Source organism: Sturnus vulgaris, chromosome W, assembly GCF_052056855.1.
Source record: "Sturnus vulgaris isolate bStuVul1 chromosome W, bStuVul1.hap1, whole genome shotgun sequence".
Taxonomy (NCBI): Eukaryota; Metazoa; Chordata; class Aves; order Passeriformes; family Sturnidae; genus Sturnus; species Sturnus vulgaris.
In genome coordinates, this window is record NC_142282.1 from 12,516,067 (window position 1) to 13,669,499 (window position 1,153,433).

Below are 1,153,433 nucleotides of genomic sequence, written 5' to 3' on the forward strand. Positions count from 1 at the left end.
ATGAGATGGAATCCCTGGGATGGGATGGGATGGGATGGGATGGGATGGGATGGGATGGGATGGGATGGGATGGGATGGGAAGGGAAGGGACGGGATGGGCTGGGAAGGGATGGGATGGGATCCCTGGGATGGGATGGGATCCCTGGGACGGCATGGGATGGGATCGGATGGGATCGGATGGGATGGAATGGGATGGGATGGAGTGGGATGGGATTGGATGGGATGGGATGCGATCCCTGGGATGGGAACAGATGGGATGGGATGGGCTGGGAATGGATGGGATGGGATCCCTGGGATGGGATGGGATGGGATCCCTGGGATGGGAACAGATGAAATGGGATCCCCGGGATGGGATGGAATCCCTGGGATGGGATAGCTGGGATGGGATGGGATCCCTGGGATGGGATGGGATCCCTGGCATGGGTTGGGATCTCTGGGATGGGATGGGATGGGATAGGATCGGATGGGATGGGATGGGATCCCTGGGATTGGATGGGATCCCTGGGATGGGATCCCTGGGATGGGTTGGGATCCCTGGGATGGGATGGGATGGGATGGGATGGGATGGGATGGGATAGGATGGGATGGAATGGGATGGGATGGGGTGGGATGGGATTGGATGGGATGGGATGCGATCCCTGGGATGGGATGGGATGGGATCCCAGGGATGGGATGGGATCCATGGGATGGGATGGGTTGGGATGGGATTGGATCCATGGGATGGGATGGGATGGGATGGGATGGGATGGGATGGGATCCCAGGGATGGGAACAGATGAAATGGGATCCCTGGGATGGGATGGAATCCCTGGGATGGGATAGCTGGGATGGGGTGGTATCCCTGGAATGGGATGGGATGGGATGGGTTGAGGTGGGATGGGATCCCTGGGATGGGATGGGATGGGATCCCTGGGATGGGAACAGATGAAATGGGATCCCCGGGATGGGATGGAATCCCTGGGATGGGATAGCTGGGATGGGATGGGATCCCTGGCATGGGTTGGGATCCCTGGGATGGGATGGGATGGGATAGGATGGGATGGGATCCCTGGGATGGGATGGGATGGGATCCCTGGATTGGGATGGGATCCCTGGGATGGGATCCCTGGGATGGGATGGGATCCCTGGGATGGGATGGGATTTCTGGGATGGGATGGGATGGGATCCCTGGGATGGGATGGGATCCCTGGGATGGGATGGGATCTCTGGTATGGGTTGGGATCCCTGGGATTGGATCACTGGGATGGGATGGGATCCTTGGAATGGGATGGGATCCATGGCAAGGGAAGGGATGGGATTCCTGGGTTGGGAATGGATGGGATCCCTTGGATGGGAGGGGATGGGATAGGATACTTGTGATGGGAACAGATGGGATGGGATCCCTGGGATGGGGTGGAATCCCTGGGATGGGATTGCTGGGATGGGATTGGATCCCTGGGATGGGATGGGATCGCTGGGATGGGATGAGATCCCTGGGATGGGATCCCTGGGATGGGATAGGATCCCTGGGATGGGATGCCTGGGATGGGATGGGATGGGTTTGGATGGGATGGGATCCCTGGGATGGGATGGGATGGGATGGGATGGCATGGCATGGGATCCCTGGGATGAGATGGGCTGGGATGGGATCCCTGGGGTGGGAAGGGATGGGATGGAATGGGATGGGATGGGATGCGTTCCATTGGATGGGATCCCAGGGATGGGATGGGATGGGATCCCTGGGATGGGATAGGATCGCGGGGATTGGATCACTGGAATGGGATGGGATCCCTGGTGTGTGATTCCTAGGATGGGATGGGATGGGATGGGATGGGATGGGATGGGATGGGATGGGATGGGATGGGATGGGATGGGATCCCTGGGATGGCATGGGATGGGATCGGATGGGATGGGATGGGATGCGAACCCTGGGATGGGATGGGATGGGATGGGATGGGATCCCTGGGATGGGATGGGATCCATGGGATGGGATGGGTTGGGATGGGATTGCATCCATGGGATGGGATGGGATGGGATGGGATGGGATGGGATGGGATCCCTGGAAAGGCAAGGGATGGGATTCCTGGGTTGGGTATGGATGGGATCCCTTGGATGGGCCGGGGTGGGATAGGATACCTGGGATGGGAACAGATGGGATAGGATCCCTGGGGTGGGATGGAATCCCTGGGATGGGATAGCTGGGATGGGATTGGATCCCTGGGATGGGATAGGATCCCTGGGATGGGATGCCTGGGATGGGATGGGATGGGTTGGGTTTGTATGGGATGGGATCCCTGGGATGGGATGGGATGGCATGGCATGGGATCCCTGGGACGAGATGGGCTGGGATGGGATCCCTGGGATGGGATGGGAATGGGATAGGATGGGATGGGTTGGCATGGGATGGGATGGGATGGGATCCCTGGGATGGGATGGGATTCCTGGGATGGGATGGGATCTCTGGTATGGGTTGGGATCCCTGGGATTGGATCCCTGGGATGGGATGGGATCCCTCGAATGGGATGGGATCCATGGCAAGGGAAAAGATGGGATTCCTGGGTTGGGAATGGATGGGTTCCCTTGGATGGGACGGGATGGGATAGGATACTTGGGATGGGAACAGATGGGATGGGATCCCTGGGATGGGACAGCTGGGATGGGATAGGATCCCTGGGATGGGATGCCTGGGTTAGGTTGGGATGGGTTTGGATGGGATTGGATCCCTGGGATGGGATGGGATGGGATGGCATGGCATGGATTCCCTGGGATGAGATGGGCTGGGATGGGATCCCTGGGGTGGGAAGGGATGGGATGGAATGGGATGGGATGGGATGGCATGGGATCCCAGGGATGGGATGGGATCCCTGGGATGGCATGGGATGGGATGGGATGGGATGGGATGGGATGGGATGGGATGCGATCCCTGGGATGGGATGGGATGGGATCCCTGGGATGGGATGGGATCCATGGGATGGGATGTGTTGGGATGGGATTGGATCCATGGGATGGGATGGGATGGGATGGGATCCCAGGGATGGGAACAGATGAAATGGGATCCCTGGGATGGGATGGGATGGGTTGGAATGGGATGGGATCCCTGGGATGGTAACAGAAGAAATGGGATCCCTGGATGGGATGGAATCCCTGGGATGGGATAGCTGGGATGGGATGGGATCCCTGGGATGGAATGGGATCCCTGGGATGGGTTGGGATCCCTGGGATGGGATGGGATCCCTGGGTTGGGATCCCAGGAATGTGATCCCTCGTATGGGATGGGATCCCTGGGATGGGATGGGATCCCTGGGAAGGGATCCCGGGGATGGGATGAGACGGGATGGGATCCCTGGGATGGCAAGGGGATCCCTGGGATGGGGGCAGATCCCTGGGATGGGATGGTATACCTGGGATGGGATCCCTGGGATGGGATGGGATGAGACCCCTGGATTGGGATGGGATCCCTGGGATGGGATCCCGGGGATGGGATGGGATGGGATGAGATGGGATGGGATCCATGGGATGGGATGGGATCCCTGGGATTGGATGGGATCCCTGGGATGGTATGGGATCCCTGGGATGGGATGCCTGGGTTGGGTTGGGATGGGTTTGGATGGGATTGGATCCCTGGGATGGGATGGGATGGGATGGCATGGCATGGATTCCCTGGTATGAGATGGGCTGGGATGGGATCCCTGGGGTGGGAAGGGATGGGATGGAATGTGATGGGATGGGATGCGTTCCATGGGATGGGATCCCTGGGATGGGATGGGATCCCTGGGATAGGATAGGTTCGCTGGGATTGGATCACTGGGATGGGATGGGATCCCTGGTGTGGGATTCCTAGGATGGGATGGCATGGGATGGGATCGGATGGGATGGCATGGGATCCCTGGGATGGGATGGGTTCCCTGGGATGGCATGGGATGGGATCGGATGGGATGGGATGGGATGCGATCCCAGGGATGGGATGGGATGGGATGGGATCCCTGGGATGGGATGGGATCCATGGGATGGGATCGGTTGGGATGGGATTGGATCCATGGGATGTGATGGGATGGGATCCCAGGGATGGGAACAGATGAAATGGGATCCCTGGGATGGGATGGAATCCCTGGGATGGGATGGCTGGGATGGGATGGGATCCCTGGGATGGGATGCGATGGGATGGGATGGGTTGGAATGGGATGGGATCCCTGGGATGGGAACAGATGAAATGGGATCCCTGGGATGAGATGGAATCCCTGGGATGGGATGGGATGGGATGGGATGGGATGGGATGGGATCCCTGGGATGGGATGGGATCCCTGGGACGGCATGGGATGGGATCGGATGGGATCGGATGGGATGGAATGGGATGGGATGGAGTGGGATGGGATTGGATGGGATGGGATGCGATCCCTGGGATGGGAACAGATGGGATGGGATGGGCTGGGAATGGATGGGATGGGATCCCTGGGATGGGATGGGATCCCTGGGATGGGAACAGATGAAATGGGATCCCCGGGATGGGATGGAATCCCTGGGATGGGATAGCTGGGATGGGATGGGATCCCTGGGATGGGATGGGATCCCTGGTATGGGTTGGGATCTCTGGGATGGGATGGGATGGGATCCCAGGGATGGGAACAGATGAAATGGGATCCCTGGGATGGGATGGAATCCCTGGGATGGGATGGCTGGGATGGGATGGGATCCCTGGGATGGGATGCGATGGGATGGGATGGGTTGGAATGGGATGGGATCCCTGGGATGGGATGGGATGGGATCCCTGGGATGGGAACAGATGAAATGGGATCCCTGGGATGAGATGGAATCCCTGGGATGGGATGGGATGGGATGGGATGGGATGGGATGGGATGGGATGGGATGGGATAGGATGGGATGGAATGGGATGGGATGGGATGGGGTGGGATGGGATTGGATGGGATGGGATGCGATCCCTGGGATGGGATGGGATGGGATCCCTGGGACGGGATGGGATCCATGGGATGGGATGGGTTGGGATGGGATTGGATCCATGGGATGGGATGGGATGGGATGGGATGGGATCCCTGGGATGGGAACAGATGAAATGGGATCCCTGGGATGGGATGGAATCCCTGGGATGGGATAGCTGGGATGGGATGGGATGGGATGGGATGGGATCCCTGGGATGGGATGGGGTGAGATGGGATGGGATCCCTGGGATGGGATGGGATGGGAACCCTGGGATGGGAACAGATGAAATGGGATCCCCGGGATGGGATGGAATCCCTGGGATGGGATAGCTGGGATGGGATGGGATCCCTGGGATGGGATGGGATCCCTGGGATGGGTTGGGATCCCTGGGATGGGATGGGATGGGATGGGATGGGATGGGATAGGATGGGATGGGATCCCTGGGATGGGATGGGATCCCTGGGATGGGATGGGATGGGATCCCTGGATTGGGATGGGATCCCTGGGATGGGATGGGATGGGATCCCTGGGATGGGATGGGATTTCTGGGATGGGATGGGATGGGATCCCTGGGATGGGATGGGATCCCTGGGATGGGATGGGATCTCTGGTATGGGTTGGGATTCCTGGGATTGGATCCCTGGGATGGGATGGGATCCCTGGAATGGGATGGGATCCATGGCAAGGGAAGGGATGGGATTCCTGGGTTGGGAATGGATGGGTTCCCTTGGATGGGAGGGGATGGGATAGGATACTTGTGATGGGGACAGATGGGATGGGATCCCTGGGATGGGGTGGAATCCCTGGGATGGGATAGCTGGGATGGGATGGGATGCGATCCCAGGGATGGGATGGGATGGGATGGGATCCCTGGGATGGGATGGGATGGGATGGCATGGATTCTCTGGGATGAGATGGGCTGGGATGGGATCCCTGGGGTGGGAAGGGATGGGATGGAATGGGATGGGATGGGATGGCATGGGATCCCTGGGATGGGATGGGATCCCTGGGATGGCATGGGATGGGATCGGATGGGATGGGATGGGATGCGATCCCTGGGATGGGATGGGATGGGATCCCTGGGATGGGATGGGATCCATGGGATGGGATGGGTTGGGATGGGATTGGATCCATGGGATGGGATGGGATGGGATGGGATGGGATGGGATCCCAGGGATGGGAACAGATGAAATGGGATCCCTGGGATGGGATGGGATGCGATCCCTGGGATGGGATGGGATCCCTGGGATGGGATGGGATCCATGGGATGGGATGGGTTGGGATGGGATTGGATCCATGGGATGGGATGGGATGGGATCCCAGGGATGGGAACAGATGAAATGGGATCCCTGGGATGGGATGGGATGGGATCCCTGGGATGGTAACAGAAGAAATGGGATCCCTGGGATGGGATGGAATCCCTGGGATGGGATAGCTGGGATGGGATGGGATCCCTGGGATGGAATAGGATCCCTGGGATGGGTTGGGATCCCTGGGATGGGATGGGATCCCTGGGTTGGGATCCCAGGAATGTGATCCCTCGTATGGGATGGGATCCCTGGGATGGGATGGGATCCCTGGGAAGGGATCCCGGGGATGGGATGAGACGGGATAGGATCCCTGGAATGGCAGGGGATCCCTGGGATGGGGGCAGATCCCTGGGATGGGATGGGATGGTATACCTGGGATGGGATCCCTGGGATGGGATGGGATGAGACCCCTGGATTGGGATGGGATCCCTGGGATGGGATCCCGGGGATGGGATGGGATGGGATGAGATGGGATGGGATCCATGGGCTGGGATGGGATCCCTGGGATTGGATGGGATCCCTGGGATGGTATGGGATCCCTGGGATGGGATGCCTGGGTTGGGTTGGGATGGGTTTGGATGGGATTGGATCCCTGGGATGGGATGGGATGGGATGGCATGGCATGGATTCCCTGGTATGAGATGGGCTGGGATGGGATCCCTGGGGTGGGAAGGGATGGGATGGAATGTGATGGGATGGGATGCGTTCCATGGGATGGGATCCCTGGGATGGGATGGGATCCCTGGGATGGGATAGGATCGCTGGGATTGGATCACTGGGATGGGATGGGATCCCTGGTGTGGGATTCCTAGGATGGGATGGCATGGGATGGGATCGGATGGGATGGCATGGGATCCCTGGGATGGGATGGGTTCCCTGGGATGGCATGGGATGGGATGGGATGGGATGGGATGGGATGGGATGGGATGGGATGGGATGGGATGCGATCCCAGGGATGGGATGGGATGGGATGGGATCCCTGGGATGGGATCCATGGGATGGGATCGGTTGGGATGGGATTGGATCCATGGGATGTGATGGGATGGGATCCCAGGGATGGGAACAGATGAAATGGGATCCCTGGGATGGGATGGAATCCCTGGGATGGGATGGCTGGGATGGGATGGGATCCCAGGGATGGGAACAGATGAAATGGGATCCCTGGGATGGGATGGAATCCCTGGGATGGGATGGCTGGGATGGGATGGGATCCCTGGGATGGGATGCGATGGGATGGGATGGGTTGGAATGGGATGGGATCCCTGGGATGGGATGGGATGGGATCCCTGGGATGGGAACAGATGAAATGGGATCCCTGGGATGAGATGGAATCCCTGGGATGGGATGGGATGGGATGGGAAGGGATGGGATGGGATGGGATGGGATGGGATCCCTGGGATGGGATGGGATCCCTGGGACGGCATGGGATGGGATCGGATGGGATCGGATGGGATGGAATGGGATGGGATGGAGTGGGATGGGATTGGATGGGATGGGATGCGATCCCTGGGATGGGAACAGATGGGATGGGATGGGCTGGGAATGGATGGGATGGGATCCCTGGGATGGGATGGGATGGGATCCCTGGGATGGGAACAGATGAAATGGGATCCCCGGGATGGGATGGAATCCCTGGGATGGGATAGCTGGGATGGGATGGGATCCCTGGGATGGGATGGGATCCCTGGTATGGGTTGGGATCTCTGGGATGTGATGGGATGGGATCCCTGGTATGGGTTGGGATCTCTGGGATGGGATGGGATGGGATGGGATGGGATAGGATGGGATGGGATGGGATGGGATCCCTGGGATTGGATGGGATCCCTGGGATGGGATGGGATCCCTGGGATGGGTTGGGATCCCTGGGATGGGATGGGATGGGATGGGATGGGATGGGATGGGATGGGATGGGATGGGATGGGATGGGATGGGATGGGATAGGATGGGATGGAATGGGATGGGATGGGGTGGGATGGGATTGGATGGGATGGGATGCGATCCCTGGGATGGGATGGGATGGGATCCCTGGGACGGGATGGGATCCATGGGATGGGATGGGTTGGGATGGGATTGGATCCATGGGATGGGATGGGATGGGATGGGATGGGATCCCAGGGATGGGAACAGATGAAATGGGATCCCTGGGATGGGATGGAATCCCTGGGATGGGATAGCTGGGATGGGATGGGATGGGATGGGATCCCTGGGATGGGATGGGGTGAGATGGGATGGGATCCCTGGGATGGGATGGGATGGGATCCCTGGGATGGGAACAGATGAAATGGGATCCCCGGGATGGGATGGAATCCCTGGGATGGGATAGCTGGGATGGGATGGGATCCCTGGGATGGGATGGGATCCCTGGGATGGGGTGGGATCCCTGGGATGGGATGGGATGGGATGGGATAGGATGGCATGGGATCCCTGGGATGGGATGGGATCCCTGGGATGGGATGGGATGGGATCCCTGGATTGGGGTGGGATCCCTGGGATGGGATGGGATGGGATCCCTGGGATGGGATGGGATCCCTGGGATGGGACGGTATGGGATCCCTGCGATGGGATGGGATTTCTGGGATGGGATGGGATGGGATCCCTGGGATGGGATGGGATCCCTGGGATGGGATGGGATCTCTGGTATGGGTTGGGATTCCTGGGATGGGATGGGATCCCTGGGATGGGAACAGATGAAATGGGATCCCTGGGATGTGGTGGAATCCCTGGGATGGGATAGCTGGGATGGGATGGGATGCGATCCCAGGGATGGGATGGGATGGGATGGGATCCCTGGGATGGGATGGGATGGGATGGGATCCCTGGGGTGGGAAGGGATGGGATGGAATGGGATGGGATGGCATGGGATCCCTGGGATGGGATGGGATCCCTGGGATGGCATGGGATGGGATCGGATGGGATGGGATCGGATGCGATCCCTGGGATGGGATGGGATGGGATCCCTGGGATGGGATGGGATCCATGGGATGGGATGGGATGGGATGGGATCCCAGGGATGGGAACAGATGAAATGGGATCCCTGGGATGGGATGGGATGGGATCCCTGGGATGGTAACAGAAGAAATGGGATCCCTGGGATGGGATGGAATCCCTGGGATGGGATAGCTGGGATGGGATGGGATCCCTGGGATGGAATGGGATCCCTGGGATGGGTTGGGATCCCTGGGATGGGATGGGATCCCTGGGTTGGAATCCCAGGAATGTGATCCCTCGTATGGGATGGGATCCCTGGGATGGGATGGGATGCCTGGGAAGGGATCCCGGGGATGGGATGAGACGGGATGGGATCCCTGGGATGGCAGGGGATGCCTGGGATGGGGGCAGATCCCTGAGATGGGATGGTATACCTGGGATGGGATCCCTGGGATGGGATGGGATGGGATGAGACCCCTGGATTGGGATGGGATCCCTGGGATGGGATCCCGGGGATGGGATGGGATGGGATGAGATGGGATGGGATCCATGGGCTGGGATGGGATCCCTGGGATTGGATGGGATCCCTGGGATGGTATGGGATCCCTGGGATGGGATGCCTGGGTTGGGTTGGGATGGGTTTGGATGGGATTGGATCCCTGGGATGGGATGGGATGGGATGGCATGGCATGGATTCCCTGGTATGAGATGGGCTGGGATGGGATCCCTGGGGTGGGAAGGGATGGGATGGAATGTGATGGGATGGGATGCGTTCCATGGGATGGGATCCCTGGGATGAGATGGGATCCCTGGGATGGGATAGGATCGCTGGGAATGGATCACTGGGATGGGATGGGATGGGATCCCTGGTGTGGGATTCCTAGGATGGGATGGCATGGGATGGGATCGGATGGGATGGGATGGGATCCCTGGGATGGGATGGGTTCCCTGGGATGGCATGGGATGGGATGGGCTGGGATGGGATGCGATCCCAGGGATGGGATGGGATGGGATGGGATCCCTGGGATGGGATGGGATCCATGGGATGGGATCGGTTGGGATGGGATTGGATCCATGGGATGTGATGGGATGGGATCCCAGGGATGGGAACAGATGAAATGGGATCCCTGGGATGGGATGGAATCCCTGGGATGGGATGGCTAGGATGGGATGGGATCCCTGGGATGGGATGGGATGGGATGGGATGGGATGGGATCCCTGGGATGGGAACAGATGAAATGGGATCCCTGGGATGAGATGGAATCCCTGGGATGGGATGGGATGGGATGGGATGGGATGGGATGGGATGGGATGGGATGGGATGGGATGGGATGGAATGGGATGGGATGGGATGAGAAGGGATGGGATGGGCTGGGAAGGGATGGGATGGGATCCCTGGGATGGGATGGGATCCCTGGGACGGTATGGGATGGGATCGGATGGGATCGGATGGGATGGAATGGGATGGGATGGAGTGGGATGGGATTGGATGGGATGGGATGCGATCCCTGGGATGGGAACAGATGGGATGGGATGGGCTGGGAATGGATGGGATGGGATCCCTGGGATGGGATGGGATGGGATCCCTGGGATGGGAACAGATGAAATGGGATCCCCGGGATGGGATGGAATCCCTGGGATGGGATAGCTGGGATGGGATGGGATCCCTGGGATGGGATGGGATCCCTGGCATGGGTTGGGATCTCTGGGATGGGATGGGATGGGATCTCTGGGATGGGATGGGATGGGATGGGATGGGATGGGATGGGATAGGATCGGATGGGATGGGATGGGATCCCTGGGATTGGATGGGATCCCTGGGATGGGATGGGATCCCTGGGATGGGTTAGGATCCCTGGGATGGGATGGGATGGGATGGGATGGGATGGGATGGGATGGGATAGGATGGGATGGAATGGGATGGGATGGGGTGGGATGGGATTGGATGGGATGGGATGCGATCCCTGGGATGGGATGGGATGGGATCCCTGGGATGGGATGGGATCCATGGGATGGGATGGGTTGGGATGGGATTGGATCCATGGGATGGGATGGGATGGGATGGGATGGGATGGGATGGGATCCCAGGGATGGGAACAGATGAAATGGGATCCCTGGGATGGGATGGAATCCCTGGGATGGGATAGCTGGGATGGGGTGGTATCCCTGGAATGGGATGGGATGGGATGGGTTGAGGTGGGATGGGATCCCTGGGATGGGATGGGATGGGATCCCTGGGATGGGAACAGATGAAATGGGATCCCCGGGATGGGATGGAAGCCCTGGGATGGGATAGCTGGGATGGGATGGGATCCCTGGCATGGGTTGGGATCCCTGGGATGGGATGGGATGGGATAGGATGGGATGGGATCCCTGGGATGGGATGGGATGGGATGGGATCCCTGGATTGGGATGGGATCCCTGGGATGGGATCCCTGGGATGGGATGGGATCCCTGGGATGGGATGGTATGGGATCCCTGGGATGGGATGGGATTTCTGGGATGGGATGGGATGGGATCCCTGGGATGGGATGGGATCCCTGGGATGGGATGGGATCTCTGGTATGGGTTGGGATCCCTGGGATTGGATCACTGGGATGGGATGGGATCCTTGGAATGGGATGGGATCCATGGCAAGGGAAGGGATGGGATTCCTGGGTTGGGAATGGATGGGATCCCTTGGATGGGAGGGGATGGGATAGGATACTTGTGATGGGAACAGATGGGATGGGATCCCTGGGATGGGGTGGAATCCCTGGGATGGGATTGCTGGGATGGGATTGGATCCCTGGGATGGGATGGGATCGCTGGGATGGGATGAGATCCCTGGGATGGGATCCCTGGGATGGGATAGGATCCCTGGGATGGGATGCCTGGGATGGGATGGGATGGGTTTGGATGGGATGGGATCCCTGGGATGGGATGGGATGGGATGGGATGGGATGGCATGGCATGGGATCCCTGGGATGAGATGGGCTGGGATGGGATCCCTGGGGTGGGAAGGGATGGGATGGAATGGGATGGGATGGGATGCGTTCCATTGGATGGGATCCCAGGGATGGGGTGGGATGGGATCCCTGGGATGGGATAGGATCGCGGGGATTGGATCACTGGAATGGGATGGGATCCCTGGTGTGTGATTCCTAGGATGGGATGGGATGGGATGGGATGGGATGGGATGGGATGGGATCCCTGGGATGGCATGGGATGGGATGGGATGGGATCCCTGGGATGGGATGGGATCCATGGGATGGGATGGGTTGGGATGGGATTGCATCCATGGGATGGGATGGGATGGGATGGGATGGGATGGGATGGGATGGGATGGGATGGGATGGGTTGGAATGGGATGGGATCCCTGGGATGGGAACAGATGAAATGGGATCCCTGGGATGAGATGGAATCCCTGGGATGGGATAGCTGGGATGGGATGGGATCCCTGGGATGGAATGGGATCCCTGGAATGGGATGGGATCCCTGGAAAGGGAAGGGATGGGATTCCTGGGTTGGGAATGGATGGGATCCCTTGGATGGGCCGGGGTGGGATAGGATACCTGGGATGGGAACAGATGGGATAGGATCCCTGGGATGGGATGGAATCCCTGGGATGGGATAGCTGGGATGGGATTGGATCCCTGGGATGGGATGGGATCCCTGGGACGGTATGAGATCCCTGGGATGGGATCCCTGGGATGGGATAGGATCCCTGGGATGGGATGCCTGGGATGGGATGGGATGGGATGGGTTTGTATGGGATGGGATCCCTGGGATGGGATGGGATGGGATGGCATGGGATCCCTGGGATGAGATGGGCTGGGATGGGATCCCTGGGATGGGATGGGATGGGATGGGAATGGGATAGGATGGGATGGGTTGGCATGGGATGGGATGGGATGGGATCCCTGGGATGGGATGGGATTCCTGGGATGGGATCTCTGGTATGGGTTGGGATCCCTGGGATTGGATCCCTGGGATGGGATGGGATCCCTGGAATGGGATGGGATCCATGGCAAGGGAAGGGATGGGATTCCTGGGCTGGGAATTGGTGGGTTCCCTTGGATGGGACGGGATGGGATAGGATACTTGGGATGGGAACAGATGGGATGGGATCCCTGGGATGGGATGGAATCCCTGGGATGGGATAGCTGGGATGGGATTGGATCCCTGGGATGGGATGGGATCCCTGGGATGGGATGACATCCCTGGGATGAGATCCCTGGGATGGGAGAGGATCCCTGGGATGGGATGCTTGGGATGGGATGGGATGGCATGGGATCCCTGGGATGAGATGGGCTGGGATGGGATCCCTGGGGTGGGAAGGGATGGGATGGAATGGGATGGGATGGGATGCGTTCCATTGGATGGGATCCCAGGGATGGGATGGGATCCCTGGGATGGGATAGGATCGCTGGGATTGGATCACTGGGATGGGATGGGATCCCTGGTGTGTGATTCCTAGGATGGGATGGGATGGGATGGGATGGGATGGGATGGGATGGGATGGGATGGGATCCCCGGGATGGGAACAGATGAAATGGGATCCCTGGGATGAGATGGAATCCCTGGGATGGGATGGCTGGGATGGGATGGGATCCCTGGGATGGGATGGGATGGGTTGGAATGGGATGGGATCCCTGGGATGGGATGGGATGGGATCCCTGGGATGGGAACATATGAAATGGGATCCCTGGGATGAGATGGAATCCCTGGGATGGGATAGCTGGGATGGGATGGGATCCCTGGGATGGAATGGGATCCCTGCAATGGGTTGGGATCCCTGGGATGGGATGGGATCCCTGGGTTGGGATCCCAGGAATGTGATCCCTGGGATGGGATGGGATCCCTGGAATGGGATGGGATCCCTGGAAAGGCAAGGGATGGGATTCCTGGGTTGGGAATGGATGGGATCCCTTGGATGGGCCGGGGTGGGATAGGATACCTGGTATGGGAACAGATGGGATAGGATCCCTGGGGTGGGATGGAATCCCTGGGATGGGATAGCTGGGATGGGATTGGATCCCTGGGATGGGATAGGATCCCTGGGATGGGATGCCTGGGATGGGATGGGATGGGTTGGGTTTGTATGGGATGGGATCCCTGGGATGGGATGGGATGGCATGGCATGGGATCCCTGGGACGAGATGGGCTGGGATGGGATCCCTGGGATGGGATGGGAATGGGATAGGATGGGATGGGTTGGCATGGGATGGGATGGGATGGGATCCCTGGGATGGGATGGGATTCCTGGGATGGGATGGGATCTCTGGTATGGGTTGGGATCCCTGGGATTGGATCCCTGGGATGGGATGGGATCCCTCGAATGGGATGGGATCCATGGCAAGGGAAAAGATGGGATTCCTGGGTTGGGAATGGATGGGTTCCCTTGGATGGGACGGGATGGGATAGGATACTTGGGATGGGAACAGATGGGATGGGATCCCTGGGATGGGACAGCTGGGATGGGATAGGATCCCTGGGATGGGATGCCTGGGTTAGGTTGGGATGGGTTTGGATGGGATTGGATCCCTGGGATGGGATGGGATGGGATGGCATGGCATGGATTCCCTGGGATGAGATGGGCTGGGATGGGATCCCTGGGGTGGGAAGGGATGGGATGGAATGGGATGGGATGGCATGGGATCCCAGGGATGGGATGGGATCCCTGGGATGGCATGGGATGGGATCGGATGGGATGGGATGGGATGGGATGGGATGGGATGGGATGGGATGCGATCCCTGGGATGGGATGGGATGGGATCCCTGGGATGGGATGGGATCCATGGGATGGGATGTGTTGGGATGGGATTGGATCCATGGGATGGGATGGGATGGGATGGGATCCCAGGGATGGGAACAGATGAAATGGGATCCCTGGGATGGGATGGGATGGGTTGGAATGGGATGGGATCCCTGGGATGGTAACAGAAGAAATGGGATCCCTGGGATGGGATGGAATCCCTGGGATGGGATAGCTGGGATGGGATGGGATCCCTGGGATGGAATGGGATCCCTGGGATGGGTTGGGATCCCTGGGATGGGATGGGATCCCTGGGTTGGGATCCCAGGAATGTGATCCCTCGTATGGGATGGGATCCCTGGGATGGGATGGGATCCCTGGGAAGGGATCCCGGGGATGGGATGAGACGGGATGGGATCCCTGGGATGGCAAGGGGATCCCTGGGATGGGGGCAGATCCCTGGGATGGGATGGTATACCTGGGATGGGATCCCTGGGATGGGATGGGATGAGACCCCTGGATTGGGATGGGATCCCTGGGATGGGATCCCGGGGATGGGATGGGATGAGATGGGATGGGATCCATGGGATGGGATGGGATCCCTGGGATTGGATGGGATCCCTGGGATGGTATGTGATCCCTGGGATGGGATGCCTGGGTTGGGTTGGGATGGGTTTGGATGGGATTGGATCCCTGGGATGGGATGGGATGGGATGGCATGGCATGGATTCCCTGGTATGAGATGGGCTGGGATGGGATCCCTGGGGTGGGAAGGGATGGGATGGAATGTGATGGGATGGGATGCGTTCCATGGGATGGGATCCCTGGGATGGGATGGGATCCCTGGGATAGGATAGGATCGCTGGGATTGGATCACTGGGATGGGATGGGATCCCTGGTGTGGGATTCCTAGGATGGGATGGCATGGGATGGGATCGGATGGGATGGCATGGGATCCCTGGGATGGGATGGGTTCCCTGGGATGGCATGGGATGGGATCGGATGGGATGGGATGGGATGCGATCCCAGGGATGGGATGGGATGGGATGGGATCCCTGGGATGGGATGGGATCCATGGGATGGGATCGGTTGGGATGGGATTGGATCCATGGGATGTGATGGGATGGGATCCCAGGGATGGGAACAGATGAAATGGGATCCCTGGGATGGGATGGAATCCCTGGGATGGGATGGCTGGGATGGGATGGGATCCCTGGGATGGAATAGGATCCCTGGGATGGGTTGGGATCCCTGGGATGGGATGGGATCCCTGGGTTGGGATCCCAGGAATGTGATCCCTCGTATGGGATGGGATCCCTGGGATGGGATGGGATCCCTGGGAAGGGATCCCGGGGATGGGATGAGACGGGATAGGATCCCTGGGATGGCAGGGGATCCCTGGGATGGGGGCAGATCCCTGGGATGGGATGGGATGGTATACCTGGGATGGGATCCCTGGGATGGGATGGGATGAGACCCCTGGATTGGGATGGGATCCCTGGGATGGGATCCCGGGGATGGGATGGGATGGGATGAAATGGGATGGGATCCATGGGCTGGGATGGGATCCCTGGGATTGGATGGGATCCCTGGGATGGTATGGGATCCCTGGGATGGGATGCCTGGGTTGGGTTGGGATGGGTTTGGATGGGATTGGATCCCTGGGATGGGATGGGATGGGATGGCATGGCATGGATTCCCTGGTATGAGATGGGCTGGGATGGGATCCCTGGGGTGGGAAGGGATGGGATGGAATGTGATGGGATGGGATGCGTTCCATGGGATGGGATCCCTGGGATGGGATGGGATCCCTGGGATGGGATAGGATCGCTGGGATTGGATCACTGGGATGGGATGGGATCCCTGGTGTGGGATTCCTAGGATGGGTTGGCATGGGATGGGATCGGATGGGATGGCATGGGATCCCTGGGATGGGATGGGTTCCCTGGGATGGCATGGGATGGGATCGGATGGGATGGGATGGGATGCGATCCCAGGGATGGGATGGGATGGGATGGGATCCCTGGGATGGGATGGGATCCCTGGGATGGGATGGGATCCATGGGATGGGATCGGTTGGGATGGGATTGGATCCATGGGATGTGATGGGATGGGATCCCAGGGATGGGAACAGATGAAATGGGATCCCTGGGATGGGATGGAATCCCTGGGATGGGATGGCTGGGATGGGATGGGATCCCTGGGATGGGATGCGATGGGATGGGATGGGTTGGAATGGGATGGGATCCCTGGGATGGGATGGGATGGGATCCCTGGGATGGGAACAGATGAAATGGGATCCCTGGGATGAGATGGAATCCCTGGGATGGGATGGGATGGGATGGGAAGGGAAGGGATGGGATGGGATGGGATGGGATGGGATCCCTGGGATGGGATGGGATCCCTGGGACGGCATGGGATGGGATCGGATGGGATCGGATGGGATGGAATGGGATGGGATGGAGTGGGATGGGATTGGATGGGATGGGATGCGATCCCTGGGATGGGAACAGATGGGATGGGATGGGCTGGGAATGGATGGGATGGGATCCCTGGGATGGGATGGGATGGGATCCCTGGGATGGGAACAGATGAAATGGGATCCCCGGGATGGGATGGAATCCCTGGGATGGGATAGCTGGGATGGGATGGGATCCCTGGGATGGGATGGGATCCCTGGTATGGGTTGGGATCTCTGGGATGTGATGGGATGGGATCCCTGGTATGGGTTGGGATCTCTGGGATGGGATGGGATGGGATGGGATGGGATGGGATGGGATGGGATGGGATGGGATGGGATGGGATAGGATGGGATGGGATGGGATGGGATCCCTGGGATTGGATGGGATCCCTGGGATGGGATGGGATCCCTGGGATGGGTTGGGATCCCTGGGATGGGATGGGATGGGATGGGATGGGATGGGATGGGCTGGGATGGGATAGGATGGGATGGAATGGGATGGGATGGGGTGGGATGGGATTGGATGGGATGGGATGCGATCCCTGGGATGGGATGGGATGGGATGGGATCCCTGGGACGGGATGGGATCCATGGGATGGGATGGGTTGGGATGGGATTGGATCCATGGGATGGGATGGGATGGGATGGGATGGGATCCCAGGGATGGGAACAGATGAAATGGGATCCCTGGGATGGGATGGAATCCCTGGGATGGGATAGCTGGGATGGGATGGGATGGGATGGGATCCCTGGGATGGGATGGGGTGAGATGGGATGGGATCCCTGGGATGGGATGGGATGGGATCCCTGGGATGGGAACAGATGAAATGGGATCCCCGGGATGGGATGGAATCCCTGGGATGGGATAGCTGGGATGGGATGGGATCCCTGGGATGGGATGGGATCCCTGGGATGGGGTGGGATCCCTGGGATGGGATGGGATGGGATGGGATGGGATGGGATGGGATAGGATGGGATGGGATCCCTGGGATGGGATGGGATCCCTGGGATGGGATGGGATGGGATCCCTGGATTGGGGTGGGATCCCTGGGATGGGATGGGATGGGATCCCTGGGATGGGATGGGATCCCTGGGATGGGACGGTATGGGATCCCTGCGATGGGATGGGATTTCTGGGATGGGATGGGATGGGATCCCTGGGATGGGATGGGATCCCTGGGATGGGATGGGATCTCTGGTATGGGTTGGGATTCCTGGGATTGGATCCCTGGGATGGGATGGGATCCCTGGAATGGGATGGGATCCATGGCAAGGGAAGGGATGGGATTCCTGGGTTGGGAATGGATGGGTTCCCTTGGATAGGAGGGGATGGGATAGGATACTTGCGATGGGAACAGATAGGATGGGATCCCTGGGATGGGGTGGAATCCCTGGGATGGGATAGCTGGGATGGGATGGGATGCGATCCCAGGGATGGGATGGGATGGGATGGGATCCCTGGGATGGGATGGGATGGGATGGGGTGGGATCCCTGGGGTGGGAAGGGATGGGATGGAATGGGATGGGATGGCATGGGATCCCTGGGATGGGATGGGATCCCTGGGATGGCATGGGATGGGATCGGATGGGATGGGATGGGATGCGATCCCTGGGATGGGATGGGATGGGATCCCTGGGATGGGATGGGATCCATGGGATGGGATGGGTTGGGATGGGATTGGATCCATGGGATGGGATGGGATGGGATGGGATGGGATGGGATGGGATCCCAGGGATGGGAACAGATGAAATGGGATCCCTGGGATGGGATGGGATGCGATCCCTGGGATGGGATGGGATGGGATCCCTGGGATGGGATGGTATCCATGGGATGGGATGGGTTGGAATGGGATTGGATCCATGGGATGGGATGGGATGGGATGGGATGGGATGTGATCCCAGGGATGGGAACAGATGAAATGGGATCCCTGGGATGGGATGGGATGGGATCCCTGGGATGGTAACAGAAGAAATGGGATCCCTGGGATGGGATGGAATCCCTGGGATGGGATAGCTGGGATGGGATGGGATCCCTGGGATGGAATAGGATCCCTGGGATGGGTTGGGATCCCTGGGATGGGATGGGATCCCTGGGTTGGGATCCCAGGAATGTGATCCCTCGTATGGGATGGGATCCCTGGGATGGGATGGGATGCCTGGGAAGGGATCCCGGGGATGGGATGAGACGGGATAGGATCCCTGGCATGGCAGGGGATCCCTGGGATGGGGGCAGATCCCTGGGATGGGATGGGATGGTATACCTGGGATGGGATCCCTGGGATGGGATGGGATGAGACCCCTGGATTGGGATGGGATCCCTGGGATGGGATCCCGGGGATGGGATGGGATGGGATGAGATGGGGTGGGATCCATGGGCTGGGATGGGATCCCTGGGATTGGATGGGATCCCTGGGATGGTATGGGATCCCTGGGATGGGATGCCTGGGTTGGGTTGGGATGGGTTTGGATGGGATTGGATCCCTGGGATGGGATGGGATGGGATGGCATGGCATGGATTCCCTGGTATGAGATGGGCTGGGATGGGATCCCTGGGGTGGGAAGGGATGGGATGGAATGTGATGGGATGGGATGCGTTCCATGGGATGGGATCCCTGGGATGGGATGGGATCCCTGGGATGGGATAGGATCGCTGGGATTGGATCACTGGGATGGGATGGGATCCCTGGTGTGGGATTCCTAGGATGGGATGGCATGGGATGGGATCGGATGGGATGGCATGGGATCCCTGGGATGGGATGGGTTCCCTGGGATGGCATGGGATGGGATCGGATGGGATGGGATGGGATGCGATCCCAGGGATGGGATGGGATGGGATGGGATCCCTGGGATGGGATGGGATCCCTGGGATGGGATGGGATCCATGGGATGGGATCGGTTGGGATGGGATTGGATCCATGGGATGTGATGGGATGGGATCCCAGGGATGGGAACAGATGAAATGGGATCCCTGGGATGGGATGGAATCCCTGGGATGGGATGGCTGGGATGGGATGGGATCCCTGGGATGGGATGCGATGGGATGGGATGGGTTGGAATGGGATGGGATCCCTGGGATGGGATGGGATCCCTGGGATGGGAACAGATGAAATGGGATCCCTGGGATGAGATGGAATCCCTGGGATGGGATGGGATGGGAAGGGATGGGATGGGATGGGATGGGATGGGATCCCTGGGATGGGATGGGATCCCTGGGACGGCATGGGATGGGATCGGATGGGATGGGATGGGATGGAATGGGATGGGATGGAGTGGGATGGGATTGGATGGGATGGGATGCGATCCCTGGGATGGGAACATATGGGATGGGATGGGCTGGGAATGGATGGGATGGGATCCCTGGGATGGGATGGGATGGGATCCCTGGGATGGGAACAGATGAAATGGGATCCCCGGGATGGGATGGAATCCCTGGGATGGGATAGCTGGGATGGGATGGGATCCCTGGGATGGGATGGGATCCCTGGTATGGGTTGGGATCTCTGGGATGGGATGGGATGGGATCCCAGGGATGGGAACAGATGAAATGGGATCCCTGGGATGGGATGGAATCCCTGGGATGGGATGGCTGGGATGGGATGGGATCCCTGGGATGGGATGCGATGGGATGGGATGGGTTGGAATGGGATGGGATCCCTGGGATGGGATGGGATGGGATCCCTGGGATGGGAACAGATGAAATGGGATCCCTGGGATGAGATGGAATCCCTGGGATGGGATGGGATGGGATGGGATGGGATGGGATGGGATAGGATGGGATGGAATGGGATGGGATGGGATGGGGTGGGATGGGATTGGATGGGATGGGATGCGATCCCTGGGATGGGATGGGATGGGATCCCTGGGACGGGATGGGATCCATGGGATGGGATGGGTTGGGATGGGATTGGATCCATGGGATGGGATGGGATGGGATGGGATGGGATCCCAGGGATGGGAACAGATGAAATGGGATCCCTGGGATGGGATGGAATCCCTGGGATGGGATAGCTGGGATGGGATGGGATGGGATGGGATCCCTGGGATGGGATGGGGTGAGATGGGATGGGATCCCTGGGATGGGATCCCTGGGATGGGATCCCTGGGATGGGAACAGATGAAATGGGATCCCCGGGATGGGATGGAATCCCTGGGATGGGATAGCTGGGATGGGATGGGATCCCTGGGATGGGATGGGATCCCTGGGATGGGTTGGGATCCCTGGGATGGGATGGGATGGGATGGGATGGGATAGGATGGGATGGGATCCCTGGGATGGGATGGGATCCCTGGGATGGGATGGGATGGGATCCCTGGATTGGGATGGGATTTCTGGGATGGGATGGGATGGGATCCCTGGGATGGGATGGGATCCCTGGGATGGGATGGGATCTCTGGTATGGGTTGGGATTCCTGGGATTGGATCCCTGGGATGGGATGGGATCCCTGGAATGGGATGGGATCCATGGCAAGGGAAGGGATGGGATTCCTGGGTTGGGAATGGATGGGTTCCCTTGGATGGGAGGGGATGGGATAGGATACTTGTGATGGGAACAGATGGGATGGGATCCCTGGGATGGGGTGGAATCCCTGGGATGGGATAGCTGGGATGGGATGGGATGCGATCCCAGGGATGGGATGGGATGGGATGGGATGGGATCCCTGGGATGGGATGGGATGGGATGGGATGGGATGGCATGGATTCTCTGGGATGAGATGGGCTGGGATGGGATCCCTGGGGTGGGAAGGGATGGGATGGAATGGGATGGGATGGGATGGCATGGGATCCCTGGGATGGGATGGGATCCCTGGGATGGCATGGGATGGGATCGGATGGGATGGGATTGGATGCGATCCCTGGGATGGGATGGGATGGGATCCCTGGGATGGGATGGGATCCATGGGATGGGATGGGTTGGGATGGGATTGGATCCATGGGATGGGATGGGATGGGATGGGATGGGATGGGATGGGATGGGATGGGATCCCAGGGATGGGAACAGATGAAATGGGATCCCTGGGATGGGATGGGATGCGATCCCTGGGATGGGATGGGATGGGATCCCTGGGATGGGATGGGATCCATGGGATGGGATGGGTTGGGATGGGATTGGATCCATGGGATGGGATGGGATGGGATGGGATCCCAGGGATGGGAACAGATGAAATGGGATCCCTGGGATGGGATGGGATGGGATCCCTGGGATGGTAACAGAAGAAATGGGATCCCTGGGATGGGATGGAATCCCTGGGATGGGATAGCTGGGATGGGATGGGATCCCTGGGATGGAATAGGATCCCTGGGATGGGTTGGGATCCCTGGGATGGGATGGGATCCCTGGGTTGGGATCCCAGGAATGTGATCCCTCGTATGGGATGGGATCCCTGGGATGGGATGGGATCCCTGGGAAGGGATCCCGGGGATGGGATGAGACGGGATAGGATCCCTGGGATGGCAGGGGATCCCTGGGATGGGGGCAGATCCCTGGGATGGGATGGGATGGTATACCTGGGATGGGATCCCTGGGATGGGATGGGATGAGACCCCTGGATTGGGATGGGATCCCTGGGATGGGATCCCGGGGATGGGATGGGATGGGATGAAATGGGATGGGATCCATGGGCTGGGATGGGATCCCTGGGATTGGATGGGATCCCTGGGATGGTATGGGATCCCTGGGATGGGATGCCTGGGTTGGGTTGGGATGGGTTTGGATGGGATTGGATCCCTGGGATGGGATGGGATGGGATGGCATGGCATGGATTCCCTGGTATGAGATGGGCTGGGATGGGATCCCTGGGGTGGGAAGGGATGGGATGGAATGTGATGGGATGGGATGCGTTCCATGGGATGGGATCCCTGGGATGGGATGGGATCCCTGGGATGGGATAGGATCGCTGGGATTGGATCACTGGGATGGGATGGGATCCCTGGTGTGGGATTCCTAGGATGGGATGGCATGGGATGGGATCGGATGGGATGGCATGGGATCCCTGGGATGGGATGGGTTCCCTGGGATGGCATGGGATGGGATCGGATGGGATGGGATGGGATGCGATCCCAGGGATGGGATGGGATGGGATGGGATCCCTGGGATGGGATGGGATCCCTGGGATGGGATGGGATCCATGGGATGGGATCGGTTGGGATGGGATTGGATCCATGGGATGTGATGGGATGGGATCCCAGGGATGGGAACAGATGAAATGGGATCCCTGGGATGGGATGGGATCCCTGGGATGGGATGCGATGGGATGGGATGGGTTGGAATGGGATGGGATCCCTGGGATGGGATGGGATGGGATCCCTGGGATGGGAACAGATGAAATGGGATCCCTGGGATGAGATGGAATCCCTGGGATGGGATGGGATGGGATGGGATGGGAAGGGATGGGATGGGATGGGATGGGATGGGATCCCTGGGATGGGATGGGATCCCTGGGACGGCATGGGATGGGATCGGATGGGATCGGATGGGATGGAATGGGATGGGATGGAGTGGGATGGGATTGGATGGGATGGGATGCGATCCCTGGGATGGGAACAGATGGGATGGGATGGGCTGGGAATGGATGGGATGGGATCCCTGGGATGGGATGGGATGGGATCCCTGGGATGGGAACAGATGAAATGGGATCCCCGGGATGGGATGGAATCCCTGGGATAGGATAGCTGGGATGGGATGGGATCCCTGGGATGGGATGGGATCCCTGGTATGGGTTGGGATCTCTGGGATGTGATGGGATGGGATCCCTGGTATGGGTTGGGATCTCTGGGATGGGATGGGATGGGATGGGATGGGATGGGATGGGATGGGATAGGATGGGATGGGATGGGATGGGATCCCTGGGATTGGATGGGATCCCTGGGATGGGATGGGATCCCTGGGATGGGTTGGGATCCCTGGGATGGGATGGGATGGGATGGGATGGGATGGGATGGGATGGGATGGGATGGGATGGGATGGGATAGGATGGGATGGAATGGGATGGGATGGGGTGGGATGGGATTGGATGGGATGGGATGCGATCCCTGGGATGGGATGGGATGGGATGGGATCCCTGGGACGGGATGGGATCCATGGGATGGGATGGGTTGGGATGGGATTGGATCCATGGGATGGGATGGGATGGGATGGGAACAGATGAAATGGGATCCCTGGGATGGGATGGAATCCCTGGGATGGGATAGCTGGGATGGGATGGGATGGGATGGGATCCCTGGGATGGGATGGGGTGAGATGGGATGGGATCCCTGGGATGGGATGGGATGGGATCCCTGGGATGGGAACAGATGAAATGGGATCCCCGGGATGGGATGGAATCCCTGGGATGGGATAGCTGGGATGGGATGGGATCCCTGGGATGGGATGGGATCCCTGGGATGGGGTGGGATCCCTGGGATGGGATGGGATGGGATGGGATGGGATGGGATGGGATGGGATGGGATGGGATGGGATAGGATGGGATGGGATCCCTGGGATGGGATGGGATGGGATCCCTGGATTGGGGTGGGATCCCTGGGATGGGATGGGATGGGATCCCTGGGATGGGATGGGATCCCTGAGATGGGACGGTATGGGATCCCTGCGATGGGATGGGATTTCTGGGATGGGATGGGATGGGATCCCTGGGATGGGATGGGATCCCTGGGATGGGATGGGATCTCTGGTATGGGTTGGGATTCCTGGGATTGGATCCCTGGGATGGGATGGGATCCCTGGAATGGGATGGGATCCATGGCAAGGGAAGGGATGGGATTCCTGGGTTGGGAATGGATGGGTTCCCTTGGATAGGAGGGGATGGGATAGGATACTTGCGATGGGAACAGATAGGATGGGATCCCTGGGATGGGGTGGAATCCCTGGGATGGGATAGCTGGGATGGGATGGGATGCGATCCCAGGGATGGGATGGGATGGGATGGGATCCCTGGGATGGGATGGGATGGGATGGGGTGGGATCCCTGGGGTGGGAAGGGATGGGATGGAATGGGATGGGATGGCATGGGATCCCTGGGATGGGATGGGATCCCTGGGATGGGATGGGATGGGATCGGATGGGATGGGATGGGATGCGATCCCTGGGATGGGATGGGATGGGATCCCTGGGATGGGATGGGATCCATGGGATGGGATGGGATGGGAAGGGATTGGATCCATGGGATGGGATGGGATGGGATGGGATCCCAGGGATGGGAACAGATGAAATGGGATCCCTGGGATGGGATGGGATGGGATCCCTGGGATGGTAACAGAAGAAATGGGATCCCTGGGATGGGATGGAATCCCTGGGATGGGATAGCTGGGATGGGATGGGATCCCTGGGATGGAATGGGATCCCTGGGATGGGTTGGGATCCCTGGGATGGGATGGGATCCCTGGGTTGGGATCCCAGGAATGTGATCCCTCGTATGGGATGGGATCCCTGGGATGGGATGGGATGCCTGGGAAGGGATCCCGGGGATGGGATGAGACGGGATAGGATCCCTGGGATGGCAGGGGATCCCTGGGATGGGGGCAGATCCCTGGGATGGGATGGGATGGTATACCTGGGATGGGATCCCTGGGATGGGATGGGATGGGATGAGACCCCTGGATTGGGATGGGATCCCTGGGATGGGATCCCGGGGATGGGATGGGATGGGATGAGATGGGATGGGATCCATGGGCTGGGATGGGATCCCTGGGATTGGATGGGATCCCTGGGATGGTATGGGATCCCTGGGATGGGATGCCTGGGTTGGGTTGGGATGGGTTTGGATGGGATTGGATCCCTGGGATGGGATGGGATGGGATGGGATGGCATGGCATGGATTCCCTGGTATGAGATGGGCTGGGATGGGATCCCTGGGGTGGGAAGGGATGGGATGGAATGTGATGGGATGGGATGCGTTCCATGGGATGGGATCCCTGGGATGGGATGGGATCCCTGGGATGGGATAGGATCGCTGGGATTGGATCACTGGGATGGGATGGGATCCCTGGTGTGGGATTCCTAGGATGGGATGGCATGGGATGGGATCGGATGGGATGGCATGGGATCCCTGGGATGGGATGGGTTCCCTGGGATGGCATGGGATGGGATCGGATGGGATGGGATGGGATGCGATCCCAGGGATGGGATGGGATGGGATGGGATCCCTGGGATGGGATTGGATCCATGGGATGGGATCGGTTGGGATGGGATTGGATCCATGGGATGTGATGGGATGGGATCCCAGGGATGGGAACAGATGAAATGGGATCCCTGGGATGGGATGGAATCCCTGGGATGGGATGGCTGGGATGGGATGGGATCCCTGGGATGGGATGCGATGGGATGGGATGGGTTGGAATGGGATGGGATCCCTGGGATGGGATGGGATGGGATCCCTGGGATGGGAACAGATGAAATGGGATCCCTGGGATGAGATGGAATCCCTGGGATGGGATGGGATGGGATGGGATGGGATGGGATGGGATCCCTGGGATGGGATGGGATCCCTGGGACGGCATGGGATGGGATCGGATGGGATGGAATGGGATGGGATGGAGTGGGATGGGATTGGATGGGATGGGATGCGATCCCTGGGATGGGAACAGATGGGATGGGATGGGCTGGGAATGGATGGGATGGGATCCCTGGGATGGGATGGGATGGGATCCCTGGCATGGGAACAGATGAAATGGGATCCCCGGGATGGGATGGAATCCCTGGGATGGGATAGCTGGGATGGGATGGGATCCCTGGGATGGGATGGGATCCCTGATATGGGTTGGGATGTCTGGGATGGGATGGGATGGGATGGGATCCCAGGGATGGGAACAGATGAAATGGGATCCCTGGGATGGGATGGAATCCCTGGGATGGGATGGCTGGGATGGGATGGGATCCCTGGGATGGGATGCGATGGGATGGGATGGGTTGGAATGGGATGGGATCCCTGGGATGGGATGGGATGGGATCCCTGGGATGGGAACAGATGAAATGGGATCCCTGGGATGAGATGGAATCCCTGGGATGGGATGGGATGGGATGGGATGGGATGGGATGGGAAGGGAAGGGATGGGATGGGCTGGGAAGGGATGGGATGGGATCCCTGGGATGGGATGGGATCCCTGGGACGGCATGGGATGGGATCGGATGGGATGGGATGGAATGGGATGGGATGGAGTGGGATGGGATTGGATGGGATGGGATGCGATCCCTGGGATGGGAACATATGGGATGGGATGGGCTGGGAATGGATGGGATGGGATCCCTGGGATGGGATGGGATGGGATCCCTGGGATGGGAACAGATGAAATGGGATCCCCGGGATGGGATGGAATCCCTGGGATGGGATAGCTGGGATGGGATGGGATCCCTGGGATGGGATGGGATCCCTGGTATGGGTTGGGATCTCTGGGATGGGATGGGATGGGATCCCAGGGATGGGAACAGATGAAATGGGATCCCTGGGATGGGATGGAATCCCTGGGATGGGATGGCTGGGATGGGATGGGATCCCTGGGATGGGATGCGATGGGATGGGATGGGTTGGAATGGGATGGGATCCCTGGGATGGGATGGGATGGGATCCCTGGGATGGGAACAGATGAAATGGGATCCCTGGGATGAGATGGAATCCCTGGGATGGGATGGGATGGGATGGGATGGGATGGGATGGGATGGGATAGGATGGGATGGAATGGGATGGGATGGGATGGGGTGGGATGGGATTGGATGGGATGGGATGCGATCCCTGGGATGGGATGGGATGGGATCCCTGGGACGGGATGGGATCCATGGGATGGGATGGGTTGGGATGGGATTGGATCCATGGGATGGGATGGGATGGGATGGGATGGGATCCCAGGGTTGGGAACAGATGAAATGGGATCCCTGGGATGGGATGGAATCCCTGGGATGGGATAGCTGGGATGGGATGGGATGGGATGGGATCCCTGGGATGGGATGGGGTGAGATGGGATGGGATCCCTGGGATGGGATCCCTGGGATGGGATCCCTGGGATGGGAACAGATGAAATGGGATCCCCGGGATGGGATGGAATCCCTGGGATGGGATAGCTGGGATGGGATGGGATCCCTGGGATGGGATGGGATCCCTGGGATGGGTTGGGATCCCTGGGATGGGATGGGATGGGATGGGATAGGATGGGATGGGATCCCTGGGATGGGATGGGATCCCTGGGATGGGATGGGATGGGATGGGATCCCTGGATTGGGATGGGATTTCTGGGATGGGATGGGATGGGATCCCTGGGATGGGATGGGATCCCTGGGATGGGATGGGATCTCTGGTATGGGTTGGGATTCCTGGGATTGGATCCCTGGGATGGGATGGGATCCCTGGAATGGGATGGGATCCATGGCAAGGGAAGGGATGGGATTCCTGGGTTGGGAATGGATGGGTTCCCTTGGATGGGAGGGGATGGGATAGGATACTTGTGATGGGAACAGATGGGATGGGATCCCTGGGATGGGGTGGAATCCCTGGGATGGGATAGCTGGGATGGGATGGGATGCGATCCCAGGGATGGGATGGGATGGGATGGGATGGGATCCCTGGGATGGGATGGGATGGGATGGGATGGGATGGGATGGCATGGATTCTCTGGGATGAGATGGGCTGGGATGGGATCCCTGGGGTGGGAAGGGATGGGATGGAATGGGATGGGATGGGATGGCATGGGATCCCTGGGATGGGATGGGATCCCTGGGATGGCATGGGATGGGATCGGATGGGATGGGATTGGATGCGATCCCTGGGATGGGATGGGATGGGATCCCTGGGATGGGATGGGATCCATGGGATGGGATGGGTTGGGATGGGATTGGATCCATGGGATGGGATGGGATGGGATGGGATGGGATGGGATGGGATGGGATCCCAGGGATGGGAACAGATGAAATGGGATCCCTGGGATGGGATGGGATGCGATCCCTGGGATGGGATGGGATGGGATCCCTGGGATGGGATGGGATCCATGGGATGGGATGGGTTGGGATGGGATTGGATCCATGGGATGGGATGGGATGGGATGGGATCCCAGGGATGGGAACAGATGAAATGGGATCCCTGGGATGGGATGGGATGGGATCCCTGGGATGGTAACAGAAGAAATGGGATCCCTGGGATGGGATGGAATCCCTGGGATGGGATAGCTGGGATGGGATGGGATCCCTGGGATGGAATAGGATCCCTGGGATGGGTTGGGATCCCTGGGATGGGATGGGATCCCTGGGTTGGGATCCCAGGAATGTGATCCCTCGTATGGGATGGGATCCCTGGGATGGGATGGGATCCCTGGGAAGGGATCCCGGGGATGGGATGAGACGGGATAGGATCCCTGGGATGGCAGGGGATCCCTGGGATGGGGGCAGATCCCTGGGATGGGATGGGATGGTATACCTGGGATGGGATCCCTGGGATGGGATGGGATGAGACCCCTGGATTGGGATGGGATCCCTGGGATGGGATCCCGGGGATGGGATGGGATGGGATGAAATGGGATGGGATCCATGGGCTGGGATGGGATCCCTGGGATTGGATGGGATCCCTGGGATGGTATGGGATCCCTGGGATGGGATGCCTGGGTTGGGTTGGGATGGGTTTGGATGGGATTGGATCCCTGGGATGGGATGGGATGGGATGGCATGGCATGGATTCCCTGGTATGAGATGGGCTGGGATGGGATCCCTGGGGTGGGAAGGGATGGGATGGAATGTGATGGGATGGGATGCGTTCCATGGGATGGGATCCCTGGGATGGGATGGGATCCCTGGGATGGGATAGGATCGCTGGGATTGGATCACTGGGATGGGATGGGATCCCTGGTGTGGGATTCCTAGGATGGGATGGCATGGGATGGGATCGGATGGGATGGCATGGGATCCCTGGGATGGGATGGGTTCCCTGGGATGGCATGGGATGGGATCGGATGGGATGGGATGGGATGCGATCCCAGGGATGGGATGGGATGGGATGGGATCCCTGGGATGGGATGGGATCCCTGGGATGGGATGGGATCCATGGGATGGGATCGGTTGGGATGGGATTGGATCCATGGGATGTGATGGGATGGGATCCCAGGGATGGGAACAGATGAAATGGGATCCCTGGGATGGGATGGGATCCCTGGGATGGGATGCGATGGGATGGGATGGGTTGGAATGGGATGGGATCCCTGGGATGGGATGGGATGGGATCCCTGGGATGGGAACAGATGAAATGGGATCCCTGGGATGAGATGGAATCCCTGGGATGGGATGGGATGGGATGGGATGGGAAGGGATGGGATGGGATGGGATGGGATGGGATCCCTGGGATGGGATGGGATCCCTGGGACGGCATGGGATGGGATCGGATGGGATGGAATGGGATGGGATGGAGTGGGATGGGATTGGATGGGATGGGATGCGATCCCTGGGATGGGAACAGATGGGATGGGATGGGCTGGGAATGGATGGGATGGGATCCCTGGGATGGGATGGGATGGGATCCCTGGGATGGGAACAGATGAAATGGGATCCCCGGGATGGGATGGAATCCCTGGGATAGGATAGCTGGGATGGGATGGGATCCCTGGGATGGGATGGGATCCCTGGTATGGGTTGGGATCTCTGGGATGTGATGGGATGGGATCCCTGGTATGGGTTGGGATCTCTGGGATGGGATGGGATGGGATGGGATGGGATGGGATGGGATGGGATGGGATGGGATAGGATGGGATGGGATGGGATGGGATCCCTGGGATTGGATGGGATCCCTGGGATGGGATGGGATCCCTGGGATGGGTTGGGATCCCTGGGATGGGATGGGATGGGATGGGATGGGATGGGATGGGATGGGATGGGATGGGATGGGATGGGATAGGATGGGATGGAATGGGATGGGATGGGGTGGGATGGGATTGGATGGGATGGGATGCGATCCCTGGGATGGGATGGGATGGGATGGGATCCCTGGGACGGGATGGGATGCATGGGATGGGATGGGTTGGGATGGGATTGGATCCATGGGATGGGATGGGATGGGATGGGATGGGATCCCAGGGATGGGAACAGATGAAATGGGATCCCTGGGATGGGATGGAATCCCTGGGATGGGATAGCTGGGATGGGATGGGATGGGATGGGATCCCTGGGATGGGATGGGGTGAGATGGGATGGGATCCCTGGGATGGGATGGGATGGGATCCCTGGGATGGGAACAGATGAAATGGGATCCCCGGGATGGGATGGAATCCCTGGGATGGGATAGCTGGGATGGGATGGGATCCCTGGGATGGGATGGGATCCCTGGGATGGGGTGGGATCCCTGGGATGGGATGGGATGGGATGGGATGGGATGGGATGGGATGGGATGGGATGGGATGGGATGGGATAGGATGGGATGGGATCCCTGGGATGGGATGGGATCCCTGGGATGGGATGGGATGGGATCCCTGGATTGGGGTGGGATCCCTGGGATGGGATGGGATGGGATCCCTGGGATGGGATGGGATCCCTGAGATGGGACGGTATGGGATCCCTGCGATGGGATGGGATTTCTGGGATGGGATGGGATGGGATCCCTGGGATGGGATGGGATCCCTGGGATGGGATGGGATCTCTGGTATGGGTTGGGATTCCTGGGATTGGATCCCTGGGATGGGATGGGATCCCTGGAATGGGATGGGATCCATGGCAAGGGAAGGGATGGGATTCCTGGGTTGGGAATGGATGGGTTCCCTTGGATAGGAGGGGATGGGATAGGATACTTGCGATGGGAACAGATAGGATGGGATCCCTGGGATGGGGTGGAATCCCTGGGATGGGATAGCTGGGATGGGATGGGATGCGATCCCAGGGATGGGATGGGATGGGATGGGATCCCTGGGATGGGATGGGATGGGATGGGGTGGGATCCCTGGGGTGGGAAGGGATGGGATGGAATGGGATGGGATGGCATGGGATCCCTGGGATGGGATGGGATCCCTGGGATGGGATGGGATGGGATCGGATGGGATGGGATGGGATGCGATCCCTGGGATGGGATGGGATGGGATCCCTGGGATGGGATGGGATCCATGGGATGGGATGGGATGGGAAGGGATTGGATCCATGGGATGGGATGGGATGGGATGGGATCCCAGGGATGGGAACAGATGAAATGGGATCCCTGGGATGGGATGGGATGGGATCCCTGGGATGGTAACAGAAGAAATGGGATCCCTGGGATGGGATGGAATCCCTGGGATGGGATAGCTGGGATGGGATGGGATCCCTGGGATGGAATGGGATCCCTGGGATGGGTTGGGATCCCTGGGATGGGATGGGATCCCTGGGTTGGGATCCCAGGAATGTGATCCCTCGTATGGGATGGGATCCCTGGGATGGGATGGGATGCCTGGGAAGGGATCCCGGGGATGGGATGAGACGGGATAGGATCCCTGGGATGGCAGGGGATCCCTGGGATGGGGGCAGATCCCTGGGATGGGATGGGATGGTATACCTGGGATGGGATCCCTGGGATGGGATGGGATGGGATGAGACCTTTGGATTGGGATGGGATCCCTGGGATGGGATCCCGGGGATGGGATGGGATGGGATGAGATGGGATGGGATCCATGGGCTGGGATGGGATCCCTGGGATTGGATGGGATCCCTGGGATGGTATGGGATCCCTGGGATGGGATGCCTGGGTTGGGTTGGGATGGGTTTGGATGGGATTGGATCCCTGGGATGGGATGGGATGGGATGGGATGGCATGGCATGGATTCCCTGGTATGAGATGGGCTGGGATGGGATCCCTGGGGTGGGAAGGGATGGGATGGAATGTGATGGGATGGGATGCGTTCCATGGGATGGGATCCCTGGGATGGGATGGGATCCCTGGGATGGGATAGGATCGCTGGGATTGGATCACTGGGATGGGATGGGATCCCTGGTGTGGGATTCCTAGGATGGGATGGCATGGGATGGGATCGGATGGGATGGCATGGGATCCCTGGGATGGGATGGGTTCCCTGGGATGGCATGGGATGGGATCGGATGGGATGGGATGGGATGCGATCCCAGGGATGGGATGGGATGGGATGGGATCCCTGGGATGGGATGGGATCCATGGGATGGGATCGGTTGGGATGGGATTGGATCCATGGGATGTGATGGGATGGGATCCCAGGGATGGGAACAGATGAAATGGGATCCCTGGGATGGGATGGAATCCCTGGGATGGGATGGCTGGGATGGGATGGGATCCCTGGGATGGGATGCGATGGGATGGGATGGGTTGGAATGGGATGGGATCCCTGGGATGGGATGGGATGGGATCCCTGGGATGGGAACAGATGAAATGGGATCCCTGGGATGAGATGGAATCCCTGGGATGGGATGGGATGGGATGGGATGGGATGGGATGGGATGGGATCCCTGGGATGGGATGGGATCCCTGGGACGGCATGGGATGGGATCGGATGGGATGGAATGGGATGGGATGGAGTGGGATGGGATTGGATGGGATGGGATGCGATCCCTGGGATGGGAACAGATGGGATGGGATGGGCTGGGAATGGATGGGATGGGATCCCTGGGATGGGATGGGATGGGATCCCTGGGATGGGAACAGATGAAATGGGATCCCCGGGATGGGATGGAATCCCTGGGATGGGATAGCTGGGATGGGATGGGATCCCTGGGATGGGATGGGATCCCTGATATGGGTTGGGATGTCTGGGATGGGATGGGATGGGATGGGATCCCAGGGATGGGAACAGATGAAATGGGATCCCTGGGATGGGATGGAATCCCTGGGATGGGATGGCTGGGATGGGATGGGATCCCTGGGATGGGATGCGATGGGATGGGATGGGTTGGAATGGGATGGGATCCCTGGGATGGGATGGGATGGGATCCCTGGGATGGGAACAGATGAAATGGGATCCCTGGGATGAGATGGAATCCCTGGGATGGGATGGGATGGGATGGGATGGGATGGGATGGGATGGGAAGGGAAGGGATGGGATGGGCTGGGAAGGGATGGGATGGGATCCCTGGGATGGGATGGGATCCCTGGGACGGCATGGGATGGGATCGGATGGGATCGGATGGGATGGAATGGGATGGGATGGAGTGGGATGGGATTGGATGGGATGGGATGCGATCCATGGGATGGGAACAGATGGGATGGGATGGGCTGGGAATGGATGGGATGGGATCCCTGGGATGGGATGGGATGGGATCCCTGGGATGGGAACAGATGAAATGGGATCCCCGGGATGGGATGGAATCCCTGGGATGGGATAGCTGGGATGGGATGGGATCCCTGGGATGGGATGGGATCCCTGGTATGGGTTGGGATCTCTGGGATGTGATGGGATGGGATCCCTGGTATGGGTTGGGATCTCTGGGATGGGATGGGATGGGATGGGATGGGATGGGATGGGATAGGATGGGATGGGATGGGATGGGATCCCTGGGATTGGATGGGATCCCTGGGATGGGATGGGATCCCTGGGATGGGTTGGGATCCCTGGGATGGGATGGGATGGGATGGGATGGGATGGGATGGGATGGGATGGGATGGGATGGGATGGGATGGGATAGGATGGGATGGAATGGGATGGGATGGGGTGGGATGGGATTGGATGGGATGGGATGCGATCCCTGGGATGGGATGGGATGGGATCCATGGAATGGGATGGGTTGGGATGGGATTGGATCCATGGGATGGGATGGGATGGGATGTGATGGGATGGGATGGGATGGGATGGGATCCCAGGGATGGGAACAGATGAAATGGGATCCCTGGGATGGGATGGAATCCCTGGGATGGGATAGCTGGGATGGGGTGGTATCCCTGGAATGGGATGGGATGGGATGGGTTGAGATGGGATGGGATCCCTGGGATGGGATGGGATGGGATCCCTGGGATGGGAACAGATGAAATGGGATCCCCGGGATGGGATGGAATCCCTGGGATGGGATATCTGGGATGGGATGGGATCCCTGGGATGGGTTGGGATCCCTGGGATGGGATGGGATGGGATGGGATAGTATGGGATGGGATCCCTGGGATGGGATCCCTGGATTGGGATGGGATCCCTGGGATGGGATGGGATCCCTGGGATGGTATGGGATCCCTGGGATGGGATGGTATGGGATCCCTGGGATGGGATGGGATTTCTGGGATGGGATGGGATGGGATCCCTGGGATTGGATCACTGGGATGGGATGGGATCCTTGGAATGGGATGGGATGCATGGCAAGGGAAGGGATGGGATTCCTGGGTTGGGAATGGATGGGATCCCTTGGATGGGAGGGGATGGGATAGGATACTTGTGATGGGAACAGATGGGATGGGATCCCTGGGATGGGGTGGAATCCCTGGGATGGGATAGCTGGGATGGGATTGGATCCCTGGGATGGGATGGGATCGCTGGGATGGGATGAGATCGCTGGGATGGGATCCCTGGGATGGGATCCCTGGGGTGGGAAGGGATGGGATGGAATGGGATGGGATGGGATGCGTTCCATTGGATGGGATCCCAGGGATGGGATGGGATGGGATCCCTGGGATGGGATAGGATCGCTGGGATTGGATCACTGGGATGGGATGGGATCCTTGGAATGGGATGGGATCCCTGGAAAGGGAAGGGATGGGATTCCTGGGTTGGGAATGGATGGGATCCCTTGGATGGGCCGGGGTGGGATAGGATACCTGGGATGGGAACAGATGGGATAGGATCCCTGGGATGGGATGGAATCCCTGGGATGGGATAGCTGGGATGGGATTGGATCCCTGGGATGGGATGGGATCCCTGGGACGGTATGAGATCCCTGGGATGGGATCCCTGGGATGGGATAGGATCCCTGGGATGGGATGCCTGGGATGGGATGGGATGGGATGGGTTTGTATGGGATGGGATCCCTGGGATGGGATGGGATGGGATGGGATGGCATGGGATCCCTGGGATGAGATGGGCTGGGATGGGATCCCTGGGATGGGATGGGATGGGAATGGGATAGGATGGGATGGGTTGGCATGGGATGGGATGGGATGGGATCCCTGGGATGGGATGGGATTCCTGGGATGGGATCTCTGGTATGGGTTGGGATCCCTGGGATTGGATCCCTGGGATGGGATGGGATCCCTCGAATGGGATGGGATCCATGGCAAGGGAAGGGATGGGATTCCTGGGCTGGGAATGGATGGGTTCCCTTGGATGGGACGGGATGGGATAGGATACTTGGGATGGGAACAGATGGGATGGGATCCCTGGGATGGGATGGAATCCCTGGGATGGGATAGCTGGGATGGGATGGGATCCCTGGGATGGAATAGGATCCCTGGGATGGGTTGGGATCCCTGGGATGGGATGGGATCCCTGGGTTGGGATCCCAGGAATGTGATCCCTCGTATGGGATGGGATCCCTGGGATGGGATGGGATCCCTGGGAAGGGATCCCGGGGATGGGATGAGACGGGATAGGATCCCTGGGATGGCAGGGGATCCCTGGGATGGGGGCAGATCCCTGGGATGGGATGGGATGGTATACCTGGGATGGGATCCCTGGGATGGGATGGGATGAGACCCCTGGATTGGGATGGGATCCCTGGGATGGGATCCCAAGGATGGGATGGGATGGGATGAAATGGGATGGGATCCATGGGCTGGGATGGGATCCCTGGGATTGGATGGGATCCCTGGGATGGTATGGGATCCCTGGGATGGGATGCCTGGGTTGGGTTGGGATGGGTTTGGATGGGATTGGATCCCTGGGATGGGATGGGATGGGATGGCATGGCATGGATTCCCTGGTATGAGATGGGCTGGGATGGGATCCCTGGGGTGGGAAGGGATGGGATGGAATGTGATGGGATGGGATGCGTTCCATGGGATGGGATCCCTGGGATGGGATGGGATCCCTGGGATGGGATAGGATCGCTGGGATTGGATCACTGGGATGGGATGGGATCCCTGGTGTGGGATTCCTAGGATGGGATGGCATGGGATGGGATCGGATGGGATGGCATGGGATCCCTGGGATGGGATGGGTTCCCTGGGATGGCATGGGATGGGATCGGATGGGATGGGATGGGATGCGATCCCAGGGATGGGATGGGATGGGATGGGATCCCTGGGATGGGATGGGATCCCTGGGATGGGATGGGATCCATGGGATGGGATCGGTTGGGATGGGATTGGATCCATGGGATGTGATGGGATGGGATCCCAGGGATGGGAACAGATGAAATGGGATCCCTGGGATGGGATGGGATCCCTGGGATGGGATGCGATGGGATGGGATGGGTTGGAATGGGATGGGATCCCTGGGATGGGATGGGATGGGATCCCTGGGATGGGAACAGATGAAATGGGATCCCTGGGATGAGATGGAATCCCTGGGATGGGATGGGATGGGATGGGATGGGAAGGGATGGGATGGGATGGGATGGGATGGGATCCCTGGGATGGGATGGGATCCCTGGGACGGCATGGGATGGGATCGGATGGGATCGGATGGGATGGAATGGGATGGGATGGAGTGGGATGGGATTGGATGGGATGGGATGCGATCCCTGGGATGGGAACAGATGGGATGGGATGGGCTGGGAATGGATGGGATGGGATCCCTGGGATGGGATGGGATGGGATCCCTGGGATGGGAACAGATGAAATGGGATCCCCGGGATGGGATGGAATCCCTGGGATAGGATAGCTGGGATGGGATGGGATCCCTGGGATGGGATGGGATCCCTGGTATGGGTTGGGATCTCTGGGATGTGATGGGATGGGATCCCTGGTATGGGTTGGGATCTCTGGGATGGGATGGGATGGGATGGGATGGGATGGGATGGGATGGGATGGGATAGGATGGGATGGGATGGGATGGGATCCCTGGGATTGGATGGGATCCCTGGGATGGGATGGGATCCCTGGGATGGGTTGGGATCCCTGGGATGGGATGGGATGGGATGGGATGGGATGGGATGGGATGGGATAGGATGGGATGGAATGGGATGGGATGGGGTGGGATGGGATTGGATGGGATGGGATGCGATCCCTGGGATGGGATGGGATGGGATGGGATCCCTGGGACGGGATGGGATCCATGGGATGGGATGGGTTGGGATGGGATTGGATCCATGGGATGGGATGGGATGGGATGGGATGGGATCCCAGGGATGGGAACAGATGAAATGGGATCCCTGGGATGGGATGGAATCCCTGGGATGGGATAGCTGGGATGGGATGGGATGGGATGGGATCCCTGGGATGGGATGGGGTGAGATGGGATGGGATCCCTTGGATGGGATGGGATGGGATCCCTGGGATGGGAACAGATGAAATGGGATCCCCGGGATGGGATGGAATCCCTGGGATGGGATAGCTGGGATGGGATGGGATCCCTGGGATGGGATGGGATCCCTGGGATGGGGTGGGATCCCTGGGATGGGATGGGATGGGATGGGATGGGATGGGATGGGATGGGATGGGATGGGATGGGATGGGATAGGATGGGATGGGATCCCTGGGATGGGATGGGATCCCTGGGATGGGAACAGATGAAATGGGATCCCTGGGATGGGATGGGATGGGATCCCTGGGATGGTAACAGAAGAAATGGGATCCCTGGGATGGGATGGAATCCCTGGGATGGGATAGCTGGGATGGGATGGGATCCCTGGGATGGAATGGGATCCCTGGGATGGGTTGGGATCCCTGGGATGGGATGGGATCCCTGGGTTGGGATCCCAGGAATGTGATCCCTCGTATGGGATGGGATCCCTGGGATGGGATGGGATGCCTGGGAAGGGATCCCGGGGATGGGATGAGACGGGATAGGATCCCTGGGATGGCAGGGGATCCCTGGGATGAGGGCAGATCCCTGGGATGGGATGGGATGGTATACCTGGGATGGGATCCCTGGGATGGGATGGGATGAGACCCCTGGATTGGGATGGGATCCCTGGGATGGGATCCCGGGGATGGGATGGGATGGGATGAGATGGGATGGGATCCATGGGCTGGGATGGGATCCCTGGGATTGGATGGGATCCCTGGGATGGTATGGGATCCCTGGGATGGGATGCCTGGGTTGGGTTGGGATGGGTTTGGATGGGATTGGATCCCTGGGATGGGATGGGATGGGATGGGATGGCATGGCATGGATTCCCTGGTATGAGATGGGCTGGGATGGGATCCCTGGGGTGGGAAGGGATGGGATGGAATGTGATGGGATGGGATGCGTTCCATGGGATGGGATCCCTGGGATGGGATGGGATCCCTGGGATGGGATAGGATCGCTGGGATTGGATCACTGGGATGGGATGGGATCCCTGGTGTGGGATTCCTAGGATGGGATGGCATGGGATGGGATCGGATGGGATGGCATGGGATCCCTGGGATGGGATGGGTTCCCTGGGATGGCATGGGATGGGATCGGATGGGATGGGATGGGATGCGATCCCAGGGATGGGATGGGATGGGATGGGATCCCTGGGATGGGATTGGATCCATGGGATGGGATCGGTTGGGATGGGATTGGATCCATGGGATGTGATGGGATGGGATCCCAGGGATGGGAACAGATGAAATGGGATCCCTGGGATGGGATGGAATCCCTGGGATGGGATGGCTGGGATGGGATGGGATCCCTGGGATGGGATGCGATGGGATGGGATGGGTTGGAATGGGATGGGATCCCTGGGATGGGATGGGATGGGATCCCTGGGATGGGAACAGATGAAATGGGATCCCTGGGATGAGATGGAATCCCTGGGATGGGATGGGATGGGATGGGATGGGATGGGATGGGATGGGATCCCTGGGATGGGATGGGATCCCTGGGACGGCATGGGATGGGATCGGATGGGATGGAATGGGATGGGATGGAGTGGGATGGGATTGGATGGGATGGGATGCGATCCCTGGGATGGGAACAGATGGGATGGGATGGGCTGGGAATGGATGGGATGGGATCCCTGGGATGGGATGGGATGGGATCCCTGGGATGGGAACAGATGAAATGGGATCCCCGGGATGGGATGGAATCCCTGGGATGGGATAGCTGGGATGGGATGGGATCCCTGGGATGGGATGGGATCCCTGATATGGGTTGGGATGTCTGGGATGGGATGGGATGGGATGGGATCCCAGGGATGGGAACAGATGAAATGGGATCCCTGGGATGGGATGGAATCCCTGGGATGGGATGGCTGGGATGGGATGGGATCCCTGGGATGGGATGCGATGGGATGGGATGGGTTGGAATGGGATGGGATCCCTGGGATGGGATGGGATGGGATCCCTGGGATGGGAACAGATGAAATGGGATCCCTGGGATGAGATGGAATCCCTGGGATGGGATGGGATGGGATGGGATGGGATGGGATGGGATGGGAAGGGAAGGGATGGGATGGGCTGGGAAGGGATGGGATGGGATCCCTGGGATGGGATGGGATCCCTGGGACGGCATGGGATGGGATCGGATGGGATCGGATGGGATGGAATGGGATGGGATGGAGTGGGATGGGATTGGATGGGATGGGATGCGATCCATGGGATGGGAACAGATGGGATGGGATGGGCTGGGAATGGATGGGATGGGATCCCTGGGATGGGATGGGATGGGATCCCTGGGATGGGAACAGATGAAATGGGATCCCCGGGATGGGATGGAATCCCTGGGATGGGATAGCTGGGATGGGATGGGATCCCTGGGATGGGATGGGATCCCTGGTATGGGTTGGGATCTCTGGGATGTGATGGGATGGGATCCCTGGTATGGGTTGGGATCTCTGGGATGGGATGGGATGGGATGGGATGGGATGGGATAGGATGGGATGGGATGGGATGGGATCCCTGGGATTGGATGGGATCCCTGGGATGGGATGGGATCCCTGGGATGGGTTGGGATCCCTGGGATGGGATGGGATGGGATGGGATGGGATGGGATGGGATGGGATGGGATGGGATAGGATGGGATGGAATGGGATGGGATGGGGTGGGATGGGATTGGATGGGATGGGATGCGATCCCTGGGATGGGATGGGATGGGATCCATGGAATGGGATGGGTTGGGATGGGATTGGATCCATGGGATGGGATGGGATGGGATGGGATGGGATGGGATCCCAGGGATGGGAACAGATGAAATGGGATCCCTGGGATGGGATGGAATCCCTGGGATGGGATAGCTGGGATGGGGTGGTATCCCTGGAATGGGATGGGATGGGATGGGTTGAGATGGGATGGGATCCCTGGGATGGGATGGGATGGGATCCCTGGGATGGGAACAGATGAAATGGGATCCCCGGGATGGGATGGAATCCCTGGGATGGGATATCTGGGATGGGATGGGATCCCTGGGATGGGTTGGGATCCCTGGGATGGGATGGGATGGGATAGTATGGGATGGGATCCCTGGGATGGGATCCCTGGATTGGGATGGGATCCCTGGGATGGGATGGGATCCCTGGGATGGTATGGGATCCCTGGGATGGGATGGTATGGGATCCCTGGGATGGGATGGGATTTCTGGGATGGGATGGGATGGGATCCCTGGGATTGGATCACTGGGATGGGATGGGATCCTTGGAATGGGATGGGATGCATGGCAAGGGAAGGGATGGGATTCCTGGGTTGGGAATGGATGGGATCCCTTGGATGGGAGGGGATGGGATAGGATACTTGTGATGGGAACAGATGGGATGGGATCCCTGGGATGGGGTGGAATCCCTGGGATGGGATAGCTGGGATGGGATTGGATCCCTGGGATGGGATGGGATCGCTGGGATGGGATGAGATCGCTGGGATGGGATCCCTGGGATGGGATCCCTGGGGTGGGAAGGGATGGGATGGAATGGGATGGGATGGGATGCGTTCCATTGGATGGGATCCCAGGGATGGGATGGGATGGGATCCCTGGGATGGGATAGGATCGCTGGGATTGGATCACTGGGATGGGATGGGATCCTTGGAATGGGATGGGATCCCTGGAAAGGGAAGGGATGGGATTCCTGGGTTGGGAATGGATGGGATCCCTTGGATGGGCCGGGGTGGGATAGGATACCTGGGATGGGAACAGATGGGATAGGATCCCTGGGATGGGATGGAATCCCTGGGATGGGATAGCTGGGATGGGATTGGATCCCTGGGATGGGATGGGATCCCTGGGACGGTATGAGATCCCTGGGATGGGATCCCTGGGATGGGATAGGATCCCTGGGATGGGATGCCTGGGATGGGATGGGATGGGATGGGTTTGTATGGGATGGGATCCCTGGGATGGGATGGGATGGGATGGGATGGCATGGGATCCCTGGGATGAGATGGGCTGGGATGGGATCCCTGGGATGGGATGGGATGGGAATGGGATAGGATGGGATGGGTTGGCATGGGATGGGATGGGATGGGATCCCTGGGATGGGATGGGATTCCTGGGATGGGATCTCTGGTATGGGTTGGGATCCCTGGGATTGGATCCCTGGGATGGGATGGGATCCCTCGAATGGGATGGGATCCATGGCAAGGGAAGGGATGGGATTCCTGGGCTGGGAATGGATGGGTTCCCTTGGATGGGACGGGATGGGATAGGATACTTGGGATGGGAACAGATGGGATGGGATCCCTGGGATGGGATGGAATCCCTGGGATGGGATAGCTGGGATGGGATTGGATCCCTGGGATGGGATGGGATCCCTGGGATGGGATGAGATCCCTGGGATGAGATCCCTGGGATGGGAGAGGATCCCTGGGATGGGATGCCTGGGATGGGATGGGATGGCATGGGATCCCTGGGATGAGATGGGCTGGGATGGGATCCCTGGGGTGGGAAGGGATGGGATGGAATGGGATGGGATGGGATGCGTTCCATTGGATGGGATCCCAGGGATGGGATGGGATCCCTGGGATGGGATAGGATCGCTGGGATTGGATCACTGGGATGGGATGGGATCCCTGGTGTGTGATTCCTAGGATGGGATGGGATGGGATGGGATCCCTGGGATGGGATGGGATGGGATCCCTGGGATGGGATGGGATCGCTGGGATGGGATGAGATCCCTGGGATGGGATCCCTGGGATGGGATAGGATCCCTGGGATGGGATCCCAGGGATGGGATGAGATGGGTTTGGATGGGATGGGATCCCTGGGATGGGATGGGATGGGATCCCAGGGAGGGGAACAGATGAAATGGGATCCCTGGGATGGGATGGAATCCCTGGGATGGGATAGCTGGGATGGGGTGGTATCCCTGGAATGGGATGGGATGGGATGGGTTGAGATGGGATGGGATCCCTGGGATGGGATGGGATCCCTGGGATGGGAACAGATGAAATGGGATGCCCGGGATGGGATGGAATCCCTGTGATGGGATAGCTGGGATGGGATGGGATCCCTGGGATGGGATGGGATCCCTGGGATGGGTCGGGATCCCTTGGATGGGATGGGATGGGATGGGATAGGATGGGATGGGATCCCTGGGATGGGATGGGATCCCTGGGATGGGATTGGATGGGATCCCTGGATTGGGATGGGATCCCTGGGATGGGATGGGATGGGATCCCTGGGATGGGATGGGATCCCTGAGATGGGATGGTATGGGATCCCTGGGATGGGATGGGATTTCTGGGATGGGATGGGATGGGATCCCTGGGATGGGATGGGATCCCTGGGATGGGATGGGATCTCTGGTATGGGTTGGGATCCCTGGGATTGGATCCCTGGGATGGGATGGGATCCCTGGAATGGGATGGGATCCATGGCAAGGCAAGGGATGGGATTCCTGGGTTGGGAATGGATGGTTTCCCTCGGATGGGAGGGGATGGGATAGGATACTTGTGATGGGAACAGATGGGATGGGATCCCTGGGATGGGGTGGAATCCCTGGGATGGGATAGCTGCGATGGGATTCGATCCCTGGGATGGGATGGGATCGCTGGGATGGGATGAGATCCCTGGGATGGGATCCCTGGGATGGGATAGGATCCCTGGGATGGGATGCCTGGGATGGGATGGGATGGGTTTGGATGGGATGGGATCCCTGGGATGGGATGGGATGGCATGGGATGGGATCCCTGGGATGAGATGGGCTGGGATGCGATCCCTGGGGTGGGAAGGGATGGGATGGAATGGGATGGGATGCGTTCCATTGGATGGGATCCCAGGGATGGGATGGGATGGGATCCCTGGGATGGGATAGGATCGCTGGGATTGGATCACTGGGATGGGATGGGATCCCTGGTGTGTGATTCCTAGGATGGGATGGGATGGGATGGGATGGGATGGGATGGGATGGGATGGGATGGGATGGGATGGGATGGGATGGGATCCCTGGGATGGGATGGGATCCCTGGGATGGCATGGGATGGGATCGGATCGGATGGGAAGGGATGGGATGGGATGCGAACCCTGGGATGGGATGGGATGGGATGGGATCCCTGGGATGGGATGGGATCCATGGGATGGGATGGGTTGGGATGGGATTGCATCCATGGGATGGGATGGGATGAAATGGGATCCCTGGGATGAGATGGAATCCCTGGGATGGGATAGCTGGGATGGGATGGGATCCCTGGGATGGAATGGGATCCCAGGAATGGGATGGGATCCCTGGAAAGGGAAGGGATGGGATTCCTGGGTTGGGAATGGATGGGATCCCTTGGATGGGCCGGGGTGGGATAGGATACCTGGGATGGGAACAGATGGGATAGGATGCCTGGGATGGGATGCAATCCGTGGGATGGGATAGCTGGGATGGGATAGGATCCCTGGGATGGGATGGGATCCCTGGGATGGTATGAGATCCCTGGGATGGGATCCCTGGGATGGGATAAGATCCCTGGGATGGGATGCCTGGGATGGGATGGGATGGGATGGGATGGGATGGGATGGGTTTGTATGGGATGGGATCCCTGGGATGGGATGGGATGGCATGGCATGGGATCCCTGGGATGAGATGGGCTGGGATGGGATCCCTGGGATGGGATGGGAATGGGATAGGATGGGATGGGTTGGCATGGGATGGGATGGGATGGGATCCCTGGGATGGGATGAGATCCCTGGGATGAGATCCCTGGGATGGGAGAGGATCCCTGGGATGGGATGCCTGGGATGGGATGGGAAGGGTTTGTATGGGATGGGATCCCTGGGATGGGATGGGATGGCATGGCATGGGATCCCTGGGATGAGATGGGCTGGGATGGGATCCCTGGGGTGGGATAGGATCGCTGGGATTGGATCACTGGGATGGGATGGGATCCCTGGTGTGTGATACCTAGGATGGGATGGGATGCGTTCCATCGGATGGGATCCCAGGGATGGGATGGGATGGGATCCCTGGGATGGGATAGGATCGCTGGGATTGGATCACTGGGATGGGATGGGATCCCTGGTGTGTGATTCCTAGGATGGGATGGGATGGGATGGGCTGGGAAGGGATGGGATGGGATCCCTGGGATGGGATGGGATCCCTGGGACGGCATGGGATGGGATGGGATGGGATGGGATGGGATGGGATGGGATGGAATGGAATGGGATGGGATGGGATGGGATGGGATGGGATGGAATGGAATGGGATGGGATGGGGTGGGATGGGATGGGATGGGATGGGCTGGGATGGGATTGGATGGGATGGGATGCGATCCCTGGGATGGGATGGGATGGTATGGGGTGGGATGGGATTGGATGGGATGGGATGCAATCCCTGGGATGGGATGGGATGGGATGGGATGGGATGGGATGGGATCCCTGGGATGGGATGTGTTCACTGGGATGGGATGGAATCCCTGGAATGGGATGGGATGGGATTCCGGGGATGGGATGGGATGGGATGGGATCCCTGGAATGGGATTCCTGGGATGGGATGGGATCCCTGAGACGGCATGGGATGGGATGGGATGGGATGGGATGAAATGGGATGGGATGGGGTGGGATGGGAAGGGGTGGGATGGGATTGGATGGGATGGGATGTGATCCCTGGGATGGGATGGGATGGGATGGGATGGGATGGGATGGGATGGGATGGGATGGGATCCCTGGGATGGGATGTGTTCACTAGGATGGGATGGAATCCCTGGAATGGGATGGGATGGGATTCCTGGGATGGGATGGGATGGGATCCCTGGAATGGGATTCCTGGGATGGGATGGGATCCCTGGGTTGGGATCGAATCCCTGGGATGGCATACGTGAGATGGGATGGGATCTCTGACATGGGGTCCCTGGCATGGGATGTGATCCCTAGAATGGGATGGGATCCCTGGAAAGGCAAGGGATGGGATTCCTGGGTTGGGAATGGATGGGATCCCTTGGATGGGCCGGGGTGGGATAGGATACCTGGGATGGGAACAGATGGGATAGGATGCCTGGGATGGGATGGAATCCGTGGGATGGGATAGCTGGGATGGGATAGGATCCCTGGGATGGGATGGGATCCCTGGGATGGTATGAGATCCCTGGGATGGGATCCCTGGGATGGGATAGGATCCCTGGGATGGGATGCCTGGGATGGGATGGGATGGGATGGGTTTGTATGGGATGGGATCCCTGGGATGGGATGGGATGGGATGGCATGGCATGGGATCCCTGGGATGAGATGGGCTGGGATGGGATCCCTGGGATGGAATGGGATCCCAGGAATGGGATGGGATCCCTGGAAAGGGAAGGGATGGGATTCCTGGGCTGGGAATGGATGGGTTCCCTTGGATGCGACGGGATGGGATAGGATACTTGGGATGGGAACAGATGGGATGGGATCCCTGGGATGGGATGGAATCCCTGGGATGGGATAGCTGGGATGGGATTGGATCCCTGGGATGGGATGGGATCCCTGGTATGGGTTGGGATCTCTGGGATGGGATGGGATGGGATCCCTGGGATGGGAACAGATGAAATGGGATCCCTGGGATGGGATGGAATCCCTGGGATGGGATGGCTGGGATGGGATGGGATCCCTGGGATGGGATGCGATGGGATGGGATGGGTTGGAATGGGATGGGATCCCTGGGATGGGATGGGATGGGATCCCTGGGATGGGAACAGATGAAATGGGATCCCTGGGATGAGATGGAATCCCTGAGATGGGATGGGATGGGATGGGATGGGAAGGGATGGGATGGGCTGGGAAGGGATGGGATGGGATCCCTGGGATGGGATGGGATCCCTGGGACGGCATGGGATGGGATCGGATGGGATCGGATGGGATGGAATGGGATGGGATGGAGTGGGATGGGATTGGATGGGATGGGATGCGATCCATGGGATGGGAACAGATGGGATGGGACGGGCTGGGAATGGATGGGATGGGATCCCTGGGATGGGATGGGATGGGATCCCTGGGATGGGAACAGATGAAATGGGATCCCTGGGATGGGATGGAATCCCTGGGATGGGATGGCTGGGATGGGATGGGATCCCTGGGATGGGATGCGATGGGATGGGATGGGAAGGGATGGGATGGGATCCCTGGGATGGGATGGGATCCCTGGGACGGCATGGGATGGGATCGGATGGGATCGGATGGGATGGAATGGGATGGGATGGAGTGGGATGGGATTGGATGGGATGGGATGCGATCCATGGGATGGGAACAGATGGGATGGGACGGGCTGGGAATGGATGGGATGGGATCCCTGGGATGGGATGGGATGGGATCCCTGGGATGGGAACAGATGAAATGGGATCCCCGGGATGGGATGGAATCCCTGGGATGGGATAGCTGGGATGGGATGGGATCCCTGGGATGGGATGGGATCCCTGGTATGGGGTGGAATCCCTGGGATGTGATGGGATGGGATCCCTGGTATGGGTTGGGATCTCTGGGATGGGATGGGATGGGATGGGATGGGATGGGATAGGATGGGATGGGATGGGATGGGATCCCTGGGATTGGATGGGATCCCTGGGATGGTATGGGATCCCTGGGATGGGATGCCTGGGTTGGGTTGGGATGGGTTTGGATGGGATTGGATCCCTGGGATGGGATGGGATGGGATGGCATGGCATGGATTCCCTGGTATGAGATGGGCTGGGATGGGATCCCTGGGGTGGGAAGGGATGGGATGGAATGTGATGGGATGGGATGCGTTCCATGGGATGGGATCCCTGGGATGGGATGGGATCCCTGGGATGGGATAGGATCGCTGGGATTGGATCACTGGGATGGGATGGGATCCCTGGTGTGGGATTCCTAGGATGGGATGGCATGGGATGGGATCGGATGGGATGGCATGGGATCCCTGGGATGGGATGGGTTCCCTGGGATGGCATGGGATGGGATCGGATGGGATGGGATGGGATGCGATCCCAGGGATGGGATGGGATGGGATGGGATCCCTGGGATGGGATGGGATCCATGGGATGGGATCGGTTGGGATGGGATTGGATCCATGGGATGTGATGGGATGGGATCCCAGGGATGGGAACAGATGAAATGGGATCCCTGGGATGGGATGGAATCCCTGGGATGGGATGCGATGGGATGGGATGGGTTGGAATGGGATGGGATCCCTGGGATGGGATGGGATGGGATCCCTGGGATGGGAACAGATGAAATGGGATCCCTGGGATGAGATGGAATCCCTGGGATGGGATGGGATGGGATGGGAAGGGATGGGATGGGATGGGATGGGATGGGATCCCTGGGATGGGATGGGATCCCTGGGACGGCATGGGATGGGATCGGATGGGATCGGATGGGATGGAATGGGATGGGATGGAGTGGGATGGGATTGGATGGGATGGGATGCGATCCCTGGGATGGGAACAGATGGGATGGGATGGGCTGGGAATGGATGGGATGGGATTCCTGGGATGGGATGGGATGGGATCCCTGGGATGGGAACAGATGAAATGGGATCCCCGGGATGGGATGGAATCCCTGGGATGGGATAGCTGGGATGGGATGGGATCCCTGGGATGGGATGGGATCCCTGGTATGGGTTGGCATCTCTGGGATGGGATGGGATGGGATCCCAGGGATGGGAACAGATGAAATGGGATCCCTGGGATGGGATGGAATCCCTGGGATGGGATGGCTGGGATGGGATGGGATCCCTGGGATGGGATGCGATGGGATGGGATGGGTTGGAATGGGATGGGATCCCTGGGATGGGATGGGATGGGATCCCTGGGATGGGAACAGATGAAATGGGATCCCTGGGATGAGATGGAATCCCTGGGATGGGATGGGATGGGATGGGATGGGATGGGATGGGAAGGGATGGGATGGGCTGGGAAGGGATGGGATGGGATCCCTGGGATGGGAAGGGATCCCTGGGACGGCATGGGATGGGATCGGATGGGATCGGATGGGATGGAATGGGATGGGATGGAGTGGGATGGGATTGGATGGGATGGGATGCGATCCATGGGATGGGAACAGATGGGATGGGATGGGCTGGGAATGGATGGGATGGGATCCCTGGGATGGGATGGGATCCCTGGGACGGCATGGGATGGGATCGGATGGGATCGGATGGGATGGAATGGGATGGGATGGAGTGGGATGGGATTGGATGGGATGGGATGCGATCCATGGGATGGGAACAGATGGGATGGGATGGGCTGGGAATGGATGGGATGGGATCCCTGGGATGGGATGGGATGGGATCCCTGGGATGGGAACAGATGAAATGGGATCCCCGGGATGGGATGGAATCCCTGGGATGGGATAGCTGGGATGGGATGGGATCCCTGGGATGGGATGGGATCCCTGGTATGGGTTGGGATCTCTGGGATGTGATGGGATGGGATCCCTGGTATGGGTTGGGATCTCTGGGATGGGATGGGTTGGGATGGGATGGGATGGGATAGGATGGGATGGGATGGGATGGGATCCCTGGGATTGGATGGGATCCCTGGGATGGGATGGGATCCCTGGGATGGTCTGGGATCCCTGGGATGGGATGGGATGGGATGGGATGGGATAGGATGGGATGGAATGGGATGGGATGGGGTGGGATGGGATTGGATGGGATGGGATGCGATCCCTGGGATGGGATGGGATGGGATCCATGGAATGGGATGGGTTGGGATGGGATTGGATCCATGGGATGGGATGGGATGGGATGTGATGTGATGGGATGGGATGGGATGGGATGGGATCCCAGGGATGGGAACAGATGAAATGGGATCCCTGGGATGGGATGGAATCCCTGGGATGGGATAGCTGGGATGGGGTGGTATCCCTGGAATGGGATGGGATGGGATGGGTTGAGATGGGATGGGATCCCTGGGATGGGATGGGATGGGATCCCTGGGATGGGAACAGATGAAATGGGATCCCCGGGATGGGATGGAATCCCTGGGATGGGATATCTGGGATGGGATGGGATCCCTGGGATGGGTTGGGATCCCTGGGATGGGATGGGATGGGATAGTATGGGACGGGATCCCTGGGATGGGATGGGATCCCTGGATTGGGATGGGTTCCCTGGGATGGGATGGGATCCCTGGGATGGGATGGGATCCCTGGGATGGGATGGTATGGGATCCCTGGGATGGGATGGGATTTCTGGGATGGGATGGGATGGGATCCCTGGGATTGGATCACTGGGATGGGATGGGATCCTTGGAATGGGATGGGATGCATGGCAAGGGAAGGGATGGGATTCCTGGGTTGGGAATGGATGGGATCCCTTGGATGGGAGGGGATGGGATAGGATACTTGTGATGGGAACAGATGGGATGGGATCCCTGGGATGGGGTGGAATCCCTGGGATGGGATAGCTGGGATGGGATTGGATCCCTGGGATGGGATGGGATCGCTGGGATGGGATGAGATCGCTGGGATGGGATCCCTGGGATGGGATCCCTGGGGTGGGAAGGGATGGGATGGAATGGGATGGGATGGGATGCGTTCCATTGGATGGGATCCCAGGGATGGGATGGGATGGGATCCCTGGGATGGGATAGGATCGCTGGGATTGGATCACTGGGATGGGATGGGATCCTTGGAATGGGATGGGATCCCTGGAAAGGGAAGGGATGGGATTCCTGGGTTGGGAATGGATGGGATCCCTTGGATGGGCCGGGGTGGGATAGGATACCTGGGATGGGAACAGATGGGATAGGATCCCTGGGATGGGATGGAATCCCTGGGATGGGATAGCTGGGATGGGATTGGATCCCTGGGATGGGATGGGATCCCTGGGACGGTATGAGATCCCTGGGATGGGATCCCTGGGATGGGATAGGATCCCTGGGATGGGATGCCTGGGATGGGATGGGATGGGATGGGTTTGTATGGGATGGGATCCCTGGGATGGGATGGGATGGGATGGGATGGGATCCCTGGGATGGGATGGGATTCCTGGGATGGGATCTCTGGTATGGGTTGGGATCCCTGGGATTGGATCCCTGGGATGGGATGGGATCCCTCGAATGGGATGGGATCCATGGCAAGGGAAGGGATGGGATTCCTGGGCTGGGAATGGATGGGTTCCCTTGGATGGGACGGGATGGGATAGGATACTTGGGATGGGAACAGATGGGATGGGATCCCTGGGATGGGATGGAATCCCTGGGATGGGATAGCTGGGATGGGATTGGATCCCTGGGATGGGATGGGATCCCTGGGATGGGATGAGATCCCTGGGATGAGATCCCTGGGATGGGAGAGGATCCCTGGGATGGGATGCCTGGGATGGGATGGGATGGCATGGGATCCCTGGGATGAGATGGGCTGGGATGGGATCCCTGGGGTGGGAAGGGATGGGATGGAATGGGATGGGATGGGATGCGTTCCATTGGATGGGATCCCAGGGATGGGATGGGATCCCTGGGATGGGATAGGATCGCTGGGATTGGATCACTGGGATGGGATGGGATCCCTGGTGTGTGATTCCTAGGATGGGATGGGATGGGATGGGATCCCTGGGATGGGATGGGATGGGATCCCTGGGATGGGATGGGATCGCTGGGATGGGACGAGATCCCTGGGATGGGATCCCTGGGATGGGATAGGATCCCTGGGATGGGATGCCTGGGATGGGATGGGATGGGATTGGATGGGATGGGATCCCTGGGATGGGATGGGATGGGATCCCAGGGAGGGGAACAGATGAAATGGGATCCCTGGGATGGGATGGAATCCCTGGGATGGGATAGCTGGGATGGGGTGGTATCCCTGGAATGGGATGGGATGGGATGGGTTGAGATGGGATGGGATCCCTGGGATGGGATGGGATGGGATGGGATCCCTGGGATGGGAACAGATGAAATGGGATGCCCGGGATGGGATGGAATCCCTGTGATGGGATAGCTGGGATGGGATGGGATCCCTGGGATGGGATGGGATCCCTGGGATGGGTTGGGATCCCTGGGATGGGATGGGATGGGATGGGATAGGATGGGATGGGATCCCTGGGATGGGATGGGATCCCTGGGATGGGATTGGATGGGATCCCTGGATTGGGATGGGATCCCTGGGATGGGATGGGATGGGATCCCTGGGATGGGATGGGATCCCTGAGATGGGATGGTATGGGATCCCTAGGATGGGATGGGATTTCTGGGATGGGATGGGATGGGATCCCTGGGATGGGATGGGATCCCTGGGATGGGATGGGATCTCTGGTATGGGTTGGGATCCCTGGGATTGGATCCCTGGGATGGGATGGGATCCCTGGAATGGGATGGGATCCATGGCAAGGGAAGGGATGGGATTCCTGGGTTGGGAATGGATGGTTTCCCTCGGATGGGAGGGGATGGGATAGGATACTTGTGATGGGAACAGATGGGATGGGATCCCTGGGATGGGGTGGAATCCCTGGGATGGGATAGCTGCGATGGGATTCGATCCCTGGGATGGGATGGGATCGCTGGGATGGGATGAGATCCCTGGGATGGGATCCCTGGGATGGGATAGGATCCCTGGGATGGGATGCCTGGGATGGGATGGGATGGGTTTGGATGGGATGGGATCCCTGGGATGGGATGGGATGGGATGGCATGGGATGGGATCCCTGGGATGAGATGGGCTGGGATGCGATCCCTGGGGTGGGAAGGGATGGGATGGAATGGGATGGGATGCGTTCCATTGGATGGGATCCCAGGGATGGGATGGGATGGGATCCCTGGGATGGGATAGGATCGCTGGGATTGGATCACTGGGATGGGATGGGATCCCTGCTGTGTGATTCCTAGGATGGGATGGGATGGGATGGGATGGGATGGGATGGGATCCCTGGGATGGGATGGGATCCCTGGGATGGCATGGGATGGGATCGGATCGGATGGGAAGGGATGGGATGGGATGCGAACCCTGGAATGGGATGGGATGGGATCCCTGGGATGGGATGGGATCCATGGGATGGGATGGGTTGGTATGGGATTGCATCCATGGGATGGGATGGGATGAAATGGGATCCCTGGGATGAGATGGAATCCCTGGGATGGGATAGCTGGGATGGGATGGGATCCCTGGGATGGAATGGGATCCCAGGAATGGGATGGAATCCCTGGAAAGGGAAGGGATGGGATTCCTGGGTTGGGAATGGATGGGATCCCTTGGATGGGACGGGGTGGGATAGGATACCTGGGATGGGAACAGATGGGATAGGATCCCTGGGATGGGATGGAATCCCTGGGATGGGATAGCTGGGATGGGATTGGATCCCTGGGATGGGATGGGATCCCTGGGATGGTATGAGATCCCTGGGATGGGATCCCTGGGATGGGATAAGATCCCTGGGATGGGATGCCTGGGATGGGATGGGATGGGATGGGATGGGTTTGTATGGGATGGGATCCCTGGGATGGGATGGGATGGCATGGCATGGGATCCCTGGGATGAGATGGGCTGGGATGGGATCCCTGGGATGGGATGGGAATGGGATAGGATGGGATGGGTTGGCATGGGATGGGATGGGATCCCTGGGATGGGATGAGATCCCTGGGATGAGATCCCTGGGATGGGAGAGGATCCCTGGGATGGGATGCCTGGGATGGGATGGGATGGGTTTGGATGGGATGGGATCCCTGGGATGGGATGGGATGGCATGGCATGGGATCCCTGGGATGAGATGGGCTGGGATGGGATCCCTGGGATGGGATGGGAATGGGATAGGATGGGATGGGTTGGCATGGGATGGGATGGGATCCCTGGGATGGGATGAGATCCCTGGGATGAGATCCCTGGGATGGGATGGGATCCCTGGGATGGGTTGGGATCCCTGGGATGGGATGGGATGGGATAGTATGGGACGGGATCCCTGGGATGGGATGGGATCCCTGGATTGGGATGGGTTCCCTGGGATGGGATGGGATCCCTGGGATGGGATGGGATCCCTGGGATGGGATGGTATGGGATCCCTGGGATGGGATGGGATTTCTGGGATGGGATGGGATGGGATCCCTGGGATTGGATCACTGGGATGGGATGGGATCCTTGGAATGGGATGGGATGCATGGCAAGGGAAGGGATGGGATTCCTGGGTTGGGAATGGATGGGATCCCTTGGATGGGAGGGGATGGGATAGGATACTTGTGATGGGAACAGATGGGATGGGATCCCTGGGATGGGGTGGAATCCCTGGGATGGGATAGCTGGGATGGGATTGGATCCCTGGGATGGGATGGGATCGCTGGGATGGGATGAGATCGCTGGGATGGGATCCCTGGGATGGGATCCCTGGGGTGGGAAGGGATGGGATGGAATGGGATGGGATGGGATGCGTTCCATTGGATGGGATCCCAGGGATGGGATGGGATGGGATCCCTGGGATGGGTTGGGATGGGATCCCTGGGATGGGATGGGATCGCTGGGATGGGACGAGATCCCTGGGATGGGATCCCTGGGATGGGATAGGATCCCTGGGATGGGATGCCTGGGATGGGATGGGATGGGTTTGGATGGGATGGGATCCCTGGGATGGGATGGGATGGGATCCCAGGGAGGGGAACAGATGAAATGGGATCCCTGGGATGGGATGGAATCCCTGGGATGGGATAGCTGGGATGGGGTGGTATCCCTGGAATGGGATGGGATGGGATGGGTTGAGATGGGATGGGATCCCTGGGATGGGATGGGATGGGATCCCTGGGATGGGAACAGATGAAATGGGATGCCCGGGATGGGATGGAATCCCTGTGATGGGATAGCTGGGATGGGATGGGATCCCTGGGATGGGATGGGATCCCTGGGATGGGTTGGGATCCCTGGGATGGGATGGGATGGGATGGGATAGGATGGGATGGGATCCCTGGGATGGGATGGGATCCCTGGGATGGGATTGGATGGGATCCCTGGATTGGGATGGGATCCCTGGGATGGGATGGGATGGGATCCCTGGGATGGGATGGGATCCCTGAGATGGGATGGTATGGGATCCCTAGGATGGGATGGGATTTCTGGGATGGGATGGGATGGGATCCCTGGGATGTGATGGGATCCCTGGGATGGGATGGGATCCCTGGGATGGGATGGTATGGGATCCCTGGGATGGGATGGGATTTCTGGGATGGGATGGGATGGGATCCCTGGGATTGGATCACTGGGATGGGATGGGATCCTTGGAATGGGATGGGATGCATGGCAAGGGAAGGGATGGGATTCCTGGGTTGGGAATGGATGGGATCCCTTGGATGGGAGGGGATGGGATAGGATACTTGTGATGGGAACAGATGGGATGGGATCCCTGGGATGGGGTGGAATCCCTGGGATGGGATAGCTGGGATGGGATTGGATCCCTGGGATGGGATGGGATCGCTGGGATGGGATGAGATCGCTGGGATGGGATCCCTGGGATGGGATCCCTGGGGTGGGAAGGGATGGGATGGAATGGGATGGGATGGGATGCGTTCCATTGGATGGGATCCCAGGGATGGGATGGGATGGGATCCCTGGGATGGGTTGGGATGGGATCCCTGGGATGGGATGGGATCGCTGGGATGGGACGAGATCCCTGGGATGGGATCCCTGGGATGGGATAGGATCCCTGGGATGGGATGCCTGGGATGGGATGGGATGGGTTTGGATGGGATGGGATCCCTGGGATGGGATGGGATGGGATCCCAGGGAGGGGAACAGATGAAATGGGATCCCTGGGATGGGATGGAATCCCTGGGATGGGATAGCTGGGATGGGGTGGTATCCCTGGAATGGGATGGGATGGGATGGGTTGAGATGGGATGGGATCCCTGGGATGGGATGGGATGGGATCCCTGGGATGGGAACAGATGAAATGGGATGCCCGGGATGGGATGGAATCCCTGTGATGGGATAGCTGGGATGGGATGGGATCCCTGGGATGGGATGGGATCCCTGGGATGGGTTGGGATCCCTGGGATGGGATGGGATGGGATGGGATAGGATGGGATGGGATCCCTGGGATGGGATGGGATCCCTGGGATGGGATTGGATGGGATCCCTGGATTGGGATGGGATCCCTGGGATGGGATGGGATGGGATCCCTGGGATGGGATGGGATCCCTGAGATGGGATGGTATGGGATCCCTAGGATGGGATGGGATTTCTGGGATGGGATGGGATGGGATCCCTGGGATGTGATGGGATCCCTGGGATGGGATGGGATCTCTGGTATGGGTTGGGATCCCTGGGATTGGATCCCTGGGATGGGATGGGATCCCTGGAATGGGATGGGATCCATGGCAAGGGAAGGGATGGGATTCCTGGGTTGGGAATGGATGGTTTCCCTCGGATGGGAGGGGATGGGATAGGATACTTGTGATGGGAACAGATGGGATGGGATCCCTGGGATGGGGTGGAATCCCTGGGATGGGATAGCTGCGATGGGATTCGATCCCTGGGATGGGATGGGATCGCTGGGATGGGATGAGATCCCTGGGATGGGATCCCTGGGATGGGATAGGATCCCTGGGATGGGATGCCTGGGATGGGATGGGATGGGTTTGGATGGGATGGGATCCCTGGGATGGGATGGGATGGCATGGCATGGGATGGGATCCCTGGGATGAGATGGGCTGGGATGCGATCCCTGGGGTGGGAAGGGATGGGATGGAATGGGATGGGATGCGTTCCATTGGATGGGATCCCAGGGATGGGATGGGATGGGATCCCTGGGATGGGATAGGATCGCTGGGATTGGATCACTGGGATGGGATGGGATCCCTGCTGTGTGATTCCTAGGATGGGATGGGATGGGATGGGATGGGATGGGATGGGATGGGATGGGATGGGATGGGATCCCTGGGATGGGATGGGATCCCTGGGATGGCATGGGATGGGATCGGATCGGATGGGAAGGGATGGGATGGGATGCGAACCCTGGAATGGGATGGGATGGGATCCCTGGGATGGGATGGGATCCATGGGATGGGATGGGTTGGTATGGGATTGCATCCATGGGATGGGATGGGATGAAATGGGATCCCTGGGATGAGATGGAATCCCTGGGATGGGATAGCTGGGATGGGATGGGATCCCTGGGATGGAATGGGATCCCAGGAATGGGATGGGATCCCTGGAAAGGGAAGGGATGGGATTCCTGGGTTGGGAATGGATGGGATCCCTTGGATGGGACGGGGTGGGATAGGATACCTGGGATGGGAACAGATGGGATAGGATCCCTGGGATGGGATGGAATCCCTGGGATGGGATAGCTGGGATGGGATTGGATCCCTGGGATGGGATGGGATCCCTGGGATGGTATGAGATCCCTGGGATGGGATCCCTGGGATGGGATAAGATCCCTGGGATGGGATGCCTGGGATGGGATGGGATGGGATGGGATGGGTTTGTATGGGATGGGATCCCTGGGATGGGATGGGATGGCATGGCATGGGATCCCTGGGATGAGATGGGCTGGGATGGGATCCCTGGGATGGGATGGGAATGGGATAGGATGGGATGGGTTGGCATGGGATGGGATGGGATCCCTGGGATGGGATGAGATCCCTGGGATGAGATCCCTGGGATGGGAGAGGATCCCTGGGATGGGATGCCTGGGATGGGATGGGATGGGTTTGGATGGGATGGGATCCCTGGGATGGGATGGGATGGCATGGCATGGGATCCCTGGGATGAGATGGGCTGGGATGGGATCCCTGGGGTGGGATAGGATCGCTGGGATTGGATCACTGGGATGGGATGGGATCCCTGGTGTGTGATACCTATGATGGGATGGGATGCGTTCCATCGGATGGGACCCCAGGGATGGGATGGGATGGGATCCCTGGGATGGGATAGGATCGCTGGGATTGGATCACTGGGATGGGATGGGATCCCTGGTGTGTGATTCCTAGGATGGGATGGGATGGGATGGGCTGGGAAGGGATGGGATGGGATCCCTGGGATGGGATGGGATCCCTGGGACGGCATGGGATGGGATGGGATGGGATGGGATGGGATGGGATGGGATGGGATGGGATGGGATGGGATGGGATGGGATGGGATGGAATGGAATGGGATGGGATGGGATGGGATGGGATGGGATGGGATGGAATGGAATGGGATGGGATGGGGTGGGATGGGATGGGATGGGATGGGATGGGGTGGGATGGGATTGGATGGGATGGGATGCGATCCCTGGGATGGGATGGGATGGTATGGGGTGGGATGGGATTGGATGGGATGGGATGCAATCCCTGGGATGGGATGGGATGGGATGGGATGGGATGGGATCCCTGGGATGGGATGTGTTCACTGGGATGGGATGGAATCCCTGGAATGGGATGGGATGGGATTCCGGGGATGGGATGGGATGGGATCCCTGGAATGGGAATCCTGGGATGGGATGGGATCCCTGAGACGGCATGGGATGGGATGGGATGGGATGGGATGGGATGGGATGGGATGGGATGGGATGAAATGGGATGGGATGGGGTGTGATTGGAAGGGGTGGGATGGGATTGGATGGGATGGGATGTGATCCCTGGGATGGGATGGGATGGGATGGGATGGGATGGGATGGGATGGGATCCCTGGGATGGGATGTGTTCACTAGGATGGGATGGAATCCCTGGAATGGGATGGGATGGGATTCCTGGGATGGGATGGGATGGGATCCCTGGAATGGGATTCCTGGGATGGGATGGGATCCCTGGGTTGGGATCGAATCCCTGGGATGGCATACGTGAGATGGGATGGGATCTCTGACATGGGGTCCCTGGCATGGGATGTGATCCCTGGAATGGGATGGGATCCCTGGAAAGGCAAGGGATGGGATTCCTGGGTTGGGAATGGATGGGATCCCTTGGATGGGCCGGGGTGGGATAGGATACCTGGGATGGGAACAGATGGGATAGGATGCCTGGGATGGGATGGAATCCGTGGGATGGGATAGCTGGGATGGGATAGGATCCCTGGGATGGGATGGGATCCCTGGGATGGTATGAGATCCCTGGGATGGGATCCCTGGGATGGGATAGGATCCCTGGGATGGGATGCCTGGGATGGGATGGGATGGGATGGGTTTGTATGGGATGGGATCCCTGGGATGGGATGGGATGGGATGGGATGGGATGGCATGGCATGGGATCCCTGGGATGAGATGGGCTGGGATGGGATCCCTGGGATGGAATGGGATCCCAGGAATGGGATGGGATCCCTGGAAAGGGAACGGATGGGATTCCTGGGTTGGGAATGGATGGGATCCCTTGGATGGGACGGGGTGGGATAGGATACCTGGGATGGGAACAGATGGGATAGGATCCCTGGGATGGGATGGAATCCCTGGGATGGGATAGCTGGGATGGGATTGGATCCCTGGGATGGGATGGGATCCCTGGGATGGTATGAGATCCCTGGGATGGGATCCCTGGGATGGGATAGGATCCCTGGGATGGGATGCCTGGGATGGGATGGGATGGGATGGGATGGGTTTGTATGGGATGGGATCCCTGGGATGGGATGGGATGGCATGGCATGGGATCCCTGGGATGAGATGGGCTGGGATGGGATCCCTGGGATGGGATGGGAATGGGATAGGATGGGATGGGTTGGCATGGGATGGGATGGGATGGGATCCCTGGGATGGGATGAGATCCCTGGGATGAGATCCCTGGGATGGGAGAGGATCCCTGGGATGGGATGCCTTGGATGGGATGGGATGGGTTTGGATGGGATGGGATCCCTGGGATGGGATGGGATGGCATGGCATGGGATCCCTGGGATGAGATGGGCTGGGATGGGATCCCTGGGGTGGGATAGGATCGCTGGGATTGGATCACTGGGATGGGATGGGATCACTGGTGTGTGATTCCTAGGATGGGATGGGATGCGTTCCATCGGATGGGATCCCAGGGATGGGATGGGATGGGATCCCTGGGATGGGATAGGATCGCTGGGATTGGATCACTGGGATGGGATGGGATCCCTGGTGTGTGATTCCTAGGATGGGATGGGATGGGATGGGCTGGGAAGGGATGGGATGGGATCCCTGGGATGGGATGGGATCCCTGGGACGGCATGGGATGGGATGGGATGGGATGGGATGGGATGGGATGGGATGGGATGGGATGGGATGGAATGGAATGGGATGGGATGGGGTGGGATGGGATGGGATGGGATGGGGTGGGATGGGATTGGATGGGATGGGATGCGATCCCTGGGGTGGGATGGGATTGGATGGGATGGGATGCGATCCCTGGGGTGGGATGGGATGGGATGGGATGGGATGGGATGGGATCCCTGGGATGGGATGTGTTCACTGGGATGGGATGGAATCCCTGGAATGGGATGGGATGGGATTCCGGGGATGGGATGGGATGGGATCCCTGGAATGGGATTCCTGGGATGGGATGGGATCCCTGAGACGGCATGGGATGGGATGGGATGGGATGGGATGGGATGGGATGGGATGAAATGGGATGAAATGGGATGGGGTGGGATGGGATGTGATCCCTGGGATGGGATGGGATGGGATGGGATGGGATCCCTGGGATGGGATGTGTTCACTAGGATGGGATGGAATCCCTGGAATGGGATGGGATGGGATTCCTGGGATGGGATGGGATGGGATCCCTGGAATGGGATTCCTGGGATGGGATGGGATCCCTGGGATGGGAACAGATGAAATGGGATCCCCGGGATGGGATGGAATCCCTGGGATGGGATATCTGGAATGGGATGGGATCCCTGGGATGGGTTGGGATCCCTGGGATGGGATGGGATGGGATAGTATGGGATGGGATCCCTGGGATGGGATGGGATCCCTGGATTGGGATGGGTTCCCTGGGATGGGATGGGATCCCTGGGATGGGATGGGATCCCTGGGATGGGATGGTATGGGATCCCTGGGATGGGATGGGATTTCTGGGATGGGATGGGATGGGATCCCTGGGATTGGATCACTGGGATGGGATGGGATCCTTGGAATGGGATGGGATGCATGGCAAGGGAAGGGATGGGATTCCTGGGTTGGGAATGGATGGGATCCCTTGGATGGGAGGGGATGGGATAGGATACTTGTGATGGGAACAGATGGGATGGGATCCCTGGGATGGGGTGGAATCCCTGGGATGGGATAGCTGGGATGGGATTGGATCCCTGGGATGGGATGGGATCCCTGGGATGGGATGAGATCGCTGGGATGGGATCCCTGGGATGGGATCCCTGGGGTGGGAAGGGATGGGATGGAATGGGATGGGATGGGATGCGTTCCATTGGATGGGATCCCAGGGATGGGATGGGATGGGATCCCTGGGATGGGATAGGATCGCTGGGATTGGATCACTGGGATGGGATGGGATCCTTGGAATGGGATGGGATCCCTGGAAAGGCAAGGGATGGGATTCCTGGGTTGGGAATGGATGGGATCCCTTGGATGGGCCGGGGTGGGATAGGATACCTGGGATGGGAACAGATGGGATAGGATCCCTGGGATGGGATGGAATCCCTGGGATGGGATAGCTGGGATGGGATTGGATCCCTGGGATGGGATGGGATCCCTGGGACGGTATGAGATCCCTGGGATGGGATCCCTGGGATGGGATAGGATCCCTGGGATGGGATGCCTGGGATGGGATGGGATGGGATGGGTTTGTATGGGATGGGATCCCTGGGATGGGATGGGATTCCTGGCATGGGATCTCTGGTATGGGTTGGGATCCCTGGGATTGGATCCCTGGGATGGGATGGGATCCCTCGAATGGGATGGGATCCATGGCAAGGGAAGGGATGGGATTCCTGGGCTGGGAATGGATGGGTTCCCTTGGATGGGACGGGATGGGATAGGATACTTGGGATGGGAACAGATGGGATGGGATCCCTGGGATGGGATGGAATCCCTGGGATGGGATAGCTGGGATGGGATTGGATCCCTGGGATGGGATGGGATCCCTGGGATGGGATGAGATCCCTGGGATGAGATCCCTGGGATGGGAGAGGATCCCTGGGATGGGATGCCTGGGATGGGATGGGATGGCATGGGATCCCTGGGATGAGATGGGCTGGGATGGGATCCCTGGGGTGGGAAGGGATGGGATGGAATGGGATGGGATGGGATGCGTTCCATTGGATGGGATCCCAGGGATGGGATGGGATCCCTGGGATGGGATAGGATCGCTGGGATTGGATCACTGGGATGGGATGGGATCCCTGGTGTGTGATTCCTAGGATGGGATGGGATGGGATGGGATCCCTGGGATGGGATGGGATGGGATCCCTGGGATGGGATGGGATCGCTGGGATGGGACGAGATCCCTGGGATGGGATCCCTGGGATCGGATAGGATCCCTGGGATGGGATGCCTGGGATGGGATGGGATGGGTTTGGATGGGATGGGATCCCTGGGATGGGATGGGATGGGATCCCAGGGAGGGGAACAGATGAAATGGGATCCCTGGGATGGGATGGAATCCCTGGGATGGGATAGCTGGGATGGGGTGGTATCCCTGGAATGGGATGGGATGGGATGGGTTGAGATGGGATGGGATCCCTGGGATGGGATGGGATGGGATCCCTGGGATGGGAACAGATGAAATGGGATGCCCGGGATGGGATGGAATCCCTGTGATGGGATAGCTGGGATGGGATGGGATCCCTGGGATGGGATGGGATCCCTGGGATGGGTTGGGATCCCTGGGATGGGATGGGATGGGATGGGATAGGATGGGATGGGATCCCTGGGATGGGATGGGATCCCTGGGATGGGATTGGATGGGATCCCTGGATTGGGATGGGATCCCTGGGATGGGATGGGATGGGATGGGATCCCTGGGATGGGATGGGATCCCTGAGATGGGATGGTATGGGATCCCTGGGATGGGATGGGATTTCTGGGATGGGATGGGATGGGATCCCTGGGATGGGATGGGATCCCTGGGATGGGATGGGATCTCTGGTATGGGTTGGGATCCCTGGGATTGGATCCCTGGGATGGGATGGGATCCCTGGAATGGGATGGGATCCATGGCAAGGGAAGGGATGGGATTCCTGGGTTGGGAATGGATGGTTTCCCTCGGATGGGAGGGGATGGGATAGGATACTTGTGATGGGAACAGATGGGATGGGATCCCTGGGATGGGGTGGAATCCCTGGGATGGGATAGCTGCGATGGGATTCGATCCCTGGGATGGGATGGGATCGCTGGGATGGGATGAGATCCCTGGGATGGGATCCCTGGGATGGGATAGGATCCCTGGGATGGGATGCCTGGGATGGGATGGGATGGGTTTGGATGGGATGGGATCCCTGGGATGGGATGGGATGGGATGGCATGGGATGGGATCCCTGGGATGAGATGGGCTGGGATGCGATCCCTGGGGTGGGAAGGGATGGGATGGAATGGGATGGGATGCGTTCCATTGGATCGGATCCCAGGGATGGGATGGGATGGGATCCCTGGGATGGGATAGGATCGCTGGGATTGGATCCCTGGGATGGGATGGGATCCCTGCTGTGTGATTCCTAGGATGGGATGGGATGGGATGGGATGGGATGGGATGGGATGGGATGGGATGGGATGGGATGGGATGGGATGGGATCCCTGGGATGGGATGGGATCCCTGGGATGGCATGGGATGGGATCCGATCGGATGGGAAGGGATGGGATGGGATGCGAACCCTGGAATGGGATGGGATGGGATCCCTGGGATGGGATGGGATCCATGGGATGGGATGGGTTGGTATGGGATTGCATCCATGGGATGGGATGGGATGAAATGGGATCCCTGGGATGAGATGGAATCCCTGGGATGGGATAGCTGGGATGGGATGGGATCCCTGGGATGGAATGGGATCCCAGGAATGGGATGGGATCCCTGGAAAGGGAACGGATGGGATTCCTGGGTTGGGAATGGATGGGATCCCTTGGATGGGACGGGGTGGGATAGGATACCTGGGATGGGAACAGATGGGATAGGATCCCTGGGTTGGGATGGAATCCCTGGGATGGGATAGCTGGGATGGGATTGGATCCCTGGGATGGGATGGGATCCCTGGGATGGTATGAGATCCCTGGGATGGGATCCCTGGGATGGGATAAGATCCCTGGGATGGGATGCCTGGGATGGGATGGGATGGGATGGGATGGGTTTGTATGGGATGGGATCCCTGGGATGGGATGGGATGGCATGGCATGGGATCCCTGGGATGAGATGGGCTGGGATGGGATCCCTGGGGTGGGATAGGATCGCTGGGATTGGATCACTGGGATGGGATGGGATCCCTGGTGTGTGATACCTAGGATGGGATGGGATGCGTTCCATCGGATGGGATCCCAGGGATGTGATGGGATGGGATCCCTGGGATGGGATAGGATCGCTGGGATTGGATCACTGGGATGGGATGGGATCCCTGGTGTGTGATTCCTAGGATGGGATGGGATGGGATGGGCTGGGAAGGGATGGGATGGGATCCCTGGGATGGGATGGGATCCCTGGGACGGCATGGGATGGGATGGGATGGGATGGGATGGGATGGGATGGGATGGGATGGGATGGGATGGGATGGAATGGAATGGGATGGGATGGGATGGGATGGGATGGGATGGGATGGGATGGGATGGGATGGAATGGAATGGGATGGGATGGGGTGGGATGGGATGGGATGGGATGGGGTGGGATGGGATTGGATGGGATGGGATGCGATCCCTGGGATGGGATGGGATGGTATGGGGTGGGATGGGATTGGATGGGATGGGATGCAATCCCTGGGATGGGATGGGATGGGATGGGATGGGATCCCTGGGATGGGATGTGTTCACTGGGATGGGATGGAATCCCTGGAATGGGATGGGATGGGATTCCGGGGATGGGATGGGATGGGATCCCTGGAATGGGATTCCTGGGATGGGATGGGATCCCTGAGACGGCATGGGATGGGATGGGATGGGATGGGATGGGATGAAATGGGATGGGATGGGGTGTGATGGGAAGGGGTGGGATGGGATTGGATGGGATGGGATGTGATCCCTGGGATGGGATGGGATGGGATGGGATGGGATCCCTGGGATGGGATGTGTTCACTAGGATGGGATGGAATCCCTGGAATGGGATGGGATGGGATTCCTGGGATGGGATGGGATGGGATCCCTGGAATGGGATTCCTGGGATGGGATGGGATCCCTGGGTTGGGATCGAATCCCTGGGATGGCATACGTGAGATGGGATGGGATCTCTGACATGGGGTCCCTGGCATGGGATGTGATCCCTGGAATGGGATGGGATCCCTGGAAAGGCAAGGGATGGGATTCCTGGGTTGGGAATGGATGGGATCCCTTGGATGGGCCGGGGTGGGATAGGATACCTGGGATGGGAACAGATGGGATAGGATGCCTGGGATGGGATGGAATCCGTGGGATGGGATAGCTGGGATGGGATAGGATCCCTGGGATGGGATGGGATCCCTGGGATGGTATGAGATCCCTGGGATGGGATCCCTGGGATGGGATAGGATCCCTGGGATGGGATGCCTGGGATGGAATGGGATGGGATGGGTTTGTATGGGATGGGATCCCTGGGATGCGATGGGATGGGATGGGATGGGATGGCATGGCATGGGATCCCTGGGATGAGATGGGCTGGGATGGGATCCCTGGGATGGAATGGGATCCCAGGAATGGGATGGGATCCCTGGAAAGGGAACGGATGGGATTCCTGGGTTGGGAATGGATGGGATCCCTTGGATGGGACGGGGTGGGATAGGATACCTGGGATGGGAACAGATGGGATAGGATCCCTGGGATGGGATGGAATCCCTGGGATGGGATAGCTGGGATGGGATTGGATCCCTGGGATGGGATGGGATCCCTGGGATGGTATGAGATCCCTGGGATGGGATCCCTGGGATGGGATAGGATCCCTGGGATGGGATGCCTGGGATGGGATGGGATGGGATGGGATGGGTTTGTATGGGATGGGATCCCTGGGATGGGATGGGATGGCATGGCATGGGATCCCTGGGATGAGATGGGCTGGGATGGGATCCCTGGGATGGGATGGGAATGGGATAGGATGGGATGGGTTGGCATGGGATGGGATGGGATGGGATCCCTGGGATGGGATGAGATCCCTGGGATGAGATCCCTGGGATGGGAGAGGATCCCTGGGATGGGATGCCTTGGATGGGATGGGATGGGTTTGGATGGGATGGGATCCCTGGGATGGGATGGGATGGCATGGCATGGGATCCCTGGGATGAGATGGGCTGGGATGGGATCCCTGGGGTGGGATAGGATCGCTGGGATTGGATCACTGGGATGGGATGGGATCCCTGGTGTGTGATTCCTAGGATGGGATGGGATGCGTTCCATCGGATGGGATCCCAGGGATGGGATGGGATGGAATCCCTGGAATGGGATGGGATGTGATCCCTGGGATGAGATGGGATGGGATGGAATGGAATTGGATCCCTGGGATGGGATGGGATCCCTGGGATGGGATGAGATCCCTGGGATGGGATAGCTGGGATGGGATGGGATATCTGGGATGGGATGGGATCCCTGGGATGGGATGAGATCCCTGGGATGAGATCCCTGGGATGGGAGAGGATCCCTGGGATGGGATGCCTGGGATGGGATGGGATGGGTTTGGATGGGATGGGATCCCTGGGATGGGATGGGATGGGATGGCATGGCATGGGATCCCTGGGATGAGATGGGCTGGGATGGGATCCCTGGGGTGGGATAGGATCGCTGGGATTGGATCACTGGGATGGGATGGGATCCCTGGTGTGAGATTCCTAGGATGGGATGGGATGCGTTCCATCGGATGGGATCCCAGGGATGGGATGGGATGGGATCCCTGGGATGGGATAGGATCGCTGGGATTGGATCACTGGGATGGGATGGGATCCCTGGTGTGTGATTCCTAGGATGGGATGGGATGGGATGGGATGGGATGGGATGGGATGGGATCCCTGGGATGGGATGGGATCCCTGGGATGGGATGGGATCCCTGGGATGGCATGGGATGGGATCGGATGGGATGCGATCCCTGGGATGGGATGGGATGGGATGGGATGGGATGGGATGGGATGGGATGGGATCCATGGGATGGGATGGGATGGGATGGGATGGGATGGGATGGGATGGGATGGAATGGAATGGGATGGGATGGGGTGGGATGGGATGGGATGGGATGGGATGGGGTGGGATGGGATTGGATGGGATGGGATGCGATCCCTGGGGTGGGATGGGATGGGATGGGATGGGATGGGATGGGATGGGATGGGATCCCTGGGATGGGATGTGTTCACTGGGATGGGATGGAATCCCTGGAATGGGATGGGATGGGATTCCGGGGATGGGATGGGATGGGATCCCTGGAATGGGATTTCTGGGATGGGATGGGATCCCTGAGACGGCATGGGATGGGATGGGATGGGATGGGATGGGATGGGATGGGATGGGATGGGATGGGATGGGATGGGATGGGATGGGATGAAATGGGATGGGATGGGGTGGGATGGGAAGGGGTGGGATGGGATTGGATGGGATGGGATGTGATCCCTGGGATGGGATGGGATGGGATGGGATGGGATGGGATGGGATGGGATGGGATGGGATCCCTGGGATGGGATGTGTTCACTAGGATGGGATGGAATCCCTGGAATGGGATGGGATGGGATTCCTGGGATGGGATGGGATGGGATCCCTGGAATGGGATTCCTGGGATGGGATGGGATCCCTGGGTTGGGATCGAATCCCTGGGATGGCATACGTGAGATGGGATGGGATCTCTGACATGGGGTCCCTGGCATGGGATGTGATCCCTGGAATGGGATGGGATCCCTGGAAAGGCAAGGGATGGGATTCCTGGGTTGGGAATGGATGGGATCCCTTGGATGGGCCGGGGTGGGATAGGATACCTGGGATGGGAACAGATGGGATAGGATGCCTGGGATGGGATGGAATCCGTGGGATGGGATAGCTGGGATGGGATAGGATCCCTGGGATGGGATGGGATCCCTGGGATGGTATCAGATCCCTGGGATGGGATCCCTGGGATGGGATAGGATCCCTGGGATGGGATGCCTGGGATGGGATGGGATGGGATGGGTTTGTATGGGATGGGATGCCTGGGATGGGATGGGATGGCATGGCATGGGATCCCTGGGATGAGATGGGCTGGGATGGGATCCCTGGGATGGGATGGGATGGGAATGGGATAGGATGGGATGGGTTGGCATGGGATGGGATGGGATCCCTGGGATGGGATGGGATTCCTGGGATGGGATGGGATCTCTGGTATGGGTTGGGATCCCTGGGATTGGATCCCTGGGATGGGATGGGATCCCTCGAATGGGATGGGATCCATGGCAAGGGAAAAGATGGGATTCCTGGGTTGGGAATGGATGGGTTCCCTTGGATGGGACGGGATGGGATAGGATACTTGGGATGGGAACAGATGGGATGGGATCCCTGGGATGGGATGGGATGGAATGGGATCCCTGGGATGGGAACAGATGGGATGGGATGGGATGGGAAGGGATGGGATGGGCTGGGAAGGGATGGGATGGGATCCCTGGGATGGGATGGGATGGGATGGGTTTGTATGGGATGGGATCCCTGGGATGGGATGGGATGGCATGGCATGGGATCCCTGGGATGAGATGGGCTGGGATGGGATCCCTGGGATGGGATGGGATGGGAATGGGATAGGATGGGATGGGTTGGCATGGGATGGGATGGGATCCCTGGGATGGGTAGGGATGGGATGGGATGGGATGGGATCCCTGGGATGGGATGTGTTCACTAGGATGGGATGGAATCCCTGGAATGGGATGGGATGGGATTCCTGGGATGGGATGGGATGGGATCCCTGGAATGGGATTCCTGGGATGGGATGGGATCCCTGGGTTGGGATCGAATCCCTGGCATGGCATACGTGAGATGGGATGGGATCTCTGACATGGGGTCCCTGGCATGGGATGTGATCCCTGGGATGAGATGGGATGGGATGGAATGGAATTGGATCCCTGGGATGGGATGGGATCCCTGGGATGTTATCCCTGCGATGGGATGGGATCCCTGGCATTGGATCCCGGGGATGAGATGGAATACCTGGCATGAGATAGCAGGGATGATTGGGATCGGATGGGATGGGATGGGTTTGTATGGGATGGGATCCCTGGGATGGGATGGGATGGGATGGGATGGGATGGGATGGGATGGGATAGGATGGGATGGAATGGGATGGGATGGGGTGGGATGGGATTGGATGGGATGGGATGGGATCCCTGGGATGGGATGGGATCCATGGGATGGGATGGGTTGGGATGGGATTGGATCCATGGGATGGGATGGGATGGGATGGGATCCCAGGGATGGGATAGCTGGGATGGGGTGGTATCCCTGAAATGGGATGGGATGGGATGGGTTGAGATGGGATGGGATCCCTGGGATGGGATGGGATGGGATCCCTGGGATGGGAACAGATGAAATGGGATCCCCGGGATGGGATGGAATCCCTGGGATTGGATCCCTGGGATGGGATGGGATCCCTTGAATGGGATGGGATCCATGGCAAGGGAAGGGATGGGTTTCCTGGGTTGGGAATGGATGGGTTCCCTTGGATGGGACGGGATGGGATAGGATACTTGGGATGGGAACAGATGGGATGGTATCCCTGGGATGGGATGGAATCCCTGGGATGGGATAGCTGGGATGGGATTGGATATCTGGGATGGGATGGGATGCCTGGGATGGGATGAGATCCCTGGGATGAGATCCCTGGGATGGGAGAGGATCCCTGGGATGGGATGCCTGGGATGGGATGGGATGGGTTTGGATGGGATGGGATCCCTGGGATGGGATGGGATGGCATGGCATGGGATCCCTGGGATGAGATGGGCTGGGATGGGATCCCTGGGGTGGGATAGGATCGCTGGGATTGGATCACTGGGATGGGATGGGATCCCTGGTGTGTGATTCCTAGGATGGGATGGGATGCGTTCCATCGGATGGGATCCCAGGGATGGGATGGGATGGGATCCCTGGGATGGGATAGGATCGCTGGGATTGGATCACTGGGATGGGATGGGATTCCTGGTGTGTGATTCCTAGGATGGGATGGGATGGGATGGGATGGGATGGGATGGGATGGGATGGGATGGGATGGGATCCCTGGGATGGGATGGGATCCCTGGGATGGCATGGGATGGGATCGGATGGGATGGGATGGGATGCGATCCCTGGGATGGGATGGGATGGGATGGGATCCATGGGATGGGATGGGATGGGATCCCAGGGATGGGAACAGATGAAATGGGATGCCTGGGATGGGATGGAATCCCTGGGATGGGATGGCTGGGATGGGACGGGATCCCTGGGATGGGATGGGATGGGTTGGAATGGGATGGGATCCCTGGGATGGGATGGGATGGGATCCCTGGGATGGGAACATATGAAATGGGATCCCTGGGATGAGATGGAATCCCTGGGATGGGATAGCTGGGATGGGATGGGATCCCTGGGATGGAATGGGATCCCTGCAATGGGTTGGGATCCCTGGGATGGGATGGGATCCCTGGGTTGGGATCCCAGGAATGTGATCCCTGGGATGGGATGGGATCCCTGGAATGGGATGGGATCCCTGGAAAGGCAAGGGATGGGATTCCTGGGTTGGGAATGGATGGGATCCCTTGGATGGGCCGGGGTGGGATAGGATACCTGGGATGGGAACAGATGGGATAGGATGCCTGGGATGGGATGGAATCCGTGGGATGGGATAGCTGGGATGGGATAGGATCCCTGGGATGGGATGGGATCCCTGGGATGGTATGAGATCCCTGGGATGGGATCCCTGGGATGGGATAGGATCCCTGGGATGGGATGCCTGGGATGGGATGGGATGGGATGGGTTTGTATGGGATGGGATGCCTGGGATGGGATGGGATGGCATGGCATGGGATCCCTGGGATGAGATGGGCTGGGATGGGATCCCTGGGATGGGATGGGATGGGAATGGGATAGGATGGGATGGGTTGGCATGGGATGGGATGGGATCCCTGGGATGGGATGGGATTCCTGGGATGGGATGGGAACTCTGGTATGGGTTGGGATCCCTGGGATTGGATCCCTGGGATGGGATGGGATCCCTCGAATGGGATGGGATCCATGGCAAGGGAAAAGATGGGATTCCTGGGTTGGGAATGGATGGGTTCCCTTGGATGGGATGGGATGGGATAGGATACTTGGGATGGGAACAGATGGGATGGGATCCCTGGGATGGGATGGAATCCCTGGGATGGGACAACTGGGATGGGATTGGATCCCTGGGATGGGATGGGATCCCTGGGATGGGATGAGATCCCTGGGATGGGATCCCTGGGATGGGATAGGATCCCTGGGATGGGATGCCTGGGTTAGGTTGGGATGGGTTTGGATGGGATTGGATCCCTGGGATTGGCTGGGATGGGATCCCTGGGGTGGGAAGGGATGGGATGGAATGGGATGGGAGGGGATGGGATGGGATCCCTGGGATGGGATGGGATGGGATCCCTGGGATGGCATGGGATGGGATCAGATGGGATGGGATGGGATGGGATGCGATCCCTGGGATGGGATGGGATGGGATCCCTGGGATGGGATGGGATCCATGGGATGGGATGTGTTGGGATGGGATTGGATCCATGGGATGGGATGGGATGGGATGGGATGGGATGGGATCCCAGGGATGGGATGGGATGGGATCCCTGGGATGGTAACAGAAGAAATGGGATCCCTGGGATGGGATGGAATCCCTGGGATGGGATAGCTGGGATGGGATGGGATCCCTGGGATGGAATGGGATCCCTGGGATGGGTTGGGATCCCTGGGATGGGATGGGATCCCTGGGTTGGGATCCCAGGAATGTGGTCCCTCGTATGGGATGGGATCCCTGGGATGGGATCCCTGGGATGGGATGGGATCCCTGGGAAGGGATCCCGGGGATGGGATGGGACGGGATGGGATCCCTGGGATGGCAGGGGATCCCTGGGATGGGGGCAGATCCCTGGGATGGGACGGGATGGTAAACCTGGGATGGGATCCCTGGGATGGGATCCCGGGGATGGGATGGGATGAGATGGGATGGGATCCATGGGATGGGATGGGATCCCTGGGATTGGATGGGATCCCTGGGATGGCATGGGATCCCTGGGATGGGATGCCTGGGTTGGGATCCCTGGGGTGGGAAGGGATGGGATGGAATGTGATGGGATGGGATGCGTTCCATGGGATGGGATCCCTGGGATGGGATGGGATCCCTGGGATGGGATAGGATCGCTGGGATTGGATCACTGGGATGGGATGGGATCCCTGGTGTGGGATTCCGAGGATGGGATGGCATGGGATGGGATCGGATGGGATGGGATCCCTGGGATGGGATGGGTTCCCTGGGATGGCATGGGATGAGATCGGATGGGATGGGATGGGATGCGATCCCTGGGATGGGATGGGATGGGATGGGATGGGATGGGATGGGATCCCTGGCATGGGATGGGATCCACGGGATGGGATGGGTTGGGATGGGATTGGATCCATGGGATGTGATGGGATGGGATCCCAGGGATGGGAACAGATGAAATGGGATCCCTGGGATGGGATGGAATCCCTGGGATGGGATGGCTGGGATGGGATGGGATCCCTGGGATGGGATGCGATGGGATGGGATGGGTTGGAATGGGATGGGATCCCTGGGATGGGATGGGATGGGATGGGATCCCTGGGATGGGAACAGATGAAATGGGATCCCTGGGATGAGATGGAATCCCTGGGATGGGATGGGATGGGATGGGATGGGATGGGATGGGATCCCTGGGATGGGATGGGATCCCTGGGACGGCATGGGATGGGATCGGATGGGATCGGATGGGATGGAATGGGATGGGATGGGGTGGGATGGGATTGGATGGGATGGGATGCGATCCCTGGGATGGGATGGGATGGAATGGGATCCCTGGGATGGGAACAGATGGGATGGGATGGGATGGGATGGGATGGGATGGGATGGGATGGGAAGGGATGGGCTGGGAAGGGATCCCTGGGACGGGATGGGATCCCTGGGACGGCATGGGATGGGATGGGATGGGATGGGATGGGATGGGATGGGATGGGATGGGAGGGGATGGGATGGGATCCCTGGGATGGGATGGGATGGGATGGAATGGGATGGGGTGGGATGGGATTGGCTGGGATGGGATGCGATCCCTGGGATGGGATGGGATGGGATGGGATGGGATGGGATCCCTGGGATGGGAACAGATGAAATGGGATCCCCGGGATGGGATGGAATCCCTGGGATGGGATAGCTGGGATGGGATGGGATCCCTGGGATGGGATGGGATCCCTGGGATGGGTTGGGATCCCTGGGATGGGATGGGATCCCTGGGATGGGATAGGATCGCTGGGATTGGATCACTGGGATGGGATGGGATCCCTGGTGTGGGATTCCTAGGATGGGATGGCATGGGATGGGATCGGATGGGATGGGATGGGATCCCTGGGATGGGATGGGTTCCCTGGGATGGCATGGGATGGGATCGGATGGGATGGGATGGGATGCGATCCCTGGGATGGGATGGGATGGGATGGGATGGGATGGGATGGGATGGGATGGGATCCCTGAGATGGGATGGGATCCATGGGATGGGATGGGTTGGGATGGGATTGGATCCATGGGATGTGATGGGATGGGATCCCCGGGGATGGGAACAGATGAAATGGGATCCCTGGGATGGGATGGAATCCCTGGGATGGGATGGCTGGGATGGGATGGGATCCCTGGGATGGGATGGGATGGGATGGGTTGGAATGGGATGGGATCCCTGGGATGGGATGGGATGGGATCCCTGGGATGGGAACAGGTGAAATGGGATCCCTGGGATGAGATGGAATCCCTGGGATGGGATGGGATGGGATGGGATGGGATCCCTGGGATGGGATGGGATCCCTGGGACGGCATGGGATGGGATCGGATGGGATCGGATGGGATGGAATGGGATGGGATGGGGTGGGATGGGACTGGATGGGATGGGATGCGATCCCTGGGATGGGATGGGATGGAATGGGATCCCTGGGATGGGAACAGATGGGATGGGATGGGATGGGATGGGATGGGATGGGATGGGAAGGGATGGGATGGGCTGGGAAGGGATGGGATGGGATCCCTGGGACGGGATGGGATCCCTGGGACGGCATGGGATGGGATGGGATGGGATGGGATGGGATGGGATGGGATGGGATCCCTGGGATGGGATGGGATGGGAAGGGATGGGGTGGGATGGCATAGGCTGGGATGGGATGCGATCCCTGGGATGGGATGGGATGGGATGGGATGGGATGGGATGGGATGGGATGGGATGGGATGGGATCCCTGGTATGGGAACAGATGAAATGGGATCCCCGGGATGGGATGGAATCCCTGGGATGGGATAGCTGGGATGGGATCCCTGGGATGGGATGGGATCCCTGGGATGGGTTGGGATCCCTGGGATTGGATGGGATCCCTGGTATGGGAACAGATGAAATGGGATCCCCGGGATGGGATGGAATCCCTGGGATGGGATAGCTGGGATGGGATGGGATCCCTGGGATGGGATGGGATCCCTGGGATGGGTTGGGATCCCTGGGATGGGATGGGATCCCTGGAAAGGCAAGGGATGGGATTCTTGGGTTGGGAATGGATGGGATCCCTTGGATGGGCCGGGGTGGGATAGGATACCTGGGATGGGAACAGATGGGATAGGATGCCTGGGATGGGATGGAATCCGTGGGATGGGATAGCTGGGATGGGATAGGATCCCTGGGATGGGATGGGATCCCTGGGATGGTATGAGATCCCTGGGATGGGATCCCTGGGATGGGATAGGATCCCTGGGATGGGATGCCTGGGATGGGATGGGATGGGTTTGTATGGGATGGGATCCCTGGGATGGGATGGGATGGCATGGCATGGGATCCCTGGGATGAGATGGGCTGGGATGGGATCCCTGGGATGGGATGGGATGGGAAAGGGATAGGATGGGATGGGTTGGCATGGGATGGGATGGGATCCCTGGGATGGGATGGGATTCCTGGGATGGGATGGGATCTCTGGTATGGGTTGGGATCCCTGGGATTGGATCCCTGGGATGGGATGGGATCCCTCGAATGGGATGGGATCCATGGCAAGGGAAAAGATGGGATTCCTGGGTTGGGAATGGATGGGTTCCCTTGGATGGGACGGGATGGGATAGGATACTTGGGATGGGAACAGATAGGATGGGATCCCTGGGATGGGATGGAATCCCTGGGATGGGACAACTGGGATGGGATTGGATCCCTGGGATGGGATGGGATCCCTGGGATGGGATGAGATGAAATGGGATCCCTGGGATGGGATGGAATCCCTGGGATGGGATGGCTGGGATGGGATGGGATCCCTGGGATGGGATGCGATGGGATGGGATGGGTTGGAATGGGATGGGATCCCTGGGATGGGATGGGATGGGATGGGATCCCTGGGATGGGAACAGATGAAATGGGATCCCTGGGATGAGATGGAATCCCTGGGATGGGATGGGATGGGATGGGATGGGATGGGATGGGATGGGATGGGATGGGATCCCTGGGATGGGATGGGATCCCTGGGACGGCATGGGATGGGATCGGATGGGATCGGATGGGATGGAATGGGATGGGATGGGGTGGGATGGGATTGGATGGGATGGGATGCGATCCCTGGGATGGGATGGGATGGAATGGGATCCCTGGGATGGGAACAGATGGGATGGGATGGGATGGGATGGGATGGGATGGGATGGGATGGGAAGGGATGGGCTGGGAAGGGATCCCTGGGACGGGATGGGATCCCTGGGACGGCATGGGATGGGATGGGATGGGATGGGATGGGATGGGATGGGAGGGGATGGGATGGGATCCCTGGGATGGGATGGGATGGGATGGAATGGGATGGGGTGGGATGGGATTGGCTGGGATGGGATGCGATCCCTGGGATGGGATGGGATGGGATGGGATGGGATGGGATCCCTGGGATGGGAACAGATGAAATGGGATCCCCGGGATGGGATGGAATCCCTGGGATGGGATAGCTGGGATGGGATGGGATCCCTGGGATGGGATGGGATCCCTGGGATGGGTTGGGATCCCTGGGATGGGATGGGATGGGATGGTATGGGATGGGATGGGATGGGATAGGATGGGATGGGATGGGATCCGTGGGATGGGATGGGATCCCTGGATTGGGATGGGATCCCTGGGATGGGATGGGATCCTTGGGATGGGATCCCTGGGATGGGATGGGATGGGATGGGATGGGATGGGATGGGATGGGATGGGATCCCTGGGATGGGATGGGATCCCTGGGATGGGATGGGATGGGATGGGATCCCTGGATTGGGATGTGATCCCTGGGATGGGATGGGATCAGTGGGATGGGATGGGATCCGTGGCATCGGATGGGATGGGTTTGGATGGGATGGGATCCCTGGGATGGGATGGGATGGGATGGCATGGCATGGCATGGCATGGCATGGGATCCCTGGGATGAGATGGGCTGGGATGGGATGGGATGGTAATGGGATAGGATGGGATGGGTTGGCATGGGATGGGATGGGAACCCTGGGATGGGATGGGATCCCTGGGATGGGATCCCTGGGATGGGATGGGTTCCCTGGGATGGGATGGGATGGGATGGGAAGGGATGGGATGGGATGGGATGGAATGGGATGGGATGGGATGGGATGGGTTCCATGGGATGGGATCCCTGGGATTGGAAGGGATGGGCTCCCTAGGATGGGAGAGGATCGCTGGGATTGGATCACTGGGATGGGATGGGATCCCTGGTGTGGGATTCCTAGGATGGGATGGGATGGGATGGGATCCCTGGGATGGGATCCCTGGGATGGCATGGGATCCCTGGGATGGGATGCCTGGGTTGGGTTGGGATGGGTTTGGATGGGATTGGATCCCTGGGATGGGATGGGATGGGATGGGATGGGATGGCATGGCATGGATTCCCTGGTATGAGATGGGCCGGGATGGGATCCCTGGGGTGGGAAGGGATGGGATGGAATGTGATGGGATGGGATGCGTTCCATGGGATGGGATCCCTGGGATGGGATGGGATCCCTGGGATGGGATAGGATCGCTGGGATTGGATCACTGGGATGGGATGGGATCCCTGGTGTGGGATTCCTAGGATGGGATGGCATGGGATGGGATCGGATGGGATGGGATGGGATCCCTGGGATGGGATGGGTTCCCTGGGATGGCATGGGATGGGATCGGATGGGATGGGATGGGATGCGATCCCTGGGATGGGATGGGATGGGATGGGATGGGATCCCTGGGATGGGATGGGATCCATGGGATGGGATGGGTTGGGATGGGATTGGATCCATGGGATGTGATGGGATGGGATCCCCGGGGATGGGAACAGATGAAATGGGATCCCTGGGATGGGATGGAATCCCTGGGATGGGATGGCTGGGATGGGATGGGATCCCTGGGATGGGATGGGATGGGATGGGTTGGAATGGGATGGGATCCCTGGGATGGGATGGGATGGGATCCCTGGGATGGGAACAGGTGAAATGGGATCCCTGGGATGAGATGGAATCCCTGGGATGGGATGGGATGGGATGGGATGGGATCCCTGGGATGGGATGGGATCCCTGGGACGGCATGGGATGGGATCGGATGGGATCGGATGGGATGGAATGGGATGGGATGGGGTGGGATGGGACTGGATGGGATGGGATGCGATCCCTGGGATGGGATGGGATGGAATGGGATCCCTGGGATGGGAACAGATGGGATGGGATGGGATGGGATGGGATGGGATGGGAAGGGATGGGATGGGCTGGGAAGGGATGGGATGGGATCCCTGGGACGGGATGGGATCCCTGGGACGGCATGGGATGGGATGGGATGGGATGGGATGGGATGGGATGGGATGGGATGGGATGGGATCCCTGGGATGGGATGGGATGGGAAGGGATGGGGTGGGATGGCATTGGCTGGGATGGGATGCGATCCCTGGGATGGGATGGGATGGGATGGGATGGGATGGGATGGGATGGGATGGGATGGGATGGGATGGGATGGGATCCCTGGTATGGGAACAGATGAAATGGGATCCCCGGGATGGGATGGAATCCCTGGGATGGGATAGCTGGGATGGGATCCCTGGGATGGGATGGGATCCCTGGGATGGGTTGGGATCCCTGGGATTGGATGGGATCCCTGGTATGGGAACAGATGAAATGGGATCCCCGGGATGGGATGGAATCCCTGGGATGGGATAGCTGGGATGGGATGGGATCCCTGGGATGGGATGGGATCCCTGGGATGGGTTGGGATCCCTGGGATGGGATGGGATCCCTGGAAAGGCAAGGGATGGGATTCTTGGGTTGGGAATGGATGGGATCCCTTGGATGGGCCGGGGTGGGATAGGATACCTGGGATGGGAACAGATGGGATAGGATGCCTGGGATGGGATGGAATCCGTGGGATGGGATAGCTGGGATGGGATAGGATCCCTGGGATGGGATGGGATCCCTGGGATGGTATGAGATCCCTGGGATGGGATCCCTGGGATGGGATAGGATCCCTGGGATGGGATGCCTGGGATGGGATGGGATGGGTTTGTATGGGATGGGATCCCTGGGATGGGATGGGATGGCATGGCATGGGATCCCTGGGATGAGATGGGCTGGGATGGGATCCCTGGGATGGGATGGGATGGGAAAGGGATAGGATGGGATGGGTTGGCATGGAATGGGATGGGATCCCTGGGATGGGATGGGATTCCTGGGATGGGATGGGATCTCTGGTATGGGTTGGGATCCCTGGGATTGGATCCCTGGGATGGGATGGGATCCCTCGAATGGGATGGGATCCATGGCAAGGGAAAAGATGGGATTCCTGGGTTGGGAATGGATGGGTTCCCTTGGATGGGACGGGATGGGATAGGATACTTGGGATGGGAACAGATAGGATGGGATCCCTGGGATGGGATGGAATCCCTGGGATGGGACAACTGGGATGGGATTGGATCCCTGGGATGGGATGGGATCCCTGGGATGGGATGAGATCCCTGGGATGGGATCCCTGGGATGGGATAGGATCCCTGGGATGGGATGCCTGGGTTAGGTTGGGATGGGTTTGGATGGGATTGGATCCCTGGGATGGGATGGGATGGGATGGCATGGCATGGATTCCCTGGGATGAGATGGGCTGGGATGGGATCCCTGGGGTGGGAAGGGATGGGATGGAATGGGATGGGATGGGATGGGATGGGATGGGATCCCTGGGATGGGATGGGATCCCTGGGATGGCATGGGATGGGATCAGATGGGATGGGATGGGATGGGATGGGATGCAATCCCTGGGATGGGATGGGATGGGATCCCTGGGATGGGATGGGATCCATGGGATGGGATGTGTTGGGATGGGATTGGATCCATGGGATGGGATGGGATGGGATGGGATGGGATGGGATCCCAGGTATGGGATGGGATGGGATCCCTGGGATGGTAACAGAAGAAATGGGATCCCTGGGATGGGATGGAATCCCTGGGATGGGATAGCTGGGATGGGATGGGATCCCTGGGATGGAATGGGATCCCTGGGATGGGTTGGGATCCCTGGGATGGGATGGGATCCCTGGGTTGGGATCCCAGGAATGTGGTCCCTCGTATGGGATGGGATCCCTGCGATGGGATCCCTGGGATGGGATGGGATCCCTGGGAAGGGATCCCGGGGATGGGATGGGACGGGATGGGATCCCTGGGATGGCAGGGGATCCCTGGGATGGGGGCAGATCCCTGAAATGGGGTGGGATGGTATACCTGGGATGGGATCCCTGGGATGGGATCCCGGGGATGGGATGGGATGGGATGGGATGAGATGGGATGGGATCCATGGGATGGGATGGGATCCCTGGGATTGGATGGGATCCCTGGGATGGCATGGGATCCCTGGGATGGGATGCCTGGGTTGGGTTGGGATGGGTTTGGATGGGATTGGATCCCTGGGATGGGATGGGATGGCATGGCATGGATTCCCTGGTATGAGATGGGCTGGGATGGGATCCCTGGGGTGGGAAGGGATGGGATGGAATGTGATGGGATGGGATGCGTTCCATGGGATGGGATCCCTGGGATGGGATGGGATCCCTGGGATGGGATAGGATCGCTGGGATTGGATCACTGGGATGGGATGGGATCCCTGGTGTGGGATTCCTAGGATGGGATGGCATGGGATGGGATCGGATGGGATGGGATGGGATGCGATCCCTGGGATGGGATGGGATGGGATGGGATGGGATGGGATGGGATGGGATGGGATGGGATCCCTGGGATGGGATGGGATCCATGGGATGGGATGGGTTGGGATGGGATTGGATCCATGGGATGTGATGGGATGGGATCCCAGGGATGGGAACAGATGAAATGGGATCCCTGGGATGGGATGGAATCCCTGGGATGGGATGGCTGGGATGGGATGGGATCCCTGGGATGGGAACAGGTGAAATGGGATCCCTGGGATGAGATGGATTCCCTGGGATGGGATGGGATGGGATGGGATGGGATGGGATCCCTGGATGGGATGGGATCCCTGGGACGGCATGGGATGGGATCGCATGGGATCGGATGGGATGGAATGGGATGGGATGGGGTGGGATGGGATTGGATGGGATGGGATGCGATCCCTGGGATGGGATGGGATGGAATGGGATCCCTGGGATGGGAACAGATGGGATGGGATGGGATGGGAAGGGATGGGCTGGGAAGGGATGGGATGGGATCCCTGGGACGGGATGGGATCCCTGGGACGGCATGGGATGGGATGGGATGGGATGGGATGGGATGGGATGGGATGGGATGGGATGGGATGGGAGGGGATGGGATGGGATCCCTGGGATGGGATGGGATGGGATGGGATGGGATGGGATGGGATGGGATGGGATGGAATGGGATGGGATGGGGTGGGATGGGATTGGCTGGGATGGGATGCGATCCCTGGGATGGGATGGGATGGGATGGGATGGGATCCCTGGTATGGGAACAGATGAAATGGGATCCCCGGGATGGGATGGAATCCCTGGGATCGGAGAGCTGGGATGGGATGGGATCCCTGGGATGGGATGGGATCCCTGGGATGGGTTGGGATCCCTGGGATGGGATGGTATGGGATGGGATGGGATGGGATAGGATGGGATGGGATGGGATCCGTGGGATGGGATGGGATCCCTGGATTGGGATGGGATCCCTGGGATGGGATGGGATCCTTGGGATGGGATCCCTGGGATGGGATGGGATGGGATGGGATGGGATGGGATGGGATGGGATCCCTGGGATGGGATGGGATCCCTGGGATGGGATGGGATGGGATGGGATCCCTGGATTGGGATGTGATCCCTGGGATGGGATGGGATCAGTGGGATGGGATGGGATCCGTGGCATCGGATGGGATGGGTTTGGATGGGATGGGATCCCTGGGATGGGATGGGATGGGATGGGATGGCATGGCATGGCATGGCATGGCATGGGATCCCTGGGATGAGATGGGCTGGGATGGGATGGGAATGGGATAGGATGGGATGGGTTGGCATGGGATGGGATGGGATCCCTGGGATGGGATGTGATCCCTGGAATGTGATCCGTGGGATGGGATGGGATCCCTGGGATGGGATGGGATCCCTGGGATGGGATCTCTGGGATGGGATCCCGGGGATGGGATGGGATGGGATGAGATGGGATAGGATCCATGGGATGGGATGGGATCCCTGGGATTGGATGGGATGGTATACCTGGGATGGGATCCCTGGGATGGGATCCCTGGGATGGGATGGGATGAGATGGGATGGGATCCATGGGATGGGATGGGATCCCTGGGATTGGATGGGATCCCTGGGATGGCATGGGATCCCTGGGATGGGATGCCTGGGTTGGGTTGGGATGGGTTTGGATGGGATTGTATCCCTGGGATGGGATGGGATGGCATGGCATGGATTCCCTGGTATGAGATGGGCTGGGATGGGATCCCTGGGGTGGGAAGGGATGGGATGGAATGTGATGGGATGGGATGCGTTCCATGGGATGGGATCCCTGGGATGGGATGGGATCCCTGGGATGGGATAGGATCGCTGGGATTGGATCACTGGGATGGGATGGGATCCCTGGTGTGGGATTCCTAGGATGGGATGGCATGGGATGGGATCGGATGGGATGGGATCCCTGGAATGGGATGGGTTCCCTGGGATGGCATGGGATGGGATCGGATGGGATGGGATGGGATGCGATCCCTGGGATGGGATGGGATGGGATGGGATGGGATCCCTGGGATGGGAACAGGTGAAATGGGATCCCTGGGATGAGATGGAATCCCTGGGATGGGATGGGATGGGATGGGATGGGATGGGATGGGATGGGATCCCTGGGACGGCATGGGATGGGATCGGATGGGATCGGATGGGATGGAATGGGATGGGATGGGGTGGGATGGGACTGGATGGGATGGGATGCGTTCCCTGGGATGGGATGGGATGGAATGGGATCCCTGGGATGGGAACAGATGGGATGGGATGGGATGGGAAGGGATGGGATGGGCTGGGAAGGGATGGGATGGGATCCCTGGGACGGGATGGGATGGGATGGGATGGAATGGGATGGGATGGGGTGGGATGGGATTGGCTGGGATGGGATGCGATCCCTGGGATGGGATGGGATGGGATGGGATCCCTGGTATGGGAACAGATGAAATGGGATCCCCGGGATGGGATGGAATCCCTGGGATGGGATAGCTGGCATGGGATGGGATCCCTGGGATGGGATGGGATCCCTGGGATGGGTTGGGATCCCTGGGATGGGATGGGATGGTATGGGATGGGATGGGATGGGATAGGATGGGATGGGATGGGATCCGTGGGATGGGAAGGGATCCCTGGATTGGGATGGGATCCCTGGGATGGGATGGGATCCTTGGGATGGGATCCCTGGGATGGGATGGGATGGGAAGGGATGGGATGCGCTGGGAAAGGATGGGATGGGATCCCTGGGACGGGATGGGATCCCTGGGACGGCATGGGATGGGATGGGATGGGATGGGATGGGATGGGATGGGATGGGATGGGATGGGGTGGGATGGGATTGGCTGGGATGGGATGCGATCCCTGGGATGGGATGGGATGGGATCCCTGGGATGGGTTGGGATCCCTGGGATGGGATGGGATGGGATGGGATGGGATGGGATGGGATCCGTGGGATGGGATGGGATCCCTGGATTGGGATGGGATCCTGGGATGGGATGGGATCCTTGGGATGGGATCCCTGGGATGGGATGGGATGGGATGGGATCCCTGGGATGGGATGGGATCCCTGGGATGGGATGGGATGGGATCCCTGGATTGGGATGGGATCCCTGGGATGGGATGGGATCCGTGGGATCGGATGGGATGGGTTTGGATGGGATGGGATCCCTGGGATGGGATGGGATGGGATGGGATGGCATGGCATGGCATGGGATCCCTGGGATGAGATGGGCTGGGATGGGATCCCTGGGATGAGATGGGATGCGATGGGATGGGATGGGAATGGGATAGGATGGGATGGGTTGGCATGGGATGGGATGGGATCCCTGGGATGGGATGTGATCCCTGGAATGTGATCCGTGGGATGGGATGGGATCCCTGGGATGGGATGGGATCCCTGGGATGGGATCCCTGGGATGGGATGGGATGGGAAGGGATGGGATGGGATGGGAAGGGATGGGATGGGTTCCATGGGATGGGATCCCTGGGATGGGATGGGATGGGATCCCTAGGATGGGAGAGGATCGATGGGATTGGATCACAGAGATGGGATGGGATCCCTGATGTGGCATTCCTAGGATGGGATGGGATGGGATGGGATCCCTGGGATGGGATCCCTTGGATGGGATGGGTTGGGATCGGATGGGATGGGATGGGATGGGATGCGATCCCTGGGATGGGATGGGATCCCTGGGATGGGATGGGATCCATGGGATGGGATGTGTTGGGATGGGATTGGATCCATGGGATGGGATGGGATGGGATGGGATGGGATGGGATCCCAGGGATGGGAACAGATGAAATGGGATCCCTGGGATGGGATGGGATGGGTTGGAATGGGATGGGATCCCTGGGATGGGATGGAATCCCTGGGATGGGACAACTGGGATGGGATTGGATCCCTGGGATGGGATGGGATCCCTGGGATGGGATGAGATCCCTGGGATGGGATCCCTGGGATGGGATAGGATCCCTGGGATGGGATGCCTGGGTTAGGTTGGGATGGGTTTGGATGGGATTGGATCCCTGGGATTGGCTGGGATGGGATCCCTGGGGTGGGAAGGGATGGGATGGAATGGGATGGGAGGGGATGGGATGGGATCCCTGGGATGGGATGGGATGGGATCCCTGGGATGGCATGGGATGGGATCAGATGGGATGGGATGGGATGGGATGCGATCCCTGGGATGGGATGGGATGGGATCCCTGGGATGGGATGGGATCCATGGGATGGGATGTGTTGGGATGGGATTGGATCCATGGGATGGGATGGGATGGGATGGGATGGGATGGGATCCCAGGGATGGGATGGGATGGGATCCCTGGGATGGTAACAGAAGAAATGGGATCCCTGGGATGGGATGGAATCCCTGGGATGGGATAGCTGGGATGGGATGGGATCCCTGGGATGGAATGGGATCCCTGGGATGGGTTGGGATCCCTGGGATGGGATGGGATCCCTGGGTTGGGATCCCAGGAATGTGGTCCCTCGTATGGGATGGGATCCCTGGGATGGGATCCCTGGGATGGGATGGGATCCCTGGGAAGGGATCCCGGGGATGGGATGGGACGGGATGGGATCCCTGGGATGGCAGGGGATCCCTGGGATGGGGGCAGATCCCTGGGATGGGACGGGATGGTAAACCTGGGATGGGATCCCTGGGATGGGATCCCGGGGATGGGATGGGATGAGATGGGATGGGATCCATGGGATGGGATGGGATCCCTGGGATTGGATGGGATCCCTGGGATGGCATGGGATCCCTGGGATGGGATGCCTGGGTTGGGATCCCTGGGGTGGGAAGGGATGGGATGGAATGTGATGGGATGGGATGCGTTCCATGGGATGGGATCCCTGGGATGGGATGGGATCCCTGGGATGGGATAGGATCGCTGGGATTGGATCACTGGGATGGGATGGGATCCCTGGTGTGGGATTCCGAGGATGGGATGGCATGGGATGGGATCGGATGGGATGGGATCCCTGGGATGGGATGGGTTCCCTGGGATGGCATGGGATGAGATCGGATGGGATGGGATGGGATGCGATCCCTGGGATGGGATGGGATGGGATGGGATGGGATGGGATGGGATCCCTGGCATGGGATGGGATCCACGGGATGGGATGGGTTGGGATGGGATTGGATCCATGGGATGTGATGGGATGGGATCCCAGGGATGGGAACAGATGAAATGGGATCCCTGGGATGGGATGGAATCCCTGGGATGGGATGGCTGGGATGGGATGGGATCCCTGGGATGGGATGCGATGGGATGGGATGGGTTGGAATGGGATGGGATCCCTGGGATGGGATGGGATGGGATGGGATCCCTGGGATGGGAACAGATGAAATGGGATCCCTGGGATGAGATGGAATCCCTGGGATGGGATGGGATGGGATGGGATGGGATGGGATGGGATGGGATCCCTGGGATGGGATGGGATCCCTGGGACGGCATGGGATGGGATCGGATGGGATCGGATGGGATGGAATGGGATGGGATGGGGTGGGATGGGATTGGATGGGATGGGATGCGATCCCTGGGATGGGATGGGATGGAATGGGATCCCTGGGATGGGAACAGATGGGATGGGATGGGATGGGATGGGATGGGATGGGATGGGATGGGATGGGAAGGGATGGGCTGGGAAGGGATCCCTGGGACGGGATGGGATCCCTGGGACGGCATGGGATGGGATGGGATGGGATGGGATGGGATGGGATGGGATGGGATGGGATGGGATGGGAGGGGATGGGATGGGATCCCTGGGATGGGATGGGATGGGATGGAATGGGATGGGGTGGGATGGGATTGGCTGGGATGGGATGCGATCCCTGGGATGGGATGGGATGGGATGGGATGGGATGGGATCCCTGGGATGGGAACAGATGAAATGGGATCCCCGGGATGGGATGGAATCCCTGGGATGGGATAGCTGGGATGGGATGGGATCCCTGGGATGGGATGGGATCCCTGGGATGGGTTGGGATCCCTGGGATGGGATGGGATGGTATGGGATGGGATGGGATGGGATAGGATGGGATGGGATGGGATCCGTGGGATGGGATGGGATCCCTGGATTGGGATGGGATCCCTGGGATGGGATGGGATCCTTGGGATGGGATCCCTGGGATGGGATGGGATGGGATGGGATGGGATGGGATGGGATGGGATCCCTGGGATGGGATGGGATCCCTGGGATGGGATGGGATGGGATGGGATCCCTGGATTGGGATGTGATCCCTGGGATGGGATGGGATCAGTGGGATGGGATGGGATCCGTGGCATCGGATGGGATGGGTTTGGATGGGATGGGATCCCTGGGATGGGATGGGATGGGATGGCATGGCATGGCATGGCATGGCATGGGATCCCTGGGATGAGATGGGCTGGGATGGGATGGGATGGGAATGGGATAGGATGGGATGGGTTGGCATGGGATGGGATGGGAACCCTGGGATGGGATGGGATCCCTGGGATGGGATCCCTGGGATGGGATGGGTTCCCTGGGATGGGATGGGATGGGATGGGATGGGATGGGATGGAATGGAATGGGATGGGATGGGGTGGGATGGGATGGGATGGGATGGGATGGGGTGGGATGGGATTGGATGGGATGGGATGCGATCCCTCGGGTGGGATGGGATGGGATGGGATGGGATGGGATGGGATGGGATGGGATCCCTGGGATGGGATGTGTTCACTGGGATGGGATGGAATCCCTGGAATGGGATGGGATGGGATTCCGGGGATGGGATGGGATGGGATCCCTGGAATGGGATTTCTGGGATGGGATGGGATCCCTGAGACGGCATGGGATGGGATGGGATGGGATGGGATGGGATGGGATGGGATGGGATGGGATGGGATGGGATGGGATGAAATGGGATGGGATGGGGTGGGATGGGAAGGGGTGGGATGGGATTGGATGGGATGGGATGTGATCCCTGGGATGGGATGGGATGGGATGGGATGGGATGGGATGGGATGGGATGGGATGGGATCCCTGGGATGGGATGTGTTCACTAGGATGGGATGGAATCCCTGGAATGGGATGGGATGGGATTCCTGGGATGGGATGGGATGGGATCCCTGGAATGGGATTCCTGGGATGGGATGGGATCCCTGGGTTGGGATCGAATCCCTGGGATGGCATACGTGAGATGGGATGGGATCTCTGACATGGGGTCCCTGGCATGGGATGTGATCCCTGGAATGGGATGGGATCCCTGGAAAGGCAAGGGATGGGATTCCTGGGTTCGGAATGGATGGGATCCCTTGGATGGGCCGGGGTGGGATAGGATACCTGGGATGGGAACAGATGGGATAGGATGCCTGGGATGGGATGGAATCCGTGGGATGGGATAGCTGGGATGGGATAGGATCCCTGGGATGGGATGGGATCCCTGGGATGGTATCAGATCCCTGGGATGGGATCCCTGGGATGGGATAGGATCCCTGGGATGGGATGCCTGGGATGGGATGGGATGGGATGGGTTTGTATGGGATGGGATGCCTGGGATGGGATGGGATGGCATGGCATGGGATCCCTGGGATGAGATGGGCTGGGATGGGATCCCTGGGATGGGATGGGATGGGAATGGGATAGGATGGGATGGGTTGGCATGGGATGGGATGGGATCCCTGGGATGGGATGGGATTCCTGGGATGGGATGGGATCTCTGGTATGGGTTGGGATCCCTGGGATTGGATCCCTGGGATGGGATGGGATCCCTCGAATGGGATGGGATCCATGGCAAGGGAAAAGATGGGATTCCTGGGTTGGGAATGGATGGGTTCCCTTGGATGGGACGGGATGGGATAGGATACTTGGGATGGGAACAGATGGGATGGGATCCCTGGGATGGGATGGGATGGAATGGGATCCCTGGGATGGGAACAGATGGGATGGGATGGGATGGGAAGGGATGGGATGGGCTGGGAAGGGATGGGATGGGATCCCTGGGATGGGATGGGATGGGATGGGTTTGTATGGGATGGGATCCCTGGGATGGGATGGGATGGCATGGCATGGGATCCCTGGGATGAGATGGGCTGGGATGGGATCCCTGGGATGGGATGGGATGGGAATGGGATAGGATGGGATGGGTTGGCATGGGATGGGATGGGATCCCTGGGATGGGTAGGGATGGGATGGGATGGGATGGGATCCCTGGGATGGGATGTGTTCACTAGGATGGGATGGAATCCCTGGAATGGGATGGGATGGGATTCCTGGGATGGGATGGGATGGGATCCCTGGAATGGGATTCCTGGGATGGGATGGGATCCCTGGGTTGGGATCGAATCCCTGGGATGGCATACGTGAGATGGGATGGGATCTCTGACATGGGGTCCCTGGCATGGGATGTGATCCCTGGGATGAGATGGGATGGGATGGAATGGAATTGGATCCCTGGGATGGGATGGGATCCCTGGGATGTTATCCCTGCGATGGGATGGGATCCCTGGCATTGGATCCCGGGGATGAGATGGAATACCTGGCATGAGATAGCAGGGATGATTGGGATCGGATGGGATGGGATGGGTTTGTATGGGATGGGATCCCTGGGATGGGATGGGATGGGATGGGATGGGATGGGATGGGATGGGATGGGATAGGATGGGATGGAATGGGATGGGATGGGGTGGGATGGGATTGGATGGGATGGGATGGGATCCCTGGGATGGGATGGGATCCATGGGATGGGATGGGTTGGGATGGGATTGGATCCATGGGATGGGATGGGATGGGATGGGATCCCAGGGATGGGATAGCTGGGATGGGGTGGTATCCCTGAAATGGGATGGGATGGGATGGGTTGAGATGGGATGGGATCCCTGGGATGGGATGGGATGGGATCCCTGGGATGGGAACAGATGAAATGGGATCCCCGGGATGGGATGGAATCCCTGGGATTGGATCCCTGGGATGGGATGGGATCCCTTGAATGGGATGGGATCCATGGCAAGGGAAGGGATGGGTTTCCTGGGTTGGGAATGGATGGGTTCCCTTGGATGGGACGGGATGGGATAGGATACTTGGGATGGGAACAGATGGGATGGTATCCCTGGGATGGGATGGAATCCCTGGGATGGGATAGCTGGGATGGGATTGGATATCTGGGATGGGATGGGATGCCTGGGATGGGATGAGATCCCTGGGATGAGATCCCTGGGATGGGAGAGGATCCCTGGGATGGGATGCCTGGGATGGGATGGGATGGGTTTGGATGGGATGGGATCCCTGGGATGGGATGGGATGGCATGGCATGGGATCCCTGGGATGAGATGGGCTGGGATGGGATCCCTGGGGTGGGATAGGATCGCTGGGATTGGATCACTGGGATGGGATGGGATCCCTGGTGTGTGATTCCTAGGATGGGATGGGATGCGTTCCATCGGATGGGATCCCAGGGATGGGATGGGATGGGATCCCTGGGATGGGATAGGATCGCTGGGATTGGATCACTGGGATGGGATGGGATTCCTGGTGTGTGATTCCTAGGATGGGATGGGATGGGATGGGATGGGATGGGATGGGATGGGATGGGATGGGATGGAATCCCTGGGATGGGATGGGATCCCTGGGATGGCATGGGATGGGATCGGATGGGATGGGATGGGATGCGATCCCTGGGATGGGATGGGATGGGATGGGATCCATGGGATGGGATGGGATGGGATCCCAGGGATGGGAACAGATGAAATGGGATGCCTGGGATGGGATGGAATCCCTGGGATGGGATGGCTGGGATGGGACGGGATCCCTGGGATGGGATGGGATGGGTTGGAATGGGATGGGATCCCTGGGATGGGATGGGATGGGATCCCTGGGATGGGAACATATGAAATGGGATCCCTGGGATGAGATGGAATCCCTGGGATGGGATAGCTGGGATGGGATGGGATCCCTGGGATGGAATGGGATCCCTGCAATGGGTTGGGATCCCTGGGATGGGATGGGATCCCTGGGTTGGGATCCCAGGAATGTGATCCCTGGGATGGGATGGGATCCCTGGAATGGGATGGGATCCCTGGAAAGGCAAGGGATGGGATTCCTGGGTTGGGAATGGATGGGATCCCTTGGATGGGCCGGGGTGGGATAGGATACCTGGGATGGGAACAGATGGGATAGGATGCCTGGGATGGGATGGAATCCGTGGGATGGGATAGCTGGGATGGGATAGGATCCCTGGGATGGGATGGGATCCCTGGGATGGTATGAGATCCCTGGGATGGGATCCCTGGGATGGGATAGGATCCCTGGGATGGGATGCCTGGGATGGGATGGGATGGGATGGGTTTGTATGGGATGGGATGCCTGGGATGGGATGGGATGGCATGGCATGGGATCCCTGGGATGAGATGGGCTGGGATGGGATCCCTGGGATGGGATGGGATGGGAATGGGATAGGATGGGATGGGTTGGCATGGGATGGGATGGGATCCCTGGGATGGGATGGGATTCCTGGGATGGGATGGGAACTCTGGTATGGGTTGGGATCCCTGGGATTGGATCCCTGGGATGGGATGGGATCCCTCGAATGGGATGGGATCCATGGCAAGGGAAAAGATGGGATTCCTGGGTTGGGAATGGATGGGTTCCCTTGGATGGGATGGGATGGGATAGGATACTTGGGATGGGAACAGATGGGATGGGATCCCTGGGATGGGATGGAATCCCTGGGATGGGACAACTGGGATGGGATTGGATCCCTGGGATGGGATGGGATCCCTGGGATGGGATGAGATCCCTGGGATGGGATCCCTGGGATGGGATAGGATCCCTGGGATGGGATGCCTGGGTTAGGTTGGGATGGGTTTGGATGGGATTGGATCCCTGGGATTGGCTGGGATGGGATCCCTGGGGTGGGAAGGGATGGGATGGAATGGGATGGGAGGGGATGGGATGGGATCCCTGGGATGGGATGGGATGGGATCCCTGGGATGGCATGGGATGGGATCAGATGGGATGGGATGGGATGGGATGCGATCCCTGGGATGGGATGGGATGGGATCCCTGGGATGGGATGGGATCCATGGGATGGGATGTGTTGGGATGGGATTGGATCCATGGGATGGGATGGGATGGGATGGGATGGGATGGGATCCCAGGGATGGGATGGGATGGGATCCCTGGGATGGTAACAGAAGAAATGGGATCCCTGGGATGGGATGGAATCCCTGGGATGGGATAGCTGGGATGGGATGGGATCCCTGGGATGGAATGGGATCCCTGGGATGGGTTGGGATCCCTGGGATGGGATGGGATCCCTGGGTTGGGATCCCAGGAATGTGGTCCCTCGTATGGGATGGGATCCCTGGGATGGGATCCCTAGGATGGGATGGGATCCCTGGGAAGGGATCCCGGGGATGGGATGGGACGGGATGGGATCCCTGGGATGGCAGGGGATCCCTGGGATGGGGGCAGATCCCTGGGATGGGACGGGATGGTAAACCTGGGATGGGATCCCTGGGATGGGATCCCGGGGATGGGATGGGATGAGATGGGATGGGATCCATGGGATGGGATGGGATCCCTGGGATTGGATGGGATCCCTGGGATGGCATGGGATCCCTGGGATGGGATGCCTGGGTTGGGATCCCTGGGGTGGGAAGGGATGGGATGGAATGTGATGGGATGGGATGCGTTCCATGGGATGGGATCCCTGGGATGGGATGGGATCCCTGGGATGGGATAGGATCGCTGGGATTGGATCACTGGGATGGGATGGGATCCCTGGTGTGGGATTCCGAGGATGGGATGGCATGGGATGGGATCGGATGGGATGGGATCCCTGGGATGGGATGGGTTCCCTGGGATGGCATGGGATGAGATCGGATGGGATGGGATGGGATGCGATCCCTGGGATGGGATGGGATGGGATGGGATGGGATGGGATGGGATGCCTGGCATGGGATGGGATCCACGGGATGGGATGGGTTGGGATGGGATTGGATCCATGGGATGTGATGGGATGGGATCCCAGGGATGGGAACAGATGAAATGGGATCCCTGGGATGGGATGGAATCCCTGGGATGGGATGGCTGGGATGGGATGGGATCCCTGGGATGGGATGCGATGGGATGGGATGGGTTGGAATGGGATGGGATCCCTGGGATGGGATGGGATGGGATGGGATCCCTGGGATGGGAACAGATGAAATGGGATCCCTGGGATGAGATGGAATCCCTGGGATGGGATGGGATGGGATGGGATGGGATGGGATGGGATCCCTGGGATGGGATGGGATCCCTGGGACGGCATGGGATGGGATCGGATGGGATCGGATGGGATGGAATGGGATGGGATGGGGTGGGATGGGATTGGATGGGATGGGATGCGATCCCTGGGATGGGATGGGATGGAATGGGATCCCTGGGATGGGAACAGATGGGATGGGATGGGATGGGATGGGATGGGATGGGATGGGATGGGAAGGGATGGGCTGGGAAGGGATCCCTGGGACGGGATGGGATCCCTGGGACGGCATGGGATGGGATGGGATGGGATGGGATGGGATGGGATGGGATGGGAGGGGATGGGATGGGATCCCTGGGATGGGATGGGATGGGATGGAATGGGATGGGGTGGGATGGGATTGGCTGGGATGGGATGCGATCCCTGGGATGGGATGGGATGGGATGGGATGGGATGGGATGGGATCCCTGGGATGGGAACAGATGAAATGGGATCCCCGGGATGGGATGGAATCCCTGGGATGGGATAGCTGGGATGGGATGGGATCCCTGGTGTGGGATTCCTAGGATGGGATGGCATGGGATGGGATCGGATGGGATGGGATGGGATCCCTGGGATGGGATGGGTTCCCTGGGATGGCATGGGATGGGATCGGATGGGATGGGATGGGATGCGATCCCTGGGATGGGATGGGATGGGATGGGATGGGATGGGATGGGATGGGATCCCTGAGATGGGATGGGATCCATGGGATGGGATGGGTTGGGATGGGATTGGATCCATGGGATGTGATGGGATGGGATCCCCGGGGATGGGAACAGATGAAATGGGATCCCTGGGATGGGATGGAATCCCTGGGATGGGATGGCTGGGATGGGATGGGATCCCTGGGATGGGATGGGATGGGATGGGTTGGAATGGGATGGGATCCCTGGGATGGGATGGGATGGGATCCCTGGGATGGGAACAGGTGAAATGGGATCCCTGGGATGAGATGGAATCCCTGGGATGGGATGGGATGGGATGGGATGGGATCCCTGGGATGGGATGGGATCCCTGGGACGGCATGGGATGGGATCGGATGGGATCGGATGGGATGGAATGGGATGGGATGGGGTGGGATGGGACTGGATGGGATGGGATGCGATCCCTGGGATGGGATGGGATGGAATGGGATCCCTGGGATGGGAACAGATGGGATGGGATGGGATGGGATGGGATGGGATGGGATGGGAAGGGATGGGATGGGCTGGGAAGGGATGGGATGGGATCCCTGGGACGGGATGGGATCCCTGGGACGGCATGGGATGGGATGGGATGGGATGGGATGGGATGGGATGGGATGGGATGGGATCCCTGGGATGGGATGGGATGGGAAGGGATGGGGTGGGATGGCATAGGCTGGGATGGGATGCGATCCCTGGGATGGGATGGGATGGGATGGGATGGGATGGGATGGGATGGGATGGGATGGGATGGGATCCCTGGTATGGGAACAGATGAAATGGGATCCCCGGGATGGGATGGAATCCCTGGGATGGGATAGCTGGGATGGGATCCCTGGGATGGGATGGGATCCCTGGGATGGGTTGGGATCCCTGGGATTGGATGGGATCCCTGGTATGGGAACAGATGAAATGGGATCCCCGGGATGGGATGGAATCCCTGGGATGGGATAGCTGGGATGGGATGGGATCCCTGGGATGGGATGGGATCCCTGGGATGGGTTGGGATCCCTGGGATGGGATGGGATCCCTGGAAAGGCAAGGGATGGGATTCTTGGGTTGGGAATGGATGGGATCCCTTGGATGGGCCGGGGTGGGATAGGATACCTGGGATGGGAACAGATGGGATAGGATGCCTGGGATGGGATGGAATCCGTGGGATGGGATAGCTGGGATGGGATAGGATCCCTGGGATGGGATGGGATCCCTGGGATGGTATGAGATCCCTGGGATGGGATCCCTGGGATGGGATAGGATCCCTGGGATGGGATGCCTGGGATGGGATGGGATGGGTTTGTATGGGATGGGATCCCTGGGATGGGATGGGATGGCATGGCATGGGATCCCTGGGATGAGATGGGCTGGGATGGGATCCCTGGGATGGGATGGGATGGGAAAGGGATAGGATGGGATGGGTTGGCATGGGATGGGATGGGATCCCTGGGATGGGATGGGATTCCTGGGATGGGATGGGATCTCTGGTATGGGTTGGGATCCCTGGGATTGGATCCCTGGGATGGGATGGGATCCCTCGAATGGGATGGGATCCATGGCAAGGGAAAAGATGGGATTCCTGGGTTGGGAATGGATGGGTTCCCTTGGATGGGACGGGATGGGATAGGATACTTGGGATGGGAACAGATAGGATGGGATCCCTGGGATGGGATGGAATCCCTGGGATGGGACAACTGGGATGGGATTGGATCCCTGGGATGGGATGGGATCCCTGGGATGGGATGAGATGAAATGGGATCCCTGGGATGGGATGGAATCCCTGGGATGGGATGGCTGGGATGGGATGGGATCCCTGGGATGGGATGCGATGGGATGGGATGGGTTGGAATGGGATGGGATCCCTGGGATGGGATGGGATGGGATGGGATCCCTGGGATGGGAACAGATGAAATGGGATCCCTGGGATGAGATGGAATCCCTGGGATGGGATGGGATGGGATGGGATGGGATGGGATGGGATGGGATGGGATCCCTGGGATGGGATGGGATCCCTGGGACGGCATGGGATGGGATCGGATGGGATCGGATGGGATGGAATGGGATGGGATGGGGTGGGATGGGATTGGATGGGATGGGATGCGATCCCTGGGATGGGATGGGATGGAATGGGATCCCTGGGATGGGAACAGATGGGATGGGATGGGATGGGATGGGATGGGATGGGAAGGGATGGGCTGGGAAGGGATCCCTGGGACGGGATGGGATCCCTGGGACGGCATGGGATGGGATGGGATGGGATGGGATGGGATGGGATGGGAGGGGATGGGATGGGATCCCTGGGATGGGATGGGATGGGATGGAATGGGATGGGGTGGGATGGGATTGGCTGGGATGGGATGCGATCCCTGGGATGGGATGGGATGGGATGGGATGGGATGGGATCCCTGGGATGGGAACAGATGAAATGGGATCCCCGGGATGGGATGGAATCCCTGGGATGGGATAGCTGGGATGGGATGGGATCCCTGGGATGGGATGGGATCCCTGGGATGGGTTGGGATCCCTGGGATGGGATGGGATGGGATGGTATGGGATGGGATGGGATGGGATAGGATGGGATGGGATGGGATCCGTGGGATGGGATGGGATCCCTGGATTGGGATGGGATCCCTGGGATGGGATGGGATCCTTGGGATGGGATCCCTGGGATGGGATGGGATGGGATGGGATGGGATGGGATGGGATGGGATGGGATGGGATGGGATCCCTGGGATGGGATGGGATCCCTGGGATGGGATGGGATGGGATGGGATCCCTGGATTGGGATGTGATCCCTGGGATGGGATGGGATCAGTGGGATGGGATGGGATCCGTGGCATCGGATGGGATGGGTTTGGATGGGATGGGATCCCTGGGATGGGATGGGATGGGATGGCATGGCATGGCATGGCATGGCATGGGATCCCTGGGATGAGATGGGCTGGGATGGGATGGGATGGTAATGGGATAGGATGGGATGGGTTGGCATGGGATGGGATGGGAACCCTGGGATGGGATGGGATCCCTGGGATGGGATCCCTGGGATGGGATGGGTTCCCTGGGATGGGATGGGATGGGATGGGAAGGGATGGGATGGGATGGGATGGAATGGGATGGGATGGGATGGGATGGGTTCCATGGGATGGGATCCCTGGGATTGGAAGGGATGGGCTCCCTAGGATGGGAGAGGATCGCTGGGATTGGATCACTGGGATGGGATGGGATCCCTGGTGTGGGATTCCTAGGATGGGATGGGATGGGATGGGATCCCTGGGATGGGATCCCTGGGATGGCATGGGATCCCTGGGATGGGATGCCTGGGTTGGGTTGGGATGGGTTTGGATGGGATTGGATCCCTGGGATGGGATGGGATGGGATGGGATGGGATGGCATGGCATGGATTCCCTGGTATGAGATGGGCCGGGATGGGATCCCTGGGGTGGGAAGGGATGGGATGGAATGTGATGGGATGGGATGCGTTCCATGGGATGGGATCCCTGGGATGGGATGGGATCCCTGGGATGGGATAGGATCGCTGGGATTGGATCACTGGGATGGGATGGGATCCCTGGTGTGGGATTCCTAGGATGGGATGGCATGGGATGGGATCGGATGGGATGGGATGGGATCCCTGGGATGGGATGGGTTCCCTGGGATGGCATGGGATGGGATCGGATGGGATGGGATGGGATGCGATCCCTGGGATGGGATGGGATGGGATGGGATGGGATCCCTGGGATGGGATGGGATCCATGGGATGGGATGGGTTGGGATGGGATTGGATCCATGGGATGTGATGGGATGGGATCCCCGGGGATGGGAACAGATGAAATGGGATCCCTGGGATGGGATGGAATCCCTGGGATGGGATGGCTGGGATGGGATGGGATCCCTGGGATGGGATGGGATGGGATGGGTTGGAATGGGATGGGATCCCTGGGATGGGATGGGATGGGATCCCTGGGATGGGAACAGGTGAAATGGGATCCCTGGGATGAGATGGAATCCCTGGGATGGGATGGGATGGGATGGGATGGGATCCCTGGGATGGGATGGGATCCCTGGGACGGCATGGGATGGGATCGGATGGGATCGGATGGGATGGAATGGGATGGGATGGGGTGGGATGGGACTGGATGGGATGGGATGCGATCCCTGGGATGGGATGGGATGGAATGGGATCCCTGGGATGGGAACAGATGGGATGGGATGGGATGGGATGGGATGGGATGGGAAGGGATGGGATGGGCTGGGAAGGGATGGGATGGGATCCCTGGGACGGGATGGGATCCCTGGGACGGCATGGGATGGGATGGGATGGGATGGGATGGGATGGGATGGGATGGGATGGGATGGGATGGGATGGGATGGGATCCCTGGGATGGGATGGGATGGGAAGGGATGGGGTGGGATGGCATTGGCTGGGATGGGATGCGATCCCTGGGATGGGATGGGATGGGATGGGATGGGATGGGATGGGATGGGATGGGATGGGATCCCTGGTATGGGAACAGATGAAATGGGATCCCCGGGATGGGATGGAATCCCTGGGATGGGATAGCTGGGATGGGATCCCTGGGATGGGATGGGATCCCTGGGATGGGTTGGGATCCCTGGGATTGGATGGGATCCCTGGTATGGGAACAGATGAAATGGGATCCCCGGGATGGGATGGAATCCCTGGGATGGGATAGCTGGGATGGGATGGGATCCCTGGGATGGGATGGGATCCCTGGGATGGGTTGGGATCCCTGGGATGGGATGGGATCCCTGGAAAGGCAAGGGATGGGATTCTTGGGTTGGGAATGGATGGGATCCCTTGGATGGGCCGGGGTGGGATAGGATACCTGGGATGGGAACAGATGGGATAGGATGCCTGGGATGGGATGGAATCCGTGGGATGGGATAGCTGGGATGGGATAGGATCCCTGGGATGGGATGGGATCCCTGGGATGGTATGAGATCCCTGGGATGGGATCCCTGGGATGGGATAGGATCCCTGGGATGGGATGCCTGGGATGGGATGGGATGGGTTTGTATGGGATGGGATCCCTGGGATGGGATGGGATGGCATGGCATGGGATCCCTGGGATGAGATGGGCTGGGATGGGATCCCTGGGATGGGATGGGATGGGAAAGGGATAGGATGGGATGGGTTGGCATGGAATGGGATGGGATCCCTGGGATGGGATGGGATTCCTGGGATGGGATGGGATCTCTGGTATGGGTTGGGATCCCTGGGATTGGATCCCTGGGATGGGATGGGATCCCTCGAATGGGATGGGATCCATGGCAAGGGAAAAGATGGGATTCCTGGGTTGGGAATGGATGGGTTCCCTTGGATGGGACGGGATGGGATAGGATACTTGGGATGGGAACAGATAGGATGGGATCCCTGGGATGGGATGGAATCCCTGGGATGGGACAACTGGGATGGGATTGGATCCCTGGGATGGGATGGGATCCCTGGGATGGGATGAGATCCCTGGGATGGGATCCCTGGGATGGGATAGGATCCCTGGGATGGGATGCCTGGGTTAGGTTGGGATGGGTTTGGATGGGATTGGATCCCTGGGATGGGATGGGATGGGATGGCATGGCATGGATTCCCTGGGATGAGATGGGCTGGGATGGGATCCCTGGGGTGGGAAGGGATGGGATGGAATGGGATGGGATGGGATGGGATGGGATGGGATCCCTGGGATGGGATGGGATCCCTGGGATGGCATGGGATGGGATCAGATGGGATGGGATGGGATGGGATGGGATGCAATCCCTGGGATGGGATGGGATGGGATCCCTGGGATGGGATGGGATCCATGGGATGGGATGTGTTGGGATGGGATTGGATCCATGGGATGGGATGGGATGGGATGGGATGGGATGGGATCCCAGGTATGGGATGGGATGGGATCCCTGGGATGGTAACAGAAGAAATGGGATCCCTGGGATGGGATGGAATCCCTGGGATGGGATAGCTGGGATGGGATGGGATCCCTGGGATGGAATGGGATCCCTGGGATGGGTTGGGATCCCTGGGATGGGATGGGATCCCTGGGTTGGGATCCCAGGAATGTGGTCCCTCGTATGGGATGGGATCCCTGCGATGGGATCCCTGGGATGGGATGGGATCCCTGGGAAGGGATCCCGGGGATGGGATGGGACGGGATGGGATCCCTGGGATGGCAGGGGATCCCTGGGATGGGGGCAGATCCCTGAAATGGGGTGGGATGGTATACCTGGGATGGGATCCCTGGGATGGGATCCCGGGGATGGGATGGGATGGGATGGGATGAGATGGGATGGGATCCATGGGATGGGATGGGATCCCTGGGATTGGATGGGATCCCTGGGATGGCATGGGATCCCTGGGATGGGATGCCTGGGTTGGGTTGGGATGGGTTTGGATGGGATTGGATCCCTGGGATGGGATGGGATGGCATGGCATGGATTCCCTGGTATGAGATGGGCTGGGATGGGATCCCTGGGGTGGGAAGGGATGGGATGGAATGTGATGGGATGGGATGCGTTCCATGGGATGGGATCCCTGGGATGGGATGGGATCCCTGGGATGGGATAGGATCGCTGGGATTGGATCACTGGGATGGGATGGGATCCCTGGTGTGGGATTCCTAGGATGGGATGGCATGGGATGGGATCGGATGGGATGGGATGGGATGCGATCCCTGGGATGGGATGGGATGGGATGGGATGGGATGGGATGGGATGGGATGGGATCCCTGGGATGGGATGGGATCCATGGGATGGGATGGGTTGGGATGGGATTGGATCCATGGGATGTGATGGGATGGGATCCCAGGGATGGGAACAGATGAAATGGGATCCCTGGGATGGGATGGAATCCCTGGGATGGGATGGCTGGGATGGGATGGGATCCCTGGGATGGGAACAGGTGAAATGGGATCCCTGGGATGAGATGGATTCCCTGGGATGGGATGGGATGGGATGGGATGGGATGGGATCCCTGGATGGGATGGGATCCCTGGGACGGCATGGGATGGGATCGCATGGGATCGGATGGGATGGAATGGGATGGGATGGGGTGGGATGGGATTGGATGGGATGGGATGCGATCCCTGGGATGGGATGGGATGGAATGGGATCCCTGGGATGGGAACAGATGGGATGGGATGGGATGGGAAGGGATGGGCTGGGAAGGGATGGGATGGGATCCCTGGGACGGGATGGGATCCCTGGGACGGCATGGGATGGGATGGGATGGGATGGGATGGGATGGGATGGGATGGGATGGGATGGGATGGGATGGGAGGGGATGGGATGGGATCCCTGGGATGGGATGGGATGGGATGGGATGGGATGGGATGGGATGGGATGGGATGGAATGGGATGGGATGGGGTGGGATGGGATTGGCTGGGATGGGATGCGATCCCTGGGATGGGATGGGATGGGATGGGATGGGATCCCTGGTATGGGAACAGATGAAATGGGATCCCCGGGATGGGATGGAATCCCTGGGATCGGAGAGCTGGGATGGGATGGGATCCCTGGGATGGGATGGGATCCCTGGGATGGGTTGGGATCCCTGGGATGGGATGGTATGGGATGGGATGGGATGGGATGGGATAGGATGGGATGGGATGGGATCCGTGGGATGGGATGGGATCCCTGGATTGGGATGGGATCCCTGGGATGGGATGGGATCCTTGGGATGGGATCCCTGGGATGGGATGGGATGGGATGGGATGGGATGGGATGGGATGGGATGGGATCCCTGGGATGGGATGGGATCCCTGGGATGGGATGGGATGGATGGGATCCCTGGATTGGGATGTGATCCCTGGGATGGGATGGGATCAGTGGGATGGGATGGGATCCGTGGCATCGGATGGGATGGGTTTGGATGGGATGGGATCCCTGGGATGGGATGGGATGGGATGGGATGGCATGGCATGGCATGGCATGGCATGGGATCCCTGGGATGAGATGGGCTGGGATGGGATGGGAATGGGATAGGATGGGATGGGTTGGCATGGGATGGGATGGGATCCCTGGGATGGGATGTGATCCCTGGAATGTGATCCGTGGGATGGGATGGGATCCCTGGGATGGGATGGGATCCCTGGGATGGGATCTCTGGGATGGGATCCCGGGGATGGGATGGGATGGGATGAGATGGGATAGGATCCATGGGATGGGATGGGATCCCTGGGATTGGATGGGATGGTATACCTGGGATGGGATCCCTGGGATGGGATCCCTGGGATGGGATGGGATGAGATGGGATGGGATCCATGGGATGGGATGGGATCCCTGGGATTGGATGGGATCCCTGGGATGGCATGGGATCCCTGGGATGGGATGCCTGGGTTGGGTTGGGATGGGTTTGGATGGGATTGTATCCCTGGGATGGGATGGGATGGCATGGCATGGATTCCCTGGTATGAGATGGGCTGGGATGGGATCCCTGGGGTGGGAAGGGATGGGATGGAATGTGATGGGATGGGATGCGTTCCATGGGATGGGATCCCTGGGATGGGATGGGATCCCTGGGATGGGATAGGATCGCTGGGATTGGATCACTGGGATGGGATGGGATCCCTGGTGTGGGATTCCTAGGATGGGATGGCATGGGATGGGATCGGATGGGATGGGATCCCTGGAATGGGATGGGTTCCCTGGGATGGCATGGGATGGGATCGGATGGGATGGGATGGGATGCGATCCCTGGGATGGGATGGGATGGGATGGGATGGGATCCCTGGGATGGGAACAGGTGAAATGGGATCCCTGGGATGAGATGGAATCCCTGGGATGGGATGGGATGGGATGGGATGGGATGGGATGGGATGGGATCCCTGGGACGGCATGGGATGGGATCGGATGGGATCGGATGGGATGGAATGGGATGGGATGGGGTGGGATGGGACTGGATGGGATGGGATGCGTTCCCTGGGATGGGATGGGATGGAATGGGATCCCTGGGATGGGAACAGATGGGATGGGATGGGATGGGAAGGGATGGGATGGGCTGGGAAGGGATGGGATGGGATCCCTGGGACGGGATGGGATGGGATGGGATGGAATGGGATGGGATGGGGTGGGATGGGATTGGCTGGGATGGGATGCGATCCCTGGGATGGGATGGGATGGGATGGGATCCCTGGTATGGGAACAGATGAAATGGGATCCCCGGGATGGGATGGAATCCCTGGGATGGGATAGCTGGCATGGGATGGGATCCCTGGGATGGGATGGGATCCCTGGGATGGGTTGGGATCCCTGGGATGGGATGGGATGGTATGGGATGGGATGGGATGGGATAGGATGGGATGGGATGGGATCCGTGGGATGGGAAGGGATCCCTGGATTGGGATGGGATCCCTGGGATGGGATGGGATCCTTGGGATGGGATCCCTGGGATGGGATGGGATGGGAAGGGATGGGATGCGCTGGGAAAGGATGGGATGGGATCCCTGGGACGGGATGGGATCCCTGGGACGGCATGGGATGGGATGGGATGGGATGGGATGGGATGGGATGGGATGGGATGGGATGGGATGGGGTGGGATGGGATTGGCTGGGATGGGATGCGATCCCTGGGATGGGATGGGATGGGATCCCTGGGATGGGTTGGGATCCCTGGGATGGGATGGGATGGGATGGGATGGGATGGGATGGGATCCGTGGGATGGGATGGGATCCCTGGATTGGTATGGGATCCTGGGATGGGATGGGATCCTTGGGATGGGATCCCTGGGATGGGATGGGATGGGATGGGATCCCTGGGATGGGATGGGATCCCTGGGATGGGATGGGATGGGATCCCTGGATTGGGATGGGATCCCTGGGATGGGATGGGATCCGTGGGATCGGATGGGATGGGTTTGGATGGGATGGGATCCCTGGGATGGGATGGGATGGGATGGGATGGCATGGCATGGCATGGGATCCCTGGGATGAGATGGGCTGGGATGGGATCCCTGGGATGAGATGGGATGCGATGGGATGGGATGGGAATGGGATAGGATGGGATGGGTTGGCATGGGATGGGATGGGATCCCTGGGATGGGATGTGATCCCTGGAATGTGATCCGTGGGATGGGATGGGATCCCTGGGATGGGATGGGATCCCTGGGATGGGATCCCTGGGATGGGATGGGATGGGAAGGGATGGGATGGGATGGGAAGGGATGGGATGGGTTCCATGGGATGGGATCCCTGGGATGGGATGGGATGGGATCCCTAGGATGGGAGAGGATCGATGGGATTGGATCACAGAGATGGGATGGGATCCCTGATGTGGCATTCCTAGGATGGGATGGGATGGGATGGGATCCCTGGGATGGGATCCCTGGGATGGGATGGGTTGGGATCGGATGGGATGGGATGGGATGGGATGCGATCCCTGGGATGGGATGGGATCCCTGGGATGGGATGGGATCCATGGGATGGGATGTGTTGGGATGGGATTGGATCCATGGGATGGGATGGGATGGGATGGGATGGGATGGGATCCCAGGGATGGGAACAGATGAAATGGGATCCCTGGGATGGGATGGGATGGGTTGGAATGGGATGGGATCCCTGGGATGGGATGGAATCCCTGGGATGGGACAACTGGGATGGGATTGGATCCCTGGGATGGGATGGGATCCCTGGGATGGGATGAGATCCCTGGGATGGGATCCCTGGGATGGGATAGGATCCCTGGGATGGGATGCCTGGGTTAGGTTGGGATGGGTTTGGATGGGATTGGATCCCTGGGATTGGCTGGGATGGGATCCCTGGGGTGGGAAGGGATGGGATGGAATGGGATGGGAGGGGATGGGATGGGATCCCTGGGATGGGATGGGATGGGATCCCTGGGATGGCATGGGATGGGATCAGATGGGATGGGATGGGATGGGATGCGATCCCTGGGATGGGATGGGATGGGATCCCTGGGATGGGATGGGATCCATGGGATGGGATGTGTTGGGATGGGATTGGATCCATGGGATGGGATGGGATGGGATGGGATGGGATGGGATCCCAGGGATGGGATGGGATGGGATCCCTGGGATGGTAACAGAAGAAATGGGATCCCTGGGATGGGATGGAATCCCTGGGATGGGATAGCTGGGATGGGATGGGATCCCTGGGATGGAATGGGATCCCTGGGATGGGTTGGGATCCCTGGGATGGGATGGGATCCCTGGGTTGGGATCCCAGGAATGTGGTCCCTCGTATGGGATGGGATCCCTGGGATGGGATCCCTGGGATGGGATGGGATCCCTGGGAAGGGATCCCGGGGATGGGATGGGACGGGATGGGATCCCTGGGATGGCAGGGGATCCCTGGGATGGGGGCAGATCCCTGGGATGGGACGGGATGGTAAACCTGGGATGGGATCCCTGGGATGGGATCCCGGGGATGGGATGGGATGAGATGGGATGGGATCCATGGGATGGGATGGGATCCCTGGGATTGGATGGGATCCCTGGGATGGCATGGGATCCCTGGGATGGGATGCCTGGGTTGGGATCCCTGGGGTGGGAAGGGATGGGATGGAATGTGATGGGATGGGATGCGTTCCATGGGATGGGATCCCTGGGATGGGATGGGATCCCTGGGATGGGATAGGATCGCTGGGATTGGATCACTGGGATGGGATGGGATCCCTGGTGTGGGATTCCGAGGATGGGATGGCATGGGATGGGATCGGATGGGATGGGATCCCTGGGATGGGATGGGTTCCCTGGGATGGCATGGGATGAGATCGGATGGGATGGGATGGGATGCGATCCCTGGGATGGGATGGGATGGGATGGGATGGGATGGGATCCCTGGCATGGGATGGGATCCACGGGATGGGATGGGTTGGGATGGGATTGGATCCATGGGATGTGATGGGATGGGATCCCAGGGATGGGAACAGATGAAATGGGATCCCTGGGATGGGATGGAATCCCTGGGATGGGATGGCTGGGATGGGATGGGATCCCTGGGATGGGATGCGATGGGATGGGATGGGTTGGAATGGGATGGGATCCCTGGGATGGGATGGGATGGGATGGGATCCCTGGGATGGGAACAGATGAAATGGGATCCCTGGGATGAGATGGAATCCCTGGGATGGGATGGGATGGGATGGGATGGGATGGGATGGGATGGGATCCCTGGGATGGGATGGGATCCGTGGGACGGCATGGGATGGGATCGGATGGGATCGGATGGGATGGAATGGGATGGGATGGGGTGGGATGGGATTGGATGGGATGGGATGCGATCCCTGGGATGGGATGGGATGGAATGGGATCCCTGGGATGGGAACAGATGGGATGGGATGGGATGGGATGGGATGGGATGGGATGGGATGGGATGGGATGGGATGGGATGGGATGGGAAGGGATGGGCTGGGAAGGGATCCCTGGGACGGGATGGGATCCCTGGGACGGCATGGGATGGGATGGGATGGGATGGGATGGGATGGGATGGGATGGGATGGGAGGGGATGGGATGGGATCCCTGGGATGGGATGGGATGGGATGGAATGGGATGGGGTGGGATGGGATTGGCTGGGATGGGATGCGATCCCTGGGATGGGATGGGATGGGATGGGATGGGATGGGATGGGATCCCTGGGATGGGAACAGATGAAATGGGATCCCCGGGATGGGATGGAATCCCTGGGATGGGATAGCTGGGATGGGATGGGATCCCTGGGATGGGATGGGATCCCTGGGATGGGTTGGGATCCCTGGGATGGGATGGGATGGTATGGGATGGGATGGGATGGGATAGGATGGGATGGGATGGGATCCGTGGGATGGGATGGGATCCCTGGATTGGGATGGGATCCCTGGGATGGGATGGGATCCTTGGGATGGGATCCCTGGGATGGGATGGGATGGGATGGGATGGGATGGGATGGGATCCCTGGGATGGGATGGGATCCCTGGGATGGGATGGGATGGGATGGGATCCCTGGATTGGGATGTGATCCCTGGGATGGGATGGGATCAGTGGGATGGGATGGGATCCGTGGCATCGGATGGGATGGGTTTGGATGGGATGGGATCCCTGGGATGGGATGGGATGGGATGGCATGGCATGGCATGGCATGGCATGGGATCCCTGGGATGAGATGGGCTGGGATGGGATGGGATGGGAATGGGATAGGATGGGATGGGTTGGCATGGGATGGGATGGGAACCCTGGGATGGGATGGGATCCCTGGGATGGGATCCCTGGGATGGGATGGGTTCCCTGGGATGGGATGGGATGGGATGGGATGGGATGGGAAGGGATCGGATGGGATGGGATGGAATGGGATGGGATGGGATGGGATGGGTTCCATGGGATGGGATCCCTGGGATTGGAAGGGATGGGCTCCCTAGGATGGGAGAGGATCGCTGGGATTGGATCACTGGGATGGGATGGGATCCCTGGTGTGGGATTCCTAGGATGGGATGGGATGGGATGGGATCCCTGGGATGGGATCCCTGGGATGGCATGGGATCCCTGGGATGGGATGCCTGGGTTGGGTTGGGATGGGTTTGGATGGGATTGGATCCCTGGGATGGGATGGGATGGGATGGGATGGGATGGCATGGCATGGATTCCCTGGTATGAGATGGGCCGGGATGGGATCCCTGGGGTGGGAAGGGATGGGATGGAATGTGATGGGATGGGATGCGTTCCATGGGATGGGATCCCTGGGATGGGATGGGATCCCTGGGATGGGATAGGATCGCTGGGATTGGATCACTGGGATGGGATGGGATCCCTGGTGTGGGATTCCTAGGATGGGATGGCATGGGATGGGATCGGATGGGATGGGATGGGATCCCTGGGATGGGATGGGTTCCCTGGGATGGCATGGGATGGGATCGGATGGGATGGGATGGGATGCGATCCCTGGGATGGGATGGGATGGGATGGGATGGGATCGGATGGGATGGGATGGGATCCCTGAGATGGGATGGGATCCATGGGATGGGATGGGTTGGGATGGGATTGGATCCATGGGATGTGATGGGATGGGATCCCCGGGGATGGGAACAGATGAAATGGGATCCCTGGGATGGGATGGAATCCCTGGGATGGGATGGCTGGGATGGGATGGGATCCCTGGGATGGGATGGGATGGGATGGGTTGGAATGGGATGGGATCCCTGGGATGGGATGGGATGGGATCCCTGGGATGGGAACAGGTGAAATGGGATCCCTGGGATGAGATGGAATCCCTGGGATGGGATGGGATGGGATGGGATGGGATGGGATCCCTGGGATGGGATGGGATCCCTGGGACGGCATGGGATGGGATCGGATGGGATGGAATGGGATGGGATGGGGTGGGATGGGACTGGATGGGATGGGATGCGATCCCTGGGATGGGATGGGATGGAATGGGATCCCTGGGATGGGAACAGATGGGATGGGATGGGATGGGATGGGATGGGATGGGAAGGGATGGGATGGGCTGGGAAGGGATGGGATGGGATCCCTGGGACGGGATGGGATCCCTGGGACGGCATGGGATGGGATGGGATGGGATGGGATGGGATGGGATGGGATGGGATGGGATGGGATGGGATGGGATGGGATCCCTGGGATGGGATGGGATGGGAAGGGATGGGGTGGGATGGCATAGGCTGGGATGGGATGCGATCCCTGGGATGGGATGGGATGGGATGGGATGGGATGGGATGGGATGGGATGGGATGGGATGGGATCCCTGGTATGGGAACAGATGAAATGGGATCCCCGGGATGGGATGGAATCCCTGGGATGGGATAGCTGGGATGGGATCCCTGGGATGGGATGGGATCCCTGGGATGGGTTGGGATCCCTGGGATTGGATGGGATCCCTGGTATGGGAACAGATGAAATGGGATCCCCGGGATGGGATGGAATCCCTGGGATGGGATAGCTGGGATGGGATGGGATCCCTGGGATGGGATGGGATCCCTGGGATGGGTTGGGATCCCTGGGATGGGATGGGATCCCTGGAAAGGCAAGGGATGGGATTCTTGGGTTGGGAATGGATGGGATCCCTTGGATGGGCCGGGGTGGGATAGGATACCTGGGATGGGAACAGATGGGATAGGATGCCTGGGATGGGATGGAATCCGTGGGATGGGATAGCTGGGATGGGATAGGATCCCTGGGATGGGATGGGATCCCTGGGATGGTATGAGATCCCTGGGATGGGATCCCTGGGATGGGATAGGATCCCTGGGATGGGATGCCTGGGATGGGATGGGATGGGTTTGTATGGGATGGGATCCCTGGGATGGGATGGGATGGCATGGCATGGGATCCCTGGGATGAGATGGGCTGGGATGGGATCCCTGGGATGGGATGGGATGGGAAAGGGATAGGATGGGATGGGTTGGCATGGGATGGGATGGGATCCCTGGGATGGGATGGGATTCCTGGGATGGGATGGGATCTCTGGTATGGGTTGGGATCCCTGGGATTGGATCCCTGGGATGGGATGGGATCCCTCGAATGGGATGGGATCCATGGCAAGGGAAAAGATGGGATTCCTGGGTTGGGAATGGATGGGTTCCCTTGGATGGGACGGGATGGGATAGGATACTTGGGATGGGAACAGATAGGATGGGATCCCTGGGATGGGATGGAATCCCTGGGATGGGACAACTGGGATGGGATTGGATCCCTGGGATGGGATGGGATCCCTGGGATGGGATGAGATGAAATGGGATCCCTGGGATGGGATGGAATCCCTGGGATGGGATGGCTGGGATGGGATGGGATCCCTGGGATGGGATGCGATGGGATGGGATGGGTTGGAATGGGATGGGATCCCTGGGATGGGATGGGATGGGATGGGATCCCTGGGATGGGAACAGATGAAATGGGATCCCTGGGATGAGATGGAATCCCTGGGATGGGATGGGATGGGATGGGATGGGATGGGATGGGATGGGATGGGATCCCTGGGATGGGATGGGATCCCTGGGACGGCATGGGATGGGATCGGATGGGATCGGATGGGATGGAATGGGATGGGATGGGGTGGGATGGGATTGGATGGGATGGGATGCGATCCCTGGGATGGGATGGGATGGAATGGGATCCCTGGGATGGGAACAGATGGGATGGGATGGGATGGGATGGGATGGGATGGGAAGGGATGGGCTGGGAAGGGATCCCTGGGACGGGATGGGATCCCTGGGACGGCATGGGATGGGATGGGATGGGATGGGATGGGATGGGATGGGAGGGGATGGGATGGGATCCCTGGGATGGGATGGGATGGGATGGAATGGGATGGGGTGGGATGGGATTGGCTGGGATGGGATGCGATCCCTGGGATGGGATGGGATGAGATGGGATGGGATGGGATCCCTGGGATGGGAACAGATGAAATGGGATCCCCGGGATGGGATGGAATCCCTGGGATGGGATAGCTGGGATGGGATGGGATCCCTGGGATGGGATGGGATCCCTGGGATGGGTTGGGATCCCTGGGATGGGATGGGATGGGATGGTATGGGATGGGATGGGATGGGATAGGATGGGATGGGATGGGATCCGTGGGATGGGATGGGATCCCTGGATTGGGATGGGATCCCTGGGATGGGATGGGATCCTTGGGATGGGATCCCTGGGATGGGATGGGATGGGATGGGATGGGATGGGATGGGATGGGATGGGATCCCTGGGATGGGATGGGATCCCTGGGATGGGATGGGATGGGATGGGATCCCTGGATTGGGATGTGATCCCTGGGATGGGATGGGATCAGTGGGATGGGATGGGATCCGTGGCATCGGATGGGATGGGTTTGGATGGGATGGGATCCCTGGGATGGGATGGGATGGGATGGCATGGCATGGCATGGCATGGCATGGGATCCCTGGGATGAGATGGGCTGGGATGGGATGGGATGGTAATGGGATAGGATGGGATGGGTTGGCATGGGATGGGATGGGAACCCTGGGATGGGATGGGATCCCTGGGATGGGATCCCTGGGATGGGATGGGTTCCCTGGGATGGGATGGGATGGGATGGGAAGGGATGGGATGGGATGGGATGGAATGGGATGGGATGGGATGGGATGGGTTCCATGGGATGGGATCCCTGGGATTGGAAGGGATGGGCTCCCTAGGATGGGAGAGGATCGCTGGGATTGGATCACTGGGATGGGATGGGATCCCTGGTGTGGGATTCCTAGGATGGGATGGGATGGGATGGGATCCCTGGGATGGGATCCCTGGGATGGCATGGGATCCCTGGGATGGGATGCCTGGGTTGGGTTGGGATGGGTTTGGATGGGATTGGATCCCTGGGATGGGATGGGATGGGATGGGATGGGATGGCATGGCATGGATTCCCTGGTATGAGATGGGCCGGGATGGGATCCCTGGGGTGGGAAGGGATGGGATGGAATGTGATGGGATGGGATGCGTTCCATGGGATGGGATCCCTGGGATGGGATGGGATCCCTGGGATGGGATAGGATCGCTGGGATTGGATCACTGGGATGGGATGGGATCCCTGGTGTGGGATTCCTAGGATGGGATGGCATGGGATGGGATCGGATGGGATGGGATGGGATCCCTGGGATGGGATGGGTTCCCTGGGATGGCATGGGATGGGATCGGATGGGATGGGATGGGATGCGATCCCTGGGATGGGATGGGATGGGATGGGATGGGATCCCTGGGATGGGATGGGATCCATGGGATGGGATGGGTTGGGATGGGATTGGATCCATGGGATGTGATGGGATGGGATCCCCGGGGATGGGAACAGATGAAATGGGATCCCTGGGATGGGATGGAATCCCTGGGATGGGATGGCTGGGATGGGATGGGATCCCTGGGATGGGATGGGATGGGATGGGTTGGAATGGGATGGGATCCCTGGGATGGGATGGGATGGGATCCCTGGGATGGGAACAGGTGAAATGGGATCCCTGGGATGAGATGGAATCCCTGGGATGGGATGGGATGGGATGGGATGGGATCCCTGGGATGGGATGGGATCCCTGGGACGGCATGGGATGGGATCGGATGGGATCGGATGGGATGGAATGGGATGGGATGGGGTGGGATGGGACTGGATGGGATGGGATGCGATCCCTGGGATGGGATGGGATGGAATGGGATCCCTGGGATGGGAACAGATGGGATGGGATGGGATGGGATGGGATGGGATGGGAAGGGATGGGATGGGCTGGGAAGGGATGGGATGGGATCCCTGGGACGGGATGGGATCCCTGGGACGGCATGGGATGGGATGGGATGGGATGGGATGGGATGGGATGGGATGGGATGGGATGGGATCCCTGGGATGGGATGGGATGGGAAGGGATGGGGTGGGATGGCATTGGCTGGGATGGGATGCGATCCCTGGGATGGGATGGGATGGGATGGGATGGGATGGGATGGGATGGGATCCCTGGTATGGGAACAGATGAAATGGGATCCCCGGGATGGGATGGAATCCCTGGGATGGGATAGCTGGGATGGGATCCCTGGGATGGGATGGGATCCCTGGGATGGGTTGGGATCCCTGGGATTGGATGGGATCCCTGGTATGGGAACAGATGAAATGGGATCCCCGGGATGGGATGGAATCCCTGGGATGGGATAGCTGGGATGGGATGGGATCCCTGGGATGGGATGGGATCCCTGGGATGGGTTGGGATCCCTGGGATGGGATGGGATCCCTGGAAAGGCAAGGGATGGGATTCTTGGGTTGGGAATGGATGGGATCCCTTGGATGGGCCGGGGTGGGATAGGATACCTGGGATGGGAACAGATGGGATAGGATGCCTGGGATGGGATGGAATCCGTGGGATGGGATAGCTGGGATGGGATAGGATCCCTGGGATGGGATGGGATCCCTGGGATGGTATGAGATCCCTGGGATGGGATCCCTGGGATGGGATAGGATCCCTGGGATGGGATGCCTGGGATGGGATGGGATGGGTTTGTATGGGATGGGATCCCTGGGATGGGATGGGATGGCATGGCATGGGATCCCTGGGATGAGATGGGCTGGGATGGGATCCCTGGGATGGGATGGGATGGGAAAGGGATAGGATGGGATGGGTTGGCATGGAATGGGATGGGATCCCTGGGATGGGATGGGATTCCTGGGATGGGATGGGATCTCTGGTATGGGTTGGGATCCCTGGGATTGGATCCCTGGGATGGGATGGGATCCCTCGAATGGGATGGGATCCATGGCAAGGGAAAAGATGGGATTCCTGGGTTGGGAATGGATGGGTTCCCTTGGATGGGACGGGATGGGATAGGATACTTGGGATGGGAACAGATAGGATGGGATCCCTGGGATGGGATGGAATCCCTGGGATGGGACAACTGGGATGGGATTGGATCCCTGGGATGGGATGGGATCCCTGGGATGGGATGAGATCCCTGGGATGGGATCCCTGGGATGGGATAGGATCCCTGGGATGGGATGCCTGGGTTAGGTTGGGATGGGTTTGGATGGGATTGGATCCCTGGGATGGGATGGGATGGGATGGCATGGCATGGATTCCCTGGGATGAGATGGGCTGGGATGGGATCCCTGGGGTGGGAAGGGATGGGATGGAATGGGATGGGATGGGATGGGATGGGATGGGATCCCTGGGATGGGATGGGATCCCTGGGATGGCATGGGATGGGATCAGATGGGATGGGATGGGATGGGATGGGATGCAATCCCTGGGATGGGATGGGATGGGATCCCTGGGATGGGATGGGATCCATGGGATGGGATGTGTTGGGATGGGATTGGATCCATGGGATGGGATGGGATGGGATGGGATGGGATGGGATCCCAGGTATGGGATGGGATGGGATCCCTGGGATGGTAACAGAAGAAATGGGATCCCTGGGATGGGATGGAATCCCTGGGATGGGATAGCTGGGATGGGATGGGATCCCTGGGATGGAATGGGATCCCTGGGATGGGTTGGGATCCCTGGGATGGGATGGGATCCCTGGGTTGGGATCCCAGGAATGTGGTCCCTCGTATGGGATGGGATCCCTGGGATGGGATCCCTGGGATGGGATGGGATCCCTGGGAAGGGATCCCGGGGATGGGATGGGACGGGATGGGATCCCTGGGATGGCAGGGGATCCCTGGGATGGGGGCAGATCCCTGAAATGGGGTGGGATGGTATACCTGGGATGGGATCCCTGGGATGGGATCCCGGGGATGGGATGGGATGGGATGGGATGAGATGGGATGGGATCCATGGGATGGGATGGGATCCCTGGGATTGGATGGGATCCCTGGGATGGCATGGGATCCCTGGGATGGGATGCCTGGGTTGGGTTGGGATGGGTTTGGATGGGATTGGATCCCTGGGATGGGATGGGATGGCATGGCATGGATTCCCTGGTATGAGATGGGCTGGGATGGGATCCCTGGGGTGGGAAGGGATGGGATGGAATGTGATGGGATGGGATGCGTTCCATGGGATGGGATCCCTGGGATGGGATGGGATCCCTGGGATGGGATAGGATCGCTGGGATTGGATCACTGGGATGGGATGGGATCCCTGGTGTGGGATTCCTAGGATGGGATGGCATGGGATGGGATCGGATGGGATGGGATGGGATGCGATCCCTGGGATGGGATGGGATGGGATGGGATGGGATGGGATGGGATGGGATGGGATCCCTGGGATGGGATGGGATCCATGGGATGGGATGGGTTGGGATGGGATTGGATCCATGGGATGTGATGGGATGGGATCCCAGGGATGGGAACAGATGAAATGGGAACCCTGGGATGGGATGGAATCCCTGGGATGGGATGGCTGGGATGGGATGGGATCCCTGGGATGGGAACAGGTGAAATGGGATCCCTGGGATGAGATGGATTCCCTGGGATGGGATGGGATGGGATGGGATGGGATGGGATGGGATGGGATGGGATCCCTGGATGGGATGGGATCCCTGGGACGGCATGGGATGGGATCGCATGGGATCGGATGGGATGGAATGGGATGGGATGGGGTGGGATGGGATTGGATGGGATGGGATGCGATCCCTGGGATGGGATGGGATGGAATGGGATCCCTGGGATGGGAACAGATGGGATGGGATGGGATGGGAAGGGATGGGCTGGGAAGGGATGGGATGGGATCCCTGGGACGGGATGGGATCCCTGGGACGGCATGGGATGGGATGGGATGGGATGGGATGGGATGGGATGGGATGGGATGGGATGGGATGGGAGGGGATGGGATGGGATCCCTGGGATGGGATGGGATGGGATGGGATGGGATGGGATGGGATGGGATGGGATGGGATGGAATGGGATGGGATGGGGTGGGATGGGATTGGCTGGGATGGGATGCGATCCCTGGGATGGGATGGGATGGGATGGGATGGGATCCCTGGTATGGGAACAGATGAAATGGGATCCCCGGGATGGGATGGAATCCCTGGGATCGGAGAGCTGGGATGGGATGGGATCCCTGGGATGGGATGGGATCCCTGGGATGGGTTGGGATCCCTGGGATGGGATGGTATGGGATGGGATGGGATGGGATAGGATGGGATGGGATGGGATCCGTGGGATGGGATGGGATCCCTGGATTGGGATGGGATCCCTGGGATGGGATGGGATCCTTGGGATGGGATCCCTGGGATGGGATGGGATGGGATGGGATGGGATGGGATGGGATGGGATCCCTGGGATGGGATGGGATCCCTGGGATGGGATGGGATGGGATGGGATCCCTGGATTGGGATGTGATCCCTGGGATGGGATGGGATCAGTGGGATGGGATGGGATCCGTGGCATCGGATGGGATGGGTTTGGATGGGATGGGATCCCTGGGATGGGATGGGATGGGATGGGATGGCATGGCATGGCATGGCATGGCATGGGATCCCTGGGATGAGATGGGCTGGGATGGGATGGGAATGGGATAGGATGGGATGGGTTGGCATGGGATGGGATGGGATCCCTGGGATGGGATGTGATCCCTGGAATGTGATCCGTGGGATGGGATGGGATCCCTGGGATGGGATGGGATCCCTGGGATGGGATCTCTGGGATGGGATCCCGGGGATGGGATGGGATGGGATGAGATGGGATAGGATCCATGGGATGGGATGGGATCCCTGGGATTGGATGGGATGGTATACCTGGGATGGGATCCCTGGGATGGGATCCCTGGGATGGGATGGGATGAGATGGGATGGGATCCATGGGATGGGATGGGATCCCTGGGATTGGATGGGATCCCTGGGATGGCATGGGATCCCTGGGATGGGATGCCTGGGTTGGGTTGGGATGGGTTTGGATGGGATTGGATCCCTGGGATGGGATGGGATGGCATGGCATGGATTCCCTGGTATGAGATGGGCTGGGATGGGATCCCTGGGGTGGGAAGGGATGGGATGGAATGTGATGGGATGGGATGCGTTCCATGGGATGGGATCCCTGGGATGGGATGGGATCCCTGGGATGGGATAGGATCGCTGGGATTGGATCACTGGGATGGGATGGGATCCCTGGTGTGGGATTCCTAGGATGGGATGGCATGGGATGGGATCGGATGGGATGGGATCCCTGGAATGGGATGGGTTCCCTGGGATGGCATGGGATGGGATCGGATGGGATGGGATGGGATGCGATCCCTGGGATGGGATGGGATGGGATGGGATGGGATCCCTGGGATGGGAACAGGTGAAATGGGATCCCTGGGATGAGATGGAATCCCTGGGATGGGATGGGATGGGATGGGATGGGATGGGATGGGATGGGATCCCTGGGACGGCATGGGATGGGATCGGATGGGATCGGATGGGATGGAATGGGATGGGATGGGGTGGGATGGGACTGGATGGGATGGGATGCGTTCCCTGGGATGGGATGGGATGGAATGGGATCCCTGGGATGGGAACAGATGGGATGGGATGGGATGGGAAGGGATGGGATGGGCTGGGAAGGGATGGGATGGGATCCCTGGGACGGGATGGGATGGGATGGGATGGAATGGGATGGGATGGGGTGGGATGGGATTGGCTGGGATGGGATGCGATCCCTGGGATGGGATGGGATGGGATGGGATCCCTGGTATGGGAACAGATGAAATGGGATCCCCGGGATGGGATGGAATCCCTGGGATGGGATAGCTGGCATGGGATGGGATCCCTGGGATGGGATGGGATCCCTGGGATGGGTTGGGATCCCTGGGATGGGATGGGATGGTATGGGATGGGATGGGATGGGATAGGATGGGATGGGATGGGATCCGTGGGATGGGAAGGGATCCCTGGATTGGGATGGGATCCCTGGGATGGGATGGGATCCTTGGGATGGGATCCCTGGGATGGGATGGGATGGGAAGGGATGGGATGCGCTGGGAAAGGATGGGATGGGATCCCTGGGACGGGATGGGATCCCTGGGACGGCATGGGATGGGATGGGATGGGATGGGATGGGATGGGATGGGATGGGATGGGATGGGATGGGATGGGGTGGGATGGGATTGGCTGGGATGGGATGCGATCCCTGGGATGGGATGGGATGGGATCCCTGGGATGGGTTGGGATCCCTGGGATGGGATGGGATGGGATGGGATGGGATGGGATGGGATCCGTGGGATGGGATGGGATCCCTGGATTGGGATGGGATCCTGGGATGGGATGGGATCCTTGGGATGGGATCCCTGGGATGGGATGGGATGGGATGGGATCCCTGGGATGGGATGGGATCCCTGGGATGGGATGGGATGGGATCCCTGGATTGGGATGGGATCCCTGGGATGGGATGGGATCCGTGGGATCGGATGGGATGGGTTTGGATGGGATGGGATCCCTGGGATGGGATGGGATGGGATGGGATGGCATGGCATGGCATGGGATCCCTGGGATGAGATGGGCTGGGATGGGATCCCTGGGATGAGATGGGATGCGATGGGATGGGATGGGAATGGGATAGGATGGGATGGGTTGGCATGGGATGGGATGGGATCCCTGGGATGGGATGTGATCCCTGGAATGTGATCCGTGGGATGGGATGGGATCCCTGGGATGGGATGGGATCCCTGGGATGGGATCCCTGGGATGGGATGGGATGGGAAGGGATGGGATGGGATGGGAAGGGATGGGATGGGTTCCATGGGATGGGATCCCTGGGATGGGATGGGATGGGATCCCTAGGATGGGAGAGGATCGATGGGATTGGATCACAGAGATGGGATGGGATCCCTGATGTGGCATTCCTAGGATGGGATGGGATGGGATGGGATCCCTGGGATGGGATCCCTGGGATGGGATGGGTTGGGATCGGATGGGATGGGATGGGATGGGATGCGATCCCTGGGATGGGATGGGATCCCTGGGATGGGATGGGATCCATGGGATGGGATGTGTTGGGATGGGATTGGATCCATGGGATGGGATGGAATGGGATGGGATGGGATGGGATCCCAGGGATGGGAACAGATGAAATGGGATCCCTGGGATGGGATGGGATGGGTTGGAATGGGATGGGATCCCTGGGATGGGATGGGATGGGATCCCTGGGATGGTAACAGAAGAAATGGGATCCCTGGGATGGGATGGAATCCCTGGGATGTGATAGCTGGGATGGGATGGGATCCCTGGGATGGAATGGGATCCCTGGGATGGGTTGGGATCCCCGGGATGGGATGGGATCCCTGGGATGGGATCCCAGGAATGTGATCCCTCGTATGGGATGGGATCCCTGGGATGGGATCCCTGGGAGGGGATGCGATCCCTGGGAAGGGATCCCGGGGATGGGATGGGATGGGATCCCTGGGATGGCAGGGGATCCATGGGATGGGGGCAGATCCCTGGGATGGGATGGGATGGGATGGTTTACCTGGGATGGGATCCCTGGGATGGGATGGGATGAGATGGGATGGGATCCATGGGATGGGATGGGATCCCTGGGATTGGATGGGATCCCTGGGATGGGATGGGATCCGTGGGATGGGATGGGATGGGATCCCTGGGATGGGATGGGATCCCTGGGATGGGATCCTTGGGATTGGATCACTCAGAACGGATGGGATCGGATGGGATCCCTGGGATGGGATGTGATCCCTGGAATGGGATGGGATGGGATGGAATGGGATGGGATGTCTGGGATGAGATGGGATCCCTGGGATGGTATCCCTAGGATGGGATGGGATCCCTGGGATGGGATGGGATGGGATGGGATGGGATGGGAAGGGATGGGATGGGATCCCTGGGATGGGATGGGATGGGATGGGATCCCTGGGATGGGATAGGATCTCTGGGATTGGATCACTGGGATGGGATGGGATCCCTGGGATGGGATGGGATCCCTGGGATGGCATGGGATGGGATCGGATGGGATGGGATGGGATGGGATGGGATGGGATGCGATCCCTGGGATGGGATGGGATGGGATGGGATGCCATGGCATGGGATCCGCGGGATGAGATGGGATGGGATGGGATACGTGGGATGGGATGGGATCCCTGGGATGGGATGGGATGAGATGGGATGCGATGGGATGGGATGGGATGGGATCCCTGGGTTGGGATTGGTGGGGATGGGATACCTGGGATGGGATGGAATCCCTGAGATGAGATCGCTGGAAAGGGATCCAGGGGATGGGATGAGATGGGATCCTAGCGATGGGATCCCTGGAATGTGATCCCTCGTATGGGATGGTGTCCCTGGGATGGGATGGGATGGGATGGGATGGGATGGGATGGGATGGGATGGGATGGGATGGGATGGGATGGGATGGGATGGGATGGGGTGGGATGGGATGGGATTGGATGGGATGGGTTGGTATGGGATGGAATCCCTGGGATGGGATCGCGGGGATGGAATGGGATGGGATGGGATCCCTGGGATGGGATCCCTGTGATGGGATCCCTGGGATCGGATGGGATGGGATGGGATGGGATGGGAAGGGATGGGATGGAATGGGATGGGGTGGAATGGGATGGGATGGGGTGGGATGCGATCCCTGGGATGGTATGGGATGGGATGGGATCCCTGGGATGGGATGGGATCCATGGGATGGGATGGGTTGGGATGGGATTGGATCCCTGGGATGGGATGGGATGGGATGGGATGGGATGGGATGGAATGGGATGGGATCCCTGGGATGGGATCGGATGGGATGGGATCCCTGGGATGGGAACAGATGAAATGGGATCCCTGGGATGGGACGGGATGGGTTGGGATGGGATCCCAGGGATGGGATGGGATGGGATCCCTGGGATGGTAACAGAAGAAATGGGATCCCTGGGATGGGATGGAATCCCTGGGATGGGATCCCTGGGATCGGATGGGATGGGATGGGATGGGATTAGATGGGATGGGATGGGAAGGGATGGGATGGAATGGGATGGGGTGGAATGGGATGGGATGGGGTGGGATGCGATCCCTGGGATGGTATGGGATGGGATGGGATCCCTGGGATGGGATGGGATCCATGGGATGGGATGGGTTGGGATGGGATTGGATCCCTGGGATGGGATGGGATGGGATGGGATGGGATCCCTGGGATGGGATCGGATGGGATGGGATCCCTGGGATGGGAACAGATGAAATGGGATCCCTGGGATGGGACGGGATGGGTTGGGATGGGATCCCAGGGATGGGATGGGATGGGATCCCTGGGATGGTAACAGAAGAAATGGGATCCCTGGGATGGGATGGAATCCCTGGGATGGGATAGCTGGGATGGGATGGGATCCCTGGGATGGAATGGGATCCCTGGGATGGGTTGGGATCCCTGGGATGGGATGGGATCCCTGGGTTGGGATCCCAGGAATGTGGTCCCTCGTATGGGATGGGATCCCTGGGATGGGATCCCTGGGATGGGATGGGATGGGATCCCTGGGAAGGGATCCCGGGGATGGGATGGGACGGGATGGGATCCCTGGGATGGCAGGGGATCCCTGGGATGGGGGCAGATCCCTGGGATGGGATGGGATGGTATACCTGGGATGGGATCCCTGGGATGGGATCCCGGGGATGGGATGGGATGGGATGAGATGGGATGGGATCCATGGGATGGGATGGGATCCCTGGGATTGGATGGGATCCCTGGGATGGCATGGGATCCCTGGGATGGGATGCCTGGGTTGGGTTGGGATGGGTTTGGATGGGATTGGATCCCTGGGATGGGATGGGATGGCATGGCATGGATTCCCTGGTATGAGATGGGCTGGGATGGGATCCCTGGGGTGGGAAGGGATGGGATGGAATGTGATGGGATGGGATGCGTTCCATGGGATGGGATCCCTGGGATGGGATGGGATCCCTGGGATGGGATAGGATCGCTGGGATTGGATCACTGGGATGGGATGGGATCCCTGGTGTGGGATTCCTAGGATGGGATGGCATGGGATGGGATCGGATGGGATGGGATGGGATGCGATCCCTGGGATGGGATGGGATGGGATGGGATGGGATCCCTGGGATGGGATGGGATCCATGGGATGGGATGGGTTGGGATGGGATTGGATCCATGGGATGTGATGGGATGGGATCCCAGGGATGGGAACAGATGAAATGGGATCCCTGGGATGGGATGGAATCCCTGGGATGGTATGGCTGGGATGGGATGGGATCCCTGGGATGGGATGGGATGGGATGGGTTGGAAAGGGATGGGATCCCTGGGATGGGATGGGATGGGATCCCTGGGATGGGAACAGGTGAAATGGGATCCCTGGGATGAGATGGATTCCCTGGGATGGGATGGGATGGGATGGGATGGGATGGGATGGGATGGGATCCCTGGATGGGATGGGATCCCTGGGACGGCATGGGATGGGATCGCATGGGATCGGATGGGATGGAATGGGATGGGATGGGGTGGGATGGGATTGGATGGGATGGGATGCGATCCCCGGGATGGGATGGGATGGAATGGGATCCCTGGGATGGGAAGAGATGGGATGGGATGGGATGGGAAGGGATGGGCTGGGAAGGGATGGGATGGGATCCCTGGGACGGGATGGGATCCCTGGGACGGCATGGGATGGGATGGGATGGGATGGGATGGGATGGGATGGGATGGGATGGGATGGGATGGGATGGGATGGGAGGGGATGGGATGGGATCCCTGGGATGGGATGGGATGGGATGGAATGGGATGGGATGGGGTGGGATGGGATTGGCTGGGATGGGATGCGATCCCTGGGATGGGATGCGATGGGATGGGATGGGATGGGATCCCTGGTATGGGAACAGATGAAATGGGATCCCCGGGATGGGATGGAATCCCTGGGATCGGATAGCTGGGATGGGATGGGATCCCTGGGATGGGATGGGATCCCTGGGATGGGTTGGGATCCCTGGGATGGGATGGGATGGTATGGGATGGGATGGGATAGGATGGGATGGGATGGGATCCGTGGGATGGGATGGGATCCCTGGATTGGGATGGGATCCCTGGGATGGGATGGGATCCTTGGGATGGGATCCCTGGGATGGGATGGGATCCCTGGGATGGGATGGGATGGGATGGGATGGGATGGGATGGGATCCCTGGATTGGGATGTGATCACTGGGATGGGATGGGATCAGTGGGATGGGATGGGATCCGTGGCATCGGATGGGATGGGTTTGGATGGGATGGGATCCCTGGGATGGGATGGGATGGGATGGGATGGCATGGCATGGCATGGCATGGGATCCCTGGGATGAGATGGGCTGGGATGGGATGGGATGGGAATGGGATAGGATGGGATGGGTTGGCATGGGATGGGATGGGATCCCTGGGATGGGATGTGATCCCTGGAATGTGATCCGTGGGATGGGATGGGATCCCTGGGATGGGATGGGATCCCTGGGATGGGATCCCTGGGATGGGATCCCGGGGATGGGATGGGATGGGATGAGATGGGATAGGATCCATGGGATGGGATGGGATCCCTGGGATTGGATGGGATGGTATACCTGGGATGGGATCCCTGGGATGGGATCCCGGGGATGGGATGGGATGGGATGAGATGGGATGGGATCCATGGGATGGGATGGGATCCCTGGGATTGGATGGGATCCCTGGGATGGCATGGGATCCCTGGGATGGGATGCCTGGATTGGGTTGGGATGGGTTTGGATGGGATTGTATCCCTGGGATGGGATGGGATGGCATGGCATGGATTCCCTGGTATGAGATGGGCTGTGATGGGATCCCTGGGGTGGGAAGGGATGGGATGGAATGTGATGGGATGGGATGCGTTCCATGGGATGGGATCCCTGGGATGGGATGGGATCCCTGGGATGGGATAGGATCGCTGGGATTGGATCACTGGGATGGGATGGGATCCCTGGTGTGGGATTCCTAGGATGGGATGGGATCCCTGGGATGGGATGGGTTCCCTGGGATGGCATGGGATGGGATCGGATGGGATGGGATGGGATGCGATCCCTGGGATGGGATGGGATGGGTTGGAATGGGATGGGATCCCTGGGATGGGATGGGATGGGATCCCTGGGATGGGAACAGGTGAAATGGGATCCCTGGGATGAGATGGAATCCCTGGGATGGGATGGGATGGGATGGGATCCCTGGGATGGGATGGGATCCCTGGGACGGCATGGGATGGGATCGGATGGGATCGGATGGGATGGAATGGGATGGGATGGGGTGGGATGGGACTGGATGGGATGGGATGCGATCCCTGGGATGGGATGGGATGGAATGGGATCCCTGGGATGGGAACAGATGGGATGGGATGGGATGGGATGGGATGGGATGGGATGGGAAGGGATGGGATGGGCTGGGAAGGGATGGGATGGGATCCCTGGGACGGGATGGGATCCCTGGGACGGCATGGGATGGGATGGGATGGGATGGGATGGGATGGGATGGGATGGGATGGGATGGGATGGGATGGGATGGGATGGGATCCCTGGGATGGGATGGGATGGGAAGGGATGGGGTGGGATGGCATTGGCTGGGATGGGATGCGATCCCTGGGATGGGATGGGATGGGATGGGATGGGATGGGATGGGATGGGATCCCTGGTATGGGAACAGATGAAATGGGATCCCCGGGATGGGATGGAATCCCTGGGATGGGATAGCTGGGATGGGATCCCTGGGATGGGATGGGATCCCTGGGATGGGTTGGGATCCCTGGGATTGGATGGGATCCCTGGTATGGGAACAGATGAAATGGGATCCCCGGGATGGGATGGAATCCCTGGGATGGGATAGCTGGGATGGGATGGGATCCCTGGGATGGGATGGGATCCCTGGGATGGGTTGGGATCCCTGGGATGGGATGGGATCCCTGGAAAGGCAAGGGATGGGATTCTTGGGTTGGGAATGGATGGGATCCCTTGGATGGGCCGGGGTGGGATAGGATACCTGGGATGGGAACAGATGGGATAGGATGCCTGGGATGGGATGGAATCCGTGGGATGGGATAGCTGGGATGGGATAGGATCCCTGGGATGGGATGGGATCCCTGGGATGGTATGAGATCCCTGGGATGGGATCCCTGGGATGGGATAGGATCCCTGGGATGGGATGCCTGGGATGGGATGGGATGGGTTTGTATGGAATGGGATCCCTGGGATGGGATGGGATGGCATGGCATGGGATCCCTGGGATGAGATGGGCTGGGATGGGATCCCTGGGATGGGATGGGATGGGAAAGGGATAGGATGGGATGGGTTGGCATGGGATGGGATGGGATCCCTGGGATGGGATGGGATTCCTGGGATGGGATGGGATCTCTGGTATGGGTTGGGATCCCTGGGATTGGATCCCTGGGATGGGATGGGATCCCTCGAATGGGATGGGATCCATGGCAAGGGAAAAGATGGGATTCCTGGGTTGGGAATGGATGGGTTCCCTTGGATGGGACGGGATGGGATAGGATACTTGGGATGGGAACAGATAGGATGGGATCCCTGGGATGGGATGGAATCCCTGGGATGGGACAACTGGGATGGGATTGGATCCCTGGGATGGGATGGGATCCCTGGGATGGGATGAGATCCCTGGGATGGGATCCCTGGGATGGGATAGGATCCCTGGGATGGGATGCCTGGGTTAGGTTGGGATGGGTTTGGATGGGATTGGATCCCTGGGATGGGATGGGATGGGATGGCATGGCATGGATTCCCTGGGATGAGATGGGCTGGGATGGGATCCCTGGGGTGGGAAGGGATGGGATGGAATGGGATGGGATGGGATGGGATGGGATCCCTGGGATGGGATGGGATCCCTGGGATGGCATGGGATGGGATCAGATGGGATGGGATGGGATGGGATGCAATCCCTGGGATGGGATGGGATGGGATCCCTGGGATGGGATGGGATCCATGGGATGGGATGTGTTGGGATGGGATTGGATCCATGGGATGGGATGGGATGGGATGGGATGGGATGGGATCCCAGGTATGGGATGGGATGGGATCCCTGGGATGGTAACAGAAGAAATGGGATCCCTGGGATGGGATGGAATCCCTGGGATGGGATAGCTGGGATGGGATGGGATCCCTGGGATGGAATGGGATCCCTGGGATGGGTTGGGATCCCTGGGATGGGATGGGATCCCTGGGTTGGGATCCCAGGAATGTGGTCCCTCGTATGGGATGGGATCCCTGGGATGGGATCCCTGGGATGGGATGGGATCCCTGGGAAGGGATCCCGGGGATGGGATGGGACAGGATGGGATCCCTGGGATGGCAGGGGATCCCTGGGATGGGGGCAGATCCCTGAAATGGGGTGGGATGGTATACCTGGGATGGGATCCCTGGGATGGGATCCCGGGGATGGGATGGGATGGGATGGGATGAGATGGGATGGGATCCATGGGATGGGATGGGATCCCTGGGATTGGATGGGATCCCTGGGATGGCATGGGATCCCTGGGATGGGATGCCTGGGTTGGGTTGGGATGGGTTTGGATGGGATTGGATCCCTGGGATGGGATGGGATGGGATGGCATGGATTCCCTGGTATGAGATGGGCTGGGATGGGATCCCTGGGGTGGGAAGGGATGGGATGGAATGTGATGGGATGGGATGCGTTCCATGGGATGGGATCCCTGGGATGGGATGGGATCCCTGGGATGGGATAGGATCGCTGGGATTGGATCACTGGGATGGGATGGGATCCCTGGTGTGGGATTCCTAGGATGGGATGGCATGGGATGGGATCGGATGGGATGGGATGGGATGCGATCCCTGGGATGGGATGGGATGGGATGGGATGGGATGGGATGGGATGGGATGGGATGGGATGGGATCCCTGGGATGGGATGGGATCCATGGGATGGGATGGGTTGGGATGGGATTGGATCCATGGGATGTGATGGGATGGGATCCCCGGGGATGGGAACAGATGAAATGGGATCCCTGGGATGGGATGGAATCCCTGGGATGGGATGGCTGGGATGGGATGGGATCCCTGGGATGGGAACAGGTGAAATGGGATCCCTGGGATGAGATGGATTCCCTGGGATGGGATGGGATGGGATGGGATGGGATCCCTGGATGGGATGGGATCCCTGGGACGGCATGGGATGGGATCGCATGGGATCGGATGGGATGGAATGGGATGGGATGGGGTGGGATGGGATTGGATGGGATGGGATGCGATCCCTGGGATGGGATGGGATGGAATGGGATCCCTGGGATGGGAACAGATGGGATGGGATGGGATGGGAAGGGATGGGCTGGGAAGGGATGGGATGGGATCCCTGGGACGGGATGGGATCCCTGGGACGGCATGGGATGGGATGGGATGGGATGGGATGGGATGGGATGGGATGGGATGGGAGGGGATGGGATGGGATCCCTGGGATGGGATGGGATGGGATGGGATGGGATGGGATGGGATGGGATGGAATGGGATGGGATGGGGTGGGATGGGATTGGCTGGGATGGGATGCGATCCCTGGGATGGGATGGGATGGGATGGGATGGGATCCCTGGTATGGGAACAGATGAAATGGGATCCCCGGGATGGGATGGAATCCCTGGGATCGGATAGCTGGGATGGGATGGGATCCGTGGGATGGGATGGGATCCCTGGATTGGGATGGGATCCCTGGGATGGGATGGGATCCTTGGGATGGGATCCCTGGGATGGGATGGTATGGGATGGGATGGGATGGGATGGGATGGGATCCCTGGGATGGGATGGGATCCCTGGGATGGGATGGGATGGGATGGGATCCCTGGATTGGGATGTGATCCCTGGGATGGGATGGGATCAGTGGGATGGGATGGGATCCGTGGCATCGGATGGGATGGGTTTGGATGGGATGGGATCCCTGGGATGGGATGGGATGGGATGGGATGGGATGGCATGGCATGGCATGGCATGGGATCCCTGGGATGAGATGGGCTGGGATGGGATGGGAATGGGATAGGATGGGATGGGTTGGCATGGGATGGGATGGGATCCCTGGGATGGGATGTGATCCCTGGAATGTGATCCGTGGGATGGGATGGGATCCCTGGAATGGGATGGGATCCCTGGGATGGGATCCCTGGGATGGGATCCCGGGGATGGGATGGGATGGGATGAGATGGGATAGGATCCATGGGATGGGATGGGATCCCTGGGATTGGATGGGATGGTATACCTGGGATGGGATCCCTGGGATGGGATCCCGGGGATGGGATGGGATGAGATGGGATGGGATCCATGGGATGGGATGGGATCCCTGGGATTGGATGGGATCCCTGGGATGGCATGGGATCCCTGGGATGGGATGCCTGGGTTGGGTTGGGATGGGTTTGGATGGGATTGTATCCCTGGGATGGGATGGGATGGCATGGCATGGATTCCCTGGTATGAGATGGGCTGGGATGGGATCCCTGGGGTGGGAAGGGATGGGATGGAATGTGATGGGATGGGATGCGTTCCATGGGATGGGATCCCTGGGATGGGATGGGATCCCTGGGATGGGATAGGATCGCTGGGATTGGATCACTGGGATGGGATGGGATCCCTGGTGTGGGATTCCTAGGATGGGATGGCATGGGATGGCATCGGATGGTATGGGATCCCTGGGATGGGATGGGTTCCCTGGGATGGCATGGGATGGGATCGGATGGGATGGGATGGGATGCGATCCCTGGGATGGGATGGGATGGGATGGGATGGGATCCCTGGGATGGGATGGGATCCCAGGGATGGGAACAGATGAAATGGGATCCCTGGGATGGGTTGGAATCCCTGGGATGGGATGGCTGGGATGGGATGGGATCCCTGGGATGGGATGGGATGGGATGGGATGGGTTGGAATGGGATGGGATCCCTGGGATGGGATGGGATGGGATCCCTGGGATGGGAACAGGTGAAATGGGATCCCTGGGATGAGATGGAATCCCTGGGATGGGATGGGATGGGATGGGATGGGATGGGATGGGATGGGATGGGATCCCTGGGACGGCATGGGATGGGATCGGATGGGATCGGATGGGATGGAATGGGATGGGATGGGGTGGGATGGGACTGGATGGGATGGGATGCGTTCCCTGGGATGGGATGGGATGGAATGGGATCCCTGGGATGGGAACAGATGGGATGGGATGGGATGGGAAGGGATGGGATGGGCTGGGAAGGGATGGGATGGGATCCCTGGGACGGGATGGGATGGGATGGGATGGAATGGGATGGGATGGGGTGGGATGGGATTGGCTGGGATGGGATGAGATCCCTGGGATGGGATGGGATGGGATGGGATGGGATCCCTGGTATGGGAACAGATGAAATGGGATCCCCGGGATGGGATGGAATCCCTGGGATGGGATAGCTGGCATGGGATGGGATCCCTGGGATGGGATGGGATCCCTGGGATGGGTTGGGATCCCTGGGATGGGATGGGATGGTATGGGATGGGATGGGATGGGATAGGATGGGATGGGATGGGATCCGTGGGATGGGAAGGGATCCCTGGATTGGGATGGGATCCCTGGGATGGGATGGGATCCTTGGGATGGGATCCCTGGGATGGGATGGGATGGGAAGGGATGGGATGCGCTGGGAAAGGATGGGATGGGATCCCTGGGACGGGATGGGATCCCTGGGACGGCATGGGATGGGATGGGATGGGATGGGATGGGATGGGATGGGATGGGATGGGATGGGATGGGATGGGGTGGGATGGGATTGCCTGGGATGGGATGCGATCCCTGGGATGGGTTGGGATGGGATCCCTGGGATGGGTTGGGATCCCTGGGATGGGATGGGATGGGATGGGATGGGATGGGATCCGTGGGATGGGATGGGATCCCTGGATTGGGATGGGATCCTGGGATGGGATGGGATCCTTGGGATGGGATCCCTGGGATGGGATGGGATGGGATGGGATCCCTGGGATGGGATGGGATCCCTGGGATGGGATGGGATCCCTGGATTGGGATGGGATCCCTGGGATGGGATGGGATCCGTGGGATCGGATGGGATGGGTTTGGATGGGATGGGATCCCTGGGATGGGATGGGATGGGATGGGATGGCATGGCATGGCATGGGATCCCTGGGATGAGATGGGCTGGGATGGGATCCCTGGGATGAGATGGGATGCGATGGGATGGGATGGGAATGGGATAGGATGGGATGGGTTGGCATGGGATGGGATGGGATCCCTGGGATGGGATGTGATCCCTGGAATGTGATCCGTGGGATGGGATGGGATCCCTGGGATGGGATGGGATCCCTGGGATGGGATCCCTGGGATGGGATGGGATGGGAAGGGATGGGATGGGATGGGAAGGGATGGGATGGGTTCCATGGGATGGGATCCCTGGGATGGGATGGGATGGGATCCCTAGGATGGGAGAGGATCGATGGGATTGGATCACAGAGATGGGATGGGATCCCTGATGTGGCATTCCTAGGATGGGATGGGATGGGATGGGATCCCTGGGATGGGATCCCTGGGATGGGATGGGTTGGGATCGGATGGGATGGGATGGGATGGGATGCGATCCCTGGGATGGGATGGGATCCCTGGGATGGGATGGGATCCATCGGATGGGATGTGTTGGGATGGGATTGGATCCATGGGATGGGATGGGATGGGATGGGATGGGATGGGATGGGATGGGATCCCAGGGATGGGAACAGATGAAATGGGATCCCTGGGATGGGATGGGATGGGTTGGAATGGGATGGGATCCCTGGGATGGGATGGGATGGGATCCCTGGGATGGTAACAGAAGAAATGGGATCCCTGGGATGGGATGGAATCCCTGGGATGTGATAGCTGGGATGGGATGGGATCCCTGGGATGGAATGGGATCCCTGGGATGGGTTGGGATCCCCGGGATGGGATGGGATCCCTGGGATGGGATCCCAGGAATGTGATCCCTCGTATGGGATGGGATCCCTGGGATGGGATCCCTGGGAGGGGATGCGATCCCTGGGAAGGGATCCCGGGGATGGGATGGGATGGGATCCCTGGGATGGCAGGGGATCCATGGGATGGGGGCAGATCCCTGGGATGGGATGGGATGGGATGGTTTACCTGGGATGGGATCCCTGGGATGGGATGGGATGAGATGGGATGGGATCCATGGGATGGGATGGGATCCCTGGGATTGGATGGGATCCCTGGGATGGGATGGGATCCGTGGGATGGGATGGGATGGGATCCCTGGGATGGGATGGGATCCCTGGGATGGGATCCTTGGGATTGGATCACTCAGAACGGATGGGATCGGATGGGATCCCTGGGATGGGATGTGATCCCTGGAATGGGATGGGATGGGATGGAATGGGATGGGATGTCTGGGATGAGATGGGATCCCTGGGATGGTATCCCTAGGATGGGATGGGATCCCTGGGATGGGATGGGATGGGATGGGATGGGAAGGGATGGGATGGGATCCCTGGGATGGGATGGGATGGGATGGGATCCCTGGGATGGGATAGGATCTCTGGGATTGGATCACTGGGATGGGATGGGATCCCTGGGATGGGATGGGATCCCTGGGATGGCATGGGATGGGATCGGATGGGATGGGATGGGATGGGATGGGATGGGATGGGATGCGATCCCTGGGATGGGATGGGATGGGATGGGATGCCATGGCATGGGATCCGCGGGATGAGATGGGATGGGATGGGATACGTGGGATGGGATGGGATCCCTGGGATGGGATGGGATGAGATGGGATGCGATGGGATGGGATGGGATGGGATCCCTGGGTTGGGATTGGTGGGGATGGGATACCTGGGATGGGATGGAATCCCTGAGATGAGATCGCTGGAAAGGGATCCAGGGGATGGGATGAGATGGGATCCTAGCGATGGGATCCCTGGAATGTGATCCCTCGTATGGGATGGTGTCCCTGGGATGGGATGGGATGGGATGGGATGGGATGGGATGGGATGGGATGGGATGGGATGGGATGGGGTGGGATGGGATGGGATTGGATGGGATGGGTTGGTATGGGATGGAATCCCTGGGATGGGATCGCGGGGATGGAATGGGATGGGATGGGATCCCTGGGATGGGATCCCTGTGATGGGATCCCTGGGATCGGATGGGATGGGATGGGATGGGATGGGAAGGGATGGGATGGAATGGGATGGGGTGGAATGGGATGGGATGGGGTGGGATGCGATCCCTGGGATGGTATGGGATGGGATGGGATCCCTGGGATGGGATGGGATCCATGGGATGGGATGGGTTGGGATGGGATTGGATCCCTGGGATGGGATGGGATGGGATGGGATGGGATGGGATCCCTGGGATGGGATCGGATGGGATGGGATCCCTGGGATGGGAACAGATGAAATGGGATCCCTGGGATGGGACGGGATGGGTTGGGATGGGATCCCAGGGATGGGATGGGATGGGATCCCTGGGATGGTAACAGAAGAAATGGGATCCCTGGGATGGGATGGAATCCCTGGGATGGGATCCCTGGGATCGGATGGGATGGGATGGGATGGGATTAGATGGGATGGGATGGGAAGGGATGGGATGGAATGGGATGGGGTGGAATGGGATGGGATGGGGTGGGATGCGATCCCTGGGATGGTATGGTATGGGATGGGATCCCTGGGATGGGATGGGATCCATGGGATGGGATGGGTTGGGATGGGATTGGATCCCTGGGATGGGATGGGATGGGATGGGATGGGATCCCTGGGATGGGATCGGATGGGATGGGATCCCTGGGATGGGAACAGATGAAATGGGATCCCTGGGATGGGACGGGATGGGTTGGGATGGGATCCCAGGGATGGGATGGGATGGGATCCCTGGGATGGTAACAGAAGAAATGGGATCCCTGGGATGGGATGGAATCCCTGGGATGGGATAGCTGGGATGGGATGGGATCCCTGGGATGGAATGGGATCCCTGGGATGGGTTGGGATCCCTGGGATGGGATGGGATCCCTGGGTTGGGATCCCAGGAATGTGGTCCCTCGTATGGGATGGGATCCCTGGGATGGGATCCCTGGGATGGGATGGGATCCCTGGGAAGGGATCCCGGGGATGGGATGGGACGGGATGGGATCCCTGGGATGGCAGGGGATCCCTGGGATGGGGGCAGATCCCTGGGATGGGATGGGATGGTATACCTGGGATGGGATCCCTGGGATGGGATCCCGGGGATGGGATGGGATGGGATGAGATGGGATGGGATCCATGGGATGGGATGGGATCCCTGGGATTGGATGGGATCCCTGGGATGGCATGGGATCCCTGGGATGGGATGCCTGGGTTGGGTTGGGATGGGTTTGGATGGGATTGGATCCCTGGGATGGGATGGGATGGCATGGCATGGATTCCCTGGTATGAGATGGGCTGGGATGGGATCCCTGGGGTGGGAAGGGATGGGATGGAATGTGATGGGATGGGATGCGTTCCATGGCATGGGATCCCTGGGATGGGATGGGATCCCTGGGATGGGATAGGATCGCTGGGATTGGATCACTGGGATGGGATGGGATCCCTGGTGTGGGATTCCTAGGATGGGATGGCATGGGATGGGATCGGATGGGATGGGATGGGATGCGATCCCTGGGATGGGATGGGATGGGATGGGATGGGATCCCTGGGATGGGATGGGATCCATGGGATGGGATGGGTTGGGATGGGATTGGATCCATGGGATGTGATGGGATGGGATCCCAGGGATGGGAACAGATGAAATGGGATCCCTGGGATGGGATGGAATCCCTGGGATGGTATGGCTGGGATGGGATGGGATCCCTGGGATGGGATGGGATGGGATGGGTTGGAAAGGGATGGGATCCCTGGGATGGGATGGGATGGGATCCCTGGGATGGGAACAGGTGAAATGGGATCCCTGGGATGAGATGGATTCCCTGGGATGGGATGGGATGGGATGGGATGGGATGGGATGGGATCCCTGGATGGGATGGGATCCCTGGGACGGCATGGGATGGGATCGCATGGGATCGGATGGGATGCAATGGGATGGGATGGGGTGGGATGGGATTGGATGGGATGGGATGCGATCCCTGGGATGGGATGGGATGGAATGGGATCCCTGGGATGGGAACAGATGGGATGGGATGGGATGGGAAGGGATGGGCTGGGAAGGGATGGGATGGGATCCCTGGGACGGGATGGGATCCCTGGGACGGCATGGGATGGGATGGGATGGGATGGGATGGGATGGGATGGGATGGGATGGGATGGGAGGGGATGGGATGGGATCCCTGGGATGGGATGGGATGGGATGGAATGGGATGGGATGGGGTGGGATGGGATTGGCTGGGATGGGATGCGATCCCTGGGATGGGATGGGATGGGATGGGATGGGATCCCTGGTATGGGAACAGATGAAATGGGATCCCCGGGATGGGATGGAATCCCTGGGATCGGATAGCTGGGATGGGATGGGATCCCTGGGATGGGATGGGATCCCTGGGATGGGTTGGGATCCCTGGGATGGGATGGAATGGTATGGGATGGGATGGGATAGGATGGGATGGGATGGGATCCGTGGGATGGGATGGGATCCCTGGATTGGGATGGGATCCCTGGGATGGGATGGGATCCTTGGGATGGGATCCCTGGGATGGGATGGGATCCCTGGGATGGGATGGGATGGGATGGGATGGGATCCCTGGATTGGGATGTGATCCCTGGGATGGGATGGGATCAGTGGGATGGGATGGGATCCGTGGCATCGGATGGGATGGGTTTGGATGGGATGGGATCCCTGGGATGGGATGGGATGGGATGGGATGGCATGGCATGGCATGGCATGGGATCCCTGGGATGAGATGGGCTGGGATGGGATGGGATGGGAATGGGATAGGATGGGATGGGTTGGCATGGGATGGGATGGGATCCCTGGGATGGGATGTGATCCCTGGAATGTGATCCGTGGGATGGGATGGGATCCCTGGGATGGGATGGGATCCCTGGGATGGGATCCCTGGGATGGGATCCCGGGGATGGGATGGGATGGGATGAGATGGGATAGGATCCATGGGATGGGATGGGATCCCTGGGATTGGATGGGATGGTATACCTGGGATGGGATCCCTGGGATGGGATCCCGGGGATGGGATGGGATGGGATGAGATGGGATGGGATCCATGGGATGGGATGGGATCCCTGGGATGGCATGGGATCCCTGGGATGGCATGGGATCCCTGGGATGGGATGCCTGGATTGGGTTGGGATGGGTTTGGATGGGATTGTATCCCTGGGATGGGATGGGTTGGCATGGCATGGATTCCCTGGTATGAGATGGGCTGTGATGGGATCCCTGGGGTGGGAAGGGATGGGATGGAATGTGATGGGATGGGATGCGTTCCATGGGATGGGATCCCTGGGATGGGATGGGATCCCTGGGATGGGATAGGATCGCTGGGATTGGATCACTGGGATGGGATGGGATCCCTGGTGTGGGATTCCTAGGATGGGATGGGATCCCTGGGATGGGATGGGTTCCCTGGGATGGCATGGGATGGGATCGGATGGGATGGGATGGGATGCGATCCCTGGGATGGGATGGGATGGGATGGGATGGGATCCCTGGGATGGGATGGGATCCATGGGATGGGATGGGTTGGGATGGGATTGGATCCATGGGATGTGATGGGATGGGATCCCAGGGATGGGAACAGATGAAATGGGATCCCTGGGATGGGATGGAATCCCTGGGATGGGATGGCTGGGATGGGATGGGATCCCTGGGATGGGATGGGATGGGATGGGTTGGAAAGGGATGGGATCCCTGGGATGGGATGGGATGGGATCCCTGGGATGGGAACAGGTGAAATGGGATCCCTGGGATGAGATGGAATCCCTGGGATGGGATGGGATGGGATGGGATGGGATGGGATGGGATGGGATCCCTGGATGGGATGGGATCCCTGGGACGGCATGGGATGGGATCGGATGGGATGGAATGGGATGGGATGGGGTGGGATGGGATTGGATGGGATGGGATGCGATCCCTGGGATGGGATGGGATGGAATGGGATCCCTGGGATGGGAACAGATGGGATGGGATGGGATGGGAAGGGATGGGCTGGGAAGGGATGGGATGGGATCCCTGGGACGGGATGGGATCCCTGGGACGGCATGGGATGGGATGGGATGGGATGGGATGCGATGGGATGGGATGGGATGGAATGGGATGGGATGGGAGGGGATGGGATGGGATCCCTGGGATGGGATGGGATGGGATGGAATGGGATGGGATGGGGTGGGATGGGATTGGCTGGGATGGGATGCGATCCCTGGGATGGGATGGGATGGGATCGGATGGGATCCCTGGTATGGGAACAGATGAAATGGGATCCCCGGGATGGGATGGAATCCCTGGGATGGGATAGCTGGGATGGGATGGGATCCCTGGGATGGGATGGGATGGTATGGGATGGGATGGGATCCGTGGGATGGGATGGGATCCCTGGATTGGGATGGGATCCCTGGGATGGGATGGGATCCTTGGGATGGGATCCCTGGGATGGGATGGGATGGGATCCCTGGGATGGGATGGGATCCCTGGGATGGGATGGGATGGGATGGGATCCCTGGATTGGGATGGGATCCCTGGGATGGGATCCCTGGGATGGGATGGGTTCCCTGGGATGGGATGGGATGGGATGGGATGGGATGGGATGGGATGGGATGGGATGGCATGGGAAGGGATGGGATGGGATGGGATGGGATGGGATGGAATGGAATGGAATGGGATGGGATGGGATGGGATGGGATGGGATCCCTGGGATGGGATGGGATGGGATGGGATCCCTGGGATGGGAAGGGATGGGCTCGCTAGGATGGGAGAGGATCGCTGGGATTGGATCACTGGGATGGGATGGGATCCCTGGTGTGGGATTCCTAGGATGGGATGGGATGGGATCCCTGGGATGGGATCCCTGGGATGGCATGGGATCCCTGGGATGGGATGCCTGGGTTGGGTTGGGATGGGTTTGGATGGCATGGCATGGCATGGATTCCCTGGTATGAGATGGGCCGGGATGGGATCCCTGGGGTGGGAAGGGATGGGATGGAATGTGATGGGATGGGATGCGTTCCATGGGATGGGATCCCTGGGATGGGATGGGATCCCTGGGATGGGATAGGATCGCTGGGATTGGATCACTGGGATGGGATGGGATCCCTGGTGTGGGATTCCTGGGATGGGATGGCATGGGATGGGATCGGATGGGATGGGATCCCTGGGATGGGATGGGTTCCCTGGGATGGCATGGGATGGGATCGGATGGGATGGGATGGGATGCGATCCCTGGGATGGGATGGGATGGGATGGGATGGGATCCCTGGGATGGGATGGGATCCATGGGATGGGATGGGTTGGGATGGGATTGGATCCATGGGATGTGATGGGATGGGATCCCAGGGATGGGAACAGATGAAATGGGATCCCTGGGATGGGATGGAATGCCTGGGATGGGATGGCTGGGATGGGATGGGATGGCTGGGATGGGATGGGATGGGATGGGATGGGATGGGTTGGAATGGGATGGGATCCCTGGGATGGGATGGGATGGGATCCCTGGGATGGGAACAGGTGAAATGGGATCCCTGGGATGAGATGGAATCCCTGGGATGGGATGGGATGGGATGGGATCCCTGGGATGGGATGGGATCCCTGGGACGGCATGGGATGGGATCGGATGGGATCGGATGGGATGGAATGGGATGGGATGGGATGGGGTGGGATGGGACTGGATGGGATGGGATGCGTTCCCTGGGATGGGATGGGATGGAATGGGATCCCTGGGATGGGAACAGATGGGATGGGATGGGATGGGAAGGGATGGGATGGGATGGGCTGGGAAGGGATGGGATGGGATCCCTGGGACGGGATGGGATGGGATGGGATGGAATGGGATGGGATGGGGTGGGATGGGATTGGCTGGGATGGGATGCGATCCCTGGGATGGGATGGGATGGGATGGGATCCCTGGTATGGGAACAGATGAAATGGGATCCCCGGGATGGGATGGAATCCCTGGGATGGGATAGCTGGGATGGGATGGGATCCCTGGGATGGGATGGGATCCCTGGGATGGGTTGGGATCCCTGGGATGGGATGGGATGGTATGGGATGGGATGGGATAGGATGGGATGGGATGGGATCCGTGGGATGGGATCCCTGGGATGGGATGGGATGGGATGGGAAGGGATGGGATGGGCTGGGAAAGGATGGGATGGGATCCCTGGGACGGGATGGGATCCCTGGGACGGCATGGGATGGGATGGGATGGGATGGGATGGGATGGGATGGGATGGGATGGGATGGGATGGGATGGAATGGGGTGGGATGGGATGGGATTGGCTGGGATGGGATGCGATCCCTGGGATGGGATGGGATGGGATCCCTGGGATGGGTTGGGATCCCTGGGATGGGATGGGATGGGATGGGATGGGATGGGATCCGTGGGATGGGATGGGATCCCTGGATTGGGATGGGATCCCTGGGATGGGATGGGATCCTTGGGATGGGATCCCTGGGATGGGATGGGATGGGATGGGATGGGATCCCTGGGATGGGATGGGATCCCTGGGATGGGATGGGATGGGATCCCTGGGATGGGATGGGATCCCTGGGATGGGATGGGATGGGATGGGATCCCTGGATTGGGATGGGATCCCTGGGATGGGATGGGATCCGTGGGATGGGATGGGATCCGTGGGATCGGATGGGATGGGGTTGGATGGGATGGGATCCCTGGGATGGGATGGGATGGGATGGGATGGCATGGCATGGCATGGGATCCCTGGGATGAGATGGGCTGGGATGGGATCCCTGGGATGAGATGGGATGCGATGGGATGGGATGGGAATGGGATAGGATGGGATGGGTTGGCATGGGATGGGATGGGATCCCTGGGATGGGATGTGATCCCTGGAATGTGATCCGTGGGATGGGATGGGATCCCTGGGATGGGATGGGATCCCTGGGATGGGATCCCTGGGATGGGATGGGATGGGATGGGATGGGATGGGATGGGAAGGGATGGGATGGGATGGGAAGGGATGGGATGGGTTCCATGGGATGGCATCCCTGGGATGGGATGGGATGGGATGGGATCCCTAGGATGGGAGAGGATCGCTGGGATTGGATCACAGGGATGGGATGGGATCCCTGGTGTGGCATTCCTAGGATGGGATGGGATGGGATGGGATCCCTGGGATGGGATCCCTGGGATGGGATGGGTTGGGATCGGATGCGATCCCTGGGATGGGATGGGATCCCTGCGATGGGATGGGATCCATGGGATTCGATGTGTTGGGATGGGATTGGATCCATGGGATGGGATGGGATGGGATGGGATGGGATGGGATGGGATGGGATGGGATGGGATCCCAGGGATGGGAACAGATGAAATGGGATCCCTGAGATGGGATGGGATGGGTTGGAATGGGATGGGATCCCTGGGATGGGTTGGGATCCCTGGGATGGGATGGGATCCATGGGATTCGATGTGTTGGGATGGGATTGGATCCATGGGATGGGATGGGATGGGATGGGATGTGATGGGATGGGATGGGATCCCAGGGATGGGAACAGATGAAATGGGATCCCTGGGATGGGATGGGATGGGTTGGAATGGGATGGGATCCCTGGGATGGGATGGGATGGGATCCCTGGGATGGTAACAGAAGAAATGGGATCCCTGGGATGGGATGGAATCCCTGGGATGTGATAGCTGGGATGGGATGGGATCCCTGGGATGGAATGGGATCCCTGGGATGGGTTGGGATCCCTGGGATGGGATGGGATCCCTGGGTTGGGATCCCAGGAATGTGATCCCTCGTATGGGATGGGATCCCTGGGATGGGATCCCTGGGATGGGATGGGATCCCTGGGAAGGGATCCCGGGGATGGGATGGGATGGGATCCCTGGGATGGCAGGGGATCCATGGGATGGGGGCAGATCCCTGGGATGGGATGGGATGGGATGGTTTACCTGGGATGGGATCCCTGGGATGGGATGGGATGAGATGGGATGGGATCCATGGGATGGGATGGGATCCCTGGGATTGGATGGGATCCCTGGGATGGGATGGGATCCGTGGGATGGGATGGGATCCCTGGGATGGGATGGGATCCCTGGGATGGGATCCTTGGGATTGGATCACTCAGAAGGGATGGGATCGGATGGGATCCCTGGGATGGGATGTGATCCCTGGAATGGGATGGGATGGGATGGGATGGAATGGGATGGGATGTCTGGGATGAGATGGGATCCCTGGGATGGTATCCCTAGGATGGGATGGGATCCCTGGGATGGGATAGGATGGGATGGGATGGGATGGGAAGGGATGGGATGGGATCCCTGGGATGGGATGGGATGGGATGGGATCCCTGGGATGGGATAGGATCTCTGGGATTGGATCACTGGGATGGGATGGGATCCCTGGGATGGGATGGGATCCCTGGGATGGCATGGGATGGGATCGGATGGGATGGGATGGGATGGGATGGGATGCGATCCCTGGGATGGGATGGGATGGGATGGGATGGGATGCCATGGCATGGGATCCGCGGGATGAGATGGGATGGGATGGGATACGTGGGATGGGATGGGATCCCTGGGATGGGATGGGATGAGATGGGATGCGATGGGATGGGATGGGATGGGATCCCTGGGTTGGGATTGGTGGGGATGGGATACCTGGGATGGGATGGAATCCCTGAGATGAGATCGCTGGAAAGGTATCCAGGGGATGGGATGAGATGGGATCCTAGCGATGGGATCCCTGGAATGTGATCCCTCGTATGGGATGGTGTCCCTGGGATGGGATGGGATGGGATGGGATGGGATGGGATGGGATGGGATGGGGTGGGATGGGATGGGATTGGATGGGATGGGTTGGTATGGGATGGAATCCCTGGGATGGGATCGCGGGGATGGAATGGGATGGGATGGGATCCCTGTGATGGGATCCCTGTGATGGGATCCCTGGGATCGGATGGGATGGGATGGGATTAGATGGGATGGGATGGGAAGGGATGGGATGGAATGGGATGGGGTGGAATGGGATGGGATGGGGTGGGATGCGATCCCTGGGATGGTATGGGATGGGATGGGATCCCAGGGATGGGATGGGATCCATGGGATGGGATGGGTTGGGATGGGATTGGATCCCTGGGATGGGATGGGATGGGATGGGATGGGATGGGATGGGATCCCTGGGATGGGATCGGATGGGATGGGATCCCTGGGATGGGAACAGATGAAATGGGATCCCTGGGATGGGACGGGATGGGTTGGGATGGGATCCCTGGGATGGGATGGGATGGGATCCCTGGGATGGGATGGAATCCCTGGGATGGGATCCCTGGGATAGGATGGGATCCCTGGGTTGGGATCGAATCCCTGGTATGGCATCCCTGGGATGGGATGGAATCTCTGGGATGGGATCCCTGGGATGGGATGGGATGGGTTGCAATGGGATGGGATCCCTGGGTTGGGATGGGTTCCATGGGATGGGGTCCCTGGGTTGGGATGGGATGGGATCCCTGGGATGGGATGGGATGGGAAGGTATGGGATGGGTTCCATGGGATGGCATCCCTGGGATGGGATGGGATGGGATGGGATCCCTAGGATGGGAGAGGATCGCTGGGATTGGATCACAGGGATGGGATGGGATCCCTGGTGTGGCATTCCTAGGATGGGATGGGATGGGATGGGATCCCTGGGATGGGATCCCTGGGATGGGATGGGTTGGGATCGGATGGGATGGGATGGGATGGGATGCGATCCCTGGGATGGGATGGGATCCCTGGGATGGGATGGGATCCATGGGATTCGATGTGTTGGGATGGGATTGGATCCATGGGATGGGATGGGATGGGATGGGATGGGATGGGATGGGATCCCAGGGATGGGAACAGATGAAATGGGATCCCTGGGATGGGATGGGATGGGTTGGAATGGGATGGGATCCCTGGGATGGGATGGGATGGGATCCCTGGGATGGTAACAGAAGAAATGGGATCCCTGGGATGGGATGGAATCCCTGGGATGTGATAGCTGGGATGGGATGGGATCCCTGGGATGGAATGGGATCCCTGGGATGGGTTGGGATCCCTGGGATGGGATGGGATCCCTGGGTTGGGATCCCAGGAATGTGATCCCTCGTATGGGATGGGATCCCTGGGATGGGATCCCTGGGATGGGATGGGATCCCTGGGAAGGGATCCCGGGGATGGGATGGGATGGGATCCCTGGGATGGCAGGGGATCCATGGGATGGGGGCAGATCCCTGGGATGGGATGGGATGGGATGGTTTACCTGGGATGGGATCCCTGGGATGGGATGGGATGAGATGGGATGGGATCCATGGGATGGGGTGGGATCCCTGGGATTGGATGGGATCCCTGGGATGGGATGGGATCCGTGGGATGGGATGGGATCCCTGGGATGGGATGGGATCCCTGGGATGGGATCCTTGGGATTGGATCACTCAGAAGGGATGGGATCGGATGGGATCCCTGGGATGGGATGTGATCCCTGGAATGGGATGGGATGGGATGGAATGGGATGGGATGTCTGGGATGAGATGGGATCCCTGGGATGGTATCCCTAGGATGGGATGGGATCCCTGGGATGGGATGGGATGAGATGGGATGGGATGGGATGCGATCCCTGGGATGGGATGGGATGGGATGGGATGCCATGGCATGGGATCCGCGGGATGAGATGGGATGGGATGGGATACGTGGGATGGGATGGGATCCCTGGGATGGGATGGGATGAGATGGGATGCGATGGGATGGGATGGGATGGGATCCCTGGGTTGGGATTGGTGGGGATGGGATACCTGGGATGGGATGGAATCCCTGAGATGAGATAGCTGGAAAGGGATCCAGGGGATGGGATGAGATGGGATCCTAGCGATGGGATCCCTGGAATGTGATCCCTCGTATGGGATGGGGTCCCTGGGATGGGATGGGATGGGATGGGATGGGATGGGATGGGGTGGGATGGGATGGGATTGGATGGGATGGGTTGGTATGGGATGGAATCCCTGGGATGGGATCGCGTGGATGGAATGGGATGGGATGGGATCCCTGTGATGGGATCCCTGTGATGGGATCCCTGGGATCGGATGGGATGGGATGGGATGGGATTAGATGGGATGGGATGGGAAGGGATGGGATGGAATGGGATGGGGTGGAATGGGATGGGATGGGGTGGGATGCGATCCCTGGGATGGTATGGGATGGGATCCCAGGGATGGGATGGGATCCATGGGATGGGATGGGTTGGGATGGGATTGGATCCCTGGGATGGGATGGGATGGGATGGGATGGGATGGGATGGGATGGGATCCCTGGGATGGGATCGGATGGGATGGGATCCCTGGGATGGGAACAGATGAAATGGGATCCCTGGGATGGGACGGGATGGGTTGGGATGGGATCCCTGGGATGGGATGGGATGGGATCCCTTGGATGGGATCCCTGGAATGTGATCCCTCGTATGGGATGGGATCCCTGGGTTGGGATCGAATCCCTGGTATGGCATCCCTGGGATGGGATGGAATCTCTGGGATGGGATCCCTGGGATGGGATGGGATGGGATGGGTTGCAATGGGATGGGATCCCTGGGTTGGGATGGGTTCCATGGGATGGGGTCCCTGGGTTGGGATGGGATGGGATCCCTGGGATGGGACGGGATGGGTTGGGATGGGATGGGATGGGATGGGATGGGATGGGATGCGATGGGATGGGGTAGGATGGGATGGGATCCCTGCGATGGGATGGGATCCCTGGGATGAGATGGGATGGGATTGGATCCCTGCGATGGGATGAGATGGGATCCCAGGGATGGGATCCCTGGATTGTGATCCCTCGTATGGGTTGGGATCCCTGGGATGGGATGGAATCTCTGGAATGGGATCCCGGGGATGGGATGGGATCCCTGGGATGGGATCCCTGGGATGGGATGGGATGGGATGCGATGGGGTAGGATGGGATGGGATGGGGTAGGATGGGATGGGATGGGTTGGGATGGGATGGGATCCCTGGGATGGGATGGGATCCCTGGGTTGGGATCTCAGGGATAGGATGGTATCCATGGGATGGGATGGTTTGGGATGGGATGCAATCCCTGGGATGGGGACCCGGGGATGGGATGGGATCCCTGGTATGGGATCCCTGGGATGGGATGGGATGGGATGGGATCCCTGGTATGGGATCCCTGGGATCGGATGGGATGGGATGGGATGGAATGGGATGGATTGGGGTGGGATGGGATTGGTTGGGATGGGATGCGATCCCTGGGATGGTATGGAATGGGATGGGATGGGATCCCTGGGATGGGATGGGATCCCTGGGATGGGATGGAATCCCTGGGATGGGATCCCTGGGATAGGATGGTATCCCTGTGTTGGGATCGAATCCCTGGGATGGCATCCCTGGGATGGGATGGAATCCCTGGGATGGGATCCCTGGGATGGATGGGATGGGTTGGAATGGGATGGGATTGGCTACAATGGGTTGGGATGGGATGGGATCGATGGGATGGGATGGGATGTGATGAAATAGGATCCCTGGGATGGTACGGAATGGGATCCCTGGGATGGGATGGGATACCTTGTATGGGATCCCTAGGATGGGATGGGACGGGATGGGATGGGATGGGATGGGATGGGATGGGATGGGATGGGATGGGATGGGACGGGATAGGATGGAATGGGATGGGGTAGGATGGGATGGGTTGGGTTGGGATGGGATCCCTGGGATGGGATGGGATCCCTGGGATGGGATCTCTGGGATGGGATGTTATCCATGGCATGGGAGGGGTTGGGATGGGATGGAATCCCTGGGATGGGGACCCGGGGATGGGATGGGATCTCTGGTGTGGGATTCCTAGGATGGGATGGCATGGGATGGGATCGGATGGGATGGGATGGGATCCCTGGGATGGGATGGGTTCCCTGGGATGGCATGGGATGGGATCGGATGGGATGGGATGGGATGGGATCCCTGGGATGGGATGGGATGGGATGGGATGGGATGGGATGGGATGGGATGGGATGGGATCCCTGGGATGGGATGGGATCCATGGGATGGGATGGGTTGGGATGGGATTGGATCCATGGGATGTGATGGGATGGGATCCCAGGGATGGGAACAGATGAAATGGGATCCCTGGGATGGGATGGAATCCCTGGGATGGGATGGCTGGGATGGGATAGAATCCCTGGGATGGGATGGGATGGGATGGGATGGGATGGGTTGGAATGGGATGGGATCCCTGGGATGGGATGGGATGGGATCCCTGGGATGGGAACAGATGAAATGGGATCCCTGGGATGAGATGGAATCCCTGGGATGGGATGGGATGGGATGGGATCCCTGGGACGGCATGGGATGGGATGGGATGGGATGGGATGGAATGGGATGGAATGGAGTGGGATGGGATTGGATGGGATGGTATGCGATCCCTGGGTTGGGATGGGATGGAAGGGGATCCCTGGGATGGGATGGGATGGGATGGGAAGGGATGGGATGGGCTGGGAAGGGATGGGATGGGATGGGATGGAATGGGATGGGATGGGGTGGGATGGGATTGGCTGGGATGGGATGCGATCCCTGGGATGGGATGGGATGGGATCCCTGGGATGGGTTGGGATCCCTGGGATGGGATGGGATGGGATGGGATGGGATGGGATCCGTGGGATGGGATGGGATCCCTGGATTGGGATGGGATCCCTGGGATGGGATGGGATCCTTGGGATGGGATCCCTGGGATGGGATGGGATGGGATGGGATGGGATCCCTGGGATGGGATGGGATCCCTGGGATGGGATGGGATGGGATCCCTGGATTGGGATGGGATCCCTGGGATGGGATGGGATCCGTGGGATGGGATGGGATCCGTGGGATCGGATGGGATGGGTTTGGATGGGATCCCTGGGATGGGATGGGATGGGATGGCATGGCATGGCATGGGATCCCTGGGATGAGATGGGCTGGTATGGGATCCCTGGGATGAGATGGGATGCGATGGGATGGGAATGGGATAGGATGGGATGGGTTGGCATGGGATGGGATGGGATCCCTGGGATGGGATGTGATCCCTGGAATGTGATCCGTGGGATGGGATGGGATCCCTGGGATGGGATCCCTGGGATGGGATGGGATCCCTGGGATGGGATGGGATCCCTGGGATGGGATGGGATGGGATGGGATGGGATGGGAAGGGATGGGATGGGTTCCATGGGATGGGATCCCTGGGATGGGATGGGATGGGATGGGATGGGATCCCTAGGATGGGAGAGGATCGCTGGGATTGGATCACTGGGATGGGATGGGATCCCTGGTGTGGCATTCCTAGGATGGGATGGGATGGGATGGGATCCCTGGGATGGGATCCCTGGGATGGGATGGGATGGGATCGGATGGGATGGGATGGGATAGGATGCGATCCCTGTGATGGGATGGGATCCCTGGGATGGGATGGGATCCATGGGATGGGATGTGTTGGGATGGGATTGGATCCATGGGATGGGATGGGATGGGATGGGATGGGATCCCAGGGATGGGAACAGATGAAATGGGATCCCTGGGATGGGATGGGATGGGTTGGAATGGGATGGGATCCCTCGGATGGTAACAGAAGAAATGGGATCCCTGGGATGGGATGGAATCCCTGGGATGTGATAGCTGGGATGGGATGGGAACCCTGGGATGGAATGGGATCCCTGGGATGGGTTGGGATCCCTGGGATGGGATGGGATCCCTGGGTTGGGATCCCAGGAATGTGATCCCTCGTATGGGATGGGATCCCTGGGATGGGATCCCTGGGATGGGATGGGATCCCAGGGAAGGGATCCCGGGGATGGGATGGGATGGGATCCCTGGGATGGCAGGGGATCCCTGGGATGGGGGCAGATCCCTGGGATGGGATGGGATGGGATGGTATACCTGTGATGGGATCCCTGGGATGGGATGGGATGAGATCCCTGGATTGGGATGGGATCCCTGGGATGGGATCCCTGGGATGGGATCCCGGGGATGGGATGGGATGAGATGGGATGGGATCCATGGGATGGGATGGGATCCCTGGGATGGGATGGTATCCTTGGATGGGATGGAATGGGATCCCTGAGATGGGATGCGATCCCTGGGATGGGATCCCTGGGCTGGGATGGGATCCCTGGAATGGGATGGGATCCCTGGGATGGGATACAAGGGATGGGATCGGATGTGATTGCATGGGATGGGATCGGATGGGATGGGAGCGGAGGGGATGGGATGCCTGGCATGGGATGGGATGGGATCCCTGGGATGGGATGGGATCCCTGGGATGGGATGGGGTGAGATGGGATGGGATGGGATGGGATCCCTGGGATTGGATGGGATGGAATGGGATCCCTGAGATGGGATGCGATCCCTGGGATGGGATGGGATTGGATGGGATGGCATGGGTTGGGATGGGTTGGGAACCCTGGGATGGGATGTTATGGGATCCCTGGGGTGAGATGGGATGGGATTGGATCCCTGGGATGGGATGAGATGGGATCCCAGGGATGGGATCCCTGGATTGTGATCCCTCGTATGGGATGGGATCCCTGGGAAGGGATGGGATCGCTGGGATGGGATCCCTGGGATGGGATGGAATGGGATGGGATGGGATGGGATGGGATGGGATGGGTTGGGATGGGATGGGATGGGATGGGATGGGATGGGTTGGGATGGGATGGGATCTCAGGGATGGGATGGGAAGGGATGGGATGGGATGGGAAGGTATGGGATGGGATCCCTGGGATGGGATGGGATCCCTGGGATGGCATGGGTTGGGATCGGATGGGATGGGATGGGATGGAATGGGATGGGATGGGGTGGGATGGGATTGGCTGGGATGGGATGCGATCCCTGGGATGGTATGGAATGGGATGGGATGGGATCCCTGGGATGGGATGGGATCCATGGGATGGGATGGGTTGGGATGGGATTGGATCCCTGGGATGGGATGCGATGGGATGGGATCCCTGGGATGGGATGGGATGGGATGGGATGGGATGGGATCCCTGGGATGGGAACAGATGAAATGGGATCCCTGGGATGGGATGGAATCCCTGGGGTGGGATAGCTGGGATGGGAAGGGATCCCTGGGATGGGATGGGATGGGATGGGATCCCTGGGATGGGTTGGGATCCCTGGGATGGGATGGGATCCCTGGGATGGGATCCATGGGATGGGTTACTTAGGATGGGATAGGATCCCTGGGATGGGAGAGGATGGGATGGGACGGGATGGGTTGGGATGGGATGGGATGGGATGCGATGCGATGCGATGGGATGGGGTAGGATGGGATGGGATCCCTGCGATGGGATGGGATCCCTGGGATGAGATGGGATGGGATTGGATCCCTGGGATGGGATGAGATGGGATCCCAGGGATGGGATCCCTGGATTGTGATCCCTCGTATGGGTTGGGATCCCTGGGATGGGATGGAATCTCTGGAATGGGATCCCGGGGATGGGATGGGATCCCAGGGATGGGATCCCTGGGATGGGATGGGATGGGATGCGATGGGGTAGGATGGGATGGGATGGGGTAGGATGGGATGGGATGGGTTGGGATGGGATGGGATCCCTGGGATGGGATGGGATCCCTGGGATGGGATGGGATCCCTGGGATGGGATCTCAGGGATAGGATGGTATCCATGGGATGGGATGGGTTGGGATGGGATGCAATCCCTGGGATGGGGACCCGGGGATGGGATGGGATCCCTGGTATGGGATCCCTGGGATGGGATGGGATGGGATGGGATCCCTGGGATGGGATCCCTGGGATGGGATCCCTGGGATGGGATGGGATCCCTGGGATGGGATGGAATCCCTGGGATGGGATCCCTGGGATGGGATGGAATCTCTGGGATGGGATCCCTGGGATGGATGGGATGGGTTGGAATGGGATGGGATTGGCTACAATGGGTTGGGATGGGATGGGATCGATGGGATGGGATGGGATGGGATGAAATAGGATCCCTGGGATGGTACGGAATGGGATCCCTGGGATGGGATGGGATACCTTGTATGGGATCCCTAGGATGGGATGGGACGGGATGGGATGGGATGGGATGGGATGGGACGGGATAGGATGGAATGGGATGGGGTAGGATGGGATGGGTTGGTTTGGGATGGGATCCCTGGGATGGGATGGGATCCCTGGGATGGGATCTCTGGGATGGGATGTTATCCATGGGATGGGATGGGTTGGGATGGGATGGAATCCCTGGGATGGGGACCCGGGCATGGGATGGGATCTCTGGTGTGGGATTCCTAGGATGGGATGGCATGGGATGGGATCGGATGGGATGGGATGGCATCCCTGGGATGGGATGGGTTCCCTGGGATGGCATGGGATGGGATCGGATGGGATGGGATGGGATGCGATCCCTGGGATGGGATGGGATGGGATGGGATGGGATGGGATGGGATGGGATCCCTGGGATGGGATGGGATCCATGGGATGGGATGGGTTGGGATGGGATTGGATCCATGGGATGTGATGGGATGGGATCCCAGGGATGGGAATAGATGAAATGGGATCCCTGGGATGGGATGGAATCCCTGGGATGGGATGGCTGGGATGGGATGGAATCCCTGGTATGGGATGGGATGGGATCCCTGGGATGGGAACAGATGAAATGGGATCCCTGGGATGAGATGGAATCCCTGGGATGGGATGGGATGGGATGGGATGGGATGGGATCCCTGGGACGGCATGGGATGGGATCGGATGGGATGGGATGGGATCCCTGGGATGGGATCCATGGGATGGGTTACTTGGGATGGGATAGGATCCCTGGGATGGGAGAGGATGGGATGGGACGGGATGGGTTGGGATGGGATGGGATGTCTGGGATGGGATGGGATCCCTGGGATGGGATCCCTGGAATGTGATCCCTCGTATGGGATGGGATCCCTGGGATGGGATGGAATCCCTGGGATGGGATCCCTGGGATAGGAAGGGATCCCTGGTTTGGGATCGAATCCCTGGGGTGGCATCCCTGGGATGGGATGGAATCTCTGGAATGGGATCCCTGGGATGGGATGGGATGGGTTGGAATGGGATGGGATCCCTGGGTTGGGATGGGTTCCATGGGATGGGATCCCTGGGATGGGATGGGATGGGCTCCCTGGGATGGGATGGGATGGGATGGGATGGGATGGGATCCCTGGGATGGGATGGGATGGGATGGGATCCCTGGGATGGGATCCCTGGGATGGGATGGGATGGGATAACTGGGATGGGATGGGATGGGATGGGATGGGATGGGATGGGATGGGATGGGATGGGATGGGATGGGATGGGATGGGATGGGTTGGGATGGGATGGGACGGGATGGGTTGGGATGGGATGGGATGGGATCCCTGGGATGTTATCCCTGGGTTGGGATGGGATCCCTGGGATGGGATGGGATGGGATGGGAAGGGATGGGATAGGATGGGATGGGATGAGATGGGATGCGATGGGATGGGATCCCTGGGATGGGATGGAATGGGATGGGATGGGATCCCTGGGATGGGATGGGATGGCATCCCTGGGATGGGATGGGATCCCTGGGATGGGATCCCTGGGATGGGATCCATGGGATGGGATGGGTTGGGAACCGTTGGATGGGATCTTCTGGGATCCCTGAGATGAGATGGGATGGGATTGGATCCCTGGGATGGGATGAGATGGGATCCTAGCGATGGGATCCCTGGAATGTGATCCCACGTATGGGATGGGATCCCTGGGATGGGATGGAATCCCTGGGATGGGATCCCGGGGATGGAATGGGATGGGATGGGATGGGATGGGATGGGATGGGATCCCTGGGATTGGATGGGATGGGATGGGATCCCTGGGTTGGGATGGGATGGGATTGTATCCCTGGGATGGTGTCCCTGGGATGGGATGGGATGGGATGGGATAGGATGGGATGGGATGGGATGGGATGGGATGGGATGGGATGGGATGGGATTGGATGGGATGCGGTGGGATGGGATGGGATTGGCTACAATGGGTTGGGATGGGATCGATGGGATGGGATGGGATGAAATGGGATCCCTGGGATGGTACGGAATGGGATCCCTGGGATGGGATGGGTTACCTGGTATGGCATCCCTAGGATGGGATGGGATGGGATGGGATGGGATGGGATGGGATGGGATGGGATGGGATGGGATGGGATGGGATGGGATGGGATGGGGTAGGATGGGATGGGATGGGATGGGTTGGGATGGGATGGGATCCCTGGGATGGGATGGGATACCTGGTATGGGATCCCTAGGATGGGATGGGATGGGATGGGATGGGATGGGATGGGATGGGATGGGATGGGATGGGATGGGATGGGATGGGATGGGATGGGATGGGATGGGATGGGATAGGATGGGATGGGATGGGGTAGGATGGGATGGGATGGGTTGGGATGGGATGGGCTCCCTGGGGTCGGATGGGATGGGATGGGATGGGATCAGATGGGATGCCTGGGATGGGATGGGATGGGATCCTTGGGATGGGATCCCTGGGATGGGATGGGGTGAGATGGGATGGGATGGGATGGGATCCCTGGGATTGGATGGGACGGGATGGGATCCCTGGGCTGGGATTGGTTGGGATGGGATACCTGGGATGGGATGGAATCCCTGGGATGAGATCGCTGGGATGGGATGGCATGGGATCCCTGCGATGGGATGGGATGGTATGATATCCCTGGGATGGTGTCCCTGGGATGGGATGGGATGGGATGGGATTGGATGGGATGGGGTGGGATGGGATTGGCTACAATGGGTTGGGATGGGATGGGATCGATGGGATGGGATGGGATGGGATGGGATGGGATGGGATGGGATGGGATGGGATGGGATGGGATGGAATGGGATCCCTGGGATGGTACGGTATGGGATCCCTGGGATGGGATGGGATACCTGGTATGGGATCCCTGGGATGGGATGGGATGGGATGGGATGGGGTAGGATGGGATGGGACGGGATGGGATGGGATCCCTTCGATGGCATGGGATCCCTGGGATGGGATGGGATGGGATGGGATGGGATTGGATGGGATGGGATGGGGTGGGATGGGATGGAATGGAATGGGATGGGATGGGATTGGATGGGATGGCACGGGTTGGGATGGGATTCGATGGGATGGGATGGGATCCCTGGGATGGCATCGGATGGGATGGGATGGGATCCCTGGGATGGAATCCCTGGGATAGGATGGGATCCCTGTGTTGGGATCGAATCCCTGGGATGGCATCCCTGGGATGGGATGGAATCTCTGGGATGGGATGCCTGGGATGGGTTGGAATGGGATGGGATCCCTGGGATGGGATGGGATCCCTGGGATGGGATGGGATGGGATGGGATAGGATCTCTGGGATTGGATCCCTGGGATGAGATGGGATCCCTTGGATGGGATCCCTGGGATGGGATGGGATCCCTGGGATGTTATGGGATCCGTGGGATGTGATGGGATGGGATTCCTAGGATGGGAATGGGTGGGATGGGATGGGATGGGATCCCTGGGATGGGATGGGATCCCTGGGATGGGATGGGATGGTATCCCAGCGATGAGATTGGTTGGGATGTGACCCCTGGGATGGGATGGAATACCTGGCATGAGATAGCAGGGATGATATGGGATGGGAAGGGATGGGATGGGATGGGATGGGATCCCTGGGATGGGATACCTGGGATGGGATCGGATGGGATCGGATGGGATGGGATGGGATGCCTGGGATGGGATGGGATGGGATGGGATGGGATCCCTGGGATGGGATGGGATGGGATGGGATGGGATGGGATCCCTGGGATGGGATGGGATCCCTGGGATGGGATGTGTTCACTGGGATGGGTTGGGATCCCTGGAATCGGATGGGATTCCTGGGATGGGATGGGATCCCTGGGATAGTATGAAATTCCTGCGTTGGGATCGAATCCCTGGGATGGCATCCGTGAGATGGGATGAGATCTCTAACATGGGATCCCTGGGATGTGATGTGATCCCTGGGATGAGAAGGGATGGGATGGAATGGGATGGGATCCCTGGGATGGGATGGGATGGGATGGGATCCCTGGAATGGGATGGGATCCCTGGAATGGGATGGGATGGGATTCCTGGGATGGGAATGGATGGGATGGGATGGGATGGGATTGGATGGGATGGGATCACTGGGATGGGATGGGATCCCTGTGATGGGATGGGATGGGATCCCTGTGATGGGATTTGTTGGGATGGGATGCCTGTGATGGGATGGAATACCTGGGATGAGATCGCTGGGATGGGATGGGATGGGATCCCTGCACTGGGATGGGATCGGATGGCATCCATGGGATGGGATACATGGGATGGGATCGGATGTGATTGCATGGGATGGGATTGGATGGGATGGGCTGGGCTAGAATGGGTTGGGATGGGATGGGATCAATGGGATGGGAGCGGAGGGGATGGGATGGGTTGGGATACCTGCGATGGGACAGGATGGTATGGTATCCCTGGGATGGTGTCCCTGGGATGGGATGGGGTGGGATGGGATGGGATTGGATGCAATGGGTTGGGATGGGACCGATGGGATGGGATGGGATGGGATGGGATGGGATGGGATGGGATGGGATGGGATGGAATGGGATCCCTGGGATGGTACGGAATGGGCTCCCTGGGATGGGATGGGATACCTGGTATGGGATCCCTGGGATGGGATGGGACGGGATGGGATGGGATGGGATGGGATGGGATCCCTGGGATGAGATGGGATGGGATTGGATCCCTGGGATGGGATGAGATGGGATCCCAGGGATGGGACCCCTGGATTGTGATCCCTCGTATGGGATGGGATCCCTGGGATGGGATGGAATCCCTGGGATGGAATCGCGGGGATGGAATGGGATGGGATGTGATCCCTGGGATGCGGTCCCTGTGATGGGATCCCTGGGATGGGATGGGATGGGATGGGGTAGGATGGGATGGGATCCCTGGGATGGGATCCCTGGGATGGCATGGGATGGGATCCGATGGGATGGGATGGGATGGGATGGGATGGAATGGGATGGGATGGGGTGGGATGGGATTGGTTGGGATGGGATGCGATCCCTGGGATGGGATGGGATCCATGGGATGGGATGGGTTGGGATGGGATTGGATCCCTGGAATGGGATGGGATGGGATGGGATGGCATCCCTGGGATGGGATGGGATGGGATGGGATGGGATGGGATCCCTGGGATGGGAACAGATGAAATGGGATCCCTGGGATGGGATGGAATCCCTGGGGTGGGATAGCCGGGATGGGATGGGATCCCTGGGATGGGATGGGATGGGATCCCTGGGATGGGTTGGGATCCCTGGGATGGGATGGGATCCCTGGGATGGCATCCATGGGATGGGTTACTTGGGATGGGATAGGATCCCTGGGATGGGAGAGGATGGGATGGGACGGGATGGGTTGGGATGGGATGGGATGTCTGGGATGGGATGGGATCCCTGGGATGGGATCCCTGGAATGTGATCCCTCGTATGGGATGGGATCCCTGGGATGGGATGGAATCCCTGGGATGGGATCCCTGGGATAGGAAGGGATCCCTGGTTTGGGATCGAATCCCTGGGGTGGCATCCCTGGGATGGGATGGAATCTCTGGAATGGGATCCCTGGGATGGGATGGGATGGGTTGGAATGGGATGGGATCCCTGGGTTGGGATGGGTTCCATGGGATGGGATCCCTGGGATGGGATGGGATGGGATGGGATGGGATGGGATGGGATCCCTGGGATGGGATCCCTGGGATGGGATGGGAAGGGCTCCCTGGGATGGGATGGGATGGGATGGGATCCCTGGGATGGGATGGGATGGGATGGGATCCCTGGGATGGGATCCCTGGGATGGGATGGGATGGGATGGGATAACTGGGATGGGATGGGATGGGATGGGATGGGATGGGATGGGATGGGATGGGATGGGATGGGATGGGATGGGATGGGATGGGATGGGTTGGGATGGGATGGGACGGGATGGGTTGGGATGGGATGGGATGGGATCCCTGGGATGTTATCCCTGGGTTGGGATGGGATCCCTGGGATGGGATGGGATGGGATGGGAAGGGATGGGATAGGATGGGATGGGATGAGATGGGATGCGATGGGATGGGATCCCTGGGATGGGATGGAATGGGATGGGATGGGATCCCTGGGATGGGATGGGATGGCATCCCTGGGATGGGATGGGATCTCTGACATGGGATCCCTGGGATGGGATGTGATCCCTGGGATGAGATGGGATGGGATGGAATGGGATGGGATCCCTGGGATGGGATGGGATCCCTGGGATGGGATGGGATGGGATGGGATGGGATGGGATGGGAAGGGATGGGATAGGATGGGATGGGATGCGATGGGATGGGATGGGATGGGATCCCTGGGATGGGATGGGATGGGATGTGAAGGGATGGGATAGGATGGGATGGTATGCGATGGGATGGGATGGGATGGGATCCCTGGGATGGGATGGAGTGGGATGGGATGGGATCCCTGGGATGGGTTGGGATGGGATGGGATGGGATGGCATCCCTGGGATGGGATGGGATCCCTGGGATTGGATCCCTGGGATGGGATCCATGGGATGGGATGGGTTGGGATGGGTTGGGAACCGTTGGATGGGATCTTATGGGATCCCTGAGATGAGATGGGATGGGATTGGATCCCTGGGATGGGATGAGATGGGATCCTAGCAATGAGATCGCTGGAATGTGATCCCTCGTATGGGATGGGATCCCTGGGATGGGATGGAATCCCTGGGATGGGATCCCGGGGATGGAATCGGATGGGATGGGATCCCTGGGATGGGATTCCTGTGATGGGATCCCTGGGATGGGTTGGGATGGGATGGGATGGGATGGGAAGGGATGGGATGGGATGGGATCCCTGGGATGGGATGGGATGGGATTCCTGGGATGGGAATGCATGGGATGGGATGGGATTGGATGGGATGGGATCACTGGGATGGGATGGGATGGGATCCCTGTGATGGGATGGGATGGGATCCCTGTGATGGGATTTGTTGGGATGGGATCCCTGGGATGGGATGGAATACCTGGGATGAGATCGCTGGGATGGGATGGGATGGGATGGGATCGGATGGTATCCCTGGGATGGGATACATGGGATGGGATCGGATGTGTTTACATGGGATGGGATCGGATCGGATGGGATGGGCTAGAATGGGTTGGGATGGGATGGGATCTATGGGATGGGAGCGGAGGGGATGGGATGGGATGGGATGGGATCCCTGGGATGGGATCCCTGGGATGGGATCCCGGGGATGGAATCGGATGGGATGGGATCCCTGGGATGGGATCCCTGTGATGGGATCCCTGGGATGGGTTGGGATGGGATGGGATGGGATGGGAAGGGATGGGATGGGATGGGATCCCTGGGATGGGATGGGATGGGATTCCTGGGATGGGAATGCATGGGATGGGATGGGATTGGATGGGATGGGATCACTGGGATGGGATGGGATGGGATCCCTGTGATGGGATGGGATGGGATCCCTGTGATGGGATTTGTTGGGATGGGATCCCTGGGATGGGATGGAATACCTGGGATGAGATCGCTGGGATGGGATGGGATGGGATGGGATCGGATGGTATCCCTGGGATGGGATACATGGGATGGGATCGGATGTGTTTACATGGGATGGGATCGGATCGGATGGGATGGGCTAGAATGGGTTGGGATGGGATGGAATCCCTGGGATGGGATCCCGGGGATGGAATCGGATGGGATGGGATCCCTGGGATGGGATCCCTGTGATGGGATCCCTGGGATGGGTTGGGATGGGATGGGATGGGATGGGATGGGATGGGATGGGAAGGGATGGGATGGGATGGGATCCCTGGGATGGGATGGGATGGGATTCCTGGGATGGGAATGCATGGGATGGGATGGGATTGGATGGGATGGGATCACTGGGATGGGATGGGATGGGATCCCTGTGATGGGATGGGATGGGATCCCTGTGATGGGATTTGTTGGGATGGGATCCCTGGGATGGGATGGAATACCTGGGATGAGATCGCTGGGATGGGATGGGATGGGATCGGATGGTATCCCTGGGATGGGATACATGGGATGGGATCGGATGTGTTTACATGGGATGGGATCGGATCGGATGGGATGGGCTAGAATGGGTTGGGATGGGATGGGATCCGTGGGATGGGATGGGATCCCTGGGATGGGATGGAGTGAGATGGGATGGGATGGGATGGGATGGGATGGGATGGGATGGGATGGGATGGGATCCCTGGGATTGGATGGGATGGGATCCCTGGGTTGGGATTGGTTGGGATGGGATACCTGGGATGGGATGGAATCCCTGGGATGAGACCGCTGGGATGGGATGTGATGTGATGGGATGGGATGGGATGGGATCCCTGCGATGGGATGGGATGGGATGGGATGGGATTGGATGGGATGGGGTGGGGTGGGATGGGATGGGATTGGCTACAATGGGTTGGGATGGGATGGGATCGATGGGATGGGATGGGATGAAATGGGATCCCTGGGATGGTACGGAATGGGATCCCTGGGATGGGATGGGATGGGATGGGATGGGATGGGTTGGGATGGGATGGAATCCCTGGGATGGGGACGAGGGGATGGGATGGTATCCCTGGTATGGGATCCCTGGGATGGGATGGGATGGGATGGGATGGGATGGGATGGGATGGGATGGGATGGGATGGGATTGGATGGGATGGGATCGGATGGGATCCCTGGGATGGGATGGGATGGGATACCTGGGATGGGATGGGATATCTGGGATGGGATATCTGGGATGGGATGTGATGGGACGGGATGGGATGGGATGGGATAGGATGGGATGGGATGGGGTAGGATGGGATGGGATGGGTTTGGATGGGATGGGATCCCTGGGATGGGATGGGATGGGATGGGATGGGATGCCATGACATGGCATGGGATCCGCGGGATGAGATGGGATGGGATGGGATACGTGGGATGGGATGGGATCCCTGGGATGGGATGAGATGGGATGGGATCCCTGGGTTGGGATTGGTGGGGATGGGATAATTGGGATGGGATGGAATCCCTGAGATGAGATCGCTGGGATGGGATGGGATGGGATGGGATGGGATGGGATGGGATGGGATGGGATGGGATGGGATGGGATGGGATGGGATGGGATGGGGTGGGGTGGGATGGGATGGGACGGGACGGGATGGGATGGGATACCTGCGATGGGACAGGATGGTATGGTATCCCTGGGATGGTGTCCCTGGGATGGGATGGGGTGGGATGGGATGGGATTGGATGCAATGGGTTGGGATGGGACCGATGGGATGGGATGGGATGGGATGGGATGGGATGGGATGGAATGGGATCCCTGGGATGGTACGGAATGGGCTCCCTGGGATGGGATGGGATACCTGGTATGGGATCCCTGGGATGGGATGGGACGGGATGGGATGGGATGGGATCCCTGGGATGAGATGGGATGGGATTGGATCCCTGGGATAGGATGAGATGGGATCCCAGGGATGGGACCCCTGGATTGTGATCCCTCGTATGGGATGGGATCCCTGGGATGGGATGGAATCCCTGGGATGGAATCGCGGGGATGGAATGGGATGGGATGTGATCCCTGGGATGCGGTCCCTGTGATGGGATCCCTGGGATGGGATGGGATGGGATGGGATGGGATGGGATGGGGTAGGATGGGTTGGGATCCCTGGAATGGGATGGGATGGGATTCCTGGGATGGGATGGGATGGGATCCCTGGGATAGTATGGGATTCCTGCGTTGGGATCGAATCCCTGGGATGGCATCCGTGAGATGGGATGAGATCTCTAACATGGGATCCCTGGGATGGGATGTGATCCCTGGGATGAGAAGGGATGGGATGGAATGGGATGGGATCCCTGGGATGGGATGGGATGGGATCCCTGGGATGTTATCCCTGGGATGGGATTGGATCCCTGGGATGGGATGGGATGGGATGGGATGGGATGGGATGGGATGGGATGGGATGGGATGGGATGGGATGGAATGGGATGGGATCCCTGGGATGGGATGGGATGGGATGGGATCCCTGGAATGGGATGGGATCCCTGGAATGGGATGGGATGGGATTCCTGGGATGGGAATGGATGGGATGGGATGGGATGGGATTGGATGGGATGGGATCACTGGGATGGGATGGGATCCCTGTGATGGGATGGGATGGGATCCCTGTGATGGGATTTGTTGGGATGGGATGCCTGTGATGGGATGGAATACCTGGGATGAGATCGCTGGGATGGGATGGGATGGGATCCCTGCACTGGGATGGGATCGGATGGCATCCATGGGATGGGATACATGGGATGGGATCGGATGTGATTGCATGGGATGGGATTGGATGGGATGGGCTGGGCTAGAATGGGTTGGGATGGGATGGGATCAATGGGATGGGAGCGGAGGGGATGGGATGGGTTGGGATACCTGCGATGGGACAGGATGGTATGGTATCCCTGGGATGGTGTCCCTGGGATGGGATGGGGTGGGATGGGATGGGATTGGATGCAATGGGTTGGGATGGGACCGATGGGATGGGATGGGATGGGATGGGATGGGATGGGATGGGATGGGATGGAATGGGATCCCTGGGATGGTACGGAATGGGCTCCCTGGGATGGGATGGGATACCTGGTATGGGATCCCTGGGATGGGATGGGACGGGATGGGATGGGATGGGATGGGATGGGATCCCTGGGATGAGATGGGATGGGATTGGATCCCTGGGATGGGATGAGATGGGATCCCAGGGATGGGACCCCTGGATTGTGATCCCTCGTATGGGATGGGATCCCTGGGATGGGATGGAATCCCTGGGATGGAATCGCGGGGATGGAATGGGATGGGATGTGATCCCTGGGATGCGGTCCCTGTGATGGGATCCCTGGGATGGGATGGGATGGGATGGGGTAGGATGGGATGGGATCCCTGGGATGGGATCCCTGGGATGGCATGGGATGGGATCCGATGGGATGGGATGGGATGGGATGGGATGGAATGGGATGGGATGGGGTGGGATGGGATTGGTTGGGATGGGATGCGATCCCTGGGATGGGATGGGATCCATGGGATGGGATGGGTTGGGATGGGATTGGATCCCTGGAATGGGATGGGATGGGATGGGATGGCATCCCTGGGATGGGATGGGATGGGATGGGATGGGATGGGATCCCTGGGATGGGAACAGATGAAATGGGATCCCTGGGATGGGATGGAATCCCTGGGGTGGGATAGCCGGGATGGGATGGGATCCCTGGGATGGGATGGGATGGGATCCCTGGGATGGGTTGGGATCCCTGGGATGGGATGGGATCCCTGGGATGGCATCCATGGGATGGGTTACTTGGGATGGGATAGGATCCCTGGGATGGGAGAGGATGGGATGGGACGGGATGGGTTGGGATGGGATGGGATGTCTGGGATGGGATGGGATCCCTGGGATGGGATCCCTGGAATGTGATCCCTCGTATGGGATGGGATCCCTGGGATGGGATGGAATCCCTGGGATGGGATCCCTGGGATAGGAAGGGATCCCTGGTTTGGGATCGAATCCCTGGGGTGGCATCCCTGGGATGGGATGGAATCTCTGGAATGGGATCCCTGGGATGGGATGGGATGGGTTGGAATGGGATGGGATCCCTGGGTTGGGATGGGTTCCATGGGATGGGATCCCTGGGATGGGATGGGATGGGATGGGATGGGATGGGATCCCTGGGATGGGATCCCTGGGATGGGATGGGAAGGGCTCCCTGGGATGGGATGGGATGGGATGGGATCCCTGGGATGGGATGGGATGGGATGGGATCCCTGGGATGGGATCCCTGGGATGGGATGGGATGGGATGGGATAACTGGGATGGGATGGGATGGGATGGGATGGGATGGGATGGGATGGGATGGGATGGGATGGGATGGGATGGGATGGGATGGGTTGGGATGGGATGGGACGGGATGGGTTGGGATGGGATGGGATGGGATCCCTGGGATGTTATCCCTGGGTTGGGATGGGATCCCTGGGATGGGATGGGATGGGATGGGAAGGGATGGGATAGGATGGGATGGGATGAGATGGGATGCGATGGGATGGGATCCCTGGGATGGGATGGAATGGGATGGGATGGGATCCCTGGGATGGGATGGGATGGCATCCCTGGGATGGGATGGGATCTCTGACATGGGATCCCTGGGATGGGATGTGATCCCTGGGATGAGATGGGATGGGATGGAATGGGATGGGATCCCTGGGATGGGATGGGATCCCTGGGATGGGATGGGATGGGATGGGATGGGATGGGATGGGAAGGGATGGGATAGGATGGGATGGGATGCGATGGGATGGGATGGGATGGGATCCCTGGGATGGGATGGGATGGGATGTGAAGGGATGGGATAGGATGGGATGGTATGCGATGGGATGGGATGGGATGGGATCCCTGGGATGGGATGGAGTGGGATGGGATGGGATCCCTGGGATGGGTTGGGATGGGATGGGATGGGATGGCATCCCTGGGATGGGATGGGATCCCTGGGATTGGATCCCTGGGATGGGATCCATGGGATGGGATGGGTTGGGATGGGTTGGGAACCGTTGGATGGGATCTTATGGGATCCCTGAGATGAGATGGGATGGGATTGGATCCCTGGGATGGGATGAGATGGGATCCTAGCAATGAGATCGCTGGAATGTGATCCCTCGTATGGGATGGGATCCCTGGGATGGGATGGAATCCCTGGGATGGGATCCCGGGGATGGAATCGGATGGGATGGGATCCCTGGGATGGGATTCCTGTGATGGGATCCCTGGGATGGGTTGGGATGGGATGGGATGGGATGGGAAGGGATGGGATGGGATGGGATCCCTGGGATGGGATGGGATGGGATTCCTGGGATGGGAATGCATGGGATGGGATGGGATTGGATGGGATGGGATCACTGGGATGGGATGGGATGGGATCCCTGTGATGGGATGGGATGGGATCCCTGTGATGGGATTTGTTGGGATGGGATCCCTGGGATGGGATGGAATACCTGGGATGAGATCGCTGGGATGGGATGGGATGGGATGGGATCGGATGGTATCCCTGGGATGGGATACATGGGATGGGATCGGATGTGTTTACATGGGATGGGATCGGATCGGATGGGATGGGCTAGAATGGGTTGGGATGGGATGGGATCTATGGGATGGGAGCGGAGGGGATGGGATGGGATGGGATGGGATCCCTGGGATGGGATCCCTGGGATGGGATCCCGGGGATGGAATCGGATGGGATGGGATCCCTGGGATGGGATCCCTGTGATGGGATCCCTGGGATGGGTTGGGATGGGATGGGATGGGATGGGAAGGGATGGGATGGGATGGGATCCCTGGGATGGGATGGGATGGGATTCCTGGGATGGGAATGCATGGGATGGGATGGGATTGGATGGGATGGGATCACTGGGATGGGATGGGATGGGATCCCTGTGATGGGATGGGATGGGATCCCTGTGATGGGATTTGTTGGGATGGGATCCCTGGGATGGGATGGAATACCTGGGATGAGATCGCTGGGATGGGATGGGATGGGATGGGATCGGATGGTATCCCTGGGATGGGATACATGGGATGGGATCGGATGTGTTTACATGGGATGGGATCGGATCGGATGGGATGGGCTAGAATGGGTTGGGATGGGATGGAATCCCTGGGATGGGATCCCGGGGATGGAATCGGATGGGATGGGATCCCTGGGATGGGATCCCTGTGATGGGATCCCTGGGATGGGTTGGGATGGGATGGGATGGGATGGGATGGGATGGGATGGGAAGGGATGGGATGGGATGGGATCCCTGGGATGGGATGGGATGGGATTCCTGGGATGGGAATGCATGGGATGGGATGGGATTGGATGGGATGGGATCACTGGGATGGGATGGGATGGGATCCCTGTGATGGGATGGGATGGGATCCCTGTGATGGGATTTGTTGGGATGGGATCCCTGGGATGGGATGGAATACCTGGGATGAGATCGCTGGGATGGGATGGGATGGGATCGGATGGTATCCCTGGGATGGGATACATGGGATGGGATCGGATGTGTTTACATGGGATGGGATCGGATCGGATGGGATGGGCTAGAATGGGTTGGGATGGGATGGGATCCGTGGGATGGGATGGGATCCCTGGGATGGGATGGAGTGAGATGGGATGGGATGGGATGGGATGGGATGGGATGGGATGGGATGGGATCCCTGGGATTGGATGGGATGGGATCCCTGGGTTGGGATTGGTTGGGATGGGATACCTGGGATGGGATGGAATCCCTGGGATGAGACCGCTGGGATGGGATGTGATGTGATGGGATGGGATGGGATGGGATCCCTGCGATGGGATGGGATGGGATGGGATGGGATTGGATGGGATGGGGTGGGGTGGGATGGGATGGGATTGGCTACAATGGGTTGGGATGGGATGGGATCGATGGGATGGGATGGGATGAAATGGGATCCCTGGGATGGTACGGAATGGGATCCCTGGGATGGGATGGGATGGGATGGGATGGGTTGGGATGGGATGGAATCCCTGGGATGGGGACGAGGGGATGGGATGGTATCCCTGGTATGGGATCCCTGGGATGGGATGGGATGGGATGGGATGGGATGGGATGGGATGGGATGGGATGGGATGGGATTGGATGGGATGGGATCGGATGGGATCCCTGGGATGGGATGGGATGGGATACCTGGGATGGGATGGGATATCTGGGATGGGATATCTGGGATGGGATGTGATGGGACGGGATGGGATGGGATGGGATAGGATGGGATGGGATGGGGTAGGATGGGATGGGATGGGTTTGGATGGGATGGGATCCCTGGGATGGGATGGGATGGGATGGGATGGGATGCCATGACATGGCATGGGATCCGCGGGATGAGATGGGATGGGATGGGATACGTGGGATGGGATGGGATCCCTGGGATGGGATGAGATGGGATGGGATCCCTGGGTTGGGATTGGTGGGGATGGGATAATTGGGATGGGATGGAATCCCTGAGATGAGATCGCTGGGATGGGATGGGATGGGATGGGATGGGATGGGATGGGATGGGATGGGATGGGATGGGATGGGGTGGGGTGGGATGGGATGGGACGGGACGGGATGGGATGGGATACCTGCGATGGGACAGGATGGTATGGTATCCCTGGGATGGTGTCCCTGGGATGGGATGGGGTGGGATGGGATGGGATTGGATGCAATGGGTTGGGATGGGACCGATGGGATGGGATGGGATGGGATGGGATGGGATGGGATGGAATGGGATCCCTGGGATGGTACGGAATGGGCTCCCTGGGATGGGATGGGATACCTGGTATGGGATCCCTGGGATGGGATGGGACGGGATGGGATGGGATGGGATCCCTGGGATGAGATGGGATGGGATTGGATCCCTGGGATAGGATGAGATGGGATCCCAGGGATGGGACCCCTGGATTGTGATCCCTCGTATGGGATGGGATCCCTGGGATGGGATGGAATCCCTGGGATGGAATCGCGGGGATGGAATGGGATGGGATGTGATCCCTGGGATGCGGTCCCTGTGATGGGATCCCTGGGATGGGATGGGATGGGATGGGATGGGATGGGATGGGATGGGATGGGGTAGGATGGGTTGGGATCCCTGGAATGGGATGGGATGGGATTCCTGGGATGGGATGGGATGGGATCCCTGGGATAGTATGGGATTCCTGCGTTGGGATCGAATCCCTGGGATGGCATCCGTGAGATGGGATGAGATCTCTAACATGGGATCCCTGGGATGGGATGTGATCCCTGGGATGAGAAGGGATGGGATGGAATGGGATGGGATCCCTGGGATGGGATGGGATGGGATCCCTGGGATGTTATCCCTGGGATGGGATTGGATCCCTGGGATGGGATGGGATGGGATGGGATGGGATGGGATGGGATGGGATGGGATGGGATGGGATGGGATGGGATGGGATGGAATGGGATGGGATGGCATGGGATGGGATCCCTGGAATGGGATGGGATGGGATTCCTGGGATGGGAATGGATGGGATGGGATGGGATTGGATGGGATGGGATCCCTGTGATGGGATGGGATCCCTGTGATGGGAGGGGATGGGATCCCTGTGATGGGATGGGATGGGATCCCTGGGAAGGGATTTGTTGGGATGGGATCCCTGGGATGGGATGGAATACCTGGGATGAGTTCGCTGGGATGGGATGGGATGGGATGGGATCCCTGCGCTGGGATGGGATCGGATGGTATCCCTGGGATGGGATACATGGGATGGGATCCGATGTGATTGCATGGGATGGGATTGGATGGGATGGGATGGGCTAGAATGGGTTGGGATGGGATGGGATCAATGGGATGGGAGCGGAGGGTATGGGATGGGATGGGTTGGGATCCCTGGGATGGGATCCCTTGGATGGGATGTGATCCCTGGGATGGGATCCCTGGGATGGGATGGGATGGGATCGATGGGATGGGATGGGTTGGGATGGGTTGGGATGGGATAGGATCGCTGGGATTGGATCCCTGGGATGAGATGGGAACCCTGTGATGGGATCCCTCGGATGGGATGGGATGGGATGGGATGGGATGGGATGGGATGGGATGGGATGGAATGGAATGGGATGGGATGGGATGGGATTGGATGGCATGGGTTGGGATGGGATTCGATGGGATGGGATCCCTGGGATGGGATCGGATGGGATGGGATGGGATCCCTGTGATGGGAAGGGATGGTATCCCTGCGATGGGATCGGTTGGGATGGGATTCCTGGGATGGGATGGAATACCTGGCATGAGATAGCAGGGATGATATGGGATGGGATGGGATGGGATCCCTGGGATGGGATACCTGGGATGGGATGGGATGGGATTGGATGGGATGGGATGGGATGGGATGTGATGGGATGGGATGGGATCCCTGGGATGGGATGGGATTCCTGGGATGGTATCCCTGGGATGGGTTAGGATGGGATTGGATGGGATGGGATGGGATCCCTGGGATGGGATGGGATCCCTGAGATGGGATGTGTTCACTGGGATGGGTTGGGATCCCTGGAATGGGATGGGATTCCTGGGATGGGATGGGATGGGATTGGATGGGTTGGGATACCTGGGATGGGCTGGGATGGCATGGGATGGGATGGGATGGTATCCTTGGATGGGATGGAATGGGATCCCTGAGATGGGATGCGATCCCTGGGATGGGATCCCTGGTCTGGGATGGGATCCCTGGAATGGGATGGGATCCCTGGAATGGGATGGGATGGGATTCCTGGGATGGGAATGGATGGGATGGGATGGGATCCCTGGGATGGGATGGGATGGGATCCCTGGGATGGGATGGGATGGGATGGGATGGGATGGGATGGGATCCCTTGGATGGGATCGGATGGGATGCCTGGAATGGGATGGGATGGGATCCGTGGGATGGGATGTGATCCCTGGGATGGGATGGGTTGAGATGGGATGGGATGGGATCCCTGGGATTGGATGGGATCCCTGGGATGAGATGGGATGGGATCCCTGGGTTGGGATGGGTTCCATGGGATGGGATCCCTGGGATGGGATGGAGTGGGATGGGATGGGATCCCTGGGATGGGTTGGGATGGGATGGGATGGGATGGCATCCCTGGGATGGGATGGGATCCCTGGGATTGGATCCCTGGGATGGGATCCATGGGATGGGATGGGTTGGGATGGGTTGGGAACCGTTGGATGGGATCTTATGGGATCCCTGAGATGAGATGGGATGGGATTGGATCCCTGGGATGGGATGAGATGGGATCCTAGCAATGAGATCGCTGGAATGTGATCCCTCGTATGGGATGGGATCCCTGGGATGGGATGGAATCCCTGGGATGGGATCCCGGGGATGGAATCGGATGGGATGGGATCCCTGGGATGGGATCCCTGTGATGGGATCCCTGGGATGGGTTGGGATGGGATGGGATGGGATGGGATGGGAAGGGATGGGATGGGATGGGATCCCTGGGATGGGATGGGATGGGATTCCTGGGATGGGAATGCATGGGATGGGATGGGATTGGATGGGATGGGATCACTGGGATGGGATGGGATGGGATCCCTGTGATGGGATGGGATGGGATCCCTGTGATGGGATTTGTTGGGATGGGATCCCTGTGATGGGATGGAATACCTGGGATGAGATCGCTGGGATGGGATGGGATGGGATGGGATCGGATGGTATCCCTGGGATGGGATACATGGGATGGGATCGGATGTGTTTACATGGGATGGGATCGGATCGGATGGGATGGGCTAGAATGGGTTGGGATGGGATGGGATCTATGGGATGGGAGCGGAGGGGATGGGATGGGATGGGATGGGATCCCTGGGATGGGATCCCTGGGATGGGATCCCGGGGATGGAATCGGATGGGATGGGATCCCTGGGATGGGATCCCTGTGATGGGATCCCTGGGATGGGTTGGGATGGGATGGGATGGGATGGGATGGGAAGGGATGGGATGGGATGGGATCCCTGGGATGGGATGGGATGGGATTCCTGGGATGGGAATGCATGGGATGGGATGGGATTGGATGGGATGGGATCACTGGGATGGGATGGTATGGGATCCCTGTGATGGGATGGGATGGGATCCCTGTGATGGGATTTGTTGGGATGGGATCCCTGGGATGGGATGGAATACCTGGGATGAGATCGCTGGGATGGGATGGGATGGGATGGGATCGGATGGTATCCCTGGGATGGGATACATGGGATGGGATCGGATGTGTTTACATGGGATGGGATCGGATCGGATGGGATGGGCTAGAATGGGTTGGGATGGGATGGAATCCCTGGGATGGGATCCCGGGGATGGAATCGGATGGGATGGGATCCCTGGGATGGGATCCCTGTGATGGGATCCCTGGGATGGGTTGGGATGGGATGGGATGGGATGGGATGGGATGGGATGGGAAGGGATGGGATGGGATGGGATCCCTGGGATGGGATGGGATGGGATTCCTGGGATGGGAATGCATGGGATGGGATGGGATTGGATGGGATGGGATCACTGGGATGGGATGGGATGGGATCCCTGTGATGGGATGGGATGGGATCCCTGTGATGGGATTTGTTGGGATGGGATCCCTGGGATGGGATGGAATACCTGGGATGAGATCGCTGGGATGGGATGGGATGGGATGGGATCGGATGGTATCCCTGGGATGGGATACATGGGATGGGATCGGATGTGTTTACATGGGATGGGATCGGATCGGATGGGATGGGCTAGAATGGGTTGGGATGGGATGGGATCCGTGGGATGGGATGGGATCCCTGGGATGGGATGGAGTGAGATGGGATGGGATGGGATGGGATGGGATGGGATGGGATGGGATGGGATGGGATGGGATGGGATCCCTGGGATTGGATGGGATGGGATCCCTGGGTTGGGATTGGTTGGGATGGGATACCTGGGATGGGATGGAATCCCTGGGATGAGACCGCTGGGATGGGATGTGATGTGATGGGATGGGATGGGATGGGATCCCTGCGATGGGATGGGATGGGATGGGATGGGATGGGATTGGATGGGATGGGGTGGGGTGGGATGGGATGGGATTGGCTACAATGGGTTGGGATGGGATGGGATCGATGGGATGGGATGGGATGAAATGGGATCCCTGGGATGGTACGGAATGGGATCCCTGGGATGGGATGGGATGGGATGGGATGGGTTGGGATGGGATGGAATCCCTGGGATGGGGACGAGGGGATGGGATGGTATCCCTGGTATGGGATCCCTGGGATGGGATGGGATGGGATGGGATGGGATGGGATGGGATGGGATGGGATTGGATGGGATGGGATCGGATGGGATCCCTGGGATGGGATGGGATGGGATGGGATACCTGGGATGGGATGGGATATCTGGGATGGGATATCTGGGATGGGATGTGATGGGACGGGATGGGATGGGATGGGATAGGATGGGATGGGATGGGGTAGGATGGGATGGGATGGGTTTGGATGGGATGGGATCCCTGGGATGGGATGGGATGGGATGGGATGGGATGGGATGCCATGACATGGCATGGGATCCGCGGGATGAGATGGGATGGGATGGGATACGTGGGATGGGATGGGATCCCTTTGATGGGATGAGATGGGATGGGATCCCTGGGTTGGGATTGGTGGGGATGGGATAATTGGGATGGGATGGAATCCCTGAGATGAGATCGCTGGGATGGGATGGGATGGGATGGGATGGGATGGGATGGGATGGGATGGGATGGGATGGGATGGGATGGGATGGGATGGGATGGGGTGGGGTGGGATGGGATGGGACGGGACGGGATGGGATGGGATACCTGCGATGGGACAGGATGGTATGGTATCCCTGGGATGGTGTCCCTGGGATGGGATGGGGTGGGATGGGATGGGATTGGATGCAATGGGTTGGGATGGGACCGATGGGATGGGATGGGATGGGATGGGATGGGATGGGATGGGATGGGATGGGATGGGATGGGATGGAATGGGATCCCTGGGATGGTACGGAATGGGCTCCCTGGGATGGGATGGGATACCTGGTATGGGATCCCTGGGATGGGATGGGACGGGATGGGATGGGATGGGATGGGATGGGATCCCTGGGATGAGATGGGATGGGATTGGATCCCTGGGATGGGATGAGATGGGATCCCAGGGATGGGACCCCTGGATTGTGATCCCTCGTATGGGATGGGATCCCTGGGATGGGATGGAATCCCTGGGATGGAATCGCGGGGATGGAATGGGATGGGATGTGATCCCTGGGATGCGGTCCCTGTGATGGGATCCCTGGGATGGGATGGGATGGGATGGGATGGGATGGGGTAGGATGGGTTGGGATCCCTGGAATGGGATGGGATGGGATTCCTGGGATGGGATGGGATGGGATCCCTGGGATAGTATGGGATTCCTGCGTTGGGATCGAATCCCTGGGATGGCATCCGTGAGATGGGATGAGATCTCTAACATGGGATCCCTGGGATGGGATGTGATCCCTGGGATGAGAAGGGATGGGATGGAATGGGATGGGATCCCTGGGATGGGATGGGATGGGATCCCTGGGATGTTATCCCTGGGATGGGATTGGATCCCTGGGATGGGATGGGATGGGATGGGATGGGATGGGATGGGATGGGATGGGATGGGATGGGATGGGATGGGATGGAATGGGATGGGATGGCATGGGATGGGATTCCTGGAATGGGATGGGATGGGATTCCTGGGATGGGAATGGATGGGATGGGATGGGATTGGATGGGATGGGATCCCTGTGATGGGATGGGATCCCTGTGATGGGATGGGATGGGATCCCTGGGAAGGGATTTGTTGGGATGGGATCCCTGGGATGGGATGGAATACCTGGGATGAGTTCGCTGGGATGGGATGGGATGGGATGGGATCCCTGCGCTGGGATGGGATCGGATGGTATCCCTGGGATGGGATACATGGGATGGGATCGGATGTGATTGCATGGGATGGGATTGGATGGGATGGGATGGGCTAGAATGGGTTGGGATGGGATGGGATCAATGGGATGGGAGCGGAGGGTATGGGATGGGATGGGTTGGGATCCCTGGGATGGGATCCCTTGGATGGGATGTGATCCCTGGGATGGGATCCCTGGGATGGGATGGGATGGGATCGATGGGATGGGATGGGTTGGGATGGGTTGGGATGGGATAGGATCGCTGGGATTGGATCCCTGGGATGAGATGGGAACCCTGTGATGGGATCCCTCGGATGGGATGGGATGGGATGGGATGGGATGGGATGGGATGGGATGGGATGGAATGGAATGGGATGGGATGGGATTGGATGGCATGGGTTGGGATGGGATTCGATGGGATGGGATCCCTGGGATGGGATCGGATGGGATGGGATGGGATCCCTGTGATGGGAAGGGATGGTATCCCTGCGATGGGATCGGTTGGGATGGGATTCCTGGGATGGGATGGAATACCTGGCATGAGATAGCAGGGATGATATGGGATGGGATGGGATGGGATCCCTGGGATGGGATACCTGGGATGGGATGGGATGGGATTGGATGGGATGGGATGGGATGGGATCCCTGGGATGGGATGGGATGGGATGTGATGGGATGGGATGGGATCCCTGGGATGGGATGGGATTCCTGGGATGGTATCCCTGGGATGGGTTAGGATGGGATTGGATGGGATGGGATGGGATCCCTGGGATGGGATGGGATCCCTGAGATGGGATGTGTTCACTGGGATGGGTTGGGATCCCTGGAATGGGATGGGATTCCTGGGATGGGATGGGATGGGATGGGATTGGATGGGTTGGGATACCTGGGATGGGCTGGGATGGCATGGGATGGGATGGGATGGTATCCTTGGATTGGATGGAATGGGATCCCTGAGATGGGATGCGATCCCTGGGATGGGATCCCTGGTCTGGGATGGGATCCCTGGAATGGGATGGGATCCCTGGAATGGGATGGGATGGGATTCCTGGGATGGGAATGGATGGGATGGGATGGGATCCCTGGGATGGGATGGGATGGGATCCCTGGGATGGGATGGGATGGGATGGGATGGGATGGGATGGGATGGGATGGGATCCCTTGGACGGGATCGGATGGGATGCCTGGAATGGGATGGGATGGGATCCGTGGGATGGGATGTGATCCCTGGGATGGGATGGGTTGAGATGGGATGGGATGGGATCCCTGGGATTGGATGGGATCCCTGGGATGAGATGGGATGGGATCCCTGGGTTGGGATGGGTTCCATGGGATGGGATCCCTGGGATGGGATGGGATGGGATGGGATGGGATGGGATGGGATGGGATGGGATGGGATGGGATGGGATGGGATGGGATGGGATGGGATGGGATGGGATGTGATGGGATGGGATGGGATGGGATCCCTGCGATGGGATGAGATGGTATGGGATGGGATCCCTGGGATGGGATTGGATGGGATGCCTGGGATGGGATGAGATGGGATCCGTGGGATGGGATGTGATCCCTGGGATGGGATGGGGTGAGATGGGATGGGATGGGATCCTTGGATGGGATGGAATGGGATCCCTGAGATGGGATGCGATCCCTGGGATGGGATCCCTGGGCTGGGCTGGGATGGGATGGGATAGGATCTCTGGGATTGAATCCCTGGGATGGGATGGGATCCCTGGGATGTTATGGGATCCGCGGGATGTGATGGGATGGGATTCCTGGGATGGGAATGGGTGGGGTGGGATGGGATGGGATGGGATGGGATGGAATGGGATCCCTGAGATGGGATGCGATCCCTGGGATGGGATCCCTGGGCTGGGATGGGATTCCTGGAATGGGATGGGATCCCTGGAATGGGATGGGATGGGATTCCTGGGATGGGAATGGATGGGATGGGATGGGATTGGATGGGATGGGATCACTGGGATAGGATGGGATCCCTGGGTTGGGATCGAATCCCTGGGATGGCATCCCTGGGATGGGATGGAATCTCTGGGTTGGGATACCTGGGGTGGGATGGGTTGGAATGGGATGGGATCCCTGGGATCGGATGGGATCCCTGGGATGGGATGGAATGGGTTTCCGGGGTTGGGATGGGTTCCATGGGATGGGATCCCTGGGATGGGATGGGATGGGATAGGATCTCTGGGATTGAATCCCTGGGATGGGATGGGATCCCTGGGATGTTATGGGATCCGCGGGATGTGATGGGATGGGATTCCTGGGATGGGAATGGGTGGGGTGGGATGGGATGGGATGGCATGGGTTGGGATGGGATTCCTGGGATGGGATGGGATGGGATCCCTGGGATAGTATGGGATTCCTGCGTTGGGATCGAATCCCTGGGATGGCATCCGTGAGATGGGATGAGATCTCTAACATGGGATCCCTGGGATGGGATGTGATCCCTGGGATGAGAAGGGATGGGATGGAATGGGCTGGGATCCCTGGGATGGGATGGGATGGGATCCCTGGGATGTTATCCCTGGGATGGGATTGGATCCCTGGGATGGGATGGGATGGGATGGGATGGGATGGGATGGGATGGGATGGGATGGCATGGGATGGGGTGGGATGGGATGGGATTGGATGGGATGGGGTGGGATGGGATGGGATTGGCTACACTGGGTTGGGATGGGATGGGATCGATGGGATGGGATGGGATGGAATGGGATCCCTGGGATGGTACGGAATGGGATCCCTGGGATGGGATGGGATACCTGGTATGGGATCCCTGGGATGGGATGGGATACCTGGTATGGGATCCCTAGGATGGGATGGGATGGGATGCGATGGGATAGGATGGGATGGGATGCGATGGGATAGGATGGGATGGGATGGGGTAGGATGGGATGGGATGGCTGGGATGGGATGGCTGGGATGGGATGGGATCCCTGGGATGGGATCTCTGGGATCGGATGGTATCCATGGGATGGGATGGGTTGGGATGGGATGGAATCCCTGGGATGGGGACCAGGGGATGGGATGGGATCGCTGGTATGGGATCCCTGGGATGGGATGGGATGGGATAGGATCCCTGGGATGGGATGGGATCCCTGGGATGGGATCCTTGGAATGTGATCCCTGAGATGGGATGTGATCCCTGGGATGGGATGGGATTGGATGGGATGGCATGGGTTGGGATGGGTTGGGAACACTGGGATGGGATCTTATGGGATCCCTGGGATGAGATGGGATGGGATTGGATCCCTGGGATGGGATGAGATGGGATCCCAGGGATGGGATACCTGGATTGTGATAGCTCGTATGAGATGGGATCCCTGGGATGGGATGGGATCGCTGGGATGGGATCCCTGGCATGGGATGGGATGGAATGGGATGGGATGGGATGGGTTGAGATGGGATGGGATGGGATGGGATCCCTGGGATTGGATGGGATCCCTGGGATGAGATGGGATGGGATCACTGGGTGGGGATGGATTCCATGGGATGGGATCCCTGGGATGGGATCCCTGGGCTGGGATGGGATCCCTGGAATGGGATGGGATCCCTGGAATGGGATGGGATTCCTGGGATGGGAAGGGATGGGATGGGATGGGATGGGTTGGGATGGGATGGGATGGGTTGGGATGGGATGGGATGGGATCTCAGGGATGGGATGGGATGGGATGGGATGGTGCGGGACGGGATGGGATGGGATGGGATCCCTCAGATGGAATGGGACCCCAAGAATGGGATCCCTGGGATGGGATCCCAGGGATGGGATGGGATGGGATTGGATGGGATGGGATACCTGGGATGGGCTGGGATGGCATGGGATGGGATGGGATGGTATCCTTGGATGGGATGGAATGGGATCCCTGAGATGGGATGCGATCCCTGGGATGGGATCCCTGGGCTGGGATGGGATCCCTGGAATGGGATGGGATCCCTGTAATGGGATGGGATGGGATTCCTGGGATGGGAATGGATGGGATGGGATGGGATGGGATCCCTGGGATGGGATGGGATGGGATCCCTGGGATGGGATGGGATGGGATGGGATCCCTGCGATGGGATGGGATGGGATGGGATCCCTTGGATGAGATCGGATGGGATGCCTGGGATGGGATGGGATGGGATCCGTGGGATGGGATGTGATCCCTGGGATGGGATGGGTTGAGATGGGATGGGATGGGATCCCTGGGATTGGATGGGATCCCTGGGATGAGATGGGATGGGATCCCTGGGTTGGGATGGGTTCCATGGGATGGGATCCCTGGGATGGGATGGGATGGGATGGGATGGGATGGGATGGGATGGGATGGGATGGGATGGGATGGGATGGGATGGGATGGGATGTGATGGGATGGGATGGGATGGGATGGGATGGGATGGGATGGGATGGGATCCCTGCGATGGGATGGGATGGTATGGGATGGGATCCCTGGGATGGGATCGGATGGGATGCCTGGGATGGGATGAGATGGGATCCGTGGGATGGGATGAGATCCCTGGGATGGGATGGGGTGAGATGGGATGGGGTGGGATGGGATCCTTGGATGGGATGGAATGGGATCCCTGAGATGGGATGCGATCGCTGGGATGGGATCCCTGGGCTGGGATGGGATCCCTGGAATGGGATGGGATCCCAAAAATGGGATGGGATGGGATTCCTGGGATGGGAATGGATGGGATGGGATGGGATTGGATGGGATGGGATCACTGGGATAGGATGGGATCCCTGGGTTGGGATCGAATCCCTGGGATGGCATCCCTGGGATGGGATGGAATCTCTGGGATGGGATACCTGGGGTGGGATGGGTTGGAATGGGATGGGATCCCTGGGATCGGATGGGATCCCTGGGATGGGATGGGATGGGATCCCTGGGTTGGGATGGGTTCCATGGGATGGGATCCCTGGGATGGGATGGGATGGGATGGGATGGGATGGGATGGGATAGGATCTCTGGGATTGAATCCCTGGGATGGTATGGGATCCCTGGGATGTTATGGGATCCGCGGGATGTGATGGGATGGGATTCCTGGGATGGGAATGGGTGGGGTGGGATGGGATGGGATGGGATGGGATGGGATCCCTGGGATGGGATGGGATCCCTGTGATGGGAAGGGATGGTATCCCTGCGATGGGATCGGTTGGGATGGGATTCCTGGGATGGGATGGAATACCTGGCATGAGATAGCAGGGATGATATGGGATGGGATGGGATGGGATGGGATGGGATGGGATGGGATCCCTGGGATGGGATACCTGGGATGGGATGGGATGGGATTGGATGGGATGGGATGGGATGGGATCCCTGGGATGGGATGGGATGCGATGGGATGGGATGGGATCCCTGGGATGGGATGGGATGGGATGGGATGGGATGGGATAGGATCTCTGGGATTGAATCCCTGGGATGGGATGGGATCCCTGGGATGTTATGGGATCCGCGGGATGTGATGGGATGGGATTCCTGGGATGGGAATGGGTGGGGTGGGATGGGATGGGATTGGATGGGATGGGATGGGATGGGTTGGGATGGGATACCTGGGATGGGATGGGATGGGATTGGATGGGATGGGATGGGATGGGATCCCTGGGATGGGATACCTGGGATGGGATGGGATGGGATTGGATGGGATGGGATGGGATCCCTGGGATGGGATGGGATGTGATGGGATGGGATGGGATCCCTGGGATGGGATGGGATTCCTGGGATGGTGTCCCTGGGATGGGTTAGGATGGGATTGGATGGGATGGGATGGGATCCCTGGGATGGGATGGGATCCCTGAGATGGGATGTGTTCACTGGGATGGGTTGGGATCCCTGGAATGGGATGGGATGGGATTCCTGGGATGGGATGGGATGGGATCCCTGGGATAGTATGGGATTCCTGCGTTGGGATCGAATCCCTGGGATGGCATCCGTGAGATGGGATGAGATCTCTAACATGGGATCCCTGGGATGTGATGTGATCCCTGGGATGAGAAGGGATGGGATGGAATGGGATGGGATCCCTGGGATGGGATGGGATGGGATCCCTGGGATGTTATCCCTGGGATGGGATTGGATCCCTGGGATGGGATGGGATGGGATGGGATGGGATGGGATGGGATGGGATGGGATCCCTGGGATGGGATGGGATGGGATCCCTGGGTTGGGATGGGTTCCATGGGATGGGATCCCTGGGATGGGATGGGATGGGATGGGATAGGATCTCTGGGATTGAATCCCTGGGATGGGATGGGATCCCTGGGATGTTATGGGATCCGCGGGATGTGATGGGATGGGATTCCTGGGATGGGAATGGGTGGGGTGGGATGGGATGGGATGGGATGGGATGGGATGGAATGGGATCCCTGAGATGCGATGCGATCCCTGGGATGGGATCCCTGGGCTGGGATGGGATTCCTGGAATGGGATGGGATCCCTGGAATGGGATGGGATGGGATTCCTGGGATGGGAATGGATGGGATGGGATGGGATTGGATGGGATGGGATCACTGGGATAGGATGGGATCCCTGGGTTGGGATCGAATCCCTGGGATGGCATCCCTGGGATGGGATGGAATCTCTGGGTTGGGATACCTGGGGTGGGATGGGTTGGAATGGGATGGGATCCCTGGGATCGGATGGGATCCCTGGGATGGGATGGAATGGGTTTCCGGGGTTGGGATGGGTTCCATGGGATGGGATCCCTGGGATGGGATGGGATGGGATAGGATCTCTGGGATTGAATCCCTGGGATGGGATGGGATCCCTGGGATGTTATGGGATCCGCGAGATGTGATGGGATGGGATTCCTGGGATGGGAATGGGTGGGGTGGGATGGGATGGGATGGCATGGGTTGGGATGGGATTCCTGGGATGGGATGGGATGGGATCCCTGGGATAGTATGGGATTCCTGCGTTGGGATCGAATCCCTGGGATGGCATCCGTGAGATGGGATGAGATCTCTAACATGGGATCCCTGGGATGGGATGTGATCCCTGGGATGAGAAGGGATGGGATGGAATGGGATCCCTGGGATGGGATGGGATGGGATCCCTGGGATGGGATGGGATGGGATGGGATGGGATGGGATGGGATGGGATGGGATGGGATGGGATGGGATGGGATGGCATGGGATGGGGTGGGATGGGATGGGATTGGATGGGATGGGGTGGGATGGGATGGGATTGGCTACACTGGGTTGGGATGGGATGGGATCGATGGGATGGGATGGGATGGAATGGGATCCCTGGGATGGTACGGAATGGGATCCCTGGGATGGGATGGGATACCTGGTATGGGATCCCTGGGATGGGATGGGATACCTGGTATGGGATCCCTAGGATGGGATGGGATGGGATGCGATGGGATAGGATGGGATGGGATGCGATGGGATAGGATGGGATGGGATGGGGTAGGATGGGATGGGATGGCTGGGATGGGATGGCTGGGATGGGATGGGATCCCTGGGATGGGATCTCTGGGATCGGATGGTATCCATGGGATGGGATGGGTTGGGATGGGATGGAATCCCTGGGATGGGGACCAGGGGATGGGATGGGATCGCTGGTATGGGATCCCTGGGATGGGATGGTGTCTCGGTTTGAAAGACAGGTATGGTCTAAGGAAAGGCAGGAGCCCCTTTTCTGCGATGCAGAGTGCAATCCCCCTCCCTTTTAATTATTTTAGGTCCAATTCAGACACCTTCAGGCAGGAGATATGGGGATGAGAATAACAGTTCTTTACTGGTATTTAACAAAAGCAGAAAAAAAACAACAACAGCTATAAAAATTGGCAACAGAAACAGTCTAGCTCCGCTCCAGTCCCTTCTGGCCGCAGGCCGTCTCCCTGTGCTGTTACCGGTGCTGTGGGGGCAGGGCAGGTCCCGCGCAGTTGAAGAGGGCTGGGTGATGGCGGCCGCGGCCCAGGGGAGAGAGAGGATGGGGAAAGTTACTCCCCCCTCACGGTGTCGGTCGTGGTGCTCAGCAGAGTGTCCGGAGGTAGTAGGGTGAGCTGGGAGAGCCGCGGAGCGATGTCCAAAGGCAGGGAGCGTGGATCTCAGCGCTGGGATGACAGGGGAAGATGCCAGAGCTGAGCCCAGGTTGTCTTCCCACTCCACGAGCCAAGCGAGAGCCAGTCCCCCCGCTCCAGACCCCCCTATCCCACCTTTCCTTTTCCGGTTCCCCCCCCACCTCCCCCTCCAGCCACCCCCCTACGAGAGAACATTATCTGTCGTTTTAAGGTGTAGCCACAATTACTTAGCATAACAATGGGAGAAATTCCACAGAAAGAAAAGCGAAGCATTCAACCCCCAACATTATCCACCCCTGAATTTCTCCCATACTAATATGCTATATCAAATTAAACTGTTACATTATATATACATACATGCAGTTAGAGACATAGGCACAGTACTATAGGTATTTCACCCTAAAACAAGGTCTCCTTGGGGTATGCATCTGGTCTCTCCATTCTTTTGCATCACCCACCAGGTGCAACCTGGTCCTTGAGCGAATACAACTCCATGGATGGGATTGTCTTTGCTGGAGGCAGGATTCACCCAAACAGTTTTTCCTAGCATACCTCTCATGTGTACCACTGGAACCTTATCTCCATTCGATATTCCCAAGGGCTCAGATTGGGCAGGGCCTGCTCGGTTAGTGGAACCTCGGGTGTTCACTAACCAGGTGGCCTTTGGTAGATTAATCTCCCAGTTCTTGTAAGTTCCCCCACCCAGTGCCTTCAAGGTGGTTTTAAGCAGGCCATTGCACCGTTCAACTTTCCCTGCAGCTGGTGCATGGTAGGGGATATGGTACACCCACTCAATGCCGTGTTCTCTAGCCCAGGTGTTTATAAGGCTGTTCTTGAAATGAGTCCCATTGTCTGACTCAATTCTCTCAGGGGTACCATGCCTCCAAAGAACTTGTTTTTCCAGGCCCAGGATGGTGTTCCGAGCAGTGGCATGAGGCACAGGGTAGGTCTCCAACCATCCAGTGGTGGCTTCCACCATGGTCAGTACATAGCGCTTGCCCTGGCGGGTTTGAGGCAGTGTGATGTAGTCAATCTGCCAGGCCTCTCCATACTTATATTTGGACCATCGCCCCCCATACCAGAGGGGCTTCACCCGCTTGGCTTGCTTGATGGCAGCGCATGTCTCACAGTCATGGATAACTTGGGAAATACTGTCCATGGTTAGATCCACCCCTCGGTCTCGTGCCCACTTATATGTGGCATCTCTGCCCTGATGACCTGAGGCATCATGGGCCCATCGAGCCAGGAACAACTCTCCCTTGTGCTGCCAGTCTAAATCTATCTGCGACACCTCTATCTGTGCAGCCTGATCTACCTGCTCATTGTGTCGGTGTTCCTCATTAGCCCGACTCTTGGGGACATGGGCATCTACGTGACGGACTTTCACAGGCAACTTCTCTACCCGGGTGGCAATGTCTTTCCATTCATTGGCAGCCCAGATTGGTTTTCCCCTACGTTGCCAGTTAGCCTTTTTCCACCTTTCCAGCCATCCCCACAGAGCATTGGCTACCATCCATGAATCAGTGTAAAGGTAGAGTTTTGGCCACTTCTCTCTTTCAGCAATGTCCAGGGCCAGCTGAACAGCTTTGAGTTCAGCAAGTTGACTCGATCCACCTTCTCCTTCGGTAGCTTGTGCAACCTGTCGTGTGGGGCTCCATACGGCTGCTTTCCACTTCCGGTTCATCCCCACGATGCGGCAGGAACCATCAGTGAAAAGAGCATAGCATGTTTCATCTGCTGGCAGTTGGTTATACGGTGGGGCTTCTTCGGCCCGGGTCACCTGTTCCTGTTCCTCTTCGTCGGCAAGGCCAAAGTCTTCCCCTTCCGGCCAGTTGGTAATAATCTCCAAAATCCCAGGGCGATTCGGGTTTCCAATACGGGCACGTTGTGTGATGAGGGCAATCCATTTACTCCATGTGGCGTCAGTGGCATGGTGGGTTGAGGGAACCTTTCCTTTAAACATCCAGCTCAGCACTGGCAGTCGGGGTGCCAGGAGGAGTTGTGTTTCTGTGCCAACCACCTCTGAGGCTGCTTGGACCCCTTCATAGGCGGCCAAGATCTCCCTCTCCGTTGGAGTGTAGTTGGCCTCGGACCCTCTGTAGCTTCAGCTCCAGAACCCCAGTGGTCGGCCTCGCGTCTCACCAGGCACCTTCTGCCAAAGGCTCCAGGACAGACCATGGTTCCCGGCTGCAGAGTAGAGCACGTTCTTCACATCTGGTCCCGTCCTGACTGGGCCAAGGGCTACAGCATGAGCAATCTCCTGCTTGATCTGGGCAAAGGCTTGCTGCTGCTCAGGGCCCCAGTGGAAATCGTTCTTCTTGCGGGTGACCAGGTAAAGAGGGCTCACAATCTGGCTGTACTCAGGAATGTGCATTCTCCAAAAGCCTATGGCACCTAGGAAGGCTTGTGTTTCCTTCTTGCTGGTTGGTGGAGACATTGCAGTGATCTTATTGATGACCTCACTGGGGATCTGGCGCCGTCCATCTTGCCACTTTACTCCCAGGAACTGGATCTCTTGGGCAGGCCCTTTGACTTTGCTCTTTTTAATGGCGAAGCCGGCTCCCAGCAGAATCTCAATGATCTTTTCTCCTTTCTGAAATACTTCCATTGCCGTATCCCCCCACACAATGATGTCATCAATGTACTGCAGATGTTCTGGAGCTCCACCCTTCTCCAGTGTAGCCTGGATCAGCCCATGACAGATGGTGGGGCTGTGTTTCCACCCCTGGGGCAGTCGGTTCCACGTGTATTGCACACCCCTCCAGGTGAAAGCGAACTGAGGCCTGCACTCTGCTGCCAGAGGAATGGAGAAGAATGCATTGGCGATGTCAATGGTGGCGTACCACTTTGCTGCCTTGGACTCCAGCTCGTACTGCAGTTCCAGCATGTCCGGCACGGCAGCGCTCAGCGGTGGAGTCACCTCATTCAGTGCACGATAGTCCACTGTCAATCTCCATTCTCCTTCCGATTTACGCACAGGCCAGATGGGGCTGTTGAAGGGTGAGTGGGTTTTGCTGACCACCCCTTGGCTCTCCAGCTCACGGATCATCTTGTGGATGGGGATCACGGCATCTCGATTCGTCCGGTACTGCCGGCGGTGCACTGTTGAGGTAGCAATTGGCACCTGTTGCTCTTTCACCCTGAGGAGTCCCACTGCAGATGGGTTTTCTGATAGCCCAGGCAGGGTGTTCAACTGCTTAATGCCCTCTGCTGCCACAGCAGCTATTCCAAAAGCCCACCTGAGTCCCTTTGGGTCTTTGTAATAGCCATTCCTGAGGAAGTCTATGCCTAGGATACATGGTGCCTCTGGGCCAGTCACAATTGGATGTTTCTGCCACTCTTTCCCAGTCAGGCTCACCTCAGCCTCCAGCAGAGTCAATTCCTGAGATCCCCCTGTAACCCCAGCAATTGAAACAGGTTCCTTTCCGACATGTCCTGATGGTATTAATGTACATTGTGAACCAGTGTCAACCAATGCTCTGTGTTCCTGTGGCTCTGATGTGCCAGGCCATCGGATCCACACCGTCCAAAAGATCCGGTTTTCCCGTGCCTCTCCCTGGCTAGAGGCAGGGCCCCTCTAGCCCTGGTTATTATTTCTCTCCTGGGCATACATACTGGAGGTTCCTTCAAGGGGATCTGACAGATCATCCTCCCTTCTGTAATACCCTGCACCTCCATGGGAGGCTGAGGCTACCCTCACTTTAGTGGAGTTCCCTCTGTTGGTGTTCCCCTCCCTGATTTGGCGCACCCGTGCTGCCAGGACGGAAGTGGGTTTCCCATCCCACCTTCTCATGTCTTCCCCGTGGTCACGTAGAAAAAACCACAGGTCAGCACGTGGGGTGTACCCTCTCTCCCTAGCTGGGGGGCGTTGGGCTCTACTTTTGGGGTCCATGACTCTCACTGGTGCTGCACTGATCTTCCTCACCTCTTCCCTTATCTCCTTCATCTCCTCCTTAAACTCCTCTCTGAGGTCCTTAGCCACAGCAGAGACATGAGCCTGCACTGGGCCAGCCATCATACTCTGATAATTCCTGAGCCTGTTGGCAACAGAACCCACTGTCACTTGGTTGGTATCAGCATCAATCATTGCAATAAAGGGGGTATATTGAGATGGGCCCAGGTTTGCCAGATTCCACAACATCTGCCCTGTGCACCTGACCTTGTCAGGGTCATTGTCATGCTGTCCATCCCTCCCAAAGAGCACCTCCAGTACTGCCACTTCTCTCAGCTTTTGGATCCCTTCCTCAAGGGTATTCCAACGTGTTCTCTGGTGGTACTCCTGCATTCTTTCCCTGTGGACAAATCTCTCTCTCACACTCATTAAAAGTCGCTCCCAGAGGGAAAGGAGACCTGTCTCCCTTACAAATACCTGGTCCACACCTGAGTCCTGGGTCAAGGCTCCCAAATTCCTTGCCTCAGTACCATCCAGTTGCACACCTGTACCCATAAGGTCCCAGACCCGCAGTAACCAGGTTGTAAAAGCCTCACGGCCCCGCCGTACAATGTCTTTTCGCAGGTTACGGAGACTCTCGTATGACAGGGACTCGGTGATGATCTCAACTTCTGGCTCCCCTGCTGGTTGTGAGGGGCCCCCTTCCTGACCCTTATTATCTAGGTGCCTTGTTTTCATCTTAGACTTCCTAGTTTCCACAGGGGCAACTGCTGCTGGCTGTGAGTGCCCTTGCAGTTCAGCTGGAACCTGGACAGATGTAACATCTGTGGGTCCCACTGCTGCACCACCAGAGTCTCCCTCTTTAAGGCAGGGGGAGGGTTTCTCACCAGCTGGGGAGAGGTACTCCTTCAGCATCTGGCCCATCTCACGTATCTCCTTTGCTAGCACCCCCACCCATTCTGGGTGGTTCCTTTCCGAGGTGGGCTGTGGAGCAGGGTCAAACTCTGGGGTAATATCCCTAGTCTCTGGGATAGGATCAGGCTCTGGGGTAACATCACTATTTCCTCGGGTAGGTATCAGGGTTGTTATCCAAGTCAATCTCCCCTTATCTCTGAATGTTAGATAGAACAGGTTTAACAGGGATATAAGCAACACTAGCCACAATATAATGTCATTAGCATTTAAAGTGGATTGGAACCCCTTGAAGACTGGTGGGGTGAACTTCAAAAACCCTGTGATGGGTTGAGAAAAAATTTCACCTGCTGCCACTTCCTCACAGTAAGTACCATTATTGAAGTAGCCCCAGAAACACACACTTAGAGTGTGATAGCTCTGAATCCATGTGGCCATCTTCCAGAGAAAATTAAAAATCCATGAATTCCTCAACTGATCAACCCACATAATAAACTGGATAATAGCCACAGTAACCTTGGTTATGAAACTCATGTTTAAAAAAGGGCTTGCAAATGGGAGAGATATAGCAGTGACCACATGGAGGCCAATCCAGGGTAAGCTGGACAGCATGGTGTCACCTACCACAAGCTTGGGTAATTTAAGAACTGTTATCCCCTTTTCTACCCCTCTCTCAATGCCCTCAGGCAATGCCCCACGTTCCGGGCGCCAAAATCTGTCTCGGTTTGAAAGACAGGTATGGTCTAAGGAAAGGCAGGAGCCCCTTTTCTGCGATGCAGAGTGCAATCCCCCTCCCTTTTAATTATTTTAGGTCCAATTCAGACACCTTCAGGCAGGAGATATGGGGATGAGAATAACAGTTCTTTACTGGTATTTAACAAAAGCAGAAAAAAAACAACAACAGCTATAAAAATTGGCAACAGAAACAGTCTAGCTCCGCTCCAGTCCCTTCTGGCCGCAGGCCGTCTCCCTGTGCTGTTACCGGTGCTGTGGGGGCAGGGCAGGTCCCGCGCAGTTGAAGAGGGCTGGGTGATGGCGGCCGCGGCCCAGGGGAGAGAGAGGATGGGGAAAGTTACTCCCCCCTCACGGTGTCGGTCGTGGTGCTCAGCAGAGTGTCCGGAGGTAGTAGGGTGAGCTGGGAGAGCCGCGGAGCGATGTCCAAAGGCAGGGAGCGTGGATCTCAGCGCTGGGATGACAGGGGAAGATGCCAGAGCAGAGCCCAGGTTGTCTTCCCACTCCACGAGCCAAGCGAGAGCCAGTCCCCCCGCTCCAGACCCCCCTATCCCACCTTTCCTTTTCCGGTTCCCCCCCCACCTCCCCCTCCAGCCACCCCCCTACGAGAGAACATTATCTGTCGTTTTAAGGTGTAGCCACAATTACTTAGCATAACAATGGGAGAAATTCCACAGAAAGAAAAGCGAAGCATTCAACCCCCAACAGATGGGATGGGATAGGATCCCTGGGATGGGATGGGATCCCTGGGATGGGATCCCTGGAATGTGATCCCTGAGATGGGATGTGATCCCTGGGATGGGATGGGATTGGATGGGATGGCATGGGTTGGGATGGGTTGGGAACACTGGGATGGGATGTTATGGGATCCCTGGGATGAGATGGGATGGGATTGGATCCCTGGGATGGGATGAGATGGGATCCCAGGGATGGGATACCTGGATTGTGATAGCTCGTATGAGATGGGATCCCTGGGATGGGATGGGATCGCTGGGATGGGATCCCTGGCATGGGATGGGATGGAATGGGATGGGATGGGATGGGTTGAGATGGGATGGGATGGGATGGGATCCCTGGGATTGGATGGGATCCCTGGGATGAGATGGGATGGGATCACTGGGTGGGGATGGATTCCATGGGATGGGATCCCTGGGATGGGATCCCTGGGCTGGGATGGGATCCCTGGAATGGGATGGGATCCCTGGAATGGGATGGGATTCCTGGGATGGGAATGGATGGGATGGGATGGGATTGGATGGGATGGGATCACTGGGATAGGATGGGATCCCTGGGTTGGGATCGAATCCCTGGGATGGCATCCCTGGGATGGGATGGAATCTCTGGGTTGGGATACCTGGGGTGGGATGGGTTGGAATGGGATGGGATCCCTGGGATGGGATGGGATCCCTGGGTTGGGATGGGTTCCATGGGATGGGATCCCTGGGATGGGATGGGATGGGATGGGATAGGATCTCTGGGATTGAATCCCTGGGATGGGATGGGATCCCTGGGATGTTATGGGATCCGCGGGATGTGATGGGATGGGATTCCTGGGATGGGAATGGGTGGGGTGGGATGGGATGGGATGGGATGGGATGGGATGGGATCCCTGGGATGGGATGGGATCCCTGTGATGGGAAGGGATGGTATCCCTGCGATGGGATCGGTTGGGATGGGATTCCTGGGATGGGATGGAATACCTGGCATGAGATAGCAGGGATGATATGGGATGGGATGGGATGGGATCCCTGGGATGGGATCCCTGGGATGGGATGGGATGGGATTGGATGGGATGGGATGGGATGGGATCCCTGGGATGGGATGGGATGTGATGGGATGGGATGGGATCCCTGGGATGGGATGGGATTCCTGGGATGGTATCCCTGGGATGGGTTAGGATGGGATTGGATGGGATGGGATGGGATCCCTGGGATGGGATGGGATCCCTGAGATGGGATGTGTTCACTGGGATGGGTTGGGATCCCTGGAATGGGATGGGATGGGATTCCTGGGATGGGATGGGATTGGATGGGTTGGGATACCTGGGATGGGCTGGGATGGCATGGGATGGGATGGTATCCTTGGATGGGATGGAATGGGATCCCTGAGATGGGATGCGATCCCTGGGATGGGATCCCTGGTCTGGGATGGGATCCCTGGAATGGGATGGGATCCCTGGAATGGGATGGGATGGGATTCCTGGGAGGGGAATGGATGGGATGGGATGGGATCCCTGGGATGGGATGGGATGGGATGCCTGGGATGGGATGGGATGGGATGGGATCCCTTGGATGGGATCGGATGGGATGCCTGGAATGGGATGGGATGGGATCCGTGGGATGGGATGGGTTGAGATGGGATGGGATGGGATGGGATCCCTGGGATTGGATGGGATCCCTGGGATGAGATGGGATGGGATCCCTGGGTTGGGATGGGTTCCATGGGATGGGATCCCTGGGATGGGATGGGATGGGATGGGATGGGATGGGATGGGATGGGATGGGATGTGATGGGATGGGATGGGATGGGATCCCTGCGATGGGATGAGATGGTATGGGATGGGATCCCTGGGATGGGATGGGATGTGATCCCTGGGATGGGATGAGATGGGATCCGTGGGATGGGATGTGATCCCTGGGATGGGATGGGGTGCGATGGGATGGGATGGGATCCTTGGATGGGATGGAATGGGATCCCTGAGATGGGATGCGATCCCTGGGATGGGATCCCTGGGCTGGGATGGGATCCCTGGAATGGGATGGGATCCCTGGAATGGGATGGGATGGGATTCCTGGGATGGGAATGGATGGGATGGGATGGGATTGGATGGGATGGGATCACTGGGATAGGATGGGATCCCTGGGATGGGATCGAATCCCTGGGATGGCATCCCTGGGATGGGATGGAATCTCTGGGTTGGGATACCTGGGGTGGGATGGGTTGGAATGGGATGGGATCCCTGGGATCGGATGGGATCCCTGGGATGGGATGGGATGGGATCCCTGGGTTGGGATGGGTTCCATGGGATGGGATCCCTGGGATGGGATGGGATGGGATGGGATGGGATGGGATAGGATCTATAGGATTGAATCCCTGGGATGGGATGGGATCCCTGGGATGTTATGGGATCCGCGGGATGTGATGGGATGGGATTCCTGGGATGGGAATGGGTGGGGTGGGATGGGATGGGATGGGATGGGATGGGTTGGGATGGGATTCCTGGGATGGGATGGAATACCTGGCATGAGATAGCAGGGATGATATGGGATGGGATGGGATGGGATCCCTGGGATGGGATACCTGGGATGGGATGGGATGGGATTGGATGGGATGGGATGGGATGGGATCCCTGGGATGGGATGGGATGTGATGGGATGGGATGGGATCCCTGGGATGGGATGGGATTCCTGGGATGGTATCCCTGGGATGGGTTAGGATGGGATGGGATGGGATGGGATGGGATGGGATGGGATCTCTGGGATGGGATGGGATCCCTGAGATGGGATGTGTTCACTGGGATGGGTTGGGATCCCTGGAATGGGATGGGATGGGATTCCTGGGATGGGATGGGATGGGATCCCTGGGATAGTATGGGATTCCTGCGTTGGGATCGAATCCCTGGGATGGCATCCGTGAGATGGGATGAGATCTCTAACATGGGATCCCTGGGATGGGATGTGATCCCTGGGATGAGAAGGGATGGGATGGAATGGGATGGGATCCCTGGGATGGGATGGGATGGGATCCCTGGGATGTTATCCCTGGGATGGGATTGGATCCCTGGGATGGGATGGGATGGGATGGGATGGAATGGGATGGGATGGGATGGGATGGGATGGGATGGGATGGGATGGAATGGGATGGGATGGCATGGGATGGGATCCCTGGAATGGGATGGGATGGGATTCCTGGGATGGGAATGGATGGGATGGGATGGGATTGGATGGGATGGGATCCCTGTGATGGGATGGGATCCCTGTGATGGGATGGGATGGGATCCCTGGGAAGGGATTTGTTGGGATGGGATCCCTGGGATGGGATGGAATACCTGGGATGAGTTCGCTGGGATGGGATGGGATGGGATGGGATCCCTGCGCTGGGATGGGATCCGATGGTATCCCTGGGATGGGATACATGGGATGGGATCGGATGTGATTGCATGGGATGGGATTGGATGGGATGGGATGGGCTAGAATGGGTTGGGATGGGATGGGATCAATGGGATGGGAGCGGAGGGTATGGGATGGGATGGGTTGGGATCCCTGGGATGGGATCCCTTGGATGGGATGTGATCCCTGGGATGGGATCCCTGGGATGGGATGGGATGGGATCGATGGGATGGGATGGGTTGGGATGGGTTGGGATGGGATAGGATCGCTGGGATTGGATCCCTGGGATGAGATGGGAACCCTGTGATGGGATCCCTGGGATGGGATGGGATGGGATGGGATGGGATGGGATGGAATGGAATGGGATGGGATGGGATTGGATGGCATGGTTTGGGATGGGATTCGATGGGATGGGATCCCTGGGATGGGATCGGATGGGATGGGATGGGATCCCTGGGATGGAATCCCTGGGATAGGATGGGATCCCTGGGTTGGGATTGAATCCCTGGGATGTTATCCCTGGGATGGGATTGGATCCCTGGGATGGGATGGGATGGGATGGGATGGGATCCCTGGAATGGGATGGGATCCCTGGAATAGGATGGGATGGGATTCCTGGGATGGGAATGGATGGGATGGGATGAGATTGGATGGGATGGGATCCCTGTGATGGGTTGGGAACACTGGGATGGGATGTTATGGGATCCCTGGGATGAGATGGGATGGGATTGGATCCCTGGGATGGGATGAGGTGGGATCCCAGGGATGGGATCCCTGGATTGTGATAGCTCGTATGAGATGGGATCCCTGGGATGGGATGGGATGGCTGGGATGGGATCCCTGGGATGGGATGGGATGGAATGGGATGGGATGGGATGGGATGGGATGGGATGGGATGGGTTGGGATGGGATGGGATGGGTTGGGATGGGATGGGATGGGATCTCAGGGATGGGATGGGATGGGATGGGATGGTGCGGGACGGGATGGGATGGGATGGGATCCCTCAGATGGAATGGGACCCCAAGAATGGGATCCCTGGGATGGGATCCCAGGGATGGGATGGGATGGGATTGGATGGGATGGGATACCTGGGATGGGCTGGGATGGCATGGGATGGGATGGGATGGTATCCTTGGATGGGATGGAATGGGATCCCTGAGATGGGATGCGATCCCTGGGATGGGATCCCTGGGCTGGGATGGGATCCCTGGAATGGGATGGGATCCCTGTAATGGGATGGGATGGGATTCCTGGGATGGGAATGGATGGGATGGGATGGGATGGGATCCCTGGGATGGGATGGGATGGGATCCCTGGGATGGGATGGGATGGGATGGGATCCCTGCGATGGGATGGGATGGGATGGGATCCCTTGGATGGGATCGGATGGGATGCCTGGGATGGGATGGGATCCGTGGGATGGGATGTGATCCCTGGGATGGGATGGGTTGAGATGGGATGGGATGGGATCCCTGGGATTGGATGGGATCCCTGGGATGAGATGGGATGGGATCCCTGGGTTGGGATGGGTTCCATGGGATGGGATCCCTGGGATGGGATGGGATGGGATGGGATGGGATGGGATGGGATGGGATGGGATGGGATGGGATGGGATGGGATGTGATGGGATGGGATGGGATGGGATGGGATGGGATGGGATCCCTGCGATGGGATGGGATGGTATGGGATGGGATCCCTGGGATGGGATCGGATGGGATGCCTGGGATGGGATGAGATGGGATCCGTGGGATGGGATGAGATCCCTGGGATGGGATGGGGTGAGATGGGATGGGGTGGGATGGGATCCTTGGATGGGATGGAATGGGATCCCTGAGATGGGATGCGATCGCTGGGATGGGATCCCTGGGCTGGGATGGGATCCCTGGAATGGGATGGGATCCCAAAAATGGGATGGGATGAGATTCCTGGGATGGGAATGGATGGGATGGGATGGGATTGGATGGGATGGGATCACTGGGATAGGATGGGATCCCTGGGTTGGGATCGAATCCCTGGGATGGCATCCCTGGGATGGGATGGAATCTCTGGGATGGGATACCTGGGGTGGGATGGGTTGGAATGGGATGGGATCCCTGGGATCGGATGGGATCCCTGGGATGGGATGGGATGGGATCCCTGGGTTGGGATGGGTTCCATGGGATGGGATCCCTGGGATGGGATGGGATGGGATGGGATGGGATGGGATGGGATAGGATCTCTGGGATTGAATCCCTGGGATGGTATGGGATCCCTGGGATGTTATGGGATCCGCGGGATGTGATGGGATGGGATTCCTGGGATGGGAATGGGTGGGGTGGGATGGGATGGGATGGGATGGGATGGGATCCCTGGGATGGGATGGGATCCCTGTGATGGGAAGGGATGGTATCCCTGCGATGGGATCGGTTGGGATGGGATTCCTGGGATGGGATGGAATACCTGGCATGAGATAGCAGGGATGATATGGGATGGGATGGGATGGGATCCCTGGGATGGGATACCTGGGATGGGATGGGATGGGATTGGATGGGATGGGATGGGATGGGATCCCTGGGATGGGATGGGATGCGATGGGATGGGATGGGATCCCTGGGATGGGATGGGATGGGATGGGATGGGATGGGATGGGATAGGATCTCTGGGATTGAATCCCTGGGATGGGATGGGATCCCTGGGATGTTATGGGATCCGCGGGATGTGATGGGATGGGATTCCTGGGATGGGAATGGGTGGGGTGGGATGGGATGGGATTGGATGGGATGGGATGGGATGGGTTGGGATGGGATTCCTGGGATGGGATGGAATACCTGGCATGAGATAGCAGGGATGATATGGGATGGGATGGGATGGGATCCCTGGGATGGGATACCTGGGATGGGATGGGATGGGATTGGATGGGATGGGATGGGATCCCTGGGATGGGATGGGATGTGATGGGATGGGATGGGATCCCTGGGATGGGATGGGATTCCTGGGATGGTGTCCCTGGGATGGGTTAGGATGGGATTGGATGGGATGGGATGGGATCCCTGGGATGGGATGGGATCCCTGAGATGGGATGTGTTCACTGGGATGGGTTGGGATCCCTGGAATGGGATGGGATGGGATTCCTGGGATGGGATGGGATGGGATCCCTGGGATAGTATGGGATTCCTGCGTTGGGATCGAATCCCTGGGATGGCATCCGTGAGATGGGATGAGATCTCTAACATGGGATCCCTGGGATGTGATGTGATCCCTGGGATGAGAAGGGATGGGATGGAATGGGATGGGATCCCTGGGATGGGATGGGATGGGATCCCTGGGATGTTATCCCTGGGATGGGATTGGATCCCTGGGATGGGATGGGATGGGATGGGATGGGATGGGATGGGATGGGATGGGATGGGATGGGATGGGATGGCATGGGATGGGATGGCATGGGATGGGATCCCTGTGATGGGATGGGATCCCTGTGATGGGATGGGATGGGATCCCTGGGATGGGATTTGTTGGGATGGGATCCCTGGGATGGGATGGAATACCTGGGATGAGTTCGCTGGGATGGGATGGGATGGGATGGGATCCCTGCGCTGGGATGGGATCGGATGGTATCCCTGGGATGGGATACATGGGATGGGATCGGATGTGATTGCATGGGATGGGATTGGATGGGATCGGATGGGCTAGAATGGGTTGGGATGGGATGGGATCAATGGGATGGGAGCGGAGGGTATGGGATGGGATGGGTTGGGATCCCTGGGATGGGATCCCTTGGATGGGATGTGATCCCTGGGATGGGATCCCTGGGATGGGATGGGATGGGATCGATGGGATGGGATGGGTTGGGATGGGTTGGGATGGGATAGGATCGCTGGGATTGGATCCCTGGGATGAGATGGGAACCCTGGGATGGGATCCCTGGGATGGGATGGGTTGGGATGGGATGGGATGGGATCTCAGGGATGGGTTGGGATGGGATGGGATCTCAGGGATGGGATGGGATGGGATGGGATGGTGCGGGACGGGATGGGATGGGATGGGATCCCTCAGATGGAATGGGACCCCAAGAATGGGATCCCTGGGATGGGATCCCAGGGATGGGATGGGATGGGATGGGATGGGATGGGATGGGATGGGATGGGATGGGATGGGATGGGATGGGATGGGATGGAATGGAATGGGATGGGATGGGATTGGATGGCATGGGTTGGGATGGGATTCGATGGGATGGGATCCCTGGGATGGGATCGGATGGGATGGGATGGGATCCCTGGGATGGAATCCCTGGGATAGGATGGGATCCCTGGGTTGGGATCGAATCCCTGGGATGTTATCCCTGGGATGGGATTGGATCCCTGGGATGGGATGGGATGGGATGGGATGGGATCCCTGGAATGGGATGGGATCCCTGGAATAGGATGGGATGGGATTCCTGGGATGGGAATGGATGGGATGGGATGGGATTGGATGGGATGGGATCCCTGTGATGGGTTGGGAACACTGGGATGGGATATTATGGGATCCCTGGGATGAGATGGGATGGGATTGGATCCCTGGGATGGGATGAGGTGGGATCCCAGGGATGGGATCCCTGGATTGTGATAGCTCGTATGAGATGGGATCCCTGGGATGGGATGAGATGGCTGGGATGGGATCCCTGGGATGGGATGGGATGGAATGGGATGGGATGGGATGGGATGGGATTGGATGGGATGGGATAGGATGGGATCCCTGGGATGGGATGGGATGGGATGGGATCCCTGGGATGGGATGGGATTCCTGGGATGGTATCCCTGGGATGGGTTAGGATGGGATTGGATGGGATGGGATGGGATCCCTGGGATGGGATGGGATCCCTGGGATGGGATGTGTTCACTGGGATGGGTTGGGATCCCTGGAATGGGATGGGATGGGATTCCTGGGATGGGATGGGATGGGATCCCTGGGATAGTATGGGATTCCTGCGTTGGGATCGAATCCCTGGGATGGCATCCGTGAGATGGGATGAGATCTCTAACATGGGATCCCTGGGATGGGATGTGATCCCTGGGATGAGAAGGGATGGGATGGAATGGGATGGGATCCCTGGGATGGGATGGGATGGGATCCCTGGGATGTTATCCCTGGGATGGGATTGGATCCCTGGGATGGGATGGGATGGGATGGGATGGGATGGGATGGGATGGGATGGGATGGGATGGAATGGGATGGGATGGGATGGCATGGGATGGGATCCCTGGAATGGGATGGGATCCCTGGAATGGGATGGGATGGGATTCCGGGGATGGGAATGGATGGGATGGGATGGGATGGGATTGGATGGGATGGGATCCCTGTGATGGGATGGGATCCCTGTGATGGGATGGGATGGGATCCCTGGGATGGGATTTGTTGGGATGGGATCCCTGAGATGGGATGGAATACCTGGGATGAGATCGCTGGGATGGGATGGGATGGGATGGGATCCCTGCGCTGGGATGGGATTGGATGGTATCCCTGGGATGGGATACATGGGATGGGATCGGATGTGATTGCATGGGATGGGACTGGATGGGATGGGATGGGCTAGAATGTGTTGGGATGGGATGGGATCAATGGGATGGGAGCGGAGGGGATGGGATGGGATGGGTTGGGATCCCTGGGATGGGATCCCTTGGATGGGATGTGATCCCTGGGATGGGATCCCTGGGATGGGATGGGATGGGATCGATGGGATGGGATGGGATGGGATGGGTTGGGATGGGTTGGGATGGGATAGGATCGCTGGGATTGGATCCCTGGGATGAGATGGGAACCCTGTGATGGGATCCCTGGGATGGGATGGGATGGGATGGGATGGGATGGGATGGGATGGGATGGGATGGAATGGGATGGGATGGAATGGAATGGGATGGGGTGGGATTGGATTGGATGGCATGGGTTGGGATGGGATTCGATGGGATGGGATGGGATCCCTGGGATGGGATCGGATGGGATGGGATGGGATCCCTGGGATGGAATCCCTGGGATAGGATGGGATCCCTGGGTTGGAATAGAATCCCTGGGATGTTATCCCTGGGATGGGATTGGATCCCTGGGATGGACTGGGATGGGATGGGATGGGATGGGATGTGATGGCATGGGATGGGATCCCTGGAATGGGATGGGATCCCTGGAATGGGATGGGATGGGATTCCTGGGATGGGAATGGATGGGATGGGATCCCTGTGATGGGATGGGATCCCTGTGATGGGATGGGATGGGATCCCTGTGATGGGATTTGTTGGGATGGGATCCCTGGGATGTTATGGGATCCGTGGGATGTGATGGGATGGGATTCCTGGGATGGGAATGGGTGGAATGGGATGGGATGGGATCCCTGGAATGGGATGGGATGGGACCCCTGGAATGGGATGGGATCCCTGTGATGGGATGGGATGGTATCCCAGCGATGGGATTGGTTGGGATGGGATCCCTGGGATGGGATGGAATACCTGGCATGAGATAGCAGGGATGATATGGGATGGGATGGGATGGGATGGGATGGGATGGGATGGGATGGGATGGGATGGGATGGGATGGGATGGGATGGGATGGGATGGGACTGGATGGGATGGGATGGGATCCCTGGGATGGGATACCTGGGATGGGATCGGATGGGATTGGATGGGATGGGATGGGATCCCTGGGATGGGATGGGGTGCGATGGGACGGGATGGGATCCCTGGGATGGGATCCCTGGGATGGGATCCCTGGGATGGGATCCCTGGGATGGGATGGGATGGGAAGGGATCCCTGGGATGGGATGGGATCCCTGGAATGGGATGGGATGGGATTCCTGGGATGGGGTCGGATGGGATGCCTGGGATGGGATGGGATGGGATCCGTGGGATGGGATGTGATCTCTGGGATGGGATGGGGTGAGATGGGATGGGATCGGATGGGATCCCTGGGATTGGATGGGATGGGATGGGATGGGATGGGATGGGATGGGATGGGATGGGATGGGTTGGGATGGGATGGGATGGGATTGGATGGGATGGGTTGGGATGGTATGGTATCCCTGGGATGGTGTCCCTGGGATGGGATGGGATGGGATGGGATGGGATGGGATGGGATGGGATGGGATGGGATGGGATGGCATGGGATGGGGTGGGATGGGATGGGATTGGATGGGATGGGGTGGGATGGGATGGGATTGGCTACACTGGGTTGGGATGGGATGGGATCGATGGGATGGGATGGGATGGAATGGGATCCCTGGGATGGTACGGAATGGGATCCCTGGGATGGGATGGGATACCTGGTATGGGATCCCTAGGATGGGATGGGATGGGATGCGATGGGATAGGATGGGATGGGATGTGATGGGATAGGATGGGATGGGATGGGGTAGGATGGGATGGGATGGCTGGGATGGGATGGCTGGGATGGGATGGGATCCCTGGGATGGGATCTCTGGGATCGGATGGTATCCATGGGATGGGATGGGTTGGGATGGGATGGAATCCCTGGGATGGGGACCAGGGGATGGGATGGGATCGCTGGTATGGGATCCCTGGGATGGGATGGGATGGGATAGGATCCCTGGGATGGGATGGGATCCCTGGGATGGGATCCCTGGAATGTGATCCCTGAGATGGGATGTGATCCCTGGGATGGGATGGGATTGGATGGGATGGCATGGGTTGGGATGGGTTGGGAACACTGGGATGGGATGTTATGGGATCCCTGGGATGAGATGGGATGGGATTGGATCCCTGGGATGGGATGAGATGGGATCCCAGGGATGGGATCCCTGGATTGTGATAGCTCGTATGAGATGGGATCCCTGGGATGGGATGGGATCGCTGGGATGGGATCCCTGGCATGGGATGGGATGGAATGGGATGGGATGGGATGGGTTGGGATGGGATGGGATGGGATGGGTTGGGATGGGATGTGATGGGATGGGATGGGATGGGATCCCTGCGATGGGATGAGATGGTATGGGATGGGATCCCTGGGATGGGATGGGATGTGATCCCTGGGATGGGATGAGATGGGATCCGTGGGATGGGATGTGATCCCTGGGATGGGATGGGGTGCGATGGGATGGGATGGGATCCTTGGATGGGATGGAATGGGATCCCTGAGATGGGATGCGATCCCTGGGATGGGATCCCTGGTCTGGGATGGGATCCCTGGAATGGGATGGGATCCCTGGAATGGGTTGGGATGGGATGGGATGGGATGGGTCGGGATGGGATGGGATCTCAGGGATGGGATGGGATGGGATGGTGCGGGACGGGATGGGATGGGATGGGATCCCTCAGATGGAATGGGATCCCAAGAATGGGATCCCTGGGATGGGATCCCAGGGATGGGATGGGATGGGATTGGATCGGTTGGGATACCTGGGATGGGCTGGGATGGCATGGGATGGGATGGGATGGGATGGTATCCTTGGATGGGATGGAATGGGATCCCTGAGATGGGATGCGATCCCTGGGATGGGATCCCTGGTCTGGGATGGGATCCCTGGAATGGGATGGGATCCCTGGAATGGGATGGGATGGGATTCCTGGGATGGGAATGGATGGGATGGGATGGGATCCCTGGGATGGGATGGGATGGGATCCCTGGGATGGGATGGGATGGGATGGGATGGGATGGGATGGGATGGGATCCCTTGGATGGGATCGGATGGGATGCCTGGGATGGGATGGGATGGGATCCGTGGGATGGGATGTGATCCCTGGGATGGGATGGGTTGAGATGGGATGGGATGGGATGGGATCCGTGGGATTGGATGGGATCCCTGGGATGAGATGGGATGGGATCCCTGGGTGGGGATGGGTTCCATGGGATGGGATCCCTGGGATGGGATGGGATGGGATGGGATGTGATGGGATGGGATGGGATGGGATCCCTGCGATGGGATGAGATGGTATGGGATGGGATCCCTGGGATGGGATCGGATGGGATGCCTGGGATGGGATGAGATGGGATCCGTGGGATGGGATGTGATCCCTGGGATGGGATGGGGTGAGATGGGATGGGATGGGATCCTTGGATGGGATGGAATGGGATCATTGAGATGGGATGCGATCCCTGGGATGGGATCCCTGGGCTGGGATGGGATCCCTGGAATGGGATGGGATCCCTGGAATGGGATGGGATGGGATTCCTGGGATGGGAATGGATGGGATGGGATGGGATTGGATGGGATGGGATCACTGGGATAGGATGGGATCCCTGGGTTGGGATCGAATCCCTGGGATGGCATCCCTGGGATGGGATGGAATCTCTGGGTTGGGATACCTGGGGTGGGATGGGTTGGAATGGGATGGGATCCCTGGGATGGGATGGGATGGGATCCCTGGGTTGGGATGGGTTCCATGGGATGGGATCCCTGGGATGGGATGGGATGGGATGGGATGATATGGGATAGGATCTCTGGGATTGAATCCCTGGGATGGGATGGGATCCCTGGGATGTTATGGGATCCGCGGGATGTGATGGGATGGGATTCCTGGGATGGGAATGGGTGGGGTGGGATGGGATGGGATGGGATGGCATGGGTTGGGATGGGATTCCTGGGATGGGATGGAATACCTGGCATGAGATAGCAGGGATGATATGGGATGGGATGGGATGGGATCCCTGGGATGGGATACCTGGGATGGGATGGGATGGGATTGGATGGGATGGGATGGGATGGGATCCCTGGGATGGGATGGGATGTGATGGGATGGGATGGGATCCCTGGGATGGGATGGGATTCCTGGGATGGTATCCCTGGGATGGGTTAGGATGGGATGGGATGGGATGGCATGGGATCCCTGGGATGGGATGGGATCCCTGAGATGGGATGTGTTCACTGGGATGGGTTGGGATCCCTGGAATGGGATGGGATGGGATTCCTGGGATGGGATGGGATGGGATCCCTGGGATAGTATGGGATTCCTGCGTTGGGATCGAATCCCTGGGATGGCATCCGTGAGATGGGATGAGATCTCTAACATGGGATCCCTGGGATGGGATGTGATCCCTGGGATGAGAAGGGATGGGATGGAATGGGATGGGATCCCTGGGATGGGATGGGATGGGATCCCTGGGATGTTATCCCTGGGATGGGATTGGATCCCTGGGATGGGATGGGATGGGATGGGATGGGATGGGATGGGATGGGATGGGATGGGATGGGATGGGATGGGATGGGATGGGATGGGATGGGATGGAATGGGATGGGATGGCATGGGATGGGATCCCTGGAATGGGATGGGATGGGATTACTGGGATGGGAATGGATGGGATGGGATGGGATGGGATTGGATGGGATGGGATCCCTGTGATGGGATGGGATCCCTGTGATGGGATGGGATGGGATCCCTGGGAAGGGATTTGTTGGGATGGGATCCCTGGGATGGGATGGAATACCTGGGATGAGTTCGCTGGGATGGGATGGGATGGGATGGGATCCCTGCGCTGGGATGGGATCGGATGGTATCCCTGGGATGGGATACATGGGATGGGATCGGATGTGATTGCATGGGATGGGATTGGATGGGATGGGATGGGCTAGAATGGGTTGGGATGGGATGGGATCAATGGGATGGGAGCGGAGGGTATGGGATGGGATGGGTTGGGATCCCTGGGATGGGATCCCTTGGATGGGTTGTGATCCCTGGGATGGGATCCCTGGGATGGGATGGGATGGGATCGATGGGATGGGATGGGTTGGGATGGGTTGGGATGGGATAGGATCGCTGGGATTGGATCCCTGGGATGAGATGGGAACCCTGTGATGGGATCCCTGGGATGGGATGGGATGGGATGGGATGGGATGGGATGGGATGGGATGGGATGGGATGGGATGGGATGGGATGGAATGGAATGGGATGGGATGGGATTGGATGGCATGGGTTGGGATGGGATTCGATGGGATGGGATCCCTGGGATGGGATCGGATGGGATGGGATGGGATCCCTGTGATGGGAAGGGATGGTATCCCTGCGATGGGATCGGTTGGGATGGGATTCCTGGGATGGGATGGAATACCTGGCATGAGATAGCAGGGATGATATGGGATGGGATGGGATGGGATCCCTGGGATGGGATACCTGGGATGGGATGGGATGGGATGGGATGGGATGGGATGGGATGTGATGGGATGGGATGGGATGGGATGGGATCCCTGCGATGGGATGAGATGGTATGGGATGGGATCCCTGGGATGGGATGTGATCCCTGGGATGGGATGGGGTGAGATGGGATGGGATGGGATCCTTGGATGGGATGGAATGGGATCATTGAGATGGGATGCGATCCCTGGGATGGGATCCCTGGGCTGGGATGGGATCCCTGGAATGGGATGGGATCCCTGGAATGGGATGGGATGGGATTCCTGGGATGGGAATGGATGGGATGGGATGGGATTGGATGGGATGGGATCACTGGGATAGGATGGGATCCCTGGGTTGGGATCGAATCCCTGGGATGGCATCCCTGGGATGGGATGGAATCTCTGGGTTGGGATACCTGGGGTGGGATGGGTTGGAATGGGATGGGATCCCTGGGATGGGATGGGATGGGATCCCTGGGTTGGGATGGGTTCCATGGGATGGGATCCCTGGGATGGGATGGGATGGGATGGGATGGGATGGGATGGGATGGGATGGGATAGGATCTCTGGGATTGAATCCCTGGGATGGGATGGGATCCCTGGGATGTTATGGGATCCGCGGGACGTGATGGGATGGGATTCCTGGGATGGGAATGGGTGGGGTGGGATGGGATGGGATGGGATGGGATGGGTTGGGATGGGATTCCTGGGATGGGATGGAATACCTGGCATGAGATAGCAGGGATGATATGGGATGGGATGGGATGGGATCCCTGGGATGGGATACCTGGGATGGGATGGGATGGGATTGGATGGGATGGGATGGGATGGGATCCCTGGGATGGGATGGGATGTGATGGGATGGGATGGGATCCCTGGGATGGGATGGGATTCCTGGGATGGTATCCCTGGGATGGGTTAGGATGGGATGGGATGGGATGGGATGGGATGGGATCCCTGGGATGGGATGGGATCCCTGAGATGGGATGTGTTCACTGGGATGGGTTGGGATCCCTGGAATGGGATGGGATGGGATTCCTGGGATGGGATGGGATGGGATCCCTGGGATAGTATGGGATTCCTGCGTTGGCATCGAATCCCTGGGATGGCATCCGTGAGATGGGATGAGATCTCTAACATGGGATCCCTGGGATGGGATGTGATCCCTGGGATGAGAAGGGATGGGATGGAATGGGATGGGATCCCTGGGATGGGATGGGATCCCTGGGATGTTATCCCTGGGATGGGATTGGATCCCTGGGATGGGATGGGATGGGATGGGATGGGATGGGATGGGATGGGATGGGATGGGATGGGATGGGATGGGATGGGATGGCATGGGATGGGATCCCTGGAATGGGATGGGATGGGATTCCTGGGATGGGAATGGATGGGATGGGATGGGATTGGATGGGATGGGATCCCTGTGATGGGATGGGATCCCTGTGATGGGATGGGATGGGATCCCTGGGAAGGGATTTGTTGGGATGGGATCCCTGGGATGGGATGGAATACCTGGGATGAATTCGCTGGGATGGGATGGGATGGGATGGGATCCCTGCGCTGGGATGGGATCGGATGGTATCCCTGGGATGGGATACATGGGATGGGATCGGATGTGATTGCATGGGATGGGATTGGATGGGATGGGATGGGCTAGAATGGGTTGGGATGGGATGGGATCAATGGGATGGGAGCGGAGGGTATGGGATGGGATGGGTTGGGATCCCTGGGATGGGATCCCTTGGATGGGATGTGATCCCTGGGATGGGATCCCTGGGATGGGATGGGATGGGATCGATGGGATGGGATGGGTTGGGATGGGTTGGGATGGGATAGGATCGCTGGGATTGGATCCCTGGGATGAGATGGGAACCCTGTGATGGGATCCCTGGGATGGGATGGGATGGGATGGGATGGGATGGGATGGAATGGAATGGGATGGGATGGGATTGGATGGCATGGGTTGGGATGGGATTCGATGGGATGGGATCCCTGGGATGGGATCGGATGGGATGGGATGGGATCCCTGTGATGGGAAGGGATGGTATCCCTGCGATGGGATCGGTTGGGATGGGATTCCTGGGATGGGATGGAATACCTGGCATGAGATAGCAGGGATGATATGGGATGGGATGGGATGGGATCCCTGGGATGGGATACCTGGGATGCGATGGGATGGGATTGGATGGGATGGGATGGGATGGGATCCCTGGGATGGGATGGGATGGGATGTGATGGGATGGGATGGGATCCCTGGGATGGGATGGGATTCCTGGGATGGTATCCCTGGGATGGGTTAGGATGGGATTGGATGGGATGGGATGGGATCCCTGGGATGGGATGGGATCCCTGAGATGGGATGTGTTCACTGGGATGGGTTGGGATCCCTGGAATGGGATGGGATTCCTGGGATGGGATGGGATGGGATTGGATGGGTTGGGATACCTGGGATGGGCTGGGATGGCATGGGATGGGATGGGATGGTATCCTTGGATGGGATGGAATGGGATCCCTGAGATGGGATGCGATCCCTGGGATGGGATCCCTGGTCTGGGATGGGATCCCTGGAATGGGATGGGATCCCTGGAATGGGATGGGATGGGATTCCTGGGATGGGAATGGATGGGATGGGATGGGATCCCTGGGATGGGATGGGATGGGATCCCTGGGATGGGATGGGATGGGATGGGATGGGATGGGATGGGATCCCTTGGATGGGATCGGATGGGATGCCTGGAATGGGATGGGATGGGATCCGTGGGATGGGATGTGATCCCTGGGATGGGATGGGTTGAGATGGGATGGGATGGGATCCCTGGGATTGGATGGGATCCCTGGGATGAGATGGGATGGGATCCCTGGGTTGGGATGGGTTCCATGGGATGGGATCCCTGGGATGGGATGGGATGGGATGGGATGGGATCCGTGGGATGGGATCCCTGCGATGGGATGAGATGGTATGGGATGGGATCCCTGGGATGGGATTGGATGGGATGCCTGGGATGGGATGAGATGGGATCCGTGGGATGGGATGTGATCCCTGGGATGGGATGGGGTGAGATGGGATGGGATGGGATCCTTGGATGGGATGGAATGGGATCCCTGAGATGGGATGCGATCCCTGGGATGGGATCCCTGGGCTGGGATGGGATCCCTGGAATGGGATGGGATCCCTGGAATGGGATGGGATGGGATTCCTGGGATGGGAATGGATGGGATGGGATGGGATTGGATGGGATGGGATCACTGGGATAGGATGGGATCCCTGGGTTGGGATCGAATCCCTGGGATGGCATCCCTGGGATGGGATGGAATCTCTGGGTTGGGATACCTGGGGTGGGATGGGTTGGAATGGGATGGGATCCCTGGGATCGGATGGGATCCCTGGGATGGGATGGAATGGGTTTCCGGGGTTGGGATGGGTTCCATGGGATGGGATCCCTGGGATGGGATGGGATGGGATAGGATCTCTGGGATTGAATCCCTGGGATGGGATGGGATCCCTGGGATGTTATGGGATCCGCGGGATGTGATGGGATGGGATTCCTGGGATGGGAATGGGTGGGGTGGGATGGGATGGGATGGCATGGGTTGGGATGGGATTCCTGGGATGGGATGGGATGGGATCCCTGGGATAGTATGGGATTCCTGCGTTGGGATCGAATCCCTGGGATGGCATCCGTGAGATGGGATGAGATCTCTAACATGGGATCCCTGGGATGGGATGTGATCCCTGGGATGAGAAGGGATGGGATGGAATGGGATGGGATCCCTGGGATGGGATGGGATGGGATCCCTGGGATGTTATCCCTGGGATGGGATTGGATCCCTGGGATGGGATGGGATGGGATGGGATGGGATGGGATGGGATGGGATGGGATGGGATGGGATGGGATGGGATGGGATGGCATGGGATGGGGTGGGATGGGATGGGATTGGATGGGATAGGGTGGGATGGGATGGGATTGGCTACACTGGGTTGGGATGGGATGGGATCGATGGGATGGGATGGGATGGAATGGGATCCCTGGGATGGTACGGAATGGGATCCCTGGGATGGGATGGGATACCTGGTATGGGATCCCTAGGATGGGATGGGATGGGATGCGATGGGATAGGATGGGATGGGATGCGATGGGATAGGATGGGATGGGATGGGGTAGGATGGGATGGGATGGCTGGGATGGGATGGCTGGGATGGGATGGGATCCCTGGGATGGGATCTCTGGGATCGGATGGTATCCATGGGATGGGATGGGTTGGGATGGGATGGAATCCCTGGGATGGGGACCAGGGGATGGGATGGGATCGCTGGTATGGGATCCCTGGGATGGGATGGGAAGGGATAGGATCCCTGGGATGGGATGGGATCCCTGGGATGGGATCCCTGGAATGTGATCCCTGAGATGGGATGTGATCCCTGGGATGGGATGGGATTGGATGGGATGGCATGGGTTGGGATGGGTTGGGAACACTGGGATGGGATGTTATGGGATCCCTGGGATGAGATGGGATGGGATTGGATCCCTGGGATGGGATGAGATGGGATCCCAGGGATGGGATCCCTGGATTGTGATAGCTCGTATGAGATGGGATCCCTGGGATGGGATGGGATCGCTGGGATGGGATCCCTGGCATGGGATGGGATCGCTGGGATGGGATGGGATGGGATGGGTTGAGATGGGATGGGATGGGATGGGATGGGATCCCTGGGATTGGATGGGATCCCTGGGATGAGATGGGATGGGATCCCTGGGTGGGGATGGGTTCCATGGGATGGGATCCCTGGGATGGGATCCCTGGGCTGGGATGGGATCCCTGGAATGGGATGGGATCCCTGGAATGGGATGGGATGGGATTCCTGGGATGGGAATGGATGGGATGGGATGGGATTGGATGGGATGGGATCACTGGGATAGGATGGGATCCCTGGGTTGGGATCGAATCCCTGGGATGGCATCCCTGGGATGGGATGGAATCTCTGGGTTGGGATACCTGGGGTGGGATGGGTTGGAATGGGATGGGATCCCTGGGATGGGATGGGATGGGATCCCTGGGTTGGGATGGGTTCCATGGGATGGGATCCCTGGGATGGGATGGGATGGGATGGGATGGGATGGGATAGGATCTCTGGGATTGAATCCCTGGGATGGGATGGGATCCCTGGGATGTTATGGGATCCGCGGGATGTGATGGGATGGGATTCCTGGGATGGGAATGGGTGGGGTGGGATGGGATGGGATGGCATGGGTTGGGATGGGATTCCTGGGATGGGATGGGATGGGATCCCTGGGATAGTATGGGATTCCTGTGTTGGGATCGAATCCCTGGGATGGCATCCGTGAGATGGGATGAGATCTCTAACATGGGATCCCTGGGATGGGATGTGATCCCTGGGATGAGAAGGGATGGGATGGAATGGGATGGGATCCCTGGGATGGGATGGGATGGGATCCCTGGGATGTTATCCCTGGGATGGGATTGGATCCCTGGGATGGGATGGGATGGGATGGGATGGGATGGGATGGGATGGGATGGGATGGGATGGGATGGGATGGGATGGGATGGGATGGGATGGGATGGGATGGCATGGGATGGGGTGGGATGGGATGGGATTGGATGGGATAGGGTGGGATGGGATGGGATTGGCTACACTGGGTTGGGATGGGATGGGATCGATGGGATGGGATGGGATGGAATGGGATCCCTGGGATGGTACGGAATGGGATCCCTGGGATGGGATGGGATACCTGGTATGGGATCCCTAGGATGGGATGGGATGGGATGCGATGGGATAGGATGGGATGGGATGCGATGGGATAGGATGGGATGGGATGGGGTAGGATGGGATGGGATGGCTGGGATGGGATGGCTGGGATGGGATGGGATCCCTGGGATGGGATCTCTGGGATCGGATGGTATCCATGGGATGGGATGGGTTGGGATGGGATGGAATCCCTGGGATGGGGACCAGGGGATGGGATGGGATCGCTGGTATGGGATCCCTGGGATGGGATGGGAAGGGATAGGATCCCTGGGATGGGATGGGATCCCTGGGATGGGATCCCTGGAATGTGATCCCTGAGATGGGATGTGATCCCTGGGATGGGATGGGTTTGGATGGGATGGCATGGGTTGGGATGGGTTGGGAACACTGGGATGGGATGTTATGGGATCCCTGGGATGAGATGGGATGGGATTGGATCCCTGGGATGGGATGAGATGGGATCCCAGGGATGGGATCCCTGGATTGTGATAGCTCGTATGAGATGGGATCCCTGGGATGGGATGGGATCGCTGGGATGGGATCCCTGGCATGGGATGGGATCGCTGGGATGGGATGGGATGGGATGGGTTGAGATGGGATGGGATGGGATGGGATCCCTGGGATTGGATGGGATCCCTGGGATGAGATGGGATGGGATCCCTGGGTGGGGATGGGTTCCATGGGATGGGATCCCTGGGATGGGATCCCTGGGCTGGGATGGGATCCCTGGAATGGGATGGGATCCCTGGAATGGGATGGGATGGGATTCCTGGGATGGGAATGGATGGGATGGGATGGGATTGGATGGGATGGGATCACTGGGATAGGATGGGATCCCTGGGTTGGGATCGAATCCCTGGGATGGCATCCCTGGGATGGGATGGAATCTCTGGGTTGGGATACCTGGGGTGGGATGGGTTGGAATGGGATGGGATCCCTGGGATGGGATGGGATGGGATCCCTGGGTTGGGATGGGTTCCATGGGATGGGATCCCTGGGATGGGATGGGATGGGATGGGATGGGATGGGATAGGATCTCTGGGATTGAATCCCTGGGATGGGATGGGATCCCTGGGATGTTATGGGATCCGCGGGATGTGATGGGATGGGATTCCTGGGATGGGAATGGGTGGGGTGGGATGGGATGGGATGGGATGGGATGGGATGGGATCCCTGGGATGGGATGGGATCCCTGTGATGGGAAGGGATGGTATCCCTGCGATGGGATCGGTTGGGATGGGATTCCTGGGATGGGATGGAATACCTGGCATGAGATAGCAGGGATGATATGGGATGGGATGGGATGGGATCCCTGGGATGGGATACCTGGGATGGGATGGGATGGGATTGGATGGGATGGGATGGGATCCCTGGGATGGGATGGGATGTGATGGGATGGGATGGGATCCCTGGGATGGGATGGGATTCCTGGGATGGTATCCCTGGGATGGGTTAGGATGGGATTGGATGGGATGGGATGGGATCCCTGGGATGGGATGGGATCCCTGAGATGGGATGTGTTCACTGGGATGGGTTGGGATCCCTGGAATGGGATGGGATGGGATTCCTGGGATGGGATGGGATGGGATTGGATGGGTTGGGATACCTGGGATGGGCTGGGATGGCATGGGATGGGATGGTATCCTTGGATGGGATGGAATGGGATCCCTGAGATGGGATGCGATCCCTGGGATGGGATCCCTGGTCTGGGATGGGATCCCTGGAATGGGATGGGATCCCTGTAATGGGATGGGATGGGATTCCTGGGATGGGAATGGATGGGATGGGATGGGATCCCTGGGATGGGATGGGATGGGATCCCTGGGATGGGATGGGATGGGATGGGATCCCTTGGATGGGATCGGATGGGATGCCTGGAATGGGATGGGATGGGATCCGTGGGATGGGATGGGTTGAGATGGGATGGGATGGGATGGGATCCCTGGGATTGGATGGGATCCCTGGGATGAGATGGGATGGGATCCCTGGGTTGGGATGGGTTCCATGGGATGGGATCCCTGGGATGGGATGGGATGTGATGGGATGGGATGGGATGGGATGGGATGGGATGTGATGGGATGGGATGGGATGGGATCCCTGCGATGGGATGAGATGGTATGGGATGGGATCCCTGGGATGGGATCGGATGGGATGCCTGGGATGGGATGAGATGGGATCCGTGGGATGGGATGTGATCCCTGGGATGGGATGGGGTGCGATGGGATGGGATGGGATCCTTGGATGGGATGGAATGGGATCCCTGAGATGGGATGCGATCCCTGGGATGGGATCCCTGGGCTGGGATGGGATCCCTGGAATGGGATGGGATCCCTGGAATGGGATGGGATGGGATTCCTGGGATGGGAATGGATGGGATGGGATGGGATTGGATGGGATGGGATCACTGGGATAGGATGGGATCCCTGGGTTGGGATCGAATCCCTGGGATGGCATCCCTGGGATGGGATGGAATCTCTGGGTTGGGATACCTGGGGTGGGATGGCTTGGAATGGGATGGGATCCCTGGGATGGGATGGGATCCCTGGGATGTTATGGGATCCGCGGGATGTGATGGGATGGGATTCCTGGGATGGGAATGGGTGGGGTGGGATGGGATGGGATGGGATGGGATGGGTTGGGATGGGATTCCTGGGATGGGATGGAATACCTGGCATGAGATAGCAGGGATGATATGGGATGGGATGGGATGGGATCCCTGGGATGGGATACCTGGGATGGGATGGGATGGGATGGGATTGGATGGGATGGGATGGGATGGGATCCCTGGGATGGGATGGGATGTGATGGGATGGGATGGGATCCCTGGGATGGGATGGGATTCCTGGGATGGTATCCCTGGGATGGGTTAGGATGGGATTGGATGGGATGGGATGGGATCCCTGGGATGGGATGGGATCCCTGAGATGGGATGTGTTCACTGGGATGGGTTGGGATCCCTGGAATGGGATGGGATGGGATTCCTGGGATGGGATGGGATGGGATGGGATGGGATTGGATGGGTTGGGATACCTGGGATGGGCTGGGATGGCATGGGATGGGATGGTATCCTTGGATGGGATGGAATGGGATCCCTGAGATGGGATGCGATCCCTGGGATGGGATCCCTGGTCTGGGATGGGATCCCTGGAATGGGATGGGATCCCTGGAATGGGATGGGATGGGATTCCTGGGATGGGAATGGATGGGATGGGATGGGATCCCTGGGATGGGATGGGATGGGATCCCTGGGATGGGATGGGATGGGATGGGATGGGATCCCTTGGATGGGATCGGATGGGATGCCTGGAATGGGATGGGATGGGATCCGTGGGATGGGATGGGTTGAGATGGGATGGGATGGGATGGGATCCCTGGGATTGGATGGGATCCCTGGGATGAGATGGGATGGGATCCCTGGGTTGGGATGGGTTCCATGGGATGGGATCCCTGGGATGGGATGGGATGGGATGGGATGGGATGGGATGGGATGGGATGGGATGGGATGGGATGTGATGGGATGGGATGGGATGGGATGGGATCCCTGCGATGGGATGAGATGGTATGGGATGGGATCCCTGGGATGGGATCGGATGGGATGCCTGGGATGGGATGAGATGGGATCCGTGGGATGGGATGTGATCCCTGGGATGGGATGGGGTGCGATGGGATGGGATGGGATCCTTGGATGGGATGGAATGGGATCCCTGAGATGGGATGCGATCCCTGGGATGGGATCCCTGGGCTGGGATGGGATCCCTGGAATGGGATGGGATCCCTGGAATGGGATGGGATGGGATTCCTGGGATGGGAATGGATGGGATGGGATGGGATTGGATGGGATGGGATCACTGGGATAGGATGGGATCCCTGGGTTGGGATCGAATCCCTGGGATGGCATCCCTGGGATGGGATGGAATCTCTGGGTTGGGATACCTGGGGTGGGATGGGTTGGAATGGGATGGGATCCCTGGGATCGGATGGGATCCCTGGGATGGGATGGGATGGGATCCCTGGGTTGGGATGGGTTCCATGGGATGGGATCCCTGGGATGGGATGGGATGGGATGGGATGGGATGGGATGGGATGGGATAGGATCTCTGGGATTGAATCCCTGGGATGGGATGGGATCCCTGGGATGTTATGGGATCCGCGGGATGTGATGGGATGGGATTCCTGGGATGGGAATGGGTGGGGTGGGATGGGATGGGATGGGATGGGATGGGATGGGTTGGGATGGGATTCCTGGGATGGGATGGAATACCTGGCATGAGATAGCAGGGATGATATGGGATGGGATGGGATGGGATCCCTGGGATGGGATACCTGGGATGGGATGGGATGGGATGGGATTGGATGGGATGGGATGGGATGGGATCCCTGGGATGGGATGGGATGTGATGGGATGGGATGGGATCCCTGGGATGGGATGGGATTCCGGGGATGGTATCCCTGGGATGGGTTAGGATGGGATGGGATGGGATGGGATGGGATCTCTGGGATGGGATGGGATCCCTGAGATGGGATGTGTTCACTGGGATGGGTTGGGATCCCTGGAATGGGATGGGATGGGATTCCTGGGATGGGATGGGATGGGATCCCTGGGATAGTGTGGGATTCCTGCGTTGGGATCGAATCCCTGGGATGGCATCCGTGAGATGGGATGAGATCTCTAACATGGGATCCCTGGGATGGGATGTGATCCCTGGGATGAGAAGGGATGGGATGGAATGGGATGGGATCCCTGGGATGGGATGGGATGGGATCCCTGGGATGTTATCCCTGGGATGGGATTGGATCCCTGGGATGGGATGGGATGGGATGGGATGGGATGGGATGGGATGGGATGGGATGGGATGGGATGGGATGGAATGGGATGGGATGGGATGGGATGGAATGGGATGGGATGGCATGGGATGGGATCCCTGGAATGGGATGGGATGGGATTCCTGGGATGGGAATGGATGGGTTGGGATGGGATTGGATGGGATGGGATCCCTGTGATGGGATGGGATGGGATGGGATGGGATCCCTGGGAAGGGATTTGTTGGGATGGGATCCCTGGGATGGGATGGAATACCTGGGATGAGTTCGCTGGGATGGGATGGGATGGGATGGGATCCCTGCGCTGGGATGGGATCGGATGGTATCCCTGGGATGGGATACATGGGATGGGATCGGATGTGATTGCATGGGATGGGATTGGATCGGATGGGATGGGCTAGAATGGGTTGGGATGGGATGGGATCAATGGGATGGGAGCGGAGGGTATGGGATGGGATGGGTTGGGATCCCTGGGATGGGATCCCTTGGATGGGATGTGATCCCTGGGATGGGATCCCTGGGATGGGATGGGATGGGATCGATGGGATGGGATGGGTTGGGATGGGTTGGGATGGGATAGGATCGCTGGGATTGGATCCCTGGGATGAGATGGGAACCCTGTGATGGGATCCCTGGGATGGGATGGGATGGGATGGGATGGGATGGGATGGGATGGGATGGGATGGGATGGGATGGAATGGAATGGGATGGGATGGGATTGGATGGCATGGTTTGGGATGGGATTCGATGGGATGGGATCCCTGGGATGGGATCGGATGGGATGGGATGGGATGGGATGGAATCCCTGGGATAGGATGGGATCCCTGGGTTGGGATCGAATCCCTGGGATGTTATCCCTGGGATGGGATTGGATCCCTGGGATGGGATGGGATGGGATGGGATGGGATGGGATCCCTGGAATGGGATGGGATCCCTGGAATAGGATGGGATGGGATTCCTGGGATGGGAATGGATGGGATGGGATGGGATGAGATTGGATGGGATGGGATCCCTGTGATGGGTTGGGAACACTGGGATGGGATGTTATGGGATCCCTGGGATGAGATGGGATGGGATTGGATCCCTGGGATGGGATGAGGTGGGATCCCAGGGATGGGATCCCTGGATTGTGATAGCTCGTATGAGATGGGATCCCTGGGATGGGATGGGATGGCTGGGATGGGATCCCTGGGATGGGATGGGATGGAATGGGATGGGATGGGATGGGATGGGATGGGATGGGATGGGTTGGGATGGGATGGGATGGGATCTCAGGGATGGGATGGGATGGGATGGGATGGTGCGGGACGGGATGGGATGGGATGGGATCCCTCAGATGGAATGGGACCCCAAGAATGGGATCCCTGGGATGGGATCCCAGGGATGGGATAGGATGGGATTGGATGGGTTGGGATACCTGGGATGGGCTGGGATGGCATGGGATGGGATGGGATGGTATCCTTGGATGGGATGGAATGGGATCCCTGAGATGGGATGCGATCCCTGGGATGGGATCCCTGGGCTGGGATGGGATCCCTGGAATGGGATGGGATCCCTGTAATGGGATGGGATGGGATTCCTGGGATGGGAATGGATGGGATGGGATGGGATCCCTGGGATGGGATGGGATGGGATCCCTGGGATGGGATGGGATGGGATGGGATGGGATGGGATGGGATGGGATCCCTTGGATGGGATCGGATGGGATGCCTGGGATGGGATGGGATGGGATCCGTGGGATGGGATGTGATCCCTGGGATGGGATGGGTTGAGATGGGATGGGATGGGATCCCTGGGATTGGATGGGATCCCTGGGATGAGATGGGATGGGATCCCTGGGTTGGGATGGGTTCCATGGGATGGGATCCCTGGGATGGGATGGGATGGGATGGGATGGGATGTGATGGGATGGGATGGGATGGGATGGGATGGGATCCCTGCGATGGGATGGGATGGTATGGGATGGGATCCCTGGGATGGGATCGGATGGGATGCCTGGGATGGGATGAGATGGGATCCGTGGGATGGGATGAGATCCCTGGGATGGGATGGGGTGAGATGGGATGGGGTGGGATGGGATCCTTGGATGGGATGGAATGGGATCCCTGAGATGGGATGCGATCGCTGGGATGGGATCCCTGGGCTGGGATGGGATCCCTGGAATGGGATGGGATCCCAAAAATGGGATGGGATGGGATTCCTGGGATGGGAATGGATGGGATGGGATGGGATTGGATGGGATGGGATCACTGGGATAGGATGGGATCCCTGGGTTGGGATCGAATCCCTGGGATGGCATCCCTGGGATGGGATGGAATCTCTGGGATGGGATACCTGGGGTGGGATGGGTTGGAATGGGATGGGATCCCTGGGATCGGATGGGATCCCTGGGATGGGATGGGATGGGATCCCTGGGTTGGGATGGGTTCCATGGGATGGGATCCCTGGGATGGGATGGGATGGGATGGGATGGGATAGGATCTCTGGGATTGAATCCCTGGGATGGGATGGGATCCCTGGGATGTTATGGGATCCGCGGGATGTGATGGGATGGGATTCCTGGGATGGGAATGGGTGGGGTGGGATGGGATGGGATGGGATGGGATGGGATCCCTGGGATGGGATGGGATCCCTGTGATGGGAAGGGATGGTATCCCTGCGATGGGATCGGTTGGGATGGGATTCCTGGGATGGGATGGAATACCTGGCATGAGATAGCAGGGATGATATGGGACGGGATGGGATGGGATGGGATGGGATGGGATGGGATCCCTGGGATGGGATACCTGGGATGGGATGGGATGGGATTGGATGGGATGGGATGGGATGGGATGGGATCCCTGGGATGGGATGGGATGCGATGGGATGGGATGGGATCCCTGGGATGGGATGGGATGGGATGGGATGGGATGGGATCTCTGGGATTGAATCCCTGGGATGGGATGGGATCCCTGGGATGTTATGGGATCCGCGGGATGTGATGGGATGGGATTCCTGGGATGGGAATGGGTGGGGTGGGATGGGATGGGATGGGATGGGATGGGATGGGTTGGGATGGGATTCCTGGGATGGGATGGAATACCTGGCATGAGATAGCAGGGATGATATGGGATGGGATGGGATGGGATCCCTGGGATGGGATACCTGGGATGGGATGGGATGGGATTGGATGGGATGGGATGGGATCCCTGGGATGGGATGGGATGTGATGGGATGGGATGGGATCCCTGGGATGGGATGGGATTCCTGGGATGGTATCCCTGGGATGGGTTAGGATGGGATTGGATGGGATGGGATGGGATCCCTGGGATGGGATGGGATCCCTGAGATGGGATGTGTTCACTGGGATGGGTTGGGATCCCTGGAATGGGATGGGATGGGATTCCTGGGATGGGATGGGATGGGATCCCTGGGATAGTATGGGATTCCTGCGTTGGGATCGAATCCCTGGGATGGCATCCGTGAGATGGGATGAGATCTCTAACATGGGATCCCTGGGATGGGATGTGATCCCTGGGATGAGAAGGGATGGGATGGAATGGGATGGGATCCCTGGGATGGGATGGGATGGGATCCCTGGGATGTTATCCCTGGGATGGGATTGGATCCCTGGGATGGGATGGGATGGGATGGGATGGGATGGGATGGGATGGGATGGAATGGGATGGGATGGGATGGCATGGGATGGGATCCCTGTGATGGGATGGGATCCCTGTGATGGGATGGGATGGGATCCCTGGGATGGGATTTGTTGGGATGGGATCCCTGGGATGGGATGGAATACCTGGGATGAGTTCGCTGGGATGGGATGGGATGGGATGGGATCCCTGCGCTGGGATGGGATCGGATGGTATCCCTGGGATGGGATACATGGGATGGGATCGGATGTGATTGCATGGGATGGGATTGGATGGGATGGGATGGGCTAGAATGGGTTGGGATGGGATGGGATCAATGGGATGGGAGCGGAGGGTATGGGATGGGATGGGTTGGGATCCCTGGGATGGGATCCCTTGGATGGGATGTGATCCCTGGGATGGGATCCCTGGGATGGGATGGGATGGGATCGATGGGATGGGATGGGTTGGGATGGGTTGGGATGGGATAGGATCGCTGGGATTGGATCCCTGGGATGAGATGGGAACCCTGTGATGGGATCCCTGGGATGGGATGGGATGGGATGGGATCCCTGGGATGGAATCCCTGGGATAGGATGGGATCCCTGGGTTGGGATCGAATCCCTGGGATGTTATCCCTGGGATGGGATTGGATCCCTGGGATGGGATGGGATGGGATGGGATGGGATGGGATGGGATGGGATCCCTGGAATGGGATGGGATCCCTGGAATAGGATGGGATGGGATTCCTGGGATGGGAATGGAAGGGATGGGATGGGATTGGATGGGATGGGATCCCTGTGATGGGTTGGGAACACTGGGATGGGATGTTATGGGATCCCTGGGATGAGATGGGATGGGATTGGATCCCTGGGATGGGATGAGATAGGATCCCAGGGATGGGATCCCTGGATTGTGATAGCTCGTATGAGATGGGATCCCTGGGATGGGATGGGATCGCTGGGATGGGATCCCTGGGATGGGATGGGATGGAATGGGATGGGATGGGATGGGATGGGATGGGTTGGGATGGGATGGGATGGGATCTCAGGGATGGGTTGGGATGGGATGGGATCTCAGGGATGGGATGGGATGGGATGGGATGGTGCGGGACGGGATGGGATGGGATGGGATCCCTCAGATGGAATGGGACCCCAAGAATGGGATCCCTGGGATGGGATCCCAGGGATGGGATGGGATGGGATGGGATGGGATGGGATGGGATGGAATGGAATGGGATGGGATGGGATTGGATGGCATGGGTTGGGATGGGATTCGATGGGATGGGATCCCTGGGATGGGATCGGATGGGATGGGATGGGATCCCTGGGATGGAATCCCTGGGATAGGATGGGATCCCTGGGTTGGGATCGAATCCCTGGGATGTTATCCCTGGGATGGGATTGGATCCCTGGGATGGGATGGGATGGGATGGGATGGGATGGGATGGGATCCCTGGAATGGGATGGGATCCCTGGAATAGGATGGGATGGGATTCCTGGGATGGGAATGGATGGGATGGGATGGGATTGGATGGGATGGGATCCCTGTGATGGGTTGGGAACACTGGGATGGGATATTATGGGATCCCTGGGATGAGATGGGATGGGATTGGATCCCTGGGATGGGATGAGGTGGGATCCCAGGGATGGGATCCCTGGATTGTGATAGCTCGTATGAGATGGGATCCCTGGGATGGGATGAGATGGCTGGGATGGGATCCCTGGGATGGGATGGGATGGAATGGGATGGGATGGGATGGGATGGGATGGGATGGGATGGGATGGGTTGGGATGGGATGGGATGGGTTGGGATACCTGGGATGGGCTGGGATGGCATGGGATCTCAGGGATGGGATGGGATGGGATGGGATGGTGCGGGACGGGATGGGATGGGATGGGATCCCTCAGATGGAATGGGACCCCAAGAATGGGATCCCTGGGATGGGATCCCAGGGATGGGATGGGATGGGATTGGATGGGTTGGGATACCTGGGATGGGCTGGGATGGCATGGGATGGGATGGGATGGTATCCTTGGATGGGATGGAATGGGATCCCTGAGATGGGATGCGATCCCTGGGATGGGATCCCTGGGCTGGGATGGGATCCCTGGAATGGGATGGGATCCCTGGAATGGGATGGGATGGGATTCCTGGGATGGGAATGGATGGGATGGGATGGGATCCCTGGGATGGGATGGGATGGGATCCCTGGGATGGGATGGGATGGGATGGGATGGGATGGGATGGGATGGGATGGGATCCCTTGGATGGGATCGGATGGGATGCCTGGGATGGGATGGGATGGGATCCGTGGGATGGGATGTGATCCCTGGGATGGGATGGGTTGAGATGGGATGGGATCCCTGGGATTGGATGGGATCCCTGGAATGGGATGGGATGGGATTCCTGGGATGGGAATGGATGGGATGGGATGGGATTGGATGGGATGGGATCACTGGGATAGGATGGGATCCCTGGGTTGGGATCGAATCCCTGGGATGGCATCCCTGGGATGGGATGGAATCTCTGGGATGGGATACCTGGGGTGGGATGGGTTGGAATGGGATGGGATCCCTGGGATCGGATGGGATCCCTGGGATGGGATGGGATGGGATGGGATCCCTGGGTTGGGATGGGTTCCATGGGATGGGATCCCTGGGATGGGATGGGATGGGATGGGATGGGATGGGACAGGATCTCTGGGATTGAATCCCTGGGATGGGATGGGATCCCTGGGATGTTATGGGATCCGCGGGATGTGATGGGATGGGATTCCTGGGATGGGAATGGGTGGGGTGGGATGGGATGGGATGGGATGGGATCCCTGGGATGGGATGGGATCCCTGTGATGGGAAGGGATGGTATCCCTGCGATGGGATCTGTTGGGATGGGATTCCTGGGATGGGATGGAATACCTGGCATGAGATAGCAGGGATGATATGGGATGGGATGGGATGGGATGGGATGGGATGGGATGGGATCCCTGGGATGGGATACCTGGGATGGGATGGGATTGGATGGGATGGGATGGGATGGGATCCCTGGGATGGGATGGGATGCGATGGGATGGGATGGGATCCCTGGGATGGGATGGGATGGGATGGGATAGGATCTCTGGGATTGAATGCCTGGGATGGGATGGGATCCCTGGGATGTTATGGGATCCGCGGGATGTGATGGGATGGGATTCCTGGGATGGGAATGGGTGGGGTGGGATGGGATGGGATGGGATGGGATGGGATGGGTTGGGATGGGATTCCTGGGATGGGATGGAATACCTGGCATGAGATAGCAGGGATGATATGGGATGGGATGGGATGGGATCCCTGGGATGGGATACCTGGGATGGGATGGGATGGGATTGGATGGGATGGGATCCCTGGGATGGGATGGGATGTGATGGGATGGGATGGGATCCCTGGGATGGGATGGGATTCCTGGGATGGTATCCCTGGGATGGGTTAGGATGGGATTGGATGGGATGGGATGGGATCCCTGGGATGGGATGGGATCCCTGAGATGGGATGTGTTCACTGGGATGGGTTGGGATCCCTGGAATGGGATGGGATGGGATTCCTGGGATGGGATGGGATGGGATCCCTGGGATAGTATGGGATTCCTGCGTTGGGATCGAATCCCTGGGATGGCATCCGTGAGATGGGATGAGATCTCTAACATGGGATCCCTGGGATGGGATGTGATCCCTGGGATGAGAAGGGATGGGATGGAATGGGATGGGATCCCTGGGATGGGATGGGATGGGATCCCTGGGATGTTATCCCTGGGATGGGATTGGATCCCTGGGATGGGATGGGATGGGATGGGATGGGATGGGATGGGATGGGATGGGATGGGATGGGATGGGATGGAATGGGATGGGATGGGATGGCATGGGATGGGATCCCTGTGATGGGATGGGATCCCTGTGATGGGATGGGATGGGATCCCTGGGATGGGATTTGTTGGGATGGGATCCCTGGGATGGGATGGAATACCTGGGATGAGTTCGCTGGGATGGGTTGGGATGGGATAGGATCGCTGGGATTGGATCCCTGGGATGAGATGGGAACCCTGTGATGGGATCCCTGGGATGGGATGGGATGGGATGGGATGGGATGGGATGGGATGGGATGGGATGGGATGGAATGGAATGGGATGGGATTGGATGGCATGGGTTGGGATGGGATTCGATGGGATGGGATCCCTGGGATGGGATCGGATGGGATGGGATGGGATCCCTGGGATGGAATCCCTGGGATAGGATGGGATCCCTGGGTTGGGATCGAATCCCTGGGATGTTATCCCTGGGATGGGATTGGATCCCTGGGATGGGATGGGATGGGATGGGATGGGATCCCTGGAATGGGATGGGATCCCTGGAATAGGATGGGATGGGATTCCTGGGATGGGAATGGATGGGATGGGATGGGATTGGATGGGATGGGATCCCTGTGATGGGTTGGGAACACTGGGATGGGATGTTATGGGATCCCTGGGATGAGATGGGATGGGATTGGATCACTGGGATGGGATGAGATGGGATCCCAGGGATGGGATCCCTGGATTGTGATAGCTCGTATGAGATGGGATCCCTGGGATGGGATGGGATCGCTGGGATGGGATCCCTGGGATGGGATGGGATGGAATGGGATGGGATGGGATGGGATGGGATGGGATGGGATGGGATGGGATGGGTTGGGATGGGATGGGATGGGATGGGTTGGGATGGGATGGGATCTCAGGGATGGGATGGGATGGGATGGGATGGGATGGTGCGGGACGGGATGGGATGGGATGGGATCCCTCAGATGGAATGGGACCCCAAGAATGGGATCCCTGGGATGGGATCCCAGGGATGGGATGGGATGGGATGGGATGGGATGGGATGGGATGGGATGGGATGGGATGGGATGGGATGGGATTGGATGGCATGGGATGGTATCCTTGGATGGGATGGAATGCGATCCCTGAGATGGGATGCGATCCCTGGGATGGGATCCCTGGGCTGGGATGGGATCCCTGGAATGGGATGGGATCCCTGGAATGGGATGGGATGGGATTCCTGGGATGGGATGGGTTGAGATGGGATGGGATGGGATCCCTGGGATGGGATGGGATGGGATCCCTGGGATGGGATGGGATGGGATGGGATCCCTTGGATGGGATCGGATGGGATGCCTGGGATGGGATGGGATGGGATGGGATCCGTGGGATGGGATGTGATCCCTGGGATGGGATGGGTTGAGATGGGATGGGATGGGATCCCTGGGATTGGATGGGATCCCTGGGATGAGATGGGATGGGATCCCTGGGTTGGGATGGGTTCCATGGGATGGGATCCCTGGGATGGGATGGGATGGGATGGGATGGGATGGGATGGGATGGGATGGGATGGGATGGGATGGGATGGGATGGGATGGGATCCCTGCGATGGGATGGGATGGTATGGGATGGGATCCCTGGGATGGGATCGGATGGGATGCCTGGGATGGGATGAGATGGGATCCGTGGGATGGGATGTGATCCCTGGGATGGGATGGGGTGAGATGGGATGGGGTGGGATGGGATCCTTGGATGGGATGGAATGGGATCCCTGAGATGGGATGCGATCGCTGGGATGGGATCCCTGGGCTGGGATGGGATCCCTGGAATGGGATGGGATCCCTGGAATGGGATGGGATGGGATTCCTGGGATGGGAATGGATGGGATGGGATGGGATTGGATGGGATGGGATCACTGGGATAGGATGGGATCCCTGGGTTGGGATCGAATCCCTGGGATGGCATCCCTGGGATGGGATGGAATCTCTGGGATGGGATACCTGGGGTGGGATGGGTTGGAATGGGATGGGATCCCTGGGATCGGATGGGATCCCTGGGATGGGATGGGATGGGATCCCTGGGTTGGGATGGGTTCCATGGGATGGGATCCCTGGGATGGGATGGGATGGGATGGGATGGGATGGGATGGGATGGGATGGGATGGGATAGGATCTCTGGGATTGAATCCCTGGGATGGGATGGGATCCCTGGGATGTTATGGGATCCGCGGGATGTGATGGGATGGGATTCCTGGGATGGGAATGGGTGGGGTGGGATGGGATGGGATGGGATGGGATGGGATCCCTGGGATGGGATGGGATCCCTGTGATGGGAAGGGATGGTATCCCTGCGATGGGATCGGTTGGGATGGGATTCCTGGGATGGGATGGAATACCTGGCATGAGATAGCAGGGATGATATGGGATGGGATGGGATGGGATGGGATCCCTGGGATGGGATACCTGGGATGCGATGGGATGGGATTGGATGGGATGGAATGGGATGGGATGGGATGGCATGGGATGGGATCCCTGTGATGGGATGGGATCCCTGTGATGGGATGGGATGGGATCCCTGGGATGGGATTTGTTGGGATGGGATCCCTGGGATGGGATGGAATACCTGGGATGAGTTCGCTGGGATGGGATGGGATGGGATGGGATCCCTGCGCTGGGATGGGATCGGATGGTATCCCTGGGATGGGATACATGGGATGGGATCGGATGTGATTGCATGGGATGGGATTGGATGGGATGGGATGGGCTAGAATGGGTTGGGATGGGATGGCATCAATGGGATGGGAGCGGAGGGTATGGGATGGGATGGGTTGGGATCCCTGGGATGGGATCCCTTGGATGGGATGTGATCCCTGGGATGGGATCCCTGGGTTGGGATGGGATGGGATCGATGGGATGGGATGGGTTGGGATGGGTTGGGATGGGATAGGATCGCTGGGATTGGATCCCTGGGATGAGATGGGAACCCTGTGATGGGATCCCTGGGATGGGATGGGATGGGATGGGATGGGATGGGATGGGATGGAATGGAATGGGATGGGATTGGATGGCATGGGTTGGGATGGGATTCGATGGGATGGGATCCCTGGGATGGGATCGGATGGGATGGGATGGGATCCCTGGGATGGAATCCCTGGGATAGGATGGGATCCCTGGGTTGGGATCGAATCCCTGGGATGTTATCCCTGGGATGGGATTGGATCCCTGGGATGGGATGGGATGGGATGGGATGGGATGGGATGGGATCCCTGGAATGGGATGGGATCCCTGGAATAGGATGGGATGGGATCCCTGGGTTGGGATGGGTTCCATGGGATGGGATCCCTGGGATGGGATGGGATGGGATGGGATGGGATGGGATGGGATGGGATGGGATGGGATGGGATGGGATGGGATGGGATGGGATGTGATGGGATGGGATGGGATGGGATGGGATGGGATCCCTGCGATGGGATGGGATGGTATGGGATGGGATCCCTGGGATGGGATCGGATGGGATGCCTGGGATGGGATGAGATGGGATCCGTGGGATGGGATGTGATCCCTGGGATGGGATGGGGTGAGATGGGATGGGGTGGGATGGGATCCTTGGATGGGATGGAATGGGATCCCTGAGATGGGATGCGATCGCTGGGATGGGATCCCTGGGCTGGGATGGGATCCCTGGAATGGGATGGGATCCCTGGAATGGGATGGGATGGGATTCCTGGGATGGGAATGGATGGGATGGGATGGGATTGGATGGGATGGGATCACTGGGATAGGATGGGATCCCTGGGTTGGGATCGAATCCCTGGGATGGCATCCCTGGGATGGGATGGAATCTCTGGGATGGGATACCTGGGGTGGGATGGGTTGGAATGGGATGGGATCCCTGGGATCGGATGGGATCCCTGGGATGGGATGGGATGGGATCCCTGGGTTGGGATGGGTTCCATGGGATGGGATCCCTGGGATGGGATGGGATGGGATGGGATGGGATGGGATGGGATGGGATGGGATGGGATAGGATCTCTGGGATTGAATCCCTGGGATGGGATGGGATCCCTGGGATGTTATGGGATCCGCGGGATGTGATGGGATTCCTGGGATGGGAATGGGTGGGGTGGGATGGGATGGGATGGGATGGGATCCCTGGGATGGGATGGGATCCCTGTGATGGGAAGGGATGGTATCCCTGCGATGGGATCGGTTGGGATGGGATTCCTGGGATGGGATGGAATACCTGGCATGAGATAGCAGGGATGATATGGGATGGGATGGGATGGGATGGGATCCCTGCGATGGGATACCTGGGATGGGATGGGATGGGATTGGATGGGATGGAATGGGATGGGATGGGATGGCATGGGATGGGATCCCTGTGATGGGATGGGATCCCTGTGATGGGATGGGATGGGATCCCTGGGATGGGATTTGTTGGGATGGGATCCCTGGGATGGGATGGAATACCTGGGATGAGTTCGCTGGGATGGGATGGGATGGGATGGGATCCCTGCGCTGGGATGGGATCGGATGGTATCCCTGGGATGGGATACATGGGATGGGATCGGATGTGATTGCATGGGATGGGATTGGATGGGATGGGATGGGCTAGAATGGGTTGGGATGGGATTGGATGGCATGGGATGGGAGCGGAGGGTATGGGATGGTTTGGGATCCCTGGGATGGGATCCCTTGGATGGGATGTGATCCCTGGGATGGGATCCCTGGGATGGGATGGGATGGGATCGATGGGATGGGATGGGTTGGGATGGGTTGGGATGGGATAGGATCGCTGGGATTGGATCCCTGGGATGAGATGGGAACCCTGTGATGGGATCCCTGGGATGGGATGGGATGGGATGGGATGGGATGGGATGGAATGGAATGGGATGGGATTGGATGGCATGGGTTGGGATGGGATTCGATGGGATGGGATCCCTGGGATGGGATCGGATGGGATGGGATGGGATCCCTGGGATGGAATCCCTGGGATAGGATGGGATCCCTGGGTTGGGATCGAATCCCTGGGATGTTATCCCTGGGATGGGATTGGATCCCTGGGATGGGATGGGATGGGATGGGATGGGATGGGATCCCTGGAATGGGATGGGATCCCTGGAATAGGATGGGATGGGATTCCTGGGATGGGAATGGATGGGATGGGATGGGATTGGATGGGATGGGATCCCTGTGATGGGTTGGGAACACTGGGATGGGATGTTATGGGATCCCTGGGATGAGATGGGATGGGATTGGATCCCTGGGATGGGATGAGATGGGATCCCAGGGATGGGATCCCTGGATTGTGATAGCTCGTATGAGATGGGATCCCTGGGATGGGATGGGATCGCTGGGATGGGATCCCTGGGATGGGATGGGATGGAATGGGATGGGATGGGATGGGATGGGATGGGATGGGATGGGATGGGATGGGATGGGATGGGTTGGGATGGGATGGGATGGGATGGGTTGGGATGGGATGGGATCTCAGGGATGGGATGGGATGGGATGGGATGGTGCGGGACGGGATGGGATGGGATGGGATCCCTCAGATGGAATGGGACCCCAAGAATGGGATCCCTGGGATGGGATCCCAGGGATGGGATGGGATGGGATGGGATGGGATGGGATGGGATGGGATGGGATGGAATGGAATGGGATGGGATGGGATTGGATGGCATGGGATGGTATCCTTGGATGGGATGGAATGGGATCCCTGAGATGGGATGCGATCCCTGGGATGGGATCCCTGGGCTGGGATGGGATCCCTGGAATGGGATGGGATCCCTGGAATGGGATGGGATGGGATTCCTGGGATGGGAATGGATGGGATGGGATGGGATCCCTGGGATGGGATGGGATGGGATCCCTGGGATGGGATGGGATGGGATGGGATGGGATCCCTTGGATGGGATCGGATGGGATGCCTGGGATGGGATGGGATGGGATCCGTGGGATGGGATGTGATCCCTGGGATGGGATGGGTTGAGATGGGATGGGATGGGATCCCTGGGATTGGATGGGATCCCTGGGATGAGATGGGATGGGATCCCTGGGTTGGGATGGGTTCCATGGGATGGGATCCCTGGGATGGGATGGGATCCCTGTGATGGGAAGGGATGGTATCCCTGCGATGGGATCGGTTGGGATGGGATTCCTGGGATGGGATGGAATACCTGGCATGAGATAGCAGGGATGATATGGGATGGGATGGGATGGGATGGGATGGGATGGGATGGGATCCCTGGGATGGGATACCGGGGATGGGATGGGATGGGATTGGATGGGATGGGATGGGATGGGATCCCTGGGATGGGATGGGATGCGATGGGATGGGATGGGATCCCTGGGATGGGATGGGATTCCTGGGATGGTATCCCTGGGATGGGATGGGATGGGATCCCTGGGTTGGGATGGGTTCCATGGGATGGGATCCCTGGGATGGGATGGGATGGGATGGGATGGGATAGGATCCCTGGGATTGAATCCCTGGGATGGGATAGGATCCCTGGGATGTTATGGGATCCGCGGGATGTGATGGGATGGGATTCCTGGGATGGGAATGGGTGGGGTGGGATGGGATTGGATGGGATGGGATGGGATCCCTGGGATGGGATGGGATCCCTGGGATGGGATGGGATCCCTGGGTTGGGATCGAATCCCTGGGATGGCATCCCTGGGATGGGATGGAATCTCTGGGATGGGATACCTGGGGTGGGATGGGTTGGAATGGGATGGGATCCCTGGGATCGGATGGGATCCCTGGGATGGGATGGAATGGGATCCCTGGGTTGGGATGGGTTCCATGGGATGGGATCCCTGGGATGGGATGGGATGGGATGGGATGGGATAGGATCTCTGGGATTGAATCCCTGGGATGGGATGGGATCCCTGGGATGTTATGGGATCCGCGGGATGTGATGGGATGGGATTCCTGGGATGGGAATGGGTGGGGTGGGATGGGATGGGATGGGATGGGATCCCTGGGATGGGATGGGATCCCTGTGATGGGAAGGGATGGTATCCCTGCGATGGGATCGGTTGGGATGGTATCCCTGGGATGGGTTAGGATGGGATTGGATGGGATGGGATGGGATCCCTGGGATGGGATGGGATCCCTGGGATGGGATGTGTTCACTGGGATGGGTTGGGATCCCTGGAATGGGATGGGATGGGATTCCTGGGATGGGATGGGATGGGATCCCTGGGATAGTATGGGATTCCTGCGTTGGGATCGAATCCCTGGGATGGCATCCGTGAGATGGGATGAGATCTCTAACATGGGATCCCTGGGATGGGATGTGATCCCTGGGATGAGAAGGGATGGGATGGAATGGGATGGGATCCCTGGGATGGGATGGGATGGGATCCCTGGGATGTTATCCCTGGGATGGGATTGGATCCCTGGGATGGGATGGGATGGGATGGGATGGGATGGGATGGGATGGAATGGGATGGGATCCCTGTGATGGGATGGGATCCCTGTGATGGGATGGGATGGGATCCCTGGGATGGGATTTGTTGGGATGGGATCCCTGGGATGGGATGGAATACCTGGGATGAGTTCGCTGGGATGGGATGGGATGGGATGGGATCCCTGCGCTGGGATGGGATCGGATGGTATCCCTGGGATGGGATACATGGGATGGGATCGGATGTGATTGCTTGGGATGGGATTGGATGGGATGGGATGGGCTAGAATGGGTTGGGATGGGATGGGATCAATGGGATGGGAGCGGAGGGTATGGGATGGGATGGGTTGGGATCCCTGGGATGGGATCCCTTGGATGGGATGTGATCCCTGGGATGGGATCCCTGGGATGGGATGGGATCGATGGGATGGGATGGGTTGGGATGGGTTGGGATGGGATAGGATCGCTGGGATTGGATCCCTGGGATGAGATGGGAACCCTGTGATGGGATCCCTGGGATGGGATGGGATGGGATGGGATGGGATGGGATGGGATGGAATGGAATGGGATGGGATTGGATGGCATGGGTTGGGATGGGATTCGATGGGATGGGATCCCTGGGATGGGATCGGATGGGATGGGATGGGATCCCTGGGATGGAATCCCTGGGATAGGATGGGATCCCTGGGTTGGGATCGAATCCCTGGGATGTTATCCCTGGGATGGGATTGGATCCCTGGGATGGGATGGGATGGGATGGGATGGGATCCCTGGAATGGGATGGGATCCCTGGAATAGGATGGGATGGGATTCCTGGGATGGGAATGGATGGGATGGGATGGGATTGGATGGGATGGGATCCCTGTGATGGGTTGGGAACACTGGGATGGGATGTTATGGGATCCCTGGGATGAGATGGGATGGGATTGGATCCCTGGGATGGGATGAGATGGGATCCCAGGGATGGGATCCCTGGATTGTGATAGCTCGTATGAGATGGGATGCCTGGGATGGGATGGGATCGCTGGGATGGGATCCCTGGGATGGGATGGGATGGAATGGGATGGGATGGGATGGGATGGGATGGGATGGGATGGGATGGGTTGGGATGGGATGGGATGGGTTGGGTTGGGATGGGATGGGATCTCAGGGATGGGATGGAATGGGATGTGATGGTGCGGGACGGGATGGGATGGGATGGGATCCCTCAGATGGAATGGGACCCCAAGAATGGGATCCCTGGGATGGGATCCCAGGGATGGGATGGGATGGGATGGGATGGGATGGGATGGGATGGGATGGGATGGAATGGAATGGGATGGGATGGGATTGGATGGCATGGGATGGTATCCTTGGATGGGATGGAATGGGATCCCTGAGATGGGATGCAATCCCTGGGATGGGATCCCTGGGCTGGGATGGGATCCCTGGAATGGGATGGGATCCCTGGAATGGGATGGGATGGGATTCCTGGGATGGGAATGGATGGGATGGGATGGGATCCCTGGGATGGGATGGGATGGGATCCCTGGGATGGGATGGGATGGGATGGGATGGGATGGGATGGGATCCCTTGGATGGGATCGGATGGGATGCCTGGGATGGGATGGGATGGGATCCGTGGGATGGGATGTGATCCCTGGGATGGGATGGGTTGAGATGGGATGGGATGGGATCCCTGGGATTGGATGGGATCCCTGGGATGAGATGGGATGGGATCCCTGGGTTGGGATGGGTTCCATGGGATGGGATCCCTGGGATGGGATGGGATGGGATGGGATGGGATGGGATGGGATGGGATGGGATGGGATGTGATGGGATGGGATGGGATGGGATGGGATGGGATGGGATGGGATGGGATGGGATCCCTGCGATGGGATGGGATGGTATGGCATGGGATCCCTGGGATGGGATGGGATGGGATGCCTGGGATGGGATGAGATGGGATCCGTGGGATGGGATGGGGTGAGATGGGATGGGGTGGGATGGGATCCTTGGATGGGATGGAATGGGATCCCTGAGATGGGATGCGATCGCTGGGATGGGATCCCTGGGCTGGGATGGGATCCCTGGAATGGGATGGGATCCCTGGAATGGGATGGGATGGGATTCCTGGGATGGGAATGGATGGGATGGGATGGGATTGGATGGGATGGGATCACTGGGATAGGATGGGATCCCTGGGTTGGGATCGAATCCCTGGGATGGCATCCCTGGGATGGGATGGAATCTCTGGGATGGGATACCTGGGGTGGGATGGGTTGGAATGGGATGGGATCCCTGGGATCGGATGGGATCCCTGGGATGGGATGGGATGGGATCCCTGGGTTGGGATGGGTTCCATGGGATGGGATCCCTGGGTTGGGATGGGTTCCATCGGATGGGATCCCTGGGATGGGATGGGATGGGATGGGATGGGATGGGATGGGATGGGATAGGATCTCTGGGATTGAATCCCTGAGATGGGATGGGATCCCTGGGATGTTATGGGATCCGCGGGATGTGATGGGATGGGATTCCTGGGATGGGAATGGGTGGGGTGGGATGGGATGGGATGGGATGGGATGGGATGGGATCCCTGGGATGGGATGGGATCCCTGTGATGGGAAGGGATGGTATCCCTGCGATGGGATCGGTTGGGATGGGATTCCTGGGATGGGATGGAATACCTGGCATGAGATAGCAGGGATGATATGGGATGGGATGGGATGGGATGGGATGGGATGGGATCCCTGGGATGGGATACCTGGGATGGGATGGGATGGGATTGGATGGGATGGGATGGGATGGGATCCCTGGGATGGGATGGGATGCGATGGGATGGGATGGGATCCCTGGGATGGGATGGGATTCCTGGGATGGTATCCCTGGGATGGGTTAGGATGGGATTGGATGGGATGGGATGGGATCCCTGGGATGGGATGGGATCCCTGGGATGGGATGTGTTCACTGGGATGGGTTGGGATCCCTGGAATGGGATGGGATGGGATTCCTGGGATGGGATGGGATGGGATCCCTGGGATAGTATGGGATTCCTGCGTTGGGATCGAATCCCTGGGATGGCATCCGTGAGATGGGATGAGATCTCTAACATGGGATCCCTGGAATGGAATGTGATCCCTGGGATGAGAAGGGATGGGATGGAATGGGATGGGATCCCTGGGATGGGATGGGATGGGTTGAGATGGGATGTTATCCCTGGGATGGGATTGGATCCCTGGGATGGGATGGGATGGGATGGGATGGGATGGGATGGGATGGGATGGCATGGGATGGGATCCCTGGAATGGGATGGGATGGGATTCCTGGGATGGGAATGGATGGGATGGGATGGGATTGGATGGGATGGGATCCCTGTGATGGGATGGGATCCCTGTGATGGGATGGGATGGGATCCCTGGGATGGGATTTGTTGGGATGGGATCCCTGGGATGGGATGGAATACCTGGGATGAGTTCGCTGGGATGGGATGGGATGGGATGGGATCCCTGCGCTGGGATGGGATCGGATGGTATCCCTGGGATGGGAGACATGGGATGGGATCGGATGTGATTGCATGGGATGGGATTGGATGGGATGGGATGGGCTAGAATGGGTTGGGATGGGATGGGATCAATGGGATGGGAGCGGAGGGTATGGGATGGGATGGGTTGGGATCCCTGGGATGGGATCCCTTGGATGGGATGTGATCCCTGGGATGGGATCCTTGGGATGGGATGGGATGGGATCGATGGGATGGGATGGGTTGGGATGGGTTGGGATGGGATAGGATCGCTGGGATTGGATCCCTGGGATGAGATGGGAACCCTGTGATGGGATCCCTGGGATGGGATGGGATGGGATGGGATGGGATGGGATGGGATGGGATGGGATGGAATGGAATGGGATGGGATGGGATTGGATGGCATGGGTTGGGATGGGATTCGATGGGATGGGATCCCTGGGATGGGATCGGATGGGATGGGATGGGATCCCTGGGATGGAATCCCTGGGATAGGATGGGATCCCTGGGTTGGGATCGAATCCCTGGGATGTTATCCCTGGGATGGGATTGGATCCCTGGGATGGGATGGGATGGGATGGGATGGGATCCCTGGAATGGGATGGGATCCCTGGAATAGGATGGGATGGGATTCCTGGGATGGGAATGGATGGGATGGGATGGGATTGGATGGGATGGGATCCCTGTGATGGGTTGGGAACACTGGGATGGGATGTTATGGGATCCCTGGGATGAGATGGGATGGGATTGGATCCCTGGGATGGGATGAGATGGGATCCCAGGGATGGGATCCCTGGATTGTGATAGCTCGTATGAGATGGGATCCCTGGGATGGGATGGGATCGCTGGGATGGGATCCCTGGGATGGGATGGGATGGAATGGGATGGGATGGGATGGGATGGGATGGGATGGGATGGGTTGGGATGGGATGGGATGGGATGGGATGGGATGGGTTGGGATGGGATGGGATGGGATCTCAGGGATGGGATGGGATGGGATGGGATGGTGCGGGACGGGATGGGATGGGATCCCTCAGATGGAATGGGACCCCAAGAATGGGATCCCTGGGATGGGATCCCAGGGATGGGATGGGATGGGATTGGATGGGTTGGGATACCTGGGATGGGCTGGGATGGCATGGGATGGGATGGGATGGTATCCTTGGATGGGATGGAATGGGATCCCTGAGATGGGATGCGATCCCTGGGATGGGATCCCTGGGCTGGGATGGGATCCCTGGAATGGGATGGGATCGCTGGAATGGGATGGGATGGGATTCCTGGGATGGGAATGGATGGGATGGGATGGGATCCCTGGGATGGGATGGGATGGGATCCCTGGGATGGGATGGGATGGGATGGGATGGGATCCCTTGGATGGGATCGGATGGGATGCCTGGGATGGGATGGGATGGGATCCGTGGGATGGGATGTGATCCCCGGGATGGGATGGGTTGAGATGGGATGGGATGGGATCCCTGGGATTGGATGGGATCCCTGGGATGAGATGGGATGGGAACCCTGGCTTGGGATGGGTTCCATGGGATGGGATCCCTGGGATGGGATGGGATGGGATGGGATGGGATGTGATGGGATGGGATGGGATGGGATGGGATGGGATGGGATGGGATGGGATGGGATCCCTGCGATGGGATGGGATGGTATGGGATGGGATCCCTGGGATGGGATCGGATGGGATGCCTGGGATGGGATGAGATGGGATCCGTGGGATGGGATGTGATCCCTGGGATGGGATGGGGTGAGATGGGATGGGGTGGGATGGGATCCTTGGATGGGATGGAATGGGATCCCTGAGATGGGATGCGATCGCTGGGATGGGATCCCTGGGCTGGGATGGGATCCCTGGAATGGGATGGGATCCCTGGAATGGGATGGGATGGGATTCCTGGGATGGGAATGGATGGGATGGGATGGGATTGGATGGGATGGGATCACTGGGATAGGATGGGATCCCTGGGTTGGGATCGAATCCCTGGGATGGCATCCCTGGGATGGGATGGAATCTCTGGGATGGGATACCTGGGGTGGGATGGGTTGGAATGGGATGGGATCCCTGGGATCGGATGGGATCCCTGGGATGGGATGGGATGGGATCCCTGGGTTGGGATGGGTTCCATGGGATGGGATCCCTGGGATGGGATGGGATGGGATGGGATGGGATAGGATCCCTGGGATTGAATCCCTGGGATGGGATAGGATCCCTGGGATGTTATGGGATCCGCGGGATGTGATGGGATGGGATTCCTGGGATGGGAATGGGTGGGGTGGGATGGGATGGGATGGGATGGGATGGGATCCCTGGGATGGGATGGGATCCCTGTGATGGGAAGGGATGGTATCCCTGCGATGGGATCGGTTGGGATGGGATTCCTGGGATGGGATGGAATACCTGGCATGAGATAGCAGGGATGATATGGGATGGGATGGGATGGGATGGGATGGGATGGGATGGGATGGGATGGGATGGGATGGGATCCCTGGGATGGGATACCTGGGATGGGATGGGATGGGATTGGATGGGATGGGATGGGATCCCTGGGATGGGATGGGATGCGATGGGATGGGATGGGATCCCTGGGATGGGATGGGATTCCTGGGATGGTATCCCTGGGATGGGTTAGGATGGGATTGGATGGGATGGGATGGGATCCCTGGGATGGGATGGGATCCCTGGGATGGGATGTGTTCACTGGGATGGGTTGGGATCCCTGGAATGGGATGGGATGGGATTCCTGGGATGGGATGGGATGGGATCCCTGGGATAGTATGGGATTCCTGCGTTGGGATCGAATCCCTGGGATGGCATCCGTGAGATGGGATGAGATCTCTAACATGGGATCCCTGGAATGGAATGTGATCCCTGGGATGAGAAGGGATGGGATGGAATGGGATGGGATCCCTGGGATGGGATGGGATGGGATCCCTGGGATGTTATCCCTGGGATGGGATTGGATCCCTGGAATGGGATGGGATGGGATGGGATGGGATGGGATGGGATGGAATGCGATGGGATGGGATGGCATGGGATGGGATCCCTGGAATGGGATGGGATGGGATTCCTGGGATGGGAATGGATGGGATGGGATGGGATTGGATGGGATGGGATCCCTGTGATGGGATGGGATCCCTGTGATGGGATGGGATGGGATCCCTGGGAAGGGATTTGTTGGGATGGGATCCCTGGGATGGGATGGAATACCTGGGATGAGTTCGCTGGGATGGGATGGGATGGGATGGGATCCCTGCGCTGGGATGGGATCGGATGGTATCCCTGGGATGGGATACATGGGATGGGATCGGATGTGATTGCATGGGATGGGATTGGATGGGATGAGATGGGCTAGAATAGGTTGGGATGGGATGGGATCAATGGGATGGGAGCGGAGGGTATGGGATGGGATGGGTTGGGATCCCTGGGATGGGATCCCTTGGATGGGATGTGATCCCTGGGATGGGATCCCTGGGATGGGATGGGATGGGATCGATGGGATGGGATGGGTTGGGATGGGTTGGGATGGGATAGGATCGCTGGGATTGGATCCCTGGGATGAGATGGGAACCCTGTGATGGGATCCCTGGGATGGGATGGGATGGGATGGGATGGGATGGGATGGGATGGGATGGGATGGGATGGGATGGGATGGAATGGGATGGGATGGGATGGGATTGGATGGCATGGGTTGGGATGGGATTCGATGGGATGGGATCCCTGGGATGGGATCGGATGGGATGGGATGGGATCCCTGGGATGGAATCCCTGGGATAGGATGGGATCCCTGGGTTGGGATCGAATCCCTGGGATGTTATCCCTGGGATGGGATTGGATCCCTGGGATGGGATGGGATGGGATGGGATCCCTGGAATGGGATGGGATCCCTGGAATAGGATGGGATGGGATTCCTGGGATGGGAATGGATGGGATGGGATGGGATTGGATGGGATGGGATCCCTGTGATGGGTTGGGAACACTGGGATGGGATGTTATGGGATCCCTGGGATGAGATGGGATGGGATTGGATCCCTGGGATGGGATGAGATGGGATCCCAGGGATGGGATCCCTGGATTGTGATAGCTCGTATGAGATGGGATCCCTGGGATGGGATGGGATCGCTGGGATGGGATCCCTGGGATGGGATGGGATGGAATGGGATGGGATGGGATGGGATGGGATGGGATGGGATGGGATGGGATGGGTTGGGATGGGATGGGATGGGATGGGATGGGTTGGGATGGGATGGGATGGGATCTCAGGGATGGGATGGGATGGGATGGTGCGGGACGGGATGGGATGGGATGGGATCCCTCAGATGGAATGGGACCCCAAGAATGGGATCCCTGGGATGGGATCCCAGGGATGGGATGGGATGGGATTGGATGGGTTGGGATACCTGGGATGGGCTGGGATGGCATGGGATGGGATGGGATGGTATCCTTGGATGGGATGGAATGGGATCCCTGAGATGGGATGCGATCCCTGGGATGGGATCCCTGGGCTGGGATGGGATCCCTGGAATGGGATGGGATCCCTGGAATGGGATGGGATGGGATTCCTGGGATGGGAATGGATGGGATGGGATGGGATCCCTGGGATGGGATGGGATGGGATCCCTGGGATGGGATGGGATGGGATGGGATGGGATCCCTTGGATGGGATCGGATGGGATGCCTGGGATGGGATGGGATGGGATGGGATGGGATGGGATCCCTGGGATGGGATGGGATGGGATCCCTGGGATGGGATGGGATGGGATGGGATGGGATGGGATCCCTTGGATGGGATCGGATGGGATGCCTGGGATGGGATGGGATGGGATCCGTGGGATGGGATGTGATCCCCGGGATGGGATGGGTTGAGATGGGATGGGATGGGATCCCTGGGATTGGATGGGATCCCTGGGATGAGATGGGATGGGATCCCTGGGTTGGGATGGGTTCCATGGGATGGGATCCCTGGGATGGGATGGGATGGGATGGGATGGGATGGGATGGGATGGGATGGGATGGGATGGGATGGGATGTGATGGGATGGGATGGGATGGGATGGGATGGGATGGGATGGGATGGGATGGGATGGGATCCCTGCGATGGGATGGGATGGTATGGGATGGGATCCCTGGGATGGGATCGGATGGGATGCCTGGGATGGGATGAGATGGGATCCGTGGGATGGGATGTGATCCCTGGGATGGGATGGGGTGAGATGGGATGGGGTGGGATGGGATCCTTGGTTTGGATGGAATGGGATCCCTGAGATGGGATGCGATCGCTGGGATGGGATCCCTGGGCTGGGATGGGATCCCTGGAATGGGATGGGATCCCTGGAATGGGATGGGATGGGATTCCTGGGATGGGAATGGATGGGATGGGATGGGATTGGATGGGATGGGATCACTGGGATAGGATGGGATCCCTGGGTTGGGATCGAATCCCTGGGATGGCATCCCTGGGATGGGATGGAATCTCTGGGATGGGATACCTGGGGTGGGATGGGTTGGAATGGGATGGGATCCCTGGGATCGGATGGGATCCCTGGGATGGGATGGGATGGGATCCTTGGGTTGGGATGGGTTCCATGGGATGGGATCCCTGGGATGGGATGGGATGGGATGGGATGGGATGGGATGGGATGGAATAGGATCTCTGGGATTGAATCCCTGGGATGGGATGGGATCCCTGGGATGTTATGGGATCCGCGGGATGTGATGGGATGGGATTCCTGGGATGGGAATGGGTGGGGTGGGATGGGATGGGATGGGATGGGATGGGATCCCTGGGATGGGATGGGATCCCTGTGATGGGAAGGGATGGTATCCCTGCGATGGGATCGGTTGGGATGGGATTCCTGGGATGGGATGGAATACCTGGCATGAGATAGCAGGGATGATATGGGATGGGATGGGATGGGATGGGATGGGATCCCTGGGATGGGATACCTGGGATGGGATGGGATGGGATTGGATGGGATGGGATGGGATGGGATCCCTGGGATGGGATGGGATGCGATGGGATGGGATGGGATCCCTGGGATGGGATGGGATTCCTGGGATGGTATCCCTGGGATGGGTTAGGATGGGATTGGATGGGATGGGATGGGATCCCTGGGACGGGATGGGATCCCTGGGATGGGATGTGTTCACTGGGATGGGTTGGGATCCCTGGAATGGGATGGGATGGGATTCCTGGGATGGGATGGGATCCCTGGGATAGTATGGGATTCCTGCGTTGGGATCGAATCCCTGGGAAGGCATCCGTGAGATGGGATGAGATCTCTAACATGGGATCCCTGGAATGGAATGTGATCCCTGGGATGAGAAGGGATGGGATGGAATGGGATGGGATCCCTGGGATGGGATGGGATGGGTTGAGATGGGATGTTATCCCTGGGATGGGATTGGATCCCTGGGATGGGATGGGATGGGATGGGATGGGATGGGATGGGATGGGATGGGATGGGATGGGATGGAATGGGATGGGATGGGATGGCATGGGATGGGATCCCTGGAATGGGATGGGATGGGATTCCTGGGATGGGAATGGATGGGATGGGATGGGATTGGATGGGATGGGATCCCTGTGATGGGATGGGATCCCTGTGATGGGATGGGATGGGATCCCTGGGATGGGATTTGTTGGGATGGGATCCCTGGGATGGGATGGAATACCTGGGATGAGTTCGCTGGGATGGGATGGGATGGGATGGGATCCCTGCGCTGGGATGGGATCGGATGGTATCCCTGGGATGGGAGACATGGGATGGGATCGGATGTGATTGCATGGGATGGGATTGGATGGGATGGGATGGGCTAGAATGGGTTGGGATGGGATGGGATCAATGGGATGGGAGCGGAGGGTATGGGATGGGATGGGTTGGGATCCCTGGGATGGGATCCCTTGGATGGGATGTGATCCCTGGGATGGGATCCCTGGGATGGGATGGGATGGGATCGATGGGATGGGATGGGTTGGGATGGGTTGGGATGGGATAGGATCGCTGGGATTGGATCCCTGGGATGAGATGGGAACCCTGTGATGGGATCCCTGGGATGGGATGGGATGGGATGGGATGGGATGGGATGGGATGGGATGGGATGGGATGGGATGGGATGGGATGGAATGGGATGGGATGGGATGGGATTGGATGGCATGGGTTGGGATGGGATTCGATGGGATGGGATCCCTGGGATGGGATCGGATGGTATGGGATGGGATCCCTGGGATGGAATCCCTGGGATAGGATGGGATCCCTGGGTTGGGATCGAATCCCTGGGATGTTATCCCTGGGATGGGATTGGATCCCTGGGATGGGATGGGATGGGATGGGATGGGATGGGATCCCTGGAATGGGATGGGATCCCTGGAATAGGATGGGATGGGATTCCTGGGATGGGAATGGATGGGATGGGATGGGATTGGATGGGATGGGATCCCTGTGATGGGTTGGGAACACTGGGATGGGATGTTATGGGATCCCTGGGATGAGATGGGATGGGATTGGATCCCTGGGATGGGATGAGATGGGATCCCAGGGATGGGATCCCTGGATTGTGATAGCTCGTATGAGATGGGATCCCTGGGATGGGATGGGATCGCTGGGATGGGATCCCTGGGATGGGATGGGATGGAATGGGATGGGATGGGATGGGATGGGTTGGGATGGGATGGGATGGGATGGGATGGGATGGGTTGGGATGGGATGGGATGGGATCTCAGGGATGGGATGGGATGGGATCCCTCAGATGGAATGGGACCCCAAGAATGGGATCCCTGGGATGGGATCCCAGGGATGGGATGGGATGGGATTGGATGGGTTGGGATACCTGGGATGGGCTGGGATGGCATGGGATGGGATGGGATGGTATCCTTGGATGGGATGGAATGGGATCCCTGAGATGGGATGCGATCCCTGGGATGGGATCCCTGGGCTGGGATGGGATCCCTGGAATGGGATGGGATCCCTGGAATGGGATGGGATGGGATTCCTGGGATGGGAATGGATGGGATGGGATGGGATCCCTGGGATGGGATGGGATGGGATCCCTGGGATGGGATGGGATGGGATGGGATGGGATGGGATCCCTTGGATGGGATCGGATGGGATGCCTGGGATGGGATGGGATGGGATCCGTGGGATGGGATGTGATCCCCGGGATGGGATGGGTTGAGATGGGATGGGATGGGATCCCTGGGATTGGATGGGATCCCTGGGATGAGATGGGATGGGATCCCTGGCTTGGGATGGGTTCCATGGGATGGGATCCCTGGGATGGGATGGGATGGGATGGGATGGGATGGGATGGGATGGGATGGGATGGGATGTGATGGGATGGGATGGGATGGGATGGGATGGGATGGGATGGGATGGGATGGGATGGGATGGGATGGGATGGGATGGGATGGGATCCCTGCGATGGGATGGGATGGTATGGGATGGGATCCCTGGGATGGGATCGGATGGGATGCCTGGGATGGGATGAGATGGGATCCGTGGGATGGGATGTGATCCCTGGGATGGGATGGGGTGAGATGGGATGGGGTGGGATGGGATCCTTGGATGGGATGGAATGGGATCCCTGAGATGGGATGCGATCGCTGGGATGGGATCCCTGGGCTGGGATGGGATCCCTGGAATGGGATGGGATCCCTGGAATGGGATGGGATGGGATTCCTGGGATGGGAATGGATGGGATGGGATGGGATTGGATGGGATGGGATCACTGGGATAGGATGGGATCCCTGGGTTGGGATCGAATCCCTGGGATGGCATCCCTGGGATGGGATGGAATCTCTGGGATGGGATACCTGGGGTGGGATGGGTTGGAATGGGATGGGATCCCTGGGATCGGATGGGATCCCTGGGATGGGATGGGATGGGATCCCTGGGTTGGGATGGGTTCCATGGGATGGGATCCCTGGGATGGGATGGGATGGGATGGGATGGGATGGGATGGGATAGGATCCCTGGGATTGAATCCCTGGGATGGGATGGGATGGGATGGGTTGGGATGGGATGGGATGGGATCTCAGGGATGGGATGGGATGGGATGGTGCGGGACGGGATGGGATGGGATGGGATCCCTCAGATGGAATGGGACCCCAAGAATGGGATCCCTGGGATGGGATCCCAGGGATGGGATGGGATGGGATTGGATGGGTTGGGATGCCTGGGATGGGCTGGGATGGCATGGGATGGGATGGGATGGTATCCTTGGATGGGATGGAATGGGATCCCTGAGATGGGATGCGATCCCTGGGATGGGATCCCTGGGCTGGGATGGGATCCCTGGAATGGGATGGGATCCCTGGAATGGGATGGGATGGGATTCCTGGGATGGGAATGGATGGGATGGGATGGGATCCCTGGGATGGGATGGGATGGGATCCCTGGGATGGGATGGGATGGGATGGGATGGGATCCCTTGGATGGGATCGGATGGGATGCCTGGGATGGGATGGGATGGGATGGGATGGGATGGGATCCCTGGGATGGGATGGGATGGGATCCCTGGGATGGGATGGGATGGGATGGGATCCCTTGGATGGGATCGGATGGGATGCCTGGGATGGGATGGGATGGGATCCGTGGGATGGGATGTGATCCCCGGGATGGGATGGGTTGAGATGGGATGGGATGGGATCCCTGGGATTGGATGGGATCCCTGGGATGAGATGGGATGGGATCCCTGGGTTGGGATGGGTTCCATGGGATGGGATCCCTGGGATGGGATGGGATGGGATGGGATGGGATGGGATGGGATGGGATGGGATGGGATGGGATGGGATGTGATGGGATGGGATGGGATGGGATGGGATGGGATGGGATCCCTGCGATGGGATGGGATGGTATGGGATGGGATCCCTGGGATGGGATCGGATGGGATGCCTGGGATGGGATGAGATGGGATCCGTGGGATGGGATGTGATCCCTGGGATGGGATGGGGTGAGATGGGATGGGGTGGGATGGGATCCTTGGATGGGATGGAATGGGATCCCTGAGATGGGATGCGATCGCTGGGATGGGATCCCTGGGCTGGGATGGGATCCCTGGAATGGGATGGGATCCCTGGAATGGGATGGGATGGGATTCCTGGGATGGGAATGGATGGGATGGGATGGGATTGGATGGGATGGGATCACTGGGATAGGATGGGATCCCTGGGTTGGGATCGAATCCCTGGGATGGCATCCCTGGGATGGGATGGAATCTCTGGGATGGGATACCTGGGGTGGGATGGGTTGGAATGGGATGGGATCCCTGGGATCGGATGGGATCCCTGGGATGGGATGGGATGGGATCCCTGGGTTGGGATGGGTTCCATGGGATGGGATCCCTGGGATGGGATGGGATGGGATGGGATGGGATGGGATGGGATGGGATGGGATGGAATAGGATCTCTGGGATTGAATCCCTGGGATGGGATGGGATCCCTGGGATGTTATGGGATCCGCGGGATGTGATGGGATGGGATTCCTGGGATGGGAATGGGTGGGGTGGGATGGGATGGGATGGGATGGGATGGGATCCCTGGGATGGGATGGGATCCCTGTGATGGGAAGGGATGGTATCCCTGCGATGGGATCGGTTGGGATGGGATTCCTGGGATGGGATGGAATACCTGGCATGAGATAGCAGGGATGATATGGGATGGGATGGGATGGGATGGGATGGGATCCCTGGGATGGGATACCTGGGATGGGATGGGATGGGATTGGATGGGATGGGATGGGATGGGATCCCTGGGATGGGATGGGATGCGATGGGATGGGATGGGATCCCTGGGATGGGATGGGATTCCTGGGATGGTATCCCTGGGATGGGTTAGGATGGGATTGGATGGGATGGGATGGGATCCCTGGGATGGGATGGGATCCCTGGGATGGGATGTGTTCACTGGGATGGGTTGGGATCCCTGGAATGGGATGGGATGGGATTCCTGGGATGGGATGGGATCCCTGGGATAGTATGGGATTCCTGCGTTGGGATCGAATCCCTGGGAAGGCATCCGTGAGATGGGATGAGATCTCTAACATGGGATCCCTGGAATGGAATGTGATCCCTGGGATGAGAAGGGATGGGATGGAATGGGATGGGATCCCTGGGATGGGATGGGATGGGTTGAGATGGGATGTTATCCCTGGGATGGGATTGGATCCCTGGGATGGGATGGGATGGGATGGGATGGGATGGGATGGGATGGGATGGGATGGGATCCCTGGAATGGGATGGGATGGGATTCCTGGGATGGGAATGGATGGGATGGGATGGGATTGGATGGGATGGGATCCCTGTGATGGGATGGGATCCCTGTGATGGGATGGGATGGGATCCCTGGGATGGGATTTGTTGGGATGGGATCCCTGGGATGGGATGGAATACCTGGGATGAGTTCGCTGGGATGGGATGGGATGGGATGGGATCCCTGCGCTGGGATGGGATCGGATGGTATCCCTGGGATGGGAGACATGGGATGGGATCGGATGTGATTGCATGGGATGGGATTGGATGGGATGGGATGGGCTAGAATGGGTTGGGATGGGATGGGATCAATGGGATGGGAGCGGAGGGTATGGGATGGGATGGGTTGGGATCCCTGGGATGGGATCCCTTGGATGGGATGTGATCCCTGGGATGGGATCCCTGGGATGGGATGGGATGGGATCGATGGGATGGGATGGGTTGGGATGGGTTGGGATGGGATAGGATCGCTGGGATTGGATCCCTGGGATGAGATGGGAACCCTGTGATGGGATCCCTGGGATGGGATGGGATGGGATGGGATGGGATGGGATGGGATGGGATGGGATGGGATGGGATGGGATGGGATGGGATGGGATGGAATGGGATGGGATGGGATGGGATTGGATGGCATGGGTTGGGATGGGATTCGATGGGATGGGATCCCTGGGATGGGATCGGATGGTATGGGATGGGATCCCTGGGATGGAATCCCTGGGATAGGATGGGATCCCTGGGTTGGGATCGAATCCCTGGGATGTTATCCCTGGGATGGGATTGGATCCCTGGGATGGGATGGGATGGGATGGGATGGGATGGGATGGGATCCCTGGAATGGGATGGGATCCCTGGAATAGGATGGGATGGGAGTCCTGGGATGGGAATGGATGGGATGGGATGGGATTGGATGGGATGGGATCCCTGTGATGGGTTGGGAACACTGGGATGGGATGTTATGGGATCCCTGGGATGAGATGGGATGGGATTGGATCCCTGGGATGGGATGAGATGGGATCCCAGGGATGGGATCCCTGGATTGTGATAGCTCGTATGAGATGGGATCCCTGGGATGGGATGGGATCGCTGGGATGGGATCCCTGGGATGGGATGGGATGGAATGGGATGGGATGGGATGGGATGGGTTGGGATGGGATGGGATGGGATGGGATGGGATGGGATGGGTTGGGATGGGATGGGATGGGATCTCAGGGATGGGATGGGATGGGATCCCTCAGATGGAATGGGACCCCAAGAATGGGATCCCTGGGATGGGATCCCAGGGATGGGATGGGATGGGATTGGATGGGTTGGGATACCTGGGATGGGCTGGGATGGCATGGGATGGGATGGGATGGTATCCTTGGATGGGATGGAATGGGATCCCTGAGATGGGATGCGATCCCTGGGATGGGATCCCTGGGCTGGGATGGGATCCCTGGAATGGGATGGGATCCCTGGAATGGGATGGGATGGGATTCCTGGGATGGGAATGGATGGGATGGGATGGGATCCCTGGGATGGGATGGGATGGGATCCCTGGGATGGGATGGGATGGGATGGGATGGGATGGGATCCCTTGGATGGGATCGGATGGGATGCCTGGGATGGGATGGGATGGGATCCGTGGGATGGGATGTGATCCCCGGGATGGGATGGGTTGAGATGGGATGGGATGGGATCCCTGGGATTGGATGGGATCCCTGGGATGAGATGGGATGGGATCCCTGGCTTGGGATGGGTTCCATGGGATGGGATCCCTGGGATGGGATGGGATGGGATGGGATGGGATGGGATGGGATGGGATGGGATGTGATGGGATGGGATGGGATGGGATGGGATGGGATGGGATGGGATGGGATGGGATGGGATCCCTGCGATGGGATGGGATGGTATGGGATGGGATCCCTGGGATGGGATCGGATGGGATGCCTGGGATGGGATGAGATGGGATCCGTGGGATGGGATGTGATCCCTGGGATGGGATGGGGTGAGATGGGATGGGGTGGGATGGGATCCTTGGATGGGATGGAATGGGATCCCTGAGATGGGATGCGATCGCTGGGATGGGATCCCTGGGCTGGGATGGGATCCCTGGAATGGGATGGGATCCCTGGAATGGGATGGGATGGGATTCCTGGGATGGGAATGGATGGGATGGGATGGGATTGGATGGGATGGGATCACTGGGATAGGATGGGATCCCTGGGTTGGGATCGAATCCCTGGGATGGCATCCCTGGGATGGGATGGAATCTCTGGGATGGGATACCTGGGGTGGGATGGGTTGGAATGGGATGGGATCCCTGGGATCGGATGGGATCCCTGGGATGGGATAGGATGGGATCCCTGGGTTGGGATGGGTTCCATGGGATGGGATCCCTGGGATGGGATGGGATGGGATGGGATGGGATGGGATAGGATCCCTGGGATTGAATCCCTGGGATGGGATGGGATCCCTGGGATGTTATGGGATCCGCGGGATGTGATGGGATGGGATTCCTGGGATGGGAATGGGTGGGGTGGGATGGGATGGGATGGGATGGGATGGGATGGGATGGGATGGGATCCCTGGGATGGGATGGGATCCCTGTGATGGGAAGGGATGGTATCCCTGCGATGGGATCGGTTGGGATGGGATTCCTGGGATGGGATGGAATACCTGGCATGAGATAGCAGGGATGATATGGGATGGGATGGGATGGGATGGGATGGGATGGGATGGGATCCCTGGGATGGGATACCTGGGATGGGATGGGATGGGATTGGATGGGATGGGATGGGATGGGATCCCTGGGATGGGATGGGATGCGATGGGATGGGATGGGATCCCTGGGATGGGATGGGATTCCTGGGATGGTATCCCTGGGATGGGTTAGGATGGGATTGGATGGGATGGGATGGGATCCCTGGGATGGGATGGGATCCCTGGGATGGGATGTGTTCACTGGGATGGGTTGGGATCCCTGGAATGGGATGGGAGGGGATTCCTGGGATGGGATGGGATGGGATCCCTGGGATAGTATGGGATTCCTGCGTTGGGATCGAATCCCTGGGATGGCATCCGTGAGATGGGATGAGATCTCTAACATGGGATCCCTGGAATGGAATGTGATCCCTGGGATGAGAAGGGATGGGATGGAATGGGATGGGATCCCTGGGATGGGATGGGATGGGATCCCTGGGATGTTATCCCTGGGATGGGATTGGATCCCTGGAATGGGATGGGATGGGATGGGATGGGATGGGATGGGATGGGATGGGATGGGATGGGATGGGATGGGATGGGATGGGATGGAATGGGATGGGATGGGATGGCATGGGATGGGATCCCTGGAATGGGATGGGATGGGATTCCTGGGATGGGAATGGATGGGATGGGATGGGATTGGATGGGATGGGATCCCTGTGATGGGATGGGATCCCTGTGATGGGATGGGATGGGATCCCTGGGATGGGATTTGTTGGGATGGGATCCCTGGGATGGGATGGAATACCTGGGATGAGTTCGCTGGGATGGGATGGGATGGGATGGGATCCCTGCGCTGGGATGGGATCGGATGGTATCCCTGGGATGGGATACATGGGATGGGATCGGATGTGATTGCATGGGATGGGATTGGATGGGATGGGATGGGCTAGAATGGGTTGGGATGGGATGGGATCAATGGGATGGGAGCGGAGGGTATGGGATGGGATGGGTTGGGATCCCTGGGATGGGATCCCTTGGATGGGATGTGATCCCTGGGATGGGATCCCTGGGATGGGATGGGATCGATGGGATGGGATGGGTTGGGATGGGTTGGGATGGGATAGGATCGCTGGGATTGGATCCCTGGGATGAGATGGGAACCCTGTGATGGGATCCCTGGGATGGGATGGGATGGGATGGGATGGGATGGGATGGGATGGGATGGGATGGGATGGGATGGGATGGGATGGGATGGGATGGAATGGGATGGGATGGGATGGGATTGGATGGCATGGGTTGGGATGGGATTCGATGGGATGGGATCCCTGGGATGGGATCGGATGGGATGGGATGGGATCCCTGGGATGGAATCCCTGGGATAGGATGGGATCCCTGGGTTGGGATCGAATCCCTGGGATGTTATCCCTGGGATGGGATTGGATCCCTGGGATGGGATGGGATGGGATGGGATGGGATCCCTGGAATGGGATGGGATCCCTGGAATAGGATGGGATGGGATTCCTGGGATGGGAATGGATGGGATGGGATGGGATTGGATGGGATGGGATCCCTGTGATGGGTTGGGAACACTGGGATGGGATGTTATGGGATCCCTGGGATGAGATGGGATGGGATTGGATCCCTGGGATGGGATGAGATGGGATCCCAGGGATGGGATCCCTGGATTGTGATAGCTCGTATGAGATGGGATCCCTGGGATGGGATGGGATCGCTGGGATGGGATCCCTGGGATGGGATGGGATGGAATGGGATGGGATGGGATGGGATGGGATGGGATGGGTTGGGATGGGATGGGATGGGATCTCAGGGATGGGATGGGATGGGATGGTGCGGGACGGGATGGGATGGGATGGGATCCCTCAGATGGAATGGGACCCCAAGAATGGGATCCCTGGGATGGGATCCCAGGAATGGGATGGGATGGGATTGGATGGGTTGGGATACCTGGGATGGGCTGGGATGGCATGGGATGGGATGGGATGGTATCCTTGGATGGGATGGAATGGGATCCCTGAGATGGGATGCGATCCCTGGGATGGGATCCCTGGGCTGGGATGGGATCCCTGGAATGGGATGGGATCCCTGGAATGGGATGGGATGGGATTCCTGGGATGGGAATGGATGGGATGGGATGGGATCCCTGGGATGGGATGGGATGGGATCCCTGGGATGGGATGGGATGGGATGGGATGGGATGGGATGGGATCCCTTGGATGGGATCGGATGGGATGCCTGGGATGGGATGGGATGGGATGGGATGGGATCCCTGGGATGGGATGGGATGGGATCCCTGGGATGGGATGGGATGGGATGGGATCCCTTGGATGGGATCGGATGGGATGCCTGGGATGGGATGGGATGGGATCCGTGGGATGGGATGTGATCCCCGGGATGGGATGGGTTGAGATGGGATGGGATGGGATCCCTGGGATTGGATGGGATCCCTGGGATGAGATGGGATGGGATCCCTGCGTTGGGATGGGTTCCATGGGATGGGATCCCTGGGATGGGATGGGATGGGATGGGATGGGATGGGATGGGATGGGATGGGATGGGATGGGATGGGATGGGATCCCTGCGATGGGATGGGATGGTATGGGATGGGATCCCTGGGATGGGATCGGATGGGATGCCTGGGATGGGATGAGATGGGATCCGTGGGATGGGATGTGATCCCTGGGATGGGATGGGGTGAGATGGGATGGGGTGGGATGGGATCCTTGGATGGGATGGAATGGGATCCCTGAGATGGGATGCGATCGCTGGGATGGGATCCCTGGGCTGGGATGGGATCCCTGGAATGGGATGGGATCCCTGGAATGGGATGGGATGGGATTCCTGGGATGGGAATGGATGGGATGGGATGGGATTGGATGGGATGGGATCACTGGGATAGGATGGGATCCCTGGGTTGGGATCGAATCCCTGGGATGGCATCCCTGGGATGGGATGGAATCTCTGGGATGGGATACCTGGGGTGGGATGGGTTGGAATGGGATGGGATCCCTGGGATCGGATGGGATCCCTGGGATGGGATGGGATGGGATCCCTGGGTTGGGATGGGTTCCATGGGATGGGATCCCTGGGATGGGATGGGATGGGATGGGATGGGATGGGATGGGATGGGATAGGATCTCTGGGATTGAATCCCTGGGATGGGATGGGATCCCTGGGATGTTATGGGATCCGCGGGATGTGATGGGATGGGATTCCTGGGATGGGAATGGGTGGGGTGGGATGGGATGGGATGGGATGGGATGGGATGGGATCCCTGGGATGGGATGGGATCCCTGGGATGGGAAGGGATGGGATCCCTGCGATGGGATCGGTTGGGATGGGATTCCTGGGATGGGATGGAATACCTGGCATGAGATAGCAGGGATGATATGGGATGGGATGGGATGGGATGGGATCCCTGGGATGGGATACCTGGGATGGGATGGGATTGGATGGGATGGGATGGGATCCCTGGGATGGGATGGGATGCGATGGGATGGGATGGGATCCCTGGGATGGGATGGGATTCCTGGGATGGTATCCCTGGGATGGGTTAGGATGGGATTGGATGGGATGGGATGGGATCCCTGGGATGGGATGGGATCCCTGGGATGGGATGTGTTCACTGGGATGGGTTGGGATCCCTGGAATGGGATGGGATGGGATTCCTGGGATGGGATGGGATGGGATCCCTGGGATAGTATGGGATTCCTGCGTTGGGATCGAATCCCTGGGATGGCATCCGTGAGATGGGATGAGATCTCTAACATGGGATCCCTGGAATGGAATGTGATCCCTGGGATGAGAAGGGATGGGATGGAATGGGATGGGATCCCTGGGATGGGATGGGATGGGATCCCTGGGATGTTATCCCTGGGATGGGATTGGATCCCTGGAATGGGATGGGATGGGATGGGATGGGATGGGATGGGATGGGATGGGATGGGATGGGATCCCTGGAATGGGATGGGATGGCATGGGATGGGATGGGATGGCATGGGATGGGATCCCTGGAATGGGATGGGATGGGATTCCTGGGATGGGAATGGATGGGATGGGATGGGATTGGATGGGATGGGATCCCTGTGATGGGATGGGATCCCTGTGATGGGATGGGATGGGATCCCTGGGATGGGATTTGTTGGGATGGGATCCCTGGGATGGGATGGAATACCTGGGATGAGTTCGCTGGGATGGGATGGGATGGGATGGGATCCCTGCGCTGGGATGGGATCGGATGGTATCCCTGGGATGGGATACATGGGATGGGATCGGATGTGATTGCATGGGATGGGATTGGATGGGATGGGATGGGCTAGAATGGGTTGGGATGGGATGGGATCAATGGGATGGGAGCGGAGGGTATGGGATGGGATGGGTTGGGATCCCTGGGATGGGATCCCTTGGATGGGATGTGATCCCTGGGATGGGATCCCTGGGATGGGATCCCTGGGATGGGATCGATGGGATGGGATGGGTTGGGATGGGTTGGGATGGGATAGGATCGCTGGGATTGGATCCCGGGGATGAGATGGGAACCCTGTGATGGGATCCCTGGGATGGGATGGGATGGGATGGGATGGGATGGGATGGGATGGAATGGGATGGGATGGGATGGGATTGGAAGGCATGGGTTGGGATGGGATTCGATGGGATGGGATCCCTGGGATGGGATCGGATGGGATGGGATGGGATCCCTGGGATGGAATCCCTGGGATAGGATGGGATCCCTGGGTTGGGATCGAATCCCTGGGATGTTATCCCTGGGATGGGATTGGATCCCTGGGATGGGATGGGATGGGATCCCTGGGCTGGGATGGGATCCCTGGAATGGGATGGGATCCCTGGTATAGGATGGGATGGGATTCCTGGGATGGGAATGGATGGGATGGGATGGGATTGGATGGGATGGGATCCCTGTGATGGTTTGGGAACACTGGGATGGGATGTTATGGGATCCCTGGGATGAGATGGGATGGGATTGGATCCCTGGGATGGGATGAGATGGGATCCCAGGGATGGGATCCCTGGATTGTGATAGCTCGTATGAGATGGGATCCCTGGGATGGGATGGGATCGCTGGGATGGGATCCCTGGGATGGGATGGGATGGAATGGGATGGGATGGGATGGGATGGGATGGGATGGGATGGGATGGGATGGGTTGGGATGGGATGGGATGGGATGGGTTGGGATGGGATGGGATGGGATGGGATGGGATGGGATGGGTTGGGATGGGATGGGATGGGATGGGATCTCAGGGATGGGATGGGATGGGATGGGATGGTGCGGGACGGGATGGGATGGGATGGGATCCCTCAGATGGAATGGGACCCCAAGAATGGGATCCCTGGGATGGGATCCCAGGGATGGGATGGGATGGGATTGGATGGGTTGGGATACCTGGGATGGGCTGGGATGGCATGGGATGGGATGGGATGGTATCCTTGGATGGGATGGAATGGGATCCCTGAGATGGGATGCGATCCCTGGGATGGGATCCCTGGGCTGGGATGGGATCCCTGGAATGGGATGGGATCCCTGGAATGGGATGGGATGGGATTCCTGGGATGGGAATGGATGGGATGGGATGGGATCCCTGGGATGGGATGGGATGGGATCCCTGGGATGGGATGGGATGGGATGGGATGGGATGGGATGGGATGGGATCCCTTGGATGGGATCGGATGGGATGCCTGGGATGGGATGCGATCGCTGGGATGGGATCCCTGGGCTGGGATGGGATCCCTGGAATGGGATGGGATCCCTGGAATGGGATGGGATGGGATTCCTGGGATGGGAATGGATGGGATGGGATGGGATTGGATGGGATGGGATCACTGGGATAGGATGGGATCCCTGGGTTGGGATCGAATCCCTGGGATGGCATCCCTGGGATGGGATGGAATCTCTGGGATGGGATACCTGGGGTGGGATGGGTTGGAATGGGATGGGATCCCTGGGATCGGATGGGATCCCTGGGATGGGATGGGATGGGATCCTTGGGTTGGGATGGGTTCCATGGGATGGGATCCCTGGGATGGGATGGGATGGGATGGGATGGGATGGGATGGGATGGGATGGAATAGGATCTCTGGGATTGAATCCCTGGGATGGGATGGGATCCCTGGGATGTTATGGGATCCGCGGGATGTGATGGGATGGGATTCCTGGGATGGGAATGGGTGGGGTGGGATGGGATGGGATGGGATGGGATCCCTGGGATGGGATGGGATCCCTGTGATGGGAAGGGATGGTATCCCTGCGATGGGATCGGTTGGGATGGGATTCCTGGGATGGGATGGAATACCTGGCATGAGATAGCAGGGATGATATGGGATGGGATGGGATGGGATGGGATGGGATCCCTGGGATGGGATACCTGGGATGGGATGGGATGGGATTGGATGGGATGGGATGGGATGGGATCCCTGGGATGGGATGGGATGCGATGGGATGGGATGGGATCCCTGGGATGGGATGGGATTCCTGGGATGGTATCCCTGGGATGGGTTAGGATGGGATTGGATGGGATGGGATGGGATCCCTGGGACGGGATGGGATCCCTGGGATGGGATGTGTTCACTGGGATGGGTTGGGATCCCTGGAATGGGATGGGATGGGATTCCTGGGATGGGATGGGATCCCTGGGATAGTATGGGATTCCTGCGTTGGGATCGAATCCCTGGGAAGGCATCCGTGAGATGGGATGAGATCTCTAACATGGGATCCCTGGAATGGAATGTGATCCCTGGGATGAGAAGGGATGGGATGGAATGGGATGGGATCCCTGGGATGGGATGGGATGGGTTGAGATGGGATGTTATCCCTGGGATGGGATTGGATCCCTGGGATGGGATGGGATGGGATGGGATGGGATGGGATGGGATGGGATGGGATGGGATGGAATGGGATGGGATGGGATGGCATGGGATGGGATCCCTGGAATGGGATGGGATGGGATTCCTGGGATGGGAATGGATGGGATGGGATGGGATTGGATGGGATGGGATCCCTGTGATGGGATGGGATCCCTGTGATGGGATGGGATGGGATCCCTGGGATGGGATTTGTTGGGATGGGATCCCTGGGATGGGATGGAATACCTGGGATGAGTTCGCTGGGATGGGATGGGATGGGATGGGATCCCTGCGCTGGGATGGGATCGGATGGTATCCCTGGGATGGGAGACATGGGATGGGATCGGATGTGATTGCATGGGATGGGATTGGATGGGATGGGATGGGCTAGAATGGGTTGGGATGGGATGGGATCAATGGGATGGGAGCGGAGGGTATGGGATGGGATGGGTTGGGATCCCTGGGATGGGATCCCTTGGATGGGATGTGATCCCTGGGATGGGATCCCTGGGATGGGATGGGATGGGATCGATGGGATGGGATGGGTTGGGATGGGTTGGGATGGGATAGGATCGCTGGGATTGGATCCCTGGGATGAGATGGGAACCCTGTGATGGGATCCCTGGGATGGGATGGGATGGGATGGGATGGGATGGGATGGGATGGGATGGGATGGGATGGGATGGGATGGGATGGAATGGGATGGGATGGGATGGGATTGGATGGCATGGGTTGGGATGGGATTCGATGGGATGGGATCCCTGGGATGGGATCGGATGGTATGGGATGGGATCCCTGGGATGGAATCCCTGGGATAGGATGGGATCCCTGGGTTGGGATCGAATCCCTGGGATGTTATCCCTGGGATGGGATTGGATCCCTGGGATGGGATGGGATGGGATGGGATGGGATGGGATCCCTGGAATGGGATGGGATCCCTGGAATAGGATGGGATGGGATTCCTGGGATGGGAATGGATGGGATGGGATGGGATTGGATGGGATGGGATCCCTGTGATGGGTTGGGAACACTGGGATGGGATGTTATGGGATCCCTGGGATGAGATGGGATGGGATTGGATCCCTGGGATGGGATGAGATGGGATCCCAGGGATGGGATCCCTGGATTGTGATAGCTCGTATGAGATGGGATCCCTGGGATGGGATGGGATCGCTGGGATGGGATCCCTGGGATGGGATGGGATGGAATGGGATGGGATGGGATGGGATGGGTTGGGATGGGATGGGATGGGATGGGATGGGATGGGTTGGGATGGGATGGGATGGGATCTCAGGGATGGGATGGGATGGGATCCCTCAGATGGAATGGGACCCCAAGAATGGGATCCCTGGGATGGGATCCCAGGGATGGGATGGGATGGGATTGGATGGGTTGGGATACCTGGGATGGGCTGGGATGGCATGGGATGGGATGGGATGGTATCCTTGGATGGGATGGAATGGGATCCCTGAGATGGGATGCGATCCCTGGGATGGGATCCCTGGGCTGGGATGGGATCCCTGGAATGGGATGGGATCCCTGGAATGGGATGGGATGGGATTCCTGGGATGGGAATGGATGGGATGGGATGGGATCCCTGGGATGGGATGGGATGGGATCCCTGGGATGGGATGGGATGGGATGGGATGGGATGGGATCCCTTGGATGGGATCGGATGGGATGCCTGGGATGGGATGGGATGTGATCCGTGGGATGGGATGTGATCCCCGGGATGGGATGGGTTGAGATGGGATGGGATGGGATCCCTGGGATTGGATGGGATCCCTGGGATGAGATGGGATGGGATCCCTGGCTTGGGATGGGTTCCATGGGATGGGATCCCTGGGATGGGATGGGATGGGATGGGATGGGATGGGATGGGATGGGATGGGATGGGATGGGATGTGATGGGATGGGATGGGATGGGATGGGATGGGATGGGATGGGATGGGATGGGATGGGATGGGATGGGATGGGATGGGATCCCTGCGATGGGATGGGATGGTATGGGATGGGATCCCTGGGATGGGATCGGATGGGATGCCTGGGATGGGATGAGATGGGATCCGTGGGATGGGATGTGATCCCTGGGATGGGATGGGGTGAGATGGGATGGGGTGGGATGGGATCCTTGGATGGGATGGAATGGGATCCCTGAGATGGGATGCGATCGCTGGGATGGGATCCCTGGGCTGGGATGGGATCCCTGGAATGGGATGGGATCCCTGGAATGGGATGGGATGGGATTCCTGGGATGGGAATGGATGGGATGGGATGGGATTGGATGGGATGGGATCACTGGGATAGGATGGGATCCCTGGGTTGGGATCGAATCCCTGGGATGGCATCCCTGGGATGGGATGGAATCTCTGGGATGGGATACCTGGGGTGGGATGGGTTGGAATGGGATGGGATCCCTGGGATCGGATGGGATCCCTGGGATGGGATGGGATGGGATCCCTGGGTTGGGATGGGTTCCATGGGATGGGATCCCTGGGATGGGATGGGATGGGATGGGATGGGATGGGATAGGATCCCTGGGATTGAATCCCTGGGATGGGATGGGATGGGATGGGTTGGGATGGGATGGGATGGGATCTCAGGGATGGGATGGGATGGGATGGTGCGGGACGGGATGGGATGGGATGGGATCCCTCAGATGGAATGGGACCCCAAGAATGGGATCCCTGGGATGGGATCCCAGGGATGGGATGGGATGGGATTGGATGGGTTGGGATGCCTGGGATGGGCTGGGATGGCATGGGATGGGATGGGATGGTATCCTTGGATGGGATGGAATGGGATCCCTGAGATGGGATGCGATCCCTGGGATGGGATCCCTGGGCTGGGATGGGATCCCTGGAATGGGATGGGATCCCTGGAATGGGATGGGATGGGATTCCTGGGATGGGAATGGATGGGATGGGATGGGATCCCTGGGATGGGATGGGATGGGATCCCTGGGATGGGATGGGATGGGATGGGATGGGATCCCTTGGATGGGATCGGATGGGATGCCTGGGATGGGATGGGATGGGATGGGATGGGATGGGATCCCTGGGATGGGATGGGATGGGATCCCTGGGATGGGATGGGATGGGATGGGATCCCTTGGATGGGATCGGATGGGATGCCTGGGATGGGATGGGATGGGATCCGTGGGATGGGATGTGATCCCCGGGATGGGATGGGTTGAGATGGGATGGGATGGGATCCCTGGGATTGGATGGGATCCCTGGGATGAGATGGGATGGGATCCCTGGGTTGGGATGGGTTCCATGGGATGGGATCCCTGGGATGGGATGGGATGGGATGGGATGGGATGGGATGGGATGGGATGGGATGGGATGGGATGGGATGGGATGGGATGTGATGGGATGGGATGGGATGGGATGGGATGGGATGGGATCCCTGCGATGGGATGGGATGGTATGGGATGGGATCCCTGGGATGGGATCGGATGGGATGCCTGGGATGGGATGAGATGGGATCCGTGGGATGGGATGTGATCCCTGGGATGGGATGGGGTGAGATGGGATGGGGTGGGATGGGATCCTTGGATGGGATGGAATGGGATCCCTGAGATGGGATGCGATCGCTGGGATGGGATCCCTGGGCTGGGATGGGATCCCTGGAATGGGATGGGATCCCTGGAATGGGATGGGATGGGATTCCTGGGATGGGAATGGATGGGATGGGATGGGATTGGATGGGATGGGATCACTGGGATAGGATGGGATCCCTGGGTTGGGATCGAATCCCTGGGATGGCATCCCTGGGATGGGATGGAATCTCTGGGATGGGATACCTGGGGTGGGATGGGTTGGAATGGGATGGGATCCCTGGGATCGGATGGGATCCCTGGGATGGGATGGGATGGGATCCCTGGGTTGGGATGGGTTCCATGGGATGGGATCCCTGGGATGGGATGGGATGGGATGGGATGGGATGGGATGGGATGGGATGGGATGGGATGGAATAGGATCTCTGGGATTGAATCCCTGGGATGGGATGGGATCCCTGGGATGTTATGGGATCCGCGGGATGTGATGGGATGGGATTCCTGGGATGGGAATGGGTGGGGTGGGATGGGATGGGATGGGATGGGATGGGATCCCTGGGATGGGATGGGATCCCTGTGATGGGAAGGGATGGTATCCCTGCGATGGGATCGGTTGGGATGGGATTCCTGGGATGGGATGGAATACCTGGCATGAGATAGCAGGGATGATATGGGATGGGATGGGATGGGATGGGATGGGATCCCTGGGATGGGATACCTGGGATGGGATGGGATGGGATTGGATGGGATGGGATGGGATGGGATCCCTGGGATGGGATGGGATGCGATGGGATGGGATGGGATCCCTGGGATGGGATGGGATTCCTGGGATGGTATCCCTGGGATGGGTTAGGATGGGATTGGATGGGATGGGATGGGATCCCTGGGATGGGATGGGATCCCTGGGATGGGATGTGTTCACTGGGATGGGTTGGGATCCCTGGAATGGGATGGGATGGGATTCCTGGGATGGGATGGGATCCCTGGGATAGTATGGGATTCCTGCGTTGGGATCGAATCCCTGGGAAGGCATCCGTGAGATGGGATGAGATCTCTAACATGGGATCCCTGGAATGGAATGTGATCCCTGGGATGAGAAGGGATGGGATGGAATGGGATGGGATCCCTGGGATGGGATGGGATGGGTTGAGATGGGATGTTATCCCTGGGATGGGATTGGATCCCTGGGATGGGATGGGATGGGATGGGATGGGATGGGATGGGATGGGATGGGATGGGATGGGATCCCTGGAATGGGATGGGATGGGATTCCTGGGATGGGAATGGATGGGATGGGATGGGATTGGATGGGATGGGATCCCTGTGATGGGATGGGATCCCTGTGATGGGATGGGATGGGATCCCTGGGATGGGATTTGTTGGGATGGGATCCCTGGGATGGGATGGAATACCTGGGATGAGTTCGCTGGGATGGGATGGGATGGGATGGGATCCCTGCGCTGGGATGGGATCGGATGGTATCCCTGGGATGGGAGACATGGGATGGGATCGGATGTGATTGCATGGGATGGGATTGGATGGGATGGGATGGGCTAGAATGGGTTGGGATGGGATGGGATCAATGGGATGGGAGCGGAGGGTATGGGATGGGATGGGTTGGGATCCCTGGGATGGGATCCCTTGGATGGGATGTGATCCCTGGGATGGGATCCCTGGGATGGGATGGGATGGGATCGATGGGATGGGATGGGTTGGGATGGGTTGGGATGGGATAGGATCGCTGGGATTGGATCCCTGGGATGAGATGGGAACCCTGTGATGGGATCCCTGGGATGGGATGGGATGGGATGGGATGGGATGGGATGGGATGGGATGGGATGGGATGGGATGGGATTGGATGGCATGGGTTGGGATGGGATTCGATGGGATGGGATCCCTGGGATGGGATCGGATGGTATGGGATGGGATCCCTGGGATGGAATCCCTGGGATAGGATGGGATCCCTGGGTTGGGATCGAATCCCTGGGATGTTATCCCTGGGATGGGATTGGATCCCTGGGATGGGATGGGATGGGATGGGATGGGATGGGATCCCTGGAATGGGATGGGATCCCTGGAATAGGATGGGATGGGATTCCTGGGATGGGAATGGATGGGATGGGATGGGATTGGATGGGATGGGATCCCTGTGATGGGTTGGGAACACTGGGATGGGATGTTATGGGATCCCTGGGATGAGATGGGATGGGATTGGATCCCTGGGATGGGATGAGATGGGATCCCAGGGATGGGATCCCTGGATTGTGATAGCTCGTATGAGATGGGATCCCTGGGATGGGATGGGATCGCTGGGATGGGATCCCTGGGATGGGATGGGATGGAATGGGATGGGATGGGATGGGATGGGTTGGGATGGGATGGGATGGGATGGGATGGGATGGGATGGGTTGGGATGGGATGGGATGGGATCTCAGGGATGGGATGGGATGGGATCCCTCAGATGGAATGGGACCCCAAGAATGGGATCCCTGGGATGGGATCCCAGGGATGGGATGGGATGGGATTGGATGGGTTGGGATACCTGGGATGGGCTGGGATGGCATGGGATGGGATGGGATGGTATCCTTGGATGGGATGGAATGGGATCCCTGAGATGGGATGCGATCCCTGGGATGGGATCCCTGGGCTGGGATGGGATCCCTGGAATGGGATGGGATCCCTGGAATGGGATGGGATGGGATTCCTGGGATGGGAATGGATGGGATGGGATGGGATCCCTGGGATGGGATGGGATGGGATCCCTGGGATGGGATGGGATGGGATGGGATGGGATGGGATCCCTTGGATGGGATCGGATGGGATGCCTGGGATGGGATGGGATGGGATCCGTGGGATGGGATGTGATCCCCGGGATGGGATGGGTTGAGATGGGATGGGATGGGATCCCTGGGATTGGATGGGATCCCTGGGATGAGATGGGATGGGATCCCTGGCTTGGGATGGGTTCCATGGGATGGGATCCCTGGGATGGGATGGGATGGGATGGGATGGGATGGGATGGGATGGGATGGGATGTGATGGGATGGGATGGGATGGGATGGGATGGGATGGGATGGGATGGGATGGGATGGGATGGGATCCCTGCGATGGGATGGGATGGTATGGGATGGGATCCCTGGGATGGGATCGGATGGGATGCCTGGGATGGGATGAGATGGGATCCGTGGGATGGGATGTGATCCCTGGGATGGGATGGGGTGAGATGGGATGGGGTGGGATGGGATCCTTGGATGGGATGGAATGGGATCCCTGAGATGGGATGCGATCGCTGGGATGGGATCCCTGGGCTGGGATGGGATCCCTGGAATGGGATGGGATCCCTGGAATGGGATGGGATGGGATTCCTGGGATGGGAATGGATGGGATGGGATGGGATTGGATGGGATGGGATCACTGGGATAGGATGGGATCCCTGGGTTGGGATCGAATCCCTGGGATGGCATCCCTGGGATGGGATGGAATCTCTGGGATGGGATACCTGGGGTGGGATGGGTTGGAATGGGATGGGATCCCTGGGATCGGATGGGATCCCTGGGATGGGATAGGATGGGATCCCTGGGTTGGGATGTGTTCCATGGGATGGGATCCCTGGGATGGGATGGGATGGGATGGGATGGGATGGGATAGGATCCCTGGGATTGAATCCCTGGGATGGGATGGGATCCCTGGGATGTTATGGGATCCGCGGGATGTGATGGGATGGGATTCCTGGGATGGGAATGGGTGGGGTGGGATGGGATGGGATGGGATGGGATGGGATGGGATGGGATGGGATCCCTGGGATGGGATGGGATCCCTGTGATGGGAAGGGATGGTATCCCTGCGATGGGATCGGTTGGGATGGGATTCCTGGGATGGGATGGAATACCTGGCATGAGATAGCAGGGATGATATGGGATGGGATGGGATGGGATGGGATGGGATGGGATGGGATGGGATCCCTGGGATGGGATACCTGGGATGGGATGGGATGGGATTGGATGGGATGGGATGGGATGGGATCCCTGGGATGGGATGGGATGCGATGGGATGGGATGGGATCCCTGGGATGGGATGGGATTCCTGGGATGGTATCCCTGGGATGGGTTAGGATGGGATTGGATGGGATGGGATGGGATCCCTGGGATGGGATGGGATCCCTGGGATGGGATGTGTTCACTGGGATGGGTTGGGATCCCTGGAATGGGATGGGAGGGGATTCCTGGGATGGGATGGGATGGGATCCCTGGGATAGTATGGGATTCCTGCGTTGGGATCGAATCCCTGGGATGGCATCCGTGAGATGGGATGAGATCTCTAACATGGGATCCCTGGAATGGAATGTGATCCCTGGGATGAGAAGGGATGGGATGGAATGGGATGGGATCCCTGGGATGGGATGGGATGGGATCCCTGGGATGTTATCCCTGGGATGGGATTGGATCCCTGGAATGGGATGGGATGGGATGGGATGGGATGGGATGGGATGGGATGGGATGGGATGGGATGGGATGGGATGGGATGGAATGGGATGGGATGGGATGGCATGGGATGGGATCCCTGGAATGGGATGGGATGGGATTCCTGGGATGGGAATGGATGGGATGGGATGGGATTGGATGGGATGGGATCCCTGTGATGGGATGGGATCCCTGTGATGGGATGGGATGGGATCCCTGGGATGGGATTTGTTGGGATGGGATCCCTGGGATGGGATGGAATACCTGGGATGAGTTCGCTGGGATGGGATGGGATGGGATGGGATCCCTGCGCTGGGATGGGATCGGATGGTATCCCTGGGATGGGATACATGGGATGGGATCGGATGTGATTGCATGGGATGGGATTGGATGGGATGGGATGGGCTAGAATGGGTTGGGATGGGATGGGATCAATGGGATGGGAGCGGAGGGTATGGGATGGGATGGGTTGGGATCCCTGGGATGGGATCCCTTGGATGGGATGTGATCCCTGGGATGGGATCCCTGGGATGGGATGGGATGGGATCGATGGGATGGGATGGGTTGGGATGGGTTGGGATGGGATAGGATCGCTGGGATTGGATCCCTGGGATGAGATGGGAACCCTGTGATGGGATCCCTGGGATGGGATGGGATGGGATGGGATGGGATGGGATGGGATGGGATGGGATGGGATGGGATGGGATGGAATGGGATGGGATGGGATGGGATGGGATGGGATGGGATGGGATGGGATGGGTTGGGATGGGATGGGATGGGATCTCAGGGATGGGATGGGATGGGATCCCTCAGATGGAATGGGACCCCAAGAATGGGATCCCTGGGATGGGATCCCAGGGATGGGATGGGATGGGATTGGATGGGTTGGGATACCTGGGATGGGCTGGGATGGCATGGGATGGGATGGGATGGTATCCTTGGATGGGATGGAATGGGATCCCTGAGATGGGATGCGATCCCTGGGATGGGATCCCTGGGCTGGGATGGGATCCCTGGAATGGGATGGGATCCCTGGAATGGGATGGGATGGGATTCCTGGGATGGGAATGGATGGGATGGGATGGGATCCCTGGGATGGGATGGGATGGGATCCCTGGGATGGGATGGGATGGGATGGGATGGGATGGGATGGGATCCCTTGGATGGGATCGGATGGGATGCCTGGGATGGGATGGGATGGGATCCGTGGGATGGGATGTGATCCCCGGGATGGGATGGGTTGAGATGGGATGGGATGGGATCCCTGGGATTGGATGGGATCCCTGGGATGAGATGGGATGGGATCCCTGGCTTGGGATGGGTTCCATGGGATGGGATCCCTGGGATGGGATGGGATGGGATGGGATGGGATGGGATGGGATGGGATGTGATGGGATGGGATGGGATGGGATGGGATGGGATGGGATGGGATGGGATGGGATGGGATCCCTGCGATGGGATGGGATGGTATGGGATGGGATCCCTGGGATGGGATCGGATGGGATGCCTGGGATGGGATGAGATGGGATCCGTGGGATGGGATGTGATCCCTGGGATGGGATGGGGTGAGATGGGATGGGGTGGGATGGGATCCTTGGATGGGATGGAATGGGATCCCTGAGATGGGATGCGATCGCTGGGATGGGATCCCTGGGCTGGGATGGGATCCCTGGAATGGGATGGGATCCCTGGAATGGGATGGGATGGGATTCCTGGGATGGGAATGGATGGGATGGGATGGGATTGGATGGGATGGGATCACTGGGATAGGATGGGATCCCTGGGTTGGGATCGAATCCCTGGGATGGCATCCCTGGGATGGGATGGAATCTCTGGGATGGGATACCTGGGGTGGGATGGGTTGGAATGGGATGGGATCCCTGGGATCGGATGGGATCCCTGGGATGGGATAGGATGGGATCCCTGGGTTGGGATGGGTTCCATGGGATGGGATCCCTGGGATGGGATGGGATGGGATGGGATGGGATGGGATAGGATCCCTGGGATTGAATCCCTGGGATGGGATGGGATCCCTGGGATGTTATGGGATCCGCGGGATGTGATGGGATGGGATTCCTGGGATGGGAATGGGTGGGGTGGGATGGGATGGGATGGGATGGGATGGGATGGGATGGGATCCCTGGGATGGGATGGGATCCCTGTGATGGGAAGGGATGGTATCCCTGCGATGGGATCGGTTGGGATGGGATTCCTGGGATGGGATGGAATACCTGGCATGAGATAGCAGGGATGATATGGGATGGGATGGGATGGGATGGGATGGGATGGGATGGGATCCCTGGGATGGGATACCTGGGATGGGATGGGATGGGATTGGATGGGATGGGATGGGATGGGATCCCTGGGATGGGATGGGATGCGATGGGATGGGATGGGATCCCTGGGATGGGATGGGATTCCTGGGATGGTATCCCTGGGATGGGTTAGGATGGGATTGGATGGGATGGGATGGGATCCCTGGGATGGGATGGGATCCCTGGGATGGGATGTGTTCACTGGGATGGGTTGGGATCCCTGGAATGGGATGGGAGGGGATTCCTGGGATGGGATGGGATGGGATCCCTGGGATAGTATGGGATTCCTGCGTTGGGATCGAATCCCTGGGATGGCATCCGTGAGATGGGATGAGATCTCTAACATGGGATCCCTGGAATGGAATGTGATCCCTGGGATGAGAAGGGATGGGATGGAATGGGATGGGATCCCTGGGATGGGATGGGATGGGATCCCTGGGATGTTATCCCTGGGATGGGATTGGATCCCTGGAATGGGATGGGATGGGATGGGATGGGATGGGATGGGATGGGATGGGATGGGATGGGATGGAATGGGATGGGATGGGATGGCATGGGATGGGATCCCTGGAATGGGATGGGATGGGATTCCTGGGATGGGAATGGATGGGATGGGATGGGATTGGATGGGATGGGATCCCTGTGATGGGATGGGATCCCTGTGATGGGATGGGATGGGATCCCTGGGATGGGATTTGTTGGGATGGGATCCCTGGGATGGGATGGAATACCTGGGATGAGTTCGCTGGGATGGGATGGGATGGGATGGGATGGGATCCCTGCGCTGGGATGGGATCGGATGGTATCCCTGGGATGGGATACATGGGATGGGATCGGATGTGATTGCATGGGATGGGATTGGATGGGATGGGATGGGCTAGAATGGGTTGGGATGGGATGGGATCAATGGGATGGGAGCGGAGGGTATGGGATGGGATGGGTTGGGATCCCTGGGATGGGATCCCTTGGATGGGATGTGATCCCTGGGATGGGATCCCTGGGATGGGATGGGATGGGATCGATGGGATGGGATGGGTTGGGATGGGTTGGGATGGGATAGGATCGCTGGGATTGGATCCCTGGGATGAGATGGGAACCCTGTGATGGGATCCCTGGGATGGGATGGGATGGGATGGGATGGGATGGGATGGGATGGGATGGGATGGGATGGGATGGGATGGGATGGGATGGGATGGAATGGGATGGGATGGGATGGGATTGGATGGCATGGGTTGGGATGGGATTCGATGGGATGGGATCCCTGGGATGGGATCGGATGGGATGGGATGGGATCCCTGGGATGGAATCCCTGGGATAGGATGGGATCCCTGGGTTGGGATCGAATCCCTGGGATGTTATCCCTGGGATGGGATTGGATCCCTGGGATGGGATGGGATGGGATGGGATGGGATCCCTGGAATGGGATGGGATCCCTGGAATAGGATGGGATGGGATTCCTGGGATGGGAATGGATGGGATGGGATGGGATTGGATGGGATGGGATCCCTGTGATGGGTTGGGAACACTGGGATGGGATGTTATGGGATCCCTGGGATGAGATGGGATGGGATTGGATCCCTGGGATGGGATGAGATGGGATCCCAGGGATGGGATCCCTGGATTGTGATAGCTCGTATGAGATGGGATCCCTGGGATGGGATGGGATCGCTGGGATGGGATCCCTGGGATGGGATGGGATGGAATGGGATGGGATGGGATGGGATGGGATGGGATGGGTTGGGATGGGATGGGATGGGATCTCAGGGATGGGATGGGATGGGATGGTGCGGGACGGGATGGGATGGGATGGGATCCCTCAGATGGAATGGGACCCCAAGAATGGGATCCCTGGGATGGGATCCCAGGAATGGGATGGGATGGGATTGGATGGGTTGGGATACCTGGGATGGGCTGGGATGGCATGGGATGGGATGGGATGGTATCCTTGGATGGGATGGAATGGGATCCCTGAGATGGGATGCGATCCCTGGGATGGGATCCCTGGGCTGGGATGGGATCCCTGGAATGGGATGGGATCCCTGGAATGGGATGGGATGGGATTCCTGGGATGGGAATGGATGGGATGGGATGGGATCCCTGGGATGGGATGGGATGGGATCCCTGGGATGGGATGGGATGGGATGGGATGGGATCCCTTGGATGGGATCGGATGGGATGCCTGGGATGGGATGGGATGGGATGGGATGGGATCCCTGGGATGGGATGGGATGGGATCCCTGGGATGGGATGGGATGGGATGGGATGGGATCCCTTGGATGGGATCGGATGGGATGCCTGGGATGGGATGGGATGGGATGGGATGGGATCCCTGGGATGGGATGGGATGGGATCCCTGGGATGGGATGGGATGGGATGGGATCCCTTGGATGGGATCGGATGGGATGCCTGGGATGGGATGGGATGGGATCCGTGGGATGGGATGTGATCCCCGGGATGGGATGGGTTGAGATGGGATGGGATGGGATCCCTGGGATTGGATGGGATCCCTGGGATGAGATGGGATGGGATCCCTGCGTTGGGATGGGTTCCATGGGATGGGATCCCTGGGATGGGATGGGATGGGATGGGATGGGATGGGATGGGATGGGATGGGATGGGATCCCTGCGATGGGATGGGATGGTATGGGATGGGATCCCTGGGATGGGATCGGATGGGATGCCTGGGATGGGATGAGATGGGATCCGTGGGATGGGATGTGATCCCTGGGATGGGATGGGGTGAGATGGGATGGGGTGGGATGGGATCCTTGGATGGGATGGAATGGGATCCCTGAGATGGGATGCGATCGCTGGGATGGGATCCCTGGGCTGGGATGGGATCCCTGGAATGGGATGGGATCCCTGGAATGGGATGGGATGGGATTCCTGGGATGGGAATGGATGGGATGGGATGGGATTGGATGGGATGGGATCACTGGGATAGGATGGGATCCCTGGGTTGGGATCGAATCCCTGGGATGGCATCCCTGGGATGGGATGGAATCTCTGGGATGGGATACCTGGGGTGGGATGGGTTGGAATGGGATGGGATCCCTGGGATCGGATGGGATCCCTGGGATGGGATGGGATGGGATCCCTGGGTTGGGATGGGTTCCATGGGATGGGATCCCTGGGATGGGATGGGATGGGATGGGATGGGATGGGATGGGATGGGATCCCTGGGATGGGATGGGATCCCTGTGATGGGAAGGGATGGTATCCCTGCGATGGGATCGGTTGGGATGGGATTCCTGGGATGGGATGGAATACCTGGCATGAGATAGCAGGGATGATATGGGATGGGATGGGATGGGATGGGATCCCTGGGATGGGATACCTGGGATGGGATGGGATTGGATGGGATGGGATGGGATCCCTGGGATGGGATGGGATGCGATGGGATGGGATGGGATCCCTGGGATGGGATGGGATTCCTGGGATGGTATCCCTGGGATGGGTTAGGATGGGATTGGATGGGATGGGATGGGATCCCTGGGATGGGATGGGATCCCTGGGATGGGATGTGTTCACTGGGATGGGTTGGGATCCCTGGAATGGGATGGGATGGGATTCCTGGGATGGGATGGGATGGGATCCCTGGGATAGTATGGGATTCCTGCGTTGGGATCGAATCCCTGGGATGGCATCCGTGAGATGGGATGAGATCTCTAACATGGGATCCCTGGAATGGAATGTGATCCCTGGGATGAGAAGGGATGGGATGGAATGGGATGGGATCCCTGGGATGGGATGGGATGGGATCCCTGGGATGTTATCCCTGGGATGGGATTGGATCCCTGGAATGGGATGGGATGGGATGGGATGGGATGGGATGGGATGGGATGGGATGGGATCCCTGGAATGGGATGGGATGGCATGGGATGGGATGGGATGGCATGGGATGGGATCCCTGGAATGGGATGGGATGGGATTCCTGGGATGGGAATGGATGGGATGGGATGGGATTGGATGGGATGGGATCCCTGTGATGGGATGGGATCCCTGTGATGGGATGGGATGGGATCCCTGGGATGGGATTTGTTGGGATGGGATCCCTGGGATGGGATGGAATACCTGGGATGAGTTCGCTGGGATGGGATGGGATGGGATGGGATCCCTGCGCTGGGATGGGATCGGATGGTATCCCTGGGATGGGATACATGGGATGGGATCGGATGTGATTGCATGGGATGGGATTGGATGGGATGGGATGGGCTAGAATGGGTTGGGATGGGATGGGATCAATGGGATGGGAGCGGAGGGTATGGGATGGGATGGGTTGGGATCCCTGGGATGGGATCCCTTGGATGGGATGTGATCCCTGTGATGGGATCCCTGGGATGGGATCCCTGGGATGGGATCGATGGGATGGGATGGGTTGGGATGGGTTGGGATGGGATAGGATCGCTGGGATTGGATCCCGGGGATGAGATGGGAACCCTGTGATGGGATCCCTGGGATGGGATGGGATGGGATGGGATGGGATGGGATGGGATGGGATGGAATGGGATGGGATGGGATGGGATTGGAAGGCATGGGTTGGGATGGGATTCGATGGGATGGGATCCCTGGGATGGGATCGGATGGGATGGGATGGGATCCCTGGGATGGAATCCCTGGGATAGGATGGGATCCCTGGGTTGGGATCGAATCCCTGGGATGTTATCCCTGGGATGGGATTGGATCCCTGGGATGGGATGGGATGGGATCCCTGGGCTGGGATGGGATCCCTGGAATGGGATGGGATCCCTGGTATAGGATGGGATGGGATTCCTGGGATGGGAATGGATGGGATGGGATGGGATTGGATGGGATGGGATCCCTGTGATGGTTTGGGAACACTGGGATGGGATGTTATGGGATCCCTGGGATGAGATGGGATGGGATTGGATCCCTGGGATGGGATGAGATGGGATCCCAGGGATGGGATCCCTGGATTGTGATAGCTCGTATGAGATGGGATCCCTGGGATGGGATGGGATCGCTGGGATGGGATCCCTGGGATGGGATGGGATGGAATGGGATGGGATGGGATGGGATGGGATGGGATGGGATGGGATGGGATGGGATGGGTTGGGATGGGATGGGATGGGATGGGTTGGGATGGGATGGGATGGGATGGGATGGGATGGGATGGGATGGGATGGGTTGGGATGGGATGGGATGGGATGGGATCTCAGGGATGGGATGGGATGGGATGGGATGGTGCGGGACGGGATGGGATGGGATGGGATCCCTCAGATGGAATGGGACCCCAAGAATGGGATCCCTGGGATGGGATCCCAGGGATGGGATGGGATGGGATTGGATGGGTTGGGATACCTGGGATGGGCTGGGATGGCATGGGATGGGATGGGATGGTATCCTTGGATGGGATGGAATGGGATCCCTGAGATGGGATGCGATCCCTGGGATGGGATCCCTGGGCTGGGATGGGATCCCTGGAATGGGATGGGATCCCTGGAATGGGATGGGATGGGATTCCTGGGATGGGAATGGATGGGATGGGATGGGATCCCTGGGATGGGATGGGATGGGATCCCTGGGATGGGATGGGATGGGATGGGATGGGATGGGATGGGATGGGATCCCTTGGATGGGATCGGATGGGATGCCTGGGATGGGATGGGATGGGATCCGTGGGATGGGATGTGATCCCTGGGATGGGATGGGTTGAGATGGGATGGGATGGGATCCCTGGGATTGGATGGGATCCCTGGGATGAGATGGGATGGGATCCCTGGGTTGGGATGGGTTCCATGGGATGGGATCCCTGGGATGGGATGGGATGGGATGGGATGGGATGGGATGGGATAGGATCTCTGGGATTGAATCCCTGGGATGGGATGGGATCCCTGGGATGTTATGGGATCCGCGGGATGTGATGGGATGGGATTCCTGGGATGGGAATGGGTGGGGTGGGATGGGATGGGATGGGATGGGATGGGATGGGATGGGATCCCTGGGATGGGATGGGATCCCTGTGATGGGAAGGGATGGTATCCCTGCGATGGGATCGGTTGGGATGGGATTCCTGGGATGGCATGGAATACCTGGCATGAGATAGCAGGGATGATATGGGATGGGATGGGATGGGATGGGATCCCTGGGATGGGATACCTGGGATGGGATGGGATTGGATGGGATGGGATGGGATGGGATCCCTGGGATGGGATGGGATGCGATGGGATGGGATGGGATCCCTGGGATGGGATGGGATTCCTGGGATGGTATCCCTGGGATGGGTTAGGATGGGATTGGATGGGATGGGATGGGATCCCTGGGATGGGATGGGATCCCTGGGATGGGATGTGTTCACTGGGATGGGTTGGGATACCTGGAATGGGATGGGATGGGATTCCTGGGATGGGATGGGGTGGGATCCCTGGGATAGTATGGGATTCCTGCGTTGGGATCGAATCCCTGGGATGGCATCCGTGAGATGGGATGAGATCTCTAACATGGGATCCCTGGAATGGGATGTGATCCCTGGGATGAGAAGGGATGGGATGGAATGGGATGGGATCCCTGGGATGGGATGGGATGGGATCCCTGGGATGTTATCCCTGGGATGGGATTGGATCCCTGGGATGGGATGGGATGGGATGGGATGGGATGGGATGGGATGGGATGGGATGGGATGGGATGGGATGGGATGGGATGGGATGGAATGGGATGGGATGGGATGGCATGGGATGGGATCCCTGGAATGGGATGGGATGGGATTCCGGGGATGGGAATGGATGGGATGGGATGGGATTGGATGGGATGGGATCCCTGTGATGGGATGGGATCCCTGTGATGGGATGGGATGGGATCCCTGGGATGGGATTTGTTGGGATGGGATCCCTGAGATGGGATGTAATACCTGGGATGAGATCGCTGGGATGGGATGGGATGGGATGGGATCCCTGCGCTGGGATGGGATCGGATGGTATCCCTGGGATGGGATACATGGGATGGGATCGGATGTGATTGCATGGGATGGGATTGGATGGGATGGGATCCCTGTGATGGGATGGGATCCCTCTGATGGGATGGGATGGGATCCCTGTGATGGGATTTGTTGGGATGGGATCCCTGGGATGTTATGGGATCCGTGGGATGTGATGGGATGTGATCCCTGGGATGGGATGGGGTGAGATGGGATGGGATGGGATCCCTGGGATTGGATGGGATGGGATGGGATGGGTTGGGATGGGATGGGATGGGATTGGATGGGATGGGTTGGGATGGTATGGTATCCCTGGGATGGTGTCCCTGGGATGGGAAGGGATGGGATGGGATGGGTTGGGATGGTATGGTATCCCTGGGATGGTGTCCCTGGGATGGGATGGGATGGGATGGGATGGGATGGGATGGGATGGGATGGGATGGGATGGGATGGGATGGGATGGGATGGCATGGGGTGGGGTGGGATGGGATGGGATTCGATGGGATGGGGTGGGATGGGATGGGATTGGCTACACTGGGTTGGGATGAGATGGGATCGATGGGATGGGATGGGATGGAATGGGATCCCTGGGATGGTACGGAATGGGATCCCTGGGATGGGATGGGATGGGATACCTTGTATGGGATCCCTAGGATGGGATGAGATGGGATGGGATGCGATGGGATAGGATGGGATGGGATGCGATGGGATAGGATGGGATGGGTAGGATGGGATGGGATCCCTGGGATGGAATGGGATCCCTGGGATGGGATCTCTGGGATCGGATGGTATCCATGGGATGGGATGGATTGGGATGGGATGGAATCCCTGGGATGGGGACCCGGGGATGGGATGGGATGGATTGGGATGGGATGGAATCCCTGGGATGGGGACCCGGGGATGGGATGGGATCCCTGGTATGGGATCCCTGGGATGGGATGGGATGGGATGGCATCCCTGGGATTGGATGGGATGGGACCCCTGGGTTAGGATTGGTTGGGATGGTATACCTGGGATGGGATGGAATCCCTGGGATGAGATCGCTGGGATGGGATGTGATGGGATGGGATGGGATGGGATCCCTGCGATGGGATGGGATGGGATGGGATGGGATGGGGTTGGATGGGATGGGATTGGCTAGGATAGGTTGGGATGGGATGGGATCGATGGGATGGGATGGGATGGGATGAAATAGGATCCCTGGGATGGTACAGAATGGGACCCCTGGGATGGGATGGGATGCCTGGTATGGGATCCCTAGGATGGGATGGGATGGGATGGGATGGGATGGGATGGGATGGGATGGGATGGGATAGGATGGGATGGGGTATGATGGGATGGGTTGGGATGGGATGGGATCCCTTGGATGGGATGTGATGGGACGGGATGTGATGGGATGGGGTGGGAAGGGATGGGATGGGCTACAATGGGATGGGATGGGATGGGATGGGATGGGATGGGATGGGATGGGATGGGATGGGATGGGATCTCTGGAATGGGATGGTATCCATGGGATGGGATGGGTTGAGATGGGATGGAATCCCTGGGATGGGGACCCGGGGATGGGATGGGATCACTGGTATGGGATCCCTCGGATGGGATGGGATGGGATGGGATGGGATGGGATGGGATGGGATTGGATGGGATGGGATGGGGTGGGATGGGATGGGATCCCTTGGATGGGATCGGATGGGATGCCTGGGATGGGATGGGATGGGATCCGTGGGATGGGATGGGATGGGATCCGTGGGATGGGATGTGATCCCTGGGATGGGATGGGTTGAGATGGGATGGGATGGGATGGGATGGGATGGGATGGGATGGGATCCCTGGGATTGGATGGGATGGGATCCCTGGGTTAGGATTGGTTGGGATGGTATACCTGGGATGGGATGGAATCCCTGGGATGAGATCGCTGGGATGGGATGTGATGGGATGGGATGGGATGGGATCCCTGCGATGGGATTGGATGGGATGCTATGGGATGGGATGGGGTTGGATGGGATGGGGAGGGATGGGATGGGATTGGCTACGATGGGTTGGGATGGGATGGGATCGATGGGATGGGATGGGATGGGATGGCATCCCTGGGATGGGATGGGATCCCTGGGATGGGATGGGTTGAGATGGGATGGGATGGGATGGGATGGGATGGGATGGGATCCCTGGGATTGGATGGGATGGGACCCCTGGGTTAGGATTGGTTGGGATGGTATACCTGGGATGGGATGGAATCCCTGGGATGAGATCGCTGGGATGGGATGTGATGGGATGGGATGGGATGGGATCCCTGCGATGGGATGGGATGGGATGGGATGGGATGGGATGGGATGGGATGGGATGGGATGGGGTTGGATGGGATGGGATTGGCTAGGATAGGTTGGGATGGGATGGGATCGATGGGATGGGATGGGATGGGATGAAATAGGATCCCTGGGATGGTACAGAATGGGACCCCTGGGATGGGATGGGATGCCTGGTATGGGATCCCTAGGATGGGATGGGATGGGATGGGATGGGATGGGATGGGATGGGATAGGATGGGATGGGGTATGATGGGATGGGATGGGTTGGGATGGGATGGGATCCCTTGGATGGGATGTGATGGGACGGGATGTGATGGGATGGGGTGGGAAGGGATGGGATGGGCTACAATGGGATGGGATGGGATGGGATGGGATGGGATGGGATGGGATGGGATGGGATGGGATCTCTGGAATGGGATGGTATCCATGGGATGGGATGGGTTGAGATGGGATGGAATCCCTCGGATGGGGACCCGGGGATGGGATGGGATCACTGGTATGGGATCCCTCGGATGGGATGGGATGGGATGGGATGGGATGGGATGGGATGGGATGGGATGGGATGGGATGGGATGGGATGGGATGGGATGGGATTGGATGGGATGGGATGGGGTGGGATGGGATGGGATCCCTTGGATGGGATCGGATGGGATGCCTGGGATGGGATGGGATGGGATCCGTGGGATGGGATGGGATGGGATCCGTGGGATGGGATGTGATCCCTGGGATGGGATGGGTTGAGATGGGATGGGATGGGATGGGATGGGATGGGATCCCTGGGATTGGATGGGATGGGATCCCTGGGTTAGGATTGGTTGGGATGGTATACCTGGGATGGGATGGAATCCCTGGGATGAGATCGCTGGGATGGGATGTGATGGGATGGGATGGGATGGGATCCCTGCGATGGGATTGGATGGGATGGGGTTGGATGGGATGGGGAGGGATGGGATGGGATTGGCTACGATGGGTTGGGATGGGATGGGATCGATGGGATGGGATGGGATGGGATGAAATAGGATCCCTGGGATGGTACAGAATGGGACCCCTGGGATGGGATGGGATGCCTGGTATGGGATCCCTAGGATGGGATGGGATGGGATGGGATGGGATGGGATGGGATGGGATGGGATGGGATGGGATGGGATGGGATAGGATGGGATGGGATGGGGTATGATGGGATGGGATGGGTTGGGATGGGATGGGATCCCTTGGATGGGATGTGATGGGACGGGATGTGATGGGATGGGGTCGGAAGGGATGGGATGGGCTACAATGGGATGGGATGGGATGGGATGGGATGGGATGGGATGGGATGGGATGGGATGGGATGGGATGGGATGCCATGGCATGGGATCCGCGGGATGAGATGGGATGGGATGGGATACGTGGGATGGGATGGGATCCCTGGGATGGGATGGGATGAGATGGGATGGAATGGGATGTGATCCCTGGGTTGGGACTGGTTGGGATGGTATACCTTGGGTGGGATGGAATCCCTGGGATGAGATCGCTGGGATGGGATGGGATGGGATGGGATGGGATGGGATGGGATGGGATGGGATGGGGTGGGATGGAATGGGATGGGATGGGATTGGATGGCATGGGGTGGGATGGGATTGGCTACAATGGGTTGGGATGGGATGGGATCGATGGGACGGGATGGGATGAAATGGGATCCCTGGGATGGTACGGAATGGGATCCCTGGGATGGGATGGGATACCTGGTATGGGATCCCTCGGATGGGATTGGAGGGGATGGGATGGGATAGGATGGGATGGGATGGGGTAGGATGGGATGGGTTGGGATGGGATCTCTGGGATGGGGTGGGATCCCTGGGATGGGATCTCTGGGATGGGATGGTATCCATGGGATGGGATGGGTTGGGATGGGATGGAATCCCTGGGATGGGGACCCGGGGATGGGATTGAATCCCTGGAATGGGATCCCGGGGATGGGATGGGATCCCTGGGATGGGATACCTGGGATGGTATCCCTGGGATGGGATGGGATGGGATGGGATGGGATGGGATCCCTGGATTGGGATGGGTTCCATGGGATGGGATGGGATGGGATCCGTGGGATGGGATGGGGTGAGATGGGATGGGATGGGATGGATGGGATCCCTGGGATTGGATGGGATGGGATGGGATCCCTGGGTTGGGATTGGTTGGGATGGGATAGGATGGGATGGGATGGGAAGGGATGGGATCCCTGCGATGGGATGGGATGGGATGGGATGGGATGGGATGGGATGGGATGGGATGGGATGGGATAGGATGGGATGGGACGGGATGGGATGGGATGGGATCCCTGGGATGGGATGAGATGGGATCCCAAGGATGGGATCCCTGGATTGTGATCCCTCGTATGGGTTGGGATCCCTGGGATGGGATGGAATCCCTGGAATGGGATCCCGGGGATGGGATGGGATCCCTGAGATGGGATCCCTGGGATGGGATCCCTGGATTGTGATCCCTCGTATGGGTTGGGATCCCTGGGATGGGATGGAATCCCTGGAATGGGATGCCGGGGATGGGATGGGATCACTGGGATGGGATCCCTGGGATGGGATCCCTGGGATGGGATGGGATGGGATGGGATGGGATGGGATCCCTGGATTGGGATGGGTTCCATGGGATGGGATCCCTGGGATGGGATGGGATGGAGTGGATCTCTGGGATTGGATCCCTGGGATGAGATGAGATCCCTGGGATGGGATGGGATGGGATGGGATGGGATGGGATGGGATCCCTGGGATGGGATCCCTGAAATGGGATGCGATGGGATGGGATCCCTGGGATGGGATCGGATGGGATGCCTGGGATGGGATGGGATCCCTTGGATGGGATGTGATCCCTGGGATGGGATGGGGTGAGATGGGATGGGATGGGATCCCTGGGATTGGATGGGATGGGATCCCTGGGATGGGATGGGTTGGGATGGGATGGAATCCCTGGGATGGGGACCCGGGGATGGGATGGGATCACTGGTATGGGATCCCTCGGATGGGATGGGATGGGATGGGATGGGATGGGATGGGATGGGATGGGATGGGATTGGATGGGATGGGATGGGGTGGGATGGGATGGGATCCCTTGGATGGGATCGGATGGGATGCCTGGGATGGGATGGGATGGGATCCGTGGGATGGGATGGGATGGGATCCGTGGGATGGGATGTGATCCCTGGGATGGGATGGGTTGAGATGGGATGTGATGGGATGGGATGGGATGGGATGGGATCCCTGCGATGGGATTGGATGGGATGCTATGGGATGGGATGGGGTTGGATGGGATGGGGAGGGATGGGATGGGATTGGCTACGATGGGTTGGGATGGGATGGGATCGATGGGATGGGATGGGATGGGATGAAATAGGATCCCTGGGATGGTACAGAATGGGACCCCTGGGATGGGATGGGATGCCTGGTATGGGATCCCTAGGATGGGATGGGATGGGATGGGATGGGATGGGATGGGATGGGATGGGATGGGATGGGATGGGATGGGATGGGATAGGATGGGATGGGATGGGGTATGATGGGATGGGATGGGTTGGGATGGGATGGGATCCCTTGGATGGGATGTGATGGGACGGGAAGTGATGGGATGGGGTCGGAAGGGATGGGATGGGCTACAATGGGATGGGATGGGATGGGATGGGATGGGATGGGATGGGATGGGATGGGATGGGATGCCATGGCATGGGATCCGCGGGATGAGATGGGATGGGATGGGATACGTGGGATGGGATGGGATCCCTGGGATGGGATGGGATGAGATGGGATGGAATGGGATGTGATCCCTGGGTTGGGACTGGTTGGGATGGTATACCTTGGGTGGGATGGAATCCCTGGGATGAGATCGTTGGGATGGGATGGGATGGGATGGGATGGGATGGGATGGGATGGGATGGGGTGGGATGGAATGGGATGGGATGGGATTGGATGGCATGGGGTGGGATGGGATTGGCTACAATGGGTTGGGATGGGATGGGATCGATGGGACGGGATGGGATGAAATGGGATCCCTGGGATGGTACGGAATGGGATCCCTGGGATGGGATGGGATACCTGGTATGGGATCCCTAGGATGGGATTGGAGGGGATGGGATGGGATAGGATGGGATGGGATGGGGTAGGATGGGATGGGTTGGGATGGGATCTCTGGGATGGGGTGGGATCCCTGGGATGGGGACCCGGGGATGGGATTGAATCCCTGGAATGGGATCCCGGGGATGGGATGGGATCCCTGGGATGGGATACCTGGGATGGTATCCCTGGGATGGGATGGGATGGGATGGGATGGGATGGGATCCCTGGATTGGGATGGGTTCCATGGGATGGGATGGGATGGGATCCGTGGGATGGGATGGGGTGAGATGGGATGGGATGGGATGGATGGGATCCCTGGGATTGGATGGGATGGGATGGGATCCCTGGGTTGGGATTGGTTGGGATGGGATAGGATGGGATGGGATGGGAAGGGATGGGATCCCTGCGATGGGATGGGATGGGATGGGATGGGATGGGATGGGATGGGATGGGATGGGATGGGATGGGATGGGATGGGATGGGATAGGATGGGATGGGACGGGATGGGATGGGATGGGATCCCTGGGATGGGATGAGCTGGGATCCCAGGGATGGGATCCCTGGATTGTGATCCCTCGTATGGGTTGGGATCCCTGGGATGGGATGGAATCCCTGGAATGGGATCCCGGGGATGGGATGGGATCCCTGAGATGGGATCCCTGGGATGGGATCCCTGGATTGTGATCCCTCGTATGGGTTGGGATCCCTGGGATGGGATGGAATCCCTGGAATGGGATGCCGGGGATGGGATGGGATCACTGGGATGGGATCCCTGGGATGGGATCCCTGGGATGGGATGGGATGGGATGGGATGGGATGGGATCCCTGGATTGGGATGGGTTCCATGGGATGGGATCCCTGGGATGGGATGGGATGGAGTGGATCTCTGGGATTGGATCCCTGGGATGAGATGAGATCCCTGGGATGGGATGGGATGGGATGGGATGGGATGGGATGGGATGGGATGGGATGGGATCCCTGGGATGGGATCCCTGAAATGGGATGCGATGGGATGGGATCCCTGGGATGGGATCGGATGGGATGCCTGGGATGGGATGGGATCCCTTGGATGGGATGTGATCCCTGGGATGGGATGGGGTGAGATGGGATGGGATGGGATCCCTGGGATTGGATGGGATGGGATCCCTGGGATGGGATGGGTTGGGATGGGATGGAATCCCTGGGATGGGGACCCGGGGATGGGATGGGATCCCTGGTATGGGATCCCTGGAATGTGATCCCTCGTATGGGATGGGATCCCTGGGATGGGATGGAATCCCTGCGATGGGATCCCTGGGATGGGATGGGACGGGATGGGATGGGATGGGATGGGATGGGATGGGATGGGATGGGACGGGACGGGACGGGATGGGATGGGATGGGATGGGATGGGATGGGATGGGATGGGATGGGACGGGACGGGACGGGATGGGATGGGATGGGATGGGATGGGATGGGATCCCTGGGATGGTGTCCCTGAGATGGGATGGGATGGGATGGGATGGGATGGGGTGGGATGGGATTGGCTACAATGGGTTGGGATGGGATGGGATCGATGGGATAGGATGGGATGGAATGGGATCCCTGGGATGGTACGGAATGGGATCCCTGGGATGGGATGGGATACCTGGTATGGGATCCCTAGGATGGGATGGGATGGGATGGGATAGGATGGGATGGGATGGGATGGGATTGGATGGGATGGGGTGGGATGGGATTGGCTACAATGGGTTGGGATGGGATGGGATCGATGGGATGGGATGGGATGAAATGGGATCCCTGGGATGGTACGGAATGGGATCCCTGGGATGGGATGGGATACCTGGTATGGGATCCCTAGGATGGGATGGGATGGGATGGGATGGGATGGGATGGGATCCCTGGATTGGGATGGGTTCCATGGGATGGGATGGGATGGGATCCGTGGGATGGGATGGGGTGAGATAGGATGGGATGGGATGGATGGGATCCCTGGGATTGGATGGGATGGGATGGGATCCCTGGGTTGGGATTGGTTGGGATGGGATAGGATGGGATGGGATGGGATGGGAAGGGATGGGATCCCTGCGATGGGATGGGATGGGATGGGATGGGATGGGATGGGATGGGATGGGATGGGATGGGATGGGATGGGATAGGATGGGATGGGACGGGATGGGATGGGATGGGATCCCTGGGATGGGATGAGATGGGATCCCAGGGATGGGATCCCTGGATTGTGATCCCTCGTATGGGTTGGGATCCCTGGGATGGGATGGAATCCCTGGAATGGGATCCCGGGGATGGGATGGGATCCCTGAGATGGGATCCCTGGGATGGGATCCCTGGATTGTGATCCCTCGTATGGGTTGGGATCCCTGGGATGGGATGGAATCCCTGGAATGGGATGCCGGGGATGGGATGGGATCACTGGGATGGGATCCCTGGGATGGGATCCCTGGGATGGGATGGGATGGGATGGGATGGGATGGGATGGGATCCCTGGATTGGGATGGGTTCCATGGGATGGGATCCCTGGGATGGGATGGGAGAGGATCTCTGGGATTGGATCCCTGGGATGAGATGAGATCCCTGGGATGGGATGGGATGGGATGGGATGGGATGGGATGGGATGGGATGGGATGGGATGGGATGGGATGGGATCCCTGGGATGGGATCCCTGAAATGGGATGCTATGGGATGGGATCCCTGGGATGGGATCGGATGGGATGCCTGGGATGGGATGGGATCCCTTGGATGGGATGTGATCCCTGGGATGGGATGGCGTGAGATGGGATGGGATGGGATCCCTGGGATTGGATGGGATGGGATCCCTGGGATGGGGACCCGGGGATGGGATGGGATCCCTGGTATGGGATCCCTGGAATGTGATCCCTCGTATGGGATGGGATCCCTGGGATGGGATGGGATGGGATGGGATGGGATGGGATGGGATGGGATGGGACGGGACGGGACGGGATGGGATGGGATGGGATGGGATGGGATGGGATGGGACGGGACGGGACGGGACGGGATGGGATGGGATGGGATGGGATGGGATGGGATCCCTGCGATGGGATGGGATGGGATGGTATGGTATCCCTGGGATGGTGTCCCTGAGATGGGATGGGATCGATGGGATGGGATGGGATGGGTTGGGATGGGTTGGGATGGGATGGGCTAGAATGGGTTGGGATGGGATGGGATCAATGGGATGGGAGCGGAGGGGATGGGATGGGATGGGATGGGATGGGTTGGGATCCCTGGGATGGGATCCCTTGGATGGGATGGGATCCCTGGGATGGGATCCCTGGGATGGGATGGGATCGATGGGATGGGATGGGATGGGTTGGGATGGGTTGGGATGGGATAGGATCCCTGGGATTGGATCCCTGGGATGAGATGGGAACCCTGTGATGGGATCCCTGGGATGGGATGGGATGGGATGGGATGGGATGGGATGGGATGGGATGGGATGGGATGGAATGGGATGGGATGGAATGGGATGGGATGGGATTGGATTGGATGGCATGGGATCCCTGGGATGGGATTCGATGGGATGGGATGGGATCCCTGGGATGGAATCCCTGGGAAAGGATGGGATCCCTGGGTTGGGATCGAATCCCTGGGATGTTATCCCTGGGATGGGATTGGATCCCTGGGATGGGATGGGATGGGATGGGATGGGATGGGATGGGATGGGATGGGATGGAATGGGATGGGATGTGATGGCATGGGATGGGATCCCTGGAATGGGATGGGATCCCTGGAATGGGATGGGATGGGATTCCTGGGATGGGAATGGATGGGATGGGATGGGATTGGATGGGATGGGATCCCTGTGATGGGATGGGATCCCTGTGATGGGATGGGATGGGATCCCTGTGATGGGATTTGTTGGGATGGGATCCCTGGGATGGGATGGAATACCTGGGATGAGATCGCTGGGATGGGATGGGATGGGATGGGATCCCTGCGCTGGGATGGGATCGGATGTGATTGCATGGGATGGGATTGGATGGGATGGGATGGGCTAGAATGTGTTGGGATGGGATGGGATCAATGGGATGGGAGCGGAGGGGATGGGATGGGATGGGATGGGTTGGGATCCCTGGGATGGGATCCCTTGGATGGGATGTGATCCCTGGTATGGGATCCCTGGGATGGGATGGGATGGGATCGATGGGATGGGATGGGATGGGTTGGGATGGGTTGGGATGGGATAGGATCGCTAGGATTGGATCCCTGGGATGAGATGGGAACCCTGTGATGGGATCCCTGGGATGGGATGGGATGGGATGGGATGGGATGGGATGGGATGGGATGGGATGGGATGGGATGGGATGGAATGGGATGGGATGGAATGGAATGGGATGGGATGGGATTGGATGGGATGGCATGGGTTGGGATGGGATTCGATGGGATGGGATGGGATCCCTGGGGTGGGATCGGATGGGATGGGATGGGATCCCTGGGATGGATTCCCTGGGATAGGATGGGATCCCTGGGTTGGGATCGAATCCCTGGGATGGCATCCCTGGGATGGGATGGAATCTCTGGGATGGGATCCCTGGGATGGGATGGGATGGGTTGGAATGGGATAGGATCCCTGGGATGGGATGGGATCCCTGGGATGGGATGGGATCCCTGGGTTTGGATGGGTTCCATGGGATGGGATCCCTGGGATGGGATGGGATGGGATGGGATCACTGGGATGGGATGGGATCCATGGGATGGGATGGGTTGGGATGGGATTGGATCCCTGGGATGGGATGGAATGTGATGGGGTGGGATGGGATGGGTTGGGATGAGATGGGATCCCTGGGATGGGATGGGATGGGATGGGATGGGATGGGATGGGATGGGATGGGATGGAATGGGATGGGATGGAATGGAATGGGATGGGATTGGATGGGATGGCATGGGTTGGGATGGGATTCGATGGGATGGGATGGGATCCCTGGGATGGGATCGGATGGGATGGGATGGGTTGGAATGGGATGGGATCCCTGGGATGGGATGGGATCCCTGGGTTGGGATGGGTTCCATGGGATGGGATCCCTGGGATGGGATGGGATGGGATGGGATGGGATCACTGGGATGGGATGGGATCCATGGGATGGGATGGGTTGGGATGGGATTGGATCCCTGGGATGGGATGGAATGTGATGGGGTGGGATGGGATGGGTTGGGATGCGATGGGATCCCTGGGATGGGATGGGATGGGATGGGATCCCTGGGATGGGAAGAGATGAAATGGGATCCCTGGGATGGGATGGAATCCCTGGGATGGGATAGCTGGGATGGGATGGGATCCCTGGGATGGGATGGGGTCCCGGGGATGGGTTGGGATCCCTGGGATGGGATGGCCTCCCTGGGATGGGATCCATGGGATGGGTTACTTGGGATGGGATAGGATCCCTGGGATGGGAGAGGATGGGATGGGATATGTTGGGATGGGATGGGATCCCTGGGATGGGATGGGATCCCTGGGATGGGATCCCTGGAATGTGATCCCTCGTATGGGATGGGATCACTGGGATGGGATGGAATCCCTGGGATGGGATCCCTGGGATGGGATGGGATGGGATAGGATCTCTGGGATTCGATCCCTGGGATGAGATGGGATCCCTGGGTTGGGATGGGATCCCTGGGATGGGATGGGATGGGATCCCTGGGATGGGATTTGTTGGGATGGGATCCCTGGGATGGGATGGAATACCTGGGATGAGATCGCTGGGATGGGATGGGATCCCTGCGCTGGGATGGGATCGGACGATATCCCTGGGATGGGATACATCGGATGGGATCGGATGTGATTGCATGGGATGGGATTGGATGGGATGGGATGGGCTAGAATGGGTTGGGATGGGATGGGATGAATGGGATGGCAGCGGAGGGGATGGGATGGGATGGGTTGGGATCCCTGGGATGGGATCCCTTGGATGGGATGTGATCCCTGGGATGGGATCCCTGGGATGGGATGGGATCGATGGGATGGGATGGGATGGGATGGGATGGGTTGGGATGGGTTGGGATGGGATAGGATCCCTGGGATTGGATCCCTGGGATGAGATGGGAACCGTGTGATGGGATCCCTGGGATGGGATGGGATGGGATGGGATGGGATGGGATGGGATGGGATGGGATGGGATGGAATGGGATGGGATGGAATGGGATGGGATGGGATGGGATCCCTGAGATGGGATCCCTGGGATGGGATCCCTGGATTGTGATCCCTCGTATGGGTTGGGATCCCTGGGATGGGATAGAATCCCTGGAATGGGATGCCGGGGATGGGATGGGATCACTGGGATGGGATCCCTGGGATGGGATCCCTGGGATGGGATGGGATGGGATGGGATGGGATGGGATGGGATCCCTGGATTGGGATGGGTTCCATGGGATGGGATCCCTGGGATGGGATGGGATGGAGTGGATCTCTGGGATTGGATCCCTGGGATGAGATGAGATCCCTGGGATGGGATGGGATGGGATGGGATGGGATGGGATGGGATGGGATGGGATGGGATCCCTGGGATGGGATCCCTGAAATGGGATGCGATGGGATGGGATCCCAGGGATGGGATCGGATGGGATGCCTGGGATGGGATGGGATCCCTTGGATGGGATGTGATCCCGGGGATGGGATCCCTGGGATTGGATGGGATGGGATCCCTGTGATGGGATGGGTTGGGATGGGATGGAATCCCTGGGATGGGGACCCGGGGATGGGATGGGATCCCTGGTATGGGATCCCTGGAATGTGATCCCTCGTATGGGATGGGATCCCTGGGATGGGATGGAATCCCTGCGATGGGATCCCTGGGATGGGATGGGATGGGATGGGATGGGATGGGATGGGATGGGATGGGATGGGATGGGATGGGACGGGACGGGATGGGATGGGATGGGATGGGATGGGATGGGATGGGACGGGACGGGACGGGATGGGATGGGATGGGATGGGATGGGATGGGATCCCTGGGATGGTGTCCCTGAGATGGGATGGGATGGGATGGGATGGGATGGGGTGGGATGGGATTGGCTACAATGGGTTGGGATGGGATGGGATCGATGGGATAGGATGGGATGGAATGGGATCCCTGGGATGGTAGGGAATGGGATCCCTGGGATGGGATGGGATACCTGGTATGGGATCCCTAGGATGGGATGGGATGGGATGGGATAGGATGGGATGGGATGGGATGGGATTGGATGGGATGGGGTGAGATGGGATTGGCTACAATGGGTTGGGATGGGATGGGATCGATGGGATGGGATGGGATGAAATGGGATCCCTGGGATGGTACGGAATGGGATCCCTGGGATGGGATGGGATACCTGGTATGGGATCCCTAGGATGGGATGGGATGGGATGGGATGGGATGGGATGGGATGGGATCCCTGGATTGGGATGGGTTCCATGGGATGGGATGGGATGGGATCCGTGGGATGGGATGGGGTGAGATAGGATGGGATGGGATGGATGGGATCCCTGGGATTGGATGGGATGGGATGGGATCCCTGGGTTGGGATTGGTTGGGATGGGATAGGATGGGATGGGATGGGATGGGAAGGGATGGGATCCCTGCGATGGGATGGGATGGGATGGGATGGGATGGGATGGGATGGGATGGGATGGGATGGGATGGGATGGGATGGGATGGGATAGGATGGGATGGGACGGGATGGGATGGGATGGGATCCCTGGGATGGGATGAGATGGGATCCCAGGGATGGGATCCCTGGATTGTGATCCCTCGTATGGGTTGGGATCCCTGGGATGGGATGGAATCCCTGGAATGGGATCCCGGGGATGGGATGGGATCCCTGAGATGGGATCCCTGGGATGGGATCCCTGGATTGTGATCCCTCGTATGGGTTGGGATCCCTGGGATGGGATGGAATCCCTGGAATGGGATGCCGGGGATGGGATGGGATCCCTGGGATGGGATCCCTGGGATGGGATGGGATGGGATGGGATGGGATCCCTGGATTGGGATGGGTTCCATGGGATGGGATCCCTGGGATGGGATGGGATGGGAGAGGATCTCTGGGATTGGATCCCTGGGATGAGATGAGATCCCTGGGATGGGATGGGATGGGATGGGATGGGATGGGATGGGATGGGATGGGATGGGATCCCTGGGATGGGATCCCTGAAATGGGATGCTATGGGATGGGATCCCTGGGACGGGATCGGATGGGATGCCTGGGATGGGATGGGATCCCTTGGATGGGATGTGATCCCTGGGATGGGATGGCGTGAGATGGGATGGGATGGGATCCCTGGGATTGGATGGGATGGGATCCCTGGGATGGGATGGGTTGGGATGGGAGGGAATCCCTGGGATGGGGACCCGGGGATGGGATGGGATCCCTGGTATGGGATCCCTGGAATGTGATCCCTCGTATGGGATGGGATCCCTGGGATGGGATGGAATCCCTGCGATGGGATCCCTGGGATGGGATGGGATGGGATGGGATGGGATGGGACGGGACGGGACGGGATGGGTTGGGATGGGATGGGATGGCATGGGATGGTACGGGACGGGACGGGACGGGATGGGATGGGATGGGATGGGATGGGATGGGATGGGATGGGATCCCTGCGATGGGATGGGATGGGATGGTATGGTATCCCTGGGATGGTGTCCCTGAGATGGGATGGGATCGATGGGATGGGATGGGATGGGTTGGGATGGGTTGGGATGGGATGGGCTAGAATGGGTTGGGATGGGATGGGATCAATGGGATGGGAGCGGAGGGGATGGGATGGGATGGGATGGGATGGGTTGGGATCCCTGGGATGGGATCCCTTGGATGGGATGGGATCCCTGGGATGGGATCCCTGGGATGGGATGGGATCGATGGGATGGGATGGGATGGGTTGGGATGGGTTGGGATGGGATAGGATCCCTGGGATTGGATCCCTGGGATGAGATGGGAACCCTGTGATGGGATCCCTGGGATGGGATGGGATGGGATGGGATGGGATGGGATGGGATGGGATGGGATGGGATGGGATGGGATGGAATGGGATGGGATGGAATGGGTTTGGATTGGATGGCATGGGATCCCTGGGATGGGATTCGATGGGATGGGATGGGATCCCTGGGATGGAATCCCTGGGAAAGGATGGGATCCCTGGGTTGGGATCGAATCCCTGGGATGTTATCCCTGGGATGGGATTGGATCCCTGGGACGGGATGGGATGGGATGGGATGGGATGGGATGGGATGGAATGGGATGGGATGTGATGGCATGGGATGGGATCCCTGGAATGGGATGGGATCCCTGGAATGGGATGGGATGGGATTCCTGGGATGGGAATGGATGGGATGGGATGGGATTGGATGGGATGGGATCCCTGTGATGGGATGGGATCCCTGTGATGGGATGGGATGGGATCCCTGTGATGGGATTTGTTGGGATGGGATCCCTGGGATGGGATGGAATACCTGGGATGAGATCGCTGGGATGGGATGGGATGGGATCCCTGCGCTGGGATGGGATCGGATGTGATTGCATGGGATGGGATTGGATGGGATGGGATGGGCTAGAATGTGTTGGGATGGGATGGGATCAATGGGATGGGAGCGGAGGGGATGGGATGGGATGGGATGGGTTGGGATCCCTGGGATGGGATCCCTTGGATGGGATGTGATCCCTGGTATGGGATCCCTGGGATGGGATGGGATGGGATCGATGGGATGGGATGGGATGGGTTGGGATGGGTTGGGATGGGATAGGATCGCTGGGATTGGATCCCTGGGATGAGATGGGAACCCTGTGATGGGATCCCTGGGATGGGATGGGATGGGATGGGATGGGATGGGATGGGATGGGATGGGATGGGATGGGATGGGATGGAATGGGATGGGATGGAATGGAATGGGATGGGATGGGATTGGATGGGATGGCATGGGTTGGGATGGGATTCGATGGGATGGGATGGGATCCCTGGGGTGGGATCGGATGGGATGGGATGGGATCCCTGGGATGGATTCCCTGGGATAGGATGGGATCCCTGGGTTGGGATCGAATCCCTGGGATGGCATCCCTGGGATGGGATGGAATCTCTGGGATGGGATCCCTGGGATGGGATGGGATGGGTTGGAATGGGATAGGATCCCTGGGATGGGATGGGATCCCTGGGATGGGATGGGATCCCTGGGTTTGGATGGGTTCCATGGGATGGGATCCCTGGGATGGGATGGGATGGGATGGGATGGGATCACTGGGATGGGATGGGATCCATGGGATGGGATGGGTTGGGATGGGATTGGATCCCTGGGATGGGATGGAATGTGATGGGGTGGGATGGGATGGGTTGGGATGAGATGGGATCCCTGGGATGGGATGGGATGGGATGGGATGGGATGGGATGGGATGGGATGGAATGGGATGGGATGGAATGGAATGGGATGGGATTGGATGGGATGGCATGGGTTGGGATGGGATTCGATGGGATGGGATGGGATCCCTGGGATGGGATCGGATGGGATGGGATGGGTTGGAATGGGATGGGATCCCTGGGATGGGATGGGATCCCTGGGTTGGGATGGGTTCCATGGGATGGGATTCCTGGGATGGGATGGGATGGGATGGGATGGGATCACTGGGATGGGATGGGATCCATGGGATGGGATGGGTTGGGATGGGATTGGATCCCTGGGATGGGATGGAATGTGATGGGGTGGGATGGGATGGGTTGGGATGCGATGGGATCCCTGGGATGGGATGGGATGGGATGGGATCCCTGGGATGGGAAGAGATGAAATGGGATCCCTGGGATGGGATGGAATCCCTGGGATGGGATAGCTGGGATGGGATGGGATCCCTGGGATGGGATCGGGTCCCGGGGATGGGTTGGGATCCCTGGGATGGGATGGCCTCCCTGGGATGGGATCCATGGGATGGGTTACTTGGGATGGGATAGGATCCCTGGGATGGGAGAGGATGGGATGGGATATGTTGGGATGGGATGGGATCCCTGGGATGGGATGGGATCCCTGGGATGGGATCCCTGGAATGTGATCCCTCGTATGGGATGGGATCACTGGGATGGGATGGAATCCCTGGGATGGGATCCCTGGGATGGGATGGGATGGGATAGGATCTCTGGGATTCGATCCCTGGGATGAGATGGGATCCCTGGGTTGGGATGGGATCCCTGGGATGGGATGGGATGGGATCCCTGGGATGGGATTTGTTGGGATGGGATCCCTGGGATGGGATGGAATACCTGGGATGAGATCGCTGGGATGGGATGGGATCCCTGCGCTGGGATGGGATCGGACGATATCCCTGGGATGGGATACATCGGATGGGATCGGATGTGATTGCATGCGATGGGATTGGATGGGATGGGATGGGCTAGAATGGGTTGGGATGGGATGGGATGAATGGGATGGCAGCGGAGGGGATGGGATGGGATGGGTTGGGATCCCTGGGATGGGATCCCTTGGATGGGATGTGATCCCTGGGATGGGATCCCTGGGATGGGATGGGATCGATGGGATGGGATGGGATGGGATGGGATGGGTTGGGATGGGTTGGGATGGGATAGGATCCCTGGGATTGGATCCCTGGGATGAGATGGGAACCGTGTGATGGGATCCCTGGGATGGGATGGGATGGGATGGGATGGGATGGGATGGGATGGAATGGGATGGGATGGAATGGGACGGGATGGGATGGGATGGGATTGGATTGGATGGCCTGGGATCCCTGGGATGGGATTCGATGGGATGGGATGGGATCCCTGGGATGGAATCCCTGGGAAAGGATGGGATCCCTGGGTTGGGATCGAATCCCTGGGATGGCATCCCTGGGATGGGATGGAATCTCTGGGATGGGATCCCTGGGATGGGATGGGATGGGTTGGAATGGGATGGGATCCCTGGGATGGGATGGGATCCCTGGGATGGGATGGGATGGGATCCCTGGGTTGGGATGGGTTCCATGGGATGGGATCCCTGGGATGGGATGGGATGGGATAGGATCTCTGGGATTGGATCCCTGGGATGAGATGGGATCCCTGGGATGGGATGGGATCCCTGTGATGGGATGGGATGGGATCCCTGGGATGGGATTGGTTGGGATGGGATCCCTGGGATGGGATGGAATACCTGGCATGAGATAGCAGGGATGATATGGGATGGGATGGGATGGGATGGGATGGGATCCCTGGGATGGGATACCTGGGATGGGATTGGATGGGATTGGATGGGATGGGATTGGATGGGATGGGATGGGATGGGCTAGAATGGGTTGGGATGGGATGGGATCAATGGGATGGGAGCGGAGGGGATGGGATGGGATGGGTTGGGTTGGGATCCCTGGGATGGGATCCCTTGGATGGGATGGGATCCCTGGGATGGGATCCCTGGGATGGGATGGGATCGATGGGATGGGATGGGATGGGTTGGGATGGGTTGGGATGGAATAGGATCCCTGGGATTGGATCCCTGGGATGAGATGGGAACCCTGTGATGGGATCCCTGGGATGGGATGGGATGGGATGGGATGGGATGGGATGGGATGGGATGGGATGGGATGGGATGGAATGGGATGGGATGGAATGGGATGGGATGGGATTGGATTGGATGGCATGGGATCCCTGGGATGGGATTCGATGGGATGGGATGGGATCCCTGGGATGGAATCCCTGGGAAAGGATGGGATCCCTGGGTTGGGATCGAATCCCTGGGATGTTATCCCTGGGATGGGATTGGATCCCTGGGATGGGATGGGATGGGATGGGATGGGATGGGATGGGATGGGATGGGATGGGATGGGATGGGATGGGATGGGATGGGATGGGATGGGATGGGATGGAATGGGATGGGATGTGATGGCATGGGATGGGATCCCTGGAATGGGATGGGATCCCTGGAATGGGATGGGATCCCTGGAATGGGATGGGATGGGATTCCTGGGATGGGAATGGATGGGATGGGATGGGATTGGATGGGATGGGATCCCTGTGATGGGATGGGATCCCTGTGATGGGATGGGATGGGATCCCTGTGATGGGATTTGTTGGGATGGGATCCCTGGGATGGGATGGAATACCTGGGATGAGATCGCTGGGATGGGATGGGATGGGATCCCTGCGCTGGGATGGGATCGGATAGTATCCCTGGGATGGGATACATGGGATGGGATTGGATGTGATTGCATGGGATGGGATTGGATGGGATGGGATGGGCTAGAATGTGTTGGGATGGGATGGGATCAATGGGATGGGAGCGGAGGGGATGGGATGGGATGGGATGGGTTGGGATCCCTGGGATGGGATCCCTTGGATGGGATGTGATCCCTGGTATGGGATCCCTGGGATGGGATGGGATGGGATGGGATGGGATCGATGGGATGGGATGGGATGGGTTGGGATGGGTTGGGATGGGATAGGATCGCTGGGATTGGATCCCTGGGATGAGATGGGAACCCTGTGATGGGATCCCTGGGATGGGATGGGATGGGATGGGATGGGATGGGATGGGATGGGATGGAATGGGATGGGATGGAATGGAATGGGATGGGATGGGATTGGATGGGATGGCATGGGTTGGGATGGGATTCGATGGGATGGGATGGGATCCCTGGGATGGGATCGGATGGGATGGGATGGGATCCCTGGGATGGAATCCCTGGGATAGGATGGGATCCCTGGGTTGGGATCGAATCCCTGGGATGGCATCCCTGGGATGGGATGGAATCTCTGGGATGGGATCCCTGGGATGGGATGGGATGGGTTGGAATGGGATGGGATCCCTGGGATGGGATGGGATCCCTGGGATGGGATGGGATGGGATCCCTGGGTTGGGATGGGTTCCATGGGATGGGATCCCTGGGATGGGATGGGATGGGATGGGATGGGATGGGATGGGATGGGATCACTGGGATGGGATGGGATCCATGGGATGGGATGGGTTGGGATGGGATTGGATCCCTGGGATGGGATGGAATGTGATGGGGTGGGATGGGATGGGTTGGGATGCGATGGGATCCCTGGGATGGGATGGGATGGGATGGGATGGGATGGGATGGGATGGGATGGGATGGGATGGGATTGGATGGGATGGCATGGGTTGGGATGGGATTCGATGGGATGGGATGGGATCCCTGGGATGGGATCGGATGGGATGGGATCCCTGGGATGGAATCCCTGGGATAGGATGGGATCCCTGGGTTGGGATCGAATCCCTGGGATGGCATCCCTGGGATGGGATGGAATCTCTGGGATGGGATCCCTGGGATGGGATGGGATGGGGTGGAATGGGATGGGATCCCTGGGATGGGATGGGATCCCTGGGTTGGGATGGGTTCCATGGGATGGGATCCCTGGGATGGGATGGGATGGAATGGGATGGGATGGGATGGGATCACTGGGATGGGATGGGATCCATGGGATGGGATGGGTTGGGATGGGATTGGATCCCTGGGATGGGATGGAATGTGATGGGGTGGGATGGGATGGGTTGGGATGCGATGGGATCCCTGGGATGGGATGGGATGGGATGGGATGGGATCCCTGGGATGGGAAGAGATGAAATGGGATCCCTGGGATGGGATGGAATCCCTGGGATGGGATAGCTGGGATGGGATGGGATCCCTGGGATGGGATCGGGTCCCGGGGATGGGTTGGGATCCCTGGGATGGGATGGCCTCCCTGGGATGGGATCCATGGGATGGGTTACTTGGGATGGGATAGGATCCCTGGGATGGGAGAGGATGGGATGGGATATGTTGGGATGGGATGGGATCCCTGGGATGGGATGGGATCCCTGGGATGGGATCCCTGGAATGTGATCCCTCGTATGGTATGGGATCACTGGGATGGGATGGAATGCCTGGGATGGGATCCCTGGGATGGGATGGGATGGGATGGGATAGGATCTCTGGGATTCGATCCCTGGGATGAGATGGGATCCCTGGGTTGGGATGGGATCCCTGTGATGGGATGGGATGGGATCCCTGGGATGGGATTTGTTGGGATGGGATCCCTGGGATGGGATGGGATCCCTGGAATGGGATGGGATGGGATTCCTGGGATGGGAATGGATGGGATGGGATGGGATTGGATGGGATGGGATCCCTGTGATGGGATGGGATCCCTGTGATGGGATGGGATGGGATCCCTGTGATGGGATTTGTTGGGATGGGATCCCTGGGATGGGATGGAATACCTGGGATGAGATCGCTGGGATGGGATGGGATGGGATCCCTGCGCTGGGATGGGATCGGATGGTATCCCTGGGATGGGATACATGGGATGGGATCGGATGTGATTGCATGGGATGGGATTGGATGGGATGGGATGGGCTAGAATGTGTTGGGATGGGATGGGATCAATGGGATGGGAGCGGAGGGGATGGGATGGGATGGGTTGGGATCCCTGGGATGGGATCCCTTGGATGGGATGTGATCCCTGGTATGGGATCCCTGGGATGGGATGGGATGGGATGGGATCGATGGGATGGGATGGGATGGGTTGGGATGGGTTGGGATGGGATAGGATCGCTGGGATTGGATCCCTGGGATGAGATGGGAACCCTGTGATGGGATCCCTGGGATGGGATGGGATGGGATGGGATGGGATGGGATGGAATGGGATGGGATGGAATGGAATGGGATGGGATGGGATTGGATGGGATGGCATGGGTTGGGATGGGATTCGATGGGATGGGATGGGATCCCTGGGATGGGATCGGATGGGATGGGATGGGATCCCTGGGATGGAATCCCTGGGATAGGATGGGATCCCAGGGTTGGGATCGAATCCCTGGGATGGCATCCCTGGGATGGGATGGAATCTCTGGGATGGGATCCCTGGGATGGGATGGGATGGGTTGGAATGGGATGGGATCCCTGGGATGGGATCCCTGGGATGGGATGGGATGGGATCCCTGGGTTGGGATGGGTTCCATGGCATGGGATCCCTGGGATGGGATGGGATGGGATGGGATGGGATGGGATTGGATCACTGGCATGGGATGGGATCCATGGGATGGGATGGGTTGGGATGGGATTGGATCCCTGGGATGGGATGGGATCCCTGGGATGGGATGGGATGGGATCCCTGGGTTGGGATGGGTTCCATGGGATGGGATCCCTGGGATGGGATGGGATAGGATCACTGGGATGGGATGGGATCCATGGGATGGGATGGGTTGGGATGGGATTGGATCCCTGGGATGGGTTGGAATGTGATGGGGTGGGATGGGATGGGTTGGGATGCGATGGGATACCTGGGATGGGATGGGATGGGATGGGATGGGATGGGATGGAATGGGATGGGATGGAATGGAATGGGATGGGATTGGATGGGATGGCATGGGTTGGGATGGGATTCGATGGGATGGGATGGGATCCCTGGGATGGGATCGGATGGGATGGGATGGGATCCCTGGGATGGAATCCCTGGGATAGGATGGGATCCCTGGGTTGGGATCGAATCCCTGGGATGGCATCCCTGGGATGGGATGGAATCTCTGGGATGGGATCCCTGGGATGGGATGGGATGGGTTGGAATGGGATGGGATCCCTGGGATGGGATGGGATCCCTGGGTTGGGATGGGTTCCATGGGATGGGATCCCTGGGATGGGATGGGATGGGATGGGATGGGATGGGATGGGATGGGATGGGATCACTGGGATGGGATGGGATCCATGGGATGGGATGGGTTGGGATGGGATTGGATCCCTGGGATGGGATGGAATGTGATGGGGTGGGATGGGATGGGTTGGGATGCGATGGGATCCCTGGGATGGGATGGGATGGGATGGGATGGGATCCCTGGGATGGGAAGAGATGAAATGGGATCCCTGGGATGGGATGGAATCCCTGGGATGGGATAGCTGGGATGGGATGGGATCCCTGGGATGGGATGGGGTCCCGGGGATGGGTTGGGATCCCTGGGATGGGATGGCCTCCCTGGGATGGGATCCATGGGATGGGTTACTTGGGATGGGATAGGATCCCTGGGATGGGAGAGGATGGGATGGGATATGTTGGGATGGGATGGGATCCCTGGGATGGGATGGGATCCCTGGGATGGGATCCCTGGAATGTGATCCCTCGTATGGGATGGGATCACTGGGATGGGATGGAATCCCTGGGATGGGATCCCTGGGATGGGATGGGATGGGATGGGATAGGATCTCTGGGATTCGATCCCTGGGATGAGATGGGATCCCTGGGATGGGATGGGATCCCTGTGATGGGATGGGATGGGATCCCTGGGATGGGATTGGTTGGGATGGGATCCCTGGGATGGGATGGAATACCTGGCATGAGATCGCTGGGATGGGATGGGATCCCTGCGCTGGGATGGGATCGGACGATATCCCTGGGATGGGATACATCGGATGGGATCGGATGTGATTGCATGGGATGGGATTGGATGGGATGGGATGGGCTAGAATGGGTTGGGATGGGATGGGATGAATGGGATGGGAGCGGAGGGGATGGGATGGGATGGGATGGGTTGGGATCCCTGGGATGGGATCCCTTGGATGGGATGTGATCCCTGGGATGGGATCCCTGGGATGGGATGGGATCGATGGGATGGGATGGGATGGGATGGGTTGGGATGGGTTGGGATGGGATAGGATCCCTGGGATTGGATCCCTGGGATGAGATGGGAACCGTGTGATGGGATCCCTGGGATGGGATGGGATGGGATGGGATGGGATGGGATGGGATGGGATGGGATGGGATGGAATGGGATGGGATGGAATGGGATGGGATGGGATGGGATTGGATTGGATGGCCTGGGATCCCTGGGATGGGATTCGATGGGATGGGATGGGATCCCTGGGATGGAATCCCTGGGAAAGGATGGGATCCCTGGGTTGGGATCGAATCCCTGGGATGGCATCCCTGGGATGGGATGGAATCTCTGGGATGGGATCCCTGGGATGGGATGGGATGGGTTGGAATGGGATGGGATCCCTGGGATGGGATGGGATCCCTGGGATGGGATGGGATGGGATCCCTGGGTTGGGATGGGTTCCATGGGATGGGATCCCTGGGATGGGATGGGATGGGATAGGATCTCTGGGATTGGATCCCTGGGATGAGATGGGATCCCTGGGATGGGATGGGATCCCTGTGATGGGATGGGATGGGATCCCTGGGATGGGATTGGTTGGGATGGGATCCCTGGGATGGGATGGAATACCTGGCATGAGATAGCAGGGATGATATGGGATGGGATGGGATGGGATGGGATGGGATGGGATGGGATGGGATCCCTGGGATGGGATACCTGGGATGGGATTGGATGGGATTGGATGGGATGGGATTGGATGGGATGGGATGGGCTAGAATGGGTTGGGATGGGATGGGATCAATGGGATGGGAGCGGAGGGGATGGGATGGGATGGGTTGGGATCCCTGGGATGGGATCCCTTGGATGGGATGGGATCCCTGGGATGGGATCCCTGGGATGGGATGGGATCGATGGGATGGGATGGGATGGGTTGGGATGGGTTGGGATGGGATAGGATCCCTGGGATTGGATCCCTGGGATGAGATGGGAACCCTGTGATGGGATCCCTGGGATGGGATGGGATGGGATGGGATGGGATGGGATGGGATGGGATGGGATGGGATGGGATGGAATGGGATGGGATGGGATGGGATGGGATGGGATTGGATTGGATGGCATGGGATCCCTGGGATGGGATTCGATGGGATGGGATGGGATCCCTGGGATGGAATCCCTGGGATGGGATTGGATCCCTGGGATGGGATGGGATGGGATGGGATGGGATGGGATGGGATGGGATGGGATGGGATGGGATGGGATGGGATGGGATGGGATGGGATGGAATGGGATGGGATGTGATGGCATGGGATGGGATCCCTGGAATGGGATGGGATCCCTGGAATGGGATGGGATGGTATTCCTGGGATGGGAATGGATGGGATGGGATGGGATTGGATGGGATGGGATCCCTGTGATGGGATGGGATCCCTGGGAAAGGATGGGATGGGATCCCTGTGATGGGATTTGTTGGGATGGGATCCCTGGGATGGGATGGAATACCTGGGATGAGATCGCTGGGATGGGATGGGATGGGATCCCTGCGCTGGGATGGGATCGGATGGTATCCCTGGGATGGGATACATGGGATGGGATCGGATGTGATTGCATGGGATGGGATTGGATGGGATGGGCTAGAATGTGTTGGGATGGGATGGGATCAATGGGATGGGAGCGGAGGGGATGGGATGGGATGGGTTGGGATCCCTGGGATGGGATCCCTTGGATGGGTTGGGATGGGTTGGGATGGGATAGGATCGCTGGGATTGGATCCCTGGGATGAGATGGGAACCCTGTGATGGGATCCCTGGGATGGGATGGGATGGGATGGGATGGGATGGGATGGGATGGGATGGAATGGGATGGGATGGAATGGAATGGGATGGGATGGGATTGGATGGGATGGCATGGGTTGGGATGGGATTCGATGGGATGGGATGGGATCCCTGGGATGGGATCGGATGGGATGGGATGGGATCCCTGGGATGGAATCCCTGGGATAGGATGGGATCCCTGGGTTGGGATCGAATCCCTGGGATGGCATCCCTGGGATGGGATGGAATCTCTGGGATGGGATCCCTGGGATGGGATGGGATGGGTTGGAATGGGATGGGATCCCTGGGATGGGATGGGATCCCTGGGATGGGATGGGATGGGATCCCTGGTTTGGGATGGGTTCCATGGGATGGGATCCCTGGGATGGGATGGGATGGGATGGGATGGGATGGGATCACTGGGATGGGATGGGATCCATGGGATGGGATGGGTTGGGATGGGATTGGATCCCTGGGATGGGATGGAATGTGATGGGGTGGGATGGGATGGGTTGGGATGCGATGGGATCCCTGGGATGGGATGGGATGGGATGGGATGGGATGGGATGGGATGGGATGGGATGGGATGGGATGGAATGGAATGGGATGGGATTGGATGGGATGGCATGGGTTGGGATGGGATTCGATGGGATGGGATGGGATCCCTGGGATGGGATGGGATGGGATGGGATGGGATGGGATGGGATGGGATGGGATCCCTGGGATGGAATCCCTGGGATAGGATGGGATCCCTGGGTTGGGATCGAATCCCTGGGATGGCATCCCTGGGATGGGATGGAATCTCTGGGATGGGATCCCTGGGATGGGATGGGATGGGTTGGAATGGGATGGGATCCCTGGGATGGGATGGAATGTGATGGGGTGGGATGGGATGGGTTGGGATGCGATGGGATCCCTGGGATGGGATGGGATGGGATGGGATCCCTGTGATGGGAAGAGATGAAATGGGATCCCTGGGATGGGATGGAATCCCTGGGATGGGATAGCTGGGATGGGATTGGATCCCTGGGATGAGATGGGAACCCTGTGATGGGATCCCTGGGATGGGATGGGATGGGATGGGATGGGATGGGATGGAATGGGATGGGATGGAATGGAATGGGATGGGATGGGATTGGATGGGATGGCATGGGTTGGGATGGGATTCGATGGGATGGGATGGGATCCCTGGGATGGGATCGGATGGGATGGGATGGGATCCCTGGGATGGAATCCCTGGGATAGGATGGGATCCCAGGGTTGGGATCGAATCCCTGGGATGGCATCCCTGGGATGGGATGGAATCTCTGGGATGGGATCCCTGGGATGGGATGGGATGGGTTGGAATGGGATGGGATCCCTGGGATGGGATCCCTGGGATGGGATGGGATGGGATCCCTGGGTTGGGATGGGTTCCATGGCATGGGATCCCTGGGATGGGATGGGATGGGATGGGATGGGATGGGATTGGATCACTGGCATGGGATGGGATCCATGGGATGGGATGGGTTGGGATGGGATTGGATCCCTGGGATGGGATGGGATCCCTGGGATGGGATGGGATGGGATCCCTGGGTTGGGATGGGTTCCATGGGATGGGATCCCTGGGATGGGATGGGATAGGATCACTGGGATGGGATGGGATCCATGGGATGGGATGGGTTGGGATGGGATTGGATCCCTGGGATGGGTTGGAATGTGATGGGGTGGGATGGGATGGGTTGGGATGCGATGGGATACCTGGGATGGGATGGGATGGGATGGGATGGGATGGGATGGAATGGGATGGGATGGAATGGAATGGGATGGGATTGGATGGGATGGCATGGGTTGGGATGGGATTCGATGGGATGGGATGGGATCCCTGGGATGGGATCGGATGGGATGGGATGGGATCCCTGGGATGGAATCCCTGGGATAGGATGGGATCCCTGGGTTGGGATCGAATCCCTGGGATGGCATCCCTGGGATGGGATGGAATCTCTGGGATGGGATCCCTGGGATGGGATGGGATGGGTTGGAATGGGATGGGATCCCTGGGATGGGATGGGATCCCTGGGTTGGGATGGGTTCCATGGGATGGGATCCCTGGGATGGGATGGGATGGGATGGGATGGGATGGGATGGGATGGGATGGGATCACTGGGATGGGATGGGATCCATGGGATGGGATGGGTTGGGATGGGATTGGATCCCTGGGATGGGATGGAATGTGATGGGGTGGGATGGGATGGGTTGGGATGCGATGGGATCCCTGGGATGGGATGGGATGGGATGGGATGGGATCCCTGGGATGGGAAGAGATGAAATGGGATCCCTGGGATGGGATGGAATCCCTGGGATGGGATAGCTGGGATGGGATGGGATCCCTGGGATGGGATGGGGTCCCGGGGATGGGTTGGGATCCCTGGGATGGGATGGCCTCCCTGGGATGGGATCCATGGGATGGGTTACTTGGGATGGGATAGGATCCCTGGGATGGGAGAGGATGGGATGGGATATGTTGGGATGGGATGGGATCCCTGGGATGGGATGGGATCCCTGGGATGGGATCCCTGGAATGTGATCCCTCGTATGGGATGGGATCACTGGGATGGGATGGAATCCCTGGGATGGGATCCCTGGGATGGGATGGGATGGGATGGGATAGGATCTCTGGGATTCGATCCCTGGGATGAGATGGGATCCCTGGGATGGGATGGGATCCCTGTGATGGGATGGGATGGGATCCCTGGGATGGGATTGGTTGGGATGGGATCCCTGGGATGGGATGGAATACCTGGCATGAGATCGCTGGGATGGGATGGGATCCCTGCGCTGGGATGGGATCGGACGATATCCCTGGGATGGGATACATCGGATGGGATCGGATGTGATTGCATGGGATGGGATTGGATGGGATGGGATGGGCTAGAATGGGTTGGGATGGGATGGGATGAATGGGATGGGAGCGGAGGGGATGGGATGGGATGGGATGGGTTGGGATCCCTGGGATGGGATCCCTTGGATGGGATGTGATCCCTGGGATGGGATCCCTGGGATGGGATGGGATCGATGGGATGGGATGGGATGGGATGGGTTGGGATGGGTTGGGATGGGATAGGATCCCTGGGATTGGATCCCTGGGATGAGATGGGAACCGTGTGATGGGATCCCTGGGATGGGATGGGATGGGATGGGATGGGATGGGATGGGATGGGATGGGATGGGATGGAATGGGATGGGATGGAATGGGATGGGATGGGATGGGATTGGATTGGATGGCCTGGGATCCCTGGGATGGGATTCGATGGGATGGGATGGGATCCCTGGGATGGAATCCCTGGGAAAGGATGGGATCCCTGGGTTGGGATCGAATCCCTGGGATGGCATCCCTGGGATGGGATGGAATCTCTGGGATGGGATCCCTGGGATGGGATGGGATGGGTTGGAATGGGATGGGATCCCTGGGATGGGATGGGATCCCTGGGATGGGATGGGATGGGATCCCTGGGTTGGGATGGGTTCCATGGGATGGGATCCCTGGGATGGGATGGGATGGGATAGGATCTCTGGGATTGGATCCCTGGGATGAGATGGGATCCCTGGGATGGGATGGGATCCCTGTGATGGGATGGGATGGGATCCCTGGGATGGGATTGGTTGGGATGGGATCCCTGGGATGGGATGGAATACCTGGCATGAGATAGCAGGGATGATATGGGATGGGATGGGATGGGATGGGATGGGATGGGATGGGATGGGATCCCTGGGATGGGATACCTGGGATGGGATTGGATGGGATTGGATGGGATGGGATTGGATGGGATGGGATGGGCTAGAATGGGTTGGGATGGGATGGGATCAATGGGATGGGAGCGGAGGGGATGGGATGGGATGGGTTGGGATCCCTGGGATGGGATCCCTTGGATGGGATGGGATCCCTGGGATGGGATCCCTGGGATGGGATGGGATCGATGGGATGGGATGGGATGGGTTGGGATGGGTTGGGATGGGATAGGATCCCTGGGATTGGATCCCTGGGATGAGATGGGAACCCTGTGATGGGATCCCTGGGATGGGATGGGATGGGATGGGATGGGATGGGATGGGATGGGATGGGATGGGATGGGATGGAATGGGATGGGATGGGATGGGATGGGATGGGATTGGATTGGATGGCATGGGATCCCTGGGATGGGATTCGATGGGATGGGATGGGATCCCTGGGATGGAATCCCTGGGATGGGATTGGATCCCTGGGATGGGATGGGATGGGATGGGATGGGATGGGATGGGATGGGATGGGATGGGATGGGATGGGATGGGATGGGATGGGATGGAATGGGATGGGATGTGATGGCATGGGATGGGATCCCTGGAATGGGATGGGATCCCTGGAATGGGATGGGATGGTATTCCTGGGATGGGAATGGATGGGATGGGATGGGATTGGATGGGATGGGATCCCTGTGATGGGATGGGATCCCTGTGATGGGATGGGATGGGATCCCTGTGATGGGATTTGTTGGGATGGGATCCCTGGGATGGGATGGAATACCTGGGATGAGATCGCTGGGATGGGATGGGATGGGATCCCTGCGCTGGGATGGGATCGGATGGTATCCCTGGGATGGGATACATGGGATGGGATCGGATGTGATTGCATGGGATGGGATTGGATGGGATGGGCTAGAATGTGTTGGGATGGGATGGGATCAATGGGATGGGAGCGGAGGGGATGGGATGGGATGGGTTGGGATCCCTGGGATGGGATCCCTTGGATGGGATGGGATGGGATGGGATGGGATGGGATCGATGGGATGGGATGGGATGGGTTGGGATGGGTTGGGATGGGTTGGGATGGGATAGGATCGCTGGGATTGGATCCCTGGGATGAGATGGGAACCCTGTGATGGGATCCCTGGGATGGGATGGGATGGGATGGGATGGGATGGGATGGGATGGGATGGAATGGGATGGGATGGAATGGAATGGGATGGGATGGGATTGGATGGGATGGCATGGGTTGGGATGGGATTCGATGGGATGGGATGGGATCCCTGGGATGGGATCGGATGGGATGGGATGGGATCCCTGGGATGGAATCCCTGGGATAGGATGGGATCCCTGGGTTGGGATCGAATCCCTGGGATGGCATCCCTGGGATGGGATGGAATCTCTGGGATGGGATCCCTGGGATGGGATGGGATGGGTTGGAATGGGATGGGATCCCTGGGATGGGATGGGATCCCTGGGATGGGATGGGATGGGATCCCTGGTTTGGGATGGGTTCCATGGGATGGGATCCCTGGGATGGGATGGGATGGGATGGGATGGGATGGGATCACTGGGATGGGATGGGATCCATGGGATGGGATGGGTTGGGATGGGATTGGATCCCTGGGATGGGATGGAATGTGATGGGGTGGGATGGGATGGGTTGGGATGCGATGGGATCCCTGGGATGGGATGGGATGGGATGGGATGGGATGGGATGGGATGGGATGGGATGGGATGGGATGGAATGGAATGGGATGGGATTGGATGGGATGGCATGGGTTGGGATGGGATTCGATGGGATGGGATGGGATCCCTGGGATGGGATGGGATGGGATGGGATGGGATGGGATGGGATGGGATGGGATCCCTGGGATGGAATCCCTGGGATAGGATGGGATCCCTGGGTTGGGATCGAATCCCTGGGATGGCATCCCTGGGATGGGATGGAATCTCTGGGATGGGATCCCTGGGATGGGATGGGATGGGTTGGAATGGGATGGGATCCCTGGGATGGGATGGAATGTGATGGGGTGGGATGGGATGGGTTGGGATGCGATGGGATCCCTGGGATGGGATGGGATGGGATGGGATCCCTGTGATGGGAAGAGATGAAATGGGATCCCTGGGATGGGATGGAATCCCTGGGATGGGATAGCTGGGATGGGATGGGATCCCTGGGATGGGATCCATGGGATGTGATCCCTCGTATGGGATGGGATCACTGGGATGGGATGGAATCCCTGGGATGGGATCGCTGGGATGGGATGGGATGGGATAGGATACCTGGGATGGGAACAGATGGGATAGGATCCCTGGGATGGGATGGAATCCCTGGGATGGGATAGCTGGGATGGGATTGGATCCCTGGGATGGGATGGGATCCCTGGGATGGTATGAGATCCCTGGGATGGGATCCCTGGGATGGGATAGGATCCCTGGGATGGGATGCCTGGGATGGGATGGGATGGGATGGGTTTGGATGGGATGGGATCCCTGGGATGGGATGGGATGGCAAGGCATGGGATCCCTGGGATGAGATGGGCTGGGATGGGATCCCTGGGATGGGATGGGAATGGGATAGGATGGGATGGGTTGGCATGGGATGGGATGGGATGGGATCCCTGGGATGGGATGAGATCCCTGGGATGAGATCCCTGGGATGGGAGAGGATCCCTGGGATGGGATGCCTGGGATGGGATGGGTTTGGATGGGATGGGATCCCTGGGATGGGATGGGATGGCATGGCATGGGATCCCTGGGATGAGATGGGCTGGGATGGGATCCCTGGTGTGGGATAGGATCGCTGGGATTGGATCACTGGGATGGGATGGGATCCCTGGTGTGTGATTCCTAGGATGGGATGGGATGCGTTCCATCGGATGGGATCCCAGGGATGGGATGGGATGGGATCCCTGGGATGGGATAGGATCGCTGGGATTGGATCACTGGGATGGGATGGGATCCCTGGTGTGTGCTTCCTAGGATGGGATGGGATGGGATGGGATGGGATGGGCTGGGAAGGGATGGGATGGGATCCCTGGGATGGGATGGGATCCCTGGGACGGCATGGGATGGGATGGGATGGGATGGGATGGGATGGGATGGGATGGGATGGAATGGAATGGAATGGGATGGGATGGGGTGGGATGGGATGGGATGGGATGGGGTGGGATGGGATTGGATGGGATGGGATGCGATCCCTGGGGTGGGATGGGATGGGATGGGATGGGATCCCTGGGATGGGAACAGATGAAATGGGATCCCCGGGATGGGATGGAATCCCTGGGATTGGATCCCTGGGATGGGATGGGATCCCTTGAATGGGATGGGATCCATGGCAAGGGAAGGGATGGGATTCCTGGGTTGGGAATGGATGGGTTCCCTTGGATGGGACGGGATGGGATAGGATACTTGGGATGGGAACAGATGGGATGGGATCCCTGGGATGGGATGGAATGTGATGGGGTGGGATGGGATGGGTTGGGATGCGATGGGATCCCTGGGATGGGATGGGATGGGATGGGATCCCTGGGATGGGAAGAGATGAAATGGGATCCCTGGGATGGGATGGAATCCCTGGGATGGGATAGCTGGGATCCCTGGGATGGGATTGGTTGGGATGGGATCCCTGGGATGGGATGGAATACCTGGCATGAGATAGCAGGGATGATATGGGATGGGATGGGATGGGATGGGATGGGATGGGATCCCTGGGATGGGATACCTGGGATGGGATTGGATGGGATTGGATGGGATGGGATTGGATGGGATGGGATGGGCTAGAATGGGTTGGGATGGGATGGGATCAATGGGATGGGAGCGGAGGGGATGGGATGGGATGGGTTGGGATCCCTGGGATGGGATCCATTGGATGGGATGGGATCCCTGGGATGGGATCCCTGGGATGGGATGGGATCGATGGGATGGGATGGGATGGGTTGGGATGGGTTGGGATGGGATAGGATCCCTGGGATTGGAACCCTGGGATGAGATGGGAACCCTGTGATGGGATCCCTGGGATGGGATGGGATGGGATGGGATGGGATGGGATGGGATGGGATGGGATGGAATGGGATGGGATGGAATGGGATGGGATTGGATTGGATGGCATGGGATCCCTGGGATGGGATTCGATGGGATGGGATGGGATCCCTGGGATGGAATCCCTGGGAAAGGATGGGATCCCTGGGATGGGATCGAATCCCTGGGATGTTATCCCTGGGATGGGATTGGATCCCATGGATGGGATGGGATGGGATGGGATGGGATGGGATGGGATGGGATGGGATGGGATGGGATGGGATGGGATGGGATGGAATGGGATGGGATGTGATGGCATGGGATGGGATCCCTGGAATGGGATGGGATCCCTGGAATGGGATGGGATGGTATTCCTGGGATGGGAATGGATGGGATGGGATGGGATTGGATGGGATGGGATCCCTGTGATGGGATGGGATCCCTGTGATGGGATGGGATGGGATCCCTGTGATGGGATTTGTTGGGATGGGATCCCTGGGATGGGATGGAATACCTGGGATGAGATCGCTGGGATGGGATGGGATGGGATCCCTGGGATGGGATCGGATGGGATGGGATGGGATCCCTGGGATGGAATCCCTGGGATAGGATGGGATCCCTGGGTTGGGATCGAATCCCTGGGATGGCATCCCTGGGATGGGATGGAATCTCTGGGATGGGATCCCTGGGATGGGATGGGATGGGTTGGAATGGGATGGGATCCCTGGGATGGGATGGGATCCCTGGGATGGGATGGGATGGGATCCCTGGGTTGGGATGGGTTCCATGGGATGGGATCCCTGGGATGGGATGGGATGGGATGGGATCACTGGGATGGGATGGGATCCATGGGATGGGATGGGTTGGGATGGGATTGGATCCCTGGGATGGGATGGAATGTGATGGGGTGGGATGGGATGGGTTGGGATGCGATGGGATCCCTGGGATGGGATGGGATGGGATGGGATGGGATGGGATGGGATGGGATGGGATGGAATGGAATGGGATGGGATTGGATGGGATGGCATGGGTTGGGATGGGATTCGATGGGATGGGATGGGATCCCTGGGATGGGATGGGATGGGATGGGATCCCTGGGATGGAATCCCTGGGATAGGATGGGATCCCTGGGTTGGGATCGAATCCCTGGGATGGCATCCCTGGGATGGGATGGAATCTCTGGGATGGGATCCCTGGGATGGGATGGGATGGGTTGGAATGGGATGGGATCCCTGGGATGGGATGGAATGTGATGGGGTGGGATGGGATGGGTTGGGATGCGATGGGATCCCTGGGATGGGATGGGATGGGATGGGATCCCTGGGATGGGAAGAGATGAAATGGGATCCCTGGGATGGGATGGAATCCCTGGGATGGGATCGCTGGGATGGGATGGGATCCCTGGGATGGGATCCCTGGAATGTGATCCCTCGTATGGGATGGGATCACTGGGATGGGATGGAATCCCTGGGATGGGATCGCTGGGATGGGATGGGATGGGATAGGATACCTGGGATGGGAACAGATGGGATAGGATCCCTGGGATGGGATGGAATCCCTGGGATGGGATAGCTGGGATGGGATTGGATCCCTGGGATGGGATGGGATCCCTGGGATGGTATGAGATCCCTGGGATGGGATCCCTGGGATGGGATAGGATCCCTGGGATGGGATGCCTGGGATGGGATGGGATGGGATGGGTTTGTATGGGATGGGATCCCTGGGATGGGATGGGATGGCAAGGCATGGGATCCCTGGGATGAGATGGGCTGGGATGGGATCCCTGGGATGGGATGGGAATGGGATAGGATGGGATGGGTTGGCATGGGATGGGATGGGATGGGATCCCTGGGATGGGATGAGATCCCTGGGATGAGATCCCTGGGATGGGAGAGGATCCCTGGGATGGGATGCCTGGGATGGGATGGGTTTGGATGGGATGGGATCCCTGGGATGGGATGGGATGGCATGGCATGGGATCCCTGGGATGAGATGGGCTGGGATGGGATCCCTGGTGTGGGATAGGATCGCTGGGATTGGATCACTGGGATGGGATGGGATCCCTGGTGTGTGATTCCTAGGATGGGATGGGATGCGTTCCATCGGATGGGATCCCAGGGATGGGATGGGATGGGATCCCTGGGATGGGATAGGATCGCTGGGATTGGATCACTGGGATGGGATGGGATCCCTGGTGTGTGATTCCTAGGATGGGATGGGATGGGATGGGCTGGGAAGGGATGGGATGGGATCCCTGGGATGGGATGGGATCCCTGGGACGGCATGGGATGGGATGGGATGGGATGGGATGGGATGGGATGGGATGGGATGGGATGGGATGGAATGGAATGGGATGGGATGGGGTGGGATGGGATGGGATGGGATGGGGTGGGATGGGATTGGATGGGATGGGATGCGATCCCTGGGGTGGGATGGGATGGGATGGGATGGGATGGGATGGGATGGGATGGGATCCCTGGGATGGGATGTGTTCACTGGGATGGGATGGAATCCCTGGAATGGGATGGGATGGGATTCCGGGGATGGGATGGGATGGGATCCCTGGAATGGGATTCCTGGGATGGGATGGGATCCCTGAGACGGCATCGGATGGGATGGGATGGGATGGGATGGGATGGGATGGGATGAAATGGGATGGGATGGGGTGGGATGGGAAGGGGTGGGATGGGATTGGATGGGATGGGATGTGATCCCAGGGATGGGATGGGATGGGATGGGATGGGATGGGATGGGATGGGATGGGATCCCTGGGATGGGATGTGTTCACTAGGATGGGATGGAATCCCTGGAATGGGATGGGATGGGATTCCTGGGATGGGATGGGATGGGATCCCTGGAATGGGATTCCTGGGATGGGATGGGATCCCTGGGTTGGGATCGAATCCCTGGGATGGCATACGTGAGATGGGATGGGATCTCTGACATGGGGTCCCTGGCATGGGATGTGATCCCTGGAATGGGATGGGATCCCTGGAATGGCAAGGGATGGGATTCCTGGGTTGGGAATGGATGGGATCCCTTGGATGGGCCGGGGTGGGATAGGATACCTGGGATGGGAACAGATGGGATAGGATGCCTCGGATGGGATGGAATCCCTGGGATGGGATAGCTGGGATGGGATTGGATCCCTGGGATGGGATGGGATCCCTGGGATGGTATGAGATCCCTGGGATGGGATCCCTGGGATGGGATAGGATCCCTGGGATGGGATGCCTGGGATGGGATGGGATGGGATGGGTTTGTATGGGATGGGATCCCTGGGATGGGATGGGATGGCAAGGCATGGGATCCCTGGGATGAGATGGGCTGGGATGGGATCCCTGGGATGGGATGGGAATGGGATAGGATGGGATGGGTTGGCATGGGATGGGATGGGATGGGATCCCTGGGATGGGATGAGATCCCTGGGATGAGATCCCTGGGATGGGAGAGGATCCCTGGGATGGGATGCCTGGGATGGGATGGGTTTGGATGGGATGGGATCCCTGGGATGGGATGGGATGGCATGGCATGGGATCCCTGGGATGAGATGGGCTGGGATGGGATCCCTGGTGTGGGATAGGATCGCTGGGATTGGATCACTGGGATGGGATGGGATCCCTGGTGTGTGATTCCTAGGATGGGATGGGATGCGTTCCATCGGATGGGATCCCAGGGATGGGATGGGATGGGATCCCTGGGATGGGATAGGATCGCTGGGATTGGATCACTGGGATGGGATGGGATCCCTGGTGTGTGATTCCTAGGATGGGATGGGATGGGATGGGCTGGGAAGGGATGGGATGGGATCCCTGGGATGGGATGGGATCCCTGGGACGGCATGGGATGGGATGGGATGGGATGGGATGGGATGGGATGGAATGGAATGGGATGGGATGGGGTGGGATGGGATGGGATGGGATGGGGTGGGATGGGATTGGATGGGATGGGATGCGATCCCTGGGGTGGGATGGGATGGGATGGGATGGGATGGGATGGGATGGGATCCCTGGGATGGGATGTGTTCACTGGGATGGGATGGAATCCCTGGAATGGGATGGGATGGGATTCCGGGGATGGGATGGGATGGGATCCCTGGAATGGGATTCCTGGGATGGGATGGGATCCCTGAGACGGCATCGGATGGGATGGGATGGGATGGGATGGGATGGGATGGGATGAAATGGGATGGGATGGGGTGGGATGGGAAGGGGTGGGATGGGATTGGATGGGATGGGATGTGATCCCAGGGATGGGATGGGATGGGATGGGATGGGATGGGATGGGATGGGATCCCTGGGATGGGATGTGTTCACTAGGATGGGATGGAATCCCTGGAATGGGATGGGATGGGATTCCTGGGATGGGATGGGATGGGATCCCTGGAATGGGATTCCTGGGATGGGATGGGATCCCTGGGTTGGGATCGAATCCCTGGGATGGCATACGTGAGATGGGATGGGATCTCTGACATGGGGTCCCTGGCATGGGATGTGATCCCTGGAATGGGATGGGATCCCTGGAATGGCAAGGGATGGGATTCCTGGGTTGGGAATGGATGGGATCCCTTGGATGGGCCGGGGTGGGATAGGATACCTGGGATGGGAACAGATGGGATAGGATGCCTGGGATGGGATGGAATCCGTGGGATGGGATAGCTGGGATGGGATAGGATCCCTGGGATGGGATGGGATCCCTGGGATGGTATGAGATCCCTGGGATGGGATCCCTGGGATGGGATAGGATCCCTGGGATGGGATGCCTGGGATGGGATGGGATGGGATGGGATGGGATGGGATGGGTTTGTATGGGATGGGATCCCTGGGATGGGATGGGATGGCATGGCATGGGATCCCTGGGATGAGATGGGCTGGGATGGGATCCCTGGGATGGGATGGGATGGGAATGGGATAGGATGGGATGGGTTGGCATGGGATGGGATGGGATCCCTGGGATGGGATGGGATTCCTGGGATGGGATGGGATCTCTGGTATGGGTTGGGATCCCTGGGATTGGATCCCTGGGATGGGATCCCTCGAATGGGATGGGATCCATGGCAAGGGAAAAGATGGGATTCCTGGGTTGGGAATGGATGGGTTCCCTTGGATGGGACGGGATGGGATAGGATACTTGGGATGGGAACAGATGGGATGGGATCCCTGGGATGGGATGGGATGGAATGGGGTCCCTGGGATGGGAACAGATGGGATGGGATGGGATGGGAAGGGATGGGATGGGCTGGGAAGGGATGGGATGGGATCCCTGGGATGGGATGGGATGGGATGGGTTTGTATGGGATGGGATCCCTGGGATGGGATGGGATGGCATGGCATGGGATCCCTGGGATGAGATGGGCTGGGATGGGATCCCTGGGATGGGATGGGATGGGAATGGGATTGGATGGGATGGGTTGGCATGGGATGGGATGGGATCCCTGGGATGGGATGGGATGGGATGGGATGGGATGGGATGGGATGGGATGGGATCCCTGGGATGGGATGTGTTCACTAGGATGGGATGGAATCCCTGGAATGGGATGGGATGGGATTCCTGGGATGGGATGGGATGGGATCCCTGGAATGGGATTCCTGGGATGGTATGGGATCCCTGGGTTGGGATCGAATCCCTGGGATGGCATACGTGAGATGGGATGGGATCTCTGACATGGGGTCCCTGGCATGGGATGTGATCCCTGGGATGAGATGGGATGGGATGGAATGGAATTGGATCCCTGGGATGGGATGGGATGGGATCCCTGGGATGTTATCCCTGCGATGGGATGGGATCCCTGGCATTGGATCCCTGGGATGAGATGGAATACCTGGCATGAGATAGCAGGGATGATTGGGATCGGATGGGATGGGATGGGTTTGTATGGGATGGGATCCCTGGGATGGGATGGGATGGGATGGGATGGGATGGGATGGGATGGGATGGGATGGGATGGGATAGGATGGGATGGAATGGGATGGGATGGGGTGGGATGGGATTGGATGGGATGGGATGGGATCCCTGGGATGGGATGGGATCCATGGGATGGGATGGGATGGGATGGGATTGGATCCATGGGATGGGATGGGATGGGATGGGATCCCAGGGATGGGATAGCTGGGATGGGGTGGTATCCCTGAAATGGGATGGGATGGGATGGGTTGAGATGGGATGGTATCCCTGGGATGGGATGGGATGGGATCCCTGGGATGGGAACAGATGAAATGGGATCCCCGGGATGGGATGGAATCCCTGGGATTGGATCCCTGGGATGGGATGGGATCCCTTGATTGGGATGGGATCCATGGCAAGGGAAGGGATGGGATTCCTGGGTTGGGAATGGATGGGTTCCCTTGGATGGGACGGGATGGGATAGGATACTTGGGATGGGAACAAATGGGATGGGATCCCTGGGATGGGATGGAATCCCTGGGATGGGATAGCTGGGATGGGATTGGATATCTGGGATGGGATGGGATCCCTGGGATGGGATGAGATCCCTGGGATGAGATCCCTGGGATGGGAGAGGATCCCTGGGATGGGATGCCTGGGATGGGATGGGATGGGTTTGGATAGGATGGGATCCCTGGGATGGGATGGGATGGCATGGCATGGGATCCCTGGGATGAGATGGGCTGGGATGGGATCCCTGGGGTGGGATAGGATCGCTGGGATTGGATCACTGGGATGGGATGGGATCCCTGGTGTGTGATTCCTAGGATGGGATGGGATGCGTTCCATCGGATGGGATCCCAGGGATGGGATGGGATGGGATCCCTGGGATGGGATAGGATCGCTGGGATTGGATCACTGGGATGGGATGGGATCCCTGGTGTGTGATTCCTAGGATGGGATGGGATGGGATGGGATGGGATGGGATGGGATGGGATGGGATGGGATGGGATCCCTGGCATGGGATGGGATCCCTGGGATGGCATGGGATGGGATCGGATGGGATGGGATGGGATGCGATCCCTGGGATGGGATGGGATGGGATGGGATCCATGGGATGGGATGGGATGGGATCCCAGGGATGGGAACAGATGAAATGGGATGCCTGGGATGGGATGGAATCCCTGGGATGGGATGGCTGAGATGGGACGGGATCCCTGGGATGGGATGGGATGGGTTGGAATGGGATGGGATCCCTGGGATGGGATGGGATGGGATCCCTGGGATGGGAACATATGAAATGGGATCCCTGGGATGAGATGGAATCCCTGGGATGGGATAGCTGGGATGGGATGGGATCCCTGGGATGGAATGGGATCCCTGCAATGGGTTGGGATCCCTGGGATGGGATGGGATCCCTGGGTTGGGATCCCAGGAATGTGATCCCTGGGATGGGATGGGATCCCTGGGATGGGATGGGATCCCTGGAAAGGCAAGGGATGGGATTCCTGGGTTGGGAATGGATGGGATCCCTTGGATGGCCCGGGGTGGGATAGGATACCTGGGATGGGAACAGATGGGATAGGATGCCTGGGATTGGATGGAATCCGTGGGATGGGATAGCTGGGATGGGATAGGATCCCTGGGATGGGATGGGATCCCTGGGATGGTATGAGATCCCTGGGATGGGATCCCTGGGATGGGATAGGATCCCTGGGATGGGATGGGATGGGATGGGTTTGTATGGGATGGGATCCCTGGGATGGGATGGGATGGCATGGCATGGGATCCCTGGGATGAGATGGGCTGGGATGGGATCCCTGGGATGGGATGGGATGGGAATGGGATAGGATGGGATGGGTTGGCATGGGATGGGATGGGATCCCTGGGATGGGATGGGATTCCTGGGATGGGATGGGAACTCTGGTATGGGTTGGGATCCCTGGGATTGGATCCCTGGGATGGGATGGGATCCCTCGAATGGGATGGGATCCATGGCAAGGGAAAAGATGGGATTCCTGGGTTGGGAATGGATGGGTTCCCTTGGATGGGACGGGATGGGATAGGATACTTGGGATGGGAACAGATGGGATGGGATCCCTGGGATGGGATGGAATCCCTGGGATGGGACAACTGGGATGGGATTGGATCCCTGGGATGGGTTGGGATCCCTGGGATGGGATGAGATCCCTGGGATGGGATCCCTGGGATGGGATAGGATCCCTGGGATGGGATGCCTGGGTTAGGTTGGGATGGGTTTGGATGGGATTGGATCACTGGGATGGGCTGGGATGGGATCCCTGGGGTGAGAAGGGATGGGATGGAATGGGATGGGATGGGATGGGATCCCTGGGATGGGATGGGATGGGATCCCTGGGATGGCATGGGATGGGATCAGATGGGATGGGATGGGATGGGATGCGATCCCTGGGATGGGATGGGATCCCTGGGATGGGATGGGATCCCTGGGATGGGATGTGTTGGGATGGGATTGGATCCATGGGATGGGATGGGATGGGATGGGATGGGATGGGATGGGATGGGATCCCAGGGATGGGATGGGATGGGATCCCTGGGATGGTAACAGAAGAAATGGGATCCCTGGGATGGGATGGAATCCCTGGGATGGGATAGCTGGGATGGGATGGAATGGAATTGGATCCCTGGGATGGGATGGGATCCCTGGGATGTTATCCCTGCGATGGGATGGGATCCCTGGCATTGGATCCCTGGGATGAGATGGAATACCTGGCATGAGATAGCAGGGATGATTGGGATCGGATGGGATGGGATGGGTTTGTATGGGATGGGATCCCTGGGATGGGATGGGATGGGATGGGATGGGATGGGATGGGATGGGATAGGATGGGATGGAATGGGATGGGATGGGGTGGGATGGGATTGGATGGGATGGGATGGGATCCCTGGGATGGGATGGGATGGGATGGGATCCCAGGGATGGGATAGCTGGGATGGGGTGGTATCCCTGAAATGGGATGGGATGGGATGGGTTGAGATGGGATGGGATCCCTGGGATGGGATGGGATGGGATCCCTGGGATGGGAACAGATGAAATGGGATCCCCGGGATGGGATGGAATCCCTGGGATTGGATCCCTGGGATGGGATGGGATCCCTTGATTGGGATGGGATCCATGGCAAGGGAAGGGATGGGATTCCTGGGTTGGGAATGGATGGGTTCCCTTGGATGGGACGGGATGGGATAGGATACTTGGGATGGGAACAGATGGGATGGGATCCCTGGGATGGGATGGAATCCCTGGGATGGGATAGCTGGGATGGGATTGGATATCTGGGATGGGATGGGATCCCTGGGATGGGATGAGATCCCTGGGATGAGATCCCTGGGATGGGATGCCTGGGATGGGATGGGATGGGTTTGGATGGGATGGGATCCCTGGGATGGGATGGGATGGCATGGCATGGGATCCCTGGGATGAGATGGGCTGGGATGGGATCCCTGGGGTGGGATAGGATCGCTGGGATTGGATCACTGGGATGGGATGGGATCCCTGGTGTGTGATTCCTAGGATGGGATGGGATGCGTTCCATCGGATGGGATCCCAGGGATGGGATGGGATGGGATCCCTGGGATGGGATAGGATCGCTGGGACTGGAACACTGGGATGGGATGGGATCCCTGGTGTGTGATTCCTAGGATGGGATGGGATGGGATGGGATGGGATGGGATGGGATCCCTGGGATGGGATGGGATCCCTGGGATGGCATGGGATGGGATCGGATGGGATGGGATGGGATGCGATCCCTGGGATGGGACGGGATGGGATGGGATGGGATGGGATGGGATCCATGGGATGGGATGGGATGGGATCCCAGGGATGGGAACAGATGAAATGGGATGCCTGGGATGGGATGGAATCCCTGGGATGGGATGGCTGGGATGGGACGGGATCCCTGGGATGGGATGGGATGGGTTGGAATGGGATGGGATCCCTGGGATGGGATGGGATGGGATCCCTGGGATGGGATGGGATCGCTGGGATGGGATGAGATCCCTGGGATGGGATCCCTGGGATGGGATAGGATCCCTGGGATGGGATGCCTGGGATGGGATGGGATGGGTTTGGATGGGATGGGATCCCTGGGATGGGATGGGATGGGATCCCAGGGAGGGGAACAGATGAAATGGGATCCCTGGGATGGGATGGAATCCCTGGGATGGGATAGCTGGGATGGGGTGGTATCCCTGGAATGGGATGGGATGGGATGGGTTGAGATGGGATGGGATCCCTGGGATGGGATGGGATGGGATCCCTGGGATGGGAACAGATGAAATGGGATCCCCGGGATGGGATGAAATCCCTGGGATGGGATAGCTGGGATGGGATGGGATCCCTGGGATGGGATGGGATCCCTGGGATGGGTTGGGATCCCTGGGATGGGATGGGATGGGATGGGATGGGATAGGATGGGATGGGATCCCTGGGATGGGATGGGATCCCTGGGATGGGATGGGATGGGATCCCTGGATTGGGATGGGATCCCTGGGATGGGATGGGATGGGATCCCTGGGATGGGATGGGATCCCTGAGATGGGATGGTATGGGATCCCTGGGATGGGATGGGATTTCTGGGATGGGATGGGATGGGATCCCTGGGATGGGATGGGATCCCTGGGATGGGATCTCTGGTATGGGTTGGGATCCCTGGGATTGGATCCCTGGGATGGGATGGGATCCCTGGAATGGGATGGGATCCATGGCAAGGGAAGGGATGGGATTCCTGGGTTGGGAATGGATGGGTTCCCTTGGATGGGAGGGGATGGGATAGGATACTTGTGATGGGAACAGATGGGATGGGATCCCTGGGATGGGGTGGAATCCCTGGGATGGGATAGCTGGGATGGGATTCGATCCCTGGGATGGGATGGGATCGCTGGGATGGGATGAGATCCCTGGGATGGGATCCCTGGGATGGGATAGGATCCCTGGGATGGGATGCCTGGGATGGGATGGGATGGGTTTGGATGGGATGGGATCCCTGGGATGGGATGGGATGGGATGGGATGGGATGGGATGGGATAGGATGGGATGGAATGGGATGGGATGGGGTGGGATGGGATTGGATGGGATGGGATGGGATCCCTGGGATGGGATGGGATGGGATGGGATGGGATCCCAGGGATGGGATAGCTGGGATGGGGTGGTATCCCTGAAATGGGATGGGATGGGATGGGTTGAGATGGGATGGGATCCCTGGGATGGGATGGGATGGGATCCCTGGGATGGGAACAGATGAAATGGGATCCCCGGGATGGGATGGAATCCCTGGGATTGGATCCCTGGGATGGGATGGGATCCCTTGATTGGGATGGGATCCATGGCAAGGGAAGGGATGGGATTCCTGGGTTGGGAATGGATGGGTTCCCTTGGATGGGACGGGATGGGATAGGATACTTGGGATGGGAACAGATGGGATGGGATCCCTGGGATGGGATGGAATCCCTGGGATGGGATAGCTGGGATGGGATTGGATATCTGGGATGGGATGGGATCCCTGGGATGGGATGAGATCCCTGGGATGGGATGGGATGGGATGGGATGGGATGGGATGGGATGGGATGGGATGGGAAGGGATGGGATGGGATGGGATGGAATGGGATGGGATGGGATGGGATGGGATGGGTTCCATGGGATGGGATCCCTGGGATTGGAAGGGATGGGCTCCCTAGGATGGGAGAGGATCGCTGGGATTGGATCACTGGGATGGGATGGGATCCCTGGTGTGGGATTCCTAGGATGGGATGGGATGGGATGGGATCCCTGGGATGGGATCCCTGGGATGGCATGGGATCCCTGGGATGGGATGCCTGGGTTGGGTTGGGATGGGTTTGGATGGGATTGGATCCCTGGGATGGGATGGGATGGGATGGGATGGGATGGGATGGCATGGCATGGATTCCCTGGTATGAGATGGGCCGGGATGGGATCCCTGGGGTGGGAAGGGATGGGATGGAATGTGATGGGATGGGATGCGTTCCATGGGATGGGATCCCTGGGATGGGATGGGATCCCTGGGATGGGATAGGATCGCTGGGATTGGATCACTGGGATGGGATGGGATCCCTGGTGTGGGATTCCTAGGATGGGATGGCATGGGATGGGATCGGATGAGATGGGATGGGATCCCTGGGATGGGATGGGTCCCCTGGGATGGCATGGGATGGGATCGGATGGGATGGGATGGGATGCGATCCCTGGGATGGGATGGGATGGGATGGGATGGGATGGGATGGGATGCGATGGGATCCCTGGGATGGGATGGGATCCATGGGATGGGATGGGTTGGGATGGGATTGGATCCATGGGATGTGATGGGATGGGATCCCAGGGATGGGAACAGATGAAATGGGATCCCTGGGATGGGATGGAATCCCTGGGATGGGATGGCTGGGATGGGATGGGATCCCTGGGATGGGATGGGATGGGAAGGGATGGGTTGGAATGGGATGGGATCCCTGGGATGGGATGGGATGGGATCCCTGGGATGGGAACAGGTGAAATGGGATCCCTGGGATGAGATGGAATCCCTGGGATGGGATGGGATGGGATGGGATGGGATGGGATGGGATCCCTGGGATGGGATGGGATCCCTGGGACGGCATGGGATGGGATCGGATGGGATGGAATGGGATGGGATGGGGTGGGATGGGACTGGATGGGATGGGATGCGATCCCTGGGATGGGATGGGATGGGATGGGATCCCTGGGATGGGAACAGATGGGATGGGATGGGATGGGATGGGATGGGAAGGGATGGGATGGGCTGGGAAGGGATGGGATGGGATCCCTGGGACGGGATGGGATCCCTGGGACGGCATGGGATGGGATGGGATGGGATGGGATGGGATGGGATGGGATGGGATCCCTGGGATGGGATGGGATGGGATGGGATGGGATGGGATGGAATGGGATGGGATGGGGTGGGATGGGATTGGCTGGGATGGGATGCGATCCCTGGGATGGGAAGGGATGGGATCCCTGGTATGGGAACAGATGAAATGGGATCCCCGGGATGGGATGGAATCCCTGGGATGGGAGAGCTGGGATGGGATGGGATCCCTGGGATGGGATGGGATCCCTGGGATGGGATGGGATCCCTGGGATGGGTTGGGATCCCTGGGATTGGATGGGATCGCTGGTATGGGTACAGATGAAATGGGATCCCCGGGATGGAATCCCTGGGATGGGATAGCTGGGATGGGATGGGATCCCTGGGATGGGATGGGATCCCTGGGATGGGTTGGGATCCCTGGGATGGGATGGGATCCCTGGAAAGGCAAGGGATGGGATTCTTGGGTTGGGAATGGATGGGATCCCTTGGATGGGCCGGGGTGGGATAGGATACCTGGGATGGGAACAGATGGGATAGGATGCCTGGGATGGGATGGAATCCGTGGGATGGGATAGCTGGGATGGGATAGGATCCCTGGGATGGGATGGGATCCCTGGGATGGTATGAGATCCCTGGGATGGGATCCCTGGGATGGGATAGGATCCCTGGGATGGGATGCCTGGGATGGGTTGGGATGGGTTTGTATGGGATGGGATCCCTGGGATGGGCTGGGATGGGATCCCTGGGGTGGGAAGGGATGGGATGGAATGGGATGGGATGGGATGGGATGGGATCCCTGGGATGGGATGGGATGGGATCCCTGGGATGGCATGGGGTGGGATCAGATGGGATGGGATGGGATGGGATGCGATCCCTGGGATGGGATGGGATGGGATCCCTGGGATGGGATGGGATCCATGGGATGGGATGTGTTGGGATGGGATTGGATCCATGGGATGGGATGGGATGGGATGGGATGGGATGGGATCCCAGGGATGGGATGGGATGGGATCCCTGGGATGGTAACAGAAGAAATGGGATCCCTGGGATGGGATGGAATCCCTGGGATGGGATAGCTGGGATGGGATGGGATCCCTGGGATGGAATGGGATCCCTGGGATGGGTTGGGATCCCTGGGATGGGATGGGATCCCTGGGTTGGGATCCCAGGAATGTGGTCCCTCGTATGGGATGGGATCCCTGGGATGGGATCCCTGGGATGGGATGGGATCCCTGGGAAGGGATCCCGGGGATGGGATGGGACGGGATGGGATCCCTGGGATGGCAGGGGATCCCTGGGATGGGGGCAGATCCCTGGGATGGGATGGGATGGTATACCTGGGATGGGATCCCTGGGATGGGATCCCGGGGATGGGATGGGATGGGATGAGATGGGATGGGATCCATGGGATGGGATGGGATCCCTGGGATTGGATGGGATCCCTGGGATGGCATGGGATCCCTGGGATGGGATGCCTGGGTTGGGATCCCTGGGGTGGGAAGGGATGGGATGGAATGTGATGGGATGGGATGCGTTCCATGGGATGGGATCCCTGGGATGGGATGGGATCCCTGGGATGGGATAGGATCGCTGGGATTTGATCACTGGGATGGGATGGGATCCCTGGTGTGGGATTCCTAGGATGGGATGGCATGGGATTGGATCGGATGGGATGGGATCCCTGGGATGGGATGGGTTCCCTGGGATGGGATGGGTTGGGATGGGATTGGATCCATGGGATGTGATGGGATGGGATCCCAGGGATGGGAACAGATGAAATGGGATCCCTGGGATGGGATGGAATCCCTGGGATGGGATGGCTGGGATGGGATGGGATCCCTGGGATGGGATGGGATGGGATGGGATGGGATGGGATGGGTTGGAAAGGGATGGGATCCCTGGGATGGGATGGGATGGGATCCCTGGGATGGGAACAGGTGAAATGGGATCCCTGGGATGAGATGGAATCCCTGGGATGGGATGGGATGGGATGGGATCCCTGGATGGGATGGGATCCCTGGATGGGATGGGATCCCTGGGACGGCATGGGATGGGATCGGATGGGATGGAATGGGATGGGATGGGGTGGGATGGGATTGGATGGGATGGGATGCGATCCCTGGGATGGGATGGGATGGAATGGGATGGGATGGGATGGGAAGGGATGGGATGGGATGGGATGGAATGGGATGGGATGGGATGGGATGGGATGGGATCCCTGGGACGGGATGGGATCCCTGGGACGGCATGGGATGGGATGGGATGGGATGGGATGGGATGGGATGGGATGGGATGGGATGGGAGGGGATGGGATGGGATCCCTGGGATGGGATGGGATGGGATGGGATGGAATGGGATGGGATGGGGTGGGATGGGATTGGCTGGGATGGGATGCGATCCCTGGGATGGGATGGGATGGGATGGGATGGGATGGGATGGGATCCCTGGTATGGGAACAGATGAAATGGGATCCCCGGGATGGGATGGAATCCCTGGGATGGGATAGCTGGGATGGGATGGGATCCCTGGGATGGGATGGGATCCCTGGGATGGGTTGGGATCCCTGGGATGGGATGGGATGGTATGGGATGGGATGGGATGGGATGGGATGGTATGGGATGGGATGGGATCCGTGGGATGGGATGGGATCCCTGGATTGGGATGGGATCCCTGGGATGGGATGGGATCCTTGGGATGGGATCCCTGGGATGGGATGGGATGGGATGGGATGGGATGGGATGGGATGGGATCCCTGGGATGGCATGGGATCCCTGGGATGGGATGGGATGGGATGGGATCCCTGGATTGGGATGTGATCCCTGGGATGGGATGGGATCAGTGGGATGGGATGGGATCCGTGGCATCGGATGGGATGGGTTTGGATGGGATGGGATCCCTGGGATGGGATGGGATGGGATGGGATGGCATGGCATGGCATGGCATGGCATGGCATGGGATCCCTGGGATGAGATGGGCTGGGATGGGATGGGATGGGAATGGGATAGGATGGGATGGGTTGGCATGGGATGGGATGGGATCCCTGGGATGGGATGTGATCCCTGGGATGGGATCCCTGGGATGGGATGGGATCCCTGGGAAGGGATCCCGGGGATGGGATGGGACGGGATGGGATCCCTGGGATGGCAGGGGATCCCTGGGATGAGGGCAGATCCCTGGGATGGGATGGGATGGTATACCTGGGATGGGATCCCTGGGATGGGATCCCGGGGATGGGATGGGATGGGATGAGATGGGATGGGATCCATGGGATGGGATGGGATCCCTGGGATTGGATGGGATCCCTGGGATGGGATAGGATCGCTGGGATTGGATCACTGGGATGGGATGGGATCCCTGGTGTGGGATTCCTAGGATGGGATGGCATGGGATGGGATCGGATGGGATGGGATCCCTGGGATGGGATGGGTTCCCTGGGATGGCATGGGATGGGATCGGATGGGATGGGATGGGATGCGATCCCTGGGATGGGATGGGATGGGATGGGATGGGATCCCTGGGATGGGATGGGATCCATGGGATGGGATGGGATGGGATGGGATGGGATGGGATGGGATGGGATGGGATGGGATGGGATGGGATGGGAGGGGATGGGATGGGATCCCTGGGATGGGATGGGATGGGATGGGATGGGATGGGATGGGATGGGATGGGATGGGATGGAATGGGATGGGGTGGGATGGGATTGGCTGGGATGGGATGCGATCCCTGGGATGGGATGGGATGGGATGGGATGGGATGGGATGGGATGGGATGGGATGGGATGGGATCCCTGGTATGGGAACAGATGAAATGGGATCCCCGGGATGGGATGGAATCCCTGGGATGGGATAGCTGGGATGGGATCCCTGGGATGGGATGGGATCCCTGGGATGGGTTGGGATCCCTGGGATGGGATGGGATGGTATGGGATGGGATGGGATGGGATAGGATGGGATGGGATGGGATCCGTGGGATGGGATGGGATCCCTGGATTGGGATGGGATCCCTGGGATGGGATGGGATCCTTGGGATGGGATCCCTGGGATGGGATGGGATGGGATGGGATGGGATGGGATGGGATCCCTGGGATGGCATGGGATCCCTGGGATGGGATGGGATGGGATCCCTGGATTGGGATGTGATCCCTGGGATGGGATGGGATCAGTGGGATGGGATGGGATCCGTGGCATCGGATGGGATGGGTTTGGATGGGATGGGATCCCTGGGATGGGATGGGATGGGATGGGATGGGATGGCATGGCATGGCATGGCATGGGATCCCTGGGATGAGATGGGCTGGGATGGGATGGGAATGGGATAGGATGGGATGGGTTGGCATGGGATGGGATGGGATCCCTGGGATGGGATGTGATCCCTGGAATGTGATCCGTGGGATGGGATGGGATCCCTGGGATGGGATGGGATCCCTGGGATGGGATCCCTGGGATGGGATGGGTTCCCTGGGATGGCATGGGATGGGATGGGATGGGATGGGAAGGGATGGGATGGGATGGGATGGGATGGGATGGGATGGGATGGGATGGGAAGGGATGGGATGGGATGGGATGGAATGGGATGGGATGGGATGGGATGGGATGGGTTCCATGGGATGGGATCCCTGGGATTGGAAGGGATGGGCTCCCTAGGATGGGAGAGGATCGCTGGGATTGGATCACTGGGATGGGATGGGATCCCTGGTGTGGGATTCCTAGGATGGGATGGGATGGGATGGGATCCCTGGGATGGGATCCCTGGGATGGCATGGGATCCCTGGGATGGGATGCCTGGGTTGGGTTGGGATGGGTTTGGATGGGATTGGATCCCTGGGATGGGATGGGATGGAATGTGATGGGATGGGATGCGTTCCATGGGATGGGATCCCTGGGATGGGATGGGATCCCTGGGATGGGATAGGATCGCTGGGATTGGATCACTGGGATGGGATGGGATCCCTGGTGTGGGATTCCTAGGATGGGATGGCATGGGATGGGATCGGATGGGATGGGATGGGATCCCTGGGATGGGATGGGTCCCCTGGGATGGCATGGGATGGGATCGGATGGGATGGGATGGGATGCGATCCCTGGGATGGGATGGGATGGGATGGGATGGGATGGGATGGGATGGGATCCCTGGGATGGGATGGGATCCATGGGATGGGATGGGTTGGGATGGGATTGGATCCATGGGATGTGATGGGATGGGATCCCAGGGATGGGAACAGATGAAATGGGATCCCTGGGATGGGATGGAATCCCTGGGATGGGATGGCTGGGATGGGATGGGATCCCTGGGATGGGATGGGATGGGATGGGAAGGGATGGGTTGGAATGGGATGGGATCCCTGGGATGGGATGGGATGGGATCCCTGGGATGGGAAGAGGTGAAATGGGATCCCTGGGATGAGATGGAATCCCTGGGATCGGATGGGATGGGATGGGATGGGATGGGATGGGATGGGATCCCTGGGATGGGATGGGATCCCTGGGACGGCATGGGATGGGATCGGATGGGATGGAATGGGATGGGATGGGGTGGGATGGGACTGGATGGGATGGGATGCGATCCCTGGGATGGGATGGGATGGAATGGGATCCCTGGGATGGGAACAGATGGGATGGGATGGGATGGGATGGGAAGGGATGGGATGGGCTGGGAAGGGATGGGATGGGATCCCTGGGACGGGATGGGATCCCTGGGACGGCATGGGATGGGATGGGATGGGATGGGATGGGATGGGATGGGATGGGATGGGATGGGATCCCTGGGATGGGATGGGATGGGATGGGATGGGATGGGATGGAATGGGATGGGATGGGGTGGGATGGGATTGGCTGGGATGGGATGCGATCCCTGGGATGGGATGGGATGGGATCCCTGGTATGGGAACAGATGAAATGGGATCCCCGGGATGGGATGGAATCCCTGGGATGGGAGAGCTGGGATGGGATGGGATCCCTGGGATGGGATGGGATCCCTGGGATGGGATGGGATCCCTGGGATGGGTTGGGATCCCTGGGATTGGATGGGATCGCTGGTATGGGTACAGATGAAATGGGATCCCCGGGATGGAATCCCTGGGATGGGATAGCTGGGATGGGATGGGATCCCTGGGATGGGATGGGATCCCTGGGATGGGTTGGGATCCCTGGGATGGGATGGGATCCCTGGAAAGGCAAGGGATGGGATTCTTGGGTTGGGAATGGATGGGATCCCTTGGATGGGCCGGGGTGGGATAGGATACCTGGGATGGGAACAGATGGGATAGGATGCCTGGGATGGGATGGAATCCGTGGGATGGGATAGCTGGGATGGGATAGGATCCCTGGGATGGGATGGGATCCCTGGGATGGTATGAGATCCCTGGGATGGGATCCCTGGGATGGGATAGGATCCCTGGGATGGGATGCCTGGGATGGGTTGGGATGGGTTTGTATGGGATGGGATCCCTGGGATGGGCTGGGATGGGATCCCTGGGGTGGGAAGGGATGGGATGGAATGGGATGGGATGGGATGGGATGGGATCCCTGGGATGGGATGGGATGGGATCCCTGGGATGGCATGGGGTGGGATCAGATGGGATGGGATGGGATGGGATGCGATCCCTGGGATGGGATGGGATGGGATCCCTGGGATGGGATGGGATCCATGGGATGGGATGTGTTGGGATGGGATTGGATCCATGGGATGGGATGGGATGGGATGGGATGGGATGGGATCCCAGGGATGGGATGGGATGGGATCCCTGGGATGGTAACAGAAGAAATGGGATCCCTGGGATGGGATGGAATCCCTGGGATGGGATAGCTGGGATGGGATGGGATCCCTGGGATGGAATGGGATCCCTGGGATGGGTTGGGATCCCTGGGATGGGATGGGTTCCCTGGGTTGGGATCCCAGGAATGTGGTCCCTCGTATGGGATGGGATCCCTGGGATGGGATCCCTGGGATGGGATGGGATCCCTGGGAAGGGATCCCGGGGATGGGATGGGACGGGATGGGATCCCTGGGATGGCAGGGGATCCCTGGGATGGGGGCAGATCCCTGGGATGGGATGGGATGGTATACCTGGGATGGGATCCCTGGGATGGGATCCCGGGGATGGGATGGGATGGGATGAGATGGGATGGGATCCATGGGATGGGATGGGATCCCTGGGATTGGATGGGATCCCTGGGATGGCATGGGATCCCTGGGATGGGATGCCTGGGTTGGGATCCCTGGGGTGGGAAGGGATGGGATGGAATGTGATGGGATGGGATGCGTTCCATGGGATGGGATCCCTGGGATGGGATGGGATCCCTGGGATGGGATAGGATCGCTGGGATTGGATCACTGGGATGGGATGGGATCCCTGGTGTGGGATTCCTAGGATGGGATGGCATGGGATTGGATCGGATGGGATGGGATCCCTGGGATGGGATGGGTTCCCTGGGATGGGATGGGTTGGGATGGGATTGGATCCATGGGATGTGATGGGATGGGATCCCAGGGATGGGAACAGATGAAATGGGATCCCTGGGATGGGATGGAATCCCTGGGATGGGATGGCTGGGATGGGATGGGATCCCTGGGATGGGATGGGATGGGATGGGATGGGTTGGAAAGGGATGGGATCCCTGGGATGGGATGGGATGGGATCCCTGGGATGGGAACAGGTGAAATGGGATCCCTGGGATGAGATGGAATCCCTGGGATGGGATGGGATGGGATGGGATCCCTGGATGGGATGGGATCCCTGGATGGGATGGGATCCCTGGGACGGCATGGGATGGGATCGGATGGGATCGGATGGGATGGAATGGGATGGGATGGGGTGGGATGGGATTGGATGGGATGGGATGCGATCCCTGGGATGGGATGGGATGGAATGGGATCCCTGGGATGGGAACAGATGGGATGGGATGGGATGGGATGGGAAGGGATGGGCTGGGAAGGGATGGGATGGGATCCCTGGGACGGGATGGGATCCCTGGGACGGCATGGGATGGGATGGGATGGGATGGGATGGGATCCCTGGGACGGGATGGGATCCCTGGGACGGCATGGGATGGGATGGGATGGGATGGGATCCCTGGGATGGGATGGGATGGGATGGGATGGAATGGGATGGGATGGGGTGGGATGGGATTGGCTGGGATGGGATGCGATCCCTGGGATGGGATGGGATGGGATGGGATGGGATGGGATCCCTGGTATGGGAACAGATGAAATGGGATCCCCGGGATGGGATGGAATCCCTGGGATGGGATAGCTGGGATGGGATGGGATCCCTGGGATGGGATGGGATCCCTGGGATGGGTTGGGATCCCTGGGATGGGATGGGATGGTATGGGATGGGATGGGATGGGATGGTATGGGATGGGATGGGATCCGTGGGATGGGATGGGATCCCTGGATTGGGATGGGATCCCTGGGATGGGATGGGATCCTTGGGATGGGATCCCTGGGATGGGATGGGATGGGATGGGATGGGATGGGATGGGATGGGATCCCTGGGATGGCATGGGATCCCTGGGATGGGATGGGATGGGATGGGATCCCTGGATTGGGATGTGATCCCTGGGATGGGATGGGATCAGTGGGATGGGATGGGATCCGTGGCATCGGATGGGATGGGTTTGGATGGGATGGGATCCCTGGGATGGGATGGGATGGGATGGGATGGCATGGCATGGCATGGCATGGCATGGCATGGGATCCCTGGGATGAGATGGGCTGGGATGGGATGGGATGGGAATGGGATAGGATGGGATGGGTTGGCATGGGATGGGATGGGATCCCTGGGATGGGATGTGATCCCTGGGATGGGATCCCTGGGATGGGATGGGATCCCTGGGAAGGGATCCCGGGGATGGGATGGGACGGGATGGGATCCCTGGGATGGCAGGGGATCCCTGGGATGAGGGCAGATCCCTGGGATGGGATGGGATGGTATACCTGGGATGGGATCCCTGGGATGGGATCCCGGGGATGGGATGGGATGGGATGAGATGGGATGGGATCCATGGGATGGGATGGGATCCCTGGGATTGGATGGGATCCCTGGGATGGGATAGGATCGCTGGGATTGGATCACTGGGATGGGATGGGATCCCTGGTGTGGGATTCCTAGGATGGGATGGCATGGGATGGGATCGGATGGGATGGGATCCCTGGGATGGGATGGGTTCCCTGGGATGGCATGGGATGGGATCGGATGGGATGGGATGGGATGCGATCCCTGGGATGGGATGGGATGGGATGGGATGGGATGGGATCCCTGGGATGGGATGGGATCCATGGGATGGGATGGGTTGGGATGGGATTGGATCCATGGGATGTGATGGGATGGGATCCCAGGGATGGGAAGAGATGAAATGGGATCCCTGGGATGGGATGGAATCCCTGGGATGGGATGGCTGGGATGGGATGGGATCCCTGGGATGGGATGGGATGGGATGGGATGGGATGGGATGGGATGGGTTGGAAAGGGATGGGATCCCTGGGATGGGATGGGATGGGATTCCTGGGATGGGAACAGGTGAAATGGGATCCCTGGGATGAGATGGAATCCCTGGGATGGGATGGGATGGGATGGGATGGGATGGGATCCCTGGATGGGATGGGATCCCTGGGACGGCATGGGATGGGATCGGATGGGATCGGATGGGATGGAATGGGATGGGATGGGGTGGGATGGGATTGGATGGGATGGGATGCGATCCCTGGGATGGGATGGGATGGAATGGGATCCCTGGGATGGGAACAGATGGGATGGGATGGGATGGGATGGGATGGGATGGGATGGGATGGGAAGGGATGGGCTGGGAAGGGATGGGATGGGATCCCTGGGACGGGATGGGATCCCTGGGACGGCATGGGATGGGATGGGATGGGATGGGATGGGATGGGATGGGATGGGATGGGATGGGATGGGATGGGATGGGAGGGGATGGGATGGGAGGGGATGGGATGGGATCCCTGGGATGGGATGGGATAGGATGGGATGGGATGGGATGGGATGGAATGGGATGGGATGGGGTGGGATGGGATTGGCCGGGATGGGATGCGATCCCTGGGATGGGATGGGATGGGATGGGATCCCTGGTATGGGAACAGATGAAATGGGATCCCCGGGATGGGATGGAATCCCTGGGATGGGATAGCTGGGATGGGATGGGATCCCTGGGATGGGATGGGATCCCTGGGATGGGTTGGGATCCCTGGGATGGGATGGGATGGTATGGGATGGGATGGGATGGGATAGGATGGGATGGGATGGGATCCGTGGGATGGGATGGGATCCCTGGATTGGGATGGGATCCCTGGGATGGGATGGGATCCTTGGGATGGGATCCCTGGGATGGGATGGGATGGGATGGGATGGGATGGGATGGGATCCCTGGGATGGCATGGGATCCCTGGGATGGGATGGGATGGGATCCCTGGATTGGGATGTGATCCCTGGGATTGGATGGGATCAATGGGATGGGATGGGATCCGTGGCATCGGATGGGATGGGTTTGGATGGGATGGGATCCCTGGGATGGGATGGGATGGGATGGGATGGCATGGCATGGCATGGCATGGCATGGCATGGCATGGCATGGGATCCCTGGGATGAGATGGGCTGGGATGGGATGGGAATGGGATAGGATGGGATGGGTTGGCATGGGATGGGATGGGATCCCTGGGATGGGATGTGATCCCTGGAATGTGATCCGTGGGATGGGATGGGATCCCTGGGATGGGATGGGATCCCTGGGATGGGATCCCTGGGATGGGATGGGTTCCCTGGGATGGGATGGGATGGGATGGGATGGGATGGGATGGGATGGGATGGGATGGGAAGGGATGGGATGGGATGGGATGGAATGGGATGGGATGGGATGGGATGGGATGGGATGGGTTCCATGGGATGGGATCCCTGGGATTGGAAGGGATGGGCTCCCTAGGATGGGAGAGGATCGCTGGGATTGGATCACTGGGATGGAATGGGATCCCTGGTGTGGGATTCCTAGGATGGGATGGGATGGGATGGGATCCCTGGGATGGGATCCCTGGGATGGCATGGGATCCCTGGGATGGGATGCCTGGGTTGGGTTGGGATGGGTTTGGATGGGATTGGATCCCTGGGATGGGATGGGATGGGATGGGATGGGATGGCATGGCATGGATTCCCTGGTATGAGATGGGCCGGGATGGGATCCCTGGGGTGGGAAGGGATGGGATGGAATGTGATGGGATGGGATGCGTTCCATGGGATGGGATCCCTGGGATGGGATGGGATCCCTGGGATGGGATAGGATCGCTGGGATTGGATCACTGGGATGGGATGGGATCCCTGGTGTGGGATTCCTAGGATGGGATGGCATGGGATGGGATCGGATGGGATGGGATGGGATCCCTGGGATGGGATGGGTTCCCTGGGATGGCATGGGATGGGATCGGATGGGATGGGATGGGATGCGATCCCTGGGATGGGATGGGATGGGATGGGATGGGATGGGATCCCTGGGATGGGATGGGATCCATGGGATGGGATGGGTTGGGATGGGATTGGATCCATGGGATGTGATGGGATGGGATGGGATCCCTGGGATGGCAGGGGATCCCTGGGATGGGGGCAGATCCCTGGGATGGGATGGGATGGTATACCTGGGATGGGATCCCTGGGATGGGATCCCGGGGATGGGATGGGATGGGATGAGATGGGATGGGATCCATGGGATGGGATGGGATCCCTGGGATTGGATGGGATCCCTGGGATGGCATGGGATCCCTGGGATGGGATGCCTGGGTTGGGATCCCTGGGGTGGGAAGGGATGGGATGGAATGTGATGGGATGGGATGCGTTCCATGGGATGGGATCCCTGGGATGGGATGGGATCCCTGGGATGGGATAGGATCGCTGGGATTGGATCACTGGGATGGGATGGGATCCCTGGTGTGGGATTCCTAGGATGGGATGGCATGGGATTGGATCGGATGGGATGGGATCCCTGGGATGGGATGGGTTCCCTGGGATGGGATGGGTTGGGATGGGATTGGATCCATGGGATGTGATGGGATGGGATCCCAGGGATGGGAACAGATGAAATGGGATCCCTGGGATGGGATGGAATCCCTGGGATGGGATGGCTGGGATGGGATGGGATCCCTGGGATGGGATGGGATGGGATGGGATGGGATGGGTTGGAAAGGGATGGGATCCCTGGGATGGGATGGGATGGGATCCCTGGGATGGGAACAGGTGAAATGGGATCCCTGGGATGAGATGGAATCCCTGGGATGGGATGGGATGGGATGGGATCCCTGGATGGGATGGGATCCCTGGATGGGATGGGATCCCTGGGACGGCATGGGATGGGATCGGATGGGATCGGATGGGATGGAATGGGATGGGATGGGGTGGGATGGGATTGGATGGGATGGGATGCGATCCCTGGGATGGGATGGGATGGAATGGGATCCCTGGGATGGGAACAGATGGGATGGGATGGGATGGGATGGGAAGGGATGGGCTGGGAAGGGATGGGATGGGATCCCTGGGACGGGATGGGATCCCTGGGACGGCATGGGATGGGATGGGATGGGATGGGATGGGATCGCTGGGACGGGATGGGATCCCTGGGACGGCATGGGATGGGATGGGATGGGATGGGATCCCTGGGATGGGATGGGATGGGATGGGATGGAATGGGATGGGATGGGGTGGGATGGGATTGGCTGGGATGGGATGCGATCCCTGGGATGGGATGGGATGGGATGGGATGGGATGGGATCCCTGGTATGGGAACAGATGAAATGGGATCCCCGGGATGGGATGGAATCCCTGGGATGGGATAGCTGGGATGGGATGGGATCCCTGGGATGGGATGGGATCCCTGGGATGGGTTGGGATCCCTGGGATGGGATGGGATGGTATGGGATGGGATGGGATGGGATGGTATGGGATGGGATGGGATCCGTGGGATGGGATGGGATCCCTGGATTGGGATGGGATCCCTGGGATGGGATGGGATCCTTGGGATGGGATCCCTGGGATGGGATGGGATGGGATGGGATGGGATGGGATGGGATGGGATGGGATGGGATCCCTGGGATGGCATGGGATCCCTGGGATGGGATGGGATGGGATGGGATCCCTGGATTGGGATGTGATCCCTGGGATGGGATGGGATCAGTGGGATGGGATGGGATCCGTGGCATCGGATGGGATGGGTTTGGATGGGATGGGATCCCTGGGATGGGATGGGATGGGATGGGATGGCATGGCATGGCATGGCATGGCATGGCATGGGATCCCTGGGATGAGATGGGCTGGGATGGGATGGGATGGGAATGGGATAGGATGGGATGGGTTGGCATGGGATGGGATGGGATCCCTGGGATGGGATGTGATCCCTGGGATGGGATCCCTGGGATGGGATGGGATCCCTGGGAAGGGATCCCGGGGATGGGATGGGACGGGATGGGATCCCTGGGATGGCAGGGGATCCCTGGGATGAGGGCAGATCCCTGGGATGGGATGGGATGGTATACCTGGGATGGGATCCCTGGGATGGGATCCCGGGGATGGGATGGGATGGGATGAGATGGGATGGGATCCATGGGATGGGATGGGATCCCTGGGATTGGATGGGATCCCTGGGATGGGATAGGATCGCTGGGATTGGATCACTGGGATGGGATGGGATCCCTGGTGTGGGATTCCTAGGATGGGATGGCATGGGATGGGATCGGATGGGATGGGATCCCTGGGATGGGATGGGTTCCCTGGGATGGCATGGGATGGGATCGGATGGGATGGGATGGGATGCGATCCCTGGGATGGGATGGGATGGGATGGGATGGGATGGGATCCCTGGGATGGGATGGGATCCATGGGATGGGATGGGTTGGGATGGGATTGGATCCATGGGATGTGATGGGATGGGATCCCAGGGATGGGAAGAGATGAAATGGGATCCCTGGGATGGGATGGAATCCCTGGGATGGGATGGCTGGGATGGGATGGGATCCCTGGGATGGGATGGGATGGGATGGGATGGGATGGGATGGGATGGGTTGGAAAGGGATGGGATCCCTGGGATGGGATGGGATGGGATTCCTGGGATGGGAACAGGTGAAATGGGATCCCTGGGATGAGATGGAATCCCTGGGATGGGATGGGATGGGATGGGATGGGATGGGATCCCTGGATGGGATGGGATCCCTGGGACGGCATGGGATGGGATCGGATGGGATCGGATGGGATGGAATGGGATGGGATGGGGTGGGATGGGATTGGATGGGATGGGATGCGATCCCTGGGATGGGATGGGATGGAATGGGATCCCTGGGATGGGAACAGATGGGATGGGATGGGATGGGATGGGATGGGATGGGATGGGATGGGATGGGAAGGGATGGGCTGGGAAGGGATGGGATGGGATCCCTGGGACGGGATGGGATCCCTGGGACGGCATGGGATGGGATGGGATGGGATGGGATGGGATGGGATGGGATGGGATGGGATGGGATGGGATGGGAGGGGATGGGATGGGATCCCTGGGATGGGATGGGATAGGATGGGATGGGATGGGATGGGATGGAATGGGATGGGATGGGGTGGGATGGGATTGGCCGGGATGGGATGCGATCCCTGGGATGGGATGGGATGGGATGGGATCCCTGGTATGGGAACAGATGAAATGGGATCCCCGGGATGGGATGGAATCCCTGGGATGGGATAGCTGGGATGGGATGGGATCCCTGGGATGGGATGGGATCCCTGGGATGGGTTGGGATCCCTGGGATGGGATGGGATGGTATGGGATGGGATGGGATGGGATAGGATGGGATGGGATGGGATCCGTGGGATGGGATGGGATCCCTGGATTGGGATGGGATCCCTGGGATGGGATGGGATCCTTGGGATGGGATCCCTGGGATGGGATGGGATGGGATGGGATGGGATGGGATGGGATCCCTGGGATGGCATGGGATCCCTGGGATGGGATGGGATGGGATCCCTGGATTGGGATGTGATCCCTGGGATTGGATGGGATCAATGGGATGGGATGGGATCCGTGGCATCGGATGGGATGGGTTTGGATGGGGTGGGATCCCTGGGATGGGATGGGATGGGATGGGATGGCATGGCATGGCATGGCATGGCATGGCATGGCATGGCATGGGATCCCTGGGATGAGATGGGCTGGGATGGGATGGGAATGGGATAGGATGGGATGGGTTGGCATGGGATGGGATGGGATCCCTGGGATGGGATGTGATCCCTGGAATGTGATCCGTGGGATGGGATGGGATCCCTGGGATGGGATGGGATCCCTGGGATGGGATCCCTGGGATGGGATGGGTTCCCTGGGATGGGATGGGATGGGATGGGATGGGATGGGATGGGATGGGATGGGATGGGAAGGGATGGGATGGGATGGGATGGAATGGGATGGGATGGGATGGGATGGGATGGGTTCCATGGGATGGGATCCCTGGGATTGGAAGGGATGGGCTCCCTAGGATGGGAGAGGATCGCTGGGATTGGATCACTGGGATGGAATGGGATCCCTGGTGTGGGATTCCTAGGATGGGATGGGATGGGATGGGATCCCTGGGATGGGATCCCTGGGATGGCATGGGATCCCTGGGATGGGATGCCTGGGTTGGGTTGGGATGGGTTTGGATGGGATTGGATCCCTGGGATGGGATGGGATGGGATGGGATGGGATGGCATGGCATGGATTCCCTGGTATGAGATGGGCCGGGATGGGATCCCTGGGGTGGGAAGGGATGGGATGGAATGTGATGGGATGGGATGCGTTCCATGGGATGGGATCCCTGGGATGGGATGGGATCCCTGGGATGGGATAGGATCGCTGGGATTGGATCACTGGGATGGGATGGGATCCCTGGTGTGGGATTCCTAGGATGGGATGGCATGGGATGGGATCGGATGGGATGGGATGGGATCCCTGGGATGGGATGGGTTCCCTGGGATGGCATGGGATGGGATCGGATGGGATGGGATGGGATGCGATCCCTGGGATGGGATGGGATGGGATGGGATGGGATGGGATGGGATCCCTGGGATGGGATGGGATCCATGGGATGGGATGGGTTGGGATGGGATTGGATCCATGGGATGTGATGGGATGGGATCCCAGGGATGGGAACAGATGAAATGGGATCCCTGGGATGGGATGGAATCCCTGGGATGGGATGGCTGGGATGGGATGGGATCCCTGGGATGGGATGGCATGGGAAGGGATGGGTTGGAATGGGATGGGATCCCTGGGATGGGATGGGATGCGATCCCTGGGATGGGAACAGGTGAAATGGGATCCCTGGGATGAGATGGAATCCCTGGGATGGGATGGGATGGGATGGGATGGGATGGGATGGGATCCCTGGGATGGGATGGGATCCCTGGGACGGCATGGGATGGGATCGGATGGGATCGGATGGGATGGAATGGGATGGGATGGGGTGGGATGGGACTGGATGGGATGGGATGCGATCCCTGGGATGGGATGGCATGGAATGGGATCCCTGGGATGGGAACAGATGGGATGGGATGGGATGGGATGGGAAGGGATGGGATGGGATGGGCTGGGAAGGGATGGGATGGGATCCCTGGGACGGGATGGGATCCCTGGGACGGCATGGGATGGGATGGGATGGGATGGGATGGGATGGGATCCCTGGGATGGGATGGGATGGGATGGGATGGGATGGAATGGGATGGGATGGGGTGGGATGGGATTGGCTGGGATGGGATGCGATCCCTGGGATGGGATGGGATGGGATCCCTGGTATGGGAACAGATGAAATGGGATCCCCGGGATGGGATGGAATCCCTGGGATGGGAGAGCTGGGATGGGATGGGATCCCTGGGATGGGATGGGATCCCTGGGATGGGATGGGATCCCTGGGATGGGTTGGGATCCCTGGGATTGGATGGGATCCCTGGTATGGGAACAGATGAAATGGGATCCCCGGGATGGGATGGAATCCCTGGGATGGGATAGCTGGGATGGGATGGGATCCCTGGGATGGGATGGGATCCCTGGGATGGGTTGGGATCCCTGGGATGGGATGGGATCCCTGGAAAGGCAAGGGATGGGATTCTTGGGTTGGGAATGGATGGGATCCCTTGGATGGGCCGGGGTGGGATAGGATACCTGGGATGGGAACAGATGGGATAGGATGCCTGGGATGGGATGGAATCCGTGGGATGGGATAGCTGGGATGGGATAGGATCCCTGGGATGGGATGGGATCCCTGGGATGGTATGAGATCCCTGGGATGGGATCCCTGGGATGGGATAGGATCCCTGGGATGGGATGCCTGGGATGGGTTGGGATGGGTTTGTATGGGATGGGATCCCTGGGATGGGATGGGATGGCATGGCATGGGATCCCTGGGATGAGATGGGCTGGGATGGGATCCCTGGGATGGGATGGGATGGGAAAGGGATAGGATGGGATGGGTTGGCATGGGATGGGATGGGATCCCTGGGATGGGATGGGATTCCTGGGATGGGATGGGATCTCTGGTATGGGTTGGGATCCCTGGGACTGGATCCCTGGGATGGGATGGGATCCCTCGAATGGGATGGGATCCATGGCAAGGGAAAAGATGGGATTCCTGGGTTGGGAATGGATGGGTTCCCTTGGATGGGACGGGATGGGATAGGATACTTGGGATGGGAACAGATAGGATGGAATCCCTGGGATGGGATGGAATCCCTGGCATGGGACAACTGGGATGGGATTGGATCCCTGGGATGGGATGGGATCCCTGGGATGGGATGAGATCCCTGGGATGGGATCCCTGGGATGGGATAGGATCCCTGGGATGGGATGCCTGGGTTAGGTTGGGATGGGTTTGGATGGGATTGGATCCCTGGGATGGGATGGGATGGCATGGCATGGATTCCCTGGGATGAGATGGGCTGGGATGGGATCCCTGGGGTGGGAAGGGATGGGATGGAATGGGATGGGATGGGATGGGATGGGATGGGATCCCTGGGATGGGATGGGATCCCTGGGATGGCATGGGATGGGATCAGATGGGATGGGATGGGATGGGATGCGATCCCTGGGATGGGATGGGATGGGATCCCTGGGATGGGATGGGATGGGATGGGATGGGATGGGATCCCAGGGATGGGATGGGATGGGATCCCTGGGATGGTAACAGAAGAAATGGGATCCCTGGGATGGGATGGAATCCCTGGGATGGGATAGCTGGGATGGGATGGGATCCCTGGGATGGAATGGGATCCCTGGGATGGGTTGGGATCCCTGGGATGGGATGGGATCCCTGGGTTGGGATCCCAGGAATGTGGTCCCTCGTATGGGATGGGATCCCTGGGATGGGATCCCTGGGATGGGATGGGATCCCTGGGAAGGGATCCCGGGGATGGGATGGGACGGGATGGGATCCCTGGGATGGCAGGGGATCCCTGGGATGGGGGCAGATCCCTGGGATGGGATGGGATGGTATACCTGGGATGGGATCCCTGGGATGGGATCCCGGGGATGGGATGGGATGGGATGAGATGGGATGGGATCCATGGGATGGGATGGGATCCCTGGGATTGGATGGGATCCCTGGGATGGCATGGGATCCCTGGGATGGGATGCCTGGGTTGGGTTGGGATGGGTTTGGATGGGATTGGATCCCTGGGATGGGACGGGATGGCATGGCATGGATTCCCTGGTATTAGATGGGCTGGGATGGGATCCCTGGGGTGGGAAGGGATGGGATGGAATGTGATGGGATGGGATGCGTTCCATGGGATGGGATCCCTGGGATGGGATGGGATCCCTGGGATGGGATAAGATCGCTGGGATTGGATCACTGGGATGGGATGGGATCCCTGGTGTGGGATTCCTAGGATGGGATGGCATGGGATGGGATCGGATGGGATGGGATGGGATGCGATCCCTGGGATGGGATGGGATGGGATGGGATGGGATGGGATCCCTGGGATGGGATGGGATCCATGGGATGGGATGGGTTGGGATGGGATTGGATCCATGGGATGGGATGGGATGGGATCCCAGGGATGGGAACAGATGAAATGGGATCCCTGGGATGGGATGGAATCCCTGGGATGGGATGGCTGGGATGGGATGGGATCCCTGGGATGGGATGGGATGGGATGGGTTGGAAAGGGATCGGATCCCTGGGATGGGATGGGATGGGATCCCTGGGATGGGAACAGGTGAAATGGGATCCCTGGGATGAGATGGATTCCCTGGGATGGGATGGGATGGGATGGGATGGGATGGGATGGGATGGGATCCCTGGATGGGATGGGATCCCTGGGACGGCATGGGATGGGATCGCATGGGATCGGATGGGATGGAATGGGATGGGATGGGGTGGGATGGGATTGGATGGGATGGGATGCGATCCCTGGGATGGGATGGGATGGAATGGGATCCCTGGGATGGGAACAGATGGGATGGGATGGGATGGGAAGGGATGGGCTGGGAAGGGATGGGATGGGATCCCTGGGACTGGATGGGATCCCTGGGACGGCATGGGATTGGATGGGATGGGATGGGATGGGATGGGATGGGATGGGATGGGATGGGATGGGATGGGAGGGGATGGGATGGGATCCATGGGATGGGATGGGATGGGATGGAATGGGATGGGATGGGGTGGGATGGGATTGGCTGGGATGGGATGCGATCCCTGGGATGGGATGGGATGGGATCCCTGGTATGGGAACAGATGAAATGGGATCCCCGGGATGGGATGGAATCCCTGGGATCGGATTGCTGGGATGGGATGGGATCCCTGGGATGGGATGGGATGGGATCCCTGGGATGGGTTGGGATCCCTGGGATGGGATGGGATGGCATGGGATGGGATGGGATAGGATGGGATGGGATGGGATCCGTGGGATGGGATGGGATCCCTGGATTGGGATGGGATCCCTGGGATGGGATGGGATCCTTGGGATGGGATCCCTGGGATGGGATGGGATGGGATGGGATGGGATGGGATGGGATGGGATCCCTGGGATGGGATGGGATCCCTGGGATGGGATGGGATGGGATCCCTGGATTGGGATGTGATCCCTGGGATGGGATGGGATCAGTGGGATGGGATGGGATCCGTGGCATCGGATGGGATGGGTTTGGATGGGATGGGATCCCTGGGATGGGATGGGATGGCATGGCATGGCATGGCATGGGATCCCTGGGATGAGATGGGCTGGGATGGGATGGGATGGGAATGGGATAGGATGGGATGGGTTGGCATGGGATGGGATGGGATCCCTGGGATGGGATGTGATCCCTGGAATGTGATCCGTGGGATGGGATGGGATCCCTGGGATGGGATGGGATCCCTGGGATGGGATCCCTGGGATGGGATGGGATCCCTGGGAAGGGATCCCGGGGATGGGATGGGACGGGATGGGATCCCTGGGATGGCAGGGGATCCCTGGGATGAGGGCAGATCCCTGGGATGGGATGGGATGGTATACCTGGGATGGGATCCCTGGGATGGGATCCCGGGGATGGGATGGGATGGGATGAGATGGGATGGGATCCATGGGATGGGATGGGATCCCTGGGATTGGATGGGATCCCTGGGATGGGATAGGATCACTGGGATTGGATCACTGGGATGGGATGGGATCCCTGGTGTGGGATTCCTAGGATGGGATGGCATGGGATGGGATCGGATGGGATGGGATCCCTGGGATGGGATGGGTTCCCTGGGATGGCATGGGATGGGATCGGATGGGATGGGATGGGATGCGATCCCTGGGATGGGATGGGATGGGATGGGATGGGATCCCTGGGATGGGATGGGATCCATGGGATGGGATGGGTTGGGATGGGATTGGATCCATGGGATGTGATGGGATGGGATCCCAGGGATGGGAACAGATGAAATGGGATCCCTGGGATGGGATGGAATCCCTGGGATGGGATGGCTGGGATGGGATGGGATGGGTTGGAAAGGGATGGGATCCCTGGGATGGGATGGGATCCCTGGGACGGCATGGGATGGGATCGGATGGGATCGGATGGGATGGAATGGGATGGGATGGGGTGGGATGGGACTGGATGGGATGGGATGCGATCCCTGGGATGGGATGGCATGGAATGGGATCCCTGGGATGGGAACAGATGGGATGGGATGGGATGGGATGGGAAGGGATGGGATGGGATGGGCTGGGAAGGGATGGGATGGGATCCCTGGGACGGGATGGGATCCCTGGGACGGCATGGGATGGGATGGGATGGGATGGGATGGGATGGGATCCCTGGGATGGGATGGGATGGGATGGGATGGGATGGAATGGGATGGGATGGGGTGGGATGGGATTGGCTGGGATGGGATGCGATCCCTGGGATGGGATGGGATGGGATCCCTGGTATGGGAACAGATGAAATGGGATCCCCGGGATGGGATGGAATCCCTGGGATGGGAGAGCTGGGATGGGATGGGATCCCTGGGATGGGATGGGATCCCTGGGATGGGATGGGATCCCTGGGATGGGATGGGATCCCTGGGATGGGTTGGGATCCCTGGGATGGGATGGGATCCCTGGAAAGGCAAGGGATGGGATTCTTGGGTTGGGAATGGATGGGATCCCTTGGATGGGCCGGGGTGGGATAGGATACCTGGGATGGGAACAGATGGGATAGGATGCCTGGGATGGGATGGAATCCGTGGGATGGGATAGCTGGGATGGGATAGGATCCCTGGGATGGGATGGGATCCCTGGGATGGTATGAGATCCCTGGGATGGGATCCCTGGGATGGGATAGGATCCCTGGGATGGGATGCCTGGGATGGGTTGGGATGGGTTTGTATGGGATGGGATCCCTGGGATGGGATGGGATGGCATGGCATGGGATCCCTGGGATGAGATGGGCTGGGATGGGATCCCTGGGATGGGATGGGATGGGAAAGGGATAGGATGGGATGGGTTGGCATGGGATGGGATGGGATCCCTGGGATGGGATGGGATTCCTGGGATGGGATGGGATCTCTGGTATGGGTTGGGATCCCTGGGATTGGATCCCTGGGATGGGATGGGATCCCTCGAATGGGATGGGATCCATGGCAAGGGAAAAGATGGGATTCCTGGGTTGGGAATGGATGGGTTCCCTTGGATGGGACGGGATGGGATAGGATACTTGGGATGGGAACAGATAGGATGGAATCCCTGGGATGGGATGGAATCCCTGGCATGGGACAACTGGGATGGGATTGGATCCCTGGGATGGGATGGGATCCCTGGGATGGGATGAGATCCCTGGGATGGGATCCCTGGGATGGGATAGGATCCCTGGGATGGGATGCCTGGGTTAGGTTGGGATGGGTTTGGATGGGATTGGATCCCTGGGATGGGATGGGATGGCATGGCATGGATTCCCTGGGATGAGATGGGCTGGGATGGGATCCCTGGGGTGGGAAGGGATGGGATGGAATGGGATGGGATGGGATGGGATGGGATGGGATCCCTGGGATGGGATGGGATCCCTGGGATGGCATGGGATGGGATCAGATGGGATGGGATGGGATGGGATGCGATCCCTGGGATGGGATGGGATGGGATCCCTGGGATGGGATGGGATGGGATGGGATGGGATGGGATCCCAGGGATGGGATGGGATGGGATCCCTGGGATGGTAACAGAAGAAATGGGATCCCTGGGATGGGATGGAATCCCTGGGATGGGATAGCTGGGATGGGATGGGATCCCTGGGATGGAATGGGATCCCTGGGATGGGTTGGGATCCCTGGGATGGGATGGGATCCCTGGGTTGGGATCCCAGGAATGTGGTCCCTCGTATGGGATGGGATCCCTGGGATGGGATCCCTGGGATGGGATGGGATCCCTGGGAAGGGATCCCGGGGATGGGATGGGACGGGATGGGATCCCTGGGATGGCAGGGGATCCCTGGGATGGGGGCAGATCCCTGGGATGGGATGGGATGGTATACCTGGGATGGGATCCCTGGGATGGGATCCCGGGGATGGGATGGGATGGGATGAGATGGGATGGGATCCATGGGATGGGATGGGATCCCTGGGATTGGATGGGATCCCTGGGATGGCATGGGATCCCTGGGATGGGATGCCTGGGTTGGGTTGGGATGGGTTTGGATGGGATTGGATCCCTGGGATGGGACGGGATGGCATGGCATGGATTCCCTGGTATGAGATGGGCTGGGATGGGATCCCTGGGGTGGGAAGGGATGGGATGGAATGTGATGGGATGGGATGCGTTCCATGGGATGGGATCCCTGGGATGGGATGGGATCCCTGGGATGGGATAAGATCGCTGGGATTGGATCACTGGGATGGGATGGGATCCCTGGTGTGGGATTCCTAGGATGGGATGGCATGGGATGGGATCGGATGGGATGGGATGGGATGCGATCCCTGGGATGGGATGGGATGGGATGGGATGGGATGGGATCCCTGGGATGGGATGGGATCCATGGGATGGGATGGGTTGGGATGGGATTGGATCCATGGGATGGGATGGGATGGGATCCCAGGGATGGGAACAGATGAAATGGGATCCCTGGGATGGGATGGAATCCCTGGGATGGGATGGCTGGGATGGGATGGGATCCCTGGGATGGGATGGGATGGGATGGGTTGGAAAGGGATCGGATCCCTGGGATGGGATGGGATGGGATCCCTGGGATGGGAACAGGTGAAATGGGATCCCTGGGATGAGATGGATTCCCTGGGATGGGATGGGATGGGATGGGATGGGATGGGATGGGATGGGATCCCTGGATGGGATGGGATCCCTGGGACGGCATGGGATGGGATCGCATGGGATCGGATGGGATGGAATGGGATGGGATGGGGTGGGATGGGATTGGATGGGATGGGATGCGATCCCTGGGATGGGATGGGATGGAATGGGATCCCTGGGATGGGAACAGATGGGATGGGATGGGATGGGAAGGGATGGGCTGGGAAGGGATGGGATGGGATCCCTGGGACTGGATGGGATCCCTGGGACGGCATGGGATTGGATGGGATGGGATGGGATGGGATGGGATGGGATGGGATGGGATGGGATGGGATGGGATGGGAGGGGATGGGATGGGATCCATGGGATGGGATGGGATGGGATGGAATGGGATGGGATGGGGTGGGATGGGATTGGCTGGGATGGGATGCGATCCCTGGGATGGGATGGGATGGGATGGGATCCCTGGTATGGGAACAGATGAAATGGGATCCCCGGGATGGGATGGAATCCCTGGGATCGGATTGCTGGGATGGGATGGGATCCCTGGGATGGGATGGGATGGGATCCCTGGGATGGGTTGGGATCCCTGGGATGGGATGGGATGGCATGGGATGGGATGGGATAGGATGGGATGGGATGGGATCCGTGGGATGGGATGGGATCCCTGGATTGGGATGGGATCCCTGGGATGGGATGGGATCCTTGGGATGGGATCCCTGGGATGGGATGGGATGGGATGGGATGGGATGGGATCCCTGGGATGGGATGGGATCCCTGGGATGGGATGGGATGGGATGGGATCCCTGGATTGGGATGTGATCCCTGGGATGGGATGGGATCAGTGGGATGGGATGGGATCCGTGGCATCGGATGGGATGGGTTTGGATGGGATGGGATCCCTGGGATGGGATGGGATGGCATGGCATGGCATGGCATGGGATCCCTGGGATGAGATGGGCTGGGATGGGATGGGATGGGAATGGGATAGGATGGGATGGGTTGGCATGGGATGGGATGGGATCCCTGGGATGGGATGTGATCCCTGGAATGTGATCCGTGGGATGGGATGGGATCCCTGGGATGGGATGGGATCCCTGGGATGGGATCCCTGGGATGGGATGGGATCCCTGGGAAGGGATCCCGGGGATGGGATGGGACGGGATGGGATCCCTGGGATGGCAGGGGATCCCTGGGATGAGGGCAGATCCCTGGGATGGGATGGGATGGTATACCTGGGATGGGATCCCTGGGATGGGATCCCGGGGATGGGATGGGATGGGATGAGATGGGATGGGATCCATGGGATGGGATGGGATCCCTGGGATTGGATGGGATCCCTGGGATGGGATAGGATCACTGGGATTGGATCACTGGGATGGGATGGGATCCCTGGTGTGGGATTCCTAGGATGGGATGGCATGGGATGGGATCGGATGGGATGGGATCCCTGGGATGGGATGGGTTCCCTGGGATGGCATGGGATGGGATCGGATGGGATGGGATGGGATGCGATCCCTGGGATGGGATGGGATGGGATGGGATGGGATCCCTGGGATGGGATGGGATCCATGGGATGGGATGGGTTGGGATGGGATTGGATCCATGGGATGTGATGGGATGGGATCCCAGGGATGGGAACAGATGAAATGGGATCCCTGGGATGGGATGGAATCCCTGGGATGGGATGGCTGGGATGGGATGGGATCCCTGGGATGGGATGGGATGGGATGGGATGGGTTGGAAAGGGATGGGATCCCTGGGATGGGATGGGATGGGATTCCTGGGATGGGAACTGGTGAAATGGGATCCCTGGGATGAGATGGAATCCCTGGGATGGGATGGGATGGGATGGGATCCCTGGATGGGATGGGATCCCTGGGACGGCATGGGATGGGATCGGATGGGATCGGATGGGATGGAATGGGATGGGATGGGGTGGGATGGGATTGGATGGGATGGGATGCGATCCCTGGGATGGGATGGGATGGAATGGGATCCCTGGGATGGGAACAGATGGGATGGGATGGGATGGGATGGGATGGGATGGGATGGGATGGGATGGGATGGGATGGGAAGGGATGGGCTGGGAAGGGATGGGATGGGATCCCTGGGACGGGATGGGATCCCTGGGACGGCATGGGATGGGATGGGATGGGATGGGATGGGATGGGATGGGATGGGATGGGATGGGATGGGATGGGATGGGATGGGAGGGGATGGGATGGGATCCCTGGGATGGGATGGGATAGGATGGGATGGGATGGGATGGGATGGAATGGGATGGGATGGGGTGGGATGGGATTGGCCGGGATGGGATGCGATCCCTGGGATGGGATGGGATGGGATGGGATGGGATCCCTGGTATGGGAACAGATGAAATGGGATCCCCGGGATGGGATGGAATCCCTGGGATGGGATAGCTGGGATGGGATGGGATCCCTGGGATGGGATGGGATCCCTGGGATGGGTTGGGATCCCTGGGATGGGATGGGATGGTATGGGATGGGATGGGATGGGATGGGATGGGATAGGATGGGATGGGATGGGATCCGTGGGATGGGATGGGATCCCTGGATTGGGATGGGATCCCTGGGATGGGATGGGATCCTTGGGATGGGATCCCTGGGATGGGATGGGATGGGATGGGATGGGATGGGATCCCTGGGATGGCATGGGATCCCTGGGATGGGATGGGATGGGATCCCTGGATTGGGATGTGATCCCTGGGATGGGATGGGATCAGTGGGATGGGATGGGATCCGTGGCATCGGATGGGATGGGTTTGGATGGGATGGGATCCCTGGGATGGGATGGGATGGGATGGCATGGCATGGCATGGCATGGCATGGCATGGCATGGGATCCCTGGGATGAGATGGGCTGGGATGGGATGGGAATGGGATAGGATGGGATGGGTTGGCATGGGATGGGATGGGATCCCTGGGATGGGATGTGATCCCTGGAATGTGATCCGTGGGATGGGATGGGATCCCTGGGATGGGATGGGATCCCTGGGATGGGATCCCTGGGATGGGATGGGTTCCCTGGGATGGGATGGGATGGGATGGGATGGGATGGGATGGGATGGGATGGGAAGGGATGGGATGGGATGGGATGGAATGGGATGGGATGGGATGGGATGGGATGGGTTCCATGGGATGGGATCCCTGGGATTGGAACAGATGAAATGGGATCCCCGGGATGGGATGGAATCCCTGGGATCGGATTGCTGGGATGGGATGGGATCCCTGGGATGGGATGGGATGGGATCCCTGGGATGGGTTGGGATCCCTGGGATGGGATGGGATGGCATGGGATGGGATGGGATAGGATGGGATGGGATGGGATCCGTGGGATGGGATGGGATCCCTGGATTGGGATGGGATCCCTGGGATGGGATGGGATCCTTGGGATGGGATCCCTGGGATGGGATGGGATGGGATGGGATGGGATGGGATCCCTGGGATGGGATGGGATCCCTGGGATGGGATGGGATGGGATGGGATCCCTGGATTGGGATGTGATCCCTGGGATGGGATGGGATCAGTGGGATGGGATGGGATCCGTGGCATCGGATGGGATGGGTTTGGATGGGATGGGATCCCTGGGATGGGATGGGATGGGATGGCATGGCATGGCATGGCATGGCATGGCATGGCATGGGATCCCTGGGATGAGATGGGCTGGGATGGGATGGGAATGGGATAGGATGGGATGGGTTGGCATGGGATGGGATGGGATCCCTGGGATGGGATGTGATCCCTGGAATGTGATCCGTGGGATGGGATGGGATCCCTGGGATGGGATGGGATCCCTGGGATGGGATCCCTGGGATGGGATGGGTTCCCTGGGATGGGATGGGATGGGATGGGATGGGATGGGATGGGATGGGATGGGAAGGGATGGGATGGGATGGGATGGAATGGGATGGGATGGGATGGGATGGGATGGGTTCCATGGGATGGGATCCCTGGTATGGGAACAGATGAAATGGGATCCCCGGGATGGGATGGAATCCCTGGGATCGGATTGCTGGGATGGGATGGGATCCCTGGGATGGGATGGGATGGGATCCCTGGGATGGGTTGGGATCCCTGGGATGGGATGGGATGGCATGGGATGGGATGGGATAGGATGGGATGGGATGGGATCCGTGGGATGGGATGGGATCCCTGGATTGGGATGGGATCCCTGGGATGGGATGGGATCCTTGGGATGGGATCCCTGGGATGGGATGGGATGGGATGGGATGGGATGGGATCCCTGGGATGGGATGGGATCCCTGGGATGGGATGGGATGGGATGGGATCCCTGGATTGGGATGTGATCCCTGGGATGGGATGGGATCAGTGGGATGGGATGGGATCCGTGGCATCGGATGGGATGGGTTTGGATGGGATGGGATCCCTGGGATGGGATGGGATGGCATGGCATGGCATGGCATGGGATCCCTGGGATGAGATGGGCTGGGATGGGATGGGATGGGAATGGGATAGGATGGGATGGGTTGGCATGGGATGGGATGGGATCCCTGGGATGGGATGTGATCCCTGGAATGTGATCCGTGGGATGGGATGGGATCCCTGGGATGGGATGGGATCCCTGGGATGGGATCCCTGGGATGGGATGGGATCCCTGGGAAGGGATCCCGGGGATGGGATGGGACGGGATGGGATCCCTGGGATGGCAGGGGATCCCTGGGATGAGGGCAGATCCCTGGGATGGGATGGGATGGTATACCTGGGATGGGATCCCTGGGATGGGATCCCGGGGATGGGATGGGATGGGATGAGATGGGATGGGATCCATGGGATGGGATGGGATCCCTGGGATTGGATGGGATCCCTGGGATGGGATAGGATCACTGGGATTGGATCACTGGGATGGGATGGGATCCCTGGTGTGGGATTCCTAGGATGGGATGGCATGGGATGGGATCGGATGGGATGGGATCCCTGGGATGGGATGGGTTCCCTGGGATGGCATGGGATGGGATCGGATGGGATGGGATGGGATGCGATCCCTGGGATGGGATGGGATGGGATGGGATGGGATCCCTGGGATGGGATGGGATCCATGGGATGGGATGGGTTGGGATGGGATTGGATCCATGGGATGTGATGGGATGGGATCCCAGGGATGGGAACAGATGAAATGGGATCCCTGGGATGGGATGGAATCCCTGGGATGGGATGGCTGGGATGGGATGGGATCCCTGGGATGGGATGGGATGGGATGGGATGGGTTGGAAAGGGATGGGATCCCTGGGATGGGATGGGATGGGATTCCTGGGATGGGAACTGGTGAAATGGGATCCCTGGGATGAGATGGAATCCCTGGGATGGGATGGGATGGGATGGGATCCCTGGATGGGATGGGATCCCTGGGACGGCATGGGATGGGATCGGATGGGATCGGATGGGATGGAATGGGATGGGATGGGGTGGGATGGGATTGGATGGGATGGGATGCGATCCCTGGGATGGGATGGGATGGAATGGGATCCCTGGGATGGGAACAGATGGGATGGGATGGGATGGGATGGGATGGGATGGGATGGGATGGGATGGGATGGGATGGGAAGGGATGGGCTGGGAAGGGATGGGATGGGATCCCAGGGACGGGATGGGATCCCTGGGACGGCATGGGATGGGATGGGATGGGATGGGATGGGATGGGATGGGATGGGATGGGATGGGATGGGATGGGATGGGATGGGATGGGATGGGAGGGGATGGGATGGGATCCCTGGGATGGGATGGGATAGGATGGGATGGGATGGGATGGGATGGGATGGAATGGGATGGGATGGGGTGGGATGGGATTGGCCGGGATGGGATGCGATCCCTGGGATGGGATGGGATGGGATGGGATGGGATCCCTGGTATGGGAACAGATGAAATGGGATCCCCGGGATGGGATGGAATCCCTGGGATGGGATAGCTGGGATGGGATGGGATCCCTGGGATGGGATGGGATCCCTGGGATGGGTTGGGATCCCTGGGATGGGATGGGATGGTATGGGATGGGATGGGATGGGATGGGATGGGATAGGATGGGATGGGATGGGATCCGTGGGATGGGATGGGATCCCTGGATTGGGATGGGATCCCTGGGATGGGATGGGATCCTTGGGATGGGATCCCTGGGATGGGATGGGATGGGATGGGATGGGATGGGATCCCTGGGATGGCATGGGATCCCTGGGATGGGATGGGATGGGATCCCTGGATTGGGATGTGATCCCTGGGATGGGATGGGATCAGTGGGATGGGATGGGATCCGTGGCATCGGATGGGATGGGTTTGGATGGGATGGGATCCCTGGGATGGGATGGGATGGGATGGCATGGCATGGCATGGCATGGCATGGCATGGGATCCCTGGGATGAGATGGGCTGGGATGGGATGGGAATGGGATAGGATGGGATGGGTTGGCATGGGATGGGATGGGATCCCTGGGATGGGATGTGATCCCTGGAATGTGATCCGTGGGATGGGATGGGATCCCTGGGATGGGATGGGATCCCTGGGATGGGATCCCTGGGATGGGATGGGTTCCCTGGGATGGGATGGGATGGGATGGGATGGGATGGGATGGGATGGGATGGGATGGGAAGGGATGGGATGGGATGGGATGGAATGGGATGGGATGGGATGGGATGGGATGGGTTCCATGGGATGGGATCCCTGGGATTGGAAGGGATGGGCTCCCTAGGATGGGAGAGGATCGCTGGGATTGGATCACTGGGATGGAATGGGATCCCTGGTGTGGGATTCCTAGGATGGGATGGGATGGGATGGGATCCCTGGGATGGGATCCCTGGGATGGCATGGGATCCCTGGGACGGGATGCCTGGGTTGGGTTGGGATGGGTTTGGATGGGATTGGATCCCTGGGATGGGATGGGATGGGATGGGATGGGATGGGATGGCATGGCATGGATTCCCTGGTATGAGATGGGCCGGGATGGGATCCCTGGCGTGGGAAGGGATGGGATGGAATGTGATGGGATGGGATGCATTCCATGGGATGGGATCCCTGGGATGGGATGGGATCCCTGGGATGGGATAGGATCGCTGGGATTGGATCACTGGGATGGGATGGGATCCCTGGTGTGGGATTCCTAGGATGGGATGGCATGGGATGGGATCGGATGGGATGGGATGGGATCCCTGGGATGGGATGGGTTCCCTGGGATGGCATGGGATGGGATCGGATGGGATGGGATGGGATGCGATCCCTGGGATGGGATGGGATGGGATGGGATGGGATGGGATCCCTGGGATGGGATGGGATCCATGGGATGGGATGGGTTGGGATGGGATTGGATCCATGGGATGTGATGGGATGGGATCCCAGGGATGGGAACAGATGAAATGGGATCCCTGGGATGGGATGGAATCCCTGGGATGGGATGGCTGGGATGGGATGGGATCCCTGGGATGGGATGGGATGGGAAGGGATGGGTTGGAATGGGATGGGATCCCTGGGATGGGATGGGATGGGATCCCTGGGATGGGAACAGGTGAAATGGGATCCCTGGGATGAGATGGAATCCCTGGGATGGGATGGGATGGGATGGGATGGGATGGGATGGGATGGGATCCCTGGGATGGGATGGGATCCCTGGGACGGCATGGGATGGGATCGGATGGGATCGGATGGGATGGAATGGGATGGGATGGGGTGGGATGGGACTGGATGGGATGGGATGCGATCCCTGGGATGGGATGGGATGGAATGGGATCCCTGGGATGGGAACAGATGGGATGGGATGGGATGGGATGGGAAGGGATGGGATGGGCTGGGAAGGGATGGGATGGGATCCCTGGGACGGGATGGGATCCCTGGGACGGCATGGGATGGGATGGGATGGGATGGGATGGGATGGGATGGGATGGGATGGGATGGGATCCCTGGGATGGGATGGGATGGGATGGGATGGGATGGAATGGGATGGGATGGGGTGGGATGGGATTGGCTGGGATGGGATGCGATCCCTGGGATGGGATGGGATGGGATCCCTGGTATGGGAACAGATGAAATGGGATCCCCGGGATGGGATGGAATCCCTGGGATGGGAGAGCTGGGATGGGATGGGATCCCTGGGATGGGATGGGATCCCTGGGATGGGATGGGATCCCTGGGATGGGTTGGGATCCCTGGGATTGGATGGGATCCCTGGTATGGGAACAGATGAAATGGGATCCCCGGGATGGGATGGAATCCCTGGGATGGGATAGCTGGGATGGGATGGGATCCCTGGGATGGGATGGGATCCCTGGGATGGGTTGGGATCCCTGGGATGGGATGGGATCCCTGGAAAGGCAAGGGATGGGATTCTTGGGTTGGGAATGGATGGGATCCCTTGGATGGGCCGGGGTGGGATAGGATACCTGGGATGGGAACAGATGGGATAGGATGCCTGGGATGGGATGGAATCCGTGGGATGGGATAGCTGGGATGGGATAGGATCCCTGGGATGGGATGGGATCCCTGGGATGGTATGAGATCCCTGGGATGGGATCCCTGGGATGGGATAGGATCCCTGGGATGGGATGCCTGGGATGGGTTGGGATGGGTTTGTATGGGATGGGATCCCTGGGATGGGATGGGATGGCATGGCATGGGATCCCTGGGATGAGATGGGCTGGGATGGGATCCCTGGGATGGGATGGGATGGGAAAGGGATAGGATGGGATGGGTTGGCATGGGATGGGATGGGATCCCTGGGATGGGATGGGATTCCTGGGATGGGATGGGATCTCTGGTATGGGTTGGGATCCCTGGGACTGGATCCCTGGGATGGGATGGGATCCCTCGAATGGGATGGGATCCATGGCAAGGGAAAAGATGGGATTCCTGGGTTGGGAATGGATGGGTTCCCTTGGATGGGACGGGATGGGATAGGATACTTGGGATGGGAACAGATAGGATGGGATCCCTGGGATGGGGTGGAATCCCTGGCATGGGACAACTGGGATGGGATTGGATCCCTGGGATGGGATGGGATCCCTGGGATGGGATGAGATCCCTGGGATGGGATCCCTGGGATGGGATAGGATCCCTGGGATGGGATGCCTGGGTTAGGTTGGGATGGGTTTGGATGGGATTGGATCCCTGGGATGGGATGGGATGGCATGGCATGGATTCCCTGGGATGAGATGGGCTGGGATGGGATCCCTGGGGTGGGAAGGGATGGGATGGAATGGGATGGGATGGGATGGGATGGGATGGGATCCCTGGGATGGGATGGGATCCCTGGGATGGCATGGGATGGGATCAGATGGGATGGGATGGGATGGGATGCGATCCCTGGGATGGGATGGGATGGGATCCCTGGGATGGGATGGGATCCATGGGATGGGATGTGTTGGGATGGGATTGGATCCATGGGATGGGATGGGATGGGATGGGATGGGATCCCAGGGATGGGATGGGATGGGATCCCTGGGATGGTAACAGAAGAAATGGGATCCCTGGGATGGGATGGAATCCCTGGGATGGGATAGCTGGGATGGGATGGGATCCCTGGGATGGAATGGGATCCCTGGGATGGGTTGGGATCCCTGGGATGGGATGGGATCCCTGGGTTGGGATCCCAGGAATGTGGTCCCTCGTATGGGATGGGATCCCTGGGATGGGATCCCTGGGATGGGATGGGATCCCTGGGAAGGGATCCCGGGGATGGGATGGGACGGGATGGGATCCCTGGGATGGCAGGGGATCCCTGGGATGGGGGCAGATCCCTGGGATGGGATGGGATGGTATACCTGGGATGGGATCCCTGGGATGGGATCCCGGGGATGGGATGGGATGGGATGAGATGGGATGGGATCCATGGGATGGGATGGGATCCCTGGGATTGGATGGGATCCCTGGGATGGCATGGGATCCCTGGGATGGGATGCCTGGGTTGGGTTGGGATGGGTTTGGATGGGATTGGATCCCTGGGATGGGACGGGATGGCATGGCATGGATTCCCTGGTATGAGATGGGCTGGGATGGGATCCCTGGGGTGGGAAGGGATGGGATGGAATGTGATGGGATGGGATGCGTTCCATGGGATGGGATCCCTGGGATGGGATGGGATCCCTGGGATGGGATAAGATCGCTGGGATTGGATCACTGGGATGGGATGGGATCCCTGGTGTGGGATTCCTAGGATGGGATGGCATGGGATGGGATCGGATGGGATGGGATGGGATGCGATCCCTGGGATGGGATGGGATGGGATGGGATCCCTGGGATGGGATGGGATCCATGGGATGGGATGGGTTGGGATGGGATTGGATCCATGGGATGGGATGGGATGGGATCCCAGGGATGGGAACAGATGAAATGGGATCCCTGGGATGGGATGGAATCCCTGGGATGGGATGGCTGGGATGGGATGGGATCCCTGGGATGGGATGGGATGGGATGGGTTGGAAAGGGATCGGATCCCTGGGATGGGATGGGATGGGATCCCTGGGATGGGAACAGGTGAAATGGGATCCCTGGGATGAGATGGATTCCCTGGGATGGGATGGGATGGGATGGGATGGGATGGGATGGGATGGGATCCCTGGATGGGATGGGATGGAATGGGATCGCATGGGATCGGATGGGATGGAATGGGATGGGATGGGGTGGGATGGGATTGGATGGGATGGGATGCGATCCCTGGGATGGGATGGGATGGAATGGGATCCCTGGGATGGGAACAGATGGGATGGGATGGGATGGGAAGGGATGGGCTGGGAAGGGATGGGATGGGATCCCTGGGACTGGATGGGATCCCTGGGACGGCATGGGATGGGATGGGATGGGATGGGATGGGATGAGATGGGATGGGATGGGATGGGAGGGGATGGGATGGGATCCATGGGATGGGATGGGATGGGATGGAATGGGATGGGATGGGGTGGGATGGGATTGGCTGGGATGGGATGCGATCCCTGGGATGGGATGGGATGGGATGGGATCCCTGGTATGGGAACAGATGAAATGGGATCCCCGGGATGGGATGGAATCCCTGGGATCGGATTGCTGGGATGGGATGGGATCCCTGGGATGGGATGGGATGGGATCCCTGGGATGGGTTGGGATCCCTGGGATGGGATGGGATGGCATGGGATGGGATGGGATAGGATGGGATGGGATGGGATCCGTGGGATGGGATGGGATCCCTGGATTGGGATGGGATCCCTGGGATGGGATGGGATCCTTGGGATGGGATCCCTGGGATGGGATGGGATGGGATGGGATGGGATGGGATGGGATGGGATGGGATCCCTGGGATGGGATGGGATCCCTGGGATGGGATGGGATGGGATGGGATGGGATCCCTGGATTGGGATGGGATCCCTGGGACGGCATGGGATGGGATGGGATGGGATGGGATGGGATGAGATGGGATGGGATGGGATGGGATGGGAGGGGATGGGATGGGATCCATGGGATGGGATGGGATGGGATGGAATGGGATGGGATGGGGTGGGATGGGATTGGCTGGGATGGGATGCGATCCCTGGGATGGGATGGGATCAGTGGGATGGGATGGGATCCGTGGCATCGGATGGGATGGGTTTGGATGGGATGGGATCCCTGGGATGGGATGGGATGGGATGGGATGGGATGGGATGGCATGGCATGGCATGGCATGGGATCCCTGGGATGAGATGGGCTGGGATGGGATGGGATGGGAATGGGATAGGATGGGATGGGTTGGCATGGGATGGGATGGGATCCCTGGGATGGGATGTGATCCCTGGAATGTGATCCGTGGGATGGGATGGGATCCCTGGGATGGGATGGGATCCCTGGGATGGGATCCCTGGGATGGGATCCCGGGGATGGGATGGGATGAGATGGGATAGGATCCATGGGATGGGATGGGATCCCTGGGATTGGATGGGATGGTATACCTGGGATGGGATCCCTGGGATGGGATCCCGGGGATGGGATGGGATGAGATGGGATGAGATGGGATGGGATCCATGGGATGGGATGGGATCCCTGGGATTGGATGGGATCCCTGGGATGGCATGGGATCACTCAGAAGGGATGGGATGCCTGGGTTGGGTTGGGATGGGTTTGGATGGGATTGTATCCCTGGGATGGGATGGGATGGCATGGCATGGATTCCCTGGTATGAGATGGGCTGTGATGGGATCCCTGGGGTGGGAAGGGATGGGATGGAATGTGATGGGATGGGATGCGTTCCAAGGGATGGGATCCCTGGGATGGGATGGGATCCCTGGGATGGGATAGGATCGCTGGGATTGGATCACTGGGATGGCATGGGATCCCTGGTGTGGGATTCCTAGGATGGGATGGCATGGGATGGGATCGGATGGGATGGGATGGGATCCCTGGGATGGGATGGGTTCCCTGGGATGGCATGGGATGGGATCGGATGGGATGGGATGGGATGCGATCGCTGGGATGGGATGGGATGGGATGGGATGGGATGGGATGGGATCCCTGGGATGGGATGGGATCCATGGGATGGGATGGGTTGGGATGGGATTGGATCCATGGGATGTGATGGGATGGGATCCCAGGGATGGGAACAGATGAAATGGGATCCCTGGGATGGGATGGAATCCCTGGGATGGGATGGCTGGGATGGGATGGGATCCCTGGGATGGGATGGGATGGGATGGGTTGGAAAGGGATGGGATCCCTGGGATGGGATGGGATGGGATCCCTGGGATGGGAACAGGTGAAATGGGATCCCTGGGATGAGATGGAATCCCTGGGATGGGATGGGATGGGATGGGATGGGATGGGATGGGATGGGATCCCTGGATGGGATGGGATCCCTGGGACGGCATGGGATGGGATCGGATGGGATGGAATGGGATGGGATGGGGTGGGATGGGATTGGATGGGATGGGATGCGATCCCTGGGATGGGATGGGATGGAATGGGATCCCTGGGATGGGAACAGATGGGATGGGATGGGAAGGGATGGGCTGGGAAGGGATGGGATGGGATCCCTGGGACGGGATGGGATCCCTGGGACGGCATGGGATGGGATGGGATGGGATGGGATGGGATGGGATGGGATGGGATGGGATGGGATGGGATGGGATGGGAGGGGATGGGATGGGATCCCTGGGATGGGATGGGATGGGATGGAATGGGATGGGATGGGGTGGGATGGGATTGGCTGGGATGGGATGCGATCCCTGGGATGGGATGGGATGGGATGGGATGGGATCCCTGGTATGGGAACAGATGAAATGGGATCCCCGGGATGGGATGGAATCCCTGGGATGGGATAGCTGGGATGGGATGGGATCCCTGGGATGGGATGGGATCCCTGGGATGGGTTGGGATCCCTGGGATGGGATGGGATGGGATGGTATGGGATGGGATGGGATGGGATAGGATGGGATGGGATGGGATCCGTGGGATGGGATGGGATCCCTGGATTGGGATGGGATCCCTGGGATGGGATGGGATCCTTGGGATGGGATCCCTGGGATGGGATGGGATGGGATGGGAAGGGATGGGATGGGCTGGGAAAGGATGGGATGGGATCCCTGGGACGGGATGGGATCCCTGGGACGGCATGGGATGGGATGGGATGGGATGGGATGGGATGGGATTGGCTGGGATGGGATGCGATCCCTGGGATGGGATGGGATGGGATCCCTGGGATGGGTTGGGATCCCTGGGATGGGATGGGATGGGATGGGATGGGATCCGTGGGATGGGATGGGATCCCTGGATTGGGATGGGATCCCTGGGATGGGATGGGATCCTTGGGATGGGATCCCTGGGATGGGATGGGATGGGATGGGATGGGATGGGATCCCTGGATTGGGATGGTATCCCTGGGATGGGATGGGATCCGTGGGATGGGATGGGATCCGTGGGATCGGATGGGATGGGTTTGGATGGGATGGGATCCCTGGGATGGGATGGGATGGGATGGGATGGGATGGCATGGCATGGGATCCCTGGGATGAGATGGGCTGGGATGGGATCCCTGGGATGAGATGGGATGCGATGGGATGGGATGGGAATGGGATAGGATGGGATGGGTTGGCATGGGATGGGATGGGATCCCTGGGATGGGATGTGATCCCTGGAATGTGATCCGTGGGATGGGATGGGATCCCTGGGATGGGATGGGATCCCTGGGATGGGATGGGATGGGATGGGATGGGATGGGATGGGATGGGAAGGGATGGGATGGGTTCCATGGGATGGCATCCCTGGGATGGGATGGGATGGGATGGGATGGGATCCCTAGGATGGGAGAGGATCGCTGGGATTGTATCACTGGGATGGGATGGGATCCCTGGTGTGGCATTCCTAGGATGGGATGGGATGGGATGGGATCCCTGGGATGGGATCCCTGGGATGGGATGGGTTGGGATCGGATGGGATGGGATGGGATGGGATGCGATCCCTGGGATGGGATGGGATCCCTGGGATGGGATGGGATCCATGGGATTCGATGTGTTGGGATGGGATTGGATCCATGGGATGGGATGGGATGGGATGGGATGGGATGGGATGGGATGGGATCCCAGGGATGGGAACAGATGAAATGGGATCCCTGGGATGGGATGGGATGGGTTGGAATGGGATGGGATCCCTGGGATGGGATGGGATGGGATCCCAGGGATGGTAACAGAAGAAATGGGATCCCTGGGATGGGATTGAATCCCTGGGATGTGATAGCTGGGATGGGATGGGATCCCTGGGCTGGAATGGGATCCCTGGGATGGGTTGGGATCCCTGGGATGGGATGGGATCCCTGGGTTGGGATCCCATGAATGTGATCCCTCGTATGGGATGGGATCCCTGGGATGGGATCCCTGGGATGGGATGGGATCCCTGGGAAGGGATCCCGGGGATGGGATGGGATGGGATCCCTGGGATGGCAGGGGATCCATGGGATGGGGGCAGATCCCTGGGATGGGATGGGATGGGATGGTTTACCTGGGATGGGATCCCTGGGATGGGATGGGATGAGATGGGATGGGATCCATGGGATGGGATGGGATCCCTGGGATTGGATGGGATCCCTGGGATTGGATGGGATCCGTGGGATGGGATGGGATGGGATCCCTGGGATGGGATGGGATCCCTGGGATGGGATCCTTGGAATTGGATCACTCAGAAGGGATGGGATCGGATGGGATCCCTGGGATGGGATGTGATCCCTGGAATGGGATGGGATGGGATGGGATGGGATGGGATCCCTGGGATGGGATGGGATCCCTGGGATGGGATGGGATGGGATGGGATCCCTGGATTGGGATGGGATCCCTGGGATGGGATGGGATCCGTGGGATGGGATGGGATCCGTGGGATCGGATGGGATGGGTTTGGATGGGATGGGATCCCTGGGATGGGAACAGATGGGATGGGATGGGATGGGAAGGGATGGGCTGGGAAGGGATGGGATGGGATCCCTGGGACTGGATGGGATCCCTGGGACGGCATGGGATTGGATGGGATGGGATGGGATGGGATGGGATGGGATGGGATGGGAGGGGATGGGATGGGATCCATGGGATGGGATGGGATGGGATGGAATGGGATGGGATGGGGTGGGATGGGATTGGCTGGGATGGGATGCGATCCCTGGGATGGGATGGGATGGGATGGGATCCCTGGTATGGGAACAGATGAAATGGGATCCCCGGGATGGGATGGAATCCCTGGGATCGGATTGCTGGGATGGGATGGGATCCCTGGGATGGGATGGGATGGGATCCCTGGGATGGGTTGGGATCCCTGGGATGGGATGGGATGGCATGGGATGGGATGGGATAGGATGGGATGGGATGGGATCCGTGGGATGGGATGGGATCCCTGGATTGGGATGGGATCCCTGGGATGGGATGGGATCCTTGGGATGGGATCCCTGGGATGGGATGGGATGGGATGGGATGGGATGGGATGGGATCCCTGGGATGGGATGGGATCCCTGGGATGGGATGGGATGGGATGGGATCCCTGGATTGGGATGTGATCCCTGGGATGGGATGGGATCAGTGGGATGGGATGGGATCCGTGGCATCGGATGGGATGGGTTTGGATGGGATGGGATCCCTGGGATGGGATGGGATGGGATGGCATGGCATGGCATGGCATGGGATCCCTGGGATGAGATGGGCTGGGATGGGATGGGATGGGAATGGGATAGGATGGGATGGGTTGGCATGGGATGGGATGGGATCCCTGGGATGGGATGTGATCCCTGGAATGTGATCCGTGGGATGGGATGGGATCCCTGGGATGGGATGGGATCCCTGGGATGGGATCCCTGGGATGGGATGGGATCCCTGGGAAGGGATCCCGGGGATGGGATGGGACGGGATGGGATCCCTGGGATGGCAGGGGATCCCTGGGATGAGGGCAGATCCCTGGGATGGGATGGGATGGTATACCTGGGATGGGATCCCTGGGATGGGATCCCGGGGATGGGATGGGATGGGATGAGATGGGATGGGATCCATGGGATGGGATGGGATCCCTGGGATTGGATGGGATCCCTGGGATGGGATAGGATCGCTGGGATTGGATCACTGGGATGGGATGGGATCCCTGGTGTGGGATTCCTAGGATGGGATGGCATGGGATGGGATCGGATGGGATGGGATCCCTGGGATGGGATGGGTTCCCTGGGATGGCATGGGATGGGATCGGATGGGATGGGATGCGATCCCTGGGATGGGATGGGATGGGATGGGATGGGATCCCTGGGATGGGATCCATGGGATGGGATGGGTTGGGATGGGATTGGATCCATGGGATGTGATGGGATGGGATCCCAGGGATGGGAACAGATGAAATGGGATCCCTGGGATGGGATGGAATCCCTGGGATGGGATGGGATGGGATGGGATGGGATGGGATGGGATGGGTTGGAAAGGGATGGGATCCCTGGGATGGGATGGGATGGGATTCCTGGGATGGGAACTGGTGAAATGGGATCCCTGGGATGAGATGGAATCCCTGGGATGGGATGGGATGGGATGGGATCCCTGGATGGGATGGGATCCCTGGGACGGCATGGGATGGGATCGGATGGGATCGGATGGGATGGAATGGGATGGGATGGGGTGGGATGGGATTGGATGGGATGGGATGCGATCCCTGGGATGGGATGGGATGGAATGGGATCCCTGGGATGGGAACAGATGGGATGGGATGGGATGGGATGGGATGGGATGGGATGGGATGGGATGGGATGGGAAGGGATGGGCTGGGAAGGGATGGGATGGGATCCCTGGGACGGGATGGGATCCCTGGGACGGCATGGGATGGGATGGGATGGGATGGGATGGGATGGGATGGGATGGGATGGGATGGGATGGGATGGGATGGGATGGGAGGGGATGGGATGGGATCCCTGGGATGGGATGGGATAGGATGGGATGGGATGGGATGGGATGGAATGGGATGGGATGGGGTGGGATGGGATTGGCCGGGATGGGATGCGATCCCTGGGATGGGATGGGATGGGATGGGATGGGATGGGATCCCTGGTATGGGAACAGATGAAATGGGATCCCCGGGATGGGATGGAATCCCTGGGATGGGATAGCTGGGATGGGATGGGATCCCTGGGATGGGATGGGATCCCTGGGATGGGTTGGGATCCCTGGGATGGGATGGGATGGTATGGGATGGGATGGGATGGGATGGGATAGGATGGGATGGGATGGGATCCGTGGGATGGGATGGGATCCCTGGATTGGGATGGGATCCCTGGGATGGGATGGGATCCTTGGGATGGGATCCCTGGGATGGGATGGGATGGGATGGGATGGGATGGGATCCCTGGGATGGCATGGGATCCCTGGGATGGGATGGGATGGGATCCCTGGATTGGGATGTGATCCCTGGGATGGGATGGGATCAGTGGGATGGGATGGGATCCGTGGCATCGGATGGGATGGGTTTGGATGGGATGGGATCCCTGGGATGGGATGGGATGGGATGGGATGGCATGGCATGGCATGGCATGGCATGGCATGGGATCCCTGGGATGAGATGGGCTGGGATGGGATGGGAATGGGATAGGATGGGATGGGTTGGCATGGGATGGGATGGGATCCCTGGGATGGGATGTGATCCCTGGAATGTGATCCGTGGGATGGGATGGGATCCCTGGGATGGGATGGGATCCCTGGGATGGGATCCCTGGGATGGGATGGGTTCCCTGGGATGGGATGGGATGGGATGGGATGGGATGGGATGGGATGGGATGGGAAGGGATGGGATGGGATGGGATGGAATGGGATGGGATGGGATGGGATGGGTTCCATGGGATGGGATCCCTGGGATTGGAAGGGATGGGCTCCCTAGGATGGGAGAGGATCGCTGGGATTGGATCACTGGGATGGAATGGGATCCCTGGTGTGGGATTCCTAGGATGGGATGGGATGGGATGGGATCCCTGGGATGGGATCCCTGGGATGGCATGGGATCCCTGGGATGGGATGCCTGGGTTGGGTTGGGATGGGTTTGGATGGGATTGGATCCCTGGGATGGGATGGGATGGGATGGGATGGGATGGGATGGGATGGGATGGCATGGCATGGATTCCCTGGTATGAGATGGGCCGGGATGGGATCCCTGGCGTGGGAAGGGATGGGATGGAATGTGATGGGATGGGATGCGTTCCATGGGATGGGATCCCTGGGATGGGATAGGATCGCTGGGATTGGATCACTGGGATGGGATGGGATCCCTGGTGTGGGATTCCTAGGATGGGATGGCATGGGATGGGATCGGATGGGATGGGATGGGATCCCTGGGATGGGATGGGTTCCCTGGGATGGCATGGGATGGGATCGGATGGGATGGGATGGGATGCGATCCCTGGGATGGGATGGGATGGGATGGGATGGGATGGGATGGGATCCCTGGGATGGGATGGGATCCATGGGATGGGATGGGTTGGGATGGGATTGGATCCATGGGATGTGATGGGATGGGATCCCAGGGATGGGAACAGATGAAATGGGATCCCTGGGATGGGATGGAATCCCTGGGATGGGATGGCTGGGATGGGATGGGATCCCTGGGATGGGATGGGATGGGAAGGGATGGGTTGGAATGGGATGGGATCCCTGGGATGGGATGGGATGGGATCCCTGGGATGGGAACAGGTGAAATGGGATCCCTGGGATGAGATGGAATCCCTGGGATGGGATGGGATGGGATGGGATGGGATGGGATGGGATCCCTGGGATGGGATGGGATCCCTGGGACGGCATGGGATGGGATCGGATGGGATCGGATGGGATGGAATGGGATGGGATGGGGTGGGATGGGACTGGATGGGATGGGATGCGATCCCTGGGATGGGATGGGATGGAATGGGATCCCTGGGATGGGAACAGATGGGATGGGATGGGATGGGATGGGAAGGGATGGGATGGGCTGGGAAGGGATGGGATGGGATCCCTGGGACGGGATGGGATCCCTGGGACGGCATGGGATGGGATGGGATGGGATGGGATGGGATGGGATGGGATGGGATCCCTGGGATGGGATGGGATGGGATGGGATGGGATGGGATGGGATGGGATGGGATGGAATGGGATGGGATGGGGTGGGATGGGATTGGCTGGGATGGGATGCGATCCCTGGGATGGGATGGGATGGGATCCCTGGTATGGGAACAGATGAAATGGGATCCCCGGGATGGGATGGAATCCCTGGGATGGGAGAGCTGGGATGGGATGGGATCCCTGGGATGGGATGGGATCCCTGGGATGGGATGGGATCCCTGGGATGGGTTGGGATCCCTGGGATTGGATGGGATCCCTGGTATGGGAACAGATGAAATGGGATCCCCGGGATGGGATGGAATCCCTGGGATGGGATAGCTGGGATGGGATGGGATCCCTGGGATGGGATGGGATCCCTGGGATGGGTTGGGATCCCTGGGATGGGATGGGATCCCTGGAAAGGCAAGGGATGGGATTCTTGGGTTGGGAATGGATGGGATCCCTTGGATGGGCCGGGGTGGGATAGGATACCTGGGATGGGAACAGATGGGATAGGATGCCTGGGATGGGATGGAATCCGTGGGATGGGATAGCTGGGATGGGATAGGATCCCTGGGATGGGATGGGATCCCTGGGATGGTATGAGATCCCTGGGATGGGATCCCTGGGATGCGATAGGATCCCTGGGATGGGATGCCTGGGATGGGTTGGGATGGGTTTGTATGGGATGGGATCCCTGGGATGGGATGGGATGGCATGGCATGGGATCCCTGGGATGAGATGGGCTGGGATGGGATCCCTGGGATGGGATGGGATGGGAAAGGGATAGGATGGGATGGGTTGGCATGGGATGGGATGGGATCCCTGGGATGGGATGGGATTCCTGGGATGGGATGGGATCTCTGGTATGGGTTGGGATCCCTGGGATTGGATCCCTGGGATGGGATGGGATCCCTCGAATGGGATGGGATCCATGGCAAGGGAAAAGATGGGATTCCTGGGTTGGGAATGGATGGGTTCCCTTGGATGGGACGGGATGGGATAGGATACTTGGGATGGGAACAGATAGGATGGGATCCCTGGGATGGGATGGAATCCCTGGCATGGGACAACTGGGATGGGATTGGATCCCTGGGATGGGATGGGATCCCTGGGATGGGATGAGATCCCTGGGATGGGATCCCTGGGATGGGATAGGATCCCTGGGATGGGATGCCTGGGTTAGGTTGGGATGGGTTTGGATGGGATTGGATCCCTGGGATGGGATGGGATGGCATGGCATGGATTCCCTGGGATGAGATGGGCTGGGATGGGATCCCTGGGGTGGGAAGGGATGGGATGGAATGGGATGGGATGGGATGGGATGGGATGGGATCCCTGGGATGGGATGGGATCCCTGGGATGGCATGGGATGGGATCAGATGGGATGGGATGGGATGGGATGCGATCCCTGGGATGGGATGGGATGGGATCCCTGGGATGGGATGGGATCCATGGGATGGGATGTGTTGGGATGGGATTGGATCCATGGGATGGGATGGGATGGGATGGGATGGGATCCCAGGGATGGGATGGGATGGGATCCCTGGGATGGTAACAGAAGAAATGGGATCCCTGGGATGGGATGGAATCCCTGGGATGGGATAGCTGGGATGGGATGGGATCCCTGGGATGGAATGGGATCCCTGGGATGGGTTGGGATCCCTGGGATGGGATGGGATCCCTGGGTTGGGATCCCAGGAATGTGGTCCCTCGTATGGGATGGGATCCCTGGGATGGGATCCCTGGGATGGGATGGGATCCCTGGGAAGGGATCCCGGGGATGGGATGGGACGGGATGGGATCCCTGGGATGGCAGGGGATCCCTGGGATGGGGGCAGATCCCTGGGATGGGATGGGATGGTATACCTGGGATGGGATCCCTGGGATGGGATCCCGGGGATGGGATGGGATGGGATGGGATGAGATGGGATGGGATCCATGGGATGGGATGGGATCCCTGGGATTGGATGGGATCCCTGGGATGGCATGGGATCCCTGGGATGGGATGCCTGGGTTGGGTTGGGATGGGTTTGGATGGGATTGGATCCCTGGGATGGGACGGGATGGCATGGCATGGATTCCCTGGTATGAGATGGGCTGGGATGGGATCCCTGGGGTGGGAAGGGATGGGATGGAATGTGATGGGATGGGATGCGTTCCATGGGATGGGATCCCTGGGATGGGATGGGATCCCTGGGATGGGATAAGATCGCTGGGATTGGATCACTGGGATGGGATGGGATCCCTGGTGTGGGATTCCTAGGATGGGATGGCATGGGATGGGATCGGATGGGATGGGATCCCTGGGATGGGATGGGTTCCCTGGGATGGCATGGGATGGGATCGGATGGGATGGGATGCGATCCCTGGGATGGGATGGGATGGGATGGGATGGGATCCCTGGGATGGGATCCATGGGATGGGATGGGTTGGGATGGGATTGGATCCATGGGATGTGATGGGATGGGATCCCAGGGATGGGAACAGATGAAATGGGATCCCTGGGATGGGATGGAATCCCTGGGATGGGATGGGATGGGATGGGATGGGATGGGATGGGATGGGTTGGAAAGGGATGGGATCCCTGGGATGGGATGGGATGGGATTCCTGGGATGGGAACTGGTGAAATGGGATCCCTGGGATGAGATGGAATCCCTGGGATGGGATGGGATGGGATGGGATCCCTGGATGGGATGGGATCCCTGGGACGGCATGGGATGGGATCGGATGGGATCGGATGGGATGGAATGGGATGGGATGGGGTGGGATGGGATTGGATGGGATGGGATGCGATCCCTGGGATGGGATGGGATGGAATGGGATCCCTGGGATGGGAACAGATGGGATGGGATGGGATGGGATGGGATGGGATGGGATGGGATGGGATGGGAAGGGATGGGCTGGGAAGGGATGGGATGGGATCCCTGGGACGGGATGGGATCCCTGGGACGGCATGGGATGGGATGGGATGGGATGGGATGGGATGGGATGGGATGGGATGGGATGGGATGGGATGGGATGGGATGGGAGGGGATGGGATGGGATCCCTGGGATGGGATGGGATAGGATGGGATGGGATGGGATGGGATGGAATGGGATGGGATGGGGTGGGATGGGATTGGCCGGGATGGGATGCGATCCCTGGGATGGGATGGGATGGGATGGGATGGGATGGGATCCCTGGTATGGGAACAGATGAAATGGGATCCCCGGGATGGGATGGAATCCCTGGGATGGGATAGCTGGGATGGGATGGGATCCCTGGGATGGGATGGGATCCCTGGGATGGGTTGGGATCCCTGGGATGGGATGGGATGGTATGGGATGGGATGGGATGGGATGGGATAGGATGGGATGGGATGGGATCCGTGGGATGGGATGGGATCCCTGGATTGGGATGGGATCCCTGGGATGGGATGGGATCCTTGGGATGGGATCCCTGGGATGGGATGGGATGGGATGGGATGGGATGGGATCCCTGGGATGGCATGGGATCCCTGGGATGGGATGGGATGGGATCCCTGGATTGGGATGTGATCCCTGGGATGGGATGGGATCAGTGGGATGGGATGGGATCCGTGGCATCGGATGGGATGGGTTTGGATGGGATGGGATCCCTGGGATGGGATGGGATGGGATGGGATGGCATGGCATGGCATGGCATGGCATGGCATGGGATCCCTGGGATGAGATGGGCTGGGATGGGATGGGAATGGGATAGGATGGGATGGGTTGGCATGGGATGGGATGGGATCCCTGGGATGGGATGTGATCCCTGGAATGTGATCCGTGGGATGGGATGGGATCCCTGGGATGGGATGGGATCCCTGGGATGGGATCCCTGGGATGGGATGGGTTCCCTGGGATGGGATGGGATGGGATGGGATGGGATGGGATGGGATGGGATGGGAAGGGATGGGATGGGATGGGATGGAATGGGATGGGATGGGATGGGATGGGTTCCATGGGATGGGATCCCTGGGATTGGAAGGGATGGGCTCCCTAGGATGGGAGAGGATCGCTGGGATTGGATCACTGGGATGGAATGGGATCCCTGGTGTGGGATTCCTAGGATGGGATGGGATGGGATGGGATCCCTGGGATGGGATCCCTGGGATGGCATGGGATCCCTGGGATGGGATGCCTGGGTTGGGTTGGGATGGGTTTGGATGGGATTGGATCCCTGGGATGGGATGGGATGGGATGGGATGGGATGGGATGGGATGGGATGGCATGGCATGGATTCCCTGGTATGAGATGGGCCGGGATGGGATCCCTGGCGTGGGAAGGGATGGGATGGAATGTGATGGGATGGGATGCGTTCCATGGGATGGGATCCCTGGGATGGGATAGGATCGCTGGGATTGGATCACTGGGATGGGATGGGATCCCTGGTGTGGGATTCCTAGGATGGGATGGCATGGGATGGGATCGGATGGGATGGGATGGGATCCCTGGGATGGGATGGGTTCCCTGGGATGGCATGGGATGGGATCGGATGGGATGGGATGGGATGCGATCCCTGGGATGGGATGGGATGGGATGGGATGGGATGGGATGGGATCCCTGGGATGGGATGGGATCCATGGGATGGGATGGGTTGGGATGGGATTGGATCCATGGGATGTGATGGGATGGGATCCCAGGGATGGGAACAGATGAAATGGGATCCCTGGGATGGGATGGAATCCCTGGGATGGGATGGCTGGGATGGGATGGGATCCCTGGGATGGGATGGGATGGGAAGGGATGGGTTGGAATGGGATGGGATCCCTGGGATGGGATGGGATGGGATCCCTGGGATGGGAACAGGTGAAATGGGATCCCTGGGATGAGATGGAATCCCTGGGATGGGATGGGATGGGATGGGATGGGATGGGATGGGATCCCTGGGATGGGATGGGATCCCTGGGACGGCATGGGATGGGATCGGATGGGATCGGATGGGATGGAATGGGATGGGATGGGGTGGGATGGGACTGGATGGGATGGGATGCGATCCCTGGGATGGGATGGGATGGAATGGGATCCCTGGGATGGGAACAGATGGGATGGGATGGGATGGGATGGGAAGGGATGGGATGGGCTGGGAAGGGATGGGATGGGATCCCTGGGACGGGATGGGATCCCTGGGACGGCATGGGATGGGATGGGATGGGATGGGATGGGATGGGATGGGATGGGATCCCTGGGATGGGATGGGATGGGATGGGATGGGATGGGATGGGATGGGATGGGATGGGATGGAATGGGATGGGATGGGGTGGGATGGGATTGGCTGGGATGGGATGCGATCCCTGGGATGGGATGGGATGGGATCCCTGGTATGGGAACAGATGAAATGGGATCCCCGGGATGGGATGGAATCCCTGGGATGGGAGAGCTGGGATGGGATGGGATCCCTGGGATGGGATGGGATCCCTGGGATGGGATGGGATCCCTGGGATGGGTTGGGATCCCTGGGATTGGATGGGATCCCTGGTATGGGAACAGATGAAATGGGATCCCCGGGATGGGATGGAATCCCTGGGATGGGATAGCTGGGATGGGATGGGATCCCTGGGATGGGATGGGATCCCTGGGATGGGTTGGGATCCCTGGGATGGGATGGGATCCCTGGAAAGGCAAGGGATGGGATTCTTGGGTTGGGAATGGATGGGATCCCTTGGATGGGCCGGGGTGGGATAGGATACCTGGGATGGGAACAGATGGGATAGGATGCCTGGGATGGGATGGAATCCGTGGGATGGGATAGCTGGGATGGGATAGGATCCCTGGGATGGGATGGGATCCCTGGGATGGTATGAGATCCCTGGGATGGGATCCCTGGGATGCGATAGGATCCCTGGGATGGGATGCCTGGGATGGGTTGGGATGGGTTTGTATGGGATGGGATCCCTGGGATGGGATGGGATGGCATGGCATGGGATCCCTGGGATGAGATGGGCTGGGATGGGATCCCTGGGATGGGATGGGATGGGAAAGGGATAGGATGGGATGGGTTGGCATGGGATGGGATGGGATCCCTGGGATGGGATGGGATTCCTGGGATGGGATGGGATCTCTGGTATGGGTTGGGATCCCTGGGATTGGATCCCTGGGATGGGATGGGATCCCTCGAATGGGATGGGATCCATGGCAAGGGAAAAGATGGGATTCCTGGGTTGGGAATGGATGGGTTCCCTTGGATGGGACGGGATGGGATAGGATACTTGGGATGGGAACAGATAGGATGGGATCCCTGGGATGGGATGGAATCCCTGGCATGGGACAACTGGGATGGGATTGGATCCCTGGGATGGGATGGGATCCCTGGGATGGGATGAGATCCCTGGGATGGGATCCCTGGGATGGGATAGGATCCCTGGGATGGGATGCCTGGGTTAGGTTGGGATGGGTTTGGATGGGATTGGATCCCTGGGATGGGATGGGATGGCATGGCATGGATTCCCTGGGATGAGATGGGCTGGGATGGGATCCCTGGGGTGGGAAGGGATGGGATGGAATGGGATGGGATGGGATGGGATGGGATGGGATCCCTGGGATGGGATGGGATCCCTGGGATGGCATGGGATGGGATCAGATGGGATGGGATGGGATGGGATGCGATCCCTGGGATGGGATGGGATGGGATCCCTGGGATGGGATGGGATCCATGGGATGGGATGTGTTGGGATGGGATTGGATCCATGGGATGGGATGGGATGGGATGGGATGGGATCCCAGGGATGGGATGGGATGGGATCCCTGGGATGGTAACAGAAGAAATGGGATCCCTGGGATGGGATGGAATCCCTGGGATGGGATAGCTGGGATGGGATGGGATCCCTGGGATGGAATGGGATCCCTGGGATGGGTTGGGATCCCTGGGATGGGATGGGATCCCTGGGTTGGGATCCCAGGAATGTGGTCCCTCGTATGGGATGGGATCCCTGGGATGGGATCCCTGGGATGGGATGGGATCCCTGGGAAGGGATCCCGGGGATGGGATGGGACGGGATGGGATCCCTGGGATGGCAGGGGATCCCTGGGATGGGGGCAGATCCCTGGGATGGGATGGGATGGTATACCTGGGATGGGATCCCTGGGATGGGATCCCGGGGATGGGATGGGATGGGATGGGATGAGATGGGATGGGATCCATGGGATGGGATGGGATCCCTGGGATTGGATGGGATCCCTGGGATGGCATGGGATCCCTGGGATGGGATGCCTGGGTTGGGTTGGGATGGGTTTGGATGGGATTGGATCCCTGGGATGGGACGGGATGGCATGGCATGGATTCCCTGGTATGAGATGGGCTGGGATGGGATCCCTGGGGTGGGAAGGGATGGGATGGAATGTGATGGGATGGGATGCGTTCCATGGGATGGGATCCCTGGGATGGGATGGGATCCCTGGGATGGGATAAGATCGCTGGGATTGGATCACTGGGATGGGATGGGATCCCTGGTGTGGGATTCCTAGGATGGGATGGCATGGGATGGGATCGGATGGGATGGGATGGGATGCGATCCCTGGGATGGGATGGGATGGGATGGGATCCCTGGGATGGGATGGGATCCATGGGATGGGATGGGTTGGGATGGGATTGGATCCATGGGATGGGATGGGATGGGATCCCAGGGATGGGAACAGATGAAATGGGATCCCTGGGATGGGATGGAATCCCTGGGATGGGATGGCTGGGATGGGATGGGATCCCTGGGATGGGATGGGATGGGATGGGTTGGAAAGGGATCGGATCCCTGGGATGGGATGGGATGGGATCCCTGGGATGGGAACAGGTGAAATGGGATCCCTGGGATGAGATGGATTCCCTGGGATGGGATGGGATGGGATGGGATGGGATGGGATGGGATCCCTGGATGGGATGGGATGGAATGGGATCGCATGGGATCGGATGGGATGGAATGGGATGGGATGGGGTGGGATGGGATTGGATGGGATGGGATGCGATCCCTGGGATGGGATGGGATGGAATGGGATCCCTGGGATGGGAACAGATGGGATGGGATGGGATGGGAAGGGATGGGCTGGGAAGGGATGGGATGGGATCCCTGGGACTGGATGGGATCCCTGGGACGGCATGGGATGGGATGGGATGGGATGGGATGGGATGAGATGGGATGGGATGGGATGGGAGGGGATGGGATGGGATCCATGGGATGGGATGGGATGGGATGGGATGGAATGGGATGGGATGGGGTGGGATGGGATTGGCTGGGATGGGATGCGATCCCTGGGATGGGATGGGATGGGATGGGATCCCTGGTATGGGAACAGATGAAATGGGATCCCCGGGATGGGATGGAATCCCTGGGATCGGATTGCTGGGATGGGATGGGATCCCTGGGATGGGATGGGATGGGATCCCTGGGATGGGTTGGGATCCCTGGGATGGGATGGGATGGCATGGGATGGGATGGGATAGGATGGGATGGGATGGGATCCGTGGGATGGGATGGGATCCCTGGATTGGGATGGGATCCCTGGGATGGGATGGGATCCTTGGGATGGGATCCCTGGGATGGGATGGGATGGGATGGGATGGGATGGGATGGGATCCCTGGGATGGGATGGGATCCCTGGGATGGGATGGGATGGGATGGGATCCCTGGATTGGGATGTGATCCCTGGGATGGGATGGGATCAGTGGGATGGGATGGGATCCGTGGCATCGGATGGGATGGGTTTGGATGGGATGGGATCCCTGGGATGGGATGGGATGGGATGGGATGGGATGGCATGGCATGGCATGGCATGGGATCCCTGGGATGAGATGGGCTGGGATGGGATGGGATGGGAATGGGATAGGATGGGATGGGTTGGCATGGGATGGGATGGGATCCCTGGGATGGGATGTGATCCCTGGAATGTGATCCGTGGGATGGGATGGGATCCCTGGGATGGGATGGGATCCCTGGGATGGGATCCCTGGGATGGGATCCCGGGGATGGGATGGGATGAGATGGGATAGGATCCATGGGATGGGATGGGATCCCTGGGATTGGATGGGATGGTATACCTGGGATGGGATCCCTGGGATGGGATCCCGGGGATGGGATGGGATGAGATGGGATGAGATGGGATGGGATCCATGGGATGGGATGGGATCCCTGGGATTGGATGGGATCCCTGGGATGGCATGGGATCACTCAGAAGGGATGGGATGCCTGGGTTGGGTTGGGATGGGTTTGGATGGGATTGTATCCCTGGGATGGGATGGGATGGCATGGCATGGATTCCCTGGTATGAGATGGGCTGTGATGGGATCCCTGGGGTGGGAAGGGATGGGATGGAATGTGATGGGATGGGATGCGTTCCAAGGGATGGGATCCCTGGGATGGGATGGGATCCCTGGGATGGGATAGGATCGCTGGGATTGGATCACTGGGATGGCATGGGATCCCTGGTGTGGGATTCCTAGGATGGGATGGCATGGGATGGGATCGGATGGGATGGGATGGGATCCCTGGGATGGGATGGGTTCCCTGGGATGGCATGGGATGGGATCGGATGGGATGGGATGGGATGCGATCGCTGGGATGGGATGGGATGGGATGGGATGGGATGGGATGGGATGGGATGGGATCCCTGGGATGGGATGGGATCCATGGGATGGGATGGGTTGGGATGGGATTGGATCAATGGGATGTGATGGGATGGGATCCCAGGGATGGGAACAGATGAAATGGGATCCCTGGGATGGGATGGAATCCCTGGGATGGGATGGCTGGGATGGGATGGGATCCCTGGGATGGGATGGGATGGGATGGGTTGGAAAGGGATGGGATCCCTGGGATGGGATGGGATGGGATCCCTGGGATGGGAACAGGTGAAATGGGATCCCTGGGATGAGATGGAATCCCTGGGATGGGATGGGATGGGATGGGATGGGATGGGATGGGATGGGATGGGATCCCTGGATGGGATGGGATCCCTGGGACGGCATGGGATGGGATCGGATGGGATGGAATGGGATGGGATGGGGTGGGATGGGATTGGATGGGATGGGATGCGATCCCTGGGATGGGATGGGATGGAATGGGATCCCTGGGATGGGAACAGATGGGATGGGATGGGATGGGAAGGGATGGGCTGGGAAGGGATGGGATGGGATCCCTGGGACGGGATGGGATCCCTGGGACGGCATGGGATGGGATGGGATGGGATGGGATGGGATGGGATGGGATGGGATGGGAGGGGATGGGATGGGATCCCTGGGATGGGATGGGATGGGATGGAATGGGATGGGATGGGGTGGGATGGGATTGGCTGGGATGGGATGCGATCCCTGGGATGGGATGGGATGGGATGGGATGGGATGGGATCCCTGGTATGGGAACAGATGAAATGGGATCCCCGGGATGGGATGGAATCCCTGGGATGGGATAGCTGGGATGGGATGGGATCCCTGGGATGGGATGGGATCCCTGGGATGGGTTGGGATCCCTGGGATGGGATGGGATGGGATGGTATGGGATGGGATGGGATGGGATAGGATGGGATGGGATGGGATCCGTGGGATGGGATGGGATCCCTGGATTGGGATGGGATCCCTGGGATGGGATGGGATCCTTGGGATGGGATCCCTGGGATGGGATGGGATGGGATGGGAAGGGATGGGATGGGCTGGGAAAGGATGGGATGGGATCCCTGGGACGGGATGGGATCCCTGGGACGGCATGGGATGGGATGGGATGGGATGGGATGGGATGGGATGGGATGGGATTGGCTGGGATGGGATGCGATCCCTGGGATGGGATGGGATGGGATCCCTGGGATGGGTTGGGATCCCTGGGATGGGATGGGATGGGATGGGATGGGATCCGTGGGATGGGATGGGATCCCTGGATTGGGATGGGATCCCTGGGATGGGATGGGATCCTTGGGATGGGATCCCTGGGATGGGATGGGATGGGATGGGATGGGATGGGATGGGATGGGATCCCTGGATTGGGATGGTATCCCTGGGATGGGATGGGATCCGTGGGATGGGATGGGATCCGTGGGATCGGATGGGATGGGTTTGGATGGGATGGGATCCCTGGGATGGGATGGGATGGGATGGGATGGGATGGCATGGCATGGGATCCCTGGGATGAGATGGGCTGGGATGGGATCCCTGGGATGAGATGGGATGCGATGGGATGGGATGGGAATGGGATAGGATGGGATGGGTTGGCATGGGACGGGATGGGATCCCTGGGATGGGATGTGATCCCTGGAATGTGATCCGTGGGATGGGATGGGATCCCTGGGATGGGATGGGATCCCTGGGATGGGATGGGATGGGATGGGATGGGATGGGATGGGAAGGGATGGGATGGGTTCCATGGGATGGCATCCCTGGGATGGGATGGGATGGGATGGGATCCCTAGGATGGGAGAGGATCGCTGGGATTGTATCACTGGGATGGGATGGGATCCCTGGTGTGGCATTCCTAGGATGGGATGGGATGGGATGGGATCCCTGGGATGGGATCCCTGGGATGGGATGGGTTGGGATCGGATGGGATGGGATGGGATGCGATCCCTGGGATGGGATGGGATCCCTGGGATGGGATGGGATCCATGGGATTCGATGTGTTGGGATGGGATTGGATCCATGGGATGGGATGGGATGGGATGGGATGGGATGGGATGGGATGGGATGGGATGGGATCCCAGGGATGGGAACAGATGAAATGGGATCCCTGGGATGGGATGGGATGGGTTGGAATGGGATGGGATCCCTGGGATGGGATGGGATGGGATCCCTGGGATGGTAACAGAAGAAATGGGATCCCTGGGATGGGATTGAATCCCTGGGATGTGATAGCTGGGATGGGATGGGATCCCTGGGCTGGAATGGGATCCCTGGGATGGGTTGGGATCCCTGGGATGGGATGGGATCCCTGGGTTGGGATCCCATGAATGTGATCCCCCGTATGGGATGGGATCCCTGGGATGGGATCCCTGGGATGGGATGGGATCCCTGGGAAGGGATCCCGGGGATGGGATGGGATGGGATCCCTGGGATGGCAGGGGATCCATGGGATGGGGGCAGATCCCTGGGATGGGATGGGATGGGATGGTTTACCTGGGATGGGATCCCTGGGATGGGATGGGATGAGATGGGATGGGATCCATGGGATGGGATGGGATCCCTGGGATTGGATGGGATCCCTGGGATTGGATGGGATCCGTGGGATGGGATGGGATGGGATCCCTGGGATGGGATGGGATCCCTGGGATGGGATCCTTGGAATTGGATCACTCAGAAGGGATGGGATCGGATGGGATCCCTGGGATGGGATGTGATCCCTGGAATGGGATTGGATGGGATGGGATGGGATGGGATCCCTGGGATGGGATGGGATCCCTGGGATGGGATGGGATGGGATGGGATCCCTGGATTGGGATGGGATCCCTGGGATGGGATGGGATCCGTGGGATGGGATGGGATCCGTGGGATCGGATGGGATGGGTTTGGATGGGATGGGATCCCTGGGATGGGATGGGATGGGATGGGATGGGATGGGATGGCATGGCATGGCATGGCATGGCATGGGATCCCTGGGATGAGATGGGCTGGGATGGGATCCCTGGGATGAGATGGGATGCGATGGGATGGGATGGGAATGGGATAGGATGGGATGGGTTGGCATGGGATGGGATGGGATCCCTGGGATGGGATGTGATCCCTGGAATGTGATCCGTGGGATGGGATGGGATCCGTGGGATGGGATGGGATCCCTGGGATGGGATCCCTGGGATGGGATGGGATCCCTGGGATGGGATGGGATGGGATGGGATGGGATGGGAAGGGATGGGATGGGTTCCATGGGATGGCATCCCTGGGATGGGATGGGATGGGATGGGATGGGATGGGATGGGATCCCTAGGATGGGAGAGGATCGCTGGGATTGGATCACAGGGATGGGATGGGATCCCTGGTGTGGCATTCCTAGGATGGGATGGGATGGGATGGGATCCCTGGGATGGGATCCCTGGGATGGGATGGGTTGGGATCGGATGGGATGGGATGGGATGGGATGCGATCCCTGGGATGGGATGGGATCCCTGGGATGGGATGGGATCCATGGGATTCGATGTGTTGGGATGGGATTGGATCCATGGGATGGGATGGGATGGGATGGGATGGGATGGGATGGGATGGGATCCCAGGGATGGGAACAGATGAAATGGGATCCCTGGGATGGGATGGGATGGGTTGGAATGGGATGGGATCCCTGGGATGGGATGGGATGGGATCCCTGGGATGGTAACAGAGGAAATGGGATCCCTGGGATGGGATGGAATCCCTGGGATGTGATAGCTGGGATGGGATGGGATCCCTGGGATGGGATGGGATCCCTGGGTTGGGATCCCTGGGATGGGATGGGATCCCTGGGAAGGGATCCCGGGGATGGGATGGGATGGGATCCCTGGGATGGCAGGGGATCCATGGGATGGGGGCAGATCCCTGGGATGGGATGGGATGGGATGGTTTACCTGGGATGGGATCCCTGGGATGGGATGGGATGAGATGGGATGGGATCCATGGGATGGGATGGGATCCCTGGGATTGGATGGGATCCCTGGGATGGGATGGGATCCCTGGGTTGGGATCCCAGGAATGTGATCCCTCGTATGGGATGGATCCCTGGGATGGGATCCCTGGGATGGGATGGGATCCCTGGGAAGGGATCCCGGGGATGGGATGGGATGGGATCCCTGGGATGGCAGGGGATCCATGGGATGGGGGCAGATCCCTGGGATGGGATGGGATGGTTTACCTGGGATGGGATCCCTGGGATGGGATGGGATGAGATGGGATGGGATCCATGGGATGGGATGGGATCCCTGGGATTGGATGGGATCCCTGGGATGGGATGGGATCCGTGGGATGGGATGGGATGGGATCCCTGGGATGGGATGGGATCCCTGGGATGGGATCCTTGGAATTGGATCACTCAGAAGGGATGGGATCGGATGGGATCCCTGGGATGGGATGTGATCCCTGGAATGGGATGGGATGGGATGGAATGGGATGGGATGTCTGGGATGAGATGGGATCCCTGGGATGGTATCCCTAGGATGGGATGGGATCCCTGGGATGGGATGGGATGGGATGGGATGGGATGGGATGGGATGGGATGGGATGGGATGGGATGGGAAGGGATGGGATGGGATCCCTGGGATGGGATGGGATGGGATGGGATCCCTGGGATGGTATAGGATCTCTGGGATTGGATCACTGGGATGGGATGGGATCCCAGGGATGGGATGGGATCCCTGGGATGGCATGGGATGGGATCGGATGGGATGGGATGGGATCGGATGGGATGGGATGGGATGGGATGGGATGCGATCCCTGGGATGGGATGGGATGGGATGGGATGCCATGGCATGGGATCCGCGGGATGAGATGGGATGGGATGGGATACGTGGGATGGGATGGGATCCCTGGGATGGGATGGGATGAGATGGGATGCGATGGGATGGGATGGGATGGGATCCCTGGGTTGGGATTGGTGGGGATGGGATACCTGGGATGGGATGGAATCCCTGAGATGAGATCGCTGGAACGGGATCCAGGGGATGGGATGAGATGGGATCCTAGCGATGGGATCCCTGGAATGTGATCCCTCGTATGGGATGGTGTCCCTGGGATGGGATGGGATGGGATGGGATGGGATGGGATGGGATGGGATGGGTTGGGGTGGGATGGGATGGGATTGGATGGGATGGGTTGGTATGGGATGGAATCCCTGGGATGGGATCGCGGGGATGGAATGGGATGGGATGGGATCCCTGGGATGGGATCCCTGTGATGGGATCCCTGGGATCGGATGGGATGGGATGGGATGGGATTAGATGGGATGGGATGGGAAGGGATGGGATGGAATGGGATGGGGTGGAATGGGATGGGATGGGGTGGGATGCGATCCCTGGGATGGTATGGGATGGGATGGGATCCCTGGGATGGGATGGGATCCATGGGATGGGATGGGTTGGGATGGGATTGGATCCCTGGGATGGGATGGGATGGGATGGGATGGGATCCCTGGGATGGGAACAGATGAAATGGGATCCCTGGGATGGGACGGGATGGGTTGGGATGGGATCCCTGGGATGGGATGGGATGGGATCCCTTGGATGGGATCCCTGGAATGTGATCCCACGTATGGGATGGGATCCCTGGGATGGGATGGAATCCCTGGGATGGGATCCCTGGGATAGGATGGGATCCCTGGGTTGGGATCGAATCCCTGGGATGGCATCCCTGGGATGGGATGGAATCTCTGGGATGGGATCCCTGGGATGGGATGGGATGGGTTGCAATGGGATGGGATCCCTGGGTTGGGATGGGTTCCATGGGATGGGGTCCCTGGGTTGGGATGGGATGGGATCCCTGGGATGGGATGGGATCCCTGGGATGGGATGGGATCCCTGTGATGGGATATCTGGGATGGGATGGGATGGGATGGGATGGGATGGGACGGGTTGGGATGGGATGGGATGGGATGGGATGGGGTGGGATGGGATGGGATGGGATGGGATGGGGTGGGATGGGATGGGCTACAATGGGATGGGATGGGATAGGATGGGATGGGATGGGATCCCTGGGATGGGATAGGATGGCTGGGATTGGTTCACTGGGATGGGATGGGATCCCTGGTGTGGGATCCCTAGGATGGGATGGGATAGGATGTGATGGGATGGGATGGGATGTGATTGGATGGGATCGCTGGGATGGGATGGGATGGGATCTCTGGGATGGGATGGGATCCCTGGGATGGGATCCCTGGGATGGGATCCCTGGGAAGGGATGGGATCCAAGGGATGAGATGGGATCCCTGGGATGGGATCCCTGGGATGGGATCCCTGGGAAGGGATGGGATCCAAGGGATGAGATGGGATCCCTGGGATGGAATCCCTGGGATGGGATTGGATCACAGGGACGGGATGGGATGGGATGGGATGGGATGGGATGGGATGGGATGGCATGGGATGGGATGGGATAGGATGGGATGGGATGGAATCCCTGGGATGGGATGGGATCCCTGGAATGGGATGGGATGGGATGGGATGGGATGGGATGGGATGGGATGGGATGGGATGGAATGGAATGGGATGGGATGGGGTGGGATGGGATGGGTTGGAATGGGATGGGATGGGATAGGATCGCTGGGATTGGATCCCTGGGATGAGATGGGAACTCCGGGATGGGATCCCTGGGATGGGATGGAATGGGATGGGATGGGATGGGATGGGATGGAATGTCATGGGATGGGATTGGATGGGATGGCATGTGTTGGGATGGGTTGGGAACCCTGGGATGGGATGTTATGGGATTCATGGGATGAGATGGGATGGAATGGGATGGGATGGGATGGGATGGGATTGGATGGGATGTGTTGGAATGGGATGGGATCTCTTGGATGGGATGGGATGGGATGGGATGGGATGGTATGGTGCGGGACGGGATGGGATACGATGGGATCCCTCTGATGGGATGGGATCCCAAGAATGGGATCCCTGGGATGGGATCCCAGGGATGGGATGGGATGGGATTGGATGGGATGGGATGGGATCCCTGGGCTGGAATGGGATGGCATGGGATGGGATGGTATCCTTGGGATGGGATACAAGGGATGGGATCGGATGTGATTGCATGGGATGGGATCGGATGGGATGGGAGCGGAGGGGATGGGATGGGATGCCTGGCATGGGATGGGATGGGATCAGTGGGATGGGATGGGATCCCTGGGATGGGATGGGATTGGATGGGATGGCATGGGTTGGGATGGGTTGGGAACCCTGGGATGGGATGTTATGGGATCCCTGGGATGAGATGGGATGGGATTGGATCCCTGGGATGGGATGAGATGGGATCCCAGGGATGGGATCCCTGGATTGTGATCCCTCGTATGGGATGGGATCCCTGGGAAGGGATGGGATCGCTGGGATGGGATCCCTGGGATGGGATGGAATGGGATGGGATGGGATGGGATGGGATGGGATGGGATGGGATGGGTTGGGATGGGATGGGATGGGATGGGTTGGGATGGGATGGGATCTCAGGGATGGGATGGGAAGGGATGGGATGGGATGGGAAGGTATGGGATGGGATCCCTGGGATGGGATGGGATCCCTGGGATGGCATGGGATGGGATCCCTGGGATGGCATGGGTTGGGATCGGATGGGATGGGATGGGATGGAATGGGATGGGATGGGGTGGGATGGGATTGGTTGGGATGGGATGCGATCCCTGGGATGGTATGGAATGGGATGGGATGGGATCCCTGGGATGGGATGGGATCCATGGGATGGGATGGGTTGGGATGGGATTGGATCCCTGGGATGGGATGCGATGGGATGGGATCCCTGGGATGGGATGGGATGGGATGGGATCCCTGGGATGGGAACAGATGAAATGGGATCCCTGGGATGGGATGGAATCCCTGGGGTGGGATAGCTGGGATGGGAAGGGATCCCTGGGATGGGATGGGATGGGATGGGATGGGATGGGATGGGATCCCTGGGATGGGTTGGGATCCCTGGGATGGGATGGGATCCCTGGGATGGGATCCATGGGATGGGTTACTTAGGATGGGATAGGATCCCTGGGATGGGAGAGGATGGGATGGGACGGGATGGGTTGGGATGGGATGGGATGGGATGGGATGGGATGCGATGGGATGGGGTAGGATGGGATGGGATCCCTGCGATGGGATGGGATCCCTGGGATGAGATGGGATGGGATTGGATCCCTGGGATGGGATGAGATGGGATCCCAGGGATGGGATCCCTGGATTGTGATCCCTCGTATGGGTTGGGATCCCTGGGATGGGATGGAATCTCTGGAATGGGATCCCGGGGATGGGATGGGATCCCTGGGATGGGATGGGATGGGATGCGATGGGCTAGGATGGGATGGGATGGGATAGGATGGGATGGGATGGGTTGGGATGGGATGGGATCCCTGGGATGGGATGGGATCCCTGGGATGGGATCTCAGGGATAGGATGGTATCCATGGGATGGGATGGGTTGGGATGGGATGCAATCCCTGGGATGGGGACCCGGGGATGGGATGGGATCCCTGGTATGGAATCCCTGGGATGGGATGGGATGGGATGGGATGGGATGGGATGGGATGGGATGGGATGGGATGGGATCCCTGGGACGGCATGGGATGGGATCGGATGGGATGGGATGGAATGGGATGGAATGGAGTGGGATGGGATTGGACGGGATGGTATGCGATCCCTGGGTTGGGATGGGATGGAATGGGATCCCTGGGATGGGATGGGATGGGATGGGATGGGAAGGGATGGGATGGGATGGGCTGGGAAGGGATGGGATGGGATCCCTGGGACGGGATGGCATCCCTGGGAGGGCATGGGATGGGATGGGATGGGATGGGATGGGATGGGATGGGATGGGATGGGATGGGATGGGCTGGGATGGAATGGGATGAGATGGGGTGGGATGGGATTGGCTGGGATGGGATGCGATCCCTGGGATGGGATGGGATGGGATGGGATCCCTGGGATGGGTTGGGATCCCTGGGATGGGATGGGATCCTTGGGATGGGATCCTTGGGATGGGATCCCTGGGATGGGATGGGATGGGATGGGATGGGATCCCTGGGATGGGATGGGATCCCTGGGATGGGATGGGATGGGATCCCTGGATTGGGATGGGATCCCTGGGATGGGATGGGATCCGTGGGATGGGATGGGATCCGTGGGATCGGATGGGATGGGTTTGGATGGGATGGGATCCCTGGGATGGGATGGGATGGGATGGCATGGCATGGCATGGGATCCCTGGGATGAGATGGGCTGGGATGGGATCCCTGGGATGAGATGGGATGCGATGGGATGGGATGGGAATGGGATAGGATGGGATGGGTTGGCATGGGATGGGATGGGATCCCTGGGATGGGATGTGATCCCTGGAATGTGATCCGTGGGATGGGATGGGATCCCTGGGATGGGATGGGATCCCTGGGATGGGATCCCTGGGATGGGATGGGATCCCTGGGATGGGATGGGATCCCTGGGATGGGATGGGATGGGATGGGATGGGATGGGATGGGATGGGAAGGGATGGGATGGGTTCCATGGGATGGGATCCCTGGGATGGGATGGGATGGGATGGGATGGGATGGGATCCCTAGGATGGGAGAGGATCGCTGGGATTGTATCACTGGGATGGGATGGGATCCCTGGTGTGGCATTCCTAGGATGGGATGGGATGGGATGGGATCCCTGGGAAGGGATCCCTGGGATGGGATGGGATGGGATCGGATGGGATGGGATGGGATGGGATGCGATCCCTGGGATGGGATGGGATCCCTGGGATGGGATGGGATCCATGGGATGGGATGTGTTGGGATGGGATTGGATCCATGGGATGGGATGGGATGGGATGGGATGGGATGGGATGGGATGGGATCCCAGGGATGGGAACAGATGAAATGGGATCCCTGGGATGGGATGGGATGGGTTGGAATGGGATGGGATCCCTGGGATGGGATGGGATGGGATCCCTCGGATGGTAACAGAAGAAATGGGATCCCTGGGATGGGATGGAATCCCTGGGATGTGATAGCTGGGATGGGATGGGATCCCTGGGATGGAATGGGATCCCTGGGATGGGTTGGGATCCCTGGGATGGGATGGGATCCCTGGGTTGGGATCCCAGGAATGTGATCCCTCGTATGGGATGGGATCCCTGGGATGGGATCCCTGGGATGGGATGGGATCCCAGGGAAGGGATCCCGGGGATGGGATGGGATGGGATCCCTGGGATGGCAGGGGATCCCTGGGATGGGGGCAGATCCCTGGGATGGGATGGGATGCGATGGTATACCTGGGATGGGATCCCTGGGATGGGATGGGATGAGATCACTGGATTGGGATGGGATCCCTGGGATGGGATCCCGGGGATGGGATGGGATGAGATGGGATGGGATCCATGGGATGGGATGGGATCCCTGGGATTGGATGGGATCCCTGGGATGGGATGGGATCCGTGGGATGGAATGGGATGGGATCCCTGGGATGGGATGGGATCCCTGGGATGGGATCCTTGGGATTGGATCACTCGGAAGGGATGGGATCGGATGGGATCCCTGGGATGGGATGTGATCCCTGGAATGGGATGGGATGGGATGGGATGGAATGGGATGGGATGTCTGGGATGAGATGGGATCCCTGGGATGGTATCCCTAGGATGGGATGGGATCCCTGGGATGGGATGGGAAGGGATGGGAAGGGATGGGATGGGATCCCTGGGATGGGATGGGATGGGATGGGATCCCTGGGATGGCAGGGGATCCCTGGGATGGGGGCAGATCCCTGGGATGGGATGGGATGGGATGGTATACCTGGGATGGGATCCCTGGGATGGGATGGGATGAGATCCCTGGATTGGGATGGAATCCCTGGGATGGGATCCCGGGGATGGGATGGGATGAGATGGGATGGGATCCATGGGATGGGATGGGATCCCTGGGATTGGATGGGATCCCTGGGACGGCATGGGATGGGATGGGATGGGATGGGATGGGATGGGATGGGATGGGCTGGGATGGAATGGGATGGGATGGGGTGGGATGGGATTGGCTGGGATGGGATGCGATCCCTGGGATGGGATGGGATGGGATGGGATCCCTGGGATGGGTTGGGATCCCTGGGATGGGATGGGATCCTTGGGATGGGATCCCTGGGATGGGATGGGATGGGATGGGATGGGATGGGATCCCTGGGATGGGATGGGATCCCTGGGATGGGATGGGATGGGATCCCTGGATTGGGATGGGATCCCTGGGATGGGATGGGATCCGTGGGATGGGATGGGATCCGTGGGATCGGATGGGATGGGTTTGGATGGGATGGGATCCCTGGGATGGGATGGGATGGCATGGCATGGCATGGCATGGGATCCCTGGGATGAGATGGGCTGGGATGGGATCCCTGGGATGAGATGGGATGCGATGGGATGGGATGGGAATGGGATAGGATGGGATGGGTTGGCATGGGATGGGATGGGATCCCTGGGATGGGATGTGATCCCTGGAATGTGATCCGTGGGATGGGATGGGATCCCTGGGATGGGATGGGATCCCTGGGATGGGATCCCTGGGATGGGATGGGATCCCTGGGATGGGATGGGATCCCTGGGATGGGATGGGATGGGATGGGATGGGAAGGGATGGGATGGGTTCCATGGGATGGGATCCCTGGGATGGGATGGGATGGGATGGGATGGGATGGGATGGGATCCCTAGGATGGGAGAGGATCGCTGGGATTGTATCACTGGGATGGGATGGGATCCCTGGTGTGGCATTCCTAGGATGGGATGGGATGGGATGGGATCCCTGGGAAGGGATCCCTGGGATGGGATGGGATGGGATCGGATGGGATGGGATGGGATGGGATGGGATGGGATGGGATCCCTGGGATGGGATGGGATCCCTGGGATGGGATGGGATCCATGGGATGGGATGTGTTGGGATGGGATTGGATCCATGGGATGGGATGGGATGGGATGGGATGGGATGGGATGGGATGGGATGGGATGGGATGGGATCCCAGGGATGGGAACAGATGAAATGGGATCCCTGGGATGGGATGGGATGGGTTGGAATGGGATGGGATCCCTGGGATGGGATGGGATGGGATCCCTCGGATGGTAACAGAAGAAATGGGATCCCTGGGATGGGATGGAATCCCTGGGATGTGATAGCTGGGATGGGATGGGATCCCTGGGATGGAATGGGATCCCTGGGATGGGTTGGGATCCCTGGGATGCGATGGGATCCCTGGGTTGGGATCCCAGGAATGTGATCCCTCGTATGGGATGGGATCCCTGGGATGGGATCCCTGGGATGGGATGGGATCCCAGGGAAGGGATCCCGAGGATGGGATGGGATGGGATCCCTGGGATGGCAGGGGATCCCTGGGATGGGGGCAGATCCCTGGGATGGGATGGGATGCGATGGTATACCTGGGATGGGATCCCTGGGATGGGATGGGATGAGATCACTGGATTGGGATGGGATCCCTGGGATGGGATCCCGGGGATGGGATGGGATGAGATGGGATGGGATCCATGGGATGGGATGGGACCCCTGGGATTGGTTGGGATCCCTGGGATGGGATGGGATCCGTGGGATGGAATGGGATGGGATCCCTGGGATGGGATGGGATCCCTGGGATGGGATCCTTGGGATTGGATCACTCAGAAGGGATGGGATCGGATGGGATCCCTGGGATGGGATGTGATACCTGGTATGGGATGGCATGGGATGGGATGGAATGGGATGGGATGTCTGGGATGAGATGGGATCCCTGGGATGGTATCCCTAGGATGGGATGGGATCCCTGGGATGGGATGGGATGGGATGGGAAGGGATGGGATGGGATCCCTGGGATGGGATGGGATGGGATGGGATCCCTGGGATGGCAGGGGATCCCTGGGATGGGGGCAGATCCCTGGGATGGGATGGGATGGGATGGTATACCTGGGATGGGATCCCTGGGATGGGATGGGATGAGATCCCTGGATTGGGATGGAATCCCTGGGATGGGATCCCGGGGATGGGATGGGATGAGATGGGATGGGATCCATGGGATGGGATGGGATCCCTGGGATTGGATGGGATCCCTGGGATGGGATGGGATCCGTGGGATGGAATGGGATGGGGTCCCTGGGATGGGATGGGATCCCTGGGATGGGATCCTTGGGATTGGATCACTCAGAAGGGATGGGATCGGATGGGATCCCTGGGATGGGATGTGATCCCTGGAATGGGATGGGATGGGATGGAATGGGATGGGATGTCTGGGATGAGATGGCATCCCTGGGATGGTATCCCTAGGATGGGATGGGATCCCTGGGATGGGATGGGATGGGATGGGAAGGGATGGGATGGGATCCCTGGGATGGGATGGGATGGGATGGGATCCCTGGGATGGGATAGGATCTCTGGGATTGGATCACTGGGATGGGATGGGATCCCTGGTGTGGGATTCCTAGGATGGGATGGGATGGGATGGGATGGGATGGGATGGGATGGAATGGGATGGGATGGGATCCCTGGGATGGGATGGGATCCCTGGGATGGCATGGGATGGGATCGGATGGGATGGGATGGGATGGGATGGGATCCCTGGGATGGGATGGGATGCGATGGGATGGGATGGGATCCCTGGGATGGAATGGGATTCCTGGGATGGTATCCCTGGGATGGGTTAGGATGGGATTGGATGGAATGGGATGGGATCCCTGGGATGGGATGGGATCCCTGGGATGGGATGTGTTCACTGGGATGGGTTGGGATCCCTGGAATGGGATGGGATGGGATTCCTGGGATGGGATGGGATGGGATCCCTGGGATGGGATGTGATCCCTGGGATGAGAAGGGATGGGATGGAATGGGATGGGATCCCTGGGATGGGATGGGATGGGATCCCTGGGATGGGATCCCTGGATTGTGATAGCTCGTATGGGATGGGATCCCTGGGATGGGATGGGATCGCTGGGATGGGATGGGATGGGATTGGATGGGTTGGGATACCTGGGATGGGCTGGGATGGCATGGGATGGGATGGGATGGTATCCTTGGATGGGATGGAATGGGATCCCTGAGATGGGATGCGATCCCTGGGATGGGATCCCTGGGCTGGGATGGGATCCCTGGAATGGGATGGGATCCCTGGAATGGGATGGGATGGGATTCCTGGGATGGGAATGGATGGGATGGGATGGGATTGGATGGGATGGGATCACTGTGATAGGATGGGATCCCTGGGTTGGGATCGAATCCCTGGGATGGCATCCCTGGGATGGGATGGAATCTCTGGGATGGGATCCCTAGGGTGGGATGGGTTGGAATGGGATGGGATCCCTGGGATCGGATGGGATCCCTGGGATGGGATGGGATGGGATCCCTGGGTTGGGATGGGTTCCATGGGATGGGATCCCCGGGATGGGATGGGATGGGATGGGATGGGATGGGATGGGATAGGATCTCTGGGATTGAATCCTTGGGATGGGATGGGATCCCTGGGATGTTATGGGATCCGCGGGATGTGATGGGATGGGATTCCTGGGATGGGAATGGGTGGGGTGGGATGGGATGGGATGGGATGGGATGGGATCCCTGGGATGGGATGGGATCCCTGTGATGGGAAGGGATGGTATCCCTGCGATGGGATCGGTTGGGATGGGATCCCTGGGATGGGATGGAATACCTGGCATGAGATAGCAGGGATGATATGGGATGGGATGGGATGGGATGGGATGGGATCCCTGGGATGGGATACCTGGGATGGGATGGGATTGGATGGGATGGGATGGGATGGGATCCCTGGGATGGGATGGGATGCGATGGGATGGGATCCCTGGGATGGGATGGGATTCCTGGGATGGTATCCCTGGGATGGGTTAGGATAGGATTGGATGGAATGGGATGGGATCCCTGGGATGGGATGGGATCCCTGGGATGGGATGTGTTCACTGGGATGGGTTGGGATCCCTGGAATGGGATGGGATGGGATTCCTGGGATGGGATGGGATGGGATCCCTGGGATAGTATGGGATTCCTGCGTTGGGATCGAATCCCTGGGATGGCATCAGTGAGATGGGATGAGATCTCTAACATGGGATCCCTGGGATGGGATGGGATGGGATCCCTGGGATGTTATCCCTGGGATGGGATTGGATCCCTGGGATGGGATGGGATGGGATGGGATGGGATGGGATGGGATGGGATGGGATGGGATGGAATGGGATGGGATGGGATGGGATGGCATGGGATGGGATTCCTGGAATGGGATGGGATCCCTGGAATGGGATGGGATGGGATTCCTGGGATGGGAATGGATGGGATGGGATGGGATTGGATGGGATGGGATCACTGGGATGGGATGGGATCCCTGGGATGGGATGGGATGGGATCCCTGGGATGGGATTTGTTGGGATGGGATCCCTGGGATGGGATGGAATACCTGGGATGAGATCGCTGGGATGGGATGGGATGGGATGGGATGGGATGGGATGGGATGGGATGGGATGGGATCCCTGGGCTGGGATGGGATCGGATGGTATCCCTGGGATGGGATACATGGGATGGGATCGGATGTGATTGCATGGGATGGGATTGGATGGGATGGGATGGGCTAGAATGGGTTGGGATGGGATGGGATCAATGGGATGGGAGCGGAGGGGATGGGATGGGATGGGATGGGATGGGATGGGATGGAATGGGATGGGATGTGATGGCATGGGATGGGATCCCTGGAATGGGATGGGATCCCTGGAATGGGATGGGATGGGATTCCTGGGATGGGAATGGATGGGATGGGATGGGATTGGATGGGATGGCATGGGTTGGGATGGGATTCGATGGGATGGGATGGGATCCCTGGGATGGGATCGGATGGGATGGGATGGGATGGGATCCCTGGGATGGAATCCCTGGGATAGGATGGGATGGGTTGGAATCGGATGGGATCCCTGGGATGGGATGGGATGGGATCCCTGGGTTGGGATGGGTTCCATGGGATGGGATCCCTGGGATGGGATGGGATGGGATGGGATGGGATGGGATGGGATGGGATGGGATAGGATCTCTGGGATTGGATCCCTGGGATGAGATGGGATCCCTGGGATGGGATCCCAGGGATGGGATGGGATGGGATTCCTGGGATGGGAATGGGTGGGATGGGATGGGACGGGATCCCTGGAATGGGATGGGATCCCTGTGATGGGATGGGATGGTATCCCAGCGATGGGATTGGTTGGGATGGGATCCCTGGGATGGGATTGAATACCTGGCATGAGATAGCAGGGATGATATGGGATGGGATGGGATGGGATGGGATGGGATTGGATCCCTGGGATGGGATGGAATGTGATGGGGTGGGATGGGATGGGATGGGTTGGGATGGGATGGGATCCCTGGGATGGGAACAGATCAAGTGGGATCCCTGGGATGGGATGGAATCCCTGGGATGCGATAGCTGGGATGGGATGGGATGGGATCCCTGGGATGGGATGGGATCCCTGGGATGGGTTGGGATCCCCGGGATGGGATGGCCTCCCTGGGATGGGATCCATGGGATGGGTTACTTGGGATGGGATAGGATCCCTGGGATGGGAGAGGATGGGATGGGATATGTTGGGATGGGATGGGATCCCTGGGATGGGATGGGATCCCTGGGATGGGAACAGATCAAGTGGGATCCCTGGGATGGGATGGAATCCCTGGGATGCGATAGCTGGGATGGGATGGGATGGGATCCCTGGGATGGGATGGGATCCCTGGGATGGGTTGGGATCCCCGGGATGGGATGGCCTCCCTGGGATGGGATCCATGGGATGGGTTACTTGGGATGGGATAGGATCCCTGGGATGGGAGAGGATGGGATGGGATATGTTGGGATGGGATGGGATCCCTGGGATGGGATGGGATCCCTGGGATGGGATACCTGGAATGTGATCCCTCGTATGGGATGGGATCACTGGGATGGGATGGAATCCCTGGGATGGGATCCCTGGGATGGGATGGGATGGGATGGGATGGGATCCCTGGGATGTTATGGGATCCGTGGGATGTGATGGGATGGGATTCCTGGGATGGGAATGGGTGGGATGGGATGGGATCACTGGGATGGGATGGAATCCCTGGGATGAGATCGCTGGGATGGGATGTGATGGGATGGGATGGGATGGAATGGGATGGGATGGGATGGGATGGGATCCCTGCGATGGGATGGGATGGTATGGGATGGGATCCCTGGGATGGGATCGGATGGGATGCCTGGGATGCGATGGGATGGGATACGTGGGATGGGATGTGATCCCTGGGATGGGATGGGGTGAGATGGGATGGGATGGGATGGGATCCCTGGGATTGCATGGGATGGGATGGGATGGGTTGGGATGGGATGGGATGGGATTGGATGGGATGGGTTGGGATGGTATGGTATCCCTGGGATGGTGTCCTGGGAAGGGATGGGATGGGATGGCATGGGATGGGGTGGGATGGGATGGGATTGGATGGGATGGGGTGGGATGGGATGGGATTGGCTACGCTGGGTTGGGATGGGATGGGGTCGATGGGATGGGATGGGATGGAATGGGATCCCTGGGATGGTACGGAATGGGATCCCTGGGATGGGATGGGATACCTGGTATGGGATCCCTAGGATGGGATGGGATGGGATGGGATGGGATGGCATGGGATGGGATCCCTGGAATGGGATGGGATCCCTGGAATGGGATGGGATGGGATGGGATCCCTGGGCTGGGATGGGATCGGATGGTATCCCTGGGATGGGATACATGGGATGGGATCGGATGTGATTGCATGGGATGGGATTGGATGGGATGGGATGGGCTAGAATGCGTTGGGATGGGATGGGATCAATGGGATGGGAGCGGAGGGGATGGGATGGGATGGGATGGGATGGGATGGGATGGGATGGAATGGGATGGGATGTGATGGCATGGGATGGGATCCCTGGAATGGGATGGGATCCCTGGAATGGGATGGGATGGGATTCCTGGGATGGGAATGGATGGGATGGGATGGGATTGGATGGGATGGCATGGGTTGGGATGGGATTCGATGGGATGGGATGGGATCCCTGGGATGGGATCGGATGGGATGGGATGGGATGGGATCCCTGGGATGGAATCCCTGGGATAGGATGGGATGGGTTGGAATCGGATGGGATCCCTGGGATGGGATGGGATCCCTGGGATGGGATGGGATGGGATCCCTGGGTTGGGATGGGTTCCATGGGATGGGATCCCTGGGATGGGATGGGATGGGATGGGATGGGATGGGATAGGATCTCTGGGATTGGATCCCTGGGATGAGATGGGATCCCTGGGATGGGATCCCAGGGATGGGATGGGATGGGATTCCTGGGATGGGAATGGGTGGGATGGGATGGGACGGGATCCCTGGAATGGGATGGGATCCCTGTGATGGGATGGGATGGTATCCCAGCGATGGGATTGGTTGGGATGGGATCCCTGGGATGGGATTGAATACCTGGCATGAGATAGCAGGGATGATATGGGATGGGATGGGATGGGATGGGATTGGATCCCTGGGATGGGATGGAATGTGATGGGGTGGGATGGGATGGGATGGGTTGGGATGGGATGGGATCCCTTGGATGGGATGGGATGGGATGGGATCCCTGGGATGGGAACAGATCAAGTGGGATCCCTGGGATGGGATGGAATCCCTGGGATGGGATAGCTGGGATGGGATGGGATGGGATCCCTGGGATGGGATGGGATCCCTGGGATGGGTTGGGATCCCCGGGATGGGATGGCCTCCCTGGGATGGGATCCATGGGATGGGTTACTTGGGATGGGATAGGATCCCTGGGATGGGAGAGGATGGGATGGGATATGTTGGGATGGGATGGGATCCCTGGGATGGGATGGGATCCCTGGGATGGGATACCTGGAATGTGATCCCTCGTATGGGATGGGATCACTGGGATGGGATGGAATCCCTGGGATGGGATCCCTGGGATGGGATGGGATGGGATGGGATGGGATGGGATCCCTGGGATGTTATGGGATCCGTGGGATGTGATGGGATGGGATTCCTGGGATGGGAATGGGTGGGATGGGATGGGATCACTGGGATGGGATGGAATCCCTGGGATGAGATCGCTGGGATGGGATGTGATGGGATGGGATGGGATGGAATGGGATGGGATGGGATGGGATGGGATCCCTGCGATGGGATGGGATGGTATGGGATGGGATCCCTGGGATGGGATCGGATGGGATGCCTGGGATGCGATGGGATGGGATACGTGGGATGGGATGTGATCCCTGGGATGGGATGGGGTGAGATGGGATGGGATGGGATGGGATCCCTGGGATTGCATGGGATGGGATGGGATGGGTTGGGATGGGATGGGATGGGATTGGATGGGATGGGTTGGGATGGTATGGTATCCCTGGGATGGTGTCCTGGGAAGGGATGGGATGGGATGGCATGGGATGGGGTGGGATGGGATGGGATTGGATGGGATGGGGTGGGATGGGATGGGATTGGCTACGCTGGGTTGGGATGGGATGGGGTCGATGGGATGGGATGGGATGGAATGGGATCCCTGGGATGGTACGGAATGGGATCCCTGGGATGGGATGGGATACCTGGTATGGGATCCCTAGGATGGGATGGGATGGGATGGGATGGGATGCGATGGGATAGGATGGGATGGGATGCGATGGGATAGGATGGGATGGGATGGGGTAGGATGTGATGGGATCCCTGGGATGGGATGGGATCCCTGGGATGGGATCTCTGGGATCGGATGGTATCCATGGGATGGGATGGGTTGGGATGGAATCCCTGGGATGGGGACCAGGGGATGGGCTGGGATCCCTGGTATGGGATCCCTGGGATGGGATGGGATGGGATCCCTGGGATGGGATGGGATCCCTGGGATGGGATCCCTGGAATGTGATCCCTGAGATGGGATGCGATCCCTGGCATGGGATGGGATTGGATGGGATGGCATGGGTTGGGATGGGTTGGGAACACTGGGATGGGATGTTATGGGATGCCTGGGATGAGATGGGATGGGATTGGATCCCTGGGATGGGATGGGATGGGATCCCTGGGATGGGATGGGATGGGATCGCTGGGATGGGATGGGATGGGATTGGATGGGTTGGGATACCTGGGATGGGCTGGGATGGCATGGGATGGAATGGGATGGTATCCTTGGATGGGATGGAATGGGATCCCTGAGATGGGATGCGATCCCTGGGATGGGATCCCTGGAATGGGATGGGATCCCTGGAATGGGATGGGATCCCTGGAATGGGATGGGATGGGATTCCTGGGATGGGAATGGATGGGATGGGATGGGATTGGATGGGATGGGATCACTGTGATAGGATGGGATCCCTGGGTTGGGATCGAATCCCTGGGATGGCATCCCTGGGATGGGATGGAATCTCTGGGATGGGATCCCTGGGGTGGGATGGGTTGGAATGGGATGGGATCCCTGGGATCGGATGGGATCCCTGGGATGGGATGGGATGGGATCCCTGGGTTGGGATGGGTTCCATGGGATGGGATCCCCGGGATGGGATGGGATGGGATGGGATGGGATGGGATGGGATAGGATCTCTGGGATTGAATCCCTGGGATGGGATGGGATCCCTGGGATGTTATGGGATCCGCGGGATGTGATGGGATGGGATTCCTGGGATGGGAATGGGTGGGGTGGGATGGGATGGGATGGGATGGGATGGGATCCCTGGGATGGGATGGGATCCCTGGGATGGGAAGGGATGGTATCCCTGCGATGGGATCGGTTGGGATGGGATCCCTGGGATGGGGTGGAATACCTGGCATGAGATAGCAGGGATGATATGGGATGGGATGGGATGGGATGGGATGGGATGGGATGGGATGGGATGGGATGGGATGGGATGGGATCCCTGGGATGGGATGGGATCCCTGGGATGGGATGTGTTCACTGGGATGGGTTGGGATCCCTGGAATGGGATGGGATGGGATTCCTGGGATGGGATGGGATGGGATCCCTGGGATAGTATGGGATTCCTGCGTTGGGATCGAATCCCTGGGATGGCATCAGTGAGATGGGATGAGATCTCTAACATGGGATCCCTGGGATGGGATGTGATCCCTGGGATGAGAAGGGATGGGATGGAATGGGATGGGATCCCTGGGATGGGATGGGATGGGATCCCTGGGATGTTATCCCTGGGATGGGATGGGATGGGATGGGATGGGATGGGATAGGATGGGATGGGATGGGATGGGATGGGATGGAATGGGATGGGATGGCATGGGATGGGATTCCTGGAATGGGATGGGATCCCTGGAATGGGATGGGATGGGATTCCTGGGATGGGAATGGATGGGATGGGATGGGATTGGATGGGATGGGATCACTGGGATGGGATGGGATCCCTGTGATGGGATGGGATGGGATCCCTGGGATGGGATTTGTTGGGATGGGATCCCTGGGATGGGATGGAATACCTGGGATGAGATCGCTGGGATGGGATGGGATGGGATGGGATCCCTGGGCTGGGATGGGATCGGATGGTATCCCTGGGATGGGATACATGGGATGGGATCAGATGTGATTGCATGGGATGGGATTGGATGGGATGGGATGGGCTAGAATGGGTTGGGATGGGATGGGATCAATGGGATGGGAGCGGAGGGGATGGGATGGGATGGGTTGGGATCCCTGGGATGGGATCCCTTGGATGGGATGTGATCCCTGGGATGGGATCCCTGGGATGGGATGGGATGGGATCGATGGGATGGGATGGGATGGGTTGGGATGGGTTGGGATGGGATAGGATCGCTGGGATTGGATCCCTGGGATGAGATGGGAACCCTGTGATGGGATCCCTGGGATGGGATGGGATGGGATGGGATGGGATGGGATGGAATGGGATGGGATGGAATGGAATGGGATCGGATGGGATGGGATTGGATTGGATGGCATGGGTTGGGATGGGATCGGATGGGATGGGATGGGATCCCTGGGATGGAATCCCTGGGATAGGATGGGATCCCTGGGTTGGGATCGAATCCCTGGGATGTTATCCCTTGGATGGGATTGGATCCCTTGGATGGGATGGGATGGGATGGGATGGGATGGGATGGAATGGGATGGGATGTGATGGCATGGGATGGGATCCCTGGAATGGGATGGGATCCCTGGAATGGCATGGGATGGGATTCCTGGGATGGGAATGGATGGGATGGGATTGGATGGGATGGCATGGGTTGGGATGGGATTCGATGGGATGGGATGGGATGGGATCCCTGGGATGGGATCGGATGGGATGGGATGGGATCCCTGGGATGGAATCCCTGGGACAGGATGGGATGGGTTGGAATGGGATTGGATCCCTGGCATGGGATGGGATCCCTGGGATGGGATGGGATGGGATCCCTGGGTTGGGATGGGTTCCATGGGATGGGATCCCTGGGATGGGATGGGATGGGATGGGATGGGATGGGATGGGATGGGATAGGATCTCTGGGCTGGGATGGGATCGGATGGTATCCCTGGGATGGGATACATGGGATGGGATCGGATGTGATTGCATGGGATGGGATTGGATGGGATGGGATGGGCTAGAATGGGTTGGGATGGGATGGGATCAATGGGATGGGAGCGGAGGGGATGGGATGGGATGGGATGGGATGGGATGTGATGGCATGGGATGGGATCCCTGGAATGGGATGGGATCCCTGGAATGGGATGGGATGGGATTCCTGGGATGGGAATGGATGGGATGGGATGGGATTGGATGGGATGGCATGGGTTGGGATGGGATTCGATGGGATGGGATGGGATCCCTGGGATGGGATCGGATGGGATGGGATGGGATGGGATCCCTGGGATGCGATGGGATCCCTGGGATGGGATGGGATCCCTGGGTTGGGATGGGTTCCATGGGATGGGATCCCTGGGATGGGATCCCAGGGATGGGATGGGCTGGGATTCCTGGGATGGGAATGGGTGGGATGGGATGGGACGGGATCCCTGGAATGGGATGGGATCCCTGTGCTGGGATGGGATGGTATCCCAGCGATGGGATTGGTTGGGATGGGATCCCTGGGATGGGATGGAATGCCTGGCATGAGATAGCAGTGATGATATGGGATGGGATGGGATGGGATGGGATGGGATGGGATGGGATGGGATGGGATTGGATCCCTGGGATGGGATGGAATGTGATGGGGTGGGATGGGATGGGATGGGTTGGGATGGGATGGGATGCCTTGGATGGGATGGGATGGGATGGGATGGGATGGGATCCCTGGGATGGGAACAGATCAAGTGGGATCCCAGGGATGGGTTGGAATCCCTGGGATGGGATAGCTGGGATGGGATGGGATGGGATCCCTGGGATGGGATGGGATCCCTGGGATGGGTTGGGATCCCCGGGATGGGATGGCCTCCCTGGGATGGGATCCATGGGATGGGTTACTTGGGATGGGATAGGATCCCTGGGATGGGAGAGGATGGGATGGGATATGTTGGGATGGGATGGGATCCCTGGGATGGGATGGGATCCCTGGGATGGGATACCTGGAATGTGATCCCTCGTATGGGATGGGATCACTGGGATGGGATGGAATCCCTGGGATGGGATCCCTGGGATGGGATGGGATGGGATGGGATGGGATGGGATGGGATCCCTGGGATGTTATGGGATCCGTGGGATGTGATGGGATGGGATTCCTGGGATGGGAATGGGTGGGATGGGATGGGATCACTGTGATGGGATGGAATCCCTGGGACGAGATCGCTGGGATGGGATGTGATGGGATGGGATGGGATGGGATGGGATGGGATGGGATGGGATGGGATCCCTGCGATGGGATGGGATGGTATGGGATGGGATCCCTGGGATGGGATCGGATGGGATGCCTGGGATGCGATGGGATGGGATCCGTGGGATGGGATGTGATCCCTGGGATGGGATGGGGTGAGATGGGATGGGATGGGATCCCTGGGATTGGATGGGATGGGATGGGATGGGTTGGGATGGGATGGGATGGGATGGGATTGGATGGGATGGGTTGGGATGGTATGGTATCCCTGGGATGGTGTCCCTGGGATGGGATGGGATGGGATGGGATGGCATGGGATGGGGTGGGATGGGATGGGATTGGATGGGATGGGGTGGGATGGGATGGGATTGGCTACGCTGGGTTGGGATGGGATGGGATCGATGGGATGGGATGGGATGGAATGGGATCCCTGGGATGGTACGGAATGGGATCCCTGGGATGGGATGGGATACCTGGTATGGGATCCCTAGGATGGGATGGGATGGGATGGGATGCGATGTGATAGGATGGGATGGGATGCGATGGGATAGGATGGGATGGGATGGGGTAGGATGTGATGGGATCCCTGGGATGGGATGGGATCCCTGGGATGGGATCTCTGGGATCGGATGGAATCCATGGGATGGGATGGGTTGGGATGGAATCCCTGGGATGGGATGGGATCCCTGGGATGGGATCCCTGGGCTGGGATGGGATCCCTGGAATGGGATGGGATCCCTGGAATGGGAAGGGATGGGATTCCTGGGATGGGAATGGATGGGATGGGATGGGATTGGATGGGATGGGATCACTGTGATAGGATGGGATCCCTGGGTTGGGATCGAATCCCTGGGATGGCATCCCTGGGATGGGATGGAATCTCTGGGATGGGATCCCTGGGGTGGGATGGGTTGCAATGGGATGGGATCCCTGGGATCGGATGGGATCCCTGGGATGGGATGGGATGGGATCCCTGGGTTGGGATGGGTTCCATGGGATGGGATCCCCGGGATGGGATGGGATGGGATGGGATGGGATGGGATGGGATGGGATGGGATAGGATCTCTGGGATTGAATCCCTGGGATGGGATGGGATCCCTGGGATGTTATGGGATCCGCGGGATGTGATGGGATGGGATTCCTGGGATGGGAATGGGTGGGGTGGGATGGGATGGGATGGGATGGGATGGGATGGGATGGGATGGGATGGGATGGGATCCCTGGGATGGGATGGGATCCCTGTGATGGGAAGGGATGGTATCCCTGCGATGGGATCGGTTGGGATGGGATCCCTGGGATGGGATGGAATACCTGGCATGAGATAGCAGGGATGATATGGGATGGGATGGGATGGGATGGGATGGGATGGGATGGGATGGGATCCCTGGGATGGGATACCTGGGATGGGATGGGATGGGATTGGATGGGATGGGATGGGATCCCTGGGATGGGATGGGATTCCTGGGATGGTATCCCTGGGATGGGTTAGGATGGGATTGGATGGAATGGGATGGGATCCCTGGGATGGGATGGGATCCCTGGGATGGGATGTGTTCACTGGGATGGGTTGGGATCCCTGGAATGGGATGGGATGGGATTCCTGGGATGGGATGGGATGGGATGGGATCCCTGGGATAGTATGGGATTCCTGCGTTGGGATCGAATCCCTGGGATGGCATCAGTGAGATGGGATGAGATCTCTAACATGGGATCCCTGGGATGGGATGTGATCCCTGGGATGAGAAGGGATGGGATGGAATGGGATGGGATCCCTGGGATGGGATGGGATGGGATCCCTGGGATGTTATCCCTGGGATGGGATGGGATGGGATGGGATGGGATGGGATAGGATGGGATGGGATGGGATGGGATGGGATGGAATGGGATGGGATGGCATGGGATGGGATTCCTGGAATGGGATGGGATCCCTGGAATGGGATGGGATGGGATTCCTGGGATGGGAATGGATGGGATGGGATGGGATTGGATGGGATGGGATCACTGGGATGGGATGGGATCCCTGTGATGGGATGGGATGGGATCCCTGGGATGGGATTTGTTGGGATGGGATCCCTGGGATGGGATGGAATACCTGGGATGAGATCGCTGGGATGGGATGGGATGGGATGGGATCCCTGGGCTGGGATGGGATCGGATGGTATCCCTGGGATGGGATACATGGGATGGGATCAGATGTGATTGCATGGGATGGGATTGGATGGGATGGGATGGGCTAGAATGGGTTGGGATGGGATGGGATCAATGGGATGGGAGCGGAGGGGATGGGATGGGATGGGTTGGGATCCCTGGGATGGGATCCCTTGGATGGGATGTGATCCCTGGGATGGGATCCCTGGGATGGGATGGGATGGGATCGATGGGATGGGATGGGATGGGTTGGGATGGGTTGGGATGGGATAGGATCGCTGGGATTGGATCCCTGGGATGAGATGGGAACCCTGTGATGGGATCCCTGGGATGGGATGGGATGGGATGGGATGGGATGGGATGGGATGGGATGGGATGGAATGGGATGGGATGGAATGGAATGGGATCGGATGGGATGGGATTGGATTGGATGGCATGGGTTGGGATGGGATCGGATGGGATGGGATGGGATCCCTGGGATGGAATCCCTGGGATAGGATGGGATCCCTGGGTTGGGATCGAATCCCTGGGATGTTATCCCTTGGATGGGATTGGATCCCTTGGATGGGATGGGATGGGATGGGATGGGATGGGATGGGATGGGATGGGATGGGATGGGATGGGATGGAATGGGATGGGATGTGATGGCATGGGATGGGATCCCTGGAATGGGATGGGATCCCTGGAATGGCATGGGATGGGATTCCTGGGATGGGAATGGATGGGATGGGATTGGATGGGATGGCATGGGTTGGGATGGGATTCGATGGGATGGGATGGGATGGGATCCCTGGGATGGGATCGGATGGGATGGGATGGGATCCCTGGGATGGAATCCCTGGGATAGGATGGGATGGGTTGGAATGGGATTGGATCCCTGGCATGGGATGGGATCCCTGGGATGGGATGGGATGGGATCCCTGGGTTGGGATGGGTTCCATGGGATGGGATCCCTGGGATGGGATGGGATGGGATGGGATGGGATGGGATGGGATGGGATAGGATCTCTGGGCTGGGATGGGATCGGATGGTATCCCTGGGATGGGATACATGGGATGGGATCGGATGTGATTGCATGGGATGGGATTGGATGGGATGGGATGGGCTAGAATGGGTTGGGATGGGATGGGATCAATGGGATGGGAGCGGAGGGGATGGGATGGGATGGGATGGGATGGGATGTGATGGCATGGGATGGGATCCCTGGAATGGGATGGGATCCCTGGAATGGGATGGGATGGGATTCCTGGGATGGGAATGGATGGGATGGGATGGGATTGGATGGGATGGCATGGGTTGGGATGGGATTCGATGGGATGGGATGGGATCCCTGGGATGGGATCGGATGGGATGGGATGGGATGGGATCCCTGGGATGGAATCCCTGGGATAGGATGGGATGGGTTGGAATGGGATGGGATCCCTGGGATGCGATGGGATCCCTGGGATGGGATGGGATCCCTGGGTTGGGATGGGTTCCATGGGATGGGATCCCTGGGATGGGATCCCAGGGATGGGATGGGCTGGGATTCCTGGGATGGGAATGGGTGGGATGGGATGGGACGGGATCCCTGGAATGGGATGGGATCCCTGTGCTGGGATGGGATGGTATCCCAGCGATGGGATTGGTTGGGATGGGATCCCTGGGATGGGATGGAATGCCTGGCATGAGATAGCAGGGATGATATGGGATGGGATGGGATGGGATGGGATGGGATGGGATGGGATGGGATGGGATGGGATTGGATCCCTGGGATGGGATGGAATGTGATGGGGTGGGATGGGATGGGATGGGTTGGGATGGGATGGGATGCCTTGGATGGGATGGGATCCCTGGGATGGGAACAGATCAAGTGGGATCCCAGGGATGGGTTGGAATCCCTGGGATGGGATAGCTGGGATGGGATGGGATGGGATCCCTGGGATGGGATGGGATCCCTGGGATGGGTTGGGATCCCCGGGATGGGATGGCCTCCCTGGGATGGGATCCATGGGATGGGTTACTTGGGATGGGATAGGATCCCTGGGATGGGAGAGGATGGGATGGGATATGTTGGGATGGGATGGGATCCCTGGGATGGGATGGGATCCCTGGGATGGGATACCTGGAATGTGATCCCTCGTATGGGATGGGATCACTGGGATGGGATGGAATCCCTGGGATGGGATCCCTGGGATGGGATGGGATGGGATGGGATGGGATGGGATGGGATCCCTGGGATGTTATGGGATCCGTGGGATGTGATGGGATGGGATTCCTGGGATGGGAATGGGTGGGATGGGATGGGATCACTGTGATGGGATGGAATCCCTGGGACGAGATCGCTGGGATGGGATGTGATGGGATGGGATGGGATGGGATGGGATGGGATGGGATGGGATCCCTGCGATGGGATGGGATGGTATGGGATGGGATCCCTGGGATGGGATCGGATGGGATGCCTGGGATGCGATGGGATGGGATCCGTGGGATGGGATGTGATCCCTGGGATGGGATGGGGTGAGATGGGATGGGATGGGATCCCTGGGATTGGATGGGATGGGATGGGATGGGTTGGGATGGGATGGGATGGGATGGGATTGGATGGGATGGGTTGGGATGGTATGGTATCCCTGGGATGGTGTCCCTGGGATGGGATGGGATGGGATGGCATGGGATGGGGTGGGATGGGATGGGATTGGATGGGATGGGGTGGGATGGGATGGGATTGGCTACGCTGGGTTGGGATGGGATGGGATCGATGGGATGGGATGGGATGGAATGGGATCCCTGGGATGGTACGGAATGGGATCCCTGGGATGGGATGGGATACCTGGTATGGGATCCCTAGGATGGGATGGGATGGGATGGGATGCGATGGGATAGGATGGGATGGGATGCGATGGGATAGGATGGGATGGGATGGGGTAGGATGTGATGGGATCCCTGGGATGGGATGGGATCCCTGGGATGGGATCTCTGGGATCGGATGGAATCCATGGGATGGGATGGGTTGGGATGGAATCCCTGGGATGGGATGGGATCCCTGGGATGGGATCCCTGGGCTGGGATGGGATCCCTGGAATGGGATGGGATCCCTGGAATGGGAAGGGATGGGATTCCTGGGATGGGAATGGATGGGATGGGATGGGATTGGATGGGATGGGATCACTGTGATAGGATGGGATCCCTGGGTTGGGATCGAATCCCTGGGATGGCATCCCTGGGATGGGATGGAATCTCTGGGATGGGATCCCTGGGGTGGGATGGGTTGCAATGGGATGGGATCCCTGGGATCGGATGGGATCCCTGGGATGGGATGGGATGGGATCCCTGGGTTGGGATGGGTTCCATGGGATGGGATCCCCGGGATGGGATGGGATGGGATGGGATGGGATGGGATGGGATGGGATGGGATAGGATCTCTGGGATTGAATCCCTGGGATGGGATGGGATCCCTGGGATGTTATGGGATCCGCGGGATGTGATGGGATGGGATTCCTGGGATGGGAATGGGTGGGGTGGGATGGGATGGGATGGGATGGGATGGGATGGGATGGGATGGGATGGGATCCCTGGGATGGGATGGGATCCCTGTGATGGGAAGGGATGGTATCCCTGCGATGGGATCGGTTGGGATGGGATCCCTGGGATGGGATGGAATACCTGGCATGAGATAGCAGGGATGATATGGGATGGGATGGGATGGGATGGGATCCCTGGGATGGGATACCTGGGATGGGATGGGATGGGATTGGATGGGATGGGATGGGATCCCTGGGATGGGATGGGATGCGATGGGATGGGATGGGATGGGATCCCTGGGATGGGATGGGATTCCTGGGATGGTATCCCTGGGATGGGTTAGGATGGGATTGGATGGAATGGGATGGGATCCCTGGGATGGGATGGGATCCCTGGGATGGGATGTGTTCACTGGGATGGGTTGGGATCCCTGGAATGGGATGGGATGGGATTCCTGGGATGGGATGGGATGGGATCCCTGGGATAGTATGGGATTCCTGCGTTGGGATCGAATCCCTGGGATGGCATCAGTGAGATGGGATGAGATCTCTAACATGGGATCCCTGGGATGGGATGTGATCCCTGGGATGAGAAGGGATGGGATGGAATGGGATGGGATCCCTGGGATGGGATGGGATGGGATCCCTGGGATGTTATCCCTGGGATGGGATGGGATGGGATGGGATGGGATGGGATGGGATAGGATGGGATGGGATGGGATGGGATGGGATGGAATGGGATGGGATGGCATGGGATGGGATTCCTGGAATGGGATGGGATCCCTGGAATGGGATGGGATGGGATTCCTGGGATGGGAATGGATGGGATGGGATGGGATTGGATGGGATGGGATCACTGGGATGGGATGGGATCCCTGTGATGGGATGGGATGGGATCCCTGGGATGGGATTTGTTGGGATGGGATCCCTGGGATGGGATGGAATACCTGGGATGAGATCGCTGGGATGGGATGGGATGGGATGGGATCCCTGGGCTGGGATGGGATCGGATGGTATCCCTGGGATGGGATACATGGGATGGGATCGGATGTGATTGCATGGGATGGGATTGGATGGGATGGGATGGGCTAGAATGGGTTGGGATGGGATGGGATCAATGGGATGGGAGCGGAGGGGATGGGATGGGATGGGTTGGGATCCCTGGGATGGGATCCCTTGGATGGGATGTGATCCCTGGGATGGGATCCCTGGGATGGGATGGGATGGGATCGATGGGATGGGATGGGATGGGTTGGGATGGGTTGGGATGGGATAGGATCGCTGGGATTGGATCCCTGGGATGAGATGGGAACCCTGTGATGGGATCCCTGGGATGGGATGGGATGGGATGGGATGGGATGGGATGGGATGGAATGGGATGGGATGGAATGGAATGGGATCGGATGGGATGGGATTGGATTGGATGGCATGGGTTGGGATGGGATTCGATGGGATGGGATCCCTGGGATGGGATCGGATGGGATGGGATGGGATCCCTGGGATGGAATCCCTGGGATAGGATGGGATCCCTGGGTTGGGATCGAATCCCTGGGATGTTATCCCTTGGATGGGATTGGATCCCTTGAATGGGATGGGATGGGATGGGATGGGATGGGATGGGATGGGATGGGATGGAATGGGATGGGATGTGATGGCATGGGATGGGATCCCTGGAATGGGATGGGATCCCTGGAATGGGATGGGATGGGATTCCTGGGAAGGGAATGGATGGGATGGGATGGGATTGGATGGGATGGCATGGGTTGGGATGGGATTCGATGGGATGGGATGGGATCCCTGGGATGGAATCCCTGGGATAGGATGGGATGGGTTGGAATGGGATGGGATCCCTGGCATGGGATGGGATCCCTGGGATGGGATGGGATGGGATCCCTGGGTTGGGATGGGTTCCATGGGATGGGATCCCTGGGATGGGATGGGATGGGATGGGATGGGATGGGATGGGATAGGATCTCTGGGCTGGGATGGGATCGGATGGTATCCCTGGGATGGGATACATGGGATGGGATCGGATGTGATTGCATGGGATGGGATTGGATGGGATGGGATGGGCTAGATTGGGTTGGGATGGGATGGGATCAATGGGATGGGAGCGGAGGGGATGGGATGGGATGGGATGGGATGGAATGGGATGGGATGTGATGGCAAGGGATGGGATCCCTGGAATGGGATGGGATCCCTGGGATGGAATCCCTGGGATAGGATGGGATGGGTTGGAATGGGATGGGATCCCTGGGATGGGATGGGATCCCTGGGATGGGATGGGATGGGATCCCTGGGTTGGGATGGGTTCCATGGGATGGGATCCCTGGGATGGGATGGGATGGGATGGGATGGGATGGGATGGGATGGGATGGGATAGGATCTCTGGGATTGGATCCCTGTGATGAGATGGGATCCCTGGGATGGGATCCCAGGGATGGGATGGGATGGGATTCCTGGGATGGGAATGGGTGGGATGGGATGGGACGGGATCCCTGGAATGGGATGGGATCCCTGGGATGGGATGGGATGGTATCCCAGCGATGGGATTGGTTGGGATGGGATCCCTGGGATGGGATGGAATACCTGGCATGAGATAGAAGGGATGATATGGGATGGGATGGGATGGGATGGGATGGGATGGGATGGGATGGGTTGGGATGGGATGGGATCCCTTGGATGGGATGGGATGGGATGGGATCCCTGGGATGGGAACAGATCAAGTGGGATCCCTGGGATGGGATGGAATCCCTGGGATGGGATAGCTGGGATGGGATGGGATGGGATGGGATCCCTGGGATGGGATGGGATCCCTGGGATGGGTTGGGATCCCCGGGATGGGATGGCCTCCCTGGGATGGGATCCATGGGATGGGTTACTTGGGATGGGATAGGATCCCTGGGATGGGAGAGGATGGGATGGGATATGTTGGGATGGGATGGGATTCCTGGGATGGGAATGGGTGGGATGGGATGGGACGGGATCCCTGGAATGGGATGGGATCCCTGTGATGGGATGGGATGGTATCCCAGCGATGGGATTGGTTGGGATGGGATCCCTGGGATGGGATGGAATACCTGGCATGAGATAGCAGGGATGATATGGGATGGGATGGGATGGGATGGGATGGGATGGGATGGGATGGGATTGGATCCCTGGGATGGGATGGAATGTGATGGGATGGGATGGGATGGGATTGGATCCCTGGGATGGGATGGAATGTGATGGGGTGGGATGGGATGGGTTGGGATGGGATGGGATCCCTTGGATGGGATGGGATGGGATGGGATCCCTGGGATGGGAACAGATCAAGTGGGATCCCTGGGATGGGATGGAATCCCTGGGATGGGATAGCTGGGATGGGATGGGATGGGATCCCTGGGATGGGATCCCTGGGATGGGTTGGGATCCCCGGGATGGGATGGCCTCCCTGGGATGGGATCCATGGGATGGGTTACTTGGGATGGGATAGGATCCCTGGGATGGGAGAGGATGGGATGGGATATGTTGGGATGGGATGGGATCCCTGGGATGGGATGGGATCCCTGGGATGGGATACCTGGAATGTGATCCCTCGTATGGGATGGGATCACTGGTATGGGATGGAATCCCTGGGATGGGATCCCTGGGATGGGATGGGCTGGGATGGGATCCCTGGGATGTTATGGGATCCGTGGGATGTGATGGGATGGGATTCCTGGGATGGGAATGGGTGGGATGGGATGGGATCACTGTGATAGGATGGAATCCCTGGGACGAGATCGCTGGGATGGGATGTGATGGGATGGGATGGGATGGGATCCCTGCGATGGGATGGGATGGTATGGGATGGGATCCCTGGGATGGGATCGGATGGGATGCCTGGGATGCGATGGGATGGGATCCGTGGGATGGGATGTGATCCCTGGGATGGGATGGGGTGAGATGGGATGGGATCCCTGGGATTGGATGGGATGGGATGGGATGGGTTGGGATGGGATGGGATGGGATTGGATGGGATGGGTTGGGATGGTATGGTATCCCTGGGATGGTGTCCCTGGGATGGGATGGGATGGGATGGCATGGGATGGGGTGGGATGGGATGGGATTGGATGGGATGGGGTGGGATGGGATGGGATTGGCTACGCTGGGTTGGGATGGGATGGGATCGATGGGATGGGATGGGATGGAATGGGATCCCTGGGATGGTACGGAATGGGATCCCTGGGATGGGATGGGATACCTGGTATGGGATCCCTAGGATGGGATGGGATGGGATGCGATGGGATAGGATGGGATGGGATGCGATGGGATAGGATGGGATGGGATGGGGTAGGATGTGATGGGATCCCTGGGATGGGATGGGATCCCTGGGATGGGATCTCTGGGATCGGATGGAATCCATGGGATGGGATGGGTTGGGATGGAATCCCTGGGATGGGATGGGATCCCTGGGATGGGATCCCTGGGCTGGGATGGGATCCCTGGAATGGGATGGGATCCCTGGAATGGGATGGGATGGGATTCCTGGGATGGGAATGGATGGGATGGGATGGGATTGGATGGGATGGGATCACTGTGATAGGATGGGATCCCTGGGTTGGGATCGAATCCCTGGGATGGCATCCCTGGGATGGGATGGAATCTCTGGGATGGGATCCCTGGGGTGGGATGGGTTGGAATGGGATGGGATCCCTGGGATCGGATGGGATCCCTGGGATGGGATGGGATGGGATCCCTGGGTTGGGATGGGTTCCATGGGATGGGATCCCCGGGATGGGATGGGATGGGATGGGATGGGATGGGATGGGATAGGATCTCTGGGATTGAATCCCTGGGATGGGATGGGATCCCTGGGATGTTATGGGATCCGCGGGATGTGATGGGATGGGATTCCTGGGATGGGAATGGGTGGGGTGGGATGGGATGGGATGGGATGGGATGGGATGGGATGGGATCCCTGGGATGGGATGGGATCCCTGTGATGGGAAGGGATGGTATCCCTGCGATGGGATCGGTTGGGATGGGATCCCTGGGATGGGATGGAATACCTGGCATGAGATAGCAGGGATGATATGGGATGGGATGGGATGGGTTGGGATGGGATGGGATCCCTTGGATGGGATGGGATGGGATGGGATCCCTGGGATGGGAACAGATCAAGTGGGATCCCTGGGATGGGATGGAATCCCTGGGATGGGATAGCTGGGATGGGATGGGATGGGATCCCTGGGATGGGATGGGATCCCTGGGATGGGTTGGGATCTCCGGGATGGGATGGCCTCCCTGGGATGGGATCCATGGGATGGGTTACTTGGGATGGGATAGGATCCCTGGGATGGGAGAGGATGGGATGGGATATGTTGGGATGGGATGGGATCCCTGGGATGGGATGGGATCCCTGGGATGGGATACCTGGAATGTGATCCCTCGTATGGGATGGGATCACTGGGATGGGATGGAATCCCTGGGATGGGATCCCTGGGATGGGATGGGCTGGGATGGGATCCCTGGGATGTTATGGGATCCGTGGGATGTGATGGGATGGGATTCCTGGGATGGGAATGGGTGGGATGGGATGGGATCACTGTGATGGGATGGAATCCCTGGGACGAGATCGCTGGGATGGGATGTGATGGGATGGGATGGGATGGTATGGGATGGGATCCCTGGGATGGGATCGGATGGGATGCCTGGGATGCGATGGGATGGGATCCGTGGGATGGGATGTGATCCCTGGGATGGGATGGGGTGAGATGGGATGGGATCCCTGGGATTGGATGGGATGGGATGGGATGGGATGGGTTGGGATGGGATGGGATGGGATTGGATGGGATGGGTTGGGATGGTATGGTATCCCTGGGATGGTGTCCCTGGGATGGGATGGGATGGGATGGCATGGGATGGGGTGGGATGGGATGGGATTGGATGGGATGGGGTGGGATGGGATGGGATTGGCTACGCTGGGTTGGGATGGGATGGGATCGATGGGATGGGATGGGATGGAATGGGATCCCTGGGATGGTACGGAATGGGATCCCTGGGATGGGATGGGATACCTGGTATGGGATCCCTAGGATGGGATGGGATGGGATGGGATGCGATGGGATAGGATGGGATGGGATGCGATGGGATAGGATGGGATGGGATGGGGTAGGATGTGATGGGATCCCTGGGATGGGATGGGATCCCTGGGATGGGATCTCTGGGATCGGATGGAATCCATGGGATGGGATGGGTTGGGATGGAATCCCTGGGATGGGATGGGATCCCTGGGATGGGATCCCTGGGCTGGGATGGGATCCCTGGAATGGGATGGGATCCCTGGAATGGGATGGGATGGGATTCCTGGGATGGGAATGGATGGGATGGGATGGGATTGGATGGGATGGGATCACTGTGATAGGATGGGATCCCTGGGTTGGGATCGAATCCCTGGGATGGCATCCCTGGGATGGGATGGAATCTCTGGGATGGGATCCCTGGGGTGGGATGGGTAGGAATGGGATGGGATCCCTGGGATCGGATGGGATCCCTGGGATGGGATGGGATGGGATCCCTGGGTTGGGATGGGTTCCATGGGATGGGATCCCCGGGATGGGATGGGATGGGATGGGATGGGATGGGATGGGATAGGATCTCTGGGATTGAATCCCTGGGATGGGATGGGATCCCTGGGATGTTATGGGATCCGCGGGATGTGATGGGATGGGATTCCTGGGATGGGAATGGGTGGGGTGGGATGGGATGGGATGGGATGGGATGGGATGGGATCCCTGGGATGGGATGGGATCCCTGTGATGGGAAGGGATGGTATCCCTGCGATGGGATCGGTTGGGATGGGATCCCTGGGATGGGATGGAATACCTGGCATGAGATAGCAGGGATGATATGGGATGGGATGGGATGGGATGGGATGGGATGGGATGGGATGGGATCCCTGGGATGGGATACCTGGGATGGGATGGGATGGGATTGGATGGGATGGGATGGGATGGGATCCCTGGGATGGGATGGGATGCGATGGGATGGGATGGGATCCCTGGGATGGGATGGGATTCCTGGGATGGTATCCCTGGGATGGGTTAGGATGGGATTGGATGGAATGGGATGGGATCCCTGGGATGGGATGGGATCCCTGGGATGGGATGTGTTCACTGGGATGGGTTGGGATCCCTGGAATGGGATGGGATGGGATTCCTGGGATGGGATGGGATGGGATCCCTGGGATAGTATGGGATTCCTGCGTTGGGATCGAATCCCTGGGATGGCATCAGTGAGATGGGATGAGATCTCTAACATGGGATCCCTGGGATGGGATGTGATCCCTGGGATGAGAAGGGATGGGATGGAATGGGATGGGATCCCTGGGATGGGATGGGATGGGATCCCTGGGATGTTATCCCTGGGATGGGATTGGATCCCTGGGATGGGATGGGATGGGATGGGATGGGATGGGATGGGATGGGATGGGATGGGATGGGATGGGATGGAATGGGATGGGATGGCATGGGATGGGATTCCTGGAATGGGATGGGATCCCTGGAATGGGATGGGATGGGATTCCTGGGATGGGAATGGATGGGATGGGATGGGATTGGATGGGATGGGATCACTGGGATGGGATGGGATCCCTGTGATGGGATGGGATGGTATGGGATGGGATCCCTGGGATGGGATCGGATGGGATGCCTGGGATGCGATGGGATGGGATCCGTGGGATGGGATGTGATCCCTGGGATGGGATGGGGTGAGATGGGATGGGATCCCTGGGATTGGATGGGATGGGATGGGATGGGTTGGGATGGGATGGGATGGGATTGGATGGGATGGGTTGGGATGGTATGGTATCCCTGGGATGGTGTCCCTGGGATGGGATGGGATGGGATGGCATGGGATGGGGTGGGATGGGATGGGATTGGATGGGATGGGGTGGGATGGGATGGGATTGGCTACGCTGGGTTGGGATGGGATGGGATCGATGGGATGGGATGGGATGGAATGGGATCCCTGGGATGGTACGGAATGGGATCCCTGGGATGGGATGGGATACCTGGTATGGGATCCCTGGGATGGGATGTGATACCTGGTATGGGATCCCTAGGATGGGATGGGATGGGATGGGATGCGATGGGATAGGATGGGATGGGATGCGATGGGATAGGATGGGATGGGATGGGGTAGGATGTGATGGGATCCCTGGGATGGGATGGGATCCCTGGGATGGAATCTCTGGGATCGGATGGAATCCATGGGATGGGATGGGTTGGGATGGAATCCCTGGGATGGGATGGGATCCCTGGGATGGGATCCCTGGGCTGGGATGGGATCCCTGGAATGGGATGGGATCCCTGGAATGGGATGGGATGGGATTCCTGGGATGGGAATGGATGGGATGGGATGGGATTGGATGGGATGGGATCACTGTGATAGGATGGGATCCCTGGGTTGGGATCGAATCCCTGGGATGGCATCCCTGGGATGGGATGGAATCTCTGGGATGGGATCCCTGGGGTGGGATGGGTAGGAATGGGATGGGATCCCTGGGATCGGATGGGATCCCTGGGATGGGATGGGATGGGATCCCTGGGTTGGGATGGGTTCCATGGGATGGGATCCCCGGGATGGGATGGGATGGGATGGGATGGGATGGGATAGGATCTCTGGGATTGAATCCCTGGGATGGGATGGGATCCCTGGGATGTTATGGGATCCGCGGGATGTGATGGGATGGGATTCCTGGGATGGGAATGGGTGGGGTGGGATGGGATGGGATGGGATGGGATGGGATGGGATCCCTGGGATGGGATGGGATCCCTGTGATGGGAAGGGATGGTATCCCTGCGATGGGATCGGTTGGGATGGGATCCCTGGGATGGGATGGAATACCTGGCATGAGATAGCAGGGATGATATGGGATGGGATGGGATGGGATGGGATGGGATGGGATGGGATGGGATGGGATCCCTGGGATGGGATACCTGGGATGGGATGGGATGGGATTGGATGGGATGGGATGGGATGGGATCCCTGGGATGGGATGGGATGCGATGGGATGGGATGGGATCCCTGGGATGGGATGGGATTCCTGGGATGGTATCCCTGGGATGGGTTAGGATGGGATTGGATGGAATGGGATGGGATCCCTGGGATGGGATGGGATCCCTGGGATGGGATGTGTTCACTGGGATGGGTTGGGATCCCTGGAATGGGATGGGATGGGATTCCTGGGATGGGATGGGATGGGATCCCTGGGATAGTATGGGATTCCTGCGTTGGGATCGAATCCCTGGGATGGCATCAGTGAGATGGGATGAGATCTCTAACATGGGATCCCTGGGATGGGATGTGATCCCTGGGATGAGAAGGGATGGGATGGAATGGGATGGGATCCCTGGGATGGGATGGGATGGGATCCCTGGGATGTTATCCCTGGGATGGGATTGGATCCCTGGGATGGGATGGGATGGGATGGGATGGGATGGGATGGGATGGGATGGGATGGGATGGGATGGGATGGGATGGGATGGGATGGGATGGGATGGGATGGAATGGGATGGGATGGCATGGGATGGGATTCCTGGAATGGGATGGGATCCCTGGAATGGGATGGGATGGGATTCCTGGGATGGGAATGGATGGGATGGGATGGGATTGGATGGGATGGGATCACTGGGATGGGATGGGATCCCTGTGATGGGATGGGATGGTATGGGATGGGATCCCTGGGATGGGATCGGATGGGATGCCTGGGATGCGATGGGATGGGATCCGTGGGATGGGATGTGATCCCTGGGATGGGATGGGGTGAGATGGGATGGGATCCCTGGGATTGGATGGGATGGGATGGGATGGGTTGGGATGGGATGGGATGGGATTGGATGGGATGGGTTGGGATGGTATGGTATCCCTGGGATGGTGTCCCTGGGATGGGATGGGATGGGATGGCATGGGATGGGGTGGGATGGGATGGGATTGGATGGGATGGGGTGGGATGGGATGGGATTGGCTACGCTGGGTTGGGATGGGATGGGATCGATGGGATGGGATGGGATGGAATGGGATCCCTGGGATGGTACGGAATGGGATCCCTGGGATGGGATGGGATACCTGGTATGGGATCCCTGGGATGGGATGTGATACCTGGTATGGGATCCCTAGGATGGGATGGGATGGGATGGGATGCGATGGGATAGGATGGGATGGGATGGGGTAGGATGTGATGGGATCCCTGGGATGGGATGGGATCCCTGGGATGGGATCTCTGGGATCGGATGGAATCCATGGGATGGGATGGGTTGGGATGGAATCCCTGGGATGGGATGGGATCCCTGGGATGGGATCCCTGGGCTGGGATGGGATCCCTGGAATGGGATGGGATCCCTGGAATGGGATGGGATGGGATTCCTGGGATGGGAATGGATGGGATGGGATGGGATTGGATGGGATGGGATCACTGTGATAGGATGGGATCCCTGGGTTGGGATCGAATCCCTGGGATGGCATCCCTGGGATGGGATGGAATCTCTGGGATGGGATCCCTGGGGTGGGATGGGTTGGAATGGGATGGGATCCCTGGGATCGGATGGGATCCCTGGGATGGGATGGGATGGGATCCCTGGGTTGGGATGGGTTCCATGGGATGGGATCCCCGGGATGGGATGGGATGGGATGGGATGGGATGGGATGGGATGGGATGGGATAGGATCTCTGGGATTGAATCCCTGGGATGGGATGGGATCCCTGGGATGTTATGGGATCCGCGGGATGTGATGGGATGGGATTCCTGGGATGGGAATGGGTGGGGTGGGATGGGATGGGATGGGATGGGATGGGATCCCTGGGATGGGATGGGATCCCTGTGATGGGAAGGGATGGTATCCCTGCGATGGGATCGGTTGGGATGGGATCCCTGGGATGGGATGGAATACCTGGCATGAGATAGCAGGGATGATATGGGATGGGATGGGATGGGATGGGATGGGATGGGATGGGATGGGATCCCTGGGATGGGATACCTGGGATGGGATGGGATGGGATTGGATGGGATGGGATGGGATGGGATCCCTGGGATGGGATGGGATGCGATGGGATGGGATGGGATCCCTGGGATGGGATGGGATTCCTGGGATGGTATCCCTGGGATGGGTTAGGATGGGATTGGATGGAATGGGATGGGATCCCTGGGATGGGATGGGATCCCTGGGATGGGATGTGTTCACTGGGATGGGTTGGGATCCCTGGAATGGGATGGGATGGGATTCCTGGGATGGGATGGGATGGGATCCCTGGGATAGTATGGGATTCCTGCGTTGGGATCGAATCCCTGGGATGGCATCAGTGAGATGGGATGAGATCTCTAACATGGGATCCCTGGGATGGGATGTGATCCCTGGGATGAGAAGGGATGGGATGGAATGGGATGGGATCCCTGGGATGGGATGGGATGGGATCCCTGGGAAGTTATCCCTGGGATGGGATTGGATCCCTGGGATGGGATGGGATGGGATGGGATGGGATGGGATGGGATGGGATGGGATGGGATGGGATGGGATGGGATGGGATGGGATGGGATGGGATGGAATGGGATGGGATGGCATGGGATGGGATTCCTGGAATGGGATGGGATCCCTGGAATGGGATGGGATGGGATTCCTGGGATGGGAATGGATGGGATGGGATGGGATTGGATGGGATGGGATCACTGGGATGGGATGGGATCCCTGTGATGGGATGGGATGGGATCCCTGGGATGGGATTTGTTGGGATGGGATCCCTGGGATGGGATGGAATACCTGGGATGAGATCGCTGGGATGGGATGGGATGGGATGGGATGGGATGGGATGGGATCCCTGGGCTGGGATGGGATCGGATGGTATCCCTGGGATGGGATACATGGGATGGGATCGGATGTGATTGCATGGGATGGGATTGGATGGGATGGGATGGGCTAGAATGGGTTGGGATGGGATGGGATCAATGGGATGGGAGCGGAGGGGATGGGATGGGATGGGTTGGGATCCCTGGGATTGGATCCCTTGGATGGGATGTGATCCCTGGGATGGGATCCCTGGGATGGGATGGGATGGGATCGATGGGATGGGATGGGATGGGTTGGGATGGGTTGGGATGGGATAGGATCGCTGGGATTGGATCCCTGGGATGAGATGGGAACCCTGTGATGGGATCCCTGGGATGGGATGGGATGGGATGGGATGGGATGGGATGGGATGGGATGGGATGGGATGGGATGGGATCGGATGGAATGGGATGGGATGGAATGGAATGGGATCGGATGGGATGGGATTGGATTGGATGGCATGGGTTGGGATGGGATTCGATGGGATGGGATGGGATCCCTGGGATGGGATCGGATGGGATGGGATGGGATCCCTGGGATGGAATCCCTGGGATAGGATGGGATCCCTGGGTTGGGATCGAATCCCTGGGATGTTATCCCTTGGATGGGATTGGATCCCTTGAATGGGATGGGATGGGATGGGATGGGATGGGATGGGATGGAATGGGATGGGATGTGATGGCATGGGATGGGATCCCTGGAATGGGATGGGATCCCTGGAATGGGATGGGATGGGATTCCTGGGAAGGGAATGGATGGGATGGGATGGGATTGGATGGGATGGCATGGGTTGGGATGGGATTCGATGGGATGGGATGGGATCCCTGGGATGGAATCCCTGGGATAGGATGGGATGGGTTGGAATGGGATGGGATCCCTGGCATGGGATGGGATCCCTGGGATGGGATGGGATGGGATCCCTGGGTTGGGATGGGTTCCATGGGATGGGATCCCTGGGATGGGATGGGATGGGATGGGATGGGATAGGATCTCTGGGCTGGGATGGGATCGGATGGTATCCCTGGGATGGGATACATGGGATGGGATCGGATGTGATTGCATGGGATGGGATTGGATGGGATGGGATGGGCTAGAATGGGTTGGGATGGGATGGGATCAATGGGATGGGAGCGGAGGGGATGGGATGGGATGGGATGGAATGGGATGGGATGTGATGGCATGGGATGGGATCCCTGGAATGGGATGGGATCCCTGGAATGGGATGGGATGGGATTCCTGGGATGGGAATGGATGGGATGGGATTGCATGGGATGGGATCGGATGGGATGGGATGGGATGGGATGGGATCCCTGGGATGGAATCCCTGGGATAGGATGGGATGGGTTGGAATGGGATGGGATCCCTGGGATGGGATGGGATCCCTGGGATGGGATGGGATGGGATCCCTGGGTTGGGATGGGTTCCATGGGATGGGATCCCTGGGATGGGATGGGATGGGATGGGATGGGATGGGATGGGATAGGATCTCTGGGATTGGATCCCTGGGATGAGATGGGATCCCTGGGATGGGATCCCAGGGATGGGATGGGATGGGATTCCTGGGATGGGAATGGGTGGGATGGGATGGGACGGGATCCCTGGAATGGGATGGGATCCCTGTGATGGGATGGGATGGTATCCCAGCGATGGGATTGGTTGGGATGGGATCCCTGGGATGGGATGGAATACCTGGCATGAGATAGAAGGGATGATATGGGATGGGATGGGATGGGATGGGATGGGATGGGATGGGATGGGATGGGATTGGATCCCTGGGATGGGATGGAATGTGATGGGGTGGGATGGGATGGGATGGGTTGGGATGGGATGGGATCCCTTGGATGGGATGGGATGGGATCCCTGGGATGGGAACAGATCAAGTGGGATCCCTGGGATGGGATGGAATCCCTGGGATGGGATAGCTGGGATGGGATGGGATCCCTGGGATGGGATGGGATCCCTGGGATGGGTTGGGATCCCCGGGATGGGATGGCCTCCCTGGGATGGGATCCATGGGATGGGTTACTTGGGATGGGATAGGATCCCTGGGATGGGAGAGGATGGGATGGGATATGTTGGGATGGGATGGGATCCCTGGGAAGGGATGGGATCCCTGGGATGGGATACCTGGAATGTGATCCCTCGTATGGGATGGGATCACTGGGATGGGATGGAATCCCTGGGATGGGATCCCTGGGATGGGATGGGCTGGGATGGGATCCCTGGGATGAGATGGGAACCCTGTGATGGGATCCCTGGGATGGGATGGGATGGGATGGGATGGGATGGGATGGGATGGGATGGGATGGAATGGAATGGGATGGGATGGAATGGAATGGGATCGGATGGGATGGGATTGGATTGGATGGCATGGGTTGGGATGGGATTCGATGGGATGGGATGGGATCCCTGGGATGGGATCGGATGGGATGGGATGGGATCCCTGGGATGGAATCCCTGGGATAGGATGGGATCCCTGGGTTGGGATCGAATCCCTGGGATGTTATCCCTTGGATGGGATTGGATCCCTTGAATGGGATGGGATGGGATGGGATGGGATGGGATGGGATGGGATGGGATGGGATGGGATGGGATGGGATGGGATGGGATGGAATGGGATGGGATGTGATGGCATGGGATGGGATCCCTGGAATGGGATGGGATCCCTGGAATGGGATGGGATGGGATTCCTGGGAAGGGAATGGATGGGATGGGATGGGATTGGATGGGATGGGATGGGATGGGATGGGATGGGATGGGATGGGATGGGATGGGATGGGATGGAATGGGATGGGATGGCATGGGATGGGATTCCTGGAATGGGATGGGATCCCTGGAATGGGATGGGATGGGATTCCTGGGATGGGAATGGATGGGATGGGATGGGATTGGATGGGATGGGATCACTGGGATGGGATGGGATCCCTGTGATGGGATGGGATGGGATCCCTGGGATGGGATTTGTTGGGATGGGATCCCTGGGATGGGATGGAATACCTGGGATGAGATCGCTGGGATGGGATGGGATGGGATGGGATCCCTGGGCTGGGATGGGATCGGATGGTATCCCTGGGATGGGATACATGGGATGGGATCAGATGTGATTGCATGGGATGGGATTGGATGGGATGGGATGGGCTAGAATGGGTTGGGATGGGATGGGATCAATGGGATGGGAGCGGAGGGGATGGGATGGGATGGGTTGGGATCCCTGGGATGGGATCCCTTGGATGGGATGTGATCCCTGGGATGGGATCCCTGGGATGGGATGGGATGGGATCGATGGGATGGGATGGGATGGGTTGGGATGGGTTGGGATGGGATAGGATCGCTGGGATTGGATCCCTGGGATGAGATGGGAACCCTGTGATGGGATCCCTGGGATGGGATGGGATGGGATGGGATGGGATGGGATGGGATGGGATGGGATGGAATGGGATGGGATGGAATGGAATGGGATCGGATGGGATGGGATTGGATTGGATGGCATGGGTTGGGATGGGATCGGATGGGATGGGATGGGATCCCTGGGATGGAATCCCTGGGATAGGATGGGATCCCTGGGTTGGGATCGAATCCCTGGGATGTTATCCCTTAAATGGGATTGGATCCCTTGGATGGGATGGGATGGGATGGGATGGGATGGGATGGGATGGGATTGGATGGGATGGAATGGGATGGGATGTGATGGCATGGGATGGGATCCCTGGAATGGGATGGGATCCCTGGAATGGCATGGGATGGGATTCCTGGGATGGGAATGGATGGGATGGGATGGGATTGGATGGGATGGCATGGGTTGGGATGGGATTCGATGTGATGGGATGGGATGGGATCCCTGGGATGGGATCGGATGGGATGGGATGGGATCCCTGGGATGGAATCCCTGGGATAGGATGGGATGGGTTGGAATGGGATTGGATCCCTGGCATGGGATGGGATCCCTGGGATGGGATGGGATGGGATCCCTGGGTTGGGATGGGTTCCATGGGATGGGATCCCTGGGATGGGATGGGATGGGATGGGATGGGATAGGATCTCTGGGCTGGGATGGGATCGGATGGTATCCCTGGGATGGGATACATGGGATGGGATCGGATGTGATTGCATGGGATGGGATTGGATGGGATGGGATGGGCTAGAATGGGTTGGGATGGGATGGGATCAATGGGATGGGAGCGGAGGGGATGGGATGGGATGGGATGGGATGGGATGGGATGTGATGGCATGGGATGGGATCCCTGGAATGGGATGGGATCCCTGGAATGGGATGGGATGGGATTCCTGGGATGGGAATGGATGGGATGGGATGGGATTGGATGGGATGGCATGGGTTGGGATGGGATTCGATGGGATGGGATGGGATCCCTGGGATGGGATCGGATGGGATGGGATGGGATGGGATCCCTGGGATGGAATCCCTGGGATAGGATGGGATGGGTTGGAATGGGATGGGATCCCTGGGATGCGATGGGATCCCTGGGATGGGATGGGATCCCTGGGTTGGGATGGGTTCCATGGGATGGGATCCCTGGGATGGGATCCCAGGGATGGGATGGGCTGGGATTCCTGGGATGGGAATGGGTGGGATGGGATGGGACGGGATCCCTGGAATGGGATGGGATCCCTGTGATGGGATGGGTTGGTATCCCAGCGATGGGATTGGTTGGGATGGGATCCCTGGGATGGGATGGAATACCTGGCATGAGATAGCAGGGATGATATGGGATGGGATGGGATGGGATGGGATGGGATGGGATGGGATTGGATCCCTGGGATGGGATGGAATGTGATGGGGTGGGATGGGATGGGATGGGTTGGGATGGGATGGGATGCCTTGGATGGGATGGGATGGGATGGGATGGGATGGGATCCCTGGGATGGGAATAGATCAAGTGGGATCCCTGGGATGGGTTGGAATCCCTGGGATGGGATAGCTGGGATGGGATGGGATGGGATCCCTGGGATGGGATGGGATCCCTGGGATGGGTTGGGATCCCCGGGATGGGATGGCCTCCCTGGGATGGGATCCATGGGATGGGTTACTTGGGATGGGATAGGATCCCTGGGATGGGAGAGGATGGGATGGGATATGTTGGGATGGGATGGGATCCCTGGGATGGGATGGGATCCCTGGGATGGGATACCTGGAATGTGATCCCTCGTATGGGATGGGATCACTGGGATGGGATGGAATCCCTGGGATGGGATCCCTGGGATGGGATGGGATGGGATGGGATGGGATGGGATGGGATGGGATGGGATGGGATCCCTGGGATGTTATGGGATCCGTGGGATGTGATGGGATGGGATTCCTGGGATGGGAATGGGTGGGATGGGATGGGATCACAGTGATGGGATGGAATCCCTGGGACGAGATCGCTGGGATGGGATGTGATGGGATGGGATGGGATGGGATGGGATGGGATCCCTGCGATGGGATGGGATGGTATGGGATGGGATCCCTGGGATGGGATCGGATGGGATGCCTGGGATGCGATGGGATGGGATCCGTGGGATGGGATGTGATCCCTGGGATGGGATGGGGTGAGATGGGATGGGATGGGATCCCTGGGATTGGATGGGATGGGATGGGATGGGTTGGGATGGGATGGGATGGGATGGGATTGGATGGGATGGGTTGGGATGGTATGGTATCCCTGGGATGGTGTCCCTGGGATGGGATGGGATGGGATGGCATGGGATGGGGTGGGATGGGATGGGATTGGATGGGATGGGGTGGGATGGGATGGGATTGGCTACGCTGGGTTGGGATGGGATGGGATCGATGGGATGGGATGGGATGGAATGGGATCCCTGGGATGGTACGGAATGGGATCCCTGGGATGGGATGGGATACCTGGTATGGGATCCCTAGGATGGGATGGGATGGGATGGGATGCGATGGGATAGGATGGGATGGGATGCGATGGGATAGGATGGGATGGGATGGGGTAGGATGTGATGGGATCCCTGGGATGGGATGGGATCCCTGGGATGGGATCTCTGGGATCGGATGGAATCCATGGGATGGGATGGGTTGGGATGGAATCCCTGGGATGGGATGGGATCCCTGGGATGGGATCCCTGGGCTGGGATGGGATCCCTGGAATGGGATGGGATCCCTGGAATGGGAAGGGATGGGATTCCTGGGATGGGAATGGATGGGATGGGATGGGATTGGATGGGATGGGATCACTGTGATAGGATGGGATCCCTGGGTTGGGATCGAATCCCTGGGATGGCATCCCTGGGATGGGATGGAATCTCTGGGATGGGATCCCTGGGGTGGGATGGGTTGGAATGGGATGGGATCCCTGGGATCGGATGGGATCCCTGGGATGGGATGGGATGGGATCCCTGGGTTGGGATGGGTTCCATGGGATGGGATCCCCGGGATGGGATGGGATGGGATGGGATGGGATGGGATGGGATGGGATGGGATAGGATCTCTGGGATTGAATCCCTGGGATGGGATGGGATCCCTGGGATGTTATGGGATCCGCGGGATGTGATGGGATGGGATTCCTGGGATGGGAATGGGTGGGGTGGGATGGGATGGGATGGGATGGGATGGGATGGGATGGGATGGGATGGGATCCCTGGGATGGGATGGGATCCCTGTGATGGGAAGGGATGGTATCCCTGCGATGGGATCGGTTGGGATGGGATCCCTGGGATGGGATGGAATACCTGGCATGAGATAGCAGGGATGATATGGGATGGGATGGGATGGGATGGGATGGGATGGGATGGGATGGGATCCCTGGGATGGGATACCTGGGATGGGATGGGATGGGATTGGATGGGATGGAATGGGATGGGATCCCTGGGATGGGATGGGATGCGATGGGATGGGATGGGATCCCTGGGATGGGATGGGATTCCTGGGATGGTATCCCTGGGATGGGTTAGGATGGGATTGGATGGAATGGGATGGGATCCCTGGGATGGGATGGGATCCCTGGGATGGGATGTGTTCACTGGGATGGGTTGGGATCCCTGGAATGGGATGGGATGGGATTCCTGGGATGGGATGGGATGGGATCCCTGGGATAGTATGGGATTCCTGCGTTGGGATTGAATCCCTGGGATGGCATCAGTGAGATGGGATGAGATCTCTAACATGGGATCCCTGGGATGGGATGTGATCCCTGGGATGAGAAGGGATGGGATGGAATGGGATGGGATCCCTGGGATGGGATGGGATGGGATCCCTGGGATGTTATCCCTGGGATGGGATTGGATCCCTGGGATGGGATGGGATGGGATGGGATGGGATGGGATGGAATGGGATGGGATGGCATGGGATGGGATTCCTGGAATGGGATGGGATCCCTGGAATGGGATGGGATGGGATTCCTGGGATGGGAATGGATGGGATGGGATGGGATGGGATTGGATGGGATGGGATCACTGGGATGGGATGGGATCCCTGGGATGGGATTTGTTGGGATGGGATCCCTGGGATGGGATGGAATACCTGGGATGAGATCGCTGGGATGGGATGGGATGGGATGGGATGGGATGGGATGGGATCCCTGGGCTGGGATGGGATCGGATGGTATCCCTGGGATGGGATACATGGGATGGGATCGGATGTGATTGCATGGGATGGGATTGGATGGGATGGGATGGGCTAGAATGGGTTGGGATGGGATGGGATCAATGGGATGGGAGCGGAGGGGATGGGATGGGATGGGTTGGGATCCCTGGGATGGGATCCCTTGGATGGGATGTGATCCCTGGGATGGGATCCCTGGGATGGGATGGGATGGGATCGATGGGATGGGATGGGATGGGTTGGGATGGGTTGGGATGGGATAGGATCGCTGGGATTGGATCCCTGGGATGAGATGGGAACCCTGTGATGGGATCCCTGGGATGGGATGGGATGGGATGGGATGGGATGGGATGGGATGGGATGGAATGGGATGGGATGGAATGGAATGGGATCGGATGGGATGGGATTGGATTGGATGGCATGGGTTGGGATGGGATTCGATGGGATGGGATGGGATCCCTGGGATGGGATCGGATGGGATGGGATGGGATCCCTGGGATGGAATCCCTGGGATAGGATGGGATCCCTGGGTTGGGATCGAATCCCTGGGATGTTATCCCTTGGATGGGATTGGATCCCTTGAATGGGATGGGATGGGATGGGATGGGATGGGATGGGATGGGATGGGATGGGATGGGATGGGATGGGATGGGATGGAATGGGATGGGATGTGATGGCATGGGATGGGATCCCTGGAATGGGATGGGATCCCTGGAATGGGATGGGATGGGATTCCTGGGAAGGGAATGGATGGGATGGGATGGGATTGGATGGGATGGCATGGGTTGGGATGGGATTCGATGGGATGGGATGGGATCCCTGGGATGGAATCCCTGGGATAGGATGGGATGGGTTGGAATGGGATGGGATCCCTGGCATGGGATGGGATCCCTGGGATGGGATGGGATGGGATCCCTGGGTTGGGATGGGTTCCATGGGATGGGGTCCCTGGGATGGGATGGGATGGGATGGGATGGGATGGGATGGGATGGGATGGGATTGGATCCCTGGGATGGGATGGAATGTGATGGGGTGGGATGGGATGGGATGGGTTGGGATGGGATGGGATCCCTTGGATGGGATGGGATGGGATGGGATCCCTGGGATGGGAACAGATCAAGTGGGATCCCTGGGATGGGATGGAATCCCTGGGATGGGATAGCTGGGATGGGATGGGATGGGATCCCTGGGATGGGATGGGATCCCTGGGATGGGTTGGGATCCCCGGGATGGGATGGCCTCCCTGGGATGGGATCCATGGGATGGGTTACTTGGGATGGGATAGGATCCCTGGGATGGGAGAGGATGGGATGGGATATGTTGGGATGGGATGGGATTCCTGGGATGGGAATGGGTGGGATGGGATGGGACGGGATCCCTGGAATGGGATGGGATCCCTGTGATGGGATGGGATGGTATCCCAGCGATGGGATTGGTTGGGATGGGATCCCTGGGATGGGATGGAATACCTGGCATGAGATAGCAGGGATGATATGGGATGGGATGGGATGGGATGGGATGGGATGGGATGGGATGGGATGGGATTGGATCCCTGGGATGGGATGGAATGTGATGGGGTGGGATGGGATTGGATGGGTTGGGATGGGATGGGATCCCTTGGATGGGATGGGATGGGATGGGATCCCTGGGATGGGAACAGATCAAGTGGGATCCCTGGGATGGGATGGAATCCCTGGGATGGGATAGCTGGGATGGGATGGGATGGGATCCCTGGGATGGGATGGGATCCCTGGGATGGGTTGGGATCCCCGGGATGGGATGGCCTCCCTGGGATGGGATCCATGGGATGGGTTACTTGGGATGGGATAGGATCCCTGGGATGGGAGAGGATGGGATGGGATATGTTGGGATGGGATGGGATCCCTGGGATGGGATGGGATCCCTGGGATGGGATACCTGGAATGTGATCCCTCGTATGGGATGGGATCACTGGGATGGGATGGAATCCCTGGGATGGGATCCCTGGGATGGGATGGGCTGGGATGGGATCCCTGGGATGTTATGGGATCCGTGGGATGTGATGGGATGGGATTCCTGGGATGGGAATGGGTGGGATGGGATGGGATCACTGTGATGGGATGGAATCCCTGGGACGAGATCGCTGGGATGGGATGTGATGGGATGGGATGGGATGGGATCCCTGCGATGGGATGGGATGGTATGGGATGGGATCCCTGGGATGGGATCGGATGGGATGCCTGGGATGCGATGGGATGGGATCCGTGGGATGGGATGTGATCCCTGGGATGGGATGGGGTGAGATGGGATGGGATCCCTGGGATTGGATGGGATGGGATGGGATGGGTTGGGATGGGATGGGATGGGATTGGATGGGATGGGTTGGGATGGTATGGTATCCCTGGGATGGTGTCCCTGGGATGGGATGGGATGGGATGGCATGGGATGGGGTGGGATGGGATGGGATTGGATGGGATGGGGTGGGATGGGGTGGGATGGGATGGGATTGGCTACGCTGGGTTGGGATGGGATGGGATCGATGGGATGGGATGGGATGGAATGGGATCCCTGGGATGGTACGGAATGGGATCCCTGGGATGGGATGGGATACCTGGTATGGGATCCCGAGGATGGGATGGGATGGGATGGGATGGGATGCGATGGGATAGGATGGGATGGGATGCGATGGGATAGGATGGGATGGGATGGGGTAGGATGTGATGGGATCCCTGGGATGGGATGGGATCCCTGGGATGGGATCTCTGGGATCGGATGGAATCCATGGGATGGGATGGGTTGGGATGGAATCCCTGGGATGGGATGGGATCCCTGGGATGGGATCCCTGGGCTGGGATGGGATCCCTGGAATGGGATGGGATCCCTGGAATGGGATGGGATGGGATTCCTGGGATGGGAATGGATGGGATGGGATGGGATTGGATGGGATGGGATCACTGTGATAGGATGGGATCCCTGGGTTGGGATCGAATCCCTGGGATGGCATCCCTGGGATGGGATGGAATCTCTGGGATGGGATCCCTGGGGTGGGATGGGTTGGAATGGGATGGGATCCCTGGGATCGGATGGGATCCCTGGGATGGGATGGGATGGGATCCCTGGGTTGGGATGGGTTCCATGGGATGGGATCCCCGGGATGGGATGGGATGGGATGGGATGGGATGGGATGGGATGGGATGGGATGGGATAGGATCTCTGGGATTGAATCCCTGGGATGGGATGGGATCCCTGGGATGTTATGGGATCCGCGGGATGTGATGGGATGGGATTCCTGGGATGGGAATGGGTGGGGTGGGATGGGATGGGATGGGATGGGATGGGATGGGATGGGATGGGATGGGATGGGATCCCTGGGATGGGATTGGATCCCTGTGATGGGAAGGGATGGTATCCCTGCGATGGGATCGGTTGGGATGGGATCCCTGGGATGGGATGGAATACCTGGCATGAGATAGCAGGGATGATATGGGATGGGATGGGATGGGATGGGATGGGATGGGATCCCTGGGATGGGATACCTGGGATGGGATGGGATGGGATTGGATGGGATGGGATGGGATCCCTGGGATGGGATGGGATGCGATGGGATGGGATGGGATCCCTGGGATGGGATGGGATTCCTGGGATGGTATCCCTGGGATGGGTTAGGATGGGATTGGATGGAATGGGATGGGATCCCTGGGATGGGATGGGATCCCTGGGATGGGATGTGTTCACTGGGATGGGTTGGGATCCCTGGAATGGGATGGGATGGGATTCCTGGGATGGGATGGGATTCCTGGGATGGGATGGGATGGGATCCCTGGGATAGTATGGGATTCCTGCGTTGGGATCGAATCCCTGGGATGGCATCAGTGAGATGGGATGAGATCTCTAACATGGGATCCCTGGGATGGGATGTGATCCCTGGGATGAGAAGGGATGGGATGGAATGGGATGGGATCCCTGGGATGGGATGGGATGGGATCCCTGGGATGTTATCCCTGGAATGGGATTGGATCCCTGGGATGGGATGGGATGGGATGGGATGGGATGGGATGGGATGGGATGGGATGGGATGGGATGGGATGGGATGGGATGGAATGGGATGGGATGGCATGGGATGGGATTCCTGGAATGGGATGGGATCCCTGGAATGGGATGGGATGGGATTCCTGGGATGGGAATGGATGGGATGGGATGGGATTGGATGGGATGGGATCACTGGGATGGGATGGGATCCCTGTGATGGGATGGGATGGGATCCCTGGGATGGGATTTGTTGCGATGGGATCCCTGGGATGGGATGGAATACCTGGGATGAGATCGCTGGGATGGGATGGGATGGGATGGGATGGGATCCCTGGGCTGGGATGGGATCGGATGGTATCCCTGGGATGGGATACATGGGATGGGATCGGATGTGATTGCATGGGATGGGATTGGATGGGATGGGATGGGCTAGAATGGGTTGGGATGGGATGGGATCAATGGGATGGGAGCGGAGGGGATGGGATGGGATGGGTTGGGATCCCTGGGATGGGATCCCTTGGATGGGATGTGATCCCTGGGATGGGATCCCTGGGATGGGATGGGATGGGATCGATGGGATGGGATGGGATGGGTTGGGATGGGTTGGGATGGGATAGGATCGCTGGGATTGGATCCCTGGGATGAGATGGGAACCCTGTGATGGGATCCCTGGGATGGGATGGGATGGGATGGGATGGGATGGGATGGGATGGGATGGGATGGGATGGAATGGGATGGGATGGAATGGAATGGGATCGGATGGGATGGGATTGGATTGGATGGCATGGGTTGGGATGGGATTCGATGGGATGGGATGGGATCCCTGGGATGGGATCGGATGGGATGGGATGGGATCCCTGGGATGGAATCCCTGGGATAGGATGGGATCCCTGGGTTGGGATCGAATCCCTGGGATGTTATCCCTTGGATGGGATTGGATCCCTTGAATGGGATGGGATGGGATGGGATGGGATGGGATGGAATGGGATGGGATGTGATGGCATGGGATGGGATCCCTGGAATGGGATGGGATCCCTGGAATGGGATGGGATGGGATTCCTGGGAAGGGAATGGATGGGATGGGATGGGATTGGATGGGATGGCATGGGTTGGGATGGGATTCGATGGGATGGGATGGGATCCCTGGGATGGAATCCCTGGGATAGGATGGGATGGGTTGGAATGGGATGGGATCCCTGGCATGGGATGGGATCCCTGGGATGGGATGGGATGGGATCCCTGGGTTGGGATGGGTTCCATGGGATGGGATCCCTGGGATGGGATGGGATGGGATGGGATGGGATGGGATGGGATGGGATGGGATAGGATCTCTGGGCTGGGATGGGATCGGATGGTATCCCTGGGATGGGATACATGGGATGGGATCGGATGTGATTGCATGGGATGGGATTGGATGGGATGGGATGGGCTAGAATGGGTTGGGATGGGATGGGATCAATGGGATGGGAGCGGAGGGGATGGGATGGGATGGGATGGGATGGAATGGGATGGGATGTGATGGCATGGGATGGGATCCCTGGAATGGGATGGGATCCCTGGAATGGGATGGGATGGGATTCCTGGGATGGGAATGGATGGGATGGGATTGCATGGGATGGGATCGGATGGGATGGGATGGGATGGGATCCCTGGGATGGAATCCCTGGGATAGGATGGGATGGGTTGGAATGGGATGGGATCCCTGGGATGGGATGGGATCCCTGGGATGGGATGGGATGGGATCCCTGGGTTGGGATGGGTTCCATGGGATGGGATCCCTGGGATGGGATGGGATGGGATGGGATGGGATAGGATCTCTGGGATTGGATCCCTGGGATGAGATGGGATCCCTGGGATGGGATCCCAGGGATGGGATGGGATGGGATTCCTGGGATGGGAATGGGTGGGATGGGATGGGACGGGATCCCTGGAATGGGATGGGATCCCTGTGATGGGATGGGATGGTATCCCAGCGATGGGATTGGTTGGGATGGGATCCCTGGGATGGGATGGAATACCTGGCATGAGATAGAAGGGATGATATGGGATGGGATGGGATGGGATGGGATGGGATGGGATGGGATGGGATGGGATGGGATTGGATCCCTGGGATGGGATGGAATGTGATGGGGTGGGATGGGATGGGTTGGGATGGGATGGGATCCCTTGGATGGGATGGGATGGGATGGGATCCCTGGGATGGGAACAGATCAAGTGGGATCCCTGGGATGGGATGGAATCCCTGGGATGGGATAGCTGGGATGGGATGGGATGGGATCCCTGGGATGGGATGGGATCCCTGGGATGGGTTGGGATCCCCGGGATGGGATGGCCTCCCTGGGATGGGATCCATGGGATGGGTTACTTGGGATGGGATAGGATCCCTGGGATGGGAGAGGATGGGATGGGATATGTTGGGATGGGATGGGATCCCTGGGAAGGGATGGGATCCCTGGGATGGGATACCTGGAATGTGATCCCTCGTATGGGATGGGATCACTGGGATGGGATGGAATCCCTGGGATGGGATCCCTGGGATGGGATGGGCTGGGATGGGATCCCTGGGATGAGATGGGAACCCTGTGATGGGATCCCTGGGATGGGATGGGATGGGATGGGATGGGATGGGATGGGATGGGATGGGATGGGATGGAATGGGATGGGATGGAATGGAATGGGATCGGATGGGATGGGATTGGATTGGATGGCATGGGTTGGGATGGGATTCGATGGGATGGGATGGGATCCCTGGGATGGGATCGGATGGGATGGGATGGGATCCCTGGGATGGAATCCCTGGGATAGGATGGGATCCCTGGGTTGGGATCGAATCCCTGGGATGTTATCCCTTGGATGGGATTGGATCCCTTGAATGGGATGGGATGGGATGGGATGGGATGGGATGGGATGGGATGGGATGGGATGGGATGGGATGGGATGGGATGGGATGGGATGGAATGGGATGGGATGTGATGGCATGGGATGGGATCCCTGGAATGGGATGGGATCCCTGGAATGGGATGGGATGGGATTCCTGGGAAGGGAATGGATGGGATGGGATGGGATTGGATGGGATGGCATGGGTTGGGATGGGATTCGATGGGATGGGATGGGATCCCTGGGATGGAATCCCTGGGATAGGATGGGATGGGTTGGAATGGGATGGGATCCCTGGCATGGGATGGGATCCCTGGGATGGGATGGGATGGGATCCCTGGGCTGGGATGGGATCGGATGGTATCCCTGGGATGGGATACATGGGATGGGATCGGATGTGATTGCATGGGATGGGATTGGATGGGATGGGATGGGCTAGAATGGGTTGGGATGGGATGGGATCAATGGGATGGGAGCGGAGGGGATGGGATGGGATGGGATGGGATGGAATGGGATGGGATGTGATGGCATGGGATGGGATCCCTGGAATGGGATGGGATCCCTGGAATGGGATGGGATGGGATTCCTGGGATGGGAATGGATGGGATGGGATTGCATGGGATGGGATCGGATGGGATGGGATGGGATGGGATCCCTGGGATGGAATCCCTGGGATAGGATGGGATGGGTTGGAATGGGATGGGATCCCTGGGATGGGATGGGATCCCTGGGATGGGATGGGATGGGATCCCTGGGTTGGGATGGGTTCCATGGGATGGGATCCCTGGGATGGGATGGGATGGGATGGGATGGGATGGGATAGGATCTCTGGGATTGGATCCCTGGGATGAGATGGGATCCCTGGGATGGGATCCCAGGGATGGGATGGGATGGGATTCCTGGGATGGGAATGGGTGGGATGGGATGGGACGGGATCCCTGGAATGGGATGGGATCCCTGTGATGGGATGGGATGGTATCCCAGCGATGGGATTGGTTGGGATGGGATCCCTGGGATGGGATGGAATACCTGGCATGAGATAGAAGGGATGATATGGGATGGGATGGGATGGGATGGGATGGGATGGGATGGGATGGGATGGGATTGGATCCCTGGGATGGGATGGAATGTGATGGGGTGGGATGGGATGGGATGGGTTGGGATGGGATGGGATCCCTTGGATGGGATGGGATGGGATGGGATCCCTGGGATGGGAACAGATCAAGTGGGATCCCTGGGATGGGATGGAATCCCTGGGATGGGATAGCTGGGATGGGATGGGATGGGATCCCTGGGATGGGATGGGATCCCTGGGATGGGTTGGGATCCCCGGGATGGGATGGCCTCCCTGGGATGGGATCCATGGGATGGGTTACTTGGGATGGGATAGGATCCCTGGGATGGGAGAGGATGGGATGGGATATGTTGGGATGGGATGGGATCCCTGGGAAGGGATGGGATCCCTGGGATGGGATACCTGGAATGTGATCCCTCGTATGGGATGGGATCACTGGGATGGGATGGAATCCCTGGGATGGGATCCCTGGGATGGGATGGGCTGGGATGGGATCCCTGGGATGAGATGGGAACCCTGTGATGGGATCCCTGGGATGGGATGGGATGGGATGGGATGGGATGGGATGGGATGGGATGGGATGGGATGGGATGGAATGGGATGGGATGGAATGGAATGGGATCGGATGGGATGGGATTGGATTGGATGGCATGGGTTGGGATGGGATTCGATGGGATGGGATGGGATCCCTGGGATGGGATCGGATGGGATGGGATGGGATCCCTGGGATGGAATCCCTGGGATAGGATGGGATCCCTGGGTTGGGATCGAATCCCTGGGATGTTATCCCTTGGATGGGATTGGATCCCTTGAATGGGATGGGATGGGATGGGATGGGATGGGATGGGATGGGATGGGATGGGATGGGATGGGATGGGATGGGATGGGATGGGATGGGATGGAATGGGATGGGATGTGATGGCATGGGATGGGATCCCTGGAATGGGATGGGATCCCTGGAATGGGATGGGATGGGATTCCTGGGAAGGGAATGGATGGGATGGGATGGGATTGGATGGGATGGCATGGGTTGGGATGGGATTCGATGGGATGGGATGGGATCCCTGGGATGGAATCCCTGGGATAGGATGGGATGGGTTGGAATGGGATGGGATCCCTGGCATGGGATGGGATCCCTGGGATGGGATGGGATGGGATCCCTGGGTTGGGATGGGTTCCATGGGATGGGGTCCCTGGGATGGGATGGGATGGGATGGGATGGGATGGGATGGGATAGGATCTCTGGGCTGGGATGGGATCGGATGGTATCCCTGGGATGGACTACATGGGATGGGATCGGATGTGATTGCATGGGATGGGATTGGATGGGATGGGATGGGCTAGAATGGGTTGGGATGGGATGGGATCAATGGGATGGGAGCGGAGGGGATGGGATGGGATGGGATGGGATGGAATGGGATGGGATGTGATGGCATGGGATGGGATCCCTGGAATGGGATGGGATCCCTGGGATGGAATCCCTGGGATAGGATGGGATGGGTTGGAATGGGATGGGATCCCTGGGATGGGATGGGATCCCTGGGATGGGATGGGATGGGATCCCTGGGTTGGGATGGGTTCCATGGGATGGGATCCCTGGGATGGGATGGGATGGGATGGGATGGGATAGGATCTCTGGGATTGGATCCCTGGGATGAGATGGGATCCCTGGGATGGGATCCCAGGGATGGGATGGGATGGGATTCCTGGGATGGGAATGGGTGGGATGGGATGGGACGGGATCCCTGGAATGGGATGGGATCCCTGGGATGGGATGGGATGGTATCCCAGCGATGGGATTGGTTGGGATGGGATCCCTGGGATGGGATGGAATACCTGGCATGAGATAGAAGGGATGATATGGGATGGGATGGGATGGGATGGGATGGGATGGGATGGGATGGGATGGGATGGGATGGGATGGGATTGGATCCCTGGGATGGGATGGAATGTGATGGGGTGGGATGGGATGGGATGGGTTGGGATGGGATGGGATCCCTTGGATGGGATGGGATGGGATGGGATCCCTGGGATGGGAACAGATCAAGTGGGATCCCTGGGATGGGATGGAATCCCTGGGATGGGATAGCTGGGATGGGATGGGATGGGATCCCTGGGATGGGATGGGATCCCTGGGATGGGTTGGGATCCCCGGGATGGGATGGCCTCCCTGGGATGGGATCCATGGGATGGGTTACTTGGGATGGGATAGGATCCCTGGGATGGGAGAGGATGGGATGGGATATGTTGGGATGGGATGGGATTCCTGGGATGGGAATGGGTGGGATGGGATGGGACGGGATCCCTGGAATGGGATGGGATCCCTGTGATGGGATGGGATGGTATCCCAGCGATGGGATTGGTTGGGATGGGATCCCTGGGATGGGATGGAATACCTGGCATGAGATAGCAGGGATGATATGGGATGGGATGGGATGGGATGGGATGGGATGGGATGGGATGGGATTGGATCCCTGGGATGGGATGGAATGTGATGGGGTGGGATGGGATGGGATGGGTTGGGATGGGATGGGATCCCTTGGATGGGATGGGATGGGATGGGATCCCTGGGATGGGAACAGATCAAGTGGGATCCCTGGGATGGGATGGAATCCCTGGGATGGGATATCTGGGATGGGATGGGATGGGATCCCTGGGATGGGATGGGATCCCTGGGATGGGTTGGGATCCCCGGGATGGGATGGCCTCCCTGGGATGGGATCCATGGGATGGGTTACTTGGGATGGGATAGGATCCCTGGGATGGGAGAGGATGGGATGGGATATGTTGGGATGGGATGGGATCCCTGGGATGGGATGGGATCCCTGGGATGGGATACCTGGAATGTGATCCCTCGTATGGGATGGGATCACTGGGATGGGATGGAATCCCTGGGATGGGATCCCTGGGATGGGATGGGCTGGGATGGGATCCCTGGGATGTTATGGGATCCGTGGGATGTGATGGGATGGGATTCCTGGGATGGGAATGGGTGGGATGGGATGGGATCACTGTGATGGGATGGAATCCCTGGGACGAGATCGCTGGGATGGGATGTGATGGGATGGGATGGGATGGGATCCCTGCGATGGGATGGGATGGTATGGGATGGGATCCCTGGGATGGGATCGGATGGGATGCCTGGGATGCGATGGGATGGGATCCGTGGGATGGGATGTGATCCCTGGGATGGGATGGGGTGAGATGGGATGGGATCCCTGGGATTGGATGGGATGGGATGGGATGGGTTGGGATGGGATGGGATGGGATTGGATGGGATGGGTTGGGATGGTATGGTATCCCTGGGATGGTGTCCCTGGGATGGGATGGGATGGGATGGCATGGGATGGGGTGGGATGGGATGGGATTGGATGGGATGGGGTGGGATGGGATGGGATTGGCTACGCTGGGTTGGGATGGGATGGGATCGATGGGATGGGATGGGATGGAATGGGATCCCTGGGATGGTACGGAATGGGATCCCTGGGATGGGATGGGATGGGATGGGATGCGATGGGATAGGATGGGATGGGATGCGATGGGATAGGATGGGATGGGATGGGGTAGGATGTGATGGGATCCCTGGGATGGGATGGGATCCCTGGGATGGGATCTCTGGGATCGGATGGAATCCATGGGATGGGATGGGTTGGGATGGAATCCCTGGGATGGGATGGGATCCCTGGGATGGGATCCCTGGGCTGGGATGGGATCCCTGGAATGGGATGGGATCCCTGGAATGGGATGGGATGGGATTCCTGGGATGGGAATGGATGGGATGGGATGGGATTGGATGGGATGGGATCACTGTGATAGGATGGGATCCCTGGGTTGGGATCGAATCCCTGGGATGGCATCCCTGGGATGGGATGGAATCTCTGGGATGGGATCCCTGGGGTGGGATGGGTTGGAATGGGATGGGATCCCTGGGATCGGATGGGATCCCTGGGATGGGATGGGATGGGATCCCTGGGTTGGGATGGGTTCCATGGGATGGGATCCCCGGGATGGGATGGGATGGGATGGGATGGGATAGGATCTCTGGGATTGAATCCCTGGGATGGGATGGGATCCCTGGGATGTTATGGGATCCGCGGGATGTGATGGGATGGGATTCCTGGGATGGGAATGGGTGGGGTGGGATGGGATGGGATGGGATGGGATGGGATGGGATGGGATGGGATCCCTGGGATGGGATGGGATCCCTGTGATGGGAAGGGATGGTATCCCTGCGATGGGATCGGTTGGGATGGGATCCCTGGGATGGGATGGAATACCTGGCATGAGATAGCAGGGATGATATGGGATGGGATGGGATGGGATGGGATGGGATGGGATGGGATGGGATGGGATGGGATCCCTGGGATGGGATACCTGGGATGGGATGGGATGGGATTGGATGGGATGGGATGGGATGGGATCCCTGGGATGGGATGGGATGCGATGGGATGGGATGGGATCCCTGGGATGGGATGGGATTCCTGGGATGGTATCCCTGGGATGGGTTAGGATGGGATTGGATGGAATGGGATGGGATCCCTGGGATGGGATGGGATAGGATGTGATGGGATCCCTGGGATGGGATGGGATCCCTGGGATGGGATCTCTGGGATCGGATGGAATCCATGGGATGGGATGGGTTGGGATGGAATCCCTGGGATGGGATGGGATCCCTGGAATGGGATGGGATCCCTGGAATGGGATGGGATGGGATTCCTGGGATGGGAATGGATGGGATGGGATGGGATTGGATGGGATGGGATCACTGTGATAGGATGGGATCCCTGGGTTGGGATCGAATCCCTGGGATGGCATCCCTGGGATGGGATGGAATCTCTGGGATGGGATCCCTGGGGTGGGATGGGTTGGAATGGGATGGGATCCCTGGGATCGGATGGGATCCCTGGGATGGGATGGGATGGGATCCCTGGGTTGGGATGGGTTCCATGGGATGGGATCCCCGGGATGGGATGGGATGGGATGGGATGGGATAGGATCTCTGGGATTGAATCCCTGGGATGGGATGGGATCCCTGGGATGTTATGGGATCCGCGGGATGTGATGGGATGGGATTCCTGGGATGGGAATGGGTGGGGTGGGATGGGATGGGATGGGATGGGATGGGATGGGATCCCTGGGATGGGATGGGATCCCTGTGATGGGAAGGGATGGTATCCCTGCGATGGGATCGGTTGGGATGGGATCCCTGGGATGGGATGGAATACCTGGCATGAGATAGCAGGGATGATATGGGATGGGATGGGATGGGATGGGATGGGATGGGATGGGATCCCTGGGATGGGATACCTGGGATGGGATGGGATGGGATGGGATTGGATGGGATGGGATGGGATGGGATCCCTGGGATGGGATGGGATGCGATGGGATGGGATGGGATCCCTGGGATGGGATGGGATTCCTGGGATGAGAAGGGATGGGATGGAATGGGATGGGATCCCTGGGATGGGATGGGATGGGATCCCTGGGATGTTATCCCTGGGATGGGATTGGATCCCTGGGATGGGATGGGATGGGATGGGATGGGATGGGATGGGATGGGATGGGATGGGATGGGATGGGATGGGATGGGATGGAATGGGATGGGATGGCATGGGATGGGATTCCTGGAATGGGATGGGATCCCTGGAATGGGATGGGATGGGATTCCTGGGATGGGAATGGATGGGATGGGATGGGATTGGATGGGATGGGATCACTGGGATGGGATGGGATCCCTGTGATGGGATGGGATGGGATCCCTGGGATGGGATTTGTTGGGATGGGATCCCTGGGATGGGATGGAATACCTGGGATGAGATCGCTGGGATGGGATGGGATGGGATGGGATGGGATCCCTGGGCTGGGATGGGATCGGATGGTATCCCTGGGATGGGATACATGGGATGGGATCGGATGTGATTGCATGGGATGGGATTGGATGGGATGGGATGGGCTAGAATGGGTTGGGATGGGATGGGATCAATGGGATGGGAGCGGAGGGGATGGGATGGGATGGGTTGGGATCCCTGGGATGGGATCCCTTGGATGGGATGTGATCCCTGGGATGGGATCCCTGGGATGGGATGGGATGGGATCGATGGGATGGGATGGGATGGGTTGGGATGGGTTGGGATGGGATAGGATCGCTGGGATTGGATCCCTGGGATGAGATGGGAACCCTGTGATGGGATCCCTGGGATGGGATGGGATGGGATGGGATGGGATGGGATGGGATGGGATGGGATGGAATGGGATGGGATGGAATGGAATGGGATCGGATGGGATGGGATTGGATTGGATGGCATGGGTTGGGATGGGATTCGATGGGATGGGATGGGATCCCTGGGATGGGATCGGATGGGATGGGATGGGATCCCTGGGATGGAATCCCTGGGATAGGATGGGATCCCTGGGTTGGGATCGAATCCCTGGGATGTTATCCCTTGGATGGGATTGGATCCCTTGAATGGGATGGGATGGGATGGGATGGGATGGGATGGGATGGAATGGGATGGGATGTGATGGCATGGGATGGGATCCCTGGAATGGGATGGGATCCCTGGAATGGGATGGGATGGGATTCCTGGGAAGGGAATGGATGGGATGGGATGGGATTGGATGGGATGGCATGGGTTGGGATGGGATTCGATGGGATGGGATGGGATCCCTGGGATGGAATCCCTGGGATAGGATGGGATGGGTTGGAATGGGATGGGATCCCTGGCATGGGATGGGATCCCTGGGATGGGATGGGATGGGATCCCTGGGTTGGGATGGGTTCCATGGGATGGGATCCCTGGGATGGGATGGGATGGGATGGGATGGGATGGGATAGGATCTCTGGGCTGGGATGGGATCGGATGGTATCCCTGGGATGGGATACATGGGATGGGATCGGATGTGATTGCATGGGATGGGATTGGATGGGATGGGATGGGCTAGAATGGGTTGGGATGGGATGGGATCAATGGGATGGGAGCGGAGGGGATGGGATGGGATGGGATGGGATGGGATGGAATGGGATGGGATGTGATGGCATGGGATGGGATCCCTGGAATGGGATGGGATTCCTGGGATGGGAATGGATGGGATGGGATTGCATGGGATGGGATCGGATGGGATGGGATGGGATGGGATCCCTGGGATGGAATCCCTGGGATAGGATGGGATGGGTTGGAATGGGATGGGATCCCTGGGATGGGATGGGATCCCTGGGATGGGATGGGATGGGATCCCTGGGTTGGGATGGGTTCCATGGGATGGGATCCCTGGGATGGGATGGGATGGGATGGGATGGGATAGGATCTCTGGGATTGGATCCCTGGGATGAGATGGGATCCCTGGGATGGGATCCCAGGGATGGGATGGGATGGGATTCCTGGGATGGGAATGGGTGGGATGGGATGGGACGGGATCCCTGGAATGGGATGGGATCCCTGTGATGGGATGGGATGGTATCCCAGCGATGGGATTGGTTGGGATGGGATCCCTGGGATGGGATGGAATACCTGGCATGAGATAGAAGGGATGATATGGGATGGGATGGGATGGGATGGGATGGGATGGGATGGGATTGGATCCCTGGGATGCGATGGAATGTGATGGGGTGGGATGGGATGGGATGGGTTGGGATGGGATGGGATCCCTTGGATGGGATGGGATGGGATGGGATCCCTGGGATGGGAACAGATCAAGTGGGATCCCTGGGATGGGATGGAATCCCTGGGATGGGATAGCTGGGATGGGATGGGATGGGATCCCTGGGATGGGATGGGATCCCTGGGATGGGTTGGGATCCCCGGGATGGGATGGCCTCCCTGGGATGGGATCCATGGGATGGGTTACTTGGGATGGGATAGGATCCCTGGGATGGGAGAGGATGGGATGGGATATGTTGGGATGGGATGGGATCCCTGGGAAGGGATGGGATCCCTGGGATGGGATACCTGGAATGTGATCCCTCGTATGGGATGGGATAACTGGGATGGGATGGAATCCCTGGGATGGGATCCCTGGGATGGGATGGGCTGGGATGGGATCCCTGGGATGAGATGGGAACCCTGTGATGGGATCCCTGGGATGGGATGGGATGGGATGGGATGGGATGGGATGGGATGGGATGGGATGGGATGGGATGGGATGGGATGGGATGGGATGGAATGGGATGGGATGGAATGGAATGGGATCGGATGGGATGGGATTGGATTGGATGGCATGGGTTGGGATGGGATTCGATGGGATGGGATGGGATCCCTGGGATGGGATCGGATGGGATGGGATGGGATCCCTGGGATGGAATCCCTGGGATAGGATGGGATCCCTGGGTTGGGATCGAATCCCTGGGATGTTATCCCTTGGATGGGATTGGATCCCTTGAATGGGATGGGATGGGATGGGATGGGATGGGATGGGATGGGATTCGATGGGATGGGATGGGATCCCTGGGATGGAATCCCTGGGATAGGATGGGATGGGTTGGAATGGGATGGGATCCCTGGCATGGGATGGGATCCCTGGGATGGGATGGGATGGGATCCCTGGGTTGGGATGGGTTCCATGGGATGGGATCCCTGGGATGGGATGGGATGGGATGGGATGGGATGGGATGGGATGGGATGGGATGGGATAGGATCTCTGGGCTGGGATGGGATCGGATGGTATCCCTGGGATGGGATACATGGGATGGGATCGGATGTGATTGCATGGGATGGGATTGGATGGGATGGGATGGGCTAGAATGGGTTGGGATGGGATGGGATCAATGGGATGGGAGCGGAGGGGATGGGATGGGATGGGATCCCTGGAATGGGATGGGATCCCTGGAATGGGATGGGATGGGATTCCTGGGATGGGAATGGATGGGATGGGATGGGATTGCATGGGATGGCATGGGTTGGGATGGGATTCGATGGGATGGGATGGGATCCCTGGGATGGGATCGGATGGGATGGGATGGGATGGGATCCCTGGGATGGAATCCCTGGGATAGGATGGGATGGGTTGGAATGGGATGGGATCCCTGGGATGGGATGGGATCCCTGGGATGGGATGGGATGGGATCCCTGGGTTGGGATGGGTTCCATGGGATGGGATCCCTGGGATGGGATGGGATGGGATGGGATGGGATGGGATGGGATGGGATAGGATCTCTGGGATTGGATCCCTGGGATGGAATCCCTGGGATAGGATGGGATCCCTGGGTTGGGATCGAATCCCTGGGATGTTATCCCTTGGATGGGATTGGATCCCTTGAATGGGATGGGATGGGATGGGATGGGATGGGATGGGATGGGATTCGATGGGATGGGATGGGATCCCTGGGATGGAATCCCTGGGATAGGATGGGATGGGTTGGAATGGGATGGGATCCCTGGCATGGGATGGGATCCCTGGGATGGGATGGGATGGGATCCCTGGGTTGGGATGGGTTCCATGGGATGGGATCCCTGGGATGGGATGGGATGGGATGGGATGGGATGGGATGGGATGGGATGGGATGGGATAGGATCTCTGGGCTGGGATGGGATCGGATGGTATCCCTGGGATGGGATACATGGGATGGGATCGGATGTGATTGCATGGGATGGGATTGGATGGGATGGGATGGGCTAGAATGGGTTGGGATGGGATGGGATCAATGGGATGGGAGCGGAGGGGATGGGATGGGATGGGATGGGATGGAATGGGATGGGATGTGATGGCATGGGATGGGATCCCTGGAATGGGATGGGATCCCTGGAATGGGATGGGATGGGATTCCTGGGATGGGAATGGATGGGATGGGATGGGATTGCATGGGATGGCATGGGTTGGGATGGGATTCGATGGGATGGGATGGGATCCCTGGGATGGGATCGGATGGGATGGGATGGGATGGGATCCCTGGGATGGAATCCCTGGGATAGGATGGGATGGGTTGGAATGGGATGGGATCCCTGGGATGGGATGGGATCCCTGGGATGGGATGGGATGGGATCCCTGGGTTGGGATGGGTTCCATGGGATGGGATCCCTGGGATGGGATGGGATGGGATGGGATGGGATGGGATGGGATGGGATGGGATAGGATCTCTGGGATTGGATCCCTGGGATGAGATGGGATCCCTGGGATGGGATCCCAGGGATGGGATGGGATGGGATTCCTGGGATGGGAATGGGTGGGATGGGATGGGACGGGATCCCTGGAATGGGATGGGATCCCTGTGATGGGATGGGATGGTATCCCAGCGATGGGATTGGTTGGGATGGGATCCCTGGGATGGGATGGAATACCTGGCATGAGATAGCAGGGATGATATGGGATGGGATGGGATGGGATGGGATGGGATGGGATGGGATGGGATGGGATTGGATCCCTGGGATGGGATGGAATGTGATGGGGTGGGATGGGATGGGATGGGTTGGGATGGGATGGGATCCCTTGGATGGGATGGGATGGGATGGGATCCCTGGGATGGGAACAGATCAAGTGGGATCCCTGGGATGGGATGGAATCCCTGGGATGGGATAGCTGGGATGGGATGGGATGGGATCCCTGGGATGGGATGGGATCCCTGGGATGGGTTGGGATCCCCGGGATGGGATGGCCTCCCTGGGCTGGGATCCATGGGATGGGTTACTTGGGATGGGATAGGATCCCTGGGATGGGAGAGGATGGGATGGGATATGTTGGGATGGGATGGGATGGGATCCCTGGGATGGGATGGGATCCCTGGGATGGGATACCTGGAATGTGATCCCTCGTATGGGATGGGATCACTGGGATGGGATGGAATCCCTGGGATGGGATCCCTGGGATGGGATGGGCTGGGATGGGATCCCTGGGATGTTATGGGATCCGTGGGATGTGATGGGATGGGATTCCTGGGATGGGAATGGGTGGGATGGGATGGGATCACTGTGATGGGATGGAATCCCTGGGACGAGATCGCTGGGATGGGATGTGATGGGATGGGATGGGATGGGATCCCTGCGATGGGATGGGATGGTATGGGATGGGATCCCTGGGATGGGATCGGATGGGATGCCTGGGATGCGATGGGATGGGATCCGTGGGATGGGATGTGATCCCTGGGATGGGATGGGGTGAGATGGGATGGGATCCCTGGGATTGGATGGGATGGGATGGGATGGGTTGGGATGGGATGGGATGGGATGGGATTGGATGGGATGGGTTGGGATGGTATGGTATCCCTGGGATGGCGTCCCTGGGATGGGATGGGATGGGATGGCATGGGATGGGGTGGGATGGGATGGGATGGGATTGGATGGGATGGGGTGGGATGGGATGGGATTGGCTACGCTGGGTTGGGATGGGATGGGATCGATGGGATGGGATGGGATGGAATGGGATCCCTGGGATGGTACGGAATGGGATCCCTGGGATGGGATGGGATACCTGGTATGGGATCCCTAGGATGGGATGGGATGGGATGGGATGCGATGGGATAGGATGGGATGGGATGCGATGGGATAGGATGGGATGGGATGGGGTAGGATGTGATGGGATCCCTGGGATGGGATGGGATCCCTGGGATGGGATCTCTGGGATCGGATGGAATCCATGGGATGGGATGGGTTGGGATGGAATCCCTGGGATGGGATGGGATCCCTGGGATGGGATCCCTGGGCTGGGATGGGATCCCTGGAATGGGATGGGATCCCTGGAATGGGATGGGATGGGATTCCTGGGATGGGAATGGATGGGATGGGATGGGATTGGATGGGATGGGATCACTGTGATAGGATGGGATCCCTGGGTTGGGATCGAATCCCTGGGATGGCATCCCTGGGATGGGATGGAATCTCTGGGATGGGATCCCTGGGGTGGGATGGGTTGGAATGGGATGGGATCCCTGGGATCGGATGGGATCCCTGGGATGGGATGGGATGGGATCCCTGGGTTGGGATGGGTTCCATGGGATGGGATCCCCGGGATGGGATGGGATGGGATGGGATGGGATGGGATGGGATGGGATGGGATGGGATGGGATAGGATATCTGGGATTGAATCCCTGGGATGGGATGGGATCGCTGGGATGGGATGGGATGGGATTGGATGGGTTGGGATACCTGGGATGGGCTGGGATGGCATGGGATGGAATGGGATGGTATCCTTGGATGGGATGGAATGGGATCCCTGAGATGGGATGCGATCCCTGGGATGGGATCCCTGGGCTGGGATGGGATCCCTGGAATGGGATGGAATCCCTGGAATGGGATGGGATGGGATTCCTGGGATGGGAATGGATGGGATGGGATGGGATTGGATGGGATGGGATCACTGTGATAGGATGGGATCCCTCGGTTGGGATCGAATCCCTGGGATGGCATCCCTGGGATGGGATGGAATCTCTGGGATGGGATCCCTGGGGTGGGATGGGTTCCATGGGATGGGATCCCCGGGATGGGATGGGATGGGATGGGATGGGATGGGATGGGATGGGATGGGATAGGATCTCTGGGATTGAATCCCTGGGATGGGATGGGATCCCTGGGATGTTATGGGATCCGCGGGATGTGATGGGATGGGATTCCTGGGATGGGAATGGGTGGGGTGGGATGGGATGGGATGGGATCCCTGTGATGGGATGGGATCCCGGTGATGGGAAGGGATGGTATCCCTGCGATGGGATCGGTTGGGATGGGATCCCTGGGATGGGATGGAATACCTGGCATGAGATAGCAGGGATGATATGGGATGGGATGGGATGGGATGGGATGGGATGGGATGGGATGGGATGGGATCCCTGGGATGGGATACCTGGGATGGGATGGGATGGGATCCCTGGGATGGGATGGGATGGGATCCCTGGGATGGGATGGGATGCGATGGGATGGGATGGGATCCCTGGGATGGGATGGGATTCCTGGGATGGTATCCCTGGGATGGGTTAGGATGGGATTGGAAGGAATGGGATGGGATCCCTGGGATGGGATGGGATCCCTGGGATGGGATGTGTTCACTGCGATGGGTTGGGATCCCTGGAATGGGATGGGATGGGATTCCGGGGATGGGATGGGATGGGATCCCTGGGATAGTATGGGATTCCTGCGTTAGGATCGAATCCCTGGGATGGCATCAGTGAGATGGGATGAGATCTCTAACATGGGATCCCTGGGATGGGATGTGATCCCTGGGATGAGAAGGGATGGGATGGAATGGGATGGGATCCCTGGGATGGGATGGGATGGGATCCCTGGGATGTTATCCCTGGGATGGGATTGGATCCCTGGGATGGGATGGGATGGGATGGGATGGGATGGAATGGGATGGGATGGAATGGGATGGGATGGCATGGGATGGGATTCCTGGAATGGGATGGGATCCCTGGAATGGGATGGGATGGGATTCCTGGGATGGGAATGGATGGGATGGGATGGGATTGGATGGGATGGGATCACTGGGATGGGATGGGATCCCTGGGATGGGATGGGATGGGATCCCTGGGATGGGATTTGTTGGGATGGGATCCCTGGGATGGGACGGAATACCTGGGATGAGATCGCTGGGATGGGATGGGATGGGATGGGATGGGATGGGATCCCTGGGCTGGGATGGGATCGGATGGTATCCCTGGGATGGGATACATGGGATGGGATCGGATGTGATTGCATGGGATGGGATTGGATGGGATGGGATGGGCTAGAATGGGTTGGGATGGGATGGGATCAATGGGATGGGAGCGGAGGGGATGGGATGGGATGGGATGGGTTGGGATCCCTGGGATGGGATCCCTTGGATGGGATGTGATCCCTGGGATGGGATCCCTGGGATGGGATGGGATGGGATCGATGGGATGGGATGGGATGGGTTGGGATGGGTTGGGATGGGATAGGATCGCTGGGATTGGATCCCTGGGATGAGATGGGAACGCTGTGATGGGATCCCTGGGATGGGATGGAATGGGATGGGATGGGATGGGATGGGATGGGATGGAATGGGATGGGATGGAATGGAATGGGATCGGATGGGATGGGATTGGATTGGATGGCATGGGTTGGGATGGGATTCGATGGGATGGGATGGGATCCCTGGGATGGGATCGGATGGGATGGGATGGGATCCCTGGGATGGAATCCCTGGGATAGGATGGGATCCCTGGGTGGGGATCGAATCCCTGGGATGTTATCCCTTGGATGGGATTGGATCCCTTGGATGGGATGGGATGGGATGGGATGGGATGGGATGGGATGGGATGGGATGGGATGGGATGGAATGGGATGGGATGTGATGGCATGGGATGGGATCCCTGGAATGGGATGGGATCCCTGGAATGGGATGGGATGGGATTCCTGGGATGGGAATGGATGGGATGGGATGGGATTGGATGGGATGGCATGGGTTGGGATGGGATTCGATGGGATGGGATGGGATGGGATCCCTGGGATGGGATCGGATGGGATGGGATGGGATCCCTGGGATGGAATCCCTGGGATAGGATGGGATGGGTTGGAATGGGATGGGATCCCTGGCATGGGATGGGATCCCTGGGATGGGATGGGATGGGCTAGAATGGGTTGGGATGGGTTCCATGGGATCGGATCCCTGGGATGGGATCCCTGGGATGGGATGGGATGGGATGGGATCGGATGGGATGGGATGGGATGGGATAGGATCTCTGGGATTGGATCCCTGGGATGAGATGGGATCCCTGGGATGGGATCCCTGGGATGGGATGGGATGGGATCCCTGGGATGTTATGGGATCCGTGGGATGTGATGGGATGGGATTCCTGGGATGGGAATGGGTGGGATGGGATGGGACGGGATCCCTGGAATGGGATGGGATCCCTGTGATGGGATGGGATGGTATCCCAGCGATGGGATTGGTTGGGATGGGATCCCTGGGATGGGATGGAATACCTGGCATGAGATAGCAGGGATGATATGGGATGGGATGGGATGGGATGGGATGGGATGGGATGGGATCCCTGGGATGGGATACCTGGGATGGGATCGGATGGGATTGGATGGGATGGGATGGGATCCCTGGGATGGGATGGGATGGGATCCCTGGGATGAGAAGGGATGGGATGGAATGGGATGGGATCCCTGGGATGGGATGGGATGGGATCCCTGGGATGTTATCCCTGGGATGGGATTGGATCCCTGGGATGGGATGGGATGGGATGGGATCCCTGGGATGGGATGGGATGGGATGGGATGGGATGGGATGGGATGGGATGGGATGGGATGGGATGGGATGGGATGGGATGGGAAGGGATGGAATGGGATGGGATGGGATGGAATGGGATGTGATGGGATGGGATCCCTGGAATGGGATGGGATCCCTGGAATGGGATGGGATCCCTGGAATGGGATGGGGTGGGATTCCTGGGATTGGAATGGATGGGATGGGATGGGATTGGATGGGATGGGATCACTGGGATGGGATGGGATCCCTGTGATGGGATGGGATGGGATCCCTGGGATGGGATTTGTTGGGATGGGATCCCTGGGATGGGATGGAATACCTGGGATGAGATCGCTGGGATGGGATGGGATGGGATGGGATGGGATGGGATCCCTGGGCTGGGATGGGATCGGATGGTATCCCTGGGATGGGATACATGGGATGGGATCAGATGTGATTGCATGGGATGGGATTGGATGGGATGGGATGGGCTAGAATGGGTTGGGATGGGATGGGATCAATGGGATGGGAGCGGAGGGGATGGGATGGGTTGGGATCCCTGGGATGGGATCCCTTGGATGGGATGTGATCCCTGGGATGGGATCCCTGGGATGGGATGGGATGGGATGGGATCGATGGGATGGGATGGGATAGGATCGCTGGGATTGGATCCCTGGGATGAGATGGGAACCCTGTGATGGGATCCCTGGGATGGGATGGGATGGGATGGGATGGGATGGGATGGGATGGGATGGGATGGGATGGGATGGGATGGGATGGGATGGAATGGGATGGGATGGAATGGAATGGGATGGGATGGGATTGGATTGGATGGCATGGGTTGGGATGGGATTCGATGGGATGGGATGGGATCCCTGGGATGGGATGGGATCCCTGGGATGGGATGGGATCCCTGGGATGGGATGGGATGGGATCCCTGGGTTGGGATGGGTTCCATGGGATGGGATCCCTGGGATGGGATAGGATGGGATAGGATCTCTGGGATTGGATCCCTGGGATGAGATGGGATCCCTGGGATGGGATGGGATCCCTGTGATGGGATGGGATGGGATCCCTGGGATGGGATTTGTTGGGATGGGATCCCTGGGATGGGATCCCTGGGATGGGATGGAATCTCTGGAATGGGATCCCTGGGATGGGATGGGATGGGTTGGAATGGGATGGGATCCCTGGGTTGGGATGGGTTCCATGGGATGGGATCCCTGGGATGGGTTGGGATGGGATGGGATGGGATGGGATGGGATCCCTGGGATGGGATCCCTGGAATGTGATCCCTCGTATGGGATGGGATCCCTGGGATGGGATGGAATCCCTGGGATGCGATCCCTGGGATAGGAAGGGATCCCTGGGTTGGGATCGAATCCCTGGGGTGGCATCCCTGGGATGGGATGGAATCTCTGGAATGGGATCCCTGGGATGGGATGGGATGGGTTGGAATGGGATGGGATCCCTGGGTTGGGATGGGTTCCATGGGATGGGATCCCTGGGATGGGATGGGATCGATGGGATGGGATGGGATGGGTTGGGATGGCTTGGGATGGGATAGGATCGCTGGGATTGGATCCCTGGGATGAGATGGGAACCCTGTGATGGGATCCCTGGGATGGGATGGGATGGGATGGGATGGGATGGGATGGGATGGGATGGGATGGGATGGAATGGGATGGGATGGAATGGAATGGGATCGGATGGGATGGGATTGGATTGGATGGCATGGGTTGGGATGGGATTCGATGGGATGGGATGGGATCCCTGGGATGGGATCGGATGGGATGGGATGGGATCCCTGGGATGGAATCCCTGGGATAGGATGGGATCCCTGGGTTGGGATCGAATCCCTGGGATGTTATCCCTTGGATGGGATTGGATCCCTTGGATGGGATTGGATGGGATGGGATGGGATGGGATGGAATGGGATGGGATGTGATGGCATGGGATGGGATCCCTGGAATGGGATGGGATCCCTGGAATGGGATGGGATGGGATTCCTGGGATGGGAATGGATGGGATGGGATGGGATTGGATGGGATGGCATGGGTTGGGATGGGATTCGATGGGATGGGATGGGATGGGATCCCTGGGATGGGATCGGATGGGATGGGATGGGATCCCTGGGATGGAATCCCTGGGATAGGATGGGATGGGTTGGAATGGGATGGGATCCCTGGCATGGGATGGGATCCCTGGGATGGGATGGGATGGGATCCCTGGGTTGGGATGGGTTCCATGGGATGGGATCCCTGGGATGGGATGGGATGGGATGGGATGGGATGGGATGGGATGGGATGGGATGGGATGGGATGGGATGGGATGGGATGGGATAGGATCTCTGGGATTGGATCCCTGGGATGAGATGGGATCCCTGGGATGGGATCCCTGGGATGGGATCCCTGGGATGTTATGGGATCCGTGGGATGTGATGGGATGGGATTCCTGGGATGGGAATGGGTGGGATGGGATGGGACGGGATCCCTGGAATGGGATGGGATCCCTGTGATGGGATGGGATGGTATCCCAGCGATGGGATTGGTTGGGATGTTATCCCTGGGATGGGATTGGATCCCTGGGATGGGATGGGATGGGATGGGATGGGATGGGATGGGATGGGATGGGATGGGATGGGATGGGATGGGATGGAATGGGATGGGATGTGATGGCATGGGTTGGGATCCCTGGAATGGGATGGGATCCCTGGAATGGGATGGGATGGGATTCCTGGGATGGGAATGGGTGGGATGGCATGGGTTGGGATGGGATTCGATGGGATGGGATCCCTGGGATGGGATCGGATGGGATGGGATCCCTGGGATGGGATCCCTGGGATCGGATGGGATCCCTGGGATGGGATTGCTGCCCGATACCCCAAACAGAACACAAACTAACAGAGTGTCAGTTTATGCGGTGCTTTATTCAGGGCCCGAGGAACCTGCGGACTAGCGTCCAAAGTCAGGGTCCCACAGTTCCCTTTTTCGTCAAGTTTTTTATACCTTTTTACAAAGTAGTCCACGTGCAGAGGTACGCATTCTTCAAGACAATACAGATACATAAATCTTGTAGATATCATTCCTAAAAGTTATAAATTTTGCATGCTTGTCTATTCAAAACTATAGGCTACCCCCCTTTAATTCCCCCTTGCATGTTTTCCCATCACCAGAACCCTTTATTTATTATTATACTTTAGCCTTATCCTGAAAGTTTCTAGATGTTCTTATATGCTCCACTAAATTCTTTAATTATCTTTAATTATTGTTTCCACAGTCCCCAGCTCATTCCCAGGGCTGGTTCCCAGGGCCTGTCCGAGAACTGCAGTTTTCTAAGCCTTAGCATGACTACTACTATATCTACATTAGTCCTTTTTCTCATTATTTCGGTATCAACTCCCCCCTTTTGAGCATTCTTCAGATTTTCTGCAAGGATGCTCAATTCTTCAAGTTATGGTTTCTAAGTAGGATGGTGAGTCTTCTTTTCGAGTTGGCAGGATTACTTCTTTCCGGGTCAGTGCTCTCATAACACGTCGAGTATGAGTTCCTTCTCTGGCAATCATTCCTAAAAGACATCTGTACATAATCATGCATACTACAATAATCAATACAATCATTATTACATATTGTACAATTGATGATATCCAACCAGAGACTTGGATTCCTAGGGAGCTAAACAGTGCTCCTACCCAGTTATGTTCAGCTTCCTCCTGGACTTCATGCACTTTTGTTTCAATTTGTTCTAATTGACTTATGTCTTTTTCTACTTCTTCTGTGACATTTGGGATATGTACGCAGCAATGGTCAACCTTTCCTTGGAGGTACCCACAGACTCCATGTTCTTTTAATAAAAGCAAATCTAATGCCATTCTATTTTGAATTGTCATTCTTGTCGTTGCCTGCAACTGTAAGTTTAGATCCCTAAATCCTTTCTTTGTAACTGCGGCTAGCCTCTCAGTTTGTCCTACTAATTTGTACAGCATCTCCCGGTTTCTATATGTAGAAATTGGTGCAAACAAGGACTCCAATACCCATCCAAATTTAACTCCTGATGAGGGTTCATGCCATTCATCTTCATTTTCCCAATCCTAGTTCTTCTGCCACTTCATTTGTTTCTCTCTTTGTTCGTGACTGCATCTCTTTCTGCGTTAATTTAGACTGTTTCCAAAAAGGGCAAAGTGTAGGGACTCCTAAAGTAATCTGTGTGACCGGGCCATTAATAGGCATATGAGTAGTCCACTGTCCGTGCCCCATTACCCACACTGAATGCCCTGGACTCCTGATGGTAGTCGTCTGACAATCTTTCCATGCCCCTTTTATTTCACCTGTTATTGTATGATTATACCTTTGACATTCACAGCCCCATTTTAATAGTATCCGTACTGGCACTAAACCAATTTGGGATTCAGGGGTATCACAGGTGATGATTTTGCTACAATTCCAGCTAGGTGTGAGGGTCACTCGATCCCGTCTTACTGTTTCAGTTCCTAACACTCCTAAATGTCCTTGCTCTCTCTGGCCTGACCATTCGACACACCAATGTACTGGTCCTATGTAACTGTAAGGTTCTAACAAACTAGGACCCCAAATCGTTTTCCAATGTTCCCATTCTTCCTTCCCTTCTTGACATACTATCTCATAAGAAAATTCTGTGACTGGTTTTTGTCTTTTTTTGTCTTATGTCATAAGTACACCATCCTACATTCTTGAACCGTCCAATTCTTGTAAAAACTGGATTTAGTAATTTTAGGCACTCACTCTTTTGTCCCGGTGTTGACCATTTCCCTCGAACTGTATAGGTTTCCTCTATCATCTTAGTATGATTCCGTACTTCTTTATTACATCTTTTTGTCCCATTTATAGTTACTGGAGGCATTTCCCCAACGGGAATGATGCCCCATGGTATTGGATCTCCCGCCGCTTTAGGTAAAGGTAAACATGCAGTGATGGACGTAGTATTTTGTACTTGTCCAAAATCCCTAACTAATCCCACTATTAAATTTTCTTGTCCCAATTCTTGTTGTGTTTTTCCAGCTTCTGTCACCTGCCATGTTCTCCCATTCTCTTTTAGAATACCTACATTTATGTTCCCATAATCAAAACTTTCTCTAATCCGCACAATGCATGAGAATTGTCCTACCTGATCAGCTTGCATATGAGATATTGTCAATGTGGTGTTACCTCTTTGCTGTTCCATATCCCAAAGTGTCACAATTCCTTCTGTAAATACCTCGTCTGTGGTGATTTTGTCTCCAGGCTGCATGTACTTCTTTTAATCCAGTTCTCTGGTTGTCAGAAAACAAACAGGTTAAATTTACTCCCGCACCCTCAGGCACCATTACATCTGGCTCCGGAACTGTAATTTTAACAAACGCTTCTCCCACCTGCATTATACAGACTAATGTTAAAAGAACTAAGGCCTTGCCCTGAACACCAGCTTTGTTGCTGACAGAGGCTGTACTTCCCATCTTGACGGGACCTTCTTGATTCGAGTGTAGTGAATCCAGTTTTCGATCCCTTGGACTTTCACTGCCGTGTAGGTAGTCATGATCACCTGGTGAGAACCGTCCCATACTTCTTTCAAGGGTTCCGTATTCCAGTTTTTCACATATACTTGATCTCCTAGCTGTATGTCATGGACAGGATTCTCCAAGGGCAGAGGCCGGTTCCACTGCAATGCTCCTCGCAGCGCTGTAAGGACTTTATTTAAAGACAAAATGTAACTCAACAATACTTGATCTCCTACTAAGTGAGGGTCCCCTTTGTAGGTTGTAGCATGATATGGTTTGCCATACAAAATTTCGTATGGACTTACTCCTATCCTTTCTCTGGGTTTAATCCTGATTCTTAGCAGGGCTAGAGGTAGTGCCTGAGGCCACTGTATCTTCGCTTCCTGACAAATTTTCTTAATTTGCCCTTTTAATGTCTGATTCATCCGTTCCACTTGGCCACTAGATTGTGGTCTCCAGGGCGTATGGAGATTCCAAACTATCCCTAACACTCTGGCTACCTCTTGGACTACTCTAGCTACAAAGTGAGGTCCTCTATCTGAGGACATTCCTAATGGGATTCCAAATCTAGGCATGATTTCCCGTAGTAAAGTTTTAATTACTTCCTTTGCTTGGTTAGTCCTGCATGGGAAGGCTTCTGGCCACCCTGAAAAGGTACACACATACACCAGTAAATAACGGTACCCTTGTGCTTTTGGTAGCTCTGAGAAATCTATTTGCCAATAGTCTCCTGGTTGCGGCCCCACTTGTAACTTTCCTAGTTGTATCTGCCTTCGTGTCACTGGGTTATTTTTAATACAGACTGGACACATGGCGTTAATCCGCTTTGCCATTGTTAACATCCGATTGGAAATTATCTCACGTTTTAAAAACTGTACCAATGCGTCTGCTCCCCAATGGCACTTGTTATGTTCGATTTTGTTGGGGGTTGAATGCTTCGCTTTTCTTTCTGTGGAATTTCTCCCATTGTTATGCTAATTAATTGTGGCTACACCTTAAAACGACAGATAATGTTCTCTCGTAGGGGGGTGGCTGGAGGGGGAGGGGGGGGGGGGGAACCGGAAAAGGAAAGGTGGGATAGGGGGGTCTGGAGCGGGGAACGATCTCTCGCTTGGCTCGTGGAGTGGGAAGACAACCTGGGCTCTGCTCTGGCATCTTCCCCTGTCATCCCAGCGCTGAGATCCACGCTCCCTGCCTTTGGACATCGCTCCGCTGCTCTCCCAGCTCACCCTACTACCTCCGGACACTCTGCTGAGCACCACGACCGACACCGTGAGGGGGAGTCACTTTTCCCCATCCTCTCTCTCCCCTGGGCCGCGGCCGCCATCACCCAGCCCTCTTCAACTGCGCGGGACCTGCCCTGCCCCCACAGCACCGGTAACAGCACAGGGAGACGGCCTGCGGCCAGAAGGGACTGGAGCGGAGCTAGACTGTTTCTGTTGCCAATTTTTATAGCTGTTGTTGTTTTTTTCTGCTTTGTTAAATACCAGTAAAGAACTGTTATTCTCATCCCCATATCTCCTGCCTGAAGGTGTCTGAATTGGACCTAAAATAATTAAAAGGGAGGGGGATTGCACTCTGCATCGCAGAAAAAGGGGCTCCTGCCTTTCCTTAGACCATACCTGTCTTTCAAACCGAGACAGATTTTGGCGCCCAACGTGGGGCATTGCCTGAGGGCATTGAGAGAGGGGTAGAAAAGGGGATAACAGTTCTTAAATTACCCAAGCTTGTGGTAGGTTTCACCATGCTGTCCAGCTTACCCTGGATTGGCCTCCATGTGGTCACTGCTATATCTCTCCCATTTGCAAGCCCTTTTTTAAACATGAGTTTCATAACCAAAGTTACTGTGGCTATTATCCAGTTTATTATGTGGGTTGATCAGTTGAGAAATTCATGGATTTTTAATTTTCTCTGGAAGATGGCCACATGGATTCAGAGCTATCACACTCTAAGTGTGTGTTTCTGGGGCTACTTCAATAATGGTACTTACTGTGAGGAAGTGGCAGCAGGTGAAATTTTTTCTCAACCCATCACAGGGTTTTTGAAGTTCACCCCACCAGTCTTCAAGGGGTTCCAATCCACTTTAAATGCTAATGACATTATATTGTGGCTAGTGTTGCTTATATCCCTGTTAAACCTGTTCTATCTAACATTCAGAGATAAGGGGAGATTGACTTGGATAACAACCCTGATACCTACCCGAGGAAATAGTGATGTTACCCCAGAGCCTGATCCTGTCCCAGAGACTAGGGAGGTTACCCCAGAGCCTGATCCTATCCCAGAGACTAGGGATATTACCCCAGAGTTTGACCCTGCTCCACAGCCCACCTCGGAAAGGAACCACCCAGAATGGGTGGGGGTGCTAGCAAAGGAGATACGTGAGATGGGCCAGATGCTGAAGGAGTACCTCTCCCCAGCTGGTGAGAAACCCTCCCCCTGCCTTAAAGAGGGAGACTCTGGTGGTGCAGCAGTGGGACCCACAGATGTTACATCTGTCCAGGTTCCAGCTGAACTGCAAGGGCACTCACAGCCAGCAGCAGTTGCCCCTGTGGAAACTAGGAAGTCTAAGATGAAAACAAGGCACCTAGATAATAAGGGTCAGGAAGGGGGCCCCTCACAACCAGCAGGGGAGCCAGAAGTTGAGATCATCACCGAGTCCCTGTCATACGAGAGTCTCCGTAACCTGCGAAAAGACATTGTACGACGGGGCCGTGAGGCTTTTACAACCTGGTTACTGCGGGTCTGGGACCTTATGGGTACAGGTGTGCAACTGGATGGTACTGAGGCAAAGAATTTGGGAGCCTTGACCCAGGACTCAGGTGTGGACCAGGTATTTGTAAGGGAGACAGGTCTTCTTTCCCTCTGGGAGCGACTTTTAATGAGTGTGAGAGAGAGATTTGTCCACAGGGAAAGAATGCAGGAGTACCACCAGAGAACACGTTGGAATACCCTTGAGGAAGGGATCCAAAAGCTGAGAGAAGTGGCAGTACTGGAGGTGCTCTTTGGGAGGGATGGACAGCATGACAATGACCCTGACAAGGTCAGGTGCACAGGGCAGATGTTGTGGAATCTGGCAAACCTGGGCCCATCTCAATATACCCCCTTTATTGCAATGATTGATGCTGATACCAACCAAGTGACAGTGGGTTCTGTTGCCAACAGGCTCAGGAATTATCAGAGTATGATGGCTGGCCCAGTGCAGGCTCATGTCTCTGCTGTGGCTAAGGACCTCAGAGAGGAGTTTAAGGAGGAGATGAAGGAGATAAGGGAAGAGGTGAGGAAGATCAGTGCAGCACCAGTGAGAGTCATGGACCCCAAAAGTAGAGCCCAACGCCCCCCAGCTAGGGAGAGAGGGTACACCCCACGTGCTGACCTGTGGTTTTTTCTACGTGACCACGGGGAAGACATGAGAAGGTGGGATGGGAAACCCACTTCCGTCCTGGCAGCACGGGTGCGCCAAATCAGGGAGGGGAACACCAACAGAGGGAACTCCACTAAAGTGAGGGTAGCCTCAGCCTCCCATGGAGGTGCAGGGTATTACAGAAGGGAGGATGATCTGTCAGATCCCCTTGAAGGAACCTCCAGTATGTATGCCCAGGAGAGAAATAATAACCAGGGCTAGAGGGGCCCTGCCTCTAGCCAGGGAGAGGCACGGGAAAACCGGATCTTTTGGATGGTGTGGATCCGATGGCCTGGCACATCAGAGCCACAGGAACACAGAGCATTGGTTGACACTGGTTCACAATGTACATTAATACCATCAGGACATGTCGGAAAGGAACCTGTTTCAATTGCTGGGGTTACAGGGGGATCTCAGGAATTGACTCTGCTGGAGGCTGAGGTGAGCCTGACTGGGAAAGAGTGGCAGAAACATCCAATTGTGACTGGCCCAGAGGCACCATGTATCCTAGGCATAGACTTCCTCAGGAATGGCTATTACAAAGACCCAAAGGGACTCAGGTGGGCTTTTGGAATAGCTGCTGTGGCAGCAGAGGGCATTAAGCAGTTGAACACCCTGCCTGGGCTATCAGAAAACCCATCTGCAGTGGGACTCCTCAGGGTGAAAGAGCAACAGGTGCCAATTGCTACCTCAACAGTGCACCGCCGGCAGTACCGGACGAATCGAGATGCCGTGATCCCCATCCACAAGATGATCCGTGAGCTGGAGAGCCAAGGGGTGGTCAGCAAAACCCACTCACCCTTCAACAGCCCCATCTGGCCTGTGCGTAAATCGGAAGGAGAATGGAGATTGACAGTGGACTATCGTGCAATGAATGAGGTGACTCCACCACTGAGCGCTGCCGTGCCGGACATGCTGGAACTGCAGTACGAGCTGGAGTCCAAGTCAGCAAAGTGGTACGCCACCATTGACATCGCCAATGCATTCTTCTCCATTCCTCTGGCAGCAGAGTGCAGGCCTCAGTTCGCTTTCACCTGGAGGGGTGTGCAATACACGTGGAACCGACTGCCCCAGGGGTGGAAACACAGCCCCACCATCTGTCATGGGCTGATCCAGGCTACACTGGAGAAGGGTGGAGCTCCAGAACATCTGCAGTACATTGATGACATCATTGTGTGGGGGGATACGGCAATGGAAGTATTTCAGAAAGGAGAAAAGATCATTGAGATTCTGCTGGGAGCCGGCTTCGCCATTAAAAAGAGCAAAGTCAAAGGGCCTGCCCAAGAGATCCAGTTCCTGGGAGTAAAGTGGCAAGATGGACGGCGCCAGATCCCCAGTGAGGTCATCAATAAGATCACTGCAATGTCTCCACCAACCAGCAAGAAGGAAACACAAGCCTTCCTAGGTGCCATAGGCTTTTGGAGAATGCACATTCCTGAGTACAGCCAGATTGTGAGCCCTCTTTACCTGGTCACCCGCAAGAAGAACGATTTCCACTGGGGCCCTGAGCAGCAGCAAGCCTTTGCCCAGATCAAGCAGGAGATTGCTCATGCTGTAGCCCTTGGCCCAGTCAGGACGGGACCAGATGTGAAGAACGTGCTCTACTCTGCAGCCGGGAACCATGGTCTGTCCTGGAGCCTTTGGCAGAAGGTGCCTGGTGAGACGCGAGGCCGACCACTGGGGTTCTGGAGCCGAAGCTACAGAGGGTCCGAGGCCAACTACACTCCAACGGAGAGGGAGATCTTGGCCGCCTATGAAGGGGTCCAAGCAGCCTCAGAGGTGGTTGGCACAGAAACACAACTCCTCCTGGCACCCCGACTGCCAGTGCTGAGCTGGATGTTTAAAGGAAAGGTTCCCTCAACCCACCATGCCACTGACGCCACATGGAGTAAATGGATTGCCCTCATCACACAACGTGCCCGTATTGGAAACCCGAATCGCCCTGGGATTTTGGAGATAATTACCAACTGGCCGGAAGGGGAAGACTTTGGCCTTGCCGACGAAGAGGAACAGGAACAGGTGACCCGGGCCGAAGAAGCCCCACCATATAACCAACTGCCAGCAGATGAAACATGCTATGCTCTTTTCACTGATGGTTCCTGCCGCATCGTGGGGATGAACCGGAAGTGGAAAGCAGCCGTATGGAGCCCCACACGACAGGTTGCACAAGCTACCGAAGGAGAAGGTGGATCGAGTCAACTTGCTGAACTCAAAGCTGTTCAGCTGGCCCTGGACATTGCTGAAAGAGAGAAGTGGCCAAAACTCTACCTTTACACTGATTCATGGATGGTAGCCAATGCTCTGTGGGGATGGCTGGAAAGGTGGAAAAAGGCTAACTGGCAACGTAGGGGAAAACCAATCTGGGCTGCCAATGAATGGAAAGACATTGCCACCCGGGTAGAGAAGTTGCCTGTGAAAGTCCGTCACGTAGATGCCCATGTCCCCAAGAGTCGGGCTAATGAGGAACACCGACACAATGAGCAGGTAGATCAGGCTGCACAGATAGAGGTGTCGCAGATAGATTTAGACTGGCAGCACAAGGGAGAGTTGTTCCTGGCTCGATGGGCCCATGATGCCTCAGGTCATCAGGGCAGAGATGCCACATATAAGTGGGCACGAGACCGAGGGGTGGATCTAACCATGGACAGTATTTCTCAAGTTATCCATGACTGTGAGACATGCGCTGCCATCAAGCAAGCCAAGCGGGTGAAGCCCCTCTGGTATGGGGGGCGATGGTCCAAATATAAGTATGGAGAGGCCTGGCAGATTGACTACATCACACTGCCTCAAACCCGCCAGGGCAAGCGCTATGTACTGACCATGGTGGAAGCCACCACTGGATGGTTGGAGACCTACCCTGTGCCTCATGCCACTGCTCGGAACACCATCCTGGGCCTGGAAAAACAAGTTCTTTGGAGGCATGGTACCCCTGAGAGAATTGAGTCAGACAATGGGACTCATTTCAAGAACAGCCTTATAAACACCTGGGCTAGAGAACACGGCATTGAGTGGGTGTACCATATCCCCTACCATGCACCAGCTGCAGGGAAAGTTGAACGGTGCAATGGCCTGCTTAAAACCACCTTGAAGGCACTGGGTGGGGGAACTTTCAAGAACTGGGAGATTAATCTACCAAAGGCCACCTGGTTAGTGAACACCCGAGGTTCCACTAACCGAGCAGGCCCTGCCCAATCTGAGCCCCTGGGAATATCGAATGGAGATAAGGTTCCAGTGGTACACATGAGAGGTATGCTAGGAAAAACTGTTTGGGTGAATCCTGCCTCCAGCAAAGACAATCCCATCCATGGAGTTGTATTCGCTCAAGGACCAGGTTGCACCTGGTGGGTGATGCAAAAGAATGGAGAGACCAGATGCATACCCCAAGGAGACCTTGTTTTAGGGTGAAATACCTATAGTACTGTGCCTATGTCTCTAACTGCATGTATGTATATATAATGTAACAGTTTAATTTGATATAGCATATTAGTATGGGAGAAATTCAGGGGTGGATAATGTTGGGGGTTGAATGCTTCGCTTTTCTTTCTGTGGAATTTCTCCCATTGTTATGCTAATTAATTGTGGCTACACCTTAAAACGACAGATAATGTTCTCTCGTAGGGGGGTGGCTGGAGGGGGAGGGGGGGGGGGGGAACCGGAAAAGGAAAGGTGGGATAGGGGGGTCTGGAGCGGGGAACGATCTCTCGCTTGGCTCGTGGAGTGGGAAGACAACCTGGGCTCTGCTCTGGCATCTTCCCCTGTCATCCCAGCGCTGAGATCCACGCTCCCTGCCTTTGGACATCGCTCCGCTGCTCTCCCAGCTCACCCTACTACCTCCGGACACTCTGCTGAGCACCACGACCGACACCGTGAGGGGGAGTCACTTTTCCCCATCCTCTCTCTCCCCTGGGCCGCGGCCGCCATCACCCAGCCCTCTTCAACTGCGCGGGACCTGCCCTGCCCCCACAGCACCGGTAACAGCACAGGGAGACGGCCTGCGGCCAGAAGGGACTGGAGCGGAGCTAGACTGTTTCTGTTGCCAATTTTTATAGCTGTTGTTGTTTTTTTCTGCTTTGTTAAATACCAGTAAAGAACTGTTATTCTCATCCCCATATCTCCTGCCTGAAGGTGTCTGAATTGGACCTAAAATAATTAAAAGGGAGGGGGATTGCACTCTGCATGGCAGAAAAAGGGGCTCCTGCCTTTCCTTAGACCATACCTGTCTTTCAAACCGAGACAGATTTCTAAAATTGTTTTCATTACTTTTGTTGGCAATACAACCTGACCTTCAGCTGTGACATACCATCCTTTTTCATTCTTCTGGGCCTGAACAAATTGAGCAAGCTTCTCATCTTCATGTGTATACCATGGTTTCTGCTCAAGAAAAGAAGTGGCAGGGTTAATTCGCACTGGCAATAAAGCTAATTGTGTCCATACCTCTCGAGCAACCTGTTTGGCAACTCTGTCAGCCAGCTGGTTTCCTTGGAACGCTTTTCCCTCTTCCTTTTGATGTCCTTTTACATGCATCACTGCTACGGCCTGAGGTTTATGCACTGCTTCCAATAGTGCTAATATTTGTTCTTTGTGCTTAATTTCTGATCCTTGAGAATTCAACAGTCCTCTTTCTTTCCACAGTGCTCCATGTACATGTATTACTCCAAAGGCATATTTTGAATCAGTCCAAATGTTTACTCTTTTCCCCTGACTCAATTCTAAGGCTCTTACCAGAGCTTGTATCTCGGCTTTCTGGGCTGAAGTTCCCGGGGTTAAAGCTCGAGCTTCTATTATTTGTGTCAAAGTCACTACTGCATATCCCGCATACCTGATTCCGTTTTCCACAAAGCTGGATCCATCTGTAAACAGTTCCCATTCCGGATTTTCCAAAGGCTCATCTTTCAGGTCCTTCCGGCTGGCATATACCTGTTCAATGATTTCTACGCAATCATGTGTCAATTCGCCTCCTTCTTCCTGGCTGCTGCTCCTAAGAAATTCTGCTGGATTAAGATGATTGGTTATTTTTAATTCAATGTCATCCTGTTCTCAGAGGAGTGCCTGATATTGTAACATGCGACTCGACGAGAGCCAATGCCCCCCTTTTTGTTCCAAAACTGCAATGACCATATGGGGAACAAATACTTCCATCCTTTTTCCCAAAGTCAATTTTCTGGCTTCTCGAATTAGGAGCACTGTTGCTGCCACAGCCCTAAGACAACTGGGCCATCCGGCACTTACAGAGTCTAGCTGCTTTGAGAAGTACCCCACCGGGCGTTTCCATGAGCCCAATTTTTGGGTGAGAACCCCTATTGCCAGTCTCTGTCTTTCATTTACGTATAGTTGAAAAGGTTTTGTGAGATCTGGCAATCCTAGTGCTGGGGCTTCCTTTAAAGCTTGTTTCAGACTCTGAAATGCCTTTTCTTGTGTTTGTCCCCACTGAAACACAGGGCTTTTGGCTGCTTCATACAAGGGTTTTGCTTTTAGTCCAAATTCCGGAATCCACAAGCGGCACCACCCTATCATGCCCAAAAAGGATCTTAACTCTTGTGGATTTCGTGGTGTGGGTATGGTGCAAATTGCTTGTACTCGATTGATTCCTAACTTTCGCACCCCTTGTGAAATTTCGCAGCCTAAGTAAATCACTTGGGTTCTTACCAGCTGAGCTTTTTCTCTCGATACTCGGTATCCAGCTTGTCCCAGCATATTAAGTAATTCAATGGTGAGTCTAAGGCAAACATCCTTTTCTGCGGAGGCTATAAAGATATCATCAACATATTGTAGGAGAACATATAAAAAAGGTGATTCTTTTACCTGAGTCATCTTCCATTCCTCTAACTCTCGAGCCAATTGATTTCCAAAAATAGTTGGTGAGTTTTTGAATCCTTGTGGTAGACGCGTCCAGGTGAGCTGCTTCTTGCGTCCCGTGTCTGGGTTCTCCCACTCAAAAGCAAAGTATTTCCTACTTTCAAGTGCCAAGGGGATACAGAAAAATGCATCTTTCAAATCAATCACTGTGAACCACTTAAACTTTTCCGACACAGCTGTCAACAATGTATACGGATTAGCTACTACTGGGTGTATATCTTTAATGATATTATTAATTGCTCTTAAATCTTGAACTAATCTATACTTACCGTTTGGCTTTCTAACTGGGAATATCGGAGTATTGAATTCTGACTCACATTCCTGTAAAATTCCTAAGCTAAGAAATTGTTCAATCATAGGTGCTATTCCTATTCGTGCTTCCAATTTCAAAGGATATTGTTTTACCCTTACTGGGGAGGCTCCTTCTTTTAGTTCTATTACAACCGGTTGTGCCGCTTTTGATTTTCCAGGTACTCCTGTTTCCCATACCCATGGTACTACAGCTTGCTCTATTTCTTGTGGTATTTCTACTGCTTCTACTTCTTTCACTGCAAACAGCTTAGCAATATTCTCCTCGGGAAATTCCAATCTTACTCCACCTTTTTCAAATATTATCTTTGCTTCTAACATTGACAATAAATCCCTCCCAAATAGTGATTCTGGGCTATTTGGCATATATAAAAATCGATGGTCAAATTCCTTCCCCCCAAATTTTATATCCAATGGCCGCAAAAATGTTCGTTCCTCAACTTGTCCCGTAACTCCCACTACTTGAATAGTAGAATCACTCAAAGGTCCTATCTTAGTGTTGACAGCTGAAAATGATGCCCCAGTATCTACTCTAAATTCTAACGGTTCCCCATCTACTTCCATTATTACCTTTAAATCCTGGTCTAGTCAGCTCTGATTCTGGTAATTCCCCATCATAAAGGCCTGGGCGGCACCTTGTGGATTTCCCGGGAAAGCACCTGTATTATTCATCAGTCCCTGATTTCCATCCCCACTGGCTATAATTCCTCCCCCAAAACCCATTCCTTGGTTGAGAGGACACTCATTTTTCCAATGTCCTCTATTTTTACATAGAGCACATTGATCTATCCCCAGCTGCATTCTTCCTCTTCCCATATTCAATTGTCCCATGAGTCCTCCCGCCCCCATTGGCATTTCCCCCTTTGCTATTCCTCTTCCCCTTCCTCGTCCACGTCCACGACTCCCTCCTCTCATATTATTTCCAGCCACTTGCTGTAACACCGCTAACATAGTAGCCTGTTGTTTCCTGGCCGTTTCTTTTTCCCTGTTATTATATACCTTCCACGCAACTTCCAATAGTTTATCTAAATTCCGAGTATCTTCTCCCTCCAATTTTTGTAATTTCTTTCTAATATCTTCCTGGGACTGCCCCATAAAAATTAATGCTAGCTGTAATTTTCCCGATTCTCCCTCAACTTCTAAATTAGTGTATCTACGAGCTGTCTCCTTAAGCCGCTCTAAAAAGGTTGATGGAGACTCATTCTTTTCCTGTCTGACCGAATATAACTTAGACCAATTCAAAGTTTTTGGTATTCCATTCCGTATTCCTTCTGTTAACAAATCCTGATAAGCTTTAAGTCTCCGAGACCCGCCCGTCGAGTTGGGATCCCACTCCGGATCTTCCCTAGGCACTAAGTCATTTACTGTACCATCCGCAAGCCGCAACCTAATCATTTCCCGTGCTTTCTCTGTCATGGCTTTAAACACCATTTCCTTTTCAGTAGAATCCATTATTGTGTCTAACAGAACTTGTAAATCATTCCAATCTGGGTTCTGAGTCTTAATTACCATTTTTACCACCCGCGCAGTTCGTTCAGGATCCTCCCGATACGCCCCCGCTGATTGTTTCCAAATTAGCAAATCATTCGGAGAAAAGGGAACTTTCACTATGACCCGTTCCCCCTGCGGCCCGACTGCTTCACGAAGCGGAACCATTAAATGAGCACCTTCTCTTTCTGCCACCCCTTACATCCTTCACAAAGGTTTAATGTTTTCAAAACCATGATCCCACACTCCTTTTGCCACTCTGGTTTATCTTTCAAATAATAAAAGAGGTCTAGGTACGGTATTTCATCCCATTTTTCATTACTTTGCAGGAAATGCATCAAAGGTGTAATAATGTCAGGATTCAGTGTACCGTTCCTAGGCCATTGCATACCATCGGGTTCATATAAAGGCCATACATGATTACAGAAATCAATCAATTTCCTTTTACTTAATTCTTGACCAAAGTTCCCCGCATTCCAGTGTTGTAATAAACAGCCCAATGGTGAATCGTCCGGGATTTCCATCCCGGAACTTGCTAGAGTCTTAAACGTTTTTTTTTTTTTTTTTTTTTCTTTTTTTTTTTTCTTTTTTTTTTTAGCACAATACACACCACACACAACACTCACACCCTTTCCAATACACACCACACACAACACTCACACCCTTTACACTCACACCCTTTCCACAAATCTTGCCTTTCTCGTCTCTGCGAGTGGCAAGTGCTGAACCTGCGCAGTCACTGCTGCGTCTGACGGTCAGCGCCGAGGCTTTTTCCACAACCTTAAAGACGTCTGTGACCCCCGTGCGGAAACGCCGTTCCGACTTAATCGGCAGGCCCCCCTTTCCCTCGATAAAAGGAATAAAGCACCTTCGGGCTTACCTCCTGGTCGTCCGTCAGGCGCGGGGTCGGGCACGGGTTGATGTCCTCCCCAGAAATCACCTGGTGCCGGCGTGGAGTGGATCAGCTCGCGAACCGCCCCTGCCGCCTCCGGAGTCCCATCTGGGTCGCCAGAAAACTGCTGCCCGATACCCCAAACAGAACACAAACTAACAGAGTGTCAGTTTATGCGGTGCTTTATTCAGGGCCCGAGGAACCTGCGGACTAGCGTCCAAAGTCAGGGTCCCACAGTTCCCTTTTTCGTCAAGTTTTTTATACCTTTTTACAAAGTAGTCCACGTGCAGAGGTACGCATTCTTCAAGACAATACAGATACATAAATCTTGTAGATATCATTCCTAAAAGTTATAAATTTTGCATGCTTGTCTATTCAAAACTATAGGCTACCCCCCTTTAATTCCCCCTTGCATGTTTTCCCATCACCAGAACCCTTTATTTATTATTATACTTTAGCCTTATCCTGAAAGTTTCTAGATGTTCTTATATGCTCCACTAAATTCTTTAATTATCTTTAATTATTGTTTCCACAGTCCCCAGCTCATTCCCAGGGCTGGTTCCCAGGGCCTGTCCGAGAACTGCAGTTTTCTAAGCCTTAGCATGACTACTACTATATCTACATTAGTCCTTTTTCTCATTATTTCGGTATCAGGATGGGATGGGATCCCTGAGTTGGGATGGGTTCCATGGGATGGGATCCCCGGGATGGGATGGGATGGGATGGGATGGGATGGGATGGGATGGGATAGGATCTCTGGGATTGAATCCCTGGGATGGGATGGGATCCCTGGGATGTTATGGGATCCGCGGGATGTGATGGGATGGGATTCCTGGGATGGGAATGGGTGGGGTGGGATGGGATGGGATGGGATTGATGGGATCCCTGGGATGGGATGGGATCCCTGTGATGGGAAGGGATGGTATCCCTGCGATGGGATCGGTTGGGATGGGATCCCTGGGATGGGATGGAATACCTGGCATGAGATAGCAGGGATGATATGGGATGGGATGGGATGGGATGGGATCCCTGGGATGGGATACCTGGGATGGGATGGGATTGGATTGGATTGGATGGGATGGGATGGGATGGGATCCCTGGGATGGGATGGGATGCGATGGGATGGGATGGGATCCCTGGGATGGGATGGGATTCCTGGGATGGTATCCCTGGGATGGGTTAGGATGGGATTGGATGGAATGGGATGGGATCCCTGGGATGGGATGGGATGGGATCCCTGGGATAGTATGGGATTCCTGCGTTGGGATCGAATCCCTGGGATGGCATCAGTGAGATGGGATGAGATCTCTAACATGGGATCCCTGGGATGGGATGTGATCCCTGGGATGAGAAGGGATGGGATGGAATGGGATGGGATCCCTGGGATGGGATGGGATGGGATCCCTGGGATGTTATCCCTGGGATGGGATTGGATCCCTGGGATGGGATGGGATGGGATGGGATGGGATGGGATGGGATGGGATGGAATGGGATGGGATGGGATGGCATGGGATGGGATTCCTGGAATGGGATGGGATCCCTGGAATGGGATGGGATTCCTGGGATGGGAATGGATGGGATGGGATGGGATTGGATGGGATGGGATCACTGGGATGGGATGGGGTCCCTGTGATGGGATGGGATGGGATCCCTGGGATGGGATTTGTTGGGATGGGATCCCTGGGATGGGATGGAATACCTGGGATGAGATCGCTGGGATGGGATGGGATGGGATGGGATGGGATGGGATGGGATCCCTGGGCTGGGATGGGATCGGATGGTATCCCTGGGATGGGATACATGGGATGGGATCGGATGTGATTGCATGGGATGGGATTGGATGGGATGGGATGGGCTAGAATGGGTTGGGATGGGATGGGATCAATGGGATGGGAGCGGAGGGGATGGGATGGGATGGGATGGGTTGGGATCCCTGGGATGGGATCCCTTGGATGGGATGTGGTCCCTGGGATGGGATCCCTGGGATGGGATGGGATCGATGGGATGGGATGGGATGGGTTGGGATGGGTTGGGATGGGATAGGATCGCTGGGATTGGATCCCTGGGATGAGATGGGAACCCTGTGATGGGATCCCTGGGATGGGATGGGATGGGATGGGATGGGATGGGATGGAATGGGATGGGATGGAATGGAATGGGATGGGATGGGATTGGATTGGATGGCATGGGTTGGGATGGGATTCGATGGGATGGGATGGGATCCCTGGGATGGGATCGGATGGGATGGGATGGGATCCCTGGGATGGAATCCCTGGGATAGGATGGGATCCCTGGGTTGGGATCGAATCCCTGGGATGTTATCCCTTGGATGGGATTGGATCCCTGGGATGGGATGGGATGGGATGGGATGGGATGGGATGGGATGGAATGGGATGGGATGTGATGGCATGGGATGGGATCCCTGGAATGGGATGGGATCCCTGGAATGGGATGGGATGGGATTCCTGGGATGGGAATGGATGGGATGGGATGGGATTGGATGGGATGGCATGGGTTGGGATGGGATTCGATGGGATGGGATGGGATCCCTGGGATGGGATCGGATGGGATGGGATGGGATCCCTGGGATGGAATCCCTGGGATAGGATGGGATGGGTTGGAATGGGATGGGATCCCTGGGATGGGATGGGATCCCTGGGATGGGATGGGATGGGATGGGATCCCTAGGTTGGGATGGGTTCCATGGGATGGGATCCCTGGGATGGGATGGGATGGGATAGGATCTCTGGGATTGGATCCCTGGGATGAGATGGGATCCCTGGGATGGGATCCCTGGGATGGGATGGGATGGGATCCCTGGGATGTTATGGGATCCGTGGGATGTGATGGGATGGGATTCCTGGGATGGGAATGGGTGGGATGGGATGGGACGGGATCCCTGGAATGGGATGGGATCCCTGTGATGGGATGGGATGGTATCCCAGCGATGGGATTGGTTGGGATGGGATCCCTGGGATGGGATGGAATACCTGGGATGAGATAGCAGGGATGATATGGGATGGGATGGGATGGGATGGGATGGGATGGGATGGGATGGGATCCCTGGGATGGGATACCTGGGATGGGATCGGATGGGATTGGATGGGATGGGATGGGATCCCTGGGATGGGATGGGATGGGATCCCTGGGATGAGAAGGGATGGGATGGAATGGGATGGGTTCCCTGGGATGGGATGGGATGGGATCGCTGGGATGTTATCCCTGGGATGGGATTGGATCCCTGGGATGGGATGGGATGGGATGGGATGGGATGGGATGGGATGGAATGGAATGGGATGGGATGGGATGGCATGGGATGGGATCCCTGGAATGGGATGGGATCCCTGGAATGGGATGGGATGGGATTCCTGGGATGGGAATGGATGGGATGGGATGGGATTGGATGGGATGGGATTGGATGGGATGGGATCCCTGTGATGGGATGGGATCCCTGTGATGGGATGGAATGGGATCCCTGGGATGGGATTTGTTGGGATGGGATCCCTGGGATGGGATGGAATACCTGGGATGCGATCGCTGGGATGGGATGGGATGGGATGGGATGGGATCCCTGGGCTGGGATGGGATCGGATGGTGTCCCTGGGATGGGATACATGGGATGGGATCGGATGTGATTGCATGGGATGGGATTGGATGGGATGGGATGGGCTAGAATGGGTTGGGATGGGATGGGATCAATGGGATGGGAGCGGAGGGGATGGGATGGGATGGGATGGGTTGGGATCCCTGGGATGGGATCCCTTGGATGGGATGTGATCCCTGGGATGGGATCCCTGGGATGGGATGGGATGGGATCGATGGGATGGGATGGGATGGGATGGAATGGGATGGGATGGAATGGAATGGGATGGGATGGGATTGGATTGGATGGCATGGGTTGGGATGGGATTCGATGGGATGGGATGGGATCCCTGGGATGGGATCGGATGGGATGGGATGGGATCCCGGGGATGGAATCCCTGGGATAGGATGGGATCCCCGGGTTGGGATCGAATCCCTGGGATGTTATCCCTTGGATGGGATTGGATCCCTGGGATGGGATGGGATGGGATGGGATGGGATGGGATGGGATGGAATGGGATGGGATGTGATGGCATGGGATGGGATCCCTGGAATGGGATGGGATCCCTGGAATGGGATGGGATGGGATTCCTGGGATGGGAATGGATGGGATGGGATGGGATTGGATGGGATGGCATGGGTTGGGATGGGATTCGATGGGATGGGATGGGATCCCTGGGATGGAATCCCTGGGATAGGATGGGATCCCTGGGTTGGGATCGAATCATTGGGATGGCATCCCTGGGATGGGATGGGATGGAATCTCTAGGATGGGATCCCTGGGATGGGATGGGATGGGTTGGAATGGGATGGGATCCCTGGGATGGGATGGGATCCCTGGGATGGGATGGGATGGGATGGGATCCCTGGGTTGGGATGGGTTCCATGGGATGGGATCCCTGGGATGGGATGGGATAGGATCTCTGGGATTGGATCCCTGGGATGAGATGGGATCCCTGGGATGGGATGGGATCCCTGTGATGGGATGGGATGGGATCCGTGGGATGGGATTTGTTGGGATGGGATCCCTGGGATGGGATGGAATACCTGGGATGAGATCGCTGGGATGGGATGGGATGGGATGGGATCCCTGCGCTGGGATGGGATCGGATGGTATCCCTGGGATGGGATACATGGGATGGGATCGGATGTGATTGCATGGGATGGGATTGGATGGGATGGGATGGGCTAGAATGGGTTGGGATGGGATGGGATCAATGGGATGGGAGCGGAGGGGATGGGATGGGATGCGATGGGTTGGGATCCCTGGGATGGGATCCCTTGGATGGGATGTGATCCCTGGGATGGGATCCCTGGGATGGGATGGGATGGGATGGGATCGATGGGATGGGATGCGATGGGATGGGTTGGGATGGGTTGGGATGGGTTGGGATGGGATAGGATCGCTGGGATTGGATCCCAGGGATGAGATGGGAACCCTGTGATGGGATCCCTGGGATGGGATGGGATGGGATGGGATGGGATGGGATGGGATGGGATGGGATGGGATGGAATGGGATGGGATAGGATTGGATTGGATGGCATGGGTTGGGATGGGATTCGATGGGATGGGATGGGATCCCTGGGATGGGATCGGATGGGATGGGATGGGATCCCTGGGATGGAATCCCTGGGATAGGATGGGATCCCTGGGTTGGGATCGAATCCCTGGGATGTTATCCCTGGGATGGGATTGGATCCCTGGGATGGGATGGAATGGGATGGGATGGGATGGGATGGGATGGGATGGGATAGGATGGGATGTGATGGCATGGGATGGGATCCCTGGAATGGGATGGGATGGGATTCCTGGGATGGGAATGGATCGGATGGGATGGGATTGGATGGGATGGGATCCCTGTGATGGGATGGGATCCCTGTGATGGGATGGGATGGGATCCCTGTGATGGGATTTGTTGGGATGGGATCCCTGGGATGGGATGGAATACCTGGGATGAGATCGCTGGGATGGGATGGGATGGGATGGGATCCCTGCGCTGGGATGGGATCGGGTGGTATCCCTGGGATGGGATACATGGGATGGGATCGGATGTGATTGCATGGGATGGGATTGGATGGGATGGGATGGGCTAGAATGGGTTGGGATGGGATGGGATCAATGGGATGGGAGCGGAGGGGATGGGATGGGTTGGGATCCCTGGGATGGGATCCCTTGGATGGGATGTGATCCCTGGTATGGGATCCCTGGGATGGGATGGGATGGGATCGATGGGATGGGCTGGGATAGGTTGGGATGGGTTGGGATGGGATAGGATCGCTGGGATTGGATCCCGGGGATGCGATGGGAACCCTGTGATGGGATCCCTGGGATGGGATGGGATGGGATGGGATGGGATGGGATGGGATGGGATGGGATGGGATGGGATGGGATGGAATGGGATGGGATGGAATGGAATGGGATGGGATGGGATTGGATGGGATGGCATGGGTTGGGATGGGATTCGATGGGATGGGATGGGATCCCTGGGATGGGATCGGTTGGGATGGGATGGGATCCCTGGGATGGAATCCCTGGGATAGGATGGGATCCCTGGGTTGGGATCGAATCCCTGGGATGGCATCCCTGGGATGGGATGGAATCTCTGGGATGGGATCCCTGGGATGGGATGGGTTGGAATGGGATGGGATCCCTGGGATGGGATGGGATGCCTGGGATGGGATGGGATGGGATGCCTGGGTTGGGATGGGTTCCATGGGATGGGATCCCTGGGATGGGATGGGATGGGATAGGATCTCTGGGATAGGATCCCTGGGATGAGATGGGATCCCTGGGATGGGATCCCTGGGATGGGATGGGATCCCTGGGATGTTATGGGATCCCTGTGATGGGATGAGATGGTATCCCAGCGATGGGATTGGTTGGGATGGGATCCCTGGGATGGGATGGAATACCTGGCATGAGATAGCAGGGATGATATGGGATGGGATGGGATGGGATGGGATGGGATGGGATGGGATGGGATGGGATCCCTGGGATGGGATACCTGGGGTGGGATGGGATGGGATTGGATGGGATCCCTGGGATGGGATGGGATGCGATGGGATGGGATGGGATCCCTGGGATGGGATCCCTGGGATGGGATGGGATGGGATGGGATCACTGGGATGGGATGGGATCCCTGGGATGGGATGTGTTCACTGGGATGGGATGGGATCCCTGGAATGGGATGGGATGGGATTCCTGGGATGGGATGGGATCCCTGGGATAGTATGGGATTCCTGCGTTGGGATCGAATCCCTGGGATGGCATCCGTGAGATGGGATGAGATCTCTAACATGGGATCCCTGGGATGGGATGTGATCCCTGGGATGAGATGGGATGAGATGGAATGGGATGGGACCCCTGGGATGGGATCCCTGGGATGGGATCCCTGGGGTGTTATCCCTGGGATGGGATGGGATCCCTGGGATGGGATGGGTTGGGATGGGTTGGGAACCGTTGGATGGGATCTTATGGGATCCCGGGGATGAGATGGGATGGGATTGGATCCCTGGGATGGGATGAGATGTGATGCTAGGGATGGGATCCCTGGAATGTGATCCCTCGTATGGGATGGGATCCGTGGGATGGGATGGAATCCCTCGGATGGGATGCCGGGGTTGGAATGGAATGGGATGGGATCCCTGGGATGGGATCCCTGTGATGGTATCCCTGGGATGGGATGGGATGGGATGGGATGGGATGGGATGGGATGGGATGGGATCACTGGGATGGGATGGGATCCATGGGATGGGATGGGTTGGGATGGGATTGGATCCCTGGGATGGGATGGAATGTGATGGGGTGGGATGGGATGGGTTGGGATGGGATGGGATCCCTGGGATGGGATGGGATGGGATGGGATCCCTGGGATGGGAACAGATGAAATGGGATCCCTGGGATGGGATGGAATCCCTGGGATGGGATAGCTGGGATGGGATGGGATCCCTGGGATGGGATGGCCTCCCTGGGATGGGATCCATGGGATGGGTTACTTGGGATGGGATAGGATCCCTGGGATGGGAGAGGATGGGATGGGATATGTTGGGATGGGATGGGATCCCTGGGATGGGATTCCTGGGATGGGATCCCTGGAATGTGATCCCTCGTATGGGATGGGATCACTGGGATGGGATGGAATCCCTGGGATGGAATCCCTGGGATGGGATGGGATGGGATCCCTGGGATGTTATGGGATCCGTGGGATGTGATGGGATGGGATTCCTGGGATGGGAATGGGTGGGATGGGATGGGATCACTGGGATGGGATGGAATCCCTGGGACGAGATCGCAGGGATGGGATGTGATGGGATGGGATGGGATGGGATCCCTGTGATGGGATGGGATGGTAGGGGATGGGATCCCTGGGATGGGATCGGATGGGATGCCTGGGATGGGATCCCTGGGATGGAATCCCTGGGATAGGATGGGATCCCTGGGTTGGGATCGAATCCCTGGGATGTTATCCCTTGGATGGGATTGGATCCCTGGGATGGGATGGGATGGGATGGGATGGGATGGGATGGAATGGGATGGGATGTGATGGCATGGGATGGGATCCCTGGAATGGGATGGGATCCCTGGAATGGGATGGGATGGGATTCCTGGGATGGGAATGGATGGGATGGGATGGGATTGGATGGGATGGCATGGGCTGGGATGGCATTCGATGGGATGGGATGGGATCCCTGGGATGGGATCGGATGGGATGGGATGGGATCCCTGGGATGGAATCCCTGGGATAGGATGGGATGGGTTGGAATGGGATGGGATCCCTGGGATGGGATGGGATCCCTGGGATGGGATGGGATGGGATGGGATGGGATCCCTAGGTTGGGATGGGTTCCATGGGATGGGATCCCTGGGATGGGATGGGATGGGATGGGATGGGATAGGATCTCTGGGATTGGATCCCTGGGATGAGATGGGATCCCTGGGATGGGATCCCTGGGATGGGATGGGATGGGATCCCTGGGATGTTATGGGATCCGTGGGATGTGATGGGATGGGATTCCTGGGATGGGAATGGGTGGGATGGGATGGGATTGGATGGGATGGGATTGGATGGGATGGGATCCCTGTGATGGGATGGGATCCCTGTGATGGGATGGAATGGGATCCCTGGGATGGGATTTGTTGGGATGGGATCCCTGGGATGGGATGGAATACCTGGGATGCGATCGCTGGGATGGGATGGGATGGGATGGGATGGGATCCCTGGGCTGGGATGGGATCGGATGGTGTCCCTGGGATGGGATACATGGGATGGGATCGGATGTGATTGCATGGGATGGGATTGGATGGGATGGGATGGGCTAGAATGGGTTGGGATGGGATGGGATCAATGGGATGGGAGCGGAGGGGATGGGATGGGATGGGATGGGTTGGGATCCCTGGGATGGGATCCCTTGGATGGGATGTGATCCCTGGGATGGGATCCCTGGGATGGGATGGGATGGGATCGATGGGATGGGATGGGATGGGTTGGGATGGGTTGGGATGGAATAGGATCGCTGGGATTGGATCCCTGGGATGAGATGGGAACCCTGTGATGGGATCCCTGGGATGGGATGGGATGGGATGGGATGGGATGGGATGGGATGGGATGGGATGGAATGGGATGGGATGGAATGGAATGGGATGGGATGGGATTGGATTGGATGGCATGGGTTGGGATGGGATTCGATGGGATGGGATGGGATCCCTGGGATGGGATCGGATGGGATGGGATGGGATCCCGGGGATGGAATCCCTGGGATAGGATGGGATCCCCGGGTTGGGATCGAATCCCTGGGATGTTATCCCTTGGATGGGATTGGATCCCTGGGATGGGATGGGATGGGATGGGATGGGATGGGATGGGATGGGATGGAATGGGATGGGATGTGATGGCATGGGATGGGATCCCTGGAATGGGATGGGATCCCTGGAATGGGATGGGATGGGATTCCTGGGATGGGAATGGATGGGATGGGATGGGATTGGATGGGATGGCATGGGTTGGGATGGGATTCGATGGGATGGGATGGGATCCCTGGGATGGAATCCCTGGGATAGGATGGGATCCCTGGGTTGGGATCGAATCCCTGGGATGGCATCCCTGGGATGGGATGGAATCTCTAGGATGGGATCCCTGGGATGGGATGGGATGGGTTGGAATGGGATGGGATCCCTGGGATGGGATGGGATCCCTGGGATGGGATGGGATGGGATGGGATCCCTGGGTTGGGATGGGTTCCATGGGATGGGATCCCTGGGATGGGATGGGATAGGATCTCTGGGATTGGATCCCTGGGATGAGATGGGATCCCTGGGATGGGATGGGATCCCTGTGATGGGATGGGATGGGATCCGTGGGATGGGATTTGTTGGGATGGGATCCCTGGGATGGGATGGAATACCTGGGATGAGATCGCTGGGATGGGATGGGATGGGATGGGATCCCTGCGCTGGGATGGGATCGGATGGTATCCCTGGGATGGGATACATGGGATGGGATCGGATGTGATTGCATGGGATGGGATTGGATGGGATGGGATGGGCTAGAATGGGTTGGGATGGGATGGGATCAATGGGATGGGAGCGGAGGGGATGGGATGGGATGCGATGGGTTGGGATCCCTGGGATGGGATCCCTTGGATGGGATGTGATCCCTGGGATGGGATCCCTGGGATGGGATGGGATGGGATGGGATGGGATGGGTTGGGATGGGTTGGGATGGGTTGGGATGGGATAGGATCGCTGGGATTGGATCCCTGGGATGAGATGGGAACCCTGTGATGGGATCCCTGGGATGGGATGGGATGGGATGGGATGGGATGGGATGGGATGGGATGGGATGGGATGGGATGGGATGGAATGGGATGGGATAGGATTGGATTGGATGGCATGGGTTGGGATGGGATTCGATGGGATGGGATGGGATCCCTGGGATGGGATCGGATGGGATGGGATGGGATCCCTGGGATGGAATCCCTGGGATAGGATGGGATCCCTGGGTTGGGATCGAATCCCTGGGATGTTATCCCTGGGATGGGATTGGATCCCTGGGATGGGATGGAATGGGATGGGATGGGATGGGATGGGATGGGATAGGATGGGATGTGATGGCATGGGATGGGATCCCTGGAATGGGATGGGATGGGATTCCTGGGATGGGAATGGATGGGATGGGATGGGATTGGATGGGATGGGATCCCTGTGATGGGATGGGATCCCTGTGATGGGATGGGATGGGATCCCTGTGATGGGATTTGTTGGGATGGGATCCCTGGGATGGGATGGAATACCTGGGATGAGATCGCTGGGATGGGATGGGATGGGATGGGATCCCTGCGCTGGGATGGGATCGGGTGGTATCCCTGGGATGGGATACATGGGATGGGATCGGATGTGATTGCATGGGATGGGATTGGATGGGATGGGATGGGCTAGAATGGGTTGGGATGGGATGGGATCAATGGGATGGGAGCGGAGGGGATGGGATGGGATGGGTTGGGATCCCTGGGATGGGATCCCTTGGATGGGATGTGATCCCTGGTATGGGATCCCTGGGATGGGATGGGATGGGATCGATGGGATGGGCTGGGATAGGTTGGGATGGGTTGGGATGGGATAGGATCGCTGGGATTGGATCCCGGGGATGCGATGGGAACCCTGTGATGGGATCCCTGGGATGGGATGGGATGGGATGGGATGGGATGGGATGGGATGGGATGGGATGGGATGGGATGGAATGGGATGGGATGGAATGGAATGGGATGGGATGGGATTGGATGGGATGGCATGGGTTGGGATGGGATTCGATGGGATGGGATGGGATCCCTGGGATGGGATCGGTTGGGATGGGATGGGATCCCTGGGATGGAATCCCTGGGATAGGATGGGATCCCTGGGTTGGGATCGAATCCCTGGGATGGCATCCCTGGGATGGGATGGAATCTCTGGGATGGGATCCCTGGGATGGGATGGGTTGGAATGGGATGGGATCCCTGGGATGGGATGGGATGCCTGGGATGGGATGGGATGGGATGCCTGGGTTGGGATGGGTTCCATGGGATGGGATCCCTGGGATGGGATGGGATGGGATAGGATCTCTGGGATAGGATCCCTGGGATGAGATGGGATCCCTGGGATGGGATCCCTGGGATGGGATGGGATCCCTGGGATGTTATGGGATCCCTGTGATGGGATGAGATGGTATCCCAGCGATGGGATTGGTTGGGATGGGATCCCTGGGATGGGATGGAATACCTGGCATGAGATAGCAGGGATGATATGGGATGGGATGGGATGGGATGGGATGGGATGGGATGGGATGGGATGGGATGGGATCCCTGGGATGGGATACCTGGGGTGGGATGGGATGGGATTGGATGGGATCCCTGGGATGGGATGGGATGCGATGGGATGGGATGGGATCCCTGGGATGGGATCCCTGGGATGGGATGGGATGGGATGGGATCACTGGGATGGGATGGGATCCCTGGGATGGGATGTGTTCACTGGGATGGGATCGGATCCCTGGAATGGGATGGGATGGGATTCCTGGGATGGGATGGGATCCCTGGGATAGTATGGGATTCCTGCGTTGGGATCGAATCCCTGGGATGGCATCCGTGAGATGGGATGAAATCTCTAACATGGGATCCCTGGGATGGGATGTGATCCCTGGGATGAGATGGGATGAGATGGAATGGGATGGGATCCCTGGGATGGGATCCCTGGGATGGGATCCCTGGGGTGTTATCCCTGGGATGGGATGGGATCCCTGGGATGGGATGGGTTGGGATGGGTTGGGAACCGTTGGATGGGATCTTATGGGATCCCGGGGATGAGATGGGATGGGATTGGATCCCTGGGATGGGATGAGATGTGATGCTAGGGATGGGATCGCTGGAATGTGATCCCTCGTATGGGATGGGATCCGTGGGATGGGATGGAATCCCTCGGATGGGATGCCGGGGTTGGAATGGAATGGGATGGGATCCCTGGGATGGGATCCCTGTGATGGTATCCCTGGGATGGGATGGGATGGGATGGGATGGGATCACTGGGATGGGATGGGATCCATGGGATGGGATGGGTTGGGATGGGATTGGACCCCTGGGATGGGATGGAATGTGATGGGGTGGGATGGGATGGGTTGGGATGGGATGGGATCCCTGGGATGGGATGGGATGGGATGGGATCCCTGGGATGGGAACAGATGAAATGGGATCCCTGGGATGGGATGGAATCCCTGGGATGGGATAGCTGGGATGGGATGGGATCCCTGGGATGGGATGGCCTCCCTGGGATGGGATCCATGGGATGGGTTACTTGGGATGGGATAGGATGCCTGGGATGGGAGAGGATGGGATGGGATATGTTGGGATGGGATGGGATCCCTGGGATGGGATTCCTGGGATGGGATCCCTGGAATGTGATCCCTCGTATGGGATGGGATCACTGGGATGGGATGGAATCCCTGGGATGGAATCCCTGGGATGGGATGGGATGGGATCCCTGGGATGTTATGGGATCCGTGGGATGTGATGGGATGGGATTCCTGGGATGGGAATGGGTGGGATGGGATGGGATCACTGGGATGGGATGGAATCCCTGGGACGAGATCGCAGGGATTGGATGTGATGGGATGGGATGGGATGGGATCCCTGTGATGGGATGGGATGGTATGGGATGGGATCCCTGGGATGGGATCGGATGGGATGCCTGGGATGGGATGGGATGGGATCCGTGGGATGGGATGTGATCCCTGGGATGGGATGGGGTGAGATGGGATGGGATGGGATGGGATCCCTGGGATTGGATGGGATGGGATGGGATGGGATGGGTTGGGATGGGATGGGATTGGATGGGATTGGTTGGGATGGTATGGTATCCCTGGGATGGTGTCCCTGGGATGGGATGGGATGGGATGGGATGGGATGGCATGGGATGGGGTGGGATGGGATGGGATTGGATGGGATGGGGTGGGATGGGATGGGATTGGCTACACTGGGTTGGGATGGGATGGGATCGATGGGATGGTACGGAATGGGATCCCTGGGATGGGATGGGATACCTGGTATGGGATCCCTAGGATGGGATGGGATGGGATGCGATGGGATAGGATGGGATGCGATGGGATAGGATGGGATGGGATGGGGTAGGATGGGATGGGATCCCTGGGATGGGATGGGATCCCTGGGATGGGATCTCTGGGATCGGATGGTATCCATGGGATGGGATGCGTTGGGATGGGATGGAATCCCTGGGATGGGGACCAGGGGATGGGATGGGATCCCTGGGATGGGATCCCTGGGATGGGATGGGATGGGATCCCTGGGATGGGATGGGATCCCTGGGATGGGATCGAATCCCTGGGATGGCATCCCTGGGATGGGATGGAATCTCTGGGATGGGATCCCTGGGATGGGATGGGATGGGTTGGAATGGGATGGGATCCCTGGGTTGGGATGGGTTCCATGCGATGGGATCCCTGGGATGGGATGGGATGGGATGGGATGGGATGGGATCCCTGGGATGGGATGGGATGGGATGGGATGGGATGGGATGGGATGGAATGGGATGGGATCGGGTGGGATGGGATTGGTTGGGATGGGATGCGATCCCTGGGATGGTATGGGATGGGATGGGATCCCTGGGATGGGATGGAATCCCTGGGATGGGATCCCTGGGATAGGATGGGATCCCAGGGTTGGGATCGAATCCCGGGGATGGCATCCCTGGGATGGGATGGAATCTCTGGGATGGGATCCCTTGGATGGGATGGGATGGGTTGGAATGGGATGGGATCCCTGGGTTGGGATGGGTTCCATGCGATGGGATCCCTGGGATGGGATGGGATGGGATGGGATGGGATCCCTGGGATGGGATGGGATGGGATGGGATGGGATGGGATGGGATGGGATGGAATGGGATGGGATCGGGTGGGATGGGATTGGTTGGGATGGGATGCGATCCCTGGGATGGTATGGGATGGGATGGGATGGGATCCCTGGGATGGGATGGGATCCATGGGATGGGATGGGTTGGGATGGGATTGGATCTCTGGGATAGGATGGAATGTGATGGGGTGGGATGGGATGGGTTGGGATGGGATGGGATCCCTGGGATGGGTTGGGATGGGATGGGATGGGATCCCTGGGATGGGAAGAGATGAAATGGGATCCCTGGGATGGGATGGAATCCCTGGGATGGGAGGGGATGGGATGGGATGGGATCACTGGGATGGGTTGGGATCCCTGGGATGGGATGGCCTCCCTGGGATGGGATCCATGGGATGGGTTACTTGAGATGGGATAGGATCCCTGGGATGGGAGAGGATGGGATGGGATATGTTGGGATGGGATGGGATCATTGGGATGGGATGGGATCCCTGGGATGGGATCCCTGGAATGTGATCCCTCGTATGGGATGGGATCACTGGGATGGGATGGAATCCCTGGGATGGGATCCCTGGGATGGGATGGGATGGGATGGGATCCCTGGGATGTTATGGGATCCGTGGGATGTGATGGGATGCGATTCCTGGGATGGGAATGGGTGGGATCGGATGGGATCACTGGGATGGGATGGAATCCCTGGGATGGGATGGGATGGGATGGGATCCCTGGGATGGGATGGGATCCCTGGGATGGGATGGGGTGGGATGGGATCCCTGGGATGGGAACAGATGAAATGGGATCCCTGGGATGGGATGGAATCCCTGGGATGGGATAGCTGGGATGGGATGGGATCCCTGGGATGGGATGGGATCCCTGGGATGGGTTGGGATCCCTGGGATGGGATGGCCTCCCTGGGATGGGATCCATGGGATGGGTTACTTGGGATGGGATAGGATCCCTGGGATGGGAGAGGATGGGATGGGATATGCTGGGATGGGATATGTTGGGATGGGATGGGATCCCTGGGATGGGATGGGATCCCTGGGATGGGATCCCAGGAATGTGATCCCTCGTATGGGATGGGATCACTGGGATGGGATGGAATCCCTGGGATGGGATCCCTGGGATGGGATGGGATGGGATGGGATCCCTGGGATGTTATGGGATCCGTGGGATGTGATGGGATGGGATTCCTGGGATGGGAATGGGTGGGATGGGATGGGATCACTGGGATGCGATGGAATCCCTGGGACGAGATCGCTGGGATGGGATGTGATGGGATGGGATGGGATGGGATCCCTGCGATGGGATGGGGTGAGATGGGATGGGATGGGATCCCTGGGATTGGATGGGATGGGATGGGATGGGATGGGTTGGGATGGGATGGGATGGGATTGGATGGGATGGGTTGGGATGGTATGGTATCCATGGGATGGTGTCCCTGGGATGGGATGGGATGGGATGGGATGGGATGGGATGGGATGGGATGGGATGGGATGGGGTGGGATGGGATGGGATTGGATGGGATGGGGTGGGATGGGATGGGATTGGCTACACTGGGTTGGGATGGGATGGGATCGATGGGATGGGATGGGATGGAATGGGATCCCTGGGATGGTACGGAATGGGATCCCTGGGATGGGATGGGATACCTGGTATGGGATCCCTAGGATGGGATGGGATGCGATGGGATAGGATGGGATGGGATGCGATGGGATAGGATGGGATGGGATGGGGTAGGATGGGATGGGATCCCTGGGATGTTATGGGATCCGTGGGATGTGATGGGATGGGATTCCTGGGATGGGAATGGGTGGGATGGGATGGGATCACTGGGATGGGATGGAATCCCTGGGACGAGATCGCAGGGATTGGATGTGATGGGATGGGATGGGATGGGATCCCTGTGATGGGATGGGATGGTATGGGATGGGATCCCTGGGATGGGATCGGATGGGATGCCTGGGATGGGATGGGATGGGATCCGTGGGATGGGATGTGATCCCTGGGATGGGATGGGGTGAGATGGGATGGGATGGGATGGGATCCCTGGGATTGGATGGGATGGGATGGGATGGGATGGGTTGGGATGGGATGGGATTGGATGGGATTGGTTGGGATGGTATGGTATCCCTGGGATGGTGTCCCTGGGATGGGATGGGATGGGATGGGATGGGATGGCATGGGATGGGGTGGGATGGGATGGGATTGGATGGGATGGGGTGGGATGGGATGGGATTGGCTACACTGGGTTGGGATGGGATGGGATCGATGGGATGGTACGGAATGGGATCCCTGGGATGGGATGGGATACCTGGTATGGGATCCCTAGGATGGGATGGGATGGGATGCGATGGGATAGGATGGGATGCGATGGGATAGGATGGGATGGGATGGGGTAGGATGGGATGGGATCCCTGGGATGGGATGGGATCCCTGGGATGGGATCTCTGGGATCGGATGGTATCCATGGGATGGGATGCGTTGGGATGGGATGGAATCCCTGGGATGGGGACCAGGGGATGGGATGGGATCCCTGGGATGGGATCCCTGGGATGGGATGGGATGGGATCCCTGGGATGGGATGGGATCCCTGGGATGGGATCGAATCCCTGGGATGGCATCCCTGGGATGGGATGGAATCTCTGGGATGGGATCCCTGGGATGGGATGGGATGGGTTGGAATGGGATGGGATCCCTGGGTTGGGATGGGTTCCATGCGATGGGATCCCTGGGATGGGATGGGATGGGATGGGATGGGATGGGATCCCTGGGATGGGATGGGATGGGATGGGATGGGATGGGATGGGATGGAATGGGATGGGATCGGGTGGGATGGGATTGGTTGGGATGGGATGCGATCCCTGGGATGGTATGGGATGGGATGGGATCCCTGGGATGGGATGGAATCCCTGGGATGGGATCCCTGGGATAGGATGGGATCCCAGGGTTGGGATCGAATCCCGGGGATGGCATCCCTGGGATGGGATGGAATCTCTGGGATGGGATCCCTTGGATGGGATGGGATGGGTTGGAATGGGATGGGATCCCTGGGTTGGGATGGGTTCCATGCGATGGGATCCCTGGGATGGGATGGGATGGGATGGGATGGGATCCCTGGGATGGGATGGGATGGGATGGGATGGGATGGGATGGAATGGGATGGGATCGGGTGGGATGGGATTGGTTGGGATGGGATGCGATCCCTGGGATGGTATGGGATGGGATGGGATGGGATCCCTGGGATGGGATGGGATCCATGGGATGGGATGGGTTGGGATGGGATTGGATCTCTGGGATAGGATGGAATGTGATGGGGTGGGATGGGATGGGTTGGGATGGGATGGGATCCCTGGGATGGGTTGGGATGGGATGGGATGGGATCCCTGGGATGGGAAGAGATGAAATGGGATCCCTGGGATGGGATGGAATCCCTGGGATGGGAGGGGATGGGATGGGATGGGATCACTGGGATGGGTTGGGATCCCTGGGATGGGATGGCCTCCCTGGGATGGGATCCATGGGATGGGTTACTTGAGATGGGATAGGATCCCTGGGATGGGAGAGGATGGGATGGGATATGTTGGGATGGGATGGGATCATTGGGATGGGATGGGATCCCTGGGATGGGATCCCTGGAATGTGATCCCTCGTATGGGATGGGATCACTGGGATGGGATGGAATCCCTGGGATGGGATCCCTGGGATGGGATGGGATGGGATGGGATCCCTGGGATGTTATGGGATCCGTGGGATGTGATGGGATGCGATTCCTGGGATGGGAATGGGTGGGATCGGATGGGATCACTGGGATGGGATGGAATCCCTGGGATGGGATGGGATGGGATGGGATCCCTGGGATGGGATGGGATCCCTGGGATGGGATGGGGTGGGATGGGATCCCTGGGATGGGAACAGATGAAATGGGATCCCTGGGATGGGATGGAATCCCTGGGATGGGATAGCTGGGATGGGATGGGATCCCTGGGATGGGATGGGATCCCTGGGATGGGTTGGGATCCCTGGGATGGGATGGCCTCCCTGGGATGGGATCCATGGGATGGGTTACTTGGGATGGGATAGGATCCCTGGGATGGGAGAGGATGGGATGGGATATGCTGGGATGGGATATGTTGGGATGGGATGGGATCCCTGGGATGGGATGGGATCCCTGGGATGGGATCCCAGGAATGTGATCCCTCGTATGGGATGGGATCACTGGGATGGGATGGAATCCCTGGGATGGGATCCCTGGGATGGGATGGGATGGGATGGGATCCCTGGGATGTTATGGGATCCGTGGGATGTGATGGGATGGGATTCCTGGGATGGGAATGGGTGGGATGGGATGGGATCACTGGGATGCGATGGAATCCCTGGGACGAGATCGCTGGGATGGGATGTGATGGGATGGGATGGGATGGGATCCCTGCGATGGGATGGGGTGAGATGGGATGGGATGGGATCCCTGGGATTGGATGGGATGGGATGGGATGGGATGGGTTGGGATGGGATGGGATGGGATTGGATGGGATGGGTTGGGATGGTATGGTATCCATGGGATGGTGTCCCTGGGATGGGATGGGATGGGATGGGATGGGATGGGATGGGATGGGATGGGATGGGATGGGGTGGGATGGGATGGGATTGGATGGGATGGGGTGGGATGGGATGGGATTGGCTACACTGGGTTGGGATGGGATGGGATCGATGGGATGGGATGGGATGGAATGGGATCCCTGGGATGGTACGGAATGGGATCCCTGGGATGGGATGGGATACCTGGTATGGGATCCCTAGGATGGGATGGGATGCGATGGGATAGGATGGGATGGGATGCGATGGGATAGGATGGGATGGGATGGGGTAGGATGGGATGGGATCCCTGGGATGGGATGGGATCCCTGGGATGGGATCTCTGGGATCGGATGGTATCCATGGGATGGGATGGGTTGGGATGGGATGGAATCCCTGGGATGGAGACCAGGGGATGGGATGGGATCCCTGGTATGGGATCCCTGGGATGGGATGGGATGGGATGGGATGGGATCCCTGGGATGGGATGGGATCCCTGGGATGGGATCCCTGGAATGTGATCCCTGAGATGGGATGCGATCCCTGGGATGGGATGGGATTGGATGGGATGGCATGGGTTGGGATGGGTTGGGAACACTGGGATGGGATGTTATGGGATCCCTGGGATGAGTTGGGATGGGATTGGATCCCTGGGATGGGATGGGATCGCTGGGATGGGACCCCTGGGATGGGATGGGATGGAATGGGATGGGATGGGATGGGAGGGATCCCTGGGATGGGATGGGATCCCCGGGATGGGATCGGATGGGATGGGATGGGTTGGGATGGGATGGGTTGGGATGGGTTGGGATGGGATAGGATATCTGGGATTGGATCCCTGGGATGAGATGGGAACCCTGGGATGGGATCCCTGGGATGGGATGGGATGGGATGGGATGGGATGGGATGGGATGGGATGGGATGGAATGGGATGGGATGGAATGGAATGGGATGGGATGGGATTGGATTGGATGGCATGGGTTGGGATGGGATTCGATGGGATGGGATGGGATCCCTGGGATGGGATCGGATGGGATGGGATGGGATCCCTGGGATGGAATTCCTGGGATAGGATGGGATCCCTGGGTTGGGATGGAATCCCTGGGATGTTATCCCTGGGATGGGATTGGATCCCTGGGATGGGATGGGATGGGATGGGATGGGATGGGATGGAATGGGATGGGATGTGATGGCATGGGATGGGATCCCTGGAATGGGATGGGATCCCTGGGATGGGATGGGATTCCTGGGATGGGAATGGATGGGATGGGATGGGATTGGATGGGATGGGATCCCTGTGATGGGATGGGATCCCTGTGATGGGATGGGATGGGATCCCTGTGATGGGATTTGTTGGGATGGGATCCCTGGGATGGGATGGAATCCCTGGGATGGGATCCCTGGAATGGGATGGGATGGGATGGGATCCCTGGGATGTTATGGGATCCGTGGGATGTGATGGGATGGGATTCCTGGGATGGGAATGGGTGGGATGGGATGGGATCACTGGGATGGGATGGAATCCCTGAGATGAGATCGCTGGGATGGGATGTGATGGGATGGGATGGGATGGGATCCCTGCGATGGGATGGGATGGTATGGGATGGGATCCATGGGATGGGATGTGATCCCTGGGATGGGATGGGGTGAGATGGGATGGGATGGGATGGGATGGGATGGGATCCATGGGATGGGATGTGATCCCTGGGATGGGATGGGGTGAGATGGGATGGGATGGGATCCCTGGGATTGGATGGGATGGGATTGGATGGGATGGGTTGGGATGGGATGGGATTGGATGGGATGGGTTGGGATGGTATGGTATCCCTGGGATGGTGTCCCTGGGATGGGATGGGATGGGATGGGATGGGATGGGATGGGATGGGATGGGATGGGATGGGGTGGGATGGGATGGGATTGGATGGGATGGGGTGGGATGGGATTGGCTACAATGGGTTGGGATGGGATGTGATCGATGGGATGGGATGGGATGGGATGGAATGGGATCCCTGGGATGGTACGGAATGGGATCCCTGGGATGGGATGGGATACCTGGTATGGGATCCCTAGGATGGGATGGGATGCGATGGGATGCGATGGGATAGGATGGGATGGGATGGGGTAGGATGGGATGGGATCCCTGGGATGGGATGAGATCCCTGGGATGGGATCTCAGGGATCGGATGGTATCCATGGGATGGGATGGGTTGGGATGGGATGGAATCCCTGGGATGGGGACCCGGGGATGGGATGGGGTCCCTGGTATGGGATCCCAGGGATGGGATGGGATGGGATCCCTGGGATGGGATGGGATCCCTGGGATGGGATCCCTGGAATGTGATCCCTGGGATGGGATGGGATCCCTGGGATGGGATGGAATCCCTGGGAAGGGATCCCTGGGATAGGATGGGATCCCTGGGTTGGGATCGAATCCATGGGATGGCATCCCTGGGATGGGATGGAATCTCTGGGATGGGATCCCTGGGATGGGATGGGATGGGATGGGTTGGAATGGGATGGGATCCCTGGGTTGGGATGGGTTCCATGGGATGGGATCCCTGGGATGGGTTGGGATGGGATGGGATGGGATGGGATGGGATCCCTGGGATGGGATCCCTGGAATGTGATCCCTCGTATGGGATGGGATCCCTGGGATGGGATGGAATCCCTGGGATGCGATCCCTGGGATAGGAAGGGATCCCTGGGTTGGGATCGAATCCCTGGGGTGGCATCCCTGGGATGGGATGGAATCTCTGGAATGGGATCCCTGGGATGGGATGGGATGGGTTGGAATGGGATGGGATCCCTGGGTTGGGATGGGTTCCATGGGATGGGATCCCTGGGATGGGATGGGAAGGGCTCCCTGGGATGGGATGGGATGGGATGGGATCCCTGGGATGGGATGGGATGGGATGGGACCCCTGGGATGGGATCCCTGGGATGGGATGGGATGGGCTCCCTGGGATGGGATAACTGGGATGGGATGGGATGGGATGGGATGGGATGGGATGGGATGGGATGGGATGGGATGGGATGGGATGGGATGGGATGGGATGGGATGGGATGGGTTGGGATGGGATGGGATGGGATCCCTGGGATGTTATCCCTGGGTTGGGATGGGATCCCTGGGATGGGATGGGATGGGATGGGATGGGATGGGATGGGATGGGATGGGATGGGATGGGAAGGGATGGGATAGGATGGGATGGGATGAGATCGATGGGATGGGATGGGATGAAATGGGATCCCTGGGATGGTACGGAATGGGATCCCTGGGATGGGATGGGATGGGATTGGATCCCTGGGATGGGATGAGATGGGATCCCAGGGATGGGATCCCTGGATTGTGATCCCTCGTATGGGATGGGATCCCTGGGATGGGATGGAATCCCTGGGATGGGATCTCGGGGATGGGATGGGATCCCCGGGATGGGATCCCTGGGATGGGATGGGATGGAATGGGATGGGATGGGATGGGACGGGATGGGTTGGGATGGGATGGGATTGGATGGGATGGGTTGGGATGGGATGGGATCTCTGGGATGGGATGGGATGGGATGGGATGGGATGGGATGGTGCGGGACGGGATGGGATGGGATGGGATCCCTCAGATGGGATGGGATCCCAAGAATGGGATCCCTGGGATGGGATCCCAGGGATGGGATGGGAGGGGATTGGATGGGATGGGATGGGATGGGATGGGATGGTATCCTTTGATGGGATGGAATGGGATCCCTGAGATGGGATGCGATCCCTGGGATGGGATCCCTGGGCTGGGATGGGGTCCCTGGAATGGGATGGGATCCCTGGAATGGGATGGGATGGCATTCCTGGGATGGGAATGCATGGGATGGGATGGGATCACTGGTTTGGGATGGGATCCCTGTGATGGGATGGGATGGGATCCCTGGGATGGGATTTGTTGGGATGGGATCCCTGGGATGGGATGGAATACCTGGGATGAGATCGCTGGGATGGGATGGGATGGGATGGGATGGGATCCCGGCGCTGGGATGGGATCGGATGGTATCCCTGGGATGGGATACATGGGATGGGATCGGATGTGATTGCATGGGATGGGATCGGATGGGATGGGATGGGCTAGAATGGGTTGGGAATGGATGGGATCGATGGGATGGGAGCGGAGGGGATGGGATGGGATGCCTGGCATGGGATGGGATGGGATCCGTGGGATGGGATGGGATCCCTGGGATGGGATGGGATCCCTGGGATGGGATGTGTTCACTGGTATGGGATGGGATCCCTGGAATGGGATGGGATGGGATGGGATGGGATGGGATGGGATGGGATGGGAAGGGATCCCTGGGATGGGATGGGATCCCTGGGATGGGATGCGTTCACTGGGATGGGATGGGGTCCCTGGAATGGGATGGGATGGGATGGTATCCCTGGAATGAGATCCCTGGGATACTATGGGATTCCTGCTTTGGGATCGAATACCTGGGATGGCATCCGTGAGATGGGATGGGATCTCTGACATGGGATCCCTGGGTGGGATGTGATCCCTGGGATGAGATGGGATGGGATGGGATGGAATGGGATGGGATCCCTGGGATGGGATGGGATCCCTGGGATGTTATCCCTGGGTTGGGATGGGATCCCTCGGATGGGATGGGATGGGAAAGGATGGGATAGGATGGGATGGGATCCCTGGGATGGGATGGGATGCGATGGGATGGGATCCCTGGGATGGGATGGAATGGGATGGGATGGGATCCCTGGGATGGGATCCCTGGGATGGGATGGGATGCGATGGGATGGGATCCCTGGGATGGGATCCCTGGTATGGGATCCATGGGATGGGATGGGTTGGGATGGGTTGGGAACCCTTGGATGGGATCTTATGGGATCCCTGGGATGAGATGTGATGGGATTGGATCCCTGGGATGGGATGAGATGGGATCCTAGCGATGGGATCCCTGGAATGTGATCCCTCGTATGGGATGGGATCCCTGGGATGGGATGGAATCCCTGGGATGGGATCCCGGGGATGGAATGGGATGGGATGGGTTGGGATGGGATGGGAAGGGATGGGATGGGATCCCTGGGATGGGATGGGATGGGATGGGATGGGATGGGTTGGGATGGGATGGGATTGGATGGGATGGGTTGGGATGGTATGGTATCCCTGGGATGGGATCCCTGGGATGGGATGGGATGGGATGGGATGGGATCCCTGGGATGGGATGGGATGGGATGGGATGGGATCCCTGGATGGGATCGGATGGGATGGCTGGGATGGGATGGGATGGGATGGGATGGGATGGGATGGGATGGGATCCCTGGGATGGGATGGGATGGGATGGGATGGGATGGGATGGGATGGGATCCCTGGATGGGATTGGATGGGATGGCTGGGATGGGATGGGATGTGATCCCTGGGATGGGATGGGGTGAGATGGGATGGGATGGGATGGGATCGGATGGGATCCCTGGGATTGGATGGGATGGGATCCCTGGGTTAGGATTGGTTCGGATGGGATACCTGGGATGGGATGGAATCCCTGGGATGGGGACCCGGGGATGGGATGGGATCCCTGGGATGGGTTCCCTGGGATGGGATGGGATGGGATGGGATGGGATGGGATGGGATGGGATCCCTGGGATGGGATGGGATCCCTGGGATGGGATATCTGGGATGGGATGGGATAGGATCTCTGGGATTGGATCCCTGGGATGAGATGGGATCCCTGGGATGGGATGGGATCCCTGTGATGGGATGGGATGGGATCCGTGGGATGGGATTTGTTGGGATGGGATCCCTGGGATGGGATGGAATACCTGGGATGAGATCGCTGGGATGGGATGGGATGGGATGGGATCCCTGCGCTGGGATGGGATCGGATGGTATCCCTGGGATGGGATACATGGGATGGGATCGGATGTGATTGCATGGGATGGGATTGGATGGGATGGGATGGGCTAGAATGGGTTGGGATGGGATGGGATCAATGGGATGGGAGCGGAGGGGATGGGATGGGATGCGATGGGTTGGGATCCCTGGGATGGGATCCCTTGGATGGGATGTGATCCCTGGGATGGGATCCCTGGGATGGGATGGGATGGGATCGATGGGATGGGATGGGATGGGATGGGATGGGTTGGGATGGGTTGGGATGGGTTGGGATGGGATAGGATCGCTGGGATTGGATCCCTGGGATGAGATGGGAACCCTGTGATGGGATCCCTGGGATGGGATGGGATGGGATGGGATGGGATGGGATGGGATGGAATGGGATGGGATAGGATTGGATTGGATGGCATGGGTTGGGATGGGATTCGATGGGATGGGATGGGATCCCTGGGATGGGATCGGATGGGATGGGATTCGATCCCTGGGATGGAATCCCTGGGATAGGATGGGATCCCTGGGTTGGGATCGAATCCCTGGGATGTTATCCCTGGGATGGGATTGGATCCCTGGGATGGGATGGAATGGGATGGGATGGGATGGGATGGGATGGGATGGGATGGGATAGGATGGGATGTGATGGCATGGGATGGGATCCCTGGAATGGGATGGGATGGGATTCCTGGGATGGGAATGGATGGGATGGGATGGGATTGGATGGGATGGGATCCCTGTGATGGGATGGGATCCCTGTGATGGGATGGGATGGGATCCCTGTGATGGGATTTGTTGGGATGGGATCCCTGGGATGGGATGGAATACCTGGGATGAGATCGCTGGGATGGGATGGGATGGGATGGGATGGGATCCCTGCGCTGGGATGGGATCGGGTGGTATCCCTGGGATGGGATACATGGGATGGGATCGGATGTGATTGCATGGGATGGGATTGGATGGGCTAGAATGGGTTGGGATGGGATGGGATCAATGGGATGGGAGCGGAGGGGATGGGATGGGATGGGTTGGGATCCCTGGGATGGGATCCCTTGGATGGGATGTGATCCCTGGTATGGGATCCCTGGGATGGGATGGGATGGGATCGATGGGATGGGCTGGGATAGGTTGGGATGGGTTGGGATGGGATAGGATCGCTGGGATTGGATCCCGGGGATGCGATGGGAACCCTGTGATGGGATCCCTGGGATGGGATGGGATGGGATGGGATGGGATGGGATGGGATGGGATGGGATGGAATGGGATGGGATGGAATGGAATGGGATGGGATGGGATTGGATGGGATGGCATGGGTTGGGATGGGATTCGATGGGATGGGATGGGATCCCTGGGATGGGATCGGTTGGGATGGGATGGGATCCCTGGGATGGAATCCCTGGGATAGGATGGGATCCCTGGGTTGGGATCGAATCCCTGGGATGGCATCCCTGGGATGGGATGGAATCTCTGGGATGGGATCCCTGGGATGGGATGGGTTGGAATGGGATGGGATCCCTGGGATGGGATGGGATGCCTGGGATGGGATGGGATGGGATGCCTGGGTTGGGATGGGTTCCATGGGATGGGATCCCTGGGATGGGATGGGATGGGATAGGATCTCTGGGATAGGATCCCTGGGATGAGATGGGATCCCTGGGATGGGATCCCTGGGATGGGATGGGATCACTGGGATGTTATGGGATCCCTGTGATGGGATGAGATGGTATCCCAGCGATGGGATTGGTTGGGATGGGATCCCTGGGATGGGATGGAATACCTGGCATGAGATAGCAGGGATGATATGGGATGGGATGGGATGGGATGGGATGGGATGGGATGGGATGGGATGGGATGGGATGGGATGGAATCCCTGGGATGGGATACCTGGGGTGGGATGGGATGGGATTGGATGGGATCCCTGGGATGGGATGGGATGCGTTGGGATGGGATGGGATCCCTGGGATGGGATCCCTGGGATGGGATGGGATGGGATGGGATCACTGGGATGGGATGGGATCCCTGGGATGGGATGTGTTCACTGGGATGGGATGGGATCCCTGGAATGGGATGGGATGGGATTCCTGGGATGGGATGGGATCCCTGGGATAGTATGGGATTCCTGCGTTGGGATCGAATCCCTGGGATGGCATCCGTGAGATGGGATGAGATCTCTAACATGGGATCCCTGGGATGGGATGTGATCCCTGGGATGAGATGGGATGAGATGGAATGGGATGGGACCCCTGGGATGGGATCCCTGGGATGGGATCCCTGGGGTGTTATCCCTGGGATGGGATGGGATCCCTGGGATGGGATGGGTTGGGATGGGTTGGGAACCGTTGGATGGGATCTTATGGGATCCCGGGGATGAGATGGGATGGGATTGGATCCCTGGGATGGGATGAGATGTGATGCTAGGGATGGGATCCCTGGAATGTGATCCCTCGTATGGGATGGGATCCGTGGGATGGGATGGAATCCCTCGGATGGGATGCCGGGGTTGGAATGGAATGGGATGGGATCCCTGGGATGGGATCCCTGTGATGGTATCCCTGGGATGGGATGGGATGGGATGGGATGGGATGGGATCACTGGGATGGGATGGGATCCCTGGGATGGGATGGGGTGAGATGGGATGGGATGGGATCCCTGGGATTGGATGGGATGGGATTGGATGGGATGGGTTGGGATGGGATGGGATTGGATGGGATGGGTTGGGATGGTATGGTATCCCTGGGATGGTGTCCCTGGGATGGGATGGGATGGGATGGGATGGGATGGGATGGGATGGGATGGGATGGGGTGGGATGGGATGGGATTGGATGGGATGGGGTGGGATGGGATTGGCTACAATGGGTTGGGATGGGATGTGATCGATGGGATGGGATGGGATGGGATGGAATGGGATCCCTGGGATGGTACGGAATGGGATCCCTGGGATGGGATGGGATACCTGGTATGGGATCCCTAGGATGGGATGGGATGCGATGGGATGCGATGGGATAGGATGGGATGGGATGGGGTAGGATGGGATGGGATCCCTGGGATGGGATGAGATCCCTGGGATGGGATCTCAGGGATCGGATGGTATCCATGGGATGGGATGGGTTGGGATGGGATGGAATCCCTGGGATGGGGACCCGGGGATGGGATGGGGTCCCTGGTATGGGATCCCAGGGATGGGATGGGATGGGATCCCTGGGATGGGATGGGATCCCTGGGATGGGATCCCTGGAATGTGATCCCTGGGATGGGATGGGATCCCTGGGATGGGATGGAATCCCTGGGAAGGGATCCCTGGGATAGGATGGGATCCCTGGGTTGGGATCGAATCCATGGGATGGCATCCCTGGGATGGGATGGAATCTCTGGGATGGGATCCCTGGGATGGGATGGGATGGGATGGGTTGGAATGGGATGGGATCCCTGGGTTGGGATGGGTTCCATGGGATGGGATCCCTGGGATGGGTTGGGATGGGATGGGATGGGATGGGATGGGATCCCTGGGATGGGATCCCTGGAATGTGATCCCTCGTATGGGATGGGATCCCTGGGATGGGATGGAATCCCTGGGATGCGATCCCTGGGATAGGAAGGGATCCCTGGGTTGGGATCGAATCCCTGGGGTGGCATCCCTGGGATGGGATGGAATCTCTGGAATGGGATCCCTGGGATGGGATGGGATGGGTTGGAATGGGATGGGATCCCTGGGTTGGGATGGGTTCCATGGGATGGGATCCCTGGGATGGGATGGGAAGGGCTCCCTGGGATGGGATGGGATGGGATGGGATCCCTGGGATGGGATGGGATGGGATGGGACCCCTGGGATGGGATCCCTGGGATGGGATGGGATGGGCTCCCTGGGATGGGATAACTGGGATGGGATGGGATGGGATGGGATGGGATGGGATGGGATGGGATGGGATGGGATGGGATGGGATGGGATGGGTTGGGATGGGATGGGATGGGATCCCTGGGATGTTATCCCTGGGTTGGGATGGGATCCCTGGGATGGGATGGGATGGGATGGGATGGGATGGGATGGGATGGGATGGGATGGGATGGGAAGGGATGGGATAGGATGGGATGGGATGAGATCGATGGGATGGGATGGGATGAAATGGGATCCCTGGGATGGTACGGAATGGGATCCCTGGGATGGGATGGGATGGGATTGGATCCCTGGGATGGGATGAGATGGGATCCCAGGGATGGGATCCCTGGATTGTGATCCCTCCTATGGGATGGGATCCCTGGGATGGGATGGAATCCCTGGGATGGGATCTAGGGGATGGGATGGGATCCCCGGGATGGGATCCCTGGGATGGGATGGGATGGAATGGGATGGGATGGGATGGGACGGGATGGGTTGGGATGGGATGGGATTGGATGGGATGGGTTGGGATGGGATGGGATCTCTGGGATGGGATGGGATGGGATGGGATGGGATGGGATGGGATGGGATGGTGCGGGACGGGATGGGATGGGATGGGATCCCTCAGATGGGATGGGATCCCAAGAATGGGATCCCTGGGATGGGATCCCAGGGATGGGATGGGAGGGGATTGGATGGGATGGGATGGGATGGGATGGGATGGTATCCTTTGATGGGATGGAATGGGATCCCTGAGATGGGATGCGATCCCTGGGATGGGATCCCTGGGCTGGGATGGGGTCCCTGGAATGGGATGGGATCCCTGGAATGGGATGGGATGGCATTCCTGGGATGGGAATGCATGGGATGGGATGGGATTGGATGGGATGGGATCACTGGTTTGGGATGGGATCCCTGTGATGGGATGGGATGGGATCCCTGGGATGGGATTTGTTGGGATGGGATCCCTGGGATGGGATGGAATACCTGGGATGAGATCGCTGGGATGGGATGGGATGGGATGGGATGGGATCCCGGCGCTGGGATGGGATCGGATGGTATCCCTGGGATGGGATACATGGGATGGGATCGGATGTGATTGCATGGGATGGGATCGGATGGGATGGGATGGGCTAGAATGGGTTGGGAATGGATGGGATCGATGGGATGGGAGCGGAGGGGATGGGATGGGATGCCTGGCATGGGATGGGATGGGATCCGTGGGATGGGATGGGATCCCTGGGATGGGATGGGATCCCTGGGATGGGATGTGTTCACTGGTATGGGATGGGATCCCTGGAATGGGATGGGATGGGATGGGATGGGATGGGATGGGATGGGAAGGGATCCCTGGGATGGGATGGGATCCCTGGGATGGGATGCGTTCACTGGGATGGGATGGGGTCCCTGGAATGGGATGGGATGGGATGGTATCCCTGGAATGAGATCCCTGGGATACTATGGGATTCCTGCTTTGGGATCGAATACCTGGGATGGCATCCGTGAGATGGGATGGGATCTCTGACATGGGATCCCTGGGTGGGATGTGATCCCTGGGATGAGATGGGATGGGATGGGATGGAATGGGATGGGATCCCTGGGATGGGATGGGATCCCTGGGATGTTATCCCTGGGTTGGGATGGGATCCCTGGGATGGGATGGGATGGGAAAGGATGGGATAGGATGGGATGGGATCCCTGGGATGGGATGGGATGCGATGGGATGGGATCCCTGGGATGGGATGGAATGGGATGGGATGGGATCCCTGGGATGGGATCCCTGGGATGGGATGGGATGCGATGGGATGGGATCCCTGGGATGGGATCCCTGGTATGGGATCCATGGGATGGGATGGGTTGGGATGGGTTGGGAACCCTTGGATGGGATCTTATGGGATCCCTGGGATGAGATGTGATGGGATTGGATCCCTGGGATGGGATGAGATGGGATCCTAGCGATGGGATCCCTGGAATGTGATCCCTCGTATGGGATGGGATCCCTGGGATGGGATGGAATCCCTGGGATGGGATCCCGGGGATGGAATGGGATGGGATGGGTTGGGATGGGATGGGAAGGGATGGGATGGGATCCCTGGGATGGGATGGGATGGGATGGGATGGGATGGGTTGGGATGGGATGGGATGGGATTGGATGGGATGGGTTGGGATGGTATGGTATCCCTGGGATGGGATCCCTGGGATGGGATGGGATGGGATGGGATGGGATCCCTGGGATGGGATGGGATGGGATGGGATGGGATCCCTGGATGGGATCGGATGGGATGGCTGGGATGGGATGGGATGGGATGGGATGGGATGGGATGGGATGGGATGGGATGGGATGGGATCCCTGGGATGGGATGGGATGGGATGGGATGGGATGGGATCCCTGGATGGGATTGGATGGGATGGCTGGGATGGGATGGGATGTGATCCCTGGGATGGGATGGGGTGAGATGGGATGGGATGGGATGGGATGGGATCGGATGGGATCCCTGGGATTGGATGGGATGGGATCCCTGGGTTAGGATTGGTTCGGATGGGATACCTGGGATGGGATGGAATCCCTGGGATGGGGACCCGGGGATGGGATGGGATCCCTGGGATGGGTTCCCTGGGATGGGATGGGATGGGATGGGATGGGATGGGATGGGATGGGATCCCTGGGATGGGATGGGATCCCTGGGATGGGATATCTGGGATGGGATGGGATAGGATCTCTGGGATTGGATCCCTGGGATGAGATGGGATCCCTGGGATGGGATGGGATCCCTGTGATGGGATGGGATGGGATCCGTGGGATGGGATTTGTTGGGATGGGATCCCTGGGATGGGATGGAATACCTGGGATGAGATCGCTGGGATGGGATGGGATGGGATGGGATCCCTGCGCTGGGATGGGATCGGATGGTATCCCTGGGATGGGATACATGGGATGGGATCGGATGTGATTGCATGGGATGGGATTGGATGGGATGGGATGGGCTAGAATGGGTTGGGATGGGATGGGATCAATGGGATGGGAGCGGAGGGGATGGGATGGGATGCGATGGGTTGGGATCCCTGGGATGGGATCCCTTGGATGGGATGTGATCCCTGGGATGGGATCCCTGGGATGGGATGGGATGGGATCGATGGGATGGGATGGGATGGGATGGGTTGGGATGGGTTGGGATGGGTTGGGATGGGATAGGATCGCTGGGATTGGATCCCTGGGATGAGATGGGAACCCTGTGATGGGATCCCTGGGATGGGATGGGATGGGATGGGATGGGATGGGATGGAATGGGATGGGATAGGATTGGATTGGATGGCATGGGTTGGGATGGGATTCGATGGGATGGGATGGGATCCCTGGGATGGGATCGGATGGGATGGGATTCGATCCCTGGGATGGAATCCCTGGGATAGGATGGGATCCCTGGGTTGGGATCGAATCCCTGGGATGTTATCCCTGGGATGGGATTGGATCCCTGGGATGGGATGGAATGGGATGGGATGGGATGGGATGGGATGGGATGGGATGGGATAGGATGGGATGTGATGGCATGGGATGGGATCCCTGGAATGGGATGGGATGGGATTCCTGGGATGGGAATGGATGGGATGGGATGGGATTGGATGGGATGGGATCCCTGTGATGGGATGGGATCCCTGTGATGGGATGGGATGGGATCCCTGTGATGGGATTTGTTGGGATGGGATCCCTGGGATGGGATGGAATACCTGGGATGAGATCGCTGGGATGGGATGGGATGGGATGGGATCCCTGCGCTGGGATGGGATCGGGTGGTATCCCTGGGATGGGATACATGGGATGGGATCGGATGTGATTGCATGGGATGGGATTGGATGGGATGGGATGGGCTAGAATGGGTTGGGATGGGATGGGATCAATGGGATGGGAGCGGAGGGGATGGGATGGGATGGGTTGGGATCCCTGGGATGGGATCCCTTGGATGGGATGTGATCCCTGGTATGGGATCCCTGGGATGGGATGGGATGGGATCGATGGGATGGGCTGGGATAGGTTGGGATGGGTTGGGATGGGATAGGATCGCTGGGATTGGATCCCGGGGATGCGATGGGAACCCTGTGATGGGATCCCTGGGATGGGATGGGATGGGATGGGATGGGATGGGATGGGATGGGATGGGATGGAATGGGATGGGATGGAATGGAATGGGATGGGATGGGATTGGATGGGATGGCATGGGTTGGGATGGGATTCGATGGGATGGGATGGGATCCCTGGGATGGGATCGGTTGGGATGGGATGGGATCCCTGGGATGGAATCCCTGGGATAGGATGGGATCCCTGGGTTGGGATCGAATCCCTGGGATGGCATCCCTGGGATGGGATGGAATCTCTGGGATGGGATCCCTGGGATGGGATGGGTTGGAATGGGATGGGATCCCTGGGATGGGATGGGATGCCTGGGATGGGATGGGATGGGATGCCTGGGTTGGGATGGGTTCCATGGGATGGGATCCCTGGGATGGGATGGGATGGGATAGGATCTCTGGGATAGGATCCCTGGGATGAGATGGGATCCCTGGGATGGGATCCCTGGGATGGGATGGGATCCCTGGGATGTTATGGGATCCCTGTGATGGGATGAGATGGTATCCCAGCGATGGGATTGGTTGGGATGGGATCCCTGGGATGGGATGGAATACCTGGCATGAGATAGCAGGGATGATATGGGATGGGATGGGATGGGATGGGATGGGATGGGATGGGATGGGATGGGATCCCTGGGATGGGATACCTGGGGTGGGATGGGATGGGATTGGATGGGATCCCTGGGATGGGATGGGATGCGATGGGATGGGATGGGATCCCTGGGATGGGATCCCTGGGATGGGATGGGATGGGATGGGATCACTGGGATGGGATGGGATCCCTGGGATGGGATGTGTTCACTGGGATGGGATGGGATCCCTGGAATGGGATGGGATGGGATTCCTGGGCTGGGATGGGATCCCTGGGATAGTATGGGATTCCTGCGTTGGGATCGAATCCCTGGGATGGCATCCGTGAGATGGGATGAGATCTCTAACATGGGATCCCTGGGATGGGATGTGATCCCTGGGATGAGATGGGATGAGATGGAATGGGATGGGACCCCTGGGATGGGATCCCTGGGATGGGATCCCTGGGGTGTTATCCCTGGGATGGGATGGGATCCCTGGGATGGGATGGGTTGGGATGGGTTGGGAACCGTTGGATGGGATCTTATGGGATCCCGGGGATGAGATGGGATGGGATTGGATCCCTGGGATGGGATGAGATGTGATGCTAGGGATGGGATCCCTGGAATGTGATCCCTCGTATGGGATGGGATCCGTGGGATGGGATGGAATCCCTCGGATGGGATGCCGGGGTTGGAATGGAATGGGATGGGATCCCTGGGATGGGATCCCTGTGATGGTATCCCTGGGATGGGATGGGATGGGATGGGATGGGATGGGATCACTGGGATGGGATGGGATCCATGGGATGGGATGGGTTGGGATGGGATTGGATCCCTGGGATGGGATGGAATGTGATGGGGTGGGATGGGATGGGTTGGGATGGGATGGGATCCCTGGGATGGGATGGGATGGGATGGGATCCCTGGGATGGGAACAGATGAAATGGGATCCCTGGGATGGGATGGAATCCCTGGGATGGGATAGCTGGGATGGGATGGGATCCCTGGGATGGGATGGCCTCCCTGGGATGGGATCCATGGGATGGGTTACTTGGGATGGGATAGGATCCCTGGGATGGGAGAGGATGGGATGGGATATGTTCGGATGGGATGGGATCCCTGGGATGGGATTCCTGGGATGGGATCCCTGGAATGTGATCCCTCGTATGGGATGGGATCACTGGGATGGGATGGAATCCCTGGGATGGAATCCCTGGGATGGGATGGGATGGGATCCCTGGGATGTTATGGGATCCGTGGGATGTGATGGGATGGGATTCCTGGGATGGGAATGGGTGGGATGGGATGGGATCACTGGGATGGGATGGAATCCCTGGGACGAGATCGCAGGGATGGGATGTGATGGGATGGGATGGGATCCCTGTGATGGGATGGGATGGTATGGGATGGGATCCCTGGGATGGGATCGGATGGGATGTCTGGGATGGGATCCCTGGGATGGAATCCCTGGGATAGGATGGGATCCCTGGGTTGGGATCGAATCCCTGGGATGTTATCCCTTGGATGGGATTGGATCCCTGGGATGGGATGGGATGGGATGGGATGGGATGGGATGGGATGGGATGGGATGGGATGGAATGGGATGGGATGTGATGGCATGGGATGGGATCCCTGGAATGGGATGGGATCCCTGGAATGGGATGGGATGGGATTCCTGGGATGGGAATGGATGGGATGGGATGGGATTGGATGGGATGGCATGGGTTGGGATGGGATTCGATGGGATGGGATGGGATCCCTGGGATGGGATCGGATGGGATGGGATGGGATCCCTGGGATGGAATCCCTGGGATAGGATGGGATGGGTTGGAATGGGATGGGATCCCTGGGATGGGATGGGATCCCTGGGATGGGATGGGATGGGATGGGATCCCTAGGTTGGGATGGGTTCCATGGGATGGGATCCCTGGGATGGGATGGGATGGGATGGGATGGGATAGGATCTCTGGGATTGGATCCCTGGGATGAGATGGGATCCCTGGGATGGGATCCCTGGGATGGGATGGGATGGGATCCCTGGGATGTTATGGGATCCGTGGGATGTGATGGGATGGGATTCCTGGGATGGGAATGGGTGGGATGGGATGGGATTGGATGGGATGGGATTGGATGGGATGGGATCCCTGTGATGGGATGGGATCCCTGTGATGGGATGGAATGGGATCCCTGGGATGGGATTTGTTGGGATGGGATCCCTGGGATGGGATGGAATACCTGGGATGCGATCGCTGGGATGGGATGGGATGGGATGGGATGGGATCCCTGGGCTGGGATGGGATCGGATGGTGTCCCTGGGATGGGATACATGGGATGGGATCGGATGTGATTGCATGGGATGGGATTGGATGGGATGGGATGGGCTAGAATGGGTTGGGATGGGATGGGATCAATGGGATGGGAGCGGAGGGGATGGGATGGGATGGGATGGGTTGGGATCCCTGGGATGGGATCCCTTGGATGGGATGTGATCCCTGGGATGGGATCCCTGGGATGGGATGGGATGGGATCGATGGGATGGGATGGGATGGGTTGGGATGGGTTGGGATGGAATAGGATCGCTGGGATTGGATCCCTGGGATGAGATGGGAACCCTGTGATGGGATCCCTGGGATGGGATGGGATGGGATGGGATGGGATGGGATGGGATGGGATGGGATGGGATGGGATGGAATGGGATGGGATGGAATGGAATGGGATGGGATGGGATTGGATTGGATGGCATGGGTTGGGATGGGATTCGATGGGATGGGATGGGATCCCTGGGATGGGATCGGATGGGATGGGATGGGATCCCGGGGATGGAATCCCTGGGATAGGATGGGATCCCCGGGTTGGGATCGAATCCCTGGGATGTTATCCCTTGGATGGGATTGGATCCCTGGGATGGGATGGGATGGGATGGGATGGGATGGGATGGGATGGGATGGGATGGGATGGAATGGGATGGGATGTGATGGCATGGGATGGGATCCCTGGAATGGGATGGGATCCCTGGAATGGGATGGGATGGGATTCCTGGGATGGGAATGGATGGGATGGGATGGGATTGGATGGGATGGCATGGGTTGGGATGGGATTCGATGGGATGGGATGGGATCCCTGGGATGGAATCCCTGGGATAGGATGGGATCCCTGGGTTGGGATCGAATCCCTGGGATGGCATCCCTGGGATGGGATGGAATCTCTAGGATGGGATCCCTGGGATGGGATGGGATGGGTTGGAATGGGATGGGATCCCTGGGATGGGATGGGATCCCTGGGATGGGATGGGATGGGATGGGATCCCTGGGTTGGGATGGGTTCCATGGGATGGGATCCCTGGGATGGGATGGGATAGGATCTCTGGGATTGGATCCCTGGGATGAGATGGGATCCCTGGGATGGGATGGGATCCCTGTGATGGGATGGGATGGGATCCGTGGGATGGGATTTGTTGGGATGGGATCCCTGGGATGGGATGGAATACCTGGGATGAGATCGCTGGGATGGGATGGGATGGGATGGGATCCCTGCGCTGGGATGGGATCGGATGGTATCCCTGGGATGGGATACATGGGATGGGATCGGATGTGATTGCATGGGATGGGATTGGATGGGATGGGATGGGCTAGAATGGGTTGGGATGGGATGGGATCAATGGGATGGGAGCGGAGGGGATGGGATGGGATGCGATGGGTTGGGATCCCTGGGATGGGATCCCTTGGATGGGATGTGATCCCTGGGATGGGATCCCTGGGATGGGATGGGATGGGATCGATGGGATGGGATGGGATGGGATGGGTTGGGATGGGTTGGGATGGGTTGGGATGGGATAGGATCGCTGGGATTGGATCCCTGGGATGAGATGGGAACCCTGTGATGGGATCCCTGGGATGGGATGGGATGGGATGGGATGGGATGGGATGGGATGGGATGGGATGGGATGGGATGGGATGGAATGGGATGGGATAGGATTGGATTGGATGGCATGGGTTGGGATGGGATTCGATGGGATGGGATGGGATCCCTGGGATGGGATCGGATGGGATGGGATGGGATCCCTGGGATGGAATCCCTGGGATAGGATGGGATCCCTGGGTTGGGATCGAATCCCTGGGATGTTATCCCTGGGATGGGATTGGATCCCTGGGATGGGATGGAATGGGATGGGATGGGATGGGATGGGATGGGATGGGATAGGATGGGATGTGATGGCATGGGATGGGATCCCTGGAATGGGATGGGATGGGATTCCTGGGATGGGAATGGATGGGATGGGATGGGATTGGATGGGATGGGATCCCTGTGATGGGATGGGATCCCTGTGATGGGATGGGATGGGATCCCTGTGATGGGATTTGTTGGGATGGGATCCCTGGGATGGGATGGAATACCTGGGATGAGATCGCTGGGATGGGATGGGATGGGATGGGATCCCTGCGCTGGGATGGGATCGGGTGGTATCCCTGGGATGGGATACATGGGATGGGATCGGATGTGATTGCATGGGATGGGATTGGATGGGATGGGATGGGCTAGAATGGGTTGGGATGGGATGGGATCAATGGGATGGGAGCGGAGGGGATGGGATGGGATGGGTTGGGATCCCTGGGATGGGATCCCTTGGATGGGATGTGATCCCTGGTATGGGATCCCTGGGATGGGATGGGATGGGATCGATGGGATGGGCTGGGATAGGTTGGGATGGGTTGGGATGGGATAGGATCGCTGGGATTGGATCCCGGGGATGCGATGGGAACCCTGTGATGGGATCCCTGGGATGGGATGGGATGGGATGGGATGGGATGGGATGGGATGGGATGGGATGGGATGGAATGGGATGGGATAGGATTGGATTGGATGGCATGGGTTGGGATGGGATTCGATGGGATGGGATGGGATCCCTGGGATGGGATCGGATGGGATGGGATGGGATCCCTGGGATGGAATCCCTGGGATAGGATGGGATCCCTGGGTTGGGATCGAATCCCTGGGATGTTATCCCTGGGATGGGATTGGATCCCTGGGATGGGATGGAATGGGATGGGATGGGATGGGATGGGATGGGATGGGATAGGATGGGATGTGATGGCATGGGATGGGATCCCTGGAATGGGATGGGATGGGATTCCTGGGATGGGAATGGATGGGATGGGATGGGATTGGATGGGATGGGATCCCTGTGATGGGATGGGATCCCTGTGATGGGATGGGATGGGATCCCTGTGATGGGATTTGTTGGGATGGGATCCCTGGGATGGGATGGAATACCTGGGATGAGATCGCTGGGATGGGATGGGATGGGATGGGATCCCTGCGCTGGGATGGGATCGGGTGGTATCCCTGGGATGGGATACATGGGATGGGATCGGATGTGATTGCATGGGATGGGATTGGATGGGATGGGATGGGCTAGAATGGGTTGGGATGGGATGGGATCAATGGGATGGGAGCGGAGGGGATGGGATGGGATGGGTTGGGATCCCTGGGATGGGATCCCTTGGATGGGATGTGATCCCTGGTATGGGATCCCTGGGATGGGATGGGATGGGATCGATGGGATGGGCTGGGATAGGTTGGGATGGGTTGGGATGGGATAGGATCGCTGGGATTGGATCCCGGGGATGCGATGGGAACCCTGTGATGGGATCCCTGGGATGGGATGGGATGGGATGGGATGGGATGGGATGGGATGGGATGGGATGGGATGGAATGGGATGGGATGGAATGGGATGGGATGGAATGGAATGGGATGGGATGGGATTGGATGGGATGGCATGGGTTGGGATGGGATTCGATGGGATGGGATGGGATCCCTGGGATGGGATCGGTTGGGATGGGATGGGATCCCTGGGATGGAATCCCTGGGATAGGATGGGATCCCTGGGTTGGGATCGAATCCCTGGGATGGCATCCCTGGGATGGGATGGAATCTCTGGGATGGGATGCCTGGGATGGGATGGGTTGGAATGGGATGGGATCCCTGGGATGGGATGGGATGCCTGGGATGGGATGGGATGGGATGCCTGGGTTGGGATGGGTTCCATGGGATGGGATCCCTGGGATGGGATGGGATGGGATAGGATCTCTGGGATAGGATCCCTGGGATGAGATGGGATCCCTGGGATGGGATCCCTGGGATGGGATGGGATCCCTGGGATGTTATGGGATCCCTGTGATGGGATGAGATGGTATCCCAGCGATGGGATTGGTTGGGATGGGATCCCTGGGATGGGATGGAATACCTGGCATGAGATAGCAGGGATGATATGGGATGGGATGGGATGGGATGGGATGGGATGGGATGGGATGGGATCCCTGGGATGGGATACCTGGGGTGGGATGGGATGGGATTGGATGGGATCCCTGGGATGGGATGGGATGCGATGGGATGGGATGGGATCCCTGGGATGGGATCCCTGGGATGGGATGGGATGGGATGGGATCACTGGGATGGGATGGGATCCCTGGGATGGGATGTGTTCACTGGGATGGGATGGGATCCCTGGAATGGGATGGGATGGGATTCCTGGGATGGGATGGGATCCCTGGGATAGTATGGGATTCCTGCGTTGGGATCGAATCCCTGGGATGGCATCCGTGAGATGGGATGAGATCTCTAACATGGGATCCCTGGGATGGGATGTGATCCCTGGGATGAGATGGGATGAGATGGAATGGGATGGGATCCCTGGGATGGGATCCCTGGGATGGGATCCCTGGGGTGTTATCCCTGGGATGGGATGGGATCCCTGGGATGGGATGGGTTGGGATGGGTTGGGAACCGTTGGATGGGATCTTATGGGATCCCGGGGATGAGATGGGATGGGATTGGATCCCTGGGATGGGATGAGATGTGATGCTAGGGATGGGATCCCTGGAATGTGATCCCTCGTATGGGATGGGATCCGTGGGATGGGATGGAATCCCTCGGATGGGATGCCGGGGTTGGAATGGAATGGGATGGGATCCCTGGGATGGGATCCCTGTGATGGTATCCCTGGGATGGGATGGGATGGGATGGGATGGGATCACTGGGATGGGATGGGATCCATGGGATGGGATGGGTTGGGATGGGATTGGATCCCTGGGATGGGATGGAATGTGATGGGGTGGGATGGGATGGGTTGGGATGGGATGGGATCCCTGGGATGGGATGGGATGGGATGGGATCCCTGGGATGGGAACAGATGAAATGGGATCCCTGGGATGGGATGGAATCCCTGGGATGGGATAGCTGGGATGGGATGGGATCCCTGGGATGGGATGGCCTCCCTGGGATGGGATCCATGGGATGGGTTACTTGGGATGGGATAGGATCCCTGGGATGGGAGAGGATGGGATGGGATATGTTGGGATGGGATGGGATCCCTGGGATGGGATTCCTGGGATGGGATCCCTGGAATGTGATCCCTCGTATGGGATGGGATCACTGGGATGGGATGGAATCCCTGGGATGGAATCCCTGGGATGGGATGGGATGGGATCCCTGGGATGTTATGGGATCCGTGGGATGTGATGGGATGGGATTCCTGGGATGGGAATGGGTGGGATGGGATGGGATCACTGGGATGGGATGGAATCCCTGGGACGAGATCGCAGGGATTGGATGTGATGGGATGGGATGGGATGGGATCCCTGTGATGGGATGGGATGGTATGGGATGGGATCCCTGGGATGGGATCGGATGGGATGCCTGGGATGGGATGGGATGGGATCCGTGGGATGGGATGTGATCCCTGGGATGGGATGGGGTGAGATGGGATGGGATGGGATGGGATCCCTGGGATTGGATGGGATGGGATGGGATGGGATGGGTTGGGATGGGATGGGATTGGATGGGATTGGTTGGGATGGTATGGTATCCCTGGGATGGTGTCCCTGGGATGGGATGGGATGGGATGGGATGGGATGGCATGGGATGGGGTGGGATGGGATGGGATTGGATGGGATGGGGTGGGATGGGATGGGATTGGCTACACTGGGTTGGGATGGGATGGGATCGATGGGATGGTACGGAATGGGATCCCTGGGATGGGATGGGATACCTGGTATGGGATCCCTAGGATGGGATGGGATGGGATGCGATGGGATAGGATGGGATGCGATGGGATAGGATGGGATGGGATGGGGTAGGATGGGATGGGATCCCTGGGATGGGATGGGATCCCTGGGATGGGATCTCTGGGATCGGATGGTATCCATGGGATGGGATGCGTTGGGATGGGATGGAATCCCTGGGATGGGGACCAGGGGATGGGATGGGATCCCTGGGATGGGATCCCTGGGATGGGATGGGATGGGATCCCTGGGATGGGATGGGATCCCTGGGATGGGATCGAATCCCTGGGATGGCATCCCTGGGATGGGATGGAATCTCTGGGATGGGATCCCTGGGATGGGATGGGATGGGTTGGAATGGGATGGGATCCCTGGGTTGGGATGGGTTCCATGCGATGGGATCCCTGGGATGGGATGGGATGGGATGGGATGGGATGGGATCCCTGGGATGGGATGGGATGGGATGGGATGGGATGGAATGGGATGGGATCGGGTGGGATGGGATTGGTTGGGATGGGATGCGATCCCTGGGATGGTATGGGATGGGATGGGATCCCTGGGATGGGATGGAATCCCTGGGATGGGATCCCTGGGATAGGATGGGATCCCAGGGTTGGGATCGAATCCCGGGGATGGCATCCCTGGGATGGGATGGAATCTCTGGGATGGGATCCCTTGGATGGGATGGGATGGGATGGGTTGGAATGGGATGGGATCCCTGGGTTGGGATGGGTTCCATGCGATGGGATCCCTGGGATGGGATGGGATCCATGGGATGGGATGGGATCCCTGGGATGGGATGGGATGGGATGGGATGGGATGGGATGGGATGGGATGGGATGGGATGGGATGGGATGGAATGGGATGGGATCGGGTGGGATGGGATTGGTTGGGATGGGATGCGATCCCTGGGATGGTATGGGATGGGATGGGATGGGATCCCTGGGATGGGATGGGATCCATGGGATGGGATGGGTTGGGATGGGATTGGATCCCTGGGATAGGATGGAATGTGATGGGGTGGGATGGGATGGGTTGGGATGGGATGGGATCCCTGGGATGGGTTGGGATGGGATGGGATGGGATGGGATCCCTGGGATGGGAAGAGATGAAATGGGATCCCTGGGATGGGATGGAATCCCTGGGATGGGAGGGGATGGGATGGGATCACTGGGATGGGTTGGGATCCCTGGGATGGGATGGCCTCCCTGGGATGGGATCCATGGGATGGGTTACTTGAGATGGGATAGGATCCCTGGGATGGGAGAGGATGGGATGGGATATGTTGGGATGGGATGGGATCATTGGGATGGGATGGGATCCCTGGGATGGGATCCCTGGAATGTGATCCCTCGTATGGGATGGGATCACTGGGATGGGATGGAATCCCTGGGATGGGATCCCTGGGATGGGATGGGATGGGATGGGATCCCTGGGATGTTATGGGATCCGTGGGATGTGATGGGATGCGATTCCTGGGATGGGAATGGGTGGGATCGGATGGGATCACTGGGATGGGATGGAATCCCTGGGATGGGATGGGATGGGATGGGATCCCTGGGATGGGAACAGATGAAATGGGATCCCTGGGATGGGATGGAATCCCTGGGATGGGATAGCTGGGATGGGATGGGATCCCTGGGATGGGATGGGATCCCTGGGATGGGTTGGGATCCCTGGGATGGGATGGCCTCCCTGGGATGGGATCCATGGGATGGGTTACTTGGGATGGGATAGGATCCCTGGGATGGGAGAGGATGGGATGGGATATGCTGGGATGGGATATGTTGGGATGGGATGGGATCCCTGGGATGGGATGGGATCCCTGGGATGGGATCCCAGGAATGTGATCCCTCGTATGGGATGGGATCACTGGGATGGGATGGAATCCCTGGGATGGGATCCCTGGGATGGGATGGGATGGGATGGGATCCCTGGGATGTTATGGGATCCGTGGGATGTGATGGGATGGGATTCCTGGGATGGGAATGGGTGGGATGGGATGGGATCACTGGGATGCGATGGAATCCCTGGGACGAGATCGCTGGGATGGGATGTGATGGGATGGGATGGGATGGGATCCCTGCGATGGGATGGGGTGAGATGGGATGGGATGGGATCCCTGGGATTGGATGGGATGGGATGGGATGGGATGGGTTGGGATGGGATGGGATGGGATTGGATGGGATGGGTTGGGATGGTATGGTATCCATGGGATGGTGTCCCTGGGATGGGATGGGATGGGATGGGATGGGATGGGATGGGATGGGATGGGATGGGGTGGGATGGGATGGGATTGGATGGGATGGGGTGGGATGGGATGGGATTGGCTACACTGGGTTGGGATGGGATGGGATCGATGGGATGGGATGGGATGGAATGGGATCCCTGGGATGGTACGGAATGGGATCCCTGGGATGGGATGGGATACCTGGTATGGGATCCCTAGGATGGGATGGGATGCGATGGGATAGGATGGGATGGGATGCGATGGGATAGGATGGGATGGGATGGGGTAGGATGGGATGGGATCCCTGGGATGGGATGGGATCCCTGGGATGGGATCTCTGGGATCGGATGGTATCCATGGGATGGGATGGGTTGGGATGGGATGGAATCCCTGGGATGGGGACCAGGGGATGGGATGGGATCCCTGGTATGGGATCCCTGGGATGGGATGGGATGGGATGGGATGGGATCCCTGGGATGGGATGGGATCCCTGGGATGGGATCCCTGGAATGTGATCCCTGAGATGGGATGCGATCCCTGGGATGGGATGGGATTGGATGGGATGGCATGGGTTGGGATGGGTTGGGAACACTGGGATGGGATGTTATGGGATCCCTGGGATGAGTTGGGATGGGATTGGATCCCTGGGATGGGATGGGATCGCTGGGATGGGATCCCTGGGATGGGATGGGATGGAATGGGATGGGATGGGATGGGAGGGATCCCTGGGATGGGATGGGATCCCTGGGATGGGATCGGATGGGATGGGTTGGGTTGGGATGGGATGGGTTGGGATGGGTTGGGATGGGATAGGATATCTGGGATTGGATCCCTGGGATGAGATGGGAACCCTGGGATGGGATCCCTGGGATGGGATGGGATGGGATGGGATGGGATGGGATGGGATGGGATGGGATGGAATGGGATGGGATGGAATGGAATGGGATGGGATGGGATTGGATTGGATGGCATGGGTTGGGATGGGATTCGATGGGATGGGATGGGATCCCTGGGATGGGATCGGATGGGATGGGATGGGATCCCTGGGATGGAATTCCTGGGATAGGATGGGATCCCTGGGTTGGGATCGAATCCCTGGGATGTTATCCCTGGGATGGGATTGGATCCCTGGGATGGGATGGGATGGGATGGGATGGGATGGGATGGAATGGGATGGGATGTGATGGCATGGGATGGGATCCCTGGAATGGGATGGGATCCCTGGGATGGGATGGGATTCCTGGGATGGGAATGGATGGGATGGGATGGGATTGGATGGGATGGGATCCCTGTGATGGGATGGGATCCCTGTGATGGGATGGGATGGGATCCCTGTGATGGGATTTGTTGGGATGGGATCCCTGGGATGGGATGGAATCCCTGGGATGGGATCCCTGGAATGGGATGGGATGGGATGGGATCCCTGGGATATTATGGGATCCGTGGGATGTGATGGGATGGGATTCCTGGGATGGGAATGGGTGGGATGGGATGGGATCACTGGGATGGGATGGAATCCCTGAGATGAGATCGCTGGGATGGGATGTGATGGGATGGGATGGGATGGGATGGGATCCCTGCGATGGGATGGGATGGTATGGGATGGGATCCATGGGATGGGATGTGATCCCTGGGATGGGATGGGGTGAGATGGGATGGGATGGGATGGGATGGGATGGGATGGGATCCATGGGATGGGATGTGATCCCTGGGATGGGATGGGGTGAGATGGGATGGGATGGGATGGGATCCCTGGGATTGGATGGGATGGGATTGGATGGGATGGGTTGGGATGGGATGGGATTGGATGGGATGGGTTGGGATGGTATGGTATCCCTGGGATGGTGTCCCTGGGATGGGATGGGATGGGATGGGATGGGATGGGATGGGATGGGATGGGATGGGATGGGATGGGGTGGGATGGGATGGGATTGGATGGGATGGGGTGGGATGGGATTGGCTACAATGGGTTGGGATGGGATGTGATCGATGGGATGGGATGGGATGGGATGGAATGGGATCCCTGGGATGGTACGGAATGGGATCCCTGGGATGGGATGGGATACCTGGTATGGGATCCCTAGGATGGGATGGGATGCGATGGGATGCGATGGGATAGGATGGGATGGGATGGGGTAGGATGGGATGGGATCCCTGGGATGGGATGAGATCCCTGGGATGGGATCTCAGGGATCGGATGGTATCCATGGGATGGGATGGGTTGGGATGGGATGGAATCCCTGGGATGGGGACCCGGGGATGGGATGGGGTCCCTGGTATGGGATCCCAGGGATGGGATGGGATGGGATCCCTGGGATGGGATGGGATCCCTGGGATGGGATCCCTGGAATGTGATCCCTGGGATGGGATGGGATCCCTGGGATGGGATGGAATCCCTGGGAAGGGATCCCTGGGATAGGATGGGATCCCTGGGTTGGGATCGAATCCATGGGATGGCATCCCTGGGATGGGATGGAATCTCTGGGATGGGATCCCTGGGATGGGATGGGATGGGATGGGATGGGTTGGAATGGGATGGGATCCCTGGGTTGGGATGGGTTCCATGGGATGGGATCCCTGGGATGGGTTGGGATGGGATGGGATGGGATGGGATCCCTGGGATGGGATCCCTGGAATGTGATCCCTCGTATGGGATGGGATCCCTGGGATGGGATGGAATCCCTGGGATGCGATCCCTGGGATAGGAAGGGATCCCTGGGTTGGGATCGAATCCCTGGGGTGGCATCCCTGGGATGGGATGGAATCTCTGGAATGGGATCCCTGGGATGGGATGGGATGGGTTGGAATGGGATGGGATCCCTGGGTTGGGATGGGTTCCATGGGATGGGATCCCTGGCATGGGATGGTATGGGATGGGATGGGATCCCTGGGATGGGATCCCTGGGATGGGATGGGAAGGGCTCCCTGGGATGGGATGGGATGGGATGGGATCCCTGGGATGGGATGGGATGGGATGGGACCCCTGGGATGGGATCCCTGGGATGGGATGGGATGGGCTCCCTGGGATGGGATAACTGGGATGGGATGGGATGGGATGTGATGGGATGGGATGGGATGGGATGGGATGGGTAGGGATGGGATGGGATGGGATCCCTGGGATGTTATCCCTGGGTTGGGATGGGATCCCTGGGATGGGATGGGATGGGATGGGATGGGATGGGATGGGATGGGATGGGATGGGATGGGATGGGAAGGGATGGGATAGGATGGGATGGGATGAGATCGATGGGATGGGATGGGATGAAATGGGATCCCTGGGATGGTACGGAATGGGATCCCTGGGATGGGATGGGATGGGATTGGATCCCTGGGATGGGATGAGATGGGATCCCAGGGATGGGATCCCTGGATTGTGATCCCTCGTATGGGATGGGATCCCTGGGATGGGATGGAATCCCTGGGATGGGATCTCGGGGATGGGATGGGATCCCCGGGATGGGATCCCTGGGATGGGATGGGATGGAATGGGATGGGATGGGACGGGATGGGTTGGGATGGGATGGGATTGGATGGGATGGGTTGGGATGGGATGGGATCTCTGGGATGGGATGGGATGGGATGGGATGGGATGGTGCGGGACGGGATGGGATGGGATGGGATCCCTCAGATGGGATGGGATCCCAAGAATGGGATCCCTGGGATGGGATCCCAGGGATGGGATGGGAGGGGATTGGATGGGATGGGATGGGATGGGATGGGATGGGATGGTATCCTTTGATGGGATGGAATGGGATCCCTGAGATGGGATGCGATCCCTGGGATGGGATCCCTGGGCTGGGATGGGGTCCCTGGAATGGGATGGGATCCCTGGAATGGGATGGGATGGCATTCCTGGGATGGGAATGCATGGGATGGGATGGGATTGGATGGGATGGGATCACTGGTTTGGGATGGGATCTTATGGGATCCCTGGGATGAGATGTGATGGGATTGGATCCCTGGGATGGGATGAGATGGGATCCTAGCGATGGGATCCCTGGAATGTGATCCCTCGTATGGGATGGGATCCCTGGGATGGGATGGAATCCCTGGGATGGGGACCCGGGGATGGGATGGGGTCCCTGGTATGGGATCCCAGGGATGGGATGGGATGGGATCCCTGGGATGGGATGGGATCCCTGGGATGGGATCCCTGGAATGTGATCCCTGGGATGGGATGGGATCCCTGGGATGGGATCTTATGGGATCCCTGGGATGAGATGTGATGGGATTGGATCCCTGGGATGGGATGAGATGGGATCCTAGCGATGGGATCCCTGGAATGTGATCCCTCGTATGGGATGGGATCCCTGGGATGGGATGGAATCCCTGGGATGGGATCCCGGGGATGGAATGGGATGGGATGGGTTGGGATGGGATGGGAAGGGATGGGATGGGATCCCTGGGATGGGATGGGATGGGATGGGATGGGATGGGATGGGTTGGGATGGGATGGGATGGGATTGGATGGGATGGGTTGGGATGGTATGGTATCCCTGGGATGGGATCCCTGGGATGGGATGGGATGGGATGGGATGGGATCCCTGGGATGGGATGGGATGGGATGGGATGGGATCCCTGGATGGGATCGGATGGGATGGCTGGGATGGGATGGGATGGGATGGGATGGGATGGGATCCCTGGGATGGGATGGGATGGGATGGGATGGGATGGGATCCCTGGATGGGATTGGATGGGATGGCTGGGATGGGATGGGATGTGATCCCTGGGATGGGATGGGGTGAGATGGGATGGGATGGGATGGGATCGGATGGGATCCCTGGGATTGGATGGGATGGGATCCCTGGGTTAGGATTGGTTCGGATGGGATACCTGGGATGGGATGGAATCCCTGGGATGGGGACCCGGGGATGGGATGGGATCCCGGGGATGGGTTCCCTGGGATGGGATGGGATGGGATGGGATGGGATGGGATGGGATGGGATGGGATGGGATCCCTGGGATGGGATGGGATCCCTGGGATGGGATATCTGGAATGGGATGTGATGGGACGGGATGGGATGGGATGGGGTGGGAACGGATGGGATGGGCTACAATGGGATGGGATGGGATGGGATGGGATGGGATGGGATGGGATGGGATGGGATGGGATCGGATGGGATGGGATGGGATTGGATGGGATGGGATCGGATGGGATCCCTGGGATGGGAAGGGATGTGATCCCTGGGATGGGATGGGATCCCTGGGATGGGGACCCGTGGATGGGATGGGATCTCTGGTATGGGATCCCTGGGATGGGATGGGATGGGATCCCTGGGATGGGATGAGATCCCTGGGATGGGATCTCAGGGATCGGATGGTATCCATGGGATGGGATGGGTTGGGATGGGATGGAATCCCTGGGATGGGGACCCGGGGATGGGATGGGGTCCCTGGTATGGGATCCCAGGGATGGGATGGGATGGGATCCCTGGGATGGGATGGGATCCCTGGGATGGGATCCCTGGAATGTGATCCCTGGGATGGGATGGGATCCCTGGGATGGGATGGAATCCCTGGGAAGGGATCCCTGGGATAGGATGGGATCCCTGGGTTGGGATCGAATCCATGGGATGGCATCCCTGGGATGGGATGGAATCTCTGGGATGGGATCCCTGGGATGGGATGGGATGGGATGGGTTGGAATGGGATGGGATCCCTGGGTTGGGATGGGTTCCATGGGATGGGATCCCTGGGATGGGTTGGGATGGGATGGGATGGGATGGGATGGGATCCCTGGGATGGGATCCCTGGAATGTGATCCCTCGTATGGGATGGGATCCCTGGGATGGGATGGAATCCCTGGGATGCGATCCCTGGGATAGGAAGGGATCCCTGGGTTGGGATCGAATCCCTGGGGTGGCATCCCTGGGATGGGATGGAATCTCTGGAATGGGATCCCTGGGATGGGATGGGATGGGTTGGAATGGGATGGGATCCCTGGGTTGGGATGGGTTCCATGGGATGGGATCCCTGGGATGGGATGGTATGGGATGGGATGGGATCCCTGGGATGGGATCCCTGGGATGGGATGGGAAGGGCTCCCTGGGATGGGATGGGATGGGATGGGATCCCTGGGATGGGATGGGATGGGATGGGACCCCTGGGATGGGATCCCTGGGATGGGATGGGATGGGACCCCTGGGATGGGATCCCTGGGATGGGATGGGATGGGCTCCCTGGGATGGGATAACTGGGATGGGATGGGATGGGATGGGATGGGATGGGATGGGATGGGATGGGATGGGATGGGTTGGGATGGGATGGGATGGGATCCCTGGGATGTTATCCCTGGGTTGGGATGGGATCCCTGGGATGGGATGGGATGGGATGGGATGGGATGGGATGGGATGGGATGGGAAGGGATGGGATAGGATGGGATGGGATGAGATCGATGGGATGGGATGGGATGAAATGGGATCCCTGGGATGGTACGGAATGGGATCCCTGGGATGGGATGGGATGGGATTGGATCCCTGGGATGGGATGAGATGGGATCCCAGGGATGGGATCCCTGGATTGTGATCCCTCGTATGGGATGGGATCCCTGGGATGGGATGGAATCCCTGGGATGGGATCTCGGGGATGGGATGGGATCCCCGGGATGGGATCCCTGGGATGGGATCGGATGGAATGGGATGGGATGGGATGGGACGGGATGGGTTGGGATGGGATGGGATTGGATGGGATGGGTTGGGATGGGATGGGATCTCTGGGATGGGATGGGATGGGATGGGATGGTGCGGGACGGGATGGGATGGGATGGGATCCCTCAGATGGGATGGGATCCCAAGAATGGGATCCCTGGGATGGGATCCCAGGGATGGGATGGGAGGGGATCGGATGGGATGGGATGGGATGGGATGGGATGGTATCCGTTGATGGGATGGAATGGGATCCCTGAGATGGGATGCGATCCCTGGGATGGGATCCCTGGGCTGGGATGGGGTCCCTGGAATGGGATGGGATCCCTGGAATGGGATGGGATGGGATGGGACCCCTGGGATGGGATCCCTGGGATGGGATGGGATGGGCTCCCTGGGATGGGATAACTGGGATGGGATGGGATGGGATGGGATGGGATGGGATGGGATGGGATGGGATGGGTTGGGATGGGATGGGATGGGATCCCTGGGATGTTATCCCTGGGTTGGGATGGGATCCCTGGGATGGGATGGGATGGGATGGGATGGGATGGGATGGGATGGGATGGGATGGGATGGGATGGGAAGGGATGGGATAGGATGGGATGGGATGAGATCGATGGGATGGGATGGGATGAAATGGGATCCCTGGGATGGTACGGAATGGGATCCCTGGGATGGGATGGGATGGGATTGGATCCCTGGGATGGGATGAGATGGGATCCCAGGGATGGGATCCCTGGATTGTGATCCCTCGTATGGGATGGGATCCCTGGGATGGGATGGAATCCCTGGGATGGGATCTCGGGGATGGGATGGGATCCCCGGGATGGGATCCCTGGGATGGGATGGGATGGAATGGGATGGGATGGGATGGGACGGGATGGGTTGGGATGGGATGGGATTGGATGGGATGGGTTGGGATGGGATGGGATCTCTGGGATGGGATGGGATGGGATGGGATGGGATGGTGCGGGACGGGATGGGATGGGATGGGATCCCTCAGATGGGATGGGATCCCAAGAATGGGATCCCTGGGATGGGATCCCAGGGATGGGATGGGAGGGGATCGGATGGGATGGGATGGGATGGGATGGGATGGTATCCGTTGATGGGATGGAATGGGATCCCTGAGATGGGATGCGATCCCTGGGATGGGATCCCTGGGCTGGGATGGGGTCCCTGGAATGGGATGGGATCCCTGGAATGGGATGGGATGGCATTCCTGGGATGGGAATGCATGGGATGGGATGGGATTGGATGGGATGGGATCACTGGTTTGGGATGGGATCCCTGTGATGGGATGGGATGGGATCCCTGGGATGGGATTTGTTGGGATGGGATCCCTGGGATGGGATGGAATACCTGGGATGAGATCGCTGGGATGGGATGGGATGGGATGGGATGGGATCCCGGCGCTGGGATGGGATCGGATGGTATCCCTGGGATGGGATACATGGGATGGGATCGGATGTGATTGCATGGGATGGGATCGGATGGGATGGGATGGGCTAGAATGGGTTGGGAATGGATGGGATCGATGGGATGGGAGCGGAGGGGATGGGATGGGATGCCTGGCATGGGATGGGATGGGATCCGTGGGATGGGATGGGATCCCTGGGATGGGATGGGATCCCTGGGATGGGATGTGTTCACTGGTATGGGATGGGATCCCTGGAATGGGATGGGATGGGATGGGATGGGATGGGATGGGATGGGATGGGATGGGAAGGGATCCCTGGGATGGGATGGGATCCCTGGGATGGGATGCGTTCACTGGGATGGGATGGGGTCCCTGGAATGGGATGGGATGGGATGGTATCCCTGGAATGAGATCCCTGGGATACTATGGGATTCCTGCTTTGGGATCGAATACCTGGGATGGCATCCGTGAGATGGGATGGGATCTCTGACATGGGATCCCTGGGTGGGATGTGATCCCTGGGATGAGATGGGATGGGATGGGATGGAATGGGATGGGATCCCTGGGATGGGATGGGATCCCTGGGATGTTATCCCTGGGTTGGGATGGGATCCCTGGGATGGGATGGGATGGGAAAGGATGGGATAGGATGGGATGGGATCCCTGGGATGGGATGGGATGCGATGGGATGGGATCCCTGGGATGGGATGGAATGGGATGGGATGGGATCCCTGGGATGGGATCCCTGGGATGGGATGGGATGCGATGGGATGGGATCCCTGGGATGGGATCCCTGGTATGGGATCCATGGGATGGGATGGGTTGGGATGGGTTGGGAACCCTTGGATGGGATCTTATGGGATCCCTGGGATGAGATGTGATGGGATTGGATCCCTGGGATGGGATGAGATGGGATCCTAGCGATGGGATCCCTGGAATGTGATCCCTCGTATGGGATGGGATCCCTGGGATGGGATGGAATCCCTGGGATGGGATCCCGGGGATGGAATGGGATGGGATGGGTTGGGATGGGATGGGAAGGGATGGGATGGGATCCCTGGGATGGGATGGGATGGGATGGGATGGGATGGGATGGGTTGGGATGGGATGGGATGGGATTGGATGGGATGGGTTGGGATGGTATGGTATCCCTGGGATGGGATCCCTGGGATGGGATGGGATGGGATGGGATGGGATCCCTGGGATGGGATGGGATGGGATGGAATGGGATGGGATGGGATCCCTGGATGGGATCGGATGGGATGGCTGGGATGGGATGGGATGGGATGGGATGGGATGGGATGGGATCCCTGGGATGGGATGGGATGGGATGGGATGGGATGGGATCCCTGGATGGGATTGGATGGGATGGCTGGGATGGGATGGGATGTGATCCCTGGGATGGGATGGGGTGAGATGGGATGGGATGGGATGGGATGGGATGGGATCGGATGGGATCCCTGGGATTGGATGGGATGGGATCCCTGGGTTAGGATTGGTTCGGATGGGATACCTGGGATGGGATGGAATCCCTGGGATGGGGACCCGGGGATGGGATGGGATCCCTGGGATGGGTTCCCTGGGATGGGATGGGATGGGATGAGATGGGATGGGATGGGATCCCTGGGATGGGATGGGATCCCTGGGATGGGATATCTGGGATGGGATGTGATGGGACGGGATGGGATGGGATGGGGTGGGAACGGATGGGATGGGCTACAATGGGATGGGATGGGATGGGATGGGATGGGATGGGATGGGATGGGATGGGATGGGATGGGATCGGATGGGATGGGATGGGTTTGGATGGGATGGGTGGGGATGGGATGGGATGGGATGGGATGGGATGGGATGGGATGGGATGGGATGGGATGGGATGGGATGGGATGCCATGGCATGGGATGGGATGCCATGGCATGGGATCTGCGGGATGAGATGGGATGGGATGGGATACGTGGGATGGGATGGGATCCCTGGGATGGGATGGGATGAGATGGGATGGGATGGGATGGGATCCATGGGTTGGGACTGGTTGGGATGGGATACCTGGGATGGGATGGAATCCCTGGGATGAGATCGCTGGGATGGGATGGGATGGGATGGGATGGGATGGGATGGGATGGGGTGGGATGGGGCGGGATGGGATGGGATGGGATCCCTGCGATGGGATGGGATGGTATGGTATCCCTGGGATGGTGTCCCTGGGATGGGATGGGATGGGATGGGATGGGATGGGATGGGATGGGATGGGATGGGATTGGATGGGATGGGGTGGGATGGGATTGGCTACAATGGGTTGGGATGGGATGGGATCGATGGGATGGGATGGGATGGAATGGGATCCCTGGGATGGTACAGAATGGGATCCCTGGGATGGGATGGGATACCTGGTATGGGATCCCTAGGATGGGATGGGAGGGGATGGGATGGCATAGGATGGGATGGGATGGGGTAGGATGGGATGGGATGGGTTGGGATGGGATGGGATGGGATACCTGGGATGGGATGGGATCCCTGGGATGGGGACCCGGGGATGGGATGGGATCTCTGGTATGGGATCCCTGGGATGGGATGGGATGGGATGGGATTGGATGGGATGGGATGGGATCGGATGGGATCCCTGGGATGGGATGGGATCCCTGGGATGGGATGGGATCCCTGGGAAGGGATATCTGGGATGGGATGTGATGGGACGGGACGGGATGGGATGGGGTGGGAAGGGATGGGATGGGCTACAATGGGATGGGATGGGATCGGATGGGATGGGATGGGATGGGATGGGATGGGATGGGGTGGGATGGGATGGGATGGGTTTGGATGGGACGGGATCCCTGGGATGGGATGGGATGGGATGGGATGGGATGGGATGGGATGGGATGGGATGGGATGGGATGGGATGCCATGGCATGGGGTCCGCGGGATGAGATGGGATGGGATACGTGGGATGGGATGGGATCCCTGGGATGGGATGGGATCCCTGGGTTGGGATTGGTTGGGATGGGATACCTGGGATGGGATGGAATCCCTGGGATGAGATCCCTGGGATGGGATGGGATGGGATGGGATGGGATGGGATGGGATTGGATCCCTGGGATGGGATGAGATGGGATCCCAGGGATGGGATCCCTGGATTGTGATCCCTCGTATGGGTTGGGATCCCTGGGATGGGATGGAATCCCTGGAATGGGATCCCGGGGATGGGATGGGATCCCAGGGATGGGATCCCTGGGATGGGATCCCTGGGATGTGATGGGATGGGATCCCTGGGATGGGATGGGATGGGAGAGGATCTCTGGGCTTGGATCGCTGTGATGAGATGGGATCCCTGGGATGGGATGGGATGGGATGGGATGGGATGGGATCCCTGGGATGGGATGGGATCCCTGGGATGGGATGGGGTGGGATGGGATGGGATCCCTGGGATGGGATGGGATCCCTGGGATGGGATGGAATCCCTGGGATGGGATAGCTGGGATGGGATGGGATCCCTGGGATGGGATGGGATCCCTGGGATGGGATGGCCTCCCTGGGATGGGATCCATGGGATGGGTTACTTGGGATGGGATAGGATCCCTTTGATGGGAGAGGATGGGATGGGATATGCTGGGATGGGATATGTTGGGATGGGATGGGATCCCTGGGATGGGATGGGATCCCTGGGATGGGATCCCTGGAATGTGATCCCTCGTATGGGATGGGATCACTGGGATGGGATGGAATCCCTGGGATGGGATCCCTGGGATGGGATGGGATGGGATGGGATGGGATCCCTGGGATGTTATGGGATCCGTGGGATGTGATGGGATGGGATTCCTGGGATGGGAATGGGTGGGATGGGATGGGATCACTGGGATGCGATGGAATCCCTGGGACGAGATCGCTGGGATGGGATGTGATGGGATGGGATGGGATCCCTGCGATGGGATGGGATGGTATGGGATGGGATCCCTGGGATGGGATCGGATGTGATCCCTGGGATGGGATAGGGTGAGATGGCATGGGATGGGATCCCTGGGATTGGATGGGATGGGATGGGATGGGATGGGATGGGATGGGATGGGTTGGGATGGGATGGGATGGGATTGGATGGGATGGGTTGGGATGGTATGGTATCCATGGGATGGTGTCCCTGGGATGGGATGGGATGGGATGGGATGGGATGGGATGGGATGGCATGGGATGGGGTGGGATGGGATGGGATTGGATGGGATGGGGTGGGATGGGATGGGATTGGCTACACTGGGTTGGGATGGGATGGGATCGATGGGATGGGATGGGATGGAATGGGATCCCTGGGATGGTACGGAATGGGATCCCTGGGATGGGATGGGATCCCTGGGATGGGATCTCTGGGATCGGATGGTATCCATGGGATGGGATGGGTTGGGATGGGATGGAATCCCTGGGATGGGGACCAGGGGATGGGATGGGATCCCTGGTATGGGATCCCTGGGATGGGATGGGATGGGATGGGATGGGATCCCTGGGATGGGATGGGATCCCTGGGATGGGATCCCTGGAATGTGATCCCTGAGATGGGATGCGATCCCTGGGATGGGATGGGATTGGATGGGATGGCATGGGTTGGGATGGGTTGGGAACACTGGGATGGGATGTTATGGGATCCCTGGGATGAGTTGGGATGGGATTGGATCCCTGGGATGGGATGGGATCGCTGGGATGGGATCCCTGGGATGGGATGGGATGGAATGGGATGGGATGGGATGGGATGGGTTGGGATGGGTTGGGATGGGATAGGATATCTGGGATTGGATCCCTGGGATGGGATGGGATCGCTGGGATGGGATCCCTGGGATGGGATCGGATGGGATGGGATGGGTTGGGATGGGATGGGTTGGGATGGGTTGGGATGGGATAGGATATCTGGGATTGGATCCCTGGGATGAGATGGGAACTCTGGGATGGGATCCCTGGGATGGGATGGGATGGGATGGGATGGGATGGGATGGGATGGGATGGGATGGGATGGAATGGGATGGGATGGAATGGAATGGGATGGGATGGGATTGGATTGGATGGCATGGGTTGGGATGGGATTCGATGGGATGGGATGGGATCCCTGGGATGGGATCGGATGGGATGGGATGGGATCCCTGGGATGGAATTCCTGGGATAGGATGGGATCCCTGGGTTGGGATCGAATCCCTGGGATGTTATCCCTGGGATGGGATTGGATCCCTGGGATGGGATGGGATGGGATGGGATGGGATGGGATGGGATGGGATGGAATGGGATGGGATGTGATGGCATGGGATGGGATCCCTGGAATGGGATGGGATCCCTGGGATGGGATGGGATTCCTGGGATGGGAATGGATGGGATGGGATGGGATTGGATGGGATGGGATCCCTGTGATGGGATGGGATCGCTGTGATGGGATGGGATGGGATCCCTGTGATGGGATTTGTTGGGATGGGATCCCTGGGATGGGATGGAATCCCTGGGATGGGATCCCTGGGATGGGATGGGATGGGATGGGATGGGATGGGATCCCTGGGATGTTATGGGATCCGTGGGATGTGATGGGATGGGATTCCTGGGATGGGAATGGGTGGGATGGGATGGGATCACTGGGATGGGATGGAATCCCTGAGATGAGATCGCTGGGATGGGATGTGATGGGATGGGATGGGATGGGATGGGATCCCTGCGATGGGATGGGATGGTATGGGATGGGATGCCTGGGATGGGATGTGATCCCTGGGATGGGATGGGGTGAGATGGGATGGGATGGGATGGTATGGGATGGGATCCATGGGATGGGATGTGATCCCTGGGATGGGATGGGGTGAGATGGGATGGGATGGGATCCCTGGGATTGGATGGGATGGGATTGGATGGGATGGGTTGGGATGGGATGGGATTGGATGGGATGGGTTGGGATGGTATGGTATCCCTGGGATGGTGTCCCTGGGATGGGATGGGATGGGATGGGATGGGATGGGATGGGATGGGATGGGATGGGGTGGGATGGGATGGGATTGGATGGGATGGGGTGGGATGGGATGGGATTGGCTACAATGGGTTGGGATGGGATGTGATCGATGGGATGGGATGGGATGGGATGGAATGGGATCCCTGGGATGGTACGGAATGGGATCCCTGGGATGGGATGGGATACCTGGTATGGGATCCCTAGGATGGGATGGGATGCGATGGGATGCGATGGGATAGGATGGGATGGGATGGGGTAGGATGGGATGGGATCCCTGGGATGGGATGAGATCCCTGGGATGGGATCTCAGGGATCGGATGGTATCCATGGGATGGGATGGGTTGGGATGGGATGGAATCCCTGGGATGGGGACCCGGGGATGGGATGGGGTCCCTGGTATGGGATCCCAGGGATGGGATGGGATGGGATCCCTGGGATGGGATGGGATCCCTGGGATGGGATCCCTGGAATGTGATCCCTGGGATGGGATGGGATCCCTGGGATGGGATGGAATCCCTGGGAAGGGATCCCTGGGATGGGATGGGATGGGATGGGATGGGTTGGAATGGGATGGGATCCCTGGGTTGGGATGGGTTCCATGGGATGGGATCCCTGGGATGGGTTGGGATGGGATGGGATGGGATGGGATGTCTGGGATGGGATGGGATCCCTGGGATGGGATCCCTGGAATGTGATCCCTCGTATGGGATGGGATCCCTGGGATGGGATGGAATCCCTGGGATGGGATCCCTGGGATAGGAAGGGATCCCTGGGTTGGGATCGAATCCCTGGGGTGGCATCCCTGGGATGGGATGGAATCTCTGGAATGGGATCCCTGGGATGGGATGGGATGGGTTGGAATGGGATGGGATCCCTGGGTTGGGATGGGTTCCATGGGATGGGATCCCTGGGATGGGATGGTATGGGATGGGATGGGATCCCTGGGATGGGATCCCTGGGATGGGATGGGAAGGGCTCCCTGGGATGGGATGGGATGGGATGGGATCCCTGGGATGGGATGGGATGGGATGGGACCCCTGGGATGGGATCCCTGGGATGGGATGGGATGGGCTCCCTGGGATGGGATGGGATACCTGGGATGGGATAACTGGGATGGGACGGGATGGGATGGGATGGGATGGGATGGGATGGGATGGGTTGGGATGGGATGGGATGGGATGGGTTGGGATGGGATGGGATGGGATCCCTGGGATGTTATCCCTGGGTTGGGATGGGATCCCTGGGATGGGATGGGATGGGATGGGATGGGATGGGATGGGATGGGATGGGATGGGAAGGGATGGGATAGGATGGGATGGGATGAGATCGATGGGATGGGATGGGATGAAATGGGATCCCTGGGATGGTACGGAATGGGATCCCTGGGATGGGATGGGATTGGATCCCTGGGATGGGATGAGATGGGACCCCAGGGATGGGATCCCTGGATTGTGATCCCTCGTATGGGATGGGATCCCTGGGATGGGATGGAATCCCTGGGATGGGATCTCGGGGATGGGATGGGATCCCCGGGATGGGATCCCTGGGATGGGATGGGATGGAATGGGATGGGATGGGATGGGACGGGCTGGGTTGGGATGGGATGGGATTGGATGGGATGGGTTGGGATGGGATGGGATCTCTGGGATGGGATGGGATGGGATGGGATGGTGCGGAACGGGATGGGATGGGATGGGATCCCTCAGATGGGATGGGATCCCAAGAATGGGATCCCTGGGATGGGATCCCAGGGATGGGATGGGAGGGGATTGGATGGGATGGGATGGGATGGGATGGTATCCTTTGATGGGATGGAATGGGATCCCTGAGATGGGATGCGATCCCTGGGATGGGACCCCTGGGCTGGGATGGGGTCCCTGGAATGGGATGGGATCCCTGGAATGGGATGGGATGGCATTCCTGGGATGGGAATGCATGGGATGGGATGGGATTGGATGGGATGGGATCACTGGTTTGGGATGGGATCCCTGTGATGGGATGGGATGGGATCCCTGGGATGGGATTTGTTGGGATGGGATCCCTGGGATGGGATGGAATACCTGGGATGAGATCGCTGGGATGGGATGGGATGGGATGGGATCCCGGCGCTGGGATGGGATCGGATGGTATCCCTGGGATGGGATACATGGGATGGGATCGGATGTGATTGCATGGGATGGGATCGGATGGGATGGGATGGGCTAGAATGGGTTGGGAATGGATGGGATCGATGGGATGGGAGCGGAGGGGATGGGATGGGATGCCTGGCATGGGATGGGATGGGATCCGTGGGATGGGATGGGATCCCTGGGATGGGATGGGATCCCTGGAATGGGATGGGATGGGATGGGATGGGATGGGATGGGATGGGATGGGAAGGGATCCCTGGGATGGGATGGGATCCCTGGGATGAGATCCCTGGGATACTATGGGATTCCTGCTTTGGGATCGAATACCTGGGATGGCATCCGTGAGATGGGATGGGATCTCTGACATGGGATCCCTGGGTGGGATGTGATCCCTGGGATGAGATGGGATGGGATGGGATGGAATGGGATGGGATCCCTGGGATGGGATGGGATCCCTGGGATGTTATCCCTGGGTTGGGATGGGATCCCTGGGATGGGATGGGATGGGAAAGGATGGGATAGGATGGGATGGGATGCGATGGGATGGGATGGGATGGGATGGGATCCCTGGGATGGGATGGAATGGGATGGGATGGGATCCCTGGGATGGGATCCCTGGGATGGGATGGGTTGGGATGGGTTGGGAACCCTTGGATGGGATCTTATGGGATCCCTGGGATGAGATGTGATGGGATTGGATCCCTGGGATGGGATGAGATGGGATCCTAGCGATGGGATCCCTGGAATGTGATCCCTCGTATGGGATGGGATCCCTGGGATGGGATGGAATCCCTGGGATGGGATCCCGGGGATGGAATGGGATGGGATGGGATGGGTTGGGATGGGACGGGATGGGAAGGGATGGGATGGGATCCCTGGGATGGGATGGGACCCCTGGGATGGTATGGGATGGGATGGGATCCCTGGATGGGATCGGATGGGATGGCTGGGATGGGATGGGATGGGATGGGATGGGATCCCTGGGATGGGATGGGATGGGATGGGATGGGATCCCTGGATGGGATTGGATGGGATGGGATGGGATGGGATGGGAAGGGATCCCTGGGATGGGATGGGATCCCTGGGATGAGATCCCTGGGATACTATGGGATTCCTGCTTTGGGATCGAATACCTGGGATGGCATCCGTGAGATGGGATGGGATCTCTGACATGGGATCCCTGGGTGGGATGTGATCCCTGGGATGAGATGGGATGGGATGGGATGGAATGGGATGGGATCCCTGGGATGGGATGGGATCCCTGGGATGTTATCCCTGGGTTGGGATGGGATCCCTGGGATGGGATGGGAAAGGATGGGATAGGATGGGATGGGATGCGATGGGATGGGATGGGATGGGATGGGATCCCTGGGATGGGATGGAATGGGATGGGATGGGATCCCTGGGATGGGATCCCTGGGATGGGATGGGATGCGATGGGATGGGATCCCTGGGATGGGATCCCTGGTATGGGATCCATGGGATGGGATGGGTTGGGATGGGTTGGGAACCCTTGGATGGGATCTTATGGGATCCCTGGGATGAGATGTGATGGGATTGGATCCCTGGGATGGGATGAGATGGGATCCTAGCGATGGGATCCCTGGAATGTGATCCCTCGTATGGGATGGGATCCCTGGGATGGGATGGAATCCCTGGGATGGGATCCCGGGGATGGAATGGGATGGGATGGGATGGGTTGGGATGGGACGGGATGGGAAGGGATGGGATGGGATCCCTGGGATGGGATGGGACCCCTGGGATGGTATGGGATGGGATGGGATCCCTGGATGGGATCGGATGGGATGGCTGGGATGGGATGGGATGGGATGGGATGGGATCCCTGGGATGGGATGGGATGGGATGGGATGGGATCCCTGGATGGGATTGGATGGGATGGGATGGGATGGGATGGGAAGGGATCCCTGGGATGGGATGGGATCCCTGGGATGAGATCCCTGGGATACTATGGGATTCCTGCTTTGGGATCGAATACCTGGGATGGCATCCGTGAGATGGGATGGGATCTCTGACATGGGATCCCTGGGTGGGATGTGATCCCTGGGATGAGATGGGATGGGATGGGATGGAATGGGATGGGATCCCTGGGATGGGATGGGATCCCTGGGATGTTATCCCTGGGTTGGGATGGGATCCCTGGGATGGGATGGGAAAGGATGGGATAGGATGGGATGGGATGCGATGGGATGGGATGGGATGGGATGGGATCCCTGGGATGGGATGGAATGGGATGGGATGGGATCCCTGGGATGGGATCCCTGGGATGGGATGGGATGCGATGGGATGGGATCCCTGGGATGGGATCCCTGGTATGGGATCCATGGGATGGGATGGGTTGGGATGGGTTGGGAACCCTTGGATGGGATCTTATGGGATCCCTGGGATGAGATGTGATGGGATTGGATCCCTGGGATGGGATGAGATGGGATCCTAGCGATGGGATCCCTGGAATGTGATCCCTCGTATGGGATGGGATCCCTGGGATGGGATGGAATCCCTGGGATGGGATCCCGGGGATGGAATGGGATGGGATGGGATGGGTTGGGATGGGACGGGATGGGAAGGGATGGGATGGGATCCCTGGGATGGGATGGGACCCCTGGGATGGTATGGGATGGGATGGGATCCCTGGATGGGATCGGATGGGATGGCTGGGATGGGATGGGATGGGATGGGATGGGATCCCTGGGATGGGATGGGATGGGATGGGATGGGATGGGATCCCTGGATGGGATTGGATGGGATGGCTGGGATGGGATGGGATGTGATCCCTGGGATGGGATGGGGTGAGATGGGATGGGATGGGATGGGATCGGATGGGATCCCTGGGATTGGATGGGATGGGATCCCTGGGTTAGGATTGGTTCGGATGGGATACCTGGGATGGGATGGAATCCCTGGGATGGGGACCCGGGGATGGGATGGGATCCCTGGGATGGGTTCCCTGGGATGGGATGGGATCCCTGGGATGGGATATCTGGGATGGGATGTGATGGGACGGGATGGGATGGGATGGGGTGGGAACGGATGGGATGGGCTACAATGGGATGGGATGGGATGGGATGGGATGGGATGGGATGGGATGGGATGGGTTTGGATGGGATGGGTGGGGATGGGATGGGATGGGATGGGATGGGATGGGATGGGATGGGATGGGATGCCATGGCATGGGATGGGATGCCATGGCATGGGATCCGCGGGATGAGATGGGATGGGATGGGATACGTGGGATGGGATGGGATCCCTGGGATGGGATGGGATGAGATGGGATGGGATGGGATGGGATCCATGGGTTGGGACTGGTTGGGATGGGATACCTGGGATGGGATGGAATCCCTGGGATGAGATCGCTGGGATGGGATGGGATGGGATGGGATGGGATGGGATGGGATGGGATGGGATTGGATGGGATGGGGTGGGATGGGATTGGCTACAATGGGTTGGGATGGGATGGGATCGATGGGATGGGATGGGATGGAATGGGATCCCTGGGATGGTACGGAATGGGATCCCTGGGATGGGATGGGATACCTGGTATGGGATCCCTAGGATGGGATGGGAGGGGATGGGATGGCATAGGATGGGATGGGATGGGGTAGGATGGGATGGGATGGGTTGGGATGGGATGGGATGGGATACGTGGGATGGGATGGGATCCCTGGGATGGGATGGGATCCCTCGGTTGGGATTGGTTGGGATGGGATACCTGGGATGGGATGGAATCCCTGGGATGAGATCCCTGGGATGGGATGGGATGGGATGGGATGGGATGGGATGGGATGGGATGGGATTGGATCCCTGGGATGGGATCCCTGGGATGGGATCCCTGGGATGGGATGGGATGGGAGAGGATCTCTGGTCTTGGATCGCTGGGATGAGATGGGATCCCTGGGATGGGATGGGATGGGATGGGATGGGATCCCTGGGATGGGATCCCTGAAATGGGATGCGATGGGATGGGATCCCTGGGATGGGATCGGATGGGATGCCTGGGATGGGATGGGATCCCTGGGATGGGATGGGGTGAGATGGGATGGGATGGGATGGGATAGGATGGGATGGGATGGGATCCCTGGGATGGGATCCCTGGGATGGGATCTCTGGGATCGGATGGTATCCATGGGATGGGATGGGTTGGGATGGGATGGAATCCCTGGGATGGGGACCCGGGGATGTGATGGGATCCCTGGGATGGGATCCCTGGGATGGGATGGGCTGGGATGGGATGGGATCCCTGGGATGGGATGGGATCCCTGGGATGGGATCCGTGGAATGTGATCCCTGGGATGGGATGGGATCCCTGGGATGGGATGGAATCCCTGGGATGGGATCCCTGGGATAGGATGGGATCCCTGGGTTGGGATCGAATCCCTGGGATGGCATCCCTGGGATGGGATGGAATCTCTGGGATGGGATCCCTGGGATGGGATTGGATGGGTTGGAATGGGATGGGATCCCTGGGTTGGGATGGGTTCCATGGGATGGGATCCCTGGGATGGGATGGGATGGGATGGGATGGGATGGGATGGGATGGGATGGGATAGGATCTCTGGGATTGGATCCCTGGGATGAGATGGGATCCCTGGGATGGGATGGGATCCCTGTGATGGGATGGGATGGGATCCCTGGGATGGGATTTGTTGGGATGGGATCCCTGGGATGGGATGGAATACCCGGGATGAGATCGCTGGGATGGGATGGGATCCCTGCGCTGGGATGGGATCGGATGGTATCCCTGGGATGGGATACATGGGATGGGATCGGATGTGATTGCATGGGATGGGATTGGATGGGATGGGATGGGCTAGAATGGGTTGGGATGGGATGGGATCAATGGGATGGGAGCGGAGGGGATGGGATGGGATAGGATCCCTGGGATGGGATCCCTTGGATTGGATGTGATCCCTGGTATGGGATCCCTGGGATGGGATGGGATGGGATGGGATCGATGGGATGGGATGGGATGGGTTGGGATGGGATAGGATCGCTGGGATTGGATCCCTGGGATGAGATGGGAACCCTGTGATGGGATCCCTAAGATGGGATGGGATGGGATGGGATGGGATGGGATGGGATGGGATAGTATGGGATTCCTGCGTTGGGATCGAATCCCTGGGATAGCATCCGTGAGATGGGATGAGATCTCTAACATGGGATCCCTGGGATGGGATGTGATCCCTGGGATGAGATGGGATGGGATGGAATGGGATGGGATCCCTGGGATGGGATCCCTGGGGTGTTATCCCTGGGATGGGATGGGATCCCTGGGATGGGATGGGATGGGAAGGGATGGGATGGGATGGGAAGGGATGGGATACATGGGAAGGGATGGGTTGGGATGGGTTGGGAACCGTTGGATGGGATCTTATGGGATCCCTGGGATGAGATGGGATGGGATTGGATCCCTGGGATGGGATGAGATGTGATGCTAGGGATGGGATCCCTGGAATGTGATCCCTCGTATGGGATGGGATCCGTGGGATGGGATGGAATCCCTGGGATGGGATGCCGGGGATGGAATGGAATGGGATGGGATCCCTGGGAATGGATCCCTGTGAGGGTATCCCTGGGATGGGATGGGATGGGATGGGATGGGAAGGGATGGGATGGGATGGGAAGGGATGGGATGCGATCCCTGGGATGGTATGGGATGGGATGGGATGGGATCCCTGGGATGGGATGGGATCCATGGGATGGGATGGGTTGGGATGGGATTGGATCCCTGGGATGGGATGGAATCCCTGGGATGGGATAGCTGGGATGGGATGGGATCCCTGGGATGGGATGGGATCCCTGGGATGGGTTGGGATCCCTGGGATGGGATGGCCTCCCTGGGATGGGATCCATGGGATGGGTTACTTGGGATGGGATAGGATCCCTTGGATGGGAGAGGATGGGATGGGATATGTTGGGATGGGATGGGATCCCTGGGATGGGATGGGATCCCTGGGATGGGATCCCTGGAATGTGATCCCTCGTATGGGATGGGATCACTGGGATGGGATGGAATCCCTGGGATGGGATCCCTGGGATGGGATGGGATGGGATGGGATCCCTGGGATGTTATGGGATCCGTGGGATGTGATGGGTTGGGATTCCTGGGATGGGAATGGGTGGGATGGGATGGGATCACTGGGATGGGATGGAATCCCTGGGACGAGATCGCTGGGATGGGATGTGATGTGATGGGATGGGATGGGATGGGATCCCTGCGATGGGATGGGATGGTATGGGATGGGATCCCTGGGATGGGATCGGATGGGATGGGATGGGATGGGATCCCTGCGATGGGATGTGATGGTATGGGATGGGATCCCTGGGATGGGATCGGATGGGATGCCTGGGATGGGATGGGATCCGTGGGATGGGATGTGATCCCTGGGATGGGATGGGGTGAGATGGGATGGGATCCCTGGGATTGGATGGGATGGGATGGGATGGGTTGGGATGGGATGGGATGGGATGGGATTGGATGGGATGGGTTGGGATGGTATGGTATCCCTGGGATGGTGTCCCTGGGATGGGATGGGATGGGATGGGATGGGATGGGATGGGATGGGATGGGATGGGATGGGATGGCATGGGATGGGGTGGGATGGGATTGGATGGGATGGGGTGGGATGGGATCGGATTGGCTACACTGGGTTGGGATGGGATGGGATCGATGGAATGGGATGGGATGGAATGGGATCCCTGGGATGGTACGGAATGGGATCCCTGGGATGGGATGTGATACCTGGTATGGGATCCCTAGGATGGGATGGGATGGGATGGGATGCGATGGGATAGGATGGGATGGGATGCGATGGGATAGGATGGGTTGGGATGGAGTAGGATGGGATGGGATCCCTGGGATGGGATGAGATGGGATCCCAGGGATGGGATGGAATCCCTGGAATGGGATCCCGGGGATGGGATGGGATCACAGGGATGGGATCCCTGGGATGGGATCCCTGGGATGTGATGGGATGGGATCCCTGGGATGGGATGGGATAGGAGAGGATCTCTGGGCTTGGATCGCTGGGATGAGATGGGATCCCTGGGATGGGATGGGATGGGATGGGATGGGATGGGATCCCTGGGATGGGATCCCTGAAATGGGATGCGATGGGATGGGATCCCTGGGATGGGATCGGATGGGATGCCTGGGATGGGATGGGATCCCTGGGATGGGATGGGGTGAGATGGGATGGGATGGGATGGGATAGGATGGGATGGGATGGGGTAGGATGGGATTGGATGGGTTGGGATGGGATGGGATCCCTGGGATGGGATCCCTGGGATGGGATCTCTGGGATCGGATGGTATCCATGGGATGGGATGGGTTGGGATGGGATGGAATCCCTGGGATGGGGACCCGGGGATGGGATGGGATCCCTGGGATGGGATCCCTGGGATGGGATGGGATGGGATGGGATCCCTGGGATGGGATGGGATCCCTGGGATGGGATCCGTGGAATGTGATCCCTGGGATGGGATGGGATCCCTGGGATGGGATGGAATCCCTGGGATGGGATCCCTGGGATAGGATGGGATCCCTGGGTTGGGATCGAATCCCTGGGATGGCATCCCTGGGATGGGATGGAATCTCTGGGATGGGATCCCTGGGATGGGATTGGATGGGTTGGAATGTGATGGGATCCCTGGGTTGGGATGGGTTCCATGGGATGGGATCCCTGGGATGGGATGGGATGGGATGGGATGGGATGGGATGGGATAGGATCTCTGGGATTGGATCCCTGGGATGAGATGGGATCCCTGGGATGGGATGGGATCCCTGTGATGGGATGGGATGGGATCCCTGGGATGGGATTTGTTGGGATGGGATCCCTGGGATGGGATGGAATACCCGGGATGAGATAGCTTAGATGGGATGGGATCCCTGCGCTGGGATGGGATCGGATGGTATCCCTGGGATGGGATACATGGGATGGGATCGGATGTGATTGCATGGGATGGGATTGGATGGGATGGGATGGGCTAGAATGGGTTGGGATGGGATGGGATCAATGGGATGGGAGCGGAGGGGATGGGATGGGATAGGATCCCTGGGATGGGATCCCTTGGATGGGATGTGATCCCTGGTATGGGATCCCTGGGATGGGATGGGATGGGATGGGATCGATGGGATGGGATGGGATGGGTTGGGATGGGATAGGATCGCTGGGATTGGATCCCTGGGATGAGATGGGAACCCTGTGATGGGATCCCTAAGATGGGATGGGATGGGATGGGATGGGATGGGATGGGATGGGATGGGATGGGATAGTATGGGATTCCTGCGTTGGGATCGAATCCCTGTGATAGCATCCGTGAGATGGGATGAGATCTCTAACATGGGATCCCTGGGATGGGATGTGATCCCTGGGATGAGATGGGATGGGATGGAATGGGATGGGATCCCTGGGATGGGATCCCTGGGGTGTTATCCCTGGGATGGGATGGGATCCCTGGGATGGGATGGGATGGGATGGGAAGGGATGGGATGGGATGGGAAGGGATGGGATGCGATCCCTGGGATGGTATGGGATGGGATGGGATGGGATCCCTGGGATGGGATGGGATCCATGGGATGGGATGGGTTGGGATGGGATTGGATCCCTGGGATGGGATGGAATGTGATGGGGTGGGATGGGTTGGGATGGGATGGGATCCCTGGGATGGGATGGAATGGGATGGGATCCCTGGGATGGGAACAGATGAAATGGGATCCCTGGGATGGGATGGAATCCCTGGGATGGGATAGCTGGGATGGGATGGGATCCCTGGGATGGGATGGGATCCCTGGGATGGGTTGGGATCCCTGGGATGGGATGGCCTCCCTGGGATGGGATCCATGGGATGGGTTACTTGGGATGGGATAGGATCCCTTGGATGGGAGAGGATGGGATGGGATATGTTGGGATGGGTTGGGATCCCTGGGATGGGATGGGATCCCTGGGATGGGATCCCTGGAATGTGATCCCTCGTATGGGATGGGATCACTGGGATGGGATGGAATCCCTGGGATGGGATCCCTGGGATGGGATGGGATGGGATGGGATCCCTGGGATGTTATGGGATCCGTGGGATGTGATGGGATGGGATTCCTGGGGTGGGAATGGGTGGGATGGGATGGGATCACTGGGATGGGATGGAATCCCTGGGACGAGATCGCTGGGATGGGATGTGATGTGATGGGATGGGATGGGATGGGATGGGATGGGATGGGATCTCTGCGATGGGATGGGATGGTATGGGATGGGATCCCTGGGATGGGATCGGATGGGACGGGATGGGATGGGATGGGATCCCTGCGATGGGATGGGATGGTATGGGATGGGATCCCTGGGATGGGATCGGATGGGATGCCTGGGATGGGATGGGATCCGTGGGATGGGATGTGATCCCTGGGATGGGATGGGGTGAGATGGGATGGGATCCCTGGGATTGGATGGGATGGGATGGTATGGGTTGGGATGGGATGGGATGGGATGGGATGGGATGGGATGGGATTGGATGGGATGGGTTGGGATGGTATGGTATCCCTGGGATGGTGTCCCTGGGATGGGATGGGATGGGATGGGATGGGATGGGATGGGATGGGATGGGATGGCATGGGATGGGGTGGGATGGGATTGGATGGTATGGTATCCCTGGGATGGTGTCCCTGGGATGGGATGGGATGGGATGGGATGGGATGGGATGGGATGGGATGGGATGGGATGGGATGGCATGGGATGGGGTGGGATGGGATTGGATGGGATGGGGTGGGATGGGATCGGATTGGCTACACTGGGTTGGGATGGGATGGGATCGATGGGATGGGATGGGATGGAATGGGATCCCTGGGATGGTACGGAATGGGATCCCTGGGATGGGATGTGATACCTGGTATGGGATCCCTAGGATGGGATGGGATGGGATGGGATGCGATGGGATAGGATGGGATGGGATGTGATGGGATAGGATGGGTTGGGATGGGGTAGGATGGGATGGGATCCCTGGGATGGGATGGGATCCCTGGGATGGGATCTCTGGGATCGGATGGTATCCATGGGATGGGATGCGTTGGGATGGGATGGAATCCCTGGGATGGGGACCAGGGGATGGGATGGAATCCCTGGTATGGGATCCCTGGGATGGGATGGGATGGGATAGGATCCCTGGGATGGGATGGAACCCTTGGGATGGGATCCCTGGGATAGGATGGGATCCCTGGGTTGGGATCCCTGGGATGGGATGGGATGGGTTGGAATGGGATGGGATCCCTGGGTTGGGATGGGTTCCATGCGATGGGATCCCTGGGATGGGATGGGATGGGATGGGATGGGATCCCTGGGATGGGATGGGATGGGATTCCTGGGATGGGAATGCATGAAATGGGATGGGATTGGATGGGATGGGATCACTGGGATGGGATGGGATGGGATCCCCGTGATGGGATGGAATACCTGGGATGAGATCGCTGGGATGGGATGTGATGGGATGGGATGGGATGGGATGGGATCGGATGGTATCCCTGGGATGGGATACATGGGATGGGATCGGATGTGTTTGCATGGGATGGGATCGGATGGGATGGGATGGGCTAGAATGGGTTGGGATGGGATGGGATCTATGGGATGGGAGCGGAGGGGAGGGGATGGGATACCTGGGATGGGATGGGATGGGATCCGTGGGATGGGATGGGATCCCTGGGATGGGATGGGGTGAGATGGGATGGGATGGGTTGGGATGGGATGGGATGGGATGGGATAGGATGGGATGGGATGGGATTCGATGGGATGGGATCCCTGGGATGGGATCCCTGGTATGGGATCCATGGGATGGGATGGGTTGGGATGGGTTGGGAACCGTTGGATGGGATCTTATGGGATCCCTGGGATGAGATGTGATGGGATTGGATCCCTGGGATGGGATGAGATGGGATCCTAGCGATGGGATCCCTGGAATGTGATCCCTCGTATGGGAATGGATCCCTGGGATGGGATGGAATCCCTGGGGTGGGATCCCGGGGATGGAATGGGATGGGATGGGATGGGTTGGGATGGGATGGGATGGGAAGGGATGGGATGGGATCCCTGGGATGGGATGGGGTCCCTGGGATGGTATGGGATGGGATGGCATCCCTGGGATGGGATGGGGTCCCTGGGATGGGATGGGATGGGATGGGATGGGATGGGATGGGATGGGATGGGATGGGATGGGGTGGGGTGGGATGGGATTGTTTGGGATGGGATGGGATCACTGGGATTGGATCGGATGGGATCCCTGGGATGGGATGGGATCCCTGGGTTGGGATGTGTTCACTGGGATGGGATGGGATCCCTGGAATGGGATGGGATCCCTGGAATGGGATGGGATGGGATTCCTGGGATGGGATGGGATGGGATCCCTGGAATGGGATCCCTGGGATAGTATGGGATTCCTGCGTTGGGATCGAATCCCTGGGATAGCATCCTTGAGATGGGATGGGATCTCTGACGTGGGATCCCTGGGATGGAATGTGATCCCTGGGATGAGATGGGATGGGATGGAATGGGATGGGATCCCTGGGATGGGATGGGATCCCTGGGATGGGATGGGATGGGATGGGATGGGATGGGATGGGATGGGAAGGGATGGGATAGGATGGGATGGGATGCGATGGGATGGGATGGGATCCCTGGGATGGGATGGGATGGGATGGGATGTGAAGGGATGGGATAGGATGGGATGGTATGCGATGGGATGGGATGGGATGGGATCCCTGGGATGGGATGGAGTGGGATGGGATGGGATCCCTGGGATGGGTTGGGATGGGATGGGATGGGATGGCATCCCTGGGATGGGATGGGATCCCTGGGATTGGATCCCTGGGATGGGATCCATGGGATGGGATGGGTTGGGATGGGTTGGGAACCGTTGGATGGGATCTTCTGGGATCCCTGAGATGAGATGGGATGGGATTGGATCCCTGGGATGGGATGAGATGGGATCCTAGCAATGAGATCCCTGGAATGTGATCCCTCGTATGGGATGGGATCCCTGGGATGGGATGGAATCCCTGGGATGGGATCCCGGGGATGGAATCGGATGGGATGGGATCCCTGGGATGGGATCCCTGTGATGGGATCCCTGGGATGGGTTGGGATGGGATGGGATCCCTGGGATGGGATGGGATGGGATTCCTGGGATGGGAATGCATGGGATGGGATGGGATTGGATGGGATGGGATCACTGGGATGGGATGGGATGGGATCCCTGTGATGGGATGGGATGGGATCCCTGTGATGGGATTTGTTGGGATGGGATCCCTGGGATGGGATGGAATACCTGGGATGAGATCGCTGGGATGGGATGGGATGGGATGGGATCGGATGGTATCCCTGGGATGGGATACATGGGATGGGATCGGATGTGTTTACATGGGATGGGATCGGATCGGATGGGATGGGCTAGAATGGGTTGGGATGGGATCTATGGGATGGGAGGGGAGGGGATGGGATGGGATACCTGGGATGGGATGGGATGGGATCCGTGGGATGGGATGGGATCCCTGGGATGGGATGGAGTGAGATGGGATGGGATGGGATGGGATGGGATGGGATGGGATGGGATGGGATGGGATGGGATGGGATGGGATCCCTGGGATTGGATGGGATGGGATCCCTGGGTTGGGATTGGTTGGGATGGGATACCTGGGATGGGATGGAATCCCTGGGATGAGACCGCTGGGATGGGATGTGATGTGATGGGATGGGATGGGATGGGATCCCTGCGACGGGATGGGATGGGATGGGATGGGATGGGATTGGATGGGATGGGGTGGGGTGGGATGGGATGGGATTGGCTACAATGGGTTGGGATGGGATGGGATCGATGGGATGGGATGGGATGAAATGGGATCCCTGGGATGGTACGGAATGGGATCCCTGGGATGGGATGGGATACCTGGTATGGGATCCCTAGGATGGGATGGGATGGGATGGGATGGGATGGGATGGGATGGGATGGGATGGGATGGGATGGGCTAGAATGGGTTGGGATGGGATGGGATCAATGGGATGGGAGCGGAGGGGATGGGATGGGATAGGATCCCTGGGATGGGATCCCTTGGATGGGATGTGATCCCTGGTATGGGATCCCTGGGATGGGATGGGATGGGATGGGATCGATGGGATGGGATGGGATGGGTTGGGATGGGATAGGATCGCTGGGATTGGATCCCTGGGATGAGATGGGAACCCTGTGATGGGATCCCTAAGATGGGATGGGATGGGATGGGATGGGATGGGATGGGATAGTATGGGATTCCTGCGTTGGGATCGAATCCCTGGGATAGCATCCGTGAGATGGGATGAGATCTCTAACATGGGATCCCTGGGATGGGATGTGATCCCTGGGATGAGATGGGATGGGATGGAATGGGATGGGATCCCTGGGATGGGATCCCTGGGGTGTTATCCCTGGGATGGGATGGGATCCCTGGGATGGGATGGGATGGGATGGGATGGGATGGGATGGGTTGGGATGGGATGGGATGGGAAGGGATGGGATGTGATCCCTGGGATGGGATGGGGTCCCTGGGATGGTATGGGATGGGATGGGATCCCTGGGATGGGATGGGGTCCCTGGGATGGGATGGGATGGGATGGGATGGGATGGGATGGGATGGGATGGGGTGGGATGGGATTGTTTGGGATGGGATGGGATCACTGGGATTGGATCGGATGGGATCCCTGGGATGGGATGGGATCCCTGGGTTGGGATGTGTTCACTGGGATGGGATGGGATCCCTGGAATGGGATGGGATCCCTGGAATGGGATGGGATGGGATTCCTGGGATGGGATGGGATGGGATCCCTGGAATGGGATCCCTGGGATAGTATGGGATTCCTGCGTTGGGATCGAATCCCTGGGATAGCATCCTTGAGATGGGATGGGATCTCTGACATGGCATCCCTGGGATGGGATGTGATCCCTGGGATGAGATGGGATGGGATGGAATGGGATGAGATCCCTGGGATGGGATGGGATCCCTGGGATGGGATGGGATGGGATGGGATGGGATGGGATGGGATGGGATGGGATGGGAAGGGATGGGATAGGATGGGATGGGATGCGATGGGATGGGATGGGATCCCTGGGATGGGATGGGATGGGATGTGAAGGGATGGGATAGGATGGGATGGTATGCGATGGGATGGGATGGGATGGGATCCCTGGGATGGGATGGAGTGGGATGGGATGGGATCCCTGGGATGGGTTGGGATGGGATGGGATGGGATGGCATCCCTGGGATGGGATGGGATCCCTGGGATTGGATCCCTGGGATGGGATCCATGGGATGGGATGGGTTGGGATGGGTTGGGAACCGTTGGATGGGATCTTCTGGGATCCCTGAGATGAGATGGGATGGGATTGGATCCCTGGGATGGGATGAGATGGGATCCTAGCAATGAGATCCCTGGAATGTGATCCCTCGTATGGGATGGGATCCCTGGGATGGGATGGAATCCCTGGGATGGGATCCCGGGGATGGAATCGGATGGGATGGGATCCCTGGGATGGGATCCCTGTGATGGGATCCCTGGGATGGGTTGGGATGGGATGGGATGGGATGGGATGGGAAGGGATGGGATGGGATGGGATCCCTGGGATGGGATGGGATCCCTGGAATGGGATCCCGGGGATGGGATGGGATCACAGGGATGGGATCCCTGGGATGGGATCCCTGGGATGTGATGGGATGGGATCCCTGGGATGGGATGGGATGGAAGAGGATCTCTGGGCTTGGATCGCTGGGATGAGATGGGATACCTGGGATGGGATGGGATGGGATGGGATGGGATGGGATCCCTGGGATGGGATCCCTGAAATGGGATGCGATGGGATGGGATCCCTGGGATGGGATCGGATGGGATGCCTGGGATGGGATGGGATCCCTGGGATGGGATGGGGTGAGATGGGATGGGATGGGATGGGATAGGATGGGATGGGATGGGGTAGGATGGGATTGGATGGGTTGGGATGGGATGGGATCCCTGGGATGGGATCCCTGGGATGGGATCTCTGGGATCGGATGGTATCCATGGGATGGGATGGGTTGGGATGGGATGGAATCCCTGGGATGGGGACCCGGGGATGGGATGGGATCCCTGGGATGGGATCCCTGGGATGGGATGGGATGGGATGGGATCCCTGGGATGGGATGGGATCCCTGGGATGGGATCCGTGGAATGTGATCCCTGGGATGGGATGGGATCCCTGGGATGGGATGGAATCCCTGGGATGGGATCCCTGGGATAGGATGGGATCCCTGGGTTGGGATCGAATCCCTGGGATGGCATCCCTGGGATGGGATGGAATCTCTGGGATGGGATCCCTGGGATGGGATTGGATGGGTTGGAATGGGATGGGATCCCTGGGTTGGGATGGGTTCCATGGGATGGGATCCCTGGGATGGGATGGGATGGGATGGGATAGGATCTCTGGGATTGGATCCCTGGGATGAGATGGGATCCCTGGGATGGGATGGGATCCCTGTGATGGGATGGGATGGGATCCCTGGGATGGGATTTGTTGGGATGGGATCCCTGGGATGGGATGGAATATCCGGGATGAGATGGCTGGGATGGGATGGGATCCCTGCGCTGGGATGGGATCGGATGGTATCCCTGGGATGGGATACATGGGATGGGATCGGATGTGATTGCATGGGATGGGATTGGATGGGATGGGATGGGCTAGAATGGGTTGGGATGGGATGGGATCAATGGGATGGGAGCGGAGGGGATGGGATGGGATAGGATCCCTGGGATGGGATCCCTTGGATGGGATGTGATCCCTGGTATGGGATCCCTGGGATGGGATGGGATGGGATGGGATGGGATCGATGGGATGGGATGGGATGGGTTGGGATGGGATAGGATCGCTGGGATTGGATTCCTGGGATGAGATGGGAACCCTGTGATGGGATCCCTAAGATGGGATGGGATGGGATGGGATGGGATGGGATGGGATGGGATGGGATGGGATGGGATGGGATGGGATGGGAAGGGATGGGATGGGATGGAAAGGGATGGGATGGGATCCCTGGGATGAAATAAGATCCCTGGGATGGGATCCCTGGGATGGGGTGGGATGGGAAGGGATGGGATGGGATGGGATGGGGTGGGATGGGATGGGATTGGTTGGGATGGGATGGGATCCCTGGGATGGGATCGGATGGGCTCCCTGGGATGGGGTGGGATGGGATCCCTGGGATGGGATGGGATCCCTGAGATGGGATGTGTTCACTGGGATGGGATTGGATCCCTGGAATGGGATGGGATGGGATGGGATGGGATGGGATGGGATGGGATGGGATGGGATGGGATGGGATGGGATGGGATGGGATCGGATGGGATGGGATGGGATTGGATGGGATGGGATCGGATGGGATCCCTGGGATGGGAAGGGATGTGATCCCTGGGATGGGATGGGATCCCTGGGATGGGGACCCGTGGATGGGATGGGATCTCTGGTATGGGATCCCTGGGATGGGATGGGATGGGATGGGATAGGATGGGATGGGATGGGGTAGGATGGGATGGGATGGGTTGGGATGGGATCGGATCCCTGGGATGGGATGGGATCCCTGGGATGGGATGGGATCCCTGGGATGGGATGGGATGAGATGGGATGGGATGGGATGGGATCCCTGGGTTGGGATTGGTTGGGATGGGATACCTGGGATGGGATGGAATCCCTGGGATGAAATCCGTGGGATGGGATGGGATGGGATGGGATGGGATGGGATGGGATGGGATGGGATGGGATGGGATGGGATGGGATGGGATGGAATGGGATGGGATGGCATGGGGTGGGATGGGATGGGATGGGACGGGATGGAATGGGATGGGATCCCTGCGATGGGATGGGATGGGATGAGATGGAATGGGATCCCTGGGATGGTACGGAATGGGATCCCTGGGATGGGATGGGATACCTGGTATGGGATCCCTGGGATGGGATGGGATGGGGTAGGATGGGATGGGACGGGATGGGATGGGATCCCTGCGATGGGATGGGATCCCTGGGATGACATGGGATGGGATTGGATCCCTGGGATGGGATGAGATGGGATCCCAGGGATGGGATCCCTGGATTGTGATCCCTCGTATGGGTTGGGATCCCTGGGATGGGATGGAATCCCTGGAATGGGATCCCGGGGATGGGATGGGTTCCTTGGGATGGGATCCCTGGATTGTGATCCCTCGTATGGGTTGGGATCCCTGGGATGCCATGGGATGGGATCGGATGGGATGGGATGGAATGGGACGGGATCGGGAGGGATGGGATTGGTTGGGATGGGATGCGGTCCCTGGGATGGTATGGGATGGGATGGGATGGGATCGGATGGGATGGGATGGGCTTGGATGGGATGGGATCGGATGGGATCCCTGGGATGGGAAGGGATGTGATCCCTGGGATGGGATGGGATCCCTGGGATGGGATATCTGGGATGGGATGTGATGGGACGGGATGGGATGGGATGGGGTGGGAAGGGATGGGATGGGCTACAATGGGATGGGATGTGATGGGATGGGATGGGATGGGTTTGGATGGGACGGGATCCCTGGGATGGGATGGGATGGGATGCCATGGCATGGGATCCGCGGGATGAGATGGGATGGGATGGGATGGGATGGGATGGGATGGGATGGGATGGGATGGGATGGGATGGGATGGGATGGGATGGGATCGGATTGGATGGGATCGGATGGGATCCCTGGGATGGGATGGGATGGGATCCCTGGGATGGGATGGGATCCCTGGGATGGGATGGGATGGGATCCCTGGGATGGGATGGGATGGGATCCCTGGGATGGGATGGGATGGGAAGGGATGGGATGGGATAGAAAGGGATGGGATGGGATACCTGGGATGGGATGGGATCCCTGGGATGGCATGGGATGGGATGGGATGGGATGGGATGGGGTGGGATGGGATTGGTTGGGATGGGATGGGATCCCTGGGATGGGATCGGATGGGCTCCCTGGGATGGGATGGTATGGGATCCCTGGGATGGGATGGGATCCCTGAGATGGGATGTGTTCACTGGGATGGGATGGGATCCCTGGAATGGGATGGGATGGGATCCCTGGCATGGGATGGGATCCCTGAGATGGGATGTGTTCACTGGGATGGGATGGGATCCCTGGAATGGGATGGGATGGGATCCCTGGCATGGGATGGGATCCCTGGGATGGGATATGTGGGATGGGATGGGATGGGATGGGGTGGAATGGGATGGGTTTGGATGGGACGGAATCCCTGGGATGGGATGGGATGGGATGCCATGGCATGGGATCCGCGGGATGAGATGGGATGGGATGGGATGGGATGGGATCCCAGGGATGGGGTCCCTGTGATGGGATCCCTGGGATGGGATGGGATGGGATGGCATGGGATCCGCGGGATGAGATGGGATGGGATGGGATGGGATGGGATCCCAGGGATGGGGTCCCTGAGATGGGATCCCTGGGATGGGATGGGATGGGATGGGATGGGATGGGATGGGATGGGATGGGATGGGATGGGATGGGATGGGATGGGATGGGATGGGAAGGGATGGGATGGGATGGAAAGGGATGGGATGGGATCCCTGGGATGAAATAAGATCCCTGGGATGGGATCCCTGGGATGGGGTGGGATGGGAAGGGATGGGATGGGATGGGATGGGGTGGGATGGGATGGGATTGGTTGGGATGGGATGGGATCCCTGGGATGGGATCGGATGGGCTCCCTGGGATGGGGTGGGATGGGATCCCTGGGATGGGATGGGATCCCTGAGATGGGATGTGTTCACTGGGATGGGATTGGATCCCTGGAATGGGATGGGATGGGATGGGATGGGATGGGATGGGATGGGATGGGATGGGATGGGATGGGATGGGATTGGATGGGATGGGATCGGATGGGATCCCTGGGATGGGAAGGGATGTGATCCCTGGGATGGGATGGGATCCCTGGGATGGGGACCCGTGGATGGGATGGGATCTCTGGTATGGGATCCCTGGGATGGGATGGGATGGGATGGGATAGGATGGGATGGGATGCGTTGGGATGGGATGGGATGGGTTGGGATGGGATCGGATCCCTGGGATGGGATGGGATCCCTGGGATGGGATGGGATCCCTGGGATGGGATGGGATGAGATGGGATGGGATGGGATGGGATCCCTGGGTTGGGATTGGTTGGGATGGGATACCTGGGATGGGATGGAATCCCTGGGATGAAATCCGTGGGATGGGATGGGATGGGATGGGATGGGATGGGATGGGATGGGATGGGATGGGATGGGATGGAATGGGATGGGATGGCATGGGGTGGGATGGGATGGGATGGGACGGGATGGAATGGGATGGGATCCCTGCGATGGGATGGGATGAGATGGAATGGGATCCCTGGGATGGTACGGAATGGGATCCCTGGGATGGGATGGGATACCTGGTATGGGATCCCTGGGATGGGATGGGATGGGGTAGGATGGGATGGGACGGGATGGGATGGGATCCCTGCGATGGGATGGGATCCCTGGGATGACATGGGATGGGATTGGATCCCTGGGATGGGATGAGATGGGATCCCAGGGATGGGATCCCTGGATTGTGATCCCTCGTATGGGTTGGGATCCCTGGGATGGGATGGAATCCCTGGAATGGGATCCCGGGGATGGGATGGGTTCCTTGGGATGGGATCCCTGGATTGTGATCCCTCGTATGGGTTGGGATCCCTGGGATGCCATGGGATGGGATCGGATGGGATGGGATGGAATGGGACGGGATCGGGAGGGATGGGATTGGTTGGGATGGGATGCGGTCCCTGGGATGGTATGGGATGGGATGGGATCCCTGGGATGGGATGGGATCCATGGGATGGGATGGGATGGGATCCCTGGGATGGGATGGGATGGGATGGGATCCCTGGGATGGGAACAGATGAAATGGGATCCCTGGGATGGGATGGAATCCCTGGGATGGGATAGCTGGGATGGGATGGGATCCCTGGGATGGGATCCCTGGGAAGGTTTGGGATCCCTGGGGTGGGATCCCTGGAATGTGATCCCTCGTATGGGATGAGATCCCTGGGATGGGATGGGATCCCTGGGATGGGATCTCTGGGATGGGATGTGATGGGACGGGATGGGATGGGATGGGGTGGGAAGGGTTGGGATGGGCTACAATGGGATGGGATGGGATGGGATGGGATGGAATCCCTGGGATGGGGACCCGGGGATGGGATCTCTGGTATGGGATCCCTGGGATGGGATGGGATGGGATGGGATGGGATGGGATGGGATTGGATGGGATGGGACGGGATCGAATGGGATCCCTGGGATGGGATGGGATGGGATCCCTGGGATGGGATGGGATCCCTGGGATGGGATATCTGGGATGGGATGTGATGGGACGGGATGGGATGGGATGGGGTGGGAAGGGTTGGGATGGGCTACAATGGGATGGGATGGGATGGGATGGGATGGGATGGGATGGGATGGGATGGGATGGGATGGGATGGGTTTGGATGGGATGGGATCCCTGGGATGGGATGGGATGGGATGGGATGGGATGGGATGGGATGGGATGGGATGCCATGGCATGGGATCCGCGGGATGAGATGGGATGGGATGGGATACGTGGGATGGGTTGGGATCCCTGGGATGGGATGGGATGAGATGGGATGGGATGGGATGGGATGGGGTGGGATGGGGTGGGATGGGGTGGGATGGGATCCCTGGGTTGGGACTGGTTGGGATGGGATACCTGGGATGGGATGGAATCCCTGGGACGAGATCGCTGGGATGGGATGGGATGGGATGGGATGGGATGGGATGGGATGGGATGGGGTGGGATGGGATGGGATGGGATGGGACGGGATGGGATGGGATCCCTGCGATGGGATGGGATGGGATGGGATGGGATGGGATTGGATGGGATGGGGTGGGATGGGATGGGATTGGCTACAATGGGTTGGGATGGGATGGGTTCGATGGGATGGGATGGGATGAAATGGGATCCCTGGGATGGTACGGAATGGGATCCCTGGGATGGGATGGGATGGGATGGGATACCTGGTATGGGATCCCTAGGAAGGGATGGGAGGGGATGGGATGGGATAGGATGGGATGGGATGAGGTAGGATGGGATGGGATGCGTTGGGATGGGATGGGATCCCTGGAAAGGGATGGGATGGGATCCCTGGCATGGGATGGGATCCCTGGGATGGGATATCTGGGATGGGATGTGATGGGACGGGCTGGGATGGGGTGGGAAGGGATGGGATGGGCTACAATGGGATGGGATGGGATGGTATGTGATGGGATGGGATGGGATGGGATGGGATGGGATGGGTTTGGATGGGACGGGATCCCTGGGATGGGATGGGATGCCATGGCATGGGATCCGCGGGATGAGATGGGATGGGATGGGATGGGATGGGATGGGATGGGATGGGATGGGATGGGATCGGATGGGATGGGATGGGCTTGGATGGGATGGGATCGGATGGGATCCCTGGGATGGGAAGGGATGTGATCCCTGGGATGGGATGGGATCCCTGGGATGGGATATCTGGGATGGGATGTGATGGGATGGGATGGGATGGGGTGGGAAGGGATGGGATGGGCTACAATGGGATGGGATGTGATGGGATGGGATGGGATGGGATGGGTTTGGATGGGACGGGATCCCTGGGATGGGATGGGATGGGATGGGATCCCTGGGATGGGATGGGATGGGAAGGGATGGGATGGGATAGAAAGGGATGGGATGGGATACCTGGGATGGGATGGGATCCCTGGGATGGCATGGGATGGGATGGGATGGGGTGGGATGGGATTGGTTGGGATGGGATGGGATCCCTGGGATGGGATCGGATGGGCTCCCTGGGATGGGATGGGATGGGATCCCTGGGATGGGATGGGATCCCTGAGATGGGATGTGTTCACTGGGATGGGATGGGATGGGATGGGATGGGATGGGATGGGATGGGTTTGGATGGGATGGGATCCCTGGGATGGGATGGGATGGGATGGGATGGGATGCCATGGCATGGGATCCGCGGGATGAGATGGGATGGGATGGGATACGTGGGATGGGTTGGGATCCCTGGGATGGGATGGGATGAGATGGGATGGGATGGGATGGGATGGGGTGGGATGGGGTGGGATGGGATCCCTGGGTTGGGACTGGTTGGGATGGGATACCTGGGATGGGATGGAATCCCTGGGACGAGATCGCTGGGATGGGATGGGATGGGATGGGATGGGATGGGATGGGATGGGATGGGGTGGGATGGGATGGGATGGGATGGGATGGGACGGGATGGGATGGGATCCCTGCGATGGGATGGGATGGGATGGGATGGGATTGGATGGGATGGGGTGGGATGGGATGGGATTGGCTACAATGGGTTGGGATGGGATGGGATCGATGGGATGGGATGGGATGAAATGGGATCCCTGGGATGGTACGGAATGGGATCCCTGGGATGGGATGGGATGGGATGGGATACCTGGTATGGGGTCCCTAGGAAGGGATGGGAGGGGATGGGCTGGGATAGGATGGGATGGGATGAGGTAGGATGGGATGGGATGCGTTGGGATGGGATGGGATCCCTGGAATGGGATGGGATGGGATCCCTGGCATGGGATGGGATCCCTGGGATGGGATATCTGGGATGGGATGTGATGGGACGGGATGGGATGGGGTGGGAAGGGATGGGATGGGCTACAATGGGATGGGATGGTATGTGATGGGATGGGATGGGATGGGATGGGATGGGTTTGGATGGGACGGGATCCCTGGGATGGGATGGGATGGGATGCCATGGCATGGGATCCGCGGGATGAGATGGGATGGGATGGGATGGGATGGGATGGGATGGGATGGGATGGGATGGGATGGGATGGGATGGGATCGGATGGGATGGGATGGGCTTGGATGGGATGGGATCGGATGGGATCCCTGGGATGGGAAGGGATGTGATCCCTGGGATGGGATGGGATCCCTGGGATGGGATATCTGGGATGGGATGTGATGGGACGGGATGGGATGGGATGGGGTGGGAAGGGATGGGATGGGCTACAATGGGATGGGATGTGATGGGATGGGATGGGATGGGTTTGGATGGGACGGGATCCCTGGGATGGGATGGGATGGGATCCCTGGGATGGGATGGGATGGGATGGGAAGGGATGGGATGGGATAGAAAGGGATGGGATGGGATACCTGGGATGGGATGGGATCCCTGGGATGGCATGGGATGGGATGGGATGGGATGGGGTGGGATGGGATTGGTTCGGATGGGATGGGATCCCTGGGATGGGATCGGATGGGCTCCCTGGGATGGGATGGGATGGGATCCCTGGAATGGGATGGGATCCCTGAGATGGGATGTGTTCACTGGGATGGGATGGTATCCCTGGAATGGGATATGTGGGATGGGATGGGATGGGATGGGATGGGATGGGGTGGAATGGGATGGGTTTGGATGGGACGGGATCCCTGGGATGGGATGGGATGGGATGCCATGGCATGGGATCCGCGGGATGAGATGGGATGGGATGGGATGGGATGGGATCCCAGGGATGGGGTCCCTGTGATGGGATCCCTGGGATGGGATGGGATGGGATGGGATGGGATGGGATGGGATGGGATGGGATGGGATGGGATGGGAAGGGATGGGATGGGATGGGATGGGGTGGGATGGGATGGGATTGGTTGGGATGGGATCGGATCCCTGGGATGGGATCGGATGGGCTCCCTGGGATGGGATGGGATGGGATCCCTGGGATGGGATGGGATCCCTGAGATGGGATGTGTTCACTGGGATGGGATTGGATCCCTGGAATGGGATGGGATCCCTGGGATGGGATGGGATGGGATGGGATGGGATGGGATCGGATGGGATGGGATGGGATTGGATGGGATGGGATCGGATGGGATACCTGGGATGGGAAGGGATGTGATCCCTGGGATGGGATGGGATCCCTGGGATGGCGACCCGCGGATGGGATGGGATCTCTGGTATGGGATCCCTGGGATGGGATGGGATGGGATGGGATGGGATGGGATGGGATAGGATGGGATGCGATGGGGTAGAATGGGATGGGATGGGTTGGGATGGGATCGGATCCCTGGGATGGGATGGGATCCCTGGGATGGGATGGGATCCCTGGGATGGGATGGGATGAGATGGGATGGGATGGGATGGGATCCCTGAGTTGGGATTGGTTGGGATGGGATACCTGGGATGGGATGGAATCCCTGGGATGAAATCCGTGGGATGGGATGGGATGGGATGGGATGGGATGGGATGGGATGGAATGGGATGGGATGGCATGGGGTGGGATGGGATGGGATGGGACGGGATGGAATGGGATGGGATCCCTGCGATGGGATGGGATGGGATGAGATGGAATGGGATCCGTGGGATGGTACGGAATGGGATCCCTGGGATGGGATGGGATACCTGGTATGGGATCCCTGGGATGGGATGGGATGGGATGGGGTAGGATGGGATGGGACGGGATGGGATGGGATCCCTGCGATGGGATGGGATCCCTGGGATGACATGGGATGGGATTGGATCCCTGGGATGGGATGAGATGGGATCCCAGGGATGGGATCCCTGCATTGTGATCCCTCGTATGGGTTGGGATCCCTGGGATGGGATGGAATCCCTGGAATGGGATCCCGGGGATGGGATGGGATCCCTGGGATGGGATCCCTGGATTGTGATCCCTCGTATGGGTTGGGATCCCTGGGATGCCATGGGATGGGATCGGATGGGATGGGATGGAATGGGATGGGATCGGGTGGGATGGGATTGGTTGGGATGGGATGCGGTCCCTGGGATGGTATGGGATGGGATGGGATCCCTGGGATGGGATGGGATCCATGGGATGGGATGGAATGTGATGGAGTGGGATGGGATGGGATGGGTTGGGATGGGATGGGAACCCTGGGATGGGATGGGATGGGATCCCTGGGATGGGAACAGATGAAATGGGATCCCTGGGATGGGATGGAATCCCTGGGATGGGATAGCTGGGATGGGATGGGATCCCTGGGATGGGATCCCTGGGAAGGTTTGGGATCCCTGGGGTGGGATCCCTGGAATGTGATCCCTCGTATGGGATGGGATCCCTGGGATGGGATGGGATCCCTGGGATGGGATCTCTGGGATGGGATGGTATCCATGGGATGGGATGGGTTGGGATGGGATGGAATCCCTGGGATGGGGACCCGGGGATGGGATCTCTGGTATGGGATCCCTGGGATGGGATGGGATGGGATGGGATGGGATGGGATGGGATCCCTGGGATGGGATGGGATCCCTGGGATGGGATGGGATGGGATCCCTGGGATGGGATGGGATCCCTGGGATGGGATATCTGGGATGGGATGTGATGGGACGGGATGGGATGGGATGGGGTGGGAAGGGTTGGGATGGGCTACAATGGGATGGGATGGGATGGGATGGGATGGGATGGGATGGGATGGGATGGGATGGGATGGGATGGGATGGGTTTGGATGGGATGGGATCCCTGGGATGGGATGGGATGGGTTGGGATGGGATGGGATGGGATGGGATGGGATGGGATGCCATGGCATGGGATCCGCGGGATGAGATGGGATGGGATGGGATACGTGGGATGGGTTGGGATCCCTGGGATGGGATGGGATGAGATGGGATGGGATGGGATGGGATGGGGTGGGATGGGATCCCTGGGTTGGGACTGGTTGGGATGGGATACCTGGGATGGGATGGAATCCCTGGGACGAGATCGCTGGGATGGGATGGGATGGGATGGGATGGGATGGGATGGGATGGGATGGGATGGGGTGGGATGGGATGGGATGGGACGGGATGGGATGGGATCCCTGCGATGGGATGGGATGGGATGGGATTGGATGGGATGGGGTGGGATGGGATGGGATTGGCTACAATGGGTTGGGATGGGATGGGATCGATGGGATGGGATGGGATGAAATGGGATCCCTGGGATGGTACGGAATGGGATCCCTGGGATGGGATGGGATGGGATACCTGGTATGGGATCCCTAGGAAGGGATGGGAGGGGATGGGATGGGATAGGATGGGATGGGATGGGGTAGGATGGGATGGGATGCGTTGGGATGGGATGGGATCCCTGGAATGGGATGGGATGGGATCCCTGGGATGGGATATCTGGGATGGGATGTGATGGGACGGGATGGGATGGGGTGGGAAGGGATGGGATGGGCTACAATGGGATGGGATGGGATGGGATGGGATGGGATGGGATGGGATGGGATGGTATGTGATGGGATGGGATGGGATGGGATGTGATGGGTTTGGATGGGACGGGATCCCTGGGATGAGATGGGATGGGATGCCATGGCATGGGATCCGCGGGATGAGATGGGATGGGATGGGATGGGATGGGATGGGATGGGATGGGATGGGATCGGATGGGATGGGATGGGCTTGGATGGGATCCCTGGGATGGGAAGGGATGTGATCCCAGGGATGGGATGGGATCCCTTGGATGGGATATCTGGGATGGGATGTGATGGGACGGGATGGGATGGGGTGGGAAGGGATGGGATCGGATGGGATCCCTGGGATGGGATGGGATGGGATCCCTGGGATGGGATGGGATCCCTGGGATGGGATGGGATGGGATCCCTGGGATGGGATGGGATGGGAAGGGATGGGATGGGATAGAAAGGGATGGGATGGGATCCCTGGGATGGGATGGGATCCCCGGGATGGCATGGGATGGGATGGGATGGGATGGGATGGGATGGGATGGGATGGGGTGGGATGGGATTGGTTGGGATGGGATGGGATCCCTGGGATGGGATCGGATGGGCTCCCTGGGATGGGATGGGATGGGATGCCATGGCATGGGATCCGCGGGATGAGATGGGATGGGATGGGATGGGATGGGATGGGATCGGATCCCTGGGATGGGATGGGATCCATGGGATGGGATGGAATGTGATGGGGTGGGATGGGATGGGATGGGTTGGGATGGGATGGGATCCCTGGGATGGGATGGGATGGGATGGGATGGGGTGGAATGGGATGGGTTTGGATGGGACGGGATCCCTGGGATGGGATGGGATGGGATGCCATGGCATGGGATCCGCGGGATGAGATGGGATGGGATGGGATGGGATGGGATGGGATGGGATGGGATCGGATCCCTGGGATGGGATGGGATCCCTGGGAGGGATGGGATCCCTGGGATGGGATGGGATGAGATGGGATGGGATGGGATGGGATCCCTGGGTTGGGATTGGTTGGGATGGGATACCTGGGATGGGATGGAATCCCTGGGATGAAATCCGTGGGATGGGATGGGATGGGATGGGATGGGATGGGATGGGATGGGATGGAATGGGATGGGATGGCATGGGGTGGGATGGGATGGGATGGGACGGGATGGAATGGGATGGGATCCCTGCGATGGGATGGGATGGAATGAGATGGAATGGGATCCCTGGGATGGTACGGAATGGGATCCCTGGGATGGGATGGGATACCTGGTATGGGATCCCTGGGATGGGATGGGATGGGATGGGATGGGGTAGGATGGGATGGGACGGGATGGGATGGGATCCCTGCGATGGGATGGGATCCCTGGGATGACATGGGATGTGATTGGATCCCTGGGATGGGATGAGATGGGATCCCAGGGATGGGATCCCTGGATTGTGATCCCTCGTATGGGTTGGGATCCCTGGGATGGGATGGAATCCCTGGAATGGGATCCCGGGGATGGGATGGGATCCCTGGGATGGGATCCCTGGATTGTGATCCCTCGTATGGGTTGGGATCCCTGGGATGCCATGGGATGGGATCGGATGGGATGGGATGGGATGGAATGGGATGGGATCGGGTGGGATGGGATTGGTTGGGATGGGATGGGATCCCTGGGATGGGATGGGATCCATGGGATGGGATGGAATGTGATGGGGTGGGATGGGATGGGATGGGTTGGGATGGGATGGGATCCCTGGGATGGGATGGGATCCCTGGGATGGGAACAGATGAAATGGGATCCCTGGGATGGGATGGAATCCCTGGGATGGGATAGCTGGGATGGGATGGGATCCCTGGGATGGGATCCCTGGGAAGGTTTGGGATCCCTGGGGTGGGATCCCTGGAATGTGATCCCTCGTATGGGAAGGGATCCCTGGGATGGGATGGGATCCCTGGGATGGGATCTCTGGGATGGGAAGTGATGGGACGGGATGGGATGGGATGGGGTGGGAAGGGTTGGGATGGGCTACAATGGGATGGGATGGGATGGGATGGGATGGAATCCCTGGGATGGGGACCCGGGGATGGGATCTCTGGTATGGGATCCCTGGGATGGGATGGGATGGGATGGGATGGGATGGGATTGGATGGGATCCCTGGGATGGGATGGGATGGGATCCCTGGGATGGGATGGGATCCCTGGGATGGGATATCTGGGATGGGATGTGATGGGACGGGATGGGATGGGATGGGGTGGGAAGGGTTGGGATGGGCTACAATGGGATGGGATGGGATGGGATGGGATGGGATGGGATGGGATGGGATGGGATGGGATGGGTTTGAATGGGATGGGATCCCTGGGATGGGATGGGATGGGATGGGATGGGATGGGATGGGATGGGATGGGATGGGATGCCATGGCATGGGATCCGCGGGATGAGATGGGATGGGATGGGATACGTGGGATGGGTTGGGATCCCTGGGATGGGATGGGATGAGATGGGATGGGATGGGATGGGATGGGATGGGGTGGGATGGGGTGGGATGGGATCCCTGGGTTGGGACTGGTTGGGATGGGATACCTGGGATGGGATGGAATCCCTGGGACGAGATCGCTGGGATGGGATGGGATGGGATGGGATGGGGTGGGATGGGATGGGATGGGACGGGATGGGATGGGATCCCTGCGATGGGATGGGATGGGATGGGATAGGATTGGATGGGATGGGGTGGGATGGGATTGGCTACAATGGGTTGGGATGGGATGGGATCGATGGGATGGGATGGGATGAAATGGGATCCCTGGGTTGGTACGGAATGGGATCCCTGGGATGGGATGGGATGGGATACCTGGTATGGGATCCCTAGGAAGGGATGGGAGGGGATGGGATGGGATAGGATGGGATGGGATGGGGTAGGATGGGATGGGATGCGTTGGGATGGGATGGGATCCCTGGAATGGGATGGGATGGGATCCCTGGCATGGGATGGGATCCCTGGGATGGGATATCTGGGATGGGATGTGATGGGACGGGATGGGATGGGGTGGGAAGGGATGGGATGGGCTACAATGGGATGGGATGGGATGGGATGGGATGGGATGGGATGGTATGTGATGGGATGGGATGGGATGGGATGGGATGGGTTTGGATGGGACGGGATCCCTGGGATGGGATGGGATGGGATGCCATGGCATGGGATCCGCGGGATGAGATGGGATGGGATGGGGTGGGATGGGATGGGATGGGATGGGATGGGATGGGATGGGATCGGATGGGATGGGATGGGCTTGGATGGGATGGGATCGGATGGGATCCCTGGGATGGGATGGGATCCCTGGGATGGGATGGGATGGGATCCCTGGGATGGGATGGGATGGGAAGGGATGGGATGGGATAGAAAGGGATGGGATGGGATACCTGGGATGGGATGGGATCCCTGGGATGGCATGGGATGGGATGGGATGGGATGGGATGGGATGGGATGGGATGGGGTGGGATGGGATTGGTTGGGATGGGATGGGATCCCTGGGATGGGATAGGATGGGCTCCCTGGGATGGGATGGGATGGGACCCCTGGGATGGGATGGGATCCCTGAGATGGGATGTGTTCACTGGGATGGGATGGGATCCCTGGAATGGGATGGGATGGGATCCCTGGCATGGGATGGGATCCCTGGGATGGGATATGTGGGATGGGATGGGATGGGATGGGATGGGGTGGAATGGGATGGGTTTGGATGGGACGGGATCCCTGGGATGGGATGGGATGGGATGGGATCCCAGGGATGGGGTCCCTGTGATGGGATCCCTGGGATGGGATGGGATGGGATGGGAAGGGATGGGATGGGATGGAAAGGGATGGGATGGGATCCCTGGGATGAAATAAGATCCCTGGGATGGGATCCCTGGGATGGGATGGGATGGGAAGGGATGGGATGGGATGGGATGGGATGGGATGGGATGGGATGGGATGGGATGGGATGGGGTGGGATGGGATGGGATTGGTTGGGATGGGATGGGATCCCTGGGATGGGATCGGATGGGCTCCCTGGGATGGGATGGGATGGGATCCCTGGGATGGGATGGGATCCCTGAGATGGGATGTGTTCACTGGGATGGGATTGGATCCCTGGAATGGGATGGGATGGGATGGGATGGGATGGGATGGGATGGGATGGGATGGGATGGGATGGGATCGGATGGGATGGGATGGGATTGGATGGGATGGGATCGGATGGGATCCCTGGGATGGGAAGGGATGTGATCCCTGGGATGGGATGGGATCCCTGGGATGGGGACCCGTGGATGGGATGGGATCTCTGGTATGGGATCCCTGGGATGGGATGGGATGGGATGGGATGGGATGGGATGGGATGGGATGGGATGGGATAGGATGGGATGGGATGAGGTAGGATGGGATGGGTTGGGATGGGATCGGATCCCTGGGATGGGATGGGATCCCTGGGATGGGATGGGATCCCTGGGATGGGATGGGATGAGATGGGATGGGATGGGATGGGATCCCTGGGATGGGATGGGATCCCTGAGATGGGATGTGTTCACTGGGATGGGATTGGATCCCTGGAATGGGATGGGATGGGATGGGATGGGATGGGATGGGATGGGATGGGATGGGATGGGATGGGATGGGATGGGATGGGATGGGATTGGATGGGATGGGATGGGATCGGATGGGATCCCTGGGATGGGAAGGGATGTGATCCCTGGGATGGGGACCCGTGGATGGGATGGGATCTCTGGTATGGGATCCCTGGGATGGGATGGAATGGGATGGGATGGGATGGGATGGGATGGGATGGGATAGGATGGGATGGGATGGGGTAGGATGGGATGGGATGGGTTGGGATGGGATCGGATCCCTGGGATGGGATGGGATCCCTGGGATGGGATGGGATCCCTGGGATGGGATGGGATGAGATGGGATGGGATGGGATCCCTGGGTTGGGATTGGTTGGGATGGGATACCTGGGATGGGATGGAATCCCTGGGATGAAATCCGTGGGATGGGATGGGATGGGATGGGATGGGATGGGATGGGATGGAATGGGATGGGATGGCATGGGGTGGGATGGGATGGGATGGGACGGGATGGAATGGGATGGGATCCCTGCGATGGGATGGGATGGGATGAGATGGAATGGGATCCCTGGGATGGTACGGAATGGGATCCCTGGGATGGGATGGGATACCTGGTATGGGATCCCTGGGATGGGATGGGATGGGATGGGGTAGGATGGGATGGGACGGGATGGGATGGGATCCCTGCGATGGGATGGGATCCCTGGGATGACATGGGATGGGATTGGATCCCTGGGATGGGATGAGATGGGATCCCAGGGATGGGATCCCTGGATTGTGATCCCTCGTATGGGTTGGGATCCCTGGGATGGGATGGAATCCCTGGAATGGGATCCCGGGGATGGGATGGGATCCCTGGGATGGGATCCCTGGATTGTGATCCCTCGTATGGGTTGGGATCCCTGGGATGCCATGGGATGGGATCGGATGGGATGGGATGGAATGGGATGGGATCGGGTGGGATGGGATTGGTTGGGATGGGATGCGGTCCCTGGGATGGTATGGGATGGGATCCCGGGGATGGGAACAGATGAAATGGGATCCCTGGGATGGGATGGAATCCCTGGGATGGGATAGCTGGGATGGGATGGGATCCCTGGGATGGGATCCCTGGGAAGGTTTGGGATCCCTGGGGTGGGATCCCTGGAATGTGATCCCTCGTATGGGATGGGATCCCTGGGATGGGATGGGATCCCTGGGATGGGATCTCTGGGATGGGATGGTATCCATGGGATGGGATGGGTTGGGATGGGATGGAATCCCTGGGATGGGGACCCGGGGATGGGATCTCTGGTATGGGATCCCTGGGATGGGATGGGATGGGATGGGATGGGATGGGATGGGATGGGATGGGATGGGATGGGATGGGATGGGATTGGATGGGATGGGACGGGATCGGATGGGATCCCTGGGATGGGATGGGATGGGATCCCTGGGATGGGATGGGATCCCTGGGATGCCATGGGATGGGATGGGATGGGATGGGATGGGATGGGATGGGATGGGATGGGATGGGATGGGATGTGATGGGACGGGATGGGATGGGATGGGCTACAATGGGATGGGATGGGATGGGATGGGATGGGATGGGATGGGTTTGGATGGGATGGGATCCCTGGGATGGGATGGGATGGGATGGGATGGGATGCCATGGCATGGGATCCGCGGGATGAGATGGGATGGGATGGGATGGGATACGTGGGATGGGTTGGGATCCCTGGGATGGGATGGGATGAGATGGGATGGGATGGGATGGGATGGGGTGGGATGGGATCCCTGGGTTGGCACTGGTTGGGATGGGATACCTGGGATGGGATGGAATCCCTGGGACGAGATCGCTGGGATGGGATGGGATGGGATGGGATGGGATGGGATGGGATGGGATGGGATGGGATGGGATGGGGTGGGATGGGATGGGATGGGACGGGATGGGATGGGATCCCTGCGATGGGATGGGATGGGATGGGATTGGATGGGATGGGGTGGGATGGGATGGGATTGGCTACAATGGGTTGGGATGGGATGGGATCGATGGGATGGGATGGGATGAAATGGGATCCCTGGGATGGTACGGAATGGGATCCCTGGGATGGGATGGGATGGGATACCTGGTATGGGATCCCTAGGAAGGGATGGGAGGGGATGGGATGGGATAGGATGGGATGGGATGGGGTAGGATGGGATGGGATGCGTTGGGATGGGATGGGATCCTTGGAATGGGATGGGATCCCTGGCATGGGATGAGATCCCTGGGATGGGATATCTGGGATGGGATGTGATGGGACGGGATGGGATGGGGTGGGAAGGGATGGGATGGGCTACAATGGGATGGGATGGGATGGGATGGGATGGGATGGGATGGGATGGGATGGGATGGGATGGGATGGGATGGGATGGGATGGGATGGGTTTGGATGGGACGGGATCCCTGGGATGGGATGGGATGGGATGGGATGGGATGGGATGGGATGGGATCGGATGGGATGGGATGGGCTTGGATGGGATCCCTGGGATGGGAAGGGATGTGATCCCAGGGATGGGATGGGATATCTGGGATGGGATGTGATGGGACGGGATGGGATGGGATGGGGTGGGAAGGGATGGGATGGGCTACAATGGGATGGGATGTGATGGGATGGGTTTGCATGGGACGGGATCCCTGGGATGGGATGGGATGGGATGCCATGGCATGGGATCCCTGGCATGAGATGGGATGGGATGGGATGGGATGGGATGGGATCGGATTGGATGGGATGGGATCGGATGGGATCCCTGGGATGGGATGGGATGGGATCCCTGGGATGGGATGGGATCCCTGGGATGGGATGGGATGGGATAGAAAGGGATGGGATGGGATCCCTGGGATGGGAAGGGATCCCCGGGATGGCATGGGATGGGATGGGATGGGATGGGATGGGATGGGATGGGGTGGGATGGGATTGGTTAGGATGGGATGGGATCCCTGGGATGGGATCGGATGGGCTCCCTGGGATGGGATGGGATGGGATGCCATGGCATGGGATCCGCGGGATGAGATGGGATGGGATGGGATGGGATGGGATGGGATGGGATCGGATCCCTGGGATGGGATCCCTGGGAGGGATGGGATCCCTGGGATGGGATGGGATGAGATGGGATGGGATGGGATGGGATCCCTGGGTTGGGATTGGTTGGGATGGGATACCTGGGATGGGATGGAATCCCTGGGATGAAATCCGTGGGATGGGATGGGATGGGATGGGATGGGATGGGTTGGGATGGGATGGAATGGGATGGGATGGCATGGGGTGGGATGGGATGGGATGGGACGGGATGGAATGGGATGGGATCCCTGCGATGGGATGGGATGGGATGGGATGAGATGGAATGGGATCCCTGGGATGGTACGGAATGGGATCCCTGGGATGGGATGGGATACCTGGTATGGGATCCCTGGGATGGGATGGGATGGGATGGGATGGGATGGGATGGGATGGGATGGGATGGGATGGGATGGGTTTGGATGGGACGGGATCCCTGGGATGGGATGGGATGGGATGGGATGGGATGGGTTTGGATGGGACGGGATCCCTGGGATGGGATGGGATGGGATGGGATGGGATGGGATCGGATGGGATGGGATGGGCTTGGATGGGATCCCTGGGATGGGAAGGGATGTGATCCCAGGGATGGGATGGGATATCTGGGATGGGATGTGATGGGACGGGATGGGATGGGATGGGGTGGGAAGGGATGGGATGGGCTACAATGGGATGGGATGTGATGGGATGGGTTTGGATGGGACGGGATCCCTGGGATGGGATGGGATGGGATGCCATGGCATGGGATCCGCGGGATGAGATGGGATGGGATGGGATGGGATGGGATGGGATCGGATTGGATGGGATGGGATCGGATGGGATCCCTGGGATGGGATGGGATGGGATCCCTGGGATGGGATGGGATCCCTGGGATGGGATGGGATGGGATCCCTGGGATGGGATGGGATGGGAAGGGATGGGATGGGATAGAAAGGGATGGGATGGGATCCCTGGGATGGGAAGGGATCCCCGGGATGGCATGGGATGGGATGGGATGGGATGGGATGGGATGGGATGGGGTGGGATGGGATTGGTTGGGATGGGATGGGATCCCTGGGATGGGATCGGATGGGCTCCCTGGGATGGGATGGGATGGGATGCCATGGCATGGGATCCGCGGGATGAGATGGGATGGGATGGGATGGGATGGGATGGGATGGGATCGGATCCCTGGGATGGGATGGGATCCCTGGGAGGGATGGGATCCCTGGGATGGGATGGGATGAGATGGGATGGGATGGGATGGGATCCCTGGGTTGGGATTGGATGGGATGGGATACCTGGGATGGGATGGAATCCCTGGGATGAAATCCGTGGGATGGGATGGGATGGGATGGGATGGGATGGGATGGGATGGAATGGGATGGGATGGCATGGGGTGGGATGGGATGGGATGGGACGGGATGGAATGGGATGGGATCCCTGCGGTGGGATGGGATGGGATGGGATGAGATGGAATGGGATCCCTGGGATGGTACGGAATGGGATCCCTGGGATGGGATGGGATACCTGGTATGGGATCCCTGGGATGGGATGGGATGGGATGGGATGGGATGGGGTAGGATGGGATGGGACGGGATGGGATGGGATGGGATTGGTTGGGATGGGATGGGATCCCTGGGATGGGATCGGATGGGCTCCCTGGGATGGGATGGGATCCCTGGGATGGGATGGGATGGGATATGTGGGATGGGTTGGGATCCCTGGGATGGGATGGGATGGGATGGGATGGGATGGGATGGGATCGGATGGGATGGGATGGGCTTGGATGGGATCCCTGGGATGGGAAGGGATGTGATCCCAGGGATGGGATGGGATATCTGGGATGGGATGTGATGGGACGGGATGGGATGGGATGGGGTGGGAAGGGATGGGATGGGCTACAATGGGATGGGATGTGATGGGATGGGTTTGGATGGGACGGGATCCCTGGGATGGGATGGGATGGGATGCCATGGCATGGGATCCGCGGGATGAGATGGGATGGGATGGGATGGGATGGGATGGGATGGGATGGGATCGGATTGGATGGGATGGGATCGGATGGGATCCCTGGGATGGGATGGGATGGGATCCCTGGGATGGGATGGGATCCCTGGGATGGGATGGGATGGGATCCCTGGGATGGGATGGGATGGGAAGGGATGGGATGGGATAGAAAGGGATGGGATGGGATCCCTGGGATGGGAAGGGATCCCCGGGATGGCATGGGATGGGATGGGATGGGATGGGATGGGATGGGATGGGGTGGGATGGGATGGGATCGGATCCCTGGGATGGGATGGGATCCCTGGGAGGGATGGGATCCCTGGGATGGGATGGGATGAGATGGGATGGGATGGGATGGGATCCCTGGGTTGGGATTGGTTGGGATGGGATACCTGGGATGGGATGGAATCCCTGGGATGAAATCCGTGGGATGGGATGGGATGGGATGGGATGGGATGGGATGGGATGGGATGGGATGGGATGGAATGGGATGGGATGGCATGGGGTGGGATGGGATGGGATGGGACGGGATGGAATGGGATGGGATCCCTGCGATGGGATGGGATGGGATGGGATGAGATGGAATGGGATCCCTGGGATGGTACGGAATGGGATCCCTGGGATGGGATGGGATACCTGGTATGGGATCCCTGGGATGGGATGGGATGGGATGGGATGGGATGGGGTAGGATGGGATGGGACGGGATGGGATGGGATGGGATTGGTTGGGATGGGATGGGATCCCTGGGATGGGATCGGATGGGCTCCCTGGGATGGGATGGGATCCCTGGGATGGGATGGGATGGGATATGTGGGATGGGTTGGGATCCCTGGGATGGGATGGGATGAGATGGGATGGGATGGGATGGGATGGGATGGGGTGGGATGGGATCCCTGGGTTGGGACTGGTTGGGATGGGATACCTGGGATGGGATGGAATCCCTGGGACGAGATCGCTGGGATGGGATGGGATGGGATGGGATGGGATGGGATGGGATGGGATGGGATGGGATGGGGTGGGATGGGATGGGATGGGACGGGATGGGATGGGATCCCTGCGATGGGATGGGATGGGATGGGATTGGATGGGATGGGGTGGGATGAGATGGGATTGGCTACAATGGGTTGGGATGGGATGGGATCGATGGGATGGGATGGGATGAAATGGGATCCCTGGGATGGTACGGAATGGGATCCCTGGGATGGGATGGGATGGGATACCTGGTATGGGATCCCTAGGAAGGGATGGGAGGGGATGGGATGGGATAGGATGGGATGGGATGGGGTAGGATGGGATGGGATGCGTTGGGATGGGATGGGATCCCTGGGATGGGATGGGATCCCTGGGATGGGGACCCGTGGATGGGATGGGATCTCTGGTATGAGATCCCTGGGACGGGATGGGATGGGATGGGATGGGATGGGATTGGATGGGATTGGATGGGATGGGATCCCTGGGATGGGATGGGATCCCTGGAATGGGATATCTGGGATGGGATGTGATGGGACGGGATGGGATGGGGTGGGAAGGGATGGGAAGGGATGGGATGGGCTACAATGGGATGGGATGGGATGGGATGGGATGGGATGGGATGGGATGGGATGGGATGGGATGGGATGGGATGGGATGGTATGTGATGGGATGGGACGGGATGGGATGGGTTTGGATGGGACGGGATCCCTGGGATGGGATGGGATGGGATGCCATGGCATGGGATCCGCGAGATGAGATGGGATGGGATGGGATGGGATGGGATGGGATGGGATGGGATCGAATGGGATGGGATGGGCTTGGATGGGATGGGATCGGATGGGATCCCTGGGATGGGAAGGGATGTGATCCCTGGGATGGGATGGGATCCCTGGGATGGGATATCTGGGATGGGATGTGATGGGACGGGATGGGATGGGATGGGGTGGGAAGGGATGGGATGGGCTACAATGGGATGGGATGTGATGGGATGGGATGGGATGGGTTTGGATGGGACGGGATCCCTGGGATGGGATGGGATGGGATGGGATGGGATGCCATGGCATGGGATCCGCGGGATGAGATGGGATGGGATGGGATGGGATGGGATGGGATGGGATGGGATCGGATTGGATGGGATGGGATCGGATGGGATCCCTGGGTTGGGATGGGATGGGATCCCTGGGATGGGATGGGATCCCTGGGATGGGATGGGATCCCTGGGATGAAATAAGATCCCTGGGATGGGATCCCTGGGATGGGATGGGATGGGAAGGGATGGGATGGGATGGGATGGGATGGGATGGGATGGGGTGGGATGGGATGGGATGGGTTGGGATGGGATGGGATCCCTGGGATGGGATCGGATGGGCTCCCTGGGATGGGATGGGATGGGATCCCTGGGATGGGATGGGATCCCTGAGATGGGATGTGTTCACTGGGATGGGATTGGATCCCTGGAATGGGATGGGATGGGATGGGATGGGATGGGATGGGATGGGATCAGATGGGATGGGATGGGATTGGATGGGATGGGATCGGATGGGATCCCTGGGATGGGAAGGGATGTGATCCCTGGGATGGGATGGGATCCCTGGGATGGGATATCTGGGATGGGATGTGATGGGACGGGATGGGATGGGATGGGGTGGGAGGGGATGGGATGGGCTACAATGGGATGGGATGTGATGGGATTCGATGGGATGGGTTTGGATGGGACGGGATCCCTGGGATGGGATGGGATGGGATGCCATGGCATGGGATCCGCGGGATGAGATGGGATGGGATGGGATGGGATGGGATGGGATGGGATGGGATCGGATTGGATGGGATGGGATCGGATGGGATCCCTGGGATGGGATGGGATGGGATCCCTGGGATGGGATGGGATCCCTGGGATGGGATGGGATGGGATCCCTGGGATGGGATGGGATGGGATAGAAAGGGATGGGATGGGATCCCTGGGATGGGATGGGATCCCTGGGATGGCATGGGATGGGATGGGATGGGATGGGATGGGATGGGATGGGATGGGGTGGGATGGGATTGGTTGGGATGGGATGGGATCCCTGGGATGGGATCGGATGGGCTCCCTGGGATGGGATGGGATGGGATCCCTGGGATGGGATGGGATCCCTGAGATGGGATGTGTTCACTGGGATGGGATGGGATCCCTGGAATGGGATGGGATGGGATCCCTGGCATGGGATGGGATCCCTGGGATGGGATATGTGGGATGGGATGGGATGGGATGGGATGTGGTGGAATGGGATGGGTTTGGATGGGACGGGATCCCTGGGATGGGATGGGATGGGATGCCATGGCATGGGATCCGCGGGATGAGATGGGATGGGATGGGATGGGATGGGATGGGATGGGATCGGATCCCTGGGACGGGATGGGATCCCTGGGAGGGATGGGATCCCTGGGATGGGATGGGATGAGATGGGATGGGATGGGATGGGATCCCTGGGTTGGGATTGGTTGGGATGGGATACCTGGGATGGGATGGAATCCCTGGGATGAAATCCGTGGGATGGGATGGGATGGGATGGGATGGGATGGGATGGGATGGGATGGGATGGAATGGGATGGGATGGCATGGGGTGGGATGGGATGGGATGGGACGGGATGGAATGGGATGGGATCCCTGCGATGGGATGGGATGGGATGGGATCCCTGGGTTGGGATTGGTTGGGATGGGATACCTGGGATGGGATGGAATCCCTGGGATGAAATCCGTGGGATGGGATGGGATGGGATGGGATGGGATGGGATGGGATGGGATGGGATGGGATGGGATGGAATGGGATGGGATGGCATGGGGTGGGATGGGATGGGATGGGACGGGATGGAATGGGATGGGATCCCTGCGATCGGATGGGATGGGATGGGATGAGATGGAATGGGATCCCTGGGATGGTACGGAATGGGATCCCTGGGATGGGATGGGATACCTGGTATGGGATCCCTGGGATGGGATGGGATGGGATGGGGTAGGATGGGATGGGACGGGATGGGATGGGATCCCTGCGATGGGATGGGATCCCTGGGATGACATGGGATGGGATTGGATCCCTGGGATGGGATGGGATGGGATCCCTGGGATGGGATCCCTGGATTGTGATCCCTCGTATGGGTTGGGATCCCTGGGATGCCATGGGATGGGATCGGATGGGATGGGATGGAATGGGATGGGATCGGGTGGGATGGGATTGGTTGGGATGGGATGCGGTCCCTGGGATGGTATGGGATGGGATGGGATCCCTGGGATGGGATGGGATCCATGGGATGGGATGGAATGTGATGGGGTGGGATGGGATGGGATGGGTTGGGATGGGATGGGATCCCTGGGATGGGATGGGATGGGATCCCTGGGATGGGACCAGATGAAATGGGATCCCTGGGAAGGTTTGGGATCCCTGCGGTGGGATCCATGGGATGGGTTACTTGGGATGGGATGGGATCCCTGGGTTGGGATCCCTGGAATGTGATCCCTCGTATGGGATGGGATCCCTGGGATGGGATGGGATCCCTGGGATGGGATCTCTGGGATGGGATGGTATCCATGGGATGGGATGGGTTGGGATGGGATGGAATCCCTGGGATGGGGGCCCGGGGATGGGATCTCTGGTATGGGATCCCTGGCATGGGATGGGATGGGATGGGACGGGATCGGATGGGATCCCTGGGATGGGATGGGATGGGATCCCTGGGATGGGATGGGATCCCTGGGATGGGATATCTGGGATGGGATGTGATGGGACGGGATGGGATGGGATGGGGTGGGAAGGGTTGGGATGGGCTACAATGGGATGGGATGGGATGGGATGGGATGGGATGGGATGGGATGGGATGGGATGGGATGGGATGGGATGGGATGGGTTTGGATGGGATGGGATCCCTGGGATGGGATGGGATGGGATGGGATGGGATGGGATGGGATGGGATGGGATGGGATGCCATGGCATGGGATCCGCGGGATGAGATGGGATGGGATGGCATGGGATATGTGGGATGGGTTGGGATCCCTGGGATGGGATGGGATGAGATGGGATGGGATGGGATGGGATGGGATGGGATGGGATGGGGTGGGATGGGATCCCTGGGTTGGGACTGGTTGGGATGGGATACCTGGGATGGGATGGAATCCCTGGGACGAGATCGCTGGGATGGGATGGGATGGGATGGGATGGGATGGGGTGGGATGGGATGGGACGGGATGGGATGGGATGGGATGGGATTGGCTACAATGGGTTGGGATGGGATGGGATCGATGGGATGGGATGGGATGAAATGGGATCCCTGGGATTGTACGGAATGGGATCCCTGGGATGGGATGGGATGGGATAACTGGTATGGGATCCCTAGGAAGGGATGGGAGGGGATGGGATGGGATAGGATGGGATGGGATGCGTTGGGATGGGATGGGATCCCTGGGATAGGATGGGATCCCTGGGATGGGGACCCGTGGATGGGATGGGATCTCTGGTATGGGATCCCTGGGATGGGATGGGATGGGATGGGATGGGATGGGATGGGATGGGATGGGATGGGATGGGATTGGATGGGATGGGATCCCTGGGATGGGATGGGATCCCTGGAATGGGATATCTGGGATGGGATGTGATGGGACGGGATGGGATGGGGTGGGAAGGGATGGGATGGGCTACAATGGGATGGGATGGGATGGGATGGGATGGGATGGGATGGGATGGGATGGGATGGGATGGGATGGGATGGGATGGGATGGGATGGGATGGGATGGGATGTGATGGGATGGGATGGGATGGGATGGGATGGGATGGGATGGGTTTGGATGGGACGGGATCCCTGGGATGGGATGGGATGGGATGCCATGGCATGGGATCCGCGGGATGAGATGGGAAGGGATGGGATGGGATGGGATAGGATGGGATGGGATCGGATGGGATGGGATGGGCTTGGATGGGATGGGATCGGATGGGATCCCTGGGATGGGATGGGATGGGATCCCTGGGATGGGATGGGATCCCTGGGATGGGATATCTGGGATGGGATGTGATGGGACGGGATGGGATGGGATGGGGTGGGAAGGGATGGGATGGGCTACAATGGGATGGGATGTGATGGGATGGGATGGGATGGGTTTGGATGGGACGGGATCCCTGGGATGGGATGGGATGGGATGCCATGGCATGGGATCCGCGGGATGAGATGGGATGGGATGGGATGGGATGGGATGGGATGGGATGGGATCGGATTGGATGGGATCGGATGGGATCCCTGGGATGGGATGGGATGGGATGGGATCCCTGGGATGGGATGGGATCCCTGGGATGGGATGGGATCCCTGGGATAGAAAGGGATGGGATGGGATCCCTGGGATGGGATGGGATCCCTGGGATGGCGTGGGATGGGATGGGATGGGATGGGATGGGATGGGATGGGGTGGGATGGGATTGGTTGGGATGGGATGGGATCCCTGGGATGGGATCGGATGGGCTCCCTGGAATGGGATGGGATGGGATGGGATGGGATGGGATGGGATGGGATCAGATGGGATGGGATGGGATTGGATGGGATGGGATCGGATGGGATGGGATGGGCTTGGATGGGATGGGATCGGATGGGATCCCTGGGATGGGATGGGATGGGATCCCTGGGATGGGATGGGATCCCTGGGATGGGATATCTGGGATGGGATGTGATGGGACGGGATGGGATGGGATGGGGTGGGAAGGGATGGGATGGGCTACAATGGGATGGGATGTGATGGGATGGGATGGGATGGGTTTGGATGGGACGGGATCCCTGGGATGGGATGGGATGGGATGCCATGGCATGGGATCCGCGGGATGAGATGGGATGGGATGGGATGGGATGGGATGGGATGGGATGGGATGGGATTGGTTGGGATGGGATGGGGTGGGATGGGATTGGTTGGGATGGGATGGGATCCCTGGGATGGGATCGGATGGGCTCCCTGGGATGGGATGGGATGGGATCCCTGGGATGGGATGGGATCCCTGAGATGGGATGTGTTCACTGGGATGGGATGGGATCCCTGGAATGGGATGGGATGGGATCCCTGGCATGGGATGGGATCCCTGGGATGGGATATGTGGGATGGGATGGGATGGGATGGGATGTGGTGGAATGGGATGGGTTTGGATGGGACGGGATCCCTGGGATGGGATGGGATGGGATGCCATGGCATGGGATCCGCGGGATGAGATGGGATGGGATGGGATGGGATGGGATGGGATGGGATCGGATCCCTGGGACGGGATGGGATCCCTGGGAGGGATGGGATCCCTGGGATGGGATGGGATGAGATGGGATGGGATGGGATGGGATCCCTGGGTTGGGATTGGTTGGGATGGGATACCTGGGATGGGATGGAATCCCTGGGATGAAATCTGTGGGATGGGATGGGATGGGATGGGGTGGGAAGGGATGGGATGGGCTACAATGGGATGGGATGTGATGGGATGGGATGGGATGGGTTTGGATGGGACGGGATCCCTGGGATGGGATGGGATGGGATGCCATGGCATGGGATCCGCGGGATGAGATGGGATGGGATGGGATGGGATGGGATGGGATGGGATGGGATGGGATGGGATGGGATCGGATTGGATGGGATGGGATGGGATGGGATCCCTGGGATGGGATGGGATGGGATCCCTGGGATGGGATGGGATCCCTGGGATGGGATGGGATGGGATCCCTGGGATGGGATGGGATGGGATAGAAAGGGATGGGATGGGATCCCTGGGATGGGATGGGATCCCTGGGATGGCATGGGATGGGATGGGATGGGATGGGATGGGATGGGATGGGATGGGGTGGGATGGGATGGGATGGGATGGGATGGGATGGGATGGGATGGGATCGGATGGGCTCCCTGGGATGGGATGGGATTGGATCCCTGGGATGGGATGGGATCCCTGAGATGGGATGTGTTCACTGGGATGGGATGGGATCCCTGGAATGGGATGGGATGGGATCCCTGGCATGGGATGGGATCCCTGGGATGGGATATGTGGGATGGGATGGGATGGTATGGGATGTGGTGGAATGGGATGGGTTTGGATGGGACGGGATCCCTGGGATGGGATGGGATGGGATGGGATGGGATCGGATCCCTGGGACGGGATGGGATCCCTGGGAGGGATGGGATCCCTGGGATGGGATGGGATGAGATGGGATGGGATGGGATGGGATCCCTGGGTTGGGATTGGTTGGGATGGGATACCTGGGATGGGATGGAATCCCTGGGATGAAATCCGTGGGATGGGATTGGATGGGATGGGATGGGATGGGATGGGATGGGATGGAATGGGATGGGATGGCATGGGGTGGGATGGGATGGGATGGGACGGGATGGAATGGGATGGGATCCCTGCGATGGGATGGGATGGGATGGGATGAGATGGAATGGGATCCCTGGGATGGTACGGAATGGGATCCCTGGGATGGGATGGGATACCTGATATGGGATCCCTGGGATGGGATGGGATGGGGTAGGATGGGATGGGATGGAATGGGATGGGATGGCATGGGGTGGGATGGGATGGGATGGGATGGGACGGGATGGAATGGGATGGGATCCCTGCGATGGGATGGGATGGGATGGGATGAGATGGAATGGGATCCCTGGGATGGTACGGAATGGGATCCCTGGGATGGGATGGGATACCTGGTATGGGATCCCTGGGACGGGATGGGATGGGATGGGATGGGGTAGGATGGGATGGGACGGGATGGGATGGGATCCCTGCGATGGGATGGGATCCCTGGGATGACATAGGATGGGATTGGATCCCTGGGATGGGATGGGATGGGATCCCAGGGATGGGATCCCTGGATTGTGATCCCTCGTATGGGTTGGGATCCCTGGGATGGGATGGAATCCCTGGAATGGGATCCCGGGGATGGGATGGGATCCCTGGGATGGGATCCCTGGATTGTGATCCCTCGTATGGGTTGGGATCCCTGGGATGCCATGGGATGGGATCGGATGGGATGGGATGGAATGGGATGGGATCGGGTGGGATGGGATTGGTTGGGATGGGATGCGGTCCCTGGGATGGTATGGGATGGGATGGGATCCCTGGGATGGGATGGGATCCATGGGATGGGATGGAATGTGATGGGGTGGGATGGGATGGGATGGGTTGGGATGGGATGGGATCCCTGGGATGGGATGGGATGGGATCCCTGGGATGGGACCAGATGAAATGGGATCCCTGGGAAGGTTTGGGATCCCTGCGGTGGGATCCATGGGATGGGTTACTTGGGATGGGATGGGATCCCTGGGTTGGGATCCCTGGATTGTGATCCCTCGTATGGGATGGGATCCCTGGGATGGGATGGGATCCCTGGGATGGGATCTCTGGGATGGGATGGTATCCATGGGATGGGATGGGTTGGGATGGGATGGAATCCCTGGGATGGGATGGGATGGGAAGGGATGGGATGGGATGGGATGGGATGGGATGGGATGGGGTGGGATGGGATGGGATGGGTTGGGATGGGATGGGATCCCTGGGATGGGATCGGATGGGCTCCCTGGGATGGGATGGGATGGGATCCCTGGGATGGGATGGGATCCCTGAGATGGGATGTGTTCACTGGGATGGGATTGGATCCCTGGAATGGGATGGGATGGGATGGGATGGGATGGGATGGGATGGGATCAGATGGGATGGGATGGGATTGGATGGGATGGGATCGGATGGGATCCCTGGGATGGGAAGGGATGTGATCCCTGGGATGGGATGGGATCCCTGGGATGGGATATCTGGGATGGGATGTGATGGGACGGGATGGGATGGGATGGGGTGGGAGGGGATGGGATGGGCTACAATGGGATGGGATGTGATGGGATTCGATGGGATGGGTTTGGATGGGACGGGATCCCTGGGATGGGATGGGATGGGATGCCATGGCATGGGATCCGCGGGATGAGATGGGATGGGATGGGATGGGATGGGATGGGATGGGATGGGATCGGATTGGATGGGATGGGATCGGATGGGATCCCTGGGATGGGATGGGATGGGATCCCTGGGATGGGATGGGATCCCTGGGATGGGATGGGATGGGATCCCTGGGATGGGATGGGATGGGATAGAAAGGGATGGGATGGGATCCCTGGGATGGGATGGGATCCCTGGGATGGCATGGGATGGGATGGGATGGGATGGGATGGGATGGGATGGGATGGGATGGGGTGGGATGGGATTGGTTGGGATGGGATGGGATCCCTGGGATGGGATCGGATGGGCTCCCTGGGATGGGATGGGATGGGATCCCTGGGATGGGATGGGATCCCTGAGATGGGATGTGTTCACTGGGATGGGATGGGATCCCTGGAATGGGATGGGATGGGATCCCTGGCATGGGATGGGATCCCTGGGATGGGATATGTGGGATGGGATGGGATGGGATGGGATGTGGTGGAATGGGATGGGTTTGGATGGGACGGGATCCCTGGGATGGGATGGGATGGGATGCCATGGCATGGGATCCGCGGGATGAGATGGGATGGGATGGGATGGGATGGGATGGGATGGGATCGGATCCCTGGGACGGGATGGGATCCCTGGGAGGGATGGGATCCCTGGGATGGGATGGGATGAGATGGGATGGGATGGGATGGGATCCCTGGGTTGGGATTGGTTGGGATGGGATACCTGGGATGGGATGGAATCCCTGGGATGAAATCCGTGGGATGGGATGGGATGGGATGGGATGGGATGGGATGGGATGGGATGGAATGGGATGGGATGGCATGGGGTGGGATGGGATGGGATGGGACGGGATGGAATGGGATGGGATCCCTGCGATGGGATGGGATGGGATGGGATCCCTGGGTTGGGATTGGTTGGGATGGGATACCTGGGATGGGATGGAATCCCTGGGATGAAATCCGTGGGATGGGATGGGATGGGATGGGATGGGATGGGATGGGATGGGATGGGATGGGATGGGATGGGATGGAATGGGATGGGATGGCATGGGGTGGGATGGGATGGGATGGGACGGGATGGAATGGGATGGGATCCCTGCGATCGGATGGGATGGGATGGGATGAGATGGAATGGGATCCCTGGGATGGTACGGAATGGGATCCCTGGGATGGGATGGGATACCTGGTATGGGATCCCTGGGATGGGATGGGATGGGATGGGGTAGGATGGGATGGGACGGGATGGGATGGGATCCCTGCGATGGGATGGGATCCCTGGGATGACATGGGATGGGATTGGATCCCTGGGATGGGATGGGATGGGATCCCTGGGATGGGATCCCTGGATTGTGATCCCTCGTATGGGTTGGGATCCCTGGGATGCCATGGGATGGGATCGGATGGGATGGGATGGAATGGGATGGGATCGGGTGGGATGGGATTGGTTGGGATGGGATGCGGTCCCTGGGATGGTATGGGATGGGATGGGATCCCTGGGATGGGATGGGATCCATGGGATGGGATGGAATGTGATGGGGTGGGATGGGATGGGATGGGTTGGGATGGGATGGGATCCCTGGGATGGGATGGGATGGGATCCCTGGGATGGGACCAGATGAAATGGGATCCCTGGGAAGGTTTGGGATCCCTGCGGTGGGATCCATGGGATGGGTTACTTGGGATGGGATGGGATCCCTGGGTTGGGATCCCTGGAATGTGATCCCTCGTATGGGATGGGATCCCTGGGATGGGATGGGATCCCTGGGATGGGGGCCCGGGGATGGGATCTCTGGTATGGGATCCCTGGCATGGGATGGGATGGGATGGGACGGGATCGGATGGGATCCCTGGGATGGGATGGGATGGGATCCCTGGGATGGGATGGGATCCCTGGGATGGGATATCTGGGATGGGATGTGATGGGACGGGATGGGATGGGATGGGGTGGGAAGGGTTGGGATGGGCTACAATGGGATGGGATGGGATGGGATGGGATGGGATGGGATGGGATGGGATGGGATGGGATGGGATGGGATGGGATGGGATGGGATGGGTTTGGATGGGATGGGATCCCTGGGATGGGATGGGATGGGATGGGATGGGATGGGATGGGATGGGATGGGATGCCATGGCATGGGATCCGCGGGATGAGATGGGATGGGATGGCATGGGATATGTGGGATGGGTTGGGATCCCTGGGATGGGATGGGATGGGATGGGATGGGATCCCTGGGATGGGATGGGATGGGATCCCTGGGATGGGATGGGATCCCTGGGATGGGATATCTGGGATGGGATGTGATGGGACGGGATGGGATGGGATGGGGTGGGAAGGGTTGGGATGGGCTACAATGGGATGGGATGGGATGGGATGGGATGGGATGGGATGGGATGGGATGGGATGGGATGGGATGGGATGGGATGGGTTTGGATGGGATGGGATCCCTGGGATGGGATGGGATGGGATGGGATGGGATGGGATGGGATGGGATGGGATGGGATGCCATGGCATGGGATCCGCGGGATGAGATGGGATGGGATGGCATGGGATATGTGGGATGGGTTGGGATCCCTGGGATGGGATGGGATGAGATGGGATGGGATGGGATGGGATGGGATGGGATGGGATGGGGTGGGATGGGATCCCTGGGTTGGGACTGGTTGGGATGGGATACCTGGGATGGGATGGAATCCCTGGGACGAGATCGCTGGGATGGGATGGGATGGGATGGGATGGGATGGGGTGGGATGGGATGGGACGGGATGGGATGGGATGGGATGGGATTGGCTACAATGGGTTGGGATGGGATGGGATCGATGGGATGGGATGGGATGAAATGGGATCCCTGGGATTGTACGGAATGGGATCCCTGGGATGGGATGGGATGGGATAACTGGTATGGGATCCCTAGGAAGGGATGGGAGGGGATGGGATGGGATAGGATGGGATGGGATGCGTTGGGATGGGATGGGATCCCTGGGATAGGATGGGATCCCTGGGATGGGGACCCGTGGATGGGATGGGATCTCTGGTATGGGATCCCTGGGATGGGATGGGATGGGATGGGATGGGATGGGATGGGATGGGATGGGATGGGATGGGATGGGATTGGATGGGATGGGATCCCTGGGATGGGATGGGATCCCTGGAATGGGATATCTGGGATGGGATGTGATGGGACGGGATGGGATGGGGTGGGAAGGGATGGGATGGGCTACAATGGGATGGGATGGGATGGGATGGGATGGGATGGGATGGGATGGGATGGGATGGGATGGGATGGGATGGGATGGGATGGGATGGGATGGGATGGGATGGGATGTGATGGGATGGGATGGGATGGGATGGGATGGGATGGGATGGGTTTGGATGGGACGGGATCCCTGGGATGGGATGGGATGGGATGCCATGGCATGGGATCCGCGGGATGAGATGGGAAGGGATGGGATGGGATGGGATAGGATGGGATGGGATCGGATGGGATGGGATGGGCTTGGATGGGATGGGATCGGATGGGATCCCTGGGATGGGATGGGATGGGATCCCTGGGATGGGATGGGATCCCTGGGATGGGATATCTGGGATGGGATGTGATGGGACGGGATGGGATGGGATGGGGTGGGAAGGGATGGGATGGGCTACAATGGGATGGGATGTGATGGGATGGGATGGGATGGGTTTGGATGGGACGGGATCCCTGGGATGGGATGGGATGGGATGCCATGGCATGGGATCCGCGGGATGAGATGGGATGGGATGGGATGGGATGGGATGGGATGGGATGGGATGGGATCGGATTGGATGGGATCGGATGGGATCCCTGGGATGGGATGGGATGGGATGGGATCCCTGGGATGGGATGGGATCCCTGGGATGGGATGGGATCCCTGGGATAGAAAGGGATGGGATGGGATCCCTGGGATGGGATGGGATCCCTGGGATGGCGTGGGATGGGATGGGATGGGATGGGATGGGATGGGATGGGGTGGGATGGGATTGGTTGGGATGGGATGGGATCCCTGGGATGGGATCGGATGGGCTCCCTGGAATGGGATGGGATGGGATGGGATGGGATGGGATGGGATGGGATCAGATGGGATGGGATGGGATTGGATGGGATGGGATCGGATGGGATGGGATGGGCTTGGATGGGATGGGATCGGATGGGATCCCTGGGATGGGATGGGATGGGATCCCTGGGATGGGATGGGATCCCTGGGATGGGATATCTGGGATGGGATGTGATGGGACGGGATGGGATGGGATGGGGTGGGAAGGGATGGGATGGGCTACAATGGGATGGGATGTGATGGGATGGGATGGGATGGGTTTGGATGGGACGGGATCCCTGGGATGGGATGGGATGGGATGCCATGGCATGGGATCCGCGGGATGAGATGGGATGGGATGGGATGGGATGGGATGGGATGGGATGGGATGGGATTGGTTGGGATGGGATGGGGTGGGATGGGATTGGTTGGGATGGGATGGGATCCCTGGGATGGGATCGGATGGGCTCCCTGGGATGGGATGGGATGGGATCCCTGGGATGGGATGGGATCCCTGAGATGGGATGTGTTCACTGGGATGGGATGGGATCCCTGGAATGGGATGGGATGGGATCCCTGGCATGGGATGGGATCCCTGGGATGGGATATGTGGGATGGGATGGGATGGGATGGGATGTGGTGGAATGGGATGGGTTTGGATGGGACGGGATCCCTGGGATGGGATGGGATGGGATGCCATGGCATGGGATCCGCGGGATGAGATGGGATGGGATGGGATGGGATGGGATGGGATCGGATCCCTGGGACGGGATGGGATCCCTGGGAGGGATGGGATCCCTGGGATGGGATGGGATGAGATGGGATGGGATGGGATGGGATCCCTGGGTTGGGATTGGTTGGGATGGGATACCTGGGATGGGATGGAATCCCTGGGATGAAATCTGTGGGATGGGATGGGATGGGATGGGGTGGGAAGGGATGGGATGGGCTACAATGGGATGGGATGTGATGGGATGGGATGGGATGGGTTTGGATGGGACGGGATCCCTGGGATGGGATGGGATGGGATGCCATGGCATGGGATCCGCGGGATGAGATGGGATGGGATGGGATGGGATGGGATGGGATGGGATGGGATGGGATGGGATCGGATTGGATGGGATGGGATGGGATGGGATCCCTGGGATGGGATGGGATGGGATCCCTGGGATGGGATGGGATCCCTGGGATGGGATGGGATGGGATCCCTGGGATGGGATGGGATGGGATAGAAAGGGATGGGATGGGATCCCTGGGATGGGATGGGATCCCTGGGATGGCATGGGATGGGATGGGATGGGATGGGATGGGATGGGATGGGGTGGGATGGGATGGGATGGGATGGGATGGGATGGGATGGGATGGGATGGGATCGGATGGGCTCCCTGGGATGGGATGGGATTGGATCCCTGGGATGGGATGGGATCCCTGAGATGGGATGTGTTCACTGGGATGGGATGGGATCCCTGGAATGGGATGGGATGGGATCCCTGGCATGGGATGGGATCCCTGGGATGGGATATGTGGGATGGGATGGGATGGTATGGGATGTGGTGGAATGGGATGGGTTTGGATGGGACGGGATCCCTGGGATGGGATGGGATGGGATGGGATGGGATCGGATCCCTGGGACGGGATGGGATCCCTGGGAGGGATGGGATCCCTGGGATGGGATGGGATGAGATGGGATGGGATGGGATGGGATCCCTGGGTTGGGATTGGTTGGGATGGGATACCTGGGATGGGATGGAATCCCTGGGATGAAATCCGTGGGATGGGATTGGATGGGATGGGATGGGATGGGATGGGATGGGATGGAATGGGATGGGATGGCATGGGGTGGGATGGGATGGGATGGGACGGGATGGAATGGGATGGGATCCCTGCGATGGGATGGGATGGGATGGGATGAGATGGAATGGGATCCCTGGGATGGTACGGAATGGGATCCCTGGGATGGGATGGGATACCTGGTATGGGATCCCTGGGATGGGATGGGATGGGGTAGGATGGGATGGGATGGAATGGGATGGGATGGCATGGGGTGGGATGGGATGGGATGGGATGGGACGGGATGGAATGGGATGGGATCCCTGCGATGGGATGGGATGGGATGGGATGAGATGGAATGGGATCCCTGGGATGGTACGGAATGGGATCCCTGGGATGGGATGGGATACCTGGTATGGGATCCCTGGGACGGGATGGGATGGGATGGGATGGGGTAGGATGGGATGGGACGGGATGGGATGGGATCCCTGCGATGGGATGGGATCCCTGGGATGACATAGGATGGGATTGGATCCCTGGGATGGGATGGGATGGGATCCCAGGGATGGGATCCCTGGATTGTGATCCCTCGTATGGGTTGGGATCCCTGGGATGGGATGGAATCCCTGGAATGGGATCCCGGGGATGGGATGGGATCCCTGGGATGGGATCCCTGGATTGTGATCCCTCGTATGGGTTGGGATCCCTGGGATGCCATGGGATGGGATCGGATGGGATGGGATGGAATGGGATGGGATCGGGTGGGATGGGATTGGTTGGGATGGGATGCGGTCCCTGGGATGGTATGGGATGGGATGGGATCCCTGGGATGGGATGGGATCCATGGGATGGGATGGAATGTGATGGGGTGGGATGGGATGGGATGGGTTGGGATGGGATGGGATCCCTGGGATGGGATGGGATGGGATCCCTGGGATGGGACCAGATGAAATGGGATCCCTGGGAAGGTTTGGGATCCCTGCGGTGGGATCCATGGGATGGGTTACTTGGGATGGGATGGGATCCCTGGGTTGGGATCCCTGGATTGTGATCCCTCGTATGGGATGGGATCCCTGGGATGGGATGGGATCCCTGGGATGGGATCTCTGGGATGGGATGGTATCCATGGGATGGGATGGGTTGGGATGGGATGGAATCCCTGGGATGGGGGCCCGGGGATGGGATCTCTGGTATGGGATCCCTGGGATGGGATGGGATGGGATGGGATGGGACGGGATCGGATGGGATCCCTGGGATGGGATGGGATGGGATCCCTGGGATGGGATGGGATCCCTGGGATGGGATATCTGGGATGGGATGTGATGGGACGGGATGGGATGGGATGGGGTGGGAAGGGTTGGGATGGGCTACAATGGGATGGGATGGGATGGGATGGGATGGGATGGGTTTGGATGGGATGGGATCCCTGGGATGGGATGGGATGGGATGGGATGGGATGGGATGGGATGGGATGGGATGGGATGCCATGGCATGGGATCCGCGGGATGAGATGGGATGGGATGGGATGGGATATGTGGGATGGGTTGGGATCCCCGGGATGGGATGGGATGAGATGGGATGGGATGGGATGGGATGGGATGGGATGGGGTGGGATGGGATCCCTGGGTTGGGACTGGTTGGGATGGGATACCTGGGATGGGATGGAATCCCTGGGACGAGATCGCTGGGATGGGATGGGATGGGATGGGATGGGATGGGATGGGATGGGATGGGACGGGATGGGATGGGATGGGATTGGCTACAATGGGTTGGGATGGGATGGGATCGATGGGATGGGATGGGATGAAATGGGATCCCTGGGATTGTACGGAATGGGATCCCTGGGATGGGATGGGATGGGATAACTGGTATGGGATCCCTAGGAAGGGATGGGAGGGGATGGGATGGGATAGGATGGGATGGGATGGGGTAGGATGGGATGGGATGCGTTGGGATGGGATGGGATCCCTGGGATAGGATGGGATCCCTGGGATGGGGACCCGTGGATGGGATGGGATCTCTGGTATGGGATCCCTGGGATGGGATGGGATGGGATGGGATGGGATGGGATGGGATGGGATGGGATGGGACGGGATCGGATGGGATCCCTGGGATGGGATGGGATGGGATCCCTGGGATGGGATGGGATCCCTGGGATGGGATATCTGGGATGGGATGTGATGGGACGGGATGGGATGGGATGGGATGGGGTGGGAAGGGTTGGGATGGGCTACAATGGGATGGGATGGGATGGGATGGGATGGGATGGGATGGGATGGGATGGGATGGGTTTGGATGGGATGGGATCCCTGGGATGGGATGGGATGGGATGGGATGGGATGGGATGGGATGCCATGGCATGGGATCCGCGGGATGAGATGGGATGGGATGGGATGGGATATGTGGGATGGGTTGGGATCCATGGGATGGGATGGGATGAGATGGGATGGGATGGGATGGGATGGGATGGGATGGGGTGGGATGGGATCCCTGGGTTGGGACTGGTTGGGATGGGATACCTGGGATGGGATGGAATCCCTGGGACGAGATCGCTGGGATGGGATGGGATGGGATGGGATGGGATGGGATGGGATGGGATGGGATGGGATGGGACGGGATGGGATGGGATGGGATGGGATTGGCTACAATGGGTTGGGATGGGATGGGATCGATGGGATGGGATGGGATGAAATGGGATCCCTGGGATTGTACGGAATGGGATCCCTGGGATGGGATGGGATGGGATAACTGGTATGGGATCCCTAGGAAGGGATGGGAGGGGATGGGATGGGATAGGATGGGATGGGATGGGGTAGGATGGGATGGGATGCGTTGGGATGGGATGGGATCCCTGGGATAGGATGGGATCCCTGGGATGGGGACCCGTGGATGGGATGGGATCTCTGGTATGGGATCCCTGGGATGGGATGGGATGGGATGGGATGGGATGGGATTGGATGGGATGGGATCCCTGGGATGGGATGGGATCCCTGGAATGGGATATCTGGGATGGGATGTGATGGGACGGGATGGGATGGGGTGGGAAGGGATGGGATGGGCTACAATGGGATGGGATGTGATGGGATGGGATGCGATGGGATGGGATGGGATGGGATGGGATGGGATGGGATGGGATGGTATGGAATGGGATGGGATGGGATGGGATGGGATGGGATGGGTTTGGATGGGACGGGATCCCTGGGATGGGATGGGATGGGATGCCATGGCATGGGATCCGCGGGATGAGATGGGAAGGGATGGGATGGGATGGGATAGGATGGGATGGGATCGGATGGGATGGGATGGGCTTGGATGGGATGGGATCGGATGGGATCCCTGGGATGGGAAGGGATGTGATCCCTGGGATGGGATGGGATCCCTGGGATGGGATATCTGCGATGGGATGTGATGGGACGGGATGGGATGGGGTGGGAAGGGATGGGATGGGCTACAATGGGATGGGATGTGATGGGATGGGATGGGTTTGGATGGGACGGGATCCCCGGGATGGGATGGGATGGGATGCCATGGCATGGGATCCGCGGGATGAGATGGGATGGGATGGGATGGGATGGGATGGGATGGGATGGGATGGGATGGGATCGGATTGGATGGGATGGGATCGGATGGGATCCCTGGGATGGGATGGGATGGGATCCCTGGGATGGGATGGGATCCCTGGGATGGGATGGGATGGGATCCCTGGGATGGGATGGGATGGGATGGGATGGGAAGGGATGGGATGGGATAGAAAGGGATGGGATGGGATCCCTGGGATGGGATGGGATCCCTGGGATGGCGTGGGATGGGATGGGATGGGATGGGATGGGATGGGATGGGATGGGATGGGATGGGGTGGGATGGGATTGGTTGGGATGGGATGGGATCCCTGGGATGGGATCGGATGGGCTCCCTGGAATGGGATGGGATGGGATGGGATGGGATGGGATGGGATCAGATGGGATGGGATGGGATTGGATGGGATCGGATGGGATCCCTGGGATGGGAAGGGATGTGATCCCTGGGATGGGATGGGATCCCTGGGATGGGATATCTGGGATGGGATGTGATGGGACGGGATGGGATGGGATGGGGTGGGAAGGGATGGGATGGGCTACAATGGGATGGGATGTGATGGGATGGGATGGGTTTGGATGGGACGGGATCCCTGGGATGGGATGGGATGGGATGCCATGGCATGGGATCCGCGGGATGAGATGGGATGGGATGGGATGGGATGGGATGGGATGGGATGGGATGGGATCGGATTGGATGGGATGGGATCGGATGGGATGGGATCCCTGGGATGGGATGGGATCCCTGGGATGGGATGGGATCCCTGGGATGGGATGGGATGGGATCCCTGGGATGGGATGGGATGGGATGGGATGGGATAGAAAGGGATGGGATGGGATCCCTGGGATGGGATGGGATCCCTGGGATGGCATGGGATGGGATGGGATGCGATGGGATGGGATGGGGTGGGATGGGATTGGTTGGGATGGGATCCCTGGGATGGGATCGGATGGGCTCCCTGGGATGGGATGGGATGGGATCCCTGGGATCGGATGGGATCCCTGAGATGGGATGTGTTCACTGGGATGGGATGGGATCCCTGGAATGGGATGGGATGGGATCCCTGGCATGGGATGGGATCCCTGGGATGGGATATGTGGGATGGGATGGGATGGGATGGGATGGGATGTGGTGGAATGGGATGGGTTTGGATGGGACGGGATCCCTGGGATGGGATGGGATGGGATGCCATGGCATGGGATCCGCGGGATGAGATGGGATGGGATGGGATGGGATGGGATGGGATCGGATCCCTGGGACGGGATGGGATCCCTGGGAGGGATGGGATCCCTGGGATGGGATGGGATGAGATGGGATGGGATGGGATGGGATGGGATCCCTGGGTTGGGATTGGTTGGGATGGGATACCTGGGATGGGATGGAATCCCTGGGATGAAATCCGTGGGATGGGATGGGATGGGATGGGATGGGATGGGATGGGATGGAATGGGATGGGATGGGATGGCATGGGGTGGGATGGGATGGGATGGGACGGGATGGAATGGGATGGGATCCCTGCGATGGGATGGGATGGGATGGGATGAGATGGAATGGGATCCCTGGGATGGTACGGAATGGGATCCCTGGGATGGGATGGGATACCTGGTATGGGATCCCTGGGATGGGATGGGATGGGATGGGATGGGGTAGGATGGGATGGGACGGGATGGGATGGGATCCCTGCGATGGGATGGGATCCCTGGGATGACATGGGATGGGATTGGATCCCTGGGATGGGATGATATGGGATCCCAGGGATGGGATCCCTGGATTGTGATCCCTCGTATGGGTTGGGATCCCTGGGATGGGATGGAATCCCTGGAATGGGATCCCGGGGATGGGATGGGATCCCTGGGATGGGATCCCTGGATTGTGATCCCTCGTATGGGTTGGGATCCCTGGGATGCCATGGGATGGGATGGGATGGAATGGGATGGGATCGGGTGGGATGGGATTGGTTGGGATGGGATGCGGTCCCTGGGATGGTATGGGATGGGATGGGATGGGATCCATGGGATGGGATGGAATGTGATGGGGTGGGATGGGATGGGATGGGTTGGGATGGGATGGGATCCCTGGGATGGGATGGGATGGGATCCCTGGGATGGGACCAGATGAAATGGGATCCCTGGGAAGGTTTGGGATCCCTGCGGTGGGATCCATGGGATGGGTTACTTGGGATGGGATGGGATCCCTGGGTTGGGATCCCTGGAATGTGATCCCTCGTATGGGATGGGATCCCTGGGATGGGATGGGATCCCTGGGATGGGATCTCTGGGATGGGATGGTATCCATGGGATGGGATGGGTTGGGATGGGATGGAATCCCTGGGATGGGGGCCCGGGGATGGGATCTCTGGTATGGGATCCCTGGGATGGGATGGGATGGGATGGGATGGGATGGGATGGGACGGGATCGGATGGTATCCCTGGGATGGGATGGGATGGGACCCCTGGGATGGGATGGGATCCCTGGGATGGGATATCTGGGATGGGATGTGATGGGACGGGATGGGATGGGATGGGGTGGGAAGGGTTGGGATGGGCTACAATGGGATGGGATGGGATGGGATGGGATGGGATGGGATGGGATGGGATGGGATGGGATGGGATGGGATGGGAAGGGATGGGATGGGATGGAAAGGGATGGGATGGGATGGAAAGGGATGGGATGGGATCCCTGGGATGAAATAAGATCCCTGGGATGGGATCCCTGGGATGGGATGGGATGGGATGGGAAGGGATGGGATGGGATGGGATGGGATGGGATGGGATGGGATGGGATGGGATGGGATGGGATGGGATGGGATGGGATGGGATGGGGTGGGATGGGATGGGATGGGATTGGTTGGGATGGGATGGGATCCCTGGGATGGGATCGGATGGGCTCCCTGGGATGGGATGGGATGGGATCCCTGGGATGGGATGGGATCCCTGAGATGGGATGTGTTCACTGGGATGGGATTGGATCCCTGGAATGGGATGGGATGGGATGGGATGGGATGGGATGGGATGGGATGGGATGGGATGGGATGGGATGGGATGGGATCGGATGGGATGGGATGGGATTGGATGGGATGGGATGGGATGGGATCCCTGGGATGGGAAGGGATGTGATCCCTGGGATGGGATGGGATCCCTGGGATGGGATATCTGGGATGGGATGTGATGGGACGGGATGGGATGGGGTGGGAAGGGATGGGATGGGCTACAATGGGATGGGATGTGATGGGATGGGATGGGATGGGTTTGGATGGGACGGGATCCCTGGGATGGGATGGGATGGGATGCCATGGCATGGTATCCGCGGGATGAGATGGGATGGGATGGGATGGGATGGGATGGGATGGGATGGGATGGGATGGGATCGGATTGGATGGGATGGGATCGGATGGGATCCCTGGGATGGGATGGGATGGGATCCCTGGGATGGGATGGGATCCCTGGGATGGGATGGGATGGGATCCCTGGGATGGGATGGGATGGGAAGGGATGGGATGGGATAGAAAGGGATGGGATGGGATCCCTGGGATGGGATGGGATCCCTGGGATGGCATGGGATGGGATGGGATGGGATGGGATGGGATGGGATGGGGTGGGATGGGATTGGTTGGGATGGGATGGGATCCCTGGGATGGGATCGGATGGGCTCCCTGGGATGGGATGGGATGGGATCCCTGGGATGGGATGGGATCCCTGAGATGGGATGTGTTCACTGGGATGGGATGGGATCCCTGGAATGGGATGGGATGGGATCCCTGGCATGGGATGGGATCCCTGGGATGGGATATGTGGGATGGGATGGGATGGGATGGGATGGGATGGGATGGGATGGGGTGGAATGGGATGGGTTTGGATGGGACGGGATCCCTGGGATGGGATGGGATGGGATGCCATGGCATGGGATCCGCGGGATGAGATGGGATGGGATGGGATGGGATGGGATGGGATGGGATGGGATGGGATCCCAGGGATGGGGTCCCTGTGATGGGATCCCTGGGATGGGATGGGATGGGATGGGATGGGATGGGATGGGATGGGATGGGATGGGATGGGATGGGAAGGGATGGGATGGGATGGAAAGGGATGGGATGGGATCCCTGGGATGAAATAAGATCCCTGGGATGGGATGGGATGGGATGGGAAGGGATGGGATGGGATGGGATGGGATGGGGTGGGATGGGATCGGATTGGTTGGGATGGGATGGGATCCCTGGGATGGGATCGGATGGGCTCCCTGGGATGGGATGGGATCCCTGGGATGGGATGGGATCCCTGAGATGGGATGTGTTCACTGGGATGGGATTGGATCCCTGGAATGGGATGGGATGGGATGGGATGGGATGGGATGGGATGGGATGGGATGGGATGGGATGGGATGGGATCGGATGGGATGGGATGGGATTGGATGGGATGGGATGGGATGGGATCCCTGGGATGGGATATCTGGGATGGGATGTGATGGGACGGGATGGGATGGGGTGGGAAGGGATGGGATGGGCTACAATGGGATGGGATGTGATGGGATGGGTTTGGATGGGACGGGATCCCTGGGATGGGATGGGATGGGATGCCATGGCATGGGATCCGCGGGATGAGATGGGATGGGATGGGATGGGATGGGATGGGATGGGATGGGATGGGATCGGATTGGATGGGATCGGATGGGATCCCTGGGATGGGATGGGATGGGATCCCTGGGATGGGATGGGATCCCTGGGATGGGATGGGATGGGATCCCTGGGATGGGATGGGATGGGAAGGGATGGGATGGGATGGGATGGGGTGGAATGGGATGGGTTTGGATGGGACGGGATCCCTGGGATGGGATGGGATGGGATGCCATGGCATGGGATCCGCGGGATGAGATGGGATGGGATGGGATGGGATGGGATCGGATCCCTGGGATGGGATGGGATCCCTGGGAGGGATGGGATCCCTGGGATGGGATGGGATGAGATGGGATGGGATGGGATGGGATCCCTGGGTTGGGATTGGTTGGGATGGGATACCTGGGATGGGATGGAATCCCTGGGATGAAATCCGTGGGATGGGATGGGATGGGATGGGATGGGATGGGATGGGATGGGATGGAATGGGATGGGATGGCATGGGGTGGGATGGGATGGGATGGGACGGGATGGAATGGGATGGGATCCCTGCGATGGGATGGGATGGGATGAGATGGAATGGGATCCCTGGGATGGTACGGAATGGGATCCCGGGGATGGGATGGGATACCTGGTATGGGATCTCTGGGATGGGATGGGGTAGGATGGGATGGGACGGGATGGGATGGGATCCCTGCGATGGGATGGGATCCCTGGGATGACATGGGATGGGATTGGATCCCTGGGATGGGATGAGATGGGATCCCAGGGATGGGATCCCTGGATTGTGATCCCTCGTATGGGTTGGGATCCCTGGGATGGGATGGAATCACTGGAATGGGATCCCGGGGATGGGATGGGATCTCTGGGATGGGATCCCTGGATTGTGATCCCTCGTATGGGTTGGGATCCCTGGGATGCCATGGGATGGGATCGGATGGGATGGGGTGGGAGGGGATGGGATCGGGTGGGATGGGATTGGTTGGGATGGGATGCGGTCCCTGGGATGGGATGGGATGGGAAGGGATGGGATGGGATGGGGTGGAATGGGATGGGTTTGGATGGGACGGGATCCCTGGGATGGGATGGGATGGGATGCCATGGCATGGGATCCGCGGGATGAGATGGGATGGGATGGGATGGGATGGGATGGGATGGGATGGGATGGGAAGGGATGGGATGGGATAGAAAGGGATGGGATGGGATCCCTGGGATGGGATGGGATCCCTGGGATGGCATGGGATGGGATGGGATGGGATGGGATGGGGTGGGATGGGATTGGTTGGGATGGGATGGGATCCCTGGGATGGGATCGGATGGGCTCCCTGGGATGGGATGGGATGGGATCCCTGGGATGGGATGGGATCCCTGAGATGGGATGTGTTCACTGGGATGGGATGGGATCCCTGGAATGGGATGGGATGGGATCCCTGGCATGGGATGGGATCCCTGGGATGGGATATGTGGGATGGGATGGGATGGGATGGGATGGGATGGGATGGGATGGGGTGGAATGGGATGGGTTTGGATGGGACGGGATCCCTGGGATGGGATGGGATGGGATGCCATGGCATGGGATCCGCGGGATGAGATGCGATGGGATGGGATGGGATGGGATCGGATCCCTGGGATGGGATGGGATCCCTGGGATGGGATGGGATGAGATGGGATGGGATGGGATGGGATCCCTGGGTTGGGATTGGTTGGGATGGGATACCTGGGATGGGATGGAATCCCTGGGATGAAATCCGTGGGATGGGATGGGATGGGATGGGATGGGATGGGATGGGATGGGATGGGATGGGATGGGATGGGATGGAATGGGATGGGATGGCATGGGGTGGGATGGGATGGGATGGGACGGGATGGAATGGGATGGGATCCCTGCGATGGGATGGGATGGGATGAGATGGAATGGGATCCCTGGGATGGTACGGAATGGGATCCCTGGGATGGGATGGGATACCTGGTATGGGATCCCTGGGATGGGATGGGATGGGATGGGGTAGGATGGGATGGGACGGGATGGGATGGGATCCCTGCGATGGGATGGGATCCCTGGGATGACATGGGATGGGATTGGATCCCTGGGATGGGATGAGATGGGATCCCAGGGATGGGATCCCTGGATTGTGATCCCTCGTATGGGTTGGGATCCCTGGGATGGGATGGAATCCCTGGAATGGGATCCCGGGGATGGGATGGGATCCCTGGGATGGGATCCCTGGATTGTGATCCCTCGTATGGGTTGGGATCCCTGGGATGCCATGGGATGGGATCGGATGGGATGGGATGGAATGGGATGGGATGGGATAGGGTGGTATGGGATTGGTTGGGATGGGATGCGGTCCCTGGGATGGTATGGGATGGGATGGGATCCCTGGGATGGGATGGGATCCATGGGATGGGATGGAATGTGATGGGGTGGGATGGGATGGGATGGGTTGGGATGGGATGGGATCCCTGGGATGGGATGGGATGGGATCCCTGGGATGGGACCAGATGAAATGGGATCCCTGGGAAGGTTTGGGATCCCTGGGGTGGGATCCATGGGATGGGTTACTTGGGATGGGATGGGATCCCTGGGTTGGGATCCCTGGAATGTGATCCCTCGTATGGGATGGGATCCCTGGGATGGGATGGGATCCCTGGGATGGGATCTCTGGGATGGGATGGTATCCATGGGATGGGATGGGTTGGGATGGGATGGAATCCCTGGGATGGGGGCCGGGGATGGGATCTCTGGTATGGGATCCCTGGGATGGGATGGGATGGGATGGGATGGGATGGGACGGGATCGGATGGGATCCCTGGGATGGGATGGGATGGGATCCCTGGGATGGGATGGGATCCCTGGGATGGGATATCTGGGATGGGATGTGATGGGACGGGATGGGATGGGATGGGGTGGGAAGGGTTGGGATGGGCTACAATGGGATGGGATGGGATGGGATGGGATGGGATGGGATGGGATGGGATGGGATGGGATGGGTTTGGATGGGATGGGATCCCTGGGATGGGATGGGATGGGATGGGATGGGATGGGATGGGATGGGATGGGATGGGATGCCATGGCATGGGATCCGCGGGATGAGATGGGATGGGATGGGATGGGATGGGATATGTGGGATGGGTTGGGATCCCTGGGATGGGATGGGATGAGATGGGATGGGATGGGATGGGATGGGGTGGGATGGGATCCCTGGGTTGGGACTGGTTGGGATGGGATACCTGGGATGGGATGGAATCCCTGGGACGAGATCGCTGGGATGGGATGGGATGGGATGGGATGGGATGGGATGGGATGGGATGGGATGGGATGGGATGGGATGGGGTGGGATGGGATGGGATGGGATGGGACGGGATGGGATGGGATCCCTGCGATGGGAAGGGATGGGATTGGATGGGATGGGGTGGGATGGGATGGGATTGGCTACAATGGGTTGGGATGGGATGGGATCGATGGGATGGTATGGGATGAAATGGGATCCCTGGGATGGTACGGAATGGGATCCCTGGGATGGGATGGGATACCTGGTATGGGATCCCTAGGAAGGGATGGGAGGGGATGGGATGGGATAGGATGGGATGGGATGGGGTAGGATGGGATGGGATGCGTTGGGATGGGATGGGATCCCTGGGATAGGATGGGATCCCTGGGATGGGGACCCGTGGATGGGATGGGATCTCTGTTATGGGATCCCTGGGATGGGATGGGATGGGATGGGATTGGATGGGATGGGATCCCTGGGATGGGATGGGATCCCTGGAATGGGATATCTGGGATGGGATGTGATGGGACGGGATGGGATGGGGTGGGAAGGGATGGGATGGGCTGCAATGGGATGGGATGGGATGGGATGGGATGGGATGGGATGGGATGGGATGGGATGGGATGGGATGGGATGTGATGGGATGGGATGGGATGGGATGGGATGGGATGGGTTTGGATGGGACGGGATCCCTGGGATGGGATGGGATGGGATGCCATGGCATGGGATCCGCGGGATGAGATGGGATGGGATGGGATGGGATGGGATGGGATGGGATGGGATGGGATGGGATCGGATCGGATGGGATGGGATGGGCTTGGATGGGATGGGATCGGATGGGATCCCTGGGATGGGATGGGATGGGATCCCTGGGATGGGATATCTGGGATGGGTTGTGATGGGACGGGATGGGTTGGGATGGGGTGGGAAGGGATGGGATGGGCTACAATGGGATGGGATGTGATGGGATGGGATGGGATGGGTTTGGATCCGACGGGATCCCTGGGATGGGATGGGATGGGGTGCCATGGCATGGGATCCGCGGGATGAGATGGGATGGGATGGGATGGGATGGGATGGGATGGGATGGGATGGGATGGGATCGGATTGGATGGGATGGGATCAGATGGGATCCCTGGGATGGCATGGGATGGGATGGGATGGGATGGGATGGGGTGGGATGGGATTGGTTGGGATGGGATGGGATCCCTGGGATGGGATCGGATGGGCTCCCTGGGATGGGATGGGATGGGATGGGATCCCTGGGATGGGATGGGATGGGATCCCTGAGATGGGATGTGTTCACTGGGATGGGATGGGATCCCTGGAATGGGATGGGATGGGATCCCTGGCATGGGATGGGATCCCTGGGATGGGATATGTGGGATGGGATGGGATGGGATGGGGTGGAATGGGATGGGTTTGGATGGGACGGGATCCCTGGGATGGGATGGGATGGGATGCCATGGCATGGGATCCGCCGGATGAGATGGGATGGGATGGGATGGGATGGGATGGGATGGGATGGGATGGGATCCCAGGAATGGGGTCCCTGTGATGGGATCCCTGGGATGGGATGGGATGGGATGGGATGGGATGGGATGGGATGGGATGGGATGGGAAGGGATGGGATGGAAAGGGATGGGATGGGATCCCTGGGATGAAATAAGATCCCTGGGATGGGATCCCTGGGATGGGATGGGATGAGAAGGGATGGGATGGGATGGGATGGGGTGGGATGGGATGGGATTGGTTGGGATGGGATGGGATCCCTGGGATGGGATCGGATGGGCTCCCAGGGATGGGATGGGATGGGATCCCTGGGATGGGATGGGATCCCTGAGATGGGATGTGTTCACTGGGATGGGATTGGATCCCTGGAATGGGATGGGATGGGATGGGATGGGATGGGATGGGATGGGATGGGATGGGATGGGATGGGATTGGATGGGATGGGATCGGATGGGATCCCTGGGATGGGAAGGGATGTGATCCCTGGGATGGGATGGGATCCCTGGGATGGGGACCCGTGGATGGGATGGGATCTCTGGTATGGGATGCCTGGGATGGGATGGGATGGGATGGGATGGGATGGGATGGGATGGGATGGGATGGGATGGGATGGGATGGGATTGGATGGGATTGGATGGGATGGGATCCCTGGGATGGGAAGGGATCCCTGGGATGGGATATCTGGGATGGGATGTGATGGGACGGGATGGGATGGGATGGGGTGGGAAGGGATGGGATGGGCTACAATGGGATGGGATGTGATGGGATGGGTTTGGATGGGACGGGATCCCTGGGATGGGATGGGATGGGATCGGATTGGATGGGATGGGATCGGATGGGATCCCTGAGATGGGATGGGATGGGATCCCTGGGATGGGATGGGATCCCTGGGATGGGATGGGATGGGATCCCTGGGATGGGATGGGATGGGAAGGGGTGGGATGGGATAGAAAGGGATGGGATGGGATCCCAGGGATGGGATGGGATCCCTGGGATGGCATGGGATGGGATGGGATGGGATGGGATGGGATGGGATGGGGTGGGATGGGATTGGTTGGGATGGGATGGGATCCCTGGGATGGGATCGGATCGGCTCCCTGGGATGGGATGGGATGGGATCCCTGGGATGGGATGGGATCCCTGAGACGGGATGTGTTCACTGGGATGGGATGGGATCCCTGGAATGGGATGGGATGGGATCCTGGCATGGGATGGGATCCCTGGGATGGGATATGTGGGATGGGATGGGATGGGATGGGATGGGATGGGGTGGAATGGGATGGGTTTGGATGGGACGGGATCCCTGGGATGGGATGGGATGGGATGGGATGCCATGGCATGGGATCCGCGGGATGAGATGGGATGGGATGGGATGGGATGGGATGGGATGGGATGGGATGGGATGGGATCGGATTGGATGGGATGGGATCGGATGGGATCCCTGGGTTGGGATGGGATGGGATCCCTGGGATGGGATGGGATCCCTGGGATGGGATGGGATGGGATCCCTGGGATGAAATAAGATCCCTGGGATGGGATCCCTGGGATGGGATGGGATGGGATGGGATGGGATGGGATGGGATGGGATGGGATGGGATCAGATGGGATGGGATGGGATTGGATGGGATGGGATCGGATGGGATCCCTGGGATGGGAAGGGATGTGATCCCTGGGATGGGATGGGATCCCTGGGATGGGATATCTGGGATGGGATGTGATGGGACGGGATGGGATGGGATGGGGTGGGAGGGGATGGGATGGGCTACAATGGGATGGGATGTGATGGGATTGGATGGGATGGGTTTGGATGGGACGGGATCCCTGGGATGGGATGGGATGGGATGCCATGGCATGGGATCCGCGGGATGAGATGGGATGGGATGGGATGGGATGGGATGGGATGGGATGGGATGGGATGGGATCGGATTGGATGGGATGGGATCGGATGGGATCCCTGGGATGGGATGGGATGGGATCCCTGGGATGGGATGGGATCCCTGGGATGGGATGGGATGGGATCCCTGGGATGGGATGGGATGGGATAGAAAGGGATGGGATGGGATCCCTGGGATGGGATGGGATCCCTGGGATGGCATGGGATGGGATGGGATGGGATGGGATGGGATGGGATGGGATGGGATGGGGTGGGATGGGATTGGTTGGGATGGGATGGGATCCCTGGGATGGGATCGGATGGGCTCCCTGGGATGGGATGGGATGGGATCCCTGGGATGGGATGGGATCCCTGAGATGGGATGTGTTCACTGGGATGGGATGGGATCCCTGGAATGGGATGGGATGGGATCCCTGGCATGGGATGGGATCCCTGGGATGGGATATGTGGGATGGGATGGGATGGGATGGGATGTGGTGGAATGGGATGGGTTTGGATGGGACGGGATCCCTGGGATGGGATGGGATGGGATGCCATGGCATGGGATCCGCGGGATGAGATGGGATGGGATGGGATGGGATGGGATGGGATCGGATCCCTGGGACGGGATGGGATCCCTGGGAGGGATGGGATCCCTGGGATGGGATGGGATGAGATGGGATGGGATGGGATGGGATCCCTGGGTTGGGATTGGTTGGGATGGGATACCTGGGATGGGATGGAATCCCTGGGATGAAATCCGTGGGATGGGATGGGATGGGATGGGATGGGATGGGATGGGATGGGATGGGATGGGATGGAATGGGATGGGATGGCATGGGGTGGGATGGGATGGGATGGGACGGGATGGAATGGGATGGGATCCCTGCGATGGGATGGGATGGGATGGGATGATATGGAATGGGATCCCTGGGATGGTACGGAATGGGATCCCTGGGATGGGATGGGATACCTGGTATGGGATCCCTGGGATGGGATGGGATGGGGTAGGATGGGATGGGACGGGATGGGATGGGATCCCTGCGATGGGATGGGATCCCTGGGATGACATGGGATGGGATTGGATCCCTGGGATGGGATGAGATGGGATCCCAGGGATGGGATCCCTGGATTGTGATCCCTCGTATGGGTTGGGATCCCTGGGATGCCATGGGATGGGATCGGATGGGATGGGATGGAATGGGATGGGATCGGGTGGGATGGGATTGGTTGGGATGGGATGCGGTCCCTGGGATGGTATGGGATGGGATGGGATCCCTGGGATGGGATGGGATCCATGGGATGGGATGGAATGTGATGGGGTGGGATGGGATGGGATGGGTTGGGATGGGATGGGATCCCTGGGATGGGATGGGATGGGATCCCTGGGATGGGACCAGATGAAATGGGATCCCTGGGAAGGTTTGGGATCCCTGCGGTGGGATCCATGGGATGGGTTACTTGGGATGGGATGGGATCCCTGGGTTGGGATCCCTGGAATGTGATCCCTCGTATGGGATGGGATCCCTGGGATGGGATGGGATCCCTGGGATGGGATCTCTGGGATGGGATGGTATCCATGGGATGGGATGGGTTGGGATGGGATGGAATCCCTGGGATGGGGGCCCGGGGATGGGATCTCTGGTATGGGATCCCTGGGATGGGATGGGATGGGATGGGATGGGACGGGATCGGATGGGATCCCTGGGATGGGATGGGATGGGATCCCTGGGATGGGATGGGATCCCTGGGATGGGATATCTGGGATGGATGTGATGGGACGGGATGGGATGGGATGGGGTGGGAAGGGTTGGGATGGGCTACAATGGGATGGGATGCGATGGGATGGGATGGGATGGGATGGGTTTGGATGGGATGGGATCCCTGGGATGGGATGGGATGGGATGGGATGGGATGGGATGGGATGGGATGGGATGCCATGGCATGGGATCCGCGGGATGAGATGGGATGGGATGGCATGGGATATGTGGGATGGGTTGGGATCCCTGGGATGGGATGGGATGAGATGGGATGGGATGGGATGGGATGGGATGGGGTGGGATGGGATCCCTGGGTTGGGACTGGTTGGGATGGGATACCTGGGATGGGATGGAATCCCTGGGACGAGATCGCTGGGATGGGATGGGATGGGATGGAATGGGATGGGATGGCATGGGGTGGGATGGGATGGGATGGGACGGGATGGAATGGGATGGGATCCCTGCGATGGGATGGGATGGGATGGGATGGGATGAGATGGAATGGGATCCCTGGGATGGTACGGAATGGGATCCCTGGGATGGGATGGGATACCTGGTATGGGATCCCTGGGATGGGATGGGATGGGATGGGGTAGGATGGGATGGGACGGGATGGGATGGGATGGGATTGGTTGGGATGGGATGGGATCCCTGGGATGGGATCGCATGGGCTCCCTGGGATGGGATGGGATGGGATCCCTGGGATGGGATGGGATGGGATGGGATATGTGGGATGGGTTGGGATCCCTGGGATGGGATGGCATGAGATGGGATGGGATGGGATGGGATGGGATGGGGTGGGATGGGATCCCTGGGTTGGGACTGGTTGGGATGGGATACCTGGGATGGGATGGAATCCCTGGGACGAGATCGCTGGGATGGGATGGGATGGGATGGGATGGGATGGGATGGGATGGGATGGGATGGGGTGGGATGGGATGGGATGGGACGGGATGGGATGGGATCCCTGCGATGGGATGGGATGGGATGGGATTGGATGGGATGGGGTGGGATGAGATGGGATTGGCTACAATGGGTTGGGATGGGATGGGATCGATGGGATGGGATGGGATGAAATGGGATCCCTGGGATGGTACGGAATGGGATCCCTGGGATGGGATGGGATGGGATACCTGGTATGGGATCCCTAGGAAGGGATGGGAGGGGATGGGATGGGATAGGATGGGATGGGATGGGGTAGGATGGGATGGGATGCGTTGGGATGGGATGGGATCCCTGGGATGGGATGGGATCCCTGGGATGGGGACCCGTGGATGGGATGGGATCTCTGGTATGGGATCCCTGGGACGGGATGGGATGGGATGGGATTGGATGGGATTGGATGGGATGGGATCCCTGGGATGGGATGGGATCCCTGGAATGGGATATCTGGGATGGGATGTGATGGGACGGGATGGGATGGGGTGGGAAGGGATGGGAAGGGATGGGATGGGCTACAATGGGATGGGATGGGATGGGATGGGATGGGATGGGATGGGATGGGATGGGATGGGATGGGATGGGATGGGATGGGATGGTATGTGATGGGATGGGATGGGATGGGATGGGTTTGGATGGGACGGGATCCCTGGGATGGGATGGGATGGGATGCCATGGCATGGGATCCCGGAGATGAGATGGGATGGGATGGGATGGGATGGGATGGGATGGGATGGGATGGGATGGGATCGGATGGGATGGGATGGGCTTGGATGGGATGGGATCGGATGGGATCCCTGGGATGGGAAGGGATATGATCCCTGGGATGGGATGGGATCCCTGGGATGGGATATCTGGGATGGGATGTGATGGGACGGGATGGGATGGGATGGGGTGGGAAGGGATGGGATGGGCTACAATGGGATGGGATGTGATGGGATGGGATGGGATGGGTTTGGATGGGACGGGATCCCTGGGATGGGATGGGATGGGATGCCATGGCATGGGATCCGCGGGATGAGATGGGATGGGATGGGATGGGATGGGATGGGATGGGATGGGATCGGATTGGATGGGGTGGGATGGGATTGGTTGGGATGGGATGGGATCCCTGGGATGGGATCGGATGGGCTCCCTGGGATGGGATGGGATGGGATCCCTGGGATGGGATGGGATCCCTGAGATGGGATGTGTTCACTGGGATGGGATGGGATCCCTGGAATGGGATGGGATGGGATCCCTGGCATGGGATGGGATCCCTGGGATGGGATATGTGGGATGGGATGGGATGGGATGTGGTGGAATGGGATGGGTTTGGATGGGACGGGATCCCTGGGATGGGATGGGATGGGATGCCATGGCATGGGATCCGCGGGATGAGATGGGATGGGATGGGATGGGATGGGATGGGATGGGATGGGATCGGATCCCTGGGACGGGATGGGATCCCTGGGAGGGATGGGATCCCTGGGATGGGATGGGATGAGATGGGATGGGATGGGATGGGATCCCTGGGTTGGGATTGGTTGGGATGGGATACCTGGGATGGGATGGAATCCCTGGGATGAAATCCGTGGGATGGGATGGGATGGGATGGGATGGGATGGGATGGGATGGGATGGGATGGAATGGGATGGGATGGCATGGGGTGGGATGGGATGGGATGGGACGGGATGGAATGGGATGGGATCCCTGCGATGGGATGGGATGGGATGGGATGAGATGGAATGGGATCCCTGGGATGGTACGGAATGGGATCCCTGGGATGGGATGGGATACCTGGTATGGGATCCCTGGGATGGGATGGGATGGGGTAGGATGGGATGGGACGGGATGGGATGGGATCCCTGCGATGGGATGGGATCCCTGGGATGACATGGGATGGGATTGGATCCCTGGGATGGGATGGGATGGGATCCCTGGGATGGGATCCCTGGATTGTGATCCCTCGTATGGGTTGGGATCCCTGGGATGCCATGGGATGGGATCGGATGGGATGGGATGGAATGGGATGGGATCGGGTGGGATGGGATTGGTTGGGATGGGATGCGGTCCCTGGGATGGTATGGGATGGGATGGGATCCCTGGGATGGGATGGGATCCATGGGATGGGATGGAATGTGATGGGGTGGGATGGGATGGGATGGGTTGGGATGGGATGGGATCCCTGGGATGGGATGGGATGGGATCCCTGGGATGGGACCAGATGAAATGGGATCCCTGGGAAGGTTTGGGATCCCTGCGGTGGGATCCATGGGATGGGTTACTTGGGATGGGATGGGATCCCTGGGTTGGGATCCCTGGAATGTGATCCCTCGTATGGGATGGGATCCCTGGGATGGGATGGGATCCCTGGGATGGGATCTCTGGGATGGGATGGTATCCATGGGATGGGATGGGTTGGGATGGGATGGAATCCCTGGGATGGGGGCCCGGGGATGGGATCTCTGGTATGGGATCCCTGGCATGGGATGGGATGGGATGGGACGGGATCGGATGGGATCCCTGGGATGGGATGGGATGGGATCCCTGGGATGGGATGGGATCCCTGGGATGGGATATCTGGGATGGGATGTGATGGGACGGGATGGGATGGGATGGGGTGGGAAGGGTTGGGATGGGCTACAATGGGATGGGATGGGATGGGATGGGATGGGATGGGATGGGATGGGATGGGATGGGATGGGATGGGTTTGGATGGGATGGGATCCCTGGGATGGGATGGGATGGGATGGGATGGGATGGGATGGGATGGGATGGGATGGGATGCCATGGCATGGGATCCGCGGGATGAGATGGGATGGGATGGCATGGGATATGTGGGATGGGTTGGGATCCCTGGGATGGGATGGGATGAGATGGGATGGGATGGGATGGGATGGGATGGGATGGGGTGGGATGGGATCCCTGGGTTGGGACTGGTTGGGATGGGATACCTGGGATGGGATGGAATCCCTGGGACGAGATCGCTGGGATGGGATGGGATGGGATGGGATGGGATGGGATGGGATGGGATGGGATGGGGTGGGATGGGATGGGACGGGATGGGATGGGATGGGATGGGATTGGCTACAATGGGTTGGGATGGGATGGGATCGATGGGATGGGATGGGATGAAATGGGATCCCTGGGATTGTACGGAATGGGATCCCTGGGATGGGATGGGATGGGATAACTGGTATGGGATCCCTAGGAAGGGATGGGAGGGGATGGGATGGGATAGGATGGGATGGGATGCGTTGGGATGGGATGGGATCCCTGGGATAGGATGGGATCCCTGGGATGGGGACCCGTGGATGGGATGGGATCTCTGGTATGGGATCCCTGGGATGGGATGGGATGGGATGGGATGGGATGGGATGGGATGGGATGGGATGGGATGGGATTGGATGGGATGGGATCCCTGGGATGGGATGGGATCCCTGGAATGGGATATCTGGGATGGGATGTGATGGGACGGGATGGGATGGGGTGGGAAGGGATGGGATGGGCTACAATGGGATGGGATGGGATGGGATGGGATGGGATGGGATGGGATGGGATGGGATGGGATGGGATGGGATGGGATGGGATGGGATGGGATGGGATGCGATGGGATGGGATGGGATGGGATGGGATGGGATGGGTTTGGATGGGACGGGATCCCTGGGATGGGATGGGATGGGATGCCATGGCATGGGATCCGCGGGATGAGATGGGAAGGGATGGGATGGGATGGGATAGGATGGGATGGGATCGGATGGGATGGGATGGGCTTGGATGGGATGGGATCGGATGGGATCCCTGGGATGGGATGGGATGGGATCCCTGGCATGGGATGGGATCCCTGGGATGGGATATCTGGGATGGGATGTGATGGGACGGGATGGGATGGGATGGGGTGGGAAGGGATGGGATGGGCTACAATGGGATGGGATGTGATGGGATGGGATGGGATGGGTTTGGATGGGACGGGATCCCTGGGATGGGATGGGATGGGATGCCATGGCATGGGATCCGCGGGATGAGATGGGATGGGATGGGATGGGATGGGATGGGATGGGATGGGATGGGATCGGATTGGATGGGATCGGATGGGATCCCTGGGATGGGATGGGATGGGATCCCTGGGATGGGATGGGATCCCTGGGATGGGATGGGATGGGATAGAAAGGGATGGGATGGGATCCCTGGGATGGGATGGGATCCCTGGGATGGCGTGGGATGGGATGGGATGGGATGGGATGGGATGGGGTGGGATGGGATTGGTTGGGATGGGATGGGATCCCTGGGATGGGATCGGATGGGCTCCCTGGAATGGGATGGGATGGGATTGGATGGGATGGGATCGGATGGGATGGGATGGGCTTGGATGGGATGGGATCGGATGGGATCCCTGGGATGGGATGGGATGGGATCCCTGGGATGGGATGGGATCCCTGGGATGGGATATCTGGGATGGGATGTGATGGGACGGGATGGGATGGGATGGGGTGGGAAGGGATGGGATGGGCTACAATGGGATGGGATGTGATGGGATGGGATGGGATGGGTTTGGATGGGACGGGATCCCTGGGATGGGATGGGATGGGATGCCATGGCATGGGATCCGCGGGATGAGATGGGATGGGATGGGATGGGATGGGATGGGATGGGATGGGATTGGTTGGGATGGGATGGGGTGGGATGGGATTGGTTGGGATGGGATGGGATCCCTGGGATGGGATCGGATGGGCTCCCTGGGATGGGATGGGATGGGATCCCTGGGATGGGATGGGATCCCTGAGATGGGATGTGTTCACTGGGATGGGATGGGATCCCTGGAATGGGATGGGATGGGATCCCTGGCATGGGATGGGATCCCTGGGATGGGATATGTGGGATGGGATGGGATGGGATGGGATGTGGTGGAATGGGATGGGTTTGGATGGGACGGGATCCCTGGGATGGAAATGGGATGGGATGCCATGGCATGGGATCCGCGGGATGAGATGGGATGGGATGGGATGGGATGGGATGGGATGGGATCGGATCCCTGGGACGGGATGGGATCCCTGGGAGGGATGGGATCCCTGGGATGGGATGGGATGAGATGGGATGGGATGGGATGGGATCCCTGGGTTGGGATTGGTTGGGATGGGATACCTGGATGGGATGGAATCCCTGGGATGAAATCTGTGGGATGGGATGGGATGGGATGGGATGGGGTGGGAAGGGATGGGATGGGCTACAATGGGATGGGATGTGATGGGATGGGATGGGATGGGTTTGGATGGGACGGGATCCCTGGGATGGGATGGGATGGGATGCCATGGCATGGGATCCGCGGGATGAGATGGGATGGGATGGGATGGGATGGGATGGGATGGGATGGGATCGGATTGGATGGGATGGGATGGGATGGGATCCCTGGGATGGGATGGGATGGGATCCCTGGGATGGGATGGGATCCCTGGGATGGGATGGGATGGGATCCCTGGGATGGGATGGGATGGGATAGAAAGGGATGGGATGGGATCCCTGGGATGGGATGGGATCCCTGGGATGGCATGGGATGGGATGGGATGGGATGGGATGGGATGGGATGGGATGGGATGGGGTGGGATGGGATGGGATGGGATGGGATGGGATGGGATCGGATGGGCTCCCTGGGATGGGATGGGATTGGATCCCTGGGATGGGATGGGATCCCTGAGATGGGATGTGTTCACTGGGATGGGATGGGATCCCTGGAATGGGATATGTGGGATGGGATGGGATGGTATGGGATGTGGTGGAATGGGATGGGTTTGGATGGGACGGGATCCCTGGGATGGGATGGGATGGGATGGGATGGGATCGGATCCCTGGGACGGGATGGGATCCCTGGGAGGGATGGGATCCCTGGGATGGGATGGGATGAGATGGGATGGGATGGGATGGGATCCCTGGGTTGGGATTGGTTGGGATGGGATACCTGGGATGGGATGGAATCCCTGGGATGAAATCCGTGGGATGGGATTGGATGGGATGGGATGGGATGGGATGGGATGGGATGGGATGGAATGGGATGGGATGGCATGGGGTGGGATGGGATGGGATGGGACGGGATGGAATGGGATGGGATCCCTGCGATGGGATGGGATGGGATGGGATGAGATGGAATGGGATCCCTGGGATGGTACGGAATGGGATCCCTGGGATGGGATGGGATACCTGGTATGGGATCCCTGGGATGGGATGGGATGGGATGGGGTAGGATGGGATGGGATGGAATGGGATGGGATGGCATGGGGTGGGATGGGATGGGATGGGACGGGATGGAATGGGATGGGATCCCTGCGATGGGATGGGATGGGATGGGATGAGATGGAATGGGATCCCTGGGATGGTACGGAATGGGATCCCTGGGATGGGATGGGATACCTGGTATGGGATCCCTGGGACGGGATGGGATGGGATGGGATGGGGTAGGATGGGATGGGACGGGATGGGATGGGATCCCTGCGATGGGATGGGATCCCTGGGATGACATAGGATGGGATTGGATCCCTGGGATGGGATGAGATGGGATCCCAGGGATGGGATCCCTGGATTGTGATCCCTCGTATGGGTTGGGATCCCTGGGATGGGATGGAATCCCTGGAATGGGATCCCGGGGATGGGATTGGATCCCTGGGATGGGATCCCTGGATTGTGATCCCTCGTATGGGTTGGGATCCCTGGGATGCCATGGGATGGGATCGGATGGGATGGGATGGAATGGGATGGGATCGGGTGGGATGGGATTGGTTGGGATGGGATGCGGTCCCTGGGATGGGATGGGATCCCTGGGATGGGATGGGATCCATGGGATGGGATGGAATGTGATGGGGTGGGATGGGATGGGATGGGTTGGGATGGGATGGGATCCCTGGGATGGGATGGGATGGGATCCCTGGGATGGGACCAGATGAAATGGGATCCCTGGGAAGGTTTGGGATCCCTGCGGTGGGATCCATGGGATGGGTTACTTGGGATGGGATGGGATCCCTGGGTTGGGATCCCTGGAATGTGATCCCTCGTATGGGATGGGATCCCTGGGATGGGATGGGATCCCTGGGATGGGATCTCTGGGATGGGATGGTATCCATGGGATGGGATGGGTTGGGATGGGATGGAATCCCTGGGATGGGGGCCCGGGGATGGGATCTCTGGTATGGGATCCCTGGGATGGGATGGGATGGGATGGGATGGGACGGGATCGGATGGGATCCCTGGGATGGGATGGGATGGGATCCCTGGGATGGGATGGGATCCCTGGGATGGGATATCTGGGATGGGATGTGATGGGACGGGATGGGATGGGATGGGGTGGGAAGGGTTGGGATGGGCTACAATGGGATGGGATGGGATGGGATGGGATGGGATGGGATGGGATGGGTTTGGATGGGATGGGATCCCTGGGATGGGATGGGATGGGATGGGATGGGATGGGATGGGATGGGATGCCATGGCATGGGATCCGCGGGATGAGATGGGATGGGATGGGATGGGATATGTGGGATGGGTTGGGATCCCTGGGATGGGATGGGATGAGATGGGATGGGATGGGATGGGATGGGATGGGATGGGATGGGGTGGGATGGGATCCCTGGGTTGGGACTGGTTGGGATGGGATACCTGGGATGGGATGGAATCCCTGGGACGAGATCGCTGGGATGGGATGGGATGGGATGGGATGGGATGGGATGGGATGGGATGGGACGGGATGGGATGGGATGGGATGGGATTTGCTACAATGGGTTGGGATGGGATGGGATCGATGGGATGGGATGGGATGAAATGGGATCCCTGGGATTGTACGGAATGGGATCCCTGGGATGGGATGGGATGGGATAACTGGTATGGGATCCCTAGGAAGGGATGGGAGGGGATGGGATGGGATAGGATGGGATGGGATGGGGTAGGATGGGATGGGATGCGTTGGGATGGGATGGGATCCCTGGGATAGGATGGGATCCCTGGGATGGGGACCCGTGGATGGGATGGGATCTCTGGTATGGGATCCCTGGGATGGGATGGGATGGGATGGGATGGGATGGGATGGGATGGGACGGGATCGGATGGGATCCCTGGGATGGGATGGGATGGGATCCCTGGGATGGGATGGGATCCCTGGGATGGGATATCTGGGATGGGATGTGATGGGACGGGATGGGATGGGATGGGGTGGGAAGGGTTGGGATGGGCTACAATGGGATGGGATAGGATGGGATGGGATGGGATGGGATGGGATGGGTTTGGATGGGATGGGATCCCTGGGATGGGATGGGATGGGATGGGATGGGATGGGATGGGATGGGATGGGATGCCATGGCATGGGATCCGCGGGATGAGATGGGATGGGATGGGATGGGATATGTGGGATGGGTTGGGATCCCTGGGATGGGATGGGATGAGATGGGATGGGATGGGATGGGATGGGATGGGATGGGGTGGGATGGGATCCCTCGGTTGGGACTGGTTGGGATGGGATACCTGGGATGGGATGGAATCCCTGGGACGAGATCGCTGGGATGGGATGGGATGGGATGGGATGGGATGGGATGGGATGGGATGGGACGGGATGGGATGGGATGGGATGGGATTGGCTACAATGGGTTGGGATGGGATGGGATCGATGGGATGGGATGGGATGAAATGGGATCCCTGGGATTGTACGGAATGGGATCCCTGGGATGGGATGGGATGGGATAACTGGTATGGGATCCCTAGGAAGGGATGGGAGGGGATGGGATGGGATAGGATGGGATGGGATGGGGTAGGATGGGATGGGATGCGTTGGGATGGGATGGGATCCCTGGGATAGGATGGGATCCCTGGGATGGGGACCCGTGGATGGGATGGGATCTCTGGTATGGGATCCCTGGGATGGGATGGGATGGGATGGGATGGGATGGGATGGGATTGGATGGGATGGGATCCCTGGGATGGGATGGGATCCCTGGAATGGGATATCTGGGATGGGATGTGATGGGACGGGATGGGATGGGGTGGGAAGGGATGGGATGGGCTACAATGGGATGGGATGTGATGGGATGGGATGGGTTTGGATGGGACGGGATCCCCGGGATGGGATGGGATGGGATGCCATGGCATGGGATCCGCGGGATGAGATGGGATGGGATGGGATGGGATGGGATGGGATGGGATGGGATGGGATCGGATTGGATGGGATGGGATCGGATGGGATCCCTGGGATGGGATGGGATGGGATCCCTGGGATGGGATGGGATCCCTGGGATGGGATGGGATGGGATCCCTGGGATGGGATGGGATGGGATGGGAAGGGATGGGATGGGATAGAAAGGGATGGGATGGGATCCCTGGGATGGGATGGGATCCCTGGGATGGCGTGGGATGGGATGGGATGGGATGGGATGGGATGGGATGGGATGGGATGGGATGGGATGGGATGGGGTGGGATGGGATTGGTTGGGATGGGATGGGATCCCTGGGATGGGATCGGATGGGCTCCCTGGAATGGGATGGGATGGGATGGGATGGGATGGGATGGGATGGGATGGGATCAGATGGGATGGGATGGGATTGGATGGGATCGGATGGGATCCCTGGGATGGGAAGGGATGTGATCCCTGGGATGGGATGGGATGGGATCCCTGGGATGGGATATCTGGGATGGGATGTGATGGGACGGGATGGGATGGGATGGGGTGGGAAGGGATGGGATGGGCTACAATGGGATGGGATGTGATGGGATGGGATGGGATGGGTTTGGATGGGACGGGATCCCTGGGATGGGATGGGATGGGATGCCATGGCATGGGATCCGCGGGATGAGATGGGATGGGATGGGATGGGATGGGATGGGATGGGATGGGATGGGATCGGATTGGATGGGATGGGATCGGATGGGATGGGATCCCTGGGATGGGATGGGATCCCTGGGATGGGATGGGATCCCTGGGATGGGATGGGATGGGATCCCTGGGATGGGATGGGATGGGATGGGATGGGATGGGATAGAAAGGGATGGGATGGGATCCCTGGGATGGGATGGGATCCCTGGGATGGCATGGGATGGGATGGGATGCGATGGGATGGGATGGGGTGGGATGGGATTGGTTGGGATGGGATCCCTGGGATGGGATCGGATGGGCTCCCTGGGATGGGATGGGATGGGATCCCTGGGATCGGATGGGATCCCTGAGATGGGATGTGTTCACTGGGATGGGATGGGATCCCTGGAATGGGATGGGATGGGATCCCTGGCATGGGATGGGATCCCTGGGATGGGATATGTGGGATGGGATGGGATGGGATGGGATGTGGTGGAATGGGATGGGTTTGGATGGGACGGGATCCCTGGGATGGGATGGGATGGGATGCCATGGCATGGGATCCGCGGGATGAGATGGGATGGGATGGGATGGGATGGGATGGGATGGGATGGGATCGGATCCCTGGGACGGGATGGGATCCCTGGGAGGGATGGGATCCCTGGGATGGGATGGGATGAGATGGGATGGGATGGGATGGGATCCCTGGGTTGGGATTGGTTGGGATGGGATACCTGGGATGGGATGGAATCCCTGGGATGAAATCCGTGGGATGGGATGGGATGGGATGGGATGGGATGGGATGGAATGGGATGGGATGGCATGGGGTGGGATGGGATGGGATGGGACGGGATGGAATGGGATGGGATCCCTGCGATGGGATGGGATGGGATGGGATGAGATGGAATGGGATCCCTGGGATGGTACGGAATGGGATCCCTGGGATGGGATGGGATACCTGGTATGGGATCCCTGGGATGGGATGGGATGGGATGGGATGGGGTAGGATGGGATGGGACGGGATGGGATGGGATCCCTGCGATGGGATGGGATCCCTGGGATGACATGGGATGGGATTGGATCCCTGGGATGGGATGAGATGGGATCCCAGGGATGGGATCCCTGGATTGTGATCCCTCGTATGGGTTGGGATCCCTGGGATGGGATGGAATCCCTGGAATGGGATCCCGGGGATGGGATGGGATCCCTGGGATGGGATCCCTGGATTGTGATCCCTCGTATGGGTTGGGATCCCTGGGATGCCATGGGATGGGATGGGATGGAATGGGATGGGATCGGGTGGGATGGGATTGGTTGGGATGGGATGCGGTCCCTGGGATGGTATGGGTTGGGATGGGATGGGATCCCTGGGATGGGATGGGATGGGATCCCTGGGATGGGACCAGATGAAATGGGATCCCTGGGAAGGTTTGGGATCCCTGCGGTGGGATCCATGGGATGGGTTACTTGGGATGGGATGGGATCCCTGGGTTGGGATCCCTGGAATGTGATCCCTCGTATGGGATGGGATCCCTGGGATGGGATGGGATCCCTGGGATGGGATCTCTGGGATGGGATGGTATCCATGGGATGGGATGGGTTGGGATGGGATGGAATCCCTGGGATGGGGGCCCGGGGATGGGATCTCTGGTATGGGATCCCTGGGATGGGATGGGATGGGATGGGATGGGATGGGACGGGATCGGATGGGATCCCTGGGATGGGATGGGATGGGACCCCTGGGATGGGATGGGATCCCTGGGATGGGATATCTGGGATGGGATGTGATGGGACGGGATGGGATGGGATGGGGTGGGAAGGGTTGGGATGGGCTACAATGGGATGGGATGGGATGGGATGGGATGGGATGGGATGGGATGGGATGGGATGGGATGGGTTTGGATGGGATGGGATCCCTGGGATGGGATGGGATGGGATGGGATGGGATGCCATGGCATGGGATCCGCGGGATGAGATGGGATGGGATGGGATGGGATATGTGGGATGGGTTGGGATCCCGGGGATGGGATGGGATGAGATGGGATGGGATGGGATGGGATGGGGTGGGATGGGATCCCTGGGTTGGGACTGGTTGGGATGGGATACCTGGGATGGGATGGAATCCCTGGGACGAGATCGCTGGGATGGGATGGGATGGGATGGGATGGGACGGGATGGGATGGGATGGGATGGGATGGGGTGGGATGGGATGGGACGGGATGGGATGGGATGGGATTGGCTACAATGGGTTGGGATGGGATGGGATCGATGGGATGGGATGGGATGAAATGGGATCCCTGGGATTGTACGGAATGGGATCCCTGGGATGGGATGGGATGGGATAACTGGTATGGGATCCCTAGGAAGGGATGGGAGGGGATGGGATGGGATAGGATGGGATGGGATGGGGTAGGATGGGATGGGATGCGTTGGGATGGGATGGGATCCCTGGGATAGGATGGGATCCCTGGGATAGGGACCCGTGGATGGGATGGGATCTCTGGTATGGGATCCCTGGGATGGGATGGGATGGGATGGGATGGGATTGGATGGGATGGGATCCCTGGGATGGGATGGGATCCCTGCAATGGGATATCTGGGATGGGATGTGATGGGACGGGATGGGATGGGGTGGGAAGGGATGGGATGGGCTACAATGGGATGGGATGGGATGGGATGGGATGGGATGGGATGGGATGGGATGGGATGGGATGGGATGGGATGGGATGGGATGTGATGGGATGGGATGGGATGGGATGGGATGGGTTTGGATGGGACGGGATCCCTGGGATGGGATGGGATGGGATCCCTGGGATGGGATGGGATCCCTGGGATGGGATATCTGGGATGGGATGTGATGGGACGGGATGGGATGGGGTGGGAAGGGATGGGATGGGCTACAATGGGATGGGATGTGATGGGATGGGATGGGATGGGTTTGGATGGGACGGGATCCCTGGGATGGGATGGGATGGGATGCCATGGCATGGGATCCGCGGGATGAGATGGGATGGGATGGGATGGGATGGGATGGGATGGGATGGGATCGGATTGGATGGGATGGGATCGGATGGGATCCCTGGGATGGGATGGGATGGGATCCCTGGGATGGGATGGGATCCCTGGGATGGGATGGGATGGGATCCCTGGGATGGGATGGGATGGGATGGGATGGGATGGGAAGGGATGGGATGGGATAGAAAGGGATGGGATGGGATCCCTGGGATGGGATGGGATCCCTGGGATGGGATGGGATGGGATGGGATGGGATGGGGTGGGATGGGATTGGTTGGGATGGGATGGGATCCCTGGGATGGGATCGGATGGGCTCCCTGGGATGGGATGGGATGGGATCCCTGGGATGGGATGGGATCCCTGAGATGGGATGTGTTCACTGGGATGGGATGGGAAGGGATCCCTGGAATGGGATGGGATGGGATCCCTGGCATGGGATGGGATCCCTGGGATGGGATATGTGGGATGGGATGGGATGGGATGGGATGGGATGGGATGGGATGGGATGGGATGGGGTGGAATGGGATGGGTTTGGATGGGACGGGATCCCTGGGATGGGATGGGATGGGATGCCATGGCATGGGATCCGCGGGATGAGATGGGATGGGATGGGATGGGATGGGATGGGATGGGATGGGATCCCAGGGATGGGGTCCCTGTGATGGGATCCCTGGGATGGGATGGGATGGGATGGGATGGGATGGGATGGGATGGGATGGGATGGGATGGGATGGGAAGGGATGGGATGGGATGGAAAGGGATGGGATGGGATCCCTGGGATGAAATAAGTTCCCTGGGATGGGATCCCTGGGATGGGATGGGATGGGATGGGATGGGATGGGATGGGAAGGGATGGGATGGGATGGGATGGGATGGGATGGGATGGGATGGGATGGGATGGGATGGGATGGGATGGGATGGGGTGGGATGGGATGGGATGGGATTGGTTGGGATGGGATGGGATCCCTGGGATGGGATCGGATGGGCTCCCTGGGATGGGATGGGATGGGATCCCTGGGATGGGATGGGATCCCTGAGATGGGATGTGTTCACTGGGATGGGATTGGATCCCTGGAATGGGATGGGATGGGATGGGATGGGATGGGATGGGATGGGATGGGATGGGATGGGATGGGATGGGATGGGATGGGATGGGATGGGATCGGATGGGATGGGATGGGATTGGATGGGATGGGATGGGATGGGATCCCTGGGATGGGAAGGGATGTGATCCCTGGGATGGGATGGGATCCCTGGGATGGGATATCTGGGATGGGATGTGATGGGACGGGATGGGATGGGGTGGGAAGGGATGGGATGGGCTACAATGGGATGGGATGTGATGGGATGGGATGGGATGGGTTTGGATGGGACGGGATCCCTGGGATGGGATGGGATGGGATGCCATGGCATGGTATCCGCGGGATGAGATGGGATGGGATGGGATGGGATGGGATGGGATGGGATGGGATGGGATCGGATTGGATGGGATGGGATCGGATGGGATCCCTGGGATGGGATGGGATGGGATCCCTGGGATGGGATGGGATCCCTGGGATGGGATGGGATGGGATCCCTGGGATGGGATGGGATGGGAAGGGATGGGATGGGATAGAAAGGGATGGGATGGGATCCCTGGGATGGGATGGGATCCCTGGGATGGCATGGGATGGGATGGGATGGGATGGGATGGGATGGGGTGGGATGGGATTGGTTGGGATGGGATGGGATCCCTGGGATGGGATCGGATGGGCTCCCTGGGATGGGATGGGATGGGATCCCTGGGATGGGATGGGATCCCTGAGATGGGATGTGTTCACTGGGATGGGATGGGATCCCTGGAATGGGATGGGATGGGATCCCTGGCATGGGATGGGATCCCTGGGATGGGATATGTGGGATGGGATGGGATGGGATGGGATGGGATGGGATGGGGTGGAATGGGATGGGTTTGGATGGGACGGGATCCCTGGGATGGGATGGGATGGGATGCCATGGCATGGGATCCGCGGGATGAGATGGGATGGGATGGGATGGGATGGGATGGGATGGGATGGGATGGGATCCCAGGGATGGGGTCCCTGTGATGGGATCCCTGGGATGGGATGGGATGGGATGGGATGGGATGGGATGGGATGGGATGGGAAGGGATGGGATGGGATGGAAAGGGATGGGATGGGATCCCTGGGATGAAATAAGATCCCTGGGATGGGATGGGATGGGATGGGAAGGGATGGGATGGGATGGGATGGGATGGGATGGGGTGGGATGGGATCGGATTGGTTGGGATGGGATGGGATCCCTGGGATGGGATCGGATGGGCTCCCTGGGATGGGATGGGACGGGGTCCCTGGGATGGGATGGGATGGGATGCCATGGCATGGGATCCGCGGGATGAGATGGGATGGGATGGGATGGGATGGGATGGGATGGGATCGGATTGGATGGGATCGGATGGGATCCCTGGGATGGGATGGGATGGGATCCCTGGGATGGGATGGGATCCCTGGGATGGGATGGGATGGGATCCCTGGGATGGGATGGGATGGGAAGGGATGGGATGGGATGGGATGGGGTGGAATGGGATGGGTTTGGATGGGACGGGATCCCTGGGATGGGATGGGATGGGATGCCATGGCATGGGATCCGCGGGATGAGATGGGATGGGATGGGATGGGATGGGATCGGATCCCTGGGATGGGATGGGATCCCTGGGAGGGATGGGATCCCTGGGATGGGATGGGATGAGATGGGATGGGATGGGATCCCTGGGTTGGGATTGGTTGGGATGGGATACCTGGGATGGGATGGAATCCCTGGGATGAAATCCGTGGGATGGGATGGGATGGGATGGGATGGGATGGGATGCGATGGGATGGGATGGGATGGAATGGGATGGGATGGCATGGGGTGGGATGGGATGGGATGGGACGGGATGGAATGGGATGGGATCCCTGCGATGGGATGGGATGGGATGAGATGGAATGGGATCCCTGGGATGGTACGGAATGGGATCCCGGGGATGGGATGGGATACCTGGTATGGGATCTCTGGGATGGGATGGGGTAGGATGGGATGGGACGGGATGGGATGGGATCCCTGCGATGGGATGGGATCCCTGGGATGACATGGGATGGGATTGGATCCCTGGGATGGGATGAGATGGGATCCCAGGGATGGGATCCCTGGATTGTGATCCCTCGTATGGGTTGGGATCCCTGGGATGGGATGGAATCACTGGAATGGGATCCCGGGGATGGGATGGGATCTCTGGGATGGGATCCCTGGATTGTGATCCCTCGTATGGGTTGGGATCCCTGGGATGCCATGGGATGGGATCGGATGGGATGGGATGGAATGGGATGGGATCGGGTGGGATGGGATTGGTTGGGATGGGATGCGGTCCCTGGGATGGGATGGGATGGGAAGGGATGGGATGGGATGGGGTGGAATGGGATGGGTTTGGATGGGACGGGATCCCTGGGATGGGATGGGATGGGATGCCATGGCATGGGATCCGCGGGATGAGATGGGATGGGATGGGATGGGATGGGATGGGATGGGATGGGATGGGATGGGATGGGATGGGATGGGAAGGGATGGGATGGGATAGAAAGGGATGGGATGGGATCCCTGGGATGGGATGGGATCCCTGGGATGGCATGGGATGGGATGGGATGGGATGGGATGGGATGGGATGGGGTGGGATGGGATTGGTTGGGATGGGATGGGATCCCTGGGATGGGATCGGATGGGCTCCCTGGGATGGGATGGGATGGGATCCCTGGGATGGGATGGGATCCCTGAGATGGGATGTGTTCACTGGGATGGGATGGGATCCCTGGAATGGGATGGGATGGGATCCCTGGCATGGGATGGGATCCCTGGGATGGGATATGTGGGATGGGATGGGATGGGATGGGATGGGATGGGGTGGAATGGGATGGGTTTGGATGGGACGGGATCCCTGGGATGGGATGGGATGGGATGGGATGCCATGGCATGGGATCCGCGGGATGAGATGCGATGGGATGGGATGGGATGGGATCGGATCCCTGGGATGGGATGGGATCCCTGGGATGGGATGGGATGAGATGGGATGGGATGGGATGGGATCCCTGGGTTGGGATTGGTTGGGATGGGATACCTGGGATGGGATGGAATCCCTGGGATGAAATCCGTGGGATGGGATGGGATGGGATGGGATGGGATGGGATGGGATGGGATGGGATGGGATGGAATGGGATGGGATGGCATGGGGTGGGATGGGATGGGATGGGACGGGATGGAATGGGATGGGATCCCTGCGATGGGATGGGATGGGATGAGATGGAATGGGATCCCTGGGATGGTACGGAATGGGATCCCTGGGATGGGATGGGATACCTGGTATGGGATCCCTGGGATGGGATGGGATGGGATGGGGTAGGATGGGATGGGACGGGATGGGATGGGATCCCTGCGATGGGATGGGATCCCTGGGATGACATGGGATGGGATTGGATCCCTGGGATGGGATGAGATGGGATCCCAGGGATGGGATCCCTGGATTGTGATCCCTCGTATGGGTTGGGATCCCTGGGATGGGATGGAATCCCTGGAATGGGATCCCGGGGATGGGATGGGATCCCTGGGATGGGATCCCTGGATTGTGATCCCTCGTATGGGTTGGGATCCCTGGGATGCCATGGGATGGGATCGGATGGGATGGGATGGAATGGGATGGGATGGGATAGGGTGGTATGGGATTGGTTGGGATGGGATGCGGTCCCTGGGATGGTATGGGATGGGATGGGATCCCTGGGATGGGATGGGATCCATGGGATGGGATGGAATGTGATGGGGTGGGATGGGATGGGTTGGGATGGGATGGGATCCCTGGGATGGGATGGGATGGGATCCCTGGGATGGGACCAGATGAAATGGGATCCCTGGGAAGGTTTGGGATCCCTGGGGTGGGATCCATGGGATGGGTTACTTGGGATGGGATGGGATCCCTGGGTTGGGATCCCTGGAATGTGATCCCTCGTATGGGATGGGATCCCTGGGATGGGATGGGATCCCTGGGATGGGATCTCTGGGATGGGATGGTATCCATGGGATGGGATGGGTTGGGATGGGATGGAATCCCTGGGATGGGGGCCCGGGGATGGGATCTCTGGTATGGGATCCCTGGGATGGGATGGGATGGGATGGGATGGGATGGGACGGGATCGGATGGGATCCCTGGGATGGGATGGGATGGGATCCCTGGGATGGGATGGGATCCCTGGGATGGGATATCTGGGATGGGATGTGATGGGACGGGATGGGATGGGATGGGGTGGGAAGGGTTGGGATGGGCTACAATGGGATGGGATGGGATGGGATGGGATGGGATGGGATGGGATGGGATGGGATGGGTTTGGATGGGATGGGATCCCTGGGATGGGATGGGATGGGATGGGATGGGATGGGATGGGATGGGATGGGATGGGATGCCATGGCATGGGATCCGCGGGATGAGATGGGATGGGATGGGATGGGATGGGATATGTGGGATGGGTTGGGATCCCTGGGATGGGATGGGATGAGATGGGATGGGATGGGATGGGATGGGGTGGGATGGGATCCCTGGGTTGGGACTCGTTGGGATGGGATACCTGGGATGGGATGGAATCCCTGGGACGAGATCGCTGGGATGGGATGGGATGGGATGGGATGGGATGGGATGGGATGGGATGGGATGGGATGGGATGGGGTGGGATGGGATGGGATGGGATGGGACGGGATGGGATGGGATCCCTGCGATGGGAAGGGATGGGATTGGATGGGATGGGGTGGGATGGGATGGGATTGGCTACAATGGGTTGGGATGGGATGGGATCGATGGGATGGTATGGGATGAAATGGGATCCCTGGGATGGTACGGAATGGGATCCCTGGGATGGGATGGGATACCTGGTATGGGATCCCTAGGAAGGGATGGGAGGGGATGGGATGGGATAGGATGGGATGGGATGGGGTAGGATGGGATGGGATGCGTTGGGATGGGATGGGATCCCTGGGATAGGATGGGATCCCTGGGATGGGGACCCGTGGATGGGATGGGATCTCTGTTATGGGATCCCTGGGATGGGATGGGATGGGATGGGATTGGATGGGATGGGATCCCTGGGATGGGATGGGATCCCTGGAATGGGATATCTGGGATGGGATGTGATGGGACGGGATGGGATGGGGTGGGAAGGGATGGGATGGGCTGCAATGGGATGGGATGGGATGGGATGGGATGGGATGGGATGGGATGGGATGGGATGGGATGGGATGGGATGTGATGGGATGGGATGGGATGGGATGGGATGGGATGGGTTTGGATGGGACGGGATCCCTGGGATGGGATGGGATGGGATGCCATGGCATGGGATCCGCGGGATGAGATGGGATGGGATGGGATGGGATGGGATGGGATGGGATGGGATGGGATGGGATGGGATGGGATCGGATGGGATGGGATGGGCTTGGATGGGATGGGATCGGATGGGATCCCTGGGATGGGATGGGATGGGATCCCTGGGATGGGATATCTGGGATGGGTTGTGATGGGACGGGATGGGATGGGATGGGGTGGGAAGGGATGGGATGGGCTACAATGGGATGGGATGTGATGGGATGGGATGGGATGGGTTTGGATCCGACGGGATCCCTGGGATGGGATGGGATGGGGTGCCATGGCATGGGATCCGCGGGATGAGATGGGATGGGATGGGATGGGATGGGATGGGATGGGATGGGATGGGATCGGATTGGATGGGATGGGATCGGATGGGATCCCTGGGATGGCATGGGATGGGATGGGATGGGATGGGATGGGGTGGGATGGGATTGGTTGGGATGGGATGGGATCCCTGGGATGGGATCGGATGGGCTCCCTGGGATGGGATGGGATGGGATCCCTGGGATGGGATGGGATGGGATCCCTGAGATGGGATGTGTTCACTGGGATGGGATGGGATCCCTGGAATGGGATGGGATGGGATCCCTGGCATGGGATGGGATCCCTGGGATGGGATATGTGGGATGGGATGGGATGGGATGGGATGGGATGGGGTGGAATGGGATGGGTTTGGATGGGACGGGATCCCTGGGATGGGATGGGATGGGATGCCATGGCATGGGATCCGCCGGATGAGATGGGATGGGATGGGATGGGATGGGATGGGATGGGATGGGATCCCAGGAATGGGGTCCCTGTGATGGGATCCCTGGGATGGGATGGGATGGGATGGGATGGGATGGGATGGGATGGGATGGGAAGGGATGGGATGGAAAGGGATGGGATGGGATCCCTGGGATGAAATAAGATCCCTGGGATGGGATCCCTGGGATGGGATGGGATGAGAAGGGATGGGATGGGATGGGATGGGATGGGGTGGGATGGGATGGGATTGGTTGGGATGGGATGGGATCCCTGGGATGGGATCGGATGGGCTCCCAGGGATGGGATGGGATGGGATCCCTGGGATGGGATGGGATCCCTGAGATGGGATGTGTTCACTGGGATGGGATTGGATCCCTGGAATGGGATGGGATGGGATGGGATGGGATGGGATGGGATGGGATGGGATGGGATGGGATGGGATTGGATGGGATGGGATCGGATGGGATCCCTGGGATGGGAAGGGATGTGATCCCTGGGATGGGATGGGATCCCTGGGATGGGGACCCGTGGATGGGATGGGATCTCTGGTATGGGATGCCTGGGATGGGATGGGATGGGATGGGATGGGATGGGATGGGATGGGATGGGATGGGATGGGATGGGATTGGATGGGATTGGATGGGATGGGATCCCTGGGATGGGAAGGGATCCCTGGGATGGGATATCTGGGATGGGATGTGATGGGACGGGATGGGATGGGATGGGGTGGGAAGGGATGGGATGGGCTACAATGGGATGGGATGTGATGGGATGGGATGGGATGGGTTTGGATGGGACGGGATCCCTGGGATGGGATGGGATGGGATCGGATTGGATGGGATGGGATCGGATGGGATCCCTGAGATGGGATGGGATGGGATCCCTGGGATGGGATGGGATCCCTGGGATGGGATGGGATGGGATCCCTGGGATGGGATGGGATGGGAAGGGGTGGGATGGGATAGAAAGGGATGGGATGGGATCCCAGGGATGGGATGGGATCCCTGGGATGGCATGGGATGGGATGGGATGGGATGGGATGGGATGGGATGGGATGGGATGGGGTGGGATGGGATTGGTTGGGATGGGATGGGATCCCTGGGATGGGATCGGATCGGCTCCCTGGGATGGGATGGGATGGGATCCCTGGGATGGGATGGGATCCCTGAGACGGGATGTGTTCACTGGGATGGGATGGGATCCCTGGAATGGGATGGGATGGGATCCTGGCATGGGATGGGATCCCTGGGATGGGATATGTGGGATGGGATGGGATGGGATGGGATGGGATGGGATGGGGTGGAATGGGATGGGTTTGGATGGGACGGGGTCCCTGGGATGGGATGGGATGGGATGCCTTGGCATGGGATCCGCGGGATGAGATGGGATGGGATGGGATGGGATGGGATGGGATGGGATGGGATGGGATCCCAGGGATGGGGTCCCTGTGATGGGATCCCTGGGATGGGATGGGATGGGATGGGATGGGATGGGATGGGATGGGATGGGATGGAAAGGGATGGGATGGGATCCCTGGGATGAAATAAGATCCCTGGGATGGGATCCCTGGGATGGGATGGGAAGGGATGGGATGGGATGGGATGGGATGGGATGGGATGGGATGGGATGGGGTGGGATGGGATGGGATTGGTTGGGATGGGATGGGATCCCTGGGATGGGATCGGATGGGCTCCCTGGGATGGGATGGGATGGGATACCTGGGATGGGATGGGATCCCTGAGATGGGATGTGTTCACTGGGATGGGATTGGATCCCTGGAATGGGATGGGATGGGATGGGATGGGATGGGATGGGATGGGATGGGATGGGATGGGATCGGATGGGATGGGATCCCTGGGATGGCATGGGATGGGATGGGATGGGATGGGGTGGGATGGGATTGGTTGGGATGGGATGGGATCCCTGGGATGGGATCGGATGGGCTGCCTGGGATGGGATGGGATGGGATCCCTGGGATGGGATGGGATCCCTGAGATGGGATGTGTTCACTGGGATGGGATGGGATCCCTGGAATGGGATGGGATGGGATCCCTGGCATGGGATGGGATCCCTGGGATGGGATATGTGGGATGGGATGGGATGGGATGGGATGGGATGGGATGGGGTGGAATGGGATGGGTTTGGATGGGACGGGATCCCTGGGATGGGATGGGATGGGATGCCATGGCATGGGATCCGCGGGATGAGATGGGATGGGATGGGATGGGATGGGATGGGATGGGATCGGATCCCTGGGATGGGATGGGATCCCTGGGATGGGATGGGATCCCTGGGATGGGATGGAATGGGATCCCTGGGATGGTACGGAATGGGATCCCTGGGATGGGATGGGATACCTGGTATGGGATCCCTGGGATGGGATGGGATGGGATGGGGTAGGATGGGATGGGACGGGATGGGATGGGATCCCTGCGATGTGATGGGATCCCTGGGATGACATGGGATGGGATTGGATCCCTGGGATGGGATGAGATGGGATCCCAGGGATGGGATCCCTGGATTGTGATCCCTCGTATGGGTTGGGATCCCTGGGATGGGATGGAATCCCTGGAATGGGATCCCGGGGATGGGATGGGATCCCTGGGATGGGATCCCTGGATTGTGATCCCTCGTATGGGTTGGGATCCCTGGGATGCCATGGGATGGGATCGGATGGGATGGGATGGAATGGGATGGGATCTGGTGGGATGGGATTGGTTGGGATGGGATGCGGTCCGTGGGATGGTATGGGATGGGATGGGATCCCTGGGATGGGATGGGATCCATGGGATGGGATGGAATGTGATGGGGTGGGATGGGATGGGATGGGTTGGGATGGGATGGGATCCCTGGGATGGGATGGGATGGGATCCCTGGGATGGGACCAGATGAAATGGGATCCCTGGGAAGGTTTGGGATCCCTGGGGTGGGATCCATGGGATGGGTTACTTGGGATGGGATGGGATCCCTGGGTTGGGATCCCTGGAATGTGATCCCTCGTATGGGATGGGATCCCTGGGATGGGATGGGATCCCTGGGATGGGATCTCTGGGATGGGATGGTATCCATGGGATGGGATGGGTTGGGATGGGATGGAATCCCTGGGATGGGGGCCCGGGGATGGGATCTCTGGTATGGGATCCCTGGGATGGGATGGGATGGGATGGGATGGGATGGGATGGGACGGGATCGGATGGGATCCCTGGGATGGGATGGGATGGGATCCCTGGGATGGGATGGGATCCCTGGGATGGGATATCTGGGATGGGATGTGATGGGACGGGATGGGATGGGATGGGGTGGGAAGGGTTGGGATGGGCTACAATGGGATGGGATGGGATGGGATGGGATGGGATGGGATGGGATGGGATGGGATGGGTTTGGATGGGATGGGATCCCTGGGATGGGATGGGATGGGATGGGATGGGATGGGTTTGGATGGGATGGGATCCCTGGGATGGGATGGGATGGGATGGGATGGGATGGGATGGGATGGGATGGGATGGGATGGGATGGGATGGGATGCCATGGCATGGGATCCGCGGGATGAGATGGGATGGGATGGGATGGGATGGGATATGTGGGATGGGTTGGGATCCCTGGGATGGGATGGGATGAGATGGGATGGGATGGGATGGGATGGGATGGGATGGGGTGGGATGGGATCCCTGGGTTGGGACTGGTTGGGATGGGATTCCTGGGATGGGATGGAATCCCTGGGACGAGATCGCTGGGATGGGATGGGATGGGATGGGATGGGATGGGATGGGATGGGATGGGATGGGATGGGATGGGATGGGGTGGGATGGGATGGGACGGGATGGGATGGGATGGGATGGGATTGGCTACAATGGGTTGGGATGGGATGGGATCGATGGGATGGGATGGGATGAAATGGGATCCCTGGGATTGCACGGAATGGGATCCCTGGGATGGGATGGGATGGGATACCTGGTATGGGATCCCTAGGAAGGGATGGGAGGGGATGGGATGGGATAGGATGGGATGGGATGGGGTAGGATGGGATGGGATGCGTTGGGATGGGATGGGATCCCTGGGATAGGATGGGATCCCTGGGATGGGGACCCGTGGATGGGATGGGATCTCTGGTATGGGATCCCTGGGATGGGATGGGATGGGATTGGATGGGATGGGATCCCTGGGATGGGATGGGATCCCTGGAATGGGATATCTGGGATGGGATGTGATGGGACGGGATGGGATGGGGTGGGAAGGGATGGGATGGGCTACAATGGGATGGGATGGGATGGGATGGGATGGGATGGGATGGGATGGGATGGGATGGGATGGGATGGGATGGGATGGGATGGGATGGGTTTGGATGGGACGGGATCCCTGGGATGGGATGGGATGGGATGCCATGGCATGGGATCCGCGGGAAGAGATGGGATGGGATGGGATGGGATGGGATGGGATGGGATCGGATGGGATGGGATGGGCTTGGATGGGATGGGATCGGATGGGATCCCTGGGATGGGAAGGGATGTGATCCCTGGGATGGGATGGGATCCCTGGGATGGGATATCTGGGATGGGATGTGATGGGACGGGATGGGATGGGGTGGGAAGGGATGGGATGGGCTACAATGGGATGGGATGTGATGGGATGGGATGGGATGGGTTTGGATGGGACGGGATCCCTGGGATGGGATGGGATGGGATGCCATGGCATGGGATCCGCGGGATGAGATGGGATGGGATGGGATGGGATGGGATGGGATGGGATGGGATCGGATTGGATGGGATGGGATCGGATGGGATCCCTGGGATGGGATGGGATGGGATCCCTGGGATGGGATGGGATCCCTGGGATGGGATGGGATGGGATCCCTGGGATGGGATGGGATGGGATGGGAAGGGATGGGATGGGATAGAAAGGGATGGGATGGGATCCCTGGGATGGGATGGGATCCCTGGGATGGCATGGGATGGGATGGGATGGGATGGGATGGGATGGGATGGGGTGGGATGGGATTGGTTGGGATGGGATGGGATCCCTGGGAAGGGATCGGATGGGCTCCCTGGGATGGGATGGGATGGGATCCCTGGGATGGGATGGGATCCCTGAGATGGGATGTGTTCACTGGGATGGGATGGGATGGGATCCCTGGAATGGGATGGGATGGGATCCCTGGCATGGGATGGGATCCCTGGGATGGGATATGTGGGATGGGATGGGATGGGATGGGGTGGAATGGGATGGGTTTGGATGGGACGGGATCCCTGGGATGGGATGGGATGGGATGCCATGGCATGGGATCCGCGGGATGAGATGGGATGGGATGGGATGGGATGGGATCCCAGGGATGGGGTCCCTGTGATGGGATCCCTGGGATGGGATGGGATGGGATGGGATGGGATGGGATGGGATGGGATGGGATGGGATGGGATGGGATGGGAAGGGATGGGATGGGATGGAAAGGGATGGGATGGGATCCCTGGGATGAAATAAGATCCCTGGGATGGGATCCCTGGGATGGGATGGGATGGGATGGGAAGGGATGGGATGGGATGGGATGGGATGGGATGGGATGGGATGGGATGGGATGGGATGGGATGGGATGGGATGGGATGGGATGGGGTGGGATGGGATGGGATTGGTTGGGATGGGATGGGATCCCTGGGATGGGATCGGATGGGCTCCCTGGGATGGGATGGGATGGGATCCCTGGGATGGGATGGGATGGGATCCCTGGGATGGGATGGGATCCCTGAGATGGGATGTGTTCACTGGGATGGGATTGGATCCCTGGAATGGGATGGGATGGGATGGGATGGGATCGGATGGGATGGGATGGGATTGGATGGGATGGGATGGGATCCCTGGGATGGGAAGGGATGTGATCCCTGGGATGGGATGGGATCCCTGGGATGGCATGGGATGGGATGGGATGGGATGGGGTGGGATGGGATTGGTTGGGATGGGATGGGATCCCTGGGATGGGATCGGATCGGCTCCCTGGGATGGGATGGGATGGGATCCCTGGGATGGGATGGGATCCCTGAGATGGGATGTGTTCACTGGTATGGGATGGGATCCCTGGAATGGGATGGGATCCCTGGGATGGGATATGTGGGATGGGATGGGATGGGATGGGATGGGATGGGATGGGATGGGATGGGATGGGATGGGATGGGATGGGATGGGATGGGATGGGATGGAATGGGATGGGTTTGGATGGGACGGGATCCCTGGGATGGGATGGGATGGGATGCCATGGCATGGGATCCGCGGGATGAGATGGGATGGGATGGGATGGGATGCGATGGGATGGGATCCCAGGGATGGGGTCCCTGTGATGGGATCCCTGGGATGGGATGGGATGGGATGGGATGGGATGGGATGGGATGGGATGGGATGGAAAGGGATGGGATGGGATCCCTGGGATGAAATAAGATCCCTGGGATGGGATCCCTGGGATGGGATGGGATGGGATGGGATGGGATGGGAAGGGATGGGATGGGATGGGATGGGATGGGATGGGATGGGGTGGGATGGGATGGGATTTGTTGGGATGGGATGGGATGGGATGGGATCGGATGGGCTCCCTGGGATGGGATGGGATGGGATGGGATCCCTGGGATGGGATGGGATCCCTGAGATGGGATGTGTTCACTGGGATGGGATTGGATCCCTGGAATGGGATGGGATGGGATGGGATGGGATGGGATGGGATGGGATGGGATGGGATCGGATGGGATGGGATTGGATGGGATGGGTTCGGATGGGATCCCTGGGATGGGAAGGGATGTGATCCCTGGGATGGGATGGGATCCCTGGGATGGGATATCTGGGATGGGATGTGATGGGACGGGATGGGATGGGATGGGGTGGGAAGGGATGGGATGGGCTACAATGGGATGGGATGTGATGGGATGGGATGGGATGGGTTTGGATGGGACGGGATCCCTGGGATGGGATGGGATGGGATGCCATGGCATGGGATCCGCGGGATGAGATGGGATGGGATGGGATGGGATGGGATGGGATGGGATGGGATGGGATGGGATGGGATCGGATTGGATGGGATGGGATCGGATGGGATCGGATGGGATCCCTGGGATGGGATGGGATGGGATCCCTGGGATGGGATGGGATCCCTGGGATGGGATGGGATGGGATCCCTGGGATGGGATGGGATGGGAAGGGATGGGATGGGATAGAAAGGGATGGGATGGGATCCCTGGGATGGCATGGGATGGGATGGGATGGGATGGGATGGGGTGGGATGGGATTGGTTGGGATGGGATGGGATCCCTGGGATGGGATCGGATGGGCTGCCTGGGATGGGATGGGATGGGATCCCTGGGATGGGATGGGATCCCTGAGATGGGATGTGTTCACTGGGATGGGATGGGATCCCTGGAATGGGATGGGATGGGATCCCTGGCATGGGATGGGATCCCTGGGATGGGATATGTGGGATGGGATGGGATGGGATGGGATGGGATGGGATGGGATGGGATGGGGTGGAATGGGATGGGTTTGGATGGGACGGGATCCCTGGGATGGGATGGGATGGGATGCCATGGCATGGGATCCGCGGGATGAGATGGGATGGGATGGGATGGGATGGGATGGGATCGGATCCCTGGGATGGGATGGGATCCCTGGGATGGGATGGGATCCCTGGGATGGGATGGAATGGGATCCCTGGGATGGTACGGAATGGGATCCCTGGGATGGGATGGGATACCTGGTATGGGATCCCTGGGATGGGATGGGATGGAATGGGATGGGGTAGGATGGGATGGGACGGGATGGGATGGGATCCCTGCGATGGGATGGGATCCCTGGGATGACATGGGATGGGATTGGATCCCTGGGATGGGATGAGATGGGATCCCAGGGATGGGATCCCTGGATTGTGATCCCTCGTATGGGTTGGGATCCCTGGGATGGGATGGAATCCCTGGAATGGGATCCCGGGGATGGGATGGGATCCCTGGGATGGGATCCCTGGATTGTGATCCGTCGTATGGGTTGGGATCCCTGGGATGCCATGGGATGGGATCGGATGGGATGGGATGGAATGGGATGGGATCTGGTGGGATGGGATTGGTTGGGATGGGATGCGGTCCCTGGGATGGTATGGGATGGGATGGGATCCCTGGGATGGGATGGGATCCATGGGATGGGATGGAATGTGATGGGGTGGGATGGGATGGGATGGGTTGGGATGGGATGGGATCCCTGGGATGGGATGGGATGGGATCCCTGGGATGGGACCAGATGAAATGGGATCCCTGGGAAGGTTTGGGATCCCTGGGGTGGGATCCATGGGATGGGTTACTTGGGATGGGATGGGATCCCTGGGTTGGGATCCCTGGAATGTGATCCCTCGTATGGGATGGGATCCCTGGGATGTGATGGGATCCCTGGGATGGGATCTCTGGGATGGGATGGTATCCATGGGATGGGATGGGTTGGGATGGGATGGAATCCCTGGGATGGGGGCCCGGGGATGGGATCTCTGGTATGGGATCCCTGGGATGGGATGGGATGGGATGGGATGGGATGGGATGGGATGGGACGGGATCGGATGGGATCCCTGGGATGGGATGGGATGGGATCCCTGGGATGGGATGGGATCCCTGGGATGGGATATCTGGGATGGGATGTGATGGGACGGGATGGGATGGGATGGGGTGGGAAGGGTTGGGATGGGCTACAATGGGATGGGATGGGATGGGATGGGATGGGATGGGATGGGATGGGATGGGATGGGATGGGATGGGATGGGATGGGTTTGGATGGGATGGGATCCCTGGGATGGGATGGGATGGGATGGGATGGGATGGGATGGGTTTGGATGGGATGGGATCCCTGGGATGGGATGGGATGGGATGGGATGGGATGGGATGGGATGCCATGGCATGGGATCCGCGGGATGAGATGGGATGGGATGGGATGGGATGGGATATGTGGGATGGGTTGGGATCCCTGGGATGGGATGGGATGAGATGGGATGGGATGGGATGGGATGGGATGGGATGGGGTGGGATGGGATCCCTGGGTTGGGACTGGTTGGGATGGGATTCCTGGGATGGGATGGAATCCCTGGGACGAGATCGCTGGGATGGGATGGGATGGGATGGGATGGGATGGGATGGGATGGGATGGGATGGGATGGGGTGGGATGGGATGGGATGGGACGGGATGGGATGGGATGGGATTGGCTACAATGGGTTGGGATGGGATGGGATCGATGGGATGGGATGGGATGAAATGGGATCCCTGGGATTGCACGGAATGGGATCCCTGGGATGGGATGGGATGGGATACCTGGTATGGGATGCCTAGGAAGGGATGGGAGGGGATGGGATGGGATAGGATGGGATGGGATGGGGTAGGATGGGATGGGATGCGTTGGGATGGGATGGGATCCCTGGGATAGGATGGGATCCCTGGGATGGGGACCCGTGGATGGGATGGGATCTCTGGTATGGGATCCCTGGGATGGGATGGGATGGGATGGGATTGGATGGGATGGGATCCCTGGGATGGGATGGGATCCCTGGAATGGGATATCTGGGATGGGATGTGATGGGACGGGATGGGATGGGGTGGGAAGGGATGGGATGGGCTACAATGGGATGGGATGGGATGGGATGGGATGGGATGGGATGGGATGGGATGGAATGGGATGGGATGGGATGGGATGGGATGGGATGGGATGGGTTTGGATGGGACGGGATCCCTGGGATGGGATGGGATGGGATGCCATGGCATGGGATCCGCGGGAAGAGATGGGATGGGATGGGATGGGATGGGATGGGATGGGATGGGATGGGATGGGATGGGATGGGATGGGATCGGATGGGATGGGATGGGCTTGGATGGGATGGGATCGGATGGGATCCCTGGGATGGGAAGGGATGTGATCCCTGGGATGGGATGGGATCCCTGGGATGGGATATCTGGGATGGGATGTGATGGGACGGGATGGGATGGGGTGGGAAGGGATGGGATGGGCTACAATGGGATGGGATGTGATGGGATGGGATGGGATGGGTTTGGATGGGACGGGATCCCTGGGATGGGATGGGATGGGATGCCATGGCATGGGATCCGCGGGATGAGATGGAATGGGATGGGATGGGATGGGATGGGATGGGATGGGATGGGATGGGATGGGATCGGATTGGATGGGATGGGATCGGATGGGATCCCTGGGATGGGATGGGATGGGATCCCTGGGATGGGATGGGATCCCTGGGATGGGATGGGATGGGATCCCTGGGATGGGATGGGATGGGATGGGAAGGGATGGGATGGGATAGAAAGGGATGGGATGGGATCCCTGGGATGGGATGGGATCCCTGGGATGGCATGGGATGGGATGGGATGGGATGGGATGGGATGGGATGGGATGGGATGGGATGGGATGGGGTGGGATGCGATTGGTTGGGATGGGATGGGATCCCTGGGATGGGATCGGATGGGCTCCCTGGGATGGGATGGGATCCCTGGGATGGGATGGGATCCCTGAGATGGGATGTGTTCACTGGGATGGGATGGGATGGGATCCCTGGAATGGGATGGGATGGGATCCCTGGCATGGGATGGGATCCCTGGGATGGGATATGTGGGATGGGATGGGATGGGATGGGGTGGAATGGGATGGGTTTGGATGGGACGGGATCCCTGGGATGGGATGGGATGGGATGCCATGGCATGGGATCCGCGGGATGAGATGGGATGGGATGGGATGGGATGGGATGGGATCCCAGGGATGGGGTCCCTGTGATGGGATCCCTGGGATGGGATGGGATGGGATGGGATGGGATGGGATGGGATGGGATGGGATGGGATGGGATGGGATGGGATGGGAAGGGATGGGATGGGATGGAAAGGGATGGGATGGGATCCCTGGGATGAAATAAGATCCCTGGGATGGGATCCCTGGGATGGGATGGGATGGGATGGGAAGGGATGGGATGGGATGGGATGGGATGGGATGGGATGGGATGGGGTGGGATGGGATGGGATTGGTTGGGATGGGATGGGATCCCTGGGATGGGATCGGATGGGCTCCCTGGGATGGGATGGGATGGGATCCCTGGGATGGGATGGGATGGGATGGGATCCCTGGGATGGGATGGGATCCCTGAGATGGGATGTGTTCACTGGGATGGGATTGGATCCCTGGAATGGGATGGGATGGGATGGGATGGGATGGGATCGGATGGGATGGGATGGGATTGGATGGGATGGGATGGGATCCCTGGGATGGGAAGGGATGTGATCCCTGGGATGGGATGGGATCCCTGGGATGGGATATCTGGGATGGGATGTGATGGGACGGGATGGGATGGGGTGGGAAGGGATGGGATGGGCTACAATGGGATGGGATGTGATGGGATGGGATGGGTTTGGATGGGACGGGATCCCTGGGATGGGATGGGATGGGATGCCATGGCATGGGATCCGCGGGATGAGATGGGATGGGATGGGATGGGATGGGATGGGATGGGATGGGATCGGATTGGATGGGATGGGATCGGATGGGATCCCTGGGATGGGATGGGATGGGATCCCTGGGATGGGATGGGATCCCTGGGATGGGATGGGATGGGATCCCTGGGATGGGATGGGATGGGAAGGGATGGGATGGGATAGAAAGGGATGGGATGGGATCCCTGGGATGGGATGGGATCCCTGGGATGGCATGGGATGGGATGGGATGGGATGGGATGGGATGGGGTGGGATGGGATTGGTTGGGATGGGATGGGATCCCTGGGATGGGATCGGATGGGCTCCCTGGGATGGGATGGGATGGGATCCCTGGGATGGGATGTGATCCCTGAGATGGGATGTGTTCACTGGGATGGGATGGGATCCCTGGAATGGGATGGGATGGGATCCCTGGCATGGGATGGCATCCCTGGGATGGGATATGTGGGATGGGATGGAATGGGATGGGATGGGATGGGGTGGAATGGGATGGGTTTGGATGGGACGGGATCCCTGGGATGGGATGGGATGGGATGCCATGGCATGGGATCCGCGGGATGAGATGGGATGGGATGGGATGGGATGGGATGGGATGGGATGGGATCCCAGGGATGGGGTCCCTGTGATGGGATCCCTGGGATGGGATGGGATGGGATGGGATGGGATGGGATGGGATGGGATGGGATGGGATGGGATGGGATGGGATGGGATGGGAAGGGATGGGATGGGATGGAAAGGGATGGGATGGGATCCCTGGGATGAAATTAGATCCCTGGGATGGGATCCCTGGGATGGGATGGGAAGGGATGGGATGGGATGGGATGGGATGGGATGGGATGGGATGGGATGGGGTGGGATGGGATTGGTTGGGATGGGATGGGATCCCTGGGATGGGATCGGATGGGCTCCCTGGGATGGGATGGGATGGGATCCCTGGGATGGGATGGGATCCCTGAGATGGGATGTGTTCACTGGGATGGGATTGGATCCCTGGAATGGGATGGGATGGGATGGGATGGGATCGGATGGGATGGGACGGGATCGGATGGGATCCCTGGGATGGGATGGGATGGGATCCCTGGGATGGGATGGGATCCCTGGGATGGGATATCTGGGATGGGATGTGATGGGACGGGATGGGATGGGATGGGGTGGGAAGGGTTGGGATGGGCTAAAATGGGATGGGATGGGATGGGATGGGATGGGATGGGATGGGATGGGATGGGATGGGTTTGGATGGGATGGGATCCCTGGGATGGGATGGGATGGGATGGGATGGGATGGGATGGGATGGGATGGGATATGTGGGATGGGTTGGGATCCCTGGGATGGGATGGGATGAGATGGGATGGGATGGGATGGGATGGGGTGGGATGGGATCCCTGGGTTGGGACTGGTTGGGATGGGATTCCTGGGATGGGATGGAATCCCTGGGACGAGATCGCTGGGATGGGATGGGATGGGATGGGATGGGATGGGATGGGATGGGATGGGATGGGATGGGGTGGGATGGGATGGGACGGGATGGGATGGGATGGGATGGGATTGGCTACAATGGGTTGGGAGGGGATGGGATCGATGGGATGGGATGGGATGAAATGGGATCCCTGGGATTGTACGGAATGGGATCCCTGGGATGGGATGGGATGGGATACCTGGTATGGGATCCCTAGGAAGGGATGGGAGGGGATGGGATGGGATAGGATGGGATGGGATGGGGTAGGATGGGATGGGATGCGTTGGGATGGGATGGGATCCCTGGGATAGGATGGGATCCCTGGGATGGGGACCCGTGGATGGGATGGGATCTCTGGTATGGGATCCCTGGGATGGGATGGGATGGGATGGGATGGGATGGGATTGGATGGGATGGGATCCCTGGGATGGGATATCTGGGATGGGATGTGATGGGACGGGATGGGATGGGGTGGGAAGGGATGGGATGGGCTACAATGGGATGGGATGGGATGGGATGGGATGGGATGGGATGGGATGGGATGGGATGGGATGGGATGGGATGGTATGTGATGGGATGGGATGGGATGGGATGGGTTTGGATGGGACGGGATCCCTGGGATGGGATGGGATGGGATGCCATGGCATGGGATCCGCGGGAAGAGATGGGATGGGATGGGATGGGATGGGATGGGATGGGATGGGATGGGATGGGATGGGATGGGATGGGATGGGATGGGATGGGATCGGATGGGATGGGATGGGCTTGGATGGGATGGGATCGGATGGGATCCCTGGGATGGGAAGGGATGTGATCCCTGGGATGGGATGGGATCCCTGGGATGGGATATCTGGGATGGGATGTGATGGGACGGGATGGGATGGGGTGGGAAGGGATGGGATGGGCTACAATGGGATGGGATGTGATGGGATGGGATGGGATGGGTTTGGATGGGACGGGATCCCTGGGATGGGATGGGATGGGATGCCATGGCATGGGATCCGCGGGATGAGATGGAATGGGATGGGATGGGATGGGATGGGATCGGATTGGATGGGATGGGATCGGATGGGATCCCTGGGATGGGATGGGATGGGATCCCTGGGATGGGATGGGATCCCTGGGATGGGATGGGATGGGATGGGATAGGATGGGATGGGATGGGATGGGGTGGGATGGGATTGGTTGGGATGGGATGGGATCCCTGGGATGGGATCGGATGGGCTCCCTGGGATGGGATGGGATGGGATCCCTGGGATGGGATGGGATCCCTGAGATGGGATGTGTTCACTGGGATGGGATGGGATGGGATCCCTGGCATGGGATGGGATGGGATCCCTGGCATGGGATGGGATCCCTGGGATGGGATATGTGGGATGGGATGGGATGGGATGGGGTGGAATGGGATGGGTTTGGATGGGACGGGATCCCTGGGATGGGATGGGATGGGATGCCATGGCATGGGATCCGCGGGATGAGATGGGATGGGATGGGATGGGATGGGATCCCAGGGATGGGGTCCCTGTGATGGGATCCCTGGGATGGGATGGGATGGGATGGGATGGGATGGGATGGGAAGGGATGGGATGGGATGGAAAGGGATGGGATGGGATCCCTGGGATGAAATAAGATCCCTGGGATGGGATCCCTGGGATGAGATGGGATGGGATGGGAAGGGATGGGATGGGATGGGATGGGATGGGATGGGATGGGATGGGGTGGGATGGGATGGGATTGGTTGGGATGGGATGGGATCCCTGGGGTGGGATCGGATGGGCTCCCTGGGATGGGATGGGATGGGATCCCTGGGATGGGATGGGATCCCTGAGATGGGATGTGTTCACTGGGATGGGATTGGATCCCTGGAATGGGATGGGATGGGATGGGATGGGATCGGATGGGATGGGATGGGATTGGATGGGATGGGATGGGATGGGATGGGATCCCTGGGATGGGAAGGGATGTGATCCCTGGGATGGGATGGGATCCCTGGGATGGGATATCTGGGATGGGATGTGATGGGACGGGATGGGATGGGGTGGGAAGGGATGGGATGGGCTACAATGGGATGGGATGTGATGGGATGGGATGGGTTTGGATGGGACGGGATCCCTGGGATGGGATGGGATGGGATGCCATGGCATGGGATCCGCGGGATGGGATGGGATGGGATGGGATGGGATGGGATGGGATCGGATTGGATGGGATGGGATCGGATGGGATCCCTGGGATGGGATGGGATGGGATCACTGGGATGGGATGGGATGGGATGGGATGGGATCGGATTGGATGGGATGGGATCGGATGGGATCCCTGGGATGGGATGGGATGGGATCCCTGGGATGGGATGGGATGGGATCCCTGGGATGGGATGGGATGGGAAGGGATGGGATGGGATAGAAAGGGATGGGATGGGATCCCTGGAATGGGATGGGATCCCTGGGATGGCATGGGATGGGATGGGATGGGATGGGATGGGGTGGGATGGGATTGGTTGGGATGGGATGGGATCCCTGGGATGGGATCGGATGGGCTCCCTGGGATGGGATGGGATGGGATCCCTGGGATGGGATGGGATCCCTGAGATGGGATGTGTTCACTGGGATGGGATGGGATCCCTGGAATGGGATGGGATGGGATCCCTGGCATGGGATGGGATCCCTGGGATGGGATATGTGGGATGGGATGGGATGGGATGGGATGGGATGGGGTGGAATGGGATGGGTTTGGATGGGACGGGATCCCTGGGATGGGATGGGATGGGATGCCATGGCATGGGATCCGCGGGATGAGATGGGATGGGATGGGATGGGCTGGGATGGGATGGGATGGGATGGGATGGGATGGGATGGGATGGGATGGGAAGGGATGGGATGGGATGGAAAGGGATGGGATGGGATCCCTGGGATGAAATTAGATCCCTGGGATGGGATCCCTGGGATGGGATGGGATGGGATGGGAAGGGATGGGATGGGATGGGATGGGATGGGATGGGATGGGATGGGATGGGGTGGGATGGGATAGGTTGGGATGGGATGGGATCCCTGGGATGGGATCGGATGGGCTCCCTGGGATGGGATGGGATGGGATCCCTGGGATGGGATGGGATCCCTGAGATGGGATGTGTTCACTGGGATGGGATTGGATCCCTGGAATGGGATGGGATGGGATGGGATGGGATGGGATGGGATGGGATGGGACGGGATGGGATGGGATGGGGTGGGAAGGGATGGGATGGGCTACAATGGGATGGGATGGGATGTGATGGGATGGGTTTGGATGGGACGGGATCCCTGGGATGGGATGGGATGGGATGCCATGGCATGGGATCCGCGGGATGAGATGGGATGGGATGGGATGGGATGGGATGGGATGGGATGGGATGGGATGGGATCGGATTGGATGGGATCGGATGGGATCCCTGGGATGGGATGGGATGGGATCCCTGGGATGGGATGGGATCCCTGGGATGGGATGGGATGGGATCCCTGGGATGGGATGGGATGGGAAGGGATGGGATGGGATGGGGTGGAATGGGATGGGTTTGGATGGGACGGGATCCCTGGGATGGGATGGGATGGGATGCCATGGCATGGGATCCGCGGGATGAGATGGGATGGGATGGGATGGGATGGGATGGGATCGGATCCCTGGGATGGGATGGGATCCCTGGGAGGGATGGGATCCCTGGGATGGGATGGGATGAGATGGGATGGGATGGGATCCCTGGGTTGGGATTGGTTGGGATGGGATACCTGGGATGGGATGGAATCCCTGGGATGAAATCCGTGGGATGGGATGGGATGGGATGGGATGGGATGGGATGGGACGGGATGGAATGGGATGGGATCCCTGCGATGGGATGGGATGGGATGAGATGGAATGGGATCCCTGGGATGGTACGGAATGGGATCCCTGGGATGGGATGGGATACCTGGTATGGGATCCCTGGGATGGGATGGGGTAGGATGGGATGGGACGGGATGGGATGGGATCCCTGCGATGGGATGGGATCCCTGGGATGACATGGGATGGGATTGGATCCCTGGGATGGGATGAGATGGGATCCCAGGGATGGGATCCCTGGATTGTGATCCCTCGTATGGGTTGGGATCCCTGGGATGGGATGGGATCCCTGGGATGGGATCCCTGGATTGTGATCCCTCGTATGGGTTGGGATCCCTGGGATGCCATGGGATGGGATCGGATGGGATGGGATGGAATGGGATGGGATCGGGTGGGATGGGATTGGTTGGGATGGGATGCGGTCCCTGGGATGGGATGGGATGGGAAGGGATGGGATGGGATGGGATGGGGTGGAATGGGATGGGTTTGGATGGGACGGGATCCCTGGGATGGGATGGGATGGGATGCCATGGCATGGGATCCGCGGGATGAGATGGGATGGGATGGGATGGGATGGGATCGGATCCCTGGGATGGGATGGGATCCCTGGGATGGGATGGGATGAGATGGGATGGGATGGGATGGGATCCCTGGGTTGGGATTGGTTGGGATGGGATACCTGGGATGGGATGGAATCCCTGGGATGAAATCCGTGGGATGGGATGGGATGGGATGGGATGGGATGGGATGGAATGGGATGGGATGGCATGGGGTGGGATGGGATGGGATGGGATGGGATGGAATGGGATGGGATCCCTGCGATGGGATGGGATGGGATGGGATGAGATGGAATGGGATCCCTGGGATGGGACCAGATGAAATGGGATCCCTGGGAAGGTTTGGGATCCCTGGGGTGGGATCCATGGGATGGGTTACTTGGGATGGGATGGGATCCCTGGGTTGGGATCCCTGGAATGTGATCCCTCGTATGGGATGGGATCCCTGGGATGGGATGGGATCCCTGGGATGGGATCTCTGGGATGGGATGGTATCCATGGGATGGGATGGGTTGGGATGGGATGGAATCTCTGGGATGGGGGCCCGGGGATGGGATCTCTGGTATGGGATCCCTGGGATGGGATGGGATGGGATGGGATGGGATGGGATGGGATGGGATGGGACGGGATCGGATGGGATCCCTGGGATGGGATGGGATGGGATCCCTGGGATGGGATGGGATCCCTGGGATGGGATATCTGGGATGGGATGTGATGGGACGGGATGGGATGGGATGAGGTGGGAAGGGTTGGGATGGGCTACAATGGGATGGGATGGGTTGGGATGGGATGGGATGGGATGGGTTTGGATGGGATGAGATCCCTGGGATGGGATGGGATGGGATGGGATGGGATGGGATGGGATGCCATGGCATGGGATCCGCGGGATGAGATGGGATGGGATAGGATGAGATGGGATGGGATGGGATGGGATGGGATGGGGTGGGATGGGATGGGGTGGGATGGGATCCCTGGGTTGGGACTGGTTGGGATGGGATACCTGGGATGGGATGGAATCCCTGGGACGAGATCGCTGGGATGGGATGGGATGGGATGGGATGGGATGGGATGGGATGGGATGGGATGGGATGGGATGGGGTGGGATGGGATGGGATGGGACGGGATGGGATGGGATCCCTGCGATGGGAAGGGATGGGATTGGATGGGATGGGGTGGGATGGGATGGGATTGGCTACAATGGGTTGGGATGGGATGGGATCGATGGGATGGTATGGGATGAAATGGGATCCCTGGGATGGTACGGAATGGGATCCCTGGGATGGGATGGGATGGGATACCTGGTATGGGATCCCTAGGAAGGGATGGGAGGGGATGGGATGGGATAGGATGGGATGGGATGGGGTAGGATGGGATGGGATGCGTTGGGATGGGATGGGATCCCTGGGATAGGATGGGATCCCTGGGATGGGGACCCGTGGATGGGATGGGATCTCTGGTATGGGATCCCTGGGATGGGATGGGATGGGATGGGATGGGATGGGATGGGATGGGATGGGATGGGATTGGATGGGATGGGATCCCTGGGATGGGATGGGATCCCTGGAATGGGATATCTGGGATGGGATGTGATGGGAGGGGATGGGATGGGGTGGGAAGGGATGGGATGGGATGGGCTGCAATGGGATGGGATGGGATGGGATGGGATGGGATGGGATGGGATGGGATGGGATGTGATGGGATGTGATGGGATGGGATGGGATGGGTTTGGATGGGACGGGATCCCTGGGATGGGATGGGATGGGATGCCATGGCATGGGATCCGGGGGATGAGATGGGATGGGATGGGATGGGATGGGATGGGATGGGATGGGATGGGATGGGATCGGATGGGATGGGATGGGCTTGGATGGGATGGGATCGGATGGGATCCCTGGGATGGGAAGGGATGTGATCCCTGGGATGGGATGGGATCCCTGGGATGGGGACCCGTGGATGGGATGGGATCTCTGGTATGGGATGCCTGGGATGGGATGGCATGGGATGGGATGGGATGGGATGGGATGGGATGGGATTGGATGGGATTGGATGGGATGGGATCCCTGGGATGGGATGGGATCCCTGGAATGGGATATCTGGGATGGGATGTGATGGGACGGGATGGGATGGGGTGGGAAGGGATGGGAAGGGATGGGATGGGCTACAATGGGATGGGATGGGATGGGATGGGATGGGATGGGGTGGGATGGGATCCCTGGGTTGGGACTGGTTGGGATGGGATACCTGGGATGGGATGGAATCCCTGGGACGAGATCGCTGGGATGGGATGGGATGGGATGGGATGGGATGGGATGGGATGGGATGGGATGGGATGGGATGGGGTGGGATGGGATGGGATGGGATGGGACGGGATGGGATGGGATGGGATCGATGGGATGGTATGGGATGAAATGGGATCCCTGGGATGGTACGGAATGGGATCCCTGGGATGGGATGGGATGGGATACCTGGTATGGGATCCCTAGGAAGGGATGGGAGGGGATGCGATGGGATAGGATGGGATGGGATGGGGTAGGATGGGATGGGATGCGTTGGGATGGGATGGGATCCCTGGGATAGGATGGGATCCCTGGGATGGGGACCCGTGGATGGGATGGGATCTCTGGTATGGGATCCCTGGGATGGGATGGGATGGGATGGGATTGGATGGGATGGGATCCCTGGGATGGGATGGGATCCCTGGAATGGGATATCTGGGATGGGATGTGATGGGACGGGATGGGATGGGGTGGGAAGGGATGGGATGGGCTGCAATGGGATGGGATGGGATGGGATGGGATGGGATGGGATGGGATGGGATGTGATGGGATGGGATGGGATGGGATGGGATGGGATGGGATGGGTTTGGATGGGACGGGATCCCTGGGATGGGATGGGATGCCATGGCATGGGATCCGCGGGATGAGATGGGATGGGATGGGATGGGATGGGATGGGATGGGATGGGATGGGATGGGATGGGATCGGATGGGATGGGATGGGCTTGGATGGGATGGGATCGGATGGGATCCCTGGGATGGGAAGGGATGTGATCCCTGGGATGGGATGGGATCCCTGGGATGGGATATCTGGGATGGGTTGTGATGGGACGGGATGGGATGGGATGGGGTGGGAAGGGATGGGATGGGCTACAATGGGATGGGATGTGATGGGATGGGATGGGATGGGTTTGGATGGGACGGGATCCCTGGGATGGGATGGGATGGGGTGCCATGGCATGGGATCCGCGGGATGAGATGGGATGGGATGGGATGGGATGGGATGGGATCGGATTGGATGGGATGGGATCGGATGGGATCCCTGGGATGGCATGGGATGGGATGGGATGGGATGGGATGGGATGGGATGGGATGGGATGGGATGGGATGGGATGGGGTGGGATGGGATTGGTTGGGATGGGATGGGATCCCTGGGATGGGATCGGATGGGCTCCCTGGGATGGGATGGGATGGGATCCCTGGGATGGGATGGGATGGGATCCCTGAGATGGGATGTGTTCACTGGGATGGGATGGGATCCCTGGAATGGGATGGGATGGGATCCCTGGCATGGGATGGGATCCCTGGGATGGGATATGTGGGATGGGATGGGATGGGATGGGATGGGGTGGAATGGGATGGGTTTGGATGGGACGGGATCCCTGGGATGGGATGGGATGGGATGCCATGGCATGGGATCCGCCGGATGAGATGGGATGGGATGGGATGGGATGGGATCCCAGGGATGGGGTCCCTGTGATGGGATCCCTGGGATGGGATGGGATGGGATGGGATGGGATGGGATGGGATGGGATGGGATGGGGTGGGATGGGATCCCTGGGTTGGGACTGGTTGGGATGGGATTCCTGGGGTGGGATGGGATGGGATGGGATGGGATGGGATGGGATGGGATGGGATGGGATGGGATGGAATGGGATGGGATGGGATGGGATGGGATCCCTGGGATGGGATCCCTGGGATAGGATGGGATCCCTGGGATGGGGACCCGTGGATGGGATGGGATCTCTGGTATGGGATGCCTGGGATGGGATGGCATGGGATGGGATGGGATGGGATGGGATGGGATTGGATGGGATTGGATGGGATGGGATCCCTGGGATGGGATGGGATCCCTGGAATGGGATATCTGGGATGGGATGTGATGGGACGGGATGGGATGGGGTGGGAAGGGATGGGAAGGGATGGGATGGGCTACAATGGGATGGGATGGGATGGGATGGGATGGGATGGTATGTGATGGGATGGGATGGGATGGGATGGGATGGGATGGGTTTGGATGGGACGGGATCCCTGGGATGGGATGGGATGGGATGCCATGGCATGGGATCCGCCGGATGAGATGGGATGGGATGGGATGGGATGGGATCCCAGGGATGGGGTCCCTGTGATGGGATCCCTGGGATGGGATGGGATGGGATGGGATGGGATGGGATGGGATGGGATGGGATGGGATGGAAAGGGATGGGATGGGATCCCTGGGATGAAATAAGATCCCTGGGATGGGATCCCTGGGATGGGATGGGATGGGAAGGGATGGGATGGGATGGGATGGGATGGGATGGGATGGGATGGGATGGGGTGGGATGGGATGGGATTGGTTGGGATGGGATGGGATCCCTGGGATGGGATGGGATCCCTGAGATGGGATGTGTTCACTGGGATGGGATTGGATCCCTGGAATGGGATGGGATGGGATGGGATGGGATGGGATGGGATGGGATCGGATGGGATCCCTGGGATGGGATGGGACCCCTGGGATGGGGACCCGTGGATGGGATGGGATCTCTGGTATGGGATGCCTGGGATGGGATGGCATGGGATGGGATGGGATGGGATGGGATGGGACGGGATCCCTGGGATGGGATGGGATGGGATGCCATGGCATGGGATCCGCCGGATGAGATGGGATGGGATGGGATGGGATGGGATCCCAGGGATGGGGTCCCTGTGATGGGATCCCTGGGATGGGATGGGATGGGATGGGATGGGATGGGATGGGATGGGATGGGATGGGATGGGATGGGAAAGGATGGGATGGAAAGGGATGGGATGGGATCCCTGGGATGAAATAAGATCCCTGGGATGGGATCCCTGGGATGGGATGGGATGGGAAGGGATGGGATGGGATGGGATGGGATGGGGTGGGATGGGATGGGATTGGTTGGGATGGGATGGGATCCCTGGGATGGGATGGGATCCCTGAGATGGGATGTGTTCACTGGGATGGGATTGGATCCCTGGAATGGGATGGGATGGGATGGGATGGGATGGGATGGGATGGGATCGGATGGGATCCCTGGGATGGGATGGGACCCCTGGGATGGGGACCCGTGGATGGGATGGGATCTCTGGTATGGGATGCCTGGGATGGGATGGCATGGGATGGGATGGGATGGGATGGGATGGGATTGGATGGGATTGGATGGGATGGGATCCCTGGGATGGGATGGGATCCCTGGAATGGGATATCTGGGATGGGATGTGATGGGACGGGATGGGATGGGATGGGGTGGGAAGGGATGGGATGGGCTACAATGGGATGGGATGTGATGGGATGGGATGGGATGGGTTTGGATGGGACGGGATCCCTGGGATGGGATGGGATGGGATGCCATGGCATGGGATCCGCGGGATGAGATGGGATGGGATGGGATGGGATGGGATCGGATTGGATGAGATGGGATCGGATGGGATCCCTGGGATGGGATAGGATGGGATCCCTGGGATGGGATGGGATCCCTGGGATGGGATGGGATGGGATCCCTGGGATGGGATGGGATGGGAAGGGATGGGATGGGATAGAAAGGGATGGGATGGGATCCCAGGGATGGGATGGGATCCCTGGGATGGCATGGGATGGGATGGGATGGGATGGGATGGGATGGGATGGGGTGGGATGGGATTGGTTGGGATGGGATGGGATCCCTGGGATGGGATCGGATCGGCTCCCTGGGATGGGATGGGATGGGATCCCTGGGATGGGATGGGATCCCTGAGATGGGATGTGTTCACTGGGATGGGATGGGATCCCTGGAATGGGATGGGATGGGATCCCTGGCATGGGATGGGATCCCTGGCATGGGATATGTGGGATGGGATGGGATGGGATGGGATGGGATGGGATGGGGTGGAATGGGATGGGTTTGGATGGGACGGGATCCCTGGGATGGGATGGGATGGGATGCCATGGCATGGGATCCGCGGGATGAGATGGGATGGGATGGGATGGGATGGGATCCCAGGGATGGGGTCCCTGTGATGGGATCCCTGGGATGGGATGGGATGGGATGGGATGGGATGGGATGGGATGGGATGGGATGGGATGGGATGGGATGGGATGGAAAGGGATGGGATGGGATCCCTGGGATGAAATAAGATCCCTGGGATGGGATCCCTGGGATGGGATGGGATGGGAAGGGATGGGATGGGATGGGATGGGATGGGATGGGATGGGATGGGATGGTGTGGGATGGGATGGGATTGGTTGGGATGGGATGGGATCCCTGGGATGGGATCGGATGGGCTCCCTGGGATGGGATGGGATGGGATCCCTGGGATGGGATGGGATCCCTGAGATGGGATGTGTTCACTGGGATGGGATTGGATCCCTGGAATGGGATGGGATGGGATGGGATGGGATGGGATGGGATCGGATGGGATGGGATGGGATTGGATGGGATGGGATCGGATGGGATCCCTGGGATGGGAAGGGATGTGATCCCTGGGATGGGATGGGATCCCTGGGATGGGATATCTGGGATGGGATGTGATGGGACGGGATGGGATGGGATGGGGTGGGAAGGGATGGGATGGGCTACAATGGGATGGGATGTGATGGGATGGGTTTGGATGGGACGGGATCCCTGGGATGGGATGGGATGGGATGCCATGGCATGGGATCCGCGGGATGAGATGGGATGGGATGGGATGGGATGGGATGGGATGGGATGGGATGGGATGGGATGGGATCGGATTGGATGGGATGGGATCGGATGGGATCCCTGGGATGGGATGGGATGGGATCCCTGGGATGGGATGGGATCCCTGGGATGGGATGGGATGGGATCCCTGGGATGGGATGGGATGGGAAGGGATGGGATGGGATAGAAAGGGATGGGATGGGATAGAAAGGGATGGGATGGGATCCCTGGGATCGCATGGGATGGGATGGGATGGGATGGGGTGGGATGGGATTGGTTGGGATGGGATGGGTTCCCTGGGATGGGATCGGATGGGCTCCCTGGGATGGGATGGGATGGGATCCCTGGGATGGGATGGGATCCCTGAGATGGGATGTGTTCACTGGGATGGGATGGGATCCCTGGAATGGGATGGGATGGGATCCCTGGCATGGGATGGGATCCCTGGGATGGGATATGTGGGATGGGATGGGATGGGATGGGATGGGATGGGGTGGAATGGGATGGGTTTGGATGGGACGGGATCCCTGGGATGGGATGGGATGGGATGCCATGGCATGGGATCCGCGGGATGAGATGGGATGGGATGGGATGGGATGGGATGGGATGGGATGGGATGGGATCGGATCCCTGGGATGGGATGGGATCCCTGGGATGGGATGGGATGAGATGGGATGGGATGGGATGGGATCCCTGGGTTGGGATTGGTTGGGATGGGATACCTGGGATGGGATGGAATCCCTGGGATGAAATCCGTGGGATGGGATGGGATGGGATGGGATGGGATGGGATGGGATGGGATGGAATGGGATGGGATGGCATGGGGTGGGATGGGATGGGACGGGATGGAATGGGATGGGATCCCTGTGATGGGATGGGATGGGATGAGATGGAATGGGATCCCTGGGATGGTACGGAATGGGATCCCTGGCATGGGATGGGATACCTGGTATGGGATCCCTGGGATGGGATGGGATGGGGTAGGATGGGATGGGACGGTTTGGGATGGGATCCCTGGGATGACATGGGATGGGATTGGATCCCTGGGATGGGATGAGATGGGATCCCAGGGATGGGATCCCTGGATTGTGATCCCTCGTATGGGTTGGGATCCCTGGGATGGGATGGAATCCCTGGAATGGGATCCCGGGGATGGGATGGGATCCCTGGGATGGGATCCCTGGATTGTGATCCCTCGTATGGGTTGGCATCCCTGGGATGCCATGGGATGGGATCGGATGGGATGGGATGGAATGGGATGGGATCGGGTGGGATGGGATTGGTTGGGATGGGATGCGGTCCCTGGGATGGTATGGGATGGGATGGGATCCCTGGGATGGGATGGGATCCATGGGATGGGATGGAATGTGATGGGGTGGGATGGGATGGGATGGGTTGGGATGGGATGGGATCCCTGGGATGGGACCAGATGAAATGGGATCCCTGGGAAGGTTTGGGATCCCTGGGGTGGGATCCATGGGATGGGTTACTTGGGATGGGATGGGATCCCTGGGTTGGGATCCCTGGAATGTGATCCCTCGTATGGGATGGGATCCCTGGGATGGGATGGGATCCCTGGGATGGGATCTCTGGGATGGGATGGTATCCATGGGATGGGATGGGTTGGGATGGGATGGAATCCCTGGGATGGGGGCCCGGGGATGGGATCTCTGGTATGGGATCCCTGGGATGGGATGGGATGGGATGGGATGGGATGGGATGGGATGGGATGGGATGGGATGGGATGGGATTGGATGGGATGGGACGGGATCGGATGGGATCCCTGGGATGGGATGGGATGGGATCCCTGGGATGGGATGGGATCCCTGGGATGGGATATCTGGGATGTGATGTGATGGGACGGGATGGGATGGGATGGGGTGGGAAGGGTTGGGATGGGCTACAATGGGATGGGATGGGATGGGATGGGATGGGATGGGATGGGATGGGATGGGTTTGGATGGGATGGGATGGGATGGGATGGGATGGGATGCCATGGCATGGGATCCGCGGGATGAGATGGGATGGGATGGGATGGGATACGTGGGATGGGTTGGGATCCCTGGGATGGGATGGGATGGGATGAGATGGGATGGGATGGGATGGGATGGGATGGGATGGGATGGGGTGGGATGGGATCCCTGGGTTGGGACTGGTTGGGATGGGATACCTGGGATGGGATGGAATCCCTGGGACGAGATCGCTGGGATGGGATGGGATGGGATGGGATGGGATGGGATGGGATGGGATGGGATGGGATGGGGTGGGATGGGATGGGATGGGACGGGATGGGATGGGATCCCTGCGATGGGATGGGATGGGATGGGATGGGATTGGATGGGATGGGGTGGGATGGGATGGGATTGGCTACAATGGGTTGGGATGGGATGGGATCGATGGGATGGGATGGGATGAAATGGGATCCCTGGGATGGTACGGAATGGGATCCCTGGGATGGGATGGGATGGGATACCTGGTATGGGATCCCTAGGAAGGGATGGGAGGGGATGGGATGGGATAGGATGGGATGGGATGGGGTAGGATGGGATGGGATGCGTTGGGATGGGATGGGATCCCTGGGATAGGAGGGGATCCCTGGGATGGGGACCCGTGGATGGGATGGGATCTCTGGTATGGGATCCCTGGGATGGGATGGGACGGGATGGGATGGGATTGGATGGGATGGGATCCCTGGGATGGGATGTGATCCCTGCAATGAGATATCTGGGATGGGATGTGATGGGACGGGATGGGATGGGGTGGGAAGGGATGGGATGGGCTGCAATGGGATGGGATGGGATGGGATGGGATGGTATGTGATGGTATGGCATGGGATGGGATGGGATGGGTTTGGATGGGACGGGATCCCTGGGATGGGATGGGATGGGATGCCATGGCATGGGATCCGCGGGATGAGATGGGATGGGGTGGGATGGGATGGGATGGGATGGGATGGGATGGGATGGGATGGGATGGGATGGGATGGGATCGGATGGGATGGGATGGGCTTGGATGGGATGGGATCGGATGGGATCCCTGGGATGGGAAGGGATGTGATCCCTGGGATGGGATGGGATCCCTGGGATGGGATATCTGGGATGGGATTTGATGGGACGGGATGGGATGGGATGGGGTGGGCAGGGATGGGATGGGATGGGCTACAATGGGATGGGATGTGATGGGATGGGATGGGATGGGTTTGGATGGGACGGGATCCCTGGGATGGGATGGGATGGGATGCCATGGCATGGGATCCGCGGGATGAGATGGGATGGGATGGGATGGGATGGGATGGGATGGGATGGGATCGGATTGGATGGGATGGGATCGGATGGGATCCCTGGGATGGCATGGGATGGGATGGGATGGGATGGGATGGGATGGGATGGGATGGGGTGGGATGGGATTGGTTGGGATGGGATGGGATCCCTGGGATGGGATCGGATGGGCTCCCTGGGATGGAATGGGATGGGATCCCTGGGATGGGATGGGATCCCTGAGATGGGATGTGTTCACTGGGATGGGATGGGATCCCTGGAATGGGATGGGATGGGATCCCTGGCATGGGATGGGATCCCTGGGATTGGATATGTGGGATGGGATGGGATGGGGTGGAATGGGGTGGGTTTGGATGGGACGGGATCCCTGGGATGGGATGGGATGGGATGCCATGGCATGGGATCCGCGGGATGAGATGGGATGGGATGGGATGGGATCCCAGGGATGGGGTCCCTGTGATGGGATCCCTGGGATGGGATGGGATGGGATGGGATGGGAAGGGATGGGATGGGATGGAAAGGGATGGGATGGGATCCCTGGGATGAAATAAGATCCCTGGGATGGGATCCCTGGGATGGGATGGGATGGGAAGGGATGGGATGGGATGGGATGGGATGGGATGGGATGGGGTGGGATGGGATGGGATTGGTTGGGATGGGATGGGATCCCTGGGATGGGATCGGATGGGATCCCTGGCATGGGATGGGATCCCTGGGATGGGATATGTGGGATGGGATGGGATGGGATGGGATGGGATGGGATGGGATGGGATGGGATGGGATGGGGTGGAATGGGATGGGTTTGGATGGGACGGGATCCCTGGGATGGGATGGCATGGGATCCGCGGGATGAGATGGGATGGGATGGGATGGGATGGGATCGGATCCCTGGGATGGGATGGGATCCCTGGGATGGGATGGGATCCCTGGGATGGGATGGGATGAGATGGGATGGGATGGGATGGGATCCCTGGGTTGGGATTGGTTTGGATGGGATACCTGGGATGGGATGGAATCCCTGGGATGAAATCCGTGGGATGGGATGGGATGGGATGGGATGGTATGGGGTGGGATGGGATGGGATTGGTTGGGATGGGATGGGATCCCTGGGATGGGATCGGATGGGCTCCCTGGCATGGGATGGGATCCCTGGGATGGGATGGGATCCCTGACATGGGATGTGTTCACTGGGATGGGATTGGATCCCTGGAATGGGATGGGATGGGATGGGATGGGATGGGATGGGATGGGATGGGATGGGATGGGATGGGATCGGATGGGATGGGATGGGATTGGATGGGATGGGATGGGATGGGATCCCTGGGATGGGATATCTGCGATGGGATGTGATGGGACGGGATGGGATGGGATGGGGTGGGAAGGGATGGGATGGGCTACAATGGGATGGGATGTGATGGGATGGGATGGGTTTGGATGGGACGGGGTCCCTGGGATGGGATGGGATGGGATGCCATGGCATGGGATCCGCGGGATGAGATGGGATGGGATGGGATGGGATGGGATGGGATGGGATGGGATGGGATGGGATGGGATGGGATGGGATGGGATGGGATCGGATTGGATGGGATCGGATGGGATCCCTGGGATGGCATGGGATGGGATGGGATGGGATGGGATGGGATGGGATGGGATGGGATGGGATGGGATGGGATGGGGTGGGATGGGATTGGTTGGGATGGGATGGGATCCCTGGGATGGAATGGGATGGGATCCCTGGGATGGGATGGGATCCCTGAGATGGGATGTGTTCACTGGGATGGGATGGGATCCCTGGAATGGGATGGGATGGGATCCCTGGCATGGGATGGGATCCCTGGGATGGGATATGTGGGATGGGATGGGATGGGATGGGGTGGAATGGGGTGGGTTTGGATGGGACGGGATCCCTGGGATGGGATGGGATGGGATGCCATGGCATGGGATCCGCGGGATGAGATGGGATGGGATGGGATGGGATGGGATGGGATCCCAGGGATGGGGTCCCTGTGATGGGATCCCTGGGATGGGATGGGATGGGATGGGATGGGATGGGATGGGAAGGGATGGGATGGGATGGAAAGGGATGGGATGGGATCCCTGGGATGAAATAAGATCCCTGGGATGGGATCCCTGGGATGGGATGGGATGGGAAGGGATGGGATGGGATGGGATGGGATGGGATGGGATGGGATGGGATGGGATGGGGTGGGATGGGATGGGATTGGTTGGGATGGGATGGGATCCCTGGGATGGGATCGGATGGGCTCCCTGGGATGGGATGGGATGGGATCCCTGGGATGGGATGGGATCCCTGAGATGGGATGTGTTCACTGGGATGGGATTGGATCCCTGGAATGGGATGGGATGGGATGGGATGGGATGGGATGGGATGGGATGGGATGGGATGGGATGGGATCGGATGGGATGGGATGGGATTGGATGGGATGGGATCGGATGGGATCCCTGGGATGGGAAGGGATGTGATCCCTGGGATGGGATGGGATCCCTGGGATGGGATATCTGGGATGGGATGTGATGGGACGGGATGGGATGGGGCGGGAAGGGATGGGATGGGCTACAATGGGATGGGATATGATGGGATGGGATGGGATGGGTTTGGATGGGACGGGATCCCTGGGATGGGATGGGATGGGATGCCATGGCATGGGATCCGCGGGATGAGATGGGATGGGATGGGATGGGATGGGATGGGATGGGATGGGATGGGATGGGATCGGATGGGATCCCTGGGATGGGATGGGATGGGATCCCTGGGATGGGATGGGATGGGAAGGGATGGGATGGGATAGAAAGGGATGGGATGGGATCCCTGGGATGGGATGGGATCCCTGGGATGGCATGGGATGGGATGGGATGGGATGGGGTGGGATGGGATTGGTTGGGATGGGATGGGATCCCTGGGATGGGATCGGATGGGCTCCCTGGGATGGGATGGGATGGGATCCCTGGGATGGGATGGGATCCCTGAGATGGGATGTGTTCACTGGGATGGGATGGGATCCCTGGAATGGGATGGGATGGGATCCCTGGCATGGGATGGGATCCCTGGGATGGGATGGGATCCCTGGCAAGGGAAGGGATGGGATTCCTGGGTTGGGAATGGATAGGTTCCCTTGGATGGGACGGGATGGGATAGGATACTTGGGATGGGAACAGATGGGATGGGACCCCTGGGATGGGATGGAATCCCTGGGATGGGATAGCTGGGATGGGATTGGATCCCTGCGATGGGATGGGATCCCTGGGATGGGATAGCTGGGATGGGATTGGATCCCTGGGATGGGATGGGATCCCTGGGATGGTATGAGATCCCTGGGACGGGATCCCTGGGATGGGATAGGATCCCTGGGATGGGATGCCTGGGATGGGATGGGATGGGATGGGATGGGTTTGGATGGGATGGGATCCCTGGGATGGGATGGGATGGGTTGGGATGGCATGGCATGGGATCCCTGGGATAAGATGGGCTGGGATGGGATCCCTGGGATGGGATGGGAGGGGATGGGAATGGGATAGGATGGGATGGGTTGGCATGGGATGGGATGGGATGGGATCCCTGGGATGGGATGGGATCCCTGGGATGGGATGGGATCTCTGGCATGGGTTGGGATCCCTGGGATTGGATCCCTGGAATGGGATGGGATCCCTGGAATGGGATGGGATCCCTGGGATGGGATGGGATGAGATGGGATTGGGTGGGATCCCTGGGTTGGGATTGGTTGGGATGTGATCCCTGGGATGGGATGGGATCCCTGGGATGGGATATCTGGGATGGGATGTGATGGGACGGGATGGGATGGGATGGGGTGGGAAGGGATGGGATGGGCTACAATGGGATGGGATGTGATGGGATGGGATGGGATGGGTTTGGATGGGACGGGATCCCTGGGATGGGATGGGATGGGATGCCATGGCATGGGATCCGCGGGATGAGATGGGATGGGATGGGATGGGATGGGATGGGATGGGATCGGATTGGATGGGATGGGATCGGATGGGATCCCTGGGATGGGATGGGATGGGATCCCTGGGATGGGATGGGATCCCTGGGATGGGATGGGATGGGATCCCTGGGATGGGATGGGATGGGAAGGGATGGGATGGGATAGAAAGGGATGGGATGGGATCCCAGGGATGGGATGGGATCCCTGGGATGGCATGGGATGGGATGGGATGGGATGGGATGGGATGGGATGGGATGGGATGGGATGGGGTGGGATGGGATTGGTTGGGATGGGATGGGATCCCTGGGATGGGATCGGATGGGCTCCCTGGGATGGGATGGGATGGGATCCCTGGGATGGGATGGGATCCCTGAGATGGGATGTGTTCACTGGGATGGGATGGGATCCCTGGAATGGGATGGGATGGGATCCCTGGCATGGGATGGGATCCCTGGGATGGGATGGGATGGGATGCCATGGCATGGGATCCGCGGGATGAGATGGGATGGGATGGGATGGGATGGGATGGGATGGGATCGGATCCCTGGGATGGGATGGGATCCCTGGGATGGGATGGGATCCCTGGGATGGGATGGGATGAGATGGGATGGGATGGGATGGGATCCCTGGGTTGGGATTGGTTGGGATGGGATACCTGGGATGGGATGGAATCCCTGGGATGAAATCCGTGGGATGGGATGGGATGGGATGGGATGGGATGGGATGGGATGCAATGGGATGGGATGGCATGGGGTGGGATGGGATGGGATGGGACGGGATGGAATGGGATGGGATGCCTGCGATGGGATGGGATGGGATGAGATGGCATGGGATCCCTGGGATGGTACGGAATGGGATCCCTGGGATGGGATGGGATACCTGGTATGGGATCCCTGGGATGGGATGGGATGGGATGGGGTAGGATGGGATGGGACGGGATGGGATGGGATCCCTGCGATGGGATGGGATCCCTGGGATGACATGGGATGGGATTGGATCCCTGGGATGGGATGAGATGGGATCCCAGGGATGGGATCCCTGGATTGTGATCCCTCGTATGGGTTGGGATCCCTGGGATGGGATGGAATCCCTGGAATGGGATCCCGGGGATGGGATGGGATCCCTGGGATGGGATCCCTGGATTGTGATCCCTCGTATGGGTTGGCATCCCTGGGATGCCATGGGATGGGATCGGATGGGATGGGATGGAATGGGATGGGATCGGGTGGGATGGGATTGGTTGGGATGGGATGCGGTCCCTGGGATGGTATGGGATCCCTGGGATGGGATGGGATCCATGGGATGGGATGGAATGTGATGGGGTGGGATGGGATGGGATGGGTTGGGATGGGATGGGATCCCTGGGATGGGATGGGATGGGATCCCTGGGATGGGACCAGATGAAATGGGATCCCTGGGAAGGTTTGGGATCCCTGGGGTGGGATCCATGGGATGGGTTACTTGGGATGGGATGGGATCCCTGGGTTGGGATCCCTGGAATGTGATCCCTCGTATGGGATGGGATCCCTGGGATGGGATGGGATCCCTGGGATGGGATCTCTGGGATGGGATGGTATCCATGGGATGGGATGGGTTGGGATGGGATGGAATCCCTGGGATGGGGGCCCGGGGATGGGATCTCTGGTATGGGATCCCTGGGATGGGATGGGATGGGATGGGCTGGGATGGGATGGGATGGGACGGGATCGGATGGGATCCCTGGGATGGGATGGGATGGGATCCCTGGGATGGGATGGGATCCCTGGGATGGGATATCTGGGATGGGATGTGATGGGACGGGATGGGATGGGATGGGGTGGGAAGGGTTGGGATGGGCTACAATGGGATGGGATGGGATGGGATGGGATGGGATGGGATGGGATCCCTGGGATGGGATGGGATGGGATGGGATGGGATGGGATGGGATGGGATGGGATGCCATGGCATGGGATCCGCGGGATGAGATGGGATGGGATGGGATGGGATGGGATGGGATGGGATGGGATGGGATGGGATGGGATGGGATGGGATGGGATGGGATGGGATGGGATGGGATGGGGTGGGATGGGATGGGATGGGACGGGATGGGATGGGATCCCTGCGATGGGATGGGATGGGATGGGATGGGATGGGGTGGGATGGGATGGGATGGGATGGGGTGGGATGGGATGGGATTGGCTACAATGGGTTGGGATGGGATGGGATCGATGGGATGGGATGGGATGAAATGGGATCCCTGGGATGGTACGGAATGGGATCCCTGGGATGGGATGGGATGGGATACCTGGTATGGGATCCCTAGGAAGGGATGGGAGGGGATGGGATGGGATAGGACGGGATGGGATGGGGTAGGATGGGATGGGATGCGTTGGGATGGGATGGGATCCCTGGGATAGGATGGGATCCCTGGGATGGGGACCCGTGGATGGGATGGGATCTCTGGTATGGGATCCCTGGGATGGGATGGGATGGGATGGGATGGGATTGGATGGGATGTGTTCACTGGGATGGGATGGGATCCCTGGAATGGGATGGGATGGGATCCCTGGCATGGGATGGGATCACTGGGATGGGATATGTGGGATGGGATGGGATGGGATGGGATGGGATGGGGTGGAATGGGGTGGGTTTGGATGGGACGGGATCCCTGGGATGGGATGGGATGGGATGCCATGGCATGGGATCCGCGGGATGAGATGGGATGGGATGGGATGGGATGGGATCCCAGGGATGGGGTCCCTGTGATGGGATCCCTGGGATGGGATGGGATGGGATGGGATGGCATGGGATGGGATGGGATGGGATGGGATGGGATGGGATGGGATGGGAAGGGATGGGATGGAAAGGGATGGGATGGGATCCCTGGGATGAAATAAGATCCCTGGGATGGGATCCCTGGGATGGGATGGGATGGGAAGGGATGGGATGGGATGGGATGGGATGGGATGGTATGGGGTGGGATGGGATGGGATTGGTTGGGATGGGATGGGATCCCTGGGATGGGATCGGATGGGCTCCCTGGGATGGGATGGGATGGGATCCCTGGGATGGGATGGGATCCCTGAGATGGCATGGGATGGGATGGGATGGGATGGGATGGGATGGGATGGGATGGGATGGGGTGGGATGGGATTGGTTGGGATGGGATGGGATCCCTGGGATGGGATCGGATGGGCTCCCTGGGATGGGATGGGATGGGATGGGATCCCTGGGATGGGATGGGATCCCTGAGATGGGATGTGTTCACTGGGATGGGATGGGATCCCTGGAATGGGATGGGATGGGATCCCTGGCATGGGATGGGATCCCTGGGATGGGATGGGATCCCTGGCAAGGGAAGGGATGGGATTCCTGGGGTGGGAATGGATAGGTTCCCTTGGATGGGACGGGATGGGATAGGATACTTGGGATGGGAACAGATGGGATGGGACCCCTGGGATGGGATGGAATCCCTGGGATGGGATAGCTGGGATGGGATTGGATCCCTGCGATGGGCTGGGATCCCTGGGATGGGATAGCTGGGATGGGATTGGATCCCTGCGATGGGATGGGATCCCTGGGATGGTATGAGATCCCTGGGACGGGATCCCTGGGATGGGATAGGATCCCTGGGATGGGATGCCTGGGATGGGATGGGATGGGATGGGATGGGTTTGGATGGGATGGGATCCCTGGGATGGGATGGGATGGGTTGGGATGGCATGGCATGGGATCCCTGGGATAAGATGGGCTGGGATGGGATCCCTGGGATGGGATGGGAGGGGATGGGAATGGGATAGGATGGGATGGGTTGGCATGGGATGGGATGGGATGGGATCCCTGGGATGGGATGGGATCCCTGGGATGGGATGGGATCTCTGGCATGGGTTGGGATCCCTGGGATTGGATCCCTGGAATGGGATGGGATCCCTGGAATGGGATGGGATCCCTGGGATGGGATGGGATGAGATGGGATGGGATGGGATCCCTGGGTTGGGATTGGTTGGGATGGGATACCTGGGATGGGATGGAATCCCTGGGATGAAATCCGTGGGATGGGATGGGATGGGATGGGATGGGATGGGATGGGATGGGATGGGATGGAATGGGATGGGATGGCATGGGGTGGGATTGGATGGGATGGGACGGGATGATATAGGATACTTGGGATGGGAACAGATGGGATGGGATCCCTGGGATGGGATGGAATCCCTGGGGTGGGATAGCTGGAATGGGATTGGATCCCTGGGATGGGATGGGATCCCTGGGATGGGATGAGATCCCTGGGATGGGATCCCTGGGATGGGATAGGATCCCTCGGATGGGATGCCTGGGATGGGATGGGTTTGGATGGGATGGGATCCCTGGGATGGGATGGGATGGGCTGGAATGGGATCCCTGGGATGGGATGGGATGGTATGGGATCACTGGGATGGGATCCCTGGGATGGGATGGGATGGGATCCCTGGGATGGGATGGGATGGGATGGGATCCCTGGAATGGGATGGGATGGGATGGAATAAGATGGAATGGGATGGGTTCCATGGGATGGGATCGCTGGGATGGGATGGGATGGAATCCCTGGGATGGGATAGGATCGCTGGGATTGGATCACTGGGATGGGATGGGATCCCTGGTGTGGGATTCCTAGGATGGGATGGGATGGGATGGGATGGGATGGGATGGGATGGGATGGGATGGGATGGGATGGGATGGGATGGGATGGGATCCCTGGGATGGGATGGGATCCCTGGGATGGCATGGGATGGGATCGGATGGGATGGGATGGGATGCGATCCCTGGGATGGGATGGGATGGGATGGGATGGGATGGGATTGGATCCATGGGATGGGATGGGATGGGATCCCAGGGATGGGAACAGATGAAATGGGATCCCTGGGATGGGATGGAATCCCTGAGATGGGATAGCTGGGATGGGATGGTGTCTCGGTTTGAAAGACAGGTATGGTCTAAGGAAAGGCAGGAGCCCCTTTTCTGCGATGCAGAGTGCAACCCCCTCCCTTTTAATTATTTTAGGTCCAATTCAGACACCTTCAGGCAGGAGATATGGGGATGAGAATAACAGTTCTTTACTGGTATTTAACAAAGCAGAAAAAAACAACAACAGCTATACAAATTGGCAACAGAAACAGTCTAGCTCCGCTCCAGTCCCTTCTGGCCGCAGGCCGTCTCCCTGTACTGTTACCGGTGCTGTGGGGGCAGGGCAGGTCCCGCGCAGTTGAAGAGGGGCTGGGTGATGGCGGCCGCGGCCCAGGGGAGAGAGGGGATGGGGAAAGTTACTCCCCCCTCACAGTGTCGGTCGTGGTGCTCAGCAGAGTGTCCGGAGGTAGTAGGGTGAGCTGGGAGAGCAGCGGAGCGATGTCCAAAGGCAGGGAGCGTGGATCTCAGCGCTGGGATGACAGGAGAAGATGCCAGAGCAGAGCCCAGGTTGTCTTCCCCCTCCAGGAGCCAAGCGAGAGAGCGTCCCCCGCTCCAGACCCCCCTATCCCACCTTTCCTTTTCCGGTTCCCCACCCCCTCTCCCTCCAGCCACCCCCCTACGAGAGAACATTATCTGTCGTTTTAAGGTGTAGCCACAATTACTTAGCATAACAATGGGAGAAATTCCACAGAAAGAAAAGCGAAGCATTCAACCCCCAACATATGGGATCCCTGGGATGGGATGGGATGGGATGGGCTGGAATGGGATGGGATCCCTGGGATGGGATGGGATGGGATCCCTGGGATGGGAACAGATGAAATGGGATCCCTGGGATGGAATGGAATCCCTGGGATGGGATAGCTGGGATGGAATGGGATCCCTGGGATGGGTTGGGATCCCTGGGATGGGATGGGATCCCTGGGTTGGGATCCCAGGAATGTGATCCCTCGTATGGGATGGGATCCCTGGGACGGGATGGAATCCCTGGGATGGGATCCCTGGGATGGGATGGGATCCCTGGGAAGGGATCCGGGGGATCGGATGGGATGGGATGGGATGGGATCCCTGGGATGGGATGGGATCCCTGGGTTGGGATCCCAGGAATGTGATGCCTCGTATGGGATGGGATCCCTGGGATGGGATGGAATCCCTGGGATGGGATCCCTGGGAAGGGATGGGATCCCTGGGAAGGGATCCCAGGGATGCGATGGGATGGGATGGGATGGGATGGGATGGGATGGGATGGGATCCCTGGGATGGGATGGGATGGAATGGCATGGGATCCCTGGGATGAGATGGGCTGGGATGGGATCCCTGGGGTGGGAAGGGATGGGATGGAATGGGATCGGATGGGATGGGATGGGCTTGGATGGGATGGGATCGGATGGGATCCCTGGGATGGGAAGGGATGTGATCCCTGGGATGGGATGGGATCCCTGGGATGGGATATCTGGGATGGGATGTGATGGGACGGGATGGGATGGGATGGGGTGGGAAGGGATGGGATGGGCTACAATGGGATGGGATGTGATGGGATGGGATGGGATGGGTTTGGATGGGACGGGATCCCTGGGATGGGATGGGATGGGATGCCATGGCATGGGATCCGCGGGATGAGATGGGATGGGATGGGATGGGATGGGATGGGATGGGATGGGATGGGATGGGATGGGATGGGATCGGATTGGATGGGATCGGATGGGATCCCTGGGATGGCATGGGATGGGATGGGATGGGATGGGATGGGATGGGATGGGGTGGGATGGGATTGGTTGGGATGGGATGGGATCCCTGGGATGGGATCGGCTGGGCTCCTTGGGATGGAATGGGATGGGATCCCTGGGATGGGATGGGATCCCTGAGATGGGATGTGTTCACTGGGATGGGATGGGATCCCTGGAATGGGATGGGATGGGATCCCTGGCATGGGATGGGATCCCTGGGATGGGATATGTGGGATGGGATGGGATGGGATGGGATGGGGTGGAATGGGATGGGTTTGGATGGGACGGGATCCCTGGGATGGGATGGGATGGGATGCCATGGCATGGGATCCGCGGGATGAGATGGGATGGGATGGGATGGGATGGGATCCCAGGGATGGGGTCCCTGTGATGGGATCCCTGGGATGGGATGGGATGGGATGGGATGGGATGGGATGGGATGGGATGGGAAGGGATGGGATGGGATGGAAAGGGATGGGATGGGATCCCTGGGATGAAATAAGATCCCTGGGATGGGATCCCTGGGATGGGATGGGATGGGAAGGGATGGGATGGGATGGGATGGGGTGGGATGGGATGGGATTGGTTGGGATGGGATGGGATCCCTGGGATGGGATCGGATGGGCTCCCTGGGATGGGATGGGATGGGATCCCTGGGATGGGATGGGATCCCTGAGATGGGATGTGTTCACTGGGATGGGATTGGATCCCTGGAATGGGATGGGATGGGATGGGATGGGATGGGATGGGATGGGATCGGATGGGATGGGATGGGATTGGATGGGATGGGATCGGATGGGATCCCTGGGATGGGAAGGGATGGGATCCCTGGGATGGGATGGGATCCCTGGGATGGGATGGGATCCCTGGGATGGGATGGGATCCCTGGCAAGGGAAGGGATGGGATTCCTGGGTTGGGAATGGATAGGTTCCCTTGGATGGGACGGGATGGGATAGGATACTTGGGATGGGAACAGATGGGATGGGACCCCTGGGATGGGATGGAATCCCTGGGATGGGATAGCTGGGATGGGATTGGATCCCTGCGATGGGATGGGATCCCTGGGATGGGATAGCTGGGATGGGATTGGATCCCTGGGATGGGATGGGATCCCTGGGATGGTATGAGATCCCTGGGACGGGATCCCTGGGATGGGATAGGATCCCTGGGATGGGATGCCTGGGATGGGATGGGATGGGATGGGATGGGTTTGGATGGGATGGGATCCCTGGGATGGGATGGGATGGGTTGGGATGGCATGGCATGGGATCCCTGGGATAAGATGGGCTGGGATGGGATCCCTGGGATGGGATGGGAGGGGATGGGAATGGGATAGGATGGGATGGGTTGGCATGGGATGGGATGGGATGGGATCCCTGGGATGGGATGGGATCCCTGGGATGGGATGGGATCTCTGGCATGGGTTGGGATCCCTGGGATTGGATCCCTGGAATGGGATGGGATCCCTGGAATGGGATGGGATCCCTGGGATGGGATGGGATGAGATGGGATGGGATGGGATCCCTGGGTTGGGATTGGTTGGGATGGGATACCTGGGATGGGATGGAATCCCTGGGATGAAATCCGTGGGATGGGATGGGATGGGATGGGATGGGATGGGATGGGATGGGATGGGATGGGATGGGATGGAATGGGATGGGATGGCATGGGGTGGGATTGGATGGGATGGGACGGGATGATATAGGATACTTGGGATGGGAACAGATGGGATGGGATCCCTGGGATGGGATGGAATCCCTGGGGTGGGATAGCTGGAATGGGATTGGATCCCTGGGATGGGATGGGATCCCTGGGATGGGATGAGATCCCTGGGATGGGATCCCTGGGATGGGATAGGATCCCTCGGATGGGATGCCTGGGATGGGATGGGTTTGGATGGGATGGGATCCCTGGGATGGGATGGGATGGGCTGGAATGGGATCCCTGGGATGGGATGGGATGGTATGGGATCACTGGGATGGGATCCCTGGGATGGGATGGGATGGGATCCCTGGGATGGGATGGGATGGGATGGGATCCCTGGAATGGGATGGGATGGGATGGAATAAGATGGAATGGGATGGGTTCCATGGGATGGGATCGCTGGGATGGGATGGGATGGAATCCCTGGGATGGGATAGGATCGCTGGGATTGGATCACTGGGATGGGATGGGATCCCTGGTGTGGGATTCCTAGGATGGGATGGGATGGGATGGGATGGGATGGGATGGGATGGGATGGGATGGGATGGGATGGGATGGGATCCCTGGGATGGGATGGGATCCCTGGGATGGCATGGGATGGGATCGGATGGGATGGGATGGGATGCGATCCCTGGGATGGGATGGGATGGGATGGGATGGGATGGGATTGGATCCATGGGATGGGATGGGATGGGATCCCAGGGATGGGAACAGATGAAATGGGATCCCTGGGATGGGATGGAATCCCTGAGATGGGATAGCTGGGATGGGATGGTGTCTCGGTTTGAAAGACAGGTATGGTCTAAGGAAAGGCAGGAGCCCCTTTTCTGCGATGCAGAGTGCAACCCCCTCCCTTTTAATTATTTTAGGTCCAATTCAGACACCTTCAGGCAGGAGATATGGGGATGAGAATAACAGTTCTTTACTGGTATTTAACAAAGCAGAAAAAAACAACAACAGCTATACAAATTGGCAACAGAAACAGTCTAGCTCCGCTCCAGTCCCTTCTGGCCGCAGGCCGTCTCCCTGTACTGTTACCGGTGCTGTGGGGGCAGGGCAGGTCCCGCGCAGTTGAAGAGGGGCTGGGTGATGGCGGCCGCGGCCCAGGGGAGAGAGGGGATGGGGAAAGTTACTCCCCCCTCACAGTGTCGGTCGTGGTGCTCAGCAGAGTGTCCGGAGGTAGTAGGGTGAGCTGGGAGAGCAGCGGAGCGATGTCCAAAGGCAGGGAGCGTGGATCTCAGCGCTGGGATGACAGGAGAAGATGCCAGAGCAGAGCCCAGGTTGTCTTCCCCCTCCAGGAGCCAAGCGAGAGAGCGTCCCCCGCTCCAGACCCCCCTATCCCACCTTTCCTTTTCCGGTTCCCCACCCCCTCTCCCTCCAGCCACCCCCCTACGAGAGAACATTATCTGTCGTTTTAAGGTGTAGCCACAATTACTTAGCATAACAATGGGAGAAATTCCACAGAAAGAAAAGCGAAGCATTCAACCCCCAACATATGGGATCCCTGGGATGGGATGGGATGGGATGGGCTGGAATGGGATGGGATCCCTGGGATGGGATGGGATGGGATCCCTGGGATGGGAACAGATGAAATGGGATCCCTGGGATGGAATGGAATCCCTGGGATGGGATAGCTGGGATGGAATGGGATCCCTGGGATGGGTTGGGATCCCTGGGATGGGATGGGATCCCTGGGTTGGGATCCCAGGAATGTGATCCCTCGTATGGGATGGGATCCCTGGGACGGGATGGAATCCCTGGGATGGGATCCCTGGGATGGGATGGGATCCCTGGGAAGGGATCCGGGGGATCGGATGGGATGGGATGGGATGGGATCCCTGGGATGGGATGGGATCCCTGGGTTGGGATCCCAGGAATGTGATGCCTCGTATGGGATGGGATCCCTGGGATGGAATCCCTGGGATGGGATCCCTGGGAAGGGATGGGATCCCTGGGAAGGGATCCCAGGGATGCGATGGGATGGGATGGGATGGGATGGGATGGGATGGGATGGGATGGGATCCCTGGGATGGGATGGGATGGAATGGCATGGGATCCCTGGGATGAGATGGGCTGGGATGGGATCCCTGGGGTGGGAAGGGATGGGATGGAATGGGATGGGATGCGTTCCATTGGATGGGATCCCGGGGATGGGATGGGATGGGATGGGATCCCTGGGATGGGATAGGATCGCTGGGATTGGATCACTGGGATGGGATGGGATCCCTGGTGTGTGATTCCTAGGATGGGATGGGATGGGATGGGATGGGATGGGATGGGATGGGATCCCTGGGATGGGATGGGATCCATGGGATGGCATGGGATGGGATGGGATGGGATGGGATAGGATGGGATGGGATGGGATCCGTGGGATGGGATAGGATCCCTGGATTGGGATGGGATCCCTGGGATGGGATGGGATCCTTGGGATGGGATCCCTGGGATGGGATGGGATGGGATGGGATGGGATCCCTGGGATGGGATGGGATTGGATCCCTGGGATGGGATGTGATCCCTGGGATGGGATGGGATGGGATCGGATGGGATGGGATGGGATGGGATCCCTGGGATGGGATGGGATACATGGGATGGGATGTGTTGGGATGGGATTGGATCCATGGGATGGGATGGGATGGGATGGGATCCCAGGGATGGGAACAGATGAAATGGGATCCCTGGGATGGGATGGGATGGGTTGGAATGGGATGGGATCCCTGGGATGGGATGGGACGGGATCCCTGGGATGGTAACAGAAGAAATGGGATCCCTGGGATGGGATGGAATCCCTGGGATGGGATAGCTGGGATGGGATGGGATCCCTGGGATGGAATGGGATCCCTGGGATGGGTTGGGATCCCTGGGATGGGATGGGATCCCTGGGTTGGGATCCCAGGAATGTGATCCCTCGTATGGGATGGGATCCCTGGGATGGGATCCCTGGGATGGGATGGGATCCCTGGGAAGGGATCCCGGGGATGGGATGGGATGGGATGAGATGGGATGGGATCCATGGGATGGGATGGGATCCCTGGGATTGGATGGGATCCCTGGGATGGGATGGGATCCGTGGGATGGGATGGGATGGGATCCCTGGGATGGGATGGGATCCCTGGGATGGGATCCTTGGGATTGGATCACTCAGAAGGGATGGGATCGGATGGGATCCCTGGGATGGGATCCCTGGGATGGTATCGGATCCCTGGGACGGCCTCCAGGGATGGGATGGGATCCCTGGGATGGGATCCCTGGGATGGGATGTGATCCCTGGAATGGGATGGGATGGGATGGGATGGGATGGAATGGGATGGGATGTCTGGGATGAGATGGGATCCCTGGGATGGTATCCCTAGGATGGGATGGGATCCCTGGGATGGGATGGGATGGGATGGGATGGGATGGGATGGGATGGGAAGGGATGGGATGGGAAGGGATGGGATGGGATGGGTTCCATGGGATGGGATCCCTGGGATGGGATGGGATGGGATGGGATCCCTGGGATGGGATAGGATCTCTGGGATTGGATCACTGGGATGGGATGGGATCCCTGGTGTGGGATTGCTAGGATGGGATGGGATGGGATGGGATGGGATGGGATGGGATGGGATGGGATGGGATGGGATGGGATGGGATCCCTGGGATGGGATGGGATCCCTGGGATGGCATGGGATGGGATCGGATGGGATGGGATGGGATCCCAGGGATGGGAACAGATGAAATGGGATCCCTGGGATGGGATGGAATCCCTGGAACGGGATGCCTGGGATGGGATGGGATGGGATGGGATGGGATGGGATGGGAATGGGATAGGATGGGTTGGGTTGGCATGGGATGGGATGGGATCCCTGGGATGTGATGGGATCCCTGGGATGGGATGGGATCTCTGGTATGGGTTGGGATCCCTGGGATTGGATCCCTGGGATGGGATGGGATCCCTGGAATGGGATGGGATCCCTGGCAAGGGAAAGGATGGGATTCCTGGGTTGGGAATGGATAGGTTCCCTTGGATGGGACGGGATGGGATAGGATACTTGGGATGGGAACAGATGGGATGGGACCCCTGGGATGGGATGGAATCCCTGGGATGGGATAGCTAGGATGGGATTGGATCCCTGGGATGGGATGGGATCCCTGGGATGGTATGAGATCCCTGGGATGGGATCCCTGGGATGGGATGGGATCCCTGGGATGAGATGGGCTGGGATGGGATCCCTGGGATGGGATGGGATGGGAATGGGATAGGATGGGATGGGTTGGCATGGGATGGGATGGGATGGGATCCCTGGGATGGGATGGGATTCCTGGGATGGGATGGGATCTCTGGTATGGGTTGGGATCCCTGGAATGTGATCCCTCGTATGGGATGGGATCCCTGGGATGGGATGGGATCCCTGGGATTGGATCCCTGGGATGGGACGGGATCCCTCGAATGGGATGGGATCCATGGCAAGGGAAGGGATGGGATTCCTGGGTTGGGAATGGATGGGTTCTCTTGGATGGGACGGGATGGGATAGGATACTTGGGATGGGAACAGATGGGATGGGATCCCTGGGATGGGATGGAATCCCTGGGATGGGATAGCTGGGATGGGATTGGATCCCTGGGATGGGATGAGATCCCTGGGATGGGATCCCTGGGATGGGATAGGATCCCTGGGATGGGATGCCTGGGTTAGGTTGGGATGGGTTTGGATGGGATTGGATCCCTGGGATGGGATGGAATGGGATGGCATGGCATGGATTCCCTGGGACGAGATGGGCTGGGATGGGATCCTTGGGGTGGGAAGGGATGGGATGGAATGGGATGGCATGGGATGCGTTCCATGGGATGGGATTCCTGGGATGGGATGGGATCCCTGGGATGGGATAGGATCGCTGGGATAGGATCACTGGGATGGGATGGGATCCCTGGTGTGGGATTCCTAGGATGGGATGGCATGGGATGGGATCAGATGGGATGGGATGGGATCCCTGGGATGGGATGGGTTCCCTGGGATGGCATGGGATGGGATGTGTTGGGATGGGATTGGATCCATGGGATGTGATGGGATGGGATCCGAGGGAAGGGAACAGATGAAATGGGATCCCTGGGATGGGATGGAATCCCTGGGATGGGATGGCTGGGATGGGATGGGATCCCTGGGATGGGATGGGATGGGATGGGTTGGAATGGGATGGAATCCCTGGGATGGGATGGCTGGGATGGGATGGGATGGGATGGGATGGGATGGGATGGGATGGGATGGGATTGGATGGGATCGATGGGATGGGATCCCTGGGATGGGAGGGGATGGGATCCCTGGGATGGGATGGGATCCCTGAGATGGGATATCTGGGATGGGATGTGATGGGACGGGATGGGATGGGATGGGGTGGGAAGGGATGGGATGGGCTACAATGGGATGGGATGTGATGGGATGGGATGGGATGGGTTTGGATGGGACGGGATCCCTGGGATGGGATGGGATGGGATGGGATGCCATGGCATGGGATCCGCGGCATGAGATGGGATGGGATGGGATGGGATGGGATGGGATGGGATGGGATGGGATGGGATGGGATGGGATCGGATTGGATGGGATCGGATGGGATCCCTGGGATGGCATGGGATGGGATGGGATGGGATGGGATGGGATGGGATGGGGTGGGATGGGATTGGTTGGGATGGGATGGGATCCCTGGGATGGGATCGGCTGGGCTCCTTGGGATGGAATGGGATGGGATCCCTGGGATGGGATGGGATCCCTGAGATGGGATGTGTTCACTGGGATGGGATGGGATCCCTGGAATGGGATGGGATGGGATCCCTGGCATGGGATGGGATCCCTGGGATGGGATATGTGGGATGGGATGGGATGGGATGGGATGGGGTGGAATGGGATGGGTTTGGATGGGACGGGATCCCTGGGATGGGATGGGATGGGATGCCATGGCATGGGATCCGCGGGATGAGATGGGATGGGATGGGATGGGATGGGATCCCAGGGATGGGGTCCCTGTGATGGGATCCCTGGGATGGGATGGGATGGGATGGGATGGGATGGGATGGGATGGGATGGGATGGGATGGGATGGGATGGGATGGGAAGGGATGGGATGGGATGGAAAGGGATGGGATGGGATCCCTGGGATGAAATAAGATCCCTGGGATGGGATCCCTGGGATGGGATGGGATGGGAAGGGATGGGATGGGATGGGATGGGTTGGGGTGGGAAGGGATGGGATTGGTTGGGATGGGATGGGAAGGGATGGGATGGGATGGGTTCCCTGGGATGGGATGGGATGGGATCCCTGGGATGGGATGGGATCCCTGAGATGGGATGTGTTCACTGGGATGGGATTGGATCCCTGGAATGGGATGGGATGGGATGGGATGGGATGGGATGGGATGGGATGGGATGGGATGGGATGGGATCGGATGGGATGGGATGGGATTGGATGGGATGGGATCGGATGGGATCCCTGGGATGGGAAGGGATGTGATCCCTGGGATGGGATGGGATCCCTGGGATGGGATATCTGGGATGGGATGTGATGGGACGGGATGGGATGGGATGGGGTGGGAAGGGATGGGATGGGCTACAATGGGATGGGATATGATGGGATGGGATGGGATGGGTTTGGATGGGACGGGATCCCTGGGATGGGATGGGATGGGATGGGATGCCATGGCATGGGATCCGCGGGATGAGATGGGATGGGATGGGATGGGATGGGATCGGATGGGATCCCTGGGATGGGATGGGATGGGATCCCTGGGATGGGATGGGATGGGATGGGAAGGGATGGGATGGGATAGAAAGGGATGGGATGGGATCCCTGGGATGGGATGGGATCCCTGGGATGGCATGGGATGGGATGGGATGGGATGGGATGGGATGGGATGGGGTGGGATGGGATTGGTTGGGATGGGATGGGATCCCTGGGATGGGATCGGATGGGCTCCCTGGGATGGGATGGGATGGGATCCCTGGGATGGGATGGGATCCCTGAGATGGGATGTGTTCACTGGGATGGGATGGGATCCCTGGCATGGGATGGGATCCCTGGGATGGGATGGGATCCCTGGGATGGGATGGGATCCCTGGCAAGGGAAGGGATGGGATTCCTGGGTTGGGAATGGATAGGTTCCCTTGGATGGGACGGGATGGGATAGGATACTTGGGATGGGAACAGATGGGATGGGACCCCTGGGATGGGATGGAATCCCTGGGATGGGATAGCTGGGATGGGATTGGATCCCTGCGATGGGATGGGATCCCTGGGATGGGATAGCTGGGATGGGATTGGATCCCTGGGATGGGATGGGATCCCTGGGATGGTATGAGATCCCTGGGACGGGATCCCTGGGATGGGATAGGATCCCTGGGATGGGATGCCTGGGATGGGATGGGATGGGATGGGATGGGATGGGTTTGGATGGGATGGGATCCCTGGGATGGGATGGGATGGGTTGGGATGGCATGGCATGGGATCCCTGGGATAAGATGGGCTGGGATGGGATCCCTGGGATGGGATGGGAGGGGATGGGAATGGGATAGGATGGGATGGGTTGGCATGGGATGGGATGGGATGGGATCCCTGGGATGGGATGGGATCCCTGGGATGGGATGGGATCTCTGGCATGGGTTGGGATCCCTGGGATTGGATCCCTGGAATGGGATGGGATCCCTGGAATGGGATGGGATCCCTGGGATGGGATGGGATGAGATGGGATGGGATGGGATCCCTGGGTTGGGATTGGTTGGGATGGGATACCTGGGATGGGATGGAATCCCTGGGATGAAATCCGTGGGATGGGATGGGATGGTATGGGATGGGATGGGATGGGATGGGATGGAATGGGATGGGATGGCATGGGGTGGGATGGGATGGGATGGGACGGGATGATATAGGATACTTGGGATGGGAACAGATGGGATGGGATCCCTGGGATGGGATGGAATCCCTGGGGTGGGATAGCTGGAATGGGATTGGATCCCTGGGATGGGATGGGATCCCTGGGATGGGATGAGATCCCTGGGATGGGATCCCTGGGATGGGATAGGATCCCTCGGATGGGATGCCTGGGATGGGATGGGTTTGGATGGGATGGGATCCCTGGGATGGGATGGGATGGGCTGGAATGGGATCCCTGGGATGGGATGGGATGGTATGGGATCACTGGGATGGGATCCCTGGGATGGGATGGGATGGGATCCCTGGGATGGGATGGGATGGGATGGGATCCCTGGAATGGGATGGGATGGGATGGAATAAGATGGAATGGGATGGGTTCCATGGGATGGGATCGCTGGGATGGGATGGGATGGAATCCCTGGGATGGGATAGGATCGCTGGGATTGGATCACTGGGATGGGATGGGATCCCTGGTGTGGGATTCCTAGGATGGGATGGGATGGGATGGGATGGGATGGGATGGGATGGGATGGGATGGGATGGGATGGGATGGGATCCCTGGGATGGGATGGGATCCCTGGGATGGCATGGGATGGGATCGGATGGGATGGGATGGGATGCGATCCCTGGGATGGGATGGGATGGGATGGGATGGGATTGGATCCATGGGATGGGATGCAATGGGATCCCAGGGATGGGAACAGATGAAATGGGATCCCTGGGATGGGATGGAATCCCTGAGATGGGATAGCTGGGATGGGATGGTGTCTCGGTTTGAAAGACAGGTATGGTCTAAGGAAAGGCAGGAGCCCCTTTTCTGCGATGCAGAGTGCAACCCCCTCCCTTTTAATTATTTTAGGTCCAATTCAGACACCTTCAGGCAGGAGATATGGGGATGAGAATAACAGTTCTTTACTGGTATTTAACAAAGCAGAAAAAAACAACAACAGCTATACAAATTGGCAACAGAAACAGTCTAGCTCCGCTCCAGTCCCTTCTGGCCGCAGGCCGTCTCCCTGTACTGTTACCGGTGCTGTGGGGGCAGGGCAGGTCCCGCGCAGTTGAAGAGGGGCTGGGTAATGGCGGCCGCGGCCCAGGGGAGAGAGGGGATGGGGAAAGTTACTCCCCCCTCACAGTGTCGGTCGTGGTGCTCAGCAGAGTGTCCGGAGGTAGTAGGGTGAGCTGGGAGAGCAGCGGAGCGATGTCCAAAGGCAGGGAGCGTGGATCTCAGCGCTGGGATGACAGGAGAAGATGCCAGAGCAGAGCCCAGGTTGTCTTCCCCCTCCAGGAGCCAAGCGAGAGAGCGTCCCCCGCTCCAGACCCCCCTATCCCACCTTTCCTTTTCCGGTTCCCCACCCCCTCCCCCTCCAGCCACCCCCCTACGAGAGAACATTATCTGTCGTTTTAAGGTGTAGCCACAATTACTTAGCATAACAATGGGAGAAATTCCACAGAAAGAAAAGCGAAGCATTCAACCCCCAACATATGGGATCCCTGGGATGGGATGGGATGGGATGGGCTGGAATGGGATGGGATCCCTGGGATGGGATGGGATGGGATCCCTGGGATGGGAACAGATGAAATGGGATCCCTGGGATGGAATGGAATCCCTGGGATGGGATAGCTGGGATGGAATGGGATCCCTGGGATGGAATGGGATCCCTGGGATGGGTTGGGATCCCTGGGATGGGATGGGATCCCTGGGTTGGGATCCCAGGAATGTGATCCCTCGTATGGGATGGGATCCCTGGGACGGGATGGAATCCCTGGGATGGGATCCCTGGGATGGGATGGGATCCCTGGGAAGGGATCCGGGGGATCGGATGGGATGGGATGGGATGGGATCCCTGGGATGGGATGGGATCCCTGGGTTGGGATCCCAGGAATGTGATGCCTCGTATGGGATGGGATCCCTGGGATGGGATGGAATCCCTGGGATGGGATCCCTGGGATGGGATGGGATCCCTGGGAAGGGATGGGATCCCTGGGAAGGGATCCCAGGGATGCGATGGGATGGGATGGGATGGGATGGGATGGGATGGGATGGGATGGGATGGGATCCCTGGGATGGGATGGGATGGAATGGCATGGGATCCCTGGGATGAGATGGGCTGGGATGGGATCCCTGGGGTGGGAAGGGATGGGATGGAATGGGATGGGATGCGTTCCATTGGATGGGATCCCGGGGATGGGATGGGATGGGATGGGATCCCTGGGATGGGATAGGATCGCTGGGATTGGATCACTGGGATGGGATGGGATCCCTGGTGTGTGATTCCTAGGATGGGATGGGATGGGATGGGATGGGATGGGATGGGATGGGATGGGATGGGATGGGATCCCTGGGATGGGATGGGATCCATGGGATGGCATGGGATGGGATGGGATGGGATGGGATCCTTGGGATGGGATCCCTGGGATGGGATGGGATGGGATGGGATCCCTGGGATGGGATGGGATTGGATCCCTGGGATGGGATGTGATCCCTGGGATGGGATGGGATGGGATGGGATCGGATGGGATGGGATGGGATGCGATCCCTGGGATGGGATGGGATGGGATCCCTGGGATGGGATGGGATACATGGGATGGGATGTGTTGGGATGGGATTGGATCCATGGGATGGGATGGGATGGGATGGGATCCCAGGGATGGGAACAGATGAAATGGGATCCCTGGGATGGGATGGGATGGGTTGGAATGGGTTGGGATCCCTGGGATGGGATGGGAGGGGATCCCTGGGATGGTAACAGAAGAAATGGGATCCCTGGGATGGGATGGAATCCCTGGGATGGGATAGCTGGGATGGGATGGGATCCCTGGGATGGAATGGGATCCCTGGGATGGGTTGGGATCCCTGGGATGGGATGGGATCCCTGGGTTGGGATCCCAGGAATGTGATCCCTCGTATGGGATGGGATCCCTGGGATGGGATCCCTGGGATGGGATGGGATCCCTGGGAAGGGATCCCGGGGATGGGATGGGATGGGATGGGATCCCTGGGATGGCAGGGGATCCCTGGGATGGGGGCAGATCCCTGGGATGGGATGGGATGGGATGGTATACCTGGGATGGGATCCCTGGGATGGGATGGGATGAGATCCCTGGATTGGGATGGGATCCCTGGGATGGGATCCCTGGGATTGGATGGGATCCCTGGGATGGGATGGGATCCGTGGGATGGGATGGGATGGGATCCCTGGGATGGGATGGGATCCCTGGGATGGGATCCTTGGGATTGGATCACTCAGAAGGGATGGGATCGGATGGGATCCCTGGGATGGGATCCCTGGGATGGTATCGGATCCCTGGGACGGCCTCCAGGGATGGGATGGGATCCCTGGGATGGGATCCCTGGGATGGGATGTGATCCCTGGAATGGGATGGGATGGGATGGGATGGAATGGGATGGGATGTCTGGGATGAGATGGGATCCCTGGGATGGTATCCCTAGGATGGGATGGGATCCCTGGGATGGGATGGGATGGGATGGGATGGGATGGGATGGGATGGGATGGGATGGGAAGGGATGGGATGGGAAGGGATGGGATGGGATGGGTTCCATGGGATGGGATCCCTGGGATGGGATGGGATGGGATGGGATCCCTGGGATGGGATAGGATCTCTGGGATTGGATCACTGGGATGGGATGGGATCCCTGGTGTGGGATTGCTAGGATGGGATGGGATGGGATGGGATGGGATGGGATGGGATGGGATGGGATGGGATGGGATGGGATCCCTGGGATGGGATGGGATCCCTGGGATGGCATGGGATGGGATCGGATGGGATGGGATGGGATCCCAGGGATGGGAACAGATGAAATGGGATCCCTGGGATGGGATGGAATCCCTGGAACGGGATGCCTGGGATGGGATGGGATGGGATGGGATGGCTTTGGATGGGATGGGATCCCTGGGATGGGATGGGATGGGATGGGATGGGAATGGGATAGGATGGGTTGGGTTGGCATGGGATGGGATGGGATCCCTGGGATGTGATGGGATCCCTGGGATGGGATGGGATCTCTGGTATGGGTTGGGATCCCTGGGATTGGATCCCTGGGATGGGATGGGATCCCTGGAATGGGATGGGATCCCTGGCAAGGGAAAGGATGGGATTCCTGGGTTGGGAATGGATAGGTTCCCTTGGATGGGACGGGATGGGATAGGATACTTGGGATGGGAACAGATGGGATGGGACCCCTGGGATGGGATGGAATCCCTGGGATGGGATAGCGAGGATGGGACTGGATCCCTGGGATGGGATGGGATCCCTGGGATGGTATGAGATCCCTGGGATGGGATCCCTGGGATGGGATGGGATCCCTGGGATGAGATGGGCTGGGATGGGATCCCTGGGATGGGATGGGATGGGAATGGGATAGGATGGGATGGGTTGGCATGGGATGGGATGGGATGGGATCCCTGGGATGGGATGGGATTCCTGGGATGGGATGGGATCTCTGGTATGGGTTGGGATCCCTGGAATGTGATCCCTCGTATGGGATGGGATCCCTGGGATGGGATGGGATCCCTGGGATTGGATCCCTGGGATGGGACGGGATCCCTCGAATGGGATGGGATCCATGGCAAGGGAAGGGATGGGATTCCTGGGTTGGGAATGGATGGGTTCTCTTGGATGGGACGGGATGGGATAGGATACTTGGGATGGGAACAGATGGGATGGGATCCCTGGGATGGGATGGAATCCCTGGGATGGGATAGCTGGGATGGGATTGGATCCCTGGGATGGGATGAGATCCCTGGGATGGGATCCCTGGGATGGGATAGGATCCCTGGGATGGGATGCCTGGGTTAGGTTGGGATGGGTTTGGATGGGATTGGATCCCTGGGATGGGATGGAATGGGATGGCATGGCATGGATTCCCTGGGACGAGATGGGCTGGGATGGGATCCTTGGGGTGGGAAGGGATGGGATGGAATGGGATGGCATGGGATGCGTTCCATGGGATGGGATTCCTGGGATGGGATGGGATCCCTGGGATGGGATAGGATCGCTGGGATAGGATCACTGGGATGGGATGGGATCCCTGGTGTGGGATTCCTAGGATGGGATGGCATGGGATGGGATCAGATGGGATGGGATGGGATCCCTGGGATGGGATGGGTTCCCTGGGATGGCATGGGATGGGATGTGTTGGGATGGGATTGGATCCATGGGATGTGATGGGATGGGATCCGAGGGAAGGGAACAGATGAAATGGGATCCCTGGGATGGGATGGAATCCCTGGGATGGGATGGCTGGGATGGGATGGGATCCCTGGGATGGGATGGGATGGGATGGGTTGGAATGGGATGGAATCCCTGGGATGGGATGGCTGGGATGGGATGGGATGGGATGGGATGGGATGGGATGGGATGGGATGGGATTGGATGGGATCGATGGGATGGGATCCCTGGGATGGGAGGGGATGGGATCCCTGGGATGGGATGGGATCCCTGAGATGGGATATCTGGGATGGGATGTGATGGGACGGGATGGGATGGGATGGGGTGGGAAGGGATGGGATGGGCTACAATGGGATGGGATGTGATGGGATGGGATGGGATGGGTTTGGATGGGACGGGATCCCTGGGATGGGATGGGATGGGATGGGATGCCATGGCATGGGATCCGCGGCATGAGATGGGATGGGATGGGATGGGATGGGATGGGATGGGATGGGATGGGATGGGATGGGATGGGATGGGATCGGATTGGATGGGATGGGATCGGATGGGATCCCTGGGATGGCATGGGATGGGATGGGATGGGATGGGATGGGATGGGATGGGGTGGGATGGGATTGGTTGGGATGGGATGGGATCCCTGGGATGGGATCGGATGGGCTCCTTGGGATGGAATGGGATGGGATCCCTGGGATGGGATGGGATCCCTGAGATGGGATGTGTTCACTGGGATGGGATGGGATCCCTGGAATGGGATGGGATGGGATCCCTGGCATGGGATGGGATCCCTGGGATGGGATATGTGGGATGGGATGGGATGGGATGGGATGGGGTGGAATGGGATGGGTTTGGATGGGACGGGATCCCTGGGATGGGATGGGATGGGATGCCATGGCATGGGATCCGCGGGATGAGATGGGATGGGATGGGATGGGATGGGATCCCAGGGATGGGGTCCCTGTGATGGGATCCCTGGGATGGGATGGGATGGGATGGGATGGGATGGGATGGGATGGGATGGGATGGGATGGGATGGGATGGGATGGGATGGGAAGGGATGGGATGGGATGGAAAGGGATGGGATGGGATCCCTGGGATGAAATAAGATCCCTGGGATGGGATCCCTGGGATGGGATGGGATGGGAAGGGATGGGATGGGATGGGATGGGTTGGGGTGGGAAGGGATGGGATTGGTTGGGATGGGATGGGAAGGGATGGGATGGGATGGGCTCCCTGGGATGGGATGGGATGGGATCCCTGGGATGGGATGGGATCCCTGAGATGGGATGTGTTCACTGGGATGGGATTGGATCCCTGGAATGGGATGGGATGGGATGGGATGGGATGGGATGGGATGGGATGGGATGGGATGGGATGGGATCGGATGGGATGGGATGGGATTGGATGGGATGGGATCGGATGGGATCCCTGGGATGGGAAGGGATGTGATCCCTGGGATGGGATGGGATCCCTGGGATGGGATATCTGGGATGGGATGTGATGGGACGGGATGGGATGGGATGGGGTGGGAAGGGATGGGATGGGCTACAATGGGATGGGATATGATGGGATGGGATGGGATGGGTTTGGATGGGACGGGATCCCTGGGATGGGATGGGATGGGATGGGATGCCATGGCATGGGATCCGCGGGATGAGATGGGATGGGATGGGATGGGATGGGATCGGATGGGATCCCTGGGATGGGATGGGATGGGATCCCTGGGATGGGATGGGATGGGATGGGAAGGGATGGGATGGGATAGAAAGGGATGGGATGGGATCCCTGGGATGGGATGGGATCCCTGGGATGGCATGGGATGGGATGGGATGGGATGGGATGGGATGGGATGGGGTGGGATGGGATTGGTTGGGATGGGATGGGATCCCTGGGATGGGATCGGATGGGCTCCCTGGGATGGGATGGGATGGGATCCCTGGGATGGGATGGGATCCCTGAGATGGGATGTGTTCACTGGGATGGGATGGGATCCCTGGCATGGGATGGGATCCCTGGGATGGGATGGGATCCCTGGGATGGGATGGGATCCCTGGCAAGGGAAGGGATGGGATTCCTGGGTTGGGAATGGATAGGTTCCCTTGGATGGGACGGGATGGGATAGGATACTTGGGATGGGAACAGATGGGATGGGACCCCTGGGATGGGATGGAATCCCTGGGATGGGATAGCTGGGATGGGATTGGATCCCTGCGATGGGATGGGATCCCTGGGATGGGATAGCTGGGATGGGATTGGATCCCTGGGATGGGATGGGATCCCTGGGATGGTATGAGATCCCTGGGACGGGATCCCTGGGATGGGATAGGATCCCTGGGATGGGATGCCTGGGATGGGATGGGATGGGATGGGATGGGATGGGTTTGGATGGGATGGGATCCCTGGGATGGGATGGGATGGGTTGGGATGGCATGGCATGGGATCCCTGGGATAAGATGGGCTGGGATGGGATCCCTGGGATGGGATGGGAGGGGATGGGAATGGGATAGGATGGGATGGGTTGGCATGGGATGGGATGGGATGGGATCCCTGGGATGGGATGGGATCCCTGGGATGGGATGGGATCTCTGGCATGGGTTGGGATCCCTGGGATTGGATCCCTGGAATGGGATGGGATCCCTGGAATGGGATGGGATCCCTGGGATGGGATGGGATGAGATGGGATGGGATGGGATCCCTGGGTTGGGATTGGTTGGGATGGGATACCTGGGATGGGATGGAATCCCTGGGATGAAATCCGTGGGATGGGATGGGATGGTATGGGATGGGATGGGATGGGATGGGATGGAATGGGATGGGATGGCATGGGGTGGGATGGGATGGGATGGGACGGGATGATATAGGATACTTGGGATGGGAACAGATGGGATGGGATCCCTGGGATGGGATGGAATCCCTGGGGTGGGATAGCTGGAATGGGATTGGATCCCTGGGATGGGATGGGATCCCTGGGATGGGATGAGATCCCTGGGATGGGATCCCTGGGATGGGATAGGATCCCTCGGATGGGATGCCTGGGATGGGATGGGTTTGGATGGGATGGGATCCCTGGGATGGGATGGGATGGGCTGGAATGGGATCCCTGGGATGGGATGGGATGGTATGGGATCACTGGGATGGGATCCCTGGGATGGGATGGGATGGGATCCCTGGGATGGGATGGGATGGGATGGGATCCCTGGAATGGGATGGGATGGGATGGAATAAGATGGAATGGGATGGGTTCCATGGGATGGGATCGCTGGGATGGGATGGGATGGAATCCCTGGGATGGGATAGGATCGCTGGGATTGGATCACTGGGATGGGATGGGATCCCTGGTGTGGGATTCCTAGGATGGGATGGGATGGGATGGGATGGGATGGGATGGGATGGGATGGGATGGGATGGGATCCCTGGGATGGGATGGGATCCCTGGGATGGCATGGGATGGGATCGGATGGGATGGGATGGGATGCGATCCCTGGGATGGGATGGGATGGGATGGGATGGGATGGGATTGGATCCATGGGATGGGATGCAATGGGATCCCAGGGATGGGAACAGATGAAATGGGATCCCTGGGATGGGATGGAATCCCTGAGATGGGATAGCTGGGATGGGATGGTGTCTCGGTTTGAAAGACAGGTATGGTCTAAGGAAAGGCAGGAGCCCCTTTTCTGCGATGCAGAGTGCAACCCCCTCCCTTTTAATTATTTTAGGTCCAATTCAGACACCTTCAGGCAGGAGATATGGGGATGAGAATAACAGTTCTTTACTGGTATTTAACAAAGCAGAAAAAAACAACAACAGCTATACAAATTGGCAACAGAAACAGTCTAGCTCCGCTCCAGTCCCTTCTGGCCGCAGGCCGTCTCCCTGTACTGTTACCGGTGCTGTGGGGGCAGGGCAGGTCCCGCGCAGTTGAAGAGGGGCTGGGTAATGGCGGCCGCGGCCCAGGGGAGAGAGGGGATGGGGAAAGTTACTCCCCCCTCACAGTGTCGGTCGTGGTGCTCAGCAGAGTGTCCGGAGGTAGTAGGGTGAGCTGGGAGAGCAGCGGAGCGATGTCCAAAGGCAGGGAGCGTGGATCTCAGCGCTGGGATGACAGGAGAAGATGCCAGAGCAGAGCCCAGGTTGTCTTCCCCCTCCAGGAGCCAAGCGAGAGAGCGTCCCCCGCTCCAGACCCCCCTATCCCACCTTTCCTTTTCCGGTTCCCCACCCCCTCCCCCTCCAGCCACCCCCCTACGAGAGAACATTATCTGTCGTTTTAAGGTGTAGCCACAATTACTTAGCATAACAATGGGAGAAATTCCACAGAAAGAAAAGCGAAGCATTCAACCCCCAACATATGGGATCCCTGGGATGGGATGGGATGGGATGGGCTGGAATGGGATGGGATCCCTGGGATGGGATGGGATGGGATCCCTGGGATGGGAACAGATGAAATGGGATCCCTGGGATGGAATGGAATCCCTGGGATGGGATAGCTGGGATGGAATGGGATCCCTGGGATGGAATGGGATCCCTGGGATGGGTTGGGATCCCTGGGATGGGATGGGATCCCTGGGTTGGGATCCCAGGAATGTGATCCCTCGTATGGGATGGGATCCCTGGGACGGGATGGAATCCCTGGGATGGGATCCCTGGGATGGGATGGGATCCCTGGGAAGGGATCCGGGGGATCGGATGGGATGGGATGGGATGGGATCCCTGGGATGGGATGGGATCCCTGGGTTGGGATCCCAGGAATGTGATGCCTCGTATGGGATGGGATCCCTGGGATGGGATGGAATCCCTGGGATGGGATCCCTGGGATGGGATGGGATCCCTGGGAAGGGATGGGATCCCTGGGAAGGGATCCCAGGGATGCGATGGGATGGGATGGGATGGGATGGGATGGGATGGGATGGGATGGGATGGGATGGGATGGGATCCCTGGGATGGGATGGGATGGAATGGCATGGGATCCCTGGGATGAGATGGGCTGGGATGGGATCCCTGGGGTGGGAAGGGATGGGATGGAATGGGATGGGATGCGTTCCATTGGATGGGATCCCGGGGATGGGATGGGATGGGATGGGATCCCTGGGATGGGATAGGATCGCTGGGATTGGATCACTGGGATGGGATGGGATCCCTGGTGTGTGATTCCTAGGATGGGATGGGATGGGATGGGATGGGATGGGATGGGATGGGATGGGATGGGATGGGATGGGATCCCTGGGATGGGATGGGATCCATGGGATGGCATGGGATGGGATGGGATGGGATGGGATCCTTGGGATGGGATCCCTGGGATGGGATGGGATGGGATGGGATCCCTGGGATGGGATGGGATTGGATCCCTGGGATGGGATGTGATCCCTGGGATGGGATGGGATGGGATGGGATCGGATGGGATGGGATGGGATGCGATCCCTGGGATGGGATGGGATGGGATCCCTGGGATGGGATGGGATACATGGGATGGGATGTGTTGGGATGGGATTGGATCCATGGGATGGGATGGGATGGGATGGGATCCCAGGGATGGGAACAGATGAAATGGGATCCCTGGGATGGGATGGGATGGGTTGGAATGGGTTGGGATCCCTGGGATGGGATGGGAGGGGATCCCTGGGATGGTAACAGAAGAAATGGGATCCCTGGGATGGGATGGAATCCCTGGGATGGGATAGCTGGGATGGGATGGGATCCCTGGGATGGAATGGGATCCCTGGGATGGGTTGGGATCCCTGGGATGGGATGGGATCCCTGGGTTGGGATCCCAGGAATGTGATCCCTCGTATGGGATGGGATCCCTGGGATGGGATCCCTGGGATGGGATGGGATCCCTGGGAAGGGATCCCGGGGATGGGATGGGATGGGATGGGATCCCTGGGATGGCAGGGGATCCCTGGGATGGGGGCAGATCCCTGGGATGGGATGGGATGGGATGGTATACCTGGGATGGGATCCCTGGGATGGGATGGGATGAGATCCCTGGATTGGGATGGGATCCCTGGGATGGGATCCCTGGGATTGGATGGGATCCCTGGGATGGGATGGGATCCGTGGGATGGGATGGGATGGGATCCCTGGGATGGGATGGGATCCCTGGGATGGGATCCTTGGGATTGGATCACTCAGAAGGGATGGGATCGGATGGGATCCCTGGGATGGGATCCCTGGGATGGTATCGGATCCCTGGGACGGCCTCCAGGGATGGGATGGGATCCCTGGGATGGGATCCCTGGGATGGGATGTGATCCCTGGAATGGGATGGGATGGGATGGGATGGAATGGGATGGGATGTCTGGGATGAGATGGGATCCCTGGGATGGTATCCCTAGGATGGGATGGGATCCCTGGGATGGGATGGGATGGGATGGGATGGGATGGGATGGGATGGGATGGGATGGGAAGGGATGGGATGGGAAGGGATGGGATGGGATGGGTTCCATGGGATGGGATCCCTGGGATGGGATGGGATGGGATGGGATCCCTGGGATGGGATAGGATCTCTGGGATTGGATCACTGGGATGGGATGGGATCCCTGGTGTGGGATTGCTAGGATGGGATGGGATGGGATGGGATGGGATGGGATGGGATGGGATGGGATGGGATGGGATGGGATCCCTGGGATGGGATGGGATCCCTGGGATGGCATGGGATGGGATCGGATGGGATGGGATGGGATCCCAGGGATGGGAACAGATGAAATGGGATCCCTGGGATGGGATGGAATCCCTGGAACGGGATGCCTGGGATGGGATGGGATGGGATGGGATGGCTTTGGATGGGATGGGATCCCTGGGATGGGATGGGATGGGATGGGATGGGAATGGGATAGGATGGGTTGGGTTGGCATGGGATGGGATGGGATCCCTGGGATGTGATGGGATCCCTGGGATGGGATGGGATCTCTGGTATGGGTTGGGATCCCTGGGATTGGATCCCTGGGATGGGATGGGATCCCTGGAATGGGATGGGATCCCTGGCAAGGGAAAGGATGGGATTCCTGGGTTGGGAATGGATAGGTTCCCTTGGATGGGACGGGATGGGATAGGATACTTGGGATGGGAACAGATGGGATGGGACCCCTGGGATGGGATGGAATCCCTGGGATGGGATAGCGAGGATGGGACTGGATCCCTGGGATGGGATGGGATCCCTGGGATGGTATGAGATCCCTGGGATGGGATCCCTGGGATGGGATGGGATCCCTGGGATGAGATGGGCTGGGATGGGATCCCTGGGATGGGATGGGATGGGAATGGGATAGGATGGGATGGGTTGGCATGGGATGGGATGGGATGGGATGGGATCCCTGGGATGGGATGGGATTCCTGGGATGGGATGGGATCTCTGGTATGGGTTGGGATCCCTGGAATGTGATCCCTCGTATGGGATGGGATCCCTGGGATGGGATGGGATCCCTGGGATTGGATCCCTGGGATGGGACGGGATCCCTCGAATGGGATGGGATCCATGGCAAGGGAAGGGATGGGATTCCTGGGTTGGGAATGGATGGGTTCTCTTGGATGGGACGGGATGGGATAGGATACTTGGGATGGGAACAGATGGGATGGGATCCCTGGGATGGGATGGAATCCCTGGGATGGGATAGCTGGGATGGGATTGGATCCCTGGGATGGGATGAGATCCCTGGGATGGGATCCCTGGGATGGGATAGGATCCCTGGGATGGGATGCCTGGGTTAGGTTGGGATGGGTTTGGATGGGATTGGATCCCTGGGATGGGATGGAATGGGATGGCATGGCATGGATTCCCTGGGATGAGATGGGCTGGGATGGGATCCTTGGGGTGGGAAGGGATGGGATGGAATGGGATGGCATGGGATGCGTTCCATGGGATGGGATTCCTGGGATGGGATGGGATCCCTGGGATGGGATAGGATCGCTGGGATAGGATCACTGGGATGGGATGGGATCCCTGGTGTGGGATTCCTAGGATGGGATGGCATGGGATGGGATCAGATGGGATGGGATGGGATCCCTGGGATGGGATGGGTTCCCTGGGATGGCATGGGATGGGATGTGTTGGGATGGGATTGGATCCATGGGATGTGATGGGATGGGATCCGAGGGAAGGGAACAGATGAAATGGGATCCCTGGGATGGGATGGAATCCCTGGGATGGGATGGCTGGGATGGGATGGGATCCCTGGGATGGGATGGGATGGGATGGGTTGGAATGGGATGGAATCCCTGGGATGGGATGGCTGGGATGGGATGGGATGGGATGGGATGGGATGGGATGGGATTGGATGGGATGGGATTGGATGGGATCGATGGGATGGGATCCCTGGGATGGGAGGGGATGGGATCCCTGGGATGGGATGGGATCCCTGAGATGGGATATCTGGGATGGGATGTGATGGGACGGGATGGGATGGGATGGGGTGGGAAGGGATGGGATGGGCTACAATGGGATGGGATGTGATGGGATGGGATGGGATGGGTTTGGATGGGACGGGATCCCTGGGATGGGATGGGATGGGATGGGATGCCATGGCATGGGATCCGCGGGATGAGATGGGATGGGATGGGATGGGATGGGATGGGATGGGATGGGATGGGATGGGATGGGATCGGATTGGATGGGATGGGATCGGATGGGATCCCTGGGATGGCATGGGATGGGATGGGATGGGATGGGATGGGATGGGATGGGGTGGGATGGGATTGGTTGGGATGGGATGGGATCCCTGGGATGGGATCGGATGGGCTCCTTGGGATGGAATGGGATGGGATCCCTGGGATGGGATGGGATCCCTGAGATGGGATGTGTTCACTGGGATGGGATGGGATCCCTGGAATGGGATGGGATGGGATCCCTGGCATGGGATGGGATCCCTGGGATGGGATATGTGGGATGGGATGGGATGGGATGGGATGGGGTGGAATGGGATGGGTTTGGATGGGACGGGATCCCTGGGATGGGATGGGATGGGATGCCATGGCATGGGATCCGCGGGATGAGATGGGATGGGATGGGATGGGATGGGATCCCAGGGATGGGGTCCCTGTGATGGGATCCCTGGGATGGGATGGGATGGGATGGGATGGGATGGGATGGGATGGGATGGGATGGGATGGGATGGGAAGGGATGGGATGGGATGGAAAGGGATGGGATGGGATCCCTGGGATGAAATAAGATCCCTGGGATGGGATCCCTGGGATGGGATGGGAAGGGATGGGATGGGATGGGATGGGTTGGGGTGGGAAGGGATGGGATTGGTTGGGATGGGATGGGAAGGGATGGGATGGGATGGGCTCCCTGGGATGGGATGGGATGGGATCCCTGGGATGGGATGGGATCCCTGAGATGGGATGTGTTCACTGGGATGGGATTGGATCCCTGGAATGGGATGGGATGGGATGGGATGGGATGGGATGGGATGGGATGGGATGGGATGGGATCGGATGGGATGGGATGGGATTGGATGGGATGGGATCGGATGGGATCCCTGGGATGGGAAGGGATGTGATCCCTGGGATGGGATGGGATCCCTGGGATGGGATATCTGGGATGGGATGTGATGGGACGGGATGGGATGGGATGGGGTGGGAAGGGATGGGATGGGATATGATGGGATGGGATGGGATGGGTTTGGATGGGACGGGATCCCTGGGATGGGATGGGATGGGATGGGATGCCATGGCATGGGATCCGCGGGATGAGATGGGATGGGATGGGATGGGATGGGATCGGATGGGATCCCTGGGATGGGATGGGATGGGATCCCTGGGATGGGATGGGATGGGATGGGAAGGGATGGGATGGGATAGAAAGGGATGGGATGGGATCCCTGGGATGGGATGGGATCCCTGGGATGGCATGGGATGGGATGGGATGGGATGGGATGGGATGGGATGGGGTGGGATGGGATTGGTTGGGATGGGATGGGATCCCTGGGATGGGATCGGATGGGCTCCCTGGGATGGGATGGGATGGGATCCCTGGGATGGGATGGGATCCCTGAGATGGGATGTGTTCACTGGGATGGGATGGGATCCCTGGCATGGGATGGGATCCCTGGGATGGGATGGGATCCCTGGGATGGGATGGGATCCCTGGCAAGGGAAGGGATGGGATTCCTGGGTTGGGAATGGATAGGTTCCCTTGGATGGGACGGGATGGGATAGGATACTTGGGATGGGAACAGATGGGATGGGACCCCTGGGATGGGATGGAATCCCTGGGATGGGATAGCTGGGATGGGATTGGATCCCTGCGATGGGATGGGATCCCTGGGATGGGATAGCTGGGATGGGATTGGATCCCTGGGATGGGATGGGATCCCTGGGATGGTATGAGATCCCTGGGACGGGATCCCTGGGATGGGATAGGATCCCTGGGATGGGATGCCTGGGATGGGATGGGATGGGATGGGATGGGTTTGGATGGGATGGGATCCCTGGGATGGGATGGGATGGGTTGGGATGGCATGGCATGGGATCCCTGGGATAAGATGGGCTGGGATGGGATCCCTGGGATGGGATGGGAGGGGATGGGAATGGGATAGGATGGGATGGGTTGGCATGGGATGGGATGGGATGGGATCCCTGGGATGGGATGGGATCCCTGGGATGGGATGGGATCTCTGGCATGGGTTGGGATCCCTGGGATTGGATCCCTGGAATGGGATGGGATCCCTGGAATGGGATGGGATCCCTGGGATGGGATGGGATGAGATGGGATGGGATGGGATCCCTGGGTTGGGATTGGTTGGGATGGGATACCTGGGATGGGATGGAATCCCTGGGATGAAATCCGTGGGAGGGGATGGGATGGTATGGGATGGGATGGGATGGGATGGGATGGAATGGGATGGGATGGCATGGGGTGGGATGGGATGGGATGGGACGGGATGATATAGGATACTTGGGATGGGAACAGATGGGATGGGATCCCTGGGATGGGATGGAATCCCTGGGGTGGGATAGCTGGAATGGGATTGGATCCCTGGGATGGGATGGGATCCCTGGGATGGGATGAGATCCCTGGGATGGGATCCCTGGGATGGGATAGGATCCCTCGGATGGGATGCCTGGGATGGGATGGGTTTGGATGGGATGGGATCCCTGGGATGGGATGGGATGGGCTGGAATGGGATCCCTGGGATGGGATGGGATGGTATGGGATCACTGGGATGGGATCCCTGGGATGGGATGGGATGGGATCCCTGGGATGGGATGGGATGGGATGGGATCCCTGGAATGGGATGGGATGGGATGGAATAAGATGGAATGGGATGGGTTCCATGGGATGGGATCGCTGGGATGGGATGGGATGGAATCCCTGGGATGGGATAGGATCGCTGGGATTGGATCACTGGGATGGGATGGGATCCCTGGTGTGGGATTCCTAGGATGGGATGGGATGGGATGGGATGGGATGGGATGGGATGGGATCCCTGGGATGGGATGGGATCCCTGGGATGGCATGGGATGGGATCGGATGGGATGGGATGGGATGCGATCCCTGGGATGGGATGGGATGGGATGGGATGGGATGGGATTGGATCCATGGGATGGGATGCAATGGGATCCCAGGGATGGGAACAGATGAAATGGGATCCCTGGGATGGGATGGAATCCCTGAGATGGGATAGCTGGGATGGGATGGTGTCTCGGTTTGAAAGACAGGTATGGTCTAAGGAAAGGCAGGAGCCCCTTTTCTGCGATGCAGAGTGCAACCCCCTCCCTTTTAATTATTTTAGGTCCAATTCAGACACCTTCAGGCAGGAGATATGGGGATGAGAATAACAGTTCTTTACTGGTATTTAACAAAGCAGAAAAAAACAACAACAGCTATACAAATTGGCAACAGAAACAGTCTAGCTCCGCTCCAGTCCCTTCTGGCCGCAGGCCGTCTCCCTGTACTGTTACCGGTGCTGTGGGGGCAGGGCAGGTCCCGCGCAGTTGAAGAGGGGCTGGGTGATGGCGGCCGCGGCCCAGGGGAGAGAGGGGATGGGGAAAGTTACTCCCCCCTCACAGTGTCGGTCGTGGTGCTCAGCAGAGTGTCCGGAGGTAGTAGGGTGAGCTGGGAGAGCAGCGGAGCGATGTCCAAAGGCAGGGAGCGTGGATCTCAGCGCTGGGATGACAGGAGAAGATGCCAGAGCAGAGCCCAGGTTGTCTTCCCCCTCCAGGAGCCAAGCGAGAGAGCGTCCCCCGCTCCAGACCCCCCTATCCCACCTTTCCTTTTCCGGTTCCCCACCCCCTCCCCCTCCAGCCACCCCCCTACGAGAGAACATTATCTGTCGTTTCAAGGTGTAGCCACAATTACTTAGCATAACAATGGGAGAAATTCCACAGAAAGAAAAGCGAAGCATTCAACCCCCAACAGATGGGATCCCTGGGATGGGATGGGATGGGATGGGCTGGAATGGGATGGGATCCCTGGGATGGGATGGGATGGGATCCCTGGGATGGGAACAGATGAAATGGGATCCCTGGGATGGAATGGAATCCCTGGGATGGGATAGCTGGGATGGAATGGGATCCCTGGGATGGAATGGGATCCCTGGGATGGGTTGGGATCCCTGGGATGGGATGGGATCCCTGGGTTGGGATCCCAGGAATGTGATCCCTCGTATGGGATGGGATCCCTGGGACGGGATGGAATCCCTGGGATGGGATCCCTGGGATGGGATGGGATCCCTGGGAAGGGATCCGGGGGATCGGATGGGATGGGATGGGATGGGATCCCTGGGATGGGATGGGATCCCTGGGTTGGGATCCCAGGAATGTGATGCCTCGTATGGGATGGGATCCCTGGGATGGGATGGAATCCCTGGGATGGGATCCCTGGGATGGGATGGGATCCCTGGGAAGGGATGGGATCCCTGGGAAGGGATCCCAGGGATGCGATGGGATGGGATGGGATGGGATGGGATGGGATCCCTGGGATGGGATGGGATGGAATGGCATGGGATCCCTGGGATGAGATGGGCTGGGATGGGATCCCTGGGGTGGGAAGGGATGGGATGGAATGGGATGGGATGCGTTCCATTGGATGGGATCCCGGGGATGGGATGGGATGGGATGGGATCCCTGGGATGGGATAGGATCGCTGGGATTGGATCACTGGGATGGGATGGGATCCCTGGTGTGTGATTCCTAGGATGGGATGGGATGGGATGGGATGGGATGGGATGGGATGGGATGGGATGGGATCCCTGGGATGGGATGGGATCCATGGGATGGCATGGGATGGGATGGGATGGGATGGGATGGGATCCTTGGGATGGGATCCCTGGGATGGGATGGGATGGGATGGGATCCCTGGGATGGGATGGGATTGGATCCCTGGGATGGGATGTGATCCCTGGGATGGGATGGGATGGGATGGGATCGGATGGGATGGGATGGGATGCGATCCCTGGGATGGGATGGGATGGGATCCCTGGGATGGGATGGGATACATGGGATGGGATGTGTTGGGATGGGATTGGATCCATGGGATGGGATGGGATGGGATGGGATCCCAGGGATGGGAACAGATGAAATGGGATCCCTGGGATGGGATGGGATGGGTTGGAATGGGTTGGGATCCCTGGGATGGGATGGGAGGGGATCCCTGGGATGGTAACAGAAGAAATGGGATCCCTGGGATGGGATGGAATCCCTGGGATGGGATAGCTGGGATGGGATGGGATCCCTGGGATGGAATGGGATCCCTGGGATGGGTTGGGATCCCTGGGATGGGATGGGATCCCTGGGTTGGGATCCCAGGAATGTGATCCCTCGTATGGGATGGGATCCCTGGGATGGGATCCCTGGGATGGGATGGGATCCCTGGGAAGGGATCCCGGGGATGGGATGGGATGGGATGGGATCCCTGGGATGGCAGGGGATCCCTGGGATGGGGGCAGATCCCTGGGATGGGATGGGATGGGATGGTATACCTGGGATGGGATCCCTGGGATGGGATGGGATGAGATCCCTGGATTGGGATGGGATCCCTGGGATGGGATCCCTGGGATTGGATGGGATCCCTGGGATGGGATGGGATCCGTGGGATGGGATGGGATGGGATCCCTGGGATGGGATGGGATCCCTGGGATGGGATCCTTGGGATTGGATCACTCAGAAGGGATGGGATCGGATGGGATCCCTGGGATGGGATCCCTGGGATGGTATCGGATCCCTGGGACGGCCTCCAGGGATGGGATGGGATCCCTGGGATGGGATCCCTGGGATGGGATGTGATCCCTGGAATGGGATGGGATGGGATGGGATGGAATGGGATGGGATGTCTGGGATGAGATGGGATCCCTGGGATGGTATCCCTAGGATGGGATGGGATCCCTGGGATGGGATGGGATGGGATGGGATGGGATGGGATGGGATGGGATGGGATGGGATGGGATGGGAAGGGATGGGATGGGAAGGGATGGGATGGGATGGGTTCCATGGGATGGGATCCCTGGGATGGGATGGGATGGGATGGGATCCCTGGGATGGGATAGGATCTCTGGGATTGGATCACTGGGATGGGATGGGATCCCTGGTGTGGGATTGCTAGGATGGGATGGGATGGGATGGGATGGGATGGGATGGGATGGGATGGGATGGGATGGGATCCCTGGGATGGGATGGGATCCCTGGGATGGCATGGGATGGGATCGGATGGGATGGGATGGGATCCCAGGGATGGGAACAGATGAAATGGGATCCCTGGGATGGGATGGAATCCCTGGAACGGGATGCCTGGGATGGGATGGGATGGGATGGGATGGCTTTGGATGGGATGGGATCCCTGGGATGGGATGGGATGGGATGGGATGGGAATGGGATAGGATGGGTTGGGTTGGCATGGGATGGGATGGGATCCCTGGGATGTGATGGGATCCCTGGGATGGGATGGGATCTCTGGTATGGGTTGGGATCCCTGGGATTGGATCCCTGGGATGGGATGGGATCCCTGGAATGGGATGGGATCCCTGGCAAGGGAAAGGATGGGATTCCTGGGTTGGGAATGGATAGGTTCCCTTGGATGGGACGGGATGGGATAGGATACTTGGGATGGGAACAGATGGGATGGGACCCCTGGGATGGGATGGAATCCCTGGGATGGGATAGCGAGGATGGGACTGGATCCCTGGGATGGGATGGGATCCCTGGGATGGTATGAGATCCCTGGGATGGGATCCCTGGGATGGGATGGGATCCCTGGGATGAGATGGGCTGGGATGGGATCCCTGGGATGGGATGGGATGGGAATGGGATAGGATGGGATGGGTTGGCATGGGATGGGATGGGATGGGATGGGATCCCTGGGATGGGATGGGATTCCTGGGATGGGATGGGATCTCTGGTATGGGTTGGGATCCCTGGAATGTGATCCCTCGTATGGGATGGGATCCCTGGGATGGGATGGGATCCCTGGGATTGGATCCCTGGGATGGGACGGGATCCCTCGAATGGGATGGGATCCATGGCAAGGGAAGGGATGGGATTCCTGGGTTGGGAATGGATGGGTTCTCTTGGATGGGACGGGATGGGATAGGATACTTGGGATGGGAACAGATGGGATGGGATCCCTGGGATGGGATGGAATCCCTGGGATGGGATAGCTGGGATGGGATTGGATCCCTGGGATGGGATGAGATCCCTGGGATGGGATCCCTGGGATGGGATAGGATCCCTGGGATGGGATGCCTGGGTTAGGTTGGGATGGGTTTGGATGGGATTGGATCCCTGGGATGGGATGGAATGGGATGGCATGGCATGGATTCCCTGGGATGAGATGGGCTGGGATGGGATCCTTGGGGTGGGAAGGGATGGGATGGAATGGGATGGCATGGGATGCGTTCCATGGGATGGGATTCCTGGGATGGGATGGGATCCCTGGGATGGGATAGGATCGCTGGGATAGGATCACTGGGATGGGATGGGATCCCTGGTGTGGGATTCCTAGGATGGGATGGCATGGGATGGGATCAGATGGGATGGGATGGGATCCCTGGGATGGGATGGGTTCCCTGGGATGGCATGGGATGGGATGTGTTGGGATGGGATTGGATCCATGGGATGTGATGGGATGGGATCCGAGGGAAGGGAACAGATGAAATGGGATCCCTGGGATGGGATGGAATCCCTGGGATGGGATGGCTGGGATGGGATGGGATCCCTGGGATGGGATGGGATGGGATGGGTTGGAATGGGATGGAATCCCTGGGATGGGATGGCTGGGATGGGATGGGATGGGATGGGATGGGATGGGATGGGATTGGATGGGATCGATGGGATGGGATCCCTGGGATGGGAGGGGATGGGATCCCTGGGATGGGATGGGATCCCTGAGATGGGATATCTGGGATGGGATGGGATGGGACGGGATGGGATGGGATGGGATGGGATGGGATGGGATAGGATGGGATGGTTTGGCATGGGATGGGATGATGTCCCTGGGATGGGATGGGATGGGACGGGATGGGATGGGACTGGATGGGATGGGATGGGATCCCTGCCATGGGATGGGATGGTATGGTATCCCTGGGATGGTGTCCCTGGGATGGGATGGGATGGGATGGGATGGGGTGGGATGGGATGGGATTGGCTACAATGGGTTGGGATGGGATGGGATCGATGGGATGGGATGGGATGGGATGGGATCCCTGGGATGGGATGGGATCCATGGGATGGGATGGGTTGGGATGGGATTGGATCCCTGGGATGGGCTGGGATGGGATGGGATGGGGTGGGATGGGATGGGATCCCTGGGATGGGAACAGATGAAATGGGATCCCTGGGATGGGACGGGATGGGTTGGGATGGGATGGGATCCCTTGGATGGGATCCCTGGAATGTGATCCCTCGTATGGGATGGGATCCCTGGGATGGGATGGAATCCCTGGTATGGGATCCCTGGGATAGGATGGGATCCCTGGGTTGGGATCGAATCCCTGGGATGGCATCCCTGGGATGGGATGGAATCTCTGGGATGGGATCCCTGGGATGGGATGGGATGGGTTGCAATGGGATGGGATCCCTGGGTTGGGATGGGTTCCATGGGATGGGGTCCCTGGGATGGGATGGGATGGGATGGGATGGAATGGGATGGGATGTCTGGGATGAGATGGGATCCCTGGGATGGTATCCCTAGGATGGGATGGGATCCCTGGGATGGGATGGGATGGGATGGGATGGGATGGGATGGGATGGGATGGGATGGGAAGGGATGGGATGGGAAGGGATGGGATGGGATGGGTTCCATGGGATGGGATCCCTGGGATGGGATGGGATGGGATGGGATCCCTGGGATGGGATAGGATCTCTGGGATTGGATCACTGGGATGGGATGGGATCCCTGGTGTGGGATTGCTAGGATGGGATGGGATGGGATGGGATGGGATGGGATGGGATGGGATGGGATGGGATGGGATGGGATGGGATGGGATCCCTGGGATGGGATGGGATCCCTGGGATGGCATGGGATGGGATCGGATGGGATGGGATGGGATCCCAGGGATGGGAACAGATGAAATGGGATCCCTGGGATGGGATGGAATCCCTGGAACGGGATGCCTGGGATGGGATGGGATGGGATGGCTTTGGATGGGATGGGATCCCTGGGATGGGATGGGATGGGATGGGATGGGAATGGGATAGGATGGGTTGGGTTGGCATGGGATGGGATGGGATCCCTGGGATGTGATGGGATCCCTGGGATGGGATGGGATCTCTGGTATGGGTTGGGATCCCTGGGATTGGATCCCTGGGATGGGATGGGATCCCTGGAATGGGATGGGATCCCTGGCAAGGGAAAGGATGGGATTCCTGGGTTGGGAATGGATAGGTTCCCTTGGATGGGACGGGATGGGATAGGATACTTGGGATGGGAACAGATGGGATGGGACCCCTGGGATGGGATGGAATCCCTGGGATGGGATAGCGAGGATGGGACTGGATCCCTGGGATGGGATGGGATCCCTGGGATGGTATGAGATCCCTGGGATGGGATCCCTGGGATGGGATGGGATCCCTGGGATGAGATGGGCTGGGATGGGATCCCTGGGATGGGATGGGATGGGAATGGGATAGGATGGGATGGGTTGGCATGGGATGGGATGGGATGGGATGGGATCCCTGGGATGGGATGGGATTCCTGGGATGGGATGGGATCTCTGGTATGGGTTGGGATCCCTGGAATGTGATCCCTCGTATGGGATGGGATCCCTGGGATGGGATGGGATCCCTGGGATTGGATCCCTGGGATGGGACGGGATCCCTCGAATGGGATGGGATCCATGGCAAGGGAAGGGATGGGATTCCTGGGTTGGGAATGGATGGGTTCTCTTGGATGGGACGGGATGGGATAGGATACTTGGGATGGGAACAGATGGGATGGGATCCCTGGGATGGGATGGAATCCCTGGGATGGGATAGCTGGGATGGGATTGGATCCCTGGGATGGGATGAGATCCCTGGGATGGGATCCCTGGGATGGGATAGGATCCCTGGGATGGGATGCCTGGGTTAGGTTGGGATGGGTTTGGATGGGATTGGATCCCTGGGATGGGATGGAATGGGATGGCATGGCATGGATTCCCTGGGATGAGATGGGCTGGGATGGGATCCTTGGGGTGGGAAGGGATGGGATGGAATGGGATGGCATGGGATGCGTTCCATGGGATGGGATTCCTGGGATGGGATGGGATCCCTGGGATGGGATAGGATCGCTGGGATAGGATCACTGGGATGGGATGGGATCCCTGGTGTGGGATTCCTAGGATGGGATGGCATGGGATGGGATCAGATGGGATGGGATGGGATCCCTGGGATGGGATGGGTTCCCTGGGATGGCATGGGATGGGATGTGTTGGGATGGGATTGGATCCATGGGATGTGATGGGATGGGATCCGAGGGAAGGGAACAGATGAAATGGGATCCCTGGGATGGGATGGAATCCCTGGGATGGGATGGCTGGGATGGGATGGGATCCCTGGGATGGGATGGGATGGGATGGGTTGGAATGGGATGGAATCCCTGGGATGGGATGGCTGGGATGGGATGGGATGGGATGGGATGGGATGGGATGGGATGGGATTGGATGGGATCGATGGGATGGGATCCCTGGGATGGGAGGGGATGGGATCCCTGGGATGGGATGGGATCCCTGAGATGGGATATCTGGGATGGGATGGGATGGGATGGGACGGGATGGGATGGGATGGGATGGGATGGGATGGGATGGGATAGGATGGGATGGTTTGGCATGGGATGGGATGATGTCCCTGGGATGGGATGGGATGAGATGGGATGGGATGGGGTGTGATGGGATGGGATGGGACGGGATGGGATGGGACTGGATGGGATGGGATGGGATCCCTGCCATGGGATGGGATGGTATGGTATCCCTGGGATGGTGTCCCTGGGATGGGATGGGATGGGATGGGATGGGGTGGGATGGGATGGGATTGGCTACAATGGGTTGGGATGGGATGGGATCGATGGGATGGGATGGGATGGGATGGGATCCCTGGGATGGGATGGGATCCATGGGATGGGATGGGTTGGGATGGGATTGGATCCCTGGGATGGGCTGGGATGGGATGGGATGGGGTGGGATGGGATGGGATCCCTGGGATGGGAACAGATGAAATGGGATCCCTGGGATGGGACGGGATGGGTTGGGATGGGATGGGATCCCTTGGATGGGATCCCTGGAATGTGATCCCTCGTATGGGATGGGATCCCTGGGATGGGATGGAATCCCTGGTATGGGATCCCTGGGATAGGATGGGATCCCTGGGTTGGGATCGAATCCCTGGGATGGCATCCCTGGGATGGGATGGAATCTCTGGAATGGGATCCCTGGGATGGGATGGGATGGGTTGCAATGGGATGGGATCCCTGGGTTGGGATGGGTTCCATGGGATGGGGTCCCTGGGATGGGATGGGATGGGATCCCTGGGATGGGATATCTGGAATGGGATGGGATGGGATGGGATGGGATGGGATGGGATGGGATGGGTTGGGATGGGATGCGATGGGGTGGGATGGGATGGGATGGGATGGGATGGGGTGGGATGGGATGGGCTACAATGGGATGGGATGGGATAGGATGGGATGGGATGGGATGGAATCCCTGGGATGGGATAGGATGGCTGGGATTGGTTCACTGGGATGGGATGGGATCCCTGGGGTGGGATCCCTAGGATGGGATGGGATAGGATGTGATGGGATGGGATGGGATGTGATTGGATGGGATCCCTGGGATGGGATGGGATGGGATCTCTGGGATGGGGTGGGATCCCTGGGATGGGATCCCTGGGATGGGATCCCTGGGATGGGATGGGATCCATGGGATGAGATGGGATCCCTGGGATGGAATCCCTGGGATGGGATTGGATCACTGGGACGGGATGGGATGGGATGGAATGGGATGGGATGGGATGGGATGGGATGAGATGGGATGGGATGGGATGGGATGGCATGGGATGGGATGGGATAGGATGGGATGGGATGGAATCCCTGGGATGGGATGGGATGGGATGGGATGGGATAGGATCGCTGGGATTGGATCCCTGGGATGAGATGGGAACTCCGGGATGGGATCCCTGCGATGGGATGGGATGGGATGGGATGGGATGGAATGGGATGGGATGGGATGGGATGGGATGGGATGGGATGGGATGGGATGGGATGGAATGTCATGGGATGGGATGGGATGGGATGGGATTGGATGGGATGGCATGTGTTGGGATGGGTTGGGAACCCTGGGATGGGATGTTATGGGATTCATGGGATGAGATGGGATGGAATGGGATGGGATGGGATGGGATTGGATGGGATGTGTTGGGATGGGATGGGATCTCTTGGATGGGATGGGATGGGATGGTGCGGGACGGGATGGGATGGGATGGGATCCCTCTGATGGGATGGGATCCCAAGAATGGGATCCCTGGGATGGGATCCCAGGGATGGGATGGGATGGGATTGGATGGGTTGGGATGGGATACCTGGGATGGGATGGGATGGCATGGGATGGGTTGGTATCCTTGGATGGGATGGAATGGGATCCCTGATATGGGATGCGATCCCTGGGATGGGATGGGATGAGATGGGATGGGATGGGATGGGATGGGATCCCTGGGATGGGATACAAGGGATGCGATCGGATGTGATTGCATGGGATGGGATCGGATGGGATGGGAGCGGAGGGGATGGGATGGGATGCCTGGCATGGGATGGGATGGGATCCGTGGGATGGGATGGGATCCCTGGGATGGGATGGGGTGAGATGGGATGGGATGGGATGGGATCCCTGGGATTGGATGGGATGGAATGGGATCCCTGAGATGGGATGCGATCCCTGGGATGGGATTGGATGGGATTGGATGGGATGGCATGGGTTGGGATGGGTTGGGAACCCTGGGATGGGATGTTAGGGGATCCCTGGGATGAGATGGGATGGGATTGGATCCCTGGGATGGGATGAGATGGGATCCCAGGGATGGGATCCCTGGATTGTGATCCCTCGTATGGGATGGGATCCCTGGGAAGGGATGGGATCGCTGGGATGTGATCCCTGGGATGGGATGGGATGGAATGGGATGGGATGGGATGTGATGGGATGGGATGGGATGGGTTGGGATGGGATGGGATGGGATCGGATGGGATGGGAGCGGAGGGGATGGGATGGGATGCCTGGCATGGGATGGGATGGGATCCGTGGGATGGGATGGGATCCCTGGGATGGGATGGGGTGAGATGGGATGGGATGGGATGGGATCCCTGGGATTGGATGGGATGGAATGGGATCCCTGAGATGGGATGCGATCCCTGGGATGGGATTGGATGGGATTGGATGGGATGGCATGGGTTGGGATGGGTTGGGAACCCTGGGATGGGATGTTAGGGGATCCCTGGGATGAGATGGGATGGGATTGGATCCCTGGGATGGGATGAGATGGGATCCCAGGGATGGGATCCCTGGATTGTGATCCCTCGTATGGGATGGGATCCCTGGGAAGGGATGGGATCGCTGGGATGTGATCCCTGGGATGGGATGGGATGGAATGGGATGGGATGGGATGTGATGGGATGGGATGGGATGGGATCCCTGGGATGGGATGGGATCCCTGGGATGGCATGGGATGGGATCGGATGGGATGGGATGGGATCCCAGGGATGGGAACAGATGAAATGGGATCCCTGGGATGGGATGGAATCCCTGGAACGGGATGCCTGGGATGGGATGGGATGGGATGGGATGGCTTTGGATGGGATGGGATCCCTGGGATGGGATGGGATGGGATGGGATGGGAATGGGATAGGATGGGTTGGGTTGGCATGGGATGGGATGGGATCCCTGGGATGTGATGGGATCCCTGGGATGGGATGGGATCTCTGGTATGGGTTGGGATCCCTGGGATTGGATCCCTGGGATGGGATGGGATCCCTGGAATGGGATGGGATCCCTGGCAAGGGAAAGGATGGGATTCCTGGGTTGGGAATGGATAGGTTCCCTTGGATGGGACGGGATGGGATAGGATACTTGGGATGGGAACAGATGGGATGGGACCCCTGGGATGGGATGGAATCCCTGGGATGGGATAGCGAGGATGGGACTGGATCCCTGGGATGGGATGGGATCCCTGGGATGGTATGAGATCCCTGGGATGGGATCCCTGGGATGGGATGGGATCCCTGGGATGAGATGGGCTGGGATGGGATCCCTGGGATGGGATGGGATGGGAATGGGATAGGATGGGATGGGTTGGCATGGGATGGGATGGGATGGGATGGGATCCCTGGGATGGGATGGGATTCCTGGGATGGGATGGGATCTCTGGTATGGGTTGGGATCCCTGGAATGTGATCCCTCGTATGGGATGGGATCCCTGGGATGGGATGGGATCCCTGGGATTGGATCCCTGGGATGGGACGGGATCCCTCGAATGGGATGGGATCCATGGCAAGGGAAGGGATGGGATTCCTGGGTTGGGAATGGATGGGTTCTCTTGGATGGGACGGGATGGGATAGGATACTTGGGATGGGAACAGATGGGATGGGATCCCTGGGATGGGATGGAATCCCTGGGATGGGATAGCTGGGATGGGATTGGATCCCTGGGATGGGATGAGATCCCTGGGATGGGATCCCTGGGATGGGATAGGATCCCTGGGATGGGATGCCTGGGTTAGGTTGGGATGGGTTTGGATGGGATTGGATCCCTGGGATGGGATGGAATGGGATGGCATGGCATGGATTCCCTGGGATGAGATGGGCTGGGATGGGATCCTTGGGGTGGGAAGGGATGGGATGGAATGGGATGGCATGGGATGCGTTCCATGGGATGGGATTCCTGGGATGGGATGGGATCCCTGGGATGGGATAGGATCGCTGGGATAGGATCACTGGGATGGGATGGGATCCCTGGTGTGGGATTCCTAGGATGGGATGGCATGGGATGGGATCAGATGGGATGGGATGGGATCCCTGGGATGGGATGGGTTCCCTGGGATGGCATGGGATGGGATGTGTTGGGATGGGATTGGATCCATGGGATGTGATGGGATGGGATCCGAGGGAAGGGAACAGATGAAATGGGATCCCTGGGATGGGATGGAATCCCTGGGATGGGATGGCTGGGATGGGATGGGATCCCTGGGATGGGATGGGATGGGATGGGTTGGAATGGGATGGAATCCCTGGGATGGGATGGCTGGGATGGGATGGGATGGGATGGGATGGGATGGGATTGGATGGGATCGATGGGATGGGATCCCTGGGATGGGAGGGGATGGGATCCCTGGGATGGGATGGGATCCCTGAGATGGGATATCTGGGATGGGATGGGATGGGACGGGATGGGATGGGATGGGATGGGATGGGATGGGATGGGATAGGATGGGATGGTTTGGCATGGGATGGGATGATGTCCCTGGGATGGGATGGGATGGGACGGGATGGGATGGGACTGGATGGGATGGGATGGGATCCCTGCCATGGGATGGGATGGTATGGTATCCCTGGGATGGTGTCCCTGGGATGGGATGGGATGGGATGGGATGGGGTGGGATGGGATGGGATTGGCTACAATGGGTTGGGATGGGATGGGATCGATGGGATGGGATGGGATGGGATGGGATCCCTGGGATGGGATGGGATCCATGGGATGGGATGGGTTGGGATGGGATTGGATCCCTGGGATGGGCTGGGATGGGATGGGATGGGGTGGGATGGGATGGGATCCCTGGGATGGGAACAGATGAAATGGGATCCCTGGGATGGGACGGGATGGGTTGGGATGGGATGGGATCCCTTGGATGGGATCCCTGGAATGTGATCCCTCGTATGGGATGGGATCCCTGGGATGGGATGGAATCCCTGGTATGGGATCCCTGGGATAGGATGGGATCCCTGGGTTGGGATCGAATCCCTGGGATGGCATCCCTGGGATGGGATGGAATCTCTGGAATGGGATCCCTGGGATGGGATGGGATGGGTTGCAATGGGATGGGATCCCTGGGTTGGGATGGGTTCCATGGGATGGGGTCCCTGGGATGGGATGGGATGGGATCCCTGGGATGGGATATCTGGAATGGGATGGGATGGGATGGGATGGGATGGGATGGGATGGGATGGGATGGGATGGGATGGGTTGGGATGGGATGGGATGGGGTGGGATGGGATGGGATGGGATGGGATGGGGTGGGATGGGATGGGCTACAATGGGATGGGATGGGATAGGATGGGATGGGATGGGATGGAATCCCTGGGATGGGATAGGATGGCTGGGATTGGTTCACTGGGATGGGATGGGATCCCTGGGGTGGGATCCCTAGGATGGGATGGGATAGGATGTGATGGGATGGGATGGGATGTGATTGGATGGGATCCCTGGGATGGGATGGGATGGGATCTCTGGGATGGGGTGGGATCCCTGGGATGGGATCCCTGGGATGGGATCCCTGGAATGGGATGGGATCCATGGGATGAGATGGGATCCCTGGGATGGAATCCCTGGGATGGGATTGGATCACTGGGACGGGATGGGATGGGATGGAATGGGATGGGATGGGATGGGATGGGATGAGATGGGATGGGATGGGATGGGATGGCATGGGATGGGATGGGATAGGATGGGATGGGATGGAATCCCTGGGATGGGATGGGATGGGATGGGATGGGATAGGATCGCTGGGATTGGATCCCTGGGATGAGATGGGAACTCCGGGATGGGATCCCTGCGATGGGATGGGATGGGATGGGATGGGATGGAATGGGATGGGATGGGATGGGATGGGATGGGATGGGATGGGATGGGATGGAATGTCATGGGATGGGATGGGATGGGATGGGATTGGATGGGATGGCATGTGTTGGGATGGGTTGGGAACCCTGGGATGGGATGTTATGGGATTCATGGGATGAGATGGGATGGAATGGGATGGGATGGGATGGGATTGGATGGGATGTGTTGGGATGGGATGGGATCTCTTGGATGGGATGGGATGGGATGGGATGGTGCGGGACGGGATGGGATGGGATGGGATCCCTCTGATGGGATGGGATCCCAAGAATGGGATCCCTGGGATGGGATCCCAGGGATGGGATGGGATGGGATTGGATGGGTTGGGATGGGATACCTGGGATGGGATGGGATGGCATGGGATGGGTTGGTATCCTTGGATGGGATGGAATGGGATCCCTGATATGGGATGCGATCCCTGGGATGGGATGGGATGAGATGGGATGGGATGGGATGGGATGGGATCCCTGGGATGGGATACAAGGGATGCGATCGGATGTGATTGCATGGGATGGGATCGGATGGGATGGGAGCGGAGGGGATGGGATGGGATGCCTGGCATGGGATGGGATGGGATCCGTGGGATGGGATGGGATCCCTGGGATGGGATGGGGTGAGATGGGATGGGATGGGATGGGATCCCTGGGATTGGATGGGATGGAATGGGATCCCTGAGATGGGATGCGATCCCTGGGATGGGATTGGATGGGATTGGATGGGATGGCATGGGTTGGGATGGGTTGGGAACCCTGGGATGGGATGTTAGGGGATCCCTGGGATGAGATGGGATGGGATTGGATCCCTGGGATGGGATGAGATGGGATCCCAGGGATGGGATCCCTGGATTGTGATCCCTCGTATGGGATGGGATCCCTGGGAAGGGATGGGATCGCTGGGATGTGATCCCTGGGATGGGATGGGATGGAATGGGATGGGATGGGATGTGATGGGATGGGATGGGATGGGTTGGGATGGGATGGGATGGGATGGGATGGGATGGGTTGGGATGGGATGGGATCTCAGGAATGGGATGGGAAGGGATGGGATGGGAAGGGATGGGATGGGATCCCTGGGATGGGATGGGATCCCTGGGATGGCATGGGATGGGATCCCTGGGATGGCATGGGTTGGGATCGGATGGGATGGGATGGGATGGGATGGGATGGAATGGGATGGGATGGGATGGGGTGGGATGGGATTGGTTGGGATGGGATGGGATCCCTAGGATGGCATGGGTTGGGATCGGATGGGATGGGATGGAATGGGATGGGATGGGGTGGGATGGGATTGGATGGGATGGGATGCGATCCCTGGGATGGTATGGAATGGGATGGGATGGGATCCCTGGAATGGGATGGGATCCATGGGATGGGATGGGTTGGGATGGGATTGGATCCCTGGGATGGGATGCGATGGGATGGGATCCCTGGGATGGGTTGGGATCCCTGGGATGGGATGGGATCCCTGGGATGGGATCCATGGGATGGGTTACTTGGGATGGGATAGGATCCCTGGGATGGGAGAGGATGGGATGGGACGGGATGGGTTGGGATGGGATGGGATCCCTGGGATGGGATGGGATGGGATGGGATGGGATGCGATGGGATGGGGTAGGATGGAATGGGATCCCTGGGATGGGATGGAATCTCTGGAATGGGATCCCGGGGATGGGATCCCTGGGATGGGATCCCTGGGATGGGATGGGATGGGATGGGATGCGATGGGGTAGGATGGGATGGGATGGGGTAGGATGGGATGGGATGGGTTGGGATGGGATGGGATCCCTGGGATGGGATGGGATCCCTGGGATGGGATCTCTGGGATAGGATGGTATCCATGGGATGGGATGGGTTGGGATGGGATGCAATCCCTGGGATGGGGACCCGGGGATGGGATGGGATCCCTGGTATGGGATCCCTGGGATGGGATGGGATCCCTGGGATGGGATCCCTGGGATGGGATCCCTGGGATGGGATGGGATCCCTGGGATGGGATGGAATCCCTGGGATGGGATCCCTGGGATAGGATGGTATCCCTGTGTTGGGATCGAATCCCTGGGATGGCATCCCTGGGATGGGATGGAATCTCTGGGATGGCATCCCTAGGATGGATGGGATGGGTTGGAATGGGATGGGATTGGCTACAATGGGTTGGGATGGGATGGGATCGATGGGATGGGATGGGATGGGATGAAATACGATCCCTGGGATGGTACGGAATGGGATCCCTGGGATGGGATGGTATACCTTGTATGGGATCCCTAGGATGGGATGGGATGTGATGGGATGGGATGGGATGGGATGGGACGGGATAGGATGGAATGGGATGGGGTAGGATGGGATGGGTTGGGTTGGGATGGGATCCCTGGGATGGGATGGGATCCCTGGGATGGGATCTCTGGGATGGGATGTTATCCATGGGATGGGATGGGTTGGGATGGGATGGAATCCCTGGGATGGGGACCCGGGGATGGGATGGGATCTCTGGTATGGGATCCCGGGGATGGGATGGGATGGGACTGGATGGGATGGGATCGGATGGGATCCCTGGGATGGGATCCCTGGGATGGGATGGGATCCCTGGGATGGGATGGGATGGGATCCCTGGGATGGGATATCTGGGATGGGATGCGATGGGACGGGATGGGATGGGATGGGATGGGGTGCGAAGGGATGGGATGGGCTACAATGGGATGGGATGGGATGGGATGGGATGGGATGGGATGGGTTTGGATGGGATGGTTTTGGATGGGATTGGATGGGATCCCTGGGATGGGATGGGATGGAATGGGATGGGATGGGATGGGATGCCATGGCATGGGATCCGCGGGATGAGATGGGATGGGATACGTGGGATGGGATCCCTGGGATGGGATGGGATGAGATGGGATGGGATGGGATGAGATGGGATGGGATGGGATGGGATGGGATGGGATGGGATGGGATCCCTGGGTTGGGATTGGTTGGGATGGGATTCCTGGGATGGGATGGAATCCCTGGGATGAGATCGCTGGGATGGGATGGGATGGGATGGGATGGGAAGGGGTGGGATGGGATGGGATGGGACGGGATGGGATGGGATGGGATGGGATGGGATCCCTGCGATGGGATGGGATGGGATGGTATGGTATCCCTGGGATGGTGTCCCTGGAATGGGATGGGATGGGATGGGATGGGATGGGATTGGATGGGGTAGGATGGGATGAGATTGGCTACAATGGGTTGGGATGGGAGGGGATCGATGGGATGGGATGGGATGAAATGGGATCCCTGGGATGGTACGGAATGGGATGGGATGGGATGGGATGGGATGGGGTGGGATGGGATACCTGGTATGGGATCCCTAGGATGGGATGCGAGGGGATGGGATGGGATAGGATGGGATGGGATGGGGTAGGATGGGATGGGATGGGTTTGGATGGGACGGGATCCCTGGGATGGGATGGGATGGGATGGGTTGCCACGGCATGGGATCCGCGGGATGAGATGGGATGGGATGGGATACGTGGGATGGGATGGGATCCCTGGGATTGGATGGGATGAGATGGGATGGGATGGGATGGGATGGGATCCCTGGGTTGGGATTGGTTGGGATGGGATGGGATGGGATGGGATCCCTGGGTTGGGATTGGTTGGGATGGGATACCTGGGATGGGCTGGAATCCCTGGGATGAGATCCTTGGGATGGGACGGGATGGGATGGGATGGGATCCCTGCGATGGGATGGGATGGTATGGTATAGCTGGGATGGTGTCCCTAGGATGGGATGGGATGGAATGGGATGGGATGGCATGGGATGGGATGGGATGGGATGGGATGGGATGGGGTGGGATGGGATGGGATGGGATGGGGTGGGATGGGATGGGCTACAATGGGATGGGATGGGATAGGATGGGATGGGATGGGATGGAATCCCTGGGATGGGATAGGATGGCTGGGATTGGTTCACTGGGATGGGATGGGATCCCTGGGGTGGGATCCCTAGGATGGGATGGGATAGGATGTGATGGGATGGGATGGGATGTGATTGGATGGGATCCCTGGGATGGGATGGGATGGGATCTCTGGGATGGGGTGGGATCCCTGGGATGGGATCCCTGGGATGGGATCCCTGGGATGGGATGGGATCCATGGGATGAGATGGGATCCCTGGGATGGAATCCCTGGGATGGGATTGGATCACTGGGACGGGATGGGATGGGATGGAATGGGATGGGATGGGATGGGATGGGATGGGATGGGATGGCATGGGATGGGATGGGATAGGATGGGATGGGATGGAATCCCTGGGATGGGATGGGATGGGATGGGATGGGATGGGATAGGATCGCTGGGATTGGATCCCTGGGATGAGATGGGAACTCCGGGATGGGATCCCTGCGATGGGATGGGATGGGATGGGATGGGATGGAATGGGATGGGATGGGATGGGATGGGATGGGATGGGATGGGATGGGATGGGATGGGATGGGATGGAATGTCATGGGATGGGATGGGATGGGATGGGATTGGATGGGATGGCATGTGTTGGGATGGGTTGGGAACCCTGGGATGGGATGTTATGGGATTCATGGGATGAGATGGGATGGAATGGGATGGGATGGGATGGGATTGGATGGGATGTGTTGGGATGGGATGGGATCTCTTGGATGGGATGGGATGGGATGGGATGGGATGGTGCGGGACGGGATGGGATGGGATGGGATCCCTCTGATGGGATGGGATCCCAAGAATGGGATCCCTGGGATGGGATCCCAGGGATGGGATGGGATGGGATTGGATGGGTTGGGATGGGATACCTGGGATGGGATGGGATGGCATGGGATGGGTTGGTATCCTTGGATGGGATGGAATGGGATCCCTGATATGGGATGCGATCCCTGGGATGGGATGGGATGAGATGGGATGGGATGGGATGGGATGGGATCCCTGGGATGGGATACAAGGGATGCGATCGGATGTGATTGCATGGGATGGGATCGGATGGGATGGGAGCGGAGGGGATGGGATGGGATGCCTGGCATGGGATGGGATGGGATCCGTGGGATGGGATGGGATCCCTGGGATGGGATGGGGTGAGATGGGATGGGATGGGATGGGATCCCTGGGATTGGATGGGATGGAATGGGATCCCTGAGATGGGATGCGATCCCTGGGATGGGATTGGATGGGATTGGATGGGATGGCATGGGTTGGGATGGGTTGGGAACCCTGGGATGGGATGTTAGGGGATCCCTGGGATGAGATGGGATGGGATTGGATCCCTGGGATGGGATGAGATGGGATCCCAGGGATGGGATCCCTGGATTGTGATCCCTCGTATGGGATGGGATCCCTGGGAAGGGATGGGATCGCTGGGATGTGATCCCTGGGATGGGATGGGATGGAATGGGATGGGATGGGATGTGATGGGATGGGATGGGATGGGTTGGGATGGGATGGGATGGGATGGGATGGGATGGGTTGGGATGGGATGGGATCTCAGGAATGGGATGGGAAGGGATGGGATGGGAAGGGATGGGATGGGATCCCTGGGATGGGATGGGATCCCTGGGATGGCATGGGATGGGATCCCTGGGATGGCATGGGTTGGGATCGGATGGGATGGGATGGGATGGGATGGGATGGAATGGGATGGGATGGGATGGGGTGGGATGGGATTGGTTGGGATGGGATGGGATCCCTAGGATGGCATGGGTTGGGATCGGATGGGATGGGATGGAATGGGATGGGATGGGGTGGGATGGGATTGGATGGGATGGGATGCGATCCCTGGGATGGTATGGAATGGGATGGGATGGGATCCCTGGAATGGGATGGGATCCATGGGATGGGATGGGTTGGGATGGGATTGGATCCCTGGGATGGGATGCGATGGGATGGGATCCCTGGGATGGGTTGGGATCCCTGGGATGGGATGGGATCCCTGGGATGGGATCCATGGGATGGGTTACTTGGGATGGGATAGGATCCCTGGGATGGGAGAGGATGGGATGGGACGGGATGGGTTGGGATGGGATGGGATCCCTGGGATGGGATGGGATGGGATGGGATGGGATGCGATGGGATGGGGTAGGATGGAATGGGATCCCTGGGATGGGATGGAATCTCTGGAATGGGATCCCGGGGATGGGATCCCTGGGATGGGATCCCTGGGATGGGATGGGATGGGATGGGATGCGATGGGGTAGGATGGGATGGGATGGGGTAGGATGGGATGGGATGGGTTGGGATGGGATGGGATCCCTGGGATGGGATGGGATCCCTGGGATGGGATCTCTGGGATAGGATGGTATCCATGGGATGGGATGGGTTGGGATGGGATGCAATCCCTGGGATGGGGACCCGGGGATGGGATGGGATCCCTGGTATGGGATCCCTGGGATGGGATGGGATCCCTGGGATGGGATCCCTGGGATGGGATCCCTGGGATGGGATGGGATCCCTGGGATGGGATGGAATCCCTGGGATGGGATCCCTGGGATAGGATGGTATCCCTGTGTTGGGATCGAATCCCTGGGATGGCATCCCTGGGATGGGATGGAATCTCTGGGATGGCATCCCTAGGATGGATGGGATGGGTTGGAATGGGATGGGATTGGCTACAATGGGTTGGGATGGGATGGGATCGATGGGATGGGATGGGATGGGATGAAATACGATCCCTGGGATGGTACGGAATGGGATCCCTGGGATGGGATGGTATACCTTGTATGGGATCCCTAGGATGGGATGGGATGTGATGGGATGGGATGGGATGGGATGGGACGGGATAGGATGGAATGGGATGGGGTAGGATGGGATGGGTTGGGTTGGGATGGGATCCCTGGGATGGGATGGGATCCCTGGGATGGGATCTCTGGGATGGGATGTTATCCATGGGATGGGATGGGTTGGGATGGGATGGAATCCCTGGGATGGGGACCCGGGGATGGGATGGGATCTCTGGTATGGGATCCCGGGGATGGGATGGGATGGGACTGGATGGGATGGGATCGGATGGGATCCCTGGGATGGGATCCCTGGGATGGGATGGGATCCCTGGGATGGGATGGGATGGGATCCCTGGGATGGGATATCTGGGATGGGATGCGATGGGACGGGATGGGATGGGATGGGGTGCGAAGGGATGGGATGGGCTACAATGGGATGGGATGGGATGGGATGGGATGGGATGGGATGGGATGGGTTTGGATGGGATGGTTTTGGATGGGATTGGATGGGATCCCTGGGATGGGATGGGATGGAATGGGATGGGATGGGATGGGATGCCATGGCATGGGATCCGCGGGATGAGATGGGATGGGATACGTGGGATGGGATCCCTGGGATGGGATGGGATGAGATGGGATGGGATGGGATGAGATGGGATGGGATGGGATGGGATGGGATGGGATCCCTGGGTTGGGATTGGTTGGGATGGGATTCCTGGGATGGGATGGAATCCCTGGGATGAGATCGCTGGGATGGGATGGGATGGGATGGGATGGGAAGGGGTGGGATGGGATGGGATGGGACGGGATGGGATGGGATGGGATGGGATGGGATCCCTGCGATGGGATGGGATGGGATGGTATGGTATCCCTGGGATGGTGTCCCTGGAATGGGATGGGATGGGATGGGATGGGATGGGATTGGATGGGGTAGGATGGGATGAGATTGGCTACAATGGGTTGGGATGGGAGGGGATCGATGGGATGGGATGGGATGAAATGGGATCCCTGGGATGGTACGGAATGGGATGGGATGGGATGGGATGGGATGGGGTGGGATGGGATACCTGGTATGGGATCCCTAGGATGGGATGCGAGGGGATGGGATGGGATAGGATGGGATGGGATGGGGTCGGATGGGATGGGATGGGTTTGGATGGGACGGGATCCCTGGGATGGGATGGGATGGGATGGGATGGGTTGCCACGGCATGGGATCCGCGGGATGAGATGGGATGGGATGGGATACGTGGGATGGGATGGGATCCCTGGGATTGGATGGGATGAGATGGGATGGGATGGGATGGGATGGGATCCCTGGGTTGGGATTGGTTGGGATGGGATGGGATGGGATGGGATCCCTGGGTTGGGATTGGTTGGGATGGGATACCTGGGATGGGCTGGAATCCCTGGGATGAGATCCTTGGGATGGGACGGGATGGGATGGGATGGGATCCCTGCGATGGGATGGGATGGTATGGTATAGCTGGGATGGTGTCCCTAGGATGGGATGGGATGGAATGGGATGGGATGGCATGGGATGGGATGGGATGGGATGGGATGGGATGGGATGGGATGGGATTGGATGGGATGGGATGGGGTGGGATGGGATGGGATTGGCTACAATGGGTTGGGATGGGATGGGATCGATGGGATGGGATGGGATGGGATGGAATGGGATCCCTGGGATGGTACGGAATGGGATCCCTGCGATGGGATGGGATCCCTGGGATGAGATGGGATGGGATTGGATCCCTGGGATGGGATGGGTTCCATGGGATGGGATCCCAGGAATGGGATGGGATGGGAGAGGATCTCTGGGATTGGATCCCTGGGATGAGATGGGATCCCTGGGATGGGATGGGATGGGATGGGATCCCTGGGATGGGATGGGGTGAGATGGGATGGGATGGGTTGGGATGGGATGGGATCCCTGGGATGGGATGGGATGGGATGGGATCCCTGGGATGGGATGGGATGGGATGGGATGGGATGGGGAAGGATGGGATGGGATGGGTTTGGATGGGATGGGATCCCTGGGATGGGATGGGATGGGATGGGATGGGATGGGATAGGATGGGATGGGATGGGATGGGCTACAATGGGATGGGATGGGATAGGATGGGATGGGATGGGATGGGATCCCTGGGATGGGATAGGATGGCTAGGATTGGTTCACTGGGATGGGATGGGATCCCTGGTGTGGGAACAGATGAAATGGGATCCCTGGGATGGGATGGAATCCCTGGGGTGGGATAGCTGGGATGGGATGGGATCCCTGGGATGGGATGGGATGGGATGGTATGGGATGGGATGGGATCCCTGGGATGGGTTGGGATCCCTGGGATGGGATGGGATCCCTGGGATGGGATCCATGGGATGGGTTACTTGGGATGGGATAGGATCCCTGGGATGGGAGAGGATGGGATGGGACGGGATGGGATGGGATGGGATGGGATGCGATGGGATGGGATGCGATGGGATGGGGTAGGATGGGATGGGATCCCTGCGATGGGATGGGATCCCTGGGATGATATGGGATGGGATTGGATCCCTGGGATGGGATGAGATGGGATCCCAGGGATGGGATCCCTGGATTGTGATCCCTCGTATGGGTTGGGATCCCTGGGATGGGATGGAATCTCTGGAATGGGATCCCGGGGATGGGATCCCTGGGATGGGATCCCTGGGATGGGATGGGATGCGATGGGGTAGGATGGGATGGGATGGGGTAGGATGGGATGGGATGGGTTGGGATGGGATGGGATCCCTGGGATGGGATGGGATCCCTGGGATGGGATCTCTGGGATAGGATGGTATCCATGGGATGGGATGGGTTGGGATGGGATGCAATCCCTGGGATGGGGACCGGGGATGGGATGGGATCCCTGGTATGGGATCCCTGGGATGGGATGGGATCCCTGGGATGGGATCCCTGGGATGGGATGGGATCCCTGGGATGGGATGGAATCCCTGGGATGGGATCCCTGGGATAGGATGGTATCCCTGTGTTGGGATCGAATCCCTGGGATGGCATCCCTGGGATGGGATGGAATCTCTGGGATGGGATCCCTGGGATGGATGGGATGGGTTGGAATGGGATGGGATTGGCTACAATGGGTTGGGATGGGATGGGATCGATGGGATGGGATGGGATGGGATGAAATAGGATCCCTGGGATGGGATTGGATACCTTGTATGGGATCCCTAGGATGGGATGGGATGGGATGGGACGGGATAGGATGGAATGGGATGGGGTAGGATGGGATGGGTTGGGTTGGGATGGGATCCCTGGGATGGGATGGGATGGGATCCCTGGGATGGGATCTCTGGGATGGGATGTTATCCATGGGATGGGATGGGTTGGGATGGGATGGAATCCATGGGATGGGGACCCGGGGATGGGATGGGATCTCTGGTATGGGATCCCGGGGATGGGATGGGATGGGATTGGATGGGATGGGATGGGATCGGATGGGATCCCTGGGATGGGATGGGATGGGATCCCTGGGATGGGATGGGATCCCTGGGATGGGATATCTGGGATGGGATGTGATGGGACGGGATGGGATGGGATGGGGTGCGAAGGGATGGGATGGGCTACAATGGGATGGGATCCCTGGGATGGGATGGGATGGGATGGGATAGGATGGGATGGGATGGGATGGGCTACAATGGGATGGGATGGGATAGGATGGGATGGGATGGGATGGGATCCCTGGGATGGGATAGGATGGCTAGGATTGGTTCACTGGGATGGGATGGGATCCCTGGGATGGGATGGGATGGAATGGGATGGGCTGGGATGCCATGGCATGGGATCCGCGGGATGAGATGGGATGGGATACGTGGGATGGGATCCCTGGGATGGGATGGGATGAGATGGGATGGGTTGGGATGGGATGGGATCCCTGGGATGGGATGGGATCCCTGGGATGGGATCTCTGGGATAGGATGGTATCCATGGGATGGGATGGGTTGGGATGGGATGCAATCCCTGGGATGGGGACCCGGGGATGGGATGGGATCCCTGGTATGGGATCCCTGGGATGGGATGGGATCCCTGGGATGGGATCCCTGGGATGGGATCCCTGGGATGGGATGGGATCCCTGGGATGGGATGGAATCCCTGGGATGGGATCCCTGGGATAGGATGGTATCCCTGTGTTGGGATCGAATCCCTGGGATGGCATCCCTGGGATGGGATGGAATCTCTGGGATGGGATCCCTGGGATGGATGGGATGGGTTGGAATGGGATGGGATTGGCTACAATGGGTTGGGATGGGATGGGATCCCTAGGATGGGATGGGATGGGATGGGACGGGATAGGATGGAATGGGATGGGGTAGGATGGGATGGGTTGGGTTGGGATGGGATCCCTGGGATGGGATGGGATGGGATCCCTGGGATGGGATCTCTGGGATGGGATGTTATCCATGGGATGGGATGGGTTGGGATGGGATGGAATCCATGGGATGGGGACCCGGGGATGGGATGGGATCTCTGGTATGGGATCCCGGGGATGGGATGGGATGGGATTGGATGGGATGGGATGGGATCGGATGGGATCCCTGGGATGGGATGGGATGGGATCCCTGGGATGGGATGGGATCCCTGGGATGGGATATCTGGGATGGGATGTGATGGGACGGGATGGGATGGGATGGGGTGCGAAGGGATGGGATGGGCTACAATGGGATGGGATCCCTGGGATGGGATGGGATGGGATGGGATAGGATGGGATGGGATGGGATGGGCTACAATGGGATGGGATGGGATAGGATGGGATGGGATGGGATGGGATCCCTGGGATGGGATAGGATGGCTAGGATTGGTTCACTGGGATGGGATGGGATCCCTGGGATGGGATGGGATGGAATGGGATGGGCTGGGATGCCATGGCATGGGATCCGCGGGATGAGATGGGATGGGATACGTGGGATGGGATCCCTGGGATGGGATGGGATGAGATGGGATGGGATGGGATGGGATGGGATCCCTGGGTTGGGATTGGTTGGGATGGGATACCTGGGATGGGATGGAATCCCTGGGATGAGATCGCTGGGATGGGATGGGATGGGATGGGATGGGATGGGAAGGGGTGGGATGGGATGGGATGGGACGGGATGGGATGGGATGGGATCCCTGCGATGAGATGGGATGGGATGGTATGGTATCCCTGGGATGGTGTCCCTGGAATGGGATGGGATGGGATTGGATGGGAATGGATGTGATGGGATGGGGTAGGATGGGATGAGATTGGCTACAATGGGTAGGGATGGGAGGGGATCGATGGGATGGGATGGGATGAAATGGGATCCCTGGGATGGTACGGAATGGGATGGGATGGGATGGGATGGGATGGGATACCTGGTATGGGATCCCTAGGATGGGATGGGAGGGGATGGGATGGGATAGGATGGGATGGGATGGGGTAGGATGGGATGGGATGGGTTTGGATGGGACGGGATCCCTGGGATGGGATGGGATGGGATGGGTTGCCATGGCATGGGATCCGCGGGATGAGATGGGATGGGATGGGATACGTGGGATGGGATGGGATCCCTGGGATGGGATGGGATGAGATGGGATGGGATGGGATGGGATGGGATGGGATCCCTGGGTTGGGATTGGTTGGGATGGGATACCTGGGATGGGCTGGAATCCCTGGGATGAGATCCTTGGGATGGGATGGGATGGGATGGGATGGGATGGGATGGGATGGGATGGGATGGGATGGGATGGGATGGGATGGGATGGGGTGGGATGGGATGGGAAGGGACGGGATGAGATGGGATGGGATCCCTGCGATGGGATGGGATGGTATGGTATAGCTGGGATGGTGTCCCTAGGATGGGATGGGATGGAATGGGATGGGATGGGATGGGATGGGATGGGATGGGATGGGATTGGATGGGATGGGATGGGGTGGGATGGGATGGGATTGGCTACAATGGGTTGGGCTGGGATGGGATCGATGGGATGGGATGGGATGGCATGGGATCCCTGGGATGGTACGGAATGGGATCCCTGCGATGGGATGGGATCCCTGGGATGAGATGGGATGGGATTGGATCCCTGGGATGGGATGGGTTCCATGGGATGGGATCCCAGAAATGGGATGGGATGGGAGAGGATCTCTGGGATTGGATCCCTGGGATGAGATGGGATCCCTGGGATGGGATGGGATGGGATCCCTGGGATGGGATGGGGTGAGATGGGATGGGATGGGTTGGGATGGGATGGGATCCCTGGGATGGGATGGGATGGGATCCCTGGGATGGGATGGGATGGGATGGGATGGGATGGGATGGGATGGGATCCCTGGGATGGGATGGGATCCCTGGGATGGGATGGGATCCCTGGGATGGGATATCTGGGATGGGATGTGATGGGACGGGATGGGATGGGATGGGATGGGATGGGATGGGATAGGATGGGATGGGGTAGGATGGGATGGGTTTGGATGGGATGGGATCCCTGGGATGGGATGGGATGGGATGGGATGGGATAGGATGGGATGGGATGGGATGGGCTACAATGGGATGGGTTGGGATGGGCTACAATGGGATGGGATGGGATCCCTGGGATGGGATAGGATGGCTAGGATTGGTTCACTGGGATGGGATGGGATCCCTGGTGTGGGATCCCTAGGATGGGATGGGATGGGATGTGATGGGATGGGATGGGATGTGATTGGATGGGATCCCTGGGATGGGATGGGATGGGATCTCTGGGATGGGATGGGATCCCTGGGATGGGATCCCTGGGATGGGATCCATGGGATGAGATGGGATCCCTGGGATGGAATCCCTGGGATGGGATTGGATCACTGGGACGGGATGGGATGGGATGGGATGGGATGGGATGGCATGGGATGGCATGGGATGGGATGGGATGGGATAGGATGGGATGGGTTGGGATCCCTGGGATGGGATGGGATCCCTGGAATGGGATGGGATGGGATGGAATGGGATGGGATGGGGTGGGATGGGATGGGTTGGAATGGGATGGGATCCCTGGGATGGGATGGGATGGAATGGAATCCTTGGGATGGGATGGGATCCCTGGGATGGGATGGGATGGGATGGGATGGGATGGGATGGGATGGGATGGGATGGGATGGGATGGGATAGGATGGGATGGGATAGGATGGGATGGGATTGGATTTGATGGGATGGGATGGGATGGGATGAGATGGGATAGGATCGCTGGGATTGGATCCCTGGGATGAGATGGGAACTCCGGGATGGGATCCCTGGGATGGGATGGGATGGGATGGGATGGGATGGGATGTCATGGGATGGGATGGGATTGGATGGGATGGCATGTGTTGGGATGGGTTGGGAACCCTGGGATGGGATGTTATGGGATTCCTGGGATGAGATGGGATGGGATTGGATCCCTGGGATGGGATGAGATGGGATCCCAGGGATGGGATGGGATGGAATGGGATGGGATGGGATGGGATAGGATGGGATGGGATGGGGTAGGATGGGATGGGATGGGTTTGGATGGGATGGGATCCCTGGGATGGGATGGGATGGGATGGGATAGGATGGGATGGGATGGGCTACAATGGGATGGGATGGGATAGGATGGGATGGGATGGGATGGGATCCCTGGGATGGGATAGGATGGCTAGGATTGGTTCACTGGGATGGGATGGGATCCCTGGTGTGGGATCCCTAGGATGGGATGGGATGGGATGTGATGGGATGGGATGGGATGTGATTGGATGGGATCCCTGAGATGGGATGGGATGGGATCTCTGGGATGGGATGGGTTCCCTGGGATGGGATCCCTGGGATGGGATCCCTGGGATGGGATCCATGGGATGAGATGGGATCCCTGGGATGGAATCCCTGGGATGGGATTGGATCACTGGGACGGGATGGGATGGGATGGGATGGGATGGCATGGGATGGGATGGGATGGGATAGGATGGGATGGGATCCCTGGGATGGGATCCCTGGAATGAGATGGCATGGGTTGGGATCGGATGGGATGGGATGGGATGGAATGGGATGGGATGGGATCCCTGGGATGGGATGGGATCCATGGGATGGGATGGGTTGGGATGGGATTGGATCCCTGGGATGGGATGCGATGGGATGGGATCCCTGGGATGGGATGGGATGGGATGGGATGGGATGGGATGGGATGGGACACCTGGGATGGGATGGGATCCCTGGGATGGGATGGGATCCCTGGGATGGGATCCATCGGATGGGTTACTTGGGATGGGATAGGATCCCTGGGATGGGAGAGGATGGGATGGGACGGGATGGGTTGGGATGGGATGTGATCCCTGGGATGGGATGGGATGGGATGGGATGGGATGGGATGGGATGGGATGGGATGGGATGGGATGGGATGCGATGGGATGGGATGCGATGGGATGGGGTAGGATGGGATGGGATCCCTGCGATGGGATGGGATCCCTGGGATGAGATGGGATGGGATTGGATCCCTGGGATGGGATGAGGTGGGATCCCAGGGATGGGATCCCTGGATTGTGATCCCTCGTATGGGTTGGGATCCCTGGGATGGGATGGGATGGGATGGGATGGGATGCGATGGGGTAGGATGGGATGGGATGGGGTAGGATGGGATGGGATGGGTTGGGATGGGATGGGATCCCTGGGATGGGATGGGATCCCTGGGATGGGATATCTGGGATAGGATGGTATCCATGGGATGGGATGGGTTGGGATGGGATGCAATCCCTGGGATGGGGACCCGGGGATGGGATGGGATCCCTGGTATGGGATCCCTGGGATGGGATGGGATCCCTGGGATGGGATCCCTGGGATGGGATGGAATCTCTGGGATGGGATCCCTGGGATGGATGGGATGGGTTGGAATGGGATGGGATTGGCTACAATGGGTTGGGATGGGATGGGATCCCTGGGATGGGATGGGATACCTTGTATGGGATCCCTAGGATGGGATGGGATGGGATGGGATGGGATGGGATGGGATGGGATGGGATGGGATGGGATGGGATGGGATGGGATGGGATGGGACGGGATAGGATGGAATGGGATGGGGTAGGATGGGATGGGATGGGGTAGGATGGGATGGGATGGGTTTGGATGGGATGGGATCCCTGGGATGGGATGGGATGGGATGGGATAGGATGGGATGGGATGGGATGGGATGGGCTACAATGGGATGGGATGGGATGGGCTACAATGGGATGGGATGGGATCCCTGGGATGGGATAGGATGGCTAGGATTGGTTCACTGGGATGGGATGGGATCCCTGGTGTGGGATCCCTAGGATGGGATGGGATGGGATGTGATGGGATGGGATGGGATGTGATTGGATGGGATCCCTGGGATGGGATGGGATGGGATCTCTGGGATGGGATGGGATCCCTGGGATGGGATCCCTGGGATGGGATCCATGGGATGAGATGGGATCCCTGGGATGGAATCCCTGGGATGGGATTGGATCACTGGGACGGGATGGGATGGGATGGGATGGGATGGGATGGGATGGGATGGCATGGGTTGGGATGGGATGGGATGGGATGGGATGGGATGGGATGGGATGGGATCCCTGGGATGGGATGGGATCCCTGGGATGGGATGGGATCCCTGGAATGGGATGGGATGGAATGGGGTGGGATGGGGTGGGATGGGATGGGTTGGAATGGGATGGGATCCCTGGGATGGGATGGGATGGAATGGAATCCTTGGGATGGGATGGGATCCCTGGGATGGGATGGGATGGGATGGGATGGGATGGGATGGGATAGGATGGGATGGGATAGGATGGGATGGGATGGGATTTGATGGGATGGGATGGGATGGGATGAGATGGGATAGGATCGCTGGGATTGGATCCCTGGGATGAGATGGGAACTCCGGGATGGGATCCCTGGGATGGGATGGGATGGGATGGGATGGGATGGGATGGGATGGGATGGGATGGGATGGGATGGGATGGGATGGGATGGGATGGGATGTCATGGGATGGGATGGGATTGGATGGGATGGGATGGGATCCCTGGGATGGGATGGGATTCCTGGGATGGGATGAGATGGGATCCCAGGGATGGGATCCCTGGATTGTGATCCCTCGTATGGGATGGGATCCCTGGGATGGGAGGGGATGGAATGGGATGGGATGGGATGGGATGGGTTGGGATGGGATGGGATGGGTTGGAATGGGATGGGATCCCTGGGTTGGGATGGGTTCCATGGGATGGGATGGGATGGGATGGGATGGGATGGGATGGGATGGGATGGGATGGGATGGAATGGGATGGGATCGGGTGGGATGGGATTGGTTGGGATGGGATGCGATCCCTGGGATGGTATGGGATGCGATCCCTGGGATGGGATCTCTTGGATGGGATGTGATCCCTGGTATGGGATCCCTGGGATGGGATGGGATGGGATGGGATGGGATCGATGGGATGGAATGGGATGGGTTGGGATGGGTTGGGATGGGATAGGATCGCTGGGATTGGATCCCTGGGATGAGATGGGATCCCTGGGATGGGATCCCTGGGATGGGATGGGATGGGATCCCTGGGATGTTATGGGATCCGTGGGATATGATGGGATGGGATTCCTGGGATGGGAATGGGTGGGATGGGATGGGATGGGATCCCTGGAATGGGATGGGATCCCTGTGATGGGATGGGATGGTATCCCAGCGATGGGATTGGTAGGGATGGGATCCCTGGGATGGGATGGAATACCTGGCATGAGATGGCAGGGATGATATGGGATGGCATGGGATGGGATGGGATGGGATGGGATGGGATGGGATCCCAGCGATGGGATACCTGGGATGGGATCTGATGGGATTGGATGGGATGGGATGGGATCCCTGGGATGGGATGGGATGCGATGGGATGGGATCCCTGGGATGGGATGGGATGGGATGGGATGGGATGGGATGGGATGGGATCACTGGGATGGGATGGGATACCTGGGATGGGATGTGTTCACTGGGATGGGATGGGATCCCTGGAATGGGATGGGATGGGATTCCTGGGATGGGATGGGTTGGGATCCCAGGGATAGTATGGGATTCCTGCGTTGGGATCGAATCCCTGGGATGGCATCCGTGAGATGGGATGAGATCTCTAACATGGGATCCCTGGGATGGGATGTGATTGCTGGGATGAAATGGGATGGGATGGAATGGGATGGGATCCCTGGGATGGGATCCCTGGGATGTTATCCCTGGGATGGGATGGGATCCCTGGGATGGGATGGGATGGGATGGGATGGGATCCATGGGAAGGGATGGGTTGGGATGGTTTGGGAACCGTTGGATGGCATCTTATGGGATCCCTGGGATGAGATGGGATGGGATTGGATCCCTGGGATGGGATGAGATGTGATCCTAGGGATGGGATCCCTGGAATGTGATCCCTCGTATGGGATGGGATCCGTGGGATGGGATGGAATCCCTGGGATGGGATGCCGGGGATGGAATGGAATGGGATGGGATCCCTGGGATGGGATCCCTGTGATGGTATCCCTGGGATGGGATGGGATGGGATGGGATGGGATGGGATGGGATGGGATGGGATGGGAAGGGATGGGATGGGATGGGAAGGGATGGGATGCGATCCCTGGGATGGTATGGGATGGGATGGGATCACTGGGATGGGATGGGATTGGATCCCTGGGATGGGATGGAATGTGATGGGGTGGGATGCGATGGGATGGGTTGGGATGGGATGGGATCCCTTGGATGGGATGGGATGGGATGGGATGGGATCCCTGGGATGGGAACAGATGAAGTGGGATCCCTGGGATGGGATGGAATCCCTGGGATGGGATAGCTGGGATGGGATGGGATCCCTGGGATGGGATGGGATCCCTGGGATGGGTTGGGATCCCTGGGATGGGATGGCCTCCCTTGGATGGGATCCATGGGATGGGTTACTTGGGATGGGATAGGATCCCTGGGATGGGAGAGGATGGGATGGGATATGTTGGGATGGGATGGGATCCCTGGGATGGGATGGGATCCCTGGGATGGGATACCTGGAATGTGATCCCTCGTATGGGATGGGATCACTGGGATGGGATGGAATCCCTGGGATGGGATCCCTGGGATGGGATGGGATGGGATGGGATCCCTGGGATGGGATGGGATCCGTGGGATGTGATGGGATGGGATTCCTGGGATGGGAATGGGTGGGATGGGATCACTGGGATGGGATGGAATCCCTGGGACGAGATCGCTGGGATGGGATGTGATGGGATGGGATGGGTTGGGATGGGATGGTATGGGATGGGATCACTGGGATGGGATTGGATGGGATGGGTTGGGATGGGATGGTATCCCTGGGATGGTGTCCCTGGGATGGGATGGGATGGGATGGGATGGGATGGGATGGGATGGGATGGGATGGGATGGGATGGCATGGGATGGGATGGGATGGGATGGGATTGGATGGGATGGGGTGCGATGGGATGGGATTGGTTACACTGGGTTGGGATGGGATGGGATCGATGGGATGGGATGGGATGGAATGGGATCCCTGGGATGGTACGGAATGGGATCCCTGGGATGGGATGGGATACCTGGGATGGGATCCCTAGGATGGGATGGGATGGGATGCGATGGGATAGAATGGGATGGGATGCGATGGGATAGGATGGGATGGGATGGGGTAGGATGTGATGGGATCCCTGGGATGGGATGGGATCCCTGGGATGGGATCTCTGGGATCGGATGGTATCCATGGGATGGGATGTGTTGGGATGGGATGGAATCCCTGCGATGGGGACCAGGGGATGGGATGGGATCCCTGGTATGGGATCCCTGGGATGGGATGGGATGGGATGGGATCCCTGGGATGGGATGGGATCCCTGGGATGGGATCCCTGGAATGTGATCCCTGAGATGGGATGCGATCCCTGGGATGGGATGGGATTGGATGGGATGGCATGGGTTGGGATGGGTTGGGAACACTGGGATGGGATGTTATGGGATCCCTGGGATGAGATGGGATGGGATTGGATCCCTGGGATGGGATGAGATGGGATCCCAGGGATGGGATCCCTGGATTGTGATAGCTCGTATGGGATGGGATCCCTGGGATGGGATGGGATCGCTGGGATGGGATCCCTGGGATGGGATGGGATTGGATGGGTTGGGATACCTGGGATGGGATGGGATGGCATGGGATGGGATGGTATCCTTGGATGGGATGGAATGGGATCCCTGAGATGGGATGCGATCCCTGGGATGGGATCCCTGGGCTGGGATGGGATCCCTGGAATGGGATGGGATCCCTGGAATGGGATGGGATGGGATTCCTGGGATGGGAATGGATGGGATGTGATGGGATTGGATGGGATGGGATCACTGTGATAGGATGGCATCCCTGGGTTGGGATCGAATCCCTGGGATGGCATCCCTGGGATGGGATGGAATCTCTGGGATGGGATCCCTGGGGTGGGATGGGTTGGAATGGGATGGGATGCCTGGGATCGGACGGGATCCCTGGGATGGGATGGGATGGGATCCCTGGGTTGGGATGGGTTCCATGGGATGGGATCCCCGGGATGGGATGGGATGGGATGGGATGGGATAGGATCTCTGGGATTGAATACCTGGGATGGGATGGGATCCCTGGGATGTTATGGGATCCGCGGGATGTGATGGGATGGGATTCCTTGGATGGGAATGGGTGGGGTGGGATGGGATGGGATGGGATGGGATTGGATGGGATGGGATCCCTGGGATGGGATACCTGGGATGGGATGGGATGGGATTGGATGGGATGGGATGGGAATGGATCCCTGGGATGGGATGGGATGCGATGGGATGGGATGGGATGGGATCCCTGGGATGGGATGGGATTCCTGGGATGGTATCCCTGGGATGGGTTAGGATGGGATTGGATGGAATGGTATGGGATCCCTGGGATGGGATGGGATCCCTGGGATGGGATGTGTTCACTGGGATGGGTTGGGATCCCTGGAATGGGATGGGATTCCTGGGATGGGATGGGATGGGATCCCTGGGATAGTATGGTATTCCTGCGTTGGGATCGAATCCCTGGGATGGCATCCGTGAGATGGGATGAGATCTCTAACATGGGATCCCTGGGATGGGATGTGATCCCTGGGATGAGAAGGGATGGGATGGAATGGGATGGGATCCCTGGGATGGGATCGAATCCCTGGGATGTTATCCCTGGGATGGGATTGGATCCCTGGGATGGGATGGGATGGGATGGGATGGGATGGGATGGGATGGGATGGGATGGGATGGGATGGGATGGGATGGAATGGGATGGGATGGGATGGGATGGGATGGGATCCCTGGAATGGGATGGGATCCCTGGAATGGGATGGGATCCCTGGAATGGGATTCCTGGGATGGGAATGGATGGGATGGGATGGGATTGGATGGGATGGGATCCCTGGGATGGGACGGGATCCCTGGGATGGGATGGGATGGGATCCCTGGGATGGGATTTGTTGGGATGGGATCCCTGGGATGGGATGGAATACCTGGGATGAGATCGCTGGGATGGGATGGGATGGGATCCCTGCGCTGGGATGGGATCGGATGGTATCCCTGGGATGGGATACATGGGATGGGATCGGATGTGATTGCATGGGATGGGATTGGATGGGATGGGATGGGATAGAATGGGTTGGGATGGGATGGGATCAATGGGATGGGAGCGGAGGGGATGGGATGGGATGGGTTGGGATCCCTGGGATGGGATCCCTTGGATGGGATGTGATCCCTGGTATGGGATCCCTGGGATGGGATGGGATGGGATGGGATAGATGGGATGGGATGGGATGGGTTGGGATGGGTTGGGATGGGATAGGATCGCTGGGATTGGATCCCTGGGATGAGATGGGAACCCTGTGATGGGATCCCTGGTATGGGATGGGATGGGATGGGATAGGATGGGATGGGATGGAATAGGATGGGATGGAATGGAATGGGATGGGATGGGATTGGATGGGATGGCATGGGTTGGGATGGGATTCGATGGGATGGGATGGGATCCCTGGGATGGGATCGGATGGGATGGGATGGGATCCCTGGGATGGAATCCCTGGGATAGGATGGGATCCCTGGGTTGGGATCGAATCCCTGGGATGGCATCCCTGGGATGGGATGGAATCTCTGGGATGGGATCCCTGGGATGGGATGGGATGGGTTGGAATGGGATGGGATCCCTGGGATGGGATGGGATCCCTGGGATGGGATGGGATGGGATCCCTGGGTTGGGATGGGTTTCATGGGATGGGATCCCTGGGATGGGATGGGATGGGATAGGATCTCTGGGATTGGATCCCTGGGATGAGTTGGGATCCCTGGGATGGGATGGGATCCCTGTGATGGGATGGGATGGGATCCCTGGGATGGGATTTGTTGGGATGGGATACCTGGGATGGGATCGGATGGGATGGGATGGGATCCCTGGGATGGAATCCCTGGGATAAGATGGCATCCCTGGCTTGGGATCGAATCCCTGGGATGGCATCCCTGGGATGGGATGGAATCTCTGGGATGGGATCCCTGGGATGGGATGGGTTGGAATGGGCTGGGATCCCTGAGATGGGATGGGATCCCTGGGATGGGATGGGATGGGATCCCTGGGTTGGGATGGGTTCCATGGGATGGGATCCCTGGGATGGGATGGGATGGGATGGGATGGGATAGGATCTCTGGGATAGGATCCCTGGGATGAGATGGGATCCCTGGGATGGGATCCCTGGGATGGGATGGGATGGGATCCCTGGGATGTTATGGGATCCGTGGGATGTGATGGGATGGGATTCCTGGGATGGGAATGGGTGGGATGGGATGGGATGGGATCCCTGGAATGGGATGGGATCCCTGTGATGGGATGAGATGGTATCCCAGCGATGGGATTGGTTGCGATGGGATCCCTGGGATGGGATGGAATACCTGGCATGAGATAGCAGGGATGATATGGGATGGGATGGGATGGGATGGGATGGGATGGGATGGGATTGGATGGGATGGGATCCCTGGGATGGGATACCTGGGGTGGGATGGGATGGGATTGGATGGGATGGGATGGGATCCCTGGGATGGGATGGGATGCGATGGGATGGGATGGGATCCCTGGGATGGGATGCCGGGGATGGAATGGAATGGGATGGGATCCCTGTGATGGTATCCCTGGGATGTGATGGGATGGGATGGGATGGGATGGGATGGGATGGGATGGGAAGGGATGGGATGGGATGGGATGGGAAGGGATGGGATGCGATCCCTGGGATGGGAAGGGATGGGATGGGATGGGATCACTGGGATGGGATGGGATCCATGGGATGGGATGGGTTGGGATGGGATTGGATCCCTGGGATGGGATGGAATGTGATGGGGTGGGATGGGATGGGATGGGTTGGAATGGGATGGGATCCCTGGGATGGGAACAGATGAAGTGGGATCCCTGGGATGGGATGGAATCCCTGGGATGGGATAGCTGGGATGGGATGGGATCCCTGGGATGGGATGGGATGGGATCCCTGGGATGGGTTGGGATCCCTGGGATGGGATGCCCTCCCTGGGATGGGATCCATGGGATGGGTTACTTGGGATGGGATAGGATCCCTGGGATGGGAGAGGATGGGATGGGATATGTTGGGATGGGATGGGATCCCTGGGATGGGATGGGATCCCTGGGATGGGATACCTGGAATGTGATCCCTCGTATGGGATGGGATCACTGGGATGGGATGGAATCCCTGGGATGGGATCCCTGGGATGGAATGGGATGGGATGGGATCCCTGGGATGTTATGGGATGCGTGGGATGTGATGGGATGGGATTCCTGGGATGGGAATGGGTGGGATGGGATGGGATCACTGGGATGGGATGGAATCCCTGGGACGAGATCGCTGGGATGGGATGTGATGGGATGGGATGGGATTGGATGGGATGGGTTGGGATGGGATGGTATCCCTGGGATGGTGTCCCTGGGATGGGATGGGATGGGATGGGATGGGATGGGATGGGATGGGATGGCATGGGATGGGGTGGGATGGGATGGGATTGGATGGGATGGGGTGCGATGGGATGGGATTGGCTACACTGGGTTGGGATGGGATGGGATCGATGGGATGGGATGGGATGGAATGGGATCCCTGGGATGGTACGGAATGGGATCCCTGGGATGGGATGGGATACCTGCTATGGGATCCCTAGGATGGGATGGGATGGGATGCGATGGGATAGGATGGGATGGGATGCGATGGGATAGGATGGGATGGGATGGGGTAGGATGTGATGGGATCCCTGGGATGGGATGGGATCCCTGGGATGGGATCTCTGGGATCGGATGGTATCCATGGGATGGGATGGGTTGGGATGGGATGGAATCCCTGCGATGGGGACCAGGGGATGGGATGGGATCCCTGGTATGGGATCCCTGGGATGGGATGGGATGGGATCCCTGGGATGGGATGGGATCCCTGGGATGGGATCCCTGGAATGTGATCCCTGAGATGGGATGCGATCCCTGGGATGGGATGGGATTGGATGGGATGGCATGGGTTGGGATGGGTTGGGAACACTGGGATGGGATGTTATGGGATCCCTGGGATGAGATGGGATGGGATTGGATCCCTGGGATGGGATGAGATGGGATCCCAGGGATGGGATGGGATGGGTTGGAATGGGATGGGATCCCTGGGATGGGATGGGATCCCTGGGATGGGATGGGATGGGATCCCTGGGTTGGGGTGGGTTCCATGGGATGGGATCCCTGGGATGGGATGGGATGGGATAGGATCTCTGGGATTGGATCCCTGGGATGAGATGGGATGGGATGGGATGGGATAGGATCTCTGGGATTGGATCCCTGGGATGAGATGGGATCCCTGGGATGGGATGGGATCCCTGTGATGGGATGGGATGGTATCCCTGGGATGGGATTTTTTGGGATGGGATCCCTGGGATGGGATGGAATACCTGGGATGAGATCGCTGGGATGGGATGGGATGGGATGGGATCCCTGGGCTGGGATGGGATCGGATGGTATCCCTGGGATGGGATACATGGGATGGGATCGGATGTGATTGCATGGGATGGGATTGGATGGGATGGGATGGGCTAGAATGGGTTGGGATGGGATGGGATCAATCGGATGGGAGCGGAGGGGATGGGATGGGATGGGATGGGTTGGGATCCCTGGGATGGGATCCCTTGGATGGGATGTGATCCCTGGGATGGGATCCCTGGGATGGGATGGGATGGGATCGATGGGATGGGATGGGATGGGTTGGGATGGGTTGGGATGGGATAGGATCGCTGGGATTGGATCCCTGGGATGAGATGGGAACCCTGTGATGGGATCCCTGTGATGGGATGGGATGGGATGGGATGGGATGGGATGGGATGGGATGGGATGGGATGGGATGGAATGGGATGGGATGGGATGGAATGGAATGGGATGGGATGGGATTGGATTGGATGGCATGGGTTGGGATGGGATTCGATGGGATGGGATGGGATCCCTGGGATGGGATCGGATGGGATGGGATGGGATCCCTGGGATGGAATCCCTGGGATAGGATGGGATCCCTGGGTTGGGATCGAATCCCTGGGATGTTATCCCTGGGATGGGATTGGATCCCTGGGATGGGATGGGATGGGATGGGATGGGTTGGGATGGGATGGGATCAATGGGATGGGAGCGGAGGGGATGGGATGGGATGGGATGGGTTGGGATCCCTGGGATGGGATCCCTTGGATGGGATGTGATCCCTGGGATGGGATCCCTGGGATGGGATGGGATGGGATCGATGGGATGGGATGGGATGGGATGGGTTGGGATGGGTTGGGATGGGATAGGATCGCTGGGATTGGATCCCTGGGATGAGATGGGAACCCTGTGATGGGATCCCTGGGATGGGATGGGATGGGATGGCGTGGGATGGAATGGGATGGGATGGAATGGAATGGGATGGGATGGGATTGGATTGGATGGCATGGATTGGGATGGGATTCGATGGGATGGGATGGGATCCCTGGGATGGGATGGGATGGGATGGGATGGGATCCCTGGGATGGAATCCCTGGGATAGGATGGGATCCCTGGGTTGGGATCGAATCCCTGGGATGTTATCCCTGGGATGGGATTGGATCCCTGGGATGGGATGGGATGGGATGGGATGGGATGGGATGGGATGGGATGGGATGGGATGGGATGGGATGGGATGGGATGGGATGGGATGGAATGGGATGGGATGTGATGGCATGGGATGGGATCCCGGGAATGGGATGGGATCCCTGGAATGGGATGGGATTCCTGGGATGGGAATGGATGGGATGGGATGGGATTGGATGGGATGGGATCCCTGTGATGGGATGGGATCCCTGTGATGGGATGGGATGGGATCCCTGTGATGGGATTTGTTGGGATGGGATCCCTGGGATGGGATGGAATCTCTGGGATGAGATCGCTGGGATGGGATGGGATGGGATCCCTGCGCTGGGATGGGATCGGATGGTATCCCTGGGATGGGATACATGGGATGGGATCGGATGAGATTGCATGGGATGGGATTGGATGGGATGGGATGGGCTAGAATGGGTTGGGATGGGATGGGATCAATCGGATGGGAGCGGAGGGGATGGGATGGGATGGGATGGGTCGGGATCCCTGGGATGGGATCCCTTGGATGGGATGTGATCCCTGGTATGGGATCCCTGGGATGGGATGGGATGGGATGGGATGGGATGGGATGGGATCGATGGGATGGGATGGGATGGGTTGGGATGGGTTGGGATGGGATAGGATCGCTGGGATTGGATCCCTGGGATGAGATGGGAACCCTGTGATGGGATCCCTGGGATGGGCTGGGATGGGATTGGATGGGATGGGATGGGATGGGATGGAATGGGATGGGATGGAATGGAATGGGATGGGATGGGATTGGATGGGATGGCATGGGTTGGGATGGGATTCGATGGGATGGGATGGGATCCCTGGGATGGGATCGGATGGGATGGGATCCCTGGGATGGAATCCCTGGGATATGATGGGACCCCTGTGTTGGGATCGAATCCCTGGGATGGCATCCCTGGGATGGGATGGAATCTCTGGGATGGGATCCCTGGGATGGGATGGGATGGGTTGGAATGGGATGGGATCCCTGGGATGGGATGGGATCCCTGGGATGGGATGGGATGGGATCCCTGGGTTGGGATGGGATGGGATAGGATCTCTGGGATTGGATCCCAGGGATGAGATGGGATCCCTGGGATGGGATTTGTTGGGATGGGATCCCTGCGCTGGGATGGGATCGGATGGTATCCCTGGGATGGGATACATGGGATGGGATCGGATGTGATTGCATGGGATGGGATTGGATGGGATGGGATGGGCTAGAATGGGTTGGGATGGGATGGGATCAATCGGATGGGAGCGGAGGGGATGGGATGGGATGGGTTGGGATCCCTGGGATGGGATCCCTTGGATGGGATGTGATCCCTGGGATGGGATCCCTGGGATGGGATGGGATGGGATGGGATCGATGGGATGGGATGCGATGGGATGGGTTGGGATGGGTTGGGATGGGTTGGGATGGGATAGGATCGCTGGGATTGGATCCCTGGGATGAGATGGGAACCCTGTGATGGGATCCCTGGGATGGGATGTGATGGGATGGGATGGGATGGGATGGGATGGGATGGGATGGAATGGGATGGGATGGAATGGGATGGGATGGGATTGGATTGGATGGCATGGGTTGGGATGGGATTCGATGGGATGGGATGGGATCCCTGGGATGGGATCGGATGGGATGGGATGGGATCCCTGGGATGGAATCCCTGGGATAGGATGGGATCCCTGGGTTGGGATCGAATCCCTGGGATGTTATCCCTTGGATGGGATTGGATCCCTGGGATGGGATGGGATGGGATGGGATGGGATGGGATGGGATGGGATGGGATGGGATGGGATGGAATGGGATGGGATGGCATGGGATGGGATCCCTGGAATGGGATGGGATCCCTGGAATGGGATGGGATGGGATTCCTGGGATGGGAATGGATGGGATGGGATGGGATTGGATGGGATGGGATCCCTGTGATGGGATGGGATCCCTGTGATGGGATGGGATGGGATCCCTGTGATGGGATTTGTTGGTATGGGATCCCTGGGATGGGATGGAATACCTGGGATGAGATCGCTGGGATGGGATGGGATGGGATCCCTGCGCTGGGATGGGATCGGATGGTATCCCTGGGATGGGATACATGGGATGGGATCGGATGTGATTGCATGGGATGGGATTGGATGGGATGGGATGGGCTCGAATGGGTTGGGATGGGATGGGATCAAGGGGATGGGAGCGGAGGGGATGGGATGGGATGGGACAGGTTGCGATCCCTGGGATGGGATCTCTTGGATGGGATGTGATCCCTGGGATGGGATGGGATGGGATCGATGGGATGGGATGGGTTGGGATGGGTTGGGATGGGATAGGATCGCTGGGATTGGATGGGATGGGATGGGATGGGATGGGATGGGATGGGATGGGATGGAATGGAATGGAATGGGATGGGATGGAATGGAATGGGATGGGATGGGATTGGATGGGATGGCATGGGTTGGGATGGGATTCGATGGGATGGGATGGGATGGGATCCCTGGGATGGGATTGGATGGGATGGGATGGGATCCCTGGGATGGAATCCCTGGGATAGGATGGGATCCCTGGGTTGGGATCGAATCCCTGGGATGGCATCCCTGGGATGGGATGGAATCTCAGGGATGGGATCCCTGGGATGGGATGGGTTGGAATGGGATGGGATCCCTGGGATGGGATGGGATCCCTGGGATGGGATGGGATCCCTGGGTTGGGATGGGTTCCATAGGATGGGATCCCTGGGATGGGATGGGATGGGATGGGATAGGATCTCTGGGATAGGATCCCTGGGATGAGATGGGATCCCTGGGATGGGATCCCTGGGATGGGATGGGATCCCTGGGATGTTATCGGATCCCTGGAATGGAATGGGATGGGATTCCTGGGATGGGATGGGATGGGATCGATGGGATGGGATGGGATGGGTTGGGATGGGTTGGGATGGGATAGGATCGCTGGGATTGGATCCCTGGGATGAGATGGGAACCCTGTGATGGGATCCCTGTGATGGGATGGGATGGGATGGGATGGGATGGGATGGGATGGGATGGGATGGGATGGAATGGGATGGGATGGAATGGAATGGGATGGGATGGGATTGGATTGGATGGCATGGGTTGGGATGGGATTCGATGGGATGGGATGGGATCCCTGGGATGGGATCGGATGGGATGGGATGGGATCCCTGGGATGGAATCCCTGGGATAGGATGGGATCCCTGGGTTGGGATCGAATCCCTGGGATGTTATCCCTGGGATGGGATTGGATCCCTGGGATGGGATGGGATGGGATGGGATGGGTTGGGATGGGATGGGATCAATGGGATGGGAGCGGAGGGGATGGGATGGGATGGGATGGGTTGGGATCCCTGGGATGGGATCCCTTGGATGGGATGTGATCCCTGGGATGGGATCCCTGGGATGGGATGGGATGGGATCGATGGGATGGGATGGGATGGGATGGGTTGGGATGGGTTGGGATGGGATAGGATCGCTGGGATTGGATCCCTGGGATGAGATGGGAACCCTGTGATGGGATCCCTGGGATGGGATGGGATGGGATGGCGTGGGATGGAATGGGATGGGATGGAATGGAATGGGATGGGATGGGATTGGATTGGATGGCATGGATTGGGATGGGATTCGATGGGATGGGATGGGATCCCTGGGATGGGATGGGATGGGATGGGATGGGATCCCTGGGATGGAATCCCTGGGATAGGATGGGATCCCTGGGTTGGGATCGAATCCCTGGGATGTTATCCCTGGGATGGGATTGGATCCCTGGGATGGGATGGGATGGGATGGGATGGGATGGGATGGGATGGGATGGGATGGGATGGGATGGGATGGGATGGAATGGGATGGGATGTGATGGCATGGGATGGGATCCCGGGAATGGGATGGGATCCCTGGAATGGGATGGGATTCCTGGGATGGGAATGGATGGGATGGGATGGGATTGGATGGGATGGGATCCCTGTGATGGGATGGGATCCCTGTGATGGGATGGGATGGGATCCCTGTGATGGGATTTGTTGGGATGGGATCCCTGGGATGGGATGGAATCTCTGGGATGAGATCGCTGGGATGGGATGGGATGGGATCCCTGCGCTGGGATGGGATCGGATGGTATCCCTGGGATGGGATACATGGGATGGGATCGGATGAGATTGCATGGGATGGGATTGGATGGGATGGGATGGGCTAGAATGGGTTGGGATGGGATGGGATCAATCGGATGGGAGCGGAGGGGATGGGATGGGATGGGTTGGGATCCCTGGGATGGGATCCCTTGGATGGGATGTGATCCCTGGTATGGGATCCCTGGGATGGGATGGGATGGGATGGGATGGGATGGGATCGATGGGATGGGATGGGATGGGTTGGGATGGGTTGGGATGGGATAGGATCGCTGGGATTGGATCCCTGGGATGAGATGGGAACCCTGTGATGGGATCCCTGGGATGGGCTGGGATGGGATTGGATGGGATGGGATGGGATGGAATGGGATGGGATGGAATGGAATGGGATGGGATGGGATTGGATGGGATGGCATGGGTTGGGATGGGATTCGATGGGATGGGATGGGATCCCTGGGATGGGATCGGATGGGATGGGATCCCTGGGATGGAATCCCTGGGATATGATGGGACCCCTGTGTTGGGATCGAATCCCTGGGATGGCATCCCTGGGATGGGATGGAATCTCTGGGATGGGATCCCTGGGATGGGATGGGATGGGTTGGAATGGGATGGGATCCCTGGGATGGGATGGGATCCCTGGGATGGGATGGGATGGGATCCCTGGGTTGGGATGGGATGGGATAGGATCTCTGGGATTGGATCCCAGGGATGAGATGGGATCCCTGGGATGGGATTTGTTGGGATGGGATCCCTGCGCTGGGATGGGATCGGATGGTATCCCTGGGATGGGATACATGGGATGGGATCGGATGTGATTGCATGGGATGGGATTGGATGGGATGGGATGGGCTAGAATGGGTTGGGATGGGATGGGATCAATCGGATGGGAGCGGAGGGGATGGGATGGGATGGGTTGGGATCCCTGGGATGGGATCCCTTGGATGGGATGTGATCCCTGGGATGGGATCCCTGGGATGGGATGGGATGGGATGGGATCGATGGGATGGGATGCGATGGGATGGGTTGGGATGGGTTGGGATGGGTTGGGATGGGATAGGATCGCTGGGATTGGATCCCTGGGATGAGATGGGAACCCTGTGATGGGATCCCTGGGATGGGATGTGATGGGATGGGATGGGATGGGATGGGATGGAATGGGATGGGATGGAATGGGATGGGATGGGATTGGATTGGATGGCATGGGTTGGGATGGGATTCGATGGGATGGGATGGGATCCCTGGGATGGGATCGGATGGGATGGGATGGGATCCCTGGTATGGAATCCCTGGGATAGGATGGGATCCCTGGGTTGGGATCGAATCCCTGGGATGTTATCCCTTGGATGGGATTGGATCCCTGGGATGGGATGGGATGGGATGGGATGGGATGGGATGGGATGGGATGGGATGGAATGGGATGGGATGGCATGGGATGGGATCCCTGGAATGGGATGGGATCCCTGGAATGGGATGGGATGGGATTCCTGGGATGGGAATGGATGGGATGGGATGGGATTGGATGGGATGGGATCCCTGTGATGGGATGGGATCCCTGTGATGGGATGGGATGGGATCCCTGTGATGGGATTTGTTGGTATGGGATCCCTGGGATGGGATGGAATACCTGGGATGAGATCGCTGGGATGGGATGGGATGGGATCCCTGCGCTGGGATGGGATCGGATGGTATCCCTGGGATGGGATACATGGGATGGGATCGGATGTGATTGCATGGGATGGGATTGGATGGGATGGGATGGGCTCGAATGGGTTGGGATGGGATGGGATCAAGGGGATGGGAGCGGAGGGGATGGGATGGGATGGGACAGGTTGCGATCCCTGGGATGGGATCTCTTGGATGGGATGTGATCCCTGGGATGGGATGGGATGGGATGGGATGGGATCGATGGGATGGGATGGGTTGGGTTGGGTTGGGATGGGATAGGATCGCTGGGATTGGATGGGATGGGATGGGATGGGATGGGATGGGATGGGATGGGATGGGATGGGATGGGATGGGATGGAATGGAATGGGATGGGATGGAATGGAATGGGATGGGATGGGATTGGATGGGATGGCATGGGTTGGGATGGGATTCGATGGGATGGGATGGGATGGGATCCCTGGGATGGGATTGGATGGGATGGGATGGGATCCCTGGGATGGAATCCCTGGGATAGGATGGGATCCCTGGGTTGGGATCGAATCCCTGGGATGGCATCCCTGGGATGGGATGGAATCTCAGGGATGGGATCCCTGGGATGGGATGGGTTGGAATGGGATGGGATCCCTGGGATGGGATGGGATCCCTGGGATGGGATGGGATCCCTGGGTTGGGATGGGTTCCATAGGATGGGATCCCTGGGATGGGATGGGATGGGATGGGATAGGATCTCTGGGATAGGATCCCTGGGATGAGATGGGATCCCTGGGATGGGATCCCTGGGATGGGATGGGATCCCTGGGATGTTATCGGATCCCTGGAATGGAATGGGATGGGATTCCTGGGATGGGAATGGATGGGATGGGATGGGATTGGATGGGATGGGATCGTGTGATGGGATGGGATCCCTGTGATGGGATGGGATGGGATCCCTGTGATGGGATTTGTTGGGATGGGATCCCTGGGATGGGAAGGAATCCCTGGGATGAGATCGCTGGGATGGGATGGGATGGGATCCCTGCACTGGGATGGGATCGGATGGTATCCCTGGGATGGGATACATGGGATGGGATCGGATGAGATTGCATGGGATGGGATTGGATGGGATGGGATGGGCTAGAATGGGTTGGGATGGGATGGGATCAATGGGATGGGAGCGGAGGGGATGGGATGGGATGGGTTGGGATCCCTGGGATGGGATCCCTTGGATGGGATGTGATCCCTGGTATGGGATCCCTGGGATGGGATGGGATGGGATGGGATCGATGGGATGGGATGGGATGGGTTGGGATGGGTTGGGATGGGATAGGATCGCTGGGATTGGATCCCTGGGATGAGATGGGAACCCTGTGATGGGATCCCTGGGATGGGATGGGATGGGATGCGATGGGATGCGATGGGATGGGATGGGATGGGATGGGATGGGATGGGATGGGATGGAATGGGATGGGATGGAATGGAATGGGATGGGATGGGATTGGATTGGATGGCATGGATTGGGATGGGATTCGATGGGATGTGATGGGATCCCTGGGATGGGATGGGATGGGATGGGATGGGATCCCTGGGATGGAATCCCTGGGATAGGATGGGATCCCTGGGTTGGGATCGAATCCCTGGGATGTTATCCCTGGGATGGGATTGGATCCCTGGGATGGGATGGGATGGGATGGGATGGGATGGGATGGGATGGGATGGGATGGGATGGGATGGAATGGGATGGGATGTGATGGCATGGGATGGGATCCCGGGAATGGGATGGGATCCCTGGAATGGGATGGGATTCCTGGGATGGGAATGGATGGGATGGGATGGGATTGGATGGGATGGGATCCCTGTGATGGGATGGGATCCCTGTGATGGGATGGGATCCCTGTGATGGGATGGGATGGGATCCCTGTGATGGGATTTGTTGGGATGGGATCCCTGGGATGGGATGGAATCTCTGGGATGAGATCGCTGGGATGGGATGGGATGGGATCCCTGCGCTGGGATGGGATCGGATGGTATCCCTGGGATGGGATACATGGGATGGGATCGGATGAGATTGCATGGGATGGGATTGGATGGGATGGGATGGGCTAGAATGGGTTGGGATGGGATGGGATCAATCGGATGGGAGCGGAGGGGATGGGATGGGATGGGTTGGGATCCCTGGGATGGGATCCCTTGGATGGGATGTGATCCCTGGTATGGGATCCCTGGGATGGGATGGGATGGGATGGGATCGATGGGATGGGATGGGATGGGTTGGGATGGGTTGGGATGGGATAGGATCGCTGGGATTGGATCCCTGGGATGAGATGGGAACCCTGTGATGGGATCCCTGGGATGGGATTGGATGGGATGGGATGGAATGGGATGGGATGGAATGGAATGGGATGGGATGGGATTGGATGGGATGGCATGGGTTGGGATGGGATTCGATGGGATGGGATGGGATCCCTGGGATGGGATCGGATGGGATGGGATCCCTGGGATGGAATCCCTGGGATATGATGGGACCCCTGTGTTGGGATCGAATCCCTGGGATGGCATCCCTGGGATGGGATGGAATCTCTGGGATGGGATCCCTGGGATGGGATGGGATGGGTTGGAATGGGATGGGATCCCTGGGATGGGATGGGATCCCTGGGATGGGATGGGATGGGATCCCTGGGTTGGGATGGGTTCCATGGGATGGGATCCCTGGGATGGGATGGGATGGGATAGGATCTCTGGGATTGGATCCCAGGGATGAGATGGGATCCCTGGGATGGGATTTGTTGGGATGGGATCCCTGCGCTGGGATGGGATCGGATGGTATCCCTGGGATGGGATACATGGGATGGGATCGGATGTGATTGCATGGGATTGGATTGGATGGGATGGGATGGGCTAGAATGGGTTGGGATGGGATGGGATCAATCGGATGGGAGCGGAGGGGATGGGATGGGATGGGTTGGGATCCCTGGGATGGGATCCCTTGGATGGGATGTGATCCCTGGGATGGGATCCCTGGGATGGGATGGGATGGGATCGATGGGATGGGATGCGATGGGATGGGTTGGGATGGGTTGGGATGGGTTGGGATGGGATAGGATCGCTGGGATTGGATCCCTGGGATGAGATGGGAACCCTGTGATGGGATCCCTCGGATGGGATGGGATGGGATGGGATGGGATGGGATGGGATGGGATGGAATGGGATGGGATGGAATGGGATGGGATGGGATTGGATTGGATGGCATGGGTTGGGATGGGATTCGATGGGATGGGATGGGATCCCTGGGATGGGATCGGATGGGATGGGATGGGATCCCTGGGATGGAATCCCTGTGATAGGATGGGATCCCTGGGTTGGGATCGAATCCCTGGGATGTTATCCCTTGGATGGGATTGGATCCCTGGGATGGGATGGGATGGGATGGGATGGGTTGGGATGGGATGGGATGGGTTGGGATGGGATGGGATCCCTGGGTTGGGATGGGTTCCATGCGATGGGATCCCTGGGATGGGATGGGATGGGATGGGATCACCGGGATGGGATGGGATGGGATGGAATGGGATGGGATCGGGTGGGATGGGATTGGTTGGGATGGGATGCGATCCCTGGGATGGCATGGGATGGGATGGGATGGGATGGGATCCCTGGGATGGGATGGGATCCATGGGATGGGATGGGTTGGGATGGGATTGGATCCCTGGGATAGGATGGAATGTGATGGGGTGGGATGGGATGGGATGGGTTGGGATGGGATGGGATCCCTGGGATGGGATGGGATGGGATCCCTGGGATGGGAACAGATGAAATGGGATCCCTGGGATGGGATGGAATCCCTGGGATGGGATGGGATGGGATGGGATCCCTGGGATGGGTTGGGATCCCTGGGATGGGATGGCCTCCCTGGGATGGGATCCATGGGATGGGTTACTTGGGATGGGATAGGATCCCTGGGATGGGAGAGGATGGGATGGGATATGTTGGGATGGGATGGGATCATTGGGATGGGATGGGATCCCTGGGATGGGATCCCTGGAATGTGATCCCTCGTATGGGATGGGATCACTGGGATGGGATGGAATCCCTGGGATGGGATCACTGGGATGGAATGGAATCCCTGGGATGGGATCCCTGGGATGGGATGGGATGGGATGGGATGGGATCCCTGGGATGTTATGGGATCCGTGGGATGTGATGGGATGGGATTCCTGGGATGGGAATGGGTGGGATCGGATGGGATCACTGGGATGGGATGGAATCCCTGGGATGGGATGGGATGGGATGGGATGGGATGGGATGGGATGGGATCCCTGGGATGGAATCCCTGGGATAGGATGGGATCCCTGGGTTGGGATCGAATCCCTGGGATGGCATCCCTGGGATGGGATGGAATCTCTGGGATGGGATCCCTGGGATGGGATGGGATGGGTTGGAATGGGATGGGATCCCTGGGATGGGATGGGATCCCTGGGATGGGATGGGATGGGATCCCTGGGTTGGGGTGGGTTCCATGGGATGGGATCCCTGGGATGGGATGGGATGGGATAGGATCTCTGGGATTGGATCCCTGGGATGAGATGGGATCCCTGGGATGGGATGGGATCCCTGTGATGGGATGGGATGGTATCCCTGGGATGGGATTTGTTGGGATGGGATCCCTGGGATGGGATGGAATACCTGGTATGAGATCGCTGGGATGGGATGGGATGGGATCCCTGGGCTGGGATACATGGGATGGGATCGGATGTGATTGCATGGGATGGGATTGGATGGGATGGGATGGGCTAGAATGGGTTGGGATGGGATGGGATCAATCGGATGGGAGCGGAGGGGATGGGATGGGATGGGATGGGTTGGGATCCCTGGGATGGGATCCCTTGGATGGGATGTGATCCCTGGAATGGGATCCCTGGGGTGGGATGGGATGGGATCGATGGGATGGGATGGGATGGGATGGGCTGGGATGGGTTGGGATGGGATAGGATCGCTGGGATTGGATCCCTGGGATGAGATGGGAACCCTCTGATGGGATCCCTGTGATGGGATGGGATGGGATGGGATGGGATGGGATGGAATGGGATGGGATGGAATGGAATGGGATGGGATGGGATTGGATTGGATGGCATGGATTGGGATGGGATTCGATGGGATGGGATGGGATCCCTGGGATGGGATGGGATGGGATGGGATGGGATCCCTGGGATGGAATCCCTGGGATAGGATGGGATCCCTGGGTTGGGATCGAATCCCTGGGATGTTATCCCTGGGATGGGATTGGATCCCTGGGATGGGATGGGATGGGATGGGATGGGATGGGATGGGATGGGATGGGATGGGATGGGATGGGATGGGATGGAATGGGATGGGATGTGATGGCATGGGATGGGATCCCGGGAATGGGATGGGATCCCTGGAATGGGATGGGATTCCTGGGATGGGAATGGATGGGATGGGATGGGATTGGATGGGATGGGATCCCTGTGATGGGATGGGATCCCTGTGATGGGATGGGATGGGATCCCTGTGATGGGATTTGTTGGGATGGGATCCCTGGGATGGGATGGAATCTCTGGGATGAGATCGCTGGGATGGGATGGGATGGGATCCCTGCGCTGGGATGGGATCGGATGGTATCCCTGGGATGGGATACATGGGATGGGATCGGATGAGATTGCATGGGATGGGATTGGATGGGATGGGATGGGCTAGAATGGGTTGGGATGGGATGGGATCAATCGGATGGGAGCGGAGGGGATGGGATGGGATGGGTTGGGATCCCTGGGATGGGATCCCTTGGATGGGATGTGATCCCTGGTATGGGATCCCTGGGATGGGATGGGATGGGATGGGATGGGATGGGATCGATGGGATGGGATGGGATGGGTTGGGATGGGTTGGGATGGGATAGGATCGCTGGGATTGGATCCCTGGGATGAGATGGGAACCCTGTGATGGGATCCCTGGGATGGGCTGGGATGGGATTGGATGGGATGGGATGGGATGGAATGGGATGGGATGGAATGGAATGGGATGGGATGGGATTGGATGGGATGGCATGGGTTGGGATGGGATTCGATGGGATGGGATGGGATCCCTGGGATGGGATCGGATGGGATGGGATCCCTGGGATGGAATCCCTGGGATATGATGGGACCCCTGTGTTGGGATCGAATCCCTGGGATGGCATCCCTGGGATGGGATGGAATCTCTGGGATGGGATCCCTGGGATGGGATGGGATGGGTTGGAATGGGATGGGATCCCTGGGATGGGATGGGATCCCTGGGATGGGATGGGATGGGATCCCTGGGTTGGGATGGGATGGGATAGGATCTCTGGGATTGGATCCCAGGGATGAGATGGGATCCCTGGGATGGGATTTGTTGGGATGGGATCCCTGCGCTGGGATGGGATCGGATGGTATCCCTGGGATGGGATACATGGGATGGGATCGGATGTGATTGCATGGGATGGGATTGGATGGGATGGGATGGGCTAGAATGGGTTGGGATGGGATGGGATCAATCGGATGGGAGCGGAGGGGATGGGATGGGATGGGTTGGGATCCCTGGGATGGGATCCCTTGGATGGGATGTGATCCCTGGGATGGGATCCCTGGGATGGGATGGGATGGGATGGGATCGATGGGATGGGATGCGATGGGATGGGTTGGGATGGGTTGGGATGGGTTGGGATGGGATAGGATCGCTGGGATTGGATCCCTGGGATGAGATGGGAACCCTGTGATGGGATCCCTGGGATGGGATGTGATGGGATGGGATGGGATGGGATGGGATGGAATGGGATGGGATGGAATGGGATGGGATGGGATTGGATTGGATGGCATGGGTTGGGATGGGATTCGATGGGATGGGATGGGATCCCTGGGATGGGATCGGATGGGATGGGATGGGATCCCTGGTATGGAATCCCTGGGATAGGATGGGATCCCTGGGTTGGGATCGAATCCCTGGGATGTTATCCCTTGGATGGGATTGGATCCCTGGGATGGGATGGGATGGGATGGGATGGGATGGGATGGGATGGGATGGGATGGGATGGAATGGGATGGGATGGCATGGGATGGGATCCCTGGAATGGGATGGGATCCCTGGAATGGGATGGGATGGGATTCCTGGGATGGGAATGGATGGGATGGGATGGGATTGGATGGGATGGGATCCCTGTGATGGGATGGGATCCCTGTGATGGGATGGGATGGGATCCCTGTGATGGGATTTGTTGGTATGGGATCCCTGGGATGGGATGGAATACCTGGGATGAGATCGCTGGGATGGGATGGGATGGGATCCCTGCGCTGGGATGGGATCGGATGGTATCCCTGGGATGGGATACATGGGATGGGATCGGATGTGATTGCATGGGATGGGATTGGATGGGATGGGATGGGCTCGAATGGGTTGGGATGGGATGGGATCAAGGGGATGGGAGCGGAGGGGATGGGATGGGATGGGACAGGTTGCGATCCCTGGGATGGGATCTCTTGGATGGGATGTGATCCCTGGGATGGGATGGGATGGGATGGGATGGGATCGATGGGATGGGATGGGTTGGGTTGGGTTGGGATGGGATAGGATCGCTGGGATTGGATGGGATGGGATGGGATGGGATGGGATGGGATGGGATGGGATGGGATGGGATGGAATGGAATGGGATGGGATGGAATGGAATGGGATGGGATGGGATTGGATGGGATGGCATGGGTTGGGATGGGATTCGATGGGATGGGATGGGATGGGATCCCTGGGATGGGATTGGATGGGATGGGATGGGATCCCTGGGATGGAATCCCTGGGATAGGATGGGATCCCTGGGTTGGGATCGAATCCCTGGGATGGCATCCCTGGGATGGGATGGAATCTCAGGGATGGGATCCCTGGGATGGGATGGGTTGGAATGGGATGGGATCCCTGGGATGGGATGGGATCCCTGGGATGGGATGGGATCCCTGGGTTGGGATGGGTTCCATAGGATGGGATCCCTGGGTTGGGATGGGTTCCATAGGATGGGATCCCTGGGATGGGATGGGATGGGATGGGATAGGATCTCTGGGATAGGATCCCTGGGATGAGATGGGATCCCTGGGATGGGATCCCTGGGATGGGATGGGATCCCTGGGATGTTATCGGATCCCTGGAATGGAATGGGATGGGATTCCTGGGATGGGAATGGATGGGATGGGATGGGATTGGATGGGATGGGATCGTGTGATGGGATGGGATCCCTGTGATGGGATGGGATGGGATCCCTGTGATGGGATTTGTTGGGATGGGATCCCTGGGATGGGAAGGAATCCCTGGGATGAGATCGCTGGGATGGGATGGGATGGGATCCCTGCACTGGGATGGGATCGGATGGTATCCCTGGGATGGGATACATGGGATGGGATCGGATGAGATTGCATGGGATGGGATTGGATGGGATGGGATGGGCTAGAATGGGTTGGGATGGGATGGGATCAATGGGATGGGAGCGGAGGGGATGGGATGGGATGGGTTGGGATCCCTGGGATGGGATCCCTTGGATGGGATGTGATCCCTGGTATGGGATCCCTGGGATGGGATGGGATGGGATGGGATCGATGGGATGGGATGGGATGGGTTGGGATGGGTTGGGATGGGATAGGATCGCTGGGATTGGATCCCTGGGATGAGATGGGAACCCTGTGATGGGATCCCTGGGATGGGATGGGATGGGATGCGATGGGATGCGATGGGATGGGATGGGATGGGATGGGATGGGATGGGATGGGATGGGATGGGATGGGATGGAATGGGATGGGATGGAATGGAATGGGATGGGATGGGATTGGATTGGATGGCATGGATTGGGATGGGATTCGATGGGATGTGATGGGATCCCTGGGATGGGATGGGATGGGATGGGATGGGATCCCTGGGATGGAATCCCTGGGATAGGATGGGATCCCTGGGTTGGGATCGAATCCCTGGGATGTTATCCCTGGGATGGGATTGGATCCCTGGGATGGGATGGGATGGGATGGGATGGGATGGGATGGGATGGGATGGAATGGGATGGGATGTGATGGCATGGGATGGGATCCCGGGAATGGGATGGGATCCCTGGAATGGGATGGGATTCCTGGGATGGGAATGGATGGGATGGGATGGGATTGGATGGGATGGGATCCCTGTGATGGGATGGGATCCCTGTGATGGGATGGGATCCCTGTGATGGGATGGGATGGGATCCCTGTGATGGGATTTGTTGGGATGGGATCCCTGGGATGGGATGGAATCTCTGGGATGAGATCGCTGGGATGGGATGGGATGGGATCCCTGCGCTGGGATGGGATCGGATGGTATCCCTGGGATGGGATACATGGGATGGGATCGGATGAGATTGCATGGGATGGGATTGGATGGGATGGGATGGGCTAGAATGGGTTGGGATGGGATGGGATCAATCGGATGGGAGCGGAGGGGATGGGATGGGATGGGTTGGGATCCCTGGGATGGGATCCCTTGGATGGGATGTGATCCCTGGTATGGGATCCCTGGGATGGGATGGGATGGGATGGGATCGATGGGATGGGATGGGATGGGTTGGGATGGGTTGGGATGGGATAGGATCGCTGGGATTGGATCCCTGGGATGAGATGGGAACCCTGTGATGGGATCCCTGGGATGGGATTGGATGGGATGGGATGGAATGGGATGGGATGGAATGGAATGGGATGGGATGGGATTGGATGGGATGGCATGGGTTGGGATGGGATTCGATGGGATGGGATGGGATCCCTGGGATGGGATCGGATGGGATGGGATCCCTGGGATGGAATCCCTGGGATATGATGGGACCCCTGTGTTGGGATCGAATCCCTGGGATGGCATCCCTGGGATGGGATGGAATCTCTGGGATGGGATCCCTGGGATGGGATGGGATGGGTTGGAATGGGATGGGATCCCTGGGATGGGATGGGATCCCTGGGATGGGATGGGATGGGATCCCTGGGTTGGGATGGGTTCCATGGGATGGGATCCCTGGGATGGGATGGGATGGGATAGGATCTCTGGGATTGGATCCCAGGGATGAGATGGGATCCCTGGGATGGGATTTGTTGGGATGGGATCCCTGCGCTGGGATGGGATCGGATGGTATCCCTGGGATGGGATACATGGGATGGGATCGGATGTGATTGCATGGGATTGGATTGGATGGGATGGGATGGGCTAGAATGGGTTGGGATGGGATGGGATCAATCGGATGGGAGCGGAGGGGATGGGATGGGATGGGTTGGGATCCCTGGGATGGGATCCCTTGGATGGGATGTGATCCCTGGGATGGGATCCCTGGGATGGGATGGGATGGGATCGATGGGATGGGATGCGATGGGATGGGTTGGGATGGGTTGGGATGGGTTGGGATGGGATAGGATCGCTGGGATTGGATCCCTGGGATGAGATGGGAACCCTGTGATGGGATCCCTCGGATGGGATGGGATGGGATGGGATGGGATGGGATGGGATGGGATGGGATGGAATGGGATGGGATGGAATGGGATGGGATGGGATTGGATTGGATGGCATGGGTTGGGATGGGATTCGATGGGATGGGATGGGATCCCTGGGATGGGATCGGATGGGATGGGATGGGATCCCTGGGATGGAATCCCTGTGATAGGATGGGATCCCTGGGTTGGGATCGAATCCCTGGGATGTTATCCCTTGGATGGGATTGGATCCCTGGGATGGGATGGGATGGGATGGGATGGGTTGGGATGGGATGGGATGGGTTGGGATGGGATGGGATCCCTGGGTTGGGATGGGTTCCATGCGATGGGATCCCTGGGATGGGATGGGATGGGATGGGATCACCGGGATGGGATGGGATGGGATGGAATGGGATGGGATCGGGTGGGATGGGATTGGTTGGGATGGGATGCGATCCCTGGGATGGCATGGGATGGGATGGGATGGGATGGGATCCCTGGGATGGGATGGGATCCATGGGATGGGATGGGTTGGGATGGGATTGGATCCCTGGGATAGGATGGAATGTGATGGGGTGGGATGGGATGGGATGGGTTGGGATGGGATGGGATCCCTGGGATGGGATGGGATGGGATCCCTGGGATGGGAACAGATGAAATGGGATCCCTGGGATGGGATGGAATCCCTGGGATGGGATGGGATGGGATGGGATCCCTGGGATGGGTTGGGATCCCTGGGATGGGATGGCCTCCCTGGGATGGGATCCATGGGATGGGTTACTTGGGATGGGATAGGATCCCTGGGATGGGAGAGGATGGGATGGGATATGTTGGGATGGGATGGGATCATTGGGATGGGATGGGATCCCTGGGATGGGATCCCTGGAATGTGATCCCTCGTATGGGATGGGATCACTGGGATGGGATGGAATCCCTGGGATGGGATCACTGGGATGGAATGGAATCCCTGGGATGGGATCCCTGGGATGGGATGGGATGGGATGGGATGGGATCCCTGGGATGTTATGGGATCCGTGGGATGTGATGGGATGGGATTCCTGGGATGGGAATGGGTGGGATCGGATGGGATCACTGGGATGGGATGGAATCCCTGGGATGGGATGGGATGGGATGGGATGGGATGGGATGGGATGGGATGGGATCCCTGGGATGGAATCCCTGGGATAGGATGGGATCCCTGGGTTGGGATCGAATCCCTGGGATGGCATCCCTGGGATGGGATGGAATCTCTGGGATGGGATCCCTGGGATGGGATGGGATGGGTTGGAATGGGATGGGATCCCTGGGATGGGATGGGATCCCTGGGATGGGATGGGATGGGATCCCTGGGTTGGGGTGGGTTCCATGGGATGGGATCCCTGGGATGGGATGGGATGGGATAGGATCTCTGGGATTGGATCCCTGGGATGAGATGGGATCCCTGGGATGGGATGGGATCCCTGTGATGGGATGGGATGGTATCCCTGGGATGGGATTTGTTGGGATGGGATCCCTGGGATGGGATGGAATACCTGGTATGAGATCGCTGGGATGGGATGGGATGGGATGGGATCCCTGGGCTGGGATACATGGGATGGGATCGGATGTGATTGCATGGGATGGGATTGGATGGGATGGGATGGGCTAGAATGGGTTGGGATGGGATGGGATCAATCGGATGGGAGCGGAGGGGATGGGATGGGATGGGATGGGTTGGGATCCCTGGGATGGGATCCCTTGGATGGGATGTGATCCCTGGAATGGGATCCCTGGGGTGGGATGGGATGGGATCGATGGGATGGGATGGGATGGGATGGGCTGGGATGGGTTGGGATGGGATAGGATCGCTGGGATTGGATCCCTGGGATGAGATGGGAACCCTCTGATGGGATCCCTGTGATGGGATGGGATGGGATGGGATGGGATGGGATGGGATGGGATGGAATTGGATGGGATGGAATGGAATGGGATGGGATGGGATTGGATTGGATGGCATGGGTTGGGATGGGATTCGATGGGATGGGATGGGATCCCTGGGATGGGATCGGATGGGATGGGATGGGATCCCTGGGATGGAATCCCTGGGATAGGATGGGATCCCTGGGTTGGGATCGAATCCCTGGGATGTTATCCCTGGGATGGGATTGGATCCCTGGGATGGGATGGGATGGGATGGGATGGGATGGGATGGGATCAATGGGATGGGAGCGGAGGGGATGGGATGGGATGGGATGGGTTGGGATCCCTGGGATGGGATCCCTTGGATGGGATGTGATCCCTGGGATGGGATCCCTGGGATGGGATGGGATGGGATCGATGGGATGGGATGGGATGGGATGGGTTGGGATGGGTTGGGATGGGATAGGATCGCTGGGATTGGATCCCTGGGATGAGATGGGAACCCTGTGATGGGATCCCTGGGATGGGATGGGATGGGATGGGATGGGATGGGATGGGATGGGATGGGGTGGGATGGCATGGGATGGGATGGAATGGAATGGGATGGGATGGGATTGGATTGGATGGCATGGGTTGGGATGGGATTCGATGGGATGGGATGGGATCCCTGGGATGGGATCGGATGGGATGGGATGGGATCCCTGGGATGGAATCCCTGGGATAGGATGGGATCCCTGGGTTGGGATCGAATCCCTGGGATGTTATCCCTGGGATGGGATTGGATCCCTGGGATGGGATGGGATGGGATGGGATGGGATGGGATGGGATGGGATGGAATGGGATGGGATGGGATGTGATGGCATGGGATGGGATCCCGGGAATGGGATGGGATCCCTGGAATGGGATGGGATGGGATTCCTGGGATGGGAATGGATGGGATGGGATGGGATTGGATGGGATGGGATCCCTGTGATGGGATGGGATCCCTGTGATGGGATGGGATGGGATCCCTGTGATGGGATTTGTTGGGATGGGATCCCTGGGATGGGATGGAATCTCTGGGATGAGATGGCTGGGATGGGATGGGATGGGATCCCTGCGCTGGGATGGGATCGGATGGTATCCCTGGGATGGGATACATGGGATGGGATCGGATGAGATTGCATGGGATGGGATTGGATGGGATGGGATGGGCTAGAATGGCTTGGGATGGGATGGGATCAATGGGATGGGATGGGATGGGTTGGGATCCCTGGGATGGGATCCCTTGGATGGGATGTGATCCCTGGGATGGGATCCCTGGGATGGGATGGGATGGGATCGATGGGATGGGATGCGATGGGATGGGGTGGGATGGGATAGGATCGCTGGGATTGGATCCCTGGGATGAGATGGGAACCCTGTGATGGGATCCCTGGGATGGGATGGGATGGGATGGGATGTGATGGGATGGGATGGGATGGGACGGGATGGAATGGGATGGGATGGGATCCCTGGGATGGGATCGGATGGGATGGGATCCCTGGGATGGAATCCCTGGGATAGGATGGGATCCCTGGGTTGGGATCGAATCCCAGGGATGTTATCCCTTGGATGGGATTGGATCCCTGGGATGAGATGGGATGGGATGGGATAGGATGGGATGGGATGGGATGGGATGGGATGGGATGGGATGGGATGGGATGGGATGGGATGGGATGGGATGGAATGGGATGGGATGGCATGGGATGGGATCCCTGGAATGGGATGGGATCCCTGGAATGGGATGGGATGGGATTCCTGGGATGGGAATGGATGGGATGGGATGGGATTGGATGGGATGGGATCCCTGTGATGGGATGGGATCCCTGTGATGGGATGGGATGGGATCCCTGGGATGGGATTTGTTGGGATGGGATCCCTGGGATGGGATGGAATACCTGGGATGAGATCGCTGGGATGGGATGGGATGGGATGGGATCCCTGCGCTGGGATGGGATCGGATGGTATCCCTGGGATGGGATACATGGGATGGGATCGGATGTGATTGCATGGGATGGGATTGGATGGGATGGGATGGGCTCGAATGGGTTGGGATGGGATGGGATCAATGGGATGGGAGCGGAGGGGATGGGATGGGATGGGTTGGGATCCCTGGGATGGGATCCCTTGGATGGGATGTGATCCCTGGGATGGGATGGGATGGGATCGATGGGATGGGATGGGTTGGGATGGGTTGGGATGGGATAGGATCGCTGGGATTGGATCCCGGGGATGAGATGGGAACCCTGTGATGGGATCCCTGGGATGGGATGGGATGGGATGGGATGGGATGGGATGGGATGGGATGGGATGGGATGGGATGGAATGGAATGGGATGGGATGGAATGGAATGGGATGGGATGGGATTGGATGGGATGGCATGGGTTGGGATGGGATTCGATGGGATGGGATGGGATGGGATCCCTGGGATGGGATTGGATGGGATGGGATGGGATCCCTGGGATGGAATCCCTGGGATAGGATGGGATCCCTGGGTTGGGATCGAATCCCTGGGATGGCATCCCTGGGATGGGATGGAATCTCAGGGATGGGATCCCTGGGATGGGATGGGTTGGAATGGGATGGGATCCCTGGGATGGGATCCCTGGGATGGGATGGGATCCCTGGGTTGGGATAGGTTCCATGGGATGGGATCCCTGGGATGGGATGGGATGGGATGGGATGGGATGGGATGGGATGGGATGGGATAGGATCTCTGGGATAGGATCCCTGGGATGAGATGGGATCCCTGGGATGGGATCCCTGGGATGGGATGGGATGCCTGGGATGTTATCGGATCCGTGGGATGTGATGGGATGGGATTCCTGGGATGGGAATGGGTGGGATGGGATGGGATGGGATCCCTGGAATGGGTTGGGATGGGATGGGATGAGATGGTATCCCAGCGATGGGATTGGTTGGGATGGGATCCCTGGGATGGGATGGAATACCTGGCATGAGATAGCAGGGATGATATGGGATGGGATGGGATGGGATGGGATGGGATGGGATGGGATGGGATGGGATGGGATGGGATGGGATGTGATGGAATGGGATGGGATGGAATGGGATGGGATGGGATTGGATTGGATGGCATGGGTTGGGATGGGATTCGATGGGATGGGATGGGATCCCTGGGATGGGATCGGATGGGATGGGATGGGATCCCTGGGATGGAATCCCTGGGATAGGATGGGATCCCTGGGTTGGGATCGAATCCCTGGGATGTTATCCCTTGGATGGGATTGGATCCCTGGGATGGGATGGGATGGGATGGGATGGGATGGGCTGGGATGGGATGGGATGGGATGGGATGGGATGGAATGGGATGGGATGGCATGGGATGGGATCCCTGGATTGGGATGGGATCCCTGGAATGGGATGGGATGGGATTCCTGGGATGGGAATGGATGGGATGGGATGGGATGGGATTGGATGGGATGGGATCCCTGTGATGGGATGGGATCCCTGTGATGGGATTTGTTGGTATGGGATCCCTGGGATGGGATGGAATACCTGGGATGAGATCGCTGGGATGGGATGGGATGGGATCCCTGCGCTGGGATGGGATCGGATGGTATCCCTGGGATGGGATACATGGGATGGGATCGGATGTGATTGCATGGGATGGGATTGGATGGGATGGGATGGGCTCGAATGGGTTGGGATGGGATGGGATCAATGGGATGGGAGCGGAGGGGATGGGATGGGATGGGATGGGTTGGGATCCCTGGGATGGGATCCCTTGGATGGGATGTGATCCCTGGGATGGGATGGGATGGGATGGGATGGGATCGATGGGATGGGATGGGTTGGGATGGGTTGGGATGGGATAGGATCGCTGGGATTGGATCCCGGGGATGAGATGGGAACCCTGTGATTGGATCCCTGGGATGGGATGGGATGGGATGGGATGGGATGGGATGGGATGGGATGGGATGGAATGGAATGGGATGGGATGGAATGGAATGGGATGGGATGGGATTGGATGGGATGGCATGGGTTGGGATGGGATTCGATGGGATGGGATGGGATGGGATCCCTGGGATGGGATTGGATTGGATGGGATGGGATCCCTGGGATGGAATCCCTGGGATAGGATGGGATCCCTGGGTTGGGATCGAATCCCTGGGATGGCATCCCTGGGATGGGATGGAATCTCAGGGATGGGATGGGATCCCTGGGTTGGGATGGGTTCCATGGGTTGGGATCCCTGGGATGGGATGGGATGGGATGGGATGGGATGGGATAGGATCTCTGGGATAGGATCCCTGGGATGAGATGGGATCCCTGGGATGGGATCCCTGGGATGGGATGGGATCCCTGGGATGTTATCGGATCCGTGGGATGTGATGGGATGGGATTCCTGGGATGGGAATGGGTGGGATGGGATGGGATCCCTGGAATGGGATGGGATCCCTGTGATGGGATGAGATGGTATCCCAGCGATGGGATTGGTTGGGATGGGATCCCTGGGATGGGATGGAATACCTGGCATGAGATAGCAGGGATGATATGGGATGGGATGGGATGGGATGGGATGGGATGGGATGGGATGGGATGGGATGGGATGGGATTGGATGGGATGGGATGGGATCCCTGGGATGGGATACCTGGGGTGGGATGGGATGGGATTGGATGGGATGGGATGGGATCCCTGGGATGGGATGGGATGCGATGGGATGGGATGTGATCCCTGGGATGGGATCCCTGGGATGGGATGGGATGGGATCCCTGGGATGGGATGGGATCCCTGGGATGGGATGTGTTCACTGGGATGGGATGGGATCCCTGGAATGGGATGGGATGGGATTCCTGGGATGGGATGGGATCCCTGGCATAGTATGGGATTCCTGCGTTGGGATCCAATCCCTGGGATGGCATCCGTGAGATGGGATGAGATCTCTAACATGGGATCCCTGGGATGGGATGTGATCCCTGGGATGAGATGGGATGGGATGGAATGGGATGGGATCCCTGGGATGGGATCCCTGGGGTGTTATCCCTGGGATGGGATGGGATCCCTGGGATGGGATGGGATCCCTGGGATGGGATGGGATGGGAAGGGATGGGATCCATGGGAAGGGATGGGTTGGGATGGGTTGGGAACCGTTGGATGGGATCTTATGGGATCCCTGGGATGAGATGGGATGGGATTGGCTCCCTGGGATGGGATGAGATGTGATGCTAGGGATGGGATCCCTGGAATGTGATCCCTCGTATGGGATGGGATCCGTGGGATGGGATCCCTGGGATGGTATCCCTGGGATGGGATGGGATGGGATGGGATGGGATGGGATGGGATGGGATGGGATGGGATGGAATGGAATGGGATGGGATGGGATTGGATTGGATGGCATGGGTTGGGATGGGATTCGATGGGATGGGATGGGATCCCTGGGATGGGATCGGATGGGATGGGATCCCTGGGATGGAATCCCTGGGATAGGATGGGATCCCTGGGTTGGGATCGAATCCCTGGGATGTTATCCCTGGGATGGGATTGGATCCCTGGGATGGGATGGGATGGGATGGGATGGGTTGGGATGGGATGGGATCAATGGGATGGGAGCGGAGGGGATGGGATGGGATGGGTTGGGATCCCAGGGATGGGATCCCTTGGATGGGATGTGATCCCTGGGATGGGATCCCTGGGATGGGATGGGATGGGATGGGATGGGATGGGATGGGATAGGATGGAATGTGATGGGGTGGGATGGGATGGGATGGGATGGGATGCGATGGGTTGGGATGGGTTGGGATGGGATAGGATCGCTGGGATTGGATCCCTGGGATGAGATGGGAACCCTGTGATGGGATCCCTGGGATGGGATGGGATGGGATGGGATGGGATGGGATGGGATGGGATGGGGTGGGATGGCATGGGATGGGATGGAATGGAATGGGATGGGATGGGATTGGATTGGATGGCATGGGTTGGGATGGGATTCGATGGGATGGGATGGGATCCCTGGGATGGGATCGGATGGGATGGGATCCCTGGGATGGAATCCCTGGGATAGGATGGGATCCCTGGGTTGGGATCGAATCCCTGGGATGTTATCCCTGGGATGGGATTGGATCCCTGGGATGGGATGGGATGGGATGGGATGGGATGGGATGGGATGGGATGGGATGGAATGGGATGGGATGGGATGTGATGGCATGGGATGGGATCCCGGGAATGGGATGGGATCCCTGGAATGGGATGGGATGGGATTCCTGGGATGGGAATGGATGGGATGGGATGGGATTGGATGGGATGGGATCCCTGTGATGGGATGGGATCCCTGTGATGGGATGGGATGGGATCCCTGGGATGGAATCCCTGGGATATGATGGGACCCCTGTGTTGGGATCGAATCCCTGGGATGGCATCCCTGGGATGGGATGGAATCTCTGGGATGGGATCCCTGGGATGGGATGGGATGGGTTGGAATGGGATGGGATCCCTGGGATGGGATGGGATCCCTGGGATGGGATGGGATGGGATCCCTGGGTTGGGATGGGTTCCATGGGATGGGATCCCTGGGATGGGATGGGATGGGATAGGATCTCTGGGATTGGATCCCAGGGATGAGATGGGATCCCTGGGATGGGATTTGTTGGGATGGGATCCCTGCGCTGGGATGGGATCGGATGGTATCCCTGGGATGGGATACATGGGATGGGATCGGATGTGATTGCATGGGATTGGATTGGATGGGATGGGATGGGCTAGAATGGGTTGGGATGGGATGGGATCAATCGGATGGGAGCGGAGGGGATGGGATGGGATGGGTTGGGATCCCTGGGATGGGATCCCTTGGATGGGATGTGATCCCTGGGATGGGATCCCTGGGATGGGATGGGATGGGATCGATGGGATGGGATGCGATGGGATGGGTTGGGATGGGTTGGGATGGGTTGGGATGGGATAGGATCGCTGGGATTGGATCCCTGGGATGAGATGGGAACCCTGTGATGGGATCCCTGGGATGGGATGGGATGGGATGGGATGGGATGGGATGGGATGGGATGGAATGGGATGGGATGGAATGGGATGGGATGGGATTGGATTGGATGGCATGGGTTGGGATGGGATTCGATGGGATGGGATGGGATCCCTGGGATGGGATCGGATGGGATGGGATGGGATCCCTGGGATGGAATCCCTGGGATAGGATGGGATCCCTGGGTTGGGATCGAATCCCTGGGATGTTATCCCTTGGATGGGATTGGATCCCTGGGATGGGATGGGATGGGATGGGATGGGATGGGATGGGATGGGTTGGGATGGGATGGGATCCCTGGGTTGGGATGGGTTCCATGCGATGGGATCCCTGGGATGGGATGGGATGGGATGGGATCACTGGGATGGGATGGGATGGGATGGAATGGGATGGGATCGGGTGGGATGGGATTGGTTGGGATGGGATGCGATCCCTGGGATGGCATGGGATGGGATGGGATGGGATCCCTGGGATGGGATGGGATCCATGGGATGGGATGGGTTGGGATGGGATTGGATCCCTGGGATAGGATGGAATGTGATGGGGTGGGATGGGATGGGATGGGTTGGGATGGGATGGGATCCCTGGGATGGGATGGGATGGGATCCCTGGGATGGGAACAGATGAAATGGGATCCCTGGGATGGGATGGAATCCCTGGGATGGGATGGGATGGGATGGGATCCCTGGGATGGGTTGGGATCCCTGGGATGGGATGGCCTCCCTGGGATGGGATCCATGGGATGGGTTACTTGGGATGGGATAGGATCCCTGGGATGGGAGAGGATGGGATGGGATATGTTGGGATGGGATGGGATCATTGGGATGGGATGGGATCCCTGGGATGGGATCCCTGGAATGTGATCCCTCGTATGGGATGGGATCACTGGGATGGGATGGAATCCCTGGGATGGGATCACTGGGATGGAATGGAATCCCTGGGATGGGATCCCTGGGATGGGATGGGATGGGATGGGATGGGATCCCTGGGATGTTATGGGATCCGTGGGATGTGATGGGATGGGATTCCTGGGATGGGAATGGGTGGGATCGGATGGGATCCCTGGAATGTGATCCCTCGTATGGGATGGGATCACTGGGATGGGATGGGATGGGATGGAATGGGATCCCTGGGATGGAATCCCTGGGATAGGATGGGATCCCTGGGTTGGGATCGAATCCCTGGGATGTTATCCCTTGGATGGGATTGGATCCCTGGGATGGGATGGGATGGGATGGGATGGGATGGGCTGGGATGGGATGGGATGGGATGGGATGGGATGGGATGGAATGGGATGGGATGGCATGGGATGGGATCCCTGGATTGGGATGGGATCCCTGGAATGGGATGGGATGGGATTCCTGGGATGGGAATGGATGGGATGGGATGGGATGGGATTGGATGGGATGGGATCCCTGTGATGGGATGGGATCCCTGTGATGGGATTTGTTGGTATGGGATCCCTGGGATGGGATGGAATACCTGGGATGATATCGCTGGGATGGGATGGGATGGGATCCCTGCGCTGGGATGGGATCGGATGGTATCCCTGGGATGGGATACATGGGATGGGATCGGATGTGATTGCATGGGATGGGATTGGATGGGATGGGATGGGCTCGAATGGGTTGGGATGGGATGGGATCAATGGGATGGGAGCGGAGGGGATGGGATGGGATGGGATGGGTTGGGATCCCTGGGATGGGATCCCTTGGATGGGATGGGATCGATGGGATGGGATGGGATGGGATGGGATCGATGGGATGGGATGGGTTGGGATGGGTTGGGATGGGATAGGATCGCTGGGATTGGATCCCGGGGATGAGATGGGAACCCTGTGATTGGATCCCTGGGATGGGATGGGATGGGATGGGATGGGATGGGATGGGATGGGATGGGATGGGATGGAATGGAATGGGATGGGATGGAATGGAATGGGATGGGATGGGATTGGATGGGATGGCATGGGTTGGGATGGGATTCGATGGGATGGGATGGGATGGGATCCCTGGGATGGGATTGGATTGGATGGGATGGGATCCCTGGGATGGAATCCCTGGGATAGGATGGGATCCCTGGGTTGGGATCGAATCCCTGGGATGGCATCCCTGGGATGGGATGGAATCTCAGGGATGGGATGGGATCCCTGGGTTGGGATGGGTTCCATGGGTTGGGATCCCTGGGATGGGATGGGATGGGATGGGATGGGATGGGATGGGATGGGATGGGATAGGATCTCTGGGATAGGATCCCTGGGATGAGATGGGATCCCTGGGATGGGATCCCTGGGATGGGATGGGATCCCTGGGATGTTATCGGATCCGTGGGATGTGATGGGATGGGATTCCTGGGATGGGAATGGGTGGGATGGGATGGGATGGGATCCCTGGAATGGGATGGGATCCCTGTGATGGGATGAGATGGTATCCCAGCGATGGGATTGGTTGGGATGGGATCCCTGGGATGGGATGGAATACCTGGCATGAGATAGCAGGGATGATATGGGATGGGATGGGATGGGATGGGATGGGATGGGATGGGATGGGATGGGATGGGATGGGATGGGATGGGATGGGATGGGATGGGATGGGATGGGATTGGATGGGATGGGATGGGATCCCTGGGATGGGATACCTGGGGTGGGATGGGATGGGATTGGATGGGATGGGATGGGATCCCTGGGATGGGATGGGATGCGATGGGATGGGATGTGATCCCTGGGATGGGATCCCTGGGATGGGATGGGATGGGATCCCTGGGATGGGATGGGATCCCTGGGATGGGATGTGTTCACTGGGATGGGATGGGATCCCTGGAATGGGATGGGATGGGATTCCTGGGATGGGATGGGATCCCTGGCATAGTATGGGATTCCTGCGTTGGGATCCAATCCCTGGGATGGCATCCGTGAGATGGGATGAGATCTCTAACATGGGATCCCTGGGATGGGATGTGATCCCTGGGATGAGATGGGATGGGATGGAATGGGATGGGATCCCTGGGATGGGATCCCTGGGGTGTTATCCCTGGGATGGGATGGGATCCCTGGGATGGGATGGGATCCCTGGGATGGGATGGGATGGGAAGGGATGGGATCCATGGGAAGGGATGGGTTGGGATGGGTTGGGAACCGTTGGATGGGATCTTATGGGATCCCTGGGATGAGATGGGATGGGATTGGCTCCCTGGGATGGGATGAGATGTGATGCTAGGGATGGGATCCCTGGAATGTGATCCCTCGTATGGGATGGGATCCGTGGGATGGGATCCCTGGGATGGTATCCCTGGGATGGGATGGGATGGGATGGGATGGGATGGGATGGGATGGGATGGGATGGAATGGAATGGGATGGGATGGGATTGGATTGGATGGCATGGGTTGGGATGGGATTCGATGGGATGGGATGGGATCCCTGGGATGGGATCGGATGGGATGGGATCCCTGGGATGGAATCCCTGGGATAGGATGGGATCCCTGGGTTGGGATCGAATCCCTGGGATGTTATCCCTGGGATGGGATTGGATCCCTGGGATGGGATGGGATGGGATGGGATGGGTTGGGATGGGATGGGATCAATGGGATGGGAGCGGAGGGGATGGGATGGGATGGGTTGGGATCCCAGGGATGGGATCCCTTGGATGGGATGTGATCCCTGGGATGGGATCCCTGGGATGGGATGGGATGGGATGGGATGGGATGGGATGGGATAGGATGGAATGTGATGGGGTGGGATGGGATGGGATGGGATGCGATGGGTTGGGATGGGTTGGGATGGGATAGGATCGCTGGGATTGGATCCCTGGGATGAGATGGGAACCCTGTGATGGGATCCCTGGGATGGGATGGGATGGGATGGGATGGGATGGGATGGGATGGGATGGGATGGGGTGGGATGGCATGGGATGGGATGGAATGGAATGGGATGGGATGGGATTGGATTGGATGGCATGGGTTGGGATGGGATTCGATGGGATGGGATGGGATCCCTGGGATGGGATCGGATGGGATGGGATGGGATCCCTGGGATGGAATCCCTGGGATAGGATGGGATCCCTGGGTTGGGATCGAATCCCTGGGATGTTATCCCTGGGATGGGATTGGATCCCTGGGATGGGATGGGATGGGATGGGATGGGATGGGATGGGATGGGATGGGATGGGATGGGATGGGATGGGATGGGATGGGATGGGATGGAATGGGATGGGATGTGATGGCATGGGATGGGATCCCGGGAATGGGATGGGATCCCTGGAATGGGATGGGATGGGATTCCTGGGATGGGAATGGATGGGATGGGATGGGATTGGATGGGATGGGATCCCTGTGATGGGATGGGATCCCTGTGATGGGATGGGATGGGATCCCTGGGATGGAATCCCTGGGATATGATGGGACCCCTGTGTTGGGATCGAATCCCTGGGATGGCATCCCTGGGATGGGATGGAATCTCTGGGATGGGATCCCTGGGATGGGATGGGATGGGTTGGAATGGGATGGGATCCCTGGGATGGGATGGGATCCCTGGGATGGGATGGGATGGGATCCCTGGGTTGGGATGGGTTCCATGGGATGGGATCCCTGGGATGGGATGGGATGGGATAGGATCTCTGGGATTGGATCCCAGGGATGAGATGGGATCCCTGGGATGGGATTTGTTGGGATGGGATCCCTGCGCTGGGATGGGATCGGATGGTATCCCTGGGATGGGATACATGGGATGGGATCGGATGTGATTGCATGGGATTGGATTGGATGGGATGGGATGGGCTAGAATGGGTTGGGATGGGATGGGATCAATCGGATGGGAGCGGAGGGGATGGGATGGGATGGGTTGGGATCCCTGGGATGGGATCCCTTGGATGGGATGTGATCCCTGGGATGGGATCCCTGGGAAGGGATGGGATGGGATCGATGGGATGGGATGCGATGGGATGGGTTGGGATGGGTTGGGATGGGTTGGGATGGGATAGGATCGCTGGGATTGGATCCCTGGGATGAGATGGGAACCCTGTGATGGGATCCCTGGGATGGGATGGGATGGGATGGGATGGGATGGGATGGGATGGGATGGGATGGGATGGGATGGGATGGGATGGAATGGGATGGGATGGAATGGGATGGGATGGGATTGGATTGGATGGCATGGGTTGGGATGGGATTCGATGGGATGGGATGGGATCCCTGGGATGGGATCGGATGGGATGGGATGGGATCCCTGGGATGGAATCCCTGGGATAGGATGGGATCCCTGGGTTGGGATCGAATCCCTGGGATGTTATCCCTTGGATGGGATTGGATCCCTGGGATGGGATGGGATGGGATGGGATGGGATGGGATGGGATGGGATGGGATGGGATGGGATGGGTTGGGATGGGATGGGATCCCTGGGTTGGGATGGGTTCCATGCGATGGGATCCCTGGGATGGGATGGGATGGGATGGGATCACTGGGATGGGATGGGATGGGATGGAATGGGATGGGATCGGGTGGGATGGGATTGGTTGGGATGGGATGCGATCCCTGGGATGGCATGGGATGGGATGGGATGGGATCCCTGGGATGGGATGGGATCCATGGGATGGGATGGGTTGGGATGGGATTGGATCCCTGGGATAGGATGGAATGTGATGGGGTGGGATGGGATGGGATGGGTTGGGATGGGATGGGATCCCTGGGATGGGATGGGATGGGATCCCTGGGATGGGAACAGATGAAATGGGATCCCTGGGATGGGATGGAATCCCTGGGATGGGATGGGATGGGATGGGATCCCTGGGATGGGTTGGGATCCCTGGGATGGGATGGCCTCCCTGGGATGGGATCCATGGGATGGGTTACTTGGGATGGGATAGGATCCCTGGGATGGGAGAGGATGGGATGGGATATGTTGGGATGGGATGGGATCATTGGGATGGGATGGGATCCCTGGGATGGGATCCCTGGAATGTGATCCCTCGTATGGGATGGGATCACTGGGATGGGATGGAATCCCTGGGATGGGATCACTGGGATGGAATGGAATCCCTGGGATGGGATCCCTGGGATGGGATGGGATGGGATGGGATGGGATCCCTGGGATGTTATGGGATCCGTGGGATGTGATGGGATGGGATTCCTGGGATGGGAATGGGTGGGATCGGATGGGATCACTGGGATGGGATGGAATCCCTGGGATGGGATGGGATGGGATGGGATGGGATGGGATGGGATGGGATGGAATGGGATCCCTGGGATGGAATCCCTGGGATAGGATGGGATCCCTGGGTTGGGATCGAATCCCTGGGATGGCATCCCTGGGATGGGATGGAATCTCTGGGATGGGATCCCTGGGATGGGATGGGATGGGTTGGAATGGGATGGGATCCCTGGGATGGGATGGGATCCCTGGGATGGGATGGGATGGGATCCCTGGGTTGGGGTGGGTTCCATGGGATGGGATCCCTGGGATGGGATGGGATGGGATAGGATCTCTGGGATTGGATCCCTGGGATGAGATGGGATCCCTGGGATGGGATGGGATCCCTGTGATGGGATGGGATGGTATCCCTGGGATGGGATTTGTTGGGATGGGATCCCTGGGATGGGATGGAATACCTGGTATGAGATCGCTGGGATGGGATGGGATGGGATGGGATCCCTGGGCTGGGATACATGGGATGGGATCGGATGTGATTGCATGGGATGGGATTGGATGGGATGGGATGGGCTAGAATGGGTTGGGATGGGATGGGATCAATCGGATGGGAGCGGAGGGGATGGGATGGGATGGGATGGGTTGGGATCCCTGGGATGGGATCCCTTGGATGGGATGTGATCCCTGGAATGGGATCCCTGGGGTGGGATGGGATGGGATCGATGGGATGGGATGGGATGGGCTGGGATGGGTTGGGATGGGATAGGATCGCTGGGATTGGATCCCTGGGATGAGATGGGAACCCTCTGATGGGATCCCTGTGATGGGATGGGATGGGATGGGATGGGATGGGATGGGATGGGATGGGATGGGATGGGATGGGATGGAATGGGATGGGATGGAATGGAATGGGATGGGATGGGATTGGATTGGATGGCATGGGTTGGGATGGGATTCGATGGGATGGGATGGGATCCCTGGGATGGGATCGGATGGGATGGGATGGGATCCCTGGGATGGAATCCCTGGGATAGGATGGGATCCCTGGGTTGGGATCGAATCCCTGGGATGTTATCCCTGGGATGGGATTGGATCCCTGGGATGGGATGGGATGGGATGGGATGGGATGGGATGGGATGGGATCAATGGGATGGGAGCGGAGGGGATGGGATGGGATGGGATGGGTTGGGATCCCTGGGATGGGATCCCTTGGATGGGATGTGATCCCTGGGATGGGATCCCTGGGATGGGATGGGATGGGATGGGATCGATGGGATGGGATGGGATGGGATGGGATGGGTTGGGATGGGTTGGGATGGGATAGGATCGCTGGGATTGGATCCCTGGGATGAGATGGGAACCCTGTGATGGGATCCCTGGGATGGGATGGGATGGGATGGGATGGGATGGGATGGGATGGGATGGGGTGGGATGGCATGGGATGGGATGGAATGGAATGGGATGGGATGGGATTGGATTGGATGGCATGGGTTGGGATGGGATTCGATGGGATGGGATGGGATCCCTGGGATGGGATCGGATGGGATGGGATCCCTGGGATGGAATCCCTGGGATAGGATGGGATCCCTGGGTTGGGATCGAATCCCTGGGATGTTATCCCTGGGATGGGATTGGATCCCTGGGATGGGATGGGATGGGATGGGATGGGATGGGATGGGATGGGATGGGATGGGATGGGATGGGATGGGATGGGATGGGATGGAATGGGATGGGATGGGATGTGATGGCATGGGATGGGATCCCGGGAATGGGATGGGATCCCTGGAATGGGATGGGATGGGATTCCTGGGATGGGAATGGATGGGATGGGATGGGATTGGATGGGATGGGATCCCTGTGATGGGATGGGATCCCTGTGATGGGATGGGATGGGATCCCTGGGATGGGATTTGTTGGGATGGGATCCCTGGGATGGGATGGAATCTCTGGGATGAGATGGCTGGGATGGGATGGGATGGGATCCCTGCGCTGGGATGGGATCGGATGGTATCCCTGGGATGGGATACATGGGATGGGATCGGATGAGATTGCATGGGATGGGATTGGATGGGATGGGATGGGCTAGAATGGCTTGGGATGGGATGGGATCAATGGGATGGGATGGGATGGGTTGGGATCCCTGGGATGGGATCCCTTGGATGGGATGTGATCCCTGGGATGGGATCCCTGGGATGGGATGGGATGGGATCGATGGGATGGGATGCGATGGGATGGGGTGGGATGGGATAGGATCGCTGGGATTGGATCCCTGGGATGAGATGGGAACCCTGTGATGGGATCCCTGGGATGGGATGGGATGGGATGGGATGTGATGGGATGGGATGGGATGGGACGGGATGGAATGGGATGGGATGGGATCCCTGGGATGGGATCGGATGGGATGGGATCCCTGGGATGGAATCCCTGGGATAGGATGGGATCCCTGGGTTGGGATCGAATCCCTGGGATGTTATCCCTTGGATGGGATTGGATCCCTGGGATGGGATGGGATGGGATGGGATGGGATGGGATGGGATGGGATGGGATGGGATGGGATGGGATGGGATGGAATGGGATGGGATGGCATGGGATGGGATCCCTGGAATGGGATGGGATCCCTGGAATGGGATGGGATGGGATTCCTGGGATGGGAATGGATGGGATGGGATGGGATTGGATGGGATGGCATCTCTGTGATGGGATGGGATCCCTGTGATGGGATGGGATGGGATCCCTGGGATGGGATTTGTTGGGATGGGATCCCTGGGATGGGATGGAATACCTGGGATGAGATCGCTGGGATGGGATGGGATGGGATGGGATCCCTGCGCTGGGATGGGATCGGATGGTATCCCTGGGATGGGATACATGGGATGGGATCGGATGTGATTGCATGGGATGGGATTGGATGGGATGGGATGGGCTCGAATGGGTTGGGATGGGATGGGATCAATGGGATGGGAGCGGAGGGGATGGGATGGGATGGGTTGGGATCCCTGGGATGGGATCCCTTGGATGGGATGTGATCCCTGGGATGGGATGGGATGGGATGGGATCGATGGGATGGGATGGGTTGGGATGGGTTGGGATGGGATAGGATCGCTGGGATTGGATCCCGGGGATGAGATGGGAACCCTGTGATGGGATCCCTGGGATGGGATGGGATGGGATGGGATGGGATGGGATGGGATGGGATGGGATGGAATGGAATGGGATGGGATGGAATGGAATGGGATGGGATGGGATTGGATGGGATGGCATGGGTTGGGATGGGATTCGATGGGATGGGATGGGATGGGATCCCTGGGATGGGATTGGATGGGATGGGATGGGATCCCTGGGATGGAATCCCTGGGATAGGATGGGATCCCTGGGTTGGGATCGAATCCCTGGGATGGCATCCCTGGGATGGGATGGAATCTCAGGGATGGGATCCCTGGGATGGGATGGGTTGGAATGGGATGGGATCCCTGGGATGGGATCCCTGGGATGGGATGGGATCCCTGGGTTGGGATGGGTTCCATGGGATGGGATCCCTGGGATGGGATGGGATGGGATGGGATGGGATGGGATGGGATAGGATCTCTGGGATAGGATCCCTGGGATGAGATGGGATCCCTGGGATGGGATCCCTGGGATGGGATGGGATGCCTGGGATGTTATCGGATCCGTGGGATGTGATGGGATGGGATTCCTGGGATGGGAATGGGTGGGATGGGATGGGATGGGATCCCTGGAATGGGATGGGATCCCTGTGATGGGATGAGATGGTATCCCAGCGATGGGATTGGTTGGGATGGGATCCCTGGGATGGGATGGAATACCTGGCATGAGATAGCAGGGATGATATGGGATGGGATGGGATGGGATGGGATGGGATGGGATGGGATGGGATGGGATGTGATGGAATGGGATGGGATGGAATGGGATGGGATGGGATTGGATTGGATGGCATGGGTTGGGATGGGATTCGATGGGATGGGATGGGATCCCTGGGATGGGATCGGATGGGATGGGATGGGATCCCTGGGATGGAATCCCTGGGATAGGATGGGATCCCTGGGTTGGGATCGAATCCCTGGGATGTTATCCCTTGGATGGGATTGGATCCCTGGGATGGGATGGGATGGGATGGGATGGGCTGGGATGGGATGGGATGGGATGGGATGGGATGGGATGGAATGGGATGGGATGGCATGGGATGGGATCCCTGGATTGGGATGGGATCCCTGGAATGGGATGGGATGGGATTCCTGGGATGGGAATGGATGGGATGGGATGGGATGGGATTGGATGGGATGGGATCCCTGTGATGGGATGGGATCCCTGTGATGGGATTTGTTGGTATGGGATCCCTGGGATGGGATGGAATACCTGGGATGAGATCGCTGGGATGGGATGGGATGGGATCCCTGCGCTGGGATGGGATCGGATGGTATCCCTGGGATGGGATACATGGGATGGGATCGGATGTGATTGCATGGGATGGGATTGGATGGGATGGGATGGGCTCGAATGGGTTGGGATGGGATGGGATCAATGGGATGGGAGCGGAGGGGATGGGATGGGATGGGATGGGTTGGGATCCCTGGGATGGGATCCCTTGGATGGGATGTGATCCCTGGGATGGGATGGGATGGGATGGGATGGGATCGATGGGATGGGATGGGTTGGGATGGGTTGGGATGGGATAGGATCGCTGGGATTGGATCCCGGGGATGAGATGGGAACCCTGTGATTGGATCCCTGGGATGGGATGGGATGGGATGGGATGGGATGGGATGGGATGGGATGGAATGGAATGGGATGGGATGGAATGGAATGGGATGGGATGGGATTGGATGGGATGGCATGGGTTGGGATGGGATTCGATGGGATGGGATGGGATGGGATCCCTGGGATGGGATTGGATTGGATGGGATGGGATCCCTGGGATGGAATCCCTGGGATAGGATGGGATCCCTGGGTTGGGATCGAATCCCTGGGATGGCATCCCTGGGATGGGATGGAATCTCAGGGATGGGATGGGATCCCTGGGTTGGGATGGGTTCCATGGGTTGGGATCCCTGGGATGGGATGGGATGGGATGGGATGGGATGGGATAGGATCTCTGGGATAGGATCCCTGGGATGAGATGGGATCCCTGGGATGGGATCCCTGGGATGGGATGGGATCCCTGGGATGTTATCGGATCCGTGGGATGTGATGGGATGGGATTCCTGGGATGGGAATGGGTGGGATGGGATGGGATGGGATCCCTGGAATGGGATGGGATCCCTGTGATGGGATGAGATGGTATCCCAGCAATGGGATTGGTTGGGATGGGATCCCTGGGATGGGATGGAATACCTGGCATGAGATAGCAGGGATGATATGGGATGGGATGGGATGGGATGGGATGGGATGGGATGGGATGGGATGGGATGGGATGGGATTGGATGGGATGGGATGGGATCCCTGGGATGGGATACCTGGGGTGGGATGGGATGGGATTGGATGGGATGGGATGGGATCCCTGGGATGGGATGGGATGCGATGGGATGGGATGTGATCCCTGGGATGGGATCCCTGGGATGGGATGGAATGGGATCCCTGGGATGGGATGGGATCCCTGGGATGGGATGTGTTCACTGGGATGGGATGGGATCCCTGGAATGGGATGGGATGGGATTCCTGGGATGGGATGGGATCCCTGGCATAGTATGGGATTCCTGCGTTGGGATCCAATCCCTGGGATGGCATCCGTGAGATGGGATGAGATCTCTATCATGGGATCCCTGGGATGGGATGTGATCCCTGGGATGAGATGGGATGGGATGGAATGGGATGGGATCCCTGGGATGGGATCCCTGGGGTGTTATCCCTGGGATGGGATGGGATCCCTGGGATGGGATGGGATCCCTGGGATGGGATGGGATGGGAAGGGATGGGATCCATGGGAAGGGATGGGTTGGGATGGGTTGGGAACCGTTGGATGGGATCTTATGGGATCCCTGGGATGAGATGGGATGGGATTGGATCCCTGGGATGGGATGAGATGTGATGCTAGGGATGGGATCCCTGGAATGTGATCCCTCGTATGGGATGGGATCCGTGGGATGGGATCCCTGGGATGGTATCCCTGGGATGGGATGGGATGGGATGGGATGGGATGGGATGGGATGGGATGGGATGGGATGGGATGGGATGGGATGGGATGGGATGGAATGGAATGGGATGGGATGGGATTGGATTGGATGGCATGGGTTGGGATGGGATTCGATGGGATGGGATGGGATCCCTGGGATGGGATCGGATGGGATGGGATCCCTGGGATGGAATCCCTGGGATAGGATGGGATCCCTGGGTTGGGATCGAATCCCTGGGATGTTATCCCTGGGATGGGATTGGATCCCTGGGATGGGATGGGATGGGATGGGATGGGTTGGGATGGGATGGGATCAATGGGATGGGAGCGGAGGGGATGGGATGGGATGGGTTGGGATCCCAGGGATGGGATCCCTTGGATGGGATGTGATCCCTGGGATGGGATCCCTGGGATGGGATGGGATGGGATGGGATGGGATGGGATAGGATGGAATGTGATGGGGTGGGATGGGATGGGATGGGATGGGATGCGATGGGTTGGGATGGGTTGGGATGGGATAGGATCGCTGGGATTGGATCCCTGGGATGAGATGGGAACCCTGTGATGGGATCCCTGGGATGGGATGGGATGGGATGGGATGGGATGGGATGGGATGGGGTGGGATGGCATGGGATGGGATGGAATGGAATGGGATGGGATGGGATTGGATTGGATGGCATGGGTTGGGATGGGATTCGATGGGATGGGATGGGATCCCTGGGATGGGATCGGATGGGATGGGATGGGATCCCTGGGATGGAATCCCTGGGATAGGATGGGATCCCTGGGTTGGGATCGAATCCCTGGGATGTTATCCCTGGGATGGGATTGGATCCCTGGGATGGGATGGGATGGGATGGGATGGGATGGGATGGGATGGGATGGGATGGGATGGGATGGGATGGGATGGAATGGGATGGGATGGGATGTGATGGCATGGGATGGGATCCCGGGAATGGGATGGGATCCCTGGAATGGGATGGGATGGGATTCCTGGGATGGGAATGGATGGGATGGGATGGGATTGGATGGGATGGGATCCCTGTGATGGGATGGGATCCCTGTGATGGGATGGGATGGGATCCCTGTGATGGGATTTGTTGGGATGGGATCCCTGGGATGGGATGGAATCTCTGGGATGAGATCGCTGGGATGGGATGGGATGGGATCCCTGCGCTGGGATGGGATCGGATGGTATCCCTGGGATGGGATACATGGGATGGGATCGGATGAGATTGCATGGGATGGGATTGGATGGGATGGGATGGGCTAGAATGGGTTGGGATGGGATGGGATCAATGGGATGGGAGCGGAGGGGATGGGATGGGTTGGGATCCCTGGGATGGGATCCCTTGGATGGGATGTGATCCCTGGTATGGGATCCCTGGGATGGGATGGGATGGGATGGGATCGATGGGATGGGATGGGTTGGGATGGGTTGGGATGGGATAGGATCGCTGGGATTGGATCCCTGGGATGAGATGGGAACCCTGTGATGGGATCCCTGGGATGGGCTGGGATGGGATTGGATGGGATGGGATGGGATGGAATGGGATGGGATGGAATGGGATGGGATGGGATGGGATGGGATGGGATGGAATGGGATGGGATGGGATTGGATTGGATGGCATGGGTTGGGATGGGATTCGATGGGATGGGATGGGATGGGATGGGATGGGATGGGATGGGATGGGATGGGATGGGATGGGATGGGATGGGATGGGATGGGATGGAATGGGATGGGATGGCATGGGATGGGATCCCTGGAATGGGATGGGATCCCTGGAATGGGATGGGATGGGATTCCTGGGATGGGAATGGATGGGATGGGATGGGATGGGATTGGATGGGATGGGATCCCTGTGATGGGATGGGATCCCTGTGATGGGATGGGATGGGATCCCTGTGATGGGATTTGTTGGTATGGGATCCCTGGGATGGGATGGAATACCTGGGATGGGATCCCTGCGCTGGGATGGGATCGGATGGTATCCCTGGGATGGGATACATGGGATGGGATCGGATGTGATTGCATGGGATGGGATTGGATGGGATGGGATGGGCTCGAATGGGTTGGGATGGGATGGGATCAATGGGATGGGAGCGGAGGGGATGGGATGGGATGGGATGGGTTGGGATCCCTGGGATGGGATCCCTTGGATGGGATGTGATCCCTGGGATGGGATGGGATGGGATGGGATGGGATGGGATCGATGGGATGGGATGGGTTGGGATGGGTTGGGATGGGATAGGATCGCTGGGATTGGATCTCGGGGATGAGATGGGAACCCTGTGATGGGATCCCTGGGATGGGATGGGATGGGATGGGATGGGATGGGATGGGATGGGATGGGATGGAATGGAATGGAATGGGATGGGATGGAATGGAATGGGATGGGATGGGATTGGATGGGATGGCATGGGTTGGGATGGGATTCGATGGGATGGGATGGGATGGGATCCCTGGGATGGGATTGGATGGGATGGGATGGGATCCCTGGGATGGAATCCCTGGGATAGGATGGGATCCCTGGGTTGGGATCGAATCCCTGGGATGGCATCCCTGGGATGGGATGGAATCTCAGGGATGGGATCCCTGGGATGGGATGGGTTGGAATGGGATGGGATCCCTGGGATGGGATGGGATCCCTGGGATGGGATGGGATCCCTGGGTTGGGATGGGTTCCATGGGATGGGATCCCTGGGATGGGATGGGATGGGATGGGATGGGATGGGATGGGATAGGATCTCTGGGATAGGATCCCTGGGATGAGATGGGATCCCTGGGATGGGATCCCTGGGATGGGATGGGATCCCTGGGATGTTATCGGATCCGTGGGATGTGATGGGATGGGATTCCTGGGATGGGAATGGGTGGGATGGGATGGGATGGGATCCCTGGAATGGGATGGGATCCCTGTGATGGGATGAGATGGTATCCCAGCGATGGGATTGGTTGGGATGGGATCCCTGGGATGGGATGGAATACCTGGCATGAGATAGCAGGGATGATATGGGATGGGATGGGATGGGATGGGATGGGATGGGATGGGATGGGATGGGATCCCTGGGATGGGATACCTGGGGTGGGATGGGATGGGATTGGATGGGATGGGATGGAATCCCTGGGATGGGATGGGATGCGATGGGATGGGATGGGATCCCTGGGATGGGATCCCTGGGATGGGATGGGATGGGATCCCTGGGATGGGATGGGATCCCTGGGATGGGATGTGTTCACTGGGATGGGATGGGATCCCTGGAATGGGATGGGATGGGATTCCTGGGATGGGATGGGATCCCTGGCATAGTATGGGATTCCTGCGTTGGGATCGAATCCCTGGGATGGCATCCGTGAGATGGGATGAGATCTCTAACATGGGATCCCTGGGATGGGATGTGATCCCTGGGATGAGATGGGATGGGATGAAATGGGATGGGATCCCTGGGATGGGATCCCTGGGGTGTTATCCCTGGGATGGGATGGGATCCCTGGGATGGGATGGGATCCCTGGGATGGGATGGGATGGGAAGGGATGGGATCCATGGGAAGGGATGGGTTGGGATGGGTTGGGAACCGTTGGATGGGATCTTATGGGATCCCTGGGATGAGATGGGATGGGATTGGATCCCTGGGATGGGATGAGATGTGATGCTAGGGATGGGATCCCTGGAATGTGATCCCTCGTATGGGATGGGATCCGTGGGATGGGATCCCTGGGATGGTATCCCTGGGATGGGATGGGATGGGATGGGATGGGATGGGATGGGATGGGATGGGATGGATGGGATGGGATGGGATGGGATGGGATGGGATGGGAAGGGATGGGATGCGATCCCTGGGATGGTATGGGATGGGATGGGATGGGATCACTGGGATGGGATGGGATCCATGGGATGGGATGGGTTGGGATGGGATTGGATCCCTGGGATGGGATGGAATGTGATGGGGTGGGATGGGATGGGTTGGGATGGGATGGGATCCCTGGGTTGGGATGGGTTCCATGCGATGGGATCCCTGGGATGGGATGGGATGGGATCCCTGGAATGGGATGGGATGGGATGGGATGGGATGGGATGGGATCCATGGGATGGGATGGGTTGGGATGGGATTGGATCCCTGGGATAGGATGGAATGTGATGGGGTGGGATGGGATGGGATGGGTTGGGATGGGATGGGATCCCTGGGATGGGATGGGATGGGATGGGATCCCTGGGATGGGAACAGATGAAATGGGATCCCTGGGATGGGATGGAATCCCTGGGATGGGATGGGATGGGATGGGATGGGATGGGATGGGATGGGATGGAATGGAATGGGATGGGATGGGATGGGATTGGATTGGATGGCATGGGTTGGGATGGGATTGGATGGGATGGGATGGGATCCCTGGGAAGGATCGGATGGGATGGGATGGGATCCCTGGGATGGAATCCCTGGGATAGGATGGGATCCCTGGGTTGTTATCGAATCCCTGGGATGTTATCCCTGGGATGGGATTGGATCCCTGGGATGGGATGGGATGGGATGGGTTGGGATGGGATGGGATCAATGGGATGGGAGCGGAGGGGATGGGATGGGATGGGATGGGTTGCGATCCCTGGGATGGGATCCCTTGGATGGGATGTGATCCCTGGGATGGGATGGGATGGGATGGGATGGGATGGGATAGGATCGATGGGATGGGATGGGATGGGTTGGGATGGGTTGGGATGGGATAGGATGGCTGGGATTGGATCCCTGGGATGAGATGGGAACCCTGTGATGGGATCCCTGGGATGGGATGGGATGGGATGGGATGGGATGGGATGGGATGGGATGGGATGGGATGGGATGGGGTGGGATGGCATGGGATGGGATGGAATGGAATGGGATGGGATGGGATTGGATTGGATGGCATGGGTTGGGATGGGATTCGATGGGATGGGATGGGATCCCTGGGATGGGATCGGATGGGATGGGATGGGATCCCTGGGATGGAATCCCTGGGATAGGATGGGATCCCTGGGTTGGGATCGAATCCCTGGGATGTTATCCCTGGGATGGGATTGGATCCCTGGGATGGGATGGGATGGGATGGGATGGGATGGGATGGGATGGGATGGGATGGGATGGGATGGGATGGGATGGGATGGGATGGAATGGGATGGGATGGGATGGGATGGGATGGGTTGGAATGGGATGGGATCCCTGGGTTGGGATGGGTTCCATGGGATGGGATCCCTGGGATGGGATGGGATGGGATAGGATCTCTGGGATTGGATCCCTGGGATGAGATGGGAACCCTGTGATGGGATCCCTGCGATGCGATGGGATGGTATGGGATGGGATCACTGGGATGGGATCGGATGGGATGCCTGGGATGGGATGGGATGGGATGGGATCCGTGGGATGGGATGTGATCCCTGGGATGGGATGGGATGGGATGGGATGGGATGGGATGGGATGGGATGGGATGGGATGGGATGGGATGGAATGGAATGGGATGGGATGGGATGGGATTGGATTGGATGGCATGGGTTGGGATGGGATTGGATGGGATGGGATGGGATCCCTGGGATGGGATCGGATGGGATGGGATGGGATCCCTGGGATGGAATCCCTGGGATAGGATGGGATCCCTGGGTTGTTATCGAATCCCTGGGATGTTATCCCTGGGATGGGATTGGATCCCTGGGATGGGATGGGATGGGTTGGGATGGGATGGGATCAATGGGATGGGAGCGGAGGGGATGGGATGGGATGGGATGGGTTGCGATCCCTGGGATGGGATCCCTTGGATGGGATGTGATCCCTGGGATGGGATCCCTGGGATGGGATGGGATGGGATGGGATGGGATAGGATCGATGGGATGGGATGGGATGGGTTGGGATGGGTTGGGATGGGATAGGATGGCTGGGATTGGATCCCTGGGATGAGATGGGAACCCTGTGATGGGATCCCTGGGATGGGATGGGATGGGATGGGATGGGATGGGATGGGGTGGGATGGCATGGGATGGGATGGAATGGAATGGGATGGGATGGGATTGGATTGGATGGCATGGGTTGGGATGGGATTCGATGGGATGGGATGGGATCCCTGGGATGGGATCGGATGGGATGGGATGGGATCCCTGGGATGGAATCCCTGGGATAGGATGGGATCCCTGGGTTGGGATCGAATCCCTGGGATGTTATCCCTGGGATGGGATTGGATCCCTGGGATGGGATGGGATGGGATGGGATGGGATGGGATGGGATGGGATGGGATGGGATGGGATGGGATGGGATGGAATGGGATGGGATGGGATGGGATGGGATGGGTTGGAATGGGATGGGATCCCTGGGTTGGGATGGGTTCCATGGGATGGGATCCCTGGGATGGGATGGGATGGGATAGGATCTCTGGGATTGGATCCCTGGGATGAGATGGGTACCCTGTGATGGGATCCCTGCGATGCGATGGGATGGTATGGGATGGGATCACTGGGATGGGATCGGATGGGATGCCTGGGATGGGATGGGATGGGATGGGATGGGATCCGTGGGATGGGATGTGATCCCTGGGATGGGATGGGGTGAGATGGGATGGGATGGGATGGGATGGGATCGATGGGATGGAATGGGATGGGTTGGGATGGGATAGGATCGCTGGGATTGGATCCCTGGGATGAGATGGGATCCCTGGGATGGGATCCCTGGGATGGGATGGGATGGGATCCCTGGGATGTTATGGGATCCGTGGGATGTGATGGGATGGGATTCCTGGGATGGGAATGGGTGGGATGGGATGGGATGGGATCCCTGGAATGGGATGGGATTCCTGTGATGGGATGGGATGGTATCCCAGCGATGGGATTGGTTGGGATGGGATCCCTGGGATGGGATGGAATACCTGGCATGAGATAGCAGGGATGACATGGGATGGGATGGGATGGGATGGGATGGGATGGGATGGGATGGGATGGGATCCCAGCGATGGGATACCTGGGATGGGATCTGATGGGATTGGATGGGATGGGATCACTGGGATGGGATGGGATGGGATTGGATGGGATCACTGGGATGGGATGGGATACCTGGGATGGGATGTGTTCAGTGGGATGGGATGGGAACCCTGGAATGGGATGGGATGAGATTCCTGGGATGGGATGGGTTGGGATCCCAGGGATAGTATGGGATTCCTGCGTTGGGATCGAATCCCTGGGATGGCATCCGTGAGATGGGATGAGATCTCTAACATGGGATCCCTGGGATGGGATGTGATTGCTGGGATGAAATGGGATGGGATGGAATGGGATGGGATCCCTGGGATGGGATCCCTGGGATGTTATCCCTGGGATGGGATGGGATCCCTGGGATGGGATGGGATGGGATGGGAAGGGATGGGATCCATGGGAAGGGATGGGTTGGGATGGTTTGGGAACCGTTGGATGGGATCTTATGGGATCCCTGGGATGAGATGGGATGGGATTGGATCCCTGGGATGGGAACAGATGAAGTGGGATCCCTGGGATGGGATGGAATCCCTGGGATGGGATAGCTGGGATGGGATGGGATGGGATCCCTGGGATGGGATGCCGGGGATGGAATGGAATGGGATGGGATCCCTGGGATGGGATCCCTGTGATGGTATCCCTGGGATGGGATGGGATGGGATGGGATGGGATGGGATGGGATGGGATGGGATGGGATGGGATGGGATGGGATGGGATGGGAAGGGATGGGATGGGATGGGAAGGGATGGGATGCGATCCCTGGGATGGTATGGGATGGGATGGGATCACTGGGATGGGATGGGATTGGATCCCTGGGATGGGATGGAATGTGATGGGGTGGGATGGGATGGGATGGGTTGGGAAGGGATGGGATCCCTTGGATGGGATGGGATGGGATGGGATCCCTGGGATGGGAACAGATGAAGTGGGATCCCTGGGATGGGATGGAATCCCTGGGATGGGATAGCTGGGATGGGATGGGATGGGATCCCTGGGATGGGATGGGATCCCTGGGATGGGTTGGGATCCCTGGGATGGGATACCTGGAATGTGATCCCTCGTATGGGATGGGATCACTGGGATGGGATGGAATCCCTGGGATGGGATCCCTGGGATGGGATGGGATGGGATGGGATCCCTGGGATTTTATGGGATCCGTGGGATGTGATGGGATGGGATTCCTGGGATGGGAATGGGTGGGATGGGATGGGATCACTGGGATGGGATGGAATCCCTGGGACGAGATCGCTGGGATGGGATGTGATGGGATGGGATGGGTTGGGATGGGATGGTATGGGATGGGATCACTGGGATGGGATTGGATGGGATGGGTTGGGATGGGATGGTATCCCTGGGATGGTGTCCCTGGGATGGGATGGGATGGGATGGGATGGGATGGGATGGGATGGGATGGGATGGGATGGCATGGGATGGGGTGGGATGGGATGGGATTGGATGGGATGGGGTGCGATGGGATGGGATTGGTTACACTGGGTTGGGATGGGATGGGATCGATGGGATGGGATGGGATGGAATGGGATCCCTGGGATGGTACGGAATGGGATCCCTGGGATGGGATGGGATACCTGGGATGGGATCCCTAGGATGGGATGGGATGGGATGCGATGGGATAGGATGGGATGGGATGCGATGGGATAGGATGGGATGGGATGGGGTAGGATGTGATGGGATCCCTGGGATGGGATGGGATCCCTGGGATGGGATCTCTGGGATCGGATGGTATCCATGGGATGGGATGTGTTGGGATGGGATGGAATCCCTGCGATGGGGACCAGGGGATGGGATGGGATCCCTGGTATGGGATCCCTGGGATGGGATGGGATGGGATGGGATCCCTGGGATGGGATGGGATCCCTGGGATGGGATCCCTGGAATGTGATCCCTGAGATGGGATGCGATCCCTGGGATGGGATGGGATTGGATGCGATGGCATGGGTTGGGATGGGTTGGGAACACTGGGATGGGATGTTATGGGATCCCTGGGATGAGATGGGATGGGATTGGATCCCTGGGATGGGATGAGATGGGATCCCAGGGATGGGATCCCTGGATTGTGATAGCTCGTATGGGATGGGATCCCTGGGATGGGATGGGATCGCTGGGATGGGATCCCTGGGATGGGATGGGATTGGATGGGTTGGGATACCTGGGATGGGCTGGGATGGCATGGGATGGGATGGGATGGTATCCTTGGATGGGATGGAATGGGATCCCTGAGATGGGATGCGATCCCTGGGATGGGATCCCTGGGCTGGGATGGGATCCCTGGAATGGGATGGGATCCCTGGAATGGGATGGGATGGGATTCCTGGGATGGGAATGGATGGGTTGTGATGGGATTGGATGGGATGGGATCACTGCGATAGGATGGCATCCCTGGGTTGGGATCGAATCCCTGGGATGGCATCCCTGGGATGGGATGGAATCTCTGGGATGGGATCCCTGGGGTGGGATGGGTTGGAATGGGATGGGATCCCTGGGATCGGACGGGATCCCTGGGATGGGATGGGATGGGATCCCTGGGTTGGGATGGGTTCCATGGGATGGGATCCCCAGGATGGGATGGGATGGGATGGGATGGGATGGGATGGGATGGGATGGGATGGGATCCCTGGGATGGGATACCTGGGATGGGATGGGATGGGATTGGATGGGATGGGATGGGAATGGATCCCTGGGATGGGATGGGATGCGATGGGATGGGATGGGATGGGATCCCTGGGATGGGATGGGATTCCTGGGATGGTATCCCTGGGATGGGTTAGGATGGGATTGGATGGAATGGTATGGGATCCCTGGGATGGGATGGGATCCCTGGGATGGGATGTGTTCACTGGGATGGGTTGGGATCCCTGGAATGGGATGGGATGGGATTCCTGGGATGGGATGGGATGGGATCCCTGGGATATTATGGTATTCCTGCGTTGGGATCGAATCCCTGGGATGGCATCCGTGAGATGGGATGAGATCTCTAACATGGGATCCCTGGGATGGGATGTGATCCCTGGGATGAGAAGGGATGGGATGGAATGGGATGGGATCACTGGGATGGGATGGGTTGGGATGGGTTGGGATGGGATAGGATCGCTGGGATTGGATCCCGGGGATGAGATGGGAACCCTGTGATGGGATCCCTGGGATGGGATGGGATGGGATGGGATGGGATGGGATGGGATGGGATGGGATGGGATGGGATGGAATGGAATGGGATGGGATGGAATGGAATGGAATGGGATGGGATGGGATGGCATGGGATGGGATCCCTGGAATGGGATGGGATCCCTGGAATGGGATGGGATTGGATCCCTGGGATGGGATGGGATGGGATGGGATGGGATGGAATGGGATGGGATGGGATGGCATGGGATGGGATCCCTGGAATGGGATGGGATCCCTGGAATGGGATGGGATGGGATTCCTGGGATGGGAATGGATGGGATGGGATGGGATTGGATGGGATGGGATCCCTGGGATGGGATGGGATCCCTGGGATGGGATGGGATGGGATCCCTGGGATGGGATTTGTTGGGATGGGATCCCTGGGATGGGATGGAATACCTGGGATGAGATCGCTGGGATGGGATGGGATGGGATCCCTGCGCTGGGATGGGATCGGATGGTATCCCTGGGATGGGATACATGGGATGGGATCGGATGTGATTGCATGGGATGGGATTGGATGGGATGGGATGGGCTAGAATGGGTTGGGATGGGATGGGATCAATGGGATGGGAGCGGAGGGGATGGGATGGGATGGGTTGGGATCCCTGGGATGGGATCCCTTGGATGGGATGTGATCCCTGGTATGGGATCCCTGGGATGGGATGGGATGGGATGGGATGGGATAGGATGGGATGGGATGGAATAGGATGGGATGGAATGGAATGGGATGGGATGGGATTGGATGGGATGGCATGGGTTGGGATGGGATTCGATGGGATGGGATGGGATCCCTGGGATGGGATCGGATGGGATGGGATGGGATCCCTGGGATGGAATCCCTGGGATAGGATGGGATCCCTGGGTTGGGATCGAATCCCTGGGATGGCATCCCTGGGATGGGATGGAATCTCTGGGATGGGATCCCTGGGATGGGATGGGATGGGTTGGAATGGGATGGGATCCCTGGGATGGGATGGGATCCCTGGGATGGGATGGCATGGGATCCCTGGGTTGGGATGGGTTCCATGGGATGGGATCCCTGGGATGGGATGGGATGGGATAGGATCTCTGGGATTGGATCCCTGGGATGAGTTGGGATCCCTGGGATGGGATGGGATCCCTGTGATGGGATGGGATGGGATCCCTGGGATGGGATTTGTTGGGATGGGATCCCTGGGATGGGATCGGATGGGATGGGATGGGATCCCTGGGATGGAATCCCTGGGATAGGATGGCATCCCTGGGTTGGGATCGAATCCCTGGGATGGCATCCCTGGGATGGGATGGAATCTCTGGGATGGGATCCCTGGGATGGGATGGGTTGGAATGGGATGGGATCCCTGAGATGGGATGGGATCCCTGGGATGGGATGGGATGGGATCCCTGGGTTGGGATGGGTTCCATGGGATGGGATCCCTGGGATGGGATGGGATGGGATGGGATGGGATGGGATGGGATGGGATAGGATCTCTGGGATAGGATCCCTGGGATGAGATGGGATCCCTGGGATGGGATCCCTGGGATGGGATGGGATGGGATCCCTGGGATGTTATGGGATCCGTGGGATGTGATGGGATGGGATTCCTGGGATGGGAATGGGTGGGATGGGATGGGATGGGATCCCTGGAATGGGATGGGATCCCTGTGATGGGATGAGATGGTATCCCAGCGATGGGATTGGTTGCGATGGGATCCCTGGGATGGGATGGAATACCTGGCATGAGATAGCAGGGATGATATGGGATGGGATGGGATGGGATGGGATGGGATGGGATGGGATGGGATGGGATGGGATGGGATGGGATGGGATGGGATGGGATGGGATGGGATGGGATGGGATTGGATGGGATGGGATCACTGGGATGGGATACCTGGGGTGGGATGGGATGGGATTGGATGGGATGGGATGGGATCCCTGGGATGGGATGGGATGCGATGGGATGGGATGGGATCCCTGGGATGGGATGCCGGGGATGGAATGGAATGGGATGGGATCCCTGTGATGGTATCCCTGGGATGGGAAGGGATGGGATGGGATGGGAAGGGATGGGATGCGATCCCTGGGATGGGAAGGGATGGGATGGGATGGGATCACTGGGATGGGATGGGATCCATGGGATGGGATGGGTTGGGATGGGATTGGATCCCTGGGATGGGATGGAATGTGATGGGGTGGGATGGGATGGGATGGGTTGGGATGGGATGGGATCCCTGGGATGGGAACAGATGAAGTGGGATCCCTGGGATGGGATGGAATCCCTGGGATGGGATAGCTGGGATGGGATGGGATCCCTGGGATGGGATGGGATCCCTGGGATGGGTTGGGATCCCTGGGATGGGATGGCCTCCCTGGGATGGGATCCATGGGATGGGTTACTTGGGATGGGATAGGATCCCTGGGATGGGAGAGGATGGGATGGGATATGTTGGGATGGGATGGGATCCCTGGGATGGGATGGGATCCCTGGGATGGGATACCTGGAATGTGATCCCTCGTATGGGAAGGGATCACTGGGATGGGATGGAATCCCTGGGATGGGATCCCTGGGATGGAATGGGATGGGATGGGATCCCTGGGATGTTATGGGATGCGTGGGATGTGATGGGATGGGATTCCTGGGATGGGAATGGGTGGGATGGGATGGGATCACTGGGATGGGATGGAATCCCTGGGACGAGATCGCTGGGATGGGATGTGATGGGATGGGATGGGTTGGGATGGGATGGGATGGGATGGGATTGGATGGGATGGGTTGGGATGGGATGGTATCCCTGGGATGGTGTCCCTGGGATGGGATGGGATGGGATGGGATGGGATGGGATGGGATGGGATGGCATGGGATGGGGTGGGATGGGATGGGATTGGATGGGATGGGGTGCGATGGGATGGGATTGGCTACACTGGGTTGGGATGGGATGGGATCGATGGGATGGGATGGGATGGAATGGGATCCCTGGGATGGTACGGAATGGGATCCCTGGGATGGGATGGGATACCTGCTATGGGATCCCTAGGATGGGATGGGATGGGATGCGATGGGATAGGATGGGATGGGATGCGATGGGATAGGATGGGATGGGATGGGGTAGGATGTGATGGGATCCCTGGGATGGGATGGGATCCCTGGGATGGGATCTCTGGGATCGGATGGTATCCATGGGATGGGATGGGTTGGGATGGGATGGAATCCCTGCGATGGGGACCAGGGGATGGGATGGGATCCCTGGTATGGGATCCCTGGGATGGGATGGGATGGGATCCCTGGGATGGGATGGGATCCCTGGGATGGGATCCCTGGAATGTGATCCCTGATATGGGATGCGATCCCTGGGATGGGATGGGATTGGATGGGATGGCATGGGTTGGGATGGGTTGGGAACACTGGGATGGGATGTTATGGGATCCCTGGGATGAGATGGGATGGGATTGGATCCCTGGGATGGGATGAGATGGGATCCCAGGGATGGGATCCCTGGATTGTGATAGCTCGTATGGGATGGGATCCCTGGGATGGGATGGGATCGCTGGGATGGGATCCCTGGGATGGGATGGGATTGGATGGGTTGGGATACCTGGGATGGGCTGGGATGGCATGGGATGGGATGGGATGGTATCCTTGGATGGGATGGAATGGGATCCCTGAGATGGGATGCGATCCCTGGGATGGGATCCCTGGGCTGGGATGGGATCCCTGGAATGGGATGGGATCCCTGGAATGGGATGGGATGGGATTCCTGGGATGGGAATGGATGGGATGTGATGGGATTGGATGGGATGGGATCACTGTGATAGGATGGGATCCCTGGGTTGGGATCGAATCCCTGGGATGACATCCCTGGGATGGGATGGAATCTCTGGGATGGGATCCCTGGGGTGGGATGGGTTGGAATGGGATGGGATCCCTGGGATCGGACGGGATCCCTGGGATGGGATGGGATGGGATCCCTGGGTTGGGATGGGTTCCATGGGATGGGATCCCCGGGATGGGATGGGATGGGATGGGATGGGATGGGATGGGATAGGATCTCTGGGATTGAATCCCTGGGATGGGATGGGATCCCTGGGATGTTATGGGATCCGCGGGATGTGATGGGATGGGATTCCTGGGATGGGAATGGGTGGGGTGGGATGGGATGGGATGGGATGGGATGGGATCCCTGGGATGGGATGGGATCCCTGTGATGGGAAGGGATGGTATCCCTGCGATGGGATCGGTTGGGATGGGATCCCTGGGATGGGATGGAATACCTGGCATGAGATAGCAGGGATGATATGGGATGGGATGGGATGGGATGGGATCCCTGGGATGGGATGGGATGCGATGGGATGGGATGGGATCCCTGGGATGGGATTCCTGGGATGGTATCCCTGGGATGGGTTAGGATGGGATTGGATGGAATGGGATGGGATGGGATGGGATCCCTGGGATGGGATGGGATGCGATGGGATGGGATGGGATCCCTGGGATGGGATGGGATTCCTGGGATGGTATCCCTGGGATGGGTTAGGATGGGATTGGATGGAATGGGATGGGATCCCTGGGATGGGATGGGATCCCTGGGATGGGATGTGTTCACTGGGATGGGTTGGGATCCCTGGAATGGGATGGGATGGGATTCCTGGGATGGGATGGGATGGGATCCCTGGGATAGTATGGTATTCCTCCGTTGGGATCGAATCCCTGGGATGGCATCCGTGAGATGGGATGAGATCTCTAACATGGGATCCCTGGGATGGGATGTGATCCCTGGGATGAGAAGGGATGGGATGGAATGGGATGGGATCCCTGGGATGGGATGGGATGGGATCCCTGGGATGTTATCCCTGGGATGGGATTGGATCCCTGGGATGGGATGGGATGGGATGGCATGGGATGGGATGGGATGGGATGGGATGGGATGGAATGGGATGGGATGGCATGGGATGGGATCCCTGGAATGGGATGGGATCCCTGGAATGGGATGGGATGGGATTCCTGGGATGGGAATGGATGGGATGGGATGGGATTGGATGGGATGGGATCACTGGGATGGGATGGGATCCCTGTGATGGGATGGGATGGGATCCCTGGGATGGGATTTGTTGGGATGGGATCCCTGGGATGGGATGGAATACCTGGGATGAGATCGCTGGGATGGGATGGGATGGGATGGGATCCCTGGGCTGGGATGGGATCGGATGGTATCCCTGGGATGGGATATATGGGATGGGATCCCTGGGATGGGATGGAATACCTGGGATGAGATCGCTGGGATGGGATGGGATGGGATGGGATCCCTGGGCTGGGATGGGATCGGATGGTATCCCTGGGATGGGATACATGGGATGGGATCGGATGTGATTGCATGGGATGGGATTGGATGGGATGGGGTGGGATGGAATGGGATGGGATGGAATGGAATGGGATGGGATGGGATTGGATTGGATGGCATGGGTTGGGATGGGATTCGATGGGATGGGATGGGATCCCTGTGATGGGATCGGATGGGATGGGATGGGATCCCTGGGATGGAATCCCTGGGATAGGATGGGATCCCTGGGTTGGGATCGAATCCCTGGGATGTTATCCCTGGGATGGGATTGGATCCCTGGGATGGGATGGGATGGGATGGGATGGGATGGAATGGGATGGGATGTGATGGCATGGGATGGGATCCCGGGAATGGGATGGGATCCCTGGAATGGGATGGGATTCCTGGGATGGGAATGGATGGGATGGGATGGGATTGGATGGGATGGGATCCCTGTGATGGGATGGGATCCCTGTGATGGGATGGGATGGGATCCCTGTGATGGAATTTGTTGGGATGGGATCCCTGGGATGGGATGGAATCTCTGGGATGAGATCGCTGGGATGGGATGGGATGGGATCCCTGCGCTGGGATGGGATCGGATGGTATCCCTGGGATGGGATACATGGGATGGGATCGGATGAGATTGCATGGGATGGGATTGGATGGGATGGGATGGGCTAGAATGGGTTGGGATGGGATGGGATCAATGGGATGGGAGCGGAGGGGATGGGATGGGATGGGTTGGGATCCCTGGGATGGGATCCCTTGGATGGGATGTGATCCCTGGTATGGGATCCCTGGGATGGGATGGGATGGGATGGGATGGGTTGGGATGGGTTGGGATGGGATAGGATCGCTGGGATTGGATCCCTGGGATGAGATGGGAACCCTGTGATGGGATCCCTGGGATGGGCTGGGATGGGATTGGATGGTATGGGATGGGATGGAATGGGATGGGATGGAATGGAATGGGATGGGATGGGATTGGATGGGATGGCATGGGTTGGGATGGGATTCGATGGAATGGGATGGGATGGGATGGGATGGGATCCCAGCGATGGGATACCTGGGATGGGATCTGATGGGATTGGATGGGATGGGATCACTGGGATGGGATGGGATGGGATGGGATGGGATCACTGGGATGGGATGGGATACCTGGGATGGGATGGGATCCCTGGGATGGGTTGGGATCCCTGGGATGGGATACCTGGAATGTGATCCCTCGTATGGGATGGGATCACTGGGATGGGATGGAATCCCTGGGATGGGATCCCTGGGATGGGATGGGATGGGATGGGATCCCTGGGATTTTATGGGATCCGTGGGATGTGATGGGATGGGATTCCTGGGATGGGAATGGGTGGGATGGGATGGGATCACTGGGATGGGATGGAATCCCTGGGACGAGATCGCTGGGATGGGATGTGATGGGATGGGATGGGTTGGGATGGGATGGTATGGGATGGGATCACTGGGATGGGATTGGATGGGATGGGTTGGGATGGGATGGTATCCCTGGGATGGTGTCCCTGGGATGGGATGGGATGGGATGGGATGGGATGGGATGGGATGGGATGGGATGGGATGGCATGGGATGGGGTGGGATGGGATGGGATTGGATGGGATGGGGTGCGATGGGATGGGATTGGTTACACTGGGTTGGGATGGGATGGGATCGATGGGATGGGATGGGATGGAATGGGATGGGATGTGTTCACTGGGATGGGTTGGGATCCCTGGAATGGGATGGGATGGGATTCCTGGGATGGGATGGGATGGGATCCCTGGGATATTATGGTATTCCTGCGTTGGGATCGAATCCCTGGGATGGCATCCGTGAGATGGGATGAGATCTCTAACATGGGATCCCTGGGATGGGATGTGATCCCTGGGATGAGAAGGGATGGGATGGAATGGGATGGGATCACTGGGATGGGATGGGTTGGGATGGGTTGGGATGGGATAGGATCGCTGGGATTGGATCCCGGGGATGAGATGGGAACCCTGTGATGGGATCCCTGGGATGGGATGGGATGGGATGGGATGGGATGGAATGGAATGGGATGGGATGGAATGGAATGGAATGGGATGGGATGGGATGGCATGGGATGGGATCCCTGGAATGGGATGGGATCCCTGGAATGGGATGGGATTGGATCCCTGGGATGGGATGGGATGGGATGGGATGGGATGGAATGGGATGGGATGGGATGGCATGGGATGGGATCCCTGGAATGGGATGGGATCCCTGGAATGGGATGGGATGGGATTCCTGGGATGGGAATGGATGGGATGGGATGGGATTGGATGGGATGGGATCCCTGGGATGGGATGGGATCCCTGGGATGGGATGGGATGGGATCCCTGGGATGGGATTTGTTGGGATGGGATCCCTGGGATGGGATGGAATACCTGGGATGAGATCGCTGGGATGGGATGGGATGGGATCCCTGCGCTGGGATGGGATCGGATGGTATCCCTGGGATGGGATACATGGGATGGGATCGGATGTGATTGCATGGGATGGGATTGGATGGGATGGGATGGGCTAGAATGGGTTGGGATGGGATGGGATCAATGGGATGGGAGCGGAGGGGATGGGATGGGATGGGTTGGGATCCCTGGGATGGGATCCCTTGGATGGGATGTGATCCCTGGTATGGGATCCCTGGGATGGGATGGGATGGGATGGGATAGATGGGATGGGATGGGATGGGTTGGGATGGGTTGGGATGGGATAGGATCGCTGGGATTGGATCCCTGGGATGAGATGGGAACCCTGTGATGGGATCCCTGGTATGGGATGGGATGGGATAGGATGGGATGGGATGGAATAGGATGGGATGGAATGGAATGGGATGGGATGGGATTGGATGGGATGGCATGGGTTGGGATGGGATTCGATGGGATGGGATGGGATCCCTGGGATGGGATCGGATGGGATGGGATGGGATCCCTGGGATGGAATCCCTGGGATAGGATGGGATCCCTGGGTTGGGATCGAATCCCTGGGATGGCATCCCTGGGATGGGATGGAATCTCTGGGATGGGATCCCTGGGATGGGATGGGATGGGTTGGAATGGGATGGGATCCCTGGGATGGGATGGGATCCCTGGGATGGGATGGCATGGGATCCCTGGGTTGGGATGGGTTCCATGGGATGGGATCCCTGGGATGGGATGGGATGGGATAGGATCTCTGGGATTGGATCCCTGGGATGAGTTGGGATCCCTGGGATGGGATGGGATCCCTGTGATGGGATGGGATGGGATCCCTGGGATGGGATTTGTTGGGATGGGATCCCTGGGATGGGATCGGATGGGATGGGATGGGATCCCTGGGATGGAATCCCTGGGATAGGATGGCATCCCTGGGTTGGGATCGAATCCCTGGGATGGCATCCCTGGGATGGGATGGAATCTCTGGGATGGGATCCCTGGGATGGGATGGGTTGGAATGGGCTGGGATCCCTGAGATGGGATGGGATCCCTGGGATGGGATGGGATGGGATCCCTGGGTTGGGATGGGTTCCATGGGATGGGATCCCTGGGATGGGATGGGATGGGATGGGATGGGATGGGATGGGATGGGATAGGATCTCTGGGATAGGATCCCTGGGATGAGATGGGATCCCTGGGATGGGATCCCTGGGATGGGATGGGATGGGATCCCTGGGATGTTATGGGATCCGTGGGATGTGATGGGATGGGATTCCTGGGATGGGAATGGGTGGGATGGGATGGGATGGGATCCCTGGAATGGGATGGGATCCCTGTGATGGGATGAGATGGTATCCCAGCGATGGGATTGGTTGCGATGGGATCCCTGGGATGGGATGGAATACCTGGCATGAGATAGCAGGGATGATATGGGATGGGATGGGATGGGATGGGATGGGATGGGATGGGATGGGATGGGATGGGATGGGATGGGATGGGATGGGATGGGATTGGATGGGATGGGATCACTGGGATGGGATACCTGGGGTGGGATGGGATGGGATTGGATGGGATGGGATGGGATCCCTGGGATGGGATGGGATGCGATGGGATGGGATGGGATCCCTGGGATGGGATGCCGGGGATGGAATGGAATGGGATGGGATCCCTGTGATGGTATCCCTGGGATGGGAAGGGATGGGATGGGATGGGAAGGGATGGGATGCGATCCCTGGGATGGGAAGGGATGGGATGGGATGGGATCACTGGGATGGGATGGGATCCATGGGATGGGATGGGTTGGGATGGGATTGGATCCCTGGGATGGGATGGAATGTGATGGGGTGGGATGGGATGGGATGGGTTGGGATGGGATGGGATCCCTGGGATGGGAACAGATGAAGTGGGATCCCTGGGATGGGATGGAATCCCTGGGATGGGATAGCTGGGATGGGATGGGATCCCTGGGATGGGATGGGATCCCTGGGATGGGTTGGGATCCCTGGGATGGGATGGCCTCCCTGGGATGGGATCCATGGGATGGGTTACTTGGGATGGGATAGGATCCCTGGGATGGGATGCCGGGGATGGAATGGAATGGGATGGGATCCCTGTGATGGTATCCCTGGGATGGGAAGGGATGGGATGGGATGGGAAGGGATGGGATGCGATCCCTGGGATGGGAAGGGATGGGATGGGATGGGATCACTGGGATGGGATGGGATCCATGGGATGGGATGGGTTGGGATGGGATTGGATCCCTGGGATGGGATGGAATGTGATGGGGTGGGATGGGATGGGATGGGTTGGGATGGGATGGGATCCCTGGGATGGGAACAGATGAAGTGGGATCCCTGGGATGGGATGGAATCCCTGGGATGGGATAGCTGGGATGGGATGGGATCCCTGGGATGGGATGGGATCCCTGGGATGGGATGGGATCCCTGGGATGGGATACCTGGAATGTGATCCCTCGTATGGGATGGGATCACTGGGATGGGATGGAATCCCTGGGATGGGATCCCTGGGATGGAATGGGATGGGATGGGATCCCTGGGATGTTATGGGATGCGTGGGATGTGATGGGATGGGATTCCTGGGATGGGAATGGGTGGGATGGGATGGGATCACTGGGATGGGATGGAATCCCTGGGACGAGATCGCTGGGATGGGATGTGATGGGATGGGATGGGTTGGGATGGGATGGGATGGGATGGGATTGGATGGGATGGGTTGGGATGGGATGGTATCCCTGGGATGGTGTCCCTGGGATGGGATGGGATGGGATGGGATGGGATGGGATGGGATGGGATGGGATGGGATGGCATGGGATGGGGTGGGATGGGATGGGATTGGATGGGATGGGGTGCGATGGGATGGGATTGGCTACACTGGGTTGGGATGGGATGGGATCGATGGGATGGGATGGGATGGAATGGGATCCCTGGGATGGTACGGAATGGGATCCCTGGGATGGGATGGGATACCTGCTATGGGATCCCTAGGATGGGATGGGATGGGATGCGATGGGATAGGATGGGATGGGATGCGATGGGATAGGATGGGATGGGATGGGGTAGGATGTGATGGGATCCCTGGGATGGGATGGGATCCCTGGGATGGGATCTCTGGGATCGGATGGTATCCATGGGATGGGATGGGTTGGGATGGGATGGAATCCCTGCGATGGGGACCAGGGGATGGGATGGGATCCCTGGTATGGGATCCCTGGGATGGGATGGGATGGGATCCCTGGGATGGGATGGGATCCCTGGGATGGGATCCCTGGAATGTGATCCCTGAGATGGGATGCGATCCCTGGGATGGGATGGGATTGGATGGGATGGCATGGGTTGGGATGGGTTGGGAACACTGGGATGGGATGTTATGGGATCCCTGGGATGAGATGGGATGGGATTGGATCCCTGGGATGGGATGAGATGGGATCCCAGGGATGGGATCCCTGGATTGTGATAGCTCGTATGGGATGGGATCCCTGGGATGGGATGGGATCGCTGGGATGGGATCCCTGGGATGGGATGGGATTGGATGGGTTGGGATACCTGGGATGGGCTGGGATGGCATGGGATGGGATGGGATGGTATCCTTGGATGGGATGGAATGGGATCCCTGAGATGGGATGCGATCCCTGGGATGGGATCCCTGGGCTGGGATGGGATCCCTGGAATGGGATGGGATCCCTGGAATGGGATGGGATGGGATTCCTGGGATGGGAATGGATGGGATGTGATGGGATTGGATGGGATGGGATCACTGTGATAGGATGGGATCCCTGGGTTGGGATCGAATCCCTGGGATGACATCCCTGGGATGGGATGGAATCTCTGGGATGGGATCCCTGGGGTGGGATGGGTTGGAATGGGATGGGATCCCTGGGATCGGACAGGATCCCTGGGATGGGATGGGATGGGATCCCTGGGTTGGGATGGGTTCCATGGGATGGGATCCCCGGGATGGGATGGGATGGGATGGGATGGGATGGGATGGGATGGGATGGGATAGGATCTCTGGGATTGAATCCCTGGGATGGGATGGGATCCCTGGGATGTTATGGGATCCGCGGGATGTGATGGGATGGGATTCCTGGGATGGGAATGGGTGGGGTGGGATGGGATGGGATGGGATGGGATGGGATCCCTGGGATGGGATGGGATCCCTGTGATGGGAAGGGATGGTATCCCTGCGATGGGATCGGTTGGGATGGGATCCCTGGGATGGGATGGAATACCTGGCATGAGATAGCAGGGATGATATGGGATGGGATGGGATGGGATGGGATGGGATGGGATCCCTGGGATGGGATGGGATGCGATGGGATGGGATGGGATCCCTGGGATGGGATTCCTGGGATGGTATCCCTGGGATGGGTTAGGATGGGATTGGATGGAATGGGATGGGATGGGATCCCTGGGATGGGATGGGATGCGATGGGATGGGATGGGATCCCTGGGATGGGATGGGATTCCTGGGATGGTATCCCTGGGATGGGTTAGGATGGGATTGGATGGAATGGGATGGGATCCCTGGGATGGGATGGGATCCCTGGGATGGGATGTGTTCACTGGGATGGGTTGGGATCCCTGGAATGGGATGGGATGGGATTCCTGGGATGGGATGGGATGGGATCCCTGGGATAGTATGGTATTCCTCCGTTGGGATCGAATCCCTGGGATGGCATCCGTGAGATGGGATGAGATCTCTAACATGGGATCCCTGGGATGGGATGTGATCCCTGGGATGAGAAGGGATGGGATGGAATGGGATGGGATCCCTGGGATGGGATGGGATGGGATCCCTGGGATGTTATCCCTGGGATGGGATTGGATCCCTGGGATGGGATGGGATGGGATGGCATGGGATGGGATGGGATGGGATGGGATGGGATGGGATGGGATGGAATGGGATGGGATGGGATGGCATGGGATGGGATCCCTGGAATGGGATGGGATCCCTGGAATGGGATGGGATGGGATTCCTGGGATGGGAATGGATGGGATGGGATGGGATTGGATGGGATGGGATCACCGGGATGGGATGGGATCCCTGTGATGGGATGGGATGGGATCCCTGGGATGGGATTTGTTGGGATGGGATCCCTGGGAAGGGATGGAATACCTGGGATGAGATCGCTGGGATGGGATGGGATGGGATGGGATCCCTGGGCTGGGATGGGATCGGATGGTATCCCTGGGATGGGATATATGGGATGGGATCCCTGGGATGGGATGGAATACCTGGGATGAGATCGCTGGGATGGGATGGGATGGGATGGGATCCCTGGGCTGGGATGGGATCGGATGGTATCCCTGGGATGGGATACATGGGATGGGATCGGATGTGATTGCATGGGATGGGATTGGATGGGATGGGGTGGGATGGAATGGGATGGGATGGAATGGAATGGGATGGGATGGGATTGGATTGGATGGCATGGGTTGGGATGGGATTCGATGGGATGGGATGGGATCCCTGTGATGGGATCGGATGGGATGGGATGGGATCCCTGGGATGGAATCCCTGGGATAGGATGGGATCCCTGGGTTGGGATCGAATCCCTGGGATGTTATCCCTGGGATGGGATTGGATCCCTGGGATGGGATGGGATGGGATGGGATGGGATGGGATGGGATGGGATGGGATGGGATGGGATGGGATGGGATGGGATGGAATGGGATGGGATGTGATGGCATGGGATGGGATCCCGGGAATGGGATGGGATCCCTGGAATGGGATGGGATTCCTGGGATGGGAATGGATGGGATGGGATGGGATTGGATGGGATGGGATCCCTGTGATGGGATGGGATCCCTGTGATGGGATGGGATGGGATCCCTGTGATGGAATTTGTTGGGATGGGATCCCTGGGATGGGATGGAATCTCTGGGATGAGATCGCTGGGATGGGATGGGATGGGATCCCTGCGCTGGGATGGGATCGGATGGTATCCCTGGGATGGGATACATGGGATGGGATCGGATGGGATTGGATGGGATGGGATGGGCTAGAATGGGTTGGGATGGGATGGGATCAATGGGATGGGAGCGGAGGGGATGGGATGGGATGGGTTGGGATCCCTGGGATGGGATCCCTTGGATGGGATGTGATCCCTGGTATGGGATCCCTGGGATGGGATGGGATGGGATGGGATGGGATGGGTTGGGATGGGTTGGGATGGGATAGGATCGCTGGGATTGGATCCCTGGGATGAGATGGGAACCCTGTGATGGGATCCCTGGGATGGGATGGGATGGGATGGGATGGGATGGGATGGGATGGGATGGGATGGGATGGGATGGAATGGAATGGGATGGGATGGAATGGAATGGGATGGGATGGGATTGGATGGGATGGCATGGGTTGGGATGGGATTCGATGGGATGGGATGGGATGGGATCCCTGGGATGGGATTGGATGGGATGGGATGGGATCCCTGGGATGGAATCCCTGGGATAGGATGGGATCCCTGGGTTGGGATCGAATCCCTCGGATGGCATCCCTGGGATGGGATGGAATCTCAGGGATGGGATCCCTGGGATGGGATGGGTTGGAATGGGATGGGATCCCTGGGATGGGATGGGATCCCTGGGATGGGATGGGATCCCTGGGTTGGGATGGGTTCCATAGGATGGGATCCCTGGGATGGGATGGGATGGGATGGGATGGGATAGGATCTCTGGGATAGGATCCCTGGGATGAGATGGGATCCCTGGGATGGGATCCCTGGGATGGGATGGGATCCCTGGGATGTTATCGGATCCGTGGGATGTGATGGGATGGGATTCCTGGGATGGGAATGGGTGGGATGGGATGGGATGGGATCCCTGGAATGGGATGGGATCCCTGTGATGGGATGAGATGGTATCCCAGCGATGGGATTGGTTGGGATGGGATCCCTGGGATGGGATGGAATACCTGGCATGAGATAGCAGGGATGATATGGGATGGGATGGGATGGGATGGGATGGGATGGGATGGGATGGGATGGGATGGGATGGGATGGGATGGGATGGGATGGGATGGGATTGGATGGGATGGGATGGGATCCCTGGGATGGGATACCTGGGGTGGGATGGGATGGGATTGGATGGGATGGGATGGGATCCCTGGGATGGGATGGGATGCGATGGGATGGGATGGGATCCCTGGGATGGGATCCCTGGGATGGGATGGGATGGGATCCCTGGGATGGGATGGGATCCCTGGGATGGGATGTGTTCACTGGGATGGGATGGGATCCCTGGAATGGGATGGGATGGGATTCCTGGGATGGGATGGGATCCCTGGCATAGTATGGGATTCCTGCGTTGGGATCGAATCCCTGGGATGGCATCCGTGAGATGGGATGAGATCTCTAACATGTGATCCCTGGGATGAGATGGGATGGGATGGAATGGGATGGGATCCCTGGGATGGGATCCCTGGGGTGTTATCCCTGGGATGGGATGGGATCCCTGGGATGGGATGGGATCCCTGGGATGAGATGGGATGGGATTGGATCCCTGGGATGGGATGAGATGTGATGCTAGGGATGGGATCCCTGGAATGTGATCCCTCGTATGGGATGGGATCCGTGGGATGGGATCCCTGGGATGGTATCCCTGGGATGGGTTGGGATGGGATGGGATGGGATGGGATGGGAAGGGATGGGATGCGATCCCTGGGATGGTATGGGATGGGATGGGATGGGATCACTGGGATGGGATGGGATCCATGGGATGGGATGGGTTGGGATGGGATTGGATCCCTGGGATGGGATGGAATGTGATGGGGTGGGATGGGATGGGTTGGGATGGGATGGGATCCCTGGGTTGGGATGGGTTCCATGCGATGGGATCCCTGGGATGGGATGGGATGGGATGGGATCACTGGGATGGGATGGGATGGGATGGAATGGGATGGGATCGGGTGGGATGGGATTGGTTGGGATGGGATGCGATCCCTGGGATGGCATGGGATGGGATGGGATGGGATCCCTGGGATGGGATGGGATCCATGGGATGGGATGGGTTGGGATGGGATTGGATCCCTGGGATAGGATGGAATGTGATGGGGTGGGATGGGATGGGATGGGTTGGGATGGGATGGGATCCCTGGGATGGGATGGGATGGGATCCCTGGGATGGGAACAGATGAAATGGGATCCCTGGGATGGGATGGAATCCCTGGGATGGGATGGGATGGGATGGGATGGGATGGGATGGGATCCCTGGGATGGGTTGGGATCCCTGGGATGGGATGGCCTCCCTGGGATGGGATCCATGGGATCGGTTACTTGGGATGGGATAGGATCCCTGGGATGGGAGAGGATGGGATGGGATATGTTGGGATGGGATGGGATCATTGGGATGGGATGGGATCCCTGGGATGGGATCCCTGGAATGTGATCCCTCGTATGGGATGGGATCACTGGGATGGGATGGAATCCCTGGGATGGGATCCCTGGGATGGGATGGGATGGGATGGGATGGGATCCCTGGGATGTTATGGGATCCGTGGGATGTGATGGGATGGGATTCCTGGGATGGGAATGGGTGGGATCGGATGGGATCACTGGGATGGGATGGAATCCCTGGGATGGGATGGGATGGGATGGGATGGGATGGGATGGGATGGGATGGGATGGGATCCCTGGGATGGAATCCCTGGGATAGGATGGGATCCCTGGGTTGGGATCGAATCCCTGGGATGGCATCCCTGGGATGGGATGGAATCTCTGGGATGGGATCCCTGGGATGGGATTGGATGGGTTGGAATGGGATGGGATCCCTGGGATGGGATGGGATCCCTGGGATGGGATGGGATGGGATCCCTGGGTTGGGGTGGGTTCCATGGGATGGGATCCCTGGGATGGGATGGGATGGGATCCCTGGGTTGGGGTGGGTTCCATGGGATGGGATCCCTGGGATGGGATGGGATGATATGGGAACCCTGTGATTGGATCCCTGGGATGGGATGGGATGGGATGGGATGGGATGGGATGGAATGGAATGGGATGGGATGGAATGGAATGGGATGGGATGGGATTGGATGGGATGGCATGGGTTGGGATGGGATTCGATGGGATGGGATGGGATGGGATCCCTGGGATGGGATTGGATGGGATGGGATGGGATCCCTGGGATGGAATCCCTGGGATAGGATGGGATCCCTGGGTTGGGATCGAATCCCTGGGATGGCATCCCTGGGATGGGATGGAATCTCAGGGATGGGATGGGATCCCTGGGTTGGGATGGGTTCCATGGGATGGGATCCCTGGGATGGGATGGGATGGGATGGGATGGGATAGGATCTCTGGGATAGGATCCCTGGGATGAGATGGGATCCCTGGGATGGGATCCCTGGGATGGGATGGGATCCCTGGGATGTTATCGGATCCGTGGGATGTGATGGGATGGGATTCCTGGGATGGGAATGGGTGGGATGGGATGGGATGGGATCCCTGGAATGGGATGGGATCCCTGTGATGGGATGAGATGGTATCCCAGCGATGGGATTGGTTGGGATGGGATCCCTGGGATGGGATGGAATACCTGGCATGAGATAGCAGGGATGATATGGGATGGGATGGGATGGGATGGGATGGGATGGGATGGGATGGGATTGGATGGGATGGGATGGGATCCCTGGGATGGGATACCTGGGGTGGGATGGGATGGGATTGGATGGGATGGGATGGGATGGGATCCCTGGGATGGGATGGGATGCGATGGGATGGGATGTGATCCCTGGGATGGGATCCCTGGGGTGGGATGGGATGGGATCCCTGGGATGGGATGGGATCCCTGGGATGGGATGTGTTCACTGGGATGGGATGGGATCCCTGGAATGGGATGGGATGGGATTCCTGGGATGGGATGGGATCCCTGGCATAGTATGGGATTCCTGCGTTGGGATCCAATCCCTGGGATGGCATCCGTGAGATGGGATGAGATCTCTAACATGGGATCCCTGGGATGGGATGTGATCCCTGGGATGAGATGGGATGGGATGGAATGGGATGGGATCCCTGGGATGGGATCCCTGGGGTGTTATCCCTGGGATGGGATGGGATCCCTGGGATGGGATGGGATCCCTGGGATGGGATGGGATGGGAAGGGATGGGATCCATGGGAAGGGATGGGTTGGGATGGGTTGGGAACCGTTGGATGGGATCTTATGGGATCCCTGGGATGAGATGGGATGGGATTGGATCCCTGGGTTGGGATGAGATGTGATGCTAGGGATGGGATCCCTGGAATGTGATCCCTCGTATGGGATGGGATCCGTGGGATGGGATCCCTGGGATGGTATCCCTGGCATGGGATGGGATGGGATGGGATGGGATGGGATGGGATGGGATGGGATGGGATGGGATGGGATGGGATGGGATGGGATGGGAAGGGATGGGATGGGATGGGATCCCTGGGATGGGAATGGGTGGGATCGGATGGGATCACTGGGATGGGATGGAATCCCTGGGATGGGAGGGGATGGGATGGGATGGGATCCCTGGGATGGAATCCCTGGGATAGGATGGGATCCCTGGGTTGGGATCGAATCCCTGGGATGGCATCCCTGGGATGGGATGGAATCTCTGGGATGGGATCCCTGGGATGGGATGGGATGGGTTGGAATGGGATGGGATCCCTGGGATGGGATGGGATCGCTGGGATGGGATGGGATGGGATCCCTGGGTTGGGGTGGGTTCCATGGGATGGGATCCCTGGGATGGGATGGGATGGGATAGGATCTCTGGGATTGGATCCCTGGGAAGAGATGGGATCCCTGGGATGGGATGGGATCCCTGTGATGGGATGGGATGGTATCCCTGGGATGGGATTTGTTGGGATGGGATCCCTGGGATGGGATGGAATACCTGGGATGAGATCGCTGGGATGGGATGGGATGGGATCCCTGGGCTGGGATGGGATCGGATGGTATCCCTGGGATGGGATACATGGGATGGGATCGGATGTGATTGCATGGGATGGGATTGGATGGGATGGGCTAGAATGGGTTGGGATGGGATGGGATCAATGGGATGGGAGCGGAGGGGATGGGATGGGATGGGTTGGGATCCCAGGGATGGGATCCCTTGGATGGGATGTGATCCCTGGGATGGGATCCCTGGGATGGGATGGGATGGGATAGGATGGGATGGGATGGGATGGGATGGGATAGGATCGCTGGGATTGGATCCCTGGGATGAGATGGGAACCCTGTGATGGGATCCCTGGGATGGGATGGGATGGGATGGGATGGGATGGGATGGGATGGGATGGGATGGGGTGGGATGGCATGGGATGGGATGGAATGGAATGGGATGGGATGGGATTGGATTGGATGGCATGGGTTGGGATGGGATTCGATGGGATGGGATGGGATCCCTGGGATGGGATCGGATGGGATGGGATGGGATCCCTGGGATGGAATCCCTGGGATAGGATGGGATCCCGGGAATGGGATGGGATCCCTGGAATGGGATGGGATGGGATTCCTGGGATGGGAATGGATGGGATGGGATGGGATTGGATGGGATGGGATCCCTGTGATGGGATGGGATCCCTGTGATGGGATGGGATGGGATCCCTGTGATGGGATTTGTTGGGATGGGATCCCTGGGATGGGATGGAATCTCTGGGATGAGATCGCTGGGATGGGATGGGATGGGATCCCTGCGCTGGGATGGGATCGGATGGTATCCCTGGGATGGGATACATGGGATGGGATCGGATGAGATTGCATGGGATGGGATTGGATGGGATGGGATGGGCTAGAATGGGTTGGGATGGGATGGGATCAATGGGATGGGAGCGGAGGGGATGGGATGGGATGGGTTGGGATCCCTGGGATGGGATCCCTTGGATGGGATGTGATCCCTGGTATGGGATCCCTGGGATGGGATGGGATGGGATGGGATGGGATCGATGGGATGGGATGGGTTGGGATGGGTTGGGATGGGATAGGATCGCTGGGATTGGATCCCTGGGATGAGATGGGAACCCTGTGATGGGATCCCTGGGATGGGCTGGGATGGGATTGGATGGGATGGGATGGGATGGAATGGGATGGGATGGAATGGGATGGGATGGGATGGGATGGGATGGGATGGGATGGGATGGGATGGGATGGGATGGGATGGGATGGGATGGAATGGGATGGGATGGAATGGGATGGGATGGGATTGGATTGGATGGCATGGGTTGGGATGGGATTCGATGGGATGGGATGGGATCCCTGGGATGGGATCGGATGGGATGGGATGGGATCCCTGGGATGGAATCCCTGGGATAGGATGGGATCCCTGGGTTGGGATCGAATCCCTGGGATGTTATCCCTTGGATGGGATTGGATCCCTGGGATGGGATGGGATGGGATGGGATGGGCTGGGATGGGATGGGATGGGATGGGATGGGATGGGATGGAATGGGATGGGATGGCATGGGATGGGATCCCTGGAATGGGATGAGATCCCTGGAATGGGATGGGATGGGATTCCTGGGATGGGAATGGATGGGATGGGATGGGATTGGATGGGATGGGATCCCTGTGATGGGATGGGATCCCTGTGATGGGATGGGATGGGATCCCTGTGATGGGATTTGTTGGTATGGGATCCCTGGGATGGGATGGAATACCTGGGATGGGATCCCTGCGCTGGGATGGGATCGGATGGTATCCCTGGGATGGGATACATGGGATGGGATCGGATGTGATTGCATGGGATGGGATTGGATGGGATGGGATGGGCTCGAATGGGTTGGGATGGGATGGGATCAATGGGATGGGAGCGGAGGGGATGGGATGGGATGGGATGGGTTGGGATCCCTGGGATGGGATCCCTTGGATGGGATGTGATCCCTGGGATGGGATGGGATGGGATGGGATGGGATCGATGGGATGGGATGGGATGGGATGGGATGGGATGGGATGGGATGGGATGGGATGGGATGGAATGGAATGGGATGGGATGGAATGGAATGGGATGGGATGGGATTGGATGGGATGGCATGGGTTGGGATGGGATTCGATGGGATGGGATGGGATGGGATCCCTGGGATGGGATTGGATGGGATGGGATGGGATCCCTGGGATGGAATCCCTGGGATAGGATGGGATCCCTGGGTTGGGATCGAATCCCTGGGATGGCATCCCTGGGATGGGATGGAATCTCAGGGATGGGATCCCTGGGATGGGATGGGTTGGAATGGGATGGGATCCCTGGGATGGGATGGGATCCCTGGGATGGGATGGGATCCCTGGGTTGGGATGGGTTCCATGGGATGGGATCCCTGGGATGGGATGGGATGGGATGGGATGGGATGGGATGGGATGGGATAGGATCTCTGGGATAGGATCCCTGGGATGAGATGGGATCCCTGGGATGGGATCCCTGGGATGGGATGGGATCCCTGGGATGTTATCGGATCCGTGGGATGTGATGGGATGGGATTCCTGGGATGGGAATGGGTGGGATGGGATGGGATGGGATCCCTGGAATGGGATGGGATCCCTGTGATGGGATGAGATGGTATCCCAGCGATGGGATTGGTTGGGATGGGATCCCTGGGATGGGATGGAATACCTGGCATGAGATAGCAGGGATGATATGGGATGGGATGGGATGGGATGGGATGGGATGGGATGGGATGGGATGGGATGGGATCCCTGGGATGGGATACCTGGGGTGGGATGGGATGGGATTGGATGGGATGGGATGGAATCCCTGGGATGGGATGGGATGCGATGGGATGGGATGGGATCCCTGGGATGGGATCCCTGGGATGGGATGGGATGGGATCCCTGGGATGGGATGGGATCCCTGGGATGGGATGTGTTCACTGGGATGGGATGGGATCCCTGGAATGGGATGGGATGGGATTCCTGGGATGGGATGGGATCCCTGGCATAGTATGGGATTCCTGCGTTGGGATCGAATCCCTGGGATGGCATCCGTGAGATGGGATGAGATCTCTAACATGGGATCCCTGGGATGGGATGTGATCCCTGGGATGAGATGGGATGGGATGGAATGGGATGGGATCCCTGGGATGGGATCCCTGGGGTGTTATCCCTGGGATGGGATGGGATCCCTGGGATGGGATGGGATCCCTGGGATGGGATGGGATGGGAAGGGATGGGATCCATGGGAAGGGATGGGTTGGGATGGGTTGGGAACCGTTGGATGGGATCTTATGGGATCCCTGGGATGAGATGGGATGGGATTGGATCCCTGGGATGGGATGAGATATGATGCTAGGGATGGGATCCCTGGAATGTGATCCCTCGTATGGGATGGGATCCGTGGGATGGGATCCCTGGGATGGTATCCCTGGGATGGGATGGGATGGGATGGGATGGGATGGGATGGGATGGGAAGGGATGGGATGCGATCCCTGGGATGGTATGGGATGGGATGGGATGGGATCACTGGGATGGGATGGGATCCATGGGATGGGATGGGTTGGGATGGGATTGGATCCCTGGGATGGGATGGAATGTGATGGGGTGGGATGGGATGGGTTGGGATGGGATGGGATCCCTGGGTTGGGATGGGTTCCATGCGATGGGATCCCTGGGATGGGATGGGATGGGATCCCTGGAATGGGATGGGATGGGATGGGATGGGATGGGATGGGATGGGATGGGATCCATGGGATGGGATGGGTTGGGATGGGATTGGATCCCTGGGATAGGATGGAATGTGATGGGGTGGGATGGGATGGGATGGGTTGGGATGGGATGGGATCCCTGGGATGGGATGGGATGGGATGGGATCCCTGGGATGGGAACAGATGAAATGGGATCCCTGGGATGGGATGGAATCCCTGGGATGGGATGGGATGGGATGGGATGGGATGGGATGGGATGGGATGGGATCCCTGGGATGGGTTGGGATCCCTGGGATGGGATGGCCTCCCTGGGATGGGATCCATGGGATCGGTTACTTGGGATGGGATAGGATCCCTGGGATGGGAGAGGATGGGATGGGATATGTTGGGATGGGATGGGATCATTGGGATGGGATGGGATCCCTGGGATGTGATCCCTGGAATGTGATCCCTCGTATGGGATGGGATCACTGGGATGGGATGGAATCCCTGGGATGGGATCCCTGGGATGGGATGGGATGGGATGGGATCCCTGGGATGTTATGGGATCCATGGGATGTGATGGGATGGGATTCCTGGGATGGGAATGGGTGGGATCGGATGGGATCACTGGGATGGGATGGAATCCCTGGGATGGGATGGGATGGGATGGGATGGGATCCCTGGGATGGAATCCCTGGGATAGGATGGGATCCCTGGGTTGGGATCGAATCCCTGGGATGGCATCCCTGGGATGGGATGGAATCTCTGGGATGGGATCCCTGGGATGGGATGGGATGGGTTGGAATGGGATGGGATCCCTGGTTTGGGATGGGATCCCTGGGATGGGATGGGATGGGATCCCTGGGTTGGGGTGGGTTCCATGGGATGGGATCCCTGGGATGGGATGGGATGGGATAGGATCTCTGGGATTGGATCCCTGGGATGAGATGGGATCCCTGGGATGGGATGGGATCCCTGTGATGGGATGGGATGGTATCCCTGGGATGGGATTTGTTGGGATGGGATCCCTGGGATGGGATGGAATACCTGGGATGAGATCGCTGGGATGGGATGGGATGGGATCCCTGGGCTGGGATGGGATCGGATGGTATCCCTGGGATGGGATACATGGGATGGGATCGGATGTGATTGCATGGGATGGGATTGGATGGGATGGGATGGGCTAGATGGGTTGGGATGGGATGGGATCAATCGGATGGGAGCGGAGGGGATGGGATGGGATGGGATGGGATGGGTTGGGATCCCTGGGATGGGATCCCTTGGATGGGATGTGATCCCTGGGATGGGATCCCTGGGATGGGATGGGATGGGATCGATGGGATGGGATGGGATGGGTTGGGATGGGTTGGGATGGGATAGGATCGCTGGGATTGGATCCCTGGGATGAGATGGGAACCCTCTGATGGGATCCCTGTGATGGAATGGGATGGGATGGGATGGGATGGGATGGGATGGGATGGGATGGGATGGGATGGGATGGGATGGGATGGGATGGGATGGAATGGAATGGGATGGGATGGGATTGGATTGGATGGCATGGGTTGGGATGGGATTCGATGGGATGGGATGGGATCCCTGGGATGGGATCGGATGGGATGGGATCCCTGGGATGGAATCCCTGGGATAGGATGGGATCCCTGGGTTGTTATCGAATCCCTGGGATGTTATCCCTGGGATGGGATTGGATCCCTGGGATGGGATGGGATGGGATGGGATGGGTTGGGATGGGATGGGATCAATGGGATGGGAGCGGAGGGGATGGGATGGGATGGGATGGGTTGCGATCCCTGGGATGGGATCCCTTGGATGGGATGTGATCCCTGGGATGGGATCCCTGGGATGGGATGGGATGGGATGGGATGGGATGGGATGGGATGGGATGGGATAGGATCGATGGGATGGGATGGGATGGGATGGGATGGGAAGGGATGGGATGCGATCCCTGGGATGGTATGGGATGGGATGGGATGGGATCACTGGGATGGGATGGGATCCATGGGATGGGATGGGTTGGGATGGGATTGGATCCCTGGGATGGGATGGAATGTGATGGGGTGGGATGGGATGGGTTGGGATGGGATGGGATCCCTGGGTTGGGATGGGTTCCATGCGATGGGATCCCTGGGATGGGATGGGATGGGATCCCTGGAATGGGATGGGATGGGATGGGATGGGATGGGATGGGATGGGATGGGATCCATGGGATGGGATGGGTTGGGATGGGATTGGATCCCTGGGATAGGATGGAATGTGATGGGGTGGGATGGGATGGGATGGGTTGGGATGGGATGGGATCCCTGGGATGGGATGGGATGGGATGGGATCCCTGGGATGGGAACAGATGAAATGGGATCCCTGGGATGGGATGGAATCCCTGGGATGGGATGGGATGGGATGGGATGGGATGGGATGGGATGGGATGGGATCCCTGGGATGGGTTGGGATCCCTGGGATGGGATGGCCTCCCTGGGATGGGATCCATGGGATCGGTTACTTGGGATGGGATAGGATCCCTGGGATGGGAGAGGATGGGATGGGATATGTTGGGATGGGATGGGATCATTGGGATGGGATGGGATCCCTGGGATGTGATCCCTGGAATGTGATCCCTCGTATGGGATGGGATCACTGGGATGGGATGGAATCCCTGGGATGGGATCCCTGGGATGGGATGGGATGGGATGGGATCCCTGGGATGTTATGGGATCCATGGGATGTGATGGGATGGGATTCCTGGGATGGGAATGGGAGGGATCGGATGGGATCACTGGGATGGGATGGAATCCCTGGGATGGGATGGGATGGGATGGGATGGGATCCCTGGGATGGAATCCCTGGGATAGGATGGGATCCCTGGGTTGGGATCGAATCCCTGGGATGGCATCCCTGGGATGGGATGGAATCTCTGGGATGGGATCCCTGGGATGGGATGGGATGGGTTGGAATGGGATGGGATCCCTGGTTTGGGATGGGATCCCTGGGATGGGATGGGATGGGATCCCTGGGTTGGGGTGGGTTCCATGGGATGGGATCCCTGGGATGGGATGGGATGGGATAGGATCTCTGGGATTGGATCCCTGGGATGAGATGGGATCCCTGGGATGGGATGGGATCCCTGTGATGGGATGGGATGGTATCCCTGGGATGGGATTTGTTGGGATGGGATCCCTGGGATGGGATGGAATACCTGGGATGAGATCGCTGGGATGGGATGGGATGGGATCCCTGGGCTGGGATGGGATCGGATGGTATCCCTGGGATGGGATACATGGGATGGGATCGGATGTGATTGCATGGGATGGGATTGGATGGGATGGGATGGGCTAGATGGGTTGGGATGGGATGGGATCAATCGGATGGGAGCGGAGGGGATGGGATGGGATGGGATGGGATGGGTTGGGATCCCTGGGATGGGATCCCTTGGATGGGATGTGATCCCTGGGATGGGATCCCTGGGATGGGATGGGATGGGATCGATGGGATGGGATGGGATGGGTTGGGATGGGTTGGGATGGGATAGGATCGCTGGGATTGGATCCCTGGGATGAGATGGGAACCCTCTGATGGGATCCCTGTGATGGAATGGGATGGGATGGGATGGGATGGGATGGGATGGGATGGGATGGGATGGGATGGGATGGGATGGGATGGAATGGAATGGGATGGGATGGGATTGGATTGGATGGCATGGGTTGGGATGGGATTCGATGGGATGGGATGGGATCCCTGGGATGGGATCGGATGGGATGGGATCCCTGGGATGGAATCCCTGGGATAGGATGGGATCCCTGGGTTGTTATCGAATCCCTGGGATGTTATCCCTGGGATGGGATTGGATCCCTGGGATGGGATGGGATGGGATGGGATGGGTTGGGATGGGATGGGATCAATGGGATGGGAGCGGAGGGGATGGGATGGGATGGGATGGGTTGCGATCCCTGGGATGGGATCCCTTGGATGGGATGTGATCCCTGGGATGGGATCCCTGGGATGGGATGGGATGGGATGGGATGGGATGGGATGGGATGGGATGGGATAGGATCGATGGGATGGGATGGGATGGGATGGGATGGGTTGGGATGGGTTGGGATGGGATAGGATCGCTGGGATTGGATCCCTGGGATGAGATGGGAACCCTGTGATGGGATCCCTGGGATGGGATGGGATGGGATGGGATGGGATGGGATGGGATGGGATGGGATGGGATGGGGTGGGATGGCATGGGATGGGATGGAATGGAATGGGATGGGATGGGATTGGATTGGATGGCATGGGTTGGGATGGGATTCGATGGGATGGGATGGGATCCCTGGGATGGGATCGGATGGGATGGGATGGGATCCCTGGGATGGAATCCCTGGGATAGGATGGGATCCCTGGGTTGGGATCGAATCCCTGGGATGTTATCCCTGGGATGGGATTGGATCACTGGGATGGGATGGGATGGGATGGGATGGGATGGGATGGGATGGGATGGGATGGGATGGGATGGGATGGAATGGGATGGGATGGGATGTGATGGCATGGGATGGGATCCCGGGAATGGGATGGGATCCCTGGAATGGGATGGGATGGGATTCCTGGGATGGGAATGGATGGGATGGGATGGGATTGGATGGGATGGGATCCCTGTGATGGGATGGGATCCCTGTGATGGGATGGGATGGGATCCCTGTGATGGGATTTGTTGGGATGGGATCCCTGGGATGGGATGGAATCTCTGGGATGAGATCGCTGGGATGGAATGGGATGGGATCCCTGCGCTGGGATGGGATCGGATGGTATCCCTGGGATGGGATACATGGGATGGGATCGGATGAGATTGCATGGGATGGGATTGGATGGGATGGGATGGGCTAGAATGGGTTGGGATGGGATGGGATCAATGGGATGGGAGCGGAGGGGATGGGATGGGATGGGTTGGGATCCCTGGGATGGGATCCCTTGGATGGGATGTGATCCCTGGTATGGGATCCCTGGGATGGGATGGGATGGGATGGGATGGGATGGGATGGGATGGGATGGGATCGATGGGATGGGATGGGATGGGTTGGGATGGGTTGGGATGGGATAGGATCGCTGGGATTGGATCCCTGGGATGAGATGGGAACCCTGTGATGGGATCCCTGGGATGGGCTGGGATGGGATTGGATGGGATGGGATGGGATGGAATGGGATGGGATGGAATGGAATGGGATGGGATGGGATTGGATGGGATGGCATGGGTTGGGATGGGATTCGATGGGATGGGATGGGATCCCTGGGATGGGATCGGATGGGATGGGATCCCTGGGATGGAATCCCTGGGATATGATGGGACCCCTGTGTTGGGATCGAATCCCTGGGATGGCATCCCTGGGATGGGATGGAATCTCTGGGATGGGATCCCTGGGATGGGATGGGATGGGTTGGAATGGGATGGGATCCCTGGGTTGGGATGGGTTCCATGGGATGGGATCCCTGGGATGGGATGGGATGGGATAGGATCTCTGGGATTGGATCCCTGGGATGAGATGGGAACCCTGTGATGGGATCCCTGCGATGCGATGGGATGGTATGGGATGGGATCACTGGGATGGGATCGGATGGGATGCCTGGGATGGGATGGGATGGGATCCGTGCGATGGGATGTGATCCCTGGGATGGGATGGGGTGAGATGGGATGGGATGGGATGGGATGGGATCGATGGGATGGAATGGGATGGGTTGGGATGGGATAGGATCGCTGGGATTGGATCCCTGGGATGAGATGGGATCCCTGGGATGGGATCCCTGGGATGGGATGGGATGGGATCCCTGGGATGTTATGGGATCCGTGGGATGTGATGGGATGGGATTCCTGGGATGGGAATGGGTGGGATGGGATGGGATGGGACCCCTGGAATGGGATGGGATTCCTGTGATGGGATGGGATGGTATCCCAGCGATGGGATTGGTTGGGATGGGATCGCTGGGATGGGATGGAATACCTGGCATGAGATAGCAGGGATGACATGGGATGGGATGGGATGGGATGGGATGGGATGGGATGGGATGGGATGGGATCCCAGCGATGGGATACCTGGGATGGGATCTGATGGGATTGGATGGGATGGGATGGGATCCCTGGGATGGGATGGGATGGGATGGGATCACTGGGATGGGATGGGATACCTGGGATGGGATGTGTTCAGTGGGATGGGATGGGATCCCTGGAATGGGATGGGATGAGATTCCTGGGATGGGATGGGTTGGGATCCCAGGGATAGTATGGGATTCCTGCGTTGGGATCGAATCCCTGGGATGGCATCCGTGAGATGGGATGAGATCTCTAACATGGGATCCCTGGGATGGGATGTGATTGCTGGGATGAAATGGGATGGGATGGAATGGGATGGGATCCCTGGGATGGGATCCCTGGGATGTTATCCCTGGGATGGGATGGGATCCCTGGGATGGGATGGGATGGGATGGGATGGGATGGGAAGGGATGGGATCCATGGGAAGGGATGGGTTGGGATGGTTTGGGAACCGTTGGATGGGATCTTATGGGATCCCTGGGATGAGATGGGATGGGATTGGATCCCTGGGATGGGATGAGATGTGATCCTAGGGATGGGATCCCTGGAATGTGATCCCTCGTATGGGATGGGATCCGTGGGATGGGATGGAATCCCTGGGATGGGATGCCGGGGATGGAATGGAATGGGATGGGATCCCTGGGATGGGATCCCTGTGATGGTATCCCTGGGATGGGATGGGATGGGATGGGATGGGATGGGATGGGATGGGATGGGATGGGATGGGATGGGATGGGATGGGATGGGATGGGATGGGATGGGATGGGAAGGGATGGGATGGGATGGGATGCGATCCCTGGGATGGTATGGGATGGGATGGGATCACTGGGATGGGATGGGATTGGATCCCTGGGATGGGATGGAATGTGATGGGGTGGGATGGGATGGGATGGGTTGGGATGGGATGGGATCCCTTGGATGGGATGGGATGGGATCCCTGGGATGGGAACAGATGAAGTGGGATCCCTGGGATGGGATGGAATCCCTGGGATGGGATAGCTGGGATGGGATGGGATCCCTGGGATGGGATGGGATCCCTGGGATGGGATGGCCTCCCTGGGATGGGATCCATGGGATGGGTTACTTGGGATGGGATAGGATCCCTGGGATGGGAGAGGATGGGATGGGATATGTTGGGATGGGATGGGATCCCTGGGATGGGATGGGATCCCTGGGATGGGATACCTGGAATGTGATCCCTCGTATGGGATGGGATCACTGGGATGGGATGGAATCCCTGGGATGGGATCCCTGGGATGGGATGGGATGGGATGGGATCCCTGGGATTTTATGGGATCCGTGGGATGTGATGGGATGGGATTCCTGGGATGGGAATGGGTGGGATCGGATGGGATCACTGGGATGGGATGGAATCCCTGGGACGAGATCGCTGGGATGGGATGTGATGGGATGGGATGGGTTGGGATGGGATGGTATGGGATGGGATCACTGGGATGGGATTGGATGGGATGGGTTGGGATGGGATGGTATCCCTGGGATGGTGTCCCTGGGATGGGATGGGATGGGATGGGATGGGATGGGATGGGATGGGATGGGATGGGATGGGATGGCATGGGATGGGGTGGGATGGGATGGGATTGGATGGGATGGGGTGCGATGGGATGGGATTGGTTACACTGGGTTGGGATGGGATGGGATCGATGGGATGGGATGGGATGGAATGGGATCCCTGGGATGGTACGGAATGGGATCCCTGGGATGGGATGGGATACCTGGGATGGGATCCCTAGGATGGGATGGGATGGGATGCGATGGGATAGGATGGGATGGGATGCGATGGGATAGGATGGGATGGGATGGGGTAGGATGTGATGGGATCCCTGGGATGGGATGGGATCCCTGGGATGGGATCTCTGGGATCGGATGGTATCCATGGGATGGGATGTGTTGGGATGGGATGGAATCCCTGCGATGGGGACCAGGGGATGGGATGGGATCCCTGGTATGGGATCCCTGGGATGGGATGGGATGGGATGGGATCCTGGGATGGGATGGGATCCCTGGGATGGGATCCCTGGAATGTGATCCCTGAGATGGGATGCGATCCCTGGGATGGGATGGGATTGGATGGGATGGCATGGGTTGGGATGGGTTGGGAACACTGGGATGGGATGTTATGGGATCCCTGGGATGAGATGGGATGGGATTGGATCCCTGGGATGGGATGAGATGGGACCCCAGGGATGGGATTCCTGGATTGTGATAGCTCGTATGGGATGGGATCCCTGGGATGGGATGGGATCGCTGGGATGGGATCCCTGGGATGGGATGGGATTGGATGGGTTGGGATACCTGGGATGGGCTGGGATGGCATGGGATGGGATGGGATGGTATCCTTGGATGGGATGGAATGGGATCCCTGAGATGGGATGCGATCCCTGGGATGGGATCCCTGGGCTGGGATGGGATCCCTGGAATGGGATGGGATCCCTGGAATGGGATGGGATGGGATTCCTGGGATGGGAATGGATGGGATGTGATGGGATTGGATGGGATGGGATCACTGTGATAGGATGGCATCCCTGGGTTGGGATCGAATCCCTGGGATGGCATCCCTGGGATGGGATGGAATCTCTGGGATGGGATCCCTGGGGTGGGATGGGTTGGAATGGGATGGGATCCCTGGGATCGGACGGGATCCCTGGGATGGGATGGGATGGGATCCCTGGGTTGGGATGGGTTCCATGGGATGGGATCCCCGGGATGGGATGGGATGGGATGGGATAGGATCTCTGGGATTGAATCCCTGGGATGCGATGGGATCCCTGGGATGTTATGGGATCCGCGGGATGTGATGGGATGGGATTCCTGGGATGGGAATGGGTGGGGTGGGATGGGATGGGATGGGATGGGATGGGATGGGATGGGATCCCTGGGATGGGATACCTGGGATGGGATGGGATGGGATTGGATGGGATGGGATGGGAATGGATCCCTGGGATGGGATGGGATGCGATGGGATCCGTGGGATGGGATGTGATCCCTGGGATGGGATGGGGTGAGATGGGATGGGATGGGATGGGATGGGATCGATGGGATGGAATGGGATGGGTTGGGATGGGATAGGATCGCTGGGATTGGATCCCTGGGATGAGATGGGATCCCTGGGATGGGATCCCTGGGATGGGATGGGATCCCTGGGATGGGATGGGATGGGATCCCTGGGATGGGATTTGTTGGGATGGGATCCCTGGGATGGGATGGGATGCGATGGGATGGGATGGGATGGGATCCCTGGGATGGGATGGGATTCCTGGGATGGTATCCCTGGGATGGGTTAGGATGGGATTAGATGGAATGGTATGGGATCCCTGGGATGGGATGGGATCCCTGGGATGGGATGTGTTCACTGGGATGGGTTGGGATCCCTGGAATGGGATGGGATGGGATTCCTGGGATGGGATGGGATGGGATCCCTGGGATATTATGGTATTCCTGCGTTGGGATCGAATCCCTGGGATGGCATCCGTGAGATGGGATGAGATCTCTAACATGGGATCCCTGGGATGGGATGTGATCCCTGGGATGAGAAGGGATGGGATGGAATGGGATGGGATCCCTGGGATGGGATGGGTTGGGATGGGTTGGGATGGGATAGGATCGCTGGGATTGGATCCCGGGGATGAGATGGGAACCCTGTGATGGGATCCCTGGGATGGGATGGGATGGGATGGGATGGGATGGGATGGGATGGGATGGGATGGGATGGGATGGGATGGAATGGAATGGGATGGGATGGAATGGAATGGAATGGGATGGGATGGGATGGCATGGGATGGGATCCCTGGAATGGGATGGGATCCCTGGAATGGGATGGGATTGGATCCCTGGGATGGGATGGGATGGGATGGGATGGGATGGGATGGGATGGGATGGGATGGGATGGAATGGGATGGGATGGGATGGCATGGGATGGGATCCCTGGAATGGGATGGGATCCCTGGAATGGGATGGGATGGGATGGGATTCCTGGGATGGGAATGGATGGGATGGGATGGGATTGGATGGGATGGGATCCCTGGGATGGGATGGGATCCCTGGGATGGGATGGGATGGGATCCCTGGGATGGGATTTGTTGGGATGGGATCCCTGGGATGGGATGGAATACCTGGGATGAGATCGCTGGGATGGGATGGGATGGGATCCCTGCGCTGGGATGGGATCGGATGGTATCCCTGGGATGGGATACATGGGAGGGGATCGGATGTGATTGCATGGGATGGGATTGGATGGGATGGGATGGGCTAGAATGGGTTGGGATGGGATGGGATCAATGGGATGGGAGCGGAGGGGATGGGATGGGATGGGTTGGGATCCCTGGGATGGGATCCCTTGGATGGGATGTGATCCCTGGTATGGGATCCCTGGGATGGGATGGGATGGGATGGGATAGATGGGATGGGATGGGATGGGTTGGGATGGGTTGGGATGGGATAGGATCGTTGGGATTGGATCCCTGGGATGAGATGGGAACCCTGTGATGGGATCCCTGGGATGGGCTGGGATGGGATTGGATGGGATGGGATGGGATGGAATGGGATGGGATGGTATCCTTGGATGGGATGGAATGGGATCCCTGAGATGGGATGCGATCCCTGGGATGGGATCCCTGGGCTGGGATGGGATCCCTGGAATGGGATGGGATCCCTGGAATGGGATGGGATGGGATCCCTGGAATGGGATGGGATGGGATTCCTGGGATGGGAATGGATGGGATGTGATGGGATTGGATGGGATGGGATCACTGTGATAGGATGGCATCCCTGGGTTGGGATCGAATCCCTGGGATGGCATCCCTGGGATGGGATGGAATCTCTGGGATGGGATCCCTGGGATCGGACGGGATCCCTGGGATGGGATGGGATGGGATCCCTGGGTTGGGATGGGTTCCATGGGATGGGATCCCCGGGATGGGATGGGATGGGATGGGATGGGATGGGATGGGATGGGATGGGATAGGATCTCTGGGATTGAATCCCTGGGATGGGATGGGATCCCTGGGATGTTATGGGATCCGCGGGATGTGATGGGATGGGATTCCTGGGATGGGAATGGGTGGGGTGGGATGGGATGGGATGGGATGGGATGGGATGGGATGGGATGGGATGGGATCCCTGGGATGGGATACCTGGGATGGGATGGGATGGGATTGGATGGGATGGGATGGGAATGGATCCCTGGGATGGGATGGGATGCGATGGGATGGGATGGGATGGGATCCCTGGGATGGGATGGGATTCCTGGGATGGTATCCCTGGGATGGGTTAGGATGGGATTAGATGGAATGGTATGGGATCCCTGGGATGGGATGGGATCCCTGGGATGGGATGTGTTCACTGGGATGGGTTGGGATCCCTGGAATGGGATGGGATGGGATTCCTGGGATGGGATGGGATGGGATCCCTGGGATATTATGGTATTCCTGCGTTGGGATCGAATCCCTGGGATGGCATCCGTGAGATGGGATGAGATCTCTAACATGGGATCCCTGGGATGGGATGTGATCCCTGGGATGAGAAGGGATGGGATGGAATGGGATGGGATCCCTGGGATGGGATGGGTTGGGATGGGTTGGGATGGGATAGGATCGCTGGGATTGGATCCCGGGGATGAGATGGGAACCCTGTGATGGGATCCCTGGGATGGGATGGGATGGGATGGGATGGGATGGGATGGGATGGGATGGAATGGAATGGAATGGGATGGGATGGAATGGAATGGAATGGGATGGGATGGGATGGCATGGGATGGGATCCCTGGAATGGGATGGGATTGGATCCCTGGGATGGGATGGGATGGGATGGGATGGGATGGGATGGGATGGGATGGGATGGGATGGGATGGGATGGGATGGGATGGGATGGAATGGGATGGGATGGGATGGCATGGGATGGGATCCCTGGAATGGGATGGGATCCCTGGAATGGGATGGGATGGGATGGGATTCCTGGGATGGGAATGGATGGGATGGGATGGGATTGGATGGGATGGGATCCCTGGGATGGGATGGGATCCCTGGGATGGGATGGGATGGGATCCCTGGGATGGGATTTGTTGGGATGGGATCCCTGGGATGGGATGGAATACCTGGGATGAGATCGCTGGGATGGGATGGGATGGGATCCCTGCGCTGGGATGGGATCGGATGGTATCCCTGGGATGGGATACATGGGATGGGATCGGATGTGATTGCATGGGATGGGATTGGATGGGATGGGATGGGCTAGAATGGGTTGGGATGGGATGGGATCAATGGGATGGGAGCGGAGGGGATGGGATGGGATGGGTTGGGATCCCTGGGATGGGATCCCTTGGATGGGATGTGATCCCTGGTATGGGATCCCTGGGATGGGATGGGATGGGATGGGATAGATGGGATGGGATGGGATGGGTTGGGATGGGTTGGGATGGGATAGGATCGTTGGGATTGGATCCCTGGGATGAGATGGGAACCCTGTGATGGGATCCCTGGGATGGGCTGGGATGGGATTGGATGGGATGGGATGGGATGGAATGGGATGGGATGGTATCCTTGGATGGGATGGAATGGGATCCCTGAGATGGGATGCGATCCCTGGGATGGGATCCCTGGGCTGGGATGGGATCCCTGGAATGGGATGGGATCCCTGGAATGGGATGGGATGGGATTCCTGGGATGGGAATGGATGGGATGTGATGGGATTGGATGGGATGGGATCACTGTGATAGGATGGCATCCCTGGGTTGGGATCGAATCCCTGGGATGGCATCCCTGGGATGGGATGGAATCTCTGGGATGGGATCCCTGGGGTGGGATGGGTTGGAATGGGATGGGATCCCTGGGATCGGACGGGATCCCTGGGATGGGATGGGATGGGATCCCTGGGTTGGGATGGGTTCCATGGGATGGGATCCCCGGGATGGGATGGGATGGGATGGGATGGGATGGGATGGGATAGGATCTCTGGGATTGAATCCCTGGGATGGGATGGGATCCCTGGGATGTTATGGGATCCGCGGGATGTGATGGGATGGGATTCCTGGGATGGGAATGGGTGGGGTGGGATGGGATGGGATGGGATGGGATGGGATGGGATGGGATCCCTGGGATGGGATACCTGGGATGGGATGGGATGGGATTGGATGGGATGGGATGGGAATGGATCCCTGGGATGGGATGGGATGCGATGGGATGGGATGGGATGGGATCCCTGGGATGGGATGGGATTCCTGGGATGGTATCCCTGGGATGGGTTAGGATGGGATTAGATGGAATGGTATGGGATCCCTGGGATGGGATGGGATCCCTGGGATGGGATGTGTTCACTGGGATGGGTTGGGATCCCTGGAATGGGATGGGATGGGATTCCTGGGATGGGATGGGATGGGATCCCTGGGATATTATGGTATTCCTGCGTTGGGATCGAATCCCTGGGATGGCATCCGTGAGATGGGATGAGATCTCTAACATGGGATCCCTGGGATGGGATGTGATCCCTGGGATGAGAAGGGATGGGATGGAATGGGATGGGATCCCTGGGATGGGATGGGTTGGGATGGGTTGGGATGGGATAGGATCGCTGGGATTGGATCCCGGGGATGAGATGGGAACCCTGTGATGGGATCCCTGGGATGGGATGGGATGGGATGGGATGGGATGGGATGGGATGGGATGGGATGGGATGGGATGGCATGGGATGGGATCCCTGGAATGGGATCGGATGGGATGGGATGGGATCCCTGGGATGGAATCCCTGGGATAGGATGGGATCCCTGGGTTGGGATCGAATCCCTGGGATGTTATCCCTGGGATGGGATTGGATCCCTGGGATGGGATGGGATGGGATGGGATGGGATGGGATGGGATGGGATGGGATGGGATGGGATGGGATGGGATGGGATGGAATGGGATGGGATGGGATGTGATGGCATGGGATGGGATCCCGGGAATGGGATGGGATCCCTGGAATGGGATGGGATGGGATTCCTGGGATGGGAATGGATGGGATGGGATGGGATTGGATGGGATGGGATCCCTGTGATGGGATGGGATCCCTGTGATGGGATGGGATGGGATCCCTGTGATGGGATTTGTTGGGATGGGATCCCTGGGATGGGATGGAATCTCTGGGATGAGATCGCTGGGATGGGATGGGATGGGATCCCTGCGCTGGGATGGGATCGGATGGTATCCCTGGGATGGGATACATGGGATGGGATCGGATGAGATTGCATGGGATGGGATTGGATGGGATGGGATGGGCTAGAATGGGTTGGGATGGGATGGGATCAATGGGATGGGAGCGGAGGGGATGGGATGGGTTGGGATCCCTGGGATGGGATCCCTTGGATGGGATGTGATCCCTGGTATGGGATCCCTGGGATGGGATGGGATGGGATGGGATCGATGGGATGGGATGGGTTGGGATGGGTTGGGATGGGATAGGATCGCTGGGATTGGATCCCTGGGATGAGATGGGAACCCTGTGATGGGATCCCTGGGATGGGCTGGGATGGGATTGGATGGGATGGGATGGGATGGAATGGGATGGGATGGAATGGGATGGGATGGGATGGGATGGGATGGGATGGGATGGAATGGGATGGGATGGGATTGGATTGGATGGCATGGGTTGGGATGGGATTCGATGGGATGGGATGGGATGGGATGGGATGGGATGGGATGGGATGGGATGGGATGGGATGGGATGGGATGGGATGGAATGGGATGGGATGGCATGGGATGGGATCCCTGGAATGGGATGGGATCCCTGGAATGGGATGGGATGGGATTCCTGGGATGGGAATGGATGGGATGGGATGGGATGGGATTGGATGGGATGGGATCCCTGTGATGGGATGGGATCCCTGTGATGGGATGGGATGGGATCCCTGTGATGGGATTTGTTGGTATGGGATCCCTGGGATGGGATGGAATACCTGGGATGGGATCCCTGCGCTGGGATGGGATCGGATGGTATCCCTGGGATGGGATACATGGGATGGGATCGGATGTGATTGCATGGGATGGGATTGGATGGGATGGGATGGGCTCGAATGGGTTGGGATGGGATGGGATCAATGGGATGGGAGCGGAGGGGATGGGATGGGATGGGATGGGTTGGGATCCCTGCGATGGGATCCCTTGGATGGGATGTGATCCCTGTGATGGGATCCCTGGGATGGGATGGGATGGGATGGGATGGGATGGGATGGGATGGGATGGAATGGAATGGAATGGGATGGGATGGAATGGAATGGGATGGGATGGGATTGGATGGGATGGCATGGGTTGGGATGGGATTCGATGGGATGGGATGGGATGGGATCCCTGGGATGGGATTGGATGGGATGGGATGGGATCCCTGGGATGGAATCCCTGGGATAGGATGGGATCCCTGGGTTGGGATCGAATCCCTGGGATGGCATCCCTGGGATGGGATGGAATCTCAGGGATGGGATCCCTGGGATGGGATGGGTTGGAATGGGATGGGATCCCTGGGATGGGATGGGATCCCTGGGATGGGATGGGATCCCTGGGTTGGGATGGGTTCCATGGGATGGGATCCCTGGGATGGGATGGGATGGGATGGGATGGGATGGGATGGGATAGGATCTCTGGGATAGGATCCCTGGGATGAGATGGGATCCCTGGGATGGGATCCCTGGGATGGGATGGGATCCCTGGGATGTTATCGGATCCGTGGGATGTGATGGGATGGGATTCCTGGGATGGGAATGGGTGGGATGGGATGGGATGGGATCCCTGGAATGGGATGGGATCCCTGTGATGGGATGAGATGGTATCCCAGCGATGGGATTGGTTGGGATGGGATCCCTGGGATGGGATGGAATACCTGGCATGAGATAGCAGGGATGATATGGGATGGGATGGGATGGGATGGGATGGGATGGGATGGGATGGGATGGGATCCCTGGGATGGGATACCTGGGGTGGGATGGGATGGGATTGGATGGGATGGGATGGAATCCCTGGGATGGGATGGGATGCGATGGGATGGGATGGGATCCCTGGGATGGGATCCCTGGGATGGGATGGGATGGGATCCCTGGGATGGGATGGGATCCCTGGGATGGGATGTGTTCACTGGGATGGGATGGGATCCCTGGAATGGGATGGGATGGGATTCCTGGGATGGGATGGGATCCCTGGCATAGTATGGGATTCCTGCGTTGGGATCGAATCCCTGGGATGGCATCCGTGAGATGGGATGAGATCTCTAACATGGGATCCCTGGGATGGGATGTGATCCCTGGGATGAGATGGGATGGGATGAAATGGGATGGGATCCCTGGGATGGGATCCCTGGGGTGTTATCCCTGGGATGGGATGGGATCCCTGGGATGGGATGGGATCCCTGGGATGGGATGGGATGGGAAGGGATGGGATCCATGGGAAGGGATGGGTTGGGATGGGTTGGGAACCGTTGGATGGGATCTTATGGGATCCCTGGGATGAGATGGGATGGGATTGGATCCCTGGGATGGGATGAGATGTGATGCTAGGGATGGGATCCCTGGAATGTGATCCCTCGTATGGGATGGGATCCGTGGGATGGGATCCCTGGGATGGTATCCCTGGGATGGGATGGGATGGGATGGGATGGGATGGGATGGGATGGGATGGATGGGATGGGATGGGATGGGATGGGATGGGATGGGAAGGGATGGGATGCGATCCCTGGGATGGTATGGGATGGGATGGGATGGGATGGGATCACTGGGATGGGATGGGATCCATGGGATGGGATGGGTTGGGATGGGATTGGATCCCTGGGATGGGATGGAATGTGATGGGGTGGGATGGGATGGGTTGGGATGGGATGGGATCCCTGGGTTGGGATGGGTTCCATGCGATGGGATCCCTGGGATGGGATGGGATGGGATCCCTGGAATGGGATGGGATGGGATGGGATGGGATGGGATGGGATGGGATGGGATGGGATCCATGGGATGGGATGGGTTGGGATGGGATTGGATCCCTGGGATAGGATGGAATGTGATGGGGTGGGATGGGATGGGATGGGTTGGGATGGGATGGGATCCCTGGGATGGGATGGGATGGGATGGGATCCCTGGGATGGGAACAGATGAAATGGGATCCCTGGGATGGGATGGAATCCCTGGGATGGGATGGGATGGGATGGGATGGGATGGGATGGGATGGGATGGGATGGGATGGGATGGAATGGAATGGGATGGGATGGGATGGGATTGGATTGGATGGCATGGGTTGGGATGGGATTGGATGGGATGGGATGGGATCCCTGGGATGGGATCGGATGGGATGGGATGGGATCCCTGGGATGGAATCCCTGGGATAGGATGGGATCCCTGGGTTGTTATCGAATCCCTGGGATGTTATCCCTGGGATGGGATTGGATCCCTGGGATGGGATGGGATGGGATGGGATGGGTTGGGATGGGATGGGATCAATGGGATGGGAGCGGAGGGGATGGGATGGGATGGGATGGGTTGCGATCCCTGGGATGGGATCCCTTGGATGGGATGTGATCCCTGGGATGGGATCCCTGGGATGGGATGGGATGGGATGGGATGGGATGGGATAGGATCGATGGGATGGGATGGGATGGGTTGGGATGGGTTGGGATGGGATAGGATGGCTGGGATTGGATCCCTGGGATGAGATGGGAACCCTGTGATGGGATCCCTGGGATGGGATGGGATGGGATGGGATGGGATGGGATGGGATGGGGTGGGATGGCATGGGATGGGATGGAATGGAATGGGATGGGATGGGATTGGATTGGATGGCATGGGTTGGGATGGGATTCGATGGGATGGGATGGGATCCCTGGGATGGGATCGGATGGGATGGGATGGGATCCCTGGGATGGAATCCCTGGGATAGGATGGGATCCCTGGGTTGGGATCGAATCCCTGGGATGTTATCCCTGGGATGGGATTGGATCCCTGGGATGGGATGGGATGGGATGGGATGGGATGGGATGGGATGGGATGGGATGGGATGGGATGGAATGGGATGGGATGGGATGGGATGGGATGGGTTGGAATGGGATGGGATCCCTGGGTTGGGATGGGTTCCATGGGATGGGATCCCTGGGATGGGATGGGATGGGATAGGATCTCTGGGATTGGATCCCTGGGATGAGATGGGAACCCTGTGATGGGATCCCTGCGATGCGATGGGATGGTATGGGATGGGATCACTGGGATGGGATCGGATGGGATGCCTGGGATGGGATGGGATGGGATGGGATCCGTGGGATGGGATGTGATCCCTGGGATGGGATGGGATGGGATGGGATGGGATGGGATGGGATGGGATGGGATGGAATGGAATGGGATGGGATGGGATGGGATTGGATTGGATGGCATGGGTTGGGATGGGATTGGATGGGATGGGATGGGATCCCTGGGATGGGATCGGATGGGATGGGATGGGATCCCTGGGATGGAATCCCTGGGATAGGATGGGATCCCTGGGTTGTTATCGAATCCCTGGGATGTTATCCCTGGGATGGGATTGGATCCCTGGGATGGGATGGGATGGGATGGGTTGGGATGGGATGGGATCAATGGGATGGGAGCGGAGGGGATGGGATGGGATGGGATGGGTTGCGATCCCTGGGATGGGATCCCTTGGATGGGATGTGATCCCTGGGATGGGATCCCTGGGATGGGATGGGATGGGATGGGATGGGATAGGATCGATGGGATGGGATGGGATGGGTTGGGATGGGTTGGGATGGGATAGGATGGCTGGGATTGGATCCCTGGGATGAGATGGGAACCCTGTGATGGGATCCCTGGGATGGGATGGGATGGGATGGGATGGGATGGGATGGGATGGGGTGGGATGGCATGGGATGGGATGGAATGGAATGGGATGGGATGGGATTGGATTGGATGGCATGGGTTGGGATGGGATTCGATGGGATGGGATGGGATCCCTGGGATGGGATCGGATGGGATGGGATGGGATCCCTGGGATGGAATCCCTGGGATAGGATGGGATCCCTGGGTTGGGATCGAATCCCTGGGATGTTATCCCTGGGATGGGATTGGATCCCTGGGATGGGATGGGATGGGATGGGATGGGATGGGATGGGATGGGATGGGATGGGATGGGATGGGATGGGATGGGATGGGATGGAATGGGATGGGATGGGATGGGATGGGATGGGTTGGAATGGGATGGGATCCCTGGGTTGGGATGGGTTCCATGGGATGGGATCCCTGGGATGGGATGGGATGGGATAGGATCTCTGGGATTGGATCCCTGGGATGAGATGGGAACCCTGTGATGGGATCCCTGCGATGCGATGGGATGGTATGGGATGGGATCACTGGGATGGGATCGGATGGGATGCCTGGGATGGGATGGGATGGGATGGGATGGGATCCGTGGGATGGGATGTGATCCCTGGGATGGGATGGGGTGAGATGGGATGGGATGGGATGGGATGGGATCGATGGGATGGAATGGGATGGGTTGGGATGGGATAGGATCGCTGGGATTGGATCCCTGGGATGAGATGGGATCCCTGGGATGGGATCCCTGGGATGGGATGGGATGGGATCCCTGGGATGTTATGGGATCCGTGGGATGTGATGGGATGGGATTCCTGGGATGGGAATGGGTGGGATGGGATGGGATGGGATCCCTGGAATGGGATGGGATGAGATTCCTGGGATGGGATGGGTTGGGATCCCAGGGATAGTATGGGATTCCTGCGTTGGGATCGAATCCCTGGGATGGCATCCCTGGGATGGGATGGAATCTCAGGGATGGGATCCCTGGGATGGGATGGGTTGGAATGGGATGGGATCCCTGGGATGGGATGGGATCCCTGGGATGGGATGGGATCCCTGGGTTGGGATGGGTTCCATGGGATGGGATCCCTGGGATGGGATGGGATGGGATGGGATGGGATGGGATGGGATGGGATGGGATGGGATAGGATCTCTGGGATAGGATCCCTGGGATGAGATGGGATCCCTGGGATGGGATCCCTGGGATGGGATGGGATCCCTGGGATGTTATCGGATCCGTGGGATGTGATGGGATGGGATTCCTGGGATGGGAATGGGTGGGATGGGATGGGATGGGATCCCTGGAATGGGATGGGATCCCTGTGATGGGATGAGATGGTATCCCAGCGATGGGATTGGTTGGGATGGGATCCCTGGGATGGGATGGAATACCTGGCATGAGATAGCAGGGATGATATGGGATGGGATGGGATGGGATGGGATGGGATGGGATGGGATGGGATGGGATCCCTGGGATGGGATACCTGGGGTGGGATGGGATGGGATTGGATGGGATGGGATGGAATCCCTGGGATGGGATGGGATGCGATGGGATGGGATGGGATCCCTGGGATGGGATCCCTGGGATGGGATGGGATGGGATCCCTGGGATGGGATGGGATCCCTGGGATGGGATGTGTTCACTGGGATGGGATGGGATCCCTGGAATGGGATGGGATGGGATTCCTGGGATGGGATGGGATCCCTGGCATAGTATGGGATTCCTGCGTTGGGATCGAATCCCTGGGATGGCATCCGTGAGATGGGATGAGATCTCTAACATGGGATCCCTGGGATGGGATGTGATCCCTGGGATGAGATGGGATGGGATGAAATGGGATGGGATCCCTGGGATGGGATCCCTGGGGTGTTATCCCTGGGATGGGATGGGATCCCTGGGATGGGATGGGATCCCTGGGATGGGATGGGATGGGAAGGGATGGGATCCATGGGAAGGGATGGGTTGGGATGGGTTGGGAACCGTTGGATGGGATCTTATGGGATCCCTGGGATGAGATGGGATGGGATTGGATCCCTGGGATGGGATGAGATGTGATGCTAGGGATGGGATCCCTGGAATGTGATCCCTCGTATGGGATGGGATCCGTGGGATGGGATCCCTGGGATGGTATCCCTGGGATGGGATGGGATGGGATGGGATGGGATGGGATGGGATGGATGGGATGGGATGGGATGGGATGGGATGGGATGGGAAGGGATGGGATGCGATCCCTGGGATGGTATGGGATGGGATGGGATGGGATCACTGGGATGGGATGGGATCCATGGGATGGGATGGGTTGGGATGGGATTGGATCCCTGGGATGGGATGGAATGTGATGGGGTGGGATGGGATGGGTTGGGATGGGATGGGATCCCTGGGTTGGGATGGGTTCCATGCGATGGGATCCCTGGGATGGGATGGGATGGGATCCCTGGAATGGGATGGGATGGGATGGGATGGGATGGGATGGGATGGGATCCATGGGATGGGATGGGTTGGGATGGGATTGGATCCCTGGGATAGGATGGAATGTGATGGGGTGGGATGGGATGGGATGGGTTGGGATGGGATGGGATCCCTGGGATGGGATGGGATGGGATGGGATGGGATGGGATGGGATGGGATGGAATGGAATGGGATGGGATGGGATGGGATTGGATTGGATGGCATGGGTTGGGATGGGATTGGATGGGATGGGATGGGATCCCTGGGATGGGATCGGATGGGATGGGATGGGATCCCTGGGATGGAATCCCTGGGATAGGATGGGATCCCTGGGTTGTTATCGAATCCCTGGGATGTTATCCCTGGGATGGGATTGGATCCCTGGGATGGGATGGGATGGGATGGGTTGGGATGGGATGGGATCAATGGGATGGGAGCGGAGGGGATGGGATGGGATGGGATGGGTTGCGATCCCTGGGATGGGATCCCTTGGATGGGATGTGATCCCTGGGATGGGATCCCTGGGATGGGATGGGATGGGATGGGATGGGATGGGATAGGATCGATGGGATGGGATGGGATGGGTTGGGATGGGTTGGGATGGGATAGGATGGCTGGGATTGGATCCCTGGGATGAGATGGGAACCCTGTGATGGGATCCCTGGGATGGGATGGGATGGGATGGGATGGGATGGGGTGGGATGGCATGGGATGGGATGGAATGGAATGGGATGGGATGGGATTGGATTGGATGGCATGGGTTGGGATGGGATTCGATGGGATGGGATGGGATCCCTGGGATGGGATCGGATGGGATGGGATGGGATCCCTGGGATGGAATCCCTGGGATAGGATGGGATCCCTGGGTTGGGATCGAATCCCTGGGATGTTATCCCTGGGATGGGATTGGATCCCTGGGATGGGATGGGATGGGATGGGATGGGATGGGATGGGATGGGATGGGATGGGATGGGATGGGATGGGATGGGATGGGATGGAATGGGATGGGATGGGATGGGATGGGATGGGATGGGTTGGAATGGGATGGGATCCCTGGGTTGGGATGGGTTCCATGGGATGGGATCCCTGGGATGGGATGGGATGGGATAGGATCTCTGGGATTGGATCCCTGGGATGAGATGGGAACCCTGTGATGGGATCCCTGCGATGCGATGGGATGGTATGGGATGGGATCACTGGGATGGGATCGGATGGGATGCCTGGGATGGGATGGGATGGGATGGGATCCGTGGGATGGGATGTGATCCCTGGGATGGGATGGGATGGGATGGGATGGGATGGGATGGGATGGGATGGAATGGAATGGGATGGGATGGGATGGGATTGGATTGGATGGCATGGGTTGGGATGGGATTGGATGGGATGGGATGGGATCCCTGGGATGGGATCGGATGGGATGGGATGGGATCCCTGGGATGGAATCCCTGGGATAGGATGGGATCCCTGGGTTGTTATCGAATCCCTGGGATGTTATCCCTGGGATGGGATTGGATCCCTGGGATGGGATGGGATGGGATGGGTTGGGATGGGATGGGATCAATGGGATGGGAGCGGAGGGGATGGGATGGGATGGGATGGGTTGCGATCCCTGGGATGGGATCCCTTGGATGGGATGTGATCCCTGGGATGGGATCCCTGGGATGGGATGGGATGGGATGGGATGGGATAGGATCGATGGGATGGGATGGGATGGGTTGGGATGGGTTGGGATGGGATAGGATGGCTGGGATTGGATCCCTGGGATGAGATGGGAACCCTGTGATGGGATCCCTGGGATGGGATGGGATGGGATGGGATGGGATGGGGTGGGATGGCATGGGATGGGATGGAATGGAATGGGATGGGATGGGATTGGATTGGATGGCATGGGTTGGGATGGGATTCGATGGGATGGGATGGGATCCCTGGGATGGGATCGGATGGGATGGGATGGGATCCCTGGGATGGAATCCCTGGGATAGGATGGGATCCCTGGGTTGGGATCGAATCCCTGGGATGTTATCCCTGGGATGGGATTGGATCCCTGGGATGGGATGGGATGGGATGGGATGGGATGGGATGGGATGGGATGGGATGGGATGGGATGGGATGGGATGGGATGGGATGGAATGGGATGGGATGGGATGGGATGGGATGGGTTGGAATGGGATGGGATCCCTGGGTTGGGATGGGTTCCATGGGATGGGATCCCTGGGATGGGATGGGATGGGATAGGATCTCTGGGATTGGATCCCTGGGATGAGATGGGAACCCTGTGATGGGATCCCTGCGATGCGATGGGATGGTATGGGATGGGATCACTGGGATGGGATCGGATGGGATGCCTGGGATGGGATGGGATGGGATGGGATGGGATCCGTGGGATGGGATGTGATCCCTGGGATGGGATGGGGTGAGATGGGATGGGATGGGATGGGATGGGATGGGATCGATGGGATGGAATGGGATGGGTTGGGATGGGATAGGATCGCTGGGATTGGATCCCTGGGATGAGATGGGATCCCTGGGATGGGATCCCTGGGATGGGATGGGATGGGATCCCTGGGATGTTATGGGATCCGTGGGATGTGATGGGATGGGATTCCTGGGATGGGAATGGGTGGGATGGGATGGGATGGGATCCCTGGAATGGGATGGGATTCCTGTGATGGGATGGGATGGTATCCCAGCGATGGGATTGGTTGGGATGGGATCCCTGGGATGGGATGGAATACCTGGCATGAGATAGCAGGGATGACATGGGATGGGATGGGATGGGATGGGATGGGATGGGATGGGATGGGATGGGATGGGATGGGATCCCAGCGATGGGATACCTGGGATGGGATCTGATGGGATTGGATGGGATGGGATCACTGGGATGGGATGGGATGGGATGGGATGGGATCACTGGGATGGGATGGGATACCTGGGATGGGATGGGATGAGATTCCTGGGATGGGATGGGTTGGGATCCCAGGGATAGTATGGGATTCCTGCGTTGGGATCGAATCCCTGGGATGGCATCCGTGAGATGGGATGAGATCTCTAACATGGGATCCCTGGGATGGGATGTGATTGCTGGGATGAAATGGGATGGGATGGAATGGGATGGGATCCCTGGGATGGGATCCCTGGGATGTTATCCCTGGGATGGGATGGGATCCCTGGGATGGGATGGGATGGGATGGGAAGGGATGGGATCCATGGGAAGGGATGGGTTGGGATGGTTTGGGAACCGTTGGATGGGATCTTATGGGATCCCTGGGATGAGATGGGATGGGATTGGATCCCTGGGATGGGAACAGATGAAGTGGGATCCCTGGGATGGGATGGAATCCCTGGGATGGGATAGCTGGGATGGGATGGGATGGGATCCCTGGGATGGTATCCCTGGGATGGGATGGGATGGGATGGGATGGGATGGGATGGGATGGGATGGGATGGGATGGGATGGGAAGGGATGGGATGGGATGGGAAGGGATGGGATGCGATCCCTGGGATGGTATGGGATGGGATGGGATCACTGGGATGGGATGGGATTGGATCCCTGGGATGGGATGGAATGTGATGGGGTGGGATGGGATGGGATGGGTTGGGAAGGGATGGGATCCCTTGGATGGGATGGGATGGGATCCCTGGGATGGGAACAGATGAAGTGGGATCCCTGGGATGGGATGGAATCCCTGGGATGGGATAGCCGGGATGGGATGGGATGGGATCCCTGGGATGGGATGGGATCCCTGGGATGGGTTGGGATCCCTGGGATGGGATACCTGGAATGTGATCCCTCGTATGGGATGGGATCACTGGGATGGGATGGAATCCCTGGGATGGGATCCCTGGGATGGGATGGGATGGGATGGGATCCCTGGGATTTTATGGGATCCGTGGGATGTGATGGGATGGGATTCCTGGGATGGGAATGGGTGGGATGGGATGGGATCACTGGGATGGGATGGAATCCCTGGGACGAGATCGCTGGGATGGGATGTGATGGGATGGGATGGGTTGGGATGGGATGGTATGGGATGGGATCACTGGGATGGGATTGGATGGGATGGGTTGGGATGGGATGGTATCCCTGGGATGGTGTCCCTGGGATGGGATGGGATGGGATGGGATGGGATGGGATGGGATGGGATGGGATGGCATGGGATGGGGTGGGATGGGATGGGATTGGATGGGATGGGGTGCGATGGGATGGGATTGGTTACACTGGGTTGGGATGGGATGGGATCGATGGGATGGGATGGGATGGAATGGGATCCCTGGGATGGTACGGAATGGGATCCCTGGGATGGGATGGGATACCTGGGATGGGATCCCTAGGATGGGATGGGATGGGATGCGATGGGATAGGATGGGATGGGATGCGATGGGATAGGATGGGATGGGATGGGGTAGGATGTGATGGGATCCCTGGGATGGGATGGGATCCCTGGGATGGGATCTCTGGGATCGGATGGTATCCATGGGATGGGATGTGTTGGGATGGGATGGAATCCCTGCGATGGGGACCAGGGGATGGGATGGGATCCCTGGTATGGGATCCCTGGGATGGGATGGGATGGGATGGGATCCCTGGGATGGGATGGGATCCCTGGGATGGGATCCCTGGAATGTGATCCCTGAGATGGGATGCGATCCCTGGGATGGGATGGGATTGGATGCGATGGCATGGGTTGGGATGGGTTGGGAACACTGGGATGGGATGTTATGGGATCCCTGGGATGAGATGGGATGGGATTGGATCCCTGGGATGGGATGAGATGGGATCCCAGGGATGGGATCCCTGGATTGTGATAGCTCGTATGGGATGGGATCCCTGGGATGGGATGGGATCGCTGGGATGGGATCCCTGGGATGGGATGGGATTGGATGGGTTGGGATACCTGGGATGGGCTGGGATGGCATGGGATGGGATGGGATGGTATCCTTGGATGGGATGGAATGGGATCCCTGAGATGGGATGCGATCCCTGGGATGGGATCCCTGGGCTGGGATGGGATCCCTGGAATGGGATGGGATCCCTGGAATGGGATGGGATGGGATTCCTGGGATGGGAATGGATGGGTTGTGATGGGATTGGATGGGATGGGATCACTGTGATAGGATGGCATCCCTGGGTTGGGATCGAATCCCTGGGATGGCATCCCTGGGATGGGATGGAATCTCTGGGATGGGATCCCTGGGGTGGGATGGGTTGGAATGGGATGGGATCCCTGGGATCGGACGGGATCCCTGGGATGGGATGGGATGGGATCCCTGGGTTGGGATGGGTTCCATGGGATGGGATCCCCAGGATGGGATGGGATGGGATGGGATGGGATGGGATGGGATGGGATGGGATGGGATGGGATCCCTGGGATGGGATACCTGGGATGGGATGGGATGGGATTGGATGGGATGGGATGGGAATGGATCCCTGGGATGGGATGGGATGCGATGGGATGGGATGGGATGGGATCCCTGGGATGGGATGGGATTCCTGGGATGGTATCCCTGGGATGGGTTAGGATGGGATTGGATGGAATGGTATGGGATCCCTGGGATGGGATGGGATCCCTGGGATGGGATGTGTTCACTGGGATGGGTTGGGATCCCTGGAATGGGATGGGATGGGATTCCTGGGATGGGATGGGATGGGATCCCTGGGATATTATGGTATTCCTGCGTTGGGATCGAATCCCTGGGATGGCATCCGTGAGATGGGATGAGATCTCTAACATGGGATCCCTGGGATGGGATGTGATCCCTGGGATGAGAAGGGATGGGATGGAATGGGATGGGATCACTGGGATGGGATGGGTTGGGATGGGTTGGGATGGGATAGGATCGCTGGGATTGGATCCCGGGGATGAGATGGGAACCCTGTGATGGGATCCCTGGGATGGGATGGGATGGGATGGGATGGGATGGGATGGGATGGAATGGAATGGGATGGGATGGAATGGAATGGAATGGGATGGGATGGGATGGCATGGGATGGGATCCCTGGAATGGGATGGGATCCCTGGAATGGGATGGGATTGGATCCCTGGGATGGGATGGGATGGGATGGGATGGGATGGAATGGGATGGGATGGGATGGCATGGGATGGGATCCCTGGAATGGGATGGGATCCCTGGAATGGGATGGGATGGGATTCCTGGGATGGGAATGGATGGGATGGGATGGGATTGGATGGGATGGGATCCCTGGGATGGGATGGGATCCCTGGGATGGGATGGGATGGGATCCCTGGGATGGGATTTGTTGGGATGGGATCCCTGGGATGGGATGGAATACCTGGGATGAGATCGCTGGGATGGGATGGGATGGGATCCCTGCGCTGGGATGGGATCGGATGGTATCCCTGGGATGGGATACATGGGATGGGATCGGATGTGATTGCATGGGATGGGATTGGATGGGATGGGATGGGCTAGAATGGGTTGGGATGGGATGGGATCAATGGGATGGGAGCGGAGGGGATGGGATGGGATGGGTTGGGATCCCTGGGATGGGATCCCTTGGATGGGATGTGATCCCTGGTATGGGATCCCTGGGATGGGATGGGATGGGATGGGATGGGATAGGATGGGATGGGATGGAATAGGATGGGATGGAATGGAATGGGATGGGATGGGATTGGATGGGATGGCATGGGTTGGGATGGGATTCGATGGGATGGGATGGGATCCCTGGGATGGGATCGGATGGGATGGGATGGGATCCCTGGGATGGAATCCCTGGGATAGGATGGGATCCCTGGGTTGGGATCGAATCCCTGGGATGGCATCCCTGGGATGGGATGGAATCTCTGGGATGGGATCCCTGGGATGGGATGGGATGGGTTGGAATGGGATGGGATCCCTGGGATGGGATGGGATCCCTGGGATGGGATGGCATGGGATCCCTGGGTTGGGATGGGTTCCATGGGATGGGATCCCTGGGATGGGATGGGATGGGATAGGATCTCTGGGATTGGATCCCTGGGATGAGTTGGGATCCCTGGGATGGGATGGGATCCCTGTGATGGGATGGGATGGGATCCCTGGGATGGGATTTGTTGGGATGGGATCCCTGGGATGGGATCGGATGGGATGGGATGGGATCCCTGGGATGGAATCCCTGGGATAGGATGGCATCCCTGGGTTGGGATCGAATCCCTGGGATGGCATCCCTGGGATGGGATGGAATCTCTGGGATGGGATCCCTGGGATGGGATGGGTTGGAATGGGATGGGATCCCTGAGATGGGATGGGATCCCTGGGATGGGATGGGATGGGATCCCTGGGTTGGGATGGGTTCCATGGGATGGGATCCCTGGGATGGGATGGGATGGGATGGGATGGGATGGGATGGGATGGGATGGGATGGGATGGGATGGGATAGGATCTCTGGGATAGGATCCCTGGGATGAGATGGGATCCCTGGGATGGGATCCCTGGGATGGGATGGGATGGGATCCCTGGGATGTTATGGGATCCGTGGGATGTGATGGGATGGGATTCCTGGGATGGGAATGGGTGGGATGGGATGGGATGGGATCCCTGGAATGGGATGGGATCCCTGTGATGGGATGAGATGGTATCCCAGCGATGGGATTGGTTGCGATGGGATCCCTGGGATGGGATGGAATACCTGGCATGAGATAGCAGGGATGATATGGGATGGGATGGGATGGGATGGGATGGGATGGGATGGGATGGGATGGGATGGGATGGGATGGGATTGGATGGGATGGGATCACTGGGATGGGATACCTGGGGTGGGATGGGATGGGATTGGATGGGATGGGATGGGATCCCTGGGATGGGATGGGATGCGATGGGATGGGATGGGATCCCTGGGATGGGATGCCGGGGATGGAATGGAATGGGATGGGATCCCTGTGATGGTATCCCTGGGATGGGAAGGGATGGGATGGGATGGGAAGGGATGGGATGCGATCCCTGGGATGGGAAGGGATGGGATGGGATGGGATCACTGGGATGGGATGGGATCCATGGGATGGGATGGGTTGGGATGGGATTGGATCCCTGGGATGGGATGGAATGTGATGGGGTGGGATGGGATGGGATGGGTTGGGATGGGATGGGATCCCTGGGATGGGAACAGATGAAGTGGGATCCCTGGGATGGGATGGAATCCCTGGGATGGGATAGCTGGGATGGGATGGGATCCCTGGGATGGGATGGGATCCCTGGGATGGGTTGGGATCCCTGGGATGGGATGGCCTCCCTGGGATGGGATCCATGGGATGGGTTACTTGGGATGGGATAGGATCCCTGGGATGGGAGAGGATGGGATGGGATATGTTGGGATGGGATGGGATCCCTGGGATGGGATGGGATCCCTGGGATGGGATACCTGGAATGTGATCCCTCGTATGGGATGGGATCACTGGGATGGGATGGAATCCCTGGGATGGGATCCCTGGGATGGAATGGGATGGGATGGGATCCCTGGGATGTTATGGGATGCGTGGGATGTGATGGGATGGGATTCCTGGGATGGGAATGGGTGGGATGGGATGGGATCACTGGGATGGGATGGAATCCCTGGGACGAGATCGCTGGGATGGGATGTGATGGGATGGGATGGGTTGGGATGGGATGGGATGGGATGGGATTGGATGGGATGGGTTGGGATGGGATGGTATCCCTGGGATGGTGTCCCTGGGATGGGATGGGATGGGATGGGATGGGATGGGATGGGATGGGATGGGATGGGATGGCATGGGATGGGGTGGGATGGGATGGGATTGGATGGGATGGGGTGCGATGGGATGGGATTGGCTACACTGGGTTGGGATGGGATGGGATCGATGGGATGGGATGGGATGGAATGGGATCCCTGGGATGGTACGGAATGGGATCCCTGGGATGGGATGGGATACCTGCTATGGGATCCCTAGGATGGGATGGGATGGGATGCGATGGGATAGGATGGGATGGGATGCGATGGGATAGGATGGGATGGGATGGGGTAGGATGTGATGGGATCCCTGGGATGGGATGGGATCCCTGGGATGGGATCTCTGGGATCGGATGGTATCCATGGGATGGGATGGGTTGGGATGGGATGGAATCCCTGCGATGGGGACCAGGGGATGGGATGGGATCCCTGGTATGGGATCCCTGGGATGGGATGGGATGGGATCCCTGGGATGGGATGGGATCCCTGGGATGGGATCCCTGGAATGTGATCCCTGATATGGGATGCGATCCCTGGGATGGGATGGGATTGGATGGGATGGCATGGGTTGGGATGGGTTGGGAACACTGGGATGGGATGTTATGGGATCCCTGGGATGAGATGGGATGGGATTGGATCCCTGGGATGGGATGAGATGGGATCCCAGGGATGGGATCCCTGGATTGTGATAGCTCGTATGGGATGGGATCCCTGGGATGGGATGGGATCGCTGGGATGGGATCCCTGGGATGGGATGGGATTGGATGGGTTGGGATACCTGGGATGGGCTGGGATGGCATGGGATGGGATGGGATGGTATCCTTGGATGGGATGGAATGGGATCCCTGAGATGGGATGCGATCCCTGGGATGGGATCCCTGGGCTGGGATGGGATCCCTGGAATGGGATGGGATCCCTGGAATGGGATGGGATGGGATTCCTGGGATGGGAATGGATGGGATGTGATGGGATTGGATGGGATGGGATCACTGTGATAGGATGGGATCCCTGGGTTGGGATCGAATCCCTGGGATGACATCCCTGGGATGGGATGGAATCTCTGGGATGGGATCCCTGGGGTGGGATGGGTTGGAATGGGATGGGATCCCTGGGATCGGACGGGATCCCTGGGATGGGATGGGATGGGATCCCTGGGTTGGGATGGGTTCCATGGGATGGGATCCCCGGGATGGGATGGGATGGGATGGGATGGGATGGGATGGGATGGGATGGGATAGGATCTCTGGGATTGAATCCCTGGGATGGGATGGGATCCCTGGGATGTTATGGGATCCGCGGGATGTGATGGGATGGGATTCCTGGGATGGGAATGGGTGGGGTGGGATGGGATGGGATGGGATGGGATGGGATCCCTGGGATGGGATGGGATCCCTGTGATGGGAAGGGATGGTATCCCTGCGATGGGATCGGTTGGGATGGGATCCCTGGGATGGGATGGAATACCTGGCATGAGATAGCAGGGATGATATGGGATGGGATGGGATGGGATGGGATCCCTGGGATGGGATGGGATGCGATGGGATGGGATGGGATCCCTGGGATGGGATTCCTGGGATGGTATCCCTGGGATGGGTTAGGATGGGATTGGATGGAATGGGATGGGATGGGATGGGATCCCTGGGATGGGATGGGATGCGATGGGATGGGATGGGATGGGATCCCTGGGATGGGATGGGATTCCTGGGATGGTATCCCTGGGATGGGTTAGGATGGGATTGGATGGAATGGGATGGGATCCCTGGGATGGGATGGGATCCCTGGGATGGGATGTGTTCACTGGGATGGGTTGGGATCCCTGGAATGGGATGGGATGGGATTCCTGGGATGGGATGGGATGGGATCCCTGGGATAGTATGGTATTCCTCCGTTGGGATCGAATCCCTGGGATGGCATCCGTGAGATGGGATGAGATCTCTAACATGGGATCCCTGGGATGGGATGTGATCCCTGGGATGAGAAGGGATGGGATGGAATGGGATGGGATCCCTGGGATGGGATGGGATGGGATCCCTGGGATGTTATCCCTGGGATGGGATTGGATCCCTGGGATGGGATGGGATGGGATGGCATGGGATGGGATGGGATGGGATGGGATGGGATGGGATGGGATGGGATGGAATGGGATGGGATGGGATGGCATGGGATGGGATCCCTGGAATGGGATGGGATCCCTGGAATGGGATGGGATGGGATTCCTGGGATGGGAATGGATGGGATGGGATGGGATTGGATGGGATGGGATCACTGGGATGGGATGGGATCCCTGTGATGGGATGGGATGGGATCCCTGGGATGGGATTTGTTGGGATGGGATCCCTGGGATGGGATGGAATACCTGGGATGAGATCGCTGGGATGGGATGGGATGGGATGGGATCCCTGGGCTGGGATGGGATCGGATGGTATCCCTGGGATGGGATATATGGGATGGGATCCCTGGGATGGGATGGAATACCTGGGATGAGATCGCTGGGATGGGATGGGATGGGATGGGATCCCTGGGCTGGGATGGGATCGGATGGTATCCCTGGGATGGGATACATGGGATGGGATCGGATGTGATTGCATGGGATGGGATTGGATGGGATGGGGTGGGATGGAATGGGATGGGATGGAATGGAATGGGATGGGATGGGATTGGATTGGATGGCATGGGTTGGGATGGGATTCGATGGGATGGGATGGGATCCCTGTGATGGGATCGGATGGGATGGGATGGGATCCCTGGGATGGAATCCCTGGGATAGGATGGGATCCCTGGGTTGGGATCGAATCCCTGGGATGTTATCCCTGGGATGGGATTGGATCCCTGGGATGGGATGGGATGGGATGGGATGGGATGGGATGGAATGGGATGGGATGTGATGGCATGGGATGGGATCCCGGGAATGGGATGGGATCCCTGGAATGGGATGGGATTCCTGGGATGGGAATGGATGGGATGGGATGGGATTGGATGGGATGGGATCCCTGTGATGGGATGGGATGGGATCCCTGTGATGGAATTTGTTGGGATGGGATCCCTGGGATGGGATGGAATCTCTGGGATGAGATCGCTGGGATGGGATGGGATGGGATCCCTGCGCTGGGATGGGATCGGATGGTATCCCTGGGATGGGATACATGGGATGGGATCGGATGAGATTGCATGGGATGGGATTGGATGGGATGGGATGGGCTAGAATGGGTTGGGATGGGATGGGATCAATGGGATGGGAGCGGAGGGGATGGGATGGGATGGGTTGGGATCCCTGGGATGGGATCCCTTGGATGGGATGTGATCCCTGGTATGGGATCCCTGGGATGGGATGGGATGGGATGGGATGGGTTGGGATGGGTTGGGATGGGATAGGATCGCTGGGATTGGATCCCTGGGATGAGATGGGAACCCTGTGATGGGATCCCTGGGATGGGCTGGGATGGGATTGGATGGTATGGGATGGGATGGAATGGGATGGGATGGAATGGAATGGGATGGGATGGGATTGGATGGGATGGCATGGGTTGGGATGGGATTCGATGGGATGGGATGGGATGGGATGGGATGGGATCCCAGCGATGGGATACCTGGGATGGGATCTGATGGGATTGGATGGGATGGGATCACTGGGATGGGATGGGATGGGATGGGATGGGATCACTGGGATGGGATGGGATACCTGGGATGGGATGGGATCCCTGGGATGGGTTGGGATCCCTGGGATGGGATACCTGGAATGTGATCCCTCGTATGGGATGGGATCACTGGGATGGGATGGAATCCCTGGGATGGGATCCCTGGGATGGGATGGGATGGGATGGGATCCCTGGGATTTTATGGGATCCGTGGGATGTGATGGGATGGGATTCCTGGGATGGGAATGGGTGGGATGGGATGGGATCACTGGGATGGGATGGAATCCCTGGGACGAGATCGCTGGGATGGGATGTGATGGGATGGGATGGGTTGGGATGGGATGGTATGGGATGGGATCACTGGGATGGGATTGGATGGGATGGGTTGGGATGGGATGGTATCCCTGGGATGGTGTCCCTGGGATGGGATGGGATGGGATGGGATGGGATGGGATGGGATGGGATGGGATGGGATGGGATGGGATGGCATGGGATGGGGTGGGATGGGATGGGATTGGATGGGATGGGGTGCGATGGGATGGGATTGGTTACACTGGGTTGGGATGGGATGGGATCGATGGGATGGGATGGGATGGAATGGGATGGGATGTGTTCACTGGGATGGGCTGGGATCCCTGGAATGGGATGGGATGGGATTCCTGGGATGGGATGGGATGGGATCCCTGGGATATTATGGTATTCCTGCGTTGGGATCGAATCCCTGGGATGGCATCCGTGAGATGAGATGAGATCTCTAACATGGGATCCCTGGGATGGGATGTGATCCCTGGGATGAGAAGGGATGGGATGGAATGGGATGGGATCACTGGGATGGGATGGGTTGGGATGGGTTGGGATGGGATAGGATCGCTGGGATTGGATCCCGGGGATGAGATGGGAACCCTGTGATGGGATCCCTGGGATGGGATGGGATGGGATGGGATGGGATGGAATGGAATGGGATGGGATGGAATGGAATGGAATGGGATGGGATGGGATGGGATGGCATGGGATGGGATCCCTGGAATGGGATGGGATCCCTGGAATGGGATGGGATTGGATCCCTGGGATGGGATGGGATGGGATGGGATGGGATGGAATGGGATGGGATGGGATGGCATGGGATGGGATCCCTGGAATGGGATGGGATCCCTGGAATGGGATGGGATGGGATTCCTGGGATGGGAATGGATGGGATGGGATGGGATTGGATGGGATGGGATCCCTGGGATGGGATGGGATCCCTGGGATGGGATGGGATGGGATCCCTGGGATGGGATTTGTTGGGATGGGATCCCTGGGATGGGATGGAATACCTGGGATGAGATCGCTGGGATGGGATGGGATGGGATCCCTGCGCTGGGATGGGATCGGATGGTATCCCTGGGATGGGATACATGGGATGGGATCGGATGTGATTGCATGGGATGGGATTGGATGGGATGGGATGGGCTAGAATGGGTTGGGATGGGATGGGATCAATGGGATGGGAGCGGAGGGGATGGGATGGGATGGGTTGGGATCCCTGGGATGGGATCCCTTGGATGGGATGTGATCCCTGGTATGGGATCCCTGGGATGGGATGGGATGGGATGGGATAGATGGGATGGGATGGGATGGGTTGGGATGGGTTGGGATGGGATAGGATCGCTGGGATTGGATCCCTGGGATGAGATGGGAACCCTGTGATGGGATCCCTGGTATGGGATGGGATGGGATAGGATGGGATGGGATGGAATAGGATGGGATGGAATGGAATGGGATGGGATGGGATTGGATGGGATGGCATGGGTTGGGATGGGATTCGATGGGATGGGATGGGATCCCTGGGATGGGATCGGATGGGATGGGATGGGATCCCTGGGATGGAATCCCTGGGATAGGATGGGATCCCTGGGTTGGGATCGAATCCCTGGGATGGCATCCCTGGGATGGGATGGAATCTCTGGGATGGGATCCCTGGGATGGGATGGGATGGGTTGGAATGGGATGGGATCCCTGGGATGGGATGGGATCCCTGGGATGGGATGGCATGGGATCCCTGGGTTGGGATGGGTTCCATGGGATGGGATCCCTGGGATGGGATGGGATGGGATAGGATCTCTGGGATTGGATCCCTGGGATGAGTTGGGATCCCTGGGATGGGATGGGATCCCTGTGATGGGATGGGATGGGATCCCTGGGATGGGATTTGTTGGGATGGGATCCCTGGGATGGGATCGGATGGGATGGGATGGGATCCCTGGGATGGAATCCCTGGGATAGGATGGCATCCCTGGGTTGGGATCGAATCCCTGGGATGGCATCCCTGGGATGGGATGGAATCTCTGGGATGGGATCCCTGGGATGGGATGGGTTGGAATGGGCTGGGATCCCTGAGATGGGATGGGATCCCTGGGATGGGATGGGATGGGATCCCTGGGTTGGGATGGGTTCCATGGGATGGGATCCCTGGGATGGGATGGGATGGGATGGGATGGGATGGGATGGGATGGGATGGGATAGGATCTCTGGGATAGGATCCCTGGGATGAGATGGGATCCCTGGGATGGGATCCCTGGGATGGGATGGGATGGGATCCCTGGGATGTTATGGGATCCGTGGGATGTGATGGGATGGGATTCCTGGGATGGGAATGGGTGGGATGGGATGGGATGGGATCCCTGGAATGGGATGGGATCCCTGTGATGGGATGAGATGGTATCCCAGCGATGGGATTGGTTGCGATGGGATCCCTGGGATGGGATGGAATACCTGGCATGAGATAGCAGGGATGATATGGGATGGGATGGGATGGGATGGGATGGGATGGGATGGGATGGGATGGGATGGGATTGGATGGGATGGGATCACTGGGATGGGATACCTGGGGTGGGATGGGATGGGATTGGATGGGATGGGATGGGATCCCTGGGATGGGATGGGATGCGATGGGATGGGATGGGATCCCTGGGATGGGATGCCGGGGATGGAATGGAATGGGATGGGATCCCTGTGATGGTATCCCTGGGATGGGAAGGGATGGGATGGGATGGGAAGGGATGGGATGCGATCCCTGGGATGGGAAGGGATGGGATGGGATGGGATCACTGGGATGGGATGGGATCCATGGGATGGGATGGGTTGGGATGGGATTGGATCCCTGGGATGGGATGGAATGTGATGGGGTGGGATGGGATGGGATGGGTTGGGATGGGATGGGATCCCTGGGATGGGAACAGATGAAGTGGGATCCCTGGGATGGGATGGAATCCCTGGGATGGGATAGCTGGGATGGGATGGGATCCCTGGGATGGGATGGGATCCCTGGGATGGGTTGGGATCCCTGGGATGGGATGGCCTCCCTGGGATGGGATCCATGGGATGGGTTACTTGGGATGGGATAGGATCCCTGGGATGGGAGAGGATGGGATGGGATATGTTGGGATGGGATGGGATCCCTGGGATGGGATGGGATCCCTGGGATGGGATACCTGGAATGTGATCCCTCGTATGGGATGGGATCACTGGGATGGGATGGAATCCCTGGGATGGGATCCCTGGGATGGAATGGGATGGGATGGGATCCCTGGGATGTTATGGGATGCGTGGGATGTGATGGGATGGGATTCCTGGGATGGGAATGGGTGGGATGGGATGGGATCACTGGGATGGGATGGAATCCCTGGGACGAGATCGCTGGGATGGGATGTGATGGGATGGGATGGGTTGGGATGGGATGGGATGGGATGGGATTGGATGGGATGGGTTAGGATGGGATGGTATCCCTGGGATGGTGTCCCTGGGATGGGATGGGATGGGATGGGATGGGATGGGATGGGATGGGATGGGATGGGATGGGATGGCATGGGATGGGGTGGGATGGGATGGGATTGGATGGGATGGGGTGCGATGGGATGGGATTGGCTACACTGGGTTGGGATGGGATGGGATCGATGGGATGGGATGGGATGGAATGGGATCCCTGGGATGGTACGGAATGGGATCCCTGGGATGGGATGGGATACCTGCTATGGGATCCCTAGGATGGGATGGGATGGGATGCGATGGGATAGGATGGGATGGGATGCGATGGGATAGGATGGGATGGGATGGGGTAGGATGTGATGGGATCCCTGGGATGGGATGGGATCCCTGGGATGGGATCTCTGGGATCGGATGGTATCCATGGGATGGGATGGGTTGGGATGGGATGGAATCCCTGCGATGGGGACCAGGGGATGGGATGGGATCCCTGGTATGGGATCCCTGGGATGGGATGGGATGGGATCCCTGGGATGGGATGGGATCCCTGGGATGGGATCCCTGGAATGTGATCCCTGAGATGGGATGCGATCCCTGGGATGGGATGGGATTGGATGGGATGGCATGGGTTGGGATGGGTTGGGAACACTGGGATGGGATGTTATGGGATCCCTGGGATGAGATGGGATGGGATTGGATCCCTGGGATGGGATGAGATGGGATCCCAGGGATGGGATCCCTGGATTGTGATAGCTCGTATGGGATGGGATCCCTGGGATGGGATGGGATCGCTGGGATGGGATCCCTGGGATGGGATGGGATTGGATGGGTTGGGATACCTGGGATGGGCTGGGATGGCATGGGATGGGATGGGATGGTATCCTTGGATGGGATGGAATGGGATCCCTGAGATGGGATGCGATCCCTGGGATGGGATCCCTGGGCTGGGATGGGATCCCCGGAATGGGATGGGATCCCTGGAATGGGATGGGATGGGATTCCTGGGATGGGAATGGATGGGATGTGATGGGATTGGATGGGATGGGATCACTGTGATAGGATGGGATCCCTGGGTTGGGATCGAATCCCTGGGATGACATCCCTGGGATGGGATGGAATCTCTGGGATGGGATCCCTGGGGTGGGATGGGTTGGAATGGGATGGGATCCCTGGGATCGGACGGGATCCCTGGGATGGGATGGGATGGGATCCCTGGGTTGGGATGGGTTCCATGGGATGGGATCCCCGGGATGGGATGGGATGGGATGGGATGGGATGGGATGGGATGGGATAGGATCTCTGGGATTGAATCCCTGGGATGGGATGGGATCCCTGGGATGTTATGGGATCCGCGGGATGTGATGGGATGGGATTCCTGGGATGGGAATGGGTGGGGTGGGATGGGATGGGATGGGATGGGATGGGATCCCTGGGATGGGATGGGATCCCTGTGATGGGAAGGGATGGTATCCCTGCGATGGGATCGGTTGGGATGGGATCCCTGGGATGGGATGGAATACCTGGCATGAGATAGCAGGGATGATATGGGATGGGATGGGATGGGATGGGATGGGATGGGATGGGATCCCTGGGATGGGATGGGATGCGATGGGATGGGATGGGATCCCTGGGATGGGATTCCTGGGATGGTATCCCTGGGATGGGTTAGGATGGGATTGGATGGAATGGGATGGGATGGGATGGGATCCCTGGGATGGGATGGGATGCGATGGGATGGGATGGGATCCCTGGGATGGGATGGGATTCCTGGGATGGTATCCCTGGGATGGGTTAGGATGGGATTGGATGGAATGGGATGGGATCCCTGGGATGGGATGGGATCCCTGGGATGGGATGTGTTCACTGGGATGGGTTGGGATCCCTGGAATGGGATGGGATGGGATTCCTGGGATGGGATGGGATGGGATCCCTGGGATAGTATGGTATTCCTCCGTTGGGATCGAATCCCTGGGATGGCATCCGTGAGATGGGATGAGATCTCTAACATGGGATCCCTGGGATGGGATGTGATCCCTGGGATGAGAAGGGATGGGATGGAATGGGATGGGATCCCTGGGATGGGATGGGATGGGATCCCTGGGATGTTATCCCTGGGATGGGATTGGATCCCTGGGATGGGATGGGATGGGATGGCATGGGATGGGATGGGATGGGATGGGATGGGATGGGATGGAATGGGATGGGATGGGATGGCATGGGATGGGATCCCTGGAATGGGATGGGATCCCTGGAATGGGATGGGATGGGATTCCTGGGATGGGAATGGATGGGATGGGATGGGATTGGATGGGATGGGATCACCGGGATGGGATGGGATCCCTGTGATGGGATGGGATGGGATCCCTGGGATGGGATTTGTTGGGATGGGATCCCTGGGAAGGGATGGAATACCTGGGATGAGATCGCTGGGATGGGATGGGATGGGATGGGATCCCTGGGCTGGGATGGGATCGGATGGTATCCCTGGGATGGGATATATGGGATGGGATCCCTGGGATGGGATGGAATACCTGGGATGAGATCGCTGGGATGGGATGGGATGGGATGGGATCCCTGGGCTGGGATGGGATCGGATGGTATCCCTGGGATGGGATACATGGGATGGGATCGGATGTGATTGCATGGGATGGGATTGGATGGGATGGGGTGGGATGGAATGGGATGGGATGGAATGGAATGGGATGGGATGGGATTGGATTGGATGGCATGGGTTGGGATGGGATTCGATGGGATGGGATGGGATCCCTGTGATGGGATCGGATGGGATGGGATGGGATCCCTGGGATGGAATCCCTGGGATAGGATGGGATCCCTGGGTTGGGATCGAATCCCTGGGATGTTATCCCTGGGATGGGATTGGATCCCTGGGATGGGATGGGATGGGATGGGATGGGATGGGATGGGATGGGATGGAATGGGATGGGATGTGATGGCATGGGATGGGATCCCGGGAATGGGATGGGATCCCTGTGATGGGATGGGATCCCTGTGATGGGATGGGATGGGATCCCTGTGATGGAATTTGTTGGGATGGGATCCCTGGGATGGGATGGAATCTCTGGGATGAGATCGCTGGGATGGGATGGGATGGGATCCCTGCGCTGGGATGGGATCGGATGGTATCCCTGGGATGGGATACATGGGATGGGATCGGATGGGATTGGATGGGATGGGATGGGCTAGAATGGGTTGGGATGGGATGGGATCAATGGGATGGGAGCGGAGGGGATGGGATGGGATGGGTTGGGATCCCTGGGATGGGATCCCTTGGATGGGATGTGATCCCTGGTATGGGATCCCTGGGATGGGATGGGATGGGATGGGATGGGTTGGGATGGGTTGGGATGGGATAGGATCGCTGGGATTGGATCCCTGGGATGAGATGGGAACCCTGTGATGGGATCCCTGGGATGGGCTGGGATGGGATTGGATGGTATGGGATGGGATGGAATGGGATGGGATGGAATGGAATGGGATGGGATGGGATTGGATGGGATGGCATGGGTTGGGATGGGATTCGATGGGATGGGATGGGATCCCTGGGATGGGATCGGATGGGATGGGATCCCTGGGATGGGATGGGATGGGATGGGATGGGATCGATGGGATGGGATGGGTTGGGATGGGTTGGGATGGGATAGGATCGCTGGGATTGGATCCCGGGGATGAGATGGGAACCCTGTGATAGGATCCCTGGGATGGGATGGGATGGGATGGGATGGAATGGAATGGAATGGGATGGGATGGAATGGAATGGGATGGGATGGGATTGGATGGGATGGCATGGGTTGGGATGGGATTCGATGGGATGGGATGGGATAGGATCCCTGGGATGGGATGGGATGGGATAGGATGGGATGGGATGGGATGGGATGGGATGGAATGGAATGGGATGGGATGGAATGGAATGGGATGGGATGGGATTGGATGGGATGGCATGGGTTGGGATGGGATTCGATGGGATGGGATGGGATGGGATCCCTGGGATGGGATTGGATGGGATGGGATGGGATCCCTGGGATGGAATCCCTGGGATAGGATGGGATCCCTGGGTTGGGATCGAATCCCTCGGATGGCATCCCTGGGATGGGATGGAATCTCAGGGATGGGATCCCTGGGATGGGATGGGTTGGAATGGGATGGGATCCCTGGGATGGGATGGGATCCCTGGGATGGGATGGGATCCCTGGGTTGGGATGGGTTCCATAGGATGGGATCCCTGGGATGGGATGGGATGGGATGGGATGGGATAGGATCTCTGGGATAGGATCCCTGGGATGAGATGGGATCCCTGGGATGGGATCCCTGGGATGGGATGGGATCCCTGGGATGTTATCGGATCCGTGGGATGTGATGGGATGGGATTCCTGGGATGGGAATGGGTGGGATGGGATGGGATGGGATCCCTGGAATGGGATGGGATCCCTGTGATGGGATGAGATGGTATCCCAGCGATGGGATTGGTTGGGATGGGATCCCTGGGATGGGATGGAATACCTGGCATGAGATAGCAGGGATGATATGGGATGGGATGGGATGGGATGGGATGGGATGGGATGGGATGGGATGGGATGGGATGGGATGGGATGGGATGGGATGGGATGGGATTGGATGGGATGGGATGGGATCCCTGGGATGGGATACCTGGGGTGGGATGGGATGGGATTGGATGGGATGGGATGGGATCCCTGGGATGGGATGGGATGCGATGGGATGGGATGGGATCCCTGGGATGGGATCCCTGGGATGGGATGGGATGGGATCCCTGGGATGGGATGGGATCCCTGGGATGGGATGTGTTCACTGGGATGGGATGGGATCCCTGGAATGGGATGGGATGGGATTCCTGGGATGGGATGGGATCCCTGGCATAGTATGGGATTCCTGCGTTGGGATCGAATCCCTGGGATGGCATCCGTGAGATGGGATGAGATCTCTAACATGTGATCCCTGGGATGAGATGGGATGGGATGGAATGGGATGGGATCCCTGGGATGGGATCCCTGGGGTGTTATCCCTGGGATGGGATGGGATCCCTGGGATGGGATGGGATCCCTGGGATGAGATGGGATGGGATTGGATCCCTGGGATGGGATGAGATGTGATGCTAGGGATGGGATCCCTGGAATGTGATCCCTCGTATGGGATGGGATCCGTGGGATGGGATCCCTGGGATGGTATCCCTGGGATGGGTTGGGATGGGATGGGATGGGATGGGATGGGATGGGAAGGGATGGGATGCGATCCCTGGGATGGTATGGGATGGGATGGGATGGGATGGGATGGGATCACTGGGATGGGATGGGATCCATGGGATGGGATGGGTTGGGATGGGATTGGATCCCTGGGATGGGATGGAATGTGATGGGGTGGGATGGGATGGGTTGGGATGGGATGGGATCCCTGGGTTGGGATGGGTTCCATGCGATGGGATCCCTGGGATGGGATGGGATGGGATGGGATCACTGGGATGGGATGGGATGGGATGGAATGGGATGGGATCGGGTGGGATGGGATTGGTTGGGATGGGATGCGATCCCTGGGATGGCATGGGATGGGATGGGATGGGATCCCTGGGATGGGATGGGATCCATGGGATGGGATGGGTTGGGATGGGATTGGATCCCTGGGATAGGATGGAATGTGATGGGGTGGGATGGGATGGGATGGGTTGGGATGGGATGGGATCCCTGGGATGGGAACAGATGAAATGGGATCCCTGGGATGGGATGGAATCCCTGGGATGGGATGGGATGGGATGGGATGGGATCCCTGGGATGGGTTGGGATCCCTGGGATGGGATGGCCTCCCTGGGATGGGATCCATGGGATGGGTTACTTGGGATGGGATAGGATCCCTGGGATGGGAGAGGATGGGATGGGATATGTTGGGATGGGATGGGATCATTGGGATGGGATGGGATCCCTGGGATGGGATCCCTGGAATGTGATCCCTCGTATGGGATGGGATCACTGGGATGGGATGGAATCCCTGGGATGGGATCCCTGGGATGGGATGGGATGGGATGGGATGGGATGGGATCCCTGGGATGTTATGGGATCCGTGGGATGTGATGGGATGGGATTCCTGGGATGGGAATGGGTGGGATCGGATGGGATCACTGGGATGGGATGGAATCCCTGGGATGGGATGGGATGGGATGGGATGGGATGGGATGGGATGGGATGGGATGGGATCCCTGGGATGGAATCCCTGGGATAGGATGGGATCCCTGGGTTGGGATCGAATCCCTGGGATGGCATCCCTGGGATGGGATGGAATCTCTGGGATGGGATCCCTGGGATGGGATTGGATGGGTTGGAATGGGATGGGATCCCTGGGATGGGATGGGATCCCTGGGATGGGATGGGATGGGATCCCTGGGTTGGGGTGGGTTCCATGGGATGGGATCCCTGGGATGGGATGGGATGGGATCCCTGGGTTGGGGTGGGTTCCATGGGATGGGATCCCTGGGATGGGATGGGATGATATGGGAACCCTGTGATTGGATCCCTGGGATGGGATGGGATGGGATGGGATGGGATGGGATGGAATGGAATGGGATGGAATGGAATGGAATGGGATGGGATGGGATTGGATGGGATGGCATGGGTTGGGATGGGATTCGATGGGATGGGATGGGATGGGATCCCTGGGATGGGATTGGATGGGATGGGATGGGATCCCTGGGATGGAATCCCTGGGATAGGATGGGATCCCTGGGTTGGGATCGAATCCCTGGGATGGCATCCCTGGGATGGGATGGAATCTCAGGGATGGGATGGGATCCCTGGGTTGGGATGGGTTCCATGGGATGGGATCCCTGGGATGGGATGGGATGGGATGGGATGGGATAGGATCTCTGGGATAGGATCCCTGGGATGAGATGGGATCCCTGGGATGGGATCCCTGGGATGGGATGGGATCCCTGGGATGTTATCGGATCCGTGGGATGTGATGGGATGGGATTCCTGGGATGGGAATGGGTGGGATGGGATGGGATGGGATCCCTGGAATGGGATGGGATCCCTGTGATGGGATGAGATGGTATCCCAGCGATGGGATTGGTTGGGATGGGATCCCTGGGATGGGATGGAATACCTGGCATGAGATAGCAGGGATGATATGGGATGGGATGGGATGGGATGGGATGGGATGGGATGGGATGGGATGGGATTGGATGGGATGGGATGGGATCCCTGGGATGGGATACCTGGGGTGGGATGGGATGGGATTGGATGGGATGGGATGGGATCCCTGGGATGGGATGGGATGCGATGGGATGGGATGTGATCCCTGGGATGGGATCCCTGGGGTGGGATGGGATGGGATCCCTGGGATGGGATGGGATCCCTGGGATGGGATGTGTTCACTGGGATGGGATGGGATCCCTGGAATGGGATGGGATGGGATTCCTGGGATGGGATGGGATCCCTGGCATAGTATGGGATTCCTGCGTTGGGATCCAATCCCTGGGATGGCATCCGTGAGATGGGATGAGATCTCTAACATGGGATCCCTGGGATGGGATGTGATCCCTGGGATGAGATGGGATGGGATGGAATGGGATGGGATCCCTGGGATGGGATCCCTGGGGTGTTATCCCTGGGATGGGATGGGATCCCTGGGATGGGATGGGATCCCTGGGATGGGATGGGATGGGAAGGGATGGGATCCATGGGAAGGGATGGGTTGGGATGGGTTGGGAACCGTTGGATGGGATCTTATGGGATCCCTGGGATGAGATGGGATGGGATTGGATCCCTGGGTTGGGATGAGATGTGATGCTAGGGATGGGATCCCTGGAATGTGATCCCTCGTATGGGATGGGATCCGTGGGATGGGATCCCTGGGATGGTATCCCTGGCATGGGATGGGATGGGATGGGATGGGATGGGATGGGATGGGATGGGATGGGATGGGATGGGATGGGATGGGATGGGAAGGGATGGGATGGGATGGGATCCCTGGGATGGGAATGGGTGGGATCGGATGGGATCACTGGGATGGGATGGAATCCCTGGGATGGGAGGGGATGGGATGGGATGGGATCCCTGGGATGGAATCCCTGGGATAGGATGGGATCCCTGGGTTGGGATCGAATCCCTGGGATGGCATCCCTGGGATGGGATGGAATCTCTGGGATGGGATCCCTGGGATGGGATGGGATGGGTTGGAATGGGATGGGATCCCTGGGATGGGATGGGATCGCTGGGATGGGATGGGATGGGATCCCTGGGTTGGGGTGGGTTCCATGGGATGGGATCCCTGGGATGGGATGGGATGGGATAGGATCTCTGGGATTGGATCCCTGGGAAGAGATGGGATCCCTGGGATGGGATGGGATCCCTGTGATGGGATGGGATGGTATCCCTGGGATGGGATTTGTTGGGTTGGGATCCCTGGGATGGGATGGAATACCTGGGATGAGATCGCTGGGATGGGATGGGATGGGATCCCTGGGCTGGGATGGGATCGGATGGTATCCCTGGGATGGGATACATGGGATGGGATCGGATGTGATTGCATGGGATGGGATTGGATGGGATGGGCTAGAATGGGTTGGGATGGGATGGGATCAATGGGATGGGAGCGGAGGGGATGGGATGGGATGGGTTGGGATCCCAGGGATGGGATCCCTTGGATGGGATGTGATCCCTGGGATGGGATCCCTGGGATGGGATGGGATGGGATGGGATGGGATGGGATGGGATGGGATGGGATGGGATAGGATCGCTGGGATTGGATCCCTGGGATGAGATGGGAACCCTGTGATGGGATCCCTGGGATGGGATGGGATGGGATGGGATGGGATGGGATGGGATGGGGTGGGATGGCATGGGATGGGATGGAATGGAATGGGATGGGATGGGATTGGATTGGATGGCATGGGTTGGGATGGGATTCGATGGGATGGGATGGGATCCCTGGGATGGGATCGGATGGGATGGGATGGGATCCCTGGGATGGAATCCCTGGGATAGGATGGGATCCCTGGGTTGGGATCGAATCCCTGGGATGTTATCCCTTGGATGGGATTGGATCCCTGGGATGGGATGGGATGGGATGGGATGGGATGGGATGGGATGGGATGGGATGGGATGGGATGGAATGGGATGGGATGGGATGTGATGGCATGGGATGGGATCCCGGGAATGGGATGGGATCCCTGGAATGGGATGGGATGGGATTCCTGGGATGGGAATGGATGGGATGGGATGGGATTGGATGGGATGGGATCCCTGTGATGGGATGGGATCCCTGTGATGGGATGGGATGGGATCCCTGTGATGGGATTTGTTGGGATGGGATCCCTGGGATGGGATGGAATCTCTGGGATGAGATCGCTGGGATGGGATGGGATGGGATCCCTGCGCTGGGATGGGATCGGATGGTATCCCTGGGATGGGATACATGGGATGGGATCGGATGAGATTGCATGGGATGGGATTGGATGGGATGGGATGGGCTAGAATGGGTTGGGATGGGATGGGATCAATGGGATGGGAGCGGAGGGGATGGGATGGGATGGGTTGGGATCCCTGGGATGGGATCCCTTGGATGGGATGTGATCCCTGGTATGGGATCCCTGGGATGGGATGGGATGGGATGGGATGGGATCGATGGGATGGGATGGGTTGGGATGGGTTGGGATGGGATAGGATCGCTGGGATTGGATCCCTGGGATGAGATGGGAACCCTGTGATGGGATCCCTGGGATGGGCTGGGATGGGATTGGATGGGATGGGATGGGATGGAATGGGATGGGATGGAATGGGATGGGATGGGATGGGATGGGATGGGATGGGATGGGATGGGATGGGATGGGATGGGATGGGATGGGATGGGATGGGATGGAATGGGATGGGATGGAATGGGATGGGATGGGATTGGATTGGATGGCATGGGTTGGGATGGGATTCGATGGGATGGGATGGGATCCCTGGGATGGGATCGGATGGGATGGGATGGGATCCCTGGGATGGAATCCCTGGGATAGGATGGGATCCCTGGGTTGGGATCGAATCCCTGGGATGTTATCCCTTGGATGGGATTGGATCCCTGGGATGGGATGGGATGGGATGGGATGGGCTGGGATGGGATGGGATGGGATGGGATGGGATGGGATGGAATGGGATGGGATGGCATGGGATGGGATCCCTGGAATGGGATGAGATCCCTGGAATGGGATGGGATGGGATTCCTGGGATGGGAATGGATGGGATGGGATGGGATTGGATGGGATGGGATCCCTGTGATGGGATGGGATCCCTGTGATGGGATGGGATGGGATCCCTGTGATGGGATTTGTTGGTATGGGATCCCTGGGATGGGATGGAATACCTGGGATGGGATCCCTGCGCTGGGATGGGATCGGATGGTATCCCTGGGATGGGATACATGGGATGGGATCGGATGTGATCGCATGGGATGGGATTGGATGGGATGGGATGGGCTCGAATGGGTTGGGATGGGATGGGATCAATGGGATCGGAGCGGAGGGGATGGGATGGGATGGGATGGGTTGGGATCCCTGGGATGGGATCCCTTGGATGGGATGTGATCCCTGGGATGGGATGGGATGGGATGGGATGGGATCGATGGGATGGGATGCGATGGGATGGGATGGGATGGGATGGGATGGGATGGGATGGGATGGAATGGAATGGGATGGGATGGAATGGAATGGGATGGGATGGGATTGGATGGGATGGCATGGGTTGGGATGGGATTCGATGGGATGGGATGGGATCCCTGGGATGGGATTGGATGGGATGGGATGGGATCCCTGGGATGGAATCCCTGGGATAGGATGGGATCCCTGGGTTGGGATCGAATCCCTGGGATGGCATCCCTGGGATGGGATGGAATCTCAGGGATGGGATCCCTGGGATGGGATGGGTTGGAATGGGATGGGATCCCTGGGATGGGATGGGATCCCTGGGATGGGATGGGATCCCTGGGTTGGGATGGGTTCCATGGGATGGGATCCCTGGGATGGGATGGGATGGGATGGGATGGGATGGGATGGGATGGGATGGGATGGGATGGGATGGGATAGGATCTCTGGGATAGGATCCCTGGGATGAGATGGGATCCCTGGGATGGGATCCCTGGGATGGGATGGGATCCCTGGGATGTTATCGGATCCGTGGGATGTGATGGGATGGGATTCCTGGGATGGGAATGGGTGGGATGGGATGGGATGGGATCCCTGGAATGGGATGGGATCCCTGTGATGGGATGAGATGGTATCCCAGCGATGGGATTGGTTGGGATGGGATCCCTGGGATGGGATGGAATACCTGGAATGAGATAGCAGGGATGATATGGGATGGGATGGGATGGGATGGGATGGGATGGGATGGGATGGGATGGGATGGGATGGGATGGGATGGGATCCCTGGGATGGGATACCTGGGGTGGGATGGGATGGGATTGGATGGGATGGGATGGAATCCCTGGGATGGGATGGGATGCGATGGGATGGGATGGGATCCCTGGGATGGGATCCCTGGGATGGGATGGGATGGGATCCCTGGGATGGGATGGGATCCCTGGGATGGGATGTGTTCACTGGGATGGGATGGGATCCCTGGAATGGGATGGGATGGGATTCCTGGGATGGGATGGGATCCCTGGCATAGTATGGGATTCCTGCGTTGGGATCGAATCCCTGGGATGGCATCCGTGAGATGGGATGAGATCTCTAACATGGGATCCCTGGGATGGGATGTGATCCCTGGGATGAGATGGGATGGGATGGAATGGGATGGGATCCCTGGGATGGGATCCCTGGGGTGTTATCCCTGGGATGGGATGGGATCCCTGGGATGGGATGGGATCCCTGGGATGGGATGGGATGGGAAGGGATGGGATCCATGGGAAGGGATGGGTTGGGATGGGTTGGGAACCGTTGGATGGGATCTTATGGGATCCCTGGGATGAGATGGGATGGGATTGGATCCCTGGGATGGGATGAGATGTGATGCTAGGGATGGGATCCCTGGAATGTGATCCCTCGTATGGGATGGGATCCGTGGGATGGGATCCCTGGGATGGTATCCCTGGGATGGGATGGGATGGGATGGGATGGGATGGGATGGGATGGGAAGGGATGGGATGCGATCCCTGGGATGGTATGGGATGGGATGGGATGGGATCACTGGGATGGGATGGGATCCATGGGATGGGATGGGTTGGGATGGGATTGGATCCCTGGGATGGGATGGAATGTGATGGGGTGGGATGGGATGGGTTGGGATGGGATGGGATCCCTGGGTTGGGATGGGTTCCATGCGATGGGATCCCTGGGATGGGATGGGATGGGATCCCTGGAATGGGATGGGATGGGATGGGATGGGATGGGATGGGATGGGATCCCTGGGATGGGATGGGTTGGGATGGGATTGGATCCCTGGGATAGGATGGAATGTGATGGGGTGGGATGGGATGGGATGGGTTGGGATGGGATGGGATCCCTGGGATGGGATGGGATGGGATGGGATCCCTGGGATGGGAACAGATGAAATGGGATCCCTGGGATGGGATGGAATCCCTGGGATGGGATGGGATGGGATGGGATGGGATGGGATGGGATGGGATGGGATGGGATCCCTGGGATGGGTTGGGATCCCTGGGATGGGATGGCCTCCCTGGGATGGGATCCATGGGATGGGTTACTTGGGATGGGATAGGATCCCTGGGATGGGAGAGGATGGGATGGGATATGTTGGGATGGGATGGGATCATTGGGATGGGATGGGATCCCTGGGATGTGATCCCTGGAATGTGATCCCTCGTATGGGATGGGATCACTGGGATGGGATGGAATCCCTGGGATGGGATCCCTGGGATGGGATGGGATGGGATGGGATCCCTGGGATGTTATGGGATCCATGGGATGTGATGGGATGGGATTCCTGGGATGGGAATGGGTGGGATCGGATGGGATCACTGGGATGGGATGGAATCCCTGGGATGGGATGGGATGGGATGGGATGGGATCCCTGGGATGGAATCCCTGGGATAGGATGGGATCCCTGGGTTGGGATCGAATCCCTGGGATGGCATCCCTGGGATGGGATGGAATCTCTGGGATGGGATCCCTGGGATGGGATGGGATGGGTTGGAATGGGATGGGATCCCTGGTTTGGGATGGGATCCCTGGGATGGGATGGGATGGGATCCCTGGGTTGGGGTGGGTTCCATGGGATGGGATCCCTGGGATGGGATGGGATGGGATAGGATCTCTGGGATTGGATCCCTGGGATGAGATGGGATCCCTGGGATGGGATGGGATCCCTGTGATGGGATGGGATGGTATCCCTGGGATGGGATTTGTTGGGATGGGATCCCTGGGATGGGATGGAATACCTGGGATGAGATCGCTGGGATGGGATGGGATGGGATCCCTGGGCTGGGATGGGATCGGATGGTATCCCTGGGATGGGATACATGGGATGGGATCGGATGTGATTGCATGGGATGGGATTGGATGGGATGGGATGGGCTAGATGGGTTGGGATGGGATGGGATCAATCGGATGGGAGCGGAGGGGATGGGATGGGATGGGATGGGTTGGGATCCCTGGGATGGGATCCCTTGGATGGGATGTGATCCCTGGGATGGGATCCCTGGGATGGGATGGGATGGGATCGATGGGATGGGATGGGATGGGTTGGGATGGGTTGGGATGGGATAGGATCGCTGGGATTGGATCCCTGGGATGAGATGGGAACCCTCTGATGGGATCCCTGTGATGGAATGGGATGGGATGGGATGGGATGGGATGGGATGGGATGGGATGGGATGGGATGGGATGGAATGGAATGGGATGGGATGGGATTGGATTGGATGGCATGGGTTGGGATGGGATTCGATGGGATGGGATGGGATCCCTGGGATGGGATCGGATGGGATGGGATCCCTGGGATGGAATCCCTGGGATAGGATGGGATCCCTGGGTTGTTATCGAATCCCTGGGATGTTATCCCTGGGATGGGATTGGATCCCTGGGATGGGATGGGATGGGATGGGATGGGTTGGGATGGGATGGGATCAATGGGATGGGAGCGGAGGGGATGGGATGGGATGGGATGGGTTGCGATCCCTGGGATGGGATCCCTTGGATGGGATGTGATCCCTGGGATGGGATCCCTGGGATGGGATGGGATGGGATGGGATGGGATGGGATGGGATGGGATGGGATGGGATGGGATAGGATCGATGGGATGGGATGGGATGGGATGGGTTGGGATGGGTTGGGATGGGATAGGATCGCTGGGATTGGATCCCTGGGATGAGATGGGAACCCTGTGATGGGATCCCTGGGATGGGATGGGATGGGATGGGATGGGATGGGATGGGATGGGATGGGATGGGGTGGGATGGCATGGGATGGGATGGAATGGAATGGGATGGGATGGGATTGGATTGGATGGCATGGGTTGGGATGGGATTCGATGGGATGGGATGGGATCCCTGGGATGGGATCGGATGGGATGGGATGGGATCCCTGGGATGGAATCCCTGGGATAGGATGGGATCCCTGGGTTGGGATCGAATCCCTGGGATGTTATCCCTGGGATGGGATTGGATCACTGGGATGGGATGGGATGGGATGGGATGGGATGGGATGGGATGGGATGGGATGGGATGGGATGGAATGGGATGGGATGGGATGTGATGGCATGGGATGGGATCCCGGGAATGGGATGGGATCCCTGGAATGGGATGGGATGGGATTCCTGGGATGGGAATGGATGGGATGGGATGGGATTGGATGGGATGGGATCCCTGTGATGGGATGGGATCCCTGTGATGGGATGGGATGGGATCCCTGTGATGGGATTTGTTGGGATGGGATCCCTGGGATGGGATGGAATCTCTGGGATGAGATCGCTGGGATGGGATGGGATGGGATCCCTGCGCTGGGATGGGATCGGATGGTATCCCTGGGATGGGATACATGGGATGGGATCGGATGAGATTGCATGGGATGGGATTGGATGGGATGGGATGGGCTAGAATGGGTTGGGATGGGATGGGATCAATGGGATGGGAGCGGAGGGGATGGGATGGGATGGGTTGGGATCCCTGGGATGGGATCCCTTGGATGGGATGTGATCCCTGGTATGGGATCCCTGGGATGGGATGGGATGGGATGGGATGGGATGGGATGGGATCGATGGGATGGGATGGGATGGGTTGGGATGGGTTGGGATGGGATAGGATCGCTGGGATTGGATCCCTGGGATGAGATGGGAACCCTGTGATGGGATCCCTGGGATGGGCTGGGATGGGATTGGATGGGATGGGATGGGATGGAATGGGATGGGATGGAATGGAATGGGATGGGATGGGATTGGATGGGATGGCATGGGTTGGGATGGGATTCGATGGGATGGGATGGGATCCCTGGGATGGGATCGGATGGGATGGGATCCCTGGGATGGAATCCCTGGGATATGATGGGACCCCTGTGTTGGGATCGAATCCCTGGGACGGCATCCCTGGGATGGGATGGAATCTCTGGGATGGGATCCCTGGGATGGGATGGGATGGGTTGGAATGGGATGGGATCCCTGGGTTGGGATGGGTTCCATGGGATGGGATCCCTGGGATGGGATGGGATGGGATAGGATCTCTGGGATTGGATCCCTGGGATGAGATGGGAACCCTGTGATGGGATCCCTGCGATGCGATGGGATGGTATGGGATGGGATCACTGGGATGGGATCGGATGGGATGCCTGGGATGGGATGGGATGGGATCCGTGCGATGGGATGTGATCCCTGGGATGGGATGAGGTGAGATGGGATGGGATGGGATGGGATGGGATCGATGGGATGGAATGGGATGGGTTGGGATGGGATAGGATGGCTGGGATTGGATCCCTGGGATGAGATGGGATCCCTGGGATGGGATCCCTGGGATGGGATGGGATGGGATCCCTGGGATGTTATGGGATCCGTGGGATGTGATGGGATGGGATTCCTGGGATGGGAATGGGTGGGATGGGATGGGATGGGACCCCTGGAATGGGATGGGATTCCTGTGATGGGATGGGATGGTATCCCAGCGATGGGATTGGTTGGGATGGGATCGCTGGGATGGGATGGAATACCTGGCATGAGATAGCAGGGATGACATGGGATGGGATGGGATGGGATGGGATGGGATGGGATGGGATGGGATGGGATGGGATGGGATGGGATGGGATGGGATGGGATCCCAGCGATGGGATACCTGGGATGGGATCTGATGGGATTGGATGGGATGGGATGGGATCCCTGGGATGGGATGGGATGGGATGGGATCACTGGGATGGGATGGGATACCTGGGATGGGATGTGTTCAGTGGGATGGGATGGGATCCCTGGAATGGGATGGGATGAGATTCCTGGGATGGGATGGGTTGGGATCCCAGGGATAGTATGGGATTCCTGCGTTGGGATCGAATCCCTGGGATGGCATCCGTGAGATGGGATGAGATCTCTAACATGGGATCCCTGGGATGGGATGTGATTGCTGGGATGAAATGGGATGGGATGGAATGGGATGGGATCCCTGGGATGGGATCCCTGGGATGTTATCCCTGGGATGGGATGGGATCCCTGGGATGGGATGGGATGGGATGGGATGGGATGGGAAGGGATGGGATCCATGGGAAGGGATGGGTTGGGATGGTTTGGGAACCGTTGGATGGGATCTTATGGGATCCCTGGGATGAGATGGGATGGGATTGGATCCCTGGGATGGGATGAGATGTGATCCTAGGGATGGGATCCCTGGAATGTGATCCCTCGTATGGGATGGGATCCGTGGGATGGGATGGAATCCCTGGGATGGGATGCCGGGGATGGAATGGAATGGGATGGGATCCCTGGGATGGGATCCCTGTGATGGTATCCCTGGGATGGGATGGGATGGGATGGGATGGGATGGGATGGGATGGGATGGGATGGGATGGGATGGGATGGGAAGGGATGGGATGGGATGGGAAGGGATGGGATGCGATCCCTGGGATGGTATGGGATGGGATGGGATCACTGGGATGGGATGGGATTGGATCCCTGGGATGGGATGGAATGTGATGGGGTGGGATGGGATGGGATGGGTTGGGATGGGATGGGATCCCTTGGATGGGATGGGATGGGATCCCTGGGATGGGAACAGATGAAGTGGGATCCCTGGGATGGGATGGAATCCCTGGGATGGGATAGCTGGGATGGGATGGGATCCCTGGGATGGGATGGGATCCCTGGGATGGGATGGCCTCCCTGGGATGGGATCCATGGGATGGGTTACTTGGGATGGGATAGGATCCCTGGGATGGGAGAGGATGGGATGGGATATGTTGGGATGGGATGGGATCCCTGGGATGGGATGGGATCCCTGGGATGGGATACCTGGAATGTGATCCCTCGTATGGGATGGGATCACTGGGATGGGATGGAATCCCTGGGATGGGATCCCTGGGATGGGATGGGATGGGATGGGATCCCTGGGATTTTATGGGATCCGTGGGATGTGATGGGATGGGATTCCTGGGATGGGAATGGGTGGGATCGGATGGGATCACTGGGATGGGATGGAATCCCTGGGACGAGATCGCTGGGATGGGATGTGATGGGATGGGATGGGTTGGGATGGGATGGTATGGGATGGGATCACTGGGATGGGATTGGATGGGATGGGTTGGGATGGGATGGTATCCCTGGGATGGTGTCCCTGGGATGGGATGGGATGGGATGGGATGGGATGGGATGGGATGGGATGGGATGGGATGGGATGGGATGGCATGGCATGGGATGGGGTGGGATGGGATGGGATTGGATGGGATGGGGTGCGATGGGATGGGATTGGTTACACTGGGTTGGGATGGGATGGGATCGATGGGATGGGATGGGATGGAATGGGATCCCTGGGATGGTACGGAATGGGATCCCTGGGATGGGATGGGATACCTGGGATGGGATCCCTAGGATGGGATGGGATGGGATGCGATGGGATAGGATGGGATGGGATGCGATGGGATAGGATGGGATGGGATGGGGTAGGATGTGATGGGATCCCTGGGATGGGATGGGATCCCTGGGATGGGATCTCTGGGATCGGATGGTATCCATGGGATGGGATGTGTTGGGATGGGATGGAATCCCTGCGATGGGGACCAGGGGATGGGATGGGATCCCTGGTATGGGATCCCTGGGATGGGATGGGATGGGATGGGATCCTGGGATGGGATGGGATCCCTGGGATGGGATCCCTGGAATGTGATCCCTGAGATGGGATGCGATCCCTGGGATGGGATGGGATTGGATGGGATGGCATGGGTTGGGATGGGTTGGGAACACTGGGATGGGATGTTATGGGATCCCTGGGATGAGATGGGATGGGATTGGATCCCTGGGATGGGATGAGATGGGACCCCAGGGATGGGATTCCTGGATTGTGATAGCTCGCATGGGATGGGATCCCTGGGATGGGATGGGATCGCTGGGATGGGATCCCTGGGATGGGATGGGATTGGATGGGTTGGGATACCTGGGATGGGCTGGGATGGCATGGGATGGGATGGGATGGTATCCTTGGATGGGATGGAATGGGATCCCTGAGATGGGATGCGATCCCTGGGATGGGATCCCTGGGCTGGGATGGGATCCCTGGAATGGGATGGGATCCCTGGAATGGGATGGGATGGGATTCCTGGGATGGGAATGGATGGGATGTGATGGGATTGGATGGGATGGGATCACTGTGATAGGATGGCATCCCTGGGTTGGGATCGAATCCCTGGGATGGCATCCCTGGGATGGGATGGAATCTCTGGGATGGGATCCCTGGGGTGGGATGGGTTGGAATGGGATGGGATCCCTGGGATCGGACGGGATCCCTGGGATGGGATGGGATGGGATCCCTGGGTTGGGATGGGTTCCATGGGATGGGATCCCCGGGATGGGATGGGATGGGATGGGATGGGATGGGATGGGATAGGATCTCTGGGATTGAATCCCTGGGATGCGATGGGATCCCTGGGATGTTATGGGATCCGCGGGATGTGATGGGATGGGATTCCTGGGATGGGAATGGGTGGGGTGGGATGGGATGGGATGGGATGGGATGGGATGGGATGGGATGGGATCCCTGGGATGGGATACCTGGGATGGGATGGGATGGGATTGGATGGGATGGGATGGGAATGGATCCCTGGGATGGGATGGGATGCGATGGGATCCGTGGGATGGGATGTGATCCCTGGGATGGGATGGGGTGAGATGGGATGGGATGGGATGGGATGGGATCGATGGGATGGAATGGGATGGGTTGGGATGGGATAGGATCGCTGGGATTGGATCCCTGGGATGAGATGGGATCCCTGGGATGGGATCCCTGGGATGGGATGGGATCCCTGGGATGGGATGGGATGGGATCCCTGGGATGGGATTTGTTGGGATGGGATCCCTGGGATGGGATGGGATGCGATGGGATGGGATGGGATGGGATCCCTGGGATGGGATGGGATTCCTGGGATGGTATCCCTGGGATGGGTTAGGATGGGATTAGATGGAATGGTATGGGATCCCTGGGATGGGATGGGATCCCTGGGATGGGATGTGTTCACTGGGATGGGTTGGGATCCCTGGAATGGGATGGGATGGGATTCCTGGGATGGGATGGGATGGGATCCCTGGGATATTATGGTATTCCTGCGTTGGGATCGAATCCCTGGGATGGCATCCGTGAGATGGGATGAGATCTCTAACATGGGATCCCTGGGATGGGATGTGATCCCTGGGATGAGAAGGGATGGGATGGAATGGGATGGGATCCCTGGGATGGGATGGGTTGGGATGGGTTGGGATGGGATAGGATCGCTGGGATTGGATCCCGGGGATGAGATGGGAACCCTGTGATGGGATCCCTGGGATGGGATGGGATGGGATGGGATGGGATGGGATGGAATGGAATGGGATGGGATGGAATGGAATGGAATGGGATGGGATGGGATGGCATGGGATGGGATCCCTGGAATGGGATGGGATCCCTGGAATGGGATGGGATTGGATCCCTGGGATGGGATGGGATGGGATGGGATGGGATGGGATGGGATGGGATGGAATGGGATGGGATGGCATGGGATGGGATCCCTGGAATGGGATGGGATCCCTGGAATGGGATGGGATGGGATGGGATTCCTGGGATGGGAATGGATGGGATGGGATGGGATTGGATGGGATGGGATCCCTGGGATGGGATGGGATCCCTGGGATGGGATGGGATGGGATCCCTGGGATGGGATTTGTTGGGATGGGATCCCTGGGATGGGATGGAATACCTGGGATGAGATCGCTGGGATGGGATGGGATGGGATCCCTGCGCTGGGATGGGATCGGATGGTATCCCTGGGATGGGATACATGGGAGGGGATCGGATGTGATTGCATGGGATGGGATTGGATGGGATGGGATGGGCTAGAATGGGTTGGGATGGGATGGGATCAATGGGATGGGAGCGGAGGGGATGGGATGGGATGGGTTGGGATCCCTGGGATGGGATCCCTTGGATGGGATGTGATCCCTGGTATGGGATCCCTGGGATGGGATGGGATGGGATGGGATAGATGGGATGGGATGGGATGGGTTGGGATGGGTTGGGATGGGATAGGATCGTTGGGATTGGATCCCTGGGATGAGATGGGAACCCTGTGATGGGATCCCTGGGATGGGCTGGGATGGGATTGGATGGGATGGGATGGGATGGAATGGGATGGGATGGTATCCTTGGATGGGATGGAATGGGATCCCTGAGATGGGATGCGATCCCTGGGATGGGATCCCTGGGCTGGGATGGGATCCCTGGAATGGGATGGGATCCCTGGAATGGGATGGGATGGGATTCCTGGCATGGGAATGGATGGGATGTGATGGGATTGGATGGGATGGGATCACTGTGATAGGATGGCATCCCTGGGTTGGGATCGAATCCCTGGGATGGCATCCCTGGGATGGGATGGAATCTCTGGGATGGGATCCCTGGGGTGGGATGGGTTGGAATGGGATGGGATCCCTGGGATCGGATGGGATCCCTGGGATGGGATGGGATGGGATCCCTGGGTTGGGATGGGTTCCATGGGATGGGATCCCCGGGATGGGATGGGATGGGATGGGATGGGATGGGATGGGATGGGATAGGATCTCTGGGATTGAATCCCTGGGATGGGATGGGATCCCTGGGATGTTATGGGATCCGCGGGATGTGATGGGATGGGATTCCTGGGATGGGAATGGGTGGGGTGGGATGGGATGGGATGGGATGGGATGGGATGGGATGGGATGGGATGGGATCCCTGGGATGGGATACCTGGGATGGGATGGGATGGGATTGGATGGGATGGGATGGGAATGGATCCCTGGGATGGGATGGGATGCGATGGGATGGGATGGGATGGGATCCCTGGGATGGGATGGGATTCCTGGGATGGTATCCCTGGGATGGGTTAGGATGGGATTAGATGGAATGGTATGGGATCCCTGGGATGGGATGGGATCCCTGGGATGGGATGTGTTCACTGGGATGGGTTGGGATCCCTGGAATGGGATGGGATGGGATTCCTGGGATGGAATGGGATGGGATCCCTGGGATATTATGGTATTCCTGCGTTGGGATCGAATCCCTGGGATGGCATCCGTGAGATGGGATGAGATCTCTAACATGGGATCCCTGGGATGGGATGTGATCCCTGGGATGAGAAGGGATGGGATGGAATGGGATGGGATCCCTGGGATGGGATGGGTTGGGATGGGTTGGGATGGGATAGGATCGCTGGGATTGGATCCCGGGGATGAGATGGGAACCCTGTGATGGGATCCCTGGGATGGGATGGGATGGGATGGGATGGGATGGGATGGGATGGGATGGGATGGAATGGAATGGGATGGGATGGAATGGAATGGAATGGGATGGGATGGGATGGCATGGGATGGGATCCCTGGAATGGGATGGGATTGGATCCCTGGGATGGGATGGGATGGGATGGGATGGGATGGGATGGGATGGGATGGGATGGGATGGGATGGAATGGGATGGGATGGGATGGCATGGGATGGGATCCCTGGAATGGGATGGGATCCCTGGAATGGGATGGGATGGGATGGGATTCCTGGGATGGGAATGGATGGGATGGGATGGGATTGGATGGGATGGGATCCCTGGGATGGGATGGGATCCCTGGGATGGGATGGGATGGGATCCCTGGGATGGGATTTGTTGGGATGGGATCCCTGGGATGGGATGGAATACCTGGGATGAGATCGCTGGGATGGGATGGGATGGGATCCCTGCGCTGGGATGGGATCGGATGGTATCCCTGGGATGGGATACATGGGATGGGATCGGATGTGATTGCATGGGATGGGATTGGATGGGATGGGATGGGCTAGAATGGGTTGGGATGGGATGGGATCAATGGGATGGGAGCGGAGGGGATGGGATGGGTTGGGATCCCTGGGATGGGATCCCTTGGATGGGATGTGATCCCTGGTATGGGATCCCTGGGATGGGATGGGATGGGATGGGATAGATGGGATGGGATGGGATGGGTTGGGATGGGTTGGGATGGGATAGGATCGTTGGGATTGGATCCCTGGGATGAGATGGGAACCCTGTGATGGGATCCCTGGGATGGGCTGGGATGGGATTGGATGGGATGGGATGGGATGGAATGGGATGGGATGGTATCCTTGGATGGGATGGAATGGGATCCCTGAGATGGGATGCGATCCCTGGGATGGGATCCCTGGGCTGGGATGGGATCCCTGGAATGGGATGGGATCCCTGGAATGGGATGGGATGGGATTCCTGGGATGGGAATGGATGGGATGTGATGGGATTGGATGGGATGGGATCACTGTGATAGGATGGCATCCCTGGGTTGGGATCGAATCCCTGGGATGGCATCCCTGGGATGGGATGGAATCTCTGGGATGGGATCCCTGGGGTGGGATGGGTTGGAATGGGATGGGATCCCTGGGATCGGACGGGATCCCTGGGATGGGATGGGATGGGATCCCTGGGTTGGGATGGGTTCCATGGGATGGGATCCCCGGGATGGGATGGGATGGGATGGGATGGGATGGGATAGGATCTCTGGGATTGAATCCCTGGGATGGGATGGGATCCCTGGGATGTTATGGGATCCGCGGGATGTGATGGGATGGGATTCCTGGGATGGGAATGGGTGGGGTGGGATGGGATGGGATGGGATGGGATGGGATGGGATGGGATGGGATCCCTGGGATGGGATACCTGGGATGGGATGGGATGGGATTGGATGGGATGGGATGGGAATGGATCCCTGGGATGGGATGGGATGCGATGGGATGGGATGGGATGGGATCCCTGGGATGGGATGGGATTCCTGGGATGGTATCCCTGGGATGGGTTAGGATGGGATTAGATGGAATGGTATGGGATCCCTGGGATGGGATGGGATCCCTGGGATGGGATGTGTTCACTGGGATGGGTTGGGATCCCTGGAATGGGATGGGATGGGATTCCTGGGATGGGATGGGATGGGATCCCTGGGATATTATGGTATTCCTGCGTTGGGATCGAATCCCTGGGATGGCATCCGTGAGATGGGATGAGATCTCTAACATGGGATCCCTGGGATGGGATGTGATCCCTGGGATGAGAAGGGATGGGATGGAATGGGATGGGATCCCTGGGATGGGATGGGTTGGGATGGGTTGGGATGGGATAGGATCGCTGGGATTGGATCCCGGGGATGAGATGGGAACCCTGTGATGGGATCCCTGGGATGGGATGGGATGGGATGGGATGGGATGGGATGGGATGGGATGGAATGGAATGGGATGGGATGGAATGGAATGGAATGGGATGGGATGGGATGGCATGGGATGGGATCCCTGGAATGGGATGGGATTGGATCCCTGGGATGGGATGGGATGGGATGGGATGGGATGGGATGGGATGGGATGGGATGGGATGGAATGGGATGGGATGGGATGGCATGGGATGGGATCCCTGGAATGGGATGGGATCCCTGGAATGGGATGGGATGGGATGGGATTCCTGTGATGGGAAGGGATGGTATCCCTGCGATGGGATCGGTTGGGATGGGATCCCCGGGATGGGATGGAATACCTGGCATGAGATAGCAGGGATGATATGGGATGGGATGGGATGGGATGGGATCCCTGGGATGGGATGGGATGCGATGGGATGGGATGGGATCCCTGGGATGGGATTCCTGGGATGGTATCCCTGGGATGGGTTAGGATGGGATTGGATGGAATGGGATGGGATGGGATGGGATCCCTGGGATGGGATGGGATGCGATGGGATGGGATGGGATCCCTGGGATGGGATGGGATTCCTGGGATGGTATCCCTGGGATGGGTTAGGATGGGATTGGATGGAATGGGATGGGATCCCTGGGATGGGATGGGATCCCTGGGATGGGATGTGTTCACTGGGATGGGTTGGGATCCCTGGAATGGGATGGGATGGGATTCCTGGGATGGGATGGGATGGGATCCCTGAGATAGTATGGTATTCCTGCGTTGGGATCGAATCCCTGGGATGGCATCCGTGAGATGGGATGAGATCTCTAACATGGGATCCCTGGGATGGGATGTGATCCCTGGGATGAGAAGGGATGGGATGGAATGGGATGGGATCCCTGGGATGGGATGGGATGGGATCCCTGGGATGTTATCCCTGGGATGGGATTGGATCCCTGGGATGGGATGGGATGGCATGGGATGGGATGGGATGGGATGGGATGGGATGGAATGGGATGGGATGGGATGGCATGGGATGGGATCCCTGGAATGGGATGGGATCCCTGGAATGGGATGGGATGGGATTCCTGGGATGGGAATGGATGGGATGGGATGGGATTGGATGGGATGGGATCACTGGGATGGGATGGGATCCCTGTGATGGGATGGGATGGGATCCCTGGGATGGGATTTGTTGGGATGGGATCCCTGGGAGGGGATGGAATACCTGGGATGAGATCGCTGGGATGGGATGGTATGGGATGGGATCCCTGGGCTGGGATGGGATCGGATGGTATCCCTGGGATGGGATATATGGGATGGGATCCCTGGGATGGGATGGAATACCTGGGATGAGATCGCTGGGATGGGATGGGATGGGATGGGATGGGATCCCTGGGCTGGGATGGGATCGGATGGTATCCCTGGGATGGGATACATGGGAAGGGATCGGATGTGATTGCATGGGATGGGATGGGATGGGATGGGATGGGATGGGATGGGATGGGATGGGATGGAATGGGATGGGATGGAATGGAATGGGATGGGATGGGATTGGATTGGATGGCATGGGTTGGGATGGGATTCGATGGGATGGGATGGGATCCCTGGGATGGGATCGGATGGGATGGGATGGGATCCCTGGGATGGAATCCCTGGGATAGGATGGGATCCCTGGGTTGGGATCGAATCCCTGGGATGTTATCCCTGGGATGGGATTGGATCCCTGGGATGGGATGGGATGGGATGGGATGGGATGGGATGGGATGGGATGGGATGGGATGGGATGGAATGGGATGGGATGGGATGTGATGGCATGGGATGGGATCCCGGGAATGGGATGGGATCCCTGGAATGGGATGGGATTCCTGGGATGGGAATGGATGGGATGGGATGGGATTGGATGGGATGGGATCCCTGTGATGGGATGGGATCCCTGTGATGGGATGGGATGGGATCCCTGTGATGGAATTTGTTGGGATGGGATCCCTGGGATGGGATGGAATCTCTGGGATGAGATCGCTGGGATGGGATGGGATGGGATCCCTGCGCTGGGATGGGATCGGATGGTATCCCTGGGATGGGATACATGGGATGGGATCGGATGAGATTGCATGGGATGGGATTGGATGGGATGGGATGGGCTAGAATGGCTTGGGATGGGATGGGATCAATGGGATGGGAGCGGAGGGGATGGGATGGGATGGGTTGGGATCCCTGGGATGGGATCCCTTGGATGGGATGTGATCCCTGGTATGGGATCCCTGGGATGGGATGGGATGGGATGGGATGGGTTGGGATGGGTTGGGATGGGATAGGATCGCTGGGATTGGATCCCTGGGATGAGATGGGAACCCTGTGATGGGATCCCTGGGATGGGCTGGGATGGGATTGGATGGGATGGGATGGGATGGGATGGAATGGGATGGGATGGAATGGAATGGGATGGGATGGGATTGGATGGGATGGCATGGGTTGGGATGGGATTCGATGGGATGGGATGGGATCCCTGGGATGGGATCGGATGGGATGGGATCCCTGGGATGGAATCCCTGGGATATGATGGGACCCCTGTGTTGGGATCGAATCCCTGGGATGGCATCCCTGGGATGGGATGGAATCTCTGGGATGGGATCCCTGGGATGGGATGGGATGGGTTGGAATGGGATGGGATCCCTGGGATGGGATGGGATCCCTGGGATGGGATGGGATGGGATCCCTGGGTTGGGATGGGTTCCATGGGATGGGATCCCTGGGATGGGATGGGATGGGATAGGATCTCTGGGATTGGATCCCAGGGATGAGATGGGATCCCTGGGATGGGATTTGTTGGGATGGGATCCCTGGGATGGGATGGAATTCCTGGGATGAGATCGCTGGGATGGGATGCGATGGGATGGGATCCCTGCGCTGGGATGGGATCGGATGGTATCCCTGGGATGGGATACATGGGATGGGATCGGATGTGATTGCATGGGATTGGATTGGATGGGATGGGATGGGCTAGAATGGGTTGGGATGGGATGGGATCAATCGGATGGGAGCGGAGGGGATGGGATGGGATGGGTTGGGATCCCTGGGATGGGATCCCTTGGATGGGATGTGATCCCTGGGATGGGATCCCTGGGATGGGATGGGATGGGATGGGATGGGATGGGATGGAATGGGATGGGATGGAATGGGATGGGATGGGATTGGATTGGATGGCATGGGTTGGGATGGGATTCGATGGGATGGGATGGGATCCCTGGGATGGGATCGGATGGGATGGGATGGGATCCCTGGGATGGAATCCCTGGGATAGGATGGGATCCCTGGGTTGGGATCGAATCCCTGGGATGTTATCCCTTGGATGGGATTGGATCCCTGGGATGGGATGGGATGGGATGGGATGGAATGGGATGGGATGGAATGGGATGGGATCCCTGGAATGGGATGGGATCCCTGGAATGGGATGGGATGGGATTCCTGGGATGGGAATGGATGGGATGGGATGGGATTGGATGGGATGGGATCCCTGTGATGGGATGGGATCCCTGTGATGGGATGGGATGGGATCCCTGTGATGGGATTTGTTGGCATGGGATCCCTGGGATGGGATGGAATCTCAGGGATGGGATCCCTGGGATGGGATGGGTTGGAATGGGATGGGATCCCTGGGATGGGATGGGATCCCTGGGATGGGATGGGATCCCTGGGTTGGGATGGGTTCCATGGGATGGGATCCCTGGGATGGGATGGGATGGGATGGGATGGGATGGGATGGGATAGGATCTCTGGGATAGGATCCCTGGGATGAGATGGGATCCCTGGGATGGGATCCCTGGGATGGGATGGGATCCCTGGGATGTTATCGGATCAGTGGGATGTGATGGGATGGGATTCCTGGGATGGGAATGGGTGGGATGGGATGGGATGGGATCCCTGGAATGGGATGGGATCCCTGTGATGGGATGAGATGGTATCCCAGCGATGGGATTGGTTGGGATGGGATCCCTGGGATGGGATGGAATACCTGGCATGAGATAGCAGGGATGATATGGGATGGGATGGGATGGGATGGGATGGGATGGGATGGGATGGGATGGGATGGGATGGGATGGGATGGGATGGGATGGGATGGGATTGGATGGGATGGGATGGGATCCCTGGGATGGGATACCTCGGGTGGGATGGGATGGGATTGGATGGGATGGGATGGGATCCCTGGGATGGGATGGGATGCGATGGGATGGGATGGGATCCCTGGGATGGGATCCCTGGGATGGGATGGGATGGGATCCCTGGGATGGGATGGGATCCCTGGGATGGGATGTGTTCACGGGGATGGGATGGGATCCCTGGAATGGGATGGGATGGGATTCCTGGGATGGGATGGGATCCCTGGCATAGTATGGGATTCCTGCGTTGGGATCGAATCCCTGGTATGGCATCCGTGAGATGGGATGAGATCTCTAACATGGGATCCCTGGGATGGGATGTGATCCCTGGGATGAGATGGGATGGGATGGAATGGGATGGGATCCCTGGGATGGGATCCCTGGGGTGTTATCCCTGGGATGGGATGGGATCCCTGGGATGGGATGGGATCCCTGGGATGGGATGGGATGGGAAGGGATGGGATCCATGGGAAGGGATGGGTTGGGATGGGTTGGGAACCGTTGGATGGGATCTTATGGGATCCCTGGGATGAGATGGGATGGGATTGGATCCCTGGGATGGGATGAGATGTGATGCTAGGGATGGGATCCCTGGAATGTGATCCCTCGTATGGGATGGGATCCGTGGGATGGGATCCCTGGGATGGTATCCCTGGGATGGGATGGGATGGGATGGGATGGGATGGGATGGGAAGGGATGGGATGCGATCCCTGGGATGGTATGGGATGGGATGGGATGGGATCACTGGGATGGGATGGGATCCATGGGATGGGATGGGTTGGGATGGGATTGGATCCCTGGGATGGGATGGAATGTGATGGGGTGGGATGGGATGGGTTGGGATGGGATGGGATGGGATTGGATTGGATGGCATGGGTTGGGATGGGATTCGATGGGATGGGATGGGATCCCTGGGATGGGATCGGATGGGATGGGATGGGATCCCTGGGATGGAATCCCTGGGATAGGATGGGATCCCTGGGTTGGGATCGAATCCCTGGGATGTTATCCCTTGGATGGGATTGGATCCCTGGGATGGGATGGGATGGGATGGGATGGGATGGGATGGGATGGGATGGGATGGGATGGGATGGGATGGGATGGGATGGAATGGGATGGGATGGCATGGGATGGGATCCCTGGAATGGGATGGGATCCCTGGAATGGGATGGGATGGGATTCCTGGGATGGGAATGGATGGGATGGGATGGGATTGAATGGGATGGGATCCCTGTGATGGGATGGGATCCCTGTGATGGGATGGGATGGGATCCCTGTGATGGGATTTGTTGGTATGGGATCCCTGGGATGGGATGGAATACCTGGGATGAGATCGCTGGGATGGGATGGGATGGGATCCCTGCGCTGGGATGGGATCGGATGGTATCCCTGGGATGGGATACATGGGATGGGATCGGATGTGATTGCATGGGATGGGATTGGATGGGATGGGATGGGCTCGAATGGGTTGGGATGGGATGGGATCAATGGGATGGGAGCGGAGGGGATGGGATGGGATGGGTTGGGATCCCTGGGATGGGATCCCTTGGATGGGATGTGATCCCTGGGATGGGATGGGATGGGATGGGATCGATGGGTTGGGATGGGTTGGGATGGGATAGGATCGCTGGGATTGGATCCCGGGGATGAGATGGGAACCCTGTGATGGGATCCCTGGGATGGGATGGGATGGGATGGGATGGGATGGGATGGGATGGGATGGGATGGGATGGAATGGAATGGGATGGGATGGGATTGGATTGGATGGCATGGGTTGGGATGGGATTCGATGGGATGGGATGGGATCCCTGGGATGGGATCGGATGGGATGGGATGGGATCCCTGGGATGGAATCCCTGGGATAGGATGGGATCCCTGGGTGGGATCGAATCCCTGGGATGTTATCCCTGGGATGGGATTGGATCCCTGGGATGGGATGGGATGGGTTGGGATGGGATGGGATCAATGGGATGGGAGCGGAGGGGATGGGATGGGATGGGTTGGGATCCCTGGGATGGGATCCCTTGGATGGGATGTGATCCCTGGGATGGGATCCCTGGGATGGGATGGGATGGGATGGGATGGGATGGGATGGGATGGGATGGGATGGGATAGGATCGATGGGATGGGATGGGATGGGATGGGTTGGGATGGGTTGGGATGGGATAGGATCGCTGGGATTGGATCCCGGGGATGAGATGGGAACCCTGTGATGGGATCCCTGGGATGGGATGGGATGGGATGGGATGGGATGGGATGGGATGGGATGGGATGGAATGGAATGGGATGGGATGGAATGGAATGGGATGGGATGGGATTCGATGGGATGGCATGGGTTGGGATGGGATTCGATGGGATGGGATGGGATCCCTGGGATGGGATTGGATGGGATGGGATGGGATCCCTGGGATGGAATCCCTGGGATAGGATGGGATCCCTGGGTTGGGATCGAATCCCTGGGATGGCATCCCTGGGATGGGATGGAATCTCAGGGATGGGATCCCTGGGATGGGATGGGTTGGAATGGGATGGGATCCCTGGGATGAGATGGGATCCCTGGGATGGGATGGGATCCCTGGGTTGGGATGGGTTCCATGGGATGGGATCCCTGGGATGGGATGGGATGGGATGGGATGGGATGGGATAGGATCTCTGGGATAGGATCCCTGGGATGAGATGGGATCCCTGGGATGGGATCCCTGGGATGGGATGGGATCCCTGGGATGTTATCGGATCCGTGGGATGTGATGGGATGGGATTCCTGGGATGGGAATGGGTGGGATGGGATGGGATGGGATCCCTGGAATGGGATGGGATCCCTGTGATGGGATGAGATGGTATCCCAGCGATGGGATTGGTTGGGATGGGATCCCTGGGATGGGATGGAATACCTGGCATGAGATACCACGGATGATATGGGATGGGATGGGATGGGATGGGATGGGATGGGATGGGATGGGATGGGATTGGATGGGATGGGATGGGATCCCTGGGATGGGATACCTCGGGTGGGATGGGATGGGATTGGATGGGATGGGATGGGATCCCTGGGATGGGATGGGATGCGATGGGATGGGATGGGATCCCTGGGATGGGATCCCTGGGATGGGATGGGATGGGATCCCTGGGATGGGATGGGATCCCTGGGATGGGATGTGTTCACGGGGATGGGATGGGATCCCTGGAATGGGATGGGATGGGATTCCTGGGATGGGATGGGATCCCTGGCATAGTATGGGATTCCTGCGTTGGGATCGAATCCCTGGTATGGCATCCGTGAGATGGGATGAGATCTCTAACATGGGATCCCTGGGATGGGATGTGATCCCTGGGATGAGATGGGATGGGATGGAATGGGATGGGATCCCTGGGATGGGATCCCTGGGGTGTTATCCCTGGGATGGGATGGGATCCCTGGGATGGGATGGGATCCCTGGGATGGGATGGGATGGGAAGGGATGGGATCCATGGGAAGGGATGGGTTGGGATGGGTTGGGAACCGTTGGATGGGATCTTATGGGATCCCTGGGATGAGATGGGATGGGATTGGATCCCTGGGATGGGATGAGATGTGATGCTAGGGATGGGATCCCTGGAATGTGATCCCTCGTATGGGATGGGATCCGTGGGATGGGATCCCTGGGATGGTATCCCTGGGATGGGATGGGATGGGATGGGATGGGATGGGATGGGATGGGATGGGAAGGGATGGGATGCGATCCCTGGGATGGTATGGGATGGGATGGGATGGGATCACTGGGATGGGATGGGATCCATGGGATGGGATGGGTTGGGATGGGATTGGATCCCTGGGATGGGATGGAATGTGATGGGGTGGGATGGGATGGGTTGGGATGGGATGGGATGGGATTGGATTGGATGGCATGGGTTGGGATGGGATTCGATGGGATGGGATGGGATCCCTGGGATGGGATCGGATGGGATGGGATGGGATCCCTGGGTTGGGATCGAATCCCTGGGATGTTATCCCTTGGATGGGATTGGATCCCTGGGATGGGATGGGATGGGATGGGATGGGATGGGATGGGATGGGATGGGATGGAATGGGATGGGATGGGATCCCTGGAATGGGATGGGATCCCTGGAATGGGATGGGATGGGATTCCTGGGATGGGAATGGATGGGATGGGATGGGATTGAATGGGATGGGATCCCTGTGATGGGATGGGATCCCTGTGATGGGATGGGATGGGATCCCTGTGATGGGATTTGTTGGTATGGGATCCCTGGGATGGGATGGAATACCTGGGATGAGATCGCTGGGATGGGATGGGATGGGATCCCTGCGCTGGGATGGGATCGGATGGTATCCCTGGGATGGGATACATGGGATGGGATCGGATGTGATTGCATGGGATGGGATTGGATGGGATGGGATGGGCTCGAATGGGTTGGGATGGGATGGGATCAATGGGATGGGAGCGGAGGGGATGGGATGGGATGGGTTGGGATCCCTGGGATGGGATCCCTTGGATGGGATGTGATCCCTGGGATGGGATGGGATGGGATGGGATCGATGGGTTGGGATGGGTTGGGATGGGATAGGATCGCTGGGATTGGATCCCGGGGATGAGATGGGAACCCTGTGATGGGATCCCTGGGATGGGATGGGATGGGATGGGATGGGATGGGATGGGATGGGATGGGATGGGATGGAATGGAATGGGATGGGATGGGATTGGATTGGATGGCATGGGTTGGGATGGGATTCGATGGGATGGGATGGGATCCCTGGGATGGGATCGGATGGGATGGGATGGGATCCCTGGGATGGAATCCCTGGGATAGGATGGGATCCCTGGGTGGGATCGAATCCCTGGGATGTTATCCCTGGGATGGGATTGGATCCCTGGGATGGGATGGGATGGGTTGGGATGGGATGGGATCAATGGGATGGGAGCGGAGGGGATGGGATGGGATGGGTTGGGATCCCTGGGATGGGATCCCTTGGATGGGATGTGATCCCTGGGATGGGATCCCTGGGATGGGATGGGATGGGATGGGATGGGATGGGATGGGATGGGATAGGATCGATGGGATGGGATGGGATGGGATGGGTTGGGATGGGTTGGGATGGGATAGGATCGCTGGGATTGGATCCCGGGGATGAGATGGGAACCCTGTGATGGGATCCCTGGGATGGGATGGGATGGGATGGGATGGGATGGGATGGGATGGGATGGGATGGGATGGGATGGAATGGAATGGGATGGGATGGAATGGAATGGGATGGGATGGGATTCGATGGGATGGCATGGGTTGGGATGGGATTCGATGGGATGGGATGGGATGGGATCCCTGGGATGGGATTGGATGGGATGGGATGGGATCCCTGGGATGGAATCCCTGGGATAGGATGGGATCCCTGGGTTGGGATCGAATCCCTGGGATGGCATCCCTGGGATGGGATGGAATCTCAGGGATGGGATCCCTGGGATGGGATGGGTTGGAATGGGATGGGATCCCTGGGATGAGATGGGATCCCTGGGATGGGATGGGATCCCTGGGTTGGGATGGGTTCCATGGGATGGGATCCCTGGGATGGGATGGGATGGGATGGGATGGGATGGGATAGGATCTCTGGGATAGGATCCCTGGGATGAGATGGGATCCCTGGGATGGGATCCCTGGGATGGGATGGGATCCCTGGGATGTTATCGGATCCGTGGGATGTGATGGGATGGGATTCCTGGGATGGGAATGGGTGGGATGGGATGGGATGGGATCCCTGGAATGGGATGGGATCCCTGTGATGGGATGAGATGGTATCCCAGCGATGGGATTGGTTGGGATGGGATCCCTGGGATGGGATGGAATACCTGGCATGAGATACCACGGATGATATGGGATGGGATGGGATGGGATGGGATGGGATGGGATGGGATGGGATTGGATGGGATGGGATGGGATCCCTGGGATGGGATACCTCGGGTGGGATGGGATGGGATTGGATGGGATGGGATGGGATCCCTGGGATGGGATGGGATGCGATGGGATGGGATGGGATCCCTGGGATGGGATCCCTGGGATGGGATGGGATGGGATCCCTGGGATGGGATGGGATCCCTGGGATGGGATGTGTTCACGGGGATGGGATGGGATCCCTGGAATGGGATGGGATGGGATTCCTGGGATGGGATGGGATCCCTGGCATAGTATGGGATTCCTGCGTTGGGATCGAATCCCTGGTATGGCATCCGTGAGATGGGATGAGATCTCTAACATGGGATCCCTGGGATGGGATGTGATCCCTGGGATGAGATGGGATGGGATGGAATGGGATGGGATCCCTGGGATGGGATCCCTGGGGTGTTATCCCTGGGATGGGATGGGATCCCTGGGATGGGATGGGATCCCTGGGATGGGATGGGATGGGAAGGGATGGGATCCATGGGAAGGGATGGGTTGGGATGGGTTGGGAACCGTTGGATGGGATCTTATGGGATCCCTGGGATGAGATGGGATGGGATTGGATCCCTGGGATGGGATGAGATGTGATGCTAGGGATGGGATCCCTGGAATGTGATCCCTCGTATGGGATGGGATCCGTGGGATGGGATCCCTGGGATGGTATCCCTGGGATGGGATGGGATGGGATGGGATGGGATGGGATGGGATGGGATGGGAAGGGATGGGATGCGATCCCTGGGATGGTATGGGATGGGATGGGATGGGATCACTGGGATGGGATGGGATCCATGGGATGGGATGGGTTGGGATGGGATTGGATCCCTGGGATGGGATGGAATGTGATGGGGTGGGATGGGATGGGTTGGGATGGGATGGGATGGGATTGGATTGGATGGCATGGGTTGGGATGGGATTCGATGGGATGGGATGGGATCCCTGGGATGGGATCGGATGGGATGGGATGGGATCCCTGGGTTGGGATCGAATCCCTGGGATGTTATCCCTTGGATGGGATTGGATCCCTGGGATGGGATGGGATGGGATGGGATGGGATGGGATGGGATGGAATGGGATGGGATGGCATGGGATGGGATCCCTGGAATGGGATGGGATCCCTGGAATGGGATGGGATGGGATTCCTGGGATGGGAATGGATGGGATGGGATGGGATTGAATGGGATGGGATCCCTGGGATGGGATGGGATCCCTGTGATGGGATGGGATGGGATCCCTGTGATGGGATTTGTTGGTATGGGATCCCTGGGATGGGATGGAATACCTGGGATGAGATCGCTGGGATGGGATGGGATGGGATCCCTGCGCTGGGATGGGATCGGATGGTATCCCTGGGATGGGATACATGGGATGGGATCGGATGTGATTGCATGGGATGGGATTGGATGGGATGGGATGGGCTCGAATGGGTTGGGATGGGATGGGATCAATGGGATGGGAGCGGAGGGGATGGGATGGGATGGGTTGGGATCCCTGGGATGGGATCCCTTGGATGGGATGTGATCCCTGGGATGGGATGGGATGGGATGGGATCGATGGGATGGGATGGGTTGGGATGGGTTGGGATGGGTTGGGATGGGATAGGATCGCTGGGATTGGATCCCGGGGATGAGATGGGAACCCTGTGATGGGATCCCTGGGATGGGATGGGATGGGATGGGATGGGATGGGATGGGATGGGATGGGATGGAATGGAATGGGATGGGATGGAATGGAATGGGATGGGATGGGATTGGATGGGATGGCATGGGTTGGGATGGGATTCGATGGGATGGGATGGGATGGGATCCCTGGGATGGGATTGGATGGGATGGGATGGGATCCCTGGGATGGAATCCCTGGGATAGGATGGGATCCCTGGGTTGGGATCGAATCCCTGGGATGGCATCCCTGGGATGGGATGGAATCTCAGGGATGGGATCCCTGGGATGGGATGGGTTGGAATGGGATGGGATCCCTGGGATGGGATGGGATCCCTGGGATGGGATGGGATCCCTGGGTTGGGATGGGTTCCATGGGATGGGATCCCTGGGATGGGATGGGATGGGATGGGATGGGATAGGATCTCTGGGATAGGATCCCTGGGATGAGATGGGATCCCTGGGATGGGATCCCTGGGATGGGATGGGATCCCTGGGATGTTATCGGATCCGTGGGATGGGATGGGATGGGATGGGATGGGATGGGATGGGATGGGATGGGATGGGATGGGATCCCTGGGATGGGATACCTGGGGTGGGATGGGATGGGATTGGATGGGATGGGATGGGATCCCTGGGATGGGATGGGATGCGATGGGATGGGATGGGATCCCTGGGATGGGATCCCTGGGATGGGATGGGATGGGATCCCTGGGATGGGATGGGATCCCTGGGATGGGATGTGTTCACTGGGATGGGATGGGATCCCTGGAATGGGATGGGATGGGATTCCTGGGATGGGATGGGATCCCTGGCATAGTATGGGATTCCTGCGTTGGGATCGAATCCCTGGGATGGCATCCGTGAGATGGGATGAGATCTCTAACATGGGATCCCTGGGATGGGATGTGATCCCTGGGATGAGATGGGATGGGATGGAATGGGATGGGATCCCTGGGATGGGATCCCTGGGGTGTTATCCCTGGGATGGGATGGGATCCCTGGGATGGGATGGGATCCCTGGGATGGGATGGGATGGGAAGGGATGGGATCCATGGGAAGGGATGGGTTGGGATGGGTTGGGAACCGTTGGATGGGATCTTATGGGATCCCTGGGATGAGATGGGATGGGATTGGATCCCTGGGATGGGATGAGATGTGATGCTAGGGATGGGATCCCTGGAATGTGATCCCTCGTATGGGATGGGATCCGTGGGATGGGATCCCTGGGATGGGATGGGATGGGATGGGATGGGATGGGATGGGATGGGATGGGATGGGAAGGGAAGGGATGGGATGCGATCCCTGGGATGGTATGGGATGGGATGGGATGGGATCACTGGGATGGGATGGGATCCATGGGATGGGATGGGTTGGGATGGGATTGGATCCCTGGGATGGGATGGAATGTGATGGGGTGGGATGGGATGGGTTGGGATGGGATGGGATCCCTGGGTTGGGATGGGTTCCATGCGATGGGATCCCTGGGATGGGATGGGATGGGATGGGATCCCTGGAATGGGATGGGATGGGATGGGATGGGATGGGATGGGATCCATGGGGTGGGATGGGTTGGGATGGGATTGGATCCCTGGGATAGGATGGAATGTGATGGGGTGGGATGGGATGGGATGGGATGGGTTGGGATGGGATGGGATCCCTGGGATGGGATGGGATGGGATCGCTGGGATGGGAACAGATGAAATGGGATCCCTGGGATGGGATGGAATCCCTGGGATGGGATGGGATGGGATGGGATGGGATGGGAGGGGTTGGGATGGGATCCCTGGGATGGGTTGGGATCCCTGGGATGGGATGGCCTCCCTGGGATGGGATCCATGGGATGGGTTACTTGGGATGGGATAGGATCCCTGGGATGGGAGAGGATGGGATGGGATATGTTGGGATGGGATGGGATCATTGGGATGGGATGGGATCCCTGGGATGGGATGCCTGGGATGGGATGGGATGGAATGGCATGGGATCCCTGGGATGAGATGGGCTGGGATAGGATACCTGGGATGGGAAAAGATGGGATAGGATCCCTGGGATGGGATGGAATCCCTGGGATGGGATAGCTGGGATGGGATTGGATCCCTGGGATGGGATGGGATCCCTGGGATGGTATGAGATCCCTGGGATGGGATCCCTGGGATGGGATTGGATCCCTGGGATGGGATGCCTGGGATGGGATGGAATGGCATGGGATCCCTGGGATGAGATGGGCTGGGATGGGATCCCTGGGATGGGATGGGATGGGATGGGATGGGATGGGATAGGATGGGAATGGGATAGGATGGGATGGGTTGGGATGGAATGGGATGGGATGGGGTGGGATGGGATTGGATGGGATGGGATGCGATCCCTGGGATGGGATGGGATGGGATCCCTGGGATGGGATGGGATGGGATCCCTGGGATGAGATGGGCTGGGATGGGATCCCTGCTATGGGATGGGATGGGACCCCTGCGCTGGCATGGGATGGGATCCCTGGGATGGGATACCTGGGATGGGTTCGGATGGGATTGGATGGGATGGGATGGGATCCATGGGATGGGATGGGATCCCTGGGATGGGATGGGATGGGATCCCTGGAATGGGATTCCTGGGATGGGATGGGATCCCTGGGTTGGGATCGAATCCCTGGGATGGCATCCGTGAGATGGGATGGGATCTCTGACATGGGATCCCTGGCATGGGATGTGATCCCTGGGATGAGATGGGATGGGATGGAATGGAATTGGATCCCTGGGATGGGATGGGATCCCTGGGATGTTATCCCTGGGATGGGATGGGATCCCTGGGATGGGATGGGATGGGATGGGATGGGATGGGATGGGATGGGATGGGCTGGGAAGGGATGGGATGGGATCCCTGGGATGGGATGGGATCCCTGGGACGGCATGGGATGGGATCGGATGGGATGGGATGGAATGGGATGGGATGGGGTGGGATGGGATTGGATGGGATGGGATGCGATCCCTGGGATGGGATGGGATGGGATCCCTGGGATGGGATGGGATCCATGGGATGGGATGGGTTGGGATGGGATTGGATCCATGGGATGCGATGGGATGGGATGGGATCCCAAGGATGGAAACAGAAGAAATGGGATCCCTGGGATGGGATGGAATCCCTGGGATGGGATAGCTGGGATGGGATGGTATCCCTGGAATGGGATGGGATGGGTTGGGTTGGGATGGGATGGGATCCCTGGGATGGGATGGGATGGGATGGGATGGGATCCCTGGGATGGGAACAGATGAAATGGGATCCCCGGGATGGGATGGAATCCCTGGGATGGGATAGCAGGGATGGGATGGGATCCCTGGGATGGGATGGGATCCCTGGTATGGGTTGGGATCTCTGGGATGGGATGGGATGGGATGGGATGGGATGGGATGGGATGGGATGGGATGGGATAGGAGGGGATGGGATGGGATGGGATCCCTGGGATGGGATGGGATCCCTGGGATGGGATGGGATGGGTTGGGATGGGATGGGATCCCTGGGATGGGATGGGACGGGATCCCTGGGATGGGAAGAGATGAAATGGGATCCCCGGGATGGGATGGGATCCCTGGGATGTGATCCCTGGGATGGGATCCCTGGGATGGGATGGGATGGGATGGGATGGGATGGGATGGGAAGGGATGGGATGGGCTGGGAAGGGATGGGATGGGATGGGGTGGGATGGGATTGGATGGGATGGGATGGGATTTGATGGGATGGGATGCGATCCCTGGGATGGGATGGGATGGGATGGGATGGGATGGGATCCATGGGATGGGATGGGATCCATGGGATGGGATGGGTTGGGATGGGATTGGATCCATGGGATGGGATGGGATTGAATGGGATGGGATGGGGTGGGATGGGATTGGATGGGATGGGATGCGATCCCTGGGATGGGATGGGATGGGATGGGATGGGATGGGATGGGATGGGATGGGATCCCTGGGATGGGATGGGATGGGATCCCTGGGATGGGATGGGTTGGGATGGGATTGGATCCATGGGATGGGATGGGATGGGATCCCAGGTATGGGAACAGATGAAATGGGATCCCCGGGATGGGATGGAAACCCTGGGATGGGATAGCTGGGATGGGATGGTATCTCTGGAATGGGATGGGATGGGATGGGATGGGTTTGGATGGGATGGGATCCCTGGGATGGGATGGGATCGGATCCCTGGGATGGGGACAGATGAAATGGGATCCCCGGGATGGGATGGAATCCCTGGGGTGGGATAGCTGGGATGGGATGGGATCCCTGGGATGGGATTGGATCCCTGGGATGGGTTGGGACCCCTGGGATGGGATGGGATGGTATGGGATGGGATAGGATAGGATGGGATGGGATGGGATGGGATGGGATCCCTGGGATGGGATGGGATCCCTGGGATGGGATGGGATGGGATCCCTGGATTGGGATGGGATCCCTGGGATGGGATGGGATCCCTGAGATGGAATGGGATCCCTGGGATCGGATGGGATGGGATCCCTGGATTGGGATGGGATCCCTGGGATGGGATGGGATCCCTGGGATGGGATGGGATCTGTGGGATGGGATGGGATCCCTGGGATGGGATGGGATCCCTGGAAAGGGAAGGGATGGGATTCCTGGGTTGGGAATGGATGGGATCCCTTGGATGGGACGGGGTGGGATAGGATACCTGGGATGGGAACAGATGGGATAGAATCCCTGGGATGGGGTGGAATCCCTGGGATGGGATAGCTGGGATGGGATTGGATCCCTGGGATGGGATGGGATCCCTGGGATGGGATGCCTGGGATGGGATTGCATCCCTGGGATGGGATGCCTGGGATGGGATGGGATGGGATGGCATGGGGTCCCTGGGATGAGATGGGCTGGGATGGGATCCCTGGGATGGGATGGGAATGGGATAGGATGGGATGGGTTGGGATGGAATGGGATGGGATGGGGTGGGATGGGATTGGATGGGATGGGATGCGATGCCTGGGATGGGATGGGATGGGATCCCTGGGATGGGATAGGATCCCTGGGATGGGATGCCTGGGATGGGATGGGATGGCATGGGATCCCTGGGATGAGATGGGCTGGGATGGGATACCTGGGATGAGATGGGCTGGGATGGGATCCCTGCTATGTGATGGGATGGGACCCCTGCGCTGGCATGGGACGGGATGCCTGGGATGGGACACCTGGGATGGGATCGGATGGGATTGGATGGGATGGGATCCCTGGGATGGGATGGGATCCCTGGGATGGGATGGGATGAGATCCCTGGAATGGGATTCCTGGGATGGGATGGGATCGAATCCCTGGGATGGCATCCGTGAGATGGGATGGGATCTCTGACATGGGATCCCTGGCATGGGATGGGATCCCTGGGATGTTATCCCTGGGATGGGATGGGATCCCTGGGATGGGATGGGATCCCTGGGATGGGATGGGATGGGATGGGATGGGAAGGGATGGGAGGGGATGGGATCCCTGGGATTGGATCCCTGGGATGAGATGGAATACCTGGCATGAGATAGCAGGGATGATTGGGATGGGATGGGATGGGATGGGATGGGATGGGATGGGATGGGATGGGATGGGATGGGTTGGGATGGGATGGGATCCCTGGGATGGGATGGGATGGGATGGGATGGGATCCCTGGTATGGGAACAGATGAAATGGGATGCCCGGGATGGGATGGAATCCCTGGGATGGGATAGCTGGGATGGGATGGTATCCCTGGAATGGGATGGGTTGGGATGGGATGGGATCCCTGGGATGGGATGGGATGGGATGGGATCCCTGGGATGGGAACAGATGAAATGGGATCCCCGGGATGGGATGGAATCCCTGGGATGGGATAGCTGGGATGGGATGGGATCCCTGGGATGGGATGGGATGGGATGGGATGGGATGGGATGGGATGGGATGGGATGGGATAGGATGGGATGGAATGGGATGGGATGGGGTGGGATGGGATTGGATGGGATGGGATGCGATCCCTGGGATGGGATGGGATGGGATCCCTGGGATGGGATGGGATCCATGGGATGGGATGGGTTGGGATGGGATTGGATCCATGGGATGGGATGGGATGGGATGGCATCCCAGGGATGGGAACAGATGAAATGGGATCCCTGGGATGGGATGGAATCCCTGGGATGGGATAGCTGGGATGGGGTGGTATCCCTGGAATGGGATGGGATGGGATGGGATGGGTTGAGATGGGATGGGATCCCTGGGATGGGATGGGATGGGGTCCCTGGGATGGGAACAGATGAAATGGGATCCCCGGGATGGGATGGAATCCCTGGGATGGGATAGCTGGGATGGGATGGGATCCCTGGGATGGGATGGGATCCCTGGGATGGGTTGGGATCCCTGGGATGGGATGGGATGGGATGGGATGGGATGGGATGGGATGGGATAGGATGGGATGGGATGGGATCCCTGGGATTGGATGGGATGGGATGGGATGGGATCCATGGGATGGGATGGGATCCATGGGATGGGATGGGTTGGGATGGGATTGGATCCATGGGATGGGATGGGATTGAATGGGATGGGATGGGGTGGGATGGGATTGGATGGGATGGGATGCGATCCCTGGGATGGGATGGGATGGGATGGGATGGGATGGGATCCCTGGGATGGGATGGGATGGGATCCCTGGGATGGGATGGGTTGGGATGGGATTGGATCCATGGGATGGGATGGGATGGGATCCCAGGTATGGGAACAGATGAAATGGGATCCCCGGGATGGGATGGAAACCCTGGGATGGGATAGCTGGGATGGGATGGTATCCCTGGAATGGGATGGGATGGGATGGAATGGGATGGGTTTGGATGGGATGGGATCCCTGGGATGGGATGGGATCGGATCCCTGGGATGGGGACAGATGAAATGGGATCCCCGGGATGGGATGGAATCCCTGCGGTGGGATAGCTGGGATGGGATGGGATCCCTGGGATGGGATTGGATCCCTGGGATGGGTTGGGACCCCTGGGATGGGATGGGATGGTATGGGATGGGATAGGATGGGATGGGATGGGATGGGATGGGATGGGATGGGATCCCTGGGATGGGATCCCTGGGATGGGATGGGATCCCTGGGATGGGATGGGATGGGATCCCTGGATTGGGATGGGATCCCTGGGATGGGATGGGATCCCTGAGATGGAATGGGATCCCTGGGATCGGATGGGATGGGATCCCTGGATTGGGATTGGATCCCTGGGATGGGATGGGATCCCTGGGATGGGATGCCTGGGATGGGATTGCATCCCTGGGATGGGATGCCTGGGATGGGATGGGATGGGATGGCATGGGGTCCCTGGGATGAGATGGGCTGGGATGGGATCCCTGGGATGGGATGGGAATGGGATAGGATGGGATGGGTTGGGATGGAATGGGATGGGATGGGGTGGGATGGGTTGGGATGGAATGGGATGGGATGGGGTGGGATGGGATTGGATGTGATGGGATGCGATGCCTGGGATGGGATGGGATGGGATCCCTGGGATGGGATAGGATCCCTGGGATGGGATGCCTGGGATGGGATGGGATGGCATGGGATCCCTGGGATGAGATGGGCTGGGATGGGATACCTCGGATGAGATGGGCTGGGATGGGATCCCTGCTATGGGATGGGATGGGACCCCTGCGCTGGCATGGGACGGGATGCCTGGGATGGGATACCTGGGATGGGATCGGATGGGATTGGATGGGATGGGATCCCTGGGCTGGGATGGGATGGGATCCCTGGGATGGGATGGGATGAGATCCCTGGAATGGGATTCCTGGGATGGGATGGGATCGAATCCCTGGGATGGCATCCGTGAGATGGGATGGGATCTCTGACATGGGATCCCTGGCATGGGATGGGATCCCTGGGATGTTATCCCTGGGATGGGATGGGATCCCTGGGATGGGATGGGATCCCTGGGATGGGATGGGATGGGATGGGATGGGATGGGAAGGGATGGGAGGGAATGGGATCCCTGGGATTGGATCCCTGGGTTGAGATGGAATACCTGGCATGAGATAGCAGGGATGATTGGGATGGGATGGGATGGGATGGGATGGGATGGGATGGGATGGGATGGGATGGGATGGGATGGGATGGGATGGGATGGGATCCCTGGGATGGGATGAGATGGGATGGAATCCCTGGGATGGGATAGCTGGGATGGGATGGTATCCCTGGAATGGGATGGGTTGGGATGGGATGGGATCCCTGGGATGGGATGGGATGGGATCCCTGGGATGGGAAAAGATGAAATGGGATCCCCGGGATGGGATGGAATCCCTGGGATGGGATAGCTGGGATGGGATGGGATCCCTGGGATGGGATGGGATGGGATGGGATGGGATGGGATGGGATGGGATGGGATAGGATGGGATGGAATGGGATGGGATGGGGTGGGATGGGATTGGATGGGATGGGATGCGATCCCTGGGATGGGATGGGATGGGATCCCTGGGATGGGATGGGATCCATGGGATGGGATCGGTTGGGATGGGATTGGATCCATCGGATGGGATGGGATGGGATGGCATCCCAGGGATGGGAACAGATGAAATGGGATCCCTGGGATGGGATGGAATCCCTGGGATGGGATAGCTGGGATGGGGTGGTATCCCTGGAATGGGATGGGATGGGATGGGATGGGTTGAGATGGGATGGGATCCCTGAGATGGGATGGGATGGGGTCCCTGGGATGGGAACAGATGAAATGGGATCCCCGGGATGGGATGGAATCCCTGGGATGGGATAGCTGGGATGGGATGGGATCCCTGGGATGGGATGGGATCCCTGGGATGGGTTGGGATCCCTGGGATGGGATGGGATGGGATGGGATGGGATGGGATGGGATGGGATGGGATAGGATGGGATGGGATGGGATCCCTGGGATTGGATGGGATCCCTGGGATGGGATGGGATCCCTGGGATGGGATGGGATCCATGGGATGGGATGGGATCCCTGGGATTGGATGGGATCCCTGGGATGGGATGGGATGGGATGGGATGGGATCCATGGGATGGGTTGGGATCCCTGGGATGGGATGGGATGGGATGGGATGGGATGGGATGGGATGGGATGGGATAGGATGGGATGGGATCCCTGGGATGGGATGGTATCCCTGGGATGGGATGGGATGGGATCCCTGGATTGGGATGGGATCCCTGGGATGGGATGGGATCCCTGGGATGGGATGGGATGGGATCCCTGGGATGGGATGGGATTTCTGGGACGGGATGGGATGGGATCCATGGGATGGGTTGGGATCCCTGGGATGGGATGGGATCTCTGGTATGGGTTGGGATCCCTGGAATGGGATTCCTGGGATGGGATGGGATCTCTGGTATGGGTTGGGATCCCTGGAATGGGATTCCTGGGATGGGATGGGATCCCTGTGTTGGGATCGAATCCCTGGGATGGCATCCGTGAGATGGGATGGGATCTCTGACATGGGATCCCTGGCATGGGATGTGATCCCTGGTATGAGATGGGATGGGATGGAATGGAATTGGATCCCTGGGATGGGATGGGATCCCTGGGATGTTATCCCTGGGATGGGATGGGATCCCTGGGATGGGATGGGATGGGAAGGGATGGGATGGGAGGGGATGGGATCCCTGGGATTGGATCCCTGGGATGAGATGGAATACCTGGCATGAGATAGCAGGGATGATTGGGATGGGATGGGATGGGATGGGATGGGATGGGATGGGATGGGATGGGATGGGACTGGATGGGATGGGATGGGATGGGATGGGATGGGATGGGATCCCTGGGATGGTATGGGATCCCTGGGATGGGATCCCTGGGATGGGATCCATGGGATGGGATGGATTGGGATGGGTTGGGAACCGTTTGATGGGATCTTATGGGATCCCAGGGATGAGATGGGATGGGATTGGATCCCTGGGATGGGATGAGATGGGATCCTACCGATGGGATCCCTGGAATGTGATCCCTCCTATGGGATGGGATCCCTGGGATGGGATGGAATCCCTGGGATGGGATCCCGGGGATGCGATGGGATCCCTGGGATGGGATGTGATGGGATGGGATGGGATGGGATGGGATGGGATGGCATGGGATGGCATGGGATGGGATGGGATGGGATCCCAGGGATGGGATGGGATCCCTGGGACGGCATGGGATGGGATCGGATGGGATGGGATGGAATGGGATGGGATGGGATGGGGTGGGATGGGATCCCAGGGATGGGATGGGATCCCTGGGACGGCATGGGATGGGATCGGATGGGATGGGATGGGATGGAATGGGATGGGATGGGATGGGGTGGGATGGGACTGGATGGGATGGCATGCGATCCCTGGGATGGGATGGGTTGGGATGGGATTGGATCCATGGGATGGGATGGGATGGGATGGGATGGGATGGGATGGGATGGGTTGGGATGGGATGGGATCCCTGGGATGGGATGGGATCCCTGGGAAGGGAACAGATGAAATGGGATCCCCGGGATGGGATGGAATCCCTGGGATCGGATAGCTGGGATGGGATGGGATCCCTGGGATGGGATGGGATCCCTGGTATGGGTTGGGATCTCTGGGATGGGATGGGATGGGATCCCTGGTATGGGTTGGGATCTCTGGGATGGGATGGGATGGGATGGGATAGGATGGGATGGGATCCCTGGGATTGGATGGGATCCCTGGGATGGGATGGGATCCCTGGGATGGGTTGGGATCCCTGGGATGGGATGGGATGGGATGGGATGGGATGGGATGGGATGGGGTAGGATGGGATGGAATGGGATGGGATGGGGTGGGATGGGATTGGATTGGATGGGATGGGATGCGATCCCTGGGATGGGATGGGATGGGATCACTGGGATGGGATGGGATCCATGGGATGGGATGGGTTGGGATGGGATTGGATCCATGGGATGGGATGGGATGGGATGGGATCCCAGGGATGGGAACAGATGAAATGGGATCCCTGGGATGGGATGGAATCCCTGGGATGGGATAGCTGGGATGGGGTGGTATCCCTGGAATGAGATGGGATGGGATGGGTTGAGATGGGATGGGATCCCTGGGATGGGATGGGATGGGATCGAATCCCTGGGATGGCATCCGTGAGATGGGATGGGATCTCTGACATGGGATCCCTGGCATGGGATGGGATCCCTGGGATGTTATCCCTGGGATGGGATGGGATCCCTGGCATGGGATGGGATGGGAAGGGATGGGATGGGATGGGAGGGGATGGGATCCCTGGGATGTTATCCCTGGGATGGGTTGGGATCCCTGGGATGGGATGGGATGGGATGGGATGGGATTGGATGGGATGGGTCTGGATGGGATGGGATGGGATGGGATGGGATGGGATCCCTGGGATGGTATGGGATCCCTGGGATGGGATCCCTGGGATGGGATCCATGGGATGGGATGGGTTGGGATGGGTTGGGAACCGTTTGATGGGATCTTATGGGATCCCTGGGATGAGATGGGATGGGATTGGATCCCTGGGATGGGATGAGATGGGATCCTACGGATGGGATCCCTGGAATGTGATCCCTCGTATGGGATGGGATCCCTGGGATGGGATGGAATCCCTGCGATGGGATCCCGGGGATGCGATGGGATCCCTGGGATGGGATGGGATGGGATGGGATGGGATGGGATGGGATGGGATGGGATGGGATGGGAAGGGATGGGATGGGATGGGATGGGAAGGGATGGGATGGGATCCCTGGGATGGGATGGGATCCATGGGATGGGATGGGTTGGGATGGGACTGGATCCATGGGATGGGATGGGATTGAATGGGATGGGATGGGGTGGGATGGGATTGGATGGGATGGGATGCGATCCCTGGGATGGGATGGGATGGGATCCCTGGGATGGGATGGGTTGGGATGGGATTGGATCCATGGGATGGGATGGGATGGGATCCCAGGGATGGGAACAGATGAAATGGGATCCCCGGGATGGGATGGAAACCCTGGGATGGGATAGCTGGGATGGGATGGTATCCCTGGAAAGGGATGGGATGGGATGGGTTTGGATGGGATGGGATCCCTGGGATGGGATGGGATGGGATCCCTGGGATGGGGACAGATGAAATGGGATCCCCGGGATGGGATGGAATCCCTGGGGTGGGATAGCTGGGATGGGATGGGATCCCTGGGATGGGATGGGATGGGATGGGATGGGATGGGATAGGATGGGATGGGATGGGATGGGATGGGATGGGATGGGATGGGCTGGGATGGGATGGGATGGGATGGGATGGGATAGGATGGGATGGGATGGGATGGGATGGGATGGGATGGGATGGGATCCCTGGGATGGGATGGGATCCCTGGGATGGGATGGGATGGGATAGGATGGGATGGGATCCCTGGGATGGGATGGGATCCCTGAGATGGGATGGGATCCCTGGGATGGGATGGGATCCCTGGGATGGGATGGGATGGGATCCCTGGATTGGGATGGGATCCCTGGGATGGCATGGGATCTGTGGGATGGGATGGGATCCGTGGGATGGGATGGGATCCCTGGAAAGGGAAGGGATGGGATTCCTGGGTTGGGAATGGATGGGATCCCTTGGATGGGACGGGGTGGGATAGGATACCTGGGATGGGAACAGATGGGATAGGATCCCTGGGATGGGAAGGAATCCCAGGGATGGGATAGCTGGGATGGGATTGGATCCCTGGGATGGGATGGGATCCCTGGGATGGTATGAGATCCCTGGGATGGAATCCCTGGGATGGGATTGGATCCCTGGGATGGGATGCCTGGGATGGGATGGGATGGGATGGGATGGGATGGGATGGGATGGGATGGGATGGGATGGGATCCCTGGGATGAGATGGGCTGGGATGGGATCTCTGGGATGGGATGGGATGGGATGGGATGCGAATAGGATAGGATGGGATGGGTTGGGATGGAATGGGATGGGATGGGGTGGGATGGGATTGGATGCGATGGGATGCGATCCCTGGGATGGCATGGGATGGGATCCCAGGGATGGGATAGGATCCCGGGGATGGGATGCCTGGGATGGGATGGGATGGCATGGGATCCCTGGGATGAGATGGGCTGGGATGGAATCCCTGGGATGGGATAGCTGGGATGGGGTGGTATCCCTGGAATGGGATGGGATGGGATGGGTTGAGATGGGATGGGATCCCTGGGATGGGATGGGATGGGATCGAATCCCTGGGATGGCATCCGTGAGATGGGATGGGATCTCTGACATGGGATCCCTGGCATGGGATGGGATCCCTGGGATGTTATCCCTGGGATGGGATGGGATCCCTGGGATGGGATGGGATGGGAAGGGATGGGATGGGAGGGGATGGGATCCCTGGGATGTTATCCCTGGGATGGGATGGGATCCCTGGGATGGGATGGGATGGGATGGGATGGGATGGGATGGGATTGGATGGGATGGGACTGGATGGGATGGGATGGGATGGGATGGGATCCCTGGGATGGTATGGGATCCCTGGGATGGGATCCCTGGGATGGGATCCATGGGATGGGATGGGTTGGGATGGGTTGGGAACCGTTTGATGGGATCTTATGGGATCCCTGGGATGAGATGGGATGGGATTGGATCCCTGGGATGGGATGAGATGGGATCCTACGGATGGGATCCCTGGAATGTGATCCCTCGTATGGGATGGGATCCCTGGGATGGGATGGAATCCCTGGGATGGGATCCCGGGGATGCGATGGGATCCCTGGGATGGGATGGGATGGAATGGGATGGGATGGGAAGGGATGGGATGGGCTGGGAAGGGATGGGATGGGATCCCTGGGATGGGATGGGATCCCTGGGACGGCATGGGATGGGATGGGATGGGATGGGATGGGATGGGATGGGATGGGATGGGATGGGATGGGATGGGATGGGATGGGATGGGATGGAATGGGATGGGATGGGGTGGGATGGGATTGGATGGGATGGGATGCGATCCCTGGGATGGGATCCCTGGGATGGGATGGGATCCATGGGATGGGATGGGTTGGGATGGGATTGGATCCATGGGATGCGATGGGATGGGATGGGATCCCAAGGATGGAAACAGATGAAATGGGATCCCTGGGATGGGATGGAATCCCTGGGATGGGATAGCTGGGATGGGATGGTATCCCTGGAATGGGATGGGATGGGATGGGTTGGGATGGGATGCGATCCCTGGGATGGGATGGGATGGAATCCCTGGGATGGGATAGCTGGGATGGGATGGGATCCCTGGGATGGGATGGGATGGCATGGGATGGGATGGGATGGGATGGGATGGGATCCCAGGGATGGGATGGGATCCCTGGGACGGCATGGGATGGGATCGGATGGGATGGGATGGAATGGGATGGGATGGGATGGGGTGGGATGGGATCCCAGGGATGGGATGGGATCCCTGGGACGGCATGGGATGGGATCGGATGGGATGGGATCGGATGGAATGGGATGGGATGGGATGGGGTGGGATGGGACTGGATGGGATGGCATGCGATCCCTGGGATGGGATGGGTTGGGATGGGATTGGATCCATGGGATGGGATGGGATGGGATGGGATGGGATGGGATGGGATGGGTTGGGATGGGATGGGATCCCTGGGATGGGATGGGATCCCTGGGAAGGGAACAGATGAAATGGGATCCCCGGGATGGGATGGAATCCCTGGGATCGGATAGCTGGGATGGGATGGGATCCCTGGGATGGGATGGGATCCCTGGTATGGGTTGGGATCTGTGGGATGGGATGGGATGGGATCCCTGGTATGGGTTGGGATCTCTGGGATGGGATGGGATGGGATGGGATAGGATGGGATGGGATCCCTGGGATTGGATGGGATCCCTGGGATGGGATGGGATCCCTGGGATGGGTTGGGATCCCTGGGATGGGATGGGATGGGATGGGATGGGATGGGATGGGGTAGGATGGGATGGAATGGGATGGGATGGGGTGGGATGGGATTGGATTGGATGGGATGGGATGCGATCCCTGGGATGGGATGGGATGGGATCACTGGGATGGGATGGGATCCATGGGATGGGATGGGTTGGGATGGGATTGGATCCATGGGATGGGATGGGATGGGATGGGATCCCAGGGATGGGAACAGATGAAATGGGATCCCTGGGATGGGATGGAATCCCTGGGATGGGATAGCTGGGATGGGGTGGTATCCCTGGAATGAGATGGGATGGGATGGGTTGAGATGGGATGGGATCCCTGGGATGGGATGGGATGGGATCGAATCCCTGGGATGGCATCCGTGAGATGGGATGGGATCTCTGACATGGGATCCCTGGCATGGGATGGGATCCCTGGGATGTTATCCCTGGGATGGGATGGGATCCCTGGCATGGGATGGGATGGGAAGGGATGGGATGGGATGGGAGGGGATGGGATCCCTGGGATGTTATCCCTGGGATGGGTTGGGATCCCTGGGATGGGATGGGATGGGATGGGATGGGATTGGATGGGATGGGTCTGGATGGGATGGGATGGGATGGGATGGGATGGGATCCCTGGGATGGTATGGGATCCCTGGGATGGGATCCCTGGGATGGGATCCATGGGATGGGATGGGTTGGGATGGGTTGGGAACCGTTTGATGGGATCTTATGGGATCCCTGGGATGAGATGGGATGGGATTGGATCCCTGGGATGGGATGAGATGGGATCCTACGGATGGGATCCCTGGAATGTGATCCCTCGTATGGGATGGGATCCCTGGGATGGGATGGAATCCCTGCGATGGGATCCCGGGGATGCGATGGGATCCCTGGGATGGGATGGGATGGGATGGGATGGGATGGGATGGGATGGGATGGGATGGGATGGGAAGGGATGGGATGGGATGGGATGGGAAGGGATGGGATGGGATCCCTGGGATGGGATGGGATCCATGGGATGGGATGGGTTGGGATGGGACTGGATCCATGGGATGGGATGGGATTGAATGGGATGGGATGGGGTGGGATGGGATTGGATGGGATGGGATGCGATCCCTGGGATGGGATGGGATGGGATCCCTGGGATGGGATGGGTTGGGATGGGATTGGATCCATGGGATGGGATGGGATGGGATCCCAGGGATGGGAACAGATGAAATGGGATCCCCGGGATGGGATGGAAACCCTGGGATGGGATAGCTGGGATGGGATGGTATCCCTGGAAAGGGATGGGATGGGATGGGTTTGGATGGGATGGGATCCCTGGGATGGGATGGGATGGGATCCCTGGGATGGGGACAGATGAAATGGGATCCCCGGGATGGGATGGAATCCCTGGGGTGGGATAGCTGGGATGGGATGGGATCCCTGGGATGGGATGGGATGGGATGGGATGGGATGGGATGGGATGGGATAGGATGGGATGGGATGGGATGGGATGGGATGGGATGGGCTGGGATGGGATGGGATGGGATGGGATGGGATAGGATGGGATGGGATGGGATGGGATGGGATGGGATGGGATGGGATCCCTGGGATGGGATGGGATCCCTGGGATGGGATGGGATGGGATAGGATGGGATGGGATCCCTGGGATGGGATGGGATCCCTGAGATGGGATGGGATCCCTGGGATGGGATGGGATCCCTGGGATGGGATGGGATGGGATCCCTGGATTGGGATGGGATCCCTGGGATGGCATGGGATCTGTGGGATGGGATGGGATCCGTGGGATGGGATGGGATCCCTGGAAAGGGAAGGGATGGGATTCCTGGGTTGGGAATGGATGGGATCCCTTGGATGGGACGGGGTGGGATAGGATACCTGGGATGGGAACAGATGGGATAGGATCCCTGGGATGGGAAGGAATCCCAGGGATGGGATAGCTGGGATGGGATTGGATCCCTGGGATGGGATGGGATCCCTGGGATGGTATGAGATCCCTGGGATGGAATCCCTGGGATGGGATTGGATCCCTGGGATGGGATGCCTGGGATGGGATGGGATGGGATGGGATGGGATGGGATGGGATGGGATGGGATGGGATCCCTGGGATGAGATGGGCTGGGATGGGATCTCTGGGATGGGATGGGATGGGATGGGATGCGAATAGGATAGGATGGGATGGGTTGGGATGGAATGGGATGGGATGGGGTGGGATGGGATTGGATGCGATGGGATGCGATCCCTGGGATGGCATGGGATGGGATCCCAGGGATGGGATAGGATCCCTGGGATGGGATGCCTGGGATGGGATGGGATGGCATGGGATCCCTGGGATGAGATGGGCTGGGATGGGATCCCAGGGATGGGATAGGATCCCTGGAATGGGATGGGATGGGATGGGTTGAGATGGGATGGGATCCCTGGGATGGGATGGGATGGGATCGAATCCCTGGGATGGCATCCGTGAGATGGGATGGGATCTCTGACATGGGATCCCTGGCATGGGATGGGATCCCTGGGATGTTATCCCTGGGATGGGATGGGATCCCTGGGATGGGATGGGATGGGAAGGGATGGGATGGGAGGGGATGGGATCCCTGGGATGTTATCCCTGGGATGGGATGGGATCCCTGGGATGGGATGGGATGGGATGGGATGGGATGGGATGGGATTGGATGGGATGGGACTGGATGGGATGGGATGGGATCCCTGGGATGGTATGGGATCCCTGGGATGGGATCCCTGGGATGGGATCCATGGGATGGGATGGGTTGGGATGGGTTGGGAACCGTTTGATGGGATCTTATGGGATCCCTGGGATGAGATGGGATGGGATTGGATCCCTGGGATGGGATGAGATGGGATCCTACGGATGGGATCCCTGGAATGTGATCCCTCGTATGGGATGGGATCCCTGGGATGGGATGGAATCCCTGGGATGGGATCCCGGGGATGCGATGGGATCCCTGGGATGGGATGGGATGGAATGGGATGGGATGGGAAGGGATGGGATGGGCTGGGAAGGGATGGGATGGGATCCCTGGGATGGGATGGGATCCCTGGGACGGCATGGGATGGGATGGGATGGGATGGGATGGGATGGGATGGGATGGGATGGGATGGGATGGGATGGGATGGGATGGGATGGGATGGGATGGAATGGGATGGGATGGGGTGGGATGGGATTGGATGGGATGGGATGCGATCCCTGGGATGGGATCCCTGGGATGGGATGGGATCCATGGGATGGGATGGGTTGGGATGGGATTGGATCCATGGGATGCGATGGGATGGGATGGGATCCCAAGGATGGAAACAGATGAAATGGGATCCCTGGGATGGGATGGAATCCCTGGGATGGGATAGCTGGGATGGGATGGTATCCCTGGAATGGGATGGGATGGGATGGGTTGGGATGGGATGCGATCCCTGGGATGGGATGGGATGGAATCCCTGGGATGGGATAGCTGGGATGGGATGGGATCCCTGGGATGGGATGGGATCCCTGGTATGGTTTGGGATCTCTGGGATGGGATGGGATGGGATGGGATGGGATGGGATGGGATGGGATAGGATGGGTTGGGGTGGGATGGGATGGGATTGGATGGGATCCCTGGGATGGGATGGGATCCCTGGGATGGGTTGGGATCCCTGGGATGGGATGGGATGGGATGGGATGGGATGGGATGGGATGGGATGGGATGGGATGGGATGGGATAGGATGGGATGGAATGGGATGGGATGGGATGGGATGGGGTGGGATGGGATTGGATGGGATGGGATGCGATCCCTGGGATGGGATGGGATGGGATTCCTGGGATGGGATGGGATCCATGGGATGGGATGGGTTGGGATGGGATTGGATCCATGGGATGGGATGGGATGGGATGGCATCCCAGGGATGGGAACAGATGAAATGGGAACCCTGGGATGGGATGGAATCCCTGGGATGGGATAGCTGGGATGGGGTGGTATCCCTGGAATGGGATGGGATGGGATGGGTTGAGATGGGATGGGATAGGATGGGATGGGAAGGGATGGGATGGGCTGGGAAGGGATGGGATGGGATAGGATGGGATGGGATGGGATGGGATCCCTGGGATGGGATGGGATCCCTGGGATGGTATGGGATGGGTTGGGATGGGATGGGATCCCTGGGATGTGATCCCTGGGATGGGATCCCTGGGATGGGATGGGATGGGATGGGATGGGATGGGATGGGATGGGATGGGATGGGAAGGGATGGGATGGGCTGGGAAGGGATGGGATGGGATGGGATGGGATGGGATGGGATGGCGTGGGATGGGATTGGATGGGATGGGATGGGATTTGATGGGATGGGATGCGATCCCTGGGATGGGATGTGATGGGATGGGATGGGTTGGGATGGGACTGGATCCATGGGATGGGATGGGATTGAATGGGATGGGATGGGGTGGGATGGGATGGAATGGGATGGGATGGGATCCCTGGGATGGGAAGGGATGGGATGGGATGGAATGGGATGGGATGGGATCCCTGGGAGGGGAAGGGATGGGATCCCTGGGATGGGATGGGTTGGGATGGGATTGGATCCATGGGATGGGATGGGATGGGATCCCAGGGATGGGAACCGATGAAATGGGATCCCCGGGATGGGATGGAAACCCTGGGATGGGATAGCTGGGATGGGATGGTATCCCTGGAAAGGGATGGGATGGGATGGGATGGGATGGGTTTGGATGGGATGGGATCCCTGGGATGGGATGGGATGGGATCCCTGGGATGGGGACCGATGAAATGGGATCCCCGGGATGGGATGGAATCCCTGGGGTGGGATAGCTGGGATGGGATGGGATCCCTGGGATGGGATTGGATCCCTGGGATGGGTTGGGACCCCTGGGATGGGATGGGATGGGATGGGATGGGATGGGATAGGATGGGATGGGATGGGATGGGATGGGATGGGATGGGATGGGATCCCTGGGATGGGATGGGATGGGATCCCTGGATTTGGAAGGGATCCCTGGGATGGGATGGGATCCCTGAGATGGGATGGGATCCCTGGGATGGGATGGGATCCCTGGGATGGGATGGGATGGGATCCCTGGATTGGGATGGGATCCCTGGGATGGGATGGGATCTGTGGGATGGGATGGGATCCGTGGGATGGGATGGGATCCCTGGAAAGGGAAGGGATGGGATTCCTGGGTTGGGAATGGATGGGATCCCTAGGATGGGACGGGGTGGGATAGGATACCTGGGATGGGAACAGATGGGATAGGATCCCTGGGATGGGGTGGAATCCCTGGGATGGGATAGCTGGGATGGGATTGGATCCCTGGGATGGGATGGGATCCCTGGGATGGTATGAGATCCCTGGGATGGAATCCCTGGGATGGGATTGGATCCCTGGGATGGGATGCCTGGGATGGGATGGGATGGGATGGGATGGGATGGGATGGGATGGGATGGGATGGGATGGGATGGGATCCCTGGGATGAGATGGGCTGGGATGGGATCCCTGGGATGGGATGGGATGGGATGGGATGCGATGCGAATGGGATAGGATGGGATGGGTTGGGATGGAATGGGATGGGTTGGGGTGGGATGGGATTGGATGGGATGGGATGCGATCCCTGGGATGGCATGGGATGGGATCCCTGGGATGGGATAGGATCCCTGGGATGGTATGCCTGGGATGGGATGGGATGGCATGGGATCCCTGGGATTAGATGGGCTGGGATGGGATCCCTGCTATGGGATGGGATGGGACCCCTGCGCTGCCATGGGATGGGATCCCTGGGATGGAATACCTGGGATGGGATCGGATGGGATTGGATGGGATGGGATGGGATCCCTGGGATGGGATGGGATCCCTGGGATGGGATGGGATGGGATCCCTGGAATGGGATTCCTGGGATGGGATGGGATCGAATCCCTGGGATGGCATCTGTGAGATGGGATGGGATCTCTGACATGGGATCCCTGGCATGGGATGGGATCCCTGGGATGTTATCCCTGGGATGGGATGGGATCCCTGGGATGGGATGGGATGGGATGGGAAGGGATGGGATGGGAGGGGATGGGATCCCTGGGATTGGATCCCTGGGATGAGATGGAATACCTGGCATGAGATAGCAGGGATGATTGCGATGGGATGGGATGGGATGGGATGGGATGGGATGGGATGGGATGGGACTGGATGGGATGGGATGGGATGGGATGGGATCCCTGGGATGGTATGGGATCCCTGGGATGGGATCCCTGGGATGGGATCCATGGGATGGGATGGGTTGGGATGGGTGGGGAACCGTTTGATGGGATCTTATGGGATCCCTGGGATGAGATGGGATGGGATTGGATCCCTGGGATGGGATGCGATGGGATCCCTGGGATGGGAACAGATGAAATGGGATCCCCGGGATGGGATGGAATCCCTGGGATGGGATAGCTGGGATGGGATGGGATACCTGGGATGGGATGGGATCCCTGGTATGGGCTGGGATCTCAGGGATGGGATGGGATGGGATCCCTGGTATGGGTTGGGATCTCTGGGATGGGATGGGATGGGATGGGATTGGATCCATGGGATGCGATGGGATGGGATGGGATCTCAAGGATGGAAACAGATGAAATGGGATCCCTGGGATGGGATGGAATCCCTGGGATGGGATAGCTGGGATGGGATGGTATCCCTGGAATGGGATGGGATGGGATGGGTTGGGATGGGATGGGATCCCTGGGATGGGATGGGATGGAATCCCTGGGATGCGATAGCTGGGATGGGATGGGATCCCTGGGATGGGATGGGATCCCTGGTATGGTTTGGGATCTCTGGGATGGGATGGGATGGGATAGGATGGGATGGGATGGGATGGGATTGGATGGGATCCCTGGGATGGGATGGGATCCCTGGGATGGGTTGGGATCCCTGGGATGGGATGGGATGGGATGGGATGGGATGGGATGGGATGGGATGGGATGGGATGGGATGGGTTGGGATCTCTGGGATGGGATGGGATGGAATGGGATGGGATGGGGTGGGATGGGATTGGATGGGATGGGATGCGATCCCTGGGATGGGATGGGATGGGATCCCTGGGATGGGATGGGATCCATGGGATGGGATGTGTTGGGATGGGATTGGATCCATGGGATGCGATGAGATGGGATGGGATCCCAAGGATGGAAACAGATGAAATGGGATCCCTGGGATGGGATGGAATCCCTGGGATGGGATAGCTGGGATGGGATGGTATCCCTGGAATGGGATGGGATGGGTTGGGATGGGATGGGATCCCTGGGATGGGATGGGATCCCTGGGATGGGATGGGATGGGATGGAATCCCTGGGATGGGATAGCTGGGATGGGATGGGATCCCTGGGATGGGATGGGATCCCTGGTATGGTTTGGGATCTCTGGGATGGGATGGGAGGGGAGGGGATGGGATGGGATGGGATGGGATGGGATAGGATGGGATGGGATGGGATGGGATGGGATTGGATGGGATCCCTGGGATGGGATGGGATCCCTGGGATGGGTTGGGATCCCTGGGATGGGATGGGATGGGATGGGATGGGATGGGATGGGATGGGATGGGATGGAATGGGATGGGATGGGATGGGATAGGATGGGATGGAATGGGATGGGATGGGGTGGGATGGGATTGGATGGGATGGGATGCGATCCCTGGGATGGGATGGGATGGGATCCCTGGGATGGGATGGGATCCATGGGATGGGATGGGTTGGGATGGGATTGGATCCATGGGATGGGATGGGATGGGATGGCATCCCAGGGATGGGAACAGATGAAATGGGATCCCTGGGATGGGATGGAATCCCTGGGATGGGATAGCTGGGATGGGGTGGTATCCCTGGAATGGGATGGGATGGGATGGGTTGAGATGGGATGGGATAGGATGGGATGGGAAGGGATGGGATGGGCTGGGAAGGGATTGGATGGGATGGGATGCGATCCCTGGGATGGCATGGGATGGGATCCCTGGGATGGGATAGGATCCCTGGGATGGTATGCCTGGGATGGGATGGGATGGCATGGGATCCCTGGGATTAGATGGGCTGGGATGGGATCCCTGCTATGGGATGGGATGGGACCCCTGCGCTGCCATGGGATGGGATCCCTGGGATGGAATACCTGGGATGGGATCGGATGGGATTGGATGGGATGGGATGGGATCCCTGGGATGGGATGGGATCCCTGGGATGGGATGGGATGGGATCCCTGGAATGGGATTCCTGGGATGGGATGGGATCGAATCCCTGGGATGGCATCTGTGAGATGGGATGGGATCTCTGACATGGGATCCCTGGCATGGGATGGGATCCCTGGGATGTTATCCCTGGGATGGGATGGGATCCCTGGGATGGGATGGGATGGGATGGGAAGGGATGGGATGGGAGGGGATGGGATCCCTGGGATTGGATCCCTGGGATGAGATGGAATACCTGGCATGAGATAGCAGGGATGATTGCGATGGGATGGGATGGGATGGGATGGGATGGGATGGGATGGGATGGGACTGGATGGGATGGGATGGGATGGGATGGGATCCCTGGGATGGTATGGGATCCCTGGGATGGGATCCCTGGGATGGGATCCATGGGATGGGATGGGTTGGGATGGGTGGGGAACCGTTTGATGGGATCTTATGGGATCCCTGGGATGAGATGGGATGGGATTGGATCCCTGGGATGGGATGCGATGGGATCCCTGGGATGGGAACAGATGAAATGGGATCCCCGGGATGGGATGGAATCCCTGGGATGGGATAGCTGGGATGGGATGGGATACCTGGGATGGGATGGGATCCCTGGTATGGGCTGGGATCTCAGGGATGGGATGGGATGGGATCCCTGGTATGGGTTGGGATCTCTGGGATGGGATGGGATGGGATGGGATTGGATCCATGGGATGCGATGGGATGGGATGGGATCTCAAGGATGGAAACAGATGAAATGGGATCCCTGGGATGGGATGGAATCCCTGGGATGGGATAGCTGGGATGGGATGGTATCCCTGGAATGGGATGGGATGGGATGGGTTGGGATGGGATGGGATCCCTGGGATGGGATGGGATGGAATCCCTGGGATGCGATAGCTGGGATGGGATGGGATCCCTGGGATGGGATGGGATCCCTGGTATGGTTTGGGATCTCTGGGATGGGATGGGATGGGATAGGATGGGATGGGATGGGATGGGATTGGATGGGATCCCTGGGATGGGATGGGATCCCTGGGATGGGTTGGGATCCCTGGGATGGGATGGGATGGGATGGGATGGGATGGGATGGGATGGGATGGGATGGGTTGGGATCTCTGGGATGGGATGGGATGGAATGGGATGGGATGGGGTGGGATGGGATTGGATGGGATGGGATGCGATCCCTGGGATGGGATGGGATGGGATCCCTGGGATGGGATGGGATCCATGGGATGGGATGTGTTGGGATGGGATTGGATCCATGGGATGCGATGGGATGGGATGGGATCCCAAGGATGGAAACAGATGAAATGGGATCCCTGGGATGGGATGGAATCCCTGGGATGGGATAGCTGGGATGGGATGGTATCCCTGGAATGGGATGGGATGGGTTGGGATGGGATGGGATCCCTGGGATGGGATGGGATCCCTGGGATGGGATGGGATGGGATGGAATCCCTGGGATGGGATAGCTGGGATGGGATGGGATCCCTGGGATGGGATGGGATCCCTGGTATGGTTTGGGATCTCTGGGATGGGATGGGAGGGGATGGGATGGGATGGGATGGGATGGGATAGGATGGGATGGGATGGGATGGGATGGGATTGGATGGGATCCCTGGGATGGGATGGGATCCCTGGGATGGGTTGGGATCCCTGGGATGGGATGGGATGGGATGGGATGGGATGGGATGGGATGGGATGGGATGGAATGGGATGGGATGGGATGGGATAGGATGGGATGGAATGGGATGGGATGGGGTGGGATGGGATTGGATGGGATGGGATGCGATCCCTGGGATGGGATGGGATGGGATCCCTGGGATGGGATGGGATCCATGGGATGGGATGGGTTGGGATGGGATTGGATCCATGGGATGGGATGGGATGGGATGGCATCCCAGGGATGGGAACAGATGAAATGGGATCCCTGGGATGGGATGGAATCCCTGGGATGGGATAGCTGGGATGGGGTGGTATCCCTGGAATGGGATGGGATGGGATGGGTTGAGATGGGATGGGATAGGATGGGATGGGAAGGGATGGGATGGGCTGGGAAGGGATGGGATGGGATGGGATGGGAAGGGATGGGATGGGCTGTGAAGGGATGGGATGCCTGGGATGGTATGGGATGGGTTGGGATGGGATGGGATCCCTGGGATGGGATGGGACGGGATCCCTGGGATGGGAAGAGATGAAATGGGATCCCCGGGATGGGATGGAAACCCTGGGATGGGATAGCTGGGATGGGATCCCTGGGATGGGATGGGATGGGATGGGATGGGATGGGAAGGGATGGGATGGGCTGGGAAGGGATGGGATGGGGTGGGATGGGATTGGATGGGATGGGATGGGATTTGATGGGATGGGATGCGATCCCTGGGATGGGATGGGATCCCTGGGATGGGATCGGATCCATGGGATGGGATGGGTTGGGATGGGACTGGATCCATGGGATGGGATGGGATTGAATGGGATGGGATGGGATGGGGTGGGATGGGATGGAATGGGATGGGATGGGATCCCTGGGATGGGATCCCTAGGATGGGATGGGTAGGGATGGTATTGGATCCATGGGATGGGATGGGATGGGATCCCAGGGATGGGAACAGATGAAATGGGATCCCCGGGATGGGATGGAAACCCTATGATGGGATAGCTGGGATGGGATAGTATCCCTGGAAAGGGATGGGATGGGATGGGATGGGTTTGGATGGGATGGGATCCCTGGGATGGGATGGGATGGGATCCCTGGGATGGGGACAGATGAAATGGGATCCCCGGGATGGGATGGAATCCCTGGGGTGGGATAGCTGGGATGGGATGGGATCCCTGGGATGGGATTGGATACCTGGGATGGGTTGGGACCCCTGGGATGGGATGGGATGGGATGGGATGGGATGGGATGGGATAGGATGGGATGGGATGGGATGGGATGGGATAGGATGGGATGGGATGGGATGGGATGGGATGGGATGGGATCCCTGGGATGGGATGGGATCCCTGGGATGGGATGGGATGGGATCCCTGGATTGGGATGGGATCCCTGGGATGGGATGGGATCCCTTAGATTCGATGGGATCCCTGGGATGGGATGGGATCCCTGGGATGGGATGGGATGGGATCCCTGGATTGGGATGGGATCCCTGGGATGGGATGGGATCTGTGGGATGGGATGGGATCCGTGGGATGGGATGGGATCCTTGGAAAGGGAAGGGATGGGATTCCTGGGTTGGGAATGGATGGGATCCCTTGGATGGGACGGGGTGGGATAGGATACCTGGGATGGGAACAGATGGGATAGGATCCCTGGGATGGGGTGGAATCCCTGGGATGGGATAGCTGGGATGAGATTGGATCCCTGGGATGGGATGGGATCCCTGGGATGGTATGAGATCCCTGGGATGGAATCCCTGGGATGGGATTGGATCCCTGGGATGGGATGCCTGGGATGGGATGGGATGGGATGGGATGGGATGGGATGGGATGGGATCCCTGGGATGAGATGGGCTGGGATGGGATCCCTGGGATGGGATGGGATGGGATGCGAATGGGATAGGATGGGATGGGTTGGGATGGAATGGGATGGGATGGGGTGGGATGGGATTGGATGGGATGGGATGCGATCCCTGGGATGGCATGGGATGGGATCCCTGGGATGGGATAGGATCCCTGGGATGGGATCCCTGGGATGGGATGGGATGGCATGGGATCCCTGGGATGAGATGGGCTGGGATGGGATCCCTGCTATGGGATGGGATGGGAGCCCTGCGCTGCCATGGGATGGGATCCCTGGGATGGGATACCTGGGATGGGATCGGATGGGATTGGATGGGATGGGATGGGATCCCTGGGATGGGATGGGATCCCTGGGATGGGATGGGATGGGATCCCTGGAATGGGATTCCTTGGATGGGATGGGATCGAATCCCTGGGATGGCATCTGTGAGATGGGATGGGATCTCTGACATGGGATCCCTGGCATGGGATGGAATCCCTGGGATGGGATAGCTGGGATGGGATGGTATCCCTGGAATGGGATGGGATGGGATGGGTTGGGATGGGATGGGATCCCTGGGATGGGATGGGATGGAATCCCTGGGATGCGATAGCTGGGATGGGATGGGATCCCTGGGATGGGATGGGATCCCTGGTATGGTTTGGGATCTCTGGGATGGGATGGGATGGGATAGGATGGGATGGGATGGGATGGGATGGGATTGGATGGGATCCCTGGGATGGGATGGGATCCCTGGGATGGGTTGGGATCCCTGGGATGGGATGGGATGGGATGGGATGGGATGGGATGGGATGGGATGGGATGGGATGGGATGGGTTGGGATCTCTGGGATGGGATGGGATGGAATGGGATGGGATGGGGTGGGATGGGATTGGATGGGATGGGATGCGATCCCTGGGATGGGATGGGATGGGATCCCTGGGATGGGATGGGATCCATGGGATGGGATGTGTTGGGATGGGATTGCATCCATGGGATGCGATGGGATGGGATGGGATCCCAAGGATGGAAACAGATGAAATGGGATCCCTGGGATGGGATGGAATCCCTGGGATGGGATAGCTGGGATGGGATGGTATCCCTGGAATGGGATGGGATGGGTTGGGATGGGATGGGATCCCTGGGATGGGATGGGATCCCTGGGATGGGATGGGATGGGATGGAATCCCTGGGATGGCATAGCTGGGATGGGATGGGATCCCTGGGATGGGATGGGATCCCTGGTATGGTTTGGGATCTCTGGGATGGGATGGGAGGGGATGGGATGGGATGGGATGGGATGGGATAGGATGGGATGGGATGGGATGGGATGGGATTGGATGGGATCCCTGGGATGGGATGGGATCCCTGGGATGGGTTGGGATCCCTGGGATGGGATGGGATGGGATGGGATGGGATGGGATGGGATGGGATGGAATGGGATGGGATGGGATGGGATGGGATAGGATGGGATGGAATGGGATGGGATGGGGTGGGATGGGATTGGATGGGATGGGATGCGATCCCTGGGATGGGATGGGATGGGATCCCTGGGATGGGATGGGATCCATGGGATGGGATGGGTTGGGATGGGATTGGATCCATGGGATGGGATGGGATGGGATGGCATCCCAGGGATGGGAACAGATGAAATGGGATCCCTGGGATGGGATGGAATCCCTGGGATGGGATAGCTGGGATGGGGTGGTATCCCTGGAATGGGATGGGATGGGATGGGTTGAGATGGGATGGGATAGGATGGGATGGGAAGGGATGGGATGGGCTGGGAAGGGATGGGATGGGATGGGATGGGAAGGGATGGGATGGGCTGTGAAGGGATGGGATGCCTGGGATGGTATGGGATGGGTTGGGATGGGATGGGATCCCTGGGATGGGATGGGACGGGATCCCTGGGATGGGAAGAGATGAAATGGGATCCCCGGGATGGGATGGAAACCCTGGGATGGGATAGCTGGGATGGGATCCCTGGGATGGGATGGGATGGGATGGGATGGGATGGGATGGGAAGGGATGGGATGGGCTGGGAAGGGATGGGATGGGGTGGGATGGGATTGGATGGGATGGGATGGGATTTGATGGGATGGGATGCGATCCCTGGGATGGGATGGGATCCCTGGGATGGGATCGGATCCATGGGATGGGATGGGTTGGGATGGGACTGGATCCATGGGATGGGATGGGATTGAATGGGATGGGATGGGATGGGGTGGGATGGGATGGAATGGGATGGGATGGGATCCCTGGGATGGGATCCCTAGGATGGGATGGGTAGGGATGGTATTGGATCCATGGGATGGGATGGGATGGGATCCCAGGGATGGGAACAGATGAAATGGGATCCCCGGGATGGGATGGAAACCCTGGGATGGGATAGCTGGGATGGGATGGTATCCCTGGAAAGGGATGGGATGGGATGGGATGGGTTTGGATGGGATGGGATCCCTGGGATGGGATGGGATGGGATCCCTGGGATGGGGACAGATGAAATGGGATCCCCGGGATGGGATGGAATCCCTGGGGTGGGATAGCTGGGATGGGATGGGATCCCTGGGATGGGATTGGATACCTGGGATGGGTTGGGACCCCTGGGATGGGATGGGATGGGATGGGATGGGATGGGATAGGATGGGATGGGATGGGATGGGATGGGATAGGATGGGATGGGATGGGATGGGATGGGATGGGATCCCTGGGATGGGATGGGATCCCTGGGATGGGATGGGATGGGATCCCTGGATTGGGATGGGATCCCTGGGATGGGATGGGATCCCTTAGATTCGATGGGATCCCTGGGATGGGATGGGATCCCTGGGATGGGATGGGATGGGATCCCTGGATTGGGATGGGATCCCTGGGATGGGATGGGATCTGTGGGATGGGATGGGATCCGTGGGATGGGATGGGATCCTTGGAAAGGGAAGGGATGGGATTCCTGGGTTGGGAATGGATGGGATCCCTTGGATGGGACGGGGTGGGATAGGATACCTGGGATGGGAACAGATGGGATAGGATCCCTGGGATGGGGTGGAATCCCTGGGATGGGATAGCTGGGATGAGATTGGATCCCTGGGATGGGATGGGATCCCTGGGATGGTATGAGATCCCTGGGATGGAATCCCTGGGATGGGATTGGATCCCTGGGATGGGATGCCTGGGATGGGATGGGATGGGATGGGATGGGATGGGATGGGATGGGATGGGATGGGATGGGATCCCTGGGATGAGATGGGCTGTGATGGGATCCCTGGGATGGGATGGGATGGGATGCGAATGGGATAGGATGGGATGGGTTGGGATGGAATGGGATGGGATGGGGTGGGATGGGATTGGATGGGATGGGATGCGATCCCTGGGATGGCATGGGATGGGATCCCTGGGATGGGATAGGATCCCTGGGATGGGATCCCTGGGATGGGATGGGATGGCATGGGATCCCTGGGATGAGATGGGCTGGGATGGGATCCCTGCTATGGGATGGGATGGGAGCCCTGCGCTGCCATGGGATGGGATCCCTGGGATGGGATACCTGGGATGGGATCGGATGGGATTGGATGGGATGGGATGGGATCCCTGGGATGGGATGGGATCCCTGGGATGGGATGGGATGGGATCCCTGGAATGGGATTCCTTGGATGGGATGGGATCGAATCCCTGGGATGGCATCTGTGAGATGGGATGGGATCTCTGACATGGGATCCCTGGCATGGGATGGGATCCCTGGGATGTTATCCCTGGGATGGGATGGGATCCCTGGGATGGGATGGGATGGGAAGGGATGGGATGGGATGGGAGGGGATTGGATCCCTGGGATGAGATGGAATACCTGGCATGAGATAGCAGGGATGATTGGGATGGGATGGGATGGGATGGGATGGGATGGGACTGGATGGGATGGGATGGGATGGGATGGGATGAGATGGGATGGGATCCCTGGGATGGTATGGGATCCCTGGGATGGGATCCCTGGGATGGGATCCATGGGATGGGATGGGTTGGGATGGGATGGGATGGGATGGGATGGGATAGGATGGGATGGGATGGGATGGGATGGGATGGGATTGGATGGGATCCCTGGGATGGGATGGGATCCCTGGGATGGGTTGGGATCCCTGGGATGGGATGGGATGGGATGGGATGGGATGGGATGGGATGGGATAGGATGGGATGGAATGGGATGGGATGGGGTGGGATGGGATTGGATGGGATGGGATGCGATCCCTGGGATGGGATGGGATGGGATCCCTGGGATGGGGACAGATGAAATGGGATCCCTGGGATCGGATGGAATCCCTGGGATGGGATAGCTGGGATGGGGTGGTATCCCTGGAATGGGATGGGATGGGATGGGTTGAGATGGGATGGGATAGGATGGGATGGGAAGGGATGGGATGGGCTGGGAAGGGATGGGATGGGATAGGATGGGATGGGATGGGATAGGATCCCTGGGATGGGATGGGATCCCTGGGATGGTATGGGATGGGTTGGGATGGGATGGGATCCCTGGGATGGGATGGGACGTGATCCCTGGGATGGGATGGGATCCCTGGGATGTGATCCCTGGGATGGGATGCGATGGGAAGGGATGGGATGGGAGGGGATGGGATCCCTGGGATTGGATCCCTGGGATGAGATGGAATACCTGGCATGAGATAGCAGGGATGATTGGGATGGGATGGGATGGGATGGGATGGGATGGGATGGGATGGGATGGGAAGGGATGGGATGGGCTGGGAAGGGATGGGATGGGGTGGGATGGGATTGGATGGGATGGGATGGGATTTGATGGGATGGGATGCGATCCCTGGGATGGGATGGGATGGGGTGGGATGGGATGGGATCCCTGGGATGGGATCCCTGGGATGGGATGGGATCCATGGGATGGGATGGGTTGGGATGGGACTGGATCCATGGGATGGGATGGGATTGAATGGGATGGGATGGGGTGGGATGGGATTGGATGGGATGGGATGCGATCCCTGGGATGGGATGGGATGGGATGGGATGGGATGGGATGGGATGGGATGGGATGGGATGGGATCCCTGGGATGGGAAGGGATGGGATCCCTGGGATGGGATGGGTTGGGATGGGATTGGATCCATGGCATGGGATGGGATGGGATCCCAGGGATGGGAACAGATGAAATGGGATCCCCGGGATGGGATGGAAACCCTGGGATGGGATAGCTGGGATGGGATGGTATCCCTGGAAAGGGATGGGATGGGATGGGATGGGTTTGGATGGGATGGGATCCCTGGGATGGGATTGGATCCCTGGGATGGGTTGGGACCCCTGGGATGGGATGGGATGGGATGGGATGGGATGGGATAGGATGGGATGGGATGGGATGGGATGGGATGGGATGGGATGGGATGGGATGGGATCCCTGGGATGGGATGGGATCCCTGGGATGGGATGGGATCCCTGGATTGGGATGGGATTCCTGGGATGGGATGGGATCCCTGGGATGGGATGGGATGGGATCCCTGGATTGGGATGGGATCCCTGGGATGGGATGGGATCTGTGGGATGGGATCCGTGGGATGGGATGGGATCCCTGGAAAGGGAAGGGATGGGATTCCTGGGTTGGGAATGGATGGGATCCCTTGGATGGGACGGGGTGGGATAGGATACCTGGGATGGGAACAGATGGGATAGGATCCCTGGGATGGGGTGGAATCCCTGGGATGGGATAGCTGGGATGGGATTGGATCCCTGGGATGGGATGGGATCCCTGGGATGGGATGCGATCCCTGGGATGGGATGGGATGGGATTCCTGGGATGGGATGGGATCCATGGGATGGGATGGGTTGGGATGGGATTGGATCCATGGGATGGGATGGGATGGGATGGCATCCCAGGGATGGGAACAGATGAAATGGGAACCCTGGGATGGGATGGAATCCCTGGGATGGGATAGCTGGGATGGGGTGGTATCCCTGGAATGGGATGGGATGGGATGGGTTGAGATGGGATGGGATAGGATGGGATGGGAAGGGATGGGATGGGCTGGGAAGGGATGGGATGGGATAGGATGGGATGGGATGGGATGGGATCCCTGGGATGGGATGGGATCCCTGGGATGGTATGGGATGGGTTGGGATGGGATGGGATCCCTGGGATGTGATCCCTGGGATGGGATCCCTGGGATGGGATGGGATGGGATGGGATGGGATGGGATGGGATGGGATGGGATGGGAAGGGATGGGATGGGCTGGGAAGGGATGGGATGGGATGGGATGGGATGGGATGGCGTGGGATGGGATTGGATGGGATGGGATGGGATTTGATGGGATGGGATGCGATCCCTGGGATGGGATGGGATGGGATGGGATGGGATGGGATGGGATGGGATCCCTGGGATGGGATGGGATCCATGGGATGGGATGGGTTGGGATGGGACTGGATCCATGGGATGGGATGGGATTGAATGGGATGGGATGGGGTGGGATGGGATGGAATGGGATGGGATGGGATCCCTGGGATGGGAAGGGATGGGATGGGATGGAATGGGATGGGATGGGATCCCTGGGAGGGGAAGGGATGGGATCCCTGGGATGGGATGGGTTGGGATGGGATTGGATCCATGGGATGGGATGGGATGGGATCCCAGGGATGGGAACAGATGAAATGGGATCCCCGGGATGGGATGGAAACCCTGGGATGGGATAGCTGGGATGGGATGGTATCCCTGGAAAGGGATGGGATGGGATGGGATGGGATGGGTTTGGATGGGATGGGATCCCTGGGATGGGATGGGATGGGATCCCTGGGATGGGGACCGATGAAATGGGATCCCCGGGATGGGATGGAATCCCTGGGGTGGGATAGCTGGGATGGGATGGGATCCCTGGGATGGGATTGGATCCCTGGGATGGGTTGGGACCCCTGGGATGGGATGGGATGGGATGGGATGGGATGGGATAGGATGGGATGGGATGGGATGGGATGGGATGGGATCCCTGGCATGGGATGGGATGGGATCCCTGGATTTGGAAGGGATCCCTGGGATGGGATGGGATCCCTGAGATGGGATGGGATCCCTGGGATGGGATGGGATCCCTGGGATGGGATGGGATGGGATCCCTGGATTGGGATGGGATCCCTGGGATGGGATGGGATCTGTGGGATGGGATGGGATCCGTGGGATGGGATGGGATCCCTGGAAAGGGAAGGGATGGGATTCCTGGGTTGGGAATGGATGGGATCCCTAGGATGGGACGGGGTGGGATAGGATACCTGGGATGGGAACAGATGGGATAGGATCCCTGGGATGGGGTGGAATCCCTGGGATGGGATAGCTGGGATGGGATTGGATCCCTGGGATGGGATGGGATCCCTGGGATGGTATGAGATCCCTGGGATGGAATCCCTGGGATGGGATTGGATCCCTGGGATGGGATGCCTGGGATGGGATGGGATGGGATGGGATGGGATGGGATGGGATGGGATGGGATGGGATGGGATGGGATCCCTGGGATGAGATGGGCTGGGATGGGATCCCTGGGATAGGATGGGATGGGATGGGATGCGATGCGAATGGGATAGGATGGGATGGGTTGGGATGGAATGGGATGGGTTGGGGTGGGATGGGATTGGATGGGATGGGATGCGATCCCTGGGATGGCATGGGATGGGATCCCTGGGATGGGATAGGATCCCTGGGATGGTATGCCTGGGATGGGATGGGATGGCATGGGATCCCTGGGATTAGATGGGCTGGGATGGGATCCCTGCTATGGGATGGGATGGGACCCCTGCGCTGCCATGGGATGGGATCCCTGGGATGGAATACCTGGGATGGGATCGGATGGGATTGGATGGGATGGGATGGGATCCCTGGGATGGGATGGGATCCCTGGGATGGGATGGGATGGGATCCCTGGAATGGGATTCCTGGGATGGGATGGGATCGAATCCCTGGGATGGCATCTGTGAGATGGGATGGGATCTCTGACATGGGATCCCTGGCATGGGATGGGATCCCTGGGATGTTATCCCTGGGATGGGATGGGATCCCTGGGATGGGATGGGATGGGATGGGAAGGGATGGGATGGGAGGGGATGGGATCCCTGGGATTGGATCCCTGGGATGAGATGGAATACCTGGCATGAGATAGCAGGGATGATTGCGATGGGATGGGATGGGATGGGATGGGATGGGATGGGATGGGATGGGATGGGATGGGACTGGATGGGATGGGATGGGATGGGATGGGATCCCTGGGATGGTATGGGATCCCTGGGATGGGATCCCTGGGATGGGATCCATGGGATGGGATGGGTTGGGATGGGTGGGGAACCGTTTGATGGGATCTTATGGGATCCCTGGGATGAGATGGGATGGGATTGGATCCCTGGGATGGGATGCGATGGGATCCCTGGGATGGGAACAGATGAAATGGGATCCCCGGGATGGGATGGAATCCCTGGGATGGGATAGCTGGGATGGGATGGGATACCTGGGATGGGATGGGATCCCTGGTATGGGCTGGGATCTCAGGGATGGGATGGGATGGGATCCCTGGTATGGGTTGGGATCTCTGGGATGGGATGGGATGGGATGGGATTGGATCCATGGGATGCGATGGGATGGGATGGGATCTCAAGGATGGAAACAGATGAAATGGGATCCCTGGGATGGGATGGAATCCCTGGGATGGGATAGCTGGGATGGGATGGTATCCCTGGAATGGGATGGGATGGGATGGGATGGGTTGGGATGGGATGGGATCCCTGGGATGGGATGGGATGGAATCCCTGGGATGCGATAGCTGGGATGGGATGGGATCCCTGGGATGGGATGGGATCCCTGATATGGTTTGGGATCTCTGGGATGGGATGGGATGGGATAGGATGGGATGGGATGGGATGGGATGGGATTGGATGGGATCCCTGGGATGGGATGGGATCCCTGGGATGGGTTGGGATCCCTGGGATGGGATGGGATGGGATGGGATGGGATGGGATGGGATGGGATGGGATGGGTTGGGATCTCTGGGATGGGATGGGATGGGATGGAATGGGATGGGATGGGGTGGGATGGGATTGGATGGGATGGGATGCGATCCCTGGGATGGGATGGGATGGGATCCCTGGGATGGGATGGGATCCATGGGATGGGATGTGTTGGGATGGGATTGGATCCATGGGATGCGATGGGATGGGATGGGATCCCAAGGATGGAAACAGATGAAATGGGATCCCTGGGATGGGATGGAATCCCTGGGATGGGATAGCTGGGATGGGATGGTATCCCTGGAATGGGATGGGATGGGTTGGGATGGGATGGGATCCCTGGGATGGGATGGGATGGGATGGGATGGGATGGGATGGGATGGGATGGAATCCCTGGGATGGGATAGCTGGGATGGGATGGGATCCCTGGGATGGGATGGGATCCCTGGTATGGTTTGGGATCTCTGGGATGGGATGGGAGGGGATGGGATGGGATGGGATGGGATGGGATAGGATGGGATGGGATGGGATGGGATGGGATTGGATGGGATCCCTGGGATGGGATGCGATCCCTGGGATGGGATGGGATGGGATCCCTGGGATGGGATGGGATCCATGGGATGGGATGGGATGGGATGGCATCCCAGGGATGGGAACAGATGAAATGGGATCCCTGGGATGGGATGGAATCCCTGGGATGGGATAGCTGGGATGGGGTGGTATCCCTGGAATGGGATGGGATGGGATGGGTTGAGATGGGATGGGATAGGATGGGATGGGAAGGGATGGGATGGGCTGGGAAGGGATGGGATGGGATGGGATGGGAAGGGATGGGATGGGCTGTGAAGGGATGGGATGCCTGGGATGGTATGGGATGGGTTGGGATGGGATGGGATCCCTGGGATGGGATGGGACGGGATCCCTGGGATGGGAAGAGATGAAATGGGATCCCCGGGATGGGATGGAAACCCTGGGATGGGATAGCTGGGATGGGATGGTATCCCTGGAAAGGGATGGGATGGGATGGGATGGGTTTGGATGGGATGGGATCCCTGGGATGGGATGGGATGGGATCCCTGGGATGGGGACAGATGAAATGGGATCCCCGGGATGGGATGGAATCCCTGGGGTGGGATAGCTGGGATGGGATGGGATCCCTGGGATGGGATTGGATACCTGGGATGGGTTGGGACCCCTGGGATGGGATGGGATGGGATGGGATGGGATGGGATGGGATAGGATGGGATGGGATGGGATGGGATGGGATAGGATGGGATGGGATGGGATGGGATGGGATGGGATCCCTGGGATGGGATGGGATCCCTGGGATGGGATGGGATGGGATCCCTGGATTGGGATGGGATCCCTGGGATGGGATGGGATCCCTTAGATTCGATGGGATCCCTGGGATGGGATGGGATCCCTGGGATGGGATGGGATGGGATCCCTGGCTTGGGATGGGATCCCTGGGATGGGATGGGATCTGTGGGATGGGATGGGATCCGTGGGATGGGATGGGATCCTTGGAAAGGGAAGGGATGGGATTCCTGGGTTGGGAATGGATGGGATCCCTTGGATGGGACGGGGTGGGATAGGATACCTGGGATGGGAACAGATGGGATAGGATCCCTGGGATGGGGTGGAATCCCTGGGATGGGATAGCTGGGATGAGATTGGATCCCTGGGATGGGATGGGATCCCTGGGATGGTATGAGATCCCTGGGATGGAATCCCTGGGATGGGATTGGATCCCTGGGATGGGATGCCTGGGATGGGATGGGATGGGATGGGATGGGATGGGATGGGATGGGATGGGATGGGATGGGATGGGATCCCTGGGATGAGATGGGCTGGGATGGGATCCCTGGGATGGGATGGGATGGGATGCGAATGGGATAGGATGGGATGGGTTGGGATGGAATGGGATGGGATGGGGTGGGATGGGATTGGATGGGATGGGATGCGATCCCTGGGATGGCATGGGATGGGATCCCTGGGATGGGATAGGATCCCTGGGATGGGATCCCTGGGATGGGATGGGATGGCATGGGATCCCTGGGATGAGATGGGCTGGGATGGGATCCCTGCTATGGGATGGGATGGGAGCCCTGCGCTGCCATGGGATGGGATCCCTGGGATGGGATACCTGGGATGGGATCGGATGGGATTGGATGGGATGGGATGGGATCCCTGGGATGGGATGCGATCCCTGGGATGGGATGGGATGGGATCCCTGGAATGGGATTCCTTGGATGGGATGGGATCGAATCCCTGGGATGGCATCTGTGAGATGGGATGGGATCTCTGACATGGGATCCCTGGCATGGGATGGGATCCCTGGGATGTTATCCCTGGGATGGGATGGGATCCCTGGGATGGGATGGGATGGGAAGGGATGGGATGGGATGGGAGGGGATTGGATCCCTGGGATGAGATGGAATACCTGGCATGAGATAGCAGGGATGATTGGGATGGGATGGGATGGGATGGGATGGGACTGGATGGGATGGGATGGGATGGGATGGGATGGGATGAGATGGGATGGGATCCCTGGGATGGTATGGGATCCCTGGGATGGGATCCCTGGGATGGGATCCATGGGATGGGATGGGTTGGGATGGGATGGGATGGGATGGGATGGGATAGGATGGGATGGGATGGGATGGGATGGGATTGGATGGGATCCCTGGGATGGGATGGGATCCCTGGGATGGGTTGGGATCCCTGGGATGGGATGGGATGGGATGGGATGGGATGGGATGGGATGGGATGGGATGGGATGGGATGGGATGGGATAGGATGGGATGGAATGGGATGGGATGGGGTGGGATGGGATTGGATGGGATGGGATGCGATCCCTGGGATGGGATGGGATGGGATCCCTGGGATGGGGACAGATGAAATGGGATCCCTGGGATCGGATGGAATCCCTGGGATGGGATAGCTGGGATGGGGTGGTATCCCTGGAATGGGATGGGATGGGATGGGTTGAGATGGGATGGGATAGGATGGGATGGGAAGGGATGGGATGGGCTGGGAAGGGATGGGATGGGATAGGATGGGATGGGATGGGATAGGATCCCTGGGATGGGATGGGATCCCTGGGATGGTATGGGATGGGTTGGGATGGGATGGGATCCCTGGGATGGGATGGGACGTGATCCCTGGGATGGGATGGGATCCCTGGGATGTGATCCCTGGGATGGGATGCGATGGGAAGGGATGGGATGGGAGGGGATGGGATCCCTGGGATTGGATCCCTGGGATGAGATGGAATACCTGGCATGAGATAGCAGGGATGATTGGGATGGGATGGGATGGGATGGGATGGGATGGGATGGGATGGGATGGGAAGGGATGGGATGGGCTGGGAAGGGATGGGATGGGGTGGGATGGGATTGGATGGGATGGGATGGGATTTGATGGGATGGGATGCGATCCCTGGGATGGGATGGGATGGGGTGGGATGGGATGGGATCCCTGGGATGGGATCCCTGGGATGGGATGGGATCCATGGGATGGGATGGGTTGGGATGGGACTGGATCCATGGGATGGGATGGGATTGAATGGGATGGGATGGGGTGGGATGGGATTGGATGGGATGGGATGCGATCCCTGGGATGGGATGGGATGGGATGGGATGGGATGGGATGGGATGGGATGGGATGGGATCCCTGGGATGGGAAGGGATGGGATCCCTGGGATGGGATGGGTTGGGATGGGATTGGATCCATGGCATGGGATGGGATGGGATCCCAGGGATGGGAACAGATGAAATGGGATCCCCGGGATGGGATGGAAACCCTGGGATGGGATAGCTGGGATGGGATGGTATCCCTGGAAAGGGATGGGATGGGATGGGATGGGTTTGGATGGGATGGGATCCCTGGGATGGGATTGGATCCCTGGGATGGGTTGGGACCCCTGGGATGGGATGGGATGGGATGGGATGGGATGGGATGGGATGGGATGGGATGGGATGGGATAGGATGGGATGGGATGGGATGGGATGGGATGGGATGGGATGGGATGGGATCCCTGGGATGGGATGGGATCCCTGGGATGGGATGGGATCCCTGGATTGGGATGGGATTCCTGGGATGGGATGGGATCCCTGAGATGGGATGGGATCCCTGGGATGGGATGGGATCCCTGGGATGGGATGGGATGGGATCCCTGGATTGGGATGGGATCCCTGGGATGGGATGGGATCTGTGGGATGGGATCCGTGGGATGGGATGGGATCCCTGGAAAGGGAAGGGATGGGATTCCTGGGTTGGGAATGGATGGGATCCCTTGGATGGGACGGGGTGGGATAGGATACCTGGGATGGGAACAGATGGGATAGGATCCCTGGGATGGGGTGGAATCCCTGGGATGGGATAGCTGGGATGGGATTGGATCCCTGGGATGGGATGGGATCCCTGGGATGGTATGAGATCCCTGGGATGGAATCCCTGGGATGGGATTGGATCCCTGGGATGGGATGCCTGGGATGGGATGGGATGGGATGGGATGGGATGGGATGGGATGGGATCCCTGGGATGAGATGGGCTGGGATGGGATCCCTGGGATGGGATGGGATGCGAATGGGATAGGATGGGATGGGTTGGGATGGAATGGGATGGGATGGGATGGGGTGGGATGGGATTGGATGGGATGGGATGCGATCCCTGGGATGGCATGGGATGGGATCCCTGGGATGGGATAGGATCCCTGGGATGGGATGCCTGGGATGGGATGGGATGGCATGGGATCCCTGGGATGAGATGGGCTGGGATGGGATCCCTGCTATGGGATGGGATGGGACCCCTGCGCTGCCATGGGATGGGATCCCTGGGATGGGATACCTGGGATGGGATCGGATGGGATTGGATGGGATGGGATGGGATCCCTGGGATGGGATGGGATGGGATCCCTGGGATGGGATGGGATGGGATCCCTGGAATGGGATTCCTGGGATGGGATGGGATCGAATCCCTGGGATGGCATCTGTGAGATGGGATGGGATCTCTGACATGGGATCCCAGGCATGGGATGGGATCCCTGGGATGTTATCCCTGGGATGGGATGGGATCCCTGGGATGGGATGGGATGGGAAGGGATGGGATGGGAGGGGATGGGATCCCTGGGATTGGATCCCTGGGATGAGATGGAATACCTGGCATGAGATAGCAGAGATGATTGGGATGGGATGGGATGGGATGGGATGGGATGGGATCCCTGGGATGGGATGGGATGGGAAGGGATGGGATGGGACTGGATGGGATGGGATGGGATGGGATGGGATGGGATGGGATGGGATCCCTGGGATGGTATGGGATCCCTGGGATGGGATCCCTGGGATGGGATCCATGGGATGGGATGGGTTGGGATGGGTGGGGAACCGTTTGATGGGATCTTATGGGATCCCTGGGATGAGATGGGATGGGATTGGATCCCTGGGATGGGATGCGATGGGATCCCTGGGATGGGAACAGATGAAATGGGATCCCCGGGATGGGATGGAATCCCTGGGATGGGATAGCTGGGATGGGATGGGATCCCTGGGATGGGATGGGATCCCTGGTATGGGTTGGGATCTCTGGGATGGGATGGGATGGGATCCCTGGTATGGGTTGGGATCTCTGGGATGGGATGGGATGGGATGGGATGGGATAGGATGGGATAGGATGGGATGGGATCCCTGGGATTGGATGGGATCCCTGGGATGGGATGGGATCCCTGGGATGGGTTGGGATCCCTGGGATGGGATGGGATGGGATGGGATGGGATGGGATGGGATGGGATGGGATTGGATGGGATGGGATGCGATCCCTGGGATGGGATGGGATGGGATCACTGGGATGGGATGGGATCCATGGGATGGGATGGGTTGGGATGGGATTGGATCCATGGGATGGGATGGGATGGGATGGGATCCCAGGGATGGGAACAGATGAAATGGGATCCCTGGGATGGGATGGAATCCCTGGGATGGGATAGCTGGGATGGGGTGGTATCCCTGGAATGGGATGGGATGGGATGGGTTGAGATGGGATGGGATCCCTGGGATGGGATGGGATGGGATCGAATCCCTGGGATGGCATCCGTGAGATGGGATGGGATCTCTGACATGGGATCCCTGGCATGGGATGGGATCCCTGGGATGTTATCCCTGGGATGGGATGGGATCCCTGGGATGGGATGGGATGGGAAGGGATGGGATGGGAGGGGATGGGATCCCTGGGATGTTATCCCTGGGATGGGATGGGATCCCTGGGATGGGATGGGATGGGATTGGATGGGATGGGATGGGATGGGACTGGATGGGATGGGATGGGATGGGATGGGATGGGATGGGATCCCTGGGATGGTATGGGATCCCTGGGATGGGATCCCTGGGATGGGATCCATGGGATGGGATGGGTTGGGATGGGTTGGGAACCGTTTGATGGGATCTTATGGGATCCCTGGGATGAGATGGGATGGGATTGGATCCCTGGGATGGGATGAGATGGGATCCTACGGATGGGATCCCTGGAATGTGATCCCTCGTATGGGATGGGATCCCTGGGATGGGATGGAATCCCTGGGATGGGATCCCGGGGATGCGATGGGATCCCTGGGATGGGATGGGATGGGATGGGATGGGATGGGATGGGATGGGATGGGATGGGATGGGATGGGAAGGGATGGGATGGGCTGGGAAGGGATGGGATGGGATCCCTGGGATGGGATGGGATCCCTGGGACGGCATGGGATGGTATGGTATGGGATGGGATGGGATGGGATGGGATGGGATGGGATAGGATGGGATGGAATGGGATGGGATGGGGTGGGATGGGATTGGATGGGATGGGATGCGATCCCTGGGATGGGATGGGATGGGATCCCTGGGATGGGATGGGATCCGTGGGATGGGATGGGTTGGGATGGGATTGGATCCATGGGATGGGATGGGATGGGATGGGTTGGGATGGGATGGGATCCCTGGGATGGGATGGGATGGAATCCCTGGTATGAGATAGCTGGGATGGGATGGGATCCCTGGGATGGGATGGGATCCCTGGTATGGTTTGGGATCTCTGGGATGGGATGGGATGGAATGGGATGGGATGGGATGGGATGGGATGGGATGGGATGGGATAGAATGGGATGGGATGGGATGGGATGGGATGGGATGGGATTGGATGGGATCCCTGGGATGGGATGGGATCCCTGGGATGGGTTGGGATCCCTGGGATGGGATGGGATGGGATGGTATGGTATGGGATGGGATGGGATGGGATAGGATGGGATGGAATGGGATGGGATGGGGTGGGATGGGATTGGATGGGATGGGATGCGATCCCTGGGATGGGATGGGATGGGATCCCTGGGATGGGATGGGATCCATGGGATGGGATGGGTTGGGATGGGATTGGATCCATGGGATGGGATGGGATGGGATGGAATCCCAGGGATGGGAACAGATGAAATGGGATCCCTGGGATGGGATGGAATCCCTGGGATGGGATAGCTGGGATGGGGTGGTATCCCTGGAATGGGATGGGATGGGATGGGTTGAGATTTGATGGGATAGGATGGGCTGGGAAGGGATGGGATGGGATAGGATGGGATGGGATGGGATAGGATCCCTGGGATGGGATGGGATCCCTGGGATGGTATGGGATGGGTTGGGATGGGATGGGATCCCTGGGATGGGATGGGACGGGATCCCTGGGATGGGAAGAGATGAAATGGGTTCCCCGGGATGGGATGGGATCCCTGGGATGTGATCCCTGGGATGGGATGGGATGGGAAGGGATGGGATGGGATGGGAGGGGATGGGATCCCTGGGATTGGATCCCTGGGATGAGATGGAATACCTGGCATGAGATAGCAGGGATGATTGGGATGGGATGGGATGGGATGGGATGGGATGGGATGGGATGGGATGGGATGGGATGGGATGGGATGGGATGGGAAGGGATGGGATGGGAGGGGATGGGATCCCTGGGATTGGATCCCTGGGATGAGATGGAATACCTGGCATGAGATAGCAGGGATGATTGGGATGGGATGGGATGGGATGGGATGGGATGGGATGGGATGGGATGGGATCCCTGGGATGGTATGGGATCCCTGGGATGGGATCCCTGGGATGGGATCCATGAGATGGGATGGGTTGGGATGGGTGGGGAACCGTTTGATGGGATCTTATGGGATCCCTGGGATGAGATGGGATGGGATTGGATACCTGGGATGGGATGCGATGGGATCCTACGGATGGGATCCCTGGAATGTGATCCCTCGTATGGGATGGGATCCCTGGGATGGGATGGAATCCCTGGGATGGGATCCCGGGGATGCGATGGGATCCCTGGGATGGGATGGGATGGGATGGGATGGGATGGGATGGGATGGGATGGGATGGGAAGGGATGGGATGGGCTGGGAAGGGATGGGATGGGATCCCTGGGATGGGATGGGATCCCTGGGACGGCATGGGATGGGATCGGATGGGATGGGATGGGATGGGATGGGATGGAATGGGATGGGATGGGGTGGGATGGGATTGGATGGGATGGGATGCGATCCCTGGGATGGGATGGGATGGGATCCCTGGGATGGGATGGGATCCATGGGATGGGATGGGTTGGGATGGGATTGGATCCATGGGATGCGATGGGATGGGATGGGATCCCAAGGATGGAAACAGATGAAATGGGATCCCTGGGATGGGATGGAATCCCTGGGATGGGATAGCTGGGATGGGATGGTATCCCTGGAATGGGATGGGATGGGATGGGTTGGGATGGGATGGGATCCCTGGGATGGGATGGGATGGGATGGGATGGGATGGGATGGGATGGAATCCCTGGGATGGGATAGCTGGGATGGGATGGGATCCCTGGGATGGGATGGGATCCCGGGTATGGTTTGGGATCTCTGGGATGGGATGGGATGGGATGGGATAGGATGGGATGGGATGGGATGGGATGGGATGGGATTGGATGGGATCCCTGGGATGGGATGGGATCCCTGGGATGGGTTGGGATCCCTGGGATGGGATGGGATGGGATGGGATGGGATGGGATGGGATGGGATAGGATGGGATGGAATGGGATGGGATGGGGTGGGATGGGATTGGATGGGATGGGATGCGATCCCTGGGATGGGATGGGATGGGATCCCTGGGATGGGATTGGATCCATGGGATGGGATGGGATGGCATGGCATCCCAGGGATGGGAACAGATGAAATGGGATCCCTGGGATGGGATGGAATCCCTGGGATGGGATAGCTGGGATGGGATGGGATCCCTGGGATGGGATGGGATCCCTGGGATGGGATGGGATAGGATGGGATGGGATCCCTGGGATGGGATGGGATCCCTGGGATGGGATGGGATGGGATCCCTGGGATGGGATGCTATGGGATCCCTGGGATGGGATGGGATTTCTGGGATGGGATGGGATGGGATCTCTGGGATGGGATGGGATCCCTGGGATGGGATGGGATCTCTGGTATGGGTTGGGATCCCTGGGATTGGATCCCTGGGATGGGATGGGATCCCTGGAATGGGATGGGATCCATGGCAAGGGAAGGGATGGGATTCCTGGGTTGGGAATGGATGGGTTCCCTTGGATGGGAGGTCATGGGATAGGATACTTGTGATGGGAACAGATGGGATGGGATCCCTGGGATGGGGTGGAATCCCTGGGATGGGATAGCTGGGATGGGATTGGATGCCTGGGATGGGATGGGATCGCTGGGATGGGATGGGATCCATTGGATGGGATGGGTTGGGATGGGATTGGATCCATGGGATGCGATGGGATGGGATGGGATCCCTGGGATGGGAACAGATGAAATGGGATCCCCGGGATGGGATGGAAACCCTGGGATGGGATAGCTGGGATGGGATGGGATCCCTGGGATGGGATGGGATCCCTGGTCTGGGTTGGGATCTCTGGGATGGGATGGGATGGGATGGGATCCCTGGTATGGGTTGGGACCTCTGGGATGGGATGGGATGGGATGGGATGGGATAGGATGGGATGGGATGGGATCCCTGGGATTGGATGGGATCCCTGGGATGGGATGGGATCCCTGGGATGCGTTGGGATCCCTGGGATGGGATGGGATGGGATGGGATGGGATGGGATGGGATGGGATGGGATAGGATAGGATGGGATGGAATGGGATGGGATGGGGTGGGATGGGATTGGATGGGATGGGATGCGATCCCTGGGATGGGATGGGATGGGATCCCTGGGATGGGATGGGATCCATGGGATGGGAAGGGTTGGGAGATTGGATCCATGGGATGGGATGGGATGGGATGCGATCCCAGGGATGTGAACAGATGAAATGGGATCCCTGGGATGGGATGGAATCCCTGGGATGGGATAGCTGGGATGGGGTGGTATCCCTGGAATGGGATGGGTTGAGATGGGATGGGATCCCTGGGATGGGATGGGATGGGAGGGGATGGGATTCCTGGGATTGGACCCCTGGGATGAGATGGAATACCTGGCATGAGATAGCAGGGATGATTGGGATGGGATGGGATGGGATGGGATGGGATGGGATGGGATGGGATGGGATGGGATGGGACTGGATGGGATGGGATGGGATGGGATGGGATGGGATGGGATGGGATGGGATGGGATCCCTGGGATGGTATGGGATCCCTGGGATGGGATCCCTGGGATGGGATCCATGGGATGGGATCCATGGGATGGGATGGGTTGGGATGGGTTGGGAACCGTTTGATGGGATCTTATGGGATCCCTGGGATGAGATGGGATGGGATTGGATCCCTGGGATGGGATGAGATGGGATCCTACGGATGGGATCCCTGGAATGTGATCCCTCGTATGGGATGGGATCCCTGGGATGGGATGGAATCCCTGGGATGGGATCCCGGGGATGCGATGGGATCCCTGGGATGGGATGGGATGGGATGGGATGGGAAGGGATGGGATGGGCTGGGAAGGGATGGGATGGGATCCCTGGGATGGGATGGGATCCCTGGGACGGCATGGGATGGGATGGGATGGGATGGGATGGGATGGGATGGGATGGGATGGGATGGGATGGGATGGGATGGGATGGAATGGGATGGGATGGGGTGGGATGGGATTGGATGGGATGGGATGCGATCCCTGGGATGGGATGGGATGGGATCCCTGGGATGGGATGGGATCCATGGGATGGGATGGGTTGGGATGGGATTGGATCCATGGGATGCGATGGGATGGGATGGGATCCCAAGGATGGAAACAGATGAAATGGGATCCCTGGGATGGGATGGAATCCCTGGGATGGGATAGCTGGGATGGGATGCTATCCCTGGAATGGGATGGGATGGGATGGGTTGGGATGGGTTGGGATGGGATGGGATCCCTGGGATGGGATGGGCTGGGATGGGATCCCTGGGATGGGAACAGATGAAATGGGATCCCCGGGATGGGATGGAATCCCTGGGATGGGATAGCTGGGATGGGATGGGATCCCTGGGATGGGATGGGATCCCTGGTATGGTTTGGGATCTCTGGGATGGGATGGGATGGGATGGGATGGGATAGGATGGGATCCCTGGGATGGGATGGGATCCCTGGGATGGGTTGGGATCCCTGGGATGGGATGGGATGGGATGGGATGGGATGGGATGAGATGGGATAGGATGGGATGGAATGGGATGGGATGGGGTGGGATGGGATTGGATGGGATGGGATGCGATCCCTGGGATGGGATGGGATGGGATCCCTGGGATGGGATGGGATCCATGGGATGGGATGGGTTGGGATGGGATTGGATCCATGGGATGGGATGGGATGGGATGGCATCCCAGGGATGGGAACAGATGAAATGGGATCCCTGGGATGGGATGGAATCCCTGGGATGGGATAGCTGGGATGGGATGGGATCCCTGGGATGGGATGGGATCCCTGGGATGGGATGGGATGGAATGGGATCCCTGGGATGGGAACAGATGGGATGGGATCGGATGGGAAGGGATGGGATGGGCTGGGAAGGGATGGGATTGGCTGGGATGGGATTGGATGGGATGGGATGCGATCCCTGGGATGGGATGGTATGGGATGGGATCCATGGGATGGGATGGGTTGGGATGGGATTGGATCCATGGGATGTGATGGGATGGGATCCGAGGGATGGGAACAGATGAAATGGGTTCCCTGGGATGGGATGGAATCCCTGGGATGGGATGGCTGGGATGGGATGGGATCCCTGGGATGGGATGGGATGGGATGGGATGGGTTGGAATGGGATGGGATCACTGGGATGGGATGGAATGGGAACCCTGGGATGGGAACAGATGAAATGGGATCCCTGGGATGAGATGGAATCCCTGGGATGGGATGGGATGGGATGGGATGGGATGGGATCCCTGGATTGGGATGGGATCCCTGCGATGGGATGGGATCCGTGAGATGGGATGGGATCCGTGGGATGGGATGGGATGGGTTTGGATGGGATGGGATCCCTGGGATGGGATGGGATGGCATGGCATGGGATCCCTGGGATGAGATGGGCTGGGATGGGATGGGAATGGGATAGGATGGGATGGTTTGGCATGGGATGGGATGGGATCCCTGGGATGGGATGGGATCCCTGGAATGTGATCCGTGGGATGGGATGGGATCCCTGGGATGGGATGGGATCCCTGGGATGGGATCCTTGGGCTTGGATCACTCAGAAGGGATGGGATCAGATGGGATCCCTGGGATGGGATCCCTGGGATGGTATCGGATCCCTGGGATGGCCTCCCTGGGATGGGATGGGATCCCTGGGATGGGATCCCTGGGATGGGATGGGATTGGATGGGATCCCTGGGATGGGATGGGATCCCTGGGATGGGTTGGGATCCCTGGGATGGGATGGGATGGGATGGGTTCCATGGGATGGGATCCCTGGGATGGGATGGGATGGGATGGGATCCCTGGGATGGGATAGGATCGCTGGGATTGGATCACTGGGATGGGATGGGATCCCTGGTGTGGGATTCCTAGGATGGGATGGGATGGGATGGGTTCCATGGGATGGGATCCCTGGGATGGGATGGGATCCCTGGGATGGGATGGGATCCCTGGGATGGCATGGGATGGGATCGGATGGGATGGGATGGGATCTATGGGATGGGATGTGTTGGGATGGGATTGGATCCATGGGATGGGATGGGATGGGATGGGATCCCAGGGATGGGAACAGATGAAATGGGATCCCTGGGATGGGATGGGATGGTTTGGAATGGGATGGGATCCCTGGGATGGGATGGGATGGGATCCCTGGGATGGAATGGGATCCCTGGGATGGGTTGGGATCCCTGGGATGGGATGGGATCCCTGGGTTGGGATCCCAGGAATGTGATCCATCGTATGGGATGGGATCCCTGGGATGGGATCCCTGGGATGGGATGGGATCCCTGGGAAGGGATCCCGGGGATGGGATGGGACGGGATGGGATCCCTGGGATGGCAGGGGATCCCTGGGATGGGGGCAGATCCCTGGGATGGGATGGGATGGTATACCTGGGATGGGATCCCTGGGATGGGATGGGATGAGATCCCTGGATTGGGATGGGATCCCTGGGATGGGATCCCGGGGATGGGATGGGATGGGATGGGATGGGATGGGATCCATCGGATGGGATGGGATCCCTGGGATTGGATGGGATCCCTGGGATGGGATAGGATCCCTGGGATGGGATGCCTGGGTTGGGTTGAGATGGGTTTGGATGGGTTGGGATCCCTGGGATGGGATGGGATGGGATGGGATGGGATGGGTTCCATGGGATGGGATCCCTGGGATGGGATGGGATGGGATGGGATCCCTGGGATGGGATGGGTTCCCTGGGATGGCATGCGATGGGATGGGATGCGATCCCTGGGATGGGATGGGATGGGATGGGATCCATGGGATGGGATGGGATCCATGGCATGGGATGGGTTGGGATGGGATTGGATCCATGGGATGTGATGGGATGGGATCCCAGGGATGGGAACAGATGAAATGGGATCCCTGGGATGGGATGGAATCCCTGGGATGGGATGGCTGGGATGGGATGGGATCCCTGGGATGGGATGGGATGGGATGGGATGGGATGGGATCCCTGGGATGGGAACAGATGGGATGGGATGGGCTGGGAAGGGATGGGATGGGCTGGGAAGGGATGGGATGGGATCCCTGGGATGGGATGGGATCCCTGGGACGGCATGGGATGGGATGGGATGGGATGGGATGGGATGGGATGGGATGGGATGGGATGGGATGGGATGGGGTGGGATGGGATTGGCTGGGATGGGATGCGATCCCTGGGATGGGATGGGATGGGATGGGATCCCTGGTATGGGAACAGATGAAATGGGATCCCCGGGATTGGATGGAATCCCTGGGATGGGATAGCTGGGATGGGATGGGATCCCTGGGATGGGATGGGATCCCTGGGATGGGTTGGGATCCCTGGGATGGGATGGGATGGGATGGGATGGGATGGGATGGGATGGGATGGGATGGGATAGGATGGGATGGGATGGGATCCGTGGGATGGGATGGGATCCCTGGATTGGGATGGGATCCCTGGGATGGGATGGGATCCCTGGGATGGGATCCCTGGGATGGGACGGGATGGGATGGGATCCCTGGGATGGGATGGGATGGGATCCCTGGTGTGGGATGGGATGGCATGGGATGGGATGGGATCCCTGGATTGGGATGGGATCCCTGGGATGGGATGGGATCCGTGGGATGGGATGGGATCCCTGGGATGGGATGGGATGGGATGGGATGGGATGGGATGGGATGGCATGGCATGGCATGGGATCCCTGGGATGAGATGGGCTGGGATGGGATCCCTGGGATGAGATGGGATGCGATGGGATGGGATGGGAATGGGATAGGATGGGATGGGTTGGCATGGGATGGGATGGGATCCCTGGGATGGGATGGGATTGGATGGGATCCCTGGGATGGGATGGGATCCCTGGGATGGGTTGGGATCCCTGGGATGGGATGGGATGGGATGGGATGGGTTCCATGGGATGGGATCCCTGGGATGGGATGGGATGGGATGGGATCCCTGGGATGGGATAGGATCGCTGGGATTGGATCACTGGGATGGGATGGGATCCCTGCTGTGGGATTCCTAGGATGGGATGGGATGGGATGGGATGGGATGGGATGGGATGGGATGGGATGGGATGGGATGGGGTGGGATGGGATCCCTGGGATGGGATGGGATCCCTGGGATGGCATGGGATGGGATCGGATGGGATGGGATGGGATCTATGGGATGGGATGTGTTGGGATGGGATTGGATCCATGGGATGGGATGGGATGGGATGGGATCCCAGGGATGGGAACAGATGAAATGGGATCCCTGGGATGGGATGGGATGGTTTGGAATGGGATGGGATCCCTGGGCTGGGATGGGATGGGATCCCTGGGATGGTAACAGAAGAAATGGGATCCCTGGGATGGAATCCCTGGGATGGGATAGCTGGGATGGGATGGGATCCCTGGGATGGAATGGGATCCCTGGGATGGGTTGGGATCCCTGGGATGGGATGGGATCCCTGGGTTGGGATCCGAGGAATGTGATCCCTCGTATGGGATGGGATCCCTGGGATGGGATCCCTGGGATGGGATGGGATCCCTGGGAAGGGATCCCGGGGATGGGATGGGACGGGATGGGATCCCTGGGATGGCAGGGGATCCCTGGGATGGGGGCAGATCCCTGGGATGGGATGGGATGGTATACCTGGGATGGGATCCCTGGGATGGGATGGGATGAGATCCCTGGATTGGGATGGGATCCCTGGGATGGGATCCCGGGGATGGGATGGGATGGGATCCATGGGATGGGATGGGATCCCTGGGATTGGATGGGATCCCTGGGATGGGATGGTATCCCTGGAATGGGATGCCTGGGTTGGGTTGGGATGGGTTTGGATGGGTTGGGATGGGATGGGATGGGATGGGTTCCATGGGACGGGATCCCTGGGATGGGATGGGATGGGATGGGATGGGATCCCTGGGATGGGATAGGATCGCTGGGATTGGATCACTGGGATGGGATGGGATCCCTGGTGTGGGATTCCTAGGATGGGATGGCATGCGATGGGATCGGATGGGATGGGATGGGATGCGATCCCTGGGATGGGATGGGATGGGATGGGATCCATGGGATGGGATGGGATCCATGGGATGGGATGGGTTGGGATGGGATTGGATCCATGGGATGTGATGGGATGGGATCCCAGGGATGGGAACAGATGAAATGGGATCCCTGGGATGGGATGGGATCCCTGGGATGGGATGGGATGGGATGGGATGGGATGGGATGGGATGGGATGGGATGGAATGGGATGGGATGGGATGGGTTGGAATGGGATGGGATGGGATGGGATCCCTGGGATGGGAACAGATGAAATGGGATCCCTGGGATGAGATGGAATCCCTGGGATGGGATGGGATGGGATGGGATGGGAAGGGATGGGATGGGCTGGGAAGGGATGGGATGGGATCCCTGGGATGGGATGGGATCCCTGGGACGGCATGGGATGGGATCGGATGGGACGGGATGGAATGGGATGGAATGGAGTGGGATGGGATTGGATGGGATGGAATGGGATGGGATGGGGTGGGATGGGATTGGCTGGGATGGGATGCGATCCCTGGGATGGGATGGGATGGGATCCCTGGGATGGGAACAGATGGGATGGGATGGGATGGGAAGGGATGGGATGGGCTGGGAAGGGATGGGATGGGATCCCTGGGATGGGATGGGATCCCTGGGACGGCATGGGATGGGATGGGATGGGATGGGATGGGATGGGATGGGATGGGATGGGATGGGATGGGATGGAATGGGATGGGATGGGGTGGGATGGGATTGGCTGGGATGGGATGCGATCCCTGGGATGGGATGGGATGGGATGGGATCCCTGGTATGGGAACAGATGAAATGGGATCCCCGGGATTGGATGGAATCCCTGGGATGGGATAGCTGGGATGGGATGGGATCCCTGGGATGGGATGGGATCCCTGGAATGGGTTGGGATCCCTGGGATGGGATGGGATGGGATGGGATGGGATGGGATAGGATGGGATGGGATGGGATCCGTGGGATGGGATGGGATCCCTGGATTGGGATGGGATCCCTGGGATGGGATGGGATCCCTGGGATGGGATCCCTGGGATGGGATGGGATGGGATGGGATGGGATCCCTGGGATGGGATGGGATGGGATCCCTGGTGTGGGATGGGATGGGATGGGATGGGATGGGATGGGATGGGATGGGATGGGATGGGATCCCTGGATTGGGATGGGATCCCTGGGATGGGATGGGATCCGTGGGATGGGATGGGATCCGTGGGATCGGATGGGATGGGTTTGGATGGGATGGGATCCCTGGGATGGGATGGGATGGGATGGGATGGCATGGCATGGCATGGGATCCCTGGGATGAGATGGGCTGGGATGGGATCCCTGGGATGAGATGGGATGCGATGGGATGGGATGGGAATGGGATAGGATGGGATGGGTTGGCATGGGATGGGATGGGATCCCTGGGATGGGATGTGATCCCTGGAATGTGATCCGTGGGATGGGATGGGATCCCTGGGATGGGATGGGATCCCTGGGATGGGATCCCTGGGATGGGATCCCTGGGATGGGATGGAATGGGATGGGATGGGATGGGTTCCATGGGATGGGATCCCTGGGATGGGATGGGATCCCTGGTGTGGGATTCCTACATGGGATGGGATGGGATGGGATGGGATGGGATGGGATGGGATGGGATGGGATCCCTGGGATGGGATCCCTGGGATGGGATGGGATGGGATCGGATGGGATCGGATGGGATGCGATCCCTGGGATGGGATGGGATGGGATCCCTGGGATGGGATGGGATCCATGGGATGGGATGTGTTGGGATGGGATTGGATCCATGGGATGGGATGGGATGGGATGGGATCCCAGGGATGGGAACAGATGAAATGGGATCCCTGGGATGGGATGGGATGGGTTGGAATGGGATGGGATCCCTGGGATGGGATGGGATGGGATCCCTGGGATGGTAACAGAAGAAATGGGATCCCTGGGATGGGATGGAATCCCTGGGATGGGATAGCTGGGATGGGATGGGATCCCTGGGATGGGATGGGATCCCTGGGATGGGTTGGGATCCCTGGGATGGGATGGGATCCCTGGGTTGGGATCCCAGGAATGTGATCCCTCGTATGGGATGGGATCCCTGGGATGGGATCCGTGGGATGGGATGGGATCCCTGGGAAGGGATCCCGGGTATGGGATGGGATGGGATGGGATCCCTGGGATGGGATGGGATGAGATCCCTGGATTGGGATGGGATCCCTGGGATGGGATCCCGGGGATGGGATGGGATGGGATGAGATGGGATGGGATCCATGGGATGGGATGGGATCCCTGGGATTGGATGGGATCCCTGGGATGGGATGGGATCCGTGGGATGGGATGGGATGGGATCCCTGGGATGGCATCCTTGGGATTGGATCACTCAGAAGGGATGGGATCGGATGGGATCGCTGGGATTGGATCACTGGGATGGTATCGGATCCCAGGGACGGCCTCCCAGGGATGGGATGGGATCCCTGGGATGGGATCCCTGGGATGGGATGTGATCCCTGGAATGGGATGGGATGGGATGGAATGGGATGGGATGTCTGGGATGAGATGGGATCCCTGGGATGGTATCCCTAGGATGGGATGGGTTCCCTGGGATGGGATGGGATGGGATGGGATGGGATGGGATGGGATGGGATGGGATGGGATGGGAAGGGATGGGATGGGCTGGGAAGGGATGGGATGGGATCCCTGGGATGGGATGGGATCCCTGGGACGGCATGGGATGGGATCGGATGGGATGGGATGGGATGGGATGGGATGGAATGGGATGGGATGGGATGGGGTGGGATGGGATTGGATGGGATGGGATGCGATCCCTGGGATGGGATGGGATGGGATGGGATGGGATGGGATCCCTGGGATGGGATGGGATCCATGGGATGGGATGGGTTGGGATGGGATTGGATCCATGGGATGCGATGGGATGGGATGGGATCCCAAGGATGGAAACAGATGAAATGGGATCCCTGGGATGGGATGGAATCCCTGGGATGGGATAGCTGGGATGGGATGGGATCCCTGGGATGGGATGGGATCCCTGGTATGGTTTGGGATCTCTGGGATGGGATGGGATGGGATGGGATAGGATGGGATGGGATGGGATCCCTGGGATGGGATGGGATGGGATCCCTGGGATGGGATGGGATCCATGGGATGGGATGGGTTGGGATGGGATTGGATCCATGGGATGGGATGGGATGGGATCTCAGGGATGGGAACAGATGAAATGGGATCCCCGGGATGGGATGGAAACCCTGGGATGGGATAGCTGGGATGGGATGGTATCCCTGGAAAGGGATGGGATGGGATGGGTTTGGATGGGATGGGATCCCTGGGATGGGATGGGATGGGATCCCTGGGATGGGGACAGATGAAATGGGATCCCTGGGATGGGGTGGAATCCCTGGGGTGGGATAGCTGGGATGGGATGGGATCACTGGGATGGGATTGGATCCCTGGGATGGGTTGGGACCCCTGGGATGGGATGGGATGGGATAGGATGGGATGGGATGGGATGGGATGGGATCTGTGGGATGGGATGGGATCCGTGGGATGGGATGGGATCCCTGGAAAGGGAAGGGATGGGATTCCTGGGTTGGGAATGGATAGGTTCCCTTGGATGGGACGGGATGGGATGGGACCCCTGGGATGGGATGGAATCCCTGGGATGGGATAGCTGGGATGGGATTGGATCCCTGGAATGGGATGGGATCCCTGCGATGGGTTGAGATCCCTGGGATGGGATCCCTCGGATGGTATAGGATCCCTGGGATGGGATCCCTGGGATGAGATGGGCTGGGATGGGATCCCAGAGATGGGATGGGATGGGATGGAATAAGATGGGATGGGATGGGTTCCATGGGATGGGATCCCTGGGATGGGATGGGATGGGATGGGATCCCTAGGATGGGAGAGGATCGCTGGGATTGGATCACTGGGATGGGATGGGATCCCTGGTGTGGGATTCCTAGGATGGGATGGGATGGGATGGGATGGGATGGGATGGGATCCCTGGGATGGCATGGGATGGGATCGGATGGGATGGGATGGGATCCCTGGGATGGGATGGGATGGGATGGGATGGGATTCCTGGGATGGGTTGGGATCTATGGGATGGGATGGGTTGGGATGGGATAGGATCCATGGGATGGGATGGGATGGGATCCCAGGGATGGGAACAGCGGAAATGGGATCCCTGGGATGGGATGGGATGGGATGGGTTGGAATGGGATGGGATCCCTGGGATGGGATGGGATGGGATCCCTGGGATGGTAACAGAAGAAATGGGATCCCTGGGATGGGATGGAATCCCTGGGATGGGATAGCTGGGATGGGATGGGATCCCTGGGATGGGATGGGAACCCTGGGATGGGTTGGGATCCCTGGGATGGGATGGGATCCCTGGGTTGGGATCCCAGGAATGTGATCCCTCGTATGGGATGGGATCCCTGGGATGGGATCCGTGGGATGGGATGGGATCCCTGGGAAGGGATCCCGGGTATGGGATGGGATGGGATGGGATCCCTGGGATGGGATCCCTGGGATGGGATGGGATGAGATCCCTGGATTGGGATGGGATCCCTGGGATGGGATCCCGGGGATGGGATGGGATGGGATGAGATGGGATGGGATCCATGGGATGGGATGGGATCCCTGGGATTGGATGGGATCCCTGGGATGGGATGGGATCCGTGGGATGGGATGGGATGGGATCCCTGGGATGGCATCCTTGGGATTGGATCACTCAGAAGGGATGGGATCGGATGGGATCGCTGGGATTGGATCACTGGGATGGTATCGGATCCCAGGGACGGCCTCCCAGGGATGGGATGGGATCCCTGGGATGGGATCCCTGGGATGGGATGTGATCCCTGGAATGGGATGGGATGGGATGGAATGGGATGGGATGTCTGGGATGAGATGGGATCCCTGGGATGGTATCCCTAGGATGGGATGGGTTCCCTGGGATGGGATGGGATGGGATGGGATGGGATGGGATGGGATGGGATGGGATGGGAAGGGATGGGATGGGCTGGGAAGGGATGGGATGGGATCCCTGGGATGGGATGGGATCCCTGGGACGGCATGGGATGGGATCGGATGGGATGGGATGGGATGGGATGGGATGGAATGGGATGGGATGGGGTGGGATGGGATTGGATGGGATGGGATGCGATCCCTGGGATGGGATGGGATGGGATGGGATGGGATCCCTGGGATGGGATGGGATCCATGGGATGGGATGGGTTGGGATGGGATTGGATCCATGGGATGCGATGGGATGGGATGGGATCCCAAGGATGGAAACAGATGAAATGGGATCCCTGGGATGGGATGGAATCCCTGGGATGGGATAGCTGGGATGGGATGGGATCCCTGGGATGGGATGGGATCCCTGGTATGGTTTGGGATCTCTGGGATGGGATGGGATGGGATGGGATGGGATGGGATGGGATAGGATGGGATGGGATGGGATCCCTGGGATGGGATGGGATGGGATCCCTGGGATGGGATGGGATCCATGGGATGGGATGGGTTGGGATGGGATTGGATCCATGGGATGGGATGGGATGGGATCTCAGGGATGGGAACAGATGAAATGGGATCCCCGGGATGGGATGGAAACCCTGGGATGGGATAGCTGGGATGGGATGGTATCCCTGGAAAGGGATGGGATGGGATGGGATGGGTTTGGATGGGATGGGATCCCTGGGATGGGATGGGATGGGATCCCTGGGATGGGGACAGATGAAATGGGATCCCCGGGATGGGGTGGAATCCCTGGGGTGGGATAGCTGGGATGGGATGGGATCACTGGGATGGGATTGGATCCCTGGGATGGGTTGGGACCCCTGGGATGGGATGGGATAGGATGGGATGGGATGGGATGGGATGGGATCTGTGGGATGGGATGGGATCCGTGGGATGGGATGGGATCCCTGGAAAGGGAAGGGATGGGATTCCTGGGTTGGGAATGGATAGGTTCCCTTGGATGGGACGGGATGGGATGGGACCCCTGGGATGGGATGGAATCCCTGGGATGGGATAGCTGGGATGGGATTGGATCCCTGGAATGGGATGGGATCCCTGCGATGGGTTGAGATCCCTGGGATGGGATCCCTCGGATGGGATAGGATCCCTGGGATGGGATCCCTGGGATGAGATGGGCTGGGATGGGATCCCAGAGATGGGATGGGATGGGATGGAATAAGATGGGATGGGATGGGTTCCATGGGATGGGATCCCTGGGATGGGATGGGATGGGATGGGATGGGATGGGACCCCTAGGATGGGAGAGGATCGCTGGGATTGGATCACTGGGATGGGATGGGATCCCTGGTGTGGGATTCCTAGGATGGGATGGGATGGGATGGGATGGGATGGGATGGGATGGGATGGGATCCCTGGGATGGCATGGGATGGGATCGGATGGGATGGGATGGGATCCCTGGGATGGGATGGGATCCCTGGTATGGTTTGGGATCTCTGGGATGGGATGGGATGGGATGGGATGGGATGGGATGGGATAGGATGGGATGGGATGGGATCCCTGGGATGGGATGGGATGGGATCCCTGGGATGGGATGGGATCCATGGGATGGGATGGGTTGGGATGGGATTGGATCCATGGGATTGGATGGGATGGGATCTCAGGGATGGGAACAGATGAAATGGGATCCCCGGGATGGGATGGAAACCCTGGGATGGGATAGCTGGGATGGGATGGTATCCCTGGAAAGGGATGGGATGGGATGGGATGGGTTTGGATGGGATGGGATCCCTGGGATGGGATGGGATGGGATCCCTGGGATGGGGACAGATGAAATGGGATCCCCGGGATGGGGTGGAATCCCTGGGGTGGGATAGCTGGGATGGGATGGGATCACTGGGATGGGATTGGATCCCTGGGATGGGTTGGGACCCCTGGGATGGGATGGGATGGGATAGGATGGGATGGGATGGGATGGGATGGGATCTGTGGGATGGGATGGGATCCGTGGGATGGGATGGGATCCCTGGAAAGGGAAGGGATGGGATTCCTGGGTTGGGAATGGATAGGTTCCCTTGGATGGGACGGGATGGGATGGGACCCCTGGGATGGGATGGAATCCCTGGGATGGGATTGGATCCCTGGAATGGGATGGGATCCCTGCGATGGGTTGAGATCCCTGGGATGGGATCCCTCGGATGGGATAGGATCCCTGGGATGGGATGCCTGGGATGGGATGGGATGGGATGGCATGGCATGGGATCCCTGGGATGAGATGGGCTGGGATGGGATCCCAGAGATGGGATGGGATGGGATGGAATAAGATGGGATGGGATGGGTTCCATGGGATGGGATCCCTGGGATGGGATGGGATGGGATGGGATGGGATCCCTAGGATGGGAGAGGATCGCTGGGATTGGATCACTGGGATGGGATGGGATCCCTGGTGTGGGATTCCTAGGATGGGATGGGATGGGATGGGATGGGATGGGATGGGATGGGATGGGATGGGATGGGATCCCTGGGATGGGATGGGATGGGATCCCTGGGATGGTAACAGAAGAAATGGGATCCCTGGGATGGGATGGAATCCCTGGGATGGGATAGCTGGGATGGGATGGGATCCCTGGGATGGGATGGGATCCCTGGGATGGGTTGGGATGGGATGGGATCCCTGGGATGGGATAGGATCGCTGGGATTGGATCACTGGGATGGGATGGGATCCCTGGTGTGGGATTCCTAGGATGGGATGGCATGCGATGGGATCGGATGGGATGGGATGGGATGCGATCCCTGGGATGGGATGGGATGGGATGGGATCCATGGGATGGGATGGGATCCATGGGATGGGATGGGTTGGGATGGGATTGGATCCATGGGATGTGATGGGATGGGATCCCAGGGATGGGAACAGATGAAATGGGATCCCTGGGATGGGATGGAATCCCTGGGATGGGATGGCTGGGATGGGATGGGATCCCTGGGATGGGATGGGATGGGATGGGATGGGATGGGATGGGATGGGATGGGATGGGATGGGTTGGAATGGGATGGGATGGGATGGGATCCCTGGGATGGGAACAGATGAAATGGGATCCCTGGGATGAGATGGAATCCCTGGGATGGGATGGGATGGGATGGGATGGGATGGGATGGGATGGGATGGGATGGGATGGGATGGGATGGGATGGGAAGGGATGGGATGGGCTGGGAAGGGATGGGATGGGATCCCTGGGATGGGATGGGATCCCTGGGACGGCATGGGATGGGATCGGATGGGACGGGATGGAATGGGATGGAATGGAGTGGGATGGGATTGGATGGGATGGAATGGGATGGGATGGGGTGGGATGGGATTGGCTGGGATGGGATGCGATCCCTGGGATGGGATGGGATGGGATCCCTGGGATGGGAACAGATGGGATGGGATGGGATGGGACGGGATGGGATGGGCTGGGAAGGGATGGGATGGGATCCCTGGGATGGGATGGGATCCCTGGGACGGCATGGGATGGGATGGGATGGGATGGGATGGGATGGGATGGGATGGGATGGGATGGGGTGGGATGGGATTGGATGGGATGGAATGGGATGGGATGGGGTGGGATGGGATTGGCTGGGATGGGATGCGATCCCTGGGATGGGATGGGATGGGATGGGATCCCTGGTATGGGAACAGATGAAATGGGATCCCCGGGATTGGATGGAATCCCTGGGATGGGATAGCTGGGATGGGATGGGATCCCTGGGATGGGATGGGATCCCTGGGATGGGTTGGCATCCCTGGGATGGGATGGGATGGGATGGGATGGGATGGGATGGGATGGGATGGGATGGGATGGGATAGGATGGGATGGGATGGGATCCGTGGGATGGGATGGGATCCCTGGATTGGGATGGGATCCCTGGGATGGGATGGGATCCCTGGGATGGGATCCCTGGGATGGGATGGGATGGGATGGGATGGGATGGGATCCCTGGGATGGGATGGGATGGGATCCCTGGTGTGGGATGGGATGGGATGGGATGGGATGGGATGGGATGGGATGGGATCCCTGGATTGGGATGGGATCCCTGGGATGGGATGGGATCCGTGGGATGGGATGGGATCCGTGGGATCGGATGGGATGGGTTTGGATGGGATGGGATCCCTGGGATGGGATGGGATGGGATGGGATGGCATGGCATGGCATGGGATCCCTGGGATGAGATGGGCTGGGATGGGATCCCTGGGATGAGATGGGATGCGATGGGATGGGATGGGAATGGGATAGGATGGGATGGGTTGGCATGGGATGGGATGGGATCCCTGGGATGGGATGTGATCCCTGGAATGTGATCCGTGGGATGGGATGGGATCCGTGGGATGGGATGGGATCCCTGGGATGGGATCCCTGGGATGGGATCCCTGGGATGGGATGGGATGGGATGGGATGGGATGGGATGGGATGGGAAGGGATGGGATCGGATGGAATGGGATGGGATGGGATGGGATGGGTTCCATGGGATGGGATCCCTGGGATGGGATGGGATCCCTGGTGTGGGATTCCTACATGGGATGGGATGGGATGGGATGGGATGGGATGGGATGGGATGGGATCCCTGGGATGGGATCCCTGGGATGGGATGGGATGGGATCGGATGGGATCGGATGGGATGCGATCCCTGGGATGGGATGGGATGGGATGGGATCCCTGGGATGGGATGGGATGGGATCCATGGGATGGGATGTGTTGGGATGGGATTGGATCCGTGGGATGGGATGGGATGGGATGGGATCCCAGGGATGGGAACAGATGAAATGGGATCCCTGGGATGGGATGGGATGGGTTGGAATGGGATGGGATCCCTGGGATGGGATGGGATGGGATCCCTGGGATGGTAACAGAAGAAATGGGATCCCTGGGATGGGATGGAATCCCTGGGATGGGATAGCTGGGATGGGATGGGATCCCTGGGATGGGATGGGATCCCTGGGATGGGTTGGGATCCCTGGGATGGGATGGGATCCCTGGGTTGGGATCCCAGGAATGTGATCCCTCGTATGGGATGGGATCCCTGGGGTGGGATCCGTGGGATGGGATGGGATCCCTGGGATGGGATCCCTGGGATGGGATGGGATGAGATCCCTGGATTGGGATGGGATCCCTGGGATGGGATCCCGGGGATGGGATGGGATGGGATGGGATGAGATGGGATGGGATCCATGGGATGGGATGGGATCCCTGGGATTGGATGGGATCCCTGGGATGGGATGGGATCCGTGGGATGGGATGGGATGGGATCCCTGGGATGGCATCCTTGGGATTGGATCACTCAGAAGGGATGGGATCGGATGGGATCGCTGGGATTGGATCACTGGGATGGTATCGGATCCCAGGGACGGCCTCCCAGGGATGGGATGGGATCCCTGGGATGGGATCCCTGGGATGGGATGTGATCCCTGGAATGGGATGGGATGGGATGGAATGGGATGGGATGTCTGGGATGAGATGGGATCCCTGGGATGGTATCCCTAGGATGTGATGGGTTCCCTGGGATGGGATGGGATGGGATGGGATGGGATGGGATGGGATGGGATGGGATGGGATGGGATGGGAAGGGATGGGATGGGCTGGGAAGGGATGGGATGGGATCCCTGGGATGGGATGGGATCCCTGGGACGGCATGGGATGGGATCGGATGGGATGGGATGGGATGGGATGGGATGGGATGGAATGGGATGGGATGGGATGGGGTGGGATGGGATTGGATGGGATGGGATGCGATCCCTGGGATGGGATGGGATGGGATGGGATGGGATGGGATGGGATGGGATCCCTGGGATGGGATGGGATCCATGGGATGGGATGGGTTGGGATGGGATTGGATCCATGGGATGCGATGGGATGGGATGGGATCCCAAGGATGGAAACAGATGAAATGGGATCCCTGGGATGGGATGGAATTTCTGGGATGGGATAGCTGGGATGGGATGGGATCCCTGGGATGGGATGGGATCCCTGGTATGGTTTGGGATCTCTGGGATGGGATGGGATGGGATGGGATGGGATAGGATGGGATGGGATGGGATCCCTGGGATGGGATGGGATGGGATCCCAGGGATGGGATGGGATGGGATCTCAGGGATGGGAACAGATGAAATGGGATCCCCGGGATGGGATGGAAACCCTGGGATGGGATAGCTGGGATGGGATGGTATCCCTGGAAAGGGATGGGATGGGATGGGATGGGTTTGGATGGGATGGGATCCCTGGGATGGGATGGGATGGGATCCCTGGGATGGGGACAGATGAAATGGGATCCCCGGGATGGGGTGGAATCCCTGGGGTGGGATAGCTGGGATGGGATGGGATCACTGGGATGGGATTGGATCCCTGGGATGGGTTGGGACCCCTGGGATGGGATGGGATGGGATAGGATGGGATGGGATGGGATGGGATCTGTGGGATGGGATGGGATCCGTGGGATGGGATGGGATCCCTGGAAAGGGAAGGGATGGGATTCCTGGGTTGGGAATGGATAGGTTCCCTTGGATGGGACGGGATGGGATGGGACCCCTGGGATGGGATGGAATCCCTGGGATGGGATAGCTGGGATGGGATTGGATCCCTGGAATGGGATGGGATCCCTGCGATGGGTTGAGATCCCTGGGATGGGATCCCTCGGATGGGATAGGATCCCTGGGATGGGATCCCTGGGATGAGATGGGCTGGGATGGGATCCCAGAGATGGGATGGGATGGGATGGAATAAGATGGGATGGGATGGGTTCCATGGGATGGGATCCCTGGGATGGGATGGGATGGGATGGGATGGGATCCCTAGGATGGGAGAGGATCGCTGGGATTGGATCACTGGGATGGGATGGGATCCCTGGTGTGGGATTCCTAGGATGGGATGGGATGGGATGGGATGGGATGGGATGGGATGGGATGGGATCCCTGGGATGGCATGGGATGGGATCGGATGGGATGGGATGGGATCCCTGGGATGGGATGGGATGGGATGGGATGGGATTCCTGGGATGGGTTGGGATCTATGGGATGGGATGGGTTGGGATGGGATAGGATCCATGGGATGGGATGGGATGGGATGGGATGGGATCCCAGGGATGGGAACAGCGGAAATGGGATCCCTGGGATGGGATGGGATGGGTTGGAATGGGATGGGATCCCTGGGATGGGATGGGATGGGATCCCTGGGATGGTAACAGAAGAAATGGGATCCCTGGGATGGGATGGAATCCCTGGGATGGGATAGCTGGGATGGGATGGGATCCCTGGGATGGGATGGGATCCCTGGGATGGGTTGGGATCCCTGGGATGGGATGGGATCCCTGGGTTCGGATCCCAGGAATGTGATCCCTCGTATGGGATGGGATCCCTGGGATGGGATCCGTGGGATGGGATGGGATCCCTGGGAAGGGATCCCGGGTATGGGATGGGATGGGATGGGATCCCTGGGATGGGATCCCTGGGATGGGATGGGATGAGATCCCTGGATTGGGATGGGATCCCTGGGATGGGATCCCGGGGATGGGATGGGATGGGATGAGATGGGATGGGATCCATGTGATGGGATGGGATCCCTGGGATTGGATGGGATCCCTGGGATGGGATGGGATCCGTGGGATGGGATGGGATGGGATCCCTGGGATGGCATCCTTGGGATTGGATCACTCAGAAGGGATGGGATCGGATGGGATCGCTGGGATTGGATCACTGGGATGGTATCGGATCCCAGGGACGGCCTCCCAGGGATGGGATGGGATCCCTGGGATGGGATCCCTGGGATGGGATGTGATCCCTGGAATGGGATGGGATGGGATGGAATGGGATGGGATGTCTGGGATGAGATGGGATCCCTGGGATGGTATCCCTAGGATGTGATGGGTTCCCTGGGATGGGATGGGATGGGATGGGATGGGATGGGATGGGATGGGATGGGATGGGATGGGATGGGATGGGAAGGGATGGGATGGGCTGGGAAGGGATGGGATGGGATCCCTGGGATGGGATGGGATCCCTGGGACGGCATGGGATGGGATCGGATGGGATGGGATGGGATGGGATGGAATGGGATGGGATGGGATGGGATGGGGTGGGATGGGATTGGATGGGATGGGATGCGATCCCTGGGATGGGATGGGATGGGATGGGATGGGATCCCTGGGATGGGATGGGATCCATGGGATGGGATGGGTTGGGATGGGATTGGATCCATGGGATGCGATGGGATGGGATGGGATCCCAAGGATGGAAACAGATGAAATGGGATCCCTGGGATGGGATGGAATCCCTGGGATGGGATAGCTGGGATGGGATGGGATCCCTGGGATGGGATGGGATCCCTGGTATGGTTTGGGATCTCTGGGATGGGATGGGATGGGATGGGATAGGATGGGATGGGATGGGATCCCTGGGATGGGATGGGATGGGATCCCTGGGATGGGATGGGATCCATGGGATGGGATGGGTTGGGATGGGATTGGATCCATGGGATGGGATGGGATGGGATCTCAGGGATGGGAACAGATGAAATGGGATCCCCGGGATGGGATGGAAACCCTGGGATGGGATAGCTGGGATGGGATGGTATCCCTGGAAAGGGATGGGATGGGATGGGATGGGTTTGGATGGGATGGGATCCCTGGGATGGGATGGGATGGGATGGGATCCCTGGGATGGGGACAGATGAAATGGGATCCCCGGGATGGGGTGGAATCCCTGGGGTGGGATAGCTGGGATGGGATGGGATCACTGGGATGGGATTGGATCCCTGGGATGGGTTGGGACCCCTGGGATGGGATGGGATCCCTGGGATGGGATGGGATCCCTGGGATGGGATGGGATCCCTGAGATGGGATGGGATCCCTGGGATGGGATGGGATCCCTGGGATGTGATGGGATGGGATCCCTGGATTGGGATGGGATCCCTGGGATGGGATGGGATCTGTGGGATGGGATGGGATCCGTGGGATGGGATGGGATCCCTGGAAAGGGAAGGGATGGGATTCCTGGGTTGGGAATGGATGGGATCCCTGGGATGGGATGGGATGGGATCCCTGGAATGGGATTCCTGGGATGGGATATGATCGAATCCCTGGGATGGCATCTGTGAGATGGGATGGGATCTCTGACATGGGATCCCTGGCATGGGATGGGATCCCTGGGATGTTATCCCTGGGATGGGATGGGATCCCTGGGATGGGATGGGATGGGAAGGGATGGGATGGGACGGGATGGGATCCCTGGGATTGGATCCCTGGGATGAGATGGAATACCTGGCATGAGATAGCAGGGATGATTGGGATGGGATGGGATGGGATGGGATGGGATGGGATGGGATGGGATCGGATGGGATGGGACTGGATGGGATGGGATGGGATGGGATGGGATGGGATGGGATGGGATGGGATCCCTGGGATGGTATGGGATCCCTGGGATGGGATCCCTGGGATGGGATCCATGAGATGGGATGGGTTGGGATGGGTGGGGAACCGTTTGATGGGATCTTATGGGATCCCTGGGATGAGATGGGATGGGATTGGATACCTGGGATGGGATGCGATGGGATCCTACGGATGGGATCCCTGGAATGTGATCCCTCGTATGGGATGGGATCCCTGGGATGGGATGGAATCCCTGGGATGAGATCCAGGGTATGCGATGGGATGCCTGGGATGGGATGGGATGGGATGGCATGGCATGGGATCCCTGGGATGAGATGGGCTGGGATGGGATCCCAGAGATGGGATGGGATGGGATGGAATAAGATGGGATGGGATGGGTTCCATGGGATGGGATCCCTGGGATGGGATGGGATGGGATGGGATGGGATCCCTAGGATGGGAGAGGATCGCTGGGATTGGATCACTGGGATGGGATGGGATCCCTGGTGTGGGATTCCTAGGATGGGATGGGATGGGATGGGATGGGATGGGATGGGATGGGATGGGATCCCTGGGATGGGATGGGATGGGATCCCTGGGATGGTAACAGAAGAAATGGGATCCCTGGGATGGGATGGAATCCCTGGGATGGGATAGCTGGGATGGGATGGGATCCCTGGGATGGGATGGGATCCCTGGGATGGGTTGGGATGGGATGGGATCCCTGGGATGGGATAGGATCGCTGGGATTGGATCACTGGGATGGGATGGGATCCCTGGTGTGGGATTCCTAGGATGGGATGGCATGCGATGGGATCGGATGGGATGGGATGGGATGCGATCCCTGGGATGGGATGGGATGGGATGGGATCCATGGGATGGGATGGGATCCATGGGATGGGATGGGTTGGGATGGGATTGGATCCATGGGATGTGATGGGATGGGATCCCAGGGATGGGAACAGATGAAATGGGATCCCTGGGATGGGATGGAATCCCTGGGATGGGATGGCTGGGATGGGATGGGATCCCTGGGATGGGATGGGATGGGATGGGATGGGATGGGATGGGATGGGATGGGTTGGAATGGGATGGGATGGGATGGGATCCCTGGGATGGGAACAGATGAAATGGGATCCCTGGGATGAGATGGAATCCCTGGGATGGGATGGGATGGGATGGGATGGGATGGGATGGGATGGGATGGGATGGGATGGGATGGGAAGGGATGGGATGGGCTGGGAAGGGATGGGATGGGATCCCTGGGATGGGATGGGATCCCTGGGACGGCATGGGATGGGATCGGATGGGACGGGATGGAATGGGATGGAATGGAGTGGGATGGGATTGGATGGGATGGAATGGGATGGGATGGGGTGGGATGGGATTGGCTGGGATGGGATGCGATCCCTGGGATGGGATGGGATGGGATGGGATCCCTGGTATGGGAACAGATGAAATGGGATCCCCGGGATTGGATGGAATCCCTGGGATGGGATAGCTGGGATGGGATGGGATCCCTGGGATGGGATGGGATCCCTGGGATGGGTTGGCATCCCTGGGATGGGATGGGATGGGATGGGATGGGATGGGATGGGATGGGATGGGATAGGATGGGATGGGATGGGATCCGTGGGATGGGATGGGATCCCTGGATTGGGATGGGATCCCTGGGATGGGATGGGATCCCTGGGATGGGATCCCTGGGATGGGATGGGATGGGATGGGATGGGATCCCTGGGATGGGATGGGATGGGATCCCTGGTGTGGGATGGGATGGGATGGGATGGGATGGGATGGGATGGGATGGGATCCCTGGATTGGGATGGGATCCCTGGGATGGGATGGGATCCGTGGGATGGGATGGGGTCCGTGGGATCGGATGGGATGGGTTTGGATGGGATGGGATCCCTGGGATGGGATGGGATGGGATGGGATGGCATGGCATGGCATGGGATCCCTGGGATGAGATGGGCTGGGATGGGATCCCTGGGATGAGATGGGATGCGATGGGATGGGATGGGAATGGGATAGGATGGGATGGGTTGGCATGGGATGGGATGGGATCCCTGGGATGGGATGTGATCCCTGGAATGTGATCCGTGGGATGGGATGGGATCCCTGGGATGGGATGGGATCCCTGGGATGGGATCCCTGGGATGGGATCCCTGGGATGGGATGGGATGGGATGGGATGGGATGGGATGGGATGGGATGGGAAGGGATGGGATCGGATGGAATGGGATGGGATGGGATGGGTTCCATGGGATGGGATCCCTGGGATGGGATGGGATCCCTGGTGTGGGATTCCTACATGGGATGGGATGGGATGGGATGGGATGGGATGGGATGGGATGGGATCCCTGGGATGGGATCCCTGGGATGGGATGGGATGGGATCGGATGGGATCGGATGGGATGCGATCCCTGGGATGGGATGGGATGGGATCCCTGGGATGGGATAGCTGGGATGGGATGGGATCCCTGGGATGGGATGGGATCCCTGGGATGGGTTGGGATCCCTGGGATGGGATGGGATCCCTGGGTTGGGATCCCAGGAATGTGATCCCTCGTATGGGATGGGATCCCTGGGATGGGATCCGTGGGATGGGATGGGATCCCTGGGATGGGATCCCTGGGATGGGATGGGATGAGATCCCTGGATTGGGATGGGATCCCTGGGATGGGATCCCGGGGATGGGATGGGATGGGATGGGATGAGATGGGATGGGATCCATGGGATGGGATGGGATCCCTGGGATTGGATGGGATCCCTGGGATGGGATGGGATCCGTGGGATGGGATGGGATGGGATCCCTGGGATGGCATCCTTGGGATTGGATCACTCAGAAGGGATGGGATCGGATGGGATCGCTGGGATTGGATCACTGGGATGGTATCGGATCCCAGGGACGGCCTCCCAGGGATGGGATGGGATCCCTGGGATGGGATCCCTGGGATGGGATGTGATCCCTGGAATGGGATGGGATGGGATGGAATGGGATGGGATGTCTGGGATGAGATGGGATCCCTGGGATGGTATCCCTAGGATGTGATGGGTTCCCTGGGATGGGATGGGATGGGATGGGATGGGATGGGATGGGATGGGATGGGATGGGATGGGAAGGGATGGGATGGGCTGGGAAGGGATGGGATGGGATCCCTGGGATGGGATGGGATCCCTGGGACGGCATGGGATGGGATCGGATGGGATGGGATGGGATGGGATGGGATGGAATGGGATGGGATGGGATGGGGTGGGATGGGATTGGATGGGATGGGATGCGATCCCTGGGATGGGATGGGATGGGATGGGATGGGATGGGATGGGATCCCTGGGATGGGATGGGATCCATGGGATGGGATGGGTTGGGATGGGATTGGATCCATGGGATGCGATGGGATGGGATGGGATCCCAAGGATGGAAACAGATGAAATGGGATCCCTGGGATGGGATGGAATTTCTGGGATGGGATAGCTGGGATGGGATGGGATCCCTGGGATGGGATGGGATCCCTGGTATGGTTTGGGATCTCTGGGATGGGATGGGATGGGATGGGATGGGATAGGATGGGATGGGATGGGATCCCTGGGATGGGATGGGATGGGATCCCTGGGATGGGATGGGATGGGATCTCAGGGATGGGAACAGATGAAATGGGATCCCCGGGATGGGATGGAAACCCTGGGATGGGATAGCTGGGATGGGATGGTATCCCTGGAAAGGGATGGGATGGGATGGGATGGGTTTGGATGGGATGGGATCCCTGGGATGGGATGGGATGGGATCCCTGGGATGGGGACAGATGAAATGGGATCCCCGGGATGGGGTGGAATCCCTGGGGTGGGATAGCTGGGATGGGATGGGATCACTGGGATGGGATTGGATCCCTGGGATGGGTTGGGACCCCTGGGATGGGATGGGATGGGATAGGATGGGATGGGATGGGATGGGATGGGATCTGTGGGATGGGATGGGATCCGTGGGATGGGATGGGATCCCTGGAAAGGGAAGGGATGGGATTCCTGGGTTGGGAATGGATAGGTTCCCTTGGATGGGACGGGATGGGATGGGACCCCTGGGATGGGATGGAATCCCTGGGATGGGATAGCTGGGATGGGATTGGATCCCTGGAATGGGATGGGATCCCTGCGATGGGTTGAGATCCCTGGGATGGGATCCCTCGGATGGGATAGGATCCCTGGGATGGGATCCCTGGGATGAGATGGGCTGGGATGGGATCCCAGAGATGGGATGGGATGGGATGGAATAAGATGGGATGGGATGGGTTCCATGGGATGGGATCCCTGGGATGGGATGGGATGGGATGGGATGGGATCCCTAGGATGGGAGAGGATCGCTGGGATTGGATCACTGGGATGGGATGGGATCCCTGGTGTGGGATTCCTAGGATGGGATGGGATGGGATGGGATGGGATGGGATGGGATGGGATGGGATGGGATGGGATCCCTGGGATGGCATGGGATGGGATCGGATGGGATGGGATGGGATCCCTGGGATGGGATGGGATGGGATGGGATGGGATTCCTGGGATGGGTTGGGATCTATGGGATGGGATGGGTTGGGATGGGATAGGATCCATGGGATGGGATGGGATGGGATGGGATGGGATCCCAGGGATGGGAACAGCGGAAATGGGATCCCTGGGATGGGATGGGATGGGTTGGAATGGGATGGGATCCCTGGGATGGGATGGGATGGGATCCCTGGGATGGTAACAGAAGAAATGGGATCCCTGGGATGGGATGGAATCCCTGGGATGGGATAGCTGGGATGGGATGGGATCCCTGGGATGGGATGGGATCCCTGGGATGGGTTGGGATCCCTGGGATGGGATGGGATCCCTGGGTTCGGATCCCAGGAATGTGATCCCTCGTATGGGATGGGATCCCTGGGATGGGATCCGTGGGATGGGATGGGATCCCTGGGAAGGGATCCCGGGTATGGGATGGGATGGGATGGGATCCCTGGGATGGGATCCCTGGGATGGGATGGGATGAGATCCCTGGATTGGGATGGGATCCCTGGGATGGGATCCCGGGGATGGGATGGGATGGGATGAGATGGGATGGGATCCATGTGATGGGATGGGATCCCTGGGATTGGATGGGATCCCTGGGATGGGATGGGATCCGTGGGATGGGATGGGATGGGATCCCTGGGATGGCATCCTTGGGATTGGATCACTCAGAAGGGATGGGATCGGATGGGATCGCTGGGATTGGATCACTGGGATGGTATCGGATCCCAGGGACGGCCTCCCAGGGATGGGATGGGATCCCTGGGATGGGATCCCTGGGATGGGATGTGATCCCTGGAATGGGATGGGATGGGATGGAATGGGATGGGATGTCTGGGATGAGATGGGATCCCTGGGATGGTATCCCTAGGATGGGATGGGTTCCCTGGGATGGGATGGGATGGGATGGGATGGGATGGGATGGGATGGGATGGGATGGGATGGGATGGGAAGGGATGGGATGGGCTGGGAAGGGATGGGATGGGATCCCTGGGATGGGATGGGATCCCTGGGACGGCATGGGATGGGATCGGATGGGATGGGATGGGATGGGATGGGATGGAATGGGATGGGATGGGGTGGGATGGGATTGGATGGGATCCCTGGGATGGGATGGGATCCATGGGATGGGATGGGTTGGGATGGGATTGGATCCATGGGATGCGATGGGATGGGATGGGATCCCAAGGATGGAAACAGATGAAATGGGATCCCTGGGATGGGATGGAATCCCTGGGATGGGATAGCTGGGATGGGATGGGATCCCTGGGATGGGATGGGATCCCTGGTATGGTTTGGGATCTCTGGGATGGGATGGGATGGGATGGGATGGGATGGGATAGGATGGGATGGGATGGGATCCCTGGGATGGGATGGGATGGGATCCCTGGGATGGGATGGGATCCATGGGATGGGATGGGTTGGGATGGGATTGGATCCATGGGATGGGATGGGATGGGATCTCAGGGATGGGAACAGATGAAATGGGATCCCCGGGATGGGATGGAAACCCTGGGATGGGATAGCTGGGATGGGATGGTATCCCTGGAAAGGGATGGGATGGGATGGGATGGGTTTGGATGGGATGGGATCCCTGGGATGGGATGGGATGGGATCCCTGGGATGGGGACAGACGAAATGGGATCCCCGGGATGGGGTGGAATCCCTGGGGTGGGATAGCTGGGATGGGATGGGATCACTGGGATGGGATTGGATCCCTGGGATGGGTTGGGACCCCTGGGATGGGATGGGATCCCTGGGATGGGATGGGATCCCTGGGATGGGATGGGATCCCTGAGATGGGATGGGATCCCTGGGATGGGATGGGATCCCTGGGATGTGATGGGATGGGATCCCTGGATTGGGATGGGATCCCTGGGATGGGATGGGATCTGTGGGATGGGATGGGATCCGTGGGATGGGATGGGATCCCTGGAAAGGGAAGGGATGGGATTCCTGGGTTGGGAATGGATGGGATCCCTGGGATGGGATGGGATGGGATCCCTGGAATGGGATTCCTGGGATGGGATATGATCGAATCCATGGGATGGCATCTGTGAGATGGGATGGGATCTCTGACATGGGATCCCTGGCATGGGATGGGATCCCTGGGATGTTATCCCTGGGATGGGATGGGATCCCTGGGATGGGATGGGATGGGAAGGGATGGGATGGGACGGGATGGGATCCCTGGGATTGGATCCCTGGGATGAGATGGAATACCTGGCATGAGATAGCAGGGATGATTGGGATGGGATGGGATGGGATGGGATGGGATGGGATGGGATGGGATCGGATGGGATGGGACTGGATGGGATGGGATGGGATGGGATCCCTGGGATGGTATGGGATCCCTGGGATGGGATCCCTGGGATGGGATCCATGAGATGGGATGGGTTGGGATGGGTGGGGAACCGTTTGATGGGATCTTATGGGATCCCTGGGATCAGATGGGATGGGATTGGATACCTGGGATGGGATGCGACGGGATCCTACGGATGGGATCCCTGGAATGTGATCCCTCGTATGGGATGGGATCCCTGGGATGGGATGGAATCCCTGGGATGGGATCCCGGGGATGCGATGGGATCCCTGGGATGGGATGGGATGGGATGGGATGGGATGGGATGGGATGGGAAGGGATGGGATGGGATCCCTGGGATGGGATGGGATCCCTGGGATGGGATGGGATCCCTGGGACGGCATGGGATGGGATCGGATGGGATGGGATGGGATGGGATGGGATGGAATGGGATGGGATGGGGTGGGATTCCTGGGATGGGTTGGGATCTATGGGATGGGATGGGTTGGGATGGGATAGGATCCATGGGATGGGATGGGATGGGATCCCAGGGATGGGAACAGCGGAAATGGGATCCCTGGGATGGGATGGGATGGGTTGGAATGGGATGGGATCCCTGGGATGGGATGGGATGGGATCCCTGGGATGGTAACAGAAGAATGGGATCCCTGGGATGGGATGGAATCCCTGGGATGGGATAGCTGGGATGGGATGGGATCCCTGGGATGGGATGGGATCCCTGGGATGGGTTGGGATCCCTGGGATGGGATGGGATCCCTGGGTTGGGATCCCAGGAATGTGATCCCTCGTATGGGATGGGATCCCTGGGATGGGATCCGTGGGATGGGATGGGATCCCTGGGAAGGGATCCCGGGTATGGGATGGGATGGGATGGGATGGGATGGGATCCCTGGGATGGGATCCCTGGGATGGGATGGGATGAGATCCCTGGATTGGGATGGGATCCCTGGGATGGGATCCCGGGGATGGGATGGGATGGGATGAGATGGGATGGGATCCATGGGATGGGATGGGATCCCTGGGATTGGATGGGATCCCTGGGATGGGATGGGATCCGTGGGATGGGATGGGATGGGATCCCTGGGATGGCATCCTTGGGATTGGATCACTCAGAAGGGATGGGATCGGATGGGATCGCTGGGATTGGATCACTGGGATGGTATCGGAACCCAGGGACGGCCTCCCAGGGATGGGATGGGATCCCTGGGATGGGATCCCTGGGATGGGATGTGATCCCTGGAATGGGATGGGATGGGATGGAATGGGATGGGATGTCTGGGATGAGATGGGATCCCTGGGATGGTATCCCTAGGATGGGATGGGTTCCCTGGGATGGGATGGGATGGGATGGGATGGGATGGGATGGGATGGGATGGGATGGGATGGGAAGGGATGGGATTGGCTGGGAAGGGATGGGATGGGATCCCTGGGATGGGATGGGATCCCTGGGACGGCATGGGATGGGATCGGATGGGATGGGATGGGATGGAATGGGATGGGATGGGATGGGGTGGGATGGGATTGGATGGGATGGGATGCGATCCCTGGGATGGGATGGGATCCATGGGATGGGATGGGTTGGGATGGGATTGGATCCATGGGATGCGATGGGATGGGATGCGATCCCAAGGATGGAAACAGATGAAATGGGATCCCTGGGATGGGATGGAATCCCTGGGATGGGATAGCTGGGATGGGATGGGATCCCTGGGATGGGATGGGATCCCTGGTATGGTTTGGGATCTCTGGGATGGGATGGGATGGGATGGGATGGGATGGGATAGGATGGGATGGGATGGGATCCCTGGGATGGGATGGGATGGGATCCCTGGGATGGGATGGGATCCATGGGATGGGATGGGTTGGGATGGGATTGGATCCATGGGATTGGATGGGATGGGATCTCAGGGATGGGAACAGATGAAATGGGATCCCCGGGATGGGATGGAAACCCTGGGATGGGATAGCTGGGATGGGATGGTATCCCTGGAAAGGGATGGGATGGGATGGGATGGGTTTGGATGGGATGGGATCCCTGGGATGGGATGGGATGGTATCCCTGGGGTGGGGACAGATGAAATGGGATCCCCGGGATGGGGTGGAATCCCTGGGGTGGGATAGCTGGGATGGGATGGGATCACTGGGATGGGATTGGATCCCTGGGATGGGTTGGGACCCCTGGGATGGGATGGGATGGGATAGGATGGGATGGGATGGGATGGGATGGGATCTGTGGGATGGGATGGGATCCGTGGGATGGGATGGGATCCCTGGAAAGGGAAGGGATGGGATTCCTGGGTTGGGAATGGATAGGTTCCCTTGGATGGGACGGGATGGGATGGGACCCCTGGGATGGGATGGAATCCCTGGGATGGGATAGCTGGGATGGGATTGGATCCCTGGAATGGGATGGGATCCCTGCGATGGGTTGAGATCCCTGGGATGGGATCCCTCGGATGGGATAGGATCCCTGGGATGGGATCCCTGGGATGAGATGGGCTGGGATGGGATCCCAGAGATGGGATGGGATGGGATGGAATAAGATGGGATGGGATGGGTTCCATGGGATGGGATCCCTGGGATGGGATGGGATGGGATGGGATGGGATCCCTAGGATGGGAGAGGATGGCTGGGATTGGATCACTGGGATGGGATGGGATCCCTGGTGTGGGATTCCTAGGATGGGATGGGATGGGATGGGATGGGATGGGATGGGATGGGATGGGATGGGATGGGATGGGATGGGATCCCTGGGATGGCATGGGATGGGATCGGATGGGATGGGATGGGATCCCTGGGATCGGATGGGATGGGATGGGATGGGATGGGATTCCTGGGATGGGTTGGGATCTATGGGATGGGATGGGTTGGGATGGGATAGGATCCATGGGATGGGATGGGATGGGATGGGATCCCAGGGATGGGAACAGCGGAAATGGGATCCCTGGGATGGGATGGGATGGGTTGGAATGGGATGGGATCCCTGGGATGGGATGGGATGGGATCCCTGGGATGGTAACAGAAGACATGGGATCCCTGGGATGGGATGGAATCCCTGGGATGGGATAGCTGGGATGGGATGGGATCCCTGGGATGGGATGGGATCCCTGGGATGGGTTGGGATCCCTGGGATGGGATGGGATCCCTGGGTTGGGATCCCAGGAATGTGATCCCTCGTATGGGATGGGATCCCTGGGATGGGATCCGTGGGATGGGATGGGATCCCTGGGAAGGGATCCCGGGTATGGGATGGGATGGGATGGGATCCCTGGGATGGGATCCCTGGGATGGGATGGGATGAGATCCCTGGATTGGGATGGGATCCCTGGGATGGGATCCCGGGGATGGGATGGGATGGGATGAGATGGGATGGGATCCATGGGATGGGATGGGATCCCTGGGATTGGATGGGATCCCTGGGATGGGATGGGATCCGTGGGATGGGATGGGATGGGATCCCTGGGATGGCATCCTTGGGATTGGATCACTCAGAAGGGATGGGATCGGATGGGATCGCTGGGATTGGATCACTGGGATGGTATCGGATCCCAGGGACGGCCTCCCAGGGATGGGATGGGATCCCTGGGATGGGATCCCTGGGATGGGATGTGATCCCTGGAATGGGATGGGATGGGATGGAATGGAATGGGATGTCTGGGATGAGATGGGATCCCTGGGATGGTATCCCTAGGATGTGATGGGTTCCCTGGGATGGGATGGGATGGGATGGGATGGGATGGGATGGGATGGGATGGGATGGGAAGGGATGGGATGGGCTGGGAAGGGATGGGATGGGATCCCTGGGATGGGATGGGATCCCTGGGACGGCATGGGATGGGATCGGATGGGATGGGATGGGATGGGATGGGATGGAATGGGATGGGATGGGATGGGGTGGGATGGGATTGGATGGGATGGGATGCGATCCCTGGGATGGGATGGGATGGGATGGGATGGGATGGGATCCCTGGGATGGGATGGGATCCATGGGATGGGATGGGTTGGGATGGGATTGGATCCATGGGATGCGATGGGATGGGATGGGATCCCAAGGATGGAAACAGATGAAATGGGATCCCTGGGATGGGATGGAATCCCTGGGATGGGATAGCTGGGATGGGATGGGATCCCTGGGATGGGATGGGATCCCTGGTATGGTTTGGGATCTCTGGGATGGGATGGGATGGGATGGGATGGGATAGGATGGGATGGGATGGGATCCCTGGGATGGGATGGGATGGGATACCTGGGATGGGATGGGATCCATGGGATGGGATGGGTTGGGATGGGATTGGATCCATGGGATGGGATGGGATGGGATCTCAGGGATGGGAACAGATGAAATGGGATCCCCGGGATGGGATGGAAACCCTGGGATGGGATAGCTGGGATGGGATGGTATCCCTGGAAAGGGATGGGATGGGATGGGATGGGTTTGGATGGGATGGGATCCCTGGGATGGGATGGGATGGGATCCCTGGGATGGGGACAGATGAAATGGGATCCCCGGGATGGGGTGGAATCCCTGGGGTGGGATAGCTGGGATGGGATGGGATCACTGGGATGGGATTGGATCCCTGGGATGGGTTGGGACCCCTGGGATGGGATGGGATAGGATGGGATGGGATGGGATGGGATGGGATCTGTGGGATGGGATGGGATCCGTGGGATGGGATGGGATCCCTGGAAAGGGAAGGGATGGGATTCCTGGGTTGGGAATGGATAGGTTCCCTTGGATGGGACGGGATGGGATGGGACCCCTGGGATGGGATGGAATCCCTGGGATGGGATAGCTGGGATGGGATTGGATCCCTGGAATGGGATGGGATCCCTGCGATGGGTTGAGATCCCTGGGATGGGATCCCTCGGATGGGATAGGATCCCTGGGATGGGATCCCTGGGATGAGATGGGCTGGGATGGGATCCCAGAGATGGGATGGGATGGGATGGAATAAGATGGGATGGGATGGGTTCCATGGGATGGGATCCCTGGGATGGGATGGGATGGGATGGGATGGGATCCCTAGGATGGGAGAGGATCGCTGGGATTGGATCACTGGGATGGGATGGGATCCCTGGTGTGGGATTCCTAGGATGGGGTGGGATGGGATGGGATGGGATGGGATGGGATGGGATCCCTGGGATGGCATGGGATGGGATCGGATGGGATGGGATGGGATCCCTGGGATGGGATGGGATGGGATGGGATGGGATTCCTGGGATGGGTTGGGATCTATGGGATGGGATGGGTTGGGATGGGATAGGATCCATGGGATGGGATTGGATGGGATCCCTGGGATGGGATGGGATCCGTGGGATGGGATGGGATGGGATCCCTGGGATGGCATCCTTGGGATTGGATCACTCAGAAGGGATGGGATCGGATGGGATCGCTGGGATTGGATCACTGGGATGGTATCGGATCCCAGGGACGGCCTCCCAGGGATGGGATGGGATCCCTGGGATGGGATCCCTGGGATGGGATGTGATCCCTGGAATGGGATGGGATGGGATGGAATGGGATGGGATGTCTGGGATGAGATGGGATCCCTGGGATGGTATCCCTAGGATGTGATGGGTTCCCTGGGATGGGATGGGATGGGATGGGATGGGATGGGATGGGATGGGAAGGGATGGGATGGGCTGGGAAGGGATGGGATGGGATCCCTGGGATGGGATGGGATCCCTGGGACGGCATGGGATGGGATCGGATGGGATGGGATGGGATGGGATGGGATGGAATGGGATGGGATGGGATGGGGTGGGATGGGATTGGATGGGATGCGATCCCTGGGATGGGATGGGATGGGATGGGATGGGATGGGATCCCTGGGATGGGATGGGATCCATGGGATGGGATGGGTTGGGATGGGATTGGATCCATGGGATGCGATGGGATGGGATGGGATCCCAAGGATGGAAACAGATGAAATGGGATCCCTGGGATGGGATGGAATCCCTGGGATGGGATAGCTGGGATGGGATGGTATCCCTGGGATGGGATGGGATCCCTGGTATGGTTTGGGATCTCTGGGATGGGATGGGATGGGATGGGATGGGATAGGATGGGATGGGATGGGATCCCTGGGATGGGATGGGATGGGATCCCTGGGATGGGATGGGATCCATGGGATGGGATGGGTTGGGATGGGATTGGATCCATGGGATGGGATGGGATGGGATCTCAGGGATGGGAACAGATGAAATGGGATCCCCGGGATGGGATGGAAACCCTGGGATGGGATAGCTGGGATGGGATGGTATCCCTGGAAAGGGATGGGATGGGATGGGATGGGTTTGGATGGGATGGGATCCCTGGGATGGGATGGGATGGGATCCCTGGGATGGGGACAGATGAAATGGGATCCCCGGGATGGGGTGGAATCCCTGGGGTGGGATAGCTGGGATGGGATGGGATCACTGGGATGGGATTGGATCCCTGGGATGGGTTGGGACCCCTGGGATGGGATGGGATGGGATAGGATGGGATGGGATGGGATGGGATGGGATCTGTGGGATGGGATGGGATCCGTGGGATGGGATGGGATCCCTGGAAAGGGAAGGGATGGGATTCCTGGGTTGGGAATGGATAGGTTCCCTTGGATGGGACGGGATGGGATGGGACCCCTGGGATGGGATGGAATCCCTGGGATGGGATAGCTGGGATGGGATTGGATCCCTGGAATGGGATGGGATCCCTGCGATGGGTTGAGATCCCTGGGATGGGATCCCTCGGATGGGATAGGATCCCTGGGATGGGATCCCTGGGATGAGATGGGCTGGGATGGGATCCCAGAGATGGGATGGGATGGGATGGAATAAGATGGGATGGGATGGGTTCCATGGGATGGGATCCCTGGGATGGGATGGGATGGGATGGGATCCCTAGGATGGGAGAGGATCGCTGGGATTGGATCACTGGGATGGGATGGGATCCCTGGTGTGGGATTCCTAGGATGGGATGGGATGGGATGGGATGGGATGGGATGGGATGGGATGGGATGGGATGGGATGGGATGGGATCCCTGGGATGGCATGGGATGGGATCGGATGGGATGGGATGGGATCCCTGGGATGGGATGGGATGGGATGGGATGGGATTCCTGGGATGGGTTGGGATCTATGGGATGGGATGGGTTGGGATGGGATAGGATCCATGGGATGGGATGGGATGGGATGGGATCCCAGGGATGGGAACAGCGGAAATGGGATCCCTGGGATGGGATGGGATGGGTTGGAATGGGATGGGATCCCTGGGATGGGATGGGATGGGATCCCTGGGATGGTAACAGAAGAAATGGGATCCCTGGGATGGGATGGAATCCCTGGGATGGGATAGCTGGGATGGGATGGGATCCCTGGGATGGGATGGGATCCCTGGGATGGGTTGGGATCCCTGGGATGGGATGGGATCCCTGGGTTGGGATCCCAGGAATGTGATCCCTCGTGTGGGATGGGATCCCTGGGATGGGATCCGTGGGATGGGATGGGATCCCTGGGAAGGGATCCCGGGTATGGGATGGGATGGGATGGGATCCCTGGGATGGGATCCCTGGGATGGGATGGGATGAGATCCCTGGATTGGGATGGGATCACTGGGATGGGATCCCGGGGATGGGATGGGATGGGATGAGATGGGATGGGATCCATGGGATGGGATGGGATCCCTGGGATTGGATGGGATCCCTGGGATGGGATGGGATCCGTGGGATGGGATGGGATGGGATCCCTGGGATGGCATCCTTGGGATTGGATCACTCAGAAGGGATGGGATCGGATGGGATCGCTGGGATTGGATCACTGGGATGGTATCGGATCCCAGGGACGGCCTCCCAGGGATGGGATGGGATCCCTGGGATGGGATCCCTGGGATGGGATGTGATCCCTGGAATGGGATGGGATGGGATGGAATGGGATGGGATGTCTGGGATGAGATGGGATCCCTGGGATGGTATCCCTAGGATGTGATGGGTTCCCTGGGATGGGATGGGATGGGATGGGATGGGATGGGATGGGATGGGATGGGATGGGATGGGAAGGGATGGGATGGGCTGGGATGGGATGCGATCCCTGGGATGGGATGGGATGGGATGGGATGGGATGGGATCCCTGGGATGGGATGGGATCCATGGGATGGGATGGGTTGGGATGGGATTGGATCCATGGGATGCGATGGGATGGGATGGGATCCCAAGGATGGAAACAGATGAAATGGGATCCCTGGGATGGGATGGAATCCCTGGGATGGGATAGCTGGGATGGGATGGGATCCCTGGGATGGGATGGGATCCCTGGTATGGTTTGGGATCTCTGGGATGGGATGGGATGGGATGGGATAGGATGGGATGGGATGGGATCCCTGGGATGGGATGGGATGGGATACCTGGGATGGGATGGGATCCATGGGATGGGATGGGTTGGGATGGGATTGGATCCATGGGATGGGATGGGATGGGATCTCAGGGATGGGAACAGATGAAATGGGATCCCCGGGATGGGATGGAAACCCTGGGATGGGATAGCTGGGATGGGATGGTATCCCTGGAAAGGGATGGGATGGGATGGGATGGATTTGGATGGGATGGGATCCCTGGGATGGGATGGGATGGGATGGGATCCCTGGGATGGGGACAGATGAAATGGGATCCCCGGGATGGGGTGGAATCCCTGGGGTGGGATAGCTGGGATGGGATGGGATCACTGGGATGGGATTGGATCCCTGGGATGGGTTGGGACCCCTGGGATGGGATGGGATCCCTGGGATGGGATGGGATCCCTGGGATGGGATGGGATCCCTGAGATGGGATGGGATCCCTGGGATGGGATGGGATCCCTGGGATGTGATGGGATGGGATCCCTGGATTGGGATGGGATCCCTGGGATGGGATGGGATCTGTGGGATGGGATGGGATCCGTGGGATGGGATGGGATCCCTGGAAAGGGAAGGGATGGGATTCCTGGGTTGGGAATGGATGGGATCCCTGGGATGGGATGGGATGGGATCCCTGGAATGGGATTCCTGGGATGGGATATGATCGAATCCCTGGGATGGCATCTGTGAGATGGGATGGGATCTCTGACATGGGATCCCTGGCATGGGATGGGATCCCTGGGATGTTATCCCTGGGATGGGATGGGATCCCTGGGATGGGATGGGATGGGAAGGGATGGGATGGGACGGGATGGGATCCCTGGGATTGGATCCCTGGGATGAGATGGAATACCTGGCATGAGATAGCAGGGATGATTGGGATGGGATGGGATGGGATGGGATGGGATGGGATGGGATGGGATGGGATCGGATGGGATGGGACTGGATGGGATGGGATGGGATGGGATGGGATGGGATGGGATGGGATCCCTGGGATGGTATGGGATCCCTGGGATGGGATCCCTGGGATGGGATCCATGAGATGGGATGGGTTGGGATGGGTGGGGAACCGTTTGATGGGATCTTATGGGATCCCTGGGATGAGATGGGATGGGATTGGATACCTGGGATGGGATGCGATGGGATCCTACGGATGGGATCCCTGGAATGTGATCCCTCGTATGGGATGGGATCCCTGGGATGGGATGGAATCCCTGGGATGAGATCCAGGGTATGCGATGGGATCCCTGGGATGGGATGGGATGGGATGGGATGGGATGGGATGGGAAGGGATGGGATGGGATCCCTGGGATGGGATGGGATCCCTGGGATGGGATGGGATCCCTGGGACGGCATGGGATGGGATCGGATGGGATGGGATGGGATGGAATGGAATGGAATGGGATGGGATGGGGTGGGATTCCTGGGATGGGTTGGGATCTATGGGATGGGATGGGTTGGGATGGGATAGGATCCATGGGATGGGATCCCAGGGATGGGAACAGGGGAAATGGGATCCCTGGGATGGGATGGGATGGGTTGGAATGGGATGGGATCCCTGGGATGGGATGGGATGGGATCCCTGGGATGGTAACAGAAGAAATGGGATCCCTGGGATGGGATGGAATCCCTGGGATGGGATAGCTGGGATGGGATGGGATCCCTGGGATGGGATGGGATCCCTGGGATGGGTTGGGATCCCTGGGATGGGATGGGATCCCTGGGTTGGGATCCCAGGAATGTGATCCCTCGTATGGGATGGGATCCCTGGGATGGGATCCGTGGGATGGGATGGGATCCCTGGGAAGGGATCCCGGGTATGGGATGGGATGGGATGGGATGGGATCCCTGGGATGGGATCCCTGGGATGGGATGGGATGAGATCCCTGGATTGGGATGGGATCCCTGGGATGGGATCCCGGGGATGGGATGGGATGGGATGAGATGGGATGGGATCCATGGGATGGGATGGGATCCCTGGGATTGGATGGGATCCCTGGGATGGGATGGGATCCGTGGGATGGGATGGGATGGGATCCCTGGGATGGCATCCTTGGGATTGGATCACTCAGAAGGGATGGGATCGGATGGGATCGCTGGGATTGGATCACTGGGATGGTATCGGATCCCAGGGACGGCCTCCCAGGGATGGGATGGGATCCCTGGGATGGGATCCCTGGGATGGGATGTGATCCCTGGAATGGGATGGGATGGGATGGAATGGGATGGGATGTCTGGGATGAGATGGGATCCCTGGGATGGTATCCCTAGGATGTGATGGGTTCCCTGGGATGGGATGGGATGGGATGGGATGGGATGGGATGGGATGGGATGGGATGGGATGGGATGGGAAGGGATGGGATGGGCTGGGAAGGGATGGGATGGGATCCCTGGGATGGGATGGGATCCCTGGGACGGCATGGGATGGGATGGGATGGGATGGGATGGGATGGAATGGGATGGGATGGGATGGGGTGGGATGGGATTGGATGGGATTGGATGGGATGGGATGCGATCCCTGGGATGGGATGGGATGGGATGGGATCCCTGGGATGGGATCCCTGGGATGGGATGGGATCCATGGGATGGGATGGGTTGGGATGGGATTGGATCCATGGGATGCGATGGGATGGGATGGGATCCCAAGGATGGAAACAGATGAAATGGGATCCCTGGGATGGGATGGAATCCCTGGGATGGGATAGCTGGGATGGGATGGGATCCCTGGGATGGGATGGGATCCCTGGTATGGTTTGGGATCTCTGGGATGGGATGGGATGGGATGGGATGGGATAGGATGGGATGGGATGGGATCCCTGGGATGGGATGGGATGGGATACCTGGGATGGGATGGGATCCATGGGATGGGATGGGTTGGGATGGGATTGGATCCATGGGATGGGATGGGATGGGATCTCAGGGATGGGAACAGATGAAATGGGATCCCCGGGATGGGATGGAAACCCTGGGATGGGATAGCTGGGATGGGATGGTATCCCTGGAAAGGGATGGGATGGGATGGGATGGGTTTGGATGGGATGGGATCCCTGGGATGGGATGGGATGGGATCCCTGGGATGGGGACAGATGAAATGGGATCCCCGGGATGGGGTGGAATCCCTGGGGTGGGATAGCTGGGATGGGATGGGATCACTGGGATGGGATTGGATCCCTGGGATGGGTTGGGACCCCTGGGATGGGATGGGATGGGATAGGATGGGATGGGATGGGATGGGATGGGATCTGTGGGATGGGATGGGATCCGTGGGATGGGATGGGATCCCTGGAAAGGGAAGGGATGGGATTCCTGGGTTGGGAATGGATAGGTTCCCTTGGATGGGACGGGATGGGATGGGACCCCTGGGATGGGATGGAATCCCTGGGATGGGATAGCTGGGATGGGATTGGATCCCTGGAATGGGATGGGATCCCTGCGATGGGTTGAGATCCCTGGGATGGGATCCCTCGGATGGGATAGGATCCCTGGGATGGGATCCCTGGGATGAGATGGGCTGGGATGGGATCCCAGAGATGGGATGGGATGGGATGGAATAAGATGGGATGGGATGGGTTCCATGGGATGGGATCCCTGGGATGGGATGGGATGGGATGGGATGGGATCCCTAGGATGGGAGAGGATCGCTGGGATTGGATCACTGGGATGGGATGGGATCCCTGGTGTGGGATTCCTAGGATGGGGTGGGATGGGATGGGATGGGATGGGATGGGATCCCTGGGATGGCATGGGATGGGATCGGATGGGATGGGATGGGATCCCTGGGATGGGATGGGATGGGATGGGATGGGATTCCTGGGATGGGTTGGGATCTATGGGATGGGATGGGTTGGGATGGGATAGGATCCATGGGATGGGATGGGATGGGATCCCAGGGATGGGAACAGCGGAAATGGGATCCCTGGGATGGGATGGGATGGGTTGGAATGGGATGGGATCCCTGGGATGGGATGGGATGGGATCCCTGGGATGGTAACAGAAGAAATGGGATCCCTGGGATGGGATGGAATCCCTGGGATGGGATAGCTGGGATGGGATGGGATCCCTGGGATGGGATGGGATCCCTGGGATGGGTTGGGATCCCTGGGATGGGATGGGATCCCTGGGTTGGGATCCCAGGAATGTGATCCCTCGTATGGGATGGGATCCCTGGGATGGGATCCGTGGGATGGGATGGGATCCCTGGGAAGGGATCCCGGGTATGGGATGGGATGGGATGGGATCCCTGGGATGGGATCCCTGGGATGGGATGGGATGAGATCCCTGGATTGGGATGGGATCCCTGGGATGGGATCCCGGGGATGGGATGGGATGGGATGAGATGGGATGGGATCCATGGGATGGGATGGGATCCCTGGGATTGGATGGGATCCCTGGGATGGGATGGGATCCGTGGGATGGGATGGGATGGGATCCCTGGGATGGCATCCTTGGGATTGGATCACTCAGAAGGGATGGGATCGGATGGGATCGCTGGGTTTGGATCACTGGGATGGTATCGGATCCCAGGGACGGCCTCCCAGGGATGGGATGGGATCCCTGGGATGGGATCCCTGGGATGGGATGTGATCCCTGGAATGGGATGGGATGGGATGGAATGGGATGGGATGTCTGGGATGAGATGGGATCCCTGGGATGGTATCCCTAGGATGGGATGGGTTCCCTGGGATGGGATGGGATGGGATGGGATGGGATGGGATGGGATGGGATGGGATGGGATGGGATGGGAAGGGATGGGATGGGCTGGGAAGGGATGGGATGGGATCCCTGGGATGGGATGGGATCCCTGGGACGGCATGGGATGGGATCGGATGGGATGGGATGGGATGGGATGGGATGGGATGGAATGGGATGGGATGGGATGGGGTGGGATGGGATTGGATGGGATGGGATGCGATCCCTGGGATGGGATGGGATGGGATGGGATGGGATGGGATCCCTGGGATGGGATGGGATCCATGGGATGGGATGGGTTGGGATGGGATTGGATCCATGGGATGCGATGGGATGGGATCCCAAGGATGGAAACAGATGAAATGGGATCCCTGGGATGGGATGGAATCCCTGGGATGGGATAGCTGGGATGGGATGGGATCCCTGGGATGGGATGGGATCCCTGGTATGGTTTGGGATCTCTGGGATGGGATGGGATGGGATGGGATGGGATAGGATGGGATGGGATGGGATCCCTGGGATGGGATGGGATGGGATCCCTGGGATGGGATGGGATCCATGGGATGGGATGGGTTGGGATGGGATTGGATCCATGGGATGGGATGGGATGGGATCTCAGGGATGGGAACAGATGAAATGGGATCCCCGGGATGGGATGGAAACCCTGGGATGGGATAGCTGGGATGGGATGGTATCCCTGGAAAGGGATGGGATGGGATGGGATGGGTTTGGATGGGATGGGATCCCTGGGATGGGATGGGATGGGATGGGATCCCTGGGATGGGGACAGATGAAATGGGATCCCCGGGATGGGGTGGAATCCCTGGGGTGGGATAGCTGGGATGGGATGGGATCACTGGGATGGGATTGGATCCCTGGGATGGGTTGGGACCCCTGGGATGGGATGGGATCCCTGGGATGGGATGGGATCCCTGGGATGGGATGGGATCCCTGAGATGGGATGGGATCCCTGGGATGGGATGGGATCCCTGGGATGTGATGGGATGGGATCCCTGGATTGGGATGGGATCCCTGGGATGGGATGGGATCTGTGGGATGGGATGGGATCCGTGGGATGGGATGGGATCCCTGGAAAGGGAAGGGATGGGATTCCTGGGTTGGGAATGGATGGGATCCCTGGGATGGGATGGGATGGGATCCCTGGAATGGGATTCCTGGGATGGGATATGATCGAATCCCTGGGATGGCATCTGTGAGATGGGATGGGATCTCTGACATGGGATCCCTGGCATGGGATGGGATCCCTGGGATGTTATCCCTGGGATGGGATGGGATCCCTGGGATGGGATGGGATGGGAAGGGATGGGATGGGACGGGATGGGATCCCTGGGATTGGATCCCTGGGATGAGATGGAATACCTGGCATGAGATAGCAGGGATGATTGGGATGGGATGGGATGGGATGGGATGGGATGGGATGGGATGGGATGGGATGGGATCGGATGGGATGGGACTGGATGGGATGGGATGGGATGGGATGGGATGGGATGGGATCCCTGGGATGGTATGGGATCCCTGGGATGGGATCCCTGGGATGGGATCCATGAGATGGGATGGGTTGGGATGGGTGGGGAACCGTTTGATGGGATCTTATGGGATCCCTGGGATGAGATGGGATGGGATTGGATACCTGGGATGGGATGCGATGGGATCCTACGGATGGGATCCCTGGAATGTGATCCCTCGTATGGGATGGGATCCCTGGGATGGGATGGAATCCCTGGGATGAGATCCAGGGTATGCGATGGGATCCCTGGGATGGGATGGGATGGGATGGGATGGGATGGGATGGGATGGGATGGGAAGGGATGGGATGGGATCCCTGGGATGGGATGGGATCCCTGGGATGGGATGGGATCCCTGGCACGGCATGGGATGGGATCGGATGGGATGGGATGGGATGGGATGGAATGGAATGGGATGGGATGGGGTGGGATTCCTGGGATGGGTTGGGATCTATGGGATGGGATGGGTTGGGATGGGATAGGATCCATGGGATGGGATCCCAGGGATGGGAACAGGGGAAATGGGATCCCTGGGATGGGATGGGATGGGTTGGAATGGGATGGGATCCCTGGGATGGGATGGGATGGGATCCCTGGGATGGTAACAGAAGAAATGGGATCCCTGGGATGGGATGGAATCCCTGGGATGGGATAGCTGGGATGGGATGGGATCCCTGGGATGGGATGGGATCCCTGGGATGGGTTGGGATCCCTGGGATGGGATGGGATCCCTGGGTTGGGATCCCAGGAATGTGATCCCTCGTATGGGATGGGATCCCTGGGATGGGATCCGTGGGATGGGATGGGATCCCTGGGAAGGGATCCCGGGTATGGGATGGGATGGGATGGGATGGGATCCCTGGGATGGGATCCCTGGGATGGGATGGGATGAGATCCCTGGATTGGGATGGGATCCCTGGGATGGGATCCCGGGGATGGGATGGGATGGGATGAGATGGGATGGGATCCATGGGATGGGATGGGATCCCTGGGATTGGATGGGATCCCTGGGATGGGATGGGATCCGTGGGATGGGATGGGATGGGATCCCTGGGATGGCATCCTTGGGATTGGATCACTCAGAAGGGATGGGATCGGATGGGATCGCTGGGATTGGATCACTGGGATGGTATCGGATCCCAGGGACGGCCTCCCAGGGATGGGATGGGATCCCTGGGATGGGATCCCTGGGATGGGATGTGATCCCTGGAATGGGATGGGATGGAATGGGATGGGATGTCTGGGATGAGATGGGATCCCTGGGATGGTATCCCTAGGATGGGATGGGTTCCCTGGGATGGGATGGGATGGGATGGGATGGGATGGGATGGGATGGGATGGGATGGGATGGGATGGGATGGGATGGGAAGGGATGGGATGGGCTGGGAAGGGATGGGATGGGATCCCTGGGATGGGATGGGATCCCTGGGACGGCATGGGATGGGATCGGATGGGATGGGATGGGATGGGATGGGATGGAATGGGATGGGATGGGATGGGGTGGGATGGGATTGGATGGGATGGGATGCGATCCCTGGGATGGGATGGGATGGGATCCCTGGGATGGGATGGGATCCATGGGATGGGATGGGTTGGGATGGGATTGGATCCATGGGATGCGATGGGATGGGATGGGATCCCAAGGATGGAAACAGATGAAATGGGATCCCTGGGATGGGATGGAATCCCTGGGATGGGATAGCTGGGATGGGATGGGATCCCTGGGATGGGATGGGATCCCTGGTATGGTTTGGGATCTCTGGGATGGGATGGGATGGGATGGGATAGGATGGGATGGGATGGGATCCCTGGGATGGGATGGGATGGGATCCCTGGGATGGGATGGGATCCATGGGATGGGATGGGTTGGGATGGGATTGGATCCATGGGATGGGATGGGATGGGATCTCAGGGATGGGAACAGATGAAATGGGATCCCCGGGATGGGATGGAAACCCTGGGATGGGATAGCTGGGATGGGATGGTATCCCTGGAAAGGGATGGGATGGGATGGGATGGGTTTGGATGGGATGGGATCCCTGGGATGGGATGGGATGGGATCCCTGGGATGGGGACAGATGAAATGGGATCCCCGGGATGGGGTGGAATCCCTGGGGTGGGATAGCTGGGATGCGATGGGATCACTGGGATGGGATGGGATCCCTGGGATGGGTTGGGACCCCTGGGATGGGATGGGATCCCTGGGATGGGATGGGATCCCTGGGATGGGATGGGAACCCTGAGATGGGATGGGATCCCTGGGATGGGATGGGATCCATGGGATGTGATGGGATGGGATCCCTGGATTGGGATGGGATCCCTGGGATGGGATGGGATCTGTGGGATGGGATGGGATCCGTGGGATGGGATGGGATCCCTGGAAAGGGAAGGGATGGGATTCCTGGGTTGGGAATGGATGGGATCCCTGGGATGGGATGGGATGGGATCCCTGGAATGGGATTCCTGGGATGGGATATGATCGAATCCCTGGGATGGCATCTGTGAGATGGGATGGGATCTCTGACATGGGATCCCTGGCATGGGATGGGATCCCTGGGATGTTATCCCTGGGATGGGATGGGATCCCTGGGATGGGATGGGATGGGAAGGGATGGGATGGGACGGGATGGGATCCCTGGGATTGGATCCCTGGGATGAGATGGAATACCTGGCATGAGATAGCAGGGATGATTGGGATGGGATGGGATGGGATGGGATGGGATGGGATGGGATGGGATGGGATGGGATGGGATCGGATGGGATGGGACTGGATGGGATGGGATGGGATGGGATGGGATGGGATCCCTGGGATGGTATGGGATCCCTGGGATGGGATCCCTGGGATGGGATCCATGAGATGGGATGGGTTGGGATGGGTGGGGAACCGTTTGATGGGATCTTATGGGATCCCTGGGATGAGATGGGATGGGATTGGATACCTGGGATGGGATGCGATGGGATCCTACGGATGGGATCCCTGGAATGTGATCCCTCGTATGGGATGGGATCCCTGGGATGGGATGGAATCCCTGGGATGGGATCCCGGGGATGCGATGGGATCCCTGGGATGGGATGGGATGGGATGGGATGGGATGGGATGGGATGGGATGGGAAGGGATGGGATGGGATCCCTGGGATGGGATGGGATCCCTGGGATGGGATGGGATCCCTGGGACGGCATGGGATGGGATCGGATGGGATGGGATGGGATGGGATGGAATGGGATGGGATGGGGTGGGATTCCTGGGATGGGTTGGGATCTATGGGATGGGATGGGTTGGGATGGGATAGGATCCATGGGATGGGATGGGATCCCAGGGATGGGAACAGCGGAAATGGGATCCCTGGGATGGGATGGGATGGGTTGGAATGGGATGGGATCCCTGGGATGGGATGGGATGGGATCCCTGGGATGGTAACAGAAGAAATGGGATCCCTGGGATGGGATGGAATCCCTGGGATGGGATAGCTGGGATGGGATGGGATCCCTGGGATGGGATGGGATGGGATGGGATCGGATGGGATGGGATGGGATGGAATGGAATGGGATGGGATGGGGTGGGATTCCTGGGATGGGTTGGGATCTATGGGATGGGATGGGTTGGGATGGGATAGGATCCATGGGATGGGATGGGATGGGATCCCAGGGATGGGAACAGGGGAAATGGGATCCCTGGGATGGGATGGGATGGGTTGGAATGGGATGGGATCCCTGGGATGGGATGGGATGGGATCCCTGGGATGGTAACAGAAGAAATGGGATCCCTGGGATGGGATGGAATCCCTGGGATGGGATAGCTGGGATGGGATGGGATCCCTGGGATGGGATGGGATCCCTGGGATGGGTTGGGATCCCTGGGATGGGATGGGATCCCTGGGTTGGGATCCCAGGAATGTGATCCCTCGTATGGGATGGGATCCCTGGGATGGGATCCGTGGGATGGGATGGGATCCCTGGGAAGGGATCCCGGGTATGGGATGGGATGGGATGGGATGGGATGGGATGGGATCCCTGGGATGGGATCCCTGGGATGGGATGGGATGAGATCCCTGGATTGGGATGGGATCCCTGGGATGGGATCCCGGGGATGGGATGGGATGGGATGAGATGGGATGGGATCCATGGGATGGGATGGGATCCCTGCGATTGGATGGGATCCCTGGGATGGGATGGGATCCGTGGGATGGGATGGGATGGGATCCCTGGGATGGCATCCTTGGGATTGGATCACTCAGAAGGGATGGGATCGGATGGGATCGCTGGGATTGGATCACTGGGATGGTATCGGATCCCAGGGACGGCCTCCCAGGGATGGGATGGGATCCCTGGGATGGGATCCCTGGGATGGGATGTGATCCCTGGAATGGGATGGGATGGGATGGAATGGGATGGGATGTCTGGGATGAGATGGGATCCCTGGGATGGTATCCCTAGGATGGGATGGGTTCCCTGGGATGGGATGGGATGGGATGGGATGGGATGGGATGGGATGGGATGGGATGGGAAGGGATGGGATGGGCTGGGAAGGGATGGGATGGGATCCCTGGGATGGGATGGGATCCCTGGGACGGCATGGGATGGGATCGGATGGGATGGGATGGGATGGGATGGGATGGAATGGGATGGGATGGGATGGGGTGGGATGGGATTGGATGGGATGGGATGCGATCCCTGGGATGGGATGGGATGGGATCCCTGGGATGGGATGGGATCCATGGGATGGGATGGGTTGGGATGGGATTGGATCCATGGGATGCGATGGGATGGGATGGGATCCCAAGGATGGAAACAGATGAAATGGGATCCCTGGGATGGGATGGAATCCCTGGGATGGGATAGCTGGGATGGGATGGGATCCCTGGGATGGGATGGGATCCCTGGTATGGTTTGGGATCTCTGGGATGGGATGGGATGGGATGGGATAGGATGGGATGGGATGGGATCCCTGGGATGGGATGGGATGGGATCCCTGGGATGGGATGGGATCCATGGGATGGGATGGGTTGGGATGGGATTGGATCCATGGGATGGGATGGGATGGGATCTCAGGGATGGGAACAGATGAAATGGGATCCCCGGGATGGGATGGAAACCCTGGGATGGGATAGCTGGGATGGGATGGTATCCCTGGAAAGGGATGGGATGGGACGGGATGGGTTTGGATGGGATGGGATCCCTGGGATGGGATGGGATGGGATCCCTGGGATGGGGACAGATGAAATGGGATCCCCGGGATGGGGTGGAATCCCTGGGGTGGGATAGCTGGGATGGGATGGGATCACTGGGATGGGATTGGATCCCTGGGATGGGTTGGGACCCCTGGGATGGGATGGGATCCCTGGGATGGGATGGGATCCCTGGGATGGGATGGGATCCCTGAGATGGGATGGGATCCCTGGGATGGGATGGGATCCCTGGGATGTGATGGGATGGGATCCCTGGATTGGGATGGGATCCCTGGGATGGGATGGGATCTGTGGGATGGGATGGGATCCGTGGGATGGGATGGGATCCCTGGAAAGGGAAGGGATGGGATTCCTGGGTTGGGAATGGATGGGATCCCTGGGATGGGATGGGATGGGATCCCTGGAATGGGATTCCTGGGATGGGATATGATCGAATCCCTGGGATGGCATCTGTGAGATGGGATGGGATCTCTGACATGGGATCCCTGGCATGGGATGGGATCCCTGGGATGTTATCCCTGGGATGGGATGGGATCCCTGGGATGGGATGGGATGGGAAGGGATGGGATGGGACGGGATGGGATCCCTGGGATTGGATCCCTGGGATGAGATGGAATACCTGGCATGAGATAGCAGGGATGATTGGGATGGGATGGGATGGGATGGGATGGGATGGGATGGGATGGGATGGGATGGGATGGGATGGGATGGGATCGGATGGGATGGGACTGGATGGGATGGGATGGGATGGGATGGGATCCCTGGGATGGTATGGGATCCCTGGGATGGGATCCCTGGGATGGGATCCATGAGATGGGATGGGTTGGGATGGGTGGGGAACCGTTTGATGGGATCTTATGGGATCCCTGGGATGAGATGGGATGGGATTGGATACCTGGGATGGGATGCGATGGGATCCTACGGATGGGATCCCTGGAATGTGATCCCTCGTATGGGATGGGATCCCTGGGATGGGATGGAATCCCTGGGATGGGATCCCGGGGATGCGATGGGATCCCTGGGATGGGATGGGATGGGATGGGATGGGATGGGATGGGATGGGATGGGATGGGATGGGAAGGGATGGGATGGGATCCCTGGGATGGGATGGGATCCCTGGGATGGGATGGGATCCCTGGGACGGCATGGGATGGGATCGGATGGGATGGGATGGGATGGGATGGAATGGGATGGGATGGGGTGGGATTCCTGGGATGGGTTGGGATCTATGGGATGGGATGGGTTGGGATGGGATAGGATCCATGGGATGGGATGGGATGGGATCCCAGGGATGGGAACAGCGGAAATGGGATCCCTGGGATGGGATGGGATGGGTTGGAATGGGATGGGATCCCTGGGATGGGATGGGATGGGATCCCTGGGATGGTAACAGAAGAAATGGGATCCCTGGGATGGGATGGAATCCCTGGGATGGGATCCCTGGGATGGGATGGGATCCCTGGGATGGGATGGGATCCCTGGGATGGGTTGGGATCCCTGGGATGGGATGGGATCCCTGGGTTGGGATCCCAGGAATGTGATCCCTCGTATGGGATGGGATCCCTGGGATGGGATCCGTGGGATGGGATGGGATCCCTGGGAAGGGATCCCGGGTATGGGATGGGATGGGATGGGATGGGATGGGATGGGATCCCTGGGATGGGATCCCTGGGATGGGATGGGATGAGATCCCTGGATTGGGATGGGATCCCTGGGATGGGATCCCGGGGATGGGATGGGATGGGATGAGATGGGATGGGATCCATGGGATGGGATGGGATCCCTGGGATTGGATGGGATCCCTGGGATGGGATGGGATCCCTGGGATTGGATGGGATCCCTGGGATGGCATCCTTGGGATTGGATCACTCAGAAGGGATGGGATCGGATGGGATCGCTGGGATTGGATCACTGGGATGGTATCGGATCCCAGGGACGGCCTCCCAGGGATGGGATGGGATCCCTGGGATGGGATCCCTGGGATGGGATGTGATCCCTGGAATGGGATGGGATGGGATGGAATGGGATGGGATGTCTGGGATGAGATGGGATGGGAAGGGATGGGATGGGATGGGAAGGGATGGGATAGGATCCCTGGGATGGGATGGGATCCCTGGGACGGCATGGGATGGGATCGGATGGGATGGGATGGGATGGGATGGAATGGAATGGGATGGGATGGGATGGGGTGGGATGGGATTGGATGGGATGGGATGCGATCCCTGGGATGGGATGGGATGGGATGGGATGGGATGGGATCCCTGGGATGGGATGGGATCCATGGGATGGGATGGGTTGGGATGGGATTGGATCCATGGGATCCCAAGGATGGAAACAGATGAAATGGGATCCCTGGGATGGGATGGAATCCCTGGGATGGGATAGCTGGGATGGGATGGGATCCCTGGGATGGGATGGGATCCCTGGTATGGTTTGGGATCTCTGGGATGGGATGGGATGGGATGGGATGGGATAGGATGGGATGGGATGGGATCCCTGGGATGGGATGGGATGGGATCCCTGGGATGGGATGGGATCCATGGGATGGGATGGGTTGGGATGGGATTGGATCCATGGGATTGGATGGGATGGGATCTCAGGGATGGGAACAGATGAAATGGGATCCCCGGGATGGGATGGAAACCCTGGGATGGGATAGCTGGGATGGGATGGTATCCCTGGAAAGGGATGGGATGGGATGGGATGGGTTTGGATGGGATGGGATCCCTGGGATGGGATGGGATGGGATCCCTGGGATGGGGACAGATGAAATGGGATCCCCGGGATGGGGTGGAATCCCTGGGGTGGGATAGCTGGGATGGGATGGGATCACTGGGATGGGATTGGATCCCTGGGATGGGTTGGGACCCCTGGGATGGGATGGGATGGGATAGGATGGGATGGGATGGGATGGGATCTGTGGGATGGGATGGGATCCGTGGGATGGGATGGGATCCCTGGAAAGGGAAGGGATGGGATTCCTGGGTTGGGAATGGATAGGTTCCCTTGGATGGGACGGGATGGGATGGGACCCCTGGGATGGGATGGAATCCCTGGGATGGGATTGGATCCCTGGAATGGGATGGGATCCCTGCGATGGGTTGAGATCCCTGGGATGGGATCCCTCGGATGGGATAGGATCCCTGGGATGGGATGCCTGGGATGGGATGGGATGGGATGGCATGGCATGGGATCCCTGGGATGAGATGGGCTGGGATGGGATCCCAGAGATGGGATGGGATGGGATGGAATAAGATGGGATGGGATGGGTTCCATGGGATGGGATCCCTGGGATGGGATGGGATGGGATGGGATGGGATGGGATGGGATCCCTAGGATGGGAGAGGATCGCTGGGATTGGATCACTGGGATGGGATGGGATCCCTGGTGTGGGATTCCTAGGATGGGATGGGATGGGATGGGATGGGATGGGATGGGATGGGATGGGATCCCTGGGATGGCATGGGATGGGATCGGATGGGATGGGATGGGATCCCTGGGATGGGATGGGATGGGATGGGATGGGATTCCTGGGATGGGTTGGGATCTATGGGATGGGATGGGTTGGGATGGGATAGGATCCATGGGATGGGATGGGATGGGATCCCAGGGATGGGAACAGCGGAAATGGGATCCCTGGGATGGGATGGGATGGGTTGGAATGGGATGGGATCCCTGGGATGGGATGGGATGGGATCCCTGGGATGGTAACAGAAGAAATGGGATCCCTGGGATGGGATGGAATCCCTGGGATGGGATAGCTGGGATGGGATGGGATCCCTGGGATGGGATGGGATCCCTGGGATGGGTTGGGATCCCTGGGATGGGATGGGATCCCTGGGTTGGGATCCCAGGAATGTGATCCCTCGTATGAGATGGGATCCCTGGGATGGGATCCGTGGGATGGGATGGGATCCCTGGGAAGGGATCCCGGGTATGGGATGGGATGGGATGGGATCCCTGGGATGGGATCCCTGGGATGGGATGGGATGAGATCCCTGGATTGGGATGGGATCCCTGGGATGGGATCCCGGGGATGGGATGGGATGGGATGAGATGGGATGGGATCCATGGGATGGGATGGGATCCCTGGGATTGGATGGGATCCCTGGGATGGGATGGGATCCGTGGGATGGGATGGGATGGGATCCCTGGGATGGCATCCTTGGGATTGGATCACTCAGAAGGGATGGGATCGGATGGGATCGCTGGGATTGGATCACTGGGATGGTATCGGATCCCAGGGACGGCCTCCCAGGGATGGGATGGGATCCCTGGGATGGGATCCCTGGGATGGGATGTGATCCCTGGAATGGGATGGGATGGGATGGAATGGGATGGGATGTCTGGGATGAGATGGGATCCCTGGGATGGTATCCCTAGGATGTGATGGGTTCCCTGGGATGGGATGGGATGGGATGGGATGGGATGGGATGGGATGGGAAGGGATGGGATGGGCTGGGAAGGGATGGGATGGGATCCCTGGGATGGGATGGGATCCCTGGGACGGCATGGGATGGGATCGGATGGGATGGGATGGGATGGGATGGGATGGAATGGGATGGGATGGGATGGGGTGGGATGGGATTGGATGGGATGGGATGCGATCCCTGGGATGGGATGGGATGGGATGGGATGGGATGGGATGGGATGGGATGGGATGGGATCCCTGGGATGGGATGGGATCCATGGGATGGGATGGGTTGGGATGGGATTGGATCCACGGGATGCGATGGGATGGGATGGGATCCCAAGGATGGAAACAGATGAAATGGGATCCCTGGGATGGGATGGAATCCCTGGGATGGGATAGCTGGGATGGGATGGGATCCCTGGGATGGGATGGGATCCCTGGTATGGTTTGGGATCTCTGGGATGGGATGGGATGGGATGGGATGGGATAGGATGGGATGGGATGGGATCCCTGGGATGGGATGGGATGGGATACCTGGGATGGGATGGGATCCATGGGATGGGATGGGTTGGGATGGGATTGGATCCATGGGATGGGATGGGATGGGATCTCAGGGATGGGAACAGATGAAATGGGATCCCCGGGATGGGATGGAAACCCTGGGATGGGATAGCTGGGATGGGATGGTATCCCTGGAAAGGGATGGGATGGGATGGGATGGGTTTGGATGGGATGGGATCCCTGGGATGGGATGGGATGGGATGGGATCCCGGGGATGGGGACAGATGAAATGGGATCCCCGGGATGGGGTGGAATCCCTGGGGTGGGATAGCTGGGATGGGATGGGATCACTGGGATGGGATTGGATCCCTGGGATGGGTTGGGACCCCTGGGATGGGATGGGATGGGATAGGATGGGATGGGATGGGATGGGATGGGATCTGTGGGATGGGATGGGATCCGTGGGATGGGATGGGATCCCTGGAAAGGGAAGGGATGGGATTCCTGGGTTGGGAATGGATAGGTTCCCTTGGATGGGACGGGATGGGATGGGACCCCTGGGATGGGATGGAATCCCTGGGATGGGATAGCTGGGATGGGATTGGATCCCTGGAATGGGATGGGATCCCTGCGATGGGTTGAGATCCCTGGGATGGGATCCCTCGGATGGGATAGGATCCCTGGGATGGGATCCCTGGGATGAGATGGGCTGGGATGGGATCCCAGAGATGGGATGGGATGGGATGGAATAAGATGGGATGGGATGGGTTCCATGGGATGGGATCCCTGGGATGGGATGGGATGGGATGGGATGGGATCCCTAGGATGGGAGAGGATCGCTGGGATTGGATCACTGGGATGGGATGGGATCCCTGGTGTGGGATTCCTAGGATGGGATGGGATGGGATGGGATGGGATGGGATGGGATGGGATGGGATCCCTGGGATGGCATGGGATGGGATCGGATGGGATGGGATGGGATCCCTGGGATGGGATGGGATGGGATGGGATGGGATTCCTGGGATGGGTTGGGATCTATGGGATGGGATGGGTTGGGATGGGATAGGATCCATGGGATGGGATGGGATGGGATCCCAGGGATGGGAACAGCGGAAATGGGATCCCTGGGATGGGATGGGATGGGTTGGAATGGGATGGGATCCCTGGGATGGGATGGGATGGGATCCCTGGGATGGTAACAGAAGAAATGGGATCCCTGGGATGGGATGGAATCCCTGGGATGGGATAGCTGGGATGGGATGGGATCCCTGGGATGGGATGGGATCCCTGGGATGGGTTGGGATCCCTGGGATGGGATGGGATCCCTGGGTTGGGATCCCAGGAATGTGATCCCTCATATGGGATGGGATCCCTGGGATGGGATCCGTGGGATGGGATGGGATCCCTGGGAAGGGATCCCGGGTATGGGATGGGATGGGATGGGATCCCTGGGATGGGATCCCTGGGATGGGATGGGATGAGATCCCTGGATTGGGATGGGATCCCTGGGATGGGATCCCGGGGATGGGATGGGATGGGATGAGATGGGATGGGATCCATGGGATGGGATGGGATCCCTGGGATTGGATGGGATCCCTGGGATGGGATGGGATCCGTGGGATGGGATGGGATGGGATCCCTGGGATGGCATCCTTGGGATTGGATCACTCAGAAGGGATGGGATCGGATGGGATCGCTGGGATTGGATTACTGGGATGGTATCGGATCCCAGGGACGGCCTCCCAGGGATGGGATGGGATCCCTGGGATGGGATCCCTGGGATGGGATGTGATCCCTGGAATGGGATGGGATGGGATGGAATGGGATGGGATGTCTGGGATGAGATGGGATGGGAAGGGATGGGATGGGATGGGAAGGGATGGGATGGGATCCCTGGGATGGGATGGGATCCCTGGGACGGCATGGGATGGGATCGGATGGGATGGGATGGGATGGGATGGAATGGGATGGGATGGGATGGGGTGGGATGGGATTGGATGGGATGGGATGCGATCCCTGGGATGGGATGGGATGGGATGGGATGGGATGGGATGGGATCCCTGGGATGGGATGGGATCCATGGGATGGGATGGGTTGGGATGGGATTGGATCCACGGGATGCGATGGGATGGGATGGGATCCCAAGGATGGAAACAGATGAAATGGGATCCCTGGGATGGGATGGAATCCCTGGGATGGGATAGCTGGGATGGGATGGGATCCCTGGGATGGGATGGGATCCCTGGGATGGGTTGGGATCCCTGGGATGGGATGGGATCCCTGGGTTGGGATCCCAGGAATGTGATCCCTCGTATGGGATGGGATCCCTGGGATGGGATCCGTGGGATGGGATGGGATCCCTGGGAAGGGATCCCGGGTATGGGATGGGATGGGATGGGATCCCTGGGATGGGATCCCTGGGATGGGATGGGATGAGATCCCTGGATTGGGTATGGGATCCCTGGGATGGGATCCCGGGGATGGGATGGGATGAGATGGGATGGGATCCATGGGATGGGATGGGATCCCTGGGATTGGATGGGATCCCTGGGATGGGATGGGATCCGTGGGATGGGATGGGATGGGATCCCTGGGATGGCATCCTTGGGATTGGATCACTCAGAAGGGATGGGATCGGATGGGATCGCTGGGATTGGATCACTGGGATGGTATCGGATCCCAGGGACGGCCTCCCAGGGATGGGATGGGATCCCTGGGATGGGATCCCTGGGATGGGATGTGATCCCTGGAATGGGATGGGATGGGATGGAATGGGATGGGATGTCTGGGATGAGATGGGATCCCTGGGATGGTATCCCTAGGATGTGATGGGTTCCCTGGGATGGGATGGGATGGGATGGGATGGGATGGGATGGGAAGGGATGGGATGGGCTGGGAAGGGATGGGATGGGATCCCTGGGATGGGATGGGATCCCTGGGACGGCATGGGATGGGATCGGATGGGATGGGATGGGATGGGATGGGATGGAATGGGATGGGATGGGATGGGGTGGGATGGGATTGGATGGGATGGGATGCGATCCCTGGGATGGGATGGGATGGGATGGGATGGGATGGGATGGGATGGGATCCCTGGGATGGGATGGGATCCATGGGATGGGATGGGTTGGGATGGGATTGGATCCACGGGATGCGATGGGATGGGATGGGATCCCAAGGATGGAAACAGATGAAATGGGATCCCTGGGATGGGATGGAATCCCTGGGATGGGATAGCTGGGATGGGATGGGATCCCTGGGATGGGATGGGATCCCTGGTATGGTTTGGGATCTCTGGGATGGGATGGGATGGGATGGGATGGGATGGGATAGGATGGGATGGGATGGGATCCCTGGGATGGGATGGGATGGGATCCCTGGGATGGGATGGGATCCATGGGATGGGATGGGTTGGGATGGGATTGGATCCATGGGATGGGATGGGATGGGATCTCAGGGATGGGAACAGATGAAATGGGATCCCCGGGATGGGATGGAAACCCTGGGATGGGATAGCTGGGATGGGATGGTATCCCTGGAAAGGGATGGGATGGGATGGGTTTGGATGGGATGGGATCCCTGGGATGGGATGGGATGGGATCCCGGGGATGGGGACAGATGAAATGGGATCCCCGGGATGGGGTGGAATCCCTGGGGTGGGATAGCTGGGATGGGATGGGATCACTGGGATGGGATTGGATCCCTGGGATGGGTTGGGACCCCTGGGATGGGATGGGATGGGATAGGATGGGATGGGATGGGATGGGATGGGATCTGTGGGATGGGATGGGATCCGTGGGATGGGATGGGATCCCTGGAAAGGGAAGGGATGGGATTCCTGGGTTGGGAATGGATAGGTTCCCTTGGATGGGACGGGATGGGATGGGACCCCTGGGATGGGATGGAATCCCTGGGATGGGATAGCTGGGATGGGATTGGATCCCTGGAATGGGATGGGATCCCTGCGATGGGTTGAGATCCCTGGGATGGGATCCCTCGGATGGGATAGGATCCCTGGGATGGGATCCCTGGGATGAGATGGGCTGGGATGGGATCCCAGAGATGGGATGGGATGGGATGGAATAAGATGGGATGGGATGGGTTCCATGGGATGGGATCCCTGGGATGGGATGGGATGGGATGGGATGGGATCCCTAGGATGGGAGAGGATCGCTGGGATTGGATCACTGGGATGGGATGGGATCCCTGGTGTGGGATTCCTAGGATGGGATGGGATGGGATGGGATGGGATGGGATGGGATGGGATGGGATCCCTGGGATGGCATGGGATGGGATCGGATGGGATGGGATGGGATCCCTGGGATGGGATGGGATGGGATGGGATGGGATTCCTGGGATGGGTTGGGATCTATGGGATGGGATGGGTTGGGATGGGATAGGATCCATGGGATGGGATGGGATGGGATCCCAGGGATGGGAACAGCGGAAATGGGATCCCTGGGATGGGATGGGATGGGTTGGAATGGGATGGGATCCCTGGGATGGGATGGGATGGGATCCCTGGGATGGTAACAGAAGAAATGGGATCCCTGGGATGGGATGGAATCCCTGGGATGGGATAGCTGGGATGGGATGGGATCCCTGGGATGGGATGGGATCCCTGGGATGGGTTGGGATCCCTGGGATGGGATGGGATCCCTGGGTTGGGATCCCAGGAATGTGATCCCTCATATGGGATGGGATCCCTGGGATGGGATCCGTGGGATGGGATGGGATCCCTGGGAAGGGATCCCGGGTATGGGATGGGATGGGATGGGATCCCTGGGATGGGATCCCTGGGATGGGATGGGATGAGATCCCTGGATTGGGATGGGATCCCTGGGATGGGATCCCGGGGATGGGATGGGATGGGATGAGATGGGATGGGATCCATGGGATGGGATGGGATCCCTGGGATTGGATGGGATCCCTGGGATGGGATGGGATCCGTGGGATGGGATGGGATGGGATCCCTGGGATGGCATCCTTGGGATTGGATCACTCAGAAGGGATGGGATCGGATGGGATCGCTGGGATTGGATTACTGGGATGGTATCGGATCCCAGGGACGGCCTCCCAGGGATGGGATGGGATCCCTGGGATGGGATCCCTGGGATGGGATGTGATCCCTGGAATGGGATGGGATGGGATGGAATGGGATGGGATGTCTGGGATGAGATGGGATGGGAAGGGATGGGATGGGATGGGAAGGGATGGGATGGGATCCCTGGGATGGGATGGGATCCCTGGGACGGCATGGGATGGGATCGGATGGGATGGGATGGGATGGGATGGAATGGGATGGGATGGGATGGGGTGGGATGGGATTGGATGGGATGGGATGCGATCCCTGGGATGGGATGGGATGGGATGGGATGGGATGGGATGGGATCCCTGGGATGGGATGGGATCCATGGGATGGGATGGGTTGGGATGGGATTGGATCCATGGGATCCCAAGGATGGAAACAGATGAAATGGGATCCCTGGGATGGGATGGAATCCCTGGGATGGGATAGCTGGGATGGGATGGGATCCCTGGGATGGGATGGGATCCCTGGTATGGTTTGGGATCTCTGGGATGGGATGGGATAGGATGGGATGGGATGGGATCCCTGGGATGGGATGGGATGGGATCCCTGGGATGGGATGGGATCCATGGGATGGGATGGGTTGGGATGGGATTGGATCCATGGGATTGGATGGGATGGGATCTCAGGGATGGGAACAGATGAAATGGGATCCCCGGGATGGGATGGAAACCCTGGGATGGGATAGCTGGGATGGGATGGTATCCCTGGAAAGGGATGGGATGGGATGGGATGGGTTTGGATGGGATGGGATCCCTGGGATGGGATGGGATGGGATCCCTGGGATGGGGACAGATGAAATGGGATCCCCGGGATGGGGTGGAATCCCTGGGGTGGGATAGCTGGGATGGGATGGGATCACTGGGATGGGATTGGATCCCTGGGATGGGTTGGGACCCCTGGGATGGGATGGGATGGGATAGGATGGGATGGGATGGGATGGGATCTGTGGGATGGGATGGGATCCGTGGGATGGGATGGGATCCCTGGAAAGGGAAGGGATGGGATTCCTGGGTTGGGAATGGATAGGTTCCCTTGGATGGGACGGGATGGGATGGGACCCCTGGGATGGGATGGAATCCCTGGGATGAGATTGGATCCCTGGAATGGGATGGGATCCCTGCGATGGGTTGAGATCCCTGGGATGGGATCCCTCGGATGGGATAGGATCCCTGGGATGGGATGCCTGGGATGGGATGGGATGGGATGGCATGGCATGGGATCCCTGGGATGAGATGGGCTGGGATGGGATCCCAGAGATGGGATGGGATGGGATGGAATAAGATGGGATGGGATGGGTTCCATGGGATGGGATCCCTGGGATGGGATGGGATGGGATGGGATGGGATCCCTAGGATGGGAGAGGATCGCTGGGATTGGATCACTGGGATGGGATGGGATCCCTGGTGTGGGATTCCTAGGATGGGATGGGATGGGATGGGATGGGATGGGATGGGATGGGATGGGATGGGATCCCTGGGATGGCATGGGATGGGATCGGATGGGATGGGATGGGATCCCTGGGATGGGATGGGATGGGATGGGATGGGATTCCTGGGATGGGTTTGGATCTATGGGATGGGATGGGTTGGGATGGGATAGGATCCATGGGATGGGATGGGATGGGATCCCAGGGATGGGAACAGCGGAAATGGGATCCCTGGGATGGGATGGGATGGGTTGGAATGGGATGGGATCCCTGGGATGGGATGGGATGGGATCCCTGGGATGGTAACAGAAGAAATGGGATCCCTGGGATGGGATGGAATCCCTGGGATGGGATAGCTGGGATGGGATGGGATCCCTGGGATGGGATGGGATCCCTGGGATGGGTTGGGATCCCTGGGATGGGATGGGATCCCTGGGTTGGGATCCCAGGAATGTGATCCCTCGTATGGGATGGGATCCCTGGGATGGGATCCGTGGGATGGGATGGGATCCCTGGGAAGGGATCCCGGGTATGGGATGGGATGGGATGGGATCCCTGGGATGGGATCCCTGGGATGGGATGGGATGAGATCCCTGGATTGGGTATGGGATCCCTGGGATGGGATCCCGGGGATGGGATGGGATGAGATGGGATGGGATCCATGGGATGGGATGGGATCCCTGGGATTGGATGGGATCCCTGGGATGGGATGGGATCCGTGGGATGGGATGGGATGGGATCCCTGGGATGGCATCCTTGGGATTGGATCACTCAGAAGGGATGGGATCGGATGGGATCGCTGGGATTGGATCACTGGGATGGTATCGGATCCCAGGGACGGCCTCCCAGGGATGGGATGGGATCCCTGGGATGGGATCCCTGGGATGGGATGTGATCCCTGGAATGGGATGGGATGGGATGGAATGGGATGGGATGTCTGGGATGAGATGGGATCCCTGGGATGGTATCCCTAGGATGGGATGGGTTCCCTGGGATGGGATGGGATGGGATGGGATGGGATGGGATGGGATGGGATGGGATGGGATGGGATGGGATGGGAAGGGATGGGATGGGATGGGAAGGGATGGGATGGGATCCCTGGGATGGGATGGGATCCCTGGGACGGCATGGGATGGGATCGGATGGGATGGGATGGGATGGGATGGAATGGGATGGGATGGGATGGGGTGGGATGGGATTGGATGGGATGGGATGCGATCCCTGGGATGGGATGGGATGGGATGGGATGGGATGGGATGGGATCCCTGGGATGGGATGGGATCCATGGGATGGGATGGGTTGGGATGGGATTGGATCCATGGGATGCGATGGGATGGGATGGGATCCCAAGGATGGAAACAGATGAAATGGGATCCCTGGGATGGGATGGAATCCCTGGGATGGGATAGCTGGGATGGGATGGGATCCCTGGGATGGGATGGGATCCCTGGTATGGTTTGGGATCTCTGGGATGGGATGGGATGGGATGGGATGGGATAGGATGGGATGGGATGGGATCCCTGGGATGGGATGGGATGGGATCCCTGGGATGGGATGGGATCCATGGGATGGGATGGGTTGGGATGGGATTGGATCCATGGGATGGGATGGGATGGGATCTCTGGGATGGGAACAGATGAAATGGGATCCCCGGGATGGGATGGAAACCCTGGGATGGGATAGCTGGGATGGGATGGTATCCCTGGAAAGGGATGGGATGGGATGGGATGGGTTTGGATGGGATGGGATCCCTGGGATGGGATGGGATGGGATCCCTGGGATGGGGACAGATGAAATGGGATCCCCGGGATGGGGTGGAATCCCTGGGGTGGGATAGCTGGGATGGGATTGGATCCCTGGGATGGGTTGGGACCCCTGGGATGGGTTGGGACCCCTGGGATGGGATGGGATGGGATGGGATGGGATGGGATGGGATCCCTGGGATGGGATGGGATCCCTGGGATGTGATGGGATGGGATCCCTGGGATGGGATGGGATCCCTGAGATGGGATGGGATCCCTGGGATGGGATGGGATCCCTGGGATGGGATGGGATGGGAAGGGATGGGATGGGACGGGATGGGATCCCTGGGATTGGATCCCTGGGATGAGATGGAATACCTGGCATGAGATAGCAGGGATGATTGGGATGGGATGGGATGGGATGGGATGGGATGGGATGGGATGGGATGGGATGGGATCGGATGGGATGGGACTGGATGGGATGGGATGCGATGGGATGGGATGGGATGGGATGGGATGGGATCCCTGGGATGGTATGGGATCCCTGGGATGGGATCCCTGGGATGGGATCCATGAGATGGGATGGGTTGGGATGGGTGGGGAACCGTTTGATGGGATCTTATGGGATCCCTGGGATGAGATGGGATGGGATTGGATACCTGGGATGGGATGCGATGGGATCCTACGGATGGGATCCCTGGAATGTGATCCCTCGTATGGGATGGGATCCCTGGGATGGGATGGAATCCCTGGGATGGGATCCCGGGGATGCGATGGGATCCCTGGGATGGGATGGGATGGGATGGGATGGGATGGGATGGGATGGGATGGGATGGGATGGGATGGGATGGGATGGGAAGGGATGGGATGGGATCCCTGGGATGGGATGGGATCCCTGGGATGGGATGGGATCCCTGGGACGGCATGGGATGGGATCGGATGGGATGGGATGGGATGGGATGGAATGGGATGGGGTGGGATGGGATTGGATCCATGGGATGCGATGGGATGGGATGGGATCCCAAGGATGGAAACAGATGAAATGGGATCCCTTGGATGGGATGGGATGGGATCCCTGGGATGGGATGGGATCCATGGGATGGGATGGGTTGGGATGGGATTGGATCCATGGGATGCGATGGGATGGGATGGGATCCCAAGGATGGAAACAGATGAAATGGGATCCCTGGGATGGGATGGAATCCCTGGGATGGGATAGCTGGGATGGGATGGTATCCCTGGAATGGGACGGGATGGGATGGGATGGGATGGAATCCCTGGGATGGGATAGCTGGGATGGGATGGGATCCCTGGGATGGGATGGGATCCCTGGTATGGTTTGGGATCTCTGGGATGGGATGGGATGGGATGGGATGGGATCCCTGGTATGGTTTGGGATCTCTGGGATGGGATGGGATGGGATGGGATGGGATGGGATAGGATGGAATGGGAAGGGATGGGATGGGATTGGATGGGATCCCTGGGATGGGATGGGATCCCTGGGATGGGTTGGGATCCCTGGGATGGGATGGGATGGGATGGGATGGGATGGGATGGGATAGGATGGGATGGAATGGGATGGGATGGGGTGGGATGGGATTGGATGGGATGGGATGCGATCCCTGGGATGGGATGGGATGGGATCCCTGGGATGGGATGGGCTGGGAAGGGATGGGATGGGATCCCTGGGATGGGATGGGATCCCTGGGACGGCATGGGATGGGATCGGATGGGACGGGATGGAATGGGATGGAATGGAGTGGGATGGGATTGGATGGGATGGAATGGGATGGGATGGGGTGGGATGGGATTGGCTGGGATGGGATGCGATCCCTGGGATGGGATGGGATGGGATCCCTGGGATGGGAACAGATGGGATGGGATGGGATGGGATGGGAAGGGATGGGATGGGCTGGGAAGGGATGGGATGGGATCCCTGGGATGGGATGGGATCCCTTGGACGGCATGGGATGGGATGGGATGGGATGGGATGGGATGGGATGGGATGGGATGGGATGGGATGGGATGGGATGGGATGGAATGGGATGGGGTGGGGTGGGATGGGATTGGCTGGGATGGGATGCGATCCCTGGGATGGGATGGGATGGGATGGGATCCCTGGTATGGGAACAGATGAAATGGGATCCCCGGGATTGGATGGAATCCCTGGGATGGGATAGCTGGGATGGGATGGGATCCCTGGGATGGGATGGGATCCCTGGGATGGGTTGGGATCCCTGGGATGGGATGGGATGGGATGGGATGGGATGGGATGGGATGGGATGGGATGGGATAGGATGGGATGGGATGGGATCCGTGGGATGGGATGGGATCCCTGGATTGGGATGGGATCCCTGGGATGGGATGGGATCCCTGGGATGGGATCCCTGGGATGGGATGGGATGGGATGGGATGGGATCCCTGGGATGGGATGGGATGGGATCCCTGGGATGGGATGGGATGGGATCCCTGGTGTGGGATGGGATGGGATGGGATGGGATGGGATGGGATGGGATGGGATGGGATGGGATCCCTGGGATGGGATCCCTGGGATGGGATGGGATGGGATCGGATGGGATCGGATGGGATGCGATCCCTGGGATGGGATGGGATGGGATCCCTGGGATGGGATGGGATCCATGGGATGGGATGTGTTGGGATGGGATTGGATCCATGGGTTGGGATGGGATGGGATGGGATCCCAGGGATGGGAACAGATGAAATGGGATCCCTGGGATGGGATGGGATGGGTTGGAATGGGATGGGATCCCTGGGATGGGATGGGATGGGATCCCTGGGATGGTAACAGAAGAAATGGGATCCCTGGGATGGGATGGAATCCCAGGGATGGGATAGCTGGGATGGGATGGGATCCCTGGGATGGGATGGGATCCCTGGGATGGGTTGGGATCCCTGGGATGGGATGGGATCCCTGGGTTGGGATCCCAGGAATGTGATCCCTCGTATGGGATGGGATCCCTGAGATGGGATCCGTGGGATGGGATGGGATCCCTGGGAAGGGATCCCGGGTATGGGATGGGATGGGATCTGTGGGATGGGATGGGATCCGTGGGATGGGATGGGATCCCTGGAAAGGGAAGTGATGGGATTCCTGGGTTGGGAATGGATAGGTTCCCTTGGATGGGACGGGATGGGATGGGACCCCTGGGATGGGATGGAATCCCTGGGATGGGATTGGATCCCTGGAATGGGATGGGATCCCTGCGATGGGTTGAGATCCCTGGGATGGGATCCCTCGGATGGGATAGGATCCCTGGGATGGGATGCCTGGGATGGGATGGGATGGGATGGCATGGCATGGGATCCCTGGGATGAGATGGGCTGGGATGGCATCCCAGAGATGGGATGGGATGGGATGGAATAAGATGGGATGGGATGGGTTCCATGGGATGGGATCCCTGGGATGGGATGGGATGGGATGGGATGGGATCCCTAGGATGGGAGAGGATCGCTGGGATTGGATCACTGGGATGGGATGGGATCCCTGGTGTGGGATTCCTAGGATGGGATGGGATGGGATGGGATGGGATGGGATGGGATGGGATGGGATGGGATCCCTGGGATGGCATGGGATGGGATGGGATGGGATGGGATGGGATCCCTGGGATGGGATGGGATGGGATGGGATGGGATTCCTGGGATGGGTTGGGATCTATGGGATGGGATGGGTTGGGATGGGATAGGATCCATGGGATGGGATGGGATGGGATCCCAGGGATGGGAACAGCGGAAATGGGATCCCTGGGATGGGATGGGATGGGTTGGAATGGGATGGGATCCCTGGGATGGGATGGGATGGGATCCCTGGGATGGTAACAGAAGAAATGGGATCCCTGGGATGGGATGGAATCCCTGGGATGGGATAGCTGGGATGGGATGGGATCCCTGGGATGGGATGGGATCCCTGGGATGGGTTGGGATCCCTGGGATGGGATGGGATCCCTGGGTTGGGATCCCAGGAATGTGATCCCTCGTATGGGATGGGATCCCTGGGATGGGATCCGTGGGATGGGATGGGATCCCTGGGAAGGGATCCCGGGTATGGGATGGGATGGGATGGGATCCCTGGGATGGGATCCCTGGGATGGGATGGGATGAGATCCCTGGATTGGGATGGGATCCCTGGGATGGGATCCCGGGGATGGGATGGGATGGGATGAGATGGGATGGGATCCATGGGATGGGATGGGATCCCTGGGATTGGATGGGATCCCTGGGATGGGATGGGATCCGTGGGATGGGATGGGATGGGATCCCTGGGATGGCATCCTTGGGATTGGATCACTCAGAAGGGATGGGATCGGATGGGATCGCTGGGATTGGATCTCTGGGATGGTATCGGATCCCAGGGACGGCCTCCCAGGGATGGGATGGGATCCCTGGGATGGGATCCCTGGGATGGGATGTGATCCCTGGAATGGGATGGGATGGGATGGAATGGGATGGGATGTCTGGGATGAGATGGGATCCCTGGGATGGTATCCCTAGGATGTGATGGGTTCCCTGGGATGGGATGGGATGGGATGGGATGGGATGGGATGGGATGGGATGGGATGGGATGGGATGGGATGGGATGGGATGGGATGGGAAGGGATGGGATGGGCTGGGAAGGGATGGGATGGGATCCCTGGGATGGGATGGGATCCCTGGGACGGCATGGGATGGGATCGGATGGGATGGGATGGGATGGGATGGGATGGGATGGAATGGAATGGGATGGGATGGGATGGGGTGGGATGGGGTTGGATGGGATGGGATGCGATCCCTGGGATGGGATGGGATGGGATGGGATGGGATGGGATCCCTGGGATGGAAACAGATGAAATGGGATCCCTGGGATGGGATGGAATCCCTGGGATGGGATAGCTGGGATGGGATGGGATCCCTGGGATGGGATGGGATCCCTGGTATGGTTTGGGATCTCTGGGATGGGATGGGATGGGATGGGATAGGATGGGATGGGATGGGATCCCTGGGATGGGATGGGATGGGATACCTGGGATGGGATGGGATCCATGGGATGGGATGGGTTGGGATGGGATTGGATCCATGGGATGGGATGGGATGGGATCTCAGGGATGGGAACAGATGAAATGGGATCCCCGGGATGGGATGGAAACCCTGGGATGGGATAGCTGGGATGGGATGGTATCCCTGGAAAGGGATGGGATGGGATGGGTTTGGATGGGATGGGATCCCTGGGATGGGATGGGATGGGATCCCTGGGATGGGGACAGATGAAATGGGATCCCCGGGATGGGGTGGAATCCCTGGGGTGGGATAGCTGGGATGGGATGGGATCACTGGGATGGGATTGGATCCCTGGGATGGGTTGGGACCCCTGGGATGGGATGGGATGGGATAGGATGGGATGGGATGGGATGGGATGGGATCTGTGGGATGGGATGGGATCCGTGGGATGGGATGGGATCCCTGGAAAGGGAAGGGATGGGATTCCTGGGTTGGGAATGGATAGGTTCCCTTGGATGGGACGGGATGGGATGGGACCCCTGGGATGGGATGGAATCCCTGGGATGGGATAGCTGGGATGGGATTGGATCCCTGGAATGGGATGGGATCCCTGCGATGGGTTGAGATCCCTGGGATGGGATCCCTCGGATGGGATAGGATCCCTGGGATGGGATCCCTGGGATGAGATGGGCTGGGATGGGATCCCAGAGATGGGATGGGATGGGATGGAATAAGATGGGATGGGATGGGTTCCATGGGATGGGATCCCTGGGATGGGATGGGATGGGATGGGATGGGATGGGATCCCTAGGATGGGAGAGGATCGCTGGGATTGGATCACTGGGATGGGATGGGATCCCTGGTGTGGGATTCCTAGGATGGGATGGGATGGGATGGGATGGGATGGGATGGGATGGGATGGGATGGGATGGGATGGGATCCCTGGGATGGCATGGGATGGGATCGGATGGGATGGGATGGGATCCCTGGGATGGGATGGGATGGGATGGGATGGGATGGGATTCCTGGGATGGGTTGGGATCTATGGGATGGGATGGGTTGGGATGGGATAGGATCCATGGGATGGGATGGGATGGGATCCCAGGGATGGGAACAGCGGAAATGGGATCCCTGGGATGGGATGGGATGGGTTGGAATGGGATGGGATCCCTGGGATGGGATGGGATGGGATCCCTGGGATGGTAACAGAAGAAATGGGATCCCTGGGATGGGATGGAATCCCTGGGATGGGATAGCTGGGATGGGATGGGATCCCTGGGATGGGATGGGATCCCTGGGATGGGTTGGGATCCCTGGGATGGGATGGGATCCCTGGGTTGGGATCCCAGGAATGTGATCCCTCGTATGGGATGGGATCCCTGGGATGGGATCCGTGGGATGGGATGGGATCCCTGGGAAGGGATCCCGGGTATGGGATGGGATGGGATGGGATCCCTGGGATGGGATCCCTGGGATGGGATGGGATGAGATCCCTGGATTGGGATGGGATCCCTGGGATGGGATCCCGGGGATGGGATGGGATGGGATGAGATGGGATGGGATCCATGGGATGGGATGGGATCCCTGGGATTGGATGGGATCCCTGGGATGGGATGGGATCCGTGGGATGGGATGGGATGGGATCCCTGGGATGGCATCCTTGGGATTGGATCACTCAGAAGGGATGGGATCGGATGGGATCGCTGGGATTGGATCACTGGGATGGTATCGGATCCCAGGGACGGCCTCCCAGGGATGGGATGGGATCCCTGGGATGGGATCCCTGGGATGGGATGTGATCCCTGGAATGGGATGGGATGGGATGGAATGGGATGGGATGTCTGGGATGAGATGGGATCCCTGGGATGGTATCCCTAGGATGGGATGGGTTCCCTGGGATGGGATGGGATGGGATGGGATGGGATGGGATGGGATGGGATGGGATGGGATGGGATGGGATGGGAAGGGATGGGATGGGCTGGGAAGGGATGGGATGGGATCCCTGGGATGGGATGGGATCCCTGGGACGGCATGGGATGGGATCGGATGGGATGGGATGGGATGGGATGGGATGGGATGGGATGGAATGGGATGGGATGGGATGGGGTGGGATGGGATTGGATGGGATGGGATGCGATCCCTGGGATGGGATGGGATGGGATGGGATGGGATCCCTGGGATGGGATGGGATCCATGGGATGGGATGGGTTGGGATGGGATTGGATCCATGGGATGCGATGGGATGGGATGGGATCCCAAGGATGGAAACAGATGAAATGGGATCCCTGTGATGGGATGGAATCCCTGGGATGGGATAGCTGGGATGGGATGGGATCCCTGGGATGGGATGGGATCCCTGGTATGGTTTGGGATCTCTGGGATGGGATGGGATGGGATGGGATGGGATAGGATGGGATGGGATGGGATCCCTGGGATGGGATGGGATCCCTGGGATGGGATGGGATCCATGGGATGGGATGGGTTGGGATGGGATTGGATCCATGGGATGGGATGGGATGGGATCTCAGGGATGGGAACAGATGAAATGGGATCCCCGGGATGGGATGGAAACCCTGGGATGGGATAGCTGGGATGCGATGGTATCCCTGGAAAGGGATGGGATGGGATGGGTTTGGATGGGATGGGATCCCTGGGATGGGATGGGATGGGATCCCTGGGATGGGGACAGATGAAATGGGATCCCCGGGATGGGGTGGAATCCCTGGGGTGGGATAGCTGGGATGGGATGGGATCACTGGGATGGGATTGGATCCCTGGGATGGGTTGGGACCCCTGGGATGGGATGGGATCCCTGGGATGGGATGGGATCCCTGGGATGGGATGGGATCCCTGAGATGGGATGGGATCCCTGGGATGGGATGGGATCCCTGGGATGTGATGGGATGGGATTCCTGGGTTGGGAATGGATGGGATCCCTGGGATGGGATGGGATGGGATCCCTGGAATGGGATTCCTGGGATGGGATATGATCGAATCCCTGGGATGGCATCTGTGAGATGGGATGGGATCTCTGACATGGGATCCCTGGCATGGGATGGGATCCCTGGGATGTTATCCCTGGGATGGGATGGGATCCCTGGGATGGGATGGGATGGGATGGGATGGGATGGGATGGGATGGGATGGGATCGGATGGGATGGGACTGGATGGGATGGGATGGGATGGGATGGGATGGGATCCCTGAGATGGTATGGGATCCCTGGGATGGGATCCCTGGGATGGGATCCATGAGATGGGATGGGTTGGGATGGGTGGGGAACCGTTTGATGGGATCTTATGGGATCCCTGGGATGAGATGGGATGGGATTGGATACCTGGGATGGGATGCGATGGGATCCTACGGATGGGATCCCTGGAATGTGATCCCTCGTATGGGATGGGATCCCTGGGATGGGATGGAATCCCTGGGATGGGATCCCGGGGATGCGATGGGATCCCTGGGATGGGATGGGATGGGATGGGATGGGATGGGATGGGATGGGATGGGAAGGGATGGGATGGGATCCCTGGGATGGGATGGGATCCCTGGGATGGGATGGGATCCCTGGGACGGCATGGGATGGGATCGGATGGGATGGGATGGGATGGGATGGAATGGGATGGGATGGGGTGGGATTCCTGGGATGGGTTGGGATCTATGGGATGGGATGGGTTGGGATGGGATAGGATCCATGGGATGGGATGGGATGGGATCCCAGGGATGGGAACAGCGGAAATGGGATCCCTGGGATGGGATGGGATGGGTTGGAATGGGATGGGATGCCTGGGATGGGATGGGATGGGATCCCTGGGATGGTAACAGAAGAAATGGGATCCCTGGGATGGGATGGAATCCCTGGGATGGGATAGCTGGGATGGGATGGGATCCCTGGGATGGGATGGGATCCCTGGGATGGGTTGGGATCCCTCGTATGGGATGGGATCCCTGGGATGGGATCCGTGGGATGGGATGGGATCCCTGGGAAGGGATCCCGGGTATGGGATGGGATGGGATGGGATGGGATCCCTGGGATGGGATCCCTGGGATGGGATGGGATGAGATCCCTGGATTGGGATGGGATCCCTGGGATGGGATCCCGGGGATGGGATGGGATGGGATGAGATGGGATGGGATCCATGGGATGGGATGGGATCCCTGGGATTGGATGGGATCCCTGGGATGGGATGGGATCCGTGGGATGGGATGGGATGGGATCCCTGGGATGGCATCCTTGGGATTGGATCACTCAGAAGGGATGGGATCGGATGGGATCGCTGGGATTGGATCACTGGGATGGTATCGGATCCCAGGGACGGCCTCCCAGGGATGGGATGGGATCCCTGGGATGGGATCCCTGGGATGGGATGTGATCCCTGGAATGGGATGGGATGGGATGGCATGGGATGGGATGTCTGGGATGAGATGGGATGGGAAGGGATGGGATGGGATGGGTAGGGATGGGATGGGATCCCTGGGATGGGATGGGATCCCTGGGACAGCATGGGATGGGATCGGATGGGATGGGATGGGATGGGATGGAATGGGATGGGATGGGATGGGGTGGGATGGGATTGGATGGGATGGGATGCGATCCCTGGGATGGGATGGGATGGGATGGGATGGGATGGGATCCCTGGGATGGGATGGGATCCATGGGATGGGATGGGTTGGGATGGGATTGGATCCATGGGATCCCAAGGATGGAAACAGATGAAATGGGATCCCTGGGATGGGATGGAATCCCTGGGATGGGATAGCTGGGATGGGATGGGATCCCTGGGATGGGATGGGATCCCTGGTATGGTTTGGGATCTCTGGGATGGGATGGGATGGGATGGGATGGGATAGGATGGGATGGGATGGGATCCCTGGGATGGGATGGGATGGGATCCCTGGGATGGGATGGGATCCATGGGATGGGATGGGTTGGGATGGGATTGGATCCATGGGATTGGATGGGATGGGATCTCAGGGATGGGAACAGATGAAATGGGATCCCCGGGATGGGATGGAAACCCTGGGATGGGATAGCTGGGATGGGATGGTATCCCTGGAAAGGGATGGGATGGGATGGGTTTGGATGGGATGGGATCCCTGGGATGGGATGGGATGGGATCCCTGGGATGGGGACAGATGAAATGGGATCCCCGGGATGGGGTGGAATCCCTGGGGTGGGATAGCTGGGATGGGATGGGATCACTGGGATGGGATTGGATCCCTGGGATGGGTTGGGACCCCTGGGATGGGATGGGATGGGATGGGATGGGATGGGATGGGATCTGTGGGATGGGATGGGATCCGTGGGATGGGATGGGATCCCTGGAAAGGGAAGGGATGGGATTCCTGGGTTGGGAATGGATAGGTTCCCTTGGATGGGACGGGATGGGATGGGGCCCCTGGGATGGGATGGAATCCCTGGGATGAGATTGGATCCCTGGAATGGGATGGGATCCCTGCGATGGGTTGAGATCCCTGGGATGGGATCCCTCGGATGGGATAGGATCCCTGGGATGGGATGCCTGGGATGGGATGGGATGGGATGGCATGGCATGGGATCCCTGGGATGAGATGGGCTGGGATGGGATCCCAGAGATGGGATGGGATGGGATGGGATGGGATGGAATAAGATGGGATGGGATGGGTTCCATGGGATGGGATCCCTGGGATGGGATGGGATGGGATGGGATGGGATGGGATGGGATCCCTAGGATGGGAGAGGATCGCTGGGATTGGATCACTGGGATGGGATGGGATCCCTGGTGTGGGATTCCTAGGATGGGATGGGATGGGATGGGATGGGATGGGATGGGATCCCTGGGATGGCATGGGATGGGATCGGATGGGATGGGATGGGATCCCTGGGATGGGATGGGATGGGATGGGATGGGATTCCTGGGATGGGTTTGGATCTATGGGATGGGATGGGTTGGGATGGGATAGGATCCATGGGATGGGATGGGATGGGATCCCAGGGATGGGAACAGCGGAAATGGGATCCCTGGGATGGGATGGGATGGGTTGGAATGGGATGGGATCCCTGGGATGGGATGGGATGGGATCCCTGGGATGGTAACAGAAGAAATGGGATCCCTGGGATGGGATGGAATCCCTGGGATGGGATAGCTGGGATGGGATGGGATCCCTGGGATGGGATGGGATCCCTGGGATGGGTTGGGATCCCTGGGATGGGATGGGATCCCTGGGTTGGGATCCCAGGAATGTGATCCCTCGTATGGGATGGGATCCCTGGGATGGGATCCGTGGGATGGGATGGGATCCCTGGGAAGGGATCCCGGGTATGGGATGGGATGGGATGGGATCCCTGGGATGGGATCCCTGGGATGGGATGGGATGAGATCCCTGGATTGGGTATGGGATCCCTGGGATGGGATCCCGGGGATGGGATGGGATGAGATGGGATGGGATCCATGGGATGGGATGGGATCCCTGGGATTGGATGGGATCCCTGGGATGGGATGGGATCCCTGGGATGGCATCCTTGGGATTGGATCACTCAGAAGGGATGGGATCGGATGGGATCGCTGGGATTGGATCACTGGGATGGTATCGGATCCCAGGGACGGCCTCCCAGGGATGGGATGGGATCCCTGGGATGGGATCCCTGGGATGGGATGTGATCCCTGGAATGGGATGGGATGGGATGGAATGGGATGGGATGTCTGGGATGAGATGGGATCCCTGGGATGGTATCCCTAGGATGGGATGGGTTCCCTGGGATGGGATGGGATGGGATGGGATGGGATGGGATGGGATGGGATGGGATGGGATGGGATGGGATGGGATGGGATGGGATGGGATGGGAAGGGATGGGATGGGATGGGAAGGGATGGGATGGGATCCCTGGGATGGGATGGGATCCCTGGGACGGCATGGGATGGGATCGGATGGGATGGGATGGGATGGGATGGAATGGGATGGGATGGGGTGGGATGGGATTGGATGGGATGGGATGCGATCCCTGGGATGGGATGGGATGGGATGGGATGGGATCCCTGGGATGGGATGGGATCCATGGGATGGGATGGGTTGGGATGGGATTGGATCCATGGGATGCGATGGGATGGGATGGGATCCCAAGGATGGAAACAGATGAAATGGGATCCCTGGGATGGGATGGAATCCCTGGGATGGGATAGCTGGGATGGGATGGGATCCCTGGGATGGGATGGGATCCCTGGTATGGTTTGGGATCTCTGGGATGGGATGGGATGGGATGGGATGGGATAGGATGGGATGGGATGGGATCCCTGGGATGGGATGGGATGGGATCCCTGGGATGGGATGGGATCCATGGGATGGGATGGGTTGGGATGGGATTGGATCCATGGGATGGGATGGGATGGGATCTCTGGGATGGGAACAGATGAAATGGGATCCCTGGGATGGGATGGAAACCCTGGGATGGGATAGCTGGGATGGGATGGTATCCCTGGAAAGGGATGGGATGGGATGGGATGGGTTTGGATGGGATGGGATCCCTGGGATGGGATGGGATGGGATCCCTGGGATGGGGACAGATGAAATGGGATCCCCGGGATGGGGTGGAATCCCTGGGGTGGGATAGCTGGGATGGGATGGGATCTCTGGGATGGGATTGGATCCCTGGGATGGGTTGGGACCCCTGGGATGGGATGGGATGGGATAGGATGGGATGGGATGGGATGGGATGGGATGGGATGGGATGGGATGGGATCCCTGGGATGGGATGGGATCCCTGGGATGTGATGGGATGGGATCCCTGGGATGGGATGGGATCCCTGGGATGGGATGGGATCCCTGAGATGGGATGGGATCCCTGGGATGGGATGGGATCCCTGGGATGTGATGGGATGGGATCCCTGGATTGGGATGGGATCCCTGGGATGGGATGGGATCTGTGGGATGGGATGGGATCCGTGGGATGGGATGGGATCCCTGGAAAGGGAAGGGATGGGATTCCTGGGTTGGGAATGGATGGGATCCCTGGGATGGGATGGGATGGGATCCCTGAAATGGGATTCCTGGGATGGGATATGATCGAATCCCTGGGATGGCATCTGTGAGATGGGATGGGATCTCTGACATGGGATCCCTGGCATGGGATGGGATCCCTGGGATGTTATCCCTGGGATGGGATGGGATCCCTGGGATGGGATGGGATGGGAAGGGATGGGATGGGACGGGATGGGATCCCTGGGATTGTATCCCTGGGATGAGATGGAATACCTGGCATGAGATAGCAGGGATGATTGGGATGGGATGGGATGGGATGGGATGGGATGGGATGGGATGGGATGGGATGGGATCGGATGGGATGGGACTGGATGGGATGGGATGGGATGGGATGGGATGGGATGGGATCCCTGGGATGGTATGGGATCCCTGGGATGGGATCCCTGGGATGGGATCCATGAGATGGGATGGGTTGGGATGGGTGGGGAACCGTTTGATGGGATCTTATGGGATCCCTGGGATGAGATGGGATGGGATTGGATACCTGGGATGGGATGCGATGGGATCCTACGGATGGGATCCCTGGAATGTGATCCCTCGTATGGGATGGGATCCCTGGGATGGGATGGAATCCCTGGGATGGGATCCCGGGGATGCGATGGGATCCCTGGGATGGGATGGGATGGGATGGGATGGGATGGGATGGGATGGGATGGGATGGGAAGGGATGGGATGGGATCCCTGGGATGGGATGGGATCCCTGGGATGGGATGGGATCCCTGGGACGGCATGGGATGGGATCGGATGGGATGGGATGGGATGGGATGGAATGGGATGGGATGGGGTGGGATGGGATTGGATCCATGGGATGCGATGGGATGGGATGGGATCCCAAGGATGGAAACAGATGAAATGGGATCCCTTGGATGGGATGGGATGGGATCCCTGGGATGGGATGGGATCCATGGGATGGGATGGGTTGGGATGGGATTGGATCCATGGGATGCGATGGGATGGGATGGGATCCCAAGGATGGAAACAGATGAAATGGGATCCCTGGGATGGGATGGAATCCCTGGGATGGGATAGCTGGGATGGGATGGTATCCCTGGAATGGGACGGGATGGGATGGGATGGGATGCGATCCCTGGGATGGGATGGGATGGGATCCCTGGGATGGGATGGGCTGGGAAGGGATGGGATGGGATCCCTGGGATGGGATGGGATCCCTGGGACGGCATGGGATGGGATCGGATGGGACGGGATGGAATGGGATGGAATGGAGTGGGATGGGATTGGATGGGATGGAATGGGATGGGATGGGGTGGGATGGGATTGGCTGGGATGGGATGCGATCCCTGGGATGGGATGGGATGGGATCCCTGGGATGGGAACAGATGGGATGGGATGGGATGGGAAGGGATGGGATGGGCTGGGAAGGGATGGGATGGGATCCCTGGGATGGGATGGGATCCCTGGGACGGCATGGGATGGGATGGGATGGGATGGGATGGGATGGGATGGGATGGGATGGGATGGGATCCCTGGGATGGTATGGGATCCCTGGGATGGGATCCCTGGGATGGGATCCATGAGATGGGATGGGTTGGGATGGGTGGGGAACCGTTTGATGGGATCTTATGGGATCCCTGGGATGAGATGGGATGGGATTGGATACCTGGGATGGGATGCGATGGGATCCTACGGATGGGATCCCTGGAATGTGATCCCTCGTATGGGATGGGATCCCTGGGATGGGATGGAATCCCTGGGATGGGATCCCGGGGATGCGATGGGATCCCTGGGATGGGATGGGATGGGATGGGATGGGATGGGATGGGATGGGATGGGATGGGATGGGAAGGGATGGGATGGGATCCCTGGGATGGGATGGGATCCCTGGGATGGGATGGGATCCCTGGGACGGCATGGGATGGGATCGGATGGGATGGGATGGGATGGGATGGAATGGGATGGGATGGGGTGGGATGGGATTGGATCCATGGGATGCGATGGGATGGGATGGGATCCCAAGGATGGAAACAGATGAAATGGGATCCCTTGGATGGGATGGGATGGGATCCCTGGGATGGGATGGGATCCATGGGATGGGATGGGTTGGGATGGGATTGGATCCATGGGATGCGATGGGATGGGATGGGATCCCAAGGATGGAAACAGATGAAATGGGATCCCTGGGATGGGATGGAATCCCTGGGATGGGATAGCTGGGATGGGATGGTATCCCTGGAATGGGACGGGATGGGATGGGATGGGATGCGATCCCTGGGATGGGATGGGATGGGATCCCTGGGATGGGATGGGCTGGGAAGGGATGGGATGGGATCCCTGGGATGGGATGGGATCCCTGGGACGGCATGGGATGGGATCGGATGGGACGGGATGGAATGGGATGGAATGGAGTGGGATGGGATTGGATGGGATGGAATGGGATGGGATGGGGTGGGATGGGATTGGCTGGGATGGGATGCGATCCCTGGGATGGGATGGGATGGGATCCCTGGGATGGGAACAGATGGGATGGGATGGGATGGGAAGGGATGGGATGGGCTGGGAAGGGATGGGATGGGATCCCTGGGATGGGATGGGATCCCTGGGACGGCATGGGATGGGATGGGATGGGATGGGATGGGATGGGATGGGATGGGATGGGATGGGATGGGATGGGATGGGATGGGATGGAATGGGATGGGATGGGGTGGGATGGGATTGGCTGGGATGGGATGCGATCCCTGGGATGGGATGGGATGGGATGGGATGGGATCCCTGGTATGGGAACAGATGAAATGGGATCCCCGGGATTGGATGGAATCCCTGGGATGGGATAGCTGGGATGGGATGGGATCCCTGGGATGGGATGGGATCCCTGGGATGGGTTGGGATCCCTGGGATGGGATGGGATGGGATGGGATGGGATGGGATGGGATGGGATGGGATAGGATGGGATGGGATGGGATCCGTGGGATGGGATGGGATCCCTGGATTGGGATGGGATCCCTGGGATGGGATGGGATCCCTGGGATGGGATCCCTGGGATGGGATGGGATGGGATGGGATCCCTGGGATGGGATGGGATGGGATCCCTGGTGTGGGATGGGATGGGATGGGATGGGATGGGATGGGATGGGATCCCTGGATTGGGATGGGATCCCTGGGATGGGATGGGATCCGTGGGATGGGATGGGATCCGTGGGATCGGATGGGATGGGTTTGGATGGGATGGGATCCCTGGGATGGGATGGGATGGGATGGGATGGCATGGCATGGCATGGGATCCCTGGGATGAGATGGGCTGGGATGGGATCCCTGGGATGAGATGGGATGCGATGGGATGGGATGGGAATGGGATAGGATGGGATGGGTTGGCATGGGATGGGATGGGATCCCTGGGATGGGATGTGATCCCTGGAATGTGATCCGTGGGATGGGATGGGATCCCTGGGATGGGATGGGATCCCTGGGATGGGATCCCTGGGATGGGATCCCTGGGATGGGATGGGATGGGATGGGATGGGATGGGATGGGATGGGATGGGATGGGATGGGAAGGGATGGGATCGGATGGAATGGGATGGGATGGGATGGGATGGGTTCCATGGGATGGGATCCCTGGGATGGGATGGGATCCCTGGTGTGGGATTCCTACATGGGATGGGATGGGATGGGATGGGATGGGATGGGATGGGATGGGATCCCTGGGATGGGATCCCTGGGATGGGATGGGATGGGATCGGATGGGATCGGATGGGATGCGATCCCTGGGATGGGATGGGATGGGATCCCTGGGATGGGATGGGATCCATGGGATGGGATGTGTTGGGATGGGATTGGATCCATGGGTTGGGATGGGATGGGATGGGATCCCAGGGATGGGAACAGATGAAATGGGATCCCTGGGATGGGATGGGATGGGTTGGAATGGGATGGGATCCCTGGGATGGGATGGGATGGGATCCCTGGGATGGTAACAGAAGAAATGGGATCCCTGGGATGGGATGGAATCCCTGGGATGGGATAGCTGGGATGGGATGGGATCCCTGGGATGGGATGGGATCCCTGGGATGGGTTGGGATCCCTGGGATGGGATGGGATCCCTGGGTTGGGATCCCAGGAATGTGATCCCTCGTATGGGATGGGATCCCTGAGATGGGATCTGTGGGATGGGATGGGATCCCTGGGAAGGGATCCCGGGTATGGGATGGGATGGGATGGGATCCCTGGGATGGGATCCCTGGGATGGGATGGGATGAGATCCCTGGATTGGGATGGGATCCCTGGGATGGGATCCCGGGGATGGGATGGGATGGGATGAGATGGGATGGGATCCATGGGATGGGATGGGATCCCTGGGACTGGATGGGATCCCTGGGATGGGATGGGATCCGTGGGATGGGATGGGATGGGATCCCTGGGATGGCATCCTTGGGATTGGATCACTCAGAAGGGATGGGATCGGATGGGATCGCTGGGATTGGATCACTGGGATGGTATCGGATCCCAGGGACGGCCTCCCAGGGATGGGATGGGATCCCTGGGATGGGATCCCTGGGATGGGATGTGATCCCTGGAATGGGATGGGATGGGATGGAATGGGATGGGATGTCTGGGATGAGATGGGATCCCTGGGATGGTATCCCTAGGATGGGATGGGTTCCCTGGGATGGGATGGGATGGGATGAGATGGGATGGGATGGGAAGGGATGGGATGGGAAGGGATGGGATGGGATGGGTTCCATGGGATGGGATCCCTGGGATGGGATAGGATCTCTGGGATTGGATCACTGGGATGGGATCGGATCCCTGGTGTGGGATTCCTAGGATGGGATGGGATGGGATGGGATGGGATGGGATGGGATGGGATGGGATCCCTGGGATGGGATGGGATCCCTGGGATGGCATGGGATGGGATCGGATGGGATGGGATGCGATCCCTGGGATGGGATGGGATGGGATCACTGGGATGGGATGGGATCCATGGGATGGGATGCGTTGGGATGGGATGGGATCCATGGGATGGGATGGGATGGGATGGGATCCCAGGGATGGGAACAGATGAAATGGGATCCCTGGGATGGGATGGAATCCCTGGGATGGGATGCCTGGGATGGGATGGGATGGGTTTGGATGGGATGGGATCCCTGGGATGGGATGGGATGGGATGGGATGGGATGGGATGGGATGGGATGGGATGGCATGGCATGGCATGGCATGGCATGGCATGGCATGGCATGGCATGGCATGGCATGGGATTCCTCGGATGAGATGGGCTGGGATGGGATCCCTGGGATGGGATGGGATGGGATGGGAATGGGATAGGATGGGTTGGGTTGGCATGGGATGGGATGGGATCCATGGGATGGGATGGGATCCCTGGGATGGGATGGGATCTCTGGTATGGGTTGGGATCCCTGGGATTGGATCCCTGGGATGGGATGGGATCCCTGGGATGGGATGGGATCCCTGGCAAGGGAACGGATGGGATTCCTGGGTTGGGAATGGATAGGTTCCCTTGGATGGGACCCCTGGGATGGGATGGAATCCCTGGGATGGGATAGCTGGGATGGGATTGGATCCCTGGAATGGGATGGGATCCCTGCGATGGGTTGAGATCCCTGGGATGGGATCCCTCGGATGGGATAGGATCCCTGGGATGGGATGCCTGGGATGGGATGGGATGGGATGGCATGGCATGGGATCCCTGGGATGAGATGGGCTGGGATGGGATCCCAGAGATGGGATGGGATGGGATGGAATAAGATGGGATGGGATGGGTTCCATGGGATGGGATCCCTGGGATGGGATGGGATGGGATGGGATGGGATCCCTAGGATGGGAGAGGATCGCTGGGATTGGATCACTGGGATGGGATGGGATCCCTGGTGTGGGATTCCTAGGATGGGATGGGATGGGATGGGATGGGATGGGATGGGATGGGATGGGATGGGATCCCTGGGATGGCATGGGATGGGATCGGATGGGATGGGATGGGATCCCTGGGATGGGATGGGATGGGATGGGATCCCTGGGATGGCATCCTTGGGATTGGATCACTCAGAAGGGATGGGATCGGATGGGATCGCTGGGATTGGATCACTGGGATGGTATCGGATCCCAGGGACGGCCTCCCAGGGATGGGATGGGATCCCTGGGATGGGATCCCTGGGATGGGATGTGATCCCTGGAATGGGATGGGATGGGATGGCATGGGATGGGATGGGATCCCTGGGATGGGATGGGATCCCTGGGATGGGATGGGATCTCTGGTATGGGTTGGGATCCCTGGGATTGGATCCCTGGGATGGGATGGGATCCCTGGGATGGGATGGGATCCCTGGCAAGGGAAGGGATGGGATTCCTGGGTTGGGAATGGATAGGTTCCCTTGGATGGGACGGGATGGGATGGGACCCCTGGGATGGGATGGAATCCCTGGGATGGGATAGCTGGGATGGGATTGGATCCCTGGAATGGGATGGGATCCCTGCGATGGGTTGAGATCCCTGGGATGGGATCCCTCGGATGGGATAGGATCCCTGGGATGGGATGCCTGGGATGGGATGGGATGGGATGGGATGGGATGGGATGGGATGGGATGGGATGGGATGGGATGGGATGGGATGGGATGGGATGGGATGGGATAGGATGGGATGGGATGGGATGGGATGGGATTGGATGGGATCCCTGGGATGGGATGGGATCCCTGGGATGGGTTGGGATCCCTGGGATGGGATGGGATGGGATGGGATGGGATGGGATGGGATGGGATGGGATGGGATGGGATAGGATGGGATGGAATGGGATGGGATGGGGTGGGATGGGATTGGATGGGATGGGATGCGATCCCTGGGATGGGATGGGATGGGATCCCTGGGATGGGATTGGATCCATGGGATGGGATGGGATGGCATGGCATCCCAGGGATGGGAACAGATGAAATGGGATCCCTGGGATGGGATGGAATCCCTGGGATGGGATAGCTGGGATGGGATGGGATCCCTGGGATGGGATGGGATCCCTGGGATGGGATGGGATAGGATGGGATGGGATCCCTGGGATGGGATTGGATCCCTGGGATGGGATGGGATGGGATCCCTGGATTGGGATGGGATCCCTGGGATGGGATGGGATGCGATCCCTGGGATGGGATGGGATCCCTGGGATGGGATGCTATGGGATCCCTGGGATGGGATGGGATTTCTGGGATGGGATGGGATCTCTGGGATGGGATGGGTTCCCTGGGATGGGATGGGATCTCTGGTATGGGTTGGGATCCCTGGGATTGGATCCCTGGGATGGGATGGGATCCCTGGAATGGGATGGGATCCATGGCAAGGGAAGGGATGGGATTCCTGGGTTGGGAATGGATGGGTTCCCTTGGATGGGAGGTCATGGGATAGGATACTTGTGATGGGAACAGATGGGATGGGATCCCTGGGATGGGGTGGAATCCCTGGGATGGGATAGCTGGGATGGGATTGGATCCCTGGGATGGGATGGGATCGCTGGGATGGGATGGGATCCATGGGATGGGATGGGTTGGGATGGGATTGGATCGATGGGATGCGATGGGATGGGATGGGATGGGATGGGATCCCTGGGATGGGAACAGATGAAATGGGATCCCCGGGATGGGATGGAAACCCTGGGATGGGATAGCTGGGATGGGATGGGATCCCTGGGATGGGATGGGATCCCTGGTCTGGGTTGGGATCTCTGGGATGGGATGGGATGGGATGGGATCCCTGGTATGGGTTGGGATCTCTGGGATGGGATGGGATGGGATAGGATGGGATGGGATGGGATCCCTGGGATTGGATGGGATCCCTGGGATGGGATGGGATCCCTGGGATGCGTTGGGATCCCTGGGATGGGATGGGATGGGATGGGATGGGATGGGATTGGATGGGATGGGATGGGATAGGATAGGATGGGATGGAATGGGATGGGATGGGGTGGGATGGGATTGGATGGGATGGGATGCGATCCCTGGGATGGGATGGGATGGGATCCCTGGGATGGGATGGGATCTTTGGGATGGGATGGGTTGGGAGATTGGATCCATGGGATGGGATGGGATGGGATGCGATCCCAGGGATGTGAACAGATGAAATGGGATCCCTGGGATGGGATGGAATCCCTGGGATGGGATAGCTGGGATGGGGTGGTATCCCTGGAATGGGATGGGTTGAGATGGGATGGGATCCCTGGGATGGGATGGGATGGGTTTGGATGGGATGGGATCCCTGGGATGGGATGGGATGGGATCCCTGGGATGGGGACAGATGAAATGGGATCCCCGGGATGGGATGGAATCCCTGGGGTGGGATAGCTGGGATGGGATGGGTTCACTGGGATGGGATTGGATCCCTGGGATGGGTTGGGACCCCTGGGATGGGATGGGATGGGATAGGATGGGATGGGATGGGATGGGATGGGATGGGATGGGATCCCTGGGATGGGATGGGATCCCTGGGATGGGATGGGATGGGATCCCTGGGATGGGATGGGATCCCTGGGATGGGATGGGATCCCTGAGATGGGATGGGATCCCTGGGATGGGATGGGATCCCTGGGATGTGATGGGATGGGATCCCTGGATTGGGATGGGATCCCTGGGATGGGATGGGATCTGTGGGATGGGATGGGATCCGTGGGATGGGATGGGATCCCTGGAAAGGGAAGGGATGGGATTCCTGGGTTGGGAATGGATGGGATCCCTTGGATGGGACGGGGTGGGATAGGATACCTGGGATGGGAACAGATGGGATAGGATCCCTGGGATGGGGTGGAATCCCTGGGATGGGATAGCTGGGATGGGATTGGATCCCTGGGATGGGATGGGATCCCTGGGATGGTATGAGATCCCTGGGATGGAATCCTTGGGATGGGATTGGATCCCTGGGATGGGATGCCTGGGATGGGATGGGATGGGATGGGATGGGATGGGATGGGATGGGATGGGATGGGATGGGATGGGATGGGATGGGATCCCTGGGATGAGATGGGCTGGGATGGGATCCCTGGGATGGGATGGGATGGGATGCGAATGGGATAGGATGGGATGGGTTGGGATGGAATGGGATGGCATGGGGTGGGATGGGATTGGATGGGATGGGATGCGATCCCTGGGATGGCATGGGATGGGATCCCTGGGATGGGATTCCTGGGATGGGATATGATCGAATCCCTGGGATGGCATCTGTGAGATGGGATGGGATCTCTGACATGGGATCCCTGGCATGGGATGGGATCCCTGGGATGAGATGGGATCCCTGGGATGGGATGGGACGGGATGGGATCCCTGGGATTGGATCCCTGGGATGAGATGGAATACCTGGCATGAGATAGCAGGGATGATTGGGATGGGATGGGATGGGATGGGATGGGATGGGATGGGATGGGATGGGATGGGATGGGATGGGATGGCACTGGATGGGATGGGATGGGATGGGATGGGATCCCTGGGATGGTATGGGATCCCTGGGATGGGATCCCTGGGATGGGATCCATGAGATGGGATGGGTTGGGATGGGTGGGGAACCGTTTGATGGGATCTTATGGGATCCCTGGGATGAGATGGGATCGCTGGGATGGGATGGGATCCATGGGATGGGATGGGTTGGGATGGGATTGGATCCATGGGATGCGATGGGATGGGATGGGATGGGATCCCTGGGATGGGAACAGATGAAATGGGATCTCCGGGATGGGATGGAAACCCTGGGATGGGATAGCTGGGATGGGATGGGATCCCTGGGATGGGATGGGATTCCTGGTCTGGGTTGGGATCTCTGGGATGGGATGGGATGGGATGGGATGGGATCCCTGGTATGGGTTGGGATCTCTGGGATGGGATGGGATGGGATGGGATGGGATGGGATAGGATGGGATGGGATGGGATCCCTGGGATTGGATGGGATCCCTGGGATGGGATGGGATCCCTGGGATGCGTTGGGATCCCTGGGATGGGATGGGATGGGATGGGATGGGATGGGATGGGATGGGATAGGATAGGATGGGATGGAATGGGATGGGATGGGGTGGGATGGGATTGGATGGGATGGGATGCGATCCCTGGGATGGGATGGGATGGGATCCCTGGGATGGGATGGGATCCATGGGATGGGATGGGTTGGGAGATTGGATCCATGGGATGGGATGGGATGGGATGCGATCCCAGGGATGTGAACAGATGAAATGGGATCCCTGGGATGGGATGGAATCCCTGGGATGGGATAGCTGGGATGGGGTGGTATCCCTGGAATGGGATGGGTTGAGATGGGATGGGATCCCTGGGATGGGATGGGATGGGTTTGGATGGGATGGGATCCCTGGGATGGGATGGGATGGGATCCCTGGGATGGGCACAGATGAAATGGGATCCCTGGGATGGGATGGAATCCCTGGGATGGGATAGCTGGGATGGGATGGGATCACTGGGATGGGATTGGATCCCTGGGATGGGTTGGGACCCCTGGGATGGGATGGGATGGGATAGGATGGGATGGGATGGGATGGGATGGGATGGGATCCCTGGGATGGGATGGGATCCCTGGGATGGGATGGGATGGGATCCCTGGGATGGGATGGGATCCCTGGGATGGGATGGGATCCCTGAGATGGGATGGGATCCCTGGGATGGGATGGGATCCCTGGGATGTGATGGGATGGGATCCCTGGATTGGGATGGGATCCCTGGGATGGGATGGGATCTGTGGGATGGGATGGGATCCGTGGGATGGGATGGGATCCCTGGAAAGGGAAGGGATGGGATTCCTGGGTTGGGATGGGATGGGATCCCTGGGATGTGATGGGATGGGATCCCTGGATTGGGATGGGATCCCTTGGATGGGACGGGGTGGGATAGGATACCTGGGATGGGAACAGATGGGATAGGATCCCTGGGATGGGGTGGAATCCCTGGGATGGGATAGCTGGGATGGGATTGGATCCCTGGGATGGGATGGGATCCCTGGGATGGTATGAGATCCCTGGGATGGAATCCTTGGGATGGGATTGGATCCCTGGGATGGGATGCCTGGGATGGGATGGGATGGGATGGGATGGGATGGGATGGGATGGGATCCCTGGGATGAGATGGGCTGGGATGGGATCCCTGGGATGGGATGGGATGGGATGGGATGCGAATGGGATAGGATGGGATGGGTTGGGATGGAATGGGATGGGATGGGGTGGGATGGGATTGGATGGGATGGGATGCGATCCCTGGGATGGCAGGGGATGGGATCCCTGGGATGGGATAGGATCCCTGGGATGGGATGCCTGGGATGGGATGGGATGGCATGGGATCCCTGGGATGAGATGGGCTGGGATGGGATCCCTGGGATGAGATGGGCTGGGATGGGATCCCTGCTATGGGATGGGATGGGACCCCTGCGCTGCCATGGGATGGGATCCGTGGGATGGGATACCTGGGATGGGATCGGATGGGATTGGATGGGATGGGATGGGATGGGATGGAATGGGATGGGATGGGATGGGATGCGATCCCTGGGATGGGATGGGATGGGATCCCTGGGATGGGATGGGATCCATGGGATGGGATGGGTTGGGATGGGATTGGATCCATGGGATGCGATGGGATGGGATGGGATCCCAAGGATGGAAACAGATGAAATGGGATCCCTGGGATGGGATGGAATCCCTGGGATGGGATAGCTGGGATGGGATGGTATCCCTGGAATGGGATGGGATGGGATGGGTTGGGATGGGATGGGATCCCTGGGAGGGGATGGGATGGGATGGGATGGAATCCCTGGGATGGGATAGCTGGGATGGGATGGGATCCCTGGGATGGGATGGGATCCCTGGTATGGTTTGGGATCTCTGGGATGGGATGGGATGGGATGGGATGGGATGGGATGGGATGGGATGGGATGGGATGGGATAGGATGGGATGGGATGGGATGGGATGGGATGGGATTGGATGGGATCCCTGGGATGGGATGGGATCCCTGGGATGGGTTGGGATCCCTGGGATGGGATGGGATGGGATGGGATGGGATGGGATGGGATGGGATGGGATGGGATAGGATGGGATGGAATGGGATGGGATGGGGTGGGATGGGATTGGATGGGATGGGATGCGATCCCTGGGATGGGATGGGATGGGATCCCTGGGATGGGATGGGATCGCTGGGATTGGATCACTGGGATGGGATGGGATCCCTGGTGTGGGATTCCTAGGATGGGATGGGATGGGATGGGATGGGATGGGATGGGATGGGATGGGATGGGATGGGATGGGATCCCTGGGATGGGATGGGATCCCTGGGATGGCATGGGATGGGATCGGATGGGATGGGATGGGATCTATGGGATGGGATGTGTTGGGATGGGATTGGATCCATGGGATGGGATGGGATGGGATGGGATCCCAGGGATGGGAACAGATGAAATGGGATCCCTGGGATGGGATGGAATCCCTGGGATGGGATAGCTGGGATGGGATGGGATCCCTGGGATGGGATGGGATCCCTGGGATGGGATGGGATAGGATGGGATGGGATCCCTGGGATGGGATGGGATCCCTGGGATGGGATGGGATGGGATCCCTGGATTGGGATGGGATCCCTGGGATGGGATGGGATGCGATCCCTGGGATGGTATGGGATCCCTGGGATGGGATGCTATGGGATCCCTGGGATGGGATTTCTGGGATGGGATGGGATGGGATCTCTGGGATGGGATGGGATCCCTGGGATGGGATGGGATCTCTGGTATGGGTTGGGATCCCTGGGATTGGATCCCTGGGATGGGATGGGATCCCTGGAATGGGATGGGATCCATGGCAAGGGAAGGGATGGGATTCCTGGGTTGGGAATGGATGGGTTCCCTTGGATGGGAGGTCATGGGATAGGATACTTGTGATGGGAACAGATGGGATGGGATCCCTGGGATGGTGTGGAATCCCTGGGATGGGATAGCTGGGATGGGATTGGATCCCTGGGATGGGATGGGATCGCTGGGATGGGATGGGATCCATGGGATGGGATGGGTTGGGATGGGATTGGATCCATGGGATGCGATGGGATGGGATGGGATCCCTGGGATGGGAACAGATGAAATGGGATCCCCGGGATGGGATGGAAACCCTGGGATGGGATAGCTGGGATGGGATGGGATCCCTGGGATGGGATGGGATCCCTGGTCTGGGTTGGGATCTCTGGGATGGGATGGGATGGGATGGGATCCCTGGTATGGGTTGGGATCTCTGGGATGGGATGGGATGGGATGGGATGGGATAGGATGGGATGGGATGGGATCCCTGGGATTGGATGGGATCCCTGGGATGGGATGGGATCCCTGGGATGCGTTGGGATCCCTGGGATGGGATGGGATGGGATGGGATGGGATGGGATGGGATGGGATGGGATGGGATGGGACTGGATGGGATGGGATGGGATGGGATGGGATGGGATGGGATGGGATGGGATGGGAAGGGATGGGATGGGATCCCTGGGATGGGATGGGATCCCTGGGACGGCATGGGATGGGATCGGATGGGATGGGATGGGATGGGATGGAATGGGATGGGATGGGGTGGGATGGGATTGGATGGGATGGGATGCGATCCCTGGGATGGGATGGGATCCCTGGGATGGGGTGGGATCCCTGGGATGGGATGGGATGGGATGGGATGGGATGGGATGGGATAGGATGGGATGGAATGGGATGGGATGGGGTGGGATGGGATTGGATGGGATGGGATGGGATGGGATGGGAAGGGATGGGATGGGCTGGGAAGGGATGGGATGGGATCCCTGGGATGGGATGGGATCCATGGGATGGGATGGGTTGGAATGGGATTGGATCCATGGGATGCGATGGGATGGGATGGGATCCCAAGGATGGAAACAGATGAAATGGGATCCCTGGGATGGGATGGAATCCCTGGGATGGGATAGCTGGGATGGGATGGTATCCCTGGAATGGGATGGGATGGGATGGGTTGGGATGGGATGGGATCCCTGGGATGGGATGGGATGGGATGGGATGGAATCCCTGGGATGGGATAGCTGGGATGGGATGGGATCCCTGGGATGGGATGGGATCCCTGGTATGGTTTGGGATCTCTGGGATGGGATGGGATGGGATGGGATGGGATGGGATGGGATAGGATGGGATGGGATGGGATGGGATGGGATGGGATTGGATGGGATCCCTGGGATGGGATGGGATCCCTGGGATGGGGTGGGATCCCTGGGATGGGATGGGATCCCTGGGATGGGGTGGGATCCCTGGGATGGGATGGGATGGGATGGGATAGGATGGGATGGAATGGGATGGGATGGGGTGGGATGGGATTGGATGGGATGGGATGCGATCCCTGGGATGGGAAGGGATGGGATGGGCTAAAAAGGGATGGGATCCATGGGATGGGATGGGATGGCATGGCATCCCAGGGATGGGAACAGATGAAATGGGATCCCTGGGATGGGATGGAATCCCTGGGATGGGATAGCTGGGATGGGATGGGATCCCTGGGATGGGATGGGATCCCTGGGATGGGATGGGATAGGATGGGATGGGATCCCTGGGATGGGATGGGATTCCTGGGATGGGATGGGATGGGATCCCTGGATTGGGATGGGATCCCTGGGATGGGATGGGATGCGATCCCTGGGATGGGATGGGATCCCTGGGATGGGATGCTATGGGATCCCTGGGATGGGATGGGATTTCTGGGATGGGATGGGATGGGATCTCTGGGATGGGATGGGATCCCTGGGATGGGATGGGATCTCTGGTATGGGTTGGGATCCCTGGGATTGGATCCCTGGGATGGGATGGGATCCCTGGAATGGGATGGGATCCATGGCAAGGGAAGGGATGGGATTCCTGGGTTGGGAATGGATGGGTTCCCTTGGATGGGAGGTCATGGGATAGGATACTTGTGATGGGAACAGATGGGATGGGATCCCTGGGATGGTGTGGAATCCCTGGGATGGGATAGCTGGGATGGGATTGGATCCCTGGGATGGGATGGGATCGCTGGGATGGGATGGGATCCATGGGATGGGATGGGTTGGGATGGGATTGGATCCATGGGATGCGATGGGATGGGATGGGATCCCTGGGATGGGAACAGATGAAATGGGATCCCCGGGATGGGATGGAAACCCTGGGATGGGATAGCTGGGATGGGATGGGATCCCTGGGATGGGATGGGATCCCTGGTCTGGGTTGGGATCTCTGGGATGGGATGGGATGGGATGGGATCCCTGGTATGGGTTGGGATCTCTGGGATGGGATGGGATGGGATGGGATGGGATGGGAAGGGATGGGATGGGATCCCTGGGATGGGATGGGATCCCTGGGACGGCATGGGATGGGATCGGATGGGATGGGATGGGATGGGATGGGATGGAATGGGATGGGATGGGGTGGGATGGGATTGGATGGGATGGGATGCGATCCCTGGGATGGGATGGGATGGGATCCCTGGGATGGGATGGGATCCATGGGATGGGATGGGTTGGGATGTGATTGGATCCATGGGATGCGATGGGATGGGATGGGATCCCAAGGATGGAAACAGATGAAATGGGATCCCTGGGATGGGATGGAATCCCTGGGATGGGATAGCTGGGATGGGATGGTATCCCTGGAATGGGATGGGATGGGTTGGGATGGGATGGGATCCCTGGGATGGGATGGGATGGGATGGGATGGAATCCCTGGGATGGGATAGCTGGGATGGGATGGGATCCCTGGGATGGGATGGGATCCCTGGTATGGTTTGGGATCTCTGGGATGGGGTGGGATCCCTGGGATGGGATGGGATGGGATGGGATGGGATAGGATGGGATGGAATGGGATGGGATGGGGTGGGATGGGATTGGATGGGATGGGATGCGATCCCTGGGATGGGAAGGGATGGGATGGGCTAAAAAGGGATGGGATCCATGGGATGGGATGGGATGGCATGGCATCCCAGGGATGGGAACAGATGAAATGGGATCCCTGGGATGGGATGGAATCCCTGGGATGGGATAGCTGGGATGGGATGGGATCCCTGGGATGGGATGGGATCCCTGGGATGGGATGGGATAGGATGGGATGGGATCCCTGGGATGGGATGGGATTCCTGGGATGGGATGGGATGGGATCCCTGGATTGGGATGGGATCCCTGGGATGGGATGGGATGCGATCCCTGGGATGGGATGGGATCCCTGGGATGGGATGCTATGGGATCCCTGGGATGGGATGGGATTTCTGGGATGGGATGGGATGGGATCTCTGGGATGGGATGGGATCCCTGGGATGGGATGGGATCTCTGGTATGGGTTGGGATCCCTGGGATTGGATCCCTGGGATGGGATGGGATCCCTGGAATGGGATGGGATCCATGGCAAGGGAAGGGATGGGATTCCTGGGTTGGGAATGGATGGGTTCCCTTGGATGGGAGGTCATGGGATAGGATACTTGTGATGGGAACAGATGGGATGGGATCCCTGGGATGGTGTGGAATCCCTGGGATGGGATAGCTGGGATGGGATTGGATCCCTGGGATGGGATGGGATCGCTGGGATGGGATGGGATCCATGGGATGGGATGGGTTGGGATGGGATTGGATCCATGGGATGCGATGGGATGGGATGGGATCCCTGGGATGGGAACAGATGAAATGGGATCCCCGGGATGGGATGGAAACCCTGGGATGGGATAGCTGGGATGGGATGGGATCCCTGGGATGGGATGGGATCCCTGGTCTGGGTTGGGATCTCTGGGATGGGATGGGATGGGATGGGATCCCTGGTATGGGTTGGGATCTCTGGGATGGGATGGGATGGGATGGGAAGGGATGGGATGGGATCCCTGGGATGGGATGGGATCCCTGGGACGGCATGGGATGGGATCGGATGGGATGGGATGGGATGGGATGGAATGGGATGGGATGGGGTGGGATGGGATTGGATGGGATGGGATGCGATCCCTGGGATGGGATGGGATGGGATCCCTGGGATGGGATGGGATCCATGGGATGGGATGGGTTGGGATGGGATTGGATCCATGGGATGCGATGGGATGGGATGGGATCCCAAGGATGGAAACAGATGAAATGGGATCCCTGGGATGGGATGGAATCCCTGGGATGGGATAGCTGGGATGGGATGGTATCCCTGGAATGGGATGGGATGGGATGGGTTGGGATGGGATGGGATCCCTGGGATGGGATGGGATGGGATGGGATGGAATCCCTGGGATGGGATAGCTGGGATGGGATGGGATCCCTGGGATGGGATGGGATCCCTGGTATGGTTTGGGATCTCTGGGATGGGATGGGATGGGATGGGATGGGATGGGATGGGATGGGATGGGATGGGATAGGATGGGATGGGATGGGATGGGATGGGATGGGATGGGATGGGATGGGATGGGATTGGATGGGATCCCTGGGATGGGATGGGATCCCTGGGATGGGTTGGGATCCCTGGGATGGGATGGGATGGGATGGGATGGGATGGGATGGGATGGGATGGGATAGGATGGGATGGAATGGGATGGGATGGGATGGGGTGGGATGGGATTGGATGGGATGGGATGCGATCCCTGGGATGGGATGGGATGGGATCCCTGGGATGGGATGGGATCGCTGGGATTGGATCAGTGGGATGGGATGGGATCCCTGGTGTGGGATTCCTAGGATGGGATGGGATGGGATGGGATGGGATGGGATGGGATGGGATGGGATGGGATGGGATGGGATGGGATGGGATCCCTGGGATGGGATGGGATCCCTGGGATGGCATGGGATGGGATCGGATGGGATGGGATGGGATCTATGGGATGGGATGTGTTGGGATGGGATTGGATCCATGGGATGGGATGGGATGGGATGGGATCCCAGGGATGGGAACAGATGAAATGGGATCCCTGGGATGGGATGGGATCCCTGGGATGGGATAGCTGGGATGGGATGGGATCCCTGGGATGGGATGGGATCCCTGGGATGGGATGGGATAGGATGGGATGGGATCCCTGGGATGGGATGGGATCCCTGGGATGGGATGGGATGGGATCCCTGGATTGGGATGGGATCCCTGGGATGGGATGGGATGCGATCCCTGGGATGGTATGGGATCCCTGGGATGGGATGCTATGGGATCCCTGGGATGGGATGGGATTTCTGGGATGGGATGGGATGGGATCTCTGGGATGGGATGGGATCCCTGGGATGGGATGGGATCTCTGGTATGGGTTGGGATCCCTGGGATTGGATCCCTGGGATGGGATGGGATCCCTGGACTGGGATGGGATCCATGGCAAGGGAAGGGATGGGATTCCTGGGTTGGGAATGGATGGGTTCCCTTGGATGGGAGGTCATGGGATAGGATACTTGTGATGGGAACAGATGGGATGGGATCCCTGGGATGGTGTGGAATCCCTGGGATGGGATAGCTGGGATGGGATTGGATCCCTGGGATGGGATGGGATCGCTGGGATGGGATGGGATCCATGGGATGGGATGGGTTGGGATGGGATTGGATCCATGGGATGCGATGGGATGGGATGGGATCCCTGGGATGGGAACAGATGAAATGGGATCCCCGGGATGGGATGGAAACCCTGGGATGGGATAGCTGGGATGGGATGGGATCCCTGGGATGGGATGGGATCCCTGGTCTGGGTTGGGATCTCTGGGATGGGATGGGATGGGATGGGATCCCTGGTATGGGTTGGGATCTCTGGGATGGGATGGGATGGGATGGGATAGGATGGGATGGGATGGGATCCCTGGGATTGGATGGGATCCCTGGGATGGGATGGGATCCCTGGGATGCGTTGGGATCCCTGGGATGGGATGGGATGGGATGGGATGGGATGGGATGGGATGGGATGGGACTGGATGGGATGGGATGGGATGGGATGGGATGGGATGGGATGGGATGGGATGGGATGGGCTGGGAAGGGATGGGATGGGATCCCTGGGATGGGATGGGATCCCTGGGACGGCATGGGATGGGATCGGATGGGATGGGATGGGATGGAATGGGATGGGATGGGGTGGGATGGGATTGGATGGGATGGGATGCGATCCCTGGGATGGGATGGGATCCCTGGGATGGGGTGGGATCCCTGGGATGGGATGGGATGGGATGGGATGGGATGGGATGGGAAGGGATGGGATGGGCTGGGAAGGGATGGGATGGGATCCCTGGGATGGGATGGGATCCATGGGATGGGATGGGTTGGGATGGGATTGGATCCATGGGATGCGATGGGATGGGATGGGATCCCTGGGATGGGAACAGATGAAATGGGATCCCCGGGATGGGATGGAAACCCTGGGATGGGATAGCTGGGATGGGATGGGATCCCTGGGATGGGATGGGATCCCTGGTCTGGGTTGGGATCTCTGGGATGGGATGGGATGGGATGGGATCCCTGGTATGGGTTGGGATCTCTGGGATGGGATGGGATGGGATAGGATGGGATGGGATGGGATCCCTGGGATTGGATGGGATCCCTGGGATGGGATGGGATCCCTGGGATGCGTTGGGATCCCTGGGATGGGATGGGATGGGATGGGATGGGATGGGATGGGATGGGATGGGACTGGATGGGATGGGATGGGATGGGATGGGATGGGATGGGATGGGATGGGATGGGATGGGATGGGATGGGCTGGGAAGGGATGGGATGGGATCCCTGGGATGGGATGGGATCCCTGGGACGGCATGGGATGGGATGGGATGGGATGGGATGGGATGGAATGGGATGGGATGGGGTGGGATGGGATTGGATGGGATGGGATGCGATCCCTGGGATGGGATGGGATCCCTGGGATGGGGTGGGATCCCTGGGATGGGATGGGATGGGATGGGATGGGATGGGATGGGCTGGGAAGGGATGGGATGGGATCCCTGGGATGGGATGGGATCCATGGGATGGGATGGGTTGGGATGGGATTGGATCCATGGGATGCGATGGGATGGGATGGGATCCCAAGGATGGAAACAGATGAAATGGGATCCCTGGGATGGGATGGAATCCCTGGGATGGGATAGCTGGGATGGGATGGTATCCCTGGAATGGGATGGGATGGGATGGGTTGGGATGGGATGGGATCCCTGGGATGGGATGGGATGGGATGGGATGGAATCCCTGGGATGGGATAGCTGGGATGGGATGTGATCCCTGGGATGGGATGGGATCCCTGGTATGGTTTGGGATCTCTGGGATGGGATGGGATGGGATGGGATGGGATGGGATGGGATGGGATGGGATGGGATAGGATGGGATGGGATGGGATGGGATGGGATTGGATGGGATCCCTGGGATGGGATGGGATCCCTGGGATGGGGTGGGATCCCTGGGATGGGATGGGATCCCTGGGATGGGGTGGGATCCCTGGGATGGGATGGGATGGGATGGGATGGGATGGGATAGGATGGGATGGAATGGGATGGGATGGGGTGGGATGGGATTGGATGGGATGGGATGCGATCCCTGGGATGGGAAGGGATGGGATGGGCTGGGAAGGGATGGGATCCATGGGATGGGATGGGATGGCATGGCATCCCAGGGATGGGAACAGATGAAATGGGATCCCTGGGATGGGATGGAATCCCTGGGATGGGATAGCTGGGATGGGATGGGATCCCTGGGATGGGATGGGATCCCTGGGATGGGATGGGATAGGATGGGATGGGATCCCTGCGATGGGATGGGATTCCTGGGATGGGATGGGATGGGATCCCTGGATTGGGATGGGATCCCTGGGATGGGATGGGATGCGATCCCTGGGATGGGATGGGATCCCTGGGATGGGATGCTATGGGATCCCTGGGATGGGATGGGATTTCTGGGATGGGATGGGATGGGATCTCTGGGATGGGATGGGATCCCTGGGATGGGATGGGATCCCTGGGATGGGATGGGATCTCTGGTATGGGTTGGGATCCCTGGGATTGGATCCCTGGGATGGGATGGGATCCCTGGAATGGGATGGGATGGAATGGGATCCCTGGGATGGGAACAGATGGGATGGGATCGGATGGGAAGGGATGGGATGGGCTGGGAAGGGATGGGATGGGATCCCTGGGATGGGATCCCTGGGATGGGATGGGATGGGATGGGATGGGATGGGATGGGATGGGATGGGATGGGATGGGAAGGGATGGGATGGGATGGAATGGGATGGGATGGGATGGGATGGGATGGGGTGGGATGGGATTGGCTGGGATGGGATTGGATGGGATGGGATGCGATCCCTGGGATGGGATGGGATGGGATGGGATGGGATGGGATGGGGTGGGATGGGATTGGCTGGGATGGGATTGGATGGGATGGGATGCGATCCCTGGGATGGGATGGTATGGGATGGGATCCATGGGATGGGATGGGTTGGGATGGGATTGGATCCATGGGATGTGATGGGATGGGATCCGAGGGATGGGAACAGATGAAATGGGTTCCCTGGGATGGGATGGAATCCCTGGGATGGGATGGCTGGGATGGGATGCGATCCCTGGGATGGGATGGGATGGGTTGGAATGGGATGGGATCACTGGGATGGGATGGAATGGGAACCCTGGGATGGGAACAGATGAAATGGGATCCCTGGGATGAGATGGAATCCCTGGGATGGGATGGGATGGGATGGGATGGGATGGGATGGGATCCCTGGATTGGGATGGGATCCCTGCGATGGGATGGGATCCGTGGGATGGGATGGGATCCGTGGGATGGGATGGGATGTGTTTGGATGGGATGGGATCCCTGGGATGGGATGGGATGGCATGGCATGGGATCCCTGGGATGAGATGGGCTGGGATGGGATGGGATGGGAATGGGATAGGATGGGATGGTTTGGCATGGGATGGGATGGGATGCCTGGGATGGGATGTGATCCCTGGAATGTGATCCGTGGGATGGGATGGGATCCCTGGGATGGGATGGGATCCCTGGAATGGGATCCCTGGGATGGGATCCTTGGGCTTGGATCACTCAGAAGGGATGGGATCGGATGGGATCCCTGGGATGGGATCCCTGGGATGGTATCGGATCCCTGGGATGGCCCCCCTGGGATGGGATGGGATCCCTGGGATGGGATCCCTGGGATGGGATGGGATTGGATGGGATCCCTGGGATGGGATGGGATCCCTGGGATGGGTTGGGATCCCTGGGATGGGATGGGATGGGATGGGATGGGTTCCATGGGATGGGATCCCTGGGATGGGATGGGATGGGATGGGATGGGATCCCTGGGATGGGATAGGATCGCTGGGATTGGATCACTGGGATGGGATGGGATCCCTGGTGTGGGATTCCTAGGATGGGATGGGATGGGATGGGATGGGATGGGATGGGATGGGATGGGATGGGATCCCTGGGATGGGATGGGATCCCTGGGATGGGATGGGATCCCTGGGATGGGATGGGATCCCTGGGATGGCATGGGATGGGATCGGATGGGATGGGATCTATGGGATGGGATGTGTTGGGATGGGATTGGATCCATGGGATGGGATGGGATGGGATGGGATTCCAGGGATGGGAACAGATGAAATGGGATCCCTGGGATGGGATGGGATGGTTTGGAATGGGATGGGATCCCTGGGATGGGATGGGATGGGATCCCTGGGATGGGATGGGTTCCATGGGATGGGATCCCTGGGATGGGATAGGATCTCTGGGATTGGATCACTGGGATGGGATCGGATCCCTGGTGTGGGATTCCTAGGATGGGATGGGATGGGATGGGATGGGATGGGATGGGATGGGATGGGATCCCTGGGATGGGATGGGATCCCTGGGATGGCATGGGATGGGATCGGATGGGATGGGATGCGATCCCTGGGATGGGATGGGATGGGATCACTGGGATGGGATGGGATCCATGGGATGGGATGCGTTGGGATGGGATGGGATCCATGGGATGGGATGGGATGGGATGGGATGGGATGGGATGGGATGGGATCCCAGGGATGGGAACAGATGAAATGGGATCCCTGGGATGGGATGGAATCCCTGGGATGGGATGCCTGGGATGGGATGGGATGGGTTTGGATGGGATGGGATCCCTGGGATGGGATGGGATGGGATGGGATGGGATGGGATGGGATGGGATGGGATGGCATGGCATGGCATGGCATGGCATGGCATGGCATGGGATTCCTCGGATGAGATGGGCTGGGATGGGATCCCTGGGATGGGATGGGATGGGATGGGAATGGGATAGGATGGGTTGGGTTGGCATGGGATGGGATGGGATCCCTGGGATGGGATGGGATCCCTGGCAAGGGAACGGATGGGATTCCTGGGTTGGGAATGGATAGGTTCCCTTGGATGGGACCCCTGGGATGGGATGGAATCCCTGGGATGGGATAGCTGGGATGGGATTGGATCCCTGGAATGGGATGGGATCCCTGCGATGGGTTGAGATCCCTGGGATGGGATCCCTCGGATGGGATAGGATCCCTGGGATGGGATGCCTGGGATGGGATGGGATGGGATGGCATGGCATGGGATCCCTGGGATGAGATGGGCTGGGATGGGATCCCAGAGATGGGATGGGATGGGATGGAATAAGATGGGATGGGATGGGTTCCATGGGATGGGATCCCTGGGATGGGATGGGATGGGATGGGATGGGATGGGATCCCTAGGATGGGAGAGGATCGCTGGGATTGGATCACTGGGATGGGATGGGATCCCTGGTGTGGGATTCCTAGGATGGGATGGGATGGGATGGGATGGGATGGGATGGGATGGGATGGGATGGGATGGGATCCCTGGGATGGCATGGGATGGGATCGGATGGGATGGGATGGGATCCCTGGGATGGGATGGGATGGGATGGGATCCCTGGGATGGCATCCTTGGGATTGGATCACTCAGAAGGGATGGGATCGGATGGGATCGCTGGGATTGGATCACTGGGATGGTATCGGATCCCAGGGACGGCCTCCCAGGGATGGGATGGGATCCCTGGGATGGGATCCCTGGGATGGGATGTGATCCCTGGAATGGGATGGGATGGGATGGCATGGGATGGGATGGGATCCCTGGGATGGGATGGGATCCCTGGGATGGGATGGGATCTCTGGTATGGGTTGGGATCCCTGGGATTGGATCCCTGGGATGGGATGGGATCCCTGGGATGGGATGGGATCCCTGGCAAGGGAAGGGATGGGATTCCTGGGTTGGGAATGGATAGGTTCCCTTGGATGGGACGGGATGGGATGGGACCCCTGGGATGGGATGGAATCCCTGGGATGGGATAGCTGGGATGGGATTGGATCCCTGGAATGGGATGGGATCCCTGCGATGGGTTGAGATCCCTGGGATGGGATCCCTCGGATGGGATAGGATCCCTGGGATGGGATGCCTGGGATGGGATGGGATGGGATGGGATGGGATGGGATGGGATGGGATGGGATGGGATGGGATGGGATGGGATGGGATGGGATAGGATGGGATGGGATGGGATGGGATGGGATTGGATGGGATCCCTGGGATGGGATGGGATCCCTGGGATGGGTTGGGATCCCTGGGATGGGATGGGATGGGATGGGATGGGATGGGATGGGATGGGATGGGATGGGATAGGATGGGATGGAATGGGATGGGATGGGGTGGGATGGGATTGGATGGGATGGGATGCGATCCCTGGGATGGGATGGGATGGGATCCCTGGGATGGGATTGGATCCATGGGATGGGATGGGATGGCATGGCATCCCAGGGATGGGAACAGATGAAATGGGATCCCTGGGATGGGATGGAATCCCTGGGATGGGATAGCTGGGATGGGATGGGATCCCTGGGATGGGATGGGATCCCTGGGATGGGATGGGATAGGATGGGATGGGATCCCTGGGATGGGATTGGATCCCTGGGATGGGATGGGATGGGATCCCTGGATTGGGATGGGATCCCTGGGATGGGATGGGATGCGATCCCTGGGATGGGATGGGATCCCTGGGATGGGATGCTATGGGATCCCTGGGATGGGATGGGATTTCTGGGATGGGATGGGATCTCTGGGATGGGATGGGTTCCCTGGGATGGGATGGGATCTCTGGTATGGGTTGGGATCCCTGGGATTGGATCCCTGGGATGGGATGGGATCCCTGGAATGGGATGGGATCCATGGCAAGGGAAGGGATGGGATTCCTGGGTTGGGAATGGATGGGTTCCCTTGGATGGGAGGTCATGGGATAGGATACTTGTGATGGGAACAGATGGGATGGGATCCCTGGGATGGGGTGGAATCCCTGGGATGGGATAGCTGGGATGGGATTGGATCCCTGGGATGGGATGGGATCGCTGGGATGGGATGGGATCCATGGGATGGGATGGGTTGGGATGGGATTGGATCGATGGGATGCGATGGGATGGGATGGGATGGGATGGGATCCCTGGGATGGGAACAGATGAAATGGGATCCCCGGGATGGGATGGAAACCCTGGGATGGGATAGCTGGGATGGGATGGGATCCCTGGGATGGGATGGGATCCCTGGTCTGGGTTGGGATCTCTGGGATGGGATGGGATGGGATCCCTGGTATGGGTTGGGATCTCTGGGATGGGATGGGATAGGATGGGATGGGATGGGATCCCTGGGATTGGATGGGATCCCTGGGATGGGATGGGATCCCTGGGATGCGTTGGGATCCCTGGGATGGGATGGGATGGGATGGGATGGGATGGGATGGGATGGGATGGGATGGGATAGGATAGGATGGGATGGAATGGGATGGGATGGGGTGGGATGGGATTGGATGGGATGGGATGCGATCCCTGGGATGGGATGGGATGGGATCCCTGGGATGGGATGGGATCTTTGGGATGGGATGGGTTGGGAGATTGGATCCATGGGATGGGATGGGATGGGATGCGATCCCAGGGATGTGAACAGATGAAATGGGATCCCTGGGATGGGATGGAATCCCTGGGATGGGATAGCTGGGATGGGGTGGTATCCCTGGAATGGGATGGGTTGAGATGGGATGGGATCCCTGGGATGGGATGGGATGGGTTTGGATGGGATGGGATCCCTGGGATGGGATGGGATGGGATCCCTGGGATGGGGACAGATGAAATGGGATCCCCGGGATGGGATGGAATCCCTGGGGTGGGATAGCTGGGATGGGATGGGTTCACTGGGATGGGATTGGATCCCTGGGATGGGTTGGGACCCCTGGGATGGGATGGGATAGGATGGGATGGGATGGGATGGGATGGGATGGGATCCCTGGGATGGGATGGGATCCCTGGGATGGGATGGGATGGGATCCCTGGGATGGGATGGGATCCCTGGGATGGGATGGGATCCCTGAGATGGGATGGGATCCCTGGGATGGGATGGGATCCCTGGGATGTGATGGGATGGGATCCCTGGATTGGGATGGGATCCCTGGGATGGGATGGGATCTGTGGGATGGGATGGGATCCGTGGGATGGGATGGGATCCCTGGAAAGGGAAGGGATGGGATTCCTGGGTTGGGAATGGATGGGATCCCTTGGATGGGACGGGGTGGGATAGGATACCTGGGATGGGAACAGATGGGATAGGATCCCTGGGATGGGGTGGAATCCCTGGGATGGGATAGCTGGGATGGGATTGGATCCCTGGGATGGGATGGGATCCCTGGGATGGTATGAGATCCCTGGGATGGAATCCTTGGGATGGGATTGGATCCCTGGGATGGGATGCCTGGGATGGGATGGGATGGGATGGGATGGGATGGGATGGGATCCCTGGGATGAGATGGGCTGGGATGGGATCCCTGGGATGGGATGGGATGGGATGGGATGCGAATGGGATAGGATGGGATGGGTTGGGATGGAATGGGATGGGATGGGGTGGGATGGGATTGGATGGGATGGGATGCGATCCCTGGGATGGCAGGGGATGGGATCCCTGGGATGGGATAGGATCCCTGGGATGGGATGCCTGGGATGGGATGGGATGGCATGGGATCCCTGGGATGAGATGGGCTGGGATGGGATCCCTGCTATGGGATGGGATGGGACCCCTGCGCTGCCATGGGATGGGATCCGTGGGATGGGATACCTGGGATGGGATCGGATGGGATTGGATGGGATGGGATGGGATGGGATGGAATGGGATGGGATGGGATGGGATGCGATCCCTGGGATGGGATGGGATGGGATGGGATCCCTGGGATGGGATGGGATCCATGGGATGGGATGGGTTGGGATGGGATTGGATCCATGGGATGCGATGGGATGGGATGGGATCCCAAGGATGGAAACAGATGAAATGGGATCCCTGGGATGGGATGGAATCCCTGGGATGGGATAGCTGGGATGGGATGGTATCCCTGGAATGGGATGGGATGGGATGGGTTGGGATGGGATGGGATCCCTGGGATGGGATGGGATGGGATGGGATGGAATCCCTGGGATGGGATAGCTGGGATGGGATGGGATCCCTGGGATGGGATGGGATCCCTGGTATGGTTTGGGATCTCTGGGATGGGATGGGATGGGATGGGATGGGATGGGATGGGATGGGATGGGATGGGATAGGATGGGATGGGATGGGATGGGATGGGATGGGATTGGATGGGATCCCTGGGATGGGATGGGATCCCTGGGATGGGTTGGGATCCCTGGGATGGGATGGGATGGGATGGGATGGGATGGGATGGGATGGGATGGGATGGGATAGGATGGGATGGAATGGGATGGGATGGGGTGGGATGGGATTGGATGGGATGGGATGCGATCCCTGGGATGGGATGGGATGGGATCCCTGGGATGGGATGGGATCGCTGGGATTGGATCACTGGGATGGGATGGGATCCCTGGTGTGGGATTCCTAGGATGGGATGGGATGGGATGGGATGGGATGGGATGGGATGGGATGGGATGGGATGGGATGGGATCCCTGGGATGGGATGGGATCCCTGGGATGGCATGGGATGGGATCGGATGGGATGGGATGGGATCTATGGGATGGGATGTGTTGGGATGGGATTGGATCCATGGGATGGGATGGGATGGGATGGGATCCCAGGGATGGGAACAGATGAAATGGGATCCCTGGGATGGGATGGAATCCCTGGGATGGGATAGCTGGGATGGGATGGGATCCCTGGGATGGGATGGGATCCCTGGGATGGGATGGGATAGGATGGGATGGGATCCCTGGGATGGGATGGGATCCCTGGGATGGGATGGGATGGGATCCCTGGATTGGGATGGGATCCCTGGGATGGGATGGGATGCGATCCCTGGGATGGTATGGGATCCCTGGGATGGGATGCTATGGGATCCCTGGGATGGGATGGGATTTCTGGGATGGGATGGGATGGGATCTCTGGGATGGGATGGGATCCCTGGGATGGGATGGGATCTCTGTTATGGGTTGGGATCCCTGGGATTGGATCCCTGGGATGGGATGGGATCCCTGGAATGGGATGGGATCCATGGCAAGGGAAGGGATGGGATTCCTGGGTTGGGAATGGATGGGTTCCCTTGGATGGGAGGTCATGGGATAGGATACTTGTGATGGGAACAGATGGGATGGGATCCCTGGGATGGTGTGGAATCCCTGGGATGGGATAGCTGGGATGGGATTGGATCCCTGGGATGGGATGGGATCGCTGGGATGGGATGGGATCCATGGGATGGGATGGGTTGGGATGGGATTGGATCCATGGGATGCGATGGGATGGGATGGGATCCCTGGGATGGGAACAGATGAAATGGGATCCCCGGGATGGGATGGAAACCCTGGGATGGGATAGCTGGGATGGGATGGGATCCCTGGGATGGGATGGGATCCCTGGTCTGGGTTGGGATCTCTGGGATGGGATGGGATGGGATGGGATCCCTGGTATGGGTTGGGATCTCTGGGATGGGATGGGATGGGATGGGATGGGATAGGATGGGATGGGATGGGATCCCTGGGATTGGATGGGATCCCTGGGATGGGATGGGATCCCTGGGATGCGTTGGGATCCCTGGGATGGGATGGGATGGGATGGGATGGGATGGGATGGGATGGGATGGGATGGGATGGGATGGGACTGGATGGGATGGGATGGGATGGGATGGGATGGGATGGGATGGGAAGGGATGGGATGGGATCCCTGGGATGGGATGGGATCCCTGGGACGGCATGGGATGGGATCGGATGGGATGGGATGGGATGGGATGGAATGGGATGGGATGGGGTGGGATGGGATTGGATGGGATGGGATGCGATCCCTGGGATGGGATGGGATCCCTGGGATGGGGTGGGATCCCTGGGATGGGATGGGATGGGATGGGATGGGATGGGATGGGATGGGATAGGATGGGATGGAATGGGATGGGATGGGGTGGGATGGGATTGGATGGGATGGGATGGGATGGGATGGGAAGGGATGGGATGGGCTGGGAAGGGATGGGATGGGATCCCTGGGATGGGATGGGATCCATGGGATGGGATGGGTTGGAATGGGATTGGATCCATGGGATGCGATGGGATGGGATGGGATCCCAAGGATGGAAACAGATGAAATGGGATCCCTGGGATGGGATGGAATCCCTGGGATGGGATAGCTGGGATGGGATGGTATCCCTGGAATGGGATGGGATGGGATGGGTTGGGATGGGATGGGATCCCTGGGATGGGATGGGATGGGATGGGATGGAATCCCTGGGATGGGATAGCTGGGATGGGATGGGATCCCTGGGATGGGATGGGATCCCTGGTATGGTTTGGGATCTCTGGGATGGGATGGGATGGGATGGGATGGGATGGGATGGGATAGGATGGGATGGGATGGGATGGGATGGGATGGGATTGGATGGGATCCCTGGGATGGGATGGGATCCCTGGGATGGGGTGGGATCCCTGGGATGGGATGGGATCCCTGGGATGGGGTGGGATCCCTGGGATGGGATGGGATGGGATGGGATAGGATGGGATGGAATGGGATGGGATGGGGTGGGATGGGATTGGATGGGATGGGATGCGATCCCTGGGATGGGAAGGGATGGGATGGGCTAAAAAGGGATGGGATCCATGGGATGGGATGGGATGGCATGGCATCCCAGGGATGGGAACAGATGAAATGGGATCCCTGGGATGGGATGGAATCCCTGGGATGGGATAGCTGGGATGGGATGGGATCCCTGGGATGGGATGGGATCCCTGGGATGGGATGGGATAGGATGGGATGGGATCCCTGGGATGGGATGGGATTCCTGGGATGGGATGGGATGGGATCCCTGGATTGGGATGGGATCCCTGGGATGGGATGGGATGCGATCCCTGGGATGGGATGGGATCCCTGGGATGGGATGCTATGGGATCCCTGGGATGGGATGGGATTTCTGGGATGGGATGGGATGGGATCTCTGGGATGGGATGGGATCCCTGGGATGGGATGGGATCTCTGGTATGGGTTGGGATCCCTGGGATTGGATCCCTGGGATGGGATGGGATCCCTGGAATGGGATGGGATCCATGGCAAGGGAAGGGATGGGATTCCTGGGTTGGGAATGGATGGGTTCCCTTGGATGGGAGGTCATGGGATAGGATACTTGTGATGGGAACAGATGGGATGGGATCCCTGGGATGGTGTGGAATCCCTGGGATGGGATAGCTGGGATGGGATTGGATCCCTGGGATGGGATGGGATCGCTGGGATGGGATGGGATCCATGGGATGGGATGGGTTGGGATGGGATTGGATCCATGGGATGCGATGGGATGGGATGGGATCCCTGGGATGGGAACAGATGAAATGGGATCCCCGGGATGGGATGGAAACCCTGGGATGGGATAGCTGGGATGGGATGGGATCCCTGGGATGGGATGGGATCCCTGGTCTGGGTTGGGATCTCTGGGATGGGATGGGATGGGATGGGATCCCTGGTATGGGTTGGGATCTCTGGGATGGGATGGGATGGGATGGGATGGGAAGGGATGGGATGGGATCCCTGGGATGGGATGGGATCCCTGGGACGGCATGGGATGGGATCGGATGGGATGGGATGGGATGGGATGGAATGGGATGGGATGGGGTGGGATGGGATTGGATGGGATGGGATGCGATCCCTGGGATGGGATGGGATGGGATCCCTGGGATGGGATGGGATCCATGGGATGGGATGGGTTGGGATGGGATTGGATCCATGGGATGCGATGGGATGGGATGGGATCCCAAGGATGGAAACAGATGAAATGGGATCCCTGGGATGGGATGGAATCCCTGGGATGGGATAGCTGGGATGGGATGGTATCCCTGGAATGGGATGGGATGGGATGGGTTGGGATGGGATGGGATCCCTGGGATGGGATGGGATGGGATGGGATGGAATCCCTGGGATGGGATAGCTGGGATGGGATGGGATCCCTGGGATGGGATGGGATCCCTGGTATGGTTTGGGATCTCTGGGATGGGGTGGGATCCCTGGGATGGGATGGGATGGGATGGGATGGGATAGGATGGGATGGAATGGGATGGGATGGGGTGGGATGGGATTGGATGGGATGGGATGCGATCCCTGGGATGGGAAGGGATGGGATGGGCTAAAAAGGGATGGGATCCATGGGATGGGATGGGATGGCATGGCATCCCAGGGATGGGAACAGATGAAATGGGATCCCTGGGATGGGATGGAATCCCTGGGATGGGATAGCTGGGATGGGATGGGATCCCTGGGATGGGATGGGATCCCTGGGATGGGATGGGATAGGATGGGATGGGATCCCTGGGATGGGATGGGATTCCTGGGATGGGATGGGATGGGATCCCTGGATTGGGATGGGATCCCTGGGATGGGATGGGATGCGATCCCTGGGATGGGATGGGATCCCTGGGATGGGATGCTATGGGATCCCTGGGATGGGATGGGATTTCTGGGATGGGATGGGATGGGATCTCTGGGATGGGATGGGATCCCTGGGATGGGATGGGATCTCTGGTATGGGTTGGGATCCCTGGGATTGGATCCCTGGGATGGGATGGGATCCCTGGAATGGGATGGGATCCATGGCAAGGGAAGGGATGGGATTCCTGGGTTGGGAATGGATGGGTTCCCTTGGATGGGAGGTCATGGGATAGGATACTTGTGATGGGAACAGATGGGATGGGATCCCTGGGATGGTGTGGAATCCCTGGGATGGGATAGCTGGGATGGGATTGGATCCCTGGGATGGGATGGGATCGCTGGGATGGGATGGGATCCATGGGATGGGATGGGTTGGGATGGGATTGGATCCATGGGATGCGATGGGATGGGATGGGATCCCTGGGATGGGAACAGATGAAATGGGATCCCCGGGATGGGATGGAAACCCTGGGATGGGATAGCTGGGATGGGATGGGATCCCTGGGATGGGATGGGATCCCTGGTCTGGGTTGGGATCTCTGGGATGGGATGGGATGGGATGGGATCCCTGGTATGGGTTGGGATCTCTGGGATGGGATGGGATGGGATGGGAAGGGATGGGATGGGATCCCTGGGATGGGATGGGATCCCTGGGACGGCATGGGATGGGATCGGATGGGATGGGATGGGATGGAATGGGATGGGATGGGGTGGGATGGGATTGGATGGGATGGGATGCGATCCCTGGGATGGGATGGGATGGGATCCCTGGGATGGGATGGGATCCATGGGATGGGATGGGTTGGGATGGGATTGGATCCATGGGATGCGATGGGATGGGATGGGATCCCAAGGATGGAAACAGATGAAATGGGATCCCTGGGATGGGATGGAATCCCTGGGATGGGATAGCTGGGATGGGATGGTATCCCTGGAATGGGATGGGATGGGATGGGTTGGGATGGGATGGGATCCCTGGGATGGGATGGGATGGGATGGGATGGAATCCCTGGGATGGGATAGCTGGGATGGGATGGGATCCCTGGGATGGGATGGGATCCCTGGTATGGTTTGGGATCTCTGGGATGGGATGGGATGGGATGGGATGGGATGGGATGGGATAGGATGGGATGGGATGGGATGGGATGGGATGGGATTGGATGGGATCCCTGGGATGGGATGGGATCCCTGGGATGGGTTGGGATCCCTGGGATGGGATGGGATGGGATGGGATGGGATGGGATGGGATGGGATAGGATGGGATGGAATGGGATGGGATGGGATGGGGTGGGATGGGATTGGATGGGATGGGATGCGATCCCTGGGATGGGATGGGATGGGATCCCTGGGATGGGATGGGATCGCTGGGATTGGATCACTGGGATGGGATGGGATCCCTGGTGTGGGATTCCTAGGATGGGATGGGATGGGATGGGATGGGATGGGATGGGATGGGATGGGATGGGATGGGATCCCTGGGATGGGATGGGATCCCTGGGATGGCATGGGATGGGATCGGATGGGATGGGATGGGATCTATGGGATGGGATGTGTTGGGATGGGATTGGATCCATGGGATGGGATGGGATGGGATGGGATCCCAGGGATGGGAACAGATGAAATGGGATCCCTGGGATGGGATGGAATCCCTGGGATGGGATAGCTGGGATGGGATGGGATCCCTGGGATGGGATGGGATCCCTGGGATGGGATGGGATAGGATGGGATGGGATCCCTGGGATGGGATGGGATCCCTGGGATGGGATGGGATGGGATCCCTGGATTGGGATGGGATCCCTGGGATGGGATGGGATGCGATCCCTGGGATGGTATGGGATCCCTGGGATGGGATGCTATGGGATCCCTGGGATGGGATGGGATTTCTGGGATGGGATGGGATGGGATCTCTGGGATGGGATGGGATCCCTGGGATGGGATGGGATCTCTGGTATGGGTTGGGATCCCTGGGATTGGATCCCTGGGATGGGATGGGATCCCTGGAATGGGATGGGATCCATGGCAAGGGAAGGGATGGGATTCCTGGGTTGGGAATGGATGGGTTCCCTTGGATGGGAGGTCATGGGATAGGATACTTGTGATGGGAACAGATGGGATGGGATCCCTGGGATGGTGTGGAATCCCTGGGATGGGATAGCTGGGATGGGATTGGATCCCTGGGATGGGATGGGATCGCTGGGATGGGATGGGATCCATGGGATGGGATGGGTTGGGATGGGATTGGATCCATGGGATGCGATGGGATGGGATGGGATCCCTGGGATGGGAACAGATGAAATGGGATCCCCGGGATGGGATGGAAACCCTGGGATGGGATAGCTGGGATGGGATGGGATCCCTGGGATGGGATGGGATCCCTGGTCTGGGATGGGATCTCTGGGATGGGATGGGATGGGATGGGATCCCTGGTATGGGTTGGGATCTCTGGAATGGGATGGGATGGGATGGTATAGGATGGGATGGGATGGGATCCCTGGGATTGGATGGGATCCCTGGGATGGGATGGGATCCCTGGGATGCGTTGGGATCCCTGGGATGGGATGGGATGGGATGGGATGGGATGGGATGGGATGGGATGGGATGGGACTGGATGGGATGGGATGGGATGGGATGGGATGGGATGGGATGGGATGGGATGGGATGGGATGGGATGGGATGGGGTGGGATGGGATTGGATGGGATGGGATGCGATCCCTGGGATGGGATGGGATGGGATCCCTGGGATGGGATGGGATCGCTGGGATTGGATCACTGGGATGGGATGGGATCCCTGGTGTGGGATTCCTAGGATGGGATGGGATGGGATGGGATGGGATGGGATGGGATGGGATGGGATGGGATGGGATCCCTGGGATGGGATGGGATCCCTGGGATGGCATGGGATGGGATCGGATGGGATGGGATGGGATCTATGGGATGGGATGTGTTGGGATGGGATTGGATCCATGGGATGGGATGGGATGGGATGGGATCCCAGGGATGGGAACAGATGAAATGGGATCCCTGGGATGGGATGGAATCCCTGGGATGGGATAGCTGGGATGGGATGGGATCCCTGGGATGGGATGGGATCCCTGGGATGGGATGGGATAGGATGGGATGGGATCCCTGGGATGGGATGGGATCCCTGGGATGGGATGGGATGGGATCCCTGGATTGGGATGGGATCCCTGGGATGGGATGGGATGCGATCCCTGGGATGGTATGGGATCCCTGGGATGGGATGCTATGGGATCCCTGGGATGGGATGGGATTTCTGGGATGGGATGGGATGGGATCTCTGGGATGGGATGGGATCCCTGGGATGGGATGGGATCTCTGGTATGGGTTGGGATCCCTGGGATTGGATCCCTGGGATGGGATGGGATCCCTGGAATGGGATGGGATCCATGGCAAGGGAAGGGATGGGATTCCTGGGTTGGGAATGGATGGGTTCCCTTGGATGGGAGGTCATGGGATAGGATACTTGTGATGGGAACAGATGGGATGGGATCCCTGGGATGGTGTGGAATCCCTGGGATGGGATAGCTGGGATGGGATTGGATCCCTGGGATGGGATGGGATCGCTGGGATGGGATGGGATCCATGGGATGGGATGGGTTGGGATGGGATTGGATCCATGGGATGCGATGGGATGGGATGGGATCCCTGGGATGGGAACAGATGAAATGGGATCCCCGGGATGGGATGGAAACCCTGGGATGGGATAGCTGGGATGGGATGGGATCCCTGGGATGGGATGGGATCCCTGGTCTGGGTTGGGATCCCTGGGATGGGATGGAATCCCTGGGATGGGATAGCTGGGATGGGGTGGTATCCCTGGAATGGGATGGGTTGAGATGGGATGGGATCCCTGGGATGGGATGGGATGGGAGGGGATGGGATCCCTGGGATTGGACCCCTGGGATGAGATGGAATACCTGGCATGAGACAGCAGGGATGATTGGGATGGGATGGGATGGGATGGGATGGGATGGGATGGGATGGGATGGGACTGGATGGGATGGGATGGGATGGGATGGGATGGGATGGGATGGGATCCCTGGGATGGGATGGGATGGGATCGCTGGGATGCGATGGGATCCATGGGATGGGATGGGTTGGGATGGGATTGGATCCATGGGATGCGATGGGATGGGATGGGATCCCAAGGATGGAAACAGATGAAATGGGATCCCTGGGATGGGATGGAATCCCTGGGATGGGATAGCTGGGATGGGATGCTATCCCTGGAATGGGATGGGATGGGATGGGTTGGGATGGGTTGGGATGGGATGGGATCCCTGGGATGGGATGGGCTGGGATGGGATCCCTGGGATGGGAACAGATGAAATGGGATCCCCGGGATGGGATGGAATCCCTGGGATGGGATAGCTGGGATGGGATGGGATCCCTGGGATGGGATGGGATCCCTGGTATGGTTTGGGATCTCTGGGATGGGATGGGATGGGATGGGATGGGATGGGATAGGATGGGATCCCTGGGATGGGATGGGATCCCTGGGATGGGTTGGGATCCCTGGGATGGGATGGGATGGGATGGGATGGGATGGGATGGGATGGGATGGGATGGGATGGGATGAGATGGGATAGGATGGGATGGAATGGGATGGGATGGGGTGGGATGGGATTGGATGGGATGGGATGCGATCCCTGGGATGGGATGGGATCCATGGGATGGGATGGGTTGGGATGGGATTGGATCCATGGGATGGGATGGGATGGGATGGGATGGCATCCCAGGGATGGGAACAGATGAAATGGGATCCCTGGGATGGGATGGAATCCCTGGGATGGGATAGCTGGGATGGGGTGGTATCCCTGGAATGGGATGGGATGGTATGGGATGGGATGGGTTGAGATGGGATGGGATGGGATGGGGTGGGGTGGGATGGGATGCGATCCCTGGGATGGGATGGGATGGAATGGGATCCCTGGGATGGGAACAGATGGGATGGGATCGGATGGGAAGGGATGGGATGGGCTGGGAAGGGATGGGATGGGATCCCTGGGATGGGATCCCTGGGATGGGATGGGATGGGATGGGATGGGATGGGATGGGATGGGATGGGATGGGATGGGATGGGATGGGAAGGGATGGGATGGGATGGAATGGGATGGGATGGGATGGGATGGGATGGGATGGGGTGGGATGGGATTGGCTGGGATGGGATTGGATGGGATGGGATGCGATCCCTGGGATGGGATGGGATGGGATGGGATGGGATGGGATGGGATGGGATGGGGTGGGATGGGATTGGCTGGGATGGGATTGGATGGGATGGGATGCGATCCCTGGGATGGGATGGTATGGGATGGGATCCATGGGATGGGATGGGTTGGGATGGGATTGGATCCATGGGATGTGATGGGATGGGATCCGAGGGATGGGAACAGATGAAATGGGTTCCCTGGGATGGGATGGAATCCCTGGGATGGGATGGCTGGGATGGGATGCGATCCCTGGGATGGGATGGGATGGGTTGGAATGGGATGGGATCACTGGGATGGGATGGAATGGGAACCCTGGGATGGGAACAGATGAAATGGGATCCCTGGGATGAGATGGAATCCCTGGGATGGGATGGGATGGGATGGGATGGGATGGGATCCCTGGATTGGGATGGGATCCCTGCGATGGGATGGGATCCGTGGGATGGGATGGGATCCGTGGGATGGGATGGGATGTGTTTGGATGGGATGGGATCCCTGGGATGGGATGGGATGGCATGGCATGGGATCCCTGGGATGAGATGGGCTGGGATGGGATGGGATGGGAATGGGATAGGATGGGATGGTTTGGCATGGGATGGGATGGGATGCCTGGGATGGGATGTGATCCCTGGAATGTGATCCGTGGGATGGGATGGGATCCCTGGGATGGGATGGGATCCCTGGAATGGGATCCCTGGGATGGGATCCTTGGGCTTGGATCACTCAGAAGGGATGGGATCGGATGGGATCCCTGGGATGGGATCCCTGGGATGGTATCGGATCCCTGGGATGGCCTCCCTGGGATGGGATGGGATCCCTGGGATGGGATCCCTGGGATGGGATGGGATTGGATGGGATCCCTGGGATGGGATGGGATCCCTGGGATGGGTTGGGATCCCTGGGATGGGATGGGATGGGATGGGATGGGATGGGTTCCATGGGATGGGATCCCTGGGATGGGATGGGATGGGATGGGATGGGATCCCTGGGATGGGATAGGATCGCTGGGATTGGATCACTGGGATGGGATGGGATCCCTGGTGTGGGATTCCTAGGATGGGATGGGATGGGATGGGATGGGATGGGATGGGATGGGATGGGATCCCTGGGATGGGATGGGATCCCTGGGATGGGATGGGATCCCTGGGATGGGATGGGATCCCTGGGATGGCATGGGATGGGATCGGATGGGATGGGATCTATGGGATGGGATGTGTTGGGATGGGATTGGATCCATGGGATGGGATGGGATGGGATGGGATTCCAGGGATGGGAACAGATGAAATGGGATCCCTGGGATGGGATGGGATGGTTTGGAATGGGATGGGATCCCTGGGATGGGATGGGATGGGATCCCTGGGATGGTAACAGAAGAAATGGGATCCCCGGGATGGAATCCCTGGGATGGGATAGCTGGGATGGGATGGGATCCCTGGGATGGAATGGGATCCCTGGGATGGGTTGGGATCCCTGGGATGGGATGGGATCCCTGGGTTGGGATCCCAGGAATGTGATCCCTCGTATGGGATGGGATCCCTGGGATGGGATCCCTGGGATGGGATGGGATCCCTGGGAAGGGATCCCGGGGATGGGATGGGACGGGATGGGATCCCTGGGATGGCAGGGGATCCCTGGGATGGGGGCAGATCCCTGGGATGGGATGGGATGGTATACCTGGGATGGGATCCCTGGGATGGGATGGGATGAGATCCCTGGATTGGGATGGGATCCCTGGGATGGGATCCCGGGGATGGGATGGGATGGGATGAGATGGGATGGGATCCATGGGATGGGATGGGATCCCTGGGATTGGATGGGATCCCTGGGATGGGATAGGATCCCTGGGATGGGATGCCTGGGTTGGGTTGAGATGGGTTTGGATGGGTTGGGATCCCTGGGATGGGATGCGATGGGATGGGATGGGATGGGTTCCATGGGATGGGATCCCTGGGGTGGGATGGGATGGGATGGGATCCCTGGGATGGGATAGGATCGCTGGGATTGGATCACTGGGATGGGATGGGATCCCTGGTGTGGGATTCCTAGGATGGGATGGCATGCGATGGGATCGGATGGGATGGGATCCCTGGGATGGGATGGGTTCCCTGGGATGGCATGGGATGGGATCGGATGGGATGGGATGGGATGGGATGCGATCCCTGGGATGGGATGGGATGGGATGGGATCCATGGGATGGGATGGGATCCATGGGATGGGATGGGTTGGGATGGGATTGGATCCATGGGATGGGATGGGATGGGATCCCAGGGATGGGAACAGATGAAATGGGATCCCTGGGATGGGATGGAATCCCTGGGATGGGATGGCTGGGATGGGATCCCTGGGATGGGATGGGATGGGATGGGATGGGATGGGATGGGATGGGATGGGATGGGATGGGATGGGTTGGAATGGGATGGGATGGGATGGGATCCCTGGGATGGGAACAGATGAAATGGGATCACTGGGATGAGATGGAATCCCTGGGATGGGATGGGATGGGATGGGATGGGATGGGATGGGATGGGAAGGGATGGGATGGGCTGGGAAGGGATGGGATGGGATCCCTGGGATGGGATGGGATCCCTGGGACGGCATGGGATGGGATCGGATGGGACGGGATGGAATGGGATGGAATGGAGTGGGATGGGATTGGATGGGATGGAATGGGATGGGATGGGGTGGGATGGGATTGGCTGGGATGGGATGCGATCCGTGGGATGGGATGGGATGGGATGGGATGGGATCCCTGGGATGGGAACAGATGGGATGGGATGGGCTGGGAAGGGATGGGATGGGCTGGGAAGGGATGGGATGGGATCCCTGGGATGGGATGGGATGGGATCCCTGGGACGGCATGGGATGGGATGGGATGGGATGGGATGGAATGGGATGGGATGGGGTGGGATGGGATTGGATGGGATGGGATGCGATCCCTGGGATGGGATGGGATGGGATCCCTGGGATGGGATGGGATCCATGGGATGGGATGGGTTGGGAGATTGGATCCATGGGGTGGGATGGGATGGGATGCGATCCCAGGGATGTGAACAGATGAAATGGGATCCCTGGGATGGGATGGAATCCCTGGGATGGGATAGCTGGGATGGGGTGGTATCCCTGGAATGGGATGGGTTGAGATGGGATGGGATCCCTGGGATGGGATGGGATGGGATGGGATGGGATGGGATGGGATGGGATAGGATGGGATGGAATGGGATGGGATGGGGTGGGATGGGATTGGATGGGATGGGATGGGATGGGATGGGAAGGGATGGGATGGGCTGGGAAGGGATGGGATGGGATCTCTGGGATGGGATGGGATCCATGGGATGGGATGGGTTGGGATGGGATTGGATCCATGGGATGCGATGGGATGGGATGGGATCCCAAGGATGGAAACAGATGAAATGGGATCCCTGGGATGGGATGGAATCCCTGGGATGGGATGGGATGGGATGGGATGGGATGGAATCCCTGGGATGGGATAGCTGGGATGGGATGGGATCCCTGGGATGGGATGGGATCCCTGGTATGGTTTGGGATCTCTGGGATGGGATGGGATGGGATGGGATGGGATGGGATAGGATGGGATGGGATGGGATGGGATGGGATGGGATTGGATGGGATCCCTGGGATGGGATGGGATCCCTGGGATGGGGTGGGATCCCTGGGATGGGATGGGATGGGATGGGATGGGATGGGATGGGATAGGATGGGATTGAATGGGATGGGATGGGGTGGGATGGGATTGGATGGGATGGGATGCGATCCCTGGGATGGGATGGGATGGGATCCCTGGGATGGGATTGGATCCATGGGATGGGATGGGATGGCATGGCATCCCAGGGATGGGAACAGATGAAATGGGATCCCTGGGATGGGATGGAATCCCTGGGATGGGATAGCTGGGATGGGATGGGATCCCTGGGATGGGATGGGATCCCTGGGATGGGATGGGATAGGATGGGATGGGATCCCTGGGATGGGATGGGATCCCTGGGATGGGATGGGATGGGATCCCTGGATTGGGATGGGATCCCTGGGATGGGATGGGATGCGATCCCTGGGATGGGATGGGATCCCTGGGATGGGATGCTATGGGATCCCTGGGATGGGATGGGATTTCTGGGATGGGATGGGATGGGATCTCTGGGATGGGATGGGATCCCTGGGATGGGATGGGATCTCTGGTATGGGTTGGGATCCCTGGGATTGGATCCCTGGGATGGGATGGGATCCCTGGAATGGGATGGGATCCATGGCAAGGGAAGGGATGGGATTCCTGGGTTGGGAATGGATGGGTTCCCTTGGATGGGAGGTCATGGGATAGGATACTTGTGATGGGAACAGATGGGATGGGATCCCTGGGATGGTGTGGAATCCCTGGGATGGGATAGCTGGGATGGGATTGGATCGCTGGGATGGGATGGGATCGCTGGGATGGGATGGGATCCATGGGATGGGATGGGTTGGGATGGGATTGGATCCATGGGATGCGATGGGATGGGATGGGATCCCTGGGATGGGAACAGATGAAATGGGATCCCCGGGATGGGATGGAAACCCTGGGATGGGATAGCTGGGATGGGGTGGTATCCCTGGAATGGGATGGGTTGAGATGGGATGGGATCCCTGGGATGGGATGGGATGGGAGGGGATGGGATCCCTGGGATTGGACCCCTGGGATGAGATGGAATACCTGGCATGAGATAGCAGGGATGATTGGGATGGGATGGGATGGGATGGGATGGGATGGGATGGGATGGGATGGGACTGGATGGGATGGTATGGGATGGGATGGGATGGGATGGGATGGGATGGGATGGGATCCCTGGGATGGGATCCATGGGATGGGATCCATGGGATGGGATGGGTTGGGATGGGTTGGGAACCGTTTGATGGGATCTTATGGGTTCCCTGGGATGAGATGGGATGGGATTGGATCCCTGGGATGGGATGAGATGGGATCCTACGGATGGGATCCCTGGAATGTGATCCCTCGAATGGGATGGGATCCCTGGGATGGGATGGAATCCCTGGGATGGGATCCCGGGGATGCGATGGGATCCCTGGGATGGGATGGGATGGGATGGGAAGGGATGGGATGGGCTGGGAAGGGATGGGATGGGATCCCTGGGATGGGATGGGATCCCTGGGACGGCATGGGATGGGATCGGATGGGATGGGATGGGATGGGATGGGATGGAATGGGATGGGATGGGGTGGGATGGGATTGGATGGGATGGGATGCGATCCCTGGGATGGGATGGGATGGGATCGCTGGGATGGGATGGGATCCATGGGATGGGATGGGTTGGGATGGGATTGGATCCATGGGATGCGATGGGATGGGATGGGATCCCAAGGATGGAAACAGATGAAATGGGATCCCTGGGATGGGATGGAATCCCAGGGATGGGATAGCTGGGATGGGATGCTATCCCTGGAATGGGATGGGATGGGATGGGTTGGGATGGGTTGGGATGGGATGGGATCCCTGGGATGGGATGGGCTGGGATGGGATCCCTGGGATGGGAACAGATGAAATGGGATCCCCGGGATGGGATGGAATCCCTGGGATGGGATAGCTGGGATGGGATGGGATCCCTGGGATGGGATGGGTTCCCTGGTATGGTTTGGGATCTCTGGGATGGGATGGGATGGGATGGGATGGGATAGGATGGGATCCCTGGGATGGGATGGGATCCCTGGGATGGGTTGGGATCCCTGGGATGGGATGGGATGGGATGGGATGAGATGGGATGCGATCCCTGGGATGGGATGGGATGGGATCCCTGGGATGGGATGGGATCCATGGGATGGGATGGGTTGGGATGGGATTGGATCCATGGGATGGGATGGGATGGGATGGCATCCCAGGGATGGGAACAGATGAAATGGGATCCCTGGGATGGGATGGAATCCCTGGGATGGGATAGCTGGGATGGGGTGGTATCCCTGGAATGGGATGGGATGGTATGGGATGGGATGGGTTGAGATGGGATGGGATGGGATGGGGTGGGATGGGATGCGATCCCTGGGATGGGATGGGATGGAATGGGATCCCTGGGATGGGAACAGATGGGATGGGATCGGATGGGAAGGGATGGGATGGGATCCCTGGGATGGGATCCCTGGGATGGGATGGGATGGGATGGGATGGGATGGGATGGGATGGGCTGGGATGGGATGGGAAGGGATGGGATGGGATGGAATGGGATGGGATGGGATGGGATGGGGTGGGATGGGATTGGCTGGGATGGGATTGGATGGGATGGGATGCGATCCCTGGGATGGGATGGGATGGGATGGGATGGGATGGGATGGGGTGGGATGGGATTGGCTGGGATGGGATTGGATGGGATGGGATGCGATCCCTGGGATGGGATGGTATGGGATGGGATCCATGGGATGGGATGGGTTGGGATGGGATTGGATCCATGGGATGTGATGGGATGGGATCCGAGGGATGGGAACAGATGAAATGGGTTCCCTGGGATGGGATGGAATCCCGGGGATGGGATGGCTGGGATGGGATGGGATCCCTGGGATGGGATGGGATGGGTTGGAATGGGATGGGATCACTGGGATGGGATGGAATGGGAACCCTGGGATGGGAACAGATGAAATGGGATCCCTGGGATGAGATGGAATCCCTGGGATGGGATGGGATGGGATGGGATGGGATGGGATGGGATCCCTGGATTGGGATGGGATCCCTGCGATGGGATGGGATCCGTGGGATGGGATGGGATCCGTGGGATGGGATGGGATGGGTTTGGATGGGATGGGATCCCTGGGATGGGATGGGATGGCATGGCATGGGATCCCTGGGATGAGATGGGCTGGGATGGGATGGGATGGGAATGGGATAGGATGGGATGGTTTGGCCTGGGATGGGATGGGATCCCTGGGATGGGATGTGATCCCTGGAATGTGATCCGTGGGATGGGATGGGATCCCTGGGATGGGATGGGATCCCTGGAATGGGATCCCTGGGATGGGATCCTTGGGCTTGGATCACTCAGAAGGGATGGGATCGGATGGGATCCCTGGGATGGGATCCCTGGGATGGTATCGGATCCCTGGGATGGCCTCCCTGGGATGGGATGGGATCCCTGGGATGGGATCCCTGGGATGGGATGGGATTGGATGGGATCCCTGGGATGGGATGGGATCCCTGGGATGGGTTGGGATCCCTGGGATGGGATGGGATTGGATGGGATGGGATGGGTTCCATGGGATGGGATCCCTGGGATGGGATGGGATGGGATGGGATCCCTGGGATGGGATAGGATCGCTGGGATTGGATCACTGGGATGGGATGGGATCCCTGGTGTGGGATTCCTAGGATGGGATGGGATGGGATGGGATGGGATGGGATGGGATGGGATGGGATGGGATGGGATCCCTGGGATGGGATGGGATCCCTGGGATGGGATGGGATCCCTGGGATGGCATGGGATGGGATCGGATGGGATGGGATCTATGGGATGGGATGGGATGGCATGGCATGGGATCCCTGGGATGAGATGGGCTGGGATGGGATGGGATGGGAATGGGATAGGATGGGATGGTTTGGCATGGGATGGGATGGGATCCCTGGGATGGGATTGGATCCATGGGATGGGATGGGATGGGATGGGATGGGATCCCAGGGATGGGAACAGATGAAATGGGACCCCTGGGATGGGATGGGATGGTTTGGAATGGGATGGGATCCCTGGGATGGGATGGGATGGGATCCCTGGATTGGGATGGGATCCCTGCGATGGGATGGGATCCGTGGGATGGGATGGGATCCGTGGGATGGGATGGGATGGGTTTGGATGGGATGGGATCCCTGGGATGGGATGGGATGGCATGGCATGGGATCCCTGGGATGAGATGGGCTGGGATGGGATGGGATGGGATGGGAATGGGATAGGATGGGATGGTTTGGCATGGGATGGGATGGGATCCCTGGGATGGGATGTGATCCCTGGAATGTGATCCGTGGGATGGGATGGGATCCCTGGGATGGGATGGGATCCCTGGAATGGGATCCCTGGGATGGGATCCTTGGGCTTGGATCACTCAGAAGGGATGGGATCGGATGGGATCCCTGGGATGGGATCCCTGGGATGGTATCGGATCCCTGGGATGGCCTCCCTGGGATGGGATGGGATCCCTGGGATGGGATCCCTGGGATGGGATGGGATTGGATGGGATCCCTGGGATGGGATGGGATCCCTGGGATGGGTTGGGATCCCTGGGATGGGATGGGATGGGATGGGATGGGATGGGTTCCATGGGATGGGATCCCTGGGATGGGATGGGATGGGATGGGATGGGATCCCTGGGATGGGATAGGATCGCTGGGATTGGATCACTGGGATGGGATGGGATCCCTGGTGTGGGATTCCTAGGATGGGATGGGATGGGATGGGATGGGATTGGCTGGGATGGGATGCGATCCCTGGGATGGGATGGGATGGGATGGGATGGGATCCCTGGGATGGGAACAGATGGGATGGGATGGGATGGGAAGGGATGGGATGGGCTGGGAAGGGATGGGATGGGATCCCTGGGATGGGATGGGATCCCTGGGACGGCATGGGATGGGATGGGATGGGATGGGATGGGATGGGATGGGATGGGATGGGATGGGATGGGATGGGATGGGATGGGATGGGATGGAATGGGATGGGATGGGGTGGGATGGGATTGGCTGGGATGGGATGCGATCCCTGGGATGGGATGGGATGGGATGGGATCCCTGGTATGGGAACAGATGAAATGGGATCCCCGGGATTGGATGGAATCCCTGGGATGGGATAGCTGGGATGGGATGGGATCCCTGGGATGGGATGGGATCCCTGGGATGGGTTGGGATCCCTGGGATGGGATGGGATGGGATGGGATGGGATGGGATGGGATGGGATGGGATAGGATGGGATGGGATGGGATCCGTGGGATGGGATGGGATCCCTGGATTGGGATGGGATCCCTGGGATGGGATGGGATCCCTGGGATGGGATCCCTGGGATGGGATGGGATGGGATGGGATCCCTGGGATGGGATGGGATGGGATCCCTGGTGTGGGATGGGATGGGATGGGATGGGATGGGATCCCTGGATTGGGATGGGATCCCTGGGATTGGATGGGATCCGTGGGATGGGATGGGATCCGTGGGATCGGATGGGATGGGTTTGGATGGGATGGGATCCCTGGGATGGGATGGGATGGGATGGGATGGCATGGCATGGCATGGGATCCCTGGGATGAGATGGGCTGGGATGGGATCCCTGGGATGAGATGGGATGCGATGGGATGGGATGGGAATGGGATAGGATGGGATGGGTTGGCATGGGATGGGATGGGATCCCTGGGATGGGATGTGATCCCTGGAATGTGATCCGTGGGATGGGATGGGATCCCTGGGATGGGATGGGATCCCTGGGATGGGATCCCTGGGATGGGATGGGATCCCTGGGATGGGATGGGATGGGATGGGATGGGATGGGATGGGATGGGAAGGGATGGGATCGGATGGAATGGGATGGGATGGGATGGGATGGGTTCCATGGGATGGGATCCCTGGGATGGGATGGGATCCCTGGTGTGGGATTCCTACATGGGATGGGATGGGATGGGATGGGATGGGATGGGATGGGATCCCTGGGATGGGATCCCTGGGATGGGATGGGATGGGATCGGATGGGATCGGATGGGATGCGATCCCTGGGATGGGATGGGATGGGATCCCTGGGATGGGATGGGATCCATGGGATGGGATGTGTTGGGATGGGATTGGATCCATGGGATGGGATGGGATGGGATGGGATCCCAGGGATGGGAACAGATGAAATGGGATCCCTGGGATGGGACGGGATGGGTTGGAATGGGATGGGATCCCTGGGATGGGATGGGATGGGATCACTGGGATGGTAACAGAAGAAATGGGATCCCTGGGATGGGATGGAATCCCTGGGATGGGATAGCTGGGATGGGATGGGATCCCTGGGATGGGATGGGATCCCTGGGATGGGTTGGGATCCCTGGGATGGGATGGGATCCCTGGGTTGGGATCCCAGGAATGTGATCCCTCGTATGGGATGGGATCCCTGGGATGGGATCCGTGGGATGGGATGGGATCCCTGGGAAGGGATCCCGGGTATGGGATGGGATGGGATGGGATGGGATCCATGGGATGGGATCCCTGGGATGGGATGGGATGAGATCCCTGGATTGGGATGGGATCCCGGGGATGGGATCCCGGGGATGGGATGGGATGGGATGAGATGGGATGGGATCCATGGGATGGGATGGGATCCCTGGGATTGGATGGGATCCCTGGGATGGGATGGGATCCTTGGGATGGGATGGGATGGGATCCCTGGGATGGCATCCTTGGGATTGGATCACTCAGAAGGGATGGGATCGGATGGGATCGCTGGGATTGGATCACTGGGATGGTATCGGATCCCAGGGACGGCCTCCCAGGGATGGGATGGGATCCCTGGGATGGGATCCCTGGGATGGGATGTGATCCCTGGAATGGGATGGGATGGGATGGAATGGGATGGGATGTCTGGGATGAGATGGGATCCCTGGGATGGTATCCCTAGGATGGGATGGGTTCCCTGGGATGAGATGGGATGGGATGGGATGGGATGGGATGGGATGGGATGGGATGGGATGGGATGGGATGGGATGGGAAGGGATGGGATGGGAAGGGATGGGATGGGATGGGTTCCATGGGATGGGATCCCTGGGATGGGATAGGATCTCTGGGATTGGATCACTGGGATGGGATGGGATCCCTGGGATGGCATGGGATGGGATCGGATGGGATGGGATGCGATCCCTGGGATGGGATGGGATGGGATCACTGGGATGGGATGGGATCCATGGGATGGGATGCGTTGGGATGGGATGGGATCCATGGGATGGGATGGGATGGGATGGGATGGGATGGGATCCCAGGGATGGGAACAGATGAAATGGGATCCCTGGGATGGGATGGAATCCCTGGGATGGGATGCCTGGGATGGGATGGGATGGGTTTGGATGGGATGGGATCCCTGGGATGGGATGGGATGGGATGGGATGGGATGGGATGGGATGGGATGGGATGGCATGGCATGGCATGGCATGGCATGGCATGGCATGGCATGGCATGGCATGGCATGGCATGGGATTCCTGGGATGAGATGGGCTGGGATGGGATCCCTGGGATGGGATGGGATGGGATGGGATGGGATTGGATGGGAATGGGATAGGATGGGTTGGGTTGGCATGGGATGGGATGGGATCCCTGGGATGGGATGGGATCCCTGGGATGGGATGGGATCTCTGGTATGGGTTGGGATCCCTGGGATTCGATCCCTGGGATGGGATGGGATCCCTGGGATGGGATGGGATCCCTGGCAAGGGAAGGGATGGGATTCCTGGGTTGGGAATGGATAGGTTCCCTTGGATGGGACGGGATGGGATGCGACCCCTGGGATGGGATGGAATCCCTGGGATGGGATAGCTGGGATGGGATTGGATCCCTGGAATGGGATGGGATCCCTGCGATGGGTTGAGATCTCTGGGATGGGATCCCTCGGATGGGATAGGATCCCTGGGATGGGATGCCTGGGATGGGATGGGATGGGATGGCATGGCATGGGATCCCTGGGATGAGATGGGCTGGGATGGGATCCCAGAGATGGGATGGGATGGGATGGAATAAGATGGGATGGGATGGGTTCCATGGGATGGGATCCCTGGGATGGGATGGGATGGGATGGGATGGGATCCCTGGGATGGCATGGGATGGGGTCGGATGGGATGGGATCCCTGGGATGGGATGGGATGGGATGGGATGGGATCCCTGGGATGGGTTGGGATCTATGGGATGGGATGGGTTGGGATGGGATAGGATCCATGGGATGGGATGGGATGGGATCCCAGGGATGGGAACAGCGGAAATGGGATCCCTGGGATGGGATGGGATCCCTGGGATGGGATGGGATGGGTTGGAATGGGATGGGATCCCTGGGACGGGACGGGATGGGATCCCTGGGATGGGAACAGATGAAATGGGATCCATGGGATGGGATGGAATCCCTGGGATGGGATATCTGGGATGGGATGGGATCCCTGGGATGGAATGGGATCCCTGGGATGGGTTGGGATCCCTGGGATGGCATGGGATCCCTGGGATGTGATCCCTGGAATGTGATCCCTCGTATGGGATGGGATCCCTGGGATGGGATGGAATCCCTGGGATGGGATCCCTGGGATGGGATGGGATCCCTGGGATGACAGGGGATCCCTGGGATGGGAGCAGATCCCTGGGATGGGATGGGATGGGATGGGATGGGATGGGATGGGATGGGATGGGATGGGATGGGATGGGTTGGGATGGGATGGGATGGGATGGGATGGGATTGGATAGGATAGGATGGGATGGGACGGCATTTGATGGGATGGGATGGGATGGGATGGGATGGGATGGGATGGGATGGGATGGGATCCCTGGGATGGGATGGGATCCCTGGGATGGTGATGGGATCCCTGGGATGGGATGGGATGGGATCCCTGGATTGGGATGGGATCCCTGGAAAGGGAAGAGATGGGATTCCTGGGTTGGGAATGGATTGGATCCCTTGGATGGGACGGGGTGGGATAGGATACCTGGGATGGGAACAGATGGGATAGGATCCCTGGGATGGGATGGAACCCCTGGGATGGGATAGCTGGGATGGGATTGGATCCCTGGGATGGGATGGGATCCCTGGGATGGTATGAGATCCCTGGGATGGAATAGGATCCCTGGGATGGGATGCCTGGGATGGGATGGGATGGGATGGGATGGGATGGGATGGGTTTGGATGGGATGGAATCCCTGGGATGGGATGGGATGGGATGGGATGGGTTGGGATGGCATGGCATGGGATCCCTGGGATGAGATGGGATCCCTGGGACGGGATGGGATCTCTGGCATGGGTTGGGATCCCTGGGATTGGATCCCTGGGATGGGATGGGATCCCTGGAATGGGATGGGATCCCTGGCAAGGGAAGGGATGGGATTCCGGGGTTGGGAATGGATGGGTTCCCTTGGATGGGACGGGATGAGATAGGATACTTGGGATGGGAACAGATGGGATGGGATCCTTGGGATGGGATGGGATCCCTGGGATGGGATGAGATCCCTGGGATGGGATCCCTGGGATGGGATAGGATCCCTCGGATGGAATGCCTGGGATGGGATGGGTTTTGATGGGATGGGATCCCTGGGATGGGATGGGATGGGCTGGAATGGGATCCCTGGGATGGGATGGGATGGGATGGGATCCCTGGGATGGGATGGGATGGGATGGAATAAGATGGAAGGGGATGGGTTCCATGGGATGGGATCCCTGGGATGGGATGGGATGGGATGGAATCCCTGGGATGGGATAGGATCGCTGGCATTGGATCACTGGGATGGGATGGGATCCCTCGTGTGGGATTCCTAGGATGGGATGGGATGGGATGGGATGGGATGGGATGGGATGGGATGGGATAGGATGGGATGGGATGGGATCCGTGGGATGGGATGGGATCCCTGGATTGGGATGGGATCCCTGGGATGGGATGGGATCCCTGGGATGGGATCCCTGGGATGGGATGGGATGGGATGGGATCCCTGGGATGGGATGGGATGGGATCCCTGGTGTGGGATGGGATGGGATGGGATGGGATGGGATGGGATCCCTGGATTGGGATGGGATCCCTGGGATGGGATGGGATCCGTGGGATGGGATGGGATCCGTGGGATCGGATGGGATGGGTTTGGATGGGATGGGATCCCTGGGATGGGATGGGATGGGATGGGATGGGATGGCATGGCATGGCATGGGATCCCTGGGATGAGATGGGCTGGGATGGGATCCCTGGGATGAGATGGGATGCGATGGGATGGGATGGGAATGGGATAGGATGGGATGGGTTGGCATGGGATGGGATGGGATCCCTGGGATGGGATGTGATCCCTGGAATGTGATCCGTGGGATGGGATGGGATCCCTGGGATGGGATGGGATCCCTGGGATGGGATCCCTGGGATGGGTTGGGATCCCTGGGATGGGATGGGATGGGATGGGATGGGATGGGATGGGATGGGATGGGATAGGATGGGATGGGATGGGATCCGTGGGATGGGATGGGATCCCTGGATTGGGATGGGATCCCTGGGATGGGATGGGATCCCTGGGATGGGATCCCTGGGATGGGATGGGATGGGATGGGATCCCTGGGATGGGATGGGATGGGATCCCTGGTGTGGGATGGGATGGGATGGGATGGGATGGGATGGGATCCCTGGATTGGGATGGGATCCCTGGGATGGGATGGGATCCGTGGGATGGGATGGGATCCGTGGGATCGGATGGGATGGGTTTGGATGGGATGGGATCCCTGGGATGGGATGGGATGGGATGGGATGGGATGGCATGGCATGGCATGGGATCCCTGGGATGAGATGGGCTGGGATGGGATCCCTGGGATGAGATGGGATGCGATGGGATGGGAATGGGATAGGATGGGATGGGTTGGCATGGGATGGGATGGGATCCCTGGGATGGGATGTGATCCCTGGAATGTGATCCGTGGGATGGGATGGGATCCCTGGGATGGGATGGGATCCCTGGGATGGGATCCCTGGGATGGGATGGGATCCCTGGGATGGGATGGGATGGGATGGGATGGGATGGGATGGGAAGGGATGGGATCGGATGGAATGGGATGGGATGGGATGGGATGGGTTCCATGGGATGGGATCCCTGGGATGGGATGGGATCCCTGGTGTGGGATTCCTACATGGGATGGGATGGGATGGGATGGGATGGGATGGGATCCCTGGGATGGGATCCCTGGGATGGGATGGGATGGGATCGGATGGGATCGGATGGGATGCGATCCCTGGGATAGGATGGGATGGGATCCCTGGGATGGGATGGGATCCATGGGATGGGATGTGTTGGGATGGGATTGGATCCATGGGATGGGATGGGATGGGATGGGATCCCAGGGATGGGAACAGATGAAATGGGATCCCTGGGATGGGACGGGATGGGTTGGAATGGGATGGGATCCCTGGGATGGGATGGGATGGGATCCCTGGGATGGTAACAGAAGAAATGGGATCCCTGGGATGGGATGGAATCCCTGGGATGGGATAGCTGGGATGGGATGGGATCCCTGCGATGGGATGGGATCCCTGGGATGGGTTGGGATCCCTGGGATGGGATGGGATCCCTGGGTTGGGATCCCAGGAATGTGATCCCTCGTATGGGATGGGATCCCTGGGATGGGATCCGTGGGATGGGATGGGATCCCTGGGAAGGGATCCCGGGTATGGGATGGGATGGGATGGGATGGGATCCCTGGGATGGGATCCCTGGGATGGGATGGGATGAGATCCCTGGATTGGGATGGGATCCCGGGGATGGGATCCCGGGGATGGGATGGGATGGGATGAGATGGGATGGGATCCATGGGATGGGATGGGATCCCTGGGATTGGATGGGATCCCTGGGATGGGATGGGATCCTTGGGATGGCATCCTTGGGATTGGATCACTCAGAAGGGATGGGATCGGATGGGATCGCTGGGATTGGATCACTGGGATGGTATCGGATCCCAGGGACGGCCTCCCAGGGATGGGATGGGATCCCTGGGATGGGATCCCTGGGATGGGATGTGATCCCTGGAATGGGATGGGATGGGATGGAATGGGATGGGATGTCTGGGATGAGATGGGATCCCTGGGATGGGATGGGATCCCTGGGATGGGATGGGATCTCTGGTATGGGTTGGGATCCCTGGGATTGGATCCCTGGGATGGGATGGGATCCCTGGGATGGGATGGGATCCCTGGCAAGGGAAGGGATGGGATTCCTGGGTTGGGAATGGATAGGTTCCCTTGGATGGGACGGGATGGGATGGGACCCCTGGGATGGGATGGAATCCCTGGGATGGGATAGCTGGGATGGGATTGGATCCCTGGAATGGGATGGGATCCCTGCGATGGGTTGAGATCTCTGGGATGGGATCCCTCGGATGGGATAGGATCCCTGGGATGGGATGCCTGGGATGGGATGGGATGGGATGGCATGGCATGGGATCCCTGGGATGAGATGGGCTGGGATGGGATCCCAGAGATGGGATGGGATGGGATGGAATAAGATTGGATGGGGTGGGTTCCATGGGATGGGATCCCTGGGATGGGATGGGATGGGATGGGATGGGATCCCTGGGATGGCATGGGATGGGGTCGGATGGGATGGGATGGGATCCCTGGGATGGGATGGGATGGGATGGGATGGGATCCCTGGGATGGGTTGGGATCTATGGGATGGGATGGGTTGGGATGGGATAGGATCCATGGGATGGGATGGGATGGGATCCCAGGGATGGGAACAGCGGAAATGGGATCCCTGGGATGGGATGGGATCCCTGGGATGGGATGGGATGGGTTGGAATGGGATGGGATCCCTGGGACGGGACGGGATGGGATCCCTGGGATGGGAACAGATGAAATGGGATCCATGGGATGGGATGGAATCCCTGGGATGGGATATCTGGGATGGGATGGGATCCCTGGGATGGAATGGGATCCCTGGGATGGGTTGGGATCCCTGGGATGGGATGGGATCCCTGGGATGTGATCCCTGGAATGTGATCCCTCGTATGGGATGGGATCCCTGGGATGGGATGGAATCCCTGGGATGGGATCCCTGGGATGGGATGGGATCCCTGGGATGGGATGGGATGGGATGGGATGGGATGGGATGGGATGGGTTGGGATGGGATGGGATGGGATGGGATGGGATTGGATAGGATAGGATGGGATGGGACGGCATTTGATGGGATGGGATGGGATGGGATGGGATGGGATGGGATGGGATGGGATGGGATCCCTGGGATGGGATGGGATCCCTGGGATGGTGATGGGATCCCTGGGATGGGATGGGATGGGATCCCTGGATTGGGATGGGATCCCTCGGATGGGATCCCGGGGATGGGATGGGATGGAATCCCTGGAATGGGATGGGATCCCTGGAAAGGGAAGAGATGGGATTCCTGGGTTGGGAATGGATTGGATCCCTTGGATGGGACGGGGTGGGATAGGATACCTGGGATGGGAACAGATGGGATAGGATCCCTGGGATGGGATGGAACCCCTGGGATGGGATAGCTGGGATGGGATTGGATCCCTGGGATGGGATGGGATCCCTGGGATGGTATGAGATCCGTGGGATGGGATAGGATCCCTGGGATGGGATGCTTGGGATGGGATGGGATGGGATGGGATGGGTTTGGATGGGATGGAATCCCTGGGATGGGATGGGATGGGATGGGTTGGGATGGCATGGCATGGGATCCCTGGGATGAGATGGGATCCCTGGGATGGGATGGGATCTCTGGCATGGGTTGAGATCCCTGGGATTGGATCCCTGGGATGGGATGGGATCCCTGGAAAGGGATGGGATCCCTGGCAAGGGAAGGGATGGGATTCCGGGGTTGGGAATGGATGGGTTCCCTTGGATGGGACGGGATGAGATAGGATACTTGGGATGGGAACAGATGGGATGGGATCCTTGGGATGGGATGGGATCCCTGGGATGGGATGAGATCCCTCGGATGGAATGCCTGGGATGGGATGGGTTTTGATGGGATGGGATCCCTGGGATGGGATGGGATGGGCTGGAATGGGATCCCTGGGATGGGATGGGATGGGATGGGATCCCTGGGATGGGATGGGATGGGATGGGATGGAATAAGATGGAATGGGATGGGTTCCATGGGATGGGATCCCTGGAATGGGATGGGATGGGATGGAATCCCTGGGATGGGATAGGATCGCTGGGATTGGATCACTGGGATGGGATGGGATCCCTCGTGTAGGATTCCTAGGATGGGATGGGATGGGATGGGATGGGATGGGATGGGATGGGATGGGATGGGATGGGATGGGATGGGATGGGTTGGGATGGGATGGGATGCGATGGGATGGGATCCCTGGGATGGGATTAGATCCCTGGGATGGCATGGGATGGGATCGGATGGGATGGGATGCGATCCCTGGGATGGGATGGGATGGGATTGGATCCATGGGATGGGATGGGATGGGATGGGATCCCAGGGATGGGAACAGATGAAAGGGGATCCCTGGGATGGGATGGAATCCCTGAGATGGGATAGCTGGGATGGGATGGGATCCCTGGGATGGGATGGGATGGGTTGGAATGGGATGGGATCCCTGGGATGGGATGGGATGGGATCCCTGGGATAGGAACAGATGAAATGGGATCCCTGGGATGGGATGGGATCCCTGGGATGGTGATGGGATCCCTGGGATGGGATGGGATGGGATCCCTGGATTGGGATGGGATCCCTGGGATGGGATCCGGGGGATGGGATGGGATCCCTGGGATGGGATGGGATCCCTGGGATGGGATGGGATCTCTGGTATGGGTTGGGATCCCTGGGATTTGATCCCTGGGACGGGATGGAATCCCTGGAATGGGATGGGATCCCTGGAAAGGGAAGAGATGGGATTCCTGGGTTGGGAATGGATTGGATCCCTTGGATGGGACGGGGTGGGATAGGATACCTGGGATGGGAACAGATGGGATAGGATCCCTGGGATGGGATGGAATCCCTGGGATGGGATAGCTGGGATGGGATTGGATCCCTGGGATGGGATGGGATCCCTGGGATGGTATGAGATCCCTGGGATGGGATAGGATCCCTGGGATGGGATGCCTGGGATGGGATGGGATGGGATGGGATGGGATGGGATGGGATGGGATGGGATGGGATGGGATGGGTTTGGATGGGATGGCATCCCTGGGATGGGATGGGATGGGTTGGGATGGCATGGCATGGGATCCCTGGGATGAGATGGGATCCCTGGGATGGGATGGGGTCTCTGGCATGGGTTGGGATCCCTGGGATTGGATCCCTGGGATGCGATGGGATCCCTGGAATGGGATGGGATCCCTGGCAAGGGAAGGGATGGGATTCCGGGGTTGGGAATGGATGGGTCCCCTTGGATGGGACGGGATGAGATAGGATACTTGGGATGGGAACAGATGGGATGGGATCCCTGGGATGGGATGGAATCCCTGGGAAGGGATGAGATCCCTGGGATGGGATCCCTGGGATGGGATAGGATCCCTCGGATGGGATGCCTGGGATGGGATGGGTTTGGATGGGATGGGATCCCTGGGATGCGATGGGATGGGCTGGAATGGGATCCCTGGGATGGGATGGGATGGGATCCCTGGGATGGGATGGGATGGGATGGAATAAGATGGAATGGGATGGGTTCCATGGGATGGCATCCCTGGGATGGGATGGGATGGGATGGGATCCCTGGGATGGGATCCCTGGGATGGGATGGGATGAGATCCCTGGATTGGGATGGGATCCCGGGGATGGGATCCCGGGGATGGGATGGGATGGGATGAGATGGGATGGGATCCATGGGATGGGATGGGATCCCTGGGATTGGATGGGATCCCTGGGATGGGATGGGATCCTTGGGATGGCATCCTTGGGATTGGATCACTCAGAAGGGATGGGATCGGATGGGATCGCTGGGATTGGATCACTGGGATGGTATCGGATCCCAGGGACGGCCTCCCAGGGATGGGATGGGATCCCTGGGATGGGATCCCTGGGATGGGATGTGATCCCTGGAATGGGATGGGATGGGATGGAATGGGATGGGATGTCTGGGATGAGATGGGATCCCTGGGATGGGATGGGATCCCTGGGATGGGATGGGATCTCTGGTATGGGTTGGGATCCCTGGGATTGGATCCCTGGGATGGGATGGGATCCCTGGGATGGGATGGGATCCCTGGCAAGGGAAGGGATGGGATTCCTGGGTTGGGAATGGATAGGTTCCCTTGGATGGGACGGGATGGGATGGGACCCCTGGGATGGGATGGAATCCCTGGGATGGGATAGCTGGGATGGGATTGGATCCCTGGAATGGGATGGGATCCCTGCGATGGGTTGAGATCTCTGGGATGGGATCCCTCGGATGGGATAGGATCCCTGGGATGGGATGCCTGGGATGGGATGGGATGGGATGGCATGGCATGGGATCCCTGGGATGAGATGGGCTGGGATGGGATCCCAGAGATGGGATGGGATGGGATGGAATAAGATTGGATGGGGTGGGTTCCATGGGATGGGATCCCTGGGATGGGATGGGATGGGATGGGATGGGATCCCTGGGATGGCATGGGATGGGGTCGGATGGGATGGGATGGGATCCCTGGGATGGGATGGGATGGGATGGGATGGGATCCCTGGGATGGGTTGGGATCTATGGGATGGGATGGGTTGGGATGGGATAGGATCCATGGGATGGGATGGGATGGGATCCCAGGGATGGGAACAGCGGAAATGGGATCCCTGGGATGGGATGGGATCCCTGGGATGGGATGGGATGGGTTGGAATGGGATGGGATCCCTGGGACGGGACGGGATGGGATCCCTGGGATGGGAACAGATGAAATGGGATCCATGGGATGGGATGGAATCCCTGGGATGGGATATCTGGGATGGGATGGGATCCCTGGGATGGAATGGGATCCCTGGGATGGGTTGGGATCCCTGGGATGGGATGGGATCCCTGGGATGTGATCCCTGGAATGTGATCCCTCGTATGGGATGGGATCCCTGGGATGGGATGGAATCCCTGGGATGGGATCCCTGGGATGGGATGGGATCCCTGGGATGGGATGGGATGGGATGGGATGGGATGGGATGGGATGGGATGGGTTGGGATGGGATGGGATGGGATGGGATGGGATTGGATAGGATAGGATGGGATGGGACGGCATTTGATGGGATGGGATGGGATGGGATGGGATGGGATGGGATGGGATGGGATGGGATGGGATCCCTGGGATGGGATGGGATCCCTGGGATGGTGATGGGATCCCTGGGATGGGATGGGATGGGATCCCTGGATTGGGATGGGATCCCTCGGATGGGATCCCGGGGATGGGATGGGATGGAATCCCTGGAATGGGATGGGATCCCTGGAAAGGGAAGAGATGGGATTCCTGGGTTGGGAATGGATTGGATCCCTTGGATGGGACGGGGTGGGATAGGATACCTGGGATGGGAACAGATGGGATAGGATCCCTGGGATGGGATGGAACCCCTGGGATGGGATAGCTGGGATGGGATTGGATCCCTGGGATGGGATGGGATCCCTGGGATGGTATGAGATCCGTGGGATGGGATAGGATCCCTGGGATGGGATGCTTGGGATGGGATGGGATGGGATGGGATGGGTTTGGATGGGATGGAATCCCTGGGATGGGATGGGATGGGATGGGTTGGGATGGCATGGCATGGGATCCCTGGGATGAGATGGGATCCCTGGGATGGGATGGGATCTCTGGCATGGGTTGAGATCCCTGGGATTGGATCCCTGGGATGGGATGGGATCCCTGGAAAGGGATGGGATCCCTGGCAAGGGAAGGGATGGGATTCCGGGGTTGGGAATGGATGGGTTCCCTTGGATGGGACGGGATGAGATAGGATACTTGGGATGGGAACAGATGGGATGGGATCCTTGGGATGGGATGGGATCCCTGGGATGGGATGAGATCCCTCGGATGGAATGCCTGGGATGGGATGGGTTTTGATGGGATGGGATCCCTGGGATGGGATGGGATGGGCTGGAATGGGATCCCTGGGATGGGATGGGATGGGATGGGATCCCTGGGATGGGATGGGATGGGATGGGATGGAATAAGATGGAATGGGATGGGTTCCATGGGATGGGATCCCTGGAATGGGATGGGATGGGATGGAATCCCTGGGATGGGATAGGATCGCTGGGATTGGATCACTGGGATGGGATGGGATCCCTCGTGTAGGATTCCTAGGATGGGATGGGATGGGATGGGATGGGATGGGATGGGATGGGATGGGATGGGATGGGATGGGATGGGATGGGTTGGGATGGGATGGGATGCGATGGGATGGGATCCCTGGGATGGGATTAGATCCCTGGGATGGCATGGGATGGGATCGGATGGGATGGGATGGGATGCGATCCCTGGGATGGGATGGGATGGGATTGGATCCATGGGATGGGATGGGATGGGATGGGATCCCAGGGATGGGAACAGATGAAAGGGGATCCCTGGGATGGGATGGAATCCCTGAGATGGGATAGCTGGGATGGGATGGGATCCCTGGGATGGGATGGGATGGGTTGGAATGGGATGGGATCCCTGGGATGGGATGGGATGGGATCCCTGGGATAGGAACAGATGAAATGGGATCCCTGGGATGGGATGGGATCCCTGGGATGGTGATGGGATCCCTGGGATGGGATGGGATGGGATCCCTGGATTGGGATGGGATCCCTGGGATGGGATCCGGGGGATGGGATGGGATCCCTGGGATGGGATGGGATCCCTGGGATGGGATGGGATCTCTGGTATGGGTTGGGATCCCTGGGATTTGATCCCTGGGACGGGATGGAATCCCTGGAATGGGATGGGATCCCTGGAAAGGGAAGAGATGGGATTCCTGGGTTGGGAATGGATTGGATCCCTTGGATGGGACGGGGTGGGATAGGATACCTGGGATGGGAACAGATGGGATAGGATCCCTGGGATGGGATGGAATCCCTGGGATGGGATAGCTGGGATGGGATTGGATCCCTGGGATGGGATGGGATCCCTGGGATGGTATGAGATCCCTGGGATGGGATAGGATCCCTGGGATGGGATGCCTGGGATGGGATGGGATGGGATGGGATGGGATGGGATGGGATGGGATGGGATGGGATGGGATGGGATGGGTTTGGATGGGATGGCATCCCTGGGATGGGATGGGATGGGTTGGGATGGCATGGCATGGGACCCCTGGGATGAGATGGGATCCCTGGGATGGGATGGGGTCTCTGGCATGGGTTGGGATCCCTGGGATTGGATCCCTGGGATGCGATGGGATCCCTGGAATGGGATGGGATCCCTGGCAAGGGAAGGGATGGGATTCCGGGGTTGGGAATGGATGGGTCCCCTTGGATGGGACGGGATGAGATAGGATACTTGGGATGGGAACAGATGGGATGGGATCCCTGGGATGGGATGGAATCCCTGGGAAGGGATGAGATCCCTGGGATGGGATCCCTGGGATGGGATAGGATCCCTCGGATGGGATGCCTGGGATGGGATGGGTTTGGATGGGATGGGATCCCTGGGATGCGATGGGATGGGCTGGAATGGGATCCCTGGGATGGGATGGGATGGGATCCCTGGGATGGGATGGGATGGGATGGAATAAGATGGAATGGGATGGGTTCCATGGGATGGCATCCCTGGGATGGGATGGGATGGGATGGAATCCCTGGGATGGGATAGGATCGCTGGGATTGGATCACTGGGATGGGATCCCTCGTGTGGGATTCCTAGGATGGGATGGGATGGGATGGGATGGGATGGGATGGGATGGGATGGGATGGGATGGGATCCCTGGGATGGGATGGGATCCCTGGGATGGCATGGGATGGGATCGGATGGGATGGGATGGGATGGGATGCGATCCCTGGGATGGGATGGGATGGGATTGGATCCATGGGATGGGATGGGATGGGATCCCAGGGATGGGAACAGATGAAATGGGATCCCTGGGATGGGATGGAATCCCTGAGATTGGATAGCTGGGATGGGATGGGATGGGTTGGAATGGGATGGGATCCCTGGGATGGGATGGGATGGGATCCCTGTGATGGGAACAGATGAAATGGGATCCCTGGGATGGGATGGAATCCCTGGGATGGGATAGCTGGGATGGAATGGGATCCCTGGGATGGAATGGGATCCCTGGGATGGGATGGGATCCCTGGGATGGGATGGGATCCCTGGGTTGGGATCCCAGGAATGTGATCCCTCGTATGGGATGGGATCCCTGGGATGGGATAGCTGGGATGGAATGGGATCCCTGGGATGGAATGGGATCCCTGGGATGGGATGGGATCCCTGGGATGGGATGGGATCCCTGGGATGGGATGGGATGGGATCCCTGTGATGGGAACAGATGAAATGGGATCCCTGGGATGGGATGGAATCCCTGGGATGGGATAGCTGGGATGGAATGGGATCCCTGGGATGGAATGGGATCCCTGGGATGGGATGGGATCCCTGGGATTGGATGGGATCCCTGGGTTGGGATCCCAGGAATGTGATCCCTCGTATGGGATGGGATCCCTGGGACGGGATGGAATCCCTGGGATGGGATCCCTGGGATGGGATGGGATCCCTGGGAAGGGATCCCGGGGATCGGATGGGATGGGATGGGATGGGATGGGATGAGATGGGATGGGATCCCTGGGATGGGATGGAATCCCTGGGATGGGATCCCTGGGATGGGATGGGATCCCTGGGAAGGGATGGGATCCCTGGGAAGGGATCCGAGGGATGGGATGGGATGGGATGGTATCCCTGGGATGGGATGGGATGGAATGGCGTGGGATCCCTGGGATGAGATGGGCTGGGATGGGATCCCTGGGGTGGGAAGGGATGGGATGGAATGGGATGGGATAGGATGCGTTCCATTGGATGGGATCCCGGGGATGGGATGGTATCCCTGGGATGGGATAGGATCGCTGGGATTGGATCACTGGAATGGGATGGGATCCCTGGTGTGTGATTCCTAGGATGGGATGGGATGGGATGGGATGGGATGGGATGGGATGGGATGGGATGGGATGGCATCCCTGGGATGGGATGGGATCCATGGGATGGGCTGGGATTGGATCCATGGGATGGGATGGGATGGGATCCCTGGGATGGGAACAGATGAAATGGGATACCTGGGATGGGATAGCTGGGATGGGATGGGATCCCTGGGATGGAATGGGATCCCTGCAATGGGTTGGGATCCCTGGGATGGGATGGGATCCCTGGGTTGGGATCCCAGGAATGTGATCCCTGGGATGGGATGGGATCCCTGGAATGGGATGGGATCCCTGGAAAGGGAAGGGATGGGATTCCTGGGTTGGGAATGGATGGGATCCCTTGGATGGGACGGGGTGGGATAGGATACCTGGGATGGGAACAGATGGGATAGGATCCCTGGGATGGGATGGAATCCCTGGGATGGGATGGGATGGGATGGGATGGTATGAGATCCCTGGGATGGGATCTCTGGAATGGGATGGGATCCCTGGGATGAGATGGGCTGGGATGGGATCCCTGGGATGGGATGGGATGGGAATGGGACAGGATGGGATGGGTTGGCATGGGATGGGATGGGATGGGATCCCTGGGATGGGATGGGATTCCTGGGATGGGATGGGAACTCTGGTATGGGTTGGGATCCCTGGGATTGGATCCCTGGGATGGGATGGGATCCCTCGAATGGGATGGGATCCATGGCAAGGGAAGGGATAGGATTCCTGGGTTGGGAATGGATGGGTTCCCTTGGATGGGTCGGGATGGGATAGGATCCTTGGGATGGGAACAGATGGGATGGGATCCCTGTGATGGGATGGAATCCGTGGGATGGGATAGGTCGGATGGGATTGGATCCCTGGAATGGGATGGGATCCCTGGCATGGGATGAGATCCCTGGGATGGGATCCCTGGGATGGGATAGGATCCCTGGGATGGGATGCCTGGGTTAGGTTGGGATGGGTTTGGATGGGATTGGATCCCTGGGATGGGATGGGATGGGATGGGATGGCATGGCATGGATTCCCTGGGATGAGATGGGCTGGGATGGGATCCCTGGGGTGGGAAGGGATGGGATGGAATGGGATGGCATGGGATGCGTTCCATGGGATGGGATCCCTGGGATGGGATGGGATCCCTGGGATGGGATGTGTTGGGATGGGATTGGATCCATGGGATGTGATGGGATGGGATCCGAGGGATGGGAACAGATGAAATGGAATCCCTGGGATGGGATGGAATCCCTGGGATGGGATGGCTGGGATGGGATGGGATCCCTGGGATGGGATGGGATGGGATGGGTTGGAATGGGATGGAATCCCTGGGATGGGATGGCTGTGATGGGATGGGATGGGATGGGATGGGATGGGATGGGATGGGATGGGATGGGATGGGATTGGATGGGATGGGATGGGATGGGATGGGTTGGGATGGGATGGGATCCCTGGGATGGGATGGGATCCCTGGGATGGGATATCTGGGATGGGATGTGATGGGACGGGATGGGATGGGATGGGATGGGATCCCTGGGATGGGATGGGACGGGATGGGATCGGATGGGATGGGATGCCATGGCATGGGATCCGCGGGATGAGATGGGATGGGATGGGATACGTGGGATGGGATGGGATCCCTGGGATGGGATGGGATGAGATGGGATGGGATGGGATGGGATGGGATCCCTGGGTTGGGACTGGTTGGGATGGGATACCTGGGATGGGATGGGATGGGATGGGATGGGATGGGATGGGATGGGATGGGATGGGATGGGATGGTATGGGATGGGATTGGATGGGATGGGGTGGGATGGGATGGGATGGGATTGGCTACAATGGGTTGGGATGGGATGGGATCGATGGGATGGGATGGGATGAAATGGGATCCCTGGGATGGTAAGGAGAGGATCCCTGGGATGGGATGGGATACCTGGTATGGGATCCCTAGGATGGGATGGGAGAGGAGGGGATGGGATGGGATAGGATGGGATGGGATGGGGTAGGATGGGATGGGTTGGGATGGGATGGGATCCCTGGGATGGGATGGGATCCCTGGGATGGGATCTCTGGGATGGGATGGTATCCATGGGATGGGATGGGTTGGGATGGGATGGAATCCCTGGGATGGGGACCCGGGGATGGGATGGGATCTCTGGTATGGGATCCCTGGGATGGGATGGGATGGGATTGGATGGGATGGGATCGGATGGGATCCCTGTGATGGGATGGGATGGGATCCTTGGGATGGGATGGGATCCCTGGGACGGGATATCCCGGTTGGGATGTGATGGGACGGGATGGGATGGGGTGGGAAGGGATGGGATGGGATGGGATGGGATGGGATGGGAAGGGTTTGGATGGGACGGGATCCCTGGGATGGGATGGGATGGGATGGGATGCCATGGCATGGGATCCGCGGGATGAGATGGGATGGGATGGGATACGTGGGATGGGATGGGATCCCTGGGATGGGATGGGATGAGATGGGATGGGATGGGATGGGATGGGATGGGATCCCTGGGTTGGGATTGGTTGGGATGGGATACCTGGGATGGGCTGGAATCCCTGGGATGAGATTCCTGGGATGGGATGGGATGGGATGGGATGGGATGGGATGGGATGGGATGGGATGGGGTGGGATGGGATGGGACGGGATGGGATGGGATGGGATGGGATGGGATGGGATGGGATCCCTGCGATGGGATGGGATGGTATGGTATAGCTGGGATGGTGTCCCTGGGATGGGATGGGAGGGGATGGGATGGGATGGGATGGGATGGGATGGGATGGGATGGGATCCCTGGGATGGGATGGGATGGGATCCCTGGGATGGGATCCCTGGGATGGGATCCCTGGAATGTGATCCCTGGGATGGGATGGGATCCCTGGGATGGGATGGAATCCCTGGGATGGGATCCCTGGGATGGGATGGGATCCCTGGGATGGGATCTCTGGGATGGGATGGTATCCCTGGGATGGGATGGGTAGGGATGGGATGGAATCCCTGGGATGGGGACCCGGGGATGGGATCTCTGGTATGGGATCCCTGGAATGGGATGGGATGGGATCCTTGGGATGGGATGGGATCCCTGGGACGGGATATCTGGGATGGGATGTGATGGGACGGGATGGGATGGGATGGGGTGGGAAGGGATGGGATGGGCTACAATGGGATGGGATGGGATGGGATTGGATGGGATGGGATGGGATGGGAAGGGTTTGGATGGGACGGGATCCCTGGGATGGGATGGGATGGGATGGGATGGGATGGGATGGGATGGGATGCCATGGCATGGGATCCGCGGGATGAGATGGGATGGGATGGGATACGTGGGATGGGATGGGATCCCTGGGATGTGATGGGATGAGATGGGATGGGATGGGATGGGATCCCTGGGTTGGGATTGGTTGGGATGGGATACCTGGGATGGGCTGGAATCCCTGGGATGAGATCCCTGGGATGGGATGGGATGGGGTGGCATGGGATGGTATGGGATGGGATTGGATGGGATGGGGTGGGATGGGATGGGATGGGATGGGATGGGATTGGCTACAATGGGTTGGGATGGGATGGGATGGGATCGATGGGATGGGATGGGATGGGATGGAATGGGATCCCTGGGATGGGATGAGATGGGATCCCAGGGTTGGAATACCTGGATTGTGATCCCTCGTATGGGTTGGGATCCCTGGGATGGGATGGAACCTCTGTAATGGGATCCCGGGGATGGGATGGGATCCCTGGGATGGGATCCCTGTGATGGGATCCCTGGGATGGGATGGGATGCGATGGGGTAGGATGGGATGGGGTAGGATGTGATGGGATGGGTTGGGATGGGATGGGATCCCTGGGATGGGATGGGATCCCTGGGATGGGATCTCTGGGATCGGATGGTATCCATGGGATGGGATGTGTTGGGATGGGATGGAATCCCTGGGATGGGGACCCGGGGATGGGATGGGATCCCTGGTATGGGATCCCTGGGATGGGATGGGATGGGATGGGATCCCTGGGATGGGATCCCTGGGATGGGATCCCTGGAATGTGATCCCTGGAATGGGATGGGATCCCTGGGATGGGATGGAATCCCTGGGATGGGATCCCTGGGATGGATGGGATGGGTTGGAATGGGATGGGATCCCTGGGTTGGGATGGCTTCCATGGGATGGGATCCCTGGGATGGGATGGGATGGGATGGGATGGGATGGGATCCCTTGGATGGGATGGGATGGGATGGGATGCCTGGGATGGGATGGGATGGGATCCGTGGGATGGGATGTGATCCCTGGGATGGGATGGGGTGAGATGGGATGGGATGGGATCCCTGGGATTGGATGGGATGGGATTCCTGGGTTAGGATTGGTTGGGATGGGATACCTGGGATGGGATGGGATACCTGGTATGGGATGGAATCCCTGGGATGAGATCGCTGGGATGGGATGTGATGGGATGGGATGCGATGGGATGGGATGGGATCCCTGCGATGGGATGGGATGGTATGGTATCCCTGGGATGGTGTCCCTGGGATGGGATGGGATGGGATGGGATGGGATGGGATGGGATGGGATGGGATGGGATGGGATTGGATGGGATGGGGTGGGATGGGATGGGATTGGCTACAATGGGTTGGGATGGGATGGGATCGATGGGATGGGATGGGATGGGATGAAATAGGATCCCTGGGATGGTACGGAATGGGATCCCTGGGATGGGATGGGATACCTTGTATGGGATCCCTGGGATGGGATGGGATGGGATGGGATGGGATGGGGTAGGATGGGATGGGATGGGGTAGGATGGGATGGGATGGGTTGGGATGGGATGGGATCCCGGGTATGGGATGGGATCCCTGGGATGGGATCTCTGGGATCGGATGGTATCCATGGGATGGGATGTGTTGGGATGGGATGGAATCCCTGGGATGGGGACCTGGGGATGGGATGGGATCCCTGGTATGGGATCCCTGGGATGGGATGGGATGGGATGGGATGGGATGGGATCCCTGGGATGGGATCCCTGGGATGGGATCCCTGGAATGTGATCCCTGGGATGGGATGGGATCCCTGGGATGGGATGGAATCCCTGGGATGGGATCCCTGGGATGGGATGGGATCCCTGGGATGGGATCTCTGGGATGGGATGGTATCCATGGGATGGGATGGGTTGGGATGGAATCCCTGGGATGGGGACCCGGGGATGGGATCTCTGGTATGGGATCCCTGGGATGGGATGGGATTGGATGGGATGGAATGGGATCGGATGGGATCCCTGGGATGGGATGGGATGGGATCCTTGGGATGGGATGGGATCCCTGGGTAGGGATCCGAGGGATGGGATGGGATGGGATGGAATGGCATGGGATCCCTGGGATGAGATGGGCTGGGATGGGATCCCTGGGGTGGGAAGGGATGGGATGGAATGGGATGGGATGGGATGCGTTCCATTGGATGGGATCCCGGGGATGGGATGGTATCCCTGGGATGGGATAGGATCGCTGGGATTGGATCACTGGGATGGGATGGGATCCCTGGTGTGTGATTCCTAGGATGGGATGGGATGGGATGGGATGGGATGGGATGGGATGGGATGGGATGGGATCCCTGGGATGGGATGGGATGGGATGGGATGGGATCCCTGGGATGGGATGGGATCCATGGGATGGGATGGGATGGGATGGGATGGGATGGGATGGGATGGGATGGGATGGGATCCCTGGGATGGGATGGGATCCATGGGATGGGCTGGGATTGGATCCATGGGATGGGATGGGATGGGATGGGTTGGAATGGGATGGGATCCCTGGGATTGGATGGGATGGGATCCCTGGGATGGGAACAGATGAAATGGGATCCCTGGGATGGGATAGCTAGGTTGGGATGGGATCCCTGGGATGGAATGGGATCCCTGCAATGGGTTGGGATCCCTGGGATGGGATGGGATCCCTGGGTTGGGATCCCAGGAATGTGATCCCTGGGATGGGATGGGATCCCTGGAATGGGATGGGATCCCTGGAAAAGGAAGGGATGGGATTCCTGGGTTGGGAATGGATGGGATCCCTTGGATGGGACGGGGTGGGATAGGATACCTGGGATGTGATGGGATGGGATCCGAGGGATGGGAACAGATGAAATGGGATCCCTGGGATGGGACGGGATGGGACGGGATCCCTGGGATGGGATAGAATCGCTGGGATTGGATCACTGGGATGGGATTGGATCCCTGGGATGGGATGAGATGGGATCCCAGGGATGGGATCCCTGTGATGGGATCCCTGGGATGGGATGGGATGGGATGGGATGGGATGGGATGGGATGGGATGGGATGGGATGGGAAGGGATGGGATGGGATGGAAAGGGATGGGATGGGATCCCTGGGATGAAATAAGATCCCTGGGATGGGATGGGATCCCTGGGATGGGATGGGATCCCTGGGATGGCATGGGATGGGATGGGATGGGATGGGATGGGGTGGGATGGGATTGGTGGGAATGGGATGGGATCCCTGGGATGGGATCGGAGGGGCTCCCTGGGATGGGATGGGATGGGATCCCTGGGATGGGATGGGATCCCTGAGATGGGATGTGTTCACTGGGATGGGATGGGATCCCTGGAATGGGATGGGATGGGATGGGATGGGATTCCTGGGATGGGATGGGATGGGATCCCTGGAATGGGATCCCTGGGATAGTATGGGATTCCTGCATTGGAATCGAATCCCTGGGATGGCATCCGTGAGATGGGATGGGATCTCTGACATGGGATCCCTGGGATGGGATGTGATCCCTGGGATGAGATGGGATGGGATGGAATGGGATGGGATCCCTGGAATGGGATGGGATCCCTGGGATGTTATCCCTGGGATGGGATGGGATCCCTGGGATGGGATGGAATCCCTGGGATGGGATCGCGGTGATGGAATGGGATGGGATGGGATCCCTGGGATGGGATGGGATGGGATGGGATGGGATGGGATGGGATGGGAAGGGATGGCATGGGATGGGAAGGGAGGGGATGGGATCCCTGGGATGGGATGGGATCCCTGGGATGGCATGGGATGGGATCGGATGGGATGGGATGGAATGGGATGGGATGGGGTGGGATGGGATTGGTTGGGATGGGATGCGATCCCTGGGATGATATGGGATGGGATGGGATGGGATCCCTGGGATGGGGTGGGATCCATGGGATGGGATGGTTTGGGATAGGATTTCTGGGATTGGATCCCTGGGATGAGATGGGATCCCTGGGATGGGATCCCTGGGATGGGATGGGATGGGATGGGATCCCTGGGATGTTATGGGATCCGTGGGATGTGATGGGATGGGATTCCTGGGATGGGAATGGGTGGGATGGGATGGGATGGGATGGGATGGGATGGGATCCCTGGGATGGGATACCTGGGATGGGAATGGGTGGGATGGGATGGGATCGGATGGGATTGGATGGGATGGGATGGGATCCCTGGGATGGGATGGGATGCGATGGGATTGGATGGGATCCCTGGGATGGGATCGGATGGGATCCCTGGGATGGGATGGGATGGGATGGGATGGGATGGGATGGGATGGGATGGGATGCGATGGGATTGGATGGGATCCCTGGGATGGGATCGGATGGGATCCCTGGGATGGGATGGGATGGGATTGGATGGGATGGGATGGGATCCCTGGGATGGGATGGGATCCCTGGGATGGGATGTGTTCACTGGGATGGGATGGGATCCCTGGAATGGGATGGGATGGGATGGGATGGGATGGGATGGGAAGGGATCCCTGGGATGGGATGGGATCCCTGGGATGGGATGAGTTCACTGGGATGGGATGGGATCCCTGGAATGGGATGGGATGGGATTCCTGGGATGGGATGGGATCCCTGGAATGGGATCCCTGGGATAGTATGGGATTCCTGCGTTGGGATCGAATCCCTGGGATGGCACCCGTGAGATGGGATGGGATCTCTGACATAGGATCCCTGGGTGGGATGTGATCCCTGGGATGAGATGGGATGGGATGGAATGGGATGGGATCCCTGGGATGGGATGGGATGGGGTGGGATGTTATCCCTGGGATGGGATGGGATCCCTGGGATGGGGTGGGATGGGAAGGGATGGGATAGGATGGGATGGGATGGGATGCGATGGGATGGGATGGGATCCCTGGGATGGGATGGGATGGGATGGGATGGGATGGGATGGGATGGGATGGCATCCCTGGGATGGGATCCCTGGGATGGGATCCCTCGGATGGGATCCATGGGATGGGATGGGTTGGGATGGGTTGGGAACCGTTGGATGGGATCTTATGGGATCCCTGGGATGAGATGGGATGGGATTGGATCCCTGGGATGGGATGAGATGGGATCCTAGCGATGGGATCCCTGGAATGTGATCCCTCGTATGGGATGGGATCCCTGGGATGGGATGGAATCCCTGGGATGGGATCCCGGGGATGGAATGGAATGGGATGGGATGGGATGGGATGGGATGGGATGGGATGGGATGGGATGGGATGGGATGGGATGGGATTGGAAGGGATGGGATGGGATGGGAAGGGATGGGATGGGATCCCTGGGATGGGATGGGATGGGATCCCTGGGATGTTATGGGATCCGTGGGATGTGATGGGATGGGATTCCTGGGATGGGAATGGGTGGGATGGGATGGGATGGGATGGGATGGGATCCCTGGGATGGGATACCTGGGATGGGAATGGGTGGGATGGGATGGGATCGGATGGGATTGGATGGGATGGGATGGGATCCCTGGGATGGGATGGGATGCGATGGGATTGGATGGGATCCCTGGGATGGGATCGGATGGGATCCCTGGGATGGGATGGGATGGGATGGGATGGGATGGGATGGGATGGGATGGGATGCGATGGGATTGGATGGGATCCCTGGGATGGGATCGGATGGGATCCCTGGGATGGGATGGGATGGGATTGGATGGGATGGGATGGGATCCCTGGGATGGGATGGGATCCCTGGGATGGGATGGGATCCCTGGGATGGGATGTGTTCACTGGGATGGGATGGGATCCCTGGAATGGGATGGGATGGGATGGGATGGGATGGGATGGGATGGGATGGGAAGGGATCCCTGGGATGGGATGGGATCCCTGGGATGGGATGAGTTCACTGGGATGGGATGGGATCCCTGGAATGGGATGGGATGGGATTCCTGGGATGGGATGGGATCCCTGGAATGGGATCCCTGGGATAGTATGGGATTCCTGCGTTGGGATCGAATCCCTGGGATGGCACCCGTGAGATGGGATGGGATCTCTGACATAGGATCCCTGGGTGGGATGTGATCCCTGGGATGAGATGGGATGGGATGGAATGGGATGGGATCCCTGGGATGGGATGGGATGGGGTGGGATGTTATCCCTGGGATGGGATGGGATCCCTGGGATGGGGTGGGATGGGAAGGGATGGAATCCCGGGGATGGGGACCCGGGGATGGGATGGGATCGATGGGATGGGATGGGTTGGGATGGGATGGAATCCCTGGGATGGGGACCCGGGGATGGGATGGGATCCCTGGGATGGGATCCCTGGGATGGGATGGGATGGGATGGGATGGGATGGGATGGGATGGGATGGGATGGGATTGGATGGGATGGGAGGGATACCTGGGATGGGATGGGATGGGATGGGCTCCCTGGGATGGGATGGGATGGGTTCCCTGGGATGGGATATCTGGGATGGGATGCGATGGGACGGGATGGGATGGGATGGGGTGGGAAGGGATGGGATGGGCTACAATGGGATGGGATGGGATGGGATGGGATGGGATGGTACCCTTGGATGGGATGGAATGGGATCCCTGAGATGGGATGCGATCCCTGGGATGGGATGGGATTGGATGGGATGGCATGGGTTGGGATGGGTTGGGAACCCTGGGATGGGATGTTATGGGATCCCTGGGATGAGATGGGATGGGATTGGATCCCTGGGATGGGATGAGATGGGATCCCAGGGATGGGATCCCTGTGATGGGATCCCTGGGATGGGATGGGATGGGATGGGATGGGATGGGATGGGATGGGATGGGATGGGATGGGATGGGAAGGGATGGGATGGGATGGAAAGGGATGGGATGGGATCCCTGGGATGAAATAAGATCCCTGGGATGGGATGGGATCCCTGGGATGGCATGGGATGGGAAGGGATGGGATGGGATGGGATGGGATGGGATGGGATGGGATGGGATGGGATGGGGTGGGATGGGATTGGTGGGAATGGGATGGGATCCCTGGGATGGGATCGGAGGGGCTCCCTGGGATGGGATGGGATGGGATCCCTGGGATGGGATGGGATCCCTGAGATGGGATGTGTTCACTGGGATGGGATGGGATCCCTGGAATGGGATGGGATGGGATGGGATGGGATTCCTGGGATGGGATGGGATGGGATCCCTGGAATGGGATCCCTGGGATAGTATGGGATTCCTGCATTGGAATCGAATCCCTGGGATGGCATCCGTGAGATGGGATGGGATCTCTGACATGGGATCCCTGGGATGGGATGTGATCCCTGGGATGAGATGGGATGGGATGGAATGGGATGGGATCCCTGGAATGGGATGGGATCCCTGGGATGTTATCCCTGGGATGGGATGGGATCCCTGGGATGGGATGGAATCCCTGGGATGGGATCGCGGTGATGGAATGGGATGGGATGGGATCCCTGGGATGGGATGGGATGGGATGGGATGGGATGGGATGGGATGGGATGGGATGGGATGGGATGGGATGGGATGGGAAGGGATGGCATGGGATGGGAAGGGAGGGGATGGGATCCCTGGGATGGGATGGGATCCCTGGGATGGCATGGGATGGGATCGGATGGGATGGGATGGAATGGGATGGGATGGGGTGGGATGGGATTGGTTGGGATGGGATGCGATCCCTGGGATGATATGGGATGGGATGGGATGGGATCCCTGGGATGGGATGGGATCCATGGGATGGGATGGTTTGGGATAGGATTTCTGGGATTGGATCCCTGGGATGAGATGGGATCCCTGGGATGGGATCCCTGGGATGGGATGGGATGGGATGGGATGGGATGGGATGGGATCCCTGGGATGTTATGGGATCCGTGGGATGTGATGGGATGGGATTCCTGGGATGGGAATGGGTGGGATGGGATGGGATGGGATGGGATGGGATGGGATCCCTGGGATGGGATACCTGGGATGGGAATGGGTGGGATGGGATGGGATCGGATGGGATTGGATGGGATGGGATGGGATCCCTGGGATGGGATGGGATGCGATGGGATTGGATGGGATCCCTGGGATGGGATCGGATGGGATCCCTGGGATGGGATGGGATGGGATGGGATGGGATGGGATGCGATGGGATTGGATGGGATCCCTGGGATGGGATCGGATGGGATCCCTGGGATGGGATGGGATGGGATTGGATGGGATGGGATAGGATCCCTGGGATGGGATGGGATCCCTGGGATGGGATGTGTTCACTGGGATGGGATGGGATCCCTGGAATGGGATGGGATGGGATGGGATGGGATGGGATGGGATGGGATGGGATGGGATGGGAAGGGATCCCTGGGATGGGATGGGATCCCTGGGATGGGATGAGTTCACTGGGATGGGATGGGATCCCTGGAATGGGATGGAATGGGATTCCTGGGATGGGATGGGATCCCTGGAATGGGATCCCTGGGATAGTATGGGATTCCTGCGTTGGGATCGAATCCCTGGGATGGCACCCGTGAGATGGGATGGGATCTCTGACATAGGATCCCTGGGTGGGATGTGATCCCTGGGATGAGATGGGATGGGATGGAATGGGATGGGATCCCTGGGATGGGATGGGATGGGGTGGGATGTTATCCCTGGGATGGGATGGGATCCCTGGGATGGGGTGGGATGGGAAGGGATGGGATAGGATGGGATGGGATGGGATGCGATGGGATTGGATGGGATCCCTGGGATGGGATCGGATGGGATCCCTGGGATGGGATGGGATGGGATTGGATGGGATGGGATAGGATCCCTGGGATGGGATGGGATCCCTGGGATGGGATGTGTTCACTGGGATGGGATGGGATCCCTGGAATGGGATGGGATGGGATGGGATGGGATGGGATGGGATGGGATGGGATGGGATGGGAAGGGATCCCTGGGATGGGATGGGATCCCTGGGATGGGATGAGTTCACTGGGATGGGATGGGATCCCTGGAATGGGATGGAATGGGATTCCTGGGATGGGATGGGATCCCTGGAATGGGATCCCTGGGATAGTATGGGATTCCTGCGTTGGGATCGAATCCCTGGGATGGCACCCGTGAGATGGGATGGGATCTCTGACATAGGATCCCTGGGTGGGATGTGATCCCTGGGATGAGATGGGATGGGATGGAATGGGATGGGATCCCTGGGATGGGATGGGATGGGGTGGGATGTTATCCCTGGGATGGGATGGGATCCCTGGGATGGGGTGGGATGGGAAGGGATGGGATAGGATAGGATGGGATGGGATGGGATGCGATGGGATGGGATGGGATGGGATGGGATGGGATCCCTGGGATGGGATGGGATGGGATGGGATGGGATGGGATGGGATGGGATGGGATGGCATCCCTGGGATGGGATCCCTGGGATGGGATCCCTCGGATGGGATCCATGGGATGGGATGGGTTGGGATGGGTTGGGAACCGTTGGATGGGATCTTATGGGATCCCTGGGATGAGATGGGATGGGATTGGATCCCTGGGATGGGATGAGATGGGATCCTAGCGATGGGATCCCTGGAATGTGATCCCTCGTATGGAATGGGGTCCCTGGGATGGGATGGAATCCCTGGGATGGGATCCCGGGGATGGAATGGGATGGGATGGGATGGGATGGGATGGGATGTGATGGGATGGGATTGGAAGGGCTGGGATGGGATTGGAAGGGCTGGGATGGGATGGGAAGGGATGGGATGGGATCCCTGGGATGGGATGGGATCCCTGGGATGGCATGGGATGGGATCGGATGGGATGGGATGGGATGGAATGGGATGGGATGGGGTGGGATTGGTTGGGATGGGATGGGATCCCTGGGATGGGAACGGATGGGATCCCTGGGATGGGATGGCATCAATGGGATGGGATCCCTGGGATGGGATGGGATCCCTGGAATGGGATGGGATGGGATTCCTGGGATGGGATGGGATGGGATCCCTGGAATGGGATCCCTGGGATAGTATGGGATCGCTGCGATGGGATCGAATCCCTGGGATGGCATCCTTGAGATGGGATGGGATCTCTGACATGGGATCCCTGGGATGGGATGTGATCCCTGGGATGAGATGGCATGGGATGGAATGGGATGGGATCCCAGGGATGGGATGGGATCCCTGGGATGTTATCCCTGGGATGGGATGGGATGGGATGGGATGGGATGGAATGGGATGGGATCCCTGGGATGGGATGGGATGGGGTGGGATGTTATCCCTGGGATGGGATGGGATGGGAAGGGATGGGATAGGATGGGATGGGATGGGATGCGATGGGATGGGATGGGATGGGATGGGATGGGATGGGATCCCTGGGATGGGATGGAACGGGATGGGATCCCTGGGATGGGATGGGATGGGATGGGATTGGATGGGATGGCATCCCTGGGATGGGATGGGATCCCTGGGATGGGATCCCTCGGATGGGATCCATGGGATGGGATGGGTTGGGATGGGTTGGGAACCGTTGGATGGGATCTTATGGGATCCCTGGGATGAGATGGGATGGGATTGGATCCCTGGGATGGGATGAGATGGGATCCTAGCGATGGGATCCCTGGAATGTGATGCCTCGTATGGGATGGGATCCCTGGGATGGGATGGAATCCCTGGGATGGGATCCCGGGGATGGAATGGGATGGGATGGGATGGGATGGGATGGGATGGGATGGGATGGGATGGGATGGGATGGGATGGGATGGGATTGGAAGGGATGGGATGGGAAGGGATGGGATGGGATCCCTGGGATGGGATGGGATCCCTGGGATGGCATGGGATGGGATCGGATTGGATGGGATGGGATGGAATGGGATGGGATGGGGTGGGATTGGTTGGGATGGGATGGGATCCCTGGGATGGGAACGGATGGGATCCCTAGGATGGGATGGGATCCCTGGGATGGGATCCCTGGGATTGGATGGGATCCCTGGGATGGGATGGGATGGGATCCCTGGAATGGGATCCCTGGGATAGTATGGGATTGCTGCGATGGGATCGAATCCCCGGGATGGCATCCTTGAGATGGGATGGGATCTCTGACATGGGATCCCTGGGATGGGATGTGATCCCTGGGATGAGATGGGATGGGATGGGATCCCAGGGATGGGATGGGATCCCTGGGATTTTATCCCTGGGATGGGATGGGATCCCTGGGATGTTATCCCTGGGATGGGATGGGATCCCTGGGATTGGATGGGATGGGAAGGGATGGGATAGGATGGCATGGGATGCGATGGGATGGGATGGGAAGGGATGGGATTCCTGGGATGGGATGGGATCCCTGGGATGGCATGGGATGGGATTGGATGGGATGGAATGGGATGGGATGGGGTGGGATGGGATTGGTTGGGATGGGATGGGATCCCTGTGATGGGATCGGTTGGGCTCCCTAGGATGGGATGGGATGGGATCCCTGGGATGGGATGGGATCCCTGGGATGGGATGTGTTCACTGGGATGGGATGGGATCCCTGCAATGGGATGGGATGGGTTTCCTGGGATGGGATGGGATGGGATCCCTGGAATGGGATCCCTGGGATAGTATGGGATTCCTGCGTTGGGATCGAATCCCTGGGATGGCATCGGTGAGATGGGATGGGATCTTTGACATGGGATCCCTGGGATGGGATGTGATCCCTGGGATGAGATGGGATGGGATGGAATGGGATGGGATCCCTGGGATGGGATGGAATCCCTGGGATGGGATCCCGGGGATGGAATGGGATGGGATGGGATCCCTGGGATGGGATCCCTGTGATGGGATTCCTGGGATGGGATGGGATGGGATGGGATGGGATGGGATGGGATGGGATGGGATCCCTGGGATGGGATCCCTGGAATGAGATCCCTCGTATGGGATGGGATCCCTGGGATGGGATGGGATTCCTGGGATGGGATGGAATCCCTGGGATGGGATCCCTGGGATGGGATGGGATCCCTGGGATGGGAGCAGATCCCTGGGATGGGATGGGATGGGATTGGATCCCTGGGATGGGATGAGATGGGATCCTAGCGATGGGATCCCTGGAATGTGATCCCTCGTATGGGATGGAATCCCTGGGATGGGATCCCGGGGATGGAATGGGATGGGATGGGATGGGATGGGATGGGATGGGATGGGATGGGATGGGATGGGATGGGATTGGAAGGGATGGGATGGGAAGGGATGGGATGGGATCCCTGGGATGGGATGGGATGGGATTCCTGGGATGGGATGGGATGGGATCCCTGGGATGGGATGGGATCCCTGGGATGGGATGAGTTCACTGGGATGGGATGGGATCCCTGGAATGGGATGGGATGGGATTCCTGGGATGGGATGGGATCCCTGGAATGGGATCCCTGGGATAGTATGGGATTCCTGCGTTGGGATCGAATCCCTGGGATGGCACCCGTGAGATGGGGTGGGATCTCTGACATAGGATCCCTGGGTGGGATGTGATCCCTGGGATGAGATGGGATGGGATGGAATGGGATGGGATCCCTGGGATGGGATGGGATGGGGTGGGATGTTATCCCTGGGATGGGATGGGATCCCTGGGATGGGGTGGGATGGGAAGGGATGGGATAGGATGGGATGGGATGGGATGCGATGGGATGGGATGGGATGGGATCCCTGGGATGGGATGGGATGGGATGGGATGGGATGGGATGGGATGGGATGGCATCCCTGGGATGGGATCCCTGGGATGGGATCCCTCGGATGGGATCCATGGGATGGGATGGGTTGGGATGGGTTGGGAACCGTTGGATGGGATCTTATGGGATCCCTGGGATGAGATGGGATGGGATTGGATCCCTGGGATGGGATGAGATGGGATCCTAGCGATGGGATCCCTGGAATGTGATCCCTCGTATGGGATGGGATCCCTGGGATGGGATGGAATCCCTGGGATGGGATCCCGGGGATGGAATGGGATGGGATGGGATGGGATGGGATGGGATGGGATGGGATGGGATGGGATGGGATTGGAAGGGATGGGATGGGATGGGAAGGGATGGGATGGGATCCCTGGGATGGGATGGGATGGGATCCCTGGGATGTTATGGGATCCGTGGGATGTGATGGGATGGGATTCCTGGGATGGGAATGGGTGGGATGGGATGGGATGGGATGGGATGGGATCCCTGGGATGGGATACCTGGGATGGGAATGGGTGGGATGGGATGGGATCGGATGGGATTGGATGGGATGGGATGGGATCCCTGGGATGGGATGGGATGCGATGGGATTGGATGGGATCCCTGGGATGGGATGGGATGGGATCCCTGGGATGGGATGGGATGGGATGGGATGGGATGGGATGGGATGGGATGGGATGGGATGGGATGGGATGGGATGCGATGGGATTGGATGGGATCCCTGGGATGGGATCGGATGGGATCCCTGGGATGGGATGGGATGGGATTGGATGGGATGGGATGGGATCCCTGGGATGGGATGGGATCCCTGGGATGGGATGGGATCCCTGGGATGGGATGTGTTCACTGGGATGGGATGGGATCCCTGGAATGGGATGGGATGGGATGGGATGGGATGGGATGGGAAGGGATCCCTGGGATGGGATGGGATCCCTGGGATGGGATGAGTTCACTGGGATGGGATGGGATCCCTGGAATGGGATGGGATGGGATTCCTGGGATGGGATGGGATCCCTGGAATGGGATCCCTGGGATAGTATGGGATTCCTGCGTTGGGATCGAATCCCTGGGATGGCACCCGTGAGATGGGATGGGATCTCTGACATAGGATCCCTGGGTGGGATGTGATCCCTGGGATGAGATGGGATGGGATGGAATGGGATGGGATCCCTGGGATGGGATGGGATGGGGTGGGATGTTATCCCTGGGATGGGATGGGATCCCTGGGATGGGGTGGGATGGGAAGGGATGGGATAGGATGGGATGGGATGGGATGCGATGGGATGGGATGGGATGGGATCCCTGGGATGGGATGGGATGGGATGGGATGGGATGGGATGGGATGGGATGGCATCCCTGGGATGGGATCCCTGGGATGGGATCCCTCGGATGGGATCCATGGGATGGGATGGGTTGGGATGGGTTGGGAACCGTTGGATGGGATCTTATGGGATCCCTGGGATGAGATGGGATGGGATTGGATCCCTGGGATGGGATGAGATGGGATCCTAGCGATGGGATCCCTGGAATGTGATCCCTCGTATGGGATGGGATCCCTGGGATGGGATGGAATCCCTGGGATGGGATCCCGGGGATGGAATGGGATGGGATGGGATGGGATGGGATGGGATGGGATGGGATGGGATGGGATGGGATGGGATGGGATTGGAAGGGATGGGATGGGATGGGAAGGGATGGGATGGGATCCCTGGGATGGGATGGGATGGGATCCCTGGGATGTTATGGGATCCGTGGGATGTGATGGGATGGGATTCCTGGGATGGGAATGGGTGGGATGGGATGGGATGGGATGGGATGGGATCCCTGGGATGGGATACCTGGGATGGGAATGGGTGGGATGGGATGGGATCGGATGGGATTGGATGGGATGGGATGGGATCCCTGGGATGGGATGGGATGCGATGGGATTGGATGGGATCCCTGGGATGGGATGGGATGGGATCCCTGGGATGGGATGGGATGGGATGGGATGGGATGGGATGGGATGGGATGGGATGGGATGGGATGGGATGGGATGGGATGCGATGGGATGCGATGGGATTGGATGGGATCCCTGGGATGGGATCGGATGGGATCCCTGGGATGGGATGGGATGGGATTGGATGGGATGGGATGGGATCCCTGGGATGGGATGGGATCCCTGGGATGGGATGGGATCCCTGGGATGGGATGTGTTCACTGGGATGGGATGGGATCCCTGGAATGGGATGGGATGGGATGGGATGGGATGGGATGGGAAGGGATCCCTGGGATGGGATGGGATCCCTGGGATGGGATGAGTTCACTGGGATGGGATGGGATCCCTGGAATGGGATGGGATGGGATTCCTGGGATGGGATGGGATCCCTGGAATGGGATCCCTGGGATAGTATGGGATTCCTGCGTTGGGATCGAATCCCTGGGATGGCACCCGTGAGATGGGATGGGATCTCTGACATAGGATCCCTGGGTGGGATGTGATCCCTGGGATGAGATGGGATGGGATGGAATGGGATGGGATCCCTGGGATGGGATGGGATGGGGTGGGATGTTATCCCTGGGATGGGATGGGATCCCTGGGATGGGGTGGGATGGGAAGGGATGGAATCCCGGGGATGGGGACCCGGGGATGGGATGGGATCGATGGGATGGGATGGGTTGGGATGGGATGGAATCCCTGGGATGGGGACCCGGGGATGGGATGGGATCCCTGGGATGGGATCCCTGGGATGGGATGGGATGGGATGGGATGGGATGGGATGGGATGGGATGGGATGGGATGGGATGGGATTGGATGGGATGGGAGGGATACCTGGGATGGGATGGGATGGGATGGGCTCCCTGGGATGGGATGGGATGGGTTCCCTGGGATGGGATATCTGGGATGGGATGCGATGGGACGGGATGGGATGGGATGGGGTGGGAAGGGATGGGATGGGCTACAATGGGATGGGATGGGATGGGATGGGATGGGATGGTACCCTTGGATGGGATGGAATGGGATCCCTGAGATGGGATGCGATCCCTGGGATGGGATGGGATTGGATGGGATGGCATGGGTTGGGATGGGTTGGGAACCCTGGGATGGGATGTTATGGGATCCCTGGGATGAGATGGGATGGGATTGGATCCCTGGGATGGGATGAGATGGGATCCCAGGGATGGGATCCCTGTGATGGGATCCCTGGGATGGGATGGGATGGGATGGGATGGGATGGGATGGGATGGGATGGGATGGGATGGGATGGGAAGGGATGGGATGGAAAGGGATGGGATGGGATCCCTGGGATGAAATAAGATCCCTGGGATGGGATGGGATCCCTGGGATGGCATGGGATGGGAAGGGATGGGATGGGATGGGATGGGATGGGATGGGGTGGGATGGGATTGGTAGGAATGGGATGGGATCCCTGGGATGGGATCGGAGGGGCTCCCTGGGATGGGATGGGATGGGATCCCTGGGATGGGATGGGATCCCTGAGATGGGATGTGTTCACTGGGATGGGATGGGATCCCTGGAATGGGATGGGATGGGATGGGATGGGATGGGATTCCTGGGATGGGATGGGATGGGATCCCTGGAATGGGATCCCTGGGATAGTATGGGATTCCTGCATTGGAATCGAATCCCTGGGATGGCATCCGTGAGATGGGATGGGATCTCTGACATGGGATCCCTGGGATGGGATGTGATCCCTGGGATGAGATGGGATGGGATGGAATGGGATGGGATCCCTGGAATGGGATGGGATCCCTGGGATGTTATCCCTGGGATGGGATGGGATCCCTGGGATGGGATGGAATCGCTGGGATGGGATCGCGGTGATGGAATGGGATGGGATGGGATCCCTGGGATGGGATGGGATGGGATGGGATGGGATGGGATGGGATGGGATGGGATGGGATGGGATGGGAAGGGATGGCATGGGATGGGAAGGGAGGGGATGGGATCCCTGGGATGGGATGGGATCCCTGGGATGGCATGGGATGGGATCGGATGGGATGGGATGGAATGGGATGGGATGGGGTGGGATGGGATTGGTTGGGATGGGATGCGATCCCTGGGATGATATGGGATGGGATGGGATGGGATCCCTGGGATGGGATGGGATCCATGGGATGGGATGGTTTGGGATAGGATTTCTGGGATTGGATCCCTGGGATGAGATGGGATCCCTGGGATGGGATCCCTGGGATGGGATGGGATGGGATGGGATGGGATGGGATCCCTGGGATGTTATGGGATCCGTGGGATGTGATGGGATGGGATTCCTGGGATGGGAATGGGTGGGATGGGATGGGATGGGATGGGATGGGATGGGATGGGATCCCTGGGATGGGATACCTGGGATGGGAATGGGTGGGATGGGATGGGATCGGATGGGATTGGATGGGATGGGATGGGATCCCTGGGATGGGATGGGATGCGATGGGATTGGATGGGATCCCTGGGATGGGATCGGATGGGATCCCTGGGATGGGATGGGATGGGATGGGATGGGATGGGATGGGATGGGATGGGATGCGATGGGATTGGATGGGATCCCTGGGATGGGATCGGATGGGATCCCTGGGATGGGATGGGATGGGATTGGATGGGATGGGATAGGATCCCTGGGATGGGATGGGATCCCTGGGATGGGATGTGTTCACTGGGATGGGATGGGATCCCTGGAATGGGATGGGATGGGATGGGATGGGATGGGATGGGATGGGATGGGATGGGATGGGATGGGATGGGAAGGGATCCCTGGGATGGGATGGGATCCCTGGGATGGGATGAGTTCACTGGGATGGGATGGGATCCCTGGAATGGGATGGAATGGGATTCCTGGGATGGGATGGGATCCCTGGAATGGGATCCCTGGGATAGTATGGGATTCCTGCGTTGGGATCGAATCCCTGGGATGGCACCCGTGAGATGGGATGGGATCTCTGACATAGGATCCCTGGGTGGGATGTGATCCCTGGGATGAGATGGGATGGGATGGAATGGGATGGGATCCCTGGGATGGGATGGGATGGGGTGGGATGTTATCCCTGGGATGGGATGGGATCCCTGGGATGGGGTGGGATGGGAAGGGATGGGATAGGATGGGATGGGATGGGATGCGATGGGATTGGATGGGATCCCTGGGATGGGATCGGATGGGATCCCTGGGATGGGATGGGATGGGATTGGATGGGATGGGATAGGATCCCTGGGATGGGATGGGATCCCTGGGATGGGATGTGTTCACTGGGATGGGATGGGATCCCTGGAATGGGATGGGATGGGATGGGATGGGATGGGATGGGATGGGATGGGATGGGATGGGAAGGGATCCCTGGGATGGGATGGGATCCCTGGGATGGGATGAGTTCACTGGGATGGGATGGGATCCCTGGAATGGGATGGAATGGGATTCCTGGGATGGGATGGGATCCCTGGAATGGGATCCCTGGGATAGTATGGGATTCCTGCGTTGGGATCGAATCCCTGGGATGGCACCCGTGAGATGGGATGGGATCTCTGACATAGGATCCCTGGGTGGGATGTGATCCCTGGGATGAGATGGGATGGGATGGAATGGGATGGGATCCCTGGGATGGGATGGGATGGGGTGGGATGTTATCCCTGGGATGGGATGGGATCCCTGGGATGGGGTGGGATGGGAAGGGATGGGATAGGATGGGATGGGATGGGATGCGATGGGATGGGATGGGATGGGATGGGATGGGATGGGATGGGATCCCTGGGATGGGATGGGATGGGATGGGATGGGATGGGATGGGATGGCATCCCTGGGATGGGATCCCTGGGATGGGATCCCTCGGATGGGATCCATGGGATGGGATGGGTTGGGATGGGTTGGGAACCGTTGGATGGGATCTTATGGGATCCCTGGGATGAGATGGGATGGGATTGGATCCCTGGGATGGGATGAGATGGGATCCTAGCGATGGGATCCCTGGAATGTGATCCCTCGTATGGAATGGGATCCCTGGGATGGGATGGAATCCCTGGGATGGGATCCCGGGGATGGAATGGGATGGGATGGGATGGGATGGGATGGGATGGGATGGGATGGGATGGGATGGGATGGGATGTGATGGGATGGGATGGGATTGGAAGGGCTGGGATGGGATGGGAAGGGATGGGATGGGATCCCTGGGATGGGATGGGATCCCTGGGATGGCATGGGATGGGATCGGATGGGATGGGATGGGATGGAATGGGATGGGATGGGGTGGGATTGGTTGGGATGGGATGGGATCCCTGGGATGGGAACGGATGGGATCCCTGGGATGGGATGGCATCAATGGGATGGGATCCCTGGGATGGGATGGGATCCCTGGAATGGGATGGGATGGGATTCCTGGGATGGGATGGGATGGGATCCCTGGAATGGGATCCCTGGGATAGTATGGGATCGCTGCGATGGGATCGAATCCCTGGGATGGCATCCTTGAGATGGGATGGGATCTCTGACATGGGATCCCTGGGATGGGATGTGATCCCTGGGATGAGATGGCATGGGATGGAATGGGATGGGATCCCAGGGATGGGATGGGATCCCAGGGATGTTATCCCTGGGATGGGATGGGATGGGATGGGATGGGATGGGATGGAATGGGATGGGATCCCTGGGATGGGATGGGATGGGGTGGGATGTTATCCCTGGGATGGGATGGGATCCCTGGGATGGGATGGGATGGGAAGGGATGGGATAGGATGGGATGGGATGGGATGCGATGGGATGGGATGGGATGGGATGGGATGGGATGGGATCCCTGGGATGGGATGGAACGGGATGGGATCCCTGGGATGGGATGGGATGGGATGGGATGGGATGGGATGGGATGGCATCCCTGGGATGGGATGGGATCCCTGGGATGGGATCCCTCGGATGGGATCCATGGGATGGGATGGGTTGGGATGGGTTGGGAACCGTTGGATGGGATCTTATGGGATCCCTGGGATGAGATGGGATGGGATTGGATCCCTGGGATGGGATGAGATGGGATCCTAGCGATGGGATCCCTGGAATGTGATGCCTCGTATGGGATGGGATCCCTGGGATGGGATGGAATCCCTGGGATGGGATCCCGGGGATGGAATGGGATGGGATGGGATGGGATGGGATGGGATGGGATGGGATGGGATGGGATTGGAAGGGATGGGATGGGAAGGGATGGGATGGGATCCCTGGGATGGGATGGGATCCCTGGGATGGCATGGGATGGGATCGGATGGGATGGGATGGAATGGGATGGGATGGGGTGGGATTGGTTGGGATGGGATGGGATCCCTGGGATGGGAACGGATGGGATCCCTAGGATGGGATGGGATCCCTGGGATGGGATCCCTGGGATTGGATGGGATCCCTGGGATGGGATGTGTTCACTGGCCTGGGATGGGATCCCTGGAATGGGATGGGATGGGATTCCTGGGATGGGATGGGATGGGATCCCTGGAATGGGATCCCTGGGATAGTATGGGATTGCTGCGATGGGATCGAATCCCCGGGATGGCATCCTTGAGATGGGATGGGATCTCTGACATGGGATCCCTGGGATGGGATGTGATCCCTGGGATGAGATGGGATGGGATCCCAGGGATGGGATGGGATCCCTGGGATGTTATCCCTGGGATGGGATGGGATCCCTGGGATGTTATCCCTGGGATGGGATGGGATCCCTGGGATTGGATGGGATGGGAAGGGATGGGATAGGATGGCATGGGATGCGATGGGATGGGATGGGAAGGGATGGGATTCCTGGGATGGGATGGGATCCCTGGGATGGCATGGGATGGGATTGGATGGGATGGGATGGAATGGGATGGGATGGGGTGGGATGGGATTGGTTGGGATGGGATGGGATCCCTGTGATGGGATCGGTTGGGCTCCCTAGGATGGGATGGGATGGGATCCCTGGGATGGGATGGGATCCCTGGGATGGGATGTGTTCACTGGGATGGGATGGGATCCCTGGAATGGGATGGGATGGGTTTCCTGGGATGGGATGGGATGGGATCCCTGGAATGGGATCCCTGGGATAGTATGGGATTCCTGCGTTGGGATCGAATCCCTGGGATGGCATCGGTGAGATGGGATGGGATCTTTGACATGGGATCCCTGGGATGGGATGTGATCCCTGGGATGAGATGGGATGGGATGGAATGGGATGGGATCCCTGGGATGGGATGGAATCCCTGGGATGGGATCCCGGGGATGGAATGGGATGGGATGGGATCCCTGGGATGGGATCCCTGTGATGGGATTCCTGGGATGGGATGGGATGGGATGGGATGGGATGGGATGGGATGGGATCCCTGGGATGGGATCCCTGGAATGAGATCCCTCGTATGGGATGGGATCCCTGGGATGGGATGGGATTCCTGGGATGGGATGGAATCCCTGGGATGGGATCCCTGGGATGGGATGGGATCCCTGGGATGGGAGCAGATCCCTGGGATGGGATGGGATGGGATTGGATCCCTGGGATGGGATGAGATGGGATCCTAGCGATGGGATCCCTGGAATGTGATCCCTCGTATGGGATGGAATCCCTGGGATGGGATCCCGGGGATGGAATGGGATGGGATGGGATGGGATGGGATGGGATGGGATGGGATGGGATGGGATGGGATGGGATGGGATTGGAAGGGATGGGATGGGAAGGGATGGGATGGGATCCCTGGGATGGGATGGGATGGGATTCCCGGGATGGGATGGGATGGGATCCCTGGAATGGGATCCCTGGGATAGTATGGGATTCCTGCGTTGGGATCGAATCCCTGGGTTGGCATCGGTGAGATGGGATGGGATCTTTGACATGGGATCCCTGGGATGGGATGTGATCCCTGGGATGAGATGGGATGGGATGGAATGGGATGGGATCCCTGGGATGGGATGGAATCCCTGGGATGGGATCCCGGGGATGGAATGGGATGGGATGGGATCCCTGTGATGGGATCCCTGTGATGGGATTCCTGGGATGGGATGGGATGGGATGGGATGGGATGGGATCCCTGGGATGGGATCCCTGGAATGAGATCCCTCGTATGGGATGGGATCCCTGGGATGGGATGGGATTCCTGGGATGGGATGGAATCCCTGGGATGGGATCCCTGGGATGGGATGGGATCCCTGGGATGGGAGCAGATCCCTGGGATGGGATGGGATGGGATTGGATCCCTGGGATGGGATGAGATGGGATCCTAGCGATGGGATCCCTGGAATGTGATCCCTCGTATGGGATGGGATCCCTGGGATGGGATGGAATCCCTGGGATGGGATCCCGGGGATGGAATGGGATGGGATGGGATGGGATGGGATGGGATGGGATGGGATGGGATTGGAAGGGATGGGATGGGAAGGGATGGGATGGGATCCCTGGGATGGGATGGGATCCCTGGGATGGCATGGGATGGGATCGGATGGGATGGGATGGGATGGAATGGGATGGGATGGGGTGGGATTGGTTGGGATGGGATGGGATCCCTGGATGGGATCCCTGGGATGGGATGGGATCCCTGGGATGGGATGTGTTCACTGGCATGGGATGGGATCCCTGGAATGGGATGAGATGGGATTCCTGGGATGGGATGGGATGGGATCCCTGGAATGGGATCCCTGGGATAGTATGGGATTGCTGCGATGGGATCGAATCCCCGGGATGGCATCCTTGAGATGGTATGGGATCTCTGACATGGGATCCCTTGGATGGGATGTGATCCCTGGGATGAGATGGGATGGGATGGGATCCCAGGGATGGGATGGGATCCCTGGGATGTTGTCCCTGGGATGGGATGGGATCCCTGGGATGTTATCCCTGGGATGGGATGGGATCCCTGGGATTGGATGGGATGGGAAGGGATGGGATAGGATGGCATGGGATGCGATGGGATGGGATGGGAAGGGATGGGATTCCTGGGATGGGATGGGATCCCTGGGATGGCATGGGATGGGATTGGATGGGATGGGATGGAATGGGATGGGATGGGGTGGGATGGGATTGGTTGGGATGGGATGGGATCCCTGTGATGGGATCGGTTGGGCTCCCTAGGATGGGATGGGATGGGATCCCTGGGATGGGATGGGATCCCTGGGATGGGATGTGTTCACTGGGATGGGATGGGATCCCTGGAATGGGATGGGATGGGTTTCCTGGGATGGGATGGGATGGGATCCCTGGAATGGGATCCCTGGGATAGTATGGGATTCCTGCGTTGGGATCGAATCCCTGGGATGGCATCGGTGAGATGGGATGGGATCTTTGACATGGGATCCCTGGGATGGGATGTGATCCCTGGGATGAGATGGGATGGGATGGAATGGGATGGGATCCCTGGGATGGGATGGAATCCCTGGGATGGGATCCCGGGGATGGAATGGGATGGGATGGGATCCCTGGGATGGGATCCCTGTGATGGGATTCCTGGGATGGGATGGGATGGGATGGGAAGGGATCGGATGGGATGGGATGGGAAGGGAGGGGATGGGATCCCTGGGATGGGATGGGATCCCTGTGATGGGATCCCTGGAATGAGATCTTTCGTATGGGATGGGATCCCTGGGATGGGATGGGATTCCTGGGATGGGATGGAATCCCTGGGATGGGATCCCTGGGATGGGATGGGATCCCTGGGATGGGATGGGATCCCTGGGATGGGATGGGATGGGATGGGATGGGATGGGATGGGATGGGATGGGATGGGATGGGATAGGATGGGATGGGATGGGATGGGATGGGATGGGATGGGATGGGATGGGATGGGATGGGATGGGATGGGACTTGATGGGATGGGATGGGATCCCGGGGATGGGATGGGATCCCTGCATTGGGATGGGATCCCTGGGATGGGATCCCGGGGATGGGATCCCGGGGATGGGATGGGAAGGGCTGGGATGGGATGGGATGGGATCCCTGGGATGGGATGGGATCCCTGGGATTGGATGGGATCCCTGGGATTGGATAGGATCCGTGGGATGGGATAGGACCCCTGGGATGGTACGGAATGTGATCCCTGGGATGGGATGGGATACCTGGTATGGGATCCCTGGGATGGGATGGAATGGGATGGGATGGGATGGGATGGGGTAGGATGGGATGGGACAAGATGGGATGGGATGGGATCCCTGGGATGGGATCTCTGGGATCGGATGGGATCGATGGGATGGGATGGGTTGGGATGGGATGGAATCCCGGGGATGGGGACCCGGGGATGGCATGGGATCGATGGGATGGGATGGGTTGGGATGGGATGGAATCCCTGGGATGGGGACCCGGGGATGGGATGGGATCCCTGGAATGGGATCCCTGGGATAGTATGGGATTGCTGCGATGGGATCGAATCCCTGGGATGGCATCCTTGAGATGGGATGGGATCTCTGACATGGGATCCCTGGGATGGGATGTGATCCCTGGGATGAGATGGGATGGGATGGAATGGGATGGGATCCCAGGGGTGGGATGGGATCCCTGGGATGTTATCCCTGGGATGGGATGGGATCCCTGGGATTGGATGGGATGTGAAGGGATGGGATAGGATGGCATGGGATGCGATGGGATGGGATGGGAAGGGATGGGATTCCTGGGATGGGATGGGATCCCTGGGATGGCATGGGATGGGATTGGATGGGATGGGATGGAATGGGATGGGATGGGGTGGGATGGGATTAGTTGGGATGGGATGGGATCCCTGGGATGGGATCGGATGGGCTCCCTGGGATGGGATGGGACGGGATCCCTGGGATGGGATGGGATGGGATGGGATGGGATGGGATGCCATGGCATGGGATCCGCGGGATGAGATGGGATGGGATGGGATGGGATGGGATGGGATGGGATGGGATGGGATGGGATGGGATGGGATGGGATTGGATGGGATGGGATCGGATGGGATCCCTGGGATGGGATGGGATGGGATCCCTGGGATGGGATGGGATCCCTCGGATGGGATATCTGGGATGGGATGTGATGGGACGGGATGGGATGGAATGGGGTGGCAAGGGATGGGATGGGCTACAATGGGATGGGATGGGATGGGATGGTATCCTTGGATGGGATGGAATGGGATCCCTGAGATGGGATGCGATCCCTTGGATGGGATGGGATTGGATGGGATGGCATGGGTTGGGATGGGTTGGGAACCCTGGGATGGGATGTTATGGGATCCCTGGGATGAGAAGGGATGGGATTGGATCCCTGGGATGGGATGTTATGGGATCCCTGGGATGGGATGGGATGGGATGGGATGGGATGGGATGGGATGGGATGGGATGGGATGGGATGGGATGGGATGGGAAGGGATGGGATGGGATGGAAAGGGATGGGATGGGATCCCTGGGATGAAATAAGTTCCCTGGGATGGGATGGGATCCCTGGGATGGCATGGGATGGGAAGGGATGGGATGGGATGGGGTGGGATGGGATTGGTTGGAATGGGATGGGATCCCTGGGATGGGATCGGATGGGCTCCCTGGGATGGGATGGGATGGGATCCCTGGGATGGGATGGGATCCCTGAGATGGGATGTGTTCACTGGGATGGGATGGGATCCCTGGAATGGGATGGGATGGGATGGGATGGGATGGGATGGGATGGGATGGGATTCCTGGGATGGGATGGGATGGGATCCCTGGAATGGGATCCCTGGGATAGTATGGGATTCCTGCATTGGAATCGAATCCCTGGGATGGCATCCGTGAGATGGGATGGGATCTCTGACATGGGATCCCTGGGATGGGATGTGTTCACTGGGATGGGATGGAATCCCTCGAATGGGATGGGATGGGATGGGATGGGATGGGATGGGATGGGAAGGGATCCCTGGGATGGGATGGGATCCCTGGGATGGGATCCCTGGGATGGGATGTGATGGGATGGGATTCCTGGGATGGGAATGGGTGGGATGGGATGGGATGGGATGGGATGGGATGGGATGGGATCCCTGGGATGGGATACCTGGGATGGGATCGGATGGGATTGGATGGGATGGGATGGGATCCCTGGGATGTTATGGGATCCGTGGGATGTGATGGGATGGGATTCCTGGGATGGGAATGGGTGGGATGGGATGGGATGGGATGGGATGGGATGGGATCCCTGGGATGGGATACCTGGGATGGGATCGGATGGGAATGGATGGGATGGGATGGGATCCCTGGGATGGGATGGGATGCGATGGGATTGGATGGGATCCCTGGGATGGGATCGGATGGGATCCCTGGGATGGGATGGGATGGGATGGGATGGGATGGGATCCTTGGGATGGGATCCCTGGGATGGCTTAGGATGGGATTGGATGGGATGGGATGGGATCCCTGGGATGGGATGGGATCCCTGGGATGGGATGTGTTCACTGGGATGGGATGGGATCCCTGGAATGGGATGGGATGGGATGGGATGGGATGGGATGGGATGGGATGGGAAGGGATCCCTGGGATGGGATGGGATCCCTGGGATGGGATGTGTTCACTGGGATGGGATGGGATCCCTGGAATGGGATCCCTGGGATAGTATGGGATTCCTGCGTTGTGATCGAATCCCTCGGATGGCACCCGTGAGATGGGATGGGATCTCTGACATAGGATCCCTGGGTGGGATGTGATCCCTGGGATGAGATGGGATGGGATGGAATGGGATGGGATCCCTGGGATGGGATGGGATCCCTGGGATGTTATCCCTGGGATGGGATGGGATCCCTGGGATGGGATGGAATCCCCGGGATGGGATCCCGGGGATGGAATGGGATGGGATGGGATCCCTGGGATGGGATGGGATGGGATGGGATGGGATGGGATGGGATGGGATGGGATGGGATGGGAAGGGATGGCATGGGATGGGAAGGGAGGGGATGGGATCCCTGGGATGGGATGGGATCCCTGGGATGGCATGGGATGGGATCGGATGGGATGGGATGGGATGGAATGGGATGGGATGGGGTGGGATGGGATTGGTTGGGATGGGATGGGATCCCTGGGATGGGATGGGATCCATGGGATGGGATGGGTTGGGATAGGATCTCTGGGATTGGATCCCTGGGATGAGATGGGATCCCTGGGATGTTATGGAATCCGTGGGATGTGATGGGATGGGATTCCTGGGATGGGAATGGATGGGATGGGATGGGATGGGATGGGATCCCTGGGATGGGATACCTGGGATGGGATCGGATGGGTTTGGATTCGATGGGATGGGATCCCTGGGATGGGATGGGATGCGATGGGATTGGATGGGATCCCTGGGATGGGATCGGATGGGATCCCTGGGATGGGATGGGATGGGATGGGATGGGATGGGATGGGATCCTTGGGATGGGATCCCTGGGATGGCTTAGGATGGGATTGGATGGGATGGGATGGGATCCCTGGGATGGGATGGGATCCCTGGGATGGGATGTGTTCACTGGGATGGGATGGGATGGGATGGGATGGGATGGGATGGGATGGGAAGGGATCCCTGGGATGGGATGGGATCCCTGGGATGGGATGTGTTCACTGGGATGGGATGGGATGCCTGGAATGGGATGGGATGGGATGGGATTCCTGGGATGGGATGGGATGGGATCCCTGGAATGGGATCCCTGGGATAGTATGGGATTGCTGCGATGGGATCGAATCCCTGGGATGGCACCCGTGAGATGGGATGGGATCTCTGACATAGGATCCCTGGGTGGGATGTGATCCCTGGGATGAGATGGGATGGGATGGAATGGGATGGGATCCCTGGGATGGGATGGGATGGGGTGGGATGTTATCCCTGGGATGGGATGGGATCCGTGGGATGGGATGGGATGGGAAGGAATGGGATAGGATGGGATGGGATGGGATGCGATGGGATGGGATGCGATGGGATGGGATGGGATGGGATGGGATCCCTGGGATGGGATGGAACGGGATGGGATCCCTGGGATGGAATGGGATGGGATGGGAAGGCATCCCTGGGATGGGATGGGATCCCTGGGACGGGATCCCTCGGATGGGATCCATGGGATGGGGTGGGTTGGGATGGGTTGGGAACGGTTGGATGGGATCTTATGGGATCCCTGGGATGAGATGGGATGGGATTGGATCCCAGGGATGGGATGAGATGGGATCCTAGCGATGGGATCCCTGGAATGTGATCCCTCGTATGGGATGGGATCCCTGGGATGGGATGGGATCCCTGGGATGGCATGGGATGGGATCGGATGGGATGGGATGGGATGGAATGGGATGGGATGGGGTGGGATTGGTTGGGATGGGATGGGATCCCTGGGATGGGATGGGATCCCTGGGATGGGATGGGATCCCTGGGATGGGATGTGTTCACTGGCATGGGATGGGATCCCTGGAATGGGATGGGATGGGATTCCTGGGATGGGATGGGATGGGATCCCTGGAATGGGATCCCTGGGATAGTATGGGATTGCTGCGATGGGATCGAATCCCTGGGATGGCATCCTTGAGATGGGATGGGATCTCTGACATGGGATCCCTGGGATGGGATGTGATCCCTGGGATGAGATGGGATGGGATGGAATGGGATGGGATCCCAGGGGTGGGATGGGATCCCTGGGATGTTATCCCTGGGATGGGATGGGATCCCTGGGATTGGATGGGATGTGAAGGGATGGGATAGGATGGCATGGGATGCGATGGGATGGGATGGGAAGGGATGGGATTCCTGGGATGGGATGGGATCCCTGGGATGGCATGGGATGGGATTGGATGGGATGGGATGGAATGGGATGGGATGGGGTGGGATGGGATTGGTTGGGATGGGATGGGATCCCTGGGATGGGATCGGATGGGCTCCCTGGGATGGGATGGGATGGGATCCCTGGGATGGGATGTGTTCACTGGGATGGGATGGGATCCCAGGAATGGGATCCCTGGGATAGTATGGGATTCCTGCGTTGGGATCGAATCCCTGGGATGGCATCCGTGAGATGGGATGGGATCTCTGACATGGGATCCCTGGGATGGGATGGGATCCCTGGGATGTTATCCCTGGGATGGGATGGGATGGGATCCCTGGGATGGGATGGAATCCCAGGGATGGGATCCCGGGGATGGAATGGGATGGGATGGGATCCCTGGGATGGGATCCCTGTGATGGGATCCCTGGGATGGGATGGGATGGGATGGGATGGGATGGGATGGGATGGGAAGAGATCGGATGGGATGGGATGGGAAGGGAGGGGATGGGATCCCTGGGATGGGATGGGATCCCTGGGATGGTGTCCCTGGGATGGGATGGGATGGGATGGGGTGGGATGGGATTGGCTATAATGGGTTGGGATGGGATGGGATCGATGGGATAGGATGGGATGGAATGGGATCCCTGGGATGGTACGGAATGGGATCCCTGGGATGGGATGGGATACCTGGTATGGGATCCCTAGGATGGGATGGGATGGGATGGGATGGGATGGGATGGGATGGGATGGGATGGGATGGGATGGGATGGGATCCCCGGAATGGGATGGGATGGGCTCCCTGGGATGGGATGGGATCCCTGGGATGGGATATCTGGGATGGGATGTGATGGGACCGGATGGGATGGGATGGGATGGGGTGGGAAGGGATGGGATGGGCTACAATGGGATGGGATGGGATGGGATGGGATGGGATGGGATGGGATGGGATGGGATGGGATGGGATGGGATGGGATGGGATGGGGTGGGGAGGTATGGGATGGGCTACAATGGGATGGGATGGGATGGGATGGGATGGGATGGGATGGGATGGGATGGGATGGGATGGGATGGGATGGAATGGGATGGGATGGGATGGGATCCCTGGAATGGGATATGATGGGCTCCCTGGGATGGGATGGGATGGGATCCCTGGGATGGGATGGGATCCCTGGGATGGGATGTGTTCACTGGGATGGGATGGGATCCCTGGAATGGGATGGGATGGGATTCCTGGGATGGGATGGGATGGGATCCCTGGAATGGGATCCCTGGGATAGTATGGGATTCCTGCGTTGGGATCGAATCCCTGGGATGGCATCCGTGAGATGGGATGGGATCTCTGACATGGGATCCCTGGGATGGGATGTGATCCCTGGGATGAGATGGGATGGGATGGAATGGGATGGGATCCCTGGGATGGGATGGGATCCCTGGGATGTTATCCCTGGGATGGGATGGGATCCCTGGGATGGGATGGAATCCCAGGGATGGGATCCCGGGGATGGAATGGGATGGGATGGGATCCCTGGGATGGGATCCCTGTGATGGGATCCCTGGGATGGGATGGGATGGGATGGGATGGGATGGGAAGGGATCGGATGGGATGGGATGGGAAGGGAGGGGATGGGATCCCTGGGATGGGATGGGATCCCTGGGATGGTGTCCCTGGGATGGGATGGGATCGATGGGATAGCATGGGATGGAATGGGATCCCTGGGATGGTACGGAATGGGATCCCTGGGATGGGATGGAATACCTGGTATGGGATCCCTAGGATGGGATGGGATGGGATGGGATGGGATGGGATGGGATCCCCGGAATGGGATGGGATGGGCTCCCTGGGATGGGATGGGATGGGATCCCTGGGATGGGATATCTGGGATGGGATGTGATGGGACGGGATGGGATGGGATGGGATGGGATGGGATGGGGTGGGATGGGATGGGATGGGGTGAGGAGGGATGGGATGGGCTACAATGGGATGGGATGGAACGGGATGGGATCCCTGGGATGGGATGGGATGGGATGGGATGGGATGGGATGGGATGGGATGGGATGTGATGGGATGGGATGGAATGGGATGGGATGGGATGGGATCCCTGGAATGGGATATGATGGGATCCCTGGGATGGGATGGGATCTCTGGGATGGGATGGGATGGGATGGGATGAGACCCCTGGGATTGGATGGGATCCCTGGGATGGCATCCCTGGGATGGGATGGGATCCATGGGATGAGATGGGATCCCTGGGATGGAATCCCTGGGATGGGATTGGATCACTGGGATGGGATGGGATGGGATTCCTGGAATGGGATCCCTGGGATAGTATGGGATTCCTGCGTTGGGATCGAATCCCTGGGATGGCATCCGTGAGATGGGATGGGATCTCTGACATGGGATCCCTGGGATGGGATGTGATCCCTGGGATGAGATGGGATGGGATGGAATGGGATGGGATCCCTGGGATGGGATGGGATCCCTGGGATGTTATCCCTGGGATGGGATGGGATCCCTGGGATGGGATGGAATCCCTGGGATGGGATCCCGGGGATGGAATGGGATGGGATGGGATCCCTGGGATGGGATCCCTGTGATGGGATCCCTGGGATGGGATGGGATGGGATGGGATGGGATGGGATGGGATGGGATGGGATGGGAAGGGATCGGATGGGATGGGATGGGAAGGGAGGGGATGGGATCCCTGGGATGGGATGGGATCCCTGGGATGGTGTCCCTGGGATGGGATGGGATGGGATCCCTGGGATGGGATGGGATCCCTGGGATGGGATGTGTTCACTGGGATGGGATGGGATCCCTGGAATGGGATGGGATGGGATGGGATGGGATGGGATGGGATGGGATGGGATGGGATGGGATGGGAAGGAATCCCTGGGATAGTATGGGATTCCTGCGTTGGGATCGAATCCCTGGGATGGCACCCGTGAGATGGGATGGGATCTCTGACATAGGATCCCTGGGTGGGATGTGATCCCTGGGATGAGATGGGATGGGATGGAATGGGATGGGATCCCTGGGATGGGATGGGATGGGATGGGGTGGGATGTTATCCCTGGGATGGGATGGGATCCCTGGGATGGGATGGGATGGGAAGGAATGGGATAGGATGGGATGGGATGGGATGCGATGGGATGGGATGGGATGGGATGGGATCCCTGGGATGGGATGGAACGGGATGGGATCCCTGGGATGGAATGGGATGGGATGGGAAGGCATCCCTGGGATGGGATGGGATCCCTGGGATGGGATCCCTCGGATGGGATCCATGGGATGGGATGGGTTGGGATGGGTTGGGAACCGTTGGATGGGATCTTATGGGATCCCTGGGATGAGATGGGATGGGATTGGATCCCTGGGATGGGATGAGATGGGATCGTAGCGATGGGATCCCTGGAATGTGATCCCTCGTATGGGATGGGATCGCTGGGATGGGATGGAAGCCCTGGGATGGGATCCCGGGGATGGAATGGGATGGGATGGGATGGGATGGGATGGGATGGGATGGGATGGGATGCGATGGGATTGGAAGGGATGGGATGGGATGGGATCGGATGGGATGGGATGGGATGGAATGGGATGGGATGGGGTGGGATTGGTTGGGATGGGATGGGATGGGATCCCTGGGATGGGAACGGATGGGATCCCAAGGATGGGATGGGATCCCTGGGATGGGATCCCTGGGATGGGATGGGATCCCTGGGATGGGATGTGTTCACTGGCATGGGATGGGATCCCTGGAATGGGATGGGATGGGATCCCTGGGATGGGATCGGATGGGCTCCCTGGGATGGGATGGGATTCGATCCCTGGGATGGGATGGGATCCCTGGGATGGGATGTGTTCACTGGGATGGGATGGGATCCCTGGAATGGGATGGGATGGGATTCCTGGGATGGGATGGGATCCCTGGAATGGGATCCCTGGGATAGTATGGGATTCCTGCGTTGGGATCGAATCCCTGGGATGGCATCAGTGAGATGGGGTGGGATCTCTGACATGGGATCCCTGCGATGGGATGTGATCCCTGGGATGAGATGGGATGGGATGGAATGGGATGGGATCCCTGGGATGGGATGGGATCCCTGGGATGTTATCCCTGGGATGGGATGGGATCCCTGGGATGGGATGGAATCCCTGGGATGGGATCCCTGGGATGGGATGGGATGGGATGGGATGGGATGGGATGGGATGGGATGGGATGGGATTGGATGGGATGGGAAGGGATCGGATGGGATGGGATGGGAAGGGAGGGGATGGGATCCCTGGGATGGGATCCCTGGGATGGTGTCCCTGGGATGGGATGGGATGGGATGGGGTGGGATGGGATTGGCTACAATGGGTTGGGATGGGATGGGATCGATGGGATAGGATGGGATGGAATGGGATCCCTGGGATGGTACCGAATGGGATCCCTGGGATGGGATGGGATACCTGGTATGGGATCCCTAGGATGGGATGTGATGGGATGGGATGGGATCCCCGGAATGGGATGGGATTGGATCCCTGGGATGGGATGAGATGGGATCGTAGCGATGGGATCCCTGGAATGTGATCCCTCGTATGGGATGGGATCGCTGGGATGGGATGGAAGCCCTGGGATGGGATCCCGGGGATGGAATGGGATGGGATGGGATGGGATGGGATGGGATGGGATGCGATGGGATTGGAAGGGATGGGATGGGATGGGATCGGATGGGATGGGATGGGATGGAATGGGATGGGATGGGGTGGGATTGGTTGGGATGGGATGGGATGGGATCCCTGGGATGGGAACGGATGGGATCCCAAGGATGGGATGGGATCCCTGGGATGGGATCCCTGGGATGGGATGGGATCCCTGGGATGGGATGTGTTCACTGGCATGGGATGGGATCCCTGGAATGGGATGGGATGGGATCCCTGGGATGGGATCGGATGGGCTCCCTGGGATGGGATGGGATTCGATCCCTGGGATGGGATGGGATCCCTGGGATGGGATGTGTTCACTGGGATGGGATGGGATCCCTGGAATGGGATGGGATGGGATTCCTGGGATGGGATGGGATCCCTGGAATGGGATCCCTGGGATAGTATGGGATTCCTGCGTTGGGATCGAATCCCTGGGATGGCATCAGTGAGATGGGGTGGGATCTCTGACATGGGATCCCTGGGATGGGATGTGATCCCTGGGATGAGATGGGATGGGATGGAATGGGATGGGATCCCTGGGATGGGATGGGATCCCTGGGATGTTATCCCTGGGATGGGATGGGATCCCTGGGATGGGATGGAATCCCTGGGATGGGATCCCTGGGATGGGATGGGATGGGATGGGATGGGATGGGATGGGATGGGATGGGATTGGATGGGATGGGAAGGGATCGGATGGGATGGGATGGGAAGGGAGGGGATGGGATCCCTGGGATGGGATCCCTGGGATGGTGTCCCTGGGATGGGATGGGATGGGATGGGGTGGGATGGGATTGGCTACAATGGGTTGGGATGGGATGGGATCGATGGGATAGGATGGGATGGAATGGGATCCCTGGGATGGTACCGAATGGGATCCCTGGGATGGGATGGGATACCTGGTATGGGATCCCTAGGATGGGATGTGATGGGATGGGATGGGATCCCCGGAATGGGATGGGATGGGCTCCCTGGGATGGGATGGGATGGGATCCCTGGGATGGGATATCTGGAATGGGATGTGATGGGACGGGATGGGATGGGATGGGATGGGGTGGGAAGGGATGGGATGGGCTACAATGGGATGGGATGGGATGGAATGGGATGGGATGGGATGGGATGGGATGGGGTGGGGAGGGATGGGATGGGCTACAATAGGATGGGATGGGATGGGATGGGATGGGATGGGATGGGATGGGATGGGATGGGATGGGATGGGATGGGATGGGATGGGATGGGATGGGATCCCTGGAATGGGATATGATGGGATCCCTGGGATGGGATGGGATCCCTGGGATGGGATCTCTGGGATGGGATGGGATGGGATGGGATGGGATGGGACGAGACCCCTGGGATTGGATGGGATCCCTGGGATGGCATCCCTGGGATGGGCTGGGATCCATGGGATGAGATGGGATCCCTGGGATGGAATCCCTGGGATGGGATTGGATCACTGGGATGGGATGGGATGGGATCCCTGGAATGGGATCCCTGGGATAGTATGGGATTCCTGCGTTGGGATCGAATCCCTGGGATGGCATCCGTGAGATGGGATGGGATCTCTGACATGGGATCCGTGGGATGGGATGTGATCCCTGGGATGAGATGGGATGGGATGGAATGGGATGGGATCCCTGGGATGGGATGGGATCCCTGGGATGTTATCCCTGGGATGGGATGGGATCCCTGGGATGGGATGGAATCCCTGGGATGGGATGTGTTCACTGGGATGGGATGGGATCCCTGGAATGGGATGGGATGGGATGGGATGGGATGGGATGGGATGGGATGGGAAGGAATCCCTGGGATAGTATGGGATTCCTGCGTTGGGATCGAATCCCTGGGATGGCACCCGTGAGATGGGATGGGATCTCTGACATAGGATCCCTGGGTGGGATGTGATCCCTGGGATGAGATGGGATGGGATGGAATGGGATGGGATCCCTGGGATGGGATGGGATGGGATGGGGTGGGATGTTATCCCTGGGATGGGATGGGATCCCTGGGATGGGATGGGATGGGAAGGAATAGGATAGGATGGGATGGGATGGGATGCGATGGGATGGGATGGGATGGGATGGGATGGGATCCCTGGGATGGGATGGAACGGGATGGGATCCCTCGGATGGAATGGGATGGGATGGGAAGGCATCCCTGGGATGGGATGGGATCCCTGGGATGGGATCCCTCGGATGGGATCCATGGGATGGGATGGGTTGGGATGGGTTGGGAACCGTTGGATGGGATCTTATGGGATCCCTGGGATGAGATGGTATGGGATTGGATCCCTGGGATGGGATGAGATGGGATCGTAGCGATGGGATCCCTGGAATGTGATCCCTCGTATGGGATGGGATCCCTGGGATGGGATGGAAGCCCTGGGATGGGATCCCGGGGATGGAATGGGATGGGATGGGATGGGATGGGATGGGATGGGATGGGATGGGATGGGATGGGATGGGATGGGATGGGATAGGATGGGATGGGATGCGATGGGATTGGAAGGGATGGGATGGGATGGGATACCTGGTATGGGATCCCTAGGATGGGATGGGATGGGATGGGATGGGATGGGATGGGATGGGATCCCCGGAATGGGATGGGATGGGCTCCCTGGGATGGGATGGGATGGGATCCCTGGGATGGGATATCTGGGATGGGATGTGATGGGACGGGATGGGATGGGATGGGATGGGATGGGGTGGGATGGGATGGGATGGGGTGAGGAGGGATGGGATGGGCTACAATGGGATGGGATGGAACGGGATGGGATCCCTGGGATGGGATGGGATGGGATGGGATGGGATGGGATGGGATGGGATGGGATGGGATGGGATGGGATGGGATGGGATGGGATGTGATGGGATGGGATGGAATGGGATGGGATGGGATGGGATCCCTGGAATGGGATATGATGGGATCCCTGGGATGGGATGGGATCCCTGGGATGGGATCTCTGGGATGGGATGGGATGGGATGGGATGAGACCCCTGGGATTGGATGGGATCCCTGGGATGGCATCCCTGGGATGGGATGGGATCCATGGGATGAGATGGGATCCCTGGGATGGAATCCCTGGGATGGGATTGGATCACTGGGATGGGATGGGATGGGATTCCTGGAATGGGATCCCTGGGATAGTATGGGATTCCTGCGTTGGGATCGAATCCCTGGGATGGCATCCGTGAGATGGGATGGGATCTCTGACATGGGATCCCTGGGATGGGATGTGATCCCTGGGATGAGATGGGATGGGATGGAATGGGATGGGATCCCTGGGATGGGATGGGATCCCTGGGATGTTATCCCTGGGATGGGATGGGATCCCTGGGATGGGATGGAATCCCTGGGATGGGATCCCGGGGATGGAATGGGATGGGATGGGATCCCTGGGATGGGATCCCTGTGATGGGATCCCTGGGATGGGATGGGATGGGATGGGATGGGATGGGATGGGATGGGAAGGGATCGGATGGGATGGGATGGGAAGGGAGGGGATGGGATCCCTGGGATGGGATGGGATCCCTGGGATGGTGTCCCTGGGATGGGATGGGATGGGATGGGATCCCTGGGATGGGATGGGATCCCTGGGATGGGATGTGTTCACTGGGATGGGATGGGATCCCTGGAATGGGATGGGATGGGATGGGATGGGATGGGATGGGATGGGATGGGAAGGAATCCCTGGGATAGTATGGGATTCCTGCGTTGGGATCGAATCCCTGGGATGGCACCCGTGAGATGGGATGGGATCTCTGACATAGGATCCCTGGGTGGGATGTGATCCCTGGGATGAGATGGGATGGGATGGAATGGGATGGGATCCCTGGGATGGGATGGGATGGGATGGGGTGGGATGTTATCCCTGGGATGGGATGGGATCCCTGGGATGGGATGGGATGGGAAGGAATGGGATAGGATGGGATGGGATGGGATGCGATGGGATGGGATGGGATGGGATGGGATCCCTGGGATGGGATGGAACGGGATGGGATCCCTGGGATGGAATGGGATGGGATGGGAAGGCATCCCTGGGATGGGATGGGATCCCTGGGATGGGATCCCTCGGATGGGATCCATGGGATGGGATGGGTTGGGATGGGTTGGGAACCGTTGGATGGGATCTTATGGGATCCCTGGGATGAGATGGGATGGGATTGGATCCCTGGGATGGGATGAGATGGGATCGTAGCGATGGGATCCCTGGAATGTGATCCCTCGTATGGGATGGGATCCCTGGGATGGGATGGAAGCCCTGGGATGGGATCCCGGGGATGGAATGGGATGGGATGGGATGGGATGGGATGGGATGGGATGGGATGCGATGGGATTGGAAGGGATGGGATGGGATGGGATCGGATGGGATGGGATGGGATGGAATGGGATGGGATGGGGTGGGATTGGTTGGGATGGGATGGGATCCCTGGGATGGGAACGGATGGGATCCCAAGGATGGGATGGGATCCCTGGGATAGTATGGGATTCCTGCGTTTGGATCGAATCCCTGGGATGGCATCAGTGAGATGGGGTGGGATCTCTGACATGGGATCCCTGGGATGGGATGTGATCCCTGGGATGAGATGGGATGGGATGGAATGGGATGGGATCCCTGGGATGGGATGGGATCCCTGGGATGTTATCCCGGGGATGGGATGGGATCCCTGGGATGGGATGGAATCCCTGGGATGGGATCCCTGGGATGGGATGGGATGGGATGGGATGGGATGGGATGGGATTGGATGGGATGGGAAGGGATCGGATGGGATGGGATGGGAAGGGAGGGGATGGGATCCCTGGGATGGGATGGGATCCCTGGGATGGTGTCCCTGGGATGGGATGGGATGGGATGGGGTGGGATGGGATTGGCTACAATGGGTTGGGATGGGATGGGATCGATGGGATAGGATGGGATGGAATGGGATCCCTGGGATGGTACCGAATGGGATCCCTGGGATGGGATGGGATACCTGGTATGGGATCCCTAGGATGGGATGTGATGGGATGGGATGGGATGGGATCCCCGGAATGGGATGGGATGGGCTCCCTGGGATGGGATGGGATGGGATCCCTGGGATGGGATATCTGGGATGGGATGTGATGGGACGGGATGGGATGGGATGGGATGGGGTGGGAAGGGATGGGATGGGCTACAATGGGATGGGATGGGATGGGATGGGATGGGATGGGATGGGATGGGATGGGATGGGATGGGATGGGATGGGATGGGATGGGGTGGGGAGGGATGGGATGGGCTACAATGGGATGGGATGGGATGGGATGGGATGGGATGGGATGGGATGGGATGGGATGGGATCACTGGAATGGGATATGATGGGATCCCTGGGATGGGATGGGATCCCTGGGATGGGATCTCTGGGATGGGCTGGGATGGGATGGGATGGAATGAGACACCTGGGATTGGATGGGATCCCTGGGATGGCATCCCTGGGATGGGATGGGATCCATGGGATGAGATGGGATCCCTGGGATGGAATCGCTGGGATGGGATTGGATCACTGGGATGGGATGGGATGGGATCCCTGGAATGGGATCCCTGGGATAGTATGGGATTCCTGCGTTGGGATCGAATCCCTGGGATGGCATCCGTGAGATGGGATGGGATCTCTGACATGGGATCCCTGGGATGGGATGTGATCCCTGGGATGAGATGGGATGGGATGGAATGGGATGGGATCCCTGGGATGGGATGGGATCCCTGGGATGTTATCCCTGGGATGGGATGGGATCCCTGGGATAGGATGGAATCCCTGGGATGGGATCCCGGGGATGGAATGGGATGGGATGGGATCCCTGGGATGGGATCCCTGTGATGGGATCACTGGGATGGGATGGGATGGGATGGGATGGGAAGGGATCGGATGGGATGGGATGGGAAGGGAGGGGATGGGATCCCTGGGATGGGATGGGATCCCTGGGATGGTGTCCTTGGGATGGGATGGGATGGGATGGGATAGGGTGGGATGGGATTGGCTACAATGGGTTGGGATGGGATGGGATCGATGGGATAGGATGGGATGGAATGGGATCCCTGGGATGGTACGGAATGGGATCCCTGGGATGGGATGGGATACCTGGTATGGGATCCCTAGGATGGGATGGGATGGGATGGGATGGGATGGGATGGGATGGGATGGGATGGGATCCCCGGAATCGGATGGGATGGGCTCCCTGGGATGGGATGGGATCCCCGGGATGGGATATCTGGGATGGGATGGGATGGGATGGGATGGGATGGGATGGGATGGGATGGGATGGGATGGGGTGGGGAGGGATGGGATGGGCTACAATGGGATGGGATGGAACGGGATGGGATCCCTGGGATGGGATGGGATGGGATGGGATGGGATGGGATGGGGTGGGGAGGGATGGGATGGGCTACAATGGGATGGGATGGGATGGGATGGGATGGGATGGGATGGGATGGGATGGGATGGGATGGGATGGGATGGGATGGAATGGGATGGGATGGGATGGGATCCCTGGAATGGGATATGATGGGATCCCTGGGATGGGATGGGATCCCTGGGATGGGATCTCTGGGATGGGATGGGATGGGATGGGATGAGACCCCTGGGATTGGATGGGATCCCTGGGATGGCATCCCTGGGATGGGCTGGGATCCATGGGATGAGATGGGATCCCTGGGATGGAATCCCTGGGATGGGATTGGATCACTGGGATGGGATGGGATGGGATCCCTGGAATGGGATCCCTGGGATAGTATGGGATTCCTGCGTTGGGATCGAATCCCTGGGATGGCATCCGTGAGATGGGATGGGATCTCTGACATGGGATCCGTGGGATGGGATGTGATCCCTGGGATGAGATGGGATGGGATGGAATGGGATGGGATCCCTGGGATGGGATGGGATCCCTGGGATGTTATCCCTGGGATGGGATGGGATCCCTGGGATGGGATGGAATCCCTGGGATGGGATCCCGGGGATGGAATGGGATGGGATGGGATCCCTGGGATGGGATCCCTGTGATGGGATCCCTGGGATGGGATGGGATGGGATGGGATGGGATGGGATGGGATGGGATGGGAAGGGATCGGATGGGATGGGATGGGATGGGAAGGGAGGGGATGGGATCCCTGGGATGGGATGGGATCCCTGGGATGGTGTCCCTGGGATGGGATGGGATGGGATGGGATCCCTGGGATGGGATGGGATCCCTGGGATGGGATGTGTTCACTGGGATGGGATGGGATCCCTGGAATGGGATGGGATGGGATGGGATGGGATGGGAAGGGATCCCTGGGATGGGATGGGATGGGATGGGATGGGATGGGATGGGATGGGATGGGATGGGATGGGATGGGATGGAATGGGATGGGATGGGATGGGATCCCTGGAATGGGATATGATGGGATCCCTGGGATGGGATGGGATCCCTGGGATGGGATCTCTGGGATGGGATGGGATGGGATGGGATGAGACCCCTGGGATTGGATGGGATCCCTGGGATGGCATCCCTGGGATGGGCTGGGATCCATGGGATGAGATGGGATCCCTGGGATGGAATCCCTGGGATGGGATTGGATCACTGGGATGGGATGGGATGGGATGGGATCCCTGGAATGGGATCCCTGGGATAGTATGGGATTCCTGCGTTGGGATCGAATCCCTGGGATGGCATCCGTGAGATGGGATGGGATCTCTGACATGGGATCCGTGGGATGGGATGTGATCCCTGGGATGAGATGGGATGGGATGGAATGGGATGGGATCCCTGGGATGGGATGGGATCCCTGGGATGTTATCCCTGGGATGGGATGGGATCCCTGGGATGGGATGGAATCCCTGGGATGGGATCCCGGGGATGGAATGGGATGGGATGGGATCCCTGGGATGGGATCCCTGTGATGGGATCCCTGGGATGGGATGGGATGGGATGGGATGGGATGGGATGGGATGGGATGGGAAGGGATCGGATGGGATGGGATGGGATGGGAAGGGAGGGGATGGGATCCCTGGGATGGGATGGGATCCCTGGGATGGTGTCCCTGGGATGGGATGGGATGGGATGGGATCCCTGGGATGGGATGGGATCCCTGGGATGGGATGTGTTCACTGGGATGGGATGGGATCCCTGGAATGGGATGGGATGGGATGGGATGGGATGGGATGGGATGGGAAGGGATCCCTGGGATGGGATGGGATCCCTGGGATGGGATGTGTTCACTGGGATGGGATGGCATCCCTGGAATGGGATGGGATGGGATGGGATGGGATTCCTGGGATGGGATGGGATGGGATCCCTGGAATGGGATCCCTGGGATAGTATGGGATTCCTGCGTTGGGATCGAATCCCTGGGATGGCACCCGTGAGATGGGATGTGATCTCTGACATAGGATCCCTGGGTGGGATGTCATCCCTGGGATGAGATGGGATGGGATGGAATGGGATGGGATCCCTGGGATGGGATGGGATGGGATGGGGTGGGATTTTATCCCTGGGATGGGATGGGATCCCTGGGATGGGATGGGATGGGAAGGAATGGGATAGGATGGGATGGGATGGGATGCGATGGGATGGGATGGGATGGGATGGGATGGGATCCCTGGGATGGGATGGAACGGGATGGGATACCTGGGATGGAATGGGATGGGATGGGAAGGCATCCCTGGGATGGGATGGGATCCCTGGGATGGGATCCCTCGGATGGGATCCATGGGATGGGATGTGTTGGGATGGGTTGGGAACCGTTGGATGGGATCTTATGGGATCCCTGGGATGAGATGGGATGGGATTGGATCCCTGGGATGGGATGAGATGGGATCGTAGCGATGGGATCCCTGGAATGTGATCCCTCGTATGGGATGGGATCCCTGGGATGGGATGGGATCCCTGGGATGGCATGGGATGGGATCGGATGGGATGGAATGGGATGGGATGGGGTGGGATTGGTTGGGATGGGATGGGATCCCTGGGATGGGAACGGACGGGATCCCAAGGATGGGATGGGATCCCTGGGATGGGATCCCTGGGATGGGATGGGATCCCTGGGATGGGATGTGTTCACTGGCATGGGATGGGATCCCTGGAATGGGATCGGATGGGATCCCTGGGATGGGATGGGATTCGATCCCTGGGATGGGATCCCTGGGATGGGATGTGTTCACTGGGATGGGATGGGATCCCTGGAATGGGATGGGATGGGATTCCTGGGATGGGATGGGATGGGATCCCTGGAATGGGATCCCTGGGATAGTATGGGATTCCTGCGTTGGGATCGAATCCCTGGGATGGCATCCGTGAGATGGGATGGGATCTCTGACATGGGATCCCTGGGATGGGATGTGATCCCTGGGATGAGATGGGATGGGATGGAATGGGATGGGATCCCTGGGATGGGATGGGATCCCTGGGATGTTATCCCTGGGATGGGATGAGATGGGATCCCTGGGATGGGATGGAATCCCTGGGATGGGATCCCTGGGATGGGATGGGATGGGATGGGATGGGAAGGGATCGGATGGGATGGGATGGGAAGGGAGGGGATGGGATCCCTGGGATGGGATGGGATCCCTGGGATGGTGTCCCTGGGATGGGATGGGATGGGATGGGATGGGGTGGGATGGGATTGGCTACAATGGGTTGGGATGGGATGGGATCGATGGGATAGGATGGGATGGAATGGGATCCCTGGGATGGTACCGAATGGGATCCCTGGGATGGGATGGGATACCTGGTATGGGATCCCTAGGATGGGATGTGGTGGGATGGGATGGGATGGGATGGGATCCCCGGAATGGGATGGGATGGGCTCCCTGGGATGGGATGGGATGGGATCCCTGCGATGGGATATCTGGGATGGGATGTGATGGGACGGGATGGGATGGGATGGGATGGGGTGGCAAGGGATGGGATGGGCTACAATGGGATGGGATGGGATGGGATGGGATGGGATGGGGTGGGGAGGGATGGGATGGGCTACAATGGGATGGGATGGGATGGGATGGGATGGGATGGGATGGGATGGGATGGGATCCCTGGAATGGGATATGATGGGATCCCTGGGATGGGATGGGATCCCTGGGATGGGATCTCTGGGATGGGATGGGATGGGATGGGATGGGAACCGTTGGATGGGATCTTATGGGATCCCTGGGATGAGATGGGATGGGATTGGATCCCTGGGATGGGATGAGATGGGATCGTAGCGATGGGATCCCTGGAATGTGATCCCTCGTATGGGATGGGATCCCTGGGATGGGATGGAAGCCCTGGGATGGGATCCCGGGGATGGAATGGGATGGGATGGGATGGGATGGGATGGGATGGGATGGGATGGGATGCGATGGGATTGGAAGGGATGGGATGGGATGGGAAGGGATGGGAAGGGATGGGATGGGATGGGATCCCTGGGATGGGATGGGATCCCTGGGATGGCATGGGATGGGATCGGATGGGATGGGATGGGATGGAATGGGATGGGATGGGGTGGGATTGGTTGGGATGGGATGGGATCCCTGGCATGGGAACGGATGGGATCCCAAGGATGGGATGGGATCCCTGGGATGGGATCCCTGGGATGGGATGTGATCCCTGGGATGGGATGTGTTCACTGGCATGGGATGGGATCCCTGGAATGGGATGGGATGGGATCCCTGGGATGGGATCGGATGGGCTCCCTGGGATGGGATGGGATTCGATCCCTGGGATGGGATGGGATCCCTGGGATGGGATGTGTTCACTGGGATGGGATGGGATCCCTGGAATGGGATGGGATGGGATTCCTGGGATGGGATGGGATGGGATCCCTGGAATGGGATCCCTGGGATAGTATGGGATTCCTGCGTTGGGATCGAATCCCTGGGATGGCATCCGTGAGATGGGATGGGATCTCTGACATGGGATCCCTGGGATGGGATGTGATCCCTGGGATGAGATGGGATGGGATGGAATGGGATGGGATCCCTGGGATGGGATGGGATCCCTGGGATGTTATCCCTGGGATGGGATGGGATCCCTGGGATGGGATGGAATCCCTGGGATGGGATCCCTGGGATGGGATGGGATGGGATGGGATGGGATGGGATGGGATGGGATGGGAAGGGATCGGATGGGATGGGATGGGAAGGGAGGGGATGGGATCCCTGGGATGGGATGGGATCCCTGGGATGGTGTCCCTGGGATGGGATGGGATGGGATGGGATGGGGTGGGATGGGATTGGCTACAATGGGTTGGGATGGGATGGGATCGATGGGATAGGATGGGATGGAATGGGATCCCTGGGATGGTACCGAATGGGATCCCTGGGATGGGATGGGATACCTGGTATGGGATCCCTAGGATGGGATGTGGTGGGATGGGATGGGATGGGATCCCCGGAATGGGATGGGATGGGCTCCCTGGGATGGGATGGGATGGGATCCCTGGGATGGGATATCTGGGATGGGATGTGATGGGACGGGATGGGATGGGATGGGATGGGGTGGGAAGGGATGGGATGGGCTACAATGGGATGGGATGGGATGGGATGGGATGGGATGGGATGGGATGGGATGGGGTGGGGAGGGATGGGATGGGCTACAATGGGATGGGATGGGATGGGATGGGATGGGATGGGATGGGATGGGATGGGATGGGATGGGATGGGATTGGATGGGATGGGATCCCTGGAATGGGATATGATGGGATCCCGGGGTTGGGATGGGATCCCTGGGATGGGATCTCTGGGATTGGATGGGATGGGATGGGATGGGATGGGATGGGATGAGACCCCTGGGATTGGATGGGATCCCTGGGATGGCATCCCTGGGATGGGATGGGATCCATGGGATGAGATGGGATCCCTGGGATGGAATCCCTGGGATGGGATTGGATCACTGGGATGGGATGGGATGGGATCCCTGGAATGGGATCCCTGGGATAGTATGGGATTCCTGCGTTGGGATCGAATCCCTGGGATGGCATCCGTGAGATGGGATGGGATCTCTGACATGGGATCCCTGGGATGGGATGTGATCCCTGGGATGAGATGGGATGGGATGGAATGGGATGGGATCCCTGGGATGGGATGGGATCCCTGGGATGTTATCCCTGGGATGGGATGGGATCCCTGGGATAGGATGGAATCCCTGGGATGGGATCCCGGGGATGGAATGGGATGGGATGGGATCCCTGGGATGGGATCCCTGGGATGGGATCCCTGGGATGGGATGGGATGGGATGGGATGGGATGGGATGGGATGGGATGGGATGGGAAGGGATCGGATGGGATGGGATGGGAAGGGAGGGGATGGGATCCCTGGGATGGGATGGGATCCCTGGGATGGTGTCCTTGGGATGGGATGGGATGGGATGGGATGGGATGGGATGGGGTGGGATGGGATTGGCTACAATGGGTTGGGATGGGATGGGATCGATGGGATAGGATGGGATGGAATGGGATCCCTGGGATGGTACGGAATGGGATCCCTGGGATGGGATGGGATACCTGGTATGGGATCCCTAGGATGGGATGGGATGGGATCCCCGGGATGGGATATCTGGGATGGGATGGGATGGGACGGGATGGGATGGGATGGGGTGGGAAGGGATGGGATGGGATGGGATGGGATGGGATGGGATGGGATGGGATGGGATGGGATGGGATGGGGAGGGATGGGATGGGCTACAATGGTGATACCGAAATTATGAGAAAAAGGACTAATGTAGATATAGTAGTAGTCATGCTAAGGCTTAGAAAACTGCAGTTCTCAGACAGGCCCTGGGAACCAGCCCTGGGAATGAGCTGGGGACTGTGGAAACAATAATTAAAGATAATTAAAGAATTTAGTGGAGCATATAAGAACATCTAGAAACTTTCAGGATAAGGCTGAAGTATAATAATAAATAAAGGGTTCTTGTGATGGGAAAACATGCAAGCGGGAATTAAAGGGGGGTAGCCTATAGTTTTGAATAGACAAGCATGCAAAATTTATAACTTTTAGGAATGATATCTACAAGATTTATGTATCTGTATTGTCTTGAAGAATGTGTACCTCTGTACGTAAACTACTTTGTAAAAAGGTATAAAAAACTTGACGAAAAAGGGAACTGTGGGACCCTGACTTTGGACGCTAGTCCGCAGGTTCCCCGGGCCCTGAATAAAGCACCGCATAAACTGACACTCTGTTAGTTTGTGTTCTGTTTGGGGCATCGGGCAGCAGTTTTCTGGCGACCCAGATGGGACTCCGCAGGCGGCAGGGGCGGTTCGCGAGCTGATCCACTCCACGCCGGCACCAGGTGATTTCTGGGGAGGACATCAACCCGTGCCCGACCCCGCGCCTGACGGACGACCAGGAGGTAAGCCCGAAGGTGCTTTATTCCTTTTATCGAGGGAAAGGGGGGCCTGCCGATTAAGTCGGAACGGCGTTTCCGCACGGGGGTCACAGACGTCTTTAAGGTTGTGGAAAAAGCCTAGGCGCTGACCGTCAGACGCAGCAGTGACTGCGCAGGTTCAGCACTTGCCACTCGCAGAGACGAGAAAGGCAAGATTTGTGGAAAGGGTGTGAGTGTAAAGGGTGTGAGTGTTGTGTGTGGTGTGTATTGGAAAGGGTGTGAGTGTTGTGTGTGGTGTGTATTGTGTTAAAAAAAAAAAAAAAAAAGAAAAAAAAAGAAAAAAAAAGAAAAAAAAAAAAGAAAAAAAAAGAAAAAAAAAAAAAAAGAAAAAAGTGTAATGATGTCTTTAAAAACGTTTAAAACTCTAGCAAGTACCGGGATGGAAATCCCGGACGATTCACCATTGGGCTGTTTATTACAACACTGGAATGCGGGGAACTTTGGTCAAGAATTAAGTAAAAGGAAATTGATTGATTTCTGTAATCATGTATGGCCTTTATATGAACCCGATGGTATGCAATGGCCTAGGAACGGTACACTGAATCCTGACATTATTACACCTTTGATGCATTTCCTGCAAAGTAATGAAAAATGGGATGAAATACCGTATCTAGACCTCTTTTATTATTTGAAAGATAAACCAGAGTGGCAAAAGGAGTGTGGGATCATGGTTTCGAAAACATTAAACCTGAATTGTGAAGGATGTAAGGGGTGGCAGAAAGAGAAGGAATGCTCATTTAATGGTTCTGCTTCGTGAAGCAGTCGGGCCGCAGGGGGAACGGGTCATAGTGAAAGTTCCCTTTTCTCCGAATGATTTGCTAATTTGGAAACAATCAGCGGGGGCGTATCGGGAGGATCCTGAACGAACTGCGCGGGTGGTAAAAATGGTAATTAAGACTCAGAACCCAGATTGGAATGATTTACAAGTTCTGTTAGACACAATAATGGATTCTACTGAAAAGGAAATGGTGTTTAAAGCCATGACAGAGAAAGCACGGGAAATGATTAGGTTGCGGCTTGCGGATGGTACAGTAAATGACTTAGTGCCTAGGGAAGATCCGGAGTGGGATCCCAACTCGACGGGCGGGTCTCGGAGACTTAAAGCTTATCAGGATTTGTTAACAGAAGGAATACGGAATGGAATACCAAAAACTTTGAATTGGTCTAAGTTATATTCGGTCAGACAGGAAAAGAATGAGTCTCCATCAACCTTTTTAACAGCAAGTGGCTGGAAATAATATGAGAGGAGGGAGTCGTGGACGTGGACGAGGAAGGGGAAGAGGAATAGCAAAGGGGGAAATGCCAATGGGGGCGGGAGGACTCATGGGACAATTGAATATGGGAAGAGGAAGAATGCAGCTGGGGATAGATCAATGTGCTCTATGTAAAAATAGAGGACATTGGAAAAATGAGTGTCCTCTCAACCAAGGAATGGGTTTTGGGGGAGGAATTATAGCCAGTGGGGATGGAAATCAGGGACTGATGAATAATACAGGTGCTTTCCCGGGAAATCCACAAGGTGCCGCCCAGGCCTTTATGATGGGGAATTACCAGAATCAGAGCTGACTAGACCAGGATTTAAAGGTAATAATGGAAGTAGATGGGGAACCGTTAGAATTTAGAGTAGATACTGGGGCATCATTCTCAGCTGTCAACACTAAGATAGGACCTTTGAGTGATTCTACTATTCAAGTAGTGGGAGTTACGGGACAAGTTGAGGAACGAACATTTTTGCGGCCATTAGATATAAAATTTGGGGGGAAGGAATTTGACCATCGATTTTTATATATGCCAAATAGCCCAAAATCACTATTTGGGAGGGATTTATTGTCAATGTTAGAAGCAAAGATAATATTTGAAAAAGGTAGAGTAAGATTGGAATTTCCCGAGGAGAATATTGCTAAGCTGTTTGTAGTGAAAGAAGTAGAAGCAGTAGAAATACCACAAGAAATAGAGCAAGCTGTAGTACCATGGGTATGGGAAACAGGAGTACCTGGAAAATCAAAAGCGGCACAACCAGTTGTAATAGAACTAAAAGAAGGAGCCTCCCCAGTAAGGGTAAAACAATATCCTTTGAAATTGGAAGCATGAATAGGAATAGCACCTATGATTGAACAATTTCTTAGCTTAGGAATTTTACAGGAATGTGAGTCAGAATTCAATACTCCAATATTCCCAGTTAGAAAGCCAAATGGTAAGTATAGATTAGTTCAAGATTTAAGAGCAATTAATAATATCACTAAAGATATACACCCAGTAGTAGCTAATCCGTATACATTGTTGACAGCTGTGTCGGAAAAGTTTAAGTGGTTCACAGTGATTGATTTGAAAGATGCATTTTTCTGTATCCCCTTGGCACTTGAAAGTAGGAAATACTTTGCTTTTGAGTGGGAGAACCCAGACACGGGACGCAAGAAGCAGCTCACCTGGACGCGTCTACCACAAGGATTCAAAAACTCACCAACTATTTTTGGAAATCAATTGGCTCGAGAGTTAGAAGAATGGAAGATGACTCAGGTAAAAGAATCACCTTTTTATATGTTCTCCTACAATATGTTGATGATATCTTTATAGCCTCCGCAGAAAAGGATGTTTGCCTTAGACTCACCATTGAACTACTTAATATGCTGGGACAAGCTGGATACCGAGTATCGAGAGAAAAAGCTCAGCTGGTAAGAACCCAAGTGATTTACTTAGGCTGCGAAATCTCACAAGGGGTACGAAAGTTAGGAATCAATCGAGTACAAGCAATTTGCACCATACCCACACCACGAAATCCACAAGAGTTAAGATCCTTTTTGGGCATGATAGGGTGGTGCCGCTTGTGGATTCCGGAATTTGGACTGAAAGCAAAACCCTTGTATGAAGCAGCCAAAAGCCCTGTGTTTCAGTGAGGACAAACGCAAGAAAAGGCATTTCAGAGTCTGAAACAAGCTTTAAAGGAAGCCCCAGCACTAGGATTGCCAGATCTCACAAAACCTTTTCAACTATACGTAAATGAAAGACAGAGACTGGCAATAGGGGTTCTCACCCAAAAATTGGGCTCATGGAAATGCCCGGTGGGGTACTTCTCAAAGCAGCTAGACTCTGTAAGTGCCGGATGGCCCAGTTGTCTTAGGGCTGTGGCAGCAACAGTGCTCCTAATTCGAGAAGCCAGAAAATTGACTTTGGGAAAAAGGATGGAAGTATTTGTTCCCCATATGGTCGTTGCAGTTTTGGAACAAAAAGGGGGGCATTGGCTCTCGTCGAGTCGCATGTTACAATATCAGGCACTCCTCCGAGAACAGGATGACATTGAATTAAAAATAACCAATCATCTTAATCCAGCAGAATTTCTTAGGAGCAGCAGCCAGGAAGAAGGAGGCGAATTGACACATGATTGCGTAGAAATCATTGAACAGGTATATGCCAGCCGGAAGGACCTGAAAGATGAGCCTTTGGAAAATCCGGAATGGGAACTGTTTACAGATGGATCCAGCTTTGTGGAAAACGGAATCAGGTATGCGGGATACGCAGTAGTGACTTTGACACAAATAATAGAAGCTCGAGCTTTAACCTCGGGAACTTCAGCCCAGAAAGCTGAGATACAAGCTCTGGTAAGAGCCTTAGAATTGAGTCAGGGGAAAAGAGTAAACATTTGGACTGATTCAAAATATGCCTTTGGAGTAATACATGTACATGGAGCACTGTGGAAAGAAAGAGCACTGTTGAATTCTCAAGGATCAGAAATTAAGCACAAAGAACAAATATTAGCACTATTGGAAGCAGTGCATAAACCTCAGGCAGTAGCAGTGATGCATGTAAAAGGACATCAAAAGGAAGAGGGAAAAGCGTTCCAAGGAAACCAGCTGGCTGACAGAGTTGCCAAACAGGTTGCTCGAGAGGTATGGACACAATTAGCTTTATTGCCAGTGCGAATTAACCCTGCCACTTCTTTTCTTGAGCAGAAACCATGGTATACACATGAAGATGAGAAGCTTGCTCAATTTGTTCAGGCCCAGAAGAATGAAAAAGGATGGTATGTCACAGCTGAAGGTCAGGTTGTATTGCCAACAAAAGTAATGAAAACAATTTTAGAAATCGAACATAACAAGTGCCATTGGGGAGCAGACGCATTGGTACAGTTTTTAAAACGTGAGATAATTTCCAATCGGATGTTAACAATGGCAAAGCGGATTAACGCCATGTGTCCAGTCTGTATTAAAAATAACCCAGTGACACGAAGGCAGATACAACTAGGAAAGTTACAAGTGGGGCCGCAACCAGGAGACTATTGGCAAATAGATTTCTCAGAGCTACCAAAAGCACAAGGGTACCGTTATTTACTGGTGTATGTGTGTACCTTTTCAGGGTGGCCAGAAGCCTTCCCATGCAGGACTAACCAAGCAAAGGAAGTAATTAAAACTTTACTACGGGAAATCATCCCTAGATTTGGAATCCCATTAGGAATGTCCTCAGATAGAGGACCTCACTTTGTAGCTAGAGTAGTCCAAGAGGTAGCCAGAGTGTTAGGGATAGTTTGGAATCTCCATACGCCCTGGAGACCACAATCTAGTGGCCAAGTGGAACGGATGAATCAGACATTAAAAGGGCAAATTAAGAAAATTTGTCAGGAAGCGAAGATACAGTGGCCTCAGGCACTACCTCTAGCCCTGCTAAGAATCAGGATTAAACCCAGAGAAAGGATAGGAGTAAGTCCATACGAAATTTTGTATGGCAAACCATATCATGCTACAACCTACAAAGGGGACCCTCACTTAGTAGGAGATCAAGTATTGTTGAGTTACATTTTGTCTTTAAATAAAGTCCTTACAGCGCTGCGAGGAGCATTGCAGTGGAACCGGCCTCTGCCCTTGGAGAATCCTGTCCATGACATACAGCCAGGAGATCAAGTATATGTGAAAAACTGGAATACGGAACCCTTGAAAGGAGTATGGGACGGTCCTCACCAGGTGATCATGACTACCTACACGGCAGTGAAAGTCCAAGGGATCGAAAACTGGATTCACTACACTCGAATCAAGAAGGTCCCGTCAAGATGGGAAGTACAGCCTCTGTCAGCAACAAAGCTGGTGTTCAGGGCAAGGCCTTAGTTCTTTTAACATTAGTCTGTATAATGCAGGTGGGAGAAGCGTTTGTTAAAATTACAGTTCCGGAGCCAGATGTAATGGTGCCTGAGGGTGCGGGAGTAAATTTAACCTGTTTGTTTTCTGACAACCAGAGAACTGGATTAAAAGAAGTACATGCAGCCTGGAGACAAATCACCACAGACGAGGTATTTACAGAAGGAATTGTGACACTTTGGGATATGGAACAGCAAAGAGGTAACACCACATTGACAATATCTCATATGCAAGCTGATCAGGTAGGACAATTCTCATGCATTGTGCGGATTAGAGAAAGTTTTGATTATGGGAACATAAATGTAGGTATTCTAAAAGAGAATGGGAGAACATGGCAGGTGACAGAAGCTGGAAAAACACAACAAGAATTGGGACAAGAAAATTTAATAGTGGGATTAGTTAGGGATTTTGGACAAGTACAAAATACTACGTCCATCACTGCATGTTTACCTTTACCTAAAGCTGCGGGAGATCCAATACCATGGGGCATCATTCCCGTTGGGGAAATGCCTCCAGTAACTATAAATGGGACAAAAAGATGTAATAAAGAAGTACGGAATCATACTAAGATGATAGAGGAAACCTATACAGTTCGAGGGAAATGGTCAACACCGGGACAAAAGAGTGAGTGCCTAAAATTACTAAATCCAGTTTTTACAAGAATTGGACGGTTCAAGAATGTAGGATGGTGTACTTATGACATAAGACAAAAAAGACAAAAAACCAGTCACAGAATTTTCTTATGAGATAGTATGTCAAGAAGGGAAGGAAGAATGGGAACATTGGAAAACGATTTGGGGTCCTAGTTTGTTAGAACCTTACAGTTACATAGGACCAGTACATTGGTGTGTCGAATGGTCAGGCCAGAGAGAGCAAGGACATCTAGGAGTGTTAGGAACTGAAACAGTAAGACGGGATCGAGTGACCCTCACACCTAGCTGGAATTGTAGCAAAATCATCACCTGTGATACCCCTGAATCCCAAATTGGTTTAGTGCCAGTACGGATACTATTGAAATGGGGCTGTGAATGTCAAAGGTATAATCATACAATAACAGGTGAAATAAAAGGGGCATGGAAAGATTGTCAGACGACTACCATCAGGAGTCCAGGGCATTCAGTGTGGGTAATGGGGCACGGACAGTGGACTACTCATATGCCTATTAATGGCCCGGTCACACAGATTACTTTAGGAGTCCCTACACTTTGCCCTTTTTGGAAACAGTCTAAATTAACGCAGAAAGAGATGCAGTCACGAACAAAGAGAGAAACAAATGAAGTGGCAAAAGAACTAGGATTGGGAAATGAAGATGAATGGCATGAACCCTCATCAGGAGTTAAATTTGGATGGGTATTGGAGTCCTTGTTTGCACCAATTTCTACATATAGAAACCGGGAGATGCTGTACAAATTAGTAGGACAAACTGAGAGGCTAGCCGCAGTTACAAAGAAAGGATTTAAGGATCTAAACTTACAGTTGCAGGCAACGACAAGAATGACAATTCAAAATAGAGTGGCATTAGATTTGCTTTTATTAAAAGAACATGGAGTCTGTGGGTACCTCCAAGGAAAGGTTGACCATTGCTGCGTACATATCCCAAATGTCACAGAAGAAGTAGAAAAAGACATAAGTCAATTAGAACAAATTAAAACAAAAGTGCATGAAGTCCAGGAGGAAGCTGAACATAACTGGGTAGGAGCACTGTTTAGCTCCCTAGGAATCCAAGTCTCTGGTTGGATATCATCAATTGTACAATATGTAATAATGATTGTATTGATTATTGTAGTATGCATGATTATGTATAGATGTCTTTTAGGAATGATTGCCAGAGAAGGAACTCATACTCGACGTGTTATGAGAGCACTGACCCGGAAAGAAGTAATCCTGCCAACTCGAAAAGAAGACTCACCATCCTACTTAGAAACCATAACTTGAAGAATTGAGCATCCTTGCAGAAAATCTGAAGAATGCTCAAAAGGGGGGAGTTGATACCGAAATAATGAGAAAAAGGACTAATGTAGATATAGTAGTAGTCATGCTAAGGCTTAGAAAACTGCAGTTCTCAGACAGGCCCTGGGAACCAGCCCTGGGAATGAGCTGGGGACTGTGGAAACAATAATTAAAGATAATTAAAGAATTTAGTGGAGCATATAAGAACATCTAGAAACTTTCAGGATAAGGCTAAAGTATAATAATAAATAAAGGGTTCTGGTGATGGGAAAACATGCAAGCGGGAATTAAAGGGGGGTAGCCTATAGTTTTGAATAGACAAGCATGCAAAATTTATAACTTTTAGGAATGATATCTACAAGATTTATGTATCTGTATTGTCTTGAAGAATGTGTACCTCTGTACGTAAACTACTTTGTAAAAAGGTATAAAAAACTTGACGAAAAAGGGAACTGTGGGACCCTGACTTTGGACGCTAGTCCGCAGGTTCCCCGGGCCCTGAATAAAGCACCGCATAAACTGACACTCTGTTAGTTTGTGTTCTGTTTGGGGCATCGGGCAGCAATGGGATGGGATGGGATGGGATGGGATGGGATGGGATGGGATGGGATGGGATGGGATGGGATGGGATGGGACGGGATGGGATGGGATGGGATGGAATGGGATGGGATGGGATAGGATGGGATGGGATGGGATCCCTGGGATGGGATCCCTGGGATGGGATGGGATGGGATGGGATGGGATGGGATGGGATGGGATGGGATGGGATGGGATGGGGTGGGATGGGACGGGTTGGAATGGGATGGGATCCCTGGGATGGGATGGGATGGAATGGAATCCCTGGGATGGGATGGGATCCCTGGGGTGGGATATCTGGTATGAGATGGGATGGGATGGGATGGAATGGGATGGGATGGGATGTGACGGGATGGGATGGGATCCCTGGGATGGGATGGAATCCCTAGGATGGTATGGAATCCCTGGGATGGGATGGGATGGGATGGGATGGGATGGGATGGAAAGGGATGGGATGGGATGGGATGGGATGGGATGGGATGGGATGGAAAGGGATGGGATGGGATGGGATGGGATGCCATGGCATGGGATCCCTGGGATGAGATGGGATGGGATGGGATCCGTGGGATGGGATGGAATCCCTGGGATGGGATCCCTGGGATGGGATGGGATTCCTGGGATGGGATCCCGGGGATGGGATGGGATGGGATCCCTGGGATGGCAGGCTATTCCTGGGTTAGGAGTACATCCCTGGGATGGAATGGGATGGGATGGGATTTCATGGGATGGGATGGGATGGGATGGCATCCCTGGGATGGGATGGGATGGCATCCCTGGTATGGGATCCCTGGGATGGGATGCGATGGGACGGGATGGGATGGGGTGGGAAGGGATGGGATGGGCTACAATGGGATGGGATGGGATGCGATGGGATGGGATGGGATGGGATGGGATGGGATGGGATGGGATGGGTTGGGATGGGATGGGATAGGATGGGATGGGATGGGATGGGATAGGATCGCTGGGATTGGATCACTGGGATGAGATGGGAACCCTGGGATGGGATCCCTGGGATGGGATGGGATGGGGTGGGATGGGATGGGATGGGATGGGATGGAATGGAAAGGGATGGGATGGGATTGGATGGGATGGCATGGGTTGGGATCGGTTGGGAACCCTGGGATGTGATGGGATGGGACTTGATCCCTGGGATGGGATGAGATGGGATCCCAGGGATGGGATCCCTGGAATGTGATCCCTCGTATGGGATGGGATCCCTGGGATGGGATGGAATCCCTGGGATGGGATCCCGGGGATGGGATGGGTTGGGATGGGATGGGATCCCTGGGATGGGTTGGGATGGGATGGGATCCCTGGGATGGGATGGGATGGGATGGGATGGGTTGGGATGGGATGGGATCCCTGGGATGGGATGGGATCCCTGGAATGGGATCCCTGGAATGGGATCCCAGGGATGGGATGGGATGGGATTGGATGGGATGGGATGGGATGGGATGGGATCCCTGCGCTGGGATGGGATCGGATGGTATCCCTGGGATGGGATACATGGGATGGGATCGGATGGGATGGGATGGGCTAGAATGGGTTGGGATGGGATGGGATCGATGGGATGGGAGGGGAGGGGATGGGATGGGATGGGATGGGATGGGATGGGATGGGATGGGATCCCTGCTATGGGATCCCTGGGATGGGATGGGATCCCTGGGATGGGATCCCTGGGATGGGATGGGATGGAATGGGATGGGATGGGATCCCTGGGATGGGATCGGATGGGATGGGATGGGATGGGATGGGATCCCTGGGATGGGATATGTGGGATGGGATGTGATGGGACGGGATGGGATGGGATGGGATGGGATGGGGTGGGAAGGGATGGGATGGGCTAAAATGGGATGGGATGGGATGGGATGGGATGGGATGGGATGGGATGGGATGGGATGGGATGGGATGGGATGGGATGGGATGGGATGGGTTGGGATGGGATGGGATAGGATGGGATGGGATGGGATGGGATGGGATGGGATGGGATGGGATGGGATGGGATGGGATAAGATCGCTGGGATTGGATCCCTGGGATGAGATGGGAACACTGGAATGGGATCCCTGGGATGGGATGGGATGGGATGGGATGGGATGGGATGGGATGGGATGGAATGGGGTGGGATGGGATGGGATGGAATGGAATGGGATGGGATGGGATTGGATGGGATGGCATGGGTTGGGATGGGTTGGGAACCCTGGGATGGGATACCTGGGATGGGTTTGGATGGGATTGGATGGGATGGGATGGGATCCCTGGGATGGCTTGGGATCCCTGGGATGGGATGTGTTCACTGGGATGGGATGGGATGGGTTTGGATGGGATGGGATCCCTGGGATGGGATGGGATGGGATGGCATGGCATGGGATCCCTGGGATGAGATGGGCTGGGATGGGATCCCTGCGATGGGATGGGATGGGATGGGAATGGGATAGGATGGGATGGGATGGGATGGGATGGGATCCCTGCTATGGAATGGGATGGGATCCCTGCGCTGGGATGGGATGGGATCCCTGGGATGGGATACCTGGGATGGGTTCGAATGGGACTGGATGGGATGGGATGGGATCCCTGGGATGGGATGGGATCCCTGGGATGGGATACCTGGGATGGGATGGGATGGGATGGGATCGGTTTGGATGGGATGGTATCCCTGGGATGGGATGGGATGGGATGGCATGGCATGGGATCCCTGGGATGAGATGGGCTGTGATGGGATCCCTGGGATGGGATGGGATGGGATGGGATGGGATGGGATGGGATGGTATGGTATGGGATGGGATGGGATGGGATGGGATGGGATGGGATGGGAATGGGATAGGATGGGATGGGTTGGGATGGGATGGGATCCCTGGGATGGGATGGGATCCCTGGGATGGGATGGGATGGTATCCCTGGGATGGGATTAGTTGGTATGGGATCCCTGCTATGGGATGGGATGGGATCCCTGCTATGGGATGGGATGGGACCCCTGCGCTGGGATGGGATGGGATCCGTGGGATGGGATACTTGGGATGGGTTCGGATGGGATTGGATGGGATGGGATCCCTGGGATGGGTTGGGATCCCTGGGATGGGATGTGTTCACTGGGATGGGATGGGATGGGTTTGGATGGGATGGGATCCCTGGGATGGGATGGGATGGGATGGGATGGGATGGGATGGGATGGGATGGGATCCCTGGGATGGGATGGGATGGGATGGGATCCCTGGGATGGGATGGGATGGGATGGGATGGGATGGGATGGGAATGGGATAGGATGGGATGGTTTGCGATGGGATGGGATGGGATGGCATCCCTGGAATGGGATGGGAAACCTGGAATGGGATGGGATGGTATCCCTGGGATGGGATTGGTTGGGATGGGATCCCTGGGATGGGATGGAATACCTGGCATGAGATAGCAGGGATGATAGGGATGGGATGGGATGGGATGGGATGGGATGGGATGGGATGGGATGGGATGGGATGGGATGGGATGGGATCCCTGCTATGGGATGGGATGGGATCCCTGCGCTCGGATGGGATGGGATCCCTGGGATGGGATACCTGGGACGGGTTCGGATGGGGTTGGATGGGATGGGATGGGATCCCTGGGATGGGATGGGATCCCTGGGAATGGGATGGGATGGGATTCCTGGGATGGGATGGGATGGGATCCCTGAGTTGGGATCGAATCCCTGGGATGGCATCCGTGAGATGGGATGGGATCTCTGACATGGGATCCCTGGCATGGGATGTGATCCCTGGGATGAGATGGGATCCCTGGAATGGGATGGGAAGGGATGGGATGGGAAGGGATGGGATTGGATGGGATCCCTGGGATGGGATGGGATCCATGGGATGGGATGGGTTGGGATGGGATTGGATCCCTGGGATGGTATGGGATCCCTGGTATGGGAAGAGATGAAATGGCATCCCCGGGATGGGATGGAATCCCTGGGATGGGATAGCTGGGATGGGATGGGATCCCTGGGATGGGATGGGATGGGATGGGATGGGATGGGATGGGATGGGATGGGATGGGATGGGATGGGATGGGATAGGTTGGGATGGGATGGGATGGGATCCCGGGGATGGGATGGGATCCCTGGGATGGGATCGGATGGGATCCCTGGGATGGGATGGGATCCCTGGGATGGAATGGGATCCCTGGGATGGGTTGGGATCCCTGGTATGGGATGGGATCCCTGGGTTGGGATCCCAGGAATGTGATCCCTCGTATGGGATTGGATCCCTGGGATGGGTTGGAATCCCTGGGATGGGATCCCTGGGATGGGATGGGATGGGATAGGATGGGATGGGATGGGATGGGATACCTGGGATTGGATGGGATCCCTGGGATGGGATGGGATCCCTGGGATGGGATGGGATGGTATCCCTGGGATGGAATTGGTTGGGATGGGATCCCTGGGATGGGATGGAATACCTGGCATGAGATAGCAGGGATGATATGGGATGGGATGGGATGGGATGGGATGGGATCCCTGCTATGGGATGGGATGGGATCCCTGCTATGGGATGGAATGGGACCCCTGCGCTGGGATGGGATGGGATCCCTGGGATGGGATACCTGGGATGGGTTCAGATGGGATTGGATGGGATGGGATGGGATGGGATCCCTGGAATGGGATGGGATCCCTGGGATGGGATGTGTTAACTGGGGTGGGATGGGATGGGTTTGGATGGGATGGGATCCCTGGGATGGGATGGGATGGGATGGCATGGCATGGGATCCCTGGGATGAGATGGGCTGGGATGGGATCCCTGGGATGGGATGGGATGGGATGGGATGGGATGGGATGGGATCCCTGGATTGGGATGGGATCCCTGGGATGGGATGGGATCCGTGGGATGGGATGGGATCCGTGGGATGGGATGGGATCCCTGGGATGGGATGGGATCCCTGGGATGGGATGGGAACTCTGTTATGGGTTGGGATCCCTGGTATTGGATCCCTGGGGTGGGATGGGATCCCTTGAATGGGATGGGATCGCTGGAAAGGGAAGGGATGGGATTACTGAGTTGGGAATGGATGGGATCCCTTGGATGGGATGGGGTGGGATAGGATGGGATGGGATGGGAATGGGATAGGATGGGATGGGATGGGATGGGATGGGTTTGGATGGGATGGGATCCCTGGGATGGGATGGGATGGGATGGGATGGGATGGGATGGGATGGGATGGGATGGGATGGCATGGCATGGCATGGCATGGCATGGCATGGCATGGCATGGCATGGCATGGGATCCCTGGGATGAGATGGGATGGGATCCCTGGGATGGGATGGGATGGGAATGGAATAGGATGGGATGGGTTGGGATAGGATGGGATGTGTTGGGATGGGATGGGATGGGTTCCCTGGGATGGGATGGGATCCCTGGGATGGGATGGGATCCCTGGGATGGGATGGGATGGTATCCCTGGGATGGAATTGGTTGGGATGGGATCCCTGGGATGGGATGGAATACCTGGCATGAGATAGCAGGGATGATATGGGATGGGATGGGATGGGATGGGATGGGATGGGATGGGATCCCTGCTATGAGATGGGATGGGATCCCTGCTATGGGATGGGATGGAATACCTGGCATGAGATAGCAGGGATGATATGGGATGGGATGGGATGGGATGGGATGGGATGGGATGGGATGGGATGGGATGGGATGGGATCCCTGCTATGAGATGGGATGGGATCCCTTCTATGGGATGGGATGGGAAGCCTGCGCTGGGATGGGATGGGATCCCTGGGATGGGATACCTGGGATGGGTTCAGATGGGATTGGATGGGATGGGATCCCTGGAATGGGATGGGATCCCTGGGATGGGATGTCTTCACTGGGATGGGATGGGATGGGTTTGGATGGGATGGGATCCCTGGGATGGGATGGGATGGGATGGGATGGGATGGCATGGCATGGCATGGGATCCCTGGGATGAGATGGGCTGGGATGGGATCCCTGGGATGGAATGGGATGGGATGGGATGGGAATGGGATAGGATGGGATGGGTTGCGATGGGATGGGACGGGATGGGATCCCTGGGATTGGGTGGGATCTCTGGGATGGGATGGTATCCCTGGAATGGGATTGGTTGGGATGGGATCCCTGGGATGGGATGGAATACCTGGCATGAGATAGCAGGGATGATTGGGATGGGATGGGATGGGATGGGATGGGATGGGATGGGATGGGATGGGATGGGATGGGATGGGATGGGATCCCTGCTATGGGATGGGATGGGATCCCTGGGATGGGATACCTGGGATGGGTTCGGATGGGATTGGATGGGATGGAATCCCTGGAATGGGATGGGATGGGATCCCTGGGATGGGATGTGTTCACTGGGATGGGGTGGAATCCCTGGAATGGGATGGGATGGGATTCCTGGGATGGGATGGGATGGGATCCCTGGAATGGGATTCCTGGGATGGGATGGGATCCCTGGGTTGGGATCGAATCCCTGGGATGGCATCCGTGACATGGGCTGGGATCTCTGACATGGGATCCCTGGCATGGGATGTGATCCCTGGGATGAGATGGGATCCCTGGGATGGGATGGGATGGGATGGGATGGGATGGGATGGGATGGGATGGGAAGGGATGGGATGGGAGGGGATGGGATCCCTGGGATTGGATCCCTGGGATGAGATGGAATACCTGGCATGAGATAGCAGGGATGATATGGGATGGGATGGGATGGGATGGGATGGGATGGGATGGGATGGGATCCCTGGGATGGGATCCATGGGACCGGATGGGTTGGGAACCGTTTGATGGGATCTTATGGGATCCCTGGGATGAGATGGGATGGGATTGGATCCCTGGGATGGGATGAGATGGGATCCTAGGGATGGGATACCTGGAATGTGATCCCTCGTATGGGATGGGATCCCTGGGATGGGATGGGATCCCTGGGATGGGATGGGATGGTATCCCTGGGATGGGATTAGTTGGTATGGGATCCCTGCTATGGGATGGGATGGGATGGGATGGGATGGGATGGGATGGGATGGGATGGGATGGGGTGGGATGGGACGGGTTGGAATGGGATGGGGTCCCTGGGATGGGATGGGATGGAATGGAATCCCTGGGATGGGATGGGATCCCTGGGATGGGATATCTGGTATGAGATGGGATGGGATGGGATGGACTGGGATGGGATGGGATGTGACGGGATGGGATGGGATCCCTGGGATGGGATGAGATGGGATCCCTGGGATGGCGTGTGAAGCCTGGGATGGGATGGGATCCCTGGGATGGGATGGGATCCCTGGGATGGTATGGGATCCCTGGGATTAGATCCCTGGGATGGGATGGGATCCCTGGAATGGGATGGGATGCCTGGAATGGGATGGGATGGTATACGATGCCTGGAATGGGAACAGATGGGATGGAATCCCTGGGATGGGATGGAATCCCTGGGATGGGATAGCTGGAATGTGATTGGAACCCTTGGATGGGATGGGATCCCTGGGATGGTATGGAATCCCTAGGATGGTATGGAATCCCTGGGATGGGATGGGATGGGATGGGATGGGATGGGATGGGATGGGATGGGATGGGATGGGATGGGATGGGATGGAAAGGGATGGGATGGGATGGGATGGGATGGGATGGGATGGAAAGGGATGGGATGGGATGGGATGGGATGGGATCCCTGGGATGGGATGGGATGGGTTTGGATGGGATGGGATGCCTGGGCTGGGATGGGATGGGATGGGATGCCATGGCATGGGATCCCTGGGATGAGATGGGATGGGATGGGATCCGTGGGATGGGATGAGATGGGATGGGATGGGATGAGATGGGATGGGATGGGATGGGATCCCTGGGTTGGGATTGGTTGGGATGGGATACCTGGGATGGGATGGAATCCCTGGGATGAGATCGCTGGGATGGGATGGGATGGGATGGGATCCCTGTGATGGGATTGCATGGGATGGTATCCCTGGGATGGTGTCCCTCGGATGGGATGGGATTGCATGGGATGGGATGGGATCCCTGGGATGGGATGTGTTCACTGGGATGGGATGGAATCCCTGGAATGGGATGGGATGGGATTCCTGGGATGGGATGGAATGGGATCCCTGGAATGGGATTCCTGGGATGGGATGGGATCCCTGGGTTGGGATCGAATCCCTGGGACGGCATCCGTGAGATGGGATGGGATCTCTGACATGGGATCCCTGGCATGGGATGTGATCCCTGGGATGAGATTGGATCCCTGGGATGAGATGGAATACCTGGCATGAGATAGCAGGGATGATATGGGATGGGATGGGACGGGATGGGATGGGATGGGATGGGATGGGATGGGATGGGATGGGATGGGATCCCTGGGATGGTATGGGATCCCTGGGATGGGATCCCTGGGATGGGATCCATGGGATGGGATGGGTTGGGATGGGTTGGGAACCGTTTGATGGGATCTTATGGGATCCCTGGGATGAGATGGGATGGGATTGGATCCCTGGGATGGGATGAGATGGGATGGGTTTGGATGGGATGGGATCCCTGGGATGGGATGGGATGGCATGGCATGGGATCCCTGGCATGAGATGGGCTGTGATGGCATCCCTGGGATGGGATGGGATGGTATGGAATGGGATGGGATGGGATGGGATGGGAATGGGATAGGATGGGATGGGTTGGGATGGGATGGGATGGGATGGGATGGGAATGGGATAGGATGGGATGGGATGGGATGGGATGGGATGGGATGGGATGGGAATGGGATAGGATGGGAGGGGTTGGGATGGGATGGGATGGGATGGGATGGGATGGGATGGGATGGGATGGGATCCCTGGGATGGGATGGGATCCCTGGGATGGGATGGGATGGGATGGGATGGGATGGGGTGGGATGGGTTTGGATGCGATGGGATCCCTGGGATGGGATGGGATGGCATGGCATGGGATCCCTGGGATGAGATGGGCTGTGATGGCATCCCGGGGATGGGATGGGATAGGATGGGATGGGATGGGATGGGATGGGATGGGATGGGATGGGAATGGGATAGGATGGGATGGGTTGGGATGGGATGGGATGGGATGGGATGGCATGGGATCCCTGGGATGGGATGGGATCCCTGGGATGGGATGGGATGGTATCCCTGGGATGGGATTAGTTGGTATGGGATCCCTGCTATGGGATGGGATGGGATCCCTGCTATGGGATGGGATGGGACCCCTGCGCTGGGATGGGATGGGATCCCTGGGATTAGATACCTGGCATGGGTTCGGATGGGATTGGATGGGATGGGATGGGATCCCTGGGATGGGATGGGATCCCTGGGATGGGATGTGTTCACTGGGATGGGATGGGATGGGTTTGGATGGGATGGGATCCCTGGGATGGGATGGGATGGCATGGCATGGGATCCCTGGGATGAGATGGGCTGGGATGGGATCCCTGGGATGGGATGGGATGGGATGGGATGGGATGGGAATGGGATAGGATGGGATGGGTTGCGATGGGATGGGATGGGATGGGATCCCTGGGATGGGATGGGATCTCTGGGATGGGATGGTATCCCTGGGATGGGATGGAATACCTGGCATGATATAGCAGGGATGATTGGGATGGGATGGGACGGGATGGGATGGGATGGGATGGGATGGGATGGGATCCCTGCTATGGGATGGGATGGGATCCCTGCGCTGGGATGGGATGGGATCCCTGGGATGGGATACCTGGGACGGGTTCGGATGGGGTTGGATGGGATGGGATGGGATCCCTGGGATGGGATGGGATCCCTGGGATGGGATGTGTTCACTGGGATGGGATGGAATCCCTGGAATGGGATGGGATGGGATTCCTGGGATGGGATGGGATGGGATCCCTGGGATGGGATGAGATGGGATCCTAGGGATGGGATCCCTGGAATGTGATCCCTCGTATGGGATGGGATCCCTGGGATGGGATGGAATCCCCGGGATGGGATCCCAGGGATGAGATGGGATGGGATTGGATCCCTGGGATGGGATCCCTGGGATGGGATCCCTGGGATGGGATCGCTGGGATGGGATGGGTTGCGATGGGATGGGATGGGATCCCTGGGATGGGATGTGTTCACTGGGATGGGATGGGATCCCTGGAATGGGATTCCTGGGATGGGATGGGATCCCTGGGTTGGGATCGAATCCCTGGGATGGCATCCTTGAGATGGGATGGGATCTCTGACATGGGATCCCTGGCATGGGATGTGATCCCTGGGATGAGATGGGATGGGATGGAATGGAATTGGATCCCTGGGATGGGATGGGATCCCTGGGATGTTATCCCTGGGATGGGATGGGATCCCTGGGATGGGATGGGATGGGAAGGGATGGGATGGGAGGGGATGGGATCCCTGGGATTGGATCCCTGGGATGAGATGGAATACCTGGCATGAGATAGCAGGGATGATATGGGATGGGATGGGATGGGATGGGATGGGATGGGATGGGATGGGATGGGATGGGATGGGATCCCTGGGATGGTATGGGATCCCTGGGATGGGATCCCTGGGAAGGGATCCATGGGATGGGATGGGTTGGGATGGGTTGGGAACCGTTTGATGGGATCTTATGGGATCCCTGGGATGAGATGGGATGGGATTGGATCCCAGGGATGGGATGAGATGGGATCCTAGGGATGGGATCCCTGGAATGTGATCCCTCGTATGGGATGGGATCCCTGGGATGGGATGGAATCCCCGGGATGGGATCCCGGGGATGAGATGGGATGGGATTGGATCCCTGGGATGGGATCCCTGGGATGGGATGGGATGGGATGGGATGGGATGGGAATGGGATAGGATGGGATGGGTTGGGATGGGATGGGATGGGATGGGATGGGAATGGGATAGGATGGGATGGGTTGGGATGGGATGGGATGGGTTGGGATGGGATGGGATGGGATGGGAATGGGATAGGATGGGAGGGGTTGGGATGGGATGGGATGGGATGGGAATGGGATAGGATGGGATGGGTTGGGATGGGATGGGATGTGATGGGATGGGATGGGATCCCTGGGATGGGATGGGATGGCATGGCATGGGATCCCTGGGATGAGATGGGCTGGGATGGGATCCCTGCGATGGGATGGGATGGGATGGGATGGGATGGGATGGGATGGGATGGGAATGGGATAGGATGTAAGGGGAAGGGATGGGATGGGATCCCTGCTATGGAATGGGATGGGATCCCTGCTATGGGATGGGATGGGATCCCTGCGCTGGGATGGGATGTGATCCCTGGGATTAGATACCTGGCATGGGTTCGGATGGGATTGGATGGGATGGGATGGGATCCCTGGGATGGGATGGGATCCCTGGGATGGGATGTGTTCACTGGGATGGGATGGAATCCCTGGAATGGGATGGGATGGGATTCCTGGGATGGGATGGGATGGGATCCCTGGAATGGGATTCCTGGGATGGGATGGGATCCCTGGGTTGGGATCGAATCCCTGGGATGGCATCCGTGACATGGGCTGGGATCTCTGACATGGGATCCCTGGCATGGGATGTGATCCCTGGGATGAGATGGGATCCCTGGGATGGGATGGGATGGGATGGGATGGGATGGGATGGGATGGGATGGGATGGGATGGGAAGGGATGGGATGGGAGGGGATGGGATCCCTGGGATTGGATCCCTGGGATGAGATGGAATACCTGGCATGAGATAGCAGGGATGATATGGGATGGGATGGGATGGGATGGGATGGGATCCCTGGGATGGGATCCATGGGACGGGATGGGTTGGGAACCGTTTGATGGGATCTTATGGGATCCCTGGGATGAGATGGGATGGGATTGGATCCCTGGGATGGGATGAGATGGGATCCTAGGGATGGGATACCTGGAATGTGATCCCTCGTATGGGATGGGATCCCTGGGATGGGATGGGATCCCTGGGATGGGATGGGATGGTATCCCTGGGATGGGATTAGTTGGTATGGGATCCCTGCTATGGGATGGGATGGGATCCCTGCTATGGGATGGGATGGGATGGGATGGGATGGGATGGGATGGGATGGGATGGGATGGGATGGGATGGGATGGGGTGGGATGGGACGGGTTGGAATGGGATGGGGTCCCTGGGATGGGATGGGATGGAATGGAATCCCTGGGATGGGATGGGATCCCTGGGATGGGATATCTGGTATGAGATGGGATGGGATGGGATGGACTGGGATGGGATGGGATGTGACGGGATGGGATGGGATCCCTGGGATGGGATGAGATGGGATCCCTGGGATGGCATGTGAAGCCTGGGATGGGATGGGATCCCTGGGATGGGATGGGATCCCTGGGATGGGATGGGATCCCTGGGATTAGATCCCTGGGATGGGATGGGATCCCTGGAATGGGATGGGATGCCTGGAATGGGATGGGATGGTATACGATGCCTGGAATGGGAACAGATGGGATGGAATCCCTGGGATGGGATGGAATCCCTGGGATGGGATAGCTGGAATGTGATTGGAACCCTTGGATGGGATGGGATCCCTGGGATGGTATGGAATCCCTAGGATGGTATGGAATCCCTGGGATGGGATGGGATGGGATGGGATGGGATGGGATGGGATGGGATGGAAAGGGATGGGATGGGATGGGATGGGATGGGATGGGATGGGATGGGATGGGATGGAAAGGGATGGGATGGGATGGGATGGGATGGGATGGGATCCCGGGGATGGGATGGGATGGGTTTGGATGGGATGGGATCCCTGGGCTGGGATGGGATGGGATGGGATGCCATGGCATGGGATCCCTGGGATGAGATGGGATGGGATGGGATCCGTGGGATGGGATGAGATGGGATGGGATGCTATGAGATGGGATGGGATGGGATGGGATCCCTGGGTTGGGATGGAATCCCTGGGATGAGATCGCTGGGATGGGATGGGATGGGATGGGATCCCTGTGATGGGATTGCATGGGATGGAATCCCTGGGATGGTGTCCCTCGGATGGGATGGGATGGGATGGGATGGGATGGGATGGGATTGGATGGGATGGGGTGGGATGGTATGGGATTGGCTACAATCGGTTGGGATGGGATGGGATCGATGGGATGGGATGGAATGGGATCCCTGGGCTGTTATGGAATGGGATCCATGGGATGGGATGGGATACCTGGTATGGGATCCCTAGGATGGCATGGGATGGGATGGGATGGGATGGGATGGGATGGGATGGGGTTGGATGGGATGGCATTCCTGCGATGGGATGGGATCCCTGCGATGGGATCTCTGGGATCGCATGGTATCCAGGGGATGGGATGGGTTGGGATGGGATGGAATCCCTGGGATGGGGTCCCGGGGATGGGATGGGATGGGATCCCTGGGATGGGATGGGATGGGATGGGATCCCTGGGATGGGATCCCTGAAATGTGATCCCTCGTATGGGATGGGATCCCTGGAATGGGATGGAATCCCTGGGATGGGATCCCTGTGATGGGATGGGATTCCTGGGATGGGATCCCGGGGATGGGATGGGATCCCTGGGATGGCAGGCTATTCCTGGGTTAGGAGTACATCCCTGGGATGGAATGGGATGGGATGGGATTTCATGGGATGGGATGGGATGGGATGGCATCCCTGGGATGGGATGGGATGGCATCCCTGGTATGGGATCCCTGGGATGGGATGCGATGGGACGGGATGGGATGGGGTGGGAAGGGATGGGATAGGCTACAATGGGATGGGATGGGATGGGATGGGATGGGATGGGATGGGATGGGATGGGATGGGATGGGATGGGATGGGATGGGATGGGATGGGATGGGATGGGTTGGGATGGGATGGGATGGGATAGGATGGGATGGGATGGGATGGGATAGGATCGCTGGGACTGGATCCCTGGGATGAGATTGGAAACCTGGGATGGGATCCCTGGGATGGGATGGGATGGGGTGGGATGGGATGGGATGGAATGGAAAGGGATGGGATGGGATTGGATGGGATGGCATGGGTTGGGATCGGTTGGGAAACCTGGGATGTGATGGGATGGGACTTGATCCCTGGGATGGGATGACATGGGATCCCAGGGATGGGATCCCTGGAATGTGATCCCTCGTATGGGATGGGATCCCTGGGATGGGATGGAATCCCTGGGATGGGATCCCGGGGATGGGATGGGTTGGGATGGGATGGGATCCCTGGGATGGGATGGGATGGGATGGGATGGGATGGGATGGGATGGGTTGGGATGGGATGGGATCCCTGGGATGGGATGGGATCCCTGGAATGGGATCCCTGGAATGGGATCCCAGGGATGGGATGGGATGGGAGTGGATGGGATGGGATGGGATGGGATGGGATGGGATGGGATCCCTGCGCTGGGATGGGATCGGATGGTATCCCTGGGATGGGATACATGGGATGGGATGGGATGGGATGGGATGGGATGGGATGGGATGGGATGGGATGGGATGGGTTGGGATGGGATGGGATAGGATGGGATGGGATGGGATGGGATGGGATGGGATGGGATGGGATGGGATGGGATGGGATGGGATGGGATGGGATAGGATCGCTGGGATTGGATCCCTGGGATGAGATGGGAACCCTGGAATGGGATCCCTGGGATGGGATGGGATGGGATGGGATGGGTTGGGATGGGATGGGATGGAATGGAATGGGATGGGATGGGATTGGATGGGATGGCATGGGTTGGGATGGGTTGGGAACCCTGGGATGGGATGTGTTCACTGGGATGGGATGGGATGGGTTTGGATGGGATGGGATCCCTGGGATGGGATGGGATGGCATGGCATGGGATCCCTGGGATGAGATGGGATGGGATGGGATCCCTGCGATGGGATGGGATGGGAAGGGATGGGATGGTATGGTATGGGAAGGTATGGGAATGGGATAGGATGGGATGGGATGGGATGGGATGGGATGGGATGGGATGGGATGGGATGGGATGGGATCCCTGCTATGGGATGGGATGGGATCCCTGCTATGGGATGGGATGGGATCCCTGCGCTGGGATGGGATGGGATCGCTGGGATGGGATACCTGGGATGGGTTCGGATGGGATTGGATGGGATGGGATGGGATCCCTGGGATGGGATGGGATCCCTGGGATGGGATGTGTTCACTGGGATGGGATGGAATCCCTGGAATGGGATGGGATTCCTGGGATGGGATGGGATGGGATCCCTGGAATGGGATTCCTGGGATGGGATGGGATGGGATCCCTGGAATGGGATTCCTGGGATGGGATGGGATGGGATCCCTGGGTTGGGATCGAATCCCTGGGATGGCATCCGTGAGATGGGTTGGGATCTCTGACATGGGATCCCTGGCATGGTATGTGATCCCTGGGATGAGATGGGATCCCTGGGATGGGATGGGATGTGATGGGATGGGAAGGGATGGGATGGGAGGGGATGGGATCCCTGGGATTGGATCCCTGGGATGAGATGGAATACCTGGCATGAGATAGCAGGGATGATATGGGATGGGATGGGACGGGATGGGATGGGATGGGATGGGATGGGATGGGATCCCTGGGATGGGATCCCTGGGATGGGATCCATGGGATGGGATGGGTTGGGATGGGTTGGGAACCGTTTGATGGGATCCTATGGGATCCCTGGGATGAGATGGGATGGGATTGGATCCCTGGGATGGGATGAGATGGGATCCTAGGGATGGGATCCCTGGGATGGGATGCCTGGGATGGGATGGGATGGGATGGGATGGGATGGGATGGGATGGGATGGGATGGGTTTGGATGGGATGGTATCCCTGGGATGGGATGGGATGGCATGGCATGGGATCCCTGGGATGGGATGGGATGGGATGGGATCCCTGGGATGGGATGGGATGGGATGGGATGGGATGGGATGGGAATGGGATAGGATGGGATGGGTTGGGATGGGATGGGATCCCTGGGATGGCTTGGGATCCCTGGGATGGGATGTGTTCACTGGGATGGGATGGGATGGGTTTGGATGGGATGGGATCCCTGGGATGGGATGGGATGGCATGGCATGGGATCCCTGGGATGAGATGGGATGGGATGGGATCCCTGCGATGGGATGGGATGGGATGGGATGGGATGGTATGGTATGGGAAGGTATGGGAATGGGATAGGATGGGATGGGATGGGATGGGATGGGATCCCTGCTATGGGATGGGATGGGATCCCTGCGCTGGGATGGGATGGGATCCCTGCGCTGGGATGGGATGGGATCCCTGGGATTGGATACCTGGCATGGGTTCGGATGGGATTGGATGGGATGGGATGGGATCCCTGGGATGGGATGGGATCCCTGGGATGGGATGTGTTCACTGGGATGGGATGGAATCCCTGGAATGGGATGGGATGGGATTCCTGGGATGGGATGGGATGGGATCCCTGGAATGGGATTCCCGGGATGGGATGGGATCCCTGGGTTGGGATCGAATCCCTGGGATGGCATCCGTGACATGGGCTGGGATCTCTGACATGGGATCCCTGGGATGGGATGTGATCCCTGGGATGAGATGGGATGGGATGGAATGGGATGGGATCCCTGGGATGGGATGGGATCCCTGGGATGTTATCCCTGGGATGGGATGGGATGGGATGGGAAGGGATGGGATGGGAGGGGATGGGATCCCTGGGATTGGATCCCTGGGATGAGATGGAATACCTGGCATGAGATAGCAGGGATGATATGGGATGGGATGGGATGGGATGGGATGGGATGGGATGGGATGGGATGGGATGGGATCCCTGGGATGGGATCCCTGGGATGGGATCCATGGGACGGGATGGGTTGGGAACCGTTTGATGGGATCTTATGGGATCCCTGGGATGAGATGGGATGGGATTGGATCCCTGGGATGGGATGAGATGGGATCCTAGGGATGGGATACCTGGAATGTGATCCCTCGTATGGGATGGGATCCCTGGGATGGGATGGGATCCCTGGGATGGGATGGGATGGTATCCCTGGGATGGGATTAGTTGGTATGGGATCCCTGCTATGGGATGGGATGGGATCCCTGCTATGGGATGGGATGGGATGGGATGGGATGGGATGGGATGGGATGGGATGGGATGGGATGGGATGGGATGGGATGGGATGGGATGGGATGGGATGGGGTGGGATGGGACGGGTTGGAATGGGATGGGATCCCTGGGATGGGATGGGATGGAATGGAATCCCTGGGATGGGATGGGATCCCTGGGATGGGATGAGATGGGATCCCTGGGATGGCATGTGAAGCCTGGGATGGGATGGGATCCCTGGGATGGGATGGGATCCCTGGGATTAGATCCCTGGGATGGGATGGGATCCCTGGAATGGGATGGGATCCCTGGAATGGGATGGGATGGGATACGATGCCTGGAATGGGAACAGATGGGATGGAATCCCTGGGATGGGATGGAATCCCTGGGATGGGATAGCTGGAATGTGATTGGAACCCTTGGATGGGATGGGATCCCTGGGATGGTATGGAATCCCTAGGATGGTATGGAATCCCTGGGATGGGATGGGATGGGATGGGATGGGATGGGATGGGATGGGATGGGATGGAAAGGGATGGGATGGGATGGGATGGGATGGGATGGGATGGAAAGGGATGGGATGGGATGGGATGGGATGGGATGGGATGGGATCCCTGGGATGGGATGGGATGGGTTTGGATGGGATGGGATCCCTGGGCTGGGATGGGATGGGATGGGATGCCATGGCATGGGATCCCTGGGATGAGATGGGATGGGATGGGATCCGTGGGATGGGATGAGATGGGATGGGAGGGGATGAGATGGGATGGGATGGGATGGGATCCCTGGGTTGGGATTGGTTGGGATGGGATACCTGGGATGGGATGGAATCCCTGGGATGAGATCGCTGGGATGGGATGGGATGGGATGGGATCCCTGTGATGGGATTGCATGGGATGGGATACCTGGGATGGGATGGAATCCCTGGGATGAGATCGCTGGGATGGGATGGGATGGGATGGGATCCCTGTGATGGGATTGCATGGGATGGTATCCCTGGGATGGTGTCCCTCGGATGGGATGGGATGGGATGGGATGGGATTGGATGGGATGGGGTGGGATGGTATGGGATTGGCTACAATCGGTTGGGATGGGATGGGATCGATGGGATGGGATGGGATGGAATGGGATACCTGGGCTGTTATGGAATGGGATCCATGGGATGGGATGGGATACCTGGTATGGGATCCCTAGGATGGCATGGGATGGGATGGGATGGGATGGGATGGGATGGGATGGGGTTGGATGGGATTGGATGGGGTTGGATGGGATGGCATTCCTGCGATGGGATGGGATCCCTGCGATGGGATCTCTGGGATCGCATGGTATCCAGGGGATGGGATGGGTTGGGATGGGATGGAATCCCTGGGATGGGGTCCCGGGGATGGGATGGGATGGGATCCCTGGGATGGGATGGGATGGGATCCCTGGGATGGGATCCCTGAAATGTGATCCCTCGTATGGGATGGGATCCCTGGAATGGGATGGAATCCCTGGGATGGGATCCCTGGGATGGGATGGGATTCCTGGGATGGGATCCCGGGGATGGGATGGGATCCCTGGGATGGCAGGCTATTCCTGGGTTAGGAGTACATCCCTGGGATGGAATGGGATGGGATGGGATTTCATGGGATGGGATGGGATGGGATGGCATCCCTGGGATGGGATGGGATGGCATCCCTGGTATGGGATCCCTGGGATGGGATGCGATGGGACGGGATGGGATGGGGTGGGAAGGGATGGGATGGGCTACAATGGGATGGGATGGGATGGGATGGGATGGGATGGGATGGGATGGGATGGGATGGGATGGGATGGGATGGGATGGGATGGGATGGGATGGGATGGGTTGGGATGGGATGGGATGGGATAGGATGGGATGCGATGGGATGGGATAGGATCGCTGGGATTGGATCCCTGGGATGAGATTGGAACCCTGGGATGGGATCCCTGGGATGGGATGGGATGGGATGGGATGGGGTGGGATGGGATGGGATGGGATGGAAAGGGATGGGATGGGATTGGATGGGATGGCATGGGTTGGGATCGGTTGGGAACCCTGGGATGTGATGGGATGGGACTTGATCCCTGGGATGGGATGAAATGGGATCCCAGGGATGGGATCCCTGGAATGTGATCCCTCGTATGGGATGGGATCCCTGGGATGGGATGGAATCCCTGGGATGGGATCCCGGGGATGGGATGGGTTGGGATGGGATGGGATCCCTGGGATGGGATGGGATGGGATGGGTTGGGATGGGATGGGATCCCAGGGATGGGATGGGATGGGATGGGATGGGATGGGATTGGATGGGATGGGATGGGATGGGATGGGATGGGATGGGATGGGATGGGATCCCTGCGCTGGGATGGGATCGGATGGTATCCCTGGGATGGGATACATGGGATGGGATGGGATGGGATGGGATGGGATGGGATGGGATGGGATGGGATGGGATGGGATGGGTTGGGATGGGATGGGATAGGATGGGATGGGATGGGATGGGATGGGATGGGATGGGATGGGATGGGATGGGATGGGATGGGATGGGTTGGGATGGGATGGGATAGGATGGGATGGGATGGGATGGGATGGGATGGGATGGGATGGGATGGGATGGGATGGAATGGAATGGGATGGGATGGGATTGGATGGGATGGCATGGGTTGGGATGGGTTGGGAACCCTGGGATGGGATACCTGGGATGGGTTCGGATGGGATTGGATGGGATGGGATCCCTGGGATGGCTTGGGATCCCTGGGATGGGATGTGTTCACTGGGATGGGATGGGATGGGTTTGGATGGGATGGGATCCCTGGGATGGGATGGGATGGCATGGCATGGGATCCCTGGGATGAGATGGGATGGGATGGGATCCCTGCGATGGGATGGGATGGGATGGGATGGGATGGTATGGTATGGGAAGGTATGGGAATGGGATAGGATGGGATGGGATGGGATGGGATGGGATGGGATCCCTGCTATGGGATGGGATGGGATCCCTGCTATGGGATGGGATGGGATCCCTGCGCTGGGATGGGATGGGATCGCTGGGATGGGATACCTGGGATGGGTTCGGATGGGATTGGATGGGATGGGATGGGATCCCTGGGATGGGATGGGATCCCTGGGATGGGATGTGTTCACTGGGATGGGATGGAATCCCTGGAATGGGATGGGATTCCTGGGATGGGATGGGATGGGATCCCTGGAATGGGATTCCTGGGATGGGATGGGATGGGATCCCTGGGTTGGGATCGAATCCCTGGGATGGCATCCGTGAGATGGGTTGGGATCTCTGACATGGGATCCCTGGCATGGTATGTGATCCCTGGGATGAGATGGGATCCCTGGGATGGGATGGGATGTGATGGGATGGGAAGGGATGGGATGGGAGGGGATGGGATCCCTGGGATTGGATCCCTGGGATGAGATGGAATACCTGGCATGAGATAGCAGGGATGATATGGGATGGGATGGGACGGGATGGGATGGGATGGGATGGGATGGGATGGGATGGGATCCCAGGGATGGGATCCCTGGGATGGGATCCATGGGATGGGATGGGTTGGGATGGGTTGGGAACCGTTTGATGGGATCCTATGGGATCCCTGGGATGAGATGGGATGGGATTGGATCCCTGGGATGGGATGAGATGGGATCCTAGGGATGGGATCCCTGGGATGGGATGCCTGGGATGGGATGGGATGGGATGGGATGGGATGGGATGGGATGGGATGGGATGGGATGGGATGGGTTTGGATGGGATGGTATCCCTGGGATGGGATGGGATGGCATGGCATGGGATCCCTGGGATGGGATGGGATCCCTGGGATGGGATGGGATGGGATGGGATGGAATGGTATGGTATGGGATGGGATGGGATGGGATGGGATGGGATGGGATGGGAATGGGATAGGATGGGATGGGTTGGGATGGGATGGGATCCCTGGGATGGGATGGGATCCCTGGGATGGGATGGGATGGGATGGTATCCCTGGGATGGGATTAGTTGGTATGGGATCCCTGCTATGGGATGGGATGGGATCCCTGCTATGGGATGGGATGGGACCCCTGCGCTGGGATGGGATGGGATCCCTGGGATGGGATACCTGGGATGGGTTCGGATGGGATTGGATGGGATGGGATCCCTGGGATGGGTTGGGATCCCTGGGATGGCATGTGTTCACTGGGATGGGATGGGATGGGTTTGGATGGGATGGGATCCCTGGGATGGGATGGGATGGCATGGCATGGGATCCCTGGGATGAGATGGGATGGGATGGGATCCCTGGGATGGGATGGGATGGGATGGGAATGGGATAGGATGGGATGGGTTGCGATGGGATGGGATGGCATCCCTGGAATGGGATGGGAAACCTGGAATGGGATGGGATGGTATCGCTGGGATGGAATTGGTTGGGATGGGATCCCTGGGATGGGATGGAATACCTGGCATGAGATAGCAGGGATGATAGGGATGGGATGGGATGGGATGGGATGGGATGGGATGGGATGTGATCCCTGCTATGGGATGGGATGGGATCCCTGCTATGGGATGGGATGGGATCACTGGGATGGGATACCTGGGACGGGTTCGGATGGGGTTGGATGGGATGGGATGGGATCCCTGGGATGGGATGGGATCCCTGGGATGGGATGTGTTCACTGGGATGGGATGGAATCCCTGGAATGGGATGGGATGGGATTCCTGGGATGGGATCCCTGGAATGGGATTCCTGTGATGGGATGGGATCCCTGGCATGGGATGTGATCCCTGGGATGAGATGGGATCCCTGGGATGGGATGGGAAGGGATGGGATGGGAAGGGATGGGATTGGATGGGATCCCTGGGATGGGATGGGATCCATGGGATGGGATGGGTTGGGATGGGATTGGATCCCTGGGATGGTATGGGATCCCTGGGATGGAAACAGATGAAATGGGATCCCCGGGATGGGATGGAATCCCTGGGATGGGATGGGATGGGATGGGATCCCTGGATTGGGATGGGATCCCTGGGATGGGATGGGATCCGTGGGATGGGATGGGATCCGTGGGATGGGATGGGATGGGATCCCTGGGATGGGATGGGATCCCTGGGATGGGATGGGATCTCTGGTATGGTTTGGGATCCCTGGTATTGGATCCCTGGGGTGGGATGGGATCCCTGGAATGGGATGGGATCGCTGGAAAGGGAAGGGATGGGATTACTGGGTTGGGAATGGATGGGATCCCTTGGATGGGATGGGGTGGGATGGGATGGGAATGGGATAGGATGGGATGGGATGGGATGGGATGGGATGGGATGGGTTTGGATGGGATGGGATCCCTGGGATGGGATGGGATGGGATGGGATGGGATGGGATGGGATGGGATGGGATGGGATGGGATGGGATGGCATGGCATGGCATGGCATGGCATGGCATGGCATGGGATCCCTGGGATGAGATGGGCTGGGATGGGATCCCTGGGATGGGATGGGATGGGATGGGAATGGAATAGGATGGGATGGGTTGGGATAGGATGGGATGTGTTGGGATGGGATGGGATGGGTTCCCTGGGATGGGATGGGATCCCTGGGATGGGATCCCTGGGATGGGATGGGATGGTATCCCTGGGATGGAATTGGTTGGGATGGGATCCCTGGGATGGGATGGAATACCTGGCATGAGATAGCAGGGATGATATGGGATGGGATGGGATGGGATGGGATGGGATGGGATGGGATGGGATGGGATGGGATGGGATGGGATGGGATGGGATGGAATGGGATCCCTGCTATGAGATGGGATGGGATCCCTGCTATGGGATGGGATGGGAAGCCTGCGCTGGGATGGGATGGGATCCCTGGGATGGGATACCTGGGATGGGTTCGGATGGGATTGTATGGGATGGGATGGGATCCCTGGGATGGGATGGGATCCCTGGGATGGGATGGGATTGGATCCCTGGGATGGGATCCCTGGGATGGGATCCCTGGGATGGGATGGGTTGCGATGGGATGGGATGGGATGGGATCTCTGGGATGGGATGGTATCCCTGGGATGGGATTGGTTGGGATGGGATCCCTGGGATGGGATGGAATACCTGGCATAATATAGCAGGGATGATTGGGATGGGATGGGATGGGATGGGATGGGATTCCTGGGATGGGATGGGATGGGATCCCTGGAATGGGATTCCTGGGATGGGATGGGATCCCTGGGTTGGGATCGAATCCCTGGGATGGCATCCTTGAGATGGGATGGGATCTCTGACATGGGATCCCTGGCATGGGATGTGATCCCTGGGATGAGATGGGATGGGATGGAATGGAATTGGATCCCTGGGATGGGATGGGATCCCTGGGATGTTATCCCTGGGATGGGATGGGATCCCTGGGATGGGATGGGATGGGAAGGGATGGGATGGGAGGGGATGGGATCCCTGGGATTGGATCCCTGGGATGAGATGGAATACCTGGCATGAGATAGCAGGGATGATATGGGATGGGATGGGACGGGATGGGATGGGATGGGATGGGATGGGATGGGATGGGATCCCTGGGATGGTATGGGATCCCTGGGATGGGATCCCTGGGAAGGGATCCATGGGATGGGATGGGTTGGGATGGGTTGGGAACCGTTTGATGGGATCTTATGGGATCCCTGGGATGAGATGGGATGGGATTGGATCCCAGGGATGGGATGAGATGGGATCCTAGGGATGGGATCCCTGGAATGTGATCCCTCGTATGGGATGGGATCCCTGGGATGGGATGGAATCCCCGGGATGGGATGGGATGGGATGGGATGGGATGGGATGGGATGGGAATGGGATAGGATGGGATGGGTTGGGATGGGATGGGATGGGATGGGATGGGATGGGAATGGGATAGGATGGGATGGGTTGGGATGGGATGGGATGGGATGGGTTGGGATGGGATGGGATGGGAATGGGATAGGATGGGAGGGGTTGGGATGGGATGGGATGGGAATGGGATAGGATGGGATGGGTTGGGATGGGATGGGATGTGATGGGATGGTATCCCTGGTATGGGATTGGTTGGGATGGGATCCCTGAGATGGGATGGAATATCTGGCATGAGATAGCAGGGATGATATGGGATGGGATGGGATGGGATGGGATGGGATGGGATGGGATGGGATGGGATCCCTGCTATGGGATGAGTTGGGATACCTGCTATGGGACGGAATGGGACCCCTGCGCTGGGATGGGATGGGATCCCTGGGATGGGATCCCTGAAATGTGATCCCTCGTATGGGATGGGATCCCTGGAATGGGATGGAATCCCTGGGATGGGATCCCTGGGATGGGATGGGATTCCTGGGATGGGATCCCGGGGATGGGATGGGATCCCTGGGATGGCAGGCTATTCCTGGGTTAGGAGTACATCCCTGGGATGGAATGGGATGGGATGGGATTTCATGGGATGGGATGGGATGGGATGGCATCCCTGGGATGGGATGGGATGGCATCCCTGGTATGGGATCCCTGGGATGGGATGCGATGGGACGGGATGGGATGGGGTGGGAAGGGATGGGATGGGCTACAATGGGATGGGATGGGATGGCATCCCTGGAATGTGATCCCTCGTATGGGATGGGATCCCTGGGATGGGATGGAATCCCTGGGATGGGATGGGATGGGATTGGATGGGATGGGATGGGATGGGATCCCTGCGCTGGGATGGGATCGGATGGTATCCCTGGGATGGGATACATGGGATGGGATGGGATGGGATGGGATGGGATGGAATGGGATGGGATGGGATGGGATGGGTTGGGATGGGATGGGATAGGATGGGATGGGATGGGATGGGATGGGATGGGATAGGATCGCTGGGATTGGATCCCTGGGATGAGATGGGAACCCTGGAATGGGATCCCTGGGATGGGATGGGATGGGATGGGATGGGATGGGGTGGGATGGGATGCGATCCCTGGGATGGGATGGGATGGGATGGGATCCCTGGTATGGGAACAGATGAAATGGGATCCCCGGGATTGGATGGAATCCCTGGGATGGGATAACTGGGATGGGATGGGATCCCTGGGATGGGATGGGATCCCTGGGATGGGTTGGGATCCCTGGGATGGGATGGGATGGGATGGGATGGGATAGGATGGGATGGGATGGGATCCCTGGGATGGGATCCCTGGATTGGGATGGGATCCCTGGGATGGGATGGGATCCCTGGGATGGGATCCCTGGGATGGGATGGGATGGGATCCCTGGGATGGGATGGGATGGGATCCCTGGTGTGGGATGGGATGGGATGGGATGGGATGGGATCCCTGGATTGGGTTGGGATCCCTGGGATGGGATGGGATCCGTGGGATGGGATGGGATCCGTGGGATCGGATGGGATGGGTTTGGATGGGATGGGATCCCTGGGATGGGATGGGATGGGATGGCATGGAATGGCATGGCATGGGATCCCTGGGATGAGATGGGCTGGGATGGGATCCCTGGGATGGGATGGGATGGGATGGGAATGGAATAGGATGGGATGGGTTGGGATAGGATGGGATGTGTTGGGATGGGATGGGATGGGTTCCCTGGGATGGGATGGGATCCCTGGGATGGGATCCCTGGGATGGGATGGGATGGTATCCCTGGGATGGAATTGGTTGGGATGGGATCCCTGGGATGGGATGGAATACCTGGCATGAGATAGCAGGGATGATATGGGATGGGATGGGATGGGATGGGATGGGATGGGATGGGATGGGATGGGATGGGATGGGATGGGATGGGATGGGATGGAATGGGATCCCTGCTATGAGATGGGATGGGATCCCTGCTATGGGATGGGATGGGAAGCCTGCGCTGGGATGGGATGGGATCCCTGGGATGGGATACCTGGGATGGGTTCGGATGGGATTGTATGGGATGGGATGGGATCCCTGGGATGGGATGGGATCCCTGGGATGGGATGGGATTGGATCCCTGGGATGGGATCCCTGGGATGGGATCCCTGGGATGGGATGGGTTGCGATGGGATGGGATGGGATGGGATCTCTGGGATGGGATGGTATCCCTGGGATGGGATTGGTTGGGATGGGATCCCTGGGATGGGATGGAATACCTGGCATAATATAGCAGGGATGATTGGGATGGGATGGGATGGGATGGGATGGGATCCCTGGGATGGGATGTGTTCACTGGGATGGGATGGAATCCCTGGAATGGGATGGGATGGGATTCCTGGGATGGGATGGGATGGGATCCCTGGAATGGGATTCCTGGGATGGGATGGGATCCCTGGGTTGGGATCGAATCCCTGGGATGGCATCCTTGAGATGGGATGGGATCTCTGACATGGGATCCCTGGCATGGGATGTGATCCCTGGGATGAGATGGGATGGGATGGAATGGAATTGGATCCCTGGGATGGGATGGGATCCCTGGGATGTTATCCCTGGGATGGGATGGGATCCCTGGGATGGGATGGGATGGGAAGGGATGGGATGGGAGGGGATGGGATCCCTGGGATTGGATCCCTGGGATGAGATGGAATACCTGGCATGAGATAGCAGGGATGATATGGGATGGGATGGGACGGGATGGGATGGGATGGGATGGGATGGGATGGGATGGGATGGGATGGGATGGGATAGGATGGGATGGGTTGGGATGGGATGGGATGGGATGGGATGGGATGGGATGGGAATGGGATAGGATGGGATGGGTTGGGATGGGATGGGATGGGATGGGATGGGATGGGATGGGATGGGAATGGGATAGGATGGGATGGGTTGGGATGGGATGGGATGGGATGGGTTGGGATGGGATGGGATGGGAATGGGATAGGATGGGAGGGGTTGGGATGGGATGGGATGGGAATGGGATAGGATGGGATGGGTTGGGATGGGATGGGATGTGATGGGATGGTATCCCTGGTATGGGATTGGTTGGGATGGGATCCCTGAGATGGGATGGAATATCTGGCATGAGATAGCAGGGATGATATGGGATGGGATGGGATGGGATGGGATGGGATGGGATGGGATGGGATGGGATGGGATCCCTGCTATGGGATGAGTTGGGATACCTGCTATGGGACGGAATGGGACCCCTGCGCTGGGATGGGATGGGATCCCTGGGATGGGATCCCTGAAATGTGATCCCTCGTATGGGATGGGATCCCTGGAATGGGATGGAATCCCTGGGATGGGATCCCTGGGATGGGATGGGATTCCTGGGATGGGATCCCGGGGATGGGATGGGATCCCTGGGATGGCAGGCTATTCCTGGGTTAGGAGTACATCCCTGGGATGGAATGGGATGGGATGGGATTTCATGGGATGGGATGGGATGGGATGGCATCCCTGGGATGGGATGGGATGGCATCCCTGGTATGGGATCCCTGGGATGGGATGCGATGGGACGGGATGGGATGGGGTGGGAAGGGATGGGATGGGCTACAATGGGATGGGATGGGATGGCATCCCTGGAATGTGATCCCTCGTATGGGATGGGATCCCTGGGATGGGATGGAATCCCTGGGATGGGATGGGATGGGATTGGATGGGATGGGATGGGATGGGACCCCTGCGCTGGGATGGGATCGGATGGTATCCCTGGGATGGGATACATGGGATGGGATGGGATGGGATGGGATGGGATGGGATGGAATGGGATGGGATGGGATGGGATGGGTTGGGATGGGATGGGATAGGATGGGATGGGATGGGATGGGATGGGATAGGATCGCTGGGATTGGATCCCTGGGATGAGATGGGAACCCTGGAATGGGATCCCTGGGATGGGATGGGATGGGATGGGATGGGATGGGATGGGATGGGGTGGGATGGGATGCGATCCCTGGGATGGGATGGGATGGGATGGGATCCCTGGTATGGGAACAGATGAAATGGGATCCCCGGGATTGGATGGAATCCCTGGGATGGGATAACTGGGATGGGATGGGATCCCTGGGATGGGATGGGATCCCTGGGATGGGTTGGGATCCCTGGGATGGGATGGGATGGGATGGGATGGGATAGGATGGGATGGGATGGGATCCCTGGGATGGGATCCCTGGATTGGGATGGGATCCCTGGGATGGGATGGGATCCCTGGGATGGGATCCCTGGGATGGGATGGGATGGGATCCCTGGGATGGGATGGGATGGGATCCCTGGTGTGGGATGGGATGGGATGGGATGGGATGGGATGGGATCCCTGGATTGGGTTGGGATCCCTGGGATGGGATGGGATCCGTGGGATGGGATGGGATCCGTGGGATCGGATGGGATGGGTTTGGATGGGATGGGATCCCTGGGATGGGATGGGATGGGATGGCATGGAATGGCATGGCATGGGATCCCTGGGATGAGATGGGCTGGGATGGGATCCCTGGGATGAGATGGGATGCGATGGGATGGGATGGGAATGGGATAGGATGGGATGGGTTGGCATGGGATGGGATGGGATCCCTGGGATGGGATGTGATCCCTGGAATGTGATCCGTGGGATGGGATGGCATCCCTGGGATGGGATGGGATCCCTGGGATGGGATCCCTGGGATGGGATGGGATCCCTGGGATGGGATGGGATGGGATGGGATGGGATGGGATGGGATGGGATGGGATGGGAAGGGATGGGATGGAATGGGATGGGATGGGATGGGATGGGTTCCATGGGATGGGATCCCTGGGATGGGATGGGATCCCTGGTGTGGGATTCCTAGGATGGGATGGGATGGGATGGGATGGGATGGGATGGGATCCCTGGGATGGGATCCCTGGGATGGGATGGGATGGGATCGGATGGGATCGGATGGGATGCGATCCCTGGGATGGGATGGGATGGGATCCTGTGTTGGGATGGGATCCATGGGATGGGATGTGTTGGGATGGGATTGGATCCATGGGATGGGATGGGATGGGATGGGATCCCAGGGATGGGAACAGATGAAATGGGATCCCTGGGATGGGATGGGATGGGTTGGAATGGGATGGGATCCCTGGGATGGGATGGGATGGGATCCCTGGGATGGTAACAGAAGAAATGGGATCCCTGGGATGGGATGGAATCCCTGGGATGGGATAGCTGGGATGCGACGGGATCCCTGGGATGGGATGGGATGGGATGGTATACCTGGGATGGGATCCCTGGGATGGGATGGGATGAGGTCCCTGGATTGGGATGGGATCCCTGGGATGGGATCCCGGGGATGGGATGGGATGGGATGAGATGGGATGGGATCCATGGGATGGGATGGGATGCCTGGGATTGGATGGGATCCCTGGGATGGGATGGGATCCGTGGGATGGGATGGGATGGGATGGGATCCCTGGGATGGGATGGGATCCCTGGGATGGGATCCTTGGGATTGGATCACTCAGAAGGGATGGGATCGGATGGGATCGCTGGGATTGGATCACTGGGATGGTATCGGATCCCTGGGACGGCCTCCCAGGGATGGGATGGGATCCCTGGGATGGGATCCCTGGGATGGGATGTGATCCCTGGAATGGGATGGGATGGGATGGGATGGAATGGGATGGGATGGGATGGGAAGGGATGGGAAGGGATGGGATGGGAAGGGATGGGATGGGATGGGTTCCATGGGATGGGATCCCTGTGGTGGGATGGGATCCCTGGGATGGCATGGGATGGGATCGGATGGGATGGGATGGGATGCGATGCCTGGGATGGGATGGGATGTGATCCCTGGGATGGGATGGGATCCATGGGATGGGATGGGTTGGGATGGGATGGGATCCATTGGATGGGATGGGATGGGATGGGATGGGATGGGATCGCAGGGATGGGAACAGATGAAATGGGATCCCTGGGATGGGATGGAATCCCTGGGATGGGATGCCTGGGATGGGATGGGATGGGTTTGGATGGGATGGGATCCCTGGGATGTGATGGGATGGGATGGCATGGCATGGGATTCCTGGGATGAGATGGGCTGGGATGGGATCCCTGGGATGGGATGGGATGGGATGGGATGGGAATGGGATAGGATGGGTTGGGTTGGCATGGGATGGGATGGGATCCCTGGGATGGGATGGGATCCCTGGGATGGGATGGGATCTCTGGTATGGGTTGGGATCCCTGGGATTGGATCCCTGGGATGGGATGGGATCCCTGGGATGGGATGGGATCCCTGGCAAGGGAAGGGATGGGATTCCTGGGTTGGGAATGGATAGGTTCCCTTGGATGGGACGGGATGGCATGGGATCCCTGGGATGGCATGGGATGGGATCGGATGGGATGGGATGGGATCCCTGGGATGGGATCGGATGGGATGGGATGGGATGGGATGGGATGGGATGGGATCCCTGGGATGGGTTGGGATCCATGGGATGGGATGGGTTGGGATGGGATTGGATCCATGGGATGGGATGGGATGGGATCCCAGGGATGGGAACAGCTGAAATGGGATCCCTGGGATGGGATGGGATCCCTGGGATGGGATGGGATGGGTTGGAATGGGATGGGATCCCTGGGACGGGATGGGATGGGATCCCTGGGATGGGAACAGATGAAATGGGATCCATGGGATGGGATGGAATCCCTGGGATGGGATATCTGGGATGGGATGGGATCCCTGGGATGGAATGGGATCCCTGGGATGGGTTGGGATCCCTGGGATGGGATGGGATCCCTGTGTTGGGATCCCAGGAATGTGATCCCTCGTATGGGATGGGATCCCTGGGATGGGGTGGAATCCCTGGGATGGGATCCCTGGGAAGGGATGGGATCCCTGGGAAGGGATCCCGGGGATCGGATGGGATGGGATGGGATGGGATGGGATGGGATGGGTTCCCTGGGATGGGATGGGATCCCTGGGTTGGGATCCCAGTGATGTGATCCCTCGTATGGGATGGGATCCCTGGGATGGGATGGAATGCCTGGGATGGGATCCCTGGGATGGGATGGGATCCCTGGGATGACAGGGGGTCCATGGGATGGGAGCAGATCCCTGGGATGGGATGGGATGGGATGGGATGGGATGGGATGGGATGGGATAGGATAGGATGGGATGGGACGGCATTTGATAGGATGGGATGGGATGGGATGGGATCCCTGGAATGGTGATGGGATCCCTGGGATGGGATGGGATGGGATCCCTGGATTGGGATGGGATCCCTGGCATGGGATCCCGGGGATGGGATGGGATGGAATCCCTGGAATGGGATGGGATCCCTGGAAAGGGAAGAGATGGGATTCCTGGGTTGGGAATGGATTGGATCCCTTGGATGGGACGGGGTGGGATAGGATACCTGGGATGGGAACAGATGGGATAGGATCCCTGGGATGGGATGGAATCCCTGGGATGGGATAGCTGGGATGGGATTGGATCCCTGGGATGGGATGGGATCCCTGGGATGGTATGAGATCCCTGGGATGGGATGCCTGGGATGGGATGGGATGGGATGGGATGGGATGGGCTGGGAAGTGATGGGATGGGATCCGTGGGATGGGATGGGATCCCTGGGACGGCATGGGATGGGATCGGATGGGACGGGATGGAATCGGATGGAATGGAGTGGGATGGGATTGGATGGGATGGAATGGGATGGGATGGGGTGGGGTGGGATGGGATTGGCTGGGATGGGATGAGATCCCTGGGATGGGATGGGATGGGATGGGATCCCTGGGATGGGAACAGATGGGATGGGATGGGATGGGAAGGGATGGGATGGGCTGGGAAGCGATGGGATGGGATCCCTGGGATGGGATGGGATCCCTGGGATGGGATGGGATGGGATGGGATGGGATGGGATGGGATGGGATGGGATGGGATCCCTGGGATGGGATCCCTGGATTGGGATGGGATCCCTGGGATGGGATGGGATCCCTGGGATGGGATCCCTGGGATGGGATGGAATGGGATGGGATCCCTGGGATGGGATGGGATGGGATCCCTGGTGTGGGATGGGATGGGATGGGATCCCTGGATTGGGTTGGGATCCCTGGGATGGGATGGGATCCGTGGGATCGGATGGGATCCGTGGGATCGGATGGGATGGGTTTGGATGGGATGTGATCCCTGGAATGTGATCCGTGGGATGGGATGGCATGGCATGGCATGGGATGGGATGGGATCCCTGGGATGGGATCCCTGGGATGGGATGGGATCCCTGGGATGGGATGGGATGGGATGGGATGGGATGGGATGGGAAGGGATGGGATGGAATGGGATGGGATGGGATGGGATGGGTTCCATGGGATGGGATCCCTGGGATGGGATGGGATCCCTGGTGTGGGATTCCTAGGATGGGATGGGATGGGATGGGATGGGATGGGATGGGATGGGATGGGATCCCTGGGATGGGATCCCTGGGATGGGATGGGATGGGATCGGATGGGATCGGATGGGATGCGATCCCTGGGATGGGATGGGATGGGATCCTGTGATGGGATGGGATCCATGGGATGGGATGTGTTGGGATGGGATTGGATCCATGGGATGGGATGGGATGGGATGGGATCCCAGGGATGGGAACAGATGAAATGGGATCCCTGGGATGGGATGGGATGGGTTGGAATGGGATGGGATCCCTGGGATGGGATGGGATGGGATCCCTGGGATGGTAACAGAAGAAATGGGATCCCTGGGATGGGATGGAATCCCTGGGATGGGATAGCTGGGATGCGATGGGATCCCTGGGATGGGATGGGATGGTATACCTGGGATGGGATCCCTGGGATGGGATGGGATGAGATCCCTGGATTGGGATGGGATCCCTGGGATGGGATCCCGGGGATGGGATGGGATGGGATGAGATGGGATGGGATCCATGGGATGGGATGGGATCCCTGGGATTGGATGGGATCCCTGGGATGGGATGGGATCCGTGGGATGGGATGGGATGGGATCCCTGAGATGGGATGGGATCCCTGGGATGGGATGGGATCCCTGGGATGTGATGGGATGGGATCCCTGAGATGGGATGGGATCCCTGGGATGGGATGGGATCCCTGGGATGTGATGGGATGGGATCCCTGGATTGGGATGGGATCCCTGGAATGGGATGGGATCTGTGGGATGGGATGGGATCCGTGGGATGGGATCCCTGGAAAGGGAAGGGATGGGATTCCTGGGTTGGGAATGGATGGGATCCCTTGAATGGGACGGGGTGGGATAGGATACCTGGGATGGGAACAGATGGGATAGGATCCCTGGGATGGGGTGGAATCCCTGGGATGGGATAGCTGGGATGGGATTGGATCCCTGGGATGGGATGGGATCCCTGGGATGGTATGAGATCCCTGGGATGGAATCCTTGGGATGGGATTGGATCCCTGGGATGGGATGCCTGGGATGGGATGGGATGGGATGGGATGGGATGGGATGGGATGGGATGGGATGGGATGGGATCCCTGGGATCAGATGGGCTGGGATGTGATCCCTGGGATGGGATGGGATGGGATGGGATGCGAATGGGATAGGATGGGATGGGTTGGGATGGAATGGGATGGGATGGGGTGGGATGGGATTGGATGGGATGGGATGCGATCCCTGGGATGGCATGGGATGGGATCCCTGGGATGGGATAGGATCCCTGGGATGGGATGCCTGGGATGGGATGGGATGGCATGGGATCCCTGGGATGAGATGGGCTGGGATGGGATCCCTGGGATGAGATGGGCTGGGATGGGATCCCTGCTATGGGATGGGATGGGACCCCTGCGCTGCCATGGGATGGGATCCCTGGGATGGGATGGGATCCCTGGGATGGGATGGGATGGGATCCCTGGAATGGGATTCCTGGGATGGGATATGATCGAATCCCTGGGATGGCATCTGTGAGATGGGATGGGATCTCTGACATGGGATCCCTGGCATGGGATGGGATCCCTGGGATGTTATCCCTGGGATGGGATGGGATCCCTGGGATGGGATGGGATGGGATGGGAAGGGATGGGATGGGAGGGGATGGGATCCCTGGGATTGGATCCCTGGGATGAGATGGAATACCTGGCATGAGATAGCAGGGATGATTGGGATGGGATGGGATGGGATGGGATGGGATGGGATGGGATGGGATGGGACTGGATGGGATGGGATGGGATGGGATGGGATGGGATGGGATGGGATGGGATCCCTGGGATGGTATGGGATCCCTGGGATGGGATCCCTGGGGTGGGATCCATGGGATGGGATGGGTTGGGATGGGTGGGGAACCGTTTGATGGGATCTTATGGGATCCCTGGGATGCGATGGGATGGGATTGGATCCCTGGGATGGGATGAGATGGGATCCTAAGGATGGGATCCCTGGAATGTGATCCCTCGTATGGGATGGGATCCCTGGGATGGGATGGAATCCCTGGGATGTTATCCCTGGGATGCGATGGGATCCCTGGGATGGGATGGGATGGGATGGGATGGGATGGGATGGGATGGGATGGGAAGGGATGGGATGGGATGGGATGGGATCCCTGGGATGGGATGGGATCCCTGGGACGGCATGGGATGGGATCGGATGGGATGGGATGGGATGGGATGGAATGGAATGGGATGGGGTGGGATGGGATTGGATGGGATGCGATCCCTGGGATGGGATGGGATGGGATCCCTGGGATGGGATGGGATCCATGGGATGGGATGGGTTGGGATGGGATTGGATCCATGGGATGCGATGGGATGGGATGGGATCCCAAGGATGGAAACAGATGAAATGGGATCCCTGGGATGGGATGGAATCCCTGGGATGGGATAGCTGGGATGGGATGGTATCCCTGGAATGGGATGGGATGGGATGGGATGGGATCCCTGGGATGGGAACAGATGAAATGGGATCCCCGGGATGGGATGGAATACCTGGCATGAGATAGCAGGGATGATTGGGATGGGATGGGATGGGAAGGGATGGGATGGGATGGAATGGGATGGGATGGGATGGGATGGGATGGGATGGGATGGGATGGGATGGGGTGGGATGGGATTGGCTGGGATGGGATTGGATGGGATGGGATGCGATCCCTGGGATGGGATGGGATCCCTGGGATGGGATGGCTGGGATGGGATGGGATCCCTGGGATGGGATGGGATGGGATGGGTTGGAATGGGATGGGATCCCTGGGATGGGATGGAATGGGATCCCTGGGATGGGAACAGATGAAATGGGATCCCTGGGATGAGATGGAATCCCCGGGATGGGATGGGATGGGATGGGATGGGATCCCTGGATTGGGATGGGATCCCTGGGATGGGATGGGATCCGTGGGATGGGATGGGATCCGTGGGATGGGATGGGTTTGGATGGGATGGGTTCCCTGGGATGGGATGGGATGGCATGGCATGGGATCCCTGGGATGAGATGGGCTGGGATGGGATGGGATGGGAATGGGATAGGATGGGATGGTTTGGCATGGGATGGGATGGGATCCCTGGGATGGGATGTGATCCCTGGAATGTGATCCGTGGGATGGGATGGGATCCCTGGGATGGGATGGGATCCCTGGGATGGGATCCCTGGGATGGGATCCTTGGGCTTGGATCACTCAGAAGGGATGGGATCGGATGGGATCCCTGGGATGGGATCCCTTGGATGGTATCGGATCCCTGGGATGGCCTCCCTGGGATGGCATGGGATCCCTGGGATGGGATCCCTGGGATGGGATGGGATTGGATGGGATCCCTGGGATGGGATGGGATCCCTGGGATGGGTTGGGATTCCTGGGATGGGATGGGATGGGATGGGATGGGTTCCATGGGATGGGATCCCTGGGATGGGATGGGATGGGATGGGATGGGATCCCTGGGATGGGATAGGATCGCTGGGATTGGATCACTGGGATGGGATCCCTGGTGTGGGATTCCTAGGATGGGATGGCATGGGATGGGATGGGATGGGACCCCTGGGATGGGATCCCTGGGATGGCATGGGATGGGATCGGATGGGATGGGATGGGATCTATGGGATGGGATGTGTTGGGACGGGATTGGATCCATGGGATGGGATGGGATGGGATGGGATCCCAGGGATGGGAACAGATGAAATGGGATCCCTGGGATGGGATGGGATGGTTTGGAATGGGATGGGATCCCTGGGATGGGATGGGATGGGATCCCTGGGATGGAATGGGATCCCTGGGATGGGTTGGGATCCCTGGCATGGGATGGGATCCCTGGGTTGGGATCCCAGGAATGTGATCCCGCGTATGGGATGGGATCCCTGGGATGGGATCCCTGGGATGGGATGGGATCCCTGGGAAGGGATCCCGGGGATGGGATGGGACCGGATCGGATCCCTGGGATGGCAGGGGATCCCTGGGATGGGGGCAGATCCCTGGGATGGGATGGGATGGGATGGTATACCTGGGATGGGATCCCTGGGATGGGATGGGATGAGATCCCTGGATTGGGATGGGATCCCTGGGATGGGATCCCGGGGATGGGATGGGATGGGATGAGATGGGATGGGATCCATGGGATGGGATGGGATCCCTGGGATTGGATGGGATCCCTGGGATGGGATAGGATCCCTGGGATGGGATGCCTGGGTTGGGTTGGGATGGGTTTGGATGGGTTGGGATCCCTGGGATGGGATGGGATGGGATGGGATGGGTTCCATGGGATGGGATCCCTGGGATGGGATGGGATGGGATGGGATGGGATGGGATCCCTGGGATGGGATAGGATCGCTGGGATTGGATCAATGGGATGGGATGGGATCCCTGGTGTGGGATTCCTAGGATGGGATGGCATGCGATGGGATCGGATGGGATGGGATCCCTGGGATGGGATGGGTTCCCTGGGATGGAATGGGATGGGATGGGGTGGGATGGGATTGGATGGGATGGGATGCGATCCCTGGGATGGGATGGGATGGGATGGGATCCCTGGGATGGGATGGGATCCATGGGATGGGATGGGTTGGGATGGGATTGGATCCATGGGATATGATGGGATGGGATCCCAGGGATGGGAACAGATGAAATGGGATCCCTGGGATGGGATGGAATCCCTGGGATGGGATGGCTGGGATGGGATGGGATCCCTGGGATGGGATGGGATGGGATGGGAAGGGATGGGATGGGCTGGGAAGGGATGGGATGGGATCCCTGGGATGGGATGGGATCCCTGGGACGGCATGGGATGGGATCGGATGGGACGGGATGGAATCGGATGGAATGGAGTGGGATGGGATTGGATGGGATGGAATGGGATGGGATGGGGTGGGATGGGATTGGCTGGGATGGGATGCGATCCCTGGGATGGGATGGGATGGGATGGGATCCCTGGGATGGGAACAGATGGGATGGGATGGGATGGGAAGGGATGGGATGGGCTGGGAAGGGATGGGATGGGATCCCTGGGATGGGATGGGATCCCTGGGACGGCATGGGATGGGATGGGATGGGATGGGATGGGATGGGATGGGATGGGATGGGATGGGATGGGATGGAATGGGATGGGATGGGGTGGGATGGGATTGTCTGGGATGGGATGCGATCCCTGGGATGGGATGGGATGGGATGGGATCCCTGGTATGGGAACAGATGAAATGGGATCCCCGGGATTGGATGGAATCCCTGGGATGGGATAACTGGGATGGGATGGGATCCCTGGGATGGGATGGGATCCCTGGGATGGGTTGGGATCCCTGGGATGGGATGGGATGGGATGGGATGGGATGGGATGGGATGGGATAGGATGGGATGGGATGGGATCCCTGGGATGGGATCCCTGGATTGGGATGGGATCCCTGGGATGGGATGGGATCCCTGGGATGGGATCCCTGGGATGGGATGGGATGGGATGGGATCCCTGGGATGGGATGGGATGGGATCCCTGGTGTGGGATGGGATGGGATGGGATGGGATGGGATCCCTGGATTGGGTTGGGATCCCTGGGATGGGATGGGATCCGTGGGATGGGATGGGATCCGTGGGATCGGATGGGATGGGTTTGGATGGGATGGGATCCCTGGGATGGGATGGGATGGGATGGCATGGCATGGCATGGCATGGGATCCCTGGGATGAGATGGGCTGGGATGGGATCCCTGGGATGAGATGGGATGCGATGGGATGGGATGGGAATGGGATAGGATGGGATGGGTTGGCATGGGATGGGATGGGATCCCTGGGATGGGATGTGATCCCTGGAATGTGATCCGTGGGATGGGATGGCATCCCTGGGATGGGATGGGATCCCTGGGATGGGATCCCTGGGATGGGATGGGATCCCTGGGATGGGATGGGATGGGATGGGATGGGATGGGAAGGGATGGGATGGGATGGAATGGGATGGGATGGGATGGGATGGGTTCCATGGGATGGGATCCCTGGGATGGGATGGGATCCCTGGTGTGGGATTCCTAGGATGGGATGGGATGGGATGGGATCCCTGGGATGGGATCCCTGGGATGGGATGGGATGGGATCGGATGGGATGCGATCCCTGGGATGGGATGGGATGGGATCCTGTGATGGGATGGGATCCATGGGATGGGATGTGTTGGGATGGGATTGGATCCATGGGATGGGATGGGATGGGATGGGATCCCAGGGATGGGAACAGATGAAATGGGATCCCTGGGATGGGATGGGTTGGAATGGGATGGGATCCCTGGGATGGGATGGGATGGGATCCCTGGGATGGTAACAGAAGAAATGGGATCCCTGGGATGGGATGGAATCCCTGGGATGGGATAGCTGGGATGCGATGGGATCCCTGGGATGGGATGGGATGGGATGGTATACCTGGGATCGGATCCCTGGGATGGGATGGGATGAGATCCCTGGATTGGGATGGGATCCCTGGGATGGGATCCCGGGGATGGGATGGGATGGGATGAGATGGGATGGGATCCATGGGATGGGATGGGATCCCTGGGATTGGATGGGATCCGTGGGATGGGATGGGATGGGATCCCTGGGATGGGATGGGATCCCTGGGATGGGATCCTTGGGATTGGATCACTCAGAAGGGATGGGATCGGATGGGATCGCTGGGATTGGATCACTGGGATGGTATCGGATCCCTGGGACGGCCTCCCAGGGATGGGATGGGATCCCTGGGATGGGATAGGTTGGAATGGGATGGGATGTCTGGGATGAGATGGGATCCCTGGGATGGTATCCCTAGGATGGGATGGGATCCCTGGGATGGGATGGGATGGGATGGGATGGGATGGGATGGGATGGGATGGGAAGGGATGGGATGGGATGGGTTCCATGGGATGGGATCCCTGTGATGGGATGGGATCCCTGGGATGGCATGGGATGGGATCGGATGGGATGGGATGGGATGCGATGCCTGGGATGGGATGGGATGTGATCCCTGGGATGGGATGGGATCCATGGGATGGGATGGGTTGGGATGGGATGGGATCCATGGGATGGGATGGGATGGGATGGGATGGGATGGGATCGCAGGGATGGGAACAGATGAAATGGGATCCCTGGGATGGGATGGAATCCCTGGGATGGGATGCCTGGGATGGGATGGGATGGGTTTGGATGGGATGGGATCCCTGGGATGTGATGGGATGGGATGGGATGGCATGGCATGGGATTCCTGGGATGAGATGGGCTGGGATGGGATCCCTGGGATGGGATGGGATGGGATGGAATGGGAATGGGATAGGATGGGTTGGGTTGGCATGGGATGGGATGGGATCCCTGGGATGGGATGGGATCCCTGGGATGGGATGGGATCTCTGCTATGGGTTGGGATCCATGGGATTGGATCCCTGGGATGGGATGGGATCCCTGGGATGGGATGGGATCCCTGGCAAGGGAAGGGATGGGATTCCTGGGTTGGGAATGGATAGGTTCCCTTGGATGGGACGGGATGGCATGGGATCCCTGGGATGGCATGGGATGGGATCGGATGGGATGGGATGGGATCCCTGGGATGGGATCGGATGGGATGGGATGGGATGGGATGGGATGGGATGGGATGGGATGGGATCCCTGGGATGGGTTGGGATCCATGGGATGGGATGGGTTGGGATGGGATTGGATCCATGGGATGGGATGGGATGGGATCCCAGGGATGGGAACAGCTGAAATGGGATCCCTGGGATGGGATGGGATCCCTGGGATGGGATGGGATGGGTTGGAATGGGATGGGATCCCTGGGACGGGATGGGATGGGATCCCTGGGATGGGAACAGATGAAATGGGATCCATGGGATGGGATGGAATCCCTGGGATGGGATATCTGGGATGGGATGGGATCCCTGGGATGGAATGGGATCCCTGGAATGGGTTGGGATCCCTGGGATGACAGGGGATCCATGGGATGGGAGCAGATCCCTGGGATGGGATGGGATGGGATGGGATGGGATGGGATCCCTGGAATGGGATTCCTGGGATGGGATATGATCGAATCCCTGGGATGGCATCTGTGAGATGGGATGGGATCTCTGACATGGGATCCCTGGCATGGGATGGGATCCCTGGGATGGGATGGGATCTCTGGCATGGGTTGGGATCCCTGGGATTGGATCCCTGGGATGGGATGGGATCCCTGGAATGGGATGGGATCCCTGGCAAGGGAAGGGATGGGATTCCGGGGTTGGGAATGGATGGGTTCCCTTGGATGGGACGGGTTGAGATAGGATACTTGGAATGGGAACAGATGGGATGGGATCCTTGGGATGGGATGGAATCCCTGGGATGGGATAGCTGGAATGGGATTGGATCCCTGGGATGGGATGGGATCCCTGGGATGGGATGAGATCCCTGGGATGGGATCCCTGGGATGGGATAGGATCCCTCGGATGGAATGCCTGGGATGGGATGGGTTTTGATGGGATGGGATCCCTGGGATGGGATGGGATGGGCTGGAATGGGATCCCTGGGATGGGATGGGATGGGATGGGATGGGATGGAATAAGATGGAATGGGATGGGTTCCATGGGATGGGATCCCTGGGATGGGATGGGATGGGATGGAATCCCTGTGATGGGATAGGATCGCTGGGATTGGATCACTGGGATGGGATGGGATCCCTCGTGTGGGATTCCTAGGATGGGATGGGATGGGATGGGATGGGATGGGATGGGATGGGATGGGATGGGATGGGTTGGGATGGGATGGGATGGGATGGGTTGGGATGGGATGGGATGGGATGCGATGGGATGGGATCCCTGGGATGGCATGGGATGGGATCGGATGGGATGGGATGGGATGCGATCCCTGGGATGGGATGGGATGGGATGGGATCCATGGGATGGGATGGGATGGGGTGGCATGGGATGGTATGGGATGGGATTGGATGGGATGGGGTGGGATGGGATGGGATCGATGGGATGGGATGGGATGGGATGAAATGGGATCCCTGGGATGGTACGGAATGGGATCCCTGGGATGGGATGGGATACCTGGTATGGGATCCCTAGGATGGGATGGGAGGGGAGGGGAGGGAATGGGATGGGATAGGATGGGATGGGATGGGGTAGGATGGGATGGGATCGGTTGGGATGGGATGGGATCCCTGGGATGGGATGGGATCCCTGGGATGGGATCTCTGGGATGGGATGGTATCCATGGGATGGGATGGGTTGGGATGGGATGGAATCCCTGGGATGGGGACCCGGGGATGGGATGGGAACTCTGGTATGGGATCCCTGGGATGGGATGGCATGGGATGGGATGGGATTGGATGGGATGGGATGGGATCGGATGGGATCCCTGGGATGGGATGGGATGGGATCCTTGGGATGGGATGGGATCCCTGGGACGGGATATCTGGGATGGGATGTGATGGGACGGGATGGGATGGGATGGGGTGGGAAGGGATGGGATGGGATAGGATGGGATGGAATGGGATGGGATGGGGTGGGATGGGATTGGATGGGATGGGATGCGATCCCTGGGATGGGATGGCTGGGATGGGATGGGATCCCTGGGATGGGATGGGATGGGATGGGTTGGAATGGGATGGGATCCCTGGGATGGGATGGAATGGGATCCCTGGGATGGGAACAGATGAAATGGGATCCCTGGGATGAGATGGAATCCCCGGGATGGGATGGGATGGGATGGGATGGGATGGGATGGGATCCCTGGATTGGGATGGGATCCCTGGGATGGGATGGGATCCGTGGGATGGGATGGGATCCGTGGGATGGGATGGGTTTGGATGGGATGGGTTCCCTGGGATGGGATGGGATGGCATGGCATGGGATCCCTGGGATGAGATGGGCTGGGATGGGATGGGATGGGAATGGGATAGGATGGGATGGTTTGGCATGGGATGGGATGGGATCCCTGGGATGGGATGTGATCCCTGGAATGTGATCCGTGGGATGGGATGGGATCCCTGGGATGGGATGGGATCCCTGGGATGGGATCCCTGGGATGGGATCCTTGGGCTTGGATCACTCAGAAGGGATGGGATCGGATGGGATCCCTGGGATGGGATCCCTTGGATGGTATCGGATCCCTGGGATGGCCTCCCTGGGATGGCATGGGATCCCTGGGATGGGATCCCTGGGATGGGATGGGATTGGATGGGATCCCTGGGATGGGATGGGATCCCTGGGATGGGTTGGGATTCCTGGGATGGGATGGGATGGGATGGGATGGGTTCCATGGGATGGGATCCCTGGGATGGGATGGGATGGGATGGGATGGGATCCCTGGGATGGGATAGGATCGCTGGGATTGGATCACTGGGATGGGATCCCTGGTGTGGGATTCCTAGGATGGGATGGCATGGGATGGGATGGGATGGGACCCCTGGGATGGGATCCCTGGGATGGCATGGGATGGGATCGGATGGGATGGGATGGGATCTATGGGATGGGATGTGTTGGGACGGGATTGGATCCATGGGATGGGATGGGATGGGATGGGATCCCAGGGATGGGAACAGATGAAATGGGATCCCTGGGATGGGATGGGATGGTTTGGAATGGGATGGGATCCCTGGGATGGGATGGGATGGGATCCCTGGGATGGAATGGGATCCCTGGGATGGGTTGGGATCCCTGGCATGGGATGGGATCCCTGGGTTGGGATCCCAGGAATGTGATCCCGCGTATGGGATGGGATCCCTGGGATGGGATCCCTGGGATGGGATGGGATCCCTGGGAAGGGATCCCGGGGATGGGATGGGACCGGATCGGATCCCTGGGATGGCAGGGGATCCCTGGGATGGGGGCAGATCCCTGGGATGGGATGGGATGGGATGGTATACCTGGGATGGGATCCCTGGGATGGGATGGGATGAGATCCCTGGATTGGGATGGGATCCCTGGGATGGGATCCCGGGGATGGGATGGGATGGGATGAGATGGGATGGGATCCATGGGATGGGATGGGATCCCTGGGATTGGATGGGATCCCTGGGATGGGATAGGATCCCTGGGATGGGATGCCTGGGTTGGGTTGGGATGGGTTTGGATGGGTTGGGATCCCTGGGATGGGATGGGATGGGATGGGATGGGTTCCATGGGATGGGATCCCTGGGATGGGATGGGATGGGATGGGATGGGATGGGATCCCTGGGATGGGATAGGATCGCTGGGATTGGATCAATGGGATGGGATGGGATCCCTGGTGTGGGATTCCTAGGATGGGATGGCATGCGATGGGATCGGATGGGATGGGATCCCTGGGATGGGATGGGTTCCCTGGGATGGAATGGGATGGGATGGGGTGGGATGGGATTGGATGGGATGGGATGCGATCCCTGGGATGGGATGGGATGGGATGGGATCCCTGGGATGGGATGGGATCCATGGGATGGGATGGGTTGGGATGGGATTGGATCCATGGGATATGATGGGATGGGATCCCAGGGATGGGAACAGATGAAATGGGATCCCTGGGATGGGATGGAATCCCTGGGATGGGATGGCTGGGATGGGATGGGATCCCTGGGATGGGATGGGATGGGATGGGAAGGGATGGGATGGGCTGGGAAGGGATGGGATGGGATCCCTGGGATGGGATGGGATCCCTGGGACGGCATGGGATGGGATCGGATGGGACGGGATGGAATCGGATGGAATGGAGTGGGATGGGATTGGATGGGATGGAATGGGATGGGATGGGGTGGGATGGGATTGGCTGGGATGGGATGCGATCCCTGGGATGGGATGGGATGGGATGGGATCCCTGGGATGGGAACAGATGGGATGGGATGGGATGGGAAGGGATGGGATGGGCTGGGAAGGGATGGGATGGGATCCCTGGGATGGGATGGGATCCCTGGGACGGCATGGGATGGGATGGGATGGGATGGGATGGGATGGGATGGGATGGGATGGGATGGGATGGGATGGAATGGGATGGGATGGGGTGGGATGGGATTGTCTGGGATGGGATGCGATCCCTGGGATGGGATGGGATGGGATGGGATGGGATCCCTGGTATGGGAACAGATGAAATGGGATCCCCGGGATTGGATGGAATCCCTGGGATGGGATAACTGGGATGGGATGGGATCCCTGGGATGGGATGGGATCCCTGGGATGGGTTGGGATCCCTGGGATGGGATGGGATGGGATGGGATGGGATGGGATGGGATGGGATAGGATGGGATGGGATGGGATCCCTGGGATGGGATCCCTGGATTGGGATGGGATCCCTGGGATGGGATGGGATCCCTGGGATGGGATCCCTGGGATGGGATGGGATGGGATGGGATCCCTGGGATGGGATGGGATGGGATCCCTGGTGTGGGATGGGATGGGATGGGATGGGATGGGATCCCTGGATTGGGTTGGGATCCCTGGGATGGGATGGGATCCGTGGGATGGGATGGGATCCGTGGGATCGGATGGGATGGGTTTGGATGGGATGGGATCCCTGGGATGGGATGGGATGGGATGGCATGGCATGGCATGGCATGGGATCCCTGGGATGAGATGGGCTGGGATGGGATCCCTGGGATGAGATGGGATGCGATGGGATGGGATGGGAATGGGATAGGATGGGATGGGTTGGCATGGGATGGGATGGGATCCCTGGGATGGGATGTGATCCCTGGAATGTGATCCGTGGGATGGGATGGCATCCCTGGGATGGGATGGGATCCCTGGGATGGGATCCCTGGGATGGGATGGGATCCCTGGGATGGGATGGGATGGGATGGGATGGGATGGGAAGGGATGGGATGGGATGGAATGGGATGGGATGGGATGGGATGGGTTCCATGGGATGGGATCCCTGGGATGGGATGGGATCCCTGGTGTGGGATTCCTAGGATGGGATGGGATGGGATGGGATCCCTGGGATGGGATCCCTGGGATGGGATGGGATGGGATCGGATGGGATGCGATCCCTGGGATGGGATGGGATGGGATCCTGTGATGGGATGGGATCCATGGGATGGGATGTGTTGGGATGGGATTGGATCCATGGGATGGGATGGGATGGGATGGGATCCCAGGGATGGGAACAGATGAAATGGGATCCCTGGGATGGGATGGGTTGGAATGGGATGGGATCCCTGGGATGGGATGGGATGGGATCCCTGGGATGGTAACAGAAGAAATGGGATCCCTGGGATGGGATGGAATCCCTGGGATGGGATAGCTGGGATGCGATGGGATCCCTGGGATGGGATGGGATGGGATGGTATACCTGGGATCGGATCCCTGGGATGGGATGGGATGAGATCCCTGGATTGGGATGGGATCCCTGGGATGGGATCCCGGGGATGGGATGGGATGGGATGAGATGGGATGGGATCCATGGGATGGGATGGGATCCCTGGGATTGGATGGGATCCGTGGGATGGGATGGGATGGGATCCCTGGGATGGGATGGGATCCCTGGGATGGGATCCTTGGGATTGGATCACTCAGAAGGGATGGGATCGGATGGGATCGCTGGGATTGGATCACTGGGATGGTATCGGATCCCTGGGACGGCCTCCCAGGGATGGGATGGGATCCCTGGGATGGGATAGGTTGGAATGGGATGGGATGTCTGGGATGAGATGGGATCCCTGGGATGGTATCCCTAGGATGGGATGGGATCCCTGGGATGGGATGGGATGGGATGGGATGGGATGGGATGGGATGGGATGGGAAGGGATGGGATGGGATGGGTTCCATGGGATGGGATCCCTGTGATGGGATGGGATCCCTGGGATGGCATGGGATGGGATCGGATGGGATGGGATGGGATGCGATGCCTGGGATGGGATGGGATGTGATCCCTGGGATGGGATGGGATCCATGGGATGGGATGGGTTGGGATGGGATGGGATCCATGGGATGGGATGGGATGGGATGGGATGGGATGGGATCGCAGGGATGGGAACAGATGAAATGGGATCCCTGGGATGGGATGGAATCCCTGGGATGGGATGCCTGGGATGGGATGGGATGGGTTTGGATGGGATGGGATCCCTGGGATGTGATGGGATGGGATGGGATGGCATGGCATGGGATTCCTGGGATGAGATGGGCTGGGATGGGATCCCTGGGATGGGATGGGATGGGATGGAATGGGAATGGGATAGGATGGGTTGGGTTGGCATGGGATGGGATGGGATCCCTGGGATGGGATGGGATCCCTGGGATGGGATGGGATCTCTGCTATGGGTTGGGATCCATGGGATTGGATCCCTGGGATGGGATGGGATCCCTGGGATGGGATGGGATCCCTGGCAAGGGAAGGGATGGGATTCCTGGGTTGGGAATGGATAGGTTCCCTTGGATGGGACGGGATGGCATGGGATCCCTGGGATGGCATGGGATGGGATCGGATGGGATGGGATGGGATCCCTGGGATGGGATCGGATGGGATGGGATGGGATGGGATGGGATGGGATGGGATGGGATGGGATCCCTGGGATGGGTTGGGATCCATGGGATGGGATGGGTTGGGATGGGATTGGATCCATGGGATGGGATGGGATGGGATCCCAGGGATGGGAACAGCTGAAATGGGATCCCTGGGATGGGATGGGATCCCTGGGATGGGATGGGATGGGTTGGAATGGGATGGGATCCCTGGGACGGGATGGGATGGGATCCCTGGGATGGGAACAGATGAAATGGGATCCATGGGATGGGATGGAATCCCTGGGATGGGATATCTGGGATGGGATGGGATCCCTGGGATGGAATGGGATCCCTGGAATGGGTTGGGATCCCTGGGATGACAGGGGATCCATGGGATGGGAGCAGATCCCTGGGATGGGATGGGATGGGATGGGATGGGATGGGATCCCTGGAATGGGATTCCTGGGATGGGATATGATCGAATCCCTGGGATGGCATCTGTGAGATGGGATGGGATCTCTGACATGGGATCCCTGGCATGGGATGGGATCCCTGGGATGGGATGGGATCTCTGGCATGGGTTGGGATCCCTGGGATTGGATCCCTGGGATGGGATGGGATCCCTGGAATGGGATGGGATCCCTGGCAAGGGAAGGGATGGGATTCCGGGGTTGGGAATGGATGGGTTCCCTTGGATGGGACGGGTTGAGATAGGATACTTGGAATGGGAACAGATGGGATGGGATCCTTGGGATGGGATGGAATCCCTGGGATGGGATAGCTGGAATGGGATTGGATCCCTGGGATGGGATGGGATCCCTGGGATGGGATGAGATCCCTGGGATGGGATCCCTGGGATGGGATAGGATCCCTCGGATGGAATGCCTGGGATGGGATGGGTTTTGATGGGATGGGATCCCTGGGATGGGATGGGATGGGCTGGAATGGGATCCCTGGGATGGGATGGGATGGGATGGGATGGGATGGAATAAGATGGAATGGGATGGGTTCCATGGGATGGGATCCCTGGGATGGGATGGGATGGGATGGAATCCCTGTGATGGGATAGGATCGCTGGGATTGGATCACTGGGATGGGATGGGATCCCTCGTGTGGGATTCCTAGGATGGGATGGGATGGGATGGGATGGGATGGGATGGGATGGGATGGGATGGGATGGGATGGGTTGGGATGGGATGGGATGGGATGGGTTGGGATGGGATGGGATGGGATGCGATGGGATGGGATCCCTGGGATGGCATGGGATGGGATCGGATGGGATGGGATGGGATGCGATCCCTGGGATGGGATGGGATGGGATGGGATCCATGGGATGGGATGGGATGGGGTGGCATGGGATGGTATGGGATGGGATTGGATGGGATGGGGTGGGATGGGATGGGATCGATGGGATGGGATGGGATGGGATGAAATGGGATCCCTGGGATGGTACGGAATGGGATCCCTGGGATGGGATGGGATACCTGGTATGGGATCCCTAGGATGGGATGGGAGGGGAGGGGAGGGAATGGGATGGGATAGGATGGGATGGGATGGGGTAGGATGGGATGGGATCGGTTGGGATGGGATGGGATCCCTGGGATGGGATGGGATCCCTGGGATGGGATCTCTGGGATGGGATGGTATCCATGGGATGGGATGGGTTGGGATGGGATGGAATCCCTGGGATGGGGACCCGGGGATGGGATGGGAACTCTGGTATGGGATCCCTGGGATGGGATGGCATGGGATGGGATGGGATTGGATGGGATGGGATGGGATCGGATGGGATCCCTGGGATGGGATGGGATGGGATCCTTGGGATGGGATGGGATCCCTGGGACGGGATATCTGGGATGGGATGTGATGGGACGGGATGGGATGGGATGGGGTGGGAAGGGATGGGATGGGATAGGATGGGATGGAATGGGATGGGATGGGGTGGGATGGGATTGGATGGGATGGGATGCGATCCCTGGGATGGGATGGCTGGGATGGGATGGGATCCCTGGGATGGGATGGGATGGGATGGGTTGGAATGGGATGGGATCCCTGGGATGGGATGGAATGGGATCCCTGGGATGGGAACAGATGAAATGGGATCCCTGGGATGAGATGGAATCCCCGGGATGGGATGGGATGGGATGGGATGGGATGGGATGGGATCCCTGGATTGGGATGGGATCCCTGGGATGGGATGGGATCCGTGGGATGGGATGGGATCCGTGGGATGGGATGGGATGGGTTTGGATGGGATGGGTTCCCTGGGATGGGATGGGATGGCATGGCATGGGATCCCTGGGATGAGATGGGCTGGGATGGGATGGGATGGGAATGGGATAGGATGGGATGGTTTGGCATGGGATGGGATGGGATCCCTGGGATGGGATGTGATCCCTGGAATGTGATCCGTGGGATGGGATGGGATCCCTGGGATGGGATGGGATCCCTGGGATGGGATCCCTGGGATGGGATCCTTGGGCTTGGATCACTCAGAAGGGATGGGATCGGATGGGATCCCTGGGATGGGATCCCTTGGATGGTATCGGATCCCTGGGATGGCCTCCCTGGGATGGCATGGGATCCCTGGGATGGGATCCCTGGGATGGGATGGGATTGGATGGGATCCCTGGGATGGGATGGGATCCCTGGGATGGGTTGGGATTCCTGGGATGGGATGGGATGGGATGGGATGGGTTCCATGGGATGGGATCCCTGGGATGGGATGGGATGGGATGGGATCCCTGGGATGGGATAGGATCGCTGGGATTGGATCACTGGGATGGGATCCCTGGTGTGGGATTCCTAGGATGGGATGGCATGGGATGGGATGGGATGGGATCCCTGGGATGGGATCCCTGGGATGGCATGGGATGGGATCGGATGGGATGGGATGGGATCTATGGGATGGGATGTGTTGGGACGGGATTGGATCCATGGGATGGGATGGGATGGGATGGGATCCCAGGGATGGGAACAGATGAAATGGGATCCCTGGGATGGGATGGGATGGTTTGGAATGGGATGGGATCCCTGGGATGGGATGGGATCCCTGGGATGGAATGGGATCCCTGGGATGGGTTGGGATCCCTGGCATGGGATGGGATCCCTGGGTTGGGATCCCAGGAATGTGATCCCGCGTATGGGATGGGATCCCTGGGATGGGATCCCTGGGATGGGATGGGATCCCTGGGAAGGGATCCCGGGGATGGGATGGGACCGGATCGGATCCCTGGGATGGCAGGGGATCCCTGGGATGGGGGCAGATCCCTGGGATGGGATGGGATGGGATGGTATACCTGGGATGGGATCCCTGGGATGGGATGGGATGAGATCCCTGGATTGGGATGGGATCCCTGGGATGGGATCCCGGGGATGGGATGGGATGAGATGGGATGGGATCCATGGGATGGGATGGGATCCCTGGGATTGGATGGGATCCCTGGGATGGGATAGGATCCCTGGGATGGGATGCCTGGGTTGGGTTGGGATGGGTTTGGATGGGTTGGGATCCCTGGGATGGGATGGGATGGGTTCCATGGGATGGGATCCCTGGGATGGGATGGGATGGGATGGGATGGGATGGGATCCCTGGGATGGGATAGGATCGCTGGGATTGGATCAATGGGATGGGATGGGATCCCTGGTGTGGGATTCCTAGGATGGGATGGCATGCGATGGGATCGGATGGGATGGGATCCCTGGGATGGGATGGGTTCCCTGGGATGGAATGGGATGGGATGGGGTGGGATGGGATTGGATGGGATGGGATGCGATCCCTGGGATGGGATGGGATGGGATGGGATCCCTGGGATGGGATGGGATCCATGGGATGGGATGGGTTGGGATGGGATTGGATCCATGGGATATGATGGGATGGGATCCCAGGGATGGGAACAGATGAAATGGGATCCCTGGGATGGGATGGAATCCCTGGGATGGGATGGCTGGGATGGGATGGGATCCCTGGGATGGGATGGGATGGGATGGGAAGGGATGGGATGGGCTGGGAAGGGATGGGATGGGATCCCTGGGATGGGATGGGATCCCTGGGACGGCATGGGATGGGATCGGATGGGACGGGATGGAATCGGATGGAATGGAGTGGGATGGGATTGGATGGGATGGAATGGGATGGGATGGGGTGGGATGGGATTGGCTGGGATGGGATGCGATCCCTGGGATGGGATGGGATGGGATGGGATCCCTGGGATGGGAACAGATGGGATGGGATGGGATGGGAAGGGATGGGATGGGCTGGGAAGGGATGGGATGGGATCCCTGGGATGGGATGGGATCCCTGGGACGGCATGGGATGGGATGGGATGGGATGGGATGGGATGGGATGGGATGGGATGGGATGGGATGTGATGGAATGGGATGGGATGGGGTGGGATGGGATTGTCTGGGATGGGATGCGATCCCTGGGATGGGATGGGATGGGATGGGATCCCTGGTATGGGAACAGATGAAATGGGATCCCCGGGATTGGATGGAATCCCTGGGATGGGATAACTGGGATGGGATGGGATCCCTGGGATGGGATGGGATCCCTGGGATGGGTTGGGATCCCTGGGATGGGATGGGATGGGATGGGATGGGATGGGATGGGATAGGATGGGATGGGATGGGATCCCTGGGATGGGATCCCTGGATTGGGATGGGATCCCTGGGATGGGATGGGATCCCTGGGATGGGATCCCTGGGATGGGATGGGATGGGATGGGATCCCTGGGATGGGATGGGATGGGATCCCTGGTGTGGGATGGGATGGGATGGGATGGGATGGGATCCCTGGATTGGGTTGGGATCCCTGGGATGGGATGGGATCCGTGGGATGGGATGGGATCCGTGGGATCGGATGGGATGGGTTTGGATGGGATGGGATCCCTGGGATGGGATGGGATGGGATGGCATGGCATGGCATGGCATGGGATCCCTGGGATGAGATGGGCTGGGATGGGATCCCTGGGATGAGATGGGATGCGATGGGATGGGATGGGAATGGGATAGGATGGGATGGGTTGGCATGGGATGGGATGGGATCCCTGGGATGCGATGTGATCCCTGGAATGTGATCCGTGGGATGGGATGGCATCCCTGGGATGGGATGGGATCCCTGGGATGGGATCCCTGGGATGGGATGGGATCCCTGGGATGGGATGGGATGGGATGGGATGGGATGGGATGGGAAGGGATGGGATGGAATGGGATGGGATGGGATGGGATGGGTTCCATGGGATGGGATCCCTGGGATGGGATGGGATCCCTGGTGTGGGATTCCTAGGATGGGATGGGATGGGATGGGATCCCTGGGATGGGATCCCTGGGATGGGATGGGATGGGATCGGATGGGATCGGATGGGATGCGATCCCTGGGATGGGATGGGATGGGATCCTGTGATGGGATGGGATCCATGGGATGGGATGTGTTGGGATGGGATTGGATCCATGGGATGGGATGGGATGGGATGGGATCCCAGGGATGGGAACAGATGAAATGGGATCCCTGGGATGGGATGGGTTGGAATGGGATGGGATCCCTGGGATGGGATGGGATGGGATCCCTGGGATGGTAACAGAAGAACTGGGATCCCTGGGATGGGATGGAATCCCTGGGATGGGATAGCTGGGATGCGATGGGATCCCTGGGATGGGATGGGATGGGATGGTATACCTGGGATCGGATCCCTGGGATGGGATGGGATGAGATCCCTGGATTGGGATGGGATCCCTGGGATGGGATCCCGGGGATGGGATGGGATGGGATGAGATGGGATGGGATCCATGGGATGGGATGGGATCCCTGGGATTGGATGGGATCCCTGGGATGGGATGGGATCCGTGGGATGGGATGGGATGGGATCCCTGGGATGGGATGGGATCCCTGGGATGGGATCCTTGGGATTGGATCACTCAGAAGGGATGGGATCGGATGGGATCGCTGGGATTGGATCACTGGGATGGTATCGGATCCCTGGGACGGCCTCCCAGGGATGGGATGGGATCCCTGGGATGGGATAGGTTGGAATGGGATGGGATGTCTGGGATGAGATGGGATCCCTGGGATGGTATCCCTAGGATGGGATGGGATCCCTGGGATGGGATGGGATGGGATGGGATGGGATGGGATGGGATGGGATGGGATGGGAAGGGATGGGATGGGAAGGGATGGGATGGGATGGGTTCCATGGGATGGGATCCCTGTGATGGGATGGGATCCCTGGGATGGCATGGGATGGGATCGGATGGGATGGGATGGGATGCGATGCCTGGGATGGGATGGGATGTGATCCCTGGGATGGGATGGGATCCATGGGATGGGATGGGTTGGGATGGGATGGGATCCATGGGATGGGATGGGATGGGATGGGATGGGATGGGATCGCAGGGATGGGAACAGATGAAATGGGATCCCTGGGATGGGATGGAATCCCTGGGATGGGATGCCTGGGATGGGATGGGATGGGTTTGGATGGGATGGGATCCCTGGGATGTGATGGGATGGGATGGGATGGCATGGCATGGGATTCCTGGGATGAGATGGGCTGGGATGGGATCCCTGGGATGGGATGGGATGGGATGGAATGGGAATGGGATAGGATGGGTTGGGTTGGCATGGGATGGGATGGGATCCCTGGGATGGGATGGGATCCCTGGGATGGGATGGGATCCCTGGCAAGGGAAGGGATGGGATTCCTGGGTTGGGAATGGATAGGTTCCCTTGGATGGGACGGGATGGCATGGGATCCCTGGGATGGCATGGGATGGGATCGGATGGGATGGGATGGGATCCCTGGGATGGGATCGGATGGGATGGGATGGGATGGGATGGGATGGGATCCCTGGGATGGGTTGGGATCCATGGGATGGGATGGGTTGGGATGGGATTGGATCCATGGGATGGGATGGGATGGGATCCCAGGGATGGGAACAGCTGAAATGGGATCCCTGGGATGGGATGGGATCCCTGGGATGGGATGGGTTGGAATGGGATGGGATCCCTGGGACGGGATGGGATGGGATCCCTGGGATGGGAACAGATGAAATGGGATCCATGGGATGGGATGGAATCCCTGGGATGGGATATCTGGGATGGGATGGGATCCCTGGGATGGAATGGGATCCCTGGAATGGGTTGGGATCCCTGGGATGGGGTGGAATCCCTGGGATGGGATCCCTGGGAAGGGATGGGCTCCCTGGGAAGGGATCCCGGGGATCGGATGGGATGGGATGGGATGGGATGGGATGGGTTCCCTGGGATGGGATGGGATCCCTGGGTTGGGATCCCAGTAATGTGATCCCTCGTATGGGATGGGATCCCTGGGATGGGATGGAATCCCTGGGATGGGATCCCTGGGATGGGATGGGATCCCTGGGATGACAGGGGATCCATGGGATGGGAGCAGATCCCTGGGATGGGATGGGATGGGATGGGATGGGATGGGATGGGATCCCTGGAATGGGATCCCTGGAATGGGATCCCTGGGATGGTACGGAATGGGATCCCTGGGATGGGATGGGATACCTGGTATGGGATCCCTAGGATGGGATGGGAGGGGAGGGGAGGGAATGGGATGGGATAGGATGGGATGGGATGGGGTAGGATGGGATGGGATCGGTTGGGATGGGATGGGATCCCTGGGATGGGATGGGATCCCTGGGATGGGATCCCTTGGATGGTATCGGATCCCTGGGATGGCCTCCCTGGGATGGCATGGGATCCCTGGGATGGGATCCCTGGGATGGGATGGGATTGGATGGGATCCCTGGGATGGGATGGGATCCCTGGGATGGGTTGGGATTCCTGGGATGGGATGGGATGGGATGGGATGGGTTCCATGGGATGGGATCCCTGGGATGGGATGGGATGGGATGGGATCCCTGGGATGGGATAGGATCGCTGGGATTGGATCACTGGGATGGGATCCCTGGTGTGGGATTCCTAGGATGGGATGGCATGGGATGGGATGGGATGGGATCCCTGGGATGGGATCCCTGGGATGGCATGGGATGGGATCGGATGGGATGGGATGGGATCTATGGGATGGGATGTGTTGGGACGGGATTGGATCCATGGGATGGGATGGGATGGGATGGGATCCCAGGGATGGGAACAGATGAAATGGGATCCCTGGGATGGGATGGGATGGTTTGGAATGGGATGGGATCCCTGGGATGGGATGGGATCCCTGGGATGGAATGGGATCCCTGGGATGGGTTGGGATCCCTGGCATGGGATGGGATCCCTGGGTTGGGATCCCAGGAATGTGATCCCGCGTATGGGATGGGATCCCTGGGATGGGATCCCTGGGATGGGATGGGATCCCTGGGAAGGGATCCCGGGGATGGGATGGGACCGGATCGGATCCCTGGGATGGCAGGGGATCCCTGGGATGGGGGCAGATCCCTGGGATGGGATGGGATGGGATGGTATACCTGGGATGGGATCCCTGGGATGGGATGGGATGAGATCCCTGGATTGGGATGGGATCCCTGGGATGGGATCCCGGGGATGGGATGGGATGAGATGGGATGGGATCCATGGGATGGGATGGGATCCCTGGGATTGGATGGGATCCCTGGGATGGGATAGGATCCCTGGGATGGGATGCCTGGGTTGGGTTGGGATGGGTTTGGATGGGTTGGGATCCCTGGGATGGGATGGGATCGGATGGGTTCCATGGGATGGGATCCCTGGGATGGGATGGGATGGGATGGGATGGGATGGGATCCCTGGGATGGGATAGGATCGCTGGGATTGGATCAATGGGATGGGATGGGATCCCTGGTGTGGGATTCCTAGGATGGGATGGCATGCGATGGGATCGGATGGGATGGGATCCCTGGGATGGGATGGGTTCCCTGGGATGGAATGGGATGGGATGGGGTGGGATGGGATTGGATGGGATGGGATGCGATCCCTGGGATGGGATGGGATGGGATGGGATCCCTGGGATGGGATGGGATCCATGGGATGGGATGGGTTGGGATGGGATTGGATCCATGGGATATGATGGGATGGGATCCCAGGGATGGGAACAGATGAAATGGGATCCCTGGGATGGGATGGAATCCCTGGGATGGGATGGCTGGGATGGGATGGGATCCCTGGGATGGGATGGGATGGGATGGGAAGGGATGGGATGGGCTGGGAAGGGATGGGATGGGATCCCTGGGATGGGATGGGATCCCTGGGACGGCATGGGATGGGATCGGATGGGACGGGATGGAATCGGATGGAATGGAGTGGGATGGGATTGGATGGGATGGAATGGGATGGGATGGGGTGGGATGGGATTGGCTGGGATGGGATGCGATCCCTGGGATGGGATGGGATGGGATGGGATCCCTGGGATGGGAACAGATGGGATGGGATGGGATGGGAAGGGATGGGATGGGCTGGGAAGGGATGGGATGGGATCCCTGGGATGGGATGGGATCCCTGGGACGGCATGGGATGGGATGGGATGGGATGGGATGGGATGGGATGGGATGGGATGGGATGGGATGGGATGGGATGTGATGGAATGGGATGGGATGGGGTGGGATGGGATTGTCTGGGATGGGATGCGATCCCTGGGATGGGATGGGATGGGATGGGATGGGATCCCTGGTATGGGAACAGATGAAATGGGATCCCCGGGATTGGATGGAATCCCTGGGATGGGATAACTGGGATGGGATGGGATCCCTGGGATGGGATGGGATCCCTGGGATGGGTTGGGATCCCTGGGATGGGATGGGATGGGATGGGATGGGATGGGATGGGATGGGATAGGATGGGATGGGATGGGATCCCTGGGATGGGATCCCTGGATTGGGATGGGATCCCTGGGATGGGATGGGATCCCTGGGATGGGATCCCTGGGATGGGATGGGATGGGATGGGATCCCTGGGATGGGATGGGATGGGATCCCTGGTGTGGGATGGGATGGGATGGGATGGGATGGGATCCCTGGATTGGGTTGGGATCCCTGGGATGGGATGGGATCCGTGGGATGGGATGGGATCCGTGGGATCGGATGGGATGGGTTTGGATGGGATGGGATCCCTGGGATGGGATGGGATGGGATGGCATGGCATGGCATGGCATGGGATCCCTGGGATGAGATGGGCTGGGATGGGATCCCTGGGATGAGATGGGATGCGATGGGATGGGATGGGAATGGGATAGGATGGGATGGGTTGGCATGGGATGGGATGGGATCCCTGGGATGGGATGTGATCCCTGGAATGTGATCCGTGGGATGGGATGGCATCCCTGGGATGGGATGGGATCCCTGGGATGGGATCCCTGGGATGGGATGGGATCCCTGGGATGGGATGGGATGGGATGGGATGGGATGGGAAGGGATGGGATGGAATGGGATGGGATGGGATGGGATGGGTTCCATGGGATGGGATCCCTGGGATGGGATGGGATCCCTGGTGTGGGATTCCTAGGATGGGATGGGATGGGATGGGATCCCTGGGATGGGATCCCTGGGATGGGATGGGATGGGATCGGATGGGATCGGATGGGATGCGATCCCTGGGATGGGATGGGATGGGATCCTGTGATGGGATGGGATCCATGGGATGGGATGTGTTGGGATGGGATTGGATCCATGGGATGGGATGGGATGGGATGGGATCCCAGGGATGGGAACAGATGAAATGGGATCCCTGGGATGGGATGGGTTGGAATGGGATGGGATCCCTGGGATGGGATGGGATGGGATCCCTGGGATGGTAACAGAAGAACTGGGATCCCTGGGATGGGATGGAATCCCTGGGATGGGATAGCTGGGATGCGATGGGATCCCTGGGATGGGATGGGATGGGATGGTATACCTGGGATCGGATCCCTGGGATGGGATGGGATGAGATCCCTGGATTGGGATGGGATCCCTGGGATGGGATCCCGGAGATGGGATGGGATGGGATGAGATGGGATGGGATCCATGGGATGGGATGGGATCCCTGGGATTGGATGGGATCCCTGGGATGGGATGGGATCCGTGGGATGGGATGGGATGGGATCCCTGGGATGGGATGGGATTCCTGGGATGGGATGGGATGGGATGGGATGGGTTCCATGGGATGGGATCCCTGGGATGGGATGGGATGGGATGGGATCCCTGGGATGGGATAGGATCGCTGGGATTGGATCACTGGGATGGGATCCCTGGTGTGGGATTCCTAGGATGGGATGGCATGGGATGGGATGGGATGGGATCCCTGGGATGGGATCCCTGGGATGGCATGGGATGGGATCGGATGGGATGGGATGGGATCTATGGGATGGGATGTGTTGGGACGGGATTGGATCCATGGGATGGGATGGGATGGGATGGGATCCCAGGGATGGGAACAGATGAAATGGGATCCCTGGGATGGGATGGGATGGTTTGGAATGGGATGGGATCCCTGGGATGGGATGGGATCCCTGGGATGGAATGGGATCCCTGGGATGGGTTGGGATCCCTGGCATGGGATGGGATCCCTGGGTTGGGATCCCAGGAATGTGATCCCGCGTATGGGATGGGATCCCTGGGATGGGATCCCTGGGATGGGATGGGATCCCTGGGAAGGGATCCCGGGGATGGGATGGGACCGGATCGGATCCCTGGGATGGCAGGGGATCCCTGGGATGGGGGCAGATCCCTGGGATGGGATGGGATGGGATGGTATACCTGGGATGGGATCCCTGGGATGGGATGGGATGAGATCCCTGGATTGGGATGGGATCCCTGGGATGGGATCCCGGGGATGGGATGGGATGAGATGGGATGGGATCCATGGGATGGGATGGGATCCCTGGGATTGGATGGGATCCCTGGGATGGGATAGGATCCCTGGGATGGGATGCCTGGGTTGGGTTGGGATGGGTTTGGATGGGTTGGGATCCCTGGGATGGGATGGGATCGGATGGGTTCCATGGGATGGGATCCCTGGGATGGGATGGGATGGGATGGGATGGGATGGGATCCCTGGGATGGGATAGGATCGCTGGGATTGGATCAATGGGATGGGATGGGATCCCTGGTGTGGGATTCCTAGGATGGGATGGCATGCGATGGGATCGGATGGGATGGGATCCCTGGGATGGGATGGGTTCCCTGGGATGGAATGGGATGGGATGGGGTGGGATGGGATTGGATGGGATGGGATGCGATCCCTGGGATGGGATGGGATGGGATGGGATCCCTGGGATGGGATGGGATCCATGGGATGGGATGGGTTGGGATGGGATTGGATCCATGGGATATGATGGGATGGGATCCCAGGGATGGGAACAGATGAAATGGGATCCCTGGGATGGGATGGAATCCCTGGGATGGGATGGCTGGGATGGGATGGGATCCCTGGGATGGGATGGGATGGGATGGGAAGGGATGGGATGGGCTGGGAAGGGATGGGATGGGATCCCTGGGATGGGATGGGATCCCTGGGACGGCATGGGATGGGATCGGATGGGACGGGATGGAATCGGATGGAATGGAGTGGGATGGGATTGGATGGGATGGAATGGGATGGGATGGGGTGGGATGGGATTGGCTGGGATGGGATGCGATCCCTGGGATGGGATGGGATGGGATGGGATCCCTGGGATGGGAACAGATGGGATGGGATGGGATGGGAAGGGATGGGATGGGCTGGGAAGGGATGGGATGGGATCCCTGGGATGGGATGGGATCCCTGGGACGGCATGGGATGGGATGGGATGGGATGGGATGGGATGGGATGGGATGGGATGGGATGGGATGGGATGGGATGTGATGGAATGGGATGGGATGGGGTGGGATGGGATTGTCTGGGATGGGATGCGATCCCTGGGATGGGATGGGATGGGATGGGATGGGATCCCTGGTATGGGAACAGATGAAATGGGATCCCCGGGATTGGATGGAATCCCTGGGATGGGATAACTGGGATGGGATGGGATCCCTGGGATGGGATGGGATCCCTGGGATGGGTTGGGATCCCTGGGATGGGATGGGATGGGATGGGATGGGATGGGATGGGATGGGATAGGATGGGATGGGATGGGATCCCTGGGATGGGATCCCTGGATTGGGATGGGATCCCTGGGATGGGATGGGATCCCTGGGATGGGATCCCTGGGATGGGATGGGATGGGATGGGATCCCTGGGATGGGATGGGATGGGATCCCTGGTGTGGGATGGGATGGGATGGGATGGGATGGGATCCCTGGATTGGGTTGGGATCCCTGGGATGGGATGGGATCCGTGGGATGGGATGGGATCCGTGGGATCGGATGGGATGGGTTTGGATGGGATGGGATCCCTGGGATGGGATGGGATGGGATGGCATGGCATGGCATGGCATGGGATCCCTGGGATGAGATGGGCTGGGATGGGATCCCTGGGATGAGATGGGATGCGATGGGATGGGATGGGAATGGGATAGGATGGGATGGGTTGGCATGGGATGGGATGGGATCCCTGGGATGGGATGTGATCCCTGGAATGTGATCCGTGGGATGGGATGGCATCCCTGGGATGGGATGGGATCCCTGGGATGGGATCCCTGGGATGGGATGGGATCCCTGGGATGGGATGGGATGGGATGGGATGGGATGGGAAGGGATGGGATGGAATGGGATGGGATGGGATGGGATGGGTTCCATGGGATGGGATCCCTGGGATGGGATGGGATCCCTGGTGTGGGATTCCTAGGATGGGATGGGATGGGATGGGATCCCTGGGATGGGATCCCTGGGATGGGATGGGATGGGATCGGATGGGATCGGATGGGATGCGATCCCTGGGATGGGATGGGATGGGATCCTGTGATGGGATGGGATCCATGGGATGGGATGTGTTGGGATGGGATTGGATCCATGGGATGGGATGGGATGGGATGGGATCCCAGGGATGGGAACAGATGAAATGGGATCCCTGGGATGGGATGGGTTGGAATGGGATGGGATCCCTGGGATGGGATGGGATGGGATCCCTGGGATGGTAACAGAAGAACTGGGATCCCTGGGATGGGATGGAATCCCTGGGATGGGATAGCTGGGATGCGATGGGATCCCTGGGATGGGATGGGATGGGATGGTATACCTGGGATCGGATCCCTGGGATGGGATGGGATGAGATCCCTGGATTGGGATGGGATCCCTGGGATGGGATCCCGGAGATGGGATGGGATGGGATGAGATGGGATGGGATCCATGGGATGGGATGGGATCCCTGGGATTGGATGGGATCCCTGGGATGGGATGGGATCCGTGGGATGGGATGGGATGGGATCCCTGGGATGGGATGGGATCCCTGGGATGGGATCCTTGGGATTGGATCACTCAGAAGGGATGGGATCGGATGGGATCGCTGGGATTGGATCACTGGGATGGTATCGGATCCCTGGGACGGCCTCCCAGGGATGGGATGGGATCCCTGGGATGGGATAGGTTGGAATGGGATGGGATGTCTGGGATGAGATGGGATCCCTGGGATGGTATCCCTAGGATGGGATGGGATCCCTGGGATGGGATGGGATGGGATGGGATGGGATGGGATGGGATGGGATGGGAAGGGATGGGATGGGAAGGGATGGGATGGGATGGGTTCCATGGGATGGGATCCCTGTGATGGGATGGGATCCCTGGGATGGCATGGGATGGGATCGGATGGGATGGGATGGGATGCGATGCCTGGGATGGGATGGGATGTGATCCCTGGGATGGGATGGGATCCATGGGATGGGATGGGTTGGGATGGGATGGGATCCATGGGATGGGATGGGATGGGATGGGATGGGATGGGATCGCAGGGATGGGAACAGATGAAATGGGATCCCTGGGATGGGATGGAATCCCTGGGATGGGATGCCTGGGATGGGATGGGATGGGTTTGGATGGGATGGGATCCCTGGGATGTGATGGGATGGGATGGGATGGCATGGCATGGGATTCCTGGGATGAGATGGGCTGGGATGGGATCCCTGGGATGGGATGGGATGGGATGGAATGGGAATGGGATAGGATGGGTTGGGTTGGCATGGGATGGGATGGGATCCCTGGGATGGGATGGGATCCCTGGGATGGGATGGGATCCCTGGCAAGGGAAGGGATGGGATTCCTGGGTTGGGAATGGATAGGTTCCCTTGGATGGGACGGGATGGCATGGGATCCCTGGGATGGCATGGGATGGGATCGGATGGGATGGGATGGGATCCCTGGGATGGGATCGGATGGGATGGGATGGGATGGGATGGGATGGGATGGGATCCCTGGGATGGGTTGGGATCCATGGGATGGGATGGGTTGGGATGGGATTGGATCCATGGGATGGGATGGGATGGGATCCCAGGGATGGGAACAGCTGAAATGGGATCCCTGGGATGGGATGGGATCCCTGGGATGGGATGGGTTGGAATGGGATGGGATCCCTGGGACGGGATGGGATGGGATCCCTGGGATGGGAACAGATGAAATGGGATCCATGGGATGGGATGGAATCCCTGGGATGGGATATCTGGGATGGGATGGGATCCCTGGGATGGAATGGGATCCCTGGAATGGGTTGGGATCCCTGGGATGGGGTGGAATCCCTGGGATGGGATCCCTGGGAAGGGATGGGCTCCCTGGGAAGGGATCCCGGGGATCGGATGGGATGGGATGGGATGGGATGGGATGGGTTCCCTGGGATGGGATGGGATCCCTGGGTTGGGATCCCAGTAATGTGATCCCTCGTATGGGATGGGATCCCTGGGATGGGATGGAATCCCTGGGATGGGATCCCTGGGATGGGATGGGATCCCTGGGATGACAGGGGATCCATGGGATGGGAGCAGATCCCTGGGATGGGATGGGATGGGATGGGATGGGATGGGATCCCTGGAATGGGATTCCTGGGATGGGATATGATCGAATCCCTGGGATGGCATCTGTGAGATGGGATGGGATCTCTGACATGGGATCCCTGGCATGGGATGGGATCCCTGGGATGGGATGGGATCTCTGGCATGGGTTGGGATCCCTGGGATTGGATCCCTGGGATGGGATGGGATCCCTGGAATGGGATGGGATCCCTGGCAAGGGAAGGGATGGGATTCCGGGGTTGGGAATGGATGGGTTCCCTTGGATGGGACGGGTTGAGATAGGATACTTGGAATGGGAACAGATGGGATGGGATCCTTGGGATGGGATGGAATCCCTGGGATGGGATAGCTGGAATGGGATTGGATCCCTGGGATGGGATGGGATCCCTGGGATGGGATGAGATCCCTGGGATGGGATCCCTGGGATGGGATAGGATCCCTCGGATGGAATGCCTGGGATGGGATGGGTTATGATGGGATGGGATCCCTGGGATGGGATGGGATGGGCTGGAATGGGATCCCTGGGATGGGATGGGATGGGATGGGATGGGATGGAATAAGATGGAATGGGATGGGTTCCATGGGATGGGATCCCTGGGATGGGATGGGATGGGATGGAATCCCTGTGATGGGATAGGATCGCTGGGATTGGATCACTGGGATGGGATGGGATCCCTCGTGTGGGATTCCTAGGATGGGATGGGATGGGATGGGATGGGATGGGATGGGATGGGATGGGATGGGTTGGGATGGGATGGGATGGGATGGGTTGGGATGGGATGGGATGGGATGCGATGGGATGGGATCCCTGGGATGGCATGGGATGGGATCGGATGGGATGGGATGGGATGCGATCCCTGGGATGGGATGGGATGGGATGGGATCGATGGGATGGGATGGGATGGGATGAAATGGGATCCCTGGGATGGTACGGAATGGGATCCCTGGGATGGGATGGGATACCTGGTATGGGATCCCTAGGATGGGATGGGAGGGGAGGGGAGGGAATGGGATGGGATAGGATGGGATGGGATGGGGTAGGATGGGATGGGATCGGTTGGGATGGGATGGGATCCCTGGGATGGGATGGGATCCCTGGGATGGGATCTCTGGGATGGGATGGTATCCATGGGATGGGATGGGTTGGGATGGGATGGAATCCCTGGGATGGGGACCCGGGGATGGGATGGGAACTCTGGTATGGGATCCCTGGGATGGGATGGCATGGGATGGGATGGGATTGGATGGGATGGGATGGGATCGGATGGGATCCCTGGGATGGGATGGGATGGGATCCTTGGGATGGGATGGGATCCCTGGGACGGGATATCTGGGATGGGATGTGATGGGACGGGATGGGATGGGATGGGGTGGGAAGGGATGGGATGGGATGGAATGGGATGGGATGGGATGGGATGGGAAGGGTTTGGATGGGCCGGGATCCCTGGGATGGGATGGGATGGGATGGGATGGGATGGGATGGGATGGGATGCCATGGCATGGGATCCGCGGGATGAGATGGGATGGGATGGGATACGTGGGATGGGATGGGATCCCTGGGATGGGATGGGATGAGATGGGATGGGATGGGATGGGATGGGATGGGATGGGATGGGATGGGATCCCTGGGTTGCGATTGGTTAGGATGGGATACCTGGGATGGGCTGGAATCCCTGGGATGAGATCCCTGGGATGGGGTGGGATGGGATGGGACGGGATGGGATGGGATGGGATCCCTGCCATGGGATGGGATGGTATGGTATAGCTGGGATGGTATCCCTGGGATGGGATGGGATCCCTGGGATGGGATCCCTGGGATGGGATGGGATGGGATGGGATCCCTGGGATGGGATGGGATGGGATCCCTGGTGTGGGATGGGATGGGATGGGATGGGATGGGATGGGATGGGATGGGATAGGATGGGATGGGATGGGATCCCTGGGATGGGATCCCTGGATTGGGATGGGATCCCTGGGATGGGATGGGATCCCTGGGATGGGATCCCTGGGATGGGATGGGATGGGATGGGATCCCTGGGATGGGATGGGATGGGATCCCTGGTGTGGGATGGGATGGGATGGGATGGGATGGGATCCCTGGATTGGGTTGGGATCCCTGGGATGGGATGGGATCCGTGGGATGGGATGGGATCCGTGGGATCGGATGGGATGGGTTTGGATGGGATGGGATCCCTGGGATGGGATGGGATGGGATGGCATGGCATGGCATGGCATGGGATCCCTGGGATGAGATGGGCTGGGATGGGATCCCCGGGATGAGATGGGATGCGATGGGATGGGATGGGAATGGGATAGGATGGGATGGGTTGGCATGGGATGGGATGGGATCCCTGGGATGGGATGTGATCCCTGGAATGTGATCCGTGGGATGGGATGGCATCCCTGGGATGGGATGGGATCCCTGGGATGGGATCCCTGGGATGGGATGGGATCCCTGGGATGGGATGGGATGGGATGGGATGGGATGGGAAGGGATGGGATGGAATGGGATGGGATGGGATGGGATGG